Raw genomic sequence first — 1035339 nt, forward strand, 5'->3', positions numbered from 1 at the left:
AGATAGCTGAATAACAGAGGTAAGAGATAGTAAATAATATTAGAGTGAGTGTCCTTGAGGCAGGAATAAAATAGGATATTTAAAACTATTTGTAAAGCTGGTTAAAAAACAACAGCTTTTGTGACATTAAAAAAGGACATTTTTATTCCAAAGGTTTAAAAAGGGAATATTTTATCTGAAATTTATCATAAAAAGAATTATTGAAAAATTTCATTTAGAAAATTTTCAGAAGGGGAGGCTTCCTCCTCTTCCCCCCGCCCTTCTATTAATTTTGCAACCCACCTCCCACCCCACCCCAAAAAAAAAAAAAAGAGGTGGTAGGGAAAGGAAATAGAAAATGAAAAATAAAACTTCATTGTCAGGTATTGTCAAAAATAAAATGGAAAATTTTGGAAAAAACTAGAATTTCTCATGAAAATTTCCATTTCCTGTAAAAGGCCATTTTTCAAATTTTTTTTTTCAATTTTGACCAACTTTACTATTTTGGCATAGCATGGGAACTAGGGATTGTGGGGGTGCTGCAGCACCCCCAGGTTTTACGCAGGTCTCCACTCCGGTCCCACATGCATGGTCCTGGCTGCCGGCCCTGTGCCCAGGCTCTGCTCCTGGCCCCGCCCCCACCTGTTGCTCCAGCCTCAGCCCCCTTACTTCTGTCCAGGTCCCCCCTTCCCAGAGACACAGTCCTGCTCCTGGCCCCAGTTGGGGTGGGGGGGCAGACAGGGGTAAGGAGGCTGGCTTTCAGGACCTCCACTATTAAAAATGTTCCAGCACTACTGTATTTGGGCCACATTTTTGAAGATTTAGAAATATCCATTAAGATTGGTAGAGCATACATAGAGCCTTCCATTGCCCATCACTGCACAATTACTGTATGGAAATGAAGATTATGACAGTAACTAGGATTCAACCTCACTGAAGTAACATTGGAACTGCAAAATCCTACAGAGGCAGGAACAGTGGCAAAAATACCAGCAGCTTTTATGTACCAGGCTGCTTCTAGGGCTATCACCTGTGGAGTTGGACCAGTGTAGGAGCAATCATGGGAGATTTCCCTAAAAGTCTTTAGCACAAAGATCTTAGATTTCCACACACCCTCCATAGGGCTTTCTCCATCTCTCCCTCTTTTATGGGTCTTTCTTTTCTCTCCCTTTTCTCTTAGAGTCTCAACCCAAGGTTTTTCTTACCACAGAGCTCTCCCTTTCCCTCTCCCTCTCCCCACCTTTTCCTGCTTACCTCAAGTCTCACTTCCCATCCATCCTCAGAGTGTCTTTCTTGCACTGGTGTGTCTAGCTCACTCTGATCCCAACCTTCATGCTCAAGTAAACTCAGGCAAAAGGGAACCCATTCCTAACTCCCCAGTCAGGCCCTATTCCATGGATGTCCTTTGCCTTGATCATATAAGTCTTTCCATGATTTAAAGTACTCAGTCTGACCCCTAGACGCACATGGACAAGTTCCATAATAGTGAAAATGCAAAGAAAAGGTGGGGAAAGAGTCCTGTATACATATAAATGTATCATGCTCCCTTAGAAAAAGCCCTTTGAATTGCAGACTCTTCCCTTCCCCTACTCTTGTCACCATGGGTTATTTTTTAAATGTGTTTTTGCAGCAGTTCTTCACTGAAGTGAGCAGTGCTACTTTGGGACCTTGGTACTTGTGCAGTAATTACTATTCTTCAGTTCTGTATTTAATAGGCAAGTGAGAGTACTACTAAAAATATAGCAGTGCTCATAAAGATTGTCTACTGGATCCTTGTAGGAATACATCTGAAGATGCCATCCCAAAAACAAGCTCTGTTCACTTCGGTGGTGTTTTTTGTTAAGGGCTGTTGCAAATGAGAAAAAAAAACAGGACAGAAAGTACAGGGGAAGGAATGAAACCTGTGGTTCAGAATGTCTCTGCCTTTGCTACAGCAGCAAAAGTCTATTTTATCATATATGCAGAATGAGCTTATTTACTCAAATACTTCAGAAACTATGACCGCTCTAAGGGCTCTAAACTACCCTTGATTTCATTGTCAACAGAATATTTAAATGCCACGAGCAATGTAGTATGAATGTCTTTATTAAAGGTCAGATTCTTTTCCTGTCCGATGAGATGAGATCTTGCCGCCTCTTTCCTTTTTATGCTACAAGTAGTTCTTGTAAGTGCTCTGCTTATTTGAACCACTGTGTTTTTTCTCTTTTTCCCGCTGCATGACACAATTTCAGTCAGTACCCTCCTTTACAAAAAGAGGGGACACTTTAGATCCTTTCCCCATGAACCAGCTCCATTAGATGAGTATTTTCATATTATCAAACAAGTGTGTTTGTATGATAGATCTATTTACATGAACTGTGGGGAATCTAGCAAGAAAAATATTTTTTTCTATCTGCTTCCTGTTATAAAGTGGAAATGAACCAGAAGCACAAAGCATAACACCCACAAATTGCATAAGATATCTTGAAAATGTAGTGGAACTAGTGCTAATTACCACAACACCACCATTTTATAAAACAACAAAGTGACTGAAAAGGAAACTACATTGGAAACTAAAGATGACAGCATATCTTCATCTAATACTATTCCCTTCCCTTTGAAAATTTGGTCATATCCTTAATACACAAAATCAAGAGGTCTGAAGTCTATTGCTAGATCTGCCACAATTCCAAAAAGCAAGACACTTATTCTCCTTATGCCTCAGTCTTCACATCTATAAAAGGGACTGATGATACATACCTACCTCATTAATGTATATCAAATTATTTGAGACCTTCAGATGTTAGGTACTAGAGAAGTACAGATATTATTGTGATTAGTAGTTAAAATTTATCTCCCTACTGCAGATCAGAATGCATAAAAATAATACATAAAAATGATAGGTTCTAAATTAGCCGTTACACAAAGAGATCTTGGGAGTCTTCATGAATAGTTCTCTGAAAAAGATCAGCTCAAATGTGCAGCATCAGTCAAAAAAAAAAGCTAAAAGAATGTTAGCAATCATTAGGAAAAGGATAGATAAGGCAGAAAATATCAAAATGCCACTATATAAATCCATGGTACACCGACACCTTGAATCCCACATGCAGTTCTGGGTCACCCCATCGCAAAAACGATATACTGTATTAGAACTGGAAAACATATAGAGAAGGGCAACAAAAATGATTAGGGGTATGGAACAGCATCCATATGAAGAGAGACTGGAACTGTTCAGCTTAGAAAAGAGATGACTAAGGGGGGGATATGATAGAGGCAGATAAAATCATGAATGTTGCAGAGAAAAAAAGCATTATTCACCCCTTCACATAACCCAAGAACCATGGGTCACCCAATGAAATTAACAGGTAAAAGGTTAAAACAAACAAAAGGAAGTACTTCTTCAATGAACAGCTTGTTGTCATGGGATGTTGTAAAGGCCAAAGGTAGAACTATGTTCAAAAAAAGGAATAGATAAATTCATGGAGGATACGTCCATCAATGGCTGTTAGCTAAGATGGTCAGAGTTGCAAGCCCATGCTCTGATGTTCCTAAGCTGGGCCTCAGGGGAAGAGGTGGGGCAGTGGTGGGGCCTCGGAGAAAGAGGCAGGGGAAGGGGCCAGAGTGTTCTTTTTTCAGCAATTAGAAAGTTAGCAACCCTACCTAGGTATGAAATGAGTAGGGAAGAAAAATGGATTAGGGACAGAAAATCTTTTGCAAACACACACATGTTGGACTTGACTCACTATAAGTTCTGTGCTATCAGAGGGACATTAGCAGTGGAAAGTCTATGTGGAGGTTAGTTAGAGGGGAAAGCTGAACCAAGTTCAAGTCAATGCTTAGCTGTGACTCATCTTTGTTAATGAATAAGGATGAACCAAGTCAATGGGAACTTTCTGGCATTACTTCCTGATCAAATGTGTTTGACTTTTCATACATTTATCATTATTTCCTTTGGCTTGGATTGTTTTTGACTGATATATGGCTATCTTTAACTCACCAGTTGGTCTAGGTAAAACATTTTGGGTTCAATCATCCTTGTGTTGGGAATATTCTTGAGCAGGAGTTAAGGGTCAGGAATTTTTCAAGGTTCTCTGCACAAGATTTCACCTTTAGAATAGGAGGAAGGGACAGAGACTTGTCCTCGAGCAAAACATGCCAGAAGACCAGCCCACAAATCCCACAGATCCTTGAAGACCCCAGGGGACATCCAACAGGCCAGAACCACCTTCATGGATGCTCTGTGGCTCCCACTGGTTGTGTCCCAAAGAGTTCCTCCATGCCACCCATCCCAACCCCTCATCTCTGATAGCAGTGCTCCATTGGAGTTCTGACACCAGGCTTTCCCTAGCCAGTGACTGCTACCAGGTCCCCCCACCGCATTGAAGAGGGATTCCCACTAGGAAGGAAGTACCAAAGTCTGTAATATCTTTACTTCACAAGGAGAGATTAAGAATATTATATGCCACCCAGGTTCCTCCCACGAGCCTACTCCATCCCCTATGCCTACTTACAGATCCCTTGACCTGCGGAACACCCCTTTTGGATTCTGAGGCAAGAGTGGAAATGCTGACAAGAATGGGTGGTCCATTCAAGCAGGAAGGTGGTAATCCACGTGTTGGTCATAGGAGCACATTCATAAGAACAGCCATACTGGGTCAGAGTAAAGGTCCATCTAGCTGAGCATCCTGTCTTCCAACAGTGGTCAATGCCAGGTGCCCCAGAGGGAATGAACAGAACAGACGATCATCAAGTGATCCATCCCCTATCATCCATTCCCAGCTTCTGGTAAACAGAGGCTAGAGACACCCCTGCCCATCCTGGCTAATAGTCATTGATGGACCTATCCTCCCTGAATTTATCTAGTTCTTTTTTGAAGATCTTTTCAGAATCTGTATTACCAAGCTAGTGTTAAAAGGTGGAGGGGAGGGGGGCTGACACAAATACCTTTTATTTTTGTTCACTTTTGGCAAAAGATAGGCTGATATTTCTGCCATAAATTATGAAATGGACCGTGCCCAGTCTTTACTGTCAACCTAAGTTATGTCTCTACTGCAAAATGGGACAACACTTTTCAAAAAAAGCATGTGCACTTTTGTGCATGCCCTACTTGGCACATGCACAAGCATTGCTGTTTGTATATAAAGTTTTGGAATCACTGCTCCATATCAAGCAATTTTCTTAGTTGTATAAATTATTCGTCCTTCATAACAACGCATTAGCCTCTTCTAATTAACAATGAGTAAATTACCTTCACAAGAACTACTATTTATTGTTTAAAATAAAGCTTAGACTGGGGGAAATATCTGAAAGAACACTTCAAACATTTGGCAATTTCCATTCCGAGAGGACATTAGAAAATCTTTTCCCCCCTTACTTTACAACAGAACCAGTCAAATGATACCTGCCAGATGGTGAATATAGCTTTTTTCATCAAATAAATTCATTTGTTTGATGTAGTCAGGTATTCGAATGCTCTTTGATTAATAGTGGCAATATTAATTGACTAAATTAGACAAAACATTTCTCTTATATGTTCCTGACCATTTCCACCACCACCTCTTATCAGTGCCTATTTACCAATGATAAAAGCTATCATAATCTAAGATGGAATCCCTTTGAGCTCAAAACTGTCTGTACAACTTGTAGATAACAGTGCCTTTTTTACTAATGGAACAAAAACTGCATGGTACAAAAAATAACGAAATATGAAAATGTAAAAATTTACAGGAAATGTTAAACATTTGTTCTTGAAAGAAAGTTTATACAGATAACCATGTATTTATGTTGATCCATTAGCAGAGAAGAAATGACAGGTAGAGTTTTTGTGATGTATAACGCGTAGTGTGCTTAAGATCAGCTTTCTGTCAATTCTATAAAATTATGAGTACAGAAAAGCTGGTACTAACAAAATGATCAATAAGTTAGTTTTAAACAGTCCTACAATCCAATCAGCACAGACCCATACTTAAGTCACATGGAGTACCAGCAATGAAATCTCTGGAGCACCACATAAGCTCCCGCCATGCACATCAGACACTACATTTCAGAGCAATAGTCTCCAACAAAGACAGTATCCACAGACTGAGAACTACTGCATTGCAGGTTTATTCACAACAGGATTGGATATTTTTCTTTAACCTCTGCAGTTTACTATTTGTATTACAATTACATTACAATTTTTAACATTCTTCTATGCTACTAATAAAGAGCAAGATTATCTTGTCCTATGCCCCCGACTCTATTGTATGGGCTACGGACATCCCAGGTCACAGGGAGTGGGGGAGGGAAGGCACCAAAGGCCTGCTATTCCCCTCCTGCACAGGTCGGGACAGAGTGGGTGGTAGAAGCAGGGAACAGGTAGAGCATAAACTAACCTCCTCCCCCTCAATATGTTGGCCAGCAGAGCTCAGCCAGATTGAAGAGGAAAGTAGTCCAAAACTGGGATAGACAGCAGCAAATTGTTTTCTCCCTGCAACAAGGGGTGGACCAGAGAGGGACTTGGAATCAAGAGTCACAATTCCCTCCCTGACCTTCAAGGATTATACATAATCTAGAGCAGATTGTTATATTGCAATCTAGACCCAAAGAACAACAAAATAAAGCTGTTAGTGCTTCACTATCAGCACATCGTAGATATGCTCAAAATGCCTGATGTTTATCTACAGGGCAAATACTGTTCTGTAGCTTTTCTGGGGTTTTTTTCTATAGTATGAAAAAATTAAGATTGTGCATGTGCAGCTATCTCGACTACAATTAACAGAAAGAATGGATTTCTATTCATTCTGAATGTCTGATGCTTTCAGAACTCAGCGTTGCCTTTTTTCTTTTTTAAATAGCCTTATCTTTTCCCATGCTAAGACTGTCTGGTGCACAGAAAAAAAAAGGTAAGATCAAAACAGACAGATCATTTTGCTATTAAATATACATGGGCTGACTGTTGCTAAGTACAGTAGAACAACAAAATGTTTTGTGACTATCATGATTCAAAGTCTGGTAATCTCTGTTAGAACCCTCAATGTAGGTCTACACTGCAATTAAACACCCATGGCTGGCACATGCAAACTCACTCGGGATTATGGGGCTCGAGCTGAGAGGCTGTTTAATTGCAGTGTAAACATTCAGGCTTGGGCTGCAGGTCGAGCTCTGGGACTGTCCCATCTCTCACGGTTCTAGAGCCTGGGCTCCACCCTGAGCCGGAATGTCTATCCCACAGTTAAACAACCCCTTAGCCTGAGCTCCGTGGGCCCGAGTCAGCTGGCACAAGCCAGCCACAGGTTTCTAATTTCAGTGCAGACATACCCAGTGAGGCAATTATAGCAAACACATTTTTCCTTGATTAGCAGAAACAGTAACAAACTCAATTCAGACAAACATCTCATTTGCAGAAAGGTCCAGCAATTTTACCCAGTTTTCAGTGCACACTGACTGATGAAAAAGTTCAAAGAGTCAGTGATTAAATCTCCAGTCCCCCATCAGGATCCATTAGTGTAGACCCCTTCGGCCATGCAGAGTCACATCATTGTCAATGGGTATCCGTAAAGGTGCAGGGGTGCCTGCTACCAGATTCTGATGCAGAACTAGGAGTCTAAAATGGTACAAGAATGCAATTCATCCTGACTCCCGCCCCCATTACTCTGTTATAGTCAGTGACTATACAGGATTGTTAACAGCAATGGTATTGTCAATCAGCCAACAAGAGTTCTTACCTATGTGCAGTCACCAAAGCTTTCTTGCCACAGGGTTGACAGAATCTTTCATATGTATTCAACATATATGTAGTATATTGCAGCAGAAAGATAGGAATCAAAGCATTGGTGCAGGTAAACCATCCTGTAACTGCATTTTCTGATTCAGGATCAGGCTACACAGTAACTTCCTTCTATCAGTTCTAATGACACATACAGGATTCAAGGCAGCTCACAAAGCTTGACCACTGGGATTTCAAAGGATATCTACCTCAATGGTATCCTTGGAATACATGAACACTTAGGCTTACAGTGAATTATTAACTAGCCAAGATTAATGTCTTTATTTCCTTCTACCTTTCCCCGGAACTTCTAAACTCAAAGTGAGATATTGCTTCAAAATACTTGCATCATAACATTTAAAAACATAAACAAAAGAAAGAACTTTTTTTATAATGAATGCAACATAATGCAAATAAAATCTAATGCCATTAAGAAGAACAACATTTACCTTTGTACTGCATCTGAAGCCAAGGAATGTCATCATGCACGCATGTGGAAACACTGGGTAAATTGAAGGCCTCACTTGAAAATGCAAGATAAATTCACATCATTTAGCTTTTATATATTCCCTATATTACAGACTTAAATGATGAGATCAACTACTATACAGTATAAATTGTCATTTTTTCAGTGTTTAAAATATTATTTAAGGAGGAATCACATTTTTTTAAAAAAATAATCCATTATCAACGGAACTGGGTGGCTTTGGGACTTTCTAATGGGATGGAGTGTTTAATTTCTAGATTAGATGTTCTGCTCCCAATCTGTTATGCCCTAAAGTTATTACCATCCAACAGCTGTTTGGCGTCAATGTGAAATAAGTAAATGGACTCAGTCCAAGCTCTCCAGCTTCTAGTGGACAGGCTTCCCACATCACAAAAATCAACACAACTGCCACCCTTTTTGGTAGTGTCAATAGAGAAGCCAAGGAGTGAATGAGCATGGAGACACAATTACCATGTCAACCCTGGAAATTACAGCATTTATGCATATTGGCAGAGAAGAAGAGGATCTTGTGATGCCTATGTGCATGCTATCCTGTAAGATGGGCTTTTATGCAAGACTACCATAAGCACTAAAAGAGAAATCACTTAAAACAGAAAACATCCCACACCGTTCAACACTGATTGTTGTAGTCATTCTCCTCACTATGAACCAAACTATGGTCTGGCTTGTGTGACTGCCCAAGGCTATAAGAGAGGATAAGAGGTACCCTTACGCCCTCATGCTGGCTACCCAGGCCTCAGGTAGCAGCCTGAGGAGAACAACCTCCCACAACATCCCCCTCCCAAACAAATGAGTGGGAGTAGCCTGACCTTTGGCTTATTCCTTCCTCCCAACACTGCCAAACTGCCTTTTGGTCTGTTCCAGGGTTGTTTTTCTGAAGAATCCCATTCGTTTTAAATGTTACATTCAAAGTAGTTTATTAATAAGCCTTCCTGAGGTGTCATGCAGGATGTTTTTCAGAAATTAAAAAAAAATGCACGTTCTAGTCTGAACATGAAGTATGGGGAGATAGTCATTGCTCAGCTATTCACATGTTCTCTGAATTAGTTAAAGTGTGAACTTGGTCACAATAATGTGTGGTTTCAGTCTCAGTCCAGTAAGCAAACATCCCACCCATTTGATTTGTCCCATTTTAATCAATGTTGTTGCACTACCATTTAGTTTTACATATTGACTGCTATGGAAAAGTTACATGCCAGACAGTGACACAGTGCGTGTTTGTCCCAGAGCTCAGTTCCCAGCATTACTATAAAATGACTGTGAGCTGCAAGAGCATCAGCACAAGAGCAGCTCGGATTCAAACATGGATGTTGGCATGCAAATGCACCCACCAGGAATTCCTATAGCCAGTAATAACACAAGGAACTTTTAAACCCAGAGCAGCATTTTTATGCCTAATGTGTAACCAGGGATATGAGCATGCAGATATTAGCAACAAGTCAATAGAAAATTCAGAGGGAGGGTACCAGTACTATAGTACGTATATATTTTCGCCTTAGGCATTTTAGATTTGTTAGTATCCCAACTTATACAAAAATTTAGATATGGCTTTAGGACTCTGGACAGAAATGGAGCCGTCTACCTTGCTCTCTGTTAGTGCTTTTATGCCCATATCAGTAATATTAAGAGCATTCGTAGTTCTATTTGGTTTTGTGATGGGGCAGACTGGCCCCGCACTGGGAATGAGGAAGCCATGCTGGCAGAGGAAGCCATGCCCCTGAGGCTCTGCTGGGCATGCTCCAACAGAGAGTCAAGTATAAAAACTGGCAGAGCCTCAGGGGCATAGAACCGGCAAAGAAGCCGGGAGGAGGGATAACCTCACCCCGCCCCGGAATCAAAGGGGTTGACGAGGTACAAAACCCGCCACAAGTGGTGGAGAATGTGGGCATTGACCAGGGCCTGCTAGAAGGACCCACCTGTACAAGATGGAGACTGACAAGCTCCTAAAATAGCTGCTGGAAAACCAGCAGCAACAGGCTGTACAACAGCAACAACAGCAGACGCACCTGTTACAGCAGCAACTGCAGGCAGCAAAGCTACAAGAATCCCAGCAACAGCTGGTTCGGGAGTTAGCCGCCCAGCAGCAAGGGAGTCAAGATTGACTCTTTCAACAGATGGCAACCTTGTTGAAAACGGCAGCCAGTCCTCCCCCCAACCCAGCTGGAGGAGGGTCAGGGGAGGGCTGCGAGGGACTACCGGTGCGGCTGTCGAAGATGGGGCCTGGGAACGACCCCGAGCCTTCCTAGTAACTTTTGAATGTGTAGCTACAGCCACTCAGTGGCCCCTCAAACATTGAGCCACTATTCTCGCCCTGTATTTAACGGGACCCACGCAGGACGCTCATCGCAGTCTTGACCCACAGGAGGCACTGCAATATGAGAAGGTTAAGGCCGCCATCCTAGACCAGATGGGCATCAGTCTGGAGACTTATTGACAGAGGCTGCGTCGAGAGAAATATCTGCCAGGGGCCAGACCACAGGCCGTAGCCCAGAAGGTCTGCAACCTCTGTTGGAGGTGGCTAGAGCCTGATTGCCATACTAGTTGCCAGGTGGCCGAGGCTGTGGCGCTGGAGCAGTTCCTCCGGATCCTTCCCACCGGGGAGAAGGAGTGGGTGCAGCAACACTGGCCGAAGATCCTCACAGAGGCTATGTCCCTCATCGAAGACTTCATGGTGGCAGAGCCAGAAGAGCGAGCGGGTCTTAAGATAAGGACTTCAAGGGGGGAGACCGACTCCCAGAAGGAGCGGCGCATAAGACCGGCGGGGGAGATCCCCATTTGCCTGCCCAGCAACCCCCAAGATCCGGGCCCCTCAGCAGCGTGTCCCGGGACCAAGAGGACCCTTCTGGGGAGTCAAGCGTACTGCAAGGCACCCTACCCACGGAGGGGAATCGCGATAGATGCTACCAGTGCGGACAAAGGGGACATTTCAGGAGAGAGTGCCCCTACATGGACTGTAATTATGGACAGGTCCTGACGGAAGACCAATGAGCCCAGAAGGATGGGCCATCGAAGATGGTGATCCCAGTGCAAGTGGAGGGAACCCCAACCTTAGCACTGGTGGACTCGGGTTGCAGCCAGACTGTCATTCGCATGGGACTGGTAGAGGATTCCCTTCCCACTGGGGCCCCGATAAAGTTACAACGTATACATGGGGATGTGAAGTCTTACCCCACCATCTGGGTACAACTGGAGGTCTCCCAAAGGGAGGTGCATGGCTTAGTGGGGGTGGCCCCTAGACTAGCGTACCCCGTGGTCTTGGGTTGCGACTGGCTGGGTTTCACCAGTCTTATGCTGGGGTGGAGCAGGCAGCCCGTGAAGAGGAAGAGAGCCCACTATGGGAGGTATGGTTTGTTGGGCCAACCTGGGCCACAAGACCCCTTGGAGGGGACATCGAGAGGGCCTGAAGTAACCGAAGGGAGCCAAGCCCTGACCGACGGTTCGACAGGGGAAGAGACGAGGTGGCTGGATGTTGATGGAGATTTCCTGGAGGAACAGAGAGGGGACTCCAGCCTTAGTCGAGCCTGGGAACAAGCGGTCAGCCAGGATGGAGAGGCCCAGTCTCGGCAATATCGGCCCCAAGGCCCCCATTTTGAAATCTACAAAGACTTACTTTGTCGAGTGGCCCAGGAGCCAGAGACACGAGCCAAGGTGCGCCAATTGTTGGTCCCCCGAAGGTTCCGAAGAGCACTGCTCCGCCTGACCCATGTGGTCCCCTGAGTGGGGCATCTGGGGCGAGAAAAGACCTTCCTATGAGTTGCCCAACTGTTTTTCTGGCCAGGCATACACCAAGAGGTCCAGGATTACTGCGCCTCTTGCCCAGAGTGCCAGAAGGCCAACCCAAAGGGGGTACCCAGGGTCCCCCTGGTGCCTCTACCAGTGATTGGCACTTCTTTCAAATGGATTGGCCTCGACCTGGTGGGGCCCCTGGAGAAAAGTAGCTCAGGGCATAGATACATCCTGGTCGTAGTAGACTATGCAACTAGGTATCCAGAGGCAGTACCCTTACGAACAACTATGGCCCCCGTGATCGCCAATGAGCTATTACAGATATTTTCCTGGGTGGGATTGCCATGAGAAATATTGACAGATCACGGGACTAATGTAATCTCCAAGCTGATGGCAGAGCTCTGCAGACTACTGAACATCCGGGCCCTTAAAACCTCTGTCCACCATCCCCAGACAGACGGATTGGTAGAACGCTTTAATGGGACCCTGAAGGCAATCCTGCGGAAATTCATGGGGGACGACCCCCACCAGTGGGACAAGTACCTGCCAGCACTCCTCTTCGCCATACGCAAGGTTCCACAGGCTTCCACCGGGTTCTCCCCATTTAAGCTCCTCTACGGGAGACGACCCCGGGGGATTTTGGACCTCTTGAAAGAAACCTGGGAGGAGCAAGAGACCCAGGTCAAAAGTTCGGTCCAGTATATCCTCCATTTGAGGGAACAGCTTCGGGAACTGGGCACCCTAGCGAGGGAGAACCTGTTACAAGTACAACGCAACCAGCAGATCCAGTACAATCGAGGGACGAAGATGAAGAACTTCGAACCGGGGGACCGAGTTCTGCTGTTACTGCCCTCCTCTAAGTCTAAATTATTAGCCAAGTGGCAAGGACTGTTCAAGGTGGTTCTGCAGGTGGGGCCCACTGATTATGAGATCCGGCTGTCCGGACGACGAAGGGACACCCAAATATACCACATGAACCTGCTGAAGGCATGGAAGGACCGAGAATGTTTTATGATTGCCCCATACCCCCCAGAGCCCAAACTTGGGCCCTTAGCCAGAGAGTGCAAGGAGCCGGGCATGGTAGCCATTGGCCAAGAGCTCAACCCTACGCAGCAAGAACAGATATGGCAGGTGGTGGCCGCATTCCCCATGGTACTGTCCGCTCAACCAGGGAAAACAACGGTGACCAGCCACCACATCGCCGCTATCCCCAGCCAAAAGGTGAGAGAACCACAGCCCGCTCCCTAAGAAAATGTGGGAGACTGTGTGGAAGAAGTTGGAATTGATGTTAACCCTGGGGGTGGTGGAAGAATCGAGGAGTGACTGGAGAAGTCCCATAGTACTGGTCCCCAAGCCAGACAGTTCAGTGAGATTTTGCATAAACTTTCACAAAGTGAATGCCATCTCTCACTTTGACGCCTACCCCATGCCACGGGTGGATGAGTTACTGGAGAGACTAGGACAGGCAGAATTTATCTCCACCCTGGATTTAACCAAAGGGTACTGGCAGATCTCTCTGACACCTACCTCACAAGCAAAGACAGCCTTTCCCACACCATTCAGTCTTTTCCAATTTACAGTGATGCCCTTCGGGTTACATGGTGCCGAGGCTACATTCCAGCGGCTCGTAAACCAGGTACTGAGCCCCCACAGTTTGTATGCTGCGGCATACATTGATGACTTTGTTTATAGCTCCAGCTGGGGAGACCATATTCGGCACCTAACCAAGGTACTACAAGCCCTGGGCAACGCAGGCCTCACGACGAATCCGGCCAAGTGCCATTTAGGACAGAGGGAGGTGACTTATTTAGGCTATACGGTAGGGCAAGGGAAATTACTCTCCATGGTAGATAAGGTATGGGTTTTGAGGGACTACCCCACCCCTAAATCCAAAAAAACAGGTACAACAGTTCTTAGGGTTGGCGGGGTATTATCAGCGATTTGTCCCTAATTTCTCGACACTGGCTGTCCCCTTGACGGACCTAACAAAGAAAACACAGCCCCAGGAGGTCCAATGGACAGAGGAACGTGAGGGCGCCTTTCATGCACTCTGAGAACAACTGACCTGGGAGCCTGTGTTAACCCAACTAGACTTTACGAACCCCTTCATTCTCCAGACGGACACATCTGGAGTAGGTATAGGAGCTGTCACAAGAGGTAGAGGGGGAAGACCACCGCATTTTGTACCTCAGCCAGAAACTCTTTCCACGCGAGACATACTACTCTACCATAGAACGGGAGGCCCTCACAGTTAAGTGGTCAGTTGACACACTGCGATACTACTTGCTGGGGAACCACTTCTTCTTAGTGACTGATCATGCCCCCTCTCCGCTGGATCAACAGCGTGAAAGAAACAAATGACCAAATTATGAGGTGGTATTTGTGCCTCCAGCCCTATTCCTTTCAAGTGCTGCACAGGCCAGGTAAGGCCCAAGGAAATGCACATTTTTTCTCCCAGATAGGAGAAGAGAAGGACAAGGAAGGGGACGGGGCAGTGGAAACCCCTACCATTGTTCTAAGGGGGAGGGTGTGTGACGGGGCAGACTGGCTCCAAACTGGGAATGAGAGGGTCAACCCTTCCCTGCTGGCAGAGGAAGCCAGGCCCCTGAGGCTCTGCTGGGCATGCTCCAACAGACAGTCAAGTATAAAAGCCTGCAGAGCTGCTCAGTCAGGGCTGGTGGCTGAGGAAGGAGGACACCCAGAGGAAGCTCCAGCCCAGGAGCAGTGGCAACTCGTACAGGATGGAGCCAAGGGGCCAGGAAGTGGGACCAGAGACTGTGGGAGCCCCAGGGGCTGAGGAACCTGAAGGCCCTGATACCACAGGGACTGCTATGTTTGGAGAACTGGTAGGAAGTGACCCAGGAAAGGGAAAGGAGTGGTATCTCCCACCACTCTGAGAGCAGTGTGTTGCAGTAGGATTCTCCACTGACCCGGGGCAGATCACGCCATCAATAACAAGGCCCTGGGTTGGAGCCCGGTAAAGATGGGTGGCCCAGGCTCCCTTACCGGGGGTCTCCCCCCACTTTTGTGATTACGACCCCTCTCTTACCTCAAAGGAGATAGATGAACTCTGGCCACTGGGCAACACGATCCTATGAGGGGAAGAGGACTTAGAGGGATTCTGGCCCTCAGGCCACACTGTTTTAGGAGCACACTATAGAGACTCTGGCTATCCCACCAGAGGAAGAGAGTTTCGGAAGACTCTGGCCATTGGGCCATGCTGCTTTAGGAGTGCACTATAGGGACTCCAGCCGCTAGGCCGCACTATACCAGGGGAAGAAGATTTAGAGGGACTCTGGCCATTGGGCCATACAGCCCTGACTACCAGGGAGTTTGTAGAACTGGCGTAGAAGCCAGGAGGTAGGATTAACCTCACCACCACCACCACCCCCGGAATCAAATGGGTTGACGAGGTACAAAACCCGCCATAGGTTTATTTTACAAATTTGTTTTCATATTAGTATTGTGGCAAATTGCCGGCACTACTATGGTGGGTCTCGTGCCCCAGGGGTCGGTCCTGGGGCCGGTTTTGTTCAATATCTTCATAAATGATCTGGAGGATGGTGTGGATTGCACTCTCAGCAAATTTGCGGATGATACTAAACTGGGAGGAGTGGTAGATACGCTGGAGGGCAGGGATAGGATACAGAGGGACCTAGACAAATTGGAGGATTGGGCCAAAAGAAATCTGATGAGGTTCAGTAAGGATAAGTGCAGGGTCCTGCACTTAGGACGGAAGAACCCAATGCACAGCTACAGACTAGGGACCAAATGGCTAGGCAGCAGTTCTGCAGAAAAGGACCTAGGGGTGACAGTGGACGAGAAGCTGGATATGAGTCAGCAGTGTGCCCTTGTTGCCAAGAAGGCCAATGGCATTTTGGGATGTATAAGTAAGGGCATAGCGAGCAGATTGAGGGACGTGATCGTCCCCCTCTATTCGACATTGGTGAGGCCTCATCTGGAGTACTGTGTCCAGTTTTGGGCCCCACACTACAAGAAGGATGTGGATAAATTGGAAAGAGTCCAGCGAAGGGCAACAAAAATGATTAGGGGTCTGGAACACATGACTTATGAGGAAAGGCTGAGGGAACTGGGATTGTTTAGTTTGCAGAAGAGAAGAATGAGGGGGGATTTGATAGCTACTTTCAACTACCTGAGAGGTGGTTCCAGAGAGGATGGTTCTAGACTATTCTCAGTGGTAGAAGAGGACAGGACAAGGAGTAATGGTCTCAAGTTGCAGTGGGGGAGATTTAGGTTGGATATTAGGAAAAACTTTCACTAGGAGGGTGGTGAAACACTGGAATGTGTTGCCTAAGGAGGTGGTGGAATCTCCTTCCTGAGAAGTTTTTAAGGTCAGGTTTGACAAAGCCCTGGCTGGGATGATTTAATTGGGGATTGGTCCTGCTTTTGAGCAGGGGGTTGGACTAGATGACCTCCTGAGGTCCCTTCCAACCCTGATATTCTATGATTCTGTGATTCTATGACCCCACCCTCCGTCACGTCCTTTTGTTCCGCCGGCAAGTGCAGCTTTTACCGCCGCCGCCGGCGCGTGACGGAGAGGCACTTGACGGGTCCTTCCTAGTCCCCTACCAGGGAGCCCGCTATCGGGTCTACTATTCCACAGGAAATGGAGTACTTGTGGCACCTTAGAGACTAACCAATTTATTTGAGCATGAGCTTTCGTGAGCATCTGATGAAGTGAGCTGTAGCTCACGAAAGCTCATGCTCAAATAAATTGGTTAGTCTCTAAGGTGCCACAAGTACTCCATTTCTTTTTGCGAATACAGACTAACACGGCTGTTACTCTGAAACCTATTCCACAGGAGAGGCCCGGAGCTACCTCTGCCGATCAGCAGGGCATGTCCGAAGAGACTGCCCCTTGGCCCGGCGGGGAGGGGCACCTGAGACCCCCGAGACCCGGCAGGACATCGGCTCCGTCATTGCTGATGCCCCTGGCCACCTGAGATCTGCAACCACCTCTCCTCCTGCTCGGTCCACCGCTGCTCCTGCCCGGGCCCAAGAGATACCTCCCCTACAACGCCCAAACGAGCAAGGGAGCCCCGCCCTTGCTGTTAACAATTCAGCAGAGCCTATGGAGGAGGGTGCAGCAAAGATATTACCAGGCATAGGAGATGGCCCGCCCCAAGGAGAACTGCCCCCCCCATGTTGCCTCATCGTTACCCCCCCCCCCGAGCCCCTTAACTACTGCCTCTGCCCCCTGACACGACCCCTACTAACCAGCCCCCGGACGATGCTATGGAGGGCTGGACCCTAGTCCAGGGAAAGCGAGGCAAGCGGAAGGCCCGAGCTCCACTGCACCCATCCAATGCGGAGGCCCGCCGGAAGACCAGGAAGGGAGGCACTGACACTGAGCCTTCCGCTATGCCCACGAGAGAGATCCATCTGCCGGTGTCAGGAGGGGAAGATAAAATAGCACTGGAAGGTAGAATCTCCCCTCCACGGGAGACGCTCCCCTCCGAGACCCCTGAGGAAGCCCCTTCTGCCCGAATATCACCCGAACCCCCCGTGAACCCTGAAGCGACTGTTGTAGCGGGCGCCAGAGGGGAGTCCCCCGGGGTGACAGAAGACGACCTTTCCTCCATGTATGAGGAGATCGAGGCCCTAGGTTTGACCCCGGTCACCCAGGGAGAGAATGACCTACTGCCGGCTGGCCTCGATCTGGGCAACCTTACCCCAGTCCCCCTTTCCCCATGCTTCCTCCCCCTAACTACCTTCCCGGGCGAGCACCCTGCAGAAGGTGGTCCACCACCTGAAGCCATGGCTGCCAAATCCACCACAGAGCCTGCGCCTAGCATCACTGGGAGCTCCCTCCCCACTCCCTTAAACCTCGAATCTGTTCGGGAGGCACCACCTCTCAGATGCTTGCCTCTCGAAGCCCAGAGCCTCGCCTCTGCCCCTACCCCCACCCCTGTCCCTGCCCAATCCACCTCCTCCTGCAATGCCATTGCCGCCCCTGGGGTTATTTCTTTCCCGTTTTTTGCGGATCCCCCCCAAGGAGCAGTCTTTGCATTTTCCTGCCGTGACCCATTAGGAGCTGCAATTTTCCCTCCGCCATCCTCTTCTACCCCAAGCCTTGAGACGGACCTAATAACTTTAACCTGTCAGACGCCCCGTCGGTGGTCTGCACCCTGCCTGCCCGCCTCAGTGGACCATGAGGCTTCACCAAGAGCCTCACCAAGGAATAACCCAGAAATCGCAACACCAACCCCCCATAAGCTGCGAAAAGCATTGCGACCAGTTTTTAGAAGACATCCGTGGCTCCCGTAACGGGGTACAGCTAGCTCTCCAGCTATGGGGGGACTTTGATCACATCCTCCAGGCCACAAGGGCCCTTATAAAGGAGGGTAAAGGGAAAGGAAGGCACGGCGCCACGGCCTACGGGTGGGCCCGCAGCTTCCGTGATGATTTACTCACTTACGGGATGGGTCACGGATTGTTGCGCGACCCGCCGGGGGCTGCGAACACCCCCGCCAACAAGGAACCCCCACCCCCCCAGCCCTCCGCATGACGCCCCTCATCATTGCAACTTTGAACACCAGGGGCTGTAGGATGGCTCTCCGCAGGTCCCAGGTGCTCTCTTACCTTCAGGAAGGGGGGTACTCTGTGGTTTTCCTGCAGGAGACCCATACGGATCCGACTGCCGAGGACAGCTGGCGGCTGGAGTGGGGGGGACGGGGTCTACTTCAGCCACTTCACGATTCGACAAGCTGGAGTGGCAACCCTGTTCTCCCCCAACCTACGGCCCGAGGTGCTAGGAGTCACTGAGGCTGTGCCGGGCCACCTGCTGCATCTCCGAGTCCGTATGGAGGGGCTCATGGTCACCCTCGTCAACATCTATGCCCCGGCAATGAGCCTGAAGCAGCCGCAATTCTATCAGCGGGTGTCCGACTTCCTCAGCACCCTAGATTCTCACGAGTGCTTAGTCCTGGGAGGGGACTTTAACACCACCCTCGAGGAACAGGACCGCTCAGGGGCCGAGCTGAGCCTGGCCACTGCGAACATTCTCCGAGAAATAGTCGAACATCACTCCCTAGTAGACGTCTGGCGGGACCACCACCCAGATGACACTTCCACGTTCACCTTTGTCCGGGTGGAGGCCCATCGGTCACACCACTCTCAGTTGGACCGTATTTATTTATCCTGTTTCCATCTTTCACAGGCCCACTCCTCCAACATTCGGCCAGCCCCATTCTCCGACCATCATCTAGCCACCATAACAGCCTCCCTCCGTGCAGAGAGGCCGGGGCCAGCCTATTGGCACTTTAACAACAGCCTGTTGGAGGATGAGGGCTTCGTGACATCCTTCTGGCGAGAGCAGCGGCGTGCCTTTCCCTCGGCGCGGCGATGGTGGGATCTAGGGAAGGTGCGCGCCAAGCTCTTCTGCCATGACTACAGTTGATGGAGAAATGCAGTGATAGAGCAGTTGGAACGGGAGGTCTTAGAGATGGAGAGGCATCTGGCCGCCAGCCCCGAGGACCCGTTCCTCTGCGGAGCGTGCTGGGAGAAGCGGGAGGAGCTCCGGGCCCTCAAGGACCATCGGGCCCAAGGTGCCTTTGTTCGATCCCGCATCCACCTCCTTCAGGAGATGGATCGCGGCTCCCATTTCTTCTACGCCCTGGAGAAAATGAGGGGGGCCAAGAAACAAGTCACCTGCCTTCTATCAGAAGACGGCGCCCCCCTCACGGATCCAGTGGAGATGTGTGGGAGGGCCCGTGACTTCTACACAAGCCTTTTCTCCCCGGATCTGACCGATCCTGGCGCTTGCAGGGTGCTCTGGGAGGAACTTCCCATGGTCAGTGTGGGCGACCGAGACTGGCTAGAGCTGCCTCTCACCCTGGCCAAGTTCTCGGAAGCCCTCTGTCGCATGCCCACCAATAAATCTCCGGGCATGGACGGGCTGACCGTGGAGTTCTACCGCACATTCTGGGACATCCTTGGCCCAGACCTAGCCACTGTCTGGGCTGAGTCTTTGCAGGGAGGGGTCCTCCCCCTTTTGTGCAGGCAAGCAGTGCTCACCTTGTTGCCGAAGAAGGGGGACCTCTGCAATTTACGAAACTGGTGTCCCGTCTCGCTCCTTAGCATGGACTACAAAATCGTAGCAAAAGCAATCTCGCTGCGGCTAGGGTCCGTGATGGTGGACGTGATCCACCCAGACCAGACCTATACTGTCCCAGGTCGCAGCATTTTTGACTACCTATTTCTAGTCCGAGATCTTTTGGAACTCGGGCGTAGAGATGGTCTGTCGTTCGCCCTCCTGTCTGTTGATCAAGAGAAGGCGTTCGATAGAGTGGACCATGGGTACCTCCTGGGCACTCTGCAGGCGTTTGGATTCGGACCTCAGTTTGTGAGTTTCCTCCAGGTGCTGTACGCTTCCGCGGAGTGTCTGGTTAGGCTCAACTGGACCCTGACTGAACCGGTCAGCTTCGGGTGAGGAGTACAGCAGGGGTGCCCCCTCTCGGGCCAGCTGTACGCTCTGGCGATTGAGCCCTTCCTCTGTCTCCTCCACAGGAGGTTGACAGGGTTGGTGCTGCGGGAGCCGGAGCTGTGGCTGGTCCTGTCGGCGTACGCCAATGATGTGCTCCTCGTGGTCCAGGACCCGGGGGACTTGGCGCGGGTGGAGGCTTGCCAGGCCATCTATTCGGCAGCCTCCTCCGCCCGAGTCAACCTGGTCAAGAGCTCTGGCTTGGCGGTGGGGGACTGGCGGCAGGTGAGCTCCCTCCCACCCGTGCTTCAGACCATCCGGTGGAGCGCAGGCCCACTGCTCTACCTAGGCGTTTACCTTTCTGCCATGCACCCTTCTCCACCGGAGAACTGGCAAAATTTAGAAGGCGGGGTGATAGAGCGGCTCTGGAAATGGACAAGGCTACTCCAATGTCTCTCCCTCCGAGGGAGAGCACTGGTGCTTAACCAACTAGTCCTGTCCACGCTCTGGTACCGGCTCAACACCCTGGTCCCAGCCCCGGGTTTCCTGACCGACCTCCGGACATTGATTCTAGAGTTCTTTTGGTCAGGAATGCACTGGGCCCCTGTTGGGGTTCTTCATCTACCCCGGAAGGAAGGAGGGCAGGGCCTGAAGTGTGTGCACACTCAGGTCCGTGTCTTCCGCCTCCAGGCCCTACAGAGGCTCCTTTATAGTGCAGGTAGTTCGACGTGGAGCATATTGGCGCACGCCTTCCTGCGCCGTTTCCAAGGACTCCGATATGACCGGCAGCTCTTTTATCTTTGTCCGAGAGGTTTTCCGCGAGACCTCTCCAGGCTGCCGGTCTTCTACCAGGACCTCCTCCGGACCTGGAAACTGTTTTCAACAGCCAGGTCCGTGGCGGCCACTGTGGGAGCAGACCTCCTCGCGGAGCCCTTGCTACACAACCCCCAGCTCCGTGTGCAGGTGGCGGAGTCCCGCTCGGTGCGCCAGAGTTTGGTCCTGGCGGAAGTCACGAGAGTCGGAGACCTCCTGGACTACGACCGGGGAGACTGGCTGGATCCCGTGACGCTCGCTCGGCGCGTGGGGCTCTCCAGACCTCGTACCCCCCCGGCGTGTACTTCAGGAGGTGAAGGCCGCCTTGACGCCCGCTGCACGGGCTTATCTCAACCGAGCCCTGCGCAAGGGCGCACCCCACCCACCCTCTACCCCAGGTCCACTGGACCTTTCAATTGGGCCCCTACCCCGTAGATCCCAACAAACCCCTCACCCTTTCATGCAGCCGGCTGCATGAACTGCAGCCGGTCAGCTTCCAAATCGCGCCACGGAAATATCTATACACACTCACGCTTCACACCCTTCACGCCCACACCCTGGTGTCCCGCCCTGATACAAAGTGGCAGCACCTCCTGCCACCTTTAGAGGGTGAGCAACCCCGATGGGCCAGCCTGTATTCCACCTTGGTTCCGAGGCCCGTCGGGGACATTAGTTGGTGGCTCCTTCACGGGGCTGTGAGCACGGGCGTGTTTTTGAAACGGTTCACCCCCATCCCGGATACTTGCCCTTTTTGCAATATGAGGGAAACCCTGGCACACGTACATTTGGAGTGTGCCAGTCTGCAACCCCTTTTCCGGCTCCTCACAAATATTTTATTACGCTTTTGGCTACACTTTTCCCCTCACCTTTTTATCTACACACTCCCCATCCGTGGCCCCACAAAATCGCGAGATCTCCTGGTTAACCTCCTCCTAGCCCTAGCTAAAACAGCCATTTATAAAACCAGAGAGAGGAAGTTGGCTAATGAAACGTCCTGCGATTGTAGGGCCGTATTCCGATCCTCAGTACATTCATGTATCCGGGCGGAGTTCCTCTGGGCGGCGTCCACCGACTCCCTTGACACCTTCGAGGAGCGGTGGGCGTTGTCAGAGGTTCTCTGCTCGGTGACCCCATCCGGTTCCCTCCGTCTGACCCTTTGATTGAGGGGAAGAGTGAGAGACCCCAGCCCCAGCCGTTGCCGCTGTGGATACCATCATCACTGTCACCTAGGAGGGGTCCTATCACATGTGGTGTACATCCCCCCCACCCCCAAACTGCCCGCCCCGCAGCTGTGCCCATCTTGTCAGGCACCCTCAGGAGAGGGATAATCGGTGACAACTGGGCGTGGCACTAGGTAACTCGAGGGGGTGGAAGACCACGAGTGTCGAGGAAACCCCCCGGCTCTGGGCCCAGGCTAGCCTGAACACTTCTCCCTCCTGAAGGCTGCTGTGTTATACCTTGTTTTTGCTTTTGTTTTGTTGCATAGTTTTGCTTTATCCTTTTTTGGTGATTCATTGTAAGTGTTACACAAATAAAATTCTTTTCTGCTTCAAAAAAAACAAACATTCTCCTGCTGCCCTCTGGCCATGCTGTATCACAGTATCAAGATGTTCCAGTAAATGCATTTCTAGAGGTTTGATACATTTCATTGGTGTTAAAGGTACTCATCGTACAGCCACGTGCCTTGTAACACCAGCTAAGAAAACTATCATCACCCAAAATACACTGCCTATGCACATCTTATTGCCTAGATTTTAGATACAGTTTTCAAAAGTAAAAATTAGAATTCTGTGCATGCTTTCATTTTCCTTACAGCTCACCCAAAATGTTTGTGAACAAGACCCAATTCTTCTTACATCCCTAAAGTTACTCGATTTCAATGGGAGCATGGTCTTTAGTATTAAACAGTGTTTATAAATTTTGATATAAATCTTGTTGGTCAAAGTTATATAAGATCATTCTGATGTTCAGACACATTGTATGAAGTGGTTAGTGAAAGCAACACAAAATGAGATCAAACTTGATTATAAAGTTTTGACAAAAAAAGTGTCCCCACTAGAACTTAAACAAATTCACCAGGATTTTGGGTATGTTGATGGGCTGCTAAGCAATGCCAGAAGTATCTGAAAATCCTAGAGTAACCATATTTAGGAAGCAAGAGAAATTATGGCAAAGTTTTCCCCAGAATCTTCCAATTTAGGATACTCAGCCAGGGTGCGCTGCAGAGCATAAATATCACAATCAATCCCTAAATCTTTGTGTACCTAATAGGATTCTTTTTCAGCCAGGCCTCTACTTGTCCTCTAATTGTGCACATACAGTTTGGTGGATACGCATACTTCACGAGCTCTTGCACATGTCCTTTGAATTACCAAATAATTGCACATGTGCAAGTGTCAACATCTGCACATATTTTTATTAATATAAAGCATTGAAGGGTTCAAATGCAAACACTTGCAGGTGTAGTGTATATAAATGGCACACACAGTTAGCAGGTATTCACACATTTTCATCTGCAAAATGCTGGCACAAGAATGAGTGTGACCTCAAGAGAAGCTAGAAGTCTGAAAATTTGGGCCTATAAAGCTCAACATGAAATAACCCACTTGGTAACAACCGTTTTCCCTTTTATATTTAACTTCATTTTGGTGGTCTCTTTTTGTTTGTCATGCTGCCTCAAAATTAGTATTCTGAACCTCTCTTCTATCTACATTTATGGGAGACTGTGACAAGGCTACCTTCTCCATCCTTTAGACCACCACAAACAAGCTAGATGCTTTCCAGGTTTTATAGCAGATTAATGACTGTGCAGGCTTTCCAGAGCTTCACTGTGTTATATACTGTGTCCTTTTTGCCAGTTCATTGGTACAGCCTTGAGCAGCAACATTCACATGGACATAAACTTCTCCCTTAGCCTACTCTCCGAGGAGAGAGAGGGAAAGATCTCCTCATTCTGAGATCCTGTGTCCCCTGGCTCCTGCCATCCTCATCCTTGCACTTTATTCCTGTCTTTTAACTGTTCCCGGCTGATGAGTTGGATTGATTGCTCTCACTAGCTCATGAGCCCCCAGCCTCATTAATGGCTCATTAAGCCATTCAGCACCCATCTCCCAGTTAGTCCCCACTAGTGGAATAGCTAGTATTTTAGTGACCAGAGTGCTGGGTCAGCTCTAGGATATTAGTATTCAATCAATGAGACTGAACAAATGAAGTGGTGGAAAGCCTGCACAGTCCTTAAAATCTGACATTTTAAAGAGGAGATTGAGCTATATGCTGTAAACTCAGTAAAAATATTTCCTTATAGTTCTTGTTTCTGGGTGTCACTATAATGTTTTGCTGTATAAGTTCTGCTCCTGCACCACTGAAGTTAATTAGAGTTTTGCCATTGATTTCAATGGAAGATGAATCAGGACCTTAAAGTGTATAAACAAACAGTCAAACTCAATCCCCTCTTAAAAGAGGTATGTAGCATATATCATTGAAAAGAGAGTTTATCCTACATGGGCAATAAGATCTTAGTTTTGGATATAAACTATGTCCTTGTGAAGGATGATGGCTCCATATATGTAACACTGTTTATAGGCAAACAAAGCCTCCCCCCCCCCCCCCAGATTTGTTACAATTTCATTAATTCAAAAGCACAGATAAACCCATTCGTTTCTAAAATTTAAGCAATTTACAGTAAACATACCTTTTAAAAAAGTTATTCCCTATCAGAAGACAAGGTCACTTTCATATATAGCATTGAGAGGGGATGGGGAATAAATGGCAAAATGGAGAAGAAGATATTCATGGTCTTTCACCCAGTTATAATGAAGTTTTACCTGAGAGATGCACAGTTTTTACTTTTCTTACGCTTCATAGCTCTATTCATAGTTTCAATCCTGGCCAATAGATCACTTAGGCTAATTGTTTCTATTAAAAACAAAAAAGAAAAACACTTAAAAGTAATTAGCTGTAGATCTGTATATACACTTTCAACAAACTAAATGGGACACCCGATGCTTTCCGACAACAAAGGGTTTGTGAAACTACTAATACGTGCACGCACTGCCAACACAGGGCATTCTCTCATCGGTTGCTCTACAATTCATTTTCACTCAAACTCTAAGCAAGTGGACCACACACAGTGCATAGCTCTGTTTTATATTTGTGAGCACAAAGAAAACCAGACTACTTTTAACTGTATAAACTTCTTCAGAAAAGGATCTTGCTAGGAACGTAGATATGCAGTGCAATGTTTCTAAGTACAACAGGTAGCAAAAACACTTGGCAGATTTCAACAGGCTGGCCAAATGGCAATGACTCCTATTCTCCCCACTTCTTCACTTCACCCACCCAAAAATAAAGAATTCTGGAAGAGAAATATCTATCTTCGTGTCTATTCCCCAAAATTAACATAGACTCACAGACTTTAAGGCCAGAAGGGATCATCTAGTTTAACCTCCTGCATATCGCAGGCCACAGAACCTCACCCACCCAGTCCTATAATAGACCCATGACCTCTGGCTGAATTACTGAAGTCCTCAAATCATGATTTAAAGATTCAAGTTGCAGAGAATCCACCATTTACTCAAGTTTTGACCAGCAAGTGATACATGCCCCATATGCTGCAGAGGAAGGCAAGGAGCCCTCATGGTCTCTGCCAATCTGATCTGGGGAAAAATTCCTTCCCGACCCCAAATATGAAGATCAGTTAGATCCTGAGGATGTTGGTAAGACCCACCACCCAAATACCTGGGAAAGAATTCTATGTAGTAACTGAGACTCTTCCATATCTAATGTCAAATCTCTAGCCGTCGAGGATAGTTGCTACTGACTGTCTCAGATAGGTCTCATGCCATTATAAGCAATCTCATCATACTATCCTCACCATAAACTTTATGCTTTTATAGTTTTACACTATGTTCATTTGGAAACACAAGATTTTTATTTATTTTAATACCCATGTAAACATATTATAAAACATTATTGGCCAAGGCAAAACTGTTAACATTTGGTAGCCTGGTTTTCATATTTTCAGCTCTCATTGATGCTAATTCAGCACCTCTGGAAATCACCTGATTTGAGTGCCTACAGTGAGTGAGTGAGAGAGAAGTTTTGAAAGATAAATAAAACATAGAAAGAATGATAGAAATAGGTTTTATATATATATATATATAATCTTAAAAATGCAGGAGTTCTAACCCACTAGAAGAAAAATACAGGAAGATTTAGCAAACTCATATTGATCTTATGAGCTATGCTTTTCTGATGCCAGTGGATGCAGCCTGTTCAGCATTTCAGATGAAGGCCCAAAACATTCTGGCAGTTCACCCAAGGAAAATCAGTCCCCAAATCCAAATATGCCCCCCCCAAAAAAAAAATGTAATCCTGGGAAGATAAGCAAGACTCATGATAGTTGTGCACAAAGGGAAAAATCTTTTGCCCAGTACATAGTTTGGATCAAGCTACAGAGTAGCCTCCATAGTCCCTTCACACACCCAGCCTTCTACTCCCCCTCACCCACACGAGCACAAAGGCAAAGAGAAGCCATGGGATGCGTGTAGCTACAGATATCCTGGGCTGTCGCTGCCTATGAATTCCTTCTCTGAATTAACTTGTAGAGATCCCTTTTACAGTTTATCTTGCCCTCACATGCCCAAAAGAACCCCTACAAGAGGGACCCTGGCACCCTCAGAGAGGATGGCCAACTACTGATCTTCCCTTCTGTGGAAGTATGGGCTATATTAGCTTCTTATGCCTATTTATAACAGCCTAGTCTGGCCAGATTAGCCTGAGGATACTCAGGCCAGTGAAGGATGACGTGTAGGGTGGCTACACAGCAGCAGATCGGTGGTCTGGAGCCCTAGAACTGCTTCAGGAGTCTCATATGTGAGCTCCCTCTCCTCTGACTTGCCTTCTGCATATCCAGCACTAGAGCTGCAGTAACTCCCAGAGAATAGTTGCAGGGGGAAGAGAAGATACCATTAATGATGGAAGAAAATTGTCTCTCAGGTGGTTTAGAGGATCTTGTGGAGCTGGGTGCTGAGATTGAGAGTAACTACTGAGTGTTATTTTCTCTCAGTAGTAGTTCTCCCCTCCACACTGTGGCCAGATCTGATTTGTCCTTATTTGTACCATGGAGTAGGCCTAAACCAGACTTTTGCATTTAATCTATTTTACTATAAGGTATCTTTGTGGCTATGTAATTCTGATTTCTGTTTCTTTACTTAATTTACAGGCAAGGATAAATTAAGGCAATCCCTGGCTGTAGGCACAGACCCATGCCATGGATCCTTGCCCTTTCATGGGAGTGGCAGCATGTTTGATGAATGAGGTAGTTCACACTTCTTGGAGCTATTGTTTGTTGTTTGCAGACTGAGACAGGAATTAACTACACTCAGGTGACATTTTCAAGCTTTTCTTTACATCTGTGAGAGCTAGAGACATTTATTTTTTAAATGAAGTTAAAAATTATCACATCATATGACTCCTGGAAGTGGGGCCTAGGCATGAGACCATCACACCTATGCCTTAATCCATCCCTTTCTATAGGTTTAATATGCCTCATGAATTTTTAATCCATGTTTCACTTTACATTTTTATAAGTTAAAGGTATCAGGCATTTCAGAGACCATACCTTTACTAGGTTTAAAATATGTATATAATCAATTTAACAAGATACAACAGTATTTTCAGTTTTGCTGTGATCAGCAAGTTTCCACACTCCACAGGGAGAGCCTTACACTCACTGCATTGATAGCTTAAAGGATCTTCTCCAAAAATCTTCTCTTCCCCAAAAATCTGTACAGTCAGTACATAGGGTAGGAAGACAGCAAAGGGCTTTGGAGTGAACAGCTGTGCATTTTGGTTTCTTCAATCTTGCATTCAATAGGTTCAAGTATTTTGCAAACTTTCTTTTAAACAGTCTGACCACAAATCCTTTCCCGTCCAAGTTGTTCAATTTTCAGTCTCTCAGTTCTTGTGTTATCATTTCACCACCTCCCCAGTCACTATAGAGTTTTCCAGGGTAGGAAGAGTTGAATTTCTAATGTAAAAACAAGCAGCAAAAGTCTCTTTGGCTTAAACTTTTCAAGTCTTCTTTGTATATAGTAAAGAACCAAAAAAGGCTTTACAGGTTACCTTTCACCTTACACAGGGAGAGGCACTACCATTCCAGATCCTAGTTAGGCATATTCTTCAAAGAAGATGTTTTATTAGTACTGCCCTTCCTCTTTGCACGAAATACTTTGCAATGTCTCTCTCATTCTGACACTTTCATTCATACTTCACCATTTTACTAACACATTGAGCTTTGAAAGATAGCACAGTTATTTGCAATGTTCACATCCACCAAATTTTGAACACGCTATATAAAGATGTTCAGTGACACTGATAGAGTAGGTTCAGGCGTAGCTGATTATCCTGCTAACATTCTGGGACTGATTGAACATAATTGTCCTTTGAATAGACGACCAAAACCATGAGTCCTGCCTGATAGCGTCTTTCCAAAATATTGCTGACAACCTGCACACCATATTGTTGATTCAGATGTCAGTTATTCTGAAGTTCATGCATAAAAGACTACACCAATCCATAAAAATTTCTACTGGTCTACATTTGTTTTTCCCTTTCAACCAAGCAAGCATGATAGCCCAATGCCATCGTAAAGGTCCTAAAACAACTGTAGACCAGAGGGTTGGGTTGTTGCTGCTGCATCCAACTGCAGGCTCTCTCAGGCTCCTCCATCCAGGTTGCTTCTCTCTGACCCCACTGGGACCTTCTTTTGGGGTTTCTTTCCCCTTTTGGCTGTTGCCTCTTAGCTAGGGGTTATATTCCAGCTTTCCTTTCCCAACCTTTTCATGTCTCCACAAATGGGAAGTGCGTTAGGGGTTCCCCCACAGCTGCTGGTGGTTCCGGTCTCTTCCTTTCCTTGTATTCCTGGCCCCAGCCAGCCTGTACCTATTTCTATTTTTCTCTCCCACCCTGGCATTCTGCAATCTTTTATCATTTTTGTTGCTGTGGATAAATTGGAGAGAAGGCAGATTTTTCCTTAAGTGTGGTGCCCAGAATTGGGCACAGCACTCCAACTGAGACCTCAACAGTGCACAGTAGATAGAACAATTATCTCCTGTGTTTTACATACAATACTTCTGTTAGTGCATCCCAGAATTTTAGCCTTTTTCACAACCACATCACATTGACTCATTCAATTTGTGATCCACTATACCCTCCCCACCCCAATCCTTTTCTGCAGTACTACTGCCTAGCCAGTTATTCTGCATTTTGTAGTTGTGCATTTCATTTTTCTTCCTAGATGTAGTACTTGTGCTTGTCGTTATTGACTTTTATTTTGAATTCATACCAAATCTCTAATTTGTCAAGGCCATTTAAAATTCTAATCCTGTCCTCCAAAGTGCTTGCGACCCCTCCCAGCTTGGTGTTATCCACAAATTTTGTAAGCGTATTCTCCACCCCATTATCCAAGTCATTAACAAAAGTATTGAATTTTACTGGACCCAGGACTGACTCTTATGGCTACAAAGAAACTAGATACACCCTCCAAGTTTGAAAGCAAGCCATTGGTAACTACTCTCTGAGCATGGTCTTTCAACCAGTTTTGTCCCCACCTTACACTAATTTCATCTAGACCACATTTCCCTCATTTGTTTAAGAGAATGTAATGTGGGACTGTGTCAAAAGCTTTTACTAAAGATCAAGATATATCATGTCTATCCCATCCTCTAGGCTTGTAACGCTGACAAGAGAGGAAATTAGGTTAGTTTGGCTTGACTTGTTCCTGACAAATCCAAGTTAGCTATTCCTTATAGCCCTATTATTCTCTAGAGGCTTACAAGTTGATTGATCAATAATTTGTTCCAGTGTCTTTCCAGGAATCAAAGTTAGTCTGACTGGTCTATAATTGCCCACATCCTCTTTGTTCCCCTTTTTAAATATAGGTATTATGTTTGCTCTTCCTCAGTCCTCTGGGTCCTCACCCACCCTCTGAACTCAATCTATGCCAGTGGTGCCCAAAATTTTCCAGTTGCACCCCCCTCTGACCATTAACGGAATCCATCTGCATTCCCCAACCCTGCATTAATGCACAGCCAAGGCTTCCTCAGCAGCAGAGCTTAGGCTGAAGGTGGAGCAGGAGGAAGAACTGGGGATGGGAGTGGAGCTGGTCTGGAGGCAGAGAGGGAATGAGGGCAGAGGTTGGTTGGTGGCAGAGCAGAGTTGGGGGTGGAGTGGGGATCGAAGTGTGATGCTCAGTCTCTGTCCCCCATAGGGACTGGCCCAAGCTCCACCACATGCTCCCCCAAATGTTCTCCATGACCCCCTTAGGGGGCACACGCCACCACTTGGGGACCACTGATATGCACACTGTAGTTAGGCCAAACTTTATCCCTCCCTTCCTAGGTTATGGGTATATTGGTAATGCAAGGAATAACAGCAAAAATGTAAGCTTCAGACTAAGCTTTTTCCTTAATTTTGGTTGTTCCGAGAGTTTCCCTGCAGAGACCTCTCTGTCCTAGACCCTAGTTCCTTCTGTCCAGTGAGACATTCCAATTTTCCTTATATCCAGGGTGGAGTTAATGAAATAAACGTGCCCAAATGAGCCAGCAGGAATCAATCAGCTTCTCTTTGCAGGATTCCAACTTCTGCTAATGCAATGAGTCAATGTAAGAATCCTGCTCCCCTGTTACAAGGAGTAATATGCAGTAGGTGAGTGAATATATCTGTTTCAGTGTACTGAACCTATTCATATTAAGTGTAGTTTGAGTTTTGGGATGCCTATATAGATATTTATGCAGGAGCTGTTTTATGCAGGAGTATCTGAAATGAGGTGCCATCTGGCAAATCTAGGTGAATTCTTTCATGGCTGAGAAAGAAAGAAATTTCCTCTCAGTAAACAATTTTGAATGTAAAAATGGGCCTTTGTGGCCTCAGAATTACCAGTTAGACCTTTTCTACAGAGTACACTATTCATAGGAGATCATCATTGTATCTCTCTTAGATCTCTCTCTGGCATTATGGGACTTGTGACACCTGTTCAGAGAAAAAATAAAAGTTCAATGGGGTAAAAAATTATAGGAAGTTGGATTTGGTTTATAGCATGTAGCCTGTGGTGGTTTTGTTCCTTTTCTGTCTGAACAATTGTTTGTCACAAACCACAAGAGAAAAGTCTCATGGCATTTTCCCAGATATGCAAACAAAATTCTATCAACACGAGATAGCACTGACTCCGCTTCCCCAGTAAAGGACAAATTTAAGCTTCTGGATTCCTTCTCTTAGAGAGAGAGAAAGCCCTCCTCAGAATGAGTTTTGTTATACCTCAAGTGGCACTAGTAGCAGTTGTAATTTACCAGGCAAGGATATACACAGTGGTTAGGTTTGGCACCATTTCTGTAGAGGCTCATCATTATAGTGTATGTATCTTTTTGTAGTAATGGCTTTTTGTACTGCAACAGAACTTTACACATAACTCTAAAACATTCAAGTACCACATCTAAGAAGATGCTAAGCTCCAAGCTAGATGATAAAGTGAAATCAGGTATAGGCAGAGAATATGATTTCTCTTCTGAGATGCAAGGTCTGAGGTCTTTGGAAGGAAGAAATGTGGTTCTGAGATTGCAGTGAGAACATCAGGGAATGAAATATGATGAGCTCAGGCCAAGGCTATGCAGGCAACATCAGTTCCATCTAGCTTCTACTTCTTGATTACACAAGGGAGCAGAGAAGTTAGCGTGAAGGCACACATGAGGTTCAGTTTAGGGTTGGTCAAAAAAATTACACAAATTTTTTTGATGGAAAATTGGGTTTTTGACAAGACAAAATTCCTGAAGGTGTCTCCTTTCTGTGGAAAATTTCAACTTTTCTGTCAAAAAAACCTGAAAACCCAAAAGAATTTGCAGCTAAAACTGAAGACACATTTGAAACGAACAATATTTCTCACCATTTGGTAACCCTTACTATTCGTAAACCCAGTTGTGCCACCCTTGCTCACACTGAGCTGTACATTGACTCCATGAGCATTCCCCGTCCAGTTCATAAGCCAGATCTGCCATGGTGTTATGCCAATTTATACCCTCTGAGAATCAGGCCACTATGAGAGAACAAGGCAGAACTGAGCCCAAAGTAAGGAGTTACTTTTTCCCCCTTTCTAAAAATTATATATAAATGAATGTGATTTGGGGGGGAAATTGCACAGAGGAGCCTGCCAAAGACTCCAGCCAGCAGGAGCAGAAAGTGAGGGGGTAAAATGGGGCCCATACAAGGCCCCTCCCACTCCCAGCACCCTCTGGACCCAGAACTGTGCAAGGTAGACACTATCCACATGCACTCCGGGGGAACTATGATACACAAGGGACCCCTCACCACATGGACTTGGCAGAAAATTAGAGATAGCCAGAGATGCCAGGCAGAAGAAACAGAAGCAGCCAAAGCAGGGACCTCTTTACTGTCAGACAATCCAGTCAAAACTATAGAAAGTTCTGACTTTCTCTGCCCTGCATTGATTAGCTGTTTTCTCCATCCCTTCCCTCACAGTCTCTTTACTTCGGTTGTACTGAACACCTAACCCTCACCTGTCCTGTCCCCTTCACACTCCTTCCCTTCTTTTCTTTCCAACTGATCCCCTTCTAAACAAATCCCCACAACTACACACTAAAAAAAATTGTGGAACATACATGTTTGCTGACATTACATTGTTCATTCTGCTTGTACGTTATACCTCTTCTCCCACCCTGTCTTGTCTGTCGATTTAGACAATTTTTCTCATGGTTTTCTAGCACTTCCCTGTGGCAGTATCCATCTGTCTTATCTTCTACTTAGATGATAAACTCTTTGGGGGAAGGGACTGTCTTTGTCTTCTGTTTGTACAGTGGCTAGCACAATCAGGTCCTGGTCTCTGACCGGGGTCCTAGGCACTATTGTAATACAAATAACAATAAATTAAAAACATCTTTCTCACCTTCTCCTTTTAGGATACATTGTGGAGATGGTTGGACTAATATCTTAGATTTCTCAGGATATGTTTTGAAGCACTTGGATATGAATCCATTTACAGAGCTTGGTCTTTCAAGTGGCTGTTTTAATCCTTCTAAAAGAGAGATTCTGAGAAAATTCTTTTTAAGATTTGTTGTCTGAATAGGAATACAGTTATAAGGAGAGGCATTTTTTGCTAAAATAGGAGGGGCACTATCAGAAGTCCTTGTTGGTTCCCATGTGGAAGGTGGTACAGGTCTATCATATTCCTGTTGACAAAATAAATACATTATTAAACTGGCCACAACTAAAATCTGTCAACTGTTGTCTCTGTTGTGCTGAACATAACTGCAGACCATGCTTCTACTATATTTTTAAAAATAAGAATCTGGAGTTACTGAGAGATAATTGCATGACTATGCATGTAACACAGTTATTTCAGAAGTTCCAGAAACCCTAGAGGATGTTATTCTTTTTATAAGATGAAACTTTTGGCATTTCCCAACTTTTGAGTACCTGACTACACAATGTTAAGCAAGATAAGCAAATTCCATGCCATAAACTGTTTATTTTTAAAAAATAAGAGGTTGGGGAATAGTAGATGAGCAAAGTCTTCATGGCTTCAAAACTCTGCTGGCTTACAAAAACTAGCAAATAGTTTAATTTTATGGGATTTACAAAACCTCTTTGGCCAGATATCACCAGAACCTTGCCAGTCTTGACCAAGGTCTCAGTCAGAGCTTAGAATTTCATATTTAATAGCTAGACACCTACTACCAGTAAACTATTCTACACTAGCCTATTTTATGCTAATATTTTCCCAGTTAAACAAAGTCATTTCCATTTACCATCATTAGACTCATTCAGTTTCCTCAGGACAGCCTAATATAGTTTTCTCAATATGCTGTGAATCAGTCTAGCATATTATTTTATAAAAATATTTTAAATGTATATGTTATTGCTATGTACTATTTTATAGCATCCATGAGTCTATTAGGTGGCTCACATCTAGCCTGAAGAGAGATAGGTCCATTACCCAAAGAACTGTAAGAATTCATTCTTGCAATTGGATCTGTATTAGTATAGCTTGTGATGCCCACGCAGATCCAATTACAGGGGCCATAATTAAGAAAAGTTACAGACAAACTGAGACTGACTCCTCATTAAGTAATAAAATATTTTTAAAAATTGATTTGACCCCATATTTAATTCACATTTTTATTGAACCTTCACCCTATGCTAAACATCCATCATTTGGTTGTATCCTTAAGACACTTTTACACACTGGGCCAAGTTTATTCTCTGGGTTGCTCAAGTCAATGTCAGCTTTGCACAGCTGTCTATTGGCTGCTCTACAACTCAGAACAGCTGGAGAACAAAGCACTCCAACCACTTCCACTAACAACCCACCCATTCCTGCACTCCTACCCTGGAACAGTGTATACCTCAACAACAGTATAGGGCTACACCAGCTCTAAACCACTCCAGCACTGGGGGCATTCCCCAAGAATTTGTTACAGACCTTTAGCCCTGCAAGAGCAGAGCAGTGTAAAGGGGCTGCAGAGGTGACCAGAATCTGGCCCATGGAATAAATACAGCATCATGGAACTGCAGCAGCCTTTAAGGAGGAAGGCAACAGCTAACCGGCACAGATGAAAGTGCACAATAGAGGGAAGAAACATTCTATAAAATGACACTAGGACATGTGTATCATGTTCTCTTTAGTGTTCACACAACCACCAGAGCACCAGAGTTTGATTCTGCTCTGAAATAATCTACACAGCAAACCTTATGGTACACACTATATCTATCTTGAGGAAAAAAACTTGAGCCAAGCCGGACTAGAATTGAATCAGTGGCTAACAACATCAAACTCATCTTTAGACTCTCATCCATCCCTGTTAGCAAAGCTCTCTAATGCCAGTGTTACTACCTCACTCTCATTTTCTTTAAAATCAAATTCTCTCTGCAAAAACACTCATGTCAAACAATACCCGACTCCAATGCCCTCTCTACACTGTGTCCTGAGAAGCCCCGGTGGGCTTTGTAGAGACCAGTAGACCTACAGGTAGGAGTGTTTGCTATGCTCCTGCAGTGCTTTATGCTGGAGGAAGCAGATGATGAGCTGTATCTCTTCAGACAACTGTACAAAAATTCTAGATTAATATACACACGATTCCCCTCCACCTCCATTCTCCACCCTGGAAAGGTAGATAAATATTAATATTTATTGACATTTAGGAGACAAATCATAAACTAACAAAGCTGCATGAAAGTAAATGGAGCTACAACAACTGACACCAATTGAGGATCTCCCTCAAAATGCTTATCCAAGCTCTGTGTATTTACAGCACGCTTCATGATGCACATGGCCCTCCCTCCCCACAAAATCTTTCTGCCTCAATCATAGGCACCAACTCCGTGGTGCTCCGGGGCTGGAGCACCCATGGAAAAAAAATAGTGGGTGCTCAGCACCCACCGGCAGCCCCGTGGATCAGCTCCTCCACCTGCCACTGAGCCCTACCAATCAGCTCCTCCCAGCGCCTCCCAGCCGCCACAATCATCTGTTCAGCGGTGTGCAGAAGGCACTGGGAATATGGGAAGGAGCAGGGGGGCAGTAAGAGGCGAGGGAGGGGCAGAACAAGTGGGAAGAGGCAGGAAGAGACTGGGCAAGGGTGGGGGCTTCAGGGAAGGGATGGAGTGGGGACAGGGCATGGGGGTCAGGATATGGGGCACAGTGGAGGTTGGGCCTGGTGTTCCTGCCTGCTCACCCTTATGGGATCTTTCAGTGACACATCCCCTCCTTTATCCCCTCTACTAATTCCAATATGAAAACACTGTCCCCAAATGTTTATATTACAGACAACTGATAATACTTACCCCGCAAGCGCTTATTGGCCTATCACTACCTATTTGGAATAAAAATTGGGAAAATTAGTTTAAAAATGATAATTTAGATACAACAATAAACCACTGTTCCGTGCAATTAGCTAAAAAAGGTTTGATATAGTAGCTGTTAGGAAGTTTCTAGGATCCCACAGTGAAAAGTAAATTTTTAAATACACATGCCAGTGACAGGGATTTTTGTTCATTAGAAACTAAGAATAATTTACAGTGTATTATTTGTATCCTGGAATACCCACAATGGGCTAGGCACTATCCAAACATATATACAGACAGTCTCCACCTCAAAGAGCTTCCAGTCTAAGAAAAGCAGCATACAGGCAGAGGGAGGGAGGGATAAAAACACATAATGAAAATATATACATTTTTCCCCAGTAATAAATATCAACTATCCCCAACTGCCTTCTTTCTAGACATTATTAATTGATTTATTTATTGTAAGCATCATGGTAGAAGATCTTCAGGAGGGATCTGAAAGAGGGCATAGTTGTTCTGTCCAGATTGGTTCAGGGAGGGTATGCTATGCAACTGGATACACAAGGGGATGGCATGGAGAAATGGTTACACCAGCTGTGGGAAAGCAAAAAAATAGTCTGGATCAAATCTTGTGTCACTGGTGGAGCAGAGGGTGTGAAGAGAATCCAACAGAGGACAAAAATAGATAAGGCAAAGGTAGGGTTGTGAAAGGTCTTGAAGGCATTGACATGAAGCAGCTTAATTATGTAGAAGAGGGAAAGACAGTAAAAGGATTCAATGAGGATAACAACAAAGGTGATCTTAGCAGCTGCATTTTGTATGGATTGAAGGGACACAATGTGGATGTCAGGGAAGATAGAGAGGAGGTGGCTAGAGTAATGAAGATGTGAGATAAGAACCTGAATAGCAAACAAGTCATGGACGAAGGGAGATAGATATCTATTTCTATAGTTGTGCCCTAAGTCATCACAGAATCACAGAAATGTTGGGCTGGAAGGGACCTTGACAGGTCCTCTAGTCCATCCTCCAACATGGAGGCAGGATCAAGTATACCTAGACCATCCCTGACAGGTGTTTGTCCAACCTGTTCTGAGAAACCTCCAACGGCAGGGATTCCATAATCTCCCTTGAAAGCCCATTCCAGTATTTAACTATCCTTATAGTTAGAGTTGTTTTTGTAATATCTAACCCAAACCTCCCTTGCTGCAGATTAAGCCCATTACTTCTTGTCCTACCTTCAATGGACATCTAGAACAATTGATCACCATCCTTTTTACAACATTAACATATTTCAACACTTACCAGGTCCCTCCTCAGTCTTTTTTTCTCAAGATTAAAAATACCCAATAGTTTTAGCCTTTCCTCATATGTCAGATTTTCTAAACCTTTTATCATTTTTGTTCCTCTCCTCTGGACTCTATCCAATTTGTCCACATGTTATTTCATGTGTGGCAGCCAGAACTAGACAATATTCCAGCTGTGGCCTCACCAGTGCTGAGTGGAGCAGAACACTTACCTCCCACGTTTTATATATGACACGCCACATTGTTGAATCATTCAATTTGTAATCCACTATAATCCCCCAGTATTACCACCCAGCCCGTTATTTCCTATTTTGAAGTTGTGCAGCTGGTTTTTCCTTCCTAAATATAACACTTCACACTTCTCTTTACTGAATTTCATCTTGTTGAATTCATACCAATTTTCCAATTTGTCAAGGTCCTTTTGAATTCTCATCCTGTCCTCCAAAGTGCCTATAACCCATCCCATCTTGGTATTAGCCACAAATTTTATAAACTTACTTTCCACCCCATTAGCTAAATCATGAATAAAAATATTGTATAGTACCAAAAACAGACAACCCTGCAGAACCCTACTAGATACACCCTCCCACTTTGACAATGAACCATGGCTAACTATGCTTTGAATGTGGTTTTTCACCCAGCTGTACAGACACTTTATAGTAATTTCATCTAGACCATATTTCATATGGGATTGTGTCAAAAGCTTTACTAAAATCAAGCTCCATCATATCTACTATTTCTTCCCTACCTCCTAAGGCCAGTAACCCTGTAAAAGAAGGAAAATAGGTGGGTTTGGCATGATTGTTTCCTGACAAATCTATGCTGGCTATTCCTTATAACCCTATAATCCTCTAGAAGCTTACAAATTGATTGTTTAATGACTTGTTCCAGTATCTTTTCAGGTATCAAAGTTAGACTGACTAGCCTGTAATTTCTGGGTACTCATTGTTCCCCTTTGTAAAGATAGGTACTGTGTTTGTCCTCCTCCAATCCTCTGGGATCTCATCCTTCCTCCATGAATTCTCATAGATAATCACTAATGCTTCTGAGATTACTTTAACTAGTTCCCTTTTGTACCTTAAGATGAATTTCATCAGGTCCTGCCAATTTGAGCACATCCAACTTACGCAAATATTCTTTAACCTTTTTGTCCCTATTCTGGCTTGTATTCCTTTCCCCTTGTTAATTTAGTTGTGTTGAGTATCTGGTCACAATTCACTTTTTTAAAATGAAAAAAAAAAACCCTGATGATTGAAGCAAAATGGGCATCAAACGCTTCAGGCCTTCTGGGTGTCATCTGTTATTAGCTTCCCTACCCTGATAAGTAGTCACTTTCCTTTATCCTTCTCTTGTTTCTAATATATTTAAAGAGCCTCTTTTTATGTCCCTTGCTAATTGTAACTAATTTTATGCTTTAGCCATTCTGATTTTGTCCCTACATGCTTGTGCTATTCTTTTGTATTCGTCTTTAGCAATTTGTCCATGTTTCCACTTTTTGTAAGATTTCTTTTTAATGTTCAGGTCATTCAAGAGTGCCTGCTGGGGCCATAATGGCCTTTTAACTATTCTTTTATCTTTCCTTTGCATTGGGATAGTTTGATTTGTGCCTTTAATATTGTCTCTTAAGAAACTGCCAGCTCTCCTAAACTCCTTTCTCCTTTGATTTTCTTCCCATGAGTCTCCTTCAACCAGTTCTGAGTTTGTTAAAATCTGCTTTTTAAAGTCCATTGTCCTTCTTCTCTTGCTAGGACTCCTTTCTTTCCTTAGAATCATGAAATCTATCATTTCATCATCACTTTCATACAAGTTGTCTTCCACCTTCACAGTCACAACCAATTCCTCCCTGTTAGTCAGAATCAAGACCAAAGTGGCTGGCGGCAGGTTACTTCCTTATCTTCTGAAGCAAGAAGTTATCTCCAACACATTCTAAAAACTTTTTGCATATTTTGTATTTTGCCACACTACTTTTCCAACAGATATCTCAGTAAACTCCTCCATCACTACCAGATCTCACAAAAAAGTAAAAGTAATATGAATGGATGAGATCACTCAGAGAGAGGGTTTAAAGTGGAAAAAAAGGGAGGGTCCAATGTCCTTAGGGACCCCAAAGGAAGTGGAAGAGAGCCCACTGAAACAGGTGCTGAAGGCATAATCAGAAAAATAGGCACAGAATCAGGAGAGTGTCACGAAAGTCAGTGGAAGACAAGATTTTCAGAAGGGAGGTCTGATTGTGGGTGTCTATAGCAGCAAGAAGAACAGGGATTAATAAATAGAGGCCCTAAGAGTTAGCCAGGTGAGAGCAGTTCCTGTGGAGTGCAGAGGATGGCAGCCCAATCAGAGATTATTCAGGATGGAGTTGTAGAAGAAGAACTGAAGGCAACATTTCCAAATCTTGCATGCCATGAGTTTAGAGGTAAAAAGAGATGGAGCAGCAGAAAGGAGAGGGGGATTTAGAGGGTATGTCTACACAGCTCACACTCCAAGCTCACACTAGTGCTCTAAAAAAATAGCTGCATAGCAGCACTTTGAAATTGCAGCACCAAGTCTGTTGATCCAGGCTGGGAGGCTCAGTTCCCTGGTATGATTACATAGCCCACAACCATCTGAATGTACTACAGGATAAAGTACCATAAAGATAATTACAGTGTCCACAACATCACAGTTGTTTGATCTGGTCTTAGTATCCTTTTCACAGTCTATTCATTTGGGAAACAGGCATGTAACTAAGTTTCAGTAATTTATCTTTATTAAGAATTCTCTCTAAACACCTGTCTCTATGCTCTGTAAATACCTGAATGATATAGTACACATCGCTGCATGTTTATTTTATGTCTTTATTCATGTAACATAGTTTTGTAATTATATATAAAAAATGAATCCCCATCTAGTCAGGTACTACATGGTAAAAATGAACATATTGTAAGGAAAGAGCCATTCATTTATTTTTTCTCCCTTTGATTAAACAACTGGAATTATTTTTCTAAACAGGAGCTCTCTAGAGTCCATTATAATTCAGTAGAACTGATTTTTTTAAAAAAATTTCAGGGAGAATGCACGCTGGGCCAAATCCAGCCTTGGCAAGAGTACAACTCCTGCTGACTTCAGTGGAAAGAAAGTAAGGCCAATGATGAGCACTTTGGAAGATCCCAGCCTTCAGAGTCAGCAAAATTCAGCTAAGTAACACATACCCCAAATCCCACTTCTAGAATGAATGGGTGAATCCCCCTAAACACTATAACTGTCCTCGGGTCTTGCAGGTATTAAGATACAGGGAGCACAAAGAAGGCACCTGCATATAGCTGTTGTGTCAGTCATGTGGCTGCTCTGAAATAATTTATGAATAATATATGTGAGCTGGTTATTGGGATGTTTACTCTACGAGTAGGTTGGTTTCGTTTAATAGCAGGCTGTAAGGAGAACAAGAAGAACAAGAAGAATGACTCAACATAAACCATCTCCCAATAAACACTTCACAGTTAAGAAACAATGCCTGAACTATTAACTGTGAAGATCCTATTTCTGTGTGTCATCTAACTTACATAATTTATTTTGCCACCAGGGGGCCAATTCTGGGAGCCAGCAGAGTAAAAGATCCATAAACAGTTTAAAAGACTCCCTATCCAGAGGCAAGGCAATTACTATTGTGGACCAGTTCATTCTCACACCCCAAACCCACTGGGATATCTAAAAAAGATAGCCCTGATTGATCCACCCATCACAAGATGGTAGGGCTTTAGTTAAGATAGATATGCATGTAGATTGTTTGTTATTTTAAAATCCTTTGCTCTAAAGGCTTTGTTCCTATAGTTAAGGTTAAATACATTGATTTAAGAAGGCTGTTTGGTCACTATATTCAACACTTATCCTAGGCTCCTGAAGAGACGAAATGGAGGTGCTGAGCCCAATTGGACCTGCTGGGTAAGCACAGTTGTTAGACTGGGTACTGTAAGCCAGGGCCTGGTTTAAGAGTGGGAAAACTGTCTGATTCCACCCTAGTAGGATAAAGCCACGAGGCCTGACACCTGAGCTGATGGCTTCAGAGAGAACAGATAGGCACAGAGGAGTAGCTAGCCCTGCAACAGCAACACCAGTTCCCATCCTTCAGCATCAAGTCTCAGTCTTCCCACTGAGGACAGCAGGACTCAGTAACTCCCATCCGCACCAGCTCAGGCTGATATGGTATTTTTAAATTTGAAAAGCACTTTGGAGCTTAAACCCAAGTACACAGTGGAATTGTGGAATACAACTTCCTTACCTTCCCCATAAGATTAATTGATATTATGGAAATGGAAGATTGGATTTTGAGCACCTACTGTAAGCTTCAGAGGTTATTTTTTGAAGAAGAGAAATTTGATTAAGATAACCATGTTGACATAATATACTTACACTTCTGTAAGTATTTGACTCATTACCACGACATTTTGATTTTAAAAAATATAGCATGTAATAAATTTATTAAAAAGCCAGCTAACAGAGACCTCAAACTAATTATAAATTGGGAAGTATCATCCAATAGAGCTGTTTCTAGTAGGGTCATGTAAAAGGCTCTCTTGTGGCCCAATACCATTCAAAGTTTGTCAATGTTATGGAAGAAAGTAAAGAATTATTGTTGGTAAAGTCTGTAGATCGCAAAAAAAAAAAAATGGTGTAGTGGCAAATAATAAAGACATGTCAGTTCAACAGAGCAATGTGTAAGGTAGTTTCATTTGAACAAAATGAGCTTTAATACAGCTAAATGTAAGGTCAAATCTAGAAACAAAAAGTAGGTCACACAAGATGAAGGACTGTATTCTGTAAAGTGATTCTGAAATGAATTGAGGAATCACAGTGCACAGCTAACTGTAAATGAGTTCCCAGTGTGAAGTTGTGTCTAAGAGGACTAATGCAGTCCTTGCATGTACAAGCTGGGGGATATAGAAGTATGATGAGTTGTATTATATCCATATAGAACGTCAGTGAGACCATTATTGGAACACTATAAAGGATGCTAAAGAGCTAAAGATACTATTTAGCTAAACAGAGTGATTCAAGGTCAGGGAAAATAGTATCTTACTGTAAGGTAGCTTTCAAAGAAGGTCAATCTATTTGATTAATTCAAGAGAAGGTTAAAGTTGACTTAATCACAGTCTATAAGTACCTACATGGGAAGAAAATTTCAAATAGCAAAGGGTTTTTTAGAGTAGCGGAGAGAGGTATACTGGAATCCAATGGGTAGAAACTGAAGTTAGACCAATTCAAAGTAGAAATAATGCTCAATTTATTTATTTATTTTAACAGTGAGGGCACTTATTGGAGTAACTTACTTAGGGAAGTGGCAAAGTCTTTAAGATTGGATGTCTTTCTAAAATATATGTTTTATCTAATCCAAACTTTATGGGCTTGATTGAAAAATGACCAGGTGAAATTCTCTAGCCTATGTTTTGCAGGAGGTCAGATATTCATAATAGTCCCAGCTGACCATAAATGCTATGAAATTATGAAGTATCAGCTCTGTTGAGATGAAAGGTATTACTGGGTCCCATTACAACAGGGCAAGAGCAAGCTGCAGCAGATAATAAAACCTAATGCTAGAAGACAGCAAATGCCAGCATAAGGGAGCAAGCTGTCTGAAATAATCCTATTCTGGCAGAGGGTAGTGTGTTGCTCAGCTCTGTGGGGAAGTAGCAGGCTACTGGGTCTCCTGAAAAAGACAACTAGTAGAGAGGAGATGGGAAAGGAAGGCTCACAGGGTGAACAAAGAGAGGCTCAGATTCAGAAAAACATTCCCATATCTGCATGTTTCTACAAACTGCATTTATGTATGATACAGGCAGCTCATAGTGCTGTACACACATTAAGCAATAATCTAGAAATAATTCCCATCTGATAGGGTTTCATCATCATCTCCATTTCTGGAGGCTATGAAGCATGAATATTTTTTAAGCTTTAAAAAGATAAAAGTCTGCTACTTACCAGTGTGAGAGAGAACCAAAAGATTTTCTTCCATTTACTAAGTACCATTGCAATACACAGAACAATATGAAGTATTAAGTTGTAATAAAAGATTATGCGGCGTTTTCATTTGGAAAAAAACACATTTTTCTCTAAGCAATGTTTTGTCAGTAGTGTAACAGTGCATTAGTGGAAATTACTTTGTATAAGTTTTATTGTAACAGTTCAAAGCACGTGCTCTGCTGAAGTCAGTAGGGAATTTTCAATAATTTTTGCACAGAATAATGTGTATGGAGAAGAAACCCTCAACCTTGTAAAAAATGTTTTTCATGAGGGTGGGCACAGTGATGTATGGTTCAATGGGAGCCAGACTGAAGGGAGTCAAAGAGGAAGTTGGAGGAGAAACTGTCAGGACACTTAAATGAACTGTGCAAGCGCTTCCTTATGAGTATGCACCGCTATTTGTTTTTCAAATACAAGAGTTGATCAAAATTTTTCCTGAATCTTAAGCTTCCCAAGCATAAATGTTTTTTTCCTTAAAAGTTGTCTCAGAATTATAGCTCAAATGAAAACATGACAGGGCAATGCGGAGTATTAAAATGGGTTACAGAGTTCACTTTCAACTCACCACACTATGCAAGACTAGCCAAAACCATTATCTCAAGGTATATACTAAAGAGCCTTTATTTCTCTTTTCTCAAAGATGTCCAGAAATATAATTTATTCCTTTATCCTTTTATCTGAACAAAAAAGTAATCCTGTTTTCTTAAGACACCAATTTTTCACCTCTTTCATGATGATTTAGAAGGTTGCAGGTTTCCTTTTATTCTATCACAGAGGCTTCTGTATTCTCACTGCAGCTGACCTCTGAATGCACCATAGGAAGTAGAAAAGTTTGATACATCACTGCAGGGTTATTTCTGGTGATTGAAACAATGACTAGTGGAGCAGCAGGATACGCAGCAAGAAGCCTCTTAATTCTAATCATTGAAAATATTTCTTCCTCATCAGAATGACACTGGAGCTCCTAATCCAGTTCTTGAAAATGACTATGTTCAAGTAGCTACAGTTAGTCAGGGGAGTATTTTGTTTTCATACTACACAAAATAGAATCATTTTTCAGAGACAGTGTATGAAAAGTATTTCTGTAATTCTTTAAAAATCCTCCAGATTGTTTCTCTGAACTGTTGTTTCTACCAAGAATGACCTCTGGGTACCTGCTCCCTACTGTGCCATTACCTTTTACTAAAAAGCAAGAAATAACCTTGCAGTGTTGACATTAAGGATCTTACTTCATAGAGTATGTTCAGAAGTCAGCTATTATGAGGATAAACAACATTCCATGATGGAAGTAGAAGAAGGTCTTTGAGCAGAGGAGTGAGTCCTTCCCTCTGAATAACAGTTCACATAAGAAAAGGACAGGTTTCAGAGTAACAGCCGTGTTAGTCTGTATTCGCAAAAAGAAAAGGAGGACTTGTGGCACCTTAGAGACTAACCAATTTATTTGAGCATAAGCTTTCGTGAGCTACAGCATCCGATGAAGTGAGCTGTAGCTCACGAAAGCTTATGCTCAAATAAATTGGTTAGTCTCTAAGGTGCCACAAGTACTCCTTTTCTTTTTGCGGATACAGACTAACATAGCTGCTACTCTGAAAAAAGTTCACATAAGGTAGCTTTCATTTGGAAAAGTCTCATTTCACTTTGAAATTTAATAAAAATGTACAGTAGCTACAGTATAATATATAAAAAACTTCTGGGATGTAGATTGCATATTTTTCTCTGCCACCTTTGGCTGATAAGATGCAATAGTGGTGTGAAAGTAATGGTGCTTAATATTAAGTGGTGTGCTCTGAGCACAGGACTACGAACCATTAACTTCTAGATTTCTCACTCCAGCTCTGACACTGTTTCCCTTTGCCTTTGGCAAATCGCGAAAGCTCCCTGCCTCAGTTTCCTCGTCTGTAAAGTTGTTAAGAATAATAATCCACTATACAGAACTATTGTCAAAATTAGTTAGGATCTATAAAGCACTCTGTTGATGCTACAATGATAATATAGTACTATAACTCTATTTTCTCCTTTATTATCTTGTTATATTTAAACATACAAGTGTGTGACTATTGCTTATATATGTGCACACTTACATTTTGTTTCAGTAGTGTTCATGAAATTCAGTAGTGGATAGCTCAACAACAATTAATGAGTTTCTGTATTCTGTTATGTGCAGTTCCAGTCCAAGACAAATATTTGTTTCCCTAAATAAAAATATTTAATGAGAATGTGTCTTGTAAGTGAATATAAAAAATTGACCCATAAATGTGAAGTGAGCAGCCTGATGACTCTCTGGACTGTGTCACGGCTTCACTAACACACATACACTTACTTCAGTTTGCTATATTCCATGAAGCGTGCGGTTAGTCTGCTACATTTACAAGTGTTATTTTGTTCACAGATATAAGCTTTGTACTTGAAAGACAAAATTTCTTTTAACTGTTAATTCATGTTCTTGGAAGAGATCCATCCTCCAAGTGCTATTTACAGTGGGAGAAGAGAATGCCCTCTGGCTGCTGTAGAAAAGAAGTAGCTGTACAAAGCTGTGAGAGAAGATGACATCTCGAAAGGCCACCCCTTGGAAAGCTCCAGAACAATCAATTCCAAAACTATATAAGCTCTAACAGCCACTTGAGAATTAAAGGTATCAGATTAACTCATAACCACAAACATTAAGGGTTCAGAAATAATACAGGAAAATACAGGATCAACAGCAAATATTTAGTCTCCTGGAGGGGAAAGGCAGTATGAAAATATTGCATGACCAAAAACTGCCAGTGAATATTAAATCTTGTCGATCTCAGATTGGACCATGGTTCCTTTCCAAGAATAGAAATTAACAAGTAAGATAGTTAATTGGCAAAGAGAGAAATTATCCTCTGGTCCTCATTTATTGGTTATAGCTAGCATTAAGCAAAGGAAAAAATATATTTTCAGCTGGAGAGAGTGTCAAGAAGGCACACTCAGATATACCCTTCTGCAGATACAACTAACACCTCCTCCCTACCCTGGTAGCATTTGATAGCAGAGGTAGCAGCTGAAGTCATGAAATGGACTGAAGTGAAAAAATCCAGTTGCTTGGTTCCAATTCTTCTCAAGGCCACTATCTAAACCTTTTGTCCCTGAATGCTAATTCTAGCGAGACACAAGTGTGCACCTCCCATATGAAATACAATCAAGTCAAGCAAAAACTCCAGATACTGTGGGATGGTAAAGTCCTTAGCACTATGAGCATCCAGCATACCATGGGGGTGGTCACGTTAAACTGACAAAGAGAAAATAAGAAGTTGAAAGAGTGAACTCCAGGAACTGTGTATTCCAGAAATTGTCCAATACAAAATGGGGACTTGACTCCCAAAACATTCTGAGCAATCAGTCATGTCTTGTTTTACTTAATTGCCAAGTACTGTCCCACAGTATGGACACACTTGAGCCAAGCACACAAAATTGATACTGAACTCAATCAATCCTGTAGCATTATGACAGGGACTTTGAAACCAACCCCTACAATGTCATGGGGATTACACCATCAGTAGTGAGGTGGGATGCCTTCCCCAGAAAGGGGACGCAAAAACTGATGCATGATCCAAGACACACACTGTATGGACACAGACCACCACCCAAGAAGCAGAAGTCCAGAAAGATATTTGCCCCCGAGAATCCCTTACCCCAAAATACCAGAAGGCAACAAAGTAACAAAACAGAGAGAAATGCCAATGATCCTGGAGAACCTGGCTCCTTCAGAGCTCCACCCTCCAGCACTGACCTCAAATGGGAAATACTGGTGTAGTGTAAATCGTGTGAGAGCTAAGGTGGCAAAGACTGGTGACAATATGACCAAGTGGCAGTTGAGCAATGACCCCAAATGTGAAGAGACTACACAAACACTTTAACACTTCCTGATGCCCTCTGTCATCCCCCAAGGAACTATTTGAGGTAAATGAAAACACCAGGTGTTGGTTTCAGTTTGGAAGCAACAAGCTATGATGATGATGACCATATGCTTCAAAAGAAGATCCATGCCTTTATAATCCCATGTTAGCTTTCTCTGGCTGTTTCTGGGGAGGTAAGGATTTCTTTGTTGTTTGATATCAAGGAGTATATCAAAAATTGCCACCTGCTAATTTGTAAGTGGCTAGAAGCTTTTTCAAATGCCCTTTCAACTGTGCCAAGCCACAGCTAGCTACAAAAATCTGAATTTGATACTATAGACTTTTCTGGGACATCCACTGTATCAAGAGAGGTGTCAGCAACCAGTGATTACTGAATATTTGAGAAAAGGCAAAAAGTGAAAGAACAGGGAGGAAACTATAGCAAATATAATAAAGAGAGATGAAAAAGAGCAACAAAGCAACAAAAAGCTGCTACCAGGGTCCTCAAATAAAAAACAAACAATCAATCAAAGCCACTGAACACATTGGCAGGAGTTTTGTGCCGCTAACTCTATTCTGCCACAGAGAGAACTTCTGGGACTTTCCCGATGGTGAACCTGAAATGGCACAATTCTCACATACAGATCAACTACCTCCATTCTGCAACAAGTAGAGAGCACATCCATATAAATTCAAGGATAGGCAGATGCGTCCTTAATAAAGAAATATTATGGTGAACATTTTCAAAAGTTACCACTGATATTTAGGTGCCCAACATAAGACTTACTATTCCCATTTTCCAAAATGCTGAGGACCCACGATTATCTGAAGAGAATGGGAGTTAGGGTGCTGAGCACCCTTAGAATGAGATCTGAGATCTCAATCTGGGTAAACAAAAACTAAGGCACATCACACCAGTTTTGAAAAAGGTTGGCCTTGTTATGCCTAGTTTGTTTTAAGCCTCTAAAATTAGCTTTTTATCTGACTAGCCTGACTGACCATCAAATTATGAATTCAGTAAACAATTTAAGAACTGTGGAACAACGATATGGAGATAATTCCAAAAAGCATTAAATGTGTACAGCTCTCTCTGTAGTGAGATCTCAGCCGTAACACATCTTTACAATTTCTGGGCAACAGGCAACTCTGCCTGCAAAAAAAATGAGTTTCCCCTAATCATTTTGTTAGTGGGACGAGAGAGTCCACTACCTTCAACTGCTACAGCAGATCTGGAGCCCCACAGATGTTGCAAGATCTGCATGAATCACAGGTCACCCACAAAGGCAGTCCCTGGGCTCCTAACTCCTACGTTAGCGTGTTAGCACTAACACAGCCCCGCTTCTCCCTTCCAAGACAATGCCATGGAAATCAAAACTTCCCCTCACAGAGACCATTACTAATGGTTCAACTAGAAAGAACTTTTAAACAGATTTCAGCTGCCTCTCCAGCTTCTCCTCCAGCCCTGTACCACTCCAAGGGATTGATCCTTTTCTGAATAGAGGGGTTTACCCTAAACTCTGGAAGCAGGGACTGAATGCTGTGGAGCCTAGATTTTCCCCCAGTGCGCAGGTTTAGCTCCTGATTTTGCTGCCCACCACAGCGGAATACAGCCCAATGGTTTAAAAGCAAACTGCTTCACAACAATGAAAAATATTACCTCTTCAGAGAGCATTATACTGAAGATGGCATACAGCAGCAGAGCATATTCCTTCATCTAAATTCTGGAAATGAGAAACAGATTAAAATACTTCCTCTCCCAACTGTTAGAACTCATCTTTTTAAGCTTTAATCACTGTTTCCTTTCCAATTCACATTCATTATACTAAAATAATATTGGAACACACTAACTGTACATGATATCTATCAGTCCATGTTGGTGGTATGACTTCAGTAAACTATTCAAAGCTTTGCTCTTGTGGTTTATGATGTCATCAGAACTCAGTGAAATCAGTGAATCATCACTTATGTACAGCTGGAAGTTCTGAGCTGGGGAAGATGGCATGGTTGTAGCTGCTTAATCAGCAGTTTGATTTCTCATAATGATGTATACATTCACAAAAGAACAAGTTCAGTCTTCTTCTAAATTGTAATCTTGTATAAATAAAGCTTATATAATGTGAAGCAGCATTTAGTTCAAAACTCAGAAATACATATAGTGAAGCTATATTGTTCAACATTACTTTTAATATATGAAAGGTTAAGACATGAACACAGTATATTGCTTAGCTATCAAATCCTAAAATATACTATGTATCTTTCATACACATAATATTTAAATGAATGTTTCACCTGTTGCAATAAATCATTTTTTTCACTTATTAATAGGCCATTTATCAGAACAGATACATTGCTTTTGGAAAATGACATACATCATTGTAAGCCAGATCAATTCAACATAAGATGACTTCAAGTCAACACCTACCAAATCTAATACATCTTTTGAATCAGATAGATCTAGTAAATCATATCCATATTATGTATAGTGCATGCAGTTGATGACTCACTAGATAAATTAGATAACAAATGCTATATTATCATGCATTTGTTAAAATAGATCAGTGAGTCATTTAAGTCAGCTCCTAGAACTTGACACATCAACTTCTGAAGAATTCTTTGGAGCTAGAGAGCATTTAGGAGAATGACTGCACTGCACCTAAAGCGGGGATGGGTAGAAGGAATGCTGTCCGGGCTCGCTGGAGGAAGGGTAGCAGTACTTTACAGGTGTTGGGGTAGGGAGGGGGAGAAAGAGGTCAGAAACTGCTACAAAAGATGGGTGAGGGTCAGCTTGGCTCATCCCCGGGAACATAAGGGTGGAAGGTTTTAAAAGGTGCAAAGCCGGGCAGTAGAAGCCCTTTCTCAAGGCAGCCAGCAAGGCAGCACCCACCCTCCCACCCCTTGAGGTGGGAGTATCAGGTTTGGTAGGGACTTGCTGTGGGCATTGTGCTAGTTCCTCTTTTTACAGGGGCTGGAAAGGAATTTTTCCCTCACCACTATATTGGTTTAGGTGGAGTGGGTTTATTTTTGCCTTCCCCACAGCAGGTGTCAGGGAGAACCTATTATGGTGAGGAGGGAAGGGTGTTAGGCCATATGTCTCAACTCATTTTGTAAGTGTGGGGCATATGTCCAGTGCAGGTAGTCCATAGGAAAGGCATCTAGTGACCAGATAAATGGCCTGGTAAGGGACTTTAAAAGGAGGTGCTGGTTAAAGGAATGGCATGGTGAAGGGTAGGGTTTAGGGCTCCTATGATTGGTATGGCAGGGAGCCAACCCCCCTTTCTTATAGCCCACCTTAACCCTCCTATGAGGGGGAAAGGGGGGGATGGTAAGGTCCAAGCCATGGGTTAGCTGGGGGGACCTGGATGGAAAATGAAAGGGGGCTGGTGATAGCCCTGGGTAGTTATTTGAATGAACATGGTGTTACCTGCACTGTACACTCTTATCTGCTGGATAGTCCCAGACATCTAATAATAAAGTTGCAGCCTGATTAAATCCATATCAAGTGTCTCCTGCCCTCCTTTCAGTATAGCCAGACAAAGGTGAAAGAGTCAGGTAAAATATACCAGAAAAGAGCAGAATGTGTCTACAATATAACACTGTCACCAGAAAAAGAAATCTTACATTGCATTGTGGTTTTGGGGTGGAGGAAGTAGGGGATGTGTAAAATAAGAGAAGTAATTACTCCTCTCATAGCTGGAGTTAGTCCCAACTGAATGAGTATTTCAATTCTAACATAGACAGCCAAATTGCTGAAAATTAAGACAATTAAAAGTTTGGAGAAATAAAACCTCTGATGAAAAGGTTGAACTGAGTATATTCAGTCAAGACTGTTTGACTGAGGTGAGGCATTGTGACTATCTACAAACTCACTTTTTATTTATATTATTTTATTTATATTATTACTTTAGATTAAGTGTTCATCAAGAGCTCTAGGTTATGTGCACAAATTAAAAACATACCAAAAAAGTTACCAGTGGGTTCAAAATCTCTCTCAACTCCAATTCCTACATAAAACTATCTTACCCCAAAACCCCTTTCCCCACTACACCATTCAGCCTCCCCAACTCCCACTGCAGGAAAGCCTTGAGAACAGATGTACCTGAAGATATATAATGAAGGCTAACAAATCTAGGCTCTGTCAGACCAGAGGTGAAAAGCAGATTCATGAGCTTTGAAGTCAAAAAGGTAAAACAAGGCTGTAAATAGGACATGGATCAAATACTTTCACTAGTCAAGAAGGATAAGGAACAAATATTAATGAGTCTGAGATGTAGCAGGGTAAATGTAAGTTGAATATTTAAAAAAAAACTTTACAATGGAACGAGTTAGACAAGGTGGATGATCTTTTATTGGGCCAAGTTCTGTTGCTGAGACACAAGTTATGAGGACTGGTTCAACATTATCTTTAAATCAACTGTGAATTCCCTAGAAAAGTTCAAATCTTCACTAAAAACAAAGTCAAGTGATTATGCTACCCAAAATGACAAAATGACAGAAAATAAATTAATAAATGACCTTTCACAAAATCTACTTATCACCAACTTCTACATGCACTGGCTGCCCCATTCCTCTCCTGAGAATGACGACACATCTGAAGAAAACTGGTTAAATACCCACCTGTTTCAATCTCTATTGCACTGGAACTCCTCAACACAGCAGAAATAGGAGGGAAAGAGTGTCTGAAAAGTTTAAACCTTTTAAAAATTAAAGAAAACAGAAGGAAGACTCCCTCAGATAATGAAATGCATTAGTGTTTGTGAGTATATCATTAAAGAACTGCATCTGAGAATATTAAATTAAATAAAGGGCTCTAGAATTTTCAAGAACATTTGGAAGATGAGTGGAATGTTAGTTCCCCTGGATCCCCAGAAGAGGAAATAACATGATGGAATTCACTGAAGTATTATTGGTTCCATATTCCTTACAGATTAGCTTGACTATAATAAAGCAGGAATTGATAGAGCACTCATTCAGGAGTGATATCCCTCACACTTATTTATTTATTTTTGGTGCCAGTTTAGGACTAATTGTGTCTTTAGGCACAGCTGTGATGTACTGGTGGTGCATAAGATGTACCAGGCTACTCTCAAAGCAGGCCAGGAGGCACTATGCCTCCGAGCCACAATTCCTCTCAAGTGCCCCTTTTGCACTAAGGGTAGGTAAGGGAAAGTATTTTACTGCAAGCCCTTAAAAAGATGTAATTTACTTCCTCCCTAACATTGGCACTCTGACCAGCAAGTGGGGAGGAAGAGAGACAAGGGGGCTCTCCCTGTTCCCCACACACTTGCTTGCAGGGGGAAAAAATGTATCCTGAGAGCAGGAGTTGTGCTCACAACAGATCCATAACCAAGATCTTGGTAGACAAAGCAGAGAGAGAGAGTAGGCTTACTCCTCCTTACTTCCTTGCTTGGCTGAGTAAGACAAAGGCACAACCTAGGAATGAGACCACATACTGAAGTTAGCCAGAAATAACCTTGATGCTCATTATTATTTTTTCAAACAAAGAAAAACTTAAGACAGAGGATCAGATTGTGAAGCCCCTTACACACACTAGTGAACACTCACACAAAGGAGTAGTCCTACTGAGTGACTGTAGTCTGGTCCTTCACAATTTAAGGGACCCTCTTCTCTCCAACTTCAAATCCCTTCCTGACACCCATTTCTTCCAGGAAGTCTCTCTCTTCCCCCCTCTCCGTTTCATCTCTACCACTAATCTCACTGCACCATTTTTATACAGTCAATAGGAAAACAAATCTCTATTAAAAAAAAAAAAAGGAGCGTGAGCTCCTTAGGGAAAGAAATGTCTCTTTCCTTGTACTTTGTAACCTACTCCAACATCTGCAGCATTATACAATTAATAAAAAAAAAATTACAATATGTTTACAATTTGTTGCAACCCAATATAAAAGATACATTTAAAAGATGGTAGCATCACACACCATATGCAGAATTTCTGCAAAAGAAAATCATCATGAACAAAATACCAGAACAACGGCGTGGTTCATATAGTTCTTCCTCCATATATAGATCCACTAAGCATGTAGGCTTAAAACCGATCATAAAGAGCCTAATGTTTAAAATCCTTGTGATTGTAGCCAAGGAATGTATTTTAGCATGATAATCACAATGCACACTGCAATCAATATGACCGTGGGTGAGGAGCAGCCCCCTTAAAAAAAAAATCAGGCCATTTTACTAAGATGCCTAAATATGCAACGACTTCGGGTCTCCCCTTTCTCTGGTAGGTACAAGACCCACCAGCAAAATCCCAGGTCTTATTTACTTCTGGGAGCTAAACCTTTTAGGCTTTATCTTCACTGGCTACTGGAGGCACCAGCAACTAGACTGGTCAAACCCAGAGTGCCTAATAGCTATTCCCCACCTGACCCATTCTCTCCAATTCCCATACAAAATGATAGCCCTAGTGTCTGACAAGTGCACTCCATCACCCCTAAAAAAGCCCTGTATCCACACAGCATATAGATGTGACTGGGATCAGTAATTCATATACCCTTTTCTCCAGGCTTCCAGTAATCTGTACCCCTTTTTAAGGGCTTCATACCATTTTACCAGTGGTTGGTAGGGAAACCCAGTTCCACCCTCTACCTTGGGCTCCAGTCCATGGACCCTAAGACAGGCAGTCAAGATTCACTCCATTAGATTTCTTGATATTACCTCCCTGGACTTCTTTCTACCAAGCCTTTCCCTGGGTTTTCTCCTCACCCGCAACAGCCATCCGATTCCGTACAGATCTCTTCATTCTCTATTAGAAGAGTAACTGCTGAGTTTTACCTTATAGTCCCTTTCTGCTCCAAACTTCCCCTGTATTATACCACCTAACTTCTCCCTTGCTGAGTTTCATCATTAATTAGGTCTGACTCTGGCCTACCCACCAGGTACAACCAGGTGGGTAAATTGGCCTCTCAGACTCACATTAACCTTTCACCAGCTGTGTGGAATAGACACCCCATCACAAAAAGTTTTAAAGCGAACTGTACTTCTATACACTAGAAAAATATTTAAATGATTATCTTGTTTGTTTGCAGAAAATAGACATATGTAAATAAAAGATATGTCCCTTTAATATCACCATTCCTCTTTCTCCCCCTTTGAGAATTAGGAGCAAAAGGTACTGTGCTATCCCATAAAGGAGTAGAAAGTCATTAAGTATTGTAAAGGACTCTGATAGCCTCTGATAGAAAGCATTTCTAAAAGTGCAAAGTACTTTATTGTTCTTGCTGTAGAGCATCAAGGCTTTTATAGGTTTGTTTGCTTTAAAACCCATGTTTTCATTTTTCTGTGTGTGTACATCTATGACTGTGTGTAGATTTTTGCTGTACTAGGTAAGCAGACTCTGCCACATCTTACAGTATTATAAATAGGAGATAAAGGAGAACAATAGCTATCTCAATGGTTCCAATCTCTCCCAAATCTGGAATTTAACTTTCTCAAAACCACAACACTGAAAATACAGTGAGAAGAAGCAGAAAGATGAAAGATAGGAGGAGTGCTATGGCTCTGACTGCCAATATGTCTCCCTAGGTCTCCATATCTGACTGCATTTATCTTCCTCATTTTGTAATATTTGTGTTATCTCTTGGAATGAAGCAGCTTCTATTAGAAAAGAATACATTCATTCTCATACTGTTGGATTCACATTAGCTTTCCATGTCACACAGTATTTCTGGCTGCTAAGATGACCCAAGAGATGTTTTCTTTTGACAACTTTTAAAGCCTAGTAACAGTGTTTAAGAGGCATAGACTTGGCATGCAAGGCAGTTATACTGTAATGTTCACTTTAGTCAATATCTTTTCCACAAATGTAATGTTCAACCAGTTCCAGAATATATAGCAAATGGTCATCTCCAAACAGGTGAGAATTACATGAACAGGGCATTAGAATTAGAATGGAGACACTTAGGCCAAATTAACAATAGCTAGTTACCAGAATCAATGTCCTTCAGAACAAATTATTTTAATAAACAACAGTATAGGTATCAATATTGCTGATTGTGATACTGTAATCTGGCTACAAATTATGGTTTTATATTTAAATTTATAGTCAGCTTTAATTTGTATCAAGAAAAGTGTGCAGCTGGTCTTGGGTGTGGACAGTTTGTCTTTAAAGGTGTGGAACTGAAATTGTTGCATAAATAACTGATGAGATTACATAGGATGAAATCAAGAAAGTGGCTATTTAATGAGAATATTAATTGAGTTCATGTAAGTTTGGGAACAGGAAAAAAATTAGCCTAAAGTAACATCTCAACCTGAAGATGTTTCAATTTGTTGATCAATAAATAAGCAGAATTTCCATGATGAAAACAGCCACTCTGAGGGATCAGTACAAAGTCTGAATCATCCGTACTGGATTCAAACAGATGTTATGAACTCTGGTTTGGTTTCAGTGGTTATTGTAGCAGATAGGCAATATCCTTGGAAAATGTTACTTAGTTAAGTTAAAACAGCTCTGGAGTCCATTATATTAAATGCAAAGGTTATATATTATTGTGGGGCTGGTTATGCTTAGTTCTGGTAGGAGTCAGTCCTTCAAACCCCACCAAGGAGTTTTCCCGTGGTTACAAGTGAAGGACGTTATGAATTTATAATCCCAGGAAAACCCCTTAGTGGAGACTGAAGGACTGACTCCTACCAGAGCCCTTGTTGGAGTTAGCTATGATCTCTGGTAAATTCATTAACACGCATGTAGGTTCTTTTATTTTTTTAAAAATTGTTTCTCTGTGCTGCTGTCACCTGAAGAATAAAAGTATTTGCTTAGGAAGAGCTGTGTGGTAACTTGTGACTGCTGGCAATTACAGTTGTTCATAGCCCTCTGAGAGAAAGCAAAGCACAGATGCTGGCCTATTTCATCAGTCTGAATTGCTGGTAATATCACAGTGTAGGCAGGGAACTGTGCAGCCAGAAAAAAATCCTGGTCAGGAGGGAGAGGGACACAAGTCTCTGCACAAAAGAGGTGACATCTGGGAGCCAGAAGCCTTGGTGGACTATGGAGGAGGGGGGAACAGATGCAGTTGCCCTGAATGGTGACCATCTTGATAATGGCAATTACCCTAATTTGGATTTGTATGTGACAGCCAAGAGGAATTCTATGAAACAGAGACCCACTGTGGCATAGGGAGAATCATTTCCTTGAGATATGTGATATCTCAATTTGAGAGACACATATAGTTTGCTGCTGTCAAGCCAGACCAAAGACATTTCTGGTATCTTAAAACAATACTGTATGATTTATGTTCAGGGATGACCATCCCCTCCCCCAATATTGAGTAGAATCTAAATCCTGCAAAGATTTACCTACATGCTTAATTTTATGCATTCCAAATAAAGTGAAGCATTTGTACACGTTTTTGCAGGATCTCAGCCTAGGCAAGGATATTTTCCCCCTCTTTTTGTTTTATGACTTCACCTTTGTTTCAACAATTTGTCATCAATATCTGCTTTACTTTAAGCCTGAAATGCCTTCTGAATCCTATTGGTTGGGATGAAAAGTGATAATGGATGCCTTGTAAAGAAATTGAACTCCAGCTTCAGGAAAGGCAAAAATCAGAAGAAAGTAACAAGGTATTTGTGATCCCCTCCTCAGTATAGTGTTGGAAAGGGGCTAGTGAGTCATATGTGTTGTAATATCACCTCTTACCACAGCAATCTGTTGGTTTTAGCCTAAGTTTTGTTCTAACTATGTAATTGCAAGGTCTTCTTCACATTTAGAGTAGGTGTAAATTTTCAAAAGTGTCTGAGGTACCTAAGTTCCATTTTCAAAAGTGCTTTAGGAAGCGTAGACTTCCAAAGAGACATAGGGATCTAAATCATTTTTGAAACTGGGATTTAGGCTCCTACATTGTTCTTGGTATATTTACACTCTGACATTTATGGTAGTGAGAATATTTTCCATATTACTATCACTTAATGCACTGTACACTTGGTGCTTAAGTAGTTTTAATTATTTAAATTAACAAATAATAAGTTTACCATGTGGATGTTAAGAGAGAATAGCATGTTCAGAGGTGCACCGAATACATATGAAGATGAAGTTCTCGTCCACTGGATCTTACCCTTCAAGGGGACTACCAAACAATACAGATGCAAACTGCTGAGGATGACCAAAGGAAGCTGATCAGTGAATTACAGGTTTTTATGTTCTTTTTTAACAAGTCCCCACCATAAATTATTTTATTAAATTACCACAAGTAGTTCAGTAGAATGTAGTTCTATAAGGGAGATTTGTCTCTCATTTATATGTTACTTTTCAAAATAACTCTATACTACATATAGATTAAAACATAAACCATCATGATTTAGCTGAGATGAAATATCACAACGACAAAGTCCTTAACAATGTTCTAACTGGAATAACTGCAGTACCAGCAGATGAAGTGACCTTGCCAAGTTTACAGAGTGTGCCAATAACAGAGCTGGGATTAGAAAACTGATTAAAATTTTGCTCACTAGGATAAAACACTTGAAATGAATCACCTCATTTTCCAGCATGTCCTCGGATTGCTGCAGGCACAATAAATTACTGTCATATAATGGCAAACAACTATAAAAAATTAGAGTTAAACATTTCATCATATAGTGCAATGCCATAGCCTATATTTAAAAATCCTCAATCTAGTTAAAATTTGATGGTCATAGATAATAAAATCTATGACAAGCAGCTTTCAGGGTAAAATTTCAGAATTATAGGCCTGATCTGAGTGTACTGAAATCAACTGGAGTCTGAATAGACTCTGAATCAGACCTTATGTGCACATTTCTCATTAGCATTAACTGTTGTTCATTGTCCCAGGTATATCCACTCAGAACACACTTGCGGCATTGCTGAATGTTCTGGTTATAACCTTGCACTCCAATGCAGTGAATTAAATTTTAATGGACAACAGCAACAAGCAGTTGAGTGGAAAACTATCAGTAAATGGGATAGCAGAATTAGTGGGAGCTGCGGCCTTGAGCATCATGCTAGAAATACAGTCTTTACAGAGCAGTGTTTGTCACTCTAAGACTGTCTTCATAGTACAGTTAACCCGGGTGATTGGCACCCAGGGTGGAGCATCCAGGTTAGCCTAGGCCAGGTGCAAGTGTCTCCACTGCAAAGCCCTAACCACATTATTGTTTTGCACTCACCAGTGTGTGTTGGGGGGTGGGGGAGGGAAGGGGGAAGGCGTATCCCATGGATCTTTGTGCTGAGACATGCTAGGATTCTTTCATAGTCAATTGTGTCAACTGCAGGAGAACTTGTCTCACCTTCAGGGGAAATTGCGAAAAGGGCACTGGAGGATTGTCAACACTCAAGTGATTTAGCCTTCATCCTCATTGCAGAGTAGCTGGATCCAGCCTGAGTTAAACCAGACACAAGGTTCTAACCCACACCCCCAGCCAGGTAAGCCAGCAGAGGCTTAAACCTCCTCAAAGTACCCTTGTGTAAACATAACGTTACTCAAGCAAACAGTCCCACTGAAATCAATCTACTTGCCTGAGCAAGTGTTGAATGTATTGACTGTTGGTCCTGACCTGGTCTGGGAGGGTATATGGTTTTCAATAAAAATATAATCTTTTTCTAACCATATATCTAGAAACAATAATGGAAGTTATGGAAGCTTTAACTGCAAGTAGAATAACCTAAATACATGCATTACAGATAGACTTAGCTATAGATTTTAAATGTTAAACATTGAGGACTTAAAGTGAGGCCCAGTAGAAGTTGGCAGTTGCATAAGCTAAAAATATGAATATTAGGTGCTTGATCTAAGGTTATAAATTTTAGCAATACATATCTTTTGATAATTTAGCCAATGTACTGTGTGTAATAGATAGGGAAATCACAAATGAATATATCGTAACATCTTAGGGCATATTTGCTATAAGGTAACCATGAAGGTTGACATATTGAAACTATTGGGACATTAATTGACACAAATGGTTTGCATCAGTAGTCAGAATCTTAACTACAGTTAGCCAGAATACCACACATATTCAAGGGCCCAAACCTTATCAAATATGGTCCCGGATGTGCAAGAGTGGTATAGGAAAAGGTGAATAAAAGATGTGGTTATCCAACCTATTGTTGGGACGCTGGGAGATGACATGGGACAGCTGGGTGTGCGGCCTGGCCCAGTGCCCTCCTCTTGGGATGACCTTCACTTTCTTTTCCTTTCATATTTATTTCTAATGTTCTCTGTGAAATTGTAAGTATGCACAATGTAAGACTAAGTATGAATAATGCAGAAAACCACTTTACTGTACTTTTCTTTTTCTTATACTTATGTATATTGATTTTTCCTATGATTTAAATTATATTTGTCAATATTAATTAAAGCTCAATGTTTGTGTGTGCTTCACCAATTTCATCTTCTAAATTAACTCTAAGTAACCACCTGAAAAGGAATCTAATTTATGCATGTTGCACCCAAATAAATAATTTTATAATTGATCAGGCTACAATGGTTTAGCTCCAAACTTAAGAACAGCTTTAAAACTTTTGTGGAAGATACTGGGTCACCTACTGAGATGTTTTGCCAGTGATCCACTTAATCAAAGTGGTCTAGACATACCATTCTTTATAGGTAGTTATGTGGGATTATAATAGCATATATTTAGATTATTATATAGAGCTGTGTGGGAACAGGAATTTCCATCCTTCAGTAAATTTAGCATTCCAAAATAAAATAATAATAATAATGAATTTATTCCAAGTCACAACAGAGACAGAATTTTTGCCAGAAATGGAAAATTTTGAAAAATTCTGTTTCAAAACTGAAATGGAATTTTTGGAAAATTTATGGTTACCAAGTAAGCTCCCAAGCTGCCTAGTCAGCTTGCTGGACAGATAACCTGGGAGCCAGCCAGCCCACCTACCTCCTCAGCAGGTAGCTGAGGGAGTTGGCCAACCAGCCCACTCTCAAGGTGAGTGGCCCAGGGATTCCGAGAGCCTGCCAGGTAGGCTGCCACAGATCCATGCAGGCTAGTGGGTTGGTTAGCAGGAAATCAGGCAGGTGAGCATACCTGCTTTCCACCAAAATTTCTGACATAACAGACGTATCTGTGGAACATCAACTCCTTGGAATCAGTATTTTCCAATGTAGAACTGTTCTATCAGAAAATTTTCAGCCATCTCTATTATTAAGACCGTTAGAATTAAAAAACAGAATTCCTGTGTATCAGTAGAATCAAAATATTATTTTCTACATTCTCTATTATTATTATTTATTATTATTTCTGCTGAACTAGCCCCCAAAGGCCTCAGTGAGGATTGGGGCCCCATAGTGCTAGGTTCTACACAAACACATTTCCCCTGAACCATCTCCCCTTTTCTCCACTGACACAGTGCCCCAGCCAACCTGCACCACACCACTGCTGATGCAATATGCCACACAGAATTGCATATTAAGCAGCTTTGAAACTATTTGAATATACATGTGTGTCAAAATGCCAGGAGCAGCCCAGGCATGAGACCAATGTGGGAAATTTTGTACCTTGTACAGTTGATACAACAACAACAACAAAAAGAGAGAACTTTTGCTGCTGTTCTAGAGGTGTCTAGTGTTTGTAACGAGTTTTTTTGACAACAGATTAATATTGATACCACTTATGAACAGAAAAAAATTGTTCAGTAACTGTCAAGTTTCCTTCCCCACTCTGAACTCTAGGGTACAGATGTGGGGACCTGCATGAAAACCTCCTAAGCTTACTTTTACCAGCTTAGGTTAAAACTTCCCCAAGGTACAAACTATTTTACCTTTTGCCCTTGGACTTTATCACTGCCACCACCAAACATCTAACAAGTATATAATTGGGAAAGAGCCCGTTTGGAAACTTCTTTCTCCCAAAAATCCTCCCAACCCTTTCACCCCCTTTCCTGGGGAAGGCTTGATAAAAATCCTCACCAATTTGCATAGGTGAACACAGACCCAAACCCTTGGATCTTAAGAACAATGAAAAAGCAATCAGGTTCTTAAAAGAAGAATTTTAATAGAAGAAAAAAGTAAAAAGAATCACCTTGGTAAAATCAGGATGGTAAATACCTTACAGGGTAATTAGATTCAAAACATAGAGAATCCCTCTAGGCAAAACCTTAAGTTACAAAAAGACACAAAAACAGGAATATACATTCCATTCAGCACAGCTTATTTTCTCAGCCATTTAAAGGAATCAGAATCTAACACATATCTAACTAGATTACTTACTAAGTTCTAAGACTCCATTCCTGTTCTGTCCCCAGCAAAAGCATCACACAGAAAGAGAGAGAGGCTTTGTTTCTCCCTCCCCCCAGCTTTTGAAAGTATCTTGTCTCCTCATTGGTCATTTTGGTCAGGTGCCAGCGAGGTTATCCTAGCTTCTTAACCCTTTACAGGTGAAAGGGTTTTTCCTCTGGCCAGGAGGGATTTTAAAGGTGTTTACCCTTCCCTTTATATTTATGACAGTAACCATCTGAAATAGGAGTAGTGTCCTCCAGAAGAGAATCTCATCATACCATCTCCAAGTCCACTGGATCCTAGTATGCCTGGGTTGTTTTAAGGTCCCAATGTCTCTCATGGACTGCTGGCCTTGAAATATATCCTAAAAACAGTCTGTCATCATGCCAGCAAATGGCCGTGAAGAAAGAAACCAGATTAAGGTAAGTAATTGTTCTGAAAACTGAAAATCCAAATTCTGATATAAACAGTATGATATAATATCCTGTGTTGTATGTTCATCACAATCTGTGGTCCCAAGCCTCAGAGAAAATAAAAAGACAACAGTTTGTTTTTATTTTTCACTTTCTGCAGAGAATGCAAATTATTAATATTAATAATCTTCAGCTAATGGAAATCTCATATAAGCACAAACTGGAGCCTACTGCACTACTACGTCTACTGAGTAGTACTATAGCTAGTGTACTCTCTAGTAATCATTGAGACAACCACATTAGAGTTTCATTGCTGGTTTTAAGACTAATCAATTCTTACAGAGAGCATTACAATTTTCAAGGAACTGCTCCCACAGATTCTCACCTTGGGAACATAGGGTATAAGACTGGAAGGTACCTCTGGGATCATTAAGTCCCTATTCCCTACTATTTCAGGTAACCACATTACATAATCCATTCATAAACTTATCAAATCTATCTTAAAACTAGTTAGGTTGCTTGCCCTCATTATTCCTATTAGAAATAAGACACTCAGAAATAATGGTTCTCAAACCATTGTCTGTAATTTCTTCTTAGTAAGAGGGAATTTAATTCATTTGTCTATTACAAGTTAATTTATAATGGAAAATGCACTTTATGAAAAATAAAATATTCATAATACAAAATATCAGACATATTTTTTAAATAATCTGTTCTTAGGAGATTGTTAGAATCCAGGTGTATTTGAAATGTTTTTGAATGCATAACTGATGTTATGTAAAGCCTCCGCTCAATCCGGGAGAATGCAATTGTAAGATTTGTAACTTTTCAGTCATTGCTAGTATGATCATTAAGTTCTGTAACCTTTTGCAAACTTTGTATCTTTAGTTATTCTTAGCATAGCCTTTTAAGTTTTGTAACTCTTGCAAGCTTTGTAACCTTTTCAGTTACCACTTGTATAAACCTCCAAGCTTTGCAATACCCCATCACACAATCAGAGAGAGTGTGAACAAGGGAGTGTGTGGGGCAGATAAGGGAGTGTGAAAAAGGGAGTGTATGTGGAACTGGGCGGAGAGGAACGGCAAGGAGAATAGAGACCAGAGACAGGTGTGTCTGATGTAATCTGCCCTGAGAAGGCAATCGTGGGGTGCTGTAAAGAAAAGAAGAACCTGGTATGCATGAAAGGAACGAGGCCTGGGAATGCTTCTCAGTGACAGACACAGAAGGGAAACTCAATGGTGACAAAGTGGAGAGGCCATGGCTTATGTACTCAAAAACCCAGAATGCTGCTGTGACGAACGGGGACTGTACTTAATGTTTCCTCTGAATATTGTGGGGGTGCCTCATTTTCCCCTATGCAGTTCTTAAGTATCTAGGTAGTGGGATAAGGGTGTATGATCATTGCAGAGCCCTAGAGGGCAGGTGTATGCAGGAATCTGGACACAGAGAATGGCCGACACCCTGTTTCCTGGCAACTGATGGCCTGGGCCCTTCGCCCCCTCCCCCCCACCCCGCAAGGTGAGAGCTAAAGGGTTGGAGAACAAAGGAATCAGGTGACCTTCTGGCCTGGGAAAGGGACAAAGCCCAGAGGAGGAGGTGGGGCTGGAGAGAGTTTCAGTTTGGGGCTGGCTGGGGACATGGAGTGAAGTGGTTGTCTGGCTCACTGCCCCCAAAATGGACCCAGCTGAGGGGTCCTGTTCTCTGCACCTACAAGCTCTGTGTTAAACCATGTCCCTGTCATCTAATAAACCTTCTGTTTTACTGGCTGGCTGAGAGTCACGTCTGACTGTGAAGTTGGGGTGCAGGATCCTCTCGCTTCCCCAGGACCCCACCTGGGCAGACTCATTGTGGGAAGCACATGGAGGGAGAGGATGCTGAATGCTCTGAGGTCAGACCCAGGAAGGTGGAAGCTGTGTGAGCTTTTTGCCCTGCAGACAGTCTGCTCCCAGAGAGGAGACTTCCCCAGAGCCCTGGCTTCATAGGGAGCAGTTCCAGAGCATCGTCCAGGGACTCCGTGACAGCTGCATACTGTTTTTGTTGCAAACTCTTCCAGTCTAATCTTCCAGCCACATTGGGTTCTACAGGAACAAAGGACTGGAAAAATCTGGCTAGAAATCTGGCATGCCATGAGAAGGCAGCAAATCACCTGAAAGCACTACATAGGTGGAAAGAGCTTGAGATGAGACTAAGGTTAAAGGCCACCATAGATGATCAGTATCAAGAGAAGATTGCATCAGTCTCTCTTTACTGGAAAAATGTTCTGAAAAGGCTCATTGTCATTGTGAGAATGCTTGCTACCCAAAACCTAGCACTGCGTGGCACTTCAAATCAGCTGTATGTGCCAAACAATGGAAACTTCCTTAAAATTGTGGAGCTGATGGCTGAGTTTGATGCTCTACTCCAGAAGCATCTAAGAAGAGTCACCACCCAAGAAATATACACACACCACTACCTTGGAAAAACAATTCAAAATGAGATCATACAGTTACTGGCAACAAAAGTCAAATAGAAGATTGTGGCAGATCTGAAGTCAGCAAGATATTACTCTGTTATTCTGGACTGTACACCTGACATCAGCCATACGGAACAAATGACTTTAATCGTGCATTTTGTAACAACAGAACCTAGTGAAAATGTCCCTGCAATGGTGACTGTCAGAGAGCATTTTCTAGAATTTATTGACATTGATGATACTACAGGAGCTGGTATGACAAAATGCACTTCTTAAAAAGCTGGAAGATACGGGAATTGCAATAGCTGACATGAGAGGTCAGGGTTACGATAATGGTGCCAACATGAGAGGAAAGAACAGAGGAGTGCAGATATGGATCCGAGAGTTAAACCCTCGAGCTTTTTTTGTCCCATGCAGTTCTCATTCATTGAACTTGGTGGTCAGTGATGCAGCATCAGCTTCTAGTGAGGCTGCTGAATTTTTTAATGTAATTCAAAGCATCTGTGTATTTTTCTCTGCATCAACTCATCGATGGCAAATTTTGAAGAAACATCTGGGAACGTCCTCTCTGAGACTGAAACCCCTGAGTGCCACACGATGGGAAAGTCGAGTGGAGGCGATAAAGCCTAACACACACCAAATTGGGAAGATAGATGATGCCATAGTTGCCATTATGGAGGATAATGCTAAGACAGGAACTGTTTGTGGGAGAACAGTGGCATAGGGAAATGGAATCACCAGAAACATACATAACTTCAAATTTCTGTGTGGCTTAGCGTTGTGGCATGACATACTGTTTGAAATAAATGTTGTAAGCAAGAGACTCCAAGGTATTGACCTTGATATATCCAGAGCAATGGAACAACCGGACAAAGCAAAGTCCATACCTACAGTCTTACCAGTCAGAAGAGGGATTTCAAAATATTCTGAAGAGTGCACAGAAGTTGGAAGAGGAACTTCACACTGAAGCTATTCAGCCATTCAAGAATACAAGAGTCACCAAAGAAAATGACATTTTGATTACGAGGCACGGGATAATCCCATAAGAGACCCAAACAACAATTCGAAGTTGAATTCTTTAACCATGTGCTAGATTGTGCAATACAGTCAGTTGAACATTTCATGCAGCTCAAGGAACACAGCAGTATATTTGGGATGTTGCATGATATTCCAAAACTCCTCACAAAACCTGAAGAAGACCTACACCAGCAATGCAGGGCACTAGAGACAGTGTTGACACATGATGACATGTGCGATATTGATGCACATGATTTAGGTGATGAACTGAAAGGCCCAAAGGCTGTTCTGGAATCTATGTGCACAAATAAGATGACCACTCTCTTTCCAAATGCTTTTGTTGCTCTGCGCATACTTCTAATACTTCCTGTAACAGTTGCCAGTGGAGAACGCAGCTTCTCCAAGCTGAAGGTAATAAAAACACATCTACGCTCCACAACGACACAGGAGAGGCTGGTCGGCCTTGCAACCATCTCAACAGAGCATGAGCTGGCCCAGACTGTAGACCTTCAGCAGGAAGCAGTTCAAATCTTTGCAACCAAGAAGGCACGGAGAGCACCACTTTGATTATTCAAACAGATAAAAATGCCAGTGTTTACTATGCAGACAAGAAAAGTTACATTTGCTGTTCAGGCGTTTGAAGTTAAGTGTTACTTAAAATTTTTGAACAAGGCATTTTAAGTTGTTAGTTCTCCTTTATTAGGGTAGGTAGCAGAGCAGTACCATAAGAGGGGTAGAACAGGAAAAAGGCAGAATGGAGACCTTTCAAAGTTTTGGTCCAAGCGAGGGGGCATGGGGGCATCATTTGAGCTCCCCACCTCAGGTGCCAAAATGTTGTGGGCTGGCCCTGTTCCTAACTGGAATCTCCCCACTTCACTCTTCTCTTTCCTCCTCCTCCTCCTCCCCCCCCCCCCAATTTTTGAACTTCCAAGAAAAAAATTATCTCTAACAAACCCAGTTTGCAGAGGGGTTTTTTTTTGGGGGGGGGGTTGGTTTTTGGGTTTTTTTTTTGTTTTGTTTTGTTTTTTGGTTTTTTTGTATTGTTTTCATTCTATGGAGAAGAATGAATTCCCTTTTCTGAATAGATGTGTTTACAGAGAAGAGACTGCTGTTGGAACAAACACAGATTTTATATCAAATAGTTTTAAGGGATAAGTCTTTCACATGAGTCACAAACATTAGAAATGAGGTGAGTTTTTTGTTTTGTTTTTTAACAGGGAAGTTGATTAGCCATTAGAAAAAACTACCAAGGGATGAGGTGGAAAAGACTGGATGCCATCAAAACAAGACTGGATGCCTTTTTGGAAGATAGTATTATGATGGTGGTTAGATGAAACCTTACTGAAGCCGGTGGTGTGATAATGCCTCTTCATTCAGGATAAATTTAAGCTCCTTTCTGGAATAAGATAGTGATACAATAAGAGCCACCACCCAGAACACATGCCACGTGCAAGGCCGGTAAGAAGCTAAGGTATGTGAGCTGAGGGATTTTGCTGGTGGATGTGTGTGTCGATCTGTGAGCAGAAGCATCCAGAAAACTAAGGGGACAACAAAAGAAGCACTTAGTGTGACTCTGAGAGAAAACAAAGAGAGGGGGTTTGGGAGGCAGAGTGCTGGCTGGAAATAGGCTTAGAACTGCAAGCAAAGGAACTGTCTTCTGTTGGATTCCTACTGTGTTTAGAGAAACAGGACATTGTGTTCATTCTTTCTAAATAAACAGGATTGCATCAAAAAAATTACCCGATTCCATCACCAATTTCTCCTCCTACTGGAAATAGCCCATAAGATTCTGAAAATTGGCTAACTGTTTGTTTGGCTACAATGGGATAATAATGTGCTTTTGCCAAACACAAGTTATAGGGCTCAATCAAGGGGAACTGGGTGAAATTTGATGGCCTGTGTTATAGAGGAGGTCAGACCAGATGATATAATGGTCCCATCTGACCTTTGAATCTATGAAGACATAAACATTGCAAATCTAAGCCCTTCCTCCAAACCAGAGGGCACTGAATGGGAGAAGAACTGAAACTTGGAGAAAAAGGCACGTTTTGGCAAGAGGAAAGGCAGAGAAGTAGAATCTGCACAGATCCTCCTATTTTCCTCCTCATGTGAGGAACCAAATGAGGTCTGAAGTAGCCTCTGTAGAGTAACTACAGCCATTCTGAGATCTGGACAAGAGATTCCTCTTCCTATTATGCAATTGCCTCATGCCCAGCCAGCTACTCAAAGTAGGCATGGATTTCCGAATTAGGCCTTAGTGACCTTTCTTTAAATGCATTCCCTCTGGGAAACTCATGGTAATTCAGATTTTAAATAAATTATGCTATTAATTGTGTTTTAATAACACAGAAAATAACCTGCATATGAACAAAGTCAAAGTCAAAAACTAGTGCCCCCCCCAGCTCACCTCCGCTCCGTCTCCTCCCCTGAACACGCCGCTGCTCCGCTTCTCCCCCCTCCCTCCCAAGCCTGGGAGGGAGGAGGGGAAATGCTTTACCATGTTATATCCGAATTCGCATTATATCGGATTGTGTTAAATCGGGGTAGAGGTGTATGACAAATGAGTCTAAATTAAAGCTGCCAGAATGAGTATAAGGGCAACTGGTACAAAAGTGTTCCGCTGCTAACCCATGCGAGATGCACTGGCAAGCCTGGTCCCATCCTACTGCAGGTGCACAGGTTTGCTTCACCTCCTTGGTCTCCATCCTCTTACTACCATTTTAATGGCCATTTGAGTTTATGTCCCCTGCTCCATTGATAATTTTCATGTAAATTTGGCAACCTACACATTGATCAGTGGGAGGAAACATGTCCTTTGGGGCGGGGGGAGAAATCTAGTAACTTTAGAATTATATATCGAATGCTCAAAATAACCAAGGTTAGAGGGCTAGTCATAATAATAACTTAAATTGGTATTAATGGAGGAAATATTTTTGAGGGTAGGGGGGTTGGAATTTTTTTTTTCAGGGTGTGAGTAGAGGAGTGCAGAGCTTGGGTTGGTGCTGTTTTATACAGTGTTAGGTGTGTAACGTCCAGACTGCAAAAATATCTGCATGTGGTTTCTAAAGATAAGGCAAGTCTTTTTTCCCCCTTTTTATTTTTATTATAGTAAGGCCTCGATGTGTCCCCCACCTCCCATTATTGCGTGCCCATTGTACTAGGTGCTGTACATACACATAGTAAGAGATAGTCCCTTCCCCCAAAGAGCTCACGTTCTAAATAGATATGACAGCAAATTATAGAAGAGAGGAAGTGATGGGATACTGAGGCAGAGAGCAATTAAGGGACTTGCCCAAGGTCACACACAAAGTCACACACCAATGGAAGAAAATTTAGAATTACACCTCTGTAAAAAGAAAAAAAAACAGTAAAGGGGCCAGGAGCAGAAGCTGGAATGCTGCTGGGTAGGCCAGGTGGCAAGCTGGGACCAGAGCATGGAAGCAGGGCAAGTGAGGAATCACAGACAGAACAGGAATACAACCAAGGGAGGAGAACCTGAGGAGTAGGCTGTGAGTGGCAAACTTTGCAACAGGATATAGATCCGTGCAGCTGTATAGCAACAACTTATACAGCAATACAAACCCTATATAAAATTAGCATTCTATGTGTTAAGTGGATTTCACCTTGATAGATGTTAAAGTAACTTTTCTCTGTCAAGATGAAGATTCCAGATAATAAGTGGTTTCATCTGTAGTCCACTTCCAAAACAGAAAGATTATTGTAAAATGCCTCATTTCTAATTAGAAAATGGAGATGATGAAATTGAACATAAATCTGAACTTATTTTTAATTTTTCTGATAAATCAATGTTGAGTTGCTGGTTTTGTTGCTAGGGTTTTTCCAATTAGCCATTTTTATATTCAACTTTCCCTAAACTAGTGACATAATGTCATCTTAAGACCCTTCACTAGATAAGACCCTGCCAGCTTCCTCAAAAGTGATATCATGTATTCCGTTTTTTTTTTTTTTGGGGGGGGGGGTGAACATGGCTGTGAGGTGTATCACAGACTTGCAGTCACTCTCGCTATTTTTAAAGTTGATTCTAATTAAAAAAAAGAGGACCAAATTCAAACCTGACTGGACCATGTTGCCTGGCTCCAAGGCAGGTCTCACACCTGATTTCTCCAAAGACCTTGGAGGGAGAAGCTGCAAGGTAAAATAAACTATTTCACAAACTATAAGAACCAAGGGTGAGACTAAGCCTCACCTTTCAGATGTGCAAGCCACCTGAGGAAAGACTGACATTCCAAACAGGCTACACCAGCCTTTGACCAATCTTCCTGCACCTAAACATCTGCTAGCGAGAAGTGTTTTGCCAGCAGAACATCACCATCTGACTCCTTGTCCAGAGTCTAGAAGATTGCAAGAGCTGAGAGTTTGTGAACCCTCTGTTATCTTGTTTTTCCTTTTTCCATTTTTGTCTTGTGGGGGATCAGGGGGCTTAAGCTGGGAGATGTCCTACTGTTTTTATATTCTCTAGTTCATGGATGTGAAATGGTGGCTGTGAGAGCATGTGTGTATGAGCACTATAAACTACACACACAGGGAAGAACACTAGAAAGAAAGTTCCCTGGATCTAGAGAGCCCTATATATTGTCTTGCAACTATTCATTAGAGTGTCTTTAATATTTAACAGTCTTAAGAGACTTGAAATAATCATCTGTAATTACTGGTAAACAATAATTGTCACACTTCTGTTTATCAAAAGTGTTCTGTTAAAGTCTGTATTGTATTATCTCAGTGGGGGGAAGGGAGGAAAGGGTTAACCATCACACATGACTTGCAGTCTAAGGAGGAAGATTTAAAATTGGCTCTGATGTTGTGGACATTAGGTAGTGATTTGGTTTCAGTATTAATATATTTAACCATTCAAATTATATATTTGATTTATTATAGATCCCAACTAGAGAATATTACCAAAAGATAGCCACCTCCTTAGAATTTATTGTAGAGATTAATTTCTTTAGGTGTCAATTTGATGTTTTTAACTAATCTGATAGTTTAGTTCCAATCCCCTCTTGAGAGTAATTTGTTGATTTGACCTGGATTTGATAATCATATTGCTTTATTCTTAGTTTAGTATTAACAGTAGCTCAGCTTTGGTTACATGTTTTCTTGATTTAATTTTAGTTTGTTTAATGGACTTTTAAACAAGTGTATAAACCTGACAGAGTCATACATATTTCAATAAGCAGCATTGGTCCAAAGCCTTTAAAGACTTCAGTAGATATTAGCCATTCAAGCTAAAGGCCTGACCAGCTTCCCCTCATTAGACGTGGTTCTCAAAAAGAATTTGTGGGAAGCAGCAGAGAATAAGCACCAGTTCTGTAGCCAGATGTCTGAGTAGAGAGGGGCCTAAAAGAAACTAACTGGAGCACTGAATCAATGGCTGGTCCAGCCTCCTAAAAGGAACAAAAGTCTGAAGAAGTTGGAGGGGGGAGGGCCAGCTCAGTGGTTTGAGCATTGGCTTGCTAAACCCAGGGTTGTGAGCTCAATCCCTGAGGGGGCCATTTAGGGATCTGGGGCAAAAATTGGGGATTGGTCCTGCTTTGAGCAGGGCGTTAGACTAGATGACCTCCTGAGGTCCCTTCCACCCTGATATTCTACGATCTGAAGAAGTCTATTGTTGCCGAACTGTCCAGACACAAGTTATCAGCCTGGGAAGTGAGCAGCAGATTGCATTGGGCTCAAAGAGCTATCAACCTTGTAAAAGGTAACTGAATACAACTAGGGACAGTGGCAAGGGGGACACCTTGTAGCCTAACTACTATTTGGAGCAACCCTCTAGCAGCAGCTGTGCTGGAAGTGTTGCCACAATGGCAGGGGAGAGACAATGCAGAGGGGACACCAATGGAACACAACATTGGCTGATATATTGTGACCAGGAAACCTCTAATAGGAGGAATGGGCTGGACAGAACACCCCAGGCACTAGGCAAGCAGAGCCCTAACTCTCTATTGGGCTGCTCTCCAATGGCCAAACTGGGAACTGCTGCATTTTAACTTGAAATATAACTGCTTATGCCACTGTACATAGCATATTTGTAACTTTTCCATTTTCTGACAGCCCTAGCAAATACACAGAACTAGGGGAACACTTTCTGCTGGAATGCTGATTCAACCAAATGAAGACATTTCACGGGAATGTACCAATTTAATCAAAATTTTTGATTGGTGCTTGGATAATCATTTCAAAAAGGTTGTTTTGATATTTCTTAACTGAAATGTTTTAGAATTTTTGTTTTGAGAAATTTTCAACTTTTTGTTTCAAATTGGAATTAAAAGATATGTTGAAATGAGAATTTTCCCATGGCAAGGAAATTCTGAGTATTGACCAGTTCAAAAAGATATCCCTTCATTTCAGCCTTGTATCTGAGTGCTAGAGCCTAAGATCTAGCAGATGAAGCACATTCAGCATTTGGCTTCAAGTCATAGTATACCTTGTTCTGCTGAGTATCTTTAGAGGTTTGGTGCAACACAGTACTAACAGCCTACTAGTTCACCTTTCCTTTTACCAACTCAGTTTTACTGACCTATACAAATGAACCATGATTTTCCAAGTCCATTATTTCTCCAACTGTTCTGAATTTTAAGCTGCAATTCAATGTCAAAGTGGTGAGAACTAATAAAAAATTTGCAAAAACTCAGCACAAGACTTCCCCATCCCACGCCAAGGGTGTACTGCAGTAATTTATGACATTTGATTTGTATTATTTTCAGTTCAGCTCCACTGCATTCTGCATTTACTTAAACCTTAAAGAGGCAATGTTTATCAAGTACTGGACTTGTTTAAAAAAAGGAACCTTGGAAGGTTCCTTCATTTCAGAAGAGACACTTTAAAAAAGTATGCTCTCTGCACGGCATGGATATGGTACTCAGAAAAAATAAAGCTTTGCCATACTGGTGTCCTTGGCCAAATTTTCACTCTCCCAACAAAGCACCAGCTGATTGTCAGTGGTGGGGAAGGCTATTTCAGTTTTGCTGTTTATATGTATAGTTTATAAAGTACTCTGGATCTTTCAGGATGAGAAGTGCAAAACATAATGCAGAGCTTGAAGCCTGAAAATTTTATAGAACACCCAAGTCAAGCACAGAGGTATGGATAACCAGGGAAGCTAGCTTGCCTGCACAGAATCCCCTGGACAGTTCCTCTGCAAAGAGATCCCTGCAAGCCAAGAATCAGGGAGTGCCAAGACCACTTGGAAAGGAAGCAGTTTAGTTAAGACAGTCTCACTAAACAACTTTACGTGAGACTGGGCATTCAAGTATTATAACACAGGTCCTGGCCAATTAAAAAATAGTTATGGCCTGATCCCATCATATTTACATGAGTACTCCTTACTCTGGTGAGTACTGCCATCAAAGTCACATATTCCTATGAGTAAGCGACACAGGGTTCATCCCAAAGCCTATAATTTTCAAACCTGCCGAAGGGTATTGGTCACCCAGTTCCCATTAATTTTAAAAAGTAACAGTAATTTTAATAGTAAGAAGCATGTCTAACTCATCTGAAGTATTGTTAAGACTTAAACACCAAATCAAGTTCAGAAAGCCAAAACAAAGTGGCATTGGTTTAAAAAGGAAGTGTAATAAATAATTATCTTTAGTAAGATGCAGGGCTTTGGAGCGGAGCCCGCAAAGCAGCTCCGCAGCAGTGGAGCTGCAGGTTTTTGCCTGGAGCTGGAGCGGAGTCGGAGCACAGCTCCAAAGCCCTGGTAAGATGTTTTCCTCCATTTCCCTCTCACTGATTCTAACAGACTCTCCTTGTGAAAAAAGAGCAAAAAATCAATGTCTATCTATAGCTGTAGTACTGGATGTGAGGTATCATTTTAAAAGCTTCACTGGGCATCAGAAGCATATAGTCATACTTCAGATGATGTCCTTATTTTACACCACAGGAATGGCGGGATGAAGAGACTATAAAGTATAAGAAGCAAAACCCAAGATCCCCATGATATTGTTTAGAAGCTGTCATTGTTGCACACAAGATTTTATACAATCGTACTGGAGTCCAAATTTTACAGTTCAATGAAACCTAAAATACCAGAACAGAAGATACAGAAACTCCGAAGCACAATTTATTTACTTCCATTATATTGTCCTAGGAGGGTATCAAGGATGAGTTAGCTAAAGCACTTTTGAAGTAGTCCTCTGAACCAGCGTGTATTCAATAGCCATCAAAGGGGGCTGACTAACCAGAGAATGAAGTGATGTAAATGAGATGCCAAGCAAAACTATGTTTCACTGCCAAAGGTTTTCCCCAAGAGGTGAATAACATTTTCCATAAGTCTGTGGAAATTACTGAATTAGTTTGGTAATGAAATACTCATAGCTACTTTCTATGTATGATTCAACATTTCAGTTCTCTACTGAATAGTATGGGTTGCATTAATTACATAAGATGGAAATTCATATTTGTTATTCAATAAAAAGACTAACAGTCTAAAATACAATATTTTAATTCACTAGAGAATATTTATCTTAATGTTTAAAACATGAAATTTGCTTATTTTAACCTACTTTGATTCTGTAAGACTATTTATATTACAGTGTAATTTTACAGAATTTCAGCTACATATAAAATGTATTGGGTACATTTTGTATTAAGCAGTGCTAATTACAGTGACTGCTTTGTAATTAAAATTGCTTCACTGTAATTTTCATACAATTTCATACATGGGCCAAACAAACAACAAAAATTATCTACCCACTACTATTGGATTTAGGGACAGCATTTTCTTCTTAAATGTTGTTTTTTTCCCGGAAAGATTCTTTCAGACAGCCAAGTGTATGAAAAGTCTGACTTCATTTAGGGATCTCTGCTTTCCCCTTTGACCTCTCCATGCCTTACTGAGAGCTGCTCAGTCAAAACTTGAATTTATACTTAACCTGAAAGCCTATAGTTAGCATAATAAAACTTAATTTGCCTTTTTCCTGAAACCCAGGAGTACTTAGTAGGTCTGAAGTGTTACCAAAGTCCAAAACAACAGAGAAAAAGTGTGTGTGTGGGGGGGGGAATCTTCTAGTTTTATTTTAAATGGTACTGTCTTCTGAGGGTTTAATAAGCTGTTTCATTTCAGCTTTTTTGATCACTTTCATACTAACCTGCCTGCATATCTGAGCTTCACTACTGAGGTTGACAATTCTATTGTTCCAGTGGAATATAGTGATCACAGGAGATTATGATCATGAAGGATAAAGCAGTTCCTCTGGTAGCTTGGGCCAATCCCATGGAAAACTTTGAATATGAAGACCCAAACCTTCAATTTGACTCAGTATTCCACAGGGAGTGAGTTAAGGGACAAGAGCATTCAGGTGATGTACTCTCAGAGGACTCCAATGTTGAGCAGATGAGCTGGGCTGCAATGCTATGAATTGTAGTATTATTTATTTATTTAGATCTGAGTTTGATTGCTACAGTAGATACATAGACAGACCTAATCAAGCCTGCAGATTACAATTGTGTGGATCATGGTGGAAATCCAACAAAGGGGATCTTTTTGTCAATTCCTGAATGTGGCATTTGTAACAGCTGTGGATATTTGGTTATCCAGAAGGAGCGAGAAGTCCATATGAACACTAAGGCTAGGTCTTAGTGATCGGAGGACAAACGACTTCAATGGAGAAAGGTAATATAGATCCAGCAAGTCCTCTGAAGAATCAAGACAGCATTACCTCAGTTTTGCTCCTGATTAGCTTTAGCCAGTTGTGCCTCATTCAGTGGCTGATATCAGTTCTTGAATCGCTGGAAGATTATTGTTTATTTTAGGATTTCACCAAAGCTCCTGTAACAAGGTATACTGCCTCTTTACGGTTCAGGAGGGGAACCATTTTCAGTCAGCCTAGAGCTGCCGTGACTGTGGGGAAAGTAGTGGTCTTGAGGAAACCATTTGGGAAAACTCATAATGCTAACACTTTCAGGGGCCAAGCGCAGAGTTCCATGAGCACAGTGAGTTGCAACTGCCCTCTTTATGCAGTGCGGAGAGACCAAGCTGGCTCCTTGTGGTTTTGGCCAGCCTCCCTCTGCAGCACTAGGAGAGCAGGGCAGTCTGGGAGCTGTACTATCCAAGGCACCGAGGACTATAGTCCAGGGCTCAGGCACAGCCTGTCAGGAAATGGATTTGGTTATATAAAGAGTTTCTTTCCCAGAGAAGAGACCTGGAGGGAGCCAGAGAATCTCTGTCAGAAGCTCAGGACAAGTTATTACTTTTGAGATTTATCCCCCTCTATTTTGTTCTTTATACAACTATGCTTATTTGAGGTAGATCCCTCTGGGAAAGGGCTGAGCCAACACCTGCTATAGTTAAGTTATGTCTGATCCAAAATCCGTTGATGGCAGTGGTATTCTTGGTGTGATGACCCCCTTCTGGGAGTGGGTAGGACACTTTTCTTTGTTCCTGACATCTTCCTTTGGCTACAGAGGTTGTTCTAGAGTTGGTCTGAAGAGGTGCTGTGTCTTTCCAGCTACAAATATCAGCAGCATAGTTCAGCCCTCCCCCAACAGTAGCCCAAGTAAACACAGCAAAGTAGACCAATCCTGCAAATCCAAAGCATTCTGGGCCCACCCAGCTCGCCTTGCAAGACAAACAGGCCAGTAGTCTCTGAGTTAGGGCTGGATTTCTCTAACCCCTGGTCAGTCTGAGGGGCCTAGCACAGGAAAACAATTTAATAAAGATATAAGAACTTAAGAGCATAAGAATGGCCATATTGGGTTAGATCAAAGTTCCATCTAGCCCAGTCTTCTGTCTTCTGACAGTGGTCAATGCCAGGTGCTTCAGAGGGAATGAACAGATCAAGTAATCCATCCCGTCACCCATTTCCAGCTTCTGGTACCCAGCAGATAGGGACACTTCAGAACATGGTTTTGCATCCCTGCCATCTTGGCTAATAGCCGTTGATGGACCTATCCTCCATGAACTTATCTAGTTCTTTTTTAAACCTTGTTAGTGCCTTGGCCATCACAAAATCCTCTGGCAATGAGATCCACAGGTTGACAGTGCATTGTGTGAAGAAATACTTCCTTTTGTTTGTTTTAAACCTGCTGCCTATTAATTTCATTGGGTGACCCCTAATTCCTGTGTTATGAGAAGGAGTAAATAACACTTCCTTATTTACTTTCTCCACACCAGTCATGATTTTATAGACCTTTATTATATTTCCCTCCCCCCTCCCCCTGTCATCTCTTTTCCAAGTTGAAAAATCCTAGTTTTATTTCTCTCTCCTCATATGGAAGCCGTTCCATACTCCTAATCATTTTTGTTGCCTTTTTCTATACCTTTTCCAATCCCATATATCTTTTTTGAGATGGGGCAACCAGCCCTTCGCCCAGTATTCAAAATGTGGGCATACCATGGATTTACACAGAGGTTCCTCTACTTATCCAGAGTATCAAGGCAGCACAGCATCTTCAACAGCCTTTGTAGTCAGCATTCCCTATTCTGTGGATTCAGGGAGCTTTGGCTCTTTTCCCCCTCAGAGCACAACCCCTAACTAGGATTGGTTCCTCTCTTTTAAGGAGCTGATCTCTCCTAATACTGCAGCCTTCCCAGGGTACTGGGCTGGGGAGGAGCTCATTAAGCCCTTCTTGGCCAGAGTAGGCACTTGTCTCACCGATAGGGACCATTTAAGTTTTTCAGCATGCACCATGTACTTAATCATGTGCTTCCTTTCCCCTTTCAAACAAAATTAATCTGGTTAATTTAGTTCATTAGTTATTTTGTTAATCCATAATTTAGGGAGTTATACATTTATACAGTGTCCTGAGGGTAACAAGTTTATCATACAGCATGTCATTCAAGAAAAAGATAGTAATTTTTACACTGGGATACTACTACCTGGTATAAAATCTGGCCATGAGCCACCCTGAAGTACAAATAGAGCCATCTTCATGGCTTCATATTCATTTATGAAAAATGGACAATATCAAAAGAGAAATATCAACAGCAGCACACTTCTGGTTCAGCTATCTTCATGAAATATGAAAGAGCTAAAGTAACTTTGAGCAATATCGCAAATATATGTGCTGAAAGCTATTCAAATATAAAATAAGCACCAACAAGTGGGCAACCTTGTCAGTTGCAATGCTAATAAATCAAATTCACCAAGGTAAGTTAGCTGCATTTTCAGTGCAAGTGGATCTATCAAAGGGCTGATAATGCTATAACCACCAGAAAAATAAATGTGCTTTCTCTGACCTTGACTATAATTCACTAGCAGCTTGCCTTACTGTTTTTCTAATATTGAGCTCCTCTTCAGATGCTAACTAAAAAGAGTTTATATTCCTGTAGGTGTGAACTTTCATTTGTGTCATCAGTACTCTATTTGATTTTGCCGCAGTGTATTAAGGTAAATTTTACAAAATAATATTTCAGGGTAACATTTTGTGAAGCTACTTAAAGAGGATTTGTGGTTTAAAAAAAAGGAGAAGGAAGGGTGAAGACTGATCTGATCGTCTTTTGATAGTGTTCTGCATTGTACTGGTTTCTTGCTCCCTCGTCTGACAATGGTTACGATTGCCACTGATCCTGGAAGAAGGAGAGTGCCCTGCAAATGTGTTATTCTGTACTAAATCCCAGCTATATTCATTTGGAAGAGTGGTGGCCTCAATATGAGCTTCCAAATCAGGGGTGCAGGGTGAAAGAGTAAGACAGTGCATTTCCAGCATTCTTCAGAGTTTATCAGGGTTGAAGAGAGGTTTCTTTTGTTCACTAAAATAGGCATTTTCCCTAATAATTTCTTTCCTTGTTGGTACATCAGTACAGAACACGAACAAACAAGCAGCAGCTCTTCATAGCTACAAGGCAGAAACTGCTACCATTACAAACAATCTCTGGCACCCTATGCTCATCCCTCTTTTTAGGACATCCTGTTGACAACTGATACTTCTAGAGTGGACTCCTATGACACCGTGGTTTGCAACCTTTCTGAATTCATGACCAGTAAATAACATATACACACACAAACAAAACCACACCACACCAAACCACCAAATAATCATTGAAAATATATATCCCACAATCCTTTAGGGATTCTGTCAAAGACAGAAACAATGGGGAAGGGGATCTGGGTGCTAGGTGTAAGGCTAATGTGAATGTTAGCTGTGGCTGGAATGCTTGTGCTAGGGGCACTCCTCCTCTCACGCTCTTGTCTCCTACTCTCCTCCCACCCGCACCTGCACAGCACTGTCCCGAAGACTGAAACTGGCTTCTCTTTCCCCTCCCCCAGAGCTGAACACTGTGTGGGGGAGCCCTATTTGGATTAGGTTTGATATGTGAGATGGGGAAAAGCAACATCAGCTGCAGAAGCAGGGAAGATGACGGGCCTTCCCTGCACTCCCCTAGCTCCTTCTGGATCCTCGCAGCCACACAAATTTACAGATTCACTCCCCCCCTCTAATCATGGAGTGTAACCTATTACGTAACCCCACTTCCAGCTCACCTCAGGAGCATGCCCCATGAGTTGAGAAATGCTGCTACAACATATGCTCATATATATATATATATAGTAGCTTTGTGAAACCGTACTCACCCAGGGTGAATTTTTTTTAATAACTGAGTAAGATCATTGATATATTTATCATCCTTTGTGCCTGGGCCAGAAATGTTTATGATCATTTAGCAAATCTGTCACACCCAAATCAAATATTTTTCCAAACCTGAACAACATCAATTACAAGTTTAGGTCTAATTATTTGATGCAAGAAAAGCAGGCTCAGATGCATGGGCGAGGCTATTAGAATTAGACCTTTTTTTTTAAATTAACACCCATCAATGTCATACCTCAGCATCTTAGAAATATTAGAGAATTTAACTTATCTTCACAACACCTTTCAGGCACAAGGAGGTAGGTAGTTCCTTCCTTTTGCAGACAGGAACTGAGGCAGAGAAAGTAAGTAAACTTCCCCAAATCATAGCAGGGAACAGAACCTAGCTCTGAGTCAGAGTCCCAAGATACCTCTCCCAAACATACTCATTAAGAAGCACCTTCAAACCGTTTCCAGGATAACATGTTCTGACTTGGTATACAGGGTGGCAGAAAGAGATTGGTCTTGGGCTTCTATACGACAGTGATGGGCAGAAGTATGAGTGTCTAGCAAAGTCCCCAGTGGATTTCATGGAGACTCTAGCACTTTTCCCTTTTGGGAGCAAAATCTCTGCATGGGGTAGAGACTGTGGTTTGATTTCTTAGGAATCACTGAGTTACTGTTTTAGGTTGATATGTTTTAATTATATTTTATATAAACAGAAAATATTTTTATTTCTGCACTCTCACAGCTCTTGTTGGGAACAAATTAGATGTGTAGCAATCCCCAAAATCAGAGGGCAGAGGCCTGAAGTCAGAAAATCCTAGGAGCAAATCCATTTTCTAAACCACCTCAATGCGGGGAGGGAGGGCAAACCCTGAACAGCATTTCTCTGGCTTCATAGAGAGAATGATCTTCCCAAAAAGGCAGCTCTTTCTGACTTATCTGGAAATAAATGAAATTGCAGAACTTACTTGGACGAGGGGACTAGAATGGAGCTATAAAGGAAAGCTTGACCCACTTTACTTTGATTTTATGTTGCCTAAGAATCAAAGGTCGGGGGTGAAGCAGGAAAGAAAAGCATGCAAAGATCAGTAGTTCCACATCTGAAAGCAAACATCAACCCTCTGTGATTAGGGTTCCCTGAATCTGGTGAAGGATTTGATACTAATGCTTTTATTTCAATCATGGTTATATCAAAACTTAAAGCTAGTTTATGATAAGTTGGTGAATTTTCCTACCGGGTGGTCATGCTCACTTTGTTAGGACTTTTAACTTAAACTTGAAAAGCCATAATAGGGAAAAAAAATCTTTAAAAGAAATAACAAGAACATTTTTTAAGTAATCTTTGTAAATATATATGTATTATAAGTAAAGGTACTATAGATAAATATTCAAATAGCCTTATAGGGTCAAGCACTCATTGCCACAATTTACCCATTAACGTTAAATATTGTAACATCCACCTTCATACTGAAGCTCAAACATAGTACTTCAATTTTTGAAATACAGGAGAAAAAAGATTTAGAAACCCTTGTTTCAACTCAAAGTGTTAATACCTACAGTAAAAATAATAATGAGTCCGGTGGCACCTTAAAGACTAACAGATTTATTTGGACATAAGCTTTCCTGGGTAAAAAAACAAAAAAACACTTCTTCAGATGCATGGAGTCACACAGAAGAACTGAAGAAGTGTTTTTTTACCCACAAAAGCTTATGCCCAAATAAATCTGTTAGACTTTAAGGTGCCACCAGATTCCTCTTTGTTTTTGTGGATACAGACTAACCCTCTGATACTTAATAGAATATCAGGGTTGGAAGGGACCTCAGGAGGTCATCTAGTCCAACCCCCTGCTCAAAGCAGGACCAATCCTCAACTAAATCATCCCAGCCAGAGCTTTGTCAAGCCTGACCTTAAAAACCTCTAAGGAAGGAGATTCCACCAGCTCCCTAGGTAACCCATTCCAGTGTTTCACCACTCTCCTAGTGAAAAAGTTTTTCCTAATATCCAACCTAAACCTCCCGCACTGCAACTTGAGACCATTACTCCTTGTTCTGTCATCTACTACCACTGAGAACAGTCTAGATCCATCCTCTTTGGAACCCCCTTTCAAGTAGTTGAAAGCAGCTATCAAATCCCACCTCATTCTTCTCTTCTGCAGACTAAATAATCCCAGTTCCCTCAGCCTCTCCTCATAAAGCATGTGCTTCAGCCCCCTAATCATTTTGTTGCCCTCCACTGGACCCTACAGGTTTCAGAGGGGTCCAAGTTTTCTTGCACCAAACTACATGGACAATGTCCTTCAAGGGCTATTTCACACAACTGCTCAGTACTGACATTTTCTTTATTGAATTATGTACACATTAACTATTTTTGTATGTAATATTAATGTGTAACTAAGACATCTTCCTATCCTTCCTGATACATACGCAATACTTAGAACAGCATAGTGCACTTGCATTATTTGTCTTTATTCAACTGACGTCCTATGCCATACCATAGCTATTATCCAAATTTAACAACTGTATTACCCACAGAAAAAGAAAAATGGTCAGAATTAAAGTTGTAATAATCTTTGCATATCTACATTACCTTAACTTATTTCCAGTTTAAAATTTTGGTCATATGTTTGTTCTATTAAACTGCATATTTTCATTAATAACTTGAATCATGGACTTGCGAGTATGCTTACAAAATTTGAAGATGTCAACAAACTAGGTGTGGTTGCAAGCACTTTGGAGGAATGGATTAGAATTCAAAACAACCTTGACAATTGGAGAATTGGTCTGAATTCAACAAGATGAAATTCAATAAAGACAAGTGCAAAGTACTCCACTTAGGAAGAAAAAAACAAATCCACAACTACAAAATGGGGAATAACTGGATAGGTGGTAGTACTACAGAAAAGGATCTGGTGAGTTTATAGTGGATCAAATATTGAATAAATCAACGTGATGCTGCTGTCAAAAAGGCTAATAATCTGTGGTGCATCAACAAGAATGTCATATTAAAGCAGGGGAGGTAACTGTTCCACTCTACTCAGGACTAGTGAGGTCTCAGCTGGAGTACTATGTCCAGTCTGGATGCCACACTTTAGGAAAGATATGGACAAATTGGAGAGTCCAGAGGAGAGCTCCAAAAAATAATAAATAATAATAATAAAAGGTTTAGTAAACCTGACCTTGAGAAAAAGTTTTTTTAAAAACTGGTCTTTTTTAATCTGGAGAGGGGAAAAACACTGGGGGGTGGGGGACCTGATAGCAGCCTTCAAATACATGAAAGGCCATTATAAAGAGGACTATGATCAATTGTTCCCCATGTCTACTGAAGATAGGGTAAGAAGTAATGGGGTTAATCTGCAGCGAGAGATTTATTTTAGAATATTAGGAAAAAAATTCTAATTATCAGGGTTAAATTCTGGAATAGGTTTCTAAGGGAGGCTGTGAAATCCGCATCACTGGACAAACACCAGTCAGTGATGGTGTAGGTTTACTTGATCCTGCCACAGCACAGCGGTCTGGACTTGACAACTTTGAGGTCCCTTCCAGAACCTATACTTGCAACAAAGCCTGTTGCCAACTGTGTCCACATATCTATTCAGGGGACACCATCATAGGGCCTAATCACATCAGCCACACTATCAGAGGCTCACTCATCTGCACATCTACCAACGTGATATATGCCATCATGTGCCAGCAATGCCCCTCAGCCATGTACATTGGCCAAACCAGACAGTCTCTACGTAAAAGAATAAATGGACACAAGTCAGATGTCAAGAACTGTAACATTCAAAAACCAGTCGGAGAACACTTCAGTCTCTCTGGTCACTCGATTACAGACCTAAAAGTCGCAATTCTTCAACAGAAAAACCTTCAAAAACAGACTCCAACAAGAGTCTGCTGAATTGGAATTAATTTGCAAACTGGACACCATTAAATTAGGCTTCAATAAAGACTGGGAGTGGATGTGTCATTACACAAAGGAATACTATTTCCTCATGTTTATTTCTCCCCCTACTGTTCCTTCACATGTTCTTGTCAACTACAGGAAATGGCCCATCTTGATTATCACTACAAACGGGTTTTTTTTCTCCTGCTGGTAATAGCTCACCTTACCTGATCTCTCTCGTTACAGTGTGTTGGTAACACCGATTGTTTCATGTTCTCTGTGTATATAAAATCTCCCTACTGTATTTTCCACTGCATGCATCCGATGAAGTGAGCTGTAGCTCACGAAAGCTTATGCGCAAATAAATTTGTTAGTCTCTAAGATGCCACAAGTACTCCTTTTCTTTTTATGGTAAGAGAGTTCAGTGGTAACAGTTTAGGTACCTGAATTGAATTGTATCTAATCATCCCTCCCAGCTGACACAAACATGAAATCCTGGGTCCACATTCTCTCCCCGCTACTGCAATATTCGTGAAGATGGAAAACTAACCATTGACCAACACTGATCTTAGAACACAGCATTGATCAATTCCACTGAGCTTTAAATACTGTAATTGTCCCTGTGGGTCTGAGAAGCATTGGATGTGCTGGGTCCAGGGAGAAGAGGGAGGGAATGAGGATCAGCAGCCTAGACTTGGTTTTGTCTGAGTTGAGAAGTAGTGCTTTTTAAGTGAGAGGTGAATTATAACTGTTCAGCAAATGCATTGTGCGTAGGAGTCAACTCACGTAGAAAGTGGTTCCCTGATCATAACAGATGGCATGCTGGCAGGATAAGTTTTAAATGGCAGAGTGTTAATGTCGAAAGATTTCAACAGCAGCTTCCATGACAAGGACAGACATAAATGAAAAATATGAAGACATTTCAATAACTTACTGGAGTATCACTTCTTGTTTAATATTTCTATCTCAACTCCCAAACTGCTAGATGGAGTTTTCTTGGCTGTGGGTAAAATATTAGGTTCCAACTCAGCAAGTCTGATCCTGTCAGAAAAAAAAAAAGGGGGAAATCTATTTTTAGGGAAATCAAGAGTGAAAACCAGGATTTTATCAGATCAGGAAAGAAATGAGTTGGATCTTTGAATGGTATACAATAAACGCCTTGCAGAAACTACTGAGCAACCAAAGGAGACTCCTCTTGACTTGCTGGTTTTATGAAAAGGTCTCTTGGAAGAAGGTCAGAACACAAGCCTTTCTCTCTGAGCTGCAATTAGGACTTTGGTTACATACGTCTCAGTTTCTTAACCAGCCAACATGTGTGACACTATAAGCCTAAAAACCATCCAGACACTCATATACAACTTTTAATGTGTAATGATTTCATATTTTACAAAAACTGAGGAAACTAAACTGGATAAAAAACACAACAATTTTGGCCACCCAGCTTCTCATCTCTCCTGGTTTGTTTTCTTTTACTCCTTTCTCTTTCCTTGTCTACATTTTTGTTCAATATTTCTTCTAAATATTTTTAAGAAGTTCTTATTGATGTCAGTTGTTCTCTAATCATTTTCTCACTTACTCTTCTGCTCATCCTGTCTTTTCTCCATTCTTGTAATCTTTCCTTTCACTCATCTTTCTTTTCTCCCAGCCTCTGGTTCAGACCGCAGTTTCCCCTGCTTTTGCATTCAGGCTCAGATTTAGGCTCCTCTTTCATCCCAAATATTCACTCCTGTGCCACCTTGTTTCTTCAGCCTGCCTATTGCAGGGTGGCTGCTGCTACCACCACCTGGTCATTCTTCCCCTTACCAGGACCTGTGTAGCACAGAGCTCTCCCTGCAGCAGCTGCTATTAGCATGGGTATAACTGAAAGCCTTGCAGAGAACTCTGTAGCTCTGGCTGAAGGTGGAAAAGGTAAAGAGAAGTAATGGAGCACTGATTCCACTCCCTATTGCAGCAGAGGTCAACATGAGGTGGTGGCATCAATACATAAGGTAACCAACAGTATTATGGAAAACCTAGGAGATCTGGATATTTGAGGAAGACTCAGAGGCAATAAGTGTTAAGGGTTAAAATATTTTCCTCAAAAGCCAATCTTAGCAGTGTCCTCTGTGAATGCCTGATGGGAACAGGAGGGTAAAGAAGTGTCCCTTGGTAATTTCCAAACAGAATGGGAGTGTGGGGGGGAGGGAAGGGTGCTGATAAACTTATTCCCAGTCTTGAACACTGGTAAAGCAGAGGGACCAAACTGAATAGCAAGCAGATGCTATAGAATCTCTGAGGTTCTTGCTTTTATGGCTGCTATTCTCCACAGCCTTTATTCTTCAGAGCCTGTCTTCCAAGAAATAAGCTACAACACTCTTCCTGAATGAAAAACAAACAAACCCCACAACCATTAATTGTTAAGTTCAAAGCAGATTGTGCAGAGTTACAAAGGGATCTCTGAAAACTGGGTGACTGAGCAACAAAATAGCAGATGAAGTTCAGAGTTGATAAAGGCAAAGTAATGCACATTGGAAAACATAATCCCAATTATTCATGTAGAATGATGGGGTCTAAATTAGCTGTTACCACTCAAGAAAAATGTTGGAGTCATTGTGAATAGTTCTTTGAAAATGTGCAGCAACAGTCAAAAAAGATAACAGAATATTAGGAACCATTAGAAAAGGGATAGATGATAAAACAGAAAATATGATAATGCTGCTATATAAAGGTATACCCACACCTGGAATACTGCATGCAGTTCTGGTATCCCCACCTCAAAAAAGATATTAGAATTAGAGAAAGAAAGGATAGAGAGGGGCAAACAAACATGATTAGGCATATGGAACAGCTTCCATATGAGGAGAGTTTGATAACACTAAGACTAAGGGGGGATATGATAGAGAATTATAAAATCAAGACTGGTGTGGAGAAAGTGAAAGTGTTACTTACCCCTTCACACAACACAAGAACCAATTAAATTAATAGGCAGCAGGTTTAAAACAAAAGGAAGTATGTCACACTGTGCACAGTCAACCTGTGGAACTCATTACCAGGAATGTAATGAAGGTCAAAAGAATAATTCGGTTAAAAAAAGAAGAATTTCATGGAGGATAGGTCCATCAGTGGCTATTAGCCAAGGTAATCAGGGATGCAACTCCATGCTCCGGCTGTCCCTAAACCTCTGACTCCTAGAAACTAGGACTGGATGACAGGGGATGGAACTGTCTCTAAATTGCCTTATTTTGTTCTCTCCCTCTAAAGCATCTGGCTCCTACCACAGTCAGAAGACAGGATACTGTGCTAGATGTACATTGGCCTGACCCCATAGGGACATTTTTGTGTTCTTATGTTCTCTGCTTGCCTGATTAGTACTGCAGGAGTATTCACATCTTTCTACTCCATTGATATTAACTTGACACAAGTGAGCATGTTTAATAACTGAAACAGGAAATCTTCTCAGAGGCTGATTACTAATGTCACTACTAAAGAACACAATGATTCTAATTTAAAATGGCTATCAAAGGCATATACAGGCACGCTGTTGTAATTCTGATGGACTACATGTAGCCAGAGAGTCAAACAAGTTATCATGACCCTGGTCACTGTTCTTCATTAAACAGATTTAAGCAAGGTTCAGGGTTTGCTTTACAAATACCTCAGCCTGCTTAGTACCACGGCAAACACACAATTAAACATAATTTTACCCTTTTATTAAAAATATAGAAAAGGAGGGAAAAACAGTTAAAGCATTTGAAGTGTAAGGTATTAAATAAAGGTTTAATTTTAACAATATCCTTTGTTCCCTTTCTTTTTAACTGGAGAGAGTTTGTTAAAAGTAACCATACTCCCTATTTGCTGGTCTCTTAGATGGTACTAAAAATGGTAAAAATTGTCATTTTGGGGGAAAAGAGAAGTTAGCGGAGATGGGCTGGAGTTGTTATCACTATTATTTCTAAAGTCCAGTCCTGTTTCCTAAAAGTCAAAATGAAAAACACTCACAAAAGGAGAAAGAAAATAACAGCAAAGAGAGAAAATGCAGCTTCCATCTCTTGCATTAACTTTCACTTGCAACTTCACTGCAGGAGGAACACAGGCATGGCACATGGTCTTATCACCCCCCTGGGAGACTGGGATAATTTGTACCAGCATTGAACTGTTTAGAGCACTGTTTTTAGCTGCCTTTTTACACCAGTGCCATGGACATGGATGTAGGCGGTCAGAACAGTGGTGGTCATGCCTCATGGTCAGAGCAGGAGTCAGGCACCGAGCCCAGGGTCAGAGCTGGAGCTATGATCTGGCACAAGGCAGAAGGGAAGGAACGAGGTACAAGACAAGACAGGAAGGCAGGAATCAGGAGGCACTCAGGGCTCTGGAGGCAAACGAGAAGGCAGGGATTCACTTAGTTGTTCAGACAACTTCTTTTGCCTCCTTCTGGCTTAAATAGTGAGTCAGACAGAGAGAGGCTGGACATCTCCTCCAAGGAAGAGAGCTGGGGAGCTTCATGGGCGGTGACTATGGTGAGCTAGGGTCCAACAGCCCATGCTCCCTGCTGGTATCAGTGAGCTGCTGGATGGTGGCTGTGGTGTGAGGACTGCCTAGGGACCTGCGTTTGAGACCTGCAATCCCTCAATACCAGTAGTTTTAGCCAGCTAAGACAGAAGGCAAAGAGGAGGGATGGAAAAGAAAGAAAGCACCGAAGGTGGAGGCTTGGGTGGTACGTGCGTGACAAAGTCTGACATCCCCGTTGGTGGAGTTGTGATGTTTTCTGGGTCCCTCTCTTTGGCCAAGTCTGGTCAACAACAAAAAGGCACAATGATGTTAGGGTGGATCCCAGAGTCCCAGGAGATGGTGAGGGTGGCAACCATGCTAAAGAAGATTACTCTTCTTGTTCTTCCATCTTTCCGTTGGGCAATTTTCCCCCTGAAGTCTCTTTTTGAGAACCCTAAAAGTGGAAATGTAGGTGGAATAGCTCATTATTTTGTCCACAAATTAGGCCTAATTTCTGACCTATCAATTTTGATCCATTGATTTCTGATCCCATACTTCTCTTGTTTACCAGGCATGATCATACCACAGTCCTGGAGTTATATCTGTAGGCTTTTTTGTTTAGATTAGGGCTCTTAATTAATCGCAGTTAACTCATGCAATTAAATTTAAAAAAATTAATCACAATTAAAAAAATAATCACGATTAATCATCATTTTGATCACACTGTTAAACAATAGAATACCAATTTAAATTTATTAAATATTTTGGATGTTTTTGTACATTTTCAAATATATCAATTTGAGTTACAACATAGAATACCAAGTGTACAGTGCTCACTATTTTTGACTTCAAATATTTGCACTGTAAAATGATAAAATAGTATTTTTCAATTCACCTCATACAAGCACTGTAGTGCAATCTCCTTATTGTGAAAGTTCAGCTTACAAATATAGATTGTTTTGTTACATAACTGCACTCAAAACCAAAACAATGTAAAGCTTCAGAGTCTCCAAGTCCACTCAGTCCTACTTCTTGTTCAGCCTATTGTGAAGACAAACAAGTTTGTTTACATTTACAGGAGATAATGCTGCCCGCTTCTTATTTATGAAAGTGAGACTAGTTTTAGAGTGCAGTTATGTAATAAAAAAAACAAAACAAAAAATCTACATTTGTAAGTTTAACTTTCATGATAATTTATTGCACTACAGTACTTATGTGAGGTGAATTGAAAAATATTATTTCTTTTATTTTACAGTGCAAATATTTGTAATAAAACTATAGAGTAAGAATTGCACACTTGGTATTCTGTGTTTAATTGAAATCAATATATTTGAAAATACAGAAAACATCAAAAAATATTTAAATAAATGGTATTCTATTATTGTTTAATAGCGTGATTAATCACGATTAATTTTTTTAATCACTTGACAGCCCTACTTTAGATTAATGCAGTCTGACTCCCCTTTGCACCTTTTCCCATCAACATGTATTGTAGTAGGTTATCATAACATGAATTTCTATCCGCTTTCCCACAATTGAGTTCACAATTAGGGTAAATTTGCTGGCCCAATTACCTACAACAGGAAACACCTTTAAAATGAATAAACTGGGAGATTGAGAGGCTACATTTTCTTGGCAGGGCAAAATATGTAGTCTCTTCTGGAAGCCACCATTAGTAACATTCCATAAGTTAACCTAAGCACATGCATCTGAAGCGCTATCTTCTCTACCGATCTAGAAACATAACACAAAGGTACATATTCATTGGGCTACCTGGATTTCTTTCTTTGTGGGTCAATTTGTCAATTGCTGCCAAAGCCCGATGTACAGTTTCTTGAACACTAGTGTCTGATTAATACATTCAGTATATGTATTAAACACCACTAAGGCCTGGTTTACACTTAAAGTTTAAGTCAAAATAGCTGGGTCAGTCAGGGGTTCGGAAAATCCGCATCCCTGGCTGGTGTAGCTACCCCAGTGTAGAAGCAGCTTTCCAGTGGAAGAATGCTTCTGTAAATGCAACTACCGGGGAGGTGGCATTCCTACATCAATAGAAAAACCCCTTCCGCCAGCATAGCCTACACTATGGGGTTATGCTGGCATAGCTACTGAAACATAGCTATATCAGTATAGTCCCCATAGTGTAGACAAACCCTAAGTAATTAGAGGACATCATGGTGGCAATTAGAACTCTGCCACCAGAATTTTCAAACTTGGTTTCCTAAAGTTAGGCACCTAAGCTTAATAAATATCACACCACATATTTAAGTTCCTAACTGTGGATGTAATAGCGTAATGGTCAGGCAGATTTGAACATTTTGGCCTGTGTTTTCATTTCACTGCTCAGTTATTCTGTTCTGGACATGAAAGCCCAGATTTCAAAATGCAGTCACCCTTTTTCCAGACACAATCCGAACCCACAAAAAATTACACACATATTAAGTAGCTGAAACCAGAACATGATTTTTTTAATGTTATGCACAAAAAGCATTTCCAGTTGGATTCATGTAACTTTACAATATAGTTTTATTTTCACCGATAGTTTGTTTTTATGTCAAACAGTTTTATTGACGTTAAATGGGAATTAGTTATGATGCTCTGGCTTTACTGCTACTGTAGTCTACAGGACTAACCTGCTTGCTTGCATATACATCTTTTCTTATAGTTTAAGTATTTGGTTTATTGTAATAGATGTATAGATTTATATTAAACTAAGTTTGGCTGTAATGCAAGAGACCTACAGGTCATATCCTGTATGTTAAGCTAAGACAAAGTTAGCATATCTATATTAAGACCTTTTACTCAGAAAGCAAAGTTGACCTATAGCTTGTTACCTACATAGATAAGTATCCATGCATATGTCGAGGACCTTTTACCTAGACCAATAGACAATGGAAGAATGGCTTGGGGGGGGTTCAATTTGTACCCACAGACTTAACATGTACACTACATGAAAACTTACGCACAAACATACTAGCCTATGGGGTAAGCATACGCTAACATTTTGTGGGTGGGGAATGAAATTTGGGCATAGGAGGAAGGTTTTCCGGCACTTGTGCCCTATAAAAGAGGTGACCCACCTCGCTAGAGTGTGTTGGTTTGCGGGTTTTTTTTTCCTTCTCTCTCTCTCATATATATAAGTAGGCTATACTTGTTCTACTTAAACTAAGTTTCAAGGGAACTAGGCTAAGCTTGGTTTCCATACATTTTTATTCTTAGTTTATTAGGTTTTAATTTTAAAGTTTAAGTTAGTCAAGTAAACCCTAAGTTAGTTGTGATAGCTCTTAGCGTTAGGTTGTTTTTTTTAAGCACTGCATCCCTCACTCAAGAATTGAGAAACCTGAACTGCAAGGCTGGTCCTGTGTCTCTTACCACCAGGTTATCAAGGAAGGATGTAAGTATATTAACCAAAGCTTTGTTGCATATAATACTATATTATCATATGTATCTTTTGAATAGCGGTAATGCAATTGTAACTTTGTAACTCTGCGTGTTTTACCATTTACTTACTATTTCATTAATTTTAATAAAAAGTCTTTAAGGCTATATCTGTCTCAGTGTGAGCTTCCTGTCATACCCCCAAGGGTCCCTTGTAAATTCTATGGAGTCTGATTTGGGACAAGAACTTTTAACTTCTGATCAAACAGATTGGCGAGCCTAAAACCCATATGATTAATAATAATAATTGTTAATATTGGTAATTGATCGTTAATTATATTAATTAAAATACATTAAAATTAAATTAAAATATTAGGGCACCCTAAATCAGGCTACACTACAAACTGTCCTGAGAAGAAGCAAAATTATTTGCTGAGCAGAATTTAAAGGTAGAAATGGGGGGGGGGGAAGAAATCAGTGGTGCCAAATAACTACAGTTTACCACAAGGGTCCACAGCTTATCCTGTGTTCATCTGACAACAGTCCAGTTTGGCAAGGACAGTCTTGGGTTCTGAACATCCAATCCAAAAGCTGGTGTCCCAGTCAGTGTCCCGCTATCATTGCCAGGTATCTTTCTCACTTGCTTCCAGAGTCAGGCCCCAAAAGCCATGAGACTTATTTTTTTTTTAAAATGATGAGATTTAACATAAATAATTAAATAAATAAATAAATAAAAACCCACCACGCACACCGCTTGGGGGCTCTTTTTATTTACCTTCAAGTTTCTAAACATGGGTGATCGCCTGAAGCGTTCACAATTACCAGTCTATAAGAATGCATGTTACAGGACATTTACAGGGAGCTGTACTCTTTGTAGCTTCACAGGCAGGCAGTGTCCATATCTACCTCACGTAGCGAAAGCACAAACCAAACTTCTTTCCCTGTAACCACTGTCTCACACTTTTGCATTTTGCATGAAAGAATGTTTTCCTTATTCAGTCAAAAAAGCTAACAATGTTGGAAATCATTAAAAAAGGGATATATAATAAAACAGAAAATATCATCGTGCCTCTATATAAATCCATGTTACTCCCACACCTTGAATATTGCATGCAATTGGAAAAGGTACAGAAAAGGGCAACAGAAATGATTAGGGGGATAGAACAGGTTCCAGATAAGGAGAGATTAATAAGACTAGGACTTTTCAGCTTGGAAAAAGAGAGATGACAAGGGGTGATATGATAGAGGTCTATAAAATCATGACTGGTGTGGAGAAAGTAAATAAAGAAGAGTCATTTACTCCTTCACATAACACAAGAACTAGTGACCAAATGAAATTAATAGGCAGCAGGTTTAAAACAAACAAAAAGCAGTATTTCTTCACACAACACACAGTCAACCTGTGGAACTCATTGCCAGAGGATGTTGTGAAGGCGAAGACTGTAACGGGGTTTCAAAAAGAACTAGATAAATTCATGGAGGATAGGTCCATCAATGGCTATGAGCCAGGATGGGCCGGGATGATGTTCCTAGCCTCTGTTTGCCAGAAGCTGGGAATGGATGACCGAGGATGGATCACTTGATGATTACCTGTTCTGTTCATTCCGTCTGAAACACCTGGCATTGTCCACTGTCAGAAGACAAGATACTGGGCTAGATGGACCTTCGGTCTGACCCAGTATGGACGTTCTTACATTCTCATTTGATCCTGGCCTTGGAGAGACTAAGGTGTAGACTATGCTGCCAGTGGCCATTTTTGGGGCAGCAGGTGAGATAGGGAGGAGGGGATATTTGCCAGGCAGGACAGCTGAGGGAAGGGGAAAGGAAAATAAGTACATGTGCATGGGCCTTCAACAGTGTGGGCCTGGAAACAGTCAACAGCTGGGACTTTAGCGTGAGACAGAGGTCAATTGTCTACCTAGAGTAGCCACCATTTTGGAAAGGTGTACAGGGTGGGGGAGCAAACAGGCAGCATGGGCCAGCGGAGGGAGGAAAGGAGAGAGAGAGGCTGGAAAGGACCTTGGTCTCAGAAAAGCTTCTAGCTCACATCCACCTACAGTGGCTGCAGCCAGAACAGAAGCTAGTATGACAAAATAGCATAACAAATTAAGAAGTTAGAGTAATTAAAAAAAAAATGACCACACACCTTAGATGTCAAGGTTCCCTCTGTAGGATCAGTCTCATTCCCAGTCCAGGTAGCAATGAGGCTCACCTTCTGCCTGGTTGGCATCATGGTGCCGAGACCCAAAAGAGCTCCTGGCTTTCTGTGGAGATCTCTTTACTGGCCTCCTTATTCTCATCCCCCAAGGAGTCTTGCTTCTCATACTCGGCTGAGGTTGGGGAAAGAGAAGGCAGCCAGCAGGCTCCACAAGGGTTGGGTTTTCATGTCATTATCTAATATCACATCCAGTGCCTCAAAAAAACAAAACAAAACAAAAACAAACGTCAGGTTACATGTCCCCTGCTGGGTGTTTTTCCTGTTGTCCCTCATTTTAATGTAAGTGCTCCTGACCTGTTTGCTCTTTCTCTGGTACTGTTCAGCATTTATGGCCACTTTCAGACAACTGTTTAGTAATGTCCACAAAAAGGTCTTAATTCCAGTTACTGGTCACAAGAGTTTCCTGCACTTATGCTTCTCCCCAGATGGTGATGAGATGCAGGGTCTCAGCACAGCTCCAAAAGGCTGCTCAAGGCATGCTGCAGAATTTCTGGAGCAATCACAGCAGTTGGGGGACAGTGGTATGGGGGAAGGGGAGAAGGAATGGAGTGGGAAGAGAGGACACACAGAGCCCCTTGCATGTGGGGGAGGGGAGTATGGGGGTTGCAGGGAGTTCCTGAAAGAGAGAGGGATGGAAGGATGGCACACAGGGAGCTGTAGGTGGGGGAAATGGAGCAATGTAAAGAGGCTCTAGTATCGGCAATGAGCTCAGCCTACAGAAGCAACAAAGCATGCAACCTTCTACTTATAAATATGCTTCCTGATGGATTTTACAATGGTATGTGAGACCAAGCAATTCCTTGATTGTTTCACTTCTTATTGACCTAAGTGTCTATAAGCTGGTGGGCTGTTTCACCAGCCCAGGAAGGATCGATATCATGGCAGAGTCTGTTTCAGGCCATTGCCTCCAGGCACAATTTTTTGGGTAATATCAAAATAAAACATGGACTACAGTTCCCAGAGACTTCTCTCTCCCCTTCTCAGCCCTCCTAGTTCCTTGCCTTGACCCAGGGACTCCTGCAGGAGTCCACCTTCTCCCTGCACGTCTTATTCCCCTGGCTGTCTACTTGAAAACCACCTAATAGCTTCATTCTTTCACCTACCACGGGAGCCTGACTGTTCCATATAGTTCTCCAGATCAGTGGAGCACTTGCTGGCCTTTGTAGAGAGCCACGTGCTCTTCAGTCTATCACCTGACCCCTCACCTGACAGTCTGAACTTTGAGGCAGATGACTAGTTACAGATGGGACTGGGCCCAGATCCCATTGAAGGGGCTAGCCACCCTGTGACAATGTTGTAAGAAACTTTCACAACAAGAAACCGTCAATTCTGCATATAGTCTAGCTTTAAAATACAACAAAATACAAAGATGCTCTTTAAACATGCAGAAAACTACAAAGTACTGCAACAGTGTAAAAGTGAGGGAGTAACAGGTGAGGACAATACAATTTAAGAAGAACACACTCCATATGACTCACATGACCAGAAAAGAAAATGCCACACACACACACACAAATGATTTTAAAAAAGAAACACGGTCAAGTTGTAGCATCAGTTTCATGTTAAGTGTTAGAAATCAGTTCATCTCATCGAAGTTTGCACTAAAAACACATCTTTATATGAAACATGGCAGTACACAGCAGTAGCGTTGGAACAATTTTTATAGTGAAGGGGGCTGAAAGCCATTGAACAAAAACGGTAAATCTTGTATATGATGGAAATCACTTCAAGCCAGGGGGTGCTACCACACCCCCAGCACCACTCGTTCCAGCACCCCTGGCGTGCAGAGATTTAATATCAGGACAAAGCAAGCCCAGTGATAATAAAAGGGAAGAAATCTACACAAAATCAATATTAGAAACAGACTCATTGATATTTTATGTCAGGCTGATTATCATATCCAGGCCACTAAAGCACCTAGTCTACAGTGAGACTTTTGAACACTTTTCCTACAACTGGGCTTGCACCAGTACAGTTGCATTGGTAGTAGCTCTGGCGCCAGTGCTCGTGGACTCTGGGCACAGGCATTTTTAAGACCGTGCCAGGTAACCTTGCTCACAATGGTAAAAAACTCCCACACTCATCTAAGACTACTAGTGCTGCCCCCAGCAGAGATACAGGATGCTACACCAGCACTGAGAAAAATTCTAGTCTAAACAATGCTTTAGTGTAATGTCGTGGGCCACATATTCCTGCTTCTGCCATAACAGTTTCCATCACACCATAGATTGTGAATAGTTTTACTATGAAATGGGCAATTAAAAAAAATAGGTTTTTTCATGCAAAAAATTATTCCTCTGATATTCCTATTCTGCAATCAGTATTTTAAAAAGCTAATTTAATAAGCAAAAAACTGCAGCCTTGAGGTAGGTACAGTGTGCATCAATTTCTACACATATTCTCCAGGCAAGTAGTCTATTACAAAAGAAGCCTTGTTCATGACTCACGGTACATAATAAGTACTTACAATGACACAATATATTTCTCTGATAAGATTATAAATGCAATATCAGAAGGAAATCCATACAAATCTAATCAAGAACACACAACAGGGTTACAAAATAAAAAGCTAAAGTATTTAGACTGAAGGTTTAAAATCATAATTAATTTTAAACTTTAACACTAGTGGTGGACCTAATTCCTGCAGGAATTTAATTTTAAACCTTTACTACTACATTCTGATTGTAATAGAGATTCAAGGCCAAGAGGCTTTTAGTATTGCCTTGAATTTAATACAGATGTCTAGTGCAAGCCTAGCTCAAGTTAGCAGAAATAGAATGTTTAAGAGCTTATTGAAAGCTACATAAATGAACTACTATATGGAGTTGAGTCTGCAAAAAGCCTTTCAGATACTACCCCTGAAAAGTTCATAACAGTTGAAGCACAGAATACAGCTCAATCAGAACTGAATTGTTTACAGCAGAAGACATGATAATAGAATGGATTTGTCACTCACGTAGGGACCAGGGCATGGGAGGTCAATCCTAATGGTTAGAGTGAATAGCCTGGAACCAAGGTCAGAGTTGGGTGCCAAGCCAAAGGTCAGAGCCAGAGCCCAGAGTAAAGCTAAGGGTCAAAGCCAGAATCAGCACCAGGGGTATAGCACAGGATCAGGGTCCCAGAAAAAGGCAGTAACTGGGAACAGAGGGATCTGAAGCAAGGAGAGTTAGGAGACAGGCAAATAGGCAGCGTTCATAGTAGCTGCCAGCTAACAATTCACCTAGTTGCTCAGACAATGTCCTTTGCCTCTTTCTGGTTTAAGCAGATCTTACCAGCCAACCAGTGGGGCTAGACACTTCCTCCAAGCAATAATTTTGTGGCTGGTGCTCTTTGTGAGCTAGAGCTTCACTGGCCCCATTCTCCACTAGTTCAGATGAGTTGCTGGATGGCAGCAATAGTCAGAGCACTGTGTGGGGCTCTATAGCCTGGTTTTAGGCCCACAGTCCCTCACATCATGCTGACAGAATCATAAAACTCACTATCTCAGTGAGGTCTAGCCATATTACTGTGATCACCAACTGATGCTCATTTTACATGAAGGAACCAAAATACAACATTCAAAATGAGAGCTAGATGACTCAGAAGGATTGGGGAGGGGGCAGGCCTTTCACCTCTAGGTCATGACTATGAACCCAGCTCATATCAGTAATAATCAAAAGTCTGGACAGAAGATTAATGTAACACAGCATATTAAGCATCTTTCAGAACAGCATGCTAGCCACTCCCTCTCTCAGCTTCTCCACCCCGATGATAACAAGAATTGTAATGTTGAATTGGATTCAAAGATTGAAAGAGAGCCAATAAAATTGATGATATAAACTAAGCCAATAAAGTCTGATGATATAAACTAAGAGCAGGGTTAAAGGAAGACTATTGAGAGAATGTCAGTTGTTAAGACGGAACTAACTAAAGCATAAAAAAGAATTTTAGCATAATTAGACTAACATCAAGGACAGGTTCTAACCACATTCTACAACCATTGGTAGTAATTGGTGAAGAAATAGGTGAAGAAAGAGGTGAGAGGAAAAAATGTTTGAGGTCAAGTGTGATACCATGATTTCTCACCTTGCTGAAAAGTTTGAGGTCTTTCTTCTAGGTAAAAAGTCCTCTCTGCTCCTTGCCAATAACCCTGCTATCACTGTTCTGAACTCTGAGCTTATATTTAAATAAATTATTTTAAAATATTCAAATATGAATTTAATAGGAAGTTTGGGTGTGTTCTGGCAATGAGAAGAGACAAGATATAACAGAGAGATCAGGTAATTTGGTTAAGGGGCAGTACAACTGGGTGTCACTTCTGAAGTGAGCTGTAGCTCACGAAAGCTTATGCTCAGACAAATTGGTTAGTCTCTAAGGTGCCACAAGTACTCCATATCTTATTTAAGCTAACCTAAACCAGACCTGGGAAAGTATTAAAGAATCTTATGAAAGACATCTGGTGTAACTCTCTGGGAAGGAACCTCTGTAGTTAGTCCATATGAGATAGAGAAGCCTGACCTGCTAGTAGCTGCCCCGCCACCTACCATATACAAGAAATATATGACATGGTGTCTGGAATAAACTATGATTAGAAGATGGGGGTATACATTTCTATTCCATAGTAAATAAAATCAGAAAAACACTTTGGGGGGGGGAATAGAGTATGCACCTTCTCAGTCACTTCTTGAGGTTAAAGATCTCAGCAATTTCTCCCATCAAAATGACAAATGTTGGTAGACCACAAAATGGTGAATTTCCAAACTTTTTTTGAAAAAAAAAATCAACTGCCCAACGAATTTTTGCAAAATGTCTCAGTCCAAAGTGTCTGACTGAGATATGTCACCCGAACATAAAAGAGAATTTATCATGATGGTGATGAGGTAATCGAATAAGGAGTCTCCCCTATATTGTGTAGCCCATGTAAGAGTAGAGAACAATCACAGTCAGCGCTCTCTGGCAAGCACACAGACTGTTCCCCAAACTGCTCTCTCCCTGGGCTCATGGCACCCCAAAGGAGGCAGGGAGAAATATAGAATAGGCAGAGCTATGGAGCCCCTCTCTCTCTCTCTCTCACACACACACACACACACACCTACCTGCCAGCTACAGCTGTGTGAGATATGCTGTACCCTTGAAGCATAGCAGCTTGTGCACACCTCTGCATATTGGAGAGCTCCAGGAAACATGCTGCTTGTCCCATTTTTTGTAAAGTGCTTTGTATGCTTGTGGGTGCCATAAAAGAAATAATAATCAGTCTCTCCCCTATTCAGACACATGCATACAGTGACACCTTCTCACGTCCATCCATACACTCCTCATAGATACTCCTTTTATGGTCCAACAGCAAATGGACAGGGGCTGTTTCTTTGCAGACTGTGGAAGATAGTATTGCATCTTCTCACACTTACGTCTCATTTAGAAGTTTTCCCTCACAACCACAAAAACATAATTAATGCTTCAGCCCTCAAGTAATAGCTTAGATTTTTGCAGAAGTTGATACTCACCCAGGAAAGATTCCTATTCACCATGAACAAGTAGCTTTAATAATTATTCTTTATTCAAAATAAGCTCTGAGCTTGGCATAACTGCTACATTTATGTGGGATTTAGGTGATTACTTTGGAGTCTGCCTGACTTCACAATGAAGCAATGTTATGCAAACTGATTTGTTCAGCCGAAGAAAAAAAAATTAGTAGGAATAAGGTTCTCTTTTATATTTAATTAATGGTTTGTCATTAACTTGGTACAGCACTACTTTATCCAAGCAAAACAGCATTCATATCAATATTTACTATCATTCTAATTTTCTACTTGTTTTCTTCATCAATGCTGCCACCTTCTGGCAGCCACAAGAGATTCAGTCCAGTTCTCTCAATCTAATGCAAGTAGGATTACATCACCCTGGATGGTCTCAAAATTGTACTATTATTACTATCTTAGGGCTCAGTCCTAGAAACCCTTGCTCACATCTATAGGCCCATCAACTTCAGTGGGACTACTCACATGCAGGATCAATGCCTAACACTGAAAATAGTTAATACGTGTAGGAGACCAAAACAACTAGTTATAGCCATCTGTTTATCTGTCTTGGTTCTTAAATGGGCCCCATCATCACCAGAACCTTTCAACACTCTTTCTTCCTTCCTTGCCTATAGGGGAAATGGCTTAGCTAATTGTGTGAGAGTGTGAGTGTGAGAGAGACACAGGTTATATTGTGTGTCCATCCATCTATGAAGGATTTACTGAGGAAAGGCTAAACAGAAGAAAGAAGTTTTAACCCATGGTCATTATTCTCTATTGTGAGAGTTAGTTACCTAGTCTAGGTATAGCTCCTGTGAAAGTTCTGTCACCTGAGCCTTTCTAGTTTGGCCAACTCTTTAATTGTTCCATCTATCCTGTGAGATCAAGGTTGTAGAGGGAGAAATTTTCCTCACGTGCTTAGGGCCAATCCCTTGAAGAGCTTAGAATATCAGGACAGGGACCCTGAAATAGACTTTCTTTATTGGGAGGTGTCAAGGTTCCTTCCCCACTCTGAACTCTAGGGTACAGATGTGGGGACCTGCATGAAAACCTCCTAAGCTTACTTTTACCAGCTTAGGTTAAAACTTCCCCAAGGTACAAACTATTTTACCTTTTGCCCTTGGACTTTATCACTGCCACCACCAAACGTCTAACAAGTATATAATTGGGAAAGAGCCCGTTTGGAAACTTCTTTCTCCCAAAAATCCTCCCAACCCTTTCACCCCCTTTCCTGGGGAAGGCTTGATAAAAATCCTCACCAATTTGCATAGGTGAACACAGACCCAAACCCTTGGATCTTCAGAACAATGAAAAAGCAATCAGGTTCTTAAAAGAAGAATTTTAATAGAAGAAAAAAGTAAAAAGAATCACCTTGGTAAAATCAGGATGGTAAATACCTTACAGGGTAATTAGATTCAAAACATAGAGAATCCCTCTAGGCAAAACCTTAAGTTACAAAAAGACACAAAAACAGGAATATACATTCCATTCAGCACAGCTTATTTTCTCAGCCATTTAAAGGAATCAGAATCTAACACATATCTAACTAGATTACTTACTAAGTTCTAAGACTCCATTCCTGTTCTGTCCCCAGCAAAAGCATCACACAGAAAGAGAGAGAGGCTTTGTTTCTCCCTCCTCCCAGCTTTTGAAAGTATCTTGTCTCCTCATTGGTCATTTTGGTCAGGTGCCAGCGAGATCATCCTAGCTTCTTAACCCTTTACAGGTGAAAGGGTTTTTCCTCTGGCCAGGAAGGATTTTAAAGGTTTTCCCTTTATATTTATGACACGCCCCCCAAATCACAGATAGGGTGAAACACTGGCTGTGATTTCTTCCTGGAGCTCTAGGAAAAAACAGAGTTAATAAGACACATGCACCTCTAAATATACTACCAAGTATATAAAGATGAACAATATTTTCCACATCTCAAGGACGATTTTAACCAGTTGATTCTGGGAAACTTTCACGGGAGAGTGCATCAGCCACTTTGTTAGAAGCTCCTGAGATGTGTTGGATGTCGAAATCAAAATCTTGGAAAGCTAAACTCCACCGAAAAAGTTTTTTGTTATTTCCCGTGGTGGTATGAAGCCACTGTAGCGCAGCATGGTAGGTTTGCAGGTGGAAACGCCGTCCCCAAACATATGGGTGTAGCTTTTCCAGAGCGTAGACAATGGCATAACATTCTTTTTCACTGATTGACCAGTTGCTTTCCCTCTCAGACAGCTTCTTGCTGAGAAACATTACAGGGTGGAATTCTTGATCCGGTCCTTCCTGCATTAAAACTGCTCCCAAACCACGCTCAGACACATCTGTGGTTACTAGGAATGGTTTGTCAAAGTCTGGGGCCCTTAGCACAGGGTCAGAAATGAGTGTCGCTTTAAGCTGGTTAAAGGCCTTCTGACACTCTTTGGTCCACTGAACGGCATTTGGCTGTTTCTTTTTGCTTAGGTCTGTCAGTGGGGCGGCGATCTGGCTGTATTGCGGTACAAATCATCTGTAATAACCAGCCAAGCCTAAGAAGGATTGAACCTGTTTTTTTGATTTTGGGACAGGCCACTTTTGAATAGCATCCACTTTGGCCTGTAGGGGGTTGATAGTTCCTTGACCCACATGGTGTCCAAGATAAGTCAATCTGTTTAGGCCTATTTGACACTTCTTAGCCTTAACAGTTAGTCCTGCCTCCCTTATGCGCTTGAAGATTTTTTGTAGATGTTCTAGGTGTTCTGCCCTGGAATCCGAAAATATGACCAGATCGTCAAGGTAGGCAACTGCATATTCTCCTAATCCCGCTAGGAGACCATCTACAAGTCTTTGGAAGGTGGCGGGTGCATTCCGCAGCCCGAAAGGGAGTACTTTAAATTCATACAGCCCGACATGGGTGGTGAAGGCTGACCTTTCCTTGGCGGATTCATCTAGCGGTACCTGCCAGTACTCCTTGGTTAAGTCCAAGGTAGAGATGAACTGGGCCCGTCCCAGTTTCTCTAATAGTTCATCTGTGCATGGCATTGGATAGTTCTCTGGGCGAGTTACAGCATTTAGCTTACGGTAGTCCAAGCAAAAACGTATCTCCCCATCTGGTTTGGGAACTAGAACCACTGGAGATGCCCATGCACTTTCAGAGGGGTGGATTACACCCATCTGTAACATATCCTGGATCTCCCGTTCTATAGCAGTTTTCGCTTAAGGAGACACGCGGTAAGGTTGGACTTTAATTGGGTGAGTATTACCTGTGTCAATGGAGTGGTGTGCCCATTCAGTCAGTCCTGGGGTGGCTGAGAACATCAGCGCGTAGCTAGTGCACAGCTCCTTGATCTGCCGTCGGTGCATACGCCCAAGGGTCATGGAGAGGTTCACCTCTTCCACACCACCAGCACTTTTCCCTTCATAGTAGACACCTTCAGGCCACTCAGCGTCTTCTCCTCCCTGGGCTGTAAACTGACAAACCTTTAATTCTCTGGAATAAAAGGGCTTTAGGGAATTAATATGGCACACCTTAGGCTTTCGGTTGGAGGTGGGGAATGCTATGAGATAATTAACAGCTTCCAGGCACTCCTGGACCATGAATGGCCCTTCCCACGACGCTTCCATTTTATGGGCCTGGAGCGCCTTTAAGACCATGACCTGGTCCCCTACTTTGAAGGAACGCTCTCTGGCATGTTTATCATACCAGGCTTTTTGCTCTTTTTGAGCATCCTGTAGGTTTTCTTTAGCAAGGGCTAAAGAGGTTGAGAGGGTGTTTTGTAGGTTGGTTACAAAGTCCAGAATGTTAGCTCCTGGAGCTGGTGTAAACCCCTCCCATTGCTGCTTCACCAACTGTAATGGACCCTTAACCTGGCGGCCATATACAAGTTCAAATGGTGAAAACCCTAAACTAGGATGTGGTACAGCTCTGTAGGCAAAGAGCAACTGCTGCAACACTAGGTCCCAGTCATTGGAGTGCTCATTTACGAATTTATGTATCATGGCCCCCAAAGTCCCATTAAATTTCTCCACCAGGCCATTTGTTTGATGATGGGAAGGGGTGGCAACCAAGTGATTCACCCCATGAGCTTCCCAAAGGCTTTCCAGAGTTCCTGCCAGGAAATTAGTTCCTGCATCTGTGAGGATGTAGGAGGGCCAACCTACCCTGGCAAAAATGTCTGCTAGTGCCTGGCACACACTTTTAGGCCTGGTTTTGCTTAGAGCTACTGCTTCCAGCCATCGGGTGGCAAAATCCATGAAAGTCAGTATGTACTGCTTTCCTCTGGGTGTCTTTTTCAGAAAAGGACCCAGAATATCCACAGCTACTCGCTGAAATGGAACTTCAATGATGGGGAGTGGCCGGAGAGAGGCTTTGACCTGGTCTTGGGGTTTTCCCACTCTTTGGCATACCTCACAAGACTGGACATAGGTAGAAACATCCTTGCCCAATCCATCCCAGTGGAATGACCTCCCCAAACGGTCTTTGGTTCTGTTCAGCCAAGCATGGCCACTAGGGTGATCGTGGGCTAAACTCAAGAGTTTGGCCCGCTACTTAGTTGGAACTACCAACCGTCTGTGAGGATGCCAGTCTCCCTGATGTCCACCAGAAAGAGTTTGCTTTTATAAAAGTCCACTATCTACAACAAACCTGGATCGATTAGAAGAGCTGAGAGGCGGTGGGTTGCTCCGTGCTGCCGACCGAGCTCTCTGGAGGCTTTCATCTGCTTCCTGTTGGGTCTGGAACTGTTCTCTTGATGCTGGAGACATCAGTTCCTCATTGGATTGTGGACCTAGGCTTGGTCCCTCTGGAAGCGATGTAGGGGATGGGGCTGTTTCCATTGACTGTGAACCGCTCTCTGCTGGTGCACTATGTTGGGATTCAGGCCCCAGCTGAGCCTCTTGGATAGGGTTATTGGCTGCTGCCAGTTCAGGTTTGGTGGGGCCCTCTGGTTTTGGGGTTGCAAGTACTGGGTTCAGTGCTGGCAATGGGTCTGGTGCTAATTGTTCCGCCAGTTCCGATTCTGGGACTGGCTCTGTCTGGGTCTCTGGGACTGGATTCACTACTGCTGTTGCAGACATTGGCCTGGGGTCCAGGTCCATCACCTCTGACCGGGTCCTGGTAGAAGTTTCCGGAACAGAGCTAGGCTTGACGGCTGGTTTAGCCTGGCTGTGGGTGACCATTCCCACCATCTTGGCTAGCTTCACACGATTGGCCAAGTCTTCCCCCAACAGCATGGGGATGGGATAATCATCATAGACTGCAAAAGTCCACGTTCCTGACCAGCCCTTGTACTGGACAGGCAACTTGGATGTAGGCAAATTGAAGGAGTTTGACTTGAAGGGTTGAATTGTCACTTGGATCTCTGGGTTGATTAAATGGGGGTCCACTAAGGAAGCATGGATAGCCGACTCTTGTGCTCCGGTGTCCCTCCACGCGGTGACCTTCTTCCCACCCACACTCACAGTTTCCCACTGCTCCAAAGGTATCTGGGAGGTATCTGGGCCTGAGGACCTCTGGTGTGATTCCGGTGCAATGAACTGTAATCTGTTGGGGTTCTTTGGGCAGTTGGCCTTTACGTGCCCCGGCTAGTTACATTTAAAACATCGTCCAGCTGACGGGTCACTGGGGCAAGGTGGGTTGCTGGAGAACGGGGTGGCAGGACGATAAGGTGTCTGGAGGGTTCCTTGGGGGGTAGCTGGGGCCTTGGCCTGCCCCCGGTAGTAGGGTGTGGTCTGAGGTTGTCCCTTCTGGTATCCTCTCCAACTGCGACAAGTTTTTTTCTTTTCTGCCACCTCCACCCATTTGGCTCCAATCTCCCCTGCCTCAATTACAGTTTTGGGCTTCCCATCTAGGATGTATCTTTCTATTTCCTCAGGAACACCCACTAAGAACTGCTCCATTTGCATTAGGAAGGACAAATCTTCTGGAGATTTAACACTTGCTCCTGATATCCAGGCATCCCAGTGTTTCACAATGTGGTAGGCATGTTGGGTAAATGACACGTCTGGTTTCCACCTTAGGGCTCTGAACCGCCGATGGGAATGCTCGGGTGTTAGCCCCATTCTGACTCTCGCCTTGGTTTTAAACAGTTCATACTGGTTCATTTGTTCCTTAGGCATTTCAGCTGCCACCTCAGCTAAGGGTCCACTGAGCTGAGGCCTCAGTTCTACCATGTATTGGTCTGTAGAGATGCTTTATCCAAGGAAGGCCCTTTCGAAGTTTTCTAAGAAGGCCTCGGTATCATCGCCTGCCTTGTAGGTGGGGAACTTTCTGGGATGGGAAGTGGTACCTGGAGAAGGATTGCTAGGGTTTGTTGGTATATTCTGCTGAGCCTTTGCCTTCTCCATGTCCAGTGCATGCTTCCTCTCTTTTTCCTTCTTCTCCTCCACATGCTTCCTCTCTTTTTCCTTCTTCTCCAGTTCTTTGGCCCTTGCCTCCATAGCTCTCCTGTGGTCAGCCTCTTGGTTCTTTTCTACCTCCATAGCTCTCCTGTGGTGAGCCTCTTGGTTTTTTTCTGCCTCTTTTGCTGCCTCCATTTCTTTGTCCTTTGCCTCCATTTCTCTCCTGTGGGCAGCTTCTAGGGCTTTTTCTGCCTCTTTCACTGCCTCCAGTCTGGCTAACTCCAATTTGTGTTGTGTCTTGGTTTCTGTCATCTTTGCCTCTCTGTTTTTAACTAACTTTACACCCGAGAGATAGAAATAAAACAAACAAACAAAAAAAAACCTTGGCTTGTAAAATTTTGCTGTGCTGTAATTCTATATTCTATATAGAATTCTATATATATAGAACACCTATATTCTCTGATAGTGATTGTTGTGATAGTGATTGTTGTGCTGATACCTATGTTCTCTGATAGTGGTTGTCACCATACAGAAAAATCCTTAAAAAAACAAACAAACCCTAACACCTTTGTCTCCAGGCAAATAGGCAGAAAACCCCTCTAGTTGCTCTTAGGTAAAAAAAAACAAAACAACTTCTTCAGGTCTGTGAAGACTTGTGAATTTCCCTGCAGGAGGTTAACTACCCTGCCTTTAGGTAAAGAAAACTCCAGCTCACAAAAGACAATTCCCTTTTGTCTCTGCTCTGGCCCCAAAGCACAGGAAAAAAAAACTAACTGCTTTCAGCTGAAAACCTGCTTTTCAGCAGCCCAAAGGGGGAAAAAAATTCCTTTTTAAGATCTGTGCTTCTTGTTCAAAAAATCAAAATCCTAAAAAAACCCCCAAAACTAACACCTTTGTCTCCAGGCAAATAGACAGAAAACCTCTCTAGTTGCTGAAGGTGTTTACCCTTCCCTTTATATTTATGACAGGAGGCTTGCCAGTTTCAGATGCTCCCACGCTCTTCAACCTCTTCAACAAAAATGGCTTAATTCTGCATATTCACTGGCACAGTCCTCAGCATGAAACAAGCAACACGGAATTTAATGTAGTTCCAGTAACATGGTTTGATCTGAACTTTATAAACTAGTGTGTCAGTTTAGTCCCATTTGGCGGCAATTAAAATATCAAGTTCAAAAATTAAGAACTTGATCACACTGCCTATAGACCATCATTAGCAAGAGCCCAACAGATAATCATAATAATAGTAACTTCAAATAGTCAGATCCCTCCCATTCTGCACATCAACCAACCTTTTCAACAGAATGAAAAGAGATGGTGTTACCAGCCCGTAAAGTTAACAAATAGGTTCTGATGGACCAAGTGAGCCACCACAGAGTCCCCTGGTCAGCAGCCCCCACCTTTTACGGAAAGAATACATTCCTACATGAGGAGCAAGCACAGAGTTCAGGTGTAGCAACATGTACTACAGAGCAGAAGCACAGAGCAGAACAAGGGGTTTGGAACACTGAAGGAAATCCCAGAACTCTTGATTTGACCCAGACTATTTACATAGGTATTTACATCACATTCATCATCAATTATCCTGGCTCTGGCCATTGACCACTGTAAAATTGTGCAGGTAATGCACAGCCAGTGTGAGTTATGTCGCCTAGGAGAATTTAGGATATTTTTATGGCTGTTAACATTCTGCAAAGTATACAATTCTATGGAATGGAAGAAAGGTGCTCTGATGCCCCTATCAAATGCATGGTATCTTACTAACATGCAACAAATTCTATAGATCTGACAAGATGTGCCCATCCAAGAGTTGGGCCATAAAAATGGGGGAAACAGAGTTGAAAAGACATGTTCCCAAAAGGCTCACCAGTATATTAGGAACCACATATTCTATTACTTGTGTACATGGTTATAATGCACGACCATGTGATAGGATCATAACCTGTTGAGCATTGCTACTATGATTAATTTTTTTAATGATCCATTAGGGTAGTGCATTGTATTAGCTTGCAAAATCACAGTTGTTTAGCAATAGGGTGCAATATTATGGTTAATTGCTCATCAAGGTCAAACATGCTGAGTACGCTAGGACATCTGTCATGCAGAAATTCCCAAAGAGTTTAGCAAGCCAAAAATCTCGCTGAGAAGTCTTTGCTACCAGATATTCCAACTGGTTTGTGACACAACAAATCACCACAGTTGATTACAGTTGAATACTTGACTGATCAGTTCTTACAGAAAACTTTAACCAAGGATCATGACGTAATATGTAGGGCATGTCACTTCTGCCAGCTGCCTCATTACATCGAAAACTTAGAGACCCAGAGTTTCTACAAACTACAGTTGATAACTGGGGTGGCAGGATCAGGCCCTATGGTACTTTCAAATAGTATTAGTAACATTACTTTTAAGAATTGTGCCACAGATTTTTAATCAGAATGTCCCACTGAAATCACTGGCAAATTTGCTTAAAATCCAATGGCATAATATAGCTTCTTGGTATTTAAGCTTTTCCCAAACCCCTTTACCTCCCATATTTTAAACTTATTCACAAAGAACCAGATTCTGATATTAGGAAGAGACGGTCTCCTCAAATAGTCCCAATAAAATAAATGGAAAGAATAAGGTACTGTTTCACATGAATAATGGTTGCAGAATCTGACCCAAAGGCAGTACAAAAGCAAATGTATTATCTTACTGGCTCAAAACTACCATAGGTAGTCCAGAAGAAACACAGGAAGCATGTGCGTTACTGTGCACATCACTGTACATCAAAAGAGCCTGATCCACAGATGTCTGTCGGTACCAGCTCATGCCTGAAATGTATTAAATGTATAATGCTGGTTGGAAAATAAAGTGTGGCAGCCCTTAATTTGCAGAGCCAATTCTCTTCCTCAAAGGACTGTTTTAAATATATGTAATTTTAGGATAGGTGACAGGGCCAAAATTGAAACTGACAGTGTCCTCAAACTATTTAAAGCTTAATTGTTTGGGGGTTGGAGGGTATTTAAATTCTGAGTAGTAAAAGGAATAGCCTTGATAATGCAATGGGTGAAACCAACTATAAAATACTTTCATTTCATTTTTAAAGTATTTCTTTGAAATGTACATTAATTTGTTTGATCTTTTAAAACATTTTGGGAGCACACTGCATTTTCTTTGCTTCAAGGAAAAAAATAATTTCCAAAAGATCCCTGTGAGAAACACAAAGAATTATACCAGACTGAAATAGCTTTGAGAGAGATGAACAAAAATTGGCAGCTAGCAATGAAGGTAAATCCTGCTACTGGAGGAAAAGGGGCTAAGGTCTGAGCCTGTGAGTCTTCCTCATACAATTTATCTTTTCACTACTAATCACATGTGGAAAGAGGAAGGATCTGCAGAAGCAGGATTAAATGTGAAAAAAAAAAACACTTATGATAAAGGGGGATTAGAAAAACACCTGAAGAATGGGAAAATGAGTATAGCAGAGATGGAAAGGGGACAGAATGAATGAGAAAATAGAGGGGTTAGAGATGAAAATAAAGATATAAGTTTCACACTACACCCAAATCAAGTCAAATCTCAGGGCTAGATTACTGGACCCCTTACTCACTTTGGTGAGCAGTTACTTCCATAAGTGAACCAATCAGAGTCCATGAGAGTGCTAGTATAAATAAAGTAAGGTTTTCATAATCTGGCTTTCTAAACAGGTGAGCACTTAGAACATGAAATACACAATCACCAGGATCAAAATATTGTCAGTAGGTTGCACCTGTTACCAAAGAAGTTACTAGTGTCTTTTAATATTATACTCAGAGAGCAATCATGACCACTTCAACTCTTGAGAAGTTGAAGCGAATGATCTGTCTCATACATGACATGATTCAGTGAGAGAAAGGAGCCAAAATGTGATCGGATGAGATCCTAGCAGTCCTCTGATTTCCCATACTTGCCAGTACAGACATAATCAAAGCAGCGGGGAAAAGTCTAAGAGTTTGTACTTGGTTTCCTTTTAATTCTTTCACCAAAAGACCCATAGAATCTGGATCTGAAAAAGGCCAGAGCCTAATGCACAGATGCCCTATCCCTCTACACTGTCCCCCAGAGTCCCCTTAGAAGAACATTTTTGGGATCTCCTTCCACTGCTGCATCCTGAATCTCCATCAGAAGGATTGCACAGCATGTAAGGAGAATCAGCACTAGTTAATCGATAAGCATTAACTTGTGTTGATTTAACATGTAGACTGAAGGGGGTAATGGGAAGAATGTAGCTGAGATCCCCAACTCCACCCCTCTCCACCTATAAAACACAAACCTCACAGAGCAGCTTCTACAAGAAGTATGCCACAGAGATATCACTCCCTTTTCTGTACCAGTTCAGGCTCCCCTCTGCTCATGTAAATAGGGGAACATTTGTCCCTATGTTTGTAACCCTTATTATTGTTAAGAAAATCTTTCTAATAGCGAACTGATGCAGTACAATCTGCCTGATTCTCCATACAGACTCAGCTAACTATAGACTCATTCATTTCAGTGGGGTGTTGTATTGTCATTTATTAAGCAGCAGTAGTGCACTAGCTGGGAGCAAGCACAAAAGAAACTCTCTCTATCTCTCTCTCTCTGCCCCAAGGAGCTTACAGAGTTAATCGAGAACACAAAACACAATGGAAGCAAAGGTGGAGACCAAAGCAAGACAACATGAATGAGTAGGAAAGGGAGTAAGGAGATGGAATAAATTATTTATTTTCTGGACTGAATTTTTGCAAACCAGGTTCTCTCTCCCCCTTAAGAGACTGACTTTGATTTTAGTTCACTTGTTCCCCTTTTCATAGAATCATGGAACATTAGAGGTGAAGAGGTCTCTGCCTTTCTTCCTTTTCCCAACCTTTCCCTCTCACTTTGACGACAATTGCTGTATCAAAGTACACTCTTCCTCCCACCTCCCTGAGCTGGTTCCTCAGACACTGATACTTGTATTTCCCAAACCTTGCACTGCTCCCAGCATTGCTGCTGCAACTGCCAGCAAAATCTCTGAGAGGAGGAAAAGCAGCACTCCCAGTTACCAAGGCAACAGCCAGCCTTTGTTATACTGGGCTCTGACAAGGTGCAGCTTTGCTGCTGCTTCTACTCTTGCTCTATGGAGGAGTTCACTGAACAGCAGTTGCAGCTACCATAAGCAGCAATTGCACAATGACTATTACTGTGCTAGGTGCTTTATAAAGGAGTATTCAAATCCATCTCTAACCTCCTAATTTCTGAGCAAAGGTTACAGCAGGAGACAAGAATAGGATGGCCAAAGAATTAAAGTGCACGAAGAAATGTTTTTAAATGGTTATTGGAATAACTATATGGTTGTGTGTAATGAACAAGGGTATCTAAAATCAGTAAAAGCAAATCCCATGCTTTGCCATACGAGCTGATTACCACAGGAGTGGTGAAAGAATAATTTCCCCCTTAGTTGCAATACAGCATTGTTCAGTTGATCACGCACATGATCACTTGTACTGTGCAAAACTCCACACTTCCAGTTCATGAGCGTGGAGATGGGTATGGTTGTATAGACCTCTTGTTTCAGTTCATGTGGGTTTTCATCCTCTTTTAGTGTACAGGCTAAGCCAAAACCTCAGTCAAACCCACTGGAGTTTCCAATGCTTTGAACTAGAAACCATATAATTCAGCCCAGTTTCACTCATTTAACCCTCTGCAAAATTTTAGTGAGCATATTTTAACAACACCCAAACCCAGGAGGCTCTTATAAGTCAAATCATAGGGGTTTGTTACCTTCCTCTGAAGATTTAGCTGTTGACTACTTTGTATCAGACTGAAGCAATTACCAATCTAATCTGCTATAGCAAATCAGAAATAAGTAAACCAGTGGACAGTGTGGGCTCTCTGCTGCCATCTATTGATGAACTGGAAGAAAAGACCTTATTTGCATAAACACACATGCTTTGCCAAGGTGATCGATTTGGGGTTAAAATTCACTTATATCTTGGTTGTAGGAGTAATCAAACGTTATCCTTCTTGGTAATTATTAAAGCTGAAATCACTGATAAGCTGGTTGATGGGGGCAGCCTTAGACCTGGTGTGGAGACCATGTTTGTGGTGAAAGACAAGACACAAGCAGTGATGGTAGCAGTGAGGTTCCCTATTACCCAGGTAAATCACTACAGCTGAAAATCACAGAGAACTGAGCTAAGTGGTAGAACCTCCGAACACAGCATTGTGCCAAAAAGGTAGCATGGTGAGAGAGACGGCAACATCAAAAGCACCCTCTCCTTATCAAGTCCTACAGCTGTGATTACTAATAGCTGGGCTAAGTAGTTATGGTGTTGTAGGACATTAGACCAAGGACAGGGTAACAACAGAGACAGAAGAGGAACTACTCATCCCCATCCAAGTGAACTTACCTCAATGTGCCCCTGGATTCTGGGACTTTGCTGACCTCAGACAACACACATGGCAGCAGAGGGAAAGGAGGAGTGGAAGAGGGAAACCCACAGTGTGGGGACCACTGGTGTAAGGGATGGGACTTGAGTTCTGGCTCAGAATACTAGACCACTATCATCTGCAATTTATAAGATGCCTTTCAAATATTTTCTCTGTGGCTTCCATGCCATCCACATCACGCATTGCATTCAAAATGCAGCTGCTAAAATCTTTGCCTGCTGTTCTGACCACATTACTCTTAATCTCCCACCCACTCACACACAGTCTCCTACTTTTCCAACACATCAAGTTCAAGCTTCTTGTCCTCATGTTCAAGGCCCTTGACATCTCTTCTCCTTCCTGGCTACGCAACTGATCTAGTATCTTATCACATCAGCCGCCCATGCTCTCTGCTCAGCCAACACTGCCAGCTTTAAATGTCCACTTGTCCCACAAACGTGTCTGTGCTTTCTTCCATGCTGCCACTTATGCACAGCACCTCCTCCTCCCCCCACCCCAAAACCAGTCTGACTTGTAAGACTGCCTCCCTCTCCTTCAAACCACTTCAAAGACGTATGGTCAACCCACTACTTGTAGGTCATCTGTGTAGTCTTTGGATTGTAAGCTCTTTTGGCAAGGGCTTTCTTTCTATGTGTATGAGCAAAGCCTAACAGAATGGGACTCCCAATCCTGAACTGGGCCTCTGAGTTTTTCTTCTGTGTATAATACATTTCAATGTAAGCATAAACTATACTTTTTTTCTTTAAAATGTCCACGTCCAATATGGAAACTCTGTGCTTATCTTCCTGAGAAGTCTGTAGTCCCTATGTCAAGCAACACAACTCCATGTACTTAACAAAGTACTGAACCTTTCCCTAAAAGAAACCTACCCCCCCAAAAATGGCCAGTCAGGCATTAACACAGACAGATACATTTAGAGAATAGTGCACCAGATTCTCCCCGCTCTCTCTTGCTCCAGGGACACGAAAGGTGATTACAAAACCAATTTGATTGTTTTTTCTAAAGGTGGCACTTAGGACCCAAAAGATGATATCTATTTTCCCCAGGTTTGCCCATGTATTTTTTGCTGACTATTTAAGCAATGCAAATACATTATCTCCATAGTTTAGGTGCAAAATGCACTTCAAAACTTCCATGTTTAAGGAACTATTGGATAGATTATCAAGGAATGTATGTTATAGGAAAGTGTGTACATGTACACACACACACACAATTGTTTTCATTGTCACTAGGTGCTTCAAGAAGGAGTCTGGTGGCACCTTAAAGACTAACAGATTTATTTGAGCATAAGCTTTCATGGGTAAAAACCCCACTTCTTCACCCACAAAAGCTTATGCTCAAATAAATCTGTTAGTCTTTAAGGTGCCACCGGACTCCTTGTTGTTTTTGTGGATACAGATTAACATGGCTACCCCCTGATACTAGGTGCTTCAATAGCAATAGCAATGTTTTTGCATGCTTAAATATGCATTCAATTCCAACGGGTCACCCAATGACAGCAAAGACATCATTTAGCGACTGTTTTCTGTAATCCTACAACACTCAAATCACCATTCAAAATTGCAAGAAATGTCTATTACCATACTGCTTGAAAAGAAGGGCCCCAACACATTACACTGAATACAGATACTGTATAGTCTCAAGGGCCATTAAGATTCTGAGGAGTCTATGGAAATATACCTGCAAACAACCTGCGATCACCTCTCTGGCTACAATGATACCAAAAATCAGCTGTCCTGAAAGGTTCACAGGGAGACAGTCACTTCACAAAGTAAGTTGAGTCAATGCTCCCAGACCAAGAAGTTTTAGAAGCCAGCACTTCAGGTGAATAATATGTTGCACAATGGAAAGGGTTGGGATTTCTCTGAATTTTAGCCCTACGAGCTATCTGCATAAAATCATCCCATACAAAAACCAATAAAAAAGGGTTATCAGATGCTGGAATTATATCTTTGCCTTTGCAATGTTTTTCTGGGTTATGTGAAAACAAAGAGCTGTTTCCAAATATGAAAAGTTGATCTCACCAAGAAAAAGATATTTTATTGCTCCTAGAAGCCATTTTGTTTCTACCATACAAAACTGAAAATATTACAGAACAGGAGAAAGCTAGTGGATTTTACCTGCTTTTTGCTTTCTCTGTTAACAAGATGTGAGAAACAGTTTGCTCGAGTTCACAGCCTGATAAGCATCTTTGACCTCACACTGACTATTTCAAATTTCATAGGATGTTACTCATTTTAGTCCCCACTCTATTGTTGAAAATTATTTACATCAGAAATAAAGAATTGTGAAGCTGAAGGCAGAGAGTGTTATTTACACTAAAGGAAGAAATCCCACAATGATTAAACGCTTCACCTCTGAAGCATTTGGCAGTTGCTGTCTATTTGTCTGGAGTGACCTCACTATGGTGACTCATGCCTTTGTGATTTCTAGGCTAATTTTCTGTAACGTGTTTTATTTGAGGCTTTCCTGAAGACTCGTTCCTAGGTTCTACTGTTGCAGGATGAGAGAGCACAACGCCTTTTCCTGTGAGAGTAGATGACACACACTCTGAATTGTATTGGCTGCTTAGTGCGTACATACTAAGGTTTACAGCCTTAAAACAAAATTCTTATTAATCTGATTCTCCATCACACATTTTTCCAATTGAACCAACCTAAAGGTGACATAAACCCATCACAAGGCCATGATCAATAGATTTTTAAAGTAGCCCTCATTTTGCCAAAATCAGTCAACTGACAACTTGATGATAGTCCTACATACTGCTCACCAGAAGGGAAGTTTGTTTGTTTACTTTGCACAACTTTCCCAGGCACCAGTTTGCTAAGCAAAAACTAAAGATGGCTGCAAGTGAAGTTTATTAACGAGCGCCTCGGTCTGTTTCCTTTCTTTGGCAGAAACAGATGGAAATTTGATTTTCCTCACAATTTGTGGGAGCTCAGAATAGCTAAGTTGTTGCTATGGAAGTGGAAAGGTACAATAAAATACATAAAACTAACAAACAGTCTCATTGCTGAATTGTAGAAATATGGCTTCACATAGAGGCTCACCACAAATAGCACCTTACTGTAAATCATAGGATGATTCCAATGAGCTACATTATGGGCATAGGCTAGCCAAGCCCTAAAATTAAATTTGTGGTCTTTTGCTATTCAGTTCCTTTGTGTACCATAATACTAGTATGGCTTTGCCTGGCATATCACTCTGACCTGGTTTAAAACAGAGGCAACTGCTGTTAAGTGTTTTATTCATAACTAGCCAAGTTGTTTCACCATCTTTTTAATTCCCCACATCCTTCCTTTCAGCTATGTATCTGTAAAACATTCAAGTCCTTCCCCGCTTTTTAAACCAGTTTTTCAATGTCCATTCACAGAACAATTACAAATTGGGCTTCTTGCTTTTGGCACATCAATTGTTCTACATGATTATACAGTTTCACTTTTTATGTATGGGGCCTTTCTTTGACAATTAATTCCATGTGCAGCACCTAGTTAGATAACACAAATTACTCCAATCAGTTTGGATGCAGTGTTGTTGTAGCTATGTTGGTCCCAGGATATTAGAGAGACAAGGTGAATGATGTAACATCATCTATTGGACCAACTTTTGTTAGTGAGCGAGAGATGCTTTTGAGTTATAGAGCTCTTCCTCTGAGGAGCTCGAAAGCCTCTCTCTCTCACCAACAGAAGTTGGTCCAACAACATCACTCACCTTGTCCCTCCAATCAGTTTATAATTTAACTGAATGCAGCTCCATTCATACTTATTTAACAAATAGTGTCCCACTGAGGGAGCTTTGACTTCATTGGAACCAGGATTTGGCCTTAAGAGTGTAATAGAAGTTCTTTTAAATACTATTAGAATTATCCAATTGAGGGGAACAAGGACAAAGGGCCCCCCCCAAAAAAAAATCATTGAAAAAACTGAGGTATTCATTACTTTTAGAGAGGTCATATTAGCTAACCTCAAATTGCCCTAGTATAGGCGTATATTAATGAAATCTTCAATAAGACATTAGGCCAAAATGCTGAGGATACGCTAGAGTTTTTCTATACAATCTCATCTTCTCTAGTAGCAAGATCTTTCCGGATGAAGGGCCCTGAACAGGTTCTCATTCCGACAACCAGATTACTTGGAAATAGCTATTTGCAAACAGGAAAAACATCAAGCTTAAGGTAAGTTCTAAACTGGCTAAAGTGAGGTTTAAGTTTTTGGAATAAATGCAAGGAATCATATGGAAAAATTAAGGCCATCCTAGATTCCGCTTATTTTAAATAACCTAAATTATAACTCGTATACCATTTCCTAGCTACAGGATTTCTCCATATAGCAATGGGTTGGAAGTAGAAAAAATTAAACACAGGACCAAATGGAAATTTTATTGGAAGGTTTTCCTCTTGAAACACCAATCAGAAGCTTGCATATCTGAGGTACCATGAGTTCCAATGCAAAATAAGATCTAGTACTGCAGGTGATAGTCCTGAAAAGTATAATCAGATTTGTTCATATCTAGAAGCAGGGACTCAAATTTTATTTGAGCCCAATTCCTTATATGCAAAGTGTAAGCATGTAGTACAAAAAAAAATTTTAAAAAAAATCTGCCCTTTTGGGGCTCCTGGGGGCAAAGAGGTTTCTTAGTAGCTGGTGTATCTGAGACTTTTTCAACTGAAGACCACTTCTCTCTTGAAAAATGAAAAGGAGTACTTGTGGCACCTTAGAGACTAACAAATTTATTTGAGCATAAACTTTCATGAGCTGCTACTCTGAATTCTCTCTTGAAAGTATTTCTTCACCTTTGTTCTTCAACCAGAGAAACAAAAATAATTAAATTTAAGGGTTGAGATTAGGTGGATGGGCCCTTGCATCCACTCTCATCCCTATACTTCTGCACCCTATAGCATGCATTTTCTGTGATCCTCCTACCAACCACTCCTTGAAAGCCTGTTTTAGTTAATTTTCAGCCATTTTCTTGCAGTATAATATAAAAGAGCCTCATTCCTGTTTGGGATCTCTGGATGCTACTGTACCAGTATTTTAAGTATTCAATAACAGTCTCACTTTTTACTTATAAGATGTGCTGTCTTTAGTACACAGAACTATAATAAAAAATGTCAGAATATTAACTAGCTTTCTAATCATCCATTTATGGCTCTTTTTACAAATAAATGTTGAGTTCTGTTTTGGCTCAGTTGTAGCTCTCAGTTCCTCAGCCCAATTATAAAATCTCTAGTCAGAACAATATTAAATCCAGAGCAGGTGAATATAACAACAAGAATATTAATTTCAAATAGGCATAATCAAGAAGGCAGGAATCAGACATGAGGCATGTAAAAATGTAAAGCCTTTATGTATATTCTGTATATTCTTTACATTTATTTTACAAATACACTAAACAGGATTCTTGTCAGAGATTTTCTGCCAGAACAATTTACACGACCATCTGTGGTATGAGAGAAGCTTCCAGAATGTTCCGCCACCTCACCTAAATCCCTGAAGCTTCTCACATGCTTTTGCCAATTTTCATCCATACTATGTCTGTTTCAAACACCAGAAACCTACAAAAAGTGATAAATGTAGCCAAGGTACCGGACTGTATATTGAGTCTCAATAATGGGACCAAAAATAGAGGTGTCACTGGGGATTAAAGGCCAAGAACTGAATTCTTATTGCACATAATATGTTATAGCAAGAAGGCTACTGTATCAGCTGTGGGTTAACAGCACAAACTTGCTGTCATTTAATTTTAGTACAAATAGGAGATGAAGAACAGGGAGTCAGACAACCTGGGCTCTATTCTTGCTCTGCCACAGGCTTGTTTTATGACCTTAGGCGCTTAGCCTTTCAGTGTTTGTTTCTGCATGTATAAAATGGAGACGTTACTGCATGCAGAGAGACAAAATTGACTAACCACATTTTGGGATCCTCATATGGAAGGTGCCATAGAAGTACAAAGTGGCAGCATTACATGAATATTGGGAACTGAACACACATGCACAAATAATCACTGTCCTGCATTCCATAAGTACTATAAACCATGATTCAGGAAAGCACTGAATATATGCTTATGTCTAACCTAGCAGAGAAACAGACTAATCACATATATGTATAAGTGAGTTGAATCGGGTCCTTATAGGCTAAATTGCATTTACTATGTCTACAAGAAATTTCTCAGAGATGAACCTGCTCAGCGCTTCAACATCTAAAAATAAATCTCTCCGCTCTCAAAGAGATTCAGTTCAGCTGTTTCTTGCAATTCCATTTGTTAGACATCTGCTAAAATACACATATCTGAATCCAAATGAAGTTTTTGTTCAGTTGTATCTTCAACCATTTGCGAAACACTTTTCTGATGGTCCCGAAATATGTGCCTACATTTATCAGTGTCTCTGGCATATGTTTTGGTTGAATAATGCCAGAGGTACTTATACTGACAACCGTCCAGTAAAGATTATGAAAGTGTTTAAACCACATAAGATTTAAATAAGCATATTTCATTAGCTTTTCCACAGCACTCATTTTCTGAACATCCCTTGCAATACAATAAATAAAATGATACGGATTCTACATATTTAACTTTGGAGTGCATCATTCTTGTCTAAAGATTGTTTTAGCCCCAAATATTCTGGCTGTGCATGCTTATGCAACTCTGTGAAACTCAAAATCTCTCTTAAAGATCTGAGAGTTTGCAAATAAAGTTTTCCTTCCACTTCTCCCCATATATCCTTTGACTTTTTATTATGAATGATGAATTGCCTCAGCCATTCCTTTGGATTAACTTTTGATATAAGGAGCACCACCCCTGTCACTCTTTGCTAGACACCATGCAACACACCAGACCTGCTTCACATTGTGCAGGTATGCCTGGGGAATGTAATAGCTAGTAGTTCCAGTTCTGAATCCTGTGTTGATCACTTCCACACCAACTGTTTAGTTGTCCCTCACCTAAACAGTATATGTACTGGTTGATCTGTCCCTGTCTTCAGATTGCTCTCTCTTACTGATGTCCTTACTCATATTCCCCACTGCATCCTCATTCCCTCCCCTCCCAATCACTCAGTACTACAATTTCAACATGATCTTCATACACATTGTCATCCTTCCTGCTGCTTCCTATTTTCTCTTTCCTCCCACATTCCCTCTTCTACCCTTCCCCACTAGTATCCCACTGTCCCATCTCTGCTACCACAAATTTTACCAGTCTGTGATGCCCTTCAGCGTTGCTCCAGCTTCAGCCTCCAGTTATTCTTTAAAGTTCACCACTCACACTATTTTTTCCTTGCTGCTGGTGACTTCTCCCCTGAACCTTCTAACTTTTCTTATTTCACTCATCTCTTTACAGTTAAACACTATTGCCCTCTACACTGGTTGCCAACATGTCCTGGCTAGTTCAACGGCTAGAATTGTAGGAGTTCAGGAATACCTGAGTTATACCCTTGTGTTCCAGCACCTATGCCAGCAGTCAGGACTGGAGATGGTGTAAAAGCCACCACAGTAGCTCTTCCTTCTACATAATGGAGATATTCAGGGGCCAGGTCTGTAAGGTGTATTTTGGGTGGCAGGGGCTCACAGAATAAAATACCGTAGGACACAACAGTAACTGGAACCTAATGTTTCCTACTAATCAATGTATCTTCTTTCTCCATTGTCATCAACATGTTTCCCAGCTCCACTAGATTGCAGTCTTCCCATCTTTGAGACTTCTGTTTCCTTCCCTCACATCCAGGTCCTTCCTGAATGCTACAGTGACTTTCATTACATATCCAAAATGCACCTCTGTCTACCAAGACATTAGTTCATGCTTTCACAATCCCTTGTCTTGATTGTTGCAAATATTTTTCCTGGATATTCCTGCTTATATTATTCCCTTGCATCTTCCTACACCTGCTCCAGATTATTGATTCCACTCCAAGCTCCACTCCTCACTGCTTCAAATTAAGGAGAGCTCAGAGTTAATCAATTATCCTTCAATAAAAAGACATTTCTTACAACCAGATCAAACTGATGCATCCTTCATGTCAATGAATGAAATTAGAGACAAAACCCCAAACTTTTGTGTAACTATAAACAGTGACTGCAGCACCTTCTAAACTTTATGTAAGTACCATCTGTACTTCAGAACGCATCAAGTCAGTCACTTAATTAAGTACAACTGAAAAAACTACAGTGACTTTTTAAAATTTTAGCTTTGAAATTCACCAAGAATCACTTTTGAGAATAAATGGGAGTGCATTATATACTGTAACAGGTCAAAGCCAAAACTAACAAGATCTTTGAATGTCTTGAATAGTCCATTTTCAGTGAAGTCAGGAGTCTCCCTGACTTGTTACCTAGTAGAATTACTGTACAGTCAGTGCTCATGAACAGATTGTGAGATCTGCAATTTCCTAGGCAAATTTTTGTATTGCAATCTCCCATGATTTTTTTCCTGTTGTCAGCTGCTCACTTCTCATACCAGCTGCTCCACCCACCTGTTCTGCATATAACTTAATATCTCCATCTGATATAAACTAGAGCAGACTGAAGCAGTGTAAACTCTCCATGTAAGATGATGGCATAGGGTGACTTTGGGGGAGCAGAATGTCTGGCTGCAGTACTACCCATACAAGATTTCAATCAAGAGAAATGCAATAAAGAAGAACTGGGATAAAGCTGAAAAGATAGGACATTATGTGGAGACTGATTCTGCAAGGTGCTGAAGACTGTCAAATCCCATTGACTTGGTTGACCAGATGAGGGCCCTCAAGGGCTCTCTCAGGATCAGGTTTGATATGATGGGCGGTTTGATATGATGGGCACCTTCCTAAGTCCATTTTCTGGAAAGACATCTCCAGGGTAAGAATCATTTTCAGTAAAAAACAAAAAATAACTCTTCCCCCACCCCCACCCCCGCGACACACATGCGCACAACTTGCTCCAAAGTCTTTTGATTTGTTTTTCCTTTGTCAGAGTTTTGTATTATTTATAAGTTTCCACCCAGTAATATGAACTATTTGTCTAGTAAGAAGGACAAGTCAATACCTCAATCGGTCAAACTTAAGTTAGTATTGCCATTATAAAGCATAAAATCTTCAAAAATGAAGACATAAATGCACAGTATTTTCAAAGTTATCTTTGAGTGATTTATTAGTTAAGTGAGAAGAGAAAATATTCATGATTCTCCCAATTTGGTGGTGAATTTCCTCCTCCCCCGCAAAAAAAGCAGGAAGCATGGAATGTACCACCAATGCATTTACTACTTTTAGATTTTGCATAGATTGATTTTTTTTTTTTATGTTTAAGTTTTGCTTTGAATTTGGTGAAGATTCTATATCTTGTACAAAAACTGGGGGGCATTGTTTAATTGTGCATTATCCGTCTAACCAAATCCTGCTAAACTTATTTATGCAAGTAATCCCACTGCTTTCATGGGAAGTAAATAAGCAGGATTTGGCTGTGCCTCTATTGCGTGAAGAATCCATCTAAGGGTACATCTACACAGTTGCTAGGAGATGTGATTCCCAGCTCAGGTAGACATACATATGCTGGCTCATCTTGAGCTAGCAGGCTAAAAACAGTCGTGTAGCCACACCAGGTGGCCACCTGAGCACAATCCAGCCTGACCCCCTAGGGTCCTACTCAAACCACCTGAACCACCACCTGTGCTGCACCAGCCACACTGCTATTTTTAGCATGCTAGCTCAAGGAGAGCTAGCACATGGATCTTTCCTGGTGCTGGGCACCATCCTCTCACTGACTTCAGTGGGAGCCAACGGTGTTCAGCACTTCACAGCTCCAACTCTAAAAATGAGCTCAGCTGAATATTGGCTGGCTTGGGCGGGGAAAAGACAGGAGAGTTTAGTATTAGTGGTTTGCAACCCACCTAAGTTAAGCGTCGGGCTCTAAAAACAGAAGTAGGAAACGTATGCAAAGGCAGGATAAATAAATAGAGTTCATTTTAGGATAGTGGAAGCATAGAAGCAGAGGTACAGTCAAGATGAGCAGAAGAAGGTTTTTGGGGGAAATTAGCATACATTTAAATTAGAAGGTAAAACATACACTGTAAGGCAGAGTAGGGAGAATCTCGAGTAAAAACACACTCATTTCCCCAATAGTTGTGATGGTACACAGAGCCGCATACTTCCTTTACAAGGAAAGAAAAACTACTAACGCTGTATAGGGGATTGAAAACATGCCAGCTCATTTCAGGCCTTTTCCTGTTCCCATTAAAGTCAATTATGAGATTCCCATTTACTTCAGCTGGGAGCGCGCTTGTGCTCTGTGAGCAATATGTTTAACATATATCTTAAAATCAAATTATGAATTAAAAAAATTAACCTCTCCATAAAAATTAAATCTTATATTAAAACAAACATTAGGCAGGACTGAGGCATTTAGACATTCTAGCCAACATTCTCCAGACTTTTGTGTTTTACACCAACTTTAACACAGCTGGAAATGGCTGCATTAAGTGCAAGAAAGGCCCAAAAACATTGACCTCCTACAGACTTAGGTTTGGTTTGGATTTTTTTGAGTGGAGGGAGAGAAACCTCCACTGTCAGGGCTTTTTTATTATTTAAAATAGACTGCAACTTTATAAACATCACCTCGTGAATAAGAATTTTGTCAACTGGTAGCTCAAAGCAGTCTACGTTGCAAGAATAAAATTATTCTTTATTATATAGAGACCACCTCCTGCTTATCTAGAAAGTGGTGTTAAGAATTCGTTTGCAGCAGGAGGATATTGACGTTATGGTATCCCTCCATTTTGTAATGAGAGCAATTTAATTTCAGAAAAATCCTGTTTATTTTTTTTGGCTCAGTACACAGTCCTGTGTTTTAGCATTGTTACACCAGATGGCAGACATGAGCTCTATTTAAAGTAAGAAACCCAGAGAGAGAAATTTAGTTTTTGCAACTGAGACAAAATGTAGTCCTAAAATCCCAGCACTTCACTTAAAATAAGCTGAAAAGATAAATTACAAATTCCAGCCAGTTTCACCATACAAAATACACTGAGTGGTCCCAAAAGCACGCACAACTTTACCCTGTTACATTTAACATGGTTTTATCTATAGCACTATTTGAAATATCAGTGATTTCACCATGGCAGTGATGTCACAGCTACTATATCATACCAATGGAGCAGGTCTACAGGGCCCTGCTAAGTGTAATTTCTTAAATATATGGCATAGTTTTGGAGAGTATTTTACTGTTTTATACTCATAAAGTTGCCAGTCCTTTCAAACACTTATTTACATGCTTAACTTTACTACCCTGAGTAATCCTGCACGTGGATACAGGCTTGCAGGACTGGAACTTAGGGCTCATATGCAATAACTTTGGAGTAAGTATGCCTTTTAAAAAAAAAAATCAAATGGCACTTGCCACATCCAAGCTCTAGTGAGATTTCATGATTAATATCAGTACCACAGTAGATGAACATGGAACACTCAGAGTAGAAGCTGGCCAGCCAAAAGGGAGAAAGAGGCCCTAAGACTTAAAAGATGAACAAAATCAGTTTAAAAGTAACATGGTTTTAGTTGCTGCAATTTTGTGATTTACTTTTGGAGGCCAGCTTTTTAAAAACTGTCTTTTTTTGGCAATACAGTCCTACACACAAGCAAGGCAGCTGGACTGGAACTTGGTGCTAGACAGATTTTAGCCCACTTTTTTGGAACTGTGGTATCATCTTCCGAAATTGACACCTGACTAGATCATTATGAAATTATTTCATATATCTAACAGCAAAAACAGATGTTTAAGACTCTCTTTGCTGTCAGCTTGGTGGGAAAAATATGGGACAAGATATAGTTTAAAGCCTATTAACAGAGAATCTCACACTGCTTCTAATGACCAACATTGAGAAAGGGGGGGGGGGGGGACAAAAAACAAATCAGATCTTTACCAGAATTATTTCAAATGTGAGTGAACATGGTGCAACTATGTCCCAGAGTAGTTGGCCTTTTAGGGGCATTTGGCCCAGCTTCATCTGTGGCTGATCAGCTGCTTTCCAGCTGAGAGGTTGGGATTAGGTGATGGTTTGAAGATCACCTGGTCCTTATAAGAGTCAGCAAGTGTTCAGATGCTTGAGATAGCACCTCAGTTGAACAAATCCAATCTGTATGTGATTCACAGTTTTGTTGTTTTTTAAACGTTCAGGAAAGCTTAAAACACACACACACACCACAGTGGTGCCCAGTGACTTGGAAAAGCAAAATTGGGGCAAGCTAAAAAAAAGCTTAAGCGCACTTAGCGGAACAAATGGAAACATTTTCAAAATATGCCTTCCACATGCTTCTCTTTAAAAATGTATGTATTTCAAGTGTATGTAGGTGAAACCACAACGATAGATGCACAGGTTTCAGTATATGCATGTACATTCAACCAGAGAATGAAAGATCCTAAGGGCAGATTGGGTAGAAATTGTGTATAGTGCACATCAGTTCACTAAGGGCAGATACTTTAGTACATGTTCTTATAAAGAATTAATGTTTCACTCACATTCAGTACAGCTGACCTGCTCCACTTGTAATGGACCTGGATACCTATGTAACCCTTCTGCCAGGTGGAGCCATCAGCAACGCGGGCCGGGTTCAATATCTAGGGGTTCCTCTCCATCGATACAACACAGAACTGGCTTGAGCCCGCACCCAGTAACCTGGGAAAATTACACACCATGCCTGGGCACCTCCAAGAGACAATACTTCCCCACTCGCAAGCACAGACTCCAAGTGTAGAAAAGAAAACTTTTAATAAAAGGAGGGAAGTAACTCAGAGATAATTTGGGAAAACACCACGAACAGGGTTCATAAACACAAACCATGAGTAAAAGACCCACCCCCAAGTAGATTGAGCAGTGCCCTTTTCCCCTCAGCAACCCCAAAGTCCCTTTCACATGCCCGACCCTTCTCTAAACCCCATTCATAGTTGCTGTCCTTGGTCAGTGCAGACCCAGAGTTCAAAGGTGCATCTGCAGAGTTCACCTCCCAGCCTGGGTTGGGGGATAAAGAGACATCTTACCCATGCCACTCCCCTCTGACAGCCACCCTGAGGGCTGTCAGTCACCTTCTGCCTCTCTGCTGTAACCTCTGTACATCAGTCTCCGTGATTTTCTGCTCTTTCAAACGCTGCCCCATCTCAAGTGATTTCAGCTCTTAGCAGACAGGGCAGAAACACAGTCCTACCACAACTGGTTTCAACTCTGATTGAGCAATTAAAATAACAAAAGAGGCTCCTAATGAAGCCTATTTTGCTCTATTATTTGAACAGTGAGGAAGAACAGGTTAAGCCAATCCAGAGAGGACCCCAGGAGGTAAGGGTGGGAGGGATGTACAATCTTCTGACCAGGACTCTTATCCCCACCTCTCCTACTTTGACAGGACTCTGACATTCGAGCCCCTGCTTAACGACATTCTTACAACTGATGGTGTCCCCTCTCATTTGGGACAAGTTAAGTACAGTCCTGTTTTCCTATATTCCTACAATAATTACAACATTGGTAACTATATTTCACTACCCCTGCATTCAGTACTAAGGTCATTTGTACCCAACAGCCACCAAAGTTGATCCTTTGACACAGCAGTAAATGATGAATATGTAAACAGAGCAGGAGCAAACTGTTTTTACATAAACACACCCATAGTCTCTTCCCCTCCCAACTAGCTGTCAGGGAAGCATTCATTCAGACCCTGCTTACAGATATTTGGGATTTGAAGTGCCCCATGCTCTGCAGCAACAATAATGTTTAGGTTGTTCTAGGAGTCCTCTTAGAGCATGACAGATATCAGGTTTAAACATGAAGCTGTACCTTGAAATGCAGATTTATTCTGATCCTCCCGAACTTTGGCACTTACCTAGTGGAAATAACAGAGGATTTTGTTTTCCCTTGGTCTAAAGTACATGTAACCCAGAACTCTTCTTGTTAGATACACTATACAGATTATCACCTCATGAAAGGACATTTGAAAGCTTGGCTGCAATCTGTCCCTTGACATCAAGTCTTGTGCAGATAAGAAGGAGGGCCAGCTACAATGTAAAAGTGATCCCGGTCTTCTATCTATAAACACTGGCCAAAAGCAACACCATATTTTCCCCTTCGTATTCTGTCCCTACCTCTCCATCCACCACATACTGAGGAAAGGAAGGACACTGCAATTCCTTTAAATTATTCCATGGGGTAGAATTTGGCCCCCTTCCCCTATGTAACTGGCAGGATGATCAGTCCCCCAAACCACCAAGTCCCCTAAGTTAGAATTTTAAGGGGAATCAAATTAAAATCCTCTTGCTAGAAGGGCTAAAGTGAGCTCTTTCATAGCTAGTCAAGAAGAACTAGCCATTCACTGCAGAGCTCACCTTCCTCCTAGATGCACATCCTTGCCAGCTCTTGGGGTATGAACCCCATCCGAGGTGCAGACACCCAGTTGGCTCTTTTACTTAGTTATTTTAAAATAAAGCATCTTTAGCGGGTGTATGCTGGTGGCAGGGTGGGGGTTACCTACTGAAGAAAAAGAACTCTTATCAGAAAAATGTAGGTGTCAGTATTGCCCTTTTTGTTGTATATATAAAATGTCAGTGATTTAATGTACACCAGACAGACCAACTCAATTACAGATTATAGCCAAGGATAGCCCTTGCTGGAGCTAAAGCTCTGGCAGGAATGAAGAGATTTTTTCCCTTATTTGGAGTGTGCAGGGTTCAGACTCCGGCCACAGTGAAAAACACAAACGTAATCCTCTTTATTTCACAACAGATGACTAGCTATTTGCATGACTAAAAATACCAGAGTTCTCCCTGGGTAATCCACTAGCCAGTCTGGTCTACTTGTTTCCCCACAACTCTAGGTCACTTGGATTAAAGACAGAAACTGGACCCTGATTGGAATTCTGTGCTCTAAGATCACACTTTAAATAAAAAGGGGGGGGGCTAGATTATTCCAATTCATTTATTGTGTTTATCTTTCATTTGTTAGCATGTTTAAAGTTATGCTTTTATAGCCCATACAGTAAACTTGCTTCAGCTGGTATTTTTACTCTCACTTTCCTCACTTCTGAGCAAGTGTTGACATATTTCAGTGCTCTCTTCCAGAATAATTAGGCTTGCTGCTGGCACAAACCTGGGGGACACCATGATGGTAGCATGTGCACTGGGGGGATTGTGAGAAACTGGCTACAGCCTCCAAACATTGAATGTACTGTAAGGAACCAGTACCGCCCACAGAGTGGGAAGTCCTTGTTGCCAAGCAGACATGGCAAGGGCAACCAGGTAGGTGCACTTATTCAGCACATCACCTTAGCAACTTCTCTCAGCAGGGCTCCTTTGGATCCCCAACTGTAGTTAAAACTGCCACTCCCTAGCATCTGGTAGTACCACCAGCAGCCTTCCTTTGTGGTTCACCTGGCCAAGTGATTTTAGGGAAGTATAATTTACACTGTCATGTGAGACCTTATCCAAGGTGTGGCAAGAGATATTTTAGTAGGGACAGTTGGATCAGATCAAACAACTTTCCCTTCCCTCAGAATTCACTAAAGCTCACACTGAATTCATTCTGAGGCTTAATAAAAGAGGGATTTTTTTTGGTTTTGGTTTTTTAACTTTCACTTTTGGCAAGCTGCCACAGGAACTCCTGCTCCATGATAGATCCAGCTGTACTAGAAGCAGGAAGTCTCATCAGAAGTCCTAGTTTCATATGATGTTCAGCACAGTTTTGCAGATTGAAGTTGTTCAGAAGGTGCCCATCCACATCCGAAAAACTGTTGTAATAATCCAGATTCAAAAATTACTCAACTTTGAGGTTTTCACATCACTAGAATCAACCCCTCCCCCTTCCTTTGGATGTCTCAGAACTATAGCAAAGTGACTGTGTCAAAACAACAAATTTAAATTTAATAGTTGGGGGGAGGGGAGGGAGTTAAGATTTCTGCCCTCTAACTCCACAATTTACGCACGACACGACGTAATGGAGTTACACAGGGATGAAGTTATCTTTATAGACGATCACATCAGGAATTAATTTAATCTACAAGGTTTACAATTTTTGTTATCTCAGGAGTCTTTCTGGTGTGGGTTAATGGGGATAGTAAATATCCAGAATCTGTTCATTTTAAAAATACTTCCTTCTACATTGTTGTGACATTATCTGATTAAACTATGACATACAACTTATTTGTTGCAATTATACAACAGTCTTTTACAACGTGTAATGTATGGCCAGAAAGGGTTAAGCATCCTGCAGGATAATTGACCCAGTGTCAACCACTAGAGAAATGTTAGAACAGTATGTAAATGGTAATTAAGGCCATTCCATGGTAGATAGGCTAGAACTTTGAAGTGCAAACCTGTATGGTTAGAGAATTAGAGGTGATACTAATTGTACGTGTTTACTTATATCTTGTTGGTGTTAGCCATGTAAACAGACAGTTCCTGTCTCACTATAGTTATTGAATCAGTGATCAAAAGGACTTAACATTTAGATGAACTGTAAACATAGTAACATCACTGTGTTAGTCTCTTTGAAATTTACAGTAAATCAGCTGAGAATGATGGAAAAGGGCCAACTGCCTTATGTTAATCTGTGTGAATAATTACCAGTGATGCTTAGGAAATGGATCTACTTCAAAAGTCCCAATATTTGCCTATTGTTCACTGAAGGACTCAGAGCTGTCACAAGAAGGCCTGAAACTATATAAAGATGCCTTGGGTCCCAATCCTTTTTATCTCAGATCTGCTTAATGCTTCATGCAGGGGAAGCTCAAGTCCAAGGCTGAGATCTCCAGTCTTAATCTGGAATCACTAACCTATGGACTGTTTCTGAAAGAACTCTTTGCAACTACAAAGAGCACCATCTCTACTATGAATCTAATCTCAAGAACTGTACTCATGTCTGTATTTTTAATAAATTTTACTTTAGTTAATAAGAATTGGCTGGAAGTGTGTATTTGGGTAAGATCTGAAATATTCATTAATCTGGGAGGTAATGTGTCTGATCGTTCGGGATTGGTAGAACTTTTTTACATGACGAATAAGGTTTTCAGTAATCCTCATCATATGTGACTTGGTGTCTGGGTGGAGGCCTAAGACTGGGTTACTCTAAGGGGGACTTTATTGTTGGCTTCTAGGTAACCAGTGAGCTATTATAGAAGCTGTTTTGTGCTGGTTTGGTAAATCTAAGTATTAGAATATCCACCAGCTCTGGGGATTGTCTGCCCCATTCTTTGCAGTTCACCCTAATTGAGTGACCGCAGTTGGCGCCCCAGGACTCCCATCACAATTGTGTGTAATTTATACTGACTTTTTATAGATCATCATTTATACCTATTCATTGAGGCCAACTGTAAAAAACTAAGTAGTTTGAATACCACACCACAGAGATACAGTTTCAGAAATGAGATGATTAGCCTCATACAGGCTCAGGGAAAAGAAGAAAAACAGACACTAGTACTGTTTATCTCATGGTAAATAGTAGATGTTCAGAGGGTCATCCAGCAAAATGCCTTGCCTGTGTGTTAGGAGATGTTGCCCCTTTTCCTTCACTCATATCTGATTACAGGTGATACTCATGGAGTAGTCAGTCTGATTTCACATGAGCATGGCAAGCAGAATGTGGCCTAATATTTGGAAGGGGGAAGGAAAAAAAGAAAGAAACGTGCGTGCGCGCGCACACACACACACACACACACACACACACACACACACACACACACACACACACACACACACACACACACACACAGGTTTAGTATCATCCTGGCCTAAATTGCCAATGAGCAATTAGAATCTTACTTTTATTCACACCCCTTTAAACTGCCATGTGCCATTTGCAATGTGGCTTATTTTTCCCAAAATGTATGAGATAAACATTGATAGACCATAATAAAACTACTGAATATACAATATGTTTGGGGAAAATGTTGTGTTTCTTAAATGTAGACAATATTAAACTTAAAATATCAAAATTCTGCTTCTCTTATGCAGCTTCAGAAATAGTACCATGGTGTCTAACTCTAGACTTTCTCAGTCACCAAACAGCATCATTTTTAAACCCCAGAATCAAGTTTAATTTGTGGCAAAAGCTCCTCTCTAATAAAGTAGTTTAGATGAAATATTTTCTGCCCTCAAACATTTTCATTGGTTGCACCTAGCACATTAGGGCTGCTTCATTTTGCACAACAACATCTCCAATACCCAACCTTTCCTCTTTGCCTCCACTGACTAAACTCTTCTCAAAGCCCTCATCTCTTCTCTGCCCTCAGTGCCTTGCCCCTCTTAAATTTGTGCAGTAGTAATCCAGCGTGTAAGGTAATTGTGGTAAATGACAGAATGTGCACTTGTGGTTGAAGGAGTAGAGGGTTTATATTGGTAGGTGACTTAGGAATTCATTTAAGGGATAATGTGGGGGAGGAGAGAATGAATATGTCAAACATGCTGTGTATTGTTGCAAGCCTAAGTACATGACAAAGATCTTTTATGTATTAATTGTCCGCGGGAGAGGGGGGGTTCAAAGATTTGGATGAGGTGTATGCATACTTGTGGGAGGTATAAATGTAGGTGCTGACCAAGAATATTTTATCCTTTCCAACTGGGCACTAACCTTTTTCTGCTGTAGGATAAAGTCTGACAGAGAAGCAAAGCTCTTGACAGGAAAGGTTTTACATGCTTATAGGCGTCTATCAAATCAACCTTGCATGCACCTAGCCCCAAGCAACCAATCAGGCTAATGCGCTATACACAAAAACTCTCAGTTATAACAAACAGCTAAAAATAGAACCTAAATCCAACTTTAAAAAAAAATTAGTGCACCAGATCCACCTCTCTATCACCAAGGTATGTAGACAGACTACATTTGTTTTTTTAAAATGATTCAGTCATTGAATGATAGCTTGCCAAGGAAAAGCTTCAGCCAGAGCTTAAACATTTATGAAAAGAAACCAAACCAAAATTATACTGAAAATTCAAAACTAGATCAGAAAAATTGCACAGCATGAAAACTAATCCTCCATGAAATTTCACAGTGATCAGCCACTGATTTTGTAGAGGAAAAAAAACAAAAATAAAACAAAAACAAAACAAAAACCACAGGAATTTAAGCCACAACCCTGTCAAAAGCAGGCCCCTCTAACTCTGTTTTTATACAGAACTCTAGTAACAACAACAGCGATAGTCTACTGTAAGGAGGGAGCAAGAGGGAGACCATGAGCGGCAGCACAGGAAGGCTGAGCAGGCTACAAAATGCTCTTACCAAGCCTTGGTCTACACTAGGAGTTGAGGTCGAATTTAGCAGCAGCAAATTAATTTAACCCTGCACCCGTCCACACGATGAAACCCTTTTTTTTGACTTAAAGGGCTCTTAAAATTGATTTCCTTACTTCACCCCCGACAAGGGGATTAGCGCTGAAATCGGCCTTGCTGGCTCAAATTTGGGGTACTGTGGACACAACTAGACAGTATTGGCCTCCGGGAGCTATCCCAGAGTGCTCCATTGTGACCGCTCTGGACAGCACTCTCAACTCAGATGCACTGGCCAGGTAGACAGGAAAAGGCCCGCGAACTTTTGAATTTCAATTTCCTGTTTAGTCAGCATGGCAAGCTGCAGGTGACCACGCAGAACTCAGCAGCAGAGGTGACCACGATGGAGTCCCAGAATCGCAAAAGAGCTCCAGTATGGACCGAACGGGAGGTACGGGATCTGATCGCTGTATGGGGAGAGGAATCCGTGCTATCAGAACGATGTTCCAGTTTTCGAAATGCCAAAACATTTGTCAAAATCTCCTAGGGCATGAAGGACAGAGGCCATAACAGGGACCCGAAGCAGTGCCGCGTGAAACTTAAGGAGCTGAGGCAAGCCTACCAGAAAACCAGAGACGCGAACGGTCGCTCCAGGTCAGAGTCAAAACATGCCGCTTCTATGATGAGCTGCATGCCATTTTAGGGGGTTCAGCCACCACTACCCCAGCTGTGTTGTTTGACTCCTTCAAAGGAGATGGAGGCAACATGGAAGCAGGTTTTGGGGGATGAGGAAGATAGCTCACAGCAAGCAAGCGGAGAAACCAGTTTTCCCGACAGCCAGGAACTGTTTCTCACCCTGGACCTGGAGGCAGTCCCCACCGAACCCACCCAAGGCTGCCTCCCAGACCTGCCAGGTGGAGAAGGGACCTCTGGTGAGTGTACCTTTTTAAAATACTATACATGGTTTAAAAGCAAGCATGTTTAATGATTAATTTGCCCTGGCATTCGCAGCTCTCCTGGATGTACTCCCAAAGCCTTTGCAAAAGGTTTCTAGGGAGGGCAGCCTTATTCCATCCACCATGGTAGGACACTTTACCACACCAGGCCAGTAGCACGTACTCGGGAATCATTGTAGAACAAAGCATTGCAGTGTATGTTTGCTGGCATTCAAACAACATCCGTTCTTTATCTCTCTGTGTTATCCTCAGGAGTGATATCATTCATGGTCAGCTGGTTGAAATAGGGTGCTCTTCTTAAGGGGACATTCAGAGGTGCCCGTTCCTTCTGGGCTGTTTGCCTGTAGCTGAACAGAAATGTTCCCCGCTGTTAGCAACGGGGAGGGGGGAGGGGCTAGCCACGTGCTGGGGGGAGGCAAAATGCGACCTTGGAATGAAAGCACATGTGCTATGTATGTAATGTTAACAGCAAGGTTTACTGTAAACGAGTATAGCCATTGTTCTAAAAAATGTCTTTTTAAATACCACTGTCCCTTTTTTTTCTCCACCAGCTGCATGTGTTTCAAGGATCACAGGATATTCTCCTTCCCAGAGGCTAGCGAAGATTAGAAGGCGAAAAAAACGCACTCGCGATTAAATGTTCTCTGAGCTCATGCTGTCCTCCCACACTGACAGAGCACAGATGAATGCATGGAGGCAGACAATGTCAGAGTGCAGGAAAGCATAAAATGACCGGGAGGAGAGGTGGTGGGCTGAAGAGAGTAAGTGGTGGGCTGAACAGAGGGCTGAAGCTGAAAGGTGGCAGCAGCGTGATGAGAGGATGCAGAATTCAATGCTGAGGCTGCTGGAGGATCAAACTAATATGCTCCAGCGTATGACTGAGCTGCAGGAAAGGCAGCAGGAGCACAGGCTGCCACTACAGCTCCTGTGTAACCAACCGCCCTCCTCCCCAAGTTCCATAGCCTCCTCACCCAGACACCCAAGAACACGGTGGTGGGGCCTCCGGCCACCCAGCCACTGCACCCGAGGATTGCCCAAGCAACAGAAGGCTGGCATTCAATAAGTTTTAAACTTTTAAAGTGCTGTGTGGCCTTGTCCTTCCCTCCTCCACCACCCCTCCTGGGCTACCTTAGTAGTTATCCCCCTACTTGTGGGATGAATTAATAAAGAATGCATGAATGTGAAGCAACAATGACTTTATTGCCTCTGCAAGCAGTGATCGAAGGGAGGAGGGGAGGGTGGTTAGCTTACAGGGAAGTACAGTGAACCAAGGGGCGGGGGGTTTCATCAAGGAGAAACCAACAGAACTTTCACACCATAGCCTGGCCAGTCATGAAACTGGTTTTCAAAGCTCCTCTGATGCACACCACGCCCTCCTGTGCTCTTCTAGCTGCCCTGGTGTCTGGCTGTGTGTAACCAGCAGCCACGCGATTTGCCTCAACCTCCTACCCCGCCATAAACGTCTCCCCCTTACTCTCACAGATATTGTGGAGCGCTCAGCAAGCAGCAATAACAGTGGGAATATTGGTTTCGCTGAGGTCTAACCGAGTCAGTAAACTGCACCAGCGTGCTTTTAAACGTCCAAATGCACATTCTACCACCATTCTGCACTTGCTCAGCCTGTAGTTGAACAGCTCCTGACTACTGTCCAGGCTGCCTGTGTATGGCTTCATGAGCCATGGCATTAAGGGGTAGGCTGGGTCCCAAAGGATAACTATAGGCATTTCAACATCCCCAACGGTTATTTTCTGGTCTGGGAATAAAGTCCCTTCCTGCAGCTTTTGAAACAGACCAGAGTTCCTGAAGATGCGAGCGTCATGTACCTTTCCCGGCCATCCCACGTTGATTTTGGTGAAACATCCCTTGTGATCCACCAGTGCTTGCAGCACTATTGAAAAGTACCCCTTGCGGTTTATGTACTCGCTGCCTTGGTGCTCCAGTGCCAAGATAGGGATATGGGTTCCGTCTATGGCCCCACAACAGTTAGGGAATCCCATTGCAACAAAGCCATCCACTATGACCTGCATGTTTCCCAGCGTCACTACCCTTGATATCAGCAGATCTTTGATTGTGTGGGCTACTTGCATCACAGCAGCCCCCACAGTAGATTTGCCCACTCCAAATTGATTACTGACTGACCGGTAGCTGTCTGGCGTTGCAAGCTTCCACAGGGCTATTGCCACTCGCTACTCAACTGTGAGGGCTGCTCTCATCTTGGTATTATTGTGCCTCAGGGCAGGGGAAAGCAAGTCACAAAGTTCCATGAAAGTACCCTCAGGCATGCGAAAGTTTCACAGCCACTGGGAATTGTCCCAGACCAGCAACACTATGCAGTCCCACCAGTCTGCTTGTTTCCCGGGCCCAGAATCAGCATTCCGCCGCATGAACCTGCACCATTAGCACCATGACGCCTGCATTGCCAGGGCCTGTGATTTGAGAGAAGTCTGTGTCCATGTCCTCATCACTCTTGTCACCACACTGATGTTGCCTACTCGCCCGGTTTCGCTTTGCCAGGTTCCAGTGCTGCATATACTGCTGGATAATGCCTGTGGTGTTTAATGTGCTCCTAATTGCCAAAGTGATCTGAGCGGGCTCCATGCTTGCCATGGCATGGCGTCTGCACAGAAAAAAGGCGCGGAACAATTGTCTGCCGTTGCCCTGACGGAGGGAAGGGCGACTGATGACATGGCTTACAGGGTTGGCTTGCAGGGAATTAAAATCAACAAAGGGGGTGGCTTTGCAAGAAACAGAATGGCCCCCTCAAGGATAGAACTCAAAACCTCAAGGATAGAACTCAAAACTGGGTTTAGCAGGCCATTGATTTCACGGAGGGAGGTAGGAGAAAATGAATACAAAACAAATCTGGTCTATTTCTTGTTTTGATCCACTTGATTTATCTTTATACATCTTGCTGGCAGCAGACTGTGCAGTACGACCGCTAGCCATCGACATCTCCTGGGTGCTCGGCAGAAAACGGTGCAGTATGACTGCTGGCCATCGTCTTCTGCTGCCTACAGATTAAAAAACAGTGCACTGCCGGTAGGACTGAATCGCCATGAGACGAAACTTAAAAGGGAAATGACCTGGCTGAATCACTCCCATGTTTGCCCAGGTGCCCCTGACCTCATCGAGGTCGGTTAAAAGAGCACTCAGGACTACGTCGACAACGGCTACCCATCATACTGCACTGTCTGCTGCCAAACGGCAATAAACTGCTGCTGTGTAGCAATGCAGTACCACGTCTGCCAGCACCCAGGAGACATACGGTGATGGTTAGCTGAGCGGGCTCCATGCTTGCCATGGTATGGCGTCTGCACAGGTAACTCAAGAAAAAAGGCGCAAAACAATTGTCTGCCCTTGCTTTCACGGAGGGAGGGAGGGAACGGGGGCCTGACGATATGTACCCAGAACCACCCGCAACAATGTTTTAGCCCCATCAGGCACTGAGATTTCTACCCAGAATTCAAATGGGCGGTGGAGACTGCGGGAACTGTGGGATAGCTACCCACAGTGCAATGCTCCAGAAGTCAATGGTTGCCTCAGTACTGTGGACACACTCTGCTGACTACATGCACTTAGAGCATTTGTGTGGGGGGACACTCAATCGACTGTATAAAAATGCTTTCCTCAAAACCAACTTCTATAAATTTGACCTAATTTCGTAGTGTAGACATACCCCAAGAGTCCTGAAGCAGCAATAGCATGTCACAGGGAACGGAGCCACCACAGAACGCACAGGGAGCCAAAAATGAACTCGTCACTATTTACCACTGTCAGGGTTCACTTCATATCTAAGGGTGAGTGGAGGAAGAAACATTCCCCACAGGGAATAAACAGAAGTGCTAACTATAGGGTTCTCTGTTTCTCCCATTCTGCTCAAGATTAAAGATTCCCTACAGAAAAAGACTGAAGGCAGAGAGGTTGCTTGAGTGGTTCACCATGCAACAGAGAAATTTGGCTGAGAAAATGTAGTTTCTGCTAATCATTAACTGAGGCTTCAAGTGCCAAAAAATATCAGCACAGCTGCTTCCATTACCACCTGATGGGGAAATCATCCACCTTTGTCCTCCAGTTGGACAACAGCCTGGTTCTGAAAAAACCACCAACAATTGAACAGCTCAGGTGCTGCTCTTTCCGGCAATACAGCTTTTCCTTTAAAAATGTAATAGAATTTTAAAAACTGTAAGACTTTAATACCTGGCCCAGTGGTGCTGTATTTGACCCCACACGACCTCCCCTGGAAAAGGAATTCCTCCAACAACTCCATGAGATTCACCTTCCAAGCTGGAGCCATTCTTTTTCCTAAGAGAGAAGTCGATTGCAACTTCCATGAGTCTTAAAGAGACCACAGCCTGCAAACCCTGCAGATCCTAGGCTCTCATTTGGTGAGCCTCATCTGGAGTACTGTGTCCAGTTTTGGGCCCCACACTACAAGAAGGATGTGGAAAAATTGGAGAGAGTCCAGCGAAGGGCAACAAAAATGATTAGGGGTCTAGAACACATGACTTATGAGGAGAGGCTGAGGGAGCTGGGATTGTTTAGCCTGCAGAAGAGAAGAATGAGGGGGGATTTGATAGCTGCTTTCAACTACCTGAAAGGGGGTTCCAAAGAGGATGGCTCTAGACTGTTCTCAATGGTAGCAGATGACAGAACGAGGAGTAATGGCCTCAAGTTGCAGTGGGGGAGGTTTAGATTGGATATTAGGAAAAACTTTTTCACTAAGAGGGTGGTGAAACACTGGAATGCGTTGCCTAGGGAGGTGGTGGAATCTCCTTCCTTGGAAGTTTTTAAGGTCAGGCTTGACAAAGCCCTGGCTGGGATGATTTAACTGGGAATTGGTCCTGCTTCGAGCAGGGGGTTGGACTAGATGACCTTCAGGGGTCCCTTCCAACCCTGATATTCTATGATTCTATGATTCCCTAGGGATGGCTTTGCCACACATTGTGCTCTCTTATGGCCTCCACTCCATTAAGCAGCATGGTTCTGGTAACCATTAGCTGCTTCCCTGGTTAGCTTGCCTGTGAGTCTCTGCATATACACTCAGCGGCATCACCTCTTGACACACGTTGCATACAGAGACCCTTTCAAAGGAGTTCCACTGGTTCACAGTAGGGCCTGAAAGAGAGAACCACAGAGCCACTGTTCTTTCAGGCTCTCTTATCCAGTTCTGCCCCTCCTTTCTATACTCAGACAACCCCTGTTGATCTCAGCAAAGGGTTTTACCTGAATGAGACTTAAGCAAGGATTTGTAGGATTTGACCTCCAGTCACAGCCTTTGCCATTCTTGCAAGTCTTCCTTACCTTATCATATGGGGAAGTGGGGGGGGGGGGAGGGAAGAGGAGGGGTGTGCGCGTGCATGTCCATCCATGTCCCAGAATATAACATCCTCCTGTTTCAGTGTCTTAATCTTACTAACTGCTAATTTACCAAAGGGATCATTAAGCTTTCTTCTAGGTCATCTATTACACAAGCTAGAGTTAACAGCTTGCAAAAATAGCCATGCAATCTTGCAATAGTTATTTACATTGCTTATGTCTCCCTGTTACAAAATATCACAGCTTTGAATCTATCCTTGCAGTCCACCATTTAGGGAACTTATCCGTCATTTTATTTGGATTACACATTCTGTACCTCAGAGGAACACACAGCACCCGCATGTTCATGTTCATGTTCATGTTCATCCTTATAATAGGATTGTGTGGTATCTAATGCAAAGTTTGTCATGTTGGGTGTCTTCGGAAGGCTCATGATGCACTAAGCATTGTTGTTATAACATAACTATATACATGAAATTACAACCTATAGTAATCATTGTTATAGTAAGAAGGCTGAAAATGTGTCCTCATGGCTTAAAGCAAACCCAGGCAAAAACTCTCCAGAAGCAGAGGGGCAGTTCATACCTCATCAGGGCATGTATGGGACAAATCTAGCCCAGCCCCACAGGAACAAAGGACACTGGCCTAGGCAACAACAAAGGATCTGTTGGACTCTCCAGTGAGTCACCCCACCTACACACATTTCCTTTGGTCAGTTTGGGACTGCGATGAGGTAATGCTCACCTGACTCTGAAGGGGATGCAAAGCCAAGAGGGAAGAAAGGATATGATAAAAGGGAGATATGTTTGCCATGCTCTCTCGCTCTTCCACCTACATCTACAGACACCACACCAAGCGACTGAAGCACCGATCAAAGGAGAGAGCCTGGCTGAAGAGCAACCAGCCAGCCTGTGATGAGACGCATCTAAGTTTGTAAGGGCATTGAAAGTGTTAAGACCAGCTTAGAGTGTGTTTTGTTTTTATTTCATTTGACCAAATCTGATTTATTTAAAATCTATCTTTATAGTTAATAAATCTGCTTATTCCATTTGAAGCATTGTGTTTGGTTTAAAGCGTGTCAGAGACTCCAGAGGATAACAAGCCTGGTGCATATCAATTTATTTGTAAAACTGATGAACTCATATAAGCTTGCAGCATCCAGCAGGCATAACCGGACACTGCAAGATGGAGGTTCGTAGGGTTGTGTCTCATACCGGAGATATTGGCTAGCGTCGTTCGGTTGCACAATCCAAGGAGCAGCTTACATGCCAGAGGCTATGTATGAACAGCCCAGGAGTGGGGTTTCTCACAGCAGAGCAGGGTAAGGCTGGCTCCCAGAGTCAAGGATTAAAGTGACCTAGCAGATCACCAGTTCAGATAACACCAGAGGGGAACATCACAAATAGCACTTGGAGTACCATTCATGTACTAAGCCCCCTACCCCCGTGCTGGGTCCTTAAAAACAGATCAAAAAGACAGTCCCTGTCCCAAAGAGCCTACAGTCTAAGTATAAGACAAGAGACAAATGGATACAGATACAGGGGAGTAACAAGGAAACAATGAGACAACATTGAGTAATAGACACGACAGACACAGGATAGGGGAAGGGACAGGACAAAAGCAGAGTTAACAATGTGATAGCAGCAAACATATTAGTTCCATCTTTTTTCATGATGGATTTATTTTACCACCTTCTCCCTAGTACAGCATTCCCTGCTTTGACTGCTGCTGTTCCCAGTCCTGGCTGAAGTTCTCCCCTGAGGCTACATGGTGGAGAGGCTACTGCTTGTGAATAAGACTGATTGACATCACTGAAGTCCCTCTCATCTTGCACAGAACAGGTTCGGGGAATGAAATTGCCAAAGGATCAGAGTTAACTGCAACAGTAATGACCAAAAGTACTATCTGCTGTGAAGTGGACAAAGGCAAACCCATCTCACACAATTAGCTGAAGAGCCATAATACATTAGTGACTTTTCATGTCTGGCCAGGTTTGGTAGTTATATAGTGTGTGATCTAATTTTTAACTGTTTATAATGCAGATTTCTTTTTTAAAAAATAGGGTAAATTTTCAAAACCATTGTCCTTCAATGGGAATTGGGTACCTACCTCCCCTCTGTGCCTTTGAAAAGCTCCCCTGTAATGTTTATAGTTTTAAGAGGCAAGAAAATAAAAAAAGTGCATCTTTATAACTGTACAATGAACATAAGCAAGATAGTATTTACAATCTCATAACAATGACAGTCTCATAACAGTAACACCGAATACCACCATCTCAGGTTGATTGCTAGATTTGGCTCTTTAATGCCATCAAGTAACTGCTAAGACAACATTTCTGAACGTAGTATTTATTATATTATACAGAAACCCACAAAGTGCCAGAATTTTATCAATGCCAGCAAAAATATTAAACCAGTTATACCTATATTTTAGATTACATAATAGCAATTTGGGATTTGAGCTGCTCAGATCTCATACGGTAAACAGAGTTAGGCCTGTACCGTATTTTACAAATCTCCAAGGAAACCTGCTGGAAACAACAGGAAGCAGTTGTTAATGACATTCTTCTCCAGAGTCAAGGGGGCACTGTTATATTAGAGATGTAATGTTTTAGATTACCACTTGCGGTTGTGCAAACCAATGGTATTATAAAGTTATTACCAGAGTACAAGTCAATTTTGGAAACTCTAGAAGTATAAGCTGCTGCATCCTTGCCAAATTACAAGATGGATAATTATTTTCTGCTAAAATGCCCCATATGCTTTCAATGAGTTAACTTGTTTTTTCTCTAGACAGTGCGTATTGCTACAGGAGGACATAACCCCTGCACAAATGGCTGTGTGATCCACATTTTATGTTACACACACACGTCAGTAAAAAGAAAAGGAGTACTTGTGGCACCTTAGAGACTAACCAATTTATTTGAGCATAAGCTTTCGTGAGCTACAGCTCACTTCATCGGCTGCATTCAGTGGAAAGTGTAGAAGAACTTTTTATACACACAAAGCATGAAAAAATACCTCCCCCCACCCCACTCTCCTGTTGGTAATACCTTATCTAAAGTGATCACTCTCCTTACATTGAAGGAGAGTGATCACTTTAGATAAGGTATTACCAGCAGGAGAGTGGGGTCGGGGGAGGTATTTTTTCATGCTTTGTGTGTATAAAAAGATCTTCTACACTTTCCACAGTATGCATCCGATGAAGTGAGCTGTAGCTCACGAAAGCTTATGCTCAAATAAATTGGTTAGTCTCTAAGGTGCCACAAGTACTCCTTTTCTTTTTGCGAATACAGACTAACACGGCTGTTACTCTGAAACACACATCAGTGATATCCACATAGTCAATTGCATATGTCACCACCTCATCTACACCCTGCCTACTAACCCATCTCTATCATCAGTATTTGACATTCCAAACCTGAGAGATTAAAACAGCCACTTAAAATCTTTACACTATTTTTGAAAACAGGGGTTTCACAGCTTTCTAATAGCTTAAACCTCTCATTTCTGTCCTGCGGGATCATAAAATCTTGGACTTCAAACCTGTTACTGGTCTAGGACTGCATATTGCCAGTCCTGCGCCTCAAACAAGAATGAATGACACCTGCCAGCCACATGTTCGCATATGTAGTTGTGGGATTTTTGTTTGTTTTGTTTCCAGGCCTATTAGATTACAAGATATTGATATTTAAAACTGATTGGTGTGTGGGTGTGTGTACAAGAGCTATATTAGAGGGTTTGTAGATTTGTTAAAAATTGTGATACTAAAATAGGCTAGCTTTCTATGCAGAGGGGTATGATAGAGCCCATGCAAGTTTTAGAAACTCAAAAACATTACTAAAATAGCTACCCTTCAATAAATAGAGCAAGGATACACAAAAACAGAAATGGAATAGTGAAATATACTTTTGCTATAGAACTCTATAGCATGGTTAAAAAAACCTACAGAAAGAATCTTTTTTAATAAACTGTAAATTCTTAAATTGTAATATACATGTTAGGATTCTATAGAATAAATTCTATAGGCTTCCTGCCTAGTAAATACTAAAAGCAAACAGTGTATGCAGTTAATTTAGTCTTGTGTTTGATGGAGGAGTGAGAGAGATGGTTATAAAAGAATAGGTTATATAGGAGCATGTGTCTGCTCCCTGTCACCCAAAGAATCCATTCATAAATTTGCTGGTACTTCTGAGTGGAAAAGGCCTCTTCATAATTCTGTAGTAGAGGGGACAATGTTATCTAATCTGTAAGCAACTGGGTGAATAATTGAACATGTAAAAGGAAAAATCCCTGGTGTAAAACTTGAAGTTCCATCCCATGCAGTGTGGAACACTAAACAGCAAGGATGGCATGCTCCCTTATCTTCTAGCTTCAGGTTACCCTAATAGCAGCTGACTGCAGCACAGAGACTACAGGGCCTCCAGCAACTGCTTGGGGTGCACTCACTAACTCCAGCCTGGGAAATTTACATAACTGTTAACTGCCTCCTCCAGCCCCCAGATTGCCAATCCAAAAGAGTGAGCAGAAAAACTTTATGGAGCAGCAATGTTTTTAAAATAGTAAATCTGTGTTGACAGTCTCCCTTTTAATCAGAGGTTTTGTGCAACAAAAAGAAATTTTAAACCTGGTTATTCAGCTGGAATCTGAAGTCCATTTTGCTGATTTATTTCAGTGTTTTTGATGTCCCTCTCACTGGACACTAGTTACAGGAATAATTTACTCTTAAAAACGTATGGAAATGTATCCAGTGTCTTCAATGAATTCCCTAAACCCCAAAATCCAACCCCTTTCCCCACTGAGCCTGACCGCTCAGACCCAGATGCCTATCCAGTTCCAGCAAAACAGCTCTCAATAAACTATAAATGCCTTTCCAGAGCCACCCTCAATAGCAAGTAAAAGATCTTCTCAGAGATGCTTAGGGTCTTGCTTCCATCCTACTCTCCACATCTCAGTGAGGCACTCCAGGTGTGGCACCCATTCCCACATCTTCACCGCCGGCATAAATGCCCCAGCCACCAGCAGGCCTTCCTGAGCTGTTTTTGAAGCACCTTTTATGACTGGGGGCAGGCCTTCACCCCTCCACCAGCCTTGCAGTGCTTTTCCTAAAGCAAAATGCACTATGTCCATGTACTCTGCTCTAGGGATAAGTGCTACATATTTTAAATTGTAATCATGTTTAATAATTCTTGGCCTACCACCATACTCAAGCGCTCTCCCCTCACTTGCCTTCAGTAATATGTCACCTCGTGGTAGATTTAGCAGTTGTGACAACCAGTGACACCCATAGATTGCAGTGCCATGCTCAGTTTGAAAACTGGAGCTAGTGGCACAAAGAAATTGACGTAGATCCTCCAGTCACTCCTCTGGTTGTGTGTTTATGCAGCTGCAGAGTGAGCCTCTCTTTACCTGAGCATGCTACTACCATCTGCAGCTGCCAGAAGAGAGAGATGAGGGAAAGAGATGGAGATGGAAGGAAGGAAGCCAGGAAAAGGTGGAGATGGAAAGAGAAATATTATGGGCCAGATTTACTTGAGTTCAACTGATAGCAGCTGGACCCTGGGAATCTGACTAGGGTTGCCAGGTGTCTGATTTTCAAATTGGAAAGTCTGGTATAAAAAATTTTTAAAAAAGGAGGGGGGGCGGGGGGAGAGACCTGGCAGTTTCCAGTCAGTACAAAAGTCTGGTTACCTCAGGGCAGAGGGAAGTACCAGGTCATTAATCCACACCAGCCCCTACTCAGTCAGCACTGCCTCCTACCTGCAGGCAGGTTCCTTGTCAGGCTGCAATAGCTCCCATCCCAGCCCTGGAACAGAAGGACCCTGGCCGGGGGTGGGGTGCAGTGGGGTGGGGGAGAAGAGGTGGAGATAATCTAGCAGGACAGGGAGGGAGATGACTGAGCAACATGGGCAGGGCCTTGGGGCAGGGAAGAGGTGGAGAAGGGCAGGTCCTCAGGGGTCCAATTACCAATCATTAGAAAGGTGACAACCCTCACTCTGTCTGAATGTTTGCTTTTCTTGCACATTAAATGGAAGCCTCCCAGCATCCCCTTTCTGCTTGGGACCTGAAGCCAGCAGGTTCCATTTCCAAAAGTGAGTATGGCAGACCCACACTGGCCAGAGGATACAATGGTTCAGTGCATCTCTCAGAAAGTCGCTGAGAGCAAAGCACCAAATGGAATTTAAAGTTAAAACTGCTTTCATAAGGTAGAAAATCTGTGGGAGGAAGATGGCAGTACCAGGCCCTTGACCTCCCCTCCAGTGCAGCTGCCCATCTACATCCACAGGAGTGAATCTGGCACAATAATTGTTTGTATTACCATAGCATCCAGAGGTACCAATCAGGATCAGAAACCCATTGTGCCAGGCACTCTAGATACAGATAGTAAGAAACAATCCCCACCCCACCTTGAAGAGCTTACAACCCAATTTAATTTAAGCATGAGATGCGACAAGTAGATTTAAACAGATAGTGTTAGTAGAGGGAGGACAGAAAAAAAAGCGCACATGGTTACATAGACTAGTGATGGAACTATTAGCTGGTTTCAAACCATTTAAAGTCTTGTTAGTTTAGACCCAAAAACTGAAAAACAAGAAATACGAATAATCCCTACTGGCCACCTGCCTAGCCATTAGGATTTACTGATTCATAGGGCTCAAAATTTGAAGTCTCCACAATTTTTCATTGAAGTTGTGACAAAATTTTATCCTGCTTTTCAACCAGCTCTACCTTATTAGTATTGCAGATCATACTTCTGAAAAAGGAGTGCCAGTAACAAGCAGCAACAAGGGACTGCTCAGGGACTTGAGAGTAAGAGAAAAAATGGAGAAAGAAAGGCAACTAAATAAGACTATACAGTCTCAGTTAATACTGCAGGGGAAAGAGAAGGGCAGACAAAAATGCAGAATGAATGAATGCAGCCAAAGCCGTGAGAGAATGAGTTAGGCCTCAACAAATGTATCAGGGGAAAAGTAGTACTGGAGACAAAACATCTTTTAGTTTAAAAAAAAAGGGGGGGGTGCTGAAGTCAATAAGGCACATCAAATGTGTAATGTAAAAAGAATCTGAGTTCAGCAAGGAAAGTAAAAGAACTGGCAAATTAAGAAGTTGTGAAGACCTCGTAAGGAGTTGTATTGACTGCAGGTAAGGAAAGCCTTGAAAAATGTGAATATAAATACCTAAGCATGACAGACAGGTTGAGTTTTTTTAAAGAAAATAGTTATGGGTAACTAGGGAGGTATCAAATACAGGAAAAGGAGCAAATGTGACACCATTTTCCGAAAAGAGAGACAGATAAGAAATCCTGGCATTTATTGCCCAGTAAATTTAACTTTGATCCCTAGTAAAATAGTGGTGAAGAACTTCATATATAAATAAGAGAGAGAGAAAGAGAGAGATAAGTGAAGCATGAGCAACAAACAGCACGGTTCATAACTATCTTAATTGTCTTTTTTAAAGGGACGATTACAGGTTTGATGGAGAAATAGGTGGTAGATATATTTGGATTTTAATAAGGCACTTGATATTGCCTCCTGACACCTTGCAAAATTAAATCAAGTTGGCTTGGATATGCACACTGCCTTGTGGATTGAAAGCCAGTGATGGAAAGCAAACAGAAAGCGTAATCATAAATTAAGCTGCAATGTACTGAGCTGGGAATGTGTCTCAGAAGATACCAGGGAGTTAGAGCCAAGCTTTAACATCTGATTGATCATCGGAGTTAGAAATGGAAGAGACCCATTGTATCCATCTTCATTAATGGGCCAGAAAAGAAGTAAAATAGCATGATAATTGAGTTAGCAGATGAAAGTAAGTTAGATGTTACAAACACCCATAAAGGACAAAAGATAAGCAGGAAATAAAATGAGATTCAGTGTCACACAGAGCCATAGGTTGTCAGGGGAAAGTCATGGAGCCACCGGTTTCAACTCAACATATATGTACCGGTTATAGGTGTTCCCAATCTAAACCTTCTTGTGCAGTCTTGCCCTGACACCACTCCTCCCAATTCTTCCAGTTGTCACAATGAATGCCCGGCCCTCAGTCCTACCCTGCAACTTCCCCTGTTAGTCCAAGTGCCTACCCAAGCCCAGCTCTGCCAATGCATTTTGGGAAAGTGATCTACAGGTTAGTAGAGCTACTGGGAGTGAGAGGATCAGGGTTCTATTCTGGACAGTCACTGATTCACCTTATGACCCTTAGACAAGTTACTTACCCTCTTTTCCACAGGAAAGCAATACTGTATACAGTTTAGAGTAGTGTAGGAATTAATGTAATGATTGCATTTCTATAGCACTCACTGCAAAGCTGAGTATTCATATAGCTCAATTCATAGAGTAATCATATAGCTAGTCCAAATGTTAAATTTGGAGTGACTTCAGTTGGCCCTATTTAACTAAGGCTGAATATTGCTTTTGCTTTATTATTATTATGCCATGTTCACTCATGTGCACCATCCACATCTCCTTATTTGGCCATTAGTTTCCAGGGAAGAGAAAGCTGAAGTCAACATGACCAGAATATGACTGTTTTAGTTTATGTAAATAAAATAATGACATCATATTGTTGCTTCCCCGATGTGATCTAATTGCACAGTTTCAAGAAAGCAAATTGAAACAGAAGCTTTCAAAACCTCCGAGTCAGTCTCATCTACTGTAAGTGGCAAAACAAGAAAATAAAGAGGGCAATACAACAGCCAAAGAACAAAAATCCTAGAAAGGTGAATCCAACAATTTCATACCCTGAAAGGAACATCAGGATCAATTATCCCAGAGATACAATTCCATCATTAGTATTGAATGGAAATTTAAACATTTCTCCTTTACCTTCTTCCTCATCTTAAAACAGCGTGAGAGAAGAGCTCACTTTATCCTAGTACTGAAGTGGACCAGTAAGAATCCTGTTCTTTTAGACAGTACTTTACTAAGGTACATATGAGCGATATTTTATTTATGGAGAATGAGGCACAGACAGGTTTGAATGATTTACTCAGTACCACAATATCAGACAAGCGACAGAATTCTCGTCCTTACTATACTCCTGACACTGTGTGGCCTGGGCCAAGACCACTTCATCTTCCTACCTCAGCTTCACGACCTGTACAAAATGGGAACTCTTAACCACTTATTTCACAGGTGTTGTTAGGGTTAATTAACGTCTGTATAAGCCTTTGAATACAAAGTGCTATACAAATGATAAGCATGAGTGTCCTCAATAGCAGCCATTCTGAGGGGAGTAGCCACCAGCGTTCCTCAAATGGGAGAAGACTGACTCATTTCAATGGGACCAGGATTTCCCCCTTGATGAACATGGTAATCTTTTTGTACAGGTCCAGATTTGTTAGAAGTTAAAGATCACAAACCTAAATTTTGAAACAATTTTCATATTAAAAATCTAGGCTTCTGCAGTAAATCAGAATTCCAAAACATCTTTGCAAATTTTGTTTTGCCTTCTGACTGTTTTACCATTAAGTGTTTATAGTCTCCTCAGAGAAAAAACAAAAGTGTAGAAACAAACCCTTAGATAAAAATAGAGTGGATATGACAGATACTTTAAGCCGAAGAGAAAGATGACCTTCTGTTAGGCAGACACCTAAGACAGCTGAGCACCTTATTAGACGTTTGGTCTTGCTATGAGACTTTCTTTAAAAGTGCTTTTAATTCATATGCAATATGATTTTAAAAAGTTGACATTGAAGAGCAGCACACAGGATGACCAACACTAGCATCCTTATCATGTTACACAACATTGCTGCAATTAAGTGGCTTCCAATCCAGTTCTTTAACTGGGTGTGTTTGCACTAATTCTGCACAGCTGCTTTCCAAGTGTTCTGACACTAGTAGAGGTGGCTCTGTTTTCATAATTCTCTTTGCCTTTTAGCAAGGACACGTCTTTGTGACAATATTTTACCTCAGGGTATTTGCTGACAGTGCTCTAGTATCAACATTCTTGCTTCAGCAGGAGTTGCTTTCTTTATAATATTTGCTACCAAATCTTAAATCCTTGAAGATATTTGCAACTACAGCAATTCTTTATTTGCTTCAGTTGTCCCCACCTTTCCCTAATGTTATTTTTTTTAAAAAAGTTCCATCCAAAGTTCATCTTGGAGCTTCTGAGGTTCCAGTGGTCTCTAAGATTCTTTGGATCTATAGTCTGACCTGCTACCTCAGAAGTGTTGGGTTCCCCCCCGCCACTTCCAGCCATGTTTTCTATTAGATGTTGAACAAAGGGTCAAAAATAAAAATCTTACTTCACAGAAACCTAACATTGCCTCTGTGCTGAGAAAGAGCAGACCTTTGGGATCTTGCAGGTGAATTCCCCATTTGAATCTAAAAATCAATGCCAGGTTTTTTTTATATAATTTGTTTATAGATAAAATGTATACCAGTCCTGTTTTCTTGAAAAAAGGTGGTAACAAAAGGCACACAGACAGACAACTCCCTTCTCAGGTAAGGCACCTCTGGCCTGTCCCCAGAAGCAGCTGCCTTGTACCTCCATCTCTCTCCAGGGCCCTACTCAGGTCTAATTACTTTACATACTCTGACAGGTTTCAGAATGGTAGCTATCTTAGTCTGAATCAGCAAAAACAAAAACAACAAAGCATACTAGTGGCACCTTAGAAACTAACAAATTTATTTGGGCATAAGCTTTATGGGCTAAAACCCACTTCATCAGGTGCATGGAATGGAAAATACAGTAGGAAGGTATATAAAACAGTCCATGAAAAGATGAATGTTTTCAATGTAAAGAATTATAACATTCAAAAACCAGTTGGAGAACACTTCAACCTCCCTGGATACTCAACAACAGACCTAAAAGTGGCAATTCTTCAATAAAAAGACTTCAAAAACAGATTCCAACAAGAAACTGCAGAACTGGAATTAATTTGCAAACTGCAGACCCTCAAATTAGGCCTGAATAAAGACTGGGAGTGGAGGAGTCATTACAAGAACTAAAAACTAATTTTCTCCTACTGTTACTCACACCTTCTTGTCAACTGTTTGAAATGAGCCACTCTGATTACCATTACAAAAGTGATTTTTTTGTCCTGTTGATAATAGCCCACTTTAATTGAATTGTCTCGACCCCCCAACTTGGTAAGGCAACTCCCATCTTCTCGTGTACTGTCAGATAGATATTATATATCTATATCTTCCTCCTGTATTTTCCACTGCATGCATCTGATGAAGTGGGTTTTAGCCCACAAAAGCTTATGCTCAAATAAATTTGTTAGTCTCTAAGGTGCCACTAGTACTCCTTGTTGTTTTTGTTTTTTACATACTCTGGCCTCCTTTTTCTCTCTCAGACCCCGTACTTTTCATCTGAGAAACTGCTAGTCAAGGCTGCTTACAGAGACCCACTGTAGAGACTTGTCTACAGGGGACAGTTATTTCTGATGAAAACCATGTGCGCTTATTCCAGAATAATCCATTAGTAGATCAAACAAATTCAGAAAAAAGGCACTCTTATTCCAGAAGAAGAGCATCCACACAGAGTTAATCAGGAATAGCTAGTCCACTTTAAATTCACACCCCACCTTAATCTCAATTAAATTCCCAGTTTATATAAACCATTCCTTTTGTACTAGTTGCTGTTCAAAACACATACAATCTCAGCTGGGGCCTCTAGGAGTTTGTCTACACTGCAAAAATAACCCACTGCAATGAGTTTCAGAGCCTGGGTCAACTAAGATAGGCTTGTGTTATGGCACTAAAAATAGCTGTGTTGACATTCCCTCTTGGGCTGGAGGTCCAGCTCTGAAACCCAGCAAGAGGAATGGGTCTCAGAGCCTTAGCAGGGAACATCTTCATTGCTATTTTTAGCACAAGTTGAAGTCAGCTGAGCTCTGAGACTTGCTGCCATGGTGTATTTTTTATTTTATTTATTTTGGGGCGGGTGGGGGGCAGTGTAAACATACCGTAAGTATTACTGTAATACAAATAGTAACACCACAAGATGCAAAGCTATTGTAGATAATTAAAGACATCTTCTGAGTAAAAATAAGCCACTCATATCTTCAGGGTGCTATTTTCCTGAATTGTGCACAACCCAAGCCTAATCAATCAGGAATCAGCAATAGCAAGTAGAAAACGAGTACTTGTGGCACCTTAGAGACTAACAAATTTATTTGACAGGTTTCAGAGTAGCAACCGTGTTAATCTGTATTCGCAAAAATTTATCTGAGCATTTTAGCAGTGCACTCAGCAAGTACCTTCAAGGCATCCTTTTGTTTGACCAGCACGGCAGACAGGGCCAGTGCCCCTGAGAATGAAAAAGACAAAGGTATGTTTCTGTTGGTACAGGTTGGCACATAGCCCAGGCTGGATGCTAGAACACGTTGGCCAGATCTTGCCCTATGTTCCAGCTGCTTTGAACAACTCTGGTCATGGTGCAACGATGGAGCCGAACTGCTGCACTGGCTCCTGTGCCACCCCCTACCTAGTCCCCGGTACAGGGGATGTTCCCAGGAAGTGGGAGTGGACAGGGCATCACTATGCGGCAGTAACTTATGTTGGGGACTGGCCCAGTCTCCAGGTAGCCCCAGAACTGGGGAAAGCATAAAGGACACCCAACTCAGTGAAGGAGGAATAATGCACCATGCAGCCACTCTACTCTAGAAGGAAGCAATATTTTATAGGTTATATCCCTATAGCAGTGTTGACAAAGCCCATGAAGTTAGTGTAGTGGCAAGCCAAGGTGCAACTCTACAGCATACTAGCTTGCCACACAAACTCTCCTTGTAGATGAGCCATAAATGTTACAGGCTTTAGGAGTCCTAGAACCACCTTTTTTTTTTTGGTGGATGGCCAGACAAATAATTGCACTCCCATCCTGTAAGTGAGAGGGGGAAAAAAAAAAAAAGCATCAGGAACACTGCAAGTTAAAGCCATAGTTCCATAATGAAAGAAACAGCAAATATGGAGAAAATGTGGAAGCTATGTGGAAGAAAACATATGAACGTGGTATAGATCAGTGGTTTCCAAACTGTGGTTCGTGAACCCTTGGGGATTTGCAAAATGTTACAGGGGAGTCTTGGAAAAAATTTTGTAATGGCAGACAGAGCTGTCCCTAGGGACCGCAGGCTTGGGGGGCAGCAGCTGGGACACGGTAGGCCTGGTGGCAGCCCGGGACCCTGCCCATGGTGGGTGGAGGAAATTGGGCAGCATGAGGGGCAGCCACACTGTACCTGGGGGGCCATCCAGGCTAATTTTTCCCTGGCCCTGCACCCCCCTAGGGACAGCCCTGACAGCAGAAGAAAAAAAAAAAGTCTTTGCACTCCAAACCAGCTAGAACCAAGGTCATTATCGACTAACGGAGGGATGTTACTGCTGCTATATTGGCTACACTCAGTCATTCTCTGTGGAGTGCTGTTTTGCTCCAGTGAGACGCCGTGAATCTTCTCATTTACTAGTTTGTTCATTTGTTAGTGTTCTCAGTGTGTTTTTATTTGAACTGTTGTACACCCAATAATGGACAAGTGGCTAAAAACGCAAGTAAAGACACAAGAAAACAAACATTCAACTTTAGCTAGTGTTTTGTCAAGTCCAAAGTGTGGAAAATCTAAGTCAAATTATCACGATGGTCCTGGAAAGTCACTTATGAAGAAAAGAAAATATGACGATAATATAAAATATGGCTTTACATGCATTGGTGATCAAGAGAGTGTCCAAAAATCACAGTGTGTAATTTGTGGTGATATTCTAGCAAACAGCAGCCTCAAACCTTTTCTGCTTCTGCACCACTTAGAAACTAGGTACCCCACACAACTCGACAAGCCTGTTGATTTTTTTCAAGTGAAAATTAGCTGAGTGGAAAAGCAACATTACCAGTTTTGTATCCAAAGCAAGTATTGATAACAAAAATGCACTTGAAGCGTCGTACCAAGGAGCAAAAGCATCAGAAGCCCATACCGTAGCGGAGAGCTTGATTGGTACATGTATAAAAGACACAGTTCATTGCACGTTCGGAGAAAAGGCTGCAAAAAGGATTGACATAGTACCTTTGTCCAATAATATGTTGTCACGAAGAATTAATGACATGTCAAGTAACATAGAGACCACAATTGTACACAGTGAAAAATAGTCCATATTATGCTCTACTGACGTTGCTACCGTTTGTACATTACGTGAATGAAGGTATGGTTGAAGAAGACTTGTTGTTTTGCCGACCACTGAAAGAATGTACAACTGGAGAAGATATCTTCAATCTGACTAATGCATATTTTCAAGAAAAGGAAATAGATTGGTCTCATTGCCTAGGCATTTGCACTGATGGGGCCACATCAATGATGGGGAAATATACTGGATTTGTAGCTCAAAGAAAAAAGGTTGCATCAAATGTCTCTTTGACTCATTGCAGTATCCATAGACAAGCCCTCACAGCAAAATGCATGCCTGACGGACTGAAGGAAGTGCTGGACAATGCAGTGAAAATGGTGAATTTCATAAAATCAAGGCCAACGAATTCCAGAATATTTCACGTACTTTGTGAAGAAATGGATTGCGTACACAACTGTCCGTTGACCCATACCAAAGTTAGATAGCTCACACTGGGCAAAAATCCTTGTGCACTTGTTTGAGCGTATAATGGAAATCCTAGTTGTTGTTGTTTTCCAACAGCCACCCTTTCCACCTCAGCAGCTGTAGGGAAAATCATGTCTGGCTCCAGAGCCTAGCTTATTTAGCAGACATTTTCTTGAGGATTAATTACCTAAATTTCTCTCTTTGAGGCCTCAGTATAACAGTTTTCAATGTGCAAGACCGAGTTGAATCCATGATAAAGAAGTTGCAGTTCTGGGGAAAGGTGTTTGGAAAACAAGCAAACTGAGTGTTTCAGTACTCTTCATGACTTCCTGGCAGAACATAAACTTCAGTTGGATCAGTGCACTGAAACCAATATAACTGCACACCTAAAAGAACTTTGTACTATGTTCAGGGAATACTTTCCAACTACGTCAGGTGATAAATGACTGGATTTGAACTAGGGTGACCAGATGACAAGAACAAAATATCGGGACACATCGGGGGGGAACAGCCACAGGCTTCCCCCCTCCCCGCCCCCAGGGCTGGCTCTAGGTTTTTTGCCACCCCAAGAAAAAAAAAAAAAAAGCACCAGAGTGTTGCCGAAGCAAAATATTGGGACAAATGGCGTCCTGACCATACATCAGTTGGGATGCGGGACAAACTACTAAATATCGGGACAGACCCGATTTTATCAGGATGTCTGGTCACCCTATTTGCAACCCCTTTGATGATACCACTTTCTCAATGCAGATACTGAGCACTGAGGAAAAAGAGAAATTAATTGAGATCTCCTGTGATTACGAACTGAAAAGGAGTTTCAGAAATCAGTCATTGATCAACTTTTGGATGAGTTTAAGAAATGAGTACCCCCTTCTGCCAGAGGGAAAAAAAACAAACAAAACAAAACAAAAACCACACACTACTACAGTTTTGTTACCGTTTTCAACAACAGACTTATGCAAGAAACCCTTTTCCTCATATACACATCTGAAAACCAAATACAGAAGCAGACTCAATGCCAAACCAGACCTGAGACTTTATCTTTCTCCAGTGGTTCCAGACTTCCAAGAACTATGCAGATCAAAGCAAGCGCATCCGTCACACTGTGGCAATTTAAATTTCAAGACTCCTAATGAGAAATGGAAAGGGAGGTAGATTTTGTTGCTGTTTTAAAAATTATTCTGAAGAACAAGTTTAAGCTTTGGTGTAGTCACGCATTGTTTGCCTGGACTGCCCAAGACCTGAATGCTTGTGTAGGAGGAACTCTATTTGAGTTGGCTTTTTATATACCCTCATGCTGTTTCACGTCTGATACTCCTTGGTGAAACATAGGAGCCTTGTCCTATAACAGGCTTAATCAAAGTGATACAAGCTATGAAAGTGAAATCTTGGTAAAGCATTACTCTTTTCATAATGTAATAAAATGAATACTGTAATGATAAAATAATAAAGTGTGTAATAAGCATGTCATAAAACATTTTTTATTTCCAAGATCACTGCTTTTATAGTTCATACTCAGGTAAGAGAGAAAATCCTTGGAAATATTCATTTTTAGGAGGGGGTTCACAAGATTTGACATTTTTGTGAAAGGGGTTCACGGGGTTGTTAAAGTTTGGGAACCCCTGGTATAGATATACATCATGTGATTTGATAGTTATGTTGTTCTGCACTGCTGTAAGCTATTTTCTCTTTTTTACTTTTTAATACTCCATGTTTACAACAGTACTGAAACCCTCTACTGTGTAATCACATCTTAATTTGTCCCCTTTTGAGTTATAGATACAACCAGGGTTTAAAATAAATTCTCAAAACTCTATAACCATCCACCAGGTGGCAGTGCTTGCATCATATAATACTCAGTAGAAATTGCTACAATTATTTTCCCTGAACAATAGGGATGACTGTTGGAAGATGGTATTTTGTTCAGTATGCAAACTCCTACCATTCAGCAACTGGCAGGTTAAAATTTTGCATGCTGTCATTAGTTTTGCAGCACAGTGACTCCAAGCTGATGAGCTTGGTGAGGCCGATTCTAGTTCGAGTGTATTGTGAACGTACTGGGAAACAGAATTAAAATGTTTATATATTATATATAATCCTAGTTTCCTGCTCACTGAATCTTCTCCCCAGTACAAAAAGCAATCTAGAGGACTGGTAAAATGATCAGTTCAGCTCCACCAACCAGCTGGCTAGCTACCTGAGCCAACCTCAGCAACTTAATCCAGAATGGGGATGAATACTAATACTCAGCATTCAGTGTTTTTAAACCATCCAGATTTACCCACATTTGATCCCAAAAAAGTGAATAAATGTTCTGCAGACAGGGAAATCAAAGCACAGAACCAGACTCCTGAGCCTATTGTCAAACTGGCACTGCTCTGCTGCTGTTCCCTATTCCTCCAGCCCTGATCTCTTCTACCTTATTTAAAGCTGGCACCACTCTGCTCTTCATCTATCCCCTCATGGCTCAGATAAGTCAGAGAAAGATTGTTACCCTTACACTGTATAGTAGGTTGAGGCCCCAAAACTGGCTTCTCCCAGCTGGCCCCTTTAAATTACCTTCACCTAGTTCCTCTCAGGTTAGCAGCAAAATCTTTCAAATAAATAGAAACAGAACTCAAAACGCTTTCATCACCAAGTCCTTTCCTCTCAGGCATCTCTGCTGGAGTGCAGCCTTCTAATTTTCCTCCACCACCTGGAGATCAGGTCAATCCATCTCAATACCTTCTGTCATAAATATAAAGGGAAGGGTAAAAACCTTTAAAATCCCTCCTGGCCAGAGGAAAAACCCTTTCACCTGTAAAGGGTTAAAAAGCTAGGATAACCTCGCTGGCACCTGACCAAAATGACCAATGAGGAGACAAGATACTTTCAAAGCTGGAGCGGGGGAGAAACAAAGGTTCTCTCTGTCTGTGTGTTGTTTTTTGCCAGGAACAGAACAGGAATGGCGTCTTAGAACTTAATAAGTAATCTAGTTAGATATGCGTTAGATTCTGTTTTGTTTAAATGGCTGATAAAATAAGTTGTGCTGAATGGAATGTATATTCCTGTTTTTGTGTCTTTTTGTAACTTAAGGTTTTGCCTAGAGGGATTCTCTATGTTTTGAATCTGATTACCCTGTAAGGTATTTACCATCCTGATTTTACAGAGGTGATCCTTTTACTTTTTTCTTCAATTAAAATTCTTCTTTTAAGAACCTGATTGCTTTTTCCTTGTTCTTAAGATCCAAGGGTTTGGGTCTGTGTTCACATATGCAAATTGGTGAGGATTTTTATCAAGCCTTCCCCAGGAAAGGGGGTGTAGGGCTTGGGAGGCTTTTTGGGGGAAAGAAGTTTCCAAACGGGCTCTTTCCCTGTTATATATTTGTTAGACCCTTGGTGGTGGCAGCAATAAAGTCCAAGGGCAAAAGGTAAAATAGTTTGTACCTTGGGGAAGTTTTAACCTAAGCTGGTAAAAATAAGCTTAGGGGGGTTTTCATGCAGGTCCCCACATCTAGAGTTCAGAGTGGGGAAGGAACCTTGACACTTCTGACCTCTCCTGAGCCAGGAGAGAAAGTAAGTAGTCCTTCTTCTATATCTTCTCACTCAGATTGAATCTCCTGACGTCCCAGCCTGCTTGGTTTCTGCAGTGACTTGACCCTCTGGCTAAATAGTTACACAAAAAGTTCACCCCTCCCATGCTTGGTAACTCCAAAACCACACATCCATTCTCTTCTACCTCAGTCTCAAGCTGAACCCAGCCCCGCCTTCCTGCAGATCTAGCTTCTCTTCTTAGCCCTGGTCTACACTATGAGTTTAGGTCGAATTTAGCAGCATTAGATTGCTTTGACCCTGCACCCGTCCACACCATGAAGCTATTTTTATCGACTTAAAGGGCTCTTAAAATCAATTTCTGTACTCCTCCCCGACGAGGGGATTAGTGCTAAAATCAAGATTGCTGGGTCGAATTTGGGGGTAGTGTGGACGCAATTCGACGGTATTGGCCTCCGGGAGCTATCCCAGAGTGCTCCATTGAGACCACTCTGGACAGCACTCTCAACTCAGATGCACTGGCCAGATAGACAGGAAAAGCCCTGCGAACTTTTGAATTTCATTTCCTGTTTGGCCAGAGTAGCAAACTGATCAGCACTGGTGACCATGCACTGGTGACCATGGAGTTCCAGAATCACAAAAGAGCTCCAGCATGGACCGAACGGGAGGTACTGGATCTGATTGTTGTATGGGGAGAGGAATCTGTGCTATCAGAACTCCGTTCCAAAAGACAAAATGCCAAAATATTTGAAAAAATCCCCAAGGGCATGAAGGAAAAAGGTTATAACAGGGACCCGCAGCAGTGCCGCGTGAAACTTAAGGAGCTCAGGGAAGCCTACCAAAAAACCAGAGGCAAACAGCCACTCTGGGTCAGACCCCCAGACATGCCGCTTCTATGATGAGCTCGTTCTATGACTCCTGCAAGGGAGTCTCACACAACAGGGATGAGGATTTTGGGGACAAGGAAGATGAGGAGGAGGACGAGGTTGAAGATAGAGCACAGCAGGCAAGCGGAGAAACCTGACAGCCAGGAACTGTTTATCACCCTGGAGACAATACCCTCCTGGACCTTGAAGGCGGAGAAGGCATTTCTGGTGAGTGTACCTTTGTAAATATAATACATGGTTTAAAAGCAAGCATGTTTAATGATTAATTTGCCCTGAAGACTTGGGATGTATTCGTGGCCAGTACAGCTACTGGAAAAGTCTGTTAACGTGTCTGGGGATGGAACGGAAATCCTCCAGGGACATCTCCATGAAGCTCTCCTGGAAGTATTTCCCAAAGCCTTTGCAAAAGGTTTCTGGGGAGGGCAGCCTTATTGCCGCCTTCATGGTAGGACACTTTACCACGCCAGGCCAGTAGAACGTAGTCTGGAATCATTGCATAAGAAAGCATGGCAGCATATGGTCCTGGTGTTTGCTGGCATTCAAGCAACATCCGTTCTTTATCTCTCTGTGTTATCCTCAGGAGTGATATCATTCATGGTCACCTGGTTGAAATAGGGGGATTTTATTAAGGGGACATTCAGAGGTGGCCGTTCCTGCTGTGCTGTGTGCCTGTGGCTAAAATCATCCACGCTGTTAGCCATATGGTAGGGGGAGGGGTGAAGCACTCATCCCAGAGAATTGGGTGTGAGGGGGGGTTTAGTTGGGTTTGTGCTGCATGTTAACCCAAAAACCGCAGCCCCTCCTTTTAAATGGCCAACCCAATGGGTGCTTGGTATGGGAAATGAGGGTGCTGCTGTTTGAAACCATTCCCACATGTTATGAAGGTTAAAGAAGCCAAAAGACTGTGGCTTACCATGGCTGCCTGAAAGCTGAAGTCTGTTGCCTAGCCCTGCATGTATGATCTCTCACACCAAACTGGCAGGCACTCAATATAAGAGGCAAAATCCGACCTTGTAAAGAAAGCACATGTGCTATGTAATGTTAACAGTTTGGTTCACCATGAAAGGGTCTACCCATTGTTCTCTAAAATGTGTCTTTTTAAATACTACTCCCCGTTTTTTTCCTCCCGCAGCTGCAAATGTTTCAGCACTCCCCCTATCCTCTCCGTCCCAGAGGCTAGCGCAGACAAGAAGATGAAAAAAAATGCACTTGTGATGAAATGTTCTTTGAACTCATGCAGTCCTTCCACACTGAAAGAGCCCAGCAGAATGCGTGGAGGCAGACAATGTCAGAGTTCAGGAAAGCACAAAATGAACACGAGGACAGGAGGGACACGCAAGAGGATAGATGGCTGGAGTAAGAGAAGTGGTGGCAGCAGGGTAATGAGAGGAGGCAGGAAGCAATGCTGAGGCTACTGGAGGATCAAACTGATATGCTCCAGTGTTTGGTTGAGGTGCAGAAAAGGCAGCAGGAGCACAAACCGCCATTGCAGCTCCTGTGTAACCAACCACCCTCCTCCCCAAGTTCCATAGCCTCCTCACCCGGACACCCAAGAATGCGGGGGCGGGGGGAGGAGGGTGTCTCTGGGCACCCAACCACTCCACCCGAGAGGACTGCCCAAGCAACAGAAGGCTGGTATTCAATAAGTTTTGAAGTTCTGTGTGGCCTGGTCCTTCCCTCCTCCCCCACTCCTCCTGGGCTACCTTGGCAGTTATCCCCCTATTTGTGTGATGAATTAATACAGAATGCATGAATTTGAAACAATGACTTTATTGCCTCCACAAGTAGTGATCGAAGCTTCCATTGGCTTACAGGGAAGTAGAGTGAACCAAGGGGGCAGGTTTTCATCAAGGAGAAACAAACAGAACTGTCACACCGTAGCCTTGCCAGTCATGAAACTGGTTTTCAAAGCTTCTCTGATGCGCAGTGCACCCTGCTGTACTCTAACCGCCCTGGTGTCTGGCTGTGTGTAATCAGCGGCCAGGTGATTTGCCTCAACCTCCCACCCCACCATAAATGTCTCCCCCTTACTCTCACAGATATTGTGGAGCACATAGCAAGCAGTAACAACAATGGGAATATTGGTTTCGCTGAGGTCTAACCGAGTCAGTAAACCGTGCCAGTGCGCTTTTAAATGTCCAAATGCACATTCTACCACCATTCTGCACTTGCTTGGCCTACAGTTGAACTGCTCCTTACTACTGTCCAGGGTGCCTGTGTATGGCTTCATGAGCCATGGCATTAAGGTGTAGTCTGGGTCCCCAAGGATAACTATAGGCATTTCAACATCCTCAACTGTTATTTTCTGGTCTGGAAAGTAAACCCCTTGCTGTAGCCGTTCAGACAGACCAGAGTTCCTGAAGATGCGAGCGTCATGTAGCCTTCCCGGCCATCCCAAGTTGATGTTGGTGAAACATCCCTTGTGATCCACCAGTGTTTGCAGCACCATTGAAAAGTACCTCTTTTGGTTTATGTACTGGCTGCCTTGGCGCTCCAGTCCCAAGATAGAGGAATGCATATCCCCATCGCCCCACCACAGTTAGGGAATCCCATTGCAGCAAAGCCATCCACTATAACCTGCACTTTTCCCAGAGTCACTACCCTTGATAGCAGCAGGTCAGTGATTGTGTTGCTTACTTGGATCACAGCAGCCCCCACAGTAGATTTGCCCACTGCAAATTGATTCCCAGCTGGCCAGTAGCTGTCTGGCATTGCAAGCTTCCAGAGGGCTATTGCCACTCACTTCTGAATTCTGAGGGCTGCTCTCATCTTGGTCTTCTTGTGCTTCAGGGCAGGGGAAAGCAAGTCACAAAGTTCTATGAAAGTGCCCTTACGCATGTGAAAGTTTCGGAGCCACTGGGAATCATCCCAGACCTGCAACACTATGTGGTCTCACCAGTCTGTGCTTGTTTCCCAGGCCCAGAATTGTCGTTCCACAGCATGAGCCTGCCCCGTTACCACCAGGATGTCCAAATTGCCAGGGCCCATGCTTTGAGAGAAGTCTGTGTCCATGTCCTCATCACTCTCGTCTCCGCACTGCCGTCGCTTTCTTGCCTGCCATTGCAGGTTCTAGTGCTGCATATACTGCAGGATAATGTGTGAGGTGTTTACAGTGCTCATAACTGCTGCGGTGATCTGAGCGGGCTCCATGCTTGCCGTGGTATGGTGTCTGAGCGGAAAAAAGGCGCAAAACGATTGTCTGCCGTTGCTCTCACGGAGGGAGGGGCAACTGACGACATGTACCCCAAACCACCCGCGACAATGTTTTTGCCCCATCAGGCATTGAGAACTCAACCCAGAATTCCAATGGGTGGCAGAGACTGTGGGAACTGTGGGATAGCTACCCACAGTGCAATGCTCTAAAAGTCGACGCTAGCCTCGGTACTGCGGACGCACTCCATTGACTTAATGCACTTAGTGGGGACACACGCAATCGACTGTATAAAACCACTTTCTAAAAATATCGACTTCTATAAATTCGACCTAATTTTGTAGTATAGACATATCCTCAGTGATCATTATACTCCCTTGATTCTCTTCATACTTTCTATTTATAGCAATTCCCAAGGCGTTCCCCAATTCTCCTCATGCTTGTCTTCTGTCTAAACCCAGATGGTCTGATTTAGTGACACAGGTTGCTGTCATGTGACCTTGCTCACTTTCTCACCTGAGGAGGCTAAGTGTTCACCGGTGGGATTAGACCCATCTCCCCTTCAAGGGCCAGTCACCATGTCACTGGGAAAAGTTCACACATAAGGTGTATTTTTCTTTCCCATTCCCTTTAGCACAGGGGTGGGCAAACGTTTTGGTCCGAGGGCCACATCGGGGTTGCAAAACTATATGGAGGGCTGGGTAGGGAAGGCTGTGCCTCCCCAAACAGCCTGCCCCCTGCCTGCCCCCTCCCACCTCCTGTCCCCTGACTGCCCCCTCAGAATCCTGACCCATCCAACCCCCCCTGCTCCTTGTCCCCTGACTACCTCTTCCCGGGACCCCCACCCCTAACTGCCCCCCCCAGGACCCCACCCCTTATCCAACCCCCCCTTCTCCCTGTCCTCTGACTTCCCCATCCCCTATCCCTCAACCCCTGACAGGTCCCCAGGGACTCCCACATCTATCCAACCCCCCCTGTTCCGCATCCCCTGACCACTGCCCCGCCAAAACCACATTGCCATCCAATTGCCCCCCACTCCCTGTCCCCTGACTGCCCCCCTGAACCCCCAACTGCCCCCCTCCCGAACCCCCGATCCATTTAACTACCTTCTGTCAAATTCTGAATGGGCTCCAATCCAGTAGGCAACCACTGAACACACCTACTGGGTCAGGTCCAACATGCAAATTAGGTGGGCAAATGCCTCTCTTCTCCCACTTCATGGATCACTCTGGGGCTTAGACAGGATATTGGACATGGGGACTGATGCCTGAGGCAGAAACATAGGAGCAGTGGGAACTTGTAGACACCAAGTGAGTTTAGGGACCCACAGGATTTCTCAGGAATTTTGTAGCTTAGAGTGGAGCTTAAAACTGGAACTTTGGCACCCTAAGTCTGGGGTTTAGGCCTCTAAATACATTTGTGGATCTGGCTTCACTGTCTACTAACCTGCATGCAGGGTCAAGATTGGGGCCTTCACCTATAAACCCTTTAGAGCAGGGACCATGGCCCAGATCCCCAAAGCATCGGTCAGTAACATGTAGACCACCACAGAATTTAGACTATGGTCTTTAAGACTTGTGTGTCAAACTAAGCATGCATTTATTTGTTCACAGGGTCAAGGTTTAAACTGGTCATTATTTCAACTTTGAAAAAACAAATGCAAGAGTCCTGTGCTGCTGCACATTGGTGCAAAGAGGTTTTCTTAACATTTGGCTAAAGTAGGGTGTGTTTATATTAGGTTTTTACCAAGAATGCAAGTGGCCATGTGATTTTGCTGACTGAGGGGCCTGTATGCTGACCCACAACTAAGGTAGCTACAGGTCATCAGTGAAAGGCAGAGGGGACTGAAAATTATTTCATAGTGAAAGATTTGCAATCTTAAAGCCCCTTGTGTTCAAAAAATTGCTCTTGGAAGTGGTCAGTAAGGACATTTGGACAAAAGTAGTATTAGGTAGAGAAATGGGCACAGGATTGGAGCCAGGGAAATATGATAACCTCTTACTTGCACAAGTTTCAGACCAGTGAAAGGCTGTTGACTTTAGTTTCCTCTAATTTCTCAAATAAATAAGGAATGAAAAAAACTTCAATGAATTTGCCAACAAATCTTGTCTTTCTGATGTATGGAATTTATATATTATGACTTGTTTTTGATACCCTGTGCTCTTTAATAGAAAGAAGTCCTCCTGTGCTTGTAAAAAAAATTACCAAAGTCCGTATTAAAGTATTTTCACTCAGAAAGGAAGAGTAATGGAAATTCTGAAGAAATCAACCAATAACTAAGTTAAACTAAGTGTTCAAATAATAGTACACACTGAATGTAGACAATAACACCTAATATGTATGACGTGATTTAATACAGCAGTTATAACAACTACAGACTTTACTGCATTTTCTCAAGCAGGTAAGATTGAAAATTTACCTATACTTAACTAAAACTTTGCAAAACTTTACCTGACAGAGTGAGTAACGTTCCTTGACAGGAGAGTAAAAATTGATTAGTTTCTTTGTCACTAATCATTGCAGAAAAAGGCAAATGAATAGACTTTATGTCTAGACTATTAAATTTTCAAAACAATTTCCCAACACTCTTTAATGAGAGTTTTGTGAACACCAACTCTGTGGTGGTTGTATAGAAATTAAGGACAGAAGGATCCTGCAGACAGTGTAAAGAAAGCCCTTTAAGAGTTCAAGGACAGCTGTGCCTCTATGCTTTATAAATATACCCAAGTTGCAGAAATTAATAATTCTGAGATCTTTTGAATGCTGTGAATTTTTATAGTGGTTCAGTAGAGATATTTAATACAGATGATTCTCTAATTGTGATACACTGAGGTAATTCCATGTTCAGTGAGCACAAACCTCACATTACCAGCTGTGCAGCAAGTGTTAACATAACTAACATCCAACATATAGAAAATAATGCTGGCTATCTAAAAGCTAATGCATTTTTCTTATGCTTATTTATTTACTGGCATTTTTCTGCATATCTGTCTATATGTACATATGCTTTTCAAAAGGCAATAGAGGGGAATATATTATATACATGAATTACAGAGAAAGTGATTTTAATGGTTAGAATAAAGGTCTTGGAGTCAGGGCTCTGAATTCTATTCTCAAGACAACTGACTTTCTGTGTCACTTGGCCAAGACACTTTACCACTCTGTGTCTCCTTTTATACATTTGTAAAATGAGGATAAGAATATCTTTGCATAGCACCTCATGGGGATATTGTGAAGCTTTAATGTATTCACATTTAAAAGCATGAGAGATTAAAGTAAATCATTACAAGTAACCATTCAAATTTAGGGCATTTAGGGCATCCCAGGGGCTCTCCTGGGAACCGCAGCAGGGAAAGGAGCTGAACATGGGGCCACCGTGCAGCCTCATGCCTGCAGCTCCTCCAGCATGGCTGTACTGCCCCCAGCCCTGTCCTCTAGCAGGGCTGCTGTACAGACAGAGGAGACCCTGTGTGGAAGGGCTGGGGTCAGTACAGCTGTGCTGAAGGAGCTGCTGGCGTGGAGCATATTCCTGTGTAAATATTCCCAGCCACCTTCTGACCATGTAAGATTCAGAGGTTTAGAGCAGGTCCTGCATGGAGGCCAATCCTATTGCCCAGGAAAACTTGGGATCAACTGTGCAAGGACCTCACCAAGTTGCCCACATCCTCCACTCCTTTTAAAGATTTTAACCACTGGAGAGGGCAAACCAGCTCCACATGTTTATCAGTTCCCTCTGCTTGTGGAGCTTTCCTTTTACCAGACATCCCTGGATTTTCTCTCTTCAGGACAGAGTGGAGTTCCCCTATATCTTCTTATATCTTTCTTTGATATACAGTACATCAAAGGTGGACCAAATCAAACTTGACAGTACATCCTCTTTTACACATTTACTTACCAGCAACAGTCTCTCTTGGTAACAAATCACTGACAGTTTTATTGCTATTTCAAAATATTAGTAAAGGAACAAACAACATACACATGAAAACAATATTTTTTTAAAAAAACTGTTGAAACATGAAGATATAGGCACATTCTTGACCCTTACCAAAATCCCTTCAACTTCCTGATATGTCAAAATAAATGGTTGGGTCCTCAGCACCTAGACATTTCAGAATTTGCCTCTGCTGCAGTGTGGATCACTGTGCAGAGAAGGGAGTCCCCCAAAGAAGAGCATTTGGAAGTACTTCTACACTCCTTTGGGCATCTCTGCCAGTCAGCAGTTTAATTTCCATTTGCAGAAGCTGCATCAGGGTTGTGCTTAATCAGACTGAATGTTCTAATCACACCCCATCTCCAACCACCATTGATGAGCATCTGTTTTATTTCCTCTTTTAATTTCATCTAGAGTTGGTGCAAATGGCTTACAGGCATGCCTTTTGGCTTGGATATAACAATGTCACAACAATTTCCAATGGGCCACACTGTAGAAAACATTGTACCTAAAGAATCAGTGCACCATTTATTTCTACATGTAAATATTTATTAACAGTGTAAGAAATTAGTAATTTTAGTGTATCTAGCTGTAAATGCCTTTTAAAATACTAACAGTTATATTTTATATTTATAAAGTGGAAAGAGGACAAATTCTCTGCTGGTATAAAAGGGTGAATCTGCATTGAAGGCAATGCAACAGCATTCATTACAAGAGCAGGGAATTTAACCCACAGTGTGTGAAATATATGAGGCAAAGTCGAGAGAGTATTTAAAACACACACACACACACACAATTAGGGCAATTTTGAACTTGGTCCTAAAGTGCATGGGGAATAGAGTTAGCAGAATTTTAAAGAATGAGAGTAATGTGGGTGTGCTTCTTTGTACATGTGAGAAGGTGGGTAACATGGTACCTAGATACTACTGATGACCATATTTAAAAATGCAACAGATAAATTAGAAAAATCTTGCATATTCTGTAATCTGGACATCTTGGATTTGGGGAGGTCAGAGATATGTAATTGTCAAAGCTAGAGGAGAGGATTTCAGCCTAGGAAGAATCAAGGCAATGACATCAGAATTTGCCTCTGCTGCAGAGTGGACCACTGGACAAATGCGCCACAGAATCAAGGATACACCTGAGATACGCTGATGATATTTTCATCCTTTGGACAGATGACTTAAACTCCCTCATAGGTTTCCACCACAACTTCAGCAACCACCACCCATCCATTAAACTTCACCTGGACACCATGATCAGCCTCATCAATGGAACCCATCAGACAACTATATACAAGAAACCCATGGATCACCAGACTACCTTCATAGATCCATTAACCTCTCCCCACACACTAACAAATCTGTTATCTACCGCCGGACACTCAGATACCACAGAATATGCTCCGAGGAGAAAGTCCAGGATATACACCTGAACACACTCAAAACCACCTTCACCAAACAAGACTCCACCAGAGAAGTAGATCAGATCATGGAATGGGCCACCCAAATACCCTGAGAGAACCCGCCTCAATACAGAAATAAAACCACCCTCCGACCGCCCGCCCCTAGTTGTCACTTATCACTCCACACTGCAACCCATACAGGGAAAATCATCAAATAACTATAACCCATATTAATGGGGACCCCATCCTTAAAGAAGTCTTTCCTGTATCCCCTATTCCAGCGTTCAAACAACCCCCCAACCTCTCCAAGCTCAATAACAGAAACAAGCTCCCCACAGATCAGGACACACCAACTCTAAGCAGCACCAGACCTGCCAGAATAACAGACGCAAAACTTGAAGACATATCTCCACTGCTACAATGATCATTCCTTTCAAGATCCATGGGTCCTACACATGCTAACACAACATGTGGTGTACCTCATCCAGTGCCCTAATTGCCCCAGTAACTATGTGGATGAAACCAGACACTCTTGAATGAACTCACACAGGAAAATGATAAAAGACAAAAACACCATATCAGCTGGGGATGAATAATTTTCACAAAGCGATCACTCTATATCTGACCTATCAGTCCACATCCTCAAAGGAAACCTGCACAACACTTTCAAAAGATGTGCCTGAGAGCTTAAATTCATAAGTTTGTTATACACTAAAAATCATGGTTTGAACAGAGACACTGGATTTATGGCTTATTACAATAATCTATAACTCACTAACAACCCCCACCCCCAGCTGCCTTCCTCCCTCTCACCCTCCCCCCACACTTCCTTTTCCTCCTGTGACTGGAGGGGTGTTAACAGGCCACTGCACCTTGAATGGTCCCTTGAAATGTGTGTTAACTACTTATGCTAAACAATGGGTTTCAGAGTAGCAGCTGTGTTAGTCTGTATTTGCAAAAAGAAAAGGAGTAGTAGTGGCACCTTAGAGACTAACCAATTTATTTGAGCATAAGCTTTCGTGAGCTACAGCTCACTTCATCGGATGCCACTAGTACTCCTTTTCTTTATGCTAAACAATGTGTTCCACCTTGTATTTAACTGTGACATTCTGCATATGTTTCTCAGACCTGAAGAAAAGCTCTGTGTAAGTTTAAAAGCTTGTCTCTCTCACCAACAGAAATGGGTCCAATAAAAGATATTACCTCACCCATCTTGTTTCTCTAATATTCTGGGACCAACACAGCTACAACAACACTGCATATATAGAAACCTTAGGTGAGTCATACAGAAGTATCAAGTTAAAAAGAAACAATATGTTGCAGAGAAATAGAATTCATGGCATATTTCTTAAGGGAATAACAGCAGAAAAGAATATGTATTTCTCTAAGATATTAACCTAGCTATTAATTTAGACTTTATTACACATGATAATGGAAGAGTGAAGTCATTAAGAAATAAGCACTTGTGGATCTGCTTGAAAAATGAAAGGACTGAAAGAAATTCCCTTGAATATTTTATCCTCTCTAAATTTTATTTAAACTGGACCATAATACTTATTTAGCATACGTAGTATGTAAGTTAAATATAGATAAAAGCATCCCCATCATATTTCTAATGCCACAGAGTTCAGTCACACACAGCAGCATGAACAATGACCAAAATGATAAAAGATACAGAAACTGAAGGCTTGATCTCAACAGGGGCATAAGAAAGATTTTCATAATATACTTAAATATTTTATTTATAATTGCATTAGAATGTTCTTGTATTCTTTAAGAGACTTTCTTGTATTGTTTAAATGCAAGCATTCAATAACAGACAACACCTAATTTTTGAAAGATTAAAGTGAATGTTTCAGTTGTGAGCCTTACTGAAAAAGTAATATTAATGAAATAGTTTTAGTATACTGCTGTACGTATATGAAAATGCTACTTTAACACAGACAGCAAAGAGGTGCAATGCAAGAGAATACAGAAATGAAAGAAACAGATTAACTGGTTTTGGATGACCTTCTAACAACTTCTTAAAAGTAACAATTAGATAAATGTAACACCTTGGGCATGATTTACTAAGTGCCAAGCAACATTAAAAACACCTGCTTCTGTTCAAAATGTCTAACGTAAACAACAAGAAATGTTTTTATTCATTTGACTGTCTCAGTATACACAGCAATAGACGGTTCTCATTTGTTTCATATCCTTCTCATCCATAAAAATAGGCAATGAATTCAACACTCAACTTAAGTTAGAAAATACTACTCACTGATTTGTAATTAATAAGCACAGCAGAGCCCCATACATACATGGAGATCAGGGCAGGACTTGGCTGGATTGAGGCAATCTGCAGCCCTAAAGACAAGTCCTATCATGACTATGCTGCTGTAACTCCCCACCACACCTGGAATAGTGGCAGTGGGGGAGACCCTCAGCTCCTAGAGCCAGGAGCAGCAGTAGAGGGGGGGGGCCACTTTTTTCTCTCCAGGAGTGGCACAGGGATCCCCTCTCCCTCCCAACAGGCAGCATCAGGGCTCCCTAGTATTTGCCTCAGAAGTTGGGACATATCTATTAGAGTGGGGATGGGTTGAGCCCTCTGCACTGTTCCCCTCTATCACAGGAAATCTCTGGTGGAGTTTTCCTGAGAAGTGGGATTTGGAGTTATAATACCCCATTGAGAAACCTGGAGGAACTCACAAATCTTAAAGCTACTATTTCAGACTGACTTCACACTTTTAAGGAATATGTTACTTTTTCAAGGTTGTTTTTCGACAACTGTAAGGATTAGAAACTCTTTTTAAAATGAAATCTTAGCTTATCTAGTCACATGATTCCAGGGACCGGGACTCTAGGTACTGGTTTATAACAAAAATCCAGATCTGGGACTAAAATTAGTAACCTAGGTAAGGAAACGTTTTAAAAATATTAATATTTTATCCTGTCCTCAATGACAATATTTATTTCAAAACAATAAAGAAACCAAGCAACCTGAAGCTAACTGGGCTTGTGACCTAAAACACAAAGCCCAAATTCTAGGATCAATTACACAAGTAAAAAAAAACCCAGAATAATTCCATGGAGGTCATTGTTGTTACAATGTAACTAAAAGGAGAACTCAGACATAAATACTTAAGACAAATACGTTCTGAGCAATAATATACTTTTTATCAGGTTTCAGAGTAACAGCCGTGTTAGTCTGTATTCGCAAAAAGAAAAGGAGTACTTGTGGCACCTTAGAGACTAACCAATTTATTTGAGCATGAGCTTTCGTGAGCTACAGCTCACTTCATCAGATGCATACCGTGGAAACTGCAGCAGACTTTATATATACACAGAGAATATGAAACAATACCTCCTCCCACCCCACTGTCCTGCTGGTAATAGCTTATCTAAAGTAATCTTCAGGTTAGGCCATTTCCAGCACAAATCCAGGTTTTCTCACCCTCCACCCCCCCCCCCCACAAATTCACTCTCCTGCTGGTGATAGCCCATCCAAAGTGACAACTCTTTACACAATGTGCATGATAATGAAGTTAGGCCATTTCCTGCACAAATCCAGGTTCTCTCACTCCCTCACCCCCCTCCAAAAACCCACCCCCATACACACACAAACTCACTCTCCTGCTGGTAATAGCTCGTCCAAACTGACCACAGTGAACTGGATTCTGATTTCACTTACACCACTGAAATACCATTAACTTACAAAGATCTGGCCTGGTGTCCTTGTCGCTTGAGAGGATGTTTTACCACAAGAAGGTAATGTATTTTCTAACTATGCAATTTAATTTTCCTCCAGGACATACAGTAGGTGCGTGCATCAGCAATACGAAGGCACAAAACAAGTGGGAGAATGAAGAGATCCTTAGTTCTTCTCTTGATTTTCCCTGCTTTTGCCAGGTTTGAGTGACAGGGCTTGTCTTCACTGAAGTTAACTGGCTTTGACCAGGGAGCTGCCTCAGCCTCCCTCCCATCCACACACACAACTTTCCTTCCTCTGCGATGGTGCTTTACACACTAGCTGGCTGACCCCTACCGAATTCACAGTCCATTTTGGTCAATTTCATGGTCATAGGATTTTAAAAATTGTAATTTTCATGATTTCAGCTATTTAAATCTGAAATTTCAAGGTATTGTAATTGTAGGTGCTCTGACCCCAAAAGGAGTTGTAGGGTGGGTTGCAACACTGCTACCCTTACTTCTGCGCTGCTGCTGGCAGTGATGCTGTCTTCAGAACTGGGCAGCTGGAAAGCAGCGGCTACTGGCCACCCCGCTGCTGCCAGCAGCAGTGCAGAAGTAAAGATAGCATGGTATGGTATTGCCACCCTTACTTCTGCACTCCTGTAGGGCGCTGCCTTCAGAGCTGGTCATCTGGCCAACAGCTGCCGCTCTCCAGCCACGCAGTACAGAAGTAAGGGTGGCAATACCATGACTTCCCATAAAATAATCTTGCACCCCACCTGCAACTGCCGTTTGTGTCAGGCCCCCCCAGTTGAAGAAACACTGTATTTGTGCTGGAAATGGCCCATCTTGATTTTCATACACATTGTGAGGAGAGTGGTCACTTTGGATAAGCTATTACCAGCAGGAGAGCGAGTTTGTGTGTGTGGCTTTTGGAGGGGGGTGGGGGGGTGAGAAAACCTGGATTTGTGCTGGAAATGGCCCACCTTGATTATCATACACATTGTGAAGAGAGTGGTCACTTTGGATGGGCTATTACCAGCAGGAGAGTGAGTTTGTGTGTGTGGGGGGGTGGAGGGTGAGAAAACCTGGATTTGTGCTGGAAACGGCCCAACTTGATGATCACTTTAGATAAGCTATTACCAGCAGGAGAGTGGGGTGGGAGGAGGTATTGTTTCATGGTCTCTGTGTATATAATGTCTTCTGCAGTTTCCACGGTATGCATCTGATGAAGTGAGCTGTAGCTCACAAAAGCTCATGCTCAAATAAATTGGTTAGTCTCTAAGGTGCCACAAGTACTCCTTTTCTTTTTTGCGAATACAGACTAACATGGCTGTTACTCTGAAAACTGTGAAACCTGTATAGTGTAAAGTAAAAACACACAAAAGATCAGAATTCACTGAGGTCCCTGAGGTGTTGTCCACCGCGATGAATTTGGTAGGGCCCTAGGTATAAGCTGCAGCCTAAGTGCTGCTTACAATGGGGCTGATAACAGGCAGCTCTTGCTCAAACCCAGCTGGGCTCATTAGGGCAGGAGATGGTGTCTGTCTAGGACCGGGGAGAAGCCCTCGCCTGCCTCACACGCTGCATTGCCATTAGTGCGGAGTGGCTGGGTTGCCGCCGCAGCTCGCTCCTCCAGTTGGATCCTGTGCGCCGGGCTATAGAAGTGGCCGGTATAGAAAGGCGTAGGGGGGAGGGAAGCTAGGGGGCCGGGCGTTTGCTTTTTCACAGGGTAGTTCCACTAACAGCCTTCCCCAGCTGCTGCTCCTACCCGCTGGAGCCGTGCAGGGCGGGGCCGCTGACTCGGGGGCTGATTGTTGCAGGGCTGGGGAGGGGGCTGTCCGCTCCCGGAGGAGCCTGCATTTGTGCCTCTCCTCTGCGCCTTGTGGGCGAGCGGCGAATGCGCGGTAACCGCGCGAGGCATCCCCCTGCCTGCAGTCCGCCCATGTGATCCGAGCCCCGCGGGCTCCCGGCGCGCTGTGGTGGGCGATTGGAGCTGGGCATTCCGGACTGGGAGACGCTGGGAGCGGGCGGGAGAGACATGCCTTCCCCACCCCCACCTCCTCCGCAGAGAATGGCCTGATTGGGGACATCATGGCTAGCCGCATCCTCTTTATTGTGTGAGGCGGCGTGGCCACAGCTGGCAGGCGGCTGCCCCCGCCAGCAACTCCTCAGCCTCCCGAAGTTTGTGCCCTGTGTCCTAGCTGCTGCTGCTGCGTGTGGCCGCGAGATGCTGAGTTAGGCTTTCCTTGGGCAGCCAGCAGGGATGCGTCTGTGAGAGGGTGCATGTGTGCCGTAAGAGGGGGCAAAGATCAGCACACCGCAGGACAGTTAGTCCCCAGGGCAACGTTGGCGCTCAGGGGTGTAAATACTGAGCAGGGTCGGCGCCGCTCTCTCGCCAGATCCTTCCAGGCGGGGTGGCTCGGAGTGATGCGAAATTAGGTGTGCGCTGTATTTGCATGCCCTGAGCCCGGCTTAGCGGCAGGTTTCTGGGGACTCGGCTCAGTGGAGTGTGGGGGGAAAGCAGGGGGATTAGCTGTTGGAAGGGGGGAGGGTGCAATAAATAAAGCAATAAATGGCCAGCAACAGGAGCATTGAGCTGGAGCACTTTGAGGAGCGGGACAAAAGGCAGCAGCGCTCGGGGGCCCGCAGAGCGGGGACCGGCTCGAGTTGCAGCAGCAGCTCCGGGCCCAAGGGGAACGGGCTCATCCCAAGCCCCGCGCATAGCGCCCACTGCAGCTTCTACCGCACGCGGACGCTGCAGGCCCTCAGCTCGGAGAAGAAAGCAAAGAAAGCCCGGTTCTACCGCAATGGGGACAGGTACTTCAAGGGCTTGGTGTTTGCCATTTCCAGCGACCGCTTTCGCTCCTTCGATGCTCTCCTGATCGAACTCACCAGGTCGCTGTCGGACAATGTGAACCTGCCCCAGGGGGTCCGCATCATCTATACCATTGATGGCAGCAGGAAACTCACCAGCCTGGAGGAGCTAGTGGAAGGTAAGAGAGACACCTGCAGGAGCTGAGGAGTAAAGTCCAGGCTGCACAGGATGGCTGGCTCCTAAGAGGGGCATTGCTGAGGCTGGTATGACCTCTTACCTTGTATTCCTGTAAGGCACCTTCTCTTGTTATTCCCCTAGCATGTTGTGCCTTCCCAGTCCCACCCCATCTCCACAAGGCATTTGCATTCTCCCATTGCGTTTTCTTCTGTCTAAACCCACAAGGCACGTTAACAAGAGTAGTTTCAGAGTAACAGCCGTGTTAGTCTGTATTCGCAAAAAGAAAAGGAGTACTTGTGGCAGCTTAGAGACTAACCAATTTATTTGAGCATGAGCTTTCGTGAGCTACAGCTCACTTTAGTCTCTAAGGTGCCACAAGTACTCCTTTTCTTTTAACAAGAGTAGTTACTTAGGGTTGAATTCTAACGCCATTGGTTTCAATCCAGCATTAGTCTGGATTTACACTGGTGTAACTGGGTGGAATTTGGCTCCTTTGCATCTGCAGAGGGCAGTTTAAAAAACAAAAACTAATGCATCTTCCAGGTAAGGAAGTATTAACCTTGTTTTAGAGGCACAAAGAGGACACAGGCACAGAAAAGCTGAGTGGTTTGCTCAAAACCACAGGCCTAGTCAGTGGAACAGCTAGGTTTATAACTCCATTTTTTTTATTCCCCTACTTACACCATTCTCCTTCCTTCCTATCCCCAGTCTTTTCTCACTGGTGTTTCCCTGAGGCTTACCCAGAGGCACCCCGTGGTGGTGGTTTATTTGATCAGATGTGACTAGCTAATTGTCTGATAGTTTGTTTCAGCAGTAGGATTAGTAATAAATTTTCTGGATGTATTCCAGATATCTTTTTATTTGTTTGGGAAGGGAAATGTTTTAATTTAACTCCCATAACACTGTTATGTTAATATTGCTGTTTCACCTATAGTGATGCAGGCTTGTTCAGAACAAGAGAAAGCTCTTGCATTGTAAAATACTCTGAAAACAGTCATCCTGTAGGAGGCTTGATATTTATATTTTGGCATTTAATGGATCAAACTGGAGGCGTAAATCCCTTTTTCAGAAGTGATTTAGGGCTAAGGCCCTAATGACTTTCAGTGACACTTACAATGAGCCAAACTTTTAAAGGTGTTTTAAAGATTGGCATCCAGTGGAATATTGAAAGTGCCTAATTCCCATTAAAATTTATGGGAGCTAGGAGCTGAGGCACTTTTGAAAATCTCATTGGGCAGCCATCTGCATTCTAAGTGCCTAAATACATTTTAAAAATATGGGCCATTGCTCTTATTGAAGAAGACTCCTTCTCTGATTTGTAAGGCAATGGCTCTTGCCTTAAGCAGGGATAGGAGAATCTTGTGGAGTTCTTGCAGGCCAGTCCTTGTTTTTGCAAGCCTTCTCTATAACTTAACACCCATAATCATCCTCCAATCTCCTTTTTAAACAAAAGGGACTATTCAGTTAAAAAAAATTCTACTTAAAAGGTGCCTATGCTGCATATTTGGGTGTGCAATAGCCAGACTGGTACAAGTGGGTGCTCTGCATATGATACATAAATATACTGAAACTATGTTTTCATTAGTTGCGTGCTCTCTACTCATTTTTTCCATTTTTTAAAGAATTGGACTTTATTCTCCATGTAGTCTCTCTTTCATGGTCTTGTCTAAGCAGAATTTTCAGTATCATTTGAGTCACTCTTTTTCAAATGCCAGGAGCGAAATCCTGGCCCTGTTGAAGTCAATGTGGCCCGAATGTCACCTCAGATGTTTAAGTCAATATGAAATTAGACAAAAGAAGTTTTCCCATCCCTAGTCTAGGTCACCTTGAAGACCATCAAAATGGGGACCTAGTAAAAGTAATCTTTTAAATAATAGTTAAATACATTTAATGCCAAAAACTTTGAGTGCTTATTAAAGTGGTTTCATGAAGGAGATATTGCCTGTTGTAGGTGGCTTTTAGTACGGTTATTATTAAAACTGATTGATTCCTATCAGGATCATTATAAACTTTCATCCATAGTATCTTTTTTTTTTTTTTTTTTTCATGTACTGGTTAGACTCATCAGGACAAATTCTGTTTCTATACCTCTGCAGTCTTATTAACTTAAGTGGGGTTTTAAGGGTGCAAATGATGCCAGCATTTGGCTCACTGTGTCTCTCTTGTTATATGCTCATTGAGTGTGCCCTTTTGCTCTATTCATCAGATGCACAGCAACAACAATAATACCGCTATTGAAGCATCACTTTCATGGTTCTCTCGGTAGAATAAAAGGAAAAAAGATTCCCAATAATTTGCTCATTTATCCATGATCAACAGAGTTTACAGGAATATTCAAAAAGTCCTTCAGCATCATGATTGGATTAGCATATGCTTCAATTAGCATATACACCAAATTTCACCAACATTAGCTTCTGTTATAGATCTGTTTACCATGCATATAGAGGAGAGCAAACCCTGGGGCAGAAAGCATGCAGGGGCAGGGAAGAGTACAAAAAATGACTCTACCATCCATAAGAGCCCATAGAAACCCTCCTTTGCGGTCAGGACTCCATCAGTTTGTGGAGAAACACTTATTCTTTACTTGCTCTTCCCTTCTGACTAAGCAGACTCGAATGGAAATCAACAGAGGACGTTGGCAGTAGGCTTGAATTGTCTCTACACCATTAGTGGAGGTGCGTATGTTGTAAATACAGTGGAAGGCTCTGGTGTATGGTGCCTGACCATCAGGTACCATACCACAGCCAGCGTAGCCACTTACCTCAGTCCTTCATGTCTCTGTTGGCAGGACAAGCTGTTTGTACTTCCTGCCCGTTACTTCAGCTGATACTTGGAACCACAAGAGTTCTGATTTGTTGGCTGCAGCAGCCACTGTATCAGGTGAGCTGAAAGAGAGCCCTCAGCCTCTGTGACCAAGCCAGTACGTGCTGTGTTAAGCTTGTCTCAGCTCTGAGTCACTCTTTACAGCTCTTGGAAATAGACCGATCCAGTGCAGATGAGCACTTTAAGGCAAATTTGCTGTTTGTCAGTTAAATGTCTGTTTGGCATATAAGAACTGGCTGATCAAACCCTGTCTCATGATATTCTGAATCCGCTAAATTCAGACACTACATACTTTGTTATGGGTTTGGGCACATACAGTAAGAAATTCTATTGACATTTTAAAAAATATCAATCAATCTGTTGTTTTTTAATGTATATAGAGTGCCTATAACTTATCTATAGCCACAAACAAATTCAACAGCACACATCACAGCAATAAATATAACCTAACAACTGCCACTTAAAAATTTCACATCCTTCAACAAGTCTGGTTAAACATGCTTTGCATCATGTCCTGAAGGGCATGCAAACTCATGCTCTGCTGGATCAGAGATGCTGAGGACATTCCACAGAGAGTGGTCTGTCCCCAGCTCCAATAGATGTAACTATCTCTGGATTGTCAATTTGACAACTCAGCTACCTGCAAAGAACGTGAAGAGAGAGGAATCTCTTAAGTTCTGCTTCTGCTTCTTGGAGTTAATGGAAGCAGGACTGTGTCCTTTTAATATATAGGACCCAAATGTGCGTGGCAAATTCACCCATAGTGTGATGAGCTGTTGGGAATAGGGAGAATAAGATTTTATTTGGGATACACCCTCTTGCTAAACCCATGTTTCTAACCTCTGTAGTATTTATCCTTGTTTAAGCACAGCAGGATATTGTGTGTATGTGTAAATTTCCCCCCTCCTTCTGCTGTAAATGTGATGCACGCATTTGCTATGTGTTACAGCAACAAAATATTCTTGGGTTGGGATAACAGGATTCCCATGTGCATTTTTATGTTTCACCTTTATATAGCCATAGTGAAGCAACCTTTTTTTTTTTTTTTTAACTTTCTCTCCCTTCCCACTCCCAATGCTTAATTGGTTGAGTGCGGGACATAAGATTCGTTTACAGAAACTGAGGTATATCTGAGATGTCTAGATAAGTATCTAGTTTTTTAATTCTTGAAATTACTTTGTATTACCACTGTTGTCCAGGCACTAGGAATGGGGTGGAAACACAAGATAGTTCTTCACAATGGCAGAAACTGGTGCTCATGACTGTTTCTTTAGCATCTTCTGTTTTACTTTTTATTAGTCATGCAACCTCTCATGATCTCATACTTAGATTTTTCTGGAACTAGGAAAATACTGAGGCTCCTTGGCCTTAACCAGGAGATTATTTTGGACTTCTGGAAGAACCAGGAAAAAGTGGTCTTCATCACTGATGAAACAGGAATTCTGATGTGGCAAGTGATAGGGCATCTTTAGCGCTCTGCTCTTAGTAGTGTTTTCTTTCAACAGCTATAGTTAAAGCTCTTGTGATATGTCAGCACTATTGGCAACACACTGTAAGTTGTCAAGGATGCTAGGAACATGTACGGAAGCCCTTTGGAAGGATGTAGAAAGATTCTCAGTAGGGCTGTCTTTCTGCATGGCAGGGAGCAATGTCCCAGTACATTGTTTTATCTGTCCTGAGGAGATAGCGGTTTCATGTTAAGCAGGGTGAAAAAGAAAGTGTTGGTGGGAACCAATTAGTGTGTGATCCAAGTACTTACTGCTTTTGAATATTATTACTGCAATATCAGGTTAATCCTATTAAAGTACTCAAGATTATAACTGAAGTATGCTTTTACCAAGTAGGTCAAGAATATCTTTCCTTGTGCCAGAACAACCAGATGCTAGCACCAGCTGGCAATTTGTATCTTCACTGCTTGCCAAAGGCACAATTATCTTCTTGCATTGAAGCCAAAAGCCAGGGCACCTCAGAAATCATAAAGAACGTGGAGGGCAGGGATGATCTCACTGGTGTAACACAGGAAGGCAGGGTTTTTTTGGTTTTGTTTGTTTTTTAAACAATGCTTCTAAAATATTTTGCATCTCTCAAATATATGTTAACTGTCTTAGAGAGATGCAGTGTTTTCAGTTTACATAGGAAATGTTAGGTTTCAGAGTGGCAGCCGTGTAAGTCTGTATTTGCAAGATTGCCTTAGTAGGAAAAAATTGTAGTTTATGGGAGTGTCTCTCAGGGTAGGTGTTTACTTCTTGTGGATAAGCCAAATGATAGAATCAGCAAGTTTGATAACCTGTGGCCTTAATCCTGCCTTTCAGAAAACTCTCATCTGTACCCCCTTACAAAATGGAAGGTGAGAGCAGGGACAAGCAGAGAAAGGAGTTGGTGACAATGAGTAAGCGTGGCATCCTAGCTTCTCAAAGGGTATGTATCTGAGGAGTTTAAGTAGCTTGAGGACAAGAGCATGATCATTTGTAGGTTGTCCAAGGACCTAAGATATCAGGAAGGAAGGAAAATGAAGTTTACCAGTGCTTTGGAAATCTCTTCTCCTTGTGGTATGAAGCACAGAAAGGATACTCTCTAATGATTCTTTAAATTGAAAGATCAGAGGGAATAGTCATCAGTAGTATCTCGCACTACGAAAGAGTCAGGCAGAAAGAGTTTGAACAGGGAACTGTCTGCATGCTTATAAGAAGTAATGGATGCTGTGAGAATGAGCTGAGGCTTATGAGACTGAAACATGAAGGGCAACCAGATGCCTGCTTTGACCTATGTGCCTCGAAGTGGCACGCTTGTAAAAAATGGGGACTGATGGTCTAGTGGCTCTTTGTCTAGGGACACTCATAACTGTGTCAGCTATTCTACTCTGTTGTGTAGTTTCTCACTGAGAAGCAGGACACTTTATCTCAGCCTCAGGATATAATAGAAGCCCATTAACCTCACAAAGGCAGACCAAGGGCCATATCTCAACCCAAGACTCTTGTTCCAAATCTACTGTTCAGAGATTGAGTAGAATACACTTGTCTCCTACACCTCTCATATTGTCATCTCCCAGGAGTGCACAGAGGTTTTTTTTTAACCTAATGCTATCGTTAGACTGAAAATGCTGCTTATCTATAAGCTGACATCTCAGGAGTCTGTACGTTTGCAGAAAAAATAGCCTTTTGGGATGCTTTTTCATATTGTACTCTGCTCAAAGGCAGATTATTTGAAAATTTCAATAACTTTAGTTTAGCCATGTTTGTTGCCTGAACTTAGGCCTGAATCCACAAAAGGACTTGGCACTGCATTACCTAACTTCTAGGTGCTAGGAAAATCACTGAAACAACAACTGGGATTCACAAAGCTTGTGTTAGAAACCTAGACTCCCTGGCCTATACAATACGTAGAGAGAGAGAGAGAGAGGTGTTTAAGGGCTTGTCTACCCACTGGATCGGTGGGCAGTGTTCGATCCAGCGGGGTCAATTTATCACATCTATAGACGCGATAAATCAACCGCTGAGCACTCTCCCTTCTACTCTGATACTCCACCAGAACGAGAAGTGCAAGCAGAGTTGACGGGAGAGCGTCAGCTATTCACTTACCGCAGTGAAGGCACCGCGATAAGAAGACCTAAGTACCTCGACTTCAGCTACTCTATTCATGTAGACAAAGGATTTGCACAGGGGGTCTCCAACACTGCAGAAGAGTGCTCTGACTACCGAGCTATGTAACATCCTGACTCTCCCTCAGTTTCTCCTGTTGAAGCTGTTTCACTTTGTAACAATAAAGAGTGATTGAAGTAAGGGGAGTGGGCTCTGGGTCTTGGACTGCTGAAGTGGATGCCCTGACCGCTGAAGTGGATGCCCTAACCACTGAACTCTACAGTCATTCACTCTCTGGCCCAATGACTTTTGAAGCTATTCCACTGTGTATAAATACTTAAATAAGAGAGATTGAGATGTTCTCCCACCAACATAGCTGCCACCGCTTGTGGGGGTTGGTTTAATTATGCCAATGGGAGAGCTCTCTCCTGTCAGCATAGAGTGGCAATGTGGGAGAATTTATGGTGGTGCAGCTGCAGCGGTACAGTTCTGCCGCTGTAAGGTCTCTAGTGTAGACATAGCCTAAATTAGGTGTCCAGGGAACTTTTTTACCCTGAAAATTTAGGCACTGAGTCAATTTAGGTGCCTGCAGGGTTAAGTGGCAGCTGAGCAGGAGTTTTGTGAATCACAGTGAAGTGTAACACTGGAACTGAAGTGATTAAATCAGAGGTTTAAACACCTAAGGCCCTTGGTGAATCTGGGCCTCCATATTCTTTCCATGTGTTGGCATTCTGAGAACTCAAGCTTTTTTGTTTTAAAAATTTAGCATGTACTTAATCCTCAGTCAGGAATGTAAACTTTATGGACTTTGAGAGAAAAAAGATTACTTATTGAGAAATGTTGTAAGCATTTGAAAATAGTAGACTGCACATACACAATGTAGCTTATCAATTTAAGTATGGGTATTCACATATTCATATCTAATTTTTTTCATATGTAGACACGCATTCAAATAAACACAGATGACTTTTGTTTGTCTAATATTTGAGTAAATGGACTAGCCTTTGCTCTATATCTGGAGCAGTTCAGTCTTGAATCTCATGTGATGATTTAAAATAAGGGATATTTATAACCAAGGAAGAGAAGCATGAAAAGCTCCATTATTGCAATATTATGGTTGAAGTTTTAACGGCATTTAAAAAGGAAACTGAACTATGAGGTTCTCAAAATTATGAAAAAAGATTCTGATCTCAGTTACCTTAATGTAAATCTGGTGTAAACTGAATCTGGCCCATGCATTTCTTGAATTCCCTGAACTTTGTGTAGTTAAAATTTCCATCATAACTTTATTTATTACTTGATCATTGTTGTTTTTACTGTAATTTGGGGTCAGGAAAGAGGAATGCTATTAAATATTAGTATGTGTAAAATTGGAGACAACTTATGGTGTCTAGGAGAACTAGATGGAAGCATCTTGTGATAGTGGATGCTGGTTCATACTTCGTTTCCCACTAGATTGTTATGCAGCTTCCAACATATAGGAAGTATGGCAAAACACTTACTGTAAGCATTTTATCCTGAGGCCTCTAAGACACTTCAACAATCCCAAGATAAACTCATTGACGCTCCAGGAAGTACAGTGAACTGCATTACGTCTATTCTGAACTGAGATAGCTGAATGGGATCATCATATCTTGTGAATACAGAGGGTCAGATTTTGCTGTTATTACTAGAGTAAAACTTGTATTGAAGTCTGGGGGAATCTAGAACTGTAAGGCTGAACTGTAAGGTTCAGAATGGCGAGGTTTAAATGGAATATCTGTAACTCTTCCTTTGGCAACCTGTGTTTTTGATCATGAGACATCAGAACACTTTTGGCTTGCTTCTTAAATGTGTAGCCAGTTGGCTGTGATGTATAATGTTCATGCCATGAAAGGCACTGAGATATTTGGCAACTACTTTCCTTATGAACATGTATAATCATAAGTCACATACATTTTTATTTTGTGGTGCTGTTCAAGATTGTTTTTTTTCTTCATTTCATGAAGTCAGAATATTTACATAGCCAGATATAAATATATTATAAAGTATTTATTAATTATAAGGATATATTTAATAAGTATATCTGCTTAAAATAAAAAAAAATAGTATATCCCAATTTTACATGAAGGCAGAAAATAGTTGGTCTCAAGAACTCTCTTGATAATCATAAGGACAGGACCCATCTCTCTCATTTTTTCTCTAATCAGTATCAGTTTTTACAGCTGCACAGCCAAATGCCCTGAGATTTTGTAGGTTGCTCTGAAAACTATTCCTCAAAAGTTTGAGTCTTGATCCCAAAGCCTTCGGTTAGGTTGTGACCGGTTTTTCTGTGAAGAATACAATGTTGGGAAAATTTTTAGTTTCCCAACCCAAGGGCAAACTACTTAGGAATTTGGGTTTTACAGGCAGGTAACATTTCTTCTTCATGTGTAACACTACAAACTCTGAGGCAGAGAGTAAGAAACCAGTTAAATTATTTGTTGATTGTATAATGATCCAAAATGTCAACAGATGTTCACCAGGAGGATTTCTGCACAGAAAAGATGTCACTTCTTGATTGCTGTAAACACTATTCTAAATCTCTGTATTTTACATATGCCCCATTGATATTAGAATGCTAACTTGTGAGGCGCTTTCATACTTCTGACAAAATAGTTCTGCAGCCTGGCTGAGCTTCCTGCAGAATAGTTTGGCTGGTTACATAAGCCAGACCGTAACCTACTTCAGTAGCGCTCATATTATTTCTGCCTAATATGCCTCTTATTGCTTAATGAAATTTCCTTTTCATCAGAGTATAGTTCACTTTTTTATATTTGTAAACAACCATGTAATATCTACATAACCAATTTCATATTACAATCTAATATCTGGAGAGTTGATGGATTTATGCTGAATACCAATGTTGTACATCAGAGGTTCCCAGTTTTTGTTTGTTTCGCTGTGCCCCCCCTTTAGAGAGTGATGTGCCATACGCACCACATTTTTCTAAGAAAGAGTATTTCCATGGATGCCTAGGGTCAGGGAGTCCATCCTGGCTAGGTGCCCAACTGCTCCCTGGCCTGTGAGCATCCCCTGCTTGGGACATGCTCCAGGAAGGTGGCCCCAACTGGATGTAGACATCCATGCTGTGCACCTCTCCTCATGCTCCTGTCCCTGGGATCCCCCAGAATCATTCACAGGCCACAGGTTCCTCTGGTCCTGGCGCAATCACCAGCACGCAGGCGCAAGAGCCTGTGTGGGTAGGCAGGAACTACCTCCCAAGGGGTTGCATATGTATTTGCCCCTGAAGAGTGAGTGACCTGGTATGGCATCCTTCCCCTCCACCTCTGGCACTGGGAGAGGCCACCAAGTTCCCTTGTTCCTCATCCCTTCCCCATTCCACCAGCCTGACAGCAGCAGGAGCTGGAGCAGGACACTCAGCTAGTGAGAGAAATTATGTTATCAACAATATTTTGAAGAAACAAGAAAAAATTCTTAACCAGTCTCCTGTCCCACAGCTTGAAAAGACTCCTGCTTTGTATTTTTAGCAAGGCAATTGCTATATGTATATGCCATTTGAGGTTGTTATGCATTAGCTTAAAAGTATTTCAAAATGTAGAGCAATGTAAAGTTCATTACATATTAAAGTCAACAGCATGTTTACATACTTGGAAATACAGCTACTATATGTATGTGGAATCACGCTAATCCTCTAGGGATGATACGTTTATGAGTGACTTTGAAACTTAGGGTCTGATCCAAAGGATTCCCATGATTTCTGTGGGCTTCATATCTGGCCCTTAGTCTCCAGTTTAGATGATATGTATACGCAGCTGAAATGGGAAAACCTTCTATAGGAAGGTTGAAAAAGCAGCTAAACTTGTGTTCTGTCAGGCTGGAATTGCACTTTTATGCATTTGTTACATTGTGTTGAATGATATATAGAAACTATTTCATTAATATGGGTTTAAATATAGAATGTAACCCTGGAGGGAAATATTTCTACACATCAATGTTTGTATTTAGTGGGAGCTAATCAGAGGATTTTTTGTTGTTCAGGAAATCAAAACTCTTTTGAGTTCAAATGGATTTAAAATCTGTTGGTGTAATGGTAAATATAGCAACATATCAAATTCACTGGTTTTATACATACAGAGTAATCAGTGATCACATAATGTAAAATGCTTTCAGGCAAGTCCTACTCTTTCCGCAAAAGAAAGCTACAGAGACAAAAAGGTTCTTAACACAGGAGAGTGACCTTGCTAGAATACATGGTGTTCGTAGAATGTTGCTCAAAAATTAATGCTTCCCTATCTGGATGGTAGTGTTCTTTCTTATTTTACAGATGTGGGAAATGGGTGAAGAGTACTAGAGTTTGTGCTGTCTTTTAGAAACTCCACCTGTCCTCCTGCTGAAGTGAATCCTATTTGCAGGGCAGCACTCATTGCTGGAGTGAGGGGTTGCAATTTGCACTTAAACTTCTGCTAGCACACGTAACCTGCTGGTTTGTCCAAGCAAATCAGTGGCAGATCCAAGATTATTGTTTGAGAGTTCCTGGCTCCCAGTTCCATGCATAACCCATCAGAACATGCAAAATGGTGTCTTAATGATCTTTAATTATACCATCTATCAGAACATTTAGCAAGGTCTCTGATGGTATCTAGGAACCTTGGATGAAATCCTGGCCCCATGGAAGTCAATGGAAGTTTTGTCATTGAACTCTCAATAGAGCCAAGATTTCAATCCTTGTCTCTTAAATTACTTAACCAAGCACACACTCACTCATTTATTTTAAAGAGAGAATGAGAGGGGTTTTTTCCATTTTTAAATAGTCATTTCTCTCTTCTGCTCTTATCTTTGATTTTGCCAGATGTGCAGGCATGCAAGTGTGGTAGCCCAATCTGTACCCACGTGAAGAGACGCTACCATAAATAGTATAAGAAAGCAAGCATAGAACTGAAACAATTGACAAATATCTGTAATACACTAAGGTGACCAAATAATAAGTCTGTCGTGTATCAAACTGCTTGTCACATCAGTGTTCGTGATTGTCAAGGTTCCTTCCCCACTTTGAACTCTAGGATACAGATGTGGGGACCTGCATGAAAACCCCCTAAGCTTATTTTTACCAGCTTAGGTTAAAACTTCCCCAAGGTACAAACTATTTTACCTTTGGACTTTATTACTGCCACCACCAAGCGTCAAACAGATAGATATATAACTGGGAAAGAGCCCGCTTGGAAACGTCTTTCCCCCCAAAATCCTCCCCAAACCCTACACCCCTTTTCCTGGGGAAGGCTTGATAAAAATCCTCACCAATTTGCATAGGTGAACACAGACCCAAACCCTTGGATCTTAAGAACAATGAAAAAGCAATCAGGTTCTTAAAAGAAGAATTTTAATTGAAGAAAAAAGTAAAAGAATCACCTCTGTAAAATCAGGATGGTAAGTACCTTACAGGGTAATCGGATTCAAAACATAGAGAATCCCTCTAGGCAAAACCTTAAGTTACAAAAAGACACAAAACCAGGAATATACATTCCATTCAGCACAACTTATTTTATCACCCATTTAAACAAAACAGAATCTAATGCATATCTAACTAAATTACTTACTAAGTTCTAAGACTCCATTCCTGTTCTGTTCCTGGCAAAAGCATCACAAAGACAGAGAGGGCCTTTGTTTCTTCCCCCCTCCAGCTTTGAAAGTATCTTGTCTCCTCATTGGTCATTTTGGTCAGGTGCCAGCGAGGTTATCCTAGCTTCTTAACCCTTTACAGGTCAAAGGGTTTTTTCCTCTGGCCAGGAGGGATTTTAAAGGTATTTACCCTTCCCTTTATATTTATGACAGTGATCTATGCCAGTTTTTGCCTGTGTATGTCGGCTATTCTTTCAAATTCATGAACCTGTATGCAGCCTGTGTTTTGAAATGGAGTAGAGCTAAAATATTGAATTTTACACAGTCTGAAATGGATTCTGTAACTCCTTACAATTTTCATTGAAAATACCTCCCTGCCCCTTTCTATCAAAGGAAGAAAATCATAACGCCCCAACTTGACCCACCTTCTCAGAAAAAATCCTAGTAAATAGACCCCATGACTTCCCCAGATTTTCAAGAGACTTGGCCTTATTCAGACCTTGGAAAAAGGATCTGATTAAAAAAAAAAATTTCATTGTTCTGGTAGATTAATATATATTTAAAATATTATAGGAGGACTCTCACTGTTGTGACGGGTATTCCATTATAAATCTGATAAACTGTGTGTCACATTAACTAGCATATCCTGTAAATAAAATATCCTGTAATGATGAGCATCTGTAATGGCAATGTTGAGGTAGCATTGGGAAGATCTATAATGGTAAACATTCTAAGAACAGGAAGTCCCTTTCTGTTCTGTTGTCCTTTAATTACATTATAAAAACTAATACATGGATTTCAACCAGGGAACCTGTTTCTGTCCCATTTTCTTTCCTCCAGCCTCTTTAATTTAAGCCTTGGCCATAAGGCTTAACTATGACTTTTGTTTATCTTTTAGCATTGGATACATGAATGTTATTGAAAGGAAGCAAATATCACGTGAATTAGCATTTTGTAGCCAAAGGCCCTTCCTCCTTTCCTATTGGATTAACCCACATTAATATCGAAACCTCTATCTTTCTTCAAAGCATCTGTCACTCAAATTCCAAGTGATTTAGAAAATAAAAGCTTTTTGGGTGAAACTGTAATCACTAAAGTTCTATCTGCTTTTGGTACATTTGTGAAGATCTCATGGCACTACTTCTAAGAATTTTCCCTTCTTGTGGCACTATAGTGCAAGAGTTATATAGCTGCTTAATGTACTTTACCCCAGAGGTTGCTGATTTCAATGGTTTTATGTAATATCACTTTTGGGATATTGGAAATATTAGTATTTCTGTAATGATTACAAGATATCTACTCTATGATGTTGTTTAGTTAAGGATAAGTTCCTTCATATAAAAAGTTGGTAGAAAATTAAAAAATGATAGGTGAACTGAACCCAAATGTGGCTAATAAAATATTTTCCAACTTGCGTGCCTAAAGTTAGGCACGTAAATGAATGGCAGATTATTTTTCCTTCTTCCACAGAAGGTGAACGGGAGACAGTTCACTTCTGAAAAACAAGCCACAGATTAAGTGCCTAAATATTGATTTTAAGTTACTAAAATTTGAAAATGCTGCCCCAAGTGACTTACCCAAGATCACATAGTAAAAAGTTTGCTGAACTGAGAGTAGAAAACTGGTAATTGGGATTCCTGGGTTCTGCTTTAATCATTCAAAACATTCCCTTTCATGCAAAATATTAATATTTCCTTTTGTCCCACTATACTCTGCCCCTTCCTCAGCAATTTCACAAAGAAATCTGCTCCTTTTAAAACAGCTTCAAGAAAAAAAAATCTGTCTGTAAAAAATGTAGTTCTGTAACTTAACCATGGGGGAGAGTGTTTTTTATCTGCTAACATCTGTTTTTACAGCTCATTTAGAAGTGTGTTTTCCTTTAGCTGCTTGGCATCTATAATTTTAATAAGCTTATTGGCAAGGGTTAAGATAGATCTCCCAAATCACTGGGCGTTTCTATTTGGCAATCCAATATTTAGAGACAGAGTAGCCTTATAGCACAATAGGAGTCTAGCAGAAAATAAGTATGTACCCCTGAATCTAGTAGAGTAAAGACTTAGTAGTTTCTGCAAACTTAATGTGAAAATATTGCTGGAAGAGAATGATAATTCTTAAACTAGTTCACAAATTTCTTTATGATGGGTAAAACAGTGATGTGATCTTGCCAGAAAATTGATATGACCACTTAGTTTAAAACTCTTGTTATATCAGAGTCCAGATCTGCCCTCTGATATGCACACTTTGTTCTCATTAAAATCAGTGGAAGCTGCATGCAGGTATTCAAATGATGAACTAATCATACAGAAAAATGAAGAGAATGGGCCAGATTCTTTCCTGCAACCAAGCTGTGCTTGTTGGACGTAGAGGCGTGGGGTTTCAGGGAGCTGGTTTCAGCTCCCTGATTCTTATAGACTCAAAGGCTTTAAGTCCAGAAGGGACCATTGTGATAATCTAGCCTGATGTCCTGCACATATCAGGCCACAGAACCTCACTCCAATGGTAGATCTATAACCTCTGGCTGAGTTACTGAAACCTTCAAATCATGATTTAAAGACTTCAAGTTACATAGAATCCTTCTTTTACTCTAATTCAAACCAGCAAGTGACCTGTGTCCCATGCTGCAGAAGAAAATGAAGAACCCCCATGGTCTCTGTCAATCTGACCTGGGGGAAAATTCCTGACCCCCAAATATGGTGATCAGTTAGGGCCTGAGCATGTCTGCAGGACCCACCGGGCTGACAATGGGGAAAGAATTCACTGTAGTAACTCAGAGCCCTCACCATCTATGGCCACCGGAGATGTTTGCAAGATATTCTGATAATTGATGTGCATAAGCCCTAGTACCAATGGCGAGGGCCCTATCAAATTCATGGTCCATTTTGATCAATTCCATGGCCAGAGGGCTTTAAAATTGGTCAATTTCACGTGTTCAGACTTTTACATCTGAAATTTGAGTGTTGTGACTGTGGGGCTCCCTTTTCTGGCAGCGGGGACTCACAGCTAGGAGCCCCCCGGCTGGGGCACTCCCAGCAGCAGGGGGAGATTGGATCCACGTCCAAAACCTCCTCTAGCTGCAGGAACCTTTGAGGCCCATCACTGGAGCTTCCTGCAGCAGGGGGATGCACTCAGATGTGGGTCTGATCTACCCCTGAGAGTGGCCATGTAGGAGAAGGACAAGTCCTGTCCCTCCCCAGCCTGGTAGGGACTTGCAGCTAGGAGTCCCCTATCTGGGGTGCTCCCCACAGCAAGGGGAAGATCAGATTTCATGGAGAAGGGCTTATTTTACAGTCTGTGACGTGTGTGTGTGTGTGTGTGTATGTGTGGGATATTGGGGCTCCTATGAATGATACGACAAGGAACCAACCTCCCCTTTCTTATAGCCTACTGTAACCCTCCTAGGGGGTAGGGATGGGGAGTGGATGGTAAGGTCCCAGCAATGGGTTGACTGGAGGACCTGGATGGAAAATGAAGTGGGGGCTCGTGGAAGCCCCGGGTAGTTATTTGGATGATCATGGAGTTGCCTGCACTGTAGACTTTTATCTGCCGAGTACTCCCAGACATCTAATAATAAAGTTGTGGCCTGATTAAATCCATATCAAGAGTCTCCTATCCTTCTTTCGGTATAGACGGTTAATGGGGCTGGGTTAGATAATTATTTAATGATAATAGATGTTGAGATTCAAAAAGTTAAAGCTTTATAACCCTTAAAGCACAAATTGTCAACATCATATATCAAAGTATACAAAGTAAATATTTTTTAAACTCTACGTTCTCAAGAAACAATTTTCCTTGACTATCTGTAAATTTTGATGATTATCAATGAAAATATTTTTTGTGTGTGTGTATAGTGAAATCCAAGCCTATGTATTAAATATCTCCAACTGATACATTTCATAGACACACTGCAGACATTGACTCTGTCTTATCCTTTTAGTATGAAATATTGTATATAACACCTTTTGGTATTAACAGAGATTTTCAAACTGTCAGCTATAAAAGGACTCTAAACTGCAATCTGCCAATGCATAGTGTCTGATATGTTCCTGTTGACCTCAATGGGATCAATTCCCAATGACATCAATAAGCAGAACTGGGTTCCAAATTATCCAGAACAAAAATAACTAATAATTTATTTTCTTCAAATATAGCAAGTTAAATAAGCTTCCTGGGAGATTTAGATATATAGTAAACTAGAAAGGGAAAAGTCACTTCGACTAGATTAAGAAAACAAATAAATTTCATATCATAGTAACTCAAAGGCAATCTGCAGGTTTCTGCAACCTGTGAAGGAAATTTACAGTTTCTTTTGCTATTAGGGTAAACAATGCAACTTTCAGGCCAGGTCATGTTTTTTTTGTTTTTGTTTTGTTTTTTGAATCAAAGTTATAGAGGAGCAAAGAAGAGGGTTTTGTAATGGAAATTAGTTAACTATGGATATGCTAACACGCTTATGCAAAGTGTAATATCATGTATCTAATTTTCTTCACTTTTGAATTCTCTACATGTATCATGATTATCAGTCATCATTTATTAATAAAATTAGATTAAACATTTACAAACATTTTATTATAGGTTGCATGTTCATTTCAAATTAGAAAAAGGCCCATTGGGAGCAAATTTAAAACCTAGGTTTTAGCACAGAATATTCTGAAACCTTTTGAATAGATCTACTGAAAACTGGCTGTTCTGTATCCAGTGTTAATTTAGCATACTAATACAACCCCAGAGAATTATCATTATTCAGTCTAGAGTTCTGTTGCTGTTACTTTATAACTCCCTCCAGCAGTTTTTCCATTTCTCTGGTGTGTGAAATGATCCAACAAAATTCTGTCAACCATGTGACACTGCTTTTCTGTTAGTTTGCATAAGAGTCATATATACAGCATATATGGGTTTTTTTCCCCCATGAATGATTAAAGATGATTGAAATTCTGGAAACTGCTGGGCTTTCTTTGCATTTATTGCCTTAAAGAGTAGGGTATACATATTTTACAGGCCATATGCTGTCAATGTTTTAACTAGAGGCTTTTATAAAATTCCCCCCTAACCACAAAGCCTAGAGTGTTTGGGCTTCAAGAGAGGGAGGAGGGACTAGATAATCTATTAATTTGTTTTCCTATTTAAATATTTAAAATGTTTCCAATAACCTGAGGTGGTAGGGAGGCAACATCACAAAGCAAGGTAACTAATATTGATGTACACTTTTTCTGCAAATTCTTAAACGTTTTCTCCTGAAAATTATCTAGTATATTACTAAAATATCACAGTGTACAACTTGTCTCTGTAGGAAAGCCCAGTTCATCCTATTGGGTATATTCTACAGGGTAGGATGAGGGGAGGGTGGTGTTTTTTGTGAGCCCCACAAATGTAATATTTTGCAGAGATAATATAGAAAAGGAGCTCCGAGAGAATGAGAAATCTCTCCAACTCTCCCTTCGGTTTGGGTTAGCAGACTTTTTAACAAGGGGCTCTTGAGGCCCTCTACTCTAGCATATCACTGTGGTTTACATTGGAGTCAATTGGACAGGTGGATTGTATTGGAAACCAAACACATAGCGCTGCTTCAGACAAGAAATTGTCAGTTTGTTCAACTATTCCATATATTCTCCAATCTGCTTAACATAAAACCCTTAATCACAATGTCTCTTTTTCTTATTTTTTTTTTCTTCAGGTGAAAGTTATGTATGCGCATCCAATGAACCATATCGCAAAGTTGATTATACCAAGAATGTCAATCCAAACTGGTCTGTGAATGTTAAGACTGGGTCTGCTCGATCCTTGACATCTCTGACATCTATGAAAAGCGAAGTAAAGGAGAGTAAAGATTTCATTAAACCCAAACTGGTGACTGTTATTCGGAGTGGAGTGAAGCCACGGAAAGCTGTGAGAATTCTGCTGAATAAAAAGACTGCTCATTCCTTTGAACAGGTTTTGACTGACATCACAGAAGCCATTAAGTTAGATTCAGGCATTGTCAAGAGACTTGTAACACTAGATGGGAAGCAGGTAAGAGAACAAACCAACTTGGATATTGAATATTGGGTACAAATTAAGCTGCCTCTACTTTTCTATTCTGTCATCATTTTCAGTTTTTCTTAACATCTAAGTTCTACCCTGCTTATGAATATTTAGTGTATTTTAACAGTCATTAATTTTTCCAAAGTCTTCCTTTATCATCCTAGAAAAGTAGGTTTGATATTCCTCAACCAGCAGATGTAATCACAGTTTGAGAGGCTGGAATGGGGAAAAGTTTAAAAAAAAGTATACCCTCCCTCTCCCTTCTCAAATCCAGGTTTCCTGTCTCCAGTAGATGACTGCTTCCACCTACAGGATATTATAGTACAAATTCACTAGTTGATACCAGCGTGTGCATGTGGGAGGGGGCCCTCAGGGAAAATGAAAATATCATCTTGTAGTCTTGCTACCTCCTCCCCCTGCTTATTTATTTCACCCACCTGTTATCTCTTGTCTTTGACTTTTGCAGGGTCTTTGGGATGGACTAGTTTGTGTAGTGTCTAGCACAACAGGACTTCAATCTATTTCAGGCTGTTAGCCATTTCTATAATATAGATTATTAAAACTCCAGGGTACATTTACGACCTCAGCACATTAATGATAGGGATGGGGACATTTTGGGTGATGTTATGCTGTGGACTGAGGAGAGTCTTCAGTTCTTGGCCCTCTATGGCACTTGGGAATGCTCTGAAACAGGGCAAAACACATTTGGCTGCTGCATTGACTTTTCCTCATGGTCTTGGGAAGTGGGTATGGCCAGGCTATGATTGGAGTGGTAGTGAGGAGGAAGCAGTAAGTGTTCTCAGGCAGGGTAGGCAAACTTCTAGAAAAGCTTTCACTTCTCAGGTCTACAGCTAAGGAACAAAGCAGCAGATTAGGAGAGCTGTCACTGTTACCTCTCCATTACTGTGCAGTTTGTTTCAACTGTGGAGGAGAATAAAGATGGCAACTGCTCTGTTAAGAGAGGGAGATTCAGAACGTTACCCCAGCACAGACTGAGAATTGCCCTACAGGACAGTAATGTACCCAGATGGCTGGGGACAGTAATATCAGTCATTTCATGCTGAATTTCTGTTTCTGTATATGCATTTCCCTTTTCAAAATGAAGCTGTGGAAGCAGATATTTCCAGCACAACCTGCTCGTAAAAGCTATCTCTTCTCCTTTCCTATTCTCCACCCCCAATAAACATAAAGCATGGAGCTAACTAAGGTTCTTAGCTGATACAATTGAATCTGAATAGGCTTTGCTCTATTGACAGAACTATCCTTCACAGTGCAGCGTTTGTCCATACGTACAAGTGGAAAAAACAAAACAAAGGTAACACTGAGCCCAAATGCCACTTAACCAATTCCTGACTTCTTTGCAGGTGCAGCATTAGATTGGCCCATCATGCATTTGAGGAAGAAGTGGGGGCTGGGAAGCAGTAAGTTTAGAGTAACTAGCTGTTTCCCAACAGATAATGGTTCCTTCATCTTATGCTGTAGCAGTGTTTCTGCAAGCCTCAGTTATTTCTAGTGAGGGAAATAGCCTGTTGCCTAGCTCTGCTTCCACCCGAGTCATATTCTTGGTGATTAGCTAATGTGGATGGTTGCACAGGTAACCCTACGGGGGCGCTGTCTTCACGCACACTGATTAGCAGAAAGGCTCCTTTGCTTTGGCAGGTAACTGCTCCACCCCCTTAGAGGGGGAGAGATGCTTCTGCCTTTCCTGCAGTAATGGCCTGACTCTCTCACTCATATAACTGTGTGCATACGGGTTTTTGGTTTTTTGTCTGTCCTTTGTTGGTATACATAGAGGTTGGCACCAAGGGCATTTGTATGGTTTGGCGGATGGAGAGGCGCTTTGGTTCCAATTAGCAGTTGATGGAGATTTCTGAGCCCATTTTCCCTAATGTGGTAATTACCTATTCTTCCAAATTTGCTAGGAAGGCAATTCTTTTGTGTTGATGTCATATTGCTGGCAAAACTTGAAAGGCAACTTTAAAAAAAAAAAAAAAAAAGGCATTTTGTAATTGTAAAATGCAACTGCTGTTGTGTTTTTTATCTTACTTATCTTCTATAAAATACTCTTCTAACCCTTCTGGCTTCTCAAAAATTAAGAAAAGTATAAATTGTGCTCTGCTAATTTGGAATTGATATAGGATGTTTGTTTTAAGTTAAGACATACAGCTATTAGTGGCAAAATAATAGTTTTCGTCACAACGTTCCTCTTCATTTCAAAGGGAATCCTTAGTTTACTTGTTAATTTATTTAATTTTTTTATTTTCAGTTGAGAGATTTACACTCTGAGGGGGAGATGATCATTAAATTAATGATCTTTTGAATAAAACTTCCTTTTAATTTTAAGCAGTACATTGGAAACAAAAGTCTCAAAATTTTGTCTAATATTTTTCATCTATACATCAGACTATTATTCTTTTACTATAGCAACAACATGACTGTAGTTATGCATAGAGAGAAGCATTTCTTGAGCTTTATGTATTATGAGACAGTTGTGTATTTTAAGCCATAATTTATAACATCCAATTAAACGTTCTTCATTCCTTTAAACACCAATGACCTATAGTTACAACAATAAGATCTGGTCTTTAGATTGTTAGATTCTGTTGAGAGTTGAACAACTAGTTCCTGTTTCCCAGATTCTGACAGGGCAACTGAGCAAGACACAAAGCTCTGGTAAAAGTACCCTGGCCTAGACTTTCTTTTCCTCTATTCTGGGGGATTTGCCGGATGTCTTCCTACAACCAGAGTGAGAGCTGTGTGTTTTTCCTCTTCATTCTTTGCCGGAATCCCTCATTCCTACTCTGAAGTGAGGCTAGACAGACTAAACTTTGTTTAGAAAGTTAATCCTCTGTGCCCCAAATAAAGGATGGAGTGTTCAGATCTTGTTAAAGGAGCTCAAAGTCGTTGCCAGCACAGACTGGATATTGCCCTACAGGTCAGCAATGTATTCAGATGACTGGGGACAGTAACCTCATGCTGAAATTCTGTTTCCTTATATGTTCAAGAAAGCTCATTCTCTTGTCAGCTGCATGGTATAGAAATAGAAAGCACATATCGTTCACACAATGGACATAAAATATTGTTTGTCCATCCTCATCTTGACTCACCTCTCTTTCTCCTTCATACCAACTGCTTGGTGGTTTTTATTAACAGTATTATTGGGAATTTCCGTAACAATTCAACAAGACTAAAAAGTTGGGATCCTCCCCCAAAAGTACAGGATAACGAATTATACTGACTGAAAGAACATGCCTCAAACAATAGTTAATGCTTTTAGCTTACGTTTAGTCCCTGAAAACCAATGTTATCAAGGTAGCTATCTCCATGCTGCTGAGTTGAAACAAATTCTCTACACTGTTCTTTTAGAACAGCTCCACATAAGGGTCCCATAACTTTATCTGGTGTTAAGTGACCTTCGATGTATAAATAAATGTTTCTAGTGGGAGGCTTGTCTTGGAGAATTTATGAAGAAGGCCAAATGTACCTGTTAAAACTGCCTTATTGATGTGAGATTAGGCAGCATTTCTTGATGGCAGAAGAAATGAATGGGCAAGAGCAAGAGGAGTAGGATTAGCAGTACAGCTGGTATCCAAGATTTGTTCCTTCATTTCTCATCATCTGGTTTCCCCAGGGAATCTGAGAACCCCAGTATAATTCCCATCTGATTTGGGATTGATGCTTTGGCACAAAGCCTAATAAATAACCTTTCAATTTACAGAACATAGTGTAAAATAATTATTTTGTAGCTTTATTAAAATAATGGTGCTTGATGAGAGGAAAAAATGAGAATTTTATAACTTTGAGAATGTAATTTCAACAAATAACTGGTTACCTATGGGTGGGGAAGGAACTGAACCAATGATAGTGCAGGGCTGTTTCTTTAAGACTACATCAATTTTTCAGTTTAAAAATAAACATTTTTAATCATCAGTAACGCTTTACAATGAAGAAACTAGGCATAAGTTAATGTGTAGTGCTGTAGTGACTCTCACCCCCTCTGTATTTTAAGCATATTTTAATTGCATCGTTACATTGCTGTCAGACATCTTACTGCAGGTGTTAGAAATGACTATAATAGAGATTTGCCTCCACATTAGCTGGCATTGTAAGTACTCAAAAGCTATTGAAATTTGGAACATCCCCCATAAAAAGAGTGCTTTATCTTTCCTCTTACGTTTCAGGCTCTAAGCCAGTGTTGCCGACACTCACAGATTTATTGTGAATAGTACAATTTTGACCCCCTGCTGCAGGCGGTCTCATGAAGATGCAATTTTGGATGAACTGAGAAAGAGAGATGGAGAAACTCCCCATCACATTGCCCTGTAAGCTGGGCAAGTTTCAGTAAACTGGAAGCCCAAAGACAAGTTTTAGTCCCAGCTCTTCCACTGATTGCTAAGAGTTGTGAAGGGCACAGAAATAGTGTAGTGATGATGGACCCTCATGTGGCTACTGTGGTGGGGTTAACTCTCACTCATCCATTTTGCAGATAGATGATTGCAAACTTTGCTTTCATGTAAGAGGTGCTGCTGCTTGCCTGAGTGGCAAGGGAGACTCCCAGTCTGAATATGATCCAAGCAATCTCAATGCAGTTTCATCACCATGAACCTGCCACAAGGGAAGTCACACAGTCACACTTGTGGCTTCTCTGGCTGGTTGGTTGCTCCATGAGGAGACGGAGGTGTCTGCCTGAAGACAAGGCAATAGTAGATGTATGTAAAGTAGTGTGGGAGTCAGCCTGCAGAAGAAACACTGTTGGGTCAGGAGAAGAATCTTGGGAGCTGTTGATGGTCACTCTGCCTGATTGGCTCGAAGAGCAGAAAACATGGAGAGAGAGTGTTTTTCATTTAAAAAGTTAATCATTTTTGTCAGTGTTTTATTAATAACAAAACATTTAAAAATCTAAGGATAATGGGCCAAAGTTTGCCCCAAAGTTTGCTATTGAAATTGTGCTGCAGTAACTTGTGACAGTGTCTGCTATACTGCATTTTTTTCTTTTTTTGTTGTTCACATTTGATAAAATAATCCATCCTTTCACAGAAACTGACCAAAGTACCACCACATATGTAGCACAGAGTTGCTATTTAAACAGTTCAGTTTGCTTGCACTTCAAACAGTGACATTTTATGGCTAATTTTTTGATGAGAGATGTTTAGTTTAGTTTTATTAATATTCCAGAGCCTATCTTAATGATAATTGCTTTAATGACAGCAATTTAAGTAGTGATTTGCAGAAATGGACTTAGTAGCTAGCATGGTAAATGAAAGGCATGCGATTATGGTCTGCCACCTGCCATTCTGAGATGAAATCACAGAGCTGAGAATCTAAACCTTGGGAATTTGTTGTGTCCCACTGACTCTGATCATTAACAGATAATTAGTCTGGTAAAAGCTTTAGAATTTATCCTGCAGCTGTCCTATATCAGATTAGGATTGGTGTCAACTGCTGACTGTCAGATTCTTAAAGGGCCATAATTAGAACCTTTCCACCAGTAGGGAAGCCTGTCCCTGATTGCGACTTGAACCTTGTGCTGTCAGCTCTTACTAGGCCTCCCTTTGAGCCATTAGCTACCTTGAACACGTATCACTTGTCCATGAAAGTTGCATTCTTTGTGGCCATTACCTCAGTCAGGACAGTAGATGAATTGGGAGCCCTAATGGTGGATCCCCCAGGCACTGTATTCTAGAAGGACACAGTCTCATTACAGCTACATCCCCAAGGTGGCTTCAGAGTTCTGCATAAATCAACCTATGCACTTACCTGTTCTTCACCCCTTCCTTCCCAAACCGCATGAGTCAGAGAGGCGAGAAGGCTTCATCCCCTTGACGTACAACATGTTCTCACCTTCTATCTGCAAAGGACAAGATTGATCTGAAAATTTCCCAGACTTTGCCGTAGCTGGACCTCAGACTCTTTCTGCTGTCTCCTCTGAGAGGATCTCAAAGTGGATCATGGGTGTATCTTACTCTATCAATTGTCTCACATTTCTCCCCAACAAGGAGCAAGTACTCACGCTACAGGAGCACAAGCGACATCGATAGCATTGCTTCAGGAAGTACCTTTGCTTGACATTTCTAAGGCAGCTATGTAGACTTCCATCCGTATGTTCATGAGACATTATACTCTAGGACTGGACTCCACTGCTGACACATCCTTTGGGACAGCAGTCCTTTATATGGCTCTGCAAACTGCATCCTTGCACCCTCTGCCTGCTTGAGTACTGCTTATCAGTCACCCACAGTGCAATACACCTAGGGACCAACACTCAAAGAAGAAGAGGAAGTTACTTACCCTGTAGTAAGTGGAGGCTCTTTGAGAAGTGTGGTCCCTCTCTGTATTCCGCTACCCACCCTCCTTCCCTTCTGCTTCGGACTTTGCTTGGATTCGCAGTAAAGAAGGAACTGGAGAGGCGGTCAGCCCACACTGCCCTTTATTATCTTGTTTGGAGGCACAAGGAGAGCCAGGGCACACTTAGGCAAACAGATACTGCTTTCAAAATTCTTTGATTCTGGGCACATGAAGCATATGCATATCATAGAATCATAGAATATCAGGGTTGGAAGGGACCTCAGGAGGTCATCTAGTCCAACCTCCTGCTCAAAGCAGGACCAATCCCTAATTTTTGCCCTGATCCCTAAATGGCCCCCTCAAGGATTGAACTCACAACCCTGGGTATAGCAGGCCAATGCTCAAACCACTGAGCTATCTCTTCCCCCACAGAGGCATTCAGATAGGGACCACACATCTCAAAAAGCTCCAGTTACTACAAGGTAAATAACTTTTTCCCTTCCCATCCCCCCCCTTTCTGTCACCACTGCTACACACACAAAAGAAGTTAATGGGATATGGTGAGTGGGTGGTTGTGAGATTTTTGTTTGTGATTGGTTTTTAAGTTATAAGTGTTCAAAATTCAGTTAGGATTCCCAAAGTAACTGTAATGTAGCCTGTTGGAGTTTTACAGTATCTGTGTTTGGTAACTTTATGAATTAATATTTATAATATGAGAAGTGGGGTTGTGTAATGGTTGCTTTGGAAACCGTATCTTTGAATAGCCTGACTTTCTTGTGTGTGATCTTCTGGGAGAGGAGGGGGGAACAAATCTGCAAGATTAATTTATTTGAATTTGCAATTACTGTACTATACATTGAAAGAAACACATGTTGAGACTCAGAATCAGATGCATTGAGGTTTTTTGCATTGATGCAGTGGATTTTTTTGTTTTTTAAATCTTGAATCATCCATCAGTCTTACAATTTATAACAGAACATCAGCAGTCTACACTGGATTCTGCACAGAGGGTACAAGGTGTATAGATTATGCCAATCAGTGTGTTTTAAATTGCTAGAAAGCTTGTCACCCTGTTTTAATGCATATATAAGAGAATACATAATTTGTACAGTCAACTATTCTATTTATGTTCAATAAAAGTAAGTAATGAAAATTAGTTGGAAAATGATTTTCTAACTCCTAACTATTCTTTATCTTGGTGTCTATCCAAAGCATGAGGTGGAGATTCTCCAAGGCAAAATTGAGAGTTTGGCATCAAACTCCTACTAAAGGCAATGGGAGTTCAGTGAACAACTCTTACGTGTGCCTTTGAAAATGTTCTCCTACCTTGTGCTCATAAGGAATAAGCCCAGGGCAAGTTTCTGAAGTTTGAGAATCAATTTCTGTCATATTACGTGAATTTTTTTTTTTAAAAGTGTCTGAAAATCTTTCTAACTGGTGTGTTTTAAAAAACAAAACAAAACAAAAATGCACCAGCTTATGATTGAGTAGCTAAAAATATTAGTTGCTGCCAGTGCTGCAACATCCATGCGGATATTTCTAGCACGCAAGCTTCAGCTGAGCTAATGTGAGTGTGTCTACCCACATTGGGAATTACATCTCCCACCTGCAATGTAGGCCTACCCACAGGCTAAAACTGGAGATAGCCAGGCAAGGAAAGGATTTTTCTTAAGGTGCCTCTTACAACTTTAAAAACACACTTGTGCAAGGAAGGAACAGATTAGAAGAACGACTCTTAGACCTACAATGACAACATAAGAATGGCCAAACTCTGTCAGACCACTGGTCTAGGTAGCCCAGTATCTTGTCTTCCAACAGTGAGTGATGCTAGATGCTTCAGAGGGAGTGAACAGAACAGGGCAATTTATCAAGTGATCCATCCCTTGTCATTCAGTCAGATGTTTAGGGATACCCAGAACATGGGGTTGTGTCCCTGACCATGTTGGCTAACAGCCATTGATGGGCCTATTCTCCATGAATTTATTTAAATTTTTTTAAACCAGTTTATACTTTTGATCCTCACAGCATCCCTGACCATGAGTGACTGGTGATGAACACTGAGCCATGATGACTCCAAAATCTTTGTTCAATGGTATATTTCCTGTCTTATCTATCAGCTATGAAAGGAGAAATGTTCAGAGATCTTAGGGTGCCCTTAAAATATTTTAAGGGTACTCTGTTTCTCTAAAGGGAAGAATTGGACTTCTGAAAATTAAGAATTTAAAAAAAAAAAAAAATTGCGGGAGGTGACCCCAAACACCTAAAAGTGAAGAATCTGTTCAATGAAGAAAGGACCCAAAAGAATAGGGGAAAATACATTGGGTGCAAACTAGATTGTAAGCTTTTAGGAGCAGGGACTGCAGCTTTCAGTCTTTTTGTTCATCACTTTTTACAAGGATGCCCTGTTTCTGATTGGGACCTGTGTGTTACCACAAACAGTAAATGGGAAGAATAATCTTTTTTCCTTCTACTCACTTATTCCCCGCCTGTAAGCATCAGCGTTTATTAATCTGGTTAGATTTAACAGAAATGAGCTCTAAGCGGGGCTGTATTTTTGTCATGGTATGTTTAGGGAAAGGTCAGCATAACAGTGTCAAGTCATACAAACCATGGTAAAAATTAAACATAGTTGCTATAAAATAATGGATTTACGCAGAATTTACTTGTATCCTGGAAGGTGAGGCATAGCAATTTTGTATACCTCTTACACGCTGAAACCTCCTGTTTGATTGATTTATTCTCAATGCATCCATGTTGCTCAGCTGTTGCTCTTGGTTTTATCATGCATCAGTAAAAGCGTATGATGTCAGAGCCTATTTCTGTTATTGGCAACAGCGAACAATACTTTTCAAAATACTGTGTGCTTGTGTTTGGATGTAATGTGGAATAAAATTAAACTGGGCTGTTTGTACAGTGTGTATTACACAGTATTCATAAATTAATGTGCACATACTTCAATATTTGTTTTTGGGGTGGTTTATTATGAGAATATTGCAGTTGTGATTTTAATGTGGAAAGATTTCTTGTTTTTAAATTGTAATAGATTATGAAACTATTGTATTCCAATTAGCGCAAATACACAGAATTCCATTGTACTACATGGGAAAACTTCTTTTACGCATATTTCTCACTGGAGTCAATGAGAGTTGTACTTCTCTGCTCCAGGGCTGAATTTGGCACATCATGTTTAATGTTAGTAAAGCATGAAGTAATTGCATTTCCAGTAATTGCAAACTGTATTTTTTGATACAATGGAGACAGGAGAAGGGCAACATGAAATAGACTAAATGCACTCTCGGGATGTTTCTTTTATAGGACATCTGTTGAACAGTTTTATCCAAAGCTGAAACAGTTTCACCAAGTACAGCATACTCTACTTCACCTCCAAATATTGGGAAACAAATCTCAAAAATCACTTTTGGCAGCATGTAGATAGGGGGATTGATTTTTACAGTACAATCATCCTATCTTCCTGTGTGAGGACTGTAGGGTGGCAAATGCTACTGACAAAGGGAACAAGGATTTTTTTTCCTTTCTACAGTGATTCTAATTGAATGTGTCTTCTGGGGGCTCTCTTCTATTTCGATTTTTCACCTAGTTGCTCTGTTATTATGATCGCCAAATCTCATTTTAATCACACACCATGTTTTCATAGATATTTAGGTCAGAAGGGACCATTACGATCATCTAGTCTGACCTCCAGCACAATATTTCATACAGACACTCTTATATTTCAAGTGCTAAAAATCATCCAATATTTAAAAACAGAATTGTATTGAATACTTGGTCATGCAGTATGTCTATTCGTGTATGGATTAGGGCAAAGACTGTGCGTGTAATCACAAGGTCTTGTTTTGAAATAATTTTTTGGGCAAAAGTGTTTTTACTGTGTTTATACCATGTTTCCAAACGCCACACAAAATGAATCTGTTTCTGTAAATCATTGGCCTCTCCCCAGGGGTTCCACAAGATTTGTAAGGTACTTAGGTGACATTTGGTGACGTTATTTGCATTCTCCATTATGCAAGTAATGGGAGCAAAGCCCTGAATGAATTAACTTCATGTCCTACTTCCTAGTTTCTTTGGGTATGTCTACACTACGGAATAAGGTCGAATTTATAGAAGTTGGTTTTTAGAAATCGGTTTTATATATTCGAGTGTGTGTGTCCCCACAGAAAATGCTCTAAGTGCATTAAGTGCATTAACTCGGCGGAGCGCTTCCACAGTACCGAGGCTAGAGTCGAAGCGTTGCACTGTGGGTAGCTATCCCACAGTTCCCGCAGTCTTCGCTGCCCATTGGAATTCTGGGTTGAGATCCCAATGCCTGATGGGGCTAAAACATTGTCACGGGTGGTTCTGGGTACATATCGTCAGGCCCCCCTTCCCTCCCTCCCTCCGTGAAAGCAAGGGCAGACAATCGTTTCGTGCCTTTTTTCCTGAGTTACCTGTGCAGACGCCATACCACGGCAAGCATGGAGCCCGCTCAGGTAACCGTCACCGTATGTCTCCTGGGTGCTGGCAGATGCGGTACGGCATTGCTACACAGTAGCAGCAACCCATTGCCTTGTGGCAGCAGACGGTGCAATACGACTGGTAGCCATCATCGTCGTGTCCGAGGTGCTCCTGGCCACGTCGGCTGGGAGCGCCTGGGCAGACATGGGCGCAGGGACTAAATAAAGTGACATGACCAGGTCATTCTCTTTAGTCCTGCAGTCAGTCCTATTGAACCGTCTTATGGTGAGCAGGCAGGCGATATGGATTGCTAGCAATCCTATTGCATCATCTTCTGCCGGGCAGGCAAGAGATGAGGATGGCTAGCAGTCGTATTGTACCATCTTCTGCCGAGCAGCCATGAGATGTGGATGGCATGCAGTCCTTCTGCACTGTCTGCTGCCAGCCAAAGATGTAAAAGATAGATGGAGTGGATCAAAACAAGAAATAGACCAGATTTGTTTTGTACTCATTTGCCTCCTTCCCCGTCTAGGGGACTCATTCCTCTAGGTCACACTGCAGTCACTCACAGAGAAGGTGCAGCGAGGTAAATCTAGCCATGTATCAGAGGCCAGACTAACCTCCTTGTTCCAATAAGAACAATAACTTAGGTGCACCATTTCTTATTGGAACCCTCCATGAAGTCCTGCCTGAAATACTCCTTGATGTAAAGCCACCCCCTTCGTTGATTTTAGCTCTCTGAAGCCAACCCTGTAAGCCATGTCGTCAGTCGCCCCTCCCTCCGTCAGAGCAATGGCAGACAATCGTTCCGCACCTTTTTTCTGTGCGGACGCCATACCAAGGCAAGCATGGAGGCCACTCAGCTCACTTTGGCAATTAGGAGCACATTAAACACCACGCGCATTATCCAGCAGTATATGCAGCACCAGAACCTGGCAAAGCGATACCGGGCGAGGAGGCGACATCAGCACGGTCACATGAGTGATGAGTACATGGAGACAGATTTCTCTGAAAGCATGGGCCCTGCCAATGCATGCATCATGGTGCTAATGGGGCAGGTTCATGCTGTGGAACGCCGATTCTGGGCTCGGGAAACAAGCACAGACTGGTGGGACCGCATGGTGTTGCAGGTCTGGGACGATTCCCAGTGGCTGCGAAACTTTTGCATGCGTAAGGGCACTTTCATGGAAATTTGTGACTTGCTTTCCCCTGCCCTGAAGCGCATGAATACCAAGATGAGAGCAGCACTCACAGTTGAGTAGCGAGTGGCGATAGCCCTGTGGAAGCTTGCAATGCCAGACAGCTACCGGTGAGCTGGGAATCAATTTGGAGTGGGCAAATCTACTGTGGGGGCTGCTGTGATGCAAGTAGCCCACGCAATCAAAGACCTGCTGATATCAAGGGTAGTGACCCTGGGAAATGTGCAGGTCATAGTGGATGGCTTTGCTGCAATGGGATTCCCTAACTGTGGTGGGGCCATAGACGGAACCCTTATCCGTATCTTGGCACCGGAGCACCAAGCCGCCGAGTACATAAACCGCAAGGGGTACTTTTCAATAGTGCTGCAAGCTCTGGTGGATCACAAGGGACATTTCACCAACATCAACGTGGGATGGCTGGGAAAGGTACATGACGCTCGCATCTTCAGGAACTCTGGTCTGTTTCAAAAGCTGCAGGAAGGGACTTTATTCCCAGACCAGAAAATAACTGTTGGGGACGTTGAAATGCCTATAGTTATCCTTGGGGACCCAACCTACCCCTTAATGCCATGGCTCATGAAGCCGTACACAGGCAGCCTGGACAGTAGTCAGGAGCTGTTCAACTACAGGCTGAGCAAGGGCAGAATGGTGGTAGAATGTGCATTTGGATGTTTAAAAGCATGCTGGCGCAGTTTACTGACTCGCTTAGACCTCAGCGAAACCAATATTCCCACTGTTATTACTGCTTGCTGTGTGCTCCACAATATCTGTGAGAGTAAGGGGGAGCCGTTTATGGTGGGGTGGGAGGTTGAGGCAAATTGCCTGGCTGCTGGTTACGCGCAGCCAGACAGCAGGGCGGTTAGAAGAGCACAGGAGGGCGCGGTACGCATCAGAGAAGCTTTGAAAACCAGTTTCATGACTGGCCAGGCTACGGTGGGAAAGTTCTGTTTGTTTCTCCTTGATGAAACCCCCCGCCCCTTGGTTCAGTCTACTTCCCTGTAAGCTAACCACCGTCCCCTCCTCCCTTTGATCACCGCTTGCAGAGGCAATAAAGTCATTGTTGCTTCACATTCATGCATTCTTTATTCATTCATCACACAAATAGGGGGATGACTACCAAGGTAGCCCAGGAGGGGTGGTGGAGGAGGGAAGGAAAATGCCACACAGCACTTTAAAAGTTTACAACTTTAAAATTTATTGAATGTCAGCCATCTTTTTTTTGGGCGGAGTGGCTGGTTGGCGGGTGGCCCCCCCCACCGCGTTCTTGGGCGTCTGGGTGTGAAGGCTATGGAACTTGGGGAGGAGGGCGGTTGGTTATACGGGGGCTGTAGTGGCAGTCTGTGCTCCAGCTGCCTTTGCTGCAGCTCAACCATACACTGGAGCAAACTGGTTTGGTCCTCCAGCAGCCTCAGCATTGAATCCTGCCTCCTCTCATCACGCTGCTACCACATTTGATCTTCAGCCCTGTCTTCAGCCCGCCACCTCTTCTCCCAGTCATTTTATGCTTTCCTGCACTCTGACATTATTTGCCTCCACGCATTCGTCTGTGCTCTGTCAGTGTGGGAGGACAGCATGAGCTCAGAGAACATTTCATCTCGAGTGTGTTTTTTTTTTTTTTTTCTTTCTAATCTTCACTAGCCTCTGGGAAGGAGAAGATCCTGTGATCATTGAAACACATGCAGCTGGTAGAGGGGAAAAAAAAGGACAGCGGTATTTAAAAAGACACATTTTATAAAACAGTGGCTACAGTCTTTCAGGGTAAACCTTGCTGTTAACATTACATACATAGCACATGTGCTTTCGTTACAAGGTCGCATTTTGCTTCCCCCCACCGTGTGGCTACCCCCTCAACCCTCCCCACTCCCCGTGGCTAACAGCAGGGAACATTTCTGTTCAGTCACAGGCAAACAGCCCAGCAGGAACGGGCTCCTCTGAGTATTCCCTGAAGAGAAGCACTCTATTTCAACCAGGTGACCATGAATTATATCTCACCCTCCTGAGGATAACACAGAGAGATAAAGAATGGATGTTGTTCGAACGCCAGCAAACATACACTGCAATGCTTTGTTGCAGAATGATTCCCGAGTACGTGTTACTGGCCTGGAGTGGTAAAGTGTCCTACCATGAAGGACGCAATAAGGCTGCCCTCCCCAGAAACCTTTTGCAAAGGCTTTGGGAGTACATCCAGGAGAGCCGCGAATGCCAGGGCAAAGTAATCCTTTCACATGCTTGCTTTTAAACTATGTATAGTATTTTAAAAGGTACACTCACCGGAGGTCTCTTCTCTGCCTGCCGGGTCCAGGAAGCAGCCTTGCGTGGGTTCAGGGGGTACTGGCTCCAGGTCCAGGGTGAGAAACAGTTCCTGGCTGTCGGGAAAACCGGTTTCTCCGCTTGCTTGCTATGAGCTATCTACAACCTCCTCATCTTCTTCGTCCCCAAAACCTGCTTCCGTGTTGCCTCCATCTCCATTGAAGGAGTCAAACAACACGGCTGGGGTAGTGGTGGCTGAACCCCCTAAAATGGCATGCAGCTCATCATAGAAGCGGCACGTTTGGGGCTCTGACCCGGAGCGGCCGTTCGCCTCTCTGGTTTTCTGGTAGGCTTGCCTCAGCTCCTTAAGTTTCACGCGGCACTGCTTCGGGTCCCTGTTATGGCCTCTGTCCTTCATGCCCTGGGAGATTTTGACAAAGGTTTTGGCATTTCGAAAACTGGAACGTAGTTCTGATAGCATGGATTCCTCTTCCCATACAGCGATCAGATCCCGTACCTCCCGTTCAGTCTATGCTGGAGCTCTTTTGCGATTCTGGGACTCCATCATGGTCACCTGTGCTGATGAGCTCTGCATGGTCACCTGCAGCTTGCCACGCTGGCCAAACAGGAAATGAGATTCAAAAGTTTGCGGTTCTTTTCCTGTCTACCTGGCCAGTGCATCTGAGTTGAGAGTGCTGTCCAGAGCGGTCACAATGGAGCACTCTGGGATAGCTCCTGGAGGCCAATACCGTCGAATTGTGTCCACAGTACCCCAAATTTGAGCCAGCAAGACCGATTTAAGCGCTAATCCACTTGTCAGGGGTGGAGTAAGGAAATCGATTTTAAGAGCCCTTTAAGTCGAAATAAAGGGCTTCATCGTGTGGACGGGTGCAGGTTTACATCGATTTAACGCTGCTAAATTCGACCTAAAGTCCTAGTGTAGACCAGGGCTTTGAATTCAGTGCAGTTTCCTGTGCCACTTCTAAGACCACTTTCCCCCTTCCCCCTCCAGCTCTTGACCCTTCATTAGTAAACTTTTGCAGTGTTCTGTGATGCGTAGCGTGGTGCTTGGCTTCCCAATGAATCCCGCCTTTGTAATGTGTTTCAGCTCTGCAAGACCTTTGGTTGGTCTTCTTGGTACAGGCACATTTGCCTTCCAAAAGATATGATCTTCCTGTCTAGCTGAGGTTGCTAACTTTGTGGTGTTCAGGTCATTGTAGAATTTGTACAGCAGTCCCTATTACCTGAAGCAACAATTTCAGTAGCCCCAGTTTCCCTCTTTTTGATATTGTTTTTGTGATAATAAAGGACAAAAAGAGTCCTGAAAAAAGAATAATCTCATGGAAAGTTAACACTATTTTATTCATTAGCTACCAACAGTGATATTGGAAGGGAAAAATTCATGTTCTCATACAGAAGCTGTTAGTGTGTGTGCATGTGGTTGGAACTGGTATGTTCATTTGGATGACTAGATGCTAGAATTGGCTGGGCACAAAATGGTGGGTGTCTTTCTCCCCCTTTCAGAACATAAGAATGGCCATACTGGTTCAGACCAATGGTCCACCTAGCCCAGGATCTTGTTTTCTGACAGTGTCCAGTGTCAGATGCCTCAGAGGGAATGAACAGAACAGGGCAACCATCAAGTGATCCATCCTCTGTCGTCCAGTCCTAGCGTCTGGTAGTCAGAGGCTTAGGGACACCCAGAGCATGGGGTTGCATCCATGACCATCTTGGCTAATAGCCATTGATAGACCTATCCTTCATGAATTTATCTAATTCTTTTTATGAACACTATTATAGTTTTGATCTTTACAATATCCCCTGGGAACGAATTCCACAGGTTGATTGTGCATTGTGTGCCTTTTGTTTGTTTTAAACCTGCTGTCTATTAATGTCAATGGGTGACCCCTGGTTCTTGTGAAGGGGAGAATAACATTTCCTTACTCACTTTTTCCACACTTGCCATGATTTTATAGACCTCTATCATAACCCCCCTTAGTCATCTCTTTTCCACGCTGACTAGTTGCAGTCTCTTTAATCTCTCCTTATATGGAAGCTGTTTCAGACCCTTAATCATTTTGTTGCCCTTCTCTGTATCTTTTCCATTTCTCACATATCGTTTTCAAGATGGGGTGAGCAGAACTGCATGCTGGATTCAAGGTGTGGGCGTACCATAGATTTATATAGTGTCATTAAGATATTTACTGTCTTATCCATCCCTTTCCTAATGGATCCTACTGGTCCATTAGCTTTTTTGACTGCTGCTGCACATTGAGCAGATGTTTGCAGAGAACTATACACAATGACTCCAAGATCTTTCTTGAGTGGTAGTAGCCAATTTAGACCCCATCATTTTATAAATACAGTTGGAATTATATTTTTCCAATAAGTATTAATTCACATTTATCAACATTGAATTTTATCTGCCATTTTGTTGTCTAGTAACTCAGTTTTTTGAGATCCCTTTTTAACTCTTTGCAGTCTTCTTCAGATTTAACTCTCTTGAGTAATTTTGTATCATTTGCAAACTTTGCCACCTCACTGTTTATTCCTTTTTCCTTTCTTCTTTCTGTTGCAATTCATAAACAGATTTTTTTTTTTTGTATGTGGTCAAGATCAAGAACAGCAACAGATCAGTTCGCAAGTTGGGGTGCCCAACTTATGGCCTGCGGGCTGTACATAGCCCACAGATCATAAGGCCTATGACCTGCTTCAACACAACATATTAATGACCGATTCATTAGCATTTTGTCATCATGTTTACATCATTTTAGTTTAGTTATGTGTTCTTTACTGTTTCTTCCTGTTGTTGTTGTTTGTTGTTTGTTTATAATTCTGATACATGTTTTAAGCAAAAAGAAAAGGAGTACTTGTGGCACCTTAGAGACTAACCAATTTATTTGAGCATGAGCTTTCGTGAGCTACATACGCATACGCATCCGATGAAGTGAGCTGTAGCTCACGAAAGCTCATGCTCAAATAAATTGGTTAGTCTCTAAGGTGCCACAAGTACTCCTTTTCTTTTTGCGAATACGGACTAACAAGGCTGTTACTCTGAAACACGTTTTAAGCAATGATTTCTTTGTTTTTAAATAGAAACAACCTATGTACAGTTTTGTCTATCTAAATACATATGACACAGAATCTGTTTGGCGCACACAAGGTTGTGCTTAGGTTTATGTGGCCTTCCTGTGTAATAAGGTTGAGCACCTGTGCAAAAATGTTTTTTTTCCCATGAACAGTGAAACCAAAATATGCTCTTCTCTTCAGCTCTGCATAACTTCCTGTTAAGGATTTGTAAAATAAAATGTGCAAACTGATACTATATGCAGTGTAGTTGTAGCTGTGTTGGTTCTAAACAGCGTGGTTTACCTTGCATTTTGCTGTGGTGCTGAGTACCTTTCCCAGACCTGCCAACCAGCTGTGTGTGGCTTGAAAGCTTCTCTCTCTCTCTCTCTCTCTCTCTCTTTCTTCCCCCTCCCCCCAACAGAAGTTGGTCCAATAAAAGATATTACTTCATGCAAACTGATACTGGATTTTCAGGAAATCAGTGTCTTTTTGGGAAACATTTACCATAGTTGTTTTATGTGTTTCATATAAAACAATGTATACAAATCTATATTACAAGAAAGTTAAGGTTGCAAAAACTCGGAAATGCCAGGATTAAGGTTGCCCATGCAATCTTAATTTGGCCTTCTGGATTGAATAGATGCTTAGTAAGTGAGCACTATCCATCCTGTATTGAACTGAATGAGTGTGTTTTCTGCAAAAGGTAGTATGTGATTATGTAATTAAAAACTCTCATAATGCGTACACGCAAGGGAGCCAACTTAAGGTTGCAACTGAGCTGAGAGAGGCTTGAGGATGTTCAGTGAAGACAGAATCTTTAGAGAGTTTGATACAACTATAGCAACTCTGCTGAGCATGTGCAAACTGTGATTTCACCCCCCTTCCTCCCCCTCACTAGTTTATAACTTCGCCAAATTTGGGCAGATTTTCACAAGGATGATAAAAGGCACATCCCTGACAACAAGGTCACCCCTCTGCCAGATTTTAAGTCTCTGCTACAAAGCATGGGCACGCTGGAGCTCTTCAAATAATAGGTCTCAATTTTTTTTAACATTGGAAAAATAATGTTTTTCATTCTTGTTCTCTGAAGCAAATGAAGTGTTTTGGCTGGAAATTAAATTAAATAAAAAAAATCAGCTGGAGGCAAACATCCAGCATGGAAAATCTCAGACCAAACGGTTGAAGTTTGGCAACCTTATTAGAAACTGAAAATAGGATTTTGTAAAGGGAAGTGGCAGCCAACCTTAATTATAGGTGGTGCGGTCAACCCAGCCTGTGTATAGTATGATGTGTGTTGCTGGATAATAACTGCTTCTTTTCTTGCTCCATTCAAGATGTGTCCTAAATTCTTGCCATGTCCGTTATGTTCAGCTGTTGACCAGGCAGCATCAGTTTCTCACAGCATAAACTTTTCTTGTTTTCCTCTATAATCTAGTTTTGAAACATGCTCTTTAAAGTAAAGCACTTTCACGCCACAGGCAGCACTTCGGGTTCCTGGAAGTTGTAATTAAGTGCATGACAACTCCATAGTGGGCAGACAACCATCTGCAAAGCTCTTGGGGGACACCTCACCAACCCATCCGCCAGAGGATTGTGATGGAGCTTTTAAGAGGCCTGATCCAAAGCCCATTGAAACCAATATGACTTTGGCCAGTGACCTCAGTGGAATTTGGATCAGACCCATGAAGACTCTGGGGCTATAAGGTCCCACAGAAATCACTGTTTTGTTTTGCAGGTGGGTTGCACTTCACTTAGTTTAATTTCTGTGCTCAGTTAGGTTGGGAAAGGGAGGATGCACTAATAAACTTCATGAAACAATATATTAGTATCGCTTTTACTTTGACAGAAGTATTTTCACTTTTGCTTTTAAAGCAAACAGTCTGAACCTTCCAAAACTTAATGCTGGATATAAGCCAGGATTCCTGGTAAAATCTCTGACTTGGGCAAATGATTGTGAGAACTCTTTTGTGAAGAGCTGAATGACAAAATATATTGATAAGGGGTCTGTGTGATGCATGCCTGAGGATAGATGCATTTGACTTGAGCGCTGTTATGGTATGCTAAAATTAGTCCGATTTGCATTTATAATGTTGATGGTTTGCTAACAGAAATTACTAACAGTCATGGATAGTTTTCCTCTTCTCTTAAAAAAAAACAAAACACAATTGAATAAAACAAGTTGGAGATCACGTAGAGAGAAGATGAAATTGTGTGATTTTTAAAAAATAAATCTATTTGATAACAGCACGGGAATCCAAAATTTGTTACACTTCTGCACCCACTGCATCTGTAAGTAGGTTAGAAATCTGGGTATATAATATACAATAATTGTTAATCTTACTCCCCTTTAACCTGACTCTTTGCTGATGCACAAGCCAAGACTTTGATTTTTCAGAAAGCAATGTGCAAAGTCAAACTCAGGGCTGCTGTATTTATTTAAATCCTGAACTTTAAGGCACACAACCAATTTAAAAAATGCACCTACTGTTACAGTAATCTGTGGTGTTACTAGTAAATGAAATAAGATCAGGGAAAACATGAACTTTCCTTCTGTTTTCAGTGTGTTTACTTTTCTGCATTTGCCAGCATTTTGTGTGATCATTTTCACCATTTCTCTTTTAATATCAGTTGGATCTGATCCTGCAAGGAGAACCTATATAGGTCAGCCCTATTGAATTCACTGTGGCTCAGCACTGGCATAGGGATTTGCCCATGAGTGTTACTTGCAGGAGCTAGACCTTGATTTTTGTTTTGTTTGGGCCTTTCACACAGCAACAGGATTAACATAAAATTACAAACATTGCTACGTGGACTTCATGTATGTACATGAAGCTCCTTTTAACTGACTTGGTATAACTCATAACAAGATTTCAAGGTGACAATGGTCCCTTTAAGTTTTATTAATAGCTCCCAGTCACCTTGAGAAAGAGATTACTACAGAACTGCTTGTTGTTATACAAATATTTGCGTTTAATACATACAAACTAGCAAGAATTTTCAACACTGCTGAAAATACTTAAATAATTTTAGAACAAAAACTAATAAGCAATTTCAGATATTGCCTTTAATAAAATTAATATGGTATTCCCTACAGTTAGTGTAGAGAACATCTAGGAAATACTGAGTAAGTGCAGAAGGGAGCATGGGGCCCTAAACAGCCACACTTCACTTCTACTGTAATACCATATAGCTTACAAATATTTTTCTAATACAATACATTTTTATAAAAACATGCTAATATCATTCCCTTAGTTGGGAATAAACAGGCCATCAAATGGCAGTGCCTCTGGGGTTTTCCAGATATAACTGCATTCAGAAAGACGACTATTATTTGCTTTATAAAATGGAAGTCAGTATCAATGTGGATCCATATCTTTCTACTTTGTTGCTCATGGGATAGCCTCTTTTGGGGTAAAGGGCCCTCAGGACTCATACAATTGTGTTCTTAACCATGTTAATACACTGCAGACAATAAGTGCAGGGTACTCCAAAAGAAGAACTAGCAGATAATTACTCTTCTGTACTCTGGATCTGGATAAGACCTAAGACTCTTGCAGTGAATCAGCTAAAAGAGTTAGGCTGGGGATTCTAAATGTGGGAAAAATAAATACTCAATCAGTGGGTCACTGATGGGGCCCCAAGGAGATCCACTTCACTCAGAGTGAAACTGTACCTAGAGCAAGTAAAAACAACATATGTTCTCAAAAGCTGCTTAGAAAGCTTCTTTTAAGAGCTGGGGCATAAATAAAGAATAGTTTTAGACTTTGAGAGTAAAAGTAAGTACAGTAGTAACCTCCTAAGGTGCCACAAGTACTTCTTTTCTTTTTTCTCCTAAGGAAGGAATGGTTGTTGGAACTACACCCTCAATTAGGGTAGCTGCCAAATGGATTCAAGTTAATACTGTATTAAACAAATACAAAACTTGCTGGAACTTAAAGAAATGGCAAGGGCTTTCTCTGTGGGAAGAATCTGAGAAAAGGGGAGAGTATAAAAAGAATCTGTAGGTATAGTTGGCACTTAGATTTTGAGACAATTTGCTGACACTTTTCCATATATACTATTTATTTTGTACCCATCTGACCATTTTCACTGTAACATAACTTGAGCAGTATTCCTGTGTCTGTGAAGAAAACAGTAAGTTGTTCAAAGGCACTCTTTTTCTGCTACCAGAAAACATTGCATACTTGTAGTGAGGAGGATGAGGAGGACAACAGTCCTGGAATTTCTATGTTTGATCCAAAGTCCCTGCCAAATGTCATGTTTATGAATAATCAAAGTGCAAATGAATTAATTTCACCATGTACAGTATTTATTTACACTCTGTAGTGGAGGGCTAAGTGTGTGTTTGCCCAACTTTCTGCAACATCATCTAGAGTTTGGACTTATTTGTGGAAGACTGACTCTCTGCTGCATGCACGCACGCTGTATTGAGGTATTGGCGGCTGTGATTGCAGAGCCATTGGCCATTATCTTTGAAAACTCGTGGCGAACCGGGGAAGTCCCGGATGACTGGAAAAAGGCTAATGTAGTGCCAATCTTTAAAAAAGGGAAGAAGGAGGATCCTGGGAACTACAGGCCAGTCAGCCTCACCTCAGTCCCTGGAAAAATCATGGAGCAGGTCCTCAAAGAATCAATCTTGAAGTACTTGCATGAGAGGAAAGTGATCAGGAACAGCCAGCATGGATTCACCAAGGGAAGGTCATGCCTGACTAATCTAATCTCCTTTTATCATGAGATTACTGGTTCTGTGGATGAAGGGAAAGCAGTGGATGTATTGTTTCTTGACTTTAGCAAAGCTTTTGACACGGTCTCCCACAGTATTCTTGTCAGCAAGTTAAGGAAGTATGGGCTGGATGAATGCACTATAGGGTGGGTAGAAAGCTGGCTAGATTGTCGGGCTCAACGGGTAGTGATCAATGGCTCCATGTCTAGTTGGCAGCCGGTGTCAAGTGGAGTGCCCCAGGGGTCGGTCCTGGGGCCGGTTTTGTTCAATATCTTCATAAATGATCTGGAGGATGGTGTGGATTGCACTCTCAGCAAATTTGCGGACGATACTAAACTGGGAGGAGTGGTAGATACGCTGGAGGGGAGGGATAGGATACAGAAGGACCTAGACAAATTGGAGGATTGGGCCAAAAGAAATCTGATGAGGTTCAATAAGGATAAGTGTAGGGTCCTGCACTTAGGACGGAAGAATCCAATGCACCGCTACAGACTAGGGACCGAATGGCTAGGCAGCAGTTCTGCGGAAAAGGACCTAGGGGTGACAGTGGACGAGAAGCTGGATATGAGTCAGCAGTGTGCCCTTGTTGCCAAGAAGGCCAATGGCATTTTGGGATGTATAAGTAGGGGCATAGCGAGCAGATCGAGGGACGTGATCGTCCCCCTCTATTCGACATTGGTGAGGCCTCATCTGGAGTACTGTGTCCAGTTTTGGGCCCCACACTACAAGAAGGATGTGGATAAATTGGAGAGAGTCCAGCGAAGGGCAACAAAAATGATTAGGGGTCTAGAACACATGACTTATGAGGAGAGGCTGAGGGAGCTGGGATTGTTTAGCCTGCAGAAGAGAAGAATGAGGGGGGATTTGATAGCTGCTTTCAACTACCTGAAAGGGGGTTCCAAAGAGGATGGCTCTAGACTGTTCTCAATGGTAGCAGATGACAGAACGAGGAGTAATGGTCTCAAGTTGCAGTGGGGGAGGTTTAGATTGGATATTAGGAAAAACTTTTTCACTAAGAGGGTGGTGAAACACTGGAATGCGTTGCCTAGGGAGGTGGTGGAATCTCCTTCCTTGGAAGTTTTTAAGGTCAGGCTTGACAAAGCCCTGGCTGGGATGATTTAATTGGGGACTGGTCCTGCTTCGAGCAGGGGGTTGGACTAGATGACCTTCAGGGGTCCCTTCCAACCCTGATATTCTATGATTCTATGATTCTATACCCTTGTGGGCATGCTAGGCTAACAGTTTAGAAACTTCAAAATGTTGTCTAGCAGCCCTTTCTAGTTGAAGCAAAGTGGTATTAACAAGCTCCAAAGAACCTTATTTAGCCTTGTGCTGGAGTGGGTGTGCTGCAGCATAGTGCATGGAGAGGGGTGTAGAGCCTGATTTTAGCATCCATGGAAGTCATTAGAAAGACATCCACTGACTGCCTTGGTAATTGGATGGGGGCTTAAATATGAAGGCACTTTAAGATTCATTTGGGGAAGAAGTTATCAACTAGAATGTGTTGTTTTTGTTTTTTAACTTTATTTTGGATTCCTTATGTTATGTTTCTATAGATTTTCATTTGGGGTGTGTGTGTGTATTGGTCTAACTGTACTCCCATTGTAATATCTTAAAGAAATGATAGACCATAAATATTTAGCAATAAATATTTTTATTTGTTTAAATAGCTTGCATGCTTCAAAATAGTTGGCTGGTTTATTTTTTATTTTCCCCAAAATACAAAAACCCTAGCTTACATTTGTAGACTACATTTTTTAAAAAAGGAAAAAAACTAAAATTGACAAACTCTTAAGGGAAGCTGCCTACAATATTTTATTTCTCTAAAGCATTTGAAAACTACATCCACATATTTTTCTTTAGATTCCAGAGTAGTGTTAGTCTGTATTCGCAAAAAGAAAAGGAGTACTTGTGGCACCTTAGAGACTAACCAATTTATTTGAGCATAAGCTTTCGTGAGCTACAGCTCACTTCATCGGATGCATATTTTTTATTTGCCACTCTAACTGGAAAAAAACCCTTAAAACTCTTTTCTAAAGAGAATAAAATATTTAAGTAGACAGTTTTATCAAAATGCATCGATTTGGAACAGTCGAGCTATAAAACCTTGAAAAACTAGTGTTTATTCTGGCTGCTCAGATTTAAACTACACTAGCACTATAGTTGCCCAAATCTTGGGTTTCTGAAAAAAGCAAACTTAAGCCCAGTGTTCTAAAAGGACCCAAAAACTTTCTGTGGGCATGTTGTAGTGGAAAGCAACATGTAGGGAAATGACAAAAAAATCAAGCACTTTAAAAAGCCATAGCATGGTTTTCAGATTGATATTCTAGTATGATCTCTTTTGGTTCACAAATATTATATATGAAGTCAATGTTCTGAAACTGAATTATTGGAAGTGTCCAAAATAAACCCCAAACAAAGCAAGAAAAATGAAAAGTCAGTTGGCTCTCAGTTCAGAAATGTGGCTTTGATTGGTTGTCAAGGCCATTGATATATTTGGTTGGTTTGGGCCCTGAATTTGGAATAGGTTTTGGTTTTTTTTTTTTTAAACCTCTACAAATGTGTTCTACCATTTATACTTTGTTTTTCTTTTATCATGTCTCTCCCCTTCAGGTGGATAATGAAGATAAACTGTCCGGTTCCAGTTTTGTTGCTATTCAGTTTCCTTTTGTGCTGCTTCTTCACTAGCACAATAGCATTGTTGATTGTATTTATAATTCTACAGATGAAAGCTGACTTTAATAATAATAATAAAAAGAACAACTTTTCATTCAAATCAACAATTTGCTATTCCATTCATATTTTAATATCCAGATATAGGGCCGAACACACACTCGAGTGCTACTGTTCAGATGTGAGCAGTGACAAAAATGATGACTTTACCAGCATTTTTATGTATTCCAGTGCCATGTTCTGTTCTTTATTTTAGCCTTTGGTAGCAAATGTTCATGTCTCCAATTCTTGCCAGAGATGAGAATTCTCTAATTTCTATCTGTAAGATTTTTGCTCATTGTGTATTGAATACAGAAGGTTTTTGTTTTTTGTTTTTTTCTTATTTCCGGATATACTGATTCTCAGTCTGTAAATGTTTTCTCAGTGCACTGAAGATGGTGTAGATGTCTGATCAGATCTGGCATATATAGTTCAGGCATGATAGAGATTAAGCATGATGAAGTGCCTGGTGAACTGGTGAATTTTAACCTAAAAATTAACTGGTGTGCAAAAAGTGGTCGTTCCCCTTTTTTCCCCCACTCATAAATTTTTTTTTGTTAAGTTTAAATTGTTTTCAGTAATATTTTGAGGCTTCTAAACAATGTTAGGTGTAGAAAAATGTGTATCTGAAACAATTGCCATTGGGTGAAAAATATGCTTAGTGAACTGTGACTTCACTGCAGCATACACACAAACTCAGGAGATTGTCAGTAACCATTATTGCCTCAAGTAGAATTTGGGGGAAGTAGAATAAATACAATCATTGAGAAGACCGGATCAGCCAAAGAATGGCCAAATGTAGGTGTCACATTGTTCCTCATGAAATGTAAATTGTTTTAAGATTACATAGAATTTTAATGTTTTTAAGTCTGAAGGACCTTGTATGACAGGAGTAACTCTGTTTTCCATTTGCTCTTCAGTGGGTGTGTAATTTTAAAACAAACCACAATATTGCTGAATAGAAGATAGTGGAAGAAAATAAAAAACCTTACTGATATCACTATCCAAGTGTGTGCTGTTTTTGTGTGTTCAGAGTATAGAACAATAAATAAACTACTTATTTTCTAGCATTTTTTTTCACTTCAGTTCACGTAATGATGTGAAACTGAGCAAACCCAGCATGACACATCCTGATTCACTGCCTCACAGAAACAGATCTGAAAAGAACTTTCTTTTCATATTGGGGTGGAGAGAACTTGTTTCTAAAATTGTTTCTCTTTGTATACATCAACTGTTACCTAGCTTTCTAGGTTTATTATCTTCAGATATTGATGGTTCATGAATTCTCCAGAGCAGGGATCATCATTCTTAAGTGTATGGAAAGCATCTAGTACATAGTAGGTACTAGTGCTTTAAAAAAAAAACGTAATTGGAGCCTGGTACCAGATCTAAACACCTCTGAACTTCAGACTGATGTTTAGATCCAGATATTTAATGTGCTCACAGCTGCTGTATGTGGTGGATTCTTTATCCAGCTAGCTGTAAGGAGGCATTGTGGCTCTATAGAGGGCGGCTTCTGCAATTGGTGGGAGAGAGGGAGGACAGAGAATTTACCTGGACAGAGCAGGAAGTAGCTGAACCAGGTGTGAGTGGGTGGAGGGGAGGGCACTGCCCTTCTAGGTGGCTGAAGATGAGGGGGGACATACTGCAGACAGTTATGAAGAAGCCCTCTCTTGCTGCAGTCGAGCGAGCAATTCCCACCTTTGGAATCAGAGTAGGGCTGGTTTTCTTCATGACGTGCTTTGGGCATCACACTAGTTGCCTTTATACTTGCGGGGTGGGAAGGAATTTTTCCCTTGGTGCCAGACTGGCTGAGGCAGGATGGGGATTTTTGCCTTTCCACAGCACATCAAGGAGCCTTGGGGGAGTCAGGGAGGTTAGGTTAAAACATTGTAACTTAATAATTTAAAAAATGGTGCAGATTTTCAGTGCAGGCACTTGTTACAGATAGGATACAGTTATCAGATATCATGGATTGGAGGGAGATTTAGAGGAAACTATCCCTGAAGGAACCTGGGGAAGGGGGGTTCTGAGCTCCTAACTTCTAGTATAGCAGGAAGCCAACCCCTTTCCTTTTATAGCCCTCTTAACCCGCTAGCTGTGACCAGCTTGGGAAGGGGATGATCTGATGGCGTCCCTCCCAGATAGGTGAAAAGGATTTAGGAAAGAGTGATGACAGGTGCTGTATGATTTATTGCAGGGTATTCCCAGATGTTTTAAGTGAATAAACTTGTGGCTTAATTAAACCCCACCCATTGTCTCCTGTCTGTCTTCTGGTGTAGCCGGACAGTGACCCTTGCCCTTTAGGCTGACCAGCAGCCATGGTCCAAACAATCCTGAACTTCGGGTTGAGTGAGTTTTGCCACTGGTTCCAGACTTTGACCTTTGAGCTCATTTCTAATTCACTACGCTTTCTGTAGGTAATAAGCAGGTAGTCAGTTGTGTTTTCCTACTATGTGTATATAGGAGATGGCAAGCATTTGTGATGATCATATCTGAAGCTTTAAGATTGTGTTTTATTTCCACTAAGCTTTTTTTTCTTCTCTATATAACATGCATTCATACATTTTTGTTAAAATACTTTTTTTTTTTTTTTTAACCATGTATCAAGAGCGAATGTGTTGGTGTCTACTATGCTGGTTAATGAAAGCTATCTTTTTAATCTTGTTCAAAAAGACCATTTACATTTTTTGCAATAAAAAGATCAGAAGAACTTTTTTTGTTACGCTGTAGTCAAGGAAGTGTGTTTTACGGGAAAAGTTATAACTCCAAGCTGCACTGAACTAATATTCTGTACAAATTAAACTGATTGCATTACAGTGCCCTGGAAACAGTAATGTTTGAACCAATACTTTATATCAGTTTATTGGAACAGTCATCTTTTTGTGCTTATCCTTGCTTCCCTCTGTGTTTTTTGTATTAACAGTTACATGGAGTAACTATTAACTCTGGGCTGTTAGCATCTAAAACTTGATTTTTTTCCCCCCATAGTTTACTTTTTAATTTGAGAGGGCCAGAATCCCAAAGCATATTTTGCAGTATGCATTGAACAGTTTAAGAATACTTCTTTGGATTGGAAGTTAGAATTCGAGCTGCTTGCATTGTTGTCATTTCCACGCGGGGACTAAATCTGTAAGGGAAGACTCACCCACAGGAAGAAGAGGAGGAGGATCAGTTGGATGGGCCCTAAAATTGACATTTATAAATGTTATGTCATCTTTAAAATGAGTTATTTTAAAGACCATATTTGATCATCTACTCATGCCTACCCCTCACTTTGTGAAAGACAAAAATCAGTGGATCCACATCTCCGGAAGAATTCATTACCGGGACACTAATTTCTTTGTAAGGCTATGAAGGAAAGAAAACTTTTCTATAATTGAAAATATGACTGGATATCCAGCTATGACATGGTCGTACATAACAGCATACCACATACTTGTATTAGGCATACCACAAAAACTTAGGTTATATTATTGAGTTACCTGAATCAGAAGCACAAACACTATATTTGTGTTTGAGCAAATTGAGGTGAAAGCATCATGATGAGCAAAACAAGGAAGGTGATAGAAAACACCTGCTGAATACTCTTAGATTAGCCACCCATGATTGATCAGGACATGCAGAAGAATGAAATGCATGGATGGATTTTTAGAGCAGAAAGCTGCAACTTTATCATCTTTAATGAAGGGGACTAACTCTGATCCCCAAAATATCAGGTATGTACTTGGTCTGATGCTATATTATTTGGCTTCCATGCCAAATAATTAATATTCAGGGTTGGTCCCTTTCAGCCTAAGCCCTAGGATTCAACCCACATCTGAGTCCTTTTGCCCTCCTTCTGAAAGGGGAAAGGAGGATACATATGACGGGTACTTCAGTCTGCAAAGATGTAAGGTCTCCACTTTTCCCTGAGGCCTAATAGATCAACTAGCCATTTCCTTGGTTTCTTACTCTGACAGCTGGTCCCTTTGAACATCTCCCCTGCATTAGCTACAAGTTGTGACAAAATTGTATTTACATGTTTAAAAAAAAAACAACCCTGAATATTGTTCCAGGGTGCACAGCAAGCAAATGCAAGTCCCTGGCAGCGAATACCCAAACTACTATTAATATTATGGTAATAAAAATGTAATGCACAGTGTAATTTAAAAATGACATTTGAAAAACCCAATCCAGTTCTTAAAACAGAGAGATTGTTTGAGCAATGAGGTTTATAGTGTGCTCCTTTTTCCTAACTTGGCTCTTTTTCTGTAATTTGTAATACTTTGTTCGAAAGGAGGACTAGGGTTTCTAGGCATCATGGAAGAAGTGTATTTTAAAGAGTGGCTGGTGGAAGCATAGCAAACAAGTTCCAGGCATAGATCTGACACTTTTGTTCCTGTATTGGCTTATGAAAAGATGTTACTTCTCCCCACCTCTGTAAGTACATGCTGATTCATTTGTCTGCATGTGCAATTTGAAAGATTCCTGAATCTTAAAATGATTTTATATGGGTTTTCTGCCTTCTCAGTAAAGCAGTTCAGAGAACCCTAAGAGGCAGTAATTAGGATTGCTTATTAGTTCTGTTGCATGTCAAGGTGACTGAATGAGAAACTAATCCAAACTGAATTGCTGAAATCCTGTTATCAGGTACAATGTTTGTTTTCTGTATTCCCAATTTAAGTCTTTCCTGTTTTTAAAATGTGTTAATCTAATGAGCTGTCTGCAGTATCCCCATTCATTATACTATATACAAATAGTTCAGTTTCAGTTAGTTGGCTGCCATAGCACATGTGACTGGCAGACCTGTATGGGAATATGGTGCGCAAGTATACCTTGGGTATGTTAATGAGTATGGATGTTTACTCTTTGAGTAGTACAGCATTCATAATGCATGACAGTATTCCAGTGCTGATTTTCTTTTATGTTTATCACACTGCCATTAGGTAAGGTGAAGAGAGCATCCCCAGGCTCCATTTCCCTCTTTGCATTCTTTACAATTCACAATTAAGAGAGTATCTTTATCTTTAAAATTTTAAGTACTTTGGAGGGGAGTGCATACCATTTAAAGGATGTTTGGTAATTTCCATTTATTTGCATTGCAAAACCTTTCAGTGAATGTTATAAAAATAGAACACCTTTGTGGGTTAAAAATGTAGCCATTGTGATGATGGCATTTAGAGACAAAATACTGATAAAAGTAAATGTTAGGATATTTCCATCAGAAAATATTAAAACACTGAGATCCATAAAGGGCCCAGTTCTGCCACACTTACTCACATAGAGTAATATTACTCCATAGATAGTTCCATTGATTATTCCACAATAAATCTCAGTGAAAAGTACTACTCCCCAGGGTTAAAGATGGCAGAATCAATTACACGTAGGGTTGCCATTTTGGTTGGACGTATTCCTGGAGGTTTCATCACATGACATCTTTAATTAAAGATAAATCTTTAATTCCTGGAGACTTCAGGACAATCCTGGAGGGTTGGCAACTCTAAGGGACAACATGGAGGAAAAAAATACATCCTGGATCCTTTGCACACCCAGCTCTCCCAATCAAGGGGAATTTGAGGGGCAGTCTTGGGTGCACAAGGACAACAGCTGTGACGTGTCATTCCATATTCTTTATGAAAATTATGATATGAATGACATAACTGCAATACTTTATGCAAGATGGCTAATGTGAGATATAATTGGAAAGGTTATGATTTACTGAATGTGATTATACAATGTGTATGCCTGTATAATTTCTAAAAAAAAAAAGAGGAGTCCTTGTGGCACCTTAGAGACTAACAAATTTATTTGGGCATAAGCTTTCGTGGGCTAGAACCCACTTCATCAGATGTATGAAGTAAAAGATACAGGAGCAGGTATAAATACATGAAAGGATATGGGTTGCTTTACCAAGTATTAGGTCAGTCTAACGAGATAAATCAATTAACAGCAGGATACCAAGGGAGGAGAAATAACTTTTGAAGTGGTAAGAGAGTGGCCCATTACAGACCGTTGACAAGAAGGTGTGAGTAACAGTAGGGAGAAATTAGTATTGGGGAAATTTAAGTTTAGGTTTTCTAATGACCCAACCATTCCCAGTCTTTATTCAGGCCTAATCTGATGGTATCTAGTTTGCAAATTAATTCCAGTTCTGCAGCTTCACATTGGAGTCTGTTTTTGAAGGTTTTTTTGTTGAAGAATTGCCACTTCCAGGTCTGTTATTGAGTGACCAGAGAGATTGAAGTGTTCTCCTGCTTGTTTTTGAATGTTATGATTCCTGATGTCAGATTAGTGTCCATTTATTCTTTTGCATAGAAACTGTCCGGTTTGGCCAATGTACATGGCAGAGGGCTTTGCTGGTACATGATGCCATATATCACATTGGTAGATATGCAGGTGAATGAGCCCTGGATGGTGTGGCTGATGTGGTTAGGTCCTATGATGGAGTCCTTTGAATAGATATGTGGACAGAGTTGGCACCAGGATTTGTAGCAGGGTTTGATCCTTGGGTTGGTGTTTTTGTTGTGTGGTGTGTAGTTGCTGGTGAGTATTTGCTTCAGGTTGGGGGGCTGTCTGTAAGCAAGCCCTGGCCTGTCTCACTGGTGGGAGTGAGGGGTTGTCCTTCAGGATAGGTTGTAGATCTTTGATAATGCACTGGAGAGGTTTTAGTTGGGGGCTGTAGGTGACAGCTAGTGGCGTTCTGTTACTTTCTTTGTTGGGCCTGTCTTGTAGTAGGTGACTTCTCAGTACCCTTCTGGCACTGTCAATCTGTTTCTTCACTTCACCAGGTGGGTATTGCAGTTTTGAGAATGCTTGATAGAGATTCTGTAGGTGTTGGTCTCTGTCTGAGGGATCAGAGCAAATGCGGTTGTATCTTAGAGCTTGGCTGTAGACAATGGATCGTGTGCTGTGGTCTGAATGAAAGCTGGAGGCATGTAGGTAAGTATAGTGGTCAGTAGGTTTCCGGTATAGGGTGGTGTTTATGTGACCGTTGCTTATTAGCACTTATTAGCACTGCCTATTAGTGTCTAGGAAGTGGACCTCTTGTGTAGACTGGTCCAGGCTGAGGTTGATGGTAGGGTGGAAATCGTTGAAATCTTGGTGGAATTCCTCAAGGGCCTCCTTCCCATGGGTCCAGATGATGAAGAGGTCATCAATGTAGCGTAAGTAGAGTAGGGGCGTTAGGGATGAGAGTTGAGGAAGTATTGATCTAAGTCAGCCATAAACATGTTGGCATATTAAGGGGCCAAGCGGGTACCCATAGCAGTCCCACTGACTTGAAGGTATAAATTGTCCCCCATATGAAATAGTTGTGGGTGAGGACAAAGTTCAGCCGTCAGGTTTGCCGTGATGGTATCGGGGATGCTATTCCTGATGGCGTGTAGTCCATCTTCGTGTGGAATGTTGGTGTAGAGGGCTTCTACATCCAGAGTGGCCAGGATGGTGTTTTCTGTATCTGAAGTTAGGAATGTTGGCTATGTATCTGTATTTCAACTATGCTACCTGGCCTTCCTGTGGACCCTCCATACTGCCACTGACTCATGGATGCTGTAATCTTACAGGGTCAGGTGGTCTTGTCACCTGATACTAAACACATTACTTAGGACTTCTTGTAACTTTCCACTGTAAGAGAAGGGGAGTCAAACTAGGAAACAAAGGACTCCTGCCTTACGCAACTCCTATTTAAGGGTGGGGAGTGAGGTAATCCAGGTAGTCAGTTCTCCCCTGCTACCCCACCCAAGGTGACTGCTGGCAACAACTAAGACTGAACAGGGGGAAATGACTGAACTCAGGCTGGAAGGGCATCTGGCCTGTGAAGAAGATTATTAAAACCACATTTAGGGTGAGAACTTGCATGTAACCGGTTTCTTTAGTGCATTAAGCTTAGTTTGCATGCTCTGTTTTATTTTCTTAGTAATCTGCCTTGTTCTGTCTGCTACCTCCTTAACTACTTAAAATACACCTGTTTATAGTTAATAAATGTATTTCTGGTTTACAATATAACCTAGTTTATGTGGTTTCTAACTGGAGGAGGAGAGGCAAGAAGTTGTGTACGCCCTCCTCCACATTGACGGAAGAGGTGAATTTCATAATATATCTTTGGGTCTGTACTCCGAAGGAGGTGGACATCTGACTGCTGGAGCAAGTCCCTTAAACCGAGTCTTCCCAGAGCTGATCTGCAGCTGGATTTGGCCCTGCCTGTGTATGTGTGTTAGAGGAGGTTTCAAGAGCTTGGCTCAGCAAGACAAGCTAAAGAGGGCCCATGCTGGCAGAACAGGTAGACTCAGTGGTATCTCAAAGCATCAGGTGGCTTCCCAGAGCTTTGGCACAGCAACACAGATATCTGTATTTAAAGTATTACTTAACACCACAAAATCACCTTGGCTTCTGAACCTCCTGATAGATTTTAAAAAAATTAATTATAACTTAATTTTTATTTTTTTATAGTAATCTGAATGTACATTTTCTTGTACTCATTTGAATTTAGCAGATCAAATAGAAAGCCATAAAAATTAAACTTCAAAAAACCTCCCAATTAATTGTAAAAATGTTACATTAACTACCTTTAAATGACAAAGGGTCTCCCTGGGTTTCCACCTCTTTTTTTCTTTTGTTGTTGGTCTCAGTTTATTCTTGTTTCTGTGCTGACCTGAACCAACCATTCCAAGGTTTGTATAACTGTGTGGAAGCACAGCCTTTGCCTGGAAGACCACTGTTTGTGTAATGTCTCCAGGGGGCAGTGTACATTTGCAAGCTCCAGGTACTTAGTATGGCAACAGACTGTAGTGATGTTACATGTGCCACCTAAAGGAACTTGAAAGGAAATCAAGTCAGCCAAGTTCATGCTCACGTGCTTTCATTCTTTAGAACACGGGGTGAAAGCTTCTGGTGTTTTAAAAGTACCTTGTTCTTGCTAAAGGCAAAGGGACCATTGTATGCCTCCCCTCCCCCATCCTACTGTGTATTCTTATGTCACAATGGTGTAGTTCAAGTTTTCCTTTTAAGGGAGGGAGATCTTAAACTTATGACTCCACTGAACTGTATGATTCATCTTTCTGTATTTACACATGTTTTATCTTTTAATTTTCTTTCTTAGTGTAAATAACTCTTATTTTTAGACTAGCCACTCCAGTAGTAAGATGAAATGTTGTTGTGCAAAGTCCAACAGTATTTCTTGATCTGCATTGGGCTCTGCATTTAAAGCACTTTTGGAAAGAATCTGCTATGCTGTGAATTTTTTCCCCCATGTGCTGCTGTGACTAAAAGTACCTAAAGAGAAGGACAAAACACAATGTCTTGGGAACATAGTTTTCAGGGACTTTTTTTATGGCCAATGAGCATGAGCTACATTTTGTTTAATTCTCCACATTTTCTAGTCTGCACTTGTTTCTAGGTTTTGGGGTAATTGTCTGTTTCCTTTGTGTAACACAAGCTGCTGGAAAACATGGTGTTAACTTTTATTGGAGCTTTTAAAACTAATGACTAAAGAGAGGTGATTAATATTACCCACTACTCAAAAATAACAGGAGTTTAATTCTTTCCAGAGTATGATGATAAATTAGAGGGTTTATCCCAGATGATCAAAATTGCTTTAAAATGTGAAAAATTTCAGTCTTTCCTTATAGAGCTCCAGTTGGTGCAATTTCTAAACAGCTGCATGTGTTAATATATAATAAGCATTGTATTGCTTGGCATATGCAGACAGATCAGGATTGCTCACAGGAGGATTGACCTGTCCAGAGCTTCCTATAATGTTTGGAGAGTTTGAGAGCTAGATATGCATAGGGTCACACTTAGAAATCTGTGTATTTTATTAGGGTTTGTTTTTCTTAATGCTGCTCACAGCTATAGTGAGAAATAGTGTGTCTGGTATACATCCTCCCATTTCCACACATAAGTGTTTGTGGTCTGGAGCAAGCTCAAAGATGCTTGAAAAATATATGTATAAAATCATCTGTTTTAAATTTGAAAGAAATACTACAATGTGAAATGCACTGTGTTTTGGCATGTATTCCTAATTACAGTGTATCTCTCTGAGCAATGATGACCAACCATTCTGCTCATGAAATCCTTCTGCATTGTCATAATGTGTTAGGAACTTCCTGGGCTCATTGCCAGGCTTTTCCTGATGATCAGACAGCAGGCAACAAAGATTCAGCATTTGTTTAATTTCTTACTCATTTTAGATTCCCCGCAGAATAGCAGGAGTTGTCTCCTCCCTTCCCCTGCTGTTCCTCATCATGGGTATTAATGGAAGGAGATTCATTTTCTAATGATGACTGTAATAATGTGACACAACCATTGATTAAATAGTCACTTTGGAGGCTTGCCTGGATGTATTATTCTCAATATACTCTTTGTTCCAGTATTTGTCTTTTCTTTGCTTTTTTAAATTTTTTTACTTGAGAATGAGACAATGGGCTGAATTCATCCAGAGAAGTCAGTGATTACTGATTTACTTTTAAAACATCTATTTAAGAAATATTTTTTTTCAAAATTAAATAACTGCTGAAAATTCTATAGCAATAAGTCCATGAAAGTCCATTTTGACTATGAAAATTTACAAGACTCCTTAAGACCGTTCCCTCATTAAGTCTCACTTACCTCTGCCACGATGATTATAAGATGTAAGTCAGTTATGTATTTTGTGTGTGCACGATGTGACGAAGTGGGACTGTTCTTAATGTTTCTTCTGAATACTGTAGGAGTGCCTCAGTTTCTCCTATGCATTTCTTAAGTCTCTAGGTGGTGGGATAAGGGGGTGTAATTGTTGCAGAGCAAAGGGCCAGTGTACAGAAATGGCCAACACTGTCTCCTGGCAACTGATGGTCTGGGCCCTTCCTCCCTGCAAGTTATTCTCTGAATATTGTGGGGGTGCCTCAGTTTCCCCTATGCAGTTCTTAAGTATCTAGGTGGTGGAATAAGGGTGTATGATCGTTGCAGAGCCCTAGAGGGCAGGTATGTGCAGGGCTCTGGACACAGAGAATGGCCAACACCCTGTTTCCTGGCAACTGATGGCCTGGCCCTTCCCCCCCCTACAAGGTGATAGCTAAAGGGTTGGAGAACAAAGGAATCAGGTGAGCTTCTGGCCTGGGAAAGGGACAAAGCCCAGAGGAGGAGGGGTTGGCGGGTGAGTCAGTTGGGGCTGGCTGGGGACGTGGAGTGAAGTGCAGACGTGGTTGTCTGGCTCACTACCCCCCAAAATGGACCCGGCTGAGGGGTCCTGTTCTCTGTACCTACAAGCTGTGTTTTAGACAGTGTTCCTGTCATCTAATAAACCTCTGTTTACTGGCTGGCTAAGAGTCACATCTGGCTGCAAAGTTGGGGTGCAGGACCCTCTGGCTTCCCCAGGACCCCGCCTGGGTGGACTCGCTGTGGGAAGTGCACGGAGGGGCAGAGGATACTGAATGCTGCAAGGTCAGACCCAGGAAGGTGGAAGCTGTGTGAGCTTTTTGCCCTGAAGACAGTCTGCTCACAGAGAGGAGACTTCACCAGAGTCCTGACTGGCTTTATAGGGAGCAGTTCCAGAGCATTACCCGGGGACTCTGTGACACACGCATGCGCGTTTTCATTTAAAACACAAACTCTTGTTCTATCAGGAAGATCATGGGGTTTAACTGAGTAACTGTGGTGTTGCTGAATCTCCTGTCACTTTCCACTTCAGACCACTGGCCTGATCCAGTAGGTTGATTTTTTTTTTTTTAATAGATTTTTGAGGAGTTTTTTGCATTGTGCAGATAGAAGATTTTTGTACCATAATGTTGTCATGACCAAATTAGTTACATAGAATATAAAAATCTTCACTTCTGTGCTCCACCCTTTCCTTGCCAGTGAGACAGGAAGAGGCATGTTCGTAAAGTTAGGTTTTTTAACATAGTGTGAAATATTAAGCTAAGATGACTTATCAAAATTGCAACAGTGGTGCACATTTATCCAACATCTTCCTGAGTCAGCTCTGAGAGAAGACCATCATTTTTTAGGACAGTATCCTGATTTGATATTATGTATCTATAACAGGATGCTCCATGGAAAAGCATCCTCATGTCCACAATGTGGTAGGAGACCGCTTTAGTCTAGGCCAGGAGGTTTCTCTGCCTGTTGAGTGACTTTCTCCAAAACTTGAGAGGAGATACAAAGGAAATCTTAGATGTTAAGGGGGCAGTTAGGAATGACCTTAATGAGAACTTGGCCAGATCAGATATTTGATCATCATTAGTTTACCCCTTTAAGGGCCCACAAGAAAGAATGAACAACCTTTGCATAAGAAATTAAAATTACATACATCTCTGAAGTTTTGGCAGCTGTAGCTGAGTCAGAAAGGTACCCCTCAGATTATCAAAGCCTATCTCATATGGTCCTGACCGATTAAATTGTCAGAAAGAAAATATAATAATTTTTCTGGAAACATGTACAGCCACCAGTTATTGTATCCTTTTGCTCATCATCGTCATGATGTGGTTACCCATTTTTGAAGGAAGTTCTTTGTGACAGTTTCTTATTAGCAGTTTGATATTATGATTAATCTGGGCCAGTGGAGAAGGATGTTGGGGGAAGAGACTGTTATTGGTTAATTTGATTTCCCCATGTTCTGAAATACCAATCTCGACAATATCCTCTCTCTCTCTGAGGTGAAAATTCTAACCTAATTGTGAGAGCTAGTCTGTTAATTTTGTTGCTTTAGAAGTATCCAGAGGAGCTGAAAGAAGCTAGCAAGTCCTTCCTATTGTCCTTGAGTGTTCTTTACTTAATGCGCATGTGTTTCTACTGACTTCACTGGAACTACTCACATACTTAAAGTTTACCTGCTTAAATGCTTTGCTGGATTGGGACCATAAAACAGTGATGTTGCAAAATTTTTTTGATTGTTCCTTTCTACTGCTGCTGGATGAAATAACCCCATTAATCCTAGGCTGTTATGAAGGATTTTGAAAACGAAGCAAATTGATACAATATTGCCTTTTTTTAACACTGTTGTCCAAAAATCTAAGTGTTTGAAGAAACAGACATAAAGGACGCTTGGGGTCAAATTCTTCTCTCAGGCTAGAGTAACTCCACAGATTTTAGTGGAGGTACTCTGGATTTACAATGGTGAGCACAGAATTTGGCCCCTGACCTCTATAGATCGGGCTACAGATTTTGTCCACCCCTGGAACAGAACATTGATACTTTCATGTGTGCTTCCCATTTTCTTCCTGAAAACTGATCTCGTTTCTGTGACTACAGTCTATCACCATATTATACTTTTATATGCAAAATTTGTAATTTGCACTCCAACATCACTGATTGAAAGGACATTGAACCTAATTTTAACATTTAAAAAAAAAACCCAGAAAAATGAAGTATTTTTGCTTAATAACCTTAAAAAGATAACCCTGACTGCAAGGTCAGAAAGTTCATCACTGACTTTCCCAGATAGCATGTATTATTTATTTCATCCATCTACAATCAACAGGGATGGCCTTTAATGCAGGGGTGGGCAAACTAAGGCCCGGGTGTCGCATCCAACCAGTCACTTGAAGCTGGTGACCAGAAAATCTCACTCTGGTTTTTGTACTGCATACATCTGTTTTGCTCACATTTCCCCAAATCCTCAGTCTGACCCTCTTTAATGTAGTGATCATGGTAGTTGAAGTTGGTTACTTTTGGGAGAGACAGAGTGTTGCAGTCCTACCCAAAAATTCTATGGCTGATTGTGTGTGTAGTCAAATGTCTGTTCTCTGTAGCATCAAGAAACTAGTTACTCAAGATGAGTTTGCAGGTAACTGCATAGATATTCCTCCTCTTTCCCTTTTTTTGCAGGCTTCCAGACTTGTCTGCCTGTTACACACTTTCTTTTTTACCTTCTAGTAAATCTTGGTGCAGTGGTTTTATTTAAACATTATAGAACACTTTAACCCTGTATGGTCTACAGAATCTACTAAATGAATGAATTGTTAATGAAAAAGAAATGTTAGGAACTTCACAGCAGTCTTCAGATAGGGATAGGGCAAATGTTCAGCCAATTCCTGGTATACCCTGGCTATCAATTTGGCTGGTCTCTCATTACTTATTGAATCAAATTTCTGGATAATATTTATTTAGTAAAAAGAAAAGGAGTACTTGTGGCACCTTCGAGACTAACCAGTTTATTTGAGCATAAGCTTTCATTTGCATTGCATTTCGTTTTCGGATTCATTGCATCCGATGAAGTGAGCTGTAGCTCACGAAAGCTTATGCTCAAATAAATTGGTTAGTCTCTAAGGTGCCACAAGTACTCCTTTTCTTTTTGTGAATACAAACTAACACGGCTGCTACTCTGAAACCATTTATTTAGTAATTGTAGACCTGTTGGTTGCTTTTAAGCTGATATTGAATCTCCTTTGGTCTCAGTTTCAGCTGTTAGTCTGGTGGCTTAGTGTTTAAGAACAATAATTAAATACACAAACATCCCCTTTTCTAGGTCAGGTCGATTTATGAAAGTAGAGGCAACTGAATAAAGCTTTGAGGTGAGCGAAGCTGTTGTGTGTGAGGGAGTCCATTGCTTAGCAGGAAATGGTTGAAATGTTCTTTTCACCTCATTTTTAATGTTAGAGGCTGCCCAGAGGAAATTTTCCTTTTTGAAGGACAGGTCTGTCCCATTGGTGGTAGTTCTGTAATAGAGAACAGGAGGTTGACCTATTTCTGTAGGAGTGCTTATCTTGCATTTTGCTTTTTGAGGCATCAGGAAAACCCTTGAACTGTAAACCTGACAGCTACAGTCATGAATTTTAATGTAACTGTCGGCATTGTGGTGGGCAGGAGATGGCAATCGATAGTTTAAATGAAGAAAAAACCCCAAAAAACTAAGGATGATGATTACAGAGATAACGTATTCAGATAAATAGACAAAATTATTGTTTCTCTCAAAAATGAAGGGCGATGTAAGGGAAACGGTAATGAACAATGCAGTGGTGTAACTGCAATGCATCTTGTTCAGAATGGAGTGGAATTGCCCAGCAGGATTGTAGACACCCATCATATTGGTGGGAGGGGGAGGATGGTCTAAATCAACACGCTGACCCCAAGAGGTTATTGACATTTCTTTGCAGCAGTGCACGGAGAATGAACACTGCTTCACTGTGAGTGTTTCTGCTTCAACTGGTTGTCATTACTAGTCAGTTTAAAAGACACGCACAATTCCAGTTATTACTGGGTGTGCTGTACACCCAGGCTTCCTTTCTTTTGTCCCCTATGTCATATGCTTCCTCTTTCCAGTATTTATACCATATCCTGTTTTTTTGAAGCTGGCAGTGTTGAAACTTGTTAGTATTGTTAAAACCTGTGCAAACAGAATTTTGCTATATCCTTTCTAGCTTTGATGTTTCAATTCAATTTGCAACTGTAGTAGAGGTTTTGTTTTCTTTTCCATAGACGCTTTCTTCACAGTGAAGAGGAACTGCTATCCAGTGCTTGTCTCTAAACAGTGCAGTCCTGTTGCCCTTTATTTGAAGTGGGCCAGCCATGCTAAATTGAACCAAACTGTGTTTACAGATCTGCGAGACTGCACTTTGGAAGAAGTGTGGCTCCAGAGCTGAAACAGACATAGTTTATCCGCTGATTCCCCAGCTGCAGGATGTTTATATGGTCCTTCAAGTTGCTTTAGAATGCATTCACTGGATTAAAACAATTGATCTGGGTCAATTCACTCTCGGGAGTGATCACTTTAGATAAGCTATTACCAGCAGGAGAGTGGTGTGGGGGGAGGTATTTTTTCATGCTTTGTGTGTATAAAAAGATCTTCTACACTTTCCACAGTATGCATCCGATGAGGTGAGCTGTAGCTCACGAAAGCTTATGCTCAAATAAATTGGTTAGTCTCTAAGGTGCCACAAGTACTCCTTTTCTTTTCACACTGCAGCATGTGTTATGTATATGTATTAAATGACTTGAGAGGCAGTAGGGTCAGTCTGAGAGCTAGAGCAGGCAGCGGATATGCAGGAGACCTGCATTCTTTTTCTGACTCTGCCACTGCCTAACTGATGTTTTTGGCCCAGTTCCTTGACTTTGTGCTTTTGTTTCTCCATCTCTAAAATGATTAGAAGAACTTTAGAATGGTGGATAAGTTACATAAGTTATGAGAATGCAAATTAATACTACCATTAATAGTGTTTCCAATTTCTATTTATCCTGCATAGCATATATTACTGCTGCTAAAAGGGAGTTTTCTGTATAGTGTTATCTATTTCACGTCCTGAGAATTTTCAGAATTTCTAGCTCATACTGTAATTAGTTCTCTCAGGGATCTGTTCAGCAAACAGGTCAGTTTTTGGTTAGTTGGCTTATGGAGCGTCTTACAGGCTTGTTTGGTTTAGCTATAGTTGAAGCCAGTTATATTTTAAGAAAGTTAAGTCTCTGGGTGCTGCTATTGGATCATGCTTTCCTCTAGACTGAAGATGACCATAATCATACCTTTCTTGTGGTCATCTGAAAGGTGTCCCCCACTTTGAAGTGATGAAATACTGATTTATTTTGAGCCTGCTCAGGGTAGGGATGTAAATCTTGGTTTAAAAAGTTAACCAGTTAAACAATTAAAATTATATTGCTTAACTGTTTAACCACTAACCAAGGTAGCTCCAGCAGGGGTGGAAGTTGCTCCGACTGGCCACTGGGGTCTGCTCCAGGCTGCCAGCCTGCCTGATGCGGCCGAGGTTGGGGTCCCTCCGGCCCTCACGGGGCTGCTGGGTTAATAATTAAGGTTAACCAGTTACATCCCTAGCTCAGGGACACCTGTGATAACACAAGTGAAAAGGCTCTCTGAAAGAAATGATAGTCTGCATTTTTTTTATTTAAAAAAAAAAAAAGTGTTGACTTTTACTCTAACAGGATTTCCAGCACTGGATATTTTTGCTTCTTCACACCACCATATTGACCTATTATGAGCCACAGGCTAAAAAGTCCAGTCTATAGCACACAGCCTCTAATCCACTCTGCTTTGTGGGAATGCACATTTTGAATAGAGGCAGTACAGTAGCACAGGTCTGGTGCCATTGTCAGAGAGGCACCACTAGACAGTTGTTTCCTCCTGGCATATTCTCCTCAGGGAAGATGGCAGACATGCACGGGCAGTGTCTAGGCTAGGCAAATTGATTACATTTAAGCACGTAGACAGGGTTTTAAAATGTACTAGTTAAAATGTGACCATGACCCAACAGCTAATGTTTTAAAAGAAGTTAAATGCTGTCTAAACTAGCATTTAAAACATGTTATCTAACACATTTTAAACATTTATTTTCCTAAGCCTAAGCACGACCTGTGAGGTAGACCATCCTTGAAACCTTTAAAGTGTATTTTTAAGTCCTTGTGGTGCACACCTCAATATTATGGGTTATGATAATTGGCTCCTGTGCAGTTTTACGCATGACCAAGAAAATACTTTATAAAAACTTGCTTCTGTAGACACAAAAAGAGAGCCATCTGCTATTGTCACAACCATGCAGCAGCTGGAGAAACTTTCTAAGAAGACTTTCTACAAGGTTTTTATATAAGACTTTATATAATGGAAATGTATATTCGGAATACTCATATAGAGCCCTTGCGTGTTGAGCTAGAAAACAGCTAGCCAAGACTTTCAAAAGTGACTAGTGATTTGAAAACTCCAATTTTTGGCTGCCAATTTGAGACATCTTAAAAGGGGGCCTGATTTTCAGACAGTGTTGATTATTCTTTTAGGTGTCTCAAGTTAGGCACCCAAAATGACTAATTACTTTTGAAAGAGCTATTCCTTGGACAATATAACAGGGTTAATGAAAGAATTATTACTTAACCCATGGGAGTTTTCACAGTTTGCCAGCACATCATGCATTGCTACGAGTTGCTTATGTGCAGCTCTGTTGATGCCATCTTCATTGCATTGAATGACTGCACACTGTCTGACCTTCTGTTGTTAATAAATTTTTTTTAATTGAACACTGGTTTTCACTGACGCCCAGGTTTGCATAACAGGCATTTGCTCCCACAGCCAGACTGTTATCCAAGTAACAGGTGTGCATTTAACAAATGAAATGAGCTAATCTAATCATAGTATTTTTCCAGAGCCAAAACCACTTTCACAGACCACATTTTGATGCTTAAATAATGTGAATAGCTGACATGCTTTTCATATTGGACTACCCACCAACACATTTCATTCAAAGGATTTTCTGCATAGTAAATGCATGAGTTTTACATGCTGAGGAAACTGGGGAAAATAACTTTTAAGAAAATCTCTAGGTTGATGAATCTCTTTCAAAACTGCAAATGGTTGAGATATAATTAAAAAAATTAAAATGTATATTTGACTTTTGGACCTGGCAGCATTCAAACTAAACACAAACCATTTATTTGACTTACCTTTCCCTCAATAGCTCTTCTTAGTCAAGATCACCTACTTAAACTCCTTTGTATTAGAAAAGTCAAAAATTTCTTCTACAGGTCATGGGTTTATTTTAGTATTGTTTTTTGGGAGCAGTTTGGATATTATGGTGACAAGGGCCATAAAAATAACTAGGTAGACAGAAAAGAAATTAACTCAACTTTCCAGGAAAACGGGATCATTCCAGAATTTTTATTTTTAAATATTTAGCCTTTAACTCACTATTTGATTGTTTGGACTGGACAAGTGATAAGACTTTCAATTCTTGCTAAATAAATAGTTGGTCTTCTCACTCTTTTTAAATTTTGTAAACAAGGTAGGGTTAGACCAGCCCCTTTGATTGGGGGTGGGGTTGAGGGGAGGAGTCATTATTCCAGATGTGTCTCAGCCATATGCTAATACAGTGGTTCTCAAACTGTGGGTTGGGACCCCCAAAGTGGGTCATGGCCCTATTTTAATGGTGTTGCCCGGGCTGGCTTAGAGTTGCAGGGGCCAGGAGACCAAGAGTTTCAATCCTGGGCAGCAGGGCTAGGTTATAGGCCCCCTGCCTGGGGCTGAAGCCCTTGGGCTTTGGCATTGCCCCCTGTTTGGGATGCTGGGGCTCAGGCTTCAGTCCCTGCTTCTGGGGTCATGTAGTAATTTTTGTTGTCAGAAGGGGGTCACGGTGCAATGAAGTTTGAGAACCGCTGTGCTAATAGATAATTGAAGGTTGTTACTTTGAATCTCTCACTGTTGGATTATAATATTCACCTGTGTAGCAGAATGAATATCTACTATACTTGTGTTTATGTATCCATATTCGTAATTGTGACTTGATTGTGCACCTACCAGTGAATAAAAATAAACAGTGTACATTGAAACAAAATTGCTGTAGTGCTTCAGTCCCTTCTGTGACCTACGGTTGGAGGCACCATAGAAGAGGCAGGCATGCTGTGCCTGTGTAGGCCAGGCATCTGCTTCAGACTCTGGCTCAAGATGCATAGCTCCCTGACCAAATACACGGAGCTGAAGTCTCTCTACCTGATTCCTGCATGACCCTGCCACCAGCATGGTAGCTGATTTATGGTGCCATGCATCCTGCCACAGTTGCTGTTAATTCCTAATCCGTTCAGAGATGAGGGAATTAATACTGTTTAACCAGCATTAACCATGACAGCATTTTAAGCCCTCCTTCCCAGATAAGAAAATGGATCCCCCAACCTCTGATTTGTGCACAGAAAGGATCTTTTCATGTAGATCTTCCACTGTAAACAAGGAAGGAGAGTGTCTTGTCTGTGTGGCACTAACCCCCTCCCCCCCACATTTCCCATAATCCCACAGAAGTCCGTCCACAGGGTGCAGGATCCAGATTTGGGGAATCTGGCCCCTGGGGTGGGGGCAGGAAGATATGTGGTGTTCCTCTAGCCACCAATGATAATTTTTAATGAAAAGTTAATGCAGCCTGAACTGCAATACCAGGAAGGAACTCAAAATAGGGGAGGAGGAATAGGGCCTCTGTGTGCGTGGCGTGGTATCTGTAGCAAATTCCTATAAGATGTGAGGTTTAGGGTGTAAACTTCTGTTCAGTTGTGGGGAAGGGGCAACTTTTCCCCCCAGGCCAGAACTGAAAACTCTGAAGGGTTTTCTTGCAACTGCCGTTTCACCCAGAGACCCTTCCATATTTTTCCATGGAGGAATGATTCCCCCCAATGCGAAGGATTTATGTTAAAGATGGTGGTCTCTTAAAAACTTATTTTGTATCAAAAGTCTGGGCAAAGAAGCAACTTCTACCTTTTGGCATAGGTATTTATTTAAAAAGATAAGAAAGAAGAGGAAAATCAGTACCATCTTAAAAAAACTTTCTGAAATTTTCAGTCATTGTGATTCCAGGTATCATTGCCTTTTCATTTAAACTAAAAGCATCAGTATTAAGTACCGGTCAAATAGTCTCCAGTCAACGACACTAGATTAGATTGTTATCATGGTGATAAAGGAAAGATAAATAGGTTGTGTCATTTGGTGGAGGGAGTGTTGTACAACTGAGCTTTGTAATAGAATCAAACGTTCTCGACAGCATGTTTTAGTGTACTGAGAATCTCTTACTGTAAGAGCAACATGCTGTTATCACTGTTTTAGCTGCCATGACAACTGCACAGTTTGTGAATGCCTTGTTTGAATGATCTTGCAGGCAGCTGACTCATTGATATTCTGAGTGTCTTTCTACTGCAGGCACTAGAAACCCTCCCTGTACATCAGCCAATATTTACTATTATCACAGTGGCCAATATATGCAAACTTTATTGTTGGGCAGCTGGACCAGAAGGAAAAAATCCATTCCTTAGTAACAGTAGTTTTTGAGTTCTTTATTAGCAGTACAAAATTATTTTGGTCTTGCTAAATGGTTACAGCTTTCCTACCTGATGCAGGGTTTGTAATGTTAAAGAGAGACTTATTCTTCAGAGCTCTTCCCACTTTTCCTTTCTGTGTTTGCAAATGAACATTGCTTGGAATTTCGCTCTGTGTTTGTTTGTTTTTTAAAAGAGAGCTTGTTTTTTGTCAAGCCATCCTCTCCTGATCTTTGATTGTGTAATGAAGTCCTAATATTTTTATTCATAATACCATAGCCCTTTCCCTGCTAATGGATTGTGTTGCAATTAATGCAAGGACTTTGTCTTGACTTCGGGATCAGAGTGAAGCAAAGCTGTGAGGGGCATGGGGAGAAACTTCTTAAACAGTGTTGCTTTAATAACAGCATAAGGAATACAGAAAAATACTAGCCATGTAAACTTCATTTCGTATGAATGTTTGTTCTTAAATATATTTCAAAGGCTTTCCTCCCTGCCTCCCCCCTGTAATACTTAAGGTTGCTCAGGATAGACCTAACTCAACTCCCATTTAAGTCAGTGATTCCATTGATTTCTGTGGGAGCAAAGACAGACCAATGCTGAACATATCTGAAAATCCCTATATTTTTACTTGGTTACTAGATCTGATTTATTTACCTCTGACATTAGGATTCAGGATGTGAGTAAAAGGACAGGATTTAAAATGCACCGTAGCAACTTCTAAAGTCCCAGTGACACACATCTATATAATGATTATAAGATTATCTAAAGAGAATACTCTCACATGGAGTTGCTCCCCACTACAGATAATAGTTTAGATCCTTCCCCTGTTGAAATCAACAGGAACTTTATTTTGATTCTGATAGAAACAGAATTAGACCTAAGGCACCTGAATCTGCAGAAGAGCCTGTTGTCCTGTACCTACTTTGTCCACATGTATTTCTTGCACTCAAAGTCCTTTTTCTTTCCCTCTACTTCTCAGGATCTGAAAGGAGCACTGCCTGGATACATATTGCCATTTTCAATGCAATGGGCCATAGCTGAAGATTTGGCAATATTTACTTTACAGGCACATATACTATTAGTTTTTATTTGTACGCTGTACCTCTATTATTGTACTCTACCGAATGTTTTGGAATACAGTTTATTTTGTACAACACCTTCCACACAAAGAACGGTTTTTGTTTTTGTATGGTATTTTTCATACTAAATTGCATTGTTTAACAAATAGCTATTTATCTGAAATCTGAGCAAGGAATAAAGTGTTTAGTATGAATACTGCTAAGAAATGTTAACTCCCTCAATATCTGTCTATAACACTTAGTTCTTCTAGTGCTTTTCATCCATAGAGATCACACTGCTGATATTTGAATTTTTTTAAAGTTTTTTTTTTTTTTAGTACAAAGCATCACTCAGTCTAACTTGTATTTATGATTTGCATATTATTGTACTAGTGAATAGATTTTAGTAAAAAGGAAACAATTTTTAATTTGTTATAACTATTTGGTAAAAACATACTTTAATAATCTTTTATATTATTAAAATGTTCCTTTGAAAACAAGCAGAAATGTAGGGGTACTTTGCTTATAATGGGAGTAATATGAGTAATTTCGGAAGAAGGATTTTCCCATAAAGAATTAATTTGGAAATTTTAATATAAATGTCAACTTTGACACTTCAGTAATGTCTTAGAGTCATTTCTGTCAAAGCCATAAATATTTACACCCAATTATAAATGATGATATGTATGCTAGTGTCAGTGAAGACTACTTATTTAAAAATTGTGTAGTATTTTACATTTTTGACATTGAAGTTTTATGGCTTGTTTACTTTAAGGATGACTTTACAGCAGCAGTTCTCAACCTTTCCAGACTACTGAACCCCTTTCAGGAGTTGGATTTGTCTTGTGTACACCCAAATTTCAGCTTACTTAAAAACTACTTGCTTACAAAATCAGACATAAAAATACAAAAGTGTCAAAGCACACTATTACTGAAAAATTGCTTACTTTCTCATTTCGTCTGTATGAAATTTTAGTTTGTACTGACTTTTTATGTAGCCTATTGTAAAACTAGGCAAATATCTGGATGAGTTGATGTACCTCCTGAAAGACCTCTGTGTACCCCCAAGGGGACACATACCCCTGGTTGAAAACCATTGCTCTACAGTACTTAAAAACTGGTAAGCGTCTGTCATTGTGAAAAAAACATATGATACCCAGTGTTGTAGGGAGTCACAGAACTGTGAAAAGAAAGCACAAATCTGTTGGGTTTCTAGCTATTGTCTAGCTATTGATTTCATCTTGGAAATATTTTGCACACATTCTTACTTATTTTGGCTTTTAGGTTACCTGCTTGCAGGACTTTTTTGAAGATGATGATGTTTTCATTGCATGCGGACCTGAGAAATATCGTTATGCTCAAGATGACTTTGTACTGGATCATAGTGGTAAGACACTAATTTAAACTATTGAAATGTTCAATTCTCCCTGAACTCCACCCTTTTTTCCCCTTCCTGATCCCCTTCCTGTGTTTTTTGGAGAAACTTATTGAAATAATTTTTCCAACCAAACATGTTTCTTTAATAAAATAATTTTCCAAACAATAGTTTAGCTCCAGTCCATTTCTCAGTGTGTTTTGTAAATCTGGTTTATTTTTCATGGGCAATGGACCTTGTACTTAAAAGAATATAGTGAACGGCAGTGAACTTTGAAAAGGGTGCTTTTAATCTGCTCCAAGGGCCTGATCACTGAAGTCAATAACAATATTTCCACTGACTTTGATGGGTTCTAACTTGGTCCCCATTATCTTGTTTTGAGTTTTTTCAAAAATCACATATGTAGCTGCTGTTTGCAGACCTACAAGAATCATCCCATTCATTCCAAACGTCTATTAAAGACATGCTGCTTAGTCAGTTTATATGAACAGAACTGATTTATTATTTTGTTGTAAACTCATAAAGAAGAATGAGCTTGTGCACGCATGCTTTCTTTACCTCAGTAGATATTTATATCATGGCTCTGTATTAGCTGCTAAAAGTTGTTTTCCAATAAAGAGAGAAACTCTATAAATTCAAAGGGAGTTTTAGATTTCTGTAAAGATTATTCAATTTGGAATCTCAAGTAATGTGAAATTATTTATGATGAAATTTGAGACAGATTTACAATATTTATTGCACAGTTTCTCTCACCAGCACATCTCATTATGCATCTTTAATATTAGAAATATTCCAAGGAAATGCGGTGATCAGAATCTAGGAGAGTACTGTAGCCAGATCCAGTGTTAGGTTGACAAAGTTTAGTTTCTAATTATTTATTCTCCTTATTGTGAGTGATCTGCCTCCTTGGTTTGTCCAGTGTATTGACACTGGTTCAGCTACTGAACCAAATTATCCTCCCTTGAATGAAAATACATGTGAAGAGAGGATGCTTGGCATTGGTCTCCTTATGAAATGCCCACAGATCATTCAGGCTGTGGGGGTAAGGGGGAGGGGGGAACTTTTTTCCTCTCTCTCAATTTTTTTTCTATAAACACCTGAATTATTTTTGACAAAAATGAAAATTTTATTGTTGTAAGGAAAAATTGCAACCAACTCTGATGGCCTTTCCCATCAGGTCTGCTCTCAGGCCTATGTAAGACTGACAGGCCTGCACTGGTAATGCAAAAAGCCTGAATACAGTGTTGAGATCTAAAAGTGGTTTCCTCACCCCCCAACTATTAGTCTTATTTTAGTTATCTCATTTTCATCGAACGCATTAATTCTATTTCTCCTTGATTTCCGTTGGTCCCTCTCCCCTGAATCCATTAGGACTTGTCTGGGCTTGGATTTGGAAAGTATTTAGCCTAGGGTAGACAAGGCAGCATGCCTTTAATGTGGATTGAACAGGTTGAGCTTGAAGCTTTAACCTCACACAGGCCTGAGAGGAGAGCTGACGTGTTAGCTAATATCTTCCAAATCATAGTCTAGACAAGGCCATAGTTTACCTTCCAGCCCCAGTCCATCAGTTCTCCCTCTTCCCAGTACCTCACACCCAGGCTATCTGGGTTGGGCTCTTCACTTAGAAGCTGCAGTAGCTCTGGGGGTTTCAGTGGAAGAGAAGGGTAGCTCAAGGTCAGCAATAGAACTTAATTGTCTGGCTGGGTGGAGGAGCAGTCACTAATCCTATCCACCCTTGGTAGCTGGTCAAATGCTGAAGACTCAGCAGGGGAGGCAGGAGTCTGAGAATAGACCCAAAAGCTGGACGTTAGGTGGTCTGGTGTGAGAACTAAATGGCTGTGTCTCCCTCGAAGCAAGTGGTGGAAAGAGTATAGGGATCCTAGTCTAAGCCCTGCCACCCTTGCCTGGAGCATGTAAAGGGAAGCAGCTGAAGCCATGGAGAGGCCATGTGAATTAGGTGGGAGGGGACAATCTTAATTGGTTTGGAGAGAAGTAGTAATGTATCAGGGGACAGAATAGCCTGAGGATGGTAAAATGGGGGCACAGAGAAATGAAGAGAGAAGGAAGGTTTGAATTGATTTGGTAATATGGGAGGAGGGTTGTTTGGCATAAGCAGGGTTAAATTTGTTTTGTGGGGATTTGAATCATTTTGTATTTGATTTTTATAAATTGAACCAGTGGCATGTGTGAATTCATTTGTTGGTGGGTTGGATTGAATTGATGGCATTGGTGGGAAATGGGGAGGAAAACTAGTCTAATTGGGAGAGATGATGAAAGTTTAGTAATGGGTGTTAACTGCAAGAATGAAAAACTTCCCAAGATGGCAATGTGTGTGACTATTGGTTGCTTTCGTCTTTGGCTTCCCTTTTATTAATAGATGTATGTGAGGTGGGTGAGAGAAGATAACTTTATTGGCTCTGCCCTTTGATGCCCGCAGGCATTTCTCATTTCCTCTGAAAATTGGTAGGAATGGCACTGCACTTCTGGCAAAAATAACCCAACTGCCTTAGAGTTAGGCTAAAATGAAATTGGCTTGAAGAGGCAGAAGGTGCAGGTTTCCATCCAGTTAACAAGATTTCCAGTGTGTCAGCATGTGCTCCAGCATGTCTGATGCTGCATTATATATAACTGTCATTACAAACTACAGAGGTTGGTGAGGCGTCAGAAGAACCTCCGTACCACTTCATCCATTTCACTGTCTCATATATGTCTAGATACAAATTTGAATTGTACTATGAATCCAACTTCAAGGCACAGAGAAGTACTGCATTCAGAATATTTCAGTATTTGGCCAGCTCAAAACAGAATTTATATAGTATGTGGGTTAAAGTTTTTTGGATTCTTCTATAAATTAGTTTTATTTAATTTGGCAGAAATGTTGGAAAATGTCAGAGTTTGTTTCCTGAGCAATAAACAGCTGCCGTAGGTGGTCTGATTTAGAATTGAATCTGTACACTTTAATATTTTCCAAACTCAATCTGTTTCCTTCCAGAATGTCGTGTTATGAAGTCATCTTATTCCCGTTCACCTGGTACACCAAGGCAATCTGGATCCAAAAGCCCAGGACCCTCACGTCGAAGCAAGTCACCTGCTTCAGGTACAATTATAAGGAAATAGCTGAATAGTCAGAGCATATGAAACTTGTAATTTGTTGAATGGACTGAAAAGATTGCCATCTTTTTATGAAGTGCAAATGTCATGTATTTCATGAATTAGAACCTAAAATGCCAAGTTATGCCACACAGATTTTATATGCCAATTGATGGCATGAAATGCATTTATTCTGAACCCTGCAAAGAAAAGAGATTCTTTTTCATTACAAGCCAAAAAGGTTTGCATTTGTGAATGTTTACAGTGGTTTGTGCTAATTGTACATTTTAAGGATAAACTTCAGCATGGGGTTGGATTTGCTGAAGACTCCTGTTTACTGAAATGGGATCGTCTGGTTAAATCCTCATTCATTACACTAAAAATAAACCTTTCTGTGGTTCGAATTTAGGGTTTCCCCCTTTCATATGTTGAACACTGTCAAAATATAGCAGTTTGCTTCTTTGAACTGTTGTATATTGCCCTGTGAAATTACATAAACATGTTTTCTTCTCATACTTCCTGTCATTTTATAGTAATGTCCAAATTGTCTCTTCACCTGCTGCTAGTCTGACTGAATTGCACATTTCCAAGCATTGGGTCATTTTACTTGAAAATGAGAAAAATGGGAAAATTTTTGCTTTCGCTTTTTACCTCACAAGTTATTGTGGTTTTCCCTCACCTCCACCCCAAAATACAGCAAAACTCAAATGTTTTTTCTCTCCACTGGGGAAAAGCGACACTGACATTGAGCCATTGAATATAAAAATATATGATGCCATGTTCTGATTGTGGCTATATTATGTGCAGCTCCTGTATGCGTATCAAAACCAGAATATGATTATGTTTTATTATTTTCAAACCAATATTTACTGCCTTGCTAGAGTGATTTTCATTGTCATTTTGTGTCTTTTGTGTCACAAGTAAAAGTAGGATATTTTTTAGTTTCAGAGAACAACTGTAATCATAAGAAAGGGCAGTACATAAAAGGCTGATTTCATAACTGATATACACATAGGTCATGTAAGCCTGTTAACTTCATTGAAATTGTATGGGGTGTAACTCTTCAATTAATTTAGTTCAAAATGTAGTGATTAGTACTAATATTTTCATTTTATGTTTTATTTATATTCTAGTAAAGCTCAGAATGTGCTAAGCAATGTCCACACACCCAAGAAGACAGGCCTTGAACCAAAGTTTTCAGTCTAAAACTTTATTCTGCTCAAACCTTTACATGAAAACAAAGGGTATACGTTTCAAAAGCGCTTAAGTGATTGAGGTGCCAAACGTCTCATTTTCAAAAGTGACATAGGAGCCTCAGTCCTACTGAATGTCTTTTCATGGGACTCTAGGCTCTGAAATCATGACTGGGACTTGGGCACTTCGATCGCTTAGGTCATTTGAGGATTTTACGCCAAATTGTCTGGTATTTATGCTTATACTTATCATATTTTCCCTTTCAGTTTTTGGTGGTGATTGTTGCTTGTGCATTTACCCTTCTTCCTTTGTGTGTATGCTGAATAACTTCTCTCCTTAATGTCTTTCTCCTTTGTGTCAAATGAATGAGTGCAGTAAAGAGGGGTGGCCACTACTTCAGTGCTTTTTCTACAGCAAAATCCCCAGGTGAGCCATTATTATTATGGCTTTATCTCACCATTGTGCCTCTTACCTTTCCATTTACCCTTCTCTCCATGTCCATGAATGTATTACAGTTTGCCACACACATTTTATGCTCTGGAAAACAAAAGCATGTTGTTGGATCTATCCTACTTGTTACTGTAGGTCTTTGAGTGGGCGAGAGAGCGAGAGTGTGAGTGATGTTTGTAACTGCCAGACATCTGCAGAAGTGCAGTAAAATTAGATTTATTAAGGTATAATATAACTACATATAGAGAAGCATCTTTATAAGCTATGAATGTATATAGGCATTCTAGAGAGTGTGATAATGAGAAATTTTAACCAACACCACCAGAAAAGATTAGCTGGAGCTGCGTCACTGAGAATTACTGAAAATGTAGCTAAATTCAGAATAATGTGGGACTGATTTGCTTCTAACTTACACCAGAACAAGTCAGGCCCTATATGTTTTCCAACTCTTTGTGAAGCAAATGAAATAAATGTAGTTTTTTTTCTTGGATCTCTGCTATTTAAGGCTAAGTCCTAGATCTACAATCTGGCAATGTATTTATGTGGAAAAATGGGTCAGCCATGTCCTTAAAAAAAAAAAACAAAAAAACAACTACCTCCATTTCCCACGTAAATATATGTATTCTTAATTGGCAAGTGGCTTACAATATTGGACTACGCTGAAAATACAAATTTTAAAAATCTTTTAGTGTTGTTTAACAACCTCATATGCTAATGAATTGTGGCATTGTATATTCCATTTAAGGAACTGGGGAAAAGGAAATGTATTTATTTGTATTATAACTCATACTCAAAATGTGCTTGCTGCTGCCCCATATATATAGAAAGACACCAAACCCTTCTCCTAAAGTGTCTACAACTGGAGAACTGATTTAGAAAGGAAAAGCTTTGTGTGTATGTGTAACAATCAGCGGCAAGTTACAAATACATCAAAGTATGACTGAGTCTTTTTATTGAGAATGTCAAAGGAAGGTATTGCAGTTTTAACTGGCAGCTGCTTTCCTCCTTTTCCTTAAAGTCTGTCCGTGTGAGATCTCTACTTCTGGGGAGCTGAGGGGGCTCAGCCCCTCCCAGGATTGGGTCCTACGGGTCTGTCCTCACTACAGTTACAACTATGTTCTAGCACTCATCCAGACTGGTTGCAGAAAACATGGTTGAGATCTATCCTCAGATCAGTCTCTTCTTGTGTTGTCTCCAGCACAATACCATGTAGCTACGAAACATCTCTGGGCAGCTGTCCTATACTGCCTCCGCAAGGGATTAGAGTCAGGGGAGAGCAGTATGCAGAGCAACATCAGCAGCCCAGGGGGCAAGGTACTCTGGGATGTCTTTCTTCACAGATTGCTGGAAGGAAGGAAAACCAGTTGGCCAAACCATTGCACAGACCTGGTTAGGGGTCCTTTCCACACCTGAGTTTTATGAACGAGTTAGAGGGAGACAGCCATGTCCAGGCCTAGGCCTCTGACAATTATGGCCAGCTGTCACAGTGACTAACAGTGTTTACCATGTTGTGCATTTAGTGGTTTAGAGATAAATATGGTACTAACTGGTTACAAACCTATGTAAAAGTTATCACATAGGCAGGGCCTACCCAAACATACCATGGCAGGCACAAGATAGGGAGCTTCCCATGAACTATGTAAAATGAGTTTATGAATAAAAGTGACAATTTCTGCTCCTGTAGCACTACTTAGTTGATTTCAGGCAGAATTCTCTAGACAACCTTCTTTTATGTTCTCAAGCTGTTTTTTGTTTTTGTTTTTTGTTTTACCAGTAGAATTTTAAAATCAAAGTTCTTATATGGCTTTCCAGGAAGTACAATATAAAATAATAACTAACACTTAAGCCTTTTCATACAATTTACAAAGTTAACGAAGCATTATTCTCCCCATTTTACAGAAGGGATGTCTGAGACACACAGAGAGAGGAGATCTTCCAAAGAGCCTAAGGGACATTCAGTGGGACTTGTGTTCCATTTAGATGCTTTTGAAAATCTCCCTCAGAGTGACTTGTCCTTTATCATAAGGTGCTCAGTCCTGCTCTCATTAAAGCCAATTGTAAAACTTTCATTGATGTTAGCAGTGCAGGATCAACCCCTTAGTGAATCAATAGCAGAGCCAGGAATAGAACTGGGATGGTCATCAGATTCCAAGAAAACTGATTCCCTAGATAAATGGTGCTTAATTTTTAACCTAGCATCATGCACATTCAGGAGGATCATTTGTTAAGGCTGTGGAGCTGCTGTGTAATCACAGTAACCACTGAGATCACAACTATTCAAGCATTACAAAATAAAATAGAGCCTGTGTAGGAAGACTCCTCAATTCCCAGAGAAGTTCAGTATTGTATGTTGGCTGGCATTTGCACAGCAAAAAACAATGGTGGTGCTTAAAAGAGTAGTGCATAGCGAGATTAGAGAGATTCTTCACACATCTGAAAAAGCGTAGGTGGTTACTTGTGTTTCCATGGAAACAAAATGTCTTGTTGGCAGGTTTGTTTTTTTTTCTTAAAGGAGAAACTTCCTCCCACTGTGAAGCTTTCTTTTTTTTTTTTTTTTTTTTCTTTTTTTTTTTGCTGTTTAGTTCCCTGATCAGTTTTTCCTCTCCTCAGGCAAACAAGGATTGGATGCAGAAGCAATACATTGCATCATTTAATAGACTCCCTTGGTCAATCTTATGAATGACACCGATTTAGCCCTTTTTTTGGAAGAATGTAGGACCTGATCTAACTGCCCCTCAAGCCAATAGGAGTACAGTGGAGGTTTTATTAGGCCCTGAATAGTTAGAGGGATTAAAATGGGTAGATTCTTGACATCAGGGGTTGGGGGAGGGAGAATTTTTCTGTCCTCTGAGAATTTTCTAATTGATACTTATAGTAACTCCTTGAAAGTTCAAAAATGAAATGTTAACTTTTTTGAAAATATTTTTCCGACGCACAATACTCTATTATTAAGGATTCAATTGAGAACCTGTAGTCTAGTACTGTTTAGTCCCCCAAACACACATATTTTAATTTAAATGAAAACACAAATCATCTATAAAGTATTAAGTTGACTTTGTAAATGGGAAGGAGGGAAAGGGAGGTCAAATTTTGGCAACCTGAATTGTATCTCTCTAATATTTTGTTATGATATCACAATAAATTATGCAACTTAAAGATCCAATCCTGCAATCTTTGTGTACCCAAACCTCCCACTGGCAACAGGCAGACTGGCTCTCATGAAACTGGAATAGAAATGCAGTGTTTTGTATGTGCAAAGGGTGCAGCGAATTGCCAGCCAATGGGAGTTTGAGTGAGCAAAGGATACTGGACCTTATGATTCTTTCTGAGATTCTGGTATTGGGCCTGTTTGGTCTTTATGTGAGTAAACTCAGGTAATACCTCAGAGAGGCACATTATATTGCAACAGGCATTAGCGTTTTTATCTGTTAATAATCTTTTCTTCCTCTTGGTTGCCTTTGTTGCTCTGGACAGTCAATGGAACACCCAGCAGCCAGATATCCACTCCAAAATCTACCAAGTCCTCCAGCTCTTCACCAACCAGTCCGGGGAGCTTTCGTGGACTCAAGGTAGGTGTTGCACACCTGGATCTTTTGCAACAGAAACTGAAACTTTCATGCTTATAACCAAACCCTTATTAATTGGACAAAGTTCTAGGTGGTGCTCAAGAATAAAAATCAAAAGTATGTAGATACCCACAAGAAATCAAAAAAACATTTCTAGTCCATAAGCCATTTTTGCTGGTTTAATTATTGAATTAAGTTAGGTGGGAGATTTGGGGTGAGATTCTGTGATGTCTGTTTCAGAGGTGCTGCACAGAACTCTGAGTCTATGGGAAGGGGGGCGCTGGTGGCTTTGAGCCATCTTTGTGCCTACTTGATCCCTCCCTTCCCATGCAACTTAGAAAGCCTAAAGCTACAGTAACCTCCCAGGGCTGCTCTATGTGCTGCAACACTGCATGCTGCTGCCCCACCCCTGACATGCCCCTCTCGCCCCCGGCATATTCTTCCTGCCCCTGATATTAGGGCTTTCTCTGAGGGTAGCTGGCGGGCTTCTGCAGTGCCTGCACCAAGAGAATCATCCCCCAGTGAAACCATGGCTTTCCTTTTACCAGGGCTCTGACCCTGTTATCTTCTGTCTGGGGCTAGAATGGGTGGTGAGACTTTTTTGCTGCTGTCTTTTGTAGGAGAATTTTCTAGTGAATACATAAATTACAGCATTCCTCCAAGTTCACTAGAGGATTCACTCCCTGATCATTTCAAGTTGCAGCTCCTATTGTTGAAAATAATGGTTGTAAACAGGATGCATAATTTCATCAAAAATTGTCTCAATTTAGAGAGCATAGAAAGGACAGACCACAATTAGAGTGGTACTCAGGTTTGGGTTTTTTGACCTACTAATTATTATTGAATCTTTGTATATTTCAACTGCATATTGCACTGCTTTCTGGCAGGCTTCCCCAGTGAGCCTGCTAGAAAGGAATTTTGATTGACGTGATAAGTTCCAATATATTCTTAAACAGGGTGGATTTGATTTAAATCAAGTTGATTTAAATCACTAGTCAGAAGACTCGCTTTAATCATGGTTTTCTACATAAAAGTGCATTCTTGTTGGTTGTTATAACCTTAATACATATTCTTCACAACTCAGAGATAGATGTAGGTTTCATTTCAGAAGGTACACACTATACATTTTTAAACAGTGATTTATTTTGAAAACTTTTCAGATGAGTTTTACAGCTATATCAGAAAATGAATGATTGTTTGGTTATTTCATTTACCAAAGGTAATTGAAGCAGATATTTATGAAGTCATTGGGAGGTGAACTATCTCCAATTCAACAGGTTAATCATTATTCTTTTTTCAAGGATTTTCTTGCCATGCTGTATTAGGCTGTGAATATCACCAGACAGACATTTAAGTTGTTTTATTTAACTAAAACAACAACCTTAAGTGTTCTGGATTTTTTTCTTCAACAGCAAGCATATAATATTTTAACAAAACAAGCATATGTCCCTCGCTTCTTACATTTATCTCCAGACTTCTTCTCCTTGTCCAGATCTATTCCGCCCCCAACAATCTTCTATTCATTGAACTTTTTGAAACTTTGCACTTTAGAGAGAGGTAAGGGATTGACTCTGTGTACACAAATTTTCAGAGGGACAATAGAGTTGAGGTCTGTTATTTCTCACCTCTATATATTATTATGTAAAAACATTTTCGCTGTTAACAAGCATGTTACCTCTGGAAACAGAAATCCACAGTTTGAGAACTGCAAAACTAAGCATCTCTGATGGTATCTTCTAGACTGAGCACCGAGTCCTATTGGGTAGATAGAAAGATTAACCTAAATAATCTATACAGAAGCCTATGGAACCCCATAAAATTGGGTCCCTAATCCATGAACTATTGGAACTCAATTTACAAAACTTTTCTTAAACATTACATGAATATATTATCTCATACTAGAGAATTAGAATTTATAATCCCTATTCCATGAGGAGATATCTTTGAGCTGTAACGTATCTTAATTAAAACTATCTTTAGATAGTTTGTTTTTTTTTCCCCTCAAAAAGCTTTTTATCCACCCTGGACTTAAACTACTTGGTTCTTGGTAGTAATTTTGATGTGCTTCTCTTGCACTGAGGCCACAGTGCTGAGCTATACTAGTTCCTCTTCACACACAGGCTTAGATTGATCTCTTGCTATGCAGTCTGTCTTGAAAAAACGGGGTGTGTGTGGGAGCAATAGCAGTTTTTACTTGTGGAAACGTGAACTGTGTATCTTAAATCAGAATTTGGCTCAAAAAATCTCCAGTATTGTATGCCGAAGTTGCTTATGGTATAAACACCAATATTGGTGGAATTGAGGGTATCTTATTTATAAGATTTTTCAGCTCCTACATTTTAACAATTTCTTCTGCTTTATCTCATTTACCTCAACAAAATTACTAATGCAGAATTAGAAATGACTATCCTGATTGCTTTTAAGAGAGACAATTTCTGATAGTAGCAAGCTATTTTTAATCAAGTGGAAAGTCCTTTCTCCCTGTCACTGTTAGTTTCACTCAAGTAGCTTCAGTAATTTTCTATTTTTGACTTCAATTGATACTTGGTACTAATGGATTTTTCATGTCAAATAAGCCATGCATGCTCCATCAGAGAGTTGGAAAATGGCAAAAACAAACTAATCATCCAAAAAAGCATAAAATACCTACCAAAGTAGTAGCTACCTCTCATTTTTCCCACTGGTATGCAGCTATTCAGAAGTAGACTCCAGCTGTGTTTTGGTCACTAGAGAGATGGGTATGGTTAGCCGGTTCATCTTGAGGTCCGTGCCAAAAGGAGTTAATGCATTCTGTCACAACACTTGTTTCTGTTTCTGGGATGCATTCCCAACACTCATCTATTCCTGGGAAGTACTCCAACAAGCATGCATGAGGGTCAAAGAATTGACATAAAAATCGTAAGAGGAATATTCGCAAAAAGAACAGGAGGACTTGTGGCACCTTAGAGACGAACCAATTTATTTGAGCATGAGCCTTCGTGAGCCACAGCTCACTTCACTGGACGCAGTTATACCTGTGCTTTTTAGGAAGCCGTTATATTTGTGGTGTTTGGTTTGACCTGTCCATTTATGAAAAAGAAAAAATCAATTTTATTATTTTGTAGGGCCTTTGTAGTCCTTACCTTATCCCACTGGTGATGTCCCCTTTTGCACACTGTGCTTTTACATGCACAGGCTGGCTTCCTGCACTTGTATAAAGCTGCAAGGAATTGCTGTCCAGGAAGTGACGGTAATTGCAGCTGAGAGAAAATGCAAATGTTGAAACCATGGAAGAACACTTATCACATTGAAGGCACAAGACGATATGCTGAGGGTTGGTTTGTTTGAAAAGTTAATGTTTTGGCTGCAGATTTAATTGTAGGCATGTGTATGATTATGTAGAATATTAACAGACAGAACTAAGAAGGTATTAAAAAAATTGCTGGTGGTTTTGTGTGTGTGCACGTGCAACAATTCATGCAATAGCTCTCATGAAATTCAAAGGGCAGTGTTCTCCTATTACACTTTCCTTTTTGTTTGTTTGTTTAAGGTTTTTAAAAACCAGACCCAAATGCTCATTCTAATCCACAGGTTTTTTTAAAAAAAGAGAAGTTATGGTTACATCTGAATTCTGTACTGCTGATTGAGCTCCCCTTTTCAATGGCAATTGATATTCTGTATAGCAAATAAACTGTCATTTCTTTGATTAAAGTGGATAACAATTCTGGTAACCGGGTCTAGTGTTGCATAATTATTGGAGACAATTATGATGAGGTCGTTTTGTCTGGAAGAAGAGAACAAATCAGGGTTGATTTTCAACTTATTTAAATGATCATGCAGGAACAGCAGCTGCAAACACATTACCCTTGCAACACCAATATCTTCTCAACCTCCAGAGCAAAGTATATGGCGAATTAAGTACATGGCATATTTCAGCACAGGATTGAAGCTGGATAATAAATGCTAAAGACCAGGGCAGCGCTTGAGTGATAATTCCAGACATCAGGGCAGAAAAATAGCAAATCATAGTCACTTTAGTGGCAATTTTTCTTTCTTGGTCACAGACCTTGACCCTTACATCATATTCTCTTCATGCCACTTTTCCTTCAAAGCAAAATGAAGAGTTGTTTCACTCCCCAAGGATTTCCCTCTCCTTCTCAGTGTACTGGATCCATGGAAATGGTACTCTCAGGGACAGAAAACCAATCACAGGAAACAAACTCTTGAAGGAAGAACAGCTTATCTTTTATAGAGGGGCTTTTTTCTGCCCTGATAAACTTTCATCCAGAATGTCATTGTGCTACTAATTCAGTGAGCAAACCGTCCAAATCAGGATGCTGTTGTAAGTCCCCATCCTGCAGTGTTTGTTCAGGCAAAACTTACACTGGAATCTGTGGGATGATATTGCAGTCAATAGGAATTGAACCTAAGTAAAGATTGCAGGATTGGGCCCTTTCACAAATAGGTGAATTTGTTCCTTGATTGAAGGAAGGTTACTGTGACGCGGTGGTTTTGTGAGGATGGGTTAGTGAATGACTGGGGTACCCATGAAAACAACACATGCTATCACACACTACTGGATATTAATATGAGTTTTAACTAGGGCTGTCAAGCGATTAAAGAATAATAAATACCATTTATTTAAATATTTTTGGATGTCATTTTCCAGTATATTGGTTTCAATTACAGTAGAGTGCTCTCTTTATTTTTGATTACAAATATTTTCTGTAAAAAACAAAAGAAATAGTATTTTTCAATTCACCTCATAGAAGTACTGTAATGCAGTCTGTTTATCATGAAAGTTGAACTTACAAATGTAGAATTCTGTACAAAAAACCGCCAGCATTCAAAAACAAAACAATGTAAAACTTTAGAGCCTACATGTCCATTCAGTCCTACTTCTTGTTCAGCCAGTCACTCAGACAAGCAAGTTTGTTTACATTTTCAGGAGATAATGCTGCCAGTTTCTTGTTTACAATATCACCTGAAAGTGAGAACAGGCGTTCATGTGGCACTGTTGTAGCTGGTGTTGCAAGATATTTACGTTCCAGATGCGCTAATGATTCATATGTCTCTTCATGCTTCAACCACCGTACCAGGGGACATGAGTCCACGCTGATGACAGGGTCTGTTTGATAACTATCCAAAGCTGAGCAGACTGATGCATGTTCACTTTCATCATGCGAGTCAGATGCCAACAGGAGAAGGTTGATTTTCTTTTTTGGTGGTTTGGATTCTGTAGTTTTCACACTGGAGTGTTGCTCTTCTAAGACTTCTGAAAGCATGCTCCACACCTCATCCCTCTCAGATTTTGGAATGCACTTCAGATTCTTAAATCTTGGGTCGAGTGCTGTAGCTATCTTTAGAAATCTCACATTGGTACCTTCTTTGCGTTTTGTCAATTAAAGTGTTCTTAAAACAAACAAACGTGCTGGGTCATTATCTGAGACTGCTATAACATTAAATATATGGCAGAATGCGTGTAAAACAGAGCAGAAGACCTACTATTCTCCCCCAAGGAGCTCAGTCAAAATATAATTAATGCATATTTTTAACAAACGTCATCAGCATGGAAGCATGTCCTCTCAAATGGTGGCCGAAGCATGAAGGAGCATATGAATGTTTAGCATATCTGGCACATAAATTCTGGCTAGAAAAGTGCCATGTGAATGCCTCTTCTCACTTTCAGGTGACTTAAATAAGACGAGGGCAGCATTATCTCCCGTAAATGTAAACAAATTTGTTTGTCTTAGCGACTGGCTGAATAAGAAGTAGAACTGAGTGGACTTATAGGCTCTAAAGTTTTACATTGTTTTGTTTTTGAGTGTATTATGTAGCTATCTACATTTGTAAGTTGCACTTTCACGATAAAGAGATTGCACTACAGTATTTGTATGATGTGAATTGAAAAATATTTCTTCATATTATTTTTATTACAAATATTTGCATTGTAAAAATGATAAAAGTGAGCATTGTACACTTCGTATTCTGTGTTGTAATTTAAATCAATATATTTGAAAATGTAGAAACATCCAAAAATATTTAATAAATTTCAATTGGTATTCTGTTGTTTATCAGTGTGATTAAAACAGTAATTAATAGTGATTAATTTTTAAAAACATGATTACTTTTTTTGTTAGTTGTGTCAGTTAACTGTGATTAATCGACAGCCCTAGTTTTAATCAAACCTCTGAACTTTTTGCACATCACTAGAAGTTCAGTTTACCAGGGACGGGAGAGTGTTGTTGCAGGCCCTGCATTTTGAAATGAAAGGTAGTAATTGTGGGCACCAAATGGAAGATCATTGTGCATAATGTGAGAGTTGGGGAGAGGCTTACTTTCACTTTTCAGCATAGATGCTGATTTGCTGAGTCATTCAGAAATTTGACAGTCAAACAAACCATGATAGTGTCTTGGATAATGCAGGATGACTTAACAAGGAGGACAGTGTTCTTTTTTAGTCTTCTGTAAGTTGATGACTGACAGTTGAAAAGTGCAACTCTTCTCGTTGGCATCTCCAGTGACCCAGATCTATAATGCTCTTAAAATACATGTTTTCTCCTTGGCTTCAGCAGATCCACTATATCTGCTGCTACTAGAGAGCACTGCACCATTTTTTTAAAAAAAAAAAGCAAACTCCCAATTTGAAAGGGTTAATCAAATCTGTCAGAAACATTCGTTTAGGGAAAAAGTGGAATAAAGTACTTAACATTATGAGATTTTTAAGCTTGGTCTCAGACTTTCCAATGCTCCGTTATGTGTGTTTGGTTATTAATAGACATCAGGATTTGTGAAGTGTTTTTGAAACTCATCTTAGACTGGTTAATTCAGCTGAAATGTTTCATTTTCTGTCTGACACTTAAAACTGTTCTTACAATCCATATGGTGAAAACCATGGTAGCAAACTGGTTTAGGTGATTGGTGTGTCCAGCAGATGTTTTGTGTGTCTCTTCTGAAATTAAGGTCCGTAAAACCCAGCCTTGCTTTGTAAATTTCTGTAAATAAACAGGCTTTAACTTTGAGGGATAGTTTTGGAAACCGGATTAAGCAACTAAATAGCACTGTGCTCTAGTGTGTGTGTGTGTTTTCAATATGTTGAGACCAAATGACTACGGTCAAAGGGCATTATGGCCCTCATTCAGCAAATCACTTATGTGCATGCTTAACTCATTGACACCAGTGGGACTAGTCTCATGCTTAAAGTTAAGAATGCACTTACGTGATTTGCTGGATCAGAGCCTATATTCTTCTGGGGTTAATTTTTTTTAAATTTTCCTTTAATCATGCTAGCATGTTCAATTTTAAAAATATATACTTCCACAAAGTTTATCATTTTATCCTAGTGAAATAAAAATAATGGAGCTTGTGAGAGGAATCCTTAGACACTGCCTTCAGATATTTACATTTAGATAGAAAGATTTAGCCTGTCTGTGCTAGAAAGGGAAACATGAGCTTGATACTTAGTGTAAAGCCCATTTACAGCTATCATAGATGGGATCGGAATGCTGAACGCTCTTGCTGAAGAGATTTTTGAGCTGCATGACAGTAATGTGAGTAAAAAGAAAAAGAGTACTTGTGGCACCTTAAAGACTAACATTTATTTGAGCATAAGCTTTCGTCTGATGCATTCAGTGGAAAATACAGTGGGGAGATTTATATACACAGAGAACATGAAACAATGGGTGTTACCAATGCTTTAAATTGCCCACCTTGATTATCACTACAAAAGATCTCCCCCCCCCCCCCCCCCCCCCCCGCTCTCCTGCTGGTAATAGCTCACCTTACCTGATCACTCTCGTTACAGTGTGTATGGTAACACCCATTGTTTCATGTTCTCTGTGTATATAAATCTCTCCACTGTATTTTCCACTGAATGCATCCTTTGAAGTGAGCTGTAATTCATGAAAGCTTATGCTCAAATAAATTTGTTCGTCTCTAAGGTGCAACAAGTACTCCTTTTCTTTTGGCGGATACAGACTAACACGGCTGCTACTCTGAAACCTGAGTAATGTCAGTGTAGTTCTTCAACATTTCTAATGCAGCCCAGCCAAGTACTCGACATTACAGTAGAAAGTGAAGAACTTAATATTTAGTGCACCAGCCAAATGTGGGACTGCTGGGTCCCATTTATATCAGGCTATCTCCCACTGAGTTAATGATGAGAACCTGAAACAAGCAGAAGACCAAACAAAAATAATGGAGTCTTTCACTGTAGCATGGGCTTCTGGGACAAGAACTGCAATGAGTGAGCAAATATAAAGCAATATGTCAGTGACAGTGAGGATTTTGTCCTGGGACTGTCCTGGCTCAGAGCCTCAGGTTTTTTTTTCAGTCTTGTCCAATGAATCAAAATGGATTAGGGCTTAAGTGTGCAATAGGCTTTATTATTATTATTTTTTAAAGTGGGAAAACCTAAAATAACACTATGGTGGCTATTTCACTGCCCCTTTTTAGCACCATGCTTCCATATGCATATGTTCAGTCATGGTGGTTATCTTGTCACCTTCTGTCATGATGAAGACGTTCTTGTAATCCTCAGACACTCCCTCATAGCCTTTAACAAATGAGCCTCCTACAGTGCCATACTACATATTATCTATTTCAATATTCTATTTCATATCTATCACACTATATATGCCAAAAGTTAAAATAGTCAAATTCAAATAGTTGGCCACCAACTAGACCATGCTTTCCACTGACTGTTAGGTGGGTAGCCCTCACAGACATTAAACATCTAGTTGGAACAGATACATCTTCGCCTAAAAGCTGCTGAGTTAAGGCTGACTCATCCCTGGAGGGAACAAATTCTAGAGATGAGGACTCTTCATAGAGAATGCTTTATTGACCAACCTGTAGGTGCATTCTAGCCATTTTCTGGTCACTTCATGTAGCCATGTAGGGGAATTAAATATAGGAATAATATTCCAGATCCTCAGCTGCATAGTGAAGACCTTATCACTCATTTCTGTTCAAGACAGCATCCAATTTACATGTCGCGTTCAAGTTTAAAGTAAACACCTTCGTTTCTAACACCGTAAATAAAAGTTGATGCGTCAGTGAGACGTATATAAAATTGCAGTACTTTTCTCATAGCCTCTTTCGAGAAAATCTAAACTTGGTTTTGTTTTTTGGGTGAGGGCAAGGGGAGAGAAAAGAAGGGTTTTGGGGGTTTTTTTCATCTCATCAGCAGGTATCTGCTCATCTTATCCCACATATTCTCTTGTTGGAGTGACTGACTGCATAAGAGACCTATATCCAGAATTAGATATTTACCCATAACTGGGTATGGAAAAAGTTGTGGGGGAGGGGCTATGGAAGTAGTGATAGGTAATTTCATTGCAGCTGTCTGGCCCTCTTGTAATTCTGTAAGTCTTATTTTGGGTTATCTCAATGGTACCTGGCCAGGTTTAAAACAGCTTTATGAAGTACCACTGACTTTTTTGTCACTCCCATCGTGTTCTGTCCTTGTATTGCTGTGGTAGTCATGCAGTTGACTGTTTGAAAGAGTGTGGGGAACACTTATGTCTTTGGAAAAGCCCAGCGCTTGTCTTCACAAAGATGCTTCCTTTCCTTTATAGAAATAATATATTTAAACTCATTAAGAAGCAGATTGAAGAATATCAAGAACTGTGTAGTCTTACAGACAACCTCAAAACAATATCAGCTTGTGGGAATCAGAGGATTCCTCTTAGGTCTTTTGGAAACATTCACCATTTCACCATAATAATTTTTATGGCATGGCTGCTGCCAGGGAAGGGAAAAGGATTTCTTACAATGTAAATTAAATGTTGTTCTTTGTACAGTATTTCTTATGAAATACTGTTAGCAGATTTATGATGACATTGTAATACAAATTATAAACTGTAAAGATGCAAACCACATCCAATTCCACGTGACTCACTTGTCTCCTGGCTACTGCAAATGATTATTTTAAATTTCTAGAGCCACTTCTTATGGACTTACACAGTGGAACTATTCACTGTAATATAGTACATAGAATGTAATCAAATGATTTCACTAGCATTAATTTGCCACAGACTATAACTGTCAGTATTATTAACTCAGCTGCAAATGTAGTCATAATGCAATTGTATAGTGTAGTGGCTTACTAAACACTTTCTGTACAAGAAGATTTCCTTAGGGATGAACTTAAAGAAACCTTAGTGGTGCAGAAATAGTACTGTATGCTGTGGGTCCTATCTCTCTCTAATAAATATTTTACTGTTATAAGCTTAATTTTTCTGAGTCTTCAGTTAATTTAAAATTTCAGGTGATAAGCTACAAGATGTGACCAAAAGTGACAGGTTTTTGGGAAGCTGCTGTATTAGAAAAGAAATTAGTTCCTTTAAGTTAGTTTTAAAATGAGGTTTCCCATGCTTTGTACACAGTACTGGTTTCTATAGGATGGAGGTCTCTCTCTTGACATTAATGAATGACTGGGAATTTGATTGATGGCGAGAATGGTTAGTCATGCCATACTCTTTAGGCTAAATTTAATGTGTTCATTGCATCTTGTCACACTGAGCAACAAAATACATGCTTTAAATTCACAGGCAGATCTGCCATGAGTGTCCTTGTTGCAAAGCCGTATATCAGAATGTCACCCAACTTCTCCAGCTTTGTCAAACAGCCACTATAAAATAATTCCATATACAGAACAGCATGTTGGATGTTTGTGAAGCTGTGGAAAATTAATACTCTTCCACAGAGGTTTTGGTTTTGCACATTTCTGCCTGACGAACCTAAAATGTTAGTTGGACAGGGTTATGATTTTTAGAACAGATTTTGTGGTGTGGTTTGTTTTTTGACAGTATAAGTAATACTATATTTGACTAGTTTTGTAAATTGTGTATTTGTTGTAAAGTGTCTTCTGTGTGTCACTGAATGCTCTGTTGCTTTGGTTTAGTGTTGATTTTGCTCTGGATGTTATGTGAAAACATGAATTGAGGATGCGACTTAAGGAAGGCAGAGGTGAAGATTGCTAAACTGCACAAAAAAAGAAAAGTGCTAACTGTCACTGTGCCTCAGTGGGTCACAGCTGAGAATACCAGACTCAGGACAAACTGCTGAGAAATAGGACAGACTCACCCCTCATCTGGTGGTTATTCTAAACCTCTGTCTTACTACACGGGTTAACAGCAAGTCATAAATGCAGTCTCCTTAGGCATTCCAGCCCTTGCTTCACCACCCAGCCACTGAACTTTATGATGAGTAGTTACTGAAAACTAATTTCATCAAACAAAGGGTTCTTCTGGTCTCAAAAGATCAGCTACATACTCCCAGCACTAGGGTAGCCATGTGTCTGGTTTTTGACCAGAACACCCGGTCGAAAAGGGACCCTGGCAGCTCTGGTAAGCACTGCTGGCTGGGCCGTTGACTGTCCTGTTGGTGGCATGGCGCAGCAGGGCAGGCAGACTCCCGGGAAGCAGAGCATGTTCCCCCCTCCGGCTCTTATGTGTAGGGGCAGCAAGAGGGCTCCGCATGCTGCTCCCACCCCAAGCACCGTCCCCACAGCTCCCATTGGCCAGGAGCTGCGGGGTGGCACCTGCTGACAGGGCAGCGCACACAGCCACCTGGCCACGCCTCTGCATAGGAGCTGCAGGGGGGATATGCCGCTGCTTCCAAGAGCTGCTTGAGCTAAGCGCCACTCGGAGCCTGCACTCCTGACCCCCTCCCGGGCCTCAACCCCCTGCCCCAGCCCTGAACCCCCTCCTATGTTCCAAACCCCTCAGACCCAGCCTAGAGCACCCTCCTGCACCTCAAACCCCTCATCTCCAGCCACCCCAGAACCTGAACCTCCAGCCAGAGCCCTCACAACCCCCCGAACCCCTAGCCTGGAGCCCCCTCCTGCACTCTGAACTCCTCAGCCCGGAGCCCCCTTCTACACTCCAAATCCCTCATCCCCAGCCCCACATCAGAGCCTGCACCCCCATCTGCAGCCCTCACCTCCCCACACAACTCCTTGACCCAGCTTGGAGCCCCCTCCTCACCCTGAACCCGTTATTTCTGGCCCCACACCGGAACCCACACACCCAGCCCAGAGCCCCCTTCTATAGTCCTAACCCTCGGCTCCACCCCAACCTGGAGCCCCTCCTGCACCCCAACCCCTTCATCCCTGGCCCTACCCCAGAGCTCGCACCCCAACCCACTGCGTCAGCCTGGAGCCCTCTCCCGCACTCTGAACTCCTCATTTCTGGCCCCACCCTGGAGCCCGCACCCCTAACCAGAGGCCTCACCCCCTCTCACACCTCAGTCCCCTGAGCCAGCCTGCTGAAAATGAGTGAGTGAAGGAGGGGACAGCGAGCGACAGAGAGGGGAATGGAGTGAGCAGGGGCAGGGCCTCGGAGAAGGGGCAGGACATGGGCTGGGCCTCGGAGGAGAGGCGGGGCAGAGGGTGAGGCAAGGGTGTTCGGTTTTGTGCGAGTAGAAAGTTGGCAACCCTAGCCAGTGCATAGCCAATATTTATAACTTCAGATACAAAAATGAGCCATGCATATCAACAGGATAATTATATTTAGTATATCATAACTTTGCCATTGACACCTTACAGGATATACTTTGTACAAGATGTGTTGCAATTGTTTAAATGGCAATATTAATGGCCATATCTCAATCATACAGCATCACACTAACGTACGGTACTTTTAACTAAAAGCAGAAGTCATCATTAGATACAGGAATGGAGCCTAGAGTCTAAAGTGTTGGATGTATTCACAATTTTTGAGAGAGCCAAGATATTTCTACTCTTTTAGTTAGCAGCATAAGATTAAGCTACTGCATGGTCACCGTAGAAACTAGAGCCAAATTCTGCCTTTCAGTATGAATTCTTTGACAGGTGTTGCAGAAATTGGAGATCAGAATAGAGTCCTCTGGGCCAAATCCTTCTCCTCAGAGCATGGTCCATGTGATTGCACTGTGTAAGGGGAACAAGAAGTGGGGAGTTTGTGTGGGCTGGGAGTAGATGAGGATTTCTTCCCATTTCCAGGCTGCAAAACGATAATATATCCACTATATTAACTAATATAGTCTCAGAGTTACAGGACCCTGCAGTAGTTTCTGTGCCTGTTTTTTCCCTTATTACATAGGGAATGGCTGGTAGACTGGTGAGTCTTCTTGCAAGTCCAGTGTCCTGACTCTTCCCCCATTTCACCTCCAAAATCTCCATGTGCATTGTGGTGCAGGGAGTGCTTATGGAGCTGTGCCTGCCAGCTTAATTTGGGTAGCTGGCTGCTGGAATTGTCCCTAAACTCTTCACAGAATAGAAAAATAACTTTCTAATCTGTGACAGTTTTAAAAAAAATAATCTTTTTAACAAGACTGCCCGCAGTATAGCTATTCTATCATTTTGCTGGATAAAAAGAAATTCAAGGGATATTGCAAATGCTGGTCATCCTAAAACATAAATGTAGTTGCTCTGCTTTGTAAGTATATGCACATAGACTATCTGCTTATGTCCCTTCTCTTCCTCATCAACTTAGTGTCTGGGAAACATTGAGGGATTGTTTCCGTACCTCACCAGAATGCTCAAGGATTATTACCCCAATTTTACTGCTGAGGAATTGAGGCACAGAGGATCTGATCCACAACACACAAACTCCCATTGATTTCAGTGGGTATTGGATTAGGCCTAAAGAAGTTATGACTTGCCCAAAGTCATGCAGTAAGTGTGGCAGAGCTGGAGCTAAAACCCTGAGTCCTAGTCTAGTGCCTTAATCACAGACACCACCATCCTTCCTCTTGCCTTTCCACTATTCTTGCCTGCATCTTTCTAGCCCAGCTCACTAGAGAGTAAGATTCTAGTACACTTCACTATCCTGCCTCTCACAAGGATGAAGCAGTCTAGAAATGTGGATTGGAGGATGTGCTATTTTCACCTATTATCACTTATTCAATGACATCTTTGAATCATAACCAAAAGAGAGATTAGATATTTTTGCTGATGACTCACTTCGCAGTTGTACAAAGGTGGCTCAACGTTGTTATCCTCATTTTACGTTTGGAGAAGCTGTGGTTAAGTGACTGACTGAATTACAATCTTCTTTCAGTGACATAAACAGGACACCTGGATTCAGTTCCTAACTCCTTTATAGCAACTAGATAATGCTGCTTTCATTATGAATTAACTTATGCTGTTTAAAAGTTGTTATTAGGAAGTGGTAACTATCCAGTTGCTGCTGACACTGTCTGACAAGCAGCATTGTTTCTGCGGCTTCATAAAATTAAGTTGCACCGTATCTAGTTACTTTAGCACTTTTTTGGCACTTTAGATGCCACTGGAAACTTGAGCACTTATTAGCATTATGTGAGACTTTAACAAAATCTTTCTGACAATAGTGTTAATGACTTAAAATATTCAGTAATGTAACAAGATAATGTTAGCTGAACTTGAAAATGCTGCACTTGCATTCCCAGGTGTTGTGCAAAGCCTTGTTTCAGCAGATACTGAGCTTCAGGCAGAGAAGCATTTTAATCCTTTGTGGTGAATGGTGAGAACTGTATTAACTCATGAAATAAGCAAGGAAAAGAGCCCCAGGGAACAGGTAGAAGTGTCTTGTAAAGAAGGAAGGAAGGTGCTTTTAAATACCTATTAATAGAGCACCATATGTTTTGAACTGAAATGGGAAGAGGTACATAGAACATTTTCACTGTTCGATTGCTTTCAATTTATTCATTGCACAAGTCCCTGCCCCCTTTTACAATAACACTGCACGGCTTTATATATCACTGTGTGATGTGAGGAAAGAACTTTTCTTAATTAGTTGTGAAGATCCTGTTAACATATAGTACCTGTTAGAGGGAGTTACTTTGGGAAATGTCATCTTGTCTGAATTCCTCCTTAAAAATTTGTTTACTCTTTATTTTTATATATAATAGTTATTAAAATCTGCATTGTACAGCTGGGATGCAGAACAGTTATCTGACTTCAGTTTCTCTGAATTCTAAGCATTCACTTCAGTGACAGTATAAAAAAACCACCACTAAATTTAAAGCTAATTTTAGTGTTCGTAGAGGTGCCAGACTGCCAGCCCTAGATATCGAAGTTCTCCTTTTAGACATAGAAATTAGTGGTGGCAATGGAAGCCTCCATACACCACCCTCCCAGTATGCCTCAGTGCTAATCTAAAGAGACTATGCATCAGGGTGAGAGGGAAATTCTATTAATGAAACTACAAACAGTACCAGTTGTGATGGTGGATTTTAGGTTATGGCCTGAGACCACCAATTCGTTGTGTAATTGGCCTCTGAACTATGTGTAGTAATGACTCTTGGCTACTACTGGTTTTGAATCTGGCTTAGATGTGAAAATTTTTGTAGTCCTTACTGGTCCCTTGGTTTGGGGGAGGATGGAATTTCCCTTCCCACACTAACTCCATAAAGCCCAAGTATCACTTCACAAAAGTAGAGAGAATGTCCCTCACAGTGATTATTCCCAGTGAAATAAGTGGTGTGACTCCTTGCACAAACAGGGCCTCAGGACTGGGATCCCAGTTGTTATGGGCAGCCCTAGTGCAAGATAACAATGTTGAATAAGTATAAAAAATTAATATATATAAAAATTAAATTGAGGGAAGATAAGACTCGTTTTCTTATTATTCATTTTACTAACTTTAGTAACTTTCGTAACTCAGAAATAATGGACTTATGCATATTTCCATAGATTCCTCCACACTGTGGCTCTTCTTCCAATGTCAATGGTGTGCCTGAACTATTCCATTGCATAAGTCTTGAAGGTAAGCACTTAAACCGCTGTTTGTTTGCTACTAACCTTCACAAACTTTGTTCACATTTAAGTGACTTGTTAGCTCAGTGATACTAGACAACTGCTAGCACTCTGTCAGATTTTAATCTTAGATCAGGGGTGGGCAAACTTTTTGGCCTGAGGGCCACATCAGGGTGCGAAACTGTATAGAGGGCCGGGTAGGGAAGGCTGTGCCTCCCCAAACAGCCTGCCCCCTCCCACTCTACACCCCCTTACCATGCAGCTCAGAGCAGCAGGAGGTCGCAGCCCCACTGCCCGGCCAGAGCCAACCACACTGCCAGCGTGGCTGCAGAGGAGGGGGGACAGCAGGGGAGGGGCTAGGGGCTAGCCTCCCCATCCAGGAGCTCAAGGGCCGGGCAGGATTGTCCCGCAGGCTGGATGCGGCCTGTGGGACGTAGTTTGCCCACCTCTGTCTTAAATCCTTGACATTCCTTACTTGGTACTGAATGTTGGATTCAGTACCAGGTACTGAATGTTCGTTACTGCACTTGCTATATCAAATCTGTACAGTGAGAGAGATTAATTTGATTTTCAATTTTATTGACGCTTTACCAAATGGTAGCAGACTTTTAGACCTTATAGGTCAGTTTCCCATTGGAAGACAAATCAATGTCCAGCTATTCTCACAGTGTTTATTTACAAAATGTACCTACACCCTGTTTCCTTTAACAAAATGTACGTAGGCAAATCCCTCTTTCAGAACTGTGAGCTGAAGCACCACTGTCTTCTTACAAAGAGGTAGCTGTCTTGAGCCTCTTTCTCTTCTGAGTTCCCCTGGAATCTCACTGCCCAAAACATTATTGGCTCAGCTCCCTGGAATTTAGATTAGAGGATTTGGATTAGAGGGAACCTGGGAAACCCTCTAATCCAAAGCTAGGTCACAACCCCAAAGCTACGTCTTGCAATATGGCCTGGCCATTTATCCTTCTTTTATGCTCTTATGCAACCAACACACAGGAATTTCGGAAAAGGTTTCACTGTCCAGAACATGCTTTAATCCACACAGTCCCATTAACGACTGCCTGGATACAGAGAGAGTTTCATCCTGAGTTTAACCTCAACAACTCATAACGTGCATGCCATAGCAATATCTTCATTAATACACTCCTCTTATAATTTGATTTAATATGTTACAAGCGGCAGCTCTGGTCTAAAATTTTTTTTATATATTGACTTCAGGATTGAGGCCCCCTTTACAAGAAGATTTCTTTGTTTCTAAAGATCTGACCTTCGGTATTCAACCTGCCAGCATTCAAGGTTTTTCACCCAGTCCATCTTTATAGCATTATACTAGTCCATATTTATAATCATCTCCTTGCTCCCAAGCAACATTATCCCCAGCAGCAGCTTCACCAGTCATTCTGGAGAAAGCTGTAGGATGCAAAACAAATATAAAACCCTGCTTTTCAGTCAAATCCCAGTGGGCACTTTAGAGTGATACAGTCAGCCCATTAATGGAAATTATGAACATTGTGTCTATGGTGACCCCTCCAAAGTAAGGTGTTTGCAGTTGAACTGGAACTGTAGGTTTCCTCATGATAGCCCATTTTGCTGCAAGTGGAGCCTATCAGACCAGCCAGCCCACCTATTCTAAACTTACCTTTTTAGTTCTGTAGGAGATCATCTTATGGATAAATCTCTGTGACCATTGTGGGGACTTTGTTAATCTTTTTGTTTTTTATTACAAAATAATCTGTTGAGAATAGGGAGGCTAGTAAAGCATTGATGATCTTGTTCCTACAAAAATACTTGCAAATTGATGTCTCTATGTGTGTGAAAGAGTGGCTGTAGTCAGGGTGGGAGAGCAAGGTAAGAAACTTAATAAAGAACAGTGTTTTAAGGCCATGATCTTGTTTGTTCCTACTTTACTTGAAGTCTATTTCCAATGTAGACAGAAGTGTTGGCTATGATCTAAAACTAGTTCTTGTCTCCCTTTAATAAAGCGATTACGTCTTTAAAGTGGGATGACACTATTATACTGTAGAATTAACTGGTTTTAAGGAAAGATACAATGTTATTAAAAAAACCCTAACATTAGCAGTTATAAAACTTATCTGAAGTTTGGCACTATGACAAGAAATTTCGTACATAGAATTTCAGTGCCAAATTTTCTAGACGACTGGGACCAGAGTTGCTCTTTAATGAAACAAATCAAAGACGATGAGATCCATAGGCAATATTGTCAGTAAAATGTAATGTCTCTTAAATGTTTTTCGTTTAATTGTAATACACAAGAAAAGTGTAATTGCAGTCTTCAGTATTTGGTTGGATATGTTGTTGCACCTTAGAAAAAGTCTTGCATAGGTGGTTTAGCCAAGAGACTTGTATGATAGCTGCTGTCTGTGCTAAGCAAGAAGGAGTCAAGAGTTGAGTTCAATTTTTTTATGGTATAAGAAGGGCCTCAAACAACACAAAATATGTTTCATAAGTCATCTGAAATTTTCCTCATTAGTTAAATACATAAATAGCTGTCTTTTTTCATTACCAAAATTCTACAGTTTTTCATGAATTATAATTCCGTTCCTTTTGAGCATGAAAAAAGGAAAATGCCAATGAAAGATAAGATATTTTAAAACGAAAGCCCTCTTAATAAAAAGCTAAACGTGTCAGGACATAGCTGGAATTAAACATTTAACTAGAATTTCTGTCATCTTTGGGATTTGTCAACATAGAAATGATAATATATTAATGTTTTTCCTATATGTTAACGAGGACAAGAAGGTCACACAGCTCTGATTAAGCTTTACCAGTTCTTTTTGCTGTTTTGAAATAAAAACAAAGGGACAAACTGTACTGAACACAGTTTATTTTTACATTCCTATTTTGTATCCAGGAATATATACACTGTACTCTTGAAGTCTGTGGGGATATGCCACATTGCTGATGTCTCTCTCCACCTTACATTATTGTCCTTGCTGTTTGTGCAGGTGTGAATGGAAACAAGTGCTCAGGGTCATCCACTATTCTTGAGAAATACAGAGTGGGAAAGGTGATTGGTGATGGCAATTTTGCTGTAGTAAAGGAGTGCGTAGAACGGTAAGCAAGGAAGTTTTTTAGCTATTTTTCAGTTCTATTTCTTGTAAGCTGTTGATTTAATTAAACAAAATCCAGTATGTACGTCTGAGACAGAGTGTGTGTATATGTAGAAAATGTACACAGGTGTACATAGTATAAATGTATGGCATAACAAAAAAAATTCACAAAAAGTCATGATAGTGCAAAAATGAGAAATAAATATGTCGTCGTCTTCTTCGAGCGATTGCTCATGTCCATTCAACTTAGGTGTGTGTGCTCGCCACGTGCACTGGTGCTGGAAGTTTTTCTCTCAGCAATATCTGTAGGGGACCGGCTCTGGCACCCCCTAGAGTGGTGCGCATATGCCGCGGCATATAGGGCACTGCCGACCCCCTTCACCCTTAGTTCCCTCCTGCTGCCAGTGATGGTGCATGGAACTGGTGCTGCTTCAGCTAGAGCTGTTGCTTTTCGTTCATTTGAATGCATTTGCCTCTTGCAAATATTACTGTATTTGGTTTCCCTCTAGTTTAGTTCAACCTATTTGTTAAGTTAGAGACTTAGTAGGTCCCTAAAGGGACTTCACCTCGGGATGGGGCATGCCCTGGTCCCCAGGCTTTAAATCCTGCGATTGCTGTAAAAGGCCCATGCCCATTAGCGATCCACATAATAGTTGTTTACGGTGCTTGAGCGAAGGTCACATTAGTGATAAGTGCAAAATCTTCAAGCTCAGGATGAAGAAAGAGCATGCCATTCATTTGAAGGCACTCCAGATACAGTCTGCCCTTACCCTGATGCTGGAGCAGTGCTCCGATTCGGCACTGAGCACTGTGACCTCGGTGTGCAGTGCCCCGCTGGTATTGTCTACGAGCTGGCTCCAGTCTCCTTCCGTGGCCCCAGCCAATAAGCCCAGGAAGATGGGGCAAAGAAGGTCTCCAGCTTCCTGCGAGGGAAAGGACAAGTCTGGGGTGGACCAAGGCCCTGTCTCTGGTCCCTCTTCACCCCCTTGGGGATCCAGGCTTCAGCTCAGGTTGAGCGGTGTAGCCCATCCCGCTCCCCGCCAGCTATCCCAGATAGCGGCAGAGGTCCTCGTTATCTCTGAGTGCCGTCCAAAGCGAAAGCCCTCAAAGCGGCACAAGACATTATGTCCCTCTCAGAGCTGCCCACTCCAGCCCCTGTGGGGTCCTGGCTCCAAGGTAAACTGGCGTTGGGACTACCACAGTCTCCACCTTTCTGGCGGCATTCCCTGTCGCAGGGGACATCCCACCAACAGTCGCCCTCTCGCAGCCAACACGCTTCTGACCATGATAGGCAGAAGCTTCATAGCTCCATCCAGTCTCCAGACCTAGGACAAAGGCAGAGAGGCTCGAGGCGTGTCTTGCTGGTAACCGGGCGCGGACTCTGGAGGCATGCGCCCCCCAGTGCCTGGAATCTCCGCGGCACCAGTACTGCTCCAGGGACGGGTCGAGGGACCAATGATGCCAATCCCCGGGGTGGTGTCACTGCATGCGGCTACATTTTCATGACGCCAAGCCCACTCTAGTTCCCAATCCTGCTCCACATCCCGGTACCATTCATTAAGCTTGAGGCATAGATCGCTGGCCCGGGGCCATCGTGGCTCCACCGAGCGCCACTGGTCACTGAGGCCCCGATTCAGACGCTTGTCAAGGTCAGCCAGATCCACCTCTGGGAGGGGCAACTGGTACCGATCGGGACAGAGTCTCCAATCAGCCCTGTCTTGGTCACAGGGAAGTGACCACTCGGAGTCGAGTTCAGGTTCGGAGCAAGTTCCCTAGCAGCGGGGCAGACTCCGGCACCTACGGTGCAGACTACGTTGGCTGCACTGCAGCAGGGCTTGTGGCCTCAGACTCTGTGGACAGCACAGTGGTACCCATAGAACCCTTGGGGGTTCATTCAGCCCCCTCAGCCCACCTGCTTGGTATCCAGAGCTTTGGAGAGACCAGCTACCACCCCCCTCCAGCCCAAGAGGCCTCAGCTGCAGGCATCCCACAGGCACAGGAGGAAGTGGGCGAGCAAGCCACTGGGCCACCTATGGTTGCAGAGGACCCCATGGTACTGGCTTCCTCCTCCTCGTCTCCAGACGAGGCCATGGTGGGGCTCCCTCCACCAGTGCCCCAGGATGATGCTAAGGTGCATCAGGAGCTGTTAAAGAGGATTGCTACCAACTTGGGCCTCCAGGCAGAGGAGTTAGAGGAACCGGCAGATTCCCTCTTTAATGTTCTCTGCCCCGTGGCCCCAGCTAGGGTAGCTTTGCCCCTACATGAGGTGGTCACTAAAATTACAAATGCCCTCTGGCAAAACCCCTTCTTCTTGCCTCTGATCTCCAAGAAGGCAGAGTGCAAGTACTTTGTGCCATCTAAGGGCCCCAAGTACCTTTATACCCACCCTGCTCCCTAGTGGTAGAGGTGGTCAACCAGAGGGAGAGACTGGGTCAACCAGGGGGTCACCCCTAAGAATAAAGACTAAAGGAGACTGGACTTGTTTGGACGTAAAGTTTATTCATCCTCCAGTCTATAGTTGCGGGTGGCCAACCGTCAGGCCTTAGTAGGCCGCTATGATTTTAATATGTGGCAGGCCATGACCAAGTTCAAGAGCGCCCTTCCTGAGGCTTCTAGGAAGGTGTTCCAGGCAATCCTGGATGAGGGCTTGACTGCAGCCAGAGCAGCTCTCCAGATGCTGCGGACACCGCCGCACATACCTTGGCATCGGCTTTCTGATTGCACAGGGGTTCGTGTCTTCTCCTCGGAGGCTCAGCAGTCAATGCAAGATCTCCCTTTTGACTGGCACGTCCTGTTCGCAGAACAGAGGGACATTAAGCTCCATGGTCTGAAAGATTCCCGTACAACCCTAAAAACACTGGGCCTGTATGTCCTTGGACCTGCCTGCAAGCGGTTAAGCCACAGAGCCTCACCAGGAGTCTCCCCACAAAAGATCCAGGTGCTACAAGAAGCACCCTGGCGACTAACCCGTCTACATCCCAGGTGGGCTTGACCCACAGTAAGCAGACTGGCAAGCACCCGTTTTGAGGGTATGCCTGTGGGCGACCTACCAGACTGACCCCAGATCCTTCCTCCCCTTTGTTTGCCAACTGCCTTTCTTCCTTCCTCCCTGTGTGGGCGTCTATGACCTCAGACCGGTGGGTCCTCAATATGGTGGCACAGGGTTACAGTGTTCAGTTACTTTCTGAGTGCCATCCAAAGCGAAGCCCTCAAAGCGACACAGATTTTGCTCCAGATGGGCAAAGGGTCTGTGCAAAGGCTCCCTTATGATGCCTTCCTCCTGCCACGGGCAGGAAGCCTGATGTATTTCGTGTTCCCTCCAATTCCGCGCATCAGCAAAGTCCTAGCGAAAATCAAGAGAGACAAGGCTCAGGTTCTCATGCTTGCCCCGGCATGGCCTCGCCAGCACTGGTTTGGGATGCTATCAAGCTTGTCTGCGATCCCTCTCTGGCCCCTGCCGAACCGACCAGACCTGTTGTCACAGGATCATGACCAACTCTTACACCCCAACCTCGCCCCCCTCCACCTGACAACGTGGATGTTGTGTGGTTGAACCTGGATGAACGGGCCTATTTGGGAGGTGTGCAGAAGGTCCTCCTCGAAAGTAGAAAGCCCTCAACTAGGCAGATCTACCTGGAAAAGGTTTCAGAGTAACAGCCGTGTTAGTCTGTATTCGCAAAAAGAAAAGGAGTACTTGTGGCACCTTAGAGACTAACCAACTTATTTGAGCATAAGCTTTCGTGAGCTACAGCTCACTTCATCGGATGCATACTGTGGAAAGTGTAGAAGATCTTTTATACACACAAAGCATGAAAAAATACCTCCCCCCACCCCACTTTCCTGCTGGCAATAGCTTATCTAAAGTGATCACTCTCCTTATAATGTGTATGATAACCTGGATTTGTGCTGGAAATGGCCCAACTTGATTATCATACACATTATAAGGAGAGTGATCACTTTAGATAAGCTATTGCCAGCAGGAGAGGGGAGTGGGGGGAGGTATTTTTTCATGCTTTGTGTGTATAAAAGATCTTCTACACTTTCCACAGTATGCATCCGGATGAAGTGAGCTGTAGCTCACGAAAGCTTATGCTCAAATAAATTGGTTAGTCTCTAAGGTGCCACAAGTACTCCTTTTCTACCTGGAAAAGTGGACGAGGTACTTCTGCTGGGTGGAATGGGGCATCTCCCTTTCGTATTCTTTGGTGCAGTCGATCTTAGACTACCTGCTTCATTTAAGGAACCAGGGCCTAATGCACTACTCCATTTCGGCCCTTAATCCACCAATCCAGGGGCAGACAGTGTTCTCCCATGATATGATGGTCAGGTTCCTTAGAGGCTTCGAGAGGCTCTTTCCTCAAGTTGGTTCCTGGCCCCTCAGTGGGATCTCAGTTTGGTTCTGCCCAGGCTCACGGGCCCGCCCTTTGAGCCTTTGGCCTCGTGCTCCCTGTCTCACCTATCATGGAAGGTAGTTTTCCTGGTGGCAGTGACGTTGGTGAGGCGAGTCTCCGAGCTGCGAGCCCTGACCTCAGAACTGCTGTACATGGCCTTCTATAAGGACAAGGTCCAGCTCCGGCCCCACCCGGCTTTCCTTCCCAAGATTGTGTCCGCTTTCCACGTGAGCCAGGACATCTTCCTTCTGGTCTTCTGCCCTAAGCCCCATGAGACTAGTGAAGAGAGGCATCTTCACACTTTGGACGTAAGAAGGGTCCTGGCTTTCTACCTAGATTGGACAAAACCTTTCTGTAGGTTGACTCAGCTTTTCATCTCTACAGCTGGTAGGATGAAGGGCCTCCCAGTGTCCATGAAAAGGATTTCTAACTGGATCACATCTTGCATTCGGATCTGCTAGGAGTTAACGGGAGTCCCTCCGCCGCCAATCGTCAGAGCCCACTCAACTAGAGTGCAGGCATCCTCAGTGGCCTTCCTGGCACAAGTTCTGATCCAGGATATCTGTAAAGCCATGATGTGGTCCTCGGTATACATGTTCATGGTTCTCTATGCCTTCACACAACAGGCCAGGGATGATGCTGTGTTTGGCAGAGCTGTATTGCAATCTACATGTCCATGAACTCCTTACCCACCTCCAGGGGTACATCTGGGGGTCACCTAAGTTGAATTACATGAGCAATCACTTGAAGAAGAACAGGCCGTTACCTTTTTCTGTAACTGGTCTTCTTCAAGATGTGTTGCTCATGTCCATTCCACAATCCACCCTCTTTTCCTACTGTCAGAGTTTCCAGCAAGAAGGAACTGAGGGTGGAGGGGGCTGGTGGTGCCCTATATGCCGGGGCATACACGTGCCACTCCAGGGGGTGCCAGAGCTGGTCCCCTACAGATACTGTTGAGGGAAAAACTTCTGGCACCAGTGCATGTGGCAAGCACACACACCTAAGATGAATGGACATGAGCAACACATCTCAAAAAACACAGTTATGGAAAAAGGTAACTGTCTTTTATAATGTCTATAGCAAAGAGAGTTTGTGGAGAGAGAAAATGGAGAGTGAAAACAATTAAAAAAAAATTAACTGTTACAGTCCTGAGATTGCTAGTTATCCATATACTGTAATAGTCCATATCTACTACCCACATAGATATGTTTATGCTGTCTATAATGTATAGAAGAAAATTTTTAAGCTTTAGTTTATGAATATGAGACAGCGAGAGAGGGAAAATATCATCCAAAACATTAGAAGAAATTAGGTAAGCAAGAACTATTTAGTAAGTTTGTCACATGTAAAAAGTGTGTGTATGTGTATATTTGGCCACGATTGATAGTGGAGGGGGGACTAACTGCTAACAATATTTCTTAGAATCATCTGACATGGGCCACTGATACAATTACATGGGTTTCTTTGATTAGTATTATTTTGAAGAGTCTCCAACTTTGCCCATAGCAATGTTTTCTGTTCCAACAAATGCCTGTGAGACCCTTGGGGCTCACAGAAACAATTTTCAGTGTTTAATCACTATTTGCAGGTTTCTTTTTAAGAATTCATGGGAGGCTTTATATTCAGAAGCTCCTGGAGCAAAGGAGTCTTAATTATGAAGTGAAATGTCTCTTCATAGTCTTAGCCAGCAGAAACATCTTCAAAAACTCTCTCTTTAGCAGTTATGTCTGAGTCTGACTCATCTAAGGAAATGTCAGAACATGCTGGCTACCACTGCTGAACTAGTACCTGCATTCTCCTCCTCTTGGGTTCAAGTATGTTGATCTTAAAAAATGACCCATAACTCTGCTGCCACTATTACGGTTTCCCAGGAGTTTTGTTTCTTGTTGCTATATCCAGTTAATTCCTCTCCATTAACCAAACAAGTACTGACAGCCAGTACACCAAAATCCTTAAGACCTTTTCAACCTGATCTAGCCCCCAAAATAGGCATTGACTACTTGCAAATCCTCCACACTCTTCCCAGTTAGCTTTCTCTGCTTTCCAAAAAAGCTTTTAAATGCATTTGGAGTCTCGGGGCTTTTCTCTGCTCAAAACTTTCTCTATGAATGCAGGTTTCAGAGTAACAGCTGTGTTAGTCTGTATTCGCAAAAAGAAAAGGAGTACTTGTGGCACCTTAGAGACTAACCAATTTATTGGAGCATGAGCTTTCGTGAGCTACAGCTCACCTCTCAGGCAATGAAAATAAAACAAAAAACTGGCAGAGACTAATAACAAATGAAGCAAAAAAGCAGAGCAAAAGCACACTCTTGCCATTGTGCCTTTCTTATCTGTCACGTGATGGGGTGATTTCCCTTAATGGCAATTTCATGCTTAGTTTTAATGCTTAGCATTAAGTAACTTTTTGTTGTCTTCTTTTTACTCATCAGGGAAGTCTATCGTTCAAGTATCCAGGCTTATGCATTAAAGAATAAGAGTTAGAGGACTTCTGATGGAATTATTTCCTAAACCAAGCCAGATAGCTAAATTTGACCCCAGTGTGTATCGTTACTACTTTAAAGGAGCTTTTTGTCATTCATTGAAGTACATTAGGGTTTAGGCTTAATGCTATCTCAGAACATTAACATCACAATTCTTGAACACTTGAATAACAATTCTTCCAAAATCCTAGGTTTTTAATAAGCTTCACCAGCTCAATGGGGAAATCAGTGTGGTGCTGCTTAGAAAGCTTGAGGCAAATATACAATCCAAAGAACTTTTAAAATTTATAAAATGAGATAGCCAGTCTTCCATTAGATTTCCATCCAGCTCACTTGGCAGGAAACTAACCGTGAAAGACTTGGGTCATAATAACTGGACAGTGTTTTATGGTGTGAAGGCACAAAATTGCTGTACTGGATGTACCCTGAATCGGAAAGCATTTCAGTGGCTGCACATAGATTCAACAGTACTTGAAAAATGTTTTGAGATCTCAGGATAAAGATGCCTGATAATATTTTTGCAAGTTTCTAGATTTCATTTTCAGAATCACCTACATCCTGGTGAAAGTCACTTAGACTTGGGCTCCTAAGTGACTTACGTGCTTCTGAAAATGGGACATAGGCTCCTAAGCGACTTAGACACTTCGATAGTTTTACCTGAATGCTTTAGAAAGCAAGGCTCAGATAAAAGAAAGAGCCCTCTAGTTATAAAGGAAATAGTAGCTAGAAATAAACTGTAAAATAAATAAATAAATAATCCCACTTTTTCCGCATAAAACTTCATCTTCACATCTAATGATCAGAAATATTATTCAAATCATCTGCTGATCAAAAATATCCAATCTATAATACTATTGGGAAAGGAAATGCTAATTATAAACACTCCTCGGTTTGCTGTTTTCTTATTTTGTATGACATAGCACCTAGAAGCCTTAGTCATGGACCAGGACCCCACTGTACTAGGTGCTGTACAGACAAAACAAAACAGTCCTTGCCCCCCAAAGAATTTACAATCTAAGACAACAGATGGATACAGAGATGCAAGGAAACAATGAAACAGTATGGTCAGCATGATAAGCAGTGGTAGGAGTACACCAGTGGGCTAGTCATTGTCAAGGTTATTACAGGGATCATGACACAGGAGAATTTTAAGGAGGGATTTGAAGAAGGATAATGAGCCAGCTTTGTGGATGTTTACAAGGATCTACTCCCTGTTATGTGACAAGCTCTGAAAATTTTGCACATATCTTAACTGGATTTTGCAGTGTGTTTATCATCAGGCTTTTGGATAATTTACTTAATGTATCATCATACATAGATTGCAATTCTGAATTACATGCAGTGGCCATAATACAGTTTTACATGGCTCTGTATAAGAAGATAGTATTTAAATCTCAAATGCTGTTTAGATGGAATTTCTTATGTGCTACACTGAATCAGGTTGTAACTATGACAACCTAGCAGACAGCTGTACTTTTAGAGCAGAGGTGCTCTTAATATACTGCTATGTTTAGTCGGGAACAGGTTTAATGTATGAAATTTAATTCCTTTTGTGACACATTAGTCTTTATTAGCTGTATCTGAAACAAAAAATGTTTGTTGGCTATAGTTAGCTATGAACTTAATAAAATATACCTGATATTTCTTATTGAGATACAAAAGCTTGTTACAAAGCAGAATTTGTATAGCACCCCTTACATTAGGTCTGATCTTGCCTGGGGCTTCCAGGTGCAATTGCAATACAAATAATAAATAGTAATAGGAATGGGCTTATTGCATTTCCCTTGCTATTTGTAACATGTTAACTGAAGGTCATTCACAACAGTGAACAGCAGTGTTTTCTTTATAGACACCAAACCAGCTTGTTCTTGTTGCTTTTCTCCATTTCATGTGGAGAACATGTTTAGATCTGGATGTGGGTGACCAAGTATAAAAGCTTGAGTAAGCTCCTACCTTACGGGAGGAAAAGTCCTCTCGCATATACCAGAAAATGATCATCTCAGTCACTCTAGGTTTTGCAGAACCATCCTGTAAAATTCTGTCAGATAGTTCTAAAATCCTATAGAATTTAATAGCCACTGATGTCTCTTATATAGTAATTGTTATAGAACCCTATAGTTTTCTTCCCTACTAACTTCTATGGGACTTTTTCCATAAAGGCCATCGATATTCATGGCTGCCTTCTTGCTGCTCATCCTATACATGAGCTGACAAGCAAACCTGCAGTCTGATCTGTCTTCAAAGTGTGGTTACAGGCTGCCAGTTGAACAGAGCTACATGAAGGATTTGGGGGCAAATTTTGCATATGGAATTAGAGTAGTGGTAGAGTGTATATTAGGTCATATTAGAGTCACTGCCATGGTCCTAGGATTAATGCACACAATAAGCTAGGTACTGTAATGGTAGTCAGGGAAACAGCAGTCAGGACTGTTACTTGGAGAGAGGAGAAACAAAATGAAATAATTTCTGCCATCTTTCTGTCAGATGTTCCCCTGGGTGAAAAGATTATATTACGATTACATGTATTCTCACAGATAACCAGAAAATGGGCTGGAATTTCTGGCATTAATGAATGTTTCTCCAATTTTTCTTCTTAGATACACTGGAAAGGAGTTTGCACTGAAGATTATAGACAAGGCAAAGTGCTGTGGAAAGGTAGTGTACACCCATTTACATGTGAAAAGAGTAAAAATAACATTCACAGCTGCTCATTAGTCAAAGTGGTATGTGTTGGGGGGGGCGGTGTTTGGGTTTGATAGAACTGTGACTGCTTTCAGAATTATCTGTTTAGCATTAGCAGGATTATTTTCCATCCAAAATGCAAACAATAGAAGTAGTAACTGTGTTAATCTAGTAGATTATGGAACAAAAACAAAGATTGTAATTTATTCTATTGAACTAACAAAGAAAATGTGCAGTATTTCCACAATTGTTCTCCCTTCATTGGGCCAAAATGGAACAAAAAGAGAAATGTGAAAGTACAGCACAGTGACTATGATTGTAAAATCTTTGAAGGATGAAACGTGTGTGTGTGTGTGTGTGTGTGCGTGCAGCACCTAGCATAATGGGACCCAATACTGATTATGAAGGGAATTAAAATTATAAAGGCCCCAAAGTATGTCATGACCCATATCAACATTAGTAACCATTGTAAGCAAAGTTTCAGAGTAACAGCCGTGTTAGTCTGTATTCGCAAAAAGAAAAGGAGTCCTTGTGGCACCTTAGAGACTAACCAATTTATTTGAGCATGAGCTTTCGCCACAAGTACTCCTTTTCTTATTGTAAGCAAAGTTAATACGGGATAAATTCCTGCAGTCCTTATTCAGTCAAAATACCCTGTTCTTTTTTGAGTGTTTGCTCATGTCGATTCCATTTTAGGTGTACGTGCGTCCACATGCACAGTCGTCTAAGATTTTTGCCTTTGCGGTATCTGTAGGGTTGGCTGTGGCACCCCCTTGAGTGACGCTTCCTTGAGTGGCGCCACCGACCCTACGCCCTCTCAGTTCCTTCTCGCTGCCCGTGACAGTTGGTCGGTGTGCCTTCTCTTGCAATCGCAAGAGCGATAGTGGTTCTTCAACAGCCCGTTGTCTGTCAACTTTATATATAGTTTAGGTATTTAGTTAGCTTTTAAGTTAAGAGTTAGGTTAGTCTGGTAGTTGGAGTCCAGGCTGGGACTTCGCCACAGAGTGGGGCACGCCCCATTCTCCCAGCTTCAAACCATGCTTGTCCTACAACAGGCCGATGCCTATTAGTGACCCCCCATGATAGTTGTCTGAAGCGCTAAAGAACAAGCAGGTGCACTGGCACTGCAGACACTGCGTAAGGCGCCGGACCTGATGACTGCCCCAATGTCTAAGGGTAAGCTGGTCATGGATGGCCCCATAGGGCAGTGGATCACTCTTGGTCCCCGGACTGCAGGTGTAGATCCCCATCTCTGCGGCCTAGGACCCTGGCACCACATTCCTGGTCTCCGGTCAAAAGGCCCAGGTCCCCGACACCGTGTTCTCTCACTACGAGCCGTGGGACACTGGAGTTGAGGCACTGGTGCCTGTACCACCGGTACCAGCAAGCTTCTCATCAAAGATCACCACGGTGCAAATCACCCTTGCCCAGACGGTCTTCCAGACATCCGTTCCCACTGGGGCGGGATTGCTCCCGGTCGTGGCACTGGTCTCCATTCCCCAGTTCTGCTCATTGGGCAGGCACCGATCCTCGCCTCGCTGGTCGCCAACCAGGGTGAGTTGGCAGACTCATACCTCGATGGCTCCGCACTGGTCACTGGAAGGTCAGTGGTCAGACTCCAACTGGAAGTTCAGCCCCTCGCCAAGGAGGGGTGATTCGCCACTGACCCAGGAAGCTGGTGCAGCACCCGTGGCAGCAGGGACAGTGGCCTGCTCAGTGGCCATACTGGATCCCATGGGGTGTGCCTGTAATGTCGGTCCCGTATTCCCACCAGTCCTCCCTGGCAGCCTTGGACAAACTGCCCCCCCGGCACCGGAGTTGGAACTCGGTATTAAATCCAACACGGGGAGCAGCACATCGGACTCCAGCACCTAAGGAGCCATCCCTCCCCTGGCAGTGCACTTGGCCCTGTTGTCTCCAGACGAAGTGGTGGTGGGTCCCTCCCAAGCGGGCAGTCCCCCATCCCCAACAACTTCAAGGAGCACAGGTCCTCCTTAAGAGGGTGGCTACCAACTTGAACTTATAAATTGAAGAGGTCGCAGAGGAGTCAGACTTCTTTAACATATCCTCCTCCAACAGGGCCCAGATTACGCTGTCCGTCCACCCAGGGGTCCTTAAGATTGCCAAATTGCTGTGGCAGACCCCCTCTTCCATTCCACCTACTTCTTAGAAGGTGGAAAATAAGTATTACGTCCCTGCAAAAGGGTTCAAATACCTGTATACACACCTTCCAGCAGTGTCACTGGTTGTGTCCGCTGTTAATGAAAGGGACAGGCAGGGCCAAGTCAGTGGCAAACTGAAAAGCAAAGATGCCTGGAGGCTGGACTTATTTGGCAGAAAGATTTATTCGATGGCAAGACTGCAATTTTGGGTATCTCACCATCAGGCCCTGTTAGGCAGGTACAATTTTATGCTGTGGGACTCCTTAACGAATTCGAGGCTCTCCTGCAGGATTGAGCCCAGGAGTTTGCTGCTTTGGTGGATGAAGGCACAGCAGTGGCAAGGGGGTCCTTCAGATGGCCTGGGACGCTACTGACTCAGCGGCCAGGGTGGTCACCTCCTCAGTAGCCAGGAGACGCAGCTCCTGCTTGCAGTCCTCCAGGTTACCCCAGGAGATACAGGCCATTCTACAGGACCTCCCTTTTGAGGGGATGGGCCTCGTCTCTGAGCTTATGGACTAGAGACTCCATGGCCTTAAAGACAGGTTTCAGAGTAGCAGCCGTGATAGTCTGTATGCACAAAAAGAAAAGGAGAACTTGTGGCATCTTAGAGACTAACAAATTTATTTGAGCATAAGCTTTTGTGAGCTACAGCTCACTTCATCGTGGGAAATACATCGCCTTAAAGACTCCCTTGCCACCCTCTGCTACTTTGGCAACCATACTCCTCAGCAGGCCAGGAAGCTGTTACGCCCTCACTTTCAAGACCAGGTCTTGGGGGACTCCCCAGGTGGGCACCTACAGGAGAAAGGATAGAGGCAAGGGGTTTAAGTGGAGACACCCATTGTCTTACCATTTGTCTGCTCATCCTGGGCGTTCCACATTTTGAGAGTGTGCTCAAGGGTGACACCCTAGTCGCTTCTCAGGATCCACCCTCCCACTCTTTCCTCAACCACCTCCATCCCTTCCAGTCCGTCTGGTATCAGTTGACCTCGGACCGTTTGGTTTTCAAAGTAAAATCATCATGTTACACCCTGCAGTTCATCGCCGACCCTCCCTCCCACCCCCTTCCCCTCCTCCTTCAGGGACTCTTCTCAAGAGCAGCTAGTGGAGGAGGAGGTTCCTTGAGAAAGGGGTTCTACTCCCATTACTTCTTGATCCTGAAAGCAAAAGGGGGCCTTAGACCTATCTTGGACCTGCGTCGCCTCAACAAGTCTCTCAAAAAGTTGAAGTTTCGCATGGTCTCCCTGACCTCCATCGTCCTCTCCATGGACTGGGAAGACTGGTACGCTGCCCTCGACTTGTACGTATTTCCACATTTCCATTTTCCCAGGGCACAGGCGCTTCCTGCATTTTACTCTGGGCCAGCTCCATTTCCAGTTCATGGCATTGCCATTCAGTCTCTGGTCAGCCCTGAGAGTATTCACAAAGTGCATAGCGCCAGTGGCCGCTTACCTGAGGCCCCGGGGTGTTCAAATTTACCCGTACCTCAATGACTGGCTAATAAAGGGTCAGTCCTGGAATCAGGTGCGGCAGCATCTTGATCTGGTTTGTTCCACCTGTCGCGACCCGGGGATCTTAATAAACAAGAAAAAGTTGACCTTAAGTCAAATGTAATGCATAGAGTTTATTGGAGCGGCCCTCTACTCCACTCAGGCCAAAGCCTTCCTCTCCGAGGCACAGTTCCAAGCCATGGCGGACCTGATCTCATGCATTCAAGCCCACCTGCTCACCACTGCTCACACGTGCCTACGATTGTTGGGCCACATGGCTGTCTGCATTTATGCGGTCTGATGCGCACGGCTCAGTCTGAGGCCCCTGCTTGCGTCAGTCTACATCCCCAACAGACACAGCATGGACCGAGTTGTCAGGGTCCCAGACCATGTACTGTCATCACTCACTGGGTGGCAGAATCAAACATTGATGTTGGAGGGGGTTCCCTTTGCGGCTTCATCACCATCTGTGACCCTCATCTTGTAGCCACACATCTCCCCGGAGCCAGGGACACTTTGGCAGATCGCCTCAGCAGGGCCTTCTCGTCTCGCCATGAGTGGTCCTGCCGTCTGGACGTGATCAGCATCATCTTCCAGAAGTGGAGCGCTCCCCAGGTGGACCTGTTCATGTCCAGGCAAAACAAGAAATGCCCCGTTTTCTGCACAATTTGGGGGATTGACAGAGGCTCCCTGTCAGATGCTTTTCTACTTCCATGGTTGGGGGCTCTGTTGTACACCTTCCCCCTCAGTGTCGTTAATTCACAAGGTCCTCATGAAGATCAAGCAGGACAAGGCAAAGGTGATTCTCATAGCACTGGCCTGGCCACACCAGCCCTGGTTTGGCACGCTTCTGGACCTTTTGTTGGATGCTCCATTACAGCTACCACTCAGGCTGGACCTGCTGTCCCAAAACCACAGCAGTCTTCTGCATCTGAACCTGGTGGCACTGCACTTGATGATTTGGCTGCTGCATAGTTAAATGCAGAGGAGCAGGAGTGCTCAGCCGGTGTCCAACTGGTCCTGTTGGGCAGCAGAAAACGGTCTACCAGAGCGACCTACCTGGCCAAATGGAAGTGGTTGGCTTGTTAGACCTCAAATAAAGGCATTTGGCCTTGCTGCAGTTAATCCTGGGCTACTTTCTGCATCTCAAGCTCCAAGACCCGCCCCTTTCATCTATCAAGGTCCACTTGGCTGCTATCTCGGCCTGCCATCTGTCGCTCGAGGGTAGGTTGGTTTTCGCCCGGGACATGACTGCCAGGTTCCTCATGGGCCCCGAGCGTGCCTACCCGCACATCAGGAGACCCGTACTTCCGTGGGACCTGAACCTTGTGCTGTCATGGCTCATGAGGCCCGCTTCGAGCCTCTGGCTTCCTGTTCTCTTCTCCTCCTTTCCTGGAAGGTCATGTTCTTAGTTGCATTAACATCTGCCCACCAGATCTCTGAGATTAGGGCACTTACCTCGGAGCTGCCCTATACAGTCTTTTACAAAGACAAGATCCAGCTTCGGCCTCACCCAGCTTTCCTGCCCAAGGTGGTCTCAGTTTCATATGGGCCAGGACATTTACTTACCTGCCTTTTTTCTAAAGCCACATAACTTGGAGGAGGAGCATAGATTGCATTCCCTAGATGTCAGGAGGGTACTAGCTTCCTACATTGAAAGGATCAAGCCATTCCACAAGTCAACGCAATTGTTCATCGCAGTGTCTGACAGGATGAAAGATCATCCAGTGTCCACTCAAAGAATTTCTTCTTGGATTACTGCCTGCATTCGCTGCTGCTACGATTGGACACAGGTGTCCCCTCCAGCAATTGTTACCACCCACTCAACCAGGGCCCAAGCCTCTTCGGCAGCTTTCCTAGTCAAGTGCCTAACCAGGACATCTGTAGGGCGGCCACCTGGTTGTCCATCCACATGTTCACATCTCATTACTCACTTACCCAGCAGGCCCAGGACTATGCAGGCTTCGGTAGAGCCATACTGCCAGCCGCTACAGCTAGACTGTGAAATCTGAGCCCACCTCCATTGATACTGCTTGTGAATCAACTAGAATGGAATCAACATGAGCAAGCACTTGAAGAAAAAATGGTTACCTACCTTTTCATAACTGTTCTTCAAGATTTGTTGCTCATATCCATTGCATTCCCCACCCTCCTATCCCTCCGTCGGAATTGCCGGCAAGAAGGAGCTGAGAGGGCATAGGATCGGTGGCACCTGATATACCGCCATATGGGCACAGCACCCAAAGGGACGCCAGGGCCAACCCTACGGACACCACTAAGGCAAAAATCTCTGACTCTGCACGTGGTTGCGCACGCACGTAGAATGGAATGAACATGAGCATCACATCTCGAAGAACAACAGCTACGAAGGCAGGTAACTGGGTTTTTTTTTTTCTTTGGGGCTAAAAGACGGTTGGAGTTACCCCCCAGTGATTTGGCAAGCATGGAAGTTTTAAAATAAATAAGACATCTTACTTATATTTCCTATTTTACTTAAAACTTCTGCCTTGTCCCTTATTTTTCCCTCTTGGTTGGAGCACCCCTTCCTTGACCTGTATACAGCTGGACTTTCAAAAACAGCATTTTATTGACTAGTGACAAAATCCCTATCCCTTACAAATGACATTTATTACAAAATTGTTGTTTAAGCTTTAAGTGGTGAATTTAAAAAGTTCAGAGTCAGTCAGCTGGAAAACGCATCAAACCCCTTTCCTGTCTTATTCCCACGTGTCACAAGCAAATGTTACAGAATTGAGGCCAGTGTCTTTATGAGCATTGCAGGCACAAATAGGGAGGATTCTCTTGGCTGTTTTCTCTTTCCCACTAGGGTGGGAGACTTTCCTGGGAATTTCTACTGCTAAACGGATCCTACCCAAGATCTGTTGATCTTGCCGTGTCTGGTTGTCTAGTGGGTGAAAAAGAATAGTATACAGGTGTTTCAGACTGAAGCATTATAAACACCAGCCGATTGGACTGATTGTGGGACAATTCCTAAGCAGAGAGCCTGAAAGAAACAGAATCTGGATCTACAAAAAGTTATTGGACTAAATTTTTGAAAGTATAGATAATAATTAACTATAAATAAAACATTTCTGGGGGAGCAAGGCTGGTCCAGTGGTTGGGGCACTGGCCTGGGATATGGGAGATCCAGATTCAATTCTCTGTTCTACCACAGACTTCCTGTGTGACTCTGGGCAAGTCACTTAGAAAAGTAAGAAGCAACAGATATAAAACAGTAGAAGTTCTTTTTCTAATGCAATTTAATTAACCCCTGGAACTCGCTGTTGCAATCTATCAAGTTTCGAGAAAGGTTTAGACACTTTTATCGTAACTATGTACTTGTAGATGCTATTCCTATCCACATAAAGATGTCAGCCCTTATGCTACAGGCACTGATCATCACTTGGGGTCAGGCAGGAATTTACTCAAGACATAGTATTATGGATAAATGACCAGATGCGTGATGGAAGCCACTTACCTTTCTCTGAAGGTAAGAAGTATAGGACACACTCACAGGCAGGATCTGGGGAAGATAAAATGGTCTGGTCTGGTACGGCAGTGTTTGTGTAGGTAGCCCAGTATTTATGGGATATTGCACAAAACTCTTTTTTGATGCAACCCTGCCTGAGACTACAATATCCAGAGATATTTGAAGGGATGAGCTATAGTACAATAAAATTATAAATTGCAAATGCTGCATACCATATTACAGTGTTCTGCGAGAGATTTAGATAACATTCCTTCTGTTAGGCAGGAAGGTAGCAGCTGTAACAGTGTACATGTCAATGTCCATTACCTGCTAAATGCATTAATCCTAAACTGTCTATCAGGAACTAGGAATTTAATCTTGCCCCTACCCCATTAAATAGACACAGAATATGAGATAAGTTAGGATCTAGTAAGGAGACTTAATAATGAATGACCATGGGGAAAATAGTGCTCAAATTGCTTCTGTGAGCTGAACGTATCTGCACCCATTCCCACATGGCACAAGCCTTAAAACAACCATCTGGTCCAAATATGCACAACTTCTGCATTGAGGATGGTCACTCTTGTCCAACACAAGTTTATTGTCCAGCAATTTGTATCTTGAGTGTCCTACAAATTTTTAATTAAACTAGCTGATCTGTTCTTATTCATCAGTATACATGTTAATAGTACAATCATTTCTACATAAATAAATCCATTTAAACTTAGACTAAAATCTATTACAGCAATCTCCCTGAGGAAGAGGTTGAGGTAGTTGTGGAAACTGATATATATAAAAAGTTTAATGGAATACAGCAAGGACAAGATGATTACAAATGAATAACCATAAATAGGTCAGCATTTCACAGGACATGTATCAGGACAGTGATGCAAGAGCATTTTGTAATCTTTTATAGAAAGGTTAATTACAGTAGATTGTCACCTAAACCTGTCTAAAGAGAACAATTTAACGGCTCAGATGAGGCCAAGATAACAAAGATGGTTCTGTGCTGCAGAGATCAGAATTAAATTGTGTAATTAATTGATTATGTTAGGTATTTGCTCCTAAAGCTGAGATCTTGTTTATAGTAGGATTCCAGATTTCACTTGGTTCCTTGGCCCTGCTTTATTTAGGTTTTTTCATGAATCCCAATAACCAGCATCTTACAATGGCTCCTTTCTGTGGGTAAAGGACAACCTTTTTAAACAAAATTGGTTCGTTTGTTTTTCTTTTCTCCAGAGCAGGTTTGCTTGGAGCAGACTTAAGTTAGGTTTCAGAGTAGCAGCCGTGTTACTCTGTATCCACAAAAAGAAAAGGAGTATTTGTGGCACCTTAGAGACTAACAAATTTATTTGAGCATAAGCTTTCGTGAGCTACAGCTCACTTCGTCAGACTTAAGTTAGCTGCTGAATGACAATTGATGTTCTTGCAAATTGCGTTTCAAAGGTGCGACCCGTTTAACCAATATATGCTGCACCACTCTCACAGGATGAGATGCATGCCTTGTATGTGGGTTCTGGGAAATAGACCCATTAATTAAAATTTACGAATTACACAGCCATGTAAAAAGAAAAGGAGTCCTTGTGGCACCTTAGAGACTAACCAATTTATTTGAGCATGAGCTTTCGTGAGCTACAGCTCACTTCATCAGATGCAATTCATCAGTTACAGCCATGTAACTGAGCTTTGACCAGAAAACAGGACATCTTTATATAGCCCTGCAGACAAATGGTGAAATAGTGTGAGGTTTTCAGTCACTGTTCACGTACAGTCTTTCATAATATGTACACATCTACTTCCAGTAATTCTGCTCACAAATACATGAGGTGCTTGTTACTAGTTGGTGTTTTTAATGTGAGTAAGTTCAGACTCCCAGTGAGGTGATTTATCTCCCAAAGTACAAATAACCTCTTGTTTTACACAGGGATGATTATTAGATTTACAATGAACTGAAAGGTCCCTGTGGAATGTTTTCAGATATTTTAAAAAGGAAAAACTTTCATGAATGAAAGGGAATGTATGACTTTCTTTAATCTCCAGCATGCATTTTAGTGGATGGGTGTCTTGAATTTAAAACAAAAAGGAAAAAAAAAACCACTAGAATGAACTTATTTTAAAGCCTTTGTACCTTCATAGAAGGGGGGGAGGGGCAGGAGAAGGGGAAATAAAATCTAACCCTAGCACAATATCAAGTTGTTGGAGCCAAACAATTTTTGTACTTAAATGGGTAAGTTAAGTAGTTTTCAGGTTCTAAATATAAATATTAAACCAAACAAAAATAAAACCCATGAAATTGGCAGCTATTTTGTAAGAGATCAGGTCTGGAAGGAAATACAGTGGTATTAAGTGAAGGTTCAAATGTGTCATTTCACCACAGCTCTGCAATATAAATAATATAGTGAAAGACGTGTGTGTGTGTGTGTGTGTGTGTGTATAGATAGATAGTTTTCTTGTTTATCTATCTATCACCTGGAAGCTTTACTGGGAGTTCATTGTCATTTAAAATAAACTTTCTTTCCTCCTTTTCCTGACTAAACAGGAGCACCTGATAGAGAATGAGGTATCCATACTGCGCCAAGTGAAACACCCCAATATTATCATGCTGATCGAGGAGATGGACACTCCGACAGAACTCTATCTGGTGATGGAGTTAGTCAAGGTAAGACTCACAACATGCACAGTAAACATGTCACCAGCTTGCAACATTTTTCTCCATCAGCTTTTCTTATTTAATCATTCACATACAGCTATGTGAATTACTCGGTTTGCAATTAATCTATATCCTGTAGACAATAGACACAATTACTAAATATGTTACACTCCTCTTCACATACACAGTCCTGTTTCTCCAGTCCAGAAGCACAAATCTCTACACTTCAGCTAGAGGAGATATCCAACTGCTGGCAGATCTACAGCTGGTGGTAGTAATGTTGCTTATCTTCTGTGGACTGAATGCTAGATGTGCTGTCACAGAGAGAAAAATCTTGTGAGCTCCACTTTGCTGGCATTGGAGAGTGATACTGCACTCTTGTCAATTACCAAGCCAAAGGCATTATGAAGCACCTCTGTAGAAACATTTTAATGCATAGCATGGACATGTTACACAAACCAGGGGTTTTTGGCATATTACTCAGGCAATTCTGCGCCACTGCGCAAGCACAGACTTAATGTCCCTGCAGATTTTACTCTTTCCCCCACAGAAAAATTGATTCATGCTTCCCTCCCAGGTCAGGGGGCAGGAGGGAGTCTGGTTTGACCGTCGGGAGCAGCAGGGGGAGATGCAAGTCACCGCCTTGGGGTCTGGGCTCTCTCTGTCCCTCTCGTTCGCTATCATGGTGCACCCAGAGCTGGGAGGGGCAGGGCTGGGGGAGACTGGGCAAGTGGCACCTACCCTGCGCTGGACTCCAGCTGCTAATCCCAGCTGGGCTGAGGGAATGGGACTTCCTCTGACCCTGCATAGGCCAGGGCCAGGTCAGACCCATCCCCAGGAACTTTCCTGGGCTGCTGGAAGTTCCGCCCCTACTTTCTGCCATCATTGCACTCCAGCTGTGGGGGAGGGGGTCATTGTACAGAGAGCTGCACCTCTCAATGCCCAACCACCAGGCATCTGAACTCCCCCTCACCCCCTGTACCCAGACCACCCCCTGGTGAGTCACCTGCACCTCAAATCCCCACCATGCCGAGACCCACCCACCCTGCACCAAAATAATTGAAAATGGTGTGATTTATATTGTTGTTTTGACAAAATGTGCACAATTTTGCAAGAATTTTATTTTTTGGGTGCAGAACTCCCTCAGGAATAGCATATGGCGCAGCAAAGGAGGCAGAATGACATGCACAATTATTGTTTAAAAGGAAACACCTGAAAAATATTATATAGAAGAAAAATAGATTCCGTGTTACAATACTTAGCATATTTTCCCCATCATAAATAAGAAAATATACAAATATACTGAAACAATCCAGAAATTTCTATGTGGCATAGGTCTGATATTTCTTAGTCGTTTGTTTTGTGACAAGATAACTAATAATTTGAGTGTCTATACCATTTGAGTTAGATTTATAAACCCATATCAAATATGAGACTTCTCACATGTGTTTGCACACGAATGTACATTCTTTTCTCCCGTACAGGAACAATAGCAAACATGCAAACTAGTCTGTATGTTAAAACAACAGCAGTATACCCAGACTTTATCAGCATATTGGATAAAAGTATAAATCAACATTTCAGATTGTATTGCTATCTACAAATTTCACTGTACTCAAGAACCTTTTCCGCAACATCTGTTTGCTTGAAACCCCCTGGTGAGGGTCTGTAGCTGCTGGTTCAGTACCACTGCTTCATTTCTGGCTATCTCTAGAAACAGTTTTTATGTGGCAGATGGCTTTTTTGTTTTTAAGATGCAACTTTTCCTCTTTTTATAAGTGTTTTTTAAAAAAAATGGGGGGGGAGGGGATAATCTTTGCATATATATCCTGAATTGCTGCTGCTTTCACATGTGCTGCAATGCTTGGAATTCCACCTCCAGCCCAGCCAAGTCACTCCCCCACTTGTATCCAAGGTAACCATCATAGTGGCACACAACTTAAATTAACTGCGGCACGTGGAAATGCCATATAAATAAAAATATTTCTTTACTACTGTTTTTAAAAATGCTGTTACATACCCCTGAGCTATAATGGATGCTGGTAGGATATTGCACAACAGGTATGCTCAAAAAACACCAGGCAGACTCTATGCCATATATTACATGAGGCAAATATGCTGTAGAATGCAGCACTGTTGTCCTGCCTCATCCTTATTTATTTTTACTTTTCATAATGTTTGCACTAAGTATTTCTAACATGTAATTTATTATGTAATTATTATTGAGTATTTGCATTACAGCATCACCTAGAGGCTCCAGCTGCTAGGCACTGTATGAACAATTAGGTCTGTAGTACTCTGACGAGTTTATAATGTAAATAGACACGACAGTAAAAAGCAGGGAGAAAGGAAGTGGTGGTATCCTCCTCTTACTGCTGGGGAACTGAAGAGCAGAGTGGTGAAGTGACTTGCCTAACGACACACACAAGCCTCTCGGGAATAGAACCCAGTTACCCTGAGTCCCAGTGCCTGAGCCTACAAGTTCATCCTTCCCTACCATGATAGCTGTTTCCAAGGGCTTGTCTACATGAGGAAAAAGCCTGTAATAGCTGGTGCACTTTGGAAATGTACAAAGCTAAACTATGTGAGGTCACTCTCAGTAAGTGGGTCCACACAGGGAGTTAGTGAGGAGTTGCTAGTGTGCTTTAAACTTACACCCTAGCTTACTGTGCATCAACTTCTCCATGTAGACAAGCCTCAAGTTGTGCAGCCTATCTTTCCCATATAATACATGACATAGGTTTTTGAGTATGCCTCGAGTGCAAGGATGTTGAAGTATGGCTTTCTCTGACATCTTTTCAGCAGTCTGACTAGGGTACTGACACCTGATGATTTTTCTTGTCATTGCCTTTGATGTTTTCCCTTACTTTAGGGAGGCGACCTGTTTGATGCTATCACTTCTTCAACAAAGTATACAGAGAGAGATGGTAGCGCAATGGTCTACAATCTAGCCAGTGCACTGAAATACCTCCATGGTCTCAACATTGTGCACAGAGACATTAAGCCAGAGAATCTCCTGGTATGTCACTTGTTTTATCATGCTTTCCATTGCCTCATCCCCCACCAGATGTAAATGTTCGTATGTAAATGTTAAGAATCCAAGGAGCTGAACAATCACACATAGAACATGAATTTAGAATGACTGCATGCTTAAAATAAATCTCTTTCCATTAAATATTAATAGACATAGGGACAGTGATCTGTGCTTAATGTGCACTAGACTCTAGACCCTCCTATCATTTACATTTTGATTGCTCTGACTTGGATAAGCACAAAAGAGGGTTTAAAATGTGTTAATGAATTGTTTACAATCCTAGTTTCAATTCAAAACAACGGTTTTAATTCCTTTCTGAAGATCCCAGGGTTATTTCAGGTAAAATATTTCCCCTCCCATTGCCACATCAGGTAAAGTCTTTTTGATGACTTCTCAGTATCCTAGCTATAAACTCTGAGAGTATGTTTATTTCCTCAGAAGGAACTATATTTCATTTCCATTAATTCCCATCAGGGACATAAATATCTACTACCTGGTAGCAACAAATATTGTGGATTCTGTTTTACAAACTCCAAGTGGAAATTGGCAGTGGAGTGAATGTGTTGTTCTCTGCTGCTTTGTACCTTATATAGGCAGAGTATGCAAAAGGTTACTAAGTCACTGACAGCAGAGGTAGTGTTTAACAACCACATTGCACAGGTGTAAATAACTACCTACAATGCAAGGCATTGGACAACCAAGTCCAGAATCCACATCACAGGCACAGTGTCATCAGTAACTGGAAGCCTTATGTGATGGGTTATTTAAGCTCTCTTTAAGAAGAAAAGGAGTACTTGTGGCACCTTAGAGACTAACCAATTCATTTGAGCATGAGCTTTCGTGAGCTACAGCTCACTTCATCGGATGCATACTGTGGAAACTGCAGAAGACATTATATATACACAGAGACCATGAAACAATACCTCCTCCCACCCCACTCTCCTGCTGGTAATAGCTTATCTAAAGTGATCATCAAGTTGGGCCATTTCCAGCACAAATCCAGGTTTTCTCACCCTCCGCCCCCCAGTGAGTCTGTGTGTGGGGGGGGTGGGGGGGGGCGGAGTGTGAGAAAACCTGGATTTGTGCTGGAAATGGCCCACCTTGATTATCATACACATTTTAAAGAGAGTGGTCACTTTGGATGGGCTATTACCAGCAGGAGAGTGAGTTTGTGGGGGGGGGCGGAGGGTGAGAAAACCTGGATTTGTGCTGGAAATAGCCCACCTTGATGATCACGTTAGATAAGCTATTACCAGCAGGAGAGTGGGGTGGGAGGAGGTATTGTTTCATGGTCTCTGTGTATATATAATGTCTTCTGCAGTTTCCATAGTATGCATCCGATGAAGTGAGCTGTAGCTCACGAAAGCTCATGCTCAAATAAATTGGTTAGTCTCTAAGGTGCCACAAGTACTCCTTTTCTTTTTGCGAATACAGACTAAGAGGGCTGATACTCTGAAACCTGTCATTAAGCTCTCTTTGTTTGTCAGTCCTGTTAATGGTTTAATGAGATTGCACCACAGGGGAAGCTGATAGAAGGGATTTATGTCTCTTACTCCATCAGCGGCATTTGAACAAACACAGACAACAGGGCTGGAATTTGCAAACTCTTAGGCTATGGCTACACTACACAGCTTTTAGTGACGTGGCTATGCTGCTACAACCCTGCCACTAAAAGCCACACATTGTAGCTGCTGTTTGTTGGCAGGAGAGAACTCTCCTGTGGACAAAAAACTTCCACCCGCCCCACAAGCGGCCGTGGCTTTGTCAGCAGGAGAGAGCTCCTGCCAACAAAGCGCGGTTCACACTGGTGCTTTTTGTCAGTAAAACTTTTGTCGTTCAGGGGGTGTATTTTTTTTTTTAAACACCCCTGAATGACAAAACTTTTGCCGACAAAGTTCTGGTGTGGACAAACCCTTACTAAATTAAAGAGTCCTTTCTTACCCCAGCAGTCCCATTGACGACAGCGCGTAAGGATTTCCAGGACTGGGTCCTTCCTTTAGCAGTGAAATTTGAGGGGGAAAAATGTATTCAGACCTTAGTTGATGCATTTTTAGTTGCAAGGTATGTGGACACTGGGTTGTTGAGCTGTGGATACAGGGATTCTAACATGGGTTTTTTATTATTATTACTACTATTATTATTGATCATTTATTTGTACCCTTTATTTTGTGCAAGTATTGCTATTCTTCATGGATGATACTGATTTAAAATTTTATACTAAATATGTTACTTTATGTGAAGTGGCTAGAATGTTGTATAGACACTGCAATCTAAATGAATAGTGACCTTTTAACAATAGGACCTGAAAGTTTTCTGGCAGAAAAAAACAGCCTTGGCAGCTATGAGGTAAGGGGGAGAAAAATAGAGATGACCATGGTCTTATCTTCAAGTGTATCTCAAAGCTTAGCCACTCTGAAGATTGCATGTTCATGCTGAATTAATTTCAATATAATGTGCTGGTCCAGAAGCAAACAAGAGTGTGTACAGTTTTAGTGGCAGCCCCTGGCATGCCATAGTTCATAGAATCATAGAATCATAGAATATCAGGGTTGGAAGGGACCCCTGAAGGTCATCTAGTCCAACCCCCTGCTCGAAGCAGGACCAATTCCCAGTTAAATCATCCCAGCCAGGGCTTTGTCAAGCCTGACCTTAAAAACTTCCAAGGAAGGAGATTCCACCACCTCCCTAGGCAACGCATTCCAGTGTTTCAAGTTGATCTTGTTCATTTTAAAATAATAATGTGGTGACATCAGAATCTTGGGTGGATTGGAGTTCTGAGGCTAATCTGACATTTTAAGCCTCCATTAGTAATGGAATCAGGTATAAATAGGCACAAACACCCTTTTTGCCTAGAAAGCTTAACGAAATTACTCAACAGTTGCAAGTCTTATTCATTGTGATTGACATTGGCATACATGTTAAAATAACATAATAGAAGTGCATGTAAATGTAAATGTGTCAATTGCTTCTTATACTATCCAGCAATTCAGTTCTTTAACCTGAGATCATCCAGATGTTTGATTTTCATTCTTTTTACCAGTCATACACTAATAAATACGAACTGTGTCGTCATTGACATGTGAAATTATATCAGGGAGTGCAAAGGTTTCCATTAGAGCTGTGAATTATAACAGGGCGATGACTAAGGCTATGTTTTAGTAAAAGTCATGGACAGGTCGTGGGCAGTAAACAAAAATTCATGGACCGTGACCTAAATTCCCTGTGAGCTGCATGGCCATGCAGCAGCCTGTTTAGCACCATGCAGACGCTCAGGAAACCAGCCCAGCCGGGACCTGCTGGGGCACACCTCCCCCAGCCCCAACTCAGCCCCAGACCTGCTGTGGCAGGGGAGGGGCAGCCTGAACACAGCCTGGAGCGGCCAGGGCAGGAGCTAATTGGTGCGAGGATTTGAATCAACTTGGGCACTGTTTGGTCCATAGTCTCGCGCCTCGTGGTGGAGAGGGTTCTGGTTGGTTTAGAGCCGTGAAGGAGCACAGACAAGCATCAGTGGGCGGGCTGGCCCCCCCTCCACCAGCCCGGACCTGTTGTGGCCGGGGAAGGGGCGCCTATCCTGCTGTCCCAGCCCAGAGCTGCTGTGGCAGGAAGGAACACCTCTGCCTCCCAGGTGCTGCTGTGGGGAGAGAGAGTTGCGGGGAGTCCTTTCTCCCCGCTGTAGCCCCGGGGCACCCTCCTGCACCCGAAACCCCTCATCCTCAGCCCCACCCTCCACCCCCAGCCGGAGCCCTCACCCCCTGCACCCCAGCCCTGAGCCCCTCATCCCTGAGCCCACCCCAGAGCCTGCATCCCCAGCTGGAACTCCTAACCCTCTGCTCCAGCCCTGAGCCCCTCATCCCTGGCCCCACCCCAGAGCCCACACCCCAAGCCGCAGCCCTCACACCCCTGCACCAGCCCTGAGCCCCTTCCCATACTCCAAACCCCTCGGCCCCATCCCCACCACATGAATTTTGTTATGTGCACCAGTATGAAGGTGATGTGTGACACTCCAATTTTAAAATCTAGCTGTGCTCATGTCTCTTGTATTCATTTTGCTGTGGACATTCAGGTTTTACTTGCAGAAAGCAAATCTGAAGCTAACATTGAGTTGTTATAAGAGAGACGCCTACAATCACAACAAGTAACACCATGTGACTTGTGAGCGATAACAATTCAGATATAGAATACTTGTAGCAAGCTGTTCACAGGCATAGAAGATGAAAAAATCACGCTAGAAATCAGTCAGTATACAATTGAGGAAATGCCAGCTGCGTGTGAACATTCCACAGGCCATAAAAAGCTGTATTTGTCATGAATTAGTCACTCTGCTCTAGTAGTTGATTGGGGTTGAGTAGATTAGCTGTGCGTCATTGTGTTTCTTGGTAGGTTGGAGTAGCTGTTCATTCCAATTTTGGTATTCCTGTTGTTTCCTTTCTAACTCCGTTGGTTTGACTCACAGACTTCAGTACAGGTAGCCTGGTGAGGTATAGTTGGAGTTAGTTGAGGACAGTCGTCTTTGTTGCTGTGTACTGTGGGATAGAATGACTACAGATCACAGATTTTTAGAAGTAATCTAGAAGAGCTCCTGTTTCCCAGATTGGGAATCTGAGTTTCAGAAAGATTGTGACTTTCCACTTGATTCTAAATAGATTTAAAACAAACAAAAACCCATGTATCACCATGAGAATTTTGTTTTTCAAACTACCACTTTTGTGAGAATTCTATAACTCATGTTTCTGGGCCTTTTGCTGGCTCTGCAAAAACAATTAACTAACAAATATTACTTGTGCTGACAATCAGAAATCCAGCTGTACAAAACTGGAAAGAAGCAAAACTTCTTTGTTCGGTTCTGAACACGGGTGGGGAATAAAACCTCCTCCATGCTTGTTAAATTGAAAAGGACAAATTGGAAAATAAAGATTTATCTTCAAACCTATAACCAGTAATTCCAAATCATGGGTAGTGTTTTTTTTTGTTTGTTTTTTTTTTTTTTTTTTAAATCACTTGACAATATACTTTAAATAGGATCCTACTGATCTGCTGCTTGTAACACTTCACTGAAAATTTGAAAATAAAATGTTCTCCCCACTGAATGTCTCTCTCTATTTTGCAGAATTGTCCTCTTGCTACTTTTTTCCTTTTTTTTTTTATTGTCACAAATTGACTTCATTTTGTTTGATTCCTTCCTGCATGCACCAATATAACATATATCGTAGCTGATGCTCGCAGGAATATGTACCAGTTAGTTGCCATTATTGGAATCCTGAGATGATTATTTAGTCAAAACTAGTTTATTTAAGAAATTTAATAATCTGTAATATATGTTAGTAGGTGGAAAAATGAGTGGGTTTTAAAACACACTGACTTGGCAAATAAAAACATGTAATTATATAAGTAAAGGTTGAGTATGGCATACTAATTTGTTTAACTTGCTCTCTTCCTCAGTTGATAGGTTTTTTTTGTTTTGTTTTGTTTTTTACCGTAATCTTATTCACTAGTGTAAGCAAACAGGAAGGAGTAGAGTGGGCATAGTTATCACTTACAACAATGGGCCCAATTCTGGCCACTCTTGCATAGGTGTGATTTCTCTCTGAAGCTCCAATGCCGCTAACACTCTCATGTAACTCTGCCCACTTGAGTTGTTCCATTGGCTTCAGTAGGACTAGCTGCAGGAGTAAAGATATGCACATATATAAGAATTTGCAAGATTGGTCAGTCCTTACTCATTTTAGTCATTATTACTGCTTACATCAGTGAAGAGAGGGAAAAATTAGGCCCAGTTTTTAGGAAAAACCAATAGACATTTTGTTAAACTACATAAAGCAATAGTTCACCCTTCAGCTACATAAGGATGGGCAGGGATGGTGTCCCTAGGCTCCGTTTGCCAGAAGCTGGGAATGGGCAACATCATCAATCACTTGATGATTACCTGTTCTGTTCATTCCCTCTGGGGCACCTGGTATTGGCCACCATCGGAATACAGGATACTGGTAGTGTGACCAGATAGCAACTGTGAAAAAACGGGACGGGGTGGGGGGTAATAGGCGCCTATATAAGAAAAAAGTCCCCTAAAACTGGACTGTCCCTTTAAAAATGGGACATCTGGTCACCCTAGATACTGGGCTAGATGGACCTTTGGTCTGACACAGTATGGCCATTCTTATGTTCTTAACATCCTGTCATCTGTAACAATATTATTTGTGCTATACATGGCAGCACAAGTAACTAGGTAGAGACTTTTATGTCCAATCCGGATCAAGAATAGGGCTAAATTCTTTAACCTTTAGAAGATTTTCATGACTTTTGATAACTCAGGGATAAAGAAATGTGAGTTCAGCTCTTGTTGTAGGGGCCATAGAAGCTGGTAGTGTGTTTCATTAGTCCCAACTAGAGTAGCTTTTATATATACAATGAACATTAATAGTTAGAAATGCTTTATTATTGCTATAATTTTAGCCAGATTCCAAAAAGAACCCTCACAACATTATAAGGCTTATTATACATTTCAGAAATTTCTGTGTACAGAAATGATTAGAGGAATGACATGCAGGAATTTGCTCAGAGGCTGAATGTAATGAGTAAGTGAGGTGTAGCTCACGAAAGCTTATGCTCAAATAAATTGGTTAGTCTCTAAGGTGCCACAAGTACTCCTTTTCTTTTTGCAAATACAGACTAACACGGCTGCTACTCTGAAACCTGAGTAATTTTAAACACCAATACTTCTAAATCAGATTTAAGGGCAATTTGTAAACACAATGGGCCAATCTCTATTTCAGTTTACTCTGGTAAATTTGGTATTTACAGTAACTGAAGACTAACTCCATTTAAGTTAAAGTAGTTACTCGAGGTTTACACTGCTGTAAGTGAAAACAGAGTCTGGCACAGATTATTCTCATCTGCAAGAATAATAAAGTGTTACTGATGTGCCTGTATATTTATTCCAGTCACTTTGAGAAGTTATTGTGTATTACTGCCTCGGTGACTTGGAAGATTTACAACAAGTGTAGCAATTCCTGTTTTATAAATCAACTGTCAGCAATCCAGGGAGCAGTTCTAATAATGCTCCAGAATGTCTGTATACAGTGTAATGTGTTAGGGGCTCCTCTTTTCAAGTAGTCTGGTAATAGGCTTTTATTGCAATTTTGAATGGTGATTTGAATGTGGTGGATTACAGGAAACAGTTGCTAAATGATGATTTTGATACTATCTTTAGGTGACCCATTGGGATTGAATGCATATTAAGCATGCAAAAACTTTGCTATATTTTTAGAACTGTCCCTGAAGCACCTAGTGCAAATGAAAACTATTGTGTGTACACATTTCCACATAACATACATTTCTTGATAATCTATCCAATAATTCCATAAACATGGAAGTTTAGACATGCATTTTGCACCTAAACTATGGATATAATGCATTGCATGCTTAAGTAGTCAGCAAAAAATACGTGGGCAAACCTGTGGACATCCTCTTTATGTCCTCCGTAGGGCCTGCATTCCTAAGTGCCACCTTTAGAAAATGCAATTAAATCGCTTGTGTAATTACCTTTGGCGTCCTTTGAGCAAGAGAGAGTGGGGAGAGTCCAGTGCACTGCTCTCTAAATCAGAGGTTCTCAAAGTGGGGGATGGGCCCCGCTGGAGGGCACAGAATGTATTCTAGCGGGGTGTGAGAAACTTTAGGGAAAAGAAACTTACTGCACACATTTTACCCACAGCAATCACACCATTTTTGTGGGTTTGGCATGGCATAAATAGCAAATTTCACAAATGTGTTACACATCTGTGAAATTTGCTGTTTATGCCATGACAAACCCATGAATAATGTGTGATATCGCCACAGAGTTTCTCAAACTAGGGGCCTGGACTTGAAAGGGGGTCAAAAGCCTGTTGGGGGATTGCGATATTGCTACCCTTCCTTTTGTGTTGCTGCTGGCAGGCAGTGCTGCCTTCAGAGCTGGGTGCCCAGCCAGCAGCCATGGCTTTCTGGCTGCCCAGCTGTGAAGGCAGAGCAGCAATACCATGCCACCCTTACTTCTGTATTGCTGTTGGTGGGAGGCTCTGTCTTCAGAGCTGGGCACCTGGGTAGCTGGGCACTGCTCTCCGCTCTGCCTTCAGAGATGGGCCAGAGAGACCAGAATTCACAGGGGAGACCATATTTCACAGTCTGATGTAATTTTTCGTGGCCACAAATTTGGTACATATAGAGTGTTCAGCTGGCACTTTGCATTTGACTCGAAATGGTGCTGTGCATTTTGACAGATTTCTGTTAAGCTTGCATAGCGTTATACAAAGTTGTTGCCATCTGTACGTTAATCCACTTGCTACGACATGGTGTGTACACTTAACTGAAGGTAGAAAGGGATCTCTGGACAGCTGTCTCAAGCATCCAACCCAGGGTGGAATTGCTCTGCTCCAAAAAACAGGCACACCCATCACGTTAGTAACAACAGTTTGATGCAAGTTAGCAATATCTCACTTAAAATTTACAGTACTATATATTTAAATGTTTGAATCTGTGCATTACTGTTTTTAATGTTTAGTGAAAGTTGTATCTTGGTTTTTTTATCGGTATAGGTACTTGTGTGGTGGGGGAAGGGCATAAACTACTACAGACACAAAGAAAGGGGTGTGATCAAATAAGTCTGAGAACCACTGCTCTTAAATGTATCTGTGTTTATGGCTGTTTTTCGGGTAGGTTTCTTTTAGGGAGAGGTTCAGTACTTTGGCAAATATGTGGAGTTGTGTTGCTTGACATAGGGAATACAGACTTCTGAGAAAGATAAGCACAGAGTTTCCATATTGGATATGGACTCTTTGAAGAAAAAGTACAGTTCAAATACCTAAATTTAAATATATTATACACAGAAGGCAAACTCAGAGGCCCAATTCAGGATTGGGAGTTCCATTGTGGTAGGCACTGTACGTACACATAATAAGAGAGAGTACTTGCTCAGAGTTTACAATCTAAAGACAACAAAGATGGCATACAAGTAAAGCGATCAGGTTGGTGATAGGTCTTGAGCGTTTGAAGGCAAGGGAGGCAGGCTTACAGGTCAGACTGGTGAGGGGAGGCTCTGTGTGGAAGTGGCAGCATGGAAGGAAGCACAGACACATTTGTGGGACAAGTGGACATTTAAAGCTGACAGTGTTGGCTGAGTGAGGGCAGGGGCGGCTGATGTGTTAAGATACTAGATCAGTTGAGTAGCCAGGAAGGAGCAGAGATGTCAAAAGCCGTGAACGTGAAGACAAGAAGCTTGAACTTGGTGTGTTGGGGGGAGGAGGGGGGTGTGTTGGGGGGGAGGGGAGATTGATTAATGTGATCAGAACAGCAGGAAAAGATTTTAGCAGCTGCATTTTGAATGCAGTGGGTGATGTGGATGGCAGGGAGGCCACAGAGAAGATATTAGAAAGGCATTTTATAAAATGCAGAGCATAGTGGTCTAGTATTCTGAGGAAGAATTCCAGAACTCTAGTCCTGTCCATTACACTAACCATTGCTCTGGCCTTGGGCAATAAACATCTTGTAAGGGTGTTATGAAAATTTAATATTTAAACCTTAATTTAGAGTGTAATCTTCTCCAGGCAGGAACTTATCAACTACATCTGTCCTTCAGCATGAGTAATACATCATTCTAAAGCATGCTCAGGATGGAAAGCACTATGTAAGTGAATAGTATTACTAAAAGCAATAGGAAATTGGTTCTAGATTTTTTTAAGAGAAGGTGGGGACTAGATCTATCAAAAACCGAGCAAAATCTATTTTAAACATCATTTAGATTTATTTCCTTTCTCAAATTGAGTCTCATCCCATCAAAACTTTCCAAGAGAGAATTAAAGTTCCTTAAGCACAAAGATGAATCACTGGAAGTCAAAGCCTTCAAGAATCATGGAACAAAACCAATGAAGTGGATAGCTTAAGAATCTCTCTTCTCATCACATTATATCAAGTTCAGCCTTTGCTGTTTTACTCCCTCATGTACTGGAAAATATCCTTCAATCCCTGTTGTGTTTTTGCTAACCCCAGGTATGCGAGTATTCAGATGGAACAAAGTCCTTGAAGCTAGGGGACTTTGGACTGGCCACAGTGGTTGAAGGACCCTTATTTACAGTTTGTGGCACCCCTACATACGTGGCTCCAGAAATCATTGCAGAGACAGGGTGAGGATACAGCAGTTTTGTCTCCTATGTTGGCCTGTGAAAGACTGTTTATTACTCTGTGTGTGTGTGTTTAAGGGTCAAATTTTGACCCCTAGTAAATATTTGATTTCACTGCTCTGTGGGTATGAGTCATTTAAACTGGTCTTCAGCTGCTGGTCTGATGAGTGCAATATATCAGCCTCTTCCATATATATTTCCTCTGATACCACTCTGCAAAATATTTGTGTGCGCACATGTAACTTAGATAAGAGATGCTGCTGCAGCTAACTGCTTAATTGGGAAGGTGGCTCTGACTCTGTCACAAAGATCCTGGAAGTAAATCACAGACCTCTTGAGTGGGGAGGAGGTGATAGATGGCATGAATAATTTGGATTTTCTAATATCAGATTGTTTGATGCACTGCTGCTCTTGCATATCACAATTGTTGAAAAGTATTTTTGAGAGCTGTGAGAGACCATGATGTGAAAGGGTATTTGATCCACCTGCAGATCTAGAAAAATCAGACCAAATGTGACATGTTTTGACCTGCAATATTTTTATTCATATGTTTAAAAAGAAAAGTCCTGGTTCTTCTTCCTAGTGTTACTCATTCATACAGGAGACTCAAGACCTGGAAGCTTGCTCCCCAGTTTGGCAGTGTCTGGGAATGATGCAGAGGCAGTTTGTCCACTGTGGCAGGAGAGGGAAAGGATTTCCCCTTCCCTCCCAACAATATCCTCCTTTGATTATTATGGGCTGGTGCTGAAAAGAATCTGAATCAGACTAGAAAGCTATTGACTGTTCCATGGAGACTGGGGCATTGAGAACTAAAAACAAAGGAAAATGTGGGATCCTCAGGGCTCTCAGTACTCTGGAGGACACCAAGAAAAATATTGACTAGATGCCCCTCTTGTTATATTCCATGGTATTAATTGAAGGACAAACTCCACTCCTATGAAATGCCAATACATCTGCCTTTGGCAGACTCTCAGTATGTATTAATTTAAAAAACAGCTAACTAGAAGTGACACATTTTGGAAGCTTGCACAAGTAACACGTTCTCTTATTTTACAGATATGGCTTAAAGGTGGATATTTGGGCTGCAGGTGTGATCACATACATACTGCTTTGTGGATTCCCACCTTTTCGCAGGTGAGTTTAGTTCCAGGTCAAAGGGAAGATAGTAAAGAATTAATTACCTGAAGAATTGTTCAAATAAGGGGCGGGGGGAATCTGATTTTCTCACCCCCCCACCCCCCCATCTAGCAATAGTTGGCTCCAGCTGTTTCCAAACTATTATTTCCCCCAAGATTTTTTCTCCTTTTCTAACTGGCTTAAGCTTCCCCTAGTTTAGCTATCACCCTGCCCTTTTGATAGCTGTCATTTTTTCAATATTTTTCTGCGCACGAGAGACAGAAGTGCAGTCCTGCCTATTTAAAAAAACAAAACCAAAAACCAGGTGCGGGTGACCAGCTGTCAGGTGTTTAGGGGGGTCTTCCTGTGAGAAGCCAGCTTTCTCGGTCCCTTTGTCCTCCAATCCCATATGCCACAGCAAGAGCTCAGTGCAGTGAGCATGTATTGTACACCCTCTAGTGTTTGCAGCTGGCAAGTTCAACTTACTGTTTTCATCTTGGAGAAATGGTCACAGGTAAGTGATTCCAGTTACAGAGTAACAGCCGTGTTAGTGTGTATCCGTAAAAAGAAAAGGAGTACTTGTGGCACCTTAGAGACTAACAAATTTATTAGCGCATAAGCTTTCGTGAGCTACAGCTCACTTCATCGGATGCCAGTCCTTGCTTACAGACAGCTCCCCAACCTGAAGCAAATACTCACCAGCAACCACACAACAAAAACACTAACCCAGTAACCTATCCTTGCAACAAAGCCCGTTGCCAACTGTGTCCACATATCTATTCAGGGGACACCATCACAGGGCCTAATCACATCAGTCACACTATCAGAGCTCGTTCACCTGCGCATCCACCAATGTGATATATGCCATCGTGTGCCAACAATGCCCCTCTGCCATGTACATTGGCCAAACTGGACAGTCTCTACATAAAAGAATAAATGGGCACAAATCAGACGTCAAGAATTATAACATTCAAAAACCAGTCTGAGAACACTTCAATCTCTCTGGTCACTCGATTACAGACCTAAAAGTGGCAATTCTTCAACAAAAAAACTTCAAAAACAGACTCCGAGAGACTGCTGAATTGGAATTAATTTGCAAACTGGATACAATTAACTTAGGCTTGAATAAAGACTGGGAGTGGATGTGTCATTACACAAAGTAAAACTATTTCCCCTCCTACTGTTCTTGTAAAGTGCTGGAAATAGCCCACCTTGATTATCGCTATAAAAGGTCCCCACCCCACCCCACCCTGCTCTTCTGCTGGTAATAGCTCACCTTTCTTGATCACTCTCTTGTTACAGTGTGTATGGTAACACCCATTGTTTCATGTTCTCTGTGTATATTAAATCTCCCCACTATATTTTCCACTGTATGCATCCGATGAAGTGAGCTGTAGCTCACGAAAGCTTATGCTCTAATAAATTTGTTAGTCTCTAAGGTGCCAAACGTACTCCTTTTCTGATTCCAGTTAGCAATGTTCATTTAAATATCTTATTTCTGATACTTGAGCTCTGTAGATATCAACTGTTTTCAGTCTCATTACAAACTCAGTGCCCATCATGTGACAGGGTTTGTAATCAGTGAATCAAAAATTTATGGTTACTCTGCATGTCCCGCATGTAATATCCATACTTAGATTTAATATCAAATCACTTTTCTTTTCTGAGATTGTTTGGGATGGGAGTAAAATAAAGTAACTGGAACTTTAGGAGGGAAGGAATCAGAAACCACATTTTAATCAGGAAGTATCTAATTTTTATGATCAGGTGACCAGAGTTATCCATTATGTATCATTGCCTGTGTTTTTTCAAGGGCATGGGATACAATTACACAACAAAGGGCACATTTAGATTAGCTTTACTAAAAGTTAAAATTCGCCACTCTCTGTGGCTAAGTTGTTCCTCCCGGGTTGTTTTTAAATAATTGTGGAAAGGCAGAGAAGTTGCCATATAGTGCTACAATTTGTTTTTCCGACACAATTGACTGGCTAGCAATGTTTAGCTCACCCTTCAAAGATGTACCATATCCATTATAATTTTTCTGCCATGCTTCTGACTGCATGAATCAGGCATGAACAAATGTAAGAGAATCTGAGCAGTATTGTTAGAGATTTAAACCACTAATCAGAAGTGAGTACAATTGTAAAATTGGTCCCATATTGTTCAACAGATCTGCTCTGTGTGTATATTCTGTTCCTGCCCCCCCACACACCTCTTTTTTTCTTTTTTTTTTTTTTTTTTTTTTTTGGCACTATAGGAGCTATCTGTTCCTTTCACTGTTATGGATTATGCCAGTGGCACAGGTTGTTAAATTCAGCATGTGAGTGAATGTATCCCAGGTTTTCCTGATCCTCTCTGTGTACTTAAAAAAATGTCAGATTGGCTCACAGGAGAGGATCACATCACTGCTGCTAGTGTGCCCACACACATCACTTGCCTATTGTGGTTGGCCCTCTGGAGCAATGGGGATGCTCGGACAAAAGAAAAGACTAACTTGATTTACTTTTCCTCCCCAGCACCAGCAGCAGATTGTGCCTTGTCTGTTACTGCACAGATTATTGTCCTCATGTTACCAATGCAATCCCTACTTGAATGGAAGACAGGTTGAGGCCTTTCTCCTGTGTATTGTCTCCCCATCCTCACCACTACTGCCACCATAACTATGGTGTAATACTGCAAACTTACACTCCTAGAGTACAGGGTGGCAAACTGGTGGCAAAATTCTGTAATAGTTGATGTGAATTTTGCTTCTCCACCACCTCAAAAATGTAACTTTAATGCCTGTGACAAAAATTACACCTTTCTCTTGTTCTCTTCCATTGTTACTCATCCACAGCGAGAACAATCTTCAGGAAGATCTCTTTGATCAGATCCTCATTGGAAAGCTAGAGTTTCCCTCTCCGTACTGGGATAACATCACTGACTCAGCTAAGGTACTGAAATAAGTTAGGAGCCCAGGGCTTCAAGATGTGAAATTGTTTGACAAGCCAGTGGGAGTATTGTGCCCTCCTGACTCCACAGAATCTATGCTATCGTACTATTGCTGACTATATTCCAAACCATAATACTCTTCAGAGCATGGCAGTGATGAAAATGCAGGTCTCACAACCCTACTTTCATGTTATTTTCTGGGTGAATGATTATAACAGAATGTTGATTACATGCAGTGAGCATTGCATGTAGATTGGCTTATTTAATGATGACTGTTATACTAGGTTCAGTGCTTCAGCTGCATTGTAAGTAAGTATCTCTCTCTCCAAATTTTCCCCCTCATCACCCTTTTGAGAGAGGGTGCCTTGCTACGTGGACTGGACACTGTTCATTTCACCTGTTCCTGTTTCACCTTTGGACTAGAGGCATTAAGCTGGCTAGAGCTCATTCAGATGCAAATAGCTGATTTGCCAGTTAAGTAAAAAAGTATTAGTAAGATACCACTTCCTTTTGATTTCATAGATTCAATTATTTAAAGGCAATGTTTGAAATTCTAACCCTAACTCCTACAGAGGCCCAAATGCTATAGTTAGGGCTCTACCAAATTCATGGTCATGAGATTTTAAAAATCATAAATTTCATGATTTCAGCTATTTAAATCTAAAATGTCACGGTGTTGTAATTGTAGGGGTCCTGACCCAAAAAGGAGTTATGGGGGGGTCGCCAGGTTATTGTAGGGGGGGTTGCGGTACTGCTACCCTTGCCTCCTGCACAGCTGCTGCTGCTGCTGCTGCCTTCAGAGCTGGGCAGCTGGGGAGTGAGCCTCTGAAGGCAGAGCCGGTGCCTGCAGAAGTAAGGATGGCATGGTATTGCCACCCTTACTTCTGTGCTGCTGCTGGTGAGGTGCTTCCTTCAGAGCTGGGCATCTGGCCACCAGCCACCACTCTCTGGCTGCCCAGCTCTGAAGGCAGTGCAGAAGTAAGGGTGGCAAAACCGTGACTCCCCTAAAATAACCTTCTGACCCTCCTGCAACTCCCTTTTGGGTCAGGACCCCCAATTTGAGAACTGTTGGTCTGCCCCATGAAATCTATAGCATAGGGTAAAAACACACAAAAGACCAGATTTCATGGTCCATGATGCATTTGTTATTCGTGGCCATTGATTTGGTAGCGCCCTAGCTATAGTAGTGTGCCCGAGAGTGATATGTGAATGATTGTTCACAGGATTCATTCCAGAGTCCAGGGGCACGTAGGTGCATTGTAGATGAAAATCACAGTTATCGAAGAAAGAAATCGGCTCCAGTTCTCTCAATCTCCTAATGGCCCTTTGCTAGAGTGGCATTGGTAGTAGCCTCATAAAAGACCACAGTCCCAATTCTTCCTTAAGGTAAACTTGTCTTGCACTGCTCTGAGAGCCAAAGCAACCCTAAAGCCAGCAAGTCTAGTTCCAGCCTAGGAGCACATTCACACAGCTTACAGTTTTCATAGCAGTGCCTTCCCCTTTTCTGGATGTTAGTATAGAAGTGTGGCCAGGGGTTCCCAGTTTTCAGCTACGAAAATGGTTCCTTCCTCAGATCAATTGGCAATTTGCGTAAAAGAGAGCAGCTGTCAAATCAGCACCAAGCAGCCTTAGAGGTGGCCCTCCTGCTCCAAACTTGCACTGAGTACAGTTTGACTAGCATGAAGCATCTAACCCCCTATCCCTGGCTCATATTCTTGCTGGGTAATTTGCTGAGAGAGTCATTTTCCAGAACTGGAGGATGAACAAAAGCCTCCTAATTGCACATGTATTGTTTCTCCAGGGAAGTTGCTGTCTACTAGAATAAGTTTCATTGGCATGTTCTTCATTCAGACATATAAAGCAAGAGACATCCCTGAGGCTACAGAAACTTTCCCCCCCAAAAATGGGGCAGTTGGGTTTTAATTATGGGAATTATTTGACATTAATTAGTTTCTTCATGAGTGTTGTTTTGTGTCTGGAACCTGCATCTACACCAGCCAGTTGCAAAGGAGGAACTTGAATTAATAAATTCAATAAAAGTTTGAGATGAAAAGTTACACCTAGTGTTCATAACTTCACTGGCTGCCTTTTGTGTGACTAACCTCTTAAGATTTACTATGGCTACAGACCCACTTGTGATAGTACTAAACAGAAGTGTCATAGAAATATGCAGTGAACCTAGGGTCATCTATTGTATAGCCTCTGAACATTTGAAAGGCCTCGATTCAACAAAGCAGTTAAGCATATACTTACAGTTAAATGTATGGTGAAATCCCAGTGACTTCCATGAAACATCAGTAAGCACATCAGCCATCTAGACAATGCCCCCAGACAGAGCTAGGCCAGGAAAAAAGGGGATTCCCCTTTCATGGCAGGAGTGGGAGGGAGGGAGGGATCTGTAGAAGATTGGTCAGCTGGCTAAAGACCCCTTTGTGCTTCTGGAGCAACACAAAGTAGCCATACCAAGGCAAATAATCTAGCCATAGTATAGATGATTAAAACAAACTAACACTGGGTGCTGTCAGTCATTCCTTTTGAATAGAATTCTTAAGTGCTCTGTGCTGATGGGTAGCTTTAATTTTCTAGCTGTAACGGAATGATATCATCATAAATTTTTACAGATAGTTCTAGTGATAGCACTTAACATAAAAAAGTATCTCTATGAATTAGTTTACTTTATACAGTTAAAACATCCCTGCTAGTAATAGCTTTAAAATTTCAGGCTCATAAATGCCCTTGGCTTTTGGTACAAGCTGGTGCTCTTGGCAGGTCCCTTCTGCTCTGCTATCGTCCTCATCCCCACTGAGCCCCTTCAGCAGCTTTATCCTCTGTAAATTACTCAAACACTATGTGCCCTGTCACTTGATGGTTATAAAACATTTTGGGACTTTATTTTTGCATGAGAGTATCTGCACGTGTGTTGTACTGAGAGGGTTTAGCAAGGATGCAATTCCATTCTGACTGTTCTGTCCATGCTGCCTGCACGTCTGTACAGAAGAATAAACATTTTATATTACAGCTGCAATTTAGAGTGTGCGGGTGAAATCCTGTCCCTGTGGGAGTCAAATAGGAGTTTTGCCATTGACTTCAACAGGGCCAGAATTTCACCCAGGTTGTGGAGAAACACCACTTTGAATGCTGGGAAGAATTCAATGCAAAAGCTGCTTCACATTTTAATATTAATGTTCCCTCTCTTCTCACTCTTTTATTTTTTAGGAGTTAATTAGTCTGATGCTACAGGTAAACGTAGAAGCTCGATATACAGCAGCACAGATCCTAGGCCATCCCTGGGTGTCCGTGAGTAAACTCTGCATTGTACTTGTCACTAATTAGATATTTAATATTAAGATCTAACTGTAATAGTGCTGTCAGAAGTAGTGACAGAACTCCGCTTGCCCAGTTCTGTTTATCAGGCAACTTCCGTGTCTCCTCATCAACATAGAATGAATTGCCTATAAATGACACAGCAGAGGGCAGTTATACGCTGAAGTCTACCTTTCTGCTGCACAGAGGTTATTGTGGGCTGTCTTTGAAGCAAATGAAACTGTATTTCCAAAAAAGCTCACAAGAATAAGGGATGGAGAGGATTCAACTGGGCAAGTTCTTTTGCTAACATGATTTTTCAGTGAACATGAGGATGCTTTAGAGACACAGCTAGTGTAGGTAGCCAATATGTTGGCTGTTGACTCATAGCATAGGATTTTATCATTCTGTACCGCTACACAAGGAGATGGGCCGCAACTTTATATTCCAGTCGAGCAGGGTGAAGGGTTTTTTTTTTCCCCTAACAGAAAATAGGTTGGAAGGCATTGATTGGGTAGCTGCTCTGACCCCCTCTGTAGCACCAAAAAGGCCCTCCATCCCAGACAGGCATGCTTGTGGCAGAGGGGCCTTATGGATAACTCAAGTGCCTGTTTTTGAAATCTGGCCCATAACCTGGTGCTCACAAAATACGTACATGGCAGCACCAGCACCTGCTTTGGTGTATAATATGTAGTCAGTGACATACTTTACATGCACAGTTAACCTGTGTGTAAAATGGAGAGGCACAATGTAGGGTCCCATTTTCAAAAATGTAACTTAACACGGCTTTTGTGTCTATAGGGAGAGACTCCCCTGAGGTCCATCTTTTGTGATACTAAACCGATCTCACCTACCAACAGTAATAATCAAACATTTATTTTCAAATTAATTTCACAGTATGTCATTCTGTGAACTTTCAGGCTGGAGCACTAAGCAAAATTAGTGCAATTTGCCTTGAAAGAGAAGAACTCAAATTAAAAATCCTGGTTTTCTGAGGATATAAAAGAAGTGTGTTGCTGGTGAATAACTACCCCCATTTGTTTAGCCACTTGACTATTTATGTCCATACAATATTCGTTAATGATATGATGCACAATGAATGGAAATAAAGATCATCATTAGGCGTTATGTAAATACTCTTAGGTCATCAGCATTTTAATGGCTATTACTTTTCCTTTGCAGTGTTGCTGTTTGTGTAAAATCATACATGTTACATTTAATGCCAGTTGTTGTTAGCAGGTGTCTTGTCATGGCACACTCCTAATATAGTGTCCTCCCTTAACCTGAAAAACAAAATGCCACATTTTAAGCCAAAGTTTCTCCTTCCATATGCAGCTCACTTGTTCCTCAGCAGCAGAGGACTTTAAAAAGAAAAAACAAGGTTGACTCTCTCTCTATGCAGCCCAACAGTTAAATTCTATATCCTCCTTAGCATGAGCAGGGATCCCAGGATGAGGGAAAATCCCTTCTGTTGATTTATTTGTAATTTTTCCATTTCCAAACACTTTTTTTTTTTAACCCCAAACCTGAGGAGTAGCAGGTGTGTGTCTTGTTTACACAGGATGATGCCTCGCAGGAGACTAATATGCAAGTTGAAGTAACAGGTAAACTGAAGCAGCACTTTAACAACATGCTATCCAAGCAGAACAGTACGACCGCTGGGGTCTCTGTCATCATGGTAAGCAGATGTAGCACTTTTATATGTCGATATGACTTTGTGTCTATTTGTCTAACATGTTTTAACCCAGGAGTGATTATGTAAAGAACAGAGTGGTACAAATGCACTAGCAAAAACAAACATGCTATTGTGTGTGTGTGTGTGTGTGTGTAATTCTAGTCTATACATTATGTACTATGTCCCCCAGGTCAATCTGAGTTGGTCACTGCTCAGGAGCAGCCAGATCTGTATTGAGGTGCATTAACTGAGCTGTAGATATTTCTTTTAAACACACACACTCTCTCAATGCAAAAATAATTCATAAAGCTCACCTGCTAGTTTGAAAATCACTGAAATCCTTTCCATTATCATTTTAATGGTGGTTTTCTTGTAGCACCTTTTGTCCCCAAGACTAAATTTGCTGGAGCAAATAGTCTATCTAAAACCCACTTCCTCATCATAAACTGGGTTAACTCTGGGAAACATCCAAAAAAATTAATGATTGGCCCCATCTAATCTCTGCTAATGAACGTGATCAGAAGCCAGACTTGATGGGAAACATGGGTGCATTAAGATTCTCCTATATAAAATTCATCTAAGTTGAATTTACAAAAGTTGTGCAAAAAAATACTATACAACAACAGTGAGCTGTGTTGGTGGGCTCAGCCCAGCTCCATTTCCTAGCAAATACAAGCACACACCACAATTCACCAGTAAACTTGTTACTGACTAGTCATCACTGCAGTGCTCCACCAGCTATGCAGACTGTTCTCACCCCTGCAAGTGTTTGTCTTTTTTCCATCCCAGGGATGTGTCTTCAGATACCTTAAAGAAGTTATATTGTACAGCTATATATTTGCTGTACTGAATATACCACTCTGGCAACTTAAAGTTGACACAGTTAGTAGCCAGAGGTTTTTCCCCCACTGTATCAATTATATATGATGGCCTAGTAAGTGTAGTGTCACTGTCCCACTTTTAAATAAATTTTCCACATGTAGACAACTACAAATATTTATTAATCTGCCCACTTACATTGTTCATGTACATATATATGAATTGAACAGGTGACAAGTTCAAAAGTAGGGATTGTAGTAACATCAGAATACTCACAAGAGTGAAGACAATATTGATTTCAGGTTGATGCTGTTATCTACATTTCATTTGACAGTTTGACTGGACAGTTTGAGAGGGACTTCAGAGCTTCATTCTTATAGAGTTGAGACTGGATAAGCCTGAAGCTGAAAGCTGGTACAAAATTTAATAAGAGCAATTTTAATTCTAACTCTCAGCCCCTCTCCAATTTGCATGCCACTTAAGCTTGTCTCAGATCTCTGAAACAGTACAGCATCTGGCTGCTTCTTGGTGTGGGTTTTTTCTGTTACCTATGTAGCCAGTGAAAACTTATTTTTGTTTATCTCCCTTTAACAAGTAGTAAGGAAAATTCATATCTGCCTAGTTCTGTAACTGAATATGCAGAGAAGACTAGGGATAATGTCTGAGTCTTCGATTAAGATACTTAGTGGAAAAAGGAACCTTATAAGAATTTAGTCCCAAACCTTTTTTCTTCCTCATCTTTGCGCTGGTTTATCCACAGTTCAGAGTTTGTTTTTTCAAGTCCCTTAAATGAAATGTAGCATCACAAAGCCACATCACTTTCTCTTTCACATGTGAGGAAACTGTTCAGTAAAAACTGTCTCTAGCATGCTGTAGCCCATGGGTTGGCAACCTGCGGCACGTGAGCCGATTTTTACTGGCACGCTGCTGAGTGAACGGACTGAGTGGGGCCAGTGGCCGGGACCCCGGCTGGCAGGTGCAGGCGGATGGAACCCCAGACTGGCAGTGGGCTGAGTCACTCAGCCCACCACTGGTCTGGGGTTCTGTCCTCCAGTGTAGTGTATTAAATTTCTCCCTGTAGGAATGTGCTACTTGCAGAGCACTAGGACTGGCAGCAGTAAGTAGTACTTTCCGCCAGGGAGAAGTTTAATATGCTATACTGGCGTAGGGAAGGTTGTGCCTCCCCAAACAGCTGGCCCACTTCCCACCCCCTGACTGCCCCCTGACCGCCCTGCTCAGAACCCTCCACCCATCCAACCCCCCCTGCTCCTTGTCTCCTGACTGCCCCCTTTTGGGACCCCCCAACCCCCTGGACCCCACCCCACCATCCAACCACCCCTGTTCCCTGTCCCTTTACCATGCTGCTCAGAGCATCAGGACTGGCAGCCCTAAGTAGTACATCGTAAGTAGCACGTTCCTATGGGGAGCAATTTAATACACTACGCCTGTCCCTGCTCCGCCTGCTGCTGGTCTGGAGTTCTCAAAATATGTTCTCTCACCCCTTATCAAAAATTACACTACAATTAGCTTAAAAACTTTATTTGTATATTACAGTAATCATTACAAAAATGTTAATAAATACATCGGTTTGATGAAACAAAGTAGTTGTACTTATGTGCCTGTGCTTAATTTGTGTTTTCCATGATTTACCTGCTAAAAAAATCTCGCCCCCGAGGTTAAGAACTACTGCACTAAGCTGATAAGATCTGCATTTTAATTTAATTTTAAATGAAGCTTCTTAAACATTTTAAAAACCTTGTTTACTTTACATACAACAATAGTTTAGTTAGAGAGAGACCATCTAAAAATGTTAAAATGTATTACTGGCACGCGAAACCTTAAATTAGAGTGAATAAATGAAGACTCGGCACACCACTTCTGAAAGGTTGCTGACCCCTGATGTAGCCACTTAGTTCTAATACAGGTTCTTTGAAGACCTTAGAGAAGAATTTCAGCCACAGTTAATGCAAATGACACCATCATGTGGTAGATAAGTGGAACTGCACAAGAAATCTGGTTCCTGCTGCCTTCTACAGGGCGAGCACGACTTCTGCTGCTAAGAATGTCTTGCTGTACAATCCTTTTATTTATAGACTTTTTTTTAAGAATTTCAGTATGATTTTTAAATCTAAATTTGTTTCAATGATGATAGTTCTGCTTAAAAGTAAGTGTAGTTTCTATCCCTTGCTTCCTTCCTTTCCCCATGCCTGCATTGCTTTCCTCTGAGTAGGTCCAAGGAAATGGTATGTACTAACTGCAATGTTTCGTTCTGCTGCACAAAATACATATTCTGAGTTTGACGAAAAGAGAAAAGGAGAAATAACAGCTATTCTGAAATAGGCAGAATTTTAGAACTGCATAAAAGTGAAAGAACATCTTTCAGTGATGTTCCAGATAAACATTTATACCATTTTACTTAGTGACTTTTGTATCTCTGAAAATTTTCTGCAAATCTAGGCAGAGTGGTTATTTTTCACCTTACAAAACATCAGATTTTGTGAAAGGGAAGGTTGGAGGCAAGATGGCCCATACTGCTTCCAAGTAAATGGCTATCTTTGTGCCTTCGAGCTTGTCTACACATTAAAGCTAGTCCAGAGTGACTAACTATTCCTGATTTATTCTGGACTAACTTTCACATGTTCTCAAGAGGGCTTGTGAAATGAGCAGTGTTACCCAAACAACTCCCCAAGCCACCCAATCATAGCTTTGGGACTATATAGCAGAATGTAGGGGAGGAAAGAAAAAGATCAGCAGCACTGAAGTGGGCAAGCCTGTGAGTCATCTCATGAGAGTCAGCACCCAGTAAGCTGGATCCTGTCATGCACCATTGATGCTTATGGCCTCTATGCTGCTCAGAACCAGTCACTGGAGTGATCAGCAGTATAGAATAATCTCCCTCAGGAAAAACAGCATTAAACCTCCTGAGCTGGGTCCCAGCCAGTTGCAAATAGGTAACCGAATACTAAGTCAGCCCTGTTCACATAGTATTGAAGCCTAACTGAAGATGTTCCCTTCTCCAAGGACCTGCTTAGGGACAGGTACTTCTGTAAATTAAACATTTAGTTACAGTTTGATTTATCTTGCAGAGGCTTTTAGCAGAAGCATCAGGTACTTTAAAAAAAAAAATTTCAGGGCAGATACTTCACAATTCCCTTAGTACATCATAATCCCCCATGCTTCTGCTGCTACATTGTTAATTATCCCACAACTATTTCCAGTAAAATGCAGCTTCATGCAGATTTAACGCCCATAACAAAGTATGAGAGGAAAAGTGTTCTAGTTTAAATGAGGAAACAGATTCCCGAGACCTCAATTGCAGCTACCTGGGATTTGTCACAGGCTAGAAATGGTTGTGTTCCTTGTTAAAATATTGGTAGCACAGTCACACTAGGAATTTTGGTGAAAATGAATCCTTAGAAATTCTTCCCCAGATGGTGGTGTAACACAAAGTTTTAACTTTTTTTTTTTTAAAAGTACTTCATCAAACTTGGTTCTATTAATGACCTGCTGGATGCCGTGGCATGCATAGGAGCTAAGTTATCCCTCTGATCACCAAAACACCCTACAATTCATTAAGATTTCTGATGTTATTTCTCCTTTTTCTGAGTCTAATGCATGCCCCAAAGGTGTGTGTTGTGCAATGGTTTAAGGGGGCAGGTAATATGTGTCATTTGATGTAACAGTTTTTGTCTTTTACCTTCCTTTTTAGAACACAGCTCTAGATAAGGAAATTCAGATTTTCTGCAACAAGCGCTCTCAGGACTCTAGTAGAGCTGGTATGCAGAAAACTTCTGTGATTATTGCTGCAGCTGAAGAGCCTCATGTGGCTGGGTCCAAGAACCTCTCCCCTGCTTCTTCTGAGCCAATCAAATCCCCCACACAGCCTGTCCCGGCATGTCATGACAATGCTGGGGAACAGCTCGCTCTATAGAAGTGATTTAAACCAAAGCCCACTTCTAGGCCAGTAGACCCCTTCAACTTAATGAACATCCATCACAGCTGTGGTTTTTCAGTTTGCTTCCACTCTCTTGTGGCAAGCCCCAGGCAGACTGTCAATAGGTGGATGGGTGAAGTGTGTGCTGTAGCTTTGAGTGCTCTTCCAGCCTTTGCCTTCTGAATCTTTAGATTTGTTTTTATCATTGGAGTTGGTTTAATGAAATGCATTTCTCACACCCTAGGAATCTGAATAGCTTAAACTAACACATAGATGAACAGTTATGAGGCCTCACTTGTGCACAAACAGACTCTCTAAGTCAACAGAACTTGTTCCCAGGAAAGGGGTATGCCCCCACAAAAAGCTGTATTTGTCTCCTGTCCCAGTGAGTTGAGTTTAGCTGAGCTGAAGAGGCAAGTTTCCATGAAAAACTGCAGTGGATTAACTGTACAATATTGAAAGACAAGCTTCTCAAAGGAAAAGGACCCCTTCTCTAATACCAGACTTCAAGATAGTGTTTAGATAATATGAACTTCAAGTGACTTTGGATGTAATAACAGGAACTCTGAGCATTTATTGGGCCGAAGACTGCAGTCAAGGAAGCCTTTTCATTCTAGCTATTGTGTATCCTCCCCCCACAACTACAGTATGTATTAGAAACAATAAAATTTCTTTGAATGGAAAGCTTGCTGCATGTTTTAAGCTAGGATGGAGCAGTTCTAGGGCAAGCTGACTAATAGAAGAACTACCACTAGCTACCATAAATAGCTGCCAATATTTTATTACCATCCCCCTCTTCATCTAGTGTAGGAACTGGAAACCATAATGGGGGAGGCACAGATCTGTAATCAAGGATGGAAGGTGTTTTATCTTTATCATACTGCTGCATTCAATAGTGTATTTCCTCTGCTTGGTCCTAGTTCATTTTCTTTGTTAGCTTTTACTTTCTACTAGAATTGTAACAGACCTGCAATAATAAACTTTCTTCATGAAAAGACTATTGAGTCATTTATTCCTGTGAGAACTCAATTTCCGGACAAGGCTGAGCAGATCAGTAAGGAACAACTGTCCCTCTTGAGACACTTATTCTGAGCTAACGAGAGAACAACTCAAACCATTCACAAAAGAACAATTGACACTAGGACTGATTGACTCAAGATGTGCTGGTTTCTTTTGGAGCCCATCACCTATCCAGTCCTCCGTTTTCAAAGGTAACTTGAGTTTAGGACACAGCCTGTTGTTGGAAAGAACTGGTGTAATTTGGTCTAAGAAAAAGTGTTGGCTGGTTAAGATGTAGAGCAAACGCTAAGACCGTGTCTATAGTTCATTAAAACGTAGTTCTGTTAAACTTGGTTTTGGAGTCAGTTTTGTTACTGGGATAAGGTGGCTTCGCCTGGACTCTGTGTTATACCCTCAGTTTAAAAAAAGACCTAGATTAAAGTACTGCTACGAACACAGTTTGACCCCATCCAAACCATTGTATTACACAAAAAGTATACAAAGATAACATCTCAGCCTCAGAAACTAGTCAAACACCATGAAGACAGTGATGTTTAGTATACATCTTGTAAATTTTACATTTAACATGTCTTAGGTAAGGCCTAGAGGAAGAAGTGTGATTTTAGATGAGCTGGCTATAATGCAATGTAGGGTGTCTCTAGCATAGGGGGCAGTATGCTGAAAGTGACAGATGAGTAGGACAAAGTGAATGAATTGGGTGATTGTGCAGAGTGAAGGAGGGAAAGAGGAAGAACCAATAAAGGGCTAGACAGTTGGAGTAGCAATCAAGGAGGGCAGGGAGACCCAAAGAAGTTGAAAAGTGGTAAGGACCTAGCTGATTATTTTAGGTCACAGGTGGGTTCTGAAGGTAGCAACAGTATTGAAGTAGCAGAAGTTGTCTTCATAAAAAATGACATTATGGTTTTTACCCCTTATTAGCAATAGTGATGGTTGAGCTTGAGTGGTAGTGAAACATCCAGAAACCAATGTCAGGGAGGCATATGGAAAGGTAAATTGGTCTGTCATCATTGTAGTGGCAGCCATGCAACTAAATGGTATTGCCAAGGATAGAGTCCTGAGAGAGACTGATGGAAAGAGGAAGCATGAAAGTAGTTGGAAAGAGAGACAACGACAAGAGAAGAAAATCATCTGTTTTGAAGATGGTGGTTGTAGTGAGGATTGAGACTAACAGCTGGTGCCAGGTTAAAATTGGTAGGTTTTGAAGTGTTGGCAAGGGCAATAAAGAGATGTGTTCCTAAAGGATGCAAATGGAAACACCAAAAATCAGAAGGGAATGAGGAAAATTGAAAGACAAACATACCATGAGAAAGCATAGCTCTGAGGCAAACTCTCCCCCTAAACACTTATTTCTACAATGAAATCATAGAGGAAAACAATATCAGTGGCAGGAAAAAGTATAAAATTTCATAGAACAAACGTGCATGCAGTATTGTAGCTGTATTGGTTGCAGGATATGAGAGAGACAAGGTGGCTGAGGTAATATCTTTTTTGGACCAACTGCTGTTGGTGAGAGAGAGAAGTTTTCAAGCTTACACAGAACTATTCTTCAGGCCTGTAGCATCTCTCTCCTATAGAACAAACCTGGCCTACATACTGATTTGTCCTCTAAAAAAGGTATTGCATTTATCAGCAGATGTCTGTTGATAAATTAGGAATTACATTTCCTAATTTATCAACTGTGGGTGGTTGTTAGAACGGATAGTTATTTGCCTGCTTTTAAATGTACTTGAATAGGAATGCTAATTCTTCTGTAGCCTGATCTATAGATTAGAGTACTTAAGAATTCCCAGTTGTCACTCAGGTGTAACAGGTTCTTGTCCCAAGATCAGGCCCAATATTTTAAAATTATTGTGGAGTTGGGAACCCTGATGTGCACAGTTGCAACGCTCACACTACGGGAACTATATTTACAATAGTTTATCTTACTGGGCTAGAGTGTTTGTGACTGATAGACAGAAATAATACAAAATGTACATTTGAAAATCAATATACTCATCATCACTTGCGGAACAACCTGAAATATTGGCTATTATCTTCCTCATCACCAGTGACCAGCATTCTGGCACCGCCCAAGGGCTACCTCCCTCTCTCCTCCTTCACACAGGCTGGGATACAACTTTTATATTTTGCTTATATATATGCCTAGTGCATATTCAGTAGGGGTTTCTTATTTGAATTTCCTCCCCCTACTAAGATGGGGGTGTCCTCCTTCTATAGGTTAATATATTAATGATTTCAACCTATTATCATATAGGTCAATTAGTTGCCATGGTACTCTTGTGCTTAGACATCTGAGAGTGTTCTAACCAAAAGCTCGTGTTAGCTCGTGTTCCTGCAGTTGGCTGGTGTCATTATGCACAGAAATCTCCCTTATACACACTATTTTCAGTTCTCCAAAACTTAGGGCTGACGGTTGGCCATTTATCTGTGCCAAAGTTGATAGGCCTCAAGCCTTATGCTAACTGCTGAAATGAATACCTCACAGGATACAGGTCTGTAGGTTCCTTACATTATTGCTGAATAAAATAAATGCTAAAACTAGCTAGCTCTATGGACTACAACGCTTCATCCTTTGAACTTGAACAGGTGCACATATATCCTATAAGTACCTATCTGGGGCCCAAAGCACTCATTTCTAGATGTAATATCTCTCCCCCTCCAAAGCTAAATAGTCATGGCCAAATTCTCAGCTCGTGTAAGTCATCATTACTCTACCTCCAGTTGAAACCACAATGATTTACACTTGCTGAGGATCTGGCTCCCATTCTTTAATATGAATTAAATTAGTTACTGTTAATATAGCATTAAGATACAAGATGATTTATCTACCAGTCACCATTGACTCATGCCTATCAGTATCTAGTAAGTATTTCAATAGCCTTGTAAACACACTTTGACTATCTAAAATGTAGATATACACTTTTCCATTTCACTGAACCACTGATGAACAGAAAATGGGAAAGACCAATTGCTGAAGTTAGGTATTCAAAATTAACAGATGTTTAGAACAGCTTATCCCTTTGCACCTTCCCTAGTGTTATAAATTATGCATTAGAAAATTAACTTACCAATTTTTTTATTCCTGTTCCTCATTTAGATTCAGCTGATACAAGGCAGCGACTGCTGTCAGCCCCTGTTGGTTTCATGCTATTCACTGGATGTACACTTGAGATTGGAGGAAACTCAGCAGCTAGCATGATTATGCTGTTTCTAGAGATAAAAGCCAAGCTGACATATTTGCAGAACATTCTACAGCAAGTGTTCTACATTGTTTGGTGACTAAAGTGTATCCTCATGGTGAGGCCATTGTGAAGCTCCCAGACATTTCTGAATTAATTATAAAATAATACATTCATTAAAATCATTGGAGAGGTAGCACTGGGGGAAACTTCTTCTCTGTACTAAGTTGCTATCAAAGACTGTGATTTTACTGTGGTGCTTTGGAGAATAAACTGAGCTTACATATAGCCTTGGAATTTACTTCTCTTGACCTCTGGGAACTCAAAACAGTTGCAGAGTTCTGAAGTTAATACAAACTCATTGTAGAAGAAGTGAGATGAGCAAATTGCATCAGACATTTTTTTCTACTTGTGCTCCTTTCAATGTGAATACAGGTCATGTTTGGGGCCTGACTGAGTGCTGTCCACAGTGCAAATACTTAAAGGGGGGAGAAAAAAAACTGTCTCAGAATTTAGACAAACCAACCACTTGTTTATATCAGAGTGAGAAAACTCTGTTCCCTTTTGTTAATCAGCAGACATTAGCTACTCCTATGCGCTGACATAAAACAAATAGGAAAGCCAATAGAACAAGAGCCTTGCTGGCTTGTGTTACATAAGAATGATGGGGGAAGTCATTGTTTGTGACATGGAGAAGCTGAAAGAGGAAGACCTCTCTCCAAAGGTCCCAGCTGCACAGGGTCTGTGCTCTTGACTATAAGATGGGGGGAGGAGGGGTTCTGCCTGCCTAACTCTAAAGGAGTTTGGAGTATTAAGGGCAGCAGTAGGCCCCCTGCTTTGTGGTCACATGCTGCACCAGAGCTTAATCACCACCCTTGAAACCTTCCCATCAGGTCCTTCTTGGCTATTGTGAGTGAAAACCTTCTCTACAGAATCTGTGCTCTATCATCTGGTTCCACTTTGCATCTTTTTTGCTGGCCCCTGCCTGTTAGAGCCAGTCTTTTATTATTTTGGTAACCATGTGGCACAGTCTTTGGCACATGACTGCTGAGGAGCACCAAAGGGGCAGCACTGTCCAGGCTTTGGTTACCTTGGACTCTGCGCCCCAGACCTTCTGTTTAGCACCTCTTGGTGCTTTGGTGCCCTGAGCGCTTCATAAGATGCATGTCTCAGGGATGCTTCCATTATAGACATAAGGAAGGCAGCCACACAGTTCTTGCTCCATGCATTTACAAAGCACTGTGGCTTTGATTTTGCCTCTAGAAAGGAATCTTACTTCCAGTTCTGCAGAAGTGGTTTTCAACAGGGATGCACAAGCTTCTTCAACCACCTGGCAATTTTTTTTTATATGTCCAGAAATGTGGAAATTTTAGGTGCTACTCACCTGTTCAGACCTGGGAGGTTTTACCACACACTTATATTCAAATAAAACCACACAAAAAACATTTTTGTTGGCTTTGCTCTGAGGCAGTTTAGTTGCTCATTTTATTTTGCAACATCCTTCAAGCAGGGTACTCTTCAGAAGTAAGATTCCTGCACAGATTGTACCTTCAGAGAAGAGGATTTGCTTTCCTGAAATTCTCTGTCTCTGAGCTCTTCTAGGATTCTCACTCATTCACACACACACCCTCCTTCTTTCAGAGTTCAGAGAAAACCTCTTGTGATTGTGGTTATATTTACATGTTCATTGCTCTACCTATTGACGTACTAATGAGAGGTGACTTACCAGTAACTGTTGGGTAGTCACAATTGTGGAATATGGCGCCCTGGCATCAAGCTGTGGATCTGCCTTGAAAAGTTGTGTCCGAGGGAAAGAGCAGGAGCAGTCCATCTCTGCAGCCGCAGAGCTTGATATATGGAAGAGGGAAAGGTGGGCAGCAGTGTAAATGCATAGAGGCAACTCTCAAAGAACAACGGTTGCTAGTAAGTAACCTCTCTTCTTCGAGGACCTCTGTGCATCATACTTGTGGGAGATTAGCAAGCAGTGCCCCACTAGGAGGATGGTGGATGAGGAGTTCTTAGCCAAATATGAATAGCAGCACCACTCTCCCAAACTAGGCTAAATGGAGCACAATAATAAATTCAATGAGTAATGTTTGGTGAAAGCATGCACCAAACTTCAAGATGCTACTTTCATATCTCCACCAGGGGAACCTGCCTTATGGTATGTCTACACTACGGAATTAGGTCGAATTTATAGAAGTCGTATTTTTAGAAATCGGTTTTATATATTCAAGTGTGTGTGTCCCCACAGAAAATGCTCTTAAGTGCATTAAGTGCATTAACTCGGTGGAGTGCTTCCACAGTACCGAGGCTAGAGTCGACTTCCGGAGCGTTGCACTCCCTCCCTCCGTGAAAGCAAGGGCAGACAATCATTTTGCGCCTTTTTTGCTGAGTTACCTGTGCAGACGCCATACCACGGCAAGCATGGAGCCCTCTCAGGTAACCATCACCCTATGTCTCCTGGGTGCTGGCAGATGCGGTACTGCATTGCTACACAGTAGCAGGAATCCATTGCCTTGTGGCAGCAGACGGTGCAATACGACTGGTAGCCGTCATCGTCATGTCCGAGGTGCTCCTGGCCACGTCGGCCAGGAGCGCCTGGGCAGACATGGGCACAGGGACTAAATTTGGAGTGACTTGACCAGGTCATTTTCTTCAGTCCTATTGAACTGTCTTATGGTGAGCAGGCAGGCGATACGGATTGCTAGCAGTCGTACTGTACCATCTTCTGCCAGGCAGCCATGAGATGTGGATGGCATGCAGTCCTTCTGCACTGTCTGCTGCCAGCCAAAGATGTAAAAGATAGATGGAGTGGATCAAAACAAGAAATAGACCAGATTTGTTTTGTACTCATTTGCTTTCCCCCCCCCCCCCACATCTAGGGGACTCATTCCTCTAGGTCACACTGCAGTCACTCACAGAGAAGGTGCAGCGAGATAAATCTAGCCACGTATCAATCAGAGGCCAGACTAACCTCCTTGTTCCAATAAGAACAATAACTTAGGTGCACCATTTCTTATTGGAACTCTCCGTGAAGTCCTGCCTGAAATACTCCTTGATGTAAAGCCACCCCCTTTGTTGATTTTAGCTCCCTGAAGCCAACCCTGTAAGCCGTGTCGTCAGTCGCCCCTCCCTCCGTCAGAGCAATGGCAGACAATCGTTCCGCGCCTTTTTTTCTGTGTGGACGCCACACCAAGGCAAGCATAGAGGCCGCTCAGCTCACTCTGGCAATTAGGAGCACATTAAACACCACGCGCATTATCCAGCAGTATATGCAGCACCAGAACCTGGCAAAGCGATACCGGGCGAGGAGGCGACATCATGTGAGTGATCAGGACATGGACACAGATTTCTCTGAAAGCATGGGCCCTGCCAATGCATGCATCATGGTGCTAATGGGGCAGGTTCATGCTGTGGAATGCCGATTCTGGGCTCGGGAAACAAGCACAGACTGGTGGGACCGCCTAGTGTTGCAGGTCTGGGACGATTCCCAGTGGCTGCGAAACTTTCGCATGCGTAAGGGCACTTTCATGGAACTTTGTGACTTGCTTTCCCCTGCCCTGAAGCGCATGAATACCAAGATGAGAGCAGCCCTCACAGTTGAGAAGCAAGTGGCGATAGCCCTGTGGAAGCTTGCAATGCCAGACAGCTACCGGTCAGTTGGGAATCAATTTGGAGTGGGCAAATCTACTGTTGGGACTGCTGTGATGCAAGTAGCCCACGCAATCAAAGATCTGCTGATATCAAGGGTAATGACCCTGGGAAATGTGCAGGTCATAGTGGATGGCTTTGCTGCAATGGGATTCCCTAACTGTGGTGGGGCCATAGACGGAACCCATATCCCTATCTTGGCACCGGAGCACCAAGCCGCTGAGTACATAAACCGCAAGGGGTACTTTTCAATAGTGCTGCAAGCTCTGGTGGATCACAAGGGACGTTTCACCAACATCAACGTGGGATGGCCGGGAAAGGTACATGACACTCTCATCTTCAGGAACTCTGGTCTGTTTCAAAAGCTGCAGGAAGGGACTTTATTCCCAGACCAGAAAATTGAAATGCCTATAGTTATCCTTGGAGACCCAGCCTACCCCTTAATGCCATGGTTCATGAAGCCGTACACAGGCAGCCTGGACAGTAGTCAGGAGCTGTTCAACTACAGGCTGAGCAAGTGCAGAATGGTGGTAGAATGTGCATTTGGATGTTTAAAGGCATGCTGGCGCAGTTTACTGTCTCGCTTAGACCTCAGCGAAACCAATATTCCCACTGTTGTTACTGCTTGCTGTGTGCTCCACAATATCTGTGAGAGTAAGGGCGAGACGTTTATGGTGGGGTGGGAGGTTGAGGCAAATCGCCTGGCTGCTGGTTACACGCAGCCAGACACCAGGGCGGTTAGAAGAGCACAGGAGGGCGCGGTACTCATCAGAAAAACTTTGAAAACCAGTTTCATGACTGGCCAGGCTATGGTGTGAAAGTTCTCTTTGTTTCTCCTTGATTAAACCCCCCGCCCCTTGGTTCACTCTACTTCCCTGTAAGCTAACCACCCTCCCCTCCTCCCTTCGATCATTGCTTGCAGAGGCAATAAGGTCATTGTTGCTTCACATTCATGCATTCTTTATTCATTCATCACACAAATAGGGGGATGACTACCAAGGTAGCCCAGGAGGGGTGGTGGAGGAAGGAAGGAAAATGCCACACAGCACTTTAAAAGTTTACAACTTTAAAATTTATTGAATGTCAGCCATCTTTTTTTTGGGCAATCCTCTGTGGTGGAGTGGCTGGTTGGCCGGTGGCCCCCCCACCACGTTCTTAGGCATCTGGGTGTGGAGGCTATGGAACTTGGGGAGGAGGGCGGTTGGTTACACAGGGGCTGTAGTGGCAGTCTGTGCTCCAGCTGCCTTTGCTGCAGCTCAACCATTCACTGGAACATACTGGTTTGGTCCTCCAGCAGCCTCAGCATTGAATCCTGCCCCCTCTCATCACGCTGCCGCCATATTTGAGCTTCAGCCCTGTCTTCAGCCCGCCACCTCTCCTCCCGGTCATTTTATGCTTTCCTGCACTCTGACATTATTTGCCTCCACGCATTCGTCTGTGCTCTGTCAGTGTGGGAGGACAGCATGAGCTCAGAAAACATTTCATCATGAGTGCGGTTTTTTTTTCTTTCTAATCTTCACTAGTCTCTGGGAAGGAGAAGATCCTGTGATCATTGAAACACATGCAGCTGGTGGAGAAAAAAAAAGGGACAGCGGTATTTAAAAAGACACATTTTATAAAACAGTGGCTACAGTCTTTCAGGGTAAACCTTGCTGTTAACATTACATACATAGCACATGTGCTTTCGTTACAAGGTCGCATTTTGCCTCCCCCCACCGCGTGGCTACCCCCTCAACCCTCCCCACTCCCCGTGGCTAACAGCGGGGAACATTTCTGTTCAGCCACAGGCAAACAGCCCAGCAGGAATGGGCTCCTCTGAGTGTCCCCTGAAGAAAAGCACCCTATTTCAACCAGGTGACCATGAATGATACCTCACTCTCCTGAGGATAACACAGAGAGATAAAGAACGGATGTTGTTTGAACGCCAGCAAACATACACTGCAATGCTTTGTTGTACAATGATTCCCGAGTACGTGTTACTGGCCTGGAGTGGTAAAGTGTCCTACCATGAAGGATGCAATAAGGCTGCCCTCCCCAGAAACCTTTTGCAAAGACTTTGGGAGTACATCCAGGAGAGCCGCGAATGCCAGGGCAAAGTAATCCTTTCACATGCTTGCTTTTAAACCATGTATAGTATTTTAAAAGGTACACTCACCAGAGGTTCCTTCTCCACCTGCCAGGTCCAGGAGGCAGCTTTGGGTAGGTTCTGGGGGTACTGGCTCCAGGTCCAGGGTGAGAAACAGTTCCTGGCTGTCGGGAAAAGCGGTTTCTCCGCTTGCTTGCTGTGAGCTATCTACAACTTCATCATCATCTTCTTCATCCCCAAAACCTGCTTCCGTGTTGCCTCCATCTCCATTGAAGGAGTCAAACAACACGGCTGGAGTAGTGGTGGCTGAACCCCCTAAAATGGCATGCAGCTCATCATAGAAGCAGCATGTTTGGGGCTCTGACCCAGAGCGGCCATTTGCCTCTCTGGTTTTCTGGTAGGCTCCTTAAGTTTCATGCGGCACTGCTTCAGGTCCCTGTTATGGCCTCTGTCCTTCATGCCCTGGGAGATTTTGACAAAGGTTTTGGCATTTTGAAAACTGGAACAGAGTTCTGATAGCACGGATTCCTCTCCCCAAACAGCGATCAGATCCCGTACCTCCCGTTCAGTCCATGCTGGAGCTCTTTTGTGATTCTGGGACTCCATCATGGTCACCTCTGCTGATGAGCTCTGCATGGTCACCTGCAGCTTGCCACGCTGGCCAAACAGGAAATGAGATTCAAAAGTTCGCGGTTCTTTTCCTGTCTACCTGGCCAGTGCATCTGAGTTGAGAATGCTGTCCAGAGCAGTCACAATGGAGCACTCTGGGATAGCTCCCGGAGGCCAATACCGTCGAATTGTGTCCACAGTACCCCAAATTTGAGCCGGCAAGGCCGATTTAAGCGCTAATCCACTTGTCGGGGTGGAGTAAGGAAATCGATTTTAAGAGCCCTTTAAGTCGAAATAAAGGGCTTCATCGTGTGGACGGGTGCAGGTTTACATCGATTTAACGCTGCTAAATTTGACCTAAAGTCCTAGTGTAGACCAGGGCTTAGGCATACTGCTGAAACTTCAGAGGTTCTCACGGGATGAGTCTTTAAACCAGGAGGTAGTGATTTCCTAGCTAAAATGTAACATTGTTCTATGCATTTCCTAATCCTGTAAGAGAGTTTGCTTTGTAGTAGGTTCTTCCTGGCATATCTCCCCATGTGCTACAAACAACATACTGGATTTTCTAAAGGGCTTGTTTTCATGCAGGTAAAAAACAGAGCACCTTCTTTACCTCTAAGGTACAGAGATGAGTTTCCCTGGGCATGAATGCAGTTAAGGGAAGGCCAGAGAGGGAAATACAGGTGGGTCCTAGTGCCAGTCGTGCTCCCCTTCTGTGTGCTGGGAGCCGTCCTGTTTTCTGTGCCGCAGTGAGTGCCACCAGTGGGACTGGGTAAGGGGGGGGGATGAGGGAAGGGGAGTGAGGGAAGAGGCAGTGGGGAAGGAAGGGGGTGGAATGTGGGAGTGAGGGGAGGGGGATGGAAAAGAAAAGGGGATAGGGGAATTGCAGGTGGAAGGAGGGAGAGCGGGAGCCCAGCATGTGGCATCACCTTGGCAGCAGCTGGGGCTCCCACATTAAGCAGGCCCATCAAACCTCCACAACCAGAGCCCACTTATCCCCAAGCAGCTGCACCCAGACCCCCCCACCAAGCCCCATCTCCCCAAACCCAACCCTCCCAACCACCTTCACCTGGATCCCCTGCAAAGTCTCATTGCCCCTGCCCCGGGAACCTCCCAACAAGTCCCTGTGCATCCAGATCTTCCCACAGAGCCACCCGCACCCAGATTGCCCCACGCAGAAACCTCTGGATCCCCCCACTCTAAACCCCTCTACACTTGGATCCTGCTGGGCTGAGCCTGCCCACCCACCCCTGGTGCACCTGGCACAGAGGAGCAGGGCCCCGAGGTATTTCTGGGGCAGGCCTGGCCCAGCCCTTGCACTGTGTCAGGGTCAGGTGCAGCCTCACTGCGAACATCCTGTACTGGGGGAGGTGGGTGCTTCAGGGTGATCTTCCACCTCATTGCAGCCAGTGGCCTGTGCTCCCCACTGCCATGCTGGAGCCACATTTATTTATTGACAAATACAATTTGCACAATTTTAAAATAGCGTGCACATAATTTCAAAATTTTTGGTGTGGAATTCCCTCAGGAGTAACACAGGCTCACAGCATGGGTCTTGCCCAGAAACAGAAGGCTTTGACAGGGACATCTATCTTTGATATGATTGACAGGCAGGAGGTGCATCTCTTGAAACCCTTACAAGGTTTGGGCCCTAATATGATCCAAGTGAGGGTTCAAAGGCCTTTGGGACACGGCCAAGTTATGTATGCTAAGATCTCTTCTAACTCTCTACACTATTTACAAGAAAATAATAAGCTAAACTATGGAAGGTGTAGCCTGAAGACATGAAAGTGAGTTCCATTTGTTCTTTGTGGTGGTACAGAAGGAATGGAGGCAATTGTGGGGATGCAGTCCTTTATACAGAGTAGGGTGATAATGTCACTCTCATTCACCCCCAAAAGATATAGCTTTTAAAGACATTTACGCAGCCCAATGCCAAGGGGGCTTTAAGAACCAAGGTGGCATGCAATGACCAGTGCGGTAGGGTGGTGCTTCTACCCACAATTGTTTCTATTCTTAATTTAAAAATCTGTTGGAACATGGGGAAATCATTACTTGAGACAAAGGAGTGAGAATCCTGTAAGATATTATCTTCACAAAAAGCAGACCAATGCAAATAATTCCCCCTTTCTTTTCAAGAGTTTTAGTTGGCATTATGAACGAGAAAAAAGTAAGCACACTGGTTTACACACCATTTAGAAAGGTCACAGACTGTTTTTCACATAGCCCTATCCCTTTAGCTATCAGAACTACTACTTCACCTTCAGACTTCTGCTCTCATAGGCTGCATGTGATCTGCAGGATGTGATCAGAACTTTGCTGAATAAAGCCTTAATTTTCTTCCTCTCACACCTTTTGCATAACAAATGGTCTCTGTGTATATAATGTCTTCTGCAGTTTCCACAGTATGCATCCGATGAAGTGAGCTGTAGCTCACGAAAGCTTATGCTCAAATAAATTGGTTAGTCTCTAAGGTGCCACAAGTACTCCTTTTCTTTTTGCGAATACAGACTAACACGGCTGTTACTCTGAAACCCCAGAAGGTATGTTTCACAATAGGTGGGGTGTGCAAGTCTAATTCAACTTGGAAAAGTTGGTCTTGAAGTGAACTATGCCCTCACGGCACTCAACCCTGCAAGGCACTGAGCCTACTGCCCTGACCAAGCCAAGCACTTAAGCACATGCTCAACTTTAAACATTTGAGTAGTCTGTTAACTGTTTTGCTGGATGAGACCAGAGAGCTCAGCACCTTGCAGAACTGTGCCCAGGATAAACAGCACACACATTCCCAATGGGGAGGAGAGGGAAAACAGAAAATCCAGAAGATAAAGGTAAATAACCTAACCTAAAACTTGTTCCCTTAGGCAGACAGAAAATAACAGAAAACAACCAGATCCCAAAAGCGCATCTGTGCTTTTTATATTCCTGTGCAATGCTGTATTACTGCCAGAGAAAACCATGTTGGAAAGTTTTTAATCTGCTGTGCTACCTGGAATGCTATCATCAATTAAACCTGTATTTTCATATGCTGCACATTTTATAAGATGTAAAAACTTCTTTGTAGTCCATGGGCATCAATTCTTGTGGAGAAAGCTAAGTACATGCTGGTATCTGGATAAACTCCTTTTACAAAAAAATTTTATTACTAAATTTCCCCCATAAATTTATATTTATTATAAGGCTTATTAGTGTCATTAAAATCTCTCTCTAAAATTTACACACATTTATACTAATAAGTCTCATCTAAAAATAAACTGCTTACAAGAGAGCATTTGTTCTTTTTGGATCAGCTTTTCAATTTCATATATTCTACCCCTTGCTTTTCCCACAGGACTAGCTGTACTTCTTAAATTACAGAGCCTTAGGCCACGTGCAGTTAAATTTCAATCAACATAAACAAAAATCAAGAACAATCTCCTATAGTTTTTGATCCAGGGCTTTTACAGATCAGTCGTAGATTTTGACATATAAACAAACAATGATTTGGACCTTCAACTGTATCAGTTTCCCAAGTACATACTAAATTAGGTCCACCCAAAAATAAACTATTTGGCATTCCATACTAACACCATTACTACACAGGAATTGATGAGGGTATTCAGTTCAGGACTTACAAGATTTCCAACATGCCAAACCTGTGGAAAAAAAACGCAGAAATTGGGCTTGTTTTTTGGCTTAATTGGCTTGTGAGTTGCTTGTTTGCTCCATCTGGATATTCACCATTTCTATCTCATTCTAAAACAATATGTCTAAATACAAAAATTGATAGGAGGTATGTCCCAGCCAAAATCACAATGAACTACGTTCCTTTCTGTACACCTGGTTTTGGAATAACTCTATTTACTTTTTCTGCTAAAAGAAAGAAAAATTGATTACCAGTCTGCTGACACAAGCTGGTGCTTGGAAAAATAGCCTGCTTTGTGCACGGATGTAGAAGAAATGGAGCAGCCTCTCTTTGTTTGTTTGTTTGCTGGAAACCCTCAGCTTGAGCTGCGCTGAGAACACTACACCACACAGCAGGAAGGAATCTCCAGAATGTTTCCAAATAAAATACCAACCTGAACACTTTTAGAATTAGAATGTGGAACTCAACAATCATACTAATTTCCTATTGAGAAGAGCTCTAAGGATTTCCATGCTACTAAGACAACTTCAAGTTCCCTTTTCAAAGTAAGCCATAGCTGCTTTTAGTGGAACATAAAAATCACTGGTTCTTAACATTTTTATTTATTTATTTATTTATTACAATAGCATTGATGGGCCCCAAGCAGGTTAGGGATCTATTGTGCTGGGTGCTATGCAGATTTAATAAAAGTCCCTTCCCCAAAGAGACTGCAATCTTAGGTTAAGACAGAGCACTATGGGTCGGTGAGGCAGACAAACTGGAGGAATGCCAGGGATGCGGGACAGGATAACTGTAATACAAACATATTTTCCATAGACTAGCTGAATGCACAATTTGTAGACAGAGGGGTTCTTTTAATTATATAATGTAATAGTTGCTGACTGCTCAGGAAAGGCTCTCAGATTGACATTACGTTCATTTACCTTTGAATAGAGTACACTGCTGCAGTTCTCAGACTTCAGCATTCCATATAAAAACATAATGGCTACTCACATACTGTAACATTCAGGCCATGGGCTTATAAGAAACATAACTGATATGAAGCCGCTGAAGATGAGTAATCTACAATTAGCTGAAATCTCTAACTTATTTCTAATCGTTCTCAGTGTTACTGGCCTTACTTTCATCAAAAGTTCATATAAGACATTGATTGGGGTAAGTCAGAGATCACATCCATTTCTATGAGAAAATATGTTAATATGAAATTACCAGAGTTTGAGAGAGTCTGTGAACCATGCTTGACCTTTCTGAATTTAAAAGTTGACCTCTTGGCAAAAATGGAAACTCACTTTCCACCTTGTAGCAGCTCCCTTCTCCCTCAGCAGCATTCTGGAAAAAAAAATAATACAGCTCAAAATTGTTTAATTGTAATTTAATCTCTGGCACCGGTTTACTAAATTGTGTCTAATCAAGAGGGCTAGCACAGACTTTGCATTGGTTACACTAATGGATAAATAGTATTCAGGAATTTAACTCTCTGTTTGCACACAATATCATACTGGAGGTTAAAGAAGTGTGTGTTAACAAGAACCTGTGTTAAGCAGGATTAATTCAACCAAGCGTAAAACTTTCTCCCCTAGCCCCCACCCCCAAGTGAAAGCATTTGGTTTGGCCACACAATACAGTACCTGAGAATTAAATATGTAGTCTGGTACCCCCACAACTTTGACACAGCCTCCTCTGCCAGCTGGCAGAAAGGATGTTCAAGCCCACCAGAGGCAACAGGGAAGGTGTCTAGAACTGATGTAACACAGCTACAACACTGCAGATCTAGAATTAAAGTGTGTCTGTGGAAGCAGTTAGGAGAACAGTGGGTGGAGATTTCTTCTTACATAGGTGGGGTGTGACAAACCTCAAAGCTTGTGCTCAAAGCAGGGCTGTAATAAAGGGAGACATCCTGATTCCCCAGGAGGCTCCATGTTACCACCACAGACCACCCAGTGTACATGCAGCAGCTTGGACTCAACCCCAAAGAGCACTGGAACATGAGCAATAAATATCATATGAATGTTCCAGTTGGGGAAGGACTCTCCTGACCAACAAGGCCCTAGCAGCTACAGGTCTGACAGTGTTGTCTGAGATAGCTTAGGTGTTGGGACAGAATCCCAGCATGGTATCCCAATGTAAGGGCTCCTACTGCACCAATGCCTATTGCCTATGCTGAAACCCACCAACCATTTTAAAATAAAGGCTGAAATCTCTACCATTTCAAGTGCCCATGAAATAGTTTAAGAGCCACACCTTCTTGTCAACTGTTGGAAATGGGCCATCCTGATCATCACTACAAAAGGTTTTTTTCTCCTGCTGATAATAGCTCACCTTAATTGATCACTCTCGTTAGAGTATGTATGGCAACACCCATTTTTTCATGTTCTCTGTGTATATCTATATCTTCCTACTGTATTTTCCACTGTATGCATCCGATGAAGTGGGGTTTTGCCCATGAAAGCTTATGCTCAAATAAATTTGTTAGTCTCTAAGGTGCCACAAGTACTCCTTGTTCTTTTTATTATTTCAGTGAGTAATTTTTAGTGTTACTGAATTCAGTTCTAAATTAACTAAGAAAACTAAAGTAGAAAGTTTTAAATTCTGTATTTTGCACCTGGATAATATGATAGATGATGGAGATTCATCAGACCCTCACTGCAGACATTAGTAACCAACTCATTACACAGCACTTATATATTCATTACGAACATATACAGAGAATATTCCTCCTTAGAAAAACTTCAAGTTCATATCTATGTCTGCTTAAAATCTATTTATAAAGAGATATGAATTTTGCAAATAGCAAAAGTTTGTAAAGTACATTATTTTTATACAACCTCATTCTCAATTCAAGGCATTTTATTAGTGGGTGATTGTTCCGCACTTCATCAGGTGGAGATAATGACTACCACATTTCATTAACCAGATTTTCCATTCTGTTACACCTTAGTGTGTAACTCCACTGATATCAATATAGATATACTGTACCAGCATAAAAATGGTATAACACAATGGAAAATCAGGCCATTATTGTCTCAAAACCCTGTGTTTGCTTTGTATTTGCAAATGCATTGGGTGATGGTGGCTGTTTTCTCTTTTGTATGTACATATGGAAAACACAGCAGCCCAATGCACTGCATTGAAGGTCTCAATTACAAATGCCATTTTATTTAATTTCTTCACTCAAACTGAGTTTTCTCATTCAAATCTTTGCTTAAAGAGAAAAATGGGAACTGCTCCAGTAGGCAGCTAGATAAATTGATACAGATATGGAATGTAAGTTTTAACTCATGTAGATCACAACATACAAACAATTATTTATGCAGTACAGACTTACAAAACAATACAGTTCTTTTCACAAATATTTTCACAGAATTCTGCACAGCAATTTTGTAGAAAAGTAGAATTATGCAACACCAAAATAACTTATTGTTCCTTAGTATAAATTATTTTTCATTTCCTAAGGGAGGAGATAATTTATTAACATGATTGGACAAGATTGGATTGGATTTGGTGATAGCAGAAACTGAACAGTTTTGTTGCCATACACAGCACAAGATATGGAATCTGCTATATAACTATGGTGGTTAGTCCTCTGAAGAAAAAAACTAAAAAATGGGAAAGAAGTTTGCAAGTCTAGAGCTTCTGCAAAGATGTAGAGGCTGTGAACATTTGAATGCCTGCCTCTTAGTGCTTTCATAATCAAGCAGCAGAAGTGTGCTTCAGTTAAAAATTAAAAAGAAATATTTTGTAGGTTGCTAGTTTGAGGACGTGTCCAAACTCCCCAAGTTGAAGTTTTGATTTTGAGGAACAATGCACATTTTGGTGTGCTCTGAAGAAGATATCAGGTAAAAACTAGTAGGATTCACATTTGATGTAACACAGACTCTGTTGATGATTTCTCCCTCTTAACTGCACAACAAAAACATATAACTAAAAAAAGAATTAATTGTCTAGGTCTAGAAACATGCTTGAATAGTAATATTGATGGAAACAATTCCTTGTCATGTTTAAAATTACATTTATCATAATTTAAATATCATTATTGATTCCCAGAAACTTCAGTGCTGAAGAAGTACAATCATTTGGAAAAGTACATCAAGACAAAGTGTAGCACAAATTAAAATCCCCAGTATTATAACCCACTTTCAATTTGTTAAAATCATATATTCCTCAAGGTTATAGATAAAGCTTTAGATGGGAAATGTATTTCTTCATAATATAGCTAGAATAAGAGATTTAACCATCTTTATCTTAAGTTTCTTTCCATACATGAATCAAAATAGACTTCTCAAAATGACTAAAAATATAGATTTTTAACTACAGAACGCAGCAGCCATTTTTCTGCTTCTTTGCCCTTTGCCCCCAAAAAATCATGCAAGGTCTACAAAAATAGCAATTAACTTTAAAAAATAGTTTGCTTCTTCGAGCAAATTTAAGTTACATTCAGATGTAATATAGCTATTTATACAGAACAATGCTGCGGCATGATACTGAATAGAGGCTTGCTATGTTCAGTTTCATTCTGACAGCAGCTGCCCATGTCAGTGCTAGTTCTCGTCTGCTGCAACATCAGTATCTGGTTTGATATTCATGATGCCATCGGTTGAAATCATTGTAGAAAAGCACTATGCTCCCAGAAGCCATGCCAGTCATTATACACCTATGAAAAGCACAAAATTCAGTTAAAAGGTTAGCCACTTTACATTCAAACACAGCTGACTTACCTTTCTTGGACAGACTTCTTCCACCAGATCTAGCACCACCTCTGTAAATCAAATGTCTAAGGATACGTCTACATTTGTGCTTCCCAGCTCATGTAGACATACTCGCACTAGCTCTCATCAAACGAGCATGTGACGTAGCTGTGCTAGCATGGGCAGCAGAGAACAGTGACATGGGTTAGCTGCCCTGAGCATCAATCCATGGGTTTGCACTTGGGGTGGCTAGCCCCTGCCACCAGTGGCTGATTAATGATTCTGCCGCCCCTAGGCCCTGAAATAATTGCCGCCTCCATATGAACTTGTTTTTAGTTATTTTACAAATTCGTGCCGTCATTGGTGGTTTCAATACACGCTATGATTGGTAGAATCGCGGCATCCATAGATGCTGACTCCGTGGGTGCTCTGGGGCTGGAGCACCCATGGAGAAAAATTGGTGGGTACAGAGCACTCACTGGCAGCTCCCCGCCCCGCCCCAGCTCACCTCCGCTCTGACTCCGCCTCCTCCCGAGTGTGCCGCCGGGTCCTGCTTCTCCCCGCTCCCTGCCAGCGCTTGTGTGCAAAACAGCTTCGCACGGCTGGGAGGGAGGGGGGAATGCCACATGCTCAGGGGAGGAGGCAGGGATTTGGGGAAGGGGACCAACAGGGGCAGGGAGGGGGTGAGTTGGGGTGGGGACTTTAGGGAAGGGGTGGGAATGGGGGTGGGAAAGGGGTGGAGTTGGGTTTGGGCTGGGGGCCCACAAGCACTCCCCAGCGCGAAGGGAAGTTGGCGCCTCTGGCTGCTCTTATAAATTTGCTGCCCCTGCAAATTTGTCGCCCGAGGTGATAATACACCGCTGCCTGCCACCACTCCCCACTGCCTGTGCTACTTCTGCTACGCTACTGTTTTTAGTGCAGTAGCTCCATGACAGTTAGCATACGTCTGCACGAGCTAGAGCTCATATCCCTAGCTCGTAGCATAGATATTGCCTAAGAATGCCACCCACTCAAACATTAAGAACCTGATGCGATTCCTATTGAAGTTAATGGAAAGACTCCCATTGACTTCAACGGGCTTTGGATTAGGTCTTAAAATTTCCACAGCAATCATGCAGTGTATTTAAAGCATTTTATTTCCTATATGATTTTACTCTACTGTATCTGATCTGAACTGAATCAGACTTCAGGGAAAGAGTGACTAATACCATTTTGAAGAATGTATTACTTACCTTCCTTTCCAGATTGAAGTAATATGGGGGAAAAGAATAATTAAGGTCTAAATTTTTAATTTAGGGGTGTACAATTCTAACACTTATGGTCTCATTTCCAAAGGTGCTTAACACTCAACTCCAGCAGGAGACAACTGGAGCTGCAGGTGCTTAGCACCAGTGAAAATCAAGTCCCATAGGCTCTAATTTTGGGACCCTAATAATTGAGGGACTCAGATTAGTGGGCACATTTGAAATTGTAGGGCAAGTTGTTTCGCTACTGGTCTAACACATGGAATTATGGATCAGAGGGGATCAAGCTCAAAGAAATTGTCCTGGCACATCTGGGCACCAAAAGGGACTCAAGACTTAGATAACAAGAACAATTAATCTTGTATAAAACCAGGGTCACCACACACAGACCACTTCTGATTTTGTTTTCATAATGGCTTTAACTCTGCTGGTGAGAGTGCTAATGAAATAGCAAAATGGAGGGGATCCCGGATGTGCAGATTTCAATTCTTCCTTCCCGAGTTCAAGAGGGATTTAGCACAGGATCTTCATCAAAGAACCAGATGTGCATACAGAATTGCAACATCTCTATTGTTTATACATATGTGCAGCTTCATTTCATGGGCATGTAAACAACCAGAGTGCTGGTATTTGGTATTTAGCACTAAGTAGGAGTATTATTCATGCCATCCACCACAGAGATATTCTGTATTTCCACATCTTTACTATGAGGGAGCTGACTGTTGGAGACATTTTAGCTCTATTTGAACAGCTATGATCCTACTTGAGATTTGAGAGCAATCATGGCTGCTGAAGTGACATCTTGGCTTGTAATGTATCAGGAGTTGTTATGACAGTCATGTTTATTGTCTCATTTTGTGACATTACTCTTAGAGCTGGTTGGAAACCAGACTCTCTGTTCAATGAGAAATTCTTACATTTTGTAGGAAAAAAATTGTTCTGATTTGTTATGAAAAGCCAAAATTTCTAATTTGAGACAGTCAAAACATTTTGTCTGTGTCAAAACATTTTGATAGTGGTGTTTCAATTAATTTCATTTAGATGTTTACATTATATTAAATATACTATAAATGTATACATAATATTAAATCAAATATATAATACTAAAACTAAATTTGATTATAATATAAAAGTCAAAACAAAATGAATCACAATGACACTAAAGAAATGACATATTTCAACCTTTTCCTGTTTAAAATCTTCATCAAAATCAACACGTCCATCCTACGTTTCAATTGTGATTAAACTGCATTTTTGATGAAAGACTGTTGTTAAAAATTGTGATCAGCTCTAATTATAGTTATTAACACACTATTTCATCATATACCGAAGTGATCCAACAGGTACATCAGAAAGCCATGCGAGTAGGGCCTCAAAGGTAGAATTTGGCTCCAGCGAAAAATGACGGTACCAGTCATTTTAATATCTAGAAAGCTGCCATTTTCCAGAGTGATTGCTTATGAGAAAATGTACAAGGATGAAGAGGACATGATTCAAGGAGACTGAAGGTTTGCAGAAGTTGAGATGGGCAGGGTTTCAAATTGGTAAGAAGTAGTGGGTTAAAATCTTGATTAAAATCCATAGTCGTCACTGTTTTTGTTTTAAAGAGTATTCGATGTAACATTTTGAAATGTGGATTGTGTTAAGATCGACATAATGAACATATGACAGGAATCTATCTATCTAAAAACACAAAGAGGATGCCTAAATTTTCTCTCTTGCATCCATATTTAGGTAATTCTATAAGCTGTCTGATTCTTAAAGGCATTGAAGGATTTCATATTTCATTTTTAATGATTACCATTAGTATAAAAGACTCTACTTCCTGTTTAATCAAGATTTAAAATTGAGCTTTACCTTTGGTTTGTGAGGTTCCTAGTGAATGGTTGACTAGCTACAGGATATGGCCGGCCTCTGCCTGTCTTTGGCACGCTTGAGATTTCAGTCCAATTTTGTGTACAGCTAAAAACACTTAGTCTAATTTCTTTATTCCCCACTTGGATGATCATTTGTTTAGAAAAATTTTGTTTGTCCCAGTGGGAGACTAAGAGGACCTGCCTCATTTCATGAACGCTCAGTTTAACAGTCGTCTCTTTCTTTAATCTCCAACATCCCAGACAAGCCGAAGATATTTTGCCCTAATTTGGCTGAGTGTTGGATGAGCACAAATTTTCTAATTCTCTGCTGGTGAAAATGTGTAAAACTCTATTGACAATAATGGAGTAGAGGCATTTACATCAGCATTTACATCAGCAGAGAATTTGGCCCCTTATTGTTAATAATTTATTTATTATTATTATTAGGGTAGCACCTAGAGGGCTGAGCCAGGATCTGGCCCTACTGTGTTAGGCACATAGTAGGAGAGAGTTCCTGCTCCAAAGATTATTAATGACAAATACAATTATATATAGGAGTCAAAATAGTCAAAGGTGACCAAGTGACTTAGGGCCTGAGGGTATGTCTACACTACACGTGTTATAGCTACACTGCTGTACTATTGACACAGAGACAGAAGGGGTTTTTCCTGTTACTGTAGTAAATCCAGCCCCTTGAGAAATGGTAGCTAGATCAATGAAAGAATGCTTCCATCAACCTACCTTCATCTACAGTGGAGGCTGGGTCAACCTAACTATGTTACACAGGGTGTGAAATTTTTCATAGCCTGTCGCAATGTACCTAGGTCAACCTGTGTTTTAGGTGTAGTCAGGGCAGAGTCCCATTTTAAAAGTGCCTAGGATCCGAAATGACTTTTGATAAGATTTAGTGACTTAGATGCTTTTGTAATGTTATCAGGGATAAACAAAAGTCTAGGTAGTAGTCTGTGAGCTAAAGACAAGCTGGATACAACTATAAACACCCAAGTTATAAACCGGAGAGAGCTATGTGCCAAAAATGAATAAAGACCTTTAACCATAGTGGAGTTGGTAGGTGTAATATAGGCAGCAGTAAATATGTTTACTGTTTTATCCTTTGTAAGAGAAAACAAAATGTAAAAGATTGATGGGAATCTGAGTGAGTGTCTACTTTCTTTTTGTTAATGGCTTTGAAGACCTATAGTTAGGAATATTTTTTTCCTCTGAGGAAAGAAAAAACAGTACATATTAAAAGTTCGTCAGAGTCAGATTTCCCGGAATGAGTGTTAATTTACCCACCAAGAGCTGCAACTCTGAAAAAGATTATCAGACCTAAACCATAACCTTTCAATACTAAAACAGTGCACAGAATTCTCCATATTATCACTGGCACCTGTGATCAAAGTAAATACAATATTGAAAGGAAAACAAATGGTTTTCCCATAATGACGTTCCTTTTGTAGTTTCTTTATAATAGTACATTCTATGAAATACTTCTGACCCCCAACTGTAATCTCACCTTTGGTCATATGACAGGGCCATGGAACGGATTCCAGCGTCACAGCCGGGGTAAGCAAAAAGTTGCTTGAGGTCACACACTTGCCATACTATGATGACCCCATTGTCTCCGCCTGTAAGGAGATACTGTCCATCACGGCTCAGCTGGATTGCCTAAAGGGATATTACATTAATATTTCTGTTAAAACAACTTGCATTGCTTTTATTCCCCCTCTCACCTCCAGAACACCCCATCTGCACCATCGCAGCTTTATCTCTGAAGACACTTCGTATCAGTAGATATAGCTTTTGAGAAGCAAAGAAGTCAATTACAACTTAAATGTAGGGTAAACATTGAAATCTACAGAATATACCGGTTTCTTTACAAGAATTACAATAGAAATGATGGTCAAGTGGCCTAAGTTTATTTCATCTATCAACTATTCCACACACCAAAAATCAAGTATGAGGGCAACTCAGGAGATTTGATTTTCTAATCAAACACAGGAGGCTGCAGTACTTGCACCTCATATTCACCCAAACAGCTTTAACCTCAGATAGTTGCCCTCTTTTTTTTTTATATAGGCCATATTTGGAGGTCTGTTTATCGGCTTTTGTTTTTCTTTCCCCCTGAGCCCTGCACAGTTGGACACATAGAACTAAGTTGCCTGGCCTTATAGGTGGAGTGATACAAAAAACAGTATGAATGAAAAGAAAATTTTTAATACTCTTTTAATACTTCTAAAAAGGTATGTTTAGCTAATGTGTCAGACACAGAATAAATGATAGCGTGCTCTAAAGGTTGACCCCCATTTGGGATGAACTGGGGAATTTACTCATACTTTCACTACTTGTGAGAAATAGGCCATCCCAAACTCATATTTACATAACAGAGTATTGATATTACATATAAAAACTACATTAAAAGAACATTTAAGTTGCAAAATGAAGCATTTAAACACTAGGAATTTACAGAATGAAGGCTGTTTGTGCATGGGCAACTTTAATTGTGGCATTTCCTAAACTTGAGTGTTGACTTGGCAGCCTTAATGTTCTTTAATATAGGGGGAAAGATGGGTTATTATAATTTCCTACCTTTTTTAAGAAGCAAAATGAAAAAAACAGTGATTGTATCACGTGGCTCCATAGTGACCCCCACACTGGTAGACCATCAGCAAGTTTGGGACCTTTGGACCTAAAGCACAGATCTTTACCACTAACTGCTGCACCTTCCCCTCTGCTTTCCCCCAGCTTGTGTAATCCCCTCTCTGCTCTCACCCCTCTGCATTCTAGTTAAGCTGCTGCTTCTCCTCCTCCTCCAATAGCAGGCTGTTATCTTCTATTGGGCCCAGCCAGAAGGATATGAGAAACACTTTTCTAATGAGTTCCACAGTTATTTTCCTCACAGCTTCCTGGCTGAAACCCTGGCTTCTATTCCAGTTTCTGAAAGGTAGTATATTCCAGTACTTATAAACCCTTCTGTCCAATTCTCCATTGGGGCTCCCATCCCCCTCTGCTCCTATTCACTCCTCCCCATCACTCTGACTCATGCCTCAACCTTCACCCCCATCTACTATCCATCCCCCCAACCCTGGCTCCTACTTCCCTCCCTTCACCTATCTCCTCCCTTCATCCCCACACCTCCTGGCTTCTTCCCCTCTTCCTCTCTGTTTCCTGGCTCCTACTGTTCTCCAACAAGCTCCTGCAAAATTGAGCTGCCAAGCTCTGACAAGCCTAAGAAGTCTCCATCATACATGTATGACCTGAGATTTTTCAGAATCTTCCAAAATTCACCAAATTTGGGGAGATTTTCACAAAGACAACAAAAAGCACATCCCTGATACTAGAATGACATCTTTGCCAAATTTAGAGTTTCTGATCCAAAGCATAGAGATACTAAAGTTTTTCAACAAAACAGCTGTAAGAATTTAACGTGGTCAAAACAATACATTTCCCCCAAAACCTGTTTTTTGAGACAGCTGAATCATTTTAAATGCAACTTTAAAAAAAAAAAAAATCAGCCTGAAGCTGACACCCAGCATTGGAAATGCCAGCCAAAGGGTTAAAGTGAGGCAAAGTTATAAGTAAATGAAAACACAGTCTTATAATGAAAAATATTAGGCAACTTTTCTTACAGGGAAGCTCTGCTTATAATAATGAAGTCCTAACTATTTTAAAATGTGTATGCATAATATTAGAAACTCAAGGTGGGTGAGGCAATATCTTTTATTTGAAAAACTTCTGTTGGTGAAAGAGACAAGCTTTCCAGCTTACACAGAGCTCTCCTTCAAGTCTGTGTAATCTCGAGAGCTTATCTCTTTCACCAACAGAAGTTGGTCCAATAAAAGATATTACCTCACCCATCTTGTGTCTCTAATATCCTGGGACCAATATAGCTACAGCAACCATCCATAATACAACTTTATTGTTTAGTTCTACAATCCCATCACAATATCTTAGAACATTTTCTTCATAAACAGTTTTGAAAACCAAAATAGTTTCTTTTGCACTTAAAGATTTCATCCACAGTTTTCAACACAGAAAACTATGGGTGAGGTCTTCACACACATGAAAGTTTTCAAAAACTATTACACAGAAAGCTTTATGCTATGGTCCCTTTAAGATCTTGTGGCAATCGCAAGTATTGTACACTATAATCTATGTTTCTGCGGTGCTCGTAATTTGCAGAATTTTTAACATATGCAGCACCTGCTCACAAAAACAGGAGGAATTAAAATTAAAATACTAAATACACCATTAATGCAATATTAAAGTGGTTATGTTGAACACTGACAGTGTAGAAACTAAAATATAATGGTCTTCATAGTAATAATTAGTTAACCATATATTTTCCATTTTTGTGCCTTATTACTGTTATGATGATGCTAAAAATACTCTACAAATTACAGGAAGTGCAGCAGCACTGAGTTAGGGTTCTTATCAAATAACTAACTTTTCATAACCTTAGTTTTGAGTGTTTATTATGATGACATCTTGTTATTATGGGAACAAACCCTTTTGTTTAACATTTTATTTAACAAAATAGTTTCAGGACTAACGCTTTTTTGTTTTTAATTAAAGATAATCAATAACATTTTGTATTTACAAGCTATGAAGGAAATGGTGATCAACCCATTCCAGGCAACTGTATTTTGAACTAGGATTGTGACAAATGTACCCAATGCTTAAAACAGGTAGTGGGCACGGTAAATCATTTCCAAGCCATATATAAATATGGCATAATTAAATGCTCAAACATTCTGAATTGAAACTTGTTCTGAATGGTATAAATGTTCCAACCATCAATTATTATTTTTGTCATTTCTTATTTCCCTCTGAACACAAAGATGTGTGACGCACCTCCCAAACCAGGAAGAAGGCATGTTTGCTGTCCCAAGGAGCTTAGAATCTAAATTACACACAATATAACCAGGGTGCAACAAGGCAATAAGCTAGGGACAGAGAGAAGAATGAGGTAAGATAATAAAATCTGTAGAAGAGAAAATTGCATATACCAAGATAGCTCATCATGAGCTCTAGCAAACCAAATAAAATTATTAAAAAGATTATTCATTAGAAGTAAAATCAATATCAATTTTTTTCATTCCACAAATGGCAATCTCCTGAGGGTATTCTGAAATTGCAATGAAGGCATGACAAATAATTATTTGTTACACTTATAAAATTCAGCTGATGAAAATCCATTAACCTTATGGTCATGGTTCACTTGTGTTTTATACTTGAGGCTTTTTACTGGAGAAATGCTATATTACAAGGCAAATTAAAGCCATTAATCTTTAACTCTTCCACTACCTGCAAATTTCAATGATTTCTGTGATCTCTTGATTAAATAAAGAACAGTCTTTGAGGTTTTGCCAATATCTATGCCATTTTCCTAAGTCACCTGCTTTTCAAGAAGACAAATAGTTGATATATATATGACAAAGGTCACCCTGTCAAAATTTCAGTTTAATGACATGGCCCATAGGAGTTAACAGACTAAAGGATGCATTTACTCTCAAGTACTCCAACTATTATGGGGAAGGCATGAATCAATTTTACTGTTCAGTTTTTCTCCCAGTGAAAGTTATCCAGGATTCTAATAAGTATAAGCTCAAACAGTTCTGCCATCTAATCTTTCCCACAACATAAGATTCAGACATGCAAACGAAGCCCCATAGCACTCAATTCAAGCAATGTTCTAAAAGCTTCATTTCTGACTTGTATTTCCTTGAAAAGTCTCAGAAGTTTGTCCAAACCCTTTAACCTCTCAGATTCTTGAAAGGCAGTGCTTCTTAAAAAGTAGAGCTGTCACATGACAGCACTGGCTTACGGCAGCAAGAGGCTGTTGGGTACTTCCCCATCTCAGGACTCAGGAAAGGAAAATAAATTGGTTCCTTTGGGTGAATTAGTGCACTGTCTTTGTTTAGGATAAAATAACTTTACTTCTCTGAACTGGCTGCCCACTTAGATTTAAATTATTCATTAAGACAACTAAACATTACATGGTAGATGTGCTGGGATATGCTGTTAGCCTAAGCTGCATGAAGCAGTATTTAAAACAAACACAGGTGGAAAGTGCTGATTATACCCTGAGTTTCCCCAGACAGTCAAATTTTTCTGGTAGTTGTAGAACGTTGTTCGGAATGTAACTGTAAACTGTTATTTTCGTCAACTATATCTTGCAGTCTAAGCCCAAAATGACATGTGAAAACACATCAGAATTTTACTTTACATAAGCAACTGCATTTCTGACCCACTATTCCTCCATCTTCTCTTGGCAAGAAATAGTGATATCGTCAGTCTGCACAGCCTGTAGGCAGGTCCTACTCATTTTAAATGCCCCTACTTTAATCACACAGTTGCCACTTGCCTTCTAGTATGATAAAGTACAGAAGCCCTGGGAAGAAGGTTGTGGATTATTTAAACCTAAAATCCTCGTGGGACTGCTGGGGGAAAAACAACAGTGTGTACTACTGGCCTACAGAGAGCGGAACATTCGCTGCCTCAAGCAATATTCTCCAAGCCGTGGGTACTGACTGAAACACCACAGAAATTGTTTTACCCAGCAAGGGATTTCTAGATATTTTACAGATTTACTAGCATAGCTGACAATATAATCACAACTGAAAGTGACATATTATCAACTTTATTATTGTAAAAAGAAAAGCAAAAGAAAACACTCTGATGTGTATTTGCTTTAAATGAAGTATTGGGGCAGAGGCTAGGGTGGGAAACTCACGAGCACGCATGCAAGGATAGCAAAAGGTGAAACTTGAGCTAAGAGAAGAAAGACTAAAAATGAAGCAAGAATCTATATCAATTTGGAAAAAAGGCCTGGGACAGGGCCATGCAAATTCTCATGACATATCTCCTACCTCAAACAAATCTGCATTTACAGTGTATTAAGTAATAAATGTGTGTAATTCAGCATTTTGTGACTACTAATCCACTGCAGAACTGGCTATGGAAAACACACCAAATAATACAGTTATTTTAAATTGCATACTCAACAACCTATATATCCAAAATTTCAAGAAAATTAGGATAGTGGATTAACAGAATTTAATTTACACAAGAGTTTGATGTCAACTTCTAAAAGAAGGAGAAAGGCATAACTGAAGCCCCAGTGTTAACATTAAAACATTTTGTCCCAGCTGCATATGAAATCATAAAATGCTAGTTCCTGTCATGGAAAGAGTTAAGGCTAGTAACATTCTTTTAAAATATATTTCAATATTTTCTACCTGTTTGGAAGCTAGTTTCCTTCATTTTGCTCTCTTTTGCAACACAAGTTTTAACAAAATTATGTATCTGTGGGAGTCAGGTGAGGACAAAGGATGCAAATTTAACACTGCTCACAGTTGGATGAAAAACACAGGTAAAGAATTCTTGAAAGACTGAAGGACAGGTGTGTGAGGGTAAGAAGAACTCAGGAAGGATATCTTAAATATTGCACAAGAAGGAAAAGAGACAGTGCCAAAATATCCTTGCCTGCATTAACAACACTTCAGAGTTGTTATTATTTTATTATGTACAGATTGTGGTAATCAACTCTTCACCATTTAGGTTGTTACTTTTTTCCATTGCATTCAGTTTGGAAAATGAAACTACAATGGTCAGTTATATTGTGGTCAATTTCATTTCTTATAGTGCTGCCAACTGCTCTACAAACAAGAAAGAAGACAGGGCTCTTCCTTCTTTAAGGAGTTTGTAATCTAATTAGACAACAGAGTAGGATGGGTTGCGTGACTGAGCAGTGCAAATTAACACCTGTATTGTTAGCTCTTCAAGTTTTGTTTAGTAGTGGGGTTATCTTTAATTCTTATTTTATTTCAGCTCTTTTGTTTACAGTTCTTCAGTGGCTGTTGCAAGGTTTTAGGCTTTTTGGAAGAAGAGTATTTTAGGGAGGGAGATGAGAACCACTTTCTGGTTCTCATGTATTAGCATAATGCTGTTGTGTTGGGATTTTAGAATGGCAGGAGAATATTTATATTGACATTAAAATAAGTCCATACAGTTATTTTATTAAGCATTTCCTCCACTCCCATTTTTCTTTTAAATACAAAAAACCTACTCTATTTTGGATTTAACTAAAGCAGCAGTGTTCTTCTGCTTCATCTTTTAAATTTCTACTTAATTTTTTCTCTCTTTTTAAGTAGTTAAATTAAAAATATTCTTCCCTTTTCTTGTTTCAGCTTAGTTCTACCACAGCTGCCAAGTTTTGTTCTGTTCCATATCACATTTTATGAAAATTTTTGAATGTGTGATTTTGCATATTAGCAAAAAGCCTTCCTGAAACTCAGCCTTTGCATAATATCTCAAATGAGATGCAGGAATATGGACAGTGCTAATGACACACCGTAGTCCTCCCACTGCTGGAGTGACTGGTCATCTTGACTCTTTAGAGGCTGGCAAAAATGTAACATCCTGAATTCTCCTGTGCGTGCACACCAGGTATTATTTGTATGTCCTTTTATTCCGAGGGGAAAAAACCCACAATATATTGCTGGCTACCTAAGCAGCGCCACTGTAAAGTTAAACATGATTCCATGAGCAATGTCTGATCCCTCAACTACATATTTCTTGGAGCTCTTCTAAATGTAGCAGTCATTAGTGAAATTGCACAGGTTTCATTCACCGTTTGCATGGAAAGAAACCCTGAGCAATTCCAAAATCTCAGAATTCTCCTAAGTTTATTTTAAATACTGACATACACAACCTTAGAATATATTTCTGCACACTCACCCTTATTTTGTCATCTGTTTCCATAGTGGCTTGAAGTTTCCCATTCACACTGAATACACAGAAAAGGCCATTTTCATAGTATATGATACAGTGGCCCTCTCTTGAAGCCTGGATAAGTTTTGGTCTCAAGCAGTTTTCAGGACCTTCTAATGTCCTCAATAGGTCTCCATTCATAGAATGTATGAGACATGGTCCTTCTGATGAAACAGAATTAAAAGCACTTGTTATTTTCATATCAAATCTATCCAAAGACATTAAAGAACAATGAGTAATGGCTTTTATTGAATTAACTCAAAATGTGTTATAAATGGAAAATGTAAGGTACATTCTTGTAATACTAAAGTTCTTCACATTGGTAGTCTCATCTCCTAAAAGTCTAGAGTTGCACTAGGGTAACTAAAGCAATCACCTACTTTAAGGCAACGTCCACACTACCACTTATGTCATTATAACCTAAGCGCTGGACAGTGTTATGGAGGTTGGAGAGCTTCTCCCACTAACATTGGGGGTGGATTAATTAAGTAGATGGGAGAGCTCTCTCCTGTCATCTTAGAGCAGCTCCACTAGAGAGTTTACAGGGGCGCGACTGCACCAATGCAGCCGCGCCCCTGTAAGCTCTCTAGTGTAGCCATAACCTTAGTCTCTTTAGAAGCTTCCCTGAAAGCTTGATAGTTACCAAATTTTTCTGCTGAATGCAACAAAATAAGTCTGTACTGAATCTGAAGGCTAGATTTTCACGGTAAGATGCACTTATTTGCATCCTCACAATTGCAGCACCTAACTTAGGTGTGCAAATTTCTGATATGCATTCACAAATCAGATGTGTACCCATATATGACTAGCTACATTCTTCATTGGTAATGAACATGGACAAAAACTTAATTAGTATGCAGGTATACATCAGGTATTCCCTTATGTAAGTTACGAGCATACAAAGTGTGTGCAGTTTTAAGTGCCAAACTTGGAAAATGCAGCCTATGATAGCAACTTTTGAAACACTGAAGAAGGAAGGTCTCTGTTCCAAGGAGGACAGATCAATAGACAAAGGTAGGGAAGGGGGACAACTACAGGCAATTTATGTACAAGTGAACACAATTCATTATAAGCAGCCCAGCAGAAATGGGTCTTTAAGAAAGATTTAAAGTAGGGACCTTGTAGATGAGCTCAGAGAAGCTGAACCTAACCACTGCAAATTTTAGTTGGGAATGCAAATATATCTTTAAATAACTACAACAAAAATCACTGCTTTTCCCCCTGAGGAGTTATCCATAACAAAAACAAAGCACATAATTACATTACATTCTTGATAGTCTCAGCAGAGAGCCAGGAACACATAAAGGATAGTTCGCTCTGTATTGTCTAATAACTTCTGAATAAACAAAAACAAGGTAACTGGAAGACCCGCGTGGGGAAGATGTCTGTGCTGTACTTCTATAGATACACGTGAATTGGCTTCAATTTTAATGTGTTATGGTCAAAAGATGTTTTTAAAATTGACTTAAAAGGAAAACCTGTGCCAATTAAAACAAGGTTTTTTGTATATGAATCATACATAATTAATATGATCTCCATCATCGCAGACTGTATTCACCTTTAAACTAGGACAATAACTTTATGACCAAAATACAGTTTTAAAAAGATAACAGAAAACCTTCTACCTTTAGCACCACTTATTACCAGACCAAGTTCAGCACAAACTGTAGCACAAACGATCTCATAGTCATGTCCTGTCAAGATGGCTCGGGGAGTGGCAAAATCACCTTCAAGGAAACAAGAAAAAAGGAATCTTCAGTTACAATTCATCTCTAAAAGCAGTGTTTACAGTAATTCACATATTTATTTTCTTTGCAATTGGAGTTTACACTTTCGAAAACAGATACTCATGATATGGACTATACTTTTTGTGTTACACTTGAGATTGACTTCTTCCATACTGCTGAGCAACAGTACACTAGTAGCACTGCCTTTCAGAAATTCAGCCTGGCCATTTACTAATGAAGAGACACATAACTCAACTGTATATAGACAAGAGCTAGTTTGAACATAAAGGATTCTACTCCCTCTCAGTGGACAAAGTTCATGTCAATAAATATTCTGTAAATAAGTGTAGATGTCACTACGATAAGTAACAACGGAAAACATTTATGATGTCCAAGTTGAAGGAAGGAGTCCACCTACTGATTTCACTGTAACCTGTTTCCAGTATTGAAACCACAACTATGAGGCTTAACTGAGTTCCTCATAGCCAGTTGGTGCTTTGTCCAAAGCAATTATTTTTTCCAGAATCTGTCTTTAGAGACCAAATCAAACACTTAGGAATGTTGTCAATAGAGGAAAATTGTAAGCAGACATATTGTTATGAACTGTTGAACTGGTCAGACTTAAACCTTTTGTCACGACAAATATGGGTAATTAACTTTATTCTCAAAGATCAGACACAGAAAGTGTATGCATGTGTTATCATAAACTTCTTTAAAAATACTTCAGACCTCATCTCATGGATTTTCACTAGCTCACTTTCCCAGAATGCTAGTAGTCCATGGAAAGCACAATGTTATTTTTGCAATTACTGTCTAATTATTTCAGTTGGAAGCCTTTTATGAAGAGTTAAAATCATTAAAGTTTTAAGTAATATGTTTTTGATGAGGTTATCACACTTAGCTTAATAAAAGAGAACTACAAATAAGCTTTTTATAGCAGGAAATATTTTTAATTTAAATTAAATGATGACTTTTTTTTCTCCTGTGGAATGCCAGGGCTATAGAGAAAGATGGTGGTGAAAATCAAATGTTATTTTAATTTTAAAAAATAGTACATGGATTTGCAAAGACACAGAAAGAAGTAATAGTGTCAAGTGATTCCAGCAAGGATAAAGCAGCACGTTTAGATAGCATGATTCAAAAAGTTTTTAAGTCGAAATTTTTTAAAAACCAAATATTAATAAGCACAATCTAATTAATGTGTCTATTCATTTATACTGCACTCTCCAAAGTAGTGTCTGCATAATTTCTAATAAAACACTCAGATTGTTAGAACAGACCCTGCAAACAGAGAATGTTTTCACAGGCACAATGAGTTTTCTCTATGCAGGACTGGACATGTGAAAGTAAAGTTAAAAAGACTTTTCTTACTCTTACCAGTGTGCGCTTTAACTCTGATCATTTGCAACAATTCTGAGAATGTCCACATAGCTGTCATGTTCAAATGGTCTTTTTAAAAAGGTCATAATCTATGATCCCGTATCAAACCAGGGATTATGACCTTTCAAAATACGATTTATTCTGCAATTACTGCTACAATACATAATTTATATTATTGTAACATACAAATGTTGCGAAGTAAACAGTATTTTTTCTTAATAAATCAGGAAAATATCATTCATATATATAAATACTTTAGAGCAGCTCAGTAAGTGATCCCTAATCCCCAAATATATAACCATGAAATGCTACAGCTTTTGTTTCATATGGAGTTTGGCAAAACACACTCAAAATCAGGAAGCATGGCAGACAGTTCAGAAAAAAAATTAAAAGCATAAGGAATAGACTTATGATCAGTAGGTACTTCTCAGCTGACTGATTTTACAGAAATATGGCTATATTGAACTTTCCTCACCTAAACACGGAACAAGCACTTTTAAAAGTGAATGAAACAATGAAGACAATCCATGACTTTGCACAAACGGATAGAAAAAAGTTCTATAAACTTTAATGGTAACACTGGAATCTACTGTAACAGCCTCATTACCCAGTATCAAATTCTATTTTGTAGACCCATGCTCTGTCCTATTGTCCCCAAATGAAATGTAAGGCAGTTTTGCACAGTTTCTGGTTTGGAGTATTTTTTAATTGAGATGCACACATTAGCAACATTAAATAGTCAGTAATAGTTATTATTTAACACTGTCTTTGGAACTTGCATTTAACACAAAACTCCACAGATCATCAAAAAATTAAACTAATTAATATATTAAATATTTTCATAAAACAATAGTTTTAAAATTGAAATCATGAGAGTTTGAAATGAGCAGCACCGATTCGGGGTTAATGGGATTATGTTGTTTGAGTTTAAAAGGACATTTAAGGAACTGTTTTAAATGCAGTTATTAGAGGATAGAAGCAAAAACCCAAGTGGCACAAGATGTTTACTTTAAATGCTTGTGGTAGTAGTGTTATTGTTGTCTCTGTGGATTAAATGTTATGCATTTCCACAATACCTACCCCAATAGTATCTAGGAGTTAGGCTTCTCCTACAACACAACATGGACTGATGATACAGGTTTATCATAATACATAGTAAAAATTCTATCTATCTATAATACTTATGTTGTTTTTCATTTAGTAATATTATATTAATATATTATATAAATTAGAATATAAACCTGTGTTACTTAGCTTATAAGCAGTGTCTCACAAATCCATTCATCCAACTGTTTACCAAATAGCTTTAGCATTAAATAATTTCGCATCAATAAAAAAAAGAGAACAACAATCAGAAAAGTAAATTTACAAAGAAACCTCCAGTTAGGCTATTTCTCTCACTATTGAAAAACAAGAATCTTGTGAAAAGTCAGGCTGGCTCTTTTGATAAAAATGTTAAATATTTAGAGGTTTTTAAGACACTGATTTACCAAATAATGGGGTCACTTAAAAGCTGATTGTAGAGCAGAACAGATTTCTTTAAAAGCTTTTAAACTGTTACTGCTTCAGAAGATTATCATGGTTTTCAATAATGCAGAGAAAATTTTATTTTGTCACTGGTTTAAGGGGCACCTCTTCAAACTTTTCTAAATTGTTTTAGGGGAACCAGCTTCTAGACCCCTTTGAAAAGCTGTGGAAATGACTTCAAAGGAAAAAAGAGTCTTTGTCCTTTAAGCAGGTTTACGACCACTGAGGCAAACCCTAACTAACGGGTGAAAAGAATACTCAGGCATCTTTATGGAGATCCTTAAGGAAGATGAACAAGTCAAATGAGATTAAAGATAGCCCAAATCCTGGCACTAATAACCAAGACACAGCAGTCTTACAGATGTGCTTTTCTCAGCACAGTATATAATAATAATCTTAACCAATACCACTGTTGGAGTACTACTTAAATTTGAATGGTGTAGAAATATTAGTGGCACATTCACATTGTAATAAATGTAGCCACAACTTATTAAAATCATAATATATATAAAACTCTTTTTCCAGAAATAGGTAGGATATTTTACCTTTACAGTAACTATTCAAATGATGTCAGAGAACTCTCTTGTGTTACAATAAATAATTGTTGCAAAGTTGTTTTCCCATAGAAAATATCACTCTTGCTTAAGTGACCAAAGTACACTTTAAATCATAAAACTCAAACTTCAGAAGATAAAATAACACCACATGATATCACGTGTGCAATATTTTACTGAAAAAGTGCTGGATGCTTAGAAACTACATTTTAAAAGGAATAGTGGAATTATAACAAAGTCAAAACTTTCTTCCAGTTTTACAACATCCAGAAGAAGTCACTCCTTACAGCTAAAGAATAACTGTTTAGTGTTTCTGGGATTTCCTCCTCCTAGTTTTCCAGCCTTGGTGGTGTTAAACAAAACAGAATCATGACATCTTAAATCCAGAAGCGAATTCCTTGTTTAATTGCTTGCTATGTTACAACGACTGACTGAAAGAACTGACAAATACAGCAAACTCTGAACATTTCCATCTAACCTGTACTCAACCTAGAAACAAAAACATATCCCACATTATAATGTGACATGCCCTTTCCTAAAACTAGCACTTGATGAGATAACATTATGCAACATATTAAAATGTAAATATTTTGACTATGGCTCCTTTCATACTCTATGCTGAGAAGGCAGTTAATTATGATAAGTCACTGATATATGAACAGTAATTCTCAAGTTATGATTCCATGATTGTAAAGGCTGTAGGGAACCTTTTTAAGTGCAAATTAATTATGCAATTTTATGTCTTAATATAAAATTCTAATTAAATAAAACATCAATTAACTGAACTATCTTTTTACTTACTGCTTGCTAAAATAACTGAGTGCTTTCCCACAAGGATAGCCAAAACTAAACACTTTCCACAAATTTCACAATTTTTAAAATTACTGTTTCTAATAAAAACTGACAAAAATAATAAAATCTTTAAAATAAGGTTACATAACTGTAAAGCCCTAATTATGAAATCTGGGAACTATGAGCACAAGCCATATTCCATCTGAACGTAAATAAGCAAAACAACAAAACAATCTCAAGGGCTCCGCTATGCCATTAGACTTCCACGTTAGTTTTACAATGCATTTCAGAGTTTATTTGCTTCAAACTGATTCCTGTTAAATATCTCTATAAATACTACATTTATGGAATTCTGCAGAGTGGCTGCCAATAACAAAATTTCGCTGCTACACAAATGAGACTAGCTCTTTCACGTACAACAAATCTTACTGAATGATGAGATATACATATGTTATGAAAGTATCACTGCAATTTTAGTCTGAAAGCTGATTTCTTTTTAAACACACAATTTTTATACTATATTTTAGTTACAAGGTACATAAGAACTCTGCCTTTATGTTATTCTCCACTTTAGAGAGACAGGAGTTTTTCCTCCCAACTCCAATCTTTTTTCCTTCTACTGTTGCATGTCATCTGTTCAAACTTTTTATAATCTCACAAAATGCACAACCTTAAATCTGGAAGCTAGTTTTGTCTTTGCACATGTTACTTAAAGACTATAGTTTGCCCAAAGGAAAGAATTTATTTGAGTAAACTCACATTTGAAACCTGAAACAAAATCCAGAAATTGAAATGCAACTGATGCGAGTAACATTTCCAACCCTGGCTAGTAAAGTGCTAAACGTATATTTACTTTATCATGTGGCTCAAGATTACTAATAAGCTTATTACCGCTGAGGAGACCAAGAGAGCTTATTTCAATCCATCCCTTAGTTACCCCGTGCAAACATTTGACTGACACGGAGTACTGAGTAAGCAGATGCTATTAGAATGTAACATTTTTTTGTTCATCTCCCTTCAGAGCAGTTAATTAGAAACATGAATTTGAATGCTTTTCTTGTGTTTATAGACACACTCTCGCTTCAGGATATGGTTTCTTGTATCTCTAAAATGGGACAATATAAAGAGCAAAAAAAATATTACAACCTGTATTAATGGAATATTACAATTCAGACTTTACATGCACAAAGTCTGGACTCCCATGCCTCACAATTCCCATCCTATGTGCAATGTGAACTCTTCTGGAACCTCTTCCCCCTCATTCATAGTTTGTCAGCTGAAAGTCCTTGGAAGTCTCTTACTCCTCCCACTGAATATGAACTCCTCTCAAGTCCCTTGCAGACATCAGTGGCATGACTATCCAGTGTCTCCACTGTACATAACATTTTAACATATGCTCTGTACCCAGTTAATTAAAGTATCCATCCAAAAAGGAAAATTATTAAGAACATTATAAAGCAACTATTTCAATAAAAATTATAGCAATTGTAAGACAAGGTGCTAACATATGTCTATTTTTAGCAGTATTCTTTGTGTTATATCTAAAGATCAATTCCATCACAAAACAAATATGTTTGAGTTTCTCTCTTAATCAAAAAAAAATCTCAGATGAACGATTTCATACAATGGTTTAGCTCACTTTAAATCTATCAGTTTCTGCTGTTTTTACTATTTTCTGCTTATTAGAATATATTCTACAAAAAAATCTTGTAAAATTTTGTTCCAATTAAGAAAACTTCTTAATCATTTAAAACCTTTTAAAATATACTGCCCAACAACAGTATTAAATAATTAGAGCATATACTGTAGCAATATGATCTTATTTTTAAATAGGTAATTAATTTTAAAACAGCTTGTTTTAAATATAGTGTTAGATACACGTTTTGAGACCTTTCATATTGCAATGACTTGGAACGTTGTAGCATTTTTAAAAAAAACAACCAGCCAATGAATGATCAGCCTTAAAAAGAAAGAGTTTTGTTTCTTCTTTTAAAAAGCAAACAGTATTTTTCAACAAATTTAGTCTTCCAGCTAAGTGGGGCTCTTAATGTATATAATTCCGACTATATAAAGTGTTCTAGTGTGTACCATAGTGAATTTACATCCTGCAATTCCTATGTTACGGAAATTAATTCCAGAAACTCTTTGAAATGTTTCCTAGCTGAGCCTAAAGTATGGTACTTACCAAACATTTTTTTACAGCAGTAAAGTCTGGTTTTGAAGATACTCAAAGTATCAATTCTAGACCATAAATCATTACTTCTTCTGTTTTACTCTACTCTATCTGTGTGGTACAGTCTTAGAATTGAATAGTATAGTCATTTTTCTCAGTAATCAAACAATTTAAATAAATGTGATATATTAGTACATCATCCCAACACCATGCATATGGTGCACATTAAGGTTAAATTCATTTACCATATGAATACAATTCCTTTTACCACCATCTATTATTAGTTACAAGTTGTAAATATAGCATTGTTTTGCCTGGAACCTGAAGGCCTGCATTACATCATGGAGCACTAAACATCCTGATCCTTCTGGAGAATTTCATGTATATAGTTTATTGATGCCTGAAGCTGGATGCTGCCAACATAGCATCCAGCTTAGCCAATTTTCTCTAAATTTTTCCTTTCAAGAAAAAGATAATGCCTTTGTTTGTGTTTGTATAGTGTCTAGAACATTGTAGGTACCAAAATATACCACCACCAATTTGATTCAAGAAGAAAACATGAAATTCCTTCTCTACTAGCCAGTTGGAAATAATTACATTACAAATGCAGTACTTAATACTGGAGGACATATTTTTAGTTTAAAGTAAAATATTTTTAGTCTGCACAATTAAAATGAACCTTCTGCATTTGAGAATGATTTCTGAAGCAGCTACTATTAGGATTGCAAGTTCTGTAGAGACGCCATAGAGACACTAATGCTTTATTGGCATTATATAAATACAAAATTATAATATTTATTATTTATACAATATTATAGGTTTGAATGGAGTTACTAGACCTACAACATCGCAAGGTTCATCCATCTATTATGTCTTGTTTTTATGACTTAAAGTTATTTGGGGCAGAGGCTGTCATTTACTTTGTGTTTACATAGTGCCTAGAACAACAGGGCCCCAACGGAAGTAAGGCCTCCATGCACGACATTTTAAAACTACCACCAATACCCCTGTGCCCTTACAGCAGTATAATCTAGGGTCTCATTCTGGAGGTCAGATACATGCAGGCTGTGCCTCTGCAAAACCCCACTGACTTCAATGGTGCTTTGGAGACGTCTGTGTGTGTGTGTTGGGGGGGTGGGGGTGTCTACCCCTGCATCTCCAATAGGCCTATGATCAAAGCCTATGTTTCTTAAACTTCCACGGGAGTTTGGGGTGACCTAGGAATGCAGGAACAGACTCTAAATGTCAGATAGAAATTTAAGTGGTTACTGTAGCTTAAATATATTATTTTGTAGTTACTTTTATGTACCTGTTGCTCTTTCTTTTCTGAGAAACATACATTCCTGAGCTTAAATTCCAAGTACAGAACATTTTATTATTGAACTTGCTAACATTCTAGTAAAAAAGAAGAAAATATTCCATTTTTCTTACCACTACACTTAAAACACTACTGACATACTCCAGTTTCAGGTTGCACAACAACATTACATTCAGTTTGTGCCTTCTTATTAGAAGGAGACAAATTATAGTACAAATAAAATCCACATGAGTTTCACACCAAATTTGCCGAAGAGTGTGTGTGTATATTTAATATTTTAAGCAGTAGTATTTTATGGAGGATCAGTCCCCACATCATTTTCACATCATTGCCAGCAGATGGCAGTGTAGAATGCTTGGTTATATACAGTAAAACGCTATTCTGCCCAGCCATTTTCGAGAAACAAAGAGTATTTATTAATGGCTGCAGTGAAACAGTACTCAAATAAAACCGGGGTTTTTTTGTTTTGTTTTTTTTAAGAAATAATACATATCATTCAGTGTGTGTGTGTCAAAGTAAATTTATGTATAATATACAGGGGATTGCATATAACAAATATATAAAGGTACTCAGACACAGTCACTGCTTTTAATTCTCAACATGATACTCTACCTATCTCACAGCAGCACTAGGTTTTCTTAACAGAAGGAATACAGCATAAGTCCTCCTCGGAGAGATCAACTACAATCATTCTAAACTCATTTCAAATATTTGGAGATATTATAATTTTCTACATGGGTACATATTAATAAAATCAATAGCAGGTTTTGCATTACTGACATGATTGATGATTTATGAGTGGCCTAGATACCATGGTGACTGACACTATACAAAAATCATAGTACACAATGACGTTTTTAGTAAAGAAAAACAATGTAGCTACATTATATACTACTTTTTAAAAAGCCCTGTTCTTACAATTATAGCTACAATTCCTAAATAAATATTTATGTTACAAACAGTTTTTAAAAATCTGAAATAGTTTTTATAATGGCCATAGTTCTCAAAACTGCAGAGACTTAGGTGCATGCTTAATTTTATACACAGTCCCACTGACTTCAAATTATAGAAATATGATTTGCCTTAAATCAAGAAGACTGCTCACAGGGTATAAAATTATGCATGAGTGTAAGCTTTTGCAGGATTTTTGCAGGATTGGGGCCTATGAGATTAGGGTGTCTGACTGCAAAGAAATGATCTACAATGCTATATTTTAATCAGTCAAAAGCAGGGTATTAATGTGGTGATATTTCTGGATTTTAATCATCAACAAAAACAGCAATACCTAAATTTTTAAAAATATTTGAATGAAACATTTACAAAATTTTAATTTTCACACTGAGGAGTATTTATAATAGTAGTGGCAGAAAAAATTTGTATCTTGCTAAACACAGTAATTAATATAATAAAAAGAACATAGCAAGATACAAACTTTAGACATGATGGCTTTTGTGAGTTTAAAATAATATAAAAATGTAAATCTGAATAGACTATATGATGCTTGTGCATGTTAACTACAGTTGTACTGTTCCCATAAACTCTTGGTTAAATCCATTTGTCTGGTTTAAATATTAAACATCCAATATTATATGCTGCAATATAGCTACAACAACCAGTCACAATAAAAAGAGCTGGAGTTTGTTTCTCTAATATGCCTCAGAAAACTATAGTTTTAGAAGGGCACTACATTACGATACAACACTATTCACTGAATGCACTGCTGTGTATTGATGATCTTCACAACATATTTGTGATACATACAGAGTAACCTTTTCAAACTTTAGGTTATAACATTAAAAGAGGTAACATAATTTGCTTTATCCACATACGTGTAGACGACTGATGCAATAATTCATAGGATACAAAATGTTAGTTTAGTGGCAGCAATATAACTACCAACTTTATATATTTCATTACTATTGGATGTTCCTGTGAGTTAACCTTTAATTTTATTAAAGCAAATCAAATTTCCAAAGTAGACATTCTTTCTTGTCTTTTACAATAGGAAAGTGTCAAAATAATTGTAAATATATCCACAGGAAATTTAAAAGCAACAGTAGAAGGTTCTCTCCATCTACTAGAGCACTGCACTGGATGACAGAAAAGCCCTCTGTTGAGAGCTCAACAATACAAACATTATTTTTTTAGAAGTATGTTAAATACATAAGGCAATAAAATTCACACTCTATACCTAACTGAAACATATGGAACCTCAGACAGAATAATTATAATGCAGAAATTACAACTGTTCAAGGCACAGAGCATACAATTCAATTCACTAACTTAACTGGCCTCTGCATGAGTGAAGAATGTGGGGTGGGGTGGCTGGAAGAATTGTAAAGGTAATCCCCCCATCAAAGAATTGGTGTGGACTGTTACCAACCTCTCCCAACTCCATGGCTGCCACTCCAGTTTACAAGTTGGACCAGAATTTGGTATAACCTTTGCACACCATTTGTACATGAATCCTGCCATCCCTTCTTTTCTGCGGAAAAGGACCTAGGGGTGACAGTGGACGAGAAGCTGGATATGAGTTAGCAGTGTGCCCTTGTTGCCAAGAAGGCCAATGGCATTTTGGGATGTATAAGTAGGGGCATAGCGAGCAGATCGAGGGACGTGATCGTCCCCCTCTATTCGACATTGGTGAGGCCTCATCTGGAGTACTGTGTCCAGTTTTGGGCCCCACACTACAAGAAGGATATGGATAAATTGCAAAGAGTCCAGCGAAGGGCAACAAAAATGATTAAGGGTCTGGAACACATGACTTATGAGGAGAGGCTGAGGGAACTGGGATTGTTTAGTCTGCAGAAGAGAAGAATGAGGGGGGATTTGATAGCTGCTTTCAACTACCTGAAAGGTAGTTCCAGAGAGGATGGTTCTAGACTATTCTCAGTGGTGGAAGAGGACAGGACAAGGAGTAATGGTCTCAAGTTGCAGTGGGGGAGGTTTAGGTTGGATATTAGGAAAAACTTTTTCACTAGGAGGGTGGTGAAACACTGGAATGCGTTGCCTAGGGAGGTGGTGGAATCTCCTTCCTTAGAGGTTTTTAAGGTCAGGCTTGACAAAGCCTTGGCTGGGATGATTTAATTGGGGATGGATCCTGCTTTTGAGCAGGGGGTTAGACTAGATGACCTCCTGAGGTCCCTTCCAACCCTGATATTCTATGATTCTATGATGCACCTCAGCTGTCACCCACTGCACTAACTAACAGGCACAGAAAGCCCACTCCCATCTTCCCCCTTCTGCAGGACACAGTGAGTTCACTGGCATCTTTGCAACATCACTACATCCAGTGCCCTCCACACAGCCCCAAGACTAGGCGTAAGTGGTGTAGAAGGCCTTAGGCTGGCCCTGTATGTCAGAGTGAATTTCACCCATATGAGGTGTAATTTTCAAAAACACCTGCATGGCTATCTACTATTAGCAGCTTGTGTACAAAATAAATAAATAAAATGGGAGCCCTGACTGCAATGGCTATATGGTATCAACATCGTCCATGACATTTTTCAAAAAGCTTTAAACGACGTTCACAAATATTTTCTTGTTTTTAGATAAACATCTCTAAATACATTGAAAGCTAACCTCACATAAGTAAATAACTTGTCTTTTCCTCCCCTTAACTTTGCCGTAAGTGGCGGTTGTTTCTGTCACACATCTACTAGTTACTCAAGAGACTGTGATAAGTCTCAGGACTTTCCTAAAAGATGCAACAGTTACTTCAGATCTGTTGTTCCACTCTTAGTCATTTTTAAAGCTGGCTGGAAATTTTTCCATTAGAAGATGCCAATTCATCAAAAGCAAGACAGCTAGCAGAAACATGTCAATCTTGACAAAATTTCATTTAAAAAATAGCCTGACACAAAGCACTTGTACAGGTGACTTAATTTTCAAATGTCTTTTATTTTAGATTATAAAAATATTTCTATTTTAAAAATGTCAAAATCAGAATGAAACATTTTTTATTTTATTGTAATGTTCTGATTGACTTGGAAATTTTTAAATTTCTTTAAATTTGCCAGACTAGCCAGAAATATTTTAAAAATGTTTTCATTCCATTTAGTGCAGAGAAAAAAAGTGAACTTGCAGAATTTCCCACGAAACTGAAAATTCGGTTCCCATCCAGATCATTTTTATTTTTTTCTTGCTGTTTATTAACTAGTCAGCAAGAAAGGCTAATTTATTAAATTGTATTGATCTATCTACAAACAAAGAGCCTGAATGAACTGCAGGGCTCTGTATATTATTACTTGTAGTGTTTTCCTAACTACTTAAGTTGTTGACAATTGTCTATGCTCTTTTCCTATATTACTGCATTCATAATGTAGGAGTATAATACACTTCATCAGTGATTAGTTCAAGTTAAGTTTTAAAAAGTAACCTTTTTCAGCACTAACGTAGGGAATATGACAGCTAGGCAGCATTTTGTATTAAAAAAGCAAAGTAAATACAGTTTCAGACTAACATCCATCCATCTTCACCTATGTGTTTCAAATTGCTGAATATCCCCACATATAACAACTTTAGTACATGTCCATGATAGATAGACAGATAGAAAGACCTGTTGTTGATGATTCAGCTAAAATAAGCAGTCACATCCCCCAGGAAGAGGACTTAACATAAAATTTAAAAAAAAGAAAATATATAAATGTAAGTTTAAATAATATTTATTTTGCTAACACATTTCTTCTGTAAAACAAAAAGATGAAGAATTTTCCCATACAGTAGATTTATGGCAGAGCAGTTACTGATGGAAAATTATTCTTTATAAATATTTTGATATAAATAATCAAATGGAACATTTATTTATTAACTATGCCACAACCATAATTGCTTGTCAGCTTGGGTTAAGTACTATTTTAAAACATTTATAAAGGCAGCCAGAGCTCAATGCTTCCTGAAGTAATGAAACAAAAAAAAAGCAACTTAGGTGAAATGTAGTTGCTATCTGGTGGGAATATGTGAAGGGGGAGTTAAGTCATATTGGTCCACTGAGAGGCGGTTAGAGGAGGAGTAGCGTAGTGGGGAGGAAGGGAAGCAGTGCTGCTGTTTTAGATGATTGCTGTTGCAACTCTTAATACTATGGTGTATAAAGGGGGCCCCTTGAGTGCCCTTTGGCGTATAGCTGTTATTAAGATTGAATTCACAATAAACAAACCTATTTACATTTTAAAAACTAGAAAAATGCCAACAATAAAAAATGTAAAATTAAATGATGGACGTAATGTCAAAATCATACATCAATTTATATTATTAAAAACTACTTCGTGGTAACAGATCAGAAGCTTTAAATACAAAAGACCAAGGAATAACGGATGAAATGATTAAATATCTACAGCGCCAATCCTGCATGTGGTTATGTGGGTGGAACCCACCAACTTCAGTGGTGTGCCACACCCATGCTGGCGTCTGCCTGTGCGGAGTCACTTACAGGATCAGTGTCTATAAATCTCTAACACAAAAAAAATAGACAATCATACACTTGTTGCTCTTTTCTTTCAGTGGCCGGGCTGGAATTCTCACATTTCTGACAGAATCAGAACTGGGCAGAAACATGTCTTTTGGGTTTCCCTTATTGACTGTTTTGACTAAACACAGAAGTCAATAAAGTTATACCTACAATTAATTTAGACCACTATATTGTAAGCTTGTTGGGGCACGAACTGTCTTTTCATTGTATACGTGTATAGGCCTAGCAACAAGGGTCACAATTGCTGATAGGGTTTCCAGGCACAACTACAATATAAATACTAAAAAATAACAATTAACAAGTCTAAACAGAAATTGTTGTTGTTGTTGCAAACCACCACTTGGCTAACCTCCAAAGAGATGGGACGATTTTATCGTGAAAAGACATAGCTGCACATGGAAAAGGAAGGCCAGGATACGAGAAGAACGGAAGACGTTTTGTGATTAGTGCAATCTATACGAGGGCTGAAGGACCAATCGATCGAGGTGTCAAATAGAAATATCTAGCAGTTATGATGCCCACCCATCAGGTGGAGCTTTGACAGGATTGGCAGGAGCAGAAAGAGACACCATCAGGTGGTCCTTGACAAAGTTCATAGCAATGTGGGGGGAACCCTCCTCTACCTTATGCAGCTGGTTGGGAGAGGTGAAATTGAGGAAACCTTCCTCACCACCAGAATTAACTCATGCTGATCCTCTGACTTTCCAGTTGGTCCACACTCATTTGGTTGCAAAAGGGTGATTTTTAGATATGCACTAGGGCCGAGTGCTCTGGTCACCCACCGAATGGGCATGTGAGCCACAAGGTCCTGTAAAGAACGAAGCACCTTTCATCTATATCCATCTCACTGGAAGCAAGGATGGATTGGAATTTCTGATAATTGCTTCCTTTTTTGCCTTCAAGCAATTAAAATTTGAAATGGATACACTTTTTGTTGTTTTCATGTCTCAGTATACATCCGTAATTACATCTTTAAGAGATATTTAGTCTTAATTCTGTCTTAACAGATGTGGAGGGTGTTGTTTCAGCTGCACAAATCTTTTTTCCTGGAATTTGATTTAGGTTTTTTTATTTTTAAGAGGCCACATGAAAGTTTAAATCAATTCTGGCTATGTCAATGGAAGAGATACCACAGTGATGAGCACAGTATAAATGCCTATATACACAGCTTTTAACTTCACTCTTTGCAACATTTGATAGCACTATAGTTAATATATATTTCAAATGTTACATGCATAGGATCAAATTCTACTATCAGTTACATCCAAGTAACCCCTATTGAATAAAACAGGTGAGTCTCAGGTGTAACACTGGGTAGAACCGTAGCAAGTTATAGATGAGTTTTATTCCATACCTATCTGCCATGTAGTACATTTTATATTTAATTTGATCTAGAGGGGGGTGCCAAGTGTCTCCCTATTCCCCCACTCATCTGGCTCTTTTGGACATAGCTGGGATGGAGGAGAGACCAGCACTAATCTCACAGAGCAATCTGGGAGTGTCCCAGAATTTTGGGGAACAGTGGAGTCCTGCTCAGAGAATTATTTTTATCCCCTTACTGGAAATCGGCTCTGAGAATTGATTTGTGACTAAGGTCAATGGTGAGCAGAGGCCTATGCCCTAAATAGCAGTTGGATCCTCAGGAGCTTATTGTAATTTACAAGAAATACCTCAGGTGAGTAAAAACGCTTCCAGTTTACCTGCAGACTTTGTAAATGCTCAGTCCTAAAATGATCTATTTTCAGAGATTATGAGGTTTGTGAACACTAAAAAGAATAGCTCATGAAGGTTGCCATCTACATCAGCTTCCCTTCTGAGTTTCTAAATGCTGAGCCTTTAAATGTATGTAGTCTATCAGTTTATTGGAGTAGCATGTAAACTTTATAAATCCTGGAATAAGGAACTCTAAGAAGGTACTTTACATTAAAAGAGTTATCTAATGGGTTTACAAAATCCATGGACATAACTGGTTGTTAGAGGTGCTAAATCCCACTGTAGTAACTGGTTTGTAATTATCTGAATGGAGCCTACAGCCTGAAGGTCTTGAAAACACTGTACACAAGATCTGCATGCATGGAAGCAGAGTAATTAGCATACAGTTCATACATTCCACAGGATGGGGTTGCAGATCAGTAAAAAATGGGCTTCACTTGTGGACCCTGTAAATATAGTAGGCAACGCCCACAAATCTTGAATGCCTCATAGCAGTAAACTACTAAAGTATTTTCTGAAGAGGACTGTTTTGCTTCCTAGAATGTAAAGCTCTACCTGATGGGCCTGTCAAACTTTTAAGTTCCTTGAACAAGACTACTTGGGGCTTCCTAAATTTATAAGCGCTGCAAGAATAGTGCAGTGTTTGCCATTTTCCTGACCATCAGATTGCAACCTATGCATATTGTGCCCACAAAGATTTTTTTCTCCTTCAACCAAAGCTATTTATTTTAAGGAGCTTATAAAACTATGCTGGGTGCATCCATGAAGCTCTTCCGTTCCTTGAATCAACTATTTAAAATACCTTGGTAACCTATTCATGCTATGCCTGAAGATTTTGTAATCTACTTGGGCCACAACCTAAGCAGTTTGTGGACTTCATGAATTTATTTCACGAACATTCAGATACAGCATTGAGCTCCCGAAGTCAAATACTTAAAGTAATTCCAAAACCAACCAGTCTTTTTTTTTCCCCTGAGAGTTATAGATTTGTTAGATGAACCACAAATCTTCCAAATAACCGAAAAAAGACATGTGATTCTTATTTAATTATACTTTAGACTGATGGTTTAGAATCAATTCCGTATTGTTTCTATGTGAACAAGTATAAATTATACTAGATAGAAAGAAGTCTTTTTTTGGCGCTTAATACTTTAAAAAAACAAAACAAAACAAAACACCTGCGTGTCTTATGCCTATTATCTTTTGAGGACGCCAAGTAATTATCATTATTATTATTATTTCGCCCAAGTCATTGTGTGTCAGATTCTGACACCCTTACTCCCACTGAGTAGTCGCTAACTCCATGAGTATTTTGACTGGGTGGTAAGATACTACTCAATGGGAGTAAGGGTGTCTGAATGCATGAATGCATATTTTTAAATATATTATACAAGAACTTATAAAAAACAATCTTCACTGAATGGGTAATGTTAAAGTGTTTATTTAAGAAAACCGACAACTTCCAAAACTGCATGTCCAGTTGATCTGTTTAAAAAAAAAAAAAATTCTCCATAGACCTAACAGTAAAGCCAACAAAATATCAAGTCAAAAGGGTGAGAGGCAAAATTGTACTTGCAATGTTAAGCATCTCACAAGCTTATTGTAAGGAGTCAGTACTGTGGCTCTATAATATATTTATGTGGTCAAAGCAAGCACTGTTTAAACTTCATCATAAATACTAAAAATCTTATACTTTGATTTTAGTTTTACGTAAAAGCACTGAGTACTTCTGTAATGACTTATCTCATGTCACATGCAGTTTACTCATAATATAGGTTTTACTTACCACTTGAGTTATCACCAATGCTATTGGTTTTGCCATTCCAGTACCAGAGCAGCAGTGTTGCATCACGTGATCCTGAGAGAATGTAACAATTTCCTCCAATGTAGGATTCGGAGCGGGCAAGACACGTGACAACATCCCAGTGCCCAAACACTACTTGTATTAGTTTACCTGAAACATATAAAATCTAAGTTTAAAACATACTGTTAATGATTTTTTTGTAGACTTTACTAAACACATTACAAAATGTTTTAGTTGTACTTTCACAAGCAATGTTTATAAAAGAAAGTCTAGATAAAACCTTCAGTTGCTGCTGGTTGTGAAAGACAAATTCAGTGTCGATTTTTTATATCCTGATGGGATGAAAACTATTTAAGAACACAGCAGTCTGTATAGGGGCATAGAGTGAATAAGAATCGATTACAGAATTGTATCTTATACTGGCTTGGCAGGATTTAGTGTGTTTCATTATTCTATATATTTAAACTCATGTTGCAATCATGAGTTTAAATATATAGAATAAAGAAACAATGACACAAATTCGCAACGACAGAATTTATTTTAATGCAGTTTACTGGTGAAAGTAGCAGGAAAAATGTAAATCTGATGACAGTGCATAGAGGCTCCTGAACAGTTAGGACATAGGGAATTGTGAGTGTGACATGGAAAATGAAACAACCAGCTCTTTGAGCATTTATTTAATTACAAAAAATGCATACAATTCAGAAAGTCTGTATAAAATTAAACTTCCCCTTTAGTTCCTCCATCACATTTAGTATAATAGCCAACCATTTCTACCAGCTTTCTTCCCGTTGAGAACACTTGCAATGCCCATAAAAGCTCAAAATACATAGCTGACAAGCAAAGTTTCTGTTTGTTGTATAAGTATTCAAGCCATCAATAGATACATAAAAACGAATTTGAAAGGAAAACCTAGCTAAACTCAGCTTTACTCAGACAGTGAAAAATGTGCAATTCATGGATCTTTAAAAATATGAATATGCTTATAACTTTTTAACCTTAACTCAACAGGGTCACATTTTCACAAGTGTGTGTATGTGTACGTTCATGCGGGTTGGGTTTGCATGTGTGAGCAAACACATATAAGGCCAACTACAACTGCCCTCTGAAGACCCCCACACAGAGGGAGGGACATTGGGTGAGAGAAAAAGCTCCTTAAAGTGAGGGCATAAGCACCAGCATTCATCTTGCTGGGGCTATTGGAACCTGTTAATAGCAGACCATATAGAGATGGGATATATTTAATAACCTCATCAATGATAAAGTAGAAAGATTAATGATCAAGCAGAAACTGGATATTAATGAAACTTACAAATGATGATAAATTGGGAGGAGATAAAAAACAAAATGATCCTGAAACATATTATATCAATATAAGGAGAAATGTGGGAAGCTGTAACACTGAATTGACCTAGGGATGACAGTGGGGGGAGACGTGACTTTGTACTATGATGAAGTGTGGGGGGAGAGGGAGAGGAGAAGAAAGAGAGAGACAGTACAGGTTTGGGCTGCATAAATAGAAAATTAAGTCATGCAGCTGAAAGATAACAGTTCATAGTTCTTACCTATACTGTTTCTGCTGTGACTGCCCCTGGATTATTGCATTCAGTTTTGCACAAAAAAATTAAAACAAAAATAATGACACACTAGAGAGAGAGTTTAGATAAAGGGCTGGAAGGACAGATTTATAATAAAAGATTAAAGGTATTAAGCAATAACTATGGTGGAGAAAACCTAACAAAAAAACCAGAAGGGTGCAAACACCTGGGAGAGAGGGATATATATAAACACCTGGGGATATATATAGTGTGGTATATAGGGGTGGGGGTGGGGTAATGGGATGAAATTAAGAAAAGGAAAATGTAATCTATCAAAAAATTGCCAGCAATATGCATTTGGCTGGAAAATCCTCCCATGGACTGTGGTGGGAGGAAGCCCTGTCAAGTTGAGACTTTTAAAACTACTGTAGAATGGACAAAGCACTAGAAAGTGTACTTATTATAGGAAACAATCTTGTTTTAAGAGGGAAAATCTCTGTGATCTAGTAAATCTTTCTATCTCTAACCTGTATGATTCCATCAAGGAGGAAATGTTATACAATGGATACATGAATGGGGAATTGATGTTTATAATGAAAAATTATTTCTTCATGAGGTTGAAAAGTGACTGAACGTGATAACGGGACATAATACTGTTGGAGGCTCACTCACAGGAGGTTATACTTTTTAACCCAGGAGCAAAAATTTTCCTATAACTTGGTGACTCCAGTACATATTATGTTTTATTATGCCATTTAAAACTGTCTTTTGGCTCAAAATGTGCTGCAACATCAGAAGTTACCCTGTGCTGAGGGTTCTTCACTTAGGTTCCCAGGTCATGTAACTGTCTCAGCCAAATTGCTGGATGGTCATCCATTTTAGTCAGCAAAAGCTATTGATCTGCAGAGTTTGGAAGGCAGCAGTGAAAAACTTTCAGCACATATAACTTTATCTCAGGCAATATATTTAACCTCATAGAATAGACAGCTTTTCCTGAAACTTCTGTTGATTTCTCAATTATTTGTTTTAAATTTTGTTGTGATTAAATTATACCATCTATTTTCCAGTTGTATCCCCTTAGTTATTCAACTACTTGGGGTGATTTATATTTTTCAAATAGTAAGTTTATTCTTAAAGAGCTATGAGTTTAAGAGATTTTTCCCCCCAGATATTCTCTGTTTTTAGTTTCTGTTCTAGAAAACAAACATTCTTCAAGACTTATTTGTTTGACAGCTGCTCATACGTTTGTGCTGCCCTGCTAGTTTTACTTTGTTATTGTCACGGGGTTAAGCTTCACTCAATACAATCCAACCATCAAAACAGAAATTCGCTGCTTCTCTTTATCTTTGTTAAATTACTTACTGAATCTCATAAGAGTTTTTCAACTTTTTTTTTATTTCCTTTAATACCAATCCTCCTCTCCACACAGCAATATCAAATATTACCATATGCACTAGGATATCCCTTTTTTGACAGCACAAATTTTCTAGTTAATGTTTTATTTGACAGCTGTGCTACAAATAAAGAAAATTCAGACTCAAGCCTCTGCACTACTGCATCTAAAAGGCTGTCTGAAAATAATTCCCACCACTGGAGGAAGGTTTTATTGTGCCTCCGCTGTACTAGCTGTAACCAGAAAGCATGATTTACGTTAAAAGTATTTCCTGTTACAAAACCCCCCTGAAATCTAATAAGAAAAAGATTCTTTTTTTGTTTAAGTGCTAAAATATAATTGAATTCAACACTTGTGATAGCTTGCCATTATACATTACTGATCACATCTTTTTCCCTTGCTGCTCCGCCAAGCTCAGAAAAGGTATTTGACTGCTATACTTTTGTTTTAATATTAAAAAAACCTTTTAACTGAATTTATTTAAATGAAACTACAACCAGATTTTGTTTGTGTGCTGGATATTAACAAATTGAAGAAATTTAGATAAAACTTTCTGGTAATTTGCTTTTAATCATATCAGAATCAGTTATGTCAGAATTAAGTTAACTAGTAATCTCTGATTATGATTTAAATACAGTTGCAATGACTTAATTAACAAGCCATTTGCAGATGAGTTACCAAAATATTATTAGTTTCTCATCATGACACTGAAGTCAGTTAGCCTTAAAAATAAACACGTGCTCACTTTTCAACAATGAAAAAATTAAGAACACATTAGTCAATATATTTTTAATGTAAGGCAAGAAATTGTGTGGAATATTTACCATACCTGGTTATTTTCTCAAAAGATCTCTTTAAAACCACATTTCTGACTTTCACTAAAGAGAAGGTTAACAAAGTAGGACTGAACTGTTAAACTGAAGGTTCTGTGTAAAGGACTGCAGTCAGCCAACATACAGTAAACTTCTCATTTACAGTAGTAGTGTATTAAATTGCACAAATGACAAATGCCCCACCTCCAAAGTATGTCGGGGGTCCAGTCCAACTGTTCTGTTGTTTTATAAAATATTTTGGTTTGGTAAGTGTGAAACACATTATTAACAAATCCATTTAAGTAATGATGAAGAACATATAGGATAATAACCCTGCTGGAAGGGTTGATGTCCCAGACATATTAACCCCAACTGGTCATTAATCCAAAGGAAGCACCCTTCAATGAGATTGCTATTCCTATTATAAGGCAATGAATGGGAAGAAAAACATACATATTCCTTCTGTACCTCCATGATTCTTACCCTCCATGATTGTCTTCAGCATAACATGATATGGATGTAACTTTGTCAGTCTGCAGGGATCACACATTTAGACAGAACTAAGGTCCAGCATATTGGCCAATTTACACTGTGTGAGAGGATTCATTCTTTTTAATGGCTCCATTGCTATCCTTGGGACCTTTTGGGACCCTCAGAATTTCAGAGGTTTTCTTTTCTCAAACACCTTCACTATGTTACTGGACTTATACACTTTGGTATTATTTCAGATGGGCTATGCTGTGTTTCTTAAAATATTTTTCTCAATTATATATAAAGCAGAACAGAATTTAATTCAGGTAAGCACTCAAGAAACAATTAATTCCCCCAGTATGCAAAGCTTTAAACAAACTCAGTAGATTGGTTTTCTTGTGAACCTGAAGAATTAAGCTCAGTGTGTCCCTTAAGTTTCAGAGACAAATGAATATGCACAAAGCAATAGTCAGTGACTTCCGCTCCTGATAGCATTCTATGCAGAGTGGAGTGGGAAGAATTTAAAAATAATTCCTGCCATTCTTTGAAGAAGAAATATATTCTCATCCGCTCAAAAATGTTTCAGGGTAGTAGTGAATAGAAAACAGTACCCATGCTCCCCACCTCAAACACATGCGTACTTTCCACGTTTTTCTATTGGTTAATATTCCACAAACCTGTATCAGTAGAATAGACCCGGAAACTCTTGTCCCAAAAGCCACATACCAGGATATAACGATTGTCAGAGGTGATGACAAAACACTGGGAATGGACCTGAATGCTCTGGTCTAACAGGTCAGTGATTTGTCTCCTGTGCATACTTGTATTGCTGGCTAAAGAGAAGAATGTGAAAGAAGAAACATGGAGCATCAAAGTTAGCATCTATGTTCATTGAATTCTAACACCTTTGCAAATTGATATGCATGTAACTAAGCTAATTTTATTGCTGCCCCTCCCCGTCCTCACTCCACACTCTTTGCATCTTGTTTGATATCTAATTGTACAAGGTCAGAAGGCACCAAGGTAATCATCTAGTCCAACCTCCTGTATAACACTGGCCACAGAACTGCCCCCAAAATAATTCCTAGAGCACCTCTTTAGAAAAACCACCCAATCTTGATTTAAAAATTGTCAGTGTTGGAGAATCCACCATGACCTCTGACAAATTGTTCCAATGGTTAATTATTCTCACTATTACAAATGCATGTCTTATTTCCATTCTGCATTTGTTTAGCTTCAGCTTACAGACATTGAATCAAACTTTTCTTTGCTAGACTGACAAGCCCATTATAAAATATTTGTTGCCTATGTAGATACTTATAGACTGTAATTAAGTCACCCCATAACATTCTCCTTGTTAGGCTAAACAGACTGAGCTCTAGACTATCACAACAAGGCAGGTTTTCTAATTCTTTAATTACTCTTGTAGCTCTTCTCTGAACCCTCTCCAATTTATCAACATCCTTCTTGAATTCTACTCCCTCTCCTGCTCCCGCCTGCAAGTCTGACTCTTGCTCCCTCTGCATTTGAATTGGCAGCTTCCTCTTCCATGTTGACTGGACCCAGCAAGCTACTGAAAGCACAGGAAAAACAGGCTCCCTGCTCTCAGTTCAGGTGCCTGGACCTAGCTTTGACTTGGCCTGCAGTAGCCCTAAACTGTGAATGCAGGGAAAATCCTGTGTACTATGTCTAGGGCTGGATCATGCTCACTGCAGACAGATTTTGAGGCAGGGGGATTTAGCTCCTAAAATCTAAGAAGTCTCTACTGAGCATGTACAATCTGTGATTTTTTCAAAGGCTTATAACTTGGCCAAATTTGGGCAGATATTCATGTGGATAGTGAACGGCACATTGATGGCAAAAAGGCCACACCCCTGCCAAATTTCAAGCTCCTGCTCCAAAACATTGGGGTAATAGAGCTTTTCAAAGAACAGGTCATCAGAATTTTTTAACGTGGGCAAAACAATGTATTTTTCACTAGCCTCCTCATTGGAAACTGCTGAACTGTTTTGGCTGAAGTCATCTAAAATAATTCAACCTTAGACAGACACCTGGGATGGAAAATTTCAGCCCAAGTGATTAAAGTTATAAATTATAAGCCACTACTGCAAAACCTTCCAAAGTGAGATACAAGAGATTATACATTTGAGTATAGGACACTGCGGGTATTATAAATTCAGACATCTGAGGAGTTGTAGAAGATCCGTTTGAGAAGAGATAAAGCATGGTCTTGTAGTTTAGGCACTAAACAGACTTCTTTCGCAGACTAAAGCAAGTCATTTAAAGGCTCCCATTGCCTTTACAAGGATTTGGATCAGGCCTTTAATCTGTTTGTGCCTTGGCTCCCCATCTGTAAAATAATGATAACACTTCCTACCCTTTGAGGGCTTGTATGCTCTTATTGTTAAGCAATTCAGAGCAGGGACTGTTGCTTATTGTTTGTTTGTACAGTACCTAACACAATGGGGCCTTGATCTCCTCTGGGTTCACTGAGTAACAACAACAAACCTCTAGAAATGCTCTATGGAGAGCACTATGTTACTTTGATAAACAATGGCACAAATAAATAAATAAATAAATAAGAAAAAACTTATACATTTATAAATAAAAACTAGGGAATGGTCAACGTGCACCTCCTGTGAACCATTTACTGTGCATATTAATTTTTAAAAGTAGTTAACAACTATTTGATAGACAAATCCTATTACTCCACCATGCACATGATAGTGGAGAGTCAGGCAAAAAATTAATTTAAAAATAAGTAAACAGACTTGGTTTTTAAATGCAATTATAATTGGTCAGTTCATGTTTTCATTCAATAAACTATCAGCCTGAAATTGTCAGTTTAAAAAAAACAGAGAAATTATAAGGCTTAAAAATAATAATAATATTTATTTATTGGCCTCTCAAATTAAAAATGAGGGAATATTTCTTTTCAAATTTGTTTTGTTTTTAAGGAGCCTCCAAGGCAGAATCATGTGCCAAGTTACAAACCGTGCTGAATTAGAGCCAAATTGCAATCCCCCCACCCAAAAATAAGGGTTTATACTATAAACGACTGAACCAACTATGCTAATATGAAAAGCACCACTATAATAAACCACGCATTTATTACAAAGATTCATTTAAATGAAAGTGAGACTTTTTCTCCCCCCTTAACAACACAGACACACACACTTAACCACTGATGGTGATCCAAAAGACTGCAGTGCCCTAGAAAGATGAATACTAATATCTTAACACTAGAATTGCCCGGGCAATAGATTTCAACTTTGGAACTGCTTTGCAATTACGCATTAATCCCCTCAGCGTGAGCAGCAGGTCTAAGAAGAAAGGATTGATCTCCTTTAATGATGAAACCCTGGCGCCACAGTTTTATTTTTCACAACACAGTGCTGTTAAGAACCCCACTGGTATTATGAAAATTTCCTCGGCAAAGGAGCTCCATCACATTACCAGTGCACCAATTCATCATAACATGCCTCGCTCCTGCTCATCAACAAGTCTGAGTGATGAAAAGATCCAATATTATCCTGACAGTACTTCATGCACATTCTCAATCACACATTATTACAGCATCCATATTAATTTTCACTGACGCGCGTCCTAGGCCTGTTCAAATTAGGCAAACCAACGAGGGGGAGTTGATGAAATACCAGCATAGCCACAGCTCATTGCATTCCAATTTGCATGCAAATGGTTTATCAGGAAAATTCCATTCCCAGCAACCAGCAAGTGAAAAACAACCGTAATCTACACTTCAGGGCCACCATACAGAGCTTAATGAATCGCAAAGAGAGAGGAAAGTGACAGACCTATGAGAGGATCGATTTCCACTGGCAGCTGGTATGGCTGGTCCTGTACAGCACCTTGATGAGCTGAAATTCAGGAAAGAAGATTTTAAAAGTCAGCATTATTTTCATATGTTGGGCCACATAAAAATGATAAATCAAACCCTATATGCAACTGTTTAACCATTCAAGTTTCTTTCTTGATTAAATAAAAAAATTTCCAGGCGCTTTCACGGGCTGCTTATTAAACATTTATTTTAGATGAGTGCTATTCTGAATGTGCGCCCTCATCAACGTCTCAGGTCCTGAGCCATAAGCGATAGCAGATGCTTTACTGGCAACCTCTCATGTCGCAACAAAACAAAATTAAATGGTAAAGAGCACTGAAAACAAAATGTGACAACCATCTGCTGACTGTAGCAAATACTATTTTCCTCCCTTTTCAAAGGGCTGCTTTGAACAGCAAAGCACAACGGACCTTTCAAAAAATTTCAGTTTGTGATGGAGACAGAATCTCCAAGTGACATAATATTTAATGTTTCATCTATTATTGAAAAATACTTATTTGCAAGTTTTAATAAAACTAAATAAATAATTCTGCAGGCCAACATTTTGAATAAATGTCCAAGCACCTGGCATGTCTCTGGAACATTTACCTACTGGATTTTACTTCAACATTAGTTTTCCACAGCTTCAGTCAAAAGCCCCCAAACCCTCTTGGAATTGGAAGCTACTATAATAGATAAATCATAGGTGTAACATCTCTCATTTCTCCGATTACCTCATAAAGAATAAGCTTTATAAAACTTAATAACATCAGATTGATTTCATAGTTCAAATGCAACTCAACAGCAGTGCTGCAATGAAACATTAATATTTTATGAAACAGTACCAGTTCTAGCCCTGTATAGATGTGCTTTGTTGGACACTGATGTCATAAACTGGTTGATAAAGCCACCAGATTGGTTGAGTGAGGCAGGTGTGGGATTTTAAATAGTAGTCAGTGACAAGCGATTACTTGTCAACTAAACATGCTTTGTCATGATGACTCATAGTGCAAGTATTCCCTGTGGATGGTGCTATGATCACAGTAGGAGATATGGAATAGCTATAGTACTGGCCTCCTACACCTACGCAAAGCACAATTTTACTACTAGATCTAAGGGTTACTACATCTAAGGCTAACTTCAGGTCCTTCCCATTCCAGGAAGCCATATCCAGCTCCCTCAAAAGTGGCACTCCACAATAGACCACAATAGTAGTGGTCAGTGTACTATCTCTCACAGGATTTTTTGAAGTGTAGATTTTTCTCCGGCTCCCTACACAGAAAGAACACTTCTGAAGTGCCTCACGGTGTATACAATGACAGTGGCTCAGAAACCTGTCCTACTGTGCTGCCGTTTCTGGAGAACAGAATATGGAGGTAGCTGTCTGCAGGCATTTGTTGCTGGCAAATAGATCACCAACTAGCACACGTATGGAGAAGCCAAAGCAACTCCTATAATTTTAGAACATCCACCAGATATTTTTTCCTGAATATTACTGTTGAATTTTATGCATTCTTGTAGAGATTTTTAATCCATTGACTATTGAAAGTATGTTTAAGGTCATATAGTAGCATGGGAGGCTGTTGTCATATTCTTTCCATCCAAATGCAGAGAGTATTATCCACAGTTCTTAGTCATGTCTTTATCAGCTATTTAGACAACATATTTTGTTTTTGGTTTCTTTAGAGCTTCTTAGGTGGGTGAAATGGTGCTGGAATAAAGCCAAGAGTTTTCCAATTGGACATTGTTGATCAGTGATTTACAACAGCTGGAAAAGAGCATTGGGGTCATCTGGCTTTTTTCAAAATGTAATCAGAGGGATGTGGGTCCAAATTTCTTTACAGGAAACCAGTGATGTTGACAGTACCCTGGTCCAAACATTAAAAGATTGTCCTCTATTTAAACTATTTGGGAAGAAGCTATATTTTTCTTCATAGAAATCCTCTGACCAGCTAACAGTTTACTGCAGTGCCATCAGAAATGAATTGCCTTTTGTGGGTCTGGCTTGAGGCTGCTGTAATTATGGAATGAGGATGAGTCCCCTCAAGGATTAGAAAATACAGGAATTCAAAACAGAACTGTCTATATGTTAATGTCCAACAAACTACAAAAAGGATCATTAAGATGAGTGATCTTGTTTACGGATATGTTGTTTCTTTTTTATATTGGCAAAGACTTTCAAGTGTCTAGTGTTTTGGATTTTTTGGGTGTCCATGTTGCAGGGGATGTGGGCATTCTAAATATTTTCAGTTTTGATTTCTGGTTGTGGTTTTCATAACCAACAAGTAGGAGCTAGCAGAGACCAACTCAGGAAAGTTGTGAATTCTTCTGTGGCAGCAGTACCTCCCAGACATTAGAGAGGTTCCCTCTTCCATAATCCGGGCACAGGGCTGAAAAGGAGGTCCAAGATGGACAAAAATCTCATCAGGAACAATTGAGGGCTGGCCCAGAGCCATGTTCCTCAGATACTGGACAGCACTGCCTTGTGCTTTACAAGTCCTTTGTGCTGAGTAACTGTTGGGAATATATTTAGCCTATTGGATGCTTGCAAATATTTATGATGATAATAAAGTGGTGACCTGTTGCTTATGTTTTCTTGGATATTGCCTGTTAGCTTTGGTAAATAATTCTTTCTCCTGAATAACTTGTGGCTTAGCAGAACTTGAATTGAGCTGTAGCTCACGAAAGCTTATGCTCAAATAAATTGGTTAGTCTCTAAGGTGCCACAAGTACTCCTTTTCTTTTTTTGAATTGTAGTGTTCAGTTGCACTTTAGAAAGGTCATCTTTGTCTAACTGCAATGAATACAATGTACCAATGAACTGGATTAGCATTTGCAAACAGAAATTTACAATATTTCTACTGCCAATTTTGAAACAAAGCCAACTGAAAAATACCACTTGGTGGTGGTGGCAGTTTCTAATGCTAAAATTTCTTTACTTACCAGGAAGGTTATGCCACTTGTTCACAGCAAATAGCCTGTTGGCAGTGACTGTGATCACAGCAGGAGTTGCCAGACCAGACTGGGTGTTGGCTGCTACATGAGTGACAGGGGAGTTGGATGGGAACTTTAGAACCATGATAACATCCTGTTGAGCTTGGTCTGTGAACATCAATGGACTCTGCAGGAGGAGATACTGTTGAGTGGGCAATCAAGAACCCAAACACATGGGAAAAGAAAAGATAGGGAGGGGGAAAGAAAGACAGGACAGAACAAGAGAAGTAAGACTGAATTAAAATAAGCAAGAACCAATAGCAGCTGCAAGTAAATGAAGTAGCAGTAAACAGGCTAGTGTAAACAACTATTTTGCGTGGACATCCTTCATGTATGCCATTAAGGTAGCAGCACTGCAGAAAAGGAAATGATCTAAAGTCAATGTTTGCTGCAGGTTCCATTAAAAAGTTTCCAATTGCCTGTCTCTGGCAAATGCATTATCTTCCATATCTACAGAGGTAGCACATCAAGAAAAGTAATTTCAGAGAAGGCCGTAACCAAGAAAGTGAGAAATTCCTGCTCCCAGAGACCATCCCAGGCTCCATTTAGTTGGCAGACTAAGATTTTGACAAGCCAAATGAAAAAAAAAAGCAAATAAATAAAACATATGTGCATACAGTAAATGCACGCACTGTGTGTATTTATGTTGTATAGAAATAAGATTTAAGCAATACACAGACAATTATAACTCTGTTTTTAAGCAAAACATAATTAAATGTAATTATAAAGGAAACATTTATAAAGTGGACAGAATCACGCAGACATCACCCTATTATGTTGCAAATACCTTTGCTTCCTACAAAAGCCAGAGAGAGGAAATAAATCTAGATTCTCCCTAGTCCAATCAATATAATAGTTTTGTTTTCAATTTAATTAATTAGAAAGTTTATAACTAAGACCCCCAAGATCACTGCGAATGTTAAAATCAAATATTGATTTTCACAGATTTGGTAAATCCGTGTAATTTGAATGTTAAACAGTTACAGATCTGAGAAAGTAACTGAACTTAACAAGTTTGTTTTCATTAATACATGGTGCACCAAAAAAAAGTAAAAGCTATGATGACAGAGTTATTACTGTACTGTCCACTGTCATCCATATTCCTTTAGTATTTCTTCTTCCCAATAACTAAATTAATATCTTTATAAAAATATACTGATCAGTACACTTGGCTGTTTTCTACCTGCAATGTTCCAGTACATATATGCATATATATATGTGTATGTAAGTGCATACATTTAATATATATTTATACAGAACTAATAAAAGAAATTAAATACATTTGCATTTTTATTATCACGCCTTTTAAAAAAGTTATTAAGAGTACTTAGAAAAACATATTGCACTCTGAATTCCTATTTAGTCTTTGCATAAAGGTGTAAATAAAAGCAACTAATAAGCTACCCAGACACCCTTCTGAACAAGTGGCTAAAAGCCAATCAATATTATGAGTTAATCCTCCCTGGATGCTCATTCAATTAAAGGTGTCAGTAATGCCTCATCTGATGTGGCCTCAATTAAATCCAGCTATCTGATGGTGTGAAAACACAGGGGGATACAGCAACAGCAGCAAAACCAGACATATAGGCAGCCTTCGTGTGACTGCTAATTACTACACCTGGTGTATATTATGGCTTGTGCACTTAACTGCACATGGTGGCTTTAATTTCTGCTGTATTCACACACACAGAAAAAAACATTGAAACTTCAGTGAATAGTACAATGATTACGATGATAAAGCATTTTTATGTGTCATGGAAAAAAGGCCCTCCTCCCTATATACTACACTATAATCCCAATTTTTCCCCTCATGGAAGCCTTACACTATTTTTTTAATTATTAGAATAACAGTTTGTAAAATTATATGTTAATAACCAAAGGAGATGGTAAAGTAAGAATGTGAACCACAACTTAGTGTCTGTATGTACAGCTAGAGAAGTTAGATATAATTAACTTCATGAAATGTAACTCCTTTCATTAGTTGCCCAATATTTACTAGGGTCATCATCATGTACTATACTCTGATGAAACTGTACAGTCCTTATTACACAAACTGCCTGGTACCGCACCAAATTTATTCAGCTAAACCTGTGAGTCAGTGACAAGGAAGTCAATAGACACAGGCTGGTAGTTCATGGATAAGAAGTTTTAGGTCTATTAGGCTCCTATTGTACATAGTGTAAGTCATGATATATAAATTTTATGGTTTTGTGTGTATTTTATCTAAAGGCTCTTCCCGTTCAGGGACTTTTTTAACCCTAACAACATAAGTTTCACAGACCCTAAAAGATAGAATTCCCTTGTTTATACTTATTTTTAAAAACCACAGACCATCTTTGACCATTAAGGGAATGTAACATATAGAAACTCATGAGTTAATAGAATGTTTGGTCCATTCTGTCACAATATAATTTAACACACTTAGGTTCTGAGTTCTATGATGACACATATGAAGTTATTTTAGACCCTGAGGCTGCATATGGCATAAAATTTAATTGTGTTAATAAAATTATATTTACAAACAAGTAGAGGTAAAATAGAAAGCATGTTAATACTCAGTGCCTGGACGTTATCATCCTAGTGTTATTGCAAAACACATTAAAACAAATTCTTCACTATGCAAGTTTCAGCTCAAGAATTCCTAGTTTTTAGGGGAAAGGTTATGGCTGGGAGAAAAGAGTAGAGGCTCCACCTCCTAAATCCAGAGCTCTTGGGGGATCTTCCAAAGGCTGGGACAGTCCCTTGTTTCCAGCTTAGCTGGCTCCCACCAGCACAAATACGCATGGAGATGTATATTTTCAGGTACTCCCTTCCCCAGGTACCAGCTCCTGGCATCCACCTCAGGAGCTGGTTTACATGACAGAGCATAGTGGCTCCCAGTCCTTCCCGCTCCCCACCCATAAATCTTCTACACAGGGTTCAACTTCTGGGGGCTCTTGTCTTCCCCATAACATTTAGCCTGACTCCACTAGTTCAAGCTCCCTTCCATTCAGAGAAAACAAGAGAAGCATATGGGCCATAGATACTAAAACCCAGATCCTATAAGGTGCTGAATGCAATCTGAGAGGTTCTGAGATCCGTCATCTCCATTAATATTCAAAGTGAATTGTGGATGCTTGCACCTCAATATAATCTCACAGGATTGGGCTTGAAATGCTGAAACATTTGGATCCACCAGTTCTAACACATTAGCAAATTACACTGACGAAGTGTTTTTAGGTAACACTGATAAGTTTCTGTACTGTGAATTGGCACAACCTTTTTAGCAGCCAGTGAATTAATAATATTCAAGCATTGCATACACTAGCAATGACTGATAACTCAGAAAGTTGTGTTTATAATTCAATGCACAGAATCTTAAATCCCCCCCACCGCCCACACACCCCCCAAAAAGAAAAAAATCTGAACATTTAAAGCAACAGTGCAGAAATAAACAAAAGTGAATGGGTCACAAAGAGTTAATATGATACATACCACCTGCATGGCAGAACTTCTTGGAGGATGTGGCTCTATGAGTAGTTGGGTAGGGGTCTGTCCAAAACTTCGTATTTGAGCTTCAACAGCCTGGAAAAGGCACAGGCAGGTTTGCATGTTAAGAGGTGCTAATTACAGGCAATAGAACCATAACTGTCACCTGAAAATGTCATTCCACACTTCTGGCTTGTTTCATGTTGAAAATCAACCCCGTGTGTTCACTGTGGGGCTAAGTGCTTGGCACTGGTACTGAGAATGAGGTAATCATTTTAGAACTGTGGATGCTATTTCCATGAGAAACTCTGCAAAACCTCATCCTGCTCAGTGATATTAAACAGAAACTGGCTATTATAATCAGTAACCCTCCTTATTGGCTCCATTTCTCCTTTCTAACACTGGCTTATCCTTCTTACGTCATACTTCAGGAACAAAAGCTAATCTTTTACAGGTACTAAGAAAGCCTCCAACTTTTTGTTTAACTTCAAGCGTCCAGTTTCATGTCAATAATTAAGACAACAAAAAAGGGTAACAGCACGTATTTTTTCAATATATTTTCATAAAAAAGGAAGACAAATTAATTGCAGGGTGCATTATACTACTAACAACCAATAAGAATGTAGAGGAGATAGAACTGGAAGACAAAAAACAGCACAAACTTTAAATAAGTTCTACCATATATATTCATCAAGAAATATTTTATTTAAATTGCCAGAATCTTTCTCTCTAGACACCTAATCACTTTAAACAATCAAAGGAAATGCAACCTCATACTTTGCTATTCTTTTAAGTAAACATTTTGAGATGTAAGAACTCTGCCTGCCTACGTTGTTGATCTAGATTTTCTGTGTTTACACTATTGGTCTAAAAGAAACTATGGATTTTGAAAACCTTAAAGCCTGATTTTCAGAAGCACCCATTCTCTGAAACATCAGGCCCCTTAAAGTGATCCAAACAGAGTGCCCAAAAATCAAGCACCCAAAAAAAGTAGTCACCTTTGAATGTTTAGGCCGTTATGTTTATCCTCTTCAAGGCCTCTATTTTCTAGTTGCTTCACACAAAGACCACCCCCCACTGACTTCCACAGAAAAGGCTCTTAATGCTTCTACTGCTTACCTGGCACTTTGTATTTTTTAACCACTGGTTAATATTTCTGTGATGGCTGAACAACACCTAGTGAATTTTCTCTAGTTCATTCATTTCAGATAAGGATAAATTACTACTCCGAGAGATGACATAGCTCAATGTAGAAGCAAAAAAAGCAAAAAAATAAACGCTACCTGAAGCTCTTTCTGAAGATTTGAGGTTTAATTAGACAGACAGCCTTATAGAACAGAAATGTGCCATTCCAAAAGTATTTGACCTTACTGCTAAGATAATTTTTTATATATATTTGAATAAGCTAAAACAAATGTTGCAAATATTCTGGGGACAGATTCTGATACCCTTACTCATTGAACGCTCCCAGTGCAATGATTTCATTGGGATTGCCCAAGGAGTAAGTGTCTCAGAATCTGATCCTAACCATATTAAAGCTCAATATCTTAAAAACCTGACTTTTAAAAATATACACACACACTTGTGCTGAGACCCAATGGGCACTTTCAAGCCACAACACAATCACAGTCCAAAGCCAAATTGACATATCTGCCAACTGGTGACCAAACACTGCAACATGCTAAGCCAGTTAGAGTCCCTACTCTCTAGTGGTTGACATGCTACGTTTGAATGTACTCACAACTGAAATGAAAAGTTGGACCTTTTTGGATAGCAGCTCTCTTAGGTGAACCCGAAGGGAAGTGGTAGGAGCAGTGCTAAGCAATCCTTGGCTGCAGCTTATTATTTGCATATGAAACTATTTAGGACAAAGCTGTAGATCCTATATGAATAATGAACTCCTTATAAAAGATAAGGGTCTCAGATATAATGCAAAACAAGTAATTTGTTCTTCAACCAAAACAGCGTACTCTGACTTTTAGCCGGAAGCGAGCACTAGTTACAGTACAAGCCCACAAAAATGGGCTTCATAATGGATAAAATGATAGAAAAATGCTTCTGGCCTGTCATTTTCCTGTTACATTGTTCCACAACAGACCTACACAAGTTCCGCCCTTTCCCACATCACAATCCTCATGCAATGCCCAGAGGAAGGATGAAAGAGTTTTGTCACGCCCAACGTTCTTGGTGCATCCTTTAACGGCTACCCCATAATAGGATGGCGCCACTACATACCACCCTCCCTGCACAGCATCAGGACTCACAACCCCCTCTCCCCTCACAAAGTACTGGAAACAGAAACCAAGAAAGAAAGAAAAGAAAATATCTACTGCTAATGCAGCACACTGCACCTACAGCCACCACACTGAACAAAACTGCACTAATTCACACCTTTAAAATATGTTGATCAATGAAAGATCAGTGGTCAAGAGCTATTCTCCAGTCAAGACCTCATAGCAGTTAAGACTCCCACCTTCACTCAGCAACACAGAAATTCTGTTCGACAACACTATACATCTACTGTTGACCCACACAATCCTCTCAGGATACTTAAGATATCACACTCCCATAATACAGGCAGGGCAGCTGTCCTCTTCCCATCCAGCCTTAAAATGCAGAAAAGGATCTCCAGGGGTTGCAAACATTATTTGAATATATCCACTTAACCTGCATGTCAACAAAAAAAAGTCAGACTTACATCCCTCTGATCTACAGAGCTCCAAACAAAAGGTCTCCTGTTGGAATGGACAGAGATGCTGATCATTATGATGGTGACTTTGCCAAGGATCATTGCCCTGGAAGACCTCAAACTGCATGCGACCACACACACACACTTCCCTGAGGCTATGGCCCAAAATCTTCTATCAAACTCCAGGCAATATCTGGACCGTGCATATAACCTGGCACACACTAGACTTGATCTATGGATTACGAGCTCACAAAGAGATAGCTCCCCTATACTGAACCAGGCACATTTCCTCCTCCAACCAGAGACAAAATTCCAAATACCCAAAAAGTGCAACATCCCTGGGCCTATGTCTGTTAGATTATGGAGTCACTTAAATTAATATTAAAGTCATGCCCTACCAAATAGCCAAGGAGAAAAAGATCTGTTGAAACACTATAACCATACGCATAGTACAACCGCCATAGACACACTGACACCACAAATATCCTCTTTTCTCCAATTTCTATGTTTTCTGAAGATCTGTGACAAGTGAAAAGTAGGAAAGAAAATTTGGGTACTGATGTGTAAATTGAAGACAGTAGCAGACAGACTTCAGCACAAGAAATGCTTGCACACCTTCTCCACAACTGTGAGGGAAGGCAAAGAATTTTTTTCTTTTCAAACAACTGCAGCCTTTTAACTACAACTAGGAGAGTTCTTCAGCACAGTGAGCCACTTAGTAATCCCTGTTTGCCTCCAAAAATCATTCCAGAAGCCAGCATCACATGGTCTGAAGAACTGCAAGCTATTGCATAGCATAGATCAACTGAACCCAGGATGACCTCCCCAAACAACAGAAAATATATGATGTCAGGACTGGAATCAGTCTTTACTTTTCCCATTCACATACCAAAAGAGACACTTGAAGTAGGACAGGGCATTTTAGCCATCAGTTGCAAGTCAGACTTCTGCTCCTCCTGGTAAGGGAAGATCAGCTAGAATCACATGTAGCCTCTACTGAGAGATAATTAATGCCTCTGTTGAAATGGAAAACTTACTACTCATCTTAGAGCATCAACAGTTTGATCAGTAGTCAAGAAATCATCACCTGACCTTCTGGATCTAGCAAATTACAGCTCAGCATCTAACCTCACTTTCCCCGGCAATTTTGATAATGACTTTAGTCATGCTGATCGATGACTTCCTCTTCTCAGTTAACAGCAGGAGGATGTGTGTTCTTGCTAAATCTCTCCATAGCATACAGTAATGTGGATAATTATGGATATTAACTATTGTAAATAGAATTTAAGGAAATAATGATAGATAATTTAAAATATCTTCACAGTTATAATTTTAGGATGCTTTCGGGTGTTATTAAGTGATAAAGCTTTCGTTGTGAGATATTAGTATCAAGCTCCCATCATTTATTCATTAAGTAAGATGAAATTTGTGTAGCTAGCATGGTGAAACTTTCTCCAAGGCGTCATGTAACTGGAAAGAAACAATCTTTGTTTGAAAAATTCTGTTAGTACCACATATTTTTATCTCTGAAGACATGTTGCATACAACAAAGTAAAAGATTGCATTGTCCAATATTCTGTTCCACTGCTTCTCAAATATCTTAGCAAAATAGCCTTCTTCCTGTTAATCTTCTATAACAAATAACTTAGGTATGGTCATAATTGTTCCAGATGCTGTAACGTGTAGTAATAAAGTGAAACAAGTGATACAAATCCTTTACAACAATTCACATGATACGTCTCTCAGCCCACTTTGACTTTATATCACAAAGGATTTTTCACATTAATTAGAAAACCTATAAATTAATTTATAAACACAAGTATTATGAGCACAATTTCATCAGTCAGCGGATTCCATTTGTTTATAATGGTAACCATTTGCTATATATTCACAATCTTTTCTTTTCTCCCGCACCTCTTTCTTTGGCAAAATTAAGAGAGAGGAAGAGAGAAGAGAAAAACAAATGATGACTTAGCTTGGTTAAAATGTAGTTTTTGGCTACTGTTTAACACTGATATTTCCAGTCTTTGGACACATTTCCTGATCTAACTGGGAAAAAAGTTAATTTAATAGTATGCAGTACCAACCAAGCAGGGCTGTAAATTATTTTGGGAAGTGGGTGGGGGTTGAACACATGGATATAGTTAAGGTAAAAACAGATGTTTGTTACTTTTCTTTGCAGAAACACTCAGAAACTAAGTCAAAATTGCTTTTTTCATGTTTATGTCTGAAAACTATAAAACCGAATATGAGAGAAGGAGGGTGGAGGGGGAAATGGAGGGATACAGAGAAAGAGAGGAAGAATGCAAGCAGCTCTAAAGTTTTAAACTCAAATCATGAAAATGATGAAGGCCCTTCAAATGAAAAGGCAAGTTATAACATTAGATTATCTTCAAATTTAAAGTCCCTTACGGAATCAAGTTAAGAGTTGGGTTTTATCAGTCATAGAGTGCACACTCAGACACATAGCAACAAATTGTCTTATGAGTCCAACAGCACAGCATGTCCATGTGAAAATGTGCACCGAATTTTGCATGCACAATTACAATAGTTATACTCCTATTAGTCTTATTATATGATAATGCACTGACAGGCAGAATTGGAGACCACTTTCTGAAAGTGTGCTTTTATATATCTAACTGCAAGCACTTTCAGTTACTTCTATGCCAGTAGGATTTAAATGCCGAACATTTGAAAAACTAGGTGAAATAACATCAAGCATGTGTTAAGTCCAGAAAAGGCTTTGGGTTCATCCTTCCTCTTTCCACCCAGCATTTATGCCCAGGATATAACAGTGCTCGCAAAAGTAATTACTTTGGCTTTTTGCCTCCCTTACTTCGTCATTGAATATTCAAAAAGGTTTATGTGCATATTCCTCAGTGATTTCTACTGGCTTGTGCAATACGCAATTATGATTGCTTGCTTTTCCTTTCCTTCCACCCAGATATTGCTTAACAGTACTAGAGAACACTGAATATTGGAGAGGTTTCCATTCAGACAGTGAAACTATGTGGCCTAATGGCTGGCTGACTAGCTTTGCTCCCCTTTGGGACCATGATTAAAATCAAGCTTTGATAATAGTGATTGAAAAACCATTCTGATCAGATAGTTACTTAAAGGTTCTAAGTTAAGGGTCTTAGTTAAATTCCTCATGAACTACAATCTAGATAACATTAACCATGGAGAACAAGCATGGTTCACAACAATTTGATAAATGTGCTGGAAACAGGCTGAAGATTAAAGAAGAGAATGTCCTCTCCCTTATTAGATCTCAAATCTACCAGATCACTATTGTCAATAATTGGCAGAAATAAGCCATATATTTGCTGTGTACTGGCCCTGGTGATACACTATACTTGGTCTTTAGTAACTTTAGTAGCTCAGTCCTTTTATTTTAATAATCACAATTCCTTTACCTGGAACAGCTTAACTATTCATCTAATTTTGCTGTTTTAAAAAGAATGCAGAATTTACATATTTTGGCGTAGAACTCTAACAAGCAGAAAAAAAGGAAGGGGTGGGGAAGGAAATGATGACAGATCAAGAGTTACACTGTATTCTCCATAGCTTTGTGACATTCTTATAAAGCATGTGTTATGTCCTCCCTCCAGTATCTAGTCAACATAGAAGATAACAGCCTGCTACTGATGCCAGGTAACCAAGTTACCATTTTAGTTCAAATAATAGAGGTCTGTACTTGGATGTGGAAACCATGTTCAAACCCTCCTGATAACCTCTAAGAGTTCATTGGTAACAACACTCTCATAAAACAACTATACATTTATTTAAAATATTACAAATGCCCCAAGTCTATGGCTAAAATTCTGCATTGGGGATAAAATGCTTTTAAAAAACTGTGCAAGCCACATTACATATGAAACCACTGTCAAAAGGCAGAAATGCGAACTAACTAATGTTAAATGGACCACAATGATTATAGCATAAATTCCTTACATTCTAAAAACAAAAACTAAACTAAACTAAACCCCAACCAAATCACACCACATACTTGGTGTTGCCTTAGATAAAGCTTTTATAGAAACTCCAATTATTTCTCTTAGCTCAGAAAAGTTTCTATACTTGCCTCTTGGGAAACTACTAACTTTACTGGTTGTGTATTATTTTTCAACCCTTAAATATTAAGGCCTAATTTTTTTTCAAAACAGTTTTGCATTGTTAGGTGCTTTTTCTTATACCTGGTATTGTTAGTATCAAAGAGCTGCACATAAGCATATATGTTGTAACTGAAGGGGAAAGAAAAGTATTATGATGTACTCAGCAGTTTGTAAAAAACACTCTAAGCATACTTTAAAATACTTTAAAAAGTCTGCTGTGACAAAGCAACCATATATGAGAAAGTTATATATTTTTAGCTAGACAAATTATTAGTAGACTATTGTATCTAATTACATGGCAGTCATTGAGGTAAAACAGGAAATAATCACAGTTTGTGAAAATATGAATAGATTTCCCCATCAGGGTCACGTAAATTGCTCCAAGCTGAGCTTATACATTCCAGGCATATTAAACTGAGGCCTAGCACAGCCTCACTGCAATCTCCAGTTCATGCAGCTGTCCATCTACTACAGTGTAATCCCAGCTGCCAATCTGAAAGAAACCAGTTAGTCAGAGCAGACACAACCAAGAGAAACAAATGTCACTCAATAATGTTCAGAGGCACTGGGTTCATGGATAATTTCAAACAGTATCTCTGTCTGGAACACTGATGTGCTCATTCAAAACACCTAAATCTCTGGCTACTGGAAATAAGCAGATAAAAAAGTAGAACTAGAAAAATGAGTCTGGTAGTACTTCAAAGAGACTGACAAAAAATGGCACAAGAAACCAAAAGAAATTAAGTAAAAAACCAATAGCTGGGCAAAAGTGACTAGATTTAGTGCACACAAAAATGTAAATATTTGTGGGAGTGGGGCAGACTACATCAGGAGATTAGTGATCACCATATCTCTCTATATAAAACAGTCACACCTTTTGCTCTTCTTAAAAAATGGACACCACCATCCATAACATAGTTGGTGCAGGTAAGAAACCCCAAGACCATACTAATTTCTAGTATTAATCACTCAGTTTAACGAAAACCACTCTTTTAAATGGTTCAATAAAATAAAATAAAAAATGCTTCTTAAATACGATACATCTATGTGACCCTAAGAATCCCACAATGCCAACGGGCAATGGGATCACAAGAATATCCTTATAAGTAAGTTCTGGGTCACAAAAGAATATTATGTGAGGTCTTAAATAAAAGCCAGGATCTCACTGGTTCAATAATATTGTCGTGAAATGCATGTACAAACACTATATAAGGAGTTATGTATGTATACTAAAAATATGTTCCTAAAGCTCATATCATTGCAGCGTTGACCAGCAGGTTTCTGCCATACAAAAGATGTTTATCATCTGTCTCCATTGGTCCACATGTAAATTAAGCTTTGTAAATTAACGCAAAGGGGAATCATTTACATACAAAATCAGTGGGGGGATGTGAAGTCACTGGGAAGGCAGCACAACAGAGAATAATCTGAGAGAGGGGTTGGGGGGAAGGGGGAGCATGCCATCCTGACACTCAGGAACAATGAACTTTGGAGAACATAAGGTGAAGGCAAAGAAGACACCCTTTTATCCTACACCTAAGTAGTAAATGGATAGCACATTTCCATTCATGAAAACAGAATCTCAACAAGGCTTGTTTGAAATACTGCGAAGGATATTTGGGTTGGGATAAAGTTCTTCAGACAGATTAGCCTCTCTGTTTAGTCTCTAATTTTCTTATCATGATTTTGTTTTATAGGTAACCCTGTTGTTCCTTTATCTTTTTACACTATTTCTTGAATCTTGAACCTTTGACAATAAACTTATTGTTGTTTCCACTCTAAATATATCTCAGTGCTGTGGTATTGTACACGGAGATGATCCTGAGTTGAATCATTAAAGCTGGTATATGCACTGTTCCCTTGAAGCCAGCAAACCTAGTATTACTGTGAGTGTTCAGTGGATAAAGGCCTGGATACTACAGCGGAATGTTTCAAAGGGGTTTAGGAACTCCAATACACCTAATGTTAACTTGCAATGGCAATATAAGGGCTGGCATAGCCCAGAGAAGGTTATTTGGGTGGCTAACAGGCTGGTGGTATCAGGGAGCTGACACCCACTTAAGCACCAGCAAGTCTCCCTATGGCTGGGGGGGGGGGGGTGGAGGGAGAGAGTGATGGGGCCAGTGGGTGACTCTCAGTCCCGGGTATCCCAAGAACTGTCAGAGTCTAGTTACAACTAGAGTTGTCTGAAACTTTTCCAAGAGAAAATGTTTTCATCAGAAGATGCTGATTTGTTAAAATTTAAACATTCTGTTTTTCTTTCGAAAAAACTGAAATGAAGTATTTCAATAAGGTCAAAACAGAAGGTCAAAAACATTTGACCTTATCAGAATGGAACATTTTGATTTTTTGTTTTGAAATGACTTTGTTCTGAAATTTTATTTTATAAAGTATAAAATAAAAAGTCAAAATGCGATCATTAATCTCACAATATAGTTTGCACTATTCCCACAAATATTTACATATTCTGTGCACTAAATCTCGTTGCCATTGCCCCATCTATGGATTATTTTACTTTATTTTTGAGCTTCTTTTGGTTTCTTGTTCCATTTTTTATTCTAATTTGGACAAAAAAAATGTTGCAATAGCAGAATTTTCTACAAACTGGAAATTCCACTTCCTACACAGCTGTAGGTACAAATACTAGCCATTAGCTTGCAGTTTCAGAATTTTCAGAATCTGTGAAAGCTAAAGACAACAAACTATGAAAAGTCAAACATTTTGGTAAACAGAGAAATACAGTTATTTAATCTCACATCTACATTACTTGATAGTTTAACATCTTGATTGCAAACATTTGGATAGCTGTCATTTTTTTTTTATAATGTTGGACAGAGTTTTCCACTGCCCTGAATTAACATCTAAACTGTGATTCCACCCAGAATGATTTCCAGTATGGAAACTGCATGGGGATAAACATCTTCAGTGTGAGTGACCTCCTCACTCAAGAAATAGGTTCTTCCCTGATGCACTAAAACAGGGGTCGGCAACCTTTCAGAAGTGGTGTGCCAAGTCTTCATTTATTCACTTTAATCTAAGGTTTCGCATACCAGTAATACATTTTAACGTTTTTTAGAAGGTCTCTCTTTATAAGTCTATATATTATATAACTAAACTATTGTTGTATGTAAAGTAAACAAGGTTTTCAAAATGTTTAAGAAGCTTCATTTAACATTAAATTAAAATGCTGATCTTATGCCACCGGCCCGCTCAGCCCGCTGCCAGCCTGGGGTTCCATTCACCTAGGCCAGCAGCAGGCTGAGCGGGGCCTGCGGCCGGGACCCCGGCTGGCAAGGGGCTGGCAGCCAGAACCCCAGACCGGCAGCGGGCTGAGTGGGGCCAGCGGCCAGGACCCCAGATCAGCATTGGGCTGAGCAGCTCAGACTGCTGCCGGTCTGGGGTTCCGTCCACTGGCTCCTGCCAGCCAGGGTCCCGGCTGCCGGCCCCATTCAGCCCACTGCAGGTCTAGGATCCCAGCCCTGCCCACACAGAGTGGGTACCTACCTTCTCCCTGGTTCTAACGCATTCTCTTCCTCTCTCTCTGCACTGAGCTGAGGGTGGGAGTGCACTGAGCACAGGGCTGGGGGTGAAGGAGCAGGCTGGAGGTTGGGGTGTAGGGTCTGGCCAGGAGCTAGAATGAGGGAAAGGGATCAGGGTTGGGGCAGGAGGTTTGGGTGTGGAGTGCTTACCAGGGCAGCTCCTATTTGGTGCGAGTGGTGCAGGTGGGAATGTGTGTGGAGGGATGTGCAAGCGTTCCTGTTTGCTGCTCAGGGTGGGGATGGGAATGTGGGGGATGCAAGAGTCAGGACATGGGGTGTGGGGGGCTGGGTATGTGTGGGGGATGCAGGAGTCAGGGCAGGGGGCTGCGGGTGTGTGAGGAGGGTGCAGGAATCAAGGCAGAGGGCTGGGGGCATGTGAAGCGGGTGCAGGAGTCAGGGCATGGGGTGTGGAGGTGTTGGAGTCAGGGGGGGTGCAGGGGTCAGGGCAGGAGGCTGGGGTGTGTGAGGGGGGTGCAGGAGTCAGGGCATGGGGGGCCTGGGTATGTGCGGGGGGTGCTGGAGTCCGGGCTGGGGTCATGGGGGGGTGCAGGGGTCAGGGCAGGAGGCTGGAGCGTGTGGGAGGTGAGGGGTCAGGCCAGAGCGGCTCATGGCAGGGGGCTGGAGGGGATATGCCCTGATTCCACCCCCCTTCCCCAAGGCCCCGTCCCCACCTCTTCTCTGTCTCCTCCCAGGAGCAGAGAGCACACTGCGGCTCCACTTCTCCCCCTCCCTCGCAAGGGCCATCAGCTGATCGGTGGCAGGGAGGGAGAGGAGGAGGGGCAGGAATGCAGCATGCTTGGGGAAGAAGCTGGGGAGGGGAAAGCTTGCCCGCCCTGCAGCAGCAGCCGGCAGGACCAAGCTTCTTCACCCTGCCCCCGTGGGGGAGGGGGGGCAGAAGAGAAGAGCTGGCTGGGACGGGCAGGATTTTGAATGTCACGCTGCTGCCTGCCGGGGTCCGAGCCTGGGTTCAGCAGTGGGCTGAGTGGGGCCAGCGGCTGGGACCCGGCAGGCAGCAGCATGCCATTAAAAATCGGCTTGCGTGCCATAGGTTGCCACACTAAAATATTATTGCTTTTGTAAACAAAATAATGAATACTGGGTATGCACATACAACCAGAGTCTTCATAAGTTAGGTTTTTTCATTCATAATGAACAATTAAAAAGGAAAATATACAAAACAAAGGTAATGTAATGTCATGACGATTTCTTAAAGTTTTATTATTTGTATTATTTTAATATTTTATTTTTTATATTATTTATTCTTTTTTAAAGTTTACACTAATTTTGATTAGGTCACATTTTAAACTAAATGAAAATAACCCCAGAATGCTGACATAACAAGAAGTCAGTCTAATGTTACATAGAACTCTCCCAGAGTGTTTGATTTTAGGGATAGAGGCAGTATGTGGCTAAGATATCCCATATTCATCACTCCTGCCAGTTGAAAAAATTGGGGGAAATTAGAATATATTCATAGTTTTTGGACAGGTGGGCAACATTCTGGGTTATTGCCTTATTTAAAACTGGCAAAAAGTATACTGTGAATATCTAAAACTCACCAGCCAGACAGGAATGAAAATATGAAGAGCCTATGGGATCTGAAGCCCTCTCCTGTACTGATAGTTCCACAAAACAGATCAAACAGGAAAAGGTGAGAGAATTGGTTGGGCTGAAGATTTCTACCCCCATTGAATTTTACACAGGGCTGAGAAAATAAGCACTCAGAGCTGAAGAGCTAATTTACATGAGCTCCATACTTTCCAAAAACTGTGCTAATCCCAAGTGTAGAGCAGTAGTGTTGGGATATTATTTTAAATCCTTGTACACCAGACCTCCTAGGCTGGCTCTACAAGGACACCATTCTTTTCTGCTGGATGGTGACAATAATAGAAAAATAGAACCAAGGTAAATGCACTACAGAACGAAGTACAAAGCAAATACTCAGAGTCCAAAGGGTTGTTTTTATTACTGATGTTAAGTCAAAGGCAACTACAACTCATTCTTTATGATATAACAATGTTGCTTGCAGAAAGCAAGTCAATGTTAAGTACCAATGTTGGTACAAGAAAAAAATGGATATAAACTGCCCATCAACAAGTTTAGGCTTGAAATTAGATGGCGGTTCTAACCATCGGAGGAATGAAGTTCTGGAACAGGCTTCCAAGGGGAGCAGTGGGGGCAAAAAACCTAACTGGCTTCAAGACTGAGCTTGATAAGTTTATGGAGGGCGTGGTATGATGATGTTGCTTCCAGTGGTGTACAGCCCATCTGCAACTACTGTTAGCAAATATCTCCAATGGCCAGAGATGAGACACTAGATGGGGAAGGCTCTGGGTTACTACAGGGAATTCTTTCCCAGGTGTCTGGCTGGCAGGTCTTGCCGATATGTTCAGGGCCAGAAAGGAATTTTCCCCCAGGTCAGATGGCAGAGACCCTGGAAGTTTTTCGCTTTCTTCTGCAGCATGGGGTACAAGCCACTTGCTGGTTTGAATTACAGTAAATAGTGAACTCTCTGTAACTTGAAATTTTTAAATCAACATTTGTGGACTTCAGTAACTCAGCCAGAGGTTATGGGCCTACTGCAGGATTGGGTGTGTGAGGTTCTGTGGCCTGTGACATGCAGGAGGTCAGACGATGATCATGATGGTCCCTGCTGGCCTTAAAGTCTATGAGTCACAAATCCCAGGCACAAGTATACACTCTTTCCTAAGTTCACTAGGTCTGTTTACTCAGAAGCACCACATATTGGCCACAGACTGAGCCAGGATATTAGAGTTGATGGAAAAGTGTCCAAATCATGGGGCATATCTTATGTTCTTACATAAGTAATGCTCCCATTACCAGAGTAAAAATGTTTATCTTTCAATTAAATATAAGAGTTTTACATATAAAACTAAATTTCACAAGCTCTAAAGAAAATGTTTTTCAATTGCCACAACTGAAAGTTGACCTGGAAGATTCCCCACCCCTAGTACTTCTCAGTCCTGACTTGATATCACAATACCATTTACCCACCAACCATGACTAATAATCTTTTCCTTTGTGGCCAGGCCAGCAAGAGGGACTTGTACAGCAAATCATTCATCTCCCTCCTACCCATGAAATCATTATTTCTGCAACAGGACTGCTCTCCACAAGGCTTCAGAGGAAGAGATCAGAGTCCGGCACACAGCACTGTTGACAAGTCAGTCTCTGGCTGGTCATGAAAACAATGTGTTTGGTTTTGATTATATTCTTTTTAAATCTGGCACCATTTTATGGAATTTTTTTAATGCTGGTTTTCAATTAAAACTAGACTAATCCTTAACATTTATTTGGCTTTTCACACACAGTTCCTGTGCTGCACTATGTCAAATATACCATCTGTGCAGCACACTTCTGGCCAGTGATGCTTCAAAGATTGTTTCTATAATACTTTGAACTGTGTCTGCATGAATTCTTCACTTACTGTATTCACCACTTCTAAATTTACTATTCCATGACAATGTTGTGTAATGACTTTATTCCATTTTTTAAAACCCACTGCAGCCACAACAAAGATTGTGCCCCACCTGCTGAAAAGAGACATGCAGATCATTTTCCCAACTATTTAGCTAACATTAACTATGCTATAAATACAAATTGTGTTTATACTTTGTGAAAGATTCACTGCTGTGTTCTCCAGCTGAGTTAGAGCTGAAATATGCTATTAACTCCCACCATGAATGTAACCGAAAGGGAGGCCAAAAATGCTTTTCCTGGGATAAGATATCAAGATCTGCTACTGCTGTCATGAAACTGGGGTCATGTAAACCAAACACTGCTGCTGCTCCTTTTGGAAAGCACAGAAGGCTCTCAAACTGTAAATATTTAAAAATAAAAATTACACTTATAAGGGGAAGATCTAAGATGCATAAAATTTACCCACAGAGGATACTGAACCCTAAGCTAGGACTAAATTTCAATGCCACCACTCATCATGGATGCGGCACAAGTTTCTTCCTTTTTAAGATGTAAAAAACCCAGAATTATTTTCTCTATATGTACAATTACAATAGGCACATTCAAAAAACATGTCAAATACTCTGTCCACATTGATTCCCTCTGATGATTATAATTCATGATTTTTGAAACTTCTGAGTTCTGTAAGAAAATCAATACCAATAGTCAATGGAATGTAGAAAGTTGGACCTCTTATTATTATCCAGATTACCTTTCATGTATAAAATATTGTTGTCTCATTCAAGGGAGGAAATACAATCAATAGAACCACCTTAGTCTAAAGAGGAAAACTTTTTTTACTGAAAAGAATTTGAGTTATTGATTTTATATTTTACTCACTTAGATTCAGTTTTTCAGTCCACTTTCCTTGTGTTTACTATGATTTACGTGACATTTTGATAAGTATAAAGATTTATATAGTCTTAGGGTATGTCTACACTATGAAATTAGGTCGATATTATAGAAGTAAATTTTTAGAAATCAATTTTATCCCGTCGATTGCGTATGTCCACCCTAAGCGCATTAAGTCGGCGGAGTGCGTCATCACTACCTTGGCTAGCACTGACTTACGGAGCGGTGCACTGTGGGTAGCTATCCCACAGTTCCCGCAGTCTCCACCGCCCATTGGAATTCTGGGTTAAGCTCCCAATCCCTGATGGGGCAAAAACATTGTTGTGGGTGGTTTCGGGTACATGTCGTCAGTCGCCCCTCCCTCCGTGAAAGCAACAGCAGACAATCATTTCGCATCTTTTTTCCGTGCAGATGCCATACCACGGCAAGCATGCAGCCCGCTCAGCTCAGCGACACCGCCGCTGTTGTGTCCTGGGTGCTGCTGGCAGCAGACGGTGCAGTAGGACTGCTAACTGTCATCAGACACCGATTCCACTGCAACTCTGCTCTGATGCTATTGTCTCAATAGTGAACTTCTCCATGTTGTCTGTCATGGGCTCCCAGGTACGTGTGCTCTTCCTCGGGAAATTCTCGCGGTGCTAACCGTCGTCCTCCACCGCTTCCGCTGCAACTCTGCTCTCCTGAATCCACCTCGCAGGTCCTCTCGTCGTTCTCTATAAATATGTAGTCTCGTGGCATCGGTCTTTAGCCACCGCTTCCGCTGCAACTCTGCTCTCCTGATCTTCTGCAGATACCGCACCATGGCAAGCATGGAGCCCGCTCAGATCACCGCAGCAGTTATGAGCATTGTAAACATCTCGCGCGTTATCCTGCAGTATGTGCAGAACCAGAACCTGCAAAAGCAGGCGAGGAGGCGACGGCAGCGCGGTTCCGAGAGTGATGAGGACATGGACACAGACTTCGCTCAAAGCGCGGGCCCTGGCAATTTGGACATCCTGGTGGCAATGGGGCATGCTCATGCTGTGGAACGCCACTTCTGGGCCCGGGAAACAAGCACAGACTGGTGGGACCGCATAGTGTTGCTGGTCTGGGATGATTTCCAGTGGCTGCTAAACTTTCGCCTGCGTAAGGGCACTTTCATAGAAGTTTGTGACTTGTTTCCCTTGCCCTGAAGAGCAAGAATACCAAGATGAGAGCAGCCCCCACAGTTCAGAAGCGAGTGGCGATAGCCCTCTGGAAGCTTGCAATGCCAGACAGCTACTGGTCAGTTGGGAATCAATTTGGAGTGGACAGATCTACTGTGGGGGCTGCTGTGATCCAAGCAGCCAATGCGATCACTGAGCTGCTGCTATCAAGGGTAGTAACTCCGGGAAACGTGCAGGTTATAGTGGATGGCTTTGCTGCAATGAGATTCCCTAACTGTGGTGGGGCGACAGGTATATGCGTTCCTCTATCTTGGGACTGGAGCACCAAGGCAGCCGGTACATAAACCAAAAGGGGTACTTTTCAATAGTGCTGCAAGCACTGGTGGATCACAAGGGATGTTTCACCGACATCAATGTGGGATGGCCGGGAAAGGTACACGATGTTCGCATCTTCAGGAACTCTGGTCTGTCTGAATGGCTGCAGCAAGAGGTTTACTTTCCAGACCAGAAAATAACTGTTGAGGATGTTGAAATGCCTATAGTTATCCTTGGGGACCCAGACTACCCCTTAATGCCATGGCTTATGAAGCCACACACAGGCACCCTGGACAGTAGTAAGGAGCAGTTCAACTGTAGGCCAAGCAAGTGCAGAATGGTGGTAGAATCTGCCTTTGGACATTTAAAAGTGCGCTGGTGCAGTTTACTGACTCATTTAGACCTCAGCGAAACCAATATTCCCATTAAGAAAAGGAGTACTTGTGGCACCTTAGAGACTAACCAATTTATTTGAGCATGAGCTTTCGTGAGCTACAGCTCACTTCATCGGATGCATACCGTGGAAACTGCAGCAGACTTTATATATACACAGAGAATATGAAACAATACCTCCTCCCACCCCACTGTTCTGCTGGTAATAGCTTATTATTAGGTATTGTTTCATATTCTCTGTGTATATATAAAGTCTGCTGCAGTTTCCACGGTATGCATCCAATGAAGTGAGCTGTAGCTCACGAAAGCTCATGCTCAAATAAATTGGTTAATCTCTAAGGTGCCACAAGTACTCCTTTTCTTTTTGCGAATACAGACTAACACGGCTGTTACTCTGAAACCTGCCAATATTCCCATTGTTATTGCTGCTTGCTGTGTGCTCCACAATATCTGTGAGAATAAGGGGGAGATGTTTATGGTGGGTTGGGAGGTTGACACAAATCTCCTGGCCACTGATTACATGCAGCCAGACACCAGGACAATTAGAAGAGCACAGCAGGGTGCGCTGCACATCAGAGAAGTTTTGAAAACCAGTTTCATGACTAGCCAGGCTATGATGTGACAGTTCTGTTTGTTTCTCCTTGATGAAAACCTGCCCCCTTGGTTGACTCTACTTCCCGGTAAGCCAACCACCCTCCCGCTTTTGATCACTGCTTGCAGAGGCAATAAAGTCATTGTTGTTTCAACATCATGCATTCTTTATTAATTCAAACACACAAATAGGGGGATAACTGCCAAGGTAGCCCGGGAGCGGGAGGAGGGAAGCATGGGGTGGGGTGGTGAATGAGGGGAGGAGGGAAGGACAAGGCCACACTGCACTTCAAAACGTACTGAATACCAGCCTTCTGTTGCTTGGGTAGTCCTCTGGGGTGACATGGTTGGGTGCCCAGAGCCCCCACCCCCATGTTCTTGGGCATCTGGGTGAAGAGGCTATGGAACTTGGGGAGGAGGGCAGGTGGTTACACAGGAGCTGCAGCGGCAGTCTGTGCTCCTGCTGCCTTTCCTGCACCTCAACCATATGCCAGAGCATATCAGTTTGATCCCCCAGTAGCCTCAGCATTGCATCCTGCCTCCTCTCATCGCGCTGCCGCCACCTCTCCTCTTGTTCATCCCTCCTGTCCTCGCGCTCATTTTCTGCTTTCCTGGATTCTGACATTATTTGCCTCCACGCATTCTGCTGAGCTCTTTCAGTGTGGGAGGACTGCATGAACTCAGAGAACATTTAATAGCGAGTGAATTTTTTTTGCCTTATCATCTGCGCTAGCCTCTGGGACAGAGATGATAGGGGGAGTGTTGAAACATTTGCAGCTGCAGGAGGGAAAAAAGGGAGAATAGTATTTAAAAAGAGACATTTTAGAGAACAATGGGTAGACTCTTTCACGGTGAACCAAGTTGTTATTACATTGCACATGTGCTTTCGGTACAAGGTCGCATTTTGCCTGTTATATTGAGGGTCTGCCGGTTTGGTGTGCGAGATCACACATGCAGGGCCGAGCAACAGAATTTGGCTTGCAGGCAGCCATGGTAAGCCACAGTCTTTCGGCTTCTTTAACCTTCATAACATGTGGGAATGGTTTCAAACAGCAGTGCCCTCCTTTCCCATACCACGCACCCGTTGGGTTGGCCATTTAAAAGGAGGGGTTGTTCTGGCTGCGAATGCATCCCAAGTCTTCAGGGCAAATTAATCATTAAACAAGATTGCTTTTAAAGCATGTATTATATTTACAAAGGTACACTCACCAGAGGTGCCTTCTCCGGCTTCATGGTCCGGGAGCCTGCCTTGGGAGGGTTGGGTGGGTATTGGCTCCAGGATGATAAACAGTTCCTCGCTGTCGGGGAGAATGGTTTCTCTGCTTGCCTGCTGTGCGCTATTCTCCTCCTCATCATCTTCCTTGTCCCCAAAATTCTCATGCCTATTGCATGAGACTCCCCCCTTGCATGTGTCCATGGACGGGGTGGGGGAGTAGGAGGAACCCCCACTAGAATTGCATTCAGCTCATCATAGAAGCGGCATGTCTGGGGCTCTGACCCAGAGTGGCCACTTGCCTCCTTAGTTTTTTGGTAGGCTTGCCTGAGCTCCTTAACTTTCACGCAGCACTGCTGCGGGTCCCTGTTGTAGCCTCTATCCATCATGCCCTTGGAGATTTTTGCAAATATTTTGGCATTTCGTCTTTTGGAATGGAGTTCTGATAGCATGGCTTCATCTCCCGATACAGCTATCAGATCCAATACCTCCCATTCGGTCCATGCTGGAGCTCTTTTGCGATTCTGGGACTGCATGGTCACCTGTGCTGATGAGCTCGCCACGTTGGCCAAACAGGAAATGAAATTCAAAAGTTCTTGGGGCTTTTCCTGTGTACCTGGCTAGTGCATCTGAGTTGAAAGTGCTGCCCAGACTGGTCACAATGGAGCACTCTGGGATAGCTCCCGGAGGCCAATACCATCGAATTGCGTCCACACTACCCCAAATTCTACCCAGCTATGTCTATTTCAGAGTAATCCCCTGGTCAGGGAGGTGCATAGAAATCGATTTTATTAGCCCTTTAAGTCGACAAAAATGGCTTTGTCGTGTGGATGGGCACAGGATTAAATCAATCTAACACTGCTAATTTCAACCTAAACTTGTAGTGTAGACCAGGGCTTAGCTATGCATAGAATAGGACTTTTAACCAAAAACCCTGAGTGTGGCTTATATGTAGATTCACCCTCTGTTAGATCTCCTCAGAGATGAAGGATAATTTTACTTCTCTCCCTGGGATGAACTGTAGTGGAATATCCCTGATACAGTCTAAGATCCAAAATAGCTTAAATAAAACAATGTGTATTCGAAAACCAAGAGGAGATTAAATTAAATCAAAAAGAAACAATACCAATACACGAGAACTAAAACTCCCTAGCCCATATGTGCAGGAACTAGGGGTGCAAGGGTTGCAGCACCACCTGTCTCCCAGCTGCTGGCCCTGCACCCGGGACTTTGCTCCTGACCTCAGCTCAGGAGAGGGCAGAGTGGATAGGGGTAAGGAGGCTGGCTTTTAGCACCCCCACTATTAAAAATGTTCCAACTCTGCTGCCTTGCCTTGTCCAAATGGGCCCAAACCCCTGAAGCTTCAGAAGATGCATCAAAAACAATTATGCCCATATTTCTCTAGTTCAGTGTCTGCAAGCTGCTAGCTCTCTCATCCTTCTCTCCATAATACACTATCACATCATTATCCCTTCTTGTTAAGCCCTTGGGGGTTTTGAAGTAAAAGTGTGACCTAGCATTATCATATTAGTCAGAGTCCTACATTGTATTTGTACAGTTATTATTAATGTTTATATTAGTGCTCTAACTTGGGAAGGGAAAGGAAACAATCTTTGTTATTTCCCCTCTCTAATAACTGCTGTATCATATTTAATAAAAGCCCCTTTGATCTTGCATCATTCTCAAATAATATATTACCTATGTTGGACAGATGGGGTTTGTTTGAATGTTAATAGTCCAACTCCACAACTTTTGGGGTGTTTTTAGCTGATTTCCCACCCCCAGAAATATCAGATGTAATAACACTATTTCAGCCACACTCTTAAAGGTGACTTAGGGTATGTCGACACTGCAATTAGATACCTGTGACTAGCCCATGCCACCTATCCTGGGGTTGGGGGAAGGGACTGTTTAACTGCCATGTAGACATTTGGACTCAGGCCACAGCCTCAGCTCTGGAATCATCCCATCTTGCAGGGTCCTAGAGCCCAAGTCTGAATGTCTACACTGCAATTAAACAGATTCTTAGCCTGGGTCAGCTGGCACGGGCCAACCGCAGGTTTTTAAGTGCAGTGTAAACATACCCTCTGAGGTAATATTTCATGATCATCTCATACTCCTTGGTACAAATCAGCAAATATCGAAACTCCACTGATCAGCTGCCTGCTTGCAAGGACTCAATCACTTATAATTTTTCATTCTTGTACAAACATTATAGGCACAGAATAGCACTTGTGATAGGAAGCAAGGAAACAGTGCAGAAAACTCACCAAATCGGTGGAAGGAGGCTAGCTGCACCACTGCAGCAAACTGCTTCTTGCATCCAGTGACTAAGGAAGCCCTTTCTCAACAGATATATGGATCTGGGGCTCCACAGATCTACACGAGGTTCTCAAGACAGGGCCAACAACAGGCACTAAATGCAACATACCCCCACTAGCAGATTATAGATTTCCCAGTGCAGATCTATCTGCTAGTGGTGGTTACTGCTAGTTGACTCAGCAGTAATTTCCCTGTGCACTTGTGTCCTCTCTGAGAGAGATGTAGAAACACAAGGATTAGTCAATGGCACTGTTGGTACAAAGAGTTAGGTGAGTGGAGCATTGTCCCTTAGAAGGACAGGGTAAGGTGTGCAATGATATGCCAGTAGATTCATTTGGTTTTCCTGGCTGTGGCCCCTTTTCCCCCTGCACTGGCTCAAATTCTCCCTTTTCCAACCCCAACCAGAGATTTGCCTTGAAATTATGCATGTTTTTCATTCCCTTGGATTTATCTGCCAGAAGGTAACATGTGGCCCATGGTTTGCATTTTAGTTTAAAAATTTCTTTTACAGCAGTCAGAGCCTTTCAAAATACTTCACTTCCCTTATTCCCATAGGAAGAAAGAATGGCAGGAAAAATTGTTCACAGCAGTATGAAGAGATGTAAAAGTTCTACATTTTTAATTGTAAACAAGAATGTTAAAATATGGTTTTAATCAGGTAGGTTTTCCTCCTAGACCAATGCTTCCTTCTCGTAATATATGTAACCTGACTGGCTGTAAAAATAATGGTGTCAGTTGGAGCAGCTTAGGAGTTCTAAGGAAATTTTGTATTAACCTAAACTCCTTTCCTCCTCAGTTCCTCCCACTATTATCGTGTGTGTGGCCTCCTGATGAGCCATGTCACCAACACACAGACTGCATACAAGTGAGGATACACCATAAGGCTTACATTTTAGTTAATGATGAGGCATAGATGTTGGTATGTATATTCTGACACACAATATATCTAGAGATATTTCCATGGTTTAAATAAACATCTACTATTTCCATGAGATCATTAACTCTTAGTAAGTTGTATGTTTCTGAGTACGCATAAGCTTCTAGTTCTTTTAAGTCTGTAACCTAAAATACCTTTCCTACCTACATTTGTCATGATTTAAAGTTCAATATCTTGAACCCCTTCAAAACTACAAGGGAGCACTATGCCCACCAGGAAGCTGGGAATCTCCCTGCTGTAACGGTTTCAAACTCTTGATTCTAGATCTGTAATGAAAAATTGGATTACATTTATGGCATTTTTTATATTTACAAAATCCACTAATGGTCCAGATTGGATATCTGTCCATCTTGGTCATCTGGCTGTGGCAACTTTGGGGAAAAAAGAAAAAAAAAAAAGTTTCTTAGGCAAGATGATTAAAGGGAAAAAAACCAACAGCTGACTGAAGAAGCTCAGAGGTTGGGCATGTTATGTAAGTCCTCGGGGAGATATATTACTTGGCAGGCAGAAGGTGTGGTTGTCAAAGATACATGATAAATTCATTTAACACATGATATAGAATGATTATGCACATAGATACACACACTATCTGATTTCTCATTACTTTAATATTCATTCATGAGTAGACAGAATAACTTACCATCGGCAATGACACTAGACTTCACTTTGCACGTCTACTGATAACACATACCACAAACAATCAACCTTGACCTATTTTTTATTATAAAATACACACCTATATATAATATAGTGTAATACAGAGATTATATATTACACGAAATAAATATATATCAGAAGGAATATCTTGTCCTCAGCTGAAAAATATGAAAGGAAAATGCTGCAGTGGAGGAAACCTCAAATAGCAATGAAGCTTGGAACAAATACTGCTAGATAATACTTGCTTTGCACTGTCCCCTAGATGAAAAGTCTCAGAAGTCTCTTCATCAATGTGGTTCTGATCAAATTTTCCTCTTTTCCTCCCTTTTGTTTTTTTACCACTCAGTTCTATATTGCAGACAGTATGGAGTAACTCAAAAACAAGAGGGGCGGGCTCAGGAAAATGAGAACAGATAAGAATAGTACAAATTCAACAGAGTTAATCAAAGAGCAAAATCTTTAGAAAGGTATTAAGTAAAGTGGATGTCACTGTTTAAACTCAGATACGGCCACATTTTTCACTTCTTTACTCCTAAATGATTTTTTCAGGCCACAACGTAAGTGACCATAGATCACAGTTATATTGATAATGCAGCTGTTCTTGAAAAATTAAAAACTCCATAAAAGTTTAATGTGCTGTAGGCTCTTATGCGGATTACTCCTACTTTGGTTATTATTTCCATAATTTAATGTCCTTTTACAGAGAGATTATTTTTATGCTTTCTCTGCCACATGTATTAACTGTTCAGGATGTTAGCTTTGTGGGGGGGAAATATCTTGGTAGACAAAAAAACATGGTAAAAAGTTAGATTTATAGCATGTTACATGTACCAAAAATACAAAAACTTACCACAATCTGTATTTCCTTTTTTAATTAAAAAAAAAAAATCCAAAGACCCATTTATACTGAAAGCTATATTGCACAGATTCAGTATAACACAAAACTAGCCACAATAAACACTCAGTAAAAATTCAGTGCAAATAGTTCCAAGCATTTGTGGTTGTTTTCCACCTCACATTTTAATCTTTCTAGTACTTCAGGTATGATCAACAGTCTTCCCAGGGGGTGTTTCCTAGACAATGTACAGTGAAGATAATACTGTCCATTACCTCACCTAAAAAAATGGTTACTTACCTGAAACTGTTGTTCTTTGAGATGTGATGCAGACATATATTCCATATAGGTGGAAGGTGGGTGCATGCTCGGCTCACCAGAGTCAGAGAATTTTGTTTAGCAGCACCCATAGGTGTGGCACTCATGCCCTGGAGCCACAGCTCCTCCCCTGGCCATATAAATTCAGCACTGCCCTGACCTCCTCAGTTCCTTCACGCAGAACGTCACAAGTACAGACTCTGATGCAGATGAGATGGAGGGAGGATCGTGGAATACACGTCTGCATGCCATCTGGAAGAACAAATTCCTTACCAGAGTTTGCATCTGAACTGGACACAGCCGTAACGGCATAGTGGTTTGTAAAAGTATGCACAGAAGAACAAGTGGCATCCCTGCAAATGTCCAATACAGGCATGTCACTTAAAAATGCCATTGATGTGGCATAAGCTCTTGTGGAATGAGCTCATACCCATTGTGGAGGCATAGCCCGGACCACTTTGTATGCTGTCATGATACAGGAAGTTGCTCACCTGGAGACTGTCTGTGAAGAGACTGCTTGACCCTTCATTCGGTTTTCATATGAAAGAAACAGACAAGGTGAGGAACGGAAAAGTTTACTTCTATCCAGACAAAAAGCCAATCATTGCCTGACATTAAATGTGTGAAGATGCTGCTTCTCTGGGGTTGAATGCAGCTTAGGGAAGAACACTGGTAGACCTATAACTGTGAAATCACTTCAGACAAGCAGTTAGGGTGTGGCTGCAGGGTTACGTAGTCTTTGGAAAATTGTGCATATGGAGGCTCTACCGTCCAAGTATGTGACTCACACATTCTCCTCACAGACATGATCGCCACAACGAAGGCAGTTTTCTAACACAGAAGGGAGAAAGAAGAAGTTGCCAGAGGCTTGAATGGAGGTCCCATAATAGTGGCTAATACAATATTAAAGCCCCTTAAAGGAAACAACTCTTTTACCGGTGGGTGCAGATGAGTGACTCCTTTCAAGAAACTCACTGCCATGGAGTTTGAAAACACTGATTTCCTTTGAATGGGCCAATGAAATGCCAAAATCACCAGCAGGTGGACTCTTACTGAACTAAGTGCAAGATCAGCAGACTGAAGGTGTAACACGTACTCCAAGATGTCCTGGATACAAGCCAGACTCAGTTGAACTCATCATGCTAATAACCATACCAAGAACCGCTTTCATTTGGGTGAACAGACTGCCCTGGTGGAGGACTTCCTGCTATTAAGCAAGACCTGCTGGACCACTGCCAAACACTGTTCCTCCTCCTCATCTATCCATGCAGCATCCATGCTGTGAGATGCAGGCAGCTGAGTGCAAAAACCTGATTGTGATGCTGAGTCAGGAGTTTGGGCTGAAGGAAGGGATATGGGAGACTGAACTGATAACACAAAAAGGTTGGAAAACCAGCATTGTCTTGACCACACTGGAGCAATGAGAATGAGGTTGGCATAGTCCAATTTCAGTTTGAGAATGACCTACAGGATGATTGGAATCGGAGAAAAAGCATACAGGAATGCCAACTCCCACCTCAGGTGGAAAGCATCGGTCAAGGAATGTGCACACTCCAAAATCAGGATCTGATCAGGCTTTGGCAGTTTTGCATCAGGGAAAACATTACCCCGGTGGCTGGTCCCTTACTTGGGATCCAGAATCACCTGGCAGATCACCTCAGCAGAAATTTCTCTGTGAATCATGAGTGGTCTCTGAAGTGCAGAGTCTTGTGGTCCATTTTTGGAGTTTGGGCCATTCCAACAATCAACCTGTCCACCGTGAGAGGGAACAAGAAATGGTGGTTGTTTTGCTCCCAGTGGGGTCTCAGTCCAGACTCAAAGGCGCAGCCTGGCATTTTGGAATACCTGTGTCCATGCAGCCATATGGCCTAGCAACCTCAGTCATACTTGGGCTGTGGCTGAGGGTTCAGACTGTCGCTCCAGACATAAGTGATTAATCACCTGGAATCGCTTGGTCAATAGAAACACTCTCAAACTCACAGAATCTATCGGGGTCCCAATTAACTTGCTTCTTTGAGTTGGAACCAATGTTAATTTTGTGCTATTTTTGATGAGACCTAGATGATCAAGTAGGCATAGTGTAAAGTGAACATGACGTAGGACTTTCCCTCTGGACTTGCCCCTCAGTAACCCAGAGTCCAGATATGGAACGATATGAATTCCCTTCTTTCTGAGGTACGCTGTTACTCAAGAGCAGAAGCTGAGAAGGAGAAGACATGCTGAAAGGCAGTACAACATACTGGTAGTGCTGGCCAGCTATGACAAATGTGAGGAACCTCCTGTGGCTTGGGAGGATTGCTATATGGAAATAAGCATCCTGCAGGTCCAGGGCAGTAAACCAGTCATTGTGATTCAAGGTAGGGAGTTGGCAGGGTAACCTTATGGAATTTCACATAACTGATGTATTTGTTGAAATTGCAGAAGTGGAGGACAGGTCATATAACTCGGGTTTGGGGACCAGGAAATACTGATGCTGCAGAGGAACCTCCTCTTTGGCCTCCAAGCCAGTAGAGACTGAACCTGCTCAAGGACAGTGTCTTCTGAGAGAAGTCCCTGAAAAGGGATGTGTTGTGGTGGTGTTGGGGGGTGGGGTGGGTTTGGGAGGAGAAATGCAGAGGAACTGTATGGCAAGACCTGACCATCAAACAGTAAGTCCTCAGTGATCTGCTGCACATGGGACACAATACCTGAGTCCTGAAGCCGTAAGGCCTTTCTCATGGTCACAGCCTATGCCATAAATCTGGCTGAGGCATCCACCTCATCCAGAGCTGCCTGCAAGGAAGTCTTGGCCATCACACAGACTTCCCCAATGAATGCCATAAACTCTTAACGCGAGGGTTTTGGCAACTTCTCTGTGAACTTAGACAAGACTGTCCAATTGACAAAGTCATACTTATAGAGCAACACCTGCTGGTTCATGATGTGAATTTGCAGGGAAGAGGAGGTATAAATCTTTCTCCACACCAAGTCCATCCTCTTGGACTCTTTGTTCTTGGGTGTGAATTTACACCTACCCTGCCCAGCCCTGTCATTTGCTGCAGTTACCACCAACAAGTTGGGGGCCAGGTAGGAGCTGAAACCCTCATACCCTTGCATGGGAATGAAGTACCATTTCTCTGAACACTTCACCATAGGGTACAATGAAGCTGAGGTGTTCCAGATGGCCTTTGCAGGCTCCAACAGAGCTTCATTTATCGGCAGGGCTATTCTTCCTAGAGTTGATGATTGGAGAATATCCAGCAGCTATGTGTATTTTCCTGCAGGAGTTATGCCTGCATACCTAAGGAAGCAGCCATATGCCTCAGAAGGTCCTAATATGCCTTAAAAGGGGGAAAAAAGGATTCCCACATGGTAGAGTTGTCTGAAGAGTATGAGGAAGTGGTTTGCTGTGCTAATGATTGGTCCTGGTCTTGCATCACAGGATCCAGTTGGAATGACCCTCAAGGTCCAGAGGGAATGAACTCAGCGGTTGCATGCGGCAAAGATGGTTTGCGAATGGGAGTCACCACCAGGACTGGTGATCTCGTTCTAGAGCAGGTCGAGAAGCATAGGCCACTGGGCATACAGATAAGGCTTTGGTGGCCAAAAGGTACTAGGCCCAGAGCCCTTATCCTGACCGCAGGACAGATGCCATTCTCGGTACTGATGGTGATCCGAGGGCACTCTCTAGTGTCTAACAAGAAGGGAAAGGACAATCCTGACCTGGATCTTGAGAAGTCCAGGAGGTCCTTTTGTGACAATGGGGGAACCAGTCCCGATGAGGCAAACAACTTGGGGCCTCGATGCTGAAGAGAAATGGGAATCAGCACAAGTGGTACCAAATGAGACCTACTTCCATCTGGCACCAGAAGAGGCATTGGCTTGGAGACCGTCAATGCCAGTGCCAACGTCATTAGTACCAGACTCAACACATGCATTGTGGTCGGAATCAGAATTGATGGTACGGGCTGTCACTGTATTTGGTGTGGTACAGGGAGCAGGTGGACAGACATGCTCCATCGTGGGTGCTGCAGGGAGTACTATGCCGGTCAACACTCCTCTTAAAAGATGAGGAAGAGTTTCTCCAAGCCCTGGAATGGTCCCAACTCGTTTTATGGGTCCTTTTCCTCACTGCACCAGAAGATGATGAATAACCAGTCTTCCTCTTAGGGGAAACACCAGAATGCAAGCATAAAACAGCATCACTTGCTGGATCTGTAGGCGACCACCGATCAGACAAGGGCCTCAATGCCGAAGCAGGCCTCACAGCCTGCTCCAGAAGGTGCTGCTTCAACCACAAGTTTCTTGCCATCTGAGTCCTCTTTGTGGATGACTTGCAGATGGAGTACCACTCTTTAAGGTGTCCCTCGCTGAGGCACAACAAGAACCTTTATATGGCGGCCACTGTGGAGAATGCCCCTCCACAACATACAGTGCTTGAGGGCACCACACAGGGCAGCCAACTACTCTAACACTAAAACTAAACCTAAAGTACTACTACTACCATATACAGGATAAGTTCTCAGAAAACTGAGACTGAAAGTGTGAGGTGAAGGCACCACACAGAGCTCCGACTCTAGCCGCCGGCAATGAGAAGAAACTGAGGGGGTCAGGGAGACAATGCTCTTATATGGCTCAGGGAGGGGGACTAAGGCCACAGGGCGCGAGTGCCATCCCTATAGGTACTAGGGAAAGTTCCCTGGCTCTGGTGCGCTGGATGCACACACATCTACATGAAATATATGGCTGTATCTACTCAGAGAATAGCTGTTTCAAATGCAGGTGCTAATAAATTTTTTCCACAGGCCAAATGCTCCAGTCTCTACTTTACTAGACCCTAATTTTATACTATATCTTTCCCTAAGATGTCTGGATTTTAGCTCAAAGACACAGCACAGAAAAATCTTTTTATGTTTCCATCAGCTTTCAGACCCATATAAGTCAGCTTCATGATCATCTTAGACAAATTTATGCTGGAGCTCAGACTGTCTGTATGTGCAGCTTGAGGGGCAACAGGGCTACATGGAAGAATATTTACTGATTGAAATGACTACCAGTCTCCACCCTAGTATCTTTTTCAACAAATAGAAAGCAACAAAATAAGTCTACAATTATACAATGAACATCAAACCTCACATTTGTGAAGTGAAAATTTCACAGTTTAAATGTTTCTTCATTTGCTTCTTTATGGCATATATTGAGCCATGCTTTTAAATAAAACTATGTTAACTGAATATTGGTAATAATCTGTTCTCAGTGATAAATATTTTATTTTAAAACATATGATAAACGGTCACATTTATTCTATAATTACAATAATTATAACTATATTTGGTTCTAGTTTACAGCTCTGAATAGAGGAAGCAAAACCTATCATGAACCACTTTATACTTTTTAACAAAAGCCATATTCTTTGTTCCCTGAGAGCCCACAAAGTAATATATGGCAGGAGTTCTAAGGAATATTTTAGAAAATAGCTTTTTCCTAATGGAGCTGTTGACCCTGGATACAAGACTTCTACTACACTGATATATGTTAGTATCACCAAAGATTTTAAGGATTTAGTATTTTGTCTTTTTCTATCAACAAATGCACTACACTTTAATTTTAATTTGACATCCTGGCAAGGCCAAATACAAATAATGGTGAATATAACTGTACAGTATTCTGTATATATGCATCAGGACATTAAAATATGATAAAAGAAAGTTTTTAAAGTTGCAAAGTTGAACACTCAAAAATTAGGAACAGACAGAATTAAGATTATTCATATTACTTTTTTTTTAAGAGTCTCTTGCCTCATTCAGTACCCAGCCAATGAATGGACAGTAGGATGGACAGTACCTGGCAAATTAAACAGTTGTTCAACATTTATTTTTACCTCATCATTCAATGTGTGTGAAACTTAGACAGAGAGAGATTAAGGCCAACATTTGCAGAAATGTCCACTAATTTTGTATGCCTCAGTGACAGAGTCATCAGACTGGGTTCCCCACTGGCCTGTGCCAACCAAAGTCACAAAGCTAGAGCGATGAAGATTTATTGCTGCACTTAGGCAGAACAGAATCCATTACATTCTGAGTATGACAGTGTTTAACAAAGGTTTTCCCTTTCCATATTTGAAAGCAAGCTTACCTCTCTCAATACAGGATCAGTTATTGAACTCAGATTGACTGCTCCTTCATAGGTTAAGTAGTAGAATACATTCAGGGATCGGACAGCCTCTGGCCCTTGCTGTTTGTAGCCAAAAATTAGATCGATCCATTGATGAAGCTGGCATGAAACAAACTCACTCTCCAAGGCCTGCAACAAAATGCAAAATATGTTATCCTGACTTCTGCTATTATTCTTTCTTAAGAAACTTGAATATTCATAAATAGGACATGAAATTATCTTTAGTAGTTCCCCTGCACCAATGCTACTAATATTTTAGAAAACTGTACAAAAATTTCTAACACTTACAAAAGCATACTAAGGTGGAAAGGACCAGCTATGTAGACCACCTGCCCCACCCCTCAAAGTCCAGATGGGAGAATTGCTCCTCATCCTGTCAATGAAGAGGGCAGGGATAAGACAAACAGTCAGAATGCTCCTGCCCCTCTTTCTGTGGGATGGGGAGGGTGAAAGGATGGTATCTTAGACCAGTTATGACATGTGGACAGAGGGCTGAAAGATTTGGGGAAATTAAAGTAACTGGGGGTGATCAGGTGAAATGCAACTAAGAAGTTCTGTATACCATACATGTTGCATATATGTTAGTTTGCTATTACTTTTGTCTATATATTTATGCTTGTCCAATTTCTGATTGTAATTTTAGGGTATGTTTATGCTGCAATAAAACCTGTGGTTGGCTTGTGTCAGCTGGCTTGGGCTGGGAGGCTATAAAATTGCACTGTAGACATTTGGGATTGGGTTGGAGCTCAAGCTCTGAGAACATCACATCTTGCAGGGTTGCAGAGCCTGGAGCTTCAGCCCAAGCCCACACGTCGCCACCACAGTTTTACAGCCCTGTAGCCAGAGCCCTGTAAGCTCAAGTCAGCTGGCACAAGCCAGCAACAGGTGTTTAACTGCAGTGTAGCAATACCCTTACTGAACCAGGGGCTGTCTTTTACTATGTGTTTGTATGGTACCAGGTACCACAGGTACCAAATTTTGACTGAGGCCTCCAGGAGCTATAGTAAGACAAATAATAAACAAATTAATAACAACATATTCTTCCATATAACCCAGTTCATATTTAACATACTACTCTAGAACCATATGTTCCCTAAGGCATCAGTTATCAAGTTAAGTTAGAAAACCAAGGACAGCAATTCAGATAACTCTACAAACTAGAAATTTAAAAAAATGTTCAAATGAATTTCCTCTTCTCAAGTTGTTACATGCAGAAGATACTTTGCCAAAATAGTAAGAAAAATGTTAAAAGATTAAGAAAAAATGCATATTACCTATTACATACACAAATGAAATAAACATATCTGATTAAAACACAGCTTAAAGAAACCTGCCATTGGGACAGCATCTAGACACTTGATTGCCTGTGATTGTTCAGATACGCAGGTAACTGCATGTGATTGGCTTGCAGGTCCCAGTTTTGAAGTAAGGGGAGGTAAATCTGCTGGTGATTTCACCTCAGGACATGTGCCAAGAGATTTTCCCATGAGTGCATGGAGAGTAGGTAAGCAGCAACTTCTAAGAAGCTAAGGAAGGTCCATTCACATAGTGGTACTAGCAGAATATCGTCAGACTTCTTTGTTTACTGAATGGATTTTGGGACCATTTCACAATTTCTTATGCTGATCAGAAGATTTATTTGTAACAGACTTAACCAGTGTGTTGCATATTTATGGCTGGGAACCTGTACTCCATGGTCTCCATGCCTCAAGTTTATCACAAAAAGCTCCAACAGAAGTGCAAGACTGGTCATATTAGCATCTCCCTCCCATTTCTGCCTCTGGGTAATCTCCACCTGTTCTCCCTTAGTCTCATACCCAATAAATTCCCTGGTGAATATATAATTATTCACCCCACCACTAGCATTTCTCAGTTAGAATTCAATTAATTTGTAAGATTTCTTCATGCACTACTCATCTTTCAAACACACAGGCAAGCCAGATCTCCTTAACATGGAGGCAGGACAAAAGCTGAAAAACCTACTGCAGTTGCTGCCAGTGAACCAACATGCCTTCAAGATATTTGGCTTCTCATTCAAAGGCCAATATTACTCAAAGTAATATCAAAATATTACTTTTTGTCATGTGGAATCTTTGGAGCATTCAGTTTTTTCCTCAAATGGGCAAAGGGCTCACAACAATTCTCCCTCTGTTTCAGATGGAGTGGTTTCAGAAGCTAGCCAGTGGCTGAGAGAGAGAGCCAATCTGATGCCAGAATATTCCCATGGCAATTTGGCAAGAAAGATTTGGTGACTAAGCTGGTTTGTTGCGCCAAGTATTCTGCATAGTTATAGGGAAAGTTTCTATACATTTCTGCATTTCACCTAGACAGAGAGAGAGTTTATCCATTGCCTGTCCCATACCACTGGTATACATTGAGCTGTTCATTTTGGTCTCTAGGTCAGTGCTATTCAAAGTGGTGGTCCGCGGACCGGTGCCGGTCTGTGCGCACATTGGAAAAAAAAACTTGCCGGTCCCCCACATCAGACAGCTTGAGAAGCACTGCTCTAGGTGACAAAATTTGTTCACGCCATCACTGACTTTCACTTGGTGGACACATAATTCTGTGCCCAAAGGACTCCACCATCCAAACCATCTGATGGTTACCTGGTGCAGGCCACACAAAGGCCCTAAATATGTTCAAAAGAGCAAGCTGCTTAATTATCACTGTAGCATCATGTGGATACAAAGGGATATGTAGCAGCTCTCAACTCGCAACAAGTGGGCAGATAGGTCTGTGTCTCCTGCAGAGAGAAACTTTCTCTTGAGGGATGGAGGCTAGCCTATAAGGGTTGGGTGCAGGCATTTCTCTAAGGGAGATCAAATATGGTACCAATAGCAAGCACCAGCTAGATGGCTGCTGTTTCTGCTCTAGGACTATATAAAATCATAAACTGGGTGGGTGGGTCTCCCTGGAAGGTTTAGCAGATTTGGGTATAAGAAAACTATGAACCCCACCCTCCACCCTCTCTTCACAGCTGCCAGGACTTCCAGCTTCTAATCCAGTTAAGTTTAGTAGTAGTACAGTTCAATACTTAAAAATAATGAATTTTTTTGGTTTCTATAAAAAGACAGTGTGTCATTAAAATGTGGACCTTTACTGCTCCTAGTAGTTAAGTTTATCATCATATTCCCTATTCTAAATTTAGGGAATACTGAAATATCATGATACAGTAAAACATTGCAGTGCAGCAAACACCAAGATTTTATCATTGCCCACTGAACACATTCACTTTGGATATACACATACAGAACCATTTTCTGCAGTATGCTGGAAGATTAAAACACTGTTCTGAAAATACGTGGCTAATTCACAAGCCAATATACAGAAAATACACAATTAAATTAACAAAAATGAATCCCTGACCAAGCGAATTAGGTTCAATACATATTCAAAGGTATTACCTAGCATGAATCTACTGTATTTCTAAATATTTAATACAACTACTTTAAATTACTGGCAGGATTTGCTTTATCAATCTCGTGTAGAATTCAATTCAGTTTTATTTTTAATAAGTACAGATAAAACAATACAGAGAAGTACAATATTATTCTATGTGACCTACAGAAACTAAGAGCATTTTTCTTTTAAAGGAAATTCCTAATTTTGAACAGCAGAAGTTAAAATTAATCTGAAAACCTACGAAACTGCTCTGGCTTTTGTACACAAAATGATGGGTTTGTTTCATTAACCGATGTCTGAAAACAACATTTAAATTGACACATAAAAACAGCCATTGTCTTAATTTGTGTGTTGTACTCCACACAAAAGCCCTAAATATGTTCAAATTAGAGCAAGCTGCTTGATTGTCACTGCAGTCTCATGTCACATTAATGCATGACAAACATTAAACCATACACTTAAATGGCAATTTATATCATTTAAATGTTTACTGCCAGACCAGCTCATCACTCATTTAAATGCGACTTTCTGGCAGCTAATTTCAGTTAATTTTCCTAGATTCACTTAATTAGAACTTTCAATCAAGAAAAGACTGTACATATCTTCCAGTTCTCTTTTTTCTAATTTGAATTCTCAGCTATTGATGTGCTGAAAATATCCTCTAAAATGGATAATCAGATAGTATGTCATGTCCTACCCCCCTCGCCCCCCAAAATGACCACATGGAAAAAACCTTACAATATATATGCTTTGACAAGAGTTATTTATGTAAAAGTAGTTTTAGTTCTCACACACACTCTCCACAATTAAAACTATAAAAAACAGCAACCAAGCAAATTAAAAATTAATGACTTCAAAATTGTTTAATAAGATAAAAATAGTCAGGAGTCTCATGAGTGACCATAGAGCTACAACATGAGGCTATAAAATTCTACAAGGCTCAGCAAATGACAATGATGTGAATTAATTTTCTTGTTATCTTGCCAAAACCTTTTAACATTAGAACATATTTAGTTTCTCTTTTCATCTATTTCATCTTACATAATTTTTGTTTTAAGGGCAAATGATTTTATATGTTCACTATGAAAACTGTGTTTCACTATTTCTGATGAGCAAAAATTCCTAACAGGAATGCAAAGTGAAACATACTATAATGGCCATATTACACCCATAAAACACACGGACATGGATAACTACTGTAATATTGTTCTGCAATCTCTTCAAGTAACCAAACATATAAATCTAAAAAGAAAAGGAGTACTTGTGGCACCTTAGAGACTAACCAATTTATTTGAGCATAAGCTTTCGTGAGCTACAGCTCACTTCATCCGATGAAGTGAGCTGTAGCTCACGAAAGCTTATGCTCAAATGAAGTGAGCTGTAGCTCACGAAAGCTTATGCTCAAATAAATTGGTTAGTCTCTAAGGTGCCACAAGTACTCCTTTTCTTTTTGCGAATACAGACTAACACGGCTGTTACTCTGAAACCTGTCATATAAATCTAACAATCTCTTAAAAATTACAGTCTCACCACTTATTCATGGAACTGCTGGTGGACATCCTGAATTTGCTTCCCTTTTGCAATGTTAAGATAAAAATGTTCTTTTAAGTTACATAGGTTTAGAATGGTAAGAACAGGAAATTAACAATGGAAAGACGATGGAGATTATTTCTTGTGTCATTTACACTACTTTAGGGCATTTTTAGCATCTTTGTCCACTTGTCAGGACACAAATATGAGGGCTAAAAGAAAAGAGAGTAAGATGAACGTCAGTACTCAGGACACTGCAGGAAAGGCCAAATGTAACATACAATTTCAAAAAGATAAATAAGGTTTTCTGTCATTCTAGGTTAACAGTTATGGTCTTTGGGTGGTTATGAATTAAATTTAGAAGAGTAGGATATGATTGAGTTTCAAAATGATTAAAAAAAAATAAATTTTCAAGGAAGACAGCACAGTATAATACTAAAAATCCAATTTGACTACAACTAAAATTTAAACCACTTAAAAAATTGAAAAATGTAAAGCACAAAATTCATAATGCTAAAATAAATCTACTATATTCATAACAAATTCTCTCCTTTTAAAAGGTGTGGGTGTGTGTTTATTAAATTATTCTCTCAATATTTATCCATTCAAAAAATAAAATTGAGGCCATGGAATGCTAAACATTTAGGATTATTCAGACCACTAGGACAGACAGTCCTCATTAAGGCCAGAGTTAAATACGGTATGCCGCTATGGGATACTAACATTCTTCCCATGCTGCTCTTAAAACTAGCCAATCAATTGTTAGTACTCCCATAGCAGTATGGATACATCATTTACACCCAATGCATGCTCTGAGTAAAATTTGTACAAAAGAAAAGAAAAGAAAAGAAAAGAAAAGAAAAGAAAAGCCGCTACAATGTCCAACACAATACAGTAATGTTCAACAGTACTGAGTTATTATAAAATAAATCAGTGATTAATGTCTAATTGTTAAGGATCAAATAAGACCATGAAAAGACTGTCATGTGAGACTACACACAAATTGTCAGTTCAGTCCAGTGGGACTCATATTAGCTTTGACAAACTGTCTTGGGGCTGATAGCTGTTTTTTTAATGAGATCTATTAGGCAGAGACTAAAACACTTGAGATATGCTAAAAAGTACAGTATACAGATGTCAAACACAAACACCTATTAGTAACTTTCATTTGTCCATTCCCAAGGCAGAAATGCATCAGAAACATAAACCAAGTGACGCTTTGATATTACAAGGCAAATTTCAAATTCAAAAATATATTTCAAATGCAAAATGCAACGTTATTAAATAAAATGCAATTTAACCTATCTCTTCAAATATAATTCTGAAATTTGTGATTTACTATGTGGCTTTTTATTGCCTATTTAATAAAAGGAATTAACAGAAAAAAGTATTGAGGACTGTATTTTATATATATTAAAGGTGCTATATAAAAAGCATAAGGCAAAATGTGGTCAAAACACAACAAAAATGCTAAATTAACGTGGTTAGAAACAATTTTCTTTATATAGTTAAGTTACTCACTATACCACATTTACTAAATACCATTATATTTTAAGACTCTGACGTACTTTTGAAGTAACTGCTCAAGGGTTTTTCCCCTATAAAATATATTTTTTTCTATTTTAGACTAGGTAACAGTGTGAACTAGTATATGTTTTAAAAACAAATATTGGCGATTAGGATTATTCTGATTTTTCATTTAGACAAATACATTAAGTACACGTCATTTCACCAGTATATGCACTGTTTAGACAAACTTATTTACAGAGAAACTATTCAGAAATATAAGGCCACATTCCTGCTCACCTTACTCTCCCAATGAGTATTAAATAGCTTTTAATATAATCAAAATAAAAGATGACATCTGATGGACAGTAAAACTATTTTTTTGAACATGTACTTGAACTTGGGTGTATATGTTTTAGTTCTGTACATTTTTCTAGGAATACATTAATTTGGCATGTAAAAAAATTAAATCATTTCAAACTTCTTAGAACATTGGTGTTTGCCAGATGTACAAAAGCAAATAAATCTCCATAGTCTCCAAAGGGTTAATGCATTTTGCTACCACTTTGAAACAAGGGATGCCATTACAATGAGTCAAAATAAAACTGAGTCATTATGAAATTCAGTATCAATCTCCAACTCCCAATCAAAGAAAAAGTCTACACATGAATAGGAAAGCTCTAATTAGGTGTTCTAGAGACTGGAAACACAAATAAGAAGATATTTTGATTTATAATTTATAAAAATGTACCCATACAGAGTATTGCAAAGGTAACAGCCACACTACTCAAGTGCCAGACAACTAATTTGAATACGTTAAGCATATTTTAGATTACACACACACACACACACACAAATAAAAAACCAACTGGTTTATTATGTTTGTATTTGCTGGATTTCAAACACTAGTGGTAATGTTTCCTTAACATTGATATATGACCTTTGTAATTTACAACGAAGAAGGCTGGTTTTTTCAGCCTAATTAGAACTGTTTCAAATTTTCCTGCTAAATATATGATAGAAAATCCTTTCAACTTTTTCTTTTTATTATTCTAGAATTTCTTTCCATGTCAACTTTGTTCCAATCAAAATATGCTTTGAATTAAATGATTTTGATTGAATATGTGGATCACATTTCACTTCTAAGATTTAAAGTCCAAAAAGGAAAAGTTTAGCCTGGTCAAACAAAGTGAGAGCAGCCACTTTGCGGAAAGCTACTCACATTTACGAAGACTGACAAATTGTTTGTGTGCACCATTAGGTCTAGTTTTTGCAATAGTTGCCAGATTTCCTGTCCTCCTAATAAGATATTAACTCTTTAAATGCTGACCTATAAGTAAGCAACTGTATTTCAATTTTAAATGTAACTTTTCCCACATATACTCTTCTGAGCACAAGAGAAAATAGAAATCTAAAAAAATCTAATCTGTTATTAGGCATGTATCAAACTAAAGCTTGCCCTGCAGGTAGGAAGAAGACAGCAGACCTGCTATTAATGACAAAACTCCACATTCTGTAAGGAGTGATACAAATTTCACAAATATGAAACTGACATTAAAATTTTGCATACAATCGGTGGTCTCTAACTTGCTCTTAAGTAATTTAATTTCCATACCAGTAAATTCTTGGACTTTTATTAATTTATTGTACTTTGTAATTTACTATAGACATGAAACACTGCAGGAACGATGAGTGATTATTGTACTTTTCAGACTACACAGATTAGATCACTTAGTTTTCATTCTCATTTTTTATAATCATGTTTAGAAATGCATTGACAATTTATTCATATTTCTGTCTATCTAGCTAAAGTTTGTATTTTACTTCACATCTCTAAACACTACCAATTTGCCTCTCTCTGTCTCATTTTCCCCCTGTGCAAAAAAGAGATACAGATACAAACCTCTTTTGTAAAGCACGTGGAAATCTGTTGATGAAAAGCACTGTAAAAGAGGTAGTTATTACCAAAAGACAAGGAAACAAGACAAAGAACTATATAAGAAATGGGCAGCTGAGGGAATACATACATGGGTATGTATGGCTTTCTAAAAAAATGCAAGTCTTAACTCAGGAGATAAACAGAAAGGTAGCTTTTCTAGAAAGAATAATATAATGCTGTGGACTGTGGAACATAATCACACTAAAAGATCTTTATAACAGAATTTTTTTTTAATCACCCATAAAGCATTAAGCTAGGTTCACAGAGTTCTTTGGAATAGCATAACGTAATAAAATGTGATTTCACGGCAAAGAGAATTTGGTGCAAACAACATTGCAATTGAAAAGACACTTTGGAATTTAGTACCTCAAAGATCCTTTCTAAATTTATATAATCTATTACCCAAATGTTAATTCGTACCACGTTTTGATAAAATTCTCAAGCACTTGTGCATTTTTTGGCAAGGCAAGCACTCTCTCTGCAATTGTTATTTTATAGTTTTAGATGGACTAGTCAACCAGCTGTCACATATTTTGTATGTTTAAGGCTGCATTTCCTTTGAAATTCATAGTTTTAATATTAACTGAAGCTTGTATCGTTACATGCCAAGATCAAAAGAATTAAGCAAACTTGCAAAACTGTCTTCAATCTGTATTCATAGTGACTGCACTACTAAGTACAGTGGTCACCTTCAAAAATTTGCCAATTGCCTTATTTAATTATTTCCTACTATACTAGCTTCTATTTTGGCAGCACACTAAGTAATATAGGGAGGAGTAGGTAATCCTGAAAATATTGAAGTAATTTTCTAAGGCACAAGTAGCATATTTTTAAGCATCAGCACTGTACACAATCATATATGCACCCATATGTTACTATTTTACACTTTTTAACATGGAAAATGATCAAACTTACACACTGATCCTGCAAACATTTACACATATACTTAACTTTACTCATGTGGACAGTTTCATTGGCTTCAATGGGACTTCTCACATGAGTGAAGTAAAACATCTGTATATTTCCAGGATCAAGGCCATACACTTAAGATAGCTGCTGTAAGAAAACATACAGACAAGGATATTCAATTTCTTTTTGGTTTAGTTGGAGACAGGTAGTTGGACTCATAGGGTATGTCTACACTGCAATAAAAGACCTGCAGCACCAAGTCCCTATTCTAAAGGAAGTGAAATAACTGGGATGTTTCTTACTAACTATTTCTATGTCTTTGTAGTTATTTCCTTCAGTGACCAGGGAAGAGGTTCAGCACTGTCCCGAGCCCCGTCTTCAGCTGAGGACAGTTGAGAGAAACTGAGGGAGTGCGGGATGTGCGCACTCAGGCAGATGCTAACGAGGCCGCGAGACAGCAGATGAGCGCATGCATCCCAACCAGGCACTGCTACAGAAGTTCTCCGATCAACAGCACCGGGACACACCGTCACCTGGATTGGAGTGCCCACAGAGACAGCACTTGAAGAAGAATCTGAACTTCACTGCCCCTAGAAACTGCGAACGTAGCTGTGGAAGCTGACGCTGGAAGAGTTATGACAGTAATGAATTCCTCACTGGAACAGAATAATGGGGTGACCAGGTGTCTGTTTTTCAACCGGATCGCCTGGTCAAAAAGGGACTCTGCCGTTAAAAGTCTGGCCGGCAGTGCTGCGATGCTAAGGCAGACTAGTCCCTACCTGTCCTGGCTCCGCACTGTGCCCTGGAAGCGGCCACTATGTCCTGCAGGCAGCCGGGGGGGGTGGGGGGGGGAGGAAGGGCCACACACAGGGCTCCGTGCGATGCCCCCGCCCTGAGCACCGGCTCTGCACTCCCATTGGCCGGTTCCTGGCCAATGGAAGGTGGGGGGGAGGCGATGCCTGTGGGCAAGAGCACATGGGGAGCCTCCTGGCCCCCACACCTAGGACCCGGACCTGCTGGCTGTTTCCAGGGCACACACAGCATGGTGCCAGGACAGGCAGGCAGCCTGCCTTAGGTGGGCTTGTACTCAGGCTGCCATCTAATGCCGCCATCTGTGCTGTCACGTCCATGCTGCTATTTTTTGTACATTAGCTCGAGCAGTGCTAGTAGACGTCTGGCTAGCTGGGCTAGGAGGCACGTTGCCAGCTGCAGCATAGACATACCCACAAAGAAATGTCATTGAGCACAGGACCTTGCTTGGCTTGACTAAAACTAAAACTGGTTTAAAATATGGAACAAAAAATTGAAGGGTTTCTGTGCAACACTTAGATATCTCTAATTTAAAACAGTTTCCATTTTGTTGTCAGAGGACTTCTGTTCTGACCTCAAAAGGAGGTGACTACATGCCATCCCTGGCCAACGAAAGCTGGATGGAAATCCCTTTAAGCATATCATTTGCTATTTCTATTTCTGATGCACGAAGTATTGGAGAGCGGCAAGGAGCTCCCTCCCCTTGAGATTCATCAGACTGTTTTCTCAGTGCACTTGGTACAGGCTTGCTTGAAGAGCACCATAATTAGAGCATGTCTACACTTAACCACGGCTGTATTGCTTCAGTGTAGACCTACCTACGCTGATGGGAGTGGCTCTCCTCTTAGATCTGGTCTACACTGGGGGAGGGATGGAAAATCAATCTAAGTTACTCAACTTTGGCTACGTCAACGTACTTAGAGCTCTTTACCGCGGTGTCTTCATTGTGATAGGTCGACTGCTGACACTCCCCCGTTGACTCCGCCTGTGCCTCTCGCTCCGGTGGAGTTCCGGAGTCGACGGAAGAGTGCTCGGTGGTCGATTTATTGCGTCTTCACGAGACACGATAAATTGACCCCCGCTGGATCAATCACTCCAGAGGTAAGTGTAGACATGCCCTCAGTGTAGGTAACCCACCTCCCTGAGAGGCAGTAGCTAACATCGGGGCTGGAGCACCCGGGGGAAAAATTGGTGGGTGCTCTGCACCCACCGGCAGCTCCCCTCCCTGCTCACCTCTGCTTCCACCTCCTCCCTCCTGCTTCTCCCACTGGCTGGCTCCCAGCACAGCTATTTCGCGGTGGCAAGTGCTGGAGCCGGGGGGGAGCAGGGGGAACGCTGCATGCTCAGGGGAGGAGGCACGGCTGGGGCGGAGATTTGGGGAGGGATCCAATAGGAGCATGGAGGGAGCAGAGTTGGGGGAAGGGGTTGGAATGGGAGCAGGGCAGAGGTGGAGTCGGGGGGTGGGGGCGAGTTCAAATGTAATTATTTAACTAGAATCCTCAAATGAGTAGGGAAATTAAGACAATTTTTTTTTCAAAATGAAAAACTATTTATTCTAACCTGGTATAAATTGATACATTAGTATGGTTAGCCACCCTTCATCTTGGAGCAGCGCTACATTGTTAAACCAGGTTTAAAAGCTGAATTAAATCTTTTTGCATATTTGAGTAAAAGAGCCTCTTCAAATATGGAAAGTGAACGACTGTGTGGGTGTATACAAATATTATATTGACCTTTAGATTCAAAATTTAAGCTATACAGGTTTAAGTAAGGGCAGGACCTTCCAGCCCCAGGAGACTAAATCACAACTCCCCTGTCATGTTTTGGAGGAACAGTCTGACTTGGTACTGAGGCCTAGCCATGTATGCTTCTCAGTAGCTTAGCTAAACAAGGAAACTGTTACACTACCCACAACAGGCTGATGTTATGAAGAAGACTGCAGACAATTTCTGCTCTAGTCACTGACTCTCTCCTGTACAGACTATAACATTAACTTTTCACATGTAGGAACCAGTTTGTAAAACATAAAAACAACAATGTAGATAACTGGCACAAAAATACAAGGTTACCATTTCTTTGTAATTAAAAGTAGACTCCTAAAGGCATATCTTCATGCCTTTTTTCCTATGTGAGTAAAAGGCAAGCGGGGCAGCAAGACAAGAGTTAATTAAAACTAAAGTGTGTGTTGGGGGAGGAGGGAGAACTCAGAGTTAATCAGGGACCATATCCAGATCCAGGCATGGATAGGCCTCACTAATGAGCCTCAAGTACCCTGCAGTGGCTTTCAAACCTAACTGGCTTCAAACGATGCCACCCCATGACAGAATGCGGCTAGCCATAAGAGGAAGGTGATTAGAATAAATGACTGGAGTAATTAACTCTGATTTGAAACCACCTGACTGGAAAGAGACGCTAGGAGCTGTTTAGTTGATGGTCTTCTGGTTAAAAAAGGGAAGCTTTCCTTTGCTCTTGCATTTGTGTGTGTTAGAAGAGCTCTTCCTTTCAAATAGGTATTTGGTGGCACTAATGAAAAGCAGCTTTCATTCAAGGGCCTCCCCATTCATTTAGAAAGGAGAAGAAAATAAAAGCTTCAAAGTAGAACTAATTTACTTCACCCTAAATCCCCTTTGGTGAGTTTGCAGTTTGTATTATCAACCAGAAAAATATAATATTATTCTCTTTTAAGAAAACAGCAATTTAAAATTATTTAATTAAAGTATCTATCATTCTCTTTACATAAAAATATTAAGGCTTTAAAGAAATTCAGCCCTCTTGTTTTCTTGGACTATTTTCAGGGCAGTCCTGCCAATATTTCTCCCCTGTTTCCCCCCACCCCAGCATGTGAATAAGGTTTATTCCCTCTAGTGGTAGAAACTTTTTTTTTTTGGCACAGTGGAAAAAAAAAGCAAAAATTCTACATATTTCTGAAATGGGATAAGCAATCTTCAACAGCTCTTAGGCAGCATACACAGTTACTTAACCTACTACAGTATCTTGCCACTTTATTTTACAAAGAAGAATTACAAAGAGTGGGGGCATTACTACCTGCTGTTTTACAAGCAATCAGCAATTCATTGTACCAGTGTTGTCCTGTACCTGCTGAGTAAATGCTTTAAAAAAAAAAGTTTCACTAACTGCCCAGTAACAACTACAGTATGGTAGCAAAAGCAATTCACCAAATGTTTATGCTGAGATTCTGATTTATTTGACAGCTTTAAGCCTTCAAGCCATGATATAATTAAATGTTTTGACAACTAAACAAAAACTGTATAAATTTGAAAGCTGTTAAAAAAGCTACAGTATCAAATATGAAAATGCAATATAATGTCTACACCACTTTTTTAAAATGCCCCTATAAAAATCGATAAAAATTTGATGCAATTTTTACATCTCAAATATTTTTCCTCTCACCTTTTCTAGTACAGTATTTAAAATAGTCCATATAAATAATTGTCTTTTAATCATGGTATACACCTTCAAAGATCATTTTAGATAAGATGTTAAAACAAAAGTAATCAGAACACTCCTATTACTTAAATAGAAATGAAACATAAAATAGTAATAGAACATTTTCAAAGTAAAACCCAAACAGTTCTAAGCAATATTTTATTAGTTAATTTTTGATACTTTAGTTGTTTAAAAATACAGATCTACAGCTATCAGGACTGCTTAGCGGACCAATAATGCACTATGATGTTAATCCTGTTTCTCCAAAGGACCCTAGTTCAAGACTCAGACAACCCTTTGTGCTGATGTGGACCAGAGAGATTCAAACTGGCATTTCTTATGGATGAGAAGGGGGGCACACAATGCACAAAGAATGTTGAAGACTGAGTTTGGAATCAGAAAAACTTGAAGTTGATCATTTATATCCTCACAGATCATCTAAGTGGGATTCACCACACATAATTAAAATTAAAATGAGAATAGTTCATAAAAAGAAAAACAAAACAAAAGGTCCTTAAACTATGATTTTTCACTGTGAGGTCAGTTTACGTCTTCAAAATGCAGTTTCGTTATCATTTTTGGTAGTATGTGTATAACATGTGGGCTTATTGCTGAACTGAAAAGCTAATTGTTTAAACAATGTATAATTATATAACCATTATTTAAACATTAAAGCCTTTAAGCAAATATGTTAAAACATTTAGAATCAACTTTGTAAAGCAGCTGAAGAGCACTGTTGCTCTGAAGGAAACTGTAATCCAGCTAAAGGTAACAATGACCAGTTGTTTATAAAACTACTGAAATGTTTGGGAACCAGTTCACATTCTCATGCTATGTTTATGTTTCCATTTATCATCCTTCTCCTTGAGAAGATAGCTCAAAAGAAAGAAAGACTAGAGAACAAAATCTTGTTTAAATTACACATGGAGACATCAGGTAATTTAACAAATTGAGACAAAAACGGGATGCCTGTATACATCTAAAAACATTATTGCATTAAATCATTCCCCCCAACACACACACTGTCTCTGAGGAACTCATACTTGCAGTGTAGTTTATATTTATTTTGTATATTTGTCCTTGCCAAGGACTTCTAGCTTATAAGATAGAGAGGAGGACCCAAAAACCAAATCAAAATGCTAAAATATACAGTAAGTGCAATTTTGATGCAATTGTTATTAATCAAAGATCAGAACTGACCTGCGCTTATAACAGGCTGTTAATTAAATGCATTTCTTAAGTACGACATATGGAGAGCTTTTTCAGTGTACTGATTTCTGTTAGAAATGTATGAGTGTATGGGACAAATTCAGGCTGGGTACAGGCAGGCAGAACTCCGCTGAAGTAAATGGAAAAACAGCTACACATTGAATTGCAGATGTCATCCTGATTTCCACGATGATACATGTGATCACGGATTTCAGTGGAATAGCTTTTGCTTGTACCCAGGCTGAATATGGTTCTATAAATTAACGCTTTGTTTAATCAAAGGATTTGGTTGTACATTCTGGATACAGTTAGGTACCTCTTTTCCACCCTTTGCCCCCGGTGTTTTAAGAAGGAAATGAATAGGGAAGCTTTAAAGATCAAAGTTAAAGGAGCACTTACAATTCTGAAGTCATTCTTGTTTGAATTTTTTTTAAACTTAATTTTTGTTACAATTTAAGATTATTAGAACAGAGACTGGATAAAAAAATTATATTTTTTCAAAAAGAAAAGGAGTACTTGTGGCACCTTAGAGACTAACCAATTTATTTTAGCATAAGCTTTCGTGAGCTACAGCTCACTTCATCGGATGGTTAGTCTCTAAGGTGCCACAAGTACTCCTTTTCTTTTTGCAAATACAGACTAACACGGCTGTTACTCTGAAACCTATATTTTTTCAGTATGTTCACTATACATGGGCACAACATCATTCTGCATATAGTCAGTTTCTTTTTCTGTTTGTGTAGATCTCACACAGACAATGGGTAGAGTAAATAGTTTCAAAAATTAGGAGAATATAATTGTAAAACTACAGATTTTTCCAGGAGGCATGACGCAGTTTTAAGTACCTAAAGCAACTTTCAGCGCATTTGCTGAAACTGACTAGATTTTAAGTTGACAGTTTCCCTTTAATATTGTGATAAACTGACAGGAGAACCCTCATCAGGCAAATATGGGATATGGGTGTTTGTGAATTAGAAAATGATGTAGTAAAAAATCAATTATGTTATTTATTTTGACCTAAAGGAAACCAAAGTTGATGTTAAGACTATACTTCACTCATGAGGTTGTGAAAAAAAAATGGTGTTAGTATGTCAACCTTAATTTTGAATACCCTTACTTGTTACTTTATGTCACAACCTTTCAATACTAAAGATTTCTTTTTTTACCTACTCAGTTATAAAAGATGTATTTTCATTAGGGTTTTCTCTATTAAGAATATTAAGTCCATGTAGATACATAGAAACTTGTAATTTTTTAAAATTAATCAACAGACAACAGATTAAAGGAAACATGTATTTAGCCACTTTTGTACAAGTGGATTTTTGATAAAATAGACTAATTGATCCTTGAGAAGCGGTACGATCTATTATGTTAATTCTCATAGCATGCAAGTCTACAAGATAAAGATTCTTTTAATATTTGGCACGGAGATTAAGTAAAATCATTCTGGAATTTTGCCTCTAGAATCTATCAAGGTTCTGTAAATCACACTTAGGAGTTACGATTTGCAGATTTTTAGCTACAAGAAAATTTATCTGTGGTCTAAAAGAAGAAGAAAAAAGTGTCTAAATCACTTTTTTTTTTTTTTTACACTCCCTACCTAAGGATTAACCCAGCAAATTTTAATCAAAGTAAAAGGAGAAAAAAAAAAAGATTTACAAGTCAATTGCTTACAGACAGCCCCCCAACCTGAAGCAAATACTCACCAGCAACCACACACCACACAACAAAACCACTAACCCAGGAACCTATCCTTGCAACAAAGCCCATTGCCAACTGTGTCCACATATCTATTTGGTGGACACCACCATAGGGTCTAATCACATCAGCTACACTATCAGAGGTTCGTTCACCTGCACATCTACCAATGTTATATATGCCATCATGTGCCAGCAATGCCCCCCTGCCATGTACATTGGCCAAACTGGACAGTCTCTACGTAAAAGAATAAATGGACACAAATCAGACGTCAAGAATTATAACATTTAAAAAACAGTTGGAGAACACTTCAATCTCTTTGGTCACTCGATTACAGACCTAAAAGTGGCAATTCTTCAACAAAAAAACCTTCAAAAACAGACTCCAGCGAGAGACTGCTGAATTGGAATTAATTTGAAAACTGGACACAATTAACTTAGGCTTGAATAAAGACTGGGAGTGGATGTGTCATTACACAAAGTGAAACTATTTCCCCATGTTTATCTCCCCCCCTCCCCCGCTGTTCCTCAGACATTCTTACTGCTGGAAATGGCCCATCTTGATTATCACTACAAAAGGTACCCCCCACCCCCCCCCCGCTGGTAATAGCTGACCTTACCTGATCACTCTCCTTACAGTGTGTATGGTAACACCCACTGTTTCATGTTCTCTGTGTATATAAATCTCCCCACTGTATTTTTCACTGAATGTATCCGATGAAGTGAGCTGTAGCTCACAAAAGCTTATGCTCAAATAAATTTGTTAGTCTCTAAAGTGCCTCAAGTCCTCCTTTTCTTTTTGCGGATACAGACTAACACGGCTGCTACTCTGAAAGCTAGATTACTGTTTAGCAGTTAGGAATCATTTAAGAACATTGAAGCTTGCTAGAGAAATCTTGTCACCTTATGAGATACAAGTAGCATCTTACAATGAAATCATTGAATATTTACAAATATTGTAGCATCTCCAATTATCCTATAGACACAGAGAGAATCTCAGTGGGATAAGATACTTGGTAGAACCATTTTCAATTTCAGTGAATGACATTTAAAATTTACCACTATCTGTCCCAATACACACAGCCTAAGTATTCTAGGATCACCAAGAGACTATCTGGAAAATATGCTGGATTCCCAGATCCATCTGTACATGCAACTACTGTGTTTATGTGTGTGTGTATATATATATATATATATATATATATACACACACACACACACACACACAAATATATACCTGTTTTAAATTCTATTATGGACTGGTCCAAACAAAACACACACACAGTTAATTTCTATTACAACAGTACTCAGAGGTCCTATTCAGGACAGGGACCCCAATCTCCTAAGCCATAAACAGACATACATAGAGAAATTACAGCACATTCAGCTATTTCCTAGACAAAAGCAGAGTGCTCTGCATGACTTAATATGTGCACTCAGTGAGAAAGGAACCCATAATTCATTCCATATACAGTCTTCTTTAAATATATAAATGGAAGGAGACAAGACCAGATTCACAGACTATTTTCCAGAATCGCTTTCCTAACATACAAAACCTGAAAATCTGCTCTATTTTGTTATGCATATCCCATGAAGTCTTGAAACATTGTATAGTCAATGGAAGCTTCCACCGAGTTTATGTACTTGTGATGCCATTGAGATACTGGAAGTTTGCTAGTCCTATTATGAAACATAGGCCAGTGCATATACTTAAAGTACATTTTTTATATCCTAGTCACTTCGTCAAATCAAACTTGATTTCCATTGGACCAACAAAAGGCACATCTGCAAGATAGGCCAATTTTCAAGTTTCCATTGCCTTTCCATAAGGTGCTAGCATTGTTCACAAAAGAGGTTGAAAAATGTTTTTCCTTTTGTAGAGGAAGTTTTCTCTGTTACTCCTTGCATGGTTGAAAATGGCTTAACTATTTTTGATTAAATGTTCAGAAAATAATTGTTCCCTTACTGAGAGCAGGCATACCACATTTCAGCCAAACAGAGAACCTGAGAAACAACTATGGAAATGAAAACAGTGTTGTAATACAAGAACTAGGTATACTTAAATAAGATTGTTATAGGTGACACATGTAGTGATTCCTCTACAGATCCACTATTCTTGAATATGAATAATAGGAAAAATGCACTTTTTCCTTATTTAAAAAAGGGGGGGCAGGGGGAATACAGAATTAGCACTAAAATGACAGAGTCCACAATGTTTAAATTTGGCAAGGAAACAGTCCTCATTGCAGAGGACTTGAGTGCTCTGATGAAAACTGGTGTAAATTTGACCAGTTATAATGGTTTAAAATAGGCACATTTTATATACACAGTACTTTGTCCATAAGTTTTTAGCACTTTTAACAAAAAACTTCTAACTCTAAAGTGGTATGAAATAACCTTAACTCTGCCCTTTGTGTGCATAAGCATTACACAACAGTCCTTAATCACATCATCAAAAATATTTCTTTTAAAAAATGTAATTCAATATCACACAATGTTTTTTATACTTTTGGATACATGCGTGGCCTCTGTGCTATTCTCTACTTGCTACACAGAGTCAATTTCATATTCAACTACACAAAGAACAATTCTTGCACAACATAATAAAGATTAAGTATAACTACACAGAAAATTCGGAAAGTTTGCTTGCATTAATTAGCTTCAAATTTATTTGGAAAATTGACTTATCTCTCAAATTGTACATAAGGAAGTTGTGTTGGTGGTTGAAATAGTATTTTTTTTTGGTAGTACATGGTTGCTGGTTAAGTTAAAATACATATCTTAGAGAGATGATGACTTATCAAAATAAAATGTCCAAGACACTACAGATATACTGGCAGACAATGAAAATGGTGTAAGTATACAAGAATAAAAGTAAATTACAAGATGCTACAAACTGCAGCTAAGGTTATGAAAACATGTATTTTTGGAGACATGATAGTAACTCCATATTTAAAACTGCACATTGTCATGTTTTCTACACCCCTCTAAAGTCTGCTTTTTGCCAGAAAATTGGTGTCGTTAAAGTAGGTTAGTAAAATAATTTTCCTGATAATTTGGTAACCAAAAAATACAAAAATCAAATAGTTCTCAGTCACAACTTAGTTATGTCTTAAATTTTACAAGTGTCATGATTGTCTGGCCACCTTTTCCTCAGAGCAGAGGAAATATTTAACCACGACAAATTTCACATTGTATAGATCTCTATGCAGAGAAGCATAGAGTAATTTTGTGCAAAAAGGCCAATGTAAAAAAGTTTTTAATGAAGCTTAGTTATGAACTGGGGCTTCACCAGGTTCTTAGCGTATCAGAGTTTAATTTATAAAGATTCAATTTTTAAATTACTAACCAGTCAGCATTTAACAATTTTACTCCTAAGCACTTAACCCTGTTCCACAATGGAGCTGATCATGAATAAGCACAGAGGAGGGTATGGTGGGATCTGGAGAGGGACTTGGAGTGGGTAGGCTCTGAATTCTGATAGGCAGAAATCAGTGGCAGCTAGTAGACATGCTAGGGTCCAACAGAACAGGGTATCAGATTCCGGATATAGGCAAAGAAGGAAAGAGGACTGTGCTCCCATACTGCCAACCCCAACAGTAAAAAAAAAAAAAAAAAATCATGAGTCAGGTCCAAAAATATTAGATAGCTTTAAAAGCATCATATTTTTAAAAGCACATTGGGTTTTTTTTTTATTGGACTTTTGAATTTTGAGCCTCTAGGGGAGGATTAACATTGTCATGCTTTTATCTGCAATCATGAGGATTAGTAACTATTTTTTGTAAAAGGAGTCTCTTCCAGAATCACATGACTCCAGAAGCTGGGGCTTTAAGAAAAACAGTAAAATACTGCAAGAGAGCAGTAAAATGACAAGGTAGGCAACACTGATTTTAGAATGTGGAAAAAGCCAATGAGAGAGTCTGTTGGAAGCTGGAATCACAAAGCAGCTGTGGACTCAAACTTTCACTAACCAACATGAAGAGTTTTTCACAGAAAGCTGCAGGAGTTTGGCATCACATTAAATCAGAGATTTACTAAAAACAAAAGAAATTTACAATTGTTACATGCTATATAAGGGAAGATGAGTCATTAAGCACCTCTATTAATAGTATGGAAACAGTCTGCTTAGGTTACATAAACAAGTCTAAAAGCCATTTTAGCATCCATTTCACACACAGAGACATTAAATAACATTCTTAATCATTGGCTTCAGAGTAGCAGCCGTGTTAGTCTGTATCCGCAAAAAGAAAAGGAGTACTTGTGTCACCTCAGAGACAAACAAATTTATTTGAGCATAAGCTTTCATGAGCTACAGCTCACTTCATCAGCACTGAAACAACCTTAACTCTGCCTAGGTAGCAAAAGCGCTAACCACAAAACATAAATTAATCATATCCATTTGTTATATAGGATAGCTTCCTGTCAGTGCTGTACCTAAATCTTCAATATCTTCCTTTTAGTCAAACATAGCTTGTAACATTTTGTAAAATTTAATAAAACCAATAAAAAAATTTCAGACAGCAGTTTATTCCAACTGAGCAAAATAATCCCATGTACCCCTAATTAAATGAGTAATAGTGGCACAGCTATTATAAGAATATGGGCTAAGTATAATGTATGCCAGATCATAAAAATACATATATTTGATGAAACTAGGAGCTAATCACGTTGTAACAAATCTCAAACTTGAAACTACACAGAAAATGAAATAAACACATACTCAAACATCCAAATGTATAATAATAAGAAAACATGTGAGTTGAAGGTCTACCTCCTATTAAGTAAAAAAATAAAAAATAAAAAAGACTGCCAGTGACAACAATGGAAGTTTGGATCAAGCTTTAAATAATAACATAAACCCAAGGTTAAAGTTAAAGATGATTGTTGTGTTAGTAATCTAGAATAATTTTGTTTCATGGTCTGTGAGAGAGATTTACTAGTTTAAACGTTAATACTACAGGCCTATCAATTTAGGCAGGGATTACCACGGTTTTAAATAAATGTCCACATTTGTTTGATTTTTTTTCCAGACTTGTTTAAAGATATACCTTCTATATATGGAGTAACACACAGAATTTCTTAAGTTACAGTTAAGACAAGAAGGTTTTATTTAATTATAGTTTTTGAGAAACCATATGAGAAAAAAATTGTTGCATCATAATGCATACAAAAAAGGGGCAGAGTTAAGGTTGCATGTGAAACCTTAACTTTATAATTTCCTTACTTTTGAGTGCTTAATCTTGTAAAAACAATGTCTTCATTGTCATTTTTGATCCAACATATACACAGGCTCATTATATTTATTATATATGGAAAACAATATAAATGTAGCTCAACACCAGGTATATGTAAATAGCAGTACTAGAGTTAATAAAAATATACTGATATTCTATGCTATTTACCATTTATCGTATTTTAAGTGCTTGTTAAAATGAGTGAACTCTAAGTTACAGAAAAAACTGCAAATAGAAATCAGTGAATAAATAGAGATACAATGCTTTGAGTGTTTTTGCTCAGCAGTAACTAGACTGTGAGGGAAAAAAATTACAAGGTTGTTTTAAATATGCAGAAAAAATAACCAAAATGCTTTAGCTGCCCCTTCTCCCCAAACCCCCATGTGTCACTTCAAATTCTAAATTCAGTTTTTGTATAAAACATGAATGAGAGGCAGCTACAGTATGCTATGCTTGCTACTGTTCAGACATACTTAATATGAGCCATTCCATGAAACACTAACTTAACATAAATTAGCACTTTTGTCATGATTTTTATATCATTCTTGAACCACCACTATTGAGAACATTGGTGGTGCAAAGTAGAAATTTACTATATTTTCTGTAACGTTTTATATTAATTTATGAAATTTGGTGTTTAGTGTCATATAAAACACTTTAAAAGCAGCATTTCCAATTTTAGTACAAATATTTAAAACAGTTCAGCATAAAGTTTATGTCCAAATACAATCTACTAACATCCAGCAAGCAGTGGTGCAGCTGCATTAGCTCATGTAATGTTTCACACATGGAAAACAAGATGCGAGATTACCTCATTTATGGTAACACTCATAAACTACACAATACACAGTAAACATGTCTACCCAGCAAATTAAAATATCACTGCACTATGGAGCAGCTGAAACTATCCAGAACCTATTTATAATCCAATAGAAACAGAGATTTGTCTTCAGTTCTAGAAGGGGAAAAACAAAAAATTAAATTCCTCAAGTAAAATAAACTGTGCTGCAAGTGTCACTTGCCCCAAGACTTCCTGCTTCCCACAAAAGACATGCAACCCATTCTGGAGATCAAAGGTCATAGCTTTACAATAGAATACGTTGTAACTAGCTTTAAAATAATGGAATACAACTGCAAACCGAATGACCCATTTATATTGGCTAGAAAAAAGTTGTAACTGTATTAAGTCATTCCACTATTCCAATTTAAACCTGCATTATAAAACTTTATCTGCCCCAAAACAACCAGATTCCCACACGTGGATTTGTTTGTACCAGGTGGATTTGTTTACTACCCAGCCATCTAAGTAACGAAATACCTCCAAATAAATTACATACCCTCCACAAGGTTGCCACTGTTTTGACTATCTTCCTCATCCCCTCCATAAAGGGGAAAGGAGTTGTTCCAGAAGCATTAAAAATGGCAGTACTTTTCACTATCAGACTGAGCAACAGTTTGCTGACTCTCAGAAACTAATTCCTGGGTCACCAATAAGCATTCCAATCTTTCTATACCAACAAACATTGACATGATCACTGTGTATAATCAGCCATGTGGCAGATTTCCTTTCTTTTGCCATATCATGCAAGATCTATTGACGGCATACCCAAATGCTTAGTGTGTCAGTGCCTTTTAGGTTGACAATCTGACTGTGCATGAAGATACGATACTATAAGGTTTCTTTCAGCTCAAGTACTCTTTCCATTCCATAATTCTGTAATATATCCATCTAAATGTCTGTCTTTGTTTTTGAGCTTGCCATAATATATCCACTTAATTGATATCCACTCAATTTTTTTGCCCCCAATGTGATCAAAGAAACAGTTGCTCTAAACATTTGTCTTGTCAGGAGCTGTGCAAATGTGCCACAAGCCCAACAGGAGATTCCATAATAAGGATGTAGTTATTAATTCACATGAATCTGCTCTTCTGCTTCCTTTCCTTGTTCCCCCTCTTTTTTATGGCAACCTGACAACTTGGTAAAGAAGGAAAAGGACAGCAAAACAGATTCCAATCATATATTGCACAAACTTTTCTCGGCTTGATTAATGATAAACTAATTTATTTAGTCCTAAAGAACAGAAAAACCTATCTATACACACAAAACTCTTGCAATTGTCTGCAAGATGCATATTTTTGTAATATTTTCACACACAGTATATTCTTACTGTCCTGTGGTCAACAGATTTATCCATAGTTTACACCTTGCAGTACTCTGCAATGAAATGGGAGTAGGTATGTAATCCAAGTCTAATTTCAGCGTCAACAAGTAAATCCTATAGAATTACTATGGCAAATACTTAGTGCTTTACATGTTCCAAACACTGTACGAACTTTAATGGCATAATCTTCTGACAAATTCTCACCCACAAGATAGGGTTCATTTTACCTGGGGAATATCTGGCATGGAATTGGTCCCATACTAATTAACAAAGCTCAAATATCTTCCTTAAGGACATAATTGATTTTGAGCTTTGTTGGGTTTTCTTAATATATCAATTCTGTCATCAGGATAAAAAAATTAACTGACTCTAAAGTAATGGCAACACAGTGAAGACTGAAAATAATTCCAGAAAATTTACTTATATTGTTAACCTCAGTAAACCTCCACTAGCCTGGCAATTAATGCCCTAATCCAGATCCCAAAAAAACCACATCACCAGGCCCATCAGAAAACAGTTATTCTAAGGACTGAAGTGATACTGATTTTTACAATGACACGTATCCATTCAATGAACAACTCATGTGCCATTTCCCTAGATAATTTTTGTCTTCTCCCAACAAAACCATAGCTCAGAATTCTACATAATTTTTCAACTCACAGCTGCTCAAACTCTTGGTGATATACAATTCCCCCAATTCAGCTAATACAAGTTTGAAAACTTCATGCAACCATATACTGAAGATATTTCAATAGAGGTTGCTTTCTGATGGAACCCTCTGTAGAGAAGGTCTGACATACTCATTATCTTCTTTTAATTCATTTGTTCTGACAAGTGTTTGTGGCTGCTAAAACAGGTCTATATAATTATCATCTAGTAAGACAGATAAGTTGACAGCATAAGCCTCAGAGTAACCTCCATAGCACACTTCCTACTCTGGCTGACAGATTTTCCAGTTTTTTGTTGCACTGACAAAATTCCTTCACACAAAGAATTTAGAGATGTAGGAAGATATGCTAAAAGATATGCTGCCATTCTCAGCTGAAAGGAATCCTAGCTCCCTGTTCAACCTTCTGAAAATGTACAACTTCCTCCCCAAAACTCTTCAACCAAGACATACAAAGAAGAATTCATCTAAATAATAAGTCTATAAACGTTTTACAACTGGTACTACCTATTGTAGAAAAATCCTATGGTATAAACTGTATGTAAGTTCTATACAAGGCAAAACCTGATGTTCACATTTAAACCTTCCCCCCACCAAAAAAAAAAAAAAAAAAAAAAAAGAATAGGTTATGAATAGCTCACAGGATGCTAAATAGTAATAGCAAGCATAGGGTATATATATTTACATACCATCTACATTAGCAATAAAGTAGTTGTTTTACAGTGTGTAACCCACTTACAATATGGCAAGATTATTCAAAATGCTGTAGTGAAAACTTATTTATCACAATTTTCAAAAATGTCTAGTGACTTTAGGTGCTGGGTTGCAGGGCTAACAATAGCAGTGTAGACGTTTGGACCCGGGCTGGAACCAGGTTCTGAGACCCATGTTTCAGAACCCGGGCTCCAGCCTCAGCCTGAACATCGACACTGTTATTTTTAGCCCTGGAGCCTGAGTCCCACAAGTCCAAGTCAACTGACCTGGGCACTGAGACGCTGCACCAGGGGTCTTTCTTTGCAGTATAGACATAGCCTCAATCTATGGGTGCCCATCTTGAAGAACCCTAGTTTTGGAAGCACCCAAATCACAAGCCACTTTTGAAAATCTTAGTCGCTGTATCAGGACATCATCTAGTTTACTGTGAATGTGAATAGAGTCCAAATTATTCTTCCCGGGACATACGTGATGGTCCTCACCAATGTTCAAGGGCCTCCTGAACTTGTCCAGTTAAGTACAGCAACATATTTCTTTTTGGAAGCATTCACAGAAAATGCTTGCATAAATGGAAATTGCAAGCATCCAGTTAGTCATCTTTACTCAAACCATACTTCTGTTTTTTTCTTCATATTCTCTTTTTTGATTCTCCTGTGTTATAAAGCAAATAGATGACTTAATTACTCTTACACACACGCTACAGTGAAATAACATTATTATGGTTGCAAATTAAAGCACTCTAGAGTTAAGAAATGCCAGAATTAAGGACGCTTGTGCAACCATCATTTGGTCCCTTTGTGCTTATTCACTCGGATACAGTTTTCAATGATCACATACTGATTTTTTCCACAGGGCGCTACCTCTAGCAGTGGTACTCACTTAATGAGCAGCTATTCAGTATTTTTTCTCCCTATTGGTCAATGTGTGGCTTACACCATATTTATTGCACATTATTCAAACCCAGCTCAGAAGACAGAATTAATAGTTTTCTCATGTCTTTTTCTGTGAATGACTATTAATTGCCCCTGTGAATGGAAATGAAAAGCCAGTGAGTGAGAATGACTCTACTGCCTGGTAGGTCCTGCTCCAATGGCTATTTATTTATAGTGGTTTAGTCCTGTTGGTCCTAGGATATTAGAGAGACAAAGTGGGTGAGGTAGTATCTTTTACAAGACCAACTTCTGTTGGTGAAAGAGACAAGCTTTTGATTTTACACTGAGCTGTTCTTCAGGTCTGGGAAAGATACTCAGTGTCACAGCTAAATACAAGGTGGAACAGATTACTGGTCAAATAAAAGATATTACCTCACTCACCTTGTCTCTCTATTTAATTATACACAGTGGAACAGTTTCAACACGAGAGATCATGCCATAGCCCAGTGACTAGAACACTCTCCTACAAAGTGGGAGGTTGAAGTTCAAATTCCTTCTCCACATCAGGCAGAGGGGGAATTGAACAGAGGTCTCCCACATCCTGAGTGAGTGTTCTAATGACTGGGCTAAAGGCTATATGGGAGTTGGCTGCCTCCTCAATATTTTGTTTTGGATGAAACAATTTCACAAATTTGTAAATAGTTTTGGAGTGACTGAAACTCCATTTTTCAATGAATGAACAGTTTGACAAAAATATATTACCCAGTTGTAGTCACCACACACCTTCCAACTTCTGCAACAAATGAAGCAAGGGTTCTAAAGACAACTATGTTCTTCACTACATGACCCTGGTTCATCCTGTGCACTCAATGAGAAAAACTTGTATGTGATCATGTAATTAAAGATTGTCATAATGAATACACACAAGGGGCCGAATTAAGGTTGCACGTACAATCTTAAGTCTTGCATTTCCTAACTTCTGAATGCTTCACTTTGCAACCTTAATCATGCTCTTCTAATGTTATTTTTGTACGTAATTTCCTAGGTTTTTCAAAAAGCACACTGAAAAAACAAATTCCATCATGTGGCATCATATTGACACGCCTGGGCCATCAGCAACTGTCCACCACACAGACCTCTGACTCTTGAGTAACTGATAGCATATGTGCACCAGTTTTGGAGAGGGAGGAGACACCCACTTTGCCACTGTTTTTTGCCAGATATTTGCTGACAGCAGGGGAATGGAGAGACTCAAGTATCTTGGGTTCCATTCCAGGCTCTTGAGGGGAGTGGTGCATGCACAGTCCAGTCACATGTCAGAACTGTGAGAGGCTGGTGCACACAGAGTCTGGTCAGAACTAACCTGTGAGAGGTTCGATCATGCTCTAGTGGGCACAGACTCTTCTGTCCATTCCCCCCCAAGCTTGATCCCCTTTTATCCCATCTTCCTTAACCTGTCTCTGTCCCACCCTGTCTCCTACCCACGCCTTGCTCCTTATTTTACAAAGTTTGGGGATGTATTTTTCTTTTTTAATTAGACTGTGGATAGACCAACTGTCCGCTCTTTGGCAATACTGTGTATGTTATTGACATGACTTTTAAATTATTTATTTAATTTTAAAACTTTTAAAACAATCCAGTGCTTTGGAAAATCATTGTGACATGTTACCTTGCAACCTTACCACTTATTGAGTGAGGCTACAGTACACAAATACATTCATACACAGGTATACATGCATATGTATTTTATGGACACATACTCTACAACAGAGACTACAGGAGAGTCAGCAGTTCCGGAAGCAATAGTTTTTGTTCTTTAGTGAATTTCAAATATTCAGATTTCTATTATGTATGCATCTTTCTCATTACCTTCTAAACAAAATGTTGAAGAAATGAGGCCAGTTTTCCCAAATCAATGAATTGTTTTAAAGGTTTTTTTTTAAAATTAAATGAATAATTTAAAAGTCACATAATTAAAATACACAGTATTGCCAAAGAGCAGAACAATTGGTCTATCCATAGTCTAATTAAAAAAAGATAAATACATCCCAAAACTTTGTAATATAAGGAGCAAAAAAAAAAGACTACAAGCACAGCACACCAACAAAGTTGGGTGTGTCCCTACTCAGTCCATAACCAGAAGAGTAAATAGGAAACGTAACTGATTTCTAAACTCAATCAAGAAGAATATAAAGCAGAAAATGAACTATAATTATGGTTTTAAAATGACTTATAGCTACTACAACCAGGACTCCTCCTCCTCAGAACAGTATTCCATGTTAGAGAAGTGTTTCATGTTTTTTCTATTGCAGACTTTTAGAACGGTCTTTCAAGACACCAAGGCAAGCAACTGAATGTCATGAATTAGAGATTTAATGACTGTAAGGTCAGTACATGACTGTTAAGCATTCATGACCCCAAATTAAGAGGTATTATCCTTTATCTACTAATCCTTGGGTCACAAATGTGCAGCCCACTCCAAAAACATTCAGAATTCCTGAAATTTGTTTACACATCACTGCTTCAAAAATAGAAAGCTAACATGCATGAAATGATCAGATAAGTGAAAAAGCAGTTATCAGTTCTCAAACTGCTTATTGAAAATGTCTCCTCTTTCAGAACACCTTTTCATTTAATAACATTTCATTTTATAAACAGTTGAATGTAATTTTTTTTTACATCTCAGAGCAAATATTAAAGGTAATCTAAAATCACTTATAACTCTAAATACACATTTGCATATCAAAGATCCTAACATTTCAAATCTGAAACAGAATTCTGAAGGACAGTGAAATTAAAGGTTTACACACAATCCTCTTGCTAATAAATGTGACATGATTGCATTATTAGTACAAACTACTCGAGAACTACCCGTACTAACTTACAACATTTTTTGGCAGTCGCTCTAGCTTTTAGCCACATAATAATATTTTTTAAAACTACTTTTAATACCTATTTGTCATATTAAGTAGCTGCTCACAGTAACTCCATTGTGAAGACTACACTTAGAGTAGTAAAATCTCTTTATATTACACTTTAATGACTAGATTCAGTTAACAAATATAATAAAATAATTCTTCAAAGGACAAATACATTTTCCATAATATTTGTTTGTTACAATATTTACTATTTTAAAAAGGAAACTTCTAAAAATTAGCCCTTTTTGAAAAGTTTTCTAGGGTGTGTGCATGCAGGGGTTGGGATGGGGGGAGGCTTGTCCTCCGGCAATTAAGAACAACTGTCACCACAAACTCCCACTTATCACATATATACAGATTCTCAAAAAAATTCAGATACAGGCCACTTCTCAATTTTTGCACTTAAATATAAAAATAAATTATTTTCCTTATTTACTGTATTTAGTGACACAAAAAGCATCAATAGAACTGCCCAGACCCTGCAGCTATTTATATTCTTCTGTGTGCTTCTCCGCCTTATTAGCCACTATCTCCCTCTTTTGATCATGCCTGCAATTTATACCAGTCCTTTATCCTACCTACCACTATATCTTCCACCACCAGCATTCATGTACCACCCTCCCTAAGCTCCCCTCAACAAAATGGTCTTTGACAGTAGGAGTCCCAGTATGAAAGACCTGCAAAGCTTCAGTAGAGCACTGTGCTCTGCCTAACTGGCTTTAGAAGCTAGTTTTATAGCACAGCTGTAAGCTCAGTTTTTCAGTTTGTCTGCAGTTCTCCCCCTCACTCTGTCTCCCCATGCCCCCTCACATCACCATGTCCAACACATACACTATTGGGGTAGGAGAATGAGGGGACTTTCAGCCAAAATTGCCTAAGGGGTAAAGTTGTTCTCTGGCAAACCCTTCTTGTTCACCTGAGGGAATCTTAACCAGACAGTCTCTATGCAAAAGAATTAATGGACACAAATCTGACATGAGGAATCATAACATTCAAAAACCGGTAGGAGAACACTTCAACCTCTCTGGCCACTCAGCAAAAGACTTAACGGTGGCAATTTTGCAACAGAAATGCTTCAAAAACTGCTGAGCTTGAATTAATATGCAAACTAGATACCATTAACTTGGATTTGAATAGAGAATGGAAGTGGCTTGGTCATTACACATATTGAATCTATTTCCTTAAGTTAAGTATCCTCACACCTTCTTGTCAACTGTCTAAATGGGCCATCTTGATTATCACTACAACAGTTTTTTTTCTCCTGCTGATAATAGCTCATCTTAATTAATTAGCCTCTTACTCCACTTTTTCATGTTCTCTGTATATAAATATCTTCTTACTATATGTTCCATTCTGTGCATCCGATGAAGTGGGCTGTAACTCATGAAAGCTTATGCTCAAATAAATTTGTTAGTCTCTAAGGTGCCACAAGTACTCCTGTTCTTTTTGAGGATACAGACTAACATGGCTGCTACTCTGAAATCTGTTTAGAAGGACTCTAGCAGGTATGTTGTACTGGGACTACTGCTGTTAAAGAAAATGGAGGGCATAGATGGGAAGAAACAGAGGTTGCTCTTTGGACTGATGACCGTGGCAGGTCAGCGGACCTCCCTACTGAACCACTTGCCTTCTCTACATATTTGTCTTCAGCCCTTCTACCTAGACCAAATCTTGTCACAAGGCCAGCCAGCTACCTAGCTTCACATCCCTAACCCGTTCTTCCTCTTTCCAATCCTCTCCAATTCCCCTAGCCACATTCTAGCAAAAATAAATTAACATTTTACAATTTTTCTTGTTTATATTAACAGAGAAGTTTACAAGATGAAAGTATCTCTGAAAAAGTAAGCAAAACATTTGGTGTAGAATGAGGTGACAGACCTGGTAAGTCTCCTCTTCTGGCCATGAGACTCTTGGTTTTAGCTACTTTCAGCAACAATCTTCTGATTGGAGGAGATGAGGAAACATTTAGGCCACCTCTTTATGGTGTGGCCACTCTATATGGGATTTCTATTGTCCCACAGACACTGAATAGAGCATAGTCCCCATACTCATGTATGATCATAGACTCAGAGGTATGAGGCACCAGGGAGTGCTGTACCCATCTCTCCTGGACACGGGAGAGCAATATTCAGGGAGTAATAGAGAGAGAGAGAGAGAGAGAAAAACAAGGAGGAGCCAGAGCCAGTAGCACAACCACAACAGCGTACCCCAGCCAATCTCCTTCAAACTTGTTTCATTCACAAAGAGAGATGCTGAATGCAAGTTAAGTTGAATAAATAGAACTTTATTAAACCCTGTGCACTGCTGTGTCCATGTGGCTGAATTTTTTCCAGCCCAACTCTCCATGTTCCCTGGTGTCACATCCATAAAAGTCTCTCCAAGGAACATGAACCCTCTGACTCCAGTTCCACCGATCATGATACAAGTTCTGTATTTTACAAATATTGGAAAACAAACATTAAAAACAAATAATTGACACCCAATCCCCCACTCCTTAGCCTGTCAGTCAGAGGTTGTTAGCGCAAAGCCAAGCTGCAATCTTATCCTTACAACAGACTCAGCAAGCTACATAGTTCTTGAGATAGTTTGTTCTCCTCAACAGATGAGCACACCAGAAAAGATCTCTGTCTTCAAAATGAGTCACCAAGCACGTCTTACAGAATATTTTTCCATAGAGAATGACATGGAAGGTATCTACAGAAAGCTCACAACTTGTCAAGTTTCATAATCATTATGTACAGATAATATTTAAGGAACAACGTATTTATATTAAAAGTATGCTTTATGGACCTGGAGTAGAAAATAGTCACCAGGGAATAAAGTGTCTTGGTGATGGCTCATTTTGGCAGGGAGGCGGGGAGTTGCCATACCAACATTTTCAATCGGTGATGCAATGCAAGGCTCAATTGTTTAGCTTTGTACAATACTAAGACTTTCAACTGCAAATAACTGAAACCACTTGAATGTAAAAAAGGAATTTTACAACAAGACAGACATTCACCCTATTTGCGAATAGAGACAAATGGCTGTTTTCAGTATAACAGAGGGTGGAGAAGCACTTTTTAACCATTGACCAAGGAAAACCCCTGTGGAATGGTGGCATTTTCAAGAATGTTTGCATCCTGGTTCTGGAGAAACCAGCCAGCTCTGCAACAGACCATACTGTGAGGGGAAAACCTACTTTATTAGATAAGAAAGGTAACTATTGATAAGTTTAGACCCAAGTGTGTGTTTTGTGATTTTGTTTTGTATTGTAACCATTTATTTCCATCACTTTCTCTCATTTTATATCATTACCTTTTTAAAATAAACCTCCGTTTGTTTTATTGTAAGTGCTCACAAGTGCTGTGTGATTTACAGGAGTGGTGGTTTAAGGTAAAACTGGTAAACTGGAGTACACAGCAGTTTTGGGAGCAGAGGATCTGGGATTTCTGTGAATAGCCAGTGTCAAGGGCTGGATATCACAGGGGAACAATTCAAAGAGACTGGGGCATGTCTACTGCTAACCTGCAAGGTGAAGACAGGGTGGGCATACCCACAGGAGAGTGCTTGAGTAGCTGAAAGACTGGTGGTGTTAGGGAGCTGACACCCTGCTACCATAAGAAAGACTGCCTCTCACTGGGAGGTAACAAGGTGACTCTCAGTCCTGGATGCCCTAAGAACCATCACAGTAGATCCTTGGCTGGTCTGTCAGACTCTAGTGCCTGCTTTCTCTGCTTCTTGGACATCTCCTCTTGATAGTGTACCCATCCTTCTGGCTGCAACAGGTCTCCCCTAATTGTTAGTGGCGTTTTGGTCCTTGGTCCCATCAGTGCCTACGCTGGACTATTTTGGCGCCCCTGTGATGGGGTATTCCTGTGTGCAAGAAATGCTAACAAGGTCCCTGAACAAAAGAAACAGCCTTGTGTAACAGTCTCTCAGCTACTTTCACAGCTGATTCCACTTCCCCATTACTCTGTGGGTATGCTGAGGCAGAGGTGTTGTGGTCAAACACCAATTTGTGTGCAAATTTCTTGAATTCTTTCTAGACAAACTGTGGTCCATTGTCAGTGAATACAAAGTCCAGAATGCCATATCTCACAAAGTGGGCCTTCTGTTTGCTAGTCACTGATTTGCTTCTTCTATCAGGCAGGGTATCAACCTCCCATAAATTTGAATAATAGTCCACTGTAATCAAGCACTGCTTGTTCCTTAAGGCAAATAAGTCCACTCCCACCTTTTCCCAGGGTTGGGTGAGCAGCTCATGTGATAACAGTCTCTTTCTTCTGATGGTTATCACATGACCAGCAGGCATCACACACTTCTACTAAGGAATGCCCAGGTGCGAGGCATGTATTTTTTGAATGATATTCTTACATAATGAGATGGTGACAACAGCTCTCTATCCTTGAAATATGATTCCATTGTGGACACGCAGCTAAGTTTTGTTCCTAGCAGTATTTGTTTTCTGTCTTCTGGCCATCCTGCTAATATAGTTCTCTTGACTGCCTGTAGTTGGATGTCCTTTACCATAGCCTCTGATTTCCATTAGCTTTGCAGTTGAAACTGGGAGACCACATAGCATGTTTATGTCCTGATCCCCTTCCTCCAACTAGCTGATTCTGGGTATATATATCCTGCTCAGGGTGCCAGTTAACACAGGTAATTGTCCTGGACAACCCCTGGTAGTATGCAGGCGTATCAATGTGCACTGCAATCTCCTTGAAGCACTAGGAAGGAGCTTTTCCATGACTGTCTCTCAACCTTTCCAGACTACTGTACCACTTTCAGGAGTCTGATTTGTCTTTCGTACCCCCAAGTTTCACTTCACTTAAAAACTTCTTGCTTACAAAATCAGACCTAAACATACAGAAGTGTCACAGCACACTATTACTGAAAAATTGTTTACTTTCTCATTTTTACCATATAATTATAAAATAAATCAATTGGGATATAAATATTGTACTTAAATTTTGGTGTATAATATATAGAGCAGTATAAACCAGTCATTGTCTGTATGAAAGTTTAATTTGTACTGACTTTATTAGGGTTTTTTATGTAGCCTGTTGTAAAATGAGGCAAATATCTAGATGAGTTGATGTATCCCCTGGAAGACCTCTGCCTAGCCCCAGGGGTACACATCTCCCTGGTTGAGAAACACTGCTCTATGGGTTTGTGGTCTCATTGCACTATTACTGAGTGGCAACCACTACATTCCAAATACCACCGTCAGAAGCACTTGATCTGTCTGGGCATACCCCTGTTCGGTCTCTGACATTGTGTGGAATAAGCAGCCAACTGTCCTCCAAAAGACCTATATCCAGTCCTTTCTCCCAAGGCTTCTGCTGAACACCCCATGTCTAAGTTGCTGTCTAATGTGAGCTTGCCTTCCCAGATCAGCCTCTCCCGCAAGTGGTGATCCCAAGCGCCACACTATCCTGTCCCAAATTAGGGAGTCTGTCAAGTTCCCAGAATTGCATACAGAAGCCAGTATGTAAGATAGCAACACAGAGGTCTATGATCTCCAGTGACAAACCTATGTTGCTCCAATTTCATTCTGCTTTCGGGAGCAAAAAGTCACTAAGACTACTGTGATGCAGGTCTCTCTGGCTTGTTCCCCAATAATGTAAAACAGTTTTATTTTCCTGCTGTTGTCATCCTCCTGCATGGCCAGGTCTGTGTAGAGCTAGAACCTCCACTGGGTTAGGTTGGTGCCTGCAAAATCCAGGACTCCCAGGAGACCAACTGCCATGGCTCACATTGCCAGCTGCTGCACTTCAAAGAACTCACAGCTGAGATGCTGCCACCATGTTTCATTCACAAAGACTGAAGCTGAATACAGGTTAAGCTGGACAAGTGGTACATTACTAAACCCTGTGGGAACTGAGTTATTCCCAGTCTAACTCCCCATGTATCCTGTTCCCTGGGTGTCCTCTAGAGAACATGGTCCCCCTGACTCCAGTTCCACTGATCACGATACAAACCCCAGGGCAAATAACAGTCAGCAAACATTTTATTGGCTAAACCAGGTAGTTCCCATGATGCCAAGTCCCATGCTAGCAACCTGAGTTCAAAAATAAACTACAGACTACTGGTCCTGAAGGATTTCTGTCTGTAGAGCTGGGCTCCATAAGAACTAGAAGCAGAAAGAAGAATCTCACCTTTCTTTTTTAAAAAAAGTTTCTAAATCTTTTCCTTGTGAAGATTGTCTTGGAAACATAAACCTTTCACTCGGGCTGAAAGAATAAAGCAGCTGGGAGAAAAAAACTAAAAATGTTCCCTACCCCCACACTACACCAGACACACTTGTTGGATAAAATGAGTCAGTGAGATGTATTCTGTGATCCTGGTAGACAGGAATTGGTTATATTTTGGTGGCAAAAATTTTGTTTTGTAGGCCTGTCCAAAAAACTGATGTCTCAACTGTATGTGGATTTCTAATGTGCCCAACACCATAGTGCTTAGGCAAAAATGGGGGCCAGAGACCTATCTACACTTGTTAGAGATTAATTTTAAAACAATTTTTAACAAATACATTCAAACCCAACTCTCCTCTAAGATGACTTCATGTATAGTTTAGCTCCCAGTCTACACAGGCTAAACTCTACTCAGAAAAGATTTTAGAAAACATGGTCAAAGCCAGGTCTGAACACAATTTGTGCTAAGGCTTGAGCCTGGCCACACTAGCAGACAAAGCATGCTGAAAAATATTTAAATAGGAGGTCTGTTTTAACAAGGTTTTGGAATGGATTTTAAACACAGTTCTCTCCTTTCTTGTATAGACAGGGCCTCAGGATGTTCCTCAAGTGATGTGATTGGCATCTGTCTGGAAAGAGGACTTAGAGAGTGCAGACATCAGGTCCATTGTTGTATGATTAATCCAAGCAACCAAGTACTTTTAAAAGTCATTAAAACATGGGTTAATAAAACAACTCTAATTATTTTCCATATCAGCGTATCAGAGAGTTAATCAACTCCTAGTCTTTTTATTTTAACACTTTCAGTACCATATATTTACATCCTATTATTTTAAAGTTTTGCTTGTTCCTACAAAGTATAATGAAAACAGAACACTCCAGGAACTCTTGGAGCATCATTATACTCCATCTTCCATTCCCAATCCTCATTACAAAATGTTTAGCCTCCTCAGAAAGCAGATGGTAAGAGATAATGTCAGTTGTGATTAGAAGGATGCACTGCCTGCTGCCTTAAGGACTCTTCTAATTTATACCTCAGATATTTTCTATGAAGAATTAGAAGCAGAATGGTTTGCCCAGTTTTGTAAGATATATAGATACACACTTACAATATATATTATTGCACATAACATATTGAACATTTTAAAATGTGTTCTAAAAATATTTATTAAAATAAGAATGTTGTTTAATTGCACAGAACATTGTTTCTAAAATCACACAGAAAAATACTAAAAGCATAAATTTCAACATTGAAAATAACGTACAATTTGGGAAGCCAAAAAATTTGTCATTATCTTTAAGTTGGGACTGCCTAATATTTTAAATGACTTACTTCCTCTTAAATTACCTTCATATACAATGACTTGCAAGCTACCGAACCCTTTAAGTTTTTATCAGCCTAATCAAATTCCTATCAAAGACAATAGCAGTTGGATTGCACTATATATTCTTCTGAAACACTGGTTCAGACAAACAGAACACATCATATCCATGGGACCTGAAGAATCTCACAAGTATACATTTTATGTCTGCTTATCTACAGAACACAAATTCTGCTCAGCCTCTCATCTGTTAATGACCAATTTAGATACGGGTTACACTGCCTCCATTGTTCATATCTCTAGCCATGCCTTAAATTTTTTTTAAAGCAACAAGAGTACTCCAGCCAAGAAAGACCCAAATGTGGGACCAAGATTTGAAGACAAGAAAAATGCAGAAGGATTAACATATTTAATATAATTAATATTAATGCAGCCCCAATTTCAAGAGTCAGTATATCTGAAGTAAACAGTTTCCCAAAAAACAAAACGAACAAAAACAAAAAAAAAACCCTCCTCTAACTTCTCCCTTCTAGATGGGAGAAAGGAAAATTTGAGTCCAGAATAAAATAAGGAACTGTTCTGTGAATACACCTGGGAGTTGACCTTGACACTAAATTTCTTAGATTTGGTCTTTTATAAGAACACAATAATAATTGTTGCACTGGATTAGACCCATGGTCTGTCTAGTTAAGAATCCTGCCTCTCACAAGGGTGAGCACAATATATTTCAGTGGAAGGTGCAAGAAACCTTGCACTAAGGAAATGTGAAATAGTCTGTCATTTATAAAAGTCTCACCCTAGTCAATAATAGTTAGAACTTGTCTTAAATCCAGAACATGAAAGTTTTATATCCCTGCTAAAACTTTTGTTAGCATTCGCTATAACAACCCTGGATAGTCTTGAAATTCATATAAATGTCCAATCTGTTTTTGAATGACATTCTGTGGCAATGTGTTCTAATTACACATTGTGTGAAACTTATTTTTTTTAATCCATTCCCTTGTTCTTATGAGAAAAGGAGAACAGAAGTTCCTGATCTACCTTTTCTACCATTCATTACTGTACATGCTTTTATTACATTCCCTCTTCTTCTTTCTAGAATAAACAATCCAAATCTCTCTTCAGATGAGAGTTATCCCAAGCCCTTAGTCATTCTCATCATTCTTCTCTGAACCTCAAATGGTTTTAGCAACACTGCTGTTCTTCATCTTGGATTTTCACAAAGCAGAAAGTTGCCAGGGAAAAGCACTCAAAAGCAAAGTCTCAGCTGACTTTTTTTTCTGTCTTTCCATATAGGGCACCGATGGCCATGTTTTTGCTTTCCCTCCCCTAGTTCAGTTAAAGGCCACAAATTCTCAGTTTATTTCTCTATAGCTCCATATATATAAACCCTACAAAAGGGTTTCATTTTCTTAACCCATAGTTAGGATACAGATTTATTTATGCAATTATTAGATTATGAACATAACACCTCTTAAATACAAAATTGGCAGAGTACTTTCCCATGTGACCAATAAATAACTTCAGATGACCTTGCAAGAAATACAACAGTAAACTTACCTAATTAAGTCTTTCTCACTGATATATTTCTACTACTTGGAAGTGCTTCCCCATCACTTCATACTATGGGATAAACCAAGTTTCAGTATTCTTTCTGCAAAGCAACTTTTTCTTCACAGTCCTCACCTTTCACTACATTAAGTAAGAAGCTGCGACAGCATTTTCAAATGGTCTCCTCCATCACCTGAACCCAGTTCTTACTGCAATTTTTCATATATTTTCAATCTCACTCAACACAGTTTAACAGGAAGTGTCCAGTCACAGACATTAGGGGATCAGGCAAATGTGAGACAGGCAGATTTAGTGAACACCTATTCAATGTGGCAATAGCTCAAATAACATTGTTTCCCATTTCATTTCACACAGCAATATTTTTTGTCCTCCCTGTTTTTGCTCTCAGACACCAATTTTAAAACATCTAATAACATAATAGCTGAAACCAAATTTAGTTGTCTAGATTGGTCCTAATCAACCATGTGGATCAAAGGACATTTATCTGCCTTTTATTTTCCTTTCAACATTCATCCTTTAAAAAAAATTAATATGCTCACACTTTGTTGTCATTCAGCTTTTTACATTCTTTCCCAACTGCATATCATCATTCTCCGTGTTCTAATATTCTTCTCGGCTGCATTAAATAATCACCCTTCATTTCAGAATCTGGCTCTCTCCCTCATCCCTTTGAACCACTAGCAGATTTTCTTCTCTTTTTTCAAAACTCCTCCATTCGCAACCTGGTTCTTTTCACCATTTAACCAGACTCTGGCCTTTTTTTTTTTTTTGTTGTTGTTTCATCTTCCCCACACTTGCACATCTGGTGTTCTACTCTTTCCTTTTTCCTCCAGTTCACCTTGTTTTGTATTAGCTAAAGGCAGGCTAATTTTATAACACTGACCTTCTATCTTCTATTTTAACTGTGTATTTTGATTGTAAAATACATGTATTTTTCAGTAATGTTGCTTATCCGCAAGCTTACCAGGCATTTTCCAAACCAGGGGCCAGATTCATCATCATTCTGCAACCTCCTTACAGGAGTTAGGCTGATGCAAAAGGGCCACAGTGGAAAATACCTTGCACATAACTTCTGTGCCCTGGTGCAGAGACAATTCCAATAGCTTCCTGCTGCCTTCGTGGCAGCCCCAGGTGCAGGGGATGTTCTGGGGAGAAGCAGAAGAAGTAGGCCAAGCTTTCTTACCTCCCAGTAGTTCTGTGTCCCCACAAAGCTCCACAGTAGCCAGCGCAACAGTGGCACTACTTTAGCAGGGCTGCCCTGGTCTATGTTGCAGGCACAATGACTAAAGAGGGCACATATTGCCTACTCTCTGTACTTGGGCTGGCGCATGTGCCAGGATGAATCAGCCTCCAGTTAATCATAACGTATGTGAGTAGTCAACTGACATCAATAGGACTTTCATGAGTACAGGATCAAGACCTAGGCTTGAGTGTTTTTAAGTTTTCCAATAAAAAATATTAAATAAGTTAAAATACTTCAGATCAAACTTAATCAATTCAGCGTGGCACATACTATTTTGGGCAAGAACATAAGCAATTTTACACAATGTAATTTTTAATTTGTACTTGCTTTTACTCCTACATTTTAAAATGCATTCTAAACTATTGCTACCAGGTTTTATACTTACAGGTAAAGTGATTTTAATTTCAAAACACCAATTAATCCTCACAACACCCTTTTGGGTAAGTATTTTCTTTTTACAGGAGGAAACTGAAGCAGAGGGGTTAAACGATTTACCCATGCTCACAAAGGTATCTGTTTCAGAAGTGTCATAGTTAGAATTCTGTAGTTCCTGACTCACGGTCCTGGGATCACGCCAATGGACTATGCTTTCCGCAAGTGAAAGTTACACAACATTCTATATTCTTGAAACCTTTTCTAATATTTTATGGTTAAAAGAAAAAGTATAATTCTATAATATATGGTTAAGGATCATAGCACTGATGCACTAGATTTGGGGAGGGAGGCACTAATGAAACAGAAGGTGTAAGAAACAATGCAACACAGGGAAAAAAATTCTCCATTTCTCCCTCTCATCTAATGGATCTTAAATAAGTGGGAACAAACAAAATGAAGTATTAGAGTATTTCCTGGAGACGCTGTCCTCCAGGAAATTAAGCTCCTGCAGCATCCCCTCGCTTGAGTAGGAAGGTGTAAGAAAATGAAAAGAACAACTGCAAGTAAACTTAAGAACAACAAGTATATTGAATGAAAAGTTTTGTTTAAAAGGAAAGAAAAGCACAAATATTTTATATAGAAAATAGTCCTGGACTAAGGGAAATGCATTAGAATACTCTCATGGAAAATGCTATTAAACTTGGAACAAAATAAGCCAATCACAGAGATACATTTGATGAGTTCATAAAAGACAAAAAATTGACTGATCCAGCAGAAACAGCAGCCTTCACAGTGACTATTGATCGATACAGTAAATCACTAGGCAGCACTGGTTTATTTAATTTACATTAGCATTATTTTTACTGAAGGCATTACTGGTTTGTTTTTAAAAATTTACTGAGACTTACTTAATTTTGTTGTATCTTGTTCATAGTATTTTGTTTTTGAGAATGATTATTACGATTTCACATTTTGAGGCAAACTACTTTTGACTTTAACTTCTTCTACCAAGAGAAGAAAGACAGAGATACTTCCCAGGAAATCACTTTCCAAAATTGCATTAATCTTACATAGCACAGGCAGTTTTGTGACTTAGCATAGCTTCATAACCGTATTAATCTAAACTCATTCATATTTTTTGTTGTATTTTGCTTAAAACACTTACATTCCTAGTTTTGCTGAACACTTTTCAGAGGGTAATCCTTTTACTTGGGTTTAAGAAGAAGGTAATATTTGGGAGTAAGATATAATAGAGAGATATCAAGAGAGTACCTTTAAAAATCCCTTAAAAAACTCTTATTGCTTTTACACTTAGAATTTCAATAAAAAGATTGAGAGCACTATCATCCTCCCTAGTTAATGATCTAACCTGTACAGTGACCCCTTAACTCATCATGCTCTTTAAAAGGGAAAAAAGATTCAGAGAAATTTACTTACCTTATATAGTAACCAGAGTTCTTTGACATGTGTGGTCCCTACCTATATTCCACTGTGGATGTGCATGTATGCCATGCACACGAAACTAGAAGATTTTTGGTGGCAGTGTCCATTGATCCACATCTTTCTCCTCCTCATGCTCAGAGCTGAATGTATAAGAGGTGGCACAGACCAATCAGTTCTTTCGATGGATATGTCTACACTGCAATTAAACACTCATGTCTGGCCCATGTCAGCTGACTCGGGCTCATGGAGCTTGGGCTGTGGGGCTACAAAAACTGCAGTGTAGACATCTGGGGTTAGGCTTAAATAAAACCCTTTCTCCCCACCCAATCTTGAGGGAGTACCAGCTCTACGACTCCTGTTAATGGAGTGAGTTTACCTCTTGAATGAGTATCGTCTCATGAAAGCAGTCCCTGAAGAGGGAAAGGAAAGAGGTTTTGGAGGGGTAGGGGAGAGGAATTCTATTACAAAGCCAGAATTGATGATGTCGAGAACCCATTTGTCTGCTGTCATCTGAAAAGTATTGGGGAAACAGGTTAGGTGTCCACCAATTTTTTTTTTAATCAATTTTTTTCTTGGTTGAAGGACATTGCATCTGGGATGATTTACAGTTCTCAGAGTTCATACTGGGAGGCTGTGGTTGGAAGGAGAGCATTATGTTTGCCCTGCTGCATCATTTGTTTTTGTGGTGGTTAATATTCCCTCTGATGGTAAACAGGTTGTGGTGCTGGTCTGGGTTTGTAGTCTATCCCCAGGGACCAGAGAGTTTTCCTTGAGTCTTTCAAAGAGTGTAATGACTCATCCATTTTTTCACTAAATAGGTTGTTCCTGTCAAAGGGCAAATTGTCTACTGCAGACTGCACTTCCCTAGGCAATCTGGAAGAATGAGGCCAAGACTCTGAACACATAACAGCCATCACCATCAACTGCGAGGCCGTCAGCTGCATCCACTGCAACTTAGAAGGAGGATATGACAACCACCTACACTGCTTAATAAGAGCTTGAAACTGTGCTCTATTATCCTGTGGGGGACTGTCTGTAAATTCAGCAAATTTTGAGTAACTGACAAAATTAACACCTGGTAATCAGCTGCCTGGAATTGCAGGCTGGTTGAGGTAAAGAATGGTCTTCTACATGTCAGGCCAGTTTATACACCACTATGGCTACATCGTAGCCACATAAATATGCTGCTACTCATGCTGAAGTAAAGGCCTTCCTCCTGAGGATGTTCAAATGTTTAGTCTCTTTACTGGAGGGCCCATGACTGATGTTGCCTTATCCTTTCAATGGCAACTTGTAAAACTAAACAGTTTGGGGCAGGATGTGAAAACAAAATTTCTTCTTCCATAGCTGGTATGAAGTATTTGTTTTCTGTCCTCTTAGGAATGGGGACACATGTTGCTGGCATGTGCCAGATGGTTTTTTGGGGTTCCAAAATAGCTTCATTAATAGGAAGTGCTACCTTATTAGGCCCAGTGCTCCGTAAAGTGTCAAGGAGCTTGTGACGTGTCTCTTGGACTTCCTCCAGGGGGATCTGGAGTATCCTGTAGTTGTTAAGCAGAAAAAGTGACATCAGAGCACTGCCTCATCAGGATATGAAAATATTTCTATTGGGACTGCTGGTTCTGGTTCTTCCTCCTCCTCTTCCATGGTCTCCTGAGGAGTTCAGTTTCCTCTCTGGGAGGGGAGGGCTGTTGTGACTTTTGATGAGAATGTATGGATTTAATGTAGCATCTGTATGGATCTCACTGCCCACAATAAAACCTGTGAGAGGGCTCAAACATTGTTTGAGGCAGTTACCATGGCATAGGGTACTATTGATCCTGAGGGTACCCTGCCTGGTAAGGTTACCAGGGGGCCCAGGAGATTCTGGAATCTCAGTCTGGACTAACGTCCTGTCTCTGTGATGAGGTTCCTCACCAAAGTCCGACTCCCCTCAGGAGTAAAACATAGGCTCTAATTCTTCAGGGAGTCCCACTGGTATTGTGGATGTTGATGTATCACAGATGGTGGTAGGGATAGGAGAATGGCTTCTTCTGCTGTACCAACCCTGTACGGATGGTGTTGGGTCTCCTAGTAAGGCCAGGGTCCTATAAAATGAGGCACTCTGGATCCAGAGGGATGATAAGGTCCTCTGGAGTCATATATCTATCTCCACTCATGCAGAGAAGAAGAGAGATACATGGTTAGGAGGGGGAAGCCCAAATTGTAAATAACTAACGAGATACTGAAACTTTAAGAACTAACACTATAAAAACTATCTAATAATAACTATATTTACAGAAAACACTGAAGAGCAACTCCGTGGACCTGAGAGGTTCCATTTCAGACTCTGCAGCAGTAGAAAGGAACTAGAGAAGCTGTCTGTCCACACCACCCCTTATACCCTGAGTTTGGAGCACAAGGAGAAAGGCTCATGTGCAGACAAACAGACATTGCTAGTAAAAATCTTCCGGTCTTTGGCACATGGAGCACATGCATATCCACAGCAAAATACACAAAGAAACCAGCACTCAAAGAAGAATAACTTTTTCCTTTCATGTTGTGATTAATTTTGCCCCATTAAAAGAATATCTGCAGTGTTTTTCATTTTAAAATTTCATTTTAAAATACCAAAAGAACACTGCTTCTTGCTGTGTTTGCAAATGAAAACCAAAGGGGAGTGGGGGGGGTTGAACACACTATTTTTTTAAAAGTTATATTCTTATGGGACTTTGTTTGATGGGTTAAAACAGTAAAATGAAACAGTAAATTTTATCCAGATTTCTGACTGGAATCAACACAGTATTACTATCCTCATTAATCTGATGGGAGAGGAGAGAAACAATTAAATTTAGTCAATAATAATAATATTAAAAAATAATAATTTCATCTGAAAATTTAAAAAGGAATATTTAACTGGATGAGATCTGAACAGAGGTAAACTTCTGGCCTGATATCTTAGCTATGGTGCAAAGAGAAAAATCAGAAAAATAAAAGTAAGCAATTCATATGCACACAGAATATAATATAAAAATACAAACATTAAATAGACAGAGAAATTAAACTACTTTTATTTATTCCAATACTTCCAAAAGATCTTCTCACTCATGGGTTGCATATCAAATTACTCAGGGAAACATTTCTACTCTGCTTTTCTTTTGCGTATGTTGATGCACTGTCCTACCTCAATGCCTAATACATTAAAAATAAATTTAAAAAATAAATAAATAATAAATTTAAAATACATACAAACTATACAGCAGGATTCTACTCTCACTTGCAAAAGTTTCACACAAGTGTAATTCTACTGCTTCAATAACATTACTCTACATTTATATCCGATATGAAACACGTGCTCAAGGTATTTAAATGAGGCTACATTTTCCTTCCTTTTTTCAGGCTAATGGCCAAATCTGTTATTTCATACTAACTTCTCCATGAATTCCTTATATAGACAAGCCTATTGGCGAAGATTTAAGGATGGGACTGGTCTATACGAAAACACAAACCAGCATGAAGAATCCACACCCCTGAGAGATGTAGCTCTGCTGACCTCGCTGGGTGTAGACAGCGCTAGGTCAATGGAAGAATTCTTCTGTCCCCTTCTTGGGGAGGTGGATTAACTACAGCAACAGGAGAACGCTTCCGAGACGGGGTCTACACTGAAGTGCTATAATGAGGTAGCTGCAGCGGTGCCACTGTATCATTTTAAGTGTAGACATAGCCTCAGGGTTTCCAGTAATTGGTCATCAGACTTGGACTAAAGAGCAGTTTAAAGCTTTAACTGCTGGGAAGGAGAAAGAAAACACAGTTCTGTGAAGTTTAAAATGTTTTATACATTCTCTAAATCTCCCTTTCAGAATGTACAATCTCTTCACAATACTGCCAAGATTTCCCAGGTGTACACAATATTGTATGAGGAAGATTATGGAATGTACTCAAAATTTGAATGTGACCTTTTTATTGATACATTTAAAAACATGCAAAAACACAAGATTCATGGAGATTAGGGGCTCAATACTGAAAGATGTGCAGACCTTCTACTCCTATTGATTTCCATAGAGCACAAGATGCTCAGCATCTTGTATGTTTGGGCTGTACAACTTTCCTTCAGCTGTAATGAGCACAGAAGACCTTTTTCCCCTTGGATTAATGAACATAGCTCTTGTATAACTTATTTTTGTTAAAATTACAGCCTCACTGCAAAGTCAAATAAATGTAGTTTACTATTTTAAGATACCTCATCAATCAGTGTGCTAAAACTTTAAATACGTGCTTTGTGACAGTGTACACTATATATGTAAACAGACTCTTTTGTTTACAGACTCTCTATATGTTGTCTAGAAACACAAAGTGATTTTTGATACCATTAAAACACTTACAGAGTTTACAGATATTGTCCCCCCTCAGCCCTCATGTTGCATGTAGATGACAGCTTCAAAACAAAAAAGCCATATGAAATCACCTATCTGCAGAAATACAAACGGACGTAACACCTAAACAATGCATCCCTACTTTCCATTTCATCAAATTTAAGAACTGGTAATGAAACTCCTCCCCATTTTCACCATGGTCTGTCTTGAACTGGCTTTTGCTATGTCCCTCAGTAATCTGTACTCCAAGGAATCACTATGTCCCCCTTTGTTGTGTTTCCTCCTGCGGGCTGCAAAGACTGGAAAATCTTGCATCCTGTATTTGCAGCCTTCATGTGTCTAGTGCAGAGCTCTGCAGGCTCCATGCTTCTGTCCGAGATGGAGGACAGCAAAAAGTGCTGCGTGGGTTTGTTGTTTTTTTTTTAAAAAGGCTTGAAAATAGTGGGATAGTGATGTCATTAAAAGTGATGGAGAAAGTTGCATGCTGGGAACTTGACATCTAGCTCCAGGAGATCACTGAGAAACTCATTTCTACCCCCATAACTCATTGCGAACATTTCCCAAAAGGCACTGCACTGGACAGCGGTGCAGAGTACACTGGGATACCTACCTGTGGATGCACTGCACTTTGCATTGACGTAACCACTCCAGGGAATATGTTCAGCACTGACGCAAGTAGCTGAGCAATATACTAACTTCGGCAGATGTGCAGCGATGTAATTTGTATCAACCAAAGTTGTAGTGTAGTCCTGGTCTAAGTCAGGAATAGAATACAGCGATTGAGTCAGTTACAGAGCCCAGACCTCCAGAGTTCCAGTCTAGTGCCTTAACCTTAAGATTATTCTGTATCTCTGTTCTCTAACTCAACAAGTACCAAGAATTTTTATAGGCTGCAAGTAGCATAATGGCCTCGAAAATGTCTGTCAGTTCTCTAACAAATTGACTGCCTGTGGATAGGGAGAGTGAAGACACAAAAAACCAAACAGGTTTTGTGGTTGGCAGCACTGAGTATTGTTGCCATGGCAGTTGGCAAGGACTGTTGGCTGTTTAATGTTTTCTGGAATGAAGCACAGTAACCTGCACTGAGGAACAATGCACCACATTGACCAATAATTATTCTCTAATTTTTGTTGTGGACTTCTTTTTACTAAACAGTGCTTTATAATACCAATTTTTCCCCCCCACTAGGATGTGTGTTTGGGCAAGTCAAAGCTCTATTTTGTTCTTCTCACAAGCTTTCTAACTCAAAATGATTGTAGAACTGCACCAGCATTTTTATAATTTGCTTGACATTTTAACAAAATTGAACAAGATGGTTAAACTACTAATTTACAAAAGGAATAATTCTGTAATAAACTAAAAATACTTAAATTGAGACATATTATGGAAAGCTGTCACAATTGATTCTGACAATACTTTTATTTCTAAAATATTCTAATTATCAAAAAGCTGAGGGTGCTATAGAAATTTTTGGATTTATGGATATTACCAGTTGATCAACAGTTTTATTTATCAGCAAGATCTAAAATTCAGCTAACGCACAAAGGTATACAAGTCAAACCTGGACTTATCAGGGCCAGTCAGTTTAAAAAAAACCAAACTCCTCAGAAGTTATAAAATACACCAAAATTAAATCTTGCCTTTCTGGACATCAGTTCCTAGTTGAAAGATTATATACATCCTCTCCATTTTGGAGCAAGGTGATCTACCTTTATAATAATGGTAGTTATAACTGCTCCCAAAGTACCACTGGGAAGTACGTTATTTTAATGAAGAAGGCATTTGCAAAGCATTACTCTTAATGTACAATAATAATAAAATCACTGATTCCCTGCTACTGTGGTTTCTGGTTTCCTTATGAAAATCATGACCAATCAAGTATGGTTTCAGAGTAGCAGCCGTGTTAGTCTGTATTCGCAAAAAGAAAAGGAGTACTTGTGGCACCTTAGAGACTAACAAATTTATTTGAGCATAAGCTTTCGTGAGCTATAGCTCAAGTATGGTATCTGATCAGTAGGCAGGGCCTTGAAAATTTCTACCAAAGTTAACATTAGTAGGGTAGTGTAATCAGTTATTTTAACAAGAGAAAAACTGTGAATTTAAAGTTAAATAACAATTGTAAAACAATTATAACACATGACTGTTTACATATTTATAAGACACTCAAACAAACAAACAACAGGAAATCGGTAGTTAAAAGGATACCTTCAATTTAAATATCTCAGTTTTGTCTGAGAATATTTACACACTATTATTACTAAGAGATTACTATAACTGAAAGATATTAAAAGATTTGTCTCTTTTTTCCTGATTATTTTGTACTTCCCTTGTTTGCAAAAGTCTTTCACTCAACAAACCGAGTAGGAAAAATAGAAGACCTAAAAAAAAACCGTAGGGGGATTCAGGAGTATGTTTAATACATGAAAATACCCTTAAATTATTTTTTGACATTCATTACATTTTAAATTGATGCCTATTTAAAGGCAACATTCTTTCCTTTCCTTGCATGGTTGTGCGCACACACTTCAATGTTGTGAAGGAGTTAACTTAGTGATGAAATGACAGCCTTCATTTTGTATTTCTTGGTTTTCGTTGATTTGAATGATAACCCTGAGTATTGTTTAAAAATCTGTTGGTATTTTTATTACTGATGCACTGTTTGCAGCTGGCAATTACATGTGTGTATCTTGAAGAAATTAATTATCTTCCATTGTTGTTTGGAGTGTTGTTGTAACTTTGTTAGTCCCAGGATATGAGAAAGACACGGGTGGGTGAAGTAATATCTTTTATTGGACCAACTTCTGTTGTTGAATGAGACAAGCTTTTAAACCTCACAGGGCTCTTCTTCAGGCCTAAAAGAGGTACCCAGAATATCAGCTAATTACAAGGCGAGACAGATTGTTAAGCATAAGGGTTTAACACATGTTGCAAGGAACCAATTAAAATGAAGTGGGCAATTCACAGCTCTGCAGTCATAGGACAAAGGAGGGTTATAAATGGTTATAATGAGCTATAAAACCAGTGTCTCTGTTGAGATCATGATTTTTAGGACAGCTCTACAATAAAAGTTAGGTCGACCCAGCTACGCTGCTCAGGGAAGAGGAAAAAAAACATACCCTTGAGTGGCATAGTTAAGCTGACCTAACCTCCAGCGTAGACAGTGTTCGGTCAACAGAAAAATTCTTCCATCAACCTAGCTACTTTCTCTTGAGGACATGGAATACCTATGCTGACGAGAGAATCCCTCTTTGCCACAAGTGACAGGGTATTTTTGTCTTTTATCATTCTTCTGTGTGAGTTCATTCTAGAGCATAGTGATTATCTGGTTTCACTCGCATAGTTGTTCTTGGGACATTAATGCACTGGCTGATTTACACCACGTATTGTGATAGGAATGTGTAGAACCCATAGATTTTGAAAGTGTGTTGTGGGGAGTGTTGATCATTGTAGCAGTAAAAATATGTCTGCAGGTTCTTCCAGGACAACAAATGCAAAACCTGTGGTACGACATGTGTTAACCCCTTATGCTTAATAATCTGTCCCATCTTGTATTTAGCTGTGACACTGGTTACCTTTGTCAGATCTGAAGAAGAGCTGTGTGAAGCTCGAACGCTTCTCTCTCTCACCAACAGAAGTCGGTTTAATAAAAGATATTACCTCACTCACTTTGAAGAAAACATTTTCAAATATTTTAGGTGCTAATATATGGCTTTAAGTACTGCTAAAGTTTGATGAACTATAAGTATTTTATTCCTAAGGATATGCAACAAGCTTTAAATCAGTTTGAATATTTAAATAATATTTTGCACAGTACACATTAGGTTCATAACTTTACTAATGATTACTCTTTCAGCTTTACAGAGAGACTTAAATACTGGGGACAACTTTGAATGATATCTGATTAAAACTGAAGTCCATTTAACTTTCAGATGTGTCTCCTAATTTTTTTGGTCCTGATCCTTCACAGGTCATCTATCACATCTATGGTGCATCAGTGAAGTCATAATTCTGAATTTCTGATGTGATATAATATTACAATAGCAGTCCACTGTTAGACACAAAATTGTGACTACTCCACAGGATCAAGGAAAACTAGACCACATTTTAAACACTGTTAAATTAAATAAATGATCTAAAACCCCAGAAAAATACTAGCCAAGTACATTTGTATTCCCTCTATGGGGGGAGAAGACTGAACAAAAACAATTTATTTTTCAGCTTGATGAAAGACTATTACACTTTGATCAAATAAAGTCTTCTTTACCAAAAAATTGTGATTCATGCTTTCTGTTGTCAAACTATACAAGATATGAAGAGGAAATAAATTTACAAGTAAAAACTGTATTTTACAATTCTAAAATGTAGTTTATACTACATTATTAGACTCATTTAGCTGACTGTATGACACTGCATCAATCAAAATGTAGTATTATCCATCCACCATACTCCTCTTTCTCCCAATACCACACAGAAAAAACAGCCACATATGCAATCTATTCTATTTAAAATACATCCTATATACAGTTTTAAAAGAGGTTGGGAATCAGTTTTAAATAAGTTTGTCAGTCAATTAATGTTCTGAACCCCTGCTATTGACCCAGTAGTGTACAATCTGTTATTATGCACTGACCTACATATCATCTGTTCCTCGTACTGGTCTGTTCCAGGAAGACAGACAGCTGCAACACTATATCCCTGTTCAACCTGAGGACCATCTGACTTTAATTGTAGCACACAGCTTGATGTGGGTCTGCTTATGAGAAGCCAAAGTATCACACTGTAATAATCTGGAAAAGCAGAAACCTGCCAACACAGGGCTGAAAACAGGGGCCTGGGCTGTCTGGCTGGCTGACGGGCTGCAGGAAATATGATTAATGAGCAAGGTATAATGATATCAGAAACCTGATTAGCACCACAAAAAGGTCACAGATCAAAGCAGTATGCATTTCATGAGCTCCAATCATTGCATAAAATCTGTGGTCTTGAAAAGGTAAACTGAAATGCAAGAGGAAAAAATCTGTGTGTGATAGCTTACAAAAAAGAGCACTTACAATACTATAATTATAATTTAGTCTGATACAGGAAGTTGTAAGGAATAGTAAATGAATCAGTGCTGTATTGTAACAACCATTTTTAATAATATTTCTGAGGCACTGAGTTTCAGGTGACTGCTAGTAAATATACTTATTCTAGTTAAAAATAGCCATTTTGTTCATCATGCTAAACCCACAAATATTAAAAAGAAAATTAATCTTAGTATTTTTGCATACAAATTGATGGTTTTTATTCAACTGTAAAACAGAAGATCACTAATGGCACTGCCCATAAAAATATTCACGACGGAACCAAGCCTTACAGGCAGACCAAATTTACTTGTTGTACACATCCAGCTTAAACTAGTTCGTTGACTAGTTAGTAAAGGGCTTTAATTTAACACTGAAGGGCTGTTCAAAACTTTCTTTGTTTATGAATTACACCAATATTAGCAGGGATTTGTGGTGTGGCCAGAAGGGCTATTATCAGAAGCAAAGCTCTGAACAAAGAAATTTTATATGGTGCTGCTTTTCAAGTCCCTATTTTCTCCCTCCCCACAATGAGATTATGCCACCAAAAATACTCTACTGCATCAAATTATAAAATACTTTCAAAATTATATCTTCAGGTAAAAAAAGTTTTATTGAGCAAAACATTCTTATTTTTAATAATTACTTTGCATTTTCTCTCTTAATGAAAGAACTAGTTTAGGACAAAAACGTGGAATGAAAATCTTCATTATTAATAAATGCATTACTAATACTGCAACTTTTACCTACGTGCCAGATATTAAGATGGACAGCATAATAACTAACATAAAACCTTTCTAAACTAAATAACTTTAATAAGTCACTTTCATTAATGAACATTTACTTGAAAACTAAACCAAGTGAAAAACAAAGATTAGATATTTACATCTGAACAATAATCTAGAGTTGTAAGAACATAGTTAAGTAATTTTTAAGATCTGAAAAATATTTAAACTATGAGTTAAAGTAATTTAAAATTTGAAAGTGCAAATGATTCAAGGTTAGGAAAGTGCTGCCCCTTTCAAACCTGAAATAATGTTACTGCTTAGTAGACAGTTCGTTATATAATAAGAAACATGGTTTTCACTCTAGTTCTTTTTTTCTGAAATGATCTTTCAAGGAGTACCAAAATAAAGCAACACTTACTATGTAGATCCTAAGTAGATAAAGAAAAATACTACTACTTAGAATACAGACTGAGTGTATTACTATATAAGATATAGCTCTAAGGGGATACTACTTTAGTGTCCAAGAGTTTAACACAAATAATTAAAAAGCATCTTCTTCCTACTGATCAGGCACTTCCTCTGAGAATATAGCACAAGTGAGAGATATCAAGTAGAACTGCAAAGAGGCAGAGGTTATTAGCAACAGCCTTGGGAAATGAAAGAGCGGGGTAAAGGGCAGTCCTGAAGGCAGAGAGAAAAAATGGATGCTGGGGTCAGAAAGGAAGAGAAAAAAGAAAGAGTGGGTATGGGAATATTGGAAAAGAGAAAGGAGTTGGGGAGTACTGTTTATGTCCCCAGCAGGAAAATTAGGATTTATAATGATCCCTGGTGCAACCCTATTAGCAGTGGACAAGGCAGAATTGTTGCCACAAGTGGAGCTAGAGTGTTGGATTGTGGTTCTTAATTTTGCCATTGGAGAGACAGCTTCCATTGTGCAAGATTAGATTATGGGGTGGTAAAAACGCCTGTCTGTACTACAGCCTCCACTGATGGTCTTAACTTTCTTAGTGTGGACAATGACAGAAAGATGGACATAGTATATGTAAGGATTAAAAATACTGCTGTGAGCAAATCAAGATGCTAAATTACATTGAACAAGTCTGCAATGGTGTTTTCTGTTCTTAGAAGGGTGTTGAATCATCAACACATGCTGAACTCAAAGAGTCTGAATATCATATTCATAATTCACCAAACTTCATCAAGCTCTGTAATACCCAAAGTTGCACTTGAACCTGCATTGTTTAAGAGGTAGTAGCCTTACTATCTGAAGTCTGTGCATGTTTTAATCTTAATTTGGATCAATTTCACATGTACTTTCCCTTAAAAGAATACACCTGAATTGTTCTAGAATACTTTAAAATTCAAAATCTTTATAACTTGTCCTATAAATATTGCAAGCATTAATATTCTTGATTTCCATTACCCCAACCATACACAGAGCCAAGCCTACATGCAATAGTATTTCCAAAGGCGATGATAGCATTACCTCACAAATAAAATGACAGTTAATGACCAATTGCTAAAGAGAGGAACCTCTGTTGAATAAATTCTTTTGCAACAGAGTAAAAAGCTTTAAGACAACCTGTAAAAAAGTTTTTTAATTATGTATGCCTTTTTAGCTTCGTCATGAAGAAAAGGTTTTAAGTTTATCCTTCAACAACAGAATAAATGTATTCTTTCTGGTTTGTTTGTTTGTTTTTTAAACCTAAGAAATATTAGGAAGGTCAAGTCTGGTGTTTCCTGATCTTCTTCGAAGACATTTTAGCATCTCTGAAGTGTACAGTAGGATTTCATATCTTAATTAAATATTTTCTATGAGGGTTGCAAAGGAGTAGCTGAGTGGGCCATGGACAGACTATCAATTGTTACCTCAATGCTCAGCTTTATTTATTTTTTAAAAGTTTCTATATGTTATGGTTGGCAAAAAAAAGTATGTCGCTGTTGGAGAGACCTTTGAGTCTGCAGAGAGCCTGAAACAATAGCTCTGAGGTGTGAACTGCCCCGTTCATTCAGTGGGTGCTAAACTCAGAAAACAATGATATTACTTTCAAAATAGCTCTGTTCAATTATTTCACTGTTCCAAGCATATAAGAAAGAGAGGAAATACTATTTTATGAAGACCAACACACCAGGGCTTCCCAACATTTAGGAGGGAAGGACTCCCTGGGAGGGATTGGGGGAAGAGGTGGGACATAGACAATGTATAAATTAAGATGTGTAGGCCTTTAAAACCACATGTCACAATTACAAGAGGGTGAGGGGGGTGATCGGTGTTATTTTCCTGAAGGGCAGCTCAGCTTTCAAATGTCTGAAAAACACTCCCTTAATGGAAGGGGTGGGGGCACTGACTCTTTAAGAAAGACACCACTTCTCCCAAAGGTTCATTAGACACTGGAGTTAAATAAGTGTTAAAAAAAATCCAATAAAAATATACATTTTAAACAGCCTCCTTGAATGAAAATCAATCAATTTTCAGTCTCTTGTGATAGGACAATTTCATTAGTCCTTCAATCATCGAGTCTTTTGAAGGTATACAAGACTTGAATGTAAAAAAGAATTATGTAGCCACCCCCTACTCTACTTTTTCTTTACAGTATCCCCCCCCCCCCCCACGCAAATATTTATCTTCACAGTGTACAAAAAGTTTAAAGCGAAGAGTGAGAGGACAAGCCTTCCCCCTCACCCCTTTGTAAGAAACCATTACTCCCTTATATTGCATCAGATTATCATTTTCAATAATAGTTTAATGCAAATTCTATCTATGCACAGAGGACAAGGACAAATGGTCATAAGGTATTTTAGTAGAGAAGTTGCGAGACCTGGCCCTCCACTGACAACAGATGATAGCCATCTTACCAGCCTGTTTATGCGAACAAATTCTTCTGGGGTTTTGGCCCATGGTGGAAGTTCAACATCAGATACCACCGTTCCGTCATCCATCACACCTAGATTGTAATTGTTGAGGTTGACAAACATCTCTGGGAGATAATAAAATTCAGGAATCAGCTCCTGTATACAAAGGAAAAACAATATCGTGATGTAAAGTCTAACATACAACACAGTTACATAAAGAATTAATGATGGGGGGCAGAGTGCAATACGGAGAACATTAAAAACTCACAGGTAGAAATCCTCTGTCATTACTTTCCAAATCTGAAGAGGCTTTAAATGTTTGTGAAGCCCTGATCATGCTCTTAACACAATGGAAGGGAGCATTTTTCAGGAAATATTTCACAATATATTTTGTTGACTAAAAAACATATGTAAAATGTTTTTGGTTACACGTTTATCTGACAAATATTCATAGACAATCTTTTAAAACCATTTAGGTGAGGAATAAATTAAGACTCATGGTGCAAACAAATTTTGGCTGAGATCTGAGACAAAATAGCTCCTTTCAAGTTGCATATTAATCCCCATGTTTAAAAGAATAACTACTAAGTGTACAAAGGGTAATCATAACACTGCAGGCAAGCAGTGCCTGTTATAATTGTTATAATGTTGCAAAACAGTAATAATTAAGGCTACGATTCTGTCATGGATATTTTTTAGTAAAAGTCACGACAGATCGCGGGCAAAAAACAAAAATTAATGGAAGCCTGAGACCTGTACCTGATTTTTACTAAAAAATTCCCTGGAGAGGAGGCAGCCGGGGGACAAAGAGTACTGCTGGGGCCTGCAGCTGCTCCAGCCCCACCAGCTGCTCCTGCAACAGGGGCCGACTACTACTACTACAGCCCCAGAGGGGCTGAACCAACCCTGGCTGCTGCTCCGGTGGCAGCCCCGGGGCTGGCCGCTGGCCAGCTGTTCTGGCAGCCGCTGCTCCGAGGATGACAGCTGCTCCAGCCCTGCCCCAGAAGAAGTCCCAGAAAGTCATGGAATCTGTGACCTCTGTGACAGAATCATAGCCTTGGTAATAATCCCATTCACTCACACATACTGTCTGAAGCATTCACCATTTGGGCTGAAATTATCCATGTTTGGTCCCTGCTCAAAAGTAAATTTTCTGTAAAGTTTGAAATCTATGGAGTTATACCAGATTAAAACTAGAGTAATGCAGTAGTGGATCAGGCCCTCTATTTCTTTTTCCATTTCAAAATCCTGCTAACTCCAACCAAACAAAGGTGACAAGTCAAAAAGTCTGTTGTTGTTGTTGTTAAGTATTCGACACTCCAGTACAACTCAACTGGTGTTGGCAACATCTGGAACATTCAAGACAGATTCTGCAATGAACTCCATGCAGGCAGACCACTACACCCAGGGGGAGCACCTCTGAAGTCAAAGGTGCTCCCGTGGGAGTGAAGGGGTCTACCTGCATGGAGCTTGTTACAAGATTGAAACTAGAAGTTTTATCATTGTGTATATCTGCTCTGAGTGAGATTAGGACTCAGTGATTAACACAGGAGTGGCCTGCCTACACTACTGCTCTCACTAGCAGAGCTGCAACAGTGAGGAATTTTTTACAACAGCAGAAATTTTTCAGAAAAACAATCATGCACACACAGCTAATGAAGTTTGAATTTCTAAGCTTAATTGGAACAATTTTAGTATTAAGAGGCACTTTTTTTTTTTAAAAGGAAATTTAAAGTAGACAATAGAACATTAAGGGCCCAGTTAAACACATAATGTCAGGAAAAGTTAAATTTCAATAGTACGGTTACCTTATTGCAAATTTTAGGTTTCAAAGTAACAGCCGTGTTAGTCTGTATTCGCAAAAAGAAAAGGAGTACTTGTGGCACCTTAGAGACTAACCAATTTATTTGAGCATGAGCTTTTGTGAGCTACAGCTCACTTCATCGGATGCAAATTATTATTAATTATTATTATTGCAAATGTTAGAGTTTACTCCAGTAAAAAATATTACCTCACCCACTTTGTCTCTCCAATATCCTGGGAGTAACATGGCTACAACAACACTGCAAACCTACTGTATATATGTAATATATATTTTTCCTTTTTAATTAAATGTGTAACTTAATATATTGCGGTCTATTCTATAATATATATTTACCGCATAATATGTAGGATGTATACAATGTGGTCTAGTTAATGTTGCTATTAGAACCATAACTAATTTTTTTATTTCCAGATTTTTGTAATTTGAACTGGGTGATGCAAACATTACATTTATTTAGAAAATGCCTATGTAGAAATTATGGGGTTTTTTTTGCCTTTGATGTATTTTTTAATAGGGGACATTAACATTCAGTCTTAGGAAACACAGCAAGTAAAGATGATAATTGGATAGATTTAGAAAAAATTATGCTGCTAAATTGGAGAATTCCCTCCTCTGAATGGAACAGATCAATATTAGTAATTGCTTCAGGAAATTAATTTCACAGCAAGTGACTAGTGTAAAACTGGTATTCCGTGTAACAAGTGGAAACTGCATGCCACTTAACCAGCAGAAAAATACAGGCTGTTTTGTTGGCTTTTATGTGCAGTGGACCCCTGTGTGTAGCTATGTCAGAGGCCCAAGTAGATCAGATTTGAAATCCAGTCTTGACATGGGTCAATGGATCAGTGGTCTCCCAGATACCCCCTCAGGGCTAGCTATGGCAGAGCAGCTTTCCAAACAGCTGAGTGCAATAGGGAGGTCATCAGATTGTGGACAAGGTCAGTCTGAAGTAGCAGAGCAAAGACAGGAAAGATCTAGCAGGAATTGAGCTATTATCACCTCCATCCTTGTGTGAAACACTGCATGACTTTGAATTGTACATATTTTTGTTTACAGTCACCTTAATTAATTAAGCAGGGTAAAAATGAGCTTGTATACCAAATGCCTCACAAGTACCTGATAAGAAGTTTGAAACCAGTTAATTGGACAAATAAGGAAGGGAGTTGTAGCAAAGTTAAATGAAAGAGGTCTAATACCAAAGTTTCATCAGTTTCATCATTTTACATCTCACATAAAGAAAGAAAGGCTACTATTAATTCAATAGCAGAGAAATACATCAACTTACTCCACAAATATTAGCACATAGTATGATGCTAAATATTTTAAACATAAGCTCATCACATATGTGACTGATGACTTTTTAAATATATAAAAACACAACTACTCATTTGGTTCTGCAAGATCAGAAAACATTTGGCTTTTGTAGAATACACATGGCTTTCATTAAATTATGCAGAAATATGCTATGCTGAAAGGTAGCAACTTAAAAACAATCAGTTACTTCTGTTAATTTCCCCCAATTAAAAAACCTTTTATATAAATGATTTCATAACTTCAATTATTAGTTTTCAGGAAGATCTCTACAGTACCAAAGTAAAGCTGTTTTTCTTTATAACAAGCAAAGGCCTCTCTTAAATATCAGGGGCCTGATTTTGTTGCCCTTACCAACTGGTGTCATTTACACAGAGGCAAAGTGAGTGCAAAATAGCTGTAAATTACCATTCAGATTTGGTAGCACTTTATACCCACTTTACTGTCACTTTGCACTGGTGTAAAGGAGTACACACAATGCAGGGCAACAGAGAATCTGGCATCTTTGCACCTAAAGATAATTTCAACTGAGGCATGTTAAAGGACAATACTTACATCCTTATCACGCTTACAAATTTTTACACTTCTGATGATGGCCTCCTTAGCAAGGTCAGTACTTTAAAATAGGTTTCAGAGTAGCAGCCCTGTTAGTCTGTATTCACAAAAAGAAAAGGAGTACTTGTGGCACCTTAGAGACTAACCAATTTATTTGAGCATAAGCTTTTGTGAGCTACAGCTCACTTCATCGGATGCATTCAGTGGAAAATACAGTGAGGAGATTTATATACACACAGAACATGAAAAAATGGGTGTTTATCATGTACACTGTAAGGAGAGTGATCACTTAAGATGAGCTATTACCTGAAGGACGACCCATTGCTCTCACAAATCTTGGGAGACAGGCCAGTCCTTGCCCACAAACAGCCCCCCAACCTGAAGCAAATACTCACCAGCAACCACACACCACACAACAGAACCACTAACCCAGGAACCTATCCTTGCAACAAAGCCCATTGCCAACTGTGTCCACATATCTATTCAGGGGACACCATCATAGGGCCTAATCACATCAGCCACACTATCAGAGGCTCGTTCACCTGCACATCCACCAAGGTGATATATGCCATCATGTGCCAGCAATGCCCCTCTGCCATGTACATTGGACAGTCTCTACGTAAAAGAATAAATGGACACAAATCAGATGTCAAGAATTATAACATTCAGAAACCAGTCGGAGAACACTTCAATCTCTTTGGTCACTCGATTTCTGACCTAAAAGTGGCAATTCTTCAACAAAAAGACTTCAAAAACAGACTCCAATGAGAGCCTGCTGAATTGGAATTAATTTGCAAATTGGATACAATTAACTTAGGCTTGAATAGAGACTGGGAGTGGTTGAGTCATTACACAAAGTAAAACTATTTCCCCTTGTTTATTCTCTCTCTTCCCCCCCCCCCCACTGTTCCTCAGACATTCTTGTTAACTGCTGGAAATGGCCCACCTTGATTATCACTACAAAGGGTTTTCTCCCCCCCCCCCCCCGCCCACTCTCCTGCTGGTAATAGCTCATCTTCAGTGATCACTCTCCTTACAGTGTGCATGATAAACACACATTTTTTCATGTTCTGTGTGTATATAAATCTCCTCACTGTATTTTCCACTGAATGTATCCGACGAAGTGAGCTGTAGCCCATGAAAGCTTATGCTCAAATAAATTGGTTAGTCTCTAAGGTGCCACAAGTACTCCTTTTCTTTTTACTTTTTAATGGCATTGTTTGTGCTGCTACTAGAAGCCTATTCTGGAGCACTTCTTACTTGGCCATAAATATTTACTTCTGACTGAAAGTAAGTTCAAAAACATTGTTTATGCTACATTTATTTTTTCTTAAAAGGATCATAGCATGTGCACAGTATTGCCCTGATCCTGCAATCACTTACTCATGTGAGTAGTTCTACTGACAACAATGGGACTACTCATGGGATCGAAGTTAGCATACACCTACATGTGACAGGGACCTAAATTTGGTTCACCTGCCCCCCCCCCCCAGAGTTTCACACCAAATGGGCAACTTCCACACTAAACTGTAACAGCATTTTATTTATCTATTGAATGAAAATTACTACAGAGTTGTTTGATGCTTCTTTTGTTTGTAAGATTTCACAGGGGACTGCAAAATTGTCTGATTATTTTCATGTGGTAGTCCTAAATATTCATCTTGAAAATCACTTCAAGCATTTTCTTTATTAAAATACTTTCAGGGATTAGAAACAGGAATAAAACAGTGAAATCATTTTTAATGAAAATCAATTCTACAGGGTAAATTTTGCCATTCTTACATTCAGTCTCTACGTAAAAGAATAAATGGACACAAATCAGATGTCAAGAATTATAACATTCAAAAACCAGTTGGAGAACACTTCAATCTCTTTGGTCACTCGATTACAGACCTAAAAGTTGCATTTCTTCAACAAAAAAACTTCAAAACAGACTCCAAGGAGAGACTGCTGAATTGAAATTAATTTGCAAACTGGATACAATTAACTTAGGCTTGAATAGAGACTGGGAGTGGTTGAGTCATTACACAAAGTAAAACTATTTCCCCATGTTTATTCCTCCACACACACACCCCCCCACACACCCCCACACACACCCCCCCGTTCCTCAGATGTTCTTGTCAACTGCTGGAAATGGCCCACCTTGATTATCACTACAAAAGGTTTTTTCCCCTGGCTCTCCTGCTGGTAATAGCTCACCTTAAGTGATCACTCTCCTTACAGTGTGTATGGTAACACCCATTGTTTCATGTTCTCTATGTATATAAATCTCCCCACTGTATTTTCCACTGAATGCATCCGATGAAGTGAGCTGTAGCTCACGAAAGCTTATGCTCAAATAAATTGGTTAGTCTCTAAGGTGCCACAAATACTCCTTTTCTTTTTACATTCAGTAGTTTCTCATTCCTTTTTTAGTGCTTTTGACATCAATGAACTACTGAGAGAGTCAGGTGTTACTCAATATGAGTAAAGTGATAGAATCTAGCACATAGTATTTAAATAGGCCTTTCCACGATAGACTTCAGATGTTAGAGCTTACTGTGTCAGGAATTTTCATTTCAATGATTTCCTAATTCCATATATGTTGGAATGCAACCTATTTTAACAACTGTCTTTTCCCAAATGGACAACACTGATTTCTAAGGAAACTTGCTTTTTTAATTTTGTTATTATGAAGCAGCATCGATGAGGATTATCAGCTGAGCACTGAGAATTGTTTTTAACATATGCTACAGAGCACAGAAAGACACACAGAATGCAATCTGTTACATCTCATAGAAGCCCTGTTTTATTTTGTCCTTGATTTCTAGATGATAAGAGTAGTGTATTTTGAAAGAGAAACAGATGAACTGTAGAGGTATTTAGAATCAGTGAGTCAAATCCCCAGCTGAAAAACATTTTAGAAGAGACCAAATTTGGGACCTAAACTATTTCACAGTCCCTTTAAGCAATATTAAAGGTCTTACTATCGCCAGCCAAAAATGCACTAATAAAAGCTACAAAATGCACACTATAAGTCCAGTCCAGCACTCTCATTGCCATGATTTGTTTCCTTTGCTACAGGACCTAAATGGTGCAGTTGGTACAATTGGTTAAAATACCACTTTAGAAGCTTTACATATAATGTCTGTTTCTTCCATATCAATTGACCATATCAATTAGTCTCTAAGTACCCACTGTATCATATCTTTTCTGTTACATATCTACAGAAATGTACAGCTGGAAGGGATCTCAAGAGGTCATCTAGTCCATCCCTTCACACAGAAGCAGGAACAAGTAGGCCTAAACGAATGGTTCTCAGCCTTTCCAGGCTTAATTGTCTGATTTCTCAGGCTGATTTGTTCCCAAGTTTCACCTCACTTAAAAACTACTTGCTTACAAAATCAGACCCAAAAATACAAAAGTGTCCCAGCACACTATTACTGAAAATTGCTTACTTTCTCATTTTTACCATATAATTGCCAAATAAATCAATTGGAATAGAAATATTGTACTTACATTTCAGTGTGATACTTGAGCCTATTTTTCACTTGTGAGCTTTGTCTGAAGCCTGAGCCCCAAGTGGCAGGATTGAAGCATGTAGCTTAGCTTTGGGGGGCCCCCTCTGGCATGGGGCCCCAGGCAATTGCCTTGCTTGCCACCCCTTAATGCCAGCCTGCACTTGTGATCCTCCTAAACCCATCCCGTGACCCCCATAGGGGCTGCAACCCCCGGTTGAGAAACACTGATCTAGATGAGTTGAGTACTCCCTGGAGACCTCTGCGTACCCCCAGGAGTACGTGTACCCATGGCTGAGAACCACTGACCTAGATCATCCCTGACAGGTGTTTGTCTAACCTGTTCTTAAAATCCTCAGTGATGGGGACTCCACATCCTCCATTGGAAGCCTATTCCAGAGCTTAACAACCCTTATAGTTAGAAAGTTTTTTGTAGTATCTAACCTGCAGATTAAGGCCATTACTTTTTGTCCTATCTTCAATGGACATGGAGAACAATTATTGATCACTGTTTTCTTTACAGCAGCTCTTAAAATACTTGAACACTGTTATCAGGTCACCCCTTAGTCTTCTTTTCTCAGGACTTACCAGGTTTTTTTTAAACCTTTTCTTCATAGCTCAGGTGTTCTAAACTTTTTTCATTATTGTGACTCTCCTCTATACTCTCTCCAATTTCTTAATGTGTGGCACACAGAGCTGGACACAGCACTCCAGGAGAGGCCTCACCAGTGCTGAGTGCAGAGGAACAATTACCTCCTGTTTTTTACATATGACACTTCTGTTAATATACCCCAGAATGATATAAGCCTTTTTCATAACTGCGTCACGCTGCTGACTCATATTCAGTTTGTGATCCAGTATAACCCCCAGATCCTTTTCAGCAGTACTACTGCCTAGCCAGTGATTCCCCATTTTACGTTTTTCTTCCAAAGCGTAATACTTTGCACTTGTCTTTATTGAATTTCATTTTGTTGATTTCAGACAATTCTCTCCAAGTTGCAAAGTTGTTTTGAATTCTAATCCTTTCCTTCAAAATGTTTGGGACTCCTCCCAAGTTTGGTATCATTTGCAAATTTTATAAAGATATTCTCCAGTCCATTATCCAAGTCATTAATGAAAATATTGATTAGTATAAGACCCAGAACAGACCCCCGCAGAATCCAACTAGGTATGTCCTCCCAGTTTGACAGAAAACCATTAACTACTACTTTTTGAATATGGATTTCCAACCAGTTGTGCTTCGAAGTTATGGTAATTTAATCTAAACCATATTTCCCTAGTTTGCTTATAAGAATATCATGTTTCACTGTGTCAAAAGTTTTACTAAAATCAAGATATATTGTATCTTGCCCCATCTCCAAGGCAGTAAACCAGTCCATAAAGGAAATTAGGTTGGTCTGGCATCATTTGTTCTTGTCAAATCCATGTTGGCTGTTACTTATTATCCTATTTTCTCTTAGGTGCTTATAAACTTATTGAATAATTTGTTCCTGTACCTTTCCAGGTATCAAAGTTAGGCTGATTGTACTATAATTCTCCTTGTTTCCCCTTTTAAAAACAAGTATTATGTTTTCCCTTCTTCAATACTCTGGAACCTTACCCATCCTCCATGATTTCTCAAAGATAATCACTAATGGTTTTGAGATTGCTTCAGCTAGTTCCTTAAGCATCCTATCGTGCATTTTATCAGTTCCTGCTGACCTGAATATATCTAACTTACCTAAATATTATTTAACCTCTTCTTTCCCTGTTCTGGCTTGTGTTCCTTCCCCCTTTTCATTAATATTGTGTTAAATATCTGGTCATAATTTATCTTTTTAGAGAAGACTGGAGCAAAACAGGCATAAAATAACTCAGCCTTCTTGATGCTATCTGTTATTAATTCTCCTTCCCTGCTAAGTAGTGGACCTACACTTTCTTTCATCTTTCTCTTGCTCCTAATATATTTATAGAACCTCTTTGTATTGCCTTTTATTTCCCTTGCTAGGTGTAACTCATTTTGTGTCTTAGCCTTTTTCGTTTTGTACACATATGCTTGTGCTAGTCTTTTGTCTTCAGCTATTTGCCCATGTTTCCACTTTCTATAGGATTCTTTTTTGATTTTCAGACTATTAAAGAGCTCCTGAAGGAGCTATACTGGCCTCTCATTATTCTTCCTATATTTCCTTTGCATTGGGATAGTTTGCTGTTGTGCTCTTAACATATGTTATTTCTCTCAACAAATTGCACTAAATTCTCTCCCTCCCGCCCCCCCCCCCAAATTCTCATCAGGTTTCCATTCAAGGTCTTAATTTAATTAACAAAGTAATTAACTTTATCACTGGATTGTCATCCTGTTGAAATTCTCTTTTATGTAATGGGATTCTTTTTCTGGATATTTGTTAGTTTAAACAAATTATATATTAACATATTAATTATGTTAATGAAAATTATACAAAACCAAAATGTATACAAAGGTACTATATGTATTTTGATAAATGGTTTGCTATGCTTTTAATAAGAACTGGATGAAAATTTCCATTCAACACTGATGTACTTAAGAGGTGATTACTTAGCAGTTGAACACTGCTAGCCAACACCAGTTATATGAGTATGCAAATATTTTACTCTATTCTGTAGGATTTACTGAGGATGCATGAGAAAATTATGCAGTGCTAATCACTTACTAGGCAAAAATACAAAAACAGGTTGAATATATAATTTCAGCCCTTTTCCCCATGTCATTTTAAAAGTGGACTAAATTAGATTTTGAAAATAATTAGTGATGAGAAAATAAATTTGGTAGCCTTGTCACTTCTAAACTACGAAGCTTCTTATTCACAGAGAGTCCAAAGAATACCAGAAGGGCAATTTACATGAACATGAAAATTTTAGGGATTAAAATCCATGGACAAACTGCAGATAAAATGATTAAACTACAAGTGAAATCAGATTTTTATGTGCTTAATAGGGGAGAGGGAAGATTAAATGGTGAATCTTGCTAAAGGAGTTGCCTCTCCCAGTGGCTTGAAGTGTGGCCTACATCACAGATGAATGTATAACCATGAATGAGAAAAAATTTGTAATCATAATCATAACAGAATAGCATCTAATTATGAAGTTTTGAAAAGTAAATTTTGATGAGAAAGGAAGCCCCAAATCATTAAAATACAAAAAATTCATTGTAATGGATAAGGTTGTTTTGCTACTGGAAGATGTTCCCCATGATTCTGAAAGCAAAAAATAACAACCTACAATTATTTTTAAATCAGCAGCAGGTTGTGATACAAAGATATGATGACAAAAGTAGAATAAGAACTTTAAAGACTTCTGCAACTAAAGATGAGTGGCACTCCTTTAGAGACAGAAACTAAGCGGAATTTGGCTATCTAGAGAAATTAAGTTGCAGGATCTTGTTCCAGGACAGGTTTGTCTTGCAGTAGCCCAGTCAGTGTTGCCAAGTGAACAGCATGTTGGATGAAGGGGTTATTAATCCATCTCTTTCCCCTTTGTGGATTATCTAAAGATCATCCCACACCAGATAAATTCTAATGGTTCCCAAATGGTTCTTCAGCTCCCTCATAGCACAAAACAAGAACAAAAAAAGCCGAGTTTCCTTCCTGCACGTGGAAAGACCAACTTCTACATTTTCTTATAGATGTGCCTCCCTGTTGTGCATAAACAGAATATATTTTATTCTGCCTCTAGAGAAGAGTTCAGCTCATTTAGGTGCCCAAGGATGTCAGTAAATTAGATTAAGCCTGCCACCCAAGATGAATTATTAAAGGTCTCAGCAAGTAGATATTGGATTGTGATGTGGAAGGCTTCATATCTTCAGCAGAGAGCATTTCAGACACTCTAGATAATATGGTTTTGAACCTGTGTAAAACCATTTTGTATTTTTTTTTCTGAGCCATCACTGGAGCAATGTTCCATTGTCCTTTTCATGAAAAAAAAAAAATACAATCATTTTATATAGAACTTTTCACCCCTAGATCGCTAAGCACTCTAAAGGAAGTATCACTATCCTCTTTGTTCAATTGGGGAAACTGAGGCACTGTGCGGTTAAAAGCAGTTTGCTCAATGGTAACACAGATGTCAATAGTAATAGCAGAGCTGTGAATAATAAACCCTGGTCTTCTGGCTTCCGGTATAGTGCCCAGCAGAACCAAGCATAACGGCTATTATCTTGGTCATTATCAGGGAATGAACTCATTACCTCCAAAGCTAAGCCATGAGCCTCTATAGCTTAAGACAAAGGGTTATGCCCCCTAGTTGGCAGCTGTAACGAACTGAGGGTTTGTCTACACTTACGGTGCTGCAGTGGCCCAGCTGCACGGCTGTAGCACTTAGTGAAGACGCTAACTACACCGACGGGAGAGCTTCTCCCATTGACATAGTGATGTCTACACTGGGGGTTAGGTGGATATAACTATTGTCACTCAGGATTTTCTAAGCCCTGAGCGACATAGTTATACTGGCATAAATTGGTACTGTAAACCAAGCCTTATTCTCTGCAGAACAAGCACAGAGAAAGAGAGAGACATAACATACACTGAACATAGGATTATATAAATTCTAGCAATTACTGACTACCATCATGGAAGTCTCGGTAGTGTCCATGGAGCTTTGTTATTATAACCAACACATCCAGTGTTTTAGTTTGGTGACATATTTTCTATGTGTTTGGCTACTTGCACTTTGTCTACCACAATAATGATTTTTGACCTATACTGTTTTGCATACATGTAGGGATATATACAGGTGCCAATTTCATACTATTATTTGCAGAGGCTCTAGCAGCTTGCTGAGCATGCACACATCTTCTACCAGCTGTGGCCTTCAAGTTACAGCAACATGGTTGTCTTAAATGGATGTGCCATTACAGGACTCCTGTACAGACTTTTTTTTTCAAAATGTACTTTTTTCACAGTCTCCAAAGACCTACAGCTTGAGAAACCCTACCCCGGAGGTCTTTAATTGAAGGATCCTTGAAAGTTCTCACTCCATTATTTCAAGTATGACTATAGTTATAAAACTTCACCTGCTCATGGTCAGAGTTAGAAGGTTTGAGAGAAAGAGTCACAACATATTTTTTTGGTCTGGACAGGGGTCCCTAACTTTGAAAATTTGACAAACTCTGCCATAAGGTACCACAACAGACTCAGTGTGACAATGAACTGCAGATTTGCAGATGTCATTTGAATAGACATGACACTTTCACTTGTGGAGAGGCTGATGAACTGGAGGTCAGAAGCAAGAAGATGTCTTTGCAAACTAGGCACTTTTTCTATTTAGCTAATAAAACTTGCAGGATCTTAGGATTCTTCAGCAACTTAGCTTGTTTCTTTACTATTCTGAAAACTCACATCAAAGTTGGGGATTCAAGTATGCACTCTTTCTCACCCTCCCTCCCCAAATCTTGTATTAGAAAGAAATTTTAACAGATAAAAACTAAGTGGAGGGCTAAGGCCTGGGGCCATACTGTAAATTTCCAATGGTTATACATTAAATAATTTTATTTTTAACTCCAAAATCTTATTTATAGTAAAATCATATTAATTTTCAGCCTCCTCCTATGCTTCCTGACCTATTGAAATAGTCTGTTGCCCACCAGGGACACTCCTGACTGACTGAAAAATCGTAAGTTTTAAATGTCAGTTAGGCCTTGTGCCCCCTCCAAAAGTGTATCCATTTTCCAGTAGCAATTTATCTTGTGCAGCTCATCCTTAAGAGCCTGAGGCAGTCCACACCAGTTACAGCAGACAATGAGGAGTATTTTGCTAAAGCACAGAGGCACTTTACCCATGAAATCCGGGTTCAGAGTAACACTGACTCAAACTATGCAATGCTCATGAGTTTAGCCTTGCAGCTAACTCACCAAGAAAGCATTTCCGTGCATGAGCATTAAGCTACTAAATGTTTGCTGCCACCAGCCTGATTCAGGATAATGATGAAGGATGAGTGAATCTCCTTCATATGATTCACAAAATACTCCAACACCAGTTATGAATTCAGACACCCATTGCTAGCATAATCTTGCTTTCCCTTACAATGCTAATATGATAGGACACAAAAGATACAAGACTGGCTTCCATTTCAAACAACACCCCCCTACCAGGGGCATTGGAGTAGGAGAGGCAGTTCAATCTGCCCACAAAGACGTTGGATTTCCCAAATTTTATACATGAATATAAAATACATGGTGTTTTTATACATTTTCCCCATAGTACTCCACAACATGCATGCCGGTCACCAAAGCTTAGGGGTCAGCTAACAGAATGTCTCATAACTCCATGATTCCATGCAATAAATCAAATGCTCATCCAGAAAACCAATTTAAAGAAAGTGCATTTGGGGATGTAGCTGTTAGAGCTATATATTTTTAAATACATTTCTTCTGATTTATCAGGGAGGTAGCGGGAGAGAGGTATAAAGGGAAAAAAGATGGAAGCTCCCTGATACTAGCTATTTCCAAGTGGCACTGGAGTTGGATTATCTTATTCCAGCTTGCTCACTTGTGTGTTCTCTCTCTCTCTCTCTCTCTCTCTCTCTCACACACACACACACAGTCTTAAAATTCAAGAGAAATACTATTTTTAAAATATCAGGAAAATCAAAGGAGAATGTATCTTTCAAAATACCACAAAGCACTATGCAGTATTTATGGTGCATAATAATTAATGACGATTATTATTTGTATTGCGGTGACGCTAGGAGCCCCAGTCATGGATCAGGATTCCATTTTGCCAGGTGCTGTACAAAAACAGAACAAAAAGACTGCCCCTGCTTCAAAGAGCTTGCAGTCTAATCACTGTTGTGGAGTACCAGTAAAACCTAATTCGTGAGTGTTTTATAAACACGTATAAAGCAATGTGGTTTAAAAAGTAATTAATAAAGATTCATATTATCTTTCAGTCTTCAACTATTAGAATTCAGTGTTGTACAATGTATAAAACTGACGATGATTGGTCAGTCTAATTATCCCTTTCACTCTTCAGAGGTAACTGCAGACCAACCATTGATTATCAAACAGACTGAAGTCATAATATATAATGAATTTTCAAGATATATCGATTTATAGCTATAGTGTAGTTACAGAAACAAAAGATGACAAATCTTTTCATACACATAGGTGTGTATTCATTCATTTGTAGAAAAAACATAGTTACAGGCATGCCTCAGAAAAGGTAACCTGAACATTCACAAACCTACTGTATTTGACATTGCATTGTGCAACTTAATGCAATCCCAGATCAAGAACATTTTCCATCCTAAAGATTGCAGAACTATCCTTATTTGCTATTTTATACAGCAGCTCAAAATTATCTGCACTGATAGTCTAAGTGTAGTTAACAGAGTCAAAGTTCATGTCTGTCCAATACTTTAAATGTAGTTTTACAAAATTAAGTATGCTTTTTATTCATCAGAACAGAATACTAGGCTCTGGATAAAAAACATACTTTTCTCATTTTTAAAAGCATCAGTGCTGAACTGATAAGTAAATAACGACAGAGCAGCTTGGCATTTGCAATTTGCACTTTCTTCCAGTTTACCAACTAAGTATGAATTTGCATTGCTTAAAGATATAGGTAGGAAAGAGCTAGGTAACAAGGTTTAATGCAATGCATCACCTCTTGAAATCAAAATTTGAAAGGTTCAGCCAAAGGTTATACTGCAATTCATGATTAGTCTGATGCTTTGATCACAAATCCCAAGGCTTTCATGGCACAATGACAAGGATTGGTTGTGACCACACATATGCTTTAGCTTTCTTTATTGAAGTGTGATACCAACTGACACAAATTACACCAAAGCTAGCCCATATGATTCTTTTGGGTAACTTCCAATGCCTCCAAACAAGATACTATGCCTACCAAATTACATAAGGGCAACAGATAAAAACAGTTCATTGCCAATTAATTATTTGTATTTATTTTCATAAGGAAGCCAACATAATTCCCTCTTTCAACTTTCTATTCAATGGCTCTAAATGTTCAGTAACTTCTCAACCAGGAAGAAGAGTAAACTCCTTTTACTTTTTTGTTCTCTGTCTCAATATCTCCTGTTGAAGCTGTTCCACTTTGTATAAATGCTCACATATTCAATGGAACAAGGTCTTGCAGTTGGGGGGTCTCACATCCCAGGTGAGAGTCCCAACCAGAGAGCTATAGAATCAGTCAGTCACTCACTCACTCTTTCTCAATGAGTGATTATTCATTCAAAGTGGAACAGCTTCAACACCAAAGACGGAGACACTCTACCTTCCTGCCTGATAATTCCTCATAGCCCAATGGTTAAGGCACTGTCCTGGAAGGCAGAAGAACTGTGTTTGAGTCCATGCTTTATATCAGGCAGAGTGGGGACTTGAACCTGTCTCCCCCACATCCTGGGTGAGTGCTCGAACCACTGGGCTATTGTGTAAAAGACCTCCTCCTCCTCCACAGTTTTTTGTGAGAAATGATTGACCTGGTTTAGATGCCTATCTTCAGGAGAGGAGTCCCCAGGGGAGAGAAGTGCCTCTGCAACTAACTTCCTCCCATTAGGCCCCACCCCTACCTATTAGCTGGGTTAGGTGGCAGGTTCCTTCCCCACTCTGAACTCTAGGATACAGATGTGGAAACCTGCATGAAAGACCCCCTAAACTTATTCTTACCAGCTTAGGTTAAAAACTTCCTCAAGGTACAAATTTTGCCTTGTCCTTGAACCGTATGCTGCCACCACCAAGCGTTTTAAACAAAGAACAGGGAAAGAGCCCATTTGGAGAAGTCTTCCCCCAAAATATCCCCCCCAAGCCCTACACGCCCTTTCCTGGGGAAGGCCTGATAAGAATCCTCACCAATTTGTACAGGTGAACACAGATCCAAACCCTTGGATCTTAAGAACAATGAAAAAAGCAATCAGGCTCTTAAATGAAGAATTTTAATTAAAGAAAAGGTAAAAGAATCACCTCTGTAAAATCAGGATGATAAATACCTTACAGGGTAATCAGATTCAAAACACAGAGAATCCCTCTAGGCAAAATCTTAAGTTACAAAAAGACACAAAAATAGGAATATACATTCCATCCAGCACCGCTTATTTTACCAGCCATTAAACAACAGGAAATCTAATGCATTTCTAACTAGATTACTTACTAACTTATCATGCTGGCTTTTGTGAATCCCATTCTTGGGCACCTAACTATTCCCATGCATTGTATAAGGAGCTTGGGTGCCTACCTCCAGATTGTGGATTCCACTAGGCAGCAGGTCATCTAAAAGTTTAACATTGCAATGCTGACTCTAGGTCTCTTTTATGGATCCAGTCTTTAGCAGCTGTTCCCACACCAGGGCCTACTACCGAGACTACCGCTTTTCTGAAATTCACCTGTTCAAATGAGCTCTAGCTGGTCTTTAGAAGGACTTTTCAGGTTACCACCTGACTCTTGCCCCACAGCCTCAGAAGAAAGGCAATTTACCCATCACAGGTGGGGCTGTGCCCATCTCACAATAAAGGGGCCAGATACCCTGTGACAACTGCACAAGAAACTTTTAAATCTAAAGGGGAAATATGATGAATATTCCAGATGAAGTCTGGGCTTAGTCTTTGACTTTGGTTAGAATCTCACACACACAGTAGTGAAAGTAATGACTGTCTGAAAAAAAAGTTATATATTTTTAATAATGAAGTGATATAAGATATTCCCCTTAATTGCAGAGATTTTTTGCTCCACCCCAATTCTATACCTTTTTCTGTGATCACAGTCACAATAATAATATTTAATACACATATATAATTATTCCATTTCAATGTGTTTCAGATAATTTAATCAGCCTTGTGAAAGAGATATCATTCCCATTTTATATATGTAGAAGCTGAGGCAGAAAGGGTGAAGAATTTGTTTGTTAGACTGAATACAGTAAAAAACAAGCTTCACAAAACAATCTTACCCACAGTGAAACGTAGCCTACATAAAAGACGAGCACTTAAATTACTGTAATATATTTAAATGTGCACAAGCCAGTCATATTAAGAGCCCTGGGGCATCATTTATAATTTGGGAAAAAGTTTTTTGTATGCGCTCTTCAGAAAGCATACAGCACACTGGAGAAATAAACATTTTGGAGCTATTCAGAAGTTTATTAAACATTGCAAAACATTTTCCAGAGGAACTGAGGCTAGAACACAATGTAGGCTGTTATATGAAGAAATATGGGGAAATTCTGCAAGGGCAATAACACCATTTACTTTGTTGCTCTCGGTTTAAATTATTTAAATTTAAATTATTCATCACTTCAGTTTTGTATAATTTGCACACACAGGTATAATAATGGAAATAGTTCCTAAGAGAATATGGCATTTTCAATATGCCATTTGCACTCAGATACGATGTTACCATGGGATTGTTATAAGAACACAGATGTAAAATTAGTTGGAGCCTACATTATAGCACTTGAAAATGTCTCCTTACTAAGAACACTTTAGTTTTAGATTCTTTTCAAAAATACTGAAAAAGGGTGGAACCGCTCCTTTAAGTAAATTGTTTTGTTAACCATACCAGCTTAAGAAAAAAAAAATCTCAACACTTCCAGCAGCTAAGCATGTCACAGGGGGTTCAGAGAACAATAACTAATCGGACTCACTTACGAGGAAAAATTAAGAAAGCTAAAAATGCATAGCTTGGCTAAAAGACAACAAAGGAGGAACCTGATCACCTATAAACATATGAAGATTATTATTATTTTAATTACATTAGCACCACGGGCCCCAACCACAATTAGATCCCCACTGTGCTGGGCACTGTAGTCTGTAAGTATACAGAGTTGCTTCCTTCAAGTATAAAGATAAGCTATAGGTAGAAGGCAGTAATGCAAGGGACCTACAGGCATTTAGCATAAGAATATGAGGCCTATAAGCCTTAGCATAAGTTAGTTAACCAGAAGCTGCCAACCCTCCAGGATTTGCCTTGAGTCTCCCAGAATCAGCATTCATCTCCTGGTGACTACTGAAAGCAATCCAGGAGATTTTAATGGGATATTTTAAGAAAATGACATTACATCATGTTGGAGGAAAAAAATCTCCTGGAATAGCTTCAGTCAGAGTTAGCAACCTTAACTCGAAGTGAGATTAGGTCAAAAGCTATAAAATAGAATGTGTGATAAACAAGTATGCTTAAAATGTTGACAGATAGCTGCAAGAAATTAGTTGGATTACATTTTGTGTATTTTACAGTAGGAACATCAGCAGACGTTCAACCGCAGGATTGCTAAAGTAACCAACTGACTTATATACTAATAAATCTGAGGTCTTTAATATACTAACCTATAGGATAACGATGCCCCAACATTATCAAAGTGACAAAGTTTAGATATGGACAGATGAGGCCAGACATCCTTAAGAATATTTGTGGTGGCCAGCAAACCGTAGAACAGGATTAAGCACGGCCTAGACTGTAGAGATCTTTTGGAATGCCAGAGATAGGACAGAATCTTCATGGACCACCACTTGTCTCACCATCTCTGGCTCTCTACAAGGATGGTGTGCATATACTCTTGTTATGACGCTGAATGTTAAAACTGTATTATATTATTGCTGCCAACTTGTTTGAGTTGGAGTGTTTGGGTGTTTAATAATTGCGTTAACAGAACTATTGCAAAGTCAGAAGCTTTTTCCTAAGTGTGAGTGTTGCCACTGTGCACACTGGGGTTCCCAACTTAATAGTAATTCTACTAACACTGGGGCTGATTTTAGGACTAGACCCTACCAAATCTCAGAGTGTTAATTGGGAATTTTTAAGTAATCAAGTTAACTAAAACATAATCAATAGAGAAGGCTACAAGAGACAGTCCTTGCCTCAAAGAGTTTACAATCCGAACAGATAAGACGAAGAGTAGATGGGGAAGCAGAGAAGCCAAGTGACTTCTCAAGGTCATGCAGTAGGTCAGTGACAGAGCATGGGGAGAGAACTCAGGTTTTCTGCATTCCACTTCAGTGCTCTGTCCACTGGACTACACTGCCTCAAATATAAATAATATATATTTACTGTGGTACAAAGAGATATAAATAGGTAATATTAAAAATGGAACATGCAGCCTAGAAGAAAAAGCTTCCAGACTGAGCTACAGAAGACATGAAATAGTGTCCCATAGAATGTGGTGAAAGACCACCACTTGAGACATTTGAAATTAAACTGGACACTATACCACAACATGTACTTCAGGAAATTTGCCTGCATTGGTAACCAAATTGCCTGGATAAATATGAATATATCTTGAGCACCATCACACTGAATGCTGAATACAGGATTTAAGAGACTCAGAGAGGCAGTCACAGTATGGAACATCTTCACTGTTCCTCCTTGGATGGAACGGTCATGTTTTTAAGGGTCATTCTAGATGTGTTTATGTGTTGGGGAAGTCTAGGGAGAGATTAAGGAAGAAACAGACACACTTTACATTCTTCCCTATTAAGAATACATCTCTTTGTAAAGGATTTCCATCGCTGGAACTTAAATCCTCATCTTCAGCTGAGAAAATGTCCTGTCCTGACAAATGAAAGCTTATCCCTGGGCTCTGTCGGATAGAATGTCCGCAAATGACTTAAGCATTCTCAGTGGATTGCGAAAGGAAAGATAGTGTCTAATGGGAGGAAGTCAGAGGTTACTGAAAGCAAGGCCCAGGACCCTGATATGCATTTGATGTTGGTTGGGAAGCACATATAGAGTACAGTGTACCAATGTGACGAGCTCTTCTTGACTTGTCCAACTCAGGAAGGAGCTACAGCAAGCTGGACTAGTCTGAGCTTTTGTGTGGCCTCTTCATTCAGCATCATGAACAAAGAATTGAAGTAGTCCAGTACAGAGATGACAAAGACTAGGAAAACTGACCATGTCTACATCCAAGAGGAAGAACAGCAGTCTCCTAGCTAATGAAAGATGTAAAAAAAGCATTTCTCATCACTGGTATGGGCACACCAGTGAGTTTAGCAGAATTCAGACTGCACAAAGATCTTGAAAATGAGAAGCCAGATACCCTTGCTAGAGAAGCCATTATTGTTTCTGCCACTTCTTCAAAGTACTTCCCTCTTGCTATCAGCATAATCTCTGCCTTTCTTGGATAAAAGATTGGGTCAGCTACTTTTCATACACAGATTCATTGAGTGTTGTGGTGAAAGTGTTACCTGCTTCAGAGAATAAAATAAGAACTGGGTCTCATGACATATCGATGGTATTTAAATTCATGATTTTCCCAAGAGGTCTAATACAGATACTAAAAACTAGAGGAATAAGTTCTGCTCTCATGGGACTGCAAGTGTGAACATTTCTGTGGAAGAACAGATGCCATCACAACTCTATGGAAATCTAGCCAAAATCGAAACAGAGCAAGCTCAACCCCACACACCAATGGGCCAGTAGTATACTGTGACATAGATCTAAGGCTTTTTATAGATTTAACAGAACTAGAATGGATATTTGTCCATTGTCTGGATGAGACAGTTTACTTTAATGAGCAGCATGATTTCCACATCATATGAAGTCTTATTTGGGTAGGCCAAGAATACTGGTGGTGTTCAGCTGCTAAAACTGGCTTGCCACGACTTTCTCAAAAACTGGACCTGGGACAGATTGTGTAGGAGTCTTTTTCTTTTCTAACTTCTGCATTTCTATGAACTGTAAAGCCAAGGACTGAATATACACCTTTAGGTACTTTATCCTTTGATGCTGCAAGGGCTGATCCCTCCAAAAGAAGGTGGGGATGGAACTTGATTGGACAATGTGAGGAAATCCCTACCGTTTCTGGGGAGAGATGACTTCAGTTCCCTTTGTTCTTAAATAGGATACCTCTCAACCTTTTTTCTACACAAAGTTAATGATAATAAACACATTTTCAGAGATAGTCAAAGCTGATGAATAGGGCCCTACCAAATTCATGGCCACGAAAAACACCTCATGGACTATGAAACCTGGTCTCCCACTGTGAAAACTGGTCTTTTCTGTGCTTTTACCCTAAAACTATACAGATTTCATGGGGGAGACCAGTGTTTCTCAAATTGGGGGTTCTGACCCAAAAGGAGTTGCAGGGGGGTTGCAAGGTTATTTTAGGGGGATCACAGTATTGCCACCCTTACTTCTGCACTACATTCAAGCTGGGTGGCCAGAGAGTGGAGACTGTTGGCCAAGCGCACAGCTCTGAGGTCAGTGCCCTGCCAGAAGTAGTGCAGAAGTAAGAGTGGCAATACCATACAATGCCATCCTTACTTCTGCACTGCTGCTTTCAGAACTGGCGACTGGAGAGTGGCGGTTGCTGACGGAGGGCCCAGCTCTGCAGGCAGCAGCGCAGAAGTAAGGGTGACAATACCATACCATGCCATCCTTACTTCTGTGCTGCTGCTGGTGGCAGTTCTGCCTTCAGAGCTGGGGTCCTGGCCAACAGCTGCTGCTCTCCAGTTGACCAGCTCTGGAGGCAGTGCCACCAGTGTCAGGAGCAGCACATAAGTAACCGTAGCAGTACCGCAAACCCCCTACAATAACCTTGCGACCCCCCCCTCCCCCACATACACACACACACAACTCCTTTTGGGTCAAGATGCCTACAATTACAACACATTGAAATTTCAGATTTAAATAGCTCAGATCATGAAATTTATTATTTTTAAAATCCTGTGACCGTGAAATTGACCAAAATGGGCCATGAATTTGGTACGGCCCCACTGATGAGGTATATCAAATTCAAAATATCCTACTTCTCATTAGTTGGACACCCTCCTCTCAGAAAACTTTGAGAATTATGGAAGTGCCTGGGAACAACTTAATAGTAAGAACTGTATTCTAAACTCAGCTTAAAACTGGGCATGAATTCCTGCTTTTCTCTAAAAGCAGATGGGCAATTGATGTGAAATTTCACATGTGATAGTTTTATGCCCTTTGAATTTTCTGTGTAGTTTTTGTTTGCTTTCTCTTCATACATTTTTAATAGGAAGTCTTTGAATTTGGGATCTGGCTGAAATATTTCCATGTCGGTCCTACTTTTCAATGCTGAAAGATTTATTTTAAAAACATTATCTACACAAAAATTAGTAGAGGTGTGAATCAGTAGTAGTACTGGTGTAGTGGGTAGTTTAAAAAATTGGATGTGGGATCAGTTCTAACTGTTATTCATATTATTATTGAAAACATATGGATTGTGCACCTAAACCTGAATGACTGGGCAAAAAAACTTTTCCACAACACGAAGTGTCAGGAGCTACACTTTTCTGACAGATTGTATCTTACAATGGCAACGGATTCATACACAGCAGCTCACACAAAATCTCCAACTGGTTGCATTTCTAATCCCACACAGATCCATGCTCAGTCACCCTGCCCCATCTCCACTTAACCATTTAGTAAAACAAACCAAGAAATTAATACATAAAAAGAGTTTCACCGTGAATCAGTTAGGTTTGTTACATATATAAACATATCTCGCACAAAGTTACCTATGCAAGAAAGTGAACAGTGAAACCACCTAACAGTACACTCTACTCCTCCACCCAGAAAGTAGAGACTTCACTATTACTACAACTAATACCACCAGGCACCGTGTCCCAATCTGTGCCCCCACCCCACCTCACCCCTGCCCTTCCCCTCCCCTCCCCAGGTCCAGATCTTGTATCCTCTGCATTTGAATCAGGCAGCACTCTCCTCCATGTTGTCCGGTCCGAGGGAGGGTGGAAAGTGTGTCACTGACTGCAAAAGGGAGAGTCATTCTACTCTCAGTTCAGGCATCTGGACCTAGCTGAGCCCACAGAAGCCCAGAGTTGCAGTTACAGGGAATGTGGTTCTGAGCCCCAGGCTGGAGCATGCTCAGTGCAGACACAATCTTTGGGGAATTTAAATGATAAAATCTAAGATGTGAAAGGTGATTTTTCAGAGGCTTATAATTAGGCCAAATTTGGTGGATTTTCCTGGGGATGGCAAAAGGTCCCTGACATAAAGTCCCTGTTCCAAAGGAAAGGGGCATTAAAACATTTCAAAGAAAAGGTCACCAAATTTTTTTTAACATGGGCAAAACAACATTTTTGTCCTTGCCCTGTTCTTTGAAATGGCTCAATTATTTTGACCTCAATTTTTCAAAAAAATTCAACCAGAGGGAGACACCCAGCATGGAAAATTTCAGCCCAAAGGATAAAAGTTTGGCAAAGTTATAAGGAACAGAAAACAAAGACTAATAATGGGAAGTGTCAGGCAACTTTAGTAAGCGGTACTACCAGCCTTGCCTACAAAAAGAAAAAAAAAAAAAGTTTGCAGGGTTGTAGCTGTGGTGGTACCAGGAGATCAGAAAGACAAGGTGGGTGAGGTAATTTAGGCTAAACAGAGCTCTTCATCAAGTCAGCACTTATATAATACAGTGCAATATGTGTTAACAGCTTTCACAAAAGCCAAAAACAGTATTTTACCTTGATATCAGAAGTGTCACGCTGGCTGTTGCGCCATGCTCTTGAAATTGATGAAAAAGTTCTATCTGCATGGTCAAACTTCCCGCCTTGTACATGTAGGAAAAATGTTGTAAAGGGCTCCTATGAAAGAAAAAAAAAATGAAGTGATACTTTTTGAAAGAAATGTGATAAAAATGGCAATTGCAACGTCTGAAGTTTAGGGTTACTCTTACTTCATTTCCTGGTGCATAAGTGGTTAATTGGGACAGGTTATTTCTGCTACCCACCTGATGAATAATTCAGACATGGCTGTTTTTGTGTGTGAGTAACCCTTATTTCTACTCTGCTGTGCTCAATGTAAATTAAGACAAATAAAAGCTTGTAAAAAATGGAAGGGAAATATTTATAGATCAGTCGTGACATGAATTGCTTTTAAACACATTAAGAAGAAAAAGCTGAATATTTTTATTATCCAAGGGTTTGTGTGGGTTGGTTTGTTTATTTTTAAATAAAGTGTTTCCAAAAATAATTGCATGGCTTAATCAACTAAGATTTTTTTCTTTTGTTTGTTCAAGTTTATCTATTAATGCAATCAAATATTTAATACTTTATGTAACTTTACCATTGTTATGGCTAAATCTGTAATTTATGATTTAGAAAAGAAAAATGTTTGAAAGATTTAAAAGCCTCCTCTTAGTTAAAGAACACTTAAGCACATATTAGTGGGTAATTGCTTGAAATTAGCTAAGCACTATAAATTACTTCAAGGATTTATGTATGCTTGTACCATTCTAACAAGCTTTAATTAATGATGTGCTGCTAATGCTTTCCCAAAGAAATTACTTTCTAGAAGATAAATCACCTTTCAATTTTACAGAAACATGCACTGTTTAACCAATGTATTGTCAATACGTTGCATCCACAATGTTACCTGCATATATACTGCAGCATCATTTAAAACAAATATGACAATGTAAAATCTTATGAGCATCTTAAGATATCTGATTTTAACTTTTAGGGATGAAAATTAAATATGTTCGTAAGAATTTTAAATTTTTCAGAGTACGCCCCAATGAAAAAAATCATGTGAGGAAGAGAAGTTCACCATATTTAATGTAATACAATGAGGTCTACTTGAAAAGCATATTTTAAAGGAAAAAGAGCTTTTATACTGATTTGAGAAGGCTACCCCATAAAAATTAAAACATGATGTTCAGAGTTTGCAACAGATTTTATCCTTGGAAATTGAAACAAGTTGCTGACAATCAATTACTTCAAAATCTCAATTGCCTTATATTCTGTTGGGTTTTAATTTACTCATGGTTTCTGATTATTTGTTGCTTTCATTATTATTTAAAAGAAAATATATTTTTAAGGACTGTACTTACAATTCTCAACAACCAAGTGAGCGCAAAACTTGCAGTTGAGTAATGAGTGCCATAGTGAAACTTTGGAACCTGATCATCTTCCCATGATTCATATCGCTCTGCGAAGAATGCTGCTCTCTTTGGATTTAGAGCACCAATTGGCTAAAACAAAGGAGACAATCACCACATCACAATCATAACCAGTTTTCAGTGTCTTTCCAAACAGAATTATTAGCATGCATGCAAATATGTTGTCTAGGATTTTTTTTTTCTTGTTTGTTTTTTGCAAAAGCAGACAGAGTTGATATGTGAGTGAAGAGAAATGTGGATCTCAAACTTGGATAACATACACACAGGTGATGGAAGAAGCTGTTACGTTCCATCAGTATAGTCTAATTTCGGTTGAACACTGATCATCACTATCAAGCATTTCAAAGCAGACAGTATTACACAAAGTGGATCCTAGGTGTGTGATGTTTTGTAGACTATTGAATGAGTTGTGAGCAACAGTTAGAAACATGGCTTTGGACCTTGATGTTTTAGGAAAGGTGTCAGCCTGACCAAGAGTGAGAGGGAATGTCAAGTGTAGGTGGAATGTTGATATTAGAACTAGTGTTTGATTTTTTGTTCGTTTTCTTGTTGTTGGTGCTGTTTGTTTTGTTTTTTTAAATGGTAACTCATCCCACGAGAAATTATACCTAAAGAATAAGATTTGTCTGCACATAATGCAGGAAAATGAGAAAGACAAATTATATCAGAAAGTATTGATATCAAAAATCAAACTAAGTTAATTAAATATGCAAAATTACCAAAAAGACTTACCACATTTTTATAAACATTGCTAAAATGGGATTTAATTAATGCAAAATACAAAGTTTTGGTATACATGCCATGTGTTTCTTCAATGGGATTATTCCTATATCAGGATTCGGTGGTCTTTTAATTGTTTTATATGTATAATACTTTAAGAGGTCTGAAATATTTTGGTACATATGGGCAATATTTGATACATTTCTACTATATGTACAGAGACTGATATAGAATAGTGTTTTCTTATACCATTAAATTAAATGATGCACATGTAAACAGATTATGGAAGTGCCTGGTTATAACTGAAGAATACCCTTGCAGAAAAGATATTTTCACATTTATCAGCTTACTAAAATAAAATTAACAGATATACTTAACAATACATACAAGATGAGACAAACATTCAAGGTAAAGCTTCTAAGCAAAAGTAACAATCAATAATACAGCACTGAGTCAGTGAAAACAGAGGTTTCCTTTGGTTAGATGTAAAAAATAATTTAAAATCTAAGTAAAAAAATGATCTCCATTGCCGTATTTATAATTTTGGAAATATTTGGATTATCTGATTACTACTATAAAAGTATATTTTTACTTGCAGATGGCATCTGATGTACTATATCAACTGCAAGTAGTTTTTCTTCTAGATAACAGATCAAACAAGGATTTAAGATCTAATCTTACTTAAAGCAGTTTTCACTTTGCAATTGGTAAAGAAAACATCTTAGGTTGATTACTATTTTTGCAGTTCACTAATTTGAAATGTAACCCTTTTAAAGGAGTGATTGCTTGCAGAAAAGGATGTTATCTGATTTAGCAAACGTATTCCAGGGAAGAATGCAACTGACTCCAAGAACTATCTTTTTTGTTACAGAACCATTTTGGAATCTCCATCTGCACAGATTTTCCCTAAAGACTCAGCTATGCTGGAGGGGAAAAAAAGAGAAATAAGATCATTCGTAAAAAAACTGTATGAATGAAAAATAGAATCAGTGCTGTATCTATATAGTACTGAAGCATTTTAAGTATTCACTTAATTTGCTCCTATTTTTATTACCCTGCAAATGAGTATACCCCAAATCAATAGTTATAGAATTACATTCCTTGAATATAAAGCTAAAACCAATTAGGATTGATTTCATTCTCTTTTGAAAAAATGGTATAATGCAGAGATCCATACAGCTAAAATCCACGGTATTGATTCTCACTATTATTGTTACAGTTGGTTTCTTAAGCCTGCAACAGGACAACCATCAAGACATGCCACATTTATTTTCAAGCAAATAAAAAAAAAAGTCCCCAAATGACAGAAAGCTTAGGGAGGGGAAAAAAAAACAAAAACAAAAACAACGAACCACAGAGCTGTGCACTGACAATGATACACTATCAGCTTACTCAGAGAAGTTACAGTGGGAATACACACATTGAATTATACATTACACGAATGCACTGATTTATTGTGGTAATAACATCCACCTCATTAAAAGATTCTGCTTTGCTGCAGTCGGAGAGCTACATATTGTTTACTGCTATAAATTAATGGCAGTGCACAAAACACTGTGGAACCCCTCTAACAATAGATCTGTAATGACAGTGCTGTATATCACAGCTTCCTCAGCAGCTTCATAATAAAATGGAGACAATGTATTGGTCTAATACATTCTACCATGCTGGCCCATATTTTTCTGACAACTGCTTTAGCAGACAAGGTGATTCAACAATGCTATAAAGTGCTGTAAACCATTAACTAAGCTTGAGCCATAGAGGAAATCATTGTATAGTGGCTAATCAAAAATCCTCCCAAGGCTGAACTTAATTAAAAATGTTAATCCAAATTTCTCAGTAACGCATATATTTGGAAACAAATAGGTAACCGTTGTTAACTACTGAGGTTGGGGATGATGGCTGATTCTTCTTCCTATGGCAAAAAGAGGAAATTCACACGAAGCTATGTAAATGTACTTATAGAAATGATGGGAGCAGAGTTGCTCACTAGCCAACATGGTTTCCCTCCAGCTACAAATCAGAGAAAAATGACAAACTGAAAGCTATAGCCTTCATCCTCAGTAATTCCATTCTTTGTTGCTGCAATGGATGGAATGGAAGAAGTAGATCTTAGTCTGTAGATTAAATGATCAGATACTCCTAGTAGTGTATGAGGAGATGCAAAAATATGGTAAGTAAGTTTTTGTTTTGCTTATTTTAAAAGAGCTAATGATCTTGTGCTCAACCAGAGGTACATACAAAAGCTATATATGATGGGAACATGGAGACTCCAATCTTCCCAGGAATATTAAACTTTTAAAGTGTTCTTGGTGTAGCAGTATTTTTTAAACATAATTTTTGGTCTAGAATTGAATATAGCAAATCCCAGTCTTCGGATCACTTTAAATTTCCTTCCTTTAAAATAGACTAAAGCAGATTTGGACTGTTGAAAAACAATCAATTACAATGTGCTGATATTTGGTGGTTTTGCTAATTTAAAATATGCCTTGGCACTATGGTGTGTTGCTGTATTCATTAGTTATGAATCTTCTGTTGATTTTACTGCTTTACATGCTGTACTTATTAGAGCAGTTACACATCTTGCCGCATTTTCAGGTACAGAAGCCTTGTCTCAGAGTCAAAGACCATTATCAGAATGCTATTTGTACACTTCTCTCATCTAGACAAATATAAGACTTTTCACGGTTTCTATCACATAAGCATGCATTCTAGAGTACAACAAAGAAAAATAATGGAAGACATTCACTTTGGAGAATGAACTGTTGAAGTCCTATTTAAACAGATTTAAGGTTTACAAGGTAGTATGCCTAGTTAAGGTATGTAGTGGCTTTCTTCCCTATATACTTTGTTTTGATTTTTAGCTAGCCTTATTTTAAGGATGTCATCTTTTGATGTCATCTGTGTCATCTTTACATTACTTTTATAACTGGATTCCTTTTCATACTGAAATGTAAGCTTTTTCCTTATTAAAGAAATTACACACTTTTTGTTTCACTGACTGTACACCTTTTACAGAGGCAAAATTTGGAGCATTTGTGATCATGAAATCTGGTCATTTGTCTTGGTTACCTAAAATCCACAAAGGATTTGAAAGGACAATGAGATGACATTTAGAGGCCAGAGTATTAATTGTTGTAGACAATAGGTGATTATAGTGTTTTAACAGTCTCTTTGCCTCTCTGGTTCTTGGAGAAATATTCCCAGAAACTGATTTTTGGAAACCAATGGGGTCCATGAATTCCCAGGAAGAGAGGGGACAACAGTAATTAGCTAACTGAAGATTTTTGGCCAGCAATAACATTAATTGAAGATTTTTGGCCAGCAATTCAATGGTCCGTAATGTAGTACAGGATTTTTAGACCAGTGAAAAGGTGTTCTTATTCATAGGACTACATATTTCTGCTTTCCTTCATCATGAACAAGAATCATATTAGGTGGACCCTCCCTACGGGCCATCTGAACTGGAGCTTTTTTCTGATCTATTCCATTAATAGTTTCTCTAACTCTTCTTTCAGAGTGGTAGCCGTGTTAGTCTGTATTAAAAAAAAAAAAAAGAGGAGTACTTGTGGCACCTTAGAGACTAACAAATTTATCTGTAATGTTAATCAGGATGGCCCATTTCAAGCAGTTGACAAGAAGGTGTGAGTAACAGTAGGGGAAAAATTTGCACGGGGAAATAGTTTTTACTTTGTGTAATGACCCATCCACTCCAGGTCTTTATTCAAGCCTAATTTAATGGTGTCCAGTTTGCAAGTGGTGTTTAATGGTGTCAACTGTTTGAAATGGGCCATCCTGATTATCACTACAAACGTTTTTTTTCCTCCTGCTAATAATAGCCCACCTTAATTGATTAGTCTTGTTACAGTTGGTATGGCAACACCCATTTTTTCATGTTTTCCGTGTGTGTGTGTGTGTGTGTGTATATCTTCCTACTGTATTTTCCACTGCATGCATCCGATTAAGTGGGTTTTAGCCCACTTAAGTTTTTGCCCAAATAAAATTTGTTAGTCTCTAAGGTGCCACAAGTACTCCTCGGGGTTTTTTTTTTTTCTAGTTCTTCTGTTATTCGGTTGACTACCTGTTATTCATGTTGAAACTATCTTTTTCACTTATTTCTACTCTTGATGACTCCATCTGTTATGTCAGAATCCTCTAACAAGAACTGTCTCCCTCATTTTATATATTTTGGATGGTTGTGAAGATTTTATTTCTTGTAATATATTTCTGTAGTACCAGATGGAAAACTCTTTGGTCTCCTCATAATGCTTTCTCTGTTTGTAAGTACTATCACTGTCCTTGAAGCAAAACATTTGTCACCCCATTATAACTGTGTCCTCTGAGTCTTGGAACTCCTATTTTCCTTAAGAGTATTCTGAAGTATGTTGACATTATCTGATTTCTTCCAGGTATTTTTTCCAAGGTCTTTTATTGTATTCACAACATTTTCTTGTCTTCCTGTTTTTCTTAATCTCAGTTTCTGATTTTCATTAATAATTTTCAGTCACTGCTTACTTGTTTGTTACTTCCTACATTGGTTCCATGGGCGTATTTGATGTCACAACCTATTAGGTTTTCCTTTTCTCTATTGAAGATTTTAGAATCACTCCTACAGATTAGACAACTTCTAATCAATAGGCTTTTTCTAAGAATATTTGGGCTATATTCTTACTGGTTAGTTTGAGTCTCTCCCATTTCACAGTTATTCTGAGTTTGCAAAATGGCATGAGACATCATGAATGGCAGGGGGGCAAGGACAATGGAGACAGAAAGGGCCAGAACTTTATCAACATACTCAAAAATGTAACTGAAAGGATAACTCTTGAAAGGAAAAGATTCATTTCTGCTTTGCAGACCTCTTTGGCCCCAGGAGACCCGCCACAGAACCTGTCATAGGTGATGGGCATTAAATAATGATGGTCCTCCCTTATGGGGGCATCACACGCTACTAAAGGATCATTGTCTCCACCCATTCAAACCCTTGACCCACAATGTGCTCCAGCTATAATGGCTAGGATGTTTTAGTCTCTAAGTGTAGTGATTCTCAGGATATAAGCTGCCAAAGTTGCATCTGAATTGAAATGGCAGGAAAAAATATATGAAGACAATAAGCACAACAACATACACTTCTTTTCAAGATCTGATATCTTATTGCATACTTAGGCTAGAAATACTTTAGCAGACTAGAAAGCCACTAAGCACTGGTCCAATGACCAGTGATCATAAATTTAAAAAAATAAAATCTGATCCTGAACTTGCTTCTCCTCTTGATTTTTTCATCTATTTCTGCCTGATCTTACCCACTATCTGAAGTTTTGTAAATCTACTTCTTTGCACTGTTGAGTTATGCTTCTCAGCATATTTGCCAAGTATGATCTTTGTTCTTCCTAGGATTTATTTTCAAGACCACTTATCTGGTTTTCATTACTGAGAATTTTCAATAACTTATGTTTGGTCAAACACATCTTCAGAAAAAGTATACAGTCTTGATTTGAAGACAACATAGAATCATAGAAGATTAGGGTTGGAAGAGACCTCAGGAGGTCATCTAGTCCAACCCCTGCTTAAAGCAGGACCAATCCTCAACTAAATCATCCCAGCCAGGGCTTTGCCAAGCCGGGCCTTAAAAACCTCTAAGGATGGAGATTCCACGACCTCCCTAGGTAACCTATTCCAGTGCTTTACCACCCTCCTAGAAAAATATTGTTTCCTAATATCCAACCTAGACCTCCCCCACTGTAACTTGAGACCATTGCTTCTTGTTCAGTCATTTGCCACCACTGAGAACAGCCGAGCTCCATCCTCTTTGGAACCCCCCTTCAGGTAGTTGAAGGCTGCTATCAAATCTCCCCTCGCTCTTCTCTTCTGCAGACTAAATAACCCCAGTTCCCTCAGCCTTTCCTCGTAAGTCTGTCATCTGCCACCACTGAGAACAGCCGAGCTCCATCTTCTGTGGAACCCCCCTTCAAGTAGTTGAAGGCTACTATCAAATCCCCCCTCACTTTTCTCTTCTGCAGACTAAACAAGACCAGTTCTCTCGCCTCTCCTCATACGTCATGTGCCCCAGCATCCTGATCATTTTTGTTGCCCTCCGCTGGACCATCTCGACAATTTGTCCACATCCTTTCTGTAGTGGGGGGGCCCAAAACTGGACGCAATATTGCAGATGTGGCCTCACCAGTGCCAAATAGAGAACAATCACTTCCCTTGATCTGCATCAAGAGATGGAGAATTCACACTTCCCTTGGTAGTTTGTTCCGGTGGTTAATCATTCTCTCTGTTAAAAACGTGTGCCTCATTTCCCATTTGAACTTGAGAGGCTTCAGCTTCCAGCCATTGATTCTTGTTATGCCTTTCTCTGTTAAATTAAAGAGCCCTTTAGTATCCAGTATTTTCTCCAATTACAGTATTTATTCACTGTAATCAAGTCACCTCTCAATCTTCTTTTTCATAAACTAAACAGATTGCGATCTCTAAGTCTCTCACTATAAGGCACGTTCTCTAGCCCTTGAGTCACTTTTGTGGCTCTTTTCTGCATCCATCCTAATTTTTCAACATCTTTTTTAAAATGTAGATGCCAGAATTGTGCACAGTATTCTAGTATCTGCCTCAACAATGTGGTATACACCTCTATTCCTATTCACTACTCCCCTATTTACACACTGAAGGATTGCATTAGCCCTTTTTGGTCACAGCATCACACTGGAAGCTCATCTTGAGATGCTTGTACCCTATAACTCCTAAATCCTTTTCAGAGTCACTGCATTCCAAGACACATTCCCCCCCATTCTGTAGGATGGCCTACATTCCTTACCCCTGCTTGTAAAAATTTGTGTTTTAATACAGCCAAATGCATTTTGCTTTAATGGGCCCAGCTTACCAATCATACCAGACTACTCTCTGACTGCCCTGTTTTCATCCCTATTTACCATTCCGCCAATCTTTGTCATCCACAAATTTTATCAGCAGTGATTTCATATTTAGTTCTTGTCGTTATTCTATACTGTCTGATTCACAGTGGCTGTGAATACTCCTAATTTACATTAAGCTCTGGAGCAGGCTGGCAGTGCTTAATCGCAGTGTCTTCTAATGCACTGACTTTATTTTGGGTGCATTGAAATGTCCGGCATAAGTACAGAGCAAATCCTTAAAGTATAATAACTCCGCAGTTAAAACACAGTCTATACTAAGATCCTGTATAGACATTCAGGGTTTTATTTGTTAAGTCACCTTTGGATCAGGTGCAAAAACCTAACATTTAGTTCCCAGATATTAAGTGTTGAAGTCATGCTGATAAGGCAAACAGAGAGGGAACATTTCTTGGGATCAAAGGAAATTAGGGAGCTATTACACAGGAGTTCATACCTTTGGAACATTCAAGCTCAGGGGAAGCTTTGGCTGAGGTTTATGTTGCAGTATCGGAGGACATTTTGGTTTTTTTTTCCTGTTACTAATATAAGCTAAGCACCAAAAAAGGGTTTGGACATTTAAAATGTTGTCAATAGGACTATAATTGGAATGAAAAACTCATTGTCCTGGACCTGCAGGAAGAAAGACAAGATGGGTGTGGTTTCATTAGGCCACAACATTATGAATGTCCAATTCCTGTTTGCCAGGGAACTGCCCCCCCGCCCCAGTACCTGCCCTGGACATCAGCAACTTACTATATTGTGACAACTTGAACCTTACCTGATGACCTACCCCACTGGGTAGGTCAAAAACGAATCAAAAACTTGATTAGCACAATGCCCACAGCAAAATAAAAAAACCCAGTCCAGTGTAATCCTAGGGATGGCAGCTCTAATCCAGGCATGAGAGCGGGTTCAGGCCAGAGGGATATAGTATATACACCTTCCATAGAATGTTCAGAAGCCAATGGCACACCTGAGTCTCACCAGCTCGCCCATCAGTTCAGTAAAGTTTCTCCCTTCCCTGACCACTTCTTCCCCCAAACCCAAGGGTGGAGGGACCCTTAAAGGAGCCATAACCCCTTTTTCCTGTCAGTCCAGACAAAGACCCCATGTCCTGAGGCAGCGGGAGGTGGGTGGGACAATTTGCATTTCAAAGTAACAGCAAGTTTGCTATAGACAACTGCACGTGGTTGGCTTTTGTGTCTGGGTGTACCCACATTTGCTTACACAGAAAGAAGGCAGGTTATTTCAGTGACCATGTATGTGACATAGTACCTTTTCTTCCCCTCACCGCTTTACCTGAATAGCATTATTATGGCGTGTTTTGTTAAAGGTCATACTCAGATAATAATTTAGTTACATAGTACTACTGTCAGTTTAGAGGACTCCAATCTTAGGCCATTAGTTCCATCATCTGTTAGAGAGCTAGTAGGGTTGTTGGGTCTGAATAACTCTAGGATTCTCTGTTGGAATTGTCCCATGATTAGCATAACAAGTGAGTGTACTCAAATTATTTTACCTCAGAGTATGGCTCTTTTGCAATTGTGCTGCCTCCTTTGCCAATCACTAGAGATATGTACCTTTAACATCTGACACCAATCAAGTGAGTATCCATTTGTTCACATTCCACCTACTTAAACTTCTTCTCTTGTGACACAGGCATATCATTATGCACACGATTACAGGTATAACATATGGTTTTGAATAAAGGTATCTCAAAGAATTATTTGGTATCTAGCATTGCAGTCCAACAAACAGGGTGTGAGAGTGTGTGTGTGAGAGACAAACAGACAATAGTGAAAGTAATTCTTGAAGGGAACAGTTAAACATTAAGTACAGCTGATATTACAATCACTTCCAAAATATAAACAGGTTTCACATGCAAGTGAGAATAATTAAGTATCATCTACAAAATATATATACCAAAGCTCACCACACTAAAACAATTCACAAAGAGAATGGAGAAAAAAAATACCATATTACATAAATGGTCACTGAAACCACACAGGATCTTCCTGTGTATGCAAGTATGTGTGTATGCCCAGACATAAAAGCCAGTCAAGGGTATTCCTCTACATCAAACTTGCTGTTACTTTGAGATGCAAATGAATTTTTCACTCAGACATTTATTTTATTTTATCCTGGTAAAGAGAGACACAGATAAATGGCCTCCAGTGGGCTCATTTAAGACTCATATGCACTGTTTAGGGTGCAGACAACTATTTCTCATCAGCTCCTTTATCTAACTGACAAGAATAACCAACAGACCGTGATCAGCATTTTTACAAATCTAGGCTCTTTGGATATTTTTTCATGTACTGCATATGGATAAAATGGCATAGCACTATCTCAACGTACTCTAAAATTAAATGTAATATAATCTAAACAGTACCAAAGCCACTGAGTTTTAGATCTATCAATATGATTTTTTCAGTGAGCTTTGTATCTCTCACAGATACATGTTTGAAGTGACACTAAATCAGGAGTGGGCAAACTTTGTGGCCCTAGGGCCACATCGGGTACAGAAATTGTATGGAGGACTGGGTAGGGAAGGCTGGGCGAGGCTATGCCTGGCCCCCACCCCCATTCCAGCCCCCTGGAACTCCCACCCCCATCCAACATCCCTACTCCCCACCCCTGATTGCCCCCTAGGACTCCTGCATCCCTATCCAAAACACCCCTGGCTCTCTGCCCCCGACCATCCCCCCGGGATGCCCATCCCCTATCCAATCCCCCCTGCTCCCCATCCCCTGACTGCCCCCTTGGAGCCCTCCCGCCCCCTATCCAACCCTCCCTGCTCTCCCTGCCCCATATTACCTGTGGGATGGGGGAAAGGGGGGCTCAGTCCTTTCCCTGTGCGTTTCCCCTGCTCATTTGGCTGCTCTCCCTGGCAGTTGGGCAGGGCTCGCTCCCTGTCTGGGCTTGGCTGCTGGGTACAGGGGCCAAGCATGCTGGAGGTGGAGGAGGGCCCTGGGGTGCTCTGCCCCTGTCCCCGGCAGCAGGGCCCAGGCCCCTTGACCACCTCCCTGCATCCCGCTCCGGAACTTCCCCGGACTGCGCCGCCCTGGAGCACCAGGTCTGGCCGTGCTATAGCCATGCCGCCGCCCAGCTGAAGCTGCAGCCACACTGTCCAGGTGCTGGGGGGACTGTGACTGCAAGGGAGGCAGGGAGGGGAGCAGAAGAGGGGGGGCCAGGGGCTAGTCTCCACCCCGCTCACCACGCTGTGGGGGAGTTGGGCTGGCTCCTCTGCAAGCCTGTCCGGACCCTGCTCCCTGGCAGGAGCTCGGGGGCCAGAGGGAAAGGTCCTGTGAAGGAGATGTGGCCCACAGGCCGTAGTTTGCCCCCCTCTGCACTAGATAGTCCTGAAAATACGTTGGACCATATTATGCCATCAATATTTAAGCAAAACTTGCTTTTCAAATCAACGGGAAATTTTGTTTCACCTATTATGGCACAATGTGACCCACTGACAGGGTGACCAAATGTCCCAATTTTATAGAGACAGTCCCAATTTTTGGGTCTTTTTCTTATGTAGGCTCCCTTGCTAGCTGCAACTCCAATTGTGCTTTGGCCTTCCTGATTACACCCCTGCATGCTCTAGCAATATCTTTATACTTCTCCCTAGTCATCTGTCATTACCCCCCACCCCATCCTGATTTTTCACATTTGCTCTCTGGTCACCCTACCCACTGAGAACATAAAAAGCAACTCAAATGGCAAAGGCAAAATAAGTAAATTATCTTGGAACTAACTGAATAAAAAGGTAACTGTAACTGTTTACATATCAGTGATGTTACTATCATTCACCCACATTGTGTATGTAAACTAATATTAATTGAGATTTTTACTTAAAAGCTAACATATGTTGTTTAGCCATGTAAAACTATCCACTAATAAAAATGCTCTAAGGGTTGTCCCAAGGTTAAAAAGCTTGAATGTGTCCAAATAAAAAAGTGTTTTTAATTATGCAAAAAATACAGAAGCTTACTAAGTCTGAAGTTGATAACTGATCAATAACCTTGAGCTCAAAACAGCAAGATAACCTTACATTTAGTGACAGCTAAATTTGCAGTGGGACATCCCTCATCAACCCAGAATATTAAAAGAATGGAAAGAAGAAATCAAGGGGAAAGACTTGTACATTTCTTTCCCCCTTCATATTGCCTACAACACTATCGATAATGCACTCCAACATTCTTTAAGGCTTTCATTTCCATCTCCAACAGATACCCAAACGTAATGCATAACCCAGCTTCAAACTTAGACTTTAAATAAAACGTTAGCAGTGATCTTGTATGCTTTTACGTAACTTATATCAACCAATCAGCATGACTGACTATCACATATGGCATGCATTTGGGAAGTCACTCAGTCTTAATACTGCGGAAGTCACTGCTAAGGTTTGGTTTACCTCAGTGGATCTCTCTCAGAGTAAAGGGAGCTTCATGTGCCTGGGAATCAGAGGGAGAAATGGTGCTGTTGAAGCCGATCCTGCCTATGTCAAGTGCTGGAAAAGTGTGTAGAGGCTGTGCTGTCCCTCAATAAATTATCTGATTACATTTTTTCCCTATTTAAAAGTTACTGAAAGTAAATACACCAAGAGTAATCCTCCATCATTAGCAATGACAACATAACCTGACAGCCGGAAGGAACCTCCCTGAAACAACCTTTGTTACCATTCACTTTCCAAAACAGTCCATAGGTCCTCATGGCCTTCCAGAAATTGGATAAAGCCAGGAGCAGTGGCAGGGAATGTGTACCTTCATTATACCAGCAGATCTGCTTATTGCTCTCCCCCTTTCTTGCCAGGATGAAGCCTTCAAACATGTCAAGGCCATAAAAATGTGATGACCACCATCTTGGCCCACTCGAGGAATTGAACCAATGACCTCCAGAGCTCCAAGCATGAGTTTTTACAGCTTGTGCTAAAAAAGCCCATTTTCTCAAGCTGAGAGCTGTAACAGACTTACATCCTCTATGCATGATTAGGCATAGAGTGGGGCACAAAGCACACACTGACCAGCGGGTTACACAAGCAAATTGCGTGACAATTGACTGAAATGTGAAATGTATTTTGGTTATTCATACCATAATTTAGATCATCACAGCTTTTCAGTACAAAACCTATTTTAAAGTGATGTTCTCACTGTGCAAATCATATCCAAAGCTACCATCTCTTCACATTGTTCAGCAGCAGCGTTTGAACCCCTTAACCTTCACATCCCTAGCTTAAACAATTACTACTTGAGCTACAAGAGTAACTGGTAGTAATTGACTAGCTAGGATGACTTGATACACACTTTCTCAGAACATTACACAACTATTTACTCACTAGTCAGCAGTAAAATATTGTCAGCCAAGAATCCTGGATTCTATCCCTAGCTCTCGGAAGGAGTGTGGTTTAGAGTGGTTAGAGATTGGATTATCCTAACTGGTTTAGTCATTCCAAAATACAGTGTGGTACACTGGCTAAGAATGGCATCTATTGTATTAGAGACCTGGATTCTGTACCTACAGAGGGTGCAATGAGCACTCTCCATTATTTTTTCTTAGTGGGATGTGGAGTGTTCAGCAGGTCTGTTCTTAACTATTTTCTAAGTTGGTGTTCCTGGCCACAGTTAAAAATAAATATAGTGAATTGCATGGGAATTAAAACAGCACTTTGAAGATATGAGATTTGAAACCCTGATTCATTATTCTCCATTATGGCTAAAAAGCTATAAAATATTCCATAGACAAACACTACTAATGTATAATTGATATTCTAGCCATCAGCACGAGGAGCAACAATGTGGCCAGAGCACAGGTGTTTTAGATTTAATAGAATATCAGGGTTGGAAGAGACCTCAGGAGATCATCTAGTCCAACCCCCTGCTCAAAGCAGGACCCAACTAAATCATCCCAGCCAGGGCTTTGTCAAGCCAGGCCTTAAAAACCTCTAAGGATGGAGATTCCACCACCTCCCTAGGTAACCTATTCCAGTGCTTCACCACCCTCCTAGTGAAATAGTGTTTCCTAATATCCAACCTAGACCTACCCCACTGCAACTTGAGACAATTGCTTCTTGTTCAGTCATTTGCCACCACTGAGAACAGCCGAGCTCCATCCTCTTTGGAACCCCCCTTCAGGTAGTTGAAGGCTGCTATCAAATCTCCCCTCGCTCTTCTCTTCTGCAGACTAAATAACCCCAGTTCCCTCAGCCTTTCCTCTTAAGTCATGTACCCCAGCTCCCTAATAATTTTCGTTGCCCTCCGCTGCACTCCCTCCAATTTGTCCGCATCCCTTCTGCAGTGGGGGGATCAAAACTGGACACAATACTCCAGGTGTGGCCTCACCAGTGCCGAAAAGAGGGGAATAATCACTTCCCTCGATCTGCTGGCAATGCTCCTACTAATACAGACCAATATGCCATTGGCCTTCTTGGCAACAAGGGCACACTGCTGACTCATATCCAGCTTCTCATCCACTGTAATCCCCAGGTACTTTTCTGCAGAACTGCTGCTTAGCCAGTCGATCCCCAGCCTGTAGCGGTGCATGGGATTCTTCCTTCCTAAGTGCAGGACTCTGCACTTGTCCTTGTTGAACCTCATCAGATTTCTTTTGGCCCAATCCTCCAATTTGTCTAGGTCACTCTGGACCCTATCCCTACCCTCCAGCATATCTGCCTCTCCGCCCAGCTTAGTGTCATCTGCAAACTTGCTGACGGGGCAATTCATCATCCAGATCATTAATAAAGGTGTTGAACAAAACCGGCCCCACAACCAATCCCTGGGGCACTCCGCTTGATACTGGCTGCCAACTAGACATCGAGCCGTTGATCACTACCTATTGAGCCTGACAATCTAGCCAGCTTTGTATCCACCTTATAGTCCATTCATGCAATCCATACTACTTTAACTTGCTGGCAAGAATACTGTGGGAGACCATGCCAAAAGCTTTGTTAAAGTCAAGATATATCACATCTACCGCTTTCCCCATATCCATAGAACCAGTTATCTCATCATAGAAGGCAATCAGGTCGGTCAGGCGTAACTTGCCCTTGGTGAATCCATGTTGACTGTTCCTGATCACCTTCCTCTCCTCCAAGTGCTTCAAAATGGATTCCTTGAGGACCTACTCCATGATTTTGCTGGGAACTGAGGTGAGGATGACCCGTCTGTAGTTCCCCGGGTTCTCTTTCTTCCCTTTTTAAAATATGGGCACTATATTAGTCTTTTTCCAATCATCCCGGACCTCCCCCAATCGCCACAAATTTTCAAAGATAATGGCCAATGGCTCTGCAATCACATCAGCCAACTCCCTCAGCACCCTGGGATGCATTAGATCTGGACCCATGGACTTGTGCATGTCCAGCTTTTCTAAATAGTCCTTAACCTGTTCTTTCACCACTGAGGGCTGCTCACCTTCTCCCCATATTGTGTTGCCGAGTGCAGCAGTCTAGGAGCTGACCTTGTCTGTGAAGACCGAGGCAAAAAAAGCATTGAGTACTTCAGCTTTTTCCACATCATCTGTCACTATGTTGCCTCCTCCATTCAGTAAGGGTCCCACACTTTCCCTGACCACCTTCTTGTTACCCTAACATACCTGTAGAAACCCTTCTTGTTATCCTTCTCATCCCTTGCTAGCTGCAACTCCAATTGTGCTTTGGCCTTCCTGATTACACCCCTGCATGCTTTAGCAATATTTTTATACTCCTCCCTAGTCATCTGTCATTTCTTGCAAAAGGAGTACCAAAAAAGAAACAATCCAGTGAAAATTTGACGAACTGGATGATTTTTAAACTCTTATTCTTCCCTCTGTATCAATTCATTTTTTTAATCAAACCATCATGAAAAATTCAAGCTGTACTCAAAGTTTATATTTTGTGTTACGGTTTTGCCATTTTAATGATATTTTTCCAAAATAAAGGTTTAAAGCTCCTGTTAAAACTGAACTCATACACAGACCTAACTATAGTACAGCAACCATTGCACTACAACATAGAAAAGCAGAGGTTTAAATAGAGTATAAATTAATGTGAAGAAAAAAAGGACTAACAAACTAATGAAGATCTTTATTTCTAGAGTAATTCATTGAATATGGAAACAAAATTATTGAAAGTAAGACTCTGGCTACCCTGTATAGACAAAGTTCATAAGTGACCTGATAATATTTTAAAAATCCACACTCGCACAGCATAGTGTGAGAGGGCTTGCCTCGAAATCACCATACCTCATCAAAAACTGATGAGACTAGCTTTAGTTTCTCAAAGGCCTCTCTAGATTGGTCTTGGGAGGTGCAAGAGAAGGCAAACAATTCTGACTGGTGACTTTATATCCTTCCAGTCCTTTGAATGACCACCGGCTCTCCTTCCTGGTGGATATGTGTCACCAATGGCACTGGGAAAGGGTTGTGTCACCGGAAGGGGAGTGGGGTGCTTTCTATAACAGCTTCATGCTATCCAAGATACATAAGAAAGAAGCCAGGTCAAAGGTTGGGTATGAGCCACCATGGCCTCTGGGGCTCCTGTTCAGAGCAGGAAACAAATCATCTTATTCTGCCTCCTGAGCCCCGAAAGCCACAATATGCAATATGATTCTTATAGGTGAAATCAAATTTTTTTTATGGCCTCAGGGTAACTTTGTGAAATGTATGTACTCAGACAACCACCCGAGGGCAGGTCATGGCCTTGTACATGCCATCCTACATGCTTCCCCCACTTTGGTGCTTGACACAAAGGCAGAGCCTCACCACAAGTGGATTTGACACCATAATTTGGAATTAAGTTCCATAAAGCAGTTACCTTAATTGCCCTTTTTCTAGAAAGGAGAATGTGATCCTAATATAGTGTGCCCTAGATCTCTGCTCAACAGTATAGCACTGTCATATCCAATCTCTGCCACTGCATGAGTGACCCACTCAATGCCCTGTACTGTGCCTGGGTTTGTGGTAAAATAGGAGGCTAACCAACACATCAAATTGCAAAGATTGCAATGGAATATAAGCAATTAGCATGAACGTACCCCTCACCCTTCTGAGTAATACTGTACTGCTCTATCAAAGACAAACTGACAAGAATGTCAGTACCAGATTCATACACATATGAAATCCATTGTCCCTAAAGAATCTTGGGTGATCCTTTCATAACTGTTCACAAATACTGTGATCTCAAACCTATGTTTGGATACCTACTGATTGACAACTTTTCTTGCATTTATCTACTTGTGCTGGCTTAAAGGCAGCACACCAAGCCTTCCTTGGAAGCACCTCAGACCAAACCATGGGGTCAGAAAACTGCTGATTAATGAGACTGAAATCCTCTCTGACCTAAGATTACAAAGTCTACCCTCATCCCTGTTGCTTTTACTTGAGAACAATGAGAATCTGCAGCAGATCTAGAGGTTCTTCCCTTGGAACAGACAGATGCAAGCAGCTGATCCCAAAACTTTCTGCAAAGGCGATGGCAATGATGAAGTACAGTCTGAACCACAATGCCTAAATGCAATATGATTCTTATATGTGAAATCAAAGGGAATCATGGATTTTTAGTGCCTCTTAAAATCAGGCCACTTTTTAAGGTGCCTAAATATGGAGTGAAGTTCTTTAAAAGGAGGTTGAGGCTTAACTATTATTCCTGCCTGGAATCTATTCCTAATTACTTGGTGCCAGCAGCAATGTAGTCTTCCACTCAGCGAATAGCGTGATTTGATTTGGAATTTGAAATATTGATTTTAGTTATTCTAATGACAGATAATCTGGTGGAGCCCAACTGTACATCATGTGGTAAATAAGCAAAGCAAGAGATTTAAGACGCTTCACGCTAAGTAGTTTAGGAAACACAAAAAAGAATATTCCACCCCAATCACCTTACATGATAATGGAATTATTATCTTAACAGCAAAGCATGTGACCAGTTCACCAGAGATGTGCTATCTACAAAATTAAATGATTTGCACAAACCAGTCCATACCCCAAGTATAAATTATCTATTTACATGTTCATCTTTAAAAGCAGCAACATCCACGAACAAGAGCAAAAACAATTTTGCAGTAATAACTCTAGTAACTGTGTTTCTTCGAGATGATGGTGTCAGAGAACTCTATTGTCCATGATGGGAAAAGGAATGATTTTTTTGTAGTTCACTAAAACACCCAGCTGAGAGAACAGGAAGAGAACACAGCTGTCAGGGATGGTCTAGATAACACTTAGTCCTGCCATGAGCCTCTCAAAGTCCCTTCCAATCCTATGATTCTTGCCACTGTCTCCTGTTCGGGTCTGCCCTAAATCAGCCAGTCATCAAGATAAGGGTAGACAGGAATGCCCTTCCTTCTGAGGATGCCAGTACTATTTCCAGGCACTTTGTGAAGTATCTCAATGCTGTGCAGAGTCTGAATGACAGTACTTTGTATGGGTACTGATTAGATGCTGTGAATCTTAGATACTTCCTGTGGGCCAGATGGATGGCTAAGTGGACGTATGCATCCTGCAAGTCAAGGGACATGAACCAGTCTTGAGCCTGAAGAGATGGGATGACTGAGGCAACCATTAGCAGCCTGAATATGAGGCAGCATATATATTTTTCAGCCTCCTCAGGTCTAGGATAGGACAAACATTCCCTTTCTTATTTGGGATGGTAAGTATCAGAAATAGAAGCCTCTTCCCCAAGACTCCTGTGGAACCTCTTCTACAGCCCCTAGATGAAGCAATCAGGCCATTTCTGTTTATAATAGTGAGTCCCTGAAGAGAACAGGGAAGGACAGTGGGTGGAGATAATATTTGGAAATGGATAGGGTAGTTGTAGTTGATTATATCTATCGCTCATTTGTCATCTGTAAAGGCCACCCATGCCTGATGGAAAAGGACAGGGTAATTCTCAAAGTTGGACACTGGCTCCAAATTGATGGGAGCACTGAGTCAAACTGGAGTCAAATCTGCTGCTTCTTAGAGGGAACCAGGTTAGCTGAGGCAGTGGAAGACAGGCACCCTTTGAATACCTGGGTTTCTTTCTTTGTGGGCATTCTGATTGTTAATCCCAGGAGCAGGATGTTGTCTCTGCTCTACTGGAGGTGATACTTGTCAGGTTTCCTATAAGGGGCCAGAGTGTAAATCTCTAAGGACTTCAGCACTTCCCTTGAGTCCTGAGGAAATAGAGTGCTTTCATTTTTTTTCTGGAGGGAGAGCTTCATTCCCTCTAAGGGCAGGTCCTATATGATGTTATGTACCTTGTGTGGTATGCCAGATGCCTGGAACCACAAGGCCTGTCTTGGTGACTGCTACATCTATAAATTGAGGAAATAGTATTTGGGAACCAGGACCTGGGAGTTCGCCCCCTGGATAGAGTGAAGTTGATAAATATGCTTTGTGCCCAAAGAGTCCAAATTTATTTTTATTTTTATCTTTACATGCATCTTTCATAAACTTCAATTTTTCATGTACTACCAAAACAACCAGAGATCCTGAGTCTGGATGGGCATAAGAGTGTTCAAGGCCCTTTGGGGCACCTGATATCTCTTCTCCACTCTTTTCACAGTGGGAGGAAGAGTGGCCAGTGTTTGCCACAATCCTTTGGCCAGTTCCAGGATCCCCCTCTTTAATAGGGAAGTCAATATTAGCCAGCATTGTGGTGCTCAAGATAACAAACAGTTGATGGAACTTCTCTTTCTGATGTCTCCACAATGTGTGACGGGAAATCCTGAAATGCTTTAAAGCTATTTATCACCAGTGCCGGGACTGGTGTCATTGTGTCATCCGGCAATGAGGACAATTTTTTGAGTGAAGACAGACAGATCTCTCTTGCTCCTGGAGGGTCTCTTTGGTTCAACTGTGGGTGGTTTGGTTAACGATGCCACTGTGGAATCGGATCGCCTCCTCTTTATAGAAGTGTGGGAGGGGGATCTGCTCCTGGATGTGCCTGATGATGGTCCCCAGTAAGGCCCTTATGTCCAAGGTGGCATGACGTATGGGGGTTGGCCTGTTTGAGACTAGTGGCACTCATACCCCATCTGGGACAGGGTTCTGAATGACAGCTACCTGGTGCCCTCTGTGGTGTAACTGTCTGAAGGGATCTCTACTCAATGCTGGCAACTAAGCCTACTTTTCCTCTTTGAATGGTGGTGCTGTCAGATGGTATGACACTGGGGCCGGTTCCAGTGCTGGCCATCTCTTCAGCACAGGAAACAACTCTGGAGGTCCCTGGTAACTTTTTTTCTAGATTCCTCTAGCATGTATCTTGGGACCTTGGTAGGGTCCATCATGGTCAGCACCAGGTCAGCACCAAGTCTTTCATTCACTGTGCCATTCCCAGGCTGGGCGAGGACTCAGATGATCTGTCCTTTGAGGAGTGATGTTGTGTCTCCTCCTTCTGGGATTCCCTTCACATCTGAGCAGTATTTGGGCTCCATCTGTCTCCATGAGTGAGCATCACCTTTATTTATAGGGATAGGTATTGATTTTACTGCCTGGGGTGCTAGCACAACAGCAGTCAGTGCAGGTTCCAGAGCTGAAGCTGTCAATACTAAGGTTTCTGTTGCTGCAGATTTCGCAGATGTTGAAGTGGTCAGTGTTGAAGTCTCTGGCTCTGAGGGTGAGCTCTCCATATTCTTTTCACTGCCCAATCCCGGGGTGTGATGTATGTGCAAAGGAGCACTGGCTGAAGTTGGTTTATTAGGCTTGCCTGAATAGCAACAGTCACCTCTGGGTCTGAAATGACCTGTATGGAATGTTCTGGCAAATGTTGCTTGAGCCAAGCATCCCTGAATTTGCAGAACCTGACAGAGAAGGACTTGCACACTGAGCACCTTCTGGGATATAGCTCTCCCCTAGGCAGAAGAGAACTTTAAGGGTTTGGCATTTGCCATTAGATGTGGCAGTTGTCACGAGCCCCTTGCTCTGCTGTACACAGAAGTGTTCAGTGGAGTAGGAGTCTCTGGTAACTTTTCTTCCCTTTTTCGGGAATGGGGGTGAGGAGATGGGAATTGTCCAAATAAATGGAGTGTGAAGATGAAGATTTCTTCACAAGTCTACAAGAGAAGAAGTGGGTTAGGCATTTGCTAGATGTCATATTTCACAGCCACGAGTGGTAAGAGGGAATGAAGGGAGAGTCACAGCTGCTCCAACCTTTATGCCCTCACACAGGAACATGAGGAAGCACAGGGCACATGTGCAGCTCTGACTGATACTGGTGTTCAGAAGAATTCGACCTCATGCACATGAGACACACTACACCTATAGTGGGACTGACACTGACACAGCATCAAAGAGAAATGTCCATTATTGAAGTTTATGCTAGGACAATGGGACAGGTACAACTTGTCACCAAAAAATCTATTACTTCTCGTCCAAGTATACTTTTCTATCCGCGGCTCCCACATACCAATTAAACACCTCAGTTCACTGAATGTGAAAGCTATTTGTTGCTTTTGTACACTTGGATGGAACAGAAGTTATTGCACCCACTATAAAATACAAAAATTGCAGATACCCTAAATAAGATGATTTATCCCATGCTGCATGAAAATGATTAAAAAAAAGAGTAAAACATTATGATGTACACATGCACCTGAAGTGAAGACATATGGGGATTTAAGAGAGCTTTAATAATCCTCCTCTAATGAGGTAAATTTATAGTCTTACAAAAGTAGTGTGTACTACATAAAGAAGTTATCAACAGCACAGCTTACTTGTGCATTAAGGATCTTAAAAACACTTAGGGTGGATTTTCATCCATAAAGAGTTCTCCTTTGGTATCTCAGAATTTTCCAAGTAGCAGTTATTTCTATATTCTCTCTCTATCCCAAGCCCATGGGCACATCACAATTTATTGCCTGAATTGAAGGAGGAAAAGGAAAAAATGTACTTTGGGATGATGGAAGTAATATAGAAGATGGGAATCATTCTGCTGTAAAACACTATATGCTACATAAATAAAATATGTACTGCTTATAAGTAAAATATGTAATGTCCATTCCTAACCATAATCGCCTCTTAAGAAATAAACACTCAAGTTGGAGCGGAATAACTGAAGGGTGGTATGTTGCTGGTATTTGTCAGGAGTATTCGCAACACTGACAGTAATATTAACCACAATCCATTTCAGTTGCTTTGGTTTATCATTGTGTGACTGATGTTCGAAACAATGTCATCAGAAGCTGCTTATATAAAGTGTGGGTTTAACCTATACATTGCAGTTATTTAAATCTGTACTAACTGTGCAGAACTAGTTAATATATAAACAAGGCCATCACCTAGGTTTGTCAATCAAAGTGACAAACATTTAAAGTTATAATATTTAGGCATGGATACAATAGGTAATAAATATAAACAGTGTACTATACATACTTTAGTGCCAAAAAATAGAAGTGTTTTGAACACAAATCCACTGACTGATATATTATTTCGTATTTTAAACTACAATTATTTCAGTGCATTACTCAAACTAACACTATAAATTCAATAGTGTAGATGTACAAAACAAAACAAAAAAGGTAACTAATAACTTCTTATGGACCAATAAATTTTTTACAATATAGAAGAGGTCAAAAATATCTCTTCTTCAGGTAATCTTTGCCCAAAGCTTGCATTTTTATTTGTTCTGCTGTTTTAACAAAAATTTACCTTGTTTATTCTTTTATTTTTTGGTATCAAAATACAACTTCAGAATGTTTGTAGTTATTTGTTAAAACCATGTGAATGTTAAATGAAAAGTGTTACTAGAACCCCATAACTTGAAATATTTTCAAAAGTCTTTAACAGTTTAAAAGTTCATAGTAGTAAAAAATAATGTATGCTTTGATTTTTAATCTTCCTTCCCAAAATTGAAAGAATGATGACATGTTGTGTAAGATCCATAATGTACTGTCTTCCCACATTATCTTCCATTAAAATAGCGGTTATTAACAATATGCTGCTGGTTAATGTTGTTTGATCAATTACTGTGAACCTACCACCAGAGAGAAAGAAAACATTCAAAATATAACCTATATGTGGGCCATAAAGCTAGAAACATCTATACAGCAACCAAAATCTGAATTACTGCATCTGTGACATATAGATGGCATATTCATTCTTGCTGTATCTGTTGCAGAGCACACCAAAAGCACTGGCATTCATCAGAAACAGCACTTAAAATTTAACAGATAAAGAAGTGTTGTCTGATCAACGGCAGTTAAGGTAAAGGAAGATGCATGTTAGGTATATACATACACACGCTATCCAAATCGTGAACGGGAGACAATGGCAATAAATCACCACTCAAGGGTAAAATGTTACTAAGAATTTAATATGTTGCCTGAAAGTGGGCTTACAACATGAACAAGACTACTTTTACTTTTTCTGTTTTAATTAACACATTACTATCTTCCTAGATAGCATGTCTATCTGTTTTATTATCCTTTGGGATTATTTCTTATAATATTCTCAAATGCTTATGCCCAGGACAGTTAAGAGGTATGCCTAGTACTCAAGGCATCCATTCCCTTTGGACTTGTATCATTTGGCCATCCAATCAGGAAGAGAATTCTTTGGTTTACCCATGGCTAAAAAAATATTTAACAATCTTCATCATCACTTTCACCAAAAGTAAACAGACCATACCATCACTCAATGCATAATCAAGAGTGATCCCTAAGAGCAGTGTTTCCCAAACTTGGGACGCCACTTGCGCAGGGAAAGCCCCTGGCGGGCCGGGCCAGTTTGTTTACCTGACGTGTCCGCAGGTTCAGCCGATCGCGGCTCCCACTGGCCGCGGTTCGCCACTCCAGGCCAATGGGGGCTGCGGGAAGCGGTGGCCGGTACGTCCCTCGGCCTGCGCCGCATCCCACAGCCCCCATTGGCTGGGCATAGTGAACCGTGGCCAGTGAGAGCCGCGATCAGCCGAACCTGCGGACGCGGCAGGTAAACAAACTGGCTTGGCCCGCCAGGGGCTTTCCCTGAACAAGCGGAGTCCCAAGTTTGGGAAACACTGCCTAAGAGTGATGGGGGCTAGTACAGTGCCCAGCATAAGTTAGAGTAGCTTTAGGGTTGCTTTAAGCTGCAATGGCAGGTAATAGCCTCCAAAGGGACGCTAGCTGCCTATTCTCAGAATACGCTTCCTTCGGATACAACCCCTCTATACTGGAGGAATAGTGACTGACTGTGCTGACTTTATGCTCCTTAGGGATTTTTCCATACTTGAGAAGTCCTCAGCTACCCAGTTTGGGGAGTTTTACAATACTTTTATGCTGGAAAAGTAAAAAAAAGACCCTCAGGAGGCACAACCTTACTCATTAGGTCAATGCTGAAATGGAAAACAAGTAAGCATGATGGACACATGACAATAAAATGAGATCTTTCAGTTCTCTGACCACGGTTAGAGAAGCACTGGCCATGATGCCATTGTTAAGGATATGTTCCATTTTGCACTTAAATGCAGGGATTCAACTTATATTTTATTAAGAAAAATACACTCTATCCTTCCCAAACTTACAGTACTTTAAGTACAAAATGAATTTTCTGAGAATGTACAAGTAAATCTGTCAGTTTATGAATTAAAGACTAATTAAAAACCAGGCCCTTTAAAAAATTTAGTATTTTTGCCAGTTTTTTCTTTGTGCCAAATTATCTTAATGGAAAAACAGACATTTTCCATATAGTTAAAATTAATAGAAATATTGAGCATATGGTATAGTTGAAGAAATTAGGTTATAATTAAGAAGCTAATAATGACTGATATCAATTTCTATGATTATATAGGCTACAGAGAAGTTCATGTAATTCTTGCATTTGCCTTTCTAGCATCAGAGGTAACTCAACCAATCACCACCTTTTCCTCTGTAATTAATTTGCATGAGAATAATCTATTGGTTGTAACAACTCAGTGGTATGAGAGAGACTGATCATGTGCTCTGATGAAGTGAGCTGTAGCTCACGAAAGCTTATGCTCAAATCAATTGGTTAGTCTCTAAGGTGCCACAAGTACTCCTTTTCTTTTTGCAGATACAGACTAACACAGCTGCTACTCTGAAACCAGAGTTCTGAGTGACAGAGTAGTGTCCAGCTGTCACTTCTCAGCGCTTGAAAAGTTTCTCATGGCACTTCTACCTTGGCTTCACCGCAGACTGAGGTGACACTTGTAACACTTGCCACAGGGAACCCAGAACAATAAGCCACTGTGTCACTGCTCCACCTTAGCAAGAGAAGGCATTGCTGGAGCTTAAACTATATGACAGCTCCTTACTATACTCTGTCAACCTTACCATCAAACTCCCCAAGACTCTGCCTATCTAAACTTTACCTTGTATGTAACAGTCAGTGAACTCTAGTTCTCAAGTTCCCCTAGACATCATTCTGTAATATCCAGTCCCTCCCACTGGACACTCATGGAAATTAAGTCCATTGCATCCAAAAATACAGTATATACAGACACACACACAGGCCTGTTAGCCCAGCTAAGAACACGCACTTTGCCTTAATACACAGTACTGAGATGCTTTATAGTAAAACTAAGAATAAGTATATTAATAAAGAACATAGATTTAAGTGATCCTAAGCAAGAGAAAAATAGAGACAGGTATAGTTAACAAAAAAACAACAACAACAACAAAACCCACACTTTCTAGTGTCTAACTTTAGCAAGTTACAATCTTTCCCTAAGCATCTTTCTCACTTACATCAAGCTACAAGCATGTCCAGCCCTTCAGGCAGTAGGATCCACCATTCACAGAATCAGTAGGTGCTGATTTCTTTGTCCTTTGTGATGGATAATAGGAGAGTCCCTTTTCTTCAAAGTCCAGAAACCCTTTGAAATGTATTCTTTGAAAAGTAACTCTAGAAAAAAATCCACTCCCCTGCTGCTTGTTCAGGCACCAAGTCCCTTCCTCATCCTCAGGTAGTCTGGTTTTGCAATTGGCTTAACCACTTTGTTTACTCTAGATATAAATGTTTTTTCATTGTCCTTCACTTGTAATCAAGCCAGGCAGACAGAAATCTACATTCCTTTGTCAAGGGCAGGCTTGTTTATCAACTGCTTCCAAAACAGATCTCCAGAAAATATACATAACTTTATTCACAACATGTACATACATCACACAACAGGGTGACCAGATGTAAGGGACAAAGTATTGGGACACATGAGTGAAGCAAAAAAAAAAAAGCAGCCAGAGTTACCGAAGCAAAAAAACCCAAACAAACAAAACACCGTCGGAGCGGACAAAGCCGCAATATCAGGACAAATGGCATCCCGACTGTGCATCGGTCGGGACGCGGGACAAAGAACTAAAAATTGGGACAGTCCCGATTTTATCGGGACATCTGGTCACCCTATTACACAATGATATTTCTTTCAGAGTAGCAGCTGTGCTAGTCTGTATTCGCAAAAAGAAAAGGAGTACTTGTGGCACCTTAGGGACTAACAAATTTATTTGAGCATAAGCTTTCGTGAGCTATACTCACTTCATCGGATACATTCAGTGGAAAATAAAGTGGGGAGATTTATATACATAGAGAACATGAAACAATGGGTGTTACCATACACACTGTAACCAGAGTGATCACTTAAAGTGAGCTATTACCAGCAGGAGAGTGGGGGGGAGGGGAAGAGAACCTTTTGTAGCGATAATCAAGGTGGGACATTTCCAGCAGTTGACGAGAATGTCTGAGAAACAGTGGGGGCTGCAGGGGGGAAATAAACATGGGGAAATAGTTTACTTTGTGTAATGACACATTCACTCCCAATCTCTATTCAAGCCTAAATTAACTGTATCCCGTTTGCAAATTAATTCCAATTCAGCAGTCTCTTGTTGGAGTCTGTTTTTGAAGCTTTTTGTTGAAGAATTGCAACTTTTAGGTCTGTAATCGAGTGACCAAAGAGACTGAAGTGTTCTCCAACTGGTTTTTGAATGTTATAATTCTTGATATTTCTGATGCCACCAGTTTTTACATGACACCTTACAAGTCACTGTTTGGCTGAATATTTTGACAACAGTGTGTGGAGTATGCCCTTTGCCAGTTGACATAAGTGGCTCTTAGGTTCACAACACTGGCAGGGAAAACTGGGACAGGAGCACTACAGTGATATAATTAAGGGAAAATATGATAAAAATCAAATGCATCTTTAAAAGTCAATTCAATTTAATCAGGAATCTAAAATATTTAAAATGGCTTAATCATAATCACATGATTATTGCATGGCATCACTACAGTGCAGAATTAACCTTGTTTCAGTGCTTTAACTATGCGTTTCTTACCTCAGTATGTTTGGATTTCTTTTAACTATACCCTTAAATCTCAATTTTTGGGGTTTATGCAGGTTGGTTTTGAAATAATTTCAACATCCCTGTAATATTTTTTAGCCTTCAATTAATATGTACTCATAATCAATTCCATTTTAAGGTAGTTTTTCATCTAGAAAGCATCAATAAAGCGCTTATTACACAACTAAAATTCCTTCAAAAATACTGATTCTTTAACTTCAAAAGAGTTGTCAAAATATAAAAATCTATGTAAGATTATGTGTCAATCAAACATTTCAAGAAAGAATACAGTTAGCCAAATTAAGTTAGCTAATTAGTCAAATTTATCAATTCCATTGATTAATATTATAACAGCACAATATTGCCTCTACATTGAGAATGGTTTAGTTTTGCACTTGAAAGATTCCTCCCTATTTGTTTTGTACAAAGAACAGAGTGCATCTTCCCTAAATTTACAGCACATAATCTGTAGTCAAAGACTGACTTTTCTTGAGATTTTCAAGCAGATCGGTACTCAATTAATTAATTAAACAACTTAAAACAGGACAACATAGGATAAAAGGAAAAATAAGATGTTTAAAAATATTTTCTCCTGTGCCTCTCACCTTTTTTAGATTCTTTTTGCTATAAACTGACTGGTTCCTTTTCCTGTACACTTACCATATAATTAAAACTCATCATAATGAATATACATTTGAAGAAATCAGGTTGCAATTAACTCTCATTTTTTCCTCCAACTTCCCCACTAAGTTAACCAGTTTCCACTACCCAAAATGGCTGCCTTTTACTCCATATCACCAGTTTTGGGTACCACGAAGCAATTTTTCCCTCCGAAAAGGTTGGCAAGATGTCTGGTGGGTTGCTTTCCCTTCATTGCAGCTCCCTGATGGCCCAGTTTTAGAGTAATAAGGAATAAAAAAGATAACAATTTTAAAGTACTAAGTTCAATAAATTGAGTTCATAAGAGGAACTTACTCACCTTGTGCAGTAATGATGGTTCTTCGAGATGTGTGTCCCTATGGATGCTCCACTGTAGGCGTCTGTATGCCCCTGTGCCTCTAATCGGAGATTTTTGGTAGCAGTGTCCCATTGAGCCCGCGCATGTGCCCTCCCTCCCTCGTGATCTGCCTCGAGGCTATTTAGCACTGCACGGGCTAACCCCACTCACTTCTTTCTCTACCACAGAGCCCTATAGAGCAGTGGTTCTCAAAGCTGGTCCGCCGCTTGCTCAGGGAAAGTCCCTGATGGGCCGGACCAGTTTGTTTACCTGCCACATCCGCAGGTTCGACCGATTGCAGCTCCCACTGGCCACGGTTCGCCGCTCCAGGCCAATGGGGGCTGTGAGAAGGGGAGCTAGAAATGTAGGTTCAGGGCTAGAAATCAATCTCCTTGCTTTAGAGGTGGTCCTAACTTCTGTGAAGTAGGGCAAGGTTACTTCTGAGAGGCGTGCCAGGTGTATAGATGGCAGCTGATGCTGTAAGGTATCATTATTCAGGCCCTCGACCAGCTCATTCAAGTGCTTATAAGAGGCAGTTTGAGATGTCACAGACTGGAGTGCAGACTGTTCCTATTTTTGAGCCCTGGTCCTCTTACACTGTGGCTCATAACAGCACTGAGATGGTGCGTATTGAGAAGATTGTGACCTGTGGTGCAGTTGAGAGGTATATCTTCTCTTCTGTCCCACCATGTAGATTCCTAAGGAGTGTAACGTGGTCTGAGAATCCTTCAGGATGTGGAAAGAAAATCTGTCTTCTCTGCAGAGAGTTTGGCCCTTCAAACTGGAATTCTGTAGCTCTTTGGGCAATATAGAGAGGAGTAGCCAACACAAAAAAAAAAACACCACAACCCGCCTCAGTACCACTGTCATGGAGACTGGGTGGGCAGCTGTAACAGCTACATCCAGTGCTGTCTCTAAGACCAGTCTGACTACTAACTGACCATCTCTAAGAATAGCCTGAATCTGTTCTTTTTTTGTTTCCAGTAATGTTCTGGAAACACACTAGGTTTCCCATAATTAATAAAATTTCTTTTGGCCATGTCAGTTTGGTAATTTATGACTCTAAACTGTAATCTTGTTGACGAATATGCCATCTTGCCAAGCCTGATCGTATGGAGTTGACTTGGCATTATGTTGCTTGCTTCATGCATTAACCACATCCACTATGATGGAGTTGGGTTGCAGATGTTGAAAACAAAGTCTGCCTCTTTGGGTAGAGATGTAGGGTTTTTGTTGTTGGGTTTTTTGTTGTTGTTGTTGTTGTTGTTGTTTTTGTTTTGTTTGGTTGGTTTTTTTACACTCTGTTGCTGCTTGGTGCGATGGAGGCTGGTGTCTGCCAGATGAGTTTGGTAGGATCTAGAATCACTTCATTAATTGAGAGGACAATTCTACATGAGAAAGTGCTGTGAAGAATTTCCACCAACTTGTGATGTGTATCTGCCACCTTCTGTAGGGGAATCTGCAGCTCGTCTGCCACCCTCTTGGTAAGATCCAGAAAGTTCTTAAAATCTTCACCTAGTGATGAGGGGTGGGCAGCACAGCCCCATCTGGGAGAGATGAGGAGAAGTGTGCTGAAGGGGAAGCGTCCTCTTCGGGTTCTTTTTTCCTGTTCCGAAAAAGCTCTCTCCTGCGCTGAGTCAGGTGCTCTGGACAGCCAGGCTGTAGCAAACCATCTGGTGGACTCTCCCCGAGAGATACTGTGGATGATTGTGACATGTGTGTATGTCGCCCAAGAATTACAATATGGTCTTGGGGGGGAGAGGGAGGGAGGAAGGTAGGCATGGGCGGTGGCCTTACCTCAGGGGGCCCGTAGCATGATTGTAGGTTTGTTGATGGAATTGGGAGGACCCTTGTAGTGGACCATGATGAGCGGCCAGAGAAATGATTTCCTCCTGGCCGGTGTCAGATTCGTCAGGGTAAAGGTGGCGCTGACTGGGGTATTGGAAGCATACAGCCCGGTGTCAAGAGCGATTCTGGGTGCTGGGATGCGCTCGATACCGGGGTTCTGGTACCAAGTAATGGGGATTGTGGTTCTTCCCTAATCATCAGGTCTCCAGGGTACCAGAGCTCACGCAGTACCATGGGTTCATTTGGTACCACAGAGTGTCCGTGTTATGTTATCAGTACCGATAGTCGGGCAGAGCACTCCCTAAATGAGAGTTTTGCTGTGCCCAGTACAGAAAGTTTGTTGGTGCCACTATTTTAGAGATGGTACGGTAATTGTCCCTCCCTGGGTCCTGAGGCCACAGGTCTCCAGAGATCCAGAGCATGTGTGTTACCATGGGCTCATGTGGTACCACAGAGGAGTGTGTGTAGCATGTTGTCAGTATCAATGGTTGGGACGGTGCAGAACACTTCCTAGATGGGAGTTCTGTTGCACCTGGTACCAAAGGGTTTCTCTGTGTCACTCTTTTAGAGATGGTATGGTAATTGTCCCCTCTCCTTAAGGGGCAGTAGGGTTTCCAGCCTCAGAGCATGACTGCAGAAGCCCTCTCCAGGGACCAGAAGGGTGCCACAGAGCAGAGCTCACAGCAAGAGGTCCATTTTCGGGTGCCTGCTTCAGAGCTGCTGGTATCTACCAAGGTGGCCGCTTTTACTCGGAACCATGTGTTTGGATCGGTGCCGAGATGGCCACACTGGCAAACGCCTCTGGCTGGCCAGTTGCTCAGAGGAGCTCGTTTTACAAGCCTTTCCGGGGGGAGTCTGCTGGTGGCTTCTTTTTTTTTTTTTTTAAATTATAATATCCCAAAGGAATAAAATAAAATAATCACTAGCCTAACTACTTTTAAGGAGAACAAAGGTAACAAAACAAACACTACTTATGCTAATAACACAGATAAGGAAGGGAGGACTTCTCATTCTGTCTGAGGCCAAAAGCTTAGAGAAGGAAGTGAGTTGGGTTCCCCCGAGCAGTACTAAGAGGCAGACCAGAGGGAGGGAGGGCACATGTGCGGGCTCAATGGGACACTGTTACCAAAAATCTCTGATTACAGGCGCAGGGGCACACAGACATCTACAGTGGAGCACCCATAGGGATAATACTCAAAGAAGAAGAATAACTTCTGACTACTATCCAGTACAGGTCAGAGGCTCAAAGGCACCAGATCCCAGGGTAAACATGAGTAAGAACCTATGTAGTAACTCCTGGACCCTATTAGCTTCCAGGAACAAAAAGGAGACCTTAATTCGTAGCAGTACACCTCTTATGTGTACTGTCATTCCTTGTACAAAGGACAGAGGGTTAGGAGGTAGTCAAATCCTAGCAGTTAGAGGCCTACTCTGAATGCTGCTAATATGGCATTGTTATTATTTATAATAATTTGTATTACATAAGGGCTTTTAATAGCACACTGAACCCAAGTAAATATCTGAAATTTAGGATCATGAGAAGGTGGGGAAGGAGCTGGCTTAAAGTTAAAATGTTAATAAAGTTGTGGAATGCCATTTTAAATCCATCCCTGAGTTTGCATTTCATTCTCCTGAGTGTCATAACTGAACATCATTTTTTCCCGCTAGTATTTTTCCAAATTGGCAGTAGTGTATAATTTTGGCATTGTAGGTAGGAGTAATATAAGAAATATTTCCCAAGAAGTTTTACTGAAAAATATCTATAAACTTTCACATTTAGAAAAATGTTATGGAATATAAACATCAGCAAGCTAAAATTAGAATTTAAACACACACACACACACCTCACCAGCTGAAACTCCAGCAATGCTCATATGTGCACACGAAATCACAAGGTAAGACCTCACAGAATCCCTCAATACTTACTTCTTAGTGTAAATTTCTAAATATAATAATGGGAGCAAACCATACTAACTGTTCTACAAGTAAATCCAGCAGTGGCTATGATCAGAATCATCTGACAGAATTCTTTTGAAGACATGACAAAACTTTGTTGAATGAAGGGCAGTGGATAATGGAATGGTTTTTACCTAGCTCTCACCAAGACATTCAATAAACTAATGCACTAGCAATTTAAATAAAATTAGAATGTTTTGAGTCAGTCCTATGAAACCAAGACACACAGAAAACCAGCTTAGGATACTATACTACCATATGGAAGTTATGGTCTAGTGTATGGAAGTTGCAAATAAATCATATCGTCCATGAGGCTGAAATAAATGGAGAGAGCAAGTATAAAACAAGAGAGATAACGACTCCACTGAATAAAGCTTAATGAGACCACTTTTGCAAAATGCAATATTGTACCCACATCGTTCACTTAAGAAAGAATACCTTAACAGTTTGAATCAAGTGCAAAAAAAGCAGCAAGACTAATTTATGGGTATGGAGGAAGAGTTGTATGAAGAAAGGCATATCGAATTGACAAAGTTGTCTCTGGAGAGGAAAAAAGTTAGCTTCATTACAGTAGGTACTTATGGTACTTAAAGGGGACACCTAAAGGGACAGAGAAAATAGTTTATTTACACACTGGGAATAAGGATGTGACCGAGGAAATACTTAAGGCATAACACCATCACAGGATCTACCAACTAAGAAGAAGGGATTTTCATCAAAAACACAATGAATGGACTTGGCTGATCTTTAGTCCTTACCATCCATGCTTTTCTCTGTTTGTGTTTCTAACATAAAAAAAATGTTCAAACTAATTGCATGTATGTTCTATAACTGAAGGCATCTTCTATTGAAAATAGTCTTAAAATGGTATCAGTGGAAACTATGCATACCAATAACTCATTTTCCCATAAAACACAGTTGGTCCTCTACCTATTAGCAGTACCTGTAAGTAAATATGATATTCTGCTAATGGTTGTGCATTTAACAGTATTAATATATCTCACAAACATGGAAAAAGATATGTACAAAAAATGTAAGCTAGTGTGACAGTTACTGAAAACTTATCATCTCTGATGACAAATACCTTTGACAAATCCCTGAAGTTGCTAGGAAGCGTAAGATCCAACTCTTCTGATTCATAGTTAGTGATAACCCAGGGGAATACGGGATACTGATTTAAGTCATTGTAAGTACGTCCTGGTGAAAACAGAAACACCACTTTATTTAAAGGCAATAGAGTTAAACAAAATACTGACCGTGGAGATATGATTTATTATATAATTTGATAACCACCACAAGAAATGCTTTTTTATTATAAATCTTTTACAATTGCAATGTCTGAATTTTCTTTGTTGAAAAGGATATGAAAAAGTTTTATTGGATTGCCAGTATTCCATTTTAAATATTGCAGTTCATTCAATTTTAATTGTCAACTCTCTTGCACGCTATAAAAAGTGACAGTTAAATGCATTCGGTTTTATATGTATCTTTTTATTTTTTGGTTTTTGTACAGATCTATAATCTAATCTCCTAGGCTACTCTAAACTGAACTGACTATAGGAATAGAAAAGGCCAATGACCTTTGTGCATAGAAATAAAGTGGCAGATTCTCCATTCCAGTTGTGCAACACTTGGGCGCACTGGAGAAGGAAGAGGTGCAGATCTTAGATTTTGAGCTGCATGACACTGGCACACGATAAAGTCACATCCACCAACTTTCCATCGTCAGAAAGTTCACATGAATAAAGGGAATTCTCCACTGACCATATGAACACTTAAAAACAGACTGGAAAATGTGGCCTGAAGTATTTAAGTTTCATTTCTACATTTGTGCTTAATTTAGTCCATCAGTTGAACTAAACTGGTGAAAACAAAATGTGCTACCAAAATTGTTTCTAGTTCTTTTTTTGATGGATACATTGCAAAGTTTTAGATATGATATTATGTTTATATATCATGAAAGTATAGTCTTTGCTTTTCATTGAATCATAAAAGTTAGATAATTCAAACCATCTTCCTGCCAATGTAAGATTCCTTCCAACAATACATTTTTTAGTGTTTTGTCCAGTCTTCTTTCAAAAGTCTCAAGTGACACGTTTCTACCACTTTCCCAGGGTGAGTATTTCACAGCCTAATCTATCTCATTGTCAGGAAATGGTTCCTAATACTCAGTCTAAATTTTCTTTTCTTGGTTTTATCCCATTACCCCAACAATAACACAAATACACCACATTACATATTCTTCCCAACGATATTTACACATTTAAATATGTATATAGCTCTTACTATTTCCTTATTAATCATTCCCTTCAAAGTCCCTAGAAAATTATTTTTGTTCTTCTATGAACTCTCTCAACTTCATTAATCTCTTTCTTGCAGAATGGGATGCTTCACACAATACCACCTCCAGGTTGCCTCGGGAAGGAGTAGGTGTACATTGGTCAGGATATTGGAGCTTCCAGAGCCCATTCTTATAGACAGGCACAGCCCGGTCCATAGCCAAGCTCCAGATTCAGGCCTTTTGAAATGCCACCTTGCCTGATGGGTGTAGGTGTGTGTTTAATAAACGTAAAGAGAGCCTTGCTACCCCAAACATGAATAGTTTAGCCTTCCCTTTGTTCATTATCTTTTTTACTCCTTCTAGGTTAAACAACAGGTATCACTACCTCACTTTGCTCTCTCGATATTTCATTACAACCCCTTTCCTCAGCAGTAAGGATTCTGGTGCATGGAATCATTCACTGGATGCGAAAAATTTGTGTCATGGATCCCAAGCTAGTTTGCCTTAGGAAAGGGTTCAACTCATCTCATTTGGATGGGAAGCTTGCAATGAAATCAACTCAATCCTCTTATTTATAAAAGCTGCCAGCATCTTGGCATCTGTGAGGCAACGATTAACTAAGGACAGACTGATTTATGAAATGTGCTTTGTAGGAGTTGAGGTGTTTATTCCTAGCCATTATTTCCATACTATCTAGGTCTGGGGCTATGCTAGCAGGTTTTTCAGTGTAGTCTAAGCCACAAATAATGGCGATTGAGAATTGAGCAGTTTCATAATACTTTGAGAGCAAGATATTTGGGAAAATAATATTCCACATAGTTGTCCCAGCCTGTGTTCTTCTAATGATGTACGGTTCTTTTATCCCTGACAACTTACTTCAGCATAGTGTCTTGCATTAAGTCCTGGCTAGAATCTACTGGAATGAGATATACTAAATGAAGCATATACTAAGCGTAGGTAAGCAGTATTTCAGACACTAGAGCAGGGGTTAGATCAGCTCCCTGATTGAGGAATAAATCAACTGTGGGAGGAGATGATTGGCCTCCCAGGACTGCAGTGGTTGTGAACTTGGCAAACCCTTTCCAAATAACAATGACATTTATTGCCCATGGGAGCATTCAGTCTCTCCAACTGAGTGTTCATGATTCATCAACAAACAGGAGATTGCAGTCATGTTTAGACATTGGGATTAGGTGAGCCTGTTTTGTCATAGGTAGAGCTAGATAGTTTTGAGAGTATTGAAAAAAGAATGGTAATAGTAAAGAGGCCACTATCTCCTCCCTGCCTTTCCACTGCTGCCAGGACCTTCTGCACTTTCGGCTACCCTGTTCAAGTTGAGTTCAATGTAAATTTTTCTACCTCTGATTATAAAGAAAATGCATTTTAGGGGTACTTGGATCATCACTGAAATATTTTAATCTGAAAAAAAATATGATCTATAAGCTGCATGGGAAAAGGTCTATTTTTAGAAAGTTTACACATAGGAGTGAATCTAACAGTGAGTCATTATCCTCATGTCCTGAAGAGACTGTGCTACCAGTAACTGATCCACTAATATTTTCCTTTCTGAAGTAGAAAACTGAAGGAGTACATTACCAGCTATGGTGTTTAGAAACATCAGATATTCAAAGTTTGAAATTTCTCTGTGCTGCCACCGCTGGGTCATATTGGAAGCTTTGAAAATCTGGCGTGGACTAGCCAAAGAGATGCGTCTGGAAAACAAAATCTTTACAGTGAGAAAATAATATGAAACCTTTTAAGAAGGCTGGAATCCTCTCTTTTGTACCTATCTACTTTTATTGCAAAACAGAGGAATACTCTTTTTACTTCTGGATTTCATAGCTGTGAAACTTTGGAGAGGGATCATATAGAAATATGAATATTTGAGTGCCTAAATTCTTCTTATGGGAAGAATAAGTACACCTAAATTGTTATATCATATATAGCATATAGACTATTGTTCATATTTTAGTTTATGATTACTAGATGAGAACAGGCTTGGGGCTTGTCTACACGGCATGTTAAAGAGCGCCAGAAGAGTATGATTTGTAAAGCCTTCTGATGTTAACATGAACTAGTTACCTTTTAGAGTACACCAGCAGGTTCTACACTGGGCAATTATAGCACAACACGTTAGAGAGCTTTACAAATCAGACCCCTCTAATACACTTTGTGTAAGGGGACTGTTGTCCCCTTATTAACATTAGTGGGGATGTTTTGGTTGGCTAGCTCCCAGTACTAAAAGGGGAAGGGTCGATGGGAAATCAGGACCCTGAGACTGACAGTCCCCAGGTACAATGGGGAGAGGCCAAAGCTCCAGGTCAGCCTGAATGATAGGCCGGGCAGGCTAACCAGGGAGTCAGGAGGCCGGGGGGGGTGGGGAGGGTCCTGTCTTCCATGTAAGCTGAAATTGCTTGGGTCAGACAGAGTGGGGCCAAGCTAAGGAGAAAGCAGGGGCCCAAGCTGAACTGGGGAGCAGAGCTGTGCCAGATTCAGAGGGATCAGAAAAGCAGCCCAGAGAGAGTAGACTTGCCCTGGGAGGAGAGCTGAAGCAACCAGAGCCAGAGGGGCCAGAAAAGCAGCCCATGAAGCAGGTCAGTGCTGGGAGCAGAGTCACAGAAGCAGCCTGCAGAGCAGACTTGTCCTGAGACGAGAGCTGTGGCAACAGAGCCAGAGAAGCAGCACAGGGAGCTGGACGCAGAGCAGCAGCAGTGCTGAGACAGAGTAGTGGAGTTGGGGCTGGAGCAGTCCGGAGCCGGGTGCGGTGAGCAGCTGGAGAGAGTGAGGGGGGACCCTGGGCAGTGGGCCCAGCACAGGGAGACGCCTCAGCCAAGAGGCTCTGGAGGCCAGGCTTGGAGGGGGATCATAACCCTAACAGGGTGGGGGTGACATTGGGAAGAAGGGTCCTGCCACTTAGAAACTGAGAGCATGTGGCCACCACTGGAGCAAGTGTCCAACCCGCAGCACCCCTGCAGCACAGCCAGGGCCTGAGGAGGAGGCCTGGGACCTACAAGGAACAGACTGTGAACTGCCCTGACATTTCAGAGACACTGTTCGTAATGTTCCCTGCCACAGAGCGGGGTGATGTGTTTTCCTTTAACCTTTCACATTTTTCCTTATTCCTTTTTAAACTAATTGTTGATTAAATAAAATTGTATTTGATTTAAATCATATGTAATGGTCAGGGAAGTGTCCAGTGCAGAGAGAGTATCCTGGAGTGGGGACATCCTAGCCCCGTCTTAGGTGACCACAGCAAGGTTGGGGGTCAAGCCCCCCCAGGAATCTTGGGCCCAGCCTTGTTGGGTTACAAGGACTCTGCCAGACAGGAGAGTGGAAGGGGAGTCCTCGAGGGCAGGGAAGGCTCTTGGTAAAGGAAGTGGGAGCGAGGACTCAGATCCTTTCGCTAGCACACCTCCCCGGGGTAGTGCAGAAGCCAGGAAAGTTCCCCACAATAGTGAGACCATTGCCCCGCTTACATTTGCAAGGCAATTCTCCCTATAATGAAAACAGACCTTAAATCAGATGTAATTTACATTGAAAAATGCAACAACATGTAACTGTAGGCATGTTTTATCTTAATGGTTAAAGTGCTATGTTAGATTTGTCTGGTGAAGGTCCAGTTGCTATTTTGGAGATTTCTAAAGTTTATTTTCATGGTTTTATAACCTAAAGAGAACAAAGGACTAAAAATCATTTGACAGCTGGATATTTTCATGTGCCATGATCTGAATTCTTGTGAATGTTAAACACAAACCTCTATAGTTGTGCAAGCTCAACCAATCCAAGAGGTTGAAATGTGTTACATCTACATGATTTATAGAGGTGGTAGATTATTAAATAAGAAAATTATTATATGGCATTTTAAAAATTCACCTTAGAATAAAGCCATCTTTTGGTGTCTGTTTCTAAGTGCCTTGAGAACAAAAGACAACAATCAGATGAAGAAAGGACTTTTATTATAAAATCCACTCTCTTGAGATTTAAATGCTGAGCAACTTTGGGGATTTAGCCATAAATAACTCAAGCAATTAAACTATTGGAGTTTGATGCCAGATTTCTTGAAGTTTGAGAAAGAATAGAAAACTATTCCCTGGAAATTATAAATCAAGCAGAGAAGGGTTGATCCCGAAATTCCATAAGATTATTCTATTCATAATAAAAACATCTGCGAACTCCAGCAGTACATTATTTAAGAAGAATCTAGAATTAGCCTTTTCCAGTACCCGTTAAACAGAATAACTGTGGCTCACGTATTTATTTGTGCTACTGATAAACTATTAACAATTTATATTTTATCAATATTGTTATAGTAAAAGTATTACATTAAATTACAACTGCATATGCACTAATTGTACCTTTAAAGTGGACACATTACATTCAATTTTTCAAGCAGTAAAAACCAAATTCTTAATGAAATATCACAATTTAATTCCTAATTTTCCTTAAAGCATGACTGTATAACAGTTGTTACTGTTACAGATCAGATTTAAGAGACTGGAGGACCTTTTCTTATCACTGTGAAAACCATGTCCAAAATATTTATCACCACTTCATTTCTTCCCATTCATACATGAAACAAAACAAAACTACAGCATTCCTAAATTTGAAGAAAGAACAGTGATACAATTAATTCAATATTGCCATTTCTTAAGAAAATTCTTAGAAAGTCTTTTTTTTTTTCTAAAGTTTACTCATTGAAAGTGATGGAGTAAAATAACTGATTATGACTAAATACACCTGTAAGCAGATGATGGAACCACTTACTTGGGACCTAATCCAATTCCCATTTAATTGAATGGACAAGGGATCGTGCCCCTTTGTTTCATTCAGAACATTCTTGATAACCCAGGCCTAGCCCCTTCTAAAAGGTCAATTGGGCAGATTCTGGAGCAGTTTTAGGATGCAGACAAATAGCCTGAAATCACCAAATTCACTTCACCTGTAACCTAAGGTAAAGTTTGAACTTTGGCCTCCAGAGTTGCACCAAATGCAAGTGCACCAAATGACTACCTCAGTCTTTCTTCAACTCATCCACTTCTATACAGTTGTATAGTTTCCTACTGATGAGAAACTGCCATTTTCAGCTAGGCTGAGGTGTCGTGGAGAGTTGAAGGATGTCTCAGTCAACCTAACATAATTGAAAACTGCCACAAAAGCTAATCAATCCTCCAAGCAGATTTCTACATTTCACAGAGCTGACAAGCATAAAGGGAAAGTGACTGTGTCTTAGCCAGTGAGAGGGCAACTTTCTCCATAATGTGACAGAAATCCAAAGCCCTCAAAACTCATTCTCTCTGGTCATATGATTATATAATAAAGATGAGCTCCGCTCTGCCTTTGAAATTCTGCAGTACAACTAAACTGAAAGAACTGTGTACAGTAGGTGGGTTGTTTTGTGTTTTTAAACCATTTAGTTAAAAAAAGGAAGATAATTAAGAAAAATCATACTGTAGCTTATATCTTTCATAGTAAAATACCTGGTCTGTGGTAGCCCAAAGCTAGTGCCAATGCCAACACGTGGTAGACAATTAACCACTTTTTTTACTGTTGCTGGGTCTGGGAAGTTGAACATGACAGCAACTGTGAACAAACAGAACAGTTAGAACATGACATTGTTTTCTGTCATTTACAGTAGGCTTCCTGGCCCAATAAAATAATGTTGAATTCATGAGTATAAGATACAGCATTAAATATCTTTTCCCATAATATACTGTAAGTCAAATTTTTTATACATCATGAGTTATTTCTTTTTAACTTTTAAAACTGCATTTTTAGAGCTACTTCTAGTTGTAAACACTAGCAGAAGTTTCAGCAAATGCTGTCTTATTAGCATTAACATGCTAATAAGAGCATACATTACCTATAGCAATTTTTTATTTGAATATAATTGAAGTTATATTTATTCATCTCTATTTCCAGATTCAGCTTGGAAAAAGAAAAAGCATACACAGTTTGTATAGTAAGTGCATCATACACAGCTGTGACTTTTGCTGGGAATTTTTATTTTTTTAAGCTAATTTTCCACTTAAGTGGAATTACCAAAGAAATATTTAAAGATTTTCAACAGACATTCATTCCTTTTTTTTTTTTTTAAACCTCCTCAGGAAAACCTTCATCAGGAAATTGAATTCTTCTTTTCTGAGATATCACATGGAAATAAAAATTAAAAACTATGTGATCCTGTAATGAGATCATCAGAGGTGGACATTTATGCCCACATGGAGTCCCATTTATAGCCCCAATCCAGCAAAGCATTTTGCATATGCTCAATTTAGATCCAAAAAGGACTTGGAGGAAAAAAGCAGCTCTGGCCCAAACCAACTACATGAACAAGGCACCAATCCATACTAATGTATTATTATATCTTAAGGTAGCACCAAGAGGCCAACCGAAAGCAGGTTCCATTGTGCCAGGCACCTTTTATACACTGAATCAGACAGAGTCCCTGTTTCAAAGAACTTAATCAAATCTTAATCTAAATTAAAAAAAAATCAGATAGAGGGTAGGGGGAAATGATATAGCATCATATAACATCATGTTAGTGCCACAAATATTTTTTGTTATTTAAATAATTTAGGTGGGTTTCTGTTAGAATGGGACTAGCCAAACAGAAAGACAAAAGAAGGGAGAGAGGACATGGGGAGTAAGTGGATGAGAGGAGTTGGAGTAAACAGCCAAACAGCATAGGGGAGAGAATGTCGAGAGTGAAACCTACAGAATGCCATCTGTTGACATCATCAGTGTCCCATGGTCTTTACTTAAAATGTTTCTGTAGTTGTTCTATCAGTTTCAGTCTCTGGCTGACTACTCCCTGCAGTTTCTTTCTAAGGCCACACAGCTAGGGGATAGGAAGGTGCCTCATAGGTCCTAGATCCTCATTATCTGACCTTAAGGAACTACACCTCTAGGTGTCAGACAGTATAGATCAGTCTCCAAAATTTATTTCTTTACCTGTCTGCTTAGAATACCAAAAATGTTTCCACCTGTGTGATGGTAATTTTTGTGAGGTGAATGCAAGGTTGCCAGGAATTGGACAGACCAACTTATTTCACATAGATCAAATCGCCATCATATGGTATGGCACGGCACATGGATAGATTCATACTGCTGACTTTGAGATGTAAAGCTCCATATTCTAGTACTAAATCCTTGAACTATGCAGGACCCACAAAGTGTTAAGATTTCTGAAAGTCAGCTGCACAATTTATAGCTGATACTACAGATACTGTAAAATGACTGTGAAACAGCTTTAAGTATGGGATTCTCAGCCTGGAGGTTGTGACTCCTCATTAGGTGTTGGGGTGGTGACTGATTACCTACCTTACTCTTCCCATATTGCTAAACAGGATCAGGATCATGGCTGTGTGAATAATCAAATTTTTGGTGGCCAAAATAAACAAACAAAAGTTTGCTTTGGGTTGACCCAAAATGGGGGAAAAAAAATCCCTTTTTCCAGAAAAATGTCAAAGCTAAAAATAATTTTGCTTTGGGATAAACAAAACCTTTAGTCTGACTAAATGTTTTATTTTGTTTTTGAGGGTTTCTAAACTTTTTTTTTTATGTTTATGAAAAATACAGAATTAATCACAAACAAAAATAGGGCTTTCAAATAAAACAATGAAATTCTAAAACAGAAAGGTCAAACCATTTTCATGTCAGAAAGACAAAATGAACCATTCTGACATTTCCAATTTCTTTTTTTAATTCAACCTAAACAACTCATTGAAATACATCAAGATTAGCAAATTGTTTTGGTTGAACTGCATCTGCATTTTTTGGCCAAAAAAATAGATTTGCACAAAAAATTTCACCCAACTCTAGTAATGGCTAGATTGGTGGAGAGGAGCACAGAGAAATAAGGGAGAATGGAAAGGTGGAGTATTTCGTTTGGAAAAAGTTGAGTACTTCTGGTACAAGGCATCAGAAATGGTAGTATAATTGGCAGAAGTCTTGAGGAAATCTTACTTGTCTACTAAACTACTGTTTCAATGCACTTTGCACAGGTAGGTATGACTGTCCCTTTATAAGGGCAAAACCAGATTTGAAATCAGCATTCAAATGCAGCATATGAAAACCAAATGTGTCACCCACGTGACTAGGTTTGGTCACACACTAAGAGATGATTTTTCTTTGGTTGAATATTGCTGGATTCAAAATTACTCAGGATAAAAATCAGGATATCACTGTGGACAATTCAGTCAAACCCTGTGCTCAATGCATAGTGACAGTTTCAAGAGAAAAAAATGTTAAGACATGAAGAATCAGTTACACCGGACCCTCACTAGAACGCATGTCTATATAGCACAAATTTGCACATAACACGGTCGCACCCATGGATCCCAAATTTAATTACTTTAATTGCGATTCATTTTAACACAGTCCCTGCTATAACACAGTCCCCGCGTTAACGCAGTACCGCGCCTGGATCCCAAATCCCGTGTTCTAGCGAGGGTCCAGTGTATATATTTCATCTGTATTCAGTTCTAGTCACCCCATCTCAAAAAAGGGAGCTGAAAATGAGGAGAGGGTGTCAGAGACTGGTGATGAAAATGATTAGAGGAATCAAGAGTTCTCTTTATGAAAAGAGGCTGAAAAGCTGGAACTATTGACTTCACAGAGGGGATGAATTAAACGGACATAAAAGAGGCATACAAAATAATGACTAGCTTAGAAAAATTCAATCACGTACTACTGTTTACCCTCCCTCAGAAGGATAAGGAGACACGCAAAAAACAAATTTAAAACTGATAAAAGGATTTGGGTTTTTACACAATGAATAATTAACCTGTGAATCGGATTGCCACAACTGTCATTGAGGCCATGAGCTTGGTAGGATTTAGCAAAGGATTAGATATTTTTGTATACATGAGAAGAATATCCAGAGTTTCACTGAACATATTATTTGTTTTTATTTAAGACATTTAAATCTGGCAGATTATTCCATAATTGTCTATTCTGGGATTTCTTTGAAAAGACCTGGAATTGACCACTGACAAAGACAGGATGTCAGACAATATTGGCCACTGGTCTCATTTAGTACTGCAGTTCTTATATTCCCTTGTCCTTAATACTGCATAACCAGCAACTGTTTTCCTACCACAGGAAAATAATAGTCTGTTTTAGTACAACAGATGAGAACACAGACATGCTTTAAGCAAAGTAAGTGTACAGAAAGTGCCAACTCAGCATTTGGACTGTAAATAGCAGCAAAAAACTTATTTGAAAAAAAAGTGAGTTATGATGTTTTACCCACAAGACTTCTCTCTGGAAAACTTTATACAGGAAAAAGTTATCCTTGAAATCTGAAGTATTTTTGTACATATAATTTCATTTTTTTAAATCAAAGACAGCCTATATCCATTAAACAAAAACAGCAGCAAATTCTAGGCAACAAAAAGTGAAATAGAAACACATATTGTCAAACCAAAATTCTTCATCCCTCCATTCCAATCCCTTTTTACCTCTGTTTGCCATGAAGATCTCCAATGCTGTATTTTGCAGGAGATAGCGTCGGGAAAAAATTGACCGAATCTCTGTGAACAGCCATTTTCCATGGAGTCCCTCTGTATAAGCCAGAATCTAATAAAATAAAAAGGGCCAATAAGTATTCAGAAGCAGACAGGACATTACATTATAAGCAAACTATCAATGTAGACACCATCACATTTTTTCCAAAAGTACATTTGATCCAGGAAATGTGGAGATTCTAAAAATAGTTAAATCTGCAACTCCAGTAATATTTAAGAGTAAACTAAAACAAAACCTTAATTCAATCACTACATCAATAATGCACTTTCAAATTTGTAAAATATGAGAACTATATTTATGCAACTGATTTAAAAGATGATTTATGCAACGATCAGACTTTTTGTAATTAGTATGTTAGAGGCCAGCCTTTCCAAAGTGCTCAGTAACCAACAGCTCCCAATGAAAAACTGGCCACTTCATTTAGGTGCCTAAATGGGAGCCACGCTCTTTGAAATGTCTGGCATCAATAGTTGGTGCCGAGCACTTCTGAAAATCTGCCCTTATTGTTTTTCAAGATCAAATTTTTGATGTGTTTTTTCCTAGCCAAGCAATTGTTAGAAATTGTATGAAATATGTTACATTTCAGGATTAAATGACAAAAATAGTAATTTTTATGGAGGGCATTCACTTTTGACATTGGATTGAACTACATTTTATTTTAGTGTCGTAACATATAAACAAGAAAAAATACCTTTTTTTAAAAAAATGACCTTAAAAATTGTTCCTTATGTTTATCGTTAAGGTAATATTCATTCATTCTGGAAGTATAAAGGTTCACTGTATAAGAGGTTAAGTATCATTTTGTCAGCTAAGGTTAAACACAAACCTGCAAATGAACTCGGCATAATCTCTCTATGGAGTAAGCGGTTGTCAAAGTAACTTGTTACAATTCCTGTCATCCCAGCTGACAGACACAGATGCTTAGTCAGCCTTCACAATTCAAACTAATCCTATCTTTAGTCCTCAACCACTTTGTTTCTTTGCTGCACCAGTTTTGCCTTTTCATTTCAAAGCTTAATTATGAAGGTGTTAAGGGACAACAAGACTGGCACTTCTCTGACCCAGTTTAACAAAGCATAAGCAACAAGAAAAACTGAATTTAGATTTGTCAGAATAATTTCAATTAACACAATTATGTCGGACTTAAATGCACTAAAGCAAGGAAGGTAAATTTAAGGCTGGTAGTTGGTGCCACCACAACTCTGCTTACGCAATATATTATGTTAAAATCACTTTTTAAGACCCTCTGCAAATATTTAAAAGTGTTAAGCCAAATTCAATGCAAAAATATGAGCAAAATGTCTAATGAAATTAGCGGTCTTCGGTGAGCATGTAAGGACAGAATTTGGCCACCTACCTGGATACATATGTATGTGTGCAAGTATTATTATTATTATTTATATTCCAGCAGTGTCTAGAGACCCCAAACATTATATACAAACATAGCATATAACACAGTATCTGCCCTGAAGAGTTTACAACCTAACAAAATACAAGACAGGCACACAAAAAACAAACAAACTAATAAGCAACAGCTCAGAAGCACAGAACTTGCAAGGTACAATGTCTCCTGATGTTTCCTCTTCAACCAGCCTCCCCTCAGCTCACAATGAAAAAATCCCCCCAAATTGTTATTTTTAAATCAAATTCTTGAGAGGCACATGAAAGGTAACGGTGATCGGTAATGGTTCCAAACCATTTCTGAAATTGGAGATATAGCAGACTTGGGACCATGTTAACCCTTTTCTTCACCTCTCCCAGCTAACTGACAATGCTGTATACCCAGGAAACACCATGTAAGGCTTTGTTCCATTACATGTATAACAAGTACCAATGAGAAAGTATGACAAAAAAGTAGCATTGGTTGAGGAGGCAAAGCAGTCAATCCTGAAAACCTTGTGAAGGCAAAGATCTCTTTTAATTTTCTCAGATGAAACTTCCAATAATATTTTCAAATCGAGACCTATGTCTTCAGAGATCATATTTAGGAGGGGCCAATAGAGGTAGCAATTCACAAAATTGCTTAAGCAAGAAAAGTAAAAATAATTATGACAAGCAGCATTGCTGTATGCACACACATTTTAGAGTCAAACATCAATTACTCAGATATTATGAGTTAAAACAGAAATCTAAACAATTCAATCACATTAAAAGGCTAAATACTCTTTTTTCCCCCAACTGGAGTCACTTATGACAACATGTGTACAATTAAACCATCAAATGGGAAAGTTTCCAATACACCTAACGATGAAAAAAAAATGGATTTAAAAAGCTAACTTACAAGCGTCAGAGATACTTTATATTAATGTCTTTCACAGTCATGACAAAGCTATTGAATCCTATGCCAGAAAGTTTATAATAAAAACTCAGACTCAACTACAGATACATTACGAGGCACCTCTGTAACAATTCTTTATTCATTACAAATAGTTATCAGGAGCGAGAAGCAGCTGAGGCCTAGCTGAGCAAGACCTTCATTTCTTGTTGGAATACTATCTGCCTGGTCTGTAGCTTCACTTCAAAGTCTCTGGAGTTCAATTAAAACTGGATTAGGTGGAAGCAGACCTTCTTTGGGACTTTCTGTTCTCTGAAACTCCACACATACTGACAGCACCCTAGACAAAGGTCTAGCCCTCCAATGAACCAGTTGCTATGGAAACTGCATCATTACCATTGCTCTGCAGTCATCACACCAACTCTAGTAGTTTGAAAGATACAGAGAACACACTCTTCTTCAATGTTTGTTACTACATATGTCTTATGAAAACCTGGACCCTTCCTTTGTTCAATCATTTCCAGCCTCAGAACATTTGATTTTACCAATAATTCACATTTCAGAAATATGAAGTATTTACAGAAATCAGTAAAGCAAATATAAAAAAATAAAAAGTCAGAATTTGTATTCTATTAAAAAGGGAGCAAAAATGTTTCATCTGTCTTACTTTCTTTGAAATTTTTAATTTTATAATTATAACTTTTGAAAATTAAAGACCGTTTCCCTTAAAAAAACAACATATCTCTTTCACTCATATGCCAGATAATATAGCATTTTGTTAATGTAAAGAAAGTTTCTTTAATGTTGCACAATAACCTAAGTTTAAAAGACGACTATTACTGGTTCTAAGATTTTTCATTCATTGCCAATAATTTTGGAGTAACTACTTCTAAAACAAAGAGAGGCTAATGTGACTGTGTATTCTAATTTAATCTTCACAAATGATATAATCTCCCACCTCAAGAAAAGAAATGGAGAACTATTTCTAGGATTTTACCCTTTAATGTCTTTAACACATTAGAGTTTCAAAACAGACTGAATAGGCAATAAATATATTTTTATCAGACATTAAAGAAAGAGTACACAACTTAAATGAAAAGTTAAAAACGCTTATGCTAAATGATGGATTACTCTAAAATTCCATGGTTACAAAAACATCCTGTGCAAGCTGATCCATATATAGGCTTTAGGGATACAATGTAAACAAATAGCATGACTATGATAAACACCACCAGTTTATGTTCACCTCAGTACAATACCCTCAAGTCATGTCAAACAATATAGACTAAGGCCCTGATCCTGAAATCATATCAATTTGGGTGGACCTTTGCACAGCCCTACTGAAGTCAATGATATTCTGCATGGGTGCAGGACACTACCAGAGAAACCGAAGACAGAAGAATAAAGGGCAATTAGCCCCTGACTTGAACTTACATTTTAGGCTCTGATTTTGTAATTACAATTGAATCTATATGTGCAAGTTTCACAGCAGTAAAGTGGCTGTCCCTACATTGTTCTGTCATCTTGCAACGTGAACACAAAAAGCCATAAAACTAGCTTCCACCCCTCCCTGCCCCCAATAACTGCTTAAAAGATTAAGAACATAAGAATGGCCATACTAGGTCAGACCATCTAGCCCAATATCCTATCTTCCAACAGTGGCCAATGCCAGGTGCCTCAGAGGGAATGAACAGAATAGGTAATCATCAAGTGATCCACTCCCTGTCGCCCATTTCCACTTCTGGCAAACAGAGGCTAGGGACACCATCCCTGCCCATCCTGGCTAATAGCCATTGATGGACCTATCCTCCATGAATTTATCTATTTCTTTTTTTGAACCCTGTTATAATCTTGGCCTTCACAATATCCTCTGGCAAGGACTTCCACAGGCTGACTGTGCATTGTGTGAAGACATACTTCCTTTTGTTTGTTTTAAACCTGCTGCCTATTAATTTCATTTGGTGACCCCTAGTTCTTAAGTTATGAGAAGGAGTAAATAACACTTCCTTATTTACTTTCTCCATACCAGTCATTATAGTATAGATGATCATCATCATAGCAGTCCAACAACAGTATCTCTCCATGTTATATTAAAACATGGGGTCATATTAAATGGTTACAATTTTAAAGATTACTATTATACTCCATAATAAAAAAATCTTTTATTAAAGATTAGAAGAACAACATTTTATTTTAAATTTTAAGCAAATCAATCAACTATTGTATACTCAGTTTTAGAATAAAGTATTATTGATCTTAAAAATGTGAATACTCTAGAGGTAATTAAGTCTGCAAATGGGTTATAGAACTGAAACAGTAATTGAATAATTACATCATTTTTATGTGCAAGGCAGCTTAAGTACCACAAGTAAAATAAAAACCAAATAACTGATTTCAACAGCTGCCTCATATTTTTATATTTTGTACTCCAAAATGAAATGTCTATTTGAAACCCATTCCTAAAATAGCCATATATTGTGTGCATTCAGAATAAAGACATATGTTTGCATTTCTGTTTATTCGTTTTCAATCAAAAGACAACCTATAGTAAATTATTGCTCTGACAAACCAAAGTATGATGGTTATAGTAACCTTAATCTTTTTATGTCAAGTTTGTATAGAAAGTCACGAGCTTACAAGCAGCTAGATTTTTACAAAAACTGATGTATGATTTTCTGTGTAACTGGCTCTCGATCACAGTATTTAAGCTGTGTTAACAATATTAAATTCTGCATTTTCACATATACTCTATTTACACTACTTGTACACCAGTAAGCCATATAATTGTAGCTTATCGTTATATAGGATTTGTTACTAAAACAAAGTCTTACTGTGCTTCTTGCTTAATAAAGTCCAAATACAGCTGACCGAATACCAAAAAAAAAATGTTAATGATAATTTAAGAATGCATAACTGTTATTAAACATCACAGGGCTTATTGGCATCATTTTAGATGTTTCATTCAACACACTGCCAGAACAAAACAGAAAACAAATCATATGGGGGGTAAGTAGTAAGAAAATGGTTGATTTTAATCAATTGTTAAATATTTACTCAAGCAGTTGCTGAATTCTTCATTCTAGCAGTCTCCCCTCTACCCCCACTACAGTCTGAAATACCATTCTATTCCAAATTTTCATGGGTGACAAATTCAATTAAACATATTCATTACTTTAATGTTCCACTTGGCAGTTTTAGCCAGCATAAAGAATTAAAAATAAATAAATAAATGCTCTGTGACCTTTGTATCGATCAGACTAAAATGGTTTAAGCCTGGCTGTGGGTGGTGGAGGGTTTGGGGAAAAAAACCTCTCATGTTTTCTCTTCCAATTACTGGAGGAGATGATAAAACCACAGCAAATGATGTATCAGCTCATTTTATCTTATCGCTTTGGGGCTAGGTGACAATGAAGTTCATATTTCACTGGTTCCCATTGAAGATTGTGAAAATTACTTGCCCTTATGACCTGAAATTTTACTAGAAGACAGAAATTTCTCTTCTGCAAAGTAATGCAATTTTTCAGATGTCAACCTTTAGCCGAGCTTTAAAAATTAATTTCATTTATATTAACCAATGATATTGATGTTTTCACAGAACACTCTTTGATACATGAAGTACGGATCGGCAAATTGATGTTGTTTTAGATGTGTAAAACTATTTGATTTTAAGCTGCTAGTACAGATTTACAGCAAACTGAAATTCCTATATAATAAATAATATTTGTTCTGGCCTGATGCACCTCAAAGCCCCTGGCCTGTAACTAATTCAGAGTGCTTAGTTAGGATTTTATTCCTAATCCTGCTCATATTTAGAAGAATTTGCATAGTAAAGGATATACAAATAAAACGCTTTCTTTAAAAATAAATAAGTCATATGCTGCCAGAGGCTGATGTGTGCTTGATGTGGTGGAAAACACCTTTAAGCCTTCAAAAATGGTAGCGAAATACTCAGCTGAATTTACTGAGATTGAATCCCTCTCAAAAAGAAAAATTAATGCAGGTCCGAGTGTCTAAAGAGGTTCCTTCATTAAGAGCAGAAAGGAACCCAATGAACAGGACCTACCCATAGGTTTGATTGTTTGTGTTTAAAATTAGAACAGGAAAATTTTATTCATAACCTTTTCTTAAGGTCAGTGGGGTGCTCCTGGCCTGAAGCACCTCACAATGGCTCCTCAGTTGGCCTCAAATTTAGTACAGATGTCAGCACCCAATATCCTATCTCCTCCTCTGCACCCAGTAGCTGGTGTAAAGAATTATTCCTTTAGGCTATAAGTGACCCATACCCTAGCTGGTCTGTAGTGAGCAGGACCAGTGGGTAAAACTCCTTGCCATTGGCAGAAGAGGTTGATATGAAAAAACAAAACAGGGATTGGCTGCTTCATGTGACTGTTAATGGGACACAGAGCCTTCAGTTACTACATCACCAGTTCAAACTTTTCTCAGCAGAGCAGTGGCGGTTACTAAGACAACGGATACAGACTGGTACATGAAGACTTTACTTTTCAGCTGGGGCAAGAGAATGAAGAACGAGGTAATTATCTATGAGTGCCATGGTCTCTTCATCTTAATCGAGATGGTGTACACCTTTTGGATATGGGGAGACAAAATGCTCAACATATATATCTTAATAGGTCTGGATGCTAGCAGGGTATAACAGTTAAGACAATTTGTCCTAGGAAAAAGATGTTTGATTTCTCTCAGCAACAATAGAATTAATCAAAGTTTTAGTTGGTTCTCCCATCCGTGCCGGGTCAGGACTTGGAATAACAACTCTTTGTTGCAGATTAGACATCCGGCTCCTTCAAGAAGAAAGGGAGTTGGATTTTCAGGGAGCCCTAAATTCTTATAAGACCAGCGTGAGGCCTTGGTTTAGAAAGCCCCAGTGAATGTGCCAGAGTGCCACTTGAGCATTAGTAGGGTTTGCACATCGAAGGGTAGAGAAGGTCAATAACTACTTGGCATGGCTACAGCCTTCCACCTTTTACTGCTGCCAGACCAAGTTGCCTTTAGGAATTAACAGTACCAAATTTTAAATGAAACGCTTAATACAGTTACAGCTACTTAGCCAAAAGATACTAATTTCTGTCTCCATTTTCACTGGCTCCCTGTCACTCAGTTTCTACATCACCAATTTAAAGACAGCCCAAGATTGGTAGTGACCAAACTTGCTGCTGTCCAACAGCTGTTCGGTGGCATATGTGAAACAAATCTGTGGTCTCAATCTGCTTCCAGTGAACATGTGTGAAAGCTACAACAACCACTTTGCTCAGACTCAGAGGTCAAAAACTTTGAAGCTGCAAAGTACTAATTAACAATTTACTACTACTGAGACAACTAAGTGCAACCCTTAAAAGGTGGTCTCTCTTTAACATTAGCAGGAGGTGTGGAAAAATAGGTGCTGCTTCTACCCCCATGGATAGAAGGCTTCAGTCTCTAGAGCTGTCAATGCAGCACTTACCACAAGCACTAAACTAATTTTTTATTAAAAAAAAAAATTAGAAATTCTTGCCTGCTCTCTAGGATGTTATGTTGGACAAATAGTTCTCTAGGCAATCTCCGTCTTTGCCTCAGACACAATGATATTTGTCTTATCTACAACATATTTCTGTACGTCACCAGCAAAAAAATTGCAGCAATGCTTTCGGGTCATCAGGAAAAAAAAAAACACACTACACCAACTATGATATTCCCAACCGGACCTTCTGTCTGTCCACTCAGACTATATCTCTAGCCTACATACACAGGGAAGAAGAATGGTGACTATATGTAGCTTTAACAAAGTTTCCCTTCAGTTCTTGTCACAGCTTTCACAATATTAGTTACACCACCTTCACATATGCAATAAACTAAAAGGACTGCAAAAAGACTAACTAAAACACATCTCTTAATACACAATCAATAGTTAATGGGAATAAACTGTATTTAAATGAATGTATTGGGTGATCTCAGTTGATACTGCCACATTAAAATAGGAACCATTGTTTCTTTAGGGGAAAAAACATGTTTAAAACCAAAGCTGAATAAATGTATGATCATGTATGGATTCAGATACACAGAAAAACGTTTGTTTATAGATCTACATACACATGAGGTGGAGGCCTACGCTGTCGTACCGGTGTAATTCGTAAAATATAAAAAAGTCGAAAATGGCTGAGAACTTAAAAATCTGCCAGTAACAGACTAAATCCCAGTGATGACTGAACCTGGTGATATGCTGAAACAAGAGCTCTCAACCCTGCCTGTAGCTGTCTCCATGCTTCACGCTGACTCAACTAATATTCTAGGCTTCCAAGTGAGGCATAGAGAGTTACAATCCTGTAATCTTATTGTATAGACATAAGAGAGGGGAAAGGGAGGAGAGAGAGAGCGTGCTCATGCACATGAACAAACAAGATTATATTAATGTAGGAGGAACATAGGAATTCCCTTACTGGCCCAGATCCAAGATACATCCAGTCCAGTATCCTTCTCTCCAACAGTGGCTAGTACCAGTTGCTTCAGAGGAAGGTGTAAGATCCCTGTAGTAGCAAATGTGGGATAATCTGCCCCTCACATTAAATCTCAACTTGGTCTCTCTAATAGTAACAGGTAGAGACTCGCTTAAGCTCTGAAGTATTATAGCACTTCCAAAATCATTACATTTAATTATAACAACTCTGGATATTCTTGCAATACATATAAATGCCCAATTCTTTTTTGAACCTTACTAAGTTCTTGGCCTCAGTGATTTCACAGGATAATTAGTTCCAGGCTAAATACACTTTGTGTGGGAAAAGTATTTCCTTTTATCAGTTCTGAAAGCGCCAAATTTCATTTCCACCCAAATGTCCCCTTTTTCTTGGGTTATGAGACAGGATGCATCTGTTAAGGCTCTTCAGGTACACTTTATCCCCAGGTAGTAGTAATTCCTTAAGTTCTTTGCATCAAATGCTTGAAGCAGAGAAGTTAGACAATGCAGGTGGTACAGGTGATGTCTCACCATATATGATTCATCACTCATCATGTGGATGGGGTTGGTGGGGCGGGGTGGGCAGGAGAAAAAGAATCCTTATGCCATGATTACTCTGCTTGGATTCTGTGCCTTATCTTGTCTGGGTTGGCTGTGAGCTGCTCTGTAGCCCAGAATCTCTGTAACATCAAGAACTACAACTAATTCCACACCTCCTAACTCTTTTCCTGTCCCCAGGGCTTGTAGAGAGTGGGAGAGAACACAGTGCTATCTATGTTGCCTTACATTGCTCAGGCATTTGAAGTTCTCCTCCCCAAACCCTGGTGGCTCATTTACAGCTCCACCAAAGCAGCATATAGAGACCAGACCAGGGGCCAGATACAGTGCCTACGGTCACTAAAGAAACACAGACACCAAATATACATGAACTGAGTAAGAATCACACATCCTGCAAGAGTAGATATATTTCTGGAGCAAGAGAACTGACCACATCTATCAACCTTAAGGTTTTTCACTATGGCCCATCATTATAGGAGCTCAGCAGCTTTCCTTTTAGGATCATTCATTTAAATAATTTGATATATTAAAAATAAACATCTCTCAGAATCATAGAGAATTAAGGGCAATATGGAGCAGTGGGTTAATATAACAGCTGCTGGCTTTCACCTTTGTAGGATGTAAAATAAATGTAATAGGCCTTGATTCTTCAACCAGATGTCCTAATGCAGACCCTTGCTCCCCCGGCTGTTTAATGCCCAGACACTATAGGCTTGTGCCTAGAGCTTCTGGAGTTACATGATGAGGGGATAATCACATCTTTCAGTCTTCCAAGCGATTGGAAAAAAAGAGAGAGTCTGAAAATGTGACTCAAGCGTAACAATGTCTGCCTTGGACTGCTGACAGCCTTAAAAAACAATTCTGAAGTTATGAACTGCCCTATGAATCTCAATGGGAGGTTAAGTCAGAGACTGACTGCTTGAAATCAGGGGGAGGGCAATAGAAGCCACCTACATGGTCCCAACAAAGGATTCTGTATACACAAAGAGAGTGGGTAGAGGGATCAGCCCACCAACCCAAGAAGATACAGCCTGGCTGCCAGAGAAAGTACAGAGGTGCCTCCTTATTACCACTCCTGTCTCTTGGAGGGTAAGAAGGGTCTGCTACCACTGGAAGCCCAAAAACAAAGAGGGGCCAGTTGCAACTCTTGAGAGAGACAAGGAGACCTCATGTTGCCCCTGCACCTCTGAGAAAGGAGAAACCTTTCTGTCACTGCCATTCTAGGTAAGGGACAGGGCATCAGGATTGGGGCTATCAGCTATAGACAATCTCATGGTGTATCAAAGGGCTCAGATTGCTTTAATTTGGCTTTGCCTGCAACAACACAGAATACCATGTAAGTCATTTCAATTCTGCACAAGGAGTACTTTTGCATCTACCAGTACGGCAGAATTGGGATCTTGGTTTCTTGTGTATATTTCTCCACATCACAAAACTGCTGTACAATTTTGCACAATTGGCACTGGGGTCCAGTGGCAGACTGGGAAGATATAGGGTGTACATGAGAGAGTGAATCAAACTTCAGACTGGAGACCCAAATATGCAGGGGTAGGCTGCGACTGAAGTATGGGTGAAGTTCCACAAGGCGCCTAAGTACCTGTGATCTCTTGTCATTTCAAATAATAAGGATATTTCCTTCCATGACAAGTTGACTGGGCAACAAAATGTTAGATGAAATTCAGAGTTGATGAATGCAAAGTAATGCACACTGGAAAACATAATCCCAACTATATATACAAAATGATGGGGTCTAAATCAGCTGTTACTGCTCAAAAGAGAGATCTTGGAGCCATCATGGAGACTTCTCTGAACAGATCTGTACACTAAGTGTCAGGAACCATTAGGAAAGTGATAGATAATAAGACAAAAAATATCATAATGCCACTTGCTAAATCCATAACTTGAATCCTGAGTGCAATTCTGGTCACCCAATCTCAAAAACTATATATTAGAATTAGAAAATGCACAGAGAAGGGTAACAAAAATGATTAGGTGTACCGGAAAACTTTCATATAAGGAGAGATTAAAAAGACCGGGACTGTTCAGCTTAGGAAAACAGACAACTAAGGGGAGATATGATAGAGGTCTATAAAATTGTGACTGGTGTGGAAGAAGTGAATAGGGAAGTGTTTCACATAATACAAGAACCAAGGGTCACCCAATGAAATTAATAGGCAGCAGATTTTAAAACAAACAAGGAAGTATATCTTCACACAACACACAGTCAACCTGTGGAACTTGTTGCCAAGGGGTGTAATGAAGACCAAAAGTATAACTGGGATCAAAAAAGAATAAGAGAAGTTCATAAGGGATAGCCAACATGGTCAGGGATGCAACCCCATGCTCTGGGTATCCCTAAGCCTCTAACTGCCAGAAGCTGGGACTGGAGGACAGGGGATGGATCATTTGATAATTGCTCTATTCTGTTCATTCCCTCTGAAGCATCTGGTACCAGCAACTGCAGAAGACAGGATACTGGGCTAGATGATCTGTCCCAGAACGGGAGTACTTGTGGCACTTAGAAACTAACAAATTTTTTAGAGCATAAGTTTTCGTGGGCTACAGCCCACTTCATTGGATGCATAGAATGGAACATATAGTAAGAAGATATATATATACGTACAGGGAAGGTAGAAGTTGTAAGAGGCTAATTAAGATGAGCTATTATCAGCAGGAGAAAAAAACTTTTGTAGTGATAATCAAGATGGCCCATTTAGACAGTTGACAAGAAGGTGTGAGGATACTTAAGGAAATAGATTCAATATGTGTAATGACCCAGCCACTCCCAGTCTCTATTCAAACCCAAGTTAATGGTATCTAGTTTGCATATTAATTCAAGCTCAGCAGTTTCCCCTTGGAGTCTGTTCTTGAAGCTTTTCTGTTGCAAAATTGCCACCCTTAAGTCTTTTATGAAGTGGCCAGAGAGACTGAAGTGTTCTCCTACCGGTTTTTGAATGTTATGACTCCTGATATCAGATTTGTGTCCATTTATTCTTTTGTGTAGAGACTGTCCGGTTTGGCCAATGTACATGGCAGTCGGGCACTGCTGGCACATGACGGCATATATTACATTGGTAGATGTGCAGGTGAACGAGCCCCTGATGGCCCGGCTAATGTGATTAGGTCCTATGATGGTGTCACTTGAATAAATATGTGGACAAAGTTGGCATTGGGCTTTATTGCAAGGATAGGTTCCTGGGTTAGTGTTTTTGTTGTGTGGTGTGTGGTTGCTAGAGAGTATTTGCTTCAGGTTGAGAGGCTGTCTGTAAGCGAGGACTGGTCTGTCTCTCAAGATCTGTGAGAGTGAGAGATCATTTTTCAAGATAGGTTGTAGATGTTTGATGATGCGCTGGAGAGGTTTTAGTTGGGGGCTGAAGGTGACAGCTAGTGGCATTCTGTTATTTTCATTTGTTGAGCCTGTCCTGTAGTAGGTGACTTCTGGATACTCTTCTGACTCGGTCAAGCTGTTTTTTCACTTCAGCAGGTGGGTATTGTAGTTTTAAGAATGCTTGAAAGAGATCTTGTAGATGTTAGTCTCTGTCTGAGGGACTGAAGCAAATGTGGTTGTATCTTAGAGCTTGGCTGTAGACAATGGATCGTGTGGTGTGTCCTGGATGGAAGCTGAAGGCATGTGGGTTAGTATAGCAGTCAGTAGGAAATGGACCACTTGTGTGGATTGGTCTAGGGTGAGGTTGATGGTAGGATGGAAATTGTTGAAATCACGGTGGAATTCCTCAAGGGCTTAAGGTGCCACAAGTACTCCTGTTCTTTTTGTGGATACAGACTAACACGGCTGCTACTCGGAAACCTGTCCCAGAATGACAGGTTTCAGAGTAGCAGCTGTGTTAGTCTGTATCCGCAAAAAGAAAAGGAGTACTTGTGGCACCTTAGAGACTACCAAATTTATTTGAGCATAAGCTTTCGTGAGCTACAGCTCACTTCATCGGATGCATTCAGTCCCAGAATGGCCATTCTTCTGTTCTTAAGTTTGAAGTACAGGATATACAGGTAGTTTATGTATTTATGGCACCTGGAAGAGGAGTGAAACACTACCTCATTTCTGGGAGAGGAGCATATCATTCCCCGCACGGGTTAGGAACAAGTTCACAACTATAAACTTTTCAGACTTTACCCATGAAGATATCAGTATCTCTGGCACAAGATGTTGTGCAGTGGAAATGAGGCTGCAGGGGATAGTGAGGGCAGTCAGTTTGGTGGCTGTCACAGAAGCCCTCATTGTTGACGACTCGATGAAGATTAAGGGACAAAGAGATTAGTCCCTTCTTCCAGCAGTATTCAAGGACTACCTGTTTTGATTGGTTGGGATTTTTCAGTGTGGTAAAGTAATACAACTTCAGTATCTAGCACAAATAGTATCATTAACATGTGTTCAGACACTCCTTTCTAAGTTCTTCAGCCACTGATTGACTGATTGATATAACATTATCTCTGGCTGGCAAATTTTGCATTTCTGATTGATTTAATTATATTTATGGATTTTAAAATACAATATAATTAAATGGTGAAAAAGCAATTAATTTCAGCAAGTATGAATGTTAGCTTTCAGAACTCTCAAACACTGACGTAGACTGTTGTAGCTAAGGAACCCACTGACAGCAGTAAAACGTCTAAAGATGGCAACTATCTGCTTTTCAGTGTTCCACCCAAACAGAATGCCCATGTTGATAGAGTCCACTTTGTTTTAAACATGTGTTTGCAAGTCTTAAGTACTGTCATCTCATCTCCCTGTTGGAGTTTGATTGATTACTCCTTTTCCTTATGTTCATTAATCTCATCACCTTATCTTTTATACCACTTCATTTTAGCAGAAAGGCAATAATAAAACCCTCATCCATTATCCTTTTACTCATCTAGTCATGCAGAAATGGTTAATAACATTCTACAAATTGAACTTCAATCACCTCATTTTCTCCTTTGTCGAATGCACATTAAAGTATATTCCAAAAGTGCAATTTGTTTTACCACGGAATTTGTGTTATATTGCTACAGACAACTAAAATTAAGTGTTTCTCAGTTTGGTTATTAAACATATCCAACTGTCCTTTTATCTCTGATACTAAAACATTAACTCATTTTATTAGGGTATAATAATACTAGAGCCTTATCTCCCAGAACACGGAGACATCTAGTCTGCCTAATAGTAAGTGTTATACAATGGGTCATTATCTTGTTTTTTTTTTAAATTATGCTTGTGGTAGTTTATGAATTGGTACATTATTGCAGATGAAATTGCTCTCCATTTAAGAAAAGTTAATTTGTTTACATGCAGGCTTATCTTCAAATGCAAGCCCCATTAGAGAAGCGGTCCATAACTGTCAGTCCAACTGAAAAAAGGGAATAGGTGGATATTGGAAAATTCAGCAGCACAATATATTAATACTTCAATCACTAATTTGTAGTTTGAAGTAATTAACAGTGCGCTAATTCCACTTTGCAAAAAAACTGTGATCCTAAAAAGGGTCTGGCAATTATGTAATTTCCAGCAACAGTCTGGAAACTTTCTTCATAAACTTTTTTCTCATCTTTATGAACAATGATTCATCTTTATCCAACTAAACTGGACTATGGATCCTCAAAAATAACCACATTCTAAGGATGCATGCTGGAAAGACATTGTTAATTACTGATTGTTTCTTACAGTAAAAAAATGACAGTGCAATCCCGGCACTATTTAAGTCAGTGGCAAAACTCCGATGGACTTCGGTGGGGCAGGATTTCACCCTGTGTTTACTCATGCTTTGGCCATTAACTCAATGAACTGTGAAAAGCATAGGACTTCAGGTAAAACTTGTGTACTTTTAAACAAATATAGCCACAATCATTTAAGAAGGCTATTACTGCTACTGTTCTGTAAAGATATGTTCCCCAGTATTATTTTCCTTTCTCAATAATCTTAAGGGTTCTAACTACACATCTTCTGTGTGGCTTGGGGTGATCAAATTCTGACCATAATTCTCCCTTCAATGAAGGAGGGAGTTAGGTATAGTTTACTACCATAATAAATGCTTGTAATACTGATGATTATTATAGATTTTATACATGGACATAGAATACCACCTACTTTTCATGTTGAACACAGGTATGTATGCAATTTAAGTAAATCTTCCTTATAAAAATGTACCTGCCCCATAAATGTTGTGTTTCTTAGAATATCGAGCATCTTGACACTGCTCTGTATGTACCACGCAACCACATTCAGCGCTGGCATAAGCAAGTGCTACTCCCTTTGAAGTCAATAATTCTGCCACTCAAGAGTTATGGGACATCATCTTGATGAACATACCTGAAAGTGTCAACAGCTACATTTTCACTTTCTTGGTTCGCCCTGTGTAATATGGGATCCTGATTTAAAAACAAACCAATCTGCTCCAAACCCAGTACATGCAATTGCCATATATTCATTGCAAAGCTACTGAATTTAACAGAACATTAATAGCTATCAAAGCTATCAAAATTTTCAGATATAGGTGCTTAAGGTTAAGTTTCTAAATCCATATTAAGGCATCTAAGTGAAAGTTGCCCAATTATCACAAGATGTAATCTGAGGATTATGGTAACTAAAACAGATCCTAAACATCACCTGAAATGATGTAATTTTTTCAGTCTGCTCACTTTCTAGAATGGTACAAGTAAAGTCGCTCCGTTTAGGCATCTTCTGTTTTGAAAGGTTTCACACCTATTTTTAAATGAGTCTCATAACTGAGAGATCTTCAAGATGCTTTCTATTTCTTGAACATCTGCCTTAATAAGATGTAAATAAAAGAGCCATTTACATACCTCATGACAGAGTCTAGTTTTGCGAAAATTGTACAAATCTGATATAAATTGGGAATAAGAGAAAGCAGGATAAAATCCTAAAAATCCTTTAAACTGCTGGCTAAAGTTTCCTAGTAAAAATTTAAGTTTATACTGTACAAATTTAACTCATTTGGCTCATTTTATGCTTTTTTGAAGTAAACTAGTGATGCTACAGAACTCTGATGTGACAATATATTGCAGGAATATATGAACAAGAGAATAGTAAGCACTTAAGTCTTGATTCTAATCTCTAACCACATCCCTGTATAATATAACATGTCATCACCCATAAGTAAATGAGTTCATCAATTTAATGAGGGTTCAGACAAATCGGCTGCCTAATGAGCACTCAAACTGATGTGGCAAGGGTTCTGCTCCAGTGCTGACAAAATCACTTTGATGAAACTGACAAAAGCACCAAAGCACTGTTCCTTCTGCACATTTACCGGCAACTAGTCAACATGAAATGATAATCAGTATTTGCAAACTATGTAGTGAAACCCTTTTAGTGTCAGCCATTTTTGGCATTTCGGTGCTTCTGCTCGCAGCAATCACTGCTTTATTCCCCTCCCTTCAGGAAACTCTGTGTATATTACTGGAATTCATTTTGTTAGAACTTTAAACAATTTTCTTGGATTCTTTTAGAAGGCTGTATTTTGGGGGTGGAGGGGAGAGTGGGGAATGGTCTTAAACTCATTTACTTTGAGTATGTGAAGAGAATTTCCAAAAGCAGATAGCCACGCTTCCCAATTTTACAAACATGCCATGTTTTAATGTAAATACAAAGTAAATTAAAATATTTTCCAGCCTTGGGAGTGAGTCAGGAAAGTAACACTGGTCTCTTGTTAAAAACAAATAGTAAAGATTTAACTTTAATTTTCAAATGAACAGTAATGGCCCCACACTTGTTTCCCAACTCTGTGTTCCAAAGCAGCAAAACCACAGGGGGCAGGAAAGGGGAAATGGACCTAACAAGAATGTTACCAATCATTGCTTTATGCATAAATCCTTAAATCTTTGCCCATGACCACTCAGAGGAATTTCTGATGGCCAAGACTAGCCAACTATTGTGCAGTCTAGTTTCAAAGGGCAGGGGCCATGATTGGCTAGACAAGTGTAGTGAAGGGTTAAAAAAAACTGGTGGGTTAAAAATGCTAAATCATACGAGTTAAAAAATGCTAATCAGCTTGCCATTATTTATTTTTAAAAATAGGGCTAAAACATAGCCTGTCTCCAAGACTCCCAGTGTGGTTTGTGTCAGACTTACATCATCTGTTTAGACTAAATTCCATAGGGTGACAAGACCATCTTGTACAGTGCTAAGCACAGAGGTGTTATTTAAATAATAAGTGACACAGAGGTAGCACAGCAATGTCTTTTACCTGCCAGACCCCTAATTACACAATTACCCCAAAATGGCATTGACAGAGTCATGATCATATACATCATACAGCCAAGCACTAACTCATTTACCAGAATGCATATCTGAATCTTCTTTTCTTGTATTCTACAGGGGTTTTGTGCTTTAAAGGATAACGATATTTCTTTTTCATATAAAAAAGTTCTATCTTTTAATAGCTGGTTGCTACTGTACACGTATTACTGCACAGATGGCTAGGAAATTTATCAGCAGTGTCCATCTGGATACTTGGGAAGAAGCAGTTCTTAGGTCTTCAAGGTCTAGACACAGACTTAGGAAGCAGTAGAAAATACGGACTTCTGCTGAAGGGCAGACAACACTGAGAGCTCATCCTAGTTCTTGTGCAGGGGATTAATGGAACTGCTGGGCACAGGGTGTGAATCAAAGCACGGGAACTTGAGGCTTGGGTCCTTAAAATGGTAATCCTAAGAAAACATCCAGAGACCATGTAAAGGGATCATTCTAGGGTAAGACTAGAGAGCATTCAGAAGGCAAATAACTCACTACATGTTTAGTTATAATGGACAATATTTTCCAAGTTACAAAGAAGAATTAAGTGCCCAGCTCACACTGAAACTGAATGGAAGCTGGGTACCTAACTCACATGTCCCCAGTTGTGATTCTTAATAAAGTTGTGGCATGCTTGCCTTCATCTTAAAACCGTATCTTATTATTCAAAGGGAGACTGAAAGTTAAAGTTAGAAGTATTTTAATACTTCGGCTACTTTTTTTCATATATAAAGTTAACACATTCAGGGTTCTTTCTGCCAAACATTTTATATACCATCACAGCCAAATTGTAATGGTGGAATATAAGTGCTATTTTACGTATATTTTTTCAATACAGAACCCAAAATAGCATAATTTCAATGTCCCTTGCTGAACCATAGTATCATATAGCCGCAGTACATAGTGTTTTTGATAATGCAGTGACTCAAGCCTGAAAGAGCAAAACTTACACTTCTTTTCATTCACGTGATTCTTATTCATTTCAATACACTGCACATATTTTGAGGACTGATTTAAAGATTTATATTAACAACCATATTTCACAGACCTGTACATACTTCAAAACACTATGATTGTTTATACAGGTGTACAGTAGATCTATGTGCTGCAGTGATTTTGAACATGTTCCTTCATAATTAGGTACCAATGTGTTCTGTACGTGTTTTTATTGATTACGTAAAAGTTAATCTATCTGTAATGAATACCATATACAAACACTGATCACTCTGCAGAAAATTTAAAAAAGGTACCTGTAGAGAACCAAAAAAGAAAAGTGGTGTGTCTGTGTGCACTGCAGACTGAAGAAAAGTATGATTAGCTTTAAAGTGGAATGCTCTCGTTAAGGAAAACTAACATACAATTTAATCTTAAATCCATTTACACATTTCCCCTAACATGATTTCCCAGTTTAGAGGATATCAAATATATGTGTTATACAGCTCTTTGTAATGGGGATATTCAAGTCCAAAACACTGCAGGAGTCCCCACTGTCTAGCTGAAACTGCACTGGGTGTTTCCCTATTAACACTGCTGCATTCATGGAGTTTAATATTGTCCCTTGTTGCTTTCCTGTTCCAACAGCCTGAACCTGATACATTCTGGGACTCAAGAAGACAGTCATGATATCATCATGGCTGTCTGATGTGTCCTCCCACTCTTGTACAATGCTGACTGAATCTTTCTGGGACCTTTCCCATCTCTTTCACACCCTGCTAAAATGGTTCAACTTGCCACATTTTTTGCAATGCTGTCCTAGTGCAGGCCACTTCTCCTTTACCCACTCATATTGTCTCCCATATTAAATGTGTTTGTCTCAGAGTCTGGAACCCTGGCTACTGCTCTCCTTTGTTATTGTCTTACTGCATGTAGTTCTGGGAGCTAGGGTCCCTTCTGCATCCTAGGGCTTTCATCATTTCTCTTGAGCCTTTTACTGCACACCGCATGTCTACGCATCTGTCTAATGAGAGATTGCCTTCCTGGGGTAGCCGTTCCCACAGGTGGTGATCTCAAGTCCCACAGACTATCCTGTCCTGAATCAGGGAGTCTGCAAAGTCCTCAAAATGCCTTATACATACCAGCATGTAGCAGCCAGTATGTATAAGGCGGTAACACAGAGGTCTATTCCCTCCCCTTCAGAATGGTCTCTAGTAAAAAACCTGTGTCATGCCACAATTTTGTTCTGCTTTGGGGTGTAATACATCTCCAGATCTAGGGCTTGAGGCACTGGTGAGCTTCAGAGTGCTACAGATCTTTCTGCCATGCTCTCCAATAAGGTAAAATACTAGTTACACTTTCTGGCTATTGTCATGCCCCTATACAATCAGGTCCGTGTACACTTGAACTCCTCCCTAGGTCAATCACTGGGCTAGGTTTGTATCTTCAAAATCCAGGGTTCCGAGGGGCTTCAGACTGAGTTCCATGGCTCACACGGCCAGTTTCTGCACTGCAGAAAGCTTACAGATCAGATGCTGCCACCAAGTTTCATCAGTAAAGAGTGAAGCTGAATGCAAATGAAATTGAACTAGTGTAATTTTGTCCACTGTCCACTGCTCTGTCCATGTGCCTAAGTTGCTTCCAGCCATTTCCTGTTCACCCTGGTGTCTAGTTCATAACAGCTCATCCAAGGGAAATGGGCTCTCAGACTCCAGTTCCATTGATCGTGATACAGCTACTAATATCCCACACTATAGTTACAGACTTGGTAATGAAAGCTAAATTTAATTACAGTTTATCTGAAATAATATAAGATTATGTATAAGCTAGATGATATTACAGATATTTTTATGTCCGATCTTGGGGAGGGGGGAATTATTTTATTACTAAACAAATGAGACTACTTGCATTCTCAGCTCAGATAAAAGTGTTACCCCATCCCCTAGCAGAATGCGTTCTTAATGACATGCATTCACTCCTTTTCCCAATTAACTACTCTCAGCCAAAGATTTGTAAAGGCTGAAGCTTTATGTACAATTAACAGTCAAACTGTAACAACACAAATTACATGTCATCCTTATCACAGTTTACACATTGAACTCCTGTATCTTGTTGCCAGCAGACAGCCCTTTCTATCAGGGGAATATTGTCATGAATTTGTTCAGTGTCTGAGTACAACATCTCATACCACAAGAGGGTTTACTACACACTCCATGCCATGTGTGCTGAGAGCCCTATCACCCCATTTTTTCATTCTGTTAATAAGTAGGTTGTATGCCTATTGCACAGCACAAGGCCAGTTCAGTATTTCTACAGGCCTATCTTAATACAGATTTCCATATAGTACACAAAATGGGATAATATCACAAGCATAAATACTCCTAATCAGTTAAGAGAGATCTCCTTCTCTTGTCTGAACATACTTCCAAGGAGTCTAAGGATACCAATATGCTATTCCTGGCAAAATTATCCAACTCTAATTGAAGTCCAATGATCTACATTCCATATTCAAGCATATATTTACGTTTAAGTATATTTGGCTTTTTGCTTGCACTACTATCCCAAACATTTCCTTTCCTATCTGTGACTGAGCAGTAATCATTAAAAAAAGCCAAACAAACACCTAGCTGCTATTTAGGTACAAATAACCACACTCAAGAGAAATACTTCAATGTTATAATAACTGAAGCACATTAAAAAGTTAACTGAAATGTTTTTCCTAAAAAAAATGCAAAAATGTTTTTCTTAAAAAAATGTATTCTCTTACTAGCATTAAAAGAATGCATGGCTATAATTAAAATAACTAAGTACATCTTGAAGAAAAGTAGCTGAAAAAAACATTCCTTTTCTTTTTACCTGCCATAAGTAGAGGTCAGGATTCTGTATTTTACCTGCTATAGTTGAAGACTTCAACACCTAAAGTAGTGTCAAGAATGTAGCTCTCTATTATTCTTTAGGTGTTTGGGATGTCATCCACTTTGTATGGGAACTCTAGTTTTGGCAGTTAAAATCCTTTCAGTTTATCTTTGCATTTAAATATGTAGTTATCATTTTTATTGATATAATTATGGAACTGAAATCTCAGTTAGTGTTGAGGCTTTTAAAATTTTATTTTCTTTGTACAAACATATTTTACAATTTGCCATAACCTAATGTATGCTTTACAAAGTTTTAAAAATATTATTTGGGGTTTGTAACCCATTCCAGTATTTTATATTTGGATATTAAATAATATATTCCATAAATATCCCTTTCCTGAGTAAGATTTCTGCAACAGAGATTGCCTGTTGTTGTTCATTTTTCTTAGGTAAGAAGCAGCTAAATGTAATCCCTTAGCATTTCATTATGTTTTTTCTAAATTCCTCTCTACAAACTATTCTCTCAAATATATAAATATCTGTCTAGGTTTATCTGTGTAGAGACAAGCACTAATGAACTAACACTAATGTTATACATCATTTTTTCTTCTGAATTATTTACCAATTGGCAAATATTTCAGATTTAAATTCTGGTACTCATCTGACCGATTTCCATGAATATTCAAGCCAATCCAAGCTTCTGTGTTGCTTTTAGCTTCTTTATGTACAACAAACAGTATTCAATTCGTGAACAATTACAATGTTTAGTATCATATTTAAAACTACCATTCAAACCTTTTCTTAATGCTATTATCAGTTTTTCTTCTGAAACAATTTTGTGTATAAATATAAAAGCACTGGATTTTTATTGATGCTGCCCTCTTTGTTTTCTCCCACTCTGCAAAGCCCTTTTGGGACACTAAGCCTGCATTAACCATAATACGGATTAAACTCTTTGTCCTATTGCACAGAGTTTGTTAGCAGGTTAGTCTTTTTACATTCTTCACAGCCTGCCTGCAGCTTACCCTTTAGGCCTCACAAAATACTTCTGTGGATTTACAAAAATGCCAGAGTGGTCTCAGGGTTAATTGGAAGAAAAGTGAAGCCTTTAACGCATTGACTCATTAAACATTTAGCCCACTACAATCCACTATCCTAGGCAAAGAAAAAGGCTCTGTAGAGACCTTGGCAATAATAAGGTAGCAAAGTAGCTGAAAATAATGACTACTGGTTGTTCTACAAAATGGAGAAGGCTTAATTTATCTGGAAAAAAAAAAAAAAAAAAGGTTTGATGGCACACAAAGAAACATTCCCTGTTCAACTACCTAGCTCAGTACACTGAAAAAGGAGGATAGCTTTAACACTTTGTTAACCGGAGTCACTGATCAAAATGGCCAAAGGGTCCTCCTAAAGTCAGTAAAAAGACAGACTTCAAGTTTAATTCTGAGGTATTCGCATCTTTTGAGTTACACCATACTACTGTTGCTCTACAGTCAACCTGTAGAGGAAGGTGAGAGATGAAGTGTGGTAATGAGGCAAACAAAACAAAAGGTATGTGAATACTGTTTTGATTTTAGCCAAGTTAATTCATTTATTACCCAGCAAACTACTTTTTATGGGTTTTCTATTCAGTAATCTCTGTAGAAGAAACATTCTAATTCTTGTTTTCAAAGTCTGTTCACTTCATTCATACCTATGATTGCAAAGTCATGCTTATTATTGGCTACGCTCAGAGTTTTAAATGACATTTCTTTTCTGACAAAAAAGAGAATTGAAATATATTTAGCAAACTTTTATATTTATCTGCTTTTATAACATAGTATGATTGTTGATTGTTCTCCAGATTAACTTTTCCACCACCTCACCCCTTTCCCTCATTCCCCTCTTCAGAAAAAGAAAATGTCACAAAAATCAAACCAGCCTGGGACTTGAAGTAAAGGATTAGGTGGCATTTGTGAAAAATGCAGATAACAAAAGCAAGAGTGAAGAAAATTGAAGAGACAGCCGAACTCCAGCAACAAAATGGTTAAAGAATCTGAATCATTGTTCTCCTTATTCTGAGTTTGCTATATTGTGAACAGCGCAAACATCAGACAAGTTAAGATTACTGACTATTATCTCTTTAATTTTCTCCGCTTTCCCTCACATTCCCTCTTGCTATCAACACACTATTTTTCCAAAGCTTCTCTTCTGCTAAGTAGTAAACTTTCCCTAATCCATCTATTATTGAACCTTTAATTGGATTGGGAGCAGGGTGGTATATAAAATAGCCCCTATTCAGTCAGAAAGACTGTAGTTTTAGAGACTTAAAGGAGAAAGGTATTGTGAAAGAAAATCCACAGGGAATCAAGGATTAAGAGGTGGCTCTACTGAACTCATCAGCTCCACAACACATAATGAATTGTTTCCTTAAACAGGTAGCTTTCTAAATAAATAGACTGACTTGCAGTGTAACTGGTCTTTCAAAATACAAGGTAAATTGAAAATAAAAATGGTCTTAGCAGAGAATAAAGAAGCACATGATGTTGCTGCTTCTATTTAGCACCTTTACATTAATAACCATTTACATTCTCTCACCTTCAGGTAAATAGCTGCAAAACAATTACAAGAACATGGAAACATAATGCAAAGTGATAAAATACACATTATGCTCAACTAAGACACTAAATTTATACACCTACATTTCTTTGGAGTAAGTTATAATTTATATTATATTTATAAGTTATATTTATTTATAATCAAATCCAGTGGAACCTTCATCTAAAACCCTTCGCTCTCCCCACCTTCCAAAAAGTAACAAAGTACTTCAAAGTGAAGTTTCGCTATGCAGTAGGACTGCCATTGAAGTTAGCATTACCTGACAGTTGCCACCCACTTACATCTGAAATTATCATTTCCCCCTATATTTAGAACAGAAAATGTCTGTGTTCCTTTTGTGACAATGGTTGGCAAATGCTGACTTTTAAATGCATTCTGCCATAAGAGAAGATGACATAGCTGGCCAAAAAGATCTCCCTTTACTTTAGAGAGTGGTGACAGGGCCTTGTTACCTCCTACAGTTGCTGTGGACACACAAAACATATATTCATTCCCAACAGGGAATAACTGTAGCAAACACATCCTACTCCACCTTACTCCATGCTGGAAACAACTACGAAAAGTTCAGAAGCCAAGTATTTCTCCTTATCATTCCCCGCAAGGGTAGTGACAACTTCTTCTTTGTTCCTCTTTCACTGGGCATTTAGAGCAGAGGAGGAGGAGGAACAGGTGATAATCCTTTTCAGAACAGAGCAATTAATATCTTGATGAAACCGCCATGAAGCAAAACCATGGTGGTTTCACCAAGGATGTGCATGGGTGCACACAGAGTGTGTGTGGGTGCCAAAGAGAGGCCATGCAAACAGACTCCACACACCCCTGTATACCATTTTGCAATGCCTCACCATAGCTCATGCAATGTGCATGGGGATTTGTGAAGATGACAAGTGTGGTTTAGGAAAGTGCAGAGGGCTCTTGATTATGTGAATATACCAGCCAACACCTCGCAGGAATGGCAAAGTACAGAGCAGGAGTCAATATTAAATATTACAGCCTATAGGTTTAAGTAGGTATGGGACAGCTGCACTACGGCTCTGTAGCCTAGCAAGGAGATGGAGAATATCCTTGACTCTGAAATGAGAGTGACTCCTATACACAACCAGTTTACTCAGGCATTGTCCAAACAGAACACAAGATTATATTAGTGATCAGGCAATAATATATTAACCTCTTATCTGATACAAACAAGATTATTACACAGTAAGACAACTTTGCTTTCAACATGTATATTCATACACTTGATTCCCAAGAATATTAGCACATGAATTATGTTAGTAGATCACATTATCATTCTTTAACATAACGTTTGTCAGAGATTTCGATATACAGGAAATGTGAGCTCTAACTGATGTTATACTAACACATATTGTATTAGAGCTCCAAATGGACAGAAATACCACAGGTGCCTATAGAAACCAGGCCAACTAGTTCACAAAATAATTAATTGATGTTTGATATCCGAACTTTGCTACCTGTAAAAATATCTAAAAACAGTGGCCTGATTTTTCAGAAATGCTGAGCACCTACACCTCCCTTTTCAGCCAAGGGGAGTTGAGAGTCATCAGCACTTCTGAAAACCAGGTTGTTTAAGGCACCGAAGTTTAAAAATGCTTGTCTATGTACATACAGCACTTCACAACCAAAACAGAACCTCTTTCAAGGTGCTGGGTAGACACTAGTGCACTGGGAAAGGGGAAATGTTATCTAAGGGCTCCAGGGAAAACCATTACTTTTATGAAAGGTGCTACAGGATCTCTACTAAATATACAGGGAAGATAGGATCCCTGTTTAAAATTTCTCTTTTGGAAGACACTCATAGTAAAACGCATGGAATTCAAGTTATGTACCACAGAAAAACAAAGGACTGTGTTAATACTACCAAGATTCAACTCTGTGTTTCTCGGGAGTCTAGGTAATAATCTGATGTTAAGTTACCTTCTGGCTTACTTCCCTCTCTAGCTTGCTAATATAAAGTGATACTTCTCCTATAACAGGTGTCTGAGGGTGAACAAAAGGGAAGAAGGAACATGCTACAGCTCACCTGCCCAAAAAAAAAGAAAAAAAAAATCTTATTCTACTGCAAAGGTCACTTATCTATTTTAGATAAACACAAGGCATGGCACAGGACAAAAATCTCTCAGACTACAGATTAAGAAAGCACTAACTATGTAAAAGTGCATCTAATGATGGATATTTTATGTATGTAGATCTTTCACACCTTTCACAATTACATCTTTAATTGCTTTCATCATGTGCTTCTGAAGTTAATGCTTTTGTTTCTACAGATGGAACATAATGTTGCCTGGTAAAATGGACACGGACTCTCTTTAACATGGGATTATATAAACACAAATTAACAACTAGATGATGAAGCACAAACAGTGTACGGAAAACTGTCAGTAGGTCTTGAATCATCCACAATTCCTCTATGTTTTATATTGATGCCTAAGATTTTGACCATAGAGTGGAAGAGCAAGTTTGAGGGTCACTGAATACTGTCTAAGAGTGGTACATTAACTATGTATTTTTCCCTGAGGTGCCTACAATGCTCCTGTAAAGAGGGACTATATAAATAAAAAAAAATTATATTTTTTCAAAGAAACACCTGCCACCTTAACAACATTATACGGAATGAGCAGGTGTTTAAATTTAAATGGGCAGCCCCACTACTGAAGTGAACCACATAAATGCAATACTGTCCAAGCATTCTGTAGGAACACTGTAAAGCCTTTTCCTAGGAAGTATAAAAAGGGAAAATATGAGAGGTTTTCCCAGTGAAGGGGAAAACCATCCCTGTAAGCAGGTGATGACTTGTCTTCCATTTCCTTGACCCATCCCCGTTCACACCGTGCCAATGATTATTGTCCACTATTTCTTCTTGGTGAATACTAGCACTGTCACGTTTAGAAGACAGTGGAAGCCACTGCACTGGAAGGGAATTCATCTGGAGTTAGGCCAAACGCTGATAGAAAAGACAAGATGGGCCCGATGTCAAGAAAAGCACTCCCCTCCGTGCATGAAGCAAGAATTGGCCAGGTTCAGGGGTGCTGGAACAATGTTTACAGTGAGGGTGCTGAAAGCCATTGAATCAAACTGTAAACCCGGTATGTAAAGGAAATCACTTCAAGCCAGGGGATGCTGCCACACCCCCATCATCCTTAGTTCCAACACCTATGCACGGAGTTGGAGAAGGCCAGAGTCTTCAACGAAGCTCTGACCCTACACTGGGGAAGGCACCATTTTAAAATGGGTGTAAAAACCCATCTCAGAGATGTATATGTATTATATATAAGCGCAAGCACAATACTATAACATTCATGGTAATAAAAACAGTTATTTTATATACATATAAATAAAAGTGAAAGAAAATTGTTGGAAACGGTCTGAGAACACATCTCATTTAGTCTCAACAGCAATTTACACTTTGAGCTTGTTTTTTTTTTAAACAAACAATTGTCAGATTAGAATAAATGTTCAAGATCCACCCTTGTATTTTTTACTCAGCCTACTTCCTTCAGCATTGGGGTGTAAATATTCTTTTAAATATACTGCCCTGTAGTAAACACTGCTTGTGAATATAAGATTTACAGCGCATTAATAAAACCATATAGGCTTACTGGCCTTAAAAATATGAGGCACAGTTTAAAGTTTTCATGCCTATCTAGAAAAAGATCTACAAATAGCAATGTTTCAAGTTTAAATCTATAGAATGTTTATCCTCACACATCAATTCACCCCTCGTCAACCTTTAATTATTTATTTTCATGAATGTAGCATAAAATCCTGAAAAGGTGAAAATTATTTACTGGGAAATCTAGTTGTTATATTCTTCCTCTTCTCATCCAAAAACAATTCATTACAGTAATGTTTATTTGCAAGTAATAAAGAACTGTCAGTAACCTGTTCTTTGAGATGTGTTGCTCATGTTCACTCCATACTAGGTGTGTGCGCTCCACGTGTGCACAGTTGTTGGAGATTTTTCTGTCAGTGATATCTGTAGGATTGGCTCTAGCAGCCCCGGGAGCCGTGCGCCATATGTGCTGGTATAAGGGGCACACCACCGGCTCTGCACCCTCTCAGTTCCTTCTTGCCGGTAACTCCGACAGAGGGGTAAGGAGGGTGGGTCATGGAATGGACATGAGCAACACATCTCGAAGAACAACAGTTATGAAAGGTTAGTAATTGTTTTTTCTTCTTCAAGTGCTTGCTCATATCCATTCCAAGCTAGGTGACTCATAAGTAGTACCGTCAGAGGTGGGCTCAGAGTTTATGGACATGCTGACTGCAACTCCACGCTTCCTAAACTGCCATCGTCACAGGCCTGCTGGGTGATGGCACAGTAGAATGCGAAGGTATGAACCGACAACCATGTTGTGGCCCTGAAGAGGTCCTGGCTTGGTACTCGTGCGAGAAACGCTGATGATGAGGCTCTCGTGGAATGAGCAGTCACGATGGCTGCAGGCGGAACATTCACCTGTTCATAGCAAGCGTGGATACAGGCGGTTATCCAGGAGGAGATTCTTTGGGATGACACCGGCAGCCCTCTCATCCTTTCCACTACTGCTACAAAGAGTTATGTAGATTTGCGGAAGGGCTTAGTCCTCTCAATATAGAAAGCAAGGGCCCACCTAACATCTAACGTATGGAGCCAGTGCTCCTCAGCAGTCTGGTGAGGTTTCCGAAAGAAAACTGGAGGGTGTAACCAACTGTTATAGTGCTGAGCACTGACGTGTCCAATGTTATATATGACCATGCTCGTCTGAAGGGCGACGGCAGTCCAAAAACAAAAGGGGGGATGGATCCAGAGTCGAGACTGGTATGCCATCCTCAGGCGTACCTTAGAAAGTCCTGCCTGGCCCCACCGGGGTATCTATATGAGCCCACGGAGTGAAGTGTGGCCTTGAATCTCTGAGGCTGTGAAGCCTGGAGTCTGTCTGTTCAGAGAACAGGTAGGTACTCTTGAAGGGGAGGTCCTGGGTGGACTGCTGCACTTCGTGAGAGAGGCCCAATGACTGGAGCCACGAACAGCACCTCATGGTGACCGCTGACACCATGGTACTGGCTGCTGAGTCCACCACATCCAGACCTTGCCACCCTCTTGCCCTCCTCCAGGACAGTGAGAACTCCTGCCTTGACTCCTGTGGCAGGGAATCCTTCAATTTGGCCATTGAGTCCCACAGGTTAAAACTGTACCTCCCCCCAGCAGAGCCTGCTGGTTAAAAATATGTAACTGGAGACTGCCTGTCAAATAAACCTTGCATCCGAATAGATCCAATCTCTTAGCCTCTCCATTTTTGGAGGTAGCACTTGAGTGCCCCGTCTGTCCCGCTCGTTTGCAGCAGACACTACCAGGGACCCGGGAGGGAAGAGAGGGAGAGAAATGTGAGTACAGGTACTCGAACCACCAAAGCTCTGCAAAGGGATGTTTACATGCCCTAACTGGGCAACTGAGGACTCCTTGTGCATGGGGAAATCCTCAGCTAACATAAAACTAGTGTGACCACTTCTAGCCAACCCATCTTGCCTACCCATAGCAAAGGTGATCATAAGGGGGCATACTGGGGCAGGGGGGACAGGGACAGAACACACGGTACTGATAATAGTTGCTGGTGTAATGCCAGAGCAGGTTAGAGCAGTCCTGAAGCTTCCACAGATTGTGCAGGAAACTAACTTAGCCCCCCAGGCACCTTTCTAACTCACCCCTCAGCTATATGGAGAAGGAGCCTTTAAAAAAGCACTCCTCGCCTAATGGAGGGAAGAAGATAGAACCATTCATCATTGTACAAACACTGGTGCTCTTTACTGACTTCAGTTCCTTAGTTCATATGAAAATATGGGCAAAATCTGCAATTTAACACACAGGACAAAGTTTAAAAAATTCTACTGTACCCCTAATATGCAGAAGGCAAAAAAACTAAGTTATCTGATATTGTAAACTGGGAGCAATCCTAACCAAAGGCTGACATACTTTCTTTAGCCCACAAGTGACAGAGAGAGAGCAGCTCAAAGAGAAATCATGATTCAAGGTTGAGTCCCAATGAGGGAACACCAAATCAGACTAAAACAGAACAAAGACCAATCCTAGCACAGGATGGGGAAGCCAAGAAATTCCATATTACTTACTTTATAATAAATCTCAGTGAAAGAGGCCTCCAGCCAGATAACTAATCTTTTGTCATGAATGAGCTAGATAAGAGAAAGGAAATTGTCACTGAGAAAGCAGTACTCTGATCAATGAGAAAACTCTTAAGCTGATGCACTGCTAGAAAGTGGAGACCTGGCAACTGGGTTCGTCTTTAGAAAAGTGCTCCTTTAAACCAGTTCCCAAGGCAGTATCTCCTCCCAGTTCTGGGATTATTATACATTTGGATAAAAAAAAAAGTCTAGGAATTTGTCTTTCATTAGGAGAGAAGCAAACAAGTAGCAAAGGAACAGCAAACAGTGAAATATATTCAACTCAGTTTAAAATCTCGTAACAACACAGTTGCCCACTATATCAAAGGCCACACTGGGGATGTAATCCAAAGTAACTGAACAGACCCAAGTAAGCCTGTCAGTCAGCAAATGGTCTATTTATGTAAAGAAGTAGAGCACCAGGCCAATCTCTGGGGTTTGCTGCCCCCTGATATTATTTTTCCTCATTTCCAAATTCCACAAATTAAAAGTCAACTGACAATCCTCTGGTACTAAATACTGAATATATTGTTTGGCCCACTCTAAGAACTTCCTGCTATTTCAAAGAATTGTATAGTTGTAAACATGCATAAAGGAGGTGTAAGCCGCCTTCACATAGAGAAAGGTAAATAGAAGTCTCCCACTCAGAACTGCAAAAAGTTTATATATATAACAATATGTACAAATTGCTTAATTTTCAACATTATGACATAAAAAGTTAAACTCCTGTTCTTTGGCACTACCTGCTTTTGTTTTATTTATTAAATAAAATGTACACACCTACTGAATAGCTGTTAGTCCCTGTGGTATTTTACTTTTTATGTACCAACACGGGGTTCAGGTCGGTACAAGGAATAAAATGAAGACAATCTGGGTCCCTATGAATTTACAATCTAAAAGTCAAAAAAAAAGATGAGGAGACACTCACACTAGGACAACCAGAGAAAGGATTATTACAGAAAATCCAGCTCCACCCTGAAAAGTGACTATAAAATGTAAAAAGTTATTTCTTCCTGGGTGTATTCAGTGTCTGATCTGCTCACCATAGTAACGGGAGTAAGAATTTGCTACTTTTTACTACTACAAAGACAATACAGATAAAAGATATACATCCTTGTGAATCAACAGGTAAGGAGCGCCTTCAGCTGTCCTTCTCCCCCATCCATTTGTTAAACTTTTTAACACCTTGTTTTTTATTTGTAGCCCATTTTATGGCTTGGATGTATGGTTTGCATGCATGATTTATCCCTGTGATTTAAATTTGCATGCTAGGATCTGTAAATCTTCAAGCCTAGTACCCCCTCAAGCCCAGCACCACAGGCAGTCGCCTGCCCCTAAATCCAGCCTTGTGTACTAACCACTAAAGGGATAAGGGTATTACAGGTGTAATTGATGGCATAATCTGAAGACAATGTGACTGTCCAGGTTTAACCTAGGGCACAATTGGGCCTGCAAAGTCTTTGTTAGTAGTGTTGAGATGTAAGGGAAAAAAAAAAAACAGATTGACTTCCAGATACCAAGTGGAACTTCCAGGTCAGGCAATTCGGGAAAAAAAATGTTTGCCTTACAAAACTGAACATATTTGATCTGGAAGAAATGAAAGCTCAACATGGAACTCCACAATGACATTTTTACAAAATCACCTTAGAGAGTAGAACTGTACTTTAAGGGGAGGGATTTTAAAAAAGTGATCTATACTGGCCTGGAATTAATGGGAGTCACACTATTGACTTCACTAGGAACAGAATTAGGCCAATGCTGAGTGCTTTGAAAAACAACCTAAAAGTTATCATTTTTATCTTGATGTACATAATAAGCACAGAACCAGGCAGATGCAAAATGCTTAAAAATATTTGCCAAATACAATACTTTCAGATGATAAACTCTCTGGAGGAAGGACTCATTTTCTGTATATTTATATAGCACCTATCATAAATGGGGCCCTGTCCTAGTTGACCACTAGAGACTACCCAAATAAAAAGCTAAAATAATTTTATTATTACTATTAATACAGCCTCCTATGTTGGTAGAGTAATATAATATACATAACACATTCCAGTCTATTAATTCTTAATTGAGTGCTATTGAAATAATTCATTATGGGTGAAATCATAGAATCATAGGACTGGAAGGGACCTTGAGAGGTCATCTAGTCCAGTCCCCTGCACTCATGGCAAGACTAGGTATTATTTAGATCATCCCTGACAGGTGTTGGTCTAAGCTGCCCTTAAAAATCTCCAATGATGGCGATTCCACAACCTCCCTAGGCAATTTATTCCAGTGCATAACCACCCTGACAGTTAGGTAGTTTTTCCTAATCTCCAACCTAAACCCCCCTTGTTGCAATTTAAGCCCACTGCTTTTTGTCCTATCCTCAGAGGTTAAGAACAATATTTTTTCTCCCTCTGCCTTGTAACAACCTTTTATGTACTTGAAAACTTATGTTCCCTCTCAGTCTTCTCTTTTCCAGACTAAACAAACCCAATTTTTTTCAATCTTCCTTAACAGGTCATGTTTTCTAGACCTTTAATCAGTTTTGTTGCTCTTCTCTCGACTTTCTCCAATTTGTCCACATCTTTCCTGAAATGTGGCGCCCAGAATGGATAAAATACTCCAGTTGAGCTTAATCAGCGAGGAGTAGAGAGGAAGAATACTTTTTGTGTCTTGCTTACAACTCTCCTGCTAATATATCCCAGAATGATGTGTGCTTTTTTGGTAACAGTGTTACACTGTTGACTCATATTTAGCTTGTGGTCCACTATGACCCCCAGATCCCTTTCCGCAGTACTCCTTCCTAGGCAGTCATTTCCGATTTTGTATGTGTGCAGCTGATATTTCCTTCCTTAGTGGAGTACTATGCATTTGTCCTTATTGAATTTCATCCTAACTCCTATACAAACATGGTCTTATTGAAGTCAATGGCAAAAGTCCCATTGATTTCAAGGGGCCAAGATTTCACCCTATGTTAGTGTAAGACAGGAAGGAAAAGGAAAAAGAAAAGAAACAGACTGAAGCCATAATCTCTAATAGGTCTGAAACACTGACTATGAAATTATTAAAATAAATTACTATTCATCTTATTCTTTCTAGAGGATATCATTAAATGGTTATTTATGTATCTGGAGTCAAGGTACTGCAGTCTATCCAGGGAAGCAGTCTACAATGAATTTTAACAGTGAAGTCTCTCATACTAAAGTCTCATATTCCAATCCGCAAACCAAAAATGGAATATTTCAAGATCTTAGACAGAAATCACGTCTTATATGTTTGCAGAGGAGCCTTAATCCTGAATGGGACTTCTGTATACAAACAACAGAAATAATTTAAACTAATAATTGTGCAGTTTTGAGGATTTCTATACTAAGCTTTCCAAAATGACAGTTTATTGATGAATCAAGATGTCCTAAAGAGGTTGGATTAACTAAAGAGAAATTCTTGATGTAAGAGCTATTTGACACCAATCTTGTATCCAACAGCACTTGAAGGCCTGTTTAGAACCAATGTGATGTGCAAAAAATGGAGGAGTTAGTCTGTGATTTGCTCACTTTCATAAAAAAAACTTAAATACACAGGAAAAAAAGGGGGTAGCTTTTACATTCTTACTATGGAACATTACTCAAAATAGGATTGCTTTTGAAAAAGTGTATGTAATATTAATTTTGGGAAAGGCACAGGTTGACACATCAAAGGCAGTACACAACTGTCAATTAGGTATATAATCGAAGAAAAACAAATATGTAGTAAGTTCAGTTTTGAAGCCTATCCACTTGGCTTCTTCTAGAGCACTGTAATGATTTCAGCTTTGTTTGAAAGATCACAATATGCTAAGGAGCCACAACATTTCCTCAATACAAAAAATGCTTGCTGTAAATTTAAACAGCATTTCAGTCCAAAAACTCTATCAAATTGTTACATTTAACTTTGTTCAATTTCTAGCAAATACCTTTGTTTTAATTTTAATGCACTAAGATTCAAAAAGTTTCTTGGTTTTTTAAAAATAACTTTTACTCATTCAATTATTTAAGGGTGCAAAAGAGATATTAAATTAGTGTAGCTAACTTATTGCAAACTTTGGTCCCAATCCTGCAAACATTTGCACACGTAACTTCATTTACATGAGCAAAGTTACAAATGCACAAGAGTTTATACCATCTGGGCCTAAATGACTTATTACAAGCTTATTTTTAGGGTGGCATTTCTTGTACTGTTTCATTTCTCCATAACCGATTCAAGGAAGTTTCAACACAATCTGTATTTCATCTTCAGTTTTTAATATTTACCAACAGAATGAATCTCCGTGTCTAGATATTGATTTCTCAGAAAGGTAAAAACTATGCAGGTTCTCTCTTTTATAAAAATGTGCAGATTTTAAATATATTAAAAATTTAAATATTGCTATGCTAAGCCTATCAATTATCAAATACCTTTTCATTCCCACTTTACTCAGCACCACACTCAGACATCTAAATTATCTAACAATCCTTCTGCTGTAAGAAATTGTTCTTTGTGTGCTAATGCTATAAAGTACCTGTCTTCTTACATGTGCAAAATGTCAGGTTGTTTCAAAATGCAGCCAAGAGGTGGCATAAGTACCAAGTTTCATGGAAATGTGTTAAAATATAAATTGTTGCAGCGTGTTTAACTGGATATTTGATATGATTGATAAGGTTTATTTATTTATTTATATGTTTGGTTTTGGCTTTCACTATATTAAAGGTTTTATAAGAAAATGTGTATTTTTATCACAGATGAGCGAGCTTATGTGATAGACCCCTAGAAGCATTTGCCAATAATACATTTTACACAGATTGCATATACTTGAATAAGAAATGCAACTCCATATGTACATTTTTAAAAATCCTAATTCTCTACATTATTATTTACTAACACTGGTTATTCCTGACGGGTTATTGCATGAAAATAACCTGACAAATCTGATGTTACAAACAAAGAGTACACTTCCTGTTATAATATTCAATCTGGAACACCATCAATGTTTTGTTCAGCTTGCATAAGTCACAACTGATTGGACACAGTCCCTGTGGGCATGCCATTTCATCCAGACTGGACGGTTCATTAGTCATAATTACTATAACTGTACAGCGGAGACTGCAGTTTTATCTCATCATACATCTTTGATAAAGCTGCTTCTATTTCTGCTTCATCAGCATGTGAAGTTACATTAACAGAGCTTTTATTTTCCAATCTGTGATTAACATAGATTGTGTTTCTTACAAAATGTATACATAAACTCACACAAACTAAGGCCCTGGTGTAATCAACATTTGAACTTTGTGTTAGAATCATGCACCATTAATTGTAACTGAACAAGAAGTTTTGAAAAGATTGCATTGCTAAGGAAAATTTAACAAAGTATTAACAGTAAGTTTCATAAAGCGATCGTAAGATTGTTGTTTTTTAATCTGAACTGTGACACTAGTTCACAAAAATCTATCAGTTCCATTTGAAGTTTAGACATAAGTAATTTTTCAAGGTAACTAGGGCAATTAGTGATCCTAAGAGTTTCAAATTTCAAATGAAAGACTACTACAAAATGTAAAGTGTACTATATAAAAGAACCTTGTGAAAAGTGGAAGCCTAAGTGCTACAAGAAGGTTGAAAACATATGCCAATAGATTTTACCAAACAAAAGAGCAGAATGTAATGAAATACAAAGGATATTTTGCCAAAACATACATTAAATGTGTAACGCTGAAGAGAAAATGACACACCCAGGAATTTTTTGTTGCTGTTTTTCATAGCCTATTGTGTGACAATAGGAAACAAAAAGGCCAGTGGCACCATTTGAGTGTGCAATGTGTACCTATGATAGACCACATAAACAGTCATAATCAACGGTTGCATGCAGGCACTGAGGCTGCAAAAATCCCAGAGTAATTAGTGTTGTCTGAATGCAATGACATCTGTGTTCTCATGGTCCTCTAGATGTGTCAGGCCAATAAGATGTATATGAAAAAATATGACAAGCATTGCAAATGCCCTTCTGAAAGGTCTCACTCTGGGAAAAGCTTTAAAAAAATGACATATGCCACCTCTTTTTTGCCAATATATTTAACAGCCAAAGCCTCAAAATTTGCAAAGGTCTTTTCAGACATTCTGCATTTGATTACAAAGGATTTATTCAGAATATAGCATGATGATTTGAAAAGAAAATTGCTGCAGGTTTACCGCATTTTTATATTTATATTTAGTTTATTAACATGAGAATAAAACATGACTTTTTACTGCATTTTACTTCTGATTAGTGTACTTATGTATCAGCATTATCCGTATATATTTTAATTAAAGCAGTTGACTAGAGAGCACTTATGTAAACATACAGTTTTTATTTTTCTTTTCCTAGATCACCTTTTTTCAACAGTGGACAGTTTTAAAAACTGTGGTTATGTGGCATTAGGAAAGCTCTTTCTCTTTTCTACTAGAAGACTTGGGTAATTCAGTTTGACAGCCTTTGTTTTAGGATGCACAACCTTTTTACTTACTAGTACCTATCCCTCAGATCCTTCTCTGGACTGTAGCAGTATGCTTGAGCATGCGTTTGCTCCAAGAAAGACATTAGTCATCATTAATAGGAGCACTGACACCAAATCTAAGTGTCTCTACACAATGACCAAATGGCAATCATCTTTCTCTTACACTGTCACTGCTGATTAGAGTTTTCTTTCATGAAAATTTAATTTGTTGCCTTTCTGCAGCTCTTTTTTACATTTCTGCAATTACATAGCATGCCAGCAAGAAGCTGCAAATGCAGCAAAAGATGCTGTACCTGTTCATAACAAAAGATAAAAAGATTAATATTATTCAGCTGCACTTTTCACCTAGTTTAACAGAAGAAAACTACAAAGATATAGTGAATGAGTAGTTGCTGACAAAAGGAAAATTACATATGGAATACCTGAATCAGGCCTCAAACAACAAATGTATCTTCTCACTGAGTAATTCCAACCAACTGAAGAAATTTTCCCCCTTGAAGATGGTGAACATTCTGCATCTTCAAAAGCTTTGTTAAGCAACACTATTAGTCACATATATGTGTTTACAAAGATTTGCAGCGTCTACTCTTAAAAAAATAATTTCATAACTCTGAAAATTTCTACCTTCATTTCTTCAATCTATGTCAATATTGCTTTTTGTAGTTAAAAGCCAAAGAAAATAATTTTAGCAACTGCACACAAATGAAAAAGTTTCATATTTGATACTCAGCAGCTATGCAATATACAGAGTCTTAGACTTCTGCTTTGTGTAACATTACAAACATTGTTGAATAAGACACCACAGCAATGAGTTATTTTAAGTAAGATTTTCAAAACATTTACTCTTCTGTTTTATTTCAGTTTGTTTAAAGATTTTTTTAATTATAAGCATATGCTATTTCGTTAACATCTGTGCACAGCATACAACCTGACTGAATTCCAACTTCTGAAAGCAAGCAGGATAATTTACATCCCTCAAGTAAAGCAACAATATTAAAGAATTACATACTATTAAATTAAGATGTTCAATTTCATCAAAGGGTTATCTGATTTTCTTCTACAAACATTAAAAAATAAACCTTTTATTACAAGTACACAGTTATCCAAATGTCTTTCAGAATACATTTACTCTATCTTAATTAAGTGTAAACCTAAAATACACTTCCATTTTTAGTAAACTCAGAAACTATAACCATCAAAATTCAAACAGTAAAGCTTCCCTCCACTTGCTTGTGTAGTATACAATAATGAACCAGAACAGCAATGCTGCTCAGAACAGAAAGTGCTGTTACTGCTAGCAGTTCAGATTTACAAGCAAGTTTAAATCTCTTTAAATAGTCTCCACATATTTGTTAGTCTCTAAGATACTTAATTAGAATCATAGAATATCAGGGTTGGAAGGGACCTCAGGAGATCATTTAGTCCAACCCCCTGCTCAAAGCAGGGCCAATCCCCAATTTTTGCCCCAGATCCCTAAATGGCCCCCTCAAGGATTGAACTCACAAACCTGGGTTTAGCGGGCCAATGCTCAAACCACTAAGCTATCCCTCCCCCCATGAAATGTAAGAAAAGGAAAATAGGAATTAAAAGTGGATTATGAATTGCAATCTATGATTGCTGTACTGCTATGGCAGTATACCTTTATTAAATGCAGAGCAAAAACAAAACCATACCATGGTAACCTAACCTAACTGTCTTTGCAGACTGAGTTTATCTAGGCGCTGACCCTTTTAAGCTATTCTCCTTGATTTAAAGAAACACACTGAAATTTTCTAAAACATAAAATAATGCTATATTTGATTCCCCCCCCACACACGTCTATAAATTTGCCACCAGTTTCGTCCTGCGTGTTCTCCACAGAGCTTAGCTTAACAAGCCATAGGTGCAAATGTTGAGATCTTTTCCCAGCATCCATATCAAGTTCAAATACAGAAGTTTAGCTCTTTGACTCCCACCTCCAAGTCACTTGTCAGTAAAAGGTTGGGCGATTTATTGACCACCTCTGGATGCATACTGTCAGTGCTGAAGGAAATATGAGGGAGGGTTGTCGCTACTGTTCTGGAGCTCATTGATAATGACATACCTGCCTCTGTCACCCATTACCCATACTACAAACTACTTAGACCTAACTGAAAAATCAATAGCCTACTTGCACTGGTTCCTGTGGCTGCCTCCTTTGATTGTCAGCTCCTGTCTAGGGTCAGCACTTACATGAAAGGGGCTGTGACTGCCTGATGCTTTCAGGACAACCTAACGATATGAAACTAGCCAACAGAACAGTAAATTCTGTCTCCCTGCCCTCCTCATCAATTAGGCTTTGACTAGGCTTGCCTGTAGAAACCTGACCTTTTAAGTTTAGGTGAATATGGACTAGCTGAACACACCACTGCCCTCAGCACTGATCCAGGAAATCCACTGACAGGTTAAACAAAACAGAAGGTTGTAACTGTCATAATTTGCATTACACTTTCACGCCAACAAGGGTGTTATCAGTAGGGGCAAGCCCTGGAACACACAACTCAAGCACCCCTAAGTCACCCTCCTCATAAATTTTCAAGTGAAGTGAGATAAAACATAAATTCACAAATGACCATGCAGTTCAAGTCCCACTTTCTTTCAAGTTAGCACTTCAGAAATCCACAAAGTGCATTTAAACAATTCCTTGGATAGTCACATTGATACTCAAATGCCACTAATGATGATCTTCCACATAAATGACATATGAGTAAATTATCCAACCACAACAGTGAAAAACTCTAGGTTTTTGTTTTTCTTAATTATATATGTATATGCACCTATACATTTTACTTACACACATGAGTATATATGCATATATAATTTTAAAATCCTCAATGAGCTCTTTTACTGTCATGGTTGAGTAATTTTTACTCATACCAATGTGACTATACCACAGGATAGAGGTTACATTTCAATACATTTTCTTTTCCTTCAAAGAATATTAAATATGAAGCAGAGAAATAAAAATTATGTAATCTTAGATCTGAAATGAAGATCTGAACTATTTCCTGTAAAGTTACATTAAGTGCCTTTAATAATTGCTTGTATGTAAATTAGAAAAATGTTAATACCCAAATGCCTGCTAAAACAATTGATTAAAAGCAAATGAGAATATTTGTAAACATTTTCTCTTAGGTATTCCCTGATTACTATCAGTTTTCATGTGGTGGCCATGGTGTGTTCATTCTCAATTATTCCTTCCACTGATACTACCCATCTTTATATAAACACCAATAGGCCATAGAAAGGCCATATATGTATGTTAGCGTCCATTTATGGAAGTAGAACACTGGAACGTCTTCATACAACAAAAGGATGAGTCAGTTCTGCAAGCTGCTTTTATTTTAACTCCTGTGAATTCTAAAACTTACAGATGCACTCTGCTGAATAGCTATGACTAACACCTTATAGTGTAAAAATGAAACTGAAAATCTCCAAGATCTACACTAAGATTGCAAGAAATAACGTACTTGCTGCTTCTAAGCCCTGTAATTTCTGCATCCCCCTTTTCATCCCCCAATAAAATATTCAACACCACAAGTTGAAACGCTTCCTTATTTAAATAAATGTTACTAATCCTGCTGACTGTTTGGCTTTCCAAAGTTAAGATCTAGCTGGTAACAGTCAAATACTTTTATAAATTTTCTTCTGATCTTAATACAGGTCAGTCACTGGATGTAGGTTAGAGCATATAAGCTTTATTCAGGTTAATTTATAATAAAAAGGAAAGCAGCTGAAGTCCATAACCTCCAAACTACTACATAATTTTAATGCATGAATATTTTAAAGCTTAATATCTCTCAATGGTTCTAATACATAACAAAGCAAAGAAAAGCACTGCTCTTTGCAACTATGTACACAGTTCTGTTAAATACAGTTAAATAAGCAGTTACAATTAATACTGCATTCCAAACGAACTACAGAGCAAACACTAGTTAAAAATGGTCGACCTAATTGTGTCTGGATGGATCCCTTTAGAGACTTAATGTGATGATTAACTATGCATCTGGTAGCATGTCAAGTCCTTTTTGTGTGCCTATCTGATAGTGAAGTGAAAGGGCATGGACAGTGTCCAGTCCCAGCAAGCAAATCATTTGAAAGCAGTCATAGCCATAGATCAAAGATTTTTCACTCTATCCAGAGCCGATTTAAACCCACCAACCCAGCCCTTTGCTGCAGACAAAACCAGTTAGAAAATAAGAAAGGCTCCTTAGGATCCAAAGATAATAAAGGAAGATAGAAGGGAAAAATGCAGAAAAGAAACAGACGGGCAGAACCTTGATATCAATAGGCCAAGACAGCTGTTTTACATCCTAGTTTTACTTCAGATGGTTAAATAAAAGGAAAAGTTTTCATCCTTTAGATCACAAAATATTATTTCAATTAGGCTATGCAGATGGCTTTTATACATTATTTGAGCCAATATAGTTTCCCTTTCCCCTGCTATAAGAAATGGCACATAACACTGCATATCAATTTTATATCATTCATAAAGTTAAAAAGAGAGCAATCTCTGTATTATCACACTCCAGTTATTTTGAAACAAAATATGTATCTCAACAGGAAGTGCTACAATTTAATGCTCTCATTAGAAGTAGCATGAAACAAAAACAATTTGATGATTTTATAAATAGCAATATTTTATATGAAAATAATTCTTTGGGAGGGCAGGGAAGTCAATATTTTGAGGTCAAATAAGCAAAAACTAAAGTAACTTTTCACTTTCTAACATTTAAACTATGTAATATCTGAATAGGATTGTTTTGTTTTACTTTTGTAGTATTTTAGTTGTTAGACTGCTCAAGCCAGAAGCTTATAAAGAAATAGAATTTTTAGTCAAAGTTGTATAATTTCTATATTGTATGCTGATTTACGACATCATAAAAAATAGCTTGTTGAATAGTGAAAAACAGTACATTTTAAGCACACAACACAAATGGGCAATGGTATTACAGGGAAGAATTGGGCCCTCTAAATCTGTCTCATATAAACTACATTATGGAAAATTATTTCATTATTTTAATCAGAAGAATAGCTTTAGTCTATGTAGTAGTTTGGGAGGGAAGTACTTCATGCTATCTGTATTAATTGACCCAATATTTTCAAAATGTTCAACATATGTACATAAATTAGAAGCTTTTACTTTAAAAGGATCTGGAAATTGAAGCTGACAAATAGTTAAAGCTTTAGATTCAGAATTCTAAGTTGATTCAGAAGTAAAGAATGCTGCATCTCAGCCAGCTACATGAAGGTTCTGATCTTAGAAATAAATCAATGTCCAACCATAAACCAAGCTGGGCTACTGTCTGTGGGTGTGAGCATCTGCACATACATATGTACATTTCTGTATGCATCGAAGATAATGGATGCAATCACCATCGTACACAAATTGATAATGAGGAAAGCCAAGCCAAAATACACTCTAGTTGAAACAACATTCTGCTTCTGCCATCCCCATTTTACTCAGAAAACCCGTAAGTTACTTCCATATTGAATTATTTTAAAGAATTCGTTTTCATTTAATGGCATTTTAAGAACCGTGACCTAGAATATTTCTATACACCATTTACTTCAGTAATCTTTTTACAACTAATTTTAATTACATACAATTCTAGTTCAAGTTGACAAAATCTTGGCATTATCCATGCTCTCATACTTCTATACATAAATGGACATTCTGATTAATCAGTTATTTTAAGAAAAAACAGCCAAAACTCTAAATATGGTTAATCCAATCAGATACGTGTGCACACACACCCACACATCCAAAAAAAATAAGGCCCACAGGATGTTCTAACAAGAATAAAATGTTATCAAAGTATTAGAAATGTTATTCTATAGTATATTTGTTTGACTTCTGGCAACCAAACTTTTGATTTTACCTGATTGGTTTAAACTTTGGTTTAGGTGGCTAAGAAGAACTTAGTAGCTAAAACAATCTTTTAAAGCTAAAAAAAAATCACTACTACTACTCATCAGAAGTAATAATCTACATTTAACAATAGGTTTAGACATTTAAAGTAGGCAGAAGTTATTGGGAACTATTAGAGGTATAACTCAATGTATGATTATTTGATGAACACCAGATTATGTAAAGCATCCTGCTTATATTTTAAGATTTGACAGGTAAGAACATATACTCAAAATTTACTTTAAAAATATTTGGGAGCCACATCATCCACAAGTGTAACCTAATTAAGGTTTTATAGCCATTTATACATTATTTAACTAGCATATCATCCAATCTGTTTACAAAACAAGATTTATATATGTTCGTTAAAGGTTGATGAGATACATACATGATATCTGCAGTAAACAAACATATTTTGTTCTTCCACATAAAGAGTGCATTATAGTTAACTTAGTAAACACATCCTTACAAAAGATCAGCAGATAATGAAACCAATCCACAATTTTAAAGGGGAGATGCACACTGTATTCCCTAGAATGTAAACAGGATTATAACTGTCAGACCCACAGAAGTATTTACTATAACCATTAGCTTGGTTTTGCTGTTGAGAAACACAATATGCACTACTGAATCATTTCTTTTTAAATCCATACATTCCCTGCAGCAGTTCAAGCTCCATCAGCAGTGCAGGAATGTATGAAAATGACAGGCAAAGGGCATTAGTTCTTTTCCCATACTGTTCTTCTATAAATGGAAGCACAGAGTTCTTCTGCGAAGCACTTTAAGCAGAGAATGTTTGGAGCCAGATCTTCAGCAAAATATAAAATGATCAGATAATTAAATTCTGTGAACAAGTCAATTACTGTATTTTTCCCAGAACTGGTTTCTTGAAACCAAAGGATGGACAGGAAATCCAAAGCCATTACTTATTAAAGAACTGGAATATATTCACAAAGTATCATCTAGTGAAATACCAGTTAGTCTAGAATGAGACTTACGTGTGTATGTATGTGTGTATATATATATATATATATATATATATATGTTCACACTCCACACACAAAACACATACTTTTGATCCCTCTTGTGAGCACCTGTTTCTGACTCTTTTTGTTTTTTTACGTCAGAAACAGTTTCATAGTCCCATGTCAATGTATTCACTTAAAATTAAATACTCCATTAGTTTTAACTTAATACATTAGTTTGTATTAAGTAAACTTTTAAATAAATTGTTTAGGAATAGAAAGCCTTTTGAAATATGTAAGCTATGCTATTTTAATAAGTTGACTAGTCAAACAAAAACAAGCACATTAAATTATAATCTACTATAAAGTTGGACAGGTTAACAATTTTGCAATCTAGTTATTTTTCTCTACTGTAAGAATGATTTTCCCCTCATTTTCTTCTGCGCTATAAAAAATAACTTCACATTTGTAAATCATACATATCCTCCCACACAATACTTTTAGACAAATATATTTAAATACACAAAGGTTTTGTTTGTTTTTAAATTTAAGCACATTGTAACATTGTCATGGTTATTAAAGATGTTAAAACAGTATATACCATTTACATGTTTATGGGGAGGGAGAGCAAAGAAAAGAGCATGTGTTCCCCAACCAAAGTCCCCTTTCCAATATCCTTCACAGAAGCTCCTGCTAGCCAAACACTATTGCTCCAGGCAGCAGCATGCTGATGTTGGCACTGCCTAAACCAAACAAACACGATGTTTAACAATCAAATAAAATGTCCCGCAGCCTCCCTAATGAATTTGTCAAGGACCATCAGATCACCCTCCTCCCCTGCCTCATTAACTCAAGTATGATGAGACGGATTATAACGAGAGAATACAGATCAATCCGTCTGAAGACTTCAAGTGGCTTTTAGCCTTGAGAGTTTCTCTCTCAGGCACATACTGTATTCTATTAAAAGGACCGAGTGTATCTCCTGCTCTTCAAGGGGCTGCCACTTCGTTTTATACATCATCAAGGAGCTGCTGATGGACTTCTATACTAACATACATAAAAGCAGAGGTGACAAGGGCTCTTCAATTACAGCCTCCTCGAATACTGTTTCCCCCTTCAATTATTCATTCCCGGGAAGAGCAAATTCCGCCACAGGTAAAAGAAAAGGAGTACTTGTGCCACCTTAAAGACTAACAAATAAATGCTCAGATAAATTTGTTAGTCTCTAAGGTGCCACAAGTCCTCCTTTTCTTTTTGCGGATACAGACTAACAGGGCTGCTGCTCTGAAACCTGCCACAGATAAAGCTGCTCTTAATGCAATGCGGCCGCAAACGCAAAGACACAGGAGAAAGGGATTTCACATGCATTATTTGCTGGAAGTGTTTAAGTTTATTGCTCAAATGATGTTTCTAATTAGTGCTAGAGCAATAAATTAAAGTCGGCTTTTGTTTAACTGATTTATTATTTACTAGAGCTTCGACCCCAGACAGGGAAATTGGTAATGAATTGTTTTTAAATCAAAACACGAGTAACCTTTTATCATCAGTCACCTTAAAAAGTAAGTGCGGGGAGGGAGGGAATCGCTGGCTTCTTTTAACCTTAAAATCTAGGAGTGCTTTTCCCTCCCCCAACCCCGGGGCGCTCTGATCGCATGGTCGCTTCTCCCGCACACTCGACACATGAAACATTAATTTCTGGGCTACACAGTCCCCGCACGAGGTCAGGGCTGGAATTCTGAGGCGCCTATCCAAGCAGCCAAAGCGTATGGAATCGGGGTGCAAAACTATGCGACGGAGTGGGGCGGAAAAGTGACACGGGAACCGGCTACTGGAAAACCCGCTGTGATAACTGAGAAATCGACAGACTGCTCAGGAAAGACATTTGTTTGTTAAATGGATTTCTTAACACTCCTTTAATTTATTAGGAATAGGAGCAGAAGCCCACAGGGGTGCGGTCGAACTGTGTATAGGGTACTCCAAAATTCACCCCACTACTAAAAAAAAGCTACAGGGTAAACTGAGAAACAAAGCAACGTGCTCTTCCCTCTCACCACCCCACTCCCCGCCCCTGCCCAACAATTACTCACTGCTAGGTAATTAACACGATATGCCTTACGTCAGGATGAGGTAAAGAGAAAATGTATTGGTTTGTAAAGTCCTTTATTATTTTTATTAATAAACTACATTTTCCATCAGGACTACGGACTCCAGATCGTGGATTTGGTTCTTTGGTGTCAAATACCCAAGCTTCAGAGTGGAGAATTACTTTCTTATATGTACAACTACTACCGGGAGTCGTTGAAAACGCCAAAGAAATGTCTTCATCCGAGTTCTATGACTTGTTTTCTATAACCCGCCCAACTCTTCTTTCCCCCCTGCAAGTTACACTGCTAGACGCCTTTATTGGGTTTGTTTCAGCTCCAAAAAAATCTTTAATCCGTGCAAGTGCGAGGAGGATCGGGTGGAGGGGGGGGTGGGGAGCGCACATGATTGAAGCACCTGGTAAACTCCCCCGTAGCCAAAAGCATCTCCGTGCCTGAATCTCGTTTATCCAGTCGCCATCATGGAAGAACAGAGATTCCGCACCCAAAAACTTCCTGAAATATGTGGAATTGGTGATGATGGAGAAGGTGCCTACAACTACCACAAGCAGCGTGATCCTGCTGCTTTCGGGCAATAAAAAGAAGATGATTTATCCCGGGAGAAGAGGTTGCAACCAGTACCAGAGCAGGGCACATTTTACATATTTTATACAACAGGTTTGTTACCGCTCACAGCCATGTTCTTAATTTAAATACCCACGAAAAACAGACGGGTGATATTTTATTTTATTAAATCTCAGTCTCTGTATTCTAACAAAGAAACAGATAAACCAAAAGAACCAAAGAACGACAACATTCCACTTTTAAGAAATTTTAAATTGAGAATCCTAAGTGACCAGGTTCAATATATATAATCTATCTAGGCTTCTAGAAATATAGCAAGAATAAGACAACGAATTTTGACGTAACCTTTACAATATTTGAGAAACGGCTCGAGATAAACAGAATCTACTCTTCTCACATAACAAACGTTCAAGTTCAAGGCAAAGACTCGATTTGCGTGCTGATTATTTATAGGTTCAATGTAAAGTGTTGCCTGCTAAAAATATTATAAGCAGCTCAGTAGTGTAAGAGAACTTGACTTGTACAGTACTAAATAGGGTGTAGGAGTTCGTTAAGAAACATACCTAAATATCACCCAAACAACACACAATATTAAACAGAATTATTGTACTTCAAAAATAAGATTAAAGTAATAGAAATATTTTATTTTAGCTACTTCTCCATTGATTAATATTGATATTAGTTGGCGTTGTTTCTGTACTCTAATATACAATAAACTGCATATACATAACTGCGTAACTATAATTTTATGCATATTTGACTTGGACAAAATACAAACTTTCGCAAAAATATAGTTAGCTTCAATTTCAGATAGTTCAATGCTGCTATTTAGAAAGGGGACAGAACTTTACTGCACAAGATTTATCTAAATTAATCTGACGAAGAGTAGTAAAACAAGGTGTACTATTCTGTTCCAATGACAGTCTCACTTTCACTGCTGCAGACCAGCGTTAGTGGAAGAAGATTTATGTTTGCAGCAAAGTACCACAAGTAGCCCTCGCCCCTTCCACTAGCATTACTGCTACTTCTCCTTACAACAACCGGGTGGAAAAAGCATAGTTAATTTTCCCCCATCAGGCTTCCAAGTAAAAGTGATTCAGCTCATAGGCAGTTCGTTGCGTCTTTTTCTTGCACGACGGTAGGATGCATACACAGACTGCACACCTTTCTGATTCAATGCCACTCTCCCCCCAGTATTTAATTCCCGCCAACTCCAACACCGAGTAATTCTCATAGACCATACTCTTTTTCCTCTATCCTTCTATTGATGGGGAGGCGGCTGTGAGTGTTTGTTTGTGCGCGCCTCTCTCTGCATGTTCCTTAATATCTCTTCTTCCCTCCCACATCCCCATATGCAGTAGCAGCGGCTGCCCGGCATCCAACATGCACATAGCCTGCCTCGGTGATTGGCTGCCCCTCTGACAGCTCAGAAGGCGATTGTAGGATCTGGAACTCCACCCCTTCGGCAGGGCCCTGGGACCATTCATAAACTAAACAACACTCCTGCAAAGCCAGACACACACGCACACATACACATCCCGAGAAGGAGAGGCGCAGAAAGTGAGGGTCTCTGCGTGCAATTTCAAGGGTTGGGGGCTGGGGGAGGAGAAGTAGTCCTGGGCACCCCTCCCTGCTCAGACAGTCTATGCAAAGAAATATATATATATATATATATATATATAAACTAAAGAACAGGAATGAATGATCACAGACCAATGGCAGCAGTCTACGCCTGAAGACAGAGAAAGCCAGAACGGGGTTCAGTCAACGCCTCCAGCAGGAAGAAGGAAATCAACAACATCCCTTGACAGTCGGCGAGAGAAGCAGCCAAACTCATGCACATCTCTGGTGGTGCCATGGTCTGAGAGAGTTTTCCCTCTTCCGCTCTTGGCATTTCTCGCATTCTTCTTTTATTGCGTGCGGTTTTCAACTTCGCCACTGCTCGGCTGTGCTGTGGAGACCCGCTGCGAGTCCCGGAGAGAAGTTTTTAAATGAACTGTTGAACCATTTGCGTGTGGGAGGGTGGGTGGCTGCGCGCAGAGGCTGCAAACAACCTACCGCACCCCCTCCCCCCCCCCCCCCCGCACACGGAAAAGGCGGCACATCAAACTTTGCACTTCAGAGGTTTTCCCTCCGTCACCTGTATCGCCCCATTCCCATCGGCTGACAGTTGCATGGTTCTTGTTTTTTAAAAATCACCATCATCCGCTATTTTCTTTCCTTGTGTTTGGGGCGGCGGGGCGGAGTGCGTGCGTGTGGCGGCGGGCTGCAACTTGGCGGGTGCCCTGTGCAAAGCTGCAGTCACCGCTAAAGCATTGGATCCCTCAACGTACTGCGAGAGCCCGGTCTATAGCCCGGACCTGTGTCCCAACATGATCGCCGCCCAGGCCAAGCTGGTGTACCAGCTCAACAAATACTACACGGAGCGCTGCCAGGCCCGCAAGGCGGCCATCGCCAAGACCATCCGGGAGGTATGCAAGGTGGTGTCGGACGTGCTGAAGGAGGTGGAAGTGCAGGAGCCCCGCTTCATCAGCTCGCTGAGCGAGATCGATGCCCGCTACGAGGGGCTGGAGGTGATCTCGCCCACCGAGTTCGAGGTGGTGCTCTACCTCAACCAGATGGGCGTCTTCAACTTCGTGGACGATGGCTCCCTGCCCGGCTGCGCGGTGCTCAAGCTGAGCGACGGCCGCAAGCGCAGCATGTCGCTCTGGGTGGAGTTCATCACCGCCTCGGGCTACCTGTCGGCCCGCAAGATCCGCTCCCGCTTCCAGACCCTGGTGGCCCAAGCCGTGGACAAGTGCAGCTACCGGGACGTGGTGAAGATGATCGCGGACACCAGCGAGGTGAAGCTCCGCATCCGGGAGCGCTACGTGGTGCAAATCACGCCCGCCTTCAAGTGCACTGGGATCTGGCCACGCAGCGCTGCGCAATGGCCCATGCCCCACATCCCCTGGCCCGGCCCCAACAGGGTGGCCGAGGTGAAGGCGGAAGGCTTCAACCTGCTCTCCAAGGAGTGCTACTCGCTGACCGGCAAGCAGAGCTCCGCCGAGAGCGACGCCTGGGTGCTGCAGTTCGGCGAGGCCGAGAACCGGTTGCTGATGGGCGGCTGCAGAAACAAGTGCCTCTCGGTGCTGAAGACCCTCCGGGACCGGCACCTGGAGCTGCCCGGCCAGCCGCTTAACAACTACCACATGAAGACGCTGCTGCTGTACGAGTGCGAGAAACACCCCCGGGAGACCGACTGGGACGAGGCGTGCCTGGGGGACCGGCTGAATGGGATCCTGCTGCAGCTCATCTCCTGCCTGCAGTGTCGGCGCTGCCCCCACTACTTCCTGCCCAACCTAGACCTCTTTCAGGGCAAACCGCACTCAGCCCTGGAAAGCGCTGCCAAACAGACCTGGAGGCTAGCCAGGGAGATTCTCACTAATCCTAAAAGCCTGGACAAACTATAGGGTTAACAACACAGTGATAAACCCATTTAAAAACTTTTATTTAAACAAAGCAGCTACAGCAAAAGAGGCGGCGACACAAACACCCAAAACCCCACCTGCAGTTAAGCATTTAAAAACTCTCAGACATTTACAAAACCAAAACGATCACCTCGTTGCACGAGAAGAGACTCCCCTTCCCCTTTTTATCTTCCAATGTGAATTTTTAAAAAGTCACACAACGAAGCGATCGGACTTTCCATCATCCAAACGAAACGCAAGGTACATTTTCAAATAAATGTATAGTAATTCTTTTCTTATTCTTTTTGTTTGCCTGAATGTTGTCACCAAGTGAAAAAAATTATTTAACTATATGTAAAAATTTCTCTTTAAAAAAAGTTTTACTGATGTTAAATGTATTTCAGTGCCAAGGTCAGACTGTGCCCCAAACTTAATTGTTGAAAACAGTAATAAAAATATTACTTTAACTTTACATTGACTTTTTTTGTGAATTGTTCTTAAATTCAGGCAAGTAGAGAGATTTTTCTTGGCTTTCAGAGAAGAAAGGATTAAAACAAAAATAAAAGGCAGATTAATCACAATATTGAACTGGTGCTTTATCTATAAATTCATCAGCATTTTCTAAAGTTTATTCCAATTATTTTCGATTAAAATAGAAATAGACTGTACTTAATGAAAAAATAATTCCCATTCATTCTTTGGTTGCTTTTCTTTCTGTCACTTGAATCTTATTCTCCAAAGTTTTAGGAATACATGCACCATCACATAGCATTTCGGCACAATTTTGACAGAACTAGGGCAGAGTGTTTCTATAATATAATCCTTAAAATATCTTTATTGTTTTTAATTCAGTTGTTGAACTATCACAATTCGTTCCTATTTTGTCCTTTTAAAATAAATAGATATTTGCTTTATTACACAAGGGTTACTCAACTATCAGTTTTACTTTGAAATGAAAAAAGTATAACACTTCTCTGAATAATACACAAGCTTAAATGCAACAATTTTTTTCTAACAAATATTTGTTTTCTCTGGGTTTTAAGTATAGCATAGAACTGCAACACAGCAGCACTGCACACAGGGGCATACACAGGAAAGGGGGAAATATGATGTATTAAAAGAAACCAACCAATTTTATGTTCAAACATCTCAACCCTTTATCGGTCGTGGTTTTTTGTTTGTTATTTTCCCCCCTCAAATGAATGCTAGCTGATTTGCCCCTAATTTTCGGCTATAGTGTTTTGCTCCAAGTTTTCTAAGGAAGGTTTACATTTCTAAAACCTTACTGTGAGATTTTTTTATTAATTTTGATTATTTGCTTTAACGTCCGGAAATATTCTGAAACTGGTTTGGAGCATTTCAAATTCCTTTTCATGCCCTTTCAGGCCAATGCAAAACCTTGTTTCAAAGAACTACTTCCGCTTCTCTGTGGACAATCCAGAAAGAAATAGCCTTTAAAGTTTGGGTTGGTTTTGTGTTTACATAAGAATTTTAAAACAACTTAAAAAGATAACTATAAAGTAAAACTGAAACCACTTCAAAAACAATTCCATCTAGTTTACGTTGTGATCACAAAGATACACAAAGTGACCCTATAAAATACTTATGTAAAATCATCTTTAATTTCTACCTGCAAATATACACATGCATACTCTCACCACCTCAAAATTATGGAAAAGCAAAATTTCTGGGATTGTAAAGTCTTAAAATGTTGCCTTGGGTTTTGTTTGTTTGTTTGTTTTTTTAACCAACAGAAGCAGACAGCTTTTCTGAACCTGGCTCACCTGACAAAATGGGTTTAACTCAGTGCTTGTAGGACTACTGTGTCCTTGTACAAACAATCCTGGAGTAAGAATATAAACTCTGATCTTATCACTACTGATATTATCTCCACTGCAGGTTTTGCTTCAAAAAACTTGTCACAATGTTTTCTTTCCCAGTAGTTCAGACAAATATACAGGGAAGTTGAATTTATCAAACAGATGAAGACTCATTAATTAAACAGGCATTCTGAGAAAACGCAGAATTTGGATTTTCAAGGGCATATTCTACAAAACTCTGGCTACAGATATCAACCTATGGTAATATGGGGTGGAGGCAGGGAAAGTGTCAATGATTAATGGAAAGTTAAATTGTATCTGTGTTTGTCTTTAAAACAAAAGCAATATAGGATTAGTCTTTGACCACTATACAATGGGAAATCAAGGAGCGTCTTTAAAACACAAAACTGAATTCCACCCCCACCCCCCCATTTCCCCATCTCCCCCAAACCAGGCTAACTCCAAACACTAACAGACTGACTGCCTTTCTTATAGGAATCCAAGAACAATCTCCCTGCTACAGATTTAGAAGTACAATTGGTCTAGAATGCCCATTTACATTTTGTGAGAACCACCACACATGCAGAGAGAAAGCAGATTGAACTAAGGATAGTCCCTGTAAGTGAAACAGGGTGCAGTGGTGAATGTTCCAAACTGTACTAAATGATCCTACATGCTAAACATGGAACAATGAAACATGCAAAACAGTGGAGACACGTTATTTTCCTTTTTCACATACAAAAACCGAATCAGTACATTTTCTGAGCTAAGACTCTGAAGATGTTAGATTGACATTGGAAGTACACTAACACATTAATGCTAAATACGTGGTTTTCCATTTTTTATATATATATAGCCAAACAAAAGAGTGTGTTTTAAAAGAAAATTATTCACAAAATTGGCAAGGATTTCGAAGGTTTACAAATCTCTTCCTAATATTATAAACTGTTTCAAAGATATTTTGGCACAACCAAAGGTCTGAAAAATTAATTTACTATACCCAAATAAATTAATAGTTTCAGTTATCTGCACCCCACCCCACATAAATGTTTTAATACATAGATATGGTAAAATCCATGGACTCTTTCCATGTTTATAATACAATAAGAGCATGTGTGTAGTAAGGCCACACATCTGTTACTATTTTTTAACATTATGGGGATCATTCAAGTGCAATCTTTATAGTGCTAATTTCGCACTGCATGAGAAATTTAAGCCCTCAAACTGAATTTTACTGCAAAGTGAATCTAATTTTAAACAAAAAATTGCTAATCAGGTAATTAACTCAGGTTACTCAAGTTTACTTATATTAACAAGGCTATTCATAAATACATTTTAAAGGGAAAATAACATTTTCTGCTTGATTATGATAAATACAATGCTCTGTAAAATCTGCTATATAATAACGGGAAATAGAAGCACTGCAAAATAATGAGTGCAGCGAGCAGAGTATTATGTTATATTGGCATTACATTAAAAAAAACAGGAAAGTAAAACAAAGGATTCAGCTAGCAGTTTTGTTGAACTTTCTAGTGTTCACAAAGGCCTTGTGGTCCAAGATGTCTTTATTTAGGATGCCTCCCTGGAGCTTTATTTCAACAAGCTAATTAACATCTGAGCTGGATTTTTCCCCCTCCACTTAAATGAACTTTGCTAATGCACATAGTCAGTCACAAACTTAGAAAAACACGAACACTTGTGACCTATAGAGGTAATGGAGGTTGGATGGAGAATTAATGGTCATGTAATTTGTCACCAGCGGGTGAAGGTCAACAATCTCTTACCTTGGGGTCGATTTTCTTAAAACTGGGATCTTCTTCATCTACCTCAAAGCAGAGTTCAGAAGAGGTGATGGAAAGAGTGCCCTTCACTACTATAGAGGGAGCCACAAGCTGTGCTGGTGTACACAGGCTAACTGGACCTGCCAAAGGAGCAAAACAGCAATAATCAAAACATCCAAACAGATTACACAACCTTGCACAGAAACAAGCATAGGTTATTTGTTTTCTAACCTCAAAAAACAAGGTAAAAAGTACCAGAGATCTTAGTTTAAAAAAGCAAACTGTTGTTACTCCAATAAGTACATGTCACAGACTTGCAACCTCTCTGCATTACCAAACACCAAAGCAGCTACAGCTGCAACTGATGCATGAGCCAGATAGGTGGTTTTATTGTTAGATCATCTAGTTTTATTCTGACACATTTTCAGTTTTGAAACACTTATATAGCCATATATCTGCTGTTATAAATAATACAGTAAGTGAAGACTTGAAATCTTAATTTCAAATGTGTGCATTAAGAACTTAACGGGTTTCAATAAAATTCTAAAAAGATGAACACAGCAGTCTGGGTTCAAAATTGTCTTAACCTTCTAAATGTGTTCCCTCCCATGAATGCTGGAAATCTATTGTTAAAATTAAACAGTCAATACTAGGGATTGTAAAGTACAATGTTTTTAACATGCTTTCAATTCCATTGTTAAATACTGTTCAAGGATTCCAGATAGTGTTAGTGTAGCTTGGGGACTGTGGGAGTAAACAGCTGGAGGGTTGGTTTCCAACTGAATGAATTTTTACTGGAATAATCACATCTCCACAGGGCTTATCACAGAGACAAATCAGACTACTAGTAAAACAATAGGCTCAGCACAGATCTGACAACACACAACCTATTATGTAAGAGAACACATACAAGGGGAAAACAGGTTAGATTTGTTATCCAATTGATTAAAATTAAGTTACTTTGTGGCAGCTTTGCCATAAATCTTTGTAAAAAAAACTGAAAATATGAGAAAGTGACATGTACAATTTTGAATTAATAAAGTGTCTATAAATGAGGTACACACGTTCAGGTAATCAATGGGTGAATAACTGCCAAAAAACTCAGATGAATTGTTATTTCCATCGATTGTTAGGAGGATGATGGTCTTTAATCTCACATCAATCTTAATGTGTGCCAGTAGGACAATAGCAGAGATGCTCTGCTGAGATCAGTGCAGCTTTGCCCTCTATTCCCAATGTACAAATACATTGTGTTTGCAGATGGGCATCAGATAGTTGCAGAACTGCCATGATTTCCCAAAGCTCATCCCCACAAATGGTTGAAATAAGCAGCTATGTGTTCTTTTGCTGTCTCCCTTTGCCCTCTGTACATTAGCATGTAATCCAGAGGAGAAATAACATTTTTTCAATCACTCTCAGACATTCAATTACAGGGTGAGCAGACAGCTGCAGAAGCTGGGGCAACCCAGGTCCCGTAGAAGACCCCTGACAATTTCCACTTCATTTCTAACCCACACCACTTTATTAGTGAGGATTACTTCTTAATCCTATTGCCATTGTCAAGATTAAATAATTAAACTCCCCTTTCACCTCTATTACAGTATGAATGTATTCCTAGAAGCAAGCAATGCATAATAAAAGAGAAGGAAATGGGTGGAAGGCTGTTGAGGAGGAGACCAGCAATAGACAGGAACAGATTCCATTAAAAATATTGCATTATGCTCCAATTACTTCTATTTTATTTCACTGATTAGTATATGACCTTAACATTAGGCTATATTTTCAATGTTCTAAAAAAGAAAAGTGGCATGTAGTTCAGACAATGGGTAAATGAATTGCCCTGAAATACGATTTCCAATTACTTCACATCTTCCATTTTGATAACTTATTTGCTTCCTAGTAAGTCAGAATTTAACTGGGCAACATTCTTCTGTAAATTTAATGGATGTGGATTATGAGCACACATAGAAATCCACATGTAAAGTGGAATGGTGCAAAGGAGTTCAAGTTTTCATATAAGCCTGTGTTACTCTTTTAAAAATGGAGCTAAATTGGAAGTTGTAGTCCCTGAATTTGGAGCTATTGTTTAGCATTTAAACATTATAGGTAAAAGAAGCAGGTTTAAGCCATTTTGATTGCAAACTCTAACAAAGAGGCGTGCATCCAACACAGTAAAAGTAATCAAGTTAATGGAACTGACCATTTTCAGGGTGAAAAAAAAAACATCAGCTATGAGGATACTTTTGGGGAAAAAGGACTGAGGAGAAGGGTTAGAAGAGTTGAACTCTTAATGCAGTAAACAGACCCTTCAACAAAAGAGAAGTGACTGATGTATTTTTATGACTCAAAAATAGAGCTCTCTAAAGCCTCCAATTATAAATAACAAAACTGCCCACTAGCCCCAGGGTTTTGAGCACTTAGACTAGTCAAAAGTAGAAAAAGGGAGCTCTTGTTAATGAAAAAGGCTACTTTTCTACACATGCTTTCTTAGGAAAATGCAAAAAAAAATTTTATTTTTTTTTTTAAATCTTCCCGGGTGAAAACAATAGGGTTATAAAAGCCGCAGAAGGAAAATTCACTAGTGTGCTAAAGCTGAGTCTCAAACCCTGAGGTGCACAGAAAATTATCTTTCATTAACTCAATTATGGGAAAGAACAATCTATCACTGTCTATCCCAAAACAATACTCACTGCAAAAAAGTATGAAAATAGAGCTAAATGGGTAAGGAAACTGAGGAGCTAGGGAGCAAATAGACAGCTGAAGTTACCAATTAAGTTCTCCAAATCTTTCTCCTCAATGGATGACAAGGTATCATCGTCGCCTTCCAAGAGAATCTCACTCTCCGAGTTCTGATTTCCTAAAACCTGACTCTTGATGGACTGCTTTCCTTTAAGAAGCACGTCTTCGTCTGGAGCTGAAATGAAAGAGAGAAACATTGCTGTCTATCAGCTCTCAGAGGCAACGGTGATTGGAAAATAGCCTTTTGCAATGAAGATCAGAGAGGAGAAAACTCTGGCTGAGAGTAAGTATGCCCGGGAAGCTCTCGTTAAACCTCTAACATTAGGGGGACAAGTGGCTAGCTGAGCTAGTTTTAATCCTATTAAACCTGCCTTGAAATACACGGGGCCATCTCTGCAGTATTTAGCGCTATTTCAGTCCTCCCAAAATTTGGGATGAGAAAACCACCAGACATTTCTCCAGAAGTTAAGAGGCTCTATCTGCTGGAGATGGTTCTAGACTCTGCAGAGTAACTTGTCTTTAAATGCTACGTTTTAAGCGTCGATTCAGGAAAGGCAAACAGGAAAGGGGCACAATTCCTTTGCCAATCACAGGGCCACGTCTAGCCATCAGGTTTTAGAAAAATTCACCATTGGAACCAATGGAGAGTCCCCATTAAAAGCTCAGGGGCTCGATTTGACCCAGAGAGCCGCGGCGACAACAGCAGCTCTTCGTCCGGCTGCTTCGCGAGCCGTGATCCAGCCTTCTGCGCCCTGCGCGGCTCGGGCAGCTTCTTTAGAATTTACCCAGGCCCCCAGCGCTGCAGGCTGGAAGCGAGAGCAGCAGCAGCAGCAGCAGCTGCAGCCGCCGCCCGACAACTTCTCCGGCCAGTGAACTAGAGCTTTGGATAAACGCAACAGGGAAACTGCTGCGAGCCGACCAGGGTTGGCCTTGCTGTCTCCACGCTGCAAAAAGCAGCAAGTGGAGAAACGAAGCAGAGAGGAGAGGCAGCAGGAGACCTGGAGACAGGCCGGCAGGGGGAAGCTGAAATAGGGACTGGCTTCTATAGGCTGTCAAAGGGTGCGCGCGTGTCTGCTCTCACTACACAACAGCAAATCTTTTGTAGACAGTGACAACAGCAATACACGATTTCATTTTACAGATACAAACTTGCTCAAGACAAAAGCCAATGCACCGTTTACATCGTAGGTTCGCCCTATCTTCCTGTTCAACGTAACCCGATTCAGCGCCTCTTTGATCTTTTATTCTTTACACAGGGGTTATTTATTTATTTGCATTTCTTTACATCTCTCCTTTTCTCTTCCCCCCAAACCAACACACACACACACACACACACACACACTTGCTAGCGCGCCATGCATCTGATCTTCGCGTGTGCACAATGCTAGGGCAGCAAGTCAATAAACTTTAGAAAACTGTCGGTGTTGCCAGAGTCTTTCAATACCCAGTTACATCTGATGGCGTCCCAAGAAAGAATTAATGGAAATAATTTCTCTACACTAGGTATTAGCTTCCAAAACAGCTGCGACTTACTAACGTTTAAAATATTCAAATCCAACCAGTAACAGCAAGAGACACACAGCTATTCCAGAGATTTACTTAGAAGAGGTCACTGAGGTGGGGAGTTTATTTTAGATCTTCTTGCAAACTAATCCTTGTGAATAGTATTCTTATAATTTCATATTTTATTGTGACTAAACTCGAACTTAATATACTACATTTCAAACCGTTTGCCAATTCACTGCAGAACTAGACGCCAGATTCCTATATTTTCCATTAGTAATAGGAGGAGTGGAAATAAGGAGTTGGAAAAGTAAGTTATATGCAAATTTCATTAACTAGATACACACATCCAGCCATACAGACATGGAGATGAGTGAGACGTTAAAAAAAAATCACTTTTAGCATTCTACTGAAGTGTGCACCCACCTGCTTTCAAAAGGGGCTATAAAAATGAGACAAGCAAACTCTGAAAGTCTACAGGATGTTAATAGGTTCGTGCCTGGATTACTAAATATGCTGAATAAAAAACAAAAATGAAAAATCATCCTAATCTTTAACATCAGCAACAGAAAGCATATTTCATGCTATACCTTCTAATTAAATATTTTATGGTATAGTTAAGCAAACATTACATTAATGTGACAATACATGTAATTGTAACCTGCCTTAAACAGTTTTCTTCCCTCTCTCTATTTAGAATACACACAAAGGAAATGCCAATTTTATGGGGAAAATATTTGCCCTATTTTTATCTCTACACTCCCATGATTAAATCTATTTATTTACATTTCAAGCTCACAGCAACAGATAGGAGGCAGTGGTTCATTATACATCAAAGGTATTCTGTGCTGTGGACACAGAGATACTATGCCAGGAAATAGTAGTGCAATCATACAATTGTTTTTGACTATCAAAATTCACATAATTGTATATAATCTTAAAAATAAATGATTAAATGAGAGAATACCTGGCCACACTTCTTTTAAGAAACATATGTCTAACATCATGATCAACTAACTTCAGCACATTGCTCATTGCGTTCTCTGATTACTGCCAGAGAGGATTTCAGGGTCCACTGGCTTATTTTAAAAAAACTTTAATCTGCAAACATTTACAGAAGAACGCAATCCCTAGTGGCAATATACCATGGCTTAAAGTGTTTAAGTAAATATATACACGTAGATTGCAAAAAATAAACTATCCAATTAAGTGAAAAGTAAAAACCCCTACTTTATGTTTAGGCCTTCAGTTTAAAAAAATGGAAGTTTAATTTATAAATTAGTTCTCTTTTGTATGACAATTTCTTCCAGACCAAATTGCTTTGCCACATTATGCATAGGATTTCATTGACTTGGAAAACAGAGTGCACTGCACCCCATGAAACAACATTTTGTATTAAAATATATCAGTTCATATAACTAAAGAAAACTCAGACTCTGGAATTGTTCAACCTGAGTTGAAAACAGTCCTGTCACAGAAAATATGCAGCTGATATTTAGAAAGGTTTTCCTGTAATTAACTCCCCCTGGAGGATTTTAAGTTAGCAGCAGTAAAATTACCAACAGTATTCTAATGCACACCACATGCACTTGCGTTCAATTCTCAATGGCATAATAGTACTCTGTTGACGATTTTATTTTTTAATTAGAAAAAAATGATCTCAAGTACAAAATAAAAGATAAACATTTTTTAAATGCAGCTAAATTTTATCTGTTATTTTATAAACCGTGCCTGGATTGTACTTTTTAAATCGCCATTCACAAGTAAATGTCAGATATTTTCACTCTCTTTGGCACATTCTGCCTTAATTACACTGAAGGTCTCATTTCAAACTAAAACTGTACCTGTTGTCCCTTTAAGAGCTAATCTGAAATTCAAGATCTGTACATACAACTTTTAGACACAACTCAGGTAATTTCTGGCCAAAAGTTTACTAAAACTTAAAACTTACTAAAGTTTTCTTCAGTTTTTTTCTCACTATCATTAGGAAAATGAAAGTAAACAAGGGGCTTTCCATAGCAAGGTGACTGGGGAATTATAAATGTAGATTGGATAAATAGAAATTAACTCTTCCTTTCATCATCTCTTTTCCAATCATTGGATTTCATTTTTCCACCTAGGCGAATTGTGTTATAATTATTTAAAATATATCACTATGGATATTCCAAAAGAAAACTATTGAAGCAAATCGCATTAATTGAAGATTTGAGGCTATTGGTTGTTTTATTCCTTGTGGGCATTTTAACTTCTATCACCTCTCCTTACCACTCTCTCATATATATATATATATATCTCCACATGTATATACTTATATATACGTGAATATATTATATATAAGTTATACATGTGGATCTATATAACTTTTATACATGTATATACATGAATCTATATATATATATATATATACAGATCCACGTGTATATACATATGAATATAAAAAAATGCTTGTTGATGGAAGGCAGAAAATCAGAATATAATAAAGCATCATCTGTTAGCACCCTGCTAACCTGAATACAGGAATATATACACACACATACATACATTCAATGTACACATACGTGTGTGTATTTACATAATTGTGCACAGACAAGATATATTGCACAGATACAATCTATACACACAGCATTCTAGTTCTCTCTCTGCAGGTATAAATCTGAGACTTGTGTGTGCAAGACAGAGCCTCGTACATATATATCTTGTCTATGCATACATGCGCGCATACACACACATGTCCACATACATATATGTGTGTACATGCACATTTGTGTATTCAGTTTAGTCAAATGCTAACAAATGACACTTAAAAGTATTATCAAAAAGAAAAGGAGTACTTGTGGCACCTTAGAGACTAACCAATTTATTTGAGCATAAGCTTTCGTGAGCTACAGCTCACTTCATCCAGCTCACGAAAGCTTATGCTCAAATAAATTGGTTAGTCTCTAAGTACTCCTTTTCTTCTTTCTGCCACAAGTACTCCTTTTCTTTTTGCGAATACAGACTAACACGGCTGTTACTCTGAAACCTGTCATTAAAAGTATTATGATGTTCTACCTTCAGCAGCTAACATTCTCAACTATGCAAAAAAAAGTGTATGGGGAGGAAGTGATCTCTTAACAGTAAATCTTTTTAGAAGTATGAATAAAAAGCATTCCCCAAAGTAAACATTTAATAATTTCCTATTTAGGTCCCAAATCCTGCTTTGGTGTCTGCTAATGCAAATCCCTGTAACCCTCTTGCAGTTCTCTGGCAGAATTTGAGCCTTAGGCCTCAGTCCTGCAGATCTAAATGCATGCTTACATCTTTTCAGAATGAGGCCACCCCTGCAAGGTAGGTGGGTCACAGAGGTTGGGCTGCAGCCCGAGCCTGAAAGTCTACACTGCAATGAAACAGCCCTGCGACCCAAGTAAGCAGGCATGAGCCAGCCACAGCTTTTTCTTTGCAGTGTAGACATACCCCAAGAGGCATAGTCTCTATGTCTTATACAGCAAACAAGAGACCACTGGCATCATACTTATATGGCACAGTAATTATTCCATTATTTCAAATCCATATTCTTTCCTTCTCCCTCTCCATACTACAGCCCTGATCCTGCAAGGAGCTCTATGGAAGCAGATTTCTGAAGCAAGTAGGGAGCCTTATTGACTTTAATGAAGCAGAGCTACTTGGAGGATAGGGGTCTAAAATCTTGATTTATCTTGTGTTGCTGGCCAAATTTCAAGTTTTCATAAAACTAGGCTTGGTTTTTTTGGAGGTTGGTGCAACTATTTGTTTATCACTCATTTATATTGATGGTTTAAGGTTAGCAGCTACTTAATTTAAAAATCAGTTTGATAAATCATCAGAAAGCATTATACACCAGATAACTTGATGTCAAGTTGTTGATTTCTGACAAATTGAAAAAAATAAAGAATTTTTAAAAGTTTAGGCAGGTAGTGTCCATTTAAAATAATTTAATTTTTAAAAAATAATTTAAAAATTTCGCCCTCTTTCACTACCATCACCACTTAGTTAAAGGGAAATATTGAAAATATAATGCTCTTTTGCACCATTTTATTTTTGTGTGTTTGATTCTTTTTTCACTTGAGCTTAGACAATTAAAATTGATTAGTCAGCTTTGTTTTTGTTCATGGTCAGTTTCTAGTCAATTTCACAATTATGGTGGGATACACTGGCACAATCTGCAATGTTTAAGTTGACAGTACTACAACAGTCTATTTTACTGCAAACAGAAAGTTGGGTTTTTTTAAACTGACACACATGAACACATTTCATAAAAGTATTTTCCATCAATTAGATTTTGTCAGACTTCTTTAACAGATGATTTTGGGCTTAAATTAATTTATTTTAAAGTGTTCATCTTTGCCTGATGCTGCCAATTTCCATAAAGAAAGTTCAGTTTCTATGCCGGTTATTTTATTTTAAAACTTAGGGTTCAATTTCTAGAGAAAGAAAAAATTACATCCCCTTCCCTTCCCCATGTGCAGACACACAGTGCCAGACTGACTTTTATAAATAACCATTTTGGAGGTTCTTCCCCCCCTCCTCCTTTGAAAAATTACCTGAAGCCCTTTTTCCCAAGCAAGTTAATGTGAACTTGGGAAGGGCAATTAAATTGTCAGAATTAAAAATTTGTTTTTAACTAGAAGGTAGCCAGAAGTATAGTCATGGGGCTGCTATTGATTGCCTGAACAGAGAACATTAGTCTTCAGGTATTTACTCTGCCACCTCTACACCAGAGGCTCTCCTTCAAATCAAATCAATCCATGGAAAAGATGGGGTCTTGCTACGAAAACATAACTAGGCTGCAACAGGGCTGATTTTTGTTGCTGTTGTTTTTTGTATGTTTACTGTATTATGTCTGATTGCTTTTGGATCTTTTTTTGCTATTTCACAGTGTGAGCTTTCTTTGACTGTGAGCTCTCTGGGACAGGGACTACACCTAGAACTACTGTAATGCAAACAACAGTAGATACAGCCTATCTTAAGAGTGATAAGTTAGCTGAAAATTAAAATGCTTTTAAAAATACGTTCCATTCAACATTTTCTTTTTTCATTATTTATACTTAAACATTTATCTTAACTTTCCTATTCTTTGGCAAAATCCATATATCTGATTTCAGAGTAGGGTCATGCTGTTAAAAAAAAAAAAAAAAAAGGCTAAGGGGGGAGGGTGGGGGTGCATTCATTATGCCAAAAGTTTATTTGCTTTACAGAAGTGCATATTTAATTGATATAGAATGATTCATGATACATTATTAATGAGAAACTATAGAACATAAGGACAATTCCACTGAGAATTCTGGCATCATCCTAACTCATGAGAGCATAGCCTGAAAGTCTCATCACCAGAATCTCCAAGGGATGGAATTTTCTGCTTTGATATTGTTTATTAATTATTGTTGTTATAATAATGAAAAGGTTTTGATGTCCATATTTATAATGCTGTTTTCTTTCATTACTTCAGAAGTCTGTATTAATACTGATAGATGACTGGTTAGCCTCTTTCTAGCTAAATTATTACTAAGTTGACCCACCTATCTGGCATTTGTGTTTATGTTTAACTATGCGTTGAATATTTTAACTTAAGAAACTGAAAAATTAATGTAATAATGAAAACGGCAATTAGTAATTATGGCATTAAATTAAAACTTCACAATTAAAACACCATCAAAAATTAAACAAAACAGAAGTTTGTCAAAGATTTTAAAAAATGTTGAACAGAAGGAATAGCTGATGGGAAATTTAATCAACTTTATTTTCATTAGCTAGCAATAATATATTATCAAAAAGGGCTACTTGGATTTAGTTTACTTTTGTTTGGAAAAGAGTCTCTCTCCTATGTGAATCAGCTAGTAGAAACAGACAGTAAAAATTGGAGTTTGGTTATTGATAAATGTTACCCATCTCTCCAGTTGGTGGAATTGTATTAATCTGTGTTTAATTACATAGGAAAAACTGTTTGTCTAAATAAAGATATGCTCTAAAGGATTAGCAATTAAAATATAGATGTGTATGTATATGTACTTTTATATATCTGATAAACAGAATATAAAGATTGGAGAAAGAGATATTCATATTAAACCACAACAATGTAAATATGAACTCAAAACATGTGAGAAAAATCTATTTTATTGACGCTAAACATGGTTTTAAAGGAGGCAGTTCTTTCTAATGTAAGGATCATTAGCTAAAAGGCACCTTATGCCCTTGAAACTCATAGTGTAGAAAAAACCCACAAAATTAAAAACAAGCCTCAAAGCAGAAGTGGCCTAATTAAATCTACATCTCGTTTCTCCTTCTCCTATAGTCAAAGATGTAGGGGTCTGGGACCATTATTGCTTTTAGATCACTTTATTGACTATTTTCTGTATGGTCATTTATTTTAAAGGACTGATGTCACATTTGGCATTATATCTGCTGACATATTGTAGGCATTTTCCTCCAGAAATGGCTCTTAAAGGCTGAGTGCAAGAGGTTAAGATGCTAGGCCAAGGCCAACCTTTAAGATGATGATGCTCTTCTGGAGCCATACAATAGTCTTAATGATTTAAAATTGATATTAATTGAGAGAGAGAGAGAAACAACATATTCATACATTGGAAAACAAAAAGAACACGGCTGCTAAATATTTTAAAAAAATAATTCTGGTTCATGAAAACATATACTTTTGTGGTTTAGAGTATACAGCTTTAATCAGAACCAATTAATTTTAAATGTGGGGAATGGATTTTTTTTTCTACTTAATGTATCTTAATTAGCTCTCAAAGTCATAAAATAATAAATTTAAGTACATCATCAAACTAAATACATTTTTAAACCCAAAGGAACAATCAGTGGCTCTGCTTATTTATTCCCTTTAGTTTATCAGGGCTTTCAAAACAGTTACTAAATTAAAATTTTAGAGATACACACTATAATGGAAATGGAAACATATGTAGAGCTTTCTCCAATAAAAAGATGCAAATATGAACATATGAAAACATTAAAATCCTATCTCCTCTTTCACTCACCAGGTACCTATGTTACCCTCTAGCAATCACTTCTTGGACTCTACCTTGCACTCTGGTATTTGTTAGCATCTCTCTCTGGCTGGATTCTCATGCTAAAATTTAGGAGATAGAAATACACAAGCATCTCTGGAAATCCATATTGCTTTATAACTGCTTTCGTTTTTACATTACAGCTAACTGGAAAATTTGGTTGGGATTTTTCATAGGGAAATATTTACTATTTATTAGAATTGTTAAAATATAAATTGGTAATTTATCACAAATAATATATCCAGGGATTAGTGGAAAAATTGTATTCACATTTGCTTCAAAGTAATGAGAACTGTGTGTACAAACACTGTGTGTAAAACATTTGCACATGCAGGTTCTCTTAAGATATACTTAAGAGGTATTAACATTGTTTATGATGAATAGTGGTCAATTTATCTTTTTGTTAAACGTTTGAAATTAAGTGACAAGCCTTCGGAATGTGGAACAATGTCTTGTCGGAATGAAGGTCTAGTCTTCATTGCCATGAACTGTACCTGCTACTACTGGCAAGAAGCAGTTTTTACACTGACCATGTTCTACAGCTGCTTTTAGTGTCGCTTCAGGATGTGTCGATCCAAGGGGGTTACGCACAAATCGTCGCCGGCGCCGCAAGTCATCTTCCCAGTAGTCAAGGCGCCAGAACTCACGAGGACGACTACAATGAAACAGAGGAGTCACATATGTTAGCAATTATCAAACAGCATGGTAGTGCTGAATTTCTGCATAAAGCTCTCCTTGTTTGCTCTGCCCTTTTTTTTTTTCTTTTTTTTTTTACCTCCCCCCTTTGTGCAATCTTTTACTTAGGTATGTCCTTGAAAATAACAATATCACCTTCCAGTCTAAGGAACTCCTTTCCCTTTTTTCTTGGAAGGTGAAATGAGCACTAAATACATCATTTTGAAATGAATTGCTGACAGTGTGATCAGTTTCCCCACACTCTAGTGGCATGTGCTCCGATTTCAGCCTCATTTCAGCCTCAGCAGGGCACCTTTCTCAGTGACTGCATTTATAAACCAGAATAGGGAAAAGGCTATTATAAATATGGTATAGCATTACCTATATTAATCAAAGTCTGTCCCCCTTCATTTTTCTTCCTAATTTGTGCCTTTTCACACAAGGTCAGTAAATCATACCATGAATTCTTGGTCCAGAAAGTGTTAACTTTAATGAATACCTCAGTTACATGGTTATGTATGTGATAATAAAATATTACTCTGTTTAGATGTGCAGGAATTTAATTAAAATAATCTCTTAAAATATTCATTACATTTAGCCCCTGAGGCTTAGAACAACACAAGAAAATGCATTTCTTTTCCATTTACTGTTTTTAAATAAACCATTCCAGGAGAGTGAAATAGCAATCTATTTTCAAGCAAATCAGATTGGATTTCTGCTTTATGTAGTTGTATTTTTACATTTAATTAAAAACTACATGTTATGATGTGAAATAATTGCTATATTGAAGGCATACTTTTTAAAATTTCCATCTAGAAGAGGTTATATCAAATTCATTATTTTCCATTGTACACTTCAAATATACATAGATCTTTTTAATATGGTCATATATAAATGCCAGTTACTATCTTGTTAGATGAATGAGAACCATTGTAAAAATATTTTAACCACGAGAATGGGCAAAAGCACCTATTTCAGGTACAGCCAAAAAAAAAAAAAAGGCTACTGCACAGCACAATCATTAAAGGTCTTCAGTTAGAAAACCTGTATGCTTCAATTACAGAACACTAATTTTATTTATTAACATAACTTCTGATGGAATGATAAATAGAAAAATACAGAGTAAAGTCCTACTTCTGTTTCATAAGCTAATAAAAAACTGTACCTGTCAAGGTGACAAATGGATAGCCTTGACTAATTTACAGATCAAAATGTTAAAAATACAAGACATCTATATGTCCTTAGTTTTGTAAATTAAATCTGAACAAAGACAAGATTAATACCTAAAGGTAAATCCAGCTTTCCAACAAAAATAATCAGTGCCACAATCCATTGTACAATGATACACTTGTACTTAATTTTTAAAACTCTAGATTTTGATGATCAGCTACTAAAGTACATGAAAATGAAGTATATCCCATATCTAATTGCATGGAATTATTATACCTAATTCTATTATTTAAAAAAATAACATTGGTATCTTAGATCTTGCTACTTCTTGAAAAACATACTAATATGTTAGCATTTCTTTTTATTGAAAGTCTTATTTTTGCTATCTATAGCTACATCATAGTACATTTCAATCATGTCAAAACTTGAACTATTTGATTATAAAATCCAATGAGTTTAGAGAAATGAAACAAGAGCCCAAAATTGTTAAAAACATGGGAACCGCTACATTTACTCAAAGCTCGATTAATAACTTAAAATTCTCCATTAGTGATTATAAAAAAAGGCAGAACACAGCTGGCTAGTGCATGCCTTTGATAGTCGTAGAGCATGGATAGGCACTTCATCATTCTGCCTACATTTATCTGTTAAAATTATTATCAAATATCAGCCAGGATGCAGTCGTGAATCACAGACTGCTCCTCGTCTTCAGGGGAATGATACAATGAGGGTCTATTCATCAGTATGGCAATCGGCACAAGTAATTAGTTCCCTAGACTGAGATCTCCTACAAAGCTTATTTCAGTCAGCACCACAAACATATGACAATGAAAAGCTAATGGAAGCTGCTAAAATTTGTTAACCTCTTCTGCCATCAATCCTTCTGATGCTCTGTGCCACCATATTATGCAAATATGGTAAATTATTAATTTGTCATCCATCTATCTTTCTGTACTTTTGGTGGAATTAAGTGATTCTGTTCTTATTGATAACAATTAAAATATGACATGTTAAGCAACTATACTAAAATTATTAGAAAAATTAGATATAACAGGCTCAGGCACAACAGATCATTCTGTAACATAATTCAATATATCTTCAGCATCTAATCTTATTTTTGATTAAGTGTAAGAAATTTGTAAAGGATATCATGCCCCTTACGCATCTGTCAATTATTCACAAACAACAGCAAGTAAACTATTAGGTTTGTTTATTTTGGGACTAATCCTCAAGGCAAGCAAATGGAAAACTTATACCCTTTCACACAGAAACTAACCTACTGAGCAGTTGCATAGCAATAGACCTTCAGGCTCACAATTAAATATTACCTGTTCTAAAAGAGTAGATCCCCTGGTCATTAATACACACTGATATCAATTTAAGCCACATTTAATAGTGTAACAGTTATGGAATTAATCAAATAATTATTGAAATTTATTAAAAATCCAAACCAAAGCAATAATACATCACCTAGCCTTCATACCCTTGTGTTAAGTTGAGACTGTAGGCAGGAGGAGACAGACAAGAATATCACTTTGCCAGAATCTGAGTGATAGAATTAGACTGCTAAATGAGTGTAGCTTTATAGAAGTAAACTGCTAACATCTTTGATTGCTAGAGAATTGATGACCTGTATAACTGGATGTCTGACTGGAAAACTTTCTGGCCGTGCTGTAGAGGTTGCTACATTGACTGAAGGTGCTGTATGGACTGGAGTAGTCAATTAGCAAAAATACATGTGCATATGCATGACTGTCTACCTCTCACATATCTGAAAGCTTATGAATTGCCAGTTACATGATTTGCATAGGTTGGCTAGGGACCCTACTAACATGGTCCAGAGTAATTAGCAGTTCCTCAGTAACATTATTGAATGAGCATAGAAAACTACTTCAAATTAAACATTTCCTTCAAAAAATATTTCATTAATTTTTTTTCAAGAATTACTAAGATTCAAGATGACTGCCTGTCTTCCTCTTCCTTAAGATGTCCTCCCTATTCCTGTGCAACTACTGCTGAATAGAAAATTACCATTATTCCTGGATTACATGAAATGTACAACAACTGACATAAAATACAGCACAAGATCATGAACATACTATTACTAGAAAAATTAAAAAGGAGCATTCACTTCACTGTGGTCCACAGGAAATGTTCTTCAAGCTTAGTACACCACAGATGGTCATCTCAAGAACAAGAATATCAAAAAACCTATTTGCTCTCACTAGTTACAAGAAATAACTACAAATAAAACAAGGTATACTAACTAGGCGAACGGTTTTGTTTCAGTGCTGCAAAACTGGAGTCCTAGGTCTGGGAGTTACCTTGAAACTTTCACACCTGAAGTAATTAAACATAATGTAAGCGACACAACTGGATAATGCTATGAATGTGTAATGCTATTGCAGAAAAAACACTTCTTGCTTCATTATCCCTGGTATAGTTGAAGCTATTCTTGCACCATTACAAACATAGGGAGGGGTTGGTGACTACAGCTGTGGAGATAGAAAAGGGATTCACGGAAGGGGGAGAGGGGAAATGTAATTCCCCAAATGAAAGGGTAGAAGAGTCTTAGGACCAAATCTAGGCCAGCATTTATTTCAAGCCAGACGTAGCACAGAAGAGGGGAAGGTTACTCACATTGCAGTAACTGAGGTTCTTTGAGATATGTCCCCTTATGCATGCTCCACTGTAGGGGCGATAGCGCCCCCTACGCCTGGGATCAGAGAATTTTGGTAGCAGTGCCTGTTTCCAGTCTCGTGCCATGAGTAGCATCCATATAGTGCTGTGTGGTCCAAATGGTCTCAGTTTCTTCTCTACCACAGTGTCCACTTTTGAATTCCACAGCAGAGGGAAGGAGGGCAGGTAGCGGAGCACCGATAGGGACACACATCTCAAAGAACCTCAGTTACTGCACAGGTGAGTAACCTTCTCTTCTTCTTTGAGTAGCATCCCTATTGGTGCTCCACTGTAGGTGACTGTAGAGCAGTGCCCCCAGATGGAAGGCTGGGACTTCAAGTGACATCTACCAAGGATGATAGGACAGTGATTCCTAGTAAGGAATCTTATGCGCATTGGTAATGGCATAGCATTGGCTAAAAGTGTCTATGGATGCCCTATTGGCCACTTTGCAAAGGTCAGTAATCAGCATGCTGTTTAGAAAGGCAATCGAGGTGGACAGTGAGCAAATGGAATTTGAGTTTGAGTTCGAGTTCCAGGTGGGGGTTGCAATTTGTATCATTGGTAGTAAAGGAGGGTACATGCCAAGATCTATTTGGAAAGACGTTGTTTGGATACAGCTGATCTCTTTGGTCTTTCAGCAATAGAGAGGAATAAGCATGATGAGTGCCTGAAAGATTTAGTTCCGTCAAGATAAAAGGCTAATGTTTGTCTGACATCCAAGGTGTGTAGCGTGGTTTCATGTTGGTTGCCATGTGGCTTCGGGAAGAAGGAAGGAAGATAGATACGGTTATTTAGATGGAAAGAGGATAGCTGGGCTCAAATCGGGAGCCAGTCAGAAAGCATAAAACTAGGCTGGTATCCCAAGATGGGGTAGAGTTTCATACCTGAGGGTACAGGTTTTGAAGACCCTGAAGGAATCTTTTTGTTAGCGTGTAGGTAAATATGGAATGACCTTCTATCTTGGGGTGGAATGCATATGGCAGCCAGCGATGGCAGCCAGGGTTACACAAATGGAGCTCGTGGACAGTCCTGATTTTTAAATTCTAGAATGCAGTCTAGAACGAATGGCAAAAGAGCATTCATTGCGGGGATATGTTTGGTGTCACACCAAGTCCGGAATCTTTTTTATTTATAGACATAAATGAGTTCTATCACATCTGTGATTTAAAAGAATCTCTTTTACCTCTTCTGAACAGGTCATCTCCAAATCCCAGAACCATGAAGGAGCCTTCAGATGGAGGAGTTCTAGACTGGGATGGAGGACTTGGCCTGCATCCTGCGAGAGAAGGTGTGGAGTCAACTGTAGGGTGATTGATGGACAAGCTGTCATACGCATGAGATAAAGATACCAAATCTGTCATGGTCATGTTGGGGCTATGAGAATGACTGTGGCTTATTCCACCTGTATCTTGTGGAGCACTCTGAACAATAGGGGAAAAGGTGGAAAGGCGTAGAGTAGAGGTGCATCCCATGTAACGAGGAAGGCGTCCCCCCTGAGACTGGCGACCCAGACCCACTCTTGAGCAGAATTGTGGACATTTGGCATTTTTGGCAAAGAGATATATGCTCAGGAATCCCCAGTGGTTGAATACGTGCTGCTGGACTTGTGTCTAACTCTCACTTGTGGCCTTCTGAGGATGTCCTGCTCAGTGAGTCTGTGATGGTGTTCTGGCATCCAGATAGGTATGAGGCAGAGATATTAACGTCATGGTGGATCCACCGGTTCCACAATTTTAGCACTTCTGAGCACAGACATTGTGACTTCGCTCCCTCTTATCTGTTGATGTAGAAAATGCAGGTGGTGATGTCTGTCATTACTGTTATGGTCCTTTGTCTCATCAATGGCAGAAAGTGTTGGCATGTATTGCGGACTGCACATAGTTCTAGGAGGTTGATGTGCAATGTGGATTCCAAAGGGAACCACCTGCACTGCACAGTATGGGTCTGTATATGTGCTCCCCAACTGATTAAGGAGGCTTAGTTGTCAGTATCAAGGGTGGTGTGGGTTGGAGAAAGGGAACACCCACACAGACATTTTGAGGTTGTTGCCATCAGTCTAATGAGTCCTTGATCTTGAGTGATATCGATAAGAGTTTGTTTAGGCTATGTCTGTGGGATATGTGCACTATCCGTAGCCATGACTGGAGACAGCGCATGTGTAATCAGGCATGTTTTACCACAAACATGGCTGCTGCTAAATGACCAAGTAGCTGTGGGCATGTCCTGGCAGAGATCCGTGGGTTGGTTCTCATGGTGGAGATGAGACTGACTACTGCCAAAAATCTGTGACTTGTGAGGAAGCCTCTGGCTTGTACAGGACACAGATGGGCCCCCAAAAATTCCAGATGCTGTACCAACTTTTGTATGTTTATATGGAGGTCAAAGCTCAAGAAAAGGTCCATCATTTTACTTATGGCTTCGACAGCATCAACTCTGGATGGCATGTTGAGGAGGCAGTCGTCTAGGTATGGAAATATTACAATCCCTTGCTTGCATAGGTGTGCCACCACCACTGCGAGGACTTTGGAAAATACCCTTGGAGCTGCAGAAAGGCCAAAGGATGATACCCTGCACTAGTAATTGTTGGAACCCAGGACGAATCTGAGGAATCGCCTACAGGAAGAATATATGGTGATATGGAAGTATGCATCTTGGAAGTCAAGGGCAAAGAACCAGTCCCCCTGTTCCTGTGCTGGGATAATTATTGATAGTTAGACCATCTTGAAATGTTGTAGTTTTACAAACTTGTTGAGGTTCCTCAAGTCTTGGATAGGTCTCCACCCACTGGATTTCTTTTGGACCGAAAAACAAAATAAATAAATAATAAATACAGGAATAAAAATCTTTTATTCTGTGTTGGAATGGGAGCAGTTCTATGGCTCCCAGTTGCAGAAGGTGGTTTATTTCTTTCTGTAGAAGGTGTTCATGAAAAGGGTCCCTGAAGAGGGCTGGGAGAGGGAATGAAATGGAGAACCCTTTGTTGATTATTTCCAAGACCCATTTGTCCAAGGTGATTTGTCACCATGCTGGGTAGAAGAGAACCAAGCGGTCACCAAACTGAAGGGGAAGTAAAGATGGTTCCAGCAACTGGATCAGAGGGAGGCATCTCAGGGCCTCAACCAAAGCTTCAAAATTGCTGTTTCGAGGTGGAAGTGTGAGGTGGAGCCCCTTGTGCTGGTGTCTGCCTGAGCTTTGGAGGAGGTCTCTGTCATCTGGAGGGTGAAATGTGGTGGTCAACGCTTTGGGGCAGGCTGGTATCTACCGTGTCTTCTCTTCAGCACTGGTGTATAAATGCCAAGTGACTGGAGTGTTGTTCTAGAGTTCTTTAAAAGTATGTGAGGACTCATCCACATAGTCTGCAAAAGGATTTAGAACCTTCAACAGGGATATCTTCAACAGTGCTCTGCACCAGAAGATACCCTGCAAACTCTCAATGTTGTTACGTAACGTAAAAGGTGCTGAAGCTGAGACCTTTGATGTAGCCATCCAACAACACAGATTTTGGAAAGGATTGATTTGTAATTCTATACTGTTCAATTCCTCAGGATCAGAAGAATTTACAAAAATAGTAGTAGACCCTCAAGAGGTGGACTGTTGTTTTGTGGAACATCATCCACAAGTTGATTTGAAGATCCCATCTTCTCAAAGTTCACCTTCTCAAGTTTCAAGCGATCAGTAGGAATTTAACTGGGTCTTAGCATTTCATTGGACCCTCAATCAGAAGATCTTCCATGAGGTTTAATTTGCAAGGTGGGCTTATAGGCATTTCCCGTAGATGAGAAAGCCGAACCTGCAAAGAATTATCAGAATTTCCCTGGCTCTGTCTCACCAGAGCTTCCTTTCCACTCTGGCAAAGCAAGGAAAGCTTAAATCCTGCAGACTAATTTCTATCAGTGCCTGGAGCAGAAGAGGTTCTTTTTTTGGCTGGAGACATAAATTGATCTTTGGGGTGGTGCCTCACCAGACGAACACCAGGTGAAGAGAATGAAAGCTGATAGGGGTTTGAATATGCTCCCTAAAGCTTCTTCATCTCTAACAATGCATGGGGCAAGAAGGTTCTGGAGATTGTCCTCACCTCCCAGGAATGAAAATCACATACATTGCCTCGCTATAGTCATGCAAAGGAAGGAAGGTAGAAAACAGCTATGTTAAATAATGAACAGCATTGTACACAGAAGGTAACAACTCAGTGAGGGATAGGCTACCTCAGAGCAGTTAACACCACAAAACTACAGGATTAGTTCAGGGACTTAATCTAAGACAGAAAAGCCTGAGGGATGTGACATAAAAATGGCTATTTGATGAGCAGCAGTTTCTTTTGTGATGATGCACTCTATATGATTTTATGAAAAATGCTAATGAGTGTGAATATAATGTAACTGGAATATGCTTCATGCAAAAGGTCTCTTTGTAAGGTATCATTACAAAGCTTATAATCTACTGAGTGTGGTCATCCTATTTGTATAAATGTATCACTCTTGTATCTGCAACTAGAAATATAATTGAGGTCCTATTGTAGTTATGCAAAGTGTGGGCCATTAATGGTGGTTTGGAATCTTGATGGCTCCCATCAACCAGGACAATTGACTGTGGATGGCTCTGTTTGCTTGCAGGCCTTTCTGTGAATCAGGCTGGGAGGAATGAGGGCTTGAAGTCTTACAGTGACATGTGATCATGTCACCTGAACTGGAATACATCTTTAACCTAATGCTTTTCCATTTAGAAGGAGGAGTGGGAACCCAGAGAGGGACAAAGGATTCCTGCCTTGTGCAAAAGATATATAAGGGGGTGGAACAGAACAAAGGGGGTGGCAGTCATAAGAAATCTCCTAGCTACCGTCTGAGCCAGAACAAGGGCTGTACCAGGGGAAAGAATTGTGCCCAGACTAGGAAGGCATCCCGTCTGTGATAGAAGCTTATTGAAACCTCTCTGAGGGTGAGATTTTGTCTGTATTCAGTTTTCTTCCTGTATTAGGTTTAGACTTGCATGTTTTATTTTATTTTGCTTGGCAATTCACTTTGTTCTGTCTGTTATTACTTGGAACCACTTAAATCCTACTTTTTGTATTTAATAAAATCACTTTTTACTTATTAACCCAGAGTATATATTAATACCGGGGGGGGGGGGGGGAAACAGCTGTGCATATCTCTCTATCAGTGTTATAGAGGGTGAACAATTTCTGAGTTTACCCTGTATAAACTTTATATGGGGTAAAATGGATTTATTTGGGGTTTGGACCCCATTGGGAGCTGGGCATCTGAATGTTAGAGACAGGAACACTTCTTAAGCTGTTTTCAGTTAAGCCTGTTGTTTTGGGGGACATTATTCAGACCTGGGCCTGGGTTTGCAGCAGGCTAGCGTGTCTGGCTCAAACCAGGCAAGGCATTGGAGTCCCAAGCTGGCAAGAAAGCAGGGACAGAAGTAGTCTCAACACATCAGTTGGCAGTTGCCAAGGGGTTTTCTGTGATCCAACCCGTCACATCTTTTTCATAGTTCCCATTAAGGCAGGGCTCTAGCAAGAGACAAACTTGTAACAAATAGTGGGACTGAACAAAGTGGAAACATTGATTGGTCATGTGTTAAGGGTAGAATACTTTGTTCAAGTGCTGGCATTGAAACTTATACATTAAATCTAACCTTACAGGATAGGATCAGGAAGAAAAGCCATAACAGGGAAGCATAAATGCAGAACAACAAGAAAGGTTGCCTACTTATATTTAGTGACTTTATTTAGCACAAGCTCCAGAATTCTCCAAAGAGTTCAGGAGTGAAAAGGCAGTATATTTTTGCTTTGATCCCTAAGGCAAACCTTACCAATGGAATCAAGTAGATGAGCTTTCCTTTCTTGGATGGCCAGCATCTTATTTAATAGAAAGGATATATTTATCAATAACGCCATTCAAAAGTTCTGGGTTTTGAGCCTGACTCTCCAAGAGAGAAGTTAGAGAAGGAAAATAATTCACTCTCCACAGAGGCAATAGAGACCTCTTGGGAAGCTCTCTTAGAAGCTTTCATAGAGAATTTTTGAACAATTATGGAAGCCTTCTTCCCAACAAGGACAGGGAAGAATTGATGGGATCATTCATATCCGTGCTTGGAGGCTTATCTCCAGAAACCACCAATGTGGCTGGAGAAAGAGGCTGTTGGGTTGGCAGAACCATGGATGTGGGCTCCCTCCAAGCATAATCCCCATAACACTGGTAAGGCATTTTCAGTGGATTGTAATGTGACCCCATAAGGTGCATGTCCTTATGGTGTAGGAGCATCTTCAGGCATCTTGAATCCACCCTGTGGGCAGAGGGGTTACCCTGCACTGAGTATGGTGTTGCCAGATTCAGGGAGCCAGAGCGGAGGGTAGGGGCAGCGCAAATCACAGGTGCAGAATGGATTCCCTTCAGAGGCTGGCCATAACCCTACAAATCCTACTTCTGTCTGTGTCTGCACTAGACATCACTTCTTTCTCTGAAGGTATCCTGTCATTCATCTCTGACAATAAGAGCCACATACAATGAGGAGCAAACTTCAGCCAGTCCACTCAGCACCCCTGACAGACTCTCCCTGGTGAGCAGTGATATCTGAGAGAGAAAGTGAAGAATGGGGGCAGCAATGACCATTTCTGGGTAGTGTACAATGCCTGCACACAGGGTGCAAGGTTGCGGCAGCACCACTAAGCCCCGTAGGCCATAGTCCCAGTACAGATCATCAGGAAGAGTGGAAAGAACAGAGAAGTGAAGATGTTTGACAAAACCCAAAAATCAGTGGCCTAATTCCTCAACTTCAGAGCAGAGCTGCTGAGAAGAGCTGTTTACTGTGGCCAGAAGTAGCAGGCTTAGGTTATGTCTACACTACGGACCTTACAGCAGCACAGCTGTAGTGTAACCGCTTTTTGCCAGCAGGAGAGAGCTCTCCAGCCAGCATAATTAAACCACCCCCAATGAGCAGTGCTAGCTATGTCGGCAGGAGAGCCTCTCCTACAGACATAGTGCTGTCCAGACCTGCACTTTTGTCAATGTAACTTATGTTGGTCAGGGGGGTGTTGTTGTTTTTTTAATACCCCTGACTGACAAAAGTTTTACTGACAAAAGCGGTAATGTAAACAAAGCCTTAGACTGTGATGCAATTCCAGTGTTTATAGGAGAGTAGCATTTTAAGTGCCAAAATGAAAAGTTTCAGCAATTTGTTTAGCCTTAGTTTGATCTCCAGAATGGAGGATTCCTTCTATGTGCTCGAGAATCAGATATATGCATATTTATTATGTAGCAGTTAACCATCACAAAACAAAATGATAGGGATACAGAAAAGGAGAAAGGGGAGATATCTTTAGGGACTCACCTAGGAAATGCCTCATATGCATGAGTTATCCACTTAACTCCATAAGCATGAATGGGAGAACAAAACATTCTCTCTGTAACAACTATACCATCCCTTGTATTTCCCCGTATGCAATATTAGTTCTTTCTGTATGTAATTTCTTGATGCTGTCACTTGTTGAAGACACTGTCACTTGTAATTTATTGGGCTCATCTTTATGTAGTAATTTAGGTATATTACATCACACCCTATACTGTCATACCCCCAAATGGGTCATTATGGTGACCTGAATATCCATAAGTTTTTGTTGTTCGGTCATAACATTAAGTACCTGTTTGCAGATTACCACATTCAAATTGAAAAACAGATGAGATTTTAAAATGTGTATTTTCCAATGTAAATGAACAAAATTCCTGTCTTTTGAGACAAACTCAACACTAGTTAATAAGGTACATAAAATGACTTCAAAGCTCTATTAGAACACACTTTATAAGGCTATTATGTCCTCCTAAGCTGAATTAACTAATATTTACCTTAATTATAGCAGGAAATCAGTTTTAATAATCCAAGTTATTTTATCACAAACATTGTTGTGTTTGATATCTATACACATTCACACCTATGAGCAAATGCACAGTATAGGGAGAAAACCTTCAACACTGTACATATACACAATACAGTGTTATAGCTAATACAAAATTGAACAGACCAGCATAAGTGCAGTCTCTAAGTAAGGGAAAAAAAATCTCACAAGCTGAAATTTAAAACACTTAGTATGTAAGGAAAATAGCTATATTTTTAAATGAATGGAATCTTGCCTTCCATAGATTTGGTCAGGAAGTTTTTCGTTCCCATGAAAGTTTTTCATGAAAATGAGAACTTTTTTCATTTTTGTCACCATTTTTCTTCAAAAGTTAATGAGTTTGCAACACAAAACAAATTTTTTGTGGGAATGGCATTTCAACAATGGACAATTTTGAGCTCTCTTTTTTTTGTGAAAAACCTGATAAATTTGGTGAAAATTGGCTATTTCTCATTCTTTAATCAAAAACACATTTAAAATATAAAACCAGCTCTAGTATGTGTGTGTATAATTATCTATATCTTATGATTATATATAAGGCCCCATATCTTCCGTAACTACTCAGCTGAAGAAATAACCATGAATGTTCTCCCCTGCCCAAGATACTGGAGGCCCTATGGAACACTTTTTCCTGCTCAGCACCTGAAACATGGGGGATAAAAGAAACTAGATGGAGCCACACAGCAGGGTTGGCACAAGTGTAAGCAAACGGCATGTCAGTAACCCTCCTTCCACTGGAAGAAATAAAAGGTCTAGGAACACTTTTGCAGAAGAACTGAAGTTAATTTTACCATAAAATACTAGCTCTCTATTTAGGCTAGAAATTCAAGACTGTCCAATACTATACAAAAATTACAAACAATATTTTTTCTCATTTCTAAGTTAGTTGCTGAAGCTTTATTAATGCTCCTAACGCTGCTATAAGATCAGACATATTTCATCCTCAATTTAGTTCTTTAAATATAGGAAATATTTTTTCCATGGACACATCTGAAAGTAAGGTAATTCTAGTCAAGCATAAACAAATATCTTGCATATATGACAGACTTAGAAATAAATCTTAGTTTAGATGAAGAGAAGACTGAAGTAGAATATGAAAAGAATGGTGCTTCTGGGGTTTATGGCTAGATAAATAGCCATATAAACAGCCAGTTGGTAATCAAAGTGAGAACCTACAAGAGAGGACTGTTAGATAGCATTACTGGAGGAGATACTCCAGAAGAAACTGATTTTTTTTTAAACTAATGAATAATTTTGATTCCCCATCATGTCAAGTAAGGGAGGGCAATTCATCATCTTCAGACTGAATTAACTCCTAGCAAGCATCTATGTTTATGCAACAAAAAGAGAGACCTACTAAACCATTGGAAAACTGATCAAGACTTGCACAGGCATTATCTTCTTATTCTTGTTTGTGTACATAATGTAGACCTTGTGTCCCTTTGAAAATGAACATATATACAAAGACTACTTCTGACGGCTATGTTTAACTTGTCAACTTCCACCCATCAGCAGACTTGAGCCACAAAAATAATTGAAGAAATATTGCTCTGCTATTTTAAGAAAATTCAAGTTTCAGTTTGTATTTCATATGTTTGTTCAATACAGCATGACTCCAAAATCCCAGAGATGGAGGATGCTGGAAGCCTTTAGAAAGACAGGGTTCAATAAGACAGAGGAGTCGCCTATGCATTTTGAAAAGACTACGCTGAGGATTTCCCCAAACCTAGGTAACAGTGAAGAGATAATGATTGGTTGGCTGTAGAATAGCCTGTTCTCCAATCAGCATTGATCTTTTAAAGCTAGCTAATCTACAAAGCTGGCCAACATCATCTTCAATATGCAAGGGTGGAAGCACAGACTTTTTGAATACAACTCCTGAGAATTTTGATTAACCAGAGTTTGGTAAATCAGAATTTTAGAGTATATTCTTTTTAAGGTAAATGTTTATATTAAGGGAAGGGAATGATACATGACTTTTAATTCAGTAGTTTATTTTCATGAATTATTTTATTCTTAATCTTTAGTTAAAATATGAACGGCTAGTGGCTGCATATATGTACTATGCCAACTCAACCCCCAATCAGAATTCAGAAGTCACTTTAAACACCAATGACAAAATTACTGGTATGATATCAGATCTTCTGTTATAACTTCTTAAGATCATCAGTATTCATTTTCATTTGCACCATTAAGATTTATTCTTTGTTGTACTAGTCACTAAAAGGGATAAGAGACTATGGTTTTCACAAGGAGGATGTCTTTCATCTAAACTGGCACCCAATTTATAGGGAATCATGTTGCTGGACTTTGGAAATGAAATACATGTGTGAATCTGTAAGAGTAAGCAACAAATCACAGCAACAAATACCTAAGGATAACTTACCAAAACATTTGGTATTGCCCAACAATTTTTGTAAATTATTTTTGAGCAAAAAGGACTGATCAACATATGTATTTGATGTAATATAATTTGACTTGGTGCTGCAGGATATCTTGATTAAAAACTGGAAGGATATAAAATTAACATGGCACACAATAACTGGATTAAAAGCTAGCTAAATGACAGCTCTCAAAATGTAATTGTAAATGGGGAATATTCATCGAGTGGGTGTGTTTCTAGTGGGGTCCCACAGGGATTGGTTCTTGAACCTACACTAACATTTTTTGTCAATGACTTGGAAGAAAACAAAATCATCACTGACTGGAGGACACAAAAATGGGGGAATGGTAAATAATGAGGACAGATCATGATACAGAGCAATATGGATTGCTTGATAAGCAGCAGGCAAGCAAACATTATGCTTTTTAATATGGCTAAATGTAAACTTATACATCTAGGAACAAAGAACGTAGGCCATACTTAAAGGATGGAGGACTCTGTCCTGGGAAGCAGTGACTGGAAAAAAAACTGGGCTTGTGGTGGATAATCAGTTGAACGTGAGCCTTCCCAGTGTCACACTGTGGCCAAAAGCTGGCTAATGTAATGCTGGAATGCATAAGCAGAGGAATCTCAAGGAGGAGTAGAGAGGTTACTTTACCTCCGTATGTGGCACTTACGTGACTGCTGCTGGAATACTGTGTCCCATTCTGACATCCACAAATAAAGAAGGATGTAGATAAATTGGAGAGGGTTCAGAGAAGAGTCACAAGAATGATTAAAGGATTAGAAAATATGCCTCATAGTGAGAGACTCAAGGAGCTCAATATATTTAGCTTAAAGAAAATGTTAAGTGGTGACTTGATTACAGTCTACAAATACCTACATGAGAAACAAATATTTGATAATGGAAACTTCAATCTAGCAGCGAAAGGTATAACTCAATCCAATGGCTGAAAGTTGAAGCTAGACAATTTCAGACTGGAAATAAGGTGTACATTTTTAACAGTGCATGTAATTAACCACTGAAACATTGACTGAAGGTTGTGGTGGATTCTCCATCGCTGGCCATTTTAAAATCAAGATTGAATGTTCTTCTAAAAGATATGCTTGGGAATTATTTTGGGAAATTTCTATGGCCTGTATTATGTAGAAGGTCAGACTAGATTATCACAATGGTGGCTCCTTGTGGCCCTGGAATGAACGAATCTATGAAACACAGTGTTTTATAGTACACACTCCTGCTAGGGAAATATTTATCTCCCCAGTATGCATCATACATGGAGTGACTACAACATGTACCAGCTATTACAATTAATTCCTAAAGACGCATCTAAAGTGCTGTGTGGCATACACTGATAGAGAACCTTATAGTGTATGAGTTCGAATGCTTGAGACCTTAAGCAGTAGGATTAAAATCTATGTGAAAATCTTAACCCAAAATGTCCTTGTTTCTAGGTTTGTGTATCACAGTGGAATCTGGCATTTTTATATTCTATTCACTTTTTTGGGCTTCATCTGCAGTAGATATTGCAATAATCATTTTGCAGTTATTATGTTGTGGCAACATTAGCCTGGAGGAATGAATCAATAACTGGGAATCAGGGAGTTCTGGATTCTAATGCCAGCTCAGTCAGTGACTCATTGCATGTCCTTGGGAAAGTCACTTCACCTCTCTACCTCATTTTCCCCTCTGCAGAACAGAGATAACATTTTCTACCCCAAAGAAGTGCTTTGAGAATTTGTTATGTTTGTACAGCACTTTCAATATGTAAAGAACATTAGAGTGTTAAGCAGAATTATGAGAGCTCAGAAACTGCAGTGAAAGGTGCTGTAGAAATGCATACAGAATCAAAATCTATCCATAAACTTCCCTCAATCATCAGAAACCATTTACACAAACCCTTAATAAACTGGAAGACACATTCTCATTGTGTAGACAACTGATACTATGTACAAAGTTATGTTCTATGGGGCATGGACTCTTCCTCTACTTATTTTGCAAGTTGCTTAGTGTATTTTGGGGCACTTGACAAGTAGCAGATATTAGTATACAGCACTTACATTTTCAAAGAACTTCCCAAACATGAACTGATCTTGCAGTCAGGTAGATAGGCAGGTATCTCTAATTTTACAGATGGGATACTGAGGATTAGAGGCCTTGTCTCCACTAGCATTTACTATTAAATAAAAAAACAACAACCCAGAACTGTACCATCATCTGTGCAGGAGCAGCAACAGTCTGAGTAACCACCAGAAGTTACTGGCATTTTAACAGCCATGTCGCCAAGAGTTTTTCCTGAGCAGGAACAGGCAACATGGTGTTAAAACACTGATAAGTGGCATACACTAGCGATCTCAATTACACCACAGGAGGAGCTGCACTGTTGAAAGCACAAAGGCAGGACTTTTTTTTTTTTTTTTACAAAGATGTTTGTGTAGAAAGACTTACACTAATGTCCTCTGTGCCCTTGAGCAAGAACTAGTATTAGAAATCTCTAGTTACAGATTCCCAATTTCGTTCTGAAACCACTAGACCTTGCCTCTCTTTCAGCTGTATTTTACAATAAAATCTCTCAGCCATTTAATTTTAAATGTTTATCAATGGAATAGTAAACACTAATGAATAAACATTTATTTTTCAACTATATGCCTTAAGAATTTAGAAACAACATGGCGGTAATGTTACTAGACTGAAGTAGCAGTATTTATTGAGCCAAGTGTGCTATGTTAATAATTTTGGAACTTTAGTATTTTAGTAATTAGACCTCTACTCTAATATTTACTTTAAAAGAGCTAGAACTGATAACAACTGTATAATAAAATTCCACAGAACATATGTGATATGGCAAACCAAGTAATTACTGGAAGTCTTTCCTTCCTTTATATGTAGGAAAAATATTCTACTGCTCCCAGCACTGTTTTGTCATATATCACACTTTATTTAAAAAAAACCAAAGAACACACAACTACCCACAACCACATGCTTTTTATTTCTAGAAGTTTAAGCTTAATTAATGAGGAAGTTGACTTAAAGTCCCTTTAAAGTAGTAGGTCAGTATTCTTAGGTTTGACATAAAAAAGGATTTCCATGACTAAGTTTTCCAATTTTTGTTTATTTTATATCTTTTTCTTTGGTTCTTGTTCAGCCTTCTTTGAAGTTAGTCTTCAAAGCTCCAATATCAAATGGAATGCAGCATTAAGGATTTTACGACACTATGCTACTTAAACTTTTATTGTTTTGTGGAGAAATCAAAATCAGAAGGATTAAGCTATCCTATTAGGCTTTTTATTTCTCTTTTCTATTTTTTCTAATTTACGTTTTGTTTTGTTTTTACTTCCAATTCCAGCATGTTATAAATCTGAAGTATGCCACTTTTAGTCTTACCACGTAGACAAAATAATGCATTTTACACTTAAACATGCTCCAGAAAAAAAATTAACATTCTTTATCATTTCCCAACAGAGACAGTTAATACTCTGAGGCCACATTAATAGAATCTTTCTGCCATTGTAGAAAGTTTGATAGCACTCTTATTTCAATGTCTGAATTTTTCTCCTTTTTTTGACAAAGACAAATGATTGCCATCAATCAAGATCCAATCGGGTATACAGAGAGTCAGGCAAATGCATCACTCTTTACTGGTTTTCCTGCTATTTGTGCAGGCTTTGCTCCATATTATTTTATAGAATGATCAAAAAAGCAGCCATAAGATAGATCATTCACACCCACTGTAAAATTAACTTTCATGAATAATGAGAGTTTTAAACCTCAGATAATGTATATGTTATACAGAAGATATTGCTGGAGTTCATTTCTGGCTGGAGATTATGTAAATGATACTATATGACCTTTATCATTACAAACAGGACATGCAAAACACATATTATTTCATACATCATTCTAAAGCAAGTCAGTTCCTAAAGGAGAAAGAGTCATTTATAATGTTCATGGTGAAGTGTTAAGGTTGAAAGAAAATGATATGAAGTACTTGTTATATTTTTGACTTCTCCTCCCCCTTAACCTGTTACTTATGCCCTCTAAACATATTAATAGTAACAAATATGATTTTATAAGCTTTCATTTCACCACAAAATAGAATGTTACTGATAGCAACATTTTCTGTCCCTTGATTTCAGGTTATGCTAACCCTACCCATTTAAAATTGACGGTGATCACAGTATTTTTTTTATAAAAATACATACTAATACATTGAACAGTATTAACCACACAAGCATTGTAGTTCTTTAAGCTTTTTGTTTTAGCTATTAAGTCTAACCTTAAAAAGTTTACCTTCCTTTGTTTATTCCTTATTATTGAACAATAGCTATTCTAAGCAAATTTTAAAAACCGCAAAAAAGATAAAATCTATCAGCAAGTCATTAACTCACTTTTTTTAGAAAGTAGGTTTATATGGAATTAATGACAAACTGTAGCAAAGACCTCCCCACCCAAGTTCAACTCAACAGCATTGTTGAAGTCTTGTCCGTCTTACACCAACAAGGAAACAAAAACATATTAAAGAATCTGATTTAAATCAATGTTGAGAACTACTCAACACTTAAGGATGCAAAGACCCTCATTTAAATGTTTAAAAATAAGATCTTCATACAAACACTATCCTGTTCCAAAACTCCAAGACTTTATGCAAAGTCATGAAAGTGAGAAATCAAATTAAGACTGATTGTACTTTTCTCTAGTACATGGCAAAACCAACACTGGTTGAAAACAACCAGTCCACAATCAACTTACCTTTTCTGAGCAACATACTGGAAAAGTAAATTGCTATCAAAACACCTCACTGAATCCTTTATCCATCCCAGCTGCCATACCATCCAGACCTCCCCACTCATGGTGTCTCAATAACTTCTGCTATTCAACTGGCCATGGCTTCTCCAAACTACTAATCTTACTTGACTTGCTGCAACATTTGACACTGATCACGCAATCCTCCGAACACTACCCCCTCTTTAGCCGCGCTGTCTGGTGGTCCAACTGCACTTCAAATACTACATCAGGTTGTAGAGGTTTGTTTTACTTTATTGCCTCTTATCCTATTTACATAGACACCTTCCTGCCTCCCACAGTTCACAATCACACAACCTCTTTGTGCAACAACAGCAACTGCTTATGTAGTAAATTAGGAAATTATGTTATGTTTAATTGTTCTTCTACTGGCAGCTCTTATTTCTTCTCATGTAGCAACAGTTCTATCAAATCTCTTAAATACTGCATAATTGTGCGTGCGTGCGCACACACCCACCCCTGCCTGAAGTATATCAATAGCTGGGTATATTTTAATAGTCTTTAATTGATAAAGAAATATTACTTATTTTGATAGTGAAGTACTCTTTTGTTGTATCTCTAGTTCATCCATTTCTCTTCTGCTTTTCAGATCCAGAATCTTGGACTCTGACTTCTGAACTTTCCTTTTCTCCATGCATTGCTGCAACCTGAAGATCTGCCTACTGACACCTCACTCTGAAAAATCATGTCTGTGCTTATTAACTTGTAATTTATTAAATGAGTTCAATACAAAGGTTTTGGGGGGCACTTATATGATTTAAAACACTGCAGAAATCATTGACAAGTGTCAGAGACCACAATGGAAATCTGAACAAAACATCCCTGCCCACTTGATAAAACACTGAAACGCTCACTGAATAGTCGGCGTCTCAAAATTGTTCTTATACATACAAAGAACTAGCAAAGTTTTGTTGCACAATATATATTTTAAAAGGTTAGTTATATGCACTATATTATAGGTAGGGTTGGTACACTTTATATTTTTAAGGTTGCCATGACACTTCCCGTTTATAAAACCTGTTTTCAATTGCTTATAACTCTCCCTACTTTAATCGTTTGGGCTGAAATTTCCATGCAGGGTGTCTGCCTCAGGCTGAATTTTCCGGGCTATTTCTGAGAAAAAGGCTAGGTAGGGAAAAAGACATTTATGCCCACGTTAAAAAATTCTGGAGACCTTTTATTTGAAAAATTCTAGTGCTTTTATGGACTTGAACTTTGGCAAGCAGTGGCCCTTGTCAGGGATGTGCCTTTTACCGTCCCTGTGAAAATCTGCCCCAATATGGCCAAATCATAAGCCTTTGAAAAATCTCAGTCTGCACAAACTCAGTAGGAACTTCTTATATTTTTAGAGCTGAATTCCTGGAATATTCCATCTTGCTAAGCATGCTCCAACTCAGGACTGAGCAGGACTTTCAGTGCAATGATAACTCTGAGCTGCTCATGGCTGTGCCAGATCTGGACACCTCAACTGAACATAGGGAGCTCATCTTTCCTCTACTTTCCGCTGGGCCCAGTCAACAGGGGGCCAGAAGCTGCCCAATTCAAATGAAGAAGGAACAGGAGTCAGACCTGTAGGGTGAATGGGGGGGTAGTAGACTGGAACAAGGAACCTTGTGGGAGGGGAAGAAGCGATTAACACTGGAGATGTTAGAGATTGGGGCTGGGAGGGCAAGGAGACTTGAACTGGGAGCCAGAAGGAAAAGTCATACCTCATGGGCTGAGAAACATTGCTCTAGAGGGACTATCTTACAATATCATCAATACAAGTACATAATCATGAAGTACTTAGTCAACACTTAAACAACAATTTGCCAAATACTTTAACATAATTAAACAATACTGTGGTCTTCTCTCACTATGGTTAATATTGCTTTTAGGGCTGTTCAACACAGAGAATTTGTACTGGTATAACTATTTTAGTTAGGAGGTAATTTTCTATCAAATAGCATCAACTAGTTGGTTCTTTAATCTAAAAACAATTACAGAAGGAGTTAAACATGTGTGGGACTTTATATGTCCCCCCATTTCCCTCCTTCCGATTTTCCAGTTTTCACCAAAATCAACAGGATTCTGCTCACTGATGTCTACAACGTTCTGTGAAATTTTGGAATCGATCAGATACAACACTCAAAAGTTAGTGTTACAGACAAACAGAGAAATGCCATAAAGTTGAACATAAAGCCTTGCTTTGCTCAGCCAATGAAACAAATGGCCCACTTCATAATCTCCTCCAGCAATTTCACATATGCTGAAACAAAGGTGGATAGTTCAGGCACTGTGGGACACCATAAACAAGATCCCTCATAGCAAGAGCAATTGCCCAACACAAACTTCTGGAATTGCTCCATGAGAAAACAGAAAAGCTACCATAAAGCAACTCTGGCCCCTCCTGCCACATCCACAGTTAAATCAGCAAGTTGTTTCCAACAGTATCAAAGATCCCAAAAGAGGAAGAGCTTTTATCAGTTATGTAAAACAAAAATCTCTGAGTACTGGAAGACTGCATTATAATCTAGTTACCAGTGTTGAACAAGCAGATCAGAGTATTGAGACTTATAAAATAAGTCACAGATAAGCATTCGATATAACATAGTACAGTATACTTCACAGCTTGTGTAGGCCAAATTTATTGCACACACCAGGGCTCCATTTCCCCCACCATCCCACACAAGCTCCCTGCCACTCTCCCATCCTCCTCTATTTCAGGGACTCTATAGCTTCTAATTCCTCCCAATCTGCCCCCTACCAGGGGATCTGTTTGCCCTCTTCTCTCCCCATGGCAGGGGCTCTGTGTGCACCCCTATTTCCCCCAAGCACCTTTTTCTTTTACTGGCTCTCAGAATCTCCCTCCACCAGGGATTCTGTGTTCCCTCCATTCCCCACTTCCTCCATTCTCATCCCTGTGTGAACACTCATTATTCCTTTCTCCCCATGCAAGGGGCTCTGTCTCCTCTCCATACTCCCATTTTCACTGCCCTCCTATGATAGGGGCTATGGGCCTCCTCTTTTCCCCCATACCACAGTCCCCCACTCTTCTCCTCCCCAACTAGCAGTTCTGTGTGCCCCATTTCCCCCATGCCAGGGTCTCTGTGCATGCCTTCATTTCCATCTCCCAGCACCCAATGCCCTCTTCCCTGCAACACCATTATTCTTCTTTCCTTCTGGGTGAGAAGTCATTCAGGGTGTCAACATATTAAACTATTGGAAGGCTGAGCAGAAGTCAGTGGGATATTTTTATGCTCAGAGGCATTAATGGGCGCCATCAACCAGTGGTTTCACAATTAAGCAGGGGATGCTTAAAGCAGTGGCTAGAATCCTTTTCATGGTTCTAAGGAAAAGGAGGAGTGAAAGCTGCAGAATAAGGACAATGGACTTAAACACAGACTGTAACAAACTTAGGGCTTGTACACACACCACTTAAATCAGTATATCTTATGTCGCTCAGGGGGTGAATAAGCCATCCCCCAAGCGACGTAAGTTACACTGACCTAAGCACCAGTATGGACAGCACTATGTTTGCAGGAGAGTTTCTTCCACCAACATAGCTACTGCCGCTTGCGGAAGTGGTTTTATTATGCCAATGGGAGAGCTCTCTCCTGTTGGCCTAGAGTGTCTTCACCAGATGCGCTGCAGTGGTACAGCTGCATCAGTACAGCTGTGCTGCTGTAGCACTTCTAGTGTAGACTAGCCCTTAGAGAACTAGCAGGTAAGGTTCCATGGGAAGAAAACCTAAAGGGATAAAAGGAGTACAGGACAGCTGGCAACTTCTCAAAGAGACAATATTAAATGCACAACTGCCAACTGATGCAAAGAAAAGATAGGAAGACTAGTAAGAGGCCAAAATGGCTCCATCAGGAGCTCTTTAATTATCTGATTATCAAAAAAGAATCCTATAAAAAATGGAAACACTGATGAATTGCTAAGGAGGAGTACAACAGAGCAGCAGAACCACAGAGACAAAATCAGAAAGGCTAAGGCACAAAATGAGTTACACCTAGCAAGGGACAGAAAAGGCAGTAAGAAGAGATTCTTTAAATCTATTAGGACCAAGAGAAAGATGATGGAAAGCATAGGTACCCTACTTCATGGGAAGGAGAGCTAATAAGAGGAGACATAAAGAAAGCAGAAGTGTTTAATGCCTATTTTGCTTCAGTTTTCACTAAAAGGACTGGTGACCAGATACACAACACAATTAATATTAACGACAGTCAAAGAGGGAAAGAACAGATTAAAGAATATTTAGATAAAACAGATGTATTGATATTGGCAGGATCTGATGAAACGCATCCTAGGGTACTAAAGGAACTGCTAAAGCAATCTTGGAATCTTTAGCAATTATCTTTGAGAACTCATGGAGGACAGGTGAGGTCCCACAGGACAGGAAAAGGGCAAACAATACCTATTTTTAAAAAGGGGAACAAAGAGGACCCAGGAATTATAGACCAGTCAGTGTAACTTCAACAGCAGGCAAGATACAACAAAATTTTTAAACAATCATTTTATAAGCACCTAGAGGATAACAGGGTTATAAGCAATGGCCTGCATGGATTTGTCCAGAACAAATCATGCCAAACAAACCTAATTTCCTTCTTTGACAGGGCTACTGGTCTAGTTGATGCAGGGAAGCAGTAGCTGTGATATATCTTGATCTGCGTAAGGCTTTTGACACAGTCCCACATGACATTCTCCTAAACAAACAAAGTGGTCTAGCTGAAATTACTATAAGGTGGGTGCATAACTGATTGAAAGATGGTACTCAGACAGCAGTTATCAATGGGTCATTGTCAAACAGAGGATGTATATAGTGGGTCCCACAGGAGTCAGTCCTGCGACCAGCTCTAGTCAATTAATTACTTGGGAAATGGAGCAGATAGCATGCTTATAAAATTTGCAGTTAACATCAAGTTGGTAGGGACTGTAAGCACTTTGGAGGCCAGGCTTAAAATTCAGAATGACCATGACAAATTGGAAAATTGGTCTGAAATCAACAACATGAAATTCAAGCACAAGTGCAAAGTATTTAATTTAGAAAGGAAAAGTCAAATCCACAGCCACAAAATGGGAAATAACTGGCTAGGTGGTAGGCCTGCTGAAAAGGATCTGGGGGATTTATCATCATCTTCATCATGTTCCCATTATGCCTCTGACATTTAGGGCAGCGACGAAGCTCCTTCAGTCATGTCTGTTTCTGGCAAGTCTTTCAACGTTTCCCCAGCTGTGCCCCAGATTTTTCAGCTCAGCTTCCACAGCTCTTCACTATGTTGTTTTCAGGTGGCCTTGTTTCGCTTGCCTTCCAGTATCCATCTTCTTGCATTCTGATGATGGAATCAGTTTCCATCCAAAGCACATGGCCATTTATACATGGGGGATTTATAGTGGATTACAAATTGAATACGTCTCAACCGTGAGATGCAATTGCAAAAAAGACTAGTGTCATTCTGGACTGTATTAACAGCAGTGTCCTATATAAGACATGGGAAGTAATTGTTCCTCTTTACTCAGCACTGGTAAGGCCTCAGCTTGAGTACTCTGTCCAATTCTGGGCACCACACTTTAGAAAAGATGCGGGCAAACTGGAAAGAGTACAGAGTAGAGCAGGGGTGGTCAAACTACGGCCCGCAGGACAGATCCGGCCCTTCAGGGCTTTGGATCCAGCCTGCAGGATTGCCCCCCATGGTTCTGCAGGCCCCGTGCCACTCTCAGAAGCAGCCTGCACCCCTATGCAACCCAATTCCCTGCCCTGAGCCCCCGTCGCACCCTGCACCCCTCCTGCACCCCAACCCCCTTTCCTGAACTCCCTCAGACACCTCACACCCCTCCTCTGCCCCAATCCCTTGCCCTGAGCCCATTCCTGCACCCCGCACCACCTCCTGCACCCTGAACTCCCTCCCACACCCCAACCCCGTGCCCTGGCCCTGCATACAATTTCCCCACCCAGATGTGGCCTCGGCCCAAAAAGTTTGCCGACCCCTGGAGTAGAGTAACAAAAATGACAAATGGTTTAGAAAACCGGTCATATCAGGAAAGGTTAAAAACTGGGCACATTTAGTCTCAAAAAAAGATGATCGAGTGGAGATCTGATAATAACCTTCAAATATGTTAATGGTTGTTATAAAGAGGACAAGAAGTAATCGTCTTATTTCTGTAGCAAGGGAGATTTAGGTTAGATATTACAAAAAGCCTTGTAACTATAAGGGTAGTTAAATTCTGAAACAGGCTTCCAAGGGAGGCAGTGGAAACCCCTGAAGTTTTTAAGAATAGGTTGGACTAACACCAATCACGGACGGTCTAGGTTTACTTGGTCCTGCCTCAGTAGAGGCACCTGGACTTGATGACCCCTCAAGGTCCCTTCAAGCCCTACATTTCTATGATTCTACAAATTCAAAGGCACTAATGACAGCAGATGTCATTTTGACCACTAGCTTACATCACCCCACCCCGCAAATTTAGTTTACAGTTCTATTTCTCTTGACTGTGCACCTGAATACCCACATCCCTTCAAATAGAGACTCTGGAATAGCCCTTCAGACATTCTCATACAACAGCAGTTTTTTTACATTAAAAAAAAGTATCTGAGTTAAAATTGACCAAGTGGCATGAACTGATTAAAAATAAATCACTGATATAATCTAATAATGGTATTTGCATATACTGCAACCAGTAATTTATAGTGGCTCAGTTCTGCTCCATTCCCTTTCCTGGTACTCTCCCTTTTACTGTTTATGTAATAAAGCAACTTGTACTATCATCAGTTCTGTTCATCTTTAACAAAAAGTTAGTAATAAACTAAGTCTGGACACTCTTCGATGCACTCTCACAATACAAAAATTATTTTCTTCATAAGTCATAATGTACTTTCAAGATTGCCTTTTAGGGTATAAGTTACCTTGGTCTGGGCTCTAGGTACAATTGCTGAGCTTTAATGTGTGGGGGTTTTTTTGTTTTTTTTTACTGAAACAACCCCCTGGCTAATACTTGATGGTATATTTTAGCATACAATAAAAAGAGGGATTTTTATTTGCCAGTACTTACTTGCTCCCTTGTTTATAGATCTTACATTTTTTCCTTTTTTTGATCAACAAAATAGGAGTAACAACCTAATCCCTAAAACACTTTTCAAATGGCACTGTCTTCACATCTCATAATTAAATCAATAAATTTTCACATCCCAGTGTTTACTTTCCCTGTGGAAAGAATTATAGCACAAGAACTGGTTACAGTCATTATACTCCTAATGTGGCAAATACTATGGAGTCAGTTAGAGTAAACTCTACAGGGTTACAAGGTCAAAATGAAAGACTGCATAATTTATCAGATCAGGCAAATCATTTTGAAAGTACAGAGTTAAGTGCGGCATTAGCCTGAGATTACTGCCTTTCATGAATAAAGGTTAATATCAGTGTTTATTCAGTTATACAGTACATGGCATGTACTATATAAACTTCATTCGTTTAAAGAAATCCCTCCTGATGCTGTCACAGTTAAAATACTGGAACTAAGCTAATGCACAATGTTGTCTTAGGATAATATCTTAAAGCAATCTAGTATTGTTATTCTAAAATATCAAGTCCTACATTGCCAAAATTGCATCAGATGACACCATCTCAGTCAGTCAAGAGAAAAAAGAATAGTTACTAACCTTTTGTAACTGTTGTTCTTTGAGCTGTGTTCCTCATGTCCAGTCCACGCTAGGTGTGTGCACGCTGCGTGCACTGTTGCGCAAGATTTTTCCCTTAGTGGTATCCATAGGGCTGGCTCTAGCACCCTCTGGAGTCACACACTTATGCACCAGTATAAGGGGCGGCACCAAACCCACATCCTCTCAGTTCCTTCTTGCTGGTAACTCCAACATAGAGGTAGGAGGGCTGGTCATGGAATGGACATGAGCAACAAATCTCAAAGAACAACAGTTATGAAAGGTTGGTAACCATTTTTTCTTCTTCAAGTGCTTGCTCATGTCCATTCCATGCTAGGTGACTCACAAGCAGTACCCTCAAAGGTGGTGAGACAGGGTGTTGGGCAAAGAACTACTGACTCAGCCCTCTGTCACGCCAGCCCCTATTATGGGAAGCAAATTGGAACTGGATAGAAAATCCTGCACCTAATTGTTGAATGGGAGACACCTACCTGCCCAATTAGCCTGGGCTATATAAAGGCTGCAGGGAAGGAAACCAGGGGGGAGAGGAGTGGAGGGGAGAGGAAGCAGAGTGATAGCCCTTCCTTCTGTGGAGCAGACACTAGAAAACAAGCATTGTATGGTGAAAAGGTGGTGGGAGCACAACCTGTAAAGAAAAAGCACCAGTGGTTACTGAACCCCAGAGTCCTCAAGTGACTTTATCAGCACAGCAGGGGCAGGAGCCAAGAGGGCCCTGCTGTGAACTGCGACAGGTGGGCTTGGAGTTCATGGATGTGCTACTGCAACACTACTCTTCCAAAACTGGCGTCATCACAGGTCTGTTGGGTGATGGCGTAGTGGGACATAAAGGCATGCACAGATGGCCAGGTTGCAGGCCTGCAGATGTCCCGAATAAGTACCAGTGCAAGGAATGCTGCTGACGAAGCTTGGGCTCTTGCGGAGTGAGCGGTCGCGATGGCTGGAAGCAGAAAATTTGTCTGCTCGTAGCAAGCTCGGATATAGGCAATTATCCAGGACAAGATTCTTTGTGATGACACAGGTAGCCCTTTCATCCTTTCCACTACTGCTACAAAGAGTTGCATGGACTTGCAGAAGAGCTTAGGTCTTTCAATATAAAAGACATGGGCCCACCTAACATCCAACATATGAAGCTGATGTTCCTCAGAGGTCTTTGGGGGTTTTGGGAAGAAGACAGGTAGAAAAATGACCTGGTTGTTGTGAAATTGCAACACTACATTTTGGCACAGAATTTTCAATTTTTTGGTGCTGAATGCCCAATTTCTCATTCAAACCCATCCTTCACAGTGGGATGTAGCTAGCAAGTAATCATCATGCATCTCTGAATATTCTTCCTGGAATTATCATGCATCTCTGCATATTCTTCCTAGACACATTCAATTCTATATCATGATTGACAGTCCACTTGTAAGGATTTCTGGTAAGCTTCTTGCAATTACATTTGAAGTGATAAACCTCGAACAAACATTGTGGCTGTGCCATTTAGTGCTTTCAATATACTTAATCAAGGCTCCAAGTACATCCAGTATATACCATGTTATCTCCTTTGAATAGACAGGTCTGGCGTCTGGGGCCAAAACACAGCAATGCTATGCATTGCGACCAGGGGAAGGTGGAATGTTGAGTATCATTTTGTCCATGTGGAAAATATGTATTGCTCTTTGATGAGCAGAGCTCAGAGTTTGGACATTCTTCCTGTGGAAATTATGGCAATTAAAAAAAATCAAAGTAACTTTAAATAAGAGAAAATACAACGAAACTGAATTCATTGATTTGAAAGGCCAACCAGTTAGTGCCTTGAGGATGAGATTCTGGGTCCAAGTAGGGTATCTGTGAACTTGAGGAGACTTAGCCTGGGGCTGCCATGAAGAACATAATATGTCCAACATCATACTGTGTAGGTCACAGTCAGGGCTTACTGCTATGACATGTACTCTCAGCTAGAAGAGGTGTACACACCAGTTTCTAAATTATTCTGCAGAGACTAGAGCAACTGGTGAATTCAATTTCTAGTGGTTAGTCCCTCTATACTTACAGCAATTACTCTGGATCCATATCTAGCTATTAACTCATCTTTGATTTCTTCCTCAAAGTCGTAAGATCATCATCCTCTCAGGGCATCTTTAGACTGTAGTACTGACCTTCCAGCTGTGGTAACAGAATAGAAGGAAGCACAAACAGGAGCAAACAGGGCCATTGCTGTGTCTGGGTATCTGTGTCCAGGGTATCTGATGTGTAGGCTCCTAGAGTAAAATCTCTTTTTGCTGCATGTTGCTGAGGTGAACATGTCCAGTAATCAAATGAGCATACTGTCCTGTCACATACCTCCTTGTTAAATCTCCACTCATTTTAGTCCATTCCTTTTCTGTTGAGTTAGTACACATTAGTTATTAGAATCCTAGTTACGTGTAATGCAGTCGCTGAGTTTAGATTTTATTCTGCCTAGTCAAAGGAGAGTTTAGCCTCCCTTAGTTTCCTGCTCTTGTTTTTCCCTTAGTTGTTGATGTGTGCTACTGAGGTGACTTTAGCCAACTGTATCAGCATAAAGCCCCTGCTCAGCACAGGCAACATTTCCAAAGTATTATTGTCCGGGGCTTAAGACAGCTGTGACTGTTCCTAGACATCACTTGTGATCAGAGAACTTGGCAGGAGTTGTCCAGCTGTGCACCCTACCCAGTCAGGCTATCCTCTGTAGCAACTGCTGTCCACTGTGGGGCTCGTACTAGTTTCCTTGTCAAGTGTTCTTTGGATTTTCACCAATCCAGGTCACTCCGTTTTCAAAGGAGTGATAATCTCTTGAATGTTAAAGGTCCCAATGAGCAACTCTCTCTGCAAATGCCTACTTAGAATCCGAGAAGATGAGAATCCTTGATTGTTCTCCTAGAGGGATCACAAACCATTCCAGTATCTTCTGGAAGATTATGTGGAGACTACCTCAGGAGGACTCAGGGTTGCTTTGACTTCTCTCCTCTCTTCTCCCCCGACCCCCAAGATGGAAGTGAATTCTTGTTTCTCTTATTCTTCTTGGTCAATTCGTTGGCTCTTGTCTTTGCCTGATATAGGGAGAGGAGACAATATCCCAGGATGTCTGCCAGAGCTCTGAGAATTGGAGTGGAAGGAACTGGCCCACAATGAGCCTTTCCATTCACCTGATCCTGCCTGTCCTTGACTGAGTAGCAGATGTGTGTTAGATCTGCTTTTTACTCCTCCACATCCTAACTTCCTATACTGCCCGGCTGAAGGGTAAGTGGGGGAAGAGGTGGAGTATCTCCATATAGCTGAGGCACGCATGGCCTTGTTTAGTTTGCTGGTTGGCAGGGGAGGAAGAGGACATGCTAGGGAAAGGAAGAAACAAGAACAGGAAAGAGAAGAAGAATACACTAAGTCCCAGAAGTCTTTTGAGGAAACTCTGAGGAAGAGCTCAGCATTGCTTCCAAAAGGTTGGTCCCTACAAACTGAACCAGAACTTCTCCTAGATTCAGTTCAGAACTGCCTTTGAAGACTGTAGTGGGTAAGATCCACCCACCAAATGATAAAGTTGGACATGCTCTCACATCAGAAGGATACTGTAATTCCACCTAATGATGAACATACCAATATTTTTCAAAGTTCACATATTCCATTTGTTTGTTCTAATTATAGCTGCACATTTCTTTTGAACACATTACTTTGTAAGTGAAAGTAAGAACTACTGTCAATGAAAAAATCACTATTTACACATGACAGTTTTACAAGCTGTGATAAGCAACAGTCACTATTAATAGACTTTCTGACAAAGGAAGAAAAAAATGTTGTGTATGTTACAGATGTGTGGAAATCTAATGTTTTAAACAAGTATACTTTTCAAACTTATTATATGAGCCCACATTGGCTACATTAACACAGATAATCCTATTTTAGTTTTGTTCTTATTGATAGTAATAGTGAATTGGCTTAATACAGAAAAAGATTTGAATATATAAAAAGGAAAAAAATACTCAAAATGAAAACAGGTAGAAACAAATTTAAAAAGGAATGAAGTAAGGGATATAACCAAATATTATAAAGTTGTCCCCAGCTGTTTTTCTGTGCAAATGCAAAAGGCTGGGGAAGACAGGGCACTAGAAACAGCATATCACTTCCCCTCACCATTTTATTCTTATTTCACTCCTCATTTAAGCGATTAATTTCTACGCAATTAATGCCACAGAAGGAAAGAATGACTGCAAAGAGGAGCAGTAGAAATAGTATTTGGGGTGAACATGGTGGTACCACAGCAAAAACAAAAGTGAACTATGACAATGATTTAGACATTGAAAAAAGTGTCAAAAAGAAAAGAGAGCGGCCTGGAGAGAATGGTCAGTCCCAAAAAGCTTTCTTATGCCCTTCAAAGCTAATGAAGGAAGGAAGGGGTGAAAAGGGAATATAATAAAAAAGCAGCATTGACAAAAGCTTCAGAGTTGGAGCAGACAGATGTACCAAAGACTCAGAAATAACCAAAGTTCAAAAGAAACCCAATGGGATTAAGGATCCAGGTCAAAAAGGGAAGAAGGGATTAAAGAAGAAACATGCCAGAAAGAAGGCATTTGCAAGGAGCAGCAACAGAATCAAGGAAAGAAATACATGCCCCTGAGCATCATTTCTTAGCTGCCTGAAAAGAAAACCAGCCTCATTCATGTGGGATTTCCTCTCATCAGATAAAAGTGACAGTAGCAGCGCAATCTGATTTTTGTATATAAAGGCACTCTATGATAACTATGCAAAAGAGAAACATCTGCTCAGCATGCAGCAGACCACCACTACTGTAGCAGGGAAAAGGCACAGTAAATGGAGAGAGGACACAAGTGTCGGTAACAGCCATTGCCACTGAGTGGATAGTCTGAATTTTCCCTTTCCTAATCACTACACCTCACCGGATGCAAGAGGCCTGGTCTGAAAAGCAAGAGGCCTGTAAGTAAAATGCACATCAAAACTTTTGCAGATATTATTTAATAGGACATCAAACTACAGTAGTAGTAATCCTACAGTCTACATGCTAAATGTAACAGAGATCTTAATATTTGCTCTGGAACATATGCAATACACAGCTTCAAAGAAGAGGAAATAATTGAAGATCCTGCTTTACTAGCAAAGAGGTCCTGGGCAGTGTATAAACAATGCCGGTGTTTGAGTTTCTCAGAGATGAAAGGTTCAAGCTGAAAATCATATTTTTAATAAAATTCTTCACAACACTTACAACATGTACCTTAGCGTATTACTGCAAACCTTAACACATTTGGGAAAGATAATTTATTTTTCATTATTTACACTGTTTATTATCTACATTTCTCTCCACTCTAACAACTGGCACTTTTGTAGCTGGTGTTCCAAGGTATTTACGTTCCAGATATGCCAAACATTCGTATGCCACTTCATGCTTTGGCCACCATTCCAGAGGACATGCTTCCGTACTGATGATGCTCGTTAAAAAAATAATGCATTGATTAAATTTGTGACTGAACTCCTTGCGGGAGAATTGTATGTCTCCTGTTCTGTTTTACCTGCATTCTGCCATATATTTCATGTCACAGCAGTCTAGGATGATGATCCAGCACATGTTCGTTTTACGAACACTGTCACTGCAGATTTGACAAAATGCAAAGAAGGTACTAATGTGAGATTTCTAAAACTAGCTACAGCACTCAAACCAAGGTTTAAGAATCTGAAGTGCTGTCCAAAATCTGAGAGGGATGAGGTGTGGAGCATGCTTTCAGACGTCTGAAAAGAACAACACTCAGATGAGGAAACTACAGAACTCGAAACACCAAAAAACAAAAATCAACCTTCTGATGGTGACATCTGACTCATGATGATGAAAGTGAACATGAGTCAGTCCGCTCTACTTTGGATCTTTATTGAACAGAATTGGTCATCAGCATGGACGCATGTCCTCTGGAATGGTTTTGAAGCATGAAGGGACATATGACTCTTTAGTGCATCTGGCATGTAAATATCTTGCAACGCTGGCTACAACACTGCCATGTGAACACCTGTTCTCACTTTCTGGTGACATTGTAAACAAGAAGTGGACAGCATTATCTCCTGCAAATGTAATCAAACTTGTTTGTCTGAGTGATTGGCTGAAGTAGTACTGTGTCGACTTGTAGGCTCTAAAGTTTTACATTGCTTTATTTTTGAATGCAGTTATTTTTTGTACATAATTCAAATTTGTAAATTCAACTTTCATGATAAAGAGATTGCACGACAGTACTTGTAACGAGGGAATTGAAAAATACTATTTCTTTTGTTTTTTTACAGTATAATAAAAATAAATATAAAGTGAGCACTGTACACTTTGTATTGTGTTGTAATTGAAATCAATATATTTGAAAATGTAGAAAACATCCAAAAATATTTAAATAAGGGGTATTCTATTATTGTTTAATTGTGTAATTAATCGCGATTAATCTTTTTAATTGTGCAACTAATCACAATTAATTTTTTTAATCGCTTGACAGTCCTAATTTATTTATATCCATTTATTGACTACATCTGGGCAGGGGAACTGGATTTTTCCATTTCTTGCGAAATTCCATTGTTCAAAAAAATTTCCATTCCAGAATGCAACAAACCCAAAATTTCCAAATTTCCAACAAAACAAAATTCTTAAAGTTTCTTTCAGGTTAATCAAAATATTTGGTTCTGATATTTTGATTTTTTATATAACATGAAATACATTTTGAAACAAAAAGTTTTGAAATCATCTTCTTCTTTGTACGGCTGATGTAAATGTAGAGCAACAACTATATTTTTACGTTCAGATGGCTAAGCCAGATAATTGCGTCTAGAATAGCACAGTGTATCGCTGTGATGCCTCTGTTGTATTTTTGAATCGGGCATTGAGTTGTTTTATGTTCTATAGTCTGTTCTGGATGACCAGAGTCACACAATGGAGAGTCTTTAATTTTCCATTTGTGCAGCAACTATCTGCATCTGCCATAGTTTGTGCAGATGCGATTTAGGGTTGCCCAGGAGCTTTGTGGAAGATTGAAGCCAGGGATCTTTTATGTCAGGTCTTTTATGGGCTGTTTATTTGTAAGTTCTTGTAAACTCCATTCGGCTTTCCAAGCTTCATCACGGTTGAAGTTGCATTGTTGAAGATTAAATGTATGGGTCCAAAAGGGCTTATGCAACTTCAAGCCATGGTGAGGGACCTTGTTAAGGTCCTAGTGAATGGGAAGATGTTCATTTTCCACAATCCTCTGATAGTCACAAATAATTGCATCCTTATGGCAAATGGATGGGGGAGCGATGTGCAACAGCACTGGCGGCCAAGGTGTTGGGGTTGACTTAAGGCGTCCAATGATGCACCACATTGCAGTGTTCAGTTAGACATTAACAAGTTAAGTATGGCTACTTCTGGTTCATGCCGGTGCACGGTATTCGGCTATGAAGTACGTTTGAAAATGTAATGAAATGAAAAATCAAAACATTACGTTCCAAAAATGTCACACCAAGATGGTTCATTATTATTGACACATTTTGTGTCTTTTTTTCAAAATGAAAATTTGTCAAAATCACTATGCTTCCACACGACAATTAGCTTTCAACAAATTCAGTTTCCAATGGAAAAATGTTCCATCAGAAAATGCCCGACCAGTTCGGTTATTTGGTGCCATGTTCCTTACAATCCGCATTAACTAAACAGAGGCAGCTAGATTTGTCACCTATGGAACCATGTCCTTTCAGAATATTATGAATGTGAAAAGCTGTATGACAAAATCATTGCTCAATGAATGGCTTAATCCTTATCTTTCTCCTCCCCACATTTCCCAGTTTGTCACCCTCAATGCTGAGACAAATGCCATTCCTGGTTTTTACCCATATGCCATGTTTTGCAATGATCTCCATTTCAAAAGTCAATGGTTACCAATAGATATATTCTATGCATAGAGGAATCCCTGGATACCACTCTGTGGTTACTTCTTTTTAGATTTCTTAAAACATGAATTTCAGTTCAATTCAATAACACTTTATTGCCATACCAAGATATAAGAGTGATGCCAAATTGTAAAAAGAAGCAAAACATCTCAGGTATATATGTAATTATATTGCCCCAGAAGAGGCATCACACTTTGGGGGTTTAATCCCCATGTCCAGTGATTCTTTCCAAATCACCATACTTTGCAAAAGCTGCAGATGAAAAATATTCTGAGATTGCAGCCTCTCAAGTAGAGCATAATTGCATGCTCTATATGCTCAACTGACTATGAAATAGAAAGCTATTAATGACTTCCAAGACAAGATGGATGACATATATCTTTCCTTGGACTAACTTCTATTGGTGAAAAAGACAAGCTTTCGAGCTAGACAGAGCTCTTCTTCTGGTTGGGAAAGGTACTTAGAGTGTCACACCTAAATACAAGGTGCAATGGATTGTTAAAGAAGCTTGGCAATGTGGGGCGGGGAGTGGGTCCCGGGGCAGAGAAGACACATGGGGCGGTCAGGTGTCCTCCCTTTTAGATCGTTCCCTTCCAGTATGAGGAGGCACAAGTCATCTATGTCTGAACCAGACTAGTTAAATTTTGATATTTTAAAAAGCCTTTGCTTCATCCTGAACCCTTTAAACTATCTATTCAAAAGTATAATGATGCTGATCTCCATCAGATAATAATTCTTCTTTTCCTTTTGTAGTAAATTCTGTTGCTAGAAGAGCACTTTGAAGCAAGTTTTAACATTGTTGCAGTACATTTAAGGATCCTTGTGCAACATATTAAGTAACCAGATTAGAGCAATCACCATATATTTTAATTATGAAATCCATTGCTATCCTCTCACAGGGTGAGGACAACATAGACTTCTGCAGACAGATTCTCACAAATAAAATGAACTTAGTGATTACTGAAAAGGAGAAGACCCTCCTCCACTGACATTAAGTGACAGATGAAGAACAACATAAGAAAACCTGAAAATGTCTTAATCCAGTCAGGACTAAACTGTTCTCAACACAATTTTTACAAAATTTCCCCACGTGGCACATTCTTCTTTACCTTCTGTAGAGTTCCTTGAGACTCCCTCTGAATTAGTTTTTATAAATATGAAAAACATGGCATACATATACCAGTTCAAAATAGAATTGTCCTAAGAGCAGGTGTGATATCATCTCATGAAAAAATAACATGGACTTTTGTTTTCACTGGCAGATAGAGAATGTAGGAAACACTTACCAGATTTGTTGTGTGGGTGCAAAGAGGGCGTGTTACATGTCTGACCCACTTGTTTACTCATTGTTTTTAGTGCTGCTGAAGCTACTGTAACTGTAGAACTTGTCTATATACCACCACCAACACAAAGTGGTAGACACATTTATGAAAAAGTTACTCAAATTATTTTTCTCAAAGAGATCAAGAGCCATAACAGACTAGTGAGAAAGAGATGGAAATCAAATTTGCTTTTTGTAGAAGCCCAAATCTAGCATTTCAGTATATCTAGTGCCATCAGCCATTTATTTTTTTTCCACTTCACTTATGTTACACTTAGAAGGATATGGCCTATTGCCAGGGTGGCCAACCTGTGGGCTCTGGAGCCACATGCGGCTCTTCAGAAGTTAATATGCAGCTCCTTGTAGAGGCACCAACTCCAGGGTTGGAGCAACAGATGCCAACTTATCCAATGTGCCAGGGGGTGCTCACTGCTCAACCCTTGGCTCTACCACAGACCCTTCCCACCCCCTCCTCTGAACCTGCAGTGCCCTTGCTCCTCCCTCCTTCCCTCCAGAGTCTCCTGCATGACACGAAACAGCTGACTGGGAAGTGTGGGGAGGGAGGGGGAGGCACTGATCGGTGGGGCTGCTGGTGGGTGGGAGGCGCTGGGAAGAGTGGGGCACTGTTGGGGGCTGCTGATGTATTACTGTGGCTCTTTGGCAATGTACATTGGTAAATTCTGGCTCCATCTCAGGCTCAGGTTGGCCACCCCTGGCCTATTGCATTAATTACCATTATATTTAATTACTTTGTTCTTGGTTTCAAGAGCTCTCGGCATCGAGCATCAAGAAGGTTATGAGTTTATGAGTTTTTTAAAATTTTGCTTTCACTATAACAGCTACATTTCTATCAATTGACCCTTTTATATTGTTTACAGTTCTATTTGTAGGTGTACTGTCTGCTAAAGAGAACAAAACCAAAAGAGTAGCTACCCACAGTTTGATCTCCCTCTGCCATTGGACTCACCCTACTGCATTTTTACTGCTTTGAATGCAGCGATTTTCGGAACTAATCAAGCTTCACTTATTCTGTCTGTAAGATCACTCTTCCATAATTTCTTTATACATGTTTAATAAAATAAACAAACACCATGAGGTGGTTTCTGAACTACACAGTGTTATATAGCTTAAGTGCTACCATGGTTGCTACTAGCCTTTACCCTGTTCCATTACATTTCTTTACCCTACTGAAGTACACAGTAAACTATTACACATACATCCATTTGCATTAACTGTGCCAACTTTGTGTTCTACAATGAATGTAATTTTACAGCCTCGCCTAGCTCCATGAATTTGGACAGATTTTATTAATATGATTTTTACGAGGACCATTTTCATACTGACACCATTAGTGAATCCTTCTGCAATTTAAAATATTTTCAACAATTCTTTATTTCAATCATGCAGAACCAGAGAAGGATTTCCTATGTCTATTTACCACAAACATGACAATGGATGATGTAGCCTGGTTTACTGGGAATTCATAGGAAAGTATACACTGCACTCAGCTTCATGAATATGTTGAAAATAGAATCTTGCTAAATACATTACTAATTGTTACAGTTTTGTCCAAACTCAGACCAAGACCCAACTGAGATAAAAGCAAACCTTCATTACCCCCACAACAATGAAGATTTACACTCAATGCTACTATTGTTGCTTCTAAGGCAGTTTTTTTTCAGTTTATTGGAAGCCAAAAGGAAAATACATCTAACACTAATACAGCTAACTAATCAATGCTATAATCCTTCCAAAAAATCATTAGGACTGAAGGAAAAGCTAAAGGAAAAAATGACATGTCTGTTATTACTGTGACTAAATAGGATTATCCAATCCTCATGAGAAAAAGTTATTAATTAAATGAGGGTCTGAATACTAAGAAAATTCGTGGGAAGAGAAATGCAAATGGCTTCCTAATTATCTACAGCCTATTAACATGCAATTCTGATTACTAGCAATTAAAATCCCCTTAAATTTTATGACAAAAGTTCAGTGCAATGTTGAAAATTATATGCTAATTATTGCACTGTAATGCACATGCTTAGTGTGTATTCTGACTACAAACTCAGTAAATAACCAAGTATTACACACACACTAACTTGAAATCCAACCTAAAATGCAACATGCTGATTTCATATTGCAAGACTTCTTATAATGTTCATTACATACTAAATATTTCTATAAGAGGTAGGGGCTGTTAATGTTTGCCTAATACAAGGTTATCAGCACATATTAAAAACAGGCAAAGCAAAGTCTAAATAGTACTAAATGCATCAGTATTTAAATTGTACATATTTTAAAATATTTACTGAACAGCTGAAAACTGTATTTTAAAAGAAACACCTACAAGCTTATAAATGTCCACTCTTGGACAAAATAACCTCTTCTTCTCAAGTAAATATATTTTTGTTTGTCTAAGGGAATCCAAGATGCTTGGAATTTGTGAACCCTTGTTTTAAATGAGACAGTATTAATTTGATCTCTGCCTACATTTTGAGCCAGTCACATAGAAGGAGCATGAGCAGTGGTTTGAGCATAGGATTAGGAATCAGGATTCTATTCTCATCTGTCACTGAATATTGCGAACTTGGACAAGACATTTAAGCATGTTGCCTCGTTTCTCATCTGTAAAACAGGGTTAATGTTTACGTCATGGGGTATTACCAGGATTAAATAATGTTTGGAAAACATTTGTGATCCTCAAGATGAAATATACTAAGTACAAAGTTTCATTATTGTTTCAAATCAATAGTCCATCTATTCACAGGCAGACTACCCTCAACAAAGGCTGGCTAGTTAACTGAAGAGGAAGTGCCAATATGGATCACAAGGGGGATAGCTGTGCTGTTTGTTGTCATATCCTTCCTCCACCTGGAGTGCCACACCTGAGCACATTGTGGGGGGAGGGGGGGAGGAAGCATCAGGTAGTCACTGCTGACCACTAGCTCCCTCTAATATTGATGTTTTTGTTTTCTTAGTAATGTGATGGCGGCTCTTGAGGGAGCTGCACTCAGCAGCATAGAAGACAGAGAAATCTATGGGTAGAGCAGCGGCTTAATACTTTACAAGGCTGAACCTTTAGGGGAAGAGGCAGGTGCACATACAGAAGATGGGGCATGAGACCATGGGAAAGAAAAGAAAAGCACAGAAAGAGTGGGAGAAGGTGTGGAAGGAGAGAAAAATGGGGAAGAACAATGTAGTGAAAAACTGAAAAGTCAAGTAAAGAGGATATTTTGAAATAGGGAGATAAGAAATAGAGGAGGTACACTCAGGACCAGGGAGGGCATATCTGCATGCATTAGGAAACAGAAATGCTTGAGATTTCCATTTTGGCTATTAGTGCCATCCCCTACCTGCTTTGTGGCTCTCTTCCATTTGAAAGAAATGGCACCAAATAAATGCTTTTACAAATAAGGAAGATAATATATGCCTTACTTTAGATTAGTTAGGATAACATGAGGTCCAAAAATTGTGTTTTGGAGTTTTCATGGATAGGACTCATCTCTCCATTTCTCCTGCCCTCAGTCTACTATTAGTTTTCATGTTTGCCAGCCGTAACTGGCCAGCCTTTGTTGGGGGCAATCTGCATGTGAATTGATGGACCGCGTTTGCAGTATCACCACCAAAATTACTGAGATATTGGATGCACTACTGTGGGCCTAAAAACTCAGCTTGTGTCTCAGACCAAAATTCTGAAACAGATATGGGGGCAGCTAGCTAGGTTGAGAACAGGGGAGAAGAGGACTGAGAATAGAAGAAGAGAGGGAATATGTAATAGGACATCACTTGACTAGCAAACCTGGGTTCTTTTATGAAGACCTTGTTTGTTTGTTTTTTAATTGAAACCCATGATATTTATGTGCTCTATTGGAGATGCCTTGGGCAGAGGAAGCAGTGGGAAGGAAACAAAGAAACAACTCTTGAGGTTATTAAGTTACACAAACATTTTAAGATTGAAGTGACCCCTGTAACAACTATACTATACAGAGCTGTATCAAGTAACCTAATATTTGGGATTTAATATATGTAGCTCTCTCTCAGAGTATAGCCTGCAAAATCTTTTCTCCAATTGCATTCTTCTGTGATTAATCAAAAGTGATCCTAAACTAGATCCCAATCTCAGATGCATGGCATGAATTATCATGTACCTTAAAAAATACCAAATATGTTTGATTTTGAGATGTGAGTCATGCATTTGAAATTAGAATCAGGATGTAGGTCACAAAGCTGTCTCAGCCCAAGGATTCAAATATAAACATACATAAACTGACTTATGTGTCAGAGTGAGAAAGATTTAGGACCTTGACACACTGCCACATTCTTAAAAATATGTAGGGATACTGTAAAGTAATAAATATAAACCAAAAAGTAGCAATAATTTAATATTAAAAAGAAATTCAACTCTGTAAATATGTTTGTTGTTCAATACAAAATCTAGATTCCAGTATGTTGAAATACAAGAAGTTTTATAAAAATGAATATACAAAAACAATTTTTTTTTTCCTGGCTAGTGGCAATGATTTTTGGTTACATAGTGAAATGTGGTGCTCAAGAAACTGACATTAATTGCACTGGGAAGAGCTGTGCACAGGTATGTTTGAGACTGAAAATGAATAAATGCAGCTCCTTAATCCTGACCAGCAACTTTCCTTCTGTTCTGAACCTAGGCCTCCAAGCAGAAAACTTCCAAACGATATGATACCTTTCGATATGACTAAAGTCAGAGGTCCTTTATTTGGGACCTAATCTTAATAGGAATCCATGTCTCAACTATGAGATGACATGAAAAACTGGTAGTACACTTATCTATTGAGCTTCAGTCTTATTTAACAATATGCATTGGAAATCATGTTAAAAAAGACTTTTTACACAATCAGGAAGATAAACTTACGATTTTAAATAAACTGAAATTATACACTTTTTCCTTTTAAACTCTGAATATTTTCAAGAAGAGATACATTTTAAATTGTCAATATTGTGCATTCAAAGAAAAGTAGCAGACCTTCTATAGCATTTGCTCTTAAAATATCACAAATAACCAATTTTAGATGCCATTCTTTTAACTATAAAACACTGCTAAACATAACCAATGCCATGGAAGAGAAATTAAGTAAGACAGGGAACTGAAGGGAGAAAAAAAGACATTGTGTAAATGAAAGCACCTGCTGTTAACAGAAAAAATACAAAACAAAAACATCCAGAAATAAAAATTAGTGTTTATTAGGCACATGAAAAACAGTGGACTGTGTGTATGTGTTTTGTTCTCTAGGACACTGGAAAAATAGATTTAAAACTATATTAGGTGTTCCTAAAAGGTAAAACAGTTTTTTAAAGTTATTCTTTTAGTGATTTTTCAAACCCTTAGTTCTAGACTCTAATGTTTTATGTGCCTTATTTTGCTTTTACTGCAAAAGGAAGAGCTGGCTTCCAAAGATAAAGGAGATTTTTGGTAAATGGTGAAGGTACAGAAATAAATGACCCACTTGGCTAGTGTGTAATTACACTGGCTGAGATTGTAACAATCTATCACATGAAGGAGGATGACACCACGCTAAGGGGTTAGTCAAAGGAGATAGCCTTTGACTAACTACTGGACACAGACGATCGATACTCCACAGATATTGTTCTCTCAAAAGACAATTGAGTTCTAAAAAAGTTTGAAAATAGATTCCCCCACTCCTTCCCAGATACCGATCAGAGACTCATCTTGACCTTATTCTGGAAAAGCAATACTTTCTTTAAAAGGTATATGGAACACATAAATCCTTTGGTATCCTGGAAAGCTCTTTCATACAGTGGAGGAGGAGGAGAGTTCATGCTCGGGATTTGTTTTGAGGTTTTTGGTTTCATTTGTATTTTCTATGCTATTTCAATCTAGGAAAAACAGCTACTGAAATGTTCACTAAAAATTATCTCCATTTCACCTGGCCATTTCATCTCATTAACAGTGACATAGAAAGTCTATAAAAATATGTTTTTGGGGGACAGAGCCTGAATGTGAGTCAAAAGAGGTAAACTATTTGATCATTTATTGTGCTAAATGTATTGTTTCATGGTAGGTTTATGCAGAACACATTTTGCAGCTTTAGTTGTGCATTATTCTGAAATGTCCGTAACTCTGAACAAAATGTTATGGTTGTTCTTTCAAAAGTTTACAACTGAACATTGTCTTAATACAGCTTTAAAACTCTGCTGTGCAGAAGAAAAATGCTGCTTTTAACTGATCTTAATTTAAATGAAACAAGCACAGAAACAGTTTCCTTGCCTTGTCAAAAAAAAATTAAACTTTCCCCCTTTTTTTTTTAGTAGTTTATGTTCAACAGAGTACTGTATTTTCTTTTTTTCTGTCTTTTGTCTCTGCTGCTGCCTGATTGCATAGCGATTTCAAACGAGGCTGTGGTTGACCAGTCAGTTCATAACACTGATGTTCTACTGTATGGTAAATTATCAGAATACTAAGAAACACTATGAAGCATTCATACATCTAAACAGTACTTAGGATTTCAGAATCTGTGTGCACAGGTGAAGTGTCAGTCAGACACAGTATTTTGTATTATGTCACTATATTATTACTGACTTAAATCATATTGCATATAGGTAAACTCAGAGCAATCATGCACCCAAAAAAAACAATAGGAGCTTTGGCACTGACTTTCATAGAACACAGACCTCTCATACAATAATGGAATTGTAAGTGTAGTGGCCTTACCAAGGGTAACGAAAAAATGAAAGAAGCAGACTTTGGAGTGATTTGATAGAGTTTACCTCATACCCCCCCACACCTTTAAAAATACCTCCAGAGGCAAAGAATACACAGAACAGGGGAAACAGCCTCAGCGTAGTTACAGCTATTCTAATTTCACATGATCCTAAAATGCAGAATAGGAAAGAAAGAATATTAAATTTGCTGGATATTCCATCTACAAATCCCCTTTCTCTGATGGATGACATGATTATTCTTGACAACATCCAGAACCATCATTAAATTTTTTACACATTTTACTGCTTTCCAGATAAGAATGTATATCCTTAATCTAAAAAAGCAGAGTGGACTAGAGAAAAAATAGCATTCCCTTTGTCTGTTTGTAAGAAACCCTTTAAAGAACTTGGTCTCCATAATACCCCAAAGATGACTTGCCTTATTGGAGGTCACAAAATGAATGACCCATTGCTTAACATGTATATTTATATTATTCCATTTCCAGCAATACTAGACTGTAAAATAAGGCATCTTAATGTCACATCACAACTGGATAGAGTTTATATAACAGAGTTTAACTACATACACTCCCTACTTTTAGGTGCCTGTAACTAGGCATACAAAGGAAAAGCACAGGGACTCAACCTGTGGGGAAGCAACATTAGTATCCATCCATCCACACTGAAAGGAGACAAACAAGGGGCGGGGGGAGCAGAAGGGAAGAGAGGACTCAGGAGAGAAGAACTAGTGGACTACATAATTGCAGTCTGCTGGAAGGGGCACACTGCAGGAAGGAGAGAGATACTGTATCACTGGCACGTAAAAGCAACTGCTGCTGGGGAAAAGCCATTTGCAAGGTTGGAGGCAATGTCTGTTCACCAGCACCTCCCTTTTCTTGGTGTTGGTGGCTGCCCTCAGATCAGACTTCTACCCCTTGCAGCTGCAGCAGCTGCTAGAAAGTAGCTAGGGAAACCGTATGGCACTGTACTTGCTGAGAGTGGAATGAACAAACACAGTAGAGACAAGGCACTAGTTTTACCATGAGGCAAACTAGATGAGGTCAACCACAAGTGTTGGGTATAGTGTTGACATCACCTAGAAACCTTGTGGTAAAAGCTACTGCTTTGTCTTCATTTACAGTAAAAAAAACAAAATAAAAAACCATTATCTTTATGTGCAGCGAAGACTTGGCCTGAGACACCCCACACCAGACAGGCACTTCCCCCAGCTCAGCTTTTTACTAGCAACTGTTTGTCAGCAGCCCAGGTCCCCTCTCCATGATTCTGCCAAAAGCTACACCTCCTTTCACTTCACACAATGGGATTATGAACTCCAGAATTCTAGTGCCTCCTTTCACTACAGCTCTGTATCTCTGTCCCACCTTCCCAAAATGACTTCTGAAGATAAGAGTGGTGATATTACTTATGCATAAGCAGATGGAACTCTACCTTGACTGATTGGTACTTCCAAGGACTTCTGCATGTGATGCCAAAGCAGCCCATTCAGTACCACAGTCCAACCAGCAGTCTGAGGAGGAGTGGAATACAATCTTTACTTTAGCTGGCACTAAAATGTGTGTGTATTTTTAAACTGGTGTTTACTACAGATACATTTAAAATGTAAAGCGTGTATTGAAAAGCGAGAATCATACTTTAAGATAAGATTGACTTTGCAAACACAAGAGATGAGAGGCAGCATGAAGTTAATGTATACTAGCATAAATATCATTCACACCTGTATACTACAGTGAATAAACTGGCAGAAAACAACAGACATGCTGTGTAAAGAGACTCAGTCAGTGTACTACCCAGTCACTGAAAAGCATATATTGAATGTTCCCCATCAGGCATCTTTAATTAACTGGGTAGGTATGTGATTTATCAGAGTGTGGATTAAAGAGAATGTTACTGTATGTTACCTCTGCATACCCAGTTAACAGAGACACTGTTGTATATTTAATGACATTAAAAGTAACTGAATTACACAGATCAAGTGGTCCTCTATTCTTCTTATGCTGCCTCTACACTCTATTTGGAAGATGTCAGCTAAATTTAATCTAAAGCCATACACAAAGCAAAATGAGTATAGGACTTGTGTGGTCATATTGAAAATCATAGATTTATCAACTGCTCTTTGCAATTTGTACTAGCTGTAAAATTTTAGGTTAGGCAAAGTAGTAAACATGTAGCAGCTCTGGTACAGTATGAAATATAGGGGGCCTGGTTCTTCACCGCTTTGCACTCTGCGTAGTTATTTACGCCTGCACAAGGTGAATGTAAAATGCTACCCAATCAGAATTCTCTACTTACACACACCAGTGTTTTGCACTTAGGTCTGGTCTACACTACAGACTTACATCAGTATAACCACATCACTCAGGGGTGTGAAAAATCCACATCCCTGAGCAACCAACCTAACACCTGGTGTAGACAGCGCTATGTCAGCAGGAGAGCTTCTCCCATCGATATAGCTACCGCCTCTTTGGCGGGGGAGGGGGGCAGGTGGATTAACTACACCAACAAGAGAGCTCTCTCCCGTCAGCGTAAGAGTGTCTTCATTAAAGTGTTACCGTGGCACAGTTGCATCAGTGCAGCTGCACTGACACAACATTTTAAGCACAGACCTGCCCTTACTTTGCATCAGTGCAAGATGCAAAGCAGTGGAGCATTAGGCTCATGCACTATAAAAGTGGTCTATTTCTTTGTTTTCAAAGTGATGCACTGATCAAGACACACGATACTCTATAATCTAATTAGAATTCTGTGCATTCTTTAATACAAGTATGAGATGGCAAAAGCAAAGCTTGCCTTACCACTCATACGTAGCATATTATTTTCACATCCCCAGCAATAGCTCTGAATTCAAGTTCTTCAGATAGAGTTCGTCTGCTTTTTCAACTGCTGTGTGACTTCATGTAATTTACCACACCTACAAGCCATTTATTCTTTTGTGCTATCTCTGGGCTGAGGGTTTCCGGCACATAAACCTGGTCATACTATAAATGTGTCAATCAAAATCAAAAACCTCAAAACCCGCTGCTAATCCAACTGGTGTCTTACAGCTATCAGGACCTATTTCCAGTTCAAAATAAGAGATTCCATTTTAACTCATAACATGTCAAAAGCCCCCCTCCCCTTTTGAGTAAATAGGGGCAGGTTAACACCTTGTTAGGAAGTAATGATTGTCTAGATTCAGCATGTATATTAATTAATTTTGAGTGCCCAAAGGTATGCTAAATGTTTCACAAATAAGGAATACTTGTTCCCTGCCATGAAGAGTTTGCATTCCAGTCATAAAGTTTACAAAGACAAGATGAGACACTACAAGTGAAAGAAATATGAGGGGATGGAGGAATTAGAGAGGACAAAGTTATAACAAGGTCAGCTAGTTAATCAGTTTAGTTCTATGCACCTCTTGGCAGAGTAACAGTATATCCATGTGGATTTTTTTCTCTTCCTTTAAAGATATTTTCCTTTCCTATGAGCATTTTTTAAATGTGTATATTATACCAGCTAGAGTTTTTGTCAAGGTGCAGCTTCATTCGTAGGAATAATTAAGTGCAACCATCAAGCCTAGATGTCACAGATGTGTGGATCATCATGGCTAGGTCTGACATGGAATCTTTTGGCCAGCTGCTGATCGATGTGGGAATTTTTTGCTATTTTATCGATTTAGGCATTAATTATTAGAAGCTACTTTGTGAAAAATCATGGGTTTTTTGGTGTGTTTTTTTTAAAAGTAGCCTTACATTTTTCCCCCCTCTGGAGGCCTGTTTTTCCCCTGCGCGCTCTCTCACACCCTCCCAAAAAGTTTGATTTAAAAAAATGCAGATTTTCTCAGGCAAATTAGTTCTTAGTATAGTCTGATACCTTTTGATATCTTTAGCAGTATTTTTATGACTGCATAATGCATAAAAGTAGGTAATGTGTATTTCCTTGCTTAAGCCAAAGAAACTGAACAGATTTTTTCGAGTTCCATAAGAAAATTTTCTGGCTTACATCCTTTGTATCAAGTTTCAGCCACAAGGGTTTTTCAGTTAGTTATGAAATATCTGAAAATAGGGGTTCTTGCAAAACACTGACAACTTCAACATTAGCAATACTATGAGGGTTTATAGCAAAATAGTAACACACCAGATGGAAAACTTTACAAACTCTGTAGTACATTCAGCTATTCATATGCTTGTCATATTATTATTATTCTTGGTAATCTCAGCCACAATGTTTATACTTTGAAAGGTAAATGTTATCATAAAATGATTTTCTAACAATTCCTCCCACTCCTGTTTTGTACAACATGTCCATTTTCTTTAGATTCATCAACTCTCAGTCTCTCTGCAGTGTTAATCTTAACCTTTGATACAAGTGATACGCCTGTATGGATACCTCTTTTCAGTCAAAGAACATTTTAGCAATTTTACAGCTTTAAAATGTTGAAAGAGAAAAACCTCTGATATAATCTATCATTTTTCTCAAGGACTAAATATATTTTAAATTAAACAAATAACTGGCTATAAAATTAAGAAAAACGTGCCAAAAATCCAAGTAAATCACAGAACACCATTTTCTCTATGTTATTCTGGATCATAAAGTAATGCAAAATGAATAAAAAAAAAAGTTAAGTATCTGTCCACTCCGTCTTCCTCCTCTTCTGCTGCTTTTGACCTTATTCATCACTTTCTCCTTGACATCTTATCCTCATTGAGCTTTCAATAGTCCTTCCCTGGTTCTCTCTCCTGCATCTGACCGCTCTTTCAAGTCTGGTCTACACTTGAAACTCACACCAGTATAGCTATATCAGTTATAGGTATGATTATGATTATTATTATTGATATAGCTATACCAGTATAAATCTTAATATGGATGCAGTTATACTGGTGTAACCATCCATATATCACTATACCTTATGCCAGTTTCAGGTCTACATTGGAAACTTTTGCCAGAGCAATAATGCCAATTAGAGATGTGATTTATTTTATTTATTTATTTATTAAACAGCAGCTCTATACTGGCAAAAGCCCTAGTGTAGATGTAGTTATACTAGCAAAAAAGTGCATTTGCCAGTACATCTTATTTCATTTGCAGAACCAGTATAGCTAGCGAAGCAAACCTTTTCAAGGCTTCAGTATCTCTTTCGGTGGGTATTCTTCTTCCACTCTCACATTCTTTGTGGTGGTCTCAGACCTCTGTCATTGGTTCTTTGCTCCTCTCATTGCACACTTTGTGTCTGGCAGATCTCACTTGCTCACACAGCTTTAGCTATTGTCTCTATGCTGATGGCTTTCTGATCTCTCCCCCTCTTTCCATTCAATCCCACATCTCGGCCTCCCTCTCTCTCAGATAACTCTTGGAGATCTTATTAAACTGAACATGGCCAAAACCAAAGTACATATCTTTCATTCCAAGCATTAGGATTCAATATCTATCACTGGCTATACCAGCATCCTCCCTAACACTCAGGGTTGCAACTTTGGGGTTAATTTTGATTTCTCTCACATACACCGTTCAGGCAGTATCTAAATCTGGCTCTCAATATCTCCAGGATCCATCCTCTTCCTTCCATTCCAACAGACAAATTTTTTCATTCAGGCCTTTGCTTAACCTATCTTAGGATATGTCTACACTGCAATTAGATACCTTTGGCAGGCCTGTGCCAGCTGACTCGGGCTTGCAGGCTGGAATCCGGGCTCCAGGACCCTGCAAGGTGGGATGGTCCCAGAGCTTGGGCTGCAGCCTGAGCCTGAAGATCTACATCACAATTAAACAGCCCATGAGCCTAGCAGGGACCAGCTGCAGGTTTTTAATTGCTCTGTAGACATACCCTGAGCATATAACAACATACTCTCTGGCCTCCCAAAAACACATTGACCCTCTTTAATGGCTACATTTTGTTTAAATTGAAGTAATCTTTCTTCCCCTGACATTTTGTTATTTAATCCATGTCACTCTCCTCTCCAATGGTCTCTAGTCTCTGTCTGCTAACAAATAAACTTTACATTTCTTACCACCACCTTCAAAGATCTATATTAACTCTGCTCCTCCTGATTTAGAATCACAGAATTACAGAAATGTAGGCCCACAAGAGATGCCTAGAGATCATCTAATCCAACCCCCTGCACTGTGGCAGGACCATCCACAACAGACCATCCACAACAGATGGACAGGTGTTTGTCTAACCTGTTCTTAAAAACCACCAATGACAGAGTTCTACAACCTCTCTTGCAAGCCTATTCTAGTATTTAACTATCCTTATAGTTAGCAAGTTTTTCCTAATATCTAACTTAAATCTCCCTTGCTGAAGATTACTTCTTGCCCTACCTTAGGAGGACATGGAGAATAATTGCCATCTTCTTTAAAATAATCCTTACATATTTGAAGACTATTAGGCTATACCGAAAGAAGGACAAGAGACATGTGACATGGGTTTAAAACAGGCTGCAACTTTATTATTATATGTCTGGGACTACTCAGCAGATAAAAGTCTACAGTGCAGGTAACCCCATGTTTATTCTGTAATTACCCAGGGGGCTTTTACCAGCTCCCCCTCTTTTCCCATCCAGGTCCCTCCAGCAAATCCATCTCCAGGATCTTACCATCCACCCCACCCTGTAAGAGCGTTAAGGTGGGCTACAAGAATACGGGCGTTGGCTCCAGCATTCCCTCTAATTTTTTATGTCCATGTGAGGAATGAATTTTGTTATGTGCACCAATAACAAAATTCATGTGGTGGGGGTGGGGCCGAGGGGTTCGGAGTGTGGGAGGGCACTAACGACTGGGGCAGAGGGGAGTGAGGGCTCTGGCTGGGGGTGCAGGCTCTGGGGTGGGGCCGGAGATGAGGGGTTTGGGGTAAAGGCTGCCTAGGGGCTGCGGTGAGGAGAGAGGACTCCCCCAAGTCCTCTCTCACTGCAGCATCTTGGGGCCAGTGGAGAGGTGACTGCGGCAGCTCCGGTGAGGCTGGGCTGGGCCAAGGGAAGGGCTCCTCTCCCCCGGCCATGGCAAGTGCAGGGCAGGTCCACGCTCAGGCCAGCAGGGAGGGGCGCCTCTCCCCCAGCCATGGCAGGTCCACGCTGGGGCCAGTGGGGAGGGGCACCTCTCCCTTGGCCGCGGCAAGTTCCCCTGCCCCAGCCATAAAGCACTGTTTCCCTTCATTCAGCCAGCCAGCCGAATACCTGCCGGCTTAAAGATGCAGGGCGTTCGCTATCAGTCATCTTTTCTCAAGACTAAACATAGACAGATCTTTTTAACTTTTCCTCACAGGTCCAGTTTTCTAAATCTTTTGTCATTTGTGGTTGCTTTCCTCTGAACTCTTTCCAGTTTGTTCACATTTTTTCTAAAGTGTGGAACCCAGAATTGGACAGAATACTCCAGCTGAAGCCTCCCCAGTGCTCAGTAGATATGGACAATTAACTCCCATGTCTTATATATACAACATTCCTGTTAATACACTCCAGAATGGTATTAGCCTTTTACACAAGTGCATCTCATTGTTGGCTCATATTCAATTTGTGATCCACTATAAACCCGAGATCATTTTCTGCAGTACTGCTGTCGCCAGTTATTCCACATTTTGTAGCTGTTCATTTGATTTCTTTTTCTTCTTAAGTGTACTACTTTGCATTTGTCTTTATTTGATTCAGGGGTGGGCAAACTTTTTGACCCGAGGGCCACATCTGGGTATGGAAATTGTATGGTGGGCCATGAATGCTCACGAAATTGGGGGTTGGGCTGGGGATGAGGGGTTGGGGGTGCAGGGTGCTCCAGGCTGGTAACAAGAGGTTTGGAGGGTGGGAGGGGGATCAGGCCCTCATGTTTGGAGGGTGGGAGGGGATCAGGTTTGGAGGGTGGGGCAGAGGGCTGGGGCATGGGAGGGGGTCAGGGGTACAGGCTCTTGGTGGCGCTTAACTCAAGCAGCTCCCAGTAGCAGCGACAGCTTGTCCCCCCCATGGCTCCTACATGAAGGCATGGCCAGGCAGCTCTGCATGCTGCCCCATCCGCAGGCACCGCCCCTGCAACTCCCATTGGCCACGGTTCCCGGCCAATGGGAGCTGCAAGGGAGGCGCTTGGGGTAGAGGCAGCATGCGGAGCCCCCTGGCTGCCCCTATGCATAGGAGCCGGAGGAGAGGCATGCCGCTGCTTCCAGGAGCCATGGTGGAGTGAGGCAAGCCCCCGACTCCACTCCCCAGCAGAAGCTCAAGGACTGGATTAAAATGTCTGGGGGGGCCGGATGCAGCCTCTGAGCCATAGTTTGCCCACCCCGATTTAATTCCATTTTGTTGATTTCAGACCAATTCTCCAATTTGTCAAAGTTGTTTTGCATTTTAACCTTGCCTTCCAAACCGCTCCACTCCCCCCAGCTTGGTATCATCCACAAATATTTATAAGCATACTCTCCACTCTATTACCTAAGTCATTACATTATAAACTCTCAGAGTTTTTCATCCCAGATCATTAAATCAGATAGGCAGACACTTGAAGATCCTAGACCAGTGCCCTAAAAAACATGTTAAGAGTGTGAGTCTCTCTCTCTTTCTCTCCTACTTCCCCACTCCCCCAAACCTTTTAAGCAAAGTCTTTGTCAAAACCAAATTGTCTCCACAAAATGTTTTGACTTCAATGCAACAGCATATTTCAATAACCTCTCTTTTAGTCCACAGTGTTCTAACCAGCTCCAGTTTAAACCCCAACCCTGCAGTACAGACTTCTACCACTTGAGCTACAAGAACTAATTACAGTTGCTGGGAGCAGGAACCAGTTGTTTCCCTATACAAACTGGCTAGCTGAGAAGGGTTCCATAATACAGAGTGCATGTACCTCGTGCACAGCTGACTCACAACTTCGCCTGAGGGCAGGCCTCAGCTTCTGTCAGTGTTACGGGCCTGCCCAGGCTGTCTGCACTCTGGGAAATCCGTGGGCTCCCAATGGGTCCTAAATGCAACGGAAAAATAATGCTGTCCACCATTAGGCCATTGAACTGATGGCCTAGCTGGATGTCTTGTGACCACATTCATCAGTCCATCAGTCCCAGGCACCTCTGTTTAATTGGCTTTGCAAGTCTCTACAGTGCACAGTGAATCTGCAACAGATGGAGTAACAGGGAATGACAAACAGTGACAAAAAATAGTCTGAAACCGATCACAGATATATAGGGCAGGAAGAGACCTCAAGGTATCATCTAGTCAATCCACTTCCACTGAGGCAGGATTACGTACACCTAGACCATTCCTGACAGGTGGTTGTTTTACCGGTTTTTAAAAGCTCCAGTGATGGGGATTCCACAACCTCTGTAGGTAATTTGTTCCAGTGCTTAACTATTCTTATAGTTAGAAAATTTTCCTAATATATAACCTAAATCTCCCTTGCTGCAAACTAAGCTGATTATTTCAACTGATCACTGTCCTTGTTATAATAGCCTTTTACATGTTTTATGTCCCACCCCATCATCCTTTTCTTCTCTGCACTAAACATGCCCAGTTGTTTCAGACTTACCTGATAGATTTTAAAACCATGACCTCTTATATTTTTGTCACTTTCCTTTGGGCTGTCTCTGATTTGTCCACATCTTTCTTAAAGTGTGGTGCTCAAAACTGGACACAAGCACTCCAACTGAGAGCTCATGAGTGCTGAGTGGAATGATTACCTCCCATCATGTCTTGTGTACGATACCGCTGTTAATACTTCCGAGAAAAATATCTGCCTTTTTTGTAACAGCATCATTCTATTAACTCATATTCAATTGGTGATCCACTGTAATCCCCAGATTCTTTTCAGCAGTACCACTGCCTAGCCAGTTATCCTCCATTCTGTATTTGTGAATTGCAACTGATTTTTTTTTTAACAATAATTTATCCTGAGGTGGAAACTTAGAAGCTAAGAGATTATTCCTTTTCCTCTACTATGAGATTTAGACAAGTAACACTGTTCTGAGTAATGGAATAAAAAAACTCTTATAGTGACTATTCTCTTCCCTGTCTCACCCACATCTACTTTTCAGATAAGATGCATTGGTTCACTGACAGTTTAACTCACTATAGCCAGTTTCAGAGCAGGAAGGGAAAAGAACTCCCCCTCTTCTCCGGTGGTATTTCATTCAGTTTCACCTTTGGTGGCTCTGGATCTGCTAGGTAAGCTATATTCAGCCTCTCAACTACCACTAAGATGACCTCTTCTCAGATGACTAGTGAAAGCTAAGGCAGTGGGACTGGGTCTGTTTTTTATAGAAACAGTCAAAGTCTCCCTTTGTGAAAGCAAATTGCACATAGCCCTAAAGCAAGTTATAATTAGATCCCCTGTTCAAGAAAACTTTTCCTGCACTAAAAAACTCTTGAGATGGGGCTGAAGTTGAATTGTTCCCTTTTTGGGAAAAGTTATTGAGAAGGTGATGATGAAAACTCCAAACCTGAATCCCTTCACAGTCTCAGTAGATCTCAGCACGACATGGAGATTTTACTTATTTCTATGGTTTACACTCTCCTTATGGTGAAAGACAGAGATCAGGTGTCCATTAGATCTTTCAGCAGCCTCTTACACATTTAGTTTATTTATCAAAAAGGTATTGTGTAAGGAGAAATCTGACTGTCTGATTAAAAATTTCCATTTTCTTGGTATCCATTGTAACCCAAACATTGTTTGGGACTAATTATTATAAAATTATACAAAAATATTTTATAAAGGCATTTTAACATGATAGAATGTGATTGTACAGGAACTTTCACTTATAATGGCTGAAGGTACTTGGCCTCAGGCCTCTATACAAATATAGAACATTGTACCCACAACTCACTGGGAGTTATTGCATATGTATTGACGTACACATACTAAAATACAACATTTAAACACTAACTTCTATACACCTACTTATTTCATGAAAGTACTTCAAAAAACCTTATTTCTTTAACTGACATTTACATTGTTCCCTCCCACCTGCTTCATTTGCTAATGATTTACATTTTTTGGAGGGGGACACAGAGCGGGAGACAAATAGTAAAAATGTTAGGTTTATTAAGCCATTTCACTATGTTATTGTCATTGTAGGCTATAAAGAATTTCCTAGCATCATCAAAGCTCCAGAGAGAGCAATGAATGTTGCTTTACACTGATGTCAAGTGCAAGATCCTCAGGGTCAGGTAGGAGTCAGAATGAAAAGCATGTGAGCCAGTAAGAAAGGGGGAAAATTATACCTCTTCATCACGACGTGTTTTATGGGGACGCTTTTAAAATTCTGTGCATTGATGCCTATTTAGGAAGTGTAAATCTGTATAAATCTATGACGAACATCTGGAAATTTTGAAATTTTATTAATAAACTCAGCCATACAATATATTACAGATGGGGGAAAAGGCGCATCATATTTTCAATTTTTAGACTAATAAAACTACATTTGCCCTGATAGGCAGAGCTCTTGGCGCTGTTTTGTTTGAAGTTTTTTCTTGTTCTTTTTTTATTTAAAAAACAAATATTTTGAAATGCATTTTATTGCAAATGCCAAAGGGAACAGGTTAAAAAATAATCATTGCTCTTTAAAGTAATACTGTGTTTTAAAACAGAACACATACGTATCTCACTTATCTACAAACAACTATACAGAGAAAGAATGTGGTTACTTCTCACAAGTAACATTAAAAATTCAGTTCGACCCTTCTCTTTCCTTGGACTCTGGATTCTAAAATGACATACTACAAGATAAAATAGTAATGCTAATATTGATAGTTTATCCATTACAGGTCAGCTAACTGTCCACTGGAACAGTTACAAAGCTGTTAGTTTCGATTTCACAAGGCCAATCAATACAGAGGCATACTGTTTCAATTTTGCCTGCATTGATTTTTTTTTTATAACACCCCAACCTTACAGCATTCATCTTTTTGAAAGAAGGAAGATTTGATTTACTGAAGAAAAATTGGAGAGAGCATCACAAAGATTTTTACCAGCAAGCCTGTGACACAGAAAAAAGATGAATGTCTCTAAGGCAGAGACGCCTCTTGCTTGAGGGCATCCATTAGAACACATTCAACCAATCTGAAACAGAGTTTCTTAAGCAACCGAAACCTGAGCCTAAACTCAGTCTCCTAAACTAATCAAAAGCATTCAGAGATCTTGATATACAGAGGTTCTCTTAAAAATTCCTAAACCTTATTGCTTCTAAAATAATTTATGTCTGCAGTTCTACCTTTGCATTTTTCTGAGAAGAGTACCACCCTTTTCCCCTCTAATACCAAGAATGAATTTCCATGGTACATTAGTCAGCCTATTAGAATGCAATGAAGGACGATATGAGAAAAGGGTAGTATGTCCTCTGAGACTTTCATCCAGTGTTCTCCATCATCTCTCCTCATCCTTCTTATATTCAGCCACTTTACCAGGTGTCATCTACATGAAAGATGATTTGTCTCCTGACCCAAATAAACACAATGCCTGCTCTATGCACCAGAAAAAAATTACTTCTGCCACTCTGTTCATTTGTGTCCTCTTTCCTGCTTATTCCACCATTCTTATCAGGCTTTCTCAGTTTTCACCTGAGCCTCACTCCAGGTGACAGTAATGTATGGATGAACAGGTACTTGTCTGTCCCATTATTTCCTGAAATCTCTAAGCATTTGAAAAAATGCAATGACAGTAAAGGGCACAGAGATATCAGAGCTCTGTGAAAGGAATGCTTTCTTTGCATGCCACAGCAATAGCCAGGACTTCAAATCCAGTGGAGGAAAAAGAGCTTGCTTACTCTCTCTCATGTGGCAAAAGCTGGTACAATCTGGATATTAAGACACAAATTGCATTCAGGCAGGTCACTATGTGTCAAAAGATATTAGATGCCTGCTGTGAGGAAACAACAATTCACATCTGCTTCTGAGAAAATAATATTTTCATTTTCAGTTTTTATTGAATGGAAACTTTAGGGAATATGTCTGTATAAAGGGTATTAAGTCTAGCAAGTATAACATGTTCAAAATGGCTATAATCATCATTGTGTTATCCATAAAGCAGCAGATTTCATTTGGTCTCTTTAGATGGGATAAATTGGATTCTTTTTTCCCCGGCTTGCAGTTTTGTTGCAGTACCAGATGTTTCTCAAATGCCACATGCTGGGGCTCCTATACCGAATGTAGCACCTGACCTTCTCTATAATTGACTAAAAATATTGATGTAATGGCATGAGTCTGATTGTGATTTATTAAAACCACTGCCGATCCCAGGCCAGCTGCCAGCACTGCAGCCCACTGATCGTAGGGCATTAGAAAAGCCATCAATATTGAAACAAAATAAATGACATTAATGGGAAAGTATTAGGCCTTCAGAGCCATGGCTACAAGCAATTATATGGATTCCAAAGGAGGATGAAAAACAAAATACCACAAACCAAATATTAAAAAGTACTACTAAGATTGAATTTACATGACAAAAATGTAGTACAATTCTTTAAGGGAAAATAAAATATTAATGTAACCCCTTTAATACAGCTTTTGCTTAGGATGACAATCGTGTGCCCTTTTTTTTTTTTTTTTTTTTTAAAACAGGTTTATGGTGGGTAAATGCATTCTGGCTTCCCGATAAAGATTTTTTTTCCTCTCTAATGCCATTTAAGTTTCCTAGAATTATGTTAAGTGTACTGCAAAGTGCATTATGTGATATTTCCATTTCACTGTAGATCATTATTTATTATAAAATAGAAATAATCATGTCCATATTTTCTACACTACATAATTTACAAGCTGATTAACCAAACCTTGTATGAAGAAAATCAGAGAATAGTTAACCCACTTTCTGTGTGCACTACATTTTACCAATTACAGCTCAACCTATCTCGCTATACCAGTACTATCATGATAAGCAAAACACATCTAAATGGCAAAGAGTTCTTCATACTCCTTATTTAAAAGCCATTAAGGACAGAAACTGTTTTAAGCTAAGGAACACAAACAACTGAACAAAACACTAATGGCGCACACTCTGAAAATTGAAGAGCCACTGATGTATGAAGTGCTAGACAAAGTTGTTTGAAGAGACACTGTTACAATCTTAAAATACTATGTTCATAGAAAGCGATTAACTAACCAACCGTTGTCGGAAATGTTTAAGTGTGTAATTATTTTGTATTTTCTTGCAGAGTATTTTCATAAAGGCTTTCCATATTTAACACAGTTTGAGCACCACATTTTGGGTTTGTGGCTCAACTGTAATTCTAATATGCTATAATAAAAACCTCAATATTAATAGTACTTAATAGCTAATATCCATCAAAACTTATTATGAAATGAGAAATTGTTGAACATGATAAAATTGTTTTTAATACAAAAGAGCTAATTGAGATTATTGGCAAAAATAATATATTAAATTTTTCACTCACATTTCCTACCTCCACCTTTCATTGCATACAAATGACAGCATTTCAAGAAGCAAATGGACTCAGCATCGTATGTTCTAGCCAAGACACATTCAGTTTATTTTTTAAGTCCTAATCAGATATGCAGTTCTAGGATTTGAACTTTCATTTTAAATATTCAGCTGAAACTATCAGCTTGACTTGAGCAGAAACAATTAAACAAGTGTCAATGTAATTACTATTCCATATTCCGTAGAATTTCCCAAATGAAAGCAATGTAATTTTCATTTGGTTGTGTTTTGCTCTAATGTATGAGTAGACAATGCAACATAATAAAAAAACATTTTCCTCTTTCCTGGAGACAAGGGGGTGCAATGTTACCTCTCTTCATAAATTTCTATTGGTCAGGTGTTAAATATTCCATTCCACGCTTCAGTAACAGAAAATATTTTAGGGAATATTTATTCATGTATTTCCTGTTTTTTTAAAATAAATGATGCAGTTATACTGGAATTTGAAAAAAATTTGGAGCTCTACATAGTGATGAGGTTTAAATCCAACTGGGGAAGAATTTTTTTCTATATTGTTGTTGCTTTCGCATATATGTTGCACTGATTCTCTACATTCAGGAAAGCAAAATGTATTTTTACCATTTCAGATATGCCTCAGTAATGGTATTTAGAACAGTCACTAAACTACAAATATTGCTTTGTGAGTAAACAAGACTGTTGAAAAAAGAAAAATGGATTAAGCCCCAATTGTAGATAACATATTGCTGAAGTAAAGTTCTCTGTGTCTTCCAAAATTTTTCTTTAAATATATATTGTTTTACAATAAACAAAATTGTAATATGACAGTTTTCCATTACGTTTGACCTCATCTGAAGACATAATCCAAATCATCCCATCATATCTGAACAAAAGCCAAATCTTAAAGATCTATCTTTACCTTGATGCAGAATTTCCCCAGGCTCCATGCTTGTCTGTCAGAATGTTGATAATTTTCTGTATGAGTTGGGATGCAGTCACATGATCTCGGAACTTGGCTGCTCTTATCAAATGATCACACATCTTTTCATCCTCTCGTTTATCTGCAGAATACTGGGCACACAGCGACTAAGAAAAATAAATAAATACTTTAATACTTTGCACTTCAAAACCTTCCAACCAAGACTCTTGAAGTACTTTACAAACAACTAATCAGTTTTACTAAGCCTTCAGAAATAAGAATTATCCCCATTTTACAGATGTGCAAACTTGAGGGACACAGTAGTTATCTATGGTTACAGTACATCTATAGCAGAGCTAAATACAGAACTCAGATTAGTTATGTATTTTAGCCACTACACCATGTTCCCTCAAGATTTTTTTAAAACATTACTAACCTGACAAGACAGTAGAACATGTCAGAATAACCGATTCTATCACACTGCAAGAGTATAGATTTTATAGTTCCAGTCTCAAAGGGGAGATCTTCAAAGACACAGATTGCAGTTAGACATGCAACTTGCATTAAAAGTGAATGGGGGTTGGGCACCTAACGGCTATATGTATCTTTGAAGATCCTTCCCCTAAATAAAATCAAAACCTTATATATGCTATTTGGATAGTACATTACATATAGTTTTCTTGCTGGAAGTTTCAAAGAGGAAAAACACTGAATGTATATGAAGACTGAAGTAGCTTTTCACTAGCCAGAAGGCTGTGATACATTAGCAGGCCAGTGTGGGAAAACGAACACTTTAACTTTACATACAACAACTGTTGGTAGTAATATTTCATTTTTCAAGGCTGTCAAAACGTAACACCATTAACAAAGACTAATTACATAAAAACAAAATGGTGAAAAACTAAAAACATAAAAACTAAAAAACTCCGCTTTCCTGGGTGGTTATTTTCTTTATTTTCCTGTTAATGTGGTGTCATGAAAGTCCCCCACCCCCAACTTTAAGACTTCCTGTTCCTCAGATTTCAATCTGGCAGTTCTACACATTGCATATGCTAGGTAGACAAAGCACTTCAGCCTCTGTAAATGATTGGATTATTCTATGATCTAGTTAGTAGAAAGGACAAATGTTTATCCAAACAAACAAGAAAAATATCCTTTTTTTTCAGGGGGAGAGCAACCAGTGCAGACTTTAGAACAATTCTTCCAAGCATAGGTATCAAGATATTAAAAACAAACAAAACCTATACAAGTAAAACATTAAGTAGTTATGCCTTATGACACATATGAAGTAAAGTACTTTTTAATCAGTCACTCTCTTTAATTGCAGCAATTATGCAGAAAATGACTAAAATACATCCAATATGGATTTTCATAGACACTTACATTATATAAACCCGTGGTTAACAAGCATTTAATTTTACAGACACCCTTAAATGGTAAAAAAGTAAGAATAGGCTGATTACAAATTCACTTGTAAATTCTCCATCTAGATTTTGCCTTTCACCTGTTCCCCAACTCTCCTATGACTGTTACAATGCTCACCTGATGAACAGAAATCCAGAAAGTGTGAACCGTAAGCAGTAGAATTTCAGTTCAATTAAACATCAGGAATAGTCTTTTGTACGCCTAAACCCAGCATCCCGCCATCGCCTCTCCACCAAAAAAAATAAGTTGGCTAAGTTATGACCGCCTCTAAACAAGATTTTCATAGCTCCTTTTAAACACTGCTGTCTTTTCCAGTATATTAACCTATCCTGCACCCATGACAATTTTGAATTCTCTTCACCAGCACTTAGTAAATGTTTGATAAGCTGTTATATATAAGTTGCTTGAAAGGGCAGAATTCTAAGAACAAGTGTCCAAGGTAAGCTAAGTAGTAAAGTGTTTTAAAGTGCTCTTTAATGGATCCTCCTTTACAATTTGAACAGCAACTTTTCATATCTGACATAAAATCCATATATATAAATCACATTAGAGGGTTACTCTTTCCAGATTATCAATCTCTGTCTCTTTATGGAACATTAAAGTCACATTTGACCTTAAAAACATGATAAAATGGAAATCAAACTAGAACGTTTTGTAAAAGATATAATGAACTTGTACCTCTAAAAAAAAATCTCTTTCTGAACACAATTTTGAACACATTCTTTATTAAATACCAATAATGAATTTCAGTGTGTGGACATGACATTCAAAAGAAGGGTGAGACCAGTGGCATTTCCTCCAACTACAACTTGCATGTACATAGGACAAAATAGCATTAGTTTGTCACTAGCTTAAAACGAATAAGATCTCTCTTTCAGCAAACCAACATGATTATTCTTTTTAAATTAATTATTAAAAGTTTACTATTTCCCCCATAACCTGTTTGAAAATTGACAGGCTTTAAAATGCAGAAATATCATAATTACAACATCACACCATGCAGGAATCTTAATTGCAACAAGCTCATTAACATATTACGTTATTACAATAAGACGCAGAAGCTGCTGCAGCTCTCTCAGATGTTTGGCACCTGCTCATGCATAGTTGTTAACATCTGAAAAGTTTTGTCAGGGAAAATTCTCCAAATAAACCGAAGATTAGTGGGGCTGTCAGGTCCTTAGCTGCCAGATTTGGGTGCACATTCTAGTGTTTGTTCGGTAATTTTAGTTTTAGAAATGTCATGGAGAGGAGTGGGAGGAGAGGGAGAACAAAGAAAAACAAAATGTCATCAGAATATACATTAATTCTCCATTGGCCTCTGAAATCTTACATGAAAAATTATCCTTGGGAAAAGCATTGATCCTTCCTACCATGGTTCCTCCTTCTCCTCATGGCTTTCCACACCCCTATTTCCCCAAACTTTCATAGCTACCTTCATCTCCCACAACGGCTTCTCCCTCACTACCTACCACCCTGTAACTGATTTCTCTCTTTGCTCATGTGCAGGTTTACTCTCTCAGCTGTTCAGTGGCCACAGTCCCTCAGTGCCTGCCAAATGCCTCTATCCCTTATTAATCTAAGCAAAGTTCTACAGAAGCAGCTTTAAGACAGTAGAGCAGAGAGCTGACTCCATGCATGAAACACAGGCAGACAGCAGGGTGGGAGCTGGGAGAGATGCTTAGTTTTTAGAAAAAGCCTCTTCCACTACCATGCAGCCCAGGGACAGCAGCCAGGACTACAGTTACAGATATATTTTCAAAACCTGGTAGTATCCTGGCTAAAATGACTATTGGCAAGTATCTACACTCAATGTCAGGGTCTGAGTTTGGAGCAGCCTGATGTGTTGCACAGTCTGGTAAAAACAGCTCAACACTTCAAATCTCAGTCTTGATTTAGGCCACATCCCAATTCCAAGTATCTTTCTCCTGATAGTTATGTGGTATGCCAATTCCTTCCCCCCCACAGCTCTTAGTGGCCCCAAAAGTGCTACAAGATTATAAAATCCCCTAAAAGTAATAAGTCTCACATCCCAATCTTGGCTAGAAGGGGAAAAGAGAAGATGTCAGGGAGGGTAAAATACACATCAAGTATTACTTATCCAATCTTCTCTATGTTCATTTTGATGTTAGCCCTGGTCTTGTATTATTCCTGGATGCTTTCTTCTTTACACTCAATTCTTAGATGACTTGAGGAAACCGGTGAAATAAAAATATCTAATCCTGAATCTGTTCTTTATTGAATAAATGCATTTAAAAGATAGAAGATTAATCTCAATACAGTACTAAAACTATGGGGTTTTTCCCCCTAGTTTGGTACTAATTTATATCTTTATTTACTCTCCATTCTTCACTTACAAAGTAACTGCAGAAGTGGCAGTAGCTTTCTTTTTGTTCTAGAGACGAGTCTCTGTTACAGGCCAATTACAATTATCCCCCATAATTAGGCTTCTGACTAGAGTTCTCTCCACCACTATGCAGCCCAAATCGGAGCAAAACTTCCGAACAATTCCACCAGAAGCAGTTTGTCCCACCAAAGTAGGACAAGTAAATCAGAAATGTACAAGTAAATCAGTTTTAAGTTTTGCTTCTAACCAATTTTCACTGAGGTAGATGCTACATAATTTCTACTGCTATTTAGAGAGTTTAAGAATAGGAAGAAGTAGCAAAGAGTATATGACTGACATTTTATGAGGCCAATCTGTGAAGTGTAACAGTTGTGTCATCTGCAATGGTTTAAGACTTAGGAATTGGCTAAGGAAATGATTCAATTGGTGCTGTTTCAAAGTTTGGGTTAGTTTTGAATTTTGAATGAAAGACTGTGCATCTGGAAAATACATTGAAACTGGCAGATGTCAATCTTCAGATTAAATTTCATATTATCCTGCACATTGTACCACAGAAAAAAATCTGAACAAGAATCTACATGGCCTATAAGTAAATGACCGTATTCTCATGTGGAACATTAGGATTGGAACTTCACTGGAATCATTTGGATCATGGAGGGTGCATTTTCTAAGGTCTAGATGTCAGCATCCAAAGATGAGGGAAACTGATGCTACAGTGAAAAGGATGGAGAGGTCTGACCAAGCCACTTATTGAGACTGTAAATGCAGCAAACAAACTCCTCAATGCAGGCTTGCACCATCAGTTTAACTCAAGTGAGTTTTATTTTTCCAATACAAATTTCTTTACTTTCGTAAAAGGACAAGGAGTCTGGGAGTCAGCTACCAGATTATTAGTGTACACAATAAAATTGAAGGGTTGCAATGCCTGTTAGAAGGAAGACAGTATTAACCTAATTATCTAAAGGACACATGCTCAAGTATGTCATGCCTTCTGAGACCCAATGAAATTGCCATTGTGGTGGTAGAGGAATAGTACTAAGTACCTCTCCTCTTATTCCCATTCATTTTGCAACTGGGATATGGAGAATTGATCTATCAGGGATATGAGTGGTTTAGAAGAACTGCCAGGTTACAACATGAACCATGTGTAGATCACATGCCAATATCAATATTTGACAAATTATTTTATGTACATATACTAATACAGTTAAAATTCAATTACCTGAACCCCTCCTAACCAAAACTATAGGTTGCCTGAAGATCAGCTACATCAAAGATCTGAAATCAGAGGTTCATGAACAATGCATATTTTGTTTTTATATTAACCAGCATATTTTGCAAATGTTCATCTTGAGTAAGCTGGTTAAAGATTTTGTTTGCATGTAACCTTTTCTACGGTTCTACAAATTATTACACATTTACTTCCTCTGCTTTCATGATGGATAGCCATCATGGTTGCAAACTATACTATCAACACATGCCCTGCAGACTTCTACGTGGTTGTATGTAATTAGACGTTACATACCTATGAGTAAATTAAACCAAGATTTCCACTTCCGTGAGCACTTTGGTGCTTGAAACCTGTTTTAAATGGTGTTTTGGAAGCAGGTCCAATGTAAAAACACAACAGCAATGGTTAGAGATATTAGGGGAGGATTTCACAGCCATTGGTCCCAGCCATTTTGGAGCAGGAAATATGAAAGGCGAAAACCACCCTGTGTACCTAGATGTGGAAAGGTAGCATGGAGAGAGGAGCAAACAGTATATTCTGTCATCAGGATGATTCCAGATATGCTGTTAAAAACAAATGGTATGGTGAATTAGTAGATAATCCCCCTAGACTGAACTAGAGACAGGGAGGATCTGGTATTTTAAAGATAATTTTGTTTTTGGTTTATAGAAAAACATATCAAATAAAGCTGACAGTTAAAGGTTTCCTATGCACGGTAACATTTGCATATGTATCACTACAATTCCTAAAATTACCATGTTATGTTTCACAAAAGCTATATCTAACTAACAGCATTTGATAGCAGCAAAGATTTTTAAAAAGACTACATTATCTTACAGTCCATTTTCTGTACTTCAACTTGCCACAAAGCTCTCACTAACCATTTTGAAGTATGCCAATTCCTTTGCCTAACTTGGCTCAAAATTACTAGCATCATGTCCTAGAAAACGTCATTTAAGAGAAAAAAATACTCCAGAAGACAAGGGATAGTCCTCCTGCCAATGCAAATTCCCTTTAAATAAGGACATTGTAGTAAATGAAGGCACTCTTCAATCTTCCACTTTCAAAGATCTTTGCACTTGATCCCTGACCTCAGGCTTCAAGTCTGGACTAAAAAAAATGCTACCCAGGGAAATCTTACAAAGACTCCTGAATAAGACTTAGAAAAATGAAAGCTTAAAAACTCAATAGTGAACAAAAGTCAACCAATGACAATGTCTGACAGCCACCTTCAATTCTGAAGTGATGCCTCTGTCATCCAGCAACTCAAAGTATTGATTTCTCTCAGCATGAAAAAAAGCCTAAGCCAATGAAATAGATATAGCATCATCCCCCCGATAATAGCCATCAAGGTTAACACAGGCAGAACACTTATCTGTGTCTGTTCTATTTCTTCTTGTTTTAATCGACTGGGTACAATGTGATGGCTTCTCATCTCTGCAACCTACAATTTCCAAACCTCATTTATCAAACCTTTTAATTGATTTGGAGATTAAGAAAAAAATCTGCATCTAACTTAATTATCTATGTCACACAATTTATTACAAAATACATGTTCATATCCAGGCATTTCTAGAAGAAAATATGCCCAATCTGCTCTGAAAATGACAAATGAATTTTAAGAAGGAAAGATCTGAAGAGGAGCTCCGTGTTGCTTGAAAGCTTGTCTCTTTCTTCAACAGAAGTTGGTCCAATAAAAAAAATATTACTTCACCCACCTTCTCTCTCTAAGAAGGAAAATAAAACAAACAAACAAACAGTCTATTCATGACAAAATTCTAAGAGTCAGAAATACCAAGCCAGATGCATGTTAGTAAAATTACGGACAAGACTAAAAAGACACTACCAGAAGTAGTTTATTTGGGTTAGTGGTTAGACTGAATAGTTGTGATCAAGAGATTTCTGATTTAAATCTGGGCTGAGACAATTTCTCTGTGATCTTGGGTACATCAGCCAATATTCTGCTTTAGTAAACGCAACCAAAATCTGGGCAAAGAGTAAACCCAACCAAAAATTAATGGCTGCAAATGAACAGAATGTTCTAGAATTAATAAATCAGAGTTAAACCAGATACTAAAATATGGCAGCCCAACACTGAGTAGGCAGGTAGTGGTGCCCGGGGAAGCTGTGGGGATTCTCTAACTGTCTGGGAGGTGTGGGGTGAGAACAGCCACCAGCCCTATGCCCAGGGCAGGTGGAGAGTCCGTGGCTCCCCACAGATGCCCAGGTGGCTCTTACTATGGCCTGGCTGCAGCTCCGAGACCCCGCCCCCCTGCCAGAGCTGGTCAGGGTAAGAGCTGCACGGGCAGCTGTGGGGAGTCGCAGACCCTCCACTTGCCCTGGGGGGGCGGGGGGGGCCTGGACACAGGCCAGGGGTTACTCTCAGGCTCATGGTATGATCATGCTCAGCCTCACTTCAAGTCCCTTCACTAGCTCCCCGAACACAATTCAATTCCTTGTTCTCACCTTCAAGGTCCTCTACAAGTTAACTCCTATTTACCAGGCCTTTTGTTCCCAGCCCCCAAACCACCTTCCCTCAGCCCAAGTTGTTCCTCTGACTATTCCCTCTGTGTAGTCCCCATCCATGCCCACTTCTGCACTTTCTCTCATATTGGCCTTTACACATAGAATTTTTAATGAATCTGTAAACTCAGGGGTTGTACCATATGATTGGAGAATTGCTAACATAGTTCCTATTTTTAAAAAAGGGAAAAAAAGGTGATCTGGGTAATTACAGGCCTGTTAGTTTGACATCTGTAGTATGCAAGGTCTTGGAAAAAATTCTGAAGGAGAAGGTAGTTAAGGACATTGAAGTCAATGGTAAATGGGATAAAATACAACATGGTTTTACAAAAGGTAGATCGTGCCAAACCAACCTGATCTCCTTCTTTGAGAAAGTAACAGATTTTTTAGACAAAGGAAACGCAGTGGATCTAATTTACCTAGATTTCAGTAAGGCATTTGATACCATGCCACATGGGGAATTATTAGTTAAATTGGATAAGATGGGGATCAATAGGAAAATTGAAAGGTGGATAAGGAATTGGTTAAAGGGGAGACTACAACGGGTCCTACTGAAAGGTGAAGTGTCAGGCTGGAGGGAGGTTACCAGTGGAGTTCCTCAAGGATCGGTTTTGGGACCAATCTTATTTAATCTTTTTATTACTGACCTCGGCACAAAAAGTGGGAGTGTGCTAATAAAGTTTGCAGATGATACAAAGCTGGGAGGTATTGCCAATTTGGAGAAGGACAGGGATATCCTACAGGAGGATCTGGATGACCTTGTAAACTGGAGTAATAGTAATAGGATGAAATTTAATAGTGAGAAGTGTAAGGTCATGCATTTAGGGATTAATAACAAGAATTTTAGTTACAAGCTAGGGACGCATCAATTAGAAGTAACGGAGGAGGAAAAGGACCTTGGAGTATTGGTTGATCATAGGATGACTATGAGCCACCAATGTGATATGGCCGTGAAAAAAGCTAATGCGGTCCTGGGATGCATCAGGAGAGGTATTTCCAGTAGGGATAAGGAAGTTTTAGTACTGTTATACAAGGCACTGGTGAGACCTCACCTGGAATACTGTGTGCAGTTCTGGTCTCCCATGTTTAAGAAGGATGAATTCAAACTGGAACAGGTACAGAGAAGGGCTACTAGATGATCCGAGGAATGGAAAACTTGTCTTATGAAAGGAGACTCAAGGAGGTTGGCTTGTTTAGCCTAACTAAAAGAAGGTTGAGGGGAGATATGATTGCTCTCTATAAATATATCAGAGGGATAAGTACCAGAGAGGGAGAGAAATTATTTAAACTCAGTACCAATGTGGACACAAGAACAAATGGATATAAACTGGCCACCAGGAAATTTAGACTAGAAATTAGACGAAGGTTTCTAACCATCAGAGGAGTGAAGTTTTGGAATAGCCTTCCAAGGGAAGCAGTGGGGGCAAAAGATCTATCTGGCTTTAAGATTAAACTCGATAAGTTTATGGAGGAGATGGTATGATGGGATAACATGGTTTTAGTAATTAAATATTCATGATAAATAGGCCCAACGGCCTGTGAAGGGATATCAGATGGGGTGGGATATGAGTTACCCAGGAAAGAATTTTCTGTAGTATCTTGCTGATGAATCTTGCCCATATGCTCAGGGTTTAGCTGATCGCCATATTTGGGGTCTGGAAGGAATTTTCCTCCAGGGCAGATTGGAAGAGGCCCTGGAGGTTTTTCGCCTTCCTCTGTAGCATGGGGCACGGGTCACTTGCTGGAGGATTCTCTGCTCCTTGAAGTCTTTAAACTACGATTTGAGGACTTCAATAGCACAGATATAGGTGTGAGATTTTTTGCAGGAGTGGTGGGTGAAATTCTGTGGCCTGCATTGTGCAGGAGGTCAGACTAGATGATCATAATGGTCCCTTCTGACCTAAATATCTATGAAATCTATGAATCTCCCTCCTGCACCACGCACCATGCCTACACACTGAATCCATTCTCAAAACACTTGCAGGTGGATCATCCTCAATACTTCTCTTTTACAAGACCATGTTTCTTCATATTGTTCTTGCCTTAAAATAGGCCACTATCCTGACAACTCAATGGGACTATGGATGCACTCCAGAATACGTTATGGCAGGATCAGGATTATCCCCAGTAATCGTCTAATTTGAGACACTTTGCATCTGAATTTGCAGAGTACTTAGCATTTTTCTAGCATTTTATATATTGAAAGCACAGCACCGATAGATTTTAATTTCAGTTGTGAGTACGCAGCACTTTTATAAATCTCGTGTTGTAGCTTAAGTACTCAGAAAATAAGGAACACACAATTCGTGACCACTAGTCAAAAGTTTGGTTTAAGAGGCTGTGTCAATATCACACAATAACTTTATGATAGAGGCAGGGGTAGAATTCACCATGGTGGCATTCAACTACCACAATCACTTTCTCTTCCTTCACTTTCCTGACTCATTCACTAAATCCCGCCAAACTTCTGCAACAAACAAAGCAGGGGTCATAAAGACAACAGTCTCATTCAATACAGAAACATGATTCATTCTCTGAACACTATCCATCCTGTGCACCAAATGAGGGAGAGGCCTGTGGAAAAAAACGCATGTGATTGTCACAGGTGTGGCCACCCTTTGGTGCCCCTCTGCTCACATGGCTCAGCCTCTGGCTGGGTACCACAGAGTTCAATCCCCTTCTGTGGTAACTAATGTCGAGACAAATACAAGTTCTTCTGTTCCACTTTGTTTCCTCTTCAGCTTGCTCTGTGGGCTCAGGTCCCAACCCCTTCTGGACTATCTTTAAGCCTCTCCACGTTGGGACAGAGCATTGTCTCCCAGCTACTTCCCTCCGCTTTTTCCAGACCTACTTCAGCACCTTTCTGTCCAGTTGCTCTCTGTGGTTCTCCTCTAATCCCCATTCCTATTCAGGAATACTGGCCCCAGAGCCACCTCCCTGGAGCCTGGCCTTTTTTCCAAGGCTCACCTATGGGAGATGGGACCACTATAGGAGTTAGCTCCACTCCTGTAGCTCTTTTTTCCTCTCCTGGGCTTCCTCCCTTTTGAACTCCTACTCCCAAGATAGGTGAGGCAGGGGATGGCTATCTTATAGGACTGACTAGCCCCAGGCCTCCTGGCACTTATGGTTGTCTATACAGCCTGCAGCAGTGAGCCTCCGATCCCAGGTCAACAGATTCAGGTTCACGGGGCTCATGCTACCTCACAAAAAATAGCTGTGTAGATACTGCAGCTCAGGTTGGAGCTCAGAGTCTGAAGCCTAGAGAATGGGGGTGGGCTTCAGAGCCCGAGCTCCAGCACAAGCTGCAATGTCTACACATCAATTTTTACCATAGTAGCATGAGCCCTGAGAGCCCAAATCTGTCAACCCAGGCTCAGAGCCTCACTGACACTGGCTGTGTAGTTGTACAACCCTGGCCAGGCCACTCTGTTACAGTGATCATGTAATTAAAGACTATATCGTAATGCACAAGGGTTGCACAGGTAATCTTGCTTCTTATATATCCTAAATTTTGAGTGTTTGACTTTGCAACCATAATGATTTTCTTTCAATATAGCCTTTTGTACATTTCTTCATGAGTTTAGAAATCACAAGTTAAAAAGACCTTCCATTATGTGAAGTCATATTGATCCCATATTAGTACAGACCTCTATCACATAAGTAGCTACTAGAAAATAACAGACTACTATTGCTATAAGAAAAGGAGTACTTGTGGCATCTTAGAGACTAACAAATTTATTTGAGCATAAGCTTTTGTGAGCTACAGCTCACTTCATCGGATGCTGTAGCTCACGAAAGCTTATGCTCAAATAAATTTGTTAGTCTCTAATGTGCCACAAGTACTTATTTTCTTTTTGCGGATACAGACTAACACAGCTGCTACTCTGAAACCTACTATTGCTATGTGAACAATGGTGTATGAGACGTGCACTTTGCCAGTGGATTTCACTGTTATTTACTGACAGAACAGGAATTTTGTGACTCAGGAATCCTATGTTCAATTCCAGGCTCTGGAGGCGGGGGGGAGAGTGTTCTCCAGTGGTTAGAGACCCTTCTGCTCCTACCTCCCACTATTCTCCAGCCCCTGTCCCTCTCCACTCCATCTATGCCCATCCTCCCACCCACCAGTTCCTTCTTCTGTCCCCTAATCACTCCTGCCCCCTCTGTTCCTGCCTCTATCCTTGCTCCTCAGCATTTGAGTCAGGATGCTTTCTTTTTCTGTTCCATGTTGCCTGGGCACAAGCAGAAGGATCATTATAGGAGGGGCAGTTACCCTGCTCTCAGTACCAATGTCTGGTGTCACTGTGGCCCCAGCAGCCATGAGGAACCATTACACGGAAAGTCTTCCTCTGCCCCTGTGGAGCTGTGGAATGGAACATGCTCACTCTATGGGGACGATGCATGTACAGTCTGGTCAGTATACCGAAGCTCCGTGGGGAGGGATCATGCTCAGTGTAGCCAGAATCTTTGGAGAATTCAGCTGTAAATTCTAACAAGCCTTACATGAGCATGCACAGACTACAGTTTTTCCAATGTTCATATTGCTGCCAAATTTTGGGTGGGTTTTTACAGATGGCAGAAACCACAACCCTTGTACCAGGACAACACCCCTACTGCAAAGCATGGAAGACCTAGTGCTTCTCAAGTAAATAGTTGTTAGGTTTTTTCCCCTTTAAACGTGGACCAAATTTTCCCCAATCTTGTTCTAGGAAACAGCTGGAGAGTTTTTGCTGAAACTTTCCAAAAAAATATTTAGACTGAGGCAGACATTTGACATGGAAAGACAAGAGTCTTATAATGGAAAAAGTGTTAGGCAACCTTAACCATAAGTCTCATTACCAGTTCTCCCTATAATTAATTGAAAGGTATTTGCAGGAGAAGTATTTATTTAGCTTCTGTACACATCATAAATATATAGCCACAAATGTACACATCAAATATACAGCCACAAATACTTCACACTCTGCAATAAAATGAAATTATATGAATAATTCAAGTTTTATATTAACCACAGTAAAATGGAAGAAACCAAATATAATGTAGCTCTTGTTAACAGTCATCTACATATATGCAGAAATCTGCCTTATTTTATCATATCTATGGAACAATGAAAAAAACAGTGAATATATTTTAATTACATACCATTTGCTACTGTAGCTGTATCATGCTTGTTCAGTAAACATTTACTTAGAAATCTTCAAAACACAGAATTATAGAAATGTAGGGTTGCAAGGGATCTCAAGAAGTCATCTAATGCTTAGGCAGGAACAAGTAAACCTAGACCATCCCCGATGGCTGTTTCTCTAATCTGTTCTTAAAAAGCACCAGTGACAGGGATTCCACAACCTCTCTTGGAAGCCCATTCCAGCGCCTATCATTATAATGAGAAAGCTTTTCCTAAAATGTAACCTAAATATCCCTTGCTGCAGATTTTGCACATTATTTCTTGTCCTACCTTCAGTGGACATGGAGAACAATTCTTCACAGTCCTCTTTATAACAGCCCTTAATTCATTTGAATACTTATCAGGTCTTATCAGTCTTCTTTTCTCAATACTAAAAATGCCCGGCTTTTTCAACCTTTCCTAAGTCATGTTTTCTAAACCTTTTATCATTTTTGCTGCTCTCCTCTGCACTCTTTCCAATTTGCCCACTTCTTTCTTAAAGCATTGTACCCAAAAGTGGACATAATACTCTAGCTGAGGCTCACTGAGTAGAGTGGAACAATTACTTCACGTCTTACATACGCCAGGATCACAGAAGCATAGAACCATAGGGTTAGAAGGGTCTGCAGGGTCATCTAGTGTAACCCCCTGCCAAGATGCAGGATTTCTTGTATCTAAGAGAGATGGCTATCCAGCCTCTTTTCGAATGATATTTGCCTATTTTGTAACTCCATGATATTGTTAGTTCATATTCAATTTGTGATCCACTATAACCCTCAAATCCTTTTCTGTAGTATTACTGCCTAGCCAGTTATTTCCCACATGTGAAAAAGTAATTCACATGTTGCTAAGAGATCTATGCAAATAGTTTCCAAAGGGTAATTTGAAAAATTATTTTCAAAGGTTCTCTAATGCAGCTAACTGTGAATAAAAAACAAGTCAAACATAATACTTACTAACCATTTATCTAATTGAACCATCCCACACAAAAAAACAAAAAAGACATTGCTTTGCAGTTTGTTCTGTGAAACTTAGCCTAGCCAACTGCTAGCATATGTTGGGTGGGATCCTGGAGCTTGCATATCCATCCATTTTAGATAGGTACAGCAACATCTGCTACCTTAATTGTTCTACTGGAGCAAGAGGTTCTGGCCTTGAGCGCCTGGTGTTCCATTTTGCTTTCAGGATTACAGTAAATTCAAAGGAATCTTTCTACCCTTTCCCTCCTCACAGATGGGCAGGTTAGCCCTTTCTTCCCTTTTCCGTAACCCATCCTGGTTTTTTTTTTCTTCCCAATATAAGCTAAATGCAAGTCATAAAATGCAAGTATTTACTTCTACCTCTGTTTTCTACACAGTTCCACTCAGAAACCCTAAAGAACCTTCAGGTCTCTCTACACATGGTCTTAATTTTGGACCACAGCGTCACTCACCAGGTGAACAAATGAGACTCTGGAAGTCTAATTTCCAATAATACTAGCCTGCTCACTCACTTGCTTTTGAAACTGGATCATAATGGGATGAAATTTATGCTTGTTATTTGTCTCCAACACAGTGCCCTCATTTACCTTAGTTGATAAGACCTGATTACTGACAGCCGCACTGATACAACCCTCCTGGTAAAAACACAGTTGAGACATATATACCCAACTGTCAAGTTAATGTTGTCCAACCATTTAGCACAAAGGATTTGGAGGTGAACTAATGTAGTGAACAGATAACCAAGAATGGAGAAGTCACATGTTAATTCAGAGGCAAGACACCATATACACAAGGATTTCCTATTATGACCTCTTTTGACCTGAGCAGCCAATCAAAACTCCAGGGTCTGGCAGGCTGTTCCAGTTAAGAGGAGAAATTGGAGTCTGGTACGTTTGATGAAATCTTATTTACAAGGAATGTACAAAGTCGTGCTTCTCTGAATGCAGAAGGGACCAACAACAAAAGGAACAGTTTTTTCGCTTATAGGCCGAAGCTTTGTTCAGCCAGCATCCTGACCCTGATGTCTCTCTAGGCTTCTCCACAGTCACATTATGCTTACAGGCCACTGCTTGGCTTTCTTGTTCTGGCCCCGAGTCTCTCTCGCTCTGTGTGTTCTGCCTTCCCCTCTCTTACCCAACTAACACACAAAGTCCAAAACTCCAAGGCAGGTTCACCATGCCTTTTGTCTTGGATGGGGATTTGTGATTAACTTATGCTGACAGTTATGTTAACTGAAGGGTGTGTCCACACACCCAATCTCAAAGAGGTTTGTGATCAGTGTAGTCACCAGTACCTCTCAGCATAATATGTTATTCTGGCCTGTTTTATGCCAATGACAGGTACAGCTACAAAACAAGCTTCAGTACACCTTTGATACTGACTTGGCTTGAGGCTTGACTGGGTTGTACCGGAAATGGAGCACCTCAGCTAAAATCAAAGTCGATGGTATGTGACAGGGTCAGGCCAGATGGCTACAGGAGAGTAACAGAAGGCAGATATATTAGCCCTAGGTTAAGTAGGTCCCTTTTCTCTGGGTAAAGTAACAGGGAAGGTTCCAGAACAATCAGGAACCTTCTGGAGACAATTAAGATAGACAGGCTGATTGGAACACCTGCAGCCAATCAAGAAGCTGCTAGAATCAATTAAGGCAGGCTAATCAGGGTACCTGAGTTTAAAAAGGAGCTCACTTCAGTTTGTGGTGCACATGTGAGGAGCTGGGAGCAAGAGGCGCGAGGAGCTGAGAGTGAGAATGGATACTGTTGGAGGACTTAGGAGTACAAGCATTATGAGACACCAGGAGGAAGGTCCTATGGTGAGGATAAAGAAGGTGTTGGGAGGAGGTCATGGGGAAGTAGCCCAGGGAGTTGTAGCTGTCACACAGCTGTTCCAGGAGGAGCTCTAGACATTCCACAGGGCCCTGGGCTGGAACCCCAAGTAGAGGGCAGGCCTGGGTTCCCCTCAAACCTCCCAACTCCTGGTCAGACACAGGAGAAGTTGACCTGGACTGTGGGTTCACGGAAACAGCCAAACTGAGGGCTGTCGTGAATCTCCAAGGTGAGCAAATCTGCCACTAAGCGCAAGACCCACTAACGTAGAGGAGGAACTTTGTCACAGGTATTTGTGGAGGTAATCTTTCCATAAATGTCCTTGGTGCTTTGATGGTATAATCAAAGGTAAGTCAGGCCTTTTGTAAGCACTCCTGTTCTGAACAGCCCATTAGACTGTGGGATAAATGAGGAAAGTGGTAAAGCTTTTAAAACACAATGAAGTTTGTGTATACCCAGCAATCAACCCACTATCCTGTACCAATGGAAGATGGAGCCATATCAGTATTCTATTTCTGTGGGATACTTGATAATATCCCTGCATAGTACTTTGCATGGGACTACAATTCTATTTAGGATTGGACACACATTAATAATGGGGTAATCCAGGAAACTGAATGCTATGAATATCAGAATAGTTATAGATGTTACAAGGAACAACTGTCCTCTGCTCTTCACCAGCTGGTTACAGTCAGTAATGTTATATTAAGGGTTTCATTTAGTTGGTTTTACCTTAATTAGTTTGTGGCCTTTTAAGCCCTCTCTAACTTGAAGCTCTGGCTGGCCTCAGTGGTACTTGCCCTCCGCAACATTAGTAACTTTGAATTGCTAAACAGGACAAACATTGTATTTGCTGTCATCACTCCATTTAGAAACATTGCTTCACAGTTTCCATTATGATGAGACTGTGTGTCTAGCAGCATCTGGGCAAAGGTTTCAATTAGTTACAACACTTTTATATTTGAAATAGTATTAGGGGCTTTGATTTTCTGTCAGAGGGACTTTCACATGACTGTCAGGAACCTCTGAGGGGAAAGAAGATAAAGGATTATACAGGATTTTATTCAAAGGTCCATCTAAAATTTAAGATTCTTAGCTGTGTTGATTTGTAATTATCTGACTCTCAGTCCTTGCTTGCTTTGAGTCTTACGATAAACAGAAGTACTGGGATATTTAGTCTTTGTATTAACAGAGTATTAAAAAAAATAATGGTTTTGATTTAAGAGGAGATAGAAGAAAACATGGCTGAAAGGGGGAAAAACACAAGAAGCAAATGGGGAGGAAGGTGCAGAAGGCCAGAACTGTTAGTTTTCATTAAGAGTTTTCAATGACGTTCCCAGCCATGTATTTTAAAACTTAAACTTCACAATCAAGACAACCTATAACTTAAAAGCCTTCCAGCTAAAGATGCTATCACTTCAAATTGTTAAAAGTTAAATGCTTGAACATTCTAATTGTCTACCTTTTACATTTCATTCTAGCTAGAGAGTGAATCTTAACTGTTCAGTTTCCCTTCTGTTTCTGGTTAATTTTGTTTATGGGTCTCATATACTTGCACAATACTATTTTTGGTTTTTCAGACTGCAGAGAAATAGTTAAGCAATTTTAAAAAAATTAATACATTTTCATTCACATTAGGTCTTCTAAAATCCTTTAAAAACCTAAGTCTTGACCTAAAGCTTGTTGACAGTTTCTTTTTAATTTAAAATACCAATGTAATAAATATTGCCAATACACACCTTAACACACACATTGTGTGAAACACTTTCATTACTCTAACGGCCAAAAAGGAACAGGCTCTGTACATGAAGTGAGAATGGTTCAGATTTAAAATACTATTTCAAACCACCATAAATGGATCCTTTATCTGGGAGTGTGGGGAAAAGGGGTCAAACACTGATGGAATGTGAATGGTCCAAAAGTTTAAGCTTTAAACCACCTGGTTTAGACAATATAACTATGTTATTGTAATAGTCTCCTACATCAAACTATTTAACTGCCTTAAACATTTTATTCAGACATAGGTAGCATGATATGTAGCCATAACTATAGCAACCAGAATTGCTTTACAAACCCTATATTCAAAATCTGTAAACTCTTTTAAAGTGTAGTTATTTGCATGAGGATGGGAACAGCCACTTATTAAATATATATTAAATCCACTTCATGGGCTCTTTAAAATGGGAAGTTGCTAATACTGAGTATCAGAACTACTGATGACTGCATTAAAATTAAAGCTCAGATTCTTGAAAGTAGAATGTATTTTGGTTTTGGTGGAAATGTTATTTCACACTTCCACTGGCTAGGATCTTCATTGTGAGCAGGTGTTCAGCTGCACTTATGAATTTCTGCACAAAGGTACAGGAAGAAGAATTACCTACATACCTACATAAAACTGTACAATTCTGTACAATTAGATTTCAGTAATTGTCCCCAAATTTAAAAGAAATGAATTTAAAAGATCACTAAGATCCAGTTTTCAAGTGTTAGAATCAACAGCCAAGCAGGATGGGAACACTCTGTATATCTCACAAAGAAGCTGAGATTTAATGTGGGCAGATCATGGGCTAAGGTTATTGTTACTAGAAAGTACCATCAGCAGCCTTGATTACCATCTTCTGGCATGCATGTGGGAAATGGATGTAAAATATTTTGTTTAGAATATGAATACACACACACATGATATATCTGTGGTCTACCACAGTGCTTTACTATAAATGCAATTTATCATGGTACTTTTAACAGTTACATCTACACGCTGCCCAATAAGCAGCCTTTGGCTACTTCTAGTCCTCCAAACCTTGAGTTGCTCCAAACAGCTATGATTTAAAAACAATCTGCCTGAGAAATGTTCCTCCCTCCATGTCATAAATATAAAGGGAAGGGTAAACTCCTTTAAATTCCTCCTGGCCAGAGGAAAAACCCTTTCAACTGTAAAGGGTTAAGAAGCTAAGATAACCTGGCTGGCACCTGACTAAAATGACCAATGAGGAGACAAGATACTTTCAAAGCTGGGAAAGGGAGGGGAGGCGGGGGGGGGGGGAGGAGAGAAATAAAGGTTCTCTCTGTCTGTGTGATGCTTTTGCCGGGACCAAAGCAGGAATGCAGGTCAGAACTCCTGTAAAGAGTTAGTAAGCAATCTAGTTAGATTCTGTTTTGTTTAAATGGCTGATAAAATAAGTTGTGCTGAATGGAATGTATATTCCTGTTTTTGTGTCTTTTTGTAACTTAAGGTTTTGCCTAGAGGGATTCTCTATGTTTTGAATCTGATTACCCTGTAAGGTATTTACCGTCCTGATTTTACAGAGGTGATGCTTTTACTTTTTTCTTTAATTAAAATTCTTCTTTTAAGAACCTGATTGTTTTTAAGATCCAAGGCTTTGGGTCTGTGTTCACTTTATCAAGCCTTCCCCAGGAAAGGGGGTGTAGTGCTTGGGGGGATATTTTGTGGGGGAGACGTTTCCAAGTGGGCACTTCCCCTGTTCTGTGTGTAACACTTTGGTGGTGGCAGCATTTAACCTAAGCTGGTAAGAATAAGCTTAGGGGGTCTTTCATGCCATCTCACTGAAAATACGGAATTTCTCTGAAAAATTAGGTTGGACCAATGCCCAGTAATGTTCAGCCCTGCAACTGGTTTAACTCCTGTATCCTGTAACTAAAAGAAAGCCAGGATCTCACTCCCCCTCCTCACCTCCACCCCACACACAAAGGTTCATTGCTAGCCTGACAAATCACAAGATATTGGACTACAGAAGGTATGTAAATGCTATTTTTAGAGGTTTATAAAGTGAATTAAGTTTCCATTTTTCTCTCTTGAATGCCTCTGCAGTTGGACTCAGGTTACTAGGAAACCTGACATCACAGGTATAAAGATATGACAAACAACGACATTTTAGAAACAGTAATTTTGGAAAATTTCTGTAAAGTATGTACCAGGGATAATGGTATGGTATGAATATTTTAGTGGCACTTATCTGGGATGATTGAGTAACTCTCCAATAGCTTGTCATGCATGATTAATGTGGCCAGCCTAAATTTATGACAATAAAATCTTTATAGCACATTGTCATATATAATCTCTGTTATGTTATATTATAATTATATTATATAACCTCTACAATCTAGCATATTGTTTTTTGTATTATTTTAATTGGTCTCCCTAAAGAAGAGACTCTTAATACTCAATGTCGGAGACAGAATATCTGACCAGACGGACCCTTGGACTGTGGTAGCCAATTTCTATATGGAGTCCACTGACTTTTAGAGTGACAGAGACCATCTTCTGCACTACATTTTTTCACCACCTTGAAAAAATTATTAACAACTCCACTGGAGCCTTTACTGACCCCTGATCACACCCAGTACCATTGCTTGGCCCTCTGAAAGTGTTCATTGTGGCACCCCTATTAATTCCACTCAGGAAATATCCAGTATCATTAGGGTGAAACAGGATCCTCTCGTATATCTGTTTACCTCTACCCCAATACATTAATTCAGATTAAAAGCTTTATTTTCTGGTAGCGATAAGAGGTTTTCACCACTTGACTCTGTCTCTGCATATGTTTGTCTTCCATGAAACAGCCACTGATTGTGCTGGGGATCAAAGAGAAAGAATCTTTGTCCCAAAACAAGGGACAAACAGACCTCTCCTGGATAAAAAGAGCAGCTCTGAACACCTGACCCTGCACAACCAATCTAGGGCTATTAAAACAATCCCCTTGAAATCCCCAATCACTCTTGATGATCTCTTCACATTGCTTTGTATTTTTGGAGGAGTAGTTATAGACTTTTAAGAGAAGTCCCTAAAACTCTCTCTTGTGTGCTTTTTCTCATGTCATAATCTCTGTGCATGAGCCAAAGAACACAGAAGCTGCCGATAAACAGACGACATTCTGGTTCTGAAACACCTTGGAAATTAATGCTTGGTCTCACTGCGTCTGTTTTGCATTGTCTGGATGCTGGCTTTGTGCCCATCTTGAATCTTAAGAGAATATCCCTGTGAGAGAAGATTAGGGAACTTTCTTTAGGTATGCCTGAACCATGGAGAGTATGATAAACTAAAAATAGGCATAGAGTTCCTAGACTACTCAGCCTGACTGCCATTGCTTATAGCATTATGAACACACTGGGGAGAAAGGATGGACAACAAGATGATGGAAGAGAGAACATTTTGTACTGGCACAGGCAATTACCAGGTCCACCAGTCTTAAGCCTTCAAGAGAGGTTGAAGCAATAGTGGAAGCTTGAATCTTCATCCTGAATTTCAGTTTGTACCTGTTCAGCCTCATGAGGCCTAAGACCCTCCACAACCCATCATACATATTTCTGATAAGCAAATGAAATAGAGCCCTGAGCAATTTTAGCTTTCAGGGACAGGCTCGATTGCCCTGTCGTTTGCAGATGAAGTTCTGTGATCCTTAATTTTGTATTCATTGCCCAGGTACTGTGTTAAGAGATTCTAAGATACAGTGTCTTAACATGAACTATGCTTTTCTTACTCTAATTTTTATTTCTGAGTTCTCCCTGCTATGCCGCCATGTAAATTAATTTGATTTTCAAAAACAGCCTCCATAAGCATTGGTAATAGCCTGGATGAATCAAACTTCATTATGCTTAAGTAACGTAACATCTGGAAGGAGACTGCATTTAGTTGTAAGATCAGACTATCTATGCTCATGATAATTTGATTACAATGAAGTTGATAAAAAAAATGTATCTGTTCCTTCACACAGCCAAGTCTTGGTAGAACAAAATAAGATTTCTAAGTGAATAACAGCTTTTTCATACCATATTCCATGTTTTCAATGCAGTCTTGAACAGATCAGGCACTTTAGGGCTACAGGAGCCACATTAGTATAGTTTTAGGGTGGAGTTCAATCTCTAATTCTGAGGGAGTTAACTCCCTCTTCCATCCAGTGAGTCACAGAGAGGGCATGGAATATAAGTGCACAAGTGCGTGTAATGAGGCTGCCAAATAAAGGGTGAACTTTAGAGAGGAAAGTTGGCAAGGTTGAAAGTTTTAAAAATAATATGCACACATATATTGCTTATGTATTTATTTTACATAGTATTTTGTTAGGAGATGGAAAGTATTCAAACAAGATAATCTACTTCATGTGACCAACTGTTAAAACACACACACTGATGTTTATTTAGCAGCGATTTGTACCTCAGAAAGCAGAAGAGCTGAAAAACCCTTAAACTGAATTAAGGAGTTTAAGGATTCTAAAATTTCAGCTAGCAAGTAGCTTAACATTTGGGAGAATGTTCGTATACACCACAGAGCTGCTGAGTGTTATAGGAAATCTAACTACAGCTGAACAGGGTGCCCAGGCCCCAGTAGCATTAAGTCAGCTGACCACACGGTCATAAGCAGCATTTGCAGTTGAAGAGTGTTAATTAGCTAGGAAAATTCAAACAAGATTAAATGCACAGAAGGAAGCAAATAGGAAAAGATACAACTACTGGTAGAAAAAATACTTTACAGTTTTGTGACAACTTTCTTTAATAAGCCTTTCATATAAAAATAACACTTTCAAAAAAAGAAAATTGTATTGCAGTAAATAGATAAAGCTCCTCAATGGTTGCCAAATGCATCTGGACCAGAAGTGACAATATGCTGGATCAAAACCTCTCAATCTAACACCACATTTAACAAACAGCTGCATATTTCATCCCTAATGAAGCCCTGGAAAGGAGAGTTCACTTTATTCTGGATGCAGGTATCATAGCAGATCTCACAAAGCAACAGAGGTGCATCATCTAAGGATCTTTTTCACATTAAGAATCCTATTAGAAGGAAAACACTAAAAGGTAATTGAATTTCCCTCAGTTATCTTCATCTCTGTCAGCTCCTGCTACAATAACTTACTCTCAAGAGCAGAGATAACTCAATTCTGTCCAGCAAGCATATGTTATGAATCTCCAAAGCAAACTTGTCTAAATCATTCTGGTCTTCTATCAAGGTTGGCTGTGGATATGAACTCTGACAGAAAGCAAACAAATTTATTTTTATCTTTTCAATAATTCACTTCCTCATGCTTTGATGGAAGAATCTAAAGACATATATGTTTCCACTAATTCTGGAATTATAAAGACCAGTTGAAAATGTTGCATCTGCAAACTATGCTATTAAAAATTGCTTAATTAACCATATTATTTTTAACAAAATTGATGGCAAAGTCTTGCCATAGCACTGTTTAACGTTTCTACAGATTTGCATGAACTAAACTGTCCTTTCATGTTTTATTTCCAAAGTTTGTTTCAAAATGGTTTTGATGTTTACACTTTCACATTCAAAGAAAGTAAATCTTATTTATACAGATTAATGTCAACAGAAAAAAATCCTATTCTTGTTTAGCTTTATTCCTTGCTTCAGTTCTTTTTTTATGTCTCAAAGTGATTTTTAAGAGTACAAAATATATTGATCAAGTAAAACAGCAAATGACGTTTATAAAAATATACTTAATCACTTTGGATAGGGATGTCTGCTTTGTATATTTTTTAAAATTACACATCTGTATTACAAAACTCTACTCTAACATCAAAGATGGAAAGAAGAAAAGCATGCCCAAAAATGTAATGAGAATACAATTGAAAAAAAAATGAAATCCTTTAGATCTGATTATTATTTACTGTTAAAATTTAAATGTATTAACAGCAGTTACTGTTAAGACTTTAGTGGATAATAATAGACATCATATTCTTGGGACCTTAAATTCCTATTATAAACAATGAGTGAAGTAAGGGTTATAAACACCTCAGAACTTCTTCAATGCGACAAACAATACCCTCTGCATTTAAAAAAGCCTTGTTCTTAAGATATATGCATTTGCCTTCTCAATCATACTACTGTCATCCTCGCCTTTCCCTTCTCCTGCCCCACTCAGTTTTAATCTCCTCCTGCTCGTCTCGCCTTAATTGTAAGCCTCTTTGGGGCAGGGAATCCATCTTTATCTGCATTATGAAGCACTATGCACATCTGTGGCCCTATGTATGTACTCATCCCAAGAAGTTCTAATATAAGTTGACACTTTTTTTTTCTTATTTTAAATTGTCATATCCTGTGTCACCCTTGTGGCCTCACGTTGAGAATTCAACATTCCAACAGTGGAAGGGATGAGGTCCCCCCTGGAGCTCATCAATGAACACGCCTTAATTGATCTCAGAAGTTTGTTGAGAGGCTCTATGGCAATTCCCTTCCCCATGTTCTGAGACCAAATACACTTCACTCTAGCAAGACTCTGCACGTAAAGACCTGTTTATCTAACCTAAATCATTACAATGGCCCAGGGGAGCATTATAAGCTACCAAGAATATAGCATAAAGGAGTCATAGCAGGGGTTAGGACATCTCCCCAGGTCCATATCCCCACTGCACAATGAAGTGTATGATCACTAGCTCTGCGAACTAGCCAGTTTAAGAGAGGCCATGTTAGCTGGCAGTCCTGCAGGTATGTGTTATCTGTACACAGTTGATATATACACTTTGGTTAGCCAGGAGTTTCAGTTAACTGGTGTTAGGCAAACAAGGGATGTACTGTTGATTAGATTGAACTGTATCCCCCCATTTCTTTTCTTTGTTATCCTTCCACATAATACCAACCCACAAAGTGATCCAGTTCTAGCTTATATAGAGCTATCCTTATAAGAGCCTGGGCGTGGCTCCCACCACAAACGGGCAACAATGATCACTACCTCAATAGAGAGTTGCTTATGGAAGATATTAAAACACTTCTTTCCTAGACAAAGGGATTCAAATTCAGATCTCTTCTGTTGTCATTAAACTGCCTGGCCAGTACCAGTCATGTTTTTTTATTTATCATTCAAGTAATTTAATGTACCTGCCTTGTTCAGGTCAAAGCAATCTATGCTTAAACTATTTAGCTATCCATGAAGGCTTTCTGCTTTTTACAGTGACTTGTCTTCATGGCTCATGTACCAAAAAAGCCTCATTAAAGAGGGAAATAAGTACTGCCTACAACTGTCCAAATGTTTTTTTTAGATTGAAAACACCAAATCAGGTACAGTAAGATATTAAATACAATAACACTATAAATACGCAATATATGTATTAAAGCCAGTTATTTTAGTCAGAACATATGACCCTAAACAACCCTTTCCTGTACAAATTACCACAAACACTCATACACACATTATAAACAAGGTAAATGTTAATTATTTGTTTTGCATAAACAGGTAAGATTACCAAGATTTCTGCTGGGAACATCTATTTTTTAAGCAAGCATTCTTTCGGGGCAACTGACAGTTTTCATATTATGAGGTCACTAAATATTTTGGGAAGCTAACAGCAGCCTGTTTCATTGTGAGACGGGAAAATAATTAATCAACTGAAAAATTAAGAGGCTCTATCATTCCTCTGAGTGGATTTTGTTATCAGTACCGAGAGAGTTTCTGTTGCCCTAGGCAAAATGAAGATATACACACCATTGACAGTTCAGTCAAACTTTTCCTATCACCAGCAACCAGACTCTGTCTCAGATACCTCAAGCTAAATGATACACATTTTGGCTATACGATGGTCTACCTTAGCCCCATCACAAAAGTCAGAGTTCATGAAATAAACTACCCTTGACTTTAGCAAGACCGTAATCCTCCACACATTAATGTAGGAGTAAACTTTCAATTCTTAGATCCTTATACTAGTTATACTCCTAATATTTTCACTCACAAAGATAACTCACATTAACACACGGAAGACATTGTTCCAAATAAAAGGACGCTGAAAATTGATAGTGTGCCAACACAACCAATACTTATACCAATGGCAAGAGAACTTCAGGATACTCTAAAGGGATGTTAAATAAAATAAATCATCCTCGTGCTGCGGTCTCTTAGCCAGGTTCTGCACATACTGCAGTATAATGCGCGAGATGTTTACATTGCTCACAACAGCAGCGGTGAGGTGAGCAGGCTCCATGCATGCCATATTATGGCGTCTGCACGGGTAACCCAGAAAAAAAAGGCGCCAAATGATTGTCTGCAGTTGCTTTCACAGAGGGAGGGGCGACTGACGACAGGTACCCAAAACCACCCGTGACAATGTTTTTGCCCCATCAGGCATTGGGAGCTTAAGCCAGAATTCCAATGGACAGCAGAGATTGCAGGAACTGTGGGATAGCTTCCTACAGTGCACCGCTCTGAGAGTCGATGCTAGCCACAGTAGTGAGGACGCACTCCGCCAACTTAATGCGCTTAGTGGGGACATACACAATCGACTGTATAAAATCGATTTCTAAAAATCAACTTCTATAAAATCGACCTAATTTCGTAGTGTAGACATACCCTTAGAGTAAGCCTCTGTCACCTTGAGAAAACAATAAACCCAAATCTTCAATTTGGGGGTCTCCAACATACTGCAGCAGCACAATACTTAGCATGTTGAGTCCCCAGAAGAAAATGCTCCCAAGCTGTGAATGTCACCAGAATGGTTTCTAATTTATTTTAATGTAACATCAAAAGTAAAACATTAAGAATAGGGTCAAAATACTTTTTACGTCCTTCTTCTGACAGATGGAGCTATAATGCTTAAACTACCCAATGCAAAACATAGCATTTATTTATTTATTTATTTATTTATTTAAAGCTGTACATTTGAGATGGAATTAAGTTGATTCACAGTGAAAGGTGTGATGTCATACTTTTGGATGTGATAACATGTCCTATTCCCAGGAAACTACATTTGCAATAACACAATGTGGCAACATAAAGGAGTATGACAGTTGGGTGTCAAGTACTACATAGTCTTTATTCAAACTGGACCTGCAAATAGATAAGACCCCACATTACTGTTCAGAATATCTAGTTAGTTAAAAGTATTTCTAAATACTTTATTTCTACAAATCTGGTCACTGTCATTTAGTGCACTGAAGACCCTTGCATGCCAGGATGCTGCAAAGAAATGCAATCCTTCCCTTCAAAGTGTCAGCTTGATATAAAAATTCTATAATAAAGCAGCTTTAATTTTAAAAATTAACCTTGGAAATTATATGGAGAGTATAGCTATATAATTAGGATAAACTCCCCTTCTCCCAACCCAAAAAAGGTGTATGTTGTGTATGTAGATTACCAGTTACCATAAATACCTGCCAGATGTACCAAGACACAAAAAAATGAAATTTGAAACAAGTGAAAAAGATTCACAAATATCCTTCTTGGGCTCCTTGACACTCACTGAATTAAGGCTATTCTGCTTGGCTTCCAATTCCTTTCGTTATTTCCCTTCTTACAAAAGAACATCCTTTATTACATTTCATGCTTAGCTACATGAATAGAGCAAAGGGTGGTGAATACTTATGATTGTGAATCATCAGAACTACCAAATTTAGCTTTCTGCCAAAAGAAAAACAAAATATCAAAATTACCAGAAGAAAGCCAAACAGGCAAGCTTTGCATATTACTTTAGCCAAGATACTGTTCTTATTAACATTAAGGTTGGTATTTCAGCATGACCCATAAAGTAAAACAGTCACAGTTTATTACAGCTAAACTATGTCCTATAAATTGGTACTGAAGAAGAATTCAAACTGTGAGGAAGTCTACGTTTTACGCATGAGAAAACATAACTGAACAGAAAAGGGCAACAAATTTTACAGCAGCTAGAAATACTAGATTTAATTACTGAAGGGAAATCATGCAGAGAAGTTAGCTGCCTAACATGATTTATAAGAAATGCAAAATTTGAATGTGAAATTCTCAGTTAATCAACAGAAACCCAGTAATAATCAGACCGCTAGTTTTTGCAGTTCCATCTATGATGCAGACTACCATCAAGTTCATGAGAGCAAAAAATAGAAAAAAGTTACAATGGCACTCCACATTTTTAAAGGACTAAAACCAGTAAAAGCACGGAGCTGAGGGGAGAAGGCTTGGCAGGGGGTGGGGAGAGGTGCAGTATTTTAAAGGGCAGCAGTTTGCATCCCTGATACAATGATTGGCCAGTCAAAGATTGTCACTGTATTGCTCAGACTGACTGAATGAAAAACACCAGAGATTAGTGTTTTAGATATCTGAGGGTTGTATTACACTACTACTCAGACCATGCACACCCTCACAATCTGCAATATTTTGACAAAAATATTATGAATGGTTTTATAAAGTGCCCGGTTCTGATCCCATGGTTCCCCACATAGATATCTTCTAGCCATGAAAGATCTGTTGTTGGAGGAATGATGAACTAAGATATTGTATGCTGACCATTTGAGTGGAAATGTGGTGGCATGGAATTTTGTCAAAATGTGGTAGTGTCACACAACTGACCTAAACGAATGCTAAAAACAGAAACCTGTACACCTCTAGGGTTTAATACTGCCTCCCTGCTTACAGCCCTTGGGTACATAGTTATTTAGATTTATAGAAAAATAAAAAGGGTGCAGTAGCTGTGGCAATAAGTTATAAAACAAAGCAAAATTAGACAGTGGAACACAAAACTTGCCCAATACCAAATCTGATTACCCTCCAAAGCCCAACCCTGCAACAGCCTGCACAAATAAATGTTCTGAGACAGAACACAAATCACCAGATTTTCAAGGTTACTTACACAAGGAGGACTGGATGGAAGCATGTAACTAACAGTTAAAGCGCAGGAGTGAGAAACAGGAAACCTGGGCAATATTCCCAGCTCTGACAATTACTCAGCGTGAAATTTTCAAAAAATGCCTACATGACCTTTGAGCACAGCACGCATTGCCATTCAGTGGCACTTGTGGTCCTAAGCCACACATGTGATCATAATATTTCTACTATCACTGTATAAACTGGGCAATCACACCCTCTGTGCTTCAGTTTCCCTATCTGCCATGGGCACTGGAACAATTTTTATAGCAGGGTTGCTGATGATGGAAATCATGTGTTTTATTACTACTTCAAGCCCGAGCACCAGCACCACTTCCATCTGTAAAATGAGGATAATCATAATGATAATATCACCTCACTGTTCATGTCTGAGGCTTAATTAAACTGTAAGATGTGTGTATGTTCCACTCCCTCTGTGCACCCCTATGCAGATCTACATAGCCATAGATATATCTTCTCAGAGCACAAAGGAATATTGTTGGTGAAAGAGGAGGACCAGAAAGAGCACAGGAAAATGGGCTGGTCTCTGTTGACTTTTTACAGCCAAAGAAAGCCTTATCCCACACACCCATCTCTCATCTCTATTGTCTTCCTTTTCCTTATGTCTCCTTCACAACTCCCATTTGCCTAGGAGCAGACCCAGACCTAGAAGAGGCCAAAGCAGATTCTTATATGGCCAAGAGGAAATGATCCCAGTCACCAAAGAGAGGAATGACTCCTGGATTCTTTAGCTTCTCCTGATCCTGAGGGCAAAATTGTTCACATGCCTCATTCTATGACCTCTGTCACTACTCCTTTCTGCAGCGTTCACTTGCTGCTTCGTCGGCAAAGAAATTCTTTCTGTATTTGTAATGGAGAAAGGATCACATACTAGGATCCCAATCCCTCTAAACATCTGGAAGTTGACATCTACAGAGATGATACATGCTCCATTACACTCCACCTCTGAATAATAGAATGGTAGGATTGGAAGGGACCTTCAGAGGTCATCCAGTCCAGGCCCTTATCAGGACTAAGTATTATCTAGACCATCCCTGACAGGTGTTTGTCTAACCTGCTGTTAAAAATCTCCAATGATGGAGATTTCAAAACCTCCCTAGGCAATTTATTCCAGGGCTTCACCACCCTGACAGTTAGAAAAAACTTCCTAAGGTCCAACCTAGACCACCCTTGCTGCAATTTAAGCCTATTGCTTTTTGTCATATCCTCAGAAGCTTAGGAGAAAAAAAATTTCTCCCTCCTCCTTGTAATAACCTTTTATGGACTGGAAAACTTATCACGTCCCATCTCAGACTTCTCTTCTCCAACTAAACAAGCCCAGTGTTTTCAATCTTCCCTCATAGGTCATGTTTTCTAGATCTTTAATCATTTTTGTTGCTCTTCTCTAGACTTTCTCCAGTTTGTCCACATCTTTCCTGAAATGTGGTGCCCAGAATTGGACATAATACTCTAGTTGAGGCCTAATCAGCATGGAGTAGAGCGGAAGAATGACTTCTGATGTCTAGCTTACAACACTCCTGTTAATACATCCCAGAATGATGTTTGCTTTTTTTGCAACAGTGTTACACATTGACTCATATTTACCTTGTGATCCACTATGACCCCAGATCTCTTTCTGCAATACTCCTTCCTAGGCAGTCATTTCCCATTTTGTATGTGTGCAGCTGATTGTTCCTTCCTACTTGGAATTCTTTGCATTTTTCCTTGTTGAATTTCATCCTGTTTACTTCAGACCATTTCTCCAGTTTGTCCAGATCATCTTGAATTTTAATCCTACCCTCCAAAGTACTTGCAACCCCTCCCAGATTGGTATCACCTGCAAACTTTATAAGTGTACTCTCTATGCTATTATCTACATCATTGATGAAGACATTGAACAGAACCGGACCCAGAACTGATCCCTACGGGATCCCACTTGATATGCCCTTGCAGCTTGACTGTGAACCACTGATCACTACTCTCTGGGAACAGTTTTCCAACCAGTTGTGCACCCACCTTAAAGGAGCTCCATTTAGGTTGTATTTCCCTAGTTTGTTTATGAGAAGATCATGCGAGACAGTATCAAAAGCCTTATTAAAGTCAAAATACACCACATCTATCGCTTCCCCGCATCCACAAGGTTTGTTACCCTGTCATACAAAGCTATTATGTTGGTTTGACACAGTTTGTTCTTGACAAATCCATGCTGTTACTTATCAACTTATTATCTTCTATGTGTTTTCAAATTGATTGTTTAATTATTTCCGACATTATTGGACTCATGCAGCAGAACAATATCTCCTCTCTTACCCTGGTGTCTGTGCTTTCCCCTCTGCTTCTGCTCCTTGCCTGGCCTCTTCTCGCGGTTGCCTCCAGTGACTATCTAATACTATATACTTTATTTAATTATCAATCTCCTCTCACAATCTTTCTCTTTCCTTCCTCATGACACCAAACCCTCCAGGAATCAGACCACAAAGTTTTAAATGGTGGGAGTGAAATTTTGGCTTCCACTGAAATTGGAAGCCTTCATTTTTTAAAATGAAACCTTCTATTTCTGAAAATAATTCCACAGAAAATTCTGTCTTGGTTCCAGGATAGAGAAATCTGATGACCTTCAGAGCACATTGCAATGCCCATCTCTTTTTCCTGGCTTTGGGAAGGTAAAGATTTACGAGTGAGGAGTGGTAGGAACATAGCAGAAAGCCTTAAAAGCTGTTTTTGTGGTGGCCTATTGATGACTAAAGGTTATTGTAAGTTGTTTCAGAAGCACTAAGAATAAAAGTAGGAATGTTCCTTCTATTGTTTATCCATCTAAATAAATAAAAAAATGACAGCAAATCCTTTCAAAGTTGTCAACATTTTGTGAATTCCTCTCCCTCATTATGATACACTGGGCATTCTTCCCCATTTAGGTCTGCCGCTATCTCTCAGTCCTGACCAGAAACAGTTGCCCTATTCCAGTGCTAAACATTTTCTGAACAGACTGCCATTCACACCAAATTCTGTGGCAGTTTTGTGATAAGTGACTACAGTGGAATCTTGCCAAACAATTTCACTTGTGATTAAAACCAGGCTTGAGTCTATCTTTCTTCAAGGGAAATACTGTTGGACTAACCTACTTTGCCACAACATTCCTTAGTCTTTCCATTTCTTGGAGTTTTTATTATACACATCTGCTCATTTTCCTGGTCTGTTAAAGCAATAGCACAGTGCACTACACACACAAAAAGTCTGAAGATCAATCCATGACACAAACGTGACAAGCCATTCTGGGATTTCTGAACTTTGATGGATGTTCTAAGAGGAGTGCATTTGTGTGTGGCTAGTTATTTCTCCTCCACAGAAAGCTTACAAAGCTGATTGAAGTGTGCCACATAATTAATTTACGTTTGATGTTAAATCTGGCATTTAAGTGTTACGGAATTCCAAAAGTTCTAATAGCTGTATTATTTTTATGCATATACAGAAATGATCCTATAAAGTTAGATTTTTCTAACACATCTTTCAGCAGCAGATGCACTGAAACAAAATTAACCCTGATAAACAAAACAAGACAGCTTTAATGTAATTCCTGGTTAAGTTCAAGATGATATGAGTTAAACCCCTCGAGCCATCATACTGAGATAGCACAGATTCAAAGCAACATCAACTAAGTGTCAGCCAACTGCTGTCCTAGAGAGATCAGGCATAAGCTATACTAAAAATAAAGTTCTTGCTCAGCATATGTTCCTGACAGACACCATAAAAAAGGTGTTTTGTGACAGAAATAATGTTAATGGTGATGTTGCCATTGAATCAGTGTATTCATTCATATCCCATATTTGCATGACAAGGCCCAATGCTTTTCACATAGCTTTCCCCACACCCTCACTCTTTTCTTACAGTATGCAGCTGGAGAAAAAAGGGAGCTGTTCTTCTAATCAGTGACACCATGTCATGCATGGAGCTTCTGCATAAATCCAGATCATAAAATGTCAAGCATGTCCCACTCCAATGATTATCAGGCACTGAACTAAAAAGATGCAGTTTTCATCTCCACAGGACTGTCGCCAAACCCTGGATTGCCTTGATGTAATAAATGAAACATGCCTACTATTTCACCACCACAGAATGGTCCTATAGATATCTTACATCATCTTTGTTTGCAGGAGGAGGTATCTAGGCCTAGATGAAGTGTAGATATGTTACTAAACAACGCACAGCTTGAATCTTGGGTCCAACACAGATGACCTTCAGACATAAGCACGGTCTAAAATAAATATGCTTTCATCTTTGGGAGTATTTTATTTAAATAAAGATTTAAGAGACAAACAGCTTAGAAATACATTAAACACAAGCATGCCTTCATACACTTAATGTTTCACTTTAACAACAAAACCACAAGCAATATGGTATTCCAGAAAAAAGACTAAGTTCCCTTTAAGCAGAACTGAAACTATATATGAGATATCACAAGTTTTGGGTTTGGTTTTTTTTGTTTGTTTGTTTTTTTAAACAATGGCATAATTAACAGAGTTCTTTCGTGTGTGGTTTTTTTAAGCAGTGCAGCTCCAAAACTGCAGATTTGGTTAAATAGGAGTTACAAATAAGATTTGCATTTTTTGTTATAGTTCTATGAATATATATGTTTATATTTTATTTTAAAATTCTCCTGGAGTGACAAAAATAGCAATGCAACAAAACTGTATTGAGCCACATGAAAAAGTGAAATTGTTTAAAAATGATCCCAGATGAGTTAAATAAGCAAACCATATAATTTGCTGATGTAAGTTAACACTGGTAAGGAATTTTTTAACTGTGAATTTTATCTTGATTTATGACCCTTTATTAAAATAGTTTTGATGCTACAAAGCTTCATTAACACAAAACACTACACTATTATTTACTTGATGTAAGTGACTAAAGTATTGGTATGCTAGAGACTCCCTTTTTGCCCACCTTCCTCCTCCCAAAAAACAATATTATTTGTAGATTCTGCAAGATGCTGAGCACTCCTGCAGGTTTCTGAGCATTCTGTACTTCCACTGAAGTCAGTGGGACTTGAGGTCACGTAATACCTCCCAAACATCTTGCAGGATTGAACTGCCTTAGCATTTGCTGGCACACAAGGTTTTTTACTTCTTACCTCAAATTCAGCATGTCTGTGAATATCCTCTGCTCTCTGTCTACTTAGGATAAATTCTGCTTCATTTGCCACTCTTACTAAATGATCCTTCATTGTTTGGCTCAGCAATCTGTTGACATAAAATATTTAAAGATTAACCAGTGCTTATGAATTCCAAAAACTAGTATCTGAAGAGGCTATTTATATACAAAATGTTTGAGCTTTGTTCCAAAATACCAACCTTATTTTAACAAAAAAATTGAACAAAATTATTTTGTAAACAACTGATCTGCAGTTTTCTGGCAGCCTACTGAAAACGTGTTTCAAAAAGTTATCAACATGAGGTACTGGAAAACACTCCAATCACAATACAAAGTGCAAGTTTGTTTGGCTTCAAATATACATATGTACAATGTAAGAAAACATCCCCGTATGCATATGCACATACTAAATGACACGGCAAATATTAAGAATGGTAATCAACACCTGACACAAACATTGTCGTAGGATCACACTGGTCCATAAATAAAGAGTAGGATAGTGCACCTGTGACTCACCAGCTGACCCCAACTGGGCTTAAGAGAGGGCATCTGCAACATATAAATGGCAGAGCCTGACAACAAACTAAGTCAGGAAAAGAGCTGGTGAGACCTCTCTACATGAGAGATCAGCAGCTCAGAACTGCTGGAGAGCAGGAGATTGTAGCTGGTCCATAAAGGAAGCTATAGGTGGTTGCAGGTACATGTGCTGCTCTGCTACCCTCAGCCTGACCCAAGCCAGAGGAATGAGGGCCAGAAGGCAGCAGAGATAGTTACCTGCTGACTTCTAATCCAAAGGGCTGAAGGCAAGGGAGCAGCAAAGGGTTTACCTGATGACACCTCCATGCTGGAGTAAGAAGGCCAGAGAGGGCTGAGGGACAACTGAAAGAGGGATGCTCTCCTGCTTAGAATGAAGTCCCAGCAGAAAGGCTGTGGTTGTTCCTGCTGAAAAGAGTAAGGCTGCACTCCACCTAGAAGGGCTGGGGTAGCTGCCCTTGCAGAAGGACAGGAAAGGACCGGTAAAGAGCCCAGATGTGACAGAAAACACCAGAGTGTGATATGCAATTTGCCAATGAAGTAGAGATCATGGGATTTTAAGAACTACATGTAATGGGGTATGACAAATGGACAGTATTTTTGGGACTCTTGTTACAGACTATTTGCCCTATGTTTTTTGTAACAACCAGCCCCAACAAGAGTTATTATTCAGGCAAGAAATTGTGTGTGGAGTTACTGGGCACTATGAAGGAGAGAAACTGAGGCAGGCAAGCCCATTGCAGCCTGCTGCTTCAGGGGGCTGTAACGACAAACATCCAAATACGTCCGTTTACCTATACACACCCAACGTAATTAATACATGAAAAATAAAGTAATTATAAAATGCACTGTTCTTCCCTCATCTATAAATAGGACCCTACCAAATACACAGCCATGAAAAACGCATTATAGAGACATTGAAGGTTATTTGGGGTGGGGGTGGGGGTCATGGTATTACCACCCTTACTTCCGCATTGCCTTCAGAGTTGGGGGGCTGGAGAGCAGCAGCTGTTGACCAGGCGCCCAGCTCTGAAGGCAGCACCCCATCAGCAGCGGAGCAGAAGTAAGGGTGGCGATACCATACCACAGCACCCTTACTTCTGCACTGCTGCCTTGAGAGCTGGGTGACCAGAAAGTGGTGGCTGCTGACCGAGGGTCCAGCTCTGCAGGCAGCAAAGCTGAAGTAAAGGTGGCAATACCATACCACGCCATCCTTACTTCTGCACTGCTGCTGGCAGCAGCTCTGCCTTCAGAGCTGGGATCCAGCCAGCAGCCACCACACTCTGGCCTCCCAGCTCTGAAGATAGCACCACCACCACCAGCAGCACAGAAGTAAGGGTAGCAGTACGGCAACCCCCCTACAGTAACCTTGCAAACCCCCCCCCCCACTCACACACCCCTCCTTTTTGGGGTACGACCCATACAATTACAAAACCATGAAAATTCAGATTTAAATAACTGAAATCATAAAATTTATGATTTTAAAAATCCTATGACTGTGAACTTGACCAAAGTGGACTGTGAATTTGGTAGTGCTCTATCTATAAAGAATGTCTATAAAATGGAAGCTTTACATTAAATTATAAGTAACATTTTAAGGATTACAAAACATCCTCAGACTCATGAACTAAACGCTAAGACATATAGCTGTTCTAGTTTACACAGCAAATAAAGCTGTAATTCAATCTAGCATTTCTGAGGCCTTCATAAACTTTAAGAGCACAGCTTCAGAGCAGTTTATGAATGGTAGCAAAGCTCATGGTTGAATTACAGCCCAATTACGCAGTGAGTTCATATATTGTTACTAAAAACATTCATACAGATTCTGTTTTTAAATTAGTTAAGAGGAATTTATCAAGTTAAAATTAGCTATACAATGATGTACAATGGGGCAGGAGATATAAATTCTTTCAAGCATGCACCATATGAACCAGCAGAGAATATAGGTGAATTGTGTCAAAAATACAGTACACTATGATAAATGTATTTTGTGACATTTTGTGTTTACAATATAGAAAACATCAATGCAATATCACACATGTAAGACAAAAGGTGCCTTTGTGAGAGATAAAATAACTTATTCAAGTTCACATTCTATCTAAACTCTAACTCACTATCCCCTTCTGAATATACAAAACTTGCATACGTATTTCTAGGCATTTGGCTTGCTCACATTCTGTGAGCAAAGCAATGGTCTCAGAAGTGTTCCTCATACTCATCAATACATATAAGGCTATAAGGGTGGGGCACTGATCAAACAGACTGGAGCAACTAAAGTTACTTTCCCTAGCCTTAATGCCATCAGAATGAATAGGAGAAGAAAGAAGGAGAAACATCTTGGTCTTTCAACAGCCAAGAAAGAGAAGCTGATATATTCTTAAAAAAACAAGAAAAAAAAAAACAAGTTGATGTATCCATGCTTATTTGACACTGGCTGCCTCTTCTGTCTCCTTCTAATTGTTCTCCTGTTGTTGAGGATCTCTCTCTGCAACTCCAGAAACTGGGACAGCCTTTCCTCATATCTCTGCTTCTGCCTCATCAAATCTGTATGCTCAGCTGAAAAAAAATCTTCTTTGCCTATTTTAACACTTCAGTGCATTGGTTAATGCCCTTGGGCCAGGGGAGAAGATGAAAGAAACTTGGAGCAGGCAAAGACCTGGGAAGGGGTTCTCTGCACCCATCATGTGAATGATCTGAGAGAAAGACACCAGGATCCCGCTGGGGCAAACTCTCAGATGAAGAGGGCTGAGAAGCCCTGGAAGAAGAGCTCTAAAGATGGTGAAGTCCCGGAGACAAGACTGTAAGGAGCAATGAGCCTGTCTGGGTTGCTTCGAATTGTTCAAAATCACTGTTGCCATGTTAAATAAAAAAAAAACCGAGGGAAAAAAAATTGAAAATGTGAAGCTGTTTGGAGCATGGTTTCACCTTCCCAGATGGGGTATAGTGAGGATTCCTTACATATATATCCCAGCTGGGAAGGCGAGACCTATATTTCAATTTCTCTTACCTTCTCTTGTTTTTGAATATCAATTTTACTCCAATAAGTGACTGTAAAAAGAGTTTTTTATTCAACCAATCTGCCACTGTGTGAATTCTTCTGCTTATATTAATGACAAAAATTAAGTTTTCACCGCTTTTTAATCCCAATAGCATTGCAGAGCCAATACACCCATAGCTATGTAATGCACATTTTATCCCTTTTAATGCTTCAAAAGAATTAACAAAATTCCAATTCCAAGGCAATGAGGTTACAGAGGTGTAAAAGTGAGCACATAATTTTGTCCTGCTATTGAAAATGCATAAACAGTTCTGTTCATGCTTTAGAAGGAATAAACATACACCCTATTTTGACAATGGTGCTACAAAAGTATAACAACTAACTGGTGACAGAATTTGAGCCCTCTTCCTCTGAATCTTTATTATTCGTTATGCAATAGCCAGAAGTAATTCATCTGGACTTTTAGATCAAAGGTGGAAGTCTGTAGGATTTGCTGTTGGAAAGATATCTGTACATTTATGATCAAGCTGCTGGTCACAGTGGTATCTTTGCAAGTTTGCTCCAGAGGTCACTGCAGCACAAACAGAACACTATGATGCAATTTTTAATTATTTTTCAGAGTAAACTCACACTTTATTTTCAAACAAGAACATTACATTCTGAAGTTATTTGGTATATTGGATTAAGCTGTATAAAGCACAAAAACATTTTCATTGTATATATATTTTTATAATATCCAAAAACAGCTTCAGGTTCTAGCGTTTGTCATATCCAAATCTCCCCATTCCAAGTCAAATAACCTTTGTTACTGTACTGAAGAACACTGGAGAGTTAAAACTGGAATCTCAGGAAAATATGCTGCTTGATCTTAAAAAGTCTGATTATACTGAAACGTTCTGGGCAGGTGAAGCCTAGTTCTTCTGGTGAGAAATGGGGTTGGTAGTAATCCAGAACTACATGGCATTCAAAGCAAAAGGCAACATTATTATAGATTTTCTCAGCCGTTGTATGCTCAACAATATTTTGAGGCTTTTTTGCATTACTCAAAAACTTGAGTTGCCCTCTCCTTCCTCCTTTACATGCATGTCTTCCCCTCCCCCCTCACCCCACACACACACACACACACAGTTCTTGAGCTTCTACAGGCTCTATTCCACAGGGCAAGAAAGTGAGAGGTGTCTGCACTGGTATGGGTGAGAGGAAATGAGTGAATGGTTGTATGCAGTAAAGGATGAGGGCAAGAAGGAGAAAAGGAGGGAGAAAAACAATGAGGTAAAAAACAAAAAAAGTGAGTGAAAGGAAAGCGATAACTGAAATGGGGAGAGATGGGAAAAGAAGTAGAGAAAAAAATGAAGAAAATAGAGGCTAAGAGATGAAAAATAATTAAAACAGTAGAAAGAGAAAGAAGAACTGGAAATAAAGGAAGGACTTGAAGAAAATGTTAAATTAAAAACAGGTCAGAAAAAAAAAAGAAGTAAAGGAGCTGGGATGGGAAGAAAACAGCAGAGGGGACATTGATAAGCAAGTATAGTTTTCTACCACTCTTCTGTATAATGTGTCCTGATTTCCACAGTAGGAGAATGGCAGGAAGGAGGTGGCGAGGAGAAAGAACACGCTTTTCTCCTCTTTCCAGTACCCTTCTTTCTACATTCATCCTCCCAACCTTGCCTGGGCACACACCCATGTTTTTCATTACAGAATCTGGTCATCCAGTTTTCATTAACAGCATGTCAGTGTTTGTCAGACTTAAAGTCTTAACATTAATGGCTTTAAAGCAGTTTCTTATAATAGTGGCTGAAAAGAAGTATTACCAGGCCTCAGGAGTGATACACATTTATTTTCTTCACTGTAACACCTTTTTGGCCTGCATGAGTGGAATATCATTTTCTGAAATCTATTCTCAGCTGGTAGTTCATCCATCTTTTCTCCTTTGCTTCTTCACTTCTCACTAAGTACATTCTTTTCTTTGCTTTGTTAGCAGCTGGTCTTAAGGAATCTCAAGATTGTATAGTGATTTGTGGTTTGGATCTCTCTCTAGTATTACATGCTGAACTAACTGAGGTCAAGCCAGTCTCCACTCTGATGGATGAAGCTGGAAGAGAATTACCTCTCCAGTATGCTAGCACTTCTAACAGAAGATTTCTAACAATTGACTTTAAATGTTATTTTTATATTGGCCCTTTAAAAAGACAATTTTAGACTCAAAGCAGTCTTACAATTTGGACTGAGACCATAATGGAAACATTTCAACTTAAGTTTTTACTTTTACACAAAAGTAAAAAAACAACAGAAAATCATTGTTTAGAATAAGTGCTTATCAACATGAACTTTAAGCATATTAAATATTGTCCTAGGGATATGGAAGCAAAGATTTTATAGAATTTTTGTGAGGTGAGAGAAGGGTTAAACACATCGCTAATGTTTTTCAAATATCCATTTTGTGAACTTGAAAATATTTCCTTTGAACTATTCTTCAGTCAGGGAACTAGCCTTATAGGTTTTTAAAACTGACAGCATTGGCATACATGGGACAAATACTTTGCCCTTTCCCATTTCAATAAGTATTGATACTGGTCATGAGTATCACACGGAGATGGAAGTTAAAAATATTTGTTTGAGGAACATTTTTAGACTGCCAGATTCGCAGTTGTACCTACTACACCTAAACTATTATCTCCCACCAATACTATGTTCAAAAATATTGCCTCTGCCTATTCCCATTTGCATCTGTCCCACAAGCCTCGAGAATCTTCTGGTATGCAGTGTCCATTGGGGCCTCTCCCTCCCCACTCACAGAGTATTTCCAGAGAATATAAAAGAAAGTGCCCCTCAATTCCTTCTCTATTTCAGGAATTCTTGACCTAAGACTGAATAAATGAAGAAAGTACGTAGGGAATGTGAATATGCAGAGGCAACACTCTCAAACAACAAGAGTTATTGGTATGCAACTTCTCATATGTGAGTTATCTCTGTATGTTCCCACTACCAGGAGTTCATACAAGCCATACAACTCCAGAAAGTAGTCTAAGAAGTTCTAGGTGAACACTTAAATGACCAAGTATGTGATTCTGTACTAGAAAGCACTGACCACATTTACAGAGTCAATGGACTTGATCTAAGGAAATGTCAGCCATATACTTTTATACAGAAATGACATCCTCAAACAGACGAGAACAAGAAACTACATGTTAAAACAATAAACACAATTTTATAGGTAACATAATATTACATTTATTGAATTGCATTTGTTACGAAATGATATATTATTAACTAAAAATGTCTAAAGGTAACTTAGGAACAGTCTCAGTTTATCATGACAGTCACCATTGCCATTTTCAGTCTGTTTTAAACTGAGTTTGTCAAGTTAGCCTGATAGAAAGTTTATAAATAATCTATTCAATCCAATTTCTTAATTTTTTGGTTTTCCTAAATCCAGAGTCTAAAACATGCCCTCAGGAAACTGACTACACAACCGCTCTGTACTTCAGTGAATTGTTTTCCAGTGGGCTGAAAGAATATAGTGGGATGCACCACAATTGCACTTTTTATTTTCTTCAGAGAAAGGAATCTAGGCATCAAGTGTTAAAGTTTTGTTTTAGTTTCAAATAGCCTTTTTTTGGCACTGCATATGCAAAGATTTTTTTTTTAAACTCAAAGCAATGTTCATATTGTTTCTAAAACAAGCACAAAAAACTTTATCATGACCTAGTCTTTTCTGTGGTTATTCGCTGACAGGAAGATATTCCCAAGCAGCTGTTTGAGTCTTTAAATGGCTAGGCTAAACTTTTAGAAAGTAAATGTCTCAGCTAGACACCTAAATTGATATTTGTTCATGGAAATAAAAGTAGCATTATTTTCCATAGGTGCTGAGGAGCTACAGCTATCATTAATGTCAAAGGCAGCTGCAAGTCCATAGCATCTCTGCAATTCAAGGAACTTATTTAGGTGCCTAAAATAAGATTTAAGTGTCTACTTTTCAGTACTTAATGTTGAAAATTTTGGCTTTAATTTTTAGTTTCCATTTGATGTAACGGTATTAACATTACTGGAATGCAACATTTAGCTCCAAGAATAGCCTACCACTTTCCAAAAGAAACATCACTGCTTTACCTGTGTCAGCTACATAGACCATTATTAAAGCACCAACTCTCATTCTTTTAACATTAGTTTAACCCCAAGTAGAATATTTTTCATCTCAGAGTGTGAAAATTTACAAACTAAACCAAGAAACCACACAGCAGAGAGATCGTTCAAGTATTTGCATGAGAGCAAAGGTTTTCTGCTAAGCTAAGTCAACAGTAAATTTATCAATAGGAAAACAGATTTTCTTACTAGACACAGCAAGTATATTTAACAGATTTTAAGACCAGAAGGGACCATTGTGATCATCTAGTCTGACCTTCTGCGTAACACAGGCCAAAGAACCTCAACCAGTAATTTCTGCATCAAGCCCATAACTTCTGTTTGAGCTATAGCATATCATTTAGAAGGACATCTAATCAAGTTGAAAGACTTCAACTGCATCCAGGGGCGTGCACAATGGGGGGAAAGCAGTGGTGGACACAGAATAATCAGTGGGGGACACAGAACTCCTCCTGCTCTGCAGCAGGGAGAGCGAGAACGCTCCTCTCCCCTGGAGCTGCAGCAGGGAGAGTGGAATTCCTTCAGCCCAGGGACTGCGGCGGGGAAAGCACTCTCCCTCCTACAGCCCTGGAGCAGGAGGAGTTCTGCAGAGGAGTTTGCTTCTCCTTCCCCCCTGCCAGAGGAGTTCTGCCTTCCGCACTGGTGCCCCCCCCCCCAGCAGTAAAATTTAAATTCCTGTGTGTACCCCGACTGTGCCTCTGTAGCACTTTAGTGAAGACGCTACCATGCCAATGGGCGAGCTTTTCTCTCATCAGCGTAGTTAATCCACCTCCCAAGAGGTGGCAGCTATGTCAATGAGAGAAGCTTTCCCATCGACATAGTGCTGTCTATATGGGAGTTAGGTCAGTATAACTAAGTCACTATGGGGTGTTGATTATTCACACCTCTGAGCAACGTAGTTATACTAATAGAGGTCTATAGTATAAAACTGGCCTTCAGGTGATTCAGAATGCACCACGCCTCTCGGTTACTCCTTCCAATAGTTATTTACACTCAGTTTTTAAAAACTCCGCTCTATTTCTAGTCTGGATTTGTCTAGCTTCAGCACCCACCATTGGATCTCAATATGCCTTTTTCTCCTAGATTAAGGAGTCATCTACTATCAGATCAATTAATCTCTTGGAGTAACTAACCAGACTGACTCTCTCTCTCACCAGAAGGCAAGATTTCTAAACCTCAAACCACTCTTATAGGGTTTTTTCGTTTTGTTTTGTTTTTTAAATATTTACAATTTGTCAACATCTTTTTTGAAGTGTGGACACCAGAACTGGACATAGTTTTCCAGGAATGGTCTCACCAATGCCATCCACAGTAGTAATACAACCACCATGTTCCTACTTGATATTCCCTGCATATACACCTACAAATCTTGTTTTCTCTCTTAGCTACAGTATTGCACTGGTAGCTCACGTCCAACTGGTTGTCTACAGTGACCTGTAAATCCTTTTCAGTGTTACTGCATTCCAGGATACAGTCACTCATCCTATACGTGTGACCTACAATCTTTGTTTCTTGAAGTATGATCTTGTATTTGGCTGTATTAAGAAGGCATGTTAAATGAGTTCATCTTGCCATTGGAAACAGTTGACTCTCTGTAACTGTTATTTACCACTTCACCAAAATGTCCACCATCTGTAAATTTTACCAGTAATAATTTTATGTTTTCTTCCAGATCATTGATAAAGATATTGAATTGTATTGGGCTGAGAGTAAATCCTTTTGGAAACCTACTAGAAACACTGCCACTGGATGATGTTTCCCCACTTACAATTACTTTTTTGAAATATCTGTTAACTAGTTTTTAATTCATTTACTATGAGCTACATTCATTTTACAGAGCTTTTTTTTTTAAAAAAAATCAGAATGTAAAGTGGGACTAAGTCAAATGCCTTACAAAAGTTTATTATATGAATAAAACTTGTAACCTCACCAAAAAAGAGAGTTTGACTAGACCTATTTCCCATACAATCTTTTGTGCCTCTCATACTTAAAGTATTCACAGCTTTTCTTGTCCAAGGAAGTCAGGCCCACTGCTCCTTAGGTTATGGGTCAGGTCCCTTCCTTACAATCGTCATAGGCAGCTACAGCTGTCAGCCAAGAGGCAAGCAGAGTCATAGGACTCTCCCCCTCCAATTCCTGGTCAGAAATAGATCTGTCATAATTACAAAAAATGTGTGTGTAGAACAGTCAACTCACCAGCCAGCATGCCCCTCAGAGCATCTAGCCAACAGCCATTCCAGCTGTAGTGAGCTGCTATTTCTCGTGACCCTCCGGCCATGTCACATTTTAATACCACCCCTTCCTCCTCCTTCGCAACATCTTTGCTTGGCTTCAAGAGCAAAGTGAACTACTTAAAAATGCCAAAGGTATTCTCTGTCAGCTCTCCCATTTTTATTTTTCATGTCACTGAGTGTTCTTGATTCCATATAATATACAAAAATAGCATCGCTCATGAAAAGCTTACATAATCTAAGAAGGAGATTTTCAAAAGCAACTAGGGGATTTAGGGACACATGTTCCATTGATTTTTCTGTGTAATATATGCCCAAGAGGTTTAGGAGCATTTCCAAAAGCCTCCCTTTAAGAGACTAATGCCCTGGGAAATATAGATGGAGGTGGTGTAGAGGATCTTTTTCACTACCATAGTTCTAACAAAGGTTTTCAGTATGTACACTGCAGGAGTGGATTTCTAGGAATGATATGCAACAAGAGGCGGTTCCCTTAGTAAACAGATTTTGAGAGATCATTCTAAGCATAAGAAGTAGCATGAAAAAAATGCATTAAGAGAGGCATAGTAAAAGCACGGGCAGTTTTTTCCCAGCTGTCACAAACATCCCTCCACCTACCCCAAAACCCAAAAGATTAAAAAAAAGTCTAATGATTTTTAAGCCAAACAACACATTTGAGGTTTTTATTTGCCTTACAGTATTGACCTTCTTTGTAAAGCCCTTTGAGATCTAAAGATGAAAACCACTATATGAGAAATAGGCATTGTTATTTAGGGTTTATATTCTCAAGTTTTTCTCTGAAACAATAAGGTTTAGACTATTTTTTTTTAAATGAAAACAGATTCTCAGGTAACATATTGATTCCAATAGTTGAGGCTAAAAAAAACAATGCAAAAATTGGTAAACAAAATCATGAGAGTTGGTAACACTATTCGTTCAATTACTTCCCTTTCCTGAGGGATTTTTCTTTTTAAGTTTGCTTACCCCCATAGCTGCCACTGTGCTTCTTTTTCTTGGTTGCAAGTTTACTGCTAAATTTATTTCAGTGACAGATATTGCACTGACAACCACTGCATGAGATGCTCCTCCAATATGGGAAGTGGAGGGGGACTGAGGCATTATGGACTTCCTACTTTCCTACCATCAGCTGTGCCAAATTCAAGGTCCCAGACAGGCACTTTTCCCTGAAAGATGCTGGCCACACTATTCAGCAAAGCACTTGAGCCTATGCTTAACTTTGAGCAAATGAGAAGTCCCATTCAAGTCAATAGGACTACTCAGGAAGTCAAAATTAAGCACATGCATAAGAGCTCTTCTGGATCAAGGTCAGACTGTTCAGCACAGGATCAAGCTACAGGTGAGGAGATCAAGCCACAAGTGAGCAGGTTAGGCACTTAGATTCTTCTGTGGTCAGGGTGAAAGGTGCCCAGCCATCTGGAGCAGAGCTAGGAATTTCCTTGCTCTGCACATTGCTGCTGACTGCACAGATAATCAGGTACAAGTTCAGGCACTTTCCAAGGTGGGAAAAGCAAAAAATAAAAACAGCAGAACAACAGAGAGTTAGGCACAAGTGGAAAAGCTAGAGATGGAAAGATTTTAGAAGAATATTGCCAACTTCAGATCAACAAATTATTAACTTTAGTCCAAATTCAATGTAAGATCTAACGATGTGATATGCACAGCAACTGTGTGGACATGCATTTCTGATGAGGTATTAGAGGGAGAGGTTTATGAATACTCCAGACTATGCCATATCAGAGAAAGGACCCTATCCCATGAGAGAGGCTCAGCAAACATGAGGGATCTGAGGCTAATGCAAATATTCCTATAATTATATATATACACACATACACACACACACATCAAGGAGATTCTCTTGTCTTTGAGTAGAGGCATAAGTTGTACACTCAGAAGTATTATTTATGTCTTTAATGAGGTCTGTTTGTATACTGTGATACAAGTTTTAATTACTGCTACAAAAAAGTCTTTAGAACCATTCCAATGGAATAAAGACTTTAAGACACACTGTTCACTCAACAGTAAAAGAGCTACAAGTTCCTAAATTCCTAAAGGCAGTAGCTTGAACACAATAGAACCTCATTTTTCTCCATTTAACTAAAAGGAAAACAGCTAAAAAATAGGTGACTTTCAAATCAAATCTTGTTGTCTGATATATATATATATATATATTAGCTATTATTTAAACTAAATTAAAGCATAGTTTGTGAAAGCCAAGCTAAGACTTTGCGCAATAGAGAGAAGATAGGAAATCCACATTCCAGTAAGGAAGACATGATTGTCAGAAGATTTTTTAAAAATGTAAGAACATAAGACATGAGTAGAAACCTTTACATGTTTATTGTCTGGTGTAAATAGCTTCATGTTGTTCTCGTTTATTTTTAAAAAGCAGCTATTACTAGAACGATCTTACATAAAAACAATTAAGAATACTCAACTGACATTCAAAAAAGTGTTTTATGACATCACTTTGATGAGGCCAATGAATGAAAAGCATGTCCCTTCCATCGAAGTTCACGCCTCTGACCAATGCACATTTTTTTAAAAGGCTACTGGCATCCCCAAGCCCACTATCAAGAAGGACGAGTTTTAAAAAGGGTTATGAAAGCTTCAAACTTTTTGAAATACATATATTCCATCATGAGCAAAAAGCTTCTGTCTCTTCATTTAGGTGCAGCATACCTCAGATGTTTTCAATTTACATAAAGATGATGAAACTTAACTCCATACAGAGACAAACAAAATACAATGAACTCAAAGCCACAGTTTGTAAAATGCTCACTTGCGTTGCACATGATTTTTTGCGAGTGTTAAAATATTCACTATTTGGTCTCCAGAGCGCCAAACAAATTCTCTTCTATCCCTCCCTCCAACACACCGTCAAGTTATAATTTTTAAATTTCAACACCTCTCCAGTACTGTTTGGTGTCTATATCTTGATGATTTATTGTGGTTCTAACTCACACTTAACAAAGCAGCCACTACTATGAAAATCTAACTTGTTGACTGTAAAGAAAAAAAATTGCATATTACAAACCTATGATTTAAAATGGAAAGATCTAGTAAGCAGAGACATGTTAACATGGTAGTCTTGATTTTAAAAGAGAAAGACTGGGATGAATCAGATGCAGGTCCCATATTATCAGAATTCCCACAGTTTGGGGTTGGAGGCTGAGATAAAATTGCAGACTGGATAAACTGTTCTAGTCTGGACTTAGTTCTACTATATGATGAATGCGTAATTTCTTCTTCCTAAGCCTTTTCTGGTAAAACTAGCATCAGTGTGGCTGTTATTCTCCATTTCTTCATGAACTATCAATATTAACTATATTTTGCTATCTTTTTTCCACCACACCATTTGCATCTATAGCAACAAATTCTCTAATACCCTTTTTTCCCTTTTGAGCCAACAGACCATTGCAAGTGAAAAGCAATTAAGGAGTTGGACAGTCTACAGCTATACTCTGTTTTCCAATTGATCAGTGTCACAGTAGCTGACTAACCAGTTTCAGGCCCAAGTATTTTAATTTTCACATTAACAAACATGTCTATGAATAGTCCGGGTGTGTGTACATATATCCTTTAGAATAAGATACAGAGTGTTATACGTTGACAATCTGTAAGTACAATGCATCTTGTTGATCTAAGTTAAGATTGTTATGTTAACACATAGGAATAAATACCTTAACAATGTTTGTAAGTTAATGTATGGACTGGAAGAGTAAAGCAATTTACCTCAACTAGTTATTTTTATAATTTTTAATACATAGTATTTTTTTAAAAGGGTTTGATTAATGTAGTTTTAGGTAGACAAACTTTTTTTTTTTTTTTTCTAAATTGAAGTTAAACTGTTTCAGGTCAAACAAAGTGTTTCATTTGAGGAGTTTTATTTAATCTGTTAATTTTTTTAAATAAAATTGAAGTGAATTTTAAATTGAAAATAAAAACATTTCATTTAGTAAACACTGAAACACAATATTAGAATTTAAAATTTTCTTTTTGCCTTGACAAACAGAGCAGATTTGCCACAAATCACAAAATGTTTCTATCAACCTGAATCTGCATATTTTTTGCAAAAAAAAATAATTTATTTGAAATATTTTGTGCAGCTCTAGTGGTCGGCTGATCTTTATTGGGGATGGGGGAGGAGGATAGTCCTTACACATTATTTGAGTGATTAACCTTTTTTGTCTAAGATGCACAGCAAATATCTAGTCTAAAATACTATTTGAAATTAGAGAAAGATCAATAAAATCCCTACTGAGAAGGATCCCTGGGCTCTTTTACAATATAGCCATTAATACTAATTTAAACATTGGAAAAGCTGGTAACTAAAAGCTCCCATTCAGTAACAAAGTTATCACCCTAGATAGATGGAAACAAGATGTGGAATCCTCTCAAATGTAGTGAGCTCTTTCTTGTGCTAATTTTCAGAAAACAAATGTGTGACATAATGACCATGTAAAGCCATATTGTACCTTTTACAACATTTAACAAAGAAACTGCTAAATCTCTCTTTTTTATAAACTAAGGATTGTGTGGAGGGTTCCATGGTTGTGTGTCAATTTCCAGATCAAATTTTCTTAATTTACAAGATAAGTTTTTCCTAACTAACCTCCAACCTTTAGAACTCAACCAGGAATCTAAAATCAAGCTAGGTTCTTTTCCTCAAACACACCCCATCACCAGTAATAAAGGTCTTTTGGCCAAATTCTGTCCTTAGCTATATCTCTGAGACCACAAGGTACTCAAATTATGCTACACCAGTACAGCTGCACAGGTAACTGTCTTCTGTGGAGTTAGGCAGCCCCATAATTGGTCCCATAATTTCTCTATTAAGCTTAACAACCGTGGTCCAGAATCAAAACCTTTATTTATTAAGGTAAAGCTGTTAGGGTTGCTAAAAATAAGGTTGTTGGAAAAATACATACTCTACTTAGAGATGGAAGATTTAGTCTGTAAATGGTAGTGGGAGGAAAGAGGAGTTATAGAATGCAATCATATGTTCTATAATAGTATCATTTTAATGATCATTTTAAAGCCACAAAGAATTAACAAGGCCAATTCAGCAATAACTTTAAAAGATTCTCTGAGTAGGAATTGAGGGAAGACCCACTTAGAGGAGAATACAGGGGACATTTTTAGGAATTTCTTTCCCTCTCCCATGAAAGTTGCATTTCCAGTTTATACAACAGCTCAGTCATTTGAATCAGCCACAGAACAAAGTGACAATGAGACATTTTCTGCTAAACAAAAACACACTTACTGGTCTTCAAAGAATCATTTGTCTCTGAATTGGACATGACTGTTTTGCTAAATCTAAGCCATAAATTATTAACAGAATGTATTTGGGAGGGTCCATCTGTTTACAAGATTTTATAGTTTTTAAAAAGAAAATGGTTGAATTAACACCTTTATAGCAAGAATAGCTTCTGAAAACCTGATTTAAATGAGGTGAGTATCTACTAGGTAAATGCTACTTAGAGCACAGCCTTAGAAATTGATTTGTTAATGACACCCATCCTGCCTAGATGAACCTTACATTGTTGCTTACAGGCGTGAAGGATCTAGATGTTATCTATACTAATAAAACATTAATCAAGGGCCATATTTATAGTAGGCACTCTATAAATCAGGTCAAGGCAGGTCAGAGCTGCATAATAAGAAACAACTACAGGCTAGATCTTAGTACTGTAACTGAACACCCTTGTTACTTTTCTTTGGCCCTTGGGATCAAAACTAGTAGAGTGTTCCTATCCACCTCCGAATGGTGTTTCTCTTGACATAAACCCAAGTAAACTCATTCATCACGACAGTCATTACTTTTGCACATCTTGCGAATCTCCATAAATTTTAAAAGAAAAGTCTTAAATAGCCATTTCCCCCACTCCTAAGAAACTGAAGGATTACTTTCTATTGTACTAGGTTTGACACATCTGATAAATTTCACATGACATACTAAAAGAAAATTTTTTCAGCTGCTTTTCATTCAGTTTGTTTCATCACATCTCAGTATCTGCCCTGCTACTGCAAAGTTCATTTTCTAGTGTGATTGATTCTCATGCTCTTTAGTTACCAAGTAACAGGAATCTTTTTTATTTAAATAAAAAATTGCCTTTGTCACATTGTTCTACAGTTAACTATCTATAAAGCTTTTTAGCGAAAAGTAAATATTGCTCTTGGTCTGCTTTAACAATCAATTCCTAATGAAGGAAATATTGATAATTCTGATGAGTGCCACTGCAAGTCAAAGATCATGCCCCTGTCAACTGCTGTCATTTTCCATAAATCTCAGCAATATTATATAGATATTGATTGAGCATTAAACCTCATTGGTAATATTAAAAGGGGGTTTTTACATATATTTAAAGTAATACATTATATTATGCACTTCTGTCCTACTGTATAATGTACTTGGATTATAAAAGGACTAAGCCCTAAATAAATTAAACAAAAGTTAGTGTTACAATTCTTAGTTAGAACTCGCTCCCCATACACAAAAGAGTAGCTAATAAAAATTATAGCATCAGTGATATGAGCCCACAGAGAGAAGAAGAAAGAAAATCCATAAGACACTGATGAGATAGAATGCTTATTAAAAAATTACAGGAAGAAACTTAAGATTCTGTAAGTTGCCATATTTTAATATTACAACTATCAAGAGTATTAAGGAATGCACAATCATGTTTGTAAAACTCAAAATGATTGATTGAAAGGAGAACTGAACTACTGATTTGCATCATAAACCAGGGAAAAATACTAGTATTTGCAGATCAAAAGTCTCAAACCTCACAATGTGCTGAAAGCTACGATCAGGGAGCCATCAAATACTCTGACATAAAACACAAAAGTTACCTTCCTTCGTTGACAAGTTCAATAAATGCTAGGCCTGCATTCTTCTGTATTGAGTTCTGCCACTCCTGTAAAGTAAAAGAAAGAAGCGGAAGCACTTAGTTTTATAAAAATAGGTGAAAAAACAACGTACATATTCTAAGCAGAATTATCAGACTATAATTATTTGAGGAGAAAGCCATGGCATCAAGTCAAAGTAAGCTAAGAAATCCCTGAAAAAAACATGGACTATTACATATTTCTTTTGACTCCAGTTTATCTGCCTATTAACATCATGTGATGTCACAATCTAATTTCGAACGGGTCTCCTAATTCCTCTAGTTCACTGATGCACTAGTATCTGCTTCAACGAATTTTGGTAATGTAGCGTATGTGTTGGTCACACTTCTTTCAGTTTCATTTTTAAGCCCTATCATTTCAAATACACTATGATTTTCCTTATTGTCCAAAGGATTACTTTACCTACATATTGGTTATATACTGGCAACACTGATGCCATCTTCTCGCAAAGACATAACACCACGCCCGCTCTTCTAAAATCAGTCCTATATTTTCATGTTATCAAGTATTAGATCATGGAGACCTGTTATCCTTCCAGATTTCTGTACATATTAACATTTTTCTAAGGGCACGGCTAAACCAGAGAATTTGTAGCGGCCCTGTAAACCATCTAATGTAGCCACTTTAAGCTGATTGGAGAGAGCTCTCCCATTGGCTTAGCTACTCCAGCCCCCACAATTGGCAGAAGCTATGTTGGCGGGAGAAGCTCTCCCACCAACATAGCGCAGCGCATATCAGTGCTTATGTCAGCATAACTTATGTCACTCAGGGGGGTGATTTATTGTCTCTCTCTCACACACGCACACACAGCGACATAAATTATGCCAACATAAGCTGTTGTGTAGACATAGCCTAAGTATGCAGCAGTGGCAGGAATGTTATATACTATATATTCACATTATGTTTAATGGGGCCCTAATGTGTAATAGCACACCTCCCAATACGCATTGTTTTCCCATGAAAGCGCCACACAGCCCAGTAACTCATTTGCTAATTCATGCTCCTATTCATGGAACTCATAAGAGTTCATCTCCCCTGCAATAACTTAAGCCCCTTTCTTGACAATGCCCTATAAAGGAACCATTCTTCAATGGCAGAGGGATGGCCAGATCTCATGTGTCTTTTCCATATCTAACTTCCATGCTTTTTTGCAGTTTGGTCTGGTTAGAATTTTATGTCCACAATGTTCTTAAAAATCACACTCATCACTCACTTCAGCACTGTCATCATTGTCCTTTTAATCTCATCAGCACACACATGACAGACAGAAAATGTAAAAATGAAAAGGTTTCTTGAAAGCAATGGCATATTTCAAAGCACAGAACTTTTTTTCTGATCTTGAGTCAGCAGGTGAAAAAGTCACATTCCTTCTCAGTTTCATTTATTAAAACAGCATGTATAATTTTAAATTCTCTCTCACAATCATTGTCACAAAGATTAGATCACACAACAAAATCAATAGCACAGTATTGTTTCTTTGTGCCTCCAATCCCAAGCAAGATAAAATTCAAGATTTTTTAAAATTCAAGCTATCAAAGAAAGGGAAGACATGGGAAATCTGAACTCTCATAGTTCTGATTCCTCAAGGTCTTAGGTGCTTTTACATATTGTATTAACATACTATAGTTTTGAAGAGCTCAGGGATAAAGCTATCTTTAGTGAAATGAGTGAGATTAGCATATATTATTTCTCATGAGATGCAATGAATTTTTACGACCATAGCTCAGTACCTTACATCCATTATCAAGCAATTTTAATTATAATCTTACCAATTAAGCCTCTACTTACTCACTGTATTTGAATTTTTTTTTGCTCTACCTTGCTATGCACTAGCTTTCATTGTTATCACGTAAATCCTGCTGATGTTGCTCCTGTCCTACTTCCCCTAGCCCTCCCTACTATCTTATTACCCTCACCACATTGTTTTAAAATACTTTGTAAGCATCTTGAGATAAGCATTACTCCTCTTTATTAGGAAACACCTAGCACACTTTTGGGTGCTGTTAATATTATCAACAAAAACCCCACAATAATGAATAAATACACAAAAGCTTTTTTCATCTTAAATCAAGCTGTAAATATTTAACATTGTATAACAAAGATAATGTAGTATATAGGGTTCTCCACAAACTTTACAGAAGCTCAGGAAAAGTAAATTAAAGAATTATTTTTCTGTTTATGACATTGTCCATCTGTTTCTTCATGCTAACAATGGCTTTCTTCTTGAACAGCACTGCAATGCTTTAAAACTTAATTGGTGAAGATGGAAGTTGCCAAAAGTGAAGAGAAAGTGCATTTATCATGATATCTTTCAGCATTTTTCTCCACATCAGAAACAATTATCAAAGGAGGCGTTAGTCTAAACAATTTCATAAACCACAGCTGAACACGCCCTAAAGCGAGCTTTAATAGTTGAAAGAGACGCTTAATGGTCATCGTCTTTCATGATCAATTCAATATTTCACCACAGCATATACACCCTCTACAACAATTATATTCACTATGCATCCTGCATTGTTATCGCAAGATCTTAGTTATTCATCTCCCAAAGGTACTGATGAAAAACATGTTAAAAGGCTCAAACTCAACCACTAATGCAACTAAATAACTACACAACACATTCAAGCACTTTGAAAAGGAAGGACTATAAGAACAGATCAACAAAGTCAATAATTTCATACTTGTTCTAAGCTCTACTTAATTGACTGTCATTTCCTGTGGCTATAAATGTTTACTCTCTAGCAGACATAAGCTACTTCTAATGCTCTTGGTCAGTGTACAATGTACAGTGAAGCAAAAAAGAACAGAAGCATTAAACACCATCATAAGCATTGGCTCCAATGAAAATATTAATAAGCATTTGCAAGAGCCCATGGGTCTGAAATTATATTTTATTCAAATGCTCTAATGAGGGAATTTCTGACCTTATAATTAATATTTCACCAGCCTTTTAAATGGGAGATGTAAGCACTTTGAAAAGTATACTAAAAGTGATCTAAATACACTGTGGTTTTTTTTAAAATACTATTGCTTTTCTTGAAATGCTGTTTTATGACTTCTTTGAACAATATCAGTTTCATTAACGATATAGATTCTGGTACACCTCCCGCAGCAACATTACAGAAGGGGAACTATTTCTCTCACAATGTGAACAACATCATCAGCTGTTAGATAAAGCAGCAAGTTGTATTTACACTAAAAATGTTTTAAAATATATACCTAAAATTAATTCAAAACTAGCAGTGCAGAGTCAAGCAAGCTTGACAGCACAGCAGAAGCATATAAAGGCGTACTGCTCTTTGAATTATTTTGTTCTCACTAAAGTACTGTTTAAGGGTCAAGACTGAGTTTATTCTCAGCACTTTCTTCTTAGCATTAGTCTTCAAAACGAAGAACAAAGGTATAGGGTGAAATCCTGGCCCTATTTCATCCATAGTGTTTGTGAGGAAACAATGCACAAATTGATGAAAAAGTTCTTGTAACAACTTGATTAAAATAACCCTGGAAAGTGGGGGGGGGGGCGCACGGGGGAGAGAATCTTAGAAGCAGAAACAAAGAAAAAAAGAGGAAGAAAGTGGAAAACAGTATTTCAGTAACTTTAAAAATAACATTACTACAAGACACTTACACAATTGGAATTTAATTTAATGTCTATGACATTATAAAGCTTCCCATTTTAATAAAAAAGGCGAATTCATAAATCAAAATTCAGAGTATTTAATAGCAAGACATACATAAATGAGTAACTCATGCAATATAACAAAAGGGGCTTGCAAATTTAAGAGTACCACTCTATACCTCTCAGTTGACATAAATGAACTTGCTAAATAAGTTCTCATACAGAACTAAATGGAGTAATGAATTTATAATTTCTTTGCCAATTTACTATTAGTCTCAAATTAAATATACTGCACTAACTAAAAGGTGGCTAACTTCATATTTTCATCTCATGATTTAATCAGGTACTTAGAATATGACCAATCTAATAATAAACACATATTGATAGTATCATACATTACACGCAGAAGCAGATTTATTGAAGCCACAAACATATAACTAAGAATATGTGACCCAATGACAATCAAAATTTTATATATATCACTGCAATTTTTGGTTCAGCTAGTGGGAAGGGCTCCAAAACACTTTCTTTCACACCCTCTTTTCTGGATCTGATTCTAGCCAACATATCATGCTCATGAATCCTATCCAGAGAAGAGCATAAGAAAGAAAATGTTTTGGTGCCCTTCCCACTAGTCATACCAAAAATTGCAATGATGTTTACGTCAGAAAGCATGCTTGTCCTGAACGCTATCATATAACACAAGAAGCACATATGGGTGGAGCCTAGTGTTAGCCTTGACCAAGTAACGTGTTAAAATACAAGTTGTCCTGCCAACACAAGGGTTTTTAAATGTGTTTGCTCATGCTTTCAAAAATTATCCTATTTAGATAAGGCCTATCCTAGCTTCTCTTCCAACCTCACCAATTCAAGTTACTGGTGGAAGTAATTGCCAGAATCCCCCTATGTCACCATTTCTTTGTTCAAGAGTCCAGTGCTTCAAATAAAGGACCTCAGTTTGTGTAAGACATTGAAATTAACAACTTCACCCTGCATAGTACATCAGCTCCTGGCCAAAAACTTCCTGACCCTGTGGGTACCATATGCTGGCCTCTAGTCTATGGGTATGTGTACACTGCAATTAGCCACACCTGGCCTGTTCCACCTGACTCAGGCTAACTGAGATGTAAACATTCAACTGAGATGTAAACATGTAAACTGAGATGTAAACTGTCTAACTGAGATGTAAACATTCAACCTTGGGAACCTGAGCTCTGAGACCCTCCCCCATCATGGGGTCCATTCCCTTTGCCAATCCCACCAAAGCTCCCATCTGGTGAACAAGAGAGGCCTTTAAACATCTGTACAAACCTTTTCTTTCAAAGGTACACCAGTAGCCATTTGATAGCATCAATACCATTGTAAAGGAAATGAATACTCTTCAACACTTAAATTTCCGTACTTTCAGTAAGCACAATAAAAGGATGTCTAGGAAAAAGGAGAATTCAGAAAAATGTCTCAGACTAGCAGTATCCAACGTTTTTGGCCTGATGGCTGAAATATTTTTTTAAATGGTCAATACTCAAAAGCAGATTCTCTGCTCCCCTTTGCCACTCAGGCAGTAAAACAATTAGAAGCCACCCATAAGCCCGTGGCATGGGGATATGTGTGGCATGGGGTGCCGTGTAGCAGACAGAGTTGGCATTGCTATGTCCTACACTGCCTTCTCTGCAGCTCATGATGTAGCGTGCATGCCAAGGGTGAGGTGGAAGTAGCTGCACTGTGGTGCCCTTAGGTTATCCCCAGCTGTTGTGTGGTCCCTAGAGAACCTTTGCTAGCCCTTAGGCTGCTGAAATCTAAACTAGGACTGAGGCAGAGAATCAGGGAAATACAACTAGTTGCTGGTTCTCAACTTCTCTTCTTTCACCTTTCTGAGGCTCCCAAGCAGTTGTGTAGAGAGGGGAGCCATTCTTTGCAAAGTGCTCCCCTAGGCTCAGATACAGACAGCCACGCTCCATTCTGCTTTCCTTGGGGCTTCAGCAGACTGGCAACAGAGCAAGCACAACTACTCTCCTGCTCCCTCTTCCAAGTGTATTCTTGATATTGACTGAAAAGCGAGGCATGGCAGCAGTTCATCTGTGTAAATTTTCCCATATATAAGTATGAAATTGAACCAAAACTTCATTCACTATACTGGAGAGTCAATAAGAAGTGTGATCATATATTTGTGTGTGTGTGTGTGTGTGTGTTTATACACACACACACATATACATACATATATATACACACACACATATTTATATAAAATATACATATGTATGTATATGTGTGTGTGTATACACATATATACACACACACACACACTTTTTTTTTACTAGACATCTCTCTTTAATCTGGTAACTTCATCACTGACGAAGTACAAGGAATCTCCTTTATGATAGTGATGAAACAGTTTAAAAATATTAAATATTACTTGAAACAGGGACAAAGAACATGTATACGTAGCCAAAATTAAAATTAATGCCAAAATTCTTATCTTCACACTTTCAGGAAGCAGTTATTCCAAGTACATTTCAAATAAGAAGCCCAACATATAACAAGCTATAACACATACTATTAATTGTATCAAAATTCTGTATATCTAATTAAACAATATAATTACTAAGCAAACGTGTATATCTTCAGCCAGACATCCATAGATCGGTAGGTAGGTAGATATAGATAGATACTGATTTATTTTAAATTTGCAAAATGCTTTACCAATAGCTTTTGGATAATTCCTCCCCTCCCCCATCAGTTTTAAGTTATATGAATATCTCCACTGCTCCATATTCGTATTTTTAAAGCATTTTCCAGTGTGTTTGAAATTTAAATCCAGAAGTGAGAAAAAAAGGTGGCAAATCAGTAGATACTTCATCCTTTGCTGTATAACTTATGGGAAGTTTTAATCATTTATTTCAATAACGAAAAAAGTGAGAAGGATGACTTCAACCCTGACAAATGTGAATGAACCACCAAGGAACAGGGTGAGAAAATGTGTTAACATATGGCTAAGATACATATTATACACTAGACTAAAGGTCAGATCTGCACAAAAAACTTGCTCATGGAGAGATACAGTAATCTTTAAGTGCCTAAAGTAAACTATCAAGAACTTTTCAACAGTGTTTGCACTTGATGTCAGCACTCTCTCAGCACTACATCCACTACAAGCTTTGGTAAACTTGGCAATAAAGAACATAGAGTGAAAAGTAGCAGACTATCTTAGCTGATTCTTCATAGCGTATAAGAGAAAACTATATAGTAAACTGAACAATCGTCAACCAACACAAACCTATGTACAGTCCAAGTACAGCAAATTGTTTTGACACATGTAGCTGCAACTCCACCAAGGGTGAAATCCTGGCCTCACTGAAGTCATTGGGATTTGAGACCAGGATTTCATCCTGATTTAAGCCAAATAAAGCTGAAGAGGGAAACCCTATTTAGACTTTCCACACTAAAAGTAAACGTATCTACTGGTGTAAGTAGATGTTAAGCACTATAAAAGAACTGCAAAGCTACAAAAGTATGTGATGTCTTTCAAAACAAAAGTACTGAAGAAATAAATCTTCAGATTCACTGACTTTGTGTAGATAATGCATAGATATATGATAGATATAGATAGATCATAGATATATGATAAGAAAAATGTCTATTATTGACAAACTATCAAAAAAGGAATTAGACAACATAGAACTAGATCTGAATTTTGACAATTACACAATACAAAGTACCTTGCAAGAAATATTTACTGCTGTTCCAAGCATGTAGAAAGTTGATGAATTGTTAAAAGAAATTTGACCAAAAAATTTCAATAGTTTTTTTTTAATTTAAAGATTTACTCATTATGATATTATTCCATACTAAACAATGGCCCCTTTATGTCAGCCTTAACTTCGCGTCAATCTAGCCGAGTCAAGTTCTCTCACTAATCAGTAAAGAGGATTTGATTTCAACAAGGGTGATAAAAGTTGCTCTAACCCTACCCAGCTACAAGCTCTCAACAGATGATCATCATTAAGCCTCTATCAAGGGTCCACGTAATGAAGCTCTACAAATGTGTCCTATTAGTACATAGTCCGTCTGTTTGGCAACTCCAGTCTTCAAGAGAAATGGCAGCTGTTGCCCTCCAAGGTCTGAAGTCAAGTCTTTAGGGAATCTGAAAGCCCAACTGGAAAAAGCAAGGCCTGTTCATTAGAGACTGCTCCAGGGGAAACTTGCAGGGCTGCCATTAGAACTATATAAAAGAGCTAATTATTTTTATAAAAGACTTTAAAACTATCAAATGCACTCAGATACAATAAAAAGTATTTATTGCTTGCATTCCATTAAAAATACCTTTTTTTTTTTTGTTTTTAACAAAAAGCAAAGCAGCTAGTGACAGTGTACAACTAAAGCTTTTGTATTAAGCAATTTTAATAAGGTGGCAGAAAAGGGAATATGTCACTGGGTACAAAATTATGTAAAACATATAGATGAAATCAGAATTTTTAAAATATTTGGATTTGGTATGAAATTCACTTGATTCCATTAAGTACATTTGAAATAATAACATCCAAAGACATACGTGTGTGTGTGTGTGTGTGTGTGTTTGCGTGCGTGTGCGCGCGCATACTTCCCTGAAAAATGCAAGAACTGAAAAAAAAATTAAGGTACTGAGAACTGACTTGACTAACATTCTTCTCAATTCTGCTGATTTTTTAAACCAATAGCAATACGAGTAGTTGGAAATGTCAAGGATGTGTCCAAAAATATATCAACACATCAGTTTTAAAAACTGTATTTGGCCCAATGAGTATCACATTAACACTGAGCAAAGGACACAGAAAAGAGGAGGAAAAAAATGTTAAAACCATAATGAAACACTTGTGGAAGAGTTGGAACACAGTTTATCTTAAGAAAGCAGCTATCCTTGTCCCATCTCATTTTCTGTGCATTTTTGACAAGTAGATATATTTTATTTACATTAGAAAGGTATTTTTTAACATTTTAAATCATGCTATGGAATCAATGTTTCGTGTACTGAAATATTTTGCCAGCTGTATACCCTGATAACACTGTATGTATTGAATTCTAAAAAGGTAAAAACAGATCACTACTACAGAATATTTATTACATAGTAACAAATCTTTTAAAAGTGTTATATGAAATTCATTAGTGTTCCTTAATCAATTCCTGGATCAACATGCACATTAGCTTCTGACAGCCTAATTCAAAAAAGCAATTACAACCCCAGTCCTTATGTAAAAAGACGACAGAAAGCAACTATGTTAAACCAGTTAAAGAGAATGAAAATGTAAAGAAAACAGATTAAGAATGATTTATATCAATGCCTAGTGCTGAAGTTAATTACAACTAACCCAATAAAATAGTGCCTTTATTATTGTACAGCAAGTAATAGCCTTAGACACAGAAAACAGAACTCTTTCTGCTGACTTTTGCATGCTCAATTCCACAGCACACTACATTAAGAATTAAACAAGTAGTAAATAAGCCATACAGAAACAGCAGTTTTTAACTAAAAGCAGAAGACTCCCCTGCTGTTTAACCATTTGGGGTATTCCATTGTGAACAGTGCTTCCTACAAACTGGCATTATGTTATGTGGTAAATGCCTAAGATTACCTTATAATGAGAATTTAATTTCAATACCTAAAATTAGAGTTCAACTCATAAGCTTTTATAGATTCTGAAAACAAACTTCATGCATTTAAAAGTGTGTTAACCTGCTTACTGAAGTACTAGATTTCATCCTGCAAAACAATACACATCAGTTATACTATAAGAATTTTAAAGAGTAACAGGTAATTGACTTTTTCCTTGCTTTGCACAAATTTGACCTGACAGACACTTACTACGTTAAATATTTACACACACACACAGTGGTGACATTAATTTCATACCTCCACAAGATCTTACAATAGGTTGAGCCAGTGTAATCTGTGGTGGTGCACAATATTTCTAAGAAGAGATCTTGGAATAGGAAATGAATTAACTTTTACCACCAGAATGTTCGTATAAAATTACCAAAAAAGGCAACCATGTAATACAAGGCTGCTGCTCATTCAGCAGGGTCTGGTGACAATCACTATAGCTCCAGGTCTGTGTCACCAGAACTCTCTGATAAAATCCTCTATATTACAGCAATTTTAAAATCTGATTTTAAAAGTTGAAATATTTATACAAAAGGCGTTTGTAGTTTAACTTATATACATTACTCTAAATCATTACTTGAGAAGTGTCATTACATCCATAAAAATAAGACCACATTGAGAAGTGACAGACTAGTACTTAGCACAGAACAATCCCTCTGCCGTCCAGAGCCAGCAACAGACTATAGATTTGAATAAAACTGAATCCATGGATCACTGGTTTTAGATCCATTGCCTGTGAGGGAAGAGGCAGTGGGCAAGCTACCTGGTCTTTCTCCCTTTCTCTCTAGTTAGCTGTTGCCATGACTCCTCAGGCAATGTCATCAGGGGGTCAGGATTGAGTTCAACTAGCAGCAAAGCTTCCCTACTGCAGAGTTTCCTCCCCAGGTTATTTCTTCACTGGCTATTGTTAATGCTGAGAGAGGAGGCAGGAGCATGAGAAGAAGAATAGCTAGGATATTAGCTAAACCTTGTTGTAATCCTCAATATCAGTGCAGGACTCCAGGTGTCAAACAGTTCTACGCTAGATAAAGGTGCAACGTAATTAAAGGAAAAAATTAGGGCAGGAAAAGTAGTTAGGAAAACCAATGAGGAAAAAGGACAGATTGAGTGAACATCCCAGGAAAGAAAAAAGAAAAGGTTCTATAGAAAGAAGTTGTGGGTGAAACATAGTAAATGTACAATTTTTAATTTTTTAGAAATGGAAGCAAATCCAGGGCTGGCTAAATTATGTTAAAACAATTTCTGCTTGTTGATCTCAGTGTTCATTTGCTGGGCAGCCAATTTTAATTTTTGAGATTTTGTAACATTAGTCCAGTCTTCCTTGCAAATGGCAGATTATTAATTACAAGGCTTGGCAAACCATAACACACTTATAGCTGTACAGTTGCATTGGTGGTGACAGACTGATATCGCCCAGAACAACTTCCAGAGACAACAGAGCAGCAGCAATTGTCCTGCCCAATGTTAAATAAGGTTTAACTAAGTAAGGCAGAATTCAAGACAGTAACTGGTGAATAGCTTAAAAATCATAAAAGTTCTTCCTTATTACCCCTTCCCTACCCCTCAAATTTTTGTCTTGATATAAATCCTTATCAACAAATTCATAAAAAAAACATGCACAAGACTGGCTGGAACACATTCATATCTGTCACCAGGTATCAGTACTACCAATACATTTGAATTAATAGCTCTTTAGGACTTACCGGTATGCAACCCTTCCCTGGATCACTACCCTCACTGTCTCCAGCCCTCCCTCTTTCTTTTGTCTTTCAATCTACAGAATTGCAATAAAGGAATTTAAACAACACAACCAAACAAGAAAAAGTTGTACAATTAACATGAGATTTGCCACCATCACACTGTGGATTCTGCCTGTGTGTTCTATTCCTTTCCCCTATCCTTTGTCTGTCTTATCTATTTATACTAAGCTCTTCCATGCAACAACTGTCTCTTATTCCATGTTTGTATGTTTCCTAGCACAACAGAGCCCCATTCTCGGTTAGCTTCTACACACTGCCACAGTAAACATGATAAATAATCATGCTGGGCTGCACTAGCAAGCAAGACTCTCCTAGACTTATCTGGTACAGAGTTTAAGAAAACAAAAATGTCCCTTACATACGAGGAGAAAAATATAAGCAATTCCCTACATAAAAACAAAGGGCCCTGGAGGAAGTAAAACTGATTTCCCCCTCCCTAATTTTGTATCATTTTTATGAACAGTGGGGATCTAATATGTGACACAGATGCACCCCAGTTTCCTACTTGTGGCAGCACCATTTGTGAAATATAAGATTATGCTGCTTTCTTGAAGGATCTCAAAGCATTTTATGAAGATTAATTAACCTCACACACATTCCTTGGGTGGGTTAGATGGTATCCCGATTTCACAGATATGAAAACTGAGGTACGGAGGGTTTGAGTGGCATGACCAAGAGTTAAACAGCAAGTCTGATTTAACCACTAGACCAGTGCTTTTTCTAGCATAACGTTCAGGTTGGAGACCATTTTCCATCCAATCTTGATTTTTTTTTTAACAACTGTATTGAAAACATCAAGAATTAATGTGGTCAGATAACATGCAAGAAAAATTGCTCTTTTAATCAGTGTAAAACCAGAGACAAGTGTTTCCATACTCTGGACTTTTCATAATCTTGGATTTGTCCCTTCACTACCCTCTCTCTTTCTCCATAGTCTCAAATTTAACAGACTAGCTGTAAAACAGCAGGGTGTCAAATTAAAGCACACTTTATTTTCAGAGGTCTCCACACTTATAGGCTGACTTCCTCTCAGGAAGAGTTCCATTTCACTGCATAGCCCAATCAGCAGGGAGCTCACAGAATTAAGTGCCAGTTGATATTACTTTGTTTTACATTTACCACCCATGAGAATATTGTTCAAAGTTCTAGTTAGAAAGCCAGCATGATATCATCCTTCTGACTAGACTGCCAAGCCACAGGGTGTGCTCTCACTGCACAAAATTCACCTTAAATGGTGGTGTTTTTTTAAGTCCTAGTGTGCTGGTGAAGCAACAGGATGCCTTTTACTTCAGAGAAGTCTTGCTTCTATAGCTAAATTATGATCCCCTAGTTCTGAACATCTGCAGCAATGTACTTTCATTTCAAATTAAGCTGTTTTTCCCCAAGCTTCTCATTTATATAAGAGTCTACTTTCCTCCTTAAACATATAAAAATATATTGATTCATGAATCATATGTACAGAGCAGCACAATTTTACATTTTATGGGCTATAATTTCAAGTTGAATAGACATTTTAAGGTAAGTCAAAACCTAAACAAGCTTTTGGACTTCTGACTCTATTCATGTGATTTTCAATTAATAATACTTTTCTTCTCTCTTAAATGAACCTACCATACCTAGAAAGCCTAAAACTGAAATAAGTAAACTGTATTTAATAAGGATCATAACTAAATAAAAACTCAAATCATACTCACTATGTTCACTCAAAAATGTACTGTAGGGAACAAGTGTGCTTTGGTAAGGTGACCTCATAAAAGTCTCATCCATCTCTAATTTGTATGACAAATTATTTCAAGCAGGGGATTTTTTTTGGTACTGTACTTGAGACATTCTAGATATATAATCCATATTTCAAAAGCACCATTCAATCCTTAAAGCATACAGTCTCTTTTGCAGAAACAAAGCTTCAAATATAAAAACTCATTCCAAAACAAAAGTGGAGCACTGGCATTACTGTGCATGCTGGTTAAAATTGCATTTGCTACAGCTACATGTGTATCTCCATTTTATCCATTTTTGATACAGTTTAACTACATAATCATGTATGACCTGAAAAATAAAATACAATTATATCTAAAAATGTATCTCCTTGTAATACGGTTGGTTTTTTTTTTAATAAAACTGTGCCGTTAATTACTTTTCAGCCAGCAGCAGTTTTCCTAATGTACAATTCATGTAAGCAGACCACAAAATTAACAAAGGTGACCTGTGTGCGCCAGCAAGTTTTCCTCATTACCATCACAGTTATTCTGTCCCACGCTGCAAAGAATGGTTTAGTAAATACATTTCATATATACAACACTAATAGATATGTCAAATACATATATATGGCTACAGTTGGAGAAATATGTATGCTAGTATATTGCATTAAAGACTGAATGCTTATATGTAATTTAAGGTAGATTTTTCAGGTATTCTTATTGAATTTTTAAAAGTAGTTTCGTAAGTTACTGAATGATGAAAAAAATTCCATTGTGGAATGATTTGCTTAAAATCTGAAATGCCCTATCCCACTATTCACCTTATCAGAACATCATGACTGAGCCCCCTCTCCTGCACATTTTAGGAAGCCCACATGAGAGAGGCTCTTTACTGTTAACATTTGAAGCTGTATGGCTTTTACCTTAAAAAAGATAGATAGCAAATAAAGCACGGAACTCTGCCTCTTCCACTGCACACCTGCTCTATTTTTTCAGTTTATAACTGTACCCAGAGTGGCCTTCCTTAGCTGAGCACAATCACCCGCCACCACCTCAATGCAAAATGCACAGTGTGATTTTTGGTACATCGTAACTAGGTCAAATTTCAACGAGTTTTCATTAGTAAGCCAGTTCTCTCCTCACTGAGGACTATTTCCTTGTCAATTTTAAACTTTCTACCCCAAAGTCATTTAAGCAACAAAAAGTATGAAAAATATTACAAATATTTTTCCTTCATTTTCATATTCTAACACAGTTTTTGTTCATCTTAAAACTTTAATTCGTATACATTCCCTATTTGGGGAGAGAGTAAGCCTGGAAAATTTCACCCTACAGATAATAGTTATGGAAAGATATAATCAACAACAAACAGAATGGTGGAATGACAACATTCATTCAACTTTCACTGCAGCGGTCACTACCAGGCATAATGTTACTGCCACATAGTCAATGCATCACTAAGTCAAGAACTAGGCAATTACCATTCATGAAGTATTGGCAGATCAACCTCAGCACATTTTAACCTATTTCCACAGCTTGTGTAATAGCAAGGGTTAAACTATACGCCTTCATTGATTTCTGACCAAAATGCCACGGGCTCTACATAGAAAGTCAAAACTGTGTTTGCTAAACTTCTACTGAAAAGGTGACTGCACATCCAGTGCATGAGCTACAAGTTATGTCCATCCATATTAGGTGCCTATATACCTTTATACACTAAATAGAGTTGAATATAAGGGAGCTAAAATGTTGAAAAACTATAATGTTTTAAGTGCATTGTTTGATGGCCACACTGATAGTAAACAACTCCATATTTTCCTCAAACCACCCACTCCGCAAGCTCCTGAAAAAAGAGAGTGACTAGAAAGTGAACAGATCCTGGCTCTGGTCAGACCGAAGTGAGAGAGAGCCTAACTGTTCTACAGCTGAGGGCCCTCCATGGAAAATGCCCTGACAGAAACCCCTTCATTTAAACTGGGAAGGGCAACTCTATTTCAAGCATCTCCACTGAGCCCAACTGCAGAAGTATATCACCATGAGAAAGGTGGTTTTTCAGGTAACTGGGCCAAACACGTTGAGAGAACCAGAACGAAACCAATTCAGAAGTGAAACTCCATCCAAAAAGCAGGCAAAACACATTTTACACTAGTTTTGGTTTCCAAGTGGTCTTAGAATGCATTACAGTAATGTAGTTTTGAGGTGACAGAAATGGGTGAAATTTTTCAAATAGTTTATTCACTGAAAAAATGCAATTTTGTTTGACATGAATTTGTTTGTGAATTTGACAAGAATTTGACAAATAATTTCAGCCCCCATAAAATTTTTGGCCTACATTCACAAGCAGATGCTTCACCGAATGGCTGGTGCTGGTAGCATCTTGTTCCCTTTATATTCCTTAGCTCAGTGGTTTGGGCATTCAACTGGGATGTGAGAAACCCAGATTAGACTCCCCCACTGTGGAACAGGAGGATTTGAAGCTAAGTCCCTGGCCAGGTGCTCTAAAGGTTGGGGTGGGGCTGACCAACAATCAACTTTTCTCTACTTTTTTGATTCAACATTTCCAAAAAAGTTTGGATTCAGTCTGATCCAAACCAATTTTCTTTTCTTTTTTCACATTTTAAAGCCGTCAGCAAACAAACCAAAACCTGCAGTAATTCTCCCTGCTCTAGTGACAGATGAATGACTTGCTGTAGCAAGGTCTACATCTCTTCTTCGTCACAGACAAGAAAATAAACTCAGGCTTGGTTTACATTTAAAAGTTATATCAACTTAGCAACATCAGTTAGAGGTGTGGGAAAAAAACACATCATAGACAGATAGCCATGCCGATAAAATTCTGAGTATAGATACAGTATGTCATTCGGGTAGATGCTTTTCCTATACGAACAGAAAATCTCCTTTTGTCAGTGTAGGCTGTGTCTACACTAGGGGGTTATGCAGGCACAGTTATGCCAACACAAAGTCCATAGTGAAGACATACCCTTAGCCATGGCTAAGGTTAACAGAGCATCTGGTAGAAGACGTTACAAATGGAAGCCACAATCCAAGACTGAGGTATGGGAAACAACTCAGAGAGATTCTATTGGTTTTCAAAGAACAGAGCTTCAGACAGCTAACTATTAACCAAGCTCTACTCTCAGACAGACACTGGGTAACTGATATAGTTGAATCAAGTGAGACAGAGAACAGTGTATTGTCAGCGTCCTACAGACTCCACACTCCATGTGTAACTGCCAGCTGTTAAACATATTTGTTGAGTAAGATGGGTGACAATGAAAGAGCCCACAGGATGGAAGAGCAATTGTCCAGAATTATCCCCTAAAACCTTTCTCTCAAAAAAAGAAGTTGCTCAAGGGTGACTCCTTCCCCTTCTGCTAGAGAATGCAGATGTATTCAAAACACCCTGTCATCCCCGGTACTGACAGCCAGTTGCGACCTGACATGGTAGTCACCGATGAGGCCCAGAAAAAGATCATCCTCGTCGACGTCACGGTCTCCTTTGAGGACAGGACCCCAGCCTTCCGCAAAGCCCAAGCTCGTAAACTGGAAAAATACGCCCCCCTGGCTGACACCCTGAGAGCGAAGGGCTATGGGGTGCAGATGGATGCCCTGATTGTCAGAGCCCTGGGTGCTTGGGACCCATGCAACGAACGTGTGCTGCGGACCTGTGGGATTGGTCGATGCTAAGCACGGTTCATGCGGCGCCTCATGGTCTCACCACCATCCGATGGTCCAGGGACATCTACATCAAACACATCACTGGCCACTGACAGTACCAGGAGCCGGAACGACATTGTGCATCAACTATGAGAAAAGGACCGAGAGACTTTTTCCATTGGACCATATGAACTGGAACCATAAACTCACTGAACATTAAATCTCATCAAATGAGGGTAAATCTATCCTCATCATCGTATCCACTCATTATACTCTACACCTGAACATAGCCATTATATGAACAACACACCCCCATATCTCAATGTCTGTACTTTGACCCGTTAAGCTTTTACTCCCAATCAGGGATATTGCAGATTATGCATTCCTTATGCCACCTGATCCTAAACCAAACTTCGCACCCCTTGATAATCTGTACCTTATTCCCTGATAACCAGAAACTTCTACGCTTAAGCTCTGTACCATTTTTTTTATTTTATCATCGTCTTAATAAAATTATTAAATCAAAGTGATCTAAAGAATTAGCATGGACACTTGAGCCTCTTCCTTAGCTAGGAGGAGATATCAGTCAGGACAATTTCTAACCCACATACAGTCCTACCTTCTCAATGACTGGGTTTAAGTGCAATTCATTCATGTCACTGCATTTGCAACTCAAAACAGCTTAACCTCTTCAAAACTGCAGGAGATTTTAAAACGTTCTTTGAAAAAGAATCAGTTTTGATCTTCAACCTCAATGTTAATTTCTCCACACCAGCTGCCTCCCAGGTCTCAGGCAACAGCAGACCGTACACGGAAAACTCACCATGAAGAACAAATACCACAGCATGATCTTCCAGTGCTGAGCAGAGAAAGAGTACAAGGGAACAAAACTTTTTTCTACTACCAGATAACCATATAATAGTTCCTCTGGCAGAGGGAGCCCCGGTAAAGTTGCCAGCAGTGGCTGGCACCCACCCTGGAGTGACTTATCAGAATTCCATCTTATTGTTGTGACTATGGTGTGTTCTACACGAAGCAATTTCCCGAAATATAGTAAGATTCTGTCCATGCCATGAAGAGCTCAGAATTTAAGAAAATGGGGAGCATCATATAGATCAGAAAGCAGCATCACAGAAGCCTTCATTTCAAATAATTATATATTAGTCAGATGTGCATTAATCTCCTGATTGCATTTCCCAGTTGCATTATTTTCTAGCATCTAATGGAACACATATTCTACCCTGCATTTCACACACTATGATTTACATTTGCTTTAGTTAATTCTTTACTAATACCACTTCTGTGACTAGATGCATAGCACTCAGTAATAGTGTCCCCATCCACTGTTTTAAAAAAGCATACATAATACCTCTAACATGCCCATCCTTAGTTTGTATAAATGAGGCCTGAGGTGACTTAAGCATCAGGGTATCTTGAACAGCAGCAGAATAGGTTGCCTTCTTCCCTCAGCTATACAAACAGCTAACTCAAATTATTTTTAAAATAAACTCTACAAGAGTACAAAACTATATACAGATATAGAACTCTGGGAAATTTGTAAATCATAAAGTGCTTTTTTATCTCAATATAATCTCGTGGTATGACACAAAATCTTGAAGCCTCAATATGTATAATCTAAAAAGAAAGTGAACAGTGTAGGAAACATCTGTAAGCATGAGTTCTCCAACACTACTTCTGATAGAATTCAGATCCAGACTTAAGGATACACTTGTCTGTTGATTTGTCCCTTAAACTCTCAAACTTTCCTCCTTTTGTCCAATAAAGCTGTGTTTGTCTTCTGTCCATTTGATTAACAAAGCAATTTATTAGAGAAGTTTTCCTTTTTCTGCTACAAAACAGCTATATCTGATGAAAGCAAAGATTCTGTTGGCAGATGATCACCACAATTTAAATGGTAAAACCTCTAATTACTCGAATTTTTAGATATATAAGGAGCTTGGAAATTTGAAATGTTAATGTAGCCAAGATTACACTTTTCGGACTGCAAGCTTTAACAAAAATAAGCTACTAACACAGTTTCAAAGGTAATTGTTTTAAAGGATAATTAGGATATGCATTGAAATAACTTTCTACATCTTTCACAGCAAATATCCTACGAAATCTGTCCTCAGCCACAAGACTTGTGCACTGTGATGCTCATTTTCAAACTCATTTTGAACTTTTTGAATATTCAGACACAAAGGAATTACACGGAAAATATCTTGATTAAAATATGCCCATCTAACATCAATTTAAAAAAAAAAATTGGGGCAACATCCAAAACCACCCCCAAGACATACACGGACGTTGCTCTGCATCTAATCCCTTCATATCTAATCCAGAGAGCTGCTAGTTTGGGCGCTTCTGGTGATCTCAACTGCTAAGGGAACACAAACAAGTGGCTTTTGAGATAACCTAGACCCAATTCAACTAAAACTTTATAGTTATCATTATAGTTAGTCATCACATTACATTTCACTTGACAGTAAATTAGAAACAGTGCAGATCACAGAGCATGTGTGTTGTCTGCAAGAAACACCATTCAACCAACCAGCAAGAAGCCACATTCTGCACCAGCTGACGTTTCCAAGTAATTTGAGGATTTAGTCTAATGTAAAGGACACTGTAGAAATCAAAGTGGATCACTGTTGCAAAATTTGCCTCTGAAAGAAAAGGCCTGAGACACAGGATATCCAGAAGAAGCTGAAAATGCAACAAGACTTTAGTATCAGGTAATTTCCAGTGTGTGTGGGGAAGGGGTGTATGTCAAATTATAATACAAAACTAACTCTAATCACATACCTCCACATGGGAAAACACCATGTCAGACTGCTCACTAGTGCATAATTAGAGATATTAAGGAATATTGGGATTATAGATATTAAGGAATATTGTGTTATTATTGTGTTACTGTACATGTTGGAGCTATGCAGGACTTATTTATAAGGCATTGGAGTCTGTCAGTGAAAAGTGGTGACTAAATGATGTATGGGTTAAGTTAAAGAAAGACATTCCCTTGCTTTTGAAGGTTTCCCCCTTAAGTAACCTTAAATGATTATGGGAATTTAATTATATGGTAAGATAACACGATCATGGAAATAGATGGACACCTGGATTCTAACCTCCACAGATGGTAAGCTTCATCTTTTGAATACAAGTATTTGCTGCTTTAGATGCTTCTAAGGTTTCTATTTTATTTTTGGTTTGCTCCATGCACAATGCACATTAACATATGTGCTCTGAGCTCACTCACTACCACCAAATTAAAAATGTATCATAAGTCAAAAGTGTGTGACATTTAGTGCATTTTCCTTCTCAGCTATAGCCCCATTCTGAAAGCTAGTCCATAAGACAACTTGAAGGAACATGGGATATGTTAATTTCCCTCCCGCACCTACCATATGAAACATGCATTTTATCCATGTTTTACTAAAAATCTAATGGATACAGTATGTGATTATATTGAGGCAAAGGAAAACTATGTTAATTTTCTGAAAAAGAAAATACCAAGATAGAGTTAATGTTTTAAAATATTGGTCTTATTTTAAAAATACCTCAGAATGTGTCTTTTACTCTTAGAGTTACAAGAGGGAAGAGGAACAAGTAAGCACCTAGAGAATTTAATCATTAACAATGAACCATACTATAACTTTTTTTGTCTTCTTCCTAAATGGGAGTTGCAGTCATTTGAAGGGGCTTTGTGTAGTTTTCGTGGCCAGTACTGGTAAGTGATGCAATATCCGCATTTGAGTCTGTCAGAATAGACTAATTCTATAGTTAAATCAAGGGAAATTAGATCCACTACAACAAAGCTTCTAAGACAATGATGAACCTGTCAGACAGAGGCTAATTACTTTTCTTGTGTATATCCTGTGACAATTTGGCTGATTTGCTGCAAAAAGAATACTTTTAGATTTAATATTGCAGAGAGTAACAACCTACCATTTTAGAAGCATCAGAAAATTAATAGAACATATTCTATCTAATTCTCTGCTTTACCCCAGATTACTGTATACTTCTCACCCGACTGCCACAGTAGCTAAGGAGAAAGCTTATAAACATATAGAGACAAAAAGGAGAAATATTTTAGACAGCTTTAATAAAGACTGGAGTTTTTCCGGATCAATATAGTTATTTCAAGGAAACAACTCCATTACTGGATCTGACAGAAGAGTTGTGGCACACATATTTACTTGTGTATATATACACACACACATTCATGTGGACCCCTTCAAGGGTTTAGTGATACATCCAGAGCAATTTTAGGGGAAAATGTTTATTCAATGATGATTATGTCAGACCTTTAACATGAAGGAACTTTGTCCCAAAATAGCATACACAGGCTCCTAATACATTCTGATGTCATCCATTTAAAAGGAATATCAGACTATCTTAGGACTTCACTCTTTTTGCTGGTTTAATTACTCAGACAGGATGGCGGGCTAGACTACATGGTGCTTGTAGTTTCAGCGTACTCTATGCATTTCTGATAAATGGGAAAAGAATAGATGACCTGGCAGAAGGCTCAGACAATAACATGTGATTTACAGGACATGAATGCAGCTACTATAAGATTTATCTGACAGCCCTCTCCGATAGTGGACTGTTGAGTATCCGATGGAATGATTTCTAGTCTGGAAAGTCTACTACTGAGTAGCCATACACATTATTTATTTATTAGATGTTTTGGGTTGAAACCATTTTTAAATGATGCACTTCACAATGCTCAGCCATAAATTTAGCTTTAAACCCTAGAAGGGAGGTAGTGTTATTGGAATGTATGTCAGACTGAATTAGGATGAGCAACACAACGCTTTTATAAAGTGGCCTTGAATGCAACGTCGATTCTTTCAAAAATGATATTAATGTCAAATAAGCAGAAACACTTTGCAGTAATAGTAAATGAAGGATTCCTTTTTGTTTTGATAGATTTATATAAATGTAAGTACACACATACAAAGTCTCAAATTTAGCGTGTCAGTCAAAAAACTACTTTTTGATAATTGTATGGAGAATAATCCTTACTCTGGTACATCAATCTGGGTTTTAAATAAGAAGTTTGGGTACTGTACAACATTCAATTATTTAATATTTTCATAAACCAGGGGAGATGAGTAAATTTAAATAAGGAGCACAACAACAAAATTTTTACACGTAAATGCAAGGGGGATGTCTAAATAGCGGACTTGAAAAACTTGAACTACGTAGAAAGATTTCTTTTCAACAGATGTTGTAGTTACTCTTTAAAAATTACTTTACCTAGGAAATGGTTGATTTTCTCCATTTTCCTGGATAAACAATAATAAAATCTCAAACCTTTTTTGCTGCAACAACGTATGATTTTATTACTGTATTGTGTGCTTCTTGGAAAAGAAGAAATGTCCCAGTCTTATACATTGAATTTTTGTTTTTGTTTAAGGTATCGATAAGTAATTGCTATTGGCATAATAGTTTAATAGGGCAAGTATTGGGAAAGAGATTAGGTACAAAACACTGAAGACATTAATCAGAACAGCCCTCCACTTTCATAAAATGTCTGACAAATTTTTGAAGTTTTAAATCAAAATTGTACATGCTTAATTTGTAACTATTGCATTATTTATGTGATTAAAAACTAGTTTTTGACCTGATCTTTCGATCTTTGGCACTCCATCCTCTCCATCTCCTCTTAAAAATTAATTATAATTTTAGCAAGAGGATACCACTTCACTTCCCACCCTATCTTGGGCCAAAATATATATAAATATATATCAATCAAACTCAACCCCATCTCCTCCCGGTATCTGTAAAATGTCCAGTTGAAATTCAATTTCATATCTCTCATGCAGCAAAAGACAGTTCACTTTTTAACAAAATAAATCACTTTTGTGATTGCCATGCTGACCTCTTTGAATTAGGAAAATTCAAAGTGAAAAATGTAATTATCACCCCCAGAACAATCTGTACACATCTGGAGCTAATTTTGGCTTCATTTCTCGCATCATTTTTCATATTCTGCCAAATATTACAACTGCTATGTAACTTTTAAGAGTTAGGTGTGACTTTATTGGTTTATTTCAACTCTTACTCAAAACACGCTCATCCTTCGCTACTAATGCTACTAAGCAATCACCATATCCTCCATTTGATTAGATTAGCATTAAATAGCACTGTGACATGTATGACAAATAGGTGCATTAGAGTGGGTCATTTATTCCTTATACTTTCAACTTCCAACAACCAAGTATGAGACATACTGTACAGAGGACAGTACTGTCCTCTGCAATTTTCAATGTGTTTTTTAAAAAGAAAGAAATTACCTTACAAAAAAAATAAATGGCAATTACAACGTAACAGGCTAACCAGACCATCTTAAAAAGAAACGTTTTTAGAATCTCAAATCACTAGTTTTCTAAAAGAAAAATAGAAGAGTATAACAAGTTTTATATAGGTTTCCAAGTAACATCTATTTATTTTTTTAAATAATCAACAGTAAATTTGTATTCTAAGACTGTAGAGTGGCTCGGTACACTTTCAGAAAATAATAGCAATATTTATGATGAGCAATTATTTCCAAGTTCCCAAAGTTCCATGAAAGATATTAAGTAAAACTTCCAAAAAACAAATATACACCCTTGATATTTTCTGCAGAAGATCGGGAAATTATGTTAAAAAAATTCTGATTACATCCGTGAATAATAAGCCCACTAGAAACATAACTACTCTTCACTAGTTCATTGTAAAATCCATTAGGTGTAATCTCCAGAAGTAATTGTTCTTATTGCACTTTATTGACAATGGAGACTATTGATTTTTCACACCTTACTATGATTCTTTCATTTGTATTCATGAAATGTCCATCAGCACAGTCTAAATAAATTTGGCAATATAGGCACTAAAACGAATAAATCGATGTGAAAAAACATTAATTTTGCATTATCCTTATTCATCAGGCAAGTAAACCATAAGGGTTGTAAATGAAGGTCAAAGGTTTTTAAATGGGTCAGAACCCTTGACCTCCAGACCAATACCCTTCCCATTAAAAAAGGCTATTTTAAAGTTTTAAGTAGGGGAATTTACTACCAGGTATCATTTTTAAAGCACCCAAAAGAGAAGTTCAATAAAAACATTCTTCTATTTAATTACAACAGAGAAAGCAAGAGGACACCAAAAGTACATCCATTTGATGAAGTGCATATCATTCTTTAACTACAACTGTAAGAAGGTTATCCAGGTTCTTATCAAGACTACCCAAAGAGATTTTTAGAGCATCTAAGGTGATTTTGTCTTCAGGAATGTAGAAAATCTCAAAGTGTTGACCATCACAGCCACTTTCATATATTTTCTTTCCTCAGACTCAAAAGTACTTGCCAAAAACAATTAACAACAAGGATTTCAAAATTATTTATCACTCATTTTATAACCTCTACACAAAAGAAAAAAAGCTCACTTATCCCAGAGGATTTCAAGTGCCACTATACAAGGTGCAGAAATCAATCTGTTTCCCTAATCTTAATACTTTATTTTCTCTTATGAAAAGAACAGCAAGGAATTAGACTTCAAGACTGAGGTTATGTAAACGCTATACATTTTTAATGTGACACAAAAACCTCAGTGTCTTCACTCACCTGAAATGTCAGAATTAGTATAATGTCATAATCCATTGGCAATCAAAGTGTCCAGGATGTAGCCCTTCTGGACTACAGTTAAAAATATATTCTAATTGTAAGCATGTTTACCGTAACTTCAGCTATTTATCAAAGGCAGCAATTTCAGCCACACAACTTTTCTACAGTATTACTACTACTACTATCAATTAAAACTCACCTGAGAGCAAAGTAACATGACCAACTCCACCACTGAACTACTAGATTTCATGCAGACCAGACCTACAAAAAGAAAAAGGGATTTAATTATACTTAGGTTTGTATTTATCTGGTATTGGGTATTAAACTTATTAAACATCTAGTACATTTGTTTTAATATATAAAAGTAACTATGTCTTAAACAGCATCTTTGCAATCAATTAAAACTGAATTTTTACACTTACATTTAAATGTATATTAGCTCCAAACTATATTAGCTTATAATTCATATGCTTAAATTGGAGATCATAATTCAATTACTGTTTTGAAAAATTAACTTATGCCATAAAATGCTACCTCAGATTTATTTAACTGCAATTGCATATATGTTTGTGTTTCAAAATACTAGCATAAGCGTGCATAGCACATGGTATATTGATCCATAGTATCTATGCTTTACTATTTTGGGGAGGATTGGTCATTATCTATGCAGAGAAAGGAAATGGCTCTATGACCTTTGCTTTCTCCATTGCACTTTCTCCCTTCAACCCCCTAGCTATCAATCAAGTTTCCATTTTGTTTCATGGCAGCAGACATCCCAAACACTCTTATTAGTACTTTGACCCATGACCCCACACTAAACCTTAGCAGAAGTGCAAACAGTTACCTATTATATATATATCTTGTTTATAAACTAATTTGATTATTATTATTATTTACAATTCACATTTCATTTTGGCTTGTCTACGGAACATCAAAGTTGCTTTTCAACTTTTGCTTTCATCTATTCTAGAAAATGTTCTCTTTTATTATGCTTTTGGGTATTATGGAGGCATTGGTTGCAACCCCATAGTTAAGGGTACGTTCTGAACTGGGCTTAAAATGGGGCATATATTTCTCCACTTGTAAATGGTTTTTCAGTATGAAATTTCAGTGTTAGAAAACGTGAAGGACAAATGCTATTTAGTACAGGTTGAACCTCTCTAGTCCGACACCCTCGGGACCTGACCAGTGCCGAACCAGAAAATTTGCCAAACCATGGGAGGTCAATACGTAGTGAGTGGGTCTCTGTTTATTTTTATCTCGCTGACACGAGTGAATTTCAATAAATTGAACAACGCTTGCAACACCGCCTAGCCAAAGCTTACCGGCTCTCTTCATAATAAACTGTTAGTGTTGTTACACAATTTTATTGTATTGGCACAAGGAAATAAGTAGATAAAGCATAAAAAACATAAAATAAAATCATACTGGACCACGGATGTTGCCGGACCAGAGGGTGCTGGACTAGAGAGGTTCAACCTGTAGCTCTGTTTTGTGTAATAAGGCTCAATAGGAAATGTTTGAAATTAATTTGTGGTAGCCATATCTGTCTGTCTATATCTATATACAAACACAACAAAAACTGGTAGGGGTAAATTATCTAGATCTGGTACAATAGGTAGTTCTTAAGAAGATATTTGAGATTAATGATCATTTTTTTTGCTGTTATACTTCAGAACTGAAAGTTTATCATCAGAATCAGGCACAAAATCTTCGAAGAACCTCAATAAGTGCCCTTTTTCAAAGTGACTACAGGGATCTAATGTTCCCAATACAACTGAGGCCTTAGGCTGCTCTAAATCAATGTGGCTGCTATTTTCCTATAAATCTAGGCAGCCCTTAGTAAAGATGGTGTAATCTTTGCCCCATTATGGTGTCCCTGAAGCACTGTGGGTACCAACTCTTCCCTGAAACAATCCTTAATAGCATGTTCTGTGTACCTCTATTCAGACAAGCACTGAAGGCACTTGACCCAGTGGGTACGAAAGCACGGTCTGCTACCACCATGCTTCTGCCAGAGACCCCAGACACCCTGCCTCTGTGACCCATTCCTTCTTATCTAAATTCCAACAGCCATAGACCCTCTGTCTCCAAGAAGAAGAGAGCCACAGCTAATTCACTTCCAGCAGATTCATCAAAATTGCTACGCCTCCCATTATTCCTAACAGTTGTGAAGTCAAGATAACCCTGAAGACAGCAAACCCTATCTTGTCAGGAGGCAGAGAGAGGGGCACTGTGAAAAGCAGGTGAGCATGCAGTGCAGGAGAACATGGTGGGCTGGAGGGGGAAAACTTTTTGGGATTTCCAGGGCAATATGGAGGGCAGGAAGGGTAAGTGGGAGTAAGAGAGCACCTCTGCAGAGAGGGTAAAGCAAGGCTTCCCTCTCACCTAACCAACTCGGGGACGAGCTGGAAGAAGGGGACCAGCATAAATGCTACATCACCCCACACAGCAGGATAGACAATAGAAGGAGAAGCCTGTCAAACTCGAGGAGGAGAAGCCTGAGGACTAAGTGGGGCCAACAGTGCAAGAAGCTTGCTAAGGCCCTACAGTGGGCTGAGTTGCAACCCAGCTCCAGTAGAAGAGCTGGCTCCTGCCCAAAGGAGAAGACACACATTCAGAGATAACCCTGGGGGGAATGGGAATAGAGTTCAAAGAATATACTTCAGGGGAACCCTGAAAGCAGGAGATAACTTGTGAGTATTTGGGACTTTTTTGTTATGGCCCCTTTTGTATGGGGTTTTATAATAAACCAGCTTCAAAGAGGGTATTATTTAGTCAAGTAATCTCAAGAGTGCCTAAAGTGGAGATACTGGCTTCCTGAGAAGGAAAACTGGGGCAGGGAGTACATGCGCCACCACACTAACTCAGCAGGGGGAGCATTTCAGAGCAGGCACGCCCTATAGCAGTCTGAATATTGCTTAAATATTTCCACCTAGCTGAAATACAAATAAAATAAGACCTACATATAAATAGGCAAGAATTGCATGTAGCTACAGTTTCCAATTAAGTTTTGAATTGTAAAGAGTTTTAGTTTGTAAAATTAGGTTATTTTAACAGTTTAAATTAGTTTATGTAGAGTTTTCTTTAGAGCCTTCACGTTCGGCGAAAAAAATTAAAAATGGAAACTTACTTGTACCTTCTATCAGCAGCTCCTGCCCATGGCTACCCAAAAGAGTGCGAGAAAGAAAGGGAGCAAAATCCACAAAAATCTCTCTCAGAAGAGGGGCAGCCTTTTCCAAAGCATGTTCAAGCCTCTCTGTAATACTAATTAGAAGATATGTAAGATTAATGAGAGAACAAGAAGTCAAATTTTCATAGGAAGAAGAATTATTTTTGACATGATTATCAAATTTGACACGATACAAAATTTATTAACAGGAATCAGCTCCCAACCAATGCCCTTTCACAAAATTACTTTTTAATATATTCAGTTTAAGGACATGATCCAGCACCCATTGAAATCAGTGGAAAGATTCCCAAGTTCAACAGTTCCCAAGTTCAATGAACCAGGCCTTAAATTATTAACCATGTCTTAATAAATAGTTTATAGGAACATGCCAATAAATTACATCATCAAAAAAAGAGTGGTCTCCAAACTTTTTGGCTCGCGCATCCCCAAGGTGACCTGCCACAGGGGCACCGCCAACGGAAGAAGACCAGAACACCTGCCAAAGGCACACCGCCAATGGAAGCAGTTCTGCCGGACGGGAACACCAGCCGTGGACGTGCAGAGCTGCCGCCGAAAAAAAAAACGGCGGAGTACCATCCGGCGGCGCTACTGCTGCCGCGCACCCCAGTTTGGAGACCACTGATCTAAACATTCAATTAAAGTAGTTACCTCATATTTGAAGCAGAATCCTCTGGAACAGAAGAAACCGTAGGCACAGGTGGCAATTTTGAATTAGATGATCCACTGCCTATGAAAGAAAGAGAGAACTCATCAGATGGGAAGCCTGGGCAAGAAGGATAGACCACAGGAAAAGAAGTCAAACACTCAAGTTTGAACCCTAGCATACTAATTACTTGCAAACATGCGTGACCTTGGGGCCAAGGTGGGCGAGGCTTTTTATGGAGGCGGCGGCAGGGGCTGTGGGGAGGAATGACACAGCAATGTGGGCACAAACACCCTGAAGTTGACACCCATGACAACTGCCCTGTTCACCTTCCCCTAAAACTGGCCCTCTTTGGGCAAATCCCTTCACCTCTTTGCATCTTTGTTTTTTGGTCTGTAAAAAAGGAATACCACCAACATACATTCCTACTTCATAGGTGTGTTTCAACAATCATTTTTTAATAATTCTATAGTTCAAACATGAATTAATTTAGGGGATTCTTATGGCCAGGTTACACAGGAGATAAAACTAGATGACCATTTCTCTTATAATCTATGAATGCTTGTGAAAGTTTGAAAAAAGTAAAATTGTAAGTATTATTGAGAGTGCAGGCTTCATTAAGTCCTGGTATCTTACCTAATTTTCATACATACATAAATCTACATGTAAAGTTAAATAGGAGTGTTTTAAGTATATCATATACTTTTTCTTTTTTATTGCTAAAGAGCTCTCCCATACTCTCTGAGCACCTTGAACAGAGAATCCCACTAATTTTTTCCCCCTAAAAGTTCTTTGTCAGCTCAATGTATAATACTAAAACCACCTTCCTTACAGTTAAGGAACATAGGAGATAGAACAACAGATCTAATTTACCATATTTAGTCTAGCATCCTTCTTTTGGTAGCGTCTCAAAAATTTTTCCTGATGAACATGCCAAGCATGGAAAATTTTGAGCAGAAATTTGACAATTGCAGCTGAAAATGGGTCTTATAACAGGAAGCATCAAGCAACCTTAATAATAGACAAGGCTACCAGCCCTACCTATACTCAAAAACATAGAACACCACCCTCTTAAAATACAAAACACAAAAAGTAAGTAATAGGTCCAGTTCAATAAAGGGAAGATAATCAGAGGGCCAACGCTGAAAAAAACCGTAAGGGACAAAATTAGCCCTGGTCTACACTGGGGTGGAGGGGTGGGAATCAACCTAAGTTACGCAACTTCAGCTACTTGAATAACATAGCTGAAGTCTACGTACTTAGATCAACTTACCGTGGTGTCTTCACCGCGGTGAGTTGACTGCTGCCGCTCCGCCGTAGACTCCGCCTGCGCCCCTTGCAACGGTGGAGTATAGCAGTCAATGGGAGAGCACTTGGGGGTCAATTTATCACTGCTAGACTAGACGCGATAAATCAATCCCTGCTGGATCAATCGCTGCCCAGCGGGTAGTGGAGACAGCCTTTGTGCTGAAATCTGAGGGTATGTCTACACTGCAATTAAACACCTGTTGCTGGCCCGTGTCAGCTGACTCAGGCTCATGGGGCTGTTTAACTGTGGTGTAAACCCTCGGAGGGCCCCAGAATCCAGGCTCCAGCGCAGGCCTGTTCTTCTACACTGCAATTAAACAGTCCTTTAGCCCAATCTCCATGAGCCCAAGTCAGCTGACATGGGCCAGCCACAGGTGTTTAACTGCAGTGCAGACATACCCAACAGTTCAATATCAGGCTCAACATAGCAAAGCTGATGCTGCCTTCAGATGCAAAATGGAAATCCTAACCAGCAGGCTCTGTGAGCACAGATACTGACAGTACAAGTCTGAAGGAATTGTTTTTAAATGTGGCCAGGACCAACACCAGTATGTAGGTTTTTTTGGATTTGTTTTTTTTGTTTTTTTGTTTTTTGAAAAGCTTCCAATTTAGGGCCTAATTTTCAAATGTGGACTTCTATTTTTTTGTGAGCAAAATTTTATGGCTGAGATTCATTTAAGCTTTAACTGTAATTCATGGTATAATTTGTTATTTGCACATTTGGACATAATTTTGGAAATTATTCAGGACAGAATGAAAGTTGGGTGGGCAGCATAAATTGGGTAATGTGGAAGTGAGTGACGAAGGTTTATATGACTGCAAGAAAATGCTGGATCCCTTAACTGCTCATTTCCAGCCATTACAAGCTTGGGAGAAGGGCGGGGGAGGGGTTAAGAATAGTTTTTTAAAGTATCATGTTTTTGGATGTTAGCTGGATTTTACTGAAACATGTTTTCAACATAAACACTTCTTAAATTATTTTGAGAATAAGTAGTAGTTCATAACCATATAATTGTTTTTTTTAAATACAGTTTCTTTGAACACTATTTCTTTTACATATTCAAAAAAAAATTAAAAGAGACATTAAGTACAAAAAAATCAGTCAGATGATGTGGTAAGAATTAAGAGACTAGACTGTTAGATACAACCTTCTGTATAGAGAAGCAACATACAGACAGTGATGAACTTCTTGTGACACTGAATTTCACAGATTGACTCAAATGCTCTGTAAAGGACTATATATTTACTGGTTTTTCTTTCATTGAATGACCCCTGTTCTTGGAATATGTGGCAGGATTAAAAAAGACTATCTAATCAGTTTTCATTATATCCTTTACAATAAAATACCTCTTAACTTTTTGCCTTTCCAGGAAAAGCAGTCCGTCTTTGCATTTTCCCCTTGGAGCCCAGCAATAGCCAACCAAGTACTTATGCAGCAAGCCCTCAACCAGTTTGTAAATGCTCCCTTCCTACTCACACCTCCAAGATTGAATACACCTTCTCTATAGCATGCCCAGATCTTGCCACTCCATGATGCTAGGCTGAACAAAAGAACTCAAAACCTAAGATTCCCAGAAAATATTCTGAACATACAAAATGCATTTTGTATTAGTATTTCCTTCAGACACGTCCACCAGAATATATTTAAAATCTAGGATAAAGAGGTTGTTGTTAGAAGATTGCCACAAATACAAGGAGCTATTATGACCTAGTGAGGTTTTAATGTTACCATCTATCAAAGATGTGATGGTATCAAGTATCACAGCAGCACCCAGTTAAGGGCTTATATAATCTAATACTAAGGTGGGATGCTCTTTAAGCATCAGAGAGATGGGAGACATTCTAATATTTTTAGCCAAAATGAAAAATCTCTCAAGAAAACATGGAAGAACTCAAAGAATCATCTTTCAGGTTAGTGAAACGGTGTAATAAAATACCACAAGGCTACCCTTGGTTCTGGTTAACTTTCACTATTTTATACTGCCATGCACTGGCATTAGTATAAATGTTGATGGATGCAGAAAGGCCATTACTCATGACACAACTGCTGTTTTTCCTTGTAGTAACTAAAACTAATTGTGCACTATAGAGACAGACTAAATGGAATAGCAAAACCTATACAATATACTGCATACATGCTTAAATTATTAAAATCAGTACTGAAGTTAAAATGCAGGCCTAAAATGGGGAAACAGCACTAAGCAATTTATGTGTGAGAAATCGCATAGGGCAGGCCATTGTATAAAATGAAAATCATTTTTAACAATGTAATGGTATGTATGGCCTAAGCTTCTCCATCCTTAAGAGATCACACTCCAAATTCAGACATGTTTCATAATAAGAAATGGCTTAGATTTGTCAGAGCAGAGATTTCCATGAGATGTAAATGAATGTGCACAGTGGTTTTTCCACCAAATAATTGTGTCATGTAAGTTTTTTGGATACATTTATTAATTTTATAAGCAAATTGGGCTTTCAGTTTTTTTAAAATGGCTTTTTGTGCAGTTAGCCAAAAATGAAGCATTTCAGAAGTATGATTTCATCTACTGCACACATGTGGGTAAGTGTAGTAGCTACTTCAAACATGTGGAACCAAACTACTTTATCTCTTCCTTATCCTTTCACTGATAAACTGGCTCCTTCAAACTGACAGTTTTACAGACATTTGCAAGAACATAAAAGAAAATGCAAATAGATCATCTGTCTAACACCCTTCTAGTGAAAGCTTATTGTTTATTCAGGGTCCCCAAGGGTCTAAACAAATAATGTCTCTAGCAATAGCGTTATTCAAAACTCCTTATATCCTTGTGTGTCTCTATAACACAAAAAGCAACACATACACACTGCATGCTGTACAGTATTTAGTGAGATATCGGACAGGGATAGAAATAGGAAGAGGCCAATTAAATGAAAAGATCTGCTTAATTTTGCCCAACAGACAAAACATTTTAAATGACTACCTAGTAAACTAATGAGCCAGTTCAAAAAATAAACTTCCTATGAATACAAAGAAACTATCATGAAAGGATTTACAAGCTAGAAGGATCTGTTACATAAACATATCTTCTGTATACTAAGCCAAAACAAATTTCATTAAATTGGTGCACTCTGATATGAGCTGCTTTTAAGAATGGTTTTTGACCCAATTAATATGTTTAAACACTTTCTATTGGGGATGTTTCTATGAAAATATCTGTCAGCGACAGATGAAGTAAAACAAACTGACAATATTAAGTCTGTTATTAATCTTCAGCCACTGTTGCGATTAGGTCTCCTCAACTTAGCTGCCACACTTCAAGTAGCTCCTTGAGTGACTTTTACACTGATGTCAATGTGAAGTGAGCAAAACAGTTTCTGGTTCTATTTGTTTCCAATACTTAGCCCTAGTCTATACTACAAACTTACGGCAGTGTAACTATGTCGCTCAGGAGTGTGGAAAATCCCTAAGCAACGTAGACCTAACCCCCAACATAGACAGCGTTATGTTGGCTTCTCCCGACAACTTAGCTTCCACTTCTCAGGGAGGTGTTCAATATCTTCATAAATGATCTGGAGGATGGTGTGGATTGCACTCTCAGCAAATTTGCGGACGATACTAAACTGGGAGGAGTGGTAGATACGCTGGAGGGGAGGGATAGGATACAGAAGGACCTAGACAAATTGGAGGATTGGGCCAAAAGAAATCTGATGAGGTTCAATAAGGATAAGTGCAGGGTCCTGCACTTAGGACGGAAGAATCCAATGCACCGCTACAGACTAGGGACCGAATGGCTAGGCAGCAGTTCTGCGGAAAAGGACCTAGGGGTGACAGTGGACGAGAAGCTGGATATGAGTCAGCAGTGTGCCCTTGTTGCCAAGAAGGCCAATGGCATTTTGGGATGTATAAGTAGGGGCATAGCGAGCAGATCGAGGGACGTGATCGTCCCCCTCTATTCGACATTGGTGAGGCCTCATCTGGAGTACTGTGTCCAGTTTTGGGCCCCACACTACAAGAAGGATGTGGATAAATTGGAGAGAGTCCAGCGAAGGGCAACAAAAATGATTAGGGGTCTAGAACACATGACTTATGAGGAGAGGCTGAGGGAGCTGGGATTGTTTAGCCTGCAGAAGAGAAGAATGAGGGGGGATTTGATAGCTGCTTTCAACTACCTGAAAGGGGTTCCAAAGAGGATGGCTCTAGACTGTTCTCAATGGTAGCAGATGACAGAACGAGGAGTAATGGTCTCAAGTTGCAGTGGGGGAGGTTTAGATTGGATATTAGGAAAAACTTTTTCACTAAGAGGGTGGTGAAACACTGGAATGCGTTGCCTAGGGAGGTGGTGGAATCTCCTTCCTTGGAAGTTTTTAAGGTCAGGCTTGACAAAGCCCTGGCTGGGATGATTTAACTGGGAATTGGTCCTGCTTCGAGCAGGGGGTTGGACTAGATGACCTTCAGGGGTCCCTTCCAACCCTGATATTCTATGATTCTATAATTCTATGGAGTACCTACTCTGATGGGAAAAGCTCTCCTGTTGGCATAGGTAGCCTCTTCACAAAGCACTGCAGCTGCACCATTGCAGTACCGTAAATGTAGACAAGCCCTTAGTCAATACTTCCATCTTAAGACCTTAAGGTGCTTTCACTTACAAGTGAAGTAGGTCAGCATTATTCCCATTTTAGAGCTAGGTAAACCGAGGGACAAAGTGATTATTTTCTCATAGCTGAGAATGGAAACCTGAAGGCCAGACTCCCAGTTTGTGCATTAGCCACAAGACCATCCCATTTATTGCTGCAACCTTTCCTCCCTTTCCCTTTTTCCAACCTAGTCTCTTCACCAGTCTCCACACCTCAGTCCCTTTTCTGATCCTATCCCCTTCACACTGTGGTTGCTTCCTGGGGTGGAAGATGCTACTACTCAGGGTTGGAAGTATCTATTCTTCCCCACTGTTTCTACACTGTGAGGCAAGGTATGGTGAGAATGCAGTTGAGAGGACAAGACCCAAAGGAAGCCTCTGGCAGGGCTGTGGGTGGAGAATTTTGAGGGGAATTGTATGCATGAGTGAATGATAGCAGGGGCAAATGTGTGACTGTCACTTCAGATAAATAACATTTGCCAATGTAGTCAGTTCCTTTACAGCATCCTCACTTTTTAAAAATAATGCTTGAAAAAAGAATATGGAAATGGATAGCACTAAAAAGAAGCTAAAAGTCTCAACATTGCATTCCCTACAGTGAAAAATTGGTAACAAGTACTGTGGGTGCAGTACCACAAAGACAGGAGCAACCACAGAAAACAGGGCAGGAAATGCAAGGGTTTTTTTGTTTTTGTTTTTTTGCACTAAAAGTCAATGAAATTTACATCAACACATAATAATTTAAAAACATTGACAAGGAAGACGAAGTACCCCCAAACAGAACACACAAATATCCCATCAGAATACACAAAAATAGCTTCGCTACCTTTGACTAGTCTCACCTCCCATGACAAAATGGCTAGCTGTACCAACTAATGACTAGCTTCCTAGATCATATTCTTCAACTCCACCTAGATCAATTATCTTATAATTTGTTACCACTTCCCCATCCAAGGACTCTCCAGAACTGCTCCAGGTATTTCCTCCTTCCAGGAGTGTTTTCAGTCTGTCCTTCTGGTTTCTTACCATATTACTTTATTACAGGGGCGGGCAAACTATGGCCCGCAGGCCGCATCTGGCCTGCCAGCCGTTTAATCCAGCCCTCGAGCTCCTGCTGGGGAGTGGGGTCTGAGGCTTGCCCTGCTCTGGCACTCCAGCCAGGGAGCAGGGTCGGGGACTAGATCTCGTGGCTCCCGGAAGCAGCAACATGTCCCCACTCCGTCTCCTATACATAGGGGCAGCCAGGGGGCTCTGCTCTGCACACTGCCCTGCCCCAAGCACCGCTCCCACCACTCCCATTGGCCAGGAACCACAGCCAATGGGAGCTGCAGGGGTGGTGCCTGCAGACAGGGCAGCATGCAGCAGAGCCGCTTGGATGCCCCTATGCATAGGGGCCGGAGGAGGGACATCCCACTGCTTCCAGGAGCTGCTTGAGGCAAGCGCTCCCCAGAGCCTGCACCCCTGAGCAAGTCCTCTGTGTCCCAGCCCTGATCCCCCTCCCACCCTCTGAACCTCTTGGTCCCAGCCTAGAGCACCCTCCTGCACCCCAAACCTGTCATTCCCAGCCCCATCCCAGAGCCTGTACCCCACAGCCAGAACCCTTACCCCACCCTCAGTGCCCCAAGCCCCTGCCCCAGCCCTGATCCCCCTCCTGCCCTTTGAACCCCTCAGTCCCAGCCCGGAGCACCCTCCTACACTCCAAACCCACATCCCCAGCCCCACCCCAGAGCCTGCACCCCTAGCTGGAGCCCTCACACACCCCACCCCCACTGACCCAGCCCAGAGCCCCCTCCTGCACCATGAACTCCTCATTTCTGGCCTCACCCTGGAGCCCACACCCCTGGCCCAGACCTCACCCCCTCCTATATGCCAACCCCAATTTCATGAGCGTTCATGGTCCGCCATACAATTTCTATACCCAGATGTGGCCCTCGGGCCAAAAAGTTTGCCCACCCCTGCTTTATAAGGAAGGAGTCCCTTGTAGCAGTCATGAGTTCAAAATTACTTCACATGATTTTAAACCGTACAGCAGGGCCTAGTCCAGCACAGGTGTAAGGACCTGATGAATTTTACATGCTAGTGGTGGTCCCTCTGAAGTCAAAAGGAATTCCTCATAGTGTGCAGTTACATACATCTTTTTCAGGATCATGTCCTTGGTCTCTATATCTCAGAAGAATTTCTGAGCCTTTTCCAGCAGCCAAACCACATCTGTTGACAGCCTCAGGTGGGTGCACCAGCACCAATACACTGAGACTAAGAGTCCTGAGGAACAGTGATTAATGATCACTATGCAACAAAGTGACTAAACCCAAGACATTAAGATTGTGACTATCCTAGGTGGACTGTGTCTGTTGCTCAGCCTGTTTTATTAGAAAAGCCAAGTTAATCAGGTAAGAGCAGCTATTTGTTAAAATGATATGAAGAAATTAAAATACTATATATAGCCTTCATGTAAAACATTGTAACTCTGCAATTTATATTCACTAACTAGACATCTAGTCTGAAAGTTTGTTGTTGTTGTTTTTTAATAGATTGAATGTGCTTTTTTCTTAATAGCTAGGTAAACAGTCTGAAATTAATATAAGGCCAAACTTTTTTCTCAGCTACTTTCTTCTACGCTAAATGGCGCCTAAAAAATTATGTGGAGATAAAAAAAATTGTGATATGACCTCAGAAGAAAAACATCAATTTTCTTATTTCAGTCCTTTTAAAAAAAAAAAAAATAGATATTACTATTACTCATTTTTGCCCACTTTTTTTCTCGCATACCACAAGGTTAAAACCCTCATACAAGAGTATTTAAAATTGAAGTGTAGACAATTTACATAATCAACACAAACACAAATTACTTAGACTTTTAATATTTTATATCAGTGGGAACTAGTGTTTCCATTTAATCTTTATTTTTATTAAAAATAATTTCCAATCAATACTCATGTTTTAATCAGTTTTAGGCACGATTTCATGTATCCCCTAAATTTTTCTTTTTAATGAATTAGATTGCCAGTCCAAACAAGTCTGGTATTTTTAATCCTACTTTGTTTCTTTTTATGCATATCGATTTAGATTAGAAGTCTCAGTTTTTGCCAACCCTTCCAGACATTCTGGAGGTTATACTGGTACAAGTTACATCATTATTGTTCATTGTCTGGATTTCTTATACATTTTACAGTACAGCAGCATTCAACATATTCCAAAATCATTTCTACAAAAAAAAGTATATCCCATTTAGAGAGCCTGCAAGTTAAATTCCATTGATGTGCTCCTAGTCAAAGTGATTTAAATCATTACAGCAGTTTCTCAATAATCTAGGCCCTATCTGACTGAGGAAAATAGGGCATGATTTACCATGTTGGCTAACAGATTTTAACTAATGTGCTTTTATCATATACAGAGTGTAAAGCCTTCAAAAACATGCTACTTGCTCCTGGTCAACCCTAGGCTCCCTCTTCAACTGTGGCATGTTTTTAAAACACAACCTATTTCCCTAGTCTAGATCTGCCTCCTAGACTAGTAGACGACTACCTCCTGGAAATTTGAGTGATGAACTCAATTTTCCTTTTTGTATCAGGCAGTAAGAAAGTATTGGATCACAAAAGCTTTTCCTTTCATGTAGCATGGTTGCAATTAAATCTGAACGACCCCCACAAGTACTTTTGCAGAGAGCTGGAGAGAACAAAGATGAAAATAAATGTGCCCACAAGGGCACTTGAGAAGGGGACTGTACTTGTTTCTAGGTCTTCTTATTTCTGATGCATCATTAGCAACAACTAGCTCCTGCAGTATAAAGAAATGCCCAGTTAACAGGCATGGAGGGACGCTTCCTTGACATAGAGCTTCAATTCAATTCAAAACTTTAGCATGCAATTTGGTGGTTTTGGTGGGCACAGATACTTGGGAGAACACACACAGCCTTGAGACTACAAAATGGCTGACCAAAAAGAGCAGGCCTTCTGCATTATATGAGAGCGTTAGACATGTTGTACAGAAAGAAAGGAGAGCCTCAGGACTCAAAATACCACATGACTGTGTGTTTATGAACAACTTATACTAAGTCTGTCCTCAGTGAAGAGTACCACAGCAATTACTCAGATTTCATGATGGCAAATTTGTCAGGATAAAACTTTCTTGCCTTTATAGGGAATATATTCAGACTTATTTTCTGTTAGCATAAATATTCTGTATTGCAATATACAAGTTTCATGATCATACTTAACTGGAGAAAGGCTTTTAAAAATAAAAGTACCCTCACGAAAAAATATTACCTATTAGAAGAAGTGCAACGTATCCCTATGCTAATTACAATTGCTTCCTACTGTATGACTTCTGCTTATTAATAATATTCTCATCTTTTTTGGAATTATGGGAAGTATTGTTAAAAGCAATCAGATTCTTATATTTGCTCTCCCCTATAATGAGACAAAAAAGAACAAAATGAAAATAACGGCAGGAAACTTAGAACAAAAGTAAGCTTATTCAAATCAACAACATCACTGGTAGTCAGTAAAAATACTTTAGCAGAATTCTTTTGTTTAAAAGGAGGTTAGCTTTATAAGCATTTCCAGCTACTGCATGCAAGCTAAGAATCATACGAGTAGTCAAACCTTGTGCTTTAAGGTGTAAGCTGATCACTGGTGAGGGTCAGAAAGGAATGCTCATGGTCACAAACCCAAGTAACACCACTGTATGATTGGCCAGATTTAACATACAGGTATTTTACCTTTTTCTGAAGTATCTGGTACTGGCCATAGTTAGAGATAGGATATCAAGCACATGCTCCCAACCCTGCAAGCTGTCACATGTGTGCATCAGCAGACATATGCAGAACAGCTTGCAGGATCCAGGGCCTCAGAGTTTCCTCTGTCTGATCCGGTATAAAAAGTTCTATATTACCTAATACATACAGTTAGGGGAAAAAAGCAACTACAAAAAAAGAACCTTTCTAATATAGATTCAGATAAGTTTTCCAACAGAAAATAAAAATCAATAATTGTCCATATTCTAAGCATAGCGAGATTTTTAAAAAATAATTCTTTGCTGTCCTACTCTAGGTAGGAATTAAAACATGAGGCCACCAACACAAAATCTTTAGTTACATAATTAGCAAATGACGCACAAATAAATGTGTTTGTCTGCAATGTTTCGGAGGTTAAAACTTTGAAAGTGTCTCCCCTTCACAGGGAATCTCATTACAGATGATTCCACTTCTATTACATTTTTCTGTTTCTTTTCTATTAAGCTGTCTTCCGTTTACCCTTACTCACCAGGATATTCTCCTGTCAGGTCTGGGGCCTGCGCTGAATCTAATGAAGAAACCACGCTGACAGCATTTGTGGGTACACTCATGGTAGCTGTAGAAGGGGAAATTGTTGATTTCTTTGGAGCTACAACAACACTCCTACATGGAGAAATATATAAAGTTAGTAAATAGTCTTTTTTTTTTTTTTTTTTTTTACATACAGTGGCCCTTTTTTCAAAGGAAAGAAACACAATACATACAGAATTCTGTTTTCTGCAAACCATGTTAGCTAGCAAGTTCAACACTTGTTTCCACATTCTTTTTTGCCAGCCTATCTAAAGATATGCACTGACACTTTATCCATGTTCTCCCTCTCCTCCTTCCAATTGTTTATAGCAAGGCTTTAACATTCATTTCAATCCCCCAGAAACATGGTCAGCTAAAATACTATGGATATACAACTACTAGGGTGGGTTTCTTTGGGATCTATCACAGTTCCAGTAAAAACAGCTTTTGCCTTTGGTATTACTCATATTGAGTACCGCTTTAAGAGCAACACCATGCTTTAATGATCTAACATAGCTGAACACAGAAAGGTAGAAAGGGGCTGCAATGTCAATATAGTCAAAATAAAAGATACTGAGATCTGACAATATCCACCTTGAAAACTGTCTAGATGTGATAGGCTCCTTTAATTCTGTTTTACAATATTGGAAGGCTTCTCAGTGGAGAAATCTACAGTATAAAAATAACTAAAACCATCCTGAAATGCTAATGTATAGTACATAGGTTAATGTCTTTTCATTACATTTCAAATGCATCTTATATGGAAATAAATCTATGGATATATCTGAACTTAAAGAAATACTTATTAAAACAAATCAGAAGATTCTTAGAGCTGAAGACAGTGTCACCAGTCTTTACATAAGCTAACTTTCAAGCATTACATTCAACAATAAATATGAAAGAAGATAATGACGACATGTAAAATGTCAAATTAGGCATGGAGATTTATCTTGTCCGCTACCAAGAATCATAGAATATCAGGTTTGGAAGGGACCTCAGGAGGTCATCTAGTCCAACCCCCTGCTCAAAGCAGGACCAATCCCCAATTTTTGCCCCAGATCCCTAAATGGCCCCCTCAAGGATTGAACTCATAACCCTGGGTTTAGCAGGCCAATGCTCAAACCACTGAGCTATCCCTACCCCCCTAAAGAAATCTATTTATGATACACCAATTTCAATTAAATTGTAGTACTTTATTCCAAATACCTAAAAGACCTTGTTAAGCATACTTCTAAGGCATTTTTAATTGCAAGTTAGCTCCATAGACATGCAAAAACCCAACTAATGAGGTAAAGAGTGCAGCCGATATATAATGCACTCCCACAGCAGCGCTTACTTTTAATTACCTGGTGTTAACTGTAAGTTGAAAATCTTCAACATTCAATTTATTTAATCACATCTTCTGTTGACAACACTATAACTACACACTGAAATTATTCCCTTAATAACTTTAAAGAATTCAGTTTCTAAATAAAGTTACTTAGAAACTTGAACCAAATTCAGGCGTGGAAAGAAGGTTTTTGTTAAATACTTTAAAAATAATTTTAATTAGAAGGGGAAAATGGAGCACAGTTGTCTTTCTCCTTCACTCCAATGGATGTCACATAAGCTAGGCTGTGTTACTGATTAAATCAACCTTCCAATTGCTAGGAGTAGGGCAGCCACCGTACTTGGGGGTAGTGTGTGTCACATCATTATAAGGGTGACTGCTAATGTTAACTATACACTAAAAAACAGACGTAACAACCACCTGAGCCCCAAGCCAAGTCATTGTGCTTGAGCCATGAATTTCTCTCATATGTACATGTCGGTTTCCACCAAACACGTACAGTGTATTAGAAAACTAGTTTATAAAAATATATACAGAGTCTGCTAAATTACACATACATTGCCATTAATGTACAATGGGGCCTTGCATTTCCTCATGCCTTACATTACAGAGCATAAAACAGACAATATCCCTCTAGACATGCAATACTAAGACACTATTATTGCTCTTCTTTAGGACAAGTTCAAAAACCAGGAAGGAGATAGGAGAGCAATATATATTTACTGGGTTTTAGTAACATGGGTATACTATTAATATTAGGATGTGCCCCCAGCATCTGACCCACACTAGTAAATTTCATGTGTATTTCCTTGCTGGATTTAAATTGTTTTATTGTCAAAATACTCAATACAAATATTTAACTAGGATCCAGAGATCTATAGTTCATGAATGCAGATGTGTTCACATAGTCTGTATCAGACCTTAATGTAAAACATGGAGACATTTGTTTCCTTACCTGCAAAAGAGTTACAGTAGCATTTTATCAAGTTCCTACCAACAAACACAAAGTGCATTACAAGAAAACTGGAATGGATCCTAATATAAAAGCAGGGAAATAGTTTGGTGATAAAATTCTGGAGCCACTAAAACTTTTGACAAGGTAGTTATTGTGTAGGCATAATAGCTTGTTGTTGAATAGCTTTCTCTCCTACATCAATGCAATTATTTTAATACTGGAAGGTACCAAAATTAACTTAAGAACAAAACATGTGTTACATTTTCTTTTTTCATTTATAGTGTCATATGTTTTCAGGATTTTTCTAAACCAGTCAGTTCTCAGGAATCATCAAAACAAGAGGCCTTCCACGTTTCACTCCTGGGGGAATTCTGTGCAAAAAAATAAAAAATTCTATGCACAATATTTCAAAATTTTGCAAAATTCTACACATTTTATTTGTCAAAATAACACTATATTATGACAGCAGTTTCAGTGACTTTGGTAATTTATTTCAAAATACCTGTCAGCAGGTATATCTGTAATAATACAGACACACAAAAATTCCCCCAGGAGAAGAGTTAAAGAAACCCCTATGACAACCCAGTTCCTGTTTCTCTGCCCCCTTTCCCCCTCCCGAGCCCAGCCAGGGGGCCAGATACCCACACACACACACCCCAGAGACCAGCCATGCCCCCCCAGCCCAGACACTCACACCTGCTACCCTTCAGAACAGGCTCCCCCTCCCCACGACCCAAATATTCACACACTGTACACCCCAGAGCCCAGACGCATCCCCCACAACCCAGACACTCACATCCCCTAAGACCAGGGATCAAGAGTGAGAAACAGCCTGATACTGGGTCCCGGGTTTCCACAGAGTTTCCAGTGTGCCACCACCTTCTTCCTTCAGGGTGTGTGGAGAACTGTAGTTGCCAGGAGCCCTCTAAGCTCCCTCCCCCTCCTCCTGGCCTTGTCTTCTATTTGCAAGCTGGACTCTGCTAGGTCCAGCAGCCCCTAGTGACGGCCAACATTTCTGCAGCCCTTTTCTGTGGGGAAAAAAGGAAATTCTGTGTGCACAACATTAATTTCTGCACAATTCTGCATTGCACAGTGGCACAGAATTCCCCCAGGAGTAACCTTTAAGATGGCTATAAAAACTACACTGATAGGCCCCTAGCAATTATGAAGCCACTGTGGCTTCCAAATCTGTAGGGTAGGGAAAGCCTTGGATTCTCTGAAAGTATCACACATAAATGGCTGATCAGATTCTGTTAATTTTAGATTTTAGGATTTCCTTCTCTAGCTTAAGAGCATATGTACTAGGTTTTGAGATCGAAGGAATTTTGGAAGACTTCATAAACCTTCTGTAATAATTGTCTATAAGAAATGTGCTCATTAGAGTTACCAGGTGCCCAGTCTTCAACCATAAGATCCAGTCGAAAAAGGAACCTGACAGTGTTGGGTCAGATGTACTGACCAGACATCAGAAGTCCAGTTACTGCGGGCAGCAAGGGAAAGGCTGCCTCCTACCTGCACCTCTTTGGCAGGAAGGCAGGCTCCATGTCAGGCTACAGCTCCAAAGCAGAGGGAGACCAGTGGTGGGGCAGGGAGGTGGAGAAGATCCAGCTACGAGGATGAGGGCGAGCAGTGAGCAGTATGGGGAGGGTAGAAGAGAAGCGAATGGGGGGCAGAGCTTCAGGGGAAGAAGCGGGGTAGGGACAGGGCAGAGGGGGTCCAGTTGGCAACAATTAGAAAGTTGGCAACCCTAGGGCTGATATATGAGTCACAGTACCAGAACTGGACACTATTCACTGCACAAAACTATGATCATGCCAAGTTAAGGTTGACCAAAAGTGATAAATACCCTTCCATCAAATACACCTATACTTAATCCTCTGAAAACCAAGGAGGGAAACTTAAAGATTTCTCCAAAACCACACCCCACAACCTCAATTCTCCCAACCTAGAACTGGCAATAAGCGCTGGAACAAAACCAGGCATGGCCAATCATAAACACGAGCTGTCATTTTCTGTGTTGTGTCCAACACAATGCTACACCATAGTTCTTCTTCATACACTGATACAAACACTACTACTACTGTGCTAAGTGTAGCTGAACTTATCAATGGTTTAGTTACACCAAGTTTCCAGAGATTGCACTGCCATTTAAGGAGAGGTGCACCTACAGCTAAAGCAATCAGGGATCCCTTTTTTTTCCTGCATTGTCATGTGCAGCAGTTCAAAGCAGATGATCAAAATGGGCCCTCTTGCCTCTAAAATCATCTGTAGAGAGAACTATAACAGTTGTTATTCACATTCACTAGGTATATGAAGATAGTGGGATATACACACACCACCCATAATATTCTCTAACACATTCTCAGAGCTCAGCAGACAGCAAAGGAAACAATGAGTAACTGCTTCACAAATCTGACACTATAACACACGCACACAAACAATTATCATTAGGGAACTTCACAGGCTTTTTTTAATTACAATCATTATTCCTTATCAGAATGGAAACTTGCAACTGAAAACAGAAAAGAAAATTAAGCTTTAACTAACCATGGGATAATGGCTCAGCACCCTAAGTGATCTACTTGAATTCAAGTGGTAAGAAGTAGAGTCATTAAACATCCCAAAGCTGAGTGTACAGAAGAGCATATGTTGCAGTTCAGTAAGAAGATTTATATATATCCACCCTGGAGGACGTTAGAAAAACTGCCTCTCAGTTAGGGCTGGTCAAAAACATTCCATAAAAGTTATTTCAATAAATTGTTTTTTCACAAGAACTATCTGCTTTCCATAGAAATTTTTGAATTTTTGTCAAAATAAACCCCTAATATCTGAAACAGGAAAATTTTTGTTACAGCAAAACAATTCAATGTATAAACATGTTGGTGTCTCATGGAAGTTGCATTTTGAGTGTCCCCATTCTCCTCTATAAATCCGGTTCTCCAGCAAGATTGTATCTACCACGATGCACCTCAATCAGGGACTTCCACAGTGGCTCAGCAAGAGGGAATACTGTAGTGCATCATGAGAGATGGAATCTAAGGGGAAAATATTTTCCCTGACCCGCTGTACTTTCAGTGTAAACCGTACCCAACACATAAAGGAGCGAGTAGATTTCACAATGCTAAACTGGCACCCAGAGAAAATATCAGCCAGACGTTACCCTCTGAGATGAGCTGGGATGGGCCCAAAAGTTTTACGTAGTAAATCTTTGAACTTGCTCTCTTCTCTGTTACCTGCAATTGCCAAGGTCTCCTGAGTCAAGAGTTTAGCTGAGAACTCAAAAAGAATTAACTGTAATCTTTGAGTGCCTTAACATATTCCTTTTGCAACTAAACTCTGTCATATTACCCATTTATTTTAATCTGGTATTTAATGTATTTTTTATGTAATCCATCTATACTCTGCATCTTTCCTTTATTTTTTATACACAGTTTAAAGAGAGTTTATCAAACAAGATTATAGCCACAGGATTTATTTTTTAGAGGTTCAACTCAAGGGCCTCTTGAAGGCATGTTACCAAGGCATGCTCATTATAAGTAGATTTGTTTGCTTTCTATTATCTGGGATGCACAAGAGTACATTTGAATCATAGATCCAGTACTTAAGGGTCCTCTGTTTAAACTTTATGATCCTGTGAGAAATTCTTATACAGTTCCTTAGAAAGTGATATTGATATATTCTCATTCTCCATAGCTAAGTAGAAATATAACAACTTTCAAATAAAGAAATATATGTTACTTGTTTAACTGCTCCATAACTAGTGCAAATGGTTCTGGTGTTGGTCACAAAAAAACAGTTATTTCAGTGCTAAGATACTTGGAGTTAAAGAAGTGTCAACTGACAGACAATTCATGAGGCACTAGAAAACCCATTATTTTAAGATAAATGTCTATATAAAATATAAATTATGTAGAAACTATGGAATATGCATCATATTAATCTAATGTTAAACAAAATAATCTTAAGAAATATCCAAGTATTCAAAAATACCTTCTAGTCCACTAAAATTGAGGAGCACCTGCTTTGTCTTTAAGTAGGTTACCACACAAACAGGATGTTTTCCTTTCATTTAGTAAATTAATTGATTAGTGAATTATGTTTTTAAAAGTGAGAAACTCTTGGATCTACAGAAATAATCTATTTACAAGCCTCCATAGTTCCTATTTTACATTTTACCATATTTATAGGGAATGTTGGGTTATTTTCACACACCAAATTCATGTCCTAGGTTCAAAGATGACCATCATCTTGAGTACCTTGATCGCATGCAAGATTACCCATCAATTAATTTTATTTCTTTAATAAAATGGAACCACCTCATTTAATTCTATATTCCTTCATCACCTAACATTTGCAAATTATAATACTAATCGCTTCAGATATGGGAAAGTTAATATAAATTAGAAAAATACCATAAACAAAATATTCTTACACATTTTCTGAGCAAAGCTTTGCCTCAACACATCTGTAAACATTAAAAGGGCTTCTGTAGATTGTCTCATTAACTCAACTACTTCAGGTGTTTTTCTTCTTTAATTTAAAACCAAATCTTTAATGTTTAAAGCAAGAATTTATAGCACAAGAACTGATAAACGTAGGTCAGATACAGTGTAGGCCAGCCACCATAAATACATCTTAGCCAGAAGGTCAGTGTGTTATTAGTCCCAATTATGCTGAAGTGTAGGAAGGCTTTGTGTTGCAGACAATTATTCACTGCTGAATGAGCACAGATCACCAAACTGAGCAGTGGCTTCCATCAGAGACAAAAGGCTTACAGAATAAGAATCCATTCATCCAAATTCTTTAAACAGTCATCTATTCCTCAATTTTTAGAATGCTTATTTTTATTTGTTTTGATAAGATGCAAAATACCTCTAAATATAAAAAAAAATTCCAAGTACCTTTTCCCCTGCTTATTTATTAGTAAAGTGATAAGCTTACACTTAATTTGAAAAATGTAATGTAAATTGCACAGGTTGCTTGAGCTTGACTCAAAGTAAAAAATGTGAATCAAGCCTACCTGATGGCTTCTTAATAATTTAGAAATCAATATATTAATTTTAATTCCCACTGGCATGTGGAAATTTACTAGGATTTGATTTCTAGTGTCTCACTTTTCACGTTGGATAGGAATACCAGTGAAGCAGCTTGTTTGTTCTCCTACAGAAACAGAAGATCCCGAGGTCCCAGACTCCAGGCTCCAGCCCGAGCACAAATGTCTACACTGCAATTTTGGAGCCCCACAGCCTGAGCCTCACAAGCCTAAGTCAGCTGACATGGGCAGGTGTTTTATTGCAGTGTAGACATACCCACATTGTCACCTTACTGGCTCTGTTATAAGTTGTGGATAGTCCCCTTTCCCTCTCTCTCTACACACTCTGGGAGAAAGGTAAAAAATGAGTGTGCCACACAGCCCCATCAGGGATCAGATGGGCAAAACACTACAGTCTACAGTTTGGAGGAAAGGGGGAGGGAAAGAGTATGGGCTCTATCCCATCATTTTATGGGGGGCTTTAAAAATCCACTTGCGAGGTATCAGAGAGAACCTGACATCAATTTTTTTCTACAACAAAATTTAAGTTTTCAGTTTGTAAATAATTACATCGCCAGCTCTAAATGGAATCCTGTAAGTTGCAGTAAAACACCAAAACCATGTCAATTTCATGCGGCTACTCAGGAAAGCTATGATCAGAGGCAAGCACTGGAGATATTCTCAAGAAAAGATTATCCTAAATATTGGAGGCTGAAGGAGAGAAACAGTGCAATCCCATCCTCCAGGCAGCCTGCATTCATCACCATAGATCTGAGCATTTTCACAGCAGCCAGAAGACTCTGGAGGAGGGTGAAAAGACAAAAGTCTCCTTCACATGGACAGATGCTAAATGGAGTGGAGTTTCACATATGTTTGACAGAGCTAGCTCAGGGATGATACAAACGATGGAACCCCCATACAGGAGCTACTGCCAGCACACTGGTAGAAAACCTACTCACTCTCTTAGCCCAGGAGTTGGGTGGCAAGAGAGAGGAGCTCCTCACTAGGGAACTACTCCTAGCCTTTGTTAGTAGAGCTCTCCCATGATCACCTTTTGTCCCTATTTCCAGTACTTCTAGTAGATTTAGTCTTCCAGCTAAACCTTTTTCAACCTTTTCAAACCTTGCCAAGAGATATTTGTGTGTGTTTATTCTGTACATAAATTATGTAAAATCCATATAACTCATTATCTAAAATACAACCACTGAAAAAGGTCTCACATGACAGTGGGAAATGCACAAACAGATTGACCCAAACTAAGCAGCTTACACATGTGACATTCCAAGCAGTAAGCAAGCTTATAAAAATATCTGTTTTGCAAGTTAAAGCTTAGCCGCAGATTCAAGCACCACACTGAAGAGCCATGATTTAAGCATCTGTTTCTCTTATAACCTCAATGTCTGCTTCCCCGAACTCCATGATCACTGAATTTGTCCACAAAGAGTAGCAGAAGTCAGGAGAGAGTCACATGATAAAAATGGCAAGTAATAGGTTAATAGGTTGTTAGACTAACCAAGAGAGAAAAACCTCATCAGGTTTTTGTTTTCTTTTGTTTTTAAACTCTGAAAACAAGTGTTGCTTTTAGTTTTCCATCAGTCCTCTTTTCTTGAGACACTAGTAACATTTTCTTGTCTACAAAAAACAGTCTCAGGACATACTGCAATTGGACTGTGTTAATTAACTGTCTTTGTGGATCTACTGAAAAAGCCAGCCCAGGCCTTGAACTTTATCAAGATAAACCCCTGGCACCCACTAATCACCATATTGGATCTTCACATAAGATAAGAGGAAGATTTTTGGCATGGGAATGAACACACACACCTTGTTGTTTGCAAAAGCCTGCAACCTGGCAGCCTTTCAGCAAGGTTTCACTCACATAGCTGTTACTGTATACTCTCCAGCTATGGCTGGGAAGTTGATAATCCTTAAGATATGAGGAGAGTTTTGATTTCTGACACAGCATTCCTGAGATAAATGCAGGATCAGAGAGATGCTTTGAAATTCCCAGAGATACTCCACTGGTAAACTGCTACATGGGAACAACTTTTAACAAGGTGTCTCAAAAAAAAAAAAAGTAGTTAACTTACCAAGCTTTGTGTTTGCCACCAGACAATACATTAAATGCAAACCAGACTCAGTAAGTTGCATAGAGCATCCTGAAATCTGCCCTTCCAAAGTTTCTCACTGTACTGTTAGTATTTTGGTGATCCCTCAGAAATAAAAGCTATTCCTTCTAACTCTGCTGCAGCTTCCTGTAAAAAGGTCATAACCTATTCCACCCACCCCAACCAGAAAAGCCCAGTAGATGTGGATATCATTTCAGAGCCAAAACTTACTTTTTAAAATAGTTTTGCATTAAATACAGTTATCCTCAAGTGTTCGTGAAACTGCTGATTTTCTCCTTTCTACATTTTTAATGTAGAAATTACATACCCAGCTACTTTATCAAGTATTATTTACTATGTTAAAAATTTATTTTAAAACTCTTGATTTATGAGCTAGTTATCTATGTGTCACATTACAAATAAACAGATTTACTCTAGATGTGAGATTGTGCATGTCACTACTAGATTGACATGGGTAAAGCTTTCACTTATACATTATGCACTTTTGTCTACCTGACACCATGAAAGTAAGGAAATGAAAAGTTACACAACCTAGCAGTGCACAGATGCTGACCCAAGGGCTTATGTGTTGCTGCTGATGGATAAAATATGTATATCGGCAGCTACATTTCAACCCTCCACTGGCTCCTGACCTCTTCCTCACATCAGCACCCCCCTCAATTAAGCATAAAAAAAGCATAGGAAACCAATACCCCAGAAACGTCATTGTGAAGCAGTCAGCGTCACTACGCACACGACACATCTGACACAAATCTACAAAAGCAAGGAAAGAAAAAGTTTTGGCACCTAATTGTACACACCTTCTGCTCCTCCATTCAACAGCACACAACTTGCCGCCATCACAACCTTGACTCAGCCACCTTTTCTTTCTTCTGCACACATCCTATTACTGGAATATTCCCTCTCTCTTACTCCACCAACACTAACACTTGTAGGTTTTAGTGCAGTAGTCAGTTGTGTGTGGTCAAAGTCATTTGATGAGGGGGTCCAGGAAAACAACAGTTAAAGAAAGCTCATCTCCTTGAGCAGAGAGTGACAGTTAAGGTTACAGAGTGTGGTAGTTGTGAAAATGTAAAGGTGTGTGCTTGTGAGTGGAGGGGTAGAGAGTATTTCTTGTTAGGTAGCTTATCTCTCCATTGTCTTGCTTTTTTGGGTTTGTCTCCAATATGTATCCATGTAGCAACCCTAACTACTTCACAGAAAAGTTTGTGTATTGATTTTCTTTTTTTTAAATACTTGATTGGATGTCAGACTTGTACAAGATAGAGGGCACAGACCTACAGGGGATAGAAGTACAACGGCTGATGTAAAATATTTTATTTATCAGCAGCTGTGCACATACCCTTCTCTATTGGATAAAATCTAACAAGAACATAGCTCCTAACTGAGAAAATTGTGCGTGTCTGGTCCATCCCCAATATATCAGTCAATCCAGCTTGCATGTGGCCCAGCACCTTTCCAGATAATCAATCAGGTTTGTGAGCACAGTACAAATATTCAGTTACAATGTTGGCAACAGGTAAAAATGACCGTAAATCCATCACTCACACACACACACACACACACCGTGGCACCAGCCCGCTACCAATTTTTGTGCCAACGGACCATTTTTTCAAGAGATATCAGTCAACAATGAAAAATAAGACTGCCCAGTAAAAAAATTCAGCTAGAGCCCAAGTTTAAACAACTCCTGTTAAAATTCAGACAGAAAAAAAAATCCAGATAATTCAAGGGCATAAAAACTAATACCGTGTGAAATTTCACATGAGTTGGCCACTTGCTTTTAAAAAAAACAGAAACATATCCCCTATTTTTAGAGCATCTTAAAGTGCAATTATGAGTATTGAGCAGCTATCATTTTCATTAAAAATACTCTCTAGCTGTTATGGTTGTGAGTAAAACCTTCAAAATATGAACAATGTACCCACTTCAGAGACATCTGCTAAGTTTACACAGAGCCTCAAACAATAGGTGGTAATTCAAATAACAATGATTATTTGTATGTCTGCTTTATCATCTGTTTCACTGCCCAAAGCATGTCGGAAAGAAGAGGAAATATATAACAAAGACCTACATCAAATGTTTTCCAAAGTAGATGTGAAGAGCCACAGAAGATGTAAATTGAGGTAGACCTTTAATACCACATGGCAGGGCAAAACTGGTTTTGTTTTCCTGAAGAGAAGTTTGAGAAACAATGTTTTACTTGGTTATTCCCTTGCTTTTATCAGTTTGTGTGAGTTTTTAACCAAGGTATTTTGGTTTGGTTCTGTTTTGTTTTTGTGGAAATAAATAACTCGTTCGGTCTGCTAACTGAGCTGTATGTTAATGTATTGGCATATAAGCAATTTGACATTAACTGAACTTACTGTCAAACAGATTTTTTTGTTTAGTTTTATTTCTTAGAGCTAATTATTAAATATTCAGATTACAGTATCATCCAAGAGCTCCAGTTATGATCAGGTGCTCATTCTGCTAGGCAACATACAAAAATAAGGCCCAGGCTTTGAAAAGCTTTCAAATTAAGGAAGAGACAGATTAAATTGTTATCACTTTCTTCCAGTCATGAAACTAGTGGGCAGAACTACCTCACCCTGAGCACGACTCCAGTGACCCAGAAATTGCACTTATTTGTTCATTGACTGCTAGGAGGAGTTCCAAGCGGCAATTTTTACCCTTAACGGATCTGGGTTATCCCTATCTAAGACACTATTTCTCTCCTATGCTGTACTGCCACAACTGAGATAAGTAGAGGTAGGCAGCCCCTGGAAACCAACAGAGCTTATTCCTCATTCCCTTACATGTAATTCACTCTCCCTTCCCTGATCTAAAATAGCGCAAACCAATTTTCCTTCTGGGCATATTGTAAACCCCATTTGCTAGAGTAGAAAAAATGAATGTAGTCATGGCAAGATAATTTCCTTTGAGCTTTGTTTCAGTTAAATGTGAAAAACTTGGGCTAAAACTGTCATCAAAGAAAACCCTCTCTCCTTAACACACTCTTATCCTATATTAGATATCTCCACTTTCTTGATGCAGGGTATGTTCAACTGATTTGTCCAACTTATAATTTGGATAAGTAGACCAGAATCTGCAAGAACGGTCATGTGCAGGGAAAAAGCCAAAGTTAAAGAAAGAATGGTTCAGCATAACCATGAGGAATTTAGCAGAAGAAATTTTCCACCCAGACAATATAACAGAAAAATTTAATGAAAACAAAAGGTTGAAGTATTAGAGTTTTACAATGTATCACAGGATAACTATTAATTTGGTACTGCTTTCAGACAAGGAAAGACTTCATCAAGACCCAGCAGATGTACCACTGGAACAGAACAGCACTTCAACTAGTGCAGCATGATGATCCTGGAGACCATGAGGGGGGTTGCCTGGCAACTGCTGAGGGGAAAAAGGGAGCAAAATCCTGGACACATTAAGACTCACTGGAAACTATGGCAGAAAAAGGAACAACTTGCTCCCCTCCTCCTGTTCTTATGTTGCCCTTACGAACACCTTCACCCAAATCTCAGCAATTCTTTGGCCCTCCTGTCGTCTTGCTACTAAAATCCACAGCTTCCAGAGGCTGCTAAGTCAGGTCTATAGCCTTTTGAAACAGCACTGCACTAAGTTAATTGGCACATCTGAGATCCAGCACCAATCAGTCCTCCATTTCACACCAGCACTTCTCACTCTCCATTATAACCACAGCTCCTGATGCCAAGCCAAGAATCACCATCCCTAATACCATCTATTCCTCCAATAACAGCCCCTCTGGCAACCAAATACCATGCAGGATTCTTGCTGTGACCTAAATGCCCTAATTCTTTGCAGCCATAGAGGACTGGTGTCTCACAGGATTTCTGCTTTTTTAAGCCATTTTACGAGTCACCAACCAAACAAGGCTGAACAGTAAGGTATGGAGAACAATAATCTTGAAGAGAAAAGCAAGGGACAGCTGTACTTTCACTTTAAGTGAGCGAAAGTGTGAATGAAGGGTAAGAGTGTTACTCTGAGAGTGGGATTTGCTCCACAGAATAAAAGACAGGCAGGCCAGCAATCATTAGGTGAGTAAGCATTGTATTCCCACCATTAATGAACACATTTTCTTTTAGTACAGAGCAGTGTTTCTCAACTTTGATACCAGGGACTGGCTTGCTGTCTTCCTAAACTGTGTCAGAGATATCAGTTACCAGTGCTGGTCCATGGACCGGTCATTGAGAAACACTGGTATAGAGTATAGACAGAACTTTCCAGCGTTGTTCTGTTGGTGGTCCATGCCCTTTCTGCAGACTCTGCAAGATGTTACATCAGTAACAGCAACAGCAGGGTTGAAACTGCAAGTGGGCAGGCAGCAAGAGTAAAAAGAGAAAGGGGAGAAGGAATAGGCCTAAACCAATTTTTTGGCAACACTTTAACCCTTTCCAATAGGGGAGTGAAAACCCCCTTTAAAAATACTCAGTTTAAAATAACCTATCAGGACATTCTATTTAAAGTGTGAAAATTATATTTGAAAAGTTTTCAAAAATTTGACTTGACAGCATCTATAATGAAAATATCAAATTTATCATCCTTGCTGGTTTATACAAATCAGCACTTCTTAAATTATTGCAGGGATACCCCACTCAGAGAATTTATTATTGCTATGTCAGTGAAGAACATGCACGAGAGGCTTCCAATGTTTTGGAGTGTTTTAGGAATTCTATAATCTGACAAACGTAAAATAAGTTAAGCAGCCCCAGTTTTCGCTAATAGCTGATTCTTTCAAGTTCAGATGATTCAATATTTAATTTTAATTCCAAGTGATATTTGTTTTATACCTTTAGCCAACAAATCTAGCAAGTATTCCATCTTATTTTCATTTTTAATATCTACCAACACAATTTATATTCATACGGCCTAACTGTATCTGGTTTTACAATAATGGAGAATCCAAACAATCTCAGCCAGTGCTATTAGTGAAAAACACTAAATTCTTGTTAATAGCAGTTGTAACTCATGGGCCTGAAGACAACTTTCACGTGTCTGACACTTTTTGAAGTAATTTAATATGCTGTCAGTTATATTGTTCAACTTCCTTCACTCTGTGTTTGCACAGGTTTCCAAAGACGAGAACTACACCAACAATTTGTAGATCACACTCCAACAGCTTCATGCTGAATACCTCATTTTGCTGCAGTTTTAACATATGTCTCAGGTGATGGCAATATCACAGCCAGTGTCACACAAATAAAATAATAAGATATTTATCAGTTAATTAGGCCCAGATTTTTACAAGGTATTTAGGCTCACTTTTGAAAATGAGACTTAGGCTATGTCCACACTTAAAATGCTACAATGACTGTAACACTTCAGCTTAGATACTCACTACAGTGATGGGAGGGGTTCTCCCATCACTGTAATTAATCCACCTCCTCAAGGGGCAGTAGGTAGGTCAGTGGAAGAATTTTGCCATTGACCTAGCCCTGTCTACACCAGGGGGCAGGACAGCCTAGCTATGTGGCTCAGGCTGTGGATTTTTCACACCCCTGAGAGATGCAGCTATGCCGATATAGGTTTTCAGTGTAGACCAGCTCTTAGACTACTTAGACATTCCAATGCTGAGTGGAGCACCTAAACACCTTTAAAAATCTGGGCCCTCATTATATTACTACAAAGTGAGATTATGCAGGTTGTTCACCAGATACATAACCAGGAAAGTGTCAAACTGCTATGCAGCAAAATTTTTCTGTACCTTACATTATAATTTAAGCAAAGAATACAAAATATAAAGAAAATAATTACCTGTCAAAGGAACGGAATTGCACATGCTGCTCAGCAGCAGTATCACCAAGAGTTCCAAGGAAGGTTGGCGGCAGAAGGGTAGGATCCACTGTGGCACCATCTGCTGGGGTGCTAACCAAGCTTCTGAGGATGTCCTTTACGTTGACATTTTTTGAAGATGGTACAGAAGATGCAGTCTTCTCAGTCAACTCATTTCCTGCCTCACTCCTGTTTTCCTGAGATTTATTGACTTCTAAAGAAAGTGTGCATAATACTTCACTGATAGCGTCTGGACCTGAACTGGCACTCTGTGGTCCTGCTTCAGCAACAGCATCTGAATTGTTTGCTTGACCTGAAGTTGATTCCTCTCCAATGCCCGAGTCTCTTCTTCGTACAGGTGCTGAACTTTCAGAATCTTCTGTTGATACTGGAGTTGAAGCACCAGTAGTAGCAGATGGGTTTTCTACATCTTGTTACCCCCAAATAAAGAAGGGGAATTATTTCAAGTTCATTGTTAACAGAACAACATCATATATATTACTTCTAAGATCTATCAATAGGTGATAAAGACATTGCTAAAATATTTTATATATACTTAAAGAATGTTGTATTTATCTTCAGGTTTGCTTCTAGTTTGTTCATACTATATTATACTGGATTATACTGAAAATTCATTTCACAGGAAAAAAATCACTTCTACAAGTCTCTGACAAGTCCTCAAAAACTGTCTACGAGAATAAAATTTAAGCCAATGAAAAGAAGTTGGAGTCAGACTCAACAGTAAAAGGTGAAAAAAAAAAAAACCTAATTGCTTTTTTGGAAGAAAAGAAAGAAAGAACGCACTACTACAATTTAAACAAAGTAAATGCAGCCTTGACTCTGTAAACACTTATACACATGCTTAACTTAAAGTCCTATTAAAGTTAATGATCACTATTACTTATGTGCTTCAATGAGACTAATCATGCACTAAACAGGACCTCACACAATGGGTCCTGGTCCTTGACTATGGCTCCTAGGCCCAACAGAGATAACAACGACAACAAATAGACAATATCAGCAATTTGCAAGCTAGGTTTTTCTCAGTGCTGTCTGATAAAACAAATTAAATGGCACTTTCAAAAGTTTGTAGATTCGAAGTGTTTATAATACATATATTTATGTACATCCTTAAGTAGAATTCTATGAAGTCCTATAAGGCACTGTAAGTCATAATAAGTGACATGTGATGTGTAACCAAACCCACTTGTGTCACTAACCTGTAGATATTGCCTCACTACTTCCATTCTCTGTTCCCTTGAATGACTGGCTACGATGAGGTTGCCTCCATTCATTCTGGGGTTCCAGTATGTCTCTGTATTTTGACACCATAAGGACCGAGATAAAATATACTACAGCCAAGGCCAAGAACTGAGCTTGTTTACTATCCTCCTGTGAAGAACAACATTTATTTTTCCATTACAATTTAAACAGTGGGATATTTTCTTCATATGGTAGCCCAGAAATAGAAATGAGTAAACAAATGTTATACTGAAATATCATGGGCAAAATTGACTTACAAGAATTTATACCTACAAACCACTGTTGCAGAATCAATCCATTAATACAATCATGCTTATATTGAGGATATAAACCATCTCAAAGAATCTATTGCTCTAGTTTAGGTTTCCTAAATTTTGACAAAGTTGCATCTTACTTGATATTTTATTATTTAAACTTATGTGTAGCACTGGACGAACAATGTCACTATTCACCCAGTCTATAAAATTGGGGGAAATACAATTGTGACCAAATTCCTTTTTTTTTTTTTCCTACGAATGTTTAAGCCTCAGCTTCACTAGACTTAATGTTGCATAAATGATCAAGATGATCAGACCAAATTACTATACCAAATATATATAATACAAGCACAAACAGCACTTTTTCACATACTTACAAACCTATTAATATTTGTTATGTTGTAGCCATGTTGATCCCAGGATATGAGACATACAAGGTGAGTGAGGTAATCTTTTACTGGACCGACTTGCTGGTGGAAGAGACAAGCTTTCGAGCAACACAGAGCTCTTCTGCAGTTCCAGATGTTCCACCAACAGAAGTTGGTCCAGGAAAAGATACTACCTTACCCTCCTTGTCTCAAAGATATTAATTCCACTTACTGTAAAGTGAAGCCAAGTGTCTATTTAGTAAAGGAGGAAAATATTTATGAATTATTTTCAAGTTTTGAAAAGTAATACAGTAGGCCAAATATCCCAGATTAATTCCACAACTGGAGCTGCAGCAGAAGTGAATATGGCTTTCTAATTTAAAGCTCTATTACCATAACAGAAATACAAATTCTATTGTGCCCAATTTTAAAAAGAAACGAGACTGGGGTTTTTTTAGTTTCAGTAATACTTTACAAGAAATGCATGTGTGTTAACTTAATTACCTGTATTTGTGTACAACGTGCACAAACGCTCCCTTCTGAGTGCATATTTGTAGAAATTATTAAATACAGGCGTGTGTGTGTGTATTATATATATATATGCACTCACACCTACACACTAATGAAAATGAACGCAACATTTATGAGGAAAGCAGAATTCCAGAGATTCAGGCTCCTAAAGATTTTAACAAGTTCATGCCCCACAGGGACAGAGATTGTACCGCACATACATGTGAACATGCCCCTTCATCTGACCTCAAACCCTTGTTCTGTAACTCTCCCAGACAGGCCACAGAGTTTCATGAGTCATTTATGAACCCCATTAGATAACAGAACATGTAGCAGCAGCCTAGCACGTAGCTGCAGCGCAGTATTCAGAAAAATACAAAGAAAGACTTAGCAACAAAACAACTATTAGGTTTTTCATAACTCACTATATCTCTGAACACTACTGCTCGAAGCCGGTTAATATCCATATCCTGCAGAAGTCTGTCAAGGTCTCGTATTGGAGAAATTCCACCAGTCACAATGTCAACTGGACTCTATTCAAGAGAAACCAATTCTGTAACTTGTTTATAAAAGTACCACCCCCGGAAACACTAACCGTAGGATATGTAGTGCTACAATGCCAGTTTCATAGTTTTTATTTTAAAGAAACAAAATAAATGTAATAACAACATACAACTAAGGAAATGTAACCTAGATGGAGCTCCTATAAGATGGATGAAAACTGGTTGGAAAACCATTCCCAGAGAGTAGTTATCAGTGGTTCACAGTCACGCTTCAAGGGCATAACAAGTAGGGCTCTGCAGGGATCAGTTCTGGGTCTGTTCAATATCTTCATCAATGATTTAGGTAATGGCGTAGACAGTATACTTATAAAGTTTGTGGACAATACCAAGCTGGGAGAGGTTGCAAGTGCTTTGGAGGATACGATTAAAATTCAAAATGATCTGGACAAACTGGAGAAATGATCTGAAGTAAACAGGATGAAATTCAATAAGAACAAATGCAAAGTACTCCTTTTAGGAAGGAACAATCAGTTGTACACATACAAAATGGGAAATGACTGCCTAGGAAGGAGTACTGCGGAAAGGAATCTGGGGATCATAGTGGACCACAAGCTAAATATGAGTCAACAGTATAACACTGTTGCAAAAAAAGAGAACATCATTCTGGGATATATAAGCAGGAGTGTTGTAAGCAAGACAAGAAGTAATTCTTCTGCTCTACTCTGAGCTGATTAGGCCTCAACTCGAGTATTGTGTCCAATTTTGGGCACCACATTTAGGAAAGATGTGGACAAATTGGAGAAAGTCCAGAGAAGAGCAACCAAAATGATTAAAGATCTAGAAAATATGACCTATGAGGGAAGATTGAAAAAATTGGGTTTGTTTAGTCTGGAAAAGAGAAGACAGAGTGGACATGATAACAGTTTTTAAATACATAGAAGGTTGTTACAAGGAGGAGAGAGAAGAATTGTTCTTATTAACCTCTGAGGATAGGACAAGAAGCAGTGGGCTTAAATTGCAGCAAGGGAGATTTAGGTTGAACATTAGGAAAAATTTCCTAACAGTCTGGATGGTTAAGCACTGGAATAAATACCTAGGGAGGTTGTGGAATCTCCATCATTGGAGATTTTTAAGAGCAGGTTAGAAAAACACCTCTCAGGAATGGCCTAGATAATACTTAGTCCTTCCATGAATGCAGGGGTCTGGACTAGATGACCTCTTGAGGTCCCTTCCAGTCCTATAAACATGACTCTCCTGGAGACTATTCATCAACACACTTCAAACTGATGGTACATAGGGCACAGTGACCAATATAGATTTCATATTAAAAGAAATATGGATAGGGGAACCTGGGAAAGTAAGACAGATTCAGACTTTTTTCAACATTGGAAGATTCCAATGTTTACATATTTAAACAATTACTTTAAGATTTAATATTCACATTTCTTTTCTGCTGCATGTTAATGGAACAAAAAACATAGGAACTTAGCCATTGGTACACATTAATTGCAGTATTAATGTTTGCCTTACTTAATGGTGGCATATACTTGCCTTTGCTGCAGACTTCCCTGTTCCTATAAGGCTCTGCATTGTTTTCTGACTCCTTACAGTTTCTCCAATAGGTTTCATTTGTGCATGCTGCTGGCACTCCAAACAATTTCTTACTGCCACTGCACACACTTAAAGGAAAGGATATGTTATGTGTTATAATGGGAAGTAATTTTTTCTCATTGGTGCATCACTGCAAGGAATACAACATGCTTGCGTTTATATTAAAAATTAAAAGATTAAATAAACAAATAAGAGAAAAAGATTTACTTTTTAAGTTGCCCAAAAACAATGCTCAAGAGATACTTAAATCAGAGTAATAATCAGAGTAATTAAATAGTTATTAGAATTCATATTTCACATATAAATACTTATACATCCAAAAGGATTTGTTAGCATTGCTGAGTCCTCACATTCTGATTTTCTCTTTGAAACATTTTCATTTGTACAACTGGATACACAAATGAGCTAAATTTTTTTTGTATACTGACACTGAAGAAAAATAAAAATGATACATTAGTGTGACATACAAAAAGGACAAATACTAATATTTACTACTTTGTTGCTCAATTGCTCTCAGACTAAGCCTATTCCTCCTCTAGTTTTTTTTAAAACTCATTTTTTTGTTTTATCTTCTCACTATTTTCAAATAAGGAAGTACACAGATCTAATAATTTACTTTTCTGTTTGCCCTGTTGCACTTGTCCCATGATTTAATTGTTTGGAAAAGGAGAAGCTGACGGTCATGAACCACAGCATGGACACTCAGGCCTAGTAGTCAGAGAAGTGGCCGTCATCATGCTTAGCAGTTGGAGCAGGAGTCAGGAACCTGCAGTAAAGCCAAGGGTCACAGCCGGAGTCAGGAAAAGGAGGAAGGCTGGAGCAGGACAGGAACAAGGCAGGCAAGAAGGCAGGCACAGGAGTGATCGTTGCTGAGGGCATAAACCTTGAGCAGCCACTGACTCAGTACTGCTGCTGGGCTTAAGATCAGGTCTGGTGATGCCTCTCAGACAATCAGGGCACTTGGCTGATCAGGATATTCAGTTGTAGGCAGTGGTGAGCTGGAGCCGGTTTGCACCGGTTCACTAGAACCGGTTGTTAAATTTAGAAGCCCTTTTAGAACCGGTTGTTCCGCGAGGGACACGGCAGCTCCCCACCCCACCCCCAACTCACCTCCGCTCCACCTCCGTCTTCTCCCCTGAACACGCCGCGCCTCCCCGCTCTGCTTCTCCGCCCCCCCAAGGCTTCCCGCGAATCAGCTATTCGCGCGGGAAGCCGGGATGGGCTGAGAAGCAAGCGGCAGCTTCCTGCTCAGGCCCAGGGAGGCGGAGGTGAGCTGCGGGGGGAGGAGGGCCGCCCGCGCCGCAGCAGGTAACCGGGGCGGGGGGGGGGGGGGGGGAGCAGGGGAACCACTCCCTGCCCCAGCTCATCTCCGCCATCCTCGGCCTGAGCTGGAAGTCGCGGCCTGCTTCTCAGCCCTCCTCGGCTTCCCGCCAAACAGCTGATTCGCAGGAAGCTGGTGCGGGGGCGCGGAGAAGCAGAGCGGGGCGGTGCATTCAGGGGAGGAGGCGGAGACAGAGCAGAGGTGAGCTGGGGCCAGGTGCGGGTGGGGAGCTGCTGGTCGGTGCTCTGCACCCACCAATTTCCCCCAATTTTTGCCCTAAGGCACCACTTTTGATGTGATCAGTGGGGGGAGCGGCTACTCGCCCTGCTCCCCCCTAGCTATGCTCCCCCACCCCTAGGAGCCAGAGAGACCTGCCAGATGCTTCCTGGGGGCTGCCCCAGGAAAGCACCACCGGGACTCCCCACCTCGCCCCTCGCCTCTGGCTCTTAGGGGTGGGGTGGCCACCCACTACGGTGGCCCACGAGACCCTCCTGCCCGGTTCCGGGGCCAGACAGGGGAGGGGGGTGGATGGGGCAGGGGTCCGGGGGGGGTGTCAAAGAACGTGGAGGGAGTTGGATGGGGCAGGAGTCCCGGGGCAGCGGGGGTGGGCAACCACCCCTTTGTGGGGTGAGGAGGGAACCCGTTGTTAAGATTTTGGCAGCTCATCACTGGCTGTAGGTCATCTAGCTGGTCCCAGGCTCAGTGGCAGGCCCTGATTCCTGACACTCTGACTTTAGATTTAGAGCTACATTTCAGTCATACAAAGGATACCTTATAATTCCAGAAACCCCTTCTAATATACAATTGGCATTGATGTATTTTTTTCTGAAGCAATTTTGTCAACTGGACCCAGATATTCCTTGTTTGCTGCCATTTCTAGACCATTTGCCCCTTTCCCGGATATCTTCTGAGTGATTCCACCACAGACTCTTTCTACTCAATTCAACTCTATACAAATACTGTATAATTTGAGCCCTGAATATCTGTGGATATTCGCTTTATATCCAGGGACCATGATTGTGGATCACAGAACGGATGCAGATGCAAATTTCGTATCTGCACAGGGCTCTATGTATAATACTGGATGCACTGGGGCTAGTATGCAATGATGCATTTGAATTACACTCATTTTAAATTTGCATTTCTAGTTGTTATCTCCGTCTACACCATCTCCCGAATTATTTTTACAAAAATTTAAACCCTCCTTAAAGCTTCCTTCCCCTCTGACACTTATCTAAAGATTAATTTTCATCATATATGCTAAAGATGACATTTTCCTGAAACCTGGTATTTTTAAACCCAATTATTTGGGATGCATTTTCAACCCACAGACGTCTTTATAGACAAAATGAAAATATGCACCGAATATGGATTTCAGCTCACTGTGCCTACCAATACTTAACCACATTCATAGCCATTTTAATACTTAAATACAGAATAAAAAAGGCTTGTATGTATTATTTGAGTAGGAAAGAGAAGTCTATTATGGGCAAACTGCAAGTAAATAAACACAACATATGAAAAAAGTCACTGAAAGGTTAGACAACTTCAGATCTAGTAGCCAAAAAGTCAGACATTTGGTTAAGTGAAGTATGATAAACATCTAAAACTATTCTCCTTAAATATACAAAAACAAAGTTAAATGGTAGTTAACATTATTTTGAAGAAATCCATTTTCCTTCATTAAGCACTTTTAATTGCTTACCCAGTCGAAGGCATTGTCTCAGAATTCCTCCAGATGACATATTTTTCTCAGACTCAATTTCAGTGAAGCCAAGAGAGCTTGCAAAAATTAACACATCCACAAGGCTGATTAATCTCTGAAGAAATGTTACCGAAGCTTCTATTGTAAGTCCTTGAGTTGGCTCTATATTCTCTAATTCATGCTATGGGAGGGAAAAGTTGAAAACATGTATTCCTATAGAAAAGATCATTCTTATAACTAAAAATTCCATGAAGAAAACAGGTCTGTAAAAAGTCCATTATTGCTCATTGGCAAAATAATTAGTCATACTTCAAGCTGAAGAATTTAACTGGAAGAATGCAGACAGAATAACCACATCATATTCCAGGCTGCACTGGGGCCCCAAGCCCTCTAGATGGCTCTTCCCCCTCTTCAGGCAATGACAGCAGGAGCCTAAATTCCTTCTAAGGGAACAGCCCATATAAATCCATGCACTCCCAGGAGGACAGATATTCCTATTAATGTACTATATGAAGAAAGGCCCACCCACTCCCACAAGTAATCACTTTTGCAATAAAAAATGAATTTCTTACTGTAGCAGATGTAGCAGCAGAAAGCAATGGCAATATACCACCACAAGCCATGATCATGTTGTCCATAACTTGAGAGATGAGGTGAATTGTGTTGTGTACAAAGATGACATTGTCACTGCTGTTCACAAAGTCCATCACAGTCTTTGTAGAATGGCTGCCCCAAAAAAGTAAGATGCCGAGAGGGTGGGGGTAAAGCATCCAGAATAGAAGTCTATTTTATTGTGTTTTTACCAAGTTTATTAAGTTCCTTCAAATGCAAATAAACTGACATCAACCAGAGAGAGCTGTGATGCAGCCAAAAACATCATGTAAGCATCCTCACAAGGCTCAATCAACAGTACTTAAATCTTGACCTCAAACTACCCTTCCTTTACACTCCTAATCCTCTTCACAGCATACCCTAGTAACTGGGTCCAAGTGTGTTGTGAATAGTCCTGTGGATAATTATTCATTATAGACTAGTCTGTGATCATCTGGTACAGCAAAAAGCACTGTATAAATCAATAAAATAAAGTTTCTCTGGGGATATTAACTAGATTTGAACTCAAGACTTTGGAAGAACAGAGTTAATATTAACCAAGTCCTCCACATTACAATTTTAAAGCAAAGAAATTAATACAATACCACAAAAACCTAATTATGGTTAAAACACAGAAAACAGATTTTCAACGCAATCCTAAATTATCCACAGTATCTTGAGTAAACCTGGTGCTGTACTAAATACATACTTTAGTCATGTCTTAAAACTTCAGTTCTAAAGGCAAACAAAAGTTTCATCTCCATCTCAAGGTAAATTTTATGCACCTGTAAATTGTTGTGTTTTTTTTAAAATAGTTCATCTGTATCTTCTTATCGGGCTAGCATAGCTACGTGGTAGTCAGAATCAAATTTTACCCTCACTATCTCACACTGATAAAAAATAGCACTATAAACACACCAAAATACCAGTGGCACTACTAGCCCCAATTTTTCCTTCATTGCTACAACTGGTTGATATTTTGCAGATTTTGGTTACAATATTTTTTTTTAAATACATGTAGAACAACATAATTTCTACAGCTCCATAGAAACATATTGAAGTACAGAGCAGCACCTGTTTGCTTATGTCAAAGCACTGACATTTAATTTTAGGGGAAGTTTCTTTAAAGAAATGATATATTCCTGGCTTACACATTGTGAATGCTCTTTAGAAGATGCACATTGTGAGATGTCTATTCAGAGAGTGGGACCATGGTTCCATTGAAGTCAATAGCAAAATCCCCATTGACTTGAACAGGGCCAACATTTAATCCAAAATGTATATGTAACCCTTCAACCAATACACACATCTTCAAACATTCCTGAAGACTGGTAATCAATAATTCTGAGAAGACCCTGATATAGACCCCAAAATAACTAATTCATACTTTAATAATAGGTTTGAAAATCCAAATATAAACAATTTAACCAGTGATATTAGATTTCAGTAACACCTTAGATTTCTGTTACAGTGCAATGCTAGCAAATATGATTTCCTACAAAGCACAGATTTACCTTCTCCACATCTGTATATCCGTTTCTATTGAAAAAAGTAAATCTGTGAGCAAACGTTGATGCATCTGGGACCACTTAAATTCAGGAATACGAAACATAGTTGACCTGGAATCTCTTCTCTGCCCATCAGATGCAGCAGCCAAGTCCTGTCCTGATGAATCTTCCTGCCTTGATATCTGTTTGCATAAAATATAGGCAGGTTCCAAAATAACAAAAATTCAATTTCATCAGTGTTTACTGAAAAAAGTTTCACTTTGGATTTAGTAAGTCTGTAAGCTTAGACATTATATAAACTCACAAATGCACATAAATTTAAAAATTAAACTAATACAATTGCAGGGCCACTACTGATGGATTATACCAAAGCTACAAACTACAATACAACTGCACCACCATCTCTGCCAGTCTAGACAAAAATAAGCAGCAACTAGACCTTACCACATGGGGAGCACATGTTGCTGCTGACAGTGATCTCCCTCCTTTGAGGAAGAATGTTGTAGGATGAAGGGCATCGACTGGCAGGTGTCTCTGCAGGAGGGAAGTACTCAGCTACATCAATGTTTAACCATGATCTGTATCACTGAACTGGAAGCAGAAGTCTGAAGGAGCATTGCAGTAAGGGCAAAAACATAAGCCCAATTCGGAGTTAAAATTTACTAAACACTTCCTTATGTTGATACTTTTAGTGATAATGAATGAGTTCTCAACTGATGTCCATTAGTAGCAGTTAGCTAAAAAAATGGCTTCTACAACTTTCATTAAAGTCTGAAAAGAATTCACGCAAGCTCTTTTCTGACTGATGGATTGTAACTACAAGAGACCTCTGAGGATTAAGAGAGATAGAAGGGCTTAAGGAGATGGAGGAAATAAGAGGGAAGTTCAGTGAAAAAATAGAGGGAATTCAAGGTGAAAGCTCAGAATCCACAATGCTACTTTTTATTCTTCGATTTAGAGACTACAGATGACACAAATTGGTTAAAGTTTTAGCTATTTGACTCCTGGGGGTCAGCAAAGTGCTTCTTCAGGAGCCTACAAAAATCCTATGAACTGTACAAAATTTCACTAATTTCTCAAACTGTATTGTTGGAAAAGAGTTATGTTTTTCTTATAAATATCAAACTAATCAGTCTGACACTTTTTTTTTTTTTTTTAGGTACAATTTTAATTTGGCCTAAGGAAGGTATATAAAAGTTACCTCAGGTAGGGGTCTAAGAGGCTGAGTTGCTTCCAGGCTTGTGTTGGGTTTTAGTTCCAGTCTCTGGGTGTCTGATGCAACACTGGAAACATCAAGCTTGGCAATTTTTTTCTCTGAGGTCACAGAAGCTTCTGAAGTATGTGTGTTTGCATCTCCTCCAATTGCTTTGGTTTCACTGCCATCAGGTTTTAATTCCTCTAACTTCTCATTCACTTCTGAATTTAGTTGACTTGTCTCCTCTTGGACTTCAGAGGTCACTGTTTCTGACAAGGAAGCCAATTCTTCTCTTGTCTTGTTCAAGATTTCAGCACTTTTGGATTCTAAAGGTATTGTCTCAGGTTCCTTCTCAACAGTTTCTTCGTTCATTGCTATTGTTATTTGGCTTTCATTTTCAGGTGAGCTATTCTCTTCACTGGGTTTTAGTACCAACTCTTCTGAAGGTAAAGGCAGATTGCTTTCCTCTTTTAAATCAACAAAGTCATCATCTTCCACCTCTGGTGTAAATTCCTCCAGCATTTCTGGGCTTTCAGGTGTCTCCCCTTCTAAAACAGTTTGTACAGTTAGAGAAGCCCCATCAGTAGCTGCTGTTTCTTCCACAAGTTCTTTAGCTTTACTCAGAGAATCTGCAGTTGCTTCAGCAATTCCAGAAGTGATTTCTGAATCTCCCGATTTTACTGCTTCTGTCTGTGGAGGAAATTCTAAGCAAGGTGCTCTCTTTAAGTCAGGTGATCTTTGACCATTTTCTCCCTCAGATTTCTTCCCTTCATTAGATGGCGAATGACTTTGTAGCTCACATTCAGATGAGGCTTTTATCTCATTTTTTTGAGCACTGTGCTCCACGGTATCAGCTCCAACATATGCAGAAGCAGCAGCTTCTTTCACCTCCACATGCTGTTGCCTCCTTGCGATTTCAGCTTCTCTGCTAACTCCTGAGATAGTTTTAACAGGGGTGGAAGGAACTATTCCACTTCCTTCACCTCCTTTCCTTTGGTAATCCCGGTACATTTGGGAAAGGCTCTCTTTATGCATTTCAAACGTTACCTAAAAAACAAAGGATTATCAAGAACATTAGAACTCAAAATTAGAAGACTGATTCTTCTACAAAGTAGATTCAGAGTCAACTGAACAATAGTAGTATCCAAACTGCAAAGCTGAAATTCAACCTTAATTGTGGTACCACTACCACTCCACCATAATGTAAAAGTTAAAAAAGAAGCTCTTGAAGGACTCTTGAATGCTTATTTAAAATTTTTGATTTCTAGTACATGTTGTTTAACATCCTCCTTAGTTACTAATGGACTAGAAAACGTACTTCATCGTCCTTATAGGATACGATTACATCATCTTACTTCTTTGCAAATACAGACCAGAAATATTTACTGAACACTTTTTTTTTCTCCAGCATTAACAATTTTACAATCTCCATCTAGTAATGGACCTATACCGTTGTTCGAATTTCTTTTGTTCCTAATATACTTAAACTCTTTCTTATTGTCTCTCTCTTATGGATTTTTTACCTCATGTCTTTAGCCTCCCCATCAATTTTCAACACATTAATATCAAATTTCCATTACCAATTCCTATTTTAAGAGTTTAATTCTGCTGTAAAACTTCATTTCATATTAAAACTTGTATGCAGTGCCCCCCCAGGAAAAATCCACAACTTTTAAAAAAATAAAGAAAATAATCCTAAAATGAAAGAATATCTAAAAAATTCATGACAGTAATTTAAGATGTTCTTTCATACCTCAGACTCCAAAATGGTACACAGATATTGTGGGAGGTTGTGTCTTGAGTAAATAATTTGTAATACTAAATCTGCTCCTTAAGTTTAAAGAAAGACTTTTTAGACGAAAGTGAGTGAGGGTGGGGGACAGTGAGCGACGGAGGGAGGGGGACTGAAGTAAGTGGAGGGGTGGGGCCTTCAAAGGGGGCGGGGCAGGGCCTTGTGGAAGGGGACAGAGCAAGAGTGTTTGGATTTGTGCGATTAGACAGTTGGCAACCCTATTAATTCATGTGTTCTGTATTGAAGTCAAGTGTTAACTTGTATGTGTTTGATGCACATCAGTTACAAAATGAGTAAGAATAAGCTTAAATACATTTCTTCACCTATCTAAGATTGTTGAGAAATAGGGACACTACAAGTACTGAGCTGTTTGACTTACAGAAGCACTGCACAGCAGCTGCAGGTTATTCGTTACCTCATTAAGGGTATTTTAAATATATGCTCTACAGTAAAAACAATGCAGTACAGTTTTGCAGTTGTGGTTTTCTTATCCAAAACTGCAAAGAAATGATGGTTTTGGAAGCCAATATAAAGTGATTTGCTAAAGTATTTTGGAAATTAAACTAATGAAATTTCTTTCCAGATTGCTATTGTGTGCTGCAAAAAGTGGGGGAAGAAAGGTCAATACAGACAATTCCCATCTTTAAATGCTGGCCATGTAATCCTATGGGAAAATAAATCCAGACATAATATGGTGACATACACAGACCCAAGACACAGAAAAATGCAAGGCGAGTGATACTGTTAAAGCAAGCTAGAAAGCATACACATACAGTAACAGGGAGGGTAAAGGAGGCTTTTTAAAAATAAATGGATACAATTTAAGCAGCCTTGTTTCTATCACAAAAATCTCAAATCAAGATTACATTTTTAAAATACATTTGCAAATTAAAGTGGGAAAACCACAAATTTAAGCAAGCTCACTACAATGTTGGACTTTACAAAGCAGCATTTCTAATTAAGGGTTTTCTTTGTATATAAAAAAATATAAAATGCTGCTTTGCAAAGACCAACATTGCAGCAAGTCTACCTAAATTTGTGTTTTTGCTCATTTAATTTGCAAATCAGCTTAATTAACATGGACTCTACATTTGAACAATCCTGTTAAATGTGGAAGGCAAGAACAACTTTTTTCTAAACAAATATTCCAGGACACTGAATTTATGAAACGCTTCTCACAAAGCAGATTGTGAGTGTTGTAAAACATAACATTTAAAAGCTAGGGTTAGCATTAATGAAGGCAACAATTAACAAAATGTACACTCAAATAGAAGCCACCAGATTATTTTTTAAATACGAATAGCACAGAGCTAACAACTTTAAGATATAAATACTAGCTCATGTAAACTTGTAACAATATGAAAGCTGAAAAACTTAAATTCACCTATCTTCAGTCATTTTTTTATTTTCCTTAAAGCATCTGCACTGTAAAGCTGATCATTCACAATTAATTATCAGAAATTGTTCTAAATTAGCGAGCTAAAAGGCCAGTCATTAATCTTCACAATCATTTGATGGTTAATCCATAGTCATTTGGAAAGCACATCTACGCACTACTAGTTAAGACACTTGTGAGCTAATAACTACAACATTCTCCTCTGCCATTAATTTTAACTTAATTTGACATTCAACATTTACTAATTGCCAGACAAGAAGATTAGCATGCAGCATACAAAAAGGTTAAGATGACTAACATTTGTATTAAAACTAACATGTAAACGAGGCACTTTAGGTGTGTGTTAAGATTTAGTCTAGGTTCCCCGCCCCCACACACACAATATATACATTTTTGTGGAGTGGAGGGAGGTGGCATGGGTAACTGGTTGGCCGGTCAACCAGCCAGTAACAGTACTGTTGTCTGTAGCAAGGCTTATTGTAAACTAGCTCCTATGCTGCTAACCCCATCAATGAACTGTTCATAATTCCAATATATGTTACTATTTTTACTCTGAAAGCTTTATTGACCCGTTTTTCCTCCCTCCTAGGAGCAATGCTAACAGCTGAGGCCTGGAAACTCTCCACTCCATGCAAGGAACAACTTTGACTGGAGGCACCAATACATGCCAATACCAATCCCACTTCATGAATCAGTCAGAGAAAAGGGACAGAGGTATTATATACATTAATACCTCCACACAATCTTCCTCAAAAGAACACATTTTGCCATATCCCCAGCAAGCTTCTCACAGAGGGGAAAAAATTATATTCTAAACTAATTTTCTCTTATGTTTACAATCAAAATGCAAATGAATTATAGGACAAAGTTATTCTGAATGGCAAATATCAGTCACAATTGACTAATAGAAGTCTTCATTTAAATGGAAGTTAAATTTGTATGTTGGCTATTCTCGTGATTTGGGGAATGTATCTACGTACAACTTACAAATTCTGTTTTGGATTTGGAACTCTGTGTTTAAACCCTTATGATGATCTTCACTGTTCTTTTGTCTCATACTGCTTGTGCTACGCAGATGGAGTGGTGCCTGAGAGCCTGTCTCTGAACAGGATGGTCATTAAAAAATATCACCACGAGAACACATCTTGCCAAAACAGAACAAAATGTCTACATCCTTGGTGAAACCAGTTTCTCCTCCAGCTTTTCTCCAGCTTTTCTCCAAACAGTTAGGTTTTAAATGAGTGTAAAGGAGGAAACAAACAGAAGTGACAAAGCAGGGTTTTAAAAACAAAGAGGAAGAGGCTTGGTCTACACTGAGAAATTACATTGGCATTATGATGTTGGTCAGGGGTACAAAAAACACCTCACATACCTAACCAACATATAGACAAGGCTGACAAAACTCCAAGTGAAGACACAGCTATGTCAATGTAGCTAATGTCATTTGGGGAGGTGGTGAAAAACTGCTCTCAGTTATAAGCTGCATCTACAGTGGAGGGCTTTACCAACGTAGCCATATCAGTATAGTCTCCAAAGAGAAGCTTCCTGAGAAGCTGAAGGGAAATAGAGGGCCTTAAAAGGGTCAGTTTTCCAGAGTGAGTGGAAACCTTTCTGACTGCTGGACCAGCCAGAGCAGAAAGGCACTGACTGCCTGGGCAGAGAGAGAGATGCTATGATTCTGGAGTATCAGACGGGTAGCCGTGTTAGTCTGTATCCACAAAAACAACGAGGAGTCCGGTGGCACCTTAAAGACTAACAGATTTATTTGGGCATAAGCTTTCATCGGTAAAAACCCCCACTTCTTCAGATGCATGGAGTGAAAATTACAGATGCAGGCATAAATATACACATGAAGAGACTGGAGTTACCTTACAAGTGGAGAACCAATGCTGACAGGAGAAAAAGCCCTGAGCTGGAGAAATACAGGTCAGCAGAGGGGCCCTCCCTGCCCTTTTCAGTCTAACTTTCTACATCCAAAAATCTTTTCCTGCGACTTTGACCATGACATCCCTTTTCCCCTAATGCAGTGGTCAGAGTATATCCAATAAGGCACAGAGTTCCCCACCCACCATGGATGCTACTTGTCAAAGGGCTCTCCCGAGTGTTTTGTACTCCTGCTTCCCACTCCCTCCTGCTGAGGTTAGAGCTCCCATCACACTTAGAAGTCGGTAGTAAGCAGGCCCCTCTATCCACACCCAGGAATAGCAGGGGACTCACCTGGGAAAGAGGGGGAAGGCGCCAGAAGCCATACTTTTTGAACATACATTACTTTCAGGGAGGCCCCATATTTTAATCCCAATGTAATTTGTATTCCACACAAATCTGGCAACCCCTTAATTTTTTTGGTTGAAAATTATTTACATCAGAAGAATCATGAAACTGAAGTTTTAAAAAGAGATTTATACTCAATTAATTAATCCCACATTTTAAGTTTGCTGCATGAATAATTAGTCTTCCCCCCTCATGTTTGGCTTTTGTCACACATTGTGGCCCATTTGTGGGCCCTGGCAGATTGAGAGGTATGCCAGTGGGGCTGGGTAGATAGCAGCGGTTCTCGCTCATGAAGCAGTCTGCAGAATTGAAGAGCTGAAGAACCATTTATCTAACAGATATTAATAGTATGAAAATTTCAGATAATTCTTATACACCTTTCTAAGGAAAGTTGAAGTATCTTACGTTTATGGAATCTTTACAGACTCATTCCCCTACTCCAATATTCAGCCTAAACATTCTGCTTTTTAATTTCATACCATTTTTCCTACTTAGCCTCACATCACTTAGCCTTAGCATTACCCTAAAAAAAATCCTCATCCTCCATTTTACACAATTCCAATGTTTGTAAACAGCTATCATGAATCACTGAGTCCTTGCTGAGGAGTTAAGCAGCATTTTACATCAAGATATTGTACAAGCTAACTATTCCTCAGCACGTCTCTGTCAGGTAGCTAAATATTATTCTCATTTTAGAGATGGGAAAACATTAAGCAACTCGTATTTTAAGCAATTAGCCAAAGACCTCATAGTAACTCGGGGGAATACTGGAATTCGAATTTAGGAGATCCTGACATCCAGCCCCCTGCTCATTCCACTAGACAATGCTTCCTTCCTTACATATTAAGCTTTTTTAATCTTCCTATATAAATCTATTACTCCAATGACCTAATCATTTTTTCTGATCTGTCTCTCCAGTTTTTCTATACCTGCCACTGCCATGCCAGCTACATAATTCAGCTTAATTCTAGGCACATCGAATTCACTATGTGGTACAATCAGTTTTTTCTCTTCTTGAAGGGGATTATCCCTTTTTTAGGGCACAAAAAGAAGAAATATAAAAATGATGTATTCAGCATCTTATCTATGCCCATTAAAATATCAGTTTATTATTTGAGTAGAGAATAATCACTTAGAAATTAAAAAAAAACAAAACAGTATTTTAAAACTCATGTTTATTTTTATTAGGATTATCAAATCCCCTTTTATTCAGATTAGTAAACAATATTCTGAAACATTTCCACATACAGATTAAAACTGATACAACTTCAGTCTGCAAATGGAAGTATTTTTGAACACTTATTGATTCATAACATTAATGCAAAATTCATTAATTTTATTAAAATATTCCAAGATGTTTCCTTATCCAAATGATTTACCTTTAATTTGGTTACTTAGTAACATGACAACTTTTTTTAATTAAAAGATATTTCAAAGGACCTGAAATACTTAAATGTTCACACTTTTCAATGTTTTAAAACATTCAAGTAGATGGTGAATTATATTGTATAAACCATTATTTTCTTTAAATCTTGGGGAAATTGAAAGGTCAAGAAGGCAACTTGTCCACCATTCTTTACTTGTTTCCTATTATTAACCATGAAGCCATTGGTCCTTTTTGCAAAGTAACAGATCTAGACAGATTTAAGTTTAGGATATAGTTAACATATCTATTATTCTAGAAAAAATACTTTAACAAAATTGGGTTTTGATCTAAATTTTTCCTGAATATTTTCATCAAACTGTAAGACTCAGTTTAAACCATATTTTTTGGTAAATCATGTTCAGCTTTGAAGAAATAGCACAAAGATATAATATGAAAATCAAGGCAGTGCATGAGCAAGACATAGAAATTCAGCTTTAAAAAGGTTACCCACACCTTTTAAATTCTGGAAGCAAAGAAACCAATGTAGTGCAATTATGCTAGAAAAACCATTGCTGCTTATAAAGCATAGTGCAGCTGTTGGAAGAGAGGTTTACAGTGACAAACAGCTTCCCTGCTACAAAGGTGGCAGGAAATCTATCAAACTGGACAATAAAATTGCAATTGAGTTTCTTTGGCTTTTTATAGCAGCTGCATGTATCTTGATGTGTAGCTCTGCAAAACCTATCCAATTCTGCAACACTAGTCCGTTATACACTAGTTCTTTATCAAAGAATGGTGTTATAATTTGGGGGGGGGGGGTGCAAAGAGCTGTAAAAGGGAAAAATAAGCATTCCCTACAATTAGAGATTAAATGAAAACAACTGGTTATTTTCTCAACAATATTAAGAAAAAAATATTTCGGTCTCTATGATTGCTGGTTCCATAGTACTTTGAAAGCATGCTAGAAATCAAACAACTCAGTGATGCACTTAGCATCTAGCAATATACCAACTGAATTATTTCTACACAGTATTATAAAGTCATACAATGTAAAGAGTCTTGGTAATTTACGACTTTTTAAAATCAGTATATACTAGAGTATTCAAAATGTAAGTTAATTAGGAAAAAAAACAATTGTAAGAATTCATAACCAATTGAATATTAATATCAATACTTAAGGCACACACCCCATACACACACATCATCATCTCTATCCTTATATCACTAGTTGCAGTGTAAAATGTAACCATTACCTTTACCTTTACCAAAAATTAATTTAATCTGAAAATACACCGAATAAGGTTTTAACAGTCCTATTTATTTTTAAAAAATCTTAATTCTTTCAGCATGAGACTATGAAGACAACTTTTTAGGCCCAGTATTCAACAGACTGAACTATTCCAGATCTTGTTTAACTACTTCAAACCCAGAACACATTCTGCAACCCACCCCACTTATTCACCTGCTCATCTCTCTTCTCCCCCACCACTGACCTCCCCTGCAATGCAAAAACAAAACCCCGGGGGAACAGATGTTGGGCTTTGGAAAAGTGAAGCTAGAAATCTATTCCACAGCTGAGGACCCCTCAATAGGAATTTCCTGGCTGCAAGCCTGCTTCATGTTGGAACCTGGGCAACAGGAGGGTAGGATGGAGGCTCAAGCACCTCAGATCCCATTTGGTATGGTATCCCCCGGGACCAGTCCTAGTCAACATATTCATAAATGATCTGGAAAAAGGGGTAAACAGGAAGGTTTCAAAATTTGCAGATGATACAAAACTACTCAAGATAGTTAAGTCCCAAGCAGACTGGAAAGACTACAAAAGGATCTCACAAAACTGGGTGACTGGACAACAAAATGGTACATGAAATTCAATGTTGATATATGCAAAGTAACGCACATTGGAAAAGATAATCCCAACTACACCTCTACCCCGATACAACGCAGTCCTTGGGAGCCAAAAAATCTTACCGCGTTATATGTGAAACAGCGTTATACCGAACTTGCTATGGAGGGCTGGGTAGGGAAGGCTGTGCCTCCCAAAACAGCCTGGCCCTGCCCCCTATCTGACCCCCAATCCACCCAACTCCCCCTACTCCCTGTCCCCTGACTGCCCCCCGAGACCCTCTGACATTTATCCAACCCCTGGCCCCGGCCTGGTCCCCTTAACACGCCGCTCAGAGCGGCATGTTGCTGCCGCCATAGGCGCCAACTCCATGGGTGCTTTGGGGCTGTAGAACCCATGGAAAAAAATTGGTGGGTGCAGAGCACAAACTGGCAGCTGCCCATCCCACTGCCCCAGCTCACCTCCGCTCCGCCTCCGCCTCCTGCCCCGAGTGTGCCGCTGCTCCGCTTCTCCCCCCTCCCTCCAAGGCTTGCCGCGAATCAGCTGTTTGGCACAGCAATCCTGGGAGGGAGGGAGAAGCAGAACAGCAGCATGCTCGGGGGAGGAGGCGGAGCAGAAGTGAGCTGGGGCGGGAGCGGTTCCTCTGCGTCTCCGTCCCCCCCGGTTACTTGGTGTGGCCCTCCCCATGCCCCCCCTCTTCCAGCAGCTCACTTCTGCTCTGCCTCCTCCCCTGAGCGCGCCACTGTTCCGCTTCTCCTCCCTCCCTCCCTCCCAAGCCTGGGAGGGACAGGGGAGGAGGGGAAATGCTTTACTGCATTATATCAGGGTGGAGGTATATACATATAAAATGATGGGGTCTGAATTAGCTGTTACCACTCAAGAAAGAGATCTTGGAGTCATTGTGGATAGTGCTCTGAAGACATCCACTCATTGTGCAGCGACAGTCAAAAAAGTGAACAGAATGTTGGGAATCATTAAGAAAGGGATAGATAATAAAACAGAAAATATCATATTGCCTCTGTATAAATCCATGGTACATTCACATCTTGAATACTGCCTGCAGATGTGGTCGCCCCATCTCTAAAAAGATATATTGGAATTGGAAAAGGTTCAGAAAAAGGCGACAAACATGATTAGGGGTAGGGAATGGCTGCCATAAGAGGAGAGATTAATAAAACTGGGACTTTTCAGCTTGGAAAAGAGACTACTAAGGCAGATATAAGAGAGGTCTATAAAATTATGATTGTTGTGTAGAAAGTAAATAAGGAAGTGTTAATTACTCCTTCTCATAACACAAGAACTAGCGGTCACCAAATGAAATTAATAGGCAGCAGGTTTAAAACAAACAAAAGGAAGTATTTTTTCACACAATGCACAGTCAACCTATGGACTCCTTGCCAGAGGATGTTGTGAAGGCCAAGATTATAACAGGGTTCAAAAAAGAACTAGATAAGTTCATGGAGGATAGGTCCATCAATGGCTATTAGACAGGATGGACAGGGATGGTGTCCCTATCCTCTGTTTGCCAGAAATTGGGAATGGGCAACAGGGGAGGGATTACCTGTTCTGTTCATTCTCGCAGGGGCACTGGCATTGGCCATTGTCGGAAGACAGGATACTGGACTAGATGAACCTTTGGTCTGACGCAGTAGGGCCATTCTTATGTTCTTAAAAAAAGCCCTTTCAGATAATTAGAACCAAATCTATTTTAAGAATTTGCATCATCAAGATCTTGTTTTCAGAGATTTTATAACTTATCCAGAATTTGTTTTTAAATATTTAGCCCCTACCAGGTCTCCTACAAACATTTGTGTTTTCTCTACATATTCTGGAATAGCTGGGTTAGCCATTTTAAGTTAGATACGAAATAATATATAATTAGTGACCACAAATCCATTTCAGTGTTTGAATTTTAACACTGTATTTTATGTTTAACTTTACCGACCATTAGTTCTCATTGCAGACTGCTGCCTTCTTTCTCCACGCACATCTCACAAACAAAAACTTCAAAACAACCGTAAGTTAATAAATTAATTTTTACAGGTATTGTTTAGAAACCAGGGGCATACTCCTCTAGTGTGCCAAAGCTGCATGGGCAAACTTCAGGCAAAGGGGTGGCTTTATGCCACATTTCTGCTTACCCCAATCCTGAGAGCAGCCAATGGCTGGTTCAATTCCCAGAAATTTAAAACAGCCTCAGAGCTGCTTAAAAGTATGCTAACTTTTAACAAAACTTCAGCGGCCTTTACACTGGTCACAGTTTGTAGCCCACTCCACCTAAACACTGCTATACTGATGGGAACGCTTCAGGTTTGATATAGAGCTGGCATAGCAAAGGATTAATGCACCACTATGTCACTGGAGCCACATTTTGGCATGGATTAAGATCTGGCCCCAGATCCTTTGCACCTATAATGTCATGAAATGTTCACTGACTAAACATTTGCAAGCATTTTTAGTATATGGACTTTTATTCTTCTCCCTCACACATAACCACCACACAATAGATTATTGAGCTGTTTATTGGATCAAAAATCAGTGATATACAAGATAAACCAGTTGTGCTGTTGTGGTCTAAATAGATTGACAATTTCTGGGAGGAAGTTAACCCATGTAAGGACAGTAATGTGGGATTAAGACGTGCAGTTTTGTATGCACTCTATAAGTGGGTAAGAGACACACTTTTAAAAGTATGTAATTTACAATTTACCTGTCTGAAAACCCAGAACACAAATTCCATAGATTTTTATGTTAGACTTTTTTCTTTTCTTGGTGCAGGGACAGAGAAATGAAGTGGCTGCTTCTTCTAGTTCTGTATCTCAATTTGAAAAAAAAAGTTACTAATAAAATGTGTTTTACAGTGTTGTTCAGGTTGTAACAAGCCAACAAAAGCCATGAAAGAAGGAAGGCTGGCACCTGTATTCGTTCAGTGGGATTCTCCTTCAGCCTCCTTACCTTCCTGTCTCCCTTCATGGCTTAACAGATGGAATGTCAGCCTCTACTCTGATTTCCTTAATTTTGTGGGTTTGTTTCACTGCCTTTTGATGTTACTAAAAGGTATTTTTAGTCTATGCATAGATAAGGTGCGCCACCTTGTGTTTTAAAAACTTCATGCTGTTATTAATGCACAGAAATCCAGCACTAAAACACCACTGAAACTCTGATTAACCTGCCCTAGGAAATGTTTAAATGCCACTTTTACTACAAGTGAACACCATCATGCCATGAGCAACAGAAAGAATTTTGTGATTAAAGTATTCTGACAACGAAAAGTCATTCAGTTTTCAAATGTGACAAGCCATACACTGAACTTGAAGTATATGCTATTATAGACCATTCAAGCTACTGAATTTCTACTTATTCAAATGGCTTATTTCTACTAGAAGACTTTTTTTATTTGACCCAGTACTTAAAGGCTCCAAATTTCATTAGAGGGGAAAAAAAAGTTATTGCAATTTCCAGAATATTTTTCCGGGAAACACTCACCTTTGAATGTGTGATTGACAGTGTATCCACCCAAACTCGCCAGCCACCCCACTCATATTTCACTGCATGATAAAGCAAGATTCTAAAAATGGCATACACCATTTCAGTTATCTTCTGCTCTTCAGAGTTCTTGGGGTTGAAATAGCAAAGAGAAAGCATCCACTCCTGCCACACTGAGCACTGCAACAAGCTCCTGCAAAACACATACTCCTGCTGCTAAATCATATCTCAAAATGCACAAGCATATTAAAACATACAAAGATCATTAACTTTGAGACCACACATAGCAGGTGATGAATTTAGCATATGTAAAAACACTACTGCATGCAACTTCTCTAGCATTACATGTATAAGCCTAATAGAATACAGCATTTGTTAAATAACGTGGCCTAGACATGGTTGCCTAATGAGACTATTTTAGTTTAGTCCTAAGAGAGAACAGATTTGTAAGACATTGTTATTTACATATGGTCTTTGTATGCACACAATGAGCCCTCTTACCTCCTATTTTCTCTGCTGTTATTAAACAGTTTAATCATGTCTGAGAGAAAAGCTCGACGAACCTCCAGAGTTTCTGAGCACTGGGGAGAGTTACGTAGTAGAGTCGCGATTACTTTCAATACCTCTGCAAAACAGTTCACAAGTAAATTTTAAAAACTAGAAATAAAGCACATCAAATATTGGAGCTTATTAGACTACATTCACTAACAGGAAACATTTTGGTAAGATAGTCACTTTATGAAAAACTGACTTGTAAAAATATATTTGTTTACACAAAGAAAGAAAAGCATCTACAGCAGTGTCAAAGATGCATCTGAGTAAAGAAGAATTATATTGCTTGTTTCTTCCAAAGACTTCCATGACTATTCCCCTTCAGTGGGATTTTCAAACAGGGGCACACCCAGAAATTTTTCACATGGTACACACAGCTTTATTTTAGCCACTCACATTTGGCCCAGCTGACCCTCCATCATAATTGCGGGGTTGGACAGGCCAAATTTCAGTGAGTAGCATTGCAACCCAACATATGGGGTTGTGCGCCACTCAGTTTGGGGGCCCTCTCAAACAAACAGGGCCCTGGAGCAAACTGCCCCTTTGCCCCTGCCAATGATATGCACCGGGCATACGGTTGCCTGCGCCACTGATTACAAGTGCATTCAGTGTTGGCCTAGTTCACTGTGGGAGTGGAGTTAGGCCATTATGTAAAATGTTGGAATTAATGATGATCAGGGTTTAATAATCTAATGCCTACTATGTCACAAATGACTGGTTTAAAAGGAAATATCGGTATTTACTGACCGTCTTTAAGAAATATGTTCTCTGGGAGACTAGGAACTAGGGTGACCAGATAGCAAATATGAAAAATCAAGACAGGAGTCGGGGGATAATAGGAGCCAATATAAAAAAAAAGCCCCAAATATCGGGACATCTGGTCACCCTACTAGGAACATACCAGCTGATGAATCATGTTATGAACAAACATGAAAGCCAGGTGTCCTCTAAGTTTCTCTCTTTGAATATCAATTATACTTAATCTATAGAATCTTAAGGGTTTTGAACAGAAATTTGTCCTGAAATCTAAAGTCTCAAATCAGGATTTTTTCTCTATAAAGAAAGTTACCCTAAACAATATAGTAAGCAGATACATTTCTTCCACTCCAAATCCGGAGTTTCTGCATTGACCGTAATTTAAGATGAATGTTACTTCCATACTTCATGTAATTTAGTCTGACATCACTAAATAATGCAATCAGAATTGCGCTGAAACCTGAAAATGTATTAAATCAAAATACTCTGTGCATAACAGTCTTGAAAAAACATCTCATACTATCACCACCACATAACAAAAAGGGTCAGTACTAAATTACGTATACATTTAGACACACAAAAGGTCTTTCAAAAAGCTGGAGACAGGCATGTTTCCCAATTAACTCCAACTAAACATGCATTATCTCCTCTCTTGCATGAATGACTCTGTAAAACTAACAGACCACAATTCAGACTGCTGGACATAATTAATAAGCTGTTTTCTTAAATGACAAACATTTTTTGTTTAACAGTGATATAATTTAAAAGATATGTAATGCTTACGAGGATTTTGTATCTTCACTGTTGAATCTGGGTCAGGATGCTGTTTATGTATTACTAGAGTGCAAATTTGTTCAATAAGAATCTGGGGGAAGGAGGAAGAAACACAGTGTAAGAACAGCTATTCAATGTTCACTAAAAAAGCTTGCCAGAGAATGGCTGATCCCCTTGTTTATCATAAGGTTTTCTACAGTGCTCATCATCATATCATCTTAGTGCCAAAATTGTACAGAAGTTTCCTTGTCATACGTTTTAGTAATTGAATCAATCTTATTTTTAACACCATTTTTTGCATTTTCTGAGACACACATTTAGTATTTTAATTATAGTGGAAGAGTTCCCCTAAATTTAATCAAAGTTACAACAACCTTAAGCCACGATCTCAAGTGGAATGAAGCTCTCGGTATAAAAGTATCTACTTCAATCATTTAATTCAACAGTTATTTTAAAATGATTCACAATGAGCTACTTCTATATCTAAATTAAGCAGAACTTCCAAAGCAGTAAGCTTCAGAAAACTTTACTGCATCCCTAGCTACATTTCTAGCGTCATCTGGAAAATATCAGCACAAACATGCAAGCAATTTTATAACATCTTCTAAGTAATTAGGAAGATTGGATTCTAACTACAGTCTATTACTACCTCGAACAGGACATTGTACGTGGTCATGGTGATTAAGCCTGTATGAAGCATCAGCCTTTCAGCCAGCAAAGAGAATAATCCATGTCCAAGCATGACTTCAGCTTTTCTCCTACAATAACACAGGAAGGCAGATAAAGTAAATTAGGGCATCTCTAACTAGTTAGGTATGTGTACACCAGAGCAGTGCTAAATTGGTGAAAGTGTTTCAGCATTTTAGTTTATAGCCTCTCGGTTCTGGGGAAGTTGGGACACAGGAACCCTTATCTGCCAAAGGTAACAAGCAAGCCACCCACTGGGACCTGCTGAAAGTGTGACTACTGGATGGTTCACTCTCTGAGCCTCTGGGTATGTCTACACTGCAATCAGAGCTGTGGCTGCAGCACATGTAGACCTATCCAAGCTAGCTAGCTTGAACAACAATCGCACGGAAACCACAGCAGCACACGGCAGCCACTCAAATACATGCCCACAGTCCTGGGTATCCAGCCTGTGCTGTCGTGCTCTCACTATTACTGGTATTTAAACTAGCTAGACCAAAGCTAGTGCAGGTATGTCTACACATGCTGCAGTCACACCTCTGACTGCAATGTTGACATAGCCTGTGACAGGGGCCACTCACATATTGTGTGCCAACATCCTACCACCAGCCACCCAAAAAGCTGGACCCAGACCTTGAGGGACCCTTGATAATGATATAGGGAAGACCACAACCCTCCCCATTCAGCTCACAAAGGTTACTTGATCATGAGCATTAGCTGGCAATCTGTTAACTACAGTTGCAGCAAATTCCACTGTTTAAATAAATTGGTGGAAACTAGTGTTGTACTTTCTGCTGCAATTGGACAACTATATAACTTCCAAGATCAACAATAAATGCTAAGGGCCAGTATTTCAAGACAAAAATTGAAAGACCTATGTAAAGTTCATTCTCCTTGCCACTTTTTATGGTGGAAGTCCTAATTACAGACATTACAGACAGATGTGTGTAAGTTAACAGAGACCAGGTGGCTATGTATTTGTGTTCTGGGTGGCTGGGGCATAAGAAAAGGGGAGCAGCAAAAATAAGTTTTGATGGATTAATTTTAAAGATAAACTAGAGTTATCAACCCCAGACTCAGTTTAGGTGGCTTAAGAAGCCCTTACTTTATTCATCTTCACTATAAAATTGGCAAGAACAAAGTGAATATTTACAGAAATGTTTCTGCTGTATGCCCAACAACAGATCCTGAATACCTATGTGTTTTGGATCTGAGCTCTCGCAACATCAACTCATTAAGAAAGTATTTTACCATGGTTAAGTTTCAAATCACGTAACTGGTCAGAGGTACTTTGTTAGGCATGTAGCAAAAGTGCTGGATTGCAAATACTCACCTTAATGTTTTTGCCAATTTTAAAATAAAGATAAAATAAGACACTTTTAAGATACCTTAAATTGAGTCCAGAGTTGGTAATATTTGTTGCTAATCTCACTGTTCTAATTATTAGTATATATTTAGTTGGAACTATGCAAGCAGGTTGTGCTAAAAACATAAACCTATAAACTGACATGTCACAAATCACTAGGTAAGCTTGATGGGAGAGCCTGTTATGATGCTATGACACAACTGTGACTAATTCCACTAGATAGGAAATGGATTACGAAAAAACAAACTGAATGACACTGAAGAAAACAGTAGTTACTATGGGCTGAAACGTGTATTCTGGTTGCATGCCAACAGAACACTTTAAATATGTATAACAACATATACAGAAACAGTATCTTTTCTTCAGATTTAAACCAGTACTTACTTAGGTGCTAGATGTTTTAAGAAGTAGCCCATCACTTTTAGAGCTTGTACCCTGATCCCTTCACTTTTTGATGCTAGAAGTTTGTAGACAACCCTAAATGAAAACAAACAGAACACCAAGATTGTCTGAAATAGCAACTAAGAGAGAGTTTCCACACTCACAAATTAACTGCAGCAGACAAGTTTGTACCTTGGTTCAAATTAAAGTGACAGATATTGATAAGCTTTCCAAATATGGTGACATTTTCCTAAATTATATAGTACTTTGTACTAAAATTTTTAAGTTATATTTGGGAATTTTGAAATCCAAATTCTGTTAGAGTCCCTAAAAGTATCAATTGATATGAAAACAGTATCTCTGAAAAGGTCATTGTAATTTCAGTACTCAAATCTGTCTTTAGCTGATATCTCACTCAGGCTACAGTACAGAAAAGCAAACAAATTATGTTTGTTGTACTGTCAAGACAGCTGGCTAGAGACTAGCTGCAAAAAGCTTAAGTTTCATATATGGGTGGACATTTGCTAACAGCATTAGTATTTGACATTTGTATCCCTTGCTAGTCCTTTATGGCAGCTTTCAGAAGGATGGCAAAAAACAATGTCAGCTGGCATTCTTTTCATTACACTTACACCAGTTTCTGCACCTCAGATTTTTTGATAAAAAACAAAGTTAATGAAAGAACACATTAGAATCTTAGCAAAGGTGTCTTACATACAAAATTGCATATCCACGTATATTCCCCCTTCTTTCTGGAAGACAGAAGGTATTATTCCTCTGTCATTGATCTTTCTTCAGATCACACTGGAATTTACCATAAAGAAATTCCTATTAGCTCTGGAACATGCATTGTACCTTAGATAGGGTGACAATATTTCCCTATGTTGAATACAGGACACCTGGTAAAATTACTCATATCCAAGCGAGTTCAACAGCAATCAGTCAGAACCTATGCAGTACATACATTCAAATAACATCAAGTTGACAAGTTGACCAATCTTTAAAAAAGGGAAGGAGCAGGATCCTGGGAACTACAGGCCAGTCAGCCTCACCTCAGTCCCCAGAAAAATCATGGAGCAGGTCCTCAAAGAATCAATCCTGAAGCACTTACATGAGACGAAAGTGATCAGGAACAGTCAGCATGGATTCACCAAGGGAAGGTCATGCCTGACTAATCTAATCGCCTTCTATGATGAGATTACTGGTTTTGTGGATGAAGGGAAAGCAGTGGATGTATTGTTTCTTGACTTTAGCAGAGCTTTTGACACGGTCTCCCACAGTATTCTTGTCAGCAAGTTAAAGAAGTATGGGCTGGATGAATGCACTATAAGGTGGGTAGAAAGTTGGATAGATTGTCGGGCTCAACAGGTAGTGATCAATGGCTCCATATCTAGTTGGCAGCTGGTGTCAAGTGGAGTGCCCCAGGGGTCGGTCCTGGGGCCGGTTTTGTTCAATATCTTCATAAATGATCTGGAGGATGGTGTGGATTGCACTCTCAGCAAATTTGCGGATGATACTAAACTAGGAGGAGTGGTAGATACGCTGGAGGACAGGGATAGGATACAGAGGGACCTAGACAAATTGGAGGATTGGGCCAAAAGAAATCTGATGAGGTTCAATAAGGATAAGTGCAGGGTCCTGCACTTAGGACGGAAGAACCCAATGCACCGCTACAGACTAGGGACCGAATGGCTAGGCAGCAGTTCTGCGGAAAAGGACCTAGGGGTGACAGTGAACGAGAAGCTGGATATGAGTCAGCAGTGTGCCCTTGTTGCCAAGAAGGCCAATGGCATTTTGGGATGTATAAGTAGGGGCATAGCGAGCAGATCGAGGGACGTGATCGTCCCCCTCTATTCGACATTGGTGAGGCCTCATCTGTAGTACTGTGTCCAGTTTTGGACCCCACACTACAAGAAGGATGTGGATAAATTGGAGAGAGTCCAGCAAAGGGCAACAAAAATGATTAGGGGTCTGGAACACATGACTTATGAGGAGAGGCTGAGGGAACTGGGATTGTTTAGTCTGCAGAAGAGAAGAATGAGGGGGGATTTGATAGCTGCTTTCAACTACCTGAGAGGTGGTTCCAGAGAGGATGGTTCTAGACTATTCTCAGTGGTAGAAGAGGACAGGACAAGGAGTAATGGTCTCAAGTTGCAGTGGGGGAGGTTTAGGTTGGATATTAGGAAAAACTTTTTCACTAGGAGGGTAGTGAAACACTGGAATGCGTTACCTAGGGAGGTGGTAGAATCTCCTTCCTTAGAAGTTTTTAAGGTCAGGCTTGACAAAGCCCTGGCTGGGATGATTTAATTGGGGATTGGTCCTGCTTTGAGCAGGGGGTTGGACTAGATGACCTCCTGAGGTCCCTTCCAACCCTGATATTCTATGATTCTATGATTCTATGACTGAGCTCCTGTTAAAAAGAAATACTGTGTAGCTGGATTCTTTTTATTTACCTTCTTATCTTTAAGACTTTAGGGTTCACACAGGAAGAGAGGACACACACCCCTACCCCCCCCACCCACCACACACAGGAAGAGGGGACACACATGCCTAGCCCCCCACACACACACACACAGGGAGAGGTGACACACATACACTCCCATACACCTCTCTCACACAGTGGGGTGACCAACTGACCCAACCCTTCCCTACCCGGTGCTCTCCACCCTCCATGCCTGGCTGGGCGCCTGGGATGGACCACCTCTCCTGGTACCTGGTGCTGTAACTTCCCATGGCAACACATGGGGGGCACACAGGGTCACATGCCCCTCCTCCCCAGATTTCTGCCAGGGTTCACACCAGAATGTGGCCAGCAGCAGCCTTTCAGCACTATGCAGGAGGGAAGGGTTAGAAGCTGCTTCCAGACGGGGGGGGGAGAAAGAGGAGGATGACCTGGCCCATGTCTTTGCAGAATTCATCCCCCACCTCTTCCCCCCTTTCCCCGCCCCACTAGAAGCATCTTGTCCCTTCCTGCCCGCACAACGTTGAAAGGCAGCTAACACCTCCAGGCTGCTGCTGGCCACCGACATAACCCAGCTGCCTCCTGTGTCCCAGCTACAGCATGGGCAGGAAGGGGTTAAGCCCTAAGGATAATTGTGCACCGGGGCCTAGGCAACCTGACTGCAGGGCCTTCAGTAAACCTGGCCAGCAGGGGAAGGTGTCTAGGGGATGGAGCAGCCCTGCGCTCCCTGGGGGCAGGACCCAAGGTCAGGGAGGAGGTAAGAGGGTGCTAAGCCCCTGCCCCAGGAGCTGCTATGGAGCCTGCAGGTTTGAGGCATGAACAGGCTAGAAATTGCTTTCCCTCTCGCACCCTGACATTCCGGAGCTTAGCTGAGGGGCAGAGAGGCTTCCCCATGCCAGCACTGTGCAGGGCTTTGGCACACGCAGAGCTCAGCTCCTCCTGGCCAGTGCACCGGGCCAAAGGGTCTTGGGCTTTCCCAGGACACCGACCCAGCCAGAGGCAGTGCGGGGAAGGAAGGAGCCTGCCAACCAGGCTGTTGGTGAGCTGATTCTCTGAACAGTGCTGGGAGTGGGATGCGCCCTGCCAGGGGGCATATAAAAACCCAGCAGGACTGCAGCAGCGAAGGGGCAAAGTAGGGAGAGGACAGCGAGAGGGGGAGCACGTAAAGGGCCAATGGGCAGCAGAGGCGACACATAGCCGGCTGCTGCCTGGCGCCTGCCACCAGCTACCACAGCTCACAGCACCAGCCACAAATGGAATGGGGGCTGCGCTGACGGACCAGCAGGGGGAGCAGCCAGTCCCACATACTGCATCTTCACCCCGCCACGAGCCTTGCACATCCACCCCCATTGTTGGCCACTGGAACCTGCCCCTCACCGCTGGTGGGCAGGTGGCTGGCAAGCAGGGATCCAGCCAGACGAGCAGGGTTCACACCAGAATGTGGCCAGCAGCAGCCAGTCTTGGTGTGGGGGAAGAGGGAAAGGGGGGGGAGGGGGAGATGACAGAAAATATGGATAATTTGCCCATTTTTTAGAAAAAGTCGGGACACCACCTGCAGGAGGACTAAAATACGGGATTGTCCCTTTAAAAATGGGACGTCTGGTCACCATAACCTCACAATACCTGCTCAAGGAGGAAAAAGGCTGGTTAGCACTGAACAATCCGTTGTTGTTCGAATGTCACATAATTAAAAGTGACAACATGCAAATATACTGATGAGAAATCTATATGCAGAGTTTCCAAGTATTACTCCAGAGCATATATCTATATTTGAACTTCTCACTCAAAAGTTTAACTGGAAAACAAGCAACACTCATGCTTCCATCTCAGCTAGCACTCAATCAATGCCCCAGTATGTTGCTAAAGGGCAATATGCTGCATCCTTCATATGAGATACAAATGGACACTGAGCACTTTGCTTATTCCTTTCTTAATTAAGGTTGCCCATGCAACCATGATCTTTAGATGGTCATTTACTATTTTTCCCTGCAGGACCTATACCTCACTCACTGCACAATAAGGATGGGGGCTCAGGAGACAGGTATACATTAATTATTTCTTTTTATCCTCATCATTAGGCATGCAGCTCCTGCCGCCTTCTCAGAAAAGGCTGAAGAGATTTTTTTCCTAAATTTTTCCAAATAAAACAATTCAGCCTGAGGCAGACACCTGACATAAAAAAATGTAGCCCATATAATTAAAATTTAGCAATGTTATAAGCAACTGAAAGCAGTCTCATAGCAGAAAGTGCTGAGTATAGGCACTCTGCCAGCTGATAATGATTGGTCTGGTGGCCATGCCCTCTGGACACTACTATAGTACAATTAATAAATTAAATCTGTGTCCTGAGAGGATAAATTCGGTCCTCGATTGTACACTTAATATTTTACGATTGCTCCAATGTCATCATCACCATTGGGACGTACCTGCAACCCATTTGATTTTAGTTTGGTTGTCTATGGTATTCACTAGATCTCCTGAATTTGCATCAACCACACTTGGCTTCTGTTCAGATGAGATAAGCTCTTAAATTGTTTTTATGGATTATTTAATTCCTTAATGTTCTATGAAATTATATTCATTACGAGAATGCAGATGACAAAGTCCCACACAGTCCGTACAGTGAACTTTTTGGGCTGTTTGCCTCTTTTTATGAAAGTACATTTTTAGAACTTTAAGGAAAAATTCAAAAGATTCAAAAGCATTTCTACTAGTCTCAAAACAAATGAAAAGGACAATATTACTTAACATAATACCTGGCTGTGGATACTTTTAAGAACGGAACAAAGTAGACTGCCTTGTTTACACACCCCAACCCTCCCAATAAATTTATTCCATAACCTCAGCTGCCCCCAACACACCCAAACAAAAGAAAAAAGTCTCCCCTTCTCTTCAGTACCAGAATCAGAGGGAGAAGAGTCAGCAGCAATTCAAATCCAAGCAACCTGGGTGAAGCAGCTGTGGAATGTAACCAGCTAGGCAGGTGGGATATCAGCAGCAGAGAACAAAAGGTGGAAGAAGATAACACAGCCCAATTTTCTCTGTCCTTACAAGATGGCACCTTACAAGATACCATCAGGGCTATCCAGTATAATGGAAAACATTAAACTTCCATATAAGTTATTTCTGAACTAATATATATGTTATTTTTGAATTTTAAGAAAAAGCACTCAAATATCTATACAGCCTATGTGAGGGGGAAAAAATTATTTTAAACATGGAGAGAAAGTATCATTTAACTCATCTTTTTAAATTTTCTGATCAATTGCACTAGACATATAATCGGCCAGTTAAATGGCTGGAGACAGTACAGGAGCAAGGAATATAACAAATGAGACAGAAAAACAGAGATTTCTCACAGACAACTCACTATTCATACAGAGCTGCCCTATGCTACTTAATAAAAAGAAAATAGTTTATTGCCAGTTGTTAAGTAAAAACAAATACAATACGTGAGAGACCTGACATGGCATTCAAATACTTTATTATTTAGAGGTTTTATTAGTTTCCCAGAACATAACATTACCATACAAATGAAGTCTAAGCTGAACAAAACCGATAAAATAACTAGCACGGAGAAGAGGGTGGAAACAATTATGAACATGACTGCATGATTCTTGACATAGGGGAACTGGGAGAAAAAAGTAAAACCCAGGATTAATCAGTAGTTGCAACAAAATGTATGAATTGAGAATACACCTTTATATAACAAGTGGATTATTGCTGCAAGTACCCTCCTCGAAACAGTTCTTATATTTGGTTGTATGCTCACACTTTCCCCTGATATCCACACAGGATTCATTTTAAATTAGAAAAGTTCAGTTATCAGGCCACCCAGTGAGAGCAACAAAATAAAATCAAAACTGTAATTTAATGCCATTTTCCTAACAACAATTCTTCTGCTGGGCTTTACTAGAAATAGCTACTTTCCTCAACTACTACTATCCACTCACAATAGCATGCAACAGCATTTCTCAACATATTGAGCATGGCCTCTACAGGTAAACAGAAGTTGCCAACAATAGGTTACACACCATAGGGTGGGGGGGAGGAGGGAAAATAAACAACTTTTCAGTGGTGAAAAAGCTAACAAGGATCAGAAGAAATCTGTCAGCTAGTTTAGCTGGAACTGGCCCATTACTAAATTCTCAGTGAATTGACGTAGAAAGGGAGGTTTCAGGCTAGATGTTAATGGATGATGATTAACATACAAGTATAGACTAACACAATAAACTGACTACTACTTGTCTGAGCACAACTGACAGCTTGGAGGCATTAACAATTCATCAGTAATAAAACCAGTGTCAACTCTGGCCAAGAGAACACCTGGACACAAAAATCACCCAAAAGAAGGCGTTTACAGTTGCAGTACCTGGACTGAAATGACTCAAGGTTGCGTGGGAAATCTAGTGAATAGCAATGTCATCAAAATATCCTTCTCTTTTGCCTACACATGAATTTTAACTTACCGTAATCCATTCCTCTGATCAAAAGCAGGAATCATAGAACTGGGATGCTCTGACATCAGAGCAACAAGCAACTGCAAGACATCCATTAGATTGTCATCCTGTTAAAAATAAATCACAGAATTTGACTTTAAAAATTAAGTAGCTAAATTACTAGATTAGAACATTACTCTAAATTTTAAAAGTCATTGCAAATAATTCAGTATGATCCAGGCCTTGTTTTTGGGCCAAGGAAGTTCTCTAGATAGCAGCTATAAACTGTAGAGCAGGGTCAGGGAGTCAAACCAGAATCCACATAACGAGGGCCAGGCTCAAAGGAGCCAGGAGAGAGTACTAAGGAACAGGAAGGGTACAGGGAAATTAAAGGGTCAAGAAAATTGAGAATGGATTAGGTAATAGAATTAGTTGATTTGTGCGTAGTGGTGGTAAAGTAGTGGGAAGTTTGTGCATATGTGACAGGGAATGGACTATGCAGCAATTCCTCCCATGCACATTTATGTACGTACACACACACACACGTACACACACACACACTTCGCCCATTCAGTGAATTAAAACAGAACAAAACAAAGAAACAAAGCAAATTTTCCAAGGGGTGGAGGTTCATGAGATTTTTTTTTTATTATTATTATTATTAAAGAAGTGGCCTACACTATGAAAAACTTTGAGAACTCATAGGCAATACTAAGAGTGGATAATTTAGGCTTATCACCTGTCTAGCAAAGTTTTTTTTATATTGTCTGAGGCACACATATTTAACCACAGCTTATGAATTTGTTCTGAGTAAATTGCTTTTATTTAAAGGTGACCTACAAAGAAATAAAATGCAACTTTTGTGCCCATTTCTTATTCTTCATGGTGTATAAAAAGCTACCTTCCCACCTTTTTCAACAAAAATGTCCTGCTCATTTTATACATTAGACACTCGGGTCTTGTATATCCTGAAAGACTATGCCCTTCTAAGGTATAGCAACATTATGACCTCACAGATGTCATGGCTGATTAGCCTGATGAAGAGGGTAGGGCTATTTTCCCATGGCATGGTTAGAATATTTTGTTTTCTTTGTTTTGATTAACACCTATGTACCTAAACCACTTAAGAGAAAAGATTGCTTCATTAAGCATTCAACAACCCTGGCTCTCAGTTTACACAACACTGGCTCATCTGGTTAAAAAAAGAGGAAGAGTGGAAGGCTAACTTCTCCTTTCTATTTATAAAATTTGAATGAAGGCTCCGTGATTTGTTTCATTCTCAGGGTTTGTCTACATGGAGACTTCATGCATAGCAAGCCAGGACAGCAGACTAACTTGCCATGCAGTAATTGGCCATGTGGACTCTACCACCATGCACAGAAGTTCCATAACATGCTTTGACTACAGAACTTTTAGTGATTGGTAGTAGAGTCCACACGGTCAGCTACTGCATAGCAAACTAGCACGGTGTAGATTCACGTCCCGGCTTGCCATACATTAAATCTCCAGGTAGATAAATCCTTAGCTGCTACCTAGATTGTCATTTCTGCATAAAGGGAAAGGACTGGATTGCTTATTTCATGCTGCAGCCAAGCACACTCAGTCCAGTACCAGAGTAGAGACTAGAGGATAAATATAGGTGTAAACACAAAAGAAAAATAAATCTGTACTGCTTGAAGTGAAATTCAATTAATTCCTTATTTTACCCATTTCAAGTACCCTTAAAGAGATTAGTTCAGTTAGATTTATGGTCCCATTTTCCTTGTCTTTGATGTTACATCTGGCATAAAGTGCCTTTTCCTGGTGCTAAAATATGAAGATGCAGATATATCAATGGTAACCAACATTTTTTCCCAATTAAGTTTACAAGCTTCTCTTAGACTTCATTAACATTCTTATTTTTAATTTAGATTTTAAATGTATTGTTTTATTTAAGAAGCAGAATAAAAGCAGTGAAAAATAAAACCAAAAATACTTCGTATGTAGCATAAAATAAGGATTATTTTAAATCACTCTTGCCATCTGTTTTTCTGATTGATAGATCAGTTTGTTGAACAGCATAGGAAACTACTTTGACTTACTACCTTAATGAACTTCAATCTACTATTAAACATAGTGTTTAAATCACTACAGGATATTGGTAATTCAACACACTGCACTCTAGGTTTGGACTATATTTGTTATTTCTTACTGCAGAGCCACCTTGTGGCAAGAGAGGATATTTTTATTAGAAAGAATTGTGAAGAAATTTTGCTTGACTTACCAGGAATAGCAAAAAACAATACAAAAAGTTACCTCATGAATTGTGAGCAGATAATTGAGGATAGCCTGCAGTTCATCTTCTTTCACTCCATAATCCTCAAAAAATAAAATGTAAGTTGTATCTAGCATCTTTCTTTCACGGCATAACAAAATCATTATTAAAGAGCTCTATACAAGAAAGTATCATATAAAGCAGAACAGCTTCATCTTTATCTAAGGTGCCATGACAGCTTCTAAGGTAACAGGTTCTCTAGCCTAAAGGATTCACAACTGAAGGATCTAAGCTACAAAAGTTGCCACCAAAAGTGGAAAGTAACATACAAAAATAGGGTAAGAGGCGACAATAGATGTATATGAAACAATAAGTGATACAGAGAAGGAGAACAGAGTTTCTTATTATTCTCCCTCATAATAGGAGAGCAAACGGACATCAAATTTAAAGTAGTAAATACTTCTTTGTACAATGCAAAATTAACCTGCAGAACTCACTTCCACAAGATATTGAGGCAAAGAGCTTAGTAAGATCCAAAAACAATATTAGACATTTATTATAGGCATCTCTACTAGATCTGCCTGGGGCCTCATTTGTTTGTTCTTGTTTTTTAAGTTTCAGCAAACATTGTTCACTTGTTTCCAGGAAAAATAAGTTGTTTTGACCATGCTAAAACAGAAGTCTTACAACCTTTAATTTCGACACACTTGAACCTTAATGTTTTGGACCAGAGTCTAGACATTTGGCAGGGGGTTACCCTGGCATCAGTACTTTTTTTTTTGACCGTGCAAAAATCCACCCAAATTTGGCCTACTTATAAACTACTGGCGGAAAAAAAGCAGTTTTCAAATGCTCAGTAAACGCTCTTTAGAATTTGGTGGCTGAACCACCCAGAGGTTTCATCTGCTACTAGCATGCTCCAGCCAAGGGGCTGAGCAGGACTTTCGCTGCAGTTGGTCCTCCCCACTCCAAAGGACCAGAATTGAGAGCAGGGAGTCTGTCTCCTTGGCTCTCAGTACTTCTCCTCTGGTACCTAAGGAGCATGGAGGAGAAAGAAGAAGTATGATTAAAATGTAGAGAGGTGACCAGCATGGTGGAAAGAAAAGAGAAACAAACAGAGAACCTCTGGCTCGGGGAGAACATAGCACAGGAACACAAGCAGAAGGATTTATAACCACTAGAGAATGTACCCCTCCAGAACTTAGAACTGAATCTCAACAGCCCTCTATTATCTGGCAAATAGTTGAGAAGCCGACAGACAAACTGTGTTTGTTATCCTCTAGTGGCTTGTCTGCATAAAGGATAACAACCTACTACAGCTAGTTATTCTGTCCACGCTAATGCTTCTTCTGAAACATCTGGTTCTGTCACTATTAGATTTAGGAGATTGAATCTCATCAAATAGAGAGTTCTTATGTTTCCCTTGGTGGAAGGCATTTCATAAATTAACTGCATACCAAACAGCTCTACTTTTGACAAGAAACAGTTTAAACAAACATTTATCAATTCATGCTACTTACATTAGCAGGCCAAATGGGAAGATCATCCTCAGTGTTGTTTCAAGTACCTTATTTGCTTACAAAAATCACCAAAATTCCAACATACTTTAAAGACTGCTCAAGTGATATACTGCATTAGCACACACCAGAGATGGAGTCAGTGTTACACATTTCATGGGAAAGGAAGTACGGACAATAAAATCTCCATTTATAGTTGCCTTACCTTCATCACTAGCTGTTTAATGAACATCAGTAAGAATGCTCGCAGAGATAAAATCTCCTTCTGATTAGGGCGTGGTCCATCTTTAAAAACATACAAAAAGATGGATATATTATACTATCTACTGAATGTGAAATACTGATGGTTATCTTGTTACTAAAGCATAAAAGTTTTGAAAAAATGTCAGACATTTGATATTTTTATATACCAGAGCACGATTTCAGATGCATTGATTTTCTTTGCTTCTCACAGGAAACATATTACTACATGTTGTTTTAACATTTAATAGTGTAGTGAACTGACCACTAATTAAGGCTACAAGATAAGGCTATGTCAAAGTTTTATAAAACCTTATATTAAAAATTCTTTTAATGATTTTTCATTTAAATTAAAACTTTTGCAGTGTCTAAATCAAGCACTGAAATATCATGGATGGGGCCAAAAGAACGAGTTTAAGTTGATACGATAACTTTAAATTAGTATTTCCCGACTTTGATATTCAGTATTTTTGTGTATGTTTGTTTTTTAAATAGAATTTCTACTTCAGCTCTTAAATATTTTCAGGGGATGATTACACTATAGTTTTAATCAATATAAAATGGCTTCTTCTGCTTGGGCCGCTACTAGCATATTATAGATAAATACACGATGTTGTGAGGTATCCCTACACCTCTTGTATACAAACATTATCTTGCAAGTTAGAGAAACCCAATTTAGAGATCAAAGACTCTCAGAGAAGACTCTCTCCTTTCCCTCCCCAAATAATCTGTCGCTGAAATATTTTAAAGATCCAAAGATCATAGCTCTTTTGCTCCTCCCCAGGATATTCATTGTATTAGCTATGACCAGGGAGGGGTAAATACAACCCCAATTTTAACAAAAGAATATACAAATTCAAACAGCTCTATGAGGCCTTGTATTGCACCAGTTTAACTACAGATGTGGTTTTAAACCAGTTTAGTTAAACTGGTGCAAGTTTGCATAGATGCACTTTGGTTGGGTTTAAGAGTGCTTTGTTTCAGTTTAGCCCAAATCAAAAATAAGCCATTCAACTGAAATAAGAGTATTCCACACAAACTTGCACCAGTTTCACTAAATCGGTAAAGAAACACACCTTTAGGTAAACCAGTTCAATTTTATGGGTAGACAAGTTCTTACTAACAAAAAATCTTCATTCCTTCCAGGGTTCAACACACTACAAAGCAAATGTAATTTCCCTTTCACAAAGTTTGTTAGTGAATTTCCCTTGTTTGAGAAGGTGGTGGTGGTGGTAGTGAGAGGAACAGAATTAAGCAGCCCCTGAAGGAGGACTGGCATGAGAGAACTTCCTGGGTATACCTATATGGCCTTCAGCAACCAGATCTCTCCAATCCTCATTCCCACCGTAGGCTGATAACAAGGTAGCCAAGAAACTATGAGGAGCACAACTACCAGCTGGAGGCAACATCATAGGGAGTACAGTACAACCCTTACTCCAAGAGAGGGTGATAGGAACTCCCAGAGCCCCTTCTTCCAGTTGGGAACAAAAGGCTGGAGAAAAGTGTGGGGCTCCCCTTGCCCATCAGGAGTTGAAAGGGGAGCTCTAGAAATCCTTCCTCCCTTCTCAAAAGCTTCAGGATGGCTTGCAAAGGCAGGAGTTGCCACATTAATCTCCATGTGGTGGTCTCAACTCAATGGGTTGGACTCCATGGAGATTAATACAGCCCAAAACACCTCTGAGAGGAGTTAATTTCATAATTCATCTCAATGGGAAGTTCTCTTCCCTCTCCCAATCTCAGTGATGCGTTTTCATTCTGCCAGCCCCACTTTTCAGTAGTGGGTGCCAGTATTAAGCATCAAGTCTCTATGTTCTGAGCTCCTTTGGTCTTAGTGTTGCGTGTCAGTGGCATGCACTGAATGCCTATTTTCAGCACCTCATCCTATCTCAGCACTGTGCATCTGTAGCATGCTCATTCTCATTTCCCATCAATCACTGAGATCTATGTCTATCACATGGGCTCATCATGCCTGTTCTCAGCTCCCCCATTCTCATCACTGTGTCTTATTAGGTTCTTGAAGCTTCAAGAGACCCAATACCTGAATGAGCTCTATAAATAGGTTATGTCTTTGAGTATGTGAAATGCTGATAAGAAGCCTAGCTCTGCACTTTTAACATCGTCCCCAGTATGATATATTTTAATAATGTACATAGATCCTGGGGGATGGGGGAACATATTTATTCTCTTCAGGGTCTGGGGCGGTGGGGTCAAAAAAGACAGCACCCTATGGACAAAGCTGCTTGTTAGAACTGGTGTGCTGAATCCTTCCACCAAATGAAACACTGCCTGGGATCCCATCCATTCTACACACCACACAAAACAGTGCCCTTCAAGTGAAGAGGTTCAGAATACTCATGTGTTGATGAAGGGTGAAGAATGTATACATACCTACACCTTTTGGAGTAATACCACTGCGATCTTGAGGGTTCACGGCCCAGTAGTAATATTTTAAGGAATGCATTACCAGAAGAACTGTCCCAACTCGCCGAACTGCATTGTATATGTTAACAGTGCCAATGAACTCAGTAGACAGGTAAGTGTACAGAATCAACTGAACCTACAACATCCAGTTAAGAACAAATTGAAAATGTCAGCTACGATTTCACACACACAACAGGGAGGTAAGTCAAAATGGTAGTAAATTAGGCAATTCCATTCTTAATTTTATCCAATTTTTAAAAATTCTAATGTAGAAAAGAGCAGAGTAAATGAAGATAATCACTAGGGTAGCCTCGCCAAATAGTTACTGAACTTTTTTGATTTTACCACAAGCCTCATGATATTTGCTAAAAAGAAAAGGAGTACTTGTGGCACCTTAGAGACTAACAAATTTATTTGAGCATAAGCTTTCGTGAGCTACAGCTCACTTCATCAGATGCATTCAATGTCAAATGTTACAAGATACACATAAATGTTATTTTTTAGGTATATGGGGACATGGTAGTTTAGGGGCTTGGGAACCATGTTTGGAGATGGGATATGTGAGTGGGGAGCATAGGATAGGGATCTAGCATTCATGTGCATGGGGCTACAGATTAATCCTAGGGGAAGTGCGATGAAGTGAGCTGTAGCTCACGAAAGCTTATGCTCAAATAAATTTGTTAGTCTCTAAGGCGCCACAAGTACTCCTTTCCTTTTTGCGAATACAGACTAACACAGCTGCTACTCTGAAACATGATATTTGGTATAATTCTAAATGTCCAAGCTTCTGGAGTCATGTGAATATGAGAGAATCTCATTTTAAAACACCACATTTTGGCCTTTGCTTGTGAAAATTAGTCTGAATGTGTGAATCCCCCATTTTTTTTTTTCCATCTCATCATTTCTGGGGGGCTTTTTTTTTAAAAAATGCTTGGGAGTGGCAATATTGATAGCTACATCTAACTGCCAGAATAAAAATTCTATGTCACTGTCCTTCTCTGGAGCACAATGAAAGGGCAATAAAAAAGATTCCTGGTGCTACTGTTCCCTAAGGGAAAAGTTCCTTTTTTGTGAAGTATCTATGTAAAATAGTGCTATAGACATTAGTGCATGTCTAAATCATACAAGGGACAATTACATTTTTAATATTTTATTGCAGTGACATTTTAACAATTCCCGTTTCAGATAGAGCACCCAAAACATAACATGGTCTAATTTTTTGATTTTTAGAAGAGTCTTTAAAAATGGGTAAGGGTCCAAGCAGCTCACTTTCCAAAACACAGCCTCTGACACATTGTACAGAGTCAAAACTCACCCCCTTAGTGAAGTTTATCTCTATTTACAAAAAAACAGTAACAAATTCCAGCCCAAGATTTTTTCTATAGTTTCCTATAGTAGCTGTTCCTCTATTTTCTTCCTAAGGGAAGATCAGTCCACACCAATCTCGGACACTGTTACTGTGCACTAAAAATGCCTGTATCTGCTTTAGCTTGATAGCTTAGTACGCTTTAAAGTGTACTAAGCTAAGGTGCTCAAGTGCACTTGCAGTGTGCAGTAAGTGTCCACACAGGGAGTTAGTCCATGTGCTGTAAACTCACACCCTATCTTGTACTAACTTCCTTGTAGACAAGCCCTTACTCTGTCTATATGGCCACTCCGACTCCCTTATATCCAGGATAGGGTTAATGAACACCATGTGTTCCAACAGAAGTTATCAGGAATCAATCAGCAGCTCTGCAAGTTCCAACATGATCAAAACAAGGTGAAGCAACAGCAGAAACCTGTCACCCTCTTGGAAAGTGTTTACTTGTTCTCCTGTTTATGTTTGGCTAGAAAAAACTCACATACAGGGTGAACACTGAAAATGACAATACACAAAGAGCTGTCAAATGCATAAATCAAACTAAACAGGAAGAAAAACATTCTCTCTACTAGCTTTTCAGTTATAGTTATCTTAAGTGTTACTAGAGTTCCTAGAAGTGGGATTTTCAAGTGGAACGTATGCCCTTAATATGAAACAGTTTGTAAAGTTCATATAAACAGTTCATTATAAAGTTACGATCTTATAGATTTGTATTGCTTATTTCCCCTTCTGCAAACATAAAAGATGCTGCCAATGCTTTTATAAAGGCTTAATTTAACTGTACCCATATAACATCATTCATTTATGATGTTTCAAAACTTATTTGTATCTAATTTGGCTCAGCTTATGGAAGTCACCACAGAATGTCAACGTTTATAGCCTTCTGATGATGGAGCTTTTAAGTGAATTTCATGCTCTTGAAATATGTCAGTTTAAAAGCCATGAAAAAAAAATTTCCCTATGTAGCTACAAAACAGGTGCAGCACTGCCTGCAGCATCTTTAAACAACCCTATATTTCCATACTTCTCCTTGAGTGCTAAATTACTTGTCTTTTGTTCTATTGAGAGTTAAAAATAATCTTTGCCAGTGTTCTGGCTTCAATTCTGGCGCACTGTTATACCTGTATGGATTGGAAATTAGTATAGGACCACAGGCAGATATTTTTATGCCTTAATATACTTTATGTACATAGTAATTCTATAGTATCACTGAGATGATATATGTTTGGTTTACAGTATAGTTAAATCTGGAATCATTTGGCACCGATCCACTAAACTCCGTATTCACACCATAGCAGAAGTGTAAGTGGAACTGAAGTTGGACTATACTATTTTAAAGGGCTGCTTTGTCGATAGAATGCAAATAGTCTCATGCTACTGATCCAGATCTTCAATTAGAACATTAACTATTCAGGCAGGGACTGTGTCAGCCTATGTACATACAGCATTTAGAACAATGGGATCCTGATTGAAACCTTTCTCTTCAGGGTGTCTGGGCTTATTCTCTAAGGGCAGGTCTTCACTACCCGCCAGATCAGCAGTTAGTGATTGATCTATCGGGGATCGATTTATCAAATCTCGTCTAAACGCGATCAATTGATCCCTGAACGCGCTCCCCGTCGACTCCAGCTCACGAGAGGCGGAAGGGGAGTCAACGGGGGAGCGGCAGCGATCAACTCGCTGCCATCCTCACAGCCAGGTAACTCAACCTAAGATATGCTGACTTCAGCTACGCTATTCGTGTAGCTGAAGTTGTGAAAATTAGGTCAACCCCACCCCCCCAAGATAGAGAGACAAGCTTGGCTATTCAGGAGGGCCTTGGATCGAGAGGAGGCAGTTGGGGTGGTTCAGGCACCTCATAAGGATGACCCCAGGACACTTCTGTTAGAACTTTACCGGGCACATCCCACTGGGCAGAGGGCCCAAGGCTGACCCAGGATACACTGGAGGAATTACAGCTTTGGGCTGGCCTGGGAATGCTGAGGAATCCCACAGGAGGAGCTGGAACCTGTAGCAGAGGAAAAGGAAGTCTGGTCCTCCCTACTTTCCATGTTGCCACCTCAATGCTCACCAGGAAAAGAAGCATAAAAGAAAAGGAAGGAGGGATCCTGACTGGGCCTTTGGATGCCACTTCATTAAGAACAAACAGTATCATCATCATCATCATCATCACCACCACCTAGTGTTTTCTAACCTGAACTGATATGTGATTAACAAAACCAAAATATTTTACCTTCGCTGGTGTATGAATCCATATTGCAGGGTTAAGGAGAATGTGATCACACAGCTGTTTAAGCAACGGAATCCCATTGTGCAAATTACTCAAATATTTAGCAAAGGCAAGACATAGTTCTAGCACAACTCTGGTAACATGGACTTTGGAAGACTGTTTAAAAAAAAAAAAGGTTTCTTCAGACTCGTTTACAGAACTGTTTTTAAACTTTGACAATACAGAAAAATATTAGCAAAAAAAATTCTGATAAGCTAACCATAGATCAGTAGTGATTTTGTTTTACCTTTTCAAGAGTATGTCCCATCACAAGGAAGCCCTTACAGGAAAGCATCTGCTCTTGCATAGCAATGGAGTTCTTCAGCAACTCCATGATGAAAGCCAGCAAAGTAGAACTGAAAAATACAGTGTATTGAAATCATTCAGTTTCTTAAAGAAATATCAGCTGTTTCAGAGAGTCATAGAAATGAGGTATTCAATTCCCTCACAGGAATATGTTCCCAGCTAAGCTCTTTCATCTTCCAGTATATAAGTACATTTAACACAACACTTAAATGGCTAAATTAATATTAAGATTAGAATTTGAAAACATTTAAGACTGCAAAGTTACAAAAAGAACAGAAGTCCTTGTGGCACCTTAGAGACTAACAAACTTATTTGAGCATAAGCTTTCATGGGCTACAGCCCACTTCATCAGGTGCACAGAATGGAACCGATGAAGTGGGCTGTAGCCCACGAAAGCTGATGCTGAAGTAAACTTGTTAGTCTCTAAGGTGCTACAACTACTCCTGTTCTTTTTACGGATACAGACTAACATGGCTGCTTTTCCAAAGTGATCAGTCTCCTAGTTGCTACTGGATTTTCTCTACCTCAAAACTTTGAACTTTGTGATACTTTTCCAATGGCAAAACACTCCTGAAACCACTTATCACCAATTACTTCCAATTTTGAACCAGTTCTACCATACAATAGACCTATGTTCCATTTCAACTGCCATTCTGTTGCTTTCAGCCAGGCTAAATGATGTTGGCAGCACTTCCATTTAAAGCAGGACTAACTGCTTTGAACAATCCCACTTTAATCAGTGCCACTCCTTAACTGCTATGAAGTCTCATCAATTTCTGTGTCTGGAAGATCAGAGGTTGCAAAACAGAGCTGAAGCAAAGAAAAACTCGAATATACGCAAGTTCTTTGTAGGTTTGAAGGTAACAGAGGGGTGGAGGAAGAAATAGACAAGAAGATTTTAGAACAGCAAAAGTTTCTGCATTAAATGCAGAAATATTAATGCAAGATTAAGATTGTCCAGTTAAGGGCTCAAAAGTCATGAACTGAGAAGCAAACATATTTGTCTTTTCTTTTTACTGTTCCACTGTGAAGATGAGCTCCCCCCACATCCACCAAAAAAAGGGTTTTTTGGTTTGTTTTTTCCCCACCCCATCACAGAGATGCTTATTTCTCTTGTAAGACCATGATAAAAAACATTACGATGTTAGGTTGCAAACTGATATGCATTCTCCCCTTTTCACTGCTCCCACTAACTCACAACCTAGGAATCAGCACATGCATTTAAGGAGGTGAAAAAGTTACACTTCATTTATCATTAATTAGTATATGAGCACATAATTAAAAATGATCCTAAGGTCTAAATGCAAGAAGGTCATATATTCAAACTTAGCTTTTGTATTTCCTGATTTTAGAGAACTTAACTGTGTACCCTTAATATTCCATTAAAAGGTTTTTGTACATAATTTTAGCATTATTCTTCTGCCTCTTTAAAAGAAAAAAATTCCATAGTTCTTTAACAAAATGCACATAAAGGTCAATTAGTGCTTTGGTGTCAGTAAAATATACACAGTTAGACTTAAGCCCCTAGCTGGCTCAGGACTGGCTATTGCCTGTTAATACTGTGGCTTACATACGTATTTTTGTACATGAACATTAATTGGTATAAACCTTTATCATTGTACACTACACTGGTAATGGAGTACTATAAATTGCACGTTTATAAGTGTATAACTTATTTCTACTGAATTTCTTTTAGACATGATTTTATAGGTCTTAACACAAGAGCCAAGAAGGAGAAAAAAAAATCAGTTTAGCAGTTGTGAAGTTACTAAGTTTTGAAGTTAATAAAAGAGTTTTATTAGTTCATATTTAAATTAGGAATTCAGGAGATTTTTAAAAATGCCTAAAGGATTTAGGAGCAGAAATCAATGGGATTAAATCCCACCCCAAATATGGATTTTTCTTCAAATACATGTCTATACCTTCATCAGTTTTCTAATGCTCATGCCCCAGAATATAATTTACAAATAGTAATAACTTTACTAAATGAAAAGCATTTTATTCGAAGCAAAGGTACTAGCCCTCAGTAAAGGCTACGTGTATGCCTACTGCTAAGGAAGGCTATTGCTTCAGTTTCTCCTACACTCACACCATAAAAATAAAGTAGCCAAAAAGGTAAAATGTGTTTTGGAATGTTTTGAGTTTGTAAAACAAGTGGTTCTAAAGGAAACTTCTTTGCAACCTTAACTACAGAGTCCCTTACAATTTTTACATTCAGCCCTTGTTCTTGACAACTCATACCAAGCTTGAGTTAGCCTGGACACATAACACATCTTTCACTCATCATGCACTACAGCTCAGGATCATCAACTTATCATAGAATCATAGAATATCAGGGTTGGAAGGGACCTCAGGAGGTCATCTAGTCCAACCCCCTGCTTAAAGCAGGACCAATCCCCAATTTTTGCCCCAGATCCCTAAATGGCCCCCTCAAGGATTGAACTCACAACCCTGGGTTTAGCAGGCCAATGCTCAAACCACTGAGCTATCCTCCATGGAGATTCAAGAAGCTCGCCCCGCCCCTTTGACAGGAGAGAGCTCATGTAGATTTTTCATACTTCTAATGCCCCATAAATGCATTATATAACTATAACATGATGTGCATATTTGTTTTCATTTGTGCAAGTTTGCATAGAAAACATGGTGCCAATAATCTTGACCTCAACTCACAGTCCTGTTCACATGAGGCGTAACAACTTCTGGCCTTGAGAACAGAAATAAAGCATCCAAATAATAGTGCTGCAATTCCATTAGTTGGAGTTAATTCTTTGCCTAATAGCTAAACACAGACAGACACGGTTTCCAGTTTAACCTTCAGTTATTTTATTAACTATTTACTAGAAGCTGTGCATTTCTATCACTTAAGGCAGATGTAATCTTCAATGTATTGTGCTTATGTAGAGAAGCCTTACATAAGAAGTCTTCCCTTTACTGCTGCTCTATCTTACTGGGGGGAAAAAAGAACCGTAAACCACGAGAATTCTTTACAACATAAGGTAGCTAGCTCTGCGGCCATTTAAATTAAGCAAAAACCCATTTCACTTAAATTAAAATGGAAGATGAAATGAGGTAGCCATACGTACTCACCAAACAGTTGTGTCAACTTGGTCCAATGAATATTGCCTATGGTCTAACTGTGCAAACAGAGGGAAAAGTACCTGCACTCCTCCAATTGAATGCATAGCACTTTGGATAGAATGTGTTAGGACTGCTTTCACATCCTGCCAAAGAAGAATTAAAAGATTAAAACCTTTTCTAAAACCACTTTAAAACAGTTATCATTTGACTTAAATACTTAAGAGTATCTTTAATATAAAATCAGACTGCTACCACACAAAGAAACTATTACAAGTAATGGCTGCTACTGTTGAGGAGACAACCACTAAAAAGATGTCCCAGTCCCAGCCTGACCCAAAGCCTGAGATTCCGGTCTACTGTGCTGGTCCTCAAAGATGACTTTAGATGGGCACATAGGTTGTGGCCAGCATCTAAAGCAAAACATGGTCTCTGGTAACAGAGCAGCTCCATAGCTTGCTGGCCCTTCCTGGAGTGCCCCTGTGTTCTCCTGAAGTGGAGGAGAGCAAGGTGTTAGAGGCCCTGAGATGGAAGAAGCAAGAGTTACAATAGAATGTCCTCAAGAAAAAACACTGGGAGGCTGTGGAATTTTTTTTTTTTTTTGGGGGGGGGGGGGAGAGAAAGGAAGAAGACTGTTTTTAAAGTTATTTTCTAAACTTCTGCTGTGTTTCTTTAAAAAATTCTGATGTAACCTTCCTGAAGAAGAATTTAATTGGGACTCTAAGAATGGAAAAGTGAGCAAATTCACTTAGGAAAGGGAAGGATGACATGCTTATACACTGATGAGAGGTACAATGCACAGGTGTGATGTGGAGAAGGGTTGCTCTATACAATGAGAAGAAGCAAAATTGGTTAGGAGAAGTTGGAAATCCCTCCCTCTTGGGACCAGAAGTGATAAGAAAGGGGAGCCTGATGTAAGGCAGTAGTAGTGGGGAGAAGTCAGGAGGCTTGATGACAAAGGGAGGAGAGTTACTTTAAAGAGCTGAGAACAATTCTCCACACCTCCAACTAAAAGGTTGAGGAAGGAGAGGAGTGCAGTTCTCCTAGCTTCTATTGATTAGTCTATTATCTGGGGCCCTCTCACCTGGCACTAAAAATCCTGATTACAGACTTCACAAGTACAAGCCATTTTTCTCCTCAGAAAGTCTACTAAAAGTGCCAAAGTACCTGAAGCATGAGAGCATGTGGTGAATGAACAAAGATAGAAGGGTTATCCTTGGGGGATGATTCTAGACAAAGCTGTGCATCAGTAGCCCTTGGATTGTATGTGAAAGCAATAGCACTGGACAATTTGCCGTCATACAGTAACAGTTTGTGATGCTCAGCAAGGAAGAGATCACTTTCTGTCTTGAATTTAAACGTTCCCTAGAATGATGGAAGAAAGAAAAAAAATTAAGGTGACTCACACAGAAAATACAACAGGAAACAAAACAATTACAACAGCATTACTCCTCTATTCCAGCAATGCATCAGAACAGCCCCACTACAACACCAGGACAGGACAATTTTTGTAGAGTTAGTATTATATAGCATTGTTGTGCCCTAAAGCAGGGACATTGTGGAAGCAAAGAAAAACATAATAAAATATAGTGTCTGTTACTCAGTGTTCGCTTAGAAGCCTTTTGGGTAGAGGTAAGGACAAAAAAATGCTGCATTTCTACAGCATGTAGGGGCCACAGTCCCCAACTTAGGCCCATCAGGGTTACCACAATACAAACAGCAAGTAAGTAAATAGCATAACAGAATTAAACCTCAGTGCTCTTCACTTTTAATATGTTAAATTAGGTATCAAGATACTTTTCTGATATGAAGAAAGTAAATTTGGTCGCAAGCCTCAATGAAGAAAATGATCTAGCCGCAGTTAGGTTTCAGAGTAGCAGCCGTGTTAGTCTGTATTCGCAAAAAGAAAAGGAGTACTAGTGGCACCTTAGAGACTAACCAATTTATCTGAGCATAAGCTTTAGCTCACGAAAGCTTATGCTCAAATAAATTGGTTAGTCTCTAAGGTGCCACTAGTACTCCTTTTCTTTTAGTTAATAGCTAGTGCTTTATCCACTTAGACAGCAGGTCCCTCCCCATCACCCAAAAATCCAAAGCAAGACTCCTGAGAAGTCAATGAGAGAGTAAAGACAGCAAACAGAGTTTATTATTTGCATGATCCTTGTTTTAATACCAAATTAAATGTGCGCCAAGTCGAGAAGGGGAGAGGGGTTGTGTTTTGTTTAATACATGTACAATCTATTTCATGTCATGGAGTGGGACTGGAGTTTTATAGAACAGAAGAGATGGAAAACAAAACACCAGCAAACAATTCTCCTGCTGTGCTGCAACTCCCACTCTGACAGTGAATTTATATAAAGAATGGTTTTTAATTACATTATCAAATGCTCTCTTCTCAGGCAGATGGGCTTGTAGCATTGTTATAAATCAGTTACGCAAGGCAGATTATGCATCATGGCAAAAATAGAAAACATTAAAAAAATAGAAAAATGGAAAAAGTCACAGGGTCACATTACTGAGCAAAATATTTTTTGTAATAAAATTATGAAAAGCTGTTTAAAATCATTTAGAAACCCAAGTGACTATAGAAAGTTATATTTATAAAAGTTCATGCTCAGTAGAAGCTGGATGGGGTTATAAAGTCCACCCCCAAAAAACCTCAACTGTCACACTTTTCTCAAGCAAATCATGTTCATGACAAACATATAGCATTATCTATATGTTCACTTCTTTCCTCATTACACTTCTTTCCTCATTATACTTTTATAAAATTGAATAGATTAATTTAAATTTTGTGATATTAGATAGTTTATTTCTATAAGCCTATGTAAATAAAAAATAGGCTGGTAAGAACATTGTATACATCATCGTCATTGACATCCTAAAATACTATAGAAATTGACTTATGAGAATTAATCTTTTGGGTACTATTCACTCAACTCCAAAATACCTTGTATCCCAGGCCAAGCTGATAAATGGCAAAAATCTGAGCAGCATTGAGAGCGTCACTGAAAAGGTAAACAGCTGTCATCTGCCCACAAAACACTCGATTAGCATCTGCTGTTTCTGAAGAACCCAGGAAACATTTATCAAACGTCTGAAAAGGACAACACAGGATATAGTTGTACACAATAAAAGACAAGAAAGGATTCAATGTGAAGCACACAAGTATTAATCATGTGGACTATGTATTTGTTATTCTTAAGAAAAGCAATAATTTATTTTACACCCAAAGTAGCCTTTCAATATTATAACTGATCAAGGTGAAAAAAATATTTTTGGACAGGCAAAAATCAAAATCTCCCTCTCCCAACTCAAATCAATCTTCATAGTCAAGGCAAGTAAATTGGGTGTCCACGCTGGTAAAACTTTCATGCTAATTTTGAAAGATTGCATTAATAAATAAAATGAATGTTTTCAAAACCTGCAGTTTAAAAAAAAGGGTGGGGGTTTAAGCAAAATAACAATTATTTTTCATTTTATTTAGCTGACAGCAATGTCTAAAATTTGTAAAATACATAATATACAATATTAATTAAAAATAAACTAAATGTTCTCTGCAATTTTTACTCTACTCAAATACTAATAGGACATATCTGCAAATATATACAGGGCGAGAGAGTTAAAAAGCTACGTTCTAGAACTGTCAAACATACATCATCAGAAAATCAGATCTTTCTGGAGTATAAGGGTAACATTAATTGTATTGATATCTCAATACCATGTTGGAGATCAGTATTATTCGACTCTCTTCCACACATTAGGAGAGTAGAAAGTGAAACTGCAGGAGAGTAAAATAAGTTTTTAAAGAGAGATGATAGTGTTCACCTATAGGGCCCAATCCTGCACACAGTTAAGCATACACATAACTTTACTCCAGAGACTAGTCAATGGACTGTTCATTTAAGTAATATAATGAATGTGCTTAGGTGTTTGCAGAACTGGGTCCATAACTTTTACTGGCCATCTAACACACTGACTACATTTGCATTCTCTTAGTTGATCTATTGGTAAAATGCCATGTAGGCCACCAGGTACAGAAGTTTACTGGTTTTTTTAATTATTTATTCAAAGTTCTATTGGAAAACCTACTTTTTCCCTCTCAAGCCAGGTTATCAAAACCTAAAAATATAATCAAGTGCAAAAAACAATTTCAGCCATTCCAAGTATGAAATTAAGTAACAAAATTAAATAAAAGCTACTTACATCACTGGTATTGACAAACCACGTTATCTCTCCATATGATGCTAGTTCCCCATTCACATAGCACCGAAGTTCACTGTTCTTCCAGCGGTTATAGATATGCACTATAGTAACCATATACCACTGAATAAGAAGAGAATAATTATTGATACTTTAAGCCTGTGTAAGTATGTTTTAAAAGTTACTCAAAGTAGCTGTATCCCAGAAGATCAAAACTATTGATATGAGTTACGAAAAGGCAGAAAACTTTTTGTAGATGATTTAGGGATTTTTTTAAATTAATGTGGAAGAAATGCAAAGTTCACTGCTGGCCTAGCCCAATTCACTGTACCCAAAGAGTGTGCCCAGTCACCCTGTGTACTGACAAATAGGTGTATAATCTTAAAAGAGATATACGGTCACAGTACACAACTTTTCCCTGACAATACGAAGGGCACTATTTATGCCAGAATAACTGACAAAAGAAATACTGTATCTTCCTTTGTTAATGTATTTACATTTTCTTGGGCTTACGGCAATGAATTTCTTGCAATCATTCCGAAAGAGCAGCAAGGATGACACCAAAGCTTAATGATTCTCCGAGGACTGTGTCAAATGGTAAACCAGAATCCATGTACAGCAAGGGATTACTGATAAGAATTACCAAAATGTGTTTGGAGACCTGCTCTCCTGGAGATGTTTACATTTTTTTTCCCCTTCAGAAACACCAGACAAATGCTCCATTTGAGAAAGCAAACATATTTTCAAGTCTACTAAATATGCAAGGAAGCCTTGAACAATGCCATTTAAATCAAGTCATGCCATGTTGCTAAATATGATTATTCAGTAATGTGGAATAACTCATCTTAGTTGAGAACACCACACTTTCTGGATACACTGGATAATTACGAAGTATGATTCATTTAGTGTATTCTCTTACACATGAGTTTGTGTTCTTGAAACTGCTTGAGAAAAATGTTAAGCCTCTGACTAGATCAGGACAACAAGGTGTGTGTTTCATAACCATGTTAGCCAACACACGTTAATACATATATTTTTAAACAAACAACACTATCTGTCTATAGCCAGTGCTAAGTGGTGTTTAAAAACATACTAGTTGGTTGTGATCACACTAGGTAGAATAGTTATAAACAGCAAAGAGTCCTGTGGCACCTTATAGACTAACAGATGTATTGGAGCATAAGCTTTCATGGGTGAATACCCACTTCATCAGATGCATCTGACAAAGTGGGTATTCACCCCCACTAAAGCTTATGCTCCAATACGACTGTTAGTCTATAAGGTGCCACAGGACTCTTTGCCGCTTTTACAGATCCAGACTAACTAGGCTACCCCTCTGATACTAGTTATAAACAATTATTCTTGGGGTCATCCCAGGTAATGAGTGAGGAAGAATAACCTGTGCTTTTTGTCAAAGTTGGTGTACTGACTGCTTTGAGTCCTGTCTGTCCTCATCTACACACTCTTCCCTCCTGGGAAGCCTCCAGTAGATTCTTCAACACTCCATCAGCCCAGGAATTATCAGGGAAGAGGTAACATGTATAATAATAATTATACCTAGCTATACCTAGCTCTAATATAGCACTTCTTCTGTCAATAGCTTTCAAAGCACTTTACAAAAGAGGTAAGCATCATCATCTCCATTTCACAGATGAAGAAACTGAGACAGAGGGGAAGTGACTTGCCCAAGATCACCCAGCCAGCAAATGGCATAGTCAAGAACAGAACCCAGGTCTCCTGTGCCCCAGTTCCCTGCTCTATCCACTAGTCCACACCCAAACTGAGAATTGAGAGAAACTTTGGCTCATAGCACAGGACAGTGAGAGTAAATCACTCACTTAGGATAAAGACTTTACACAGAATTTATCAGGGAAAAGGAAACAGGAAAACTGTAAGTGGGAGAAAGCTGGAATAGAAGCAAGAAGAGAGAATATAGACAAGAATAGATCTTAGAACTTTCAGGTTGTCTATATGTGCTGAGAGTTCTTAGGGATAGGTCATACAGAAACATAAATTTCCCATAATAAATACATTTTAGTACACCTATAAGTTATTATTTTGCTAATTTTTAAAGGGTTAAAAACAGTAACATTGTGGTGTATATTACTTAGTTTAATCATATCAGGAGTCAGCCCTAACAAATTTGAAGTCTTCTATTTATTCACTAACCAGGATGTGAATTCCATAAGAGGAACAGTGAAAGTTCTCCTACACTTTTCAAGCAATTTCCCAGATCCTGATATCTATTCAATCTTTACCATTTCTGCTGCACAAATACCAACTGATGTGGACACTTGTCCAGCAAGAAACAAAGACCATCAACTCATTTCACATAATTAAACCAACAGTCAGTAGATCTAACTTTCAGTCCACTATTCACCCAGGTCACATGTGTGACTTACTCTTTATTAAATTGTATTTTTTTCTTTTACACTTGGGAATGTATTAAATCACAATCTTAAAAAATGGCAGGTTACTATGTACATTTGTTTAAGTTTTACTTATGAAAATAAAAGTTGGTATTATTTACTTCTCTAAATAATGCCAACTGATACTATTGGTAATATTTTTGCAGACAATATTTTTCTGGGTCACTATGAAGTTAGTGATTAGCAAACAAAACAGAACGCTCCCCTGAGCTTACTAGGACACTGATCTAAACAAAAAATTAGTACAACTAATGGCTAATTACACACATGTACTGTGGTAATTTAAGGCACTTATTTGAATTATTTACTTGCTTAACCCACCTTCTGTGGCTTGAAATCAAATTTCACACAGTGCTGGAATCCTTTTCCTTTTGACTTTATTGATGTCACAATCAAACAGCCTCCAACAAAGTGAGCAGAATAACCAAGTCCTTTGTTTGTTCGAAAACTATAAAAAAGTTTTTTTAAAGAAATGAAACTAAATTTGCATGTAAACAAAAAAGTTATTAGATTATTGGTTTTTTCAGTGTAAGCAGAGACCATTGAAAAATGAATATAAATGGGAAAAAAACATTAGAAATGTAGGTTTTCATTATACATACCAATATAAGTAAGGCTTATCCTTATCCACATTGATATTGTTTACAGGATCCATTCTTAACCAAGTGTGAAAAGTAAATCCATTCTGGTAGGGCCACTTGGCTATAGGAGGTAAGGCAATAGCCTAAAGGAAGTAACATAGATATTTAATACAGAAAGATTTAACAAAATAATTTATGAATTAAGACAGGACATGGTGCAAGTTACAGACTTCTTATGTCTTACTGCAATAATAAAATGGTCCAAGGTTTGTTTGTTTTTTGTTTTGTTTTGTTTTTTAAAGAATCTTTAGATTATAAAGATTTCATGACAAAAATATTTATATCTCAATAAAAATAACTCATAATGAAACGAAACTTTTTTGGAGAAATATTTGGTCCAAAATTGCCTTAAGCTCATCTTGTTCTGTTTTGTACTAACAGCAAAGTGAAATTTACAGATTCGTGATCTCTACAATGCTGGCACACCAGACTGCATCCCAAAGAGGAGGAAAGTAACTGATTGTGGAAAGAAGTTAGGCATAAAAATGAAAGTCTCTAGATTTTGCCTGAAACAGTCTTATCTGCAGAAAATTCATGCCTAACTTGGCCCTCCAGAAAAATATAGACATGAGAATGTGAGACTTATAACCCTGCTTTCAAAAGAAGACATTATGCAATCCTTCCAGCCAAAATTTTCCCATAAAAACACAGTACCTACATTAACTAGAAAGTCTGTAAGTTGCTAACTATATGCGCAACAATTTTTATAGTATTTGCTTCTTTGTTTTGAACAGTTTTTGACCATTACCATTCACCTTTCACCATTTTGTTTCACAGGCTTGCAATGTAAATTTTAACTCAGATTTCCATAACCCTCTGATCAAAGATGCTGTCCAGATGATCAATACCGATGAACAAAAACATCAAAGAACATAAATGTTGCCAGACTCCTCATTATGCTCCCCAACTCTGTGTAACTATCCCGGCCCAAACACAATGCTATCAACCCTTCTGTAAAGCTATAATTCACTAATAAGTCTATATGTCTGAGACTGACAACTTTTTTGGGCTGATATCATTACAATTGGTTTAATCACAGAGCTTTTTAGGATAGCTTGGGCTAATTATCTAAAATATTAAGATTCCTATAATAAGTTTCTCATTGTCTTGAGGCACTTAGATACGATATACAGTATAAGAATTTAATAAAACAATGTACAGGTAGCCAAAATAATGTTAATACTCCCATTATAGTTATCATATGGTGAAGGTTTCAGAAATATTTCTATTTTTATCTTTATTTTTCAGTTCCTTAAATTTTCGTTTACATAAATTTATTTTGGGCTTAAGTATGTTATGTTTAATTTCAAGAAACAAGGTGGTTAGTGTGTGATCTTGAGTGGGGAGAATATATATGGAAAGAGATTGTAAGATGATCCAATAACTATCTGTTGAGTTATGTGTGAGGTTGTGAAAAAATATGTGTTACTCTTTTAACAACTAAAAGATTTGTTTTTGATGAATTTGATCCTTAGTGAGGACAACTGCATGACATTTTTGAACGTTTGGTTTAAAAATAAAAAATGTTTCAAGTGTACAAATTCTTTACCATCAATGAATGCCGCAGAATTTATACTGAATTCAAGTATTTACTGTGCCATAGTTAGGACCCTACCAAATTCACAGTCCATTTTGGTCAATTTCACAGTCAGAGGATTTTAAAAATCGTAAATTTCATGATTTCAGCGATTTAAATCTGAAATTTCACAGTGTTATAATTGTAGGGACCTGACCAAAAAGGAGTTGGGGGGGGAGGAGGGGGTTGCAGTACTGCTATGCTTACTTATGCGCTGCTGCTGGCAGCAGCGCTGCCTCCAGAGCTGGGCAGCTGGAGAGCGGCAGCTGCTGGCCAGATCCCAGCTCTGAAGGCAGAGCTGCCACCAGCAGCAGCTCAGAAGTAAGGATGGCATGGTATGGTGTTGTCACCCTTACTTCTGTGCTGCTGCCTCTGGCCACCCACCTCTGAAGGCAGCGCAGCGGTAAGGGTGGCAATACTGCAATCCTCCTAAGATAACCTTGCGGCCCCCCTGCAACTCCCTTTTGGGTCAGAACCCCCAATTTGAGACACTCTGGTCTCCCCCACAAGAAATCTGAATAGTATAGGGTAAAAACACCAGATTTCAAAAGATTTCAAAAGACCAGATTTCATGGTCCATGATGCATTTTTCACAGCCATGAATTTGGTAGGGCCCTAGCCATAGTGTTAGCTTTATCCTGGTGTTTCTTATATTTTCCTTGCAGCAATATTTTGGTAGTATTTCTTATGTGTAATAGAAATTGCAGTAAAACAGTGCAGTGAATGCTGATTTTTTTCCATATGGCCAGCATATAAATGAGTCAGCTCATAAAGATAGCATGTGCTGTTATATTCACATGTATGATGTCTGATCATTTGAAGGGGGGAAGTCTCTGGGGAGGTTCTGTGTCTCCTGCCATAAAAATGAACAGACAACAGAATTGAGCCAACTTTCAATTTGGTGCATTCTGAGGCTCTCTCAGGAGTGCCTCCCAAACATGTATAATATTTGGGGATTCACTTGTGTGTTGCACACTAGGACAGACACCACTGCTAAGGAATATTGAGAGAAGAAATAAAGATTCTGCTTGCAACAAATAAGAGTGAGTTAATTGAACCAATCTCACAAAATGGGCTATGGGCTATTAAGATATCGGCTATTACTTGTATCCAATCTTTCTTTAGCTTAGATCGTTTGTCCTTCCATAAATGTAGTGCATATTTAATAGTAACATATTTCAGTTAATCTTAATGTAGTTACCACCCTGGAAAAATAGTTCTCTCTAAGAACAATGTCAGACTGGTGAATATCACCGTATACATGGAACAAAACAGCCAAATGAGATAGACGACAAAAAAGAGCCAGTAGTAAGAGTAGGATAACAAAGGTATAGAAAACATATATAACTACTTACTGCAGCACTTTTTCCTGGAAAGTTGAAGAAGGCATCAGGACCATATTTATGAGGCATGTGTTTTAATACAGACAATAATTTTCCAGCATGTGGTGGCTATTAAAAGAAATTATCACAAATATCAAACATTTGTATATTATTCTGATACATATTATAAAAAAGGACGCATTTTGACACATTTCTCATCTTTCCACGGACAAACACTAGGCTACCACATTACTCAGGAGAGTAATAGTCAAGGAACAGTATCAACTCAAAATTCATCTTAGATACCAACAGCCCAGTTCTAACTTTTCCTTTTCCAGCTAACTTTTCCTATTGAATTCAAGTGGCAATAATCTCCAAATAAAACCTGAGAGCTTACATCAATTTAATATATCAAGTGTTATAGTTATGGTTGCAGGCCAACAGTTGTAAGACTGTTTTTTCACTTGCCTATAACTTTCCAGAGGCCTGAAACTTTTAATGATTGGTCTTTCCCTGAGGTGGGAAGTAAAGAAATTCCTTTAAACTCCCTCAGAGTTATAGAGGAGGGGGCAGGGGGAGAAAAAATCATGTTTTTCTTGCTTTCAGAAGAAACTTCAAACTGTTTGAGCCTAGGAAACAAAAAATAATAAACTTCAAACTTCATATGAAACCACTCACTGAAGACTAATCACTGTGCCATCTTAAAAAGGTATTTCAAAAATAAAAGCTCAAAGCAAATCAAAATGGTTCACACATGTTAACAGAAAATAATGGGGGGGGAGTACAGATCACAGTTTAAATTGACTGTCTGCAGCACTGTGGAACTGCACAAAAAGTTGGATAACTAGTGCTGCAGATAGTTGAGTTTAAGATTTAGAGAGCTGTGCAATTTCCTAGCAATGCAGCAATGTTTTTCTCCTCCTTCTCGCCTCTGTATTTGTTCTTTAAGAAGAAAATTAAATGCAAACAAGAGAGTCAGAAAATAAAAACATTAACATTACAAAGAGTACCTTAACTCACCCACACTGAACATATGCAATATTTTTAACTACATTAGCCTTAAATTTATACCTTGATACACAGTATTTTCTATGTGATCAATTTGCAGTTTTGTTTAAAAATTGAAATTTTAACTGAATATTAGCATAGGTTTTTATATTTAATAGGCATTTGTTTTTAATCAGTAAGAAACCAGATCTGTGAAGCCTTTTCTCTACATTGAGCAGGTTATGTTAGGAGCCACCAAAGCAGGATTACAAATATGTTTTCAATGTGCTTAGAACAATTCTTAAAGCAATTGCTTCTGCTGTCAAAGTAGCAGTTCTGATGTTTAGATTCCACCTGGAGGAGGAAGTATATTTGGTAGCATCAGTATCATATGAGGAGAAAAAAAGCTAACTTTCAGGAGGGAGGTTGTCAGGGGTGTTCTGTTCTCCTATTCCACTCCAGGTGGAAACAGTAAAAAATTTATGCTAGGACTTTTCACTTGGATTTCGCTTTGAAATCAAGCAGCAAGTGGTATTACAAGACTGCCTTAAATTCAGATCTTTCTACAAATTCCTACTTTGCTAACCAAATCAGTTTCTGCAATATTTACCCAAAGGAAAAAACAAAGTGAGAAAAGACACTCTTTGGGTTGTGTATGTGGGAGGTAGTTTTTAATTTACCTTTTTTAAATGTCTACATTTTTTTTTTTAAATCCTCTGCTTTTTTTTCCCCCCCTTGGTTTCATAGAATCATAGAATATCAGGGTTGGAAGGGACCTCAGGACGTCATCTAGTCCAACCTCCTGCTCAAAAGCAGGACCAATCCCCAATTAAATCATTCCAGCCAGGGCTTTGTCAAGCCTGACCTTAAAAACTTCAAAGGAAGGAGATTCTACCGCCTCCCTAGGTAATGCATTCCAGTGTTTCACCACTCTCCTAGTGAAAAAGTTTTTCCTAATATCCAACCTAAACCTCCCCCACTGCAACTTGAGACCATTACTCCTTGTCCTGTCCTCTTCTACCACTGAGAATAGTCTAGAACCATCCTCTCTGGAACCACCTCTCAGGTAGTTGAAAGCAGCTATCAAATCCCCCCTCATTCTTCTCTTCTGCAGACTAAATGTAACTGGAGTTATAAAAAGAAAAACAGGTACCTACTATCATCAAATTATTTCCGGGTATATAAAGAAGACAAGTGCGACCTGTTTGTCAGGGGGAAACCGGAGGCACTAAGTATCAGTATTTCTAGAGCGACCAAACGTAAATCTAATAGGTAACTTACTCACACTTCTACACCATCTATTTTATTACTAATATGCAAGAAGACATCTATTGATAATACTACTGCGGGGATCCCTACATCTTTGATAGCTTTCACATATGGTTATTAAAAATGTTTCTAAAATAGCCCTTTTTGTTTGGAAAGATTAGGAGACAGTACAACCAACATTAAGACAACAAAGTTGTTTACCCATTTTCCTTTTTCTCCTTGGAGTTTGCTGAAGAACAATTTTAGCTCCCGGACCGTCAAATTATAGCTAGCCAGCACTCCCAACATATCAACTAAGAGATCTGAAGGAAAAAATATTAAAATGATATACATGCAGCTCTGTACATAATGCTTATTCTTTTATTTTGTCAATAAAAGTGCTGTGTTAAGGTTTTATATAAAGACAGTCATATTTAGCTCAAATAAATGTATTGCCATCTAAAGTCATACCTGCAATCATATTGTCAGTTTTATCAATTCTCTGTAGCACTTGTTCAACAAGCCCTACTTCTGTGCAGACTTGTAGATTCCGTATACTCTTCTTCAGGATTGCTGTAAACATGCTCCACACCTCAGCCTGGCAAGTGATGTCACATTTATCCAACAAGTCTACCATGCAGATAATACTCTCTCCTTCTTGAATAATAAAGTTCATTTCCAGATCAAAATGGCCCCCTACAAGCTTTAAGGAAAAAAAGGCAAAGCATTAGTAACAATCATTTCCAAATATCATTCTACATTTAGATCTTGCTGTGCACGTTCCCAAGGATGTGTGCTGAAACAATTACAGAGGTTGTGGGGCTGGATTTAGATTAGATTAGGGAAGAGGAATTGGATGGTGGCAAACCGTGAATCCAATTGCTACTTCTGTTATGGATTCACTGTGTAACTTTGATGAAGACACTTGATATTTCTGTGTTTCAGTTTGCCCATCTGTAAAAGCACTTCCCAAATAGGTAAGAGAACAGCTGCTGTGAAGAGCTGACCTACCTCACCGAAGTGTTCCTCTTTACAAACGTTTAGCTGCACTTCGGGTATATTAGATGAAAAGTGGATTGAAGCATCAACTGCAATTTTACTTCGTAAGTAAAGGTATGAGGTTGGGGAGGTTATTTGTTCGTTTTTCAAATTATAGCACAAAACAGTTGTATCTGAGTGAATGTTAATGATCATTTAAAAAGTGAAGGAACAGTAGCATTGGTTGGAGCCCAACATTAACGATTATGTCTCCTCCTACAGATCTGCTAATGCACTTAAATCCAGAAAAGCAACACTTCAGAACTTTCTGTCATGGACTTTGCTTGAACAGAAACTGGTGAGTATACCACATTAGGTGGTTTCTGATGTGCACAAGGCAACAGCTACAAAGAAATCAAACCTCATCTTCACTTGTGACCTGAACTAGAACTTAATTCTCTTGAGATTAACATACTAACCTACCAGTCTCACCAGGCCCTCATATTTCAAGACTTTTCTGCAAGTTAGATGAATATGAATACAGTACTGTGACATCTTAGATGTAAATTCAAGTTTGTGTTACATTTCCTTCCATTTACAGAAAGATTGTCTAAAAACGAAAAAAAAAAAATTTGGTGAATTCTGTTTCTTTAGATCTTTCAGGTATTTAGGTGGATGTCACAAGACACTTTTCCCCTTCCTTCCTCCTCCCCTCATCTACCTTCCTAAGAAAATAATGTCTCAATTTCAATTTGGGTCACATATGAGAAAGTCAAATATCTTGATATGTTTGGGGAAGGGGAGTGAGTAAATCTGAAGAGTTACATGTGGATATTTTCAAAACTAACTAAACAAGTGAATTATATTATTTGGACAGGTTTGATCAATCACTTAGAATGACAGCTTAACAGTATCCAATTAGAAATTCAGTTGATTTCCTTCCTAAAGTTATACTGTGACAGAAGTCACCCCCCAAAATACTTATTCTCTCTTGCCATCCCATAAGCCCCTACAGCTCCATTCACTAGATCAAGTATGTCCAACAGAACAGAATTGTTGCCCTTAAATATTGTAAGTCAAACACTCAAATCACTGTAGAATATCCAAAAGGTCCTAAATTTTGTTTCCAGGTTGGAAGCTGCACCTTTCAACATTCTGAACATAAAGCAGTGATGTCAAATACCATAAGAAATTGAGAAAGTTAGCAGAGGTGATTGAGGTTGTACTAAGAAACGGAGAGTTTCTGAATGACCATTTAAAAAAATGTATATTGCCCTTCCATTTTCACTTTTTCTGAATTGCAATAATTTAAGTAATTAAAGGAACATCGAAGAGTATTATCTAGTAAAGTCACAGGATTGGAAGTCAAGAGATATGAATTCTATTCCCAGCTTTGCCACCAACTTTCTCTCATCTTTATCAAGTAACTCAGTTTCTATCCCTCAGTTTCCCCCTTCTGCAAAATGAGGTTCATGTCTATCTTAATCCATTAGTGGTTGCCAAGTGCTTTGAGATCCTTGGGTGGAATGGGCTAAAGTAGTAACATCACAAAATGCATTTTTAAAAAAACTCAGAGAAAAAAAAAGCCTGAAGACAACTGGATCAAAAACAAGAAAGCAACTCTCAAATTACTATTTATTTTACATTGAATGCAAGCATATCACCCACCCTAATAGACTGATTGAGGCCTTCCTCAAAAGGACAGTCTCGCAAATGAAACTTGACTAAGAAACCAAAAAGTAAAAGTAATTCGTGGTGCAAATGCAATGGCTATACGTTTGCTGTCAGCTAAGAGTCACACCATACTTTTTAATTTAATTAGGTATATAGTTTAACTAACCAATCAAGAGCTATCACATCAGAACTGTACAGGTCAACATTTAGTTGTAAATAAGATGACCCCACCTTCACCCTATCATTTTTACCATCAACCCTTCATTTCTGGCTACACACATCATTAACAGTAATCACCCATCCAGGAAGCTATCAAATTAATTTTCCAATCTAACCAGCGAAAACAAATATTTCAGCAGGTGCTACATTAAAAGTATATATCTAGTGCAGTCACTATGTTTTAAACATTTCTGTTTTAAGTAATACCTTTTGACAAAAAAATTGACAGAAAAAGCAGTATACACAAAGTGGACTATATTTGATGTACTCTATGCATGCATACTCATTAGATACACATAAGCACACACACTCTACAGTATGTCATATTAACCCTTTCTAATAGTGATTTGGAACTGATCAACCTTCAAAACACAAATTTGTTTCCGACGACAGGGATCATAATCCAGGCCCATGTACTGGCTAGTTATTATCTGAGCTGCAGTAATGGCTGTGCACAGCAAAATGTAATCTTCCCAAATGTCACAGTAAGTTATGAATATCTGAGCAGCTTAATGCACCTTACTAGCCATGAAGTGTGAGAATGTAATCTTATTACTTTTTTATGGTTGTATTTTTTTGAATAATGTAGCCTTTGAACTGATGTATAGTCTTTCCCTGCACTTTAGCATGATTTGGTCTCCTGTGTCATACAGTACATTTTTCAAAACTCTCCAATTCAACGTATTTTAAGTCTTAGGCTGAACTTCATAAACATTCTTTATAGCAACCCACAGGGTGGCATAACATTTTCTTTCTATAGGGTGTAGTATAATGTATAAGCATACAGCAATGATTTTAAAGCATAGTGTTCTAAGTATTCTAATACATCTTCACAAATTTTACATTATGTCTTTAACATCTGCCAGTTATATTTACTTTCAGAAAAAAAGTCATAACATCAATAGCTGGAGCTCTTCAGTAAGCACACGGAATTTCTGCATTTGGTACTCTGAGACTAGGTAGAACGTATACACTCTTCAATTCCAAGCCAACACAAACAGTCAAGCCCTACGTATGTTTCTCTCTTTCCTAACCTTTCTAGAAATCAGCAGATTAGGAGTGAACTGTGCATATTAAGGTTTCCCTGCATTAGAAAAGCCTAGAAATGGAGAGACAATAAAACAAATTTAAAGATGGGAATGAAATGACTGCTAGGAATTTTTCATCTGACTTAAGATGGAAGGAGGATTCACAAGATATAGGAAGAGCTGCTGGGGCTTGTTTATTTGGTGCAGCTACTGCCCTTAGATATAGTCATTTTCAGACTTAACACATTCAGAGCTACCTCCTAATTATATACAGTAGCTACCAACCTCTGCCCTACTAGAAGATCAAGATTTAAGGACCTGGAATCATAATTACAGGGCAGCTGTATATGCCATTAATGAAAACATTTAAGAAACTTCAGGTAAATGGGGAGCTACTTTCCATGCACGGTGTAGCAAAAGTAACTAAATTAAGTCTGAGACCATGTCAGGGTTCCCTCCCCACTCTGAACTCTAGGGTACAGATGTGAGGACCCACATGAAAGACCCGCCCCCAGCTTGTTTCTACCATCTTAGGTTAAAAACTTCCCCAAGGCACAAATCCTTCCTTGTCCTTGGATGGGTACTGCTGCCACCACCAAGTGAGTTAGATAAAGATTCGGGAAAGGGACCACTTGGGACCACTGGACCGCACAAGCAGCCAGAGAAAAAGCTGCTAGGGATGCAGAAGAGGCTGCCCACAAGAGAGCGGTGGAGGCAAAAACACCCAGAGAAGAGGCTGCCCATGAGAGAGCTATGGAGGCCCAGCAGCATGCTCAGGAGGAGAAGGAAAGAGAGAGGAAGCATGTCCGTCCTTGCTGTTATGGAGTTGAAGAGACAAAACCCTTCAGCTGCTGACTCCATTTCCCCAAAAATCCACAAATGGGAGCAACTTTGTCCACAGTATGATGAATCCAGTGATATTGCTGAATATTTTCTCACCTTTGAGAGACTGTGCACCCTTCATGCAATTCCTGACGATGACATGATGACCACATTGGTAGCAAAATTGACTGGAAGAGCTCTGGACATATTCAACAAGATGCCTATTGAGGATGCTTCTAACTATGGTAAATTTAAGGATTTGGTTTTGAAACAATTTCAAATTACACCTGAAACTTACAGAGTAAAATTTAGAGCCCTTAAGAGAGGGGCTGGACTAAGTAATGTGGCTTATGTAAACCAGTTATGTAAACTTATGTTAGATAAATGGGTCAAAGGCAGGGATGTAACTAGCTTTAAAGGAATGTGTGATTTGATTTTCCAGGAGCAGTTCCTGACTATGACCAATGATGATGTAAAACATTGTTTATGGGATAAGAAAATGGACTCAGCAGAAAGTCTTGCTTCTTATGCTGATCAATATGACCAGGCGGAGCAAATCAGAACAAAACGGGCGGAAGTAGCAGAGAGGAACAACCCTGGTCGCAGTTGGAGAGGATACCAGAAGGGACACCCCGAGACCACACCCTACCACCGGAGGCAGCCCAAGGCCTCAGCTACACCCCAAGGAAAACCCAAGACACCTTATCGCCCCACCACACCATTCTCCAGCAAACCACCCCACCCCAGTGACCAGTCAGCTGGGGCATGTAAAGGCCAACTGCCCCCAAAACCCCAATAGATTACAGCTCATTGCACCAGGGTCACACCAAAGGACCTCATGCCCAGATGCCTCCCAAATACCCTCAGAGCGAAGGGAAACTGTGAATGTGCGTGGGAAAAAGGTTATCGCATGGAGGGACACTAGAGCACAAAAGTGTCAGCTATCCACCAATCCTTAGTGGACCCCAACTTAATCAATCCGGACGTTCAAGTGACAATTCAACCCTTCAAGTCAAACTCTTTTGACTTGCCTACAGCCAAGTTGCCTGTCCAGTACCAGGGCTGGTCAGGAATGTGGACTTTTGCAGTCTATGATGATTATCCCATTCCCATGCTGCTGCGGGAAGACATAGCCAACCATGTGAAGCTAGCCAACAGGGTGGGAATGGTCACCCGCAGCCAGGCTAAGCAAGCTTTCATACCTGTCCCTGTTCCTGAGCCTTCCACCAGGGCCCCGTCTGTGTTACCAGAGACCCAGACTGAGGTGGTGGAACAGCAGTAGTGGATCCAGTCACAGAGACCAAGCCAGAGCCAGGCCCAGAACTGGAACTGGCAGAGCAACCAACACCAGAGCCATTGCCAGCACTGAATCCAGCGCTTGCAACCCCATCTACATCTCCGATACAAGAGGGCACCACCGAGCCTGCACTGGCAGCAGCAGATGACCCTACACAAGAGGCTCAGCCAGAGCCTGAAATACTCCATAGTGCACCAGCGGAGAGCGGTTCACAGTCAATGGAAACAGCCCCATCCCCTACATCGCTTCCAGAGGGACCAAGCCCAAGTCCACAATCCAATGGGGAACTGATGTCTCCAGCATCAACGGAACAGTTCCAGACCGAACAGGAAGCAGATGAAAGCCTCCAAAGAGCTTGGACGGCGGCATGGAGCAACCCACTGCCTCTCCGCTCTTCTAATCTATCCCGGTTTGTTGTATAAAAGTCCTCTTTCTACAAGGAAACTCTTTCTGGTGGGCACCAGGAAAACTGGCATCCTCAGAGACGGTTGGTAGTTCCAACTAAGTACTGGGTCAAGCTCTTGAGTTTAGCCCATGATCATCCTAGTGGCTATGCTGGAGTGAACAGGATCAAAGACCGTTTGGGGAAGTCCTTCCACTGGAAGGGAATGGGCAAGGACATTTCTATCTATGTCCGGTCCTGTGAGGTGTGCCAAAGAGTGGGAAAATGCTAAGACCAGGTCAAAGACTCTCTACAGCCACTCCCCATCATTGAGGTTTCATTTCGGTGAGTAGCTGTGGATATTCTGGATCCTTTTCCAAAAAATACATCCTGCCTTTCATGGATTTTGCCACCCGATGGCCGAAGCAGTAGCTCTAAGCAACACCAGAGCTAAAAGTGTGTGCCAGGCCTTAACAGACATTTTTGCCAGGGTAGGTTGGCCCTCCGACATCCTTACGGATTCGGGAATTAATTTCCTGGTAGGAACCATGAAAAGCCTTTGGGAAGCTCATGGGGTGAACCACTTGGTTGCCACCCCTTACCACCATCAAACAAATGGCCTGGTGGAGAAGTTTAATGGAACTTTGGGGGCCATGATACGTAAATTCATAAATGAGCACCCCAATGATTGGGACCTAGTGTGGCAGCAGTTGCTCTTTTCCTACAGGGCTGTACCACAGCCCAGTTTAGGGTTTTCACCATTTGAACTTGTGTATGGCCGCGACGTTAAGGGACCATTATAGTTGGTGAAACAACAGTGGGAGGGTTTTACACCTTCTCCGGTAATTAACATTCTGGACTTTGTAAACAACAAAATACCCTCCGAACCTCTTTAGCTCTTCCTAGAGAAAACCTAAAAGATGCTCAGGAAGAGCAAAAAGCCTGGTGTGATAAACATGCCAGAGAGCATTCCTTCAAATTAGGGGACCAGGTCATGGTCTTGAAGGCGCTCCAGGCCCATAAGATGGAAACATCATGGGAAGGGCCATTCACAGTCCAAGAGTGCCTGGGAGCTGTTAACTGTCTCATAGCACCCCCCATCTCAAACCTAAAGCCTAAGGTGTGCCATGTTAATTCTCTAAAGCCCTTTTATTCCAGAGAATTAAAGGTTTGTCAGTTTCAGTCCAGGGAGGAGATGACGCTGAGTGGACTGAAGGTCTCTACTACGAAGGAAAAAGTGACTGTGGCGTGGAAGAGGTGAACCTTCCAATGACCCTCGGACGTATGCAGCGACAGCAGATCAAAGAGCGTGCACTAACTTCGCACCGATGTTCTCAGCCACCCCAGGATGGACCGAACGGGCATACCACTCCATTGACACAGGTAATGCTCACCCAATTAGAGCCCAACCTTACCGGGTGTCTCCTCAAGCCAAAACTGCTATAGAACGGGAGATCCAGGACATGCTACAGATGGGTGTAATCCGCCCCTCTAACAGTGCATGGGCATCTCCAATGGTTCTAATTCCCAAACCAGATGGGGAGATACGCTTTTGCGTGGACTACCATAAGCTAAATGCTCTAACTCACCCAGACAACTATCCAATGCCACACACAGATGGAGCTATTGGAGAAACTGGGACATGCCCAGTTCATCTCTACCTTAGACTTAACCAAGGGGTACTGGCAAGTACCACTGGATGAATCCGCCAAGGAAAGGTATGGACTGTATGAATTCAATGTGCTCCCTTTCGGGCTGTGAAATGCACCCGCCACTTTCCAAAAACTTGTAGATCGTCTCCTAGTGGGATTGGGAGAATCTGCAGTCGACTACCTTGACGATTTGGCCCTCTTTTTGGATTCATGGGCAGAACACCTGGAGCATCTGCAAAAAGTCTTCGAGCGCCTAAGGGAGGAAGGACTAACTGTTAAGGCTAAAAGTGTCAAATAGGCCTAAACAGAGTGACTTACCTTGAACACCAGGTGGGTCAAAGATCAACCAAGCCCCTACATGCCAAAGTGAATGCTATCCAAAACTGGCCTGTCCCAAAGTCAAAGAAACAGGTCCAATCCTTAGGCTTGGCCAGATATTACAGACGATTTGTATTGCACTACAGCCAAACCGCCGCCACACTGACAGACCTAACCAAAAATAAACAGCCAAATGCAGTTCAGTAGACTGAAGAATATCAGAATGCCTTTAACCAGCTTAAAGCAACGCTCATGTCTGACCCTGTGCTAAGAGCCCCAGACTTTGACAAACCTTTCCTAGTAACCACAGATGCGTCCGAGCGTGGTGTGGGAGCAGTTTTAATGCAGGAAGGACCAGATCAAGAATTCCATGCTGTCATGTTTCTCAGCAAAAAACTATCTGAGAGGGAAAGCCACCGGTCAATCAGTGAAAAGGAATGTTATGACATTGTGTATACTCTGGAAAAGCTACGCCCATACATTTTGGGACAGAGTTTCCACCTGCAAACCGACCATGCTGCTCTGAAGTGGCTTCATACTGTTAAGGACAATAACAAAAAACTACTTTGGTGGAGTTTAGCTCTCCAAGATTTTGATTTTGAAATACAACACATTTCAGGAGCTTCTAATAAGGTGGCTGATGCACTCTCCCATGCAAGTTTCCCAGAATCAACTGGTTAAAATCGTCCTTGAAATGTGGAAATTGTTAGTTTTTATATAATCAGTAGTATATCTAGAGGTGCATGTGTCTTATTAACTCTGTTTTCTCCTATAGCTCCAGGAAGAAATCACAGCCAGTGTGGTACAGGCTGTCCAGCACAATCTGTGATTTGGGGGGGGCGTGTCATAACCATACAGCTAAGGGTAGCCTAGAATTCCTCCTTACCTGTAAGGGGTTAAGAAGCTCAAATAACCTGGTTGGTACCTGACCAAAAGGATCATTGGGGAAAGAAGATACTTTCAAATCTGCGGGGGAGACTTTGTTTGTGCTCTTTGTTTTGTGTGTTCTCTGGAGAAGCAAAGAAGCATCAGGTCAGAAAACTCCTTCTCCTAAAATCATCCTAAAATGAGTCTCAATATTGCAAAAAGAGTAAGTAAATAAGGCAAGGCGCGTTAGGTTATCTTTTGTTTTTAGCTTGTGAATTTTCCCTGTGCTAAGAGGGAGGTTTATCCCTGTTTTTTTGTAACTTTAAAGTTTTTGTAACTTTGAAGTTTGATGGAGCTGGTGTGTTAAAAATACAGTGTATACTCCCGAGGGCATTCTGTGGCAAAAATTAAAAATTCTGTGCAAAAAAAATTCTGTGCACAATATTTTAAGATTCTACAAAATTCTACAAACTGTATTTGTCAAATAAATGTGGAGGCTCAAGCATGGCATTGGGGAGCACAGGCCACTGACTGCACAGAGGTGGGAGATCACTGTGCAGCTTCCCCCTGGGACACAGACTCAGCGGTGAGGCTACACCCAATCCTGACACAATGCAAGGACCGGGCCTGCCACAGAAATACCCCAGAGCCCTGCCCCTCTGTGCCAGGTGTGGGCAGGCAGGCTCAGGAAGGCAAGATTCAAGTGTGGAGGGGCTTAATGTGAAGGGATCCAGGTGTGGGTTGAAAGGGTTCTGTGTGGGCCAATCTGGGTGCAAGCAGCTCAGTGGGGGATCTGGATGCAAGGAGAGGGGGAATCTGGATGCACAGGGACTTGTTGGGGGGATTCTGGGTGCGTCAATGGGACTCTGCCGGGGGATCCAGGTGAAAGTAGTTGGGGCTCAGCAGGAGGAAAGTCTGGGTGTGGGGGGGGGGGAAGATAGAGCTTGGCAGGGGGGTTCAGTGGTGGGGTCTAGATGCTGAGGGAGTGGGGCTCAGTGTGATGGGGATCCAGGTGCATCTGGTTGGGGCTTGGTATGGTGGGGATCCAGGTGGCTCATCGGGGTGGTGCAGGGGGAGTGGGGCTCATTGGAGGGGTTTCTGAGTGCAGGGGGATGAGGCTTGGCAGGAGAGTCTGGATGTATGGGGGTTGGGCAAATGGGGGAGAAGCTCCCTGTACAGTGATCCCTCCCATGGCAGCTGAGGAGCAACAGGTGCAGGAAGCACAGGGGTGGGGGGTGGGGTGGAGCATTTGCAGAGCTTCACATAGCCAGCAGAGAAATCTGGGGGTGGGTCTGACACAGCTCTGGATGCCGTGCAGGGGAAGAGGAAGTCCCGTCCTCCCCTGCCCAGTCAGGACTAGCAGCTGAGCCTGGCGCAGGTAGGAGCCACCAGCCGGGTCTTCCCAAGTCCTGCCTCCTGTCCCACAGTGATTTACCTCTCTACTGGCTGCGCTGGGTACCCAAAACATACTGTGGGGGGGGTCACATGACCGTTCTTGAGGCTTCCTTTGGCTTCCCCATCAGAAAGTTATTTTTCTGCGGAGAAGCAAAGAAATCTGAGGGGAACATAAATTCTGTGCATGCACAGTGACGCCGAATTCCCCCCAGGAGTAAGTGTAGCAACACACATCCTGCGTACTGCCTGTCCAAGATGCCAGGTATGTACTCAGCAGCTAGCCAGTGCCACAACTTGCACCTTTACAGCTACACTATCTTTAGTGCACTAGCGAGCTAACAGAACTAACTAGCTGGATCAGTATGTCTTCTCATTCTGGGAATTACACCCCAGCTCAAGTATAGACATACCCCAAGGCTACTTCTACACTGGAACCAGGGGAATAATTGGCAGCTCATATAGAAAAGCTTTTGTCTAGCTAGCTCACTAAAACAGCAGAGAAGATGCAGCAACATGGCTGTACAAGCCCACCTAACCCCCCCAACCCAGGTATGTACTTGCATTGTTAGCTTGTGTCAACGCCTGCACCGCTGCATCCTCACTTCTATATTCAGCAAGTTAGTTAAAATAAGAATAGTGCAGGTAGGTCTGCACAAACTGCAAATTACTCCAAATTGCAGAGTAGATGTATCCTTAAATAAGCACTTTCTAGACCATTTATGGCTTTGGCTTTATAGGTGAAGACCAACCCTTAACTTTATGCAAACAGTAACTGGCAGCCAGTGCACCTCCTGGATTACCAGCGTCAAGTGCTCCCTCTCAATAAGCAGTCTGATGCATTTATGACAATTTCAGTCTCTGAATGGTTTTAAGGCACATCCCAATGTAGAGCAACAGTATCAACTTGAAGTGGTGAAGGCATGGATAACTGTGGCAAGGCCCACATCCAAAAGAAAAGGCTGCAACTCTCTGTCCAGGCACACCTGGTAAGATGCAGGTACTGTTTTAATATGATCTAACCACAACTGGAGGCCTAAAGGCCCCCCAAGTTGAAAATTCTGGTGACCAATGAGGGATGCAATCAGGGGGCTGATAATACCTTTGCCAACTCCTCCAACTGCTTCCTCCTTGACCTACCATCATCTCAGGCTTGCGCACACTCATCCATGTCCTCAAGTAATTATCAGTTTATCCAAACAGCATCAGAAGATATGTTGGTTTTACACCAATAGTGGACTTTATATTACCTCCCATCGTGCTGCTTTTGTTCTTATCCGTACATTTCACAGTTTTTAAATCCAAAAACCCCTCTGCAAGAAATCAAGGGTGATAAAGTTTTATGACCTAGCCTGTAGTAATCATCATAGCAAACAGGTACTTTCAGAGCACTATACCCACTGATCCTTCCTGACAGCATCTCCTCCAACAAGAGCAGCAAGTTTTAGTTTCAGACTCTGATGCAAGCAACAGAGCTGATACTCCCTGTCTAGCTCTACACTACTGTAACCCTCTTCAGTATTCAGTGAGCAGAATGTAATGAAGTATACTAATTTAACTATTTTTTTCCATCTTCTCTTCTGAAAGTTTAAAATGAGAGAGAAAGACATGAAAACTGAAAGAGGAAAGTAACTTTTTCTCTCTCTTATTCTGTTGCTTTCCTTCACCCTGTTAAGCTCCTGTCATTTACCTAACAAATAACATAGGGTTGTGAGCTTAGGGCAGGTTGTAGCAAGAGCGGCATCTCCCACTCATTTCACACCCACATTTACCTACCTACTTTTGTATTGTCCATTCAATTTTACTATTATTGACAATGTGATCAGAAGTGCTGAATCAGAAAAATAATGTAGAAACCTTTACAGAGGTTATGAAAAGTGAATCCCACATTTAAATTTCCTCTGCTGCTACATGGGGATCTCTCTCACATTGGAGTCTTAGTAAAATAAAGGTTTGGGGACATGCATTGACAGGGGGAGAGGGTTTGAGTCTCCTACTGACAGTCACCATTGGACCTGTGATGGCCAATATGGCACTACATTTAATTTTTGAACACAGTATGGATCTCTGCACAGGTAGTTTTATATTCTGAATTCAAAGCCATGATTTCCCTCTCTGGGAGAGCCTTAAGCATATGCCTACACCACAATTTAAGGTGTAATTGAAGTGCAGGTATGCCTACCCATCTACTTTAATCTAGCCTGCATAGGTAACAGCAGCTGTCCAGATGCAGCAGCATAAGCTTCAGCATTGGCCAGCCACCCAAGTATCTGCCTACCAAAGATCTGGGCTATATATTTGAGTCATTAGACCCTTTTGGGGGGTCCGTGCCACCATCTTCACTGCTATTATCCACACGAGCTAGACTAATCTAACACAGGTATGCTTACTGCACCACAATTATACCTTACATTGCAATGTAGGTGTACTGTCAGTGACAATATATCATCTCCTCCAACTCATCAAAAGGAAGAAGAAAATTGTGCTTCTAAGAAACAAGATTCTTTAGGATTTCAGATCAATAAGAATGTTTAAGTGTATAAGCCAATACTCATATTTGTGGTTTTACAACCAGTTTTTCCTCAACTTACATGCCAAGACTTGAGTTTGTGGTGTTAGGTTTCCACTACAGAAGCTGAAAGCACACATCTGTGTCCCGTCTAGATGGGCAAAAAAGATGATTCTTTCCTGTCTTGTTAGTCTGTTGTACAACACAGCAACAAAATTGCTAACTTAGACTGCACTCAGAAACTGTGACCCATGAATAGACATGCTATCCTAGTTTTAAAAAGTAGGATAAAAGTTTGTTACAAGTCTAAATCTAGATAAAATTTATGCCCTTGTTCCCCAAAAACCTTTTCCAATTTCTTCAATAATAGCCTTAAATATGGCCTTTATTTTAAAAAAAAAATCTATTTCAGCAAATTTTAATCAGAGACACCTTTTAAATATATACAAGTAAGATTTGACTCCAGGATATGGTCTAATAATATGCAAATTTGTCCCTCCATACAGGAGATGAAATTTCGTAAATCCATTACATCAGATTCATATATGTGCATTGAAAGCCACTAAATCATTTAAACCATGATACAGAGAACCTTTTTAAATTTGCATTTATCTACAGTAAATACTGCCATGTTCTTTAATAGCTTGCTAGTGCAATCTTGGCAAACTAGTGATTTACAGTTGTGACATATTTTAAAAATCAGAAATCTGTCATTGTATGACAGCCAGTAGAAAGTCAGTTCAAGTTACATTACTCTGAATTTAAACTCACTAGGAAAAGCACTATGCCATGTTACTATTTTAGTTACCCCACTATTTACCTCCCTACTTTACAGAATTGTATTATCTGTAATATCTCTAAATTTTACACATTTTCATTTCAATTTTGAATATTTTTATAAATAGATTATTTCAGGGTCTAGGCACGCTGATGTTTTATTAAGACCACTTAATCCCACAAAGACAAATCCAGAAACAAACTCACCAGCTAACAAAAATAAACAGCCATATCCTTAGAACAGAAGATTGAGGTGTGGTTTACCCTTAAAAGTTAGGTCGACATAGCTGTGTTGGTCAGGAGTCTGAAAAATCCACACCCCTGTCCAACACAGCTATGTCGACCGAAGAATGCTTCCATCTACATAGCTACCATCATTTGACGACGTGGTTATCCTACACCAATAGAAAAACCCCTTCTGTTAGCGTAGGCTGCATCTGTACTATGAAGAGGTTATGCCAGCATAGCTACGGAAATATCGCTATAATGGTACAGTCTCCGTAGCGCAGATATTCCTCCAATGCCAGGTTCCGGCCATGGGTGGTTGGTGTGCCCTGGTCAGCTGCTAAGTTACGATCGGGAAATGAGTAGCGGGGTCATGAGCAAGCCAGGTCAAAATGCTGGGAAGTCAGGGTCAGGCACTAAGTTGTAGGCAGCAGGCAATAGTACCATTGGAAGGCTCTCATAAACACATAATCCACCACAGCACGGGTGTAGTTATTGTGTCCTCTCAGGTACGCAGTGCTCCTGGCACCCTGTGATTCAGAAGGGCAGAGACCATTCAGCCCCCAATACACAATATGCACACATATTGTACAGTGACATCGCATTACTGTGACCCCTTGGCCTTATTCAGAGCCTTACTTGAGGGACTGTCACGTCACTGCAGGCCCTGTAGCAAATGCATTTTAACCAACCCAAATCGGAATGCAAGTATTTGCAGGACAGATGGTCCAAACTTATCTGTAACATCAGTAGACCCCAACTGAGATCAGGTCCCTGTTGTGCTAAGTACTGTACAAACGCAGGGGGTGTGCCTACATTGCTGTCAGAAGCATGATTGCAGCTCTGTTAGCTTTAATCTAGCTACTCTGGTTAACGATATCAGTGAAGATGCAGCTTCATGGACCCAGCATGATTTAACACCATGGCTACATACCCAGGCTGTGGGCAGTCTAGTACAGTCCTTGCTGAAGCACCTACATTCTAGTCGTATTAAAAGGATTGGTGAGTAGTAATAATTGAACATATTAAAGTTACTATTAGTTGATAAATTCTAACTCTACAAGTAGCTTTGCGTGTGATGCGGCTCTTGAAATATATTGGTCAAAGACAAAAATGAAAAATGGCTCTTCTTTGAAAGGTTGCCGACCGCTGCACTAACCTAATATTCAGGTGACTAAATCCCTCTAGGGAGCACAGATAAGATCTTTAAACATGTGCTATCTGATTCTAACCCTAGCTATAGTAGGTGCCAGCACATTTTTAAATATCACTTAAGTAATATATGTTAGCTAATTTTAAAATTGAAAAACACACCTTTTTTCTAGTCAATCCTACCAGTTCTGCTGAACAATAAGCAGCGATAAGTTAACAATAAGGTGAGTTAACACCAACTTTTCCATGTTTGTTTTTTTTAAAATGGCCCATCTTTATTCTATCAAAATGTGTGCATACAAACATGAACAAAATGAATTTTTTTAAAGGACACATTTAAAAAAAAAAAAAATTTTTAAATCTTTCCTCTGCAAAACTTAGTAAATATTTTTCTAAGAATTGTCTTATGAAGATGTACACTTAGAACTAAAATTCTTCTAACTATGGAGTAGCTATAGATGATTCCATAATTTTTATACATACAAACACTGACAACATTGTAACTAATATTGAATTATATGTATGCAAACTTCTGTCCATATAGATAGATGTACTTATACGTAACATATTAATATGTTACATTTGGCTGTGAATTCCAATTTTAGGCTAAGACAACTCGTAAAATATTATTTAAGGTAAATATATTCCTCCAAATCTCTCGGTGTATCTTGCCTCTTGTCGGTCTTCTAGATTGTAAACTCTTTGGGACGTAGTATTATGGATTTCTGTGTACTGTACAGCACCAATTATATTATCCACACTTAAAAAGTAAGTAAGTAAAAAATTTTCTAATACATTGTTAGTGAGAATTTCAGTAATCCATTTCTCCACTGTGACTCCCTGTCCCCCATTTTCATCCCATCAAAACAGTTAAATCTTAATTTCACTTAAGCTTAAAAAGTTATATCTTGAAATAAGATGTTGCCACTGGTTTCTTTTGATGAGTTGCCAGATGTTTTCAGCGCTCTTCTTCATGATCCTACACCCTTCTCTATAAAGACAAAACAGCACTGACTATAGACTAGTTCAGGAAGATGGAACTTAGATTTTCCCAGCTCTACCAATCCAGTTGTAATTCCAGTTCTGAGTCTCACTATGAGGGAGGGACATTTCTCAGTTGTGCCACATTGTGTGGTAGTTACACAATGTGTAATATGCACTGATGGGGATTAAACGGAAACCAAACTCATTTTCACTTATAAACTGATCAGGATATAAAACCAGGTCTCAGAATACAAAAATCCCTGAATCACATAATGTACATTATGAAAAAGTTTTACAACTTTTACTCTATTCTTATGCCACCAACAGACAAGAGAGAGATTCTTCAGTCTGCCCCCTTATGTCCAACTAAAATCTTTCTATCAGATTCTAAAATCAGGAAATCAACAACTGTTAGATAAGAGGAGTTTGAAATAAAAACCTGACATAAGCAAACAATTAGCTAGCAAAATGTTCATTTTCTGTATCCATAACTGCCACTAAAGTAGACTTCTAACAGAAGTACTATAAAGAACAAGACAGCAGAGATTAGGTTAATTAACTGATCTGAACAGACTGCAGATCTCCACAGCCAAAAGCAGCATCTGCTGAGGCTTGACCGTTTTTTGAAGCTTTATGCAACTTAATCAGCGGGTTTAATTCCAAAACTCAGACACAAACCCAGATAATCCTGGAAACAATGTGGTTCCCAATATTGCAAGTTATTTTATTTTTTTTATTTATATTTGCAAAGAAAAAGCTTCTTCTGGAGTGGCAACCAGCACTAGAATTTAGAAAAACGTTTTAACATTACTCACTTGCTCTCTCACTCGAATCAAAATGAAACGTAATCCCCTGGATGAAGTTACAACAGATATCCCAAAGAAGGCGGTAGCCAAACATAAAATGGTAATATGCAAGGTGGTGTTTCTTAGAATATTCTTTTCTTCTGAAAAGTGAGATTAACAGACGACAATCAATCTTTTTCCTCATCCACCCTTTCACTGAAATATCTGTCCCTAAAAAAACTGCTAGGATGGAACGCTAAGAAAGTATCATCTTAAAAGGGAAAGCCTAATGCCACCAAAACAAAACGAAGAAAGGACAATCTCCTTAGCAATAAATGTAGACTCTGATATCATTCTTTGCTTTAGATTTAATTTTTTTTTAAATTTTGTCCAGAAGTTGCATGCCTACAAAATGTCTTTCATTTCTCTGGTTATTCCGGCAACTTTACATTTAATCCATCCTGGTGAAATTCTACACTTTTACTTACTGATAGCAAAAGGAATGTCAATTTCAAAGAAAAAAAAATCACTCCATCTTATAATATCTAATATAAGCAAGACATCAGGACTCAGAGTAGTTGCATTGTGAAAAATAACTAAAAATGGCAGCAGGTTTTGATATTTATCATATCAATGTATCAACTCACAGCAAATATGCTTAGTTTACAAGTAAAGCAATGTTTTATTCAACTGCCCATCCCAAAAACTGAACCTGGAATCTAACAGTCAAGCTAGGTTCTTTCCTTCTGGGATATCACCACCAGCAATACAATTTTCCAAGCCAAAATTCAGAACTGAGTGCATTATCATCTTTGCAAATCCCTAGTGCTTTCAAATTAGGGTCTTGGCAATGTCATTATCTTCAACTGGTTTCCACATGTGTAACTGCTTGCTTACAAGGTGCCACTGATGCTAGCCTCAGCAGAACAACACTTTAAGGGAAGAGTTGAAGAAAATTCTGGAATTACCAACACTAAAACAAGGTATGACAAGTGGTCTAATGCTGAGAATGACACAAATAGTGTCATTATTAGATCATTGCATATATTGGAGTATTTTGAGCTTCATAAATATTAGTTTCGAAAGAGAAACAGTATGAAAAACATTTTCTATTTTAGACCTGGTCTACTCGTATTGCTGTTTTGGTTAGATGTGCGATTTATTTTTACTGAAATAATTATATTGGTACAATTAATGTAGTTATACGAGTATAGCTCATTACCATTCCCATAAAGAAAGAAGCCGTACCAATATCAACACCGTTATACTAATATATTTACATCCACACTAGGGTGATTAAAGCAGTACAATTTGTGCGTGTAGACAAGGCCTTACTTTATTTTTATTTTACCAATTAAAATCCAAAAATCTAGGTGCATTATATTTTGCAAATTTCTGTAAAAGGCACGTACAAAAAGAATGAATGAATGATTTTTCAGTTCATTGGCAGCATAAAAAAAATTCGTTTGGGTTGAACAATCCAAAGTCTGAGAAAAATTTCAGCAAATAAAAAAAATCTGTTTGAGGTATTTTTAAAGAGCTAGCTTCATAGAACAGGAAGAGGGATGGTGGTGGCGGCAGCACCACTTCCCTTATAGCCGTTAGCCCAGTGCTTAGGGCATACACCTGGGACATAAGAGACCCAGCTTCCATTTCCCCCACTACCTGATGTAGACACAGGATTTGAACTTGGGTCTCCCTCATTGCAGGAAAGCATCTTAATTCACTGGACTATGGGATAGTCTGGTGTGGGTCTCAATCTCTATTGAAGCTATTGCATTGTGTATAAATATTTTAACAGTCATTGTCCCAGATTGAAGTGTCATTAGAGGTGGTTTTGGAATTAATGGATAAACTTAACAGTAACAAGTCACCTGGACCAGATGGCATTCACCCAAGAGTTCTGAAAGAACTCAAATGTGAAATTGCAGAACTATTAACTATGGTTTGTAACCTGTCCTTTAAATCAGCTTCTGTACCCAATCATTGGAAGATAGCTCATGTAACGCCTATATTTAAGAAGGGCTCTAGAGGTGATCCCAGTAATTACAGAAAGGTAAGTCAAACATCAGTATCGGGTAAATTAGTTGAAACAATAGTAAAGAATAAAATTGTCAGACACATAGAAGAACAAATTGCTGTGCAAAAAAGTCAACATGGTTTCTGTAAAGGAAAATCATGTTTTACTAATCTATTAGAGTTCTTTGAAGGGGTCAACAAACATGTGGAGAAGGGGGATCCAGTGGACATAGTGTACTTAGATTTCCAGAAAGCCTTTGCAAGGTCCCTCACCAAAGGCTCTTACATAAATTAAGTTGTCATGGTATAAGAAGGAAGATCCTTTCATGGATTGAGAACTGGTTAAAAGACAGGGAACAAAGGGTAGGAATAAATGGTAAATTTTCAGAATGTAGAGGGGTAACTAGTGGTGTTCCGCAAGAGTCAGTCCTAGGACCAATCCTATTCAACTTATTCATAAATGATCTGGAGAAAGGGGTAAACAGTGAGGTGGCAAAGTTTGCAGACGATACTAAATTGCTCAAGATAGTTAAGACCAAAGCAGACTATGAAGAACTTCAAAAAGATCTCACAAAACTAAGTGATTGGGCAACAAAATGGCAAATGAAATTTAATGTGGATAAATGCAAAGTAATGCACATTGGAAAAAATAACCCCAACTATACATACAATATGATGGGGGCTAATTTAGCTACAACTATTTAAGAAAGAGATCTTGGAGTCATCGTGGATAGTTCTTTGAAGATGTACACGCAGTGTGCAGCGGCAGTCAAAAAAGCAAACGCGGTGTTAGGAATCATTAAAAAAGGGATCGAGAATAAGACTGAGAATATTTTATTGCCCTTATATAATTCCATAGTACGCCCACATAGAATCACAGAATCATAGAATATCAGGGTTAGAAGGGACCTCAGGAGGTCATCTAGTCCAGCCCCCTGCTCAAAGCAGCACCAATCCCCAATTAAATCATCCCAGCCAGGGCTTTGTCAAGCCTGACCTTAAAAATATCTAAGGAAGGAGATTCCACCACCTCCCTAGGTAACGCATTCCAGTGTTTCACCACCCTCCTAGTGAAAAAGATTTTCCTAATATCCAACCTAAACCTCCCCCACTGCAACTTCAGACCATTATTCCTTGTTCTGTCATCAGCTACCACTGAGAACAGTCTATATCCATCCTCTTTGGAACCCCCTTTCAGGTAGTTGAAAGCAGCTATCAAATCCCCCCTCATTTTTCTCTTCCGCAGACTAAACAATCCCAGTTCCCTCAGCCACTCCTCAAAAGTCATGTGTTCCAGTCCCCTAATCATTTTTGTTGCCCTCCACTGGACTCTCTCCAATTTTTCCACATCCTTCTTGTAGTGTGGGGCCCAAAACTGGACCCAGATGAGGCCTCACCAATGACGAATAGAGGGGAACGATCACGTCCCTCGATCTGCTGGCAATGCCCCTACTTATACATCCCAAAATGCCATTGGCCTTCTTGGCAACAAGGGCACACTGCTGACTCATATCCAGCTTCTCATCCCCTGTAACCCCTAGGTCCTTTTCTGCAGAACTGCTGCCTAGCCATTCGGTCCCTAGTCTGTAGCGGTGCATGGGATTCTTCCATCCTAAGTGCAGGACTCTGCACTTGTCCTTGTTGAACCTCATCAGATTTCTTTTGGCCCAATCCTCTAATTTGTCTAGGGCCCTCTGTATCCTATCCCTACCCTCCAGCGTATCTACCTCTCCTCCCAGTTTAGTGTCATCTGCAAACTTGCTGAGGGTGCAATCCACACCATCCTCCAGATCATTTATATTGAACAAAACCAGCCCGAGGACCGACCCTTGGGGCACTCCAGTTGATACCGGCTGCCACATCTTGAATACTGCATATAGATGTGGTCTCCTCATCTCAAAAAAGATATACTGGCATCAGAAAAGGTTCAGAGAGGGCAACTAAAATGATTAGGGGTTTGGAACGGGTCTCATATGAGGAGAAATTAAAGAGAGTAGGACTTTTCATCTTGGAAAAGAGGAGACTAAGGGGGGGGATCTGATAGAGGTATATAAAATCATGAGTGGTGTGGAGAAAGTGAATAAGGAAAAGTTATTTACTTGTTCCCATAATACAAGAAGTAGGGCCCACCAAATGAAATTAATGGGCAGAAGGTTTAAAACAAATAAAAGAAAGTTCTTCTCCACACAGCACACAGTCAACCTGTGGAACTCCTTGCCAGAGAAGGTTATGAAAGCTAGGACTACAACAGGGTTTAAAAGAGAACTGGATAAATTTATGGAGGTTAAGTCCATTAATGGCTATTAGCCCGGATGGGTAAGGAATAGTGTCCCTAGCCTCTGTTTGTCAGAGGGTGGAGATGGATGGCAGGAGAGAGATCACTAGATCATTACCTGTTAGGTTCACTCCCTCTGGGGCACCTGGCATTAGCCACTGTCAGTAGACAGGATACTGGGCTGGATGGACCTATGTTCTTAACTGGAACTTGTATGAACCACATCTCACTCTCTGAGGCTCAATGATTATTCATTATCATTCATACTCCGATTCCAAGGTCAGAAGGGACCATTGTGCTCATCTTGTCTGACCAATGCAACACAGGCCGTAGAACTTCCCCAAAATAATTCCTAGAGTAGATTTTTTTTAAAAAAAAAATCATCAACTTAAACAGGAGAGACTGATACCCACAGCAGAATATTCCATAGTCTAGTGAATAGGGTACTCTCCTTCAACACAGGAGACTCAAGTTCAGATCCCATCTCCAGATGGCAGAGGGGGAATTGAACCAGGTCTCCCACATCCTAGTGCTCTAACCACTGGGCTAAAGATTACAAGAAGGGTGGCAACGGCACCACCTCTTCCTCCCTCCACTTTGTGAGTGGTGCCTAAATTGCAGAAAAACATTTTGGTTGAAACTATTTGGTGAATTTGCATCAAATTTGCAATTAGTTTTGGGTCAACCAAAGCTGCATTTATGGCAAATAAACTATTAATCAGAAAAATGTCATCCTGCTCTTTGGACAAATCCTGTAGCTTATTCACATTCTTTCACATTGCAAAATAACCCAACTTTAAAAATAGCACCCTGCCCTCCCCAAGCAGAGAGTCATTTTTCCAGTCCCCCAAATCTTGGGGAAAAACAGATGAGCCTTATCGTGCATTTCTTTACTTCTGAATAGAAGAGACATTTAAAAAAAAAAAAGATTGACTACACAGAGTAAGCAGTGAAACTGGATTATGCACAAGTGCTCTCAAATGCAGAAAATAAACTGAAAATATTGATTTTTTTCTCTCTCTAATACATTATCTTAGGTGTTACTTTCAGTAACAGTAAACAAAACTATTTCAGACAAAAGTGTTGACTGTCCATTTAACATTAACTTTTAAAAATAATTAACTTTCAGGTTGTATTTTATCTTCCTAAATGATGAATTTTAAGATTATTTATCAAGTTTGTTCCTGCATCTCACTATCCTGTTCATGTAGTTTAAAAAGCCTGCCATTTCTACAAGACGATAGTTAGTTAGTTCGTTCCACAGTTTTGGGGGGGGGTGTTACTTTGGTGGGATAAGCTACATGGAAAGAAAAGGGACAGAAAGTGGGCTAAGGGGGTAAGGGCAGGGGAGGGAAGAATAAGGGCAGGTGTGGAGTAAAGGTTAGGTGACAAGACTAAGGGAGGGGAAGGAGGAGGTTGGCACAAAATAGCCAATCAGCACAGGGCAGAGAAAGTCCAGTCAAAACTGTAGAAAGTTCACTGAATAATTGTCATGGAAACAATTTCAGACTGTCCCATAAAAAACACTTAGATATTGCCCCCACTTAGCATATATCAAGTTGCACCTATATAGCCTCTCATGCCTACCAACAGTGTGTACTCCAAACAGTCAGAAAATATTCCCATCCAGACTTCAGGTTTTAAACAGATGCAAAAGTCTTGTTAAGCTTGTAGTGATAGAACTTTACTCATTGATTCTACCATCTGGTCAAGTTGATGCCACCAGAAATTGCACAGGCTTAAATGTAAGACAGCAGAAGCATACAGGTCAGATGCAGTTCCTATTTCTCCCAAAGGTAAAGAAGCTATTAACACTGATTGACAGCCATTGACATAATGGTTTGAATCAAGCATTAACAGCAATTAATTAAAAATAATAAGTTTCAGCATGCAGTCTTCACAGGCTGGCTACATTTTTGTAAGACAACAGTAATTCATTACAAAAGTTAACAGCTTTGAAACTAATAGTTGAGTTTTACCTAGAATATTAATTTGCTGTTTCTAGGAAGGAGAAAAAAACCTGCTTCATAAGGGAATGTTTTCTTCAAAAACCCAGTTTAATCTTACTGTTCATCTTATTTTATTAGTTTTAAGTGGTTACAGTAGAACCTCAGAATTACGAACACCAGAGTTACGAACTGACCAGTCAACCACACACCACATTTGGAACCAGAAATAGTATTCTGGCTAGTCACAAAACACTGGACATTAAACATAAGCACTTCTTTAGTTAATAAACATTTATTGTTTCTTCCACTAACCCTTCTGTATTGCTCGTTACATTTGTTCACAGAGAACAACTATCAGGCTGAGCCCACAGAAAGACATTTGTGAGCAGCACAAACCAATATGATCAGTACCAGAACAATTTTCTAAGGAGGAAAAATTTGATTATGAAGTAGGCACAACAGAGGAGCTGCTTGAGGCAAATAGCAATAAAGGAAAAGAAAACAGCAAAAGGCAAAGATCAGACAAAATAAAATAACTCATCTTATACCTAATATGGAATATTTATTTTTCATTTTAAAACAGAAAGATTATGTGGCGATTTACCGCCTCTGTCAATCAGCATCAGGTAAATTGAATGCCACACATCAAACTTTCCTAAAAGTAGCATAGGTAGCATGTGACTGGAGACTGTCCTAAAAGCACACTCCAAAATAGCATATTAAATGTATATATTCTGTATCAGCACACAATACTATGAGTATATATCATTTTAAATAATCCAAAGCAAAACACCTGCACTCTCAATAAAAATAGGATTGTACGCATCTTTAGATGCTTACAACAGGTCTACCAGTATACAAAAACACAAGTGATGAGCACCATCTTATGGGCATTTGAGGTAACAGATTCTGAAGGCCAAGAGACTATTACTGTAAATCTCTAATATTTAGATGTGTGAAAGAGAACCACACAATGTTTTCTCCTCCTTTCCCCAAACACATCCAAATGAAGTAATACATGAACTATTGCAAGACAAATGTAGTTTAAATGTTTAAAGATACTTATATTTGATTTGCACAACTTTAATATTGCACAACTTCAATACAGATTTATCTGAAACTGAATCTTAAATTGCTCTTATTGCTAATCTGTGAATACATTTGATATGCTTATTACTTTGGCATCCAGGTTAAGAAACATTGTCCTAGTCAGTGAAGCCAGATTTTTAAAAGTATTCAGGCACCTAAAGATTAAGAGAGGTGCTTAATCAGTATTCACAAGTGCCTAGGCACTTATCTGCATCTTCAGGCACATAAATATCTTTAAAAAGCTGGCCCTACGTGAATTAGAATTTTATTTCATAAGAATGAAGGACAAAAATTAATGTGTTGAAGAACATCGTGAGGACAGCAACATTGATGATTACATTTTAGCATCCATTTAAGGAGGTTTTCAATTAAGTTGAACAAGGCACATATGGGGAAAAGTCATTCTGAAACTAGTTTATTTCCCCCATACTAATTTCTCCCTACTGTTACTCACACCTTCTTGTCAACTGTCTCTAATGGGCCATTCTCTTACCACTTCAAAAGTTATTTTTCCTCCTTTGGTATCCTGCTGTTAATTGGTTTATGTTTTTAGACTGACCTCACACTTGGTAAAGCAACCCCCATCCTTTAATATATTTATACCTGCTCCTGTATTTTCACTCAATGCATCTGATGAAGTGGGTTCTAACCCACAAAAGCTTATGCCCAAATAAATTTATTAGTCTCTAAGGTGCCACAAGGACTCCTCGTTAGTTTTTAAATGTTATTGTTTATTTTCCTTTACGATTCAGCGAAGGAAAGTCAACCATCATTTGTTTCTATACTGAATGAAACCGTAATGACAACTCTTTTAGATCAGCTCCCTTAAGTGCTGGCTACAAATGTTACTTTCCTTAAGGCAGTAGTATGGGCTATACTAGTTTGAGTACTTGATACCCAACAATACAATTATTCTGTCACCTGAAATTTTACCCAGTAAAAGCAATATCTCAGAGACAACCTCTGTGTCAGCTTCTCCAACAGTTCAGGTTACAAAGACCCATGTGCTGAAGTTCACAGTATTTTAATCAAATGTCTTTTTTTAATGAAGAGGAAGACAAATTCAGTAATCATAAAAACGAGTAAATGTAGGCTAAGTAAAACAAAACACACCATGCAGATGGAATAAGGGAAGTCAACTAACATGCTACTGTCATCATAGTTTGTAATACTTATAATAACACAGAAGAGCCCCCCAAAAAGGGGTGTTAATCTCTGTTTTGGTGGGATGGCATTGAGAACTGAGTGGAGAGTTAGGGCAAAGCAAGTCTTGTAGACCTTTACATTCTCAAAGTACAAAGAGGAGATTTTAAATTGCAAAAGTATTTAAAAAGCAATAATTCTTTAAGAAACAAGGTTTTGCAATTCCCTTAGTCATTTAAAAAAGGAACCATGTTTACATACTTTACAAAGTTAATCCATAAATCTATTGACAAGGATAATAGTAATGCCATTTATCTCTTAGTGTCCGTGGAAAGAAAGATGATCTGTTCGTGAGCATGTAGACCACACACCTATGTCTCAGTTTCATCTTGCAAGTCTGAAGAGAGGTTTGATAAATTATATGACCTGGCAGATTAAGGAAAGCATTCATTTACGATTAGAGCATTTTCCTCACGCAGCTAGGTTTCCACCCTTAGGAGGAACACTAGGTCAAACACTGAGTATAAAAGGGACAAGTGGTAAAGTCACTAACTTTCACTTATGTTAAGAGCAAAGAGTGGAAAAGCACAGAAGCAGGTAAAGAACATGCATTTAGTGAAGATGAGTAACTATCCTGGAATATACATATGTAGCTGTGGATTCAGTTTAGAAAGAGCAGGTTGCCCTGGTTAGAAAACCTAAGAATGAGAAAGCCAGTTAAGACCCCTTCCATTTTAGACAGCAGCATCTCATCTCAGTAAAGGGACTCCAGAAGATTTGGATTTGTGAATAATTAAATTGGTTCTTGATACCTACAACTTTGTTCATTATAGTTTACTATACAACTTTTTGACAAAGTGTCTTGTTCTAGTCAAACTGTAAATAGATAACATGGAAGGTGCTTTAACGTAATTAAGCTAGAGCCACTGTGAAACTGATCATTGAGAGCTGATGTTAATGATACAATACAGCAGTCATATCCACTTTAATAGGACTTTGTGCACTCTGTTAAAAAATGAACAACAGGGAAATATTATTAAACACTTAAAACACATTTGAATTTAAAAGTAAAAGCATTCTCATGTAGGACACCTTGTTACAGGAAGTAGAATTATGAGTTAGTGCATTCAGAACTACTGCTTTCAATTCTTACCTCTGATCACTGAGCATTTTAATTTTAAAAGAGTTAAAAACTATTAATACTGAATAGTAGAATTCATTGTGTATTAAATAAAAAGTGATGAAAATTACTGCCATGGCCAAATGTTACAGCAACCATTAAATGCAACCACATCCAATAGTGTAAGTGTTAAGTCTTACCACAGCCATCTCTTTCCCCAACCCTGCTCATCTAATTAGCACTCTGCTTACTGCTTATTGTTATTAGTGCTATCCAATAAAGCTAAAAGGCTCATTCGGGGCTTTATAGGCCAGTGGAACCCTGCCCTTCTGTTCAGGGCTTGTTCCAAACAGCCTGTGTTTCTACCACCCTGCCAAAATTTGGCCTGCTGTTTGAATTCCATGTGAACTCCCAACTTCTCTTCCATTATAGAAAAGGAGTACTTGTGGCACCTTAGAGACTAACAAATCTATCTGAGCATAAGCTTTCGTGAGCTCAAACAAATTTGTTGGTCTCTAAGGTGCAACAAGTACTCCTTTTCTTTTTGCAGATACAGACTAACACGGCTGCTACTCTGAAATCTTCCATTATAGGACACTTCATTTTTTAATGCAAAAAGAAGACATGAATCTCACAGATGTATGGTCTCAGCACAACCACAACAGTATTTTAAAATATTAAATTGCTGTATAAAAATCTATAGGCATTTTCTCAATCAAGCAATGGCAGCAAGCATTATGGACTAGAGCCCAGCATAGCCTCACTCTTGAATATCCTTGCTCGTACATACCAAATCAAGAGCAAAGTATTGCAAACAGCAAAGGATTGCTATCCCTTCATAGAATTAAAATCTTTCACTACAAGGGTTGTGATCTGTTGAACAACATTATCCTGTTTATATATGCGTATTGTCATTGTAATTGAAGTTATGAATCTTTGCTATATGCTTGTCACACACACAAGACAGATTTACATCAAGACCTGCCAGCCATGGTTGATGGGCCATTAAAAGAATTAACTCTTCCAAAGGGCCCCTCCTAAAGACAGCATGTAGACCAGGGGTGGGCAAACTTTTTGGGCCGAGGGCCACATCTGGGTGGGGAAATTGTATGCAGGGTTGGGGCAGGGGGTTGGGGTGCGGGAGGGGTTGCGGTATGCAGGAATGGGCTCAGGGCAAGGGATTGGAGCAGAGGAGGGGTGCAGACTGTGGGAGGGAGCTCAGGGCAGGGGGTTGGGTGCAGGAGGGGTGCGAGGTACAGGCAGGGGGCTTAGGGAGTTGGGGGGCAGGGTGCAGGAGGAGTTCAGGGTGCAGGCTCTGGCCCAGCGCCGCTTACCGAAAGTGACTCCAGGATGGCAGCAGCGCAAACCGGGGCCAGGGTAGGCTCCCTGCACGCCTGTCCTAGCCCCATGCCGTGCCACTCCGGGAAGCAGCTGGCACCACATCCTTGCATGGCCCTGGGGGGGGCATAGGGCTCCGCGTGCTGCCCTTGCCATGCCTCCAGGTACCTCCCCGAAGCTCCCATTGGCCGCGGTTCCCTCTTCCCAGCTCATGGGAGCTGTGGGGAGCAGTGCCTGGAGGCAAGGGCAATGCACAGAGCCCTCTGCCCTTCTCGCCGCCCCCGGGGCCCCAGGGACATGGTGCTGGCCACTTCTGAGAGTGGTGCGGGGCCTGCAGCACCACAGGGGGCAATCCCGCGGGCCGGATCCAAAGCCCTAAGGGGCAAGATCTGGCCCACAGGCCGTAGTTTGCCCACCCCTGATGTAGACAATGGATGCCTCATCACTCAGCAATAGCACGAAGAACATGTGATCCCTGACTACATGTTTGAGACAGTAACTGTCCATGCACATAGGCTGAGGATATAAATGGTGACTTTCCTGCTCCACATCTCTAGACTATGATTTCTAACAAAGGGAAGCTTTGAACAATGGACTGAGGACCCAATATTTGGGATGAACCAAAGAGACTGATTACAAACTGGTAGATTTAACATCACTATTATCCTGATCTACAAACTTTGCAATCAACTGTAATGTATATGATCTATTTTAATCATTTAATAACTCTTCCTTTTTATTAATAAATCTTTAGTTAGTTAACTAAAGATTGACTGCAGGGTGATATTTGGTAAGATCCTGAAGTGTATATATTTACCTGCAGTCAGTGTCTGGTTCTTTGGAACTGGCAGAACCTAATATATGTGACTTTTGGTTTTAATAATCATTTATCACAGAAGTTTGATCTGTCTGGGTGATGCATGAAGGGCTAAAGGGCCTGAAGAAGACTGTCTGTGGCTCCACAGTAACTAATACATTATTCTGGAAGCATACATTTGTTACTGGACTGGTGAAGTCTTATGACAGAATACACCACTAGTCTGCGGTGTATGACCTGTATTCTGGGAGTCTGACCTGAGATTGGCAGTCTTAGCTGTGTCCCATACCAGGCAGCGTGACAGTTACAAGCAGGGACTTTTTTCCCCCCAACCAGAGGATTACCATTTGCAATGTTGAAACACCAATAGTGATCCTGGGGGACCCAGCCTACCCCTTGCTCATGAAGTCATACACTGGCCATCCTGACAGCAGCAAGGGACGATTCAGTTACCAGTTCAGCAAGCGCAGAATGACAGTTGAATGTGCTTTTGGTAGACTGAAGGGAACACTGGTGTTTACTCACAAGATTGGATCTCCGTGAGAAAAATATCTTAATGGTTATAGCTGCCTGGTGTGTCCTGCATAATATCTGTGAAGCAAAGAGGTAAAAAGTTGCCACAAGGATGGAGGTAGAGCATCTGTCTGCTGAGTTTAAACAGCAAGACACAAGAGCTAGTAGAAGAGCTCAACATGGAACTATATGGCTCAGGGAGGCCTTGAAGGAGTACTTGAACAGTGAGCTACAGCGATGTGGTGCAGTGTAGTATGCTCTATCTGGCCCTGCTATCTTGGGGCCTGTTAGAAATCATGTGGTGCTTGGTGCACATCTATGAATATAACACTAACAATGCACCGATTAATTTTGCAAGGCTCACACTTTTATGATTATTGCAGTGTATGTGTTTGTCACTGATTCTGGATTGTGTCAAACTGTACAGTAACAAATAAGTGGGTTCTTTCAGAACTGCTAGGCACTCTGCAGCATATGTTGTGAACTAATAAAGATGAGTTATGTTCCAAAATTATAGAATTTTATTCAGTACTAAAATTAGTGAAAACAAGAGGAGGCAATTTAAAAGCAAATTCATTAAAAAACTTAATATATTAACAGAACAGAACTTATCAAGTGGAAAGAACATTCATGTCCATTTTAGCAACACAGAGCTACCATGGCTTTCACAGGTCAGGTATGTGAAGCTGTAGTTCTCCTTTATGTCCCCCTGTATAGAGTAGGAGGAATAGGAGGTAAGAATGTGGCCTCTGATCCCATGTGGAATATTGGGGGGGCGGAAGGTGCTGTAATGGAGTTCTCCATGAACTGCAAAGGGAGATGAGCCTTACAATCTGACCCAGCACTAGCTTGCAGGATGTCATGTAACAGGTCATCCCAAGCTCTCTTCTTTCTCCTCCTTATCTGGCTCAGGCATTCTGCAGGTGTGGAGGGGGAACCCCTCAAGGCCACAATGGCAACAGCTGCAGATAACACACAGAAAGGTATTGTCGTCAGGATAGTCACAACGGAAACCAACACTTAAGATTCTGAACTCCTTTCTCTTGCACTCCCGTAAAGTTTCCAACAGGACATGTTTACTGACACTTGTGTTTCAGAGTGTTTGCCACTCTCAGGACCAGCCATGGTGAGTATGGCCAGCCACGAGTGAGGGAAATGCGGAGGGAATTGCTTTGTTGCATGACACTGATTATAGGGCAATGATACTGAACACTAGCACCATTTTCCACATGGTGGTGATTTTAGCAGCTAATTCACTCTTGAGGGTAAAAAAAAAAAAAAATAGGGAAAAGCACAGCTGCTGTTGACATTCAGAAGCCGCCCAGGCCCATATGCAGCTACCCTGTGTCCTGCAACAGTACCTGCAAAGTTATCACTGACTGGTGTGAGAAACTGTCCTATGAGAGGAAGAAATAAGGCAGCCCTCCCTAGAAACCTCTATGAGAGGACTGCAGAATATCTCCATGAAAGTTCCATTGAGAAGTTACAGGCGGATTCAAGGGACATCCCTGTTTACATAAACGGGTCTGCATGTCCCTTGCCTAACTCTACTGGGAAATGGAAAGCAGATAATGCTCTTTGTTACCGCTGCCTCTACTAGTATGAGTAAGTTAACGAAAAGTCAATAGCTGTATCCTGTTAAGTTACGGGCATCTAACTTACACACATCTGAAGAAAAGGAGTACTTGTGGAACCTTAGAGACTAACAAATTTATTTGAGCTGTAGCTCACGAAAGCTTATGCTCCAATAAATCTGTCAGTCTCCAAGGTGCCACAAGTACTCCTTTTCTTTTTGCGAATACAGACTAACACAGCTGCTACTCTGAAACCTGCACATATCTGAGAATCCTTCCCCAGCATCAGACTTGCCTGGGCTGGACGGCTGGGACTGACTAAACTGCAGTGGAGTCTCAAACAGGTCCTGGCTCATGTTCTAACCAGATCCTCCAGTTACATGTTCCCCCATCCTCCACCCCTTTCTTCTCATTCTCACTGTTCAGGCCAGGAGCCTATGGCTTGGGCTCCTCAGAAGCATCCACAATGGTAAGCATGATGGTGGTGGGGTTTCTGCCAAGTACAGCATGCACCTGTTTGTAAGAGCAGTATATCTGTGGCTTGGCACCAGATCTATCACTGGCTTCCCTGTTATGCCTGCCTCAGCTCCCTCACTTTTACGCAGCACTGCTTGATTGCTGGTCCCCTGCAGGATTTCTGGTCCCTGTCATTCACCTTCTCCAGCATCCTCCCTGCAATCTGCTTGTAGATGTCAAGATTTCTAGAGCTGGTCCATAGCTGTGCTTGCATTACCTCTTCTCCCCATAGACACAGGAGATCCACTTTTGTCCCATCTACTCCAAACCGGAGCATATGTGGGCATGTAGCTAGCATGGTCAGCTGCAAAGTGTACTCAGCAAGATGGACAATCAGGAAAAGGCGTTTCAAACATTTTGGGGCCTTTGGGGCATGGGTGTTTCCGGTCTACCTGATCCTTGGGCAGTGGAGTTCACAACTGAGACCAGAGCAGTCAGTGTCGGGCATTGTGGCACAGCTGCTGGAGGTCTGTTAGGGTTGACATAAGTAACACAGTATCTACACATGCGCTGTATCAACCTCAGTACATCGACCATGGCTCAACGCCACTTGGGGAGGTGGTGTTACTATGTTGGCATAATGGGTGTTTACATCAGTGGGAAACAAATTTAAGTGTCAACACATGCAGCTTATATTGACCTAACTTTGTAGCATATAACAGGCCTTAAGACAATCACATGGCAACCTCATGGAATCCCATTAAAGTCAATGGGGCTCTGCTCAGATGAAAGGGTGAGCCTATGTAGGTAAAACTTCACGATCACAGTCTGATTTTGTACATTATGTCAGCAGAGCAGCAGGGAACATAACCCTACAAATGTGAAAATGTATTTTAATCTTGGGACTGCAAGACTACTTGTTTATATCAGTGGCATAAAGCTATTACCTTGAAGACTGTCCACACCAATATTTATGAGCTAAAAATACATAAAATAAAATCCATTAACAAGTCATGCTTAATTAAATTGTCAAAGAGGCTGAAGACAGGGAACTGAGAAATTGTTGCTTGTTCCTGAACTATTATTCTACTTCAAATTTACTGTTTTAGGGGTCAAGATTTTTTTAAATTAAAGATTTTTCAAACTAAATTTTTAATTGAAAGTTTTGTTCGAGTTTCTCCACTTTTCAGCAAAACAATCTAAACAAAAATAAAAAGTTGTTTGTTTTCACTTTTTGGGTTGTTAGACTCTCAACCCTCAGAAGCTGCACTGCTTCTTGAGGAGTTTCAGAGTGTGTTCAGGTTTGAAGGTGAATTTAGAACTTTTGCTTTGAACCCTGATTTTATCCAATGTATAACAGTGTGTTTGGCAGTCTTTTTATCCCATATTGTTTGATGGGTGATACACGTGGACCTTTTATAGGTTCCTTTGAGGTAAATCATGAATCCATTCTCAACATGTAATGATACTTTTTTCTACCTCCCAAGGAAGGTTTGGGACACAAAGGCAGAAAAGAATCTCCTGGGATTTATGGAATATTGTAAGAGGTCAGTGGCTGTCTTCAGTATCACCTAGTCCTCATGAAAAATGCAACACTGTTGAAAAGGTAAAATGTAAAGAAAAATGAAAGAATTGACTGACTGTTACAATTAAAAAGGAGTACTAGTGGCACCTTAGAGACTAACAAATTTATTTAAGCATAAGCTTTCGTGAGCTACAGTACTCCTTTTCTTTTTGCGAATACAGACTAACACGGCTGCTACTCTGAAACCTGTTACAATTAAAAACATTACTTGATTAACAATACACAACTACATTATTCCTTCAAAATGCAGGGAATAGAGTGGCATAGGTATTTTCCATTCTGGGGAATTAGTGTCATGTAAGTTTTTCAAATGCTTTTGTGACGTTGCACTCCATATGATTTTATAAAAATATGCTAATGAATATAATGTAACTGGAATATGCTTCATGCAAAAGGTCTCTTGTAAGGTATCATTACAAAGCTTATAATCTACTAAGTGTGGTCATCCAATTTGTATAAATGTATCATTCCTGTATTTGAAACTAGAAATATGAAATATAACTCTGAGGTCCTTTTGTAATTATGCTAAGTGTGGGCCATTAAGGGTGGTTTGGAATCTTGATGGCTCCCATCAACTAGGACAATTGGTTGTAAATAACTCTGTTTACTTTCAAGCCTTCCTGTAAGTCAGGCCAGGAAGAATGAAAGCTTGGGGTCTCCCAGGACATGTGACCATGTCTCCTGTTACTGGATTCCATCTTAAACCTGGTGCTTTTTCATTTAGAAGGAGGGGTGGGGACCCAGAGAGACAAAAGATACCCACCTTGTGCCAAAGCTATACAAGTGGGTGGAACAGAACAAAGGGGCTGCGGTCATGAGAAATTCCCTAGCTACCACCTGAGCTGGAACAAGGGGAAAAGATTGGGCCCAGACTAGGAGTCTAGTCTATGAAAGAAGCTTTTTGGAACATCTCTGAGGGTGAGATTTATCTATAATCAGTTTCTTAATGTATTAGGCTTAGACTTGCATGTTTTTGTTTTATTTTGATTGGTAATTTACTTTGTTCTGTCTGTTATTACTTGGAACCACTTAAATCGTACTTGTTACACTTACTAAAATCACTTTTGTTTATTAATTAACCCAGAGTAAGTAATTAATACCTTACTCTTGGGGGAGCAAACAGCTGTACATACCTCTCTATCAGTGTTATAGAGGGTGGACAATTTATGAGTTTACCCTGTATGAGCTTGATACAGAGTAAAAGGGATATATTGTGGGTTTGGACCCCATTGGGAATTGGGTATCTGGGTGCTGGAGAAAGGAGCACTTCTTAAGCTGTTTTCAGTTAAGTCTGCAGCTTTGGGGCACATGGTTCAGACCCTGGGTCTGTGTTGGAGCAGACTAGTGTGTCTGGCTCAACAAAGGCAGGGTTCTGGAGGCCCAAGCTGGCAGAGAAACAGGTTCAGAGGTAGTCTCAGCACATCAGGTGACAGTCCCAAGGGGTCTCTGTGACCCAACCCATCACAGTTATATAAAAAGTAAGTAATAGATACAATTCAGAGCAGGACATACAGCTTTCAGCTCCAAGAACAGTGACAGCCGGTTTTAATGGAAGTGGTAGCAAGGTTCCTTTGTTAACATAGGGAGGAGGAAATGCTGTAATGTTACTGTTCACTTGTGCACAATTAGTTTGTTAAATACTTGAAAAATAAGATGAACCCATCAAAAATTAAGTCACTTCAAGCTGAATTACCAACTACCTATTCAGTGACTGGCATCTGTCATCAAAAGTTTTCCTCCTTTAAGTTAAAACAAGATTTCTTTAACTTTGTCATGAAGATGGACACCTGGAGAGCTAACTCCCATATATAGGGTATGTCTAGATTGCTTTTAAAAAGGTGTTTTCTTAATTCATGTTATTAGCTACCTCAAGTTAAAACAGAAGAAGACAAAAGGGAAAGTAACCTCCAGTAACAACATCCTCTGAAAGTTGGTCACTCCAAAGTGGGGAGGCAATCCAGTTATTTTGCAAACCACCGCTATCACCTGTGTTACTCCATGGCAGAATATGCATGTCCAGTAGGAACAATCCATCCATGGTAAGAAATTCGACCCGGTTCTACGCAACAGTTGTCATGGTATAACAAGACGTCTGAAGCCAACACCAATGGATAGCTTGTATTTACTGGCTGGCATTACACCCACTTGATATGAGGAGGAAGGTAGCAAGCCAAAGGGAAAGATCCCGGCAGATGGAAGATCCAAGGCATCTACTATTTGGTCACACAGGAGTAATCAAACACCTTAAATCGCAAAAGGCACGAGGTTATGGAATGAAAGACTAGGTACAGTAGAATGCACTGAAATAGATCTGGAACCCTAGGGGGACCTTCCCAGATGGACCGATACAGACTGGTCAACATGGCGATGCCTGAACCGCCTGCGCACAGCAACTGGCAGATCAAAGATGAATATGATCAAATGGGGCTATTCTAACACAAATATATGCGAGTGTGGTGATGTGCAGACCATGGAGCACCTGCTCATTTGCTGACTCTGTGGGGATACCTGTACGAAGGAGGATCTTGCTGCAGCAATGGAAAGAGCCATTGCTTGTACATGGTTCTGGAAAAACATCTAGTTTGTGAAAAGGACAAAAGAAGAAAAATGACAAAGACAGACGAAGAAAAAGGAGAAGGTTAAAATAGAAGTGAAGACACGGCAACTCAGCTGTTAATTTGGGTTAGCAGCTAAAGTTCAAGGTTATAAAATTGAATTGCTGAGTCATCATTGCTATTTTAGTTAATCTGAGTTAAGAACACACCCTTTTTTTGTAGTGAGCATTCACCTTTGTTGCTCAAATAAGCATACTGTCTTCGCAGCATGGCTGCCAACATTCTGAATGCTAGGACAAGTTTTGGACTCATATAGCTGTTTTACTCTAGAGAGAGTGGTATAACTTTTGGGGCCACTAGAGTAAAGGATAATTCTTTCTTTCAGGATCTGAGAACACCAGATAAGAGGAAGGGACTGCTACAAAAGACAATAAAAGAAACAGCATAACTCTCTGCTTAACACAAGCTGTGGAATGAAGCGACTAGTGACAAGTTTGTCATAGGGTGATTGATAGTAAAGATCCCATCAGGATCACCCTACACTGGGGGGAGGGAGGGGAGAAAAAGAGGGCTATAAAAAACAAAACAAAACCAGAAGCATATCTTTATATTATAGACAGACATACTTCTATATAAATTTCAGTCCTGTTTCCTCTAATGTTTATGAAAAACAGAGTGGAAAAAAATCACTGGTTCTTGTTTTTGTTTTTTTAAATAAAAAAAATCAAAATGTTTTGATAAAATGCTTTTTGAGGAAAAAAGCAATCTAAATATAGTTTTAATTACGATACATTATAGCTCAAAGATATCTCATTATGGAATAGGGATTGTAAATTCTATAGTACGAGACAGTATATTCATGTAATGTTTAAGAAAAGTTTTGTAAATGAATTCCAATAGTTCATGGATTAGAGAACCAATCTTATGGGTTTCCAGGGACTTCTGCATAGATTATTTAGGTTAATCTTTCTATCTACCCAATGGGACTCAGTGCTCAGTCTAGAAGATACCATCAGAGATGCTTAGTTTTGCAGTTCTCAAACTGTGGATTTGTGTCTCCAGAGATAACATGCTTGTTAACAGCAAATATGTTTTTAAATAAACAAATAAATAATATATAGAGGTGAGAAATAACAGACCTCAACCCTATTGTCCCTCTGCAAATTTGTGTACACGGTGTCAATCCCTTACCTCCCTCTAAAAGTGCAAAATTTCAAAAAGTTCAATGAATAGAAGATTGTTGGGGGTGGAATAGATCTGGACAAGGAGAAGAAGTCTGGAGATAAATGTGAGAAGGGAGGGACAGGCAGTAGAAACAAAAGTGAAACTGTTTGAGCAGCATATTCCAGAAGTCTTGAGGTCTTTCTGAGTGTAGCCTTCATTGATTTGAGATCTACCATACCATTCTCTCACTAAAAGGGAAAACCTGTCAGGCAGCAGGCCATAAAAGAGACCCAGTTTGGGAGTATTTTAATGAAGTTCCTCTACCTGTGGGTAAGACAGACATGCGTGAAAAATGAAAACAGTGCAACAAAGAAATGTAAGGCCTGGTTGCCCACATGAAACAACATCATGAGAAGTGTTCCTTCTCAGGAGGAAGCTGCGTTGAAGATGAAAGGAATATGTCTGAACATACAGGATCTTCAGGTTGGTAACAACCAACAAGAATGCACTTTTATGTAGAAATCCATGGTTAAATTGAGTCTTCCTAACTAGTGATTTAAATCATGATTTAAATCCATTTGATATAAAACAAATCCACCCTGATGAGAAATCTTGGGACTTCTACAACAGTAACATTTCAGGAATCCAAGAACATGTGAAAACTCAGTGCCATACCAAACAGCAGTGCTTAAAAAGGTTTTCATTAATATGTTTAGAGATGCTTAAGTTTAAAGGAGAATTTTAAACACAACCATTTCTGAAGGGAAAAAAATAGGTAGATTTCTCCACTCATGCCTTCTACTACTACAAACACAGGACAAGTTTGTTTCAAATAATATCAATTTTATATGTTATATACACACCCCTCAGATGCAGGGTGGCAAAATACTTGTTTAAATGTAATCAAATGGCTTCACCATTTATAGAAATCTTTTATCACTTCACATGCCCCCTGCCCACGAACTGTCTCCCCAGCACTACCATTCTAAACCCTTCAGTAGCTTCTCACAGACTTACGAGCAGATGTACCAGAAGACTGTCTGGCATCCACTACAGTGTTGTTGTTTTTTTTTTAAATCAAGTATGCGTTACATATTTACGCCATTAGTATCAGTTGCATTATAATGCAAGCATCAGGCTTTAGTTTAGAGTAAGCCCCAAACTGTAATCAATCTACTCTGGTGTCTTCTGCTGGTGGAGCCTAGCAGCCAGGTTATGAGTCAGAACATAAAGCCCAGAAGGGGCCATCATACCATCTAGTCCGGCTTCCTGTGCATCACTGACCACCAGCACCTCCACACTAAACCCAACGACTGCAATTAGACCAAAGCACCACAGCCCACAACAGACTAGACTACTTTGCACTGGCTGCATTTCCTCCCCGAGCCAGTTAACTTTTTGCAAAACGGAGTAAATCAATTCTAGTGACAAAGCTCAGCAGCTCAACACTGTGAGCTATCGGCTGTGCAAAAGACTCACTGATTTGCATGTTTCTGCGGTGCAGAGTACTGTTATGAGACAGGCCATGAAGCTTTCCTCAAGTAAGCATGGAAACTATGACAAGAGTTAAAACCAACAGCCTCATACTCTATTGAAAAAAGTCTTAATCTATATCTCTCTCAAGAATCTGTATTCCCCTAGGTCATGTTTTAATTTCTGAAACCTAATTGCAGCTTTTAGGTCACTGCATGTTCAGTTGTCTGTTTCAAAAACTGATTACTTTTCTATGATAAATCAAGACCTCAGGCATAATTTGAATTGTTTATATAGAGTAGCTTAAAATGTCCCTGTATGAGTTAGGTCACACTACAAGTGACTGACTTGGCATACACAAACCTAGCTACATGCTGTTCCCTCTGCATGATCTAGTTAGATCTGCTTTTCAGGCCTAGTGTTCCATATTATCATCGCTCACTGAGCTGTGGAATACAGTATTATTAGAGGAAGTGTCTTGAAAAACGAACTTTAGACCATTTGGACTGTTGTCCATTCTCTCGTTCACACAGTTTTTATTAGTCTTGATATGCTCCACTTAACACAGGACCAGTTTCGTTATATGCAACTAGATCTTAATAACTTTCAACTGAAAGTTTTGAATATTTTTTAAAATATTTTATTAAAACTATTTACATTTGTTTGTAAAGTTATACACATGTAGTTCAATGTGGAATCATGTTTATTAAAAGTTGTTGGTCATAAGAAAAAGAGCAAGGAGCAATAGACTTTGGAGTCTTGTACTAGTAGTAGGTCCCTGGTAGGAGTACTCAGTGAAAGTATCACAACTTCACTCTTCTGAGACACAGATGAGCAGTTTACCAGGAGCATAAAGGCCACACATGTTTGACACAAGGGAATATAGCAGAGCAGTCCTGATCTCTTAGTGGGATGTGTAGATTGAGGGAGACTACTCATGTCAGCATGCAAGACTTCTATCTTCATATGTGCAGCAGGCCATTCTGCTGAAGTAAAAATGGAAAACTAGCATGTGGGAGGACTCAGTCTCCTTGAAGGTCACCTAAGGGTTGCCACAGGCTGTTTTACACAATTCTATTCTTAATCCATCCTTAATGCGAAAGATAATATGCTGTGTTCATTTTAATTTGACATGGCTTAATTAAAAAAAAAAACTTCCACTCAACTTTGAGGTGGTGACAGAAATTTGCAAGCCTCAAAAATACAAGGCAGGCTGATCATCTCCATCCAGGACCGATGGAGATTAGTCTCCAGCCCTCATCCACCATAACTTGGAAACTTCCCCCAAGCGTATGAGGTAGTGATAATGGAAAGGCACTGCTATTTCAGCACCCTTTGGGCCTTTGCTTAGCTGTTTCTCCTTGGACATTTTGGTTTGGAAAAAGACTTAGCCACATCCTTACAGAGAAATAAGTTACGTAGGCTCATATACCAAACATATCACCCCAGGTTCTTTATGAGAAAGCCTAAAAATAGCAAAGGGGAAAAACAAAAAGGAAATGTGAGTTGTCACAGAAGCCCTGGGGTAAGAAGTTCAATGGGAGCTCTGGAGCCCTACTACTACTGGAGAAAGTAGAAAGTTCTGCCATTTTCAGCCAGTAGGTTTCAGCCCACCAGCCATCTTACTCCATCCACAAAGCTTGTGGTAGTAAAAGTCATCATACTTGTGGAACAGAGACAGACAGACAGACAAAAAGAAAGAAGGAGGTTGCAATTTAAGTACTTTTTATTTTGGGGGGGGGGTCGGGAGGGGAGGGAAAGGAGACAGTTGTTTGTGTAGTCTTTTTGTTAAAATCATTTTTAAAGAAAAAATTTATTAAGTAAAAATACATCTCTGACTTAACATTAACAACTACATAAAACCAGGTATTAACACAGTAACTAGTTAACAACTGAATGGGGCGTAATTATAAATGTTAAGTTAAAGTAAAAAGAGTTATCAATGACAATATTCAGCAACCACCTCCATTGTTCAAGTATTTACTGAAGATAATTTTGAATGTGAATAGTCTTTAGTTGTAAAGATGGAACACTAAGCAAGACTGAATTGCCAGGAGTAGCATGGCATAGCAAGAAGACATAATTTATTTTTCTAGGACCCACATCAAAAAGTCTTTGTATGCTAGACACAAATATGAATCCCAATCCACAATGTGTGTTTAGTCATTTCCCTTACTGTTAGGTTTAGAAGCTTAGAGTAGCTAACCAGTTCTTTTATCCCAGGTTTCCGAGGGATGTGAAATTGAAATCCAGAGGACAATCATCTTTTTAGCTATTAGGAAAAAGCTGTTGAATATTCCCAAAGTCATCGGGAATTCCAAGTAAATTGCTGCTGACGTCTTATCTATTTGCACAACAGACTCTCTCAATTTGGAAATAATCATTAATTAGGGAGTCCCACATGCATTATCTGGACAGTGCTGACACACTTATGTCCAGATGGTTAGTTATAGTAGGGAAGATGATGAAGATACAGCGTGGGATTTTCACATACTTTACTCCTGGGGGAATTCTGCACCACTGCACATGAGCAGCAATGCATCCCTCCCCCACAGATTCACTTTGCTTCCTGCAGAAAAATGGTTTCTGTGGGGAAGCAAAGAGAAGCTGCATCAGTGCTCACTCACCCCGCCTCAGCAGTATGGGTGCATCTGTTCTGACAGCTGGGGAAGAGGTAAGTCACCATGGTGGGGAAGGGGGAAATAGTGTCTGGGGATGCCCCAGGGACGTTAGTGAGGGGAAGGGGGGAAAAAGAGAAGGAGTTCCTCCTCCCCTGCATGCAGCACCTGGGGCTGGGCCAGATCAACCCCCAGAAACTTCCCCGGGCTGCAGTAAGCTCTGCACCATGGTGGGAGCTTGACAGAGGGGTCTGGGTGCAGGAGGTGAGGCTTGGTGGGGTGCGGGTTCCGGGTGCACGGGGATGAGGCTCGGGGGGGGGGGGCAGCCGGGGGGGAACTCCACCTACAGTGACCCCTTCCCCCACTTCCTGGCCATCTCGCTCCTCAGTCATGGGGGGAGCTGCTCTCCGTCTGTCCACGCTCTGTACAGCCAGACCCCCAAAAAACCCCACACCCAGAACTGCCCCACCAAGTCTCCCCTGCATCAGAAGCCCCCCACACCCCCCTGCACCCCAACCCCCACCTCCACCCCATCAGGAACTCCCACCCCACTGAGCCCCAACCAGCTGTGCCCTGACCCCCCCATCCCACCACACCCCACTTCCCCAGCACCCAGACACACGCCCAGAGCTCCACAAACCCAGACCCCCTCCACGCTGAGCTACCTTCACCTGGACTTCCCTGCAGAGTCCCATTCCCCCTGCACCTGTCTGTTTTTGAAGTTTTTTTGTTGAAGTATTGCCACTTTTAGGTCTGTAATCGACACAGAACAACTAACCCAGCAACCTATCCTTGCAACAAAGCCCATTGCCAACTGTGTCCACGTATCTATTCAGGGGACAGCATCATAGGGCCTAATCACATCAGCCATAATATCAGAGGTTCGTTCACCTGCACATCTACCAATGTGATATATGCCATCATGTGCCAGCAATGCCCCTCTGCCATGTACATTGGTCAAACTGGACAGTCTCTATGTAAAAGAATAAATGGGCACAAATCAGACGTCAAGAATTATAACATTCAAAAACCAGTTGGAGAACACTTCAATCTCTCTGGTCACTCGATTACAGACCTAAAAGTGGCAATACTTCAACAAAAAAACTTCAAAAACAGACTCCAACAAGAGATTGCTGAATTGGAATTAATTTGCAAACTGGATACAATTAAGTTAGGCTTACATAGAGACTGGGAGTGGATGGGTCATTACAAAAAGTAAAACTATTTCCCCACGTTTATTCCCTCACTCCTCCCCCCCCCCCCCGACTCCTCAGACATTCTTGTCAACTGCTAGAAATGGCCCACTTTGATTATCACTACAAAAGGTTCCCCCCCTCCACCCCCACTCTCCTGATGGTAATAGCTGATCTTACCTGATCACTCTCCTTACAGTGTGTATGTTAACACCCATTGTTTCATGTTCTCTATGTATATAAATCTCCCCACTGTATTTTCCACTGAATGCATCCGATGAAGTGAGCTGTAGCTCATGAAAGCTTATGCTCAAATAAATCTGTTAGTCTCTAAGGTGCCACAAGTACTCCTTTTCTTTTCACTGATACTTAGAAGACAATGCTTGTGTCCATTGCCTTGAAGTTTTGCCTCTAACCATGCGGAATTCAACAGTCTTGCTTGTAACCACAGGGTGGGGAAAATCCAATGGAAAGTGGAACAAGGAACTGGGGTGGGTGAAAACCCAGCTTCTGAAGACCAGGAAAGAGTGAGGCAGAACCTGTTGGAGTGCTGACAGAAACTCAACTCCCAAAGGTTGGGATGTCTGAAATAAGCTAAGTCTACAGGTAAGGGACATATGGGTAGATCATTTATTTTGTTTAAAACCCCGTCTCATGCTTTGTACCTACCATTGTGACAAAACAATTTTTTTTTAAAGGCTATTTCAGATCATTGTATTCACTACTGGTCACACCACATGAAGAGAAGACTTGCAGGTAGCTGAACCAAGTTGCCCGGCTAAGTAATTATGAGTGGTACACAGGGTACTATAGCCCTGAGCCTGGTACAAGAGTGGGAAAAATCACAGGATTCCACTCTAAGGGAGGCCAAGATGCAGGGTCCATCACTTGTGAGGGTGCACTTGGAGAGACCACAGAAGGGTTAAAAAGTGCAGCTAGCCCTGAATCATGACAGAAAAAACTAAAGCAAAGATTTCAGCTTAAACATTATAATAATATTAAATATTAAACGTAATATGATGTTTAAAATAAAAATTAGGACAAAAAACTACAGAACTCAACCAGTAGGATTGAGGACTCCTGGAAACAGGAATAAAGGATACATACTCCCTTCCTAATATGCCTAGAAAACTGGAGTCCCTCAAGGCCAGTCCCAAACCCACTTGCCATGCAGGACAAAACAACATGTTACTGAGTACCTTGGTGACACATTAGCAAGTGTTTTACAAAACTATGGGAGCTACCGCACAAAGAAAAGACTTGTGTTTGCCAGAAAGAGGTCATTAAGCTTATGTCTTATCAGTGCTTCTGTACTGAACTGCCAGCTAAGCCATGACAATGTCACAAAAGTTGAGATGTGTCAAAGCGTTCTGTCCAAGATTATTCTGACCTCAAATAAGGGAGCAGTAACTCACGTGGAAATGAAAATCAAGGAGGTCCTATTTAAATCTAAAGAGCATACCACAGAATGAGGATAATAAGTCTTGTATGTGTGGTTATGCTACAGTCAATGCGATGGGCAGGTGAGGGAATAAGAAAACTTAAAAGGTAATGGGAAAACTGCACAATGTAAGACAGCCAGAGGTGGTCAAAAATGAAGTGTGTGGTTTTTTTTTTAAAACTACAAATAAATGAACAAAAACATCACAAACAAGAACTCATTCAAGCAAAAAATAAATAAAAACTAGTGATTGCTTCAACAATATGGTTTAAACTTCTGCAGCCTCAGAGAGTAACTACTCCATCTTCAAAAAGTGCTTAAGAGTTTACAAACTGTTGTCATTTTTCAAATTTTCAGACAAGAACTTCATTAAGGTGGAGCTGTAAATGCACAGAAGTTACTTGGAGGAAAAAGTTAGAAAAACAAGCCAAGCCCCTCAATGTTCTCCAAAGCCATTAATAGACGTCTTATTTCAGGTAAAACTTTTTGGCACCAGTTAACTTTACCTCCATTCTCCAATACACAGCATTTAAGACTCAAATATTTATGTTTTAAAGGGTTAAATACGGATGTTATTCTTTTCTACTTGGTTACCACTTAAAACTTCCAATACCCTCCACCATACTGGGGATATCACCTTCATGTTTTCAGATAGTTAACTCCTACAGGGGCATGCTACTTAAACACATATACTCTGACATTTTCAATTAGGGCTTCACATTAATAGACAAATTAACAGGAATTTTTACCAAGCTAGTTTTGAGAATGCAATCCATGATGGACATTTCCAATTTAAATGGACAATGGACGAAATGGTGGTAAGGGTGACAGAGTTAAGTTAAAGATACCTGGATGTCTGTGTTTCTACATTTGATTAATTTTTTCCATAACTGAATATCCAAGCTCCCTTCCCCGTTTTTTTATTTTACCTCATTAAGTAGAATATAAAGACAAAACACTCTTAGCTACTTGAATAAGGTTGTCTGACAAATTCATTAATAAGTAGGGCCCTACCAAATTCAGTGTCCATTGTGGTCAATTTCACAGCCATAGGATTTGAAAACTGGTAAATTTCACATTTTCAGATGTTTAAATCTGAAATTTTATGAGTGTTGTAACTGTGGGGGTCCCGACCCAAAAGGGGATTGTTGGGGGGGGTGGGAAGGTCGCAAACCTGTTGTAGGGGGGCCATGGGATTGCCACTCTCACTTCTCTGCTGCCTTCAGAGCTAAACAGAGTGGGGAGGAAGGGGTGCAGATCTATCTGCAGCCCCGAGAGATATCCAAAAGCAGCCCTGCAGGGAAAAAGCAAGTCCTGCCCTGCCCCAGCCCTGCCCAGACTAGCAGCTAGGACCCTACTTTACTGGGGCGCTCCTAGCAGCACAGGGAAGATTGGATCCAACTCCACAAGCCTCCTCCAGCTACAGGAACCTCTGGGGCTGCTGTACCATTCCAGAGTGTCCTACTGCAAGGGGAGGCACCCAGAGGTGGGTCCAGTCTCCCCCTTCCCAGAGCAACTGTGCAGGGGATGGACAAGTCTTATACCTCCCCAACCCAGCCAGAGCTAGGAGCCCCATTTGCAAGGGTGCTCCTAGGAACAAGGGAAGATCAGACCCCCGTCCACAAGCCTCCTCAAGCTGCAGGAACCTCTGGGGTTGCTGCACAGTCCCAGAGTGTCCTGCTTCAGGGGGAGGCACCCGGAGGTGAGTCCAGTCTCTCCCCAACCAGCAGCTGTGCAGGGGGATGGTCAAGTCCTGTCCCTCCCCAGCCCAGCTGGAGCTAGAGCCCCCTTTGCTGGAGTGCTCCTAGGAACCAGGGGACATCGGATTTTATGGGGAAGGGCTTATTTCACAATCCATGTAGTGTTTTTCAGGGCCATGAAATTGGTAGGCCCCACTAATAAGAATCATTGGAGATAGATGGCAGTAGGTGTAGATTTTATCTCCTGCTTATTATACCTGCATTAATATTTCTTTTAACGTCCACCCATTGACATCTTGGGCAACAGCTGGATTAAAGGATGCTAACAGCTCTGAAAGCATCCTCCAAGTGGGGTTCAGGAACTCTACTTCAGTGAGAGCTCAATACTTCTGAAAGTCAGGCAACTTATTTAGATGTCTAAGACTTAGATCTCTAACTTTAAGCTCCTATTTTGTTTTCTGCTGAGTCCACCTGCTAATGTAAGGCATTAAGTTACAGACTACCCAGTAAACAATCTTTAAGAAGTATTAGGGATGATGCAATAAAACATGCCTGCAATGAAATACTGCAGAACACATTGCAAGGAATTAGCTCTTTTCTACCAACGTACAAAACAGCACCAATATTAGCTAAGAATTTATACCAGACTCTCAGTGTTATCTAAGCGAGTTAGTGGTACATGGCAGTTAAACATTTATCTTCCAAATAAATTTCCAATCATGTGACTGATGTCAGCTGAATCATTGGCAAGAATGTGAAAAAGATGACATTGTTAGACTTCTCCATTTATCCAATACTGATCCAAGAATGGGCCTCCTAGTGGCTAGATCGTTTTCTTGAGAATGCTCTTTAAGAATTGTATCAGCAGCCATTGTAACCCTGCCCCATTGTTAAAAAGGGCCCATATTCGGAACAAGGGACTTATTTCTTTAAGCCTACTGTAATGCAGTTGACATTTTCTATTTAATCATCAATTAAAGGCCATTTTCAGCATTATTTGCTTACAGGATCCTACTGAACCAATTAACATTCCTGCTGAAAACAGCAAGCACTATATTTAACTGTAGAGTTTTATACCTACAAATGCTACTGTAGTCTTTTAATGCGTCTTCTTGTATGCTTTTGTCCAATAATGGATTATGGAAAAATCTGGAAATAAGGCATAAAGAGGAAAATACACATAATAAGAAGGTCCACCCAAGTATTCAATGATTCTGCAACCACAGATTTAACCCCTTGTCCCAGAATTGTGCTACCATCTCTCACGGTTGTGGTCACAACCTAAAAAACATGGAACAGTTTCCTGAGCATCTGCAGATAGCCTGAAACGATAGCTCTTGCTGGTGAGGGGTTCCCCATTCATGTCAATCAGGGTCCCAGGAATTCTGCAGCAGCAGAATCTCTACTTCTACAGAACCCCAAGATCAAAGGTTCAAGGTAACTGCACCTGTATGCAGGCTCTGGGGTGGGGCCAGAAACGAGGAGTTCAGCATGTGAGAGGGGGCTCTGGGTGACATAGTAGGTTGGGATGCGGGGGGAGAGGGGGGTGTGAGGCCTCCAGGCCGGGGCTGGAGCTGAGGGGTTTGGAGTATGGAAGGGGGCTCCAGGCTGGAAGTTTAGGTTCTGGGGTGGGGCCAGAAATGAGAGGTTCAAGGTGCAGGCGGGGGCTTCGGGCTGGGGCAGGGGGTTGGGGTGTAGGGGGGATAAGGAATCCGGCTCTGGGAGTGGGCTCTGGTGTGCGGACAGGGATGAGGGCTCTGGCTGGGGGTGTCGACTCTGGGGTAGGACCAGGGATGAAGGGTTTGGGGTGCAGGAGGGGGCTGTTAGGAGGGGTTCAGAGGACAGGAGGGGGATCAGAGCTGGGGCAGGGGCGCCTGGGGGGGGCCAATGAGGGCTCCAGTTGGGGGTTTGAGCTCTGATGTAGGGATGGGGATGAGGGGTTTGGGGTGCAGGAGGGTGCTCCAGGCTGGGATCGAGGGGTTCAGAGAGCGGGAGGGGGAATCAGGGCTGGGGAAAGGGATTGGGGGGGAGGGATCAGGAATGCAAGCTCTGGATGGCACTTACCTCAAGCAGCTCCTGGAAGCAGTGGCTTTTCCCTCCTCCAGCTCCTACACAGAGCTGCGTCCAAGCGGCTCTGCGTTCTGCCCTGTCCATAGGCACCACCCCCGCAGCTCCCATGGGCCATGGTTCCCAGACAATGGGAGCTACAGAGCTGGTGCTTGGGGCAGGGGCAGCGTGTGGAGCCCCCTGGATGCCCCTATGGATAGGAGCTGGAGTGGGGACATTCCGCTGGTTCCGGGAGCCACACGGAGCCACAGCAGGCAGGGAACCTGCATTAGCCCCGCTGCACTGCTGATCGGACTTTTAACGGCCCAGTCAGCAGTGCTGATCAAAGCCACCAGGGTCCCTTTTCGACCAGCCGTTCTGGTCAAAAACTAGATGACTGGCAACCCTAGGTACTGCCTGCAGTAATAAGTTACCACACAGTTCCTTCTAAGCAAGCACATTTATTCTAAAGGTAAAACCATTACACAGTAAACATATTAAAGAATAAAGAACTCACATGCATGCTAGAAAGAAGAAGTCACCCACAACTCCAGCCTAGGACTCTGGTGGGTTTTAGTCCCTTTTTTCCAGATTTTCTGTTTATTGCAAGTGGGTCACTTTTTAAAAAGATGCATGCATTAAATTCAATGCATGCAAGACTGAGTTTGCCAGAATATAATTCTAAATCATTTCATATACAGAAAACTGAAGACTGGCAAGTACCTATTTCACATCTAACAACAAAACTGTAGAGCTTGATTAATGCAACAATATAATGCAGCCGTCCCACTAAATGATCAAGAATGTTCAGACTGTATAAAAAACAAAAACTAGAAATGCCATTTCCAAATTATATTTCTTATCCGGTTAGAATACCATGTTAAATGAGATTTATTTAGGAAGGAATTACTGCATTTACCTTTAATATGGAAAAATTGAGTATATGTGGGGACAGCACAGGATACACTATGGACATTTTGGTTTCATTATCTGAAATATGACTTCAAATCAAGACACTAAAACATATTTGGTAGTCCTCAAAAACCGGCAGCTTTGACAGTCCATATAAGACAGCTTCCAAAAATCTCATTACCTATCAATCTGATCTGACCTAACAGGTTTTAAACCTGCCTACTTCCACTTTACCGCATGCAGACTTTCTGGTCCTCTCCTTCAAACACCCTGCATAATTCTGCCCTTTCCTAATAATCTAATCTTTAGCTCTTTCCATGTCTCCCCATATTTCCCAGCCTTGATGCCAATCTTGACACTGTTCACCCATTTCAACAGTTATCACTGTGCCTTCTTCCATTCCTGCCCCTTAGGTATGGAATACCCTTCCTGGTCCACAAAACCACTACTTTCTTCACATTCAAATCCCCAACTGACATGCTCTTAAAATATTTCTTTGTACTATGCAGTGAGAAAGGTGTCTAATAATAAACTTGCTACTTTACCCAGAAGTAAGGAATCAGCATATAAAATTTGAAACTCCTAAAGTGAAGGCCCACTCCTATCAAAACCTGCAAGAATCTAGCTGACTGATAGTGGCTGACTAAGGGCTTGTCTGCACTGGCACTTTACAGCGCTGCAGCTTTCTCCCTCAGGGGTGTGAAACCACCACCCCCCTCTCCCCCCCGCCCCCCAAGTGCAGCAAGTTTCAGCGCTGTAAAGCACCAGCGTAGACAGTGCACTAGCGCTGGTATGCCCCTCGTGGAGGTGGTTTTTTTAGAGCACTAGGAGAGCTCTCCCAGCGCTGTGCCGCAACTACACAAGCCAGGTTAAAGTAGTGTCGCAGCAGCGCTTTAGTGTTGCCAGTGTAGACTAGCCCTAACAACTGGGTAAGTCACAATTTTAGTTTATTAGGTCACATTATTGTTTTATTGTGTACAATCTTCACCTCACACACATGATGTATCCTTTTCCTCTGTTCTCTGTCTTTTTTTATACTCCAAGTCCATACTGGCACTGAATGTGCCTTATTTTAGGTTTGTACAACAGACTGTGGATGCTACCAGAAAAAGCTACATGAATAATACAGTGCGGACAAAGTCCACAGGCTATGCATACAGACACTGGAAGCTTTGGATCAGTTATGAGAAGGTAAAAGTACAAGAAAGATTTGGTCCAGCAGATTGAAGAGGAGGGCAGAGCACCAGAAACTCCCAAAATCTGTTTCCAGTATGTTGGTTTAACATTTTGCTTTCTACAGTATTGTAGGCTACTGGCCTGTCTCCCCAGCTCAGGAACAAATTGGCACCACACCCCAGCCCTTTGCCTCAGGGCTTCTGATTTCTTTCTTTCAAACACCATAAATTCAGCACTTCAATTGTCCCTTCCCCGGTAACCTGAGGTCTTTTGCAGTTGCACCCATTCCATACATGACAGGTTTCAAAGTAGCAGCCCTGTTAGTCTGTATTCGCAAAAAGAAAAGGAGTACTTGTGGCACCTTAGAGACTAAAATTTTTTTGAACATAAGCTTTCGTGAGCTGTACCTCACGAAAGCTTATGCTCAAATAAATTTGTTAGTCTCTAAGGTGCCACAAGTACTCCTTTTATTCCGTACAGGTTCCCTCCTCTGTTGCCTGCCACAGGATTCAACCTGCTTCCTGTAGCTTTCCTCCCTCAACTAAGACCTTTCAGCCTTTATTAGGAACCAAGTGCTTGTGAGGCAAACTACAAGGCCCCAACTTGTTCTTAACAGGGCTCTGCCTCAGAACAGGGTTGACTGGCCCCAGGTCCCATGGCGTAAAAAGGGGCAGACTACCCTGTTTCGCCCTTTTACTCAAGGATCTCAGAATGCCTTAACTATGCCTTACAGGTCATCTGTCTGGTAGAAAAGCATTATCCACATTTTAAAGATGGAAAAACTAAGAATCAGAGAGGTTAAGTGACCTTCTCAAAGCCTCAGAAGTCTGGTCACAAACAGAATTAGCAGCCAGCTCTACTTTCTCCTTGTTCGGTACCTACTCTGCTGGATTGCATTGCCTCACATGCAAGGAACGACCTTTCAACGCCCAAATTCCTATCTGCAAAACGAGGAAGCTTACCTACCTCATTAGAAGAGTTGAAAAGCAAGTGTTAAGAACTTTGGTAAGAGCATTACGTGAGTGCTTAGTGTTACTATTTTTGAAAAAAATCCAGAGAAACAGGGAATTCAACATTCATGTAATAATTTTCTTAAAAAACAGAAAAATACTGGAAAGTAATACCCCCCAAGAACCTTACCTCTGTTCTTGCATACTTGTGTACCCCTCCTTGTAAATTAGATATCTATCAAGTATCTCAGCTGTCTTAGATGTTAAAAACCTATAGACACTTTGGTGTTAAGAAAGTGTTAAAGACCTCTATGTTATGGCAATTCACTAGTTGAGTCTTCAACCCATTCCACTACTTTACACAGGTGATAAATACAGGGTTTAGGGCAGGGGTGGGCAAACTTTTTGGCCCGAGGGAAACTGTATGGAGGACCAGGTAGGGAAGGCTGTGCCCCCCAAACAGCCTGGCCCCCACCCCCTATCTGACCTCTCCCACTTCCTGCCACCTGACTGCCCCCCTCAGAATCCCTCACCCATCCAATCCCCCCTGCTCCTTGTCCTCTGACCGCCCCCTCCCAGGACCCCCACCCCAACTGCTCCCTGGAGCCCCACCCCCTATCCAACCCCCTCTGCTCCCTATCCACACCCCGCTCCCTGACAGGCCCCCCGGGACCCAACCCCCTATCCAATCCTCCCTGTTCCCCATGACCTGCCCCCCCCCGAACCTCTGCCCTAGCCAACCGCCTCCTGCTCCCTGTCCCCTGATTGCCCCCCGGGATCCCCTGCCCCATATCCAACCCCCCGGCCCCGGCACCATGCCACTCAGAGCAGCATATCTGGAGCCGTGCCACCCAGCCGGAGCCAGACGCACTGACCTGCATGAGCACGCAGCCCCGCCACCCAGAGCGCTGACCGTGCAGTGGCATAGCTGCACAGGAGGGGGAACAGCGGGGAAGGGGCCGAAGGCTAGTCTCCCCAGCTAGGAGCTCAGGGGCCAGGCAGGATGGTCCCGTGGGCCATAGTTTGCCCACCTCTGGTTTAGGGTGTCAACAGCTTCAAAGGACTGACCACTGAAGACAGTGAAGAGTTAAAGCGGTAAAGTTTCCAATGAATGCCTGCCATAAGAAAATCATATCAGGAAGGTAAACCTGGAGCTAAATACGACTGTGATATATCTGAAGGAGAAGAAAAGAGAAATTGATTTTGCTGCTTGGTCAATAGAAGTTAACCTGGGGAAGTCTCTGGTTAAATAGGTGAGATTTACATGGGTGATTGTGACACATCAGCCATAATGGTCATGTATAGAAACAGCACCCCTGGAAGTTCCATTACACTTGCCAATATGTTTTGTAGTTTTGTAGAAATTTAAAAAAAAAAAAATCTTCCCACAGAGCTTTAAACCATGTGTTCAAAAGGCTTCCAACAAACCCATTTCTAAATTAACTTAAAAGGGATGGCTTTTTAGAAGCCAAAGTTTCAGTTGGTCAAGAAGTTTTCTTCAACTGTATGTCCTCTGTCCCACAAGGTGAGGCTAGTTCCATAAGCCAGATAGCTAAAGATTATATGTACATCCCTTTTAATGTGTGCTGGGGTATTAACCACAGCCAGGCCCAGCCCTTTTCTTCACAGACAAGTTCTCTGAATTCCTGCATATGCAACATGTAGCTGTGATATTTCCTTTAAAAGGAAAGAGAGGTGTAACACTCTCTCCCAACACCTAGACAAGCTATATACACCATCATAATTGTGCATGCATTTGTAGTCAAGTAAGGTCCATTTCAATACGGTAGCATATGTGACTCAATGTCAGTTCTGAAAATCAATTATGCAAATGTGTATGAATGATTTTGACCAAGCCTGTGCCATGTTAGGTCTCATTTAAACTAAAGGTTTCAGAGTAACAGCCATGTTAGTCTGTATTCACAAAAAGAAAAGGAGCACTTGTGGCACCTTAGAGACTAACCAATTTATTTGAACATAAGCTTTCGTGAGCTACAGCTCACTTCATCGGATGCATTTTCATGGTTTGTGTGTATAAAAATATCTTCTGTACTTTCCACAGTATGCATCCGATGAAGTGAGCTGTAGCTCACGAAAGCTTATGCTCAGATAAATTGGTTAGTCTCTAAGGTGCCACAAGTGCTCCTTTTCTTTTTATTTAAGCTAAAGTTATATCTTGTAGTGAAGTTATATCTTGTAGTGTAATAGTGTCTGAGATAATCATGTTCTGTTACTGGATTCACATCATCACTGGATTTGGAGTGTAAACAGGCTGTTCCAGTACCAGGGAAACAGAACTAAGGAGTGAAAAGGAGAAGTACAGTACTTCACAAGCATGCTCAAATTCATTTTTCGGCATGACTGAGGACGGAGAGGTGAACGAAAGAGAAGAATCGTCCTTGGCACAAATACTCCCACCATAATTAAGAGTTAGTGGATTCATATTATGCTAAATTCAACAGAAAGAACATTGAGGGAAATATTTTGAAAGTACTGAATTGAGTTTTAGCTCCATGCCTCACATTGACTGGTGGGAAATCAAGGAAAGTCATACAGCTGAAATTATGCATAACCATATAAATGCAATGAGTTGACTAGTTTACTGAGATTTTTAGACTGCAAACCTAACTTGGCTAAAACCTGTTACCTTATCATGCATACTGTAGGTAGGCTGAAGTGACAGAACAGGGGTAACTATAGCTAGAGGGGAAATCATCAGTGACCTAGAGAAGATTATGCTTTAGTTACAACACACACTTTCATTTAATCTGAAATGCTGCTTTTGAAACTGGATTAGCACAGTAAAACATTAACAAGCTATAAAAATTCATATCAAGCTAGGCCAAACAATGCACAGCTACTGAGGAACTAGTGGTCTACTTTGACCGCTCATTTTATTTTAATCTGCTCCAGCTTTTCCTTTTTCAAAATTGGGTACAAATTAAAAAAAAGTTTCTATAAGGGAAAACCCTGCTTTTTGCTTCATAAAACTATTATGCTTGTGTCCCAGTGGAGTAAAAATCTGACAAGAAAAAGAAGCCCCAGAATTAATTTCAGAAGGAGATGGTCTGACAACTGTTGTGGGGGTTTGTTTGTTTTAATTAAGTTATGGGAAGTAACTCTAGCCTTCTTCCTCAATACAAACCCAATAAATTACATCACATTCTTGAGATACTGACATTTCCCTCCAAAAAAAAAAAAAAAAGCAAAAAAAAGCAATCTTTTTCTGTCATCACATTTGCCCATTGGCTTGCCTTCATAGGCTTGCTCTTAATTGCAGTAGAAACTATGGCCAAGATCCTGCAATCTCTTGGGGCAGACCTTTAAATGTATGAAAGAATTAGGACCAATAGCATATCTGCCTCTCAGAAAACAGAACAGGCCTTTAAAAGAAAACCCACAAGAGATCACAACTTTTTGCATACAGACTGGGAAAAGGAGAGGGATGCAAGGTTTCCCGCCCCTCCCCCAGCTCTCCTGCTTGTAATAGCTCTTCTTAAGTGATCACTCTTGTTACAGTGTGTATGGTAACACCCATTGTTTCATGTTCTTTATGTATATAAATCTCCCCACTGTATTTTCCACCGAATGCATCCGATGAAGTGAGCTGTAGCTCACGAAAGCTTATGCTCAAATAAATTTGTTAGTCTAAAGGTGCCACAAGTACTCCTTTTCTTTTTGCGAATACAGACTAACACAGCTGCTACTCTGAAACAAGCCAAATAACTGTCAGTCTATCAGCTTTGACAGTGTTATATTTAACAAGTGATTAAGAAATGCCAAAAAGTGGTCCTCTTCCTTTACACATGGGCAAACCAGCTCGTCCTCTTCCTTTTTATAACTTACATATGGTAAGGTGACGCATCACATCACAGCAACAAAGAAAGACCAGAGTGTTTGACCTGCCTGCGTTTGCTGGAGAAATGCTTAGTCAACTTAAACTCGTGAGCAAAACCCTGGCACGAATTTCCAGTCCCTGATTACACACACCACCACATTCATCCCATCAAAAGGGATGAACACAAGTGTGCTATGCCAGTTGCTTAAGACAGTCAGGGATCTTGCCATATAGATGTCTATTTCTCAACACAAGTTAATGCAGCATACCTTTGTAACATGCTTTGAGATCTACTGAAGAAAAGTGATATCATAATTAGGGACTAACAACAAATACTGGCCAGTGAATAAAATTTCTGACAGTCTGTTACTGAAGTTGCAGAAAGATACCCAAGATAGCAGTTATATATTATACTGCCTCATGATAGGAAGGAGGCATCATACAGAGGACTGTGACTGATATTGCAAGATGCACATCTATATAGCAAAAGGTGAAGCAAGGGCAAGCTTCTGACTAAGCATGTCTACTAGTTTCATATCCGGTATCATTTTAATCTCAAAAGTTAATACTGCAAAGTGTTATGCAACTTGGGGACACTAGGTAGAAAAGTAGAGTGTCTGAATTTGGAAACTTCATAGTCTTCCAGGTCCTAAAAATCTCTGCCTCCATTGAGCACAAAAATTGTAAATTTACATTCTGGCCAGTCTTACATTTTGTATGCTGCCAAGTGCAGAATAATTTCTGCTACTCTTTCGAGAGTTTCTTGACTAGTAGGTAGTCAAACTGTGCTTCACATGAAGCTGTTTTCTTGCCAGAAAACCTGTATGTGACTGTGTGATATATGGTAAGAAGATAAACTGTCTTTTATAAATTGTCCACTTTTCTTTTTGACTGCAAGAGTATCAATAGAAATTAGCTCTCTCGTGTTCTGCATGCTATTCTCTCCCACTCTACTCTTCCCCCCTCCTATTTGTACAGCATGTACAGGTGTTTTTGGTTTTTTGTGTTTTGTTTTCTAAGTTTGCTTCAAGGGAGCCTACACCCTCTCAATATTGGTGTGTTAAACGTCTTGCGTTAGCCCTATTTTGTCCAACCTTATTTTAAAAGAATAAAGACCCTTATCACATTATGTAAGCAATACAAACTCAGTTCAGCCTATTGTATTTCAAAGATTTCCATGATTTCAAAGACTAATATTTGAACTGGAATGACATTTCCAAGGATTGTCATAATTCACAATAAAGTTTTCGTTACACTGGGATAATCAGCTTTTTCTTCACTGAACTATTTGCAGTTAAGGCATGCTGAAACGGGTAATACCATATGCAATATGGGCTGAACTATTGGGCTCTCAGAAAACACTGTCTGAAACCGAACAGATCTATTTCAAAGTTTCTAAGAGTGTAGTCATGTCTCAATGGTTGTAAAGGGATGAAAAACTCCTTTGACAACCATGCTGGAAGTATAACTCAGTAGATATTGGACTCTTCCAATACATTAATGTGCAAAGATTAAACATTTTTGTTCTCAGCACACTTGCAGTTCCTGCATAACTAGACTGAACTATTGTTACTTATGCCAGCAATATCACTTGACAGGATTTCTATTTTATTTATAAGTGACCTTCAAAGGATATTTAAAAATTGGACTTGTGAATTTTTTATACTTCTTTATAATGTATACTGAAAGCCTCAAAAGTGGTATTTAAAACCATGATTATTCTTTCTTTTTTTAAAAAAAAAATCTTGCTTATCAGGAATGTATAGTCTCTCTTATTTTTGCTAGGACAGATGAACCTCATAGGGTTCTCCCTTAACCAGCTAGCACATGGTAAAATACAAATTGCCCAGCCTACACAAAAGTCTGAGAACATGTTTAAAAACCCACATTTCATCCTAGTTTAGACATTTCTTTAGAGTTTAGTTCTGCTATGAACAGTGACTACGTAATGACATTTCTATTCGGCTTTGCTCCCTGTGCGTGTTCAAAGTCTGCTTGCTTTGGTAACAGAAATATGGTTCCCCTTGGTTTTTTATTCCTATCATTGCTGCTGAACTAATATAGCTAGGAGTTAGTGAAATGAATGAAGCCCAGTTCAGGGGGGAAATATTTGTCCTCATTTACTTATGTCCAACCCCCTACTGAGGGCTAAAATTTAACCTGAAGAATCTATTACTAGTTATGGAACACAGTAGGACTTTCAGATCCCAAGCTGAATTTGCAGGACTGACAGAGGGCAGACATCTTGTACCTTGTAAAAGGAGAAAATTTGCTCTGGAAGTAATTGAGACACATAGCACATCACAACAACATTCTTAAAAGTCACTTTTCAAATTCAATCAGCACAAGAGAGTAAGTGTAAGAACATAAGAATGGCCACACTGGGTCAATCCAAAGGTCCATCTAGCCCAATACCCTCTCTTCCAAAAGTGGCCAATGCCAGGTGCCCCAGAGGGAATGAACAGAACAGGTAATCATCAAGTGATCCATCCCGTAGCCTATTCCCAGCTTCTGGCAAACAGAAGCTAGGGACACCATCCCTGCCCATCCTGGCTAATAGCCATTGATGGACCTATCCTTCATGAACTTATCTAGTTCTTTTTTGAACTCTGTTATAATCTTGGCCTTCACAACATCCTCTGGCAAGGATTTCCACAGGTTGACTGTGCGTTGTATTAAGAAATACTTCTTTTTGTTTTAAACCTGCTGCCTATTAATTGCATTTGGTGACTGCTAGTTCTTGTGTTATGAGAAGGAATAAATAACCCTTCCTTATTTACTTTCTCCACACCAGTTAGGACTTTATAGACCTCTATTATATCTCCCCTTGTCATCTCTCTTTTCCAAGCTGAAAAGTCCCAGTCTTATTAATCTCTCCTCATATGGCAACTATTCCATACCCCTAATCATTTTTGTTGCCTTTTTCTGAACATTTTCCAACTCCAATACATCTTTGTTGAGATGGGGCGACCACATCTGCACACAATATTCAAGATGTGGAAATATCATGGATTTATATACAGGCAATATGATATTTTCTGTCTTATTATCTATCCCTTTCTTAATGATTCTCAACATTCTGTTCACTTTTTTGATTGCCGCTGCACACTGAGTGACTGTTTTCAGAGCACTATCCACAATGACTCCAATACCTCTTTGAGTGGTAACAGCTAATTTAGACCCCCTTCATTTTATATGTATAGTTGGGATTATGTTTTCCAGTGTGCATTACTTTGCATTTATCAACATTGAATTTCATCTGCCATTTTGTTACCCAGTCACCCAGTTTTGCGAGATCCTTTTGTAACTCTTCGCAGTCTGCCTGGGACTTAACTATCTTGAGTAGTTTTGTATCATCTGCAAATTTTGCTACCTCATTGTTTACCACTTTTCCAGATCATTTATGAATATGTTGAATAGCACTGGGCCCAGTACACACTCCTGGGGGACACCACTATTTACCTCTCTCTCTTCTGAAAACTGACCATTTATTCCTATCCTTTGTTTCCTATTTTTTAAGTTACCAATCCATAAAAGGACCTTCCCTCTTATCCCACGACAGCTTACTTTGCTTAAGAGCCTTTGGTGAGGGACCTTGTCAAAGGCTTTCTGAAAATCTAAGTACACTATATCGATTGGATTCCCCTTGTCCACGTGCTTGTTGACCCCCTCAAAGAAATCTAGTAGATTGGGGAGACATGATTTCCCTTTACAAAAACTATGTTGACTCTCCCCCAACAAATTATGTTCATCTATGCGTCTGACAATTCTGTTCTTTACTATAGTTTCAACCAGTTTGCCTGGTACTGACTTCAGGCTTACTGACCTGTAATTGCCAGTATCAACTCTGGAGCCCTTTTTAAAAATTGACATCACATTAGCTATCCTCCAGTCAGAAGCTGATTTTAATGATAGGTTACAGACTACAGTTAGCAGTTCTGCAATTTCACATTGGAGTTCCTTCCGAACTCTTGGGTGAATGCCATCTGGTCCTGGTGACTTATTACTGTTTAGTTTATCAATTTGTTCCAAAACCTCCTCTAATGACACCTCAGTCTGGGACAGTTCCTCAGATTTGTCACCTAAAAAAAATGGCTCAGGTTTGGTGATCTCCCTCACATTCTCAGCCATAAAGACCGATGCAAAGAATTCATTTAGTTTCTCCACAATGGCCTTAACATCTTTGAATGCTCCTTTAGCATCTCTATCGTCCAGTGGCCTCACTGTTTGTTTAGCAGGCTTCCTGCTTCTGAGCTACTTAAAAAAAAAATGTTGCTATTACTTTTTGAATCTTTGGCTAGCTGTTGTTCAAATTCTTTTTTGTCCTTCCTAATTATATTATTTACACTTCATTTGCCAGAGTTTATGCTCCTTTCTATTTTGCTCACTAGGATTTAACTTCTACTTTTTAAAGGATACCTTTTTGCCTCTCACTGCTTCTTTTACTTTGTTGTTTAGCAACAGTGGCACTTTTTTGGTTCTCTTGCTATGTTTTTTAATTTGGAGTATACATTTAAGTTGAGCCTCTATTGCGGTGTCATTAAAGTTTCCATGCAGCTTGCAGGGATTTCACTTTTTGCACTGTACCTTATAATTTCTGTTTAACTAAGCATCCTCATTTTTGTGTAGTCCCCCCTTTCTGAAATTAAATGCTACACTGTTGGGCTGCTATGGTGTTTTCCCCACCACAGGGATGTTAAATTTAATTATATTATGGTCACTATTACCAAGCAGTCCAGCTATATTCACTGCTTGGACCTGATCCTGTGCTCCACTTACGACTAAATCAAGATATGCCTCTTCTCTTGTGGGTTCCAGGACTAGTTGCTCCAAGAAGCAGCCATTTAAGGTGTCTAGAAACTTTATCTCTACATACCATTCATATGTACCCAGTCAATCTGGGGATAGTTGAAAACCACCATTATTACTGAATTTTTTATTATAATAGCCCCTCTAATCTCCCTGAGGATTTCACAGACACTATCACCATCCTGGTCAGGTGGTCAGTAATATATCCCTACTGCTATATTTTTATTATTCAAGTAATTATGGAATTACTATCCCTAGAGATTATATGGTACAGTTAGGTTCATTTAAGATTTTTACTTCATTTGATTCTACGCTTCCTTTCACATATAGTGCCACTCCCCCACCAGCACAACCTGTTCTGTCCTTCCAATATATTTTGTACCCACTGATTATCCTCATTCCACCAAGTTTCTATGGTGCCTATTATATCAATATCCTCATTTAATACGAGGCACTCTAGTTCACCCATCTTATTATTTAGACTTCTAGCATTTGTCTATAAACTCTTTAAAAACCTGTCATTTTTTAGTGACACGTAGGTCACTGTTAGCCACCATTTCACATACACCAAGTATTAAACAATGTCTTTTTAGAGATACTATTCTACTAGAACAGGAGTTATCAAAAAAAAGGTCTACTTGGCTGGGCCTAGACCAGCTACAACATCCTCTCCTGACCATTCATTCACTCTTTTATGGCCTTAAGGCAATCCCTTGGGACAACAAGAATTTTGGGATTCAATTATAGCAAGAACTGAAGAGAAACAGTCAAACAAACAAACGAGTCCGATTCAGTTACATCACATGAAGACAGATACTAAATACTGACAAATTTCAAGTGCTTTCATACAATTGCAAGAAGTCTAACTGCTAAGAGGGGTGTATTTGAATGCCGGGTATTAAATGAGGATATTGATAAGATAGGCATCACAGGAATTTGGTGGAACACAGTAAATCCCAAAATATATAGGAATGACAGACGGTCATGCTGATGGGCACATGGCACTATATGTGAAAGAAAGAATAGAGCCAAATGTAGTAAAAATCTGAAATGAATCAAACAGTACCATAAACTCTCTATAGATAGAAATTCCATGCCTAAATAATAATAGTATACCAAGAAGAATAAACTACCAACTGCCTGACCAGGATGGTGACAGTGACATGCCTAGGAAATTAGAGAGGCTACAGAAACAGAAAACCCAGTAACAATGGCGGATTTAAACTATACCCACCTCAGGATGGGGTGCAGAGATAAAATTTCTTAGCACCATTAATGACTGCTTCTTGGAGCAGCTAATCCCGAAACTCAGAAAGGAGAGGCAATTCTTGATTTAGTCCTAAGTGGTGAACAGGATCTGGTCCAAGAGGTAAATATAGATTAATCGCTCAGTAACAGTGACCATAAAACAATTAAAATTTAACATCTTTGTGAGGAGGGAGGGGGAATGCCAAAGAAAGCCACCACAATAGCATTTAACTTCAAAAAGGGGAACGACACAAAAATGAGGAGGCTAGTTAAATAAAAATTAAAAGGAACAGTCACAAGAGTGAAATGCCCGCAAGATGCATGGAAACTTTTTAAAAACACCATAATGGAGGCTAAAATTAAATGTATACCCAAAACAAACAAACAAAAAAAAAAACAGTAAGAGGACCAAAAAACACTTTCAGGGCTAAACAGAATAAAAGAGGTGGTTAGGGGAAAAGGGCATCATTTTAAAATGGACGTCCATTCCTGCTGAGGAAAATAGAATGGAACAAACCCTGGCAAGTTAAGTATAATATGGCAGGCCAAAACAAGAACTTGAAGAGCGACTAGCAAAAAACATAAAAACTAACAGCAAAAAAATTTTAAGTACATCTATGCAGGAAGTCTGCCAAACAATTAGTGGGGCCAGTGGACAATTGAGATACTAAAGGAGCACTCAGGGAAGACAAGGCCATTAAGAAGCAGCTAAATGAATTCTTTGCATCAGTCTACACTACAGAGGATGTGAGGGAGATTCCCACAGCCATTCTTTTCAGGCAACAAATCTGAGGAACTGTCCCAGTTTGAATAATCAATGGAGGTGGTTTTGGAACAAAGTGATAAATTAAACAGTAATAAGTCATCAGAACCGGAGAGTGTTCACCCAAGAGTTCTGAAGGACTTCAAATACGAAATTGCTGAACTACTATCTGTGGTATGTAACCTAACACTTAAATCAGCCTCTGTACCAGATGACTGGAAGATAGCTAATGTGACATTGACATTTTAAAAAATCTTTAGAGGTGATCCTGGCAATTACAGGCCAGTAAATCTAACTTCGCTACCAGGCAAATAGGTTGAAACTACAGTAAAGAATAGAATCATCATACACACAGATGAACACGATATGTTGGGGAACAATCCACATGGCTTTTATAAAGGGAAATCATGCCTCACCAATCTATTAGAATTCTTTGAGGGGGGTCAACAAACATGTGGACAAGAGGGATCCAGTGGATATAGTGTATTTGGACATTCAGAAAGCCTTTGACATGGTTCCTCGCCCAAGGCTCTTAAGCAAAGTAGGCAGTCATAGATCAGTAACTGGTTACAAGACAGGAGACAAAGGGTAGGAATAGCTCAGCGGTTTGAGCATTGGCCTGCTGAACCCAGGGTTTTGAGTTCAATCCTTGAGGGGGGCCATTTAGGGATCTGGGGCAAAAACTGGGGATTAGTCCTGCTTTGAGCAGGGGGTTGGACTAGATGACCTCAGGGGGTTGGACTAGATGACCTCCTGAGGTCCCTTCCAACCCTGACAGTATGATAGACAGTCCATTTTTACAGTGGACAGCGGTAAATAGCACAGTCCCCCAGGGATTTGTAGTGGTACCAATGCTGTTCAACATATTCATAAATGATCTGGAAAAAAGGGTAAACAGTGAGATAGCAGAGTTTGCAGAGGGTACAAAATTACTCAAGATTGCAGTCTGCTTTTGATGTAACTAAGAGTTACAAAGGGGTCTCTCAAAACTGGTGACTGGGCAACAAAATGGCAGATGACATTCAATGTTGATAAATGCAAAATAATGCACGTTGAAAAACATAATCCCAACTATACATATGAAATGATGCAGTCTAAATTAGCGGTTACCACTCAAAAGAGATCTTTGAGTCATTGTGGATAGGTCTCTGAAAACATCCACGCAATGTGCCGCAGCAGTCAGAAAAAGCTAACAGAATGTTAGGAACCATTAGGAAAGGGATAAGACGGAAAATATCAATGCCACTATATAAATCCATGGTATGTCCATACCTTGAATATTTCATACAGTTCTGGTTGCCCTGTCTCAAGAAAGATATTAGAATTGGAAAAAACACAGAAGGGCAATGAAAATTATTAGGGGTATGGAACAACTTCAATATCAGGAGAGATTAAAAAACCAGGACCGCTTGGCTGGAAGAGAGATGACAGAGAAGGATGTGATAAAGATCTATAAAATCATGAATGGTGTAGAGAAAGCAAATAGGGAAGTGTTATTTACCTCTTCATATAACACAAGAACCAGGGGTCACCCAATGAAATTAATAGGCAGCAGGTTTAAAACAGACATAAAGGAAGTACTACTTCACACAATGCACAGTCATCCTGTGGAACTCATGCCGTGAAGGCCAAAAGTAGAACCGGGTTCAAAAAAGAACGAGATAAATTCATGGATAACAGGTGCAGCAACAGCTATTAGCCAAGATGGTCAGGGATACAACCCCATACTCTGGGTGTCCCTAAACCTCTGATCACTAGAAGCTGGGACTCGATGATAGGGGATGGATCACTTGATAAATGGGCCTGTTCATTCCCTCTGAAGCACCTGGCACCAGCCACTGTCAGAAGACTGGGCTAGCTGGAGCATTGGTCTGACCCAATATGGCCATTCTTAAGAAATCGTGGCTTTGGGCAAGTGAAGCTGTTAAAGGGAAGAGGGTGTGGTGCTTGGGTGCAGCTTCTCAGTGGGGATTAACAGTGGTTTAGCTCCTCAGCTTCCCTGAACTGCACTCTGATCCAGGGAAGCCACATGAAAGAGTGTCAGAAGCCATCTAAGCTCTGTGAGCAGTACGGACCACAAGTTCAAGGGCACTGGCTCTCCACTACCTTTAAATGATGCTTCCTTGTAACAGAGTGGGCAGGGGAGGATTGAGGAACTCAAATGGAGCTAAATAGCAATAGGAGGGAATAGCAACTTCTACATTCCTGCAATTTTGCTCAAACTCTCCCAGCCACTCTCTGACAACTCGCCTCTGGCTAAGGATCCTCAAAGTATGAAAAGCAATGTGCCTGAATATGGTGGAACTTCAGATTTGGACAGTAAGATTTGCCCTTTAGAGCCATAAATAAAGAAGATTCCACTAGCCATTCCCTGTGAACCTTCCCCTCCATGCGCTTTAAAGCTGAGTTTACTTTAGAATAAGCATTTGCAAAGTATACTTTTAAGAACTGAATTCAGCTTCTCCTGGCTGAGGCATTTATGGAAATTTACTGATTATGGCCTGCCACTACTCCTCTCTGAAGTTTAGGAGGTGTACATTAATCACACAAATATTCTGATGCTCATTTGTTCTCTCTCCTTGATCCTGTAACTTTTTAATACTAAAATAGCAAGTCAATAGGAAATATGTTATTAATCTTAAAACTCAGACACAAATTACTGAAAACTATACATTAAAGAATGACTAATCAAATTAAGATACTGTCAAAAGCCATTAAACAGACCTAACAAATGTAGCTGTTAGGATTATTAGCTCTGAAGAACAGGCAAATGCATATTGCTAATAAAATAACTGAAATACAGATAGTAATTAACACCTAACATACTTTCTGCAGTAACAGTGACCTTTTCTTGCTACAAGTTTTACACTTGTTGCATGTGCTCCCACTTCCTGGTTTGTCAGAACAGAAGCCTCATTCAGTCTCAGACATCTATCTAAAGCAAGCACCAAAAACTAAGACTACCACCAATATGTTCATTATCCATATTCTAGCACTTCCTAGAGGCCACAAGCAAAAGTAGGGCTCCATTGTAAAAATGTAATAAGAAAAACAAACAGTTACACGCACACCCAACACTTGGGCACCCTATATAGTACGAGTTAAACATTTGGGCAAAACTGGTCCAACTGTTTGCGTAACATAGTATTGAGAGTTCATTACAATATTATGCCGTTGATTACTCAGAACAAGAAATACATTCAGTTTTCAGTATTGCTTGTTATGAACTATTAAAAACGTCTGTGCTAAAACCACATCATGGTAGTGTAAAGATGCTCTCTCTAAGATGGTAACACCCTGTAACAGAGAGAGATCTGGTGATTAATATTACTGTTTTACTATATTGGTTTGCTAAACAAAAACTCAATGTTTTCCTAATTGTTTTCTCTCTAATGTTTGCATGGCAAGAATTTGTAAACTTGTTTAAAAAAAAAGTTTAAAAAAAATTTAGGAAGTTTTATTTATTCAAGCTACTACTATTTTGAGCTGCAGATTCAATAGGGCATACATCTGGTTACTTTGTTAATTAAAAGGCCACTTGAACAACAACTTTTGCTAATAATCAAAGTAAATGTGACTGACACCTATATTTAAATGAAATAACTTCCCCACCACCTTAGAATATGAAAATTTCATACATAAATGGAAAGAAAAAGGATTATCCAGAAACAGCCTTTAGAGGCAAGCCCATAAACATTACACCTTCATGGAAAAGTTTTTAAAAAGACTTAACACGGTTTGCCATATTGTCTTTTTCAATTAAAAACAAACGTGTTGAACAACAATGTATACTACATTACACTTTAATGTGTTTCTCTATTACTACTGGGAAAAGCTACAGCTTCCCTCAAGGCAAATGAGTTGACACCTGTGTAGAATTTTTTAAAAGCATAATTTATAATGCATAGACATGTTCCCTTTAACATCTGCAAAAGCTGAAAACAGCAAAAAGAGAATCAAGCCAGAATCTGTTAGTAAGTATTTCATAAGAATGTAAATAAGTGAAAAGAAGAGAGTCAGAAAAAGAAATAATGCAAGTGTGCCCAGAGTTTTTACTTGCTTCTCCTGCCTGGGTATTTTGTTACTTTCCCTTCCACCTCCAGAAAGAGCCTTAGAAAGATGATCTGCTTACCAAGTTAAATACAGTTTCTACAATGTCCCTGTTGGATACTTCGCCAACTTCAACCAGTCCCGTCAGCACTGCAAATTTCATCCTGATGCCTCGGATAGGGACTCCTGGGTTCAAGGGCTGCAGCGTACTCCCCACTTCAGCAGAACCTCCTCCTTTCCCTCCTCCTCCTCCTCCATCACCTGTTGGCTGAAGAACCTGTTTGTCTTCACTAGCCATAGCTAGCTAAGTTCAAGTTACCACTAGCTGAGATGCCAGAGGCACAGCCGCCACAGCCAATGAGGAGTGATTTCAGTGGCAGGGAAAGAGGTCTCTTGCTCACTCTCTCTTCAGGTCCAACTTGCGAAAAACCCTAAGTACAGCGGGTGTGGAGAGCGCTCCCCCAATCTTCGCTTTTTCCTCAACAGCAGGGTTGGGTCAGCTGCCTCACTGCCCCGAGGCAGGTACGTAAAGCCCTGAAAGGCAACACGTCCAGTCGTTTGAAAGCCCCTGCCAGGCAGACGACCCCCCAAGTTACCAGTGGCCCACCTCCTCCCCGCCCCCACAAAACAGGGACGGTAGCAGCCGGGGAGCAAATTGCCTCTCTCCCGCCCCGTGCAATCTGCCCCACAGACAGCGCTGGGTTTCTAAAGGGGAGTCAAGGGGGCGCGCCCCGTGCTCGGCTCTATTCCCGCCGTGCCCCCCGCTCCCGGGCTCGGACCTCCGCCGCCGCTGAGCGTGCAGAGCCCGCTGCCCCTTCGCCCGCCCGTGCACGCACAGGTGCCGCGACAAACCGCTCAGGAAGGAAGTTCAGGCTCACCTAATTCTCCTCCTCCTCGCGTCTCGTGCGCCGCCGGGGGTGGCGGCGGGGGGGGGAGCAGAGGCTCGCTTTAATGCCCGGCTGAGGGGCGGGGAGAGCGGGCTGCTCTGGTACCCCGCACTCGCGCGAGCCCTTGGGCCGCTAGCCCCCCTGGCGCAGAAGCACCCGCCGCTCCTGGAGCGGGAAGGAGCCGAAAGTTTCAGCCGCCGCTGCCTCACCCCGCGGTCTCCCTTAGCCCCATCTCTTCCTGCCTCGGCTGCAAACACGGCCGCTCTCTGCCGCCATGACAGCGCTGAGTCCCGGGAGAGGAGCCGTGCGCCTGCGCGGCTAGGAACTGGCAGGCGGGCGGGGCGCAGAGCGGGGCACGGGGGCCGGGGGCCGCGCACGCCCAGGTGAGCCCAGGTGTGCGCAGGTGAGCGGCGCGCGCAGCGGCCCGCCGCCCGGCCAGGAGCTCTGGCTGCAGGGGGAGGCGGTCGCTGGGCCGCGAAGCTGCTGCGCAGCAGCCACCTAACCCGGCTCCCCGCCCCGGCCCAGGATTAGCGGCCGGGGAAGCTCCCTCATGGGGGACTCATTGTCAATGTTAGTTTATTGGTCACCCAGCGCCCAGACGCGTGTGAGGCTCCCACGGACCCCGCAGTGTGGATTGACCTGATTTCCAGAGGTGAAGCTGCACTGCTCCCACGGGACCGGAAGGTGCCCGCACCTGTGGAAAGCAGGCTGCTGCAGTGTCCCGATGAGCAGAGGGAAGGGGTGCAGTGTGCAAATGCAGTGAGTCAGGAGAGGTGTGAAACCTGGCTCGCGAGTGCTGCTCATTTTCCCCTCCTCTCAGCTGTTTTTCTTTCCGATCCTCATCCACAGCTCCCTTCTCTCTCTTCCTTTTCCCCAGCCTGGACTGAGGCTGCAATCCTGAAAAGAATCACCTAGCTTCAATAGGGTTATTCATATGTTGAGTGTGTGGGAAATCTTTAGAGACTGTGGGCCTACCTATGGGTCAGGTTACTTGTGGTCCAAGTGTATGTCAGATACACAAACTTTTGCAAAACCTTAGCCCTGCCACAGGGATGTTTCCGTGATTGCTTTAATTCTAATGGAAACACTTTTGAAGAAGTAAAAAACTAAATAATTTGCCTGCCCTGTGCAAAGTGTGAAACTGATTAGAAAGAAAAGTGAAATCAACTGGTCTGTATTCTCTGGCCAATCTGAGAGAAATGTGAAGCAGCATAGTAAATGTAGATTGTCTTTAATTATTTCAGCTCTCAATCATGTAATTTAGTAGCATATATCATTTAGAAATATGTATATGGCTTAGTTCAACTCTGGATTATACTGACCTCTAATGTTTTAAAAATCAGCCTGAAGGGCAGTGACACAAAACATCTGAAACCACTGTTCCAGCAGGAGGGCCACAGCAAGCCAATGCAGTCCCAAAAGTAGTAGAGTGACAGGGGAGAGGATATGGTGAAGGCAACCAGGGGATACACAGGTTGAACACATGCCCCAGAAAGGCTGTCTACAGCACCTGGATGGGAGTTCACCTGGGAATCCAAAATACTAGCTAGGCCTGGAACTGTTTAGTTTCTGACATCAGACAAGATTGAGTGCAATCCGTGTAGTGAACACATGCCTGAGCCTCTGATGGTGGCTGCAGTTTAAATCTGCCCTCCAAAAGGAGACCTTTAAGGGGCACAGGGTTCACAGAGCAACCTCACACTTCAGGAGCAGCTCCTGCAGCTTCTGTTCCATGGAACTAGACCCAGCTCCAGGTATTGTGACCTTGCCCATGGAGTCACAGTGGTGTTCAGGTTTGGCCCAGGCTCCTTTCCTTCATCAGGAATGAGGGGCAGCTGGGCCAAATTTGAGTGAATGGCACCGCAGCCCCATATGCCAGGTTGCAGCACTCAAATTTGGCCTGACTACCCCATCTACTTCAGTGGGAACAGACCCAACCTTAGGAGCATTGTCACCCTGTGTATGAGATTACAATGCCCAGAGAGAGAGAGTCAGTCCTAGCCCCACAGGATAGAAGCTATCACTGTGAGGTGAATTTTTCATTTTATGTCTTTTTTATTTAATGTTCTTTTTCATTCTCTGTTGTTTTACATTTGTGAAAAACACAGGGCTCTACCAATAGCAGTGCTTCCATCATATATGGGGCAGGAAAGAGACTGAAGTCCAGATCCTCAAAAGTATTTATGCTCCTAACTTCCACTGAAATTAATGGAAGTTAGGAGCCTACATATCTTTGAGGATCTGGGCCTGAGCTGCTTATCCCATCCCAACCATTAGTTTGGTCACGTGTGAAATGAAAGACAGCATGTCTCCTGTAGCAGCACTTCCTCAGGTAATATGAATACAAATATAGATTGTATGATTTGTAGATTGTATGATTTATCAGGTGTATTTATTAAATTCAGGTAAAAAATGAGATGAAATAATGTAATAGTCATTTGTTTTTGTTTTTTCCTTCGGGGTTATTTTTATAAAATAGTTTTGGGATGTGTCAGGTAAAATCTGATAATTTGACATAGAGGTTGAAAAGCCACATTTCAAATGCCTTCAAGTTGAGGTTGCATAATCATTTGAATGTTCCACCATGTTGCTTTGTTCAGGTTATGGATTACAGTGATTTTTAAGCAATATTATTTATATGCAACATGTAAGAAGGAGAGCTGCTCAGTCCCTCTGTTCTACTCCCATTGAAGTCAGTGGCAAAACAAGAACTAGGACTGAACCCTAGCAGTTGGGGCAGGAACAAAGCAACTCCTTTTGGTGTGTAATTTGTCTGACAGCTAGCATTAAAAATGTGAACCCCGGTCCTTCTGACTGGCCTGAGATGCAATGGCACCAACACACAGCCAATTTTTAAGAATCCCTTTTTCAGTGTAATCCCACAGTTGTCATATGGATTTTGGAGTTTGAAATAAGGGGAAGGGATTTAACCTGAAAAACAGAGAACCTAGTGCTCTTCAATCTATTTACACAGATGGTGGTGAGCAAAGCTCAGTGGAAACCTGTCTGTGAAGCAGAAATAGTGGAGCAGTAGCTCCTACATGCCTCTTTTCTCTCTTTGGGAGCCCATAGAATTTCCCTTTCTTTCCAGGGGCATTCTATGGGGTTGTGACTCTGTGGGTTGCAAAGAGCAAGACAGGAATGGGGCAGAACAGGAGAACAGCCGGTGAATTTCTGCTGCAAAAATTAATGCTGGTGTAAGTTTTACAGCTTCTATTCCCCCTGGGAGATGAGGGTAGTACAGCTACAGATGGGAGTCGGATTCAGCCAATAACAGCATGGTTTCTAAGGTATAAAGACATCACTCACTACTTAAAGGCAGCCATAGGGGTGGGACATAACTATTATAATAGCAGCATTATACAACAGTCTAGAACACCAAATGAAGAAAACCTTATAAAGTTGGTGTGACAGAGAAATTTATTCTGCAAAATGCTATTATCCAAGGTGGAATTTGATCAGTCTTACCACTGGAAAAAAGCAACATAGGATCTTTAATAAATGTGATTGGTCAGGAGGACCTCAGTTTCAGCCTTCTGAAAGTTAGTCTTGTATCTTTTCTTCATATGATTCTTTTATTTTTGAGGCAATGAGTGGAGAAGATTTGCTCCTCCTCTATGATTGTGCTAAATAATAAACTGTCAATAGAAATGCTAAGTAATTGCACCTGTGTTAGGGTTTTAAAATTGCCCATTACCATAGTATCTGAGCACTTTTCATGTAAAATTCATAGCAGGAGAAAAGGCCCTAGTGGATTTAAAGTAGTATATCTCCTTTTTAGGGCTAAAAACTCTGCTTCAAGTAGGGATTTTGTTTTTGAATCTGTTTTGTTTTGTTTGTTGTTTTTTGTTTTGTTTTGTTTTTTTGGTTGATTAGTTTCAGAGTTTTGTTTTTGTTTTGCCTGGTTGTGGTTTATTTGGTAGGAAGAGGTGCCAATGTCTCATTCTTATAGTGAAAAGAAGAGGAAGGTTTTAAAATTTTAAATGCTGTCAGATTCTGGATTTGCTTAATCTCCTCTGAATATATAATTGTCAGTGTAGATGCTGAAGCAAAACAAAAACAATCCAAGGCCTTCTCTTCATGGAGCAGCAATGTGCACTACAGTGGTGTGATTTCTGAAGCACACTAATGAGTTGCGCATTAGTTGGTTTGTGTAGACTCTGCTGATGTGCCCTAAAGGTTCCTTAGTGTATTACATTAACCTGCCCTAGGGACCTTTAGTGTGCACCAGCAGAGGCTATACGGACCAATTAATGCACAATACATCAGAGCACTTCAGAAATCACACCTCTGTAGTACACATTGCTGCTCCGTGTACACAAGCCCCAGTGAGTAAAGACAATCCATGTGTATTTATTATTTACTCATAACAATAGTTATAATCAGATACGTTTATTTTATATTGCACAGTCACAATATCTTTTTTCCTCTCTTCTGCGTCAGAGTTCAATTCTGGCTACCTGCTGGGAGGAGGGAAGTTCATTACATTTTGGAAGCATTTTTATATTATTTTTATTTGTTATTATATGCATAAATATGTACCCAACTTTAATATAAATGAAAATGGCAAACAAAATTAGCTATGTTGGCTGGAGTAAGGACTTCTACATGTTCTATAATATTCAGAAAAACATGTATTAGGAGTAACTTTCTTTAAGATATTAGTATGTATATAGTAGTATGATGTTGGCTTTATCCAACAGCTGTCCCCACCTAAGAGTGGGTAAGTACGAGAGCTCTGAGCTATTTCTGAAATAATCTTGGGAGGAGTTATTTCTAATTTTGTTCTTACTAGCAAGCAGCATGGAGATAGATGTATCCTTTGGACTAATAATAACCTCTTAGTAAGTGTTATGTCTGACTACTTATTAATACTTGTGATCTCATTTGGAATAATACTAGAGAAATAATATTTTCTTTGCTTAGTTTTTTAAGGTGATCTCCATGTATAGCTATTTAGAAGCAGTTTCTGCTTTAGTTACCTAACCTACATTGTGCTTAAGTTTCTTTCCATAATCTTAATATGCTTTTTCTTTCAAATTTTCCTTATATATGTCATTTTTATTGTTTTTTCATAGTGCATAAAGTGTATATCTGCATTCATCAGAATTACAATCAAACGTCTTTAAGAGTGTTGCAGTTTGTGGAGGTCTTCATTAGACTTACTAATGCTGCCTTTCCAGTAATCAAATACCTACAAGAAAGCATGTAACGTAGCATCTATATGTTTTAACATTAAGTATGTGAGGTGGCCATTCCTGCTCATTAGCACTGAGGCTGATTAAGCTAATGTAGCTAAAGAATTGCTTAGTAAAAAGTGCAGAGTGCAGACAGGAGCAAAAATAGGGTGGGGAGGGAACAAAACTGGGACTGAAAAAAGAGAAAGTTGTGTCACTGGACTTATGTATGAAATTTAGGAACTCCTTCTCTCCCCCCTCTTCCCCATCTTCTTTAGTGATTTTAGGGCTCAACCTGCTCTGGTTGATGACAGCCGCAGAACTCCAGCGGGCTCCAGTGGGAGCAGGATAAACCCTTAATCATAATGAAACTGTTACATTCACAGTCACACAATATTCTCTTATCATGAGACAGTTGTTTATGACGCTCATCTTGTTCTTGCTCTTGTTCATCCCTGTTCAGCTGGGACCACAGGTTCTCTTGACAAAGCCCTGGCTGGGATGATTTAATTGGGGATTGGTCCTGCTTTGAGCAGGGGGTTGGACTAGATGACCTCCTGAGGTCCCTTCCAACCCTGATATTCTATGATTCTATGATTCTTTTGGATGTATGTTTTTAATAATGGAGAAAACATACTGCATAGAGTATGCAAAAGTTGTTTTACTTTTACTTTTTATAAGCCTTTTTAGAGATTATATTTGAGAAATCTGGTGGTGTTGCAGTGAATGGAGCTAGGAAGTAGTACGTACAGATTTGTCATTTGCAAAGGAAGTTCTCATAAAGCTGAGGGAAAAGCAAATTGTGGTTCTCAAACTCTGTCTGGAAATATATGTTCAGTCTAAGCCATAGGGGTAACATGCCGGGAGTAGTTTGACAAGTGATCATGTTATTTTTTTATTATTATTTTTATAAAAGTTGCCTATTTGGATTTGCCATGCAGTTTCCCATAAAGTATGGTGAGGAGAGTCCTAATAAGCAGGCATGAGTTAAGTGTATTCGTAATGTTTCCTCTTTACACTCCTCTCTGCTGTGATGCATACAAAAAACATGACTGTGATTAGGCAGCTGATGTGCTGTGACTACGCTTATACAGTTCAGAATCATCTCATTGTTACCATGTGCATTCCATCTGCTTTTTGTATCAACCTGTTGTCCGTCATCTTATACTTAAATTGAAGGTTCTTCAGAGGAAGGACTGGCTGTGTGTTTGTAATGTCTAGCACAAGGGGAACCCTGATTGAGGACCCCAGACACTACTACAATACAAATAATAATAATTCTTTTTTGTCAGAAGAGCAGCTGTGTGCAGATTGATGATGTTTGTTCTTTCCACAGGTTTGTTTTTTCTTACTGTTAGCTGCCAGTAAAATCATCATAGATTAAACTGATACACTTGTATTTTGCGGGGGAGGTAAAGCTTTAAGCTCTGATCCCATGATGAGCACTGCGCTGGAGTCCTCCAACCTGAAGGTTATTACAGAATTGGACCCTCACTTATTAGGATGTGTATGTATATATGTATATTTATATAAGTAAAAATTGTACTCACAGTTTAAGTGTTATTGGAAACTGTAATAACTAAGCAAACTAAGAAATCATGTGGTATGTTAGAGATCAGATCAGGAGGAGAGCATCTGTTTACAGACTGTAGGTTTCAGGCCTTTTCTGTACAGGCAAAACTACCATTGACTTCAGTAGGAGTTTGCCTGACCAAAGAGCATTAGTGAACATGGTGGAAAAACTACTGGCCTGCACTTGTCCTACCATCAATAGTAGCATTAGAGGAGCTGCACCAGCACTAGTGCAATAGTGGGTGATATTGGTCCAAAAAAAAAATCTGCTGGTGTAGACTCCACAGTGGAATATCAACCATATTAACCAAAACCATGATTATAAACGGCTATTGCGAGATGGTGTTAACAGTTTATAATCCCAGTCTGGATAAGACATAACCATATTTCAAAACCGATTATAAGATTACATTATTAGCAGCTTTCTTGAGGAAACATTTTTGAACATGACTAATGTGTTTTGAATTATAGTTCACAGGTGTCACGGAATGTGGGGGAGTCCAGGCCCTGCACCCCTCTTCCTGGGATTCACTGAGACTCTCAGCCAGCCAGTAAAACAGAAGGTTTATTGGACAACAGGAACACAGTCCAAAACAGAGCTTGTGGGTACACCCAGGACCCCTCAGTCAAGTCCTTCAGGGGGAGCAGGGAGCTTAGACCCCAGCCCTGGGGTTCCCTGTGTTCCTCCACCCAGCCCCAAACTGAAACTAACTCCCCCAGCAGGCTCTCTCCTGCAGCCTGTCTTCACATTCCTGGGCAGAGGTGTTACCTCCCCTTCCCCTCCTGGCTCAGGTTACAGGCTCTCAGGTCTCCCATCCCCAGGGCACATTCCCAGGTCAACACTCCCCTCTCCCTGCTGCGTCACATCGTCACAACAGGGTATAAAGTTAACCTGGTGTATTATGACAACAAAATTAATTGAAATTACATTGTATTTACTACTTTATATGTGTACAATGCAGCATAGCAGAATAACAGCATCAAAGTCTTCCAAAAGAATGCTCATTTCAGAAATGTAGGTGTGGTCTGTCTGTCTATGCATAGATTTTTTTAAAAAATCCCAAAATATGTTTCATAACTTCCTCCAGTCAGAGGGGACTGATTTTATTTTGTTTTTCTGAGAAGCAGGGGAACAAATGTTCAAATCTCTTTCCAGTCTTGAAGTCCTGACTCAGGCAAAACTCCAACAGGGCCAATGAGAGTTTTACCTGAGCAATGACATGGTCCTAAAATAAATGACATTTCATTGGTTTGATTGGTCATTTTCACCTCAATGGTAGACACAAACTTTTGGCCATTTTAGCTTCAAGGACAATTGACTGGATTGTTGTGTTGGGTCAGTCTGGTGAATTGCTTCAGCGGATGGCCAGTCTGGTCAGGCAAGAAGCAGCGTGCAATTGGTCTGGTTACTAATACAGATAAAATGAAGTCCCTTACCATCACCATCAAGCAGCCTCCAGGCTCCAGATTACAATTGTTTAGTGTTAACCTGTCCAGATGGGATATGAAGCAGGTGGCAACTGTCAAACACTTTGGAAGCTCGATAGACCGTGTTGGTGGAGGAAGCTTTTTTGAAAGATGTGGATGCTCATATACAAGCAGCCATTGCCATGGTCCAAGCCCTTCAACAGCCTCTGAGAAGATGTCTGGACATCAAGTTTACTTCAGAGCTTGTGGCCCTGATAGGTTGCTCTAGAAATTCTGTAGAAAGGTTCTAATTCTCTATTGAATTCTTGAAGACTTTTCTGTGAGAGACCTCTTGTATCACTACTGAGGCCTATCTCACAAATTACCCCAATTTTTGTCTGTAACATTGACCATATTGCAACCCATCATTCCTCTTATTGAACAGAAAAGGAACTGCAAATGAAATATACAAATAAAAAAGCAGTGTGGTAAATGATGTAAATACATGTGTGTTTTGGTTCATGCGGCGCTCATCAGCCACTCCCTAAAGTGATTTTGGCTGCCACTTGCAGCTGTGTTAGTCTCTGAGATTCTTAAAATTGCACCAAGACAAAATTCAACCCCTTGTATGTGAGCATTGGAAGTTCCCATTAAAATCAATGAGTAAACAGTCATCCTTTCTGTGGCTACTTCTGGGAACAGGAAACCACACAAGTCCTCACTGATCTCTGACTATCCAGTGTGCAATATTCCATTTTAACTCAGTCTGCAAGATGAGCTAGAGAAAACTGAATGCAGTGCACATACAATAATGCTGTTCTGCAAACAGAGTTGAGAAAACAAATATTCATAATCCTCCACAGATCATATGCTCTTTCCATGGGCAAAGCCTAAGTAAATGGGTGTGAGTGGTTGTGACGCTTCTCAAGGCACACAGGGCTGTGAGTCACTTTGTTGCTTCCTGCTTACAGCATGAGTCTTGACTGTGCAAGCTAACTTGTGTCAGCTCCCGAACATAACCACCCTATCAGCACTCAAGCACTCTCCTCTCAGTTATGCCAGCCTTGCCTTTGCCCCTGCAGGTTGATATAATCGAGTCCTCGGAGGGCCAGGTGGCCTAGTGGGTAGCACACCCAGTTTCCTGCCTTGCCTCCCAGCAGGAAGGCTTTTCAGTCCAGTTCCTAACCCTTGTGTATGGGGCTTAGCTTCACACCTCAGGGTTTTCAATGTCCTTGCCCTCTCCTTACTATCAGGAAAGTGGATGGAAATGAGGCTTATGCCTCTCCAGTTGACAATAGATGTATCCCAACCCTTGGGTCCCTTGAAAGTGTCCCTGGATGGTGTCCAGCCCTGATCACAGATATCCCAGATCCTCCATTTTCAAAGGAACTGTGTACGCCAATTTATTAGATTTTACTTTACACATCACTACACTAAAGTTCAATTATAGTAAAATAAATACATAAATAAATACAACCACACATTGATGATTCCTCATTTACAGTTACATTTTGAGTCTTATCAGTTCTCCAGTTTTTAATCCCTTTAATGTGTGACATGTTAATTTTATATCATTCTAATTTTTTAATCAAAATGCCATGCACTACCAAGTAAAACACCTTACACAAGTGTAAGTATATTATATCAGCACTATTACCTTTGTCAACCAAACTCGTAATCTCATCAAAAGTAGATATCAAGTTAGTTTGACAAGATCTATTTTCCATAAACCCAGGCTGATTTGCATTAATTATATTACCCTCCTTTAATTCTTTATTAATCAAGTCCCTTATCAACCTCTCCATTATCATGCCTGGGACTGATATCAGGCTGACAGGCCTATAATTACCCAAGTCATTCTGTTTACTCATTTTAAAAACTGAACAACTTAATTTTGAAATGGAGATTTATCTTTGTCAGAAGGAGACTCTTAATTTGGTGAGGAGATTTCTGCAGCATGTGTTAAATAGTAATCACTTGATTTTGGTTCATATTTTATAATGCTATCTCATTTAAACGAGCATTTTGATCAACTTAAAGCATTTTATTTACTTTTGTTTTTAACTGAAATCTGAGTATTTTTCTTTCATGTTCCCGCATCGCATATTTGGTGTTCATGATTACTGGCTTACAGATATATTTTTAAACATCTGTGAATTAATAAATGAATTTACAGTGAGAGCCTGTCATTGGTGATACTAGAATTTGAATCTTCAGTCTGTCAAGAAATTATGTTGATATTGAACAAAACAAGCCGATTTAGCTCAACTTTTCTTTAGCTTAAGCTTTAGATGTCACCCGTAATTGCTTGCAAACTCCAAGGCATGTCAGGAGATACCTCGTCTGCATCAGAAAGAAAGGAAATTTCAGCTGCATTTTACCAAAATATATTCTAAGTAAAGATACTGCATAACCAATTTTGTCTTAATCAGTATTATCAATTATCCCTTCTTATTTTCCCTTCATTTGAGTCATACACCAGTGTCTCATTAACCCATACCCATCCCCTCACTTGTACTGACATATTCATTGGTTCTTCCAGCAATTTTCATAAGAATCTGCTTTCCTATAGTGCACAACCTGTAGACAGCATGTGGCCTCTCAAACTGTTTTTTCTAGCATGCTGGTGGCCCCTCAATGTGGTTGATTTGGACAAAATGGTGGCATAAAACATCGGAGTACAGAAGACAAGACAGATCATATCCCCTCACTAAGGCCCCGATTAAGCAGTCCATCCCTATTCAGCAACACAATTAATTAAGCATATGCATAATGCTGAATAAGTATATTCAGCAAAACACTTAAGTACATGCTTAATTAATTGTTTTGCTGAATAGGGATGGTTTTAAGCATAAGCTAAAATGCTTTGCTAAATTGGTGAAACACTCTTATTAACTTCAATGAGCTTTAACATATACATATTGTTAATCTGGTTTATATTGCAGCTGAAAAGTATTTTGAAATACTTGTCAAAAGCTCGAGTAGAAACTTCTCTTGCTGAACAAGCAGCAAGTATTAAACATGCATCCTGGAGTCCATTCTGAATACGAGAATTAGAAATGACACCAGCTCCTACGTTTTTAGGGGATTTTGTGAGGAACTATGGAAGTTTAACTTCAGGCTCTTCTACTACAGGTCACAGAAAGCCTTTTGAAATCTCCTCCAACTTGCTGTTTCAGGGAGGTGTGCTGGGGTCTGTGGGATAGGTGTCTAAAGGGCAGTGGAACTATAATAGTGTGGTGCATCCAAAAATGGATGTGGGATAAAACTGCAATGGAAACAGCATGGCTAGTGTGGAAACACTGCACTAATTAGCTCTTATTGTGGTGCTCCTACATCAATTCACTTACCAGTGGTTCAATTCGCTAGTGTAGATACAGCTGGAGACTATTGGTGCCTCTGAAAAGCATACATAGCCCATTTGTTTTCCCCTTAACCTTCCTTTGACTGAGTAGCAGCAGCTGAATAACTTCAAGCAAATCCCTACCCAGACAAGACACACAAGCGACTAAGAAGATATAAGAAAAAGGTAAGGTTTGGAGATTGTTGTTGTTGTTGGGATAAAGTATTTTTATTTCTTTTATTTCCTAGTCTGCAACCTGGCTCCTTCTCAGTGCAGCTACCAGTAGAGAGAAGCTTGGGTAGAATTCAGATGGGAGAGATTAGGATTGAAGGAGACCAGACTTCAGTGGGGAGGAAAGTAGTACTGTGGGGGAGGAGATCAGGGGGCTCCAGAAAGGAGGAGACTGCATCTCTGGGGTGAGGTGAAGGCAGATAGGTCTCTTTCTTTCCCTAAGTGGTGAGGACCAAGGGGAATACAGATTAATGGAGGTAGAAAGAGACAAGGACCAGTGGACAGGAGAAAGAAGGAAACATAAGGGTTGGGGAGGGGGAGAGAGAGAGAAGACCTGGAGGAAATGAGAAAGGATCAAGTGGAAATGAGAACTAAGGATGCAGAAGGCAAGAGAAGAGCAGGTGTTGCTTGGCTCTGCCCAGATTATAGTGTCTCTTGTTTGAGTTCTATAATCATCACATGTATTTCCTACTCTGCCTGTGATTACATCTGCTGAGGAACCTTCTTTTTCCACACTTACTGATTATACCTGGGGGGGAAAAAACCATAGTCAAACTAAAGTGACTAAGGATCATCTGAATGGAGCAGGTTTGGTGTTTTGTTTTGAGCATTTACTCAAGCCATTAATAAATAGATAGGAAAATTACAATTGGCCACTTTGCAAGGCAGCCAGGATTCTGAAGATGGTTGCTTGTGTAAAACATCAGATATCATGCAATTCACTCTTTTGTGAAGATGCAACTCATTTGCATAATTATTTACATACTGGTCCCACCTACCTCCACCCCTGTTGTGAAATCATAAATCCACTGGTGATCTGGTAAACTGCATTGGGATTAACTGAAAAAAAGAAAACTGCATGGTCTGGGAGCCTAGCCAGCTATGGAGGAGGTGTGAGATTTAGGGAGCCTATGGGAAACAAAAAATAAGAGATCTCTGGAGAGATGTTAGAACAGAGCCAGGAGCAGGTCAAGGCTGAGCCTAATGTCATGAGGTGAGGGAGTGTCAAATTCTGTTGTGCCATTGCCTTTGTACTCCTTGTTGGTACTGCCAAGCAATCTCAATAATTACCAAAGTTAATATTGTATGTACCATTTTTTGTGTCATACATATGAGAGTAGAGAAATGTTCCATTCTCCCATTTCTCTGGGGTAATTTGACTGAATGCCATACGATGACTCAAATGCCATGTTGGCATATTGTCACCCAAAGCAATTAATTGTAATGCTATTACCAGAAATTAGAACAACAATACATAACTGTGACATTTGTAAGGCTGCCATGCACCAACCTACAGACTTATGGGCTCAGCTGAACCCGTTCCATTTGCGAATATCAGCAAGAGCTATTGACCAAAATCTTTGGAAAATGTAGTTGGAAAGAAAATTAGACTTCTGAGAGCCTAGGCCAGTTTACACTAGAGAATTCTGGTGTTTACAGTACTATGTGAACACCTGGAAGGCTTGCAAAACACATTGGACCAGACTCTTCCATCTACTATGGTCACTTTGCCCTGTCTCAGAATGGCCCTATTCTAGCCAGGGCTGGCCAGTGGAGAGGCACCTTCTGCAGGGGGACTCTCTGCTAGCATAGAGGTGGCAAAGCTGCCTCCTGCCCCAGACAACCCTTCACTCTGATGTACAGGTAAGGAGCTGGTGGGGGCGTGGCAGATCAGAGCTCTTTTATGCTTGATCATCCATTGGTGTAAGGTCACTGGGTGGCTATATGCTGACAGTGTATGTCAGAAATGCTCCTCAGGCAGCTCTAACTGGTGGCTAGTTACATAGAATCAGGAAACTGCAGCAGACTCCCTGATGACCTCCAGCACCCAAGATCAGGAGTGCTGGAACAATTTTTATAAGTGGGGGTGCTGAGAGCCAAACTGTAAACCCTGTATATAACGGAATCCACTTCAAGCCAGGGTTTGTAGAAGCACGCCTAGTTCCAGCACCCAGTTCAGAATCCAACCTGCTGTATCTATGTATGAAAGTGCTCTAAACATTTCGCAAGCATTACAAGAACTGTTACAATTGCATAAGCGCCAGGCCTCAACTCTTTCACTGCTAATGTAAACAAAAAGTACAGGCAATGGACATGGACCTGCACCTGCTAATTTGATCCTCCCAGAACAGTCCCACAATGCTCCTCTATGACCCTCAGCAACTACTTGGACAAAAATGTAAGCTGTGCTCAGAGCAACTCTCCATAACATCCCATACCATGCAGAATGCCCTGCACTCACCTTCGGCCACAGTAGCTTGTCATCAGAATCACTTTTATGAGACTACTGTGTTTTGGGGCATGTTACTTGCCAGTATTGAATCCAAAGTTCTCTTGGGGACCTGGAACAATTAAGAGATCCAGAATTAACTGAACTCCACCAACCAGGATGGCATGGTATATAGCAAAGAATCCCAGTAGTGGGCTGAACTCTGTATTAATCACAGCCCCTAATCAAACAGGGACAAGATCAAGAGTCTGAAAATGAGATTTATTAACTCTTAGCATAATAAGTAGAGTTCTTGGTCAGTAAGGCATTCCTACAGCTTCTTTAATGAGCTAGAACATATTCTCAGCCTCAAAACATTGATTTTGGACAGCAAAAATGCCCCCAAATAGCATAGGCATAGTTTGACTTCTTTATTTCGGATGGCAGCTCCAATCAGGCCAATGCGTAGGGGGGCAAATTCTGTGCCTGCCTGAGGCTTTCAGTTTGTGGGGGAAATGCCCCCTCCCTACCCCCCAAAAAAAGACGTCCATGCCTAATAGCATGCCTGTGAGGGAGCAAAAGGGTAAGTCTCTGCCATTTTCTATATTTTTGGGAAGATAGATTATTCACCTGATATTCCAAATATCCTCCTGCTCCCACAGAATCTTGCACATTCTTTCACAAACCCCAGGATCTCTGTCAGGTACTGTAGGTTAGGTAGGTCTGGATACTTTCAGTTTATTGGTACTTCAACACTGGTAATTACAAGAAGACCTTGGGGGTTTCTCCAGGCCTGTCAATCTAAGTAGCCTTCATAAATGCTACATTCCTACAAAAGATTTTGAGAAAAAATGTTTCTTCTGGACTCTGGTCCTAACTTGTATTTTCAGGGGTTCCCAGCTCTCTGATGGGCCCAGGGCTGGCTCCAGGCACGAGCGAAGGAAGCAGGTGCCTGGGGCAGCCAAGAGAAAGAGACGGCACTTTGTCCATGATTGGGGCAGCACATCTGCGTCTTCAGCAGCAATTCGGCGGCAGGTCCTGCTTCTTCTTTTTCTCTTTGCCGCTTGGGGCGGAAAAAAGCTGGAGCCAGCCCTGGATGGGCCAGTGAGGTATTCTGTGATTTCCTTTTAGCCAGTGGTCTGTATCAGATAGAGATGTACTGCACTTCAGAGGATTGGATAGACAGATGACAAGGGAAACCACAATAAGAAATCAGGGCACTCCAAAAGAACAAGATAAATCAGGGATTAGTAGAGCACAAATTGTTTTCTTTAAATCTAATCCTATAAGGTATCCTGGAGTAGCAGTTTTTCATAAGGGGGAGGAGAGTGAGTGCAACTATTGTACAGTTTCGGTTATCTAAAGGTCCCGGTGGGCACTGGAAATCTTTATATAATAAAGGGGTTCAGATAGCTGGGGTGCTGGTCTGGCTCAAAAGGACACAGCATGATTTCAGCTACAGCTTCACTTTCTTGTGTCTTCTGGGCCAGATAGCCTTAAGGTCACTAGCTAGTGGTCCTTGCTCATCAAATCCTCATTTACCTTAATCCCCATTCGAGTACATGATTCCATCTGGATAACAAGATTTCATGTAAGTGAGATACAGATAAATGATATTGATACCAAATTTTACACTTCTGTAAATCCGGGGGAGGGGAGAAGTATCACCAAGGAGGTTATTTTTCCAAACACCGCTACCATTGTAATATAAAAATAGATTTTGTTAGTGATAATTAAAACTCTTGCCTTTCTTGACTTTTAAATTCTTTCAGATTTTCTGGACAATTACTCTGTCAAATTTAAACAGTAAAGAGCTCTCTAAATCATAAAACAAAGCTTGCTGCCTTCTGTATATTTCAATTTCTTTGTTTTTATGAGCTTGCAAATCAGTAAGCACTTTGTGCTGTTTGCAACCCAAAATGAGCAGGTCAGGATGTTTACAAGGGAGCCCCAGTTCTAAAAATTTCAGTTTGTATTTTAATTATTATTATTTCCACTTCATCATAATGTAAAAATCCAGCCAATTAAAACTTCCGTTTCAGTGGATATTGCTTCTATGTTTTAATAAAATACTGCTAATCAAATTACTATGAGCAATGCGTCTATAAATAAAACCTTAAAAAATGTGAGCAACTTTCTGTTCTAACATGGCCATCTGTCATATGTAAAGACATCACCCCATTAACCTGCCTACTCAACTCCATTCTCCTTTCAAAGTTGGTTAGGCAAGTTTATGGGGAGGCCTAGATGTTCTTTTGTTTAAATCTGTTGTAAAACCTCCTTCCTTGTGTTCTGCTTTCTGTGCATTTACGCGTGTAAAGGTGAAGTGATTATAAACAGACGTCACTACTGTAAACTCCATGCCTCTGTTATATTACCATATGTGACATTTTCATTTCCTCCTGGCAAAAATGAAATCTGATATTTTCTTTTCAAGGAATCATGACTAATATAGATTGTTATATTGATGGCTGTCTTAAAAATACTCCAATTCCTGTTTTAGTTGGTTTGTTGTTTTTTCATTTTGTTCCAAGAATGTAGAATTTTTTTCCAGTGTGACAAAAGTGGTTCTACATGTTATAACACCACCTTGCGGCATGCTACCTCAGACCTGGCTATTGCTGGGGGATCTCCAAAGAGAACCCAAGGGGCTGCAAGAACTGATGTTGACAGGAACATAGCTGAGTTTAAATTTTGAAGTGAAGTGTTGAACTCATTATCATCTCCCCTGACAACCCCCAGCAGATACCTGCCTCTGATCTTTCCACTGTTCCCTCCTTACAATCTAGTTTTTATCAAAGACAATATGGTCAAAAATTAGCCCTGATGTAGGTGAATATAATTCCACTGAAGTTGCATCAATTTACAGTGGTCTGATGCCTTCAACCAGGAATCTGCTATTGTAGTAGTAGGATTTATTGTTTGTATTTTGTATAATTTAAAATAAAGAATAATAAAATGTAGCATGGTGTCAGAAGTGTGCTTCTTATAACCATAACACTATGTGTGTTCCACCAATAACAGAAGACCTGGAGTTTAGCATGGTCCAAAGGGTAAAATGAAGGCAATTTCTAGCTTATTGAATTGTGTTATTAGCAAAAGAGATTTACATACAATTGCTAATATAAGATGTAAATTCATTACCAAATCAAGGAAAAGCCTAAGAATCATGGCATACCAGAAAGAAAAGGAGTACTTGTGGCACCTTAGAGACTAACCAATTTATTTGAGCATAAGCTTTCGTGAGCTACAACTCACTTCATCGGATCCGATGAAGTGAGCTGTAGCTCACAAAAGCTTATGCTCAAATAAATTGGTTAGTCTCTAAGGTGCCACAAGTACTCCTTTTCTTTTTGCGAATACAGACTAACACGCTGTTAGTCTGAAACCTGTCATTATGCACGGCATACCAGAAGAATCATGATATAAGAATATTAGTATGATATGGCAGTACTGTACTGTACTTTGGCACAACATTTATAGTACTTTGTTACATTATTATGCACAGGAATCTTGCAATTCCAATGGTCCCATTTAGATAAAAAAGATGCACTAATGAAGGGCTAGATCCTGAAAATGCTTTGACTCGGTGGGTGTGCACCTGTTCAAATCATTTAATAGAACCTACATGAAAATGTCAGAAGCATTTTGTTCAGATTACATTTTTAGCATGGTGGAAACTGTCTTTATCTTTTTAATAAAAGATGTAGTCAAACAGATACAAAATTGTAACAGAGTTTATAATTTAGCTGCACCTACACTTGCTGATCAATTTTTAAATACTGAGGATGGAACTCTTGCCTAAGGCCTGGTCTACACTACGGGGTTAGGTCAAATTTAGCCGCGTTAGGTCAATTTTAAAATGAATGCGTCCACACAACCAACCCCGTTCCGTCGACTTAAAAGGCTATTAAAATCAACTTCTCTACTCCTCTCCGGCAAGGGGAGTAGAGCTAAAATCGACCTTGCTGGGTCGAATTTGGGGTAGTGCGGATGCAAATCAATGGTATTGGCCTCTGGGAGCTATCCCAGAGTGCTCCATTGTGATCGCTCTGGACAGCACTTTGAACTCCGATGCACTAGCCAGGTACACAGGAAAAGCCCTGGGAACTTTTGAATTTCATTTCCTGTTTGGTCAGCGTGGTGAACTCAGCAGTACAGGTGACCATGCAGTCCCCCCAGAATCGCAAATGAGCTCCAACATGGACCGAAAGGGAGGCACTGGATCTGATTGCTGTATGGGAAGAAGCATCTGTGCAGACAGAACTCCAATCAAAAAGAAGAAATGCAAATATATTTGCCAAAATCTCACAGGGCATGTTGGAGAGAGGCTACAACAGGGACACACAGCAGTGCCGTGTGAAAGTTAAGGAGCTGAGGCAAGTCTACCAAAAGACAAAGGAGGCAAACGGTCGCTCCGGGTCAGAGCCCCATACATGCCGCTTCTATAATCAGCTACATGCCATTATAGGAGGGGACCCTATCGCTACTCCACCACTGTTCATGGACACCTGCAAGGGAGGAGTCTCACGCAACATGGAGGAGGATTTTGTGGATGAGGAAGAGGAGGCGGACAAGGAGGAGGAGAATGCGCAGCAGGCAAGGGGTGAATCTGTTCTCCGCCACAGCCAGAACCTTTTCATCACCCTGGAGCCAATACCCACCCAAGGTGGGATCCCCGACCCTGAAGCTGGAGAAGGCACCTCTGGTGAGCGCACATTTGTAATTACAGTACAGGGTTTGAAAGCAATAGTGTTTAAAATTTGATTTGCCCTGAAGAATTGGGGTGCATTCGCGGCCAGTACAGCTACTGGAAAAGTCTGTTCACGTGTCTGGGGATGGAGCGGGAATCCTCCAGGGAATTTTTGTAAGGGAACAGTAAAAGGACCCCATTCATGCTGGGCTGTTTGTGCTTGGCTAAAAGGGATTATCCCGGAGAATAGCCATGCAGTGGGGTGAGGGGAGGTGTGTGCTGCACATCCACCCGAAAACCACAGTCCCTCCTTTTAAATGTGAAACCCAACCCATTGCTTGCTATGGGAAAGGATGGCGCTGCAGTTTGAAACCATTCCCACATGTTATGTGTAAGAAGCCAACCCCGCACACCCTTTGCCTTACCATGGCTGCATTGAAACCGAATTCTGTTGCCCAGCCGTGTGTGATGTGTCACCATACCGGCAGGTGCTCAATATCAAAGGCAAAATGCGACCTTGTACCTAAAACAAAAACATATGCTGTCTGCTGTGAATTGCTTGATTCACTGTGAAAGAGTCTCCCTTTTGCTCTCAGAAATGTATCATCTTAAATTTTACTCTTCCTTTTTATCTCCGCCCAGGTGCAAATGTTTCTAGGCTCCCCCTATCATCTCTGTCCCTGAGTTTATCGCAGATTAGAGGGCAAAAAAAACGCACTCACGATGACATGTTTTCCGAGCTCATGCAGTCCTCCAGCACTGATAGGGCACAGCTGAATGCATGGAGGCATTCAGCGTTACAGGCTAGGAAAGCATTAAGTGAGCACAAAGAGCAGAGGCAGGAGAGCGAAGGGTGGAGGCAGGAGGCAATGCTAAGGCTAATGGGGGAGCAAACAGACATGATGAAGTGTCTGGTGCAGCTCCAGGATAGCCAACAAGAGCACAGACCCCCGCTGCATCCATTGTACAACTGCCTGACCTCCTCCCCAAGTTCCATATCCTCCTCACCCAAATGCCCAAGAACGCAGTGGGGGGGAGGCTCCGGGCACCCAGACACTCCACTCCAGAGGATGGCCCAAGCAACAGAAGACTGTCATTCAAACAGTTTTGATTTGTAGTGTGGCTACAATAAGCAATGTGGCCTTGTCCTTCCCTCCTCCCCCACCCGGGCTACCTTGTCAGTTATCTCCCTTTATTTTTTAATTAATAAAGAAAGAATGCATGGTTTCAAAACAATAGTTACTTTATTTCAAAGGAGAGATGGTGGTTGGCTTACAGGGAATTAAAATCAACAAAGGGGGAGGGTTTGCATCAAGGAGAAATACACACAACTGTCACACCGAAGCCTGGCCAGTCATGAAACTGGTTTTCAAAGCCTCTCTGAGGCGCAGCGCACCTTGCTGTGCTCTTCTAATCACCCTGGTGTCTGGCTGCTCAAAATCGGACGCCAAACGATTTGCCTCAACCTCACACCCCGCCATAAACATCTCCCCCTTACTCTCTCAGATATTATGGAGCACACAGCAAGCAGCAATAACAATGGGAATGTTGATTGTGCTGAGGTCTGACCTAGTCAGCAAACAGTGCCAGCGAGCTTTTAAACATCCAAAGGCACATTCTACCATTCGGCACTTGCTCAGGCTATAGTTGAACTGCTCCTTACTACTGTCCAGGCTGCCTGTGTACAGCTTCATGAGCCATGGGAGCAAGGGGTAAGCTGGGTCCCCAAGGATAACTATTGGCATTTCAACATCCCCAACGGTAATTTTATGGTCTGGGAAGTAAGTCCCTTCTTGCAGCTGCTCGAACAGCCCGGAGTTCCTAAAGATGCGAGCATCATGCACCTTTCCCGGCCATCCCATGTTGATGTCGGTGAAACGTCCCTTGTGATCCACCAGTGCTTGCAGCACCATTGAGAAGTACCCCTTGCAGTTTACGTACTGGTTGGCAAGGTGGTCAGGTGCCAAGATAGGGATATGTGTTCTGTCTGTCACCCCACGACAGTTAGGGAACCCCATTGCAGCAACGTGATTCACTATGACCTGCACATTTCTCAGAGTCACTACCTTTGATAACAGAAGGTCAGTGATTGCACTGGCTACTTGGATCACAGCAGTCCCCACAGTAAATTTCCCCACTACAAATTGATTCTCGACTGACTGGTAGCAGTCAGGCGGAGCAAGCTTCCACAGGGCTATTGCCACTCACTTCTCAACTGTCAGGGCAGCTCTCATCTTGGTATTCCTGTGCTTCACGGCGGGGGAAAGCAACTCACAGAGTTCCAGAAAAGTGGTCTTATGCATGCAAAAGTTTCACAGCCACTGTGAATCATCCCATACTCGCAACACTATGTGGTCCCACCAGTCTGTGCTTGTTTGCCGGGCCTAGAATTGGCATTCCACTGTATAAACCAGCCCCACTGCCATCATGATGTCCCAATTGCCACAGTCCATACTTTCAGGAACATCTGTATCCATGTCCTCATCAAAATCGTCCTTGTGCTGGCATCTCTTAGCTCGGTTCTGCATATACGCCAGGATAATGCACGAGATGTTTACAATGCTCACAACAGCAGCGGTGAGCTGAGCGGGCACCATGCTTGCTGTGGTATGGCGTCTGCAGGAAAGCCGGAGAGCAGTGTTGCAGCAGAAGCGGTGGATGACAACGGATGCCACGAGAATAGATATTTATACAGAACGACGAGAGGACCTGTGAGGTGGATTCATGGCACCAGGAGAGCAGAGTTGCAGCGGAAGCGGTGGATGATGACGGTTAGCAGTTGTACTGCACCGTCTGCTGACAGCAGCACCCAGGACACAACGGCAGAGGTGACGGTAAGCTGAGCTCAGCGGACTCCATGCATGCTGTGGTATGGCATCTGCATGGAAAAAAGGTGCAAAACGATTGTCTGCCGTTGCTTTCACGGAGGGAGGGAGGGGTGACTGCCGACATGTACCCAAAACCACCCGTGACAATGTTTTTGCCCCATCAGGCATTGGGAGCTTAACCCAGAATTCCAATGGTGGAGGCTGCGGGAACTGTGGGATAGCTACCCACAGTGCACCACTCTGTAAGTCGATGCTAGCCAAGGTAGTGAGGATGCATTCTGCCAACTTAATGCGCTTAGTGTGGACATATGCAATCGACTGTATAAAATCGATTTCTAAAAATCGACTTAGATAAAATCGACCTAATTTCGTAGTGTAGACATACCCTAAGTAAGGAATGAGTAAAAACAGAGTAAGGACTTTGGGATTTGGCCCTTAGAAAATAACTGTACGTTCCATTGCTCCATAAATATACCTGTGCTATTAGAGGCCTAAAACCCAAAGTTGTTAATGATTCCAGGAGTGGATACAATGTGCAATGTCATACCCCTCGTTCTGCTATTGGACAATGAACTCTCATTGAGGAAATAACTCTTTATGCCTTCACTTAGCAAATCCATTTAACTAGTTCGATTGGCAAGAGATATTGTGTGCCATTAGTGACCACTGAGAAAAAATATATTATCCTTTATTTTGAAATATTTATTCCTAAATGAAAAAAGCAATTACTGGCATTGAAATGTGTTGATGTTAACTGTGATGACTAATCTATTCTTTTCCAGTGTTTACATTATAGCAGAACAGCACAATCTGCAATTAGGCAAATTGGTATCATCTATACATGTCTCTTTAAAAACGAAAAGGGGGGGGGGCAGGCCACATTTCCTCCTCTCATTTTGAAGGGGGTGAAGGAGGATACGTATGAAAAGTGTCAGATTTTTTCTGTGCCAAACGCTGTATGTTGGAAACCATTCCCATACAGTGATGGAGTAAATAATCAATGCTATTGCAGAACTATTTAAAATGTGATTCTATTGTCAAAAGTGATAGTAAAAGTAGCTTGGGGGGGGGGGTTGCGGCTCGGCTCCATATCCTGGTGGCTGAGTGATTTCCATATCAAATTTGCTGAGTTTGTAGTAAAAAGATGTTTTTACTAATTGCTAGCCCCACAAGTTCACCCTGGGCTCAGACAGTCAAGATGGGGTTCTTTTTATCTTGTGCATCTTTACCAGTAATAAAGCATCATGAGGCAAAATTGTACCATTAGCTCCACCTGGGCAGGCCATTAGGAAAAACAAACTAACACCCCCCTCCCCAGTTCTTAGCTTGTAAAGTCAGCAAATATGATATGAAATCAGTGAGAAATAATAAACGGATGCACCACAGTACCGTTTTCATAGTCATCCTTTGGAGCAGTATGAGGCTTTAAGGAAAATGTAGAACATAACTTTCACAGAAGTAATAGAGCTCTCTTAAAGAGGTATGTGATCAGCAAAACCTGTTCTGGTCAGCACAACTGTAGTCTTACAGAGGAAAATCAAACACTGTATTTCCTTCAGTAAAAGCACTAGATAAAATACATAAATGTTAATTATTTGGTCAAAACAAAAGCAAAATCCTGCAAGCATATTTTTAAACTGCGGGTTGGAGGTAAAATTTCTAGTGGAAAATACAGTACATAAAAAACAAAACAAAACAAAAATACCTCTAGGAACAAAAAAAAAAGAGAAATCTGCATATTAGCAGGTACTGAAGTAGAATTTATAATTGGTACAAGATTCTCCACCACTGGAACCAATCATGCCCACCCCCCGTTTAATTTGCATATCAATGAACAAGTTGAAAGTAACAATTAAGAGACACCATGTACCCATTCCCTGTGGAGCGCTATTTAAAGCACACTTTTCTTCCAAGTACAATTAAAAATCAGAGTAAGAACATGCAAGGAGACAATGCATTGCAATTAAAGCGATAAACACTGTGCCAGCTCATACCAAAACACTTCTACTCCAGCAACAAAGCAGAAAAGGAATGACTGTATTTAGGACAATGCCAGAACATTGTGTGGAGTTCCAAATTCATAATGCGTAGCTCAACTTTATTTTAGAATTGATTATAAACAAAAAGTTTTTTCCAGCATAATTGGGAATACTGTTTTCTTTAACAAAGTTGACATAAATCCATCTGTCTTAGGCCCCTATTACCAGAATGCCTGAGCACCTCACAATCTTTAACGTATTTATCCTCATCTCACCCCTGTGAGGTAGGGAAAATGCTATGGGGACTGAAGCACAGAGAGGTTAACTGGCTTGCCTGTGGTCACACAGGAAGTTGGGAGCAGAGTAGTGACTTGGACTCGTAGACTCATAGATATTAAGGTCAGAAGGGACCATTATGATCATCTAGTCTGACCTCCTGCACAATGCAGGCCACAGAATCTCACCCACCCACTCCTGCAATAAACGTCTCACCTATGTCTGAGCTATTGAAGTCCTCAAATCATGGTTTAAAGACTTCAAGGTGCAGAGAAGGTGAACTGAGGTCTTTAAAGTCCTAAACTACTGCTCTAACCACCTAGGAATCCTTCCTCTCAGTCTATCAAAAATATGTATATGTATGTATGTGGTGTAACTATTTCATACAAATAAGATACAGAGAAGTTGTTGATCCTACGACTGCTTCTGTGAGGTGGATACCTATAGGCGCCAATTCCATGGGTGCTCTGGGGCTGGAGCACCCACAGGAAAAATTAGCCTCCTTCTCCCCCCGCCCAGTGCGCCGCGTCCCTACTACTCCCCCTCCCTCCCAGTGCTTCCCGCTGCCTAACAGCTGTTTGGTGGTGCTTAGGACTTCCCTAGAGGGAGGGGGAGGAGTGGGGACGCAACATGCTCAGGGGAGGAGGCGGAGAAGGGGCGGGGACTTGGGGGAAGGGGTGGAATGGGGGTGGGCCGGGGGGGTGCGGTGGGTCCAACACCCACCGGGCCGAGGGGAAGTCAGTGCCTCTACTGTAGGGTGACCAGGTGTCCAGTTTTTTATCAGAACACCCAGTTGAAAAGGTACCCTAGTGGCTCCAGTCAGCACCACCGACCAGACCGTTAAAAGTCCAGTTGGCAGTGCTGCAGAGCCAAGGCAGGCTAATCCCTATTTGTTCTGGGGCACCGCACTGCGCCCCGGAAGCAGCCACCAGGTCCGGCTCCTAGGTGTGGTGATGGGGGCGCCACACTGCTCCACCCGCTACACCGGCTCTGCACTCCTGTTGGCCAGTTCCCAGCCAATGGGAGCTGTGGGGGGCCTGTGCCTGTGTGAGAGAGCGGCGCGCACTGCCAAGCCTCCTTCCATGACTCCCCCTCCCCCGCCTAGGAGTTGGACCTGCTGGCCACTTCTGGGGTGAAGCGCAGTGCCCCAGGACAAGCAGGCAGACTGCCTTAGCCCTGCTGCACTGCTGACCGGGAGCCACCTGACGTAAGCCCATGCCCCAATCCCTTGTCCCAGCCCTGAACCCCCCAAAATGCGGAGCCCCCCAAAGTGCGGAGCTCCCTCCTGCACCCCAAACCCCTCATCCCCAGCCCCAGTCCAGAGCCTGTACCCCCTCCTGCACCCCAGAGCCCGCACCCCCCACCCAGAGCCCTCAACCCCCTGCACCTCAACCCCCTGCATTAACCCTCAGGCTCACCCCCCCACCCCTGGAGCCCCCTCCTGCACCCCAACCCCCTGCCTCAACCTGCAGCCCCCTCCCACACTCCAAATCCCTCAGTCCCAGCCTGGAGCCCCCTCCTGTACCCCAAACCTCTTATTCCCAGCCCCACCCCAGAGCCAGCACCCCCAGCTCAGAGCCCTCATCCCTCCCACACTCAAACTCCCTGCCCCAGCCTGGTGCCCCCTCCAACACCCTGAATCCCTCATTTCTGGCCCCACCCCAGAGCCTGCACCCCAATTTAGAGCCTTCACTCTCTCCCGCACCCCAACCTCTTGCCCCAGCCCAGTGAAAGTGAGTGAGGGTGGGGGAGAGCAAGCCACTGAGGGAAGGGGAATGTAGTGAGCAGGGGATTGGGCCTCAGGGAAGGGGTGGGGCTAGGTTTTCAGTTTTGTGCCAATAGAAAGTTGGCAACCCTACCCTACTGTTGTAAGTGGGACTCCAACTGGATGTAGAGAGTATACTCATTTAAAGGCAGTTGCAAGATCAATGTCTCACATCTGACTCTCAATAAAGTTGTGGAGTTTAAGGCCAGAAGGGACCGTTATATCATCTAGTCTGACCTCCAGTATATCACAGGCTACTAATATCACCCACATGCTAAACCCAACAAGCGAAATTAAACCAAAGTATTTAAACCACAGGAGACTAGATTATTCTGTACCGTAGACAAAGAGTAGAAGGGACCGAGGTGCACTAGTGCCTGAAGCCCCTGCAATAGCAGGGAAATGATTGAATGAGATATACACTGATATTCCTGGCAAGTGACCTGCAACTGAATGCTGCAGACTCATGCCAAAGTATCTTTGGAAACTCTGTATAAAAAAGGACATGTGAAAATGTGTTCTGTATCACAAACACATTTGCTCCATTGGAAAATTCCTGTTTAAGTAGTTGAATCATATAAGCAAAATACTTAAAATGAAATCACATGGAACACTTATACAGCTCTCGGGATGTGAAATTGTACATATTCACATAGGTTTCATTGATGGGATTTAGGAGTCATGTTTATTAGTATTGTCCATCCCTACTCCTGATGGATTAAAACTCCTCACATATGACTAGTTTAGAAACACTGCATTTGGAATCAGTATGAACAGTACAGGTAATGTTGGATAAGAGGAGTACTGATATAGCAGTGGACTTGAACCAATACTTGGTGTTTACATTCTCTTAGTATTCTATCACTGCAGAATTCAAAGACATTTTTTTTTAGTGGTGACTCATGCAGGAAGAAATAAACTATACCCCCAAACAAGGAGATGTGAAGATTCTGATGTACTTGAGAGAGATTCCCAGAGCTGCCAAGGAGGTAAGAGAAAATTTCACCAGAGGAAAGATAAAAAGGTTTTCTATATCAAAATTCAGACTACAATAAATTCTCAGAGTCAACTAAATAAATCAGGGTTTGGAATGAAGACTATGATGACAGAACCTTAAATAGTCTATGACAGTGACAGAAGGATCCCTTATAATGATCTCAAAATACTTGTGGGGCTTTCCTGAACATTTATTTTTTGATGGTTGTAGTCATCTCTGAGATGTTGCTATCCATCTAGATCAGTGTTTCTCAATGACTGGTCCGTGAACCAGCACCAGTCCCTGAGATATCCCTAGCCCAGTTTAGGAAGGCAGCAAGCTGGTCTCTGGTTTCAAAAAGGTTGAGAAATACTGATCTAGATTACAGATGCACAATACCAATATATCTGACTCCTAAATCCCATCAATATTAATACCTGCCACATATAATACTAACAGAAGTGAATGTGCCCGGTACCCATTCTTTAAAGTACACAGAATGTCGAGTTCTGGCACCCTGTACAGAGGTCTTCTGCGCCTGGACTAGTTATTTCTGTTGACTTGCCCTGGCAGTCGGTCAGACCAGGTGAGTCTCATTCACAGGATTTTTATGCTTTTTGTCTGAGGTACTGGGACTGAATTATCAGACAGGAGGCTTTAGAAACAACCAGATGAGATTTATATTGAACTGCTCTTAAGATCAGAACAAAGGGAAACCAGAGGAAGTTGTATGTGCTTGTGCATAAATACATGTGCTGTTTTGAGAGAGGGGTAGGGACCCTGATCTGTTCACATTAGAAGATATATCTTACTATTTTTCAGTGAATAAGCAAGATACAAACAGGTAAAAAGGAAGGCCCATCATTGCAGTTAGGTTTGCATCCGGGGGCTGAAAAATATATGTTAAACAAACCAGGATTTCTACTGGTTAGTGTGCTAACCGTAGAAAAGGTTCTTGTATATTTATACACCGCTCCCACCACTGTAGCTCAGATTCTGCTAGCACTTCTGTCATAAATATAAGGGAAGGGTAACCACCTTTCTGTATACAGTGCTATAAAATCCCTCCTGGCCAGAGGCAACATCCTGTTACCTGTAAAGAGTTAAGAAGCTCAGCTAACCTGGCTGGCACTTGACCCAAAGGACCAATAAGGGGACAAGATACTTTCAAATCTTGGGGGAAGGAAGGCTTTTGTTTTGTGCTCTTTGTTTACGTGGTTGTTCTCTCTTGGGACTGAGAGAGGCCAGACAGAAACCCATCTTCTCCAACCCATCCTAATCCAAGTCTCCAATATTGCAACCAGTATAGGTAAGCCAGGCAAGGCGGATTAGTTTATCTTTTGTTTTATGTGAATTTTCCCTGTGTTAAAAGGGAGGTTTATTCCTGTTTTCTGCAACTTTAAGGTTTTGCCCAGAGGGGGATCCTCTGTGTTTTGAATCTGAATACCCTGTAAAGTATTTTACATCCTGATTTTACAGAGATGACTTTTACTTTTCTTTTTTTTAAATAAAATCCTTTTAAGAATCTGACTGATTTTTCCATTGTTCCAAGATCCAGGGGTTTGGGTCTTTGATGATTTTGTAACCAATTGGTTAGGATACTATTCTCAAGCCTTCCCCAGAAAAGGGGGTGTGTAGGGCTTGGGGGGATATTTTGGGGGAATACGTCTCCAAGTGGTGTCTTTCCCTTTTCTTTGTTTAAAACGCTTGGTGGTGGCAGCATACTGCTCAAGGACAAGGCAAAGTTTGTACCTTGGGGAAATTTTTAACCTAAGCTGGTAAGAATAAGCTTAGGGGGTCTTTCATCTGTACCCTAGAGTTCAGAGTGGGGAAGGAACCCTGACAACTTCCATTAAGAACCTTATTTTCACACATTCATATATTGTCTATAATTAAAAATTCACCATGGACTGAAACTTATTAGACAAGGTTTCTGAACTATGTTACTTTATTTAAAAAAAACCAACATTTAACTGCTGTAGCAGGAATGAACTTCAATGGTTAGGGAGTCAACACAAACTACGGGAGAGGAGGATTTCTATGCAAGAATGAGATTCTGAGAATGAATAATACTGGGGCCCAAGAAGAGATCAGGTTATGGAGAAAAGGACTCAGAGATATTGTACTGTAGAGAGATGTTGGCAAATTAGCAGGGGAGGATGGTTAAATTTGAAAGAAGTATGTTTAAAAAAGAATTCCAACAATTTTATTCAGGCTGGAAGTCCAAAAGGATAAGAATGACCAACAGTGGAAGTGTATTTGAAAAGAAAATACCTGCTGATTAAATGCTGTACACAAGGGCAAGATTGTATCCTTGAGAGCTGTGTGTGGAAAGGGCCTTCCCTATGCTTATCCATCTGTGCTGTGCTGGGATGGGCCACCTTCGTGTTAACCTACAGAAGGTTCTCTGGTCAAGGACTGAGTGACTCTGGGTTGGGAGTAGGTAAGTCTGGGGTATGTGTGTGAATGCTCTCACCTGCCCCAGGAAAATTACTAGAAACAGTTAGCATAGAATTCCAAGGATCCCAACTATCATGGTCAAAGTGCCTGGGGAAGATCTGTAGAGCAATTTCACTAGAAGAGTAGTGCCAGAAACCTGGAGCGGGAGATGCCCCAGAACCAGTGTGGAGGCAGAGAGCATACTTCCTGCAGATCTCCAAAGGCCTGCACAGACCTTAGTGGAATGTTTTTCTGGAGGAGACACCTGAAATCCTTCCACAGTGGGGATGGCAAACTTCACCATCATGGAGGGCAACTCATTAAGAGTGTCCCCCAGAATCCCTCCTTTTCCTTAGGGGAGGAGATGCTCTGGACCTGTGTGGTTACCATAGGTTACCATGTGGTTACTTTTTTCCACCCAGCCAGCTGATTGCAGCTAGTTTCCTAATGAAATTGATTTTATTTATAACACTTGCAATAGAGCACCCTATAGACAGAGATCATAAACCTTACTTTAATTCTGGTTTACAATAAGTAGTAATGCTTAGAGGAGTCTCTGATTGTTCAATTTGCAACTTAGGGCATGTCTACACTACAGCCGTAAGTTGACCTATGTTAGGTTGACTTACAGCCACTGCAGCTGCTTCCACTGACAGAAGAGGGGCATCGTGGAGGGCAGAGAGCCAGGACTCTCTGCTCAGCGCAATTCCTGCCGGGAGCCCAGCTGTTCCCCGGGCCTCAGCTCCCAGCTGGGATTGGTGGTGCAGCCTCCCAGGCTTCTTAGCTCCCAAAGGGGATCCTGCGGGCCGCAGCCTGTCTGGGAGTGGGGAGCCGGGGACAGCTGGGTTCTACCTGCCAAGCTGTCTTAATCAATTTCATGGCTCCAGCTTGGGTGATGTTAAGTAATGCAGTGCCTAAACAGATGCTACACCAACATAAGCCCAACGCCTCTTGTGGAGGTGGAATTATGATGTTGGTGTGGTAGGGCAGTTACATTGGCGGGAGCTGAGTGTGTACATTGACATAATTAGGTTGACATAAACTGCCTTACATCAACCCAACTGTGTAGTGTAGATCAGGCCTTGGTCATGGTGAGAAGTGCTTTTTACTGTTTTGAAATACCAAACTATCTGGGTGAGCAAAGAGCATGCAGTTTTCTTCAGCTTATTCTTACCCCTTACCCTCCTCCACACATTTGTCATGTCTGTGGAATGCAGAATCAGCTCAGGAAACTGAACAAGGACCCATGGGCAGCACATATAAGAGGCCAGGGGAGGGTAAACCTCCCAAAAAAAGCTGGCCATGTGGGGGGAAATGGTCATGGATGTGGCGCAGGTCACCTGTCCAGAGGTGCGCTGACCTGCCACTGCTTTTGTAGTGCTGGAAGCCAAGCTCCATAGAAGTTGGGGGGTGGGGGGGGGGCAGGACAACAGCACCTGGACCGTGGCCTGCCTGCGCCCTGCCCTACCTCGCCTCTTTCCCCAAGGGCTCCCCCTGCCACTCACTCCTCTGTGCCCCCTTCCCCAAGTCTCTTCCCCCGCACCCGCTGCTTGCTTTTCTCCCTGGCCCCCAATCGCTAGCCTAAGACAGAAATAAGTGATGAACCCATGCCTCCTCTCCCCACCCCCAGAGGAGCGAGCAGCAGGTGTGGGGGGCTTTGGGAGGGGGCAGGAAGAGGCAGAGCAGGGGTAGGGCCTTGAAGGCAGGGCCATGGCTCAGATGCTGGAGGCCCCCCAGCATACTCCTAGGTTGCTTCCAGCACTCACGGATGAGTCTACCCAAACGGAGGACACCTGCATGTGCCACCTATGCAAGGACCTGAAAATACGTGAGAACTGTGTGATGCCCTAAAGCGGACAGTAATACAGCTGATATCAGATATTTCCTAGAAATGGACAATTATTTTTGGGGTAGGGGGATACTAACAAAAAACTTCTGCAACAACCAAACGAGACTCTGTGAGCTCTGCTTACCAATAAGAACTCTTCGGGTCTGATGCTGTGCTGCTTGCATCTTGTGCAGCTATATACACTTGTGCAAAGTGGGAATAAAAAGCTAACCAAGGTGCAAAGCAGTAGAGAATCAGGCCCTTTAATTTAGAAAGATCCTCCCTAGGTTTCGACTGGGGAGAAACAAAGAGTCAGAGTTTACCTGGAGTACTTTTATAGTACCATTTTGCTTGAAAGACTAATATAGTAGCTCATGGGCTAGGTGCATTGTCACCTACTAACTCAATTACAATTAAAAGTAATAGAATCACTTTAAAGTAACTCCTGCTAACTGTTTAAATACATTTTGTCTGGCCAATGCAGGCAAAGTAAAACTGTTTTAAAATAATTGTATTAAAACCTGCCAACCTGTGGCCCCAAGAAGCCATTCCCGAATCAGGGCATTGCTAGGATATAGGACTATCCTGGTCACATTCTCTTTCCCAAGGAATTTTCCCTGCACTGATGCTGAGAGGGGAGTGTCACTGAGCTGCTTTGCTGGATCTGTCACTTGAGGACACTCATTACACAAGGATAATCTTCTTAGGGCCTGATTCTCTGGCTTTACAGGTGCTTTGTACCCTGGAGCCATTAGCAACATAGCCATAGCAGAGCCAAGAATCAGGACCTATGTGTTAGGAAGTTGACTTGAGGGGAGTGAAAGGGCTCACTAGAAGATCTTGGAAGAGGAAAGGCAGTATGGCAATATGTAAACAGTCCAATAAAAATGGTCCTGGATTCAATATGGGCTCTGCCAACTTGTTGTTAATTTCAGTGGCTCTGCTGGTGCATGGGTCCCTCAGGCAGAGTCTGGAGGTGGTTTAGCAAAACCTGGGAACAAAGTTAGTTTTATCCCCCCAAAAAGACACCAAGATGTGTGTTCAAAACCAGGACCTGCCTAAACATTCAATACACAAAAAGAAAAGGAGTACTTGTGGCACCTTAGAAACTAACAAATTTATTTGAGCATAAGCTTTCGTGAGCTACAGCTCACTTCATCGGATGCATGCAGTGAAAAAATACACAGACGCTCTAGATCTCTAGTATTGGGGGGAGGAACAGCAGGGCAGATGAAATTCTAACAAATCACCAATTGCATATATGGACTCTTTAATATTAAAGTTATATATGGCTGACCTTGCTTACTCTTCCCTGTGGTGTTATGTAGACTGCATAAGTTAAAGCAGAACACAGGACTTACTGCAACTGGATACCTAACATCTGCTGGCATGAATTTTCATGGATCAGATGAAAGTATAATAAAGAAAAGAAGAGAGTTTTGAATTATAGAAGCCCCATCAATAATAGATTTCCTATGAGTTGACTACTGAAATACTGGTAAGGAGGCAATGTATTCAGTCCTGGATAGGAACATTGAGAATAGTGATAAGAGGTAAACTTCTTGTACATAGTGGCTATTATTAAATATCATTTAATTCTGTATTCCTTGGTTTCTATTAATAGTTGAGAACTTAGAGTTTAAAGAAATTTATTAATTAGTGGCAGATAAGTATTTATTTCTGCTCCAAGAAAATCCCACTTATCTATCTGCCTGCAGTTTCTGGTTGATACCTGCAAATGGGATATGTTTCATCTAGGTTCCCATAAAGCTCCCTTTGATGAGCTACTTGCCAATATTAAAGTAATAAAATAAAATGGACTTTCCCCAAAAAAGTTGGGGGACAGGGGGCGGGTAGCAGGCTCTTAGCTGTCAAAGACTGGGTATACATTGTAGTCGTCCATCCAATTCTTCCTTCCTGCCTCAGGGTTCAACGAGTACTCCGTTGAAATTCTGACTCCTGTCGTGGTCTATACTACAGACTTATGTTGGTATCTACATCACTTTGGGGTGTGGAAAATCCACACTCCTGAGTGGCGTATTTATACCCCTGGTGCAGATCATCCTGTTGATGGGAGGGCTTTTCCCATCAACATAGCATCTGTCTCTCAGGGAGGTAGAGGACCTACACCAAAGGGAGAAGCTCTCCTGTTGGCGTAGGTAACGTCTTCGCTAAGTACTATTGTGACTCAGCTGAACCAGAGCCTCTATTAACGATAATGTGTGGCTGACAGCATCAGGCCAACTGGGATTTCCTTTTCCAGATGGCCTGCTCAGGGCTCCCACTGCCTCTTTACTCCTATGAGTCACTTGTTTCTCTGCAGAGCCCCCTTCTTTAAAAATTGATTCCAATCCCATTTGGGGAAGGGGTTGCAAGGCAGACAGACTTAAGTTATATGGAGAAGTCTTGCCAAGACTTGGATGCTGGCTTCTTGCAGATACTGGGCAGGCAAGAGAGAGCAGGAAGTTTTTGATAGGTGAATATAATCTTTGGAACTTGATGCAGAAAGCTTCCGACAGTCCCAGGATGGAGGCCAAGACTGAAATTTATTTTGGCTAGTTGTGCATTGTTCTTTATTTGTGTGAGTGGGAGTTTAAAGTTACCTCAGGCTGCACTAGGGAAGCATCAATCAGTAACACATGAGCAGAAAAGAACCACTGAGCTGGAGATCTAGCTAGCTTTTCTGCTGGGAACAAGAAAAAAGATACCTGCTGTATGGCTTCCCAGCTACCTGCCTCTTCCCCCACCTCAAGGAAAAGTGCAGATTCCCTTGTTGGACACTGGTGCCCCGTCTTTCAGGGGAGAAAATGAAGATTTCTCTAATTTTAGACTGATCCCCGAGGGAAATGAAGATGAGAGCCCCCTGCATCTCTTTCTTGTCTGACTATATTCTCTGGCCTTCTGGGTGGGGTGGTGGTGAAATCCAGTGATTTTTTTTTTTTTTTTTTTAGGTGTGTGTGTGATTCCTGGTGGGGGTGGAAATAATGGTGAAGCAATAAAAACATGCTGTTGTCCTAATACAGTTAGTAAATGAGAAAGTAAATTACTGAGAAACACAGCTTGAACATCTTGCTCATGGCAGTTCAAACTCTACTTGCTTGCAACAACTGTATTTAACAAGGCTTTCTGTGTCTGTGGACTGGGATAGTGGGGTGCTCATATCTGGGGGCTTGATTTGGGTCCCACGAGGCTAGCATAGATGGAGATTATCTTTTCTGAAACAATCCTATATACTACATACCATGACAACTTGCGATTTAAAAGTCTGGCCTTTATTTGGTGACCAAAGATCAGTATCAAGTCAATATTGGGTTTTCTTTGTCCTGCATTACAGCAACAACTGTGCGCAAGAACTTACCTAGTAATAAAAATGCATAATTTTTATACTATGAAAAGAAATATGTTGAAGTGTTGCCCAGGTCAGGCTAAGGCATAGATATGTGCACCAAAGCTTCTGGGGTCATGTGATCTAATCTTTCATTTAAAATGTTTCTAGCTGTCATGGTTGTGAAGACAAGCTTGGAAGTATGAACTGAGTGTATTATATACAGCAATTGTAGAAAGCCTGATAAAATAGCTTTAACAGGTGTGAACTGCCCTTTGCATCTCCATGGGTTCTTAACTCTGAAACCTGATGTGCAAGGAGGCCACCACTGCTCCCACCCCAACAATCTAAACAAAGGATTTGGGGGCCAGGTGATTCTTTTCATCTGCCACCTCAGAGGAATGGCAGCAGTGGGGAGCCCCACTACTGCCATTCCTCTGACCCCCAAATCCTTTACTTAAATTGGTGGCATCTGAGTCCACCTTTCTGGGGCAGACACAGGCTGCATGAAAGACGGAAGAGGTCTGTGGAAGGGGGAAGCCCCCTGCCAGGAATGGCTGTTGTGTGGGTGGCCCCTGCCCTGGGGGAAAGGGTCCAATATTGTGATGTGCCTAGGGGCCCAGGCAGTCTTAATCTGGCCCGGCCATGTGTTAAACATGAATGTCTTGTCCTATACAGTCAGTACAGATTCACCAGTAGCTGGTGTCCAACCTCCCTCCCTCCCACCTCGGCCAGTCATAGATACCTTGTGTACGTCTGTCCCTTCCCTTTCCCGCCCCATCGCCATCCCCACCCCCTCCTATGATTTTTGTGACCTTTGTTGTTTTAACAGGGCCGGGGAGGGGAGGGGAGACAAAGAACTGAGTGGGAGGCAGCTGTGGACTCAGAACTGCTGGAGGATTGGGTGGGGATCCGAATTCATTCCTGGGCAGGGGGCCAGGCCAGCGTGGGGCTGAACGCTTCAGCAGCGGGGACAATCACCCGAACCCATAGCAGCGCTTGCAGCGCCCACGGCGGCGGGTGGGGCAGCCGTAGCGCAAAAATCAAGGCATCCCCCCCGCTCTCTAGAGCTGTATTTTACATCGCCGGGGGGACGTGCACCGGCGGAGCTGCAGCCCGCGGTAGCCACGACGCCAGGGCCCATGGGAGCTGGCTCAGGAGGATGGCCCCAGCGCCCAGTCGTAAGGAATCACTAGGGTGAGCCCATTCTGTCCTTCACGTTGGCCTCCCCCGCCACCGCGCCATTTGGTTCACCCCAGGAACTTGAGGAAGCTGATCTCTCCCGCGTTGCCCCTGCCCCTTCCGCTCTAGTTTCTCGCGAGAGGTCGGTTGGCGGAGTTCTCGCGTGAGACTCACCTCTCTCGTATAATCTCGCGTTGCTGGGGGGCTTCGGCCTCTTTGGCTCCAGGGCGGCACCATGGCGGTCGGCAAGAACAAGCGCCTCACCAAGGGCGGCAAGAAAGGCGCTAAGAAGAAAGTGTAAGCGAGGCCGGTCAGGGGCGAGGGGTGCCGGGGGCCCCGCCGCGGGGGCTGCTGGGCTGCGGCTCGGCAGGATGCGCCGGATGCCGGGCGGATTGAGGCGGCCGGCGCCAGGCGCGGCGGTGGCGGTGTTGACATGGCGGCGGCCAAACCTGGGATTGGGGCGAGGGTTGTAGAGCGCGCGCGCGGCCCCCGCTGCACGGGACGGGGGCGCTGCGGCGGGGGCGGGGCCTGCTCCGCTGTGAATCCCCCTGCCCGAGGTGGGGGGCCGGGGCCTGGCCGCACGGAGCCCCCCACCCCAGCACCAGGCTGCGACTCTTGGGGGAAGATAGGAGTTAGGGAGCCGGGCTGCCTCTGCCCCACGTGCTGTGCGGAGCCGTCTCTGGCTGCCCCTGCAGGTCGGCTGCTGATTTGTCCCCAGCTCCGGCGCCATCCCAGTGCAGGTGGGACAGAGCCTAACTGCTAGATATTGTGGGCTGGGTCCTTGTCTCCGACTGTTCCTGAAAGTGCAGGGCCTAGAGGGCTAACACTGAGCAGCACGTTGGGATGGATCAGTTTACTTATTTGTTGGTCCAGTGTCTGTATTACTTATTGGTGTTTGCAAGCTTATGCTGATAATAAGAAAACAAGTTTGCACTAATTCGCGAATGCGTAAATTGCAGTCGCCTATGGTATTTGAAGTATTTGGTAACTGTACAACAGTGTACATGATAAATATGGAGGAAGGAGACCAGATTTTAGGCCAGATTTAATCTAAAAAATGAGTGGAAATATTTTTTTTGGTAAATTAAGGGTCGATCCCTTCTCAAAGAAGGATTGGTACGATGTCAAGGCACCTGCAATGTTTAATATCCGAAACATTGGGAAGACACTTGTCACCAGGACCCAAGGAACCAGTGAGTATCTAATGTGTTGCGGTAACGCTTCATATCTGTTAATTTGTTCTGTTTTTTAAGACAGTGCGATGCAGTATAAGTTCTAAGCAGTTCCTGCTTAAACTAATGTGATTTGCAATATTATAGAATAAATAGACATAAAAAAAACGTGTTTTGACCTCACTGTTTGTTGGGTAGTACTAAGGCTTTTGTTTCCAGTAGACAGAATCGGGTTACGCATACAGAATATGGTTTGGTTCTTGCCCATGCAAGATGAACTAACTGATCTCTATTGGAAGCTATTGGATAATCTGTGGAACTGAAATGCAAAGGAAGACCCAATAAAGATTAGAATTCTGGGGTGGAAATTACTTAGTTATTTAAAGCATATGGGGAAAACGACAAAAAATTATTAATATCTTTTATAGGAGAGGAAGATCTGGAAAGCAGTGATGCAGAAAGATCTTGGGAAGGACATAGTGGGCAGATCTCTATATGTGGGGTTTCATTGTATAGGGTAGTGAAAACCACTAATTTTTTGGGCACTGTATGTGCAGAGGCACCCCTAAGTAGAGGGAGGTGGTTATCTTTCACATGATCAGGTGACACCAAACTTGGAATACTATATTCAGCTAAGGGAACCTTAGTCTCTACTATTCAGAGATGAACAATGGGATCTGGATAAGCGCAACAGAATTATGTAAATGTAGGTGTGTAGCATGGCCAGCTTTACATGTGTTACGGGGTTTAAATATCAAAGAAGGACATGAATTATTTAGCATGGGTATAATTAGGAGCAATGGAATGAAATTAAGGAAAGGAAAACTTTGGTCGTCTTATGATTCATAAAAGTGAAATCTAGCAGATCATGGAATAATATCCCCTGGTAACTGGACATAGAGAAGCTACTGCAAGGTCAGTCATGCATTGGCAGAGGTATAGCTGTTAAGAGATGTAATGAGACTTGTAATTTGCTCTGCTCCCTAATTTCATTTCTTAATCATTTATGTCTTTGACTCTTATTTTGCATGTGTGTGTGTTTTTTTAATATATGTTAAAAAAGTAATCTAGTTCTTACATTTTTATATGTATACTTTTCTCAAGACACTTTGACTCCAGTTTCTAAAGGTATTGCAGCACTGAGCGCACCAACACCTAAATGCCTTTTTTAAATGTTGGCTGAATCTAGATTGAATCTTCAGGCCTGACCATAGAATTTATTTTTTGAATTTTAAATATGGGGCACAGCATGGTGTCTTTCACTGCTGTGTATTGATGCTTTACTAGTTCATTGACTAACTTTATTACAAAAAAAAAGTCTCTGCAACTGTTGAAGTTAAAGTAAATTTTTGTAGATCTAAACTTACATGAATTTGTGTTCAAGTCTAATGTGGTCTCCTCACTAGAACGTGGGGTTCGGGATCCATGCTTGGTACCGTGTTATTGCGGGGGCCATATTACCATGGATCCCAATTTAAATATTTAACTTTGGGATCCATCGCTGCAACCGCGCTATATGTTAAGCTGCACTATAGCAATGCGTGCTCTAGCGAAGGTCCGCTATATTATAAATTCATATCAGCTAGTCCTTCTTTTAATTTTTAATAAAAATATTATTTCATACACTTATAGAAATTGCCTCTGATGGACTTAAGGGCCGTGTGTTTGAAGTGAGTCTTGCTGATCTGCAGAATGATGAAGTTGCCTTCCGTAAATTCAAGCTGATTACAGAGGATGTTCAGGGCAAAAACTGTCTGACCAACTTCCATGGAATGGACCTCACCCGTGACAAGATGTGTTCCATGGTCAAAAAATGGCAGGTAAGTGGTAATGATATGTATCTGTGAAGCTGCAAAAATACTACCTTGACAGTAAACTGCCTCTAAAAATTGAGATGAAATAACTTGATCTTTGATACTGTTTGCAGGCTCATCTTTGACTTGATCAGACCAGCCAGTATTGTATTTGATTATTGATTGGTATTTGCTTATTTTTTCTTTTTGAAAACCAATAAGATAAAGCTTAAGGGTCACATTTTTAAAGACCAGCATCTGCAGCAATTTCTGTTGCCTGCAGAGGCACACAGTTGCAGAAATTGTACACAATACTTCAAGCACATGGACTTCAAGCCTAGTTTTTGGTTTGGTTTGTTTGTTTTTAAAAGGCAAAACGTATTTCTGAGGCCTTATTTACATTTGTTGTAGTTAGTTTGTCATTGGCTCCACTGGGGCAGCTACACCATGATTATTTGAAGCAAATCCCTGAGACCTCTGTTATTAGTGAGAACGGCAGGGTTTGGGAAGGCACCTTAAGGAAACAGAACACCTTGTTGCACGTATCATAGTTACTAGGCTGTCAGATTACACTTAAATACAAACTTTCAATATACAGGATGTAGACATCATCCTCATCCCAAATTTAAGAAGCCACAGAAAATGTCTTTATTCTAACTGGTGGATGTTACTGTGCTTGTAAAACTAAATAATGGATGTTGACTAAAAGCAAGGTAGGATTTTACTGGCTCCAAGTTGCCCCTGCTTATGAGGCAGAGAGTTGGGGTGTTTAGTAGAAGTCCCAATACAAAAAGAGAGGGGCTGGAAGGGAAAGTTGGTATTGGCAACTTGGAAACCACTTGGCAAGGAGAGACTTCCCACTAATAGCAAGGGTGGTGTATAAAATCCCAACCTGGGATGGAGGAGGTGCATTATAAGAATCAACACCTTTGTGCTCACTGCTATTATTAGTGTAACTGAATTATCTCTCCTTTACTCAGTCTGCTCATTATTAAGGTGCCAGATGTAAGAAGTGCTGCTGGTGTCCTCAGTTAGTGTCCTCCCAAACCGTGTTTAGGAATTGGAAGTGTCAATAGCAGTTTAATATTAGGTAGAATTTATAATTTAGGGGCTAACTATTCGCACCTTAATGTTGGGGTCAAGTGACAGCAACACTAGAGTATTTTAAGGAAGGTCTGACACTTTCACTGTGGTGTCTTTCTGTGATGTTAGAAGGGACAAATGTATTCTGTAACTTCTTTTCTAGACAATGATTGAAGCCCATGTTGATGTCAAAACTACCGATGGCTATCTACTGCGCCTCTTTTGCGTAGGTTTTACCAAGAAGCGCAATAACCAGATTCGCAAGACCTCATATGCCCAGCATCAGCAGGTCCGCCAAATTCGCAAGAAGATGATGGAAATCATGACACGGGAGGTGCAGACTAATGACCTGAAAGAAGTTGTTAATAAGCTGTACGTCTTGATTGTTATTAATCAAGTTTTATCTTAAGAATCAGTTGCCATTCTATTCTGGTTTAATTGAGTTTAAGTGTTGGTTTACAGAGTCACAAAGAGGGTTTAATAGCAATTCATGTATTAACCTAGTTTAAATTTCTGTGAGGACAGTACTATCATTGTTAGCTTTTTTTTTTTAAGCACGTCTGTGGGCAGTAGTAGGGGAAGAATCTGATTGCTAGAGTATCTGGATGTACTAATTAATATTTGCTAATTTAATAACTTACTATCTTATAAAACAATTTAACAGGAGCCTCAGTCATTTTCATTCCTGGTTGAGGGCTCAACAACTAGTTTTGTTGGGGAACCAAATATTTAACAAAATTATGGGAAGCGCAACATACTGTTCCCCCTACACATATTCTTACCACCTGCACCACATATGACATCCACCAAACTGTTTGATTATGTAAATCTAAAAACAGAATTTGTGAAAAGACTGCATGACACATAGATCTTTCTGCAGACTTCAGCAATGTCTAGTTTTATAAAGACTCCAGTTCTTAACTCACTCATAGTAGTGGGTGGGTGAGATTCTGTGGCCTGCGTTGTGTAGGAGGTCAGACTAGAGGATCATAATGGTCTCTTCTGACCTTAAAGTCTATGAGGGAAGGTAGGATAGACTACTGTTGAGAATATTAAATACTGAATAATTTGAACTTTATATATTATATTGATCAGGAAGTTGATTATCACTTGAAAATCTAATACTGAAAACCTTTGATTATTTTCAGGATCCCAGACAGCATTGGCAAAGACATAGAAAAAGCTTGTCAATCCATCTACCCTCTTCATGATGTGTATGTCCGCAAAGTGAAGATGCTTAAGAAGCCCAAGTTTGAATGTAAGTTCATTTCTGCTTAAATGTGGAGTTTAACTAAGTGGTAGGCGAAGTTAAAGCAATATTTTCAAAGCATGTGTTCGGTGATTTTGGAACTGAGGGAGCCTTCTGAAGGCAGCATTGTATGTTTGAATGCTTAAAACTGATAAATGGCTTATCCTAACAGTCTGAGACTTCAGTAACAAATCTGAATTCCTGTAAATGATATTTCATTTTGGAATATTTTTGTTCTTGCTTTAAGAACCCAAATACAAATGCCGAAAAGAAGCAACTAAATGTTGGATGGTTTTGGTTTGGGAATGAATGATGACAACATGTTTCGGTCCCATATGACACTGAATGATTATACTCTTTCCCACTTTCTGACATTCCCATGTAATGCAGGACTGAGTTATTAATGGCATCTTTGAAAGACTTTAATTACACAAAACTCTTTTTGCTTTCATGTCTTTGTCTAAATACAAAAGTTAAGTAACTCAGTGCAACCTCCTTGTATGGGCACTCTTAAATGGGCAAGTCTTATTGATTTAGCCGTGGTACAATTTTGATACATAGAAATGGCCTATTTAAATGATTTGATCATTTAACTTGTCTCGCAGTGTGGAGATGATGGGGAATTTAATACAAAAATACTCAATTCTTAACAATTGCAATATTGTACTTTTTTAGTGGGCAAGCTGATGGAACTGCACGGTGAAGGTGGTGGCACTGGAAAACCTTCTGGGGATGAGACAGGCGCTAAAGTAGAGCGAGCCGACGGATATGAGCCCCCTGTGCAAGAGTCTGTCTAGAATCAAAAATGGATGCAAAAAATAAAAAATTTTAATATACAGCAGTAGTAGTATTTGGTTTCATGCAGTGATACTAGACACTTACACCATATGTGGTATAAGATACTGGACACTTATAGCTATTACCCTTATTAAGTATGCCACTTACTGCTGTTGCTTCACGTGCTAAAGATGTGAGCTAGTATGGACTCTGACTCTTAATTTATCTCAGTTAGGAGAGAGCAGGTTGGTTGTCCTTTTTAGAAGTTGGTGTTTAAAAGTACTAGGTTGAGTTTCAAAGAGTTGAGTATCTAAAACCCAAATCTCTTCTAATGAGTTCTTGAACTAAAAGAGGCGTATTTTGTGTCTACATACAGAATACATAGCATTGATCACATGCACTAACTTACACTTAATAGTACCTTTCTTCTCAAAGCAGTCTGAAATAGCACCCAGCCACCTGGTGCACAGTGGGGTGGCTGGGGGAGGAAGGAGGAAATGTTGTTGTCCAAGGACTTGAATTTCCATGGAGTCTTTAAAGGTTTACACAGAGTAGATGGCACTCTTGTTTAAGGTCTTATTTAGATTCTAGAATTTATACTTTTGGTGATATTTTACTTTATGGTAACTTTTTCCAATAGGCAGTTTTGCTGTCTGATGCCCAAAATGCGTGTTAACACAACTATTTTATTGTGGAAACATACTCTTAATCAAAATTTAACCTGTTTTCAAAGGAATTGTGTACAAAGAAGATTTCTCACTTTCTCATTACAAGAAACAGTACTAGTTGCAATGTAAGTTCACAAATACAGTACCATACAATATAGTTCCCATTATGTGAAATAAATTTGAAGCAGAAATACTTTAATAAGACGCAAATAAACTTCCAAACTCCAGAAATGAACCTTAAACCTATATTCATTCCACTCTTTTTTTGTTTTGTTTTTTTGTTCTTTAGGATGATGTAGTGATACTATTTTAGCTTTTTCTAGCAGTAGGTATATGTAAAGGCTCTGAAATGATTTCTTAAGAGCTCTTCCAAATCCTTCAGTCTTATACTATTATCTGGACAATGTGCTCTGAATTCCAGTACTTTGTTTTAAACAGTATAATTGACTGATAGCAGCAGCACACCAAAAATAACTCCTTCAATGAGGCTGGGTTTTTCCCTAGTGAAATGAGTCTATAAGTTATGTAATTAATATAACTGTAAGCAGCTTTGACTGAAAGTTGGGAGGGGGACAGGCTTGTTAGGTTTGATTTACCAATCTTGTGTTCCAGTTTTTTTTTTTTTTTTTAAATTTGAAGATCATGTAGTTGTGTTTGGAAGACTAGACTACCAATTTCTTAATATGCAAGATGCTAGACTTGAACTATTGTCCTTCAATGTGACCATATAAATATCCACATATTAGCTAAAAAAAAATGTTGTATCTCTTCTGTTTACAATAGTCTTAATGTTAATCTGGTTTAATCTTTAGCTCTATTTATAAAACATTTTAAATTAAAATCAAACCCATATATGTTTACCACCAACTTGATACTGCAAAATTACATTAAGAACCAAGTGGAATTGACACAACCGCCCACTATCTGGCTCAGTGGTGAGGCATGTGCTTCTGGTTTTTGTTCCTAGCTGCTTATGATCCTGTTGGGAAAACTAATGCAAGTGACTTGTTGGCAGAGGGACATGCTGTGTTTTCAAAGGGGAAGGAAAGTGGCTCAAAAGACCCTGTAAGAAAGTTCAAGAATAACCACTTGTGATAGCCTGATAATTATGTAAATGATTCTGAGGCATATATGTCCAAGAGGAAGAGGTGGAACTCTTTCTTGGGAACTCAACACCTGCATAGAGGATGTTAGATACCTTCGCCATTGGGATAATAGTAAGTCTAAATCTCATATCCTAGTTGACTGTACCAACTGTCTCTAGGAGGCAGTGTGGTTTAGTGGACAGAAAAATAGATTGGGACTCGGGACACCTGGGTTCTATTCTTAGTTCAGCTCTGGGCTGCTAGGTGACCTCAGATAGGTCACTTCACCTCTGTGCTTCCATTTTCCCATCTGTAAAATGGGGATAATGATGCTTAACTCCTTTAAAGTGCTGTGTGGAAAAGTGTTAAATAAGAGCTGGGTGGTATTCTGCATTAAGGTATAAAAAATGAGTTGCATTAATTGGGGTAAGTCACTATCCCCTCCTTATTACCCCACAGTTGTCTATTCTGATAATTCACATCTAATTCTGATGTTCTGTACAATACCTTTCTAATGACCAGATTTTATACTGTTCTCATATACAATGATTGAGCATTCCTGACTTTGATATACACTTAAACTTACACCAGAAATAATCAAACGTGTTCTAATTCTCCCCTGTTTTGGCTCAAGAGTGAGTGGATACTTACTGTGAAGTGCCCTATTTTGATTACGCTTGAGTTGATAAAATAATCACTTGTTGGCACGTTATAGGAGTTAAGAGTGAGGTGGGGTTTTTTCCCAGTTAATCATAATACTCCCATTTTGTCAATTGACCTATTTGCTATGTGGGTATAGTTAAACAATTATGAAAGTGGCTCAAAGTAGGGTTTGTCTTTTTTACAATAAGACTTGTTACTGATTCATAACACATTCTGTACATTTGAGTTTAACTGACCTCTAGGAATTCCAAAATACTTGAGTACATGAACATTGTTGAATTTATGCTGCTTACTTTGGCTTTTCTGCTGATGGGTCCAAGATCAGTTTGTCCTAAAGTAAGCATTGTAGGTGCTATTGCATTTAGAGAAAGCCCAATACTGGATTTGGCAGACACTAAACAAATGCAGATTTTGGGTGAAAAGTAGATTTTCCTCATAGACATAGTGTGCTATGGAGGCCATGCTACACAGGTGTTAACATCCAGTTATGGAAACCAATAAAGTAACATAAGCAGAGAATCTAAGGCCAGGTCTACACTATAAATTTATATTAATATAGCTAGTCAGACCTGCATGAGGATTTTGCACAACCTAAATACAGTCATTGATAAATTAGCACTCTTACATCTCTAAAATCTGTACAAACATTAGACCAAACTTAATTCCTGCTGTAATTCTAAAGAAGTGACTGGAGGATTGACACAAGAATTAGTTTGGCCCATTATTTGTTAACACCGCTATGTGGTAGAAAGTAAACCTCTTCTGTTTGCTGGGATCTTGTGTAGGGACAAGAAAAGCAAATAAAGGAAGTCTTCCATGTTATGTAAATAGCAGCAAAGTATGAACACTCATATTGCTATGCTCCTCACAGGTTTCCACTTACTCTGTTGCTCTTCTATCCAACAGATATGGACTTCTCTACATTCTAACTCCATGGGCAGTTTACTGCTTTCTCTATAATTCTGTAAGGCACAGTCATTCATAATTCTGATTTTAAGATACTGTTTGCAATGCCCTTTCATTGATTTCAAGGTCCCAAGTGACCTCTGTGATCATCTAGTCTGATCACTGGTGTAACAAAGGCCATAGAACTTCCCCAAAATAATTCCTGTTTGTCTAGAGCTTAGCTTTCAGAAAATCATCCAGTCTGAAAAACTTGCCAGTGATGGAGAATTTATCAAAATTATTGGTTAACTGCCCTCACTGTTTAAAAATAATTGTCTTATTTCCAGTCTGAATTTGTTGAGCTTCAATTTCCAGCCAGTGTATCTTGTTACCTTTCTCTGCTAAATTGGAAGAGCCTATCATCGTATTTATTTCCCATGTAGGTACTTACAGGCTGTGATCAGATCACTGTTCAACCTGCTCTTCGATAAACTCAAGATAGTGAGACACAAGGAACTCAGTCTCAGGCATGTTTTCTTATCCTTTAATCATTCTGGTGGCTCTTCTCTGAACCCTCTCCAATTTATCAACATCCTTCTTAAATTGTGAACACAGGCACTGGACATAGGATTCCAACAGTGGTCATAACAGTGCCAGTACAGTGGTAAAATAACCTTTACCATTTACTTCTACTATTCTCCTGTTTGTGCATCTAAGGATCACGTTGACCCTTTTGGCCACAGTGTTGTGCTGGGAGCTCATTTTCAGCTAACTATCCAGCATGACCCCAAAGTCTTTTTCAGATTCACTGCTTCCCAGGAGAGTCCCCCATTTTGTAAGTATAGCCTACATTCTTTGTTCCTAGATGTTACATTTGGCTGCATTAAAAAGGTCATTATAAAATGACTCAGGTCAAGGTATCATTATTATCTTCATTATTTACCACTTTCACAAGTTTTGTGTAATCTGCAAGCTTTATTAATTTTGTTCCAGGTGATAGATAAAAATTTTAAATAGTGGAGGGCAAAGAACAGATCCTTGCAGGACACCACTAGAAACACATCTGCTCCTCAGAGGATCTCCTTGTCAGTTTTGTCTTTTTGCATTCAGAAAACTCTCTTCTACAGTGGAGTTGAAAATTAACAAGTGGCCTATAGTAAATTTTCAAGTAAGTTTCCAATTATTATATTCCTTTTAATATCCACTTCCAATATAAATCTTTCAGACTTTGGCACCAGGACTCATACTTCATTTGAAATCCTTGGCAGTGTTGTACTAGTACTTTATTACCATGCTTTGAGGGCTTTCAGTAGATCTGAATAGGAATGGATTTCTCAATAGGAATGGAGGAAAGGAAGCATGGAAAGAAATAACTAGCGACTGCTCACTAGACCCATTCTGCTGTCTTCCATGTACTAGGTGCAGAAAGCCATCAGAACATCAGAGTAAATGGGGTAGGATCTGAGACTAAAATAAGGAAAGAACAAGTTAAGAATTACTGAGACTGGTTAGTTGTCTTCAAGGTGGCAGGGCCTGATTGAATACATCCTAGAATATTTAAGGAACTGACTGAAGAGGTTGCTGAGCCATTAGCAATTATCTTTGAGAACTCATGGATGATGGGAAAGATGCCAGAAGACTAGAAAAGGGCAAACACCTTTCTATCTATAAAAAGGGGAATAAAGACAAAATTATAGACCAGTTAGCTTAACTTTGGTAACCAGAAAGATAATGGAGCAAATACATAAACAATCAATTTGTAAGCACCTAGAAGATAAGTAACAGTCAACATGGATGTGTCAAGAACAAATCATGTCAAACCAACCTAATATCCTTCTTTGACAGGTAACCAGCCGTGTGGATGGGGGCAAGCAGTAGATGCCATATATCTCAATTTTAGTAAGGTTTTTGATACTGTCTCACAAGATCTTCTCATAACCAAACTAGGGGAAAAAAAGCCTTGACAAACATACTATAAGGTGGGTGCGCAACTGTTTGGAAAACCATAATCCGAGAATAGTTATCAATGGTTCACAGTCAAGCTGGCAGGTGATATTGAGTGGGGTCCTGTCAGGCTCTGTCCTGCATCTGGTTCTGTTCAATATCTCCATAAATGATTTGGATAATGTTGAGGGCTTGTCTACACTGAAAATGCCGCAGTGGTGCAGCGACACCATTAGTGTTTCAGTGAAGAAACTACCTATGCCAACAGAGGGCTTCTTCCATCAGTGTAGGTAATCCACCTCCCAGAGTCATGGTTGCTAGGTTGATAGGTGCTGTCTACTCTGGGGGTTAGATCGGTTTAACTGCATTGTTGAGTGGTATGGATTTTTTTACACCCCCGGAGTGACACAATAATATTGACCTAATTTCCTAGTGTCGACCAGGTCACAGAGTACGCTTTAAGTTTGCGGACAATAGCAAGATGGGAGGGGTTGCAAACCCTTTGGAGACTGAAATTAGAATTCATAATAAGCTTGACAAACTGGAGAAATAGTCTGAAATAAATAGGATGAAATTCATAAGGACAAATGCAAAGTACTACACTTTAGGAAGGAATAATTAACTGCCCAAATACAAAATGGGAAAAACTGCCTAGGAAGGAGTATTGCAGAAAAGGATCTGGGGATTATAGTGGATCACAAACTAAATATGAGTCAACAATGTAATACTGTTACAAAGAAAGTGAACATCATTCTGGGATGTATTAGCAGGAGTGGTAAGATAAACACGAGAATTAATTCTTCCACTCTACTGAGCACTGATAAGGCCTCAACTAGAATACTGTGTCCAGTTCTGGGCATCAGACTTCAGAAGAGATGTGGACAAATTGGAGAAAGTCCAGAGAAGAGCAACAAAAAATGATTAAAGGTCTAGAAAACAAGACCTATGAGGGAAGATTGAAAAAAATTGGGTTTGTTTAGTGTGAAGATAAGACTAAGGGGGGGACATAAGTCTTCAAATACATGAAAGATTGTTATGAATAGGGAGGGTGATAGTGTTCTTAACACTCAGGACAGGACAAGAAGTAATGGACTTAAATTGCAGCAAGGGAGACTTAGGTTAGACATTAGGAAAAACTTCCTAACATAAGGGTAGGGTAGTTGAGCACTGAAAAAACTACCTAAGGAAATTGTGGGATCTCCATCACCAAAGATTTTTTAGAACAGGTTAGACAAACCAGGGATGATCTAGATAATACTTAATCCTGCCTTAGTACAGGGGACTGGACTAGATGACCTATCAAGGTTCCTTCCAGTCCAACATTTCTATGATTTTTGTGACTGAGAAAACAAAGCTTACGAAGTGGCATAATTGAGTTGAGGGAGCTCTGCAGGTTGATTTGCAATCCTTGGTAGAAACATTCTTACTAAATACTTTAAAAGGGCAACAATTATATTTAAGCCAGGGAAACCAGATTGCCATTTAGCAGAAAGAGACATCCAACTGTATTGTTTAATTATGATAGTAGCAATGTTAAAATAAACTTCTTATTTCCTTGTGTGGCACAAAGCAGGGCCAGCCAAAATTTTTTGAGTAAGTGGGTAACTTTACAGATACCAGAACTGATAGACTTCAGACCTGTCTGTCTGAAACAGGATTAAATTGAGTTGAAACTGCAAGAGTTCAGGGTACTTGGCTATTTGACAGTGGCAAGGGTGTTTGCCAAATTAGATCTTAAGAGTTGTTCTCAATTCTCAACAACTGCATGGTGGAAGTTCAGAGAATTCTGAGGGTACAGTTACAAAATTTCTGCAGGCTTTATCCAGGATGTAGTTGCTGGAATACCAAAACATTCTGAGTGCTGGCTGGTCTCTTCAAAGTAAATCTGAAGTGTGCCAAAAGTTGGGCTATTCTGGTAAAATGTCTAGAAGATACCACTACAAAGAAGTGACTGCAAGGTAATCTAATAAGAGCCATGAACCTGTTGTTCTTGTCAATTATGTGGAATAGAAAATGATTACCTTTCTTTCCAAAATAAAAATATTAACATGAATTTAGTGTTCACAGGGTGCTGGATTGATAGTCCCAGGGATCAAAGTTGTCTAAACAGAACCAAAAGTGGTAGTTAAAGTTTAGTTCAACTGCCCTGACCCTTCCATCCTTGCTATGTGTGCTACTAACAAGGGTGCTAATTGTAATGGCTTTAGCGATGCCTGTTTACTGGGAACTAGAGTGAAACTTCTCCCTCCATTCCATATAGGCCACTCAGGTGATAGTAATCTCCAGTTGTTACTAGTGAAAGACACGCTGTATCCTATTACGCATCTCCTGGACCATCTAGTTCTCCTACTATTAGCCTTTTTACCTGTTGTATTCAAACACCTAAGAGTGATCACACTTTGTATTTTTACCTATTTACAACAATTCAACTGAGATTGCTTTGGGGGCTTGCCTACACACTCAAGTTATACTGTTTTAATTATTCAAGTACAGCTAATGTTGTACAACCCCAATAGTATAGATTCAGTTAAACCACTATAAGAGTGCTTTATTCCTGTATGGGAAGGGAGATAAGCCATCCAGGTGTGACAGATGCTATAGACACATGCAATATCTTTGAGAGTATTGTTTCAACTTTATAAATGTTACCTGTAGCTCTGAGCCAGGGATTGTATGCTAGCTCCATGGGTTGCTAACTCCCTCCAGGAACTAAAACCAGTGTGTGTTGGGGTAATTACTGCAGACCCTGGGACAGGTAAGCAACTCTAGAGAACTACTGAATGCTTGGTGAACTGCATATAGCAGTTCTGGCTGAGGTCCAGAAGATACAGAGAAGCTTTTGATATAAAGGCTCAGCTGAAATTGACTGAGAAGTTCTTGATCTAAAAACTGGCACAAACTGTTAACCAAGAGGGCAAACTCAGCTGAAAAGTTTGAAGGACTTTGGAACATATCAGCGTTCCCCTGTGGAAGTTGGGTGACATTTGGTTAGCTTAGCATTCATTTAGACAATTTATTATTTTGGTTTTAGGACTAAGGCATTAGAGAATTCATAAATGTACTTGGCTTTGTAAAGGCTGGCAGGCCCTTGAACCGCAGCTTAAATCCCTGGGATGGATGGAGAGTGTCATGCATAAGGTTAAGATTTTGTCATGGATATTTTTAGTAAAAGTCATGGGCAATAAAGAAAAAAGAAAAGGAGTACTTGTGGCACCTTAGAGACGAACCAATTTATTTGAGCATAAGCTTTCGTGAGCTACAGCTCTCTTCATCGGATGCCCGATGAAGAGAGCTGTAGCTCACGAAAGCTTATGCTCAAATAAATTGGTTCGTCTCTAAGGTGCCACAAGTACTCTTCTTTTTGCGAATACAGACTAACACGGTTGTTACTCTGAAACCGGGCAATAAAGAAAAATTCATGGAATTGTGACCTGTCCCTGACTTTTACTAAAAAATCTGTGATAAAATGGGAAGGAATGGGGTGGCTCAGAGCTCCAGGGTCCCCCTGCCCCCTCCCTGACAGCGGAAGTGGCAGAGGGGAAGGGTCCTCCTGCCCCGCCATGGTGGGGATACCTCACAGCTCCCTTTGCTGCAGGTGATGGTGGGACCCTGTAGCTCCCACCTGCCGGGGCTGAAGTCACAGAGGTCTTTGGAAGTAACAGATTCCATGACTTCTGTGACAAAATGGTAGCTTTAGTCATGTGACACTTCCAATAGAGAGATGATTGCTAGAGGCATGGTTTATTGAACAGACCATGGAGGGACAAAGCTGCAGTTAATTCCAAAATGGTGACTACTGATGTATGGCACATTTATACCAGTATACTATTTTGATTTTTTTGGGGGGGTAAATCCCTAATGGAAATACTTATACTGGTGTAAGATCTGTGTAGACCAGACAAAACAATTATTGCATTATAGACCATGTTAACTGAACATGACCTCATGTATTTAAAGATATCAATCCTTTCATTAAATCAGAATTAGTGAGAGTTAAAGGTAAATACAGCATCAAATCTGACTCAGACATACATATAAAAGTTTATTGGTTAAATACAAATTTAATTTATACTGGTACCGTATTGCTGGAGACAAATTTGGACTTGCAGAATATAAGTTTTTATTTTGTACTATATTCACTATATATAAAAATCATGGAAAAATGTGTTCTGATACAAAGATGCTATTTTCACTGTGGATGATTTCACAAAACACTAACAGCCTGGAGTTTAGGAAGACCACTCTATATCATATTAATGAATCCTAGTCCCTAGTTGAGTTTCAAGATAAGTTGAGTTTCAAGATAACAATCTTTCATATTAACTGCAAATGTAATTTAGGATTTTCACTGGAACTTTCCCTTTTCACTTCCCCTTTCTGCTGAATTACATCCTTGTAAACAATACGGATTTTAGATTATTTTCTGTGTAAACCTTTGTGGTCACAGATATTGTCTAACAGTAAAGCAGATATTTTTTGCGAAACAGATCAGTTAATTTAATTTTATCAAGGGACTGAAATTTAAAACGATGACTTTCTGAGCTGGCAAAGCTACAATAATGTAAAAAGCCTGTAGATGGCACTATTGTTTTGAATTTGCAGCTTCCAGCAATGTTATCCTTTTATGACTTAAACATTAAGTATTATACATAAGTGGTATTATGTTTGCTATATTTCCTGATTTAGTATTTGGAGTTACAAAATAAAATACAAGGATTATTCAATTAAACAGATGTTTATTTAAAAAGTATGAAATGTAATGATGTCACTCATTTAATTAAAGTAGTAAAAATTAATAGGCCAATATAGCTAAATCTTCACACACCCTTTTTCTTTTGGAAAAATTATGAATTCAGCACTATTGGTTCAAAAATATTTGTATCAAAGCTTTAGAGAACTGACATAATTAAAGGGTTGTTTACACAGCAAGGTAATGTGAGCTATGGGGGTGTGTGATATTTCTAAAGCACATTAACATGGGCATATTAATGTCTCCATGTATACCCTGCTGGTGCATGCTAAAGGTTCACTAATGTCTACACACACCAATTAACGTACAGCACATTAGCGATGTGATTTCTGAAGTGCACTATAGAGCTCATTACCCCTCATGTAGACCAGCCCTAAGTCAATAGTAAGTAAACACTGCACACTAATACCTTATCTGCCTCCTCAATGATTTACTTCCTCCAAAAGAGAGACCTAAGTTGAGTAAGTCTTTATTAAAAAAAAAAAAAGTTCTTAAATTTGTACTAGTTTGCTGTTCAAAATATTTATAGGTGGTTTACCAATCGCATTGGCACAGAGCCATGGTGAAAGGAGTCCATTTTGCTTAAACCTTTGACATGATACCCATACTATAAAGCAACACTCGTTTTTTTCTTCAAGTGAAAGAGGACAAGACATTTCCCAGACAGAGTACATGCAAGTTTATCGTTCTTAAGTGGAATTAGAATTTACTTTTTGGGCACACAAAATAAAACAACATCCTTTTTGTCCATGAACGAAAAATTAAAAAGGCGAGTTTGAGTGCTAATGTCTATTGTATTTTATCAGGGTTTTTATATTAGTCCCTTGCTATAGTATCTGCGCATCCCTTCTATAAGCCCAGGGGAAAGCAGCATCATAGGATAAGAGATAGAAGTAGAGAGGCCTGTGTTAGACTTCAAAATTAAATCAAGACATCAAAGATGGAACTTGCTAAAAAGATCTCCATAGTCTCCAAACTTTAAATGATCAATGCTGAATCAACACCTTGCTGCTCTGACTTTTACACTATGCTGTGCTTTTCTAATGGAAAGAGATTCTGAAAAGCCTGGTTTTTTTTTATTTGCCACCTGCATATATTAGTCCTCTGATATAATATACACACAGTTTGCTCAGTTGCCTTGTTCTTCAGAGAATACAAAAGAAGCCAGTTGCTCATGTGGAAATAGGATGCCACTGAACATGTATAGAACAAACTGTAGCATAATAAAGATTACATTTTTTGTTTGTTTTTTTTACAGTACACATCGGCCCAGAATGGGAGGTGGGTTAACAATTAACTTGTTTAATATGGAGCTATTGCCAAACATTCTGGAAGTGTTTGTTTCCAGAATGCACTGTTCTTATCTGGAAATATGTCTAATATGAGACTTATTTAGTCTATGTAATTTAACTTGTATAATTTTAAATTGTTTTTGCTTTAAAAAAAAAATCTGTGTGCCTGTTAGGTTAATTTCTCTTGGTGTCTGCTGCTTTCTGCCTCGACAGATCACTTTAATGCTACATCTTCTATGTAATTTATATAAAATAACTTTTAGTGGATACCTCAATTAGCTATCCTCACTCATAGACATAAGGCTGGGTAATATTCCTATTAAAATGAATATTTAACTGAAAAAAACAAAACAAGAATGGCAGCTGAGGGGAAGGGTGCTGTGGGTTTATAGAATGGATTGGTAAATTTATTTTGCTAATTTGAAACACTGTCAGGTTTGAAAGTTAAACTGAAATGGGAATGGAATTGGGTTTGTTTTATGTAGGAGAAACGAAAACTGACAAGGAAAAAAAATCTTTTTTTTAAAAAAAGAGCAACGAGCAAGTAGACAAACCTAGAGACAGGATCAGGGAGGGAAAGAGAGGAAGTTTCTAATGGGAAAACACTCTCCATGGGGCACTAGCTTGAGCCAATCCCAGGGTGAGGGTTTTTGTTTTGTTTTTAAATGTTGATTTCTAATCTATTCCTTAACACGCACAACAGGTTTCCCTTTAACTAGACAACTGTGTTGGGGGGCGGATGGGAGCAATCACTCTTCATTCAGTAAAAAGACTGTGCTCTATTTTTATGAACTCTACAAGTACAAAAACCTTGAACTTCAAGTTTACTCAGCCCTATATTCAAAGATTGAGAAACTCTTAAGTGAGTGAAGTTTTCTTATTCTTTTGATCCTCCTGCTTGTTAGACTTTGGTATCCCATATATAAAATGACGAACTCTACAAAGTGTAGATCATACATTAGGGCTTGACATTCTTCCGCAAGATAATAAACAGTACCTTTATCCTTTCAGTCCTAAAATAACTGTTTTATACTGCTAATGAGGATATTAACTCAAGCAGTAGTGAAATCTGAAAATAAAAAATGTAGGTATACATATTTAACATGTAATACTTAAATCTGAAAAATAAATGCATTTCTAAAAAGCTTATTAAACAATCTTAATTTATGCAAATTGTATGCAAGATAAATGAAATATCAGATCAGGTCAACTACTAGAATGCAGTTCACTTAACTTGTAAGAAGATATTGTACCACATTGAATTTCCCTAGCTGGAAGCTATTAAAAAATCCTGTGTAAATTCTGTTTGCTAGCTCACGTGGAACCTTTACAAAGTTTTGTTGTCATGGCAAATGTTGATGTTTCAGGAAATTATATTAATTATATATGATGTGGTTCTCTTTCTAGAGAAAATAGTGCAAATCATATTTGATAGTCAAAGTATTTACTCAGGTGACAACAAAGATGGTAGTTCTTTGTTTGCTGAAGTATATAACGTGCCTTTGTGCTAGATAAGCATTTGCTTCCATATGCCTAGTGAGCAGAACTGGACTCCATCCTTATGATGCCTATAGAACTCGAACAAAGTTCTTGGGAAATATTCCAGATTTGCCTTGTACTTCTCCACTCATCCAGTCTTCATCTACAGGTTCCAATTCTGTTATCATATCACCTGCCTGTAAGAAAATGAGCAATGATTAATCTTTTCTGTTCAAATACAGCTTGATATGTGAAGTTGATATGGGATTAGAGGGAAAAGAAGTAACAACAATTCATCTTCAAAAGACTTTCATTGTTTTATTTTTCTCTATATAAATCAAAGGATTGTCATCTTTTACTAACTTTACATTTATATGAAGTAAAACATCTTCACACACTTGGGAGACACCTATCTCAGAATATCCCATAGTTAGGGGTCTGTTCTGAGAAATGGGACATGCAGGTTCAAACTCATGCTCCAAATCAGGCAGGCCTTTGAGCAAGTCTACCACATTGGGCCCCTTAGGCAAGATAAGTGGGGCAATACCTAATTGGAGGATCCCACCAGGGTTTAGGCTTGAGCGAGGTGCCTGGACTGAAGCAGCTGTGTACCTGACTAGCAGTGGATTTTTAGGCATCTAATGAACTTTATCACTGGAAGCTTAGGTGCCAGGAAACAAGGTTATAGCAGCTGAGCAGGGATTTTGAAAATCTAAATTTTTTTGACTGAGGTGCCTAAAGTTACAGTTACTTAAGAGTATATGCTGATGAGCTACTTAAACTGTTTTTTTCTCTAGTAAGCACAATTCTTTTTCAGCACTTTGCTACAAGCTAAGTGTCTTACCCCCATTGTTCTTGTTATCCATCCCTGACACTCACTCCTTGAAGTTTTCCTCATATTATGGTTACCAGAAGTGGGGCACATGGTCTGAGTAGTTTAACAGGTTGTCTGAAGTGGACTAGAATTAGTACTACCTGTCTGATCTACTATTCCTTGTTCCTATTTTCATCATGTTGTGCCCCATGTTTAATCTAAAATATTCTCCCATAGCCTTGCCTTTTCTTCCAGTGCAGTGCTTTTAATATAGAATACTCTACTCCTATAGTCTCACAAGAACATAAAACCCAAGTGCTCACATAGGATCTGCTTTAGGCACAGTAGTAAAAGGTAGTATTTTTGAGATTACTCTTAATCTGATCTTGCTTTGAATGTCGATGCAGTGCTTGCCAATTTAAGTTTCAAGTTCCCTCAGTATCTGGTTCATTGGTTCTGATATACTATAGACCCACCGCTTCTTGCTAACATCCTTTACCTCTTTAAATAGTGACAGGTTTCAGAGTAGCAGCCGTGTTAGTCTGTATTCGCAAAAAGAAAAGGAGGACTTGTGGCGTTTGTTAGTCTCTAAGGTGCCACAAGTCCTCCTTTTTTTTTCTTTTTTAAATAGTCTGTCTGAATACCCAGCAAGCAGTATGTCACTTGATTTTCTATGTCACAACTGCATGGTGTGCTGTGCAAACTTCTCAGGAAACCCAAAACACGCGCTGTACTTAATGTATTTTAAAGAGCCCACCATCATAGGGTGTCGGTGCTGCTGCTACTATGGCTCCGTTCCAATATTTCATCCTGTCTTCTGCTTCCTAGGCACAGTGGGATAAATTGTCTGGTGCCCTATTTGATCAGATCTCTAATTTTTGATACAACTGAAAATGAATGCATCTGGTCAGAAAACTTAATTTTACCTTTTTTTTTTTTTTTTTTTGGAAGAAGTGTGACAAGGTAACAGGATCTATTTGTCAAAGTAAAACTATGATCTGACTTTATTCAAGATATTTTGTTTGTTTCAGAACAGCTGTACCCTGACTAAAGTCACAGTAAGAAAAGACAAAAGCATCCACATAAAAAGAGGTACAGACAAACATCTGGGACTTCTGATAGTTGCTACTATTTATATTTACCATACTCATCAAAAAGTTAACTTTATGGAAAGATCCCCAGTAAACAGACAAAGATCCAGGAGCAAATCCTAGTTTGACTAAGTGATGCATCCTCATGATGTCAGGTATGCTGCTGGGACGTACTGTAAAATAGCCCTTCCAAAAAACTGATGAGCTCTTAATACTTATTTTGTAGCATGCGGATTTTCAACTTTTCTCTTTGGACACGTTGTGGTCAGTCCATGTATTGCAAGTGTCCTGAAACAACTGATTCATTTTCAGCAAATAACCACTTGGCTGCTGAGTCTCAGGTTCATCTAATATTCCAGTGATCTTACTGGAATGTTGATGAAGAGCGGGAAGAGTACCTGGATGTTGGCTTTCCTAATACTAGTGCTACAAATATATCTGCACTGTTAGCAGAGGTGGAAATGCTAGCTCTAAGCACTACAGAGGCTGAGAGGATGTTTGATATGAGGCTATTATGAACTGCTACTTTATTTACCTTGTAACTTTCAAATCTGAATGTGGTAACTCTTGCCCTGCAGCCTGGGGTGCAGCACGCTGACATTCTGGCCCAAAAATCAACATAAGCAGCCAAAGGAGGATCAGCTCACTGCAAAGGGAATCTTCCTGTGGTATAGATTTATTGTAACCACTCCTATGCCAACCACCCTACTGCTACCATTGCTGGCATGGATGGGGCTTCCCTATCCTTCATGGATTCATAGAGCTGTTGTTTCAACCCCTTCGGGCTGGTTGATAACCTGCTCTAATTTATGCCATGGAACTGGACTGACACTGGGCAGCAGATCTCAAAGGTGGGTGCTATGCCATCTTTGTGCCCCTTTCACTACCCCACTCTGTTCCAGGATTTGGCCTTATTTCCAGGGTAGTAAAAGTTTTTTACCTTTTCTAGCTGTGTGTTCTAATGTAGATGAGGTCCAGCTCAATTGGTCTGCTCCATACAATCTGTTTTCTCAATATTGTGCTGCCCTAACTCTTTAGAGGTTTGTGAGCTAAAGCAATGACTAAGATATTTACCTTGAAGGACAGCTCATCCTCATTCTCTCCCTGGAAGTCATACAAAGCCTTGGCTTTTCCTTTCCTCCATCCTGGAGACTGTGCTGTTTTTACCCCAGCTGTAGAACATTGACAACACACAAGTTGATTACAAAATATTTGTTTACAAAATTTTTTATTTTGAAGAGAATTCCACAACAAGAAGAAACTTTTCAGTGCTTGGATTCTCTCTCCCTACATTCACAAATAATGCATTATTAGTACATAGTGTGGAACACAACTGCAATAAATCCTCCATTTTGGGTTAACTAAATGGGTCACAATAATATAATAAAGTACTCATAATGAGAAATGAACTTCTACCACTATAGAAACTAAACGTCTTTCACTTGAAATCTGCTGTTGATATTCATTCAGGCAGATTGTTCCCTCTGCAGTAGAAATGAGTTCATTTCATAGGAAGGGGATTTCAGAGATTGAGTCAAGAGCTTGTCCCACTGCTTACCTACCCAACCCTTCTCATTAACTGGAGTGTTACAGGGAGGAGTTGGACTTTCCTCTTCCTAACTGGAACCTCAGTTGGTTTAAAATGTAATGCAGGGATATTTAATAGGTGGACTGCAGGCCAAATCTGGACTTCCAGATGCTTTTGAATGGACCCTGAAAACTTTTTATTATGATAATTGTTGTTTTTTTATTTTTTCTGGAGCCTGGACCTTGACAAAAAATAATTGACTACTCTGATGTAATGTATATAATAATGGAGTAGTAGGTAACAGTATGAAACTCTGAAACTGACTACGTAAAGCCACCTTACTTTCTGTATATTCTGAGTCATAGGTATTTGAGTGAAAAAAAAACTAAAATTTTACTGCTTTTGGCTACTGTTAGCCATAGAGAACTAACTCCATTCTTAGAGAGTGAACTAGACTGGTTTCTTGCTCATGTTTCTTCAATTAAACAGAATAGAGTAAGTTAGTTTTTTGGACAGGGCCATCAATGCAACCCTACTGTCCACAAATTATGGGCCAAATCTTCAGTGGAGTTACACTGATTCACACCAGCTGCCAACCTGGCCCACTGCCTTCAGTTACACCTGTGAAACCCCACTGAAGGCTACAACATTGGACAGCTGTAACTCTAGATTTAATTTGAAGACAATGGTTTTACTGTAGTGATAAAGCCCAGGCCAGAACTAACCTGGCTTTCCTCTCAGATGTTAGTATTACTTTAGAGTACAGGGAACGTTAAACATTCCAAGCACTAATTAAACCTGCACATTGTTTACTGATATGAAGATCAGCTTCAAATGCAAACTAAATTAGAACAAAGTTTTCGTCTCTAATGGTATCTCTTCAGCTGTAGTGATTGGCTCTGAGCCATTATTTGGAAAATTTTGGTTCAAGGTCTAGTTTGATTTCTAGGCAATGGCACGTCACTGTAGTATTGCTTAGTGTTACAGATATTATACCTAGCTAATTACATCACCCTAGGAACCAGAACACCAGTCATCATTATGAGCTCTTCAGATAAGTGTGTTTGTTACCAGGGATGTGGGTTAAGAAATGAGAATTTGTCTTCCACTAGAAATACTGTACCAGAGCATGTCTGAACAAACACTGCTGGGAAAATGCCTTCGCTATCATTCAGTCTCCCTCTGCACCACTCTGAGTCCACATGCTCCAATATCTGGATGCTGTCTCCCTTTTTAAAGGATAAGTCTTCATTCGTTTCTGCTGTAAAATCATGAAGCGCTTCACACCACTCTCCAGAACGTCTATCAGTCTGTCAAAGTAAACGAACACAAGACCTGTTTGCAGGAAATGTCAAGTTTATTTTAAAACAGAGACTTGGATGGAGCCAGAGATTTAGACAGGGAGGGTAACCTGCATGAATACTATCTGTTTTTTTTTTCATAATGTTATATTTGCTTAATTGGTTTAACACAGATTAGAGTATTGAGGGGGGCGGGGCGGGGAGTTTTATAACAATCCTGACTTGCAAAGTGTACAGAGGAGATCATGAATCCACAGGTTTGGTTTACGGTGCTTGTAGAGGTGCACAATCCTTTTCTTGGCCCCGTGCTTTGAAAGGACGAGAGTCAAGCAAATTTTAAATATGATCTTTTGTGTGTGCATGTTTTGCTTCTGTAATTTCTCCCTGTTAGATATCTCTTAGAGGCCTGACAAGGAGATTTTGAAAATACTGTTGTTTTGTTCCCCAGGTCACTTCTTATTAACTCAGGAAAGTGCCACAGAAGCTCGTTTTCAAGGAGGCTCTGCTGAATGAACAGGAACCGAGGAAAGTGAAGGGGTGATTTGTATCAAAGTCACACAACCACTGGTTCAACTGAATTTAAACCTCATGATCTCCCTAACCCCTACTCTTTTATTTTAACCCAGGGTTGTGAAATGTATGGCTTGTATAATGTATTGATAGGACCTGCCTGGCATATTCAGATTGTCCGTAATCTAAGTTTTCAAAAATTAAATAAATTCTCTCAGCAGCTATGAGGGCTAAAACTTTCCAAATGGGAACAGTATGTAATTGATTCAGCGCAGACTGCTCTATCCCATATTAATCTGATTGAAGTGTCATCTTCAAAGCCCAATGATGAAACTTTCCTCCCACCATTAGCTATGTAATCACTAATAATTTTTTTTCATCTAGGGGATAAATGGAAGTAGAGTCCACTGGGTTGGGAACTGGGAGTTGCTATAGGGAAGGAAATGTGGAAGAAAGAACAGAGAAGACTCACAAAGGCAGGGAAAGAAGATAAACAAAGGGAAGGAATAGCAGCCGACTTTCTTACTGAGTGATGAACGTTACAGGAAGGCACTGAACCAGTAAGAGATAACTTTAGATATTACATACAGCCCATATGCTCCCCCTATTGCTGTCCAAACTACTGCTGAAAGCCGTAGGTATTCCACAGTGCATTGTGGGGCACAGAGTCCTGAATTTATAACCAGGCCGACAGACCTTAAATAAGCAAGGAATTAATCCTTTCCCACAAATGAATCTGACACCCCTGTGTTAACCATTATACTCTAAACAGTTGTAGATTAGAATAACATTTCAATGATCATCCAATCTGAGAAACTTTCACGTGCGTTACTCCTGTCTCATACTATCTGCCTCCCCTTTTAACATATTTAATGGCGGGATAACAAAAACAAAAGACACTATCTAATGCTCATTACAAATTAAAAGCAGACTAAACTAAACTACAGTAGCTCAACAAATCACAACAGACTGAACAATAGAAATTACCTAAACAAAGGAAATAAGAGTAGGAACGATGTCTGATGACTTCCTACTACCAATCACTTCATCAATTGAGATAAATTGTAATTTAGGTTTCTGTGAGTAATTTATACAAAGCACTGAGAATAAAATGCTTAATAATCCCTACTAATTTCGATAAAAGTTGTGCAACTGATCTCCCTGTGCATCACTATGAAAATTTATCTTATGCAATTTACCTCATGTTAATTTGGCTTCAGTCTATTGAATTCCAATAACCTACCTGAGAAAGACAAGCAGAACTCTCCCTCTTGTTTGTCAGTGGTGCTCCTACACCTACATAATAAAGTATAAACAGTTCAAATATTTGCTCTTGCTCTTCGTAATTTCACTGGTGATGTGAGTTCAACATGTTGGAGAAGAAGTGAAAATCAAGAACAGCATTTTGCGATACCAAATTACACTCAAAGCTTTTTTACCCAGCATGCTGGAGGTATTGGGGGTGCCGGTTAGTGAAAAATTCCGGTTAACTAAGATGGAGGAGCCCCACAAAACCCAACCTCGCACCCCCTCCCGCACTCCAAACTCCTCGTGACCATTCCTCTGCCTAGGAGCGGCAGGGACATGTTGCTGTTTCCGTGGAGCCACGCAGAGCCAGGTAGGGAGCCTACCAGCCCCATGCCAACCGGACTGCTGATGAAGATAAAAAATGCTGGTTCATAGAGCTTCCCAGCTGGTAAAGTGACAGATAACACAGCTTTTACTGTATTCAAGATCTGGCTTCTCTTCAAAAGGCTAATTTTCCTTTTAATTTTCACTTGTTTGTCCTCTTTCATTTTTGTCTCTTCTTCACTAATCCCTTTCCTCATTTTTTCTAGTCCTTATAAATAAAGTGCATTTTTCTTTCCAACTCATACATTATGTCATACTGCCTACATGCAATACTAATTGTTATACACTGTGGCTCTATTCCAGGTTACATACTTAGAGAGTGCTGATATATTGTACCTAATCCAGGCAGATCTTCAATAATTTCCACAAAGTTCAAGGGGAAAATTCCAGATGTGCCTTTCAGCTCTCCACTGGCCCATTCTTCATTTATATATTCCTTAAGAAGAATAATTTCACCTTCTGAAAAACTTAGCTCATCTTTCTGGTCTCCAATATATTCAAACCGAGCTATGCATCTCGGGCCCCTGCACAAACACAAAAGAATGAGTTGGCTTCACATATTCATTTTAATATGTTTGTCATTGCATTTCTTGTCTTGGGCACTACATAGCCAGAACAAATGGCATAGGATATCCACAATAGTTAGCATGAAGCAAAAACCACCATATTTATATCTTTCTGGCCAAAATGGATAAAAATGGGGGCCTAAAGGTTGTACTTAGCACAAAGCAGGCAGAAAGCTGCCTTAAGGGGGTACAAACTAGCCTCAGGCCTAGCTCTCTAATATCCAGTCCCCGCCTCTCAGTAGGGTGTATGTCAGGGATGGTGAGTAGCAGGCTGTAGGACACTAGGAGTGGGAGGGAGTGAGGCAGCGTGTGCAGTGCTGTGGCTGATCCCTAGCTGGCACCGTGGTCTTGGAGAGCTACTTTAAATTGCATCAGGTCTATTTTCCTGGCTGGCCTGCCCAGGATCAGGGGTTTGGAAAGGTGACTTGAAGCCACCCTGCCCTTGTGAACTCATGTTTTGCAGGGTTAAGAAGCTGGCCCATTGAATATTTCCAAGTTAAGAAATACACAAAGAAGGAAAAGTAATGCTGTCTTATTCAGCTGAAGCCACATTAAAAAACAAAAAACTGAGCAACATAGGCTTTTAAAATATTTTTTTCTAGCTGGACAGCCTGTAGTCCATCTTCGGGGGGTTGGGGGGGGGAAGAGGAAGAGAGACACATCAGCAATAGCTGCAATCACATTTTTATTTAGTCTGTTTGATAGATAAGCCACCGTGAAATGTCAAGATGAACAAGAGAGCAATAATGTGTATGAAACTCACTTAATACATGTTGATGAAAACAATACTTTTTTCCTATTCTCTTCCTCTGGAACATCAATCTAATAATGAGAAGACCACAAAACAAAACAAAATAAAAAACAATACACACTCAATCTTAAAATTACAGTGGCATAAATTGAGCATATTTAATGTCAAAATTAGAATCGTCTCCATTCAAATTAGTCAATTACATTGCAGTTTCAGCTGCAGATGCCACACATAGGGTGACCAGATGTCCTGATTTTATAGAGACAGTCCCGATATTTGGGGACTTGTCCAATATAGGTGCCTTTGTCTTATACAGGCATGTATTACCCCTCACCCCCTGTCCCGATTTTTCACACTTGCTATCTGATCACCCTATTTACATGGCACTACATAATCATTGGAATGGTCCGATCATTGGCTACATGGGGGAAGGGGGCTGTTTTAATATAATCACTAACTCTTTGATGCCAATGACCCATCATCATTGCTATTCAACATTATGGAAACAAACAACAACTTTTCATAATTTACATTAATAACTGTGTTTTAATAGCAACAGTCCTCTTTGTTGTCTGCCTCTTTGTTCACTGGCAGAAAATGGAATTGGATACTACTACACACAGTTGCTTTTGGCTCCAGGCTCATAATTGATATTGTAATCTATTATCTGCTAGAGCAATTCAAAATTATCAAGATTACTGTTTAGAAATATCCATTCCCGGCTTTGACAGTCCAGATTTTACTATCTGTACCCCAAACAAACACGTCTCAAATTGTACTTCGGTCTGCATGCAAAGACGGAATGTATAAAGAGGTTAAGTGTCACCAAAAGCCCTCTTCCTTATCACATTTGGAGCTGTAGGCTGTGCTCTAACCATGGGACCCTGGATATATTTGGTTTTAAGTTTTTATTTAAAAATATCATCACAGTCATCATCTGATCTCTTATCACACAAGAGTGCTGCAAAATATGCACCACAGCTTAGTGGATTAAACATAAGAGTGGGAGTCTAAAGACCTTGTTTGTAGTCCTGGCTCTCTCACTACTCACTGAGGGCCTGACCCAACTCCCTCACTAATCAATGGGAGTCTTTTCATTGAACATCTGTGGGTGCTGGATTGGGCCATGCTTTACCTTGGGATAATGGCTACCTGACTAGGGCATCATGGGGACTAATTAGTTAATGTTTGAAGTGTACCACAGACGCTAAGTATTATTATTTGATGCCTAGACCTCATGCTGATATCCAGCTTAACATTATCAGACAGAGAGAGAATTGGCCCTTGTATCAATACTGAATGCACCAATTATTTATCATTTAGTACCACCCCAAAAATACAGGGTGAAGGAGGCTGTGACCCTAAGAGCCCCGCCAATGCCTACATCCCCAATGAGCTGATTATCTGTTAACTGCTTTTTTTATAAAGTGTTCTCTCTTCCCAACAGATATTTTTTAAAATTTCCAAACTGCAAAGAAAATATTTTTAGCACTAAGAGTTTAATTCACTTTTAAAAATAAAATAAAATTTCAAAATTAAATATTAGTAAGCAAGAATCATTCCTGAGTACACAGAAAAATTTAAAATGGGAGCAGCTCAGGAACATGTACCTAGGTTCATTTCCCCTTATTTATTAGCTACTGGATCCCACAGTGTGATGTCTAACACTTCCAGTATTCTCTGACAGAGTGAGCCAAATGCAGGCCTGGCGCAGCTCCACTGACTTTGGGCTTGTCTATATGGGGTCCCAGTGCAAATTAGAGGATCACGAGTACTCTCTACCTGCTCCAAGTAGAACCCACTGATGCAAATTAAAAGCTACCTAATCCATGTTAACATAATCTTGTTTCAAACAGGATTGTGCATGTTTACACCAGTGCTGAATTTGGCCCATGATGTTCACTCAAAGTTTTATTCTGTTTTAAAACAGTGGTTTTAAAAGTTAGCCATCAATAGAAATCAAATTGTGAATTACATAATGTTTGTTTGGAAACATGAAGAAGGTGAAGGGTGCAGTCTGTTTACCTAACAAATCTCCGTATTAGTCCTGTGTTGGAGTAACACTCCCCACCTTCCCCCAGTCCCACTATTCCCAACTATGACAATATTTTTCATTCAGTAATGGTAGTCAGCATATTAAAACTCACGAACCTAAACTGTTAATCAGAATCAGAGCCTCTTATGTATGACTGCATCACATTAATATTGAAAATTATTCATGTAGCAGGCAGCAATTCCAAAAGTAAGTTGTGCTTGTGTAACTTAAGGTGTGATTTTAACCCAATTTAGTTAAACCAGTGTAAACAACTGTATAAACATGGTTATTTTGGACTAGCTAAAGTTGATTCCTAATGAACTTGAGCGAAACCAAAATCACCACGTCCACAAAGCTTTTGGCACCATTTTAACTAAACTGGAATCACACCTTACTATCCACATAAACAAGCCCACAGAAATGTGACATTGCTTGCCCTAGGTCACATATTGAGACAATGGCAGGGCTGGGAATGGAATCCAGATCTCTTGACTTCCTTGATCAGTGCACTATCCCCAAGATGACTGAAAAGATACGTAAAAGAAGTGGAAGTTTCTATACCACTATCAATAGGCCCTGGTCTACACTACAAATTTATGTCAGTATAACTACATCTCTGAGGAGTGTGGAAAATCCCCTCAGCAATGTAATTATACCCACCTAACTCCCAGTGTACAGAGTGCTATGTTGACGGAAGGGCTTCTCCCATCAACATAGCTGCCACCTCTCAGGTAGGGGAGTACCTACGCTGGTGGGAGAAGCTCTCTCATTGGCATAGGTAGGATCTTCACTTACTGCTTCAGCGACCCAGCTGCTTCTGCGCTGTAAGTGTAGACAAGTCCTTAGAAAAACGGTGTCTGTTATGTCCTGTGTCTCAGATTCCCTTATCCAGGTCTCTTTGCATTGATCAGGCTATCCAGTAAAAATTAACAGCCATGGTGTTATCTCCTCAATACTTCCTCACCACTGGTTTGATTACACTTATTGTACATAGTGACCCTTCCTTTTAGAGGTTCCAATTTGTTTTCTTTTTGGGAACTTTTTTACTGGTGACGTGTCATTCAAGAGGTTTTGTTTTTGTTTTTCCAAAATAAACTTGTCTGCTGCAATTTTAAAAACATACTTCAATAACAACATACCATGTCAGGGTGCACATCTTGGGAGGGTTGAAGGCATCCCAACACTCTCAATCCATTTAATGCAAATCCTTGATGGGACTTCTTACTTAAGTGTAGTTATTTAAAATAATCTGCTCTGTAACACCAGGGAAACGCCCATGGGAATTTTCCCAGATGAAACAGAACAGAATCTAGTCAGGGGTGATTTATGAGCATTTCTTAAGTAACAGCTGCGATTCTCTTACCTGACTTTAAATTAACATGAGAATCATACCTATAATGGCTGGGCAGAGTTGCAAGATTAAGTAGATTTCTAATATCACACAAACAAACTGATCTCTCTTCTGTGCACTGATACAAAATTTACCTAGATAACAAGTGGAATAAAATGCACAGGAGAGAAGGTAAATTAGGCCTGGAGCATGAACCTGAGTGGAATACACTATATTTCAATGGAAATGGGCTACATACAATCACTTTAACAAAGTTGGCAGGAAATATCCCTGTGCGATTCTCAAGTTTTCCTCTGTACCACTCGTTATCTATTTTCTCCAGAAGATAAACAGTCTCTCCAGAATGGAGGTCCAAATCATCAGCATGCTCTGTAAGACAGTATCATTTCAGTTACAGTCAGTGTCAAATGAAGTGAATTTCTCTAAGTAAAAGCTTATTAAATATACACCATACCCAAAAGTTGAATCAGTTTTTAAAAATCTTTATTAACATGGGCATATGGTTTGATATGTAAGCTTTAACTCAAAATTGGTCTCAGCTAAAACCATGGATCAGAACATCCACACATTCAGGGTAAATTTGGATCCAAACTTAGCAACCTGGGCTCTGCAATTGTATCACATTTCAAATTCCTGTGAAAAATCAAAATGCTACATGCCTTTTAAACCTCAGTGTTCCAAAGAACAGAAGAAAAGTTTTGACTATTTTCTTCTCTGCTTTGGTAGCACATTTTACACGATTAGTCAAACTATACACTTATTGGTATTATTTATGTGCACTCACCTGCTGGAAAATCATGCAGCACTACAGCATGAGGAGCACTTTTGTCAGAAACCCTCTCAATATTGTTTGAATCCTTACAAAAAACATAAGCAATTTAGAAATCATGAAAGATATTAACATGAACATTCCATTCTTGATTCTGAAAGATTTTTGGCTTTGTACACAATTCCATCATGCATGTATGATTCCAAACTGTCACCTTTAAGAAAGGAATTATTATTACACATACATTAATGGGCCTGATTCTTCTCTCACTTATACTTGTTTAAATCAAAAGTAATTCCACTGAATGCAGTCACCCAGGTGTAGAACCAATTTAAATGAGAAGAAAATTGAGGCAGTGTATTCATATCCAGTACGTCTTATCCGACTGTATTACAACAATTTTGAGTTTCGCAACACACTCTATCTGGAGACTTTTGCCATGTTATTCTAATGGTACCTCCTTTATACCTCTTAAAATCTCTATAGCCCTTTTCTGTCATAGTAATGACTCTCACAGTAACTCTTCCTTCTTCCAGGAGCGCCAGACTTTGCTGCTTGATGGCAGTTATATCTTCCCCCCCTTTTTGGTTTTTGGCCATCAGCTATGTCATCTCCATAACACGTGTCGCTCATGAAGTGTTAATCTAGAGGGTTTTTTACGTTGCAGTGCAAATAAAGACACTCTACTGAGAAATGATTTGGTTGGGGCGGCACATGACATTCAATGTAAAACTAAACAGATATTAAATTTCAACATCGGCAGGTCTTTGAGTTTGCAGATTCCGTGAACATGTGATGTTTCACATGAACATTTATTATATCCATGAAATTTTGGTTAAGTTGGGGATGCATTTTTACATTGACTAGTTCCTTTTCTACACTAGGAAAAAAGTTTTTAAAAAATTTCTCATTGTTTCTAACATCAAGTTCGGCTGAACAAAGGTTAGCAACATTGTGAGCCCTAGTACAGATGGGATATCAGCTGTCCCCACATTAAACATCACATTGATTATGCTCAGAGCGGTTGTGTGGAATATGAAAAGGAGTACTTGTGGCACCTTAGAGACTAACCAATTTATTTGAGCATAAGCTTTCGTGAGCTACAGCTCACTTCATCGGATGTAGCTCACGAAAGCTTATGCTCAAATAAATTGGTTAGTCTCTAAGGTGCCACAAGTACTCCTTTTCTTTTTGCGAATACAGACTAACACGGATGTTACTCTGAAACCTGTGTGGAATATATATATTATATATACACACACACATAAATGAAGTTTCCCTAGGGAAGACAAAATGTTTTCATGCATTTTGAAACTCTGGTGAATTTTGAGCTGGGATTGGCTGCATGGTTAAAGTCAAGTAGCTACAGTCATAGGATATTCCTGCTGGTTTCCTGATTGGCTAAACACTCCTCGGTGCGTGAATCCGGGTCAGCAGAAGTCATTCTGACTTATTTTCTCAGGGCTTGTCTACAGTACAGCATTCAGCTAGTTGCACTTTGGTTGCTTGTATTGCACTAACTTGAAGCACCAGTGATTGAGTGTCTCACTCTCAACCATTTTAAGGTTTGCCCTCAAGTCCACACTAAATCAGCCCTAAACCGATTAGAGTGGGCGATCATAAATTCATTCATAAACCTTAGTTGACCAGCTGAGAGCCCCCACTCTGCCCTTTCAGCAATGCGCCCCAGGTTAGCCCTGCCTACTCAGAAATATCCTCCCAGTCATACCTCCACCCCTGCAGTGCAGGTCCTCACACAGTGATCTCGCCGTGGATTGCAAACTGAGACTACCTCAGTCCACCTGTGATTCGTCAGAGTAAGATCATCAGCTAGTAGCCCATCAGTGGTTCAGTAGTTAAGGAGCAGCATATTGCTGGAGGGATGTGTCTATATAGGAGTTGGGGGGACCATGGCTGGGTTAGGGGGGAAATTCCATAGTAGGGGGTATTGCAACAGAGAGAGAGAGAGCACAGCCTCATCAGATCATCCAAAAAGGTTGGGAGACTGACTTTTCTGAGTGTATTGGGGTAAGTTTATAGGGGAAATATTGAGGGCTGATGAATAATTGCTTTGTAATTCAATGCAATACAAAGAGTACATAACATGAACACAGTGCAAAAACTGAGCAATGTGAATTACAATGTACTGGAAATAAATGTATTCTTAATATGTATTAAATAAAAAATGCACACGTTTGATAAAATCATAGAATATATGGGTTGGTCGGGACCTCAGGAGGTCATCTAGTCCAACCCCCTGCTCAAAGCATGACCAATCCCCAACTAAATCATCCCAGCCAGGGCTTTGTCAAGCCTGACCTTAAAAACCTCTAAGGAAGGAGATTCCAACAGCTCCCTAGCTAACCCATTCCATTCCTCCTAGTGAAAAGGTTTTTTGTAATATCCAACCTAAACTTCCCCCACTGCAACTTGAGACCATTACTCCTTGTTCTGTCAACTGCTACCACTGAGAATGGTCTAGACCCAACCAATGTGTTGCTGAGAGCTTGGAGTTGCTATTCTTATTATTAATCATTTTACCATTGTGCCTGAAATGTACTAAGCACTGTACAAATGCATAGCAAGGCACAATCCCTGCACAGATGAGTTTACCATCTAAAAAGATTTAATTAATTCTTAATGTTTACCTTTTGCTTGCTTTTCAGATGCTCATCTCGGCGGGTGATTATCTTCATATGAGACAAGTGCACTTTGCCCGTTTCCCCTCCCTTTTGACACTTGAAGTAATTGCCGTCGATCTGCTCCAGCAGCACAAGAACATCCCCACGCTTTAAGGTACAGCAACATTTTTTGAAACCAAGAGATTTAATAAACCAATATTACATTTTTCAGAGTGTCACCTTTAAAGCTTAAAGGAGTTGATGCTTTAACATAATAAAAGACTAATGATTTAGCATTAGGGAGAGAGAGAGAGAATTTCTTTTACCTTGCAGCTGAGTTCTCCAGGGTTTCTAGGAGAGAAATCATCCTTGGCAATTCCATGAGGCACAGGCAGCTTAAACAAAAATCCAGACAAATTATTCACAAATCAAATGAGCTCTCACACTACTAAACACCTGAAATTCATGCTGCATGAGCACAAGAGCCTATACAGTGATGCAATGTAATATAGATACACCCACCTTTCCCTCCTATGTATTTTGGCCACTGGACAAACAATTTAGAGAGAGATTTTCAAAGGTTTTTTTTTGTTGTTTTTTTTTTTTTTTTTTTTTAAGGAAAATGGGTATTTAGCACTTAAGTGCCATTTGTGCCTTTGAAAAATACCACCTATACAATACAAGTCAGAGTTTAAAACCAGCTAAGGGTGCACGATCAGAGGGGACAAGAGGCCTTTCCCGTATCTCAGTCCTTGCTCACCCCACAGTGTAGCTTCCATTTCCTCCTAGAACCCCTGGTTCGTTCACAAGACACCCAAAGGCTGTGGAGAAGGTAAAGAAGGAAGCAGATATATATATAAACACCACCACCACGAAAATATGCTGAAGGGGAGGAGCAGCAGACTCTTCCCTCACAATAAAGCACCTTATACTCTGTACTGGAACAGCTCTATCCTATATGCAAAAGCCAGGCACAATATCTCCACTCTCACCATGTATTTATTGTAGAGACTATGTCCTGGCTTAGGTCGAGGCGGTAATGCTGGGTCTTGATTTTTTAAAACTTGACTCTTTGCTCTCTTGACTCCAATTCCAAAGATGTCATGTCTTTTATGGAGTGTCAGGTCAGATGAGGATCGACAAAAAGGGTCCTTTTGGGAAGAGGTTTTGGTTCCAGAGTGTTTTGGTGGAGGTGGCCTTCCAGGAATGCCTTTAAGTGGAGGCAGTCGAGCTGGTACAAGTTTTCCATCCACAGGCCTAGAGATTGGTTGAATTTAAACGAGCATATAAACCCCCTAATCTCTGAGACAGCCACACAGCATTCAATAGGGAAATATGATTAATTGAAACATGAAGAACAATACAGTAGAATCTGGATTATTTGAAGCTCTCTGGAAACACCTGAAACCTTTGGATAATTGGGGGAATTGAATAATCTCAGAAACCGTCTCAGTAGGGTTCCTTGACTGCAGATTTCATATCCTGCTGGCCAGTTCCAATTACAGGGAGCTGGCTGGTTGGCTGGCTTCCCCAGGGCCCTCTAACTAGGTAAGACTTCAGCCAGGCCACCTACCATTAAAGAGCTTTGTCTGAAGCCACCCAGAGCTGAAATGCTTTGAATGAGGTGCTTTAGCTGAAGACCTGATGAGCATTTCTGGTTCACCTGGACTTAGGGAATCAGTCTGGCTCATTTCTTGGTATCTCACTTATCTGAAACATCCTGTCATGTGAACCAAGTCATGCCCCCAGCTAAACTGATGGGACAAGAACCTACTTTGGATAACAGACTTCATCAACCATTTGCCACGTGAGATTATTCTGTACAGAAAGCTACATTCAGAATGTCCAGGCTTCCTGGTTAAGTTCTAAGTATACATTTTCAAAAGCGCCCAAGTGATTTAGGAGCCTAAGTCCCATTGACTGTCTACAGGACTCAGACTCCTAAGTAACTTGTACACTTGAAAATGTAAAAGAGCTAAAAAATGGTGCTGTCTATACTGTGTATTCAGGGAGTATGATTTTCAAAGGCTAAGAATGTGGCTAAATCAATAACTTTCCTGTCAAATTTCAGCTTTGTATCCCTAACTGGATAGGCACTAATGCTGTTCAAAAACAGGATGCGTTTTGGGTTTTTTTTAAATAACGGAGAAATCTTTATGCAACCTTGAATATAGTGACACTGATATTATAAACACCACAATATTACATGTTTCCTCTACAATTTTCTCTGGCATTTTTTTTTAAAGAGGTTCATTAGTTCAACACAAACAAGTATTCACTAGCATGAATTCTCAAAAGGTCTGTAATAACAATAAGCCACAACAAGGTGTGTATTAATAGGCTTTTAGCCTGTGCTTCTGGTATTTTCATCAAGTGCCTTCAACCACTTGAGAAGAGTATTAATAAGCTTGTTAATGCACCCTCCACATGTTCTTTATTACTATTACAAGATGGGTTCTAATCAATACACAGTTTTATGAGGATTTATGCCAGATATCGTTCCATTATGAAAAAAGCCTTCTAAAAGAGTAAGTGAATATAGTAGAAAAATGGTTATATACTTCTTTTCTCAAATATTTTGAATATATTTATTCTAACCCTTTCTCTCTTTTTTCAGAATTTCCTGGACCTTCACCTCCCTATTCCCGTCCCTAAGAAACCCAGCTGTCATATCAGCACCAGTTAATGGCCTTACGTCCCCCTTCCTTCAACTCACTTTTGTTTAAAAAAAATAATAATGTGAATGAGAGAAATCTTTCCATCTATGTTCAGTTTCTTCCCCCACCCCACCCCATCCCTAACCTCCCTCCAAATAAGCATTTTAATCTAAAACGACAAACACACAATTAGGACTGTTCCAAATCTGAACCACAAAAATAACCAGATTTTCAGCCCACTTTTTGTGAGGCGATATTATCAAATATCCAGCCTAAGAGATCTCATGTCTGGAAAAATCACAGGGTTGTTATTAATCATACGTCTTTTGTGAACTTGAGCGGAAAGGGAGAGGACAGAATTTCTATCTACTGGGTTCACAAAGAACATAAGGGAGAGGTCAAGCATGATCTAAAACTAAATAAAGGAAAAAAGTGATCACATATAAAGAGAAACAATGAGTCATCTCATTTGCGCTCAAGGAAACTCTTCTGATAAGCACTCTAACATTAGGAGATGCACTTAAACTTTCATAACAGAAATAGAGCTTTATTATCATGATACCCTAAGCAGAGTAAATTCAGTTCCAGGATCAGCTCAAGCCTCCTGATATAGGAAGGGGGAGAGGGTGATATAGTAAAACTCTGTGCTTTGGTACACTACCAACTATAAAACCCATACATAGATATCCGTGCCTAAGTGGCACGAGCTTAGCAGCAGATTTTCTACCACCCACCAACCTGTCCCTGGCAGTCAGTGGAGCCCTGGCCCAGGGCTGGCCTGCTTCCTTTTGCCTGTGGGTGCTACTCCTCTTCCTGTTGCTGAAGGGGTTAGGGAGGCTGTCATTCCTCCCACAGTTCCACTAGGGTTTCGGGACTGAAGAGTAAGCAAACAGTGGAGGTACTATACATAATGCATCTAGAGCTTCAGAAAGGCAGCTGACCTGGCTCCTTCCTCTTCAGCAACAATTCTTAGAAGGGCAACGGGTCCCTCTTTGCTCCCACAGCCCAAGCCCAGCCACAAGAGCAAGTGAAGATAGCTGTTGATAATCTTTTCTGTGGAGGAGAGGATGGTCTCCAGCTCTATCTGCTTTTAATTATGGACGAAGGGGCTAAAGCTGAGAGAACAGAGTGGCAGTCAAACAATAAGAGGAGAGCTAAGTTGCAATCTTTCTAAAGGCCTCCCTTCACCACCATACCAATTAGCCACAATATGGTGTGCATTAGTTGGCAATTGGTGTATGCCTAATTTATTAGTGATTATATCAAAAGCACAACTTACACAAGCCTACTGTCTTAATAATATACAATTGATAAGTATGCATACTAGACCGACTAAGCAAACCAACCCAGTAGCTAATCTCAGAGCCCTGAAATTGTTACTTAGAAATTCTACTCACCTGGGGGGCAGCACAGGCTCTGTCCAAGTAATACCTGTTGGATCTGAATGTTCAGATTCCTACAAGAACACAAAAATGCAATTTCAGTTTATTTAAGAGACATTAACAGGTTACTGTTTAAAAAGATGCCTTTCTTATTTAAATTGTACTAAACAGAGAAGAACTTCAAATCAGAGGCCAAAAGAAGTCTACCAACGGGAACTTTTTAGGGAAATGCTGTACAAGGAGATATTAATAGGAGCCCTGGGATGAATTTAAGAAGGGGAAAATTTAGGCTGAATATCAGGAAAATTGTAAATATAATAACTCTTAGCTTGAGGGATAATATTTCTCTCTCAAAAAATGTGGTGGGAGCACCATCACTGCGGACATCTAAAAAATAGACTGAATGATGCACTAGAAAAAATATTGTATGGAAGAAACCTGCACTGGCAAGGGATGGACTAGATCAGAATTGTGTTGTCTCGAAGTTACTTGACTCTTCTACATTCTCTTTCAGACAATGGCTCTCTTTGCCATGCAGCTAATAGGGCGATCATGTCATCCATGGTGGTGAGGATTTCTTCTTATTAATAATAATTATTGGTATTACCATAGTGTGTAGGAGCCCTAGTCATGGACCAGGACCCCATTGTGCTAGGTGTTGTACAAATACATAATAAAGATAAAGTCTCTGCCCCAAAGAGCTTACAATCTAAGTATAAGACAACAGACAAGAGAGTGATACAGACAGATGGGGGAATATAAGGAAACAATGAGTCTATTAATATTGGTCAGCATGATGGTCAGCCTAACTGTTGTCAAGTTTTTTGTAGACATCATGGCAAATTAGAGTTTTAAGGAGGGATTTGAAGAAGGATAATGAGTTAGTTTTGCAGGTGTTTATGGGGAGCTACTGCAAAGTATGTGGGGTAGTAAGGGAGAAAGCACAAATGTGCTTGTTTGAAAATCTATCAAATGGGCGATGGAGGCTAGCATTATGGCCTAATCAAAGGCAGGAGTCGACTTCTCAATACTGAATGAGAGAAAATAGGTAGGGTGGGAATAGGTGGTGAAGGGCCTTGAAAGTGAAGACAAGTAGCTTAGATTTGATATGATAGAGAAGGGGGTGCCTGGGGAGGGATGCAAAGAGAGGGATGACATGGTCAAAGCGATGGGCTAGGAAAGTGATTTTGCAGCAGCATTCTGAATGGATATGAGCAGTGCAAGACTGTATTTGTCAAGGCCAGAAAGAAGGATGTTGTAGCAATTGAGCTGGTAAGAGCCTGACAAGGGTTTTAGCTGTGTGGGTGAATATGAAAGGCCAGACGTTATGCAGAAAGAATCTGCAAGACTTAGACATAGCCTGGATGTGAGCACCTCAAGAGAGATTTGAGGTGAAGATGACAACCCAAGTTATGGGCCTGAGTGACAGGCGGGACAGTGGTATTATCCACAGCGATCAAGAAAGGGGGCTTGGGTGGGGGAGATTAAAAGCTCTGTTTTAGTCATATTGAGCTTGGCAACATGACATCCATGAAGAGATGTCAGAGAGATAGGCCAAGATTTTAGTTTGGACAGAAGGAGACAGATCTGGAGTAGAGAGGTAGCTCTGTGAGTTGTCAGCATAGAAATGGTAGTTGAATTTGTGTTGGTGGATGAGATTACACGGAGATAAGGTATAAAGGGAGAAGGAAACCAAGAACAGAGCCCTTTGGAGCCCTCCTGGGGGTTGAGGAGGATCCATTGAGGGAGCAATTAAGAGAAGACCAAGTCACAGGAGCCAATTGAGAACAAATTTTCAAAAGAACTTGGTGCACTGTGTTGAAGGTGGCTGGCAGGTCAAGAAGGATGAGGATGGAGTACTGGTTTTGAGCCTTGGCTAGGAAGAAGTGTTTAGAAACTTTGGTGAGAGCAGTTTCAGTGGAGTGCAAGGTGCAGAAGCTGGATTGGAGAGGGTCTAGGCAGGAACTCGGGGAGAGGAGCTCCAGACTGTGATGGTAAGTTTGTATTCAATAATCTTAGAGATGAAAGGGAGAAGGGGGGCAGTAATAGGAGAGGCAAGTGGGATCAAGGGTGCGTTTTTGTTTTTTTTTTTTAAAAGAGAGGAGAGACTAAACCATGCTTGTATTGTGAAGAGAAGTATTCAGAAGAGTTTGAGAGGTTAAAGAGAAGAGTAAGGGAGGGAATGAGAGTAGGCACGAAGGAGATCAGGAGATGGGATGGGGTCACTCAGGCAAGTTAGAGGCGTTAGAGGAGGACAGTAGATAAGAAACTTCTGAATCTATGACCATGGAGAAGAGAATCAAAGCAAGGGGAAAAGAAGGCAAGACGTTGGTTTTTGTTTTGCCTTTGTAGGCCGCATCCTTTTACAGATTATTCCGTGCTAAAAAAATCTCTGCAATATGAGGGTTTGTATCTTTGCTATAATGGCCTATGATGCTTTGCACTCATTCCCAGGGGTACAGGAATTCCATTCCTGACAGTACCGGATTTACCATGGTGTCACGGCGCCATGGTGCCAGGCCCATGCTCCAAAGGGGTCCCGGCCTGGCCGCTCTTCTCTGCCCCCAACTCTCTCCTGAGAGGACAGAAGCTTGGTGCTACCAGCTCCCGGGGCTCCTGCTGCACCAGGGCAGGCTCCGCCAGCAGCCAAGCTCCTCCCCTGCCTCTTCCCCCAGCGTGCTGCATTCCTGCCCCTCCCCCTCTCCCTGCCACCGAACAGCTGTTTGCCGGCGCGAGGGAGGGGGAGGAGCAGAGCCGCAGCATGCTTGCCGCTCAGGGGAAGAGGCAGAGAATAGTCGAGGGCGGGGCCTTGGGGAAGGGGGTGGAATCAGGGTAAACCCCCTTCACCCCCTGCCCTGAGCCACTCAGGGCAGGGGGCTGAGGGTGTGGGCTGGGATCGTGGGGATGCTCCCAGGCCCCTGACCTGATTCCTGCACCCCCACACATACCCAGCCCCCCACACCCCCATGCCGTGACTCCTGAACCCCTCTGACACACCCGCAGCCCTGACTCCTGCACCCCCCCACATACCCAGCCCCCCCACATCCCATGCCCTGACTCCTGCCCCTCCCACATCCCCACCCCCACCCTGAGTCCCAAATGGGAGCTCCTGTACCCCTCACACCAAATGGGAGCTGCCCCAGATAAGCGCCACATCCCAACCTCCTGCCCCAATCCTGAGCCCTCACCCGAGCTCCTGGCCAGACCCTGCACCCCACCTGCTCCTGCACTCTAACTCCCTCCCAGATCCTGCACTCCCAGCCCTGTGCTCAGTGCAGAGAGAGATGAAGAGAATGGGCTAGAACCAGGGAGAACGTAGGTACCTGCTCTATGTGGGCAGGGGTGGGAGATCCTGTTTACCCTCTCCACAGCCCTGTTGTGCTTGCAGTTTACCCCCCGGCCCCTGCCTTGCTCCAGGGACCAATCCTTCTGTGCTTTTGCCCCCAACCCCTGCCTTGCTCCAGTCAGCAGGGACTAATCCTCCCACCATGCCCCACTGTGCTCATCTTGCCCCTGGCCCCTGCCTCGCTCCAGCTGGGGACCAATTCTTCCCCCACACCGTGCCCTGCTGTCAGGGTGAATAAAAATCAATTTTTTTTTATTTAAATAGGTTTTTTCCCTCAAAAATCCGATCTAAAGATAGTTTTAATTAAGATACATTATATCTCATCATGGAATATGTATTATAAATTCTAATTCTATAGTATGAGACAATATATTCATGTAATGTTTAAGTAAAGTTTTGTAAATGAGTTCCAATAATTCATGGATTAGGGACCCAATTTTATGGGGTTCCAGGAGCATCTGTATAGATTATTTAGGTTAATCTTTCTATCTCCCTAATGGAACTCAGTGCTCAGTCTAGAACAGTGGTTCTCAAAGCCGGTCCGCCGCTTGTTCAGAGAAAGCTCCTGGCGGGCCAGGCCAGTTTGTTTACCTGCCGCATCCACAGGTTCGGCCAAATTTGGCTCCCACTGGCTACGGTTCTCCACTCCAGGCCAATGGGGGCTGCGGGAAATGGTGCGGGCCAACGGATGTGCTGGCCGCCCTTCCCACAGCCCCCATTTGCATGGAGTGGTGAACTGAGGCCAGTGGGAGCCATGATCAGCCAAACCTGTGGACGCGGCAGGTAAACAAACTGGCCCAGCCTGCCGGGGGCTTTCCCTGAACAAACGGCAGACTGGCTTTGAGAACCACTGATCTAGAAGAATACTATCAGAGATGCTTAGTTTTGCAGTTCTCAAACTGCGGATTTGTGTCTCCAGAGATAACATGCTTGTTAACAGCAAAAATGTTTTAAAATAAATACATAGTATATAGAGGTGAGAAATAATGCCTTTAACTCTATTGTCCCTCTGCAAATTTGTGTACACAGAGTCAATCCCTTACCTCTCTTTAAAAGTGCAAAGTTTCAAAAAGTTCAATGAATAGAAGACTGCTGGGGGTGGAATAGATCTGGACAAGGAGAAGTCTGGAGATAAATGTGAGAAGTGAGGGACATATGCTTTTTTGTTAAAATATTATGTTTGCTGTTGAAGAAAAAAATCCAGAATACTTAATGTTGTTGTTTTAGTTAAATAAAACAATTTAAATGTCTGTCTGGTGATATTCTCCTCCTCAAACAGCCTGGCAAGACAATCCTCCATATATTAATGATTAACCTATTGAATTGGAGATAGTTCACCTCCCAATGACTTCATAAATATCTGCTTCAATTATCTTTGATAAATCAAATAACCAAACAATCATTAATTTTCTGATATAGCTGTAAAACTCATCTGAAAAGTTTTCAAAATAAATCACTGTTTAAAAATGTATAGTGTGTACCTTCTAAAAATGAAACCTACATCAATCTCTGAGTTGTGAAGAATATGTATTAAGGTTATAACAACCAACAAGAATGCACTTTTTTCTAGAAAAGCATGATTTAAATCGAGTCTTTCTGACTAGTGATTTAAATCATGATTTAAATCAAATCCACCCTGCCCGCTGTGCTCTTGCCCCGGCTCCTTCATTCCCGAGGGGGGCCCACAAAAAGTTAATCCGGCCCTGATGCCTGATGGCGCTCAGTCTGCTGTTTCTTGTTCAGGCAGAAGTGTCTATATGGGCCTTTTGGTTTCATCTCTTTTCTGCTCGTTGTTTTAGCTGATTTCTCTTCCATTTTTGCCATCAAGACTCTAGATTTAGACTTTTTTCCCCTGCATTTTCAAAGGTTTTTTTTTCAAAGGGGTCACAGCTGGTGGGGTATGCAGAATCCCTGTTTTCACAGCTTTGTGGGACGTACTAGTATCTTCTCCTACTAGCACATCACTGATCATGAGTGAAAAGTAGAAGAGATGCATTTGAGAATAAATTATTGTTCTCAGGCTCTGGATAAACTAGTGGAAAATGTCTATATAATGCAGCCAGAGGTGAGAAAAGGTTGCTGTCAAGTTCCCCTTTATCATCTGAAGCAATTTTTTCCCTCTCAGACTGGCATACAGACAGAGAGGTGCCTCCTTTCTGAAGACGGAGGATGCATTTTCAAAGGGGTGTGTGGGAATTTGGCCATGTTAATCCTATCAGTTTAATGCCCTCTGCAAGGCTTTGAAAGTTTACCCCAGGGAGCATGACTACAATTGCTAAAGTACAGAAAACAGAAGATAAACATGATCAAAGCATAACAAAGTGTAAATCTAAATCAACCAAGTGTTTTCCAGCACTGACAACAACCTAAATGATGTAGCTTAATTAAAAAATAAAATATGGAAGAAAAACATATGAAATGCCTTTTAATTGAGAGTAACATCCCCACCCCGAAACTACTTATTTCACTTATTGAGCAATTTGTTACAAGAGACTGTTTGCTTTGCTAACCAAAGGATGTAATACGGGTACAACTTACCCCTTTTCTTGTTTGTTTGCCATTACTAGGCTTTCCAGCAACAATCCCAGAGGTGCTCCCAATTGGTTTTTCAGCAGGAAGGGGTGGAGGGATATGTGGAACTTCATTTAAGGCTGGAAAAGCGTTAAATTGTAAATCTAATAAGTTCTTTGTAGGGACCAAACGGGAGTATAAAAAGATAGATATTAATGATCAAAATGGATTCCCCAACACTTCTTTGTGATCACAACTCCCTTAGCCTGTACAGGTAGGATATAAGCAGGAACACTGGAAAATACTAAGGAGGTGCATAGGAAATGTCCCCATTTTGAGAAACATTGTAGGACTTTCCTTATTGTGTAACCAATCTGCCTTTAAATCCAAGGACACTGGCTTTTTCCTCAAGTACGGTGAGGTTAGGGCAGTCTGGAGAGAGTCTAGTGTGGTAGAGGTGAGAGAGCAGGAGTGAAGAGAGACAGGTATGGTTCCTGCTATTACAAGATGGAGGGGTTCATCTCTAGTCCATCAATAAAAGCTACTAAAAAGAATTTAATGATTCCACACCATTGGCTTTAAATGCACTCTCTGATTGAAATCTGTAAAATGTTTGCACAAGTTCTGCCAATATACTTATCCATAATGCGTCCGTACAGACTGGGACATTTTTCAACCTATTTTACAAGGTATTTGTGTATTCAAATAATGCACCTAACAAAGTCTGAGGCAGTTCTTTAAACCCGCTGGGCTTCTACCCATGCTCAGAACCATGTAAAAAATGCTTAATGTTAGCCTAGACAGTCTAAACATTTAAAATCTTTTAAAGTTATTTTTAAAAAGACCAAGTGAGAAGTTACCATCCAAATGAAGGCCTAGAGTCTTATCTTACGAATCAGCTGATCACTGCATGAAGGAAGCTCTCAGGAGAGAATGTGGGGTTATTCTATTTAGCATAGAACATTTAACTGTATCTCAGTGACCTGAAAGTCTGGACTGGAATTTAAAAAAACCAAACAAAAAACTCCAAAGGCGAATCCATCCCTTAGACACTGAGTAGTTGGAGACTGAGCAAAGAAGAGCTAAGTTAATAAAGCTTTCTTGCTTATCTAAGCCAGTGTGATGGGGACTAAAAGAAGGCTTAACTGCAAGAGAGAAATCTCTTCTTAACATACTGATTTTAAAAGAGCATTAGAGAGTTATTTTTACACACCTCTTTCAAATCCTGATACAGATGGCTTAATTTTCCACTCACATCCCTTTCACAAACAATATTGCCAACCCTAAGAGTTCAAAAATCAGAAGACAGGTGATGTTTTCACCTCTGTTCCTTCTCAGGTTTTACACTTGGGCGGTGGGAGGGGGAGCAGCTTTAACTCCCAGTTGGACCTCCACAGATGCCCAGTGACTGGGAGTTGCTGAAGGGAGGTGTTGAATCAGTAAGTTCCTAAGAACCTGGCCCTTTCCTTTTTTTGACAGTGCTATTCATTTGTTATGCTGTGTTGGCTCCGTACAGGAGCCATCTCCCTCCATAGCAAGTGGGGCTGAAGTCACCTTGAACCACTGCTGCCTGATCTTTTCTGGAGGCAGGGCCCTCCAACAAGGTTTAGTCCAGCCCAATCCCCTCATGATGACAAGGCCTTTGTGCAGCTACAACTGAGTCAGACTGAAACCCATGACAGCCTAGGTTGCTGGCTTGGCATAGGGGTGACTGAGTGGCATCGGTGGCCTGATCAGAATGGATGATCTGGTGGTCCCTTTTGGCCTTAAGCTCTATGACACCAAGGCTACATCTACACTATGAGATAGGGGTGTGCTTCCCAGCTCACATATACATACTATACTCATCACGTACAAAGAGCAGTATAGTCACGGTAGCATGGGTAGTGGCAGCGGAGGGACGGCTTAGCCATGCTGAGTACGTACTCACCGGCTTCAGGCAGGTTTGTACTCGGCATGGCTAAGCCGTGCCTGCGCTACGGCTACCTGTGCTACAGCTACACTACAATGAGAGCTGGCACGAGCATGCGTATATGAGCAGGGGAACCACACTCCTAGCTCGTAGTGTGGACGTAGCCTTAGTTTTTGCAAGAGCTCGCATTTGACAATAGGGATAGTTGGCTCCACTCTGGGATCTGAAGAGCTTCACAGGCCACTCTGCTTACTGCCCACTTTCCCCCTTTACCTCCATTTCTTTCCCAGTTGCATTCCCTTGCTGAGTGGATCTTCACACCCCTCTACCAACTGAGAGAGCATGACTGAAGCCCTTGGGGGGCAGTTCAGTTGCCACTAGAGAGCAGCAAGAGACCGTATTATTTGTCTTGCAGCTAAAGAAAAAAAAAAATCTGTCTGGACATGCATATTAACAATCGAAACCTGAGAATTACACTGGGAAGGTGGAACACACCTATCTACCGTCATTAGACAGGCTCTTACAGCCGAGGGTACATATGATTGTGCAAACCAAAAAGGTTATTACAAATTTTGAAATAGATTTTTTTTTACAGCTTTTCTCTGTATTTTTCTAACTATTTCCACTGAATTTCTTACCAAAAAAAAAAAAAAAAAAACCACACTAGAGTTTCAGTGGAAAACTAAACACTCTTTTGGAAGTAGTGATGTAAACGTAAGGAGAGGCTAAAACACCACCACTGGGGTACCGTGCTACTACAAATCTGACACAGTGTAGAGGTATGTGGGTTTTGAGTTGATTTTAATAATCTCGTCTTGTGTAATTTCTCTCTTTTGCTTGTACTTTTGGGCCCATCTACGAGGGATGTGATGATTCCTCTGTTTTGGGAATCAACCCCAGGGTGAAAATTTTTAGTTTACGAAATCTGAATCCTGGCAACATGCAATAAAGCACTCAACAGATTGAAGATTTCAGCACTAAGACATCTAATGCTTCTCCTCTGCAACTTGCCTGCTTTGTGAGGGCTAATCAGTTCCAGCTCTTGGTGGCATGGATTGGGAGATGGAAGACATTGTGGTTAATGGTCAAGATGGGACCAAAATGCCACTTTTGGTATCCAAGGTTTGTGGTGCTATTTTTTTTTTTTATTATTTCTAAAAAAACACCAGCCAAATGCCAGTACTTGAACAGCTGTGGATTTTAGAGCCAAAATAATTTAATCCCTGTCAATATTAAGCAATGAAGTCATGTTTACATCTTCCTAGAAAACTAACGAAGAGTTTAATACAAAAGGCGTGAGCTTCCATAGGAGTGTCTACATTTGCTAGAGAAACAAAGTTAGCATCTTTATATTAAACTATTCTTTAATTACCATTTTCTAGAAAGATGTAAACATGACTTCACTGTTTAGTATTGACAGGGATGAAATTATTTTGGCTAAGATTTTTCTAGCAGTTAATGAAACTAGCTTTAGGTAATTCAGTATTTCAATAGTGATTTCTGATCAAATGATTTATTTATTGAAGTCTCTCTGAAAACTTCAGATAAGAAATAAAAGTGTGAAGGACTTACATTTCCCTGGTTTAGATGGGATTCTGATCACCGTAGGCTTTCGTGCTATAGCTGGTTGAACTGTCTGTTCCTTTGCAGGCTCATTTTTGAAGGGGAACTGAAAGGGATCTAATGAAAAAACACAACTTATTTAGCATGTCTTTGTTAAACACACACCTTGACAGACACTTCATTCATTATTCAACCACTTGTATACTTCATGACTAAGGGAAAAATCACCATCTCAGTATCGAGAGACAATAAATATAAAGCTAATGAAAGCAGATTACTTTGCCCTTAGTAAATAATGTACTTTTTTCTAAATGTGCACTGAGAAGAGATTCAAAGATGAGTTAACTTAAACCACGTTCCAAATGCTTTTCAGGACTATTAAAATCATAGTCCAACAGCAAATGCTCCTCTGGATAACAATGATTTAGGAAGTCAGTACAGCTTTAGGGAAACATGTTCCAAAGCAGTTGCTCTAATATGGGTGTGAATGTATCTGTAAAAGAGCTACGTCATCACACAGAAGATAAAAGATCTACCAAAAGCAAACAACATATTCCATTGCAAATATTAGGCTCTGGTTACAAAGTCCTTTTCGTGCCCCCTCCATCTCTTAATAATTGGCTAAGTCAGGTTTTCCTTGAAATTTGTGTTGCTTTTTTACAGATCATAATCCTGAAGTAATGTGGAAGGCTTGTCTTGTGGTTAAAATATAAGATTAGAGTCAAAGCTGGGTTCTGTTCCTGGCTATGTGACAGACATTCCTTGGTGACCCTGGGCAAGTCACTCAACCTCTCTGGGCCACTGTTTCTCTATCTGTAAAATGGGATTACTTCCCATGCTTAATAGGAAGTTAACAGTTGATTATGGTTTATGAATTGTTCTGATACCATGCAGAAGACGGTCATAGAAATGTATTGGGATAAACAAATAACTCCTTATTCTGGCAGGACTCCTATTGTCTCCATGCCAAGGAACATGTATCTATTTTATATCCACTCCATATTATCAAGTACTATTTCTTCCATCCCCATACACTAAGATGCCAACAATTACTGCACTATAATTGCATCAGATGGAAATGGGAAATGTATTCTGACCAACAAATTCACCATGACTCCCATCCACCATTCACACAGAAGCCCCTGCAAATAAGCACTGATCTCATGTGGCAGCCGTTTCAGATGTGTGCTAGCTAGACAAGATGTTATTAAGTGTCAGAGGCACTTAAATAAGGAAGCACAGTGGGTGTTCCTTTAAATTCTCCAGTTTCTTCTTTTCATTGAAGGCAGAAAAGGGCAAAGTAGAATTAAAGGAAATGCACTCACCAGAAAATGACAGCCTCCCTGGGGTAAAATATAAAATCACTTCTTTAAGTTAACTTTTCAAAATTTACATTAATAAAAGACTGTGGGAGGACAGCATTTCTTCTAAAAAATTGTAAGTAACGGAATCTGATGCAGTTTACCAAGAAAATGAAATATTTGCTACCTAAAGATTTAAATTAGAGTTTTTAAACATTAAAAAAAAATAGTGTTTACCTCTGAATGGTCTTGTTAAAAATCACGTTTTCATTTAAATGCTTTCAAATTTGGATTACGGATGGGGGGGGCGGGGGAGAGGAGGTATATTCTAACTACATCATTCCATTAAAAATAGGCCCAATGAAGATAATTTCACTTAGAGAATATTCCCTATGGTAGCCAGTTTCTATATTAGAGCTGAAAGGGGTCACTCAAACACCCCCTCAATATATACTGTTTTGTACTGTGGATCTCATACAAATATCTACATCCACACATTGAGCTGTCTTCGTAAATGGGCATTTTGTTGAGGTCACTAAGAAGGATTTTTCAAAAGCTGTATATTGATACCCCAATCTTGCAAACATATATGCAGAGTTAAGTCAAATGGGACTACTCATCTGCTTAAAGTGAAGCCCATGCCTGTATTTTTATAGGATGGGGACATAGGTTGCAACAAGCCCCTAGTTGTCAACAGTTTCCATTTTTCTCTCTCCACCCCTTTTACCAATATTTAGTGCTGTTCTAGAGAGACTGCTCTACACAGGTAACCCTGAAGAAAAAGTCACCATTAAATCTTCATCTATGTGGTATTTGTCACAAGGCTAAGAAAAGCATTTTTTGGAACATGAATTTTCCACTCATTATCTTATGTTCAATAATACTATTGTCACCTCATAATTAGTTTAAACCTCATTAACTTGTTTGTGTCATTCCTTTCCCCAGAGTTGTGTTAGTGAAAATTGTCTGGTACACTACTATGCTGCTTTGTGTAACGGGACTGACAGCATATGGATTTTTTTAAAGGTATTTAACAACAATTGGGCATGGTTTGAGCATGATTCAAAAAAGTGTGAAAATACGCTCACAACTTGAGTAAATTAATCTTCTAGTGCATTCTTCAGATAACACCAATATCAGTAGACTACTATCATTTTTGTTTAATAATCCTTTTATATGCTTTTCACAGCCTGTATTTTCCAGAGTCTGACTTTTCTGTCACTGCAAATAAAAGAGTTTATTTTATAACCTCCCTTTCAATAACATATTCCCCTACATATGTGCTTAAATTGGGGGAAAATGCAGTGTACATCTGACTACCATATATATTTTCTCTTGGTTCTACTGGCTTAGAAGAGACAGATATATTTCACCAAGCCATATTTTACCATCCTTGTTCCACACCAAAAAATAAAGGGATGATGTAGCAGATATTTGCCTTTATTTCGAGGAAGATGGTGGCTATCTTTCTGAAGCTGTTATTGTTAGTCCATAGCTAGGAGACAATAAGATGAGCTATCTGTTTTATGTTCCTTTCTTCTCAGAAAAGTAAAAGATGTGACAGATACCTCAACAAAAATGGGGGGAACCTCCAAACAGGCAGGTCGAGGAAAGTGGGAAATCTAATATTTATTATGTATTTTTGAAAAAGCCACCTGGTTTTGACTAAGTCCTGGAAATAGTGCTCTCAATACATCCAAGAATGACATAATAGCCCTGGGAATGCTGATCTGTTGGCATCATAACATTACTATTTGTGACAAAGCTCTGTCCTTGCCTCCGTGAGTCCCACGTTTCCTGGCGGATTTTGCTAGCCTCAGAGACTCACTGTGACCCTGCAAGTAACCCTTCTCTCTCTAGAGACAAGGGTCACAGTCTACTGAGCCATTTTCATCATAAGCCAGTGAGGGAGGTGAGGAGAAGCTATCCTTCCTTGCACAGTCTCTGTTGTCTCCCAGTCTCAGTGATTAATCAGGGGGCAAAGGTGGGGGTGGGGGGGGGGCCCGGGCCCACCCTCTACTCTGGGCTCCAGCCCAGGGACCCTAATAATATCAGCTATGGTAGCTGACCTTTTAGAAACATGACATGTACAATTCCCTGGGCTACTTCCCCCATAGCAGCCCTCACTTCCTCAAGCTCCACTTCACCCTTACCTCAGGGCCTCCTTCCTCGTGCCTGATATGGTGTGTACTACTCAGCCTCTCCAACAGCACAACTTCCTTCCACAGCTCCTGACATGCACACCCACCTGACTGACTGGGAGGCTTTTAACTAGTTTCAGCCAGCCCCTGATTGGCTTCAGGTGTCCCAATCAACCTAGCCTTCTCCCTGCCTTCTGGAAAGTTCATAAGTGGCCTCAGGTGTCTTAATTGACCTGGAGTAGCTACAGTTTCACTTATCCTGGTACCAGGGATTTGTTTAGCCTGGAGCTAATATATCTATCTCCCACTACTTTTCTATAGCCATCTGGCCTTGCCTCGTCACATATTACAGAAGTATGCACTGCGTCTACTTGAAATGTTTAATTATATATTAAATAAGCTACTGGACTGAGACACAAACAAACTCAAGATGGCTATCTGGGTCTTCTAGAATTAGATCACCCTCTTTAAAAACACAGAGATTTATTAAAATCTCATCTCGATGAAACCACTTCACAGCCTGAGTAGAATCATGCCTATCCACACTTAAGGGGAGACTTTCAAGGATAAACCTAGGTGCTGCCGGAAATATGGTTGGAGATTCAATAGACAGAATTCCAAACCAAAATGGAACCAATACTGAACCAATGCTAGTATGGTGATAGGTGGTACAGTGCTAATGGAAGTACTGCCTGGTGGATATGTTTAAAAAAAAAAAAAAAAAAAAAGGGCCTGACTGCTCAGACATTACAAATTGCCCCTATTTGCAAGATTTGAGGTATTAACATAGGTGTCCTGCCTAAATTCCTCCCAAAATTTCCCCTGTATTTTGATTTGGAGAAGTTATTATTTTTGTTTTTAAAAACCATTCCTGTCATCTTTCGGCTGCATAGTCCACACTAGCCTTTCACTGGTGGGTGAGTGACCCCTAATATACACCGTTCTCCAGCATGATAGGTGCTATGGGCAAGTTCTGCCCACACCTGGTTGCAGGTAAAATCCACAGTGAAATCCAGTGCAGTTCAGCTGCGCAGGAGGCAGGATTTCAGGAGCTTGCACAGGGGTGTGTAACATATGCATGCTCTGGAGCCCAGCTGTAAGAAAATTTCCTGTGGTGCTCTTCATTTTGTGGCTTTTGGGATTAGTTAGGAGAGGAAGTCAGCTCACCCATCCCTGTGCAGATCTGGGGAGGAGGGACAATAGGGCTGCAGAGACCACTCCAGATCAAACACTGGAGTGGCAGCCATAAAGTTGATCTGCTGTCACTGTGGGGTATGTCTAAACAAAGAAAAACCTGTGGCTGGCCCATGCCAGCTGGCTCGGGCTGTGGGGCTGTTTCATTGCTGTGTAGACTTCTGGTCTCAGGCTGGAGCCCAGGCTCTAGGACCCTAAGGGATGGGAGAGTCCCAGTGCTTGGACTCCAGCCTGAGCCCAGAAGTCTACCCAGCCCCACAACCCAAGCCCCATGAACCCAAGTTGGCTGGCACGGGCTAGCTGCTGGTTTCTAGTTGCTGTGTAGACATCGGGCCAGAGTCCTGGAAAGGAGGATTTCGTCTTTCCCTGCCCACATAGAGACTTCCAGCAGCCAGCCCAGTTATTCAGGAAAGCATAAAGGGAACACACCCTATGGCTCCTGTTCAGTAAAGCACTGAAGACTTAAAAACATGCTTCAGATCCAAGATCACCTCCTCTTATAAACTGCAGGATGAAATGGACAAGAACTCTCACTTCCACGCTCACTAAGAGAAGCTACATTCTTCTAAGGCTAGGTCTGGCCCAAACTAGGCTAGAAGCATGTATAGAAGTGCCAGATCTCCTATTACAAGGAAACAATTAAAAAGAAGAAGCCAGGCAATGTCCCATAGCAGACAGGTCCCAGACTGTATATTTTTAAGTAACTTAGGGAATATTCAAATGTAATTGTTAATAGATCTTCTTAATTATCTTTTGTTCTAATGACCATATCCAAGCCACAGGTCACATCTAGTTACCACGCTTCCCCAAAAATACAGAAGGGTCCATACTTGACTGACTGACAGAAGATGGTGGCTCTTTGTTTTCCCTGCAAACAAAATTGAACTTTCCTACTATAATTATGAGAGAAATAGACATAATATGAAATGCAACAATAGCCATGCTTGTACAATGGAAATACACTAATGCGATGGAGCTCATGAAGGAAACCTCTCAACTCCAGATGTACAATATGCTATTTCTGTCTACAAATCAAGTCAATTCCTCATAAAGTGCATGGGCCAAATATAGCTCTGGTTTATCAGGAACATCTCAATTAGTGAATGGGAAGACATTTTTTGAAAAAGATCTGAATCTAACCATCCTATCAGGAAGGCAAAAAATAAAATAATTAGCAACTCCATTCCATATAAAACTCCCTGTAGCATAAAGGATTTCTATGTAAAATCATTTGAAGGTCTCTAATTTAAATACATGTTTTAATAACTCAACTGCATTATTTCCCCATCTTAAACAAACTTGCATTAGACTTTATTTGGTCATTTGTAAGCCCTTCAAGACAAGGGGCATGTCTCCTTGCCTGTCTGTTCAGTGTCAATGCTGATGCTGTAACACAGCAGCTCTCAAACTGTGGGTTGCAACCCTGTTTTAATGGGGTCGCCACGGATGGCATTATATTTGCTGGGGCCCAGGGCCGAAGCCAAAACTTCATCTCCACCACCCAGGACCGAAGCCCAAGCCCAAGCCCCACCACTAGGGGCTGAAGCTGAAGCCTGAGCACACCGACTGAGGGCTTCAACCTTGGGTGGTGTGGCTCAGGTTACAAGCCCTTGGGCTTCGGTTTTGGCCCCCCTACTAGGGGTGGTAGGGCTCAGGCTACAGCGTTGTCCCCGAACCAGGACAGCGGGCTTGGGTAGGCTCAGATCTCAGTCCCTCCTCCCGGGGTCGTGTAGTAGTTTTTTTTGTTGGAAGGCGGTCATGGTGCAATGAAGTCTGAGAACCTCTGCTAAACATATTATAACAGCAACACATACACATACCAAAGTGTGCAGTAAGAGATGGTGACAACATCAACCAATGGTTTGCAGTGACAATTGGAGTAAGGCAAAGGTGCATTATGTCCCCACTATTGTTCGCACTGGTCATTGACTATGTCATGAAGAAGGCAACTAATTAATTTTATGGATAAATGATTAAGCACTATTGGATGACCTCGTTTTTGCTGATGACATTGTTCTATTTAGTTCAGCGCATCCTGTAATTGAAGAAAAGTCCCAGCTTTCGGTAGACACAGCAAATGAGCTGATTTGTTTATCAACAAGGGGAAGACAAAATATACTGCTATCAATGTCCCAAAAGCATCCATCAGAGTAGATGGAGATGCTAGAAGAAGTAAATCATTTTACCTGACTAGGGAGTGAGGTGTACAGTAATGACAAGCAATGAATATCAAAAGCAGCATTTTTCAAAAGCTTGAAAAGATTTGGAAAAGTAGCATGATTGGCACTGATACCAAAATACAAATTTTTAATATCAGCATTGTGTGTCTCTTCCTTTATGAAGCAGAAGCATGGAAATCCACGACTGAAATTGATAAGAAGATTAACTTGTTCCAAAGTAAATGCCTAGGGAAAAGCTTCAGAATACAATGGAAAAAGAGTTTCTTGCAACATCAAATATTCTAACTAAAGCAAAAGAAACTAAATAATTTAAAATGGTAAGACAACGATGATGGACATACTTAGGACATGCTTTAAGGATGCCACCAACACTACTTCCACCTGGGAAGAATAAAAGAGAGCGACCTAGGGAAACATTATGCACAACAATGGAGAAAAAGCGAAATCCACCAACATGACACTCAAAAGTCTGAACAGACCAGCACAAGACCAAAGTACACTGCAGAAAGTTTTGGACACCCTATGCATCTGAGGGTACAGGAGGATGAACACCATATACATGCTATGGGTGAAATGGGGCTAGGATTTCCATCCTAAGTCTTTGTAAAAATGGATTTGTCAGATGCAGAATCCAACTGGTTGATTACTGAAACCTCTGACTATATGAGGTCACAAATGCACAGATCATAACTTGGAAAAACAAAAAATCCCGAACACCACAAACCTTTATTAAAGCACTAACACTTTAAGAACTACACTCAAAATAGATGCTCGTACATTTTGAGTGGTTGACTTTTGGCCTCTCTCTCTTCCTGAACCTTGAGTCATTTCATTATGATATAAACCCAGGCCTTGTCAAGGAAGGTTTAGGCTGGATTGGGACTCAGGAGATCTGGGTTGGAATTAAGGCTGTACCTCCTATATAGCCTTTGGAAAGTTGCTTGGGGTTTGTTTTTCATAAGTGCTGAACACCCAATGCCTCCAACTGAAGTTGTAGGTGCTGAGCACTCTTAAAAGTCAGGGCTTTAAGCTTCCTGTACCTCAATTCCCCACTTGCAAAATGGGGATGGAACACCTCTCTACCTCACAGGGGTGCTATAAGGATACATTCATTAATGTTTATATTAGTTTTTAGCAAGCTAGTTGAATTGCTGTGATGCCACAGAATCTGTTTCATCATGTGTGCTTACATTTGTGTTTGACTCACTCTTTCTGTAGAACAGTTTGCTGTGTTATATTTGTGGCAGGTTCTAACTAAATCAGCGATGTATCTGTACAGTGTTAATTCATAGGTCTAAGCACCAGACAAGCATATTTTAGCTGCATTTCAGAAATATTAAGTTTCTGTACATTATAATTTGTGATGTAAAACTGTTCTTTTACAAACAAGTCATAAGTGCTGTATCCCAAGCACCACCTACAAAAGCCCTTTCTTCTGTTCTAGGGTTGCCATAGCAACAAGTGTGGAGCCCTGGCATTTTGCTATGTCATTATTCATTACAAATGCAAAGGTCTGGGGAATTGGGAGCAGATTATAGCTGTTCTTCATGTCTTTACAAAGCATTTTACTGTGGATTCATCTGGCTAACCTAAAGCTATTCCTATGTGAACATGGAAAGCACCTAATGTTAGTGCAATATGTCACCATATTTTTTACTGCGCAAATGCTTTTCTTGTGGATCCTTTGTTAAGTCATAGTGCTGCCAATAGTAACAAGAGATGGGGGCACGATTCTGAACTCACCAACAGCTAGGCAACTTTACTGATTTCATTGGTGTTAATCCTGATTTACACTGGTGTTGAGTGAGACCACAGGCAAATCCTTTTGTCTTCTGCAGATAGGAGGTAGGGTAAGCAAACAAGCCTACCTCCTAAATTAACAAAATCATTACCATCTGACTACGGGAGAAGTCAGACAACTAAAGTCTAGTTTTTCTATACTGAATTTTTGAGTTTGTAATTAAAATGCCCACCTTGAAAAACTGAACCCAGTATTCTTTTCATATGTGTCCATAGGATAACTGTAAGCTATCAGAAAGGTGAACAGAATGGTAATCTTCTTTTCTGGTGGAGTGCTGATTTTTCTGGCAATTTTCTGTGTTAGCACAGGATTTCTGGTTCAATATTTATTTAATTTCTCTTGGATTGGTGGGGCAATCTGTAGCATATGTAGCTATGATACTTCTTCAAGTGATTGTTCACGTCGATTCCAATCAGGCGGGCGCGCGCGCTGCGTGCACAGTTCTCGGAAACTTTTCCCCTCAGCAGCTCCTGTCAGGTCGGCCAGGGAGCCCCCTGGATTGGTGCCCTCATGGCGCTCAATATAGGACCCTGCTGACCTGACCCCCCCTTCTGTTCCTTCTTGTGTGGCGGCGTTCGAACTACGTTTTGCTTGCTTGCGAGTGTTCCCTTAGCCATTACGTAGTTCTACAGTATGCATCCGATGAAGTGAGCTGTAGCTCACGAAAGCTTATGCTCAAATAAATTGGTTAGTCTCTAAGGTGCCACAAGTACTCCTTTTCTTTTTGTAGTTCCACACAGTTTTTCTTTTGTATTGTAGTTAATTGTGTAGTAGTTAGGATAGTCTTGGTGAGTGGGTTGTTCTCCCCTCACCCTGCCTTGGGCTCCAGGGCATGCCTCAAGCCCAAGGATTTAAATCTTGCGGTGTATGCAGGAAACCTATGCCAAACAGCGACCCTCACGACTCGTGCTTGAGGTGTCCAGGGGAGGCACACCAGTCCGAACGCAGTAAGATCTGCAAGGCTTTCAAGCCGAGGACTAGGAAGGAATGCGACTTCTTTCTGAGGCAACTATTAATGGAAGCCGAACTCCGTCCAGCAGCACCCGACCGCCAACTCCCAGGCCCCAGCTCAGTGTGGAGTGCCCCGATGTCAGTCCACGAATGGTACCAAGGAAGGACTCTGGTGCTAGAGACCCTCGATACCGAAGATCCCAGCACCACAGCACAGTGCGGCACCCCAGCACTGGTCAACACCCCCAGTGCCCCGTAAGTGCCATAAGGAGGTGGACAGAGGGCGTTCTCCTCAGAGAGCGAGACCATCCAGGGAGACTTTGCTGCTTCAGAGGAAGGACTTAACTTCCAAACAGCAAAATCCTGTGCCGTCTACTCCGGTGACCAGTTGGCACTATTGAGTCCGGCACACAGCGACTCTCCGGCGGGGCACCGCTTGGTGGAGGATTTGGAACCCTCCTCCATCGCAAATACTTTCGAGGCTGTAAGGGAGCTGATAGAAAGTACTTCGCCTCAGCCCCTTGCTGTTAGAGACAAGCCTCTGGCACTGCCTAGATGGGTGCCATCTAGAGGCAAACTTGCAATGATGAGGCCCTCTTCCTCACTAGACCGGCACTTTCTTCCGATAGCTAGCGGAAGCTACTAGATCGCACGCCCTGGTTCTCATGGGTGACTTTAATTTTCCTGATATCTGCTGGGAGAGCAATACAGCGGTGCATAGACAATCCAGGAAGTTTTTGGAAAGCGTAGGGGACAATTTCCTGGTGCAAGTGCTAGAGGAGCCAACTAGGGGGGAGCTTTTCTTGACCTGCTGCTCACAAACCGGGAAGAATTAGTAGGGGAAGCAAAAGTGGATGGGAATCTGGGAGGCAGTGACCATGAGTTGGTTGAGTTCAGGATCCTGACACAGGGAAGAAAGGTAAGCAGCAGGATACGGACCCTGGACTTCAGGAAAGCAGACTTTGACTCCCTCAGGGAACGGATGGGTAGGATCCCCTGGGGGATTAACATGAAGGGGAAAGGAGTCCAGGAGAGCTGGCTGTATTTCAAGGAATCCCTGTTGAGGTTACAGGGACAAACCATCCCGATGTGTCGAAAGAATAGTAAGTATGGCAGGCGACCAGCTTGGCTTAACGGTGAAATCCTAGCAGATCTTAAACATAAAAAAGAAGCTTACAAGAAGTGGAAGGTTGGACATATGACCAGGGAAGAGTATAAAAATATTGCTCGGGCATGTAGGAATGAAATCAGGAGGGCCAAATAGCACCTGGAGCTGCAGCTAGCGAGAGATGTTAAGAGTAACAAGAAGGGTTTCTTCAGGTATGTTGGCAACAAGAAGAAAGCCAAGGAAAGTGTGGGCCCCTTAATGAATGAGGGAGGCAACCTAGTGACAGAGGATGTGGAAAAAGCTAATGTACTCAATGCTTTTTTTGCCTCTGTCTTCACTAACAAGGTCAGCTCCCAGACTACTGCACTGGGCATCACAACATGGGGAATAGATGGCCAGCCCTCTGTGGAGAAAGAGGTGGTTAGGGACTATTTAGAAAAGCTGGATGTGCACAAGTCCATGGGGCTGGACGAGTTGCATCCGAGAGTGCTAAAGGAACTGGCGGCTGTGACTGCAGAGTCATTGGCCATTATCTTTGAAAACTCGTGGCGAACGGGGGAAGTCCCAGATGACTGGAAAAAGGCTAATGTAGTGCCAATCTTTAAAAAAGGGAAGAAGGAGGATCCTGGGAACTACAAGCCAGTCAGCCTCACTTCAGTCCCCGGAAAAATCATGGAGCAGGTCCTCAAAGAATTAATCCTGAAGCACTTACATGAGAGGAAAGTGATCAGGAACAGTCAGCATGGATTCACCAAGGGAAGGTCATGCCTGACTAATCTAATCGCCTTCTATGATGAGATTACTGGTTCTGTGGATGAAGGGAAAGCAGTGGATGTATTGTTTCTTGACTTTAGCAAAGCTTTTGACATGGTCTCCCACAGTATTCTTGTCAGCAAGTTAAAGAAGTATGGGCTGGATGAATGCACTATAGGGTGGGTAGAAAGTTGGCTAGATTGTCGGGCTCAACGGACAGTGATCAATGGCTCCATGTCTAGTTGGCAGCCAGTGTCAAGTGGAGTGCCCCAGGGGTCGGTCCTGGGGCCGGTTTTGTTCAATATCTTTATAAATGATCTGGAGGATGGTGTGGATTGCACTCTCAGCAAATTTGCGGATGATACTAAACTGAGAGGAGTGGTAGATACGCTGGAGGGCAGGAATAAGATACAGAGGGACCTAGACAAATTGGAGGATTGGGCCAAAAGAAATCTGATGAAGTTCAATAAGGATAAGTGCAGGGTCCTGCACTTAGGACGGAAGAACCCAATGCACAGCTACAGACTAGGGACCGAATGGCTAGGCAGCAGTTCTGCGGAAAAGGACCTAGGGGTGACAGTAGACGAGAAGCTGGATATGAGTCAGCAGTGTGCCTTTGTTGCCAAGAAGGCCAATGGCATTTTGGATGTATAAGTAGGGGCATAGCGAGCAGATCGAGGGACGTGATCGTCCCCCTCTATTCGACATTGGTGAGGCCTCATCTGGAGTACTGTGTCCAGTTTTGGGCCCCACACTACAAGAAGGATGTGGATAAATTGGAGAGAGTCCAGCGAAGGGCAACAAAAATTATTAGGGGTCTGGAACACATGACTTAGGAGGAGAGGCTGAGGGAACTGGGATTGTTTAGTCTGCAGAAGAGAAGAATGAGGGGGGATTTGATAGCTGCTTTCAACTACCTGAGAGGTGGTTCCAGAGAGGATGTTTCTAGACTATTCTCAGTGGTGGAAGAGGACAGGACAAGGAGTAATGGTCTCAAGTTGCAGTGGGGGAGGTTTAGGTTGGATATTAGGAAAAACTTTTTCATTAGGAGGGTGGTGAAACACTGGAATGTGTTGCCTAGGGAATCTCCTTCCTTAGAAGTTTTTAAGGTCAGGCTTGACAAAGCTCTGGCTGGGATGATTTAATTGGGGATTGGTCCTGCTTTTGAGCAGGGGGTTGGACTAGATGACCTCCTGAGGTCCCCTCCAACCCTGATATTCTATGATTCTATGTTCACAGCACCGTTCCCAATCTACATCGCCGCAACACCCCCCGGCACCAGTACAAGATCGCACGGCGCAGGGAATGCGACATTCTGTGTCTCCGGCACCGAGGAGTTGGCACTGATTGCGGTTGCCCTCTATCGTCTGGTGCCGAGATTCAGCACCAGAACACAGGAGCCGTTCCCCAGCACTGGACTCGTGGCACCAGTCTAAGTCATGGGAAAGCTGGCACCGATCATCTACACAATCGTCACGGCTCTGATGCTTGACCTCCTCTTCTTGGCACTGACTGCTGGCGCAGGGCTCGTCGGCACTGCCATGGTCGTTGCCCTCGGGATCCTCGGACTCTGAGGTCGACTCCTACTATTCACAGCACAGTAGACACAGATTGGACAAGTGCCGGAGGCACACTCAGTCTACCTTGCAAACACAGTGAACACCCGCTGCACAATGGCCCTTCTGGACTCACCATCAGGCCCAGGGTACCTCTTCCAGGGTTTCTAGGTCCATTACATCGGGGCATCATCCGGCGGCACAGTCAAGGCGGATAGAAACACCCCTCATACTACAGAGGTGACACTAGCCAAACCATCCCCTCATACTACAGAGGTCAGAATGGAACTGGCTCCAGACCCACCCATATCTGACCAGGCCGAACCACTTGACACCAATGCTACCCAGGACCAACCAGAGCACATGGTGGGCCACAACGACCCTGTTCCTCCACTGGCCTCTTCGTCATCTTTGCCTGATCTGGCAGTGGCAGGAGCACCAGCTTCAGGTCCTCCGCCCATTGACTACAGGGCCCACCAGGACCTACTCCGCTGCATTGCCCGTAATATCGGCCTACAAGTGGAGGAAGTCATTGGGTCAGAGGACCCGGTGGTGGACATTCTTGCTCCAGAGGGTCCTTTCAGAGTGGCGTTGCTGGTTATTAAAACTATTTGCAACAATTATAATACTCTATGGCAGACTCCAGCCTCCATTCCGCCCACCGCCAGGAGTATGGAAAGGAAATATTTTGTTCCCTCCAAGGGTTATGAATTCTTGTTCTCCCACCCACACCCTTGCTCCCTGGTGGTCTGAGTGGTGAATGAGAAGGAGCGCCAGGGGCAACAGGCACCTGCTCCCAAAGGCAAAGAGGCCAACGGATGGACCTTTTTGGCAGAAAAATTTATGCCACAGGAGGGTCTACAGCTGAGGATAGCTAACCAGCAAGCTATCCTCTGCAGGTATAATTTTAATTCGTGGAACTCATGTCTAAATATAAGGAGTTACTCTCCACTGAGTCAAAGGCGGAGTTCTCTGCTCTGGTCGAGGAGGGGAAGGCAGTTGCCAGGACATCCCTGCAGGCCTCACTTGACTTGGCCAACTCTACGGCACGTGCCATCGCCTCGGGGGGGGAGGGGGGGGGTCATGAGGAGAACAGCGTGGCTCCAAGCTTCTGGGCTTCCACCGGAAGTTCAGCAGACCCTGCAGGACCTTCCCCTCAAAGGCTGTTTTTGGACCAGACAGACTCGAGGCTTCACAGCCTCAAAGACTCGAGGGAAACAATGAAATCTCTGGGGATGCACACACCTGCCACCCAGAAAAAGCCCTTCAAGCCTCAGCCCCTACAGCAGCAGTGGCAATACCACCCCCACCCGAGGCAGGATACATACCACTGTAGGGGCAGGAATTCCAGACACAGACCCTCCAACCCTCCCTCAGGCCAAGGGCAGGGACTGACCAAGCCATCGTCAGGATCCAAGTAAGGGTTTTGAAGGGACGCCCGAAGATAGCATAGCAGCCACCACTTAGGATCCTTCCCCCCGTTTTTTGAACCATCTATCCCACTTCTATCGTGCATGGTCCCATATAACATTGGTCCACTGGGTTCTTCGTACGGTAGAAGTGGGATATTCTCTCCAATTCTGCTCTTCCCCTCCCTTCCACCCCACTTCCCTGTCCCTCTTCAGGGACCCCTCTCACGAGCAACTCCTTATGCAGGAGGTGCAGGCGCTCCTCGCCATAGGGCAGTGGAGGAGGTTCCTCAGGAGCTACGGGGAAAGGGATTCTATTCCCATTATTTCCTAATCCCCAAAGCAAAGGGGTGTCTCAGACCCGTCTTAGATCTGTGAGGACTCAACCAATTCTTGGTAAACTGAAGTTCCGCATGGTCTCCATAAGCACAATTATCCCTTCCCTGGATCCAGGGAACTGGTACGCTGCCCTCAACATGAAAGACACATACTTTCATATAGCTATCTGGCCGCCCCACAGACATTTCCTGAGGTCTGTTGTCGACGTCATACATTATCAGTTCACAGTGCTCCCATTTGGGTTATCAACAGCCCCTCAAGTGCACACCAAATGTATGTCCGTGGTCGTGGCTTTTCTCTGAAAGAAGCAGGTCCAGGTGTATCCCTACCTCAATGACTGGCTGCTGTGGGGGCATTCCAGGAAGCAGGTGGAGTCCCAGGTCCAGTTAGTCAGAGACACCTTCCAGAGACCAGGTCTCCTCCTCAATGTGGACAAATCAATGTTGTCACCCACCCAACGAATAGAATTCATTGGGGTGGTACTGGACTTGGTTCAGGTAAGAACAATACTACCAGAGTCCAGAAAACATTGTCATACGTCATTCAGACTCTCAGACAATAACCCTCCCTACTGCAAGGACATGCCTCAGCCTCCTGGGGCACATGGTGGCATGCACCTATGTGGTCAGGCATGCCAGGCTGAGGTTCAGGCCATTCCAGGCATGGCTCACCTCAGCTTATCACCTGGGTCAAGACAGTTTAGACTTGGTAGTAACAGTACCATCACGAGTCTTAGATACCACAGGCTGGTGGTCAGACTCTCGCATGGTCTTCAAAGGAGTCCCTTTCACCACCCCTCAACTGTCCATGACCTTAGTAATGGACGCGAAAGACCTGGGTTGGGGGGCACACCTAGGAGACCTACAGACTCAGGGCAGGTGGTTGCAGTCTGAGATCTTGCTCCACATCAATATAAAGGAACTCAGAGCGGTGAGACTAGCCTGCCAGACCATACTGCAAGGTCAGTGTGTGGCGGTGATGACTGACAACACCACCCCCATGTTTTACATAAACAAGTAGGGCGGAGCCCACTCCTCCCCTCTCTGTCAGGAGGCTCTCCACCTGTGGGAGTTTTATGTAGCCCACTCCATTCACCTGTAGGCATACTAACTCCCTGGAGTACAGAATGAGCTTATGGACCCCCTCAGCAGGTCATTCCGCAACCACAAGTGGTCCACCCGTCCTGACGTCATACATTCCATCTTCCAAAGGTGGGGATTTCCCCGGGTAGACCTATTCGCCACCAGGAGCAACAGGAAGCGTCCAACATTTTGCTCCTTCCAAACACATAGTCTGGGCTCTATCTCAGACACGTTCATGATGCACTGGGAAACTGTCTACTGTATGCCTTCCCACCGATACCACTCATCCACAAGGTTCTCCTCAAAATCCGCAGGGACAAAGCGGAGGTAATTCTGCTCGCTTCAACATGGCCACGCCAACATTGGTACACCATGCTTCTGGAGCTGTCAGTGGGCACCCCCATCACACTGCAGCTCCTTCCCAATCTGACTACACAGGACCATGGTTGCCTCCTTCACTCGGACCTCCAGTCCCTCCATCTCATGGCTTGGAAGCTTCATGGTTAAATGCAAGGGAGCTCCAGTGCACAGAATCGGTGAGGGAGGTGCTGCTTGGTAGCAGGAAACCTTCCACCAGGGCCACCTACCTGGCCAAATGGAAACAGTTCTCATGCTGGTGCAATTGCAGTCGCATATCCCCACTTCAGGTATCTATACCTTTCATCCTGGACTATCTACTGCACCTAATTTGGCAAGGCCTGGCCGGATCATCCATCAGGGTGCACCTCACAGCCATCTCAGCATTCCACCCGGGAGAGTTGGGGTGTTCAGTCTTCACCAACCCTATGGTGGGCCGTTTCTTTAAGGGCATGGAACGGCTATACCCTCAGTCTCGCCCACTGGTACGACTTGGGATGTCAACCTGGTCCTAGCTAGACTAATGGGAGCCTCATTCAAGTCGCTGGCTACATGTTCCCTTCTGTATCTCTCATGGAAGGTTGCCTTTCTGGTTGCCATCACATCGGTCAGGAGGGTGTCAGAGTTAAAAGCACTAACTTCCGACCCCCACTCCACAGTCTTCCACAAGGATAAGGTACAGCTCAGATGGCACCCAGCTTTCCTACCCAAGGTGATATCCCAATTTCACCTCAGCCAGGACATTTTTCTACCAGTTTTCTATCCCAAGCCACATGCTAATGCACAGGAGCAGAGGTTCTACTCATTAGATGTGCAGAGCGCGATAGTGTTCTATATTGAGAGCACAAAGCCTTTCAGGAAGTCAAACCAGCTGTCTGTAGTGGTGGCAGACCAAATGAAAGGTCTTCTGGTCTCCTCACAATGCATCTCTCCCTGGATTACGGACTACATCAGGACATGTTATGACCTCGCTAAGGTCCCAGCCCTGGCTATAATGACCCACTTGACAAGAGCGCAATCCTCATCCACTGCTTTCCTGGCCCAGGTACCCATCCAAGAGATCTAAAGAGCAGCGACCTGGTCCTCAGTGCACGTTTGCCACCCACTATGCCATCACCCAGCATGCTAGAGACAATGCAGCTCTTGGTAGTGCAGCGCTCCAGTCAGTGATTACTTAACTCCAACCCCTCCCCTGTGGGAGAGTTTGGAAGTCACCTGATTGGAATCGTGAACAAGCACTCGAAGAAGAAAAGACAGTTACTCGCCTTCTTGTAACTGTTGTTCTTCGCGATGTGTTGTTCACATCCATTCCCACCCTCCTTCCCCTCTGTCGGAGTAGCCAGCAAGAAGGAACCGAAGGGAAGTCGGGTCGGCAGGTCATATATTGAGGGTGCCATTCCAGGGGGCTTCCTGGACGACTTGACAGGAGCTGTTAAGGGAAAAAGTTTCTGATGACTGTGCACGCAGCATGCCATACCTGATTGGAATGGACGTGAACAACACATCTCGAAGAACAACAGTTACAAGAAGGTGAGAAACTGTCTTTTCTGTTTTCTTTGTACTGGACCTTTAAGTGTAAGAATTCTGCCTCACTGCTTGCCAGCTGGACTCCAGACTATTTATATTTGTTTGTTTCCTTTAACCTCTGAAGTACAAATTTTACTTTAAGACTTTTTTCCAAACACTCATGCTCTGCTCTGCACTGCAGCAACACCCCTCTAGACAAAAAGAGCTAAAAATAACTCTATTCAGAGCCAGTCATTTCCAGTCCCATTACATTTCCTGGAGTGGACTAGGAAGTAATTCTCAAGTCATTCAAAAGTTCTCTCTTCCCCTCAGGGAATGATACTGCTTCCGCAGTGTTCCAGATCCCAGCAGTCCACGAAAAGGGCTCATCCTACATTGCAGCACATTTCATTGCCAACAGAATGCTGGGTCAGCCTTATTTCACTTCTTTTAAAATCTGTCTGTTAGCAAATGATTCAAAGCAGCTCTGAAAATACATGTATTGCTATCAGTAGTACTGAACTTAATATACCAAGCGCTTCTACAGTTTCCTTCCTAAATCCACCCTGGAGTTATTACGTCAAAACAGAAAGGAAGGAGGTAGTAAATCAAAATTCCATCCAATTATGCAAAGCACAACTTATAATGGGAACACATTACCATTAATAAATATAAACTTACTGTGACAGCTATGCACTATTTATGTATCAGTTTAAAAATAGCTGAACGTTTTAATGCTAAGTGAAGCAAACACCTAAAAAAGTGCTAGACCCTTCTCTCTCTCTCTGTCTCTCTCTCTCTCACACACTCCACCCCCCCACTCCCAAATTCACATTTTCAAAAATATATTTCATTCACCCTGGGCTTTATTGTATCATCTGCTTTTAAGAGGCACTCCTTATGGATTGCAGTTGGGAATTCTGCTTAAAAACTGGTGGTATTGTAATGATAGCTGGAACTCTGGAGCAGGAACCAAAGTTACCCTTAGTGTTGTATGTAATGAGCCTTAACAGCAGGAGGACATGGCTTGCACTTGGAGCTAGGCAGGCAAGCTAGCAACAGCTATATGTACAGGTCTCAAAAATAAGTTAAGTAAATGGTTTACCATTTTTAAAAGTCTCCAGTAAGTTATTTTATGTTAGCAACAGCTATTACAGTACTATGTGACCCATGAACAGGCTTAAATCAGCACATGCTTGAATTCTTATCAAGAAAAACCTGTTTTTGTAAGGTTATCAAAGTTCAAGAAAGAAAAATTTAGCAAATAAAAGCTATGTGATATTAATTAGTGTGTGTAAACATAACTGAAATAATATATATACACACACACTATGTTTTTGTATAGTTCCTAGCACAATGGACCCTTCAATCCTGTGCAAGGAACTATACAAAAACATAGAAAGACAGTCACTGCACCTCATGGAATTTACAATCTAAATTCCCAATTCTGTGAGGAGCTCTGTGTGGGCATCAGGGTCCATTCATTGCAGGAACAGGGCCTATGATCTAAATTTTGAGGGCCATATTTTCAAAGATATTTAGATATCTAAAGATGCAGATAGGGGCCGAATGGGATTTTCAAAAGGGCCTCAAATTTTTCTGACAAATAGATTATTTGCTATAATATGCAGTTTCAGGTCAACCAACACTATTTGCAGATTTTGTCAAGTTTGCCAAACAGTTTTGACTAAACCGAAAAAGTCAAAACCTTTTGTGGTGGCTGCTGATAGTGGCACCCCCTCCCTTACAAACTTTAATCCAGTGGTTAGAGCACTCACCTGGGATGTGGGAGACCCCCGTGCAATTCTTCCCTCTGCCTGATGAAGAGAAGGAATTTGACCTTGGGTCTCCTGCATTGCAGGTGAGTGCCCTAGCCAAAAGACTACAGAATATTCTGCCATGGGGCTTTCTCAATCTCGCCCCTTGAAGCTGTCAAATAAACAGTCATCAGAATAGGGATTTGACCTCACGTCTCCCACATACCAGGTGAGTTCCCTAATTACCAGGCACTATCTCCGGCCAAATGACTATCCATTGTCATCATGAATGACTACAAATAGGCTTGGATTAGATTTTTATTGGTAAATGTCTACTTCGCTATACACAATCAAAAAATGACAAAAAAATTCCATCAATAATAATCAAAATTTACAGATAAGCAAAGTTAGAAAAATTCTGCTTGCGAACTTATTGGAGTTTGAATTAAGGATATTTATACTGAATATTTTGACATGTTGAAAATTTGCATTTGAACAGTCAGAACTTTATAACAGTTTTAACTTTTTCTATCTCAGTGTCTACCATCCTTAAATAATTGTTGGTTTCAGAGTAGCAGCCGTGTTAGTCTGTATTCAAAAAAGAAAAGGAGTACTTGTGGCACCTTAGAGACTAACAAATTTATTTGAGCATAAGCTTTCGTGAGCTACAGCTCACTTTCCGATGAAGTGAGCTGTAGCTCACGAAAGCTTATGCTCAAATAAATTTGTTAGTCTCTAAGGTGCCACAAGTACTCATTAAATAATTGTCTGACCCCACCCACTGCTGGACCCACAATTATGAAAATTTAAATAAACATTTTTAAGACGCTTAAACCCCACAATATGGCACACCTGTGAAAATTTAAATTGATAAAAATCAGGGAAAAAATGCTTAGAAATAAATATTGATATTATCTGTCAAAATTATAACAGAATCCCTGCCTCCCAAAATTCTGCCAAGCCTAACTATGAGTTGCCACTATAAATGACAATGTATAGCCACACATCCCAGATAAGTGCTTACCCACTGGGTTTAAAGCTTATAAGGGAGGCAGCAACACCACCACACCTTCTTTTCCCCATCTACTTTTCCTTCCTTTTCTCAAAACGTCTGAAACTGGAAACAAAATTTGTCAGGTTGAAATGTAACATTTTAACATTAGTGTCATAAATATAAAGGGAAGGGTAACAACCTTTATGTATGCAGTAACACCAAATCCCTCCTGGCCAGAGGTACAGAATCACTTACCTGTAAGGGGTTAATCAGTTCAATTAACCTAGTTGGCACCTGACCAGAAGGACCAATGGGGAAAGAAGATACTTTCAAATCTGGGAGGGGGAAAGGTTTTGTTTGTGCTCTTTGTTTTGTTCCCTCTCGGGACAAAGAGAGAGACCAAGCAGGTAAACCAGCTCCTAAAAAGATCCTGAAATGATGCATCTAAAATTACAGAAATTGTAAGTAATAGCAAGGAAATGCATTAGATTATCTTTTGTTTTAGCTTGTGAATTTTCCCTATGCTAAGAGGTAATTTTATTCCTGTTTTGTAACTAGGAAGCAGAGTCAGAGTGAAATCCTCTGTGTTTTAAATCTTTTTATTTACCTTGTAAAGTTACCTTCCATCCTGATTTCGCAGGTGAGATTCTTTTTCTTTTTTTTTTTTTTTTAAATAAAATTCTTCTTTTAAGAATCTGATTGATTTTCAGTGTCCTAAAAAGCAGAGATTTGGTCTGTGCTTACTTTGTTAACCTATTGGTTGGTATATTATTCTCAAGCCTCCCCAGGAAAGGGGGTGAAAGGGCTTGGGGGAGATATTTGGGGGGGGGGAGGGATAGGGCTCCAAGTGGCCACTCCCTGAATGTTTGTTTAAATCACTTGGTGGTGGCAGCAATACCATCCAAGGACAAGGAAAGGAATTTGTGCCTTGGGGAAGTTTTTAACCTAAGCTGGTGGAATATAAGCTTAGGTGGCCTTTCATGCGGGTCCCCACATCTGTATCCCAGAGTTCAGAGTGGAGAGGGAACCCTGACAATTAGCAAAACATTTTGTTTTTACTTTAAATTTTTTTGACATTTTGAGTTGCTGAAAAAACTAAATAAAAGTTTTTAGTTTGATCCAAAACAAAAAACTTTTCTGATTTTTTAAAAATTGTTAGTGAACGAAAAAAAATCCATTATTCACCCAGCTCTAGCCCTAAGACCTTAGCTGAATCAACCAAATTTTCCAAAATTCACAGAGTAGCTTTTAAGTGAAAAATTATTTTACGTGGATGTACTAACTGACAAATTTACAGTTATATGAGCAAACACGCAGTCCATATAACAAAGTAATATGTGCACTGGAAACACAAACTGTGAAAGTCACCAGGGCCTGATGAAACACATCCTAGAATACTCAAGGAGCTGACTCAGGAGGTATCTGAGTCATGGAAGGTATCAGGAGATCTTTGACTCAGGAGGTATCTTTGAAAAGTCATGGAAGACGGGAGAGATTCCAGAGGACTGGAAAAGGGCAAATATAGTACCAATTTATAAAAAGGGAAATAAAGACAACCCAGGGTTTTATAGATGAGTCATCTTAACTTCAGTACCCGGAAAGATAATGGAGAAAATAGTTAAGCAATCAATTTGCAAACATCCAGAAGATAATAAGGTGATAAGAAACAGTCAGCATGGATTTGTCAAGAACAGATTGGGTCAAACCAACCTAACAGCTTTCTTTGAAAGGGTAACAAGCCTTGTGGATAGCGGGGAAGTGGTACATCTTGCATATCTTGACTTTCCTAAGGCTTTTCATACTGTCTCACATGACCTTCTCCTAAACAAACTAGGGAAATATAACCTAGATGGAGCTACTATAAGGTGGGTGCATAATCGATTGGAAAACTGTTCCCAGAGAGTAGTTATCAGTGGCTCACAGTCAAGCTGGAAGGCAATATCAAGTGGGGTCCTGCAGGGATCAGTTCTGGGTCTTGTTCTGTTCAATATCTTCACCAGTGATTTAGATAATGGCACAGAGAATACACTTATAAAGTTTGCAGATGATACCAACCTGGGAGCGGTTGCAAGTGTTTTGGAGGTAGGATTAAAATTCAAAATTATCTGAAATGATGAAATTCGATAAGGACAAATACAAAGTATTCCACTTAAGAAGGAACAATTAACTGCATATGTACAAAATGGGAAATGACTGCCTAGAAAGGAGTACTGCGGAAAGGGATCTGGAGTCACAGTGGATCACAAGCTAAATATGAGTCAACAGTGTAATGCTGTTGCAAAAAAAGCAAACGTCATTCTGGGATGTATGAGCAGGAGTGTTGTAAGCAAGAACCAAGAAGTAATTCTTCTGCTCTACTCCACGCTGATTAGGCCTCAACTCGAGTATTGTGTCCAGTTCTGGGAGACACATTTCAGGAAAGATATAGACAAACTGGAGAAAGTCCAGAAAAGAGCAACAAAATTAAAGGTCCAGAAAACATGACCTGTGAGAGTAGATTAAAAAAAACTGGGTTTATTTAGTCTGAGAAGAGAAGACTGAGAGGGAACCTGGTAACAGTTTTCAAGTGCATAAAAGGTTGTTACATGGAGGAGGAAGAAAAATTGTTCTTGTTAACCTCTGAGGATAGGATAAGAAGCAATGGGCTAAACTTGCAGAAAGGGTGGTTTAGGTTGGACATTAGGAAAAACTTCCTAACTGTCAGGGTGGTTAAACATTGGAATAAATTGCCTAGGGAGGTTGTGGAATCTCCATCATTGGAGATTTTTAAGAGCAGGTTAGACAAACACCAGTCAGGGATGGTCTAGATAATACTTATTCCTGCCATGAGTGCAGGGGCCTGGACTAGATGACTTCTCACGGTCCCTTCCAGTCTTACAATTCTATTATTCTATGATAATGGCACTCATTTCCTCCATTCATGGTGTTTTAGTATGTTGGGTCATGATTTCCCAAAACACAATGGACACTGCTGCTTCTCTCACTGACATAATGGGGAATAAATATCTATACATATACTACTGCACTACCCAGGAGCTAGATGCTATGAACCACAGGTGCTCAGATACTAGTACTAGATAGATTAGATAGCATAAGGCAAGATGTCACCAGCGCCTGAGAAGGGATCATGATGCATTCTGGAGTTGGCATCTGGAGTATAGTTTTGAGCTTATTGTATACTATTTTAGCTATTAAGTTATAAATCCAGCTGGCATGTTCTCAGAATTACACAGCCTGGGAACCTTATTGGTCAATCATATTGCTCTCTGAGTCCACGTAATTTCACATGAAGCTTAATACAATGACAAGCATACAATTTTACATACACATATACCAATACCACTGTAGATATACACAATATCATGTGCATGCAAATTTCTAACCATGTTTGCAATTTATCTCCTTACACTTGTTCTTACCTGCTTCAGAACTGGTACATTCTTGAACTGCACTAACTGAACTAGGGGGCAAAACGTCATCATCAAAACTGATGAGATCTCCTTCCCCAACTGGTTGACTTTGCAAAGTACATGTTGAGAGATTCGTTGGAGCTGATGACTCTCTCAGGGACTTGAAAGCTGGTGCTTGGGCAGCTACCGAGAGACTGGGAGCAGGGATGACTGGTTTTAGTAAGGTTGAATGTGGGGCAGGACTTTCTACAGAAAGAGACTTTTTGGGAACGAGTGGCCTTGGAGCAGGAATTGGAAATTTCTTGTGTTTATCATTGTTCTCTGAAGCTGACCCATTCCTTGCATCAAGCAAATTATTACTAGTACTTTTTACAAGGCCAGGTTTTGGTTTCTTTGGCAATTCAGGTTTGGTTATGACATTGCTCCCGGCTTCTTGAGGTTGAGGATGCCATTTCCTGGATGCAGCTTTTTGTGTGTTTTCTGTCCATGAACCCGACTCTCCCGAAGCTCTCCTGGCCCCTAGCTCTGGTTTTGGAGCTACTATTGGCTTCTTTGCAGAAACAGTTGGTCTTGGGACAAACGACCGTGGAGCAATTTCTGGTTTCTTTGATAATCCTGAGATATCAGAATTTGCTTGGGATTCAAAAGCTTTGATCCTTGAACCAATGCTATTTTGGCTTTTTTCTGTATTCATACTGTTCATCACCATGTGATTGTCCAATAAGCTATTATCGAAGAGGGACACTGGCGGACTTGGAGATGGCTCCCTTTCAGCTTGAGGCTGTCTCACTTCTTCCTGATTGTCTTGTGATTTGATTTGACTATCTCTGACCACAGGTCTGAGATTGCCTTTTGATCTTGGTTTTGGCAGTGGACCCGTCACATTACTGGGATTTTCTTGGCACTTCCATTCTTCAGACGCTTCAGAGACAACTAAGGGAGCCTCATTTTCTGGAGGGTTGCTATTTAAGAGAGGCCTGGGAGGTCTGAGAGGACTTTGCACTGCTGACAGAAAAGAGAAGCTTTCAAATTGTATTCTGACACATTTTAAACACAAATTTACTTTGTCATTTGATCTCTCTAACCATTCTGACTGAATATCCACCAACTATTTCCACTTAGAACTCACGGTTTCTTGCATTACATTTGTCGTTCTCCCTTTTTCAAGGGGGCAAAAATACATTACACTCCAGAAAGGAATTGATCTTTGCACAAATGCATAGAATTTACAAGTAATAGGTCCAAAATTACTTTGCTGGCTTTCAGCACTTTCATTTTAACATACTCAAAGATCCATCAAATAAAGAAAAAAAATATTTTTTAAATGTTTCATGACATTGAGGGTTTCCCAGCACTGTCTAGAACAAGGAATAGTATAGCAGCTTCTCCAACCAGCTTTGCGGACATCTCAGTCCTGACCTACAACCTCCCTGCTTTTCCATTCATTTTTTTCAGATTCTCTGGCCCAAAAGGATTGCCAGTGGAGCTAGAATGGAAAAATACATTATAGCCTAGGATGATATTAAAGAACAATACATCTTTACTTTTGACCCAGACCAGAATGGAATATCAGGTCATCAGAGGTAAGAAGCAAATGCAGTAATTCATAGCAGCACCTAGTACATAAATGAAATACTTTTATTGGATGTAGACAGGATTAAATTGATTTTTACAAGCATACCCAGAACACAATCTGTAAAATCTTTGATAATATGAAGTCCATAGATCATTTACCTGGAACAATTTCAGATTCACAGAGAGTAGGTAGGTTGTTTTTTACATTACTTCTTGGCAAATGGCTGATTATTTCCTCTGGAAAGTCAGTCTGTGTTGCAGACGTAGCAGTGCATCTAGAAGCAGCAGCAGCATTATTGTTGTTTGTTGTATTGACTTGCACTTGGTTAATTTCTTTTATCACCTGCTCATAAGATGGTGGAAGCTACAAAATAAAAAAGGTAAAAATTTTAATGTCTCCATATGTGAAAATTAAAAAAAAAACCCTACATGAATTCAGAAATGCTACACTGACATGTACAACAAAAATACAAAAAAACCCAGAGTAGTTCTCTTTTAAGAGGACAATGAGTTCTGGTGCTGTTATTGTTCCTCTTTGCACTTTAAAATTAACATGAATTACACATGTAAGGTAAATATGTCCATTATCTACTCACCTCAGCTGGAACAAGCTCATTTGTCCTCCAGTTAGCCTGGGAAGGAGAAGGGAATCCTAATCCCTGTGGAGTGACATTTCCACCTGGAAACCAGGAGGATGGTCTGAGAGGCTCAGCAGCAACTATTGTAATCTCAGGACGTCTGCAAAGAAACACAAAAACGGTGATGTGCAGGAGAGGGAAAGAATGACTGACTAGCAAGTTTTACAATAATGATTTAAATAAACACTAAAATAATATGCTTTTCTAGTAGTTCCAGTTCTATTCCTGACTTTGCAAAGATGCCTTGTATGATTTCATAGAGTCACTTAACCTTTCTGGCCCCAGTCAAGCAAGCACTCAGGGTCCCCATTCAGCAGAGCACTTAAGTACATGCCTACCTCTAAGCAAAAGAGAAACTCTATTGACCACAGCAGGACTATTCACGTACTTCAAGTTAGGCATGTGCTCAGGGCCGGCTTTACCATTTTTGCTGCCCCGAGCAAGATGTCTGAAGACAGAAGCTGCCGCCAAATTGCCGCCACGGTAGCCTGCAGACTAAAACTGCCGCCGAATTTCCGCTGCAGCAGCCTGAGGAAAGAGGCTGCCGCCGAATTGCCACTGCCGTGGAAAGACGAGACACCACCCTGACGGCACATGGACTGCCGCCCCTTTCACAGTGCTGCCCGAAGCACCTGCTTGGAATGTTGGTGCCTGGAGCCGGCCCTGCATGTGCTTAAGTACTTCACTAGAAGGGGTCTTTGTGTTTCAATTTTCCCATAAGTAAAATGGTATAAAGTGGTTTGGGAATCTTCTGATGAAAGGCACTAAACAATGCAAAGGATTATTATTAACTTCTGTTTAGAAATAATGCAAGGCAACAAAACAAATTTAAGATTTTTTTTTAAAATTACGTCTTAGCCCAGATAGTGCAAGGATTGGGCTAAATGTGTACTTTTTCACCTGTTCAGCCCAGCGAGAAAACAAATCGCAACATTCATGTTACGATTTTTTAATTCATATTTATTGATTTTTTTTATTTTATTTTGTGGCACATTACATGTTGAACTGCATGAACATGTTGAAACTGCAACAAACAGGTAGAACATGTTGAAACTGCAACAAACTTTTTGTGAATATTTAGGCTAACTTTTTTAATGAATTTACTTCAGCCGTGCTATTTGTATTCATTTCCTATGATTATTTACAAGACTGAGTTTTAACTAACATGAATACTCACAGAAAGCCAATTGAAAGCTACACAAGTGAGTTTTCATGCTGGGAGTTTTTGTGTACTGATCTAATCAGAGAACAAAAACACCACTATGTGATATATCTGACCAATTACAACTATACTTAGTTTGAATACAGAATATTGAATATTCATGGCGAATTGTTCATATTGAATCCCACAGTTTTAAAATTCACAAAGATTACAAGTAATTTGGAGTGAAGACCAAATCTGAGGAAATCATGAGGAAAAGAGGTTAAAGTTTCCAACCAATTAATTTGTTCAAATTTATGGACATGGATCAAATTACTGCCGTTTTCTCTATTTTTGTGTATGCCGTTGTTCACATGTGATTCTAGGATCACTTATGCTGCCCCTCCTAAATACATTTAATAAACAGTTTATTCACTTTTCAGAATATCTGGTTGGCAGTGGACAGTTCTCAACATCATTAATAATAATACTAAATGTTACCACACTGCACTGGCTACCTACTAACAAGTGGGAGAAGGTAGGGGGAATTTAATGTGCTGATTTAGAAAGCCTTACCTGGTTTGGTTCTTTGATACCTAAAGGATTGTCTACATGGAGAATTTTAGGAAAATCTCCCACCAGTGTTAAAGCAAGGGTAATCAAACCTCAAACTCTGTGGGGCAGAGACTGTCCTTTTGTTATATTTGTGAACAATGCTTAGCACAATGGGGCCCCAATCCCTGATTCCAAACTCTAAATGCTACCACAGCATAAATAATGATAATGCTTCCGAGTATAAATCAATTGCCTATAAGAGTAAAGTATGTATTCCATATCCCTCAATATTCAGTATTGCACAGCTGTGCTCTGTTGAACCTTTCAAGATATTCTGCATAATAAAATATTTTGAGACCCAAACAGTGTTGGGAGGGGGCAGGATCCAGAACATCTCTATTGTGAAGCTGTCCATAGAATGAAAAGCTTGGTGAATGCTTTGCTGTATTAATGAGTTGTATGTCTTTCTTGGCCATTGCAGAATGCTGGGTATCTGGCTACATGGACCATTTGCTATGGTAGCTTCTTCTGTCAGTTTGCCATCAGAAAATGCACAATTATATGTTTAAAGGATACTTTTAAAAAAGGATAGGAAGGGATAGAATATCAGCACCCAGAGGTTATGACAGGTTAATTGGGGCTCCCTTTCTGAGAAGCTGTAGGGGTGTGTGTGTATTTAAGTTTGTATTTTCAACCTGAAACGATCACCTAGAAATGGAGGCCATAAGTTTTTATTAACATTTCAGACCAAAAAAATTCATCTTCTTCAAATCTCATTATTTTTAAAATGTATTTAATTTATTTGGTTCCAGTCATTACTGTTTTCACACAGAAAAATCAGAAAGGAAAAAAAAAAACAGAAGAAAAGGACAAAAGTAGGATCCTGACACGATCAGATAAAATGAACGCTAAAGCCAACTATTAGGATGACGTGGTTGAAATATAAAAGACCATGTTATACCTTCTCTCTCTCTGCTGTTCGGTATGAGAAGAAGCCCGAGAAGCTATTAAAGTAAAAGAAAGAAAAACAAAGTTAATCTGGACTTGTACAGCAACAAAATAAAGATAATAATACTAAAATTCTCAGCAAGCTATCATAAATGTAACTGACTGTACATAGCATTTGATTATAAACTACAGATTTCTAAGAATGGCCATATCTAAATAAAAATTATTTGTATTTAACACAAGAGAAAAATTTTAAAAGCTATTCTTTAGCAATACTTTGAGATTGACACAGAATATACATATTTACATATACACAGGGGCTCAAGAACCCCCGAAGGCAAGTTGTGTGGTTCAGACAACTTGCAGAGAAAAGAAGGAAAAAATCCAAAACTGTTACCAGAATATTAAATACATATCATTATGCTTAAAATCACATGAAAGCTGTGAAAGAAAAGAACAAAAGCAAGAAAATTAATCAAAGCAAGACTACCACATCCTAACACATACTTTTGTGCCTTTTTGTTTTTCACCACTCCATGAATGAAGAACAGAGTAATAAACCTTAACCTCATCTTTTGACAATTTGTTTCCTAGACATTGTGTAAAAAACTTACATGTTTTTTAGTTCAAACTTTTGGTTTTGGTTTAATAATTTTTTTTTAAATCTAATCCAGTACAAAAGATATTTACCTGAAAAACTATTTCAATCTACTGGGTACATATTTAATAGAATTGTGTGCAGGAGAAATTTACTTAGCATCGCTTATTAAAAAATTAATCCAATGTCCATTTATCAGAGTTTAAATTCTCAGGCATTTAATTCACACAAATAATGAGACCATTTCTGGGCTAATAGTTATCAACATTTATTTTTTATATCCACTGCATTTTCGATTTTAACAAGCTCATTAAATCCTCAACTCTCTAATCCTGTATTTGTCATATTTACATTCAATTTTTTTTTTTAAAGGCCACACTAACTTTTTAAAATGTGGTTAAATAACAAAAAGAAAAAAAAAATTAACTCTTAGCTGAATCTTTGCATAGCAAATGTGATTTGGGGAGAAGTAAAGTTTATTGTGAAAAAAGCTGACAATTGCACCATTATTATGCCATCATAGATTGATAGCTGAAATCTGCAAAGCACCGCTTGAAAAAGAACAGCATAGTATTGTCACAGACATACCTCTTCCACGGGGCATTTTTGATGTGCACTATTCATGAGTACTAGAGGAAAAAAAGAAGGGGTTAAAGTAGAAAAAGAGGGTGTGAGGAAGAAAAAGAACAATCCAAGGTTCCTATATGACAATAGACAAGATTAATTGGATTTGTGTTGTTAGTCACACAAGAATAGTGCAGATTTCAGGGTTTTTTTTAAAAAAACCTCATAGTTCAAAATAAAATTTATTTTAAAAAATCAAAAGCAATTTAATTGACTTTTTAATTTCTATTCTCGCAGTGAATTTAATAGGAGTTTACTTATTGCCTGGCAATGTCATCTTAATTGTGAACAGGAAAACTGAGAAAGAAAGGACCTCTGTACTGTTGATTTCAAATGGGAAAAGTGACAGTTGGAATGCTCTTTTTAGGTATATATTAATTGGTGTCTGTTTTGATATAAACTCTTGTTTTATTTACTTTATAAACAGATGGGATATAAGGTTTGTACACTGATGGTTTGACCCAACTCCTAAGTTCTCCATACAGGAGGTCTTTTGCAATGTGTCTATCATCCATCCAATATAGAATACCAAACCAACAAAAATGTCTTTATTTAAGAATAGTGAATAAATATTAGACTTGGCAATTTTGCTTTCTCAAATACTTTGGTATCAGGGACTTGTATTTGAAATCAAACTAGACAGCAGGTGTGGAAAGTGTTAAGCGTTCTTTCGTGCCTTCTATAGATGGTCCAGGTCACTATACAGCAGCATGCTCAGGATTGTGCCATAATCAATGTCTTCTTTAGACTAATGGTTAGACCAAATTTATCACAAGGTAACACAAAACTATTGCAAAGTTTCTGGAGTGAAACAAGCCCTGAGCTATTGGCAAAAAGAAGTTCTAATTTTGTTTTTAAACAAGCAATGTCAAAGAGTTTTCCATCTGATCTTGCATGGAGATGTCTGCCCTCGGTGCTAGATGAGAAATTTTGATGAATCAGCAGAGCAAAAAATATACCAAAGATTGTTGGTGCCAAAACACATCCTTGTTTGACACTGCTGCAGATTACAATGCTGTTGGGCTGATCAACACGGTATGGGACTGTAGCCTTCATGAAACTATCAAATAAAACTAAGGAGGACCAGTTATCTCAAGCAACTGAAAAGAACTCTTTCTGCTGAGCAGGTTGAAAGCCATAGTAAAATCTAAGGTCATGTGGAAAGATTTTCCTTATTTTTAATGCTTCTCTTGCAGTTGCCTTAGTACAAAGATCATGTCAATAGTTGCTATCTTGCATGGAAGCCACACTGACTCTCTGGATATATATGTTCAACAAGAACTTGCAGTCTGTTGAGAATGACCCATGCAAATGTCTTGCCAGCAATGCAAAGGAGAGTGATTCCTCTGTAGTGGCTACAAACCTTCAGGTCTCCTTTATTTTTATACAATGTTATGATGTTGGCATCCTTCATGTCTTGCAGTACACCTCCTTCCTTCCCTCCCTCTTGCCTTAAGGAAGCAAGACATTGTGCAGATATTTAAGCACATCCTGTCCTCTTTGTGTCAGTACTTCAGCTGGTATTGCATCTTTTCCTGTGGCCTTTCCTGATACTAGAGGGGTTATTGCCCTTTTAAGCTCATTTATAGATAGTTCTAGATCAGAGATGGCCAAACTGCAGCTCATGAGCCACAAGTGTGGCTTGTGGAGCCCCACCTCATCTCCCATTCTCCACCTAATAGACGTGGTGGGGGGAAGAGCTGGGGGTTTCTGCCCTGTGGCGGGGTGGTGGGGCTAGAGGCTTCTGCCCTGTGGGGAGGGGGATCTCCAGACCTTAGCCCTGCGCCCCAGCAGGCACTGCCCCACGGGGCAGGTTGTGCGTGTCTTGCAGCTCAAACTTCTGAAGATTATTGTATGTGGCTCAGAGGGTCAGTAAGTTTGGCCACCGCTGTTCTTTATCAAGCTCTTCAATAATCAGAAGCCTGGGGAACAAATTTAGCACTGCTTTTGAAACAGTAGTTTCACGAGAATAAAGTTTGTGATCCCATTTTCTACCTAGCATTTAATCTAATTGCTTCTGTCAGTTACGGTACCTCTATTAAGAGATTTGAAAGGAGAAGTCTTCTATACAACCAAAAGCTAAAGGACCTATTGCTTTCTTGATTCCATCATACATACCTTGTACAAACATCCTTTGAGAATGGTGATCTATCTTCTCACACAAATCGAGCCAGTATGACAGAATACATTGCCTTGCTTTTCATTGCAATGCACTCTTGGCCACTCTGACGTTAAAGAGGAGGAATTCATGTTGTGGGAGAGGTATGCTGTGCATTTTATTTCAGTGACTAGGAGCATTTCTTCAAATTATGCTGCAAACCAGTCCTTATCTTGTGCTTCTTTTTACCAAAAGCTACGATATGCATCCAGAATGCACTCAATACTCCATCAACATTCAGGGAGGGACAATCAAAGACAGTTTCTCTGAGATTCATAGTGAATTGGAGACACCTTCCTTGGTCTCTGATGTTAATTTTGTGCAATGGCTTTGTTTAGTAAGATGGAATTTCTCTAGTGAAAGCCCGACTTTGCAGCATACGTGTGCATGGTCTGCGTCACAGTCTGCACTATGAAAACTGCTGTTATACCAATAAAATAAAAACCAGCAGGATCTTAATAAAGAGGAAAAGGCAAAATACCACATTTATTGTGAATACAGAAAGAATCATAGTAAGCAGTTAGTTATAGCTATAACATTCCATTCAATCTCATATTTATTCATACATTCATTCATACAAACACACACACACACAGGTTCTGCAAGGTTGTTATCATAGTTACCAGTCTTAGAGTTGCTCATGTCAAGCCACTGGCCAGGTGACCTGGACATGAGGAGGGAGCAGGGCCTTGTCAGATGCTCATCTGATGCTCCTGGAAGTTGGTTTGCAGAATCAGATCCCCAAAGTTCTCACTTTCTAGAGTCCATTTTTATAGGAGTTTCTTCTTATGCCAGTCTATGGGAATTGCTTCATCATGCTGTTGCTGAATCAATCAGCAGATAGCACATTCCTGACGGCTCCGTGCTGCTAGATGTTATCTTGTTCTTTGGTTCTCCCATTCTTGAGGCTGTTGGGTGGATTCCAGTCTGCCCTCCGGGGGTCCTCTGGTTATTTCCACTTGATGCCTTCTTCAGCCGATGGACACTGGATTCTTAGGCTGGCACCTCCCTGATCATTCAGTTATTATCCACACCAAGCATCCATCCACATACATCCTCTATCTCTATTTTAATCACAATTTTTAATACAACAAAAGGGCGGGGAGTCTCTGGGTGCTGTTTCTGTTGTTACAGAGTATTGCTTTGAGTCTCTCTCTGTGTGAGTAGTTGTTATTACAAAGAATTGCTTTGAGAACAGACTTTGTCTTAGAATGTACTAACGCAATTAGCAGCTTGCAAGTTTCACACAGAGGGAGAGAAACAGTACCAAAAACCAAGAGACCTCTTATTAGTAATACCCTGGAATTTAAAGTATGGGGAATCAAACTCATTTGTGATTTTAATACAGAACTTCTTTAATATGATCCAACACTGCGAGTATGGAGAACATCCTGCAAGTGTTTTCTATAACTAACCATTAAATCCAGTTGGTGTTAGTGTCCAGATCTGGAGTGTCTCAACGAGACCTTTCGATGATGACTGCATTGAAAGTAAGTGTTGGTAATGCATGCTCCTCAGTTGGTACAGAACTACACCATTTGTAATTAATTTTTTCCACTCCATGGTGGCAAGAACCTAGCAGCCACATCTCATGATCTGAGCCAACTCTAAGATTGAAGTATCCCAACAGATAGTCCCTTGCCTGATGGTAGCTTACTGATGATGCTATCAAGGTATTTACAGAACAAATCCTTCTCTTTAGAAATGGAGGAAAGTGTTGGGGCACATACATTGAAGATATTGGCAAAAAACACCTGTCACAGATAATCTTAGTGATATCATTCATTCTGATGTTGCAATGGGACATTTGACATGGATGCTAATGAGTTTTTGACTCCAAATACCACCCCATGACCAGAGCACTCTGCTTTGCTTTTTCTATGCCAGAAGAGCGTGTAATGCATCTTGCATAGAGAACTTGTGTCAGCTAGTCTAGTTTCAGAGAGAGAGTGTCAACCTTCTCCAGCTCTTTATCGATGATAGCAGACCTTCTTGGATCACTGACCTCCTCCAGGTCATTTAACCTACCAGGGCACATTGTCCTCACATTCCAACAAGCAAGTTTGAAGAGTATGATCATTGTACCTGGAACATTGGCACATATGCCTATGCAGCGAAAATACTCGCCCTAGGACAAAAAGTCCCCCTCTTGGTGGTACCGACTGGACACAAAGGCTTGGTGATCAACATATCTGGAAGCAAGCACAGCTGCAGGAGCTACATGAAGAAGCTGAGTTGCAATGCCAATCACCAGATATTTTCTCTACAGTGGACTGGGTGTAGGGTTTCCTCTCCTAGCCTTCATAAAACCAAAAGCTAGCTGCAAGGTGGTAGCATCAGATGGTGTTATTCTTGTGGATATTGTTTTTCATTCCAACAAAGATCTGGCATTACTCCCACCAATCAGTGAAAAGTGGGATTCCCGGTTTAGTCACTTGACCTGCAGAAGGTTGTACTGGGTTACGTGGAACCAGTAGCAGGCCATACATGCCTGGCCTGACCGTATCCCTATGAGATACAAAGTCTTATTCAAACACCACTGTAATATAAATATCATAATCATATTTTTCAATTCCCAGGAAATTGCAGTTTTGGCCATTTTTTTTTATTTCATTAAAAAACCAATATGAAACACTGATTTGTTTTTTATAGTGGCAGATTCCACTATTTTTATAATTTCTAATTTTAATGATAATTTATAATTATAATTGTAACTAATTTCATTTTTAATTAGAGAAGCCAAAACCTCAGACACGAACATCCCCAAACTTTGGGGGAAGTCCAGGTCTAAACTGTGCAGCTCAGACTCTTTTTAGTCAATTTTAGTCCTAGCAATTATAGCTTCAGAAAATGAGTTCTGTCTATTAAATCTTTCAATAACCTTAGCCAATGTGAGTATGATGAATTTTAAAATAATGCTAATTGTTTTAAACAGCAAGGATATGTACTAATCATTCTAACTGCAGATTCTCATAGTGCTTTCACACCACGAGTCAGACATTCTTGTTCTCAGCCCAGTATAAAATGCAATACATTGGCATTTCTAAGAAATTATTCTTGTCACTGTATATCTGTCTAGGTGCTTATATGGCCCCCATCACTGGAGAGAGAGAGAGAGAGTGTGTGTGTGTGTGTGAGGGAGAGAGAGAGAAGGTTGTGTGTCCATAAGAAGTGCTTATTATGGGAAAGCTAAGTTGAAAAGCAAATTAAAAACAGACAGAGAAACTGATTTCACAAAGGTCTTACTGGATAATTTTCATAAAACAAGAGATTCAGATAACTGGGAGCTTTGTTGTTATGAAGCTCTTTAAAACCAGAGTGCTGAAGCTAGCACCTCAATAAACTCCTAAACTTCACTCATGCAGAGTTTAGGAGCCTCTGTCATGTGGAATATAGCTGCTCTGCAGGACTGAAACTCCAAGTGGGAGGCATGCTTCAGTCAGACAGTTAATACAGCCCCAGGGAGCATAACCAACTTTTGGTCAAACCTAGTGTTTCAGTTAATTGCGGTTGGAATGTAATAGTGCATCTGTGAAAGAAAGACAGTGAAATCTTAGGCACTTCTAGCTACCAGCTAGTCAGATTAATGCAGAAGTATAGACGGCAAGCCTTGAAGTGTACCAGGAATGCTAAAAGGAATACAATCAGAAAGTACTGCTTGCAGATAATCAGCGTGAAGAAATTTTCATGGCAGACATTACTCCAGGAGATAAACTAAGTTGCCAAAGCTTAAAAGACAAACTGTACATCTGCTGTCACAAAGAAAAGGGCAACTGTCAGCTTCTGGCTCATTTAGCTACAGCCCTACCATTGTGGGAGGGCCTGTCCAGACAGGGACATTCCACCAGCAGCTGCTGCCAATCACTCAGCTTCCTCACCCCACCCACGAAAGGATATTAATAAAGATGAGCTATAAAACCTGCTGTCCACAATACAAGTTACGACTGCTTCTCTTACCTCTAGCCACATTCTTGCCTAGAGGATGACATCAGTGGAATGAGCCATAAAACATCTTCCAGCGCCAGCCACTGCTATACCTGTACACTTTCCCATCCTTGCCCAAGGCCTGAACCCCACTCTCCTCCATCTCATTATTACAAACTTTCACCAGTCTGTCTGGGTTTTTCCTTGTCTGACATAAGTCTTATTTTCAGACAGCTGTTTTGTTTAAACTGGAGGACACATTGGGCTGGCTGTTCATTAGCTTATGTTGCTTTACGGTTCAGGTAATCACACGTTTATTTTTAATTTCTCTGAATAGTTCATGTGCTCTATTATTATTTTTGTTTGTATTATAATAGCGTCTGGAGGCCTCAACCATAATAAGGGCCCCATTGTGCTGAGCATACAATACATAGAGCCATAGCTGGTAGAACAATTATTAAGGCTAGGAAAAGTAGTAATGGAGAGGAAGGAATTGTGGGTTGTACCCCTTACTACTATTTCTCTCTGTCCTCTAATTCATGACATCCTAACTTTACTAAGGAAATCTATCTCAGGAAGAAGGGATTCTGCTGAGCTACCTAGCCATTTGAAATTATATGTTTTTATCTCCCCAGCTAGGGCTACAGTCAGGGATAGCAGGAGAGAAATAGGACTCCCCCACTCCTCTGCTAAAAGCAGAGAGAGAAGGAGAGAGATAAATCCCTCTTTCAATCCATTTCAATCACTGTCCTAAGATTGTAAACTTTGCTGACACCTGTCATGAGGCCTTGCAAATGGAAGCGAATGAGACCACAGATGCTGAGATTCAGAAAAAGAAAGAGGTCTCTAAGGTGCCACAAGTACTCCTTTTCTTTTTAAAGAAATATTGTTACAATAGATACTGTACATTCTTGAAATTAATGTTAAGAGTGAATTGGGGAGCAGTCAGAGCTAGAGTTTTCATTCAGGCCTATCGATAACTACGATTGTTGACATCCAGGTGACTATGTTTTTATATAATCTGTCTACATAAATATATAATGGCTGTTTCACCCCTTTTTAATCATGGGATAGGTCTCTCTGAATATTTTAACACACCTGATCTTATACTAGTACTATATTATCATTACTTATTATTCGTATTGTATTTGCTTGATTTCTCATTGAGAGAAATTATACATGTAATTGCCATAGGTGGCACATTTGGTGTGGCTATGGTGTGCCAGAAGCTCCCTAGAAGTGTGGGGGGGGGCATACCAGCACCTGGATTGTGACCCCCTCCCCCATTAAGCCCCACCCCTTCTTGGCCTCTTTCTCTGAGCCTCCCCCCCAGCCCCACCCTCGCTCCGCTGCCTGGCCCCAGGCCTTATGCTCTGCTGCAGGGCTCCTCACTGCCCCCCACCCTTGCTCCTTATTGCTCTCCCTGGGTTCCTCACTGCCCCCTCTTACCCCCCTCCTGACTGCCCCCCACACTCCCTGCATTCCTTACTGCCCCAAACCTCCCTCCCGCTCCAGCTCCACCCAGGCTCCTTACTGCCCCCTTCCCAGGGCTCATTGCTGCCCCACCATGCCCCCCAGGGCTCAGTCCTGTCCTTTCCTCCCACTCACACCTTGTGAGGCCCTGGTAGAGGAAGGGGAGAGGCCCGTGCTGCAGCCAGGGGGGCAGGGCGGCTCAGGGGTATGGCTGCCTGGGGAGCTTGGGGGAGGCAGGAGGTCCATGACCACCACCACTTCCCCTTGTAGCGGGGAGGGCAGCGCAGCTCGTTCAGTTCCCCACCACCGAGGGGCACAGGGAAGTGAAAGCAGCTGCACTGACACCGCCCTACTGGCATTCTGCTCTGGGATCCCTGCCTGGCAGAGCGCAACGCTGTCGACAGCCTGGAGACATGCCTGTGTGTGAGCAGAGCCAGAGCACCACGCCAGAGGCAGGTGGGAGGAAGAGGCAGAGTGGGGACGGGGCCTCAGGGCGGAGTGGGCAGAGCTCAGGAGAGGAACGTAGGAGGTGACCCACGCTGCATCCGGCATTTGCCCCCTGCATGGCCAGCCTTTTTATTTTGAGGCTTAGCCTCCCCAAGCCCTTTATACATGCTACCCGTGGATAACTGCCTTAATACGTCTAGGATTTGTGAAACTCCATAATTGTGTAATGCTTTTGTGGATGGTTTTGTAACTAAAACAAAGGACTGAGGCTTGGACAATCTGGATTCAGTTCCTGGCTCCAGTAGACTTCCTGTGTGACCTTAAATGAGCCACAATCTCTCAGTTCCTCAATTTCCCTTTTGTAAAATGGGAATAAGGATGATAGCACCAGCGTATAAAAGGTGCTGCATTTTAAGCATCATGAAGACTTCTTCTGAGCAGTTAGCAACACAAGCTTACAATACTGCCGAGCACCTCATGCCCTGTCTACACTAGAGATCCCACGATTGCTAGCATTGGGGGGGAGATGGATCAGTGATAGCGACAGTGGAGAAGTTTAGTAGGAAAAAAATACACTAGTGTACATGTAGCTGAAGAGAAGATAGCTTTCTGAAATGCCAGCTATGGTAGGCAAAAGACAAACATGAAACATGGGGATGAAAACATTATTTTGAATGATTCCAACTGAAGTGAATATCTGAGAATGTCATGGGTGGGGTAAGAGGACAGAAAGAGAAGATAAAGAGACAAGTTAGGAGAGGTATAGACTAGACTTTCAAACAAAGCTTAAAAACAAAATCTCTACCCCAAAACGAAACTACATTCAAGGGTCCAAACCTAGCTCCCACTAAAGTCAATGTAGTTTTGCCATTGACTTCAATGAAAGCAAGAAGATGCTCAAACCAACCAACCAAGTTAAAGTAGGCAACTAACACCCAGATTCTTCAGAATCATACACAGTTTACAGCACAAATGCACAGACAAGAGAAATGCTAGTGTTCTGTAAGAAGAAATAACTCAGCAGCAACTGAGAGACATGGTCTAAAACAGGGGTGGGCAAACATGGCCTACAGTTCTGGCCTGCTAGTCATTTTAAACCGGCCCACAAACCACACCACGCGGCTCGGCCTCACTCCGGCACTCCAGCCAGGGCGCTGGGTCAGGGGCTGCACCACATGGCTTGGCCCCGCTCCGGCCGGGGCGCAGGGTTGGGGGCCCAGCACTCCAGCCGCGGAGCAGGGTCGGGAGCTGCACCATGCAGCTGCCGGAAGCCGCAGCACAGCCTCACTCCAGCTCCTATGCACGCCAATCGGAGCTGCAGGGGTGGTGCCTGCGGATGGGGCAGTGTGCAGAATGCCTGGCTGTACCTCTGCATAGGAGCCAGAGAAGGGACATACCGTTGCCTCCGCAAAGGAGCCACTTGAGGTAAGCACTGCTCAGAGCCTGCACCCCCGAGCCTCTCCCCAGCCCCAACCCCCTGCCACAGCCCTGATCCCCCTCCTGCTCTCCAGACCCCTCAATCCCAGCCCAGAGCATCCTCCTGCACCCCAATCCTCTCATCCCCAGCCGCACCCCAGAGCCTGCACCCCTTCTTGCACCCCTGCCCCAGCCCTGATCCCCCTCCTGCCCTCCAAACCCCTCAGTCACAGCCCAGAGCACCCTCCTACACCCCAAACACCTCATCTTCAGCCCCACCCCAGAGCCCGCATCCCCTCCCGCACCCCAACCCCAATTTTGTGAGCATTCATGGCCCACCATACAATTTCTATTCCCCAACGTGGCTCTCAGGCCAAAAAGTTTGCCCACCCCTGATTTAAAATGAAGCAAAGCCAAAACTGTTACAGTCTGTCAGATGATTAATGATTCTATAAACTTACCTTTGTTTAGTCATTTAATCTTCTCATAAAAAGTAACCACTTGCTGGAAATGAAGATGCAGGAATTTGAAATTAAGATACCCCAGAGTAGAAGAAAAATAGACTTACTTCTCTTGATTGCTGCTCTAATCGATGACAGGGGTCCTTGCCTTAAGAAAAGAAAAGAAAGAAAATTAAGTACATCACTAGTCCACAGGGAAAAAGACAAGTAGCTCACATTATGCAGAGCTTCTGTACCAGGTGGAAAGTACATTGTCACACACAAACTCACAGCACAGTGTCTGGTTGTCTTTTACAAAAATAAAAAGGGCTTTGTATTTTATACAAGGTTCATGTTTGTCCGCATCTGTTAGGCTACAGAAACCGCACGGTTTGTTTCACAGTAAATGTGCCACTGCTGAGGCCTGGTAATATGGTCCTGCCACTTACTGGAGCAGAAGCATAGTCTACACCAAGATTCTAGATCCCGTGAAATTTTACAGTAGAAATTCAGGTAGGCAATAGAAGAAAGTTACTCAATGGTTGCTTTAAGCCACCTTTGCACCAACCTATTCCTGGGTTATTCCAGGTCCTGGAGAAGGTCCATGCATAACTTAGGCTCCCAGGGCTGTCTAAGTCATGGCAGCCTCCTGGGGCTTACCTGTGAGCTGCATCACTGCCTGGAAACTCTGCATCACTGCACACTGCATCCCTGCTTAGACATAGCATCTCCCATCACAAGCCCCTTCTTCCTAGCACACCACCTATGCTGGGCTTGCATGGATGTCCTGAGAGTCCGATTGGAACTGAGCTTTTTATCTCTCCTCTGTACACAGTACACAGGACCGAAATGGGAATGAAGATCTCAACCCAGATCTACAGTGACACGCCAAATAACATTCCATATACAAAACCAATTAAATTGTCCTTTTAATACACCACTCTGGACATGTCAAAAAGTGAGAAAACATATCATGAAGGATATACAGATATCAATGTCATTAACTCTCATGATTTTATCATTATATTTACATTATCTGGTGTTTTTCTTAAAGCCCCATCTCTTGCAGTCATGTCATTATGTCAAAATCCCAGCTTTCACTATAAAAAAAATTATATATAGCTGTAATGGTTGCTTAAAAAAGAAAAAAAAAAAAGAAAATCAAGAGTACTAAATGTTTACTATTTTTAAAATCTCATGATTTTGGGGGGGGCCTCAGACACTATTTTTAATGCTTGGGATTGACAATACTGTGAAGATACAATATATTCTTACTGTACAAGGGATATATTAGGTCTTTTATTTACTTTAGGAGCCACACCACCTTTAAAACAAATTTTGCATTGCAGGATGATAATTTTTTTTACTTATAACACTTCAAAAATATTTGGAGGACTTCAACCCACCTTTACATGTTTCAAATACTTTCAAAGTGACATCATTACATACTGAGTTGTAGAAAAAGGTAGAAATTGTTAGCAGAAAATCTGAAATAAACGTATTTTTAAATTAATTAAATGGTGGTCAAAGATATCACATTTGTGGCCCTCGAGCCCAAGAGGTCAAACCTGGATCTATTGGAAGTCTTCAACGCTATGGACAGCAAGAGTCAGCCATCTTATCTGTGTGATGTTGCAGGGGTAGACAGAATCACATTAACCTAGATCTACTAGTCTCTGAGAATGTGGTCATGGGCAACTGTTCATCCTTCTCAAACACCCTAACCAGAAGAGTCCTGCTAGTCTCAATCCCCCCAGTGCTCTTTTCAACATGTATGTGAGGCTGAGTATAAGAAATGCCAGTTCAGATTCTCCCTCACACTACAACTTATTTGAGTGGATCTGACAGTGCAAATGGGGTAGTAAATCTACCTAGCAATTCTCATCAAAGGCAGCGACTGTGATTTCCTATTGTCTGGACAAAGCAGTGATCTGGATGAAAAGCAGCTGAATCCAGCCACTCAGTCTACGCAAAACAGAGCTCAAGTTGGTCAGCAGAGGCAAACACTTTGCGGAATGAGCTCTCTCTAACTAGTTCTCCAACTGAGGGCATTTGTTCACTATTTATCTTAGTACTCCTTGTGTGCCTAGCTTTAGGTTATTTCAGAACCATACTTTGGTCACAGATTCTTAGATTTTAAGGTCAGAAGGGACCATTAGGATGATCTAGTCTCCTGCATAACGCAGGCCACAGAATCTAATACAGCAATTCCTACATCCAGCCCATTAAAGTCATCAGATGGTAACAACTTTCACTCACAACTGACCTGGACTGATTCTGAACCCAAAACTTAAAGGCTCCAGATCCTGTTACCAATCCACTGTCAAGACACATAAGGACTGAACCACTCAGACTATTCTCTGGTCCTGCCTAAAAAATGTGACTCAGTGGCCAAGAATATATTTTTCACCATTTTATATCAGATAAGAAGGTAGCCATGGTGATCCATGCCTTTGTCACCTCCAGGATAAACACTATAATATGCTATACTTAGGGCTGACCATGCCACCACCCAGTAAGCAAGACAGATCCATGGAGTATTCATAGGCGTAGCCTGACTTCTATATTGACGGGGGAGGGGGGGGGAATTCCATACGTGCCCACAGGAGCACCATTTCAGATTTTTCGAGGGGGTGGGGTACTTTAATCATGATGTCGGGGCTACTTAGGCAACTGAAAACTCTCAGGTTGTTTTTTGTTTTTTTTTGCAGATAATAACTTAGATATTAACTGACATGAGTACTGTATCTGATTCCAATATCAAGAAAGAAAATTAAATATTAGATCCCCTCAGCTCTAATACTGACATATCTGACATCTTGTGGTAAGTCACTTAAAGGACACTGGTTAGGTTTAAAATTGCAATGTATATTCTTACTCAGATACACTTACAGAAGTCAGAGAGGACCATTGTGATCGTCTAGTCTGACCTGTACCTTGCAGGCCACAGAACCTCACCCACTCACTCCTGCAATAGACCCCTAACCTCTTGCCGAGTTACTGAAGTCCTCAAATCATGGTTTAAAGACTTTGAGTTACAGAAAATTCACCATTTACACTAGTTTAAAAATTGCAAGTGACCCATTCCCCATTCTGCAGAGGAAGGCGAAAACCCTCAGGGGCTCTGCCAATCTGACCCAGGGAAAATTCCTTTCCAGCCCCAAATATGGCAATCAGTTAGACTCTGAGCATGTGGGCAAGACGCACCAGGCAGATACCTGGGAAAGAATTCTCTGTAGTAGCTCAGAGCCCTCTCCATCTATTGTTCCATCTCCAGCCGTCGGGGATCTTTGCTACAGACAGTCACCGATGGACCACACGCCATTGTAGGCAGTCCAGTCATACCATCCCCTCTATAAACTTATCAAGCTTAGTCTTGAAGCCAATTAGCCAATTAGCCCCCCCGCTCTCCTTGGGAGGCTGCTCCAGAACTTCACTCCTCTGATGGTTAGAAATCTTTGCCAAATTTCAAGCCTAAACTTGTTGATGGCCAGTTTATATCCATTTGTTGTGGGGTCCACATTGGTGCTTAATTTAAATAATTCCTCTCCCCTCCTGCTATTTATCCCTCTGATATATTTATAGAGACCAATCATATCTCCCCTCAGCCTTCTTTTGGTTAGGCTAAACAAACCAAGTCTCCTCTCACAAAGTAGGTTTTCCATTCCTCAGATCATCCTAGTAGTCTTTCTCTGCACCTGTTCCAGTTTGAAGTCATCTTTCTTAAACATGGGAGACCAGAACTGCACGCAGTATTCCAGATGAGGTCTCACCAGTGCCTTGCATAATGGTACTAACACTTCCCTGTCTCTACTGGAAATACCTCGCCTGATGCACTCCAGGACAACATTACCCTTTTTCATTGCCGCATGATAGTCATCCTGTGATCAACCAATCGGCCCCAGTCTTTTTTCTCCTCTGTCACTTCCAACTGATAAGTCTCCAGCTTATAGCAAAAATTCTTATTATTAGTCCCAAAATGCATGACTTTGCACTATTAAATTTCATCCCATTTCTATTACTCCAGTTTACAAGGTCATCCAGATCTTCTTGTATGTTATTCTGGTCCTCCTCCATATTGGCAATGCTTCCTAACTTTGCTAATAAAATTTGCAGATAACACATACTCCCACTTTTTGTGCCAAAGTCAGTAATAAAAATGTTAAATAAGATTGGTCCCAAGACTGATCCCTGAGGAACTCCACTAGCAACCTCCCTCCAGCCTGACAGTTCATCTTTCAGTATGACCTGTTGCAGTTTCCCCTTTAATCAGTTCCTTATCCACCTTTTAGTTCTCTCATTAATCCCCATCTTCTCCAAATTAACTAAAAATTTCTCGTGTGGAACTGTATCAAATGTCTTGCTGACATCCAGGTAGATTAGAGCTACTGAATTTCTTTTGTCTAAAAAAATCAGTTATCTTCTCTAAGAAAGCTATTAGTAACTTTATTATTACCTCTTAAATACAATAATTGAAACAACTGTAGAAAAATCTACAATTACTTTTTATCATTTAGGCTACTTACCTTTTCCAATTCACCAAGCTTGGAACAGATCATTTAACTATGGGAAACACCCTAACAGCCCTTTCTTATCTTAATCACCTGTTAATCACTCTGCTTATAAACAAAATTCTGACCCCCCTTCCTCAGCGGTGCAAGTTGGGAGCTGCACTCTCTGATCTCCTCTGTAGAACTCATTACATTGCACACGCAGGCTGCCTGCCTGAGGCTTGCAGTTGGGGGTGGGGGGCAATGCCCCCATGTGCCCCCCCCCCAAAAAATCTGCCTGTGGGAGTATTATACCAGTACTACTCACTTTGCATTGGACACCTATCTAGTTTAAAAGTCCAGATCAGGGAATGAGCCTTCCAATATAGCAATCATTTTCCTACTGGATAAGCAGGGCTCTCAGTTATTCCTGGAGTTTGGCCCTTCTAATAGCAGGCTAAGAAGGAGGAGAGGATGCACAGTTATACTATTGATCAAAGTATTTGCACTGCACTCATCACTGTGATATTCCAGAGGGCATTCCTTGTGAAGGAATAATCTGAGATCACATCAAGATGCTTTAGAAACTGGTGTAAAATTACTGTTCCGAATAACCCTAATACACATCTATTATTTTAAATATGAATTCATGGTGACAACGATAGCGTAAAAATATTAGGTCAAGTTAATTACAACAGTGCAAATGTGTACATGTAAATACAAACCACATTAACTTCATTGAGTTCTACAGGTGATACTGACAGGAAAATCTGGCCCATGCAAGATGCTAAGATGACAAGAAATAAAAGGTTAAAAAAAATCCTAAGGGAAGAGCCAACATTTTTGAGATAGCAAAACAGATGGGAAATATTTACCATTTAATACTATTCACAGGTTCTTGGGGGGAGGGGGTTGGTTTGTTTGTTTTGTGGTGGGTTTTTTCATAATACATAAAAAAACCTTTTTTAGATTGTTACAGAACAAAAATGTTTACACAATGTTCTTACATAGAGTGACTTCTGCAAAGTAGGGTTTATCCCTGTTAAGCTTAGATTGCAATTTTAACCAAAACCACTAAGGAAAAAGAACCATCCTTATGAGTTTTACAAGCTAGTTGTCTAAGTCTTCCTTCTTTCATGCTAGACTGATTTTAGAGGCTTTTGTTTACAGGCAGGGCAACATGACTGTGCAAGATCTACTGATGTAGCTAAAAGATATGGAATGACGTTTATATCTGACAGCATGGTGCGTTACTCCAATTGCTTGTAGTACTGTTTTCATAAATATTTTAGTGGATAAACTAAAACACCTTGAAGCCACTACACGATACTTTCATCTTGACATATATTTCCTTGCGCATTCAGATGAGACTGTGGATTTGTCTATACTTACAGCGCTGTAGCACTTAGTGAAGACTTTACCTATGCTGATGGGAGAACTCCCATTAGCACAGACACTCGTCCCTCCCAAACGGTGGTGGCTATGTTGACAGGAGAAGCCCTCCCATTAACATAGCACCACCAGGAGTTAAATCGGTATAATAGTGTTGCTCAGAGGTGGGGTGGGGGGGATTTTCCACCGCCTGAGCGATGTGGTTATACCATCATAAGTTTGTGGTGCAGACCAGGGACAAGTAGCTGAATGGATTTTGCTTTGAATCATTATGATTAGATATAAACAACGAGACCCACACAGGAAAGTCAATAGGTCTGGATCTACAAGTGTTACCTAGCAGCTCTGTGTTCTTGGGGAACCAGGGCACAGTACTCAGCCTGTCTGACTCACTAAAGACCTCTCCCTACCTCACCCCCGGCCTCTGCTTGAACCAAATCTGCATCAGAAGAAAGATTTACAAAAAGCAATGAAAAGGCAGTGGGAGACACACCTAAATCCTGGGATAAGGATGACTGGATTAAGGAAAAAGAAAAGGAGTACTAGTGGCACCTTAGAGACTAACCAATGCATCCGATGAAGTGAGCTGTAGCTCACGAAAGCTTATGCTCAAATAAATTGGTTAGTCTCTAAGGTGCCACAAGTACTCCTTTTCTTTTTGCGAATACAGACTAACACGGCTGCTACTCTGAAACAGGATTAAGGAAACACCCCTAGCCTCATTTGCATCGAAGATGGGACAAGGAGGATTCTCCATTAGCATACAGAATGGAGAACAGAGATTCCAAGGCAAGAACCGCATGGAACTCTGGGACCAGAAAAGCAGGGAAGCATGCTCCAGATGTTAACGAACCCATGCTTGCCACCCGGTTCAGTAGTCATCAGACCAATTCTAGTAATAAACCTTTCATTGGTATCCAAAATACTGAAGCTCCCTAACTCCATTGTGAGCTCCCCGCAAGGAACACCACCCAAAGCCAGGAATGATCAGCTCCCATGTCTAGCCTGAACAAAACAACTTTGGTATTCTCCCTTGTTTACACATAAACAAATCTGGTGTTCTCCCTTGAACCACTGTTGTTTCTCTACAAAAATTTGCACCTATGCTCAAGTAAGTGTTCTGATGCCTGGATTCAAAATCTGTATCAGTTCCACTGCGACTTCATCTTCTCCTGACTGATCATGCTGGGGGCTCTGCCTGTCTCCAGCACTCCAGACCCTCAGCTACCACCTCCACCTAGGACCCCCAATCAATTCAAGCATCACGGAGTGGTGAGAACCCAGCTCTCTCGCTCTCTCTAGGTATAGCCTTCTGACCTTGGCTTGTGTGATCATAGTTTTGTAAACCTGACTTTTATAATCAAATTTAGGTTAGATTTAATATTATAACCGTTTTGTTTGGCTCCCCTATGGTTATTACCTGGCAATAAATAACTTTCATGATTTAGCTGGTTGCTTCTCTCTGTCTCTCTCTCCCCACCATGGGTGGGTTATTTTTTGGTTTCCTCATTCGCTCTGCAGCAATGCTTCTCGTACCTAAGCTAAAAGATCACTGCAGCGCCCAAAAATCCTGCGGGGTTTGCTCATCAAGTGGATTACTACCAGAATAATTGTAACGTGAAAGTGGGGATAGAGACGTGCTGAACCAGAAACATATGAGGGTGGCAGCTCGGAAGTGCTGCTCGACCCAGCCTGCTCAGGCATGCTCGGATCTGGTGCGGTACCGATGGCATATGAGGGTAACAGCTTGGAGGTGCTGTTCGACCCAGCCTGCTGAGTCCAGGGACATATAAGGGGTCAGCTTGGGAGTGCTGATTAACCCAGTCCTCTCAGACGCACTCTGTTAATATATATGTGTGTGTGTGTGTGTGTGTGTGTGTGTGTGTGTCTCAGATGCACTCTGTTAATATATATGTGGGTGAGTGTGAATGAGTGTGAGAGAGAGAGTCTGATTCTAGGGCTGGAAGAACCCAGCCTTGGGAAACCTAGGTCCTGCAGGATGGCTCCATTGGGAGGGAACTTGCAGCAGGGAGAAGTAGAGCTCCGTATGAGAACACAAGTGATACAAGCAGTACATTGATAGAAGTACAGACACCCCCTCCCCAAGAAGTGTAACTCTAATAAATGAGCATACCCCAAAGTAATGGGCAAAGCTGGTAACACAAGAGGCCACGTCTGTACTAGGTGTACTTTACTGGTATGGGAAATCGTATACTACAGCAGTAAAGTACTCTTGCTGTGGATGCAGCTTACACCAATAAAACTGTGCTTTTACTCATATATCTGCATCTACACCAGGAGCTTCCGCCAACAAGGCTATGACTGTCAGGGATCATGCCTCTTCACAGCCCCCACTGACAGCTGTGCTTTCAGAAGTCTGTAGTGTAGTCTTTGCTTAACGGCTTATCTTCACTGCAATGTTAGCTCAAGTTATGTACACTTGAGTTAGCTCCTCTCAAGTTAACCTAGTTCAAACAAGATTGGTCACACTATAAAACACACAAACTGCACAGAGTCTCTGAGTCCACACTGCATTACTAGCTCCAGGATCAGCAGCAATCAGATTCAACCCATAACCTGTGACGGGACAGCTACCTCGAGTTTGAAGCACCAGTTAACTCAAGCTAGAGATTTTTGTCTATGCCTAGGAGTCAGGTTAAGGACAACACTCAAGTTATACTTTGAGCCAACACTGCAGTGAAGACAAGCCCTAAAGGAGTCTAAACTATCATTTAATTGATGTTAAGGTTGGGATTTTCTGAACTCTGCTCCCAATAAAATCAATTCACTTCAAGGGCAGCAGAGTTAGGTCAATGCGGAGTGTTTTAGAAAATCTCACCTACAGTGATTCTCTGTCTCCCTACACCTACTTAATCTATATTCAGAACGTGTCACTCAAAATATCAATGTGAAAAAGCTGGAACGTCTAACTTTAGGTAAACGAGTAGTATTTCTAAAGGGAAATGAGCCTTTAGAAGACAAACTTTGGTTTCCTCATTTTTTTTAATTCTCGATTTACTCTCTTTCAGCTCACTCACATTAATATATCCACTGGGACTGTCTGTAAAATAGCAGATTTATTAGACCATATGTACCTTTAACTCTAATATGATGAAGCCTATTATCTAATCATTCCCCTCATCCCAAAATCTTATCACATAGTAAATGTAAACCAACAAGCAAAAAAGGTGTGTGATAATATAAATACACACACACACACACACACCCAAACACAGCGTCTCTCAAATTAGTTACTTATATGCTTTAAAAACCAGTTCCCAGGTAGTAGAAATACTAATTTTTAAGTATTTCTCAACATGTTAAAGTCTTACAAAAACAAAACTATCTTCATATACGATCACAGCTCGTTCCAAGTAACTGCTGACTCATTCAGTTACACCCTACAGTACATTAGAAACACAAACTTTTAAACAAAAAGAAAAAGGAGTACTTGTGGCACCTTAGAGACTAACCAATTTATTTGAGCATGAGCTTTCGTGAGCTACCACAAGTACTCCTTTTCTTTTTGCGAATACAGACTAACACGGCTGTTACTCTGAAACTTTTAAACAGTGGCTTCTAAAGAATGTGCACTGCACAGAAATTCTAAGTTTCCCCCACCCTGCACCAAACCTGTCTTCCCAGATATGACAACACTGTAAGCAGAGCTTTGCCAAAGAAATGCCAGAGTTGCCTGCAATAATTCCCCCAAACCACTGCCATTTCTCTCACAGTATGTTGGACACTGACACTTTACTATAAGAGATGCACCAAATGATGATCGGAGATGATCTCCATTGTGGAGAAAAACGAACGACTGTAGTCGCAAAACTTTTAGAGCCATGTTGAAATGCATTCCTGAAAACTGTTTATATTCACGGCTTGCTACTCATACATGAAAATTCGGCTGTTTGGAGAATGAGGTCAGCCAGAAAAAAAATCTAAAACTTAGAACTTAAAGAGAGAGAAGACATTTAAGAATATTAATGGCTTTTTAATAGATATTTTCTTTGTGATTTTAATTTAGTACTCTCCAGGATTATTATTTCTTTTACAGTAGTTTCCAAAAGCCCCAGTCAGGATCAGAGTCCGTATTATTCTGAACACTAGACACCCATATTAAAAGACAAGTCCCAGCACTGAAGGGCAGATGCATTTTAAACAGACATCACAAAAAGTAGATAAGGAAAGTCTACAGATCTGGGTAACCAATTCAAATCTGTTCCAGGTAGTAATAACTAAACCCCTCTATTTACTGAAAGGTGTTGGACAGCCATCTGGAAAGTAGTTGATGGTTTCACTCCAGTTCACTGGTGACAGGTGTCCACCCAACAGAACTCGTACCCTTGTTACCAATTTTACCAGAGAGAAGAGGGATTGATCATGTATGAAGACTGAATTTCTCTGTTCCCCAAAGCGGTAGGGGTGTGATGGGAAAGCTTGTACTGCTGCTGACTGTTCTATGGACTTTAAAGCATTTATGAGCAGCCCTAAAATAAAGCAATAAACTTATGGAAAAAAGCAGTAAAAATAGATTCCACATGCAAGTTTCCCAGGAACAGTTTTTAAAGTGTAGAAATAGTATTTTTAGAAATCAAAAATAGCTGAAACTGTGTGTTTAAAAACATGTTGCTCAGAGCTTCAGTCTTCTGCACAGTGAGCAGTATGCACAGACACAAAGCAACAAGTCGTCCAAGCCCCCTTCACCTACATAAACAAGGGAAACACTGCAGAATATACAGTTGATTCTTACTCTCTGTTTACAGCTAAAAATACATCCTTAAACCAGTGCTTCTCTGTCAACTGCAACATAATAGCTACCATTTCATTTTTGCAATTACTGCACCATACTTCTTATGCAAAACTTTAGCAATTCAAACAGAATTAAACGGCTAGATGAAGGGGAAACAGCATTTTTTGCATTACAATTTATTTTTCTTTTGTTCCTAACAATGAAAAACATCCACTAAAAAGTACACGCATTAAAAACATCATTATTCCCTTAGAATGGATTCTGTGCATTATTGAACATTAGCAGTCAATATCTGTGACAACTGTGTCCTTTCATCTTTTTGTGCCAAATTGATAATGAATGGCAAAATAGGAAATGATGTGTCCAGTGAAGTTTTATTTATTAAAGTGATCAAAAAAATTTTATTTAACAAAAAAAAAATCCATAAAAATAACTTGCAGAGTTTACCATTTAAAAGAAAAGTAGAATCATAACATGTTCAAATCACAAACATACAGAAAAAACTAGCAGATGTCTAATAAATATTTATTCCTTATGATCTTAACCCTTCCCAGCACTCAGTGAAGTTTCTTTTGGGTGTACTCTCAGCCACTACATTTCTGTTGACATATTGATGCACCTTCATAGTGTGAAACAAAAGTGAAATTTGAGATTATCTGCTTTAAATCGATAGGCTTGAGGGATGCAGGCTAGATCTGTGAAAATGAGGAATGTCCTGCATATTTCAGTTTGTTTGTAGTGTTGTTGTAGCTGTTTTGGTCCCAGGATATTCTCGTCAGTATTCTTGCCCCACAGTATTCTTGTCAGCAAGTTAAAGAAGTATGGGCTGGATGAATGCACTATAAGGTGGGTAGAAAGTTGGCTAGATTGTCGGGCTCAACAGATAGTGATCAATGGCTCCATGTCTAGTTGGCAGCCGGTGTCAAGTGGAGTGCTCCAGGGGTCGGTCCTGGGGCCGGTTTTGTTCAATATCTTCATAAATGATCTGGAGGATGGTGTGGATTGCACTCTCAGCAAATTTGCGGATGATACTAAACTAGGAGGAGTGGTAGATACGCTGGAGGGGAGGGATAGGATACAGAAGGACCTAGACAAATCGGAGGATTGGGCCAAAAGAAATCTGATGAGGTTCAATAAGGATAAGTGCAGGGTCCTGCACTTAGGACGGAAGAACCCAATGCACACCTACAGACTAGGGACCGAATGGCTAGGCAGCAGTTCTGCGGAAAAGGACCTAGGGGTGACAGTGGACGAGAAGCTGGATATGAGTCAGCAGTGTGCCCTTGTTGCCAAGAAGGCCAATGGCATTTTGGGATGTATAAGTAGGGGCTTAGCGAGCAGATCGAGGGACTTGATCGTTTCCCTCTATTTGACATTGGTGAGGCCTCATCTGGAGTACTGTGTCCAGTTTTGGGCCCCACACTACAAGAAGGATGTGGATAAATTGGAGAGAGTCCAGCGAAGGGCAACAAAAATGATTAGGTGTCTGGAACACATGACTTAGGAGGAGAGGCTGAGGGAACTGGGATTGTTTAGTCTGCAGAAGAGAAGAATGAGGGGGGATTTGATAGCTGCTTTCAACTACCCGAGAGGTGGTTCCAGAGAGGATGGTTCTAGACTGTTCTCAGTGGTAGAAGAGGACAGGACAAGGAGTAATGGTCTCAAGTTGCAGTGGGGGAGGTTTAGATTGGATATTAGGAAAAACTTTTTCACTAGGAGGGTGGTGAAACACTGGAATGCGTTACCTAGGGAGGTGGTAGAATCTCCTTCCTTAGAAGTTTTTAAGGTCAGGCTTGACAAAGCCCTGGCTGGGATGATTTAATTGGGGATTGGTCTTGCTTTGAGCAGGGGGTTGGACTAGATGACCTCCTGAGGTCCCTTCCAACCCTGATATTCTATGATTCCATGATATTAGCGAGACAAGATGGGTGAGGTAATATCTTTTACTGGACCAACTTCTGCAGGTGAAAGAGACAAGCTTTTGAGCTACTCAAGAGATCTTCTTCGGGTCTGAGACAGGTGTATTCAGGTCTGTATTTCAGAACAGATGGCAGCCTCTTTTAGCAATGGGAATTTTTGAGTAGCCTAACATCACCACTGCATCTAGACAGAGTCAAATCCTATATTTCCTGCAAAGACTTGTCTGTGCTGAGGATTCGCCTTAACTTCTGCTATTTGCCCCAATTTCAGCCATCTGGTATCCTCCTTTGGTATCCTGCTTGCAATTGAATCATCTCATTAGACTGACCTCACACTTGGTAAGGCAAATCACAACTTTTCAGGTATTTATACTTGCTCCTGTATTTTCCACTCCATGCATCTGATGAAGTGGGTTCTAGCCCACAAAAGCTTATGCCCAAATACATCTGTTAGTCTCTAAGGTGCCACAAGGAATCCTCATTGTTTTTAGGGTATGCAGTGAACACAAGAAAGGACAACACATGGTGATAGAACAGCACGCTGAATAAGCATTTTACTGAAGGGGAGACAACAGATAAAAGTAAAAATCTCTCCTCCACCTGTTGAAAACAAAACCAGAGGCAATGGAAACCAATGTAAAATGCTAACAGCAAGAACAAATCTAACCCTTTAATTGAGATTCCAAACAAGAAGCATCAATACAAAGACTAACCTTAGCCTAAGTGAAAGAGAACAGAAGTCTCCAAACCATAAAAATCTTTAAAAAATAAAGCAAATGCCTGCTCAAGTATGGAGTTTGATATTGTCCATAATGTTGGTAGCAGTGTCTTTCAAACAAAGAATCGCCTGAGTATCCTCCTTTATTATGGCAATTTAGAAATAGCTAGACCTGCCAGTTCAGTTCTAAAATCATCATTAGGCCTTTAGGCTTCCTTGCTTGGCTGGCGACAGTGGCCTCCTGCTCTTTCTGGAGGTATTTATTGTTTTCCTAAGAACACTAAAAATAAAATCTTTAGAAACAATGCTCCTCTATCCCTCCTCCCCATCTGTTGGATGATTTTCACTTTCTCTCCATTGCCAAAATGTTTTCATAAAACAAAGAGATAAAAAGAGACAGCTGGAAGTTACACCCAGGCATGATTAATTTGGCCCATTATTATACACAATTTATAATCAGATCATTCCATTTCTTGACATCAGCTTCCATCAGCCTCAGAGTTGCTTGTTGTGGGGACTATAAATCCTTCCAGTTGTTTTTAAAAGTGACTGTTGTTTTCCAGAAGAAAAATGAAAAGCCTTCAAATCTCAATTGAAAGGGGGAAGGGTGTTGTCATTAGTAGACTGAAAATGTCACTGTGTCTTCCAGAAAACAGCCCTGCCTAGAACTACAGCTGCCATCATGAACATTTTTGCCAGACAATTCTCCTAATAAGCAGGGACCAGAGGGCTGCCAGGCCCCTTTGCTAGACAGTTCTGTGCACATTCTACTAGATTTGATTTGATTTTCCTTTCAGAAAGGTGATGGGGGACAGAAGACAGAAAATTTACTCCAGTGTATGTAAATCCCTTCAGTAACATCCTGGCTTATTTCAAAAGTCATCCACTGGGGGAAAAAAAAGGTTATCCCCTTTTCCCTGTTCCCCCAATGGTTCCCTCACAACTCTTCCTCTTCTCCATCATGATTTCTCATTTCCCCCTTCTAGCTCCATGGTACTCCTTTTCTATCCCCATGAGTTTTACTGTGTCTCATCCTCTGTCTGACACCCCTGCCAAACATCTAGCCCCACTGTTACCTCGAGGGAAAATTGGGGCTTTTGATGTTCCTCCTGTGCTTGGGGCTGGGCTGCATGCTCCCAGGTACTCTCACTGCCTGGCTGTTCTCTGCTCCTGGTGATGCCTGCAGGTGCAGGCAGGGACCAGAGAGCAGCCCCATCAGTAAAAGTGGCTGTGTAGAGTATTGAGGAAGCCAGCCCAGCAAACAAGAGAGATCTTCCCTCCCCTTGCCAATGGCAGGGGGTGAGGGCTCCGGGCTCTGGGGTGGAGCCAGGGGTGAGGGATTTGGGGTGCAGGCTGCCCTGGGGCTATGGTGGGGAGAGAGGACTCCCCCCTGCTCTCTCCCCCTGCAGCAGCAGCACCCGGGCTGGGGGGGAGAGGCACCTCTCCCCACCACAGCAGCTCCAGAGCTGGGCTAGGTTGGGGCTGAGGGCTGGGAGTCTCTCTTCCCAGCCACAGCAGGTCCAGGGCTAGGTTGGGGCCAGGGAAGGGCGCCTCTCCCCCAGCCGCAGCAGGTCCAGGTCAGGCTGGGCTGGGTTGTGGGGGCCTCTTCCCCGTCTGCAGCATGGCTGGGCCAAACTGAGCTGGTGTGCCTCTTCCCTGTCCACGGCAGGTCCGGGGCTTTGGAAGAGGTCTCTCGCTCCGCCACAGCCCTGAGCGCCTGCACAGCCCTTAATAGGCTGCCTCATGGCTGCACAGTTCAGAGGAAACATAGCTCATGAACCATGTTGCCATTAGCTTCTTCACTAAGGGCTTGTCTTCATTCCAAAGCTAAATTGGTGCTGGTGCAATCGATGCAGCAGCATCAATACAGTGGGTCTAGTGAGGACAAAATCATGATGGGAGCGTGCTCTCCCATCGATTTTTGTACTCCACCTCAATGAGAGGTTGAAGCAATGCTGGCAGGAGAGCCTCTCCCATCAACATTGCCTAGTGTGGACCCCGCAGTAAGTAGATCCAAGCTATGGCAACTTGAGTTACGCTACTAATGTAAGTCAAATTGCGTAGCTTAGATCAACCCACAGCTGTAGTGTAGATCTGCTCAAGGTGTGTGAGCTACTTCCCCTTCTGAGATGGATAAGAACTGTTGAAGGAAAACTAATATTGCTGTGTTAAATGAGGCATACTGTCAAAGGAGCACATTGCATCAAACAGCTCCACCCTACTCTTCCACCTAAGCAGACCTCTGAGGTTAACATGGGACCTAAGTTTATAGATGTATGACATGCAGCCCTTCCATAACAATATAGTGATAGACCCCATTTTCTAGGATTACTGAATATTTGCTCCCTATACAGAGGAGAGGGGCTCTATGTGTTAATTACCATAAATAGAAAGGTAAACTTATGGGAAAAAAAGATGTTTGACTAGATTCTGGTCTCACACTGGGTTAAATCAGACATGCCAAATCTGCAAAAATAACAGCAGAAATGGGGCTTGTTTTTGGCTTAATTGGCTTGTGAGTTGCTTGTTAACTAGTTTTTGGCTTGTATCTTGGTGCTTGTGCAGCTTGTAGCTTGTTGTACCCTGTTGCTGCTTCTTTTTGATCGGCTCCCAGCAAGCAGGAACAAGGGGGTAGGGGGAGGACAGAGTCAGGGTACACAGCAGGCCCACCACAGTCCCAGACTGCACACCGTGGGGATCTAGTCACATAGAGTGTTGGGATTCTTAGGGGTTGGATTGTTTTGAAATGTGATTAGCTTGATTTTTGGCTTATTGTGAAAGTTGGGGTGCTTATTTATCATGTGAAAGGTGGCAACTGTGGTTTAAATCCATATTAAGTTACTCTGTGTTCACAAGCATGACTGAGACCAGACTTCAAAGCATATAATTTAAATGGATTTATCTTTAGTTATTGCAGTCCAGTTGATTAGGCACTGGAATAGGAGTCAGGAGACCTGGATTCTATTCTCAGCTCTGCTGCTGACCAGTTGTGCAACCCTGAACAAGTCACTTCCCCTCTGCTGCAGTTTCTTCATTTGTAAAATGGGGACAACAATATTTACCTCCTTTGTAAAGTACTTGAGGATCTACTGAGTAAAAGGCTAAGTATTATTATTCACACTGCAGAAGTCTCTATGGAGAGTTTCTTGGTCTTGTAGCTATCAGTCTTGAGATCTTCAGAATCACAATTGTATTTGTTCATTCTACACATAATTATAAAAATTGCATTAAATTTACCATAATAATTGAGCAGTCATTGGAAACTACCTTTGATCTCTCACTTCTCTTTGAATGGGATCAGGGGTGTACACTGAATCCAACATTCACCTCCAAGAGCTATTACCATTATTATAATAATTATAGTTATAAACCCCATTGTGCTAAACACTGTATACACAAGATTTATCTCACCAATTTCTGTATATTGTTAGAAGTCTATTTATGGACTTCAATTATATTAAAATAATGTTTGGATTTGAAACCCAGTGTATTATGGGAAAATGAACAAGTCTGAGAAGACATAATTACCTTGACAATTTTTTCAAATTTATCCAAGCTCTGAATAATTTCTCGATATAAAGTATTTTCTAAATATATTTTAGTGCTTTTCACAGATATTCAGTGTGAATTCCCTTCCCCTCATCCTACCATAAATACTATTTTGCTCCAATTTTTAAAAAGCATGTTATTTTAGTGATTCCGTATTACCAACCCAAAAAGTTCAAAAAACGTGAGTCAATCCACCCAAAATTATGAGATTTTTTTTTTTAAATCACATTATTTTGGAGACAAAGATTAAACCAAGATCATTTCAATGGAGTGGAAAGTCATCACAAGATAATGATTTCCTGTAGCAATTGGCAAACTGCTCATTATGTGGATTCAGAAAAATCAATACTAGGATCTTTGAGGATACTAATATTTACGAAATAAATCAGAAAACTGAATTAGTAAAACCACAGGCCCTCAGATACCCCATCTCATCCTAGCCTGGCCATCTTTAGTGGGCGAGGTCAGCTTTCTCCTCCTGCTCCTCCAATTCCTCTTATAGGTCTTTGAGGGCCAGCTAGTTGACCACTTCCTGGGTTCTTTGGAGAGCCATCAACTAGTCTATTTCCTGCCCTTCTTGAATTCTTAAGGTGCCAGTCCACTCTTCACAAATCCAAGAGATAGTCCTATGCCTTCTACCTCTATTCAAGAGCCCTCTAAAGGTCTCTAGTACTGCAGCAGCTGTAACTGATGGAGTCTTGAGGGTACATCTGCTGCAGAAAGTGAAACAGGCAAATGATCTGCTTCCCCATAAGATAGCTCCTCATTTTTGGGTTGAGCAGACCTACCTTGCTAGTCCCTCCCACATGCAAGATTGGGGAGCTGACCAATTGAACGCACCCGAAATGACCAAGGGATCAGCCATAGGCCCTCCAGCTGGGCATCCTCCAAAGATAGAGATAGGGCGTGAGTGAGGAAGAGGCCATTTTCTGGCCAAATATGTCCAATATTTACAGTAATTCAGGCAAAATGTAATTTACTATTTGATTTGCTCATCCTTAATTTCTTGCAACTACATCCATTTTAAGGCAAAGTGCATTTGGTTATTTTCAAAGCAGGAGACACTGACTTATAACAGTGTTCCAGTACCGTGGCTTTCTGTAATAAGAAATGGAGGATATGCTATAGATTTAACTATTTTATCTGATGCATATTAATGCAGAGTAGAATGATAATGTGCTATTATCTAACTGCTACGGTCTGAGAGACTTAGAGAAGAGACTTGATATTTCGGAACAATCGTATCCAGAATTAAAGATATGTGAGAAAGACTCTCCTTAAAAATTAAGAGAAAAATATTGAGGTTAGGGAAGAACAGAAGCCCTCTTTTTCTAATAGCATTGTAGATTTTTCTAAACTGCTCCATCTGAAAGATGACTCACAAGAGATTGGGCTTTTTTTTAAGCTCTTCCTTTTAAAAAAATTCTTTATGATGAATAAAGAAGGCATGAAAGGTTTTTGTCAAAAAAGGGGGGAGTTCCCCCCCTTTTTTTTTTAAGCCTTAGAACTAGCAAGAATGTCAATTCATAATTTCCTGTTCTCCTGAGTATCTCAGTGATGTATGTGAGCTCCCAGACCCTAATTGAGGAGATTAGGATGGAATGGTGGGGAGAAGTAATAACTAACAAAAAAATCCATTCTCCCAAGTGTTCATTAGGGATTGGAATTAAATGCGTTTTTAAAAAGTTTTTTAAAACAGTCTGACAAAAAAGCCCCTACACTCTCAAGTATCCTCCTTCAAATTTCCTTTCATGTCACCATTTCTCTCATGTTCCAGCTGCAGTACTGTCTTCCAGGACAGATAAGATCTTGAGATCTAGTGTACCAGTTTTCAAGCTCAAAAAGCTAGATATGGAATCACAAAAATGACTGCCACAAACATGGTCCTTTTGTGTATACTCAGCACTAACTCCTGCTATCCATCTTCATCCTTGAAAAGTCTTGTCCATATTCTTGCTACAATTTCACTGTGTTCCTGCAGTCTCCCAGATTCCAATATCATTTCCTCCAATCACTGCTTCCGCCAGCACCTCCCCCATATCCAAGATCTGATTCTGCTCCTATCCATACCAAATCACAGCTAGTTCTGGATGATTCCAACAAAATCAAGAACCATCCCTGGATAATCTATGGCTTTATCATATATGTTTAGGTAATGGTGTTAAAATGCAAGTTTAAACAGTTCCATCTAAACCAGTTTCTTACACACCAGGCACTGGGAATACAGTCAAGCTGTGTTAGAAGTTCTAAAACTATGCTCTATTCTAGGTTTAGCTGGAACTGTGTTTGGGCACTGTTCCTTTACTCGGTTGCTGGTCCACTGTGCATGGGCCCGTAAACCCTGATCCTGCAAATACTTAGGCACAAGCTTACCTAGAAGTACATGAGTAGTCCCATCAATGTGCTTAAAACCAAGAACGTGTGTGTTTGCATTTCAGCAGTTATCTTACTGTTCTCCTTAAAAGCTGTATCCAAGAGGCCCTAGGGTGTTCACTGATGACCAGGTAAATGTATCTAAGAACTTATATAAATAGCTAACATACTCACTATTAAATCTAAACTTAGTTTCAGTCTTCAGTGCTTTTTCTAAAAAATAGTTGTTTCTAAAAAATCATGTTAAAAACTGAAAATTAACAGAAAAAGCAAGTTTTCCAAGGACACAAAATTAATAACTGAATCTAATCCAGGGAAAATTGAGATCAGGCTTTTAAACTAATATGCTTAAGATGTGTGTGTTAGGCTGGGTCTTTTTCCAAGTGCCTAATTTTTACCCACAGTTTTGGTTTTTTTTGTTTTTTTGTTTTTTTTTTTACAGAACAACATACTCCATTCATTTTGGACAATCTACACGAGCCCTGAGCAATTCCACTGCGTTATGTGTTTGCTTCTAAAGTGGTCCTCACTCCTGACACACTAAAGTAAATCTGAATAGGTTACATATGATCCTGGTTGGAGACAGGACATTTCTTTGTCCCTGCCCTCCTCGCTCATCTTGATGCGTTCGCCAAGATTCACGTTAGAGGCCTTATTTCTGCTGCAGAAAATAATTACATGTGAACCTTTTAAGGGCTTGAAGAGGTATTAAAACCAGTGTTTTAAAAGTAGCATATTTATTATCTAGCACAGGTAGCATCTTTTGAAGTTTATCGATAGCAATTAAAATTTCAGCAAGTCATCAGCCAAGGTATTTATAAAAACAACCAGGTTTAGAGATTCGGGGATTGTACTAGACTCTGGTTTGACCAGCTATTGTCAAACATTTTGTTCTGGGGAACTAATACGCAACCCTTTGTGGACCACCTCCCCTCCCAATATCTGCTTCTTTTCCAACTATTTAATTCTCAGTCCACCAGCAAAGACTCTCTGGGTGAGAGTTTGTGTTGCACTCCTAAGAGACGCAGCACAGAACTTGCAGCCCAGGGGAAGGGGAAAAAACAAGTGATTAAGAAGCCACCTTTACGTCCTCCCAAAGGGCTCTGGGGACCACAAAACTCAGACAGCCCCAAAGAGATGTCCATATTATAGCAGCACGGCTGCCCAGAGTCACCACAATACCATGTGCTGTGGCTCTGCCCATCCCTTGCTTCATCCCTTATACCAGGGCCTGTGAGGGTGGTGCTTAGAAGGCAGCCTATGGCTGCCTTCCTCAGTTCGTATGTCAGGGAAATTCTCCCCAGCCCTTTACACTAACTGGTACAGCACGCCAGCTGGACTAGTGGGACTAACACAGGCACTAAGGAAGAGGCAGAATAGACAGGCTAAAAAGAACTGTCCTTTCAAAAACGTCCCTCTCTTTTTCCGTAGGCCACATCTGGAAAGGAAGAGTAGGAGGAAAGTGGCATGGTAACTAATGAAGCGGAGAGGGAATCAGAGGGTATGTAGAGATCATTGGGAATCAGACTGTCTGGAATGACAGGAATAGAAGGTTAGCAGGAGTTTCCCAGCCAGCTCGTACAGGGGCAGTTTTTCTTACAATATTAGCAACTTGCCCTAAAACTGAGATGTAGTTTATAAGACAGCTTAAGCCACAGTGCACTCAAGGTCTTATATTGTTCTGGGGGGAAAACAGCAAATTTTATGGAAAGTCTCTAATTCTATCAGTGTTTATGTGATCATTGTGGAAAATGGCTGCTGTTCACCGGATCTGAATTAAAATGCAAACAAAAGAAAACACATAACCACCCAGTGAATGGGAGAAGAATTTAAACCTGAAAGATGGAGATGGGTGGGCAATTAAAACAGTTAATTTATCTGTGTTATGCAGGTGAAATTTCTGAAAGTGTTACTCATCGAAATGAGGGCAGCTTTAAACAACATTATATCATGGATGGATATCATGGGGATGGATCACTTGATGACTACCTGTTCTACTCATTCCCCCTGAAGCACCTGGCATTGGCCACTGTCAGAAGACAGGATATGAGCTAGATGGACCATTGGATTGACAGCATGGCCATTCTTATGTTCTCATTAGGGCCAGGGCAGGCACTAGGATTTTTACCACCCCAAGCAAAAAAAAAATTTTGGCCGCCCCCACTTTTTTTTTGTGCCCCCCGCTCCAACTCCGCCCCTTCCCAACCCCTTCCCCAGATCCCCAGCCCCGCCTCCTCCCTCGGGCGTGCTGCGTTCCCCCACATTGCTTCCTGAGGCTCCCCCCTGGCAACTCCCTGACCCAGCTCACCTCCGCTCCACCTGCTCCCCTGAACACGCTGCCGCTCCACTTCTCCCCCTTGCTTCTCAGGTGAGGGAGAGGCAGCACGTTCAGGAGAGCAGGTGGAGCGGAGGTGAGCAAGGGTGGTGGGGAAGCGCAGGAAGTAACGGGGGGAGTGGGGGTAGAGGAACTGCTCCCTGCCCCAGCTCGCCTCCGCTCCACCACCGCCGCCTCCCCTGAGCATGCCGCCGCTCAGCTTCTCCTCCCTCCCTCCCAGGCTTGCAGCACGAAACAGCTATTTGGCACGTGGCAAGCCTGGGAGGGAGGGGAGAGAAGCAGAGTGGCAGCGGTGCACTCAGGAAAGCAGCTGGAGGCGAGCTGGGGCGGCGGGGGCACATTTCCGGCACCTGAATGCCGCCCCTGGAAACGTGCCGCGCCAAGCACCTGTTTGTTTTGCTGGTGCCTGGAGCCAGCCCTGATTAGGGCCAGTCATTAGGAATTTCCATTCAGTTCAAAATTCAAACATTTCAAATTTTTCTTCATTCCAAATTGGAACAACAAAAACTTCAAAACATCTTCAGAACTGGAATTCCAAAATTTCATTTGAGAAAAAAAAATGAAACATTGATTTTTAACATGAAAATATGTTGATAAAAAAATGAAAAAAAAATGAAAAAATGAAAAAAAAGAAACATTGATTTTAACATGAACATGAAATAATTTCATTTCAATATAACTGATATGATTTTTAATATAAATTATAATATAGATAATGACAACAGAATACAAAAATCAAATGTTTCAATTTATATACCAGACTATGTCATTGTCATAATCTAGTCAAAATATGTCAGCTTTTATATTACAAAATATAATATTGTATTTATATTATTTTTATATTAGGGTTTAAGAATTATTTTTAAATAATAAAATAAATTAAAAAAATGATGATTGGTAATCGGAAAGTTCCTGCTGTAATTGGAATAATATATAAAGGACATGATACGTCATGTCAGTGAGCTAGGCAGTCAGTAAGCCACCCATACAGTTGTGGAGTCCTGCCTGTCTGCTGGGAGAAGGAAAGCTTTCTAGCATGCCCGGCTTAATGCCCACAGCAATCTGGAAACCCGGCCCTCTTGCCAACCAGGCATCCAGCCAGGAAGCAGGCAGAACAGCCAGTATGTCTGATTTCCTGCCAGCCTACTTGGCTGGCAGGTGGGCTAGCAGGAAATCAGCAAAGCAGGCAGGCAAATTTAGCCTGCCAGTCTGCCTGCCAGCAAAACACTTTGATTCCATCAAACCAGCATTTTCTGATGGAAAACTGTTCCGTCAGAAAATTTTCAACAAGCTCTATTTATCATGTTTGAAAACAGCTGTCAAGTGACTTTGGTGACATGGTGCCGTCTAAAACTTTACAGTCAACGCAGTCGGGGACAAACTGTGTTCTGTGTCATGTCCGTGCATTAGGAGTAAGTCCTGGCCTCAGCAACCAATTGGTGAAGGAGGATGAGAATGGACAACTTGCCCAAAATTTAACAAAGAAGAGGTCATTAGAGACTTAGGGGAAAGAACTGTATTCTTGGAGCATGGGGGAGAAAAAACAAATTGGACAGGGTCTAGAACAGAATTGAAGGAAAGGAACATGAGACAGCAGTTGTAGCTGACAGGCTCAAAAGAGTTTAGCTTTGTTTCAAATGGCATTATCCTCCACTGCTCCATTTACTCTCTGGTAGCAAGAGGGAGTTCAGGAGTGGGAGTTGGAGATAAGGTGATAGGCAGAAATTAAAAGAAAACAGAGCTGAGGAAAAGATAGCAATGGAAAATGGATGAGGGGAAAAAGAGGAAAATGGTGACCAGACAAGATTCAGATAAACTTTAGGGGCATCAGACTTTTCAGGATTTTAATCAGAATCTAATGGTTTGAAAGTTTATGGCCTATCACTAAGACTGCAATTTGGGCACAGAACTTTTTAATAAATTTCACAGCAGAGATGTGGGTAAAAAAAAAAAAAAAAAGATGGAAAGACAGATCCTGGAATGGGAGGTGCGGAAAGGTGAGGCCTGGGTGGTGGAGTTGGAGAGCAAGCCACCTGCATTCACTCCACAGCAACAGCTCCAGTCTCACAGGGCTGGGCCTAGCTTCCTACTCTGGGCATTGTAGTCTAGGGCACAAGGTTGCAGCACAGCTCAAGTTTGGCCTGTCCAACCCTTCACAGATGGAAGCAAAGGGTCAGACAGGCCAAATTTGATTGGCATTGTGATCTAGTGCACAGGGTCATAATGCCACTCCAGTTTGGCCCATCTGCCCCTGCACAGATGGACCTAATTCAAAATCATGATTTCTGTGACCATGATGATCTCCATGACAAAATCATAGCCCTGCCTATCATTAATGGGAATTCTGAATCAATGAGAGTTCTTTTGTATAAGAAGGATGTTGATAAATTGTAGATGGTTCAGAAAAGAGCCATGAGAATGATTAAAGGATTAGAAAACATGCCTTATAGTGATAGACATAAGGCGCACAATCTATTTAGATGAAACAAAGACAAGGTTATAGGGTGACTTGATAACAGTCTGTTGTACCTACATGGGGAGCAAATATTCAATAATGGGTTGTTCAATCTAGCAGAGAAAGATATAATATGATCTGGTGGCTACAATTTGAAGTTAGATACAAAATTACACCTCCTTTTCAGTCTGAATTTAACAGTTAGGGTAATTAACCACTGGAACAATTGACCAAGGGTTGTATTCTCCATGAAGATTAGATGTTTATTTTGGGAAAGTTCTATAGCCAGTGTTATACAGGGGGTCAGACTAGATTATCACAATGGTCCCTTCTGGCCTTGGAATCTATGAATCTGTAATATCCATAATCCTTTTCCAGCTCACAAACTTTTAGGTGTGCTCACATCTAAGCTCTGGTAATATTTGGATGCTCATGTGTATGAACTGAGAGTTCTTATTCCTGTCACAGAAGCAAACACTCAGAAACTTAGGGAAGCTGAAGTCACTGTCTCAGCATTTAACAATTTATTGCTGGGGCCTTTTGTTTTTTAAGTCATAGTTTTATCAAACAACCCAGTATGTATTTCATAAACAAGCCCTTTGCAATTTTGTGTTTGAAGTAAAAAAGACAATAGGGAAAACCTGTTAAATCTATTAAGATTTTAGACCATTAGAAAAATAAAATAGCTAATTTTAATCCAAAGTGAATTTTAATGCTTTCTTACTATTACTGAAGGAGAGTGAATTGGCTAAACTCCCTAACCCACACCATCAAAGAGGTGGGGGGAAGGGGAGGGAGTTGAGAAATAAATACAGGAATAGAGTTCTTACCCTGAGGAACGGTAGTCTGGTTTATTTCTTTCAGAGCGATCTGAGAAGAGAGGAAACATTATCAGCACAAAAATGTTAATGTTCTTTAGCAACACTTGTACAAAAATCTGAAACAACTTTCACACCATACTATTAAATATTATAAAGGGACTATTCAAAAATAGAATGAAAATAGAAATTCTTTTATGGGACGGTTTGTCTGCATTTAATTGGTTTGCCAGAGACAAGATAAAATAACTAGAAATGTTTGTTTGTTAAATTCCCCTTCTCAAAACACAGCCTTTTGCATGCTTATTCTTTTATCTGTTGTTTATTAAGCTCCTCGCTAAAATGAAAAGGACTTTAGTTTAAAGAAGAAAAGCGGGGGGGGGAGGGGGGGAGAAAAACCACAGATTACTCAGCGCAAAAAAATCATTCCATGATTCATAGCTGGCAGAGTTCCCTGACAGGATGGAGGGGAAAAAATCAGCAGTCAGTTGTTGCAACATCTGCAAATACACTGAATTCAGTACTGCTCTAACATTAACTCTTTGCTTTCCTTGCAGTTTTAGGTGTGGAGTTCTTTTATGCTCTCCATCAGGGCTTTGATTATTTAGAGTAGTATTAGAAGAGGGAGTTTACTGGTGTCTAATGAAATTGAGCAGCAAATTTAAATGAAGTCTATTAGGTGCAGTCAAGGACTTAGCTAAATTGTACTGAAAAGTGCATATATTTGTTTCTTATATAGACCCACAAGCATTTTTAAAATATGAATTTTCATTTATTTGACTTTTCAAATATTCTTATATGCAAAAAAATGAATATATTACATTAAAAACAAGTAGAGCTATCCTGTCTAAAGTAAAAAGAGTTAAAATTATCATTCAAGCATGGCAAATATTTTATCTAATATACTTGAATATACTAAAGATACTTGAACTCTTTGAAAAAAAAGTAAATGAGATTCATACACTATTTACAGGTTACAGAGTAGCAGCCACGTTAGTCTGGATCCGCAAAAAGAAAAGGAGTACTTGTGGCACCTTAGAGACTAACAAATTTATTGGAGCATAAGCTTTCATGAGCTACAGCTCACTTCATCGGATGAAGTGAGCTGTAGCTCACGAAAGCTTATGCTCCAATAAATTTGTTAGTCTCTAAGGTGCCACAAGTACTCCTTTTCTATATACTATTGAGATACACATTTTCCAAAGATAGAGCTTTCTTGATTTATTTATAATAAGGGATCCAATTTATAATTAGAAGCATGTTCTTACTGATTATATCCCCACTGATCAGTTATTTTGCCTCTTACATTCTGTGTGCGCCCTTTAGGATTAAAGCTTCTTTATTTGTATTAGTAAACTGTTGGTTTACTAAAAAGCCTGTCTAACCCTAAGAAATATAGATATCCATGAAGATCCTCCTGTCCATTTGACATGTATTTTGAGATTTAAAATCTTGTATTTGAGCAACAATTTGTTCTCTAGTAGAACAAAGACAAACAGAACATATTTGTGTCAATTGTTCTGTGTAACAAATGCACAGTGGGAAAGTGTTTCCCTCTCCCATTTCTGCATGGGTTTGCATTTGATTCTATCTTGCTTCAGTTTGTCAGTAAAACTGATTACTTGACACTTATTTCCACATCCAACTCATGTTCAGTTTACAGGTGCTCAGCTCCGATTCTCACAGCCCTGCAGCACATCATCTGTTAAATTTCTGCTATACTTTGATCTCCATTTCATCACACCCCACCGTGCTCAGTTTGCTAGCTAGAATCAAATGTAATGTCTCAAACCAGAGCCACAAAAGCAGTGGCTCAAACACACAAAGAAAGTCCTGCTCATTCCATCCTTAAAATTTCCCAGGTAACCGCCTTACCTGTGGCTATTCAGGGACAGGCAGAGGTTCCCACTTAGTCTACTTGCCATCTGTTGCTGGGATCCCAGTTTCCCTGCCATTTTTGCAGCCATTTAACAGCAATATACTGACAGGACATTCCAAGTTGGTACAACATGAATGTGAATGTGCCAGCAACAGCGGAGAAAAGGAGTCAAAGAACATGTAAACAACAGCACCAGAGCTTTCCTCCAGAGCCCACTTCTGATTGGCAGATTTTCCATGGCCAGGCCCCACAACTGGAATGCTGTCATTCAGGAAGTTAATGCAAATCCCTTCTCCCTTTAATTCTTTGTTGAAACAGGAAATGGTACAGCTGTTTTAAAACATATTTTATTTACTGCTTAAAATAGAGAAAGAACCCATCATCGACCATACTTCTCGACTGAGCTTTATTTAAAAAAAAAAAAAAATCAAGGGAATGTACTACTTCTAAGTAGCATAAAAATAATAAAACACTGGTCTTCTTGAGGTTATAGGCTCATTAAGAAGTAAATAAGCTCTGTTTAACATGATTTGTGGCAAGAGACTCGGTCACAAAGGGTTTCATTTCAAAAGTGGCTTTACCCTAGCTTCCAATTTTGTTTCTATAATTTTGCAATTCTGGGCAGAATTTTACTGTTACAAATAACCGCAGGCCCAGCTGATGGCATTTAGATCTCTAGCTATCTGATTTGTGAGCACAGAATAGAAGGCTGATTCTAAAAATTTCTGAACAAAATGAAGTCCCAATGTTTGTGCTGTTCCCTGCAAGTGAATCCCTGGCTCACAAAAGGCAGCATACAGGACTGAGGCCCTCAAAATAGGATATATTTTACAGAAAACATGCCATATAAAATAACATATGAGAAGTCATGATTTGCTGAAACCCATTGTTCTGTCCAAATATGTATATTAGTTAGTGTGTATGAAGTTATGAGATTTTGCTGTATGGTTGTTACTGAAATATGTTGTAAGTTTCAGAGACTCTACTGCTAGTTCCCCCATGACAACAAGGGTGGTGATGCACCCCAAGAGGGCGTTAAGCAACTATTAATCAACAGGGGAGTTGTAAACAAGGGATTTACAATGCTGTTAGAGGGCTACGCAAGCATAACACAATAGGGGATTGCTCTACTCTGAGTCAGCAAAGCCCCCCAGGACATATGGGCTAGTGTTTTTCAGGCTTATGGACTGAGGACATAAAATAGGGGGCAGTGGCATCATACCTTTGCCTTTCTCCTCTCCCACCTGTTCTGTAAGCTACAAGAATGCTGGGAAGACAAAAGATTTGAACTGAGGAGACTGATCCCAGGCTTAACGGGGAAGCCTGTGTATTAAGCAGGGTGGATAAAAATCAAATTTAAAAAAAAAAAAAATTTTATTTAAAATCAGATTTTTTCAATAAAATGCTTTTTGAGGAAAAAAACCTAATCTAAAGATAGTTTTAATTCAGATACATTACAGCTCAAAGATATCTCATAATGGAATAGAGATTATAAATTCTAATTCTATAGTATGAGACAATATATTCATGACATGTTTAAGAAAAGTTTTGTAAATAAGTTCCAATAGTTCACAGATTAGGGACCCACTCTTATGGGGTTCCAGGAGCTTCCGTATTATTTAGGTTAATCTTTCTATCTGTCCAATGGGACTCAGTACTCAGACTAGAAGATACCATCAGAGATGCTTAGTTTTGCAGTTCTCAAATTGTGGATTTGTGTCTCCAGAGATAACATGCTTGTTAACAGCAAATATGTTTTAAAATGAAATAAATAAATAAATAAATAAATAATGTAGAGAGGTGAGAAATTGCAGAGGGACAATCGGGTTGTGGCCAGTTAATTTGTGTACCCAGAGTCAATTCCTCACCTCTCTCTAAAAGTGCAAAGTTTCAAAAAGTTCAGTGAATAGAAGATTGTTGGGGAGCGGAATAGATCTGGACAAGTAGAAGAAATCTGGAGATAAATGTGAGAAGGGAGGGACAGGCAGGAGAAACAAAGTGAAACTGTTTGAGCAGCATATTCCAGAAGTCTTGAGGTCTTTCTGAGTGTAGCCTTCATTGATTTGAGATCTACCATACCATTCTCTCACTAGAAGGGAAAATCTATCATGGCAGCAGGCTGTAAGAGAGACCCAGTTTGGGAATATTTTAATGAAGTTCCTCTACCTGTAAGACAGGCATGCATGCAAAATGCAAACAGTGCAACAAAGAAATGCAAGGCCTGGTTGCCCACATGAAACAACATCATGAGAAGTGTTCCTTCTCAAGAGGAAGCTGCGTTGAAGATGATGAAAGGAACATGTCTGAACATGCACGATCTTCAGGTTGGTAAACTTTTTTTATTTCATATTTCTTTCTTAAGGACTGCCTGTCTTCCTTCTGGACTATTCTTGAATTCTCATGTTTGAGCCAAAAATATAGTTGTTACTCTATGGTACTATCATTTTAGATGCAGTTGTGATAAAAATAAATAGCTGAAATATGCAGATCTTCCTTTTACAATTTCACCTTTAAAGTAGTACTGTCTGTGAATGCAATGAGTAACACTAAATGAGCAATATGGTAATAATAATTAAATAACTGCATTGACTTATTTTGTTTAGGAGAATCCATCCTCAAAATACAGGATTCTGAAGACTATCCACCTTCAAGATCACCATCATTTTCTATAGTTTCAGAGTTATCTGCCAATGATAGTGTTTCAGTCACATTATGTATGTCACATAGCCACATTATATCACCTGCAGCAAAAAGGGGAAAAAAATCTCCAGCATCCAGAAACAACCATAGGTAAGTTTGTAATAACCAGCAGATTACAAAAAGAGGTAATTGATGAAAAAATTGCCCAGTTTGTTTAGGCAACAAACTCTCTCTTCTGTATGATTGAACCATGTTAATGAAGTGTGGGTTCTCAGTCATTAAGACCAGGATACAGTCCACCCAACAGAGCAGATGTCACAGAGAAATTGCTGGATAAAGTGTATGAAAGAGAAATTGAGCAGTGCGCAAAAGGTCAAGAGGGTGAAATTGTTAACCTGAGTCTTGACGGGTGGAGCAATGTTCACAATGATTCTATTGTATGTGCTTGTGTGACAACTGAAGAAGGGAATGTCTTCCTTACAGAAACAATTGATACATCAGGAAATACGTACAATAGAATAGTTACAAGAAGGAGCAGTAAAAGCTATAAAACTGTGAAAAAAAAAATCAAATATCTAGTACACAGCTTGGTCACAGACAACGCTGCAAATGTATCCAAGATGAGAAGAAATTATTTAGAAGAGAGTGAAGAGCGTCCCAAGCTAATAACATACGGTTGCAGTGCTCATTTGATGCACCTCCCAGCCAAAGACTTCAAAGAAATAAAGACTAATGGTGAAATTGCAAAATACTTCCGTAACAACCACTTTGCAGCAGCTGCTCTGAAAAAGTGGGAGGAACCAAGCTAACTCCCCCACAAGACGTGCGGTGGAACTCAGCAGTGGACTGTTTTGAGCACTATATCAAGAACTGGCCTAATCCGTTGACAGTTTGTGAACAAAATTGTAAAATAATCGATGGCACTGTCACAGCCAAAATTCTCAACATTGTGCTTAACAGAAATGGCGAACACATGCTGAGTACCCTGAAGCCTATTTCTGTAGCCTGGAACAAAATGCAGGGAAATAGCTGTTTTACTGCTGACGCTGTTGAAATTTGAAAGGAACTGAGATCTTAAAAAGAGAAATATGCAACGACAGTTAAATTACAAGCATTAAAAAAAACGAATGGGACAAGCACTATCTCCAGCTCATTTTCTTGCAAATATTCTCAATGCTCGGTACCAGGGTCAAACCTTAACTGCTGAAGAAGAGGAGTTGGATATGACAGGGACATCCAGCAATCTTCCCTCTGTAATGCCAGCTATAATAAACTTCAGAGCTAAGGATGAACCATTCAAGAAATGTTTGCTGATGATGTTTTAAAGAAAAAGTCACACCAGTGAACTGTTGTAAGTCACTTAAGCACTTCAATTCAGAGACTGTTGAAGTGACCATCTCACTTTTAACAGCAGTAGCTTTTTCTGCCAGTGTAGAAAGAATATTTTCTTCCTTTGGACTAATTTATTCCAAATTGAGAAAACATTTGGGACCTGAAAAAGCAGGAAAGCTTGTTTTTCTTTTCCAGATTATGAATAAATGGGAAAATGAAGGAGAAGACAACTAAGTTAGCTGCAGAAGTCAATATTTCAAGTTTCTCATGTTGACCTGGCTGATTTTTGTTTTGTTTTTTAAATATTTCAATTAACAATTTTAGTTAAAAACAATTTTAACAAAAACAAACCTGATTTTAAAAAACTTGAACGTTTAACTAAATTCAAAAATTCATATGCTTGTTTTGTTAAAACATTATATGTTTGCCGTTGAAGAAAAAAATCCAGAATACATAATGTTGTCGTTTTAGTTAAATAAAACAATTTAAATGTCTGTCTGGTGATGTTCTCCTCCTAATAAAGCATGGCAAGAAAATCCTCCAAATATTAATGATTAACCTGTTGAACTGGACATAATTCACCTCCCAGTGACTTCATAAATATCTGCTTCAATTACCTTTGGTAAATGAAATAACCAAACAATCATTCATTTTCTGATATAGCTGTAAAACTAATCTGAAAAGTTTTCAAAATAAATCACTTAAAAATGTATGGTGTGTACCTTCTAAAAATGAAACCTACATCTATCTCTGAGTTGTGAAGAATATGTATTAAGGTTATAACAACCGACAAGAATGCACGTTTATGTAGAAATTCATGATTAAATTGGGTCTTCCTGACTAGTGATTTAAATCAAATCCACCCTGGTATTAAAAACTGTAACTCCCTGCAACATACAGTGGTATAATAAAAACTGCTTGATCAGATACTACCTAGTGTAATAAGGTTTAAGATTTAGACTATGCACTTACCTTTTATTTTCTTTGCCAACTATCTTTGTCCTTTTGTGCCTTCCACTTACAATCACTTAAAATCTGTCTGTAGTTAATAAATCTGTTTTATATTTTACCTAAAACAGTGTGTTTTGGTTGAAGTGCTTGGGAAATCTGCTGGGAGCTTGGGAGATTTGCTGGTGCCTTTCTCTGTGTGATTCGTGAGTGGCTCAGGGAGCATTCAATTACTCCTGGTGCAATTCTGCATCACTGCACATGTGCAGAATTCATGTCCCCGCAGATTTCTTTGCTTCCCCACAGAACAATGACTTTTGATGGGGAAGCAAAAGGAAGCCACAAAAGCAGTCATGTTCCCCTCCCTGGCAGCGCAGACATATGGGTTCAGGCACCCAGAGCAGTCTGTAGAAACATAAATCACCGCCACGGGGAAGGATGGGCAGTTGTGAATGTGAGAGAGAGACACACACACTCTGTCCCTCTCACTCACTATTGTGGCATCCTTGACATGGAGGGGCATGGCTTTGGGGCGTTTCTGAGAAGATAATATGGGGCAGGCTCTGTCCCCCCAGGCAGAGCAGAATGTAGCTGCCTGCCTGCTTGGTGAATTGTTCCCATTGTCTCTGAATTCCCCAGGAGTATAAAACAGGTGTAAAAGTTTTAAGGCTTCTTATGTTGCCAGAGTGGTGTAAAGGACAGTATAACCTTATAAACACTTATGGTCCTTTAGTGATTAGGACTGGTCTACATTTCGAACGGAAAAATTTCCAGTCAAAATGTGCCCCATGAACTGTTTGCTACTGACCTTTCTGGAGATGGTCAGTAGCCAATATAAATTGTGAGTTTGATTCCCCAGCCTTCACTTGCTCTTCAGTTGCCTATGATGTAACACTGAGCATATGGCTGCATATATTTGTTGACTAATAACTAGAAATAAAAGGTCAAACCTAGCTACATTACTATAAGGCAAGGGGGGCTGGAGATTTCTACCAATGCTCCCCACTCCCATTCTCAATCCACTGTATTGTAGTTTAAATAAATTACCAAAATAATTGAAATTACTGTGTTTATACTGTGTTATTTTGACAAATAAAATATGCAGAATTTTAAAACAGTGTGTGCAAAATTTTCAATTTTTTGATGCAGAATTCCCCAAGAGTAATTCATGCAATCTAGCTTGACGTGGGGCTCCACATGCCGTTGTACTGAGCACCTGGAGGGGTTTGCTGCTTGTCACTAGCAAAGCATTGTGAGAGAAAGCCCAGGCTGGAGAGTTAAGGGGGCACAGTGGTACCCCAGTTTCAGGTTTTACCGTGGGGATCCTGTCACAGTGCTGCCCCCTGAAGGCAAATCCCTGGCTCACACAGCGCAGCACACGGGATTAGGGCCCCAAAGTGAAATCCATTTCACTCTGTTTTGTCAGACCAGAGTTTTAAAATCTCTAAATAATCTTTGGCATTGCAATAGAGCTAGGTGACAGTATTGTTACACGAAAAGATGTGAATATCTTAAAATGCACTGTAATGCACTGTCTCCACAAAAAAGAAATAATTTGTTTGTCCTATAGTTAGGGCCCTACCAACTTCACGGCTGTGCAAAATATGTCACGGACCATGAAATAAGCCTCTCCCCTTGAAATCTGATCTCCCCATAATCAGCCGGGCTGGGGAGCGACATGACTTGTCCTTCTCCTGCACAGCTGTTATCGGAGAGAGATTAAACCCACCTCTAAAGGCAGTGCAGAAGTGAGGGTGTACCACACTGCCGTAGCCCCAGAGCTGGGATCCAGGCTGCCACCCTCCACGGCTCCTGCTGGGGCTGGGGGCACCTGAGCTGGGGACCGCTGCCACCTGCCCACAGGTACTGCCACAGCTCCAGGCTGGGGCTCTGCCCTTCCCCCGTTCCTGTCCAGGCTCCAGATGCCCAAGTTCCAGGGCTGCTGCCACCACCTCTGCCCCATGGCTCCTGCCTGGGCTCAGGGTGCTCGAGCTCCGGACCTTCCACTCCCTCTTCCCACCATGGCTTCAGCCCGGGCTTGGGGCTTCAGCCCGGGCTTGGGGCTTCAGCCCCCACAGTGCCTGCTGAGGCTCAGGGCTTCCACTCTGTGGCTCCTACCAGGGCTGGGGCACTCATTTTTCAAACTGTCCAGGGTCCCTGGGCATGGGTCCATGCATTAATCTACCACTGGCCCTGACTACCAGCTATGAACCCCGCTTGGGGTGCTCCCAGCAGCACTGGGGAAATTGGACCTACCTCCATTTCTAGAAGCCTTCACCAGAACTGGGCTCTGAAGGCAGCACAGAGGTGAGTATCGCAATCCTGCAACAGCTTTGGGACCCCCCACCCCTTTGGATCAGGACCCCCACGTTACAACATCATGAAATTTCAGATATATATCTGAAATAGTGAAACTGACCAAAGTGAACCATGAATTTGGGAGGGCCCTACCTATAGCGCTTAGGAGACATGATACCCTAGATCTTGTTAGAAAGCTATTAGTGATTTCTAAATCCCAGAAGGCAAAAAAGCAATAGAAAATTAGGTAGAATGGGGTCTACATTCAAAGCACAGGGGATTTATAAGGTGTGATAATGAGAATTACCTTCCAAAAAGGTTTCAGAGTAGCAGCCGTATTAATCTGTATTCGCAAAAAGAAAAGGAGTAGTTGTGGCACCTTAGAGAC

General features: G+C 40.3%; 5 protein-coding genes and 1 non-coding gene across 9 annotated transcripts; 4 read left to right on the plus strand and 2 right to left on the minus strand.

Annotated features, from left to right (window-relative positions):
- Window positions 1-170141: 170141 nt before the first annotated feature.
- On the plus strand, window positions 170142-309732 carry DCLK2 (doublecortin like kinase 2). The gene is made up of 17 exons (XM_077815364.1): window positions 170142-170562; window positions 188232-188566; window positions 236290-236392; window positions 239373-239477; window positions 241040-241090; window positions 244589-244683; window positions 260318-260390; window positions 263347-263455; window positions 272920-272977; window positions 282665-282784; window positions 285648-285794; window positions 295827-295960; window positions 297014-297091; window positions 299910-300006; window positions 303221-303301; window positions 304869-304985; window positions 309511-309732. Exons 1-17 carry the CDS (start codon window positions 170142-170144, stop codon window positions 309730-309732), a joined length of 2346 nt encoding a protein of 781 aa, XP_077671490.1.
- A 17303-nt stretch (window positions 309733-327035) lies between these two features.
- On the minus strand, window positions 327036-879129 carry LRBA (LPS responsive beige-like anchor protein). Of its 4 annotated transcripts, none has more exons than XM_077815359.1 (57): window positions 878858-879129; window positions 878062-878513; window positions 813576-813807; window positions 813327-813427; window positions 810903-810998; window positions 807933-808054; window positions 807652-807778; window positions 804905-805024; window positions 803649-803795; window positions 801866-802063; window positions 800711-800844; window positions 797565-797673; window positions 797282-797434; window positions 793653-793821; window positions 791230-791309; window positions 789549-789611; window positions 787284-787381; window positions 780357-780449; window positions 778569-778677; window positions 777929-778010; window positions 776339-776462; window positions 775838-776030; window positions 763687-764727; window positions 762492-762667; window positions 760959-761112; window positions 760387-760567; window positions 757301-757428; window positions 755672-755779; window positions 754069-754240; window positions 752831-753278; window positions 737572-737705; window positions 726392-726470; window positions 725684-725817; window positions 722750-722811; window positions 698516-698580; window positions 681720-681828; window positions 648527-648693; window positions 590575-590735; window positions 581566-581712; window positions 578802-578938; window positions 525536-525653; window positions 521552-521654; window positions 517671-517786; window positions 514878-514990; window positions 482088-482228; window positions 480721-480840; window positions 457138-457290; window positions 402953-403120; window positions 373444-373533; window positions 369919-370111; window positions 366953-367015; window positions 363815-363970; window positions 358906-359073; window positions 342094-342195; window positions 340436-340632; window positions 333210-333361; window positions 327036-328559 (listed from the first exon to the last, which is right to left on the minus strand). In XM_077815359.1, exons 2-57 carry the CDS (start codon window positions 878275-878277, stop codon window positions 328469-328471), a joined length of 8613 nt encoding a protein of 2870 aa, XP_077671485.1. In that variant the 5' UTR covers window positions 878278-878513; window positions 878858-879129; the 3' UTR covers window positions 327036-328468. The 4 variants fall into 4 exon arrangements, with proteins under 4 accessions (XP_077671485.1, XP_077671488.1, XP_077671486.1 ...); XM_077815362.1 differs by lacking the exon at window positions 878858-879129 and adding an exon at window positions 878759-878824 and having other exon boundaries at window positions 369919-370096; window positions 590611-590735; XM_077815360.1 differs by lacking the exon at window positions 878858-879129 and adding an exon at window positions 878759-878824 and having other exon boundaries at window positions 590611-590735.
- Window positions 574121-575200, plus strand: MAB21L2 (mab-21 like 2). Its single transcript, XM_077814464.1, has one exon. The coding sequence runs from the start codon at window positions 574121-574123 to the stop codon at window positions 575198-575200; it is 1080 nt and encodes a 359-aa protein (XP_077670590.1).
- A 35124-nt stretch (window positions 879130-914253) lies between the features above and the next one.
- RPS3A (ribosomal protein S3A) lies at window positions 914254-920231 on the plus strand. The gene is made up of 6 exons (XM_077815365.1): window positions 914254-914393; window positions 915186-915289; window positions 916901-917088; window positions 918308-918516; window positions 919293-919402; window positions 920069-920231. The coding sequence occupies exons 1-6, from the start codon at window positions 914332-914334 to the stop codon at window positions 920188-920190; spliced, it is 795 nt and encodes a 264-aa protein (XP_077671491.1). The 5' UTR covers window positions 914254-914331; the 3' UTR covers window positions 920191-920231.
- LOC144264447 (small nucleolar RNA SNORD73) lies at window positions 919698-919769 on the plus strand. Its single transcript, XR_013346050.1, has one exon. It is a non-coding gene; the product is annotated as a small nucleolar RNA SNORD73 (small nucleolar RNA).
- A 12556-nt stretch (window positions 920232-932787) lies between the features above and the next one.
- SH3D19 (SH3 domain containing 19) lies at window positions 932788-991174 on the minus strand. Its single transcript, XM_077816151.1, has 20 exons — window positions 991159-991174; window positions 989986-990028; window positions 987287-987428; window positions 986901-987054; window positions 985125-986120; window positions 961286-961393; window positions 957829-957941; window positions 954881-954922; window positions 951960-951976; window positions 948898-949162; window positions 948232-948300; window positions 947933-948073; window positions 945300-945372; window positions 944754-944884; window positions 941142-941200; window positions 940149-940336; window positions 939424-939476; window positions 937493-937679; window positions 935916-936013; window positions 932788-933133 (listed from the first exon to the last, which is right to left on the minus strand). The coding sequence occupies exons 1-20, from the start codon at window positions 991172-991174 to the stop codon at window positions 933026-933028; spliced, it is 3003 nt and encodes a 1000-aa protein (XP_077672277.1). The 3' UTR covers window positions 932788-933025.
- Between the last annotated feature and the right edge of the window lie 44165 nt (window positions 991175-1035339).

The sequence above is a fragment of the Eretmochelys imbricata genome, chromosome 4, assembly GCF_965152235.1.
Source record: "Eretmochelys imbricata isolate rEreImb1 chromosome 4, rEreImb1.hap1, whole genome shotgun sequence".
NCBI classification, from domain to species: domain Eukaryota; kingdom Metazoa; phylum Chordata; order Testudines; family Cheloniidae; genus Eretmochelys; species Eretmochelys imbricata.

Coding starts and splice junctions, on each gene's coding strand:
- DCLK2 (XM_077815364.1), top strand. CDS start 170,142: ATGGCCAGCAACAGGAGCATTGAGCTGGAGCACTTTGAGGAGCGGGAC. Junction 170,563..188,231: donor CCTGGAGGAGCTAGTGGAAG/GTAAGAGAGACA, acceptor TTTTTTCTTCAG/GTGAAAGTTATGTATGCGCA. Junction 295,961..297,013: donor GAAATCATTGCAGAGACAGG/GTGAGGATACAG, acceptor CTTATTTTACAG/ATATGGCTTAAAGGTGGATA.
- MAB21L2 (XM_077814464.1), top strand. CDS start 574,121: ATGATCGCCGCCCAGGCCAAGCTGGTGTACCAGCTCAACAAATACTAC.
- LRBA (XM_077815359.1), bottom strand. CDS start 878,277: ATGGCTAGTGAAGACAAACAGGTTCTTCAGCCAACAGGTGATGGAGGA. Junction 803,796..804,904: donor GGTTTGTCAATACCAGTGAT/GTAAGTAGCTTT, acceptor TGTCCTTTTCAG/ACGTTTGATAAATGTTTCCT. Junction 403,121..457,137: donor TTGTTCGCATAAACAGGCTG/GTAAGATGGCTA, acceptor ATTTTGTTGCAG/GCCTTGGAGAGTGAGTTTGT.
- RPS3A (XM_077815365.1), top strand. CDS start 914,332: ATGGCGGTCGGCAAGAACAAGCGCCTCACCAAGGGCGGCAAGAAAGGC. Junction 917,089..918,307: donor CCATGGTCAAAAAATGGCAG/GTAAGTGGTAAT, acceptor CTTCTTTTCTAG/ACAATGATTGAAGCCCATGT. Junction 918,517..919,292: donor AAAGAAGTTGTTAATAAGCT/GTACGTCTTGAT, acceptor GATTATTTTCAG/GATCCCAGACAGCATTGGCA.
- SH3D19 (XM_077816151.1), bottom strand. Junction 986,121..986,900: donor AATCAGCCATTTGCCAAGAA/GTAATGTAAAAA, acceptor CTTTTCTGTCAG/CAGTGCAAAGTCCTCTCAGA. Junction 937,680..939,423: donor GTTCTGCTTGTCTTTCTCAG/GTAGGTTATTGG, acceptor TTACTTTGACAG/ACTGATAGACGTTCTGGAGA.